The sequence below is a fragment of the Lepidochelys kempii genome, chromosome 2 (assembly GCF_965140265.1).
Source record: "Lepidochelys kempii isolate rLepKem1 chromosome 2, rLepKem1.hap2, whole genome shotgun sequence".
Lineage (NCBI taxonomy): Eukaryota > Metazoa > Chordata > Testudines > Cheloniidae > Lepidochelys > Lepidochelys kempii.
Window position 1 is genome coordinate 247,332,493 of NC_133257.1, and position 1,153,433 is coordinate 248,485,925.

The 1,153,433-nt window shown below is 42.0% G+C and overlaps 5 protein-coding genes, 1 long non-coding RNA gene and 2 pseudogenes across 43 annotated transcripts; 6 read left to right on the forward strand and 2 right to left on the reverse strand.

The window, feature by feature from the left end:
• The first annotated feature begins 9,746 nt into the window (after window positions 1-9,746).
• On the forward strand, window positions 9,747-25,281 carry IDI1 (isopentenyl-diphosphate delta isomerase 1). 11 transcript variants are annotated; one of them, XM_073334482.1, is made up of 6 exons: window positions 9,747-9,909; window positions 13,016-13,179; window positions 14,189-14,281; window positions 17,801-17,931; window positions 19,922-20,178; window positions 22,885-25,281. In XM_073334482.1, exons 1-6 carry the CDS (start codon window positions 9,785-9,787, stop codon window positions 22,889-22,891), a joined length of 777 nt encoding a protein of 258 aa, XP_073190583.1. In that variant the 5' UTR covers window positions 9,747-9,784; the 3' UTR covers window positions 22,892-25,281. The 11 variants fall into 11 exon arrangements, with proteins under 11 accessions (XP_073190583.1, XP_073190582.1, XP_073190579.1 ...); XM_073334481.1 differs by having other exon boundaries at window positions 24,823-25,251; XM_073334487.1 differs by lacking the exon at window positions 22,885-25,281 and adding an exon at window positions 11,333-11,376 and having other exon boundaries at window positions 9,821-9,909; window positions 19,922-22,602.
• GTPBP4 (GTP binding protein 4) lies at window positions 21,029-43,567 on the reverse strand. Its single transcript, XM_073334477.1, has 17 exons — window positions 43,453-43,567; window positions 40,879-41,049; window positions 39,381-39,484; window positions 39,165-39,301; window positions 37,686-37,786; window positions 37,221-37,313; window positions 35,018-35,209; window positions 34,866-34,931; window positions 33,971-34,060; window positions 33,094-33,204; window positions 31,587-31,664; window positions 31,410-31,461; window positions 30,679-30,779; window positions 28,597-28,794; window positions 27,154-27,219; window positions 25,543-25,686; window positions 21,029-24,767 (listed from the first exon to the last, which is right to left on the reverse strand). The coding sequence occupies exons 1-17, from the start codon at window positions 43,498-43,500 to the stop codon at window positions 24,615-24,617; spliced, it is 1,905 nt and encodes a 634-aa protein (XP_073190578.1). The 5' UTR covers window positions 43,501-43,567; the 3' UTR covers window positions 21,029-24,614.
• A 107,509-nt stretch (window positions 43,568-151,076) lies between these two features.
• LARP4B (La ribonucleoprotein 4B) lies at window positions 151,077-270,572 on the forward strand. 2 transcript variants are annotated; one of them, XM_073334490.1, is made up of 17 exons: window positions 151,078-151,470; window positions 208,416-208,550; window positions 228,556-228,703; window positions 228,956-229,117; window positions 231,450-231,531; window positions 232,485-232,621; window positions 233,033-233,136; window positions 234,954-235,064; window positions 235,631-235,684; window positions 235,767-235,976; window positions 240,026-240,132; window positions 240,794-241,048; window positions 243,422-243,467; window positions 246,324-246,488; window positions 253,313-253,437; window positions 260,135-260,243; window positions 266,619-270,572. In XM_073334490.1, exons 2-17 carry the CDS (start codon window positions 208,470-208,472, stop codon window positions 266,898-266,900), a joined length of 2,178 nt encoding a protein of 725 aa, XP_073190591.1. In that variant the 5' UTR covers window positions 151,078-151,470; window positions 208,416-208,469; the 3' UTR covers window positions 266,901-270,572. The 2 variants fall into 2 exon arrangements, with proteins under 2 accessions (XP_073190592.1, XP_073190591.1); XM_073334491.1 differs by lacking the exon at window positions 260,135-260,243 and having other exon boundaries at window positions 151,077-151,470; window positions 266,619-266,798.
• A 107,296-nt stretch (window positions 270,573-377,868) lies between these two features.
• Window positions 377,869-378,025, forward strand: LOC140908047 (U2 spliceosomal RNA; annotated as a pseudogene).
• A 2,098-nt stretch (window positions 378,026-380,123) lies between these two features.
• Window positions 380,124-865,767, forward strand: DIP2C (disco interacting protein 2 homolog C). Of its 13 annotated transcripts, none has more exons than XM_073334492.1 (40): window positions 380,124-380,650; window positions 664,744-664,815; window positions 667,833-668,000; window positions 676,557-676,667; window positions 708,030-708,155; window positions 709,116-709,325; window positions 719,311-719,442; window positions 720,943-721,062; window positions 722,135-722,332; window positions 733,222-733,313; window positions 737,972-738,082; window positions 753,269-753,392; window positions 753,702-753,847; window positions 755,990-756,092; window positions 756,404-756,468; window positions 759,971-760,064; window positions 760,219-760,338; window positions 761,113-761,227; window positions 765,187-765,326; window positions 768,584-768,720; window positions 771,017-771,225; window positions 772,219-772,333; window positions 775,564-775,765; window positions 777,396-777,505; window positions 778,889-778,969; window positions 782,155-782,278; window positions 783,465-783,586; window positions 787,547-787,658; window positions 787,787-787,896; window positions 788,436-788,566; window positions 796,228-796,396; window positions 798,429-798,599; window positions 809,236-809,265; window positions 809,858-809,902; window positions 810,962-811,023; window positions 842,548-842,605; window positions 844,013-844,087; window positions 845,516-845,690; window positions 850,837-850,960; window positions 862,424-865,767. In XM_073334492.1, exons 1-40 carry the CDS (start codon window positions 380,566-380,568, stop codon window positions 862,674-862,676), a joined length of 4,947 nt encoding a protein of 1,648 aa, XP_073190593.1. In that variant the 5' UTR covers window positions 380,124-380,565; the 3' UTR covers window positions 862,677-865,767. The 13 variants fall into 13 exon arrangements, with proteins under 13 accessions (XP_073190593.1, XP_073190594.1, XP_073190597.1 ...); XM_073334493.1 differs by having other exon boundaries at window positions 753,705-753,847; XM_073334496.1 differs by having other exon boundaries at window positions 753,738-753,847.
• LOC140907946 (small ribosomal subunit protein uS8-like) lies at window positions 606,822-609,747 on the forward strand (annotated as a pseudogene).
• Window positions 865,768-894,836: 29,069 nt separating the features above from the next.
• Window positions 894,837-1,054,242, reverse strand: ZMYND11 (zinc finger MYND-type containing 11). Of its 15 annotated transcripts, none has more exons than XM_073334509.1 (18): window positions 1,053,995-1,054,241; window positions 991,921-992,009; window positions 974,526-974,666; window positions 945,798-945,957; window positions 934,244-934,288; window positions 931,229-931,390; window positions 922,154-922,231; window positions 921,595-921,687; window positions 919,863-919,950; window positions 917,847-917,902; window positions 916,904-916,981; window positions 916,241-916,359; window positions 914,365-914,572; window positions 913,160-913,228; window positions 911,278-911,316; window positions 901,697-901,969; window positions 900,622-900,807; window positions 894,837-896,460 (listed from the first exon to the last, which is right to left on the reverse strand). In XM_073334509.1, the coding sequence occupies exons 3-18, from the start codon at window positions 974,639-974,641 to the stop codon at window positions 896,338-896,340; spliced, it is 1,893 nt and encodes a 630-aa protein (XP_073190610.1). In that variant the 5' UTR covers window positions 974,642-974,666; window positions 991,921-992,009; window positions 1,053,995-1,054,241; the 3' UTR covers window positions 894,837-896,337. The 15 variants fall into 15 exon arrangements, with proteins under 15 accessions (XP_073190610.1, XP_073190609.1, XP_073190612.1 ...); XM_073334508.1 differs by having other exon boundaries at window positions 991,904-992,009; XM_073334511.1 differs by lacking the exon at window positions 1,053,995-1,054,241 and adding an exon at window positions 1,053,136-1,053,156 and having other exon boundaries at window positions 991,904-992,009.
• Window positions 1,052,401-1,077,437, forward strand: LOC140907773 (uncharacterized). The gene is made up of 5 exons (XR_012157619.1): window positions 1,052,401-1,052,565; window positions 1,071,991-1,072,182; window positions 1,073,790-1,073,915; window positions 1,075,343-1,075,369; window positions 1,076,219-1,077,437. It is a non-coding gene; the product is annotated as an uncharacterized lncRNA (long non-coding RNA).
• Window positions 1,077,438-1,153,433: the final 75,996 nt, after the last annotated feature.

Below are 1,153,433 nucleotides of genomic sequence, written 5' to 3' on the forward strand. Positions count from 1 at the left end.
ATCCAGACACCAGAATGTCATCAGCCATGATGCTGATCCTTGTGAGCCCTCTTAGTATGTCTTGCTGGGGGTACTGATATTCTTCCATTTCAGGTTTCATTCCAAACATCACTCTCAATCTGTATCTACCTATTGGTATCCAAAATGTGGTGAGTTAGCTGCTTACCTTATCCAGTAGCACTTTCCAATGTCTAGCATCAAGTACTATACTGAGAATATTTTTGTTTTTGCCAAGTCAGATATTTCTTCAATAGTAAACATTTGCTAGTATGTTTAAATTGCTCAGGTTTGTGTAAATGTACAGCTTGCCTGGCCGGGGCACCGGAACGGGGGGGCGGGGGGCAGGGCCCCACCATTTTAAAAGTGGAAAGGCTGTACCCTCTCATATTTTACTGGCCCTAAGGGCAAGGACAAAGGGGAAGGGGTGTAGAGGAATGAGTGGAAGGCTGGTCTTGGGGGAAGAGGCGTTACGGGAGCAGGACCTCAGGGGAAAGGGAAGTGCAAGGGTGGGACCTCAGGAAGATGGGGTGGCATGAGAACAGGGCCTCAGGGGAATGGATGGCATAAGACTGGGGACTCAGGGAGAAGGGGCGGTGCGGGGGGAAGGGGCCATGGTTCAGGTGCCAGTGGCCCTCCTACTTTTAGGGAGCTTCTGCCACTCCTGTGCCTGGCTTCATTGCTACCATGCTGCTTATCCAACTTGTGGGCCCTGACACCAGCAATGATGCCTTCTTCTTCCATTTGCTTTATTGGTCTTCTTATGTTTTTCTTAGATTACAACGTGTACTCTGCAAGGTAGGCGCTGTTCTGGTTGAATCATTTGATCGGTTTCCAGGTGTTACATGCCTGGAGGACATCCCAGTCCTTCAAATTATTTTGGTAATCTTTCAGTAGCTTTGCTGATGCCACAGTGCATTGTCTGCCAGATATGGGGTATTTTTTTATTTTGCTTGTGTGTCTATTATATTAATTGTTTGTCTCAGGTTTAGTGTCACAGGGTTCAAGCATTCACATGTTTTAGCTGAGAGCTGTGTTGTTTGTACTACGAGAAATTTCATCCTGTACAAGCAGAATACCAAGGAACAGTAATTTTCTTTGTCCTAGTGGTGTTATGATCATGTGTTAGCCGACGGCCAAGGATGTTTGGTGAGGTGCCAGCTATGCCCGTTTATACCATCCGTGACTTTAACCGCTAGGACGCACTGTCCCTTCGCGGCGGGCAGCCCGGGCTAGGCTGACGGATGCCCCAAGGTCCTAACCACCCGTGACTTTAACTGCTAGAGCTCAGAGCTCCTTCGCAGCGGGCAGTCAATACTGACTGACAGGTGCCCCAATGGCAGCACTAAGAGCCTCTCCACACCCGTGACTTTAACTGCTAGAGCTCAGAGCTCCTTCGCAGCGGGCAGCCAGGATTGACTGACAGGTGCCCCAAGAGTTTGCCCCGTGGAGGCGGCACAACTCAACGCTAGGCTCTTAGTACTCTCACCTAATGGCCAGGCTTTAGAGCCAAAACGGCTGAGGTTCTTTAATTGTGTTGGCTGCTTTACAGTAAACCAGAGAAAACAAGTCAGGCTTATGCATAAATGGTTACCAAAATTTATTAAGCTAGATTCTAATCATGTGGTTACAAAATTGCTAGTGCCTACTTATTTAAATGTAGAGATGTTATACACACAAACAAGTTACAAAACTGAAGCCACAATCCCAAAGAAAAGAAAAACAAAGTATAGAGCTCTATGTCAAAATATGTGTACACTAAAGATAGGAGATCAGGTGTGGGTGCTTCTTACCCTCCTTGCATCTCTCGATTCCAGCGGTGCCAAGCCAGGATCGGTCACTCAATTCCGCGGAAAGACGAATAAGGGACAAGGCGTAGGGACCCTCTTAGCTGCAGAAGCCTTGGGAGGCTGTCACTTATCTGACCAGCAGATAGATAGTGAAAAGCACTCAAAAATCATGGTGCTGTAGGTCCCCTACTTATACCTCTGTACTCCTTTATTCTCTTTCTCCTTTCTTATGCCAAATTGAGGCTGGTCTGTCGGGGTGACGCCAGCTTTCGCAAGAGTAGTTTACACTTGCAAAGGAGAGAAACAATAAGTTTCGACTACTGGACATTTCTTTTATCAGGGTAAATATTTTCCCACCTAGGATGTTGGTGTGTGTGCATCACACTATTTAGTTGGGGCTAAGAGCCATGTCTGTCACAGGGCCTCTGCCTGCTGTGAGCTTAATCGTCGTATCTGTTCCCAGAAGCACATTGTAGCAGCACACCTGTGCTTTCACAGCTTCAAAGGCTGTGCTTGAATATATGTTAAGTGCCCTGTTCCTGCTTCCTCCTGTGTTTCCAGCAATGCTGGTCTGAGGGTGGGGGGCGGCTGGCTGTCTGGCTACATCATGCCATCAGATAATTTTAATATGACTTTCCTGTCGACGTCCTGTTCGTTTGTGTGCTGGTGCCTTGTAGTTGCATCTGGTGTTAGTCTGAGCTTTACAAATCTTGAGTTTTCTGTTTTGCACTTCATTAATGTCATATATGCAAAATCCCATCCTCAGCATCATTGCTTGCTTCCTTGATATTGTGCATTTCTTGTCTGTAAGCTTGGGCTTATTGATTTATCTTGCCACAGCTACTGCATGTGACCCCCATATTCAGGGCATTTTCCAATATGATATTTTTCTCCAAAATATTCACCAGTCTTTTTTTCCATTTTGTTTATTTCCTGTGCTTTGTATTTATGCAGTTATCTTTGCATAAATTTAGATGTATTCTTTTTTAATTTCATGGTTGTCCTTTGCCACTCAGTGAATTATCTCTGCGTCTGCGCTACTTATTCTGTGCATTTGGATGTGAGCTTGTTCACCAGCTTTGCATGTGTCTATAGCTCTTGGCAGAGCTCATGTGGTTAGTCGAAGCATTCTGCTTCAAGTTCTTGCATCTTTTGTGCCTATTGCTAATCTAGAATGAATTAGTTGATCTTTTAAGATTCGATAACCTTGTGAGTCATCCATTTTGTGCAGTTTTGCAGTTTACTGATCTGTTATTTCTCCAGATTACTGATTCCACTTGTTGTAAAAACACCTTTCATATATTAGGGAGACAAGGTGGGTGAGGTAATAGCTTTTATTGGACCAATTTCTGTTGGTGAGAGATACAAGTTTTTGAGCCACACAGAGCTTGAATATGATATTTTTTGTGGGTTGAAAATGCTTTTGCATTCTAGGATTTTACATGGGTCCTCTCAGTCTGCTGCTGTTGCCATATCCACATGCTGTTGGACCACATGGTAACTGTTGGCCATTACTTCCAGTAAAACGGTTGTTCTTTTGTTTTTCCCTTTTATGTAGCCCCATCACAATGTTGTGGTTTTCCTATTATCTAAATAATGTTAGTTGCTAAGCAAATCTGCTTTCACATCCATCTGTTCAGCGACAAGAATCTAGTATGCTGCCATGAATATTGTTTTCTCTGATTTTGTTTTTTGCAATATTCTTAGTTTTTGATTTCACATACCTGCAGGAGCCAACTCACTTCTCACACCATGTTTGGTGTTCAAGTATAAAGAGAGCCAATGCAGTCCAGCATTCAGGCTTTTCCCATTCTTTCACATATACTGGCCTCTCTCATCAAGCATTTCCTGCATGTGGTGTTCTCTAAATTTCTAGAGGTTGCCCTATACATAAGCATACTTATGCATAAGCTCTGTTATACCACAGAGCACCATATGGGGAAGCTATCTACCATAACACTCTCCCTTCCAAAGTTTAGGGGACATAAGAGACCATCAGCACAACTAATAGTTGTCAGAGGCTGTGGACAAGTTGGAAGTATGAGTTTGTGAAGGTCAGGAAAGAAAGAGGGGGCTCAAAAAAGGCAGAAGTGGAAGCCTGAGTTTGGGAGATAGTAGGAGAGGTTGTAGAAGGGGCATGAGGGGTTGAGAATAGGGATTGAGAGAGGTGTGAGCAGAGAGCCCAAAGAAGATGAACTTGGGGTAGGGGCTGTGGGAATAGTGGAGGTGGTCTGGGAACCTGGCTAAGAGTCAGGAGTAACCCAGCTGAGGGGAAAGGAACTAAAAGTATGGGGCTGACACTGTTTTGAGAAGGAGCATCATAGGGCAGCAGGGGTGCTGGGAACAGGTGACAAGAGAAGTAAGGGGTGACACTAAGAGCCCCTCACTGCCAACTGGCAGTGGACCCACTATACCACCATGGCCAAACTTACTGACCCTCTGAGCCGCATAAGATAATCTTCAGAAGTTCGAGAGCTGCAAGACATGCACAACCTTTACATTTAAAATGAACATCCTACTTACTGCATCACAGCTAATTATTGCTAGAGCTAGAAGCCTTGAGAGTCTCCATCCTGATCATAAGTCTTTGGAAATCTGGTTGATACAGTATCAAGGCTCAGTCAGATGTTGATTTGTAAGGACTGCACGATGTTTCAATTTTACTAACTTCGTCACAGAGTGCACCAATACACAGCAGTATGTTGTGTCAAATGGAAATGAGTCACACACTAGTCTTCTTGATTTGAGAATACTTCGTTCCTGGCACTTGCTTCCAGGACTCAATTGTAGACTGAGTATGCATCATCTTTAAAGCCTGGTCTTCCTGGAGTTTCAATAGTTCCATTTCTACAGTAGATGGTTCTGTAACCATGGTTTTGGGAATTGGACAGCCATCATTGATCACATCAACCATGAATGAGTTTGCAAGAAAAGGCGAAGCAGGATCTCAGCTTCTACAAGTCTTCAAACCTGGCCTGAAAGTCATCAAGCAGTCCTTGTACTTTAGCTCTGTATTCCTCAAGTTTGTGATCTTCTACTTTGATTTCAGGGAATGTGTTTACCCTACTCTTGAGATGGGGAAAGTGGTTGCAGTCTCTTGATGCTATATCTCCTTGCAGAAGCTTTAACTTGTTCTGAAAGCTGAAGACTGTCTGAGTAAGGTCAGAAATAATCTTATCCTTCCCTTGGAATTCCAAATTGAGAGTTTGCAGATGCTGCATAATATCAGTGAAAAATATCAGATCCTGCATCCATTGCTCATCTTTTAGTTGTGGATCGGATTTTTTCATTTTCTTCAAGGAAAGCACCTATATGCTCCAACAATTCCACAAACCTATTTAAGATATTGCTGGTTAATAACCACCTCAAAATACAATACAAAGAGAGGTCATTAGGTTTGTCTTCAAGATCCAACTCTTAAATAAAACTTTTGAACTGTCAATGATTCTTCCCATTCGAGTGGATGAAATTTCTAGGACTATTTTCATACTTGAAGTATCTGCCTGTGAGATGTTCATAATGGGTGATGCAATGACCAGAGAAATTCCAGAAATTTGGGATCGCTTTTCAAGAGTCTGATAAGGCCTACTTTTTTCCCCCACCACTGCAGGTGCTCCATCTGTTGCAACACTGACAAGTTTATCCAGTGGTACATGAGCATTTGTCAATGTTTTGCCAAGTGCATTCTTTATTCAACATCACAAGTTGTTTCTTTTAGCACCACTAAGTCCAACATTTCTTCTTTCATAATTACATCTGTGGAAACATAGTGAACAAATGTCACTGGTTGTGGTTTATCTTGAATATCTGTGGATTCATCAACAGCTAGGCTGAATGCTAGAGAATTCTTTAGATCGTTTTGCATGTTCCTTGCAACACCACTACTAATCTGGGAGATCCGCCTCTTTGTAATGTGACACGAAATTGGAATTTGCCATATTAGTTGAAGTTTTGTGTAACTTGGATCTAAAATTGCAACCACTTCTGCAATATTCTTCTTAACAAATTCTCCATCACAATATGGACATTTAGCACGAATGATATTCAGTGCCATAACAAAACTAGCTTCAGTCATTGTGTCAGCTTCCTTACTGAATGCAGAAAGTAGTGTCTGTTGATTGTTGAGGCATATTTTAATGTGGTTAGCTTATTTTTCCTTAATTCTGATCCAGGACGGTACTTAGACGAAAAGTTATTGTGAGTTGTTTCGTAGTGACATTTCAAGTTGCTCGCTTTGTCGTGAGAGAGTGATGCATTGCAGATTAGGCACAGGGGTTTGCCACCTTTACTAGTGAATGCAAAATCTTCCTCCCATTCTGGCTGAAAACTCAGTTTTCTTCTTCATACTTGCGTTTCTTACAGTTTGAAGATGTCATTATCATCCACGAAATTAATGTAGTGTCCCTAAACCTCAGCGCCCCCCCGCAGGGCTGAAGCCATGAGCGCTGGCTCGCCTTACTGCGGAGAAAGCACCAAGTCTTGGCACCCCCTTCCCACTGCGGGGCTGGAACCACAAATGCTGGCTCATCCCTCTCTCTCAGGGGGAACCCCCAAGGCTTGGCACCCCTTCTCACTGCTAGGCTGAAGCCGTGAACGCTGGCTCATCCCACCCACAGGGTGAAGCCCCAAGCTCCACGAGCCTCAGCTCACCTGTCAAAGAGCCGCATGCAGCTCGTGAGCCATGGTTTGTTACTCGTATCAGGCCTGACACACTCACTACCCCACCGTCGTTGTCATATGTACATAAAAGGAATTTTGTAAAGTATTATATGTAAACTGGTGATACACTGGTTCTGAAAATTATTGCATGGTGTATGTACAGATTGTGTACAGTTGTGTGTGTGTGTACTGGAAATACATTCTTAAATGTGTTTGGGAGGCAGTGCATACATCTAGCCTGCCCTAGACAGAAGAAAGTGCATGTACCTGTCTGACTACCTCTGCATGTAATCAAGCCAAACAAAGCCATAAAGCTAACAAGCGGCCAAGATGACATGCTGGCCACTTCCGGGAGTGGCGTGGGGCCAGGGCAGGTAGGGAACCTGCCTTAGCCCAGCTGCACACCACTGCCACCCCAGAGCCGCTCGAGGTAAGCAGCGCTGGGCTGGAGCCCACACCCCAAACCACTCTGTACCCCAATCCCCTGCCCTGAGTCCCTTCCTGCACCCCCTCCCACACCGCAACCCCCCACCCCAGCCCTACATTCATGGCCCTGCATACAATTTCCCCACTCAGATGGGGCCCTTGGGCCAAAAAGTTTGCCCACCCCTGGCTTAAGAGTTAGGGGTTTTGGTAGGGGAGCCCAGCTCTGGCCCAGGGCCTTGTGAGATTTGAAAGGACTGAAACCCAGGAACACCTTAAGGATGCCCTCCCTAGGCACTTCCTACTACCCCTCTATTGTCCAAAGTTTAGTCTGCAGCAAGGAGGTGTGAAGCGGGTCTGTTCACTGCTGGGTGCAGCCTCATGGCCAGGCTTGGCATGGGAGCACTCCTTCTCAGGGTTGCAGCTTCCTCCTCCTGTGACTTGGCCCTCTGGCACAGTCAGTTCCAAGTCTCTCCCCGTCAAGGTAGTCCCTAAACAACACAAGGGGAATTAACACAAACAGAGTTCATACTAGAGAGAAGAGGAAGTGCCTCCCTCTCAGGGTGTACCTGAAACAGATCCTCTAGTCTCTCAGGGAGGGACCTTTGAGCAGCTACTGATGGGCAAGAGCCTGCCTTCTCATAACAGTTACAGGTCTACTCTCTGCCATGGTCTACCATAAGTGAGCTGTTCTGCTCCCTTTTAACTCCTCTCCCAGTCTGGGCATCTCTTGCAGGTTGGACGGGGCTGGCTGAGTCCAGAGCAGTTCCTTAACCCCTTGTTGCCTGTGTGGGATTTGTAAACCCCATCACACTGTCATGTTAATGGCATTCAGCTACTGGCAACAGGCATGCTGCTTATTGACAACTTTGTGGAAAAAAGGCCCTGGCCACAGACAGGTTTGCGGGGCTGCAGCTAGGGAAGAAAGTGCTGGGATGTGCACAGTACCTCTCCCTGTGCTCTTAAGCTGCATCCTGCTGTCAGGCTCAGCACGTTCCACAGCTACCTTCCCTGCTGCAGTCCCACTAACCTGCCTGCTTCTGGGACCCACCACCCTCACAGGAGATAATGTGCTGAGACACCCGCATCCCTACCCAGCGCGGGAACCCTGCTGGAGTCCAGGTGCTAAGGGCTAGGAAGGGAAGCTGTGAGGTAAGGCTACAGGCAGGACAGGGGGGCGCAGCGGCATGGGTGCGGAGGCTTTCCATGGAGAACAGGGCAATGGGCGCCTGAAGAGCTGCGTGGTACTTTTTGTTACCCTCTCTGACCTGCACTTTGCCCTGGTACCACGGGCCATGCCTTAACACATCCCAGTGCTTCCTTCCTGGGCTGCAGCCCTGCAGACCTCCCTTTTGCTTACTGGCAACTTTCAGATAATAGTAATTTTTTGCTGGGAACTGAGAGGTGCTAAGAAGGGATATCCACTCCATTTGTAGCACTTTGCAACTGAGGAATGTGGCCAGACTTTCAAAATGAAAAAACTAGGACTCTTCTTATACAACAGAGATGTGTGTTGGGGTCTCAAGCACCTAAAGGTATTAGGGCTCATGCAGTGCAGGGGTCCATCTCTGCAGAGTTTATGGGAGGATCAAAGCATTAGCTGTGAGACACTCCAACCTGCAGGATTTGGGGAGAGGCCCATAGGTGGTGGTTAACTCTGTCCACTCTGAGCTCTTTGGAATGTCCACAGCTATGTGAATTTGTTGGTGAAGTGTGCACTGAATGAGACAAGGGTCCTCAGGAGCCATTAGAGGTTTGTGCATCACCTTTAATTTACTTTGGTGAACAGCTCATTTAATTCATTTAAATGTTACTAAATACATTTTATTTAATAAACCCACTGGAAAAGCCACCCAAAAAACCCCTCTTAGTTTCCAAATAATTTAACATCACTAAGCAACAGTAAACTTAGTTAACATGCCATTTACAAATTCAAGCACTTAAAAGCAAGGACATGAGCAAGTAAGAACATTATATTTCACACTATTCACATAACTAAACATGTTAAACCCTAATTCTTATAAGCAAAGGCCCATATGTGCTTTAATTTCATAACTTTATAATACTCCATATGATGATTGTATTGCTTCGTCTAAGCAAGAACTCAGATATGCTGCTGCAAAATCAAACTAAATTCTGCAGAAAGCCCCACTGTTTCACTATTTCCTTATGCACCCCCTTCTCTCTGTATCTCTTTGGTGTCTCTTGTCTTAGACTGTAAATTCTCTGGGGGCAGGGATAATCTTTTTATTCTGTGTTTGTACAATACTTAACACAATCTGGTCCTAGTCCATAACAGGGGTGCCTACATGCTAATGCAATGCAAATAATAACCTCCCCAGCACTTTTTTAGGGGGGCACCTAAAGCGTGACAGAGATCAGGATTATGGGGAATCAATACATTAGCTGGATGCTTTTGCTAAAATGGCCATTAGTGACATGATGGTTCCCAGTGCTGAGGTTTGTGTTACCCTCTGTAGGTTTCAGAGTTAATGCTCCATTGTGAAGAAAGGCTCAGGCCACACAGTCCAGGCCATGCCAGGCCAGCACCGCACTGGTCATAGTGCAGTCTCATTCCAGCTCACGTGTACCGCCAGGATGATTAACCCCCTAGATTCCGGGGGTCGTTCCTGCAGCAAAGACACAGGGTCAAACTTCTCCACGGCCATACGCTCAGCCTCATCCTCGCTTCCCCATTGGCCAGTCACTGCCTAACCCTCGCTCGCCATTGGCTGTTCCCGTTTCCTCTACTCTCACTCTCTATTCGGTCAGTACCAGGTGTGATTGGCTAGGCTGGATGGGACTTCGCCCAGCCCGGACGCGGGCCCTGTGCCGAGGCGCGGTGGCGCGATCGGGCGATGCGGTGACGTGCGGCTTTCCGGGCGCTGCTATTGGCGGGAGCGGGGTGACGGGCGATGTGGCGCGCGCTGTCCGGGTTTGTGGCGGCGGTGGGTGGCAGGGGCGCCGCGCGCTCTCACGCCTCGCGACTGCCCGCCGGGAGCCTGCTGGGACAGGAGGCCCGGGCCGACAGCCCCGCGGGGTGAGTGCAGCGGCGGCGCCTGCCGCAGCGTCTCTGGCCGGGGGGGGGGGGGGGCGATGGGGGAGGAGTAATGGAAACGGAGTGGCGGGGCGGGGCGCTAACGGGAGCAGACCTTGGGCATGGTCTGGACAGGGGTTGGTGATGTAGAGTATGCGGGGGAGGCGGGGGGTAGGAGTGGGAGTGTCAGGGGACAGGAGGGTGGGGGTGTCGGGGTAGGAGGCTACGGGGTGGGGATGTGGCGGGGGATGGGAGTGGGGGTGTCAGGGGGTAGGAGGCTACGGGGTGGGGATGTCGGGGGGGACGGGAGTGGGAGTGCCGGGGTAGGAGGATAAGGGGAGGGGATGTCGCGGGGGACGGGAGTGGGGGTGTCAGGGGATACGAAGATGGGGTGGGGGAGTGGGGGGTTAGGAGGATACGGGGAGGGGATGTCGCGGGGGACGGGAGTGGGGGTGTCAGGGGGTAGGAGGCTACGGGGTGGGGATGTGGCGGGGGATGGGAGTGGGGGTGTCAGGGGGTAGGAGGCTACGGGGTGGGGATGTCGCGGGGGACGGGAGTGGGGGGTTAGTCGGGGATAGCAGGATGGTGGTGGGGATGCCAGGGGACAGGAACTGAGGGGTGTCAGGAATTAGGAGGATGGGGGGTGTCAGGGTTGGGGAGGGTCTCACACCAAGGTCTCCCAATCTCTTTATCTGACTTCCTATAGGGTCTGCTACTGAGCTCTCTGGGATTGGGGATGGGGTGTCGGGGAGGGAGGATGGGTGATATTGGGGACTGGGGTGGGGTTGGGAGTGTCAGGGGAACAGGGGCTTAAGGGGATGGAGGTGGGGTTGAGGGGATTTTGCGTGGAAGGGCCTTTTACACCCCTGGCTCTTTCTAGTGCGGGTGAATCTTCTCCTTAGCTGTAACTCCTCATCCACTTCATCTGGTCCCAGCCTGAGGCCCCAGGAGTATCTTTCTGTGCTGGGTGTTTTCTTGCGATTGCGTAGGTTGGTGTGTGAGGCTGGCACTGTTGCAGTGGGACCAACCTTCTCATGGAGAATTTGGATCATCTCTCTGAAGGGTTGTTGTCACCATCATCTTAAATCATACCTCAGTCGGAGACCTGCTTCTCAGTGTTGCTGGCAATACTGAAGAGTCCCTGTAACTGAGGGAGATTAAAGGAAACTATTTCCTTGATACATTTGATGGTATTCGTTGTCTAGTCGTCATCACTGTTTCCACTCGGTAGTGTGGGTTTGTCACAAAGCAAAAATGAAACAATTTTTTAAAATTGCAAAAGGTGACTGTAAAACCCTCAGTCATTTGTAGGAGCCTTAGGGGCAGACAAATCACCTATAACTAACTTTAATTCCTTTTTTTAAAAGTATAACTTGATTTGTAGCACTAGTAAAGTCTCTATACAAACTTATCACACCTTGGGCAGATCGTGCAGCACTTTGGGCGCAGGAAAAAAACAGGATGAAAAAGGTATTTAATTAGAAAATTGTTTAGAATCCACTGCCTCATGTTAGTTTCTGGGCATATTGCACCTCAGACTCCTGCTCTCTGCTCTGTCTCATTATTACTACACTGCGATAAGACATCTCATAGTGGTCTCAGAACCCTGGCTCCAGTCCAAGCCTGATCATCTACACTGGAATTTTTAGCCCCACAGCTCAAGTTCTATTAGACTAACTCAGATGACCCTGGCTCTAAGACCCAGTTCTGTGAGTTATTTTTATCACAGTGTAGATGTACACTCTGAGCACGCACCCTCTTGGTTTCGGGCCTGTAGTTGTCATGTGTCTCTCAGGGTGGAATCATGCAATTCTCCCACTCTGACAGGGCCCTAAGTTGCATTTTTCTGTGTATGAACTGTGATTATCTCACCAGATCTGACTTAATGTCCAGACTGCGATTCTGTTCCCTCTGTGGGGCAATGACAATGGTAAATCAGTGACCAAACAACCTCCTTAAAGCAAGCATTTCATAAAAAAAAATCTTAAAAATCTTAAAACAGATTGTACATGTTTACCTTATCAGATTTTTAACCATCTTTCACATGGAGACCCTGGTAGATATGACTTCTTATAGTGTCTTCCATTGAGCTTCTCTCTGTCTCAGCTCGTCTCCCTACTCAGAGCTTACTAACAACTCCCAAAGCCAGGGGTGGCCAACCTGAGCCAGAATTTACCAGTGTACATTGCCAAAGAGCCACAGTAATAGGTCAGTAACTCGCCATCAGCTCCTCCCTCCGAGCACCTCCCGGGGAGGAGTGAGGGCATGGCAGGCTCTGGGGAGGGGGCAGAGTGGAGGCAGGGCCTGTGGCAGGGCCACGGGTTGAGCAGTGAGCACCCCCAGCACATTGGAAAGTTGGCGCGTGTAGCTCCAGACCCGGAGTCGGTGCCTATACAAGGAGCCGCATCTTAACTTCTTAAGAGCTTCATGTAGCTCCAGAGCCACAGATTGGCCACCCCGCCCTAGGCAGTCTGGCAACTCCACCCTCTTTTGCAGGAGTCATGTCACTTTTTAGCCATTTGTAGTCCTTTGACCTGGTAATCTCTAGCTTTGGCAAAACAATCTTTGTAACTTGTTGGAGACTGAGTCCTTGAATCTACCAGATTGCCTCATTGTCTTTCATGTCCTTGGGAGTTCCTATCTGGGAAGCAACTGTGCCCCCTTCACATACATATATGTACATATGGTCCAGGCCATATGATTAGTTTACAGAATCTGGTTTGGGCAAGCTGATCTGTACCATATGACGCAGGATTTCCTATATCAGATCAGAGATCCAGCGTCCTTCTAGGGCTAATACCTGCTCTTTCAGAGAAGAGAGACAAAAATCCATAAAGCATCTAGCTAATATTGCAGTACAGTACATATTGTGGGGTAGCCAATACCTTCATCTCTGAGCCAATCCATTTACATTTATCAGAATAAAGTTTGCTTATCCTTCTCTAAACAAAATAATAACTAATTGTAAAACTATCCGCAGTATTAGAGTCTACCACCTATGGCAGCAAATTCTGAAGGCTGAACATGTGATGTGTGAAATATTCTAACTTCTAAATTTGCTGGCCCTCAGTCTCATCAAGTGATTGTCTCTTTTGATCACTGTTTTCAGTAGAAAGAGAAGTACCACAGCTATGCCTGAAGTAAACACAGATAATCTTGATGAGCAGCAGGTGCAGCTTTTGGCAGAGATGTGTATCCTTATTGATGAAAATGACAAGAAGATTGGTGCAGATACCAAGAAAAACTGCCATCTGAATGAAAACATTGATAAAGGTACAGTTTAAATTGATAGGAAATCATGTTAATAATTGTATGATATATTTAAATAAACATAAACCTGGCCTTGAAGAGTTTACAATCTAATTTCAAAGCAAGATGCTACAATGGGAACAACAAACAATTGGAGGCAATAAGGAAGGGAGAATAAAGATAATAGTACTAGGAACATGTGGCTGTGAACATTTAGCAAGGTGCTTTTGACTCACTTAGATTTTTTTTAACTTACAAAACATAAGCAAATAGATATATTATAACAAAATAAAAGTCTTAGAAGACAGTAATTAACTTTTATTTTAGTAGGTTTATTTTTTCAAACGGCAAAATGTAACCACTTCACAGAGGGGAGTTAAAAGGGAATTTGTCTCAATTTTATATGCTGGTTTGTGTCTACTAGAAACAGTCTGTATACTTCTTGAATGCTTATCCTTTTTATTTTTGGTGGCCCAATAAATGGTATTTCATGTAAGGTTTGCAGATTGCTTTTGTGTACTCACAGTAACAAGGAGCTTGTCCTGGAGAAGGACAGAGAGCTAACACTTTTGGGAAAGTTCTGGTTTTACATTCTACTACTTATTCTATGCACATTATTGAGAGCTGGATGCCTTCCAAAGTAAAGTTTGGGATTTTAAGAGCCTGTTCTACATTATTTCTCTCTGATATAAAATCTCACATAAGGACTAAGCCCCGGTAGTGACTTGCCCAAACATGCCTTAGATAAACTTCCTTCAGAAACATTGAGCTTAATTGTAATAAGATATTGGAAGCAGATACTTAGAAATTTGTGCATGTATAGGAATAGGAAAAGCTAACATTTAACACAGGTCAAAATACAAAATCGAAAGTGTTTCTTTTTTTCCACTTCTTAAGAAAAGTTTCTAGTACGTAAGATTGAGGAAAAAAACCTTTCAAAGATGAACCTATTCTGGTTCCGTGATCTTTGCTATTGTACTTGCAGTTCTTTTTTAATCAGAGAATAATACTCATGTTTTTATGTCTGTTTTAGGATTATTGCACCGAGCTTTCAGTGTTTTTTTATTCAATACAGAAGATAAGTTGCTATTGCAACAGAGATCAGATGCTAAAATTACTTTTCCAGGTTCGTATGTAAACATTTCTTGCTAAGGTAAAAAGCTGTGTTTGTGCCCCTCTTTCATTTCCCACCATAACTTCCTCTACAGACTTTAAGATCAGTTTCCTTGGGGAGAGGAGAGAAAGTTAATTAGTTTTGGGCTTTTCCAGAGGATGAAGCCAATGTATAGGCACATCAGCTTCTTGCATTAGAGAATAATTATAGCATGGATTAGAGACCTGTTGGGAGAGATTGTCCAAGAACATGTGCAGACATGTTTATGCAGGTCCAGGGAGTGCTTGTAACTAACTTTTTCAATAGAGAAGAGCTAGAAAGCAAAGTGGGAAAGTCATGCAACTACCTGTGCAAATGGAATTTGATCCTTTAGATTCTACTTGGAAAGAAGTGCAACTGAAGTTTCTCAGGAAAAAAAATATTTAGCTGTTGGAAGACGATCCTGAGTTGAATCTGAAAACTGACTCCTTTTACTTGACACTGCTCTTTTAGTGGTTCTTTCCACCCCCCTCATAAGGTAGCAAAAATACTGCTTTTGATCAAAAGGTACCGTGCCCCTATCGCACGATCTAGAGAGGCTCTGCACTGAGTGTGCGTATCTCAGGGCAGATTGTCAAAAACAGAACGGACACCCCAGACTGTTGGTATGTACTATAATTAGATTTCACCAAGCCAGTAACAAAAGTGAACTCCTAGATCACTGTATCTATCAGTGTTTCCATGGAGTCACAGTCCCCTTAGACTCTCCAGTCTATCTTGCTGTCCAGGCAAGCTGGACTTAGTGATAAATGGTCACTTACACCAAAATATTCAGGTTGCTCCCAGTTCCAAGAAGCCAGTCACTTACCCCAGATCAACTGGTACTTTAGATCTCATGTCAAAGACAATAGAATATAGAATCATAGAATATCAGGGTTGGAAGGGACCTCAGGAGGTCATCTAGTCCAACCCCCTGCTCAAAGCAGGACCAATCCCCAACTAAATCATCCCAGCCAGGCTTTTGTCAAGCCTGACCTTAAAAATATCTAAGGAAGGAGATTCCACCACCTCCCTAGGTAACGCATTCCAGTGTTTCACCACCCTCCTAGTGAAAAAGCTTTTCCTAATATCCAGCCTAAACCTCCCCTACTGCAACTTGAGACCATTACTCCTTGTTCTGTCATCAGCTACCACTGAGAACAGTCTAGATCCATTCTCTTTGGAACCCCCTTTCAGGTAGTTGAAAGCAGCTATCAAATCCCCCCTCATTCTTCTCTTCTGCAGGCTAAACAATCCCAGTTCCCTCAGCCTCTCCTCATAAGTCATGTGTTCCAGTCCCCTAATCATTTTTGTTGCCTCCACTGGACGCTTCCCAATTTTTCCACATCCTTCTTGTAGTGTGGGGCCAAAAACTGGACACAGTACTCCAGATGAGGCCTCACCAGTGTCGAATAGAGGGGAACGATCACGTCCCTCGATCTGCTGGCAATGCCCCTACTTATACATCCCAAAATGCCATTGGCCTTCTTGGCAACAAGGGCACACTGTTGACTCATATCCAGCTTCTCGTCCACTGTAACCCCTAGGTCCTTTTCTGCAGAACTGCTGCCGAGCCATTCGGTCCCTAGTCTGTAGTGGTGCATGGGATTCTTCCGTCCTAAGTGCAGGACTCTGCACTTGTCCTTGTTGAACCTCATCAGATTTCTTACCTGAAGGCAGTTCTGTAACAAATTAATTAAAGGTTTATGAACTGGGAAAAAGAAATAAGCGTTATTGGCAGGTTAAAGCAAGCCAACATATATATGCAAATGAGTTGCAATCTAAGTCCTAAGAGTGACAGAGCTGTAGTGATCTATCAATTTAACGTATCTTTCAGGGTGGATCCAGGTGTAACTCCTGGGGGTCTCTGGCCCTGTGAGAGTTCAAACAGCAAAGAGATGGAAAATTTTGTTCAGTCTTCGTTTTATTTCCTTCATTCAGCCTCCAGTTCCATAGGATGAGTGTCCTTGCATGTAGCATTTCCAAGGTGTGATAGGGCCCTTCACCAATCCTTTGTATTGCACTGTTCCTTGATGTCCCATCTGATTTTGATGGTTATTCTGAGTGGGCAGGAGACACTCTTCCCATCGGAGTTCAAATTTAAAGCAAATATTTTCAAAGTTATAAAGCAAAACTTTTGTATTTCCTTACAGCATGAAATACAGACATTACAAATAAAATGAATGCATGCAGCAACTAACAAACATACTATAGAGTCTAAGCCTGGGGTAATCAATAGGCGGACTGTGGGCCAAATCCAGACTATCAGACACTTTTGAATGGACCACAAAATTTGTTTATTTACTACTTATAATTATTGTTACTGTGGTGTGAAAAATGTTTCTTTGTAGTCTGAACCTTGACCGTGAAATTTGGACCTTGGAAAAAAAATAGACTAACCTTGGTGCAAGCACTAAATACAGTCTTAGAAAACTAATACTGATTTTAAGCAACGCTAACACATAAGTGAGATGGTCCGGTCTGTATAGCTATGAGTTTGTCAGTTTTTAGCTAATGCCTGGAGCTTTAGCAAGACCTGGCACCTGGCCTGCCAGCGTCACAGCCATCTGCAACCTCCCTCTTTTTATCCTTTCATGCTTTGGTCTTTTTTCTCACCCTCTAGTTCTTTATTAATGTCAAAACAATAGGCAAGACAACTTACAGAGAAACCTAAATATGCCTGTTTCCATTTAGAACTGTGAAACTCATCTTAGACTTGAAAATGTCTAAATCTTGTCTGCTCCAGAAAAATCTCATTGTATTATGAGATTGCTGCTTCAGTCAAAGCAGTCAGGCATGTGCTTTGCACCTGGGTTTTAATGATTATTTAGACTGGTTTGGTCACCAAGCAGCATTTACCATGCTACAATATCTGTAATTAATGTGAAAACATTCAGTGCAGTGGGTGGGTGCTCTTTTCTACCAATCTAAGGGCTTGTCTATGCAACTGCTAAGTTTGCAGCAAGCTAAGGTTTGAATCTACTCCTGCCATGGGTTAAGTATGTATATGGACCCTGGTGCACCTTGATCTACGTCATTTTGAAACTGGAGTAGATTAAAACGCTCTTGGGCAGTGTGTGGCAGCAGGGTCCACATGAATACTTAGTGTGCAGCAGCCTAGCATGTTGTTAATCAAACTTTTAGACACTCCAGGTAAAGTCTACAGGATAAACAATGCAGAGGGTTTTGCCAGCTGATCTTGCAACACTAGATGAGATCCTCTGGGGAGACAGCATTTGTTATCCAAGGTGATAATGCAGCACAAATAAGGCACTAACATGCAAAGTTAGGTTAATTTTAACTTCTGTTAGAAATATTTGATTAGGGGAAATCTGTTTCTGTTTTTTCTCAATCACAAACAAAGGGATTAGGAAAGAATGCTCAAGCTTTAAAGTGGAGGGTGTTTAGACATCTTTTTAAAAAAACAAACGGACTGGTGATGCAGCTGTTCTATACTAGATTTCTGCAATGTATTTTGCTGTTCTGAACACTGACTACACAAACTTTTTACAGATTGTTTTACCAACACTTGCTGCAGCCATCCACTAAGCACCCCACTAGAACTGGAAGAAAATAATGCCCATGGTGTTCGGCGAGCAGCACAGAGGCGATTAAGAGCAGAGTTAGGAATTCCTCTGGAACAGGTAACAGAGTGTGTCACTACAGATTAATAATTTACCTGAAGAAAAATTATTGAACAGTAAACTTTTGAATTTGGCACAAAGTAACTACCTGCTAGGATTTGTAATCAAAAGCTTACACTGAAGAGGAATTAAACTGTTGAATCTTGTAGGTCTAGTTGCTTAGGGAATAGATGTAAATATTGGTGAGTCAATTGGCACAAGTGTCTTCCAGATTCTAAAAGTCTTGTCCAGCTGCCTACTAAAGTATCCTGGAAGGCAGCGCATAAAGTAGAGACATAGGATTCCAAATACAGTGTTTAAAATCAAAATTATTTACAAGAATCTGAAATAAATATTGCCATCTATTGTAAGTTACTGTAAATTAACAGTCATTGCCAAGAAACCCAACTGACTGTTAGCTGCCTTTGGTGTGTTTTATATTCTACAATGAACACAAGTTTGTGAGATACTTGTTGAAAAATATCCTGTTCTCTCTCTCTCTCCCATAACTGGACCCAAATACTTTAATCCTTGATACAGTACCAGAGCAATAAAATAAATTGTTCGCAAGAAAAAAGGATCCTTCAAGAATACTTCTTCCTTCAACCTAAATATAAGGCAAAGAGTAAATAACATTGTGCAAAGTAAGACTTCATTTCAGTTTAAATCCTCTGTTTACTAACATGGGAAAGGACATTTAATCACCAACCTTAAAAAGTTGGACAACAATATTACAATGATTTTAAAAATACAAATTGGCAATGAGGGGTAGGGCTGCTGTACCTAGTCAATTATGAAAGTTGAAAGGGGTAACAAGTAGGATACCTGCCCGAGTCCCCTGGCAGTGTTGGGTTTTTTTTATAATTACTTCACTATTTAAAAAATGTTTCTTCTGTTCCCATGTAGAAAAACCCACACAAAACCAGAAAGCATACTGGTGTATAGGGAAACAATGAAGCCAACTCAACAGGAGTGCTGTCACATGCACCAAGTTGGACAAAAAAAAGTGGTTTTTTTGCCTCTGTGTTTTAAAAATAAGCTTCAAACTTTTTTCCAGACCAAAAATGTATGTTGGAGTGTTTTTTAAACTGACAGTGTCCCTTCAGAAAGGTGATGCATAACGGTCTTGTTTTTTCCACTTCCAAAATATATTAATTAAAATGTCTTGCTGTATAGAATTATAGAATCATAGAATATCAGGGTTGGAAGGGACCCCAGAAGGTCATCTAGTCCAACCCCCTGCTCAAAGCAGGACCAATTCCCAGTTAAATCATCCCAGCCAGGGCTTTGTCAAGCCTGACCTTAAAAACCTCTAAGGAAGGAGATTCTACCACCTCCCTAGGTAACGCATTCCAGTGTTTCACCACCCTCTTAGTGAAAAAGTTTTTCCTAATATCCAATCTAAACCTCCCCCACTGCAACTTGAGACCATTACTCCTCGTTCTGTCATCTGCTACCATTGAGAACAGTCTAGAGCCATCCTCTTTGGAACCCCCTTTCAGGTAGTTGAAAGCAGCTATCAAATCCCCCCTCATTCTTCTCTTCTGCAGGCTAAACAATCCCAGCTCCCTCAGCCTCTCCTCATAACTCATGTGTTCCAGTCCCCTAATCATTTTTGTTGCCCTTCGCTGGACTCTCTCCAATTTATCCACATCCTTCTTGAAGTGTGGGGCCCAAAACTGGACACAGTACTCCAGATGAGGCCTCACCAATGTCGAATAGAGGGGAACGATCACGTCCCTCGATCTGCTCGCTATGCCCCTACTTATACATCCCAAAATGCCATTGGCCTTCTTGGCAACAAGGGCACACTGCTGACTCATATCCAGCTTCTCGTCCACTGTCACCCCTAGGTCCTTTTCCGCAGAACTGCTGCCTAGCCATTCGGTCCCTAGTCTGTAGCTGTGCATTGGGTTCTTCCGTCCTAAGTGCAGGACCCTGCACTTATCCTTATTGAACCTATCTCCCTATCTCTTACTGCTGATTAGTTAATTAAGGATTTTGGTTTTAGGTAACTCCAGAAGAAATCTCCTATCTAACGCGAATTCACTACAAGGCCCGCTCTGATGGGATCTGGGGAGAACATGAAATTGATTACATCTTGTTTGTGCGGAAGAACGTAACACTGAATCCTGATCCGAATGAGATCAAAAGCTACTGTTATGTGACACAGGAAGAACTAAAACAGCTCTTGGAAAAAGCATCAAAAAATGAAATCAAGATTACTCCATGGTTCAAATTAATTGCAGAGACTTTTCTTTTTAAATGGTGGGATAACCTGCATAATTTAAATAGATTTGTGGATCATGAAAAAATACACAGAATGTAAAAAGCTCTAAGTGAATGTAGTGGTGAGGGATAACAGTGGGATGCTGTCTTAATAGCAGTAAGGTGACTTTTAATTCTTAAGGTTTTGAATACTGACAAAAATGGTACATGAGCAGTACCTATTGTAGGAATTTCTGTTCCTATGCATAGTGATGTTGTTTCAGTTGGGCTGGGTTTTTTGTGTTTTTTTGATGGGGCGGGCAGAGCTGTTGGGTTGTGGGTTTTTGTGTTAATTTACAGCTGAACAACAGTGCTGGCCTGACAGCATGGGTAATTTAAGTCCTCTTTTCAGAGCAGGCAAGCTGTGGTGTTACCCAAGTACTGAGAAAAGTTTTGAGTGTAAAGCCAGCCTTGATGACTATAAGTAACAGTAGGTATAGTATGAACTTGTTTGGGGCTTAATGAATACTAAGACAGAAAGCCTGTGTAGAAAATAAATTGTAAACCTTTATTTTGAGGGGCACTGAAATACATTTAATAAGGCTTATCAGATAAACACAAATAGGCAACAGCAAAGTAAACTTCCCTGCATTGCCTTTCCATGCAGTGCCTATAACCTGACTGGGAGTGATGCTCTCTAATGCATGGAGGATAATCCAGTCTCTAACTACATTTAGTTCAAAGAAAAGGAGTACTTGTAGCACCTTGGAGGCTAACATTTATTTGAGCATAAGCTTTCGTGAGCTACAGCTCACTTCATCGGATGCACGTAGCTCACAAAAGCTTATGCTTAAATAAATTTGTTAGTCTCTAAGGTGCCACAAGTACTCCTTTTCTTTTTGCGTATACAGACTAACATGGCTGCTACTCTGAAACCTCCATTTAGTTCAGTCTCCACTGTGACAGTAGATATGTGCCACTTCTGAAATAGACACCCAGCCACTTACAATTAATCTGACACATCTTCCAAACTCAATTTATGGAGGCAGATAGGTTAAAGGAATTTTGTCAATGTGTATTTATACTAGTTCAAGTTACACTGTTTAACTAGCATCTCTTCATCTTTTATAAAAACCTATGGCTTGTTGATTCCTCTGTTGCTTTTAAGATTTTTCATCAAGGATTTCCCTAGTAAATGCTATCAAATGCACAAAGTAAACAAATCAAACTTCACAACTATGTCAGTCTCAGTAATACTTTAAATTTTCATTACAACTTCTGAAAATGTAAGTTACACAAACGCATGGGTATGTTACATGAAAAGCACCTGGAGTGACTGGTTCCTCTGCTCTTTTGTAAAAGTGTGAAGTAGAATACTAATATCACTGAACACTTCCACTGTTTAATATTTTAACATTTTATTGGTATTCTAAAGCAGAAAATGGAATTTCAACTTAGATGTTTTCATGTAGGGCAACTACAATGGAAATCTGTTTGTTCTTGCCTAAAAAAAGTGAATGACAAGGCTGTTAACTGTAGTCCTTAAAAGGACATTTAGGATCACAGAAAGAAGTGTGACTTAACCATTGTTAGAATGTAAATATAAGAACCTTGGTAATTCACTGAGTTCTTTGAACTTAAATGCACTTAAAATTACTATTGGTGGTGTGATAGGAGTCTTGTACAGTGGAAGACAGTAAAACTAGGTTGTGGGTTCTCCATTAGAATCAGAAAGCAAAGAAAGCAGTACTACCTTTAACTAAACCTTTCAAGAAAAAGGTAACACCTTGTGACCCCATGACATCTTCCCCCTTCTCTTTAGTTGAGCAGCCTTGAAGTGTTGTAGAGGATGAGGTAGCATCATTTCTAAAATTCCTCTGATAACAAAAATAAACATTATCTTCTACATGAGCTTTTGAGAGTGGTTGTATTTTGGGTCAAGCCACCATTGCCACTGTTCTTCACTACTGATTTTAGTCAACTGTTTTCCTGGTTCTTTAGTTTCCTCCCCTTCAATTTACATTGTGGGCACCAAAATGGAACTGCAACCCCCCTGAAACTGAGCCTACAGTTCGTACAAGCAGATCATGGAATATCAAAACACTTATGATTTGAATTATTGAGAGGTTGAAAGGAGAGCTGTTTTGGCTGATAAGTTAGGTAACAATCTGAGCAGACAGTGAAATTAAGTCAAACATTTATCCTGAAGGCCTGCCTTTAAATACAAAGTACATGTTACTGTAAAGATGTATATCTTAAAAGCATATGAACTAAAATATTGTTTATTCAGGTAGTAGTTTTTTCAGACCAAAACTAGAAGATAAGGTTTTTTGCTCAGTGGGATCTGAATTGAGACAACTTAAGTGTAAGAGCTCTAATAGCATTAAGAACTGAACATTAAATTCTGCCTTCTGTAAAATCCACTCTGCTTCAGTGAAGTCAGTGTAATTGTAGGAGCATAAGAAAATAAAATTTCACAAGTTATCCCTATGTCTTTTCTCTATCGGACCCTGACAGTCACAGTGGGTAAAACTGCTGGCATTCCAGGAGAAAAGTGACAGTATGCAATTGCCAGTTACATTACCCATTGTTAATGTGTAATGTAAATCTGTTGCTTTTCAGAAATGAAGGGAATATGTTTAACGCACAAATGTTTCACTAACATTAAAAAATGGGGAAGAAATACAACAGTACAAACCATCACAACTAGTGCTTCATTACTGTATTGTCAGTGAAAGCTAATCATGTTCTTTAACATTAAAACAGGAACTGAAGTATCAGTGGAGAGGACATCTGCTGAAATTGCATTTGTGTACATCTAGAGACATTTCACTGAATACCCCCTTAAACTAAAGAAATATTTCACTAAAAGTGTCCTATTAACTGCTTTTGAAGATACTACATGAAGTCTGATTATCAGAATGAAACCAAAGATGGGGAAGACCATTCTACTCCATAGTAGAGGGATGTTACAATAAACTAAACTATAAAAACAGTTCAATAATGGAAAGTGCATGCTGCTTATTCGATTCATTAAACAAATAGATTAAAAAAATACATCCCACTCATGCAACAGAGTTCCCATCCCAATTCAAATGAAGGGATGAAAGGCACTGCCAACTACTTAAAGACAAGATTATCTCTTTGGTATAAAAAATAGCAGATTCAGCAATTGGGAGAGTACATCTTGTCTGGAACAAATACTGAAGCCAAAGACCAAAGTTTCAACATGTCAGAACAAAAGTACTATAGCTAAATTTGCCCTGATTTTGGCCAAGGTGTAAAAGGCAAAGTTCTAGTCTCCCCTTTCTCAACATTATACTCTTGCAAGTTTTAAATTATTATACACATTTTAATCAAATTCTTATGCCAAAATATGTCCTTATACTAGTGCTGGAGGTTTTAACATCCACATTTTTCTTTATACTATACATAATGAGGCTACCATGTGTGTTAGGGGACGTGGCAGGGAAGACGGGCTTGGTTGTCAGACAGAGATAGCCAGTATCACTCAGCCCTTCTGACCATCAACAGTTTTCCCAGTGCCAGAAGAAATTATACTTGCTATTTTATTTTAGGGTTGTAGAGAATTAGCGCTGTGCTCCTCTATAGTTTGGAAAGTCTAAGCACACACTCCCCAACACGAAGTCTTTCATGGTTTGTTTTACCTCTATTACTGCAAAAAGTACCTCATTTTAAAAAAATACTTCTACGTTGCAGTGTAAATTAAATTAAATGCCCGAACACAATGGATGAAACAAGCTCCTTCTGAGCTGAGAACAAAGATAACACAGCCTATTGATTTACTAAAGAACATATATTCTTGCCTATTTTTCATTTATAACAGGTCATATGCAAATTAGGTTCAGAAACAAGCAAATGTTTCAATCATGATCATTAAAAAAAAATGTAAGTGCTCTAAAGCACTGGATTTTTTTAAAATTTAAGATACTATTAAAGTCTCCGGCTTTGCATGTGCTGAATAAGTATGTAATCTTATATAACAAGCTATTTGTAATACTGTGCATGTGGCATAATGCTAAATATTACTGTTATTTTGTTATTGGCAATGTATTTTTTGGAACCACTGGGATGTAAAATATCCTTAAGGCCGTTCTAACTGGCCATGCTAATGTAAAGTTTCTCATTACGGTTACAGTTCTTATGACAACAACCCAAGTCCATTTGGGTTTAATACCCTCAACTTCTGTAGTCACTCAGACGGTTCATCTGGACTGATGCCAATCTGATGTCCATTCAAAACTCTGGTTCTAGTGGTGATAGTCAGATCAGTTTCCATGGCCTTACTAACCCACTTTGGCCTATGGAACCAAAATGTCAAACTTTCCCTCTGTACATTTAAATCTAAACAGTTACCAAGGAAAGATTTCTGAATTTCTTTATGATTATTTTTTGTTTCCAGATTATACAATCTACATTTTATTAGGAAAAAAACAAACAGGACAGCAAAGTAGTTTTAATTCAGAAAAATGTTTTTATCTTCTCTGTGTTGTACCAGATTTCCTTTTGCCAGACAGTAAATGTTTGGGTTTAAGGTCAAACACATGCCTATCTGCCTCTCCTTTCTTGCCCAAGCGATTCATTTTCTTTTGAGAATTCTTCATGATAGTCTTAACCTTCTTCACCATCTATATGAAACAGAAACAAACATTTAAGAGAGATTCATTCTTTCTTTCTTCTCAGCAAGAAACTTGAACAAAATTCTATTTAAAAGTCTAGCAAACTCAAATTGCAGAATGTCGGGAAGGAGATATCAAAACAAAGGCCAAGCACAAACCATCATCTCCGCAGTTAGAGACAAAAAGAGGGTTTTCAAGGCCACAGGTAAGAAAAAGTGACAAAGGGGAAACGAATCTCCTTTCCAAACAAAGTTAGTTCAGTTAGAAATTCCTTCAATGAGACGAACTCAGACTAGCATCCTATTTCCAAATATATTAAGAGTGACCTAATGAGATCTTTGGGCATCTAAACATTTAGACACAGGATTTAAGTGTCAGATTATGAGATGTGTGACGTTAATAATGAATTCCATTTCAATTTAGATTGCCTTTACTTCTCAGGTGCCTAAAAATAAATTTAATAAATTCTGAGTGTTACCAAGTGTGTTTTGTGAAAGACATTTTTAAACATTTTGTATTACTACATTTTACTTTATATGTTGTCATTTTTCAGTTTGCATAAGGAATCCGATCAATATCTGATTTTAAATCATGAAGAGCAGACATATCCCCTCCACAAAATATATACTGAAAAGAGATCAGAGCAAAGTTTCATTGAAGATCATTGGAAACTTTGTACAAATACTAAACCTCATCTATATTCTATTAAAAATATCTGTAAATGTGACCATGTACTATAGCAGTTACTGTAAAGTTTAGATAACGTTAATGAACTGAAACAAACCTTTGCATCTCGCAGACCAGAAGTGTCACGTGGTGTGCGAGAGGAACTGCGACTGCGTGCTGCAGACTTAGGGGGTTCAGATTCTTCACGTTTACGTTTCCTAGTAACACTCCTGGATCTTCTTGCTTGGACCACGTAATGTGCCTGAAATTCACAAAGTAATCATTAGAGTTGCTATTGTCTATTTCAAATAGAATAATTTAAAAATCCCTGTAAAAAGACATCCTGTGGCTTCCTGATTCCTACAGCACTCTTGGCTCTTCCTCGTTAAGCTAAAGACCATTGGATAAAGTCCTTAAGTCCACTGTTGATCAAAGCTCTCTGCTGTATTTCCAACAATTCTTATGCAAAACATCACCAAAATGCACTTAGTATCACTCATTCAACATTCTCATACTGATTCCCCTAAAATACCACAATGTCTATCTTTCTGCGCCAGACTTTTGAGGTAGATGACTTCAAAAATATAATTCAGAAAAGTGAACAGATAATAAAGATTGCAGCAGCTCAGCAAAAACAAACAAAAATAAAAATAAACTTTACACCGTGGGGAAACCCAGACTAAGGTAACTACCAGTAGCTTTATATGATAAAGCATGAAAAGGCTTCAAAGTCACGACAACCAGCATCGCTCCACACCAGTCTTAGGCTCCTTCCTCTATAGAGTCTGGCTGAGATAGCAGGCCTTTGGGAAGTATGGCTCCTAAATAAACCTGGATTCCAAGATCTACAGACCATGAGTATTTACTTCAAATGTATAATGGCACCACTTATTATTCCTAACATCTCAACCCCTCATTATCTGAAGACTTTGGGTCTCACCTGAGACCTCTGTATATGGTTGTGCTATATTAGGAGTATAAAAAGGAGTGCTGGGATCTTGTGATACAATAAGGTGGCCCCCAAAATCCAGGGATGGACAATTTACTCCATGACTGCATTACCTGCTAAGTGCTAGTCAGGCACTTAAAGTCATGCCTGAAGAAGAGCTCTGTGTATGCCTGAAAGCATGTCTTCTTTCCCCAACAAACAGTGATCCAATGAAAGATATTACCTCACCCACCTTGTCTCACTTAAAAAACAGTAACTTATGGTGCTGATGTATGATTAGCCTGCTCAATCTGTCACGGTCTTTAAGCCACATTTTTAATGGGCATTTATCCTAATAAATATTTTATCCTCAAAAATTAAAAATACTAAAAAATTGTTGCTCTTTAATTCCGTATCCCCAAAGTAGACTCTTGTACGTTAAGCTTATTCTGGAGAGCTGGAATCCCACCCGAATCAACCTGAGGTGTTCTAATTTAAGACAGCGGTGCCGATACAAGCATAGCATTCTGAACAAAGATGGCAAAGAAATCTTTTCTAGTTAACTAGCCTGGCCTAACAGTAGAGATCAATCAAGCCAGATAAAGCAACAACAGAAGTTCTGCATGCCCACACATGAATGAATGGTCCGGTTCACTCAGTTTATCAACTGTAGAGGTAACTGACATTTTAGGAAGATTTTCAAAGGCATCCAAAAGGAGTTCAGCACACAACTCCAATGGGATTTTCAAACCCTCACTCTTCAAACATACATTTGTAATACTTAATTAGCAAAAGTCTTACTTCATCTTTACCAGCCATGTCAAGACCAAGACTGCTCATTTCCTTCTCTAGTATCTTACGTTGGACCTAAAAAAAAAAGATAATAAAGAAAATGTTTCTTTTAAAAAGGTGGTTCCATATGTTTTCTTAATCAAACAAAATGTCTATGTATTATACATACACCCACCATTATATGGACATATACGTTCAACAAACTGCAGAGCCACATGATAAATGAATTTATCATGCGCTTTTGATCACTTTACTGGCTCTCTGCCCACTAATCCATCTTTGTGGAATTATTTTAATAGTCCAAACTCTACACCGACTTCAAATAGCTGCCAGGTTTTGCTGTTTGTTTTTTAACTCTACTTGTTACATAAATATTTCCTTTTCTTCCCAAAATGTGCAAAATTCCCCTCTTTTACCCAAATTACATATTCACTATTAGCAAAATTCTAACCTAGGATAGTAAGAGTTTTCTAAAAATGTCACAGCTTTACAATATGACTTCTTGCTACCCTGCTGGGCTAGACACAGCTGCTATAATTGGAAAGAGAGTTTCCCGAACTTTCCAAAGGGAACCAGCAATCACTTCCAGCCCAGGAATGGTCTAAAATAATAGACTTTATGTTAGTGACATTTTTATGTATACACTGCTATTTTATATCATTGCAAGAGGTTTTCATGGCTCTCTCCAAGCCACATACAGTTAGACTCATGACAACTAAAGAACACCGGGTTTGCAGGTGAAGAGGGAAAACCAAACCCACTACAAAAATTTTAAATAAATTCCTATGAGTTTTTCTATATCATATATATCATAGTGTGCCATAATGTGATGGTACTACTGGCATTTGTTTGGCATGACCTACATAACTCACTAAAGTAGAGTTTTGGACACAGCAAGCCCAGAGGTAATATGGAGGAGAGAAGGTAGGGAGTGAGCAGCAGGAAAGAAGCGAGAGGGGGCAGAACAACAGGGAAGAAGCCATGCGGAAGATCAGTTCAACTTGTTATAGAACAGCCAAATTGAGGATTATGCTGCCATAATTCTGTTTTAGGTTTTCAGTGTTTTTATGACATCACCAGATCCCCTTAATGGAATTACAGCTCTATTATATAGTTTACCAATTTTTATTTAATAAGCTAAAAGGTCCAAAATGCCAGATCCATTTCTTATGGAGGCTCCCACCCTTTCCCTTGTCCAACATGTCTCAGACTGTTCCTTCTACTGCTTCCCCCATATTTCCACATCTCTTTACCTACCACCACAGTAGCTATTCCTAGAACTCCAGTGGTATTCGTTGAACCTGTTTTTGGCAAGGAATGGAGGAGTAGGGGAGAAAGTGCTACATTGATTGATAGAATCTTGTAACTGAAATCACACCTAATAATGAATCATTTGCCATTTGCATATTATCCATGAACAAGACTATACTACTGAAAGTATTTTATACTTACCCTTCTAGCTGTCCTAGGCATTTTTGGACCCTGAGTATCTTTTTCCTTGGATTCCAAAATTTTTAGTTTCTTTTTTTCTCGAATCTGTTGTGCCAGTTTTCTGATTTCCAACATTTCCTCATCTTCACTTTCTGGTTCACTGTCATATTCCCCAGCAGCTTGCCTCAGCTCTTCCTCTTTCTCTAACTCTTCCAGTTTCTTAAAATGTAAAGAGATCAAATGGAAAACAAGTTATTTGTATCACAGTTCAAAGCAACTGCACCTGTATTTGCCCACAGTGACTCATGAAGGGAACCCACTCTCAGGCTTCCAGCTCCCCAGCCATTCCCCAGAGGCCTGTGTTTTACTCCTGTCTGATCAGAGTATTTCCAGGCTGCATAGTCTGACTATATCGGGTTATCTCAGCAGAGACAAGCTGACCAAGCAGACCTGCTTGCTTTCTCTTCAGAGATGGCTAAAAGTGGGACTGCCACAGTTAGTTACAGTTACCACACAGCTCTTTTAATGTAAGTCTATTTTATTCTTCAAGTAACAAGCACTATAGAGAAAACATTGCATACACGCTAATAAGCTTATCGGAGATCACCGCAACCTAATACTGGTTCCAGCAGAAGCAGCCCTTCTCCAAACCCCACCCAAGAGGTTTCCTTGTAGTTTCAAGTTCATCACCATTTCAGCTCAGAACAAGCACACCGTCTTATGTGGCCTCAGAAGGTGCAGTCCTTCCAATCCTTCCCTAAGGATTGGGACCTTCTGTGGGCAGGGGTCTTGTCCGTTTGCTGGGTCAGAAAGAAGGCCATGAATCTATTTAAAACTAGGCTATTTATCCAAAAATCCATCCTCTGTTGTTCCCTGGAGTATCCAGTTTGAATTAATATATGTGAACCAGTCCAGTGGGGTGGTTTCAAAGGGCTGATATACAGGAGTTGCATACAATTCCACAACACACACACTTTCATTTTTAATATAATGGACTTGAAAGATATTAAACCTAATTCAGCAAGGTTTAACTTAATTCATTAAAGTTTATCTTAATTCCATAAGGCTTGTCTAGGATACTGCAGGATATCCTCAGTCTGTCACAGTCCATATTTAGGATCAGAAACATCTTGTTTATAGTGTTTACCTTTAAAAGGGACACTATCACAACCTTGTGGTCAGACTGTTTCCATGTAAAGAACCTTGATTCAATTTCCAAATGTCAGTCTCACCCTCTGGGCCAGAAGGCACTAGAAAGGCAGCACACTCAGCCCTTGAAGAAGGGAGCAGCTCATGTTACTCTATGATGATCCTTTTAACCACCTTAAGCTCCAGAATGAGTTCCCTGTTATTTCTCCTTGGCTAAACAGGATCATCATGAAACAGAAATGAAAACAGCAAGAGTTCTCCATTGCTTTGTCAAATTAAAAGGATGCTGTCAAACAGTTTAGGATCAACACTCAAACTACTTTAACAGTTTATTCTGGCAGTGAAGGCATAATAACAACAGCAATACTAATTCACTAAAAAAATTATGATCATTCTGTTTCCTCTGTCACTGCAGAGTCAGATAGTGGAAGGAATGCAAGTTCTCTAACAAACCTTATTTTTTAAGATGTTATAATGAAAAAAGATCAACATTGATTCTGATGGCAAAGCAAACTATTTGCTGAGTCACTATAGACAAAACTGCCACTCAGTATGAAAATATCTTTACCTATGATAAATGTTGTGTTCCTTCCAAGAATACACTAAGAAAAGTTACAAAACTATAGTTTAAAGTATCAGGGGGTAGCTGTGTTAGTCTGTATCCACAAAAACAACAAGGAGTCTGGTGGCACCTTAAAGACTAACAGATTTATTTGGGCATAAGCTTCCGTGTGTAAAAAACCACTTCTTCATACTATAAACCACTATATTTTGTTATTTATGAATTTAAGAAACTTCATCAGTTTATGCATGCATATCAGGAGAGAAATAAACTAAAGTTTTACTAACTTTATACATCTGTGGATTCATACTGCTTGAAGACAGAAACACTAAATTCAATGAGAACAGGAGAGAATATCCTCAACAGTGTAAAACAAATAGCATAAAGCTCACCCTCATGATATCTGGATCAATATAATCAGCTATGTTATGTCCTTCCCAGATCTCAGGTATCCTATCATATTTTTCAGATGAATTCATTAGATCCCAGTATTCTAAAAAAAGAAATTACGCAAAATTAACCAATACGTTAACTTGTTGAAACATTTTATAGAAAAATCAAGGATGGGAGAAAATATTTACATCATAATATAAAATACAAGTCTCTCTCTAAAATGTAAGAATTTGATAACATATAGAATCAGTGCCACACAGAACTTTACACTGGAAGTCTTGCCAAACAGTGATGATGCATGTAACACACAAATAATGAGCAATAATAATATAAGTGAAAAAGAACACACTAAATTATTCTCTCCACAAATCAACTATTTCCCGTAAGACAATGATCATGCTAGAATATGTATCAGATATGTTCAAGCAGGACAAAAGAAACAGAAGAGCTGAGTCATCAAGCCATTCATTCTGTTTCAGTAATTCTACAAACTGAAAGACACTCCAAATTACATCACAACACAAGTGAGAGCAGAAAGCCAATTCTTACTAATTTGGAATTAGAGAAGAAGTCTGCTAGTGTTCACTAAAATAGCAGCAGGGACATTTAAGATTGAAATAGTTAGGATAAGATTTTCCTGCTTGAAACTTTCTGCTATAAACACAAAAAGACAACCTCAGCCCAATTTCACTTCTTAAAATAATTATACTGAGACTTGAATAACACTTACTCTGAAGATCCAAAATATAATCATCTCCCATTTCCACTTCAAGATCTCTCTCCTAAAAAGACATACGTAGCATAAATATTGTACTTTTCAATGATCACTCTTTTGTTTTGATTTTTTTAAATTTCACTACTAATTCCTCAATTCAAGGGTGTCAAATCTGTTCTGTAAGCCACTTACCCTCTTCTTTTTAGGTGCATCTACTTCCATGCGTTTCTTACGTGTTACTGCTCCCTCAGGAATGAAAGGTGGCCTTTCCTGAAATTAATGCAATAAACATGATCACAAGAGCATGTGATTCTTTTCTTTTTTAATATAGTGTGGAAATCCCAAATTTTCTGTAATGCAAATAAAATATTGTCACTATATGTTTCTCTGTAAGAAAAAGTTTCAATAATCTTAACCGATTGTGACAGTCTGTATCCCTATGTTCAAGCTTTTTACAAAAACTATAATGCATTTTGTAGAAAATATGCCTTGTCAGGTATCATTTGAAAACTCAGTGTGCTGATCATTTTGTCCTGGTAAAATGTGTGTGGCAATATTGTATGTAAAGTTATAAGATTCTGCTGTATAACATTATTGAGACATATTCCAAGTTTAGAAAAGCAGGCACAAACTGCTTCCCCAAAGTCAAAAGGCAAACCGATACCTCAGCCAGGTTTCAACAAAATTCAATGGACTTTCTTTGGTTAAGCGGCCACTCTTTGGCAGGAAAAGGGTGTGAGTGAGAAAGTTATATCTTGGCAAAAAAAAAAAAAAAAAACAGCTGGAAGTTCCCGTCCCACAGACTGTCTCTCTTGAATCCCAACTGGAGAGGATTCTCAAAAAGGATGAAAAGATATAAAAATGGGGAACAGATGCCCCAAATTATCTCTCCCTTCATCTCTACTCACAGCATCACCACCACCTGAAGGACAAGGAAATTAACACTGAACTGGGGGAGGGATCCTGCCTGAAAGGATTCCAGACTGTAAGACTTAGAAAGCATGTGGTAAAGCAAAGGTTTCTCTTGAATTCATTTAGCTTAAGTTAGGAGTTAATTATGTTCTACCTTTTATTTCTTTGTAACCAATACTGACTTTTATGTCTCATTACTTGTAATCACTTAAAATCTATCTTTCTGTAGTTAAGAAATGGGTTTTTTTATTGTTTTATCTGAACCAGTACGTCTTTGGATTGAAGTGTTTGGGAAACTTCATTTGAGATAAGATTTGTGCATATCATTTCCTATTAACAAAATGATGGACTTTCTATGAATTTGTATTGTCCAGGAGGGTGCTGGGCAGTATGAGACACACATTTCTGGGGCGGGGGAGGGAGGAGAGTCTGGCACTGGGAGTTTGCTGATGTTGCCCTGGTGTAATTCATGGCTGGCTGGCTATAGCACTCATACAGTATAGCTGGGAGTGATTTACATGCTGGAGGCTGTGTGTGAGAAGACCAGGAATGGTTGCTCTTACAACAAAGCAGCATAAAAGACACCCCCGGTCAGAGAATTGAGGGGACACAGCTATCCATCAGTCCAGTTTGTACCCTGGGTAATGTCAAACTGATTCACTATGCCAATACATAAACTGAGATCCTGAAATTCACAGGATTCCAACAAAATGAATCCCCACATTAAGTCAGCAAAGAAGGATGTTCAAAGACTACTGAAAAATATATCCAAATTTTAATAACCTACCTTATTATCTCTTTTGCTTGGTACAGCTAAATGTAGTCGGTTCAGCACTTCATTCACCTTATTTCCTTTCATTTTGGTATCAACACGATGGGACAACAGTCTGTCACAGGCCTAAAAAGGTATAAGGTGTCATTAATTATTGTCGGGGACAGAGAGAAGGCTGCATGATACAGTGATTTAATGCACTGGCTTTTTACCTATGGAGACCTAGTTCAAATCCCATTTTAAGTCACTGTTCCCCCCCGCCACAAAAACACACTTTATTTTAAAACTCAATACAAGAGCAGTTATGTAACAATATTCGTATTTCAGTTATAACTAAATGGGAACGGAATCTCGTACAGTGAGAATCTACAAGCAATACAGAAAGAAAAATCAAAGCAACAAAGGCTTATAGAGGAAAAAAATCTCAGTCAAGTTTGTTGTTTTTTTTTAAAGAAATCTGGAAAATCATGCCAAGGAAATGTGATGAATTATAGTTAAGGATCTGATTGTCATATTGGTTCAATCTTGGATATGGAGTTTGAAAATAGTTTCCAATGTAAGGCACGAGTAATGTCCAGAAAATGGTTCCCAAAAAACAAACGGTCTTCAGATTTATTTCTAGAGATACACAGAACCTTTTCAAAACTGAGCTTTTGCTATTATGTAATATCTAGTGGGCGTGTTTTATTTTTAGCTAAGAACAATTCTCTGCTGGCCCAGACCAAAAGCAGGCCCAAATTAATGATTATCTTTTTTTATCCCCGCTAACAAAAGGTCTGATGGGACAAGAGTTCAAAGTAGGTGGAATTTCCTCATTTGTTATTTCTGTCTAGCAAGAGAGACACTGGTGTAATACTTGTAATTACTTGTGTAAGTAAAAGAAGAAACTCACCTCTGTTTTAACTTTAATCACACCTTCTTCTGTTAGAGTACTTGTCTCTATGACAGGAAATCCTTCCGCTTCTAAATTTTCAAACATTTTCTGAAAAACAAACAGAACACACAAAAATAAAGTAAGTTCTGATTATTTCTTAAAGATCATTGTTTCCAACTCATTAAACAAAGTCAAACTTCTTATCTCGTCTCAAAGTAAAAATTTCTTCTGACATTATTGAGCAACTGTATTAATAGATGTTTTCCTAAAGAGGAACTGCAGAAATTTTGCATATACTAACTTTTACACATAAATGCGGGGATCAGATGTAAATAGTAAGTTAAGTAGCAAATAGAATAAAATATATACCCAGCATTAGCTACATGCTCAGAACGTGTAAAAATCAGGGTAACCTGTGTGCATATGAAAAATCAGGCCTGTTTGTGCAGATACTGCTTCATCCATAACTTCCATTTCGACAGCTCAAGACACCGTGCCTCACACCAGTACCCAGTTGTCTCTACCCAGAAACTGTTAAATGAGGTTCATTGGCCTGTGTTATGCAAGACTTCAGATCAGATGACCCTTTCTGGCCTTACTATCCATGAAACCAAACAGCAGCTATGGGTGCTTTGCACTTATGAAACATCAGGCTAATCTCTCTCACACACATACCCCCGCCCCATACATGGAAATACACAAACACACATCTTAGTAGGTAGTCACAATTTTTATTTTATTTTTTTAAAAAAACAAAAATGAAGACCTACTCACTCTTCATCAGGATATTAAAACTGTCCAATTAAGACATTATACAACGAAGTTCACCCATGCACATTATAACTCGTATTATTCCACGACAGATGCATAGAATGCATTTGTAAATTACGAAAAGAAGAAAAGGCCTTCTAACCTGATTTTCTTCAGGAAGTTCAGAAATCCTTTTCACGTCACACTTGTTTGCTACAAGTATAAGAGGCTAATAGAAAGAAAGTAAACAATATTATTCAGCTTACTGTTCCACATTGTGAAAAGTTAGATTTGACTCATGTAAATCAGATCTACCTTATTAGCAAATAGTGGTTTAATATTTTTGAAGAGTTCTAGCTGCTTCTCCAGACTATGCCCGCACTGCTCAGACACATCCATTACAAAAAGCACAGCAGCACGAAGATGTGCAAGCGCTGTGATAGCCTGCATCTCAATGGTATTCCTTTCTTCCAAAGGATGATCCAAAATACCAGGGGTATCTACCACCTAAAATTTAGATTAACATAATTAGCTCACACCTTAATATAACATATATTAGCCACAGAAGTAATAAGATCGGGGGGGTTAGAGATGAGGGGAGAAAAGTGATATGGACCGATCAATCTTTCACAGTATGTTTGTGATTACTGGTTAGGAAAGAAGCAAAGCAGGAACATATCAAACCTGTCCTCTGCTCCCTACACTGGCTTCCCACAGAATATCAAATCAAGTGCAAGGTCCCTATCTTCATAGCCCCCCATGACCAGGTCCCAGGATATCTAAACAATCATCTAAAGCTTCAGGACAAAGACCATGATCAACAACTATTACTCCTGAGGGAATTCTGCGCCAAAAAAATACAAATCCTGCACATGGTATGTTCAAATTCTGCATATTTTATTTGTCAATAAATAAATGTGGAGGCTCCAAGCATGGCAGTGGGGAGCACAGGCCACTGGCTGAACAAAGGTGGAAGATCACCCCCGTAGCCCCCCCTTCCCTCCGGGACATGGCGGTGAGGCTGCACTCAACCTTGACACAGCACAAGGGCTGGGCCTGCCCTAAAAACACTCAGGGGCCCTGCCCCTCTACTCTAGCTGCCCCAAGATAGTAAGTGAGAGGGCTTCGAGTGTGCGGGGGGAGGGGCTGCGTGCAGGGGTGGGGCTCTGGATATAGGGGGTCCAGCTGATGGGAAAGCAGCTCCCTGCATAGTGGCCCCTTCCCCCAAGGCTGGCGAGTGATGGGGTCACGAAAGTGGCGGGGGGGAGGGAGAGGGAGGAATATGGAGCTTTCTGCAGGGGAACCCCACAGGCGCTCCCTTGCAGGGGAAGAGACAGCCCCATCCTCCTCCATCCCCATCTCAGCTGGGACTAGCAGGTGAGTCTAGCGCAGGGCAGGAGTCACCGGCCGGGGCGTCCCAGCCCTACAGTGATTTACCTCTCTGCCTGCTGCTCCAGGCACCCAAAATGACATGACCGCTCTTACGGCTTACCTATGCTTCCCGATCATTTTCTGCAGGGAAGCAAAGAAATCTGCAGGGGACAGGAATTCTACGCGTGAGTAGTGGCACAGAATTCCCCCAGTAGTAAACTATGCTCTTCTGGCATAATGGAACTCTCAACAATAAGAGTAAAGCTTGTATGTGCGTGAGAGTGCATCTTCTCTGGGGGCAGACTGAGACTGTGGAACGAACACCGCCAGGAACTTAGGAACCTCGCAACTTTCTGCTTCAAGTGCAAAGCACATTTCTTTGACCTGCCTTCTCTAACAGAAACACATAGCAACAAGTACATTTATATTAAAGAGAGAGAGAGACCACCAAAACAATACATTCTACTGCACATGCTTCTTTCTCTGGGGAAAGAATGAGAGAACAAACAACATATGACAGGTGTGTAGTTATGTGGCTTAATATACGACTGGAAAGTGCTCAGATACTATAGTGATAAGCATGGTATAAAAACCTAAAAGAACAGACGCTGACAATAGCAACTATATATATTGTTTCCTTTCAACCACAAGTTTGTAAATTCATTCAAAGTAAGAACATGAAAAATGAATAAGACGACAATAGTATTCGTGTTAAAATAAGATGAGACTGAGTAAGAGATTTGAAATACTTCAAATTATAGTCAGAGAAAAGAGTATCATAGTAATACAAGGAAAGACTACCTGGAGTTTCCGTGCATTTTCACTTGGACTGAATCAGAGGGAGGGAGACCTGCCCTGACCTGATCCAGTCTGGAGATGCATCACTTTCCGTTACTACTCAGGAGTTATGCAAGTGCCCTGTACCTCCCAGCAACTGAAAAACCCCAGGATCTACATTTTTAGAATAGCTTCTGATAGCTGACCTTACTCAGTACATTATGTAAAGAGAGATCTTACACAGCAGTTCTCTAGGTACAGTACTTTTAGAAACAGCCATCAGCAAACAAAATGGTATTCTCAACAGCAACAGGATCCTAACCAATTCATTCCTGTGGAAACAGAGTAGTAAGTTAGCAATAGCTCTTACCTGCCAACGCAGATACCTATAATCCATGTGTCCCACAAAGAGGGATTTTGTGGTAAAGGCATAAGGCTGCACTTCCACATCTGCTCTTGTCACCTTAAAACAAGAAAAATCCCCAAATAAAGATTTTTTTCATTTACTGAGACAATTATTTTCCTGACAGCAGCATATCAATTATAATGCACTTCCTTTACTACACCAAAGTGGTTAGTCTCAATGATTTTCTATAGAAGGTTAATTCACTTTTTGCTCTCTCTGGGAGAAAAATTTCACGACGCTGGGGAAGCTTATGATACAATAAATTGATTTAAAAATAAATCTGTTTTTCATTTCCTTCTACAGCCCTGAGATTCATACTAAATCCCTAACCTTGTATAGAGACCTGCTAGCTAAGATCCTTGGGTAGAGTCCCAATATTTCAAATTATTTAAACTTTGAAGTAATATTTTTTACAACAAACTCACATACCTTATTTATAAAGCTCGATTTTCCAACATTTGGGTAGCCACACAACAGAAGAGTTCGTGTATTGGGATCAATAGTTGGCAAACGGGACAAATGTTGTCGCACTGAAAAGTTTAAAAAGCTTGATTGAATTACATGGGTGATAAAGTTTAAATGTACTAAAACAGAAGGAAGACATCTTTCTTTGTAGATGGGAAAGTTTCTGATTTTATTCAGAAACATTATTCATAAACCACATTTAATTTAGACATATTTTTGCATTAAGTTTCCATTTGTAAGTGGTTCATAAAGTATTGTTAAATTATTAAGAAAGCACGTTACAAGAATTAGTTGAATATGTTATAGTTATAAGTACATCAGTAGAAGGTGTTCTAGATGGTTATAAACAACCTATTGGCCTTTTAACAATTAACCATTTATGAAAACATTTATTAACCTGGATAATCTATTTACAAATAGAACCTTAATATAAAGTGTGACTTTCTTGTAAATATTATATTTTAATTAACACATCATCCCCCTCAATTAGATATAATGTGAACAAGAGGCAAAAAGGGCTACAGAGCAGAATGTATAAAAAATATTTGGCCTCTATTAAATCAGACACAACGAACTGATACAGATAAATAATGACAGCCTATATCATTTAGTCAAAGTAAATCAAATACTAGGAAAAATGCATTGTACAAACAATTAACTGTGAATGCAATGCATCTGCCAATAAGATGGGCGAGATAATTTCTTTTATTGGACCATCATTTGTTGCAGACAGACAAACTTTTGAGCTTACACAGAGCTCTCTTTCAGGTTTGGGAAACGTACTCAGAGTGTCTCAGCTAAACAACAGGTACAACAGACTGTTTAGCAAATGTAGTTAACACATTTCAGGGGATCATTATGCTAAATAATCTGTTCCACCTTGCATTTAGCTTATGACACTCCGAGTACCTTTCCTAGACCTGAAGAGCTCTAAGTAAGCTCAAAAGCTTGTCTCTCTTACCAACAAAAAGATGGCCAAATAAAAGTTATTACCTCACCTCCCCTTGTCTCTCTAATATTCTGGGACCAACAGGGCTACAACACCACTGCAAATAACAAGAAATCTAATCAGTTTTAGAAACAAGTTAAGAATACTTCAAGGTACTCAATCTTTCCAAGGCTCCTGCGCCAATTATACTTTCCTGTTTTTTTAAAAATGTTTTTCCCTCTCCTCTTGCCATGCAAAAAAAAATCTCAGAAAAAGCAGGTGTATTTGACTGACTACTCAGGAAAAACAGTGAAACTAACTAGCCACAACATGTTGATAATTTCCCAAAGTAAATAAACTGAAAAAAGAAAAAATATTTTTCCTCAAACCTCTTTCAGTTAAAGTAAGTTTAGATGCTATTTATAAAAACAATTGGTAAAAAGTCTTCAGGCATAAGTCTGTATTTTAAATTCTCTCTTCAAAATGCTCCATTTTACTATATTTGCAATACATACCTTGTTCCAAATATTCTAAACTTTGCTTCTGCCTTTTGATAATTGTACACATACGTCCCAGAGCTGCCCGTTTCAACTGTTTGCATCGATAAAGAGAATCGCCATACTTCATCAGGCGCACATAATCTTTAGAAACACTATTGCGGGAGGAAAGAAAACATTAATCTGCTGTTATGACAAAAACAAGCCACAGAAAAATAAATTAAGGTATCTTACTTGTCAATCAGATTCTTGGCAATATTAATCTGTCCTAAGGCCAACTTGTAATGATCTTTGTCATAGAGAACATTCATCAAATCTGCATAAAAAGGATGGATATCCTAAAAAAGCATAAAATAAATTAATCAAAACCTTTTCTGAATGTTTTTTCATGAATGTAAAGACTTCTTACTGCTGATTTCAACTTTTTCATAGATACAAGAAACCAGTGGTACAGCTGACAAATACAAACTGAAGACCATTCTCCATATCTAAAAATCTTTAAAGAAAACAATCTGCTTATCCATGAATTTGAATGTTTTTTCCATAACTTTGATTTCCTGCTTTATTTTTCATTGGACTTTGGTTAAATTTCTGCCTGTGCCTTTTTCTTTGTAAGAATATTTTTTGTTAAAAAGGAAAAAATGCAAGATTATATTGTATAGAGGGAAACTGCAAGCATACTGTATAGTGCCAGCCTTTATTCTAACATATTTCTGCTATTGTGGGAACACAGCAAAGTAATTCCTCTCTTTCACTGAACCCTAAATTCTGTAAGATTCATCTCTAGTTAGGCAGACAATTTTTCATGCCTGAATAAACTCGTCAGCATATGAAGAGTGTACCTTCTTCACATCAATTCTTTTTGAAGAGCGTTTACAACACATCCGTTCATCTCTTTGTAAAAGAATTAGAAAGAATATTTTACCCATCTATGTGATTTATTTTTAGAAATTTAACATTATATAGATACCAAACTAGTTAAGCAAATACAGAAGCTGTACTTCAGAACTTTGTAATAGAGATCAGGCATTAGAAACAGAAGTCAGAAAAAATCCCACGCAAACTAAGGTCTCAATTCTGCATTGGATTAAGTACAGGCATACACAAAGCCCCACTGAAGTCACTGAAAACTGCACATCTCCAACTGCACGATCAGTGCATTAGACTGTAAACACACTGATCAGACCTATATTTGGACACTCATTCTTTCCTACAAAACATTTGGATGGCAATAACTGTGAAAATAATAATACCTTATGCTTCTTTAGCACCTTTCACTAGAAATAGGAGGTCACAAAGTCCTTTAAACAGGCTATATTTCTTTACCCATCATTCAACTGAAGTTTCTGTCAAATTTAAATTTATCTAGAAGCTAGTGCTAAAATTCCCACTCCTGGAAAAAGTGCTGTGGGATCTTTAATCGCCACTAGTGGTTAAGACTTTGATTTTACCTCTTGTCTACAAGATGTGAGCTCCAGGAAAAAGTTGCCCCAAAACCCTGTTCGAGCCCTGATTCAAAACTTTACTCAAAAGAAATAGAGCCATCTGAGTTATCAATACCTCTTCCTGCAGATATAAATTTTTCTTTCAAAGTCTCCTATCCAAGTAATAAGTAAGCTCGATTTTGCTTAGCCAACGAAACCTCACAAGACCACAATTTACAGTCACAGCATTAGATTTGATGAATTCAAGGTACATTTTCTTTCACTTATCAATTGCCAAAGTCACTTACATCTAATTTTGGGAAATCTGTTAAGATTTGGGTGAGTCTGTCATGGTAATTTTGCTGCGTGTATTTAACTTTTCTCATGTAAAACTGTCGAATGCGGTGGATTTGATAATGCTTATGAATGACTGTCGGAGTCTTTCGCTGAGTCTTCGACAATGTCAGATCTATAAAGTCCTGCAGTTAAAGAAAAGTACAATTATCAGCAAAGACTGTATTACTTATTACTAAGAACCCATATTCTAATATGAAAGTTATTTAGAAAAGGAAAACAGAGCAGTTAAGTGTTTTTAAAAGACACCTAAGCAGTTATTGAAAGAATCAGTACACATCACACTTTTACCTACAATTAGGTTGATAAAATACAATGCATCCACTTTCTATCATTGTTGTGGAAGTTACGAATTTTGCACATTGTGTAGGATAATCAAGTTTTTTAACACAAAAAAGCTGTTGTGTGGCTTCAAAGGTATCAATAAAAAACATGGATCGCATGTCACTCCAATTTTAAGGTATCTAAACAAGTCCTTCCATTTAAATTAAGTTCAAACCTCCAGTCCCATGCACCACCCACAAATTTGTAAGCAGAACCTTTCGTTCTTTTATCCAGTGTTCATTTCAGCTATTTAAGAAACAGCCTCCTTTTCCTACATTCCTTAACAGTTCAGGGAACTTCCATGTATCCACTATCAGTGCTAGATCTCAAATGATCAGGGTGGGCAGTAAGGTGTTCAGCTGAAGACCCAAACCTCTACAACTCCCTCCCTCTCTGCTGCTGTGTCAGAGTCCAAGTTTGGTGGGGCACAGACCATAATGAAAGAATTCATTCCCCCCCCCCCTTTTGACTGAATGTTAGATAGGAGGGGAGAAGTTGTTTGGTTTTTGTCCAGGTAAGTATTTTATTGACCCACTCGGAGTTGTGTACTGAGTTATGCATGTGCAGCACCTGCATACTCTCACAATAGATACAATATGAAACAATAAGTTATTGTTAATAAAAACGTTTCTCTATATTTTCCTGTTGAGGCAATTCCTTATAATATGCACATTACTGTCCTTTCTCCAACCACCTGACCACCCTACTCAGGCTTCTAACCCTGATGAAACTCCAAAGCCAATTTCACACCATTTTCACAGATTTTAAGCAATTGTCTCCGAAGAGGGGTAATGAAGGGCTGGGCGAAGAAGAGTCAGCAGAAGCCTGAAGGAGGCAGGCACCCATCAGCACTGTCATCGGTATTAACATATGTCTCTGACAATGGCACAGAACTTCTGAAGCTCAAAACAAGGACTGAAAGCAGGCCAGTTCTGCATTTAGAAAGAGATGGCCAGAAAGAAAAACAAAAGGTGACTGTCCCGGGAAAACCAAAATGTATAAGCTCTCTTGGATGTAGCCACTTTATATTGATATCCCCCAGAGAACCTTTAGAGAGAGATTTACTATGTTTAGTCCCAAGAATTTACCTCTTTTAATCTTAAATTTGTTGAAGTCTTTTTTAACTAGGACAATTTTATTCACATTTCAGACATGAGTAATAGGTCATTTTGACGGAGATCTCCCGCATACACAGGGTTACGCACATAGCAGTGATGATACCTCAGATTATCACAGGACAATGAATTCCTTATAATAATCACTACTTGTGATACTACCTTATGTTCAGTACCCTTTGTGTTGCAGATTTGTATTGTTTAATTTCTCCCCTGTAAGAGTTAATACTGAGCACTTACATAGTACAATCAGTATATAATTATTAAATAGAGTAATTAATCTTTGCCAGGTAACTAAATAGATTACAAAAAGGAAACTGAGGTACAGACAAAGATTTAAGGCCAGACACCAAATCAGTAACAGCCTGGATTACAATTACAGGATTACTCACACCTGCTACATGATACAATTTAGAAGACTCCTGCCTGACAAACCCCAGTTTGGCTTAAAGACTAACAAGCTCCAAGTTTCTGCACTGTAGGAAGGACTGTAACAGAAAATGTGTGCTTATGTTTAAATTTGACTAAGACTTTGCTGGCCTCCTGGAAAAGCACAAGACAGTGACCGTTGATAACCATCACCTTCCCCCAGTGCGCTTCACGTGTTCACGGCAGACACGGTTGCCGCGAAACCGGCCTGAAGCCACCGCGCCAAGGACTAGACCGGCTGTCGGGCTGACGCGGTTTCCTATCGCAGCCGGAGCAGAACCGCACCCAGGGTTCGGGGGGGCTGGATCTGCCCGCACCAGAGAGGCGCCCCGCTCTCCCCTTAGTTTCCCAGGGCAGCGGTGCCTCTGACAGGCGCGTAGCCCAATACTCCACTCCTCCCCCGCCCCCCGCCACTCCTCTGCTGGGCCCCTGCCCCCAACTTCCACTCCCTGCCCCGCGCCGGCCCCCTCAGCTCCCCGTGCCCACGGCCGGAGGCTGCACGGGGCAGCGAAGGTCCCACGCGCTGGGGACGGGGCGGCGCTCCTGACCCACACATGGCTCCAGCTCAGCACCAGCGGCCGCGAGGCGAGAGGGGGCGCGCGCCCCCGCCGCTACCACGGCGAGGGCGCTGACGGGGGACGGAAGAAGAGCTTCACTCACCTTAGCGGAAGGAACCACCATAATCTTCTTAAAGTTGTAGAGCGCCATGGCTGCAACCCCCCCCCCCCGCGCGTGTCTGCCTGCCTGGCGGGCCTGGGCCGGAACAGCCGCGTACAGTCTCGCGAGACTTCCAACGAGCTACGAGCCACCCCGCCCGGGACAAGAGTTAAAAATATCGGCCCTTTGCCAGCCGCGCGCCGTGGGCACAGCGCCCCCTGCCGTGGCGGTCTGAACTGCAGCGCCGCCCTGAGGCCCGACGCACGCGGCCGGGAACGGAGACCGAGCAAAAGGGGCCCAGGGGCGGCGAACTCGGGACCGGTGGAGCAGAAAGAAGCTGCAGAAGCTTCTAGTCTGACCTGCTGCCTAGAGCTGGCCCCAGCCGCCTCCTCTTAGCCCCTGGCTGGACTAGGGTGACCAGATGTCCCGATTTTATAGGGACAGTCCCGATTTTGGGGTCTTTTCCTTATATAGCAGGGGTTCTCAGGCTGGGGGTCGGGACCGCTTAGGGGGGTCATACGGGTCTTACACGGGGGGTGGGGGGGTCGTGAGCTGTCAGCATCCACTGCAAACCCCACTTTGACTCCAGCATTTTTAATAGTGTTAAATATATTAAAAGTGTTTTTAATTTATAAGGAGGGGTTGCACTCAGAGGCTTGCTATGTCAAAGGGGTCACCAGTACAAAAGTTTGAGAACTACTAGCATTTGGGCTCCAATTACTCCCCACCCCCATCCCGATTTTTCACACTTGCTGTCTGGTCACCCTAGGCTCAACTGAGCCAGTTCAGCCGGATCAAATCCTTGGGAATGATGGAGCCCCCCTTCCCCATGTAAAATAACCCCCCTGGCCCAGCACCCCACTGTTAACTGTGCGCTTGGGTGCCATGCTGCATGGGTCCGGCTTCAGCTGCCAGCCCCGACACGTGTCTCACCGTTCTCTGCCAGGCTGGAGAGCCCCTTGGCCTGCGCGGGTCCAGTCTCACGCCTGGACATCGAGCTCCTACCATGAGATGTTTTGTAATCCTTTAGTCACATCCTGCTGGTTCTTCTCTGCTTCCTCGCCACTGGATCACCCTCCTTCTGCAGCTGCTGATCCTAGCACTGGACACAGCATTCCAGCAGTGGGCACACCAGGTGACATAACCTCTCTACTCCTACCCGAGATCTGGCTGTTTATACAGCTAAGGATCACATTATCTGCACTTTTGGTCACAGCCATGGTCAGCTGATTATCTACTATGACAGCTTCCCAAGATCAAGTCCCCTATCCTGTATGAAGGGCTTACATTCTTTGTTCCCTAGACGAATGACTCTACTTACTGCTAACCACATAAAAATGCATATTTTGGTTGCTTTGTGCCTGGTTTATCAGGCAATCCAGATTGCCCTGTATCAGTGTCCTATCTTCATTACTTATCCTTCTCCCACTGTTTGGGTCCTCCGCAAACTTGATCAGAGATGATTTCATGTTTACTTCCTGGTCATTGATAACATTGTTAATTAGTGTAGGGCCAAGAGCCAAGACCTATGGGACCTCACTAAATGCACAGCTGCTCCATGATAATTCCCCATTTACAATTACATTCAGAGACCAGTTAGTCATTTTTTAATTTAATGTGTGCCATGTAAATTTTGGCTCATTCTAGGTTTTTGCTAAAAATGTCACATGGCACTAAGTCAAATGCCTTACAGAAAACTACATATAATTACATCAGCACTAATATCTTTATCAATCAAACCTGTAATCTCATCAAAAATAAAGTTAGCCTGACAAGATCTATTTTCCATAAATTCAGGTTGATTGGCATTATATTGCTCTCCTTTCATATCAGCTGTTCCATTATTTTTCCCTGGATCAGTGTCAGGCTTATAAATATGCAGGTCATCCTGTTTACCCTTTTTCAATACTGGCTCAACATTAGCTTTCTTCCAGTCTTCTGGAACTTCTGCAGTAGTCCGAGATTTATTGAAAAATTAACATTAATTGTCCAGCAAGCTCCTGTTCTTTTAAAACTCTTGGATGTAAGTTAGTGGGGTGTGCTGATTTAACAAGGTGCTCCTTTAGCAGCTGCAGTTTAAAAATCCTCCTGAGTTATGATGAGAAACGGGAATGGAAAGTGTTTCAACAGTCCATGATATGACATCAGTTTCTTTCCCAAACACAGAACAGAAATATATATGGTACACTTCTGCTTTTTCTGCATTAATAATACTGTTTCTATATAGTAATAGATAATACTGTTAGGATTCTTTTTGTTCTTATTATAAATAACTCGCTGTCCTTAACAATGCTGGTCATAGGTTTCTTCTTGTCATTGTTTCCATTATCGATTTTCTACAGTTCCCAGCTTCTGTTCCATATTCATTACCTTCAGCTTCCCCTTTCTTCCATTTGCTATATACTGTTTTTATAGCCACCTTCACTTCCCCTCTAAACCAGATTGGTTTTTTTAACCAGTGTGGCCTTCCCTCAGTTGTGGGATTATGGCTTTTTTGGCATTTCATAAAGTGTTCTTAAACACTGCCCAATTGTCATTCACATTTTTCTGTTTAAGTTCGTCCTTCCAGCTGATTTGGCTCCTAGTTGTTTTCAGTTTTGTGAACCAACTATAGATTGCTGTGATGCTTTCTCGGGGTGTCCAGAACTGAGAGAGTCATCTTGTAACCAGGGCCGTCCCTACCTATTTTGGGGCCCTATGCAGCCCCCCCGCGGGGAGGGTTTGTGGGGCCCCAGGCCTCCATGCGGGGGGGGGAGGGTGGAGACTGGCCCCAGGCCTCCGCGGGGCGGGGGAGCAGGGCTGGCTTGGGAGACAGGGGGAAACGCCCCCCAGCACTCACCAGCGGCACAGCTGGGACTAGGTCGCTGCACTTCCCACCGCCAGTGAGTGCAGGCCAGCCCTGCTGCAGTCCTCGGGGTAGGAAGAGGCAGGGCTGGGGTGGAGCAAGGGGGGGGCCCTGAGGAAGAGGCAGGGCAGAGGCTGGAGGAGCACGCAGCTGCGCAGGGCACCAGGGAATTTGGTGACCCAAATTTCCAGGTGCCCTACGCAGCTGTGTAGTTTGCATATGGGTAAGGACGGCCCTGCTTGTAACACCTGTGCCTCCACGAGAGAGAGATTTGTTGCTGCTAAACTGTGTGTCAGCTCCCTGAGACTGCAGTCTGTTAGCCAGCTGACCAAACTCCTCATGATTCTGCCAGTCCTTTTCTTGCAGGTTACGCTTGAAGCCTCCAGTTACTGAACGCCATGGAAGAACATTCTTCTGCAGTATCCAGCCCATCATTGGACACTTACAGAAATTACCAAGTGTGCTGCCTCTAAAGAGACAGCATACACACCAGCCTGTTGGCTCAGCTGAGGACTGAACTGAATTTATAATATAATAAGTTTTTTAATAAAGAACAGAGATTGTAGTGATTCTAAGTAGAGATAATAGAAACAGAAAATGGTTACAGATAAAACAAAAATACAACAGAACCTTGTTTATCCAATTTAATAGGGACCAGGGCCAGATTGGATAATCAAAAATTCAGCTAATCCAGAGAATGGGAAAGCGTGAGGCTGTGTGCCATCTAGCAGCCACGGAGAGATCACCCGCTTCTGGACCTGTGCGCACTGGTTGTTCAGTTAATACGGAGAGCCAGATAATGGAGGGTCAGATAAACGGGGTTCTACTGTATAATCATGCTTTCTAGTGATTAAAAAGTAACTCAACAAGCCACAATCTTTGTCTAAGATAAGCTTCTTACCTAAAGCATCCTTTCAGTGTCACCTTCCTACATGGAAGGGGATCCACTCTTTCAAAGTTAGAGAGCTGGCCTCTGTATCTCCCAAGGGCATCGGTGATCTTCCTGATAACACCATCCTGGCCACTATGGATGTAGAAGCCCTCTACACCAACATTCCACACAAAGATGGACTACAAGCCGTCAAGAACACTATCCCCGATAATGTCACGGCTAACCTGATGACTGAACTTTGTGACTTTGTCCTTACCCATAACTATTTTACATTTGGGGACAATGTATACCTTCAGATCAGCGGCACTGCTATGGGTACCCGCATGGCCCCACAGTATGCCAACATTTTTATGGCTGATTTAGAACAATGCTTCCTCAGCTCTCGTCCCCTAACGCCCCTACTCTACTTGCGCTATATTGATGACATCTTCATCATCTGGACCCATGGAAAAGAAGCCCTTGAGGAATTCCACCATGATTTCAACAATTTCCATCCCACCATCAACCTCAGCCTGGTCCAGTCCACACAAGAGATCCACTTCCTGGACACTACAGTGCTAATAAACAATGGTCACATAAACACCACCCTATACCGGAAACCTACTGACCACTATTCCTACCTACATGCCTCCAGCTTTCACCCTGACCACACCACACGATCCATCGTCTACAGCCAAGCTCTGCAATACAGCCGCACTTGCTCCAACCTCTCAGACAGAGACAAACACCTACAAGATCTCTATTAAGCATTCTTACAACTACAATACCCACCTGCGGAAGTGAAGAAACAGATTGATAGAGCCAGAAGAGTTCCCAGAAGTCACCTACTACAGGACAGGCCTAACAAAGAAAATAACAGAACACCACTAGCCGTCACCTTCAGCTCCCAACTAAAACCCCTCCAACGCATTATTAAGGATCTACAACCTATCCTGAAGGATGACCCAACACTCTCACAAATCTTGGGAGACAGGCCAGTCCTTGCCTACAGACAGCCCCGCAACCTGAAGCAAATACTCACCAACAACCACATACCACACAACAGAACCACTAACCCAGAAACTTATCCTTGCAACAAAGCCTGTTGCCAATTGTGCCCACATATCTATTCAGGGGACACCATCACAGGGCCTAATAACGTCAGCCACACTATCAGAGGCTCGTTCACCTGCACATCCACCAATGTGATATATGCCATCATGTGCCAGCAATGCCCTTCTGCCATGTACATTGGTCAAACTGGACAGTCTCTATGTAAAAGAATAAATGGACACAAATCAGATGTCAAGAATTATAACATTCATAAGCCAGTCGGAGAACACTTCAGTCTCTCTGGTCACGCAATTACAGACATGAAGGTCACTATCTTACAACAAAAAAACTTCAAATCCAGACTCCAGCGAGAAACTGCTGAATTGGAATTCATTTGCAAATTGGATACTATTAATTTAGGCTTAAATAGAGACTGGGAGTGGCTAAGTCATTATGCAAGGTAGCCTGTTTCCTCTTGTTTTTTCCTACCCCCCCCCCCCCCCCAGATGTTCTGGTTTAACTTGGATTTAAACTTGGAGAGTGGTCAGTTTGGATGAGCTATTACCAGCAGGAGAGTGAGTTTGTGTGTGTATGGGGGTGGGGGTGGGGGTGAGAAAACCTGGATTTGTGCTGGAAATGGCCCACCTTGATTATCATGCACATTGTAGGGAGAGTGGTCACTTTGGATGAGCTATTACCAGCAGGATAGTGAGTTTGTGTGTGTGGTTTTTGGGAGGGAGGTGAGGTGGTGAGAGAACCTGGATTTGTGCAGGAAATGGCTCAACTTGATTATCATGCACATTGTGTAAAGAGTGGTCACTTTGGATGGGCTATTACCAGCAGGAGAGTGAATTTGTGTGGGGGGGTGGAGGGTGAGAAAACCTGGATTTGTGCTGGAAATGGCCCAACCTGATGATCACTTTAGATAAGCTATTACCAGCAGGACAGTGGGGTGGGAGGAGGTATTGTTTCATATTCTCTGTATGTATATAAAGTCTGCTGCAGTTTCCACAGTACGCATCCGATGAAGTGAGCTGTAGCTCACGAAAGCTCATGCTCAAATAAATTGGTTAGTCTCTAAGGTGCCACAAGTACTCCTTTTCTTTTTGCGAATACAGACTAACACGGCTGTTACTCTGAAACCTGTACTCCAGTCATGACGACTATTCCACCATGTTTCCGTTATCCCTATAATATCTGGTTTCACTTCCTGCACCAGTAGCTCTAGTGCCTCCATTTTGTTACCCAGGCTCCTCGCATTGGTTACAAACACCTTAATTTTTGCTGTTTGGCTTCGCTCACATTCTTTACCCAATTGGGCATAGACATTCTACCACCAGTATCACCTATTAGACTGGTATGTACACTACCCTTCTTCCTTATGTCCATTCTCCTACCCACGGCTGTATCCTTTCTTACTTCGTTTTCTTCCCTCTCAATGTTAAAATCCGGTGTGGAGATTACCTGGATATCTCCCAACCATCTCCCCCAAATTCCTAGTTTAAAACTCTCTTAATCATTTGTGCCAGCCTCCATCCTCAAAGTCTATTTCCCTCCCTACTCAGGTGAAGTCCATCCCGAGAGAACAGTCCTCTGTCCATGAATGCTTCCCAGTGGCCATACATCCCAAAGCCCTCCTTATAGCACTGCTGCCTGAGCCATTTGTTGATTATCATAATCTTGTCACACCTTTGTTGCCCTTTTCTAGGAACAGGCAGAATCCCACTGAAGATCACCTGAGCCTCGATTTCCTTTAGCATCTTCCCCAGCCCAGCACAGTCTCCCTTGATACATTCCAGAGAGAATCTAGCCATATCATTTGTTCCCACATGAAGGACAATCAGTGGATTCTTTCCCACTCCCGTTAGGATCCTCTTCAGCCTCAGGTCCACATCCCATATCTTTGCACCTGGCAGACAGCACACCCTTCTGTTCTCTGGATCAGCTCTGGTTACAGTCCTGTCTATTCTTCTCAGTAAGGAGTCCCCAATCACTTAGAGCTGCCTTTTTCTGGTGATGGTGCGATTCTCCAGTGTATCTCCTGTTCCCTCTGGCTGCAAGTCCTCTCGATTCCTATTATCCCTTGCAATCCTCTGCAACCCATCCCGTATCCTCCTGGGGCTCATATTTGGTGTTGTTATCTCCATTGACTCTTCCCCTCTTCCTGTAGAACTAGCTGCTCTTCTCTTCTTCCTTGCCCTCTCACCTTCAGTGACCACCTGCTGTGCCCCTTCTTCATCTTCCAACTCTGCAAACCTGTTCCTGATCTCTATTTCTCCTTCACTAGCCCGTCTTTTCCTCTGCTTGGTTCTTGTAGTCACATGCTTCCACGGTCCACTTTCCTCTCCCAGCAGTCTCCCCTCAGAGTTCTTTGGTCCTACTTCCATCTGCAAGTCTGAGCTTTTCCCTTCAGCCTCCTCATGTCTTTGCTCCATCATCCACTCGAACCCCCTTCTAAACTCAACCAGAGTTTCCACCTGCATCTCCAATCCTCAGATCTTTTCTTCCAGCAGCTCTATCAGACGGCACTTCATGTAGATGAAACTCTTTTCAGGTACCTCCCTCCAGGATCATATACATGCTACAGCTTCTACAACTCATCATCTTCACTGTGTCCTCCACTACTTGGGTCACTACAACTGCTGCCTCTGTATCTGTCATAGCCTTCTCACCTAAGTTCTGTTAGTCCAGGAAACACAAACCAAACGAAACCACCACCACCCACAGCAAAACAAACCCCGAACGAGCACCAAAACACTGCCAGACCACGACACAATCCCTTCACTAGCTTGTCTGTTTCTCTCCCTGGCTCTCTTAGTCTTCCCCGCAAACTCCCCTTGCAAACTCCCACTCAAACAAGCCTACAAAGAGCAAACATCAAGCCTGGCAGACGCTCGCCACTCATCCTGAGGCTATTATATGGCCACTAGCTCCTTGGGTGGAAGCTGAAAGCCTCTGCTTCCGCCAGGAGCCCCAGGCAGCAATGCGGACAGGCAGGGTACCCTTATATCAGAGCTTGCACTTCATATCAGCACCTTTGATGCATCCTAGTGCAGCTAAAGGACATGTTGTAGACATTTAATGGTCCGTATTTCTTGCCACTATTCCTCATCTCCCCTCATCTTCGTTTTCCCTTCCCCATACATAACAGTCCAGGAAAAATATAAATCAATTGATATTTGAAAAAAATATATACCTAGAATGGATGGATGTGTGAAAGAACATTAAGCAGAAGTCTCGCAAGATTCTGTGAAAGTTGGATCCTCAAGCCTGGACAGCTGGAGATTCCAGTTGATGTAACTGAGAAAACTGCTTAAACAAAGATTGTAACTTGCTAAAATTAAGTTTTTGTCACTAGAAAGCATGTTTTCTTTTGTAACCCAACTGTCTTTTTCTCTTGCTTAGTATCACTTAAATCGCTGTTCTTTGTTGATAAACTGATTCTTAGTTTTACTATAGACCAGCTCAGTGCTGTTATATTGAAGTAAAGTAAATATTGAGTCCTCAGTTAACCTAACAAGCTGGTGTATGTATGGTCTCTTTGGAGACAGCAAACTTAATTTCTGTGTGCATTGCTTGAGAGGGACTGGATGCTATAGAGAGAAATCTCTGGGGAAAACTCAGGAACTAATTCACTAATTGTTACCTGCAAAGCAAGGGTAAGACTGATAGAGTCTTGCTGGTGTGATGGACAGACTGGTGTGGCAAGGAGCTGACACATAGTTTAAAACCCAGCATAGCTGTCTCTCTCACACATGGATCTGTATTCCCAGAGGAGACCATCACACATGCCACTAAAATACATTTGTTTTAAATAAATTACAATTTTTCTGGGATATTTGGACAATGAAAACTAAAGATGAAAAAAATATTGTTTGTTTTTGTTCCTTGTATCATACAGACAGTGAAACCTTCCACCTGGGTGTATAGCCATGGTGTGTAATATTCTGTCAGAATGCACATTTTTCTACAACACTAGGGGCTTGTTTTTAAATAAATTATTCATTCTGCATTTTCTTCACCTTGTTTGCCTTACAGTTTTGCTAGGATGCTCCAAGCAGATGTCAATGGTATTTCAGCAATAATAATCCATCGAATCACTTGAATCACCAGTTAAGCTTTTCCACAAATTAACTTCAGTAATAAATATATGAATACCACTTATTGCAAAAATGTTAATAAAACCACTCAAGATTATTTTACAGCTGCCCTATCATCTTGAGGCATCATCATTATCACTCCCATAGCCGCATTGATCATTGGGACTCCATCATTGATGAGCAATCAACCAATTGTCTCCACCCCTGAGGATTGTGTGTCAGTGCTTGAGTCTCCGTGAAGTCCATTCCTGTCCACTCTTTTATGTTGTCAATCCATCTCTTTTTCTCTCTACACCTCTTCTTCTCTTCCCCTGTACTGTCCCTTGGAGGATGATCTTGTTACATGGCTGTACCACTTCAACTTGCGCTTCTTCACAGTCGTCAGGAGGTCTTCATATGACCCAGCGCTTTGGGTGATGATGTTGTGGACCTCTTCATTAGTGACCTGTCTGAAGTAGGAGATGCCCAGGATTTTACAGAAGCATCTCATCTCTACTACCTAAGGACATAAGAATGGCCATACTGGGTCAGACCAAAGGTCCATCCAGCCCAGTATCCTGTCTGCTGACAGCGGCCAATGCCAGATGTCCCACAGGGAGTAAACCTAACAGGTAATGATCAAGTGATCTCTCTCCTGCCATCCAGCTCCACCCTCCGACAAACAGAGGCATCATTCCTTACCCATCCTGGCTAATAGCCATTAATGGACTTAACCTCCATTACTTTATCCAGTTCTCTTTTAAACCCTGTTATAGTCCATAGCCCTAGCCTTCACAACCTCCTCAGGCAAGGAATTCCACAGGTTGACTGTGCGCTGTGTGAGGAAGAACTTCCTTTTATTTGTTTCAAACCTGCTGCCCACCAATTTCATTTACTGGCCCCTAGTTCTTATGGGAACAAGTAAACAACTTATCCTTATTCACTTTCTCCACACCACTCATGATTTTATATACCTCCATCATATCCCACCTTAGTCTCCTTTTTCCAAGCTGAAAAGTCCCAGCCTCTTTAATCTCTCCTCCTACGGGACCTGTTCCAAACCCCGAGACATTTTAGTTGCCCTTCTCTGAACCTTTTCCAATGCCAGTATATCTTTTTTTGATGCAGTATTCAAGATGTGGGCGTACCATGGATTTATATAAGGGCAATAAAATATTCTCCATCTCATTCTCTATCCCTTTTTTAATGATTCCCAACATCCTGTTTGCTTTTTTGACTGCCGCTGCACACTGCATGGACGTCTTCAGAGAACTATCATGATGACTCCAAGATCTCTTTCCTGATTCGTTGTAGCTAAATTAGCTCCCATCATATTGTATGTATAGTTGGGGTTATTTTTTCCAATGTGCATTACTTTACATTTATCCACATTAAATTTCATTTGCCCAACTTGAATATATACCCCAAATTTAAAAACACAGTAAAAGAACTAAAAAAGAGCCACCGTGGCTTAACAACCATGTAAAAGAAGCAGTGAGAGATAAAAAGGCATCTTTTAAAAAGTGGAAGTCAAATCCTAGTGAGGTAAATAGAAAGGAGAATAAACACTGCCAAATTAAGTGTAAAAATGTAAAACAAAAAGCCAAAAAGGAGTTTGAAGAACAGCTAGCCAAAAACTCAAAAGGTAATAACAAAATGTTTTTTAAGTACATCAGAAGCAGGAAGCCTGCTAAACAACCAGTGGGGCCTCTGGACAATCAAGATACAAAAGGAGCACTTAAAGACGATAAAGTCATTGCAGAAAAACTAAATTAATTCTTTGCTTCAGTCTTCATGGCTGAGGATGTTAGGAAGATTCCCCAACCTGAGCCATCCTTTGTAGGTGACAAATCTGAGGAATTTTGTAGATTGAAGTGTCATTAGAGGAGATTTTGGAATTAATTGATCAACTTAACAGTAAGAAGTCACGGAGCAAATGGCATTCACCCAAGAGTTCTGAAAGAACTCAAATGTGAAATTGTGGAACTATTAACTCTGATTTGTAACCTGTCCTCTAAATCAGCTTCTGTACCCAATGACTGTGTTAGCTTTGGTCCATCTTTCCTTCATCAGATCTTTTACAACCTGGATGGCTCGTTTGCTATTTTTATTATTGATACAACTCTTCAATTTTAGAGCATTGTTTTTCAATCCATATCTCCTTGGCCACCTTCATTCCTTTCTTGATCTTTCTGCCAATTGCTCTGTATTTATCAGCTCCCTCAGTGCTGTTCTTGTCTCTCTTAAGTTCTCTTCTAATGTCACAAATTTGTAGTATTTCATTTGTGACCCATGGTTTGTTTTCTTACGATGTTTCCCAAGGATGTCCATTGCTGCCTCATTCATTACCGCGTTGAAATTGTTGGTCATTGTTACTCCTTCTTCCTCTAGAGCAGTGGTTCCCAAACGGAGGTTACAGGGGGTTCTCGGGAAAAAATTCCCTAATGGCAGACAAAGCTGTCCATAGGGACCCCAGGCAGCTCGGGGCCAGCAGCCCGGAGCCTTGGGGACTTCCAAGAGCTAAGCAGATCAAAGCAAGCATATCTATCACACTGAGGAGATTTAAACTTCAAGACTCCTTATACGAAATAGAAAGGGAGGTGGATATTTTTTGCTGTTTTTAAAATTAAATAGGCTGCTAGTATTGTTTTTAAATTATTATAAAGAACAAGTTTGAGCTTTGTTGTAATGTACGTTGTTTGCCCGGACTGCTCAAGACCTGAATGCTTGTGTAGGAGGAACTCTTGAGTTCTACTTAAGGTACTCCTTAAGTACCTTCTAGCTGTTTCATATCTGATACTCCTTGATGAAACATAGGAGCCAGAGGCACCAGTACAGGGGGGCGACGAGGGTCACGTGTTGCCCCCACATTGGCACACCCCTCCACGGGTCCCTCCCCTTTTTTTCAAGCAGTCCCCATGGGCCCCCCACTTTTCCAGCGGTGCCCCGCCAGGCCCCGGAATGCACAGGGGCTTTGCCCCTGCATCCTTTTTTCCTACTTGCACCTCTGATAGGAGCCTTGTTTTATAACAGGCTTAATCAAAAGTGATACAAACTCCAAAAGTGAGATCTTGGAAGAGTGTTGCTGTTTTCATAATGTAATAAAATACTGTAATGATAAATAGTAATTAATAAATAGTGTGTAATAAGCATCTCATAAAAACAAATTTTATATTTCCAAGATCACTGCTTTTATAATTTATGCTGAGGTAAGGGAGAAAATCCCTGGAAATATTCATTTTTAGGAAAGGGTTCATGAGACTTGACATTTCAGTGAAAGGGGTTCGTGGGTTGTTAAAGTTTAGGAACCACTGCTCTAGAGCAAGCAGCGAGGCATATTTTCCGCTGATCATTGCTTGGAATGATTCTGCAACTTTTCGGTCTCTGAATCTTTCTAAGTCAAACTTGGTTCTGGTGAACTTTGGCCTGACAATTTTCCTTAGCTGCAGCCAAAAATTTAGCATCACAAGGTCATGATCACTTCCAATATCAGTACCAGGGAAGCTCCTTGTTTTAGCTCTGTTAATCCCAGAAGGAAATCGGTTTTGCACCATGATGTAATCAATCTGGCTGTGATGTAGACCATTAGGTGCACACCATGTTGATCGTGTGGATGCTTTATGTGCTCCTAATGCATTTGCAAGAACCAGATTGTTATAGCTGGCAAACTCGAAAAGTCGCAATCCTCTCTCATTAGTTACCACATTACAGAAAGGGCCACAATAATCTCGCCAATCTGCCTGTGCGTCAGTACCCACTTTAGCATTCCAATCTCCTTGTAAAATCAGAATATATTTCTATCTATTTTGAGGCATGCTGCTTCATAAACATTTTAATGCAAGTACTTCATGTGTTCTTGAAGTGGAGAGAAGGTTCAGGTGGCCATTTTTATTTATATGTTGTTCTGGTTGCAAGAACATTTTTAATTATCTTGATGAAATGCATATAAATTGTTCTCTATATCATGCATACAAAGTGAACAAGATGGTGGGTAGATAGGTAAATAAAGATAAGTCCCAAGATCTGTCACTTACAGGGGTGTAATGCCACAGAACGTTAGTGGATTTATGTACAGGTTACATCATTGTGAGGTGAAGCAGCTCCACTGTCCTGAACAAATTGCATCGCCTTTCACGAGAAAGAAGGCATATTTGCCTGAAAACAGAGAAGACAATGGTAGCAGGGTGTTCTCACTGGAGACCTTTAGCTCTGGAATTCACTTTCTGACAAAGCCTGTGTTTGTAGAATTTCTATCTTGGTTTATCAAGATCTTTTCTCAGAATCCTAGAGATTGGCAGCCGGAAAGAGTCTTTTCTGCTTTTAATAATTAAAAGCAGAGTTACATATACATGCACTTTAAGATTAATCAGTTACATTTTATAAATGAAGATAAATTTGCAGATGACCACTAAATAGCAAAGTTTAAACAAAATAGAAATGTTTGTGTATGAAGAGAGAGAGTCATCTTCTCCCATCCACAGCAGCCATCCAAAGAAGAGGTTTTAGTTTTTTTAGTGGATACAGTCCTTATAATTTTTTTATGTTACAAATTCCTCTCTGATGCCATGATATCCCAGTTGTTCAGTGCTTCCCTCATAAGGAGCCATTACATTAGGGGACCTCCAAGGTTGTCTCAGGTATGATTTTACTGTCTGTCTTAGAATGACTGAATGATTGCCCTAAATGCTCTAAATGAGTGCTCTAACCACTAGGCAAGAGAATAGCCTGATGTGGGGCTCCATCAAATATCCCCTAGTCAAGTTGTTCCACTTTAATTGAATAATTAAATATTGAGCCAAAACAATGTAAGATTCCCTCTATAACCTAGTGGTTAGAGCTCACACCTGAGACTTACAGATCCCCGTGGAAATCCCTTCTGTTCATCAGGCAGAAGGGGGATTTGAACCAGGACCTGGGACTTGGCAGACTACCCTCTCCACTAGCTTAAAGGTTATACAGGAGAGCTGCCTCCTCCTCCCTCCCATGTGGCTGTTCTGAATTAAGTAGCCTCTGAACATGCGTACTGGATACAAGCCCAACACCTGTCTTTCCACTCCAACTTGTGGATTGCTCTGGCACTTAGGCAGGAGATAGGCATTTGGGCACCTACAGTGAGGCAGCAGTGCACATGACTAGAGGCAGTAACATGGGCACCTAGGGAACTTTTTACTGCAAAAACATAGGCAGTCAGTGACTTTAGGCACCTACATGGTTAGGCGGCAGCCAACTGGGAGTTTTGTGGATCATGGAAGTGCCCAAAAATGGGATTTAGGCCCTTAAGTATCTTTTTGGATCCGTGCCCCTGAGTCTGATTGTCAGAGGTGCTTAGCACCTGTCTGGCCCATTGATGGGAATGGAAATTTTAGGTGTTCAACAAGTATGAAGGAAGATGCCCAAAGTGTCTCAGTAGGATATCCAAAATCATCACCACTTCAGAAAATGTTGGCCATCCTGCCCCAGCAGACAGAAAAGACTTAATGGTCTTGTAGGTCTCTTCTATTTGATTCTAGAAGGCCTGATCTAAATTCAGATACCTCAGTCTAATCAGGAGTGGCTCCAGCTTCAACAGAATAAAAAATAGTTTAGCAAGTGTCAGGATCAGCCCCTGTGCATGTAACCAAGACATTGGTTTCATTTCATTAGGCTGTGTCAGACTATTTAAGCTAACCTACAGACACTGACTGCAATGAACTTTGCCTTCATGAAAGTCCTATCCTGCATTTCTTTATCAGTAAAGGGCACTTGAACCCCGTTCAATTGATAAAATAATGCGACTCAGAAGACTGGCAATGTCTAGGGAGCCTTTCACACTTAGGTGTCACCAGTCTGACTCACACCCAGAATTAATGATCAGAAGAGACAAAAAGAGATTTATGGTGCTGGTCAGATTATTAATGATCAGATCACAGAAGCCATCACACAAGTTGGCAGTGTTGTTTCCGTTTTAGTCCTGAAGCCCCTGCAGTACAGGGCAAAGGAACAGTAGTGTCAGAGACCAGAACTTGAGTGGTGAAGCCCTGTGGTTAGACAGAGAGTAGGTTGCCAAGAATAGGAACCCAGGTTTAGAGCCTGAGTCAGAGCCAAAGTCAGGAATAGGAAACAAGGGTCAGAGCTGGTTACCTGTTGCAAGGCAGGGCTAGGTCCCAGGCAGAGGGCAAACAGGAACTATCACAGCCCTGGGCAAATACTCTGAGCAGCTGAGGGGCTTAAGAGCCCATCTGCTGGTTCTTCCCACCAGTCAGTAGGGTGGCCTGGTGTCCAGTTTTCAACCGGAAAGTCTGGTCGAAAACAGCACCTGACAGTGTCCAGTCAGAAACACTGACCAGACGCCAAAAGTCCAGTTGCCGCCTGCAGGAGCAGAGGTAACACGTAGGGGGGACATGTGGGGGCAAGTGCCCTCCCAGATTGGCCTGCCGGGAGTCTTTCTCCCACTGCTGCCCCTACCACCCGCAGCCAGGGTCTCCCTCTTGCAGGCAGCCACCACGCTGGTTGGGCAGCAGGGCTCTCACGATGACCCAGAGCAGAGTGTCCGGAGGGAGAAGTAGGTGGTCCCGCCCCTTCCACTCCCCACCTGCACCCAGCTGCCAGAGTCAGAGGCTGAGTGAGCCAGAAACATGCTGGGGAACAAAAGGGGGGAACACACATTTCTCCCACCAGCCGTTTTGGGTTGACGTGAGAACCCAGCCACCCAGTGTGGCAGCTGCGCTGCCTGAGAGAGAGCCTGGCTGAGGGAGGTGGCGGCAGGCCACCCCTCACCAGGGCCCAGCTGCTGGGGCAGGTGCAGCGGGGAGGGGAGAGCCTCCCCTGACCCTCCTGTAGGTAACTGGTGGGATTAGGAGAGTGCAGCAGTCCCCAGGTTGGGTGCAGGGGTAGGGTTGCCAGGCATCCGATTTTCGACCAGAACACCCAGTCAAAAAGGGACCCTGGCAGCTCTGGTCAGCACTGCTGACCGGGCCATTAAAAGTCTGGTCAGCGGTGCAGTGGGGCTCAGGCAGACTCCCTGCCTGCCGTGGTTCCGTGCAGCTCCTGGAAGCAGCCAGAATGTCTCTGCGGCCCCTAGGTACAGGGGTGATCAGGGAAGCTCTGCACGCTGCCCCAGCCCACCGGCTCCACAGCTCCCATTGGCTGGGAAATGCAGCCAATGGGAGCTGCGGGGGTGGCAACTGCAGCATGCACAGCACAGAGCTGCCTGGCCACCCCAGCATCTAGGAGCTGAGGAACATGTCTCCACTTCCAGGGAGCCCCTTGAAGTAAGCACCACCCAGAGCCTGCTCCCCACATCTACTCCCACATCCCAACCCCCTTTCCCAGCACTGAGCCTCCTCCTGTACTCAAATTCCCTCCTGGAGCCAGCATCCACTCCTGGAGCCCAATGCCAGTCCTGAGCCCCATCCCACACCCAAACTCCCTCCCAGAGCCTGCACCCTGCACCCCAAGCCCAGAGCCCCCTCCTGCACCCCAAACCTCTCATCCCTGGCCTGACCCCAGAGCCCATACCCTCAGCTGGAGCCCTCATCCCCTTCCACACCCCAACCCCCTACACCAACCTGGAGCCCCCTTCCAAAGCCTGAACCCCTCATTTCTGGCCCCAGCCTGGAGCCTGCACCCTTGGCTGGAGCCCTCACCCCCTTCCACACCTCAATTCCCTGGCTCAAGCACAGTGAAAGTGAGTGAGGGTGGGGGAGAGCGACTGATGGAGGGATGGGGGAATGGAGTGAGGTGGGGTGGGGCCTCGGATAAGGGGTGGGGCAGGACCTCAGGGAAGGGGCAGGGGGCTGGGCAAGGGTGTTTGGTTTTATGCGATTAGAAAGTTGGTAACCCTATGCAGAGGGGGGGGGGGGGAAGAGCAATGAGCAAGACCTTGTGGGGCGGGGTGGAGCAGGGTTGTCCAGTTTCCAGAAATTGGAAAGTTGGCAACCCTACCAGTCATGCAGTGTAGCCTGACAGCCTATTACAGGCCAGCTATGCTCGCTAACTTGCCAGGAGACTGACTCTGCTGCAGGCCCTGGGTCCTGACAGCACAAACTTCCCAAACTTCCTATTGCTTCCTCTATTGTTATCTAGTTAACCACAGAACAGTTACATCAGTCTAAGGGCTGCCAGTCCAGCACTGGTTCATTAATTCCTTAAGTAAAATAAAGCCATAGCCTGGCATTTGTACATGAGTTGCGTCCATGTGATATCTGAAATGTTTTTGTGCTCATGATTTTATTTCAAAGTAGTGTCAAATACCAGTTCACATCAGTACACACAGGGGGTAGGTGTCAAGATAGTTTGATTCTCAATATCTTACTCATTAAATCACTACAAAGGGCAGGCACCATCATGGATCATAAAGCTATGAAGATTAACAAGAATGCCAGTAAATAGGTAATGCATTCTAATCTCTTTGATGGTAACATGTCTGAGATACCTTTAGGATCACTCTCACTAATGCAATAAAACATGTTAACATGAGTTTATTGCAGTTACAGCCTAGTCCTGGGAAAACTTTTCAGTTTGTTCAAGCAATATAATAAAGATACAGTGAAATAACTACTGGGAAGACAGCACAGGGCACAATGTAAGAGCACTGGAGAAAACAGATGGGCTGAACAAAAGAGGTGAAAGGCTGGATTCTCCAGTCTGCTACACGTTCTCCTATGCAGCATGAAGTGTTCTTATCCCAGTCAAAAATGTATTAGAGGCCAGGTCAGGACAGAGAGGAGATGAAGCATGGCAGAGTCAAGCTTTCCTATACCCCGTCCTTTGCTGGCATAAGGCCTTTGAGGGACATTACACTGGTGTAAGTCATTGATACCCCTGTACAACACTAAGTTGAGCAAGGGCTGGGCCAGCTTCCAGCCGCCCTCTCCTTCCTCCAACCCACACTCAGTCCAAGTGGAGCATGGACAGAATTTTAAATAAACAAACAAACAAATAAATAAAATGAAAGATCAAGCCTAAAACAAACTCTGGAAGATTGGCTATTAAGTCCTAACATTTACTTGCTTCTTTGCTCCCCACATAAAAACACCACTGGGGCTGGTCGAGTAGCCCTGTAGTAATTATTGTTTAAGGTGAAGAAAGGGATACATGGTTCCCATGTCCACAGATAGCTGCTCACTCCCAGGGCTGGCAGGGATTCAGAATGTTGTGGGGCAACAGCTAATCCCTTAATAACAGTGCCTTATGGCACTCTACAACAACCTCTCCAGCCAATGAGAATGGCATCAAAGGACTCCAGTTCCAAAGGGAGTCCCATCCAGCCTTCCCTAGACAAATGAAGAGGACAGTGCACACTGCAACATACTCTACCTCAGACAACACGCACAGCCACAGAGGTTCGCTAACTATACAACTAGCAGCAGTCCATCTGTGACAGGGCACTCTATTCACTGCTAGGACAATGCCACCTCCTAGTGGTTCTGGGGCTTAGTTCTGACAGGCCAATACCCCTTTCCTGCAGCTGCAATCCATCTCTCTCTCTCTCTGTCCACAGCCCCCCTCTCAAACCAGGAGCTCCTGCTTCCTCTTTGTGACTCAGCCCTCCAGACAGGTCATTCATATTTTCCCCCTCCAGGGTAAAAACATCTTTCAGGGAAAACTGTCTCAGAGCGTCCCCTCTCCACTGCCTGGCCTGTGGCACTTCCCCAGTGGCTGGTAGGAGAACCCAGTCCCACCCTCTGCTCCAGGTTCCCGCTCAGCAGCAACCAAGTTCTGCCTTGCCCCATACCTTGCTACTTTTCCTGCAAGCCTTACCTACCTTTCTAGTTCTCTCCCTCCTTCCCTCCTGGGCTTGTCAACCCAAACTCCCTTTTCCCAGGGAGTAACTGTAGTCCCAAACAGCTCTCCCAGAAAGTAACTGCAGACTACTTCCCTACAGCCCCTATTCTGCACTCAGTTCCTATAGGCCCCTCCTATTCTTGTCCACCTGAGCTTCATTTAATTAATCCCTGCTCTTTGGCTCCTCCAGGTGAAGCCTGGGGAGTTAACTGGCCCACTGCCACCTCAACCCCTTCAAGTCTTGTGTGGGATGGACACCTGTGATGGGGCACCTGCCCCATACTGGGCTCTAAGGGATTAATAGAGCTCTAGGGAAACTGTACAGGAGGCAGCCAATCAGAAAAGGGCTGAAGCGAGCAGCCAATCAGGGCCAAGCAGGCCCAGATAAAAACAGGAGCTGAAGGGCAGAGAAAGGCAGTTCTCTGCTAGGAGGAAGGACTGTGTCTCTGGAGGGCTGAGAGAACTACTAGCACCCTGGACAGAGCAATGCTCCTTGCAGGGAACAAGAGACAGTTCCTGGCTGGCTGCTGGGGTTTGTACACTGAGGTCCTAAAGCAAAGAAGATGCTGAGGCCATGAGGAAGTGACCAGAAAATTTGCTGCAGTAGCTACTGAGGGAAGTGGCTGAACAGTGGACTCCAGGTCCCCCAGAAGGGGGAGCACAGTGTGTGGCAGAGCCAGAGGGCTGTGTCACTGAAAGGATGTGGCAATCTTTGGAGAGATGAGGGTCCTAGAGCAGGACTGATGGGGGTGAGGCACCACCTGAAGGGGGTGCACTAACATGCAGAGCTAATTCCCATGACAGCCAGCAGGGGCGCCAGAGTGGTGAGCAAACCCCATTACAACACTCCATCACACATAGGAAACTCCAACCAGAGCACCTCACCTTGGTGCTCTGTGTGCGCCAATAGCTTACTCTTCAGTCCAGACCTGCTTTAGAGTTGTTGGCCTCACTTTGCAGGCTAGGACATTTATGACCTCTGTAACACAGCAAGGCAACTTTGCTCCCTCAGAAAACTATGTGTTGACAGAGGCCCATGAACAGGGGTACAATATTCTTGGCAGAGCCCCTGTACCCCCACCCAGATGTGGAATTCCTTATCAGAGATTAGAATAACCCAAGACTAAGACACTTTTAGTCTGAGACAAAACCTGGTTTGTCTGCAAGCCTTTCCTGAATGATGATGGTAGATATCAGCCAAGTAATGTTTTTTTAGTGGGAGAAGGGGAAACAGCGAAAAGAAGAACAAAGGAACAAACTCTCAGTAAGTAACAATACAGTTAGCAGGTGATATCTAGGAGAGCTACCTTGTCTTGCATAAGATCAAATAATTAAACCAACTGAATACCACAGTGATGGGTGCGTTAAGACCGGACTGTGCCTTTAAGAGATGTGGGTGTAAACAATGGGGAAGTATGGAGAATCCTGCATTGAGGGCCCTTGGAATATAAAAAGAGTTATTTATACATAGTAAGGATAAGGTTGTACCCCTTATCTCATACTTAACACACTTAGGACCTGATGTGAAGTTTCCTCAGATTTCCCACTTGGGGAAATGTGCATGTGTAATTTTGCCGGCAAAAATAATTGCAGGCATATTTTACAGCATATTTTAGTTTGTTCAGAAGCCAAGCAGTTTGACATCAAAATGCATCTTTATTAGCTGTGCCACCTTGATTATCATGCACATTGTGAAGAGAGTTGTCACTTTGGATGGGCTACTACCAGCAGGAGAGTGAGTTTGTGTGTGGGGGGGTGGAGGGTGAGAAAACCTGGATTTGTGCTGGAGATGGCCCAACTTGATGATCACTTTAGATAAGCTATTACCCGCAGGACAGTGGGGTGGGAGGAGGTATTGTTTCATGATCTCTGTGTGTATATAATGTCTGCTGCAGTTTCCACGGTATGCATCCGATGAAGTGAGGTGTAGCTCACGAAAGCTCATGCTCAAATAAATTGGTTAGTCTCTAAGGTGCCACAAGTACTCCTTTTCTTTTTGCGACTACAGACTAACACGGCTGCTACTCTGAAACCAGTTATATTCTAGACACAACATTGAAAAATGAGGAATTGTCCTTTTCAAAAAAGGAATCAGTGTCTTGATCTTCAAGTTTCTAGGTGGTAGGTTTGAGGTTTTATTAATGTTGTTTAAATCCTTATTAGGCTATATGTAAGAGGTAGTAGTAATGATATTCATTAAAGGAAGTATGCTATTAATATTATTATTTGCATTGTTCTTGTAGCTGTATTGGTCTGAGATTATTTGAAGAATGAGGTGAATGAGGTATTATCTCTATTGGACCCCCATCTGTTGGTGAAAGACAAGCTTTCAAGCTGCACAGAGCTCTTCCTCAGGTCTTGAAGTTGGTCCAATAAAAGATATTACGTCACCCACCTTGTCTCATTGCTATTATTAGACACAGAGTTACAACTATAGCAATCCGCATCTAAGAAGAAAGATGGAGTTTAGAAAGTTACGTTAAGAATCAGCAGGTGGTGCTTTTGAGTCACCGGCTTAAGTTTCCTATTGCCAAATACAGCAACATTAAACCTTTAGTAATATATCAGAAGCTTTATGACATTCTACAGTATCTTTCAATAAAGGCACAAGGCACAATAGTAACACTCTTGCTTGCTACTTTGTGAGCTATTACTATTGTCACAATCTGGTCCAGTCCCCTTCTCTGGATGGATACCAGTCTGTGGCGAGTAGCACCAACTGCTGGCTTCCAAGCCTCACTGGGTCTGGGTAGTGACTGGTCACTCTTCCTAGCTCTCAATCTCTCAGGTGCACTCCCCAGTGCAGACCCCATGTCTGGCACCCTTCTAGGGCAATGGAACCCTGCAGTCTGGCCACTTAGACCCTGGAACCATTCCCACAGCCCTCCCAGTTGCTTAGACATATTCCCACAGAGCTCACCTAGCTGTGGGAGCTCTGGTTTCTCAAGTAACTCTTTCAGGGCTGATGTGGCAGGAAAGCAAAGAACAGAGCTTTAGCAAAGGAATTTCTTAACCATTCAGGTTTGGCCCAACTGCCTCTCCATCGTGATAGGGAGGCAGTTGGCCCAAATTTGAGTGAGTGGCATTGTGATATTTGCACAGGCTCACAGCACCATGTGACCCTGTGCACCATGTCACAATGCCCAGAAGGGAACCAAGCCCAGGCTCGCAAGACAGGAGCCACTGCTGCCAGCTGAGTGCGCAGCAAGCTCACTCTCCAGTCCTGTGTGAAAGTTTCTGTCGTACACCTCCTTTTGTAAACTGCATAATACACTTGAAGAGTGACCACACACACTGCAAGGGTGAAGTTGGGCTTAAAAAAAGTCAACTAAAAGGTCACAAAATGAAGGGGTGGGGGCGTGGAGCAAAAAATGGTTTCTTCACTTTTTGTCTCAGACATTTGCAACCATAAAGTGGTAAAGGCTTACGACAATGTCTGTCCTAATGTAAAGGGTGTAAAGTTGATCCCAAGGTTGAAAAACACTTTGACTGGTAATTCCCTGGTCCCCAAACCACCACAAAAGTACTATAAACTCCAATTGCACCATAAAAATCTATAAAGCACCATCTAAAACTAAACAAAACCAATCTACTTTTCTAAAATATTTGTGGTGTTTAAACACTGGGGTAGTAGTGGTGGTAGTTAAAAAAAACTACAAGGTTGAATTTAAATGGTATCTGTGGGTCAAAATGAACTAAAAAAGAAACTGCATGGTTTAAAAGTTCATGGGTCTATAATATATTCCCAAAAAACATCTTTAAAAGGTACTAAATGTTGTGGCACATAAACAAGTCCAAAGTTTTTCTAAGGCAAAATAATTGTATTTTAGTAGGCCCAAAATAATTGATAAATGTGTATGTAAATAAACCCCAGGTATTTTGATGGCAGATAATAAATAACATGCAACTCCCACGCTAGTCCAAAGTAAGCACCTCTACCATAAAATCTTTTTTTAAAAGGTGCTCTACAAAAACTGTAAAGCCAATAAAAACACTGGCAACCATACTGGGTGGCACAAAAGTTGGGGTCTCCCTATAAAATTCAGCAAACATTACAATATTTCCTGAATCTGTCTCTATGTGGCTCTGCACCACCTTCCTCCCTCACCATGTGGCCCTGTGCCTCCACTCCATTCAGACATACTTGCGGACAGGTATTTTGAAATAAATGACCAAAAAAAAGTAAAATTAATTCACTGTTATTTAATATATCTATAAATATTGTAATTAATTAATGTTTCTCAGGCAAATGTGTGTGGCATACATGGTACCAAACTTGTTATGCATTGAATAAAAAAAATAAAGAAGGGGGAATGGTCAAGGTTGTTAAACAGCACACTTATCTGGACCACACTAGTCGAAGAAGGAATTCATAATATTGGGAAAGAAAATTTGCAAGGCTAGAAAATCCTGGACCTTGGGCACTGCATGAAATTAATAATTCAACTGTGACAATTATGATTGCTATTCCTAGATGGATAGGAAATCCTAAAACAGGGTATATGTTAACAGTATGGGTCCAACAGAGAATGGACTTATAAACAGCACTATCCCATTGCAGCAACAAAAAAATAAAATAAAGAGAACCTGCTGTAAACAAATCAAGCACAGATGGTTCTGAGAGTGCTCAGCCCAAATAAACTTGACCACAAGCAAGGGAGGCTGGGTTATTAAAGAGAGGGAGGAGGTGGTACTGATACCGGAGAGATTCCCAGACTCCATGTCTGCATTCCTAACCTCCATTTTGTGTCCCTAGATTCCCCCTTGAATCATAGAATCATAGAATACCAGGGTTGAAAGGGACCTCAGGAGGTCATCTAGTCCAACCCCCTGCTCAAAGCAGGACCAATCCCCAACTAAATCATCCCAGCCAGGGCTTTGTCAAGCCTGACCTTTAAAAACTTCAAAAGAAGGAGATTCTGTCACCTCCCTAGGTAACACATTCCAGTGCTTCACCACCCTCCTCGTGAAAAGTTTTTCCTAATATCCAACCTAAACCTCCCCCACTGCAACTTGAGACCATTACTCCTTGTTCTGTCATCTGCTACCACTGAGAACAGTGTAGAGCCATCCTCTTTGGAACCCCCTTTCAGGTAGTTGAAAGCAGCTATCAAATCCCCCCTCATTCTTCTCTTCCGCAGACTAAACAATCCCAGTTCCCTCAGCCTCTCCTCATAAGTCATGTGTTCCGGTCCCCTAATCATTTTTGTTGCCCTCCGCTGGACTCTTTCCAATTTTTCCACATCCTCGTTGTAGTGTGGGGCCCAAAACTGGACACAGTACTCCAGATGAGGCCTCACCAATGTCGAATAGAGGGGAACAATCACGTCCTTCAATCTGCTGGCAATACCCTTACTTATACATCCCAAAATGCCATTGGGCTTCTTGGCAACAACAGCACACTGTTGACTCATATCCAGCTTCTCGTCCACTGTAACCCCTAGGTCCTTTTCTGCAGAACTGCTGCTTAGCCATTCGGTCCCTAGTCTGTAGCGGTGCATGGGATTCTTCTGTCCTAAGTGCAGGACTCTGCACTTTTCCTTGTTGAACCTCATCAGATTTCTTTTGGCCCAATCCTCTAATTTGTCTAGGGCCCTCTGTATCCTATCCCTACCCTCCAGCCTATCTACTTTTCCTCCCAGTTTAGTGTCATCTGAAAACTTGCTGAGGGTGCAATCCACGCCATCCTCCAGATCATTAATGAAAATATTGAACAAAACCGACCCCAGGACCAACCCTTGGGGCACTCCACTTGATACCGGCTGCTAACTAGACATGGAGCCATTGATCACTACCCGTTGAGCCCAATGATGTAGCCAGCTTTCTATCCACCTTATAGTCCATTCATTCAGCCCATACTTTTTTAACTTGCTGGCAAGAATACTGTGGGAGACCATGTCAAAAGCTTTGCGAAAGTCAAGGAATAACACATCCACTGCTTTCCCCTCATCCACAGAGCCAGTTATCTCGTCATAGAAGGCAATTAGATTAGTCAGGCATGACTTGCCCTTGGTGAATCCATGCTGATTGTTCCTAATCACTTTCCTCTCCTCTAAGTGCTTCAGACTTGATTCCTTGAGGACCTGTTCCATGATTTTTCCAGGGACTGAGGTGAGGCTGACTGGCCTGTAGTTCCCCGGATCCTCCTTCTTCCCTTTTTTAAAGATTGGCAGTACATTAGCCTTTTTCCAGTCATCCAGGACCTCCCCTGATTGCCATGAGTTTTCAAAGACAATGGCCAATGGCTCTGCAATCACATCCACCAACTCCTTTAGCACTCTCGAATGCAGCACATCCGGCCCCATGGATTTGTGCTCGTCCAGCTTTTCTAAACAGTCCCAAACCACTTCTTTCTCCACAGAGGGCTGGTCACCTCCTCCCCATGCTTGAATAAGTAGAAGTTGCTCCCCCACTGGAAGCTGCAGATCACATGCTGAGCATGTGCAGTAAAGGTAGGCTAAAGGTAACAAGGCTAAAAGGTCACAAACTGCTGAGCACGTGAGGTATAAAAGTAGGGAAAAGATCACTGGCAGAGAGCCAAGTGGGTAAGGACAGATGAGGTAATCCTGGCTCTGAGGTAAACAATGGCAGTGAGCATGTGCAGAATGTTTGAATGTTGGCCTGTGTCCAGGAACGAGGTAATGTTTGACACTGAGTATGCGCAGAGAATGTCTGATAGCTGACGGCACAGTATAAAAGGCAGTGGGAAGTAGTCAGCTGGAGAGGAGTGGGAGAAGAGATCAGGAGCTGCTGAGAAGGAGAGATTGAGAGCAGAGCTAAGGGAAAAAGCAAATGGAAAGCTGACCAGAGCTGACCACGCAGCAGCAAACAAATCAATTGACAGAATAAGTCTGCTAGTTTTAATTATGGTACAAGTATAGTGTAGTGTAGCATGTGTGCAGGCTAATAAAAATGCATAAGATTTTGCTAATTGTAATTTACATATTTAAAATTTAAAGTACAATTTAAGAACTGATGTCAGTGATCTGTTGCAGACTGGCCAACTGTAACAGAATATTTTGAATTGTATGCAATTGTGGTTTGAATGCTCTTTAACTTGCAATAAGAGATTTCTATCTAATAGTTATTTCTAGATTATTACTGTATTAGGGATTATTATTTACCTTAAATAGTATTTGTTTTGGAAAGAATACTGCCTGTGTCAATCATTTTATCAGAAGATTATATCTGTGTCCTTCAAATGTTTCCTTAACTACCCTGGAGACCCAGACCTTAGGAAGGACAGATTAAGGGGACAATAGGTTATTCTAGGGGCACCCCAAATTCTGTTTTTGGGGTAACAGTATGGCTTTGGGACGTAGCATGTGCTCTGAGATACCACAACTTCACAGTGAGGACAACACCATGCCAGGGGAGCCTGCATGAATTTTGTCTGAACCTCACTTCTCTGACTCAGAGTGGGACCCATGCCCTATGGCCAAGCGTGAAGATGAAAGAGAATGTAACAGAAAACACCAAATGGGAATCACTGGTGACCAATATTTGTACCCGTACCTCCCTTGTCCATTAACACTGCTGATTTGGTACAAAGAAAAATAGAGCAATTGGTGCCTGTAGTGGGCTGTTTACCCTGCTCTGGCCCTGAAGGAGTTAAAGCAGCCCTGGAGAGGGCTGCAGCGAGGGAGAGGAGTGAGAACAGCTGGGGGAAGCTGAGTGAATAGCTGACCACAGCTGTGGCCACCTTAATTAAGGCCCAGCTGGCCCTTTTTAGAGGGCAGTGGGCTAGAAACCAGACATCAGTCTCCCTCTAGCTGTTGAGGGAGAAGGGCCTGACTGCTCAGAAGCTAAGCAGGGTACCTAGACTGGAGCAGGGCTGGGGGAAGGCCAGAGGAGCTGGGGAGCTCTGGCCTGGAAACCCCCCCAGGCTGCAGGCCTTGTTAAAGGCCAAGAAGGGTACTGGGGTTGCAGAGGGCAGCCCAGGGGTAGGCAAAGATAGCAGGTCCAAACCCCCCTTGCCGGTGATGAGTGGCATTTACACTGCAGTCTGCCCCAGGGAATGGGGGCTAGTTGATGACTGGCAGTGGTCATAGACTGAGGCGAGGTGGGGATAGAGGATTGGGGATTCCTTGGGGAGGGGAGATGCAGATCCATGGGGTACTGCTAGGGGGCAGCACCCTGGCCCAAAAAGGCACCAGGGTCCAGGAGGGACTCGGGCCCAGCGGCAAGCAGGACACCAGCCTGCAAAGGGTGCTCTGGAGCTGGACACAGAGCTAATTCCCAGGAACCAGCAAGAGGCACCGCAAGGGTGAGTCCCACCCCGTTACAGTGCCCTTTGCCAAACTAGCAGCTGAGCAACAAGCAATTGGGGATAATATTGTTCAGGCAGTGGAGACACCCTGTTAGTCTGTACAAGAGGAGATGATCTTGAACCCCAGTTCATACTTTAAGCCTAGTTAAAATGATTATCACAACTGTGGTCTTGGAAATGTGCTGCTGGGTAATAAACTTTAAAAAAATCACAAAGACAGGAATATGATGCAAATGAAACGACTAGTCATATAAAAAAAGACAGAAGCAGGGGAATGTAGCTGAGGCCTGGCCCAACATAAGTATTTAACACATGGAGGGAGGCTTTTGGTTTTTTTGTTTTTTCCTTGGAAGATAAGAGTTAGGGACACTTGAATTATCAGGTTGAAAACAGAAGATAAGTAAATAGACCAGTAGGCTAAGATGACAAAATTTCTGAGCCAACTAAGATAAGAGGGAGAACGCCTAGGGAACTATTTACTATGAACTAGATGATAAGGGACAAAATAAGTTAGAAATGAGCTAAAGAGGAAGTTGAACCAGGGACAGTGTATGTTGTACAGGGATTGGTTCCTGCAAATAACCAAGCCAAGCATGTATGATGCAATGTACAGTAAATTCAATAAGATGTGTAATACATATAAAAAAGGGGGGTCGGGTGTCTGTAACTTTGGAGCTGTGATGTACCCTGCATCCATGGCCCCCCCACATTTGAGTCTAATCAAGTCTACATAGCTCTGCTGTATGCCAAATAAAAATACCTAAGTAACAAAGACTGAAGTTGAACTGAGTTCTTGAGAAGCTGAGTGAAAACAGGTCTCAGAGGAAACAATCCCAACAATCATTAGGCTGAGGACAAAATTTAAACCACCAAAATCAGGAACACAAAATGAAGAGGGGCAGGAGTAAAGAGGACTGCTGTTCAAGGCGCCACTAGATGTCCCTGGCAGCTCCCCACTCTTCAAGCGACATAGGCTGGAGGAAGAGCAATACACGTCTCCTGGCTGACCCATACCCTCAAACGCTTTCCAAGGCAGCAGCAGCTGCTGCCCAGCTTCGTTTTCCTTGACCACAGTGAGCACAACAGAGCCTGTATTCCATGCCTTGAACTTTGCATGTTTTTTATCTAACTCTTCTGCCAGGTGGAGTCAGCAGCAACAAGGGCTGGGTTCAATATCTAGGGGTTCCTTTCTAACAGTACACCACAGAACCAGCTCAAGCCCCCACCCCGTAATCTGGGAAAACAACACACCACCCCTTGGTGCCTCTAAGAGGCAACACTTCTCATGCAAGTACGGAGTCTGTGTGTAGAAAAGAAACCCTTAATAAATAGGCGAAAGTAACCTGGCATTAATTTGGGAAAATGCCACAAGCATGATTCAGAAGCATATGAACAGAACACCCATCTCAGACTACACTGGGCAGTATTCTTTGCCGCAGGTTTTCACCTTGAGATGAGAAACTCCAACAAACAAATTCCTTCAACGTGCCCCTCCCCTCTCCCTTCACTGCACTCCTCTCACAGTTGTTGTCCTTGGTCAGTGAAGACCCAGAGGTGCATTTGCATAAGGTCACCTCATACCCTGGTGGAGGTGGGGGGAATGAAGCACCTAGCTCACTCCACTGGTCAGCCACTCACCACTGCTGGCTGCTCACTCTGCCAGCCAATTGCCCTGCCATTCGCTCCACTGGCCACTCACTCTGACGTCAGCCACTCACCTTCCCACTGGCTACACCATTTGGCCGTTCCACTGCAACCTCTGGGATGTCTTGAGGTCCCACCACTTAATACAGCTTTCAGTTCTCAGTAATTTCAGCCGTTAGTGGGGAAGCTTCACTGCTAGTGCAAGCTGGGCAGCCCTTCACCAAAAACACTGTCCCATAGCAGAGCTAATGCTTAGACCTATCAATCTGCAACAAAAGCCTCTCAATTGAGCTTAACTCTGTCACTGCACAGTAGACAGGATCAAATGGTGTCTAGAACCCTGGGGTAGAACTCACTCAGGTACAAACACCTGTCCCTGCCCTTTCCTATCTCCACTGGGCATCTCCTCCTGCTTAGCGAGTGCAGTTCAGTTGGGGGTAAACCCCTTTAATTAGGGCATGCCAAGCACAGTTCTGCTTCCCTTGATCCACACAAGGATAACAACGCTTTACTATCCCTGCACCCAATAACAAAGTGACTTGCAATCCAACATCCACCAAAAGTGGTCATTCAGGGAAAGCAGCTCCATCATGCTGCGCACCTAGGCAGAGTGGGTGTGTCTAAACAAACAAGGTCAGTTCCTGAAGTCATCTTCCCCAGCTCATCACTAGATGTCAGAGGAGAGCTCATTCAGACTCTGTTTACACCTACGTTCTGCTGATTAGTTGTTTGCTCTGACCTCCTCCTGCCACTGTCCCACGATTGCCCGCTCACCACAATCCTCTGCATCCTTTCCTTTCACGTGCCTTCTTCCCAAACATGCACAGCCATATACAATACAAATTTCATTCTAGAGCAATAATGTTGTCCTTGTCAATAACATGAATGTGGCTTGGCATTATTTCTGCAGAAGAAAAAAATTTGTCCACTAATTCTATGGCTCCAGAACGAACCTCCTGATTTTAAAGTGTCAGATCAGTTTTATGCAGCACCGGTAGCACATTTTCCCTATCCTTTCGCTGCTTCATGGCCAAATCCTCAGGTCCTTACTCTGTTTTTATTTAATTCAGGCAAAATTCCCAGAGACATCAATGGCAGTTTACCAGAATAGGAAGTGAAACAAAGTGAGTAAGGAGAAGGACTCTGCATCTGACTCTTAGTAGATGAAACATCACTTTGTATTCACCATTTTTAGCTGCCCTTTGTGGTATACTTTTACCCCCTCCTTTGTGCCTATGCTGTACAAGTGCACACCAATGTGAAAAGGTGAGATGTATTTCATGGGAGGATGGGGAAGGGAAGCAACCCCTCTTCCACCCGATTTTCTATCTAGCTAGTCATTTATAAGGTCCCCTGTCACTGTAGTATCGGAGATCCTTTTAGAGGCACCTGAAAGCCTTCACACCCCCATTGAGTCATAGTTGGCTAAATCCAGTAGGCTGCTTGGTAGATAAATAGGATTGCCAATGATTCCATGGTTACATATGTTTTTTTGACTGTGAATTGTTGCTGCCAAAGATTCATCAGAAATTCAGGAGCTATGAACTTAAAGTTACCAGCATATTTTTCCCTCTGGAAATGTATTACCAATGAGGAGGAATTCTTGAAGAATGACAAACTACCCTGCATTACACTGATCCACTATATATTTTTATAACATTGTGATAGGCAGCACTTACCAGGGGTGCTGCATAGTGATTTGGTACCTGAATCTTCATTCTCTCATCTCTAGCATTCCCTGCCCAAGGTCACTCCAGTACAGTGGTGATCTCCTTTCCAGTAGATAGCAACTCTACCCTCCAGCCAGGTCACCAAATGAATTAATCCCCTTCCAGAGGAAGTTAACAGAGTCCAAGAAGATATAAAAGTCCAATGTCCACCACAAAAGAAGGAGTCACGCTTTAAAAAGAATGTTGGCAAATTAAGAAGTGTTCAGAAAAGAGCAACAAGAATGATTTGACATCTGGAAAACCTGACTTACAGTGAGAGACTAACGAAGCTCAATCCTATTCAATTTAACAAAGAGATGGTTAAGGGGTGACTTGATCATGGTCAATGAGAATCTACAATGGGAGAAGATTTCTGATAATAGAGAACTCTTTAATCTAGCATAAAAAGGCCTGAGATTCAGCCGTTGAAAGCAGAAACTAGTCAAATTCAGACAAGAAATAAGGTGCACATTTTTTAGAGTGAGAGTAGATTGGAACAATTTACCTAGAGATGGTGGTGGATTCTGCATCACTTCAAGTCTTAGAATCAAGACTTTCTCTTTCTAGAAGCCATCCTGTATCTCAACCAGAAGTTTTAGGTTGATGAAGAAACTACTTGGTGAAATTGTATGGCCTGTGTTTCACAAGGCATTCTGGCCTCAAAATCAATTAACTTATTCTAATAACATTTAATGTAATAGAAAAAACAGCAGATGTCTCAGAATACAGATTTGCATGACTGAGAAGGGGCAGGTTTTTTTACACCATTATTTTTGTGACTAACGGCACTTTAAATAACTTTAAGAATCCAAAGTTAACTAAAACTCTAACGAGAAGTACCAGCAGCTTCAGCAGGTGGGTTATTTAGTGTAATGTAAGGAAGCTGCTAGTTCATTACCAGGATCCTCGTTTTCTGTCATAAAAAAGCCAAAAATCTCTGATTTTAAAAAAAATCTACGATAGTCAACAATGAAGATGAAATGCTGAACTTTAGTCTCCCTAGCCACAATACATATAAGTATTGAACACAATATTTTATTGATATATTTACAATTTTTAAGAAAGTTCAAAGACTTTTGTTTTTGTCATAAATATAAAGGGAAGGGTAACCACCTTTCTGTATACAGTGCTATAAAATCCCTCCTGCCCAGAGGCAAGACCTTTTCACCTGTAAAGTGTTAAAAAGCGAAGGTAACCTCACTGGCACCTGACCCAAAATGACCAATGAGGGAACAAGATACTTTCAAATCTGGAGGGGGCGGAACAAAGGGTTCGTCTATCTGTGTGATGCTTTTGCCGGGAACAGATCAGAAATGCAAGCCTTCCAACTCCTGTTAAATTAGTAAGTAATCTAGCTAGAAAATGAGTTAGATTTTCTTTTGTTTAATGGCTGGTAAAATAAGCTGTGGTGGAGGGAATTATATTCCTGTTTTTGTGCCTTTTTGTAACTTAAGGTTTTGCCTAGAGGGATTCTCTATGTTTTGAATCTGATTACCCTGTAAGCTATTTACCATCCTGATTTTACAGAGGTGATTCTTTTACCTTTTCTTTAATTAAAATTCTTCTTTTAAGAACCTGATTGATTTTTCATTGTTCTTAAGATCCAAGGGTTTGGGTCTGTGTTCACTTGTACCAATTGGTAAGGATTATTATCAAGCCTTCCCCAGGAAAGTGGGTGAAGGGCATGGGGGGGGATATTTTGGGGGAAGATGTCTCCAAGTGGTCTCTTTCCCTGTTCTTTGTTTAAAAGGCTTGGTGGTGGCAGCATACTGTTCAAGGACAAGGCAAAGTTTGTACCTTGGGGAAGTTTTTAACCTAAGCTGGTAAGAATAAGCTTAGGGGGTCTTTCATGAAGGTCCCCACATCTGTACCCTAAAGTTCAGAGTAGGGAAGGAACCTTAACAATTTTTGTTTCTTTTTATTCAGTTTATGTTTAGCACTTTCCATGTGTTATACAATTGTCTGCCTTTGAAAGTAATCTACAGCCTCACTGCATACAGAACTGCACAACACATTACTGTCAATGTGAAATATGTCCTTGCCAAAATCAGTGACATGGGATTTGGGGTGATCTTTAAAGTTTTCAGCATCTTTTCATAACTTTAATTACTCACATCTAGAGGCTGAAGTGAAATCTGAGATGCATTAAAACATGAAGCTTTATTCACCACTGAGTAAACAGTAAACTGGAAACAGTTTATTGGAGTATGTTTAGCTAGTAAATTTAAAGTGCATTCAAAAATCAACCACAAGAGGCAGAGGTTGCACACATTGAATAAGTGACACTAGTACTTTCAGTTAATTTAGTAAATATATGTTTTTATCTTTTCACAAAATGTAAAAACTAAAGATTCTCTATAAAAATAAAAGTTATGCATGTTTTCCATGGCAAATGGAGTTCTAGGAACCCTGCTCATTACTGGGCCTTGTGTTAATCCTTGGTGTGGCATCCACCCAGCAGTGGGTTCCATAATCCCTCCAGTACAGGAAAGGGATGTAGGGGACCCAACTGTCTGACAAGAGTGAGGCAGAGGTTGCATGTGAATAGGAACAGCAGGCAGGAGCCTGCAATCTGGGACCTGGCTGTGGAGGAAAGGGCTGAGATGCACCCTGTTGCTGGCAGCAGCCAGTGGTAGCCAGAGCAGGAAGATACAGGGCCAGAGGACCTGAGAGATTACATCTAGACCAGTGGTCCCCAAACTTTTTACCTTGTGCCCCCCCTTACCCCTCTCTGTGCCCCCACTCCCCCCAGAGCTGGAGGGGGGGGACGCGGATGAGGTAAGGGGGCTGAGGCTGGTGCCACAGCTGTGGGAGGGGGTGGAGCCTTGGCTGGGGGCCGAGACTGGCAGCTGGGGCACCAGGAGGGGGGCCAAGAGCAGAGCCCCAGGCAGTGATGAGCTGGAGCCGGTTTGCACGAACTGGTTGTTAAATTTTAAAGCCAGTTTAGAACGAGTTGTTAAAGGGGTGGGCAAACTCTGGCCCGCGGGCCACATCTGGCCCGTGGGACCATCCTATCCAACCCACCTGAGCTCTCAGCTGGGGAGGCTCCCCTGAGAATCCCTTTATAATTTTTACTCACCCAGCGGCGCTCCGGGTCTTCGGCAGCATTATGGCAGCGGGTCCTTCACTCGCTCCGGGTCTTCGCCGGCGGGTCCTTCAGTGCCACTGAAGACCCGGAGCGACTGAAGGAGCTGGTTCTTCAGATTTTGGCAGCTCATCACTGGCCCCAGGTGTGGGACTGGCCCCAGGTGTGGCCCCAGTAGCCGGAGCTGGGACTAAGGTCAGGAGCGGAGCTGAGTGGCTCTCCCTCCACGGCCCCTGTGGAGGCTGGTCCGGGTCCTAGTTACGCCTCTCCTAACATTCCTTGACACTCCTGCAAGGGGGTTTGCCCCACAGTTTGGGGACCTCTGATCTAAACCTTATGCTGGATGCAGGCAGAAACCAGATATTTCATTTAGCAGGAAATTCCACTATTTTGAATTTTTTCCATTCTAAAACCAAACCAAAACAATTAAAATTTTCTGACTAAGTGAAATGTCCCCCCCCCCCAATTGTTATGGATCAATTAATCTGCACTTTAAAAAAACAATTATATTATATTGTCGTAGGGTGCCGCTACTGTTTTCACATTTGAAAAGGAATAAAACTGTTTGTCATATACATTTCCAATTATAGTACAGAGTATTCAAGAGTTTTAAACCAGCGGTTCTTGACCTGTTCTGTACATTGATCCATGATAAAACAGAAAAAGCTTTCAGGACCCACTTCTTTCTAGCAATAAAGAAAGAGATGGGGGTTGTGATGCGGTTCGCTCCCCATAGGCTGAGAACCAATGTTTGTTAAAACACTAGTTTAAACAAAAGATGGATGTGTTGTCGTCAGTCCATTCTGTTACCGTGAAATCTAGGCCAAGACGCAGGGAGACAGGCTGTGGTAGTCCGTCTGAGAGGTAAAGAGCCCAGGAAAGCTGCAGGGTCAGCAGCCTCTTAAAAAATCCCCTCTGTATTCAGTACTGCAGAGTTCTGTCTCTTCTCTCCAGAGCTGACACAGTTAAAAACACAACACAGTGTGAAGCCTGAGATAGAAATGTAACTGGAAAGTCCTAAGTAAAAGCAGTTACTTAACTGAACTTATCATGGTACTGTGATAGACTGTATTTCAGCTATATTCCTTATTCCATGATATAAACCTGGAGAAGAAGAATGAACTCAACTGCATGGACCTTGACATTTTGATTAGACCTGTCAGTGAGTATACAAATAACAATCAGGAATCCTTGCATTAATGTATGTTTTATTAGACTGATTTTGATGTGCCAAAAAAAGATATTGGACAATAACAAGTTAAAAAATAATTTTCACTGTTAACTAGACTGTCCTAATTGTAAATACTGTAATTCTAGACTTCTTCATGAGAGACAAAGTTGCAGAGATTAATGTTAATTATTGACATTGTTGTAGGAACAGAGTTATGGATTTGGTGAGGATTTTGCCTTTGACTAACGAAAAAGCAGCAGCTGCTGACACAGATCCAAAGAAGGTGCATGGCTCTACAAGCTCACCTGTTTGTTGGAGCTGACATGACATTTTCCTTCCACTTGTGATAGCTGTTGCTGGACTCATAGTCATAAGAGTAATAGAAGATGCTTTTTAATTGTAATCAGAGAATTTAGGATGTTATTGGTGCATTTAACTGGCATTAGGTGAACAACTGTTGATGGTGAACAATTAAACAATGTCCTAGAACTCTTTCCACACATATGTAAAGATCTTTGTCAAGGTTTGATATTGTGCAAAAGCTTCAATCAGTCTTGCATTATCATCCAAGTACAGATGTCTGAATGAAACATACAGAAAAATGGAACAGCTGGACTAACAACACTTTTCTCAAATCTATAGACAACATGCATGTGGAGGAACTCATGCTGCACCAGGAACCCAGGTCTCCTTGAAGTTAATGGCAAAACTCCTATTGACTTCAACTGAGGCAGGATTCCACCCCATATTTTTAGCTTCTGTATCTACTAACATATAGAGAAATTTGCACCAAAATGTCAAGGCAACTTTTCTAGGAGTTGCCTTGACAAAAAACAATTTGGATAATGGAGCTGGACCCTATCCAAGGAGTCCACTCTCAAGGCAAGGAAGGAAGTGAAGAACAGTTTTAAAATCAGATGTTAGAGATGTATTTGGTTAACTAGTCCAGCTCCTTCAAATGCAAGATTATTCCCCATTGCACAAGTATTGGTGCTTTGTCCTGGCTAGGAGTCCCAAGCAATAGGTCTTCCATCACTTCACCAGGGATACCATACCCCAGCCATATTGATCTCACTATTAGGACACTTTTCCTGATATTCCACTGTGACACTCTGTACCTTGTGGGAACACCCTGCACCCCCATGTTCATCCTTATAATATGATTGTGTGGTATCCAATGCAAAGTTTGTTGGGGGAGGGATAGCTCAGCGGTTTGAGCATTGGCCTGCTTAAACCCAGGGTTGTGAGTTCAATCCTTGAGGGGGCCATTTAGGGATCTGGGCAAAAATTGGGGATTGGTCCTCCTTTGAGCAGGGGGTTGGACTAGATGACCTCCTGAGGTCCCTTCCACCCTGATATTCTATGATTCTATGTCAGGAGGCTCATGATTCACTGAGCATTGTTGTTATAGTAATGTTATAGGTTGTAATTTTATGTATATAGTTATGAGGCTGAAAATGTGTCCTCATGGCTTAAAACAAGCCCAGGCAAAAACTCCTCAGGAGCAGAGGCCCAGGCAAAACTCTCCAGGAGCAGAGGGGCAGTTCACACCTCATCAGAGCATGTATGGAACAAACCCAGCCCAGCGTCACAGGAACAAAGCACACTAGCCTAGGCAGCAACAAAGGATCTGTTGGACTCTGGAGTGAGTCACCCCCCTTCCCTTGGTCAGTTTGGGACTACAATGAGGTAATGCTCACCTGACTCTGAAGGGGTGGGGGTGCAAAGCCAAGAGGGAAGAAAGAACATGATAAAAGGGAGAGACCTTTACTATGCTCTCTCTCATCCACCTCCATCTACAGACACCATCCCAAGCGACTGAAGCACTGATCAAAGGGGAGAGCCTGGCTGAAGGGCAACCAGCCAGCCTGTGGTAAGAAGCATGTAGTTTTGTAAGGGCATGGAAAATGTTAAGATCAGCTTAGAATGTGTTTTGCTTTTATTTCATTTGACCAAATCTGACTTGTTGTGCTTTGACTTATAATAATTTAAAATCTATCTTTTGTAGTTAATAAATTTGTTTGTTCTACCTGAAGCAGTACCTTTGGTTTGAAGCATGTCAGAGACTCCCCTTGGGATAACAAGCGTGGAACATATCAATTTCTTTGTTAAACTGATGAACTCATATAAGCTTGCAGCATCCAGCGGGCATAACTGGACACTGCAAGACGGAGGTTCCTAGAGTTGTCTCTGGGACTGCAGATTTTGGCTAGTGTCATTTGGTTGCACAATCCAAGCAGTGGCTGGCCAAAAGTGCTCACTCATGTAGCTGGGAGCAGCTTACATGCCAGAGGCTGTGCGTGAACAGCCCAGGAGTGGGGGGTTCTCACAGCAGAGCAGGGTAAGGCTGGCTCCCAGAGCTGAGGATTGGAGTGACCTAGCAGATCACTGGTCCAGATAACACCAGGGGAACGTCACATCCACTTCTTAATTTCCTCTAATTAGTCCTAGTTTCTACATAACTTACTGTAGTAGCCTAATAATTCCTCCCTCTGACAACATTGATTGAGTGTTAGATCATCAAAGATTCATCTGTACCAAACAAGGGGCTAGATGAACTGCACCTTCAGTAGTCCTCCATGCACAGAACTGAAGAATGGGAGCTTAGGTGACTCTGTGGCACCATCTTCTCAGGTCCCTCTGTGAGGTCCAGGGTCTGCTTTAGGGAGGAAATGGAGGAGCCAGGTAGGCTGGGGGAGATACGACTGGGCCTTATGTGTGCAACTTGTAAAAAAGAAGTAAACACACAGAGAGCTGTATTAGTTTTTCTGCAGAGCCCTGTATCTGAGGGGCATGTCCCTGATTGTTTGTTTCGGGGTAGAAGTATCAAGGGGAGACCAGAGGTTCTGGCCATGGTCACATTTCTTTTCAAGATTGTTACTGTTTTATCACTGTTTTTCCCCAATGGTACCTCCTCTGTTTCCATAACTTTCAAACATCACAGCTAGTTGGTACAGTTTTAAAGCTCTGCTAGAGACTCCCTTCAGGTTTTAGTATATATTACGACACGACAAACATGGTATTAAGTGTAAGTTCTTATCTGTGATAAACATGGTTGTTGCTAGCACAGCTGAAAATCCTACCATCTGCTGTGGAAATGCTAGATGGGGAAGTGAGGGTAGCAATATTGCCAAACACGTGTTCAGAAATCATGAATCAGGTTCACCAAAAACCATGAGATTGGCTTTAAAATCACAAGATTATGTACAAATAATAGATTTGGTGTTCTTTTTATTTGCCTTTTGAGCCTTTAGGGTGCACTTGGGTCACATTTTGAAGTTTTCTTCACAGCCACGAGGGCTAGAAACTTGTTTTTTCTTTAAGAATGAAGGATGAAATCATCACATATCTACTTTACTCTGGGAGCTGGGGCTTTAAGGAAAACAATAATTATCATGAGTCTCATGACAAAATCATGAGCAACACTGGGATAGGGAACCTCTTCATCCCCAACCCCCACACATCAGCAGAACAGGAAGGCCCATCCTCCAACCTAGCACTAACATGCCAAGCCAAGGTGGTCAGGATCTCACCTGCTGTAGCTATACTGCCATTCCCTGAGTTCATCCATAGCTACTCTAAGGAGTGTATGCTGTTCTTTTTGGAGCAAAAGTCACGAGTGTCTTCCCAGACACAATGAACCATCCTTCTGTGCACTGACAGACGGACTCTGGGATCAGAAGCTGGCAGTCTCCACTCCCCAAACCTGTGTGGCTCACCAGAATTAAGGGCAGAACTATGCCAGAGTGTGTATGTAAACATGCTCTGTAAAACTCAACAGAAGCAACACATGCGGAGTGGCTCTGTATGTTTGTCTGTTTTGTTTTTTTTAAACTGCCAGACAAGGCAGCAAAGAGAGAGCCTTTTCTTTACAACTTAATGTGACTGCTGGGCCTGGAGCAGGTGTTGGAATTCAGCTGGCAGTACTAAGGGCTGACTTGAACTTATACCAGCCTCACCTCAGGAGAGATACTGGCAATACTTTTTGAACTGCTGGAGCTCTCTAATTTAGTTTGACCTGCCCTCATGACAGGTGGCCGGTCTTCCCTTTGACTTGAGCTACCAAAGCTTGGCCATGGCAAGACTCCAACATTGGTCTTTCAGCTAGTGCGAAAGTGAACCTTTGCAGCATGATGATGTACTGGATCTGACCTATTCATCACACAAGATGGAGGTGCAGACTACTGGAAAATAATCTGCGCACTCAAGACTCAATCCTTTTCATTGCTCTTTTTCTGCTGTTCCCAGCCACCACCTCAGTTAATGGGCCAGGTCAGATGCTTAGTTCTGTGGGCTAGAAATCTGCCTCCAGATTTTCATCTTAAAAAAACCCCAACCATTTAGTTTAATGCTGCAATTAGTAGCAATGCTAGTAACTTGTAAAGTGCCACTTCTCCAGTCCTTGTCTTATTAACGGGAAACCTACCTAACATCTAGTGTACACCATCCAGCAGCAGGCCTAATTATTCATTGGAAAGACAGATCTGATTCTCTAATATTTAGAAAAGATTTGCAAAGGAATAAAGATAACTAGTGCGTGAGAAGGTGCCCAAACTCCACAAAGAGTTGGGGGCTGTTTTCAGGGCTCTCTGTTGCACAGCACCAGCAACACTACCAAGCCTGGAGAAAGGAGTCAGGAGGGGAAAAAGAAATGGAAGCAGCCTTCAGACTGCAGCTATCCCTGGTAAAGAATTTCTGTCTCCTGTAAGCCTGGAATGAACTAGTGCTGAGTTGCTACCCATGTGGAGGAGAGAGAAGGGGCAATGGTGCTGCTCTGCCAGGGAAAAATCTCTTTTGAGGATCAGAGGAATCTGGCTGGGTTCATGAGATCTGCAGATAGCTAGTGAGACAAGGGGTTACCTTGGGAAAGGGACCCCAATTCTATAGACTGTTTTCCCCTTTAGGGAGTGACAAAGACTGTCCATGTTTCCCTGAGCTGAGGGGAAGCCTTAGAACCAGCACAAAATAGGGGTTTCTTCCCTTTGAGTTAAAAATTGTTTGAACTCCCAGTGAGTGGGAAAGCCTAACCTGGTCCCCTGAGAGGTCAATAAGGCCTCTGAATGGACTAGAGGAGCAGGGGTTTTGTTTGTTCCTCTGTGGTGCCCAGCTTAGAGCATAGACCTTTTGTTGACTACGTGCATGGTCATTCTGATGGAAGAGGTTGTTTCCCTTAACCTTGCTGTGCAACCTGTCTTTCTTCTGCTTCCAGCTTCCTGCATGAAGGAAACTTTGCTGTAAGCAGCATAAGCTTGCCCAAACAGATCAAAATAATAAGGAATATAAGTCATTACACTCAAAAGAGACACTACATTAATTTCATAGCCTCAATGGCAAAGTACATACGTAATTTGTGTGGATCAAGATCAAGGGAGGCCCCATTTCCTATGCACCCCATTTGACCTCCACTATAAGGCAGAGATCCTGGAGTAAAGCAGCACTGTCTACTGAAAGATCTCCACCCTAAGTCAAGTCCAGTACAATCACTACAGTATTGCATGTTTATTTAATTTGATACAAAATTTAACTTATTTTACTCTGACTCCCAATTTATCTTGTACACAAACCGTTATGGCTCTTCTTTCAGAAGTTTACAACTGAACATTGACTTAATACAGCTTTGAAACTTTACTATGCAGAAGAAAAAAACAGCCTTTCCTTTTTTCTTTTAATAGTTTACGTTTAACAAAGTACTGTGCTGTATTTGGGGTTTTTTTGTTTTGTTTTTTTTTGTCTCTGCTGCTGCCTGATTACATACTTCTGGTTTCGAATGAGGTGTGTGTGGTTGACTGGTCAGTTTGTAACTCTGGTGTTCATGACTCTATTGTATTTTGTGTCACAGAGTTCCATGTTATAGACTACATATATGCACTACTGTAACAGCATCATGGTCCAAGTTCAGACCTGGTGCAAGTAGGTGCAACTCCATTGACTTAGCCCTGGTCTACACTAGGACATTAGGTCAAATTTAGCAGCTTTAAATTGATGTAAACCTGCACCTGTCCACACGATGAAGCCCTTTTTTTCGACTTAAAGGGCTCTTAAAATCGATTTCCTTACTCCACCCCTGACAAGTGGATTAGCACTTAAATCGGCCTTGCCGGGTCAAATTTGGGGTACTGTGGACACAATTTGACAGTACTGGGCTCCGGGAGCTATCCCAGAGTGCTCCATTGTGACCGCTCTGGACAGCACTCTCAACTCAGATGCACTGGCCAGGTAGACAGGAAAAGGCCCACGAACTTTTGAATCTCATTTCCTGTTTGGCCAGCGTGTCAAGCTGCAGGTGACCATGCAGAGCTCATCAGCAGAGGTGACCATGTTGGAGTCCCAGAATTGCAGAAGAGCTCCAGCATGGACCGAACGGGAGGTATGGGATCTGATCGCTGTAAGGGGAGAGGAATCTGTGCTATCAGAACTCCGTTCCAGTTTTTGAAATGCCAAAACCTTTGTCAAAATCTCCCAGGGCATGAAGGACAGAGGCCATAACAGGGACCCGAAGCAATGCCGCATGAAACTTAAGAAGCTGAGGCAAGCCTACCAGAAAACCAGAGAGGCGAACGGCTGCTCCGGGTCAGAGCCCCAAACATGCCGCTTCTATTATGAGCTGCATGCCATTTTAGGGGGTTCAGCCACCACTACCCCAGCCGTGTTGTTTGACTCCTTCAGTGGAGATGGAGGCAACATGGAAGCAGGTTTTGGAGACGAAGAAGATGATAGCTCACAGCAAGCAAGCGGAGAAACCAGTTTTCCCGACAGCCAGGAACTGTTTCTCACCCTGGACCTGGAGCCAGTACCCCCCGAACCCCCCACACAAGGCTGCCTCCCGGACCTCGCAGGCGGAGAAGGGACCTCTGGTGAGTGTACCTTTTAAAATACTATACGTGGTTTAAAAGCAAGCATGTGAAAGGATTAATTTGCCCTGGCATTCGCAGCTCTCCTGGATGTACTACCAAAGCCTTTGCAAAAGGTTTCTGGGGAGGGCAGCCTTATTGCGTCCTCCATGATAGGACACTTTACCACTCCAGGCCAGTAGCACGTACTCGGGAATCATTGTACAACAAAGCATTGCAGTGTATGTTTGCTGGCGTTCAAACAACATCCGTTCTTTATCTCTCTGTGTTATCCTCAGGAGAGTGAGATATCATTCATGGTCACCTGGTTGAAATAGGGTGCTTTTCTTCAGGGGACACTCAGAGGTGCCCGTTCCTGCTGGGCTGTTTGCCTGTGGCTGAACAGAAATGTTCCCCGGGGTTAGACACGGGGCGGGGGGAGGGTTAAGGGGGTAGCCACGCGGTGGGGGGAGGCAAAATGCAACCTTGTAACGAAAGCACATGTGCTGTGTATGTAATGTTAACAGCAAGGTTTACCCTGAAAGGGTGTAGCCATTGTTTTATAAAATGTGTCTTTAAATACCACTGTCCCTTTTTTTCTCCACCAGCTGCATGCGTTTCAATGATCACAGGATCTTCTCCTTCCCAGAGGCTAGTGAAGATTAGAAAGAAAAAAAAACGCACTCGTGATGAAATGTTCTCTGAGCTCATGCTGTCCTCTCACACTGACAGAGCACAGACGAATGCGTGGAGGCAAATAATGTCAGAGTGCAGGAAAGCACAAAATGACCGGGAGGAGAGGTGGCAGGCTGAAGAGAGTAAGTGGCAGGCTGAAGACAGGGCTGAAGCTTAAATGTGGCGGCAGCATGATGAGAGGAGGCAGGATTCAATGCTGAGGCTGCTGGAGGATCAAACCAATATATATATTGGTGTATGGTTGAGCTGCAGCAAAGGCAGCTGGAGCACAGACTGCCGCTACAGCCCCTGTGTAACCAACCACCCTCCTCCCCAAGTTCCATAGCCTCCTCACCCAGATGCCCAAGAATACGGTGGGGGGGCCTCCGGCCACCCAGCCACTCCACCACAGAGGATTGCCCAAAAAACAGAAGGCTGGTATTCAATAAATTTTAAAGTTGTAAACTTTTAAAGTGCTGTGTGGCCTTGTCCTTCCCTCCTCTACCGCCCCTCCTGGGTTACCTTGGTAGTCATCCCCCTATTTGTGTGATGAATGAATAAAGAATGCATGAATGTAAAGCAACAATGACTTTATTGCCTCTGCAAGCGGTGATCGAAGGGAGGAGAGGAGGGTGGTTAGCTTACAAAGAAGTAGATTGAACCAAGGGGCGGAGGGTTTCATCAAGGAGAAACAAACAGAACTTTCACACCGTAGCCTGTCCAGTCAGGAAACTGGTTTTCAAAGCTTCTCTGATGCGTACCACAACCTCCTGTGCTCTTCTAACCGCCCTGGTGTCTGGCTGCGTGTAACCAGCAGCCAGGCGATTTGCCTCAACCTCCCACCCCGCCATAAACGTCTCCCCCTTACTCTCACAGATATTGTGGAGCACACAGCAAGCAGTAATAACAGTGGGAATATTGGTTTCACTAAGGTCTAAGTGAGGTCTAAGCAAGTCAGTAAACTGCGCCAGCGCACCTTTAAATGTCCAAGTGCACATTCTACCACCATTCTGCACTTGCTCAGCCTGTAGTTGAACAGCTCCTGACTACTGTCCAGGCTGCCTGTGTACGGCTGCATGAGCCATGGCATTAAGGGGTAGGCTGGGTCCCCAAGGATAACTATAGACATTTCAACATCCCCAACAGTTATTTTCTGGTCTGGGAATAAAGTCCATTCTTGCAGCTTTTGAAACAGACCAGAGTTCCTGAAGATGCGAGCGTCATGTACCTTTCCCGGCCATCCCACGTTGATGTTGGTGAAACGTCCCTTGTGATCCACCAGAGCTTGCAGCACTATTGAAAAGTACCCCTTGCGGTTTATGTACTCGCCGGCTTAGTGCTCCAGTGCCAAGTTAGGGATATGGGTTCCGTCTATGGCCCCACCACAGTTAGGGAATCCCATTGCAGCAAAGCCATCCACTATGACCTGCACATTTCCCAGGGTCACTACCCTTGATATAAGCAGATCTTTGATTGCATGGGCTACTTGCATCACAGCAGCCTCCACAGTAGATTTGCCCACTCCAAATTGATTCCCGACTGACCGGTAGCTGTCTGGTGTTGCAAGCTTCCACAAGGCTATCGCCACTCGCTTCTCAACTGTGAGGGCTGCTCTCATCTTGGTATTCATGCGCTTCAGGGCAGGGGAAAGCAAGTCACAAAGTTCCATGGAAGTGCCCTTACGCATGTGAAAGTTTCGCAGCCACTGGGAGTTATCCCAGACTTGCAACACTATGCGGTCCCACCAGTCTGTGCTTGTTTCCCAAGCGCAGAATCGGTGTTCCACCACATGAACCTGCCCCATTAGCACCATGATGCATGCATTGGCAGGGCCCATGCTTTCAGAGAAATCTGTGTCCATGTCCTCATCACTCAAGTGACCGCGCTGACGTCGCTTCCTCGCCCGGTATCGCTCTGCCAGGTTCTGGTGCTGCATATACTGCTGGATAATGCGTGTGGTGTTTAATGTGCTCCTAATTGCCAAAGTGAGCTGAGCGGCCTCCATGCTTGCCTTGGTATGGTGTCCGCACAGAAAAAAGGCGCAGAACGATTGTCCGCCGTTGCTCTGACGGAGGGAGGGGCGACTGACGACATGGCTTACAGGGTTGGCTTACAAGGAATTAAAGTCAAGAAAGGGGGTGGCTTTACATCAAGGAGTATTTCAGGCAGGACTTCACAGAGGGTTCCAATAAGAAATGGTGCACCTAAGTAATTGTTCTTATTGGAACAAGCAGGTTGGTCTGGCCTCTGATTGATACATGGCTAGATTTACCTCGCTGCACCTTCTCTGTGAGTGACTGCAGTGTGACCTAGAGGAATGAGTCCCCTAGACGGGGTGGAAGCAAATCTGGTCTATTTCTTGTTTTGATCCCCTCCATCTATCTTTTACATCTTTGGCTGGCAGCAGACGGTGCAGAAGGACTGCAAGCCATCCACATTTCATGGCTGCTCGGCAGAAGATGGTACAATAGGACTGCTAGCCATCCTCATCTCTTGCCTGTCCAGCAGAAGATGGTACAATAGGACTGCTAGCAATCCGTATCGCCTGCCTGCTCACCATAAGATGGTTCAATAGGACTGACTGCAGGACTAAAGAGAATGACCTGGTCAAGTCACTTCTAATGTAGTCTCTGCACCCATGTCTGCCCCATGTCTACCTCAGACATGATGATGACGGCTACCAGTCCTACTGTTCCGTCTGCTGCCACAAGGAAAGGGGTTGCTGCTGCTGTGTAGCAATGCAGTACCACGTCTGCCAGCACCCAGGAGACATACGGTGACGGTTACCTGAGCGGGCTCCATGCTTGCCGTGGTATGGCGTCTGCACAGGTAACTCAAGAAAAAGGGTGCGAAAAGATTGTCTGCTGCTGCTTTCACGGCGGGAGGGAGGGAACGGGGGCCTGACGATATGTACCCAAAACCACCCGCGACAATGTTTTAGCCCCATCAGGCATTGGGATCTCAACCCAGAATTCCAATGGGCAGCGGAGACTGCGGGAACTGTGGGATAGCTACCCACAGTGCAACACTCCAGAAGTCGACGCTTGCCTCGGTACTGTGGAAGCGCTCCGCCGAGTTAATGCACTTAATGCACTTAGAGCATTTTCTGTGGGGGGACACACACTCGAATATATAAAAACGATTTCTAAAAAACCAACTTCTATAAATTCAACCTAATTTCGTAGTGTAGACATACCCTTACTGTCATGTAACAATTACAATGCAAATCATATCCGTGTTTGTGCCTCTCCACACTATTCTAGAATGTCACCTTGCACATTCACAGGGTGTTTTTCTTCACTCTTCTCTGAAGGATGAGATGACAGACTAGAAGGAGCTATTGATGTTGATCAGTCTGGGCAACAGGGAGGATTGAAGAGTGATGCTGTCAGCATCAGTGACTACTAAGTGACATGCCTAGCTTTCACTGTGCTGAGGAGCTGAATTCCCATCATAGCTTTCAAAGCCACTCCTTCTGTATAATGCTGCAGACAACCAATACGGTAGTGCATCCCCTCTGTCTTATTTTACTCTCTTTTTTCCTCACTCATTGTGTAGCTACTGCTGAGTCACACAGGTGTCTGTCAGGTAGTCCTCACTATAAGAATCAAATGTTAGGACTGCAGTGCAATGAATGTCCTCTCAGCAGCCCTTGGCCTGGGAGCCAGACCCACTCTAAAATCCTACCTGCCACATGGGACCACAACAGTGGTACCCCTAACTCACCCAGCAATATCATCAATCTATCCAGCTACACACTCAGCCCGGCAGAAGAGTCTGTCCTATCTCGGGGACTCTCTTTCTGCCCTGCCACCCCCACAAGCATGATACAGTTCTGCGGTGATCTGGAAGTCTACTTCCGCCATCTCCGACTCAAAGAATACTTTCAAGATAACACTGAACAGCACACTGATACACAAATACACTCCCACCAACAGCACAAGAAGAAGAACTCCATATGGACCTCTCCTGAGGGTCGAAATGACAGTCTGGACCTATACATAGAATGCTTCCGCCGACATGCACAGGCAGAAATTGTGGAAAAACAACATTGCTTGCCTCATAACCTAAGTCGTGCAGAACGCAATGCCATCCACAGCCTCAGAAACAACCCTGACATTATAATCAAAGAGGCTGATAAAGGAGGTGCTGTTGTCATCATGAACAGGTCTGACTACCCAAAGGAGGCTGCCAGACAACTCTCCAATACCAAATTCTACAGGCCACTTTCCTCAGATCCCACGGAGGAATACACTAAGAAACTGCGCCATCTACTCAGGACACTCCCTACACTAACACTGGAACAAATCAACATACCCTTAGAGCCCTAACCGGGGTTATTCTATCTACTACCCAAGATCCACAAACCCAGAAACCCTGGACGCCCCATCATCTCAGGCATTGGTACTCTCACTGAAGGACTATCCGGATATTTGGACTCTCTACTCAGACCCTACGCCACCAGCACTCCCAGCTATCTCCGTGACACCACTGATTTCCTGAGAAAACTACAATGCATTGGTGATCTTCCAGAAAACACCAGCCTAGCCACCATGGATGTACAGGCTCTCTACATAAACATCCCACACACAGATGGAATACAGTATCCCTGATGATGCCACAGCACAACTGGTTGCTGAGTTCTGTAACTTTATCCTCACACACAATTATTTCAAATTTGGTGACAATATATACCTCCAGACCAGTGGCACCGCGATGGGCACCCTCATGGCCCCACAATATGCCAACATTTTTATGGCTGATCTGGAACAACGCTTCCTCAGCTCTCGTCCACTCACGCCCCTTCTCTACCTACGTTACATTGATGACATCTTCATCATCTGGACCCATGGGAAGGAAACCCTGGAAGAATTCCACCATGATTTCAACAGCTTCCACCCCACCATCAACCTCAGCCTGGACCAATCTACACGGGAGGTCCACTTCCTAGACACCACGGTGCAAATAAGTGACGGTCACGTTAACACCACCCTATACCGAAAACCCACCAACCGCTATGCCTACCTTCATGCCTCCAGTTTCCACCCCGGACACACCACACAATCCATTGTCTACAGCCAAGCGCTGAGATACAACTGCATTTTCTCCAACCTCTCAGACAGAGGCCAACATAGAATCTTCACCAAACATTCTTCAAGATCTTCACCAAGCATTCTCAAAACTATGATACCCACATGAGGAAATAAGGAAACAGATCAACAGAGCCAGACATGTACCCAGAAACCTCCTGCTGCAAGACAAGCCCAAGAAAGAAACCAACAGAACTCCACTGGCCACCACATACAGTCCTCAGCTAAAACCTCTCCAATGCATCATCACTGATCTACAACCCATCCTGGACAACAATCCCTCACTTTCACAGGCCTTGGGAGACAGGCCAGTCCTCGCCCACAGACAACCTGAAGCATATTCTCACCAGCAACTACACACCACACCATAGTAACTCTAACTCAGGAACCAATCCATGCAACAAACCTCAATGCCAACTCTGCCCACATATCTACATCAGCAACACCATCACAGGACCTAACCAGATCAGCCACACCATCACCGGTTCATTCACCTGCACGTCCATCAATGTAATCTACGCCATCATGTACCAGCAGTGCCCCTCTGCTACGTACATAGGCCAAACTGGACAGTCCCTACGTAAAAGTATAAATGGACACAAATCAGATATTAGGAACGGCAATATACAAAAACCTGTAGGAGAACACTTCAACCTCCCTGGACACACAATAGCAGATTTAAAGGTGGCCATCCTGCAGCAAAAAAACTTCAGGACCAGACTTCAAAGAGAAACTGCTGAGCTTCAGTTCATTTGCAAATTTGACACCATCAGCTCAGGATTAAACAAAGACTGTGAATGGCTCGCCAACTACAAAAGCAGTTTCTCCTCCCTTGGTGTTCACACCTCAACTGCTAGAAGAGGGCCTTTTCCTCCCTGATTGAACTAACCTCGTTATCCCTAGCCTGATTCTTGCTTGCATATTTATACCTGGCTCTGGAAATTTTCACTACATGCATCCGACGAAGTGGGTATTCACCGACGAAAGCTCATGCTCCAATACGTCTGTTAGTGTATAAGGTGCAACAGGACTCTTTGCCACTGTTACTCTAAAACTAATTTCTCTCCCTTGACAGTGTAATTTACTGCCTCTGTTCTTCTCGGCTAACTCTACATTTTACTGCACCAAGGGATACGGCTGAAACTTCATCATGTGTGAAATGGTCCCTCTTTGAAGAGTTTTATATTTAAAACTTGTTTCTTCTGTGTCAGTCTGACACTTTAGAGATGATAAATTAAGAGACATTTCTGGGAATGCAGCCAATACTGTTGGAGCCCAAGAAAATCAATCTTCAACAAAAAAATAATTTTGATGCCATCACTATCTACCAACATTTGTCTCTGACTTCAGATAGCAAGTCTGAGAAAATGGACTGCTCCCATTAAATAAAGGGGAAGTTGGGAACTGTACTTAGATGTGTGTTGGGAAAGGGCATCTAGTGCAGAAGAGAGCTAATCATAAAGTCCTATAGAATACCACAGTGATGGGCACTGTAGAAACATGGAATAAGTCCTACAGAAACACAGTATATTCATCACAAGATATAAATAAATTTCTCCGCTTTACAGAGCTACAATTGGTAGACACTGTGTACTCCACTTAATAGTACCAATTCTTCTAAAAGTACAGGATACCCCACTTAATTGGGGTGGCTGTTTTACAGAGAGATCTCCTAGGGAATTGATGTAGCCAACTTTTACTGATTAGCAATGACTGCTTCTTGATCAGAACAGTATTAGCAAAGTTTCCACTTCATGACAACATGTTTAAGCCTATGATTTCTTGTTGCAGCCGTCTTCTCCCCCTGACCCCATGAGATGGGTTGGCAGATGGGTCCTTCCATGTCCCTGGTACAACAGTTTTGCCCAGATGCAACCATCCCTGTTCTTTTTTTCTGTCCACTTTCTCTCGTTTCTCCTTTTTCTCATTCTTATCTTTCTTTTTTCCTTTTTGCTCTCTTACATATTTTTGCTTATCCTTCTCTCTAATCCTTTCGATCTTCTCCCCCAGCTCCCTACTAACCAGAAGATGACATGCTGCTCGGGGTTTGGTGGAGGTGTCCTGTGCGGTGTACCACAGCTACGCAGGGAAGAGAATCTTGGGCCCAGGACCTGCTGCCTGAGCCTATAGGCCTGTGCATGTGAGCTGCTTCCATAGCAGCTCCATGGAGGCTACAAGGAGAGAACACAAATGTTTAAGGGGAAGAGATATGATTAGAATACAGCACTAACATGGTCGTATCGCCAAAACAAACCCGCCATTCTCTGTCACACCACTCTGCCCCTTATAGGGTTCATTTGCCAACTCCCCAGCTGCCAGCCTGATGGAGTTCTGTAGGGGGAATTGATGGAAGTCAAGTATCTCACTCCTGACAGACATTCTGGCTTCGGTGGCTGACTCCTTTTCTTTCAGGTCGTCTCTTCTTCCTGCGCCTTGTCTTAGAACCCCCTCCCAAGACATAGTAGTAGGAGAGTCCTCTTTCCCTTGCTGTCAGTCCGAGAGTTTTCTATAGTGTCATTCATCATAGTAGGGAAGCATTGCTTCTCCTCCTCGTGTTACATACTATCAGACACAGTGCAGAGCCAATTCTCTTGTTTCTGTTCCTCCTCATCAGACCCAGTCCTCAGTTCGCTTTATTGTCATTGTGAATTGGGAAACGTACAGAGAAAAGTTCCCTAGCTGTCCAAAAATAGGACACAAAAACTATGGGAAGGGAATTAGAGGGATCCCACACCACTAAAAAGAGACCCAGTCTTAAAGCATTGACTAAAACTGATGAAGCTTTAAAGTCATGTGGCTGCAATTCTTGATGCAACCAATAGTGACAGTAATTATATTCACAGTCCTTTTAGCGCAGTCAAATCTCCAGGCTAGCCTGCGAGCTTGTTCCATCACTATGCCTGGTTTAGTGCAGGCTATTTATTTAAATGTTTCAGAGTAACAGCCGTGTTAGTCTGTATTCGCAAAAAGAAAAGGAGTACTTGTGGCACCTTAGAGACTAACCAATTTATTAGAGCATAAGCTTTCGTGAGCTACAGCTCACTTCCTCAGATGCATATCGTGGAAACTGCAGCAGGCTTTATATATACACAGAGAATATGAAACAATACCTCCTCCCACCCCACTGTCCTGCTGGTAATAGCTTATCTAAAGTGATCATCAGGTGGGCCATTTCCAGCAAAAATCCAGGTTTTCTCACCCTCCACCCCCCCGCACAAATTCACTCTCCTGCTGGTGATAGCCCATCCAAAGTGACAACTCTTTACACAATGTGCATGACAATCAAGTTGGGCTATTTCCTGCACAAATCCAGGTTTTCTCACATCCCCCCCACCCCCATACACACACAAACTCACTCTCCTGCTGGTAATAGCTCATCCAAACTGACCACTCTTCAAGTTTAAATCCAAGTTAAACCAGAACATCTGGGGGGGGGGGTAGGGAAAAACAAGAGGAAACAGGCTACCTTGCATAATGACTTAGCCACTCCCAGTCTCTATTTAAGCCTAAATTAATAGTATCCAATTTGCAAATGAATTCCAATTCAGCAGTTTCTCGCTGGAGTCTGGATTTGAAGTTTTTTTGTTTTAAGATAGCGACCTTCATGTCTGTGATTGCGTGACCAGAGAGATTGAAGTGTTCTCCGACTGGTTTATGAATGTTATAATTCTTGACATCTGATTTGTGTCCATTTATTCTTTTACGTAGAGACTGTCCAGTTTGACCAATGTACATGGCAGAGGGGCATTGCTGGCACATGATGGCATATATCACATTGGTGGATGTGCAGGTGAACGAGCCTCTGATAGTGTGGCTGATGTTATTAGGCCCTGTGATGGTGTCCCCTGAATAGATATGTGGGCACAATTGGCAACGGGCTTTGTTGCAAGGATAAGTTCCTGGGTTAGTGGTTCTGTTGTGTGGTATGTGGTTGTTGGTGAGTATTTGCTTCAGGTTGCGGGGCTGTCTGTAGGCAAGGACTGGCCTGTCTCCCAAGATTTGTGAGAGTGTTGGGTCATCCTTTAGGATAGGTTGTAGATCCTTAATAATGCGTTGGAGGGGTTTTAGTTGGGGGCTGAAGGTGACGGCTAGTGGCGTTCTGTTATTTTCTTTGTTAGGCCTGTCCTGTAGTAGGTAACTTCTGGGAACTCTTCTGGCTCTATCAATCTGTTTCTTTACTTCTGCAGGTGGGTATTGTAGTTGTAAGAAAGCTTGACATAGATCTTGTAGGTGTTTGTCTCTGTCTGAGGGGTTGGAGCAAATGCGGTTGTATCGCAGAGCTTGGCTGTAGACGATGGATCGTGTGGTGTGGTCAGGGTGAAAGCTGGAGGCATGCAGGTAGGAATAGCGGTCAGTAGGTTTCCGGTATAGGGTGGTGTTTATGTGACCATTGTTTATTAGCACTGTAGTGTCCAGGAAGTGGATCTCTTGTGTGGACTGGACCAGGCTGAGGTTGATGGTGGGATGGAAATTGTTGAAATCATGGTGGAATTCCTCAAGGGCTTCTTTTCCATGGGTCCAGATGATGAAGATGTCATCAATATAGCGCAAGTAGAGTAGGGGCTTTAGGGGACGAAAGCTGAGGAAGCATTGTTCTAAATCAGCCATAAAAATGTTGGCATACTGTGGGGCCATGCGGGTCCCCATAGCAGTGCCGCTGATCTGAAGGTATACATTGTCCCCAAATGTGAAGTAGTTATGGGTAAGGACAAAGTCACAAAGTTCAGCTACCAGGTTAGCCGTGACATTATCGGGGATAGTGTTCTTGACGGCTTGTAGTCCATCTTTGTGTGGAATGTTGGTGTAGAGGGCTTCCACATCCATAGTGGATCCATCTACTACTTCACATTTGGGTACAATGTATACCTTCAGATCAGCGGCACTGCTATGGGTACCCGCATGGCCCCACAGTATGTATACCTTCCTCAGCTCTCGTCCCCTAAAGCCCCTACTCTACTTGCGCTATATTGATGACATCTTCATCATCTGGACCCATGGAAAAGAAGCCCTTGAGGAATTCCACCATGATTTCAACAATTTCCATCCCATCATCAACCTCAGCCTGGTCCAGTCCACACAAGAGATCCACTTCCTGGACACTACAGTGCTAATAAACAATGGTCACATAAACACCACCCTATACCGGAAACCTACTGACCGCTATTCCTACCTGCATGACTCCAGCTTTCACCCTGACCACACCACACGATCCATCGTCTACAGCCAAGCTCTGCGATACAACCGCATTTGCTCCAACCCCTCAGACAGAGACAAACACCTACAAGATCTATGTCAAGCTTTCTTACAACTACAATACCCACCTGCAGAAGTAAAGAAACAGATTGATAGAGCCAGAAGAGTTCCCAGAAGTTACCTACTACAGGACAGGCCTAACAAAGAAAATAACAGAACGCCACTAGCCATCACCTTCAGCCCCCAACTAAAACCCCTCCAACGCATTATTAAGGATCTACAACCTATCCTAAAGGATGACCCAACACTCTCACAAATCTTGGGAGACAGGCCAGTCCTTGCCTACAGACAGCCCTGCAACCTGAAGCAAATACTCACCAACAACCACATACCACACAACAGAACCACTAACCCAGGAACTTATCCTTGCAACAAAGCCCGTTGCCAATTGTGCCCACATATCTATTCAGGGGACACCATCACAGGGCCTAATAACATCAGCCACACTATCAGAGGCTCGTTCACCTGCACATCCACCAACGTGATATATGCCATCATGTGCCAGCAATGCCCCTCTGCCATGTACATTGGTCAAACTGGACAGTCTCTATGTAAAAGAATAAATGGACACAAATCAGATGTCAAGAATTATAACATTCATAAACCAGTCGGAGAACACTTCAATCTCTCTGGTCACGCAATCACAGACATGAAGGTCGCTATCTTAAAACAAAAAAACTTCAAATCCAGACTCCAGCAAGAAACTGCTGAATTGGAATTCATTTGCAAATTGGATACTATTAATTTAGGCTTAAATAGAGACTGGGAGTGGCTAAGTCATTATGCAAGGTAGCCTGTTTCCTCTTGTTTTTCCCTACCCCCCCCCCCCAGGTGTTCTGGTTTAACTTGGATTTAAACTTGAAGAGTGGTCAGTTTGGATGAGCTATTACCAGCAGGAGAGTGAGTTTGTGTGTGTATGGGGGTGGGGGGGATGTGAGAAAACCTGGATTTGTGCAGGAAATAGCCCAATTTATTTGTCATGCACATTGTGTAAAGAGTTGTCACTTTGGATGGGCTATCACCAGCAGGAGAGTGAATTTGTGGGGGGGGTGGAGGGTGAGAAAACCTGGATTTGTGCTGGAAATGGCCCACCTGATGATCACTTTAGATAAGCTATTACCAGCAGGACAGTGGGGTGGGAGGAGGTATTGTTTCATATTCTCTGTGTATATATAAAGCCTGCTGCAGTTTCCACGATATGCATCTGAGGAAGTGAGCTGTAGCTCATGAAAGCTTATGCTCTAATAAATTGGTTAGTCTCTAAGGTGCCACAAGTACTCCTTTTCTTTTTATTTAAATGTTGTTGCCAATGAAAATTCATATTATCCTTTGACTTTTTTTTTCTTGAATTCAGCCTTCTCCAGAGGAAACAATGTGGAAACTTGGTGCTGCATCAAGATTGCAAAATGGAGTAATTCCATAAAAAGAATGAAACCCAAAAGGATTTAGAAGATACCAGTTGGCTCTGATAATAATCCAACTGCTCTACTTTACTTTTTACTCTGTTGGTTACTTCCCACCCCAATAAAGGTTGTTCAGCTGTGTTATTACAATTGTACCTGTGATACATCAGCAGTTGAATTTACACAGCAGACCTCCACACTGGATTTTAATATTATAAAATATTACTACTGTATTCTACAGTCATCACCTCCAGTTCTGCAGTGATATTACTATTACAGTGGCAAAGAGCCCTGTGGCACCTTATAGACTAACAGACGTATTGGAGCATGAGCTTTCGTGGGTGAATACCCACTTCGTCGGATATTGTGGATATCCGAATACGAAGTGGGTATTCACCCACGAAAGCTCATGCTCCAATACGTCTGTTAGTCTATAAGGTGCCACAGGACTCTTTGCCGCTTTTACAGAGCCAGACTAACACGGCAACCCCTCTGAAGCTTGCTACTATTACAGTCATCTTTTGGACCACTGCGGTCAAATGCTGTCGGTTTCTGTTGTTGTTTTTTCAAATAAGGGCTAGCCTGGAAGCAGAGCTCTCAGGATTTGTAGAATGCACAGTATGGATGGTTGGGGCCTATAGATGCTACTGCAATAGAAATAATAATAAAACTAGAATGAGCATTAACCACTGAAGACTCCATAGTCTAGAGTAAACGTACTGTAATGATCCACTAGGGAAAGCCAGAGTGTAATTTGTTTCCAGGCTGATTACCGTGTAAGATTTCAGGGTACATATGGTAAATGAAGTGTGGGGGGAGAGGGGGAAACTCCCTTTTATGGACACCCACCCAGCCAGTTAGCTATAAAATCCCTGTTAGTAGCTGTTCTCTACTTGCTTTACCTGTAAAGGGTTAAAAAAGCCCATAGGTAAAAGGAAGGGAGTGGGCACCTAACCGAAAGAGCCAATGGGAGGGCTAGAACTTTTTAAAATTGGGAAAAAACTTTCCCTTTGTCTGTCTGTCTGTTGTTCTCCAGAGAGAGGAGACACAGAGCTGCATTGCTGTAAGATGCTAAACCAGGTATGAAAAATCATCAAATCATTCTTAGGAATTGCTTATCTAAAACCCCAGATATGTAAGTAAATCAGGAAATGTCTAGGAAGATGTGATTAGGGTTATTTCTTTTATTTCTTATTGGCTTGTGGTCTCCTCTGTGCTAATCCCCAAATGGTTTTGTTTTGCTGGCAACCATTAAGCTGGACTTCAAGAAAACCATTCTTGTTGCTTAGTTTTGATATTTGCTCTTTTTAAATCTAGCAATAGCCTAAGTTACAGATGTATTTTCTTTGTTTTTAATAAAATTTACCTTTTTTTTTTTTAAAGAACAGGATTGGGTTTTTTGTGTCCTAAGAGGTGTGTGCCTGTTGTTTAATTAGCTGGTGGCAACAGCTGATTTCCTCTGTTTTCTTTCTCAGCTCTACTCTGGAGCGGGGGTGAAAGGGCTTGAGGGTACCCCACAGGGAGGAATTCCCAAGTGCACCTTCCTGGGCCCCAAGCGGTTTTTTGCACTTGGGTGGTGGCAGCATCTACCCATCCAAAGTCAGAGAAAAGTTGTAACCTTGAGAGTTTAATACAAGCCGGAAGTGGCCAGTATTAATTTTTTAGAATCCTTGCGGGCCCCCACCTTCTGCACTCAAAGTGCCAGAGTGGGGAATCAGTCTTGACAGTGCATAATTAGCTATGAGGAGGTAGTGGCTGAGGGCTGTACTGGGAGGCCTACCTCATGGAGCTGAGTGTGCTGGAACTTTCTCTTATAAGCTTCTCACTGCACGCCTTGGGACTCAGCAAGATATGCAGGAACATGCCTATGGACAGAACTCTCAGGTTTTTCCAGGCCATGTGATGGACAGCTTGTCTTTGGAACAAAGAAAGAAAGACCACATGGCAAGAGAATATAAAAAGCTGCTGCAGCTCTTCCATCTTGTCTTCAGTCCTGCTTCTTACCTCTGGAGGAACTTGGCTACACTGAAGCTTTGAACCAAGGACTGAAAGACCCATCTCAGCTGTGGATGTTCTCCGGAGACTTGATTTGAACCTGCAGTTTATTCTATCCCTGCTGCAAGCCTGAACCAAGAACTTTGCCATTACTGTATGTAATTGATTCCATTTAACCAAGTCTAACTCTCATCTATATTTCTTTCATTTTATGAATAAACCTTTAGATTTTAGATTCTAAAGGATTGGCAACAGCGTGATTTGTGGGTAAGATCTGATTTGTACATTGACCTGGGTCTGGGGCTTGGTCCTTTGGGATCGAGAGAACTTTTTTTCTTTTACTGGGGTATTGGTTTTCATAACCATTTGTCCCCATAACAAGTGGCACTGGTGGTGATACTGGGAAACCGGAGTGTCTAAGGGAATTGGTTTTGTGACTTGTGGTTAGCCAGTGAGGTAAAACCAAAGTCTTCTCTGTTTGGCTGGTTTGGTTTGCCTTGATGTGCATAGAAACCCCAGCCTTGGGCTGTAACTGCCCTGCTTTAAGCAATTTGTCCTGAATTGGCACTCTCAGTTGGGTCCTGCCAGAACCAGCCTCGTTACAGTGATAAAGGGCTGTGAATTGACAAAAGCAGGAGGCATCATGCCTAAGGCAGGAATGTCACCTCCAGGAGTGCCAGGGAGCCCACACAACAGTGGCATCTGCTACCCCTTTATTAGGGTGCCATATCTGTAGCCACTCACAATCACTGTTTGTTTTGGATGGCAGGATGATGGTTCCACTCTAATTCACCTCACCTCTGTGGAACTTCTGGCATCACTGCTGGTGTTAGAATCACTTCATCATTATGAATACAAGGATCAAGACTGTGTCTGACTCTTGGCACAATCGGAGTTGTGGAGTGGGCAGGGAAGCTCCTTGCACTCATTCCCTTATGCACTCACGCAAGACTAGGGATGACATAGCCCTAAATGGACAAGAGATACCTTGCTTTTAATGTTTCTGCCATTTTAATTTGCTAAGATATTGCAAATTTCTGTTAAAGTTGCCACCTATCTGGATTCTTAAATGATAACTATCAAATGTAGGACAGTGGGAAAGAAAGCTCAGTACTGTTTGATGGAAAATAGTTAAGTTAAGAAGGAAGGATTCCCTCTGCAAGCGCTGCTGGTATATACAGCTACTTCTTGCTTCCCATAGTTTGGTCAGAAAGACACACGGCTTTGAGAATTATGGTAGAGAAACTTCAGACATTCTTAAAAATAGAATGACAAGGATATAATTAATACTATCACTTTAAATTGTCATTTTCAACAAATGAGCATTCTTTTGTGGCTGGAAGATCGTCATTTTAAGTAATTATCCTGTTATGCTAGTGACAGATTGACGGTGACCTTTAATCTGCAAGTGAATTATGCAAATCAGTATTTTCATTAAACATTAAATAATTCCCTTGGGAGGAAAAAACAACATTACTTACTCTTAGTTGCTGTTAATGTCTAACAATATGATTTACCACAAATTTCTGTTCTGCATTTTAGAGCCCTGGAGGAAAGAGAATTAAAGCTTTGTTTGGAAATTGGGGTTTAGGCAGGTCACCATCAAGAGAATTTTTAAAAATCCACACTACACCCCCCACACCAGTCACTTTATCTCCTCTACAAAAATGTATGTTCTTTCTGGTAGTACATGAGGCATGCCAACAAAATGCCCAGATTGCTCCATGACATGTTTGTTCACTTGAGTACCCAGAGCTAGTACCCAGACATAGCCACTCCATAATTAAGGTAGAATCTGGCTTCCCATTAAAATTAGCCCTATTCTCACCCCCCACCTTAACCTTACCCCAAACTAGTAAGTATGTGCTTAACTTAAGCATGTGCATAGTCTTATTGACTAACTCCAAGTTCAGCATATGCTTAAGTATCTGCTTGAATTGGGACAACAGCAAGAAGATGCTCATGAACAGAGCCTGGGGTGAAATCAAACTTATTCGATACAGATCTCATGGAAACAGAGCATAACTGCTATACAGTAAAAGTGAAGTGGGTATTCTGAATCATGGACTACTCAATACCTAAAGTCTCATCTAAGCATTAAGAATTTCTGTGTATTTTTAATAATTCCCAGGACACAAAATAGTTGTGTCACACTACAAGCTGTAAAAAGAACAGGAGGACTTGTGGCACCTTAGAGACTAACCAATTTATTTGAGCGTGAGCTTTCGTGAGCTACAGCTCACTTCATCGGATGCAAGCTGTATAGAATGAGTAGTGGAATTTCTTGTCCCTTAAGGTAAGATACCCAGATATGGTCCTAAAGACATTCAAGTATCACCTGTGAAAGATCTGAAATGCTGCCACTTCTCTCGAGAGTTCTCCCACAGAGCCAGAATGGATCGCACTAAGCATTCACTTCAATAAAGATATCTCCCAATCTGTACAGAGGAAAGCAAGAGTCTCAATGTCTCCAATGAGCACTGAGACAAAGGTGTAGTGACAGAACTAGGTGAAACAAGCTCACCTCTGAAGAGGTGTTTGTGATCACATACTCAGACAATGAGGCAGCAGATTGGAATTCCTGGTGTGTATATGACCACATTTATAGTGCTGGACATCTGAGCATAGATTATCTGTATCAAATTATTGGGTATTTTAGTTCAACAGTAAACCCTGAACTGGATTTCTCTGGAATGGGTTTCCATGAACACATTCACAGTTGCATCCAGTGAGTATGTGTCTCTCTCACTACCAGAGCATGAATGTAATTTATGCTGCTAGATATTGAATAACTGATCATCCTACTTGAGCAATGGATACAAATACTGTACAATAGTTTCATAGATTATGTCCAGCTGTTAATCCTTTTTTATTTTGATATTGAAAAGTTTCTTGGCACATTAAACAATGATTATTAGTTAATATCTAGCTAGCAGACTGTAAGAAAATTGTGCTTTTTAAAGTTTTGCAAAGTTTTCCCACTACCCAACAAATATTCTTTTAGTTCACATAAATCAATTTATAAACACAGAATTGATTCAGAGTTACCTCTGCTTTTACATGTAATTCATGCTTTGATTTAGGGAAGCAGGCCAAGTACATTAGGGCTTGATCCTGCTCCACTGAAGTCAATGGGAGTTTTACCATTGACTTCAATGGGAGCAGGATCAAGCCCTTTAGTGAGTATAAACAGGCCAGTCCCCTCCCAAGCACCCCATCATGGCCTGAGGTCACACTGCAGGCACCTTGCCTTAGTTTCCCTCTTCAACTCAGGGCCTCTTGAATCAAACAACTCTTCTTTGGTTCAGCAACATCCTTCCTTGGAGCTGTATTTATTCAAATAACAATATTAACCCCAAAACAAAGTTCTCAAATCTTCCACAAGTCCACACTCCCAGTTATTCCTTGGGGTCCTTGCTCTCCCATAGCAGTCTCTGTAATCTTTCCCACTTCCCACTAATACCTCAGGGCTCCCTGCTAGACTTCTCACTCCCAGCAGTCATTCCCTGGCTGGGAGTGAGAAGCCCCTACTGAAGTCTCTCAATACAGCTCCATTTTTGTTGTTTGCATCTCCCAGAGCATGTTCTCCTCTCCGCAGCTTCCTGCTGCTTGTATAGGGGAATCAGTTCCTTCATACCTAGCAAATTCTACAAATTAAGCCCCACACCTCATCCCAGGTTTTGCAGACAGAGCTAATTATACAGGGCTGGCCAGCTCCAGGCCTCCAGCCCTTAAAAGAACAATTACAGCGAGCAAAAATCCATTTAATATATTCATACATTTTAAGGCTATAAGGGTCCATTATTCTGACCTCCTTCTAACCAAGGCCATAGAAATTAATCTAGTTACTCTTCTATTGAGCTCACAACTTGTGTTTGAATAAAGCATCTTCCAGAAAGGCATCCAGTCCTGATTTCAAATGATGGAGACCTCATCACTTCCCTGGGGACTTGGTTCCAATGCTTAATCACTCAGTTAAAAATGTGTGCCTTATTTCAAATATAAATTTGTTTGGCTTTAACGTCCAGCTTTTGGCTCTTGTTATGCCTGTCTCTGTTAGGTTAAAGTGTTGTACCAATAAAATAAAAACCAGCAGGATCTTATTAAAGAGAAAAAGGCAAAATACCACATTTATTGTGAATACAGAAAGAATCATAGTAAGCAGTTAGTTATAGTTATAACATTCCATTCAATCTCATATTTATTCACACATTCATTCATACAAACACACACACACAGGTTATGCAAGTTTGTTATCATAGTTACCAGCCTTAGAGTTGCTCATGCCAAGCCACTGGCCAGGTGGCCTGGACATGAGGAGGGAGCAGGGCCTTGTCAGATGCTCATCTGATGTTCCTGGAAGTTGGTTTGCACAATCAGACCCCCTCCCCCAAAGTTCTCACTTTTTAGAGTCTATTTTTATAGGAATTTCTTCCTATGCCAGTCTATGAGAATTGCTTCATCATGCTGTTGCTGAATCAGTCAGCAGATAGCACATTCCTGATGGCTCCGTGCTGCTAGATGTTATCTTGTTCTTTGGTTCTCCCATTCTTGAGGCTGTTGGGTGGATTCCAGTCTGCCCTCCGGGGGTGGGGTGGGGGAGGTCCTCTGGTTATTTCCACTTGACGCCTCCTTCAGCCGATGGACACTGGATTCTTAGGCTGGTACCTCCCTGATCATTCAGTTATTATCCACACCAAGCATCCATCCACATACATCCTCTATCTCTATTTTAATCATAATTTAATCACAATTGTTAATAAAGCAACATGAAAGGGCGGGGAGTCTCTGGGTGCTGTTTCTATTGTTACAAAGTATTGCTTTGAGTCTCTCTCTGTGTGAGTAGTTGTTGTTACAAAGAATTGCTTTGAGAACAGACTCTGTCTTAGAATGTACTAACACAATTAGCAGTTTGCAAGTTTCACACAGAGGGAGAGAAACAGCACCAAAAACCAAGAGACCTCTTAATTAGTAATACCCTGGAAATTAAACTCTGGGGAATCAAACTCATTTGTGATTTTAATACAGAACTTCTTTAATACGATCCAACAAAAGAAGCCTTTGGTATTCAGTATGTTCTCCTTGTGTAGGTACTTTTACAACACAATCAAGTCACCTCTCAATCACCTTTTTGATAACCTAACCAGATTGAACTCCTTACATCTCAATACAGCCTGATATCATTTGATTTGTAAAACAAAAAATATATGGATAATAATTCAAATGATTTTCTGTATCACAAGACAAAAAAAAATCTCTCTCCTACTGTTGTTTGCCAAACAAAAATGACAGAACATGAAGATGATTTGTCCCCACATTTTTTAAGAGTGCAGTGTGGAGTAAAGAAAGTTTCTAAGTGACTACTTAGTCTACTGTAGCTATGGATTTATTATGACTATTTCCTTTTTGGAACAATCACCAGAGACTACAAAAGATTATTTTTAGCATGAATTCATTCAATAAAATACCATTGATAAGGTTAAAAAAAACATGCACTCATATTAGAAATTAACATTTTTTAAAAATTGAACTGTATTTTGACTTCATGGCTTGGGGCGGCAAAAAACCTAGAGCCAGCCCTGTTCATGGTGTTAGGTTGTACTTAAAAACAATTGAACTCCCCTGACTACTAGTTCTAAGCAAAACTTTCTTAACCCTTTATTGTTATTAAATGCCAAAAAACTAACTTAACACAGAATTAGAGTTGCACAATGGTGCCTGGTGCCCTTAGAATATAGGATAATAGCACTTCCCTACTTCACAGGGATGTTGTGAGGATAGACACATTAAAGATTGTGAGGCTACATTAGCGGGGGCGACATAAGTACCTATGATTAATAGATGGATGTGGGACTTTTGGGAAGACAAAGCTGAAGCCTCCCACCAAAACCCCTGACTGCACAGTTCTGACTCCTTTCTTTCATTCCCTGCACTACTCCAACACTCACCCACACTGCTCCAACAGCCCATACTCTCCCCAGCTACTGAGACTGCCCTACCACTGGTCCAATTTCAAGACAATCCAAGTCAGCATGTCATTGCAGAGCGCTTAGAATAGTCCACCTTTAAATAGAATGTAACGCTCAACCTTAACTACAGCAGAGGTGGCACTCTGCTATAATACAAAATAATTCGATCTAAAATGATTTGATTACTGCATTTGGAAAATACTGCGGTATTTTAGTGGCTGATATCATCTGAGGTCACCTAGCAACATAATGTTCATGACAATGGCCTTGTAAATTGCAGAATAACATTTTAAACTATTTATTTGTTTTACTTTTTAGGTTTCTGCTGTTTTTAATCAAATTGAGTATTTGATTGTATGTAGGGAGGAGAAAAGGCATAAAAGTGTATATAAGTCATAGCAGTGAATATTATTATAATGGCTATTATATTATAATTATTATTATTATTATAGTGACTCCAAGAAAGTAATGCCAAGAGATTCTTCTTGCCTTTCTTCTCTCTCATTCACAGACAGAAATAAGCATAACCACAGTCCTGCATTCAACTCAATGCTGCATGCAACTTTCATGGCTTTGATGGCTTACGCGATGTAAAATATATTGATCACCTGATTTTTCTAGCTGGGAAGTCCATAGTAAATATATTAAACCTGGGGTTCCCAAACTTTTTTCCCCTGAGGCCCACCTGTGCGGCTGCAATAGGCACTGCGGCCCACTATTAACACTTCTTGAGGAAAATTAGTTTTAGTTACATACATATAAACTATAACACTGTAAATAAACAATGTACATGTTTCCTTTTCATTTTAATATAAAGCATTGTAAGGACAGAAATCCTTAGCAATATGCATTCACAGAAATGCTTCAAGATTTTTGAAACCAGTTTTAGTCATAGGTGCTGGAACTAGAGGTGCTGGGGGTGTTGCTATACCCTCTGAAGTGGTTTCCATCATATAGAGGGTTTACAGTTTGGTTCAACGGCTCTGAGCACCCCCACTATACAAATTGTTCTAGCACCCCTGGTTTTAGCACATGTTCAGAAAAAAAGTCAAGAGTAAAATGTGGCATTCAAACAGGGAAAACACAATTTTGTATCAAACTGAACAAGATTATAGGAGTCACTCATGGAGTTAAAGATTTACTAAGGGCTTGTCTAGACTTACCAGGGGATCGACAAGTGGTGATCAATGCATCGGCAGTCGATTTAGCAGGTCTAGTGAAGACCTGCTAAATCGGCAGCAGATTGCTCTCCGTTGACTCCTATACTCCACTGGATAGAGAAGAGTAGAGGGAGTCGATGGGAGAGTGTCTCCCATTGACATCACGTCGTGTGGACCACGTGGTAAGTAGATTTAAGCTATGTTGATTTGAGTTATGTTATTCACATAACTCAAATTGTGTAGCTTAGGTCGAATTTCCCCTGTAGTGTAGAGAAGGCCTAAGAGCTTAACTGGAGAATGTGCCGGCAGACCATCTGGGATTGTGTCATGGACAACAGTTTGGGAACCTCTGTATTAAAACATGGAGTTTCTGATTTTGCATAAATATTTTTCTGTGGTTTATAGAAATATTTTTGCTCCTTTATGTTGCAAACACTTTAGCTGAATAATATTTATGCAAATCAAAAATATTGTCAACACAGTTCTATGGATCTTTTTGCAAAGCTTTTCTCGTGTCAGCTTTAACATGCATATTAAATATTGAATCATTTAACTGAGGTACTCATCTCAGGAACAGATGTATTAAAATTTCACAAAGAATTATGACATGAAAAGCATAGTTATAAAAAATCTGAGAAGTTTATCTTAAAGCTAGGGGAAATGACCTTTCAGTAATATATATATTTAACATAAGCCTCAACTCTTGATTGTCTAGGAGTTTGCATCTAAGTTTTCTTACTATAATAAATCCAGCAACAGCAGGGATAAAGCTCATCTTCTCACTCCAAAAGCACAGAATTTTCTTCAACTGCTTACAGTATACAGCATATGACAAACAGTTGACCAGGAACAACACAAGATTTGTACATATGTCAACTAACTGGAGTTACACAAAGTTTCTTTCCTTATTTTCTCCCATACCACTCACCTTCTATGCATGGGAAGAGCTGCTTGTAAGAATCAGCAAATCTCTCTTTAAATCAGCAAATCTCTCCTTAAAACCCACCTGGGCCTTGATGTGTACAAAACACTTGACAGTGACTAGATAGACTCCTGTAACCACAGCTTGGTACATTAATTATAAGTGTCTCACTACAACCTTGTGCTCCTCCCCATCTGTTTGTTGTATCTACCTGTGTCTCTTGTCTTGTATTTAGATTGTAAGCTATTTGGGGCAGGGATCCGCTTTCGGTAACATACATGTGCAATGCTTAGCACAATTGAGCTCTGATTCTTCAGAGAAGCATTCTAGACACTCAGCAATACAATAAATAATAATACACAGGGTGAGTGAGACCTGGATCAGGCCCAAAATTACCACAGAAAGCATAAAAAAGTTCCTCAAATGTTTATGAAGTGACACATGGCAAGAATGAACCATAAAGAATCAAAACAAACAAAACTTGCACTGTACAGATCCACATAGAAACTTTCAGCTGAAGTTATCAAAGCACAGGAAATCATTAGCTGTGAAGGTTTTTAAAAAAATCACCTAGAGGAGAGCTTTATTGCTACTTTCCAAAATAAAGAAATTAATTACCGATGTTAAGGAAATTCTCGTCAGATCTTTTTAAACTACCACTTCATTTCAATACTTGGCTGAATACTTTGATCTTCTTATTGTGCTATTAGCTTTTGATCTGCCAAACCTCCCACTTCTGCATTCTACCCTTCATCCAACATTCCCTATATACACTATATATAATATATAGTGCTCACAGAGTACCCAGCTATTAGTCCTAGGGATGCTCCTATTTACAAACAAAGCAATGTTAAAGCATTTAATATTCCCCTTTCCATAGCAGTTTTTGAGCGTACCATTTTTTAAATTTTTTTATTTAATATCTGTGTACCATTGCTAATACGATGTATTGTTCTGTTGTCATCATCAGAAAGAAACTAGTTCTATTCTATTTAGATACTTATACATCAACATAGAAAGACAGCTAAAAAACCTGGATCTGAACATTCCCAAGCTTTGAGAAGTTTGGATGAACTTTGTGCCGGGCCCAAATTCCAGGATCCAAACTTTGGTGAAACTTGGATCTCGATTTGAAGTCAGAGTTGAGCTTGGTGGCTCAGCCCCATCGCTGATATATAGAGAAAAAAAGATACATCAGTCAGCCCTTGCAGCAATTCTTGCTGCCTTGCACAATTGCCTTTCTGATTTCAGTGTTTCAATGATGACTAAAGACAGGGTTGTTACTGACTGACCTCTCCCAGCAGAGGAATCTTCTCTCCTAGTTGTTTCTTTAGAAGGCAATTCTCTTCTTCCTGTTTCTGAAGTTTGCAATTTTGGAATCTGTGCTTTCTCTAAAGCTCCCACAGCCCTCTTAGGAACCTCTCCAGGTAAGAGCACATGTTATCTCAAAGGGGTACTGAGGCTTTTATTACATCCTGACTTCACTTCTGTAATTCATTATTTGCAGATCTGTCTGCTACTTCCCTGAGGCATATGCAGCTTGTGCTGAACTTCACTATTAAAACTTGGATTTTTAAGAATATTGCTTCTGTCCTGAAAGAACTTCTCTGGCTTCATTCTGGTGAAGTGGCAGTTTCATTCTGAAATTAGTTTTCTGAAAACAGAAGCCTTCACTATCTCATCTCTACTTCTCTTCCTTTTTTCTTTTTGTTCCTTTCTTCTTCTTCCCCTTTCTCTGTGCTACCTTTTCTGCTCTCCTTAACAGCCATCTCATTCTGAGGTAGTTTTTCACCTCCTCCCTCTTTTAGGCACCTTTCCATCCACCTTCTCTGCTTTTCTCTTTCTGCCTTTATTTGTTCCTATTGAAGGAATTTCATACCTGTGCAGAGGCCCAGCACAAGGCCTATTTGCCACTTGAGCCCTATTCTAAGGATTTAGGTGATTCACAGTGAAATTCACCCCTGTAAAGAAAATCAAAACAAAAGCTGTGCCAGACAATAACACTACCATCACCACACTGGCTCCTTAAGGACTGGGGAATTCCAGAAGCTCCATTTTGGAAAACACTATTAAATTAGGCTTGAATAAAGACTGGGAGTGGATGTGTCATTACACAAAGTAAAACTATTTCCCCCATGTTTATTTTTCCCCCCTACTGTTCCTCACACTGTTCTTGTCAACTGCTGGAAATGACCCATCTTGATTATCACTATAAAAGGTTTTTTGTTTCCCCCCCACCCTCCTGCTGGTAATAGCTCACCTTACCTGATCACTCTCATTACAGTGTGTATGGTAACACCCATTGTTTCATGTTCCCCACTGTATTTTGCATTGTATGCATCTGATGAAGTGAGCTGTAGCTCACAAAAGCTTATGCTCAAATAAATTTGTTAGTCTCTAACGTGCCACAAGTACTCCTGTTCTTTTAAACTGGATTAAGAATATTTTTTCTATTATATACTAAGCACTGCTAGAAGATGAATGACTAATGCTGCAGGTTTCTCTGTAGAACAGTTACACAGGGCAAGATCCTGGCCCCAGCTCCATTCTCTTTGAGAGGCTGTTGTGGTGCAAAGGAAATGGAGAACTGACAAATATCTAGCTGGTGATGTCCCTTGCCTAGGGCAAGCCCCAGGTGGCATAAACAGTTCTAGCCACATGCCCTGGCCCCAGGGATAGGGGCAGGAGAGAGTGCGACTAGGGTTCAAGGCATGCAGGTTATCCTGGGCCAGAAGAACTAGTCATCATAAGTTAGAGGCTGCTCTAGGTTGCACTGTACCAACTCCTGGCTACCACCAGGATCTGGAGTTGGAAAGATGGTGGAAAGCCATCCATGCCCACGCCTTGGGCATGCCAAACAGGAGATTTGGCCACACAGGCCTGAGGACTAGTCAGGGTTTGTCTCTGGCTGCACAGGCATAGATGGGTCTGCAGGGAGAGAGGGACCTGAGAATTCTATCCCTGAGCCGAGGGTAAAGATAAAGGACCCAGGATGGAAGAGGCCTATGGAAGAAGCAGCAATTAACTCAACTGAGCAGTACTCAGATACTGTTTACAAAGTCCCTGGGTTGGAACCCAGAATAGTGGTCAGGCCTGGGTTCCCCCACTGACCATCAGCAAAGTGTGCAAACCCTAAAAAGCAGAGAAAAGCCTAACCTAAGCACAAGAAAGGGACAGGTTTCATTAGGAAGCATGAGTAAAGGGCTAAATCTAAAGAGCCTAGAGCTGGGGTTGAAGACCGTGGGGAGGCCAGACAGACTATTTGTTGGACTCTTTGCTGCCCTGGAAGGTATTCATTTTGGCTGTGTGACCCTGCCAGAGGGCTGAGCCAGAGAAGATCGGCAGGGACAGGCAGACAGCCTGTAGGGGGTTCCAGGAGCAGGAAAAGGATTGCAATATTGTATGTAGCTGCAAAGAGGCACTCAAGTCAATGCCCCCCTACGCATCACCACAAATAGTTTTAATAAGTATAAGGAAAGGAAACTATCAAAACCCCTCCCAATGCAATACTCATAAAAAGAAATGAATCAGTCGGTTGGCTTATTACTCTATGTTCTTTAAATCCTGGCTGATGATGGTAGCTGCTGAAATTATATGTCTGTGGAAGCAAGACACTTAATTAAATAATGCAGAATCCAGTGCAGCTTACCTGTCACTTAACTGATGAGTTAAACCAGATGTAATGAGTTGGACCCCTTAGGAAGCCACCTGGTGTGCTGAGATACCACTGAGTCTACCTGTTCTGCCAGCATGGGCCCCCTTTAACCTGTCTTGCTGATCCAGGATCTTAAAGCCTCCTCTAATACACACAAAGGGCCACACCCAGCTGCTGACCAGCTCTGGGAAGATTCAGTTTAAGAGACTTGCCCCAGCACTCAGATGTCCACCTCCCTTGGATTGCAGACCCAAAGATATATTATGAAATTCACCCCCTCCCTCAATGTGGAGAGCAGTGTGCACACTTCTTACCCCACAGTTAGAAATTACGAATACTGGGTTTAATAAACAAAACAAATTTTATTAACTATAAAAAGCAGATTTTAAATGGTAAAAGGGGGAACAAACAGAACAAAGCAGATTACTAAGCAAATGAAATCAAACACACAAACTAAGCTAGTTTCACTAAAGACATTGGTTACAAATAGTATTTCTCACCCTAGATATTGTTGCAGGCAGTTTGCAAAGTTTCTGTGGTTCAGAGTTCCAGTTATATTCCTTTTCAGACTGGACCCCTGTCTCAGTCTGGACTCCCCCCTTGCCTTCCCTTTTGCGGTCTTTCCTCTTGAGCAGACAGGCCAGGGAGAGGAGGAGTCCTGTTTGCCTTCCTCCCCACCCTTAAATAAAATTTACATAAGGTGGGAATCCTTTGTTTCCCAAACTTGAAACCCCTTCCCTTACAATGGAAAGCTACATGAAGCCCCAGGTAACGTTTTAGTATCAGCTGACAAGACCCCCTTATTCTGTAGGATCACAGCGTCCATGAGTCAGTGGCAGTATGAAGCGTCCACAGGAAGGCCAAGCTTTTCACAGTCCATTGTCCTCGCTGATGGGCCATCCTCCCTGTCTGGCTTTTCCTTTGGTGGACCTGAAGTGTTAGCCGTGGGCATCACCCAAAGTAGCATAGCTGAAATACAGATACATAGTCAATATTCCTAACTTCAGATACAAAAATGATACAGGCATACAAAATGGATGAGCATTCAATAAATCATAACCTTTCCAATGATATCTCACTTGAGTCATCTGGCATAAAGTATATCAGTTATATCATATTCACATCATAAGCATATTTTCATAAGGAATATGGAATTCAATGTCACACCAGACATCAATCCCTGGCCTGAAATAGGCAAATCAATCACTTCATCTTCAATTAATAAATGAAAAAAGTTCACCTTGAGGTAAAATCATTACATCACAATCTTTCTTGCCTTTGTGGATGCAAAAGTATTGATCATTTCCAACTTGACTTCCAGTAAACAATAAGGCTAAAACACTTACACTCTCCTGTGATATTTGAGACCATAAATATCTTTAATTTGGAGAATGTGGCTTCAGCTGCAGCCACAATAATAGGAATAGTTAAATGCATGTGCTATGCTATGTAAACAGTGGGAAATGTGTTCTTAATGAAAAAGTTCAGAATCTCATGCTGAATTTTTATTTTGTCTGTGTTCACAATACAATTTAATGTCACAAATTCATCCAATAGGTCAGCTGATAAGTCCACTTTAGATGCAACTAATTCTTTACATGCCTCTTCCACAGAGTCACCATCTAGTTTGGGGAATACATGTAAGAAGCCATACATAGCTAAAAATTCCTTCAAACCTGCTGTAAGGTTCTGCAACAACAATGTTCAGGAGTGAATATCAGAAATCAATCCTGAATTTGTCTTTTATAGCCATTTCACTGTCAGCTGCTCCATCCTCATATAACCTTTTCTGTCATCTTCTCTAGTGACTAACTGGAAATATTGGTTCTACATCCAACCCATGAGTAGTTTCTTTGGCTTTCTCAAGAGCTATATCAAAACCTGTCTCACAATAATCCTGGATGGTTGCAGCTGCTGTTTCTATTAATCAGCGTGCCATACTAAACTCCATATAATTTCCCTGAGACTGCTTGCTGAGTATGCTGATTTGAGTACCTTGTACCACATAGTGAGGTGTAAAAGGATTATGCCTATCTTATAGCATCCTCCTCCTAGCAGACCAACCTTTGTTCTTGCTGGGTCAGCTCACTCCCTGGGATTAATTCTGTCTGGGCTTTCTTAAGGAATCCAGGGAAGTTGTTTTCAGCAGGTAATAGTTGATTTAAGCCTTTTTGTAACAGAGTCCTATATGGGTAGGCGGCCTAGTGGTTATCACACCTAGTGCCACCTTCCAGTGAGTAGGTCTTGCATCCCAGGCCCTCTTTTAATCAGAGGTGTAGTGGTAGGGGAGCTTGGGCTCACCCACTCTACTGTGTTCCAACCCAGGGCCCTAGGAGGGTCAAGAGTGTCTGGCCCCTAAAGGTGCCTTCCAAGGTACCCTCCCTAGATCACTTCCTGCCATCTGCTGTTCTCCCACAGCTTCTAGTCTAAAAATCAGGTGAAAAGCAAAAAGAAAAGGCAATCAAACCATCAGCCCCAACTGGAATCCACATACGGAGTTAGTCCCTCCAGGAAGGCTTCTCCAACACCCTTATCGGGAGCCTCCAGGGTAGGTCTGTCCTCCTCCCCTTTTCAACCCTGTCTCCAGTTAGAACATGGTCTGCAGGGCTGGAGGGGCAGGGCTACCTGGGCCCAGTACTGTCCTTTAACCCCTTCCAGCTCATTGTGCGGTTTGTACACCCCATTACTTCTCAACAAAACAATCAGAACCCTTGCAGATTCTTCCCTCTTGCACCAGTAAGAAGATTTTCTGTCTCTTACTTCAGAGCCTGGGCAATAAAGGGCTCCAAATAGACTCCCTCCTGTCCACTTGGTTTTTCTAGAGCAGTTCCTTTCTGCGGTAACTCCAGTAGCCAACCTTTGGGATCACCAGCACTCAGCTTTCTAGAAGGTACTGCAGTTTTGGGTCTCCATTTCCTCTTTTATGAGGGACAGCTAATGAAGTTCATGCTCTTTCTCAGCTGGGCGGAACTAATCAGGCAGACAGACAGCTCCAGGCATCTGATCGTCATAGCTTTATAGGAGGGCTACCATGAAAGGATAAGTAGACAATTTCTTTTGCAATGATTTTGCTCTGAGCAAGGCAGATACTGTCAGAAGTACAGTCATGTAGCTCCCGCAGTGTGTCACAGATCTGAGGGATTTGTTATTCGACAGCTTTTACAGCATCTATGCATGCCTTCCATCTTGTTTCAGACAAGGGGTTCAGGGAAATATCCACACGCTTTTAGAAAGTATCTCACCTTTTAAGAGAGCTACCAGATAATGTAGACACTCTTTTCAGTATACCAAATAAAATTTTGGTCTCAAGGGAGGAGGCAGCAGCATCAGAAATCAGCAAGTTCCAGTTGCAACTACATGTACATGACAAAGGAGTTAACTTTCCTCCTTTGTGCCTGTAAACCCTTGTGCTCGCCCCTCATATTGGAGCCATGATTGTAACATTGGGCTCTGCAGTCTGTTATTTTAAGTCCCGTGTCTTCTAGTTGCTTCCAAGCAGTTTCAGGAAGTTCTGCTCCAGTAGCGCCTTTGATATTCAGAAAGGTAAGAAAAAGTGTTAGATGATTCTTGTTCATCCACTTTTCCATACCAAAGAATAATGACATTGGTTCTATATGAGAACAAGCCAGTGTACAATCAAGCAAGAATAGTTTGCAGTTTTCACTCCCATTAGAATGTGTTATTTAATTTTTTGGCTCAGTTAAACAAACTCATTTGGCGTGTATCGGACCCTAAGAATCCTTCAGTGCGAACTAGCAAAGTGTTCACTGTTCTGTAAGTCATTCCTGCCAGGTGGGACAACTCACTACACCCACCACATTGCTTTCAAAGTATTTATCCAGAAAGGGTCAAGTGAGGTATCTGATAAAAGCTTATGTATTACTGATCTTCAGAATTGTTGTGAGATGTACGTACTGATGATATTTAGGGAGTTGTGTATAAATACTGGAAAATATGTTTTGAAGTCTGAATCAAATCAGAGTTGACAAGCAGGTTCTGACCTGACAAAGGATGTATATGCACCTGTCTGCCTTGATTCACATGTAAAATAAGCTTTGTATGTTAACACAATGGAGGCCCGTTTGCAAACGACATCAACATGAGAATGTGAAGACAACATGGAGCCAGCACGCCAGGGAATAAACCGCTGGAGTTGTCCTGACTCTGGGGACAAAACAATGACTTTAGAGAATATAGGGGCAAGGCAAAAGAGATACCCCTCCATCTTTCACTGAGGAAGCACAAAGGCAGCACTTTTTGTGTTCATGAAAGAGGGATCCCAGCCATGTTGGTTGGAGATGCTGGGAGATTGCTTTAAGTGAGAAACTTCTTTAGACAAGGGTTTGAGCCTGTTAACATTAAGTTTAGACTCCAGGAAGCGTGTTATACTTTGTTTTAAATGTAACCATTTCTGTTTCCATCATTATCCTTAGTCACTATCTCTTCATTCTTAGACTTTCAAAATAAACTTATGATTGTTTTCACTATAAATATATCTCAGTGCTATGATGTTATGTTGGAGCTGATCCTCAGTTGAACCAAACAAGTTGATGTGTGCACTGCTCCTTTGGGGACAACTTACCTGGTAATTTATGTGTGTCCAGTGAAGTGCTAGATACGGCAAGGGAACGCTTCAAGAGAGCTCAGGGGTTGGGGTGCACCTATTGTTAAGGCAAAGTAAGGGCTGGCAGACCCCTGAGAAGATTTTTTGGGTGGCTAACAGACTGATGCTGTCAGGGAGCTGACACCCAGTTAAGCACCAGCAAGTCTTCCTCTTGCTGGAGGCAGGGGGTTATCAAGGTAAGTCACAGTCATGAGCATCCTGAGAAAGCATCACAGTGTCTTGACTAAAATAATGCATATTTGCTGCTCTATGGATACACATGTATCCAGTAGCTCTAAGGATGCCACCATGCAATCCTTCTGCCAGAGCAGTGCATCACCAAACTCTGCCCAATAGGCACAGTCCAAGAGCAGATTCAGAGCAGGAACACTCTGCTCCAGTTGCTGCCAACCCTGCATGGCATGAACAGTATGCTGACATTGCTACGTTCCTGCACAGGGGCTGCTTAGCAAAGGTCCCCCACCCCATACAGACTCCCCAGAATGCCCCTCTTCCTCTACTCCACACACAGACCTCTTCCAACCGTACCCATACATACCCCATGCCATGTACAGACCCCTCCCACTCCACATATACTCCAACAACCCTCCACCAGCCCACATACACATCCAGCAGCCCTCCCTGACACACACATCCCACTCACCACAACTTCCAACCTTTTGACACCTCAGCCCCAGTCACAACCCCCCCCCAACATCCTGGTCACCAACCCTACTGCCCCCAGAATCCCCCATTCACCCCACAGCCCCCCATCAATATATCCCATCATTTGAAAACCCCTCACCACACCACTCCAACATCCTGCAGAGCCCCTCCACAACTTGCCCTGTTCACCCCCAACATTCTTCCCCGCCCTTCACACACTCACTCACTCAACGGCCCACCAATCTCCCCACAATTCTCTTCACCACCCTCCAACATTCCCCACAGCCCACCAACAGCTTGCCCTCAACCACCAACCCTGGGACTTTCCAGCCCTGGCCACTCACCTGACTTTCCTGGTGAAACATGTGGTCAGCCGGTAGGCCTGGCACACACAACGTGGTCAGTCAACTCATTGCACATCACAGCAACTTGCAGACTGCAGTGCACACGTGGATGGAGTCATACTTGCGACGTAAAAGCCAGGCTGCAATGTACATTTGTGTGTGTGCACCCTGGACTGGGCAATGCTACCATGTGACGCCACCTGCCATTGCTGCTGTGAGTCCAACGCCGTCACCCCACCCCTGCCCGCCTGTGCATATGCCACCTGGCCACATTGCTGTGACTTGTGACCACATGCAAAATGCATACATGCACCAGTATGTCAGGAATTTGAAAATGATATGTCGGTGACAGGGAGAACAAACCTTGTTTGGGCTTCTGTTCCAAACGGGTGCTGTGAGAAGCCCCAAAACAAGTGGCCATTTTAAAAAGAAGCCCCAAAACCTGCAACTCATAATTTATGGGGGAAAACACCTGGTTGGAGAAAACAAAAAAGCCCAAATTTTCTTATAAGTTGGGGCCCCTTAAAGATCTTGGGGGGTGGGGGGAGATGGCAAATGTCCTTTTTGCCCATCCCCCGCCCACTCAGTAGTGCCAGCCTTGGTTTCTAGAGACCTATATATGGATTTTTTTTTAAAAAAATAAAGGTATATGGGGCAGATCTTAGTCCCATTGTATTCAAACAGGAGTTTTGCTATTGACTTCACGAAGACCAGGGTTTGGCTCAGAATTGTTAACTTTGCTAATGTTATGACTGGATTTCCCTTCTAGGATTTTGTCTGGAAATATATGATCCAAGTTCGGCAAATAAGACAGAACTCAAATATCAGGCAGACTGCAGAGCGTATCAGGTTTTGCCAACTCTCGTGACTTTATCACAAGTCTCATGATATTTAGGGGTTTTCTTAAAGCCCCAGCTTCTGGATTCAGGTTATTACCTGAGAACTCAGCTTTCATTTTAAAAATAAATTTCTAGCCCTCGTATTTGTAGAGAAAAGCTTGAAAATATGAACCCCATTTGCCCCAACAGTAGAAGATAAATAAAAAGAACCTCAGATGTTATTTTTCAAATCTCATGACGTTTCGGGACCTGACTCAAGATTTTTGAAATCTGGGGTTGGCAATACTGCTGATAGATATCCTTTGGCATGAACACTTAAAGGCCCCAAGATACACACTATTTCAGGAGAGTGAGTTTGTGTGTGTATGGGGGTGGGGGGGTGAGAAAACCTGGATTTGTGCTGGAAATGGCCCATCTTGATTATCATGCACATTGTAGGGAGAGTGGTCACTTTGGATGAGCTATTACCAGCAGGATAGTGAGTTTGTGTGTGTGGTTTTTGGGAGGGGGGTGAGAGAACCTGGATTTGTGCAGGAAATGGCCCAACTTGATTATCATGCACATTGTGTAGAGAGTTGTCACTTTGGATGGGCTATCACCAGCAGGAGAGTGAATTTGTGGGGGGGAGTGGAGGGTGAGAAAACCTGGATTTGTGCTGGAAATGGCCCAACTTGATGATCACTTTAGATAAGCTATTACCAGCAGGACAGTGGGGTGGGAGGAGGTATTGTTTCATATTCTCTGTGTGTATATAAAGTCTGCTGCAGTTTCCACGGTATGCATCCGATGAAGTGAGCTGTAGCTCACAAAAGCTCATGCTCAAATAAATTGGTTAGTCTCTAAGGTGCCACAAGTACTCCTTTTCTTTTTGCGAATACAGACTAACACGGCTGCTACTCTGAAAACTATTTCATTACTAATTCTGTCAGACTCCCCCCATCTGGTTCTTGTTTTTATTTCCCTACTGCCATATATCCAGTGCAGCCAACACTCACAGTATTATTGTGAGTCCTGGGATTTCAGGTCAATCATGTGGAGCTCATGTGTTCTCACAAGAAAACAGCCACCTGAGGAAGTTTGCCTGAGCTGCCTGCAGTTTCCCCCTTCAGGCATTAGGGGCCACTTGTGCTGCAGGTATCCATAGCTACTGCCTTTAGTCCTGAGATGCCCCTTTGCCCTCTGAGCAGAGCAGAGCCCTGGAGCAGCTGCAGACTAGAAGCCAGCAGCAAATGGCTATCCTCTGCCCTGCCAAAGCCAGGGGAAAGCAAGCAAGGCATTATGCCAGGGGTGGTGCAATTTATGTGCCAGCCCTTGCACAGGGCTGTGCCGAAAGCCACAATCTAGCTCTTAATTTGAATGGTGTTGGAAAAGCACGATGAATAGAAATACACTAATTGAGCCAGGGGCATAGCCTTCTGCAGTATGATGGAATGAAACTTCTATATCTTACTTCATTATTTAATTGTAACTGGCATTTTTCAGCCTCTCTTCCCTGCTATACCTACAGTAAAAACTGCCACACAGTTCTGAAGCCATCTAACAAAAACAACGTGGATCTCACCATGGATACCCATTTAAACAGAGAGGTCACAGGACAGCTGCTATTTGTGTTGCTGAATGGTACTCTATTGTATTATTATTTTGCTCCAGTGAAGCAGAACAAACCCTTCTTTTTCTTTGTTTATCTGAGGTGAAAAAACATACTGGTGCTAACTTTCAGATAAAAACACATGTTGGTATTCAGTTTCTGCTCACTTTGAGCACAGCTGGGAGTAGATTGAGAAGGGCAGGATGACTTTTTCTCTTACATATGGGCAACACATCTATGCTGATAATATTTTTGCTTGTATGTTGTATGGGCAATGTACCAGTACAGTTTATATTTTGCTTATTTGTGATATCCCCTTTCCTTACCCTTTGCCCCCACCCCTCATCTTTAGACTGTCTGCTCTTCAGAACAGAGACTGTCTCTTTTCTTTCTTTGCATAGTACCCTCCTAATTGGGACCTTTGGGCATTACCATAATATAAATATAAAATAAATAAGATATTATCACACACTAAGAGAGTAAGGGTGGCCTTGTGGTGAAGGTACTAGACTGGCAGATCTGGTTTCAATTTCTGGCTTCACCACAGAATTCTCATGTGCTGGAGCACCCACGGGGAAAAATTCGTGGGTGCTCTGCACCCACCAGCAGCCAAGCTCCCTGCCCCACCTCCCTTCCTCCTCCGCCTCCTCCCCTGAGCACACCACTCCCCACTCCGCCGCCTACCTCCCAGCGCTTGCCGCCGCCAAACAGCTGTAGCAAGCTCTGGGAGGGAGAGAGGAGGAGCAGGAACTTGGCGCACTCTGGGGAAGAGGCGGGGCTGGGACAGGGATTTGGGGGAAGGGGTTGGAATGGGGGCGGGGCCGGGGCAGAGGCGTTTCGAACACCCACCAGCGCCACGAGAAGTCAGTGCCTATGGTAAGTCAGTTAATCTCTCTGTACTTCAGTTCCCTATCTGTAAAATGGGGATACTACTACTGTCTTGTCTATTTAGTTTTAAGCTCTTTGTTGCAGGAACTGTTTCTATGTGCTTTTATACTGCCTAGGACAATGGAGACTGGATCAGAGTTGGGGCATTTAGATGCTACCAAAACTAAACAACAACATATGATCAAGTCACCTGTCCACTAATCTATCACCCGTAAGCCTTATTTTAAAATTTCAACCCCCCGAGGAGCTTCAGATAATCACCATACTTTTAAAGTCTACCAGAGAAATGCTTACTCCTCCCTCAAATATAGAATGTCTCTCACAAAATACTGTCTTTGTCTGAAGGCCGGGATGGTGCAAGATTCAGTCCTAGGCCAGTAACAGGTTGTCTATATATAAAAACCTCAGTTTCTAAATCTGATCTCTCAGGACACTACAGGACTAGAAATGGCAGCTTTATCTCACTGAGATGGGGAGATTCTCCGCTTTCCAATGGGGCCCAGCACTCACTAGCAGATATGCCCAAAATAACATACTTGAATGTCATGAGATTTTTAAGTATTAAAAAGGCTATTTTTAATTAGATAAGCCAGGCACAGTTGGTTTTGTAGACATTCATTTTTACGTCTGGCCAAGCTGCAATCAACACAGGACCAGAGCGAAGTCTGGGGCAAAGGTGTTTTTATGCCTGCTTCAGTTTGGCCCCAGTGTAAATTAAAGCAGCCTCAGAGCTGCTGCTCTAACTTAAAGACTGTTGTCTGTGGCTCTAAGGGCTGTGCTGGTGATTGGAAATAGCTGGAAAACTGCTGCACGCCAGCCACATCGCCTTATCTTCACCATGCACTCTGCTTTCAGGGGTTCTGTGCACAGGAGAGAAAGAAAGAAACAGACTTTGTGAGGCAAGGGAGGGAGATGAAGTCAATGCAGACTGCTTTTCAAAGCCATTTCAGGTCTCGCTATTTCTATGTTAGAGGGAGAATGAGGAGTTGGGCCCACATGCTCAAAAGGTATTTAGGTACCTAACTTCCATTGATTTCACCTACCTAAATACCTTTGAGGATGTGGGTCTTGTTGCCTAGACTAGTGATTGACACCTTGAAAATGCACAGAGACAAAGAGTGACTTGGTGGGATAGAACCAAGCAAAGGGTAACTAGATTGGTGGGGAAGTAGGAGGAAAAGACTGGGTAGATGTTTTAGAAAAGAGCTATTTAGGTGGAATGACAGTTTAATGAGTTTTTGGAAGGCGAGAGAGACTGCACGAGGGATAGAATGCGGGACTGGAAGGAGCAATTGAAAATGAGGGAGGAGAGAGAGAACACAACGAAGGGGAATGAAGAAGTAGAAGTGAAAGGGAAGTAAAAAGATAAATATACCCAAGAGAAACAAAAGATAAAAAAGGTTGACTATGGCCTTGTGTTGACCTAGCTGTGGAAGTGTTTTAACTTAAATTTGGTTCCCACCGACATAAATGCCTGTGCCGATTTAGTACCACCACCTCCAGAGGTGATGACTTTCTAAGTGCCAGGGGGGTGCTCTCCCCAGCTCTGCCAAAGGCCCCGCCCCACTCCACCCCTGACAACATCCCACCTCCGCCCTGCCTCTTCCCATTCTGCCCCCTCCCACAAGTGCACCCTGTCCTCGCCTCCTGCATGCTGTGGAACAGCTGATTGGGGGAGCCACCTGTGGGTGCTCAGCACCCACTTTTTTTTCTTCTGTGGGTGCTCCAGCCCTGGAGCACCCATGTAGTCAGCACCTATGACCACGTCCCCGAGTGGCATAGAGTCACAGTTGATGTAATTAGGTTGACTCAATGTCAGTGTAACACTGCTTACGTTGACTGTTACTGGCTTTCAGGAGCTGTCCCACAATGCCCCAAACTGACAATACAATTGATACAAGCGCTCCTGGTGAGGGCTCATACCACTGACACAAGAAACCAAATGTGCACACATACAAGCGATTTTATAACTGCAGTGGCTGTATGCCATTGTAATTAGGTTGACATAATTTTGTAGTGTAGACATGGCTTTAAGGATAGGGAAAAGAGAGAACAAGGGAGACTTAAGGTAAAATTTTCAAGAGCCACCTACATGATTTACAAGCCTTGATCCCATTTTGAAATTTGATTTAAGCTTTTATAAACCTAAATCCTCTCTATGAGGCTTAGGGTCCTAAGAGCCTGGATCGCTTTTGAAAATGGAGCTTAAGTTCTTTAGAAAATTTTATTCACAACAAATTATATTTTAAAAGATTACTGCACTTACCAGAATGCTGAATGTCACATGCCATAAAAGTGGGTTTGTGTGTTAGCCTTCTGGATTGCTCCTATGGATGGGAAATAAAACCACTTCCTACACGATCCTGAATAGTCCCAGCTCTCCTATGGGGTTCCCTCAACCTTGCCCTTACTTGTATCTTGCTTAATATTTTCTGGGCTGCCTGGGCCTTATACTCTGACTCTGATATAGCTGATAGTATTGTAAACCCATGAGAGTTAATAGTGTTCAGGAGGGGCTTAGCACCTCTCAAGATTATTGTCTATTATTTGCATTGCATCTGTACTGTCATAGAATCATAGAATATCAGGGTTGGAAGGGACCTCAGGAGGTCATCTAGTCCAACCCCCTGCTCAAAGCAGGACCAATCCCCAATTAAATCATCCCAGCCAGGGCTTTGTCAAGCCTGACCTTAAAAAATTCTAAGGAAGGAGATTCTACCACCTCCCTAGGTAACGCATTCCAGTGTTTCACCACCCTCCTAGTGAAAAAGTTTTTCCTAATATCCAACCTAAACCTCCCCCACTGCAACTTGAGACCATTACTCTTTCTCCTGTCCTCTTCTACCACTGAGAATAGTCTAGAACCATCCTCTCTGGAACCACCTCTTAGGTAGTTGAAAGCAGCTATCAAATCCCCCCTCATTCTTCTCTTCTGCAGACTAAACAATCCCAGTTCCCTCAGCCTCTCCTCATAACTCATGTGTTCCAGACCGCTAATCATTTTTGTTGCCCTTCGCTGGACTCTCTCCAATTTATCCACATCCTTCTTGTAGTGTGGGGCCCAAAACTGGACACGCTACTCCAGATGAGGCCTCACCAATGTCGAATAGAGGGGGACGATCACGTACCTCGATCTGCTCGCTATGCCCCTACTTATACATCCCAAAATGCCATTGGCCTTCTTGGCAACAAGGGCACACTGCTGACTCATATCCAGCTTCTCGTCCACTGTCACCCCTAGGTCCTTTTCCACAGAACTGCTGCCTAGCCATTCGGTCCCTAGTCTGTAGCTGTGCATTGGGTTCTTCCGTCCTAAGTGCAGGACCCTGCACTTATCCTTATTGAACCTCATCAGATTTCTTTTGGCCCAATCCTCCAATTTGTCTAGGTCCCTCTGTATCCTATCCCTCCCCTCCAGCGTATCTACCACTCCTCCCAGTTTAGTATCATCCGCAAATTTGCTGAGAGTGCAATCCAAACCATCCTCCAGATCATTTATGAAGATATTGAACAAAACCGCCCCAGGTCCGACCCCTGGGGCACTCCACTTGACACCGGCTGCCAACTAGACATGGAGCCATTGATCACTACCCGTTGAGCCCAACAATCTAGCCAACTTTCTACCCACCTTATAGTGCATTCATCCAGCCCATACTTCTTTAACTTGCTGACTTGTGGGAGACCGTGTCAAAAGCTTTGCTAAAGTCAAGAAACAATACATCCATTGCTTTCCCTTCATCCACAGAACCAGTAATCTCATCATAGAAGGCGATTAGATTAGTGAGGCATGACCTTCCCTTAGTGAATCCATGCTGACTGTTCCTGATCACTTTCCTCTCATGTAAGTGCTTCAGAATTGATTCTTTGAGGACCTGCTCCATAATTTTTCCGGGGACTGAGGTGAGGCTGACTGGCCTGTAGTTCCCAGGATCCTCCTTCTTCCCTTTTTTAAAGATTGGCACTACATTAGCCTTTTTCCAGTCATCCGGGACTTCCCCGGTTCGCCACGAGTTTTCAAAGATAATGGCCAATGGCTCTGCAATCACAGCCGCCAATTCCTTTAGCACTCTCGGATGCAACTCGTCCGGCCCCATGGACTTGTGCACGTCCAGCTTTTCTAAATAGTCCCTAACCACCTCTTTCTCCACAGAGGGCTGGCCATCTATTCCCCATGTTGTGATGCCCAGCGCAGCAGTCTGGGAGCTGACCTTGTTAGTGAAGACAGAGGCAAAAAAAGCATTGAGCACATTAGCTTTTTCCACATCCTCTGTCACTAGGTTGCCTCCCTCATTCATTAAGGGACCCACACTTTCCTTGGCTTTCTTCTTGTTGCCAACATACCTGAAGAAACCCTTCTTGTTACTCTTGACATCTCTCGCTAGCTGCAGCTCCAGGTGTGATTTGGCCCTCCTGATTTCATTCCTACATGCCCGAGCAATATTTTTATACTCTTCCCTGGTCATATGTCCAACCTTCCACTTCTCGTAAGCTTCTTTTTTATGTGCAGAGGACCTAGCCTGGATCAGGCCTCCATTGTGCTAAACTCTGACTATAAACCAAGATGCTACAAGCTTACCCAAGAAACAGCAAGGAGGCAGGGTTGAGTAAGGACACATATACTAGCTAGGGCACAAGTTGCTGACTCTGACAGAACAAGATTTTTTCCATCCTCTGCCTTTTGCTTATTTTTCAAAGCTCTATTTCCATTTATTAACCTCTGGCTTTTTCAACGTTTTAAAAACTTAATGTCCTCCCATTTTCTTCTCCTCCCCCTCTCCAGCTTTCTGGCTATCAATAGGATTTTTATATTCTCGTACTAAACGTGTATATTTTTAGTCTCATTAAAAAGTTCCAGTTTTATCATATGTAAAAAAACCATTTCAATGTTTATAACATAGTCTTACATACTATTGGAAATAAATGAGAGAGGTAGCTTTCTGTTCGTGGGTCAAGTCTATCATGTGTGGTCATGGGCTCTCTTTGTGGCCATATAGAGGATTTCTTTACATGGCATTCTGAGCAGATGGGAGTTTCACATTTTCTCTTTCTGCCTTGGTTCCTCTTGGTTTGGCTGCCTGCCAGTCATAAGTACCATGTGCTGTGGCCAATAGGTATCTACTAGCCTCTGTGCAAGCTCAGCCTCAGAAGGTTGCACAACTTTCAGTCCCATTGCTCCACCCCACCAATGTATTTGGAACTTAACCGCTCTTATTTTTCATGTTCCACACCCCTGGATCCCATCTTGGATTAAACCCTTGAAAATGTCTAACTCACATGTTAGACTGACAAATACTGGTTTTGCATCTCTAGTGCCACATTTGCACAATGCACTCAGATATGCTCTAGGAATAATTTTGGGGAAGTTCTAGGGCCTGTGTTATACAGGAGGTCAGACTACATGATTACAATGGTCCCTTCTGCTCTTGAAATCTATTAATCCATTTACTAGATCAGTCAACACTACAATTACCTTCCTGATCAGTTTATGACACTTGGAAAGAAAATTTAATGTATTTATGCAAGACACTTCTCAAATATCGCTCTGATTTTGCATCAGAACTTCTTATTCTGTAAATATTATTTATATTACGATAGAGCCCAAAAAGTTTTAGGCACTGTACAAGCATATAAAAAAAGTGTTGGAAATATAAAAATGTCAGGGTTTAAAGCAACAGTTTAGATTTTAATCATTGTTCTGTATTGAAAATCAATGTAAATATGCACAGTGCATTTTATCTGTTAAGTGAATTTTTACTGTTCCTGTACAGTCTCAGAGTGTCAGCCCTGATGACAGAATCATAGGCCTGGAAGGGACCTCGATGTGTCTTCTAGTCTAGATAATATTTAGTCCTGCTATGAGTGCAGGGGACTTGACTAGATGACTTCCCGAGATCCCTTTCAGTCCTATGATTCAAGTCTAGTCCCTAGCACTCATGGCAGGACTAAGTATTACACCATCCCTGACAGGTGTTTGTCTAACCTGCTTTTAAAAATCTCCAGTGATGGACAGTCCATAACTTCCCTAGGCAATTTAATCCAGTGCTTAACAACCCTGAAAGTTAGGAAGTTTTTCCTAATGTCCAACCTAAACTGCCCTTGCTGCAGTTTAAGCCCTTGGCTTCTTGTCCTACGCTCAGAGTTTAACGAGAACAATTTTTCTCCCTCCTCCTTGTAACAACCTTTTTATGTACTTGAAAACCGATGATCATTGTTGTTGCTCTTTTCTGGACTTTCTCCAATTTGTCCACATCTTTCCTGAAATGTGGCACTTAGAACCGGACACAATACTCCAGTTGAGGCCTTACCAGCAGAGAGTAGAGCAGAAGACTTATTTCTCATGTCTTGCTTACAACACTCCTGCTAATACATCTGTGGCAGGGCAGAGGTAAACCCCGTGAATGCCCTGCTAAAAAGGGTTGGCCGCACCCTGCTTCCTAGCAGGGTGGCCAAGTACGGAGGCCCAGGCACTCAGCAGGGTGCCCAGCTGCAGGCCCTAAAGAGGGCTGGCCCAGAGGAATAGACTGAGCCAAGTGGAGACAGCTGTGCTGAGTACTGGGACGATTATATAAGCCCTGAGAAAAGCTCAGTCAGGGCTAGCCTGGTAAGGGACAGGAGGGCTGCATTTCTGCCTCTGTACCAACTGAAGGAGGCTCAAGGGCCAGAAGACCATGGGAAGGGTCTGTAGGAGGATAGCGGTTGGGGGCTAACGGGAGCACTGTAAATAAAGACACGAAAGTGAATCAGCACAGGAGGGCATTGAGACTCTTTATTTGACAAACCTAAGCGCAGGGTGCAGCTGCGAGGGAGGGGAAGCCTGAGCTGATCCTGCAACAACATCCCAGAATGATGTTTGCTTTTTTTGCAACAGTGTTACACTGTTGACTCATATTTAGCTTTTATCCACTAAGAACCCCAGATCCCTTTCCACAGTACTCCTTCCTAAGCAGTCACTTCCCATTTTGTATGTGTGCGACTGACTGTTCCTTCTTAAGTGGAGTACTTTGGATTTGTCCTTATTGAATTTCATCCGATTTCAGACCATTTCTCCAGTTTGTCTAGATCATTTTAAATTTTAATCCTATACTCAAAGCACTTGCAACCCTCCCAGCTTGGTATCATCCACAAACTTTATAAATGTACTCTCTATGCCATTATCTAAATCATTGATGAAGATTTTGAACAGAACCGGACCCAAAACTGATCCCTGTGGGACCCAACTTGATATGCTCTTCCAGCTTGAATGTGAACCACTGATAACTACACTCTAGGAACAATTTTCCAACCAGTTATGCACCCACCTTATAGTAGTTCCATCTAGGCTGTATTTCCCTAGTTTGTTTATGAGAAGGTCATGCAAGCCAGTATCAAAAGCCTTACTAAACTCAAGATATACCACATCTACCACTTCCCCTCTATCCACAAGACTTGTTACCCTGTCAAAAAAAGCAATTAGGTTGGTCTGACATAATTTGTTCTTGACAAATCCACGCTGTTACTTATCACCTTATCTTCTAATTGTTTGCAAATTGATTGCTTAATTAAGTGCTCCATTATCTTTCCATGTACTGAAGTTAAGCTGACTGGTCTCTAATTCCTCAGGTTGTCCTTATTGCCCTATTTATAGATGGGCATTATATTTACCCTTTTCCAGTCCTCTGGAATCTCTCTGGTCTTCCATGACTTTTTGAAGATAATCACTAATGACTCAGATATTGCCTGTCAGCTTCTTGAGTATTCTAGGATATATTTCATCAGGCCCTGGTGACTTGAAGACATCTAACTTGTCTAAGTAACTTAACTTATTCTTTCCCTATTTTAACAGTCAGGGTGGTTAAGCACTGGAATAAATTGCCCAGGGAGGCAATCTCATTGGAGATTTTTAAGAGCAGATTGGACAAACACCTGTCAGGGATGGTCTAGATCACTACTTCTCAAGCTATCTGATGTTGGGGAGGGAACCAGCATTTTTTCCCCCCAGGGTGCATGCAGACCGGCAGTCGATGGCTCACGGACCGGCACCGGTCCACAGACCACCACTTTGTGTAGCACTGGTCTAGATAATACTTAGTCCTGCCATGAATGCAGGGGACTGGACTAGATGACCTCTCAATGTCCCTTCCAGTCCTAGAGTTCTACGCTTTTCTCTGCCTCCCCCCCAGCCTCCCGTCTGTCCTTCCTGAGCAAGCTGTACCCTTCTATACCAATATTCCAGTCCTGTGTATTATCCCCCACGCAGCCAGGCATTTACCTCCAGGATGCATCTATGTCTGCCTGGGCCCCTACCTGGGCTCGAAGGATTGAAGATAATACCACCTGCACCCCTAGCTCCTTCACCTTCACTCTCAGAGTTGTGTAGTCACTTCTGATCTGCTCAGGGTCATACCTTGCAGTATCATTAGAATCCACATGAATGAGTAGTATGGGGTAGTGGTCAGAGGGCCAGATGATCCTCAACAATCCCTCCATAACATCTTGGATATGGGCCTCTGGCAGGCAGCACCACCTCCTGGGATGCCATGTCAGGGCGACAGATGGCTGCCTCCATCCCCCTCAGAAGAGCATCACCAACCACCACTACTCTACACTTCCTCCTGGGAGTAGTGGCTGTGATCCTCCCAACCTTGGGGATACAGAACTTCTCCTCCACCACCTCTGGAAGACTTCTCTTTATCCAAACGATTGGTAAGGCACAGGCAGTGTTAGTGAAAACTTCAGTAAAACACACCATCAATGTGCCAAAATTCTCATGTAGAGAGACCATCTCTAGGATGGAGAGGATTGTTCAACCTACCTGTCATCAAGTTACAATTCCATCCTGGACTCATTTTCAGCATAAAATATTTGTTCATCCTGGCTTCTTTAGACTGAAGTCCTCAGCCTTTGCCACCAAGCTTACCAAGTAGACAGAGTGCTTTTTCTGATATGGACATCTGTCCACTAAGTGTTGGACTGTAACCACCAACTCGTTTCACATAGGCTAAAAAACAGATTTCAGTTACGCTCACCTAAGCCAGATGTAAACTAGTAATACAGAGTTCAATGCCTCAGAATCCCAGTATAAATAAATGCCTTTCACTAAAGTACATTTGTCATGGTGTTTTTCCTCTAATCTTTTGGTATTAAATACTCAAGTTATCAAAAATAATACAGTAGAATCTCAGAGTTATGAACACCCAGAGTTACGTACCGACCGATTAACCACACACCTCATTTGGAACTGGAAGTATGCAATCAGGCAGCAGCAGAGACCAAAAACATTTTAAAAAAGGCAAATACAGTACTGTGTTAAACATAAACTACTAAAAAATAAAGGGAAAGTTTAAAAGAAAAAGATTTGACAAGAAAACTGTTTGTGCTTGTTTCATTTAAAGAGATGGTTAAAAGCAGAATTTATTCTGCATAGTAAAATTTCAAAGCTGTATTAAGTCAATGTTCAGTTGTAAACTTTTGAAAGAACAACCATAAAGTTTTGTTCAGAGTTTCGAACATTTCAGTTACAAACAACCTCCATTCCCAAGGTGTTTGTAGCTCTGAGGTTCTACTGTTATACTATGTTTAAACAGCCTCTGAATGAGCTCTCCATTGGCATCTAGTGATGAACTGGGGGGAAAGACTTCAGGAGCAGAGATTATTTACATAGACACACCTAGGGCTTGTCTTTACATACAAATGCTACAGCAGCACAGCTGTACCGCCAATGGGAGTGCTTCTCTTGTCGGCATAGTTAATCCATCTCCATAAGAGGTGGTAGCTATGTTGATGGGAGAAGCTCTCAACGTAGCTAAGGATGCTGCCCAATGTACTGTGGGGTGGGTGTTTGCTTATGGTCACATGCTTTTAATGTTATTGTGGTGTTTTTCCAATCATTCCTGGATTCCTTTTTATTAAAAGGTTTCAGAGTAGCAGCCGTGTTAGTCTGTATTCGCAAAAAGAAAAGGAGTACTAATGGCATCTTAGAGACTAACCAATTTATTTGAGCATAAGCTTTCGTGAGCTACAGCTCACTTCATCGGATGCATTCGAATGAAGTGAGCTGTAGCTCACGAAAGCTTATGCTAAATAAATTGGTTAGTCTCTAAGGTGCTACTAGTACTCCTTTTCTTTTATTAAAAGTTTTATTTTGCTATACACAGACTCAGTGCTTGTGAGTGAGGAAGTATTGCCTCTTAGAGGGGTCCAGAGGTGATGGATAGTTTTCCCAGATTCCTGGGGGGAGGGCTCAAGCTAGTTCTGTTTTGTATTGTTAAGAGGAATCCCTAGATATTGAACCCAACCCTTGTTGCTGCCGACTCCACCTGGCAGAAGGGTTACATATGCCTGGATCTAAAGACAGTGATCTTGATCCCTGATCATGGCATTGTTGGGATTCCCCCTGAGACCTTTTCCAGCTTATCCAGAACACCTTGTCCAATTCTGGGGCAACACTTCTAGTGCTTTGGGATCCAAAAACTCAGTTCAACTCCAGCTTGTCTCTGATGTTACTTTTTTAGGCAGCTTTATGACCATGCTGGCCAGGCCCAGACACAGTGAGTTTAGATACAGGGTGATACCTTAATTGCAAGCTATGTCCCACACAACATTTTCCCTAGTTAAATCTTGAATTTAATTGGTTTGGACATCATAGCGATCATGTAAGGATCAATCACTTTGTAGGTCCTGGAAGCTTATATCCTTACCTTATCTACGTTTCAAGTTTATCAGGTTAGGGTGTTCCCACTATCAACTAGCCTGAACGCACCATCTCTAGCACACAGCTGTTACACCCGTAGTTACAGTTTAACCTAGTACTCAAATGAAACTATATGCAAGCTTACTCACGCCCAGCAAGATCTATGCCCACAGGCATAACTCCCATTGTCAGTCACTAATTTGGTTTGTTTTCTGGGATGAAGAACTGTCCTTTTTTCACTGACACATTGAAGTTTCTATGTTTGCTCTTAGTTAATGACCATCTTTGTTTAGGGAATGCAGCCATACAAATGCATTGGGGCTTGATATCTATGTAGCGATGTGATGACTCAGCAGTGCGGTGCCTCCTGCTGGTCATTGTGGGAATTAGCTCTCCAGCATACAGAGTGTCTCCTCCTGGCTAGTGTCTTGCCTGCCGCTGGCCCCTTGCTCCTCCTGGACCCCTGTGCCCTTTACCTTGGGGTGCTGCCCACAGCAGTAACCCCCAGACAGGGTCTCCCCTCCCCAGGGAACCCCCAACCCTCTATCTCCACCTTACCTCAGTAGCTACCGCCAGTCACCATCTAGCCCCCCCACCCCCATTCACTGGGGCGGACTACAGTCTGTAAACCACTCATCACTGGCAAAAGGGGTTTGGACCTTTCCCTGCTGACCAGTACCCTCTTTAGGCCTTACACAAGGCCTGCAGCCTGGGGAGTTGCCAGGCTGGAGTACCCCAGCTCCTCTTGCCTTTCCCCAGCACTTCTCTACCTCTAGTACCCTACTCCCAGACAGCTAGATCCTTCTCTCTCACCAAAGGCCAAGGGCTCAAAGGAGAGATCCATCAATCTAGTTAAAACCCCATTAAGATCCTAGGAAGAAGGGGGGCTCCCAGACAGAAGGAAACATGAACTAGGCCTTTAAGGAGGTATGAGAATAGCATGTAACCCTGAATCAGAGGATGATGGGCTGATATTCCTGCCAGGTGCACTCTGATAGAACTAACAGATAGTCCATAGTTCTTCAGAGATAACAAACAATCCAAAATAAAGGGAATTAGTGTCTCCAAGGAAGAAAGATGATGCTGTTCTGCCCAAATCATGAATCTTTTATACTGAGCTGCATATGGAGATTCTTGTGGAGTCTTTTCTGTTCCAAGTTAGAATGTGGAGAATATCAGAGGAATAGTCTCTTTCCAACTCACTTAGCCAGCCAGAATCCATGCTGTGAGACGCAGTGGGGTTGGGTCCAGAAGAAGAATCTGTCCATTGTTTTGGGGAAATTATATCTTAGGCAGGTGGATGGATAGTTTCTTTAGATTTGGATACCAAAACTATCTGGACCAGGCAGATGCTATCAGGATCATTACCTCTATGTCCTGCACTGAGTATTCTCAAGACCCTCAGTATTAGAGGGTACACATACATTATCCCCTGAGTTATATACAAGGAATGCATCTGACTGGAAGCCAGGGCTTGCAGGCCACCTGGAGCCAAAATTCTGACACGTGTTAATTTCTGTGGCAAACAAGTCCTTGACTGGTTGACCCCATTTGTGACAAATATTTTTGATGACAGAATCTTTGATGGACCATTTGTGGCTGCAAAGAAACTGCCTGCTCAATTTGTCTGCTAGTGTGTTTTTTAACTGTGACAGAGTGCTGGGCTACAACAGCTAATCCAGCATCACCGCAACCTCAGTTGGTTGCCCCATGTGCACTTGAATATGGGAACAGTGTCAAACTGATAGACTGAGGATAGGCTGAAGAGAGTTAACAGCTAATTGCCTCCTAAGGGTATAAAGGCACAGGAAGGAAATGTGAGAGAGAAAGTGAAAGAGCAGTAGGCTGGCAGAAGCCAAGGCAGTCTCTCCCCTGCTAGGCTCAGAAGCCTTAGAGCCCCAGGATACTGTTAAAGGTGCTGCACAATCTGTAAAGGTGGTGGGAATGAACTTTTTAAATAAATCACTGGGTGTTTTACCTAAATAAGGTCTCTGAATAGTTTGTTTGTTTGGAAAGAGGCAAGAGCAGACCACACACCCTGCCACAGTAACTCTGGAAGATATAGAGCTACTAGGGTAATCTGATGACTGATTCACCAATTCCACAGGCAAATTGCTCCTTTGCCCAGGGTGAAAGATCAGGCTTCTTGTCTGTTCACCCCATGATGTTGGCTGTCATAACCTGAATAGGTATTCCTTGGATCATAGGTAGAAATTTAAACAGACTAACAGGGTTACATTTAGCTCCACGACACTTATGTGTAGGTTCTTGTTTTCTTGAGATCAAAGTCCTTGGGTTTGACGGCGATCCAAGTGTGCTCCCAAGTCAAGGATGGAAACATCTGTAACAAGTGTTTTTGTGGGCAGAGGAGGTGAAAATAGTACTCCCTTGCATACCAAGAAGGGGCCTTCCATCAGTTTAATGACAGAAGGATATCTTGAAGAATTTGAATTGTCATATCGATGTGATGTCTGCCTGGAAGGTAGACAGACTTCAACCATCCTTGCATGCCACCAAGATGAAATCTGGCCTGCTGAATTATGTTTGTGCAAGAGGCCATGTGTTTGAGTGATCTATGTTGTTATTGACATTTGAGAATGGTTCTGTAGATAATTTGAGGTCCACCATGATTTCAAATCTGCTTTGAGGGAGGTAAGCTCTTGCTGTTGCTCAGCCTAAGATTGCTCCTATAAATTCTAGCCTCTGGGATGGCATCAGGGAAGATTTTTTGTTGTTGTTCTTCAGTGATCAATCCTGTGACCATTTGGCTCCAAATATCCAGATCCTTCTGGGTATACTCAGTGTCTCTATTAAAGCCATACATCAACAACTATTTTGTGCATTGAACACAACTGCCTCCTCCTGCAGTGCAGGTCCAGGGTCATGACAGATATGAGGTCCACAAAATATTGGATTCAAAAATGAAACATGGCTCCCGCTGGTATCTCATTGACTGATACTGGCTCTGACTCTGGCTTCTGTTCTGGAATCCCAAGCTTCTGCCATGAGTCCTGCCCAACATTGCCCAGGATCCTGACACAGTACTGGAGTGGATGGTGTCAAAGACATTGGTACCTAAAGGATTGGTGCTGGTACTGGGAACCTCAGAGTCAGTGCCAAAGCAAAAGGCATTGTTGATGGCCACCACAGCTCTGGAAATGGATGCAGATTGAAATTGCTCCTTGCCATTACCGGAGCTTGGTGACTAAGGTCTGTCAGGGTGCCAAAGGGCCCCATCTCAGGCCATTTGCTATCCTTTGAGGAGGTTGAGCGAGGGGATTTTTAACCCCGTTTTTTTACCGGGTCCCTCAGAAAGTGATCAATGCCTGTGTTGTTGAGCAGTGCAATACTCTGTCCTACCCCTCTCAGAAGCCAATGGTGCTGACTTGAGGGCAGGAACAGAAGAGGTCTTTTTCAAATAATGTGTTTGACAGCTAACATCAGACTCAGAGCTCACTGGAGCACTTTAGAGGAAGACTGCTCTGGAGCAAGAGGGTCTTGTCTGCTGGATTCAAAGCAGGTCTCAATCTGTCTAACAAGAAAAACTTCAGGCGAGCTTCCCTTGCCTTCTGCATTTGTTTGGAAAATGATCAGCAGATCAAACATATCTTGGTGGTATGCCCATCTCCTAGACAAAATAAACCTGTGGTATGCCTATCATTGAGGGCCATGGCCACCTCACAGGAGGGGCAATATTTAGAACCAGGAGATTTGTTTCAGACATTATGGCTGAAGCCCCATTACCAACAGAAGCCTATCAACTAACTAACACACTAAATAACTATTATGTATCCTATGACAAAACTGTTTACAAACAAAGCTAACCAAGTGGAAGAGATAAGGACACCATCTGCAGTTTTTTCTGTCAGTCGTGGACCACCACTGCTCTTTATGCCCTCAGGTGGGGGTGTTGCAAAGGCTCTCAGGGTGCAGGTGTGGCCAGCAGGCACTGCTGACCAAAAGATTCTATTCACAGGTACGTGGGGTACATGTGCACCAAGAGTGGAATTCATCTGGACAATCACTGAAAGAAAAACCTACAGATTTTTCTATGGGAGGACCTGATTTGTTCTTTATCCTATAGTGTCTCCACTTACTTTGGATCAAGCTCCATCTGAGTTTTTCACTTTTGATTCAGAAGATGGCACACTCCAAGGCAGTGTTTCCCAAACTTGGGACGTTGCTTGTCCAGGGAAAGCCCCTGGTGAGCCGGGCTGGTTTGCTCCCACTGGCTGCGATCGGCCGAACCTGCAGACGTGGCAGGTAAACAAACCAGCTTGGCCCGCCAGGAGCTTTCCCTGAGCAAGACACATCCCAAGTTTGGGAAACACTGCTCTAAGGCTTTGTATAGCAGAGTGGGTGATCTACTGTAAGATTAGCTTTTATACATTATTTCTGCTTGAGAATGATACCCCTTTTTAACTTATGTAATAATCACCTTGAGCAGCTACAGGAGTATTTAATCTAGAATTCATTAATATATATGAAAACAAATAAATCCCACCATGACTGATAGCTGCTATATCACTAAGTTTTTTTTCTGGCACACTTGCTGCTCACCTCCCTAATCACCTCCTTTAGCAAATATACCTTTCTTATCACTAGGAAAATTGTAACCTTTTAATAAAGCCCCAAGGTGTAAAACTCTCTGCAGTCGTCCCCTTTGTGGGATACATTTAGCTGTCAATTGTACACTTACTGAAGCTCTGAAAACTGGCCAGACCAAGTGTTGTTAACTTGGGAGATTTAGATGAAGGACCAGGCACTGTATGTAATTCTAGTGTTTTGAAAACAGGTATGTGGCCAGATCCTAAGACTGACAAGTGTTTGGTGCAGCTGGAGAAGCGGGTACTATGGTCGCTCTGAACCAACTTTGTAATCCCCCTATCCTGGTCCCACTTCCACTAACTGTCAAGGGGCCACTACTGCAGCTGGAGATCACCAGTATCATAGACCATATCACTTTCTCCCCCAAATCACATCCCCTGCAGTGACCATAGGGAGGATGGTGCGCAGAAGCCATTATGGTGATTTTATGTTACCTGAGGATTCCCCTACATAAGGGGGAATACTCCAGTGGCTGCACATGATACTGGCATCAGGGGGCAGCTTTGAGTGTACAAAACTGGCCCATAGTATTTCAAGGAACTTTCATTCTCACTAATTAATGCCCAGTATTTTATGGCATTTGGAGAATTAAATCTTCACCAAATAAATAAATTACGGCTGTCAAGCGATTAAAGAAATTAACTGTGATTAATCGCACAATTACAGAAATTAATCGCGATAAATTGTGCCATTAATCATGCTGTTAATAATAGAATAATATTTATATAAATATTTTTGGATGTTTTCCACATTTGCAAATATATTGATTTCAATTACAACACAGAATACAGAAGTGTACAGTGTTCACTTTATATTTATTTTTATTATAAATATTTGCACCATAAAAATAAAAGAAATAGTATTTTTCAATTCACTTAATACAAGTACTGTAGTGCAATCTCTTTATCATGAAAGTTGAACTTACAAATGGAGAATTACGTAGAAAAAATAACTGCATTCAAAAATCTAACAGTGTAAAACTTTAGAGCCTATAAGTCCACTCAGTCCTACTTCTTGTTCAGCTAATCATTCAGACAAACAAGTTTATTTACATTTGCAGGAGATAGTGCTGCCCACTTCTTGTTTACAATGTTACCTGAAAGTGAGAACAGATGTTCGCATGGCACTGTTGTAGCCGGTGTTGCAAGACATTTATGTGCCAGATGCACTAAAGATTCATATGTCCCTTCATGCTTCAACCACCATTCCAGAGGACATGCATCCATGGGTTCTGCCCAATAATGTTCCAAAGCAGTGCAGACCAACGCATGTTCATTTTCATCATCTGAGTCAGATGCCACCAGCGGAAGGTTGGTTTTCTTTTTGGTGGTTCGGATTCTGTAGTTTCCGCATCAAAGTGTTGTGCTTTTACGACTTCTGAAAGCATGCTCTACATCTCTTCTCTCTCAGATTTTGGAAGGCACTTCAGATTCTTAAATCTTGGATCAAGTGCTGTAGCTATCTTTAGAAATCTCACATTGGTACCTTTTTCGCGTTTTGCCAAATCTTCAGTGAAAGTGTTCTTAAAATGAACAACATCGGTCATCATCTGAGACTGCTATAACATGAAATATATGGCAGAATGTGAGTACAACACCGAGCAGGAGACATACAATTTTCCCCCAAGACTTAAATCACAAATTTAATTAACGCATTATTTTTTTAACGAGCATCATCAGCATGGAAGCATGTCATCTGGAATGGTAGCCGAAGCATGAAGGGGCATACAAATGTTTAGCATATCTGGCATGTAAGTACCTTGCAATGTCGGCTACAAAAGTGCTATGCGAACAGCTGTTCTCACTTTCAGGTGACATTGTAAATAAGAAGTGGGCAGCATTATCTCCCATAAATGTAAACAAACTTGTTTCTCTTAGTAATTGGCTGAACAAGAAATAAGACTTAGTGGACTTGTAGGCTCTAAAGTTTTACATTGTTTTGTTTTTGAGTACGGTTATGTAACAAAAAAAATCTGCATTTGTAAGTTGCTCTTTCACAATAAAGAAATTCCACTATGGTACTTGTATGAGGTGAATTGAAAAATACTTTTTCTTTTATCATTTTTACTCTGCAAATATTTGTAATAAAAATAATATAAAATGAGCATTGTACACTTTGTATTCTGTGTTCTACTTGAAATCCATATAGCTGGAAATGTAGAAAAACATCCAAAATATTTAATAAATTTCAATTGGTATTCTATTGTTTACCGGTGCAATTAAAACTGCAGTTAATTTTTTTGAGTTAATTGCATGAGTTAACGGCGATTAATTGACAGCCCTAATATACATAAGATATTTATTATATGTTACATCAAGGTTTTTTTTTATAATATGTATAAATATGAATTTTTTTGCCACCCCAATACAGTATGATCTGCTTTGGGGCCTGAACAGATTGGGGCCAGAACCACAAGGGTGCTGGAACTATTTGTATAGCGAGGGTGCTGAGATGCCATTGAACTAAACTGTAAACCCCATGTATGGTGGAAATCACTTTAAAACAGGGGGTGCTGCCACAGCCCCAGTTTCAGCACCTATGCAGAACAATGATAAAACCAGTTGTTACTTTGCTCGTAGAGTTCTTGTACTCTCCTGAGCGGCGCTAGGGAGCATCTACACAACTGCATTTTCCTAGTTAGGTGACTGTGTATTGAAATGATACTAATCCAGTCATGTTACAACATGGTTAGGTCTTGCCTGTGTAGATGGGACCAGACCATGTTATAACATGGAGCATTATCATGTTACGGACTTGATCTTCCCAACATAGCCAATTTGTACCCTTAGAACTGTGTTATAAAACCACACTATAGGCCTCCTCGGGGAGATAATCTCTGGCATGACTCTTGGAAAAAATCTCTCTTTCCCTGCTGTGCTAGATCAGAAACCTGATACCAACAGCCTATGTTTAAACAGCTGTTTGTATCTACAATGATTCTGCTCCCAATATGGACAGGGCATAACTATTCACCAACCAAAATCCTGGATTTACAAATCTCCAATTCCTATACGAAAAAAATCCAGAGAGGACCCAATTCTCCACTACCTTACATTTAGTGTAGTCATTTACACCGAGGCAATATGAATGGTAGCATTTTACACGCAACTTGCGTTTCCTATGCAAGGTGTAAATGACCACACAAAGTGCAAGGCAGTTGAAAATCTGCTAACTCTTCATTCTTCAGATGTGCTATTTTGGTGGTGAGGGGCACGTGTAGATAAATAAGAAAAATAAAGACAATTCATTATCTCTATCATTGAATGGATAGTCTTTTTATGCATTGGTTGGTGTCTGAAAATTCTTCAGCTTTTCTGGCACAGAGGGGCATTCAATAGAAAGTTAGAACAACGAAGCACACATTTCTATGATTAGATTGCAAAGGTTAAAATGGTCTGCAATTTCTCTGTGAATAACATGTAGGCCATGATATACAGGGATTATGTAATTAGCGCTGGAGGCAGATAAAAGTGTTGGTGTGTTTCTGACATTTTAGAACCATATTGCTCTGATTAAAAATTTGTTACTCAGGCCAACTGAACTTTGACAGAGAAACATGTTCTGGGTTTGCTCCTCATATGGACAATATTGTTCTTGCACTCTGTCTTACTAGGCTAGGCACATTAAAAATTATATCTGCTATTAACTGAAGACGAGCAAAGAGTAGTGAAAAACCAAAATATTATTTTAGGCTCATGGTCACATTTTTGCTGCATAATTGTCAACAAACCTATTACAAATTATACATCTCTTTTTGAAAAGTGATTTTCTTAAGTTCTCTACATTTGATTCAGCCAGACCTTTTTGTTGAGGCATTAGAGTAGATTTCTGGCATGGCTAAACCATTTTACTCTATACTCTGTTTTATGCCAGTGTAACTTCATTGCAAGGTGTGAAGGGAGAATTGAACTCACTGCCTACCCCAAAGATTAATTTTTTTTCTGTGTGTTTTTTTATTTTTTAAATGCAAAATGATTCCAGCTGTTTTGTAGTTATGGGCAAGTAGGTCAAAATAGCCAATGCTAAAAACTTGTCATGGATATAGTCCTCACTGAGCACTAGTGTCTATGCCTTGGTGTGAGGACACGGAAATACAAAATTATAATCACTTTTCAGGAAAACATCCCTGTTCAGGACACGACAATTGATTTAAACAGGGCTCCATTAGGTGCAAGAGCTTTCTTGCATAGAATCAGTTGCAAGATTGGGCCTTAATGTCTCTGAGCCTCAGTTCTCCATCTGTAACATGGGGATAAAGTACTCAACAAGGTTGTCCAGATGATAAATTCATGAATTTTGTGAAAAGCTCAGCTACCGCAAAGATGGGGACCATGAAAGCAAGTACGAAGTTAAGGAGGTGTTAAAATGCAAGCCCAGCACTGAGAAGAATTAAAATACATTTCAGATTGTTTAGGAAAATTCTGAGTCACTTACAAAATATGAAAAAGTGTGACTCCTTATTAAAGTTTCATTAACATTTTCAGAGAATAATTAAATGGCTAAAATTTATAAAAAAAAGCTCCCAGAAACAGATTATTATTGCACTGAGGAATTTGAATGTATTACAACTGACATACATAAGACCTGGAAACTAGTTGGTCTGATGAGCTGCCAGGATGATAATTTTCAGACCTGTGTTTATGTGGGATATATTTAAAAACTAATTACAAACTTACATGAGAGCGGTTAATAGTAATACCAAGCTGCTCCCAGCAGTGATTGTAGCTTTACTAATCAGTGCTCTAAAACTGCATTACAGAAAGCTACACTTCAGCAGAGATGAAAATGGCTGACATACACATTGTAACTTTAAAAAACAGTTTTACTACTGTATTAAAGAAATGCGATTGAACCACAATGGAGAGCTAGTATCTGTTTAAAATAGTTTTGTTGAACCTAGTTCAACAAAATGCATAGATCTTCTGGCCTGTCTCCCCTGAGCCTACAGAAGACTAACATTACACTCCATAATGACAGGTTTCAGAGTAACAGCCGTGTTAGTCTGTATTCGTAAAAAGAAAAGGAGTACTTGTGGCACCTTAGAGACTAACCAATTTATTTGAGCATAAGCTTTCGTGAGCTACAGCTCACTTCATCGATGTATACTGTGGAAAGTGTAGAAGATCTTTTTATACACACAAAGCATGAAAAAATACCTCCCCCCACCCCACTCTCCTGCTGGTAATAGCTTATCTAAAGTGATCACTGGTGATCACTTTAGATAAGCTCAGGTATTTTTTCATGCTTTGTGTGTATAAAAAGATCTTCTACACTTTCCACAGTAGGCATCCGATGAAGTGAGCTGTAGCTCACGAAAGCTTATGCTCAAATAAATTGGTTAGTCTCTAAGGTGCCACAAGTACTCCTTTTCTTATTACACTCCATGTCTCTTTCAAGCCCTTTCCTCCGGATATGGTTTATTCATTCAAACAAAAACCGAGCAAAGAAACACAAAATAAAGCTATTCCTGACCTACATAGGCCCAGAAGCCTTTCACTACTCCCTGACCACTCAGAGGAACCAAACTCCCCTGACAGCAGCCTCCAGCTGAGCTCTCTGATTTCATTATAGAAAACACCTGATCCAGTACCCCCAGGGTCTGATAATGAAATAGGGCTTCCTAGCCCTTACAGGGGTGTTAAGCAGTGGTTTGATACCAAATCATGTTAGTTAATCCTGCCAGGAAAATCCCACACTACACAACATGTTATCAGTTACTTTTCTGGGTTCTTAGAGCTACAGTGTGTATATGGGGATTGAACATGCTCCTCTAGAGTCTAACTGAATTTTGCCTTTGGAAGCAAAATTAGTCCCTGATTTCAGGTTTCAGAGTAGCAGCCGTGTTAGTCTGTACCCTCAAAAAGAAAAGGAGTACTTGTGGCACCTTAGAGACTAACCAATTTATTTGAGCAAAAGCTTTTGTGAGCTACAGCTCACTTCATCGTGTGCATGCAGTGGAAAATACAGTGGGGAGATTTTATATACGCAGAGAACATGGAACAAGGGGTGTTACCATACCTACTGTAACAAGAGTGATCAGGTAAGGTGAGCTATTACCAGCAGGAGAGCGGGGGGAGGGGGGGAACCTTTGTAGTGATTGTCATAAATATAAAGGGAAGGGTAAACCCCTTTGAAATCCCTCCTGGCCAGGGGAAAGCTCCTCTCACCTGTAAAGGGTTAAGAAGCTAAAGGTAACCTCGCTGGCACCTGACCAAAATGACCAATGAGGAGACAAGATACTTTCAAAAGCTGGGAGGAGGGAGAGAAACAAAGGGTTTGTGTGTCTGTCTGTAGTCGTCTTGGCCAGGGACAGAACAGGAATGGAGCCTTAGAACTTTTAGTAAGTAATCTAGCTAGGTATGTGTTAGATTATGATTTCTTTAAATGGCTGAGAAAAGAATTGTGCTGAATAGAATAACTATTTCTGTCTGTGTATCTTTTTTGTAACTTAAGGTTTTGCCTAGAGGGGTTCTCTATGTTTTTGAATCTAATTACCCTGTAAGATATCTACCATCCTGATTTTACAGGGGGGATTTCTTTATTTCTATTTACTTCTATTTTTTATTAAAAGTCTTCTTGTAAAACACTGAATGCTTTTTCATTGTTCTCAGATCCAAGGGTTTGGGTCTGTGGTCACCTATGCAAATTGGTGAGGCTTTTTATCCAACATTTCCCAGGAAAGGGGGAGTGCAAGTGTTGGGAGGATTGTTCATTGTTCTTAAGATCCAAGGGTCTGGGTCTGTAGTCACCTAGGCGAATTGGTGAGGCTTTTTACCAAACCTTGTCCAGGAAGTAGGGTGCAAGGTTTTGGGAAGTATTTTGGGGGGAAGGACGCGTCCAAACAGCTCTTCCCCAGTAACCAGTATTAGTTTGGTGGTGGTAGCGGCCATTCCAAGGATAACGGGGGTAATATTTTGTACCTTGGGGAAGTTTTGACCTAAGCTGGTAAAGATAAGCTTAGGAGGTTTTTCATGCAGGTCCCCACATCTGTACCCTAGAGTTCAGAGTGGGGGAGGAACCTTGACATGGTGGCGCAGCGGTGGGATTAACCTGAAATCATTTTGAGATCCAGTTGAGATTTTTTGAACTAGAAATACAGATTTTAAAAAGGAATTTTTAGGAAGTCCAGAAGGCAGCTTTGAAACTGAAAGCAGCTTGGTTTCTCTCTGCTTTGTGGCCAAGCAGAGACAAAAGGGGATTATCTTGTGAATTGCAGGTTTCATTTGCCTGGAGGCAGGGTACTTAACTCCTGCAGGGAAATTCACAGTCTTCCAACCCAGAGGTTTGTTTTTTTTTTTCTTTTCTTCCTAAAAGTAAATAGGGGGTGTGTGCTCTACCCATTTGCCTGGAGACAAAAGTGGCAGGGTTTTTTTTAGGATTTTGATTTTTTTGTTTTTGTTTTACAAGGAGCACAGGTTTGAAAAGAAATTTTTTTTTTCTTCGTTGGGCTGGGTAAGCAGGTTTTCAAGTAGTTGGAGGTTTTTTGCTTTAATTTGGGCCCAGAGCAGAGACAAGGGAATTGTCTTTTTCTGTAGGCTGACAATCACTATCAGAGAATAGGTATTCTATTCCAGCACAGCAAAATTTTACAGCCAAGTTTTGTTTGTTTATTTCTAAACCTCAGGTGTAAAGTTAGTTAAAAACAGAGAGGTTAGAATGACCAAATCCTCAGCTCGACTACAGCTGGAATTAGCCAAATTTCAGGCTGAGGAAAAACAAAGGGAACATGAAAGACAGATAGAACTCATGCGGCTGGAGAAGGAGGTTCAGAGCCCTAAGGTGGAAACCAGACATGTCATTTACCCGACATGCCTACCACATTGTGAAACATTGGGATGCCTGGATATCAGGAGCAAGTGTTGAATCTCCAGTAAATTTGCCCTTCCTAATGCAAATGGAACAATTCTTAGAGGGTGTTCCTGAGGAAATAAAAAGATACATCCTAGATGGGAAACCCAAAACTGTAATCGAGGCAGGAGAGATTGGAGCCAGATGGGTGGAGGTGGCAGAGAAGAAGAAAACTGGTCGCAGTTGGAGCGGAGACCAGAAGGGACCACCCCAGACCACACCCTATTACCGGGGGCCGCCCAAAGCCCCACCTACCTCCCAAAGAACCCTCCAGACCCCTTATCGTCCCACCACCCCGTTCTCCAGCAACCCTCCTCGTCCCAGTGACCCGTCAGCTGGACGATGTTTTAAGTGTAACGAGCTGGGGCATGTAAAGGCCAACTGCCCCAAGAACCCCAACAGATTACAGTTCATTGCACCGGAATCACACCAGAGGTCCACAGGCCCAGATACCTCCCAGATACCCTTGGAGCAGAGGGAAACTGTGAGTGTGGGCGGGAAGAAGGTCACCGCGTGGAGGGACACCGGAGCACAAGTGTCAGCTATCCATGCTTCCTTAGTGGACCCCAATTTAATCAACCCAGAGATCCAAGTGACGATTCAACCCTTCAAGTCCAACTCTTTCAATTTGCCTACAGCCAAGTTGCCTGTCCAGTACAAGGGCTGGTCAGGAATGTGGACTTTTGCAGTCTATGATGATTATCCCATCCCCATGCTGTTGGGGGAAGACTTGGCCAATCATGTGAAGCAGGCCAAGAGGGTGGGAATGGTCACCCGCAACCAGGCTAAACAAGCCGTGAGGCCTAGCTCTGTTCCGGAAACTTCTATCAGGACCCAGTCAGAGGTGATGGACCTGGACCCCAGGCCAATGTCTGCAACAGCAGTAGTGGATCCAGTCCCAGAGACCCAGACGGAACCAGTCCCAGAACCGGAACCAGCCGAACAACCAACACCAGACCCCGTGTCAGCACTGAATCCAGTACTCGCAACCTCAACACCAGAGGGCCCCACCGAACCTGAACTGGCAGCAGCCGATAACCCTACACAAGAGGCTCAGCCGGAGCCTGAATCCCAACATAGTGCACCAGCGGAGAGCGGTTCACAGTCAACAGAAACAGCTCCATCCCCTATATCGCTTCCAGAGGGACCAAGCCTAGGTCCACAATCCCATGAGGAACTGATGTCTCCAGCATCAAGGGAACAGTTCCAGACCGAACAGGAAGCAGATGAAAGCCTCCAGAGAGCTTGGACGGCGGCACGGAGCAACCCACCGCCTCTCAGCTCTTCTAATCGATCCAGGTTTGTTGTAGAAAGAGGACTTTTATACAAGGAAACTCTTTCTGGGGGACACCAGGAAGACTGGCATCCTCAGAGACAGTTGGTAGTTCCAACTAAATACCGGGCCAAGCTCTTGAGCTTAGCCCATGATCACCCTAGTGGCCATGCTGGGGTGAACAGGACCAAAGACCGTTTGGGGGGGTCATTCCACTGGGAGGGAATGGGCAAGGATGTTTCTACCTATGTCCAGTCTTGTGAGGTGTGCCAAAGAGTGGGAAAACCCCAAGACCAGGTCAAAGCTCCTCTCCAGCCACTCCCCATCATTGAAGTTCCATTTCAGCGAGTAGCTGTGGATATTCTGGGTCCTTTTCCGAAAAAGACACCCAGAGGAAAGCAGTACATACTGACTTTCATGGATTTTGCCACCCGATGGCCGGAAGCAGTAGCTCTAAGCAACACCAGGGCTAAAAGTGTGTGCCAGGCACTAGCAGACATTTTTGCCAGGGTAGGTTGGCCCTCCGACATCCTCACAGATGCAGGGACTAATTTCCTGGCAGGAACTATGAAAAACCTTTGGGAAGCTCATGGGGTAAATCACTTGGTTGCCACTCCTTACCATCATCAAACAAATGGCATGGTGGAGAAGTTTAATGGAACTTTGGGGGCCATGATACGTAAATTCGTAAATGAGCACTCCAATGATTGGGACCTAGTATTGCAGCAGTTGCTCTTTGCCTACAGAGCTGTACCACATCCCAGTTTAGGGTTTTCCCCATTTGAACTTGTATATGGCCGTGAGGTTAAGGGGCCATTGCAGTTGGTGAAGCAGCAATGGGAGGGATTTACACCTTCTCCAGGAACTAACATTCTGGACTTTGTAACCAACCTACAAAACACCCTCCGAACCTCTTTAGCCCTTGCTAGAGAAAACTTACAGGATGCTCAAAAAGAGCAAAAAGCCTGGTATGATAAACATGCCAGAGAGCGTTCCTTCAAAGTAGGAGACCAGGTCATGGTCTTAAAGGCGCTCCAGGCCCATAAAATGGAAGCATCGTGGGAAGGGCCATTCGTGGTCCAGGAGCGCCTGGGAGCTGTTAATTATCTCATAGCATTCCCCACCTCCAACCGAAAGCCTAAGGTGTACCATATTAATTCTCTAAAGCCCTTTTATTCCAGAGAATTAAAGGTTTGTCAGTTTACAGCCCAGGGAGGAGACGACGCTGAGTGGCCTGAAGGTGTTTACTACGAAGGGAAATGTGGTGGTGGTGTGGAAGAGGTGAACCTCTCCATGACCCTTGGGCGTATGCAGCGACAGCAGATCCAGGAGCTGTGCACTAGCTACGCGCCAACGTTCTCAGCCACCCCAGGACTGACTGAACGGGCATACCACTCCATTGACACAGGTAATGCTCACCCAATTAGGGTCCACCCTTACCGGGTGTCTCCTCAAGCTAAAACTGCTATAGAACGGGAGATCCAGGATATGTTACAGATGGGTGTAATCCGCCCCTCTGAAAGTGCATGGGCATCTCCAGTGGTTCTAGTTCCCAAACCAGATGGGGAAATACGTTTTTGCGTGGACTACCGTAAGCTAAATGCTGTAACTCGCCCAGACAACTATCCCATGCCACGCACAGATGAACTATTAGAGAAACTGGGAAGGGCCCAGTTCATCTCTACCTTGGACTTAACCAAGGGGTACTGGCAGGTACCGCTAGATGAATCTGCCAAGGAAAGGTCAGCCTTCATCACACATCTCGGGCTGTATGAATTTAATGTACTCCCTTTCGGGCTGCGAAATGCACCCGCCACTTTCCAAAGACTTGTAGATGGTCTCCTAGCGGGATTAGGAGAATATGCAGTCGCCTACCTTGACGATGTGGCCATATTTTCGGATTCCTGGGCAGACCACCTGGAACATCTACAAAAAGTCCTTGAGCGCATAAGGGAGGCAGGACTAACTGTTAAGGCTAAGAAGTGTCAAATAGGCCTAAACAGAGTGACTTACCTTGGACACCAGGTGGGTCAAGGAACTATCAGCCCCCTACAGGCCAAAGTGGATGCTATCCAAAAGTGGCCTGTCCCAAAGTCAAAGAAACAGGTTCAATCCTTCTTAGGCTTGGCCGGTTATTACAGACGATTTGTACCGCACTACAGCCAAATCGCTGCCCCACTGACAGACCTAACCAAAAAGAAACAGCCAAATGCTGTTCAGTGGACCGGAAGGTGTCAGAAGGCCTTTAACAAGCTTAAAGCGACACTCATGTCTGACCCTGTACTAAGGGCCCCAGACTTTGACAAACCGTTCCTAGTAACCACAGATGCATCCGAGCGTGGTGTGGGAGCAGTTTTAATGCAGAAAGGACCTGATCAAGAATTCCACCCTGTAGTGTTTCTCAGCAAAAAACTGTCTGAGAGGGAAAGCAACTGGTCAGTCACTGAAAAAGAATGTTATGCCATTGTCTACGCTCTGGAAAAGCTACGCCCATATGTTTGGGGACGGCGTTTCCACCTGCAAACCGACCATGCTGCACTAAAGTGGCTTCACACCGTCAAAGAAACTAACAGAAAACTTCTTCGGTGGAGTTTAGCTCTCCAAGATTTTGATTTCGACATCCAACACATCTCAGGAGCTTCTAACAAAGTGGCTGATGCACTCTCCCGTGAAAGTTTCCCAGAATCAACTGGTTAAAATCGTCCTTGAGATGTGGAAAATATTGTTAGTCTTTATGTACTTGGTAGTATATTTAGAGATGCATGTGTCTTATTAACTCTGTTTTCCTAGAGCTCCAGGAAGAAATCCCAGCCAGTGTTTCACCCTAGCTGAGATTTGGGGGGCGTGTCATAAATATAAAGGGAAGGGTAAACCCCTTTGAAATCCCTCCTGGCCAGGGGAAAGCTCCTCTCACCTGTAAAGGGTTAAGAAGCTAAAGGTAACCTCGCTGGCACCTGACCAAAATGACCAATGAGGAGACAAGATACTTTCAAAAGCTGGGAGGAGGGAGAGAAACAAAGGGTTTGTGTGTCTGTCTGTAGTCGTCTTGGCCAGGGACAGAACAGGAATGGAGCCTTAGAACTTTTAGTAAGTAATCTAGCTAGGTATGTGTTAGATTATGATTTCTTTAAATGGCTGAGAAAAGAATTGTGCTGAATAGAATAACTATTTCTGTCTGTGTATCTTTTTTGTAACTTAAGGTTTTGCCTAGAGGGGTTCTCTATGTTTTTGAATCTAATTACCCTGTAAGATATCTACCATCCTGATTTTACAGGGGGGATTTCTTTATTTCTATTTACTTCTATTTTTTATTAAAAGTCTTCTTGTAAAACACTGAATGCTTTTTCATTGTTCTCAGATCCAAGGGTTTGGGTCTGTGGTCACCTATGCAAATTGGTGAGGCTTTTTATCCAACATTTCCCAGGAAAGGGGGAGTGCAAGTGTTGGGAGGATTGTTCATTGTTCTTAAGATCCAAGGGTCTGGGTCTGTAGTCACCTAGGCGAATTGGTGAGGCTTTTTACCAAACCTTGTCCAGGAAGTAGGGTGCAAGGTTTTGGGAAGTATTTTGGGGGGAAGGACGCGTCCAAACAGCTCTTCCCCAGTAACCAGTATTAGTTTGGTGGTGGTAGCGGCCATTCCAAGGATAACGGGGGTAATATTTTGTACCTTGGGGAAGTTTTGACCTAAGCTGGTAAAGATAAGCTTAGGAGGTTTTTCATGCAGGTCCCCACATCTGTACCCTAGAGTTCAGAGTGGGGGAGGAACCTTGACAGTGATAATCAAGGTGGGCCATTTCCAGCAGTTGACAAGAACGTCTGAGGAACAGGAGGGGGGAAAATAAACATGGGGAAATAGTTTTACTTTGTGTAATGACCCATCCACTCCCAGTCTTCATTCAAGTCTAAGTTAATTGTGTCCAGTTTGCAAATTAATTCCAATTCAGCAGTCTCTCGCTGGAGTCTGTTTTTGAAGTTTTTTTGTTGAAGAATTGCAACTTTTAGGTCTGTAATCAAGTGACCAAAGAGATTGAAGTGCTCTTCGACTGGTTTTTGAATGTTATAATTCTTGACGTCTGATTTTTGTCCATTTATTCTTTTATGTAGAGACTGTCCAGTTTGGCCAATATACATGGCAAAGGGGCATTCCTGGCACATGATGGCATATATCACATTGGTAGATGTGCAGGTGAACGAGCCTCTGATAGTGTGGCTGATGTGATTAGGCCTTATGATGGTGTCCCCTGAATAGATAGGTGGACACAGTTGACAACGGGCTTTGTTGCAAGGATAGGTTCCTGGATTAGTGGTTCTGTTGTGTGGTTGCTGGTGAGTATTTGCTTCAGGTTGGGAGGCTGTCTGTAAGCAAGGACTGGCCTGTCTCCCAAGATCTGTGAGAGTGATGGGTCGTCCTTCAGGATAGGTTGTAGATCCTTGATGATGCGTTGGAGAAGTTTTAGTTGGGGGCTGAATGTGACGGCTAGTGGCATTCTGTTATTTTCTTTGTTGGGTCTCTCCTGTAGTAGGTAACTTCTGGGTACTCTTCTGGCTCTGTCAATCTGTTTCTTCACTTCAGCAGGTGGGTATTGTAGTTGTAAGAACACTTGATAGAGATCTTGTAGGTGTTTCTCTGTCTGAGGGGTTGGAGCAAATGCCGTTGTATCGTAGAGCTTGGCTGTAGACAATGGATCATGTGGTGTGGTCTGGATGAAAGCTGGAGGCATGTAGGTAAGCATAGCGGTCAGTAGGTTTCCGGTATAGGGTGGTGTTTATGAGACCATCGCTTATTAGCACGTAGTGTCCAGGAAGTGGATCTCTTGTGTGGACTGGTCCAGGCGGAGGTTGATGGTGGGATGGAAATTGTTGAAGTCATGGTGGAATTCATCAAGGGCTTCTTTTCCATAGGTCCAGATGATGAAGATGTCATTAATGTAGCGCAAGTAGAGTAGGGGTATTAGGGGACGAGAGCTGAGGAAGCGTTGCTCTAACTCAACCATAAAAATGTTGGCATACTGTGGGGCCATGCGGGTACCCATAGCAGTGCCACTGATTTGAAAGTATACATTGTCCTCACCCATAACTATTTCACATTTGGGGACAAAGTCACAAAGTTCAGCCAACAGGTTAGTCGTGACATTATCGGGGATACTGTTCCTGACGGCTTGTAGTCCATCTTTGTGTGGAATGTTGGTGTAGAGGGCTTCTACATCCATAGTGGCCAGGATGGTGTTTTCAGGAAGATCACTGATGGATTGTAGTTTCCTCAGGAAGTCAGTGGTGTCTCGAAGGTAGCTGGGAGTGCTGGTAGCGTAGGGCCTGAGGAGGGAGTCTACATAGCCAGACAATCCTGCTGTCAGGGTGCCAATGCCGGAGATGATGGGGCGTCCAGGATTTCCAGGTTTATGGATCTTAGGTAGCAGATAAAATACCCCGGTCTGGGTTCTAGGGGTGTGTCTGTGCGAATGTGTCATTACACAAAGTAAAACTATTTCCCCATGTTTATTTTCCCCCCCACTGCTGTTCCTCACACGTTCTTGTCAACTGCTGGAAATGGCCCACCTTGATTATCATTACAAAAGTCGTCGTCCCATCCTCCCTCCCTGCTGGTAATAGCTCACCTTACCTGATCACTCTCGTTACAGTGTGTATGGTTACACCCATTGTTTCATGTTCTCTGTGTATATAAAATCTCCCCACTGCATTTTCTACTGCATGCATCCGATGAAGTGACCTGTAGGTCATGAAAGCTTATGCTCAAATAAATTTGTTAGTCTCTAAGATACCACAAATACTCCTTTTCTTTTTGTGAATACAGGCTAACACCGCTGTCACTCTAAAATTTGTATCTGCACCCGATCTGCAAAAATGATCTGTGGGTATAAAGCTGATATCCAGGGATTTGATGTGAAGAGGTGGTGGGGCTCTAGGTTGAGTGGGAGTGTCCCTCCATTAAAGGGGAGGTGGTGGTGGGGCTCTAGGTTGAGTGGGAGTGTCCCTCCATTAAAGGGGAGGTGGTGGTGGGGGCTCTAGGTTGAGTGGGAGTGTCCCTCCATTAAAGGGGAGGTGGTGGTGGGGCTCTAGGTTGAGTGGGAGTGTCCCTCCATTAAAGGGGAGGTGGTGGTGGGGCTCTAGGTTGAGTGGGAGTGTCCCTCCATTAAAGGGGAGGTGGTGGGGGGGGCTCTAGGTTGAGTGGGAGTGTCCCTCCATTAAAGGGGAGGTGGTGGTGGGGCTCTAGGTTGAGTGGGAGTGTCCCCCCATTAAAGGGGAAGTGGTGGGGGAGCTCTAGTTGAGTGGGCAGTGTCTGCCGTTAAAGGGGAAGTGGTGGTGGGGGCTCTAGGTTAAGTGGGGGTGCCCCCCGTTAAAGGGGAAGTGGGGGGTCTCTAGGTTAAATGGGGGGTGGCCCCCATTAAGGGAACCTGGAGGCGTGATTTAGAGCTCCCCTTTCCCGCAGTGGCTATGCTAGTGAAGGAAAGCTTACGCGTGCCCGGCCTTTGCGAAGGACGTGGGGCTGGCAGCCGTTATCGGCCTTGGACGCTCTCCCCAATTAAAGGGAGGTAGCACGCCCCGGTGGGGGACACTGTGACTAGTTCTCTGTCCGTACCGGTCCCTTTAATTTTTCCGGCTGCAGGAGCAGCGAGGGACGGCGACGGAGAAGTCACATTCCTCCGGTGGGCGTGCTCGGTGCGAGGGGGAGGGGGGAGAAGGGGAACTGCCCTCCCCGCTCCGCGCGCTCATTCAGGGCTGGTGACGGCACCTGGTCACGTGCCGAAGGACGTCACACCGCGCGCGGAGTCCGCTCCGCCAATCATCGGCGGCTGCTGCGGGCTGGGGAAATTTTAGCGACGACCAATATCTTCCGCTGGCGAAGGCGGGACTTCCGCCAGGAGCCGGAAGCGGGGCTGTGGGTCTCTCATGCGAGCGGGGTGTTGCTGCTTCTGGGATCAGAGACGTTTTGGGCCCCAAGTGCCGCCGCCGCCTCCTCCTTGTCCACGCCCCCCCCTTCCCGCCGCTGCTGCCGCCGCCGCCGCCGCCGCTTCCTTCCCCCGGGTCCCGCTCTCCATCCTCTTCCTCCTGGGATCCGGCAGCAGCGAGGCCCTGGTGGTGGTGGTGGCGGCGGCGGAGAGAGGCCCCGGCCCCCGCGGAGACCCCGGCAGGAGTGAGAGGCCCCAGCCCCCGCGGAGACCCCGGCATCGGCCCCGGCATCGACCTCAGCGGAGACGTGAGCGGCCTGGGTGGCAGTGGCTGTTGGTGACAGGTGGGTTGAAGGGGCCTCCCCGGGCCCACTCCCTCCCCTTGGCCGGCCTCGCTCCGGCTCCTCCCTGTGCTGCGACCCGCCACCTCCTCTCACCGGGGAGGCGGCCAGGGCCGCCATCTTCCTACCCGCAGATCCTGCTGCTGCGGGAGTTGGATCCCGGCACCGGGCGCTGCTGGTCGTGGCGAGTGCGAGTTCCTCGGTGTGGGGCCGGGCCGGGGCCCCGAGCTGTGTCGGCTGCTCAGAGCCCCGCACGGCAGCTGCCCGGCCTTGCTGGGGAGCGTCCTGCGCACTTCCCTACCCGGGGGCTGGATCTCCCGGCCTGGAGCCGCAGCCAGTCGCTGCCTAAAGCGGCTCTGCCTCCCCGCCCTGGTCTGGCCTCCCTGACAGGGAGTCTCAGCGGAGATCCGGCCCCGCGGCAGCGTTGCTCCCCTCGAGGCCGGGATGGGGGCGGGGGTGTCGTGTAAAGATACGTTAGCGGGCGGAGACGTGGGGTCCTTGCCCTGCCCCATTCAGCCAGGCGCTGCTGCCTGGATTCCTGTAGGCAAATCTTCCCCTGGACACAAATGAGTTAATATGCCTAGGAGCTTCAAAGGCACGTGTAGGAACCCGCCAAAAGAAGCACCAGCAAAAAGTATTGGGTCCTCAGATATTGCTTTTTATCAGGTGTGGTTGCTGTTGGTTCCTCCATTTGCTGCCTCAGCCAAGTTTTCCCCTCTTAATTTTAGTTTGTACAGATACTCAAAATTACGACTTTATATGTTCAGTGTTTTCAATCACCATGTTGCACGTAAGTCCTGTGAGGCAGAAGAATATCACCATTTCTACTTTGCGGGTGTGGATATTGAGGCAAAGTGAAGTTGAGATTTGCCTGTGGTCACAGGGAGAGGTGGTTTCAGAGCCAGTTTGAGTCACAGGTGAGGTTAAAAATCAGGAATTCTGAATTCCAGTCTATTACTTGCTCTCCTAGATCGTGTCTGTGGTCTAGTTTTTCTGGCTTTCATCTGAAAGTTCAACAACATTTGGTTGAGAATCTAACTTAAGTGAAGTAAGAGAAGGGGGTTGCACGTTGGAGCCCTTCATGCAACTTTTTCCAAACTTCACTTTGTGCTGTGAATCTGATTGGGCTATTTAGAACTACCGTTATTTCCCAAATGATATTTTTTCCCCCCAAACTTACCTGAGGAGTACTCATCTCTAGGGCTGTATATCTGACATGTCAGTTACTGTACGCCTTATCAAATCAACTTTCTAAGAAAATGTGTTCTGAAATGTAAAGTTAATCAACATACATTTATCAGTAGTTTCACATCTTCGCTATTAGGATAAGACTTTAGCTTTCTAAATGTTGAAAGAACTGGGATGATACCTGAGAGGCGTATAATGTAAATAGTGCTTTATTTTTCTATATGGTATATAGAAGTGGATATTTTTCTGCCCCAGAATGCTGAAACTTGTATTGTGGTCTAGCTTTCAATAATACAGTAACATTTTAAACATTTTAATTGGTTTAATACATCTGGAATAAATGATTACTCATATAGAAACTCAAGTGAAAAAAAACTAGGTTGGTTTGTTTTTTTAAAATCCATATTCGAACAAGAAAGGTGTTTTTTCCCACTTGTGGTAAAGCATAAAGTGTTTCCTTAACTAGTAGTGGTATATTTTCAAGATATGTCATAAGTGCATTACCACCTTAAAACTTATAGTACCTTTCTCCTGGTTATTCTTGTCTTCAAATTCCCACACTTTTATATATTGGAAAAAGGCCTGCATAGGAATAATCTGTAACTAGTATCACTTGCTTTTAACTTCATATTGCATGCCTTTATACAAGAATACCATGTAAAAAGGTATGGTTCAATCTAAATATCGGGTTCATGCATCAGTTGAAATAAACTTGCTTCCATGATTTTACAGCTGAGAACTTATTTTTAACACTGTTACAGAACAACGTGGAGGTGTTAGACCAGGACCCTTTCTTCCTTTGAGACACTGATAACAATTTAGGTCATTCTCAGAAGTTGTCTTTAAACTGATGAGAATAGAGTTAAATATTAACTACTTGCCTTATTTTAGAGAAATGAAAAGTAAGAGTTTTTGTCTAAGCTAAATGTTTTGTGAAGAACTGCAGTTCTTTGTCGTCATTGTAAATCTCATAACTGGCGATAGGGTTTAGCTTTAAATCAGTTAATGAGCTTAATGGGCATGGTAATTTAATGATAAACTTTTATAACTGTTTATATTAAATATTGAATATTTAGCTGGTAGTAACTCTGAAAATGCGATATGTTGAAAACATGGAGGGAAGGCATATTCATTAATCCACATAAAGTGTATTCAATCCAAGCCAATGATAACGAAAGGTGACAGGGAAAGGGGTATAAAGTACAAGCAAGGTGATCAGAGTTTTGATGATGCAAGTCTTATCAGTTAAAAATAACCAAGGAACCTTTAAACTGAACAGTTTTGTCTCTTGTTATCCCTGCACCATTCATCACCTTTATCTCCCCAATTTTGATTCCAGTGTCCTTGTACCACATTCCCTACCTTAGACCCTTTCACTTTTCATAAACAGCAGTCAGTTTACAAGAAAGAAGTCAATCACATGATCAACTTGTTGCTTGTGTTTGTCCTGGAAGAAATGGGTCTTGAGGAAGGATTTAAATGGAGAGGGTAGTGGCCTTGCTAACCAGCTCAGGTAAAATATTTTGTGCTGTCAGGGAGGACTCCACAAATCAAAGCAGAAAGATGGTTGTAAGAAAAGCTAACAAATGGAGTATCAATGTTTGGAATCACTGGCAGAAAGAAGATGGTATAAGAGACCAGGTTGGATAAGCAAAGGAAACCTATTTTCAAGCTTGGGAAATATAAAGCCATATTTTTCAGGCATGACATGATGACTTATTATATCAGGGAGATGTGCTGTCAAAAATGATAGGCTCCAAATGGGAAGTTGTAGCATTTTGTTCTTTAAAATATATATATATATAGGTGTTCGCTGGTAGAATAGCTGGTACTAGTCAAATGTGAACAGATACAAACTGTATGTCCTTGTTGATTAAGATATTGCCAAGCACTTTGTATTAAGATGTTGCTATTCTAGTAATAAGTCTTGAGAAACAAGATATTAACTAAATAGTTATTTGTGGTTAGTGACTTTTTTTAAACTAATTGCTTCATCAGACACTCCTGTTACAAAGCTTAATCTAAAAATTGTCTCGGGAAACCTTATGCTGAAGTTCTGGTAAGACTAAAATCTTTTATCTTTGTTTAGTGTTGGTACTCATAATGGTACTTTTACAGGTTATGGTGCTGTCTCAGGTTGCCCCACAACGAAGCTTTGCTAGTGCTGACCATTGTTCAAACAAGGAACGGATGAATCAACCGGCCAATGTCCAAAAGCAGTTTGCTTACTCATACCCAGTGGCTGGAGGGTTTTATGCTTAAATGAGTCAATACTGCCTTATTTCAAAATTTCTCACTCTAAGAAACCAAAAGAAGAATAGAGCAAAATTAAACGGACAGTTAAAATAAGTGTCTTAAACTTCCTGAAACAAATTAATTATGGCTGTTAAACTGAGTTATGATGTATATTGTGTTTTGCCATCCTCAGGTGCTTTTGAGAACTACATGCTCTATGCCTGCACTGTGGCAATCTTTTCTCCATTATCACCAACAAAACTCAGACATTAATTGATAGTCCTACACAGCAGTTCAGAGATAGGAAGTGAACAGTAACTTTTCCAGGTTACTGGAACAAAAGTGGGCAGAACATAATTATCCACAATGGAATTTGACTAGGTCACTGGGGTTGGCGTCCTTAATCCTGCCTATGTTGCCACCCAGTCTCTGATAAGTAGTTCTGTTATGCCTGAAGGATGGCACAGTGGATTGCATGGTTCTCCCTACTCTTCTTCTAGGTAGCTGAGAATAGCACTTCTTATTTTTCTGTTTCTCATCTAAGTATTCACCTGATGCACTTTGGCTTGTGACATTTAACAAGATTCTCCAAAGTGTTATGATTAGAGCTGGGTGAATAATTGGTGGGTTTTCTTTTCAGTTCAGTGACTGAACTGGTTTTTCTCACTGAAACAAGAAACAAAAATTTCAGTTAGGGTTTTTTCAGTTTTTTATGTTTTGTGGGGTGTATATTTTTTTAAACAAATCCATCTACATTTCAAAATGACATCATTTTGAAACAAATACATGTTTCATTTAAAAAATTGAAATGAACAGTTAAGTTTTTTTTTTCAATTTTTTTTCCATTTGTTTATTGGGTTGAAAATTATTTGTAAATTCGACAAAGTTTTGGCCAAATAAAAAAAAGCAGTGAGGAATTTGGGGGGAGAATGGGAAGAAATTGAAAACATTGAAGTGGTTCACTTCAGTTGCCCCAGAACCACATTTGTGCGTGAAAACTATTTGACCAAAAAATTCCGAGGGTTCTGATGCACGTTGACATTTTATCTTGCTCCATGGTATCAAGATATTGACACGGTTTCAGAGCAATATGGTAGTGTGCGTTGTGACAAAGTATTTTGACTTGTGGGGAAAGTTTAAGGATGGAGTATTAGATTTGAATCCAGGCTGAAATTTTGGAACAAGTCCATCCTTTAACAATGAGCCAAAAAACCTGAATTACCAGTAGCTCTGATTACAAACGGGACTGTCAGACTAGCTATCAATAAAAGTGAACTACATTAGGTGTCTCTTGTGTACCAGTTTGCTTATTTTTAAAAGATTGTGCATTAGTGTTATGTTGTGGGCTGGAGCATGGATTAGTTGCAAAAAATAATGTTGAAGTGATCAACCTCCATTGAGCTATTTAATTCACTTTTTGTCAAATATAAAATCTTACCTAATCATGGTCAATAATTCAAGGTAGAATGTCCTAAAAGTGAGGAAAATGGCAAGTTTAATGAACATACATTTGTGACCACTTGAAATTAATATAGTTTATAAAGACTTGGATCTTACCTTTAGGACATTCACAAGCATAAGCTAAAAGATTCTTAAGTTACATTGGAAAAGTTTTTTTTGGAGTGACCTCCAGAGAAACTGAGAAGGAAACTGACTTTAGATTGTTCTGTAAAAGAAATTTAACCATTTTTTATTAAAAGAATCTTCATGAATTGAGCCAACATTTTCATTGAAAGAAAGCTAGTTCTTAAGAGCTTTTTCTTTCATTGCCTGTACTATCAATTATATTTGATCTCATAGTATAACTCCCACTTGGGCTTTGAATGTGTCAGCACTTTTGTTTTGCTGTCATGCTCCAAAGATCTGCTGTGGTTGAAGAAAACATGTTGTACCAGTACTGCCATAGCTTCCCCGTTATATGCTCTGGTCAGTCCTAACTCTAGCAAATGTCCCAGTGACTTTTTAAATCCTTTTGATTGCCAATTTTTAAAAAAACATTAAATATATAATGGGTCTTAAACTAAGCAGTTTTGCAAATTGGTTGGATAACATCACTTTCTTAGAAAACCTGATTAATCATGCAAACTGCATGTGAAGGTTAGAGACTATTTCTCAAAGCCCTAAAAAATCAAATGATCTAATGTCTCAAACTTCAATGAAATGCTCTTTTACTTAAATAAGGAAAACGTTTGTTGTGGACTCAAAATATGCAGTTTTTAGAATATATATTTTAATTGTTTAGAATATAAGCCCATTAAGATCTGTTGAATTAGACCAGACTTTTGACCTAAACCTTGGTAGTGCCCATTAAATTAACTTTATAGCTTCAAGGTGAAACTTTCAGTCTTGTCTCTGGTTGCTAGAGCAAGAGGCAGTGTTCCAGTCAATACCTTGGTATCAAGTATCGGGGGTAGCCATGTTAGTCTGTATCTACAAAAACAACAAGGAGTCCAATGGCACCTTAAAGACTAACAGATTTATTTGGGCATAAGCTTTCATGGGTAAAAAACCCACTACTTCAGTGCATGGAAAATTTCAGATGCAGGCATTATTATACTGACACATGAAGAGAAGCAATGTGAAGAAGAAATACCTTGGTAGTATCTGGTTTATCAAGGGAAGGTACTTAAGGCAAAATGTCAGCCCAGAGTTAGACTTCTCTCTCTTTTCTTGTTGGGTTAAATCATGCCTTTGTTTTAGAGGTGTACAGTTGTACTGAAATATGAAACTACAGTATCATAGACCAGAGGTTTTCAAACTGGAGGGGCAGACCACTCTGGGGGGTGTGGAGTATACTCCGGGAAGGGAGGGCATGAGAAGCTTTTGCGGGGGCGGTGGGGGGGGGGGGAGATGAGATTTATTGTCCACATTTTACCTACACCAGTGAATAACCTGAAAAGCTGATTCCTCCAGACCTATCCAGTCCTCAGATGGTGCTGTGCATTTTGACAGTGTTCTGTTTAGCTTGCATAGCGTTGTACAAAGTCGTTGCTATCTGTTGTTAATCCGTTCGCTATGAGGCGGTGTGCCCATTTAATTGTAAGCATGGACTACAATTGCAGATTTGCTTTTGCTCGTTTTACAGTGGATTGTTGGCTCATTTGTGCAACAGTGCGGGGGGGGGGAAACAGATTTGAGAGGAGCGCTGCCGCCGCTACACATATTAGTATATGTATTTATGTGGCGGGGAGGGTGCTGTAAACTTCTACAGACATGAAGACGGGGGGTATGATCAAATAAGTTGACCCTGTCTTAGACTCAACTAGAAGACTTGCATTCTGAGAAGCTAAAAAAGTAAACCTTCCAGTATACTCTCATTTCCATTTTAAACTAAAGCAAATTAGGGGGTTTTGTGCTAATCACAGCTCTCAAGTGGCTTTACCTTCTAAAAAACTAAAATTACAAAAAGTAACTAATTCCTGTATCTGTCACCTTCATGGTATTTCTAAGCTCTGGAGCTTTAGAAAGTTAATGGTGTACTCCAGGGCTAATGTGGTTCTGTTGGGTTCTTCTGGATAGTTCTGATTCTGCTGCAATCTCTGATGTTCTCTTGAGGCTCTGGGACACCCTCAGCGGTGGTGCTGGTTTTCTTGTCTCTAGGGCCCATGTCTGGGTGGAGAGAGTGCCAGGGGGTTGTCTTGCATCAAACTAGCATATGTTAATTTGAGGGGGCAATGTGTACCTTAAACTTCAAGTTGAAAACTGTTTTTCCTAGAGTTTCTAGCAGAGCTCTCAGTATTGCAAGAGTATATTACCCAGTCTTCTTGATGACAGGAGAGGGGAATGGTGAGGAAAACGTAAATGTCATCTTTGTAAATAAGGAAAAGGAAGTAAGATACAGTGGTTACAGAACAGGGAATTAATTGAGTTTACTGTTCTAGTCCCAGCTCTGATAAATTGGATGTGGCTCTGGGGAAGACACTCCATTATATATAAAATGGATAAACCTTCTTGTCTCCTTCGAGGGTGTTGTAGTGAATCACTGCATCTGTTAAAGGCTTGAGTCCCTTCCAAGGAGCTCTAGAGGTGTAAATGAAATATTGGGTGATATGTCTTGGCACTGGCCTTGAATGATTTAAGGAGTTACTTTGCAGCTCTACCATTTATTTTGAGGACCTAAGCGTAATTTCTGAAGTGACCCTATGTCTAAACTCTGTTTCCAATGATGTTGGTAAATTAAGATGTGCTGTGTTCCTTACCCCACAAAACATTCAAATTTCAGTTTCAAGAAACATTGTGTGTTACTCAGAAATAGGAATAAAGCCTTGCATTACAAGTCAGCAAAAGTTTCAGCATTAACATGAAAGCTGACTCCCATGATTGAGTTGGTAAGAGCCAATGCAAGCAGCTTATGTTTATCTTTACTACCATAAAGTGAAAGAGGTTTTCCTGTAGTCTTGTTGATGCGGCAGCAGTATAGATGAGCTCCTTTAAGCAATAGTTGGGTTCTAGATGGGGTCATAGATAATTGCTTCTTAAGACAGTGGAAATATTAGAGGAACATTAATTTTCTGGACTTCATCTGCATCCTCGAAAGAGAAGTACTCAAAGAGTTGCAGAGGTGAGGTGTAAGACAAACTCTGAAATCATAGTCCAATGGGGAAAAAAAGCAGCCCCCCCTTTTTTTAATCTGTGTCATCAGTAAACCCCTTCCAGTGTCAGTTATAGTTAAAAGAAAAGGAGTACTTGTGGCACCTTAGAGACTAACCAATTTATTTGAGCATGAGCTTTCGTGAGCTACAGCTCACTTCATCGGATGAAGCGAGCTGTAGCTCACGAAAGCTCATGCTCAAATAAATTGGTTAGTCTCTAAGGTGCCACAAGTACTCCTTTTCTTTTTGCGAATACAGACTAACACGGCTGTTACTCTGAAACCAGTTATAGTTAAGTTTTCCACTACAGTCGGGGGGAAAAAGGGACTCAGCTCTAATGCCCAAATTTGCAGACTATGGACACTTACTGCTGAAGGCAAATTTCAATCTAAGATTCAATAGCTTTCTAGAAACAAACTACAACTTTTATCATACCCTATAAAAATATTTGTCCTGTGTGCACTTAGATGAATTTCCCGTTCATGAGGCTTTTCTTAGTCATGTGAATCTCTCATCACCTTCACCTGACCACTAGGACTAATAGCCATGTGAAATAAATGTAGAGAAACTTGTCAGTTCTCCTCTTCCCCCTGTCCCTCTCCTTCACTCTTAGATTTAGATTTATTTAGAATGCATTGTGGCTCAGTATCTGGCACCTGGAATTTTTTACAGTTTTGCTTATGTAGTGAGTGAGAAATAGAAGAACAAAACTACTAATCTTGCTGCAAGTGTAGAATCTTTGAAATGTCCAAGTGTGGTTTTTGCCTTAAGTGGTGAACCTTTTTAAGCCTCTTCTTGAACCTTTTGTTAAGTCACAAGGTCATGTGTGACCATGACTGTTACTTAAAACTGCTGACTAGCTTGGAGGGGAATACTGCAAAGCTGTGAGATTACTTAACCATGTTTTCTTAAACTGTATTGTTTGGAGCACCATATGCATATGTGTATAAATAAATCAGCTCATACTTTCACTAAAATCATTAGTAAACCTGTAAAATCTTTTGATCTGACTAGGAGGCTCTTGTTAGCTGTCTTCTGAACCACTTCTGCCTAGGAGTTTAAATCTTGTGATTTGGCCAGCTGAGGAGCCAGTGTAGACAACATCTACATGGATGTAACACAACCATAGCCCTCCATCAAGTCCAAGAGCAGCTTTATTTTTTCTGTTGTCAGAACACATTTATTTGTTTCAGTCAGTGTGTGTTGATCATTCTGCCTTTCTGTGTGCATACTTAAAAGGGTGGGGATGGAAATGTTATGCAGCTTTTAATCCAAATGGCCTTAATGGAGACTATGAAGGCCAGAACGTTGTAGCAATTCGGTGTTGGTGAATTAACTGATTCTCTTTAATGTGGTCTTGAACTTGAGCTGTAAAACAGTTTTCTTTCTCCTGTATAAATGTGCTTTCTTTAGCTCTGCTTTAAAAGCAGGACTTGTTCGTTGGTGTAAGAAGAGCTAGCATAGCCATTTGTGACAGTTGTAGGCTGTAAGTGCTGGAGACTATGATCTCCCAGCCTGTTGTTTCTAGGCATATGGTTGTCTAAAGATTGTTGAGGAGCTTCATTTTAGATTTGAAATTTACAAAATGGCATCCTGGCAGAGCATATTGAAACACGTAAATACTACAGTGAAACTAGACAGCTTTTCAGGGCTCTTATCGAAGTGTTTACAGTTTTCTTCTTCAAAGTAGGTGAAACAATAATAAAACCGATCAAAAAAGTTAATAAGTGCAGAAAAATCAATTGATTCCTCTCACCTGGTTCTGGTTTTCTGGTCCTTGATCACTGAATGTGTAGGCATTAATAAACTATGGTTTCATCTTCAGCAAGACACACCTGTTTACCACCCATCTCCAAGCTTGTAGTCAATAGGTACTGAAGTATGCGATATATAATTCTAAATATTATAGAGCTCTAATTTTTCAAAATGCTGTACAAACACTAACTACCCCCCTTAGCCTGTGAAGTGGGAATGGGAAGTAGTATCCCTGTTGTACAAAATGAAAACTGAGGCAAAGATTAACTGAGTTTAATTAAGCAGATCTGGGGTTAGAACTCTGAAGCTCCTAGCTCCCAACCAGAGGTCGGCACCACCATATTGCTTGAAGGACACTTAAGAAAATTACCGTACTTAGTGATGGACATTGGGTGGGTTATGTCATTCAATCATTCAACGTTTCTTGAAAAATTACCACGGGCCTCAACATTTTTACCACAGATGCTTGTGTCCATGTACGGATATGTTGCTGACCCCTGCTCCCAACTCTGTGGTTGTTCCTAGACTATGTTGCCTTTTTTAGTCAGACAACTGTTCTTCTGTTTCTGATTCAAAAGGTAAGTGATCACTGACCAACCAGCTCACTTCCTTGGTTTCAATGCAGGAGTTCACTTGAGACTGTTGTGGGAATTCTGCATCTTACTACAAATGCAACCACCTGACATGACTTAGATGTCTGACAGTGGGGCTTGGCATCTGCCCTGCTGCAGGTAGCCCTTCAGAGCAGTAGCAGAGTGAAATCAGCTTGACTTGTCAGTTTCACTCTAGAAGCTCCAGCACCCAAAGCAACATTTACAGTGCTCTACTTGCAGTACTCTGCTGCTGCTGAGGATGCTCCCTTGGGGAGGAGGAAGGAAGAAACAAACCCATTTCTCTTCCTCCCATCTTCTTTTTTTTTCCCTCCCCACACCCTCACAAATGATATTAATTTTGTTTGGTTTCCTCATTGTGCCCCGTAATAACAGAAGATAACGTTTATTTGCCTGCAACTCCTGTGCAGTTGCCCAGCTGATAGAGAGGAATTGCCTCAATTAACTCCACTGCTGTTCTCATTGGTGAAATACTATTGGTAGGGGCAGCAGTAAAATTAGGGAAGGAGACCATATGGGAGGTTAAATAGTTACAAACTGAGTTCAGAGGAAAGTGATGGAGTAGTGTTGTAGTGACTACTCATTTGGGATGCTCTCCCCTTTTGTCTGAGGTAGCAGAGGCTGTGAACGCCTCCTCTTGAGAGTGAGGGAATTCCTGGCCTAGTGTTAGCTGCTCGTTGACCTAAAACTAAGACACTTGCCTAGGGTATGAGAAATCTAGATGTGAAACTTGAGCAACCCCCTGTCCTCAATTAGACGCTATTTTAAAAAAAAAAAGTGTCAGCCCTCACATGAAAGGATATTCACTGTTACGGAAGGGCTCTGGGTGTGAGGGGTGTGTAGGGGACACTGACAGACACTCCCTTAGGGTATGTCTACACTATGAAATTAGGTCAAATTTATAAAGTCAGCGTTTAGAAATCGTTTTTATATAGTCGATAGTGTGTCCCCACACAAAATGCTCTTAGCGCATTAACTCTGGAGTGCTTCCACAGTACCGAGGCTAGCGTCGACTTCCGGAGCATTGCACTGTGGGTAGCTATCCCACAATTCCTGCAGTCTCCGCCGCCCATTGGAATTCTGGGTTGAGATCCCAATGCCTAATGGGGCAAAAACATTGTTACAAGTGGTTTTGGGTACATGTTGTCAGGCCCTCCCTCCATCAGAGCAACGGCAGACAATCGTTCTGTGCCTTTTTTCTGTGCAGACGCCATACCACAGCAAGCATGAAGCCTGTTCAGATCACTTTGGCAATTAGGAGCACATTAAACGCCACGTGCATTATCCAGCAGTATATGCAGCACCGGAACCTGGCAAAGCGAAACCAGGCGAGTAGGTGACGTCAGCACGGTGACGAGAGCGATGAGGACCTGGACACAGAGCACGGGCCCTGGCAATGTGGGCATCATGGTGCTAATGGGGCAGGTTCATGCGGTGGGACACCGATTCTGGGCCTGGGAAACAAGCACAGACTGGTGGGACCGCATAGTGTTGCAGGTCTCGGATGATTCCCAGTGGCTGCAAAACTTTTGCATGCGTAAGGGCACTTTCATGGAACTTTGTGACTTGCTTTCCCCTGCCCTGAAGTGCCAGAATACCAAGATGAGAGCAGCCCTCACAGTTGAGAAGCGAGTGGCAATAGCCCTATGGAAGCTTGCAACGCCAGACAGCTACCGGTCAGTCGGGAATCAATTTGGAGTGGGCAAATCTACTGTGGGGACTGCTGTGATGCAAGTAGCCAATGCAATCAAAGATCTGTTGATATCAAGGGTAGTGACCCTGGGAAATGTGCAGGTCATAGTGGATGGCTTTGCTGCAATGGGATTCTCTAACTGTGGTGAGGCCATAGACGGAACCCATATCCCTATCTTGGCACCGGAGCACCAAGCCGGCGAGTACATAAACCGCAAGGGGTTCTTCTCAATAGTGCTGCAAGCACTGGTGGATCACAAGGGACGTTTCACCAACATCAGCGTGGGATGGCCGGGAAAGGTACATGACGCTCACATCTTCAGGAACTCTGGTCTGTTTCAACAGCTGCAGGAAGGGACTTTCTTCCCAGACCAGAAAATAACCATTGGGGATGTTGAAATGCCTATAGTTATCCTTGGGGACCCAGCCTACCCTTTAATGCCATGGCTCATGAAGCTGTACACAGGCAGTCTGGACAGTAGTCAGGAGCTGTTCAACTACAGGCTGAGCAAGTGCAGAATGGTGGTAGAATGTACATTTGGACGTTTAAAAGTGCGCGGGTGCAGTTTACTGACTCGCTTAGACCTCAGTGAAACAATATTCCCACTGTTATTACTGCTTGCTGCGCGCTCCACAATATCTGTGAGAGTAAGGGGGAGACGTTTATGGCAGGGTGGGAGGTTGAGGCAAATCGCCTGGCCGCTGGTTACATGGGGCGGTTAGAAGGGCACAGGCGGGTGCGGTACGCATCAGAGAAGCTTTGAAAACCAGTTTCATGACTGGCCAGGCTATGGTGTGAAAGTTCTGTTTGTTTCTCCTTGATGATCTCCCCTCCCCCGCCACCCGCTTGATTCACTCTATTTCCCTGTAAGCTAACCAGGGTACCCTTGCCCCTTCGATCATCGCTTGCAGAGGCAAAGAAGTCATTGTTGCTTCACATTCATGCATTCTTTATTAATTCATCATACAAATAGGGGGATAACTGCCAAGGTAGCTCAGGAGGGGTAGTGGAGGAGGGAAGCACTGGGATGGGTAGTGGAGGCAGGAAGGACAAGGTCACACAGTACTTGAAAACTTATTGAATGCCCACCTTCCATTGCTTGGGCAATCCTCTGTGGTGGAGTGGCTGGGTGGCCGGAGGGGCCCCCCCCCACCGCATTCTTGGGCGTCTGGGTGAGGCGGCTATGGAACTTGGGGAGTAGGGCAACTGGTTACATAGGGGCTGTAGCGGGGGTCTGTGCTCCTGCTGCCTTTCCTTCAGCTCAACCATACGCTGGAGCATATTAGTTTGATCCTCCAGTAGCCTCAGCATTGAATCCTGCCTCCTCTCATCATGCTGCTGCCACCTATCAGCTTCAGCCCTCTCTTCAGCCCACCCCCTCTCCTTCCGGTCATCTTGTGCTTTCCTGCACTCTGATATTGTCTGCCTCGACGCATTTGTCTGTGCTCTGTCAGTGTGGGAGGGCAGCATGAGCTCGGACAACATTTCATCGTGAGTGCGTTTTTTTTCGCCTTCTGATCTTCGTTAGCCTCTGGGAAGGAGAAGATCCTGTGATACTTGAAACACATGCAGCTGGTGGAGGGAAAAAAAAGGACAGTGGTATTTAAAAAGACACATTTTATAGAACAATGGGTACACTCTTTCAGGGTAAACCTTGCTGTTAACATTACATACACAGCACATGTGCTTTCGTTACAAGGTCACATTTTGCCTCCTCCCACCGCGTGGCTAACAGTGGGGAACATTTCTGTTCAGCCACAGGCAAACAGCCCAGCAGGAACGGTCACCTCTGAATGTCCCCTTAAGAAAACCACCATATTTCAACCAGGTGACCATGAATGATATCACTCTCCTGATATAACAGAGATAAAGAACAGATGTTGTTTGAACGCCAGCAAACATACGCTGCAATGCTCTGTTCTGCAATGATTCCCAAGTACATGCTACTGGCCTGGTGTGGTAAAGTGTCCTACCATGGTGGATGGAATAAGGCTGCCCTCCACAGAAACCTTTTGCAAAGGCTTTGGTAGTACATCCAGGAGAGCTTTATGGAGATGTCCCTGGAGGATTTCCGCTCCATCCCCAGGCACGTTAACAGACTTTTCCAGTAGCTGTACTGACAGCGAATGCCAGGGCAAACTAATCATTAAACACACCTGCTTTTAAACCATGTATACTGTTTAAAAAGATACTCACTGGAGGTCCCTTCTCCGCCTGCTGGGTCCAGGAAGCAGCCTTGGGTGGGTTCGGGGGGTACTGGCTCCAGGTCCAGGGTGAGAAACAGTTCCTGGCTGTCGGGAAAACCGGTTTCTCCGCTTGCTTACTGTGAGCTATCTACAACCTCATCATCATCATCTTCCTCATTCCCCAAATCTGCTTCCGTGTTGCCTCCCTCTCCATTGCAGGAGTCAAAGCATAAGGTTGGGGTAGTGGTGGCTGAACCCCCTAAAATAGCATGCAGCTCATCATAGAAGCAGCATGTTTGGGGCTCTGACCCGGAGCAGCCATTTGCCTCTCTGGTTTTCTGGTAGGCTTGCCTCAGCTCCTTAAGTTTCACGTGGCACTGCTTCGGGTCTCTGTTATGGCCTCTGTCCTTCATGCCCTGGGAAATATTTGACAAATGTTTTGGCATTTCGAAAACTGGAACGGAGATCTGATAGCACAGATTCCTTTCCCCATACAGCAATCAGATACTGTTCAGTCCATGCTGGAGCTATTTTGCGATTCTGTGACTCCATGGTCCCCTCTGCTGATGAGCTCTGCACTCGCCTGCAGCTTGCCACGCTGGCCAAACAGGAAATGAGATTCAAAAGTTTGCCGGCCTTTTCCTGTCTACCTGGCCAGTGCATCTGAGTTGAGAGTGCTGTCCAGAACGGTCACAATGGAGCACTCTGGGATAGCTCCCAGAGGCCAATACGGTCTAATTGCATCCACAGAACCCCAAATTCCACCCAGCAAGGCCAACTTCAGCACTCATCCCCATGTCGGGGGTGGAGTAAAGAAATCTATTTTAAGAGCCCTTTAAGTCAAAAAAAAAAAGGGGGGGGGGCTTTGTCGTTTGGATGGGTGCAGAGTTAAATCGATTTAACACTGCTAAATTCGACCTCAACTCCTAGTGTAGACCAGGGCTTAATGTAGTATTTTGGATTCTAATATTTAAACTGTATTCTTAAATTTATTCACCTAAATTTAGGTTATTGCTGATTATGTACTCTGTATCCTATGACTTTTAAAAACAAGCTTTGTATTTGTAGGTAATCTAAGCACTATACCCAGATGTACAGACACTCTCTTTTCTCAACCTGTATATTATATAACTTTAACATTAGCGTTAATAAAAATTTTAAATCTGTTCTCTCAAGCAAAAAGGCAGGAAAGGGACAGGTTCATACAAACCACAGACCACAATCCACTCTGCCAACTTCTGGGATGGCAAGACAATGTGCAGAAGGGAAGGCTAATGGTTTATTTAAATTGACAGTTGCGTTTATTTGGAATCAGTAATCGGGTAAAGGCATGCTGTCAGGTGTGATGTCTGGTCGTAGTAAGGTGTGTACCCGTGGCTGGCAAGGGTGAGGGCACATGTGCTGTTAAATTGACTTAAACTTACGTTGCCTTTGTCTCGCGGTTTTATGTCAGGTATATTGTGTATAGTCAACTTAATTGTTTAGCAGTTTTTTTGTGTATCATTATGTACATTGTCTTCAAGCTTGACAAAAGCACTGAAAATAAATTTAGCTGAAATAGCATTGGAAGCAAACCTAAAATTGCTTTTTGCACGTATATGTTTTCCTTATTGACTTCCAGGCACAGAGTGCTCTTATCAGACACCTTACACAAGTACAGGAGTACTTGTAGCACCTTAGAGACTAACAAATTTATTTGAGCATAAGGTTTCGTTAGCTACAGCTCACTTCATCGGATGCATTCAGTGGAAAATACAGTGGGGAGATTTATATACACACAACATGAAACAATGGGTGTTACCATACACACTGTGATGAGAGTGATCACTTAAGGTGAGCTATTACCAGCAGGGGGGCGGGGGGACCTTTTGACCTGCTGAAGTGAAGAAACAGATTGACAAAGCCAGAAGAGTACCCAGAAGTCACCTACTACAGGACAGGCCCAACAAAGATAATAACAGAACGCCACTAGCCATCACCTTCAGCCCCCAACTAAAACCTCTCCAACGCATCATCAAGGATCTACAACCTATGCTGAAGGATGATCCCTCACTCTCACAGAGCTTGGGAGACAGGCCAGTCCTTGCTTACGGACAGCCCCCCAACCTGAAGTAAATACTCACCAGCAACCACACAACAGAACCACTAACCCAGGAACCTAGTCTTGCAACAAAGCCCGTTGCCAATTGTGTCCACATATCTATTCAGGGGACACCATCATAATTACATCAGCCACACTATCAGAGGCTTGTTCACCTGCACATCTACCAATGTGATACATGCCATCATGTGCCAGGAATGCCCCTTTGCCATGTATATTGGCCAAACTGGACAGTCTCTACGTAAAAGAATAAATGGACACAAATCAGACGTCAAGAATTATAACATTCAAAAACCAGTCAGAGAACACTTCAATCTCTCTGGTCACTCGATTACAGACCTAAAGGTCGCAATATTACAACAATAAAACTTCAGAAACAGACTCCAACAAGAGACTGCTGTATTGGAATTAATTTGCAAACTGGATACAATTAACTTAAGCTTGAATAGGGTTTGGGAGTGGATGGGTCATTACACAAAGTAAAACTACTTCCCCATGTTTATTCCCCGCCCCGTTCCTCAGACGTTCCTGTTAACTGCTGGCAATGGCCCACCTTGATTATCGCTACAGAATTTCTCAATATTTCATGCAAGAGGATTGCCATTGAAAGTCCAAATGTGATGAAAACCCTTGTTGCACATATGTTAATGCCCGGGATTTCTGATTTACCCTCAATTAATTTTGTGTCCTGGCCTGTGTCCAAACGTATTAATAATGATTAGGAATAGCAGTATCAGGCTTAGAGACAAATACAGGAGCATCACCCACGTAGAGCATAAACTTGTTCTCTCTTCGTATCCCATCCTGGTATGATGGGTATGTTGATTTGCCTGGATGGAAATGACTTAACACTGTAAAGCTAAACAAACAGAAGAGGAGAAAGGGGGCAGTCATGCCTCAGACCTCTCTGTAATGGAACAAAAGGCAGAAATAATACGATTGGTATTACCCTTTAAGTCAAGCTAAAGCAGAAAAGCTCCATCCAAGCAATGAATTAGTTATCAAATCAAAATTTTGATATTACATGAAAAAAATAGTCCCAGGTTATATAGTCAAAGGCCTTATCAGCATCTGAAGAAATGACAGCTAAGGATTCTTTAGAATCTCTCAGTGGCAATAATATCAATTGACACACATTATCTGATCCATGTCTATTATAAAGGAAGCCTACCTGATTTGTGTGTCATATTAGAGACCTTTGTCCAACTGCATAACAAGCTTTTGCTTAAAATTTTAGTATCACAATTGATTAAAGAAATTGGCCTGTAATTACTACATAGTCTGAGGTCTTTTCCAGGTCTAGAAATAACTGAAATTACAGCTTCTCTTAGAGTGGTGGGAAAGTTTGCTGATTCCTGGCCTCCTTGACAATATTCATTAATCTAGGAGGTGAACTTTTGATAAAATTCAGTAGGAAACTAGTCTGTGCCAGTAGTCTTTCCAACCTTTTATTTCTTTTATTGCCTGAGTCAGTTCTGTGATTTCTAGCGGGGTGTCTCTAAGTTCCTTCTGAGACTTAGAGATGAATATCCTAGACAATCCATTAGAATAGTTACTAGGGCATCTTTACCAATACCCTCTTCAGCTAAACATAGTTTTAAATCTGTTTTAATTGTTGTATATAATTTGTTACTGTCGAGAATAGCAACAATCTCATTTCTGATGACAGGTTTCAGAGTAACAGCCGTGTTAGTCTGTATTCGCAAAAAGAAAAGGAGTACTTGTGGCACCTTAGAGACTAACCAATTTATTTGAGCATGAGCTTTCGTGAGCTACAGCTCACTTCATCGGATGCATACCGTGGAAACTGCAGCAGACTTTATATATACATAGAGAATATGAAATAACCTCAGCCATGCGGAACGCAATGCCATCCACAGCCTCAGAAACAACTCTGACATCATAATCAAAAAGGCTGACAAAGGAGGTGCTGTTGTTCATATTCCGACCTATTCATGATGACAAGAGGCTGCTCGGCAGCTCTCCAACACGAGTTTCTACAAGCCATTACCCTATGATCCCACTGAGAGTTACCAAAAGCAACTACAGCATTTGCTCAAGAAACTTCCTGAAAAAGCACAAGATCAAATCCGCACAGACACACCCCTGGAACCCCGACCTGGGATATTCTATCTACTACCCAAGATCCATAAACCTGGAAATCCTGGGCGCCCCATCATCTCAGGCATTGGCACCCTGACAGCAGGATTGTCTGGCTATGTAGACTCCCTCCTCAGGCCCTACACGACCAGCACTCCCAGCTACCTTCGAGACACCACTGACTTCCTGAGGAAACTACAATCCATCGGTGATCTTCCTGATAACACCATCCTGGCCACTATGGATGTAGAAGCCCTCTACACCAACATTCCACACAAAGATGGACTACAAGCTGTCAGGAACAGTATCCCCGATAATGTCACGGCTAACCTGGTGGGTGAACTTTGTGACTTTGTCCTTACCCATAACTATTTCACATTTGGGGACAATGTGTACCTTCAGATCAGCGGCACTGCTATGGGTACCCGCATGGCCCCACAGTATGCGAACATTTTTATGGCTGATTTAGAACAACGCTTCCTCAGCTCTCGTCCCCTAAAGCCCCTACTCTACTTGCGCTATATTGATGACATCTTCATCATCTGGACCCATGGAAAAGAAGCCCTTGAGGACTTCCACCATGATTTCAACAATTTCCATCCCACCACCAACCTCAGCCTGGTCCAGTCCACACAAGAGATCCACTTCCTGGACACTACAGTGCTAAAACAATGGTCACATAAACACCACCCTATACCGGAAACCTACTGACCGCTATTCCTACCTGCATGACTCCAGCTTTCACCCTGACCACACCACACGATCCATCGTCTACAGCCAAGCTCTGCGATACAACCGCATTTGCTCCAACCACTCAGACAGAGACAAACACCTACAAGATCTCTGTCAAGCTTTCTTACAACTACAATACCCACCTGCAGAAGTAAAGAAACAGATTGATAGAGCTAGAAGAGTTCCCTGAAGTCACCTACTACAGGACAGGCCTAACAAAGAAAATAACAGAACGCCACTAGCCGTCACCTTCAGCCCCCAACTAAAACCCCTCCAACGCATTATTAAGGATCTACAACCTATCCTAAAGGATGACCCAACACTCTCACAAATCTTGAGAGACAGGCCAGTCCTTGCCTACAGACAGCCCCGCAACCTGAAGCAAATACTCACCAACAACCACATACCACACAACAGAACCACTAACCCAGGAACTTATCCTTGCAACAAAGCCCGTTGCCAATTGTGCCCACATATCTATTCAGGGGACACCATCACAGGGCCTAATAACATCAGCCACACTATCAGAGGCTCGTTCACCTGCACATCCACCAATGTGATATATGCCATCATGTGCCAGCAATGCCCCTCTGCCATGTACATTGGTCAAACTGGACAGTCTCTACGTAAAAGAATAAATGGACACAAATCAGATGTCAAGAATTATAACATTCATAAACCAGTCGGAGAACACTTCAATCTCTCTGGTCACGCAATCACAGACATGAAGGTCGCTATCTTAAAACAAAAAAACTTCAAATCCAGACTCCAGCGAGAAACTGCTGAATTGGAATTCATTTGCAAATTGGATACTATTAATTTAGGCTTAAATAGAGACTGGGAGTGGCTAAGTCATTATGCAAGGTAGCCTGTTTCCTCTTGTTTTTTCCTCCCCCCCCCCCCCCAGATGTTCTGCTTTAACTTGGATTTAAACTTGGAGAGTGGTCAGTTTGGATGAGCTATTACCAGCAGGAGAGTGAGTTTGTGTGTGTATGGGGGTGGGGGGGATGTGAGAGAACCTGGATTTGTGCAGGAAATGGCCCAACTTGATTATCATGCACATTGTGTAAAGAGTTGTCACTTTGGATGGGCTATCACCAGCAGGAGAGTGAATTTGTGTGGGGGGGGTGGAGGGTGAGAAAACCTGGATTTTTGCTGGAAATGGCCCACCTGATGATCACTTTAGATAAGCTATTACCAGCAGGACAGTGGGGTGGGAGGAGGTATTGGTTCATATTCTCTGTGTGTATATAAAGTCTGCTGCAGTTTCCACGGTATGCATCCGATGAAGTGAGCTGTAGCTCACGAAAGCTCATGCTCAAATAAATTGGTTAGTCTCATTTCTGTTAGCCTTTTGTGCCAATAGCTTGCCAGCTTTCTTGCCAGATTCCCAGTAATCTTGCATCAAACAAAATAACGTAAACTCTGCCTTTTGGGGCAGAAGTTTATTGATTTCATACCTTTCGATGAGGGTTCTGAGTTTCTTTAGGCAGAGGGCAGAAGCATAGTCTTCATCCCAGGTCTTAATTTCCTTTGCAATGGTATCAATTCTCTGTTCTCTCCACTCCTTTTATAAAGGTCGCATAATAGTTGATAGAGTCTCTGAGGAAGGCTTTCATGGCTTCCCAAAATGTGGCAGCTGGTGAAGAAATGGCAGCATTTGTTTTAAAGAAAGAAAAAGAAAAAAGTTCTTACATCATTTGATAACTCTAGTGAGTATCAAATTTCAGAGGTATTCAATCTCACATTTTAGTTGGCGGGTACATACCCTGTAGGCCTAAAAGACATGCATAGGAGCATTGTCAACTATAACAATATAACAGTACCACAATAAATGATGGGATTTATCAAGTGATAATAGTAAGAAATAGTCCAATCTTGAATGTGTTGAATGACCTGCTGGGGAAAAAACAAAACAAAACTGGGCAATCCTAAGGACAGAGGCTATAATTGCCACATACCTTGTAAGCCTGAATTAGGCAGGTATATATGAAGTACCTGACGGGTTTTAGCGGTGTTATATGGAGATGGAGAAATTTATCAAAGACTGGATCTAGAGTTTCGTTAAAGTCTCTATCTATAATAATTGGATCTGACCTTGTCATTTATATTAATAAAGTATGAAAAAAATTAGGATCATCTCTGTTTGGCCCATAGAGATTGGCGAAGATGATTACAGAATTGCCAGTTTCAGCCTTAAGGACAATGCCTCTGCCCTCATTCAGACCTCTTTTGATCATTCACCTTTTTATGTATTAATATAGCATTGTCTCTCGTTTTAGAATTAAAGCAACTAGAAAATGAGGCCTACCCAATCTCTGTTCAGTTTATGATCGTCAAGTTTTGTCACATATCTCTTAGAGCATGGTGACGTCATCATTAGTAATGAATGTATTTGGTAATAGGGTTATTAAAACCCTTTATATTCCAGGAGACATGTTTAATTATGGGTGCCTTCGTTGTTAAAATGTACCAGATGAAGTATAAAGTCAGTTTGTGAATAAATGAAAAATTGCAAATTTTCTTGAACAGGGTATGGTTCTTGCATAGCTAAACAGCAAAAGTTTTATATAATCCAGGGGAGGCTGTTGCTTCCCAGTATATATTCAGCAGGCGTGGGAAGGAAATTTCCAGCATGGGAGGATAATGGGAAGGGTGAGGAGAGAGAGGAATTAAATAAGTGAAAAAACAAAATGGGGAAAAGATATTGGAGAGAGAAATAGACATTAGTACCATATAGTCAAAAAAGTGTCTTGTTTAAACATCCAAAATTCCCACTTGCCACCTGTGGGATGGGGAGGGTGGCTGCATGAGGTGAAACAGCTCCTGGGACCCAAATGTTACAGCTCTAGTAATCCCCTTTACCAACAGAGCCTTGATACATTAGTCTATAGGGAAGCACCATCTAATAAAGCAATGGTATTGCTAAACCTCTGATTGCCTGAAGCTGGCCTTGCATGATGCGGGATGGAACACTTGAATTTGCCCTGTTCTGTTCATTCGCTCCCTTCTGGCCACTGTCAGAGATGGGATACTGGGCTAATGGACCATTGATCTAACTCAGTATGACTGTTATGTTCTTAACAGCTTCTTTTTTCCCCTCTGGATTTCTGCAGTATAAGTTCCTTAGTGATGAACTTCAGTCAGTGCTCTAGGCTGATCTTCTGAAACTGGTTTGAGGGCAAGGAACTGGTGTACCTGAGGTATATCAAAACAAAAATCTTGGTTAGGGCATGTTAGGAGTTTAGAGACAAATTCAGAAGATTTATCTTTCTGTATTCCCACAATCCTGATGTTACATCGCCATGAATGGCTTTCTAGATTAGTTAGCTTGGTCTTAACAATCTTGATATCATTCCAGTTCTTCATAACCTGTAGTTGGTTGTCTTTGAAAACATCATCCGCTTCAGAAATTGTGTTCTGCTTCACTCATCCATCTGAATAGAGCTTGTAAGTGCACTGTGAATCTTAGTCATGGTGGTCTGTAGGGTAGATGCAGTTTCAACAGTGTCTGTGGCCACGGCTTGCTGAGCGGCCATCCGCTTGCATTCCATCAGTCTCAGGCAACCATTTGTAGAAGGTGAGGAGGCAGATCTCCATGGGGGTAGCAGAGGCCGTGTGCTTCCAGATATTGGAGAGAAAAATGCTGAGCTAAAGGGCATCTTGGGGGTTTCAGTAGTTGAATGGTGGGTTTTAGGAGACAATGTTTGGGGATTTTCTGTGGACTGCTTAGGAAGTCAAGCAACCTGCATCCACTTTGGTCACAGTGCCCTCTGGTGTCTAATTTGTTATAAAAATTAAAACTTCCATATGCAAAATCTGTGGCCCCAACGGCTATCTTAATGTATTAGTAATTTTTTTTTTTTTTGTTCTTCCTGGAAAAGATGCAGTCCACAGTGAGTCTGGAACTGGCCAGCAGTTCTGAAAGATCTAAAACTAAAAAAATTAGTCTAAAATTATTTGTGTGCTGAATCCTGAGTCTGGTTAGTTCCAGGGTGTAAATGAGCCTAAATGCAGTCCCCATTTTAAGAAGAACATTAAAGGCACACTGTCAACTTAATTCATAGATTCCAAGGCCGGAAGGGACCATAGTGATTATCTAGTCTGACCTATAACACACATAGAATAATTCCTCAAAATAATTCCTAGAGAATATCTTCAACTTTATGGTGATCCACCATAACCCTTGGTAAGCTGTTCCAATGGTTAATTTGTTATACCAATAAAATAAAAACCATCTGGATCTTATTAAAGGGGAAAAGGCAAAATACCACATCTTTTGTGAATACAAAAAGAATCCTAGTAAGCAGTTAGTTATAGCTATAACATTCCATTCAATTTCATATTTATTCACACATTCATGCGCACACACATGTTCTGCAAGGTTGTTATCATAGTTACCAGCCTTGGAGTTGCTCATGCCAAGCCACTGGCCAGGTGGCCTGGACATGAGGAGGGAGCAGGGCCTCGTCAGATGCACATCTGATATTCCTGGAAGTTGGTTTGCAGAATCAGACCCCAAAGTTCTCACTTTCTAGCGTTTTCATTTTAAAAGAAATTTCTTCCTATGTCAGTCTTTGGGAATTGCTTCATCATGCTGTTGCTGAATCAATCAGCAGATGGAGCTGTCAGGAATGTGCCATGCTGCCAGATGTTACCTTGTTCTTTGGTTCTCCCATGCTTGAGACGGGTGGGTGGGTGGGGGGGTCTGCCCTCGGGGGGTCCTCTGGTTATTTCCACTTGACACCACCTTCAGCCGATGGACATTGGATTCTTGGGCTGGCACCTCCCTGATCATTTAGTTATTATCCACACCAAGCATCCATCCACATACATCCTCTAGGTCTATTTTAATCACAGTTGTTAACAAATCAAGATGAATACAACAAAAGGGCAGGGAGTCTCTGGGTGCTGTTTCTGTTACAGAGTATTGCTTCGAGTCTCTCTCTATGTGAGGAGTAGTTGTTACAAAGAATTGCTTTGAGAACAGACTCTGTCTTAGAATGTAGTAACACAATTAGTAGCTTGCAGGTTTCACACACAGAGGGAGAGAAACAGTACCAAAAACCAAGAGACCTCTTTGTTTAAATTCCAGGGTATTACTAATTATGGGGAATCAAACTCATTTGTGATTTTAATACAGAACTTCTTTAATATGATCCAACAAATTACCCTCACTGTTAATTTTTTTTTTAACAACACCTTCGTCTGAATTTGTCTTGCTTCAACTTCCAGATGTTGGATCATGTTATACCTTTCTCTGCTAGGTTGAAGAGCCCTTTATTAAATTTTTAAGACTGTAAACAACTCCCTCCCTTAACCTTCTCTTTTTGTTCCGCTAAATACTCAGAGCTCAGTCACAATAAGGCATGTTTCCTAATCGCTTAATCATTCTCATGGTTCTTCTCCAAACTCTCTCCAGTTTATCAACATCCTTCTTGAATTGTACACACCAGAACTGGACACAGTATTCCAGCAGTGGTCACATCAGTGCCAAAAACAGAGGTAAAATAACCCCACTACTCCTACTCAAGATTTGCTTGTACAGGCATCCAAGAATCGTTTTAGCTCTGTTGGGTACAGTGTTGATTTGGGAGCACATTTTCAGTTGGTTATGCACCAGAACCCACATATCTTTCTGAAAGTCACTGCTTCCTAGTGTAGAGTCCCCAATCTTGTAAGTATGGCTGACATTCTTTCTTCTTAGATGTATACATTTATATTAAAACGGTATTATTTATTTGCACCCAGCTTTACCAAGCAAATCAGTTTGCTCTGTATCAGTGACCAGTCCTTATTGACTACTCCCCCAATTTGTGCAAACCTGATCAGTGATGATCTTATGTTTTCTTCCAGGTCGCTGATAAAAATGTCATAGTAAAAGGGCCATGAACTGTTGCCTCTGGATCCTCACTAGAAACACAGTTGCTCAGTGATGATTCACTGGTCACAATTACATTGAGACCTATCACTTAGCTGGTATAGTCTGTTTAAAGCATGCCATGTTAATTTTAAATTCTAGTTTTTTAAATCAAAATATTGTGAGGTACCAAGTTAAACACTCCCTCCTTTAATGTTTATTAATAGAGTCCTGTGTCAGCTCCTCCATTATCTTGCCCAGGATCAATGTCAGACTGACAGGTATATGATTACTCAGGTCATCCCATTCACCCTTTTGAAATATTGACATACCCGTAGCTTTCTCCTAATCTTCTGGAACTGCCCCATTGTTCCAAAACTTAGTGAAGGCCAATATTAATGATCTAACGAGCTCCTCAGCCAATTCTTTTAAAACTTTTGGATGCATGTTATCTGGACCTGCTGATTTTAAAATGTTTAACTTTAGTAGTAGTTTAAATCCTACTTCACTTTATCCGCAAATAGCATGCAAAGACTATTATGGATGAAAATGGGGAGAATTTATCTTCCAGTTACTTTGTGCATTTGTGCACTAAGGCTTGCATATAGCATCCCTGTGTTTCCCTATGTAGTTGGTTTTACTTTGTGGATCTTTTTTAATGTTTTAAAGTATAGAAAAGAAACCCTTTAAATCAAATCGGTAAAAAGTGATTGTAAAACCACAAAATGACATGGGCTCAGGAGGAGGTATCGTACCTGAACCACTTAAAAACAAAAAACAAAGAGTACACTTGAGTTGATGGCATCCCTTTAAATTCATCTCTGGCTAATATGGTAAATGCACAAGTCACTACTATTGATTCCTTCAGTAACTAAGCTTTCGTATATTAGATGAAGTGTGCAAGTCAGTTTAACCTGAAATCAGAAACTTTAACCTGAATTCATTCATTTATTTTTTAAAAACACAACACTATTAAAAACTTCAGTGTGCGCATGTGTATATTTAAAAATTAATCTGTTTAAAATAACATTAAGGTTGCTCCAAAGTTAGAATTGAGGTTGCCTGTGTAACCTTAATTTGTCCCCTTTGTGTATGTGCATTATGATGAATTCTTGAATTATGTGATCAGACTATTTTTTCCATGACCCCTGTTTTCATCAATGCACAGGACAGCCAGTGCTTACTTATTAAGTAGGTGTTCAATATTTTTTTTTCCTCCTTATTCAGGATGCAGCCCCATGCCTTATCTATTGCATACTCTTCAATCTCTGCTCTTAAGAATTATTTTTCTCATGGGCTCTTCTATAGTGCTTATTATAGGATCTGCCTACTTCACACACCTTAACAAACAGTAGGTTGTCATCCTCTGAACCAGCTCTAAAGAGGATGTGACACAAATTTTGCCAGCGTGTTTCAAGGATATTTGTTGACAGCAGAAGAATAGCGAAACTTGGAGATCTTGGGTTCCATTCCAGGCTGCTGGGGGGATGTGTACTCTAGTGGGCACAGTCTTCTGCCTATTTTCCTTAAGCATGACTCCTTTTGCCCTTTGTCTTACAACCTGTAGCTGTCCCAGTTCTTTTTCCCCCACCCCTAGCTCTTTGTCCATGTCCCATTCTCACTTAACCAGTCCCAGTCTCCGCTCTTTTGGCTTGTCATCCCAATCTCCTTCTCCAGCCAGCTCCATTTTCCAGCGCTCCTAGCTTCCATCTTGCCTCCCACCCAGGTCTGGCTTTTGTCCCTGTTGTGTCAGGCAGCATCCTGCTTCATGTTGCCTGAGGGAGAGGAGTGAGTGATGGAGGTAGATTCTGCCTGTTTCCCCTGTATGGTGCATAGCTCTGGCACAGTCTGCGGCACTCCAGAGCTGCAGGGGAAGTTCTTTTTAGACCCAGCCTGAATCATGCCCAGTGTTCACAGAATGTTTGGGAGAAATTTAGCTGCTGAAACTTGTCTCCACTCAGCACATGCAAACTATCTCCTTCCCCCTCCCCCCAAAACTTGTATTTTGGCCCATTTTCACAGGGATGGTGTAAACATCCCTGATAGGTCCTTGAAAGATTAAGTCCCTGCTCCAAAGCATGGGAACTCTAGATGCTTTCGAGGAAAAGGTCCCAATCACTAGCATAGGAGAGAAAATGCATTGTTTTGCTTAGCTTTGTTCTTCGAAGTAGTTGAACAGTTTTGGCTGGAATTTTCTAAAATTCTTTAGCCTAATGCTGTCTGCACTACCACTTATGTGAGCAAATCTTTTGTCACTCATTGGTGTCCTACTGTGGTGGAAGAAATAAGGCAGCCCTCCCCAGAAACTTTCTGCAACAGATTTCAGAGTACCTCCACAAAAGTTTCCTGGAGATTTCTATAGTGGATTTCTGGTCTGTCTGTCCTTTTTCATTGGGCACCATCTGCCTACCTGGTATGGCCACTGGGAAGCAGATAGACACTGTACCTCACCTAAGACAAAAGACTGTCACCTCAGTGTTGCCCATGCTGGCCTGGGTCTCCAGCTCCTCAGAGGTATCCAGGCTGCTCTCGGGGGTCATGGTGGGGTCGCTGCTGAGAGTCGCATGCGGCTCCTTGTAGAAGCAGCATGTCTGCAGTGCTGCACAAGAACAACTGTTCACCTCCCTTGCCTTCTGGTACGCCCGCTGCAGTTCCTTGAAGGTTGGTTTTGTTTTGTTTTTTGTTTTTTGTTCCCCCTTCACATGGCACTGCTGTGTGTCCCTGGTGTAGCCCTTCTCCCCCATGTCCTGCACAATCTGCTCATAGATGTCTACATTTCTGTGGCTGAATCAGCTGTGCCTGCACAGCCTCTTCTCATAGACTAATAAGATCCATCGCCTCCTGTGTACTCCAGTTTTGTAGAGTGGAGCTGCCATGATCAGCTGTGCAGGTGAACTCTCCACATCGAAAAAACAGGAAATGGAAATTCAAAAGTTCCTGGTCCTTTAACTGGGAGGGACTTTTTCCTGTGTACCTGGCTACTGTGCAGCAGAGTTGAACATATTTACCAGAGAAGTCACAGTGGAGCATTGTGGGACACCTTCTGGAGGCCAGTTAAGTCAACATAAGCAACGCTGTGTCTACACTGCCTCTGCGTTGACCTAACAACATTGAATTAAGTTCTTCGTTTCTCACGGAGGTGGAGTAATTAAGGCTATGTCTACACTAGCACTTTTGTCAGTCATGGGTGTAGGGGGGGGAAAAACAAAACATCCCCCTGACCAACAAAAGCACCACAGTGAATAGCACTATGTCTGTGGGAGATGCTGTCCTGCTGACATAGCTACCATCGGTCCTTAGGGATGGTTTAGTTATGCTGGCAGAAGAGCTCTCTTTTGCTGGCATAGAGCAGCTATACAGGAGACTTTACATCGGCACAGCTGCAGTGGTACAACTGTGCTGCTGTAAGGTCCATAGCATAGGCATAGCCGAGGTCGACATGGCAGACGAGTTACATTGGCACAAGGGACCTGGTAGTGTAGACACATTCATTATTAGGTTGACATAAGGTAGATTGTCTACCTAACTATGTAGTGTAGACTAGGCCTCTGTTTACTAAAAATAGAAGCTTAGTACACTGAGGTGCTTGCTGGCTCACCTTTGTACTCATGACAAAGGCCCCTATTCCATTGAATTTTGAATATTGCCTTAGACCAGTAGTTCCCAAACTTGTTGCGCCGCTTGTGCAGGGGAAAGCCCCAGCTGGGCCGGGCCAGTTTGTTTACCTGCCATGTCCGCAGGTTCGGCCAATCATGGCTCCCACTTCCTTGACCCATGCTGTTTCCCGCAGCTCCCACTGGCATGGAGCAGTGAACTGGCTAATGGGAGCCATGATCGGCCAAACCTGTGGACGTGGCAGGTAAACAAATCAGCCTGTCCTGGCTGGGGCTTTCCCTGCACAAGCTGGGGAACCAAGTTTGGGAACTACTGCCTTAAACAATTTTACTCATCACACTTATATCTGGCCTATGCTGGGTAGCTAAGTTAAATACAGAACTATAGTGCATCCAGTTCACTTACCGTTACTAGTCCATAAGCATAGGTGGCCAATGGTTGGAGGGTAGTGCCCATCAATAATACCTCAGCTGACAAGTACACTGTTGACCAGTGGTTGCCAACCTTCTCTGTTGCAGCAGACCTTAATACCTTTAATTATTTTCAGGCATAGCACCATATTGTCTCCAAGTAAACTCCTGAATATTCATGAGCCAATCCAGAATGAGGCTAGTACAGTTAAAATCAAAACAACCATGCCAGCTGATGTTAGATCAGTCTGTCTTTTTTGTGCCAGAATTAACATTTTCAACAGTGGAAACTAACATTAAAGCTAGATACAAGAATTCTGGACAAAAGCATGCTTAGTGGAGAGAGTGACACGCACTTGAAAATAATATTTTGAGATGATGAGCAATTAATAATCATTTCTTCTCATTCCCAAAATAGTCTTCCCAAGCATGTGTAACTCTGTTTTTAAAGGCAATATACTTAAGCCCCACTTAGAGTATTGCCAACCTGAAGAGACACCAAAAAAAAAAACCCCACCAGACCCCAACAAATCAGGAGATTGGCCCCCAAAACATGGTTGGTTAGTTTACAAAACATTTTTCAGTCTGATTGGTTAACTTCCCCAGTTTATCCTCAGTGTGTTAGTGATCCCTATGCTCTCAAACGTATTGGGTATGAGGATTTTGACCCCTGTTGCAGGAGTTCTCACCCCCTCATCTGCCCACCGCTTGCCTTGCAATAAATTCTGCCCCTCAGTCTCCAAATCCAGTTCTGCCCTCTAGCCCCCATCAGTTCTTTCCCCACCCGGATGGGTTCTGCCTTCCAGCTAACCTCTGCGTCTCCTGGGGGGCTTCAGCGGGATCCCTGCTCCCCTTCCAGGTTGGGGTCCTGGGTCTCTTCCCATGGCCAGTGGCTGCAGGAAGGGGGGGGCAGGGCAGAGGAGGGGACCTGTTGATCACAGAACGGGAGGGGAAAAAGATTGAGCTCTGATTGGTTGCTCTGCCTGTGGAGGAGGTGGGGCAGTGAGGCAGATGGCCAATCAGAAGACAGCTTCCCCTTCCACTCCACAGGACTCAGATTTGCATCTTACACTCCATTCCCCAAAGCGAGTTTGACTCACACATAATAATGAAAGGGGTCTTGTCCTAGAGAGCAAAAGTACAGAATGTGATCCAGCTCCAACACGAATTAAAATAAAAGGCAAAGTTTTTTGGTGTTCTCATGTAGTTTTTTCAAAAAATTCCATGGTGCACCTGTTTGGTTCTGGCAGCACACTGGCTGGGAAATGCTGCTGTAGACACTGAACTATGACTAACTTCCTAGAATGTGGTACAGAGTGCTCTCACAGGAGATGGAGAAGCTCCTGCAGCCATGGGTCCCCAAACTTTTCATGCTGTGCTTCTCGCCTCAGCCCCAGCCCCCCCCCAGTAGCTGGTTCCAGGAGTTGGTCTGCAGCTCCTGGGTAGGGGGGGGGCCTGAGGTTGAGGGGTGGAGCCACACCTAGGCCAGGGGTCGCGGCCACAGGTGGGGGTAGGTCTGGGGTGACAAGTGGAGTAGGGGCTGGGGGTGGGAGCAGATCTGGGGGCTGGGGCTGGGTGGCACTCCCTTCCCATTGTGGGGGCTGGCCCAGGAGCAGAGCTGCAGCTGGGAGTAGAGTGGGGCTGGGTGGCACTCCCCATCTGTCATGGGGGCTGGCCTGGGCCACGCCCTGCCCCCAAACATTTCTCCATGCCCATCTGAGGTGCACACCCCACAATTTGGGGACCACTGACCTAGCTGCTAATGCAGTGCTCTAGTGCAGAAAGAAAGGCATGTGAGAGTGAATATAGTGTCTGATACATATTGTAGTGAAAAAGTAGTAAGGGCTTTCTGACTTCCAGGTGGGAAGGTAGGTGGAAATCTGGGGACAGAGTTTTCTGGTGTTAAAAAATTAACGCATGTACCTCTTGGAAGGTCTCAACTAGAGCATTCTTATGTTAAGGTAACTAATGGAAGTGTGCTTCTATGCTGAAGGCTTCTTTTGAAAAACTTCCCTCAACCTAGTTTGTGAAGGAAGGGATTTATGCATCGAGCTAAATTCAAATATATTTTTGTTTACATTTGCTGGAAGGGCAATGAAAAGATTTTTTGTTCTAGTGAGGTTTTTTGTTTTATAGTGTTGCTGTTTGCTATGCTAAAGTTAGTTGTCAGTATTTGCATTATAAATTCTTTTTAAGGACTGATTACTCTGGTCTGAAAACTGGCATGCAAGATTTCAGCCCTGGAGCATTGTTTTGCGGTTTGTATGTTTTAAAATAACAAATCTGACTGACCTGATCGTGCGTATGTTAAACCCTTACACATCTGTGCTCATGTTTACTCCAGATAGCAAAACTGACTACATACCAGTAAAATTACTTTTTTTCTTCTAATCTTGGTTGTAAGTTTCAAGTTTTCAGGTTAAGGGTAGTTCAATATTAAGGGTCATATTCTGAAATCTGTAAGTCGTTCATTCAGTATTATTCAGTCTTTGCCTTCCTGCAAAGATCGCTAATAATGCAGCTGACTTTTTGCATGTGTTGCATTGACTTACAGTTCTTGGGTAGTAAAAACTATAGATGTTTGTAACTCAAGTTTTATTATAACCCATGTTTCTTCTTTGAGTGATTGCTCATGTGCATTCCAATAGGTGTGCACGTGCGCTGCATGCATGATCGCCGGAAAGCTTTTCCCCAAGCGGTACCCATCAGGTCAGCTGTGGAAACGCCTGGAGTGGCACCTTCATGGCAGTGTGTATATGTGTCCCTGCCAACCCACTGCTTGCTCAGCTCCTTCTTACCTCCCGTGACGGTGGTTGGAACAGCTCAGTCTCTTGCATCTGCAAGTGCCTTACCTAGTGGTTCCCTTGTTTTGTTGAAATAGTCAGTTAGTTAATAGTTGTAGATTAGTTTAGCTTACTTCAGGGGACCACCACCCCCCCGCTCTACTCTCTCCGGTGCTGGGGCATACCTCAGTCGCGGGGGTTTAAGGCGTGGGAGAGGTGTGCGAAGCCTATGCCCATAAGTTATCCACATGCTGCCTGTCTCAAGTGCCTCGGGAAGGGCCATCAGACAGATAAGTACCCTATTTGCAGACGCTTCAGACCCAGGACTAAGAGAATGGGACTATCATTTGAAGCTCTTCCTAATGGAGTCGGTCCTTCAGCCTCAGCCAGAGCTAGCCCCAGTATCCTCAGTGTGCAGCACACCTGCCTCGGTACAGGATGTCCCAGCACCAAGAAAGGACTCTGCTAGGGAGCACAGGCACTGCTTCCCGGCCCGCAAGGCCAACGCCTTCAGGCAGCACTATTCGCAATCCCTGGTGCCACATAAGAAAAAGAAGCCAGACATTTCCCCATCAAGAAGCCATGGAGGGATTCCAGTGGGGTGCATTCTCTGGCGGGACATCCTCGGTCTGGTCCTCAAGAACCGGTGCCATTGATTCTGACCCCAGTGGTGGAGCCGTTGGGTCCGGCAAGAACAGACTCCTCAACCTGGGATGACTTGGAGAATGAGCTTGATCTCCCCTCCACTCTGGATATCTATGAGGCAGCCCAAGATCTCATTGCCATGATGACGCAGTTCCCGGCCCCGCAGGTGCGGGTCCTGGTTTTGCAAACTCTGCTACCGCCAATAGCACCGGCGACAGCACTGACTGCAGTGTCATGCCCGGCACTGCAGGTGGCTCCAACATCCGTCATGGCACCGATGGTGGCACCACCGTTAATTCATTATCGAGGGAAGCCCACAATGTTGCAGCGTTGATAACCATCCTTCCGATAGCGCTTGCTGGCACCAGCTTGCTGTCTCCACACCCCCATGGTCGGGTACAGAGTACTTGTCAGAGGCTGTCTTCTGTCTCCTGACACAGCCACCACCGGTCCCGGTCCCGGCACCTTAGGCTAGCAGAGCAACTGGCACCAGCCATCTCCTGGCCACACCTGTGGCAGGCCCTGAACAATGGCCCTTTTTTACCCTTTGGGCCTACCACCAGGCTCAGGGTCAGGGATCCTACTGGTATTGGTAGCGTTGGCACCCCGTGCCCCCCATCAGCAATGTCGCTGGCACGCTACACCCCTAGGGCCCCTGAGGACCCCATATGAGACAGGGCTGCTGAGCAAGCACAGCCCCTCCTGCACTGACATCAGTGACACTTGAGTCGCCTCTGGTCGCCAGGAACTCAGAGGTACCTGACCCAACCTCCAGAGAACCAGAAGGGTAGGAAGACCCTGTCCCAGGAACCTCTTCCTCCTCTTTGCCAGACAAGGCGGTGGCAGGCACCTCCACCACTCTACCACCAATGGGCACTAAAGGCCACCAGGACCTGCTTAGGAGGGTGGCCGTAAACCTTAACCTCCAGGCAGAGGAGGTTATGGAGGACTCGGATCCAGTGGTGGACGTCCTCACTCCCGAAGGTCCTTCTAGAGTGGCCCTGCCCCTCATAAGGATAACTTAGAACACCACAAAAGTGCTCTGGTAGACCCCGGTCTCTATACCACCAATGGCTAAAGGGGTCGAGAGAAGCTATTTTGTGCCACAGAAGGGCTATGAGCACCTTTTTATCCACCCTCAACCGGGGCCTCTGGTGGTTGATGCAGCAAATCACAAAGATCACTAGGAACAGCCAGGCCCCACACCTAAGTCACGGGACATAAAGAAGCTGGATCTCTTTGGCCGTGAAGTCTATTCGACTGACTGGAGGGCTCCAGCAGGCAGTGCTGAGTCGCTACACCTTTAATTCCTGGAACTTGTTGGCTAAATTCCAGGAGTTAATCCTGTCTGACCCTTGCAAGGAGTTCGGTGTGCTCCTTGAGGAGGGTAGAATAGTCTCTAGGACAGCCCTCCAGGCCGCCCTGGACATGGACTCTGCGGCTCGAACCATGGCCACCGCATCGCATTGACGCACAGTGCGTGGCTCCAGGTTTCAGGTATTCCACCTGAGGTCCAGAACACAATACAGGACCTCCCCTTTGACTGTGTGGGCCTGTTTGTCCAAAATACAGACACATGGCTGCACAGCTTGAAGGACTCACAGGCAACTCTGAATTCTCTGGGGCTGCACACCTCAGCGCTTCAGAGAAAGCCCTTTAGGCTTCAGCCCCCTTCCCGCTTCTACCCTGGGCCTCCTAGGTGAGCTCCACCAAGAAGGGGCAGGAATAATAGGAGGCACCCTCTGCAATCCTCCTCAGGCCAAGGCCAGGGTTCAGCCAAACAGCCCCCTGGCCCCAAGCCAAACTTTTTGAAGATGAGCCCGAAGATGGCACACCAGTTGCCATCTTGGATCCTTTCCCCGCCCACCTCCCCACTTGTGAACAGACTCTTCCGCTTCTACCATGCTTGGTCTCAGATCACATCAGACTGCTGGGTCCTCAGCATGGTAGGGGCGGGATACTCTATCCAATTCTGTTCCCTTCTGCCCTCCCACCTCCTCTTCCCTGTCCCTCTTCAGGCATCCCTCCCACGAGCAACTCCTTTTGCAGGAGGTGCATTCGCTCCTAGCTCTAGGGGCAATAGAGGAGGTTCCTCAGGAATTCAGGGCCAAGGGGTTCTACTCTGGCTATTTCCTTATCCCCAAGGCCAAGGGCGGGTTTGGCCTATGCTGGACCTATGAGACCTCAACACATTCATAAAGAAGGTAAAGTTTCGCATGGTCTTTCTGGCTACCATCATTCCCTCCCTGGATCCGGAAGACTGGTATGCCGCCCTCAACTTGAAGGACGCGTACTTCTATATTTTCATTATCCCAGCCCACAGGCTCTTCCTCAGATTTGTAGTCAGTGGCCAGCACTACTAGTTCAGGGTGCTCCCTTTTGGCCTTTCTGCAGCCCCCCGGGTGTTGACCAGGAGTATGGCAGTTGTGGCAGCCTTCCTTCGCAAGCGCCAGGTGCAGGTATTCCTATATCTGCACGACTGACAAAGCCAATTCCCAGGAACAGGTGGCAGAACACTTGTCCCTGACCAGGGCGAGATTTTGCAGGCTGGACTTACATTGAACAAGTCCACACTGACCCCCACACAAAGAATAGAGTTCATAGGAGTGCTCTTGGACTCCACGGAGGCGAGGGCATTTCTTCTGGAACTGCGTTTCAGAGTGCTCACAGACATTATCGAGACCCTGCACCGCTTTCCCACAACCACAGCCAGAAATTGCATGAGGCTATTGGGGCACATGGCAGCCTGTACGTATGTAGTACAGCATGCCAGGCGGCCCCTCCAGGCATGGTTAGCGCAAGTGCATAGACCAGGCAGGTACCCATTGGACTCAATAGTGACCCTCCCGCCTTGGGTTCTCGACTCTCTCCTCTGGTGGCTACAACAGCTGGTTTGTGCTGGAGTACCCTTCGCCAAACCCCAAACTACACTCTCCCTGGTCACGGCTGGGGAGCACATCTGGGCAATATCAGAACCCAGGGCCTCTGATCCTATACAGAGCTATTGCTGCACATCAACATAAGGGAGCTGAGGGCGGTTTGCTGAGCATGCCAAGCATTCCAGACCCACCTCCAGAGCATGTGTATCAGTGCCCACAGACAATACTGCAGTGATCATAGAATCATAGAATCATAGAATATCAGGGTTGGAAGGGACCCCAGAAGGTCATCTAGTCCAACCCCCTGCTCAAAGCAGGACCAATTCCCAGTTAAATCATCCCAGCCAGGGCTTTGTCAAGCCTGACCTTAAAAACCTCTAAGGAAGGAGATTCTACCACCTCCCTAGGTAACGCATTCCAGTGTTTCACCACCCTCTTAGTGAAAAAGTTTTTCCTAATATCCAATCTAAACCTCCCCCACTGCAACTTGAGACCATTACTCCTCGTTCTGTCATCTGCTACCATTGAGAACAGTCTAGAGCCATCCTCTTTGGAACCCCCTTTCAGGTAGTTGAAAGCAGCTATCAAATCCCCCCTCATTCTTCTCTTCTGCAGGCTAAACAATCCCAGCTCCCTCAGCCTCTCCTCATAACTCATGTGTTCCAGTCCCCTAATCATTTTTGTTGCCCTTCGCTGGACTCTCTCCAATTTATCCACATCCTTCTTGAAGTGTGGGGCCCAAAACTGGACACAGTACTCCAGATGAGGCCTCACCAATGTCGAATAGAGGGGAACGATCACGTCCCTCGATCTGCTCGCTATGCCCCTACTTATACATCCCAAAATGCCATTGGCCTTCTTGGCAACAAGGGCACACTGCTGACTCATATCCAGCTTCTCGTCCACTGTCACCCCTAGGTCCTTTTCCGCAGAACTGCTGCCTAGCCATTCGGTCCCTAGTCTGTAGCTGTGCATTGGGTTCTTCCGTCCTAAGTGCAGGACCCTGCACTTATCCTTATTGAACCTCATCAGATTCCTTTTGGCCCAATCTTCCAATTGGTCTAGGTCCTTCTGTATTCTATCCCTCCCCTCCAGCGTATCTACCACTCCTCCCAGTTTAGTATCATCCGCAAATTTGCTGAGAGTGCAATCCACACCATCCTCCAGATCATTTATGAAGATATTGAATAAAACCGGCCCCAGGACCGACCCTTGGGGCACTCCACTTGATACCGGCTGCCAACTAGACATGGAGCCATTGATCACTACCCGTTGAGCCCGACAATCTAGCCAGCTTTCTACCCACCTTATAGTGCATTCATCCAGCCCATACTTCCTTAACTTGGTGACAAGAATACTATGGGAGACCGTGTCAAAAGCTTTGCTAAAGTCAAGAAACAATACATCCACTGCTTTCCCTTCATCCACAGAACCAGTAATCTCATCATAAAAGGTGATTAGATTAGTCAGGCATGACCTTCCCTTGGTGAATCCATGCTGGCTGTTCCTGATCACTTTCCTCTCATGCAAGTGCTTCAGGATTGATTCTTTGAGGACCTGCTCCATGATTTTTCCAGGAACTGAGGTGAGGCTGACTGGCCTGTAGTTCCCAGGATCTTCCTTCTTCCCTTTTTTAAAGATTGGCACTACATTAGCCTTTTTCCAGTCATCCGGGACTTCCCCGGTTCGCCACGAGTTTTCAAAGATAATGGCCCGTGGCTCTGCAATCACAGCTGCCAATTCCTTCAGCACTCTCGGATGCAACTCGTCCGGCCCCATGGACTTGTGCACGTCCAGCTTTTCTAAATAGTCCCTAACCGCCTCTATCTCCACAGAGGGCTGGCCATCTCTTCCGCATTTTGTGATGCCCAGCGCAGCAGTCTGGGAGCTGACCTTGTTAGTGAAAACAGAGGCAAAAAAAGCATTGAGTACATTAGCTTTTTCCACATCCTCTGTCACTAGGTTGCCTCCCTCATTCAGTAAGGGGCCCACACATTCCTTGGCTTTCTTCTTGTTGCCAACATACCTGAAGAAACCCTTCTTGTTACTCTTGACATCTCTGGCTAGCTGCAGCTCCAGGTGCGATTTGGCCCTCCTGATAACATTCCTACATGCCCGAGCAATATTTTTATACTCTTCCCTGGTCATATGTCCAACCTTCCACTTCTTGTAAGCTTCTTTTTTATGTTTAAGATCCGCTAGGATTTCACCATTAAGCCAAGTTGGTCGCCTGCCATATTTACTATTCTTTCGACTCATCGGGATGGTTTGTCCCTGTAACCTCAACAGGGATTCCTTGAAATACAGCCAGCTCTCCTGGACTCCTTTCCCCTTCAAGTTAGTCCCCCAGGGGATCCTGGCCATCCGTTCCCTGAGGGAGTCGAAGTCTGCTTTCCTGAAGTCCAGGGTCCGTATCCTGCTGCTTACCTTTGTTCCCTGCGTCAGGATCCTGAACTCAACCAACTCATGGTCACTGCCTCCCAGATTCCCATCCACTTTTGCTTCCCCCACTAATTCTACCCGGTTTGTGAGCAGCAGGTCAAGAAAAGCACCCCCCCTAGTTGGCTCCTCTAGCACTTGCGCCAGGAAATTGTCCCCTACACTTTCCAAAAACTTCCTGGATTGTCTATGCACCGCTGTATTGCTCTCCCAGCAGATATCAGGAAAATTAAAGTCACCCATGAGAATCAGGGCATGCGATCTAGTAGCTTCCGTGAGCTGCCGGAAGAAAGCCTCATCCACCTCATCCCCCTGGTCCGGTGGTCTATAGCAGACTCCCACCACTACATCACTCTTGTTGCACACACTTCTAAACTTAATCCAGAGACACTCAGGTTTTTCTGCAGTTTCGTACCGGAGCTCTGAGCAGTCATACTGCTCCCTTACATACAGTGCTACTCCCCCACCTTTTCTGCCCTGCCTGTCCTTCCTGAACAGTTTATAACCATCCATGACAGTACTCCAGTCATACGAGTTATCCCACCAAGTCTCTGTTATTCCGATCACGTCATAGTTCCTTGACATCACCAGGACCTCCAGTTCTCCCTGCTTGTTTCCAAGGCTTTGTGCATTTGTATATAAGCACTTGAGATAACCTGTTGATCGCCCCTCATTGCCAGTATGAGGCAGGAGCCCTCCCCTCACAGACATTGCTGCCTGTGCTTCCTCCCGGTATCCCGCTTTCCCACTTACCTCAGGGCTTTGGTCTCCTTCCCCCGGTGAACCTAGTTTAAAGCCCTCCTCACTAGGTTAGCCAGCCTGCTGGCAAAGATGCTCTTCCCTCTCTTCGTAAGATGGAGCCCGTCTCTGCCCAGCACTCCTCCTTCATGGAACACCATCCCATGGTCAAAGAAACCAAAGCCTTCTCTCCGACACCATCTGCGTAGCCATTCGTTGACTTCCACGATTCGACGCTCCCTACCTAGGCCTTTTCCTTCCACGGGGAGGATGGACGAGAACACCACTTGCGCCTCCAACTCCTTTATTCTTCTTCCTAGAGCCACATAGTCCGCAGTGATGGTCTATATAAACAAACAGGGTGGTGCTCGCTTCCTGTGCTGGGAAGCCCTCAAGTTGTGGGACTTTTGCATCGCCCACTGTATGCACCTACAGGCGTCACGCCTTCCAGGGATGCAAAACTAGCTAGCCGATCGACTCGGTCGCTCGTTTCATGGTCACTAATGACCCTCAGACCGGACATCGCTCACTTGATTTTCCAGAGGTGGGGCTCTCCCCACATGGACCTATTCGCGCCGTGGAACAACAGGAAGTGCCAGAGGTTCTGCTCCTTTGTGAACCACAGCCCAGGCTCCACCGTAGACGCTTTTCACTTGTCATGGATGGGTCATCTGCTGTATGTGTTTCCCGCATTCCTTCTCATACACAGAGTGCTCCTCGAGACTCGTCAGGACAGGGCTTCTTTGATCCTCATAGCACCAGCATGGCCTCACTAGCACTGGTTCACCATGCTATTGAACCTCTCAGTGGACAGACCAGTAGTGCTCCCCCTCTGTCAGACCCTAATCAAACAGGAAAAGGGCCATCTGCAACACCCCAATCTAGAGTCCCTCCACCTCACGACGTGGAAGTTCCATGGCTGAACCCTCTTGAGCTTCAGTGCTTGGACTCAGTGAGGGAGGTCCTGTTGGGAAGTAGGAAACCCTCCACTCAAGCCACGTACCTGGCTAAGTGGAAGCGTTTCTCCATTTGGTCTTGACAAAGGGGAACTGAGCCACAATCAGCCCCAATTCCCCTTATTTTGGACTAGCTTTTGTATCTTAAGCACCAAGGGTTAGCAATATCATCCCTGAGGGTACACCTTGCAGCCATTTCGGCCTTTCACCCAGGAATGGCGGGTGGGTCAGTGTTCCATGACCCCATGGTGGGAGGTTTTCTTAAGGGCTTGGACAGACTTTATCCCCCTATACGTCAGCCTGTTCCCCAGTGGGACCTCAACTTAGTCCTGTCCTCACTCATGGGGCCGCCTTTTTGAACCATGGCTACCTGTCTTCTGTCCTATCTCTCCTAGAAGGTGGCCTTTCTGGTGGCTGTAACCTCCGCTAGAAGGGTTTCCAAACTCAGAGCGCTGATCTCCAAACCTCCTTATACGGTATTCTATAAGGACAAGGTGCAGCTACACCCTCACCCTGTGTTTCTCCCTAAGGTTGTATCCCAGTTTCATGTGAACCAAGATATATTTTTACCTGTGTTCTTTCCTAAACCCCATGCCACTAACAAGGAGCGCACGTTCCATTCCCTGGATGTTGGACGTGCCTTGGCATTTTATATTGAACGCATGAAGCCGTAATTTCGTAAATCACCAGAGCTCTTTATTGCCATCGCAGAAAGAATGAGGGGGCTTCCGATCTCAGCACAGCGCATTTAGTCATGTATCTCATCCTGTATCAGGACTTGCTATGACCTGGCTAAAGTTCCAGCCTCTCCGCTTACAGGGCACTTTACCAGAGCGCAGGCAGCATCCACGGCATTCCTGGCGCAGGTCCCTATCCAGGATAACTGCAAGGCGGTGACGTGGTCTTCCGTCCACACCTTCACTTCACACTACGCTGTTACCCAGCAGGCGAGGGATGCGGCTGCCTTTGGTAGGGCAGTCCTGCATTCAGTGGTCTGGTGAACTCCGACCCCTCCCCTTGGGCAACTGCTCGGAAGTCACCTATTGGAATGCACATGAGCAATCACTCAAAGAAGAAAAAAGTTACTTACCTCTCATAACTGTTGTTCTTCAAGATGTTGCTCATGTCCATTCCAAATCCCACCCGCTTCCCCACTGTCTGAGTATTCCAGCAAGAAGGAACTGAGCAGGCAGCCGGTCGGCAGGAACATATATATACGCCGCCATGAAGGCACCCCTCCAGGGATCTCCACAGCCAACCTGGCTAGTAGCGCTAGGGGAATAGCTTTCCGGTGATCGCGCACACAGCTATTGGAATGGACATGAGCAACACATCTCAAAGAACAACAGAGAGGTAAGTAACCGTTTTTTCACTTTGTACTTTGGTTCTCTTTTTCAGCTGAAATGCCCTGCTTGGGTTCATCAAAAGTGTGAATTGTTGTTAAACTTGAGCAAAATCCGTTTAGCTGTTCTTGGGTTAGGATAGTGGAGATGAATTTTGTGTCTTCAAAATAAGCCCGCTCTTTACATATTAATGTCTCAATTTAATTTTAGCGTTTAACTAATGCCTAGCTTTTGCTAAAATAGTCCCTTGATAAATCTGAAGAAAAAGTTAGACAACTATATAAGCAGTTACAAGATTGATAATTTTAATAATTTAAGGTCGAATTAGAAAGGTAAGGCACAAAACCAAATTAAATTAGTTAGGAACATCAAGAGTAACAAAAAACATTTTACAAATACATTAGAAGCAAGAGGAATACTGAGGACAAGGTAGGCCCATTACTCAAATGAGGAGGGATAGCCAATATCCGAAGATACAGCAATGGCCAAAGTGTTAAATGGTTGGGGGTGTTTTGGTTTTCATTGAAAAGTTTGAGTGATCAGATGACTAACACTGAAAAATATCAGCATAAATAGGGTAGGCTCTGAGACTGAAATAGGGAAAGAACAAGCTGAGAATTACTTAGGGCTTGTCTAAACTTGAAATGTTGCAAGAGTGCTGCTGTTGCTCTTCAGTGTAGACACCAACTGGAGAGGCTCTCTCATAGGTGTAAGTAATCCACCTCCCAGGGAGGTGGAAGCTAGGTCAGTAGAAGAATTATTTTTCTATTGACCTAGCACTGCCTACATGGGGACTTAGGGCACTTTATCTGTATCATTCAAAGGTGTGAATTTTTCATGTTCTTGAGAGATGTAGCTGGGTTGATCTAACTTTCTAGTGTAGACCAGCCCTTAGTAGACAGACACCTTCCAGTCAGCAGGGCCTGACTACATACCTCCTAGAATACTGAAGGAACTGGCTGAGATCTGAGCCATTAGCAACTGTCTTTGAGAATTTGAGGAGGGTGGGAGAGATTCCAGAGGACTTGCAAAAGGAAAATACAGTAGCCATCTACTAAAAGGGGAATAAGTTCAACCCAGGGACTTACAGCCCAGTCAACTTAACTTGCGTACCTGGAAAGATAATGGAGCAAATAATCAAGCAATCAGTTTGTAACCACCAAGATGATGATAATGTGATACATAAGTCAGCGTGGATTTATCAAGAACAAATCATATTAAACCAACCTAATATCCTTCTTTGATAGGATAACAAGCCTTGTGGATGGGGGAGAGGCAGGAGATGTAATCTATCTTTTCTTCAGTAGTGCTTTTGGTACGATCTCCTATGACCTTCTCAAACTAGGGAAATATAGCTTAGATGTACCCGTTGTAAGGTGGATGCACATCTTATCAATGGTTCTTAGTCAAAGTGGAAGGGCATATCGAGTCGGGTGCCACAGGTATTGGTCCTGCATCCATTTCTGTTCAATATCCTCATAAGTGATTTGGATAATAATATAGAGAATATACTTAAAAAGTTTCAGAGTAACAGCCGTGTTAGTCTGTATTCGCAAAAAGAAAAGGAGTACTTGTGGCACCTTAGAGACTAACCAATTTATTTGAGCATGAGCTTTCGTGAGCTACAGCTCACTTCATCGGATGCATACCGTGGAAACTGCAGAAGACATTATACACACACAGAGACCATGAAACAATACCTCCTCCCACCCCACTGTCCTGCTGGTAATAGCTTATCTAAAGTGATCATCAAGTTGGGCCATTTCCAGCACAAATCCAGGTTTTCTCACCCTCCGCTCCCCCCCCCCCCCCCCCCACACACAAACTCACTCTCCTGCTGGTAATAGCCCATCCAAAGTGACCACTCTCTTCACAATGTGTATGATAATCAAGGTGGGCCATTTCCAGCACAAATCCAGGCTTTCTCATCTCCCCCCGGAAACACACACACACAAACTCACTCTCCTGCTGGCAATAGCTCATCCAAACTGACCACTCTTAAAAGTTTGTGAACAATACCAAGCTGGGAGGTGTTGCAAGCGCTTTGGAGGACAGGATTAGAATTTGAAATGGCCTGAAATAAATAGGATGAATTTCAGTAAGGACAAATGCTAAGTACTGCACTTAAGAAGGGATAATCAATTGCACAAACATAAAATGGGAAATTACTGCCTCGGGAGGAGTACTGCAGAAAAGGATCTGGGCATTATAGTGGACCACAAACTCAATAAGTCAGCGATGTAATACTGATGCAAAAACGGTGAACATCACTTTGGGATGTATTAGCAGGAGTGTTGTAAGTAAGACATGAAGTAATTCTTCTACTCTACTCAGCACTGATAAGGCCTCAACTCAAGTACATTACTGTGTCCAGTTCTAGGCAACACACTTCAGGAAAGATGTGGACAAATTGGAGAAAGTGCAAAGGAGAACAACAAAAGTGATTAAAGGTCTAGAAAACATGACTTACAAGGGGAAATTAAAAAAAAATTGGGTTTGTTTAGTCTGGAGAAGGGAAGACTGAGGGGGGGAATGTAAGTCTTCAAGTATGTAAATTGTTAAAAAGAGGTAAGTGATAAATTGTTAACCACTAACCACTGAGGACAGGACAAGAAGTAATGGGCTTAAATTGCAGCAAGGGAGATTTAGGTTTGACATTAGGGAAAAACTTCCTAACTGTAAGGGTAGTTAAGCACTAGAACAGATTACTTTGGTCTACATTAGGAACTTAACATCAGTATAATGACATTGCTCAGGAGTGTGAAAAATCCACACCGCAGAGCGACACAGGTATACAGACCTAACCCCCATTGTAAACAGCACTATTTTGTTGGAAGGGCTGACCTCTCAACACAGCTACTTCTTCTCAGAGAGATGAAGCGCCTGTGCCAACCTGAGAAGCTTTCCTGGCAACATAGTGTCTTTGCTAAGCACTACAGAGGCACAGCACCTCCAGTGCAGCTGTGCTGTTGCAGCATTGTAAGTGTAGACAAGCCCTGGTCAGGAATGATCTTGATAATACTTACTCCTGCCTGAGTGCAGGGGGCTGGACTAGATGACCTCTCAAGGTACCTTACAGGTCTACGGTTCTGTGATTCTGTTATCTTTTACTAGAGTGCAAAACTGCCTGGTGCATTAGATAAGTGTTTGCTACTGAGTAGGATGTTTGTGGAGTTGTGGAAAAATCATTCAGCTTTCTAGTTTGTGGGAGGGCATGGTTTTTGTATATTGGATTCCTGCAGTCTATGGAATTGTGTGACACCCTTATGCTGTGGCTAGGCTTTCCTCTGTTTTAAATGCAAAAGATTACATTACAATATTAACCGTAAATTTAAAGAACAAAGGTCCAAATGCTGATGTGCCTTCAGAGCTTCTATTGACTTGAGTAGAGCCCATAGGGACACTTGTATATAGCAACAACTTGGCCGCACTCTTATATGTATGCCAGTGTTAGGATGACTAGTCAGTTTGTTTTTAAGATACACAATTAACAATGGATATGTCAACATTGCTATGAGAATCTTAAATATTTAATTTAAATTTGTTAATGCTACATGGACATAGAAATATACATTTAATATATTGAGCATTAACTATTTTACCTATTACCTTGATACTATAAGGTGATTAACTTGCTTCCAATAGGTCCCATTGAGTAGTCACATTGTCATCTAGAGCAGTGCTACTCAAAGTGGTGGTGTGCGGACCAGTGCCTGTCCGTGAGCCATCAGCTGCCAATCTGTGCACACATTGGGGGGAAAAAAATTGCCGGTCCCCCACATCAGATAGCTTGAGAAGCACTGCTCTAGAGCATTGTATGTAGTGGGGTTGCCGCTCTGTTGGTCCCAGGATATTAAAGAGAAAGGGTGAGATAATATCTTTTATGGAACAACTTCTGCTGGTGACAGACAAGCTTTCAAGTTTACACAGACCTGAAGAAGAGCTCTGTGTAAGGTCGAAACCTTGTCTGTATCACCAACAAAAGTTGGTCCAATAAAGAGGATATCTCACCCACCATGTCTATCTACAGTATTGTCATTCTTCGCAAGGTTGTTGATACCAGCACACAGCATAGTTAATAAGAAATTTTTAAATCTACAAACTTAGCAAATTTCACTTTATAGTCTTCCACAAAAGTATGAAGGGGGCATTTGACACTTAACTCACTTATAATTGTCATTTAGCCATTTAGCTTGTCCTGAAGTACCTGTGTTCTACTAGGCTGTATGCAAATGCCCTGTTCTGTGACATGGCTAATATGGAACCCTACCAGAATAGAGTTGGACTACAAGGTACTGGTAAGTGGTGACTTTATTATAATGGTGTGGTTTTGAAAAGTTCATTATAAAGTAATTAACTTTCCAAAACGGTGCTTTATAATAATAAAGCCACTCAACCCTGTAGGTCAGCTGTGTAGTCAGGTTCAGTAGTATCTGTGATGTCACCACACAATCTGGGATGTTGCAGCAGAGCTCTCAGGAAACATGAAATGATGATCTAATTTTCATTCGTGGCAAGTGGCTGTGGCATTCCGCACATGCGAACATGGTTTACTTAATTGTAAAATTCTTACCCAATTGGGTGGCCAGTATGATTAACTCCTACTACGTATTAATGCAACAAATAATGCAAATGGTAAGAATATTTATATGGCTGAGTATTCCAAATGAAATTGCCACAGGTTAGTTCTTGACAAAAGTTTTACATGAGATCCAACGTGACACATCAACTAAGGGCATATTTAAATTACTGCCACTACAGTGGCACAGCTGTGGTGCTATATTTGTGCTGCTGTAGCATCATCGTGTAGGTGCTTCCTGCCATTGACAGAAGGGGTTTTTCCTTTGGTATATTTAATTCATCTTTTTGAGAGGCAGTAGCTAGGTCAACAGAAGAATTCTTCTGGAAACCTAGTTATGATCCAGGGGTGAGGTCCAGCTAACTATGGCACTCAGCATGCAAAATATTTCGCATCCCTGAGCCACCTAGCTAGGTCGCTCTAACATCTTCTTCATGTAAACCAGGCCTTAGTGTTAGAGGTTGAACACTGATTAGTTGTTATGCTATTTTTAATTGTAACTTTTTTTAAATGCTTGTATGGCCATCACATTTCATTATATTGTTCATGATATTGTTAGCCATCTAAGAAGTTTACTACTAACTTATCTAATGTCAACCTAGAATAATCATTTAGCTGACTACTGTGTGACTGATAACAGGTAGTCAGGAAGTGCCAAAAGGGAACCTCAGTGCAGTGGAGTTTTACTCATGGTTGTTAAAATCATGTCATCCTACTTGTTTTTCCTCCACAGCTTAACATGTATGAAGTACTAGTGCTGACCCTTCATGTTCTAGAAAGAACAAGCTGGGGGAGGGGGTATGATTGCGAGATTAGAGGGGAGGTGTAAAAGCTCCACGGTGGAAGGAAAATAGACAAGAAGATGCATAGGCTGAATGGGGAGGTTTTAAAACTAGCAGTGTCTGTTTTGGCTGAGCATGTGCCCTCATGCGAGTGCTTAAAGGGCAAGGCATCTGCAACTGTCCCCAAGTTCCTGCTGGCTGGAATCTAGCTGGTCCACCCTGCTAGATTTTTACCTCAAGCTAAATGTCTCCAAATTCTTCTCAGAATCTTGAGAACAAAGTTTTTTATTTTGGCACCTTAGTCTGTACTAGTGCTTGTCAGATTGAAAGCTGCTGATCCAGACCCCTTTGTCCTATCCTAGACCACAGGAGACTTAACACACATATGGTATCTCAGGTTTAGAATGGCATCGCTTTAGGCTCATGACTGGTTCATGGCTCTCAACTTGCATGGTGTCTACAGTACTTCCATGTCTCCATCCGCCTGGCCCACAAGAAGTACCTCAGGTTCACAATAGGACCCAATGACTGTCAACGCTGGGTTCCGCCCTTCGCAGTCTCTGTGGCACAGTCTCTTCATGAATCTGGTTTTGGAATCTCTGGGGGTGGGGGAAGTACCTGGCTATAGCAGTGGCACATCTAAGAGGGAATCCACTTCTACTGTATCTAGATGACTGGCAAATCAGAGGCAGGTACTCCTCATCCAAACATCATATTAATAAACAAGTTATGGTCCTGACCAGAATCCTGCAGGAACTTGACTGGTGGCCGCACCCACTGGATGTGAGAAAAGAGGTACTTTTTTTGGTCTCTCCCTGACAATGACACAGGTCACAGATGTCTCAGGGACAGTCTGGTCCACTCACCTTAATCACTTTCAGATGCAAGACTCATGGTCTCAAGATCTTAAGCTCTTCATATATATCTTGAAATTGAGAGCCACTAGGTTAGCTTATATGGCTTTCCTACCTGTCCTGTCTGAAACCCTGCAGTGCAGATTGTGACGGACAACACATTGGCATTGCATAATTTAAATAAGAAACAGAGGCACTTGATCATCATCTTGTTTTCTTTGTCTGGTAGCAATTGAGTTTTGGGAATGGTGCCATCATAATGGAGTGACATTATGCTAGCTCTACATCTTCCAGCTCCAAGTCGGTCAGACCATTGCTGATTCCTGGAACAGCTGTGAGTATTCACTACAGAAATCTATCCTAGACCTGATATTCCACCATAGATCTGTTTGCCATGACCAGTTCTGCTTCAGTGAACGTGTGAGCACTGACTTTTGTTCAGATGCCTTTCTGTTTGGTGATCTCAAGGACTGCTGCATGCCTTCCCCAGGATAATATCCAAGGTCAAAATTGCTTCAGCCAATATGATGTGCTGTGAGATCTCCACAGATGTTCAGCCAGCCCTTCTGTACATCTTTCTATCTGTTTGAAAATGCTGTTGCAAAACTAGGGTCAAATATTGCCCATACGCCCACAGTGGTTGCACCTAATGGCATGGATGTCAGCTGGATGAGTAGAACTGACAGGGATTGCCCCCTAGAGCAGGGTGGGCAAACTCTTTGGCCCATGGGCCACATCTGGATATGGAAATTGTGTGGCGGGGCCATGAATGCTCATGAAATTTGGATTGGGGTGCAGGATGGGGCGAGGGCTCTGGCCGGGGGTGCAGGCTCTGCGGTGGGGCTGGGGATGAGGGGTTTGGGGTATAGGCGAGTACTCCAAACCGGGACAGAAGGGTTTGGAATATGGGAGATGGCTGGGACAGGGTGTTGGGGTGCAGGAGGGGAAGCTCCTGGATGAGCATATCCCCTCTCCATCTCCTACACAGAGGCATGACCAGGCAACTCTGCATGCTGCCCTGTCCACAGGTGCTGCCCTGAAGCTCCCATTGGCTGCAGTTCCTGGTCAATGGGAGCTGTGGGGGTAGAGGGTGGAGCGTGGATCCCCCTGGCTGTCCCTATACATAAGAGCTGGAATGGGGACATCCTGCTGCTTCTGGGAGCCATGGCACACGGAGCAGCCCCTGACCTTGCTCCGGCTGGAGCGCGGGAGTGGGGCAATCCCCAGATCCCACTCCCCAGCAGGAGTTCAAGGGCCCGGTTAAATCTGCTGGCAGGCCAGATGTGGCCCGCAGGCCATAGTTTGCCTACCTCTGCCCTAGATGCTCAGGAGATTTGTTTTTGCAAAGTTGGACCAGAAGGACTTAAAGTAGAAAAGATTGTTTTGGGCTGCCCATGGGAAGGTGGGGGGATTTGAACCTGGTAGAGGCCCCAGTACCAAAGATTCTGGACTACATATGGCTGCTGAAGCAAGCAGGACTAGCCTGTAGCTCTTAAATCCACCTGCCAATAATATCAGCATGCCACACTCCCATATAGTCGCATTCAGCTTTTTTGCAACCAACAGTATTGAGATTCCTCATGGTTCTCCTTCATACCTGCTCTCTGGTTAGAGATCAGGCACCTGTGGGACTTCAGCATCATTCTATAGCTCATAGAGCTGCCATCAAATCATCATTAGAATGCCCGTTATGCCACCTCACCATCAAGATGGTCTTCCTTCTGGCCATCACATCGGTAAGCTGTAGGTCTCCTATGATTGAACCACCATAAATACCTTTTCATGTAGACATGGTGGTGATGAAACCACACCAAGTTGGTTCTTAAAGTGGTCTCTGAATTGCACCTGAAACCAGTCTATTGCCTTATCAGTCTTCTTCCTGAAGCTACACTTCTCGCCAGGAGAAAAACATCCTTCTCTGGATGTGTCCAGGGCCCTGCTTTACCTCATCAGAACAAAGTCTTTCTAAGTCTCCTTTCCTCTTCATGGCCTTATCTGGCATATTGAAAAGGTCATGCCTTTTTTTCCTCAGAGGATCTTGAAGTGGATCACAGAGTAATGACTGTTGGAAATACATGGCTGGCATGTCTCTCCCTTCAAAGGTCAAGGGACACTCCACCAGGGCAGAGGCAACCTCTTCGGCCTCCTTCAGAAATGTGCTGATCTCTGAGATCTGTATGGCAGCCACGGGGAGCAACCCACTGGCCTTTTGTTATGGATTATTCATAAGGCTGTGAGTTTGTCACAGAAGTCACCCCTGACCTCTGCAACGGCTGGTGCAGCTGGTCTGGGGGCTGCCTTTACAGCCCTCGGCTCCTAGGTGGAGACATGGCCAGGGAGCTCTGTGTGCTGCCTCTGTCTACAGGCACCGCCCACTCAGGGCACAGGCAGCGCGCAGAGCTGCATGGCCGTGCCTCTGTCTAGGAGCTGGGGTGGGGGATGTCACCGCTTCCAGGCAGCCCATCAAGGTAAGCGCAGCCCAGAGCCCTCACCCCCTCTAGCACTCCAACCCGCAGCCCAGAACCCCCTCCAAAACCCAAACTTGTGCTGCTGCTGGGAGGGGGTGCTGTTGCCCAAGACTCTCAGCTTGCCAGCACTGACATTCCTCCAGCACCAGGGGGGGCCCAAGCCGCACGCTGCTGCCCATTCCAAACACCAGTGGGGATTCTGGGCCACCCTCCCAATACCTGCGCACCCCTGGGCCGCTGCCTCTCCCCCAAGCACCCGAGATTTAGTCAGGGGTACATAGTACAAGTCATGGACAGGTCACAGGCCATGCATTCACTTGGTTATGCCTGGGCAGATGCCAATTTCAGAAGAATGGTACTCCAACCTAGTTGATATAGCCAAGACTCCTTGCCCACAGTCCAAGGCAGATTCTGCTTTGCAGTCACCTAGTGTGGGATCCACACTGACAAGTAATTGGAGAGGAGAGTTTCTTATCTATATTAACTATGGGTCTTCAAGGTAGCCAGTGTGGATCCCATGTTCTGCCCTCCATGCCTGTTTTTCAAAGGCCTCAGTTACCTGAGCTTTGAATTGCAAATGAACTGAGGGACGGTTGTGGCCTCCCAGTCCTTACTGCTCTCATACAGGATTACAAGGAACCACAAGATGCATGTGTGGCCCCACTGGACTCTGCTAATAAAACAAAAAAGCACTGTGCTTGAGTCATATGCATGCTTAATGGGATCTACCCTGACTACAGCATCTCAAAGAACCCCATTAACTCTATAGCATAAGTAACCATTCATTGTTAGTTTCCTGTCATGTTCTGTGGCAAATCAAAATATATATTACCAGAATGTACTTTAGTAGCCTACACACTACGTTATTTTAAAAAAAAAATCTTCACGGTTAATAACTAGTGAGAGTGGGTGTTGTTAAAGAATACTTTCAGGAATATTTCCTAGATACCTGGGCTCTGTTAGTGTTTGGACAGATTCTTCCCACCCTTGAATTTCTGGGGGGAAGAAATGTAGAGATTCAATAGTTACAAATATCTAATGTTCTCAAACATAGTTTCATCTTGAAGTAACTAGTAGTGAAACTGTTTAATTAGACTTCATGAAATATTAATATACAAATAACAATGTTTTCTGACACCTCACATGCCAACACTTTATTTGGCTCTTACGGTTCCTTAGTCCTTCACCACAAAGAAATTTATTTTCTTTACCCTACTGCTTCCTCACGTGCTTCATTTAAGGGGCTACTCCTCAAGAACTGGTTGGGTAGAAGTGGTACACTGGTTTTCCAAAAGAATATGCCCAAAATATTTTTCATGCTGTCTGGTCAAACCACCACTGTTGCATATTTAGCATGATACGATAAGCAAGGGTTCGTTTAAACTAGATGCTTAGTCTTGACAGCGACTTAAATTTCAGTTCCTTGAGCAATGCCAGTAAAATGATGGATCTGTTGAATGAGCAATGAGTCAGATAATGGAACCTAGATCTTGTAATTTTGAGTTCTTTGGTTACTTGTAGATTTGCAAGGATTAGTCTTTTGTTGGTAAACATCAGTTTCACCATATGTACACAAACTGATGAAAAAATATTTCCATTGATAGAAATGTACATGTAGGTAAAGTAAGAAAAATGCTGCTTGAGAACTTAGAGAATTTAAGGATATTTAATTTTGTGTATTTTGATATTTAATGTTGACAACTTGTGTGTTAATGGTTTATAATGCTTTAATTTTGAGTCTCAACATTTATCATTGCATATGCAAATATAAATTTGCAAAATTGTGAATGTAAATAGATAATAAATTAGGAAAAAAGCTTTAAAAATAAACACTGAAATTTATCAAAATTATTTTTAAAAAAATTATTCTCCCTAGCCTATTTACTTGGATCTGCCATAGCGCTATATGAATATCTGGGATATACAGAGTCATTCCACATGTAGAACACCTTCTCAATGTAGGCTCCAAAATTTACTTTCTGTATTTGCCATACATTACTCTAGTAATGTTTTAAAGTTTCACTTTCAGTTCTAACTGTAGTTTCTCTAGCTACCTGCAAAACCTCTTGAGTGAGATCTTGAATACTTTACTTGTGTGCTCCCTTTATGCTGAGTAAAAGGGCTAATGTGGCATAAATGTGCATTAAAACCCCTAGTCCTGCCTGGGGAAAATCTTCCTCACAGCAGGTACTGAGGTAATGGCAGTAAGGGTGCCTCACTGGACCCGCTTGCGAAGCCCTAGTTCAGTGGTGCATGTGCCTGGGCAGGTCTGCAGTGCTGTGGAGATTGCAGGCATTCCTGGGACTCTGCTGTAACTTAAAAAGGCCACAGGGCTCTCTGAGTTAGGCTGGAGATTGCTCCATCCTCCAGAGTAGCCCAGGGTTTGGAGAGTGTGAAGATTACTTAAAACTACCCTAGCATATACCCCAACCTCTTCATTTCCCTGGGGTGTGCATTCTGTGCCTCCTCTTACAGGCACAACACTACATCTCACCCCTTGGCTTTAGCACTAAATCTAACATGTTCAAAGTGGTACTTCCCACAAATTGCACAATTTCGTGTGTGTGTGTGGTACTCTAGGGCTAACAATGGGATTTAAAAAACTAACAAAAAACCTCCATTTGTACTCAGGGACTTTAAGGCCAGAAGGCACCATCATCCAGAAGGCACTGGAGTACTGTCATGGATGGTTATAAACTGTTCAGGAAGGACAGGCAGGGCAGAAAAGGTGGGGGAGTAGCACTGTATGTAAGGGAGCAGTATGACTGCTCAGAGCTCCGGTACGAAACTGCAGAAAAACCTGAGTGACTCTGGATTAAGTTTAGAAGTGTGTGCAACAAGAGTGATGTAGTGGTGGGAGTCTGCTATAGACCACCGGACCAGGGGGATGAGGTAGATAAGGCTTTCTTCCGGCCACACGGAAGCTACTAGATCGCATGCCCTGATTCTCATGGGTGACTTTAATTTTCCTGATACCTGCTGGGAGAGCAATACAGTGGTGCATAGACAATCCAGGAAGTTTTTGGAAAGCGTAGGGGACAATTTCCTGGCGCAAGTGCTAGAGGAACCAACTAGGGGGGGCGCTTTTCTTGACCTGCTGCTCACAAACCGGGTAGAATTAGTGGGGGAAGCAAAAGTGGATGGGAATCTGGGAGGCAGTGACCATGAGTTGGTTGAGTTCAGGATCCTGACTCAGGGAAGAAAGGTAAGCAGCAGGATACGGACCCTGGACTTCAGGAAAGCAGACTTCGACTCCCTCAGGGAACGGATGGCCAGGATCCCCTGGGGGACTAACTTGAAGGGGAAAGGAGTCCAGGAGAGCTGGCTGTATTTCAAGGAATCCCTGTTGAGGTTACAGGGACAAACCATCCCAATGAGTCGAAAGAATAGTAAATATGGCAGGCGACCAGCTTGGCTTGATGGTGAAATCCTAGCGGATCTTAAACATAAAAAAGAAGCTTACAAGAAGTGGAAGGTTGGACATATGACCAGGGAAGAGTATAAAAATATTGCTCGGGCATGTAGGAATGTTATCAGGAGGGCCAAATCGCACCTGGAGCTGCAGCTAGCCAGAGATGTCAAGAGTAACAAGAAGGGTTTCTTCAGGTATGTTGGCAACAAGAAGAAAGCCAAGGAATGTGTGGGCCCCTTACTGAATGAGGGAGGCAACCTAGTGACAGAGGATGTGGAAAAAGCTAATGTACTCAATGCTTTTTTTGCCTCTGTTTTCACTAACAAGGTCAGCTCCCAGACTGCTGCGCTGGGCATCACAACATGGGGAAGAGATGGCCAGCCCTCTGTGGAGATAGAGGTGGTTAGGGACTATTTAGAAAAGCTGGACGTGCACAAGTCCATGGGGCCGGACGAGTTGCATCCGAGAGTGCTGAAGGAATTGGCGGCTGTGATTGCAGAGCCATTGGCCATTATCTTTGAAAACTCGTGGTGAACCGGGGAAGTCCCAGATGACTGGAAAAAGGCTAATGTAGTGCCAATCTTTAAAAAAGGGAAGAAGGAGGATCCTGGGAACTACAGGCCAGTCAGCCTCACCTCAGTCCCTGGAAAAATCATGGAGCAGGTCCTCAAAGAATCAATCCTGAAGCACTTGCATGAGAGAAAAGTGATCAGGAACAGCCAGCATGGATTCACCAAGGGAAGGTCATGCCTGACTAATCTAATCACCTTTTATGATGAGATTACTGGTTCTGTGGATGAAGGGAAAGCAGTGGATGTATTGTTTCTTGACTTTAGCAAAGCTTTTGACACGGTCTCCCACAGTATTCTTGTCAGCAAGTTAAGGAAGTATGGGCTGGATGAATGCACTATAAGGTGGGTAGAAAGTTGGCTAGGTTGTCGGGCTCAACGGGTAGTGATCAATGGCTCCATGTCTAGTTGGCAGCCGGTATCAAGTGGAGTGCCCCAAGGGTCGGTCCTGGGGCCGGTTTTGTTCAATATCTTCATAAATGATCTGGAGGATGGTGTGGATTGCACTCTCAGCAAATTTGCGGATGATACTAAACTGGGAGGAGTGGTAGATACGCTGGAGGGGAGGGATAGGATATAGAAGGACCTAGACAAATTGGAGGATTGGGCCAAAAGAAATCTGATGAGGTTCAATAAGGATAAGTGCAGGGTCCTGCACTTAGGACGGAAGAACCCAATGCACAGCTACAGACTAGGGACCGAATGGCTAGGCAGCAGTTCTGCGGAAAAGGACCTGGGGGTGACAGTGGACGAGAAGCTGGATATGAGTCAGCAGTGTGCCCTTGTTGCCAAGAAGGCCAATGGCATTTTGGGATGTATAAGTAGGGGCATAGCGAGCAGATCGAGGGACGTGATCGTTCCCCTCTATTCGACATTGGTGAGGCCTCATCTGGAGTACTGTGTCCAGTTTTGGGCCCCATACTTCAAGAAGGATGTGGATAAATTGGAGAGAGTCCAGCGAAGGGCAACAAAAATGATTAGGGGACTGGAACACATGAGTTATGAGGAGAGGCTGAGGGAGCTGGGATTGTTTAGCCTGCAGAAGAGAAGAATGTGGGGGGGATTTGATAGCTGCTTTCAACTACCTGAAAGGGGGTTCCAAAGAGGATGGCTCTAGACTGTTCTCAATGGTAGCAGATGACAGAACGAGGAGTAATGGTCTCAAGTTGCAGTGGGGGAGGTTTAGATTGGATATTAGGAAAAACTTTTTCACTAAGAGGGTGGTGAAACACTGGAATGCGTTACCTAGGGAGGTGGTAGAATCTCCTTCCTTAGAGGTTTTTAAGGTCAGGCTTGACAAAGCCCTGGCTGGGATGATTTAACTGGGAATTGGTCCTGCTTCGAGCAGGGGGTTGGACTAGATGACCTTCTGGGGTCCCTTCCAACCCTGATATTCTATGATTCTATGATCATGATCATCTAGTCCAGTGATGGGCAAACTTTTTTCGCCTAAGGGCTACATCGGGGTTGCAAAACTATATGGAGGGCTGGGTAGGGAAGGCTGTGCCTCCCCAAACAGCCGGGCCCCCTGTCCCCGATCTGTCCTCTCCCGCTTCCCGACCAACCCCCCAAAACCTCCACCCCATCCAACTGCTTCCAATCCCCTCTGCTCCTTGTCCCCTGACTGCCCCAACCCTTATCCACAACCCCGTCCCTTGACAGGCCCCCTAGGACTCCCATGTCCTATCCAGCCCCTCCCCTGCCTCTGACCGCCGCCGCCACCACCCCCCGAGCCTCCCCCCCTCAATCCAACTGCCCGTGGGACTCCCTGCCCCCTTACCATGCGAGAGCCAGCTGTGCTGCGTGGCAGAAGCGGCGGCCCAGAGCACTGGCTGCGCGTTGCGATGAGGCTCAGGGGGAGGGGCCGGGGACTAGCCTCCCTGGCCAGGAGCTCAGGCCAGGCAGAATGGTCCCGTGGGCCATAGTTTGCCCACCTCTGATCTAGTCTGACCACCTGCACGTTGCAGTCCCTAGAACCTCACCCACCTACTCCTGTAGTAGACCCATAACCTCTTGCTGAGTTTCTGAAGTCCTCAAATCATGATGTAAAGACTCCAAGTTGCAGAAAATTCACCATTTGCACTACTTTAAACCTGCAAGTGACCTGTTCCCCATGCTGCAAAAGAGAGTTGAAAAATCCCAGTCTGTGCCCCTCTGACCTGGGGGGAAATTCCTTCCCAACTCAAAATAGGTCTCTCAGTTAGACCCAGAGCATGTGCACAAGGCCCAGCCAGCCAGACACATGTGAAAGAATTCTCTGTAGTATCTGGGAGCCCTCCCCAGCTAGTGTCCCATTTCTGGCCGTTGAGAATATTTGCTACTAGCAGTTGCAGATCAGCTACATGTCATTGTAGGCAGTCTCATCATCCCATCCCCTCCATAAACTTACCAAGCTCTGTTTTGAAGCCAATTTAGATTTTTTGCCCCCACTGCTCCCATTAGAAGGCTGGTCCAGAATGTCACTTCTCTGATGGTTGAAACCTTTTGTCTAATTTCAAGCCTAAACTTGTTGATGGCCAGTTTATGTCCATTGTTCTTGTGCCAACGTTGGTGCTTCACTTAACTCCTTTCCCTCCCTGGTATTTATCTCTTAGGATTGTTCTCTACAAATACACCAATCTCCTCTCAGCCTTACTTGGTTAGGCTACACTAGCCAAGCTCTTTGAGCCTTCTCTCCAGAAGGAAGGTTTTCCATTCTTCTGATCATCCTAAGTAGCCCTTCTCTTCACCTGTTCCAGTTTGAGTTCATCTTTCTTACACACGGGAGACCAGAATTGTACATAGTATTTCAGATGAGGTTCTGCCCCTCCCACAAAAATATTCTCATTTACATTCCGGTCCTTTTTTAAAAATGAAGGATGTGATGTATACAATGACTTGCTCATTATTATTTTTTTTATGAAACACCGGTTTACTAAGACAGAGGTATTTAATAATAGCTGTAAAATTTGAAGCCATCCCTGTCCTGCAGATTTTCACCCCTCATCAGCTTTCTACCCATCCGGCTGGATAAAGGAACTTTCAAGCATGATGGAATAAAGTGACTTAAGTCCTGCTAACATAGAAAAGCAATTGTGATGTGACCTCCTTTTTTAAAAAATTGCTAAGATGAAATGTTATAACAGATGGGAACCTGAAAATCCATTTGTACTGGAATTGGGAATCTTTTTAATCAAATGGAAAAAATAAATTAGCTGCAGCAGTGGCAAAAAGAGGTGGTGCATTGTTGGAAACCAACCTGAATGCGTCTCGAGGTGGATCAATGTAAATTGTGCTTACAGCTGTTTTCTACTGGAAAATCTACAGTAGAAACAGTTGTAGCTGTTCTTCTTGCCATTGTTCTACAAAATGAAGTTGCTTATGAATTCTTGAACTATTTTAACAGTCACTTTTATAGCATCTGTATCTTTGTTTTCTCTGCAGCTTACCAAGGTGACCAGTAAAGTTCTCTCTGAGGAGCCAAAAAGCAGACAGCTCATGACTTCTGATCAGGACACTAAAGTTGTGGCTGAACCGCAGGTGCAGCAAGTACAAGAAGTTAAAGACGGTTCTCATCTAGTAAGTATTATAGTAAAAAAATAATTTCACTTAGTTACCTAGTGTAGTCTTTGTTTTGTATATTAAACAAATATGCACTTTTGTTTGGCAGTCTTTAATACAAATTGTAGCCCAAAACGTTCTAATACAGGATGTGGGCGGTACATGGCACCACCACCAAAAATCCTGAGAAATAGCTGTCTAGGTGGCCGTGTTTCCACAACTCCTGGAAATTCACCTTCATGGTACAAAGTTGTTGCTCAGTCTTGGAGTAGTATGCTTCTTTAGTTAACATGTTATGCACTTACTAGTATGCTAAAGCCAGTTGGAGAGGAGGGTTTTTTTAAAAAAAAAAAAACAAAAAACAATTAAAATTAAGTTGCCAACCCTGAAGTCAGTCAAAAGAAAGTGCTAGACTCTCACATGAGGAGAAATTTTACCGGAATAAATCCTGGCATGGATATTTTTAGCTTGAAAGTGTGTTAACTTGTGTAAAATGGTATTTTGCATAGTCAAAGCACTCTGGCAGACTGCACAAAATACATGTTGCAGTGCAGGATCTAATAAATTGCATTATGGGGTTCATGTGGCTTTTGGCAAAATGCATGGTAAATGCAACTTGTGTACAGATTTATAGTGATAGTAGCAAATGTTCCAAAAAACTTAGACATTTGGGTTTGAAATTTTTTTTATTAACCAAATGCAAAATTTGACTTCTTGCATAAATAGTACTTAAATGATTTAAGAGACTAAAATGTAAGTGCTTTGCCTTTAAGGAAAATGTTGCCTTTGGGACTGGGTAGGGGGTAAGTGGGGTAGGGAGGGGGAGCTGCACTTGGGGCAGGGGTAGGAGCAGGGAGCTGTCAATACCTCTAGACTGAGTGGTCTCAGAGTGCTCCTCCAGGCTCCACCAGCAGCTGCTACCCCCTACCCCTGGGGCTGGTAACAGAGCGGGGATGGGAAGCGCTCCCTTCCCACCCTCTGGTGAGGTTGGCCTAGGCCTGCCGCACCCTTCCCCACATTTGGGGACCACTGCACTAGGGGCTTGAGGTGCACTTATATTCAGCACAATGTGTTATCTGATTGATCTTCTCTTAACACTTAAAACATGCTTTGCTAGAGCATATAACAAACAGATCACTAGACCGCTTTAAACTAGTGCACTCTGCTTTTCTCACTTCCACTAATTAAACACATGTATTCTCCAGGTTGTCCTAAAACATGGGCATAAGTGGAGATTGGGGACCTTATTTCTTTTTGGTTGAGTCACTTTGTTGCCTCAATTCTGTTCTGCCTCAAACTCAAATGTAGATGTTTCTCTTCTCTTTAAAATCACAGACCGGAATATACTGAGCCAAATTTAGAGTGACATTATTTCAGATGTGCAGAGTTTTTGTTCTATGCTAAAGTTGCCTCTCCTCAGAATATCTATCTGACTCTAGGGAACAGTCAAAATACCAGTAACTTTCAGTGCTACATCTGGATCTAATAGGTACATCAGTTGTTGCTCTAAAGAAAAGGGTGTCCGCTCATTTGCATTAGTCTCCCACTCTGAGAAGCCACTCACTATACTTTTTGTCTAATGCTAGTTCTTCTAAAATAGTTAAGTGTCCTTAATTAAAACACGTAATGCTAGATGCAAATTTAGAGCCAAATCTCAAATTTCTGCTCTTCCGTATCTGTTTAGAAATGGGATTAACCATCTTCGATTACTTTAGAGAAAACAGATTTCATTTAATGTCTAAACTGTGGTAAAGGAGCTTCTGAAGGCAAACAGTTAACATGAGGTTTGGAAGACTTGAAATGCTATTCATAGCATGAGACCTGAAGATTAAACATATTCTGTAGTTTTCAGGAGTGGTAAGCTTTTCTTCCTATGAAGTGTCATTATTTTTCAAGCTTTTCATGAACCTATACTAGTATCGTGGTTCTTAGGGTACTGCTCGTGTAGAGCACCTTTGTCAGTGACATAGTATATTGAACTGTGCTTCTGAAGGGCTTTCTTTAAAAGCCATATATTCCCTCTCATACAAAATGTCTGAATGTTTTATTAGTAATTACTTGGTGCTTCCTGTACAGAATCTGGGAATGGTGTCTGTAGATTCATGAGCAAAGCTTGTTACTTCAGTAGAATTCAAGAAACATATAAAGAAATAGGTCATCTAATTTGTAAAACTTTTTATGTAGATGCTTCAAAGAATAATTCCAGCTGAGGTCCTGGCTAAAACATTAACAAGAAAGCACTTTAGATTTTTTTATGAAAATCACTCTTTTTTTCCAGTTTATTTGAATTGAATTACTTTTTAAAGGTTATAAGGCTATATTTCTGTAAACTGGTGCAGAAAGGTGTAGATTACTTCTCTGGACCTCTGTGCACTGGGGGTATTCATCACAACGCGTTGCTGCTTGTGGAGGCCCTACCAGAAACCCTGAGAGCACAAGAACCCAGCTCCCAGGAGCTTATTGGGAATGCGCTGAAACGTATTCTCTAGCCATCCTGGCTGTGCCCCTCAAATGAAGGTTAGGCGTCTGCTTTCTGCCAGTTCATTCTCCCCTTCACAGAATGTCTGTTGGGAGGCTTTTGGAATAGCTGTAGACCTTGGAAAACGTAACTCCTTAGGTACTGGTCTGGAGCCTGGAATGAACCAATGAACCCACAGAAGCGTGTGTTTTGGGTTTTTTTGTTCGTTTTTTTTTAATTTCTGTAAAGGATTAGCGTTTCTCAATAAAATATAGTGACAGTCTTCCTCTGCAAACCTAGATCAAAACTTACAACACACTTGTAACTGCTCCGTAGTTTGAGCAGCTAGTGGTCTGCCTCATAGTAAGCAAATAAAGGCACAATTTTTTTTTTGGTAGGACCCCTTTGCCCCTACTATCCCAATGCCCCTACCTAAAAATCTGGCTCTGTGTAGACAAAGTGAACATGTTCACTGGGAATTTCCAAAATTTACTTTAGTCTGGTAATGGCTAAGGGTATGTCTACATAAGGGGTTTAATGCAACTTTTTAGATGCACATCTGGTAACTCACAGTATACAAGTGCCACCAATAGCATGCACCTAATATGCTTGTTCTGTTAGAAATTTCAACATGGTCTGAACACGCGCTAGTAGTTTGCTGCAAACTGGTGGAGTATCATTCTCGGGGGGGGGGGGGGGGGAATATCCCAAAGTCCTTTGCTGTGTGGCTGAGCAGTGTATATTATGGGATAGTTTTCGCTGTGAATTGTGGGATGCGAAGTGGAAGTTAGGAGGATTCAGATTTTAAACCCCCATGTTCTGTTGTTTCATGTCATGCTTCCTTTTTGGATGAGCATTTTTGCCGTTTTTGAATTGCTTCCTGCCAGCATGGACCCTGAAATGCACTATGCTGCTATGGTGGCAAGTGAGAGTATGCAGGGACTGCCTGGGCTGTATTACAGTGCACACAGCCACACATTCGGCTTTGGTCTTCACCCACCTTACCACCAAGCAGAAGGAAGGAACATTTTAACTGTCTGAGTAGTTGCCGGAAGGTGATCGTGTGCATTTGTCTATTTTGAAAGACAGATGCTGCTGCTTATGGAATCATTTTGGATGCAGCAGAGAGAGTCCCAATTATCATAGCTGTGTTCTGCATAATATTTGAGACCAAGGGGGAAGGCCTTATCAATGCGTGGAGCCGAGGTGCAGAGACTTGCTTGGCAGTTCGAGCAGCCAGCAGGGCATCCTGTAGAGAATACTAGCACGCAGGAGAATACTTTTAGGGATACCTATTGCTCATATTTTGAATCTCCTGGTTGGATGTGTGTCTGTGTATCCAGCTGCTACTCCGTGGTGGGGCAAACTGGGATAAATTTTGATCAGTTCAGTACATTTAAGGCTGGTGGAGGTGGGATATTGGCTATATACGTCTGTAAAACTTTGAATTATTTTAGCTTTATTTAAAGAATTTTGTGTTCCATTAGTGATGAGTGAGAATGGACCAACATGGATTTTAAATCATTTTTATTATGGAACAGTAACAAAGCCAAAAACTTTGCAAATAAAAAAGGTATTTATTATTTAAATACATTTTCCAAAACATTCTGACCAGCAAAAAGCAAACCTTTTAAATAAAACAATGTGAACCAAACTAAAAGTGCAACAATGTAAACAGAGCAAAAATAACAAGTTTGCAGGGGGAAGAGGCTTAAAGTTAGTGTGTCTAGGTTTTACCACTTGTACACAGTCGTTCTGGTGCCAAGGTTCAAAAGTTCTGGACTTCTGGAACCAGTGTTCCTGGTGAGCGGATGTTGGACCTGAGAGGGGAGTGGCCTCTCCAACAAGTGCTGCGTGGATATGGCATTGATGAATTGCTGCTGGTGTCCATAACCAGTATTGTGGCCTAGCAGGATCATGTTTTGTAGGAGAGCATTCTGGTTCAGGATTGCATTCATGAGTTGCTTCTGTGTATTCCTGTCTTTTTTGTCAATGCTTTCCTTAGCCACTGTGATACTTTCCTTGATCACTGCCACAGTCTCCTGGGAGAGCTGAATTTCTTTCTTCCTCTATCAGCCAGTGTGGTCTTCGTTTAGGGCTCTGCCATGAATTCGTTGAACATTTTGTCCTGAATCTTCCTTTTTTTGCTCCTTCCTTCTGGTTGGCCAGCCCCTCAACAGTAGCTAGAGGCCCTGTCCTTGATGGTTTGGCTGTTGCAGGTGCTGTGGTTGTGGGAGTATTGAAAGTGGGGAGGGGACACCCAGTTGCTTATTGTTCATAATTCAGACTGGCCATGGTAGCATTTTCATTTATTATGCCTATATGACTTTACCTCCTTAAGACACTTGCCATCTTGGGGAAGCTCAGAGATGGTAAGTGGCCTGCATGTGAGGAGGTGCTGCGTGCACTAGGATTTCTGTATGCTATATGTTTCCTGCTGTGCTTCAGTAGGATGTGGGGGTGGGGTGGGATGGGATGAGTTGAGTTGGAATTATGTTCCAATTTTGGTTTTGCAGTTTTGTTTTAGGCCCTCTGGTGTTGGAGGGATCGGAGATGCATTCAAGGCTGAGCAGAGAGTAATCCCCTGTGGATCCCCATTAGGCTGTCCACACTCTTGATGATGCACTGAGGCAGGTGACCAGGAAGCAGAGAACAGTATTGCTTAAAAAAGGAAAGGGCAGACCAGTGAGGTATTCTGTGAAGTTATTCACCAGAGTGGGCCACCTCAGAAGTACTGCAGGAGAGGAAAGGACTTGCAAGCTAAACTGGGAGGGGAGGGAAGCATGGGTATGCTATACTAGGGATAGATGGGTGTGCAGCTATTCCCTATGGTGTGCAAACTAAAATTGAACAATTCCTCCGTCTTAAATTCTGTTATCTCCCCTGCAAACATGGAGAGAGTGCAGATGGGGTCTTGCTGTGATTGTTAGTGGACTATGTATGTTACAGGGCATTGAAACCTCATCAGGGAACAGTACTGTTTGTACCTTTTTCTGGGCATGTAATGTCCATTTATACCTTACGTAAACTCGGAACACTAACCACATTTATTTTCCTGTAACCACCGTCTCAAAAAACAGTTGCATTTTGCAATAATAAATTGTTTTCATTAATCAAATGTGCTGGGGGGTGGGGTAGAGGCCGTGGCTGCACCATGCAGCTAGCCGCCATTTTGGGCTGGTGAATGGGTGGCATTTTCTAGGTAGGGCAGATGAGGAAAGGAGAAATTAAGATGGACAAGTGACCTCTGTGGCACGGTCCTGAAGACTGTTGATAGCTGTGGCTTGCATGAGGACTGTCACCTGGGCGGAGCAGCCGCCAATTTGGGTACACGTATGGGGTGGCCAACAGGTCAGCATGGACAGAGGGAGGCAGGGGCTAGCTTCTGGCTCACATCTGTCTAAAATGGCTGTGGCCGTGGGGCACCCAGAATAGAAGGCAGAAGGCGTTGTATAGCATGACAATAAATTGTAAAGATAGGTACCTGTTGAAATTCCCTCCAGGGAATCGGACTCTTTGTTTGCAACCTGGCTTTCTAACTGGAACTGAGCCTCTGCTGATGCAGAGCAGGAATCGGTATATGTTGCAGCAGGGCATGACTGCAGCTGACTTTCCAGCTGGCTAGCATTAGGTTTGGGGTCCCAAAAAGATCCTGACTCTCTCAGGAATCAGCACTTCTCCAGCATCCTCCAGTGGGTCTTGCTGGTCATCTCTGGTGGTGGGGAGAGCAGGTTCCACATGGTGTCTTGGATGAGTTGTGCTATAATTGTGTAGGATCCTGTCCAGTTCGTCATAAAATGGGCAGGTCACCTGTCCTCTACCAGATTGTCATTGTCCCTCATTTCAGTGTACATTCTCTTTCTTTTTCCTTCATTGGTCGTTGTCCCAGTGTTGAGTCCAAAATGTCTTTATTCTAGTGGCCAGCCACAAGAGTGTCCTGCACCAATACTTTTCTCCAGATGGCGATGGAAATCCAGGGTCTCAGTATGGCTCCAAGAATAATGATACAGTGGGATCCAGGAGAAAATGAGAATATTTTATCTCTGCTCCAACTGTAGAGGGGGAAGGGATTGTCCTGGGAACTTGACCCCAGAGCAGGAGGATGACACACAAGTGAACAGACAAGTCAGTAATGGGCAACCTGCAGAGCACTGTGGGATAGCCTTTAGAAGCATGGAGGCAGATGCATGCACGTGAACAATAGACTGCACTAATTAAGTTGTAGGAATCCCAGTCCACTTGGCAAGAGGACTCCAGAGTTCCTCAAGTGAGGAGTTTGTGTGCAGTGATGGAATGAATCATGTATACAGCCATTTTCAAACAGGATTAACTTGGTTTGATCCACTTTAAAACTCCTATGTAAACAAGCGCTAAGTGAGTCAGAGGGATTTCTTCAATCTTGTATCTAGGAAACCTCAGTGAATGGACACCATACAACATTTAATGACCAATCAAACTACTTACTGTGTTAGGCTCTTTGAAATAGCTTGGAAACGGTGGAAACCCCATTGTTGGATACTATTAAAATTAGACAAAGCACCTGCAAACTGGCTGTAAGAAACAATCCTACTTTGGCAGAAAACTGAATAAAACTGAACTTTTGCCATCTTTAATGTCAGCAGCTTGGAGAAACTCCCATATCTAAATTTTGTTTTTAAAACATCAGTATACTTTTTAATGAGGATAATAAAATGGCAGTGGTGGAGTCAAGTGATTCTTAGTTTTAGTAGATCTGGGATCCTTATTGTCCAGCCCTGAAGTTTTCTTTAAGTTCCTCTTGTACTAAACTACTATCAGTTCTCGGTATGTCATTTTTTTGGTTTTGTAGTATTTCTATCTGTCATAGTAAGTGGGCCATATTATTCCCATTTTACGGATGAGGAACTGAGGCACAGTAAGAGTAGGTGACATGCCCAAGGTCATAAGCTGAGACAACTGTGAATTGAATTCTCATCTCCTAAGTCATAATTTCATTCTTCAACCGCAAAAGAGGCTGCCTTTGATAGTGGGGTTTTTTTCCCCCAGGTGTTCTAATAGCAGCCCTATGTCAATGCATTTTACCATTCCTAATTTGATTATTCTGTTACTCACTGTAGAGAAGATCCTTAACTTGGGCACAGTTTGTCTGGTTCATCTACTGCTCACGTAATCAGAGTGGTAGCCATGTTAGTCTGTATCAGCAAAACAATGAGGAGTACTTGTGGCACCTTACACACTAGCAAAGTTATTTGGGCATAAGCTTTCGTCGGCTAAAACCCACTTCATCAGATGCATGGAGTGGAAAATACAGTAGGAAGAGATATATAAATTGTACATGAAAAGATGGGAGTTGCCTTACCAATTCTAATGAGAATTGAATTGTCTCTTCAGTGTAGATGAGCATTTTGAGTGAGGATTTCTTAGCAGGGAAAAAAAATCTCTGTAAAATCTGAAATTTTACTAAGTAGAAAATTAAAGAAACAAAGTACAATATGTTCTCTTTAGCAACTTAAGACTAAACATGGGAAAGAACTAAACTAGCAACTTGTCAATAAAGTTTATTTTTCATGTTTTTTTTCTCCATCCTGCCTTAGAATCACCAGAACATACATAAAGAAAATGGTATGGTAAAGCCATAGTAAGTGTTGTCTTGGCCACAGAATTTCCCATTTTGTTTTCCTGTTAATGTAAATAGTAGAATTGCTTGCCTGTGAGAGCACTAAATGAAAACTTTCAGATCCAGTAGGCATGCTCTAGTTTTAATGGCACTTTGTTACTCTGTTGTAGCAAGCTTTCTCTTCACATTTTGTTAACATGTCTGTGACGTGTCATTCCATATTCTTTATGAAAATATGCTTATGATATGAATGACATCATTGAGATATGCAAGATGGCTCATGTGAGAGATCCTTGGAAAGGTTATGACTTACTGAATGTGATTATCCTATTTTTATGCCTGTATCATTTCTGTATCTGAAATTGGGAATATTGACTATGTATCTGTACTTCAACTATGCTACTTTGGGTGACACCCACGGCTAATACTTCAGGACGGGTGGCCCATCCGTGAAGACAATGAGCTGTGAAAAGCTTGGCCTTCCTGTGGACTCTCTCTACTGCCACTGACTCGTGGACACTGTGATGCTACAGAGTCAGGTGGTCTTGTCATCTGATACTAAACATTACCTGGGACTTGATGTAACTTTCCACTGTAAGGGAAAGCGGGGGGTGGTGGTCAAGTTTGGGAAACAAAGGATTCCCACCTTATGTAAATCCTATTTAAGGGTGTGGAGGAAGGCAAACAGGACTCCTCCTCTCCCTGGCCTGTCTGCCCAAGAGGAGAAAGTGCAAAAGGGAAGGCAAGGGGGGAGTCCAGGCTGAGATGGGGGTCCAGTCTGTAAAGGAATATACCTGGAACTCTGAACCACACAAACTTTGCGAACTGCCTGCAACAATATCTAGGGTGAGAAATACTATTTGTAACCAATGTCTTTAGTGAAACTAGCTTAGTTTGCATGTTTTGATTTCATTTGCTTAGTAATCTGCTTTATTCTGCTTGTTCCCCCTGTACCACTTAAAATCTGCCTTTTATAGTTAATAAAATTTGTTTTGTTTATTATTAAACCCAATTTCTGTAAATTTCTAACCCGGGGACGGTGTAAGAAATGTCTCTCCACATTGAGGGCGGGGGCAAATTTCATAATGTATGTTTGGGTCTGAACTCCAAGGGAGGTGGACATCTGAGTGCTAGGGCAAGTCCCTTAAGATCAGTCTTCCCAGAGCTGATCTGCAGCTTGGTGTGGCCCAACCTGTGTGTCAGAGAAGGTTTTTAAGAGCCTGGCTCAGCAAGACAGGCTAAAGGGGGCCCATGCTGGCAGAACAGGTAGACTCAGTGGTATCTCAGCACATCAGGTGGCTTCCCAATGGGTCCAACCTGTCACAGGGTGTGTTTAGTAAAAGACTTAAACTATTTTGTATGGGTCTTAGGTATATCTGATAACCATCTTTATGAACTGTTACAAAACGAAACAGTGGTTGGGTTTAGCATGTGGGTGCTGGATAGTGTTTGCCTGTGACGTACAGGAGGTCAGACTAGATGATCTGGTGGTCTCTTCTGGTCTTAAACTCTGACTCTATTAACTGCTCTGACATGCTGATCTTACAAATGTTTGGATCATTCACACATGTCATATATTCAATGAAATGTATTCTAAATGGGGAGGAGAGACCACCAGTTCTCTTTTCCAGGAAATGTAGGGGAAAAATGACTCATAATTAAATCTGAGTCAAGTTAGACACAAGCATGTTGAACTCTGTCCCAGGAGAGAATTTGGGGGCGGGGGGAGCGGGTAAAAGGGCGGGGGGCAGCAGATAGTAGCAATGATGCATCAGACTTACTATGCTTAAGAACAGTTCAGCTATAGGGACTTGTGACATTGTTCACAGATTTGGTAACTTGGGCCAAAATAGTGTGTCTTTGTTTCTGTGGCGTCTCAAGGCAAATTTCTTAGAGATTATGCATTCTTTCTAATGGTGAGAGGCTTAGTGTTGAACAGAGTTTCTTCTGAAAATTGACCAGTTTAACTCTTTAGCATGTGCCTGTCTGAAGTTAGAGAGTTGGCTGTCTGTGTGACTTAATGTATTTTAGTCTTTGGTCTCATTTGAGGTATTTCCCAATTTCCCAAATTCAGTTTCTTTTGTTCTGTGGGCAGAACAAATCTTAAGACTAATACAGTGACATACAAAAAATCAGTTGCAAAATTTTCTCTGTAGCAACTATCTTCAAACAAATACACATTGTGTACAAAATAGGGATGGGGGACATCAGATATGAAATCACTTAAAACAAAATATCACACACTTTGCAGAAAGAGAAGGAAACTTGGGACTTTGGACAGCTGATGAACATTGATTTTGGCCTATAAGTCCTTGCTGCAACCACCTCGCAGTGCTGCTCCCCGAGGTAAAAAGAAATCAAACTGGACAAAGATGTGATGTTGCTCAATCCAGACTGGCATCTTCAGCGTTGGTCTTTATTCCAACTGTATCTCTGTAGGGGAAGATTCTTGCTCAGGGATTGCAAATTGATGCCTATCCAATTTCTGTGCTTACACACTAGTTAATGCAAGGACCAGATCACTTGATACTTAGGTCACGAAAGCTTATGCTCAGATAAATTTGTTAGTCTCTAAGGTGCCACAAGTACTCCTTTTCTTTTTGCGAATACAGACTAACCCGGCTGCTACTCTGAAACATGTCATTATTCTTCTAGGAATACTTTCTCCTACAATGGCTCACCTGCAAATTCTTGAAATATCTTTTTTAAAAGGCCATCTGCATGCTCAATTCTTATAGTAAGATATCTCTCCCCCAGTACTAACATAAGCTCCTGATGAACTTTGGAATAATTAAGACTTGTTATGATATCCTTTTGTACCTTTCCTACCTTGTCTCTTCTATAGGATGTCTTCAGATAGTGTGGTTAAATCTTACCAGTTCCATAACAGTAAAGGAGCAGGGGTATGTTCTCATGTTTCCTACATTGGAAACCTGCATGTTGCAGTTTTTCCTTGTAAATTTGTTACTAATAAATAGCATATTACAAAGGGATCGAAATGTTTAGTTTTTGGAAATGACTGTTTTTACTTTCTTGTATTGTCTTTTTCTTGAAAGCAGTCCATGTCTCCAGGTGTTTGTAGGTCTTATACATTTTTTCGGCAGTGGCCAGCATCTCACTGGTGAGTCATCTTCTCTTTAGAGTTCTGAAGATTAGAGCTTTCATGTTCGTCGCAGTCTGGGAGTGCAAGCTCAGTAGTGGGAATCTGGTAGAAAACATTTTACTAAAGTAAAAGGATTATAGGTAATTCTCCCCACTGACAGTCTTTCCAAAAGAGTTTACTCCTTGTTTGGCACGCATTAAATTTAATGGAAAATAGAGGAGAAATTAATAGCAAGGTATTTGCACAAAGATCTAGTGCAACACCTGGAAGACTGTTGTACAACTTTGTACCCCATAGTACACTAAGTAGACTGGAAAAACTTAGAATCTTCTCTACCTTTGCCACAAAGATAGTGAAATATCTCAGGCAATAGTAAGGTGGGGAAGTTATAAAGAAGAATTTTAAAAAAATGTAGTAATCTGAACTGTATAAAATTGGGAATAGACAAAGTAGAGATAGCTGAGCAATCTGAGAATGTGATGGTGGGTTTATTTAAACTGAAGCATTGTGTGTTTAATACAATTTTGGAAACTTCTTTCAGAACTTGAAAACTGTTTGCCCGACCAAGCAAACAAGTAAGAATCTTTCCTAGACGAGTGTCAACTTAAGCAGCATGTGTTCTTTAAATAATCTTTTCTTTTCTTTTTTAAGCACTCAGGTTCCAGTTTCTATGGTTGCACAGAGAATCTTCTAAACCTGAACTAAGTGTGAAACAATACAGGGTCATCTTCCTGAGTCTGCAGGCATGGGACCATCACCTGTGCTGCTGTTCAGAACTTGTTAGGCAGCAGCAGAGTAAAAGTTAATTGCGGCATTTTAACTGACAAGACTTGACTTACAGTCTCCTAGGTGGCCATGAAACTTCTGAGTAGGTCGGTTTCATGCTGATGGTTCTTGGGAAAGCTGTGAGCAACAGCAGAATAAGACTGTCTGTTTTCCAAGTAAAACTGAAAAGATGCTGGGAGATGGGTAACTTGGTTAGACTCTCACTACCGCTTATGGAGAATCTTGGAATTTATGAAACGGATGACAGGAATAGACACTGTTCCTTCCAGTATCAGAGGAATTTTTGTGGTAACAGTGGACAAACATTTCACATTAGTCTTGCATACTAGCCACAGGCTATAAAAGACTGGCATTCCCTAGGCTGTGCCAAGAGTATTTTGGTTGTAAGCCAAACCCAGATGATGGGAGGTTGGTTCTGTTTATCATCCCTGGAAAACGGGACCTGGAACACTTAGTCCTGGTAAATGTGTCAAGCCTTGTGGAAAGGATGAATGGGAGAGTGGGCGGATGGAAGAACACCTAGCTGTGGATGGGAAGTAGGGGAATTACTGTTGGGGTAAAATAGAAAAGAGAAGTAGAATAGGTGAGCAAGTGAGGTGGGTTGTTTGGTTTGTTTGTGGTTTTTTTTGTTTTTGTCGGCAAAAATGGCGTGGACAAATGGAGGAGGAGGTAGAACTACCATGTAAGTAAAGAGCTGGAGAGAGAAGAGGAAATACACACTGAAAACAGTGCAGGAAAGATATTCTCTTGTAGGAAAGAAGAGTAAAGTGAAGCCCAAGAAAGGAAAGCAAGAGACCATTTAAAATAAGTAAACCTACTCCTTTAAATTATAGAGGAGCGGTGACCTCGGCATTTTTGCTTTATGATAAGGACAACTAAGCTTGGTCAGAATTTGAAAGCCCTGAAAAAAGGAAGTAAAAATTATGTAGATAAAACTACAACAGATATTTAGATATGTTGCAGGGCTTTCTGTTTTAGAAAGTTAATGCATTTAATAGAGCACTTAGAGTGAACTAAAATAACAATGAAGTACCTAAGCATGCTGCGGTATTGGTTCATTAAAGCTGTTTCCCTTTAAACCTGCAAGCGCGTCAGATGTACTGGAGCTGTAAAAGGGGGAATAACAAGTTGCCTGAATAATTTTGCTATATTTACAGCTACTTTTGGACAAGCTATTGTTTTGTATTGATATATTAATTTAAAAAAAAATTGTTTGGAGGAGAGGGATTTGGATAGCTTATGACTCTTCACTACAAGAGTTGTGACCTAAATTCACTTTTTCTAAAAAGTAGTATCTTAGTCTATATTCACTTTTATAGAACCACTGTTGGGGTATAGTCATGTGCACAACCGCTTCAGTAATACTTTTTCCTGTGTTCTTTAAATCTGAATCAAACTTGCGTGTAGCTCTGCTTTAGCTATTGATGGTCATATCTGCAACTTCAAGGAAACTAGGTTTAGGGCATGCTTGCACTTTGGTAAAGTCATAGTTAAACTAAAAAGAAAAGGAGTACTTGTGGCACCTTAGAGACTAACAAATTTATTTGAGCATAAGCTTTCGTGAGCTACTTCAAAGTAAGCTGTAGCTCACAAAAGCTTATGCTCAAATAAATGAGCTGTAGCTCACGAAAGCTTATGCTCAAATAAATTGGTTAGTCTCTGAGGTGCCACAAGTACTCCTTTTCTTTCTGCGGATACAGACTAACGTGGTTGCTACTCTAAAACCTGTCATAGTTAAAGTAGTTTGGTTTAAGACAACTTTGCTCAGGAAATGTAGCAATTAAATGCTCACAGATCTTAAAATATTAGCGAAGTCTGCTATGTTTTGGTTTGGAAAACTTTGACTTAGCTACTACAGGACATATAATGAAACATTAAAATATTGCTCTGTAATTGGGATTTGGACTTTGAGTGGCAATGGCATATGAGCTCCCTGCACGGTTTTAAATGTACTATTTTTGGCATCTGGGTGTTGGCTTGTCTTTTCAGAAGCAGTAGAAAGTTAGTTAGATGTGCAAGAAGGCGATTTGCAATGTGAGCTCTCCGGTAGTACAGCTGCTTAAACATGGGTTGCTGCTTCAGTAAAGAACTAACTACCAGCAAAAATAATGAAAAAACTGGCCTGTTACAAAAATCTGTGGAAGAGGAGGCACCAGAAAACAGGATAAGTAAAACTTTACCTTCAATTTTAGAAACTGTGGAAAGTAAGGAGCTGCACGCAGTAGAAAAGACAGCTAACGGGACAGCTGCTTTAGTCAGCATTGAGTGCATTCATACCGATAATTGCATGGAGTCAAATCCTAAACATGGGTTCTGGGGTAGGAAAACAAAGTATCCTTCATACAAAAGTGTGGACAACACTGACCATGAGCAAGTCACTAAAAGGAAGTATAACAGACCTTTTAACTTTTTTCTTTCATTTAGTCATATCCTAAAGGTCTTTAACAGATATGAACATTTGGAAAAGAGTAAAGAAAAGGAAGACTGGGATGGCAGTGAAAGAATAATTGAAAATACCAATAGGAATACTCAGTGTACAAATAATACAGAAGTCTCTCAATGTAATAGTCCTAACGGAAACAAATATATTACAGCCAGAGAGCCATGTTGCTCATTGGACTGTATTCCTCCTTCATGGGAACCAGTGGCTCTAGGTCAAAGCTCCCAGGAAGAAACTTTGTTAAATATGAGTTATCTGGAATATTACCCAGTTAAATGTGAATATTCACGAACACAGAATGAAACAGTGGAGTATGTTCAAGACAACAGTCGTGACAGCTATAGAAAGTTTTCAGATACATTACACAGGCAAACAGCAGTTCCAGCTTTTACCTATATTGATATAGACCATAGGCAACGTAGAAGAGATAAGGAGTTTTATAGTATTTGTATTGTAGATGCTGAAGATCTGAAAGTGGATGAAGAGATGCCAGCTACCGAGCATGGAGCAATGGCAGCAGACATAGATAATTCAGCTGTCACAGTTGAAGGAATGTGCAATGTGGTATGCCCTCGAGACACTAGGAAAGAATTTCCAATCCTGCGGTCAGTACAAGTAGAAGCAGAGTTTAATACACAAAAAGAATTGTCTGTAGGTGAAGAGGAGCATAGGTCAAACCTGCAAAAAAATGAAACAAAGGAGTATTATCATATGGACGTCCAGTCATCTTATACAGGCTTACTGGATAGCAGCTGTCAGACATATAGGCTAAATATGGACTCTCTAGCAACAGATGGTTTAAGAGCACTAGTATATGATGAAGAGTTTCGTGAAAATAGAATTCAAAGATTGGATATACTAGATAGTAGTGTCAGTTTGAATGAATCAATTAATAAAAACAATGAGTCTGTAAAATTTGTGAATGCTCTTAGAGAAGAACAATATTGTCCTTATTCAAAAGGTGTGAAACATGTTGACAGCTCCACTTCTGACATCTTCTTGGCTTTAAATCCTAAAGAATATAATTTAGGAAAGACTGAGAGAAACTGTAACACTGAGACCACACCATTTCATTTAAGTGAACGTTTACTGAAAACTGAAAAGGAAGCAAAGACTAAACAAAAATTAGATACTACAAGTAACTTACATTTTCGCTTAAAATTTCAGAAAACAGACAGTGATTCCTTTTCAGCGACTCAAGATCTGGAAAACCTTAGCCAAGAGGATTCCCTATTAAAGCCAGAAAGTAAACTAAATTCTAATGAGAAGACAAACACATTTCAGACAATGTACTGTGAATTTAGAAAAGAGGCCCCTTTTACTTCTTGTGAATGTGACAGCAAATTGGAACAGCTCCTGGAAGATAAAGAGAAATACACAGATGAAATTTTGTGTAGTTTGGAAAATGTTTTGGGTGCAAACGTGATTAAAGTGCCCTCAACATTAAAGAGTGTTTTAGATTTTCAAACTGATATGAAAGGCAGCACTGAAACAAAAATACTGTCAAATGTTTTAAGTCCTAATACCATAAAAGATGACAATCATGTGAGCATCATTGGGCAAACTCCCTCATATCAAGCAGATAACATTCCTGTGGAAACTGGTTGTCTGAGAAGGACCTCATTAAGGGTAAGAAATCATACTTTAGCATCTTGCAAACCACATAACATAAGTACACATGAAATAATCCAAAAGGAAAACAGTCTAGAATGTCAGCTTTCACCAGCACTGCCAGAAAATAAAGGTAAATTATATGACTATTCCAGTTCATTTAACAAAAACAGTATTTCCTCTGTATCTTTGCTGGCATATTCAAATGTGAATAAAATGGACTTGAATTATAAACAAGATGAACTATGGGATAAATGTTCATTTCATGCAGTGGAAAATGAATTGAGTGCTGGAACTGACCCTGCCAGATTAACAAGTGGTGGTGTAGAAATGGTGAAACAACCAAAACTAGAAATGCTTCAACGGGGGACCATTAATAATGAAACAGAAAATAGTGAGCCAGATTTTGAAGTTACCATTTTTGATCATGACAGTAATACACTAAGTCTCAATGGAGACATAATACATAATCAGAATGTTTTCTCAGTTATGCATGATAGACCTGTAACTTTGGAAGACTGTACAGATGATAGATTAAAAATGAGGAACAGTTTCAGAAATCATCAAAGAGCTAGTAATCCTATATTTGGATCTCCTAGCTATCTGTCTCCATCAAGCCAAAGATCCTATTCAGATGTTCTTCAGAAACCAGTGGGAAAGTGTGATGTGACAGATAACTGTGACTATACAGAATTAGACCCAGTTTACGTTAAAAGGTCTACTGAACCTTTGGCTGAAAAACTTCCAGAAACTTATGAAAAATGTGTTTCAGATCTACAGGAACCAGAATTTCAAAGGGGTGAAGAAAACCTGTGTCACAATCTGTCAAAGGAAGAAAACGTTGATGTTTCTAATACATCAGCTGACTATGCAGAAGCACAAACAAGTGAGAATATAAAGTGGTTGGGAACAAAGAACACTGAATCTGAAAACAGCAGTTACATTCTAGATGCTAAGATGAAAAGTTTGAGAAAACTTTCCACCGCAAATCATGAACATACTGAAACTTGTGATCTGAACACATCTGATAAATCTTTTTGTGGGGTTTATACTGACCCAGGGCAGGTAGATAGATATGCTGCTACTCCTTCATATGCATTACCTGATATCCCAGTTGGTGCTAGAGAACTTTGGCAAGGCAATGAGAAGTGTGTTCTAGATCTGATGGGAGATACTTTGAATGAATCAGAAAATACCTGTAAGCTGGATACACAAAATTCCCAAGATGAAATGGGTTCACAGTTCTTAACTCTGCAGGCTGATAATGCTGATTTTACAAGTCAGATACTTTCTAACACCATCTTTAGTGGTGGTAATGAATATCTGATGGACTATTCATGGAATACTGATACTTCTAACACAGTTATGGAGAATGACCGACAACACGTAACTGAGAATTTCCAGAACCAACCTCAAGATTTGACAGTTTCTTCATTTGCTGTAGAAAGAGATCCTTATCAGTTGCTAGTAGCAAAAAATGGTGGTATTTGGGGATGGCAAGATGCAGAATTTGTAAGTATTTTTATAAGCATGATTTGATCATTTACGGTATATTAAACTTTAAAATGTGGCTCTTGAAATTGGGAGTTGGAGTAAATCTGAAGTCCAACTTATGATTTGATTAAACAGCGCAAGTTTCATATACTCTTTCAAAAAGTGTATTGATCAGTTTTGGCTCAATAAAATGAAGTTATGTCATGCTGATATAGTCCAAAAATGTTACTGACCACTGTCAAATCTAAGTCAATGCTGCTTAGAAGTTTAATCCTTGCCAAAGTATGTGAATTTCCAGAATTGAAAATTGCTGTGTAAATGAGATCATGCTACAACTGTTCATCACAAGTGAGGAAAGCTATCTGAAGATTGTCAGTAGTCCCCTTCACTGTGGTATCTAAGAGCTATATTTATAATCACAAAATAAAATGACATTTTCTATTCTAATGTATTCTACATCACGTATATTAAAAACTGCTGAGAGCCTGCATCACTTAAAGGGAGTTTTAAATCTTAAATCAAACTTTTTCAGAGTAGTTCAGATCAGCCCTGCAGGGTGTTCATTTATTTCAGTGGGAATGCCTCATGTCATGTCAAGATTAATTACATTTTTAGAACCAAGTAAACCTTGTGCCTGCACACTTGACACCAAGTACTCCTCCTCGTGAGGAAGGATGGTACAGTGGTTAGGGCACTAGGCTAGGACATGGGAAATTAGAGTTCAGTTTCTTGCTCTGCCACAGACTTGCTATATGAACTTGGGGAGGTCACTTAGACCCATACTTGAAAAGGTAGTTAGGCATTGCAGTGCTGAGTGGAGCAACACCTAAATACATGTAAAAATTCTGTGCTTTAGTCTCTGTCTCCGTTTCCCATCTGCAAAATGTGGTACTAGCACTTCCCTTCCAGAGGTGTTGCAAATAAATACATGGAGAATTTGACAGAGGTACAATAGTGATGGGGATGCATCCATGCATGCATGCATACACACATACATCTTGCTAATTTACCCCACCCTCCCCACCTCAGTCTCTTGTAGCACAGATCATTCCCACCGTTCTGTCACTCACTTCAGCTCATCAGTTCTCTACGCCCCTCATTTAATCACGTTTCTCTTCCCACCCCAACGCTAAAATTCATCACTTTTGTCTCCTACCAAATCTGTTGCATTATAATGAGTTCCTTGGTGGCAATGGCAGCAACACCACACCCAGCCTGGGTAGGCCTCAAGGCCTTCCTGATGGCAAATGCTTCTCCCTTTCCTTGCTGCTCCACTTTTGCTGTTCCTGGGGCATGGGGGTTCTGCTTTGCCCCCTCCTTTATTTAGGGAGGAGGCTTGTGGAGCTCCTGAAATCTTTAGTTCCTTTCTGGAAAGGTATTAGGAGCTTGGGTATCTTCTGCACACCTTTTGAGGAGGGCATTGTAGAAGTGAGGGAGAAGGAAGAGCTGCACGGCAGCTAAACAGGAATGCACTGGGTTAGGTCTTGGCCAACCGGGGGAGAGAAAAGAACAAACTTGACTTGCAGCTGCTTCTCCAGCTCTGCCTTGGTTCGCTGGCAAAGCAAGTGGAGTTCCACCGACAGGCCCAGTGTATCAGTAGCAGCTGCTCTAACCTTGCCCAGCAATTTCACCACCAGCACCTGATTCACATTTTTAAGGCCCTTTGCAGTCATAAGGGCTGGGAATTTCCTTCTTTTTAAAAATGGAAGTTGATGGCATTGGTCATAATCACTGGGGAAAGCTTCCTGGAAAAGCTGGGAAATAAATAAATAACACCGCATGTCTGAATTCAGCAGCATTTAAAAGTTATTACCTGCCACACACTCATCGCCCTTTTAAACTATTATTGATCTCCTGGTTGTAAAAATGGATGAGTTGGTAGTGTAAATGGAACACAATGGCCTTCAGCACCATTGCCATTGTAGTGATTTCTATAATGGTGCTGGAAACAGTGTTCTCCTATCCTACTTATACTACAAATTGTTTCCATTGCTGGTTAAGGGGGGGGGGGGCATGTAGTGTCAGCAGCAACAATTCAATTTGCATGTATAGGTGGTGCTAAAGGAACATGCTGAATTGTCTTTTGTTTGTTTTTTTTTGCTACCAATCTTTTGGCCGCCTTCTTGCCAAATGGTATTAGCCAAGTTTTGTCATACATACTTCATATGGTGCTATTTTTCTTCTCCGTTCTCTTTCACAGGAACAGGCAGGGAACAAATCTCCGCTTGAAGTAGAGATGTAACATAAACATTTTGTTAGTAAGCAACGTAAAAGATGTATTAACAAACTTAGGAGTGACAGATCCGTGAAAGCTACAAACATTAGTCCTTGTAGCCTGCAGAAATGTTAAGGTCTACACAATGGTATCATCCTTGCACCGGTAGTTCTGTTACTGTTCCTCCTTTTTTCCCCTCAATCAGTCGTGTGGTGAAGGACCTTGGGATGCCCTCTAGCATTATATGTCAGGTTTCTTTTATGTCACATATATAAATGTGACTCATCTACGAAGTACATAATCCAAAATTTCTTTTCTAGGAGTCAACCAAGGTTTCTGAGTTAAATCCTAATGCAAAGGTATGGGGGAATCATATGTTACATTTGGAAGCTAGTGGTGCCACGGATGGTAGCGTGAACAAACCCTGGGAAGAAATACCTGACCATCCTCCAGATTCCTGCAAAGAAGGTATGACTAATAGTTTAAAAAGCTTCCGTTCTGGTTGAAGTAAACCCAGTCCAGAACTTCCGAGTAATGTCACAAATTTTCTAATGTAAGTCGTAAACACGAAAATGATTAAGAAAACAAGGGTATTCTCAGATTTCTTCTAGAATACAATTCTTTACTGAGGTTTATTTATATAATTCAGTTATTGCAAATGAAAGTTTAGACCTTCATGAAAAATCCACTTCAGACATTTTCTTGTAATCCTTGCTGCAGGACTGGATGCCAATGGTGATGGTGACAAAAAGCAGCAAAATGCAGTGTTAACAGAACTGCAGGAGCCATCGCTAACCGTTCCAGTGTCAGACCAAAGAGATATGAACCCTTTGGCTCTAGATAATTCAGAGTATGAATCGATACATGAAACCACCCAGACAGGTAAGAAAAGAAACTTTCTTTATGCTTCGATAGAAATTAATTGTAAACTGTTTGGCTTGTAGCTGAATAATGAACGTGTATACAGCAGAACCTCCGAGTTACAAAAACCTCGGGAATGGACGTTTGAAAGAACTACCATAACGTTTTGTTCAGAGTTACAAAAGTTCACATCTAAACATTGACTTAATACAACTTTGAAACTTTACTATGCAGAAGAAGAATGCTGCTTTTAACCATCTTAATTTAAATGAAACAAGCACAGAAACAATTGCCTTGTCACCTTTTTTTTAACTTTCCCGTTATTTGTTTAGTAGTTCACATTTAACACAGTATTATACTGTAGTTGCTTTTTTGTCTCCACTGCTGCCTGATTGCATACTTCCGGTTCCAAATGAGGAGTGTGTGTGTGTGGTTGACTGGTCAGTTCATAACTCTGGTGTTCATAAATCTGAGATTCTACTGTACTAGACACAAACATCACAGGAAATAATCACTCTTGCAAGTCAGCCTAAACATCTTACAGAATGTGTTCAAAATCTGAATTCTGTCAAAGTACAGTACAGTTTTCCCTTAAAAATTAGCATGCTAATATAAACCTAATCGGTTCTTGTATGATACTGCATTTTGTGGGTATTAAATCTCTACAATAAGTGTAAGGAGGTGTGCTAATAAGTGTCTAATACTTGTGTGAAGCAAAAGGCAATGTTAGTTGCTATAAAGACTTTTTTTAAAAAAATTAACCATTTGTTTAAATATGAATTTTTCACTTATCCTAATGTGTTGCTTATCCTCTTTTGTTTGTCTTATGAAACTGTTTCACACACATTCTTCTGAGTCCCCCTTGTTATAAGCATCTTAATGAAGCTGTAAATGACCAAACTTTGTCGTGGTGTGTTTCAGTAAAGTTTTCAGACTACTGCAGAAGGGTCTTGCTATACTTACTCTTAACTAGCTCTTTTTTTCAGTATATATTATAATGATTATGTAGCATAGTGTCAGGAATAGATTCCAGTTCTGACTGTTTAGTGGCATAACTAACAGCTTCAGGGATGGGGGAGAAGGAAACTGAAGATAAATGGGAAAAGGTGAATTAAGAAGGAAGGAAAACAAAAGACCGTAATAGTGGTGGTGGGTTCTAGAGATAAGCATATTTTTTCTGCTGAATGGAAAAGATCGTTAAACAGGCAGTAAATGATATAAACTAATGTTCAGTTACTATGTTTGGTCTTTGAACATACCTCCCATTGACCTCATTGGGAGTCTTCACTCTAGAGTGACTTTTAGTATGTAGTCCTAAACTTGTACACTAGCCCAAGGGCAATAATTAGAAATGAAATTCGACCTTCTTGACACAGAGTTTGACATCCCTGCTCTAGGAGACACAAACGTAACATTTTACAATGGGGGGAAAATGTGTCTGTAACCATTTGTACATCAATTACATTTACGAAAATGGTACCGTAAAACTGGTTTGAGTTACAGCAACTACATCTTTTCTTCAGAGTTGTAGTGTTTGTGAATTTGGAACACAGTGGTGAGGGCATTGGTGAAAGTGGATTAGTTCTCAAACTTCATTGGACCTCAGCCCCATTCCGACAACAAATATTACTACACAATCTCAGGAGAGGGTACCTGAGCCGGCCCGAGACCTGCCACCCCATGGGGGAGGGAGGGGCAAAGCCGAAGCCCAAGAGTGTCACCCCTGGGCAGGGGGCCTGTAACTTGAGCCCCTCTGCCCAGGGCTGAAAGCCTCAGACTTTGGCTTCACCATGGGGCTTGGGCGTCAGCTCTGGGTGGCTGGGTTCAGGTTATAGGCCCCCAGCCCAGGGCTGAAGTCTCAGGGGTGGCAGGGCTCAGGCTTTAGCTTCAGGCCTGGGCCCCAGCAAGTCTAACGGCCTCCCTGGTGATCACATTGAAATAATGTTGCAACGCACTTTGGGGTCCCGACCCACAGTTTGAGAACTGCTGATAGTTCACTGCACTGCTTCCTTGATATTTGCAAGGGGTTACTCAACCTTGAATTTACTTAAGTTTCTATTCAGTCTTGTAAAGCTCTTCCAACTGCTTGTGGGCACAGACATCCAGATATGTTGCTTTATTAATCTTTTATATTCCTGATGTAGGGATTATTTATTCCTTACTTTTCTGATTGGTAGTCATTTTTTTAGTATCTAGCGTTCAAGTCTTATTAATGTTGAAAGTTTAGGCTACAGCTGACTCTGGGTATGACTTTTGAAGAAGTTACTTTTTCGAATTTTCTGGCAAAATTCACTTTTAGATTTCACTGTTTCTATTCAATTTAATCATACAACCGTACATCTTCCATACTTAGGAGGAAATGACCAATTGCAGCCAGAAGGTCAGGAAGACCTACGAGAAGTGCTTAAAAAAACCCTGGAGTTCTGCTTATCTAGGTATGTATAATACATAAATATGGGACATCATAGGATAGTAGGATCCTGTTATATATTCCCTTCTATCCCTAAGATGTGATGGGATCTCTATCTTCCAAAAGTAAAAACTTAATGGAAAGGAATAGCAATATGAGAGGAAATGATCCATAGAAAAATTCCAGCATGTAGTGCTACTGAGATATTCTGTAGCTTAAACAGAAATAATGGATTCAATGGAGAAATTACTGGATCAGGTGCTGTGGCTTGTGTTTTATGCAGGAGGTCAACAGTGGTCACTTCTGGCTTTAAAATTAATGAATCTACTGTTCTGAAATTCATAACCCAGTTTTATTCATCACATCTCTGTACTACTTCACTACCTTTTTTGTGAATTTAGATTAAGAGGATAGTGAGACTACTATGAAATAAATCAAATACAATTCATAAGGTTGTTTCTATACCGGAGGGCTTTGATATGCTTGTGCATTCTGCCTATGCATCTGTATTTGACATGAAGTAAATAATTCCTTTTATCCTACATGGTTATAAAACTAATACAAGATGTTAACCTTTGAACTCCTGTGTTACCACTTAAAGTTAACATCCACTTACAATTGACAGTCCATTGAAACAGTGGAATTTTCAGGACCTAGCATATTCAGGAAGATGGATCACTTGCCTCTTCCAAGTATGCGAGCACAATTTGTGGCAGTGAAATGGCTAATGGGTGGTGGTCATTCTAACAATTAGTTTGAAGTGGAACAGCAAAATAATGGTGTTGAGTGGTTCTGATGGAAAATGAGTGAAAATATTTTCTCAAGACAAAGGGTGCTGTAAGAATCTGGTACTTGCTACTTTATGGAGATGGATACAACATTCCACTGTGGGAATTTTTTCTTTGCAAATAATCCTTTTTTGCACATGATGAATTTAATGGGAAACCAGGATTAACCACTTATTTTTCCTTCCAACAGAGAGAATCTTGCCAGTGACATGTACCTTATATCACAGATGGACAGTGATCAGTATGTGCCAATAATGACAGTAGCAAACCTTGATCATGTCAAGAAACTCAGTACTGATATGGATTTGATTGTGGAAGTGCTGAGATGTAAGTAAATCGTGTATTTTGACAGCATTTTTGTTGTACATACTAAATGCTTTAGAACATACTAAATATTTGCAACTTAAATAAGGCCACTTAAAACTATCGAACATTAGCGAATGTTCAGCCTTTCATCTAGTGCTAGCACATTCATATTTCACTGCCTTAGACAGAATTTCATAGTTTTAATTAGATTAAAAGTCTGTCTATACAGTAACAATGAGCATGTTTAAGATGGCTCGAAAGTAACCACATTTTATACTATGACCCTTTACACGAACAGGATCAAAATTGTTTAAAACCAGGTTTATGTAAACCATGCAGGCAGACCTTAAGTGACCTTAAGTCTTTTAAGGTGTAAAACTGCTTCACTTTCTGTTTTCTAAAACCAGATTTTTTTTTCCCCTTTCCTCTTAGCATTGCCTTTAGTCCAAGTGGATGAGAAGGGAGAGAAAGTCAGGCCAAATCAGAATCGTTGCATTGTGATTTTACGTGAAGTACCTGAATCTACACCCATTGAAGTAAGGATTTTGTAGTTCCATGAAACAAATAATGGTTCACCCTCTTGACTCAGGAATTAGCATTCTCCCGTTGACAATAAGAATATACAGAGGGGATGTAACCTACTTTTTAACATTTCTAATGAGATTGCTAGACTTTGGTTTATAAAGTCCATTAGAATGATCTGTGGTGTTTCTCTGTAGAAATGCATGATTTCAAGAATATTACAGTAAGACGTGTGTTTCACATGAACTTCTGTAAAGGTCTGAAGCACTTAAACTGCTATTGAGACCATACAGAAATTCTTATAAATAGGTTTAACTGCTGGTCTTCCTCTATAGAACCATGGTTGTAGGTCTTTCGCACTACAGGCCTATTCAGGGATTTAGGCAGGTGACCATGCCTCCACAATAGGTTAGCAGAGTACTTCTCTGTGGCTTCCTCAGCTTAGAATCTCCCTCCCTTAAAATACTCCCTGCTGGCCTTCTTCACAATATGTTCCAGCCTCTTTGCTCTGGGGCATAACTAGTAAATGGATGAAATTGTGAAAAGGAAAAACTTCTAATGCAAAAAGTCACTGCTGAAGCTGGAAGCCTGTCCCGGTGAGTGACTGCAAGCTTCAGAAGCTTTCCTGTAGCGCTGAGACAATCAGCTTGATATACACTAGTTTTGTTGGAAGGAGTGTTAGTAGTCCAGTGGACCACTAACTATGGAACGTGAAGAAAAAATCGGGGATGGAATGTGAAGTCATTCAGTGCGTATCTTTGAAGCAGATTGGACTTGATAGTAGAAAGAAGATGGAGCAGCAGAGGGATCTGTAACTACTTCATTTTGGGGAGCAAGAAGGAGGCAGAGGCACTTAACACAGGGTGGGAAAGCATATGAATGAAAACGTACAAGAAAAATTCATATTGAAAGGAATTAAATGTATTCTATTACTGGCGGAAAAAGTAATAGGAAGTAACAATGGACTTCAACATAAACAGAAGCATAACATTCTTAAAGAACAAAAAAGGGAAAATTAAAATTGAAGATATGGCAAGTCTTCCTTTCAACAGTCCAGCTATTTTAACTTTCAAGGAAGTTTTGCGAAGAGAGGCATTTCATGTGTGTACGAAGTTGTTACATGGATGTTTTCCCCCTGTCACCCATTTGCTGATTATGACAAGATGTATTGGTGCTGGAACTGTGTAGCTGATCTGCCTTGAACACTTGCAAAATAGTTGTGTGAATCACTGGCTTTAAAAATGGCCAAGACCTGTCAGAAGAGAAGTGGATGGTGTAGCTAAACACTGTAGAAACTATGGTAGATGTAAATTGTGTACATTTTCTAATGTAACGGAAAATTGTAGAAAGTCTGACCAGAATGTTCAAAGCTGCTGTCAAGTCTTCAGAGTCACATGATGGTTCTGGATATTACTTGGCTTTTGGTTCTATGAATAAAACAGAATGGAATATTCTGTACTAGAGGCAGAACTATTGTAAATTAACATTGAAAAGTATTTTTGCTTCTGTGCTGCCAAAGTCCGCTATTTTGAGGCAACTGAAATCCTGCATTTATTCTTAAATGAAAGCCCTCTAAATAGCTTTGTGCTCCTGTTTTTAAACAGTACTGAGAAGAACAATCCCAGTATGGCCTTCATAATGCAACATTTCATATCCCTGTATATGAAAAGTAAATTTTAAGATTCAGCATTACTGCGGGTATTATAATCTCTCTCAGTTGAAAAGCATTTTTATTCTGAACTCTTACCCGTCGTTCACGTTCAGAGTTCTACACTTCACAATAACCTTTCTTTTTTTTCCCCCCGTCAATTCTTCCCCACCCTTTCCTTAGGAGGTTGAAGCACTCTTCAGGGGTGATAATTTGCCTAAATTTATCAACTGTGAGTTTGCCTATAATGACAATTGGTTCATTACCTTTGAGTCCGAAGCTGATGCCCAGCAGGTAACAACTTTTTTTTTTTTGTATTGCCCAATAGTTATGCAGCCTTTCGAATGCTCCAAGGCACCAGCCGATCAGGGTGGGCAAAAATCCACTCGTAAATAAACTTTCGGTGACTATTTCTAGTCCAAGAAATACTGTTAAACCTCCAGTTAGTCATATCAGAAGCCTGATTTAGCAAAACATAACCCGTAAGAACTTTATCCTGTGTGCATATGTTCTTGTTTCCTGTGAAATACTTGAACCTTATTTACTACAAATGGCGATATTCTGTAGCATATCTTGAAGCATCACCTTATCTTAAGAAATAAAGTACTGATTTAGACTTTCTAAAGGTCTTTTTAAAAAGCTGTGTAATTCTATATCAAATTTAACTTCAGTGACTAAAGAAATGTTCTAACTTGGATTGACTGTTTATACAATTACTTACCTCCATTTAGTACTGGTGATACTTCAAATGTGGCAATAGTTCTTGGTCTACCAAAACTCCTTTAACACTAGTTGTTGTGTTAAATTAATATTCATAATGGATATTTGACAACTTTTTAAAAAAATGTCCATTTTATAAGGCTTACAGATACCTTAGAGAAGAAGTGAAAACTTTCCAAGGAAAACCAATTAAGGTAAATAAAGCTGTTTGTACTATTTTATTTACTATTAACATAATAGGTTGATGTACTTAAGTAATCTAAATCTCTCTTGCAGGCAAGGATAAAAGCAAAGGCAATAGCTATAAATACATTTTTGCCAAAGAATGGATATAGACCTCTGGACATGAACCTCTACACACAACAGCGTTATACAGCATCCTTTTATTTACCTCCAGTATACAGTCCCCAACAGCAGTTCCCTCTGTACAGCTTAATTGCCCCACAGACCTGGTCTACTACGCACAGCTATCTTGATCCAACATTGGTAAGTGTTCAGGAGTATGAAACAGCTGCTGCATGTTTAACTGTTTCAAGAAGAGTGTTTAGCGTTCAGTTTGAAGGACTGCGTGTGGGAGGTCAAAATCTAAGTTCCACTCTTCTGATTGTATGTGGTGTGGGCTTTTCTTGAAAGTGGACATTGGCAGTCCATATTTTGGAGTATGAGACCCTCTTTGAAAGAGGAATCTGGTTTCTTTTTTTTTCTTTTTTTAAAGAAAGGGAGGTTTCAGAAGTTACTTTCCTCATGCTTTAAATTCAAATCATAAGGTTTTTGTTCTAATGGTTAAACACTTAAGCATCCCCCTCTGAGTAATAGTATTAAATACTTTTAAAAAGGTAATCTTCATAGCATATGTGTATGAGTGTATTTATAAATCCAATTCAATGTTTTATGTACGGAAAGCACCAAACAGGACTAGTTGAGAGGGTATAATCTAGCATATTAGTTTAAAATTTTAAGATTTTTCTCTTGCAAGGTTAATGTGCAGGATTGCCCTATTCGACATATCCTGACAGTTTTACAACTAACATCTTTATTATTAGGTTTAAGAATTATTGATAATCTCTAAGGAAGTACTGATTTAAAGAAATCTTACATTTTCTATATTCAGAGCTAGCGGCAGCCTTAGGTCTACATTGCTAGTGCAGTCACATGAGTTACTTGACAGACCCCACACTCTCTGTATTCTACAGCCTTTCCTCCTCACCACTTACTCTTGCATCAGCATTCATGTCACGCTCCGTCAGTACCCAGCCCAAGTTGGGGAAGCTAATGGTCCAACCAGCAGACCAAATTCAGTGATGAATCCTAGTCATGTGCCACCTGAGGCATGTTGTACATGCGTGGAGAAGAAGGTGTGACTTAGTGCCACATCAGAATTACTTGGGCCAGCTCCACTCTCCACTTGTGCTTCTTGTTTGGTCAGTTGTATTCATGCATGCAGCTTTTTGTGCATTCAGTGGCTGTGGAGTGTCATTGATTGGTGAGGGCCAGGGTTGTCACAAGTGGAACCATCCTCCCACCCCCACATCTGTCTTTAATTGGGGTTAAAATAAACTAGGGTAGCAGTGCTCAAAATTAGAAAGAGACTATTTAGAAATCTTGGCAAATGATTAAAGTCTCTTTGAACTAACTTGATAATTAGAAAGTTGTGGTGAACACATTGACACACAGGGAAAGCAGCCAGAACCCTTTGCAGTTAGTGTTTAAAGGGAGCTATAGAATGGGGAGGAGCCTTGATGGAGTGCACGTTCATCTCTGGACACCCATGTCCTGATTTAAGTAACACCTAAAAACTTGTTTGATTTTTGAGATGGACAAATGAAGACTCAGTAACAGCAGTAATTGTGCCATTTTCAAACATGGTCACATTCTTGTTGTCCAACAGTATCGCTGGTTATGTCAAAGTCAATAAAAGCATGTTGAAGGTTCCATTAGAATTGGAAGGAAAAGACATTTTCTGAATGGAAAATGATCATAATGAAATGTTTTCAAACTAAGGGCTCTTCTGAGGAAAGGGTACTGATCATTTAAAAGATTTTCACTTAAAGAATAATTTGAATAACCTGAATTACATTTATTTACTACGTGCATTTCACTCAGTTTGGACAATAAAAAATACTTTGACTTTCTTGGTTCTTCACAATTAGTGCAGTGTTGCAGCATTTGGGTTACAAATGCTGTAACTTCAGAGCAAGCCTTTTTCATTGAATCTTCACTTGTATTAATAGGCTTTGTAAAATCTTTATCTAAATTTGAAGCCTAAAGTATTGAACAATGTCACTTTTAATCTCTTCATGGTGGCCTGTTTGCTGGCATGTTGTTTTATGCTGCCAGTAAGTTGTGGTGTGACAACTGCACTGTTAAATTTCAATTGTCAGTGATTTGTGATGCTCTTCGCACTTCTAGACAGTGTGGGTGTTTTCCTGTATATATAGTTTTCAGTAAACATAATGTAACCTCCAATTCTTTGAGATGGACTTGACACTGTTAAGCATTTATGTAGTACTCTTTTCATACATGTTTGAAAGTTTAATTCTCAGCTCATCTTGCTGATGCAAGTATTAACTGAGACTGTTGTCTTACTGTTAACACATTCAGTTGTGGGTTGTTTGGTTTTTTTGAGCAGCAAACTTTCCTTTGAACTAGTTAGGCAGGAAAGACAATTTTCTTGGTGCTTGTGCCATTGTAAGAAATAACTGTAAACTTGGGTTTAATTTTTTAACTAAAATGATTGCTTAGTATGCTCCATGATAGGGGGAACATTAGTAGAAGGTGGATAGGAATAGTAAAAAGTAAGTCTAAAATTTAAGAGCTTCACTTTGACTTTGGTAGCTCCCTTTCAATAAGCATTCTGTTACATCCTCTTTTCCCTATTGGGAGCAAGACAAACAGTAATACACATGTAGAGTTGTGCCGAACAACATGAAAAATTACAGGTCCCTGTAACAGACATTTACCAATTTTGGTAAGACTTTGTCAGCAAGCTCTTAGGAAGATGATGAAGAGATCTAGCATATGGAGAAACTGTAAGTGAAAGGTTGCTAGCCTTGACAGTCAACATGTTTTGTATACATTGGTAATACTGTACTTGACTAAATGTACTTTAAGAGATCGTGACTGAGGTATTTATATGTTATAACTATTGTTGAATGCTTGTATTATTAAATAGGTCAATATAAACTGATTAAGTAGCAGTTTTCTTGGCATACTGAATAAATTTAACTTACCTATTTTACTGTCTTTTTCACATGCAGTGAAGATTTGTGCAAGTTGTAGTAACTAGATAACTGGCCATTCCAATAGTTACTGTGAACTCTGAACAGAGATTGTTTTTTACGCAGTCCATAATTTTCAAATCTGGACGTCAACACTGTTTAAAATGATTTGTGTGTCAACATAGCAATCACACCTATTTTTACCTTCAGACAGCTAAAACATGAGATGTGATTGTATCCTCCTCTTTGGCACACTTGAAAATGGGTATTGGAAAGTGAAGTTATCTTAAAGTGTAACACGAATCTATAATGTATTGTGCAGAGGGATGGAGTAACAAGGTACTAGAAATGCCAAACTGGGATGTTGGGGCATTATATCCGTTTTTTGCTTTCTACTACCTTTTACACTACTATCTACTACCATTACTCTTCCAAAGCTGAATGGCTTCATGTCCTCCTTCCACACATTTCATTCTTCTGTGCAGCTCTTCACTCCTGGAACCTGCTTCCTGACCCTGTCTGCCATGCATCCAGCCTTGCCTTAAATATCTTTCTCAAAATGCACTTATTCCATGAGGCTAACACTTTAACCTTCGAGTTATCTTTGAATCCAAACCAGTAAGGGGGAAACTCCTAATCTTCGTGAAGCATGAATTAGTTACTTAAATAGCCATGTAAGCCTATTGTTGTAGTCCTCTTCCTACCCCAGCTGAATGATGTCATCTCACTATGTTGTCTCTGCTGACGTCATAAACTCTTTGAGACAGGGACACTGTTTTACTAGTTTTTAAAGCTCCATGCATGTTCTGATGCTGTATAATATAGGAAACATATCTTAGACTACATAAGGGAGAAAATTAAATCAATATTAATAGTAAAAAAAAAAAAAAAATTTTATCTCCAGTTATCTTTAGAGCATGTGTAATGGCTGTTTATAAACTTCCTCTTGAATGAGTTTGTCATGCATGCACTGGCCTAAAAATGTTCTTATCACATAATCTTAAACTAAAAATGAAAAAATAAAAACCTTTCTGAAATACTGTTCTGCGTAGAATGACATGGGATATCGTTTCAAAAATAACTTCAAGCATTCAGAACAAGCGAAGAGGACTAGATCTCAGAAATGAAGGAAATTAACCTCCAAATTTATCTTACTTTTAAAGAATACCATAGTCGCTATTTTTGACAAACCCGTGGAGGTTCAAGACCTTTAGTATAAATAAGTATTCAATTTTCCACTCTGAAGATAAACATTTAGTTTGGTTATATAGTATGTAATCTACAAATGTATGTCCACACAATGTTTTTATTCTTTAGGTAACGCCATTTCCCAATGCTGGATTTATCAATGGGTTTACATCACCAACCTTCAAGCCCCCTGCTTCTCCATTGACTTCACTCAGACAGTATCCTCCCAGAAGCAGGCAAGTTCAACCAAATAAAAATGTATATCATTTTTTAAAATATCTGTATTCCAGGAGTTGTGCAAGTTACTTTATTCTTCATAGCTTAAAAAAAACCTTTAGCTTGCAAGTTGCATGCTAAATTAAACTTGCTGTAAGATTAAATATGGCCAGATGATACTGATATCAACATAAAAACACTGCAATATTAAAAGTGATTGATTGCACTGCTCCCTTGTAGCTCTGAACTGGTCTGCTATGTGCATGATCAGAGTTTGGCTTTGTAACTTTCTGTTCAAAGTTCCCACTGAAAATGTATCTTTCTGTAATGCAGATTACTAAAATTTGTTTTTCTGGACTAGTTGCAGTATTCAGCTCTGAGAATACTGTATTTGGAATGTCTTTTTCCTGAAGTCCTTGGCTGCAATTATACTATTAGAAATATAATTATCAGCAGATTTATTCATATTATATATTTAAGTTTAGAATAGTTTTAGTCAAGCATTAAGTTAAAATAGAAGTTCCAAGGTTTAATTTTGCTAAAAATACTTTACTTGTATCCAAATAATAATCCATCTCTTTTTAAGAGGATGATCAATTTATAAGGATTATATAAATATACAACAAAGTGCCAAGCAGTTCACATAACCATTTTCGAATACAATGTATTCCTGATTTGTAGGAATCCTAGCAAATCACATCTACGGCACACCATACCCAATGTAGAAAGGGGACCTGGGCTTCTAGACAGTCCTACAATATTCAACTTTTCTGCTGATCGTTTGATTAATGGTGTCAGGAGTCCACAGACAAGGCAACTGGGGCAAAACAGGACACGGATGCAAAATACTACTACAAGTTATACAAAGAGGGATATAGGAACTGGACGAATGGAACAGACTAATATTGACTCTTCCCCTGGCTTAGGAAGAGGAAGGTGAGTGTTTTTAACAGTGGTTCGTATAAATACCTATGGTGTGGTCTGCTTCTGAGTATTTATTTGTATACACAGTAGTAAACACTTTCAGAAACAGGAGTAACATTAAAACATTAACTATGGCCATGTCTTTTCAATATAATTAAGGCTCTGATTGAAACGTTTTCTCTGAACATGTTCAGTTGATTAAACAATACATTAATACATTAAACAAGGGAGGTAACCTGTTGTGACTGTAAAATGTTGAAGTTCTAACCTCTTTTTAGAGAGAACTTTCATGTTCATTTTTGACTTGTGCTAAAATCATCTGTTGTCTAAAACTGTATAAAGAGTTATATGTTAAATGAGGGCCCAGTTTAAGTGAATTGGTTTTCTTAAGTGACTATTTAAAAATGGCACTTTCAGTTGGTCTTGCTTACTGTGTGTTCAGTCATAACTGCTAGATTGAGTGAAACAGTTAACATTTTGCACTCAGTCTAATACTGTAGATAATTCACCTAGGAGTATGTGAGCAGGATTGTATCCTGGCTAACACATAATATAGTTAACTAATTTTCAGTGGCAGGGCCAAATCGTGGTTTCACTTATACCTATGTGATGCAAAGAAAATGGAGTTGCATAAGAGTAACCAAGGGCACATTTTGGATTGTGGGATCTATTGTGCTGTAAGGAAGAAATCCAGTTTACACTTCAGTTCCCAGGTGAAGTTGGCAGGGCTGGGAGTTAGAGAAGCAATTTTTAATTTGCAAATTGAGCAGATTTGATATGGAAGCCATTGAGATACAAACATAAAACCACACTGCCATTTTTTAGTCACACTTTTAGGATTGTATGTTAACTTCCTTTTTCCCCAGAATTACTTTATCACTCTTCCTTATCAATAACCATTTCAATTATGAATAGGGCTCAGTGTCCCTCACAGAGGTTGCGGAAGTCATGGAATCTGTGATCTCCATGACTTGTGCAGGGACCAGTGTGGCTGACCCCAGGGCCACCCAAGCAGTTGGCTCTGGGGCCAACCACTCAGGTGGCCCCCCGGGGACAACCATACCAGCTGCTGCTCCAGCCGTGGTCCCTGGCTGGCTGGCTGGAGCAGTTGCAGTCTGCTGGCCCCAGGCTGCCCCTGGTACCTCTTCCTCTCCTCTGTGTGTGTGCGCGCGTGTGGACGCACACACACCAGGTTTAATCACAGGTATTTTTAGTGAAAGTCATGGGCAGGTCATGGGCTGTGAATTTTTGTTTGTTGCCTGTGACCAGTCCATGACTTTTAGTAAAAGTACCCATGAATAAGTCGTTGCCTTAATTATGAAATGTCAGTTTTTTCAGAAAGCTGAAGTCAGAAGTCAAATTTTACCTTGCCTTTTCACTAAATAAAAATGAGTACTTTAAATGTAAAAGTAAGAACTCCCGGTGTTAAATCCTTTAGTGTTGTATGCAAAAGAACTATATCGGGACATGGTTTTCTTTTTCTAAAACAGGTTTAAGTTGTGAACGGTATGTTAACATATATAATTATGTAGATGGAAGACTTAAGTGGTGTTAGAATTTACATTCTGATGCTTTTGGCACTGGATAAAACTCTAGGATATTTCCTAATGAGTTTCTATTTTTTTCTTAATACATAGATGTTATATTAACGAAGCATCACAAATGCTGTTACCTTTGTCTTTTTGGAAAGGCATAATGAAAAGCTAAAGATAAAATACGTGGTCGTCTTCAAGTGCTAGCTCATGTCAATTCCAATTAGGGGTGTGTGCACCTTGTGCACAATAGCCGGAAGGTTTTCCCCCTAGCAGTACCCATCGGGTCGGGTCGGACACCTCCGTGGTGCTGTATATAGGGCCCTGCCAACCCGCTGCCTCTTCAGTTCCGTCTTGCCCGCTTTGTGCCAACAGAGGGGTGGGCTGCTGGGTCTTGGAATGGACATGAGCAACACCTCTTGAAGAACAACAGTTACGAAAGGCAGGTAACTGGGTTTTTTTCTGCAAATAAGCTATGTTTTCAAGTTTCAGCCAGTACTAAATCACTTCCTAAATATAGGGTAAAAATTATTCAGCCCTTGTTTATTTAATGGTTTTGGGTGTCCCTGAGGCTTCCTGATAATTTTAGATAGTTAGATATTTTGAACAGGGGGATTTTCATTTTAAAAAAGAGTAGTTTTGCCTTGTGTAAACTTCGTGGCTTTTTTCTTGTATGAGCTTTTCTTCAATCATATTTCCTCCTTAATCCTTACTAGTCACGGTCTCTAAAATAATGACTTGTATAATAAGCCTCTAGGATGAGGGTGACTGTAATAAGGTAACTCAGAAATAGATTATTTTTATATCCCATCTAGACAAAGTTCTGATGTTAATTGTATGTTCTGTCTTCTAGGAAAAATTCATATGGCTATCGAAAGAAAAGGGAGGACAAGTTTACAGTGAGTGTTGGATCATAATTTAATCTATAAGTGAAATATGGATAACAAACAAGAACTTGATTACCATGAAGAGTAACTGACCAGGCTTAAATAAGATGTTACACAAGAAAATGTGCTTTCTAATAGTAAACTAAAGATAACTGACTGTTTTGTTAAGGAAAATAGATCTAAATCTACGTTAGAATACACCACATAATGAACACTAAATATCGGGGGGGGGGTCTGATTATTAATGCAGAAGGTTGGAGAGAAAATTTGAAATGCTAGTTTTTTTTTAATGATACGTTACCCCCATTCTTACTACTTGTGATACTTCAGCTGAATGCCTGTGTATTTATTTAAACTTCCAGTGAGAGTTGACAAGGTAAGTACAAGGATTCCTCGAGGTTCAGACATGCCTCGTTTGGAACTTGAAAATCACTAATGCGCCATAGTAGAATTAAGAGTTAAAGAATTAGATATCTTACAGTGATTAATTCATTTGCAGTATCAATGATATAACTGGAACACCTATTAAAATGAGGCAGAACGCTGATTGTAGTATGATGTTTCAGCTCTAAAAACATCTTTGTAGAGAAGAAGCCACTAAGGTGCTTCTAAAGTTAACAAGGGGTGAAATGAGATGGATTTCAGAGGGAACACCGCACAACACCTGATTTCAGAAATAAAGTGAGTTCATTTTATGATGGGTGGTGTATGAGCACAGTTGCCATCGACATAAAACTCAAGAAATAGATCTTGAATGTAGTGTGCACTAACAGTATTGCAAGTTACCAAAAAATGCTGTTAATCTGTAACTTAATACAACTTAAATTTTAGGCATAAATAAAACATCAGACTGGAAATTTGAAAAGCTTGGGCTTACACCAAAAAAAAAACTTTAGTCAGTATCTGTAGCTCTGTTGTGGGACGTGAGATTTGATTTAACTTTATACCCACAGCCTTTCACTCAATTCACTTGTTTAAAATTTCATTGTCATAGCCCATTTGACCACTGTTGCAACAGTTTCTTGGTAAATGATGGTGAAACTTCATGAAATCATTTTTTCCTTCATTACATTATTACTGCAGATCTTCACTGAAGGAGGTGGCCTCTGCATAGTCCCACTTGTGGGGTTGGTGCCTCATGGCGTTGAGCTGTGGAATCTTCTAGACAGCAGGGTCTCTTTCTGTTCGAGCCCCTTCTAGAGATTCAGATGGTATAAAAGGGAGAATGGGCCCAGCTGCCCTTCAGTTGGTTTTTAGCAGTCAAATGTGCAACGGTCTTGGATTGCAGATGGTATCCTTGGTGCTTCCCTTTCTTTTTCTTCTGTCCTTTCAGTTTTTACTTACATTTTAGATTGACAGGTTGGTACAGGTTTGTTTAGTTAGAAGAACAAAGAAATGGTACACATCAGGCACAGGTACTGTCTGGACAACCTCAGGAGCAGGAGAGCCACCTCATTCACCCCTGCTCATGGCAGTGACTTCAGGCCCAGTTGACCAATTCTGCCGTCAGATGTCCAGCATCAGCTTTACTAGCTAATCTGGCGTTTGTGACACCAATAGGACCTGGGCCACCTTCTGCTCAGAAACTGTTCAGCTGAGTTCCCTGATGTCTGGATGATACCACTGAAACCTTGTAAGCTGTTTCTAGGCCCAGATTTGAGGTGATCTTGTACCTATTAAGTCTCATTCAGTTCTGCACCATGTAATGGCTCTGAAAATGTCTGATTTCTAATAATGTGCTGGTGCTGTGACTTTGAAACGGTCCAAGACCATTATTGCTTGGAGGCATCTAGTTTACCAAGACCATGGCCTGTCTCGGAAACAAAGCAGCAACACTTCCGATCATTGTAGCTGTACGTTTGTCCTGCTTATATGCAGTCAGCTGCACGCTGACAATCCTGCAAGCTTCTAGAAGAAAGCAAATTAAATATATATTTAAAAATAAAAGTTGGCATCTGCTCTTCAGACCCCACTGCTTTGGCATCAAAAGTCTTGATTCTGACTGGACTCTTGGGTGCTGCATTGCCAGTGCTTTAGTCCGGAATCTCTGCTGCTGAAGGTCCTGGAAAACCTTAGGCTTCCTTCATCCATTAAGTATAGCAGGCAATCTATTTCAAGGACAGATGCAGTATCAATGGTATAAGGGGAACCCTTATTAAAATGAGTCAGAACTCTGATTGTAATATGTTTCAGCTCTAAAAACGTCATTGAAGAGAGAGAGTCTCTCTTTTTTTTGTTTGTTTTGTTCTGTTCTTTACTGAAACCACCTGGACAAATAGTGAAGAGTTCTGCTATGTAACTTTTACTACTTTTTGTATTAAGTCCTATAATTACTAAAATGGTGACTCAGTGGGGAGAAATAAGCTTCTGTTTCTACAGTGCATTGTGACAGACCATGCGTAAGTAAGCTACCAAATATCGTTCAGCAAACGGCCTGGTCTACCAGTAGACTTTGTACCACTGTTTATTTTGGATAGGGATGTGATTTTTATTTATCAAAATAGTTGCACCAATATAACTGCTAGTGTAGACAGTTCTCTGTATAAAGGTGGTCTATACTGATACAGCTTATTTCCCTTCCTCTACAAGCATAAGTTTTACTGGAATAACTATATCCACACTCGTAACTCATTAACTATTCAAGTATAGTTAAAGCAGTACAACTTGTGTGTGTAAATAGGGCTTATGTTCCTCACTTCCCATTGTACATTTTAGTCAGAATTAAATTTTGTCAGGGATCCGATGGTGAGTAACATTGAGGCCCTGGTCTTTCCTATTTTTGGTGCTTAATTATTTTGTATCAGAGTCCCATAATCTTCCTTAACTGTAGTCTGATTTAATAATATGTCACACTCTCTGTTGTTACAGAGAGGTCAAACGCAGTCTCCACCACCTCCAAAGCCTCCATCTCCTAGCTTTGAATTGGGATTGTCCAGCTTCCCTCCATTACCTGGGGCTGCAGGCAATTTGAAGACTGAAGACTTGTTTGAAAACAGACTGTCCAGTGTCATAATGGGAACATCAAAGGAAAGAGTGAGTAGTTTGAGTTTATTGCTTTACATACCTCCTTGTTTCGAATTCAGTGGTTTATGCAGTAAAAACATAATTCAAGTAGAATTTAACCATGCTTTTATCTAGGTCATGGAAAACTGTAGTTGTTGTTCTGTGTCTAACTCCTTTGCTGTCATCTCTATTCTCATCCGAGCAGTTGGTTGGCCAAGAGTGCACCCTCCGTGCTGAAGGATAACTGAGGTGGTGTGGCGTATGGTGCCCCAGAGTAACTATTTCTAATTAATTGCTAGTGACGAAAACAGAGAGCACTTTTTTCCATGTTCCCAGCTGTGTCAGGTTACTACTTGTTACGTTTTTGATAGCATTAAGTGAAAAATAATCTTAGCCCTGGTCTACACTACAAGTTTTAAGTCAAATTTAGCAGCATTATATCGATTTAATCCTGCACCCGTCCACATGACGAAGCCATTTTTGTCGACTTAAAGGGCTCTTAAAATCGATTTCTGTACTCCTCCCCAACAAGGGGATTAGTGCTGAAATCGACATCGCCGGGTTGAATTTGGGGTAGTGTGGACGCAATTTGACAGCGTTGGCCTCCGGGAGCTATCCCAGAGTGCTCCATTGTGACTGCTCTGGACAGCACTTTGAACTCAGATGCACTAGCCAGGTATACAGGAAAAGCCCCAAGAACTTTAGAATTTCATTTCCTGATTTGGCCAGCGTGGCGAACTCAGCAGCACAGGTGACCATGCAGTCCCCCCAGAATGTTTCTACGCTCCCCCTATCATCTTCGTCCCTGAGGTTATCGCACATTAGAAGGTGGAAAAAACGCACTCACGATGACATGTTTTCCGAGCTCATGCAGTCCTCCTGCACTGATAGGACACAGCTTAATGCATGGAGGCATTCAGTGGTTGAGGCCAGGAAAGAATTGCTGTGTTTGCTTAACAGCAAAAGTATCATGCCTCACTAGTGATCCTGCCCGAGCCAGGTCACTATGTCACATGCACTCCGTGTTGTGTCAGCCTTGGGCAGGGGCATGACCGCTTTGTAAGCAGGAAGGCCATAGATATAGACATTGCATTAGGTAGCTTCTGTAGCTAGAGAGAACATTCCAGTGCATTCGGCAAAGTCTGTGGCAAAAAAAGAGAAGCCCCTTGACACAAACTATTAATATACAACCCCATGTTACACAAAGTATAATAGGGACCATGCGAGGGATACACTCAAATTGGGTTTCCCTAGTTTAGTGGTTATCCCATTCACCTAACACGTGAAAGGTTGCTGGTTTGAAACTGGGCGGAAACAGGTTCCTGTTCCTTTTTCTGACTCGCCTCCTACGTTTTTAGTCTTAGAACAGACCGCGCTGTGAAATTTTACTTTGAATTATATCAGTTCTGAGTTAAATAATATGGAAGCTTTCTCTAAGTTATAGTCCCAGGTTCCTTACCCTTATCAGCTGCTCTGATAAATTAACATTTTTGTTAGGGGCGGGGGAAAATTTTTATGAAGCCTTTTATAGGGACTAAATGCTATCTAGGACTCTGAAATAATCTTAATGTGGCCTATAGAGTGCAATCCTTCGTTCTGGATTTGTCATTTCACAAGTTGAAGTGGTCCTTACTACTCTCCGGGCTTCATGAGCCATGGGAGCAAGGGGTAGGCTGGGGTAGGTGCGACCGTGCAGTGCTGCCAGCTGGGAGAGCAGCCTGAGGCAGAAGCCTCCAGCTTGCATGATATTCCATGCAGAACTGAATCTCCATGAGATGAAACTTAAAGAAGAGAATGATCTGGAGTCACTCCCATTCAGTGCTCTAAGAGGAGGATAGCTATGTCTGTCCAGGCACACCTGATTGACCTCACTGAGGTCTGCCAGGAGCACCCAGGAGACGTACGACGGCTATCAGTCCTATTGCATCGTCTGCTGTGAAGGCAAGGAGCTGCTGCTGTGTAGCAATGCAGTACTGTATCTGCCAGCAGCACCCAGGAGACGTACGTGAGCTGAGCGGGCTCCATGCTTGCTGTGGTATGGCAAGCATAGCAGCAGGCTGAGAGGAGCCAGCGGCCAGGACCCTGGCTGGTAGGAACCAGCGGACGGAGCCCCAGCCAGCTGCCGGTCTGGGGCTCTGTCCGCCGGCCCTGCTCAGCCCACTGCCTGCCTGGGGTTTTGATCATCCAGGCAGGCAGCGGGCTGAGCAGGGTCGGCGGCCGGGACCCTGGAAAGAAGGTGTGAAACGATTGTCTGCTCTTGCTTTCACAGAGGGAGGGAGGGGAGCCCGATGACATGTACCCAAAACCACCTGTGACAAAGTTTTTGTCCCATCAGGCATTGGGATCTTAACCCAGAATTCCAATGGGCAGTGGAGACTGCAGGAACTGTGGGATAGCTGCTCACAGTGCATTGCTCTGTAAGTCAATGCTAGCCACGGTAGTGAGGACAAAGTCTGCTGACTTAATGCACTTAGTGTGGACATACGCAATTGACTGTATAAAATCAAATTCTAAAAATCGACTTCTATAAAATCAACCTTATTTCGTAGTGTAGACGTACCCTTACACTGCAATTTGCTCATAGTTTGATTTGTTGATTTTTTTTTCTTTCCTCCCCTTAAACACTTAGAGAATTGTTGCAGGTGGGGAAAACACATTTTCAACCTCTGAAATAAAAGGAAAGAGCCTGGAAACTCTCTCTCTAAACACTGGGCTTGTCAGTTGAAATAATAAGTATTGCTAAACCAATTGAATCCAAGAGCGGATGTGTGATATCAGTTGGAGAATGTAAAAATACACCAAAATGACCTGGCAGACTCTGCTTTAGGATGCAGCTAGAGATGTAATTCAGAGTTGATGCGCTCTCTAGCTGCTCATATATGGTGCAGAGGACAGAGTCCTAAAGAATGCAGTCTGTGGGCCCAGGGTGCTCTCCAAGACAGATTTAATTCCATAGTGACTATCAGTCTGGTTTGTTGAAGTCTGTTCCACCATCCCTTCAGTTTAATTTTGGTTGCTTTAGTTTTAGTTTAGTTGCAATTTTATCGATATTGTGTATGTTGATTCTCAGTTATAAAATAACCAGATCCTCCAGTGCAGAAGGGTTGCTGTGGACTATTTACAAAACTGGTTTAACTGGCTCGGGGTGTAAGGATGACCCACTAGTGGTAAAGAGTCACATCATAAAGGGGCTTACACAACATTCCCTCTCTTCCCCAACCCCAACCTCTTTCCCACCCACCCTAATATGGTGGTAGTAAAGACGATATCGTGGAAGTGTCCTATGTCATAGCAATCCCTGGTTACATTTTTCTGCCCACTGATGCTGGTAATGGTCTCAGTTAAAGAAAGCCCTAAGGTTCTAACAAGGGGCATAGCCGTTTACAGAACAGTGACAGGGCAGTGCAAAAGTGATTTCTAAGCCACCTTCACCCATTTTCCTTATCCTTCTCCCCCTCCCCACCGCCCCACACACACACTTTTCCACCAATTTGTAGTCTCTGCATTTTGGCCATATTTAAGGATCTGGCCCACAGTCTCTTGGAAATTTTACCTGTTTTAACTCTTAAAGATTCATATCTTCTTTACTCAAATATAACAAGTCTCCACTCTTCTACAAGGGCAGCTCTAATTTGGTTAGGCCAGGGTGGTCTCGTGACAGCACAGTCTATTGCTACATTGGGTGAGGAGTTTGCCTTGGACTCTGAACTCCTGTTTCTGGTTTCTGCTACATTGTGCATGTGCTCATATTTGGAAAAGAGGGTTTGACCCTGAGCATTGCCACTTGAGAATGAATGGGGTCTCATTGATTTGGCTTCCAAGGGAGTTTGATTCCACCCTGTAGGGTATTGTGGGCGTCCTCAACAGAGTTTAAAGTGGGGATTCCTAGATGATACTTTCTGCTTTTCATCTCAGGATTTCATAGCATTTTTTCCTCCAAGCTTCACAATAGCCCTCTGAAGTAGGCAAGTATTATCCTTATCCTTATTTTACAGATGGGCGACCATATGCAGAGGTTTATTCAAACCAGGTTACACAAATCAGTTGAAGAGAGGTAAATAGTGGTGTCCCCCAGGGATCTGTACTAGGACTGGTCCTATTCAACATATTGATAAGTTTCAGAGTAACAGCAATGTTAGTCTGTATTCGCAAAAAGAACAGTAGTACTTGTGGCACCTTAGAGACTAACCAATTTGTTTGAGCATAAGCATCCGATGAAGTGAGCTGTAGCTCATGAAAGCTTATGCTCAAATAAATTGGGTAGTCTCTAAGGTGCCACAAGTACTCATACTGATAAGTGATCTGAAAAAAGGGGTGAACAGGGAGGTGGTGAAATTTGCAGATGATGCAAAATTGCTCAAGATAGTTAAGTCCTAGGCAGACTGCGAAGAGCTACCAGAGGATCTCTCAAAACTGGGTGACTTGGCAACAAAATTTATCAATTTAATGTTGATAAATGCAAAGTAATGCACATTGGAAAACATAATCCCAACTATACGTATAAAATGTTGGACTAAATTAGCTGTTACCACTCAAGAAAGAGATCTTGGAGTCATTGTGGATCATTCTCTGAAAACATCCACTCAGTGTGCCAAAGTGAATAGAATATTGGGAATCATTAAGAAAGGGATAGATAATAAGACCGAAAATATCATATTGCCTCTATAAATTCATGGTATGCCCATATCTTGAATACTACATGCAGAAGTGGTTGCCCCATCTCAAAAAAGATATATTGGAATTGGAAAAGGTTCAGAAAAGGGCAATAAAAATTATTAGAGGTAGAGAATGGCTTCCATATGAGGAGAGATTAATAAGACTGGAACTTTTCAGCTTGGAAAAAAGATGACAAAGGGGGGATATGATAGAGGTCTAAAATCATGACTGGTGTGGAGAAAGTAAATAAGGAAGTGTTGTTTACTCCTTCTCAAAACACAAGAACTAGGAGTCACCAAATGAAATTAATAGGCAGCAAATTTAAAACAAAAGGAAGTATTTTTTCACACAACGCAGTCTGTCTTTGAAACTCTTTGCCAGAGGATGTTGTGAAGGCCAAGACTATAACAGGGTTCACAAAAGAACTAGGTAAGTTCGTGGAGGATAGGTCCATCAATGGCTGTTAGCTAGGATGGACAGGGATGGTGTCCCTAGCCTCTGTTTGCCAGAAGCTGGGAATGGGCAAGCGAGGATGCATCACTTGATGATTACCTGTTCTGTTCATTCCCTCTGGGGCACCTGGCATTGGCCACTGTCGGAAGGCAGGATACTGGGCTAGATGGACCTTTGGTCTGACCCAGTATGGCCGCTCTTATGTTCTTATGTAAAAGACAGGAATGGAACCTAGATATTCGGTCCTTCGCTGATCATGTACCATACTCCCCCTCTAAATATAGTTTGGGAAACTGTCTCAGAAGAGCTCTGCGTAAGCTTGTCTCTTGCACCACCAGAAGTTGGTCCAATAAAAGATATTACGTCATCCGCATTCTCTCTCTGATCTATAAACATGAAATTTTAGGGCTCAGTCATGCAAGGAGTTGAGCACTCAGGCCCAAATCCATCATATGCTTCTATCGAGACTACTCCTATAATTATAGTTAAGTATGTGCATAAGTGGTGTGCTGGATTTGGGCCAGGATGTTCAGTACCTTGCAGGATCAAGCCTTTACACACTTAACTGTGGGTGCAGAGTGGTACTCTCTTCTAGTTTAATTTCTAAACACCAACTACGTACGTGCTGCATGCAGCTGCTCATGATTTCGTTTTCACCAAAGTGTAAGTCTCTGATTTTGTTAGGAGAAACTGAACATAGTTAGTATGTGGTCTGAATCATAATTGCCTCATGGATTACTGTTCACCTTCATGGAATTGCCTATCCACAGACCCCACTGTAGGGATCTCATGCCTAGCCACATCAACATGGAACCAATTTTGAGTGGTAGTTGGAGGACAAAATAATTCCCCTGTTCACACTCACACACTGCTCCCCTTGCTTCACTTCTCTGCTTGCAAAAATGGTCACAGAGCCAACCTCTCCCTTCTGTCTTACTTGATGGACAAATCCAATACTTTTAATTGGTTTTGTTGTTAGAGCTGGTTTTAGCATGGGTAAAGTTTCTCTTTTAATTTTGCAACTATTTGGATTTTAGTATGTCTAGATCCTCTTAGGCCTTGACCAGGAGGAAGGATCAGTCTTTCGGGCAGTGGAAAATTTTAAGGAGTTTTTCGTATTCAGTGGTCAGTCCCACTTCAGATGGGTGTGAAAAGGGCCCTTTAGGTCTTGGGTACGAGCACTCCTCTAAAGGCTGTGATGCCAACACGCTCTTCTCAAAAAGGTACTGAAGCCCATGAGACACTTCAAGAGAACTTGCCTTTGCAAAATACCAAGTTGAAAGAAGTGATCCTGTTGTCAAGGTGCCCTGTTAAAAGGCATTGAAACAAGCTTCACCAGCTAAAAAATTAGGCTTTTGGGACAGAGCCCAAGAACAGCACCTTTTCACGGTGTCATTGGTTCCAAATGGCTACACAAGAAGGTACTTCAGTAAGGATCCTACTGTTGGATCCCAAGTATTGATGTGCCCATTGGATCGGTCTGACCAAAGCCCCAGGAGTAAACACGTTTTTGAAGGTGAAAAGGCTGTTGGGAGACTCTCTGAACCACCTTTGTTGTCAAACCGTGGCTGCTCTTTTCTCCCTCCCCCGCCCGGGAACTTAGCTTCCTTTATTTTCAGCATTAGCCTGTTGATCTGTGGCTGTTCACTATAAATTAATATGTAAATCATGTAGTTTTCTTATTCCTTTGCAAGAACAAGGGCAGTCCTAACACCTCTGCTTAAACATACGGTTTTGTTTTTTAGAACCTAAATGTGGATGCAAGTACAAACACTATTCCTTCAGGAATTCCTCGAGAGCCATTGTTGCCAGCATCTCCTGCTCTGTCTGGGACATTTGAAAGGTCTCCTTCCCCATCCCAGTCTCCTGAGTAAGGATTTAATTACATGCCTATAATTATTCTTTTCTGAATCAAGAGTTTGCATTTTCAAAAGGTTAGGTACACTGTGTGTAACTAGCTATTGAATCCTTAATCAAGGAATGGAGTAACAATATTTCCTGTTGTGAACTATACATAAAGCAGAAGGCATTAGCTTGTTTATTGTGTAATAAATGTGCACACTTTATAGTTGCTAACAAATTGCATAGTCTTGATTCTTAATATCTGTAAATGTTTAATAAAATGGCAAAAAATACTTTAAGCTAGGGGTGGGGAACCTACAGCCTGTGAGTCGAATCCTGCCTGCTGCTTCATTTCATCTGACCTGCAGCAAGTTTCCACACCATGGGCCAGAAGCCCTGAGCCTTGGCGCCCTTCTCCTCCCTTGTCCCCCTCCCACCCTGTGGGGCTGGAGCTGCGAACTCTAGCTCGCCCTACTGCGGGGGTAAGCTAGGGTTGCCAGGTTGTTAAAAGTACAGTCAGCTCCCAGAAGCGACTGGCCCGTAGGCGTGGGGCGATCAAGGAAATGCCTCACACTGCCCCCACCCTTAGTGCCAGCTCTGCAGCTCCCATTGGCCAGGAATCGCAGCCAATGGGAGCTGTGGGGACGGCACTGTTCAGAGCCAGGGGCAGTACTGGAATCCATAAGGGATGCTGGTGATGCTGGTCCAGTGCTCCCAGCCCTCCCTGGCCACATGGGACAAGCCAGCTGAGGTGCCACCTGTGCCACAATTGGAGCATGGCATTGAGGCGGAACCCACGCCCCGTACTCTGGTGCCAAGAGAACCCTCCCCTGACAAAGAAGGGGGTGACACCATCCCTCAGGCCACTCAGTTGTCATCATCGTCCCCAGAGTAGGTGGTGGCCGGACCCTCCCACAACAGCAGTCCCCCCAGACAATTTTAAGGAGCACCAGGGCCCTTCTTAAATGGGTAGCAGAGAATCTGGGCTTTCAAATCAAAGAGAGAGTTTAAGAGGCAGAAGACCTCTTCAATGTCATCTCTGCCACCACACTGGCAAAAATGGCATTGCCTGTCCACCCAGGAGTGATCAAAATAGCCAGGTTGGTGTGGCAAACATCCTCATCTATTCCGCCAACATCCAAGGAAGCAGAAACGAAATACTATGGCCTTGGCTACACTTGCAAGTTAGAGCGCATTAAATCAGCCCTGGGCGCCATAACTCCTGAGGTGTCCACACTGGCAAGGCACATATCGCGCCTGGACTCTGCAGCTGGAGCGCTCCTAGTAATCTACCTCCACAAGAAGCATAAAGCTTGCTGCGCCCTGGCTGAAACGCCCGGGTGCCGGTATGGACAACATGTTGTATTATGGCACTGTGATTGGTCTCCGGAAACGTCCCATAATCCCTTGAAGTCAAGTGGCCACTCTTCTCATTGTTTTGAACTCTGCTGCAGGCATGCGTCTCCCCTTTCAAAGCTTCGTTTCTGACAGCCGGCATGCTTATCTGCTCCAGGACAAAGCAAACCATTACTGTGGAATGCCCCTTCCGCAGAGGCAGGCGAGTGTGTGTGAAAGAGGTGTGGGGGCTGATGGGGTTTTCCCTTTCCTTCTGCTGCTGTCTGAACTTACAAGATAGCATGCTGACACACTCTGCCCCCCAAAACAGTCTCTTCCCCAACATACACACAATACACTCCCTGTCACACTCCACCACCCCCTTCCCTGATTTGAAAAGCATGCTGCAGCCACTTGCACACTGGGTTAGCTCCCACAATGCACTGCTCTCTGTGGCGTTGCAAGAGCTGCTAATGTGGCCACGCCACTGCACTGGCAGCTGACCGTGTGAACACACAGCAGTGCTTTCCCTGCTGTGGTCTCCAAGGGCTGGTTTAACTCCCGGCACTCTACATCTGCAAGTGTAGCCATGCCCTATGTCCCTGCAAAGAGCTTTGAGTATCTGTATATTCATCCCCCTGTGGTGAATGAAAGGGACAGACTTGGCCACCCCAGCGGAAGGCCCAAAACTAAGGAGGCCAAGAGATTCGACTTTTTCGGGAGAGAAATTTATTAGACAACCAGCTTACAGTTTAGGGCAGTGGTGGGCAACCCGTGGGTTGCACACGGCCCATCAGGGTAATCAGCTGGCAGGCCATGAGACTGTTTGTTGACATTGACTGTCCCCAGGCAAACCGTGGCCACTGAGAGCTGCAGGCGTTCAGTAAGTTCACAGAGGCCCTCCCACAGGATCATGCCCAAGAGTTCACTGAATTGGTGAGCAAAAGCATGGTGGTGGCCCAGGGATTCCTCCAGATGGCCTGGAATGTGATGGGCTCGGCTGCCTTGGTGGTTGTGACGTAGCTCCTGTTTGCAGGCTTCTGGGCTGTCCCAGGAGATGCCTACCATGATACAGGATCCCATTTGGCAGTTCAGGGCTCTTTTCTGAGCTAACTGACTCTAGGCTCCATGGGCTCAAGGACTCCTGAGCCACCCTCCATTCCCTGGGTTTGCACACCCCTCAGCAGTCCACGAAGCCATTCCACCTTCCGCCACTTCCTCCTCCAACGCAATCTAGGCCCTGGAGGGCTCCCAAGTCTGGCTCCTACAGGAGCAAGGGCAAGGACAAAGGGCTTAAGAGATGTTATCTGTTCTCTTCCCGCCCGGCTGCTCAACCTGACCCTCTCAGAAGTCAGGGAGGCCAGCAGTCACTTTGAGGGTGTGCTCGAGGACAGCGCCCCAGCCAGTGTACTGGATCCAACCCTCCCTTTCCTCAACTGCCTCCGCACTTTCTGGTCAGCCTCGCCCCGTGTCACCTCGGACTGCTGGGTGCTAGATACAGTTTCTTCGGGCTACACCCTGAAGTTTACAGCCGACCACGCCCTTCCCCGTCCCTCTTTGGGGACCCTTCTCATGAGCAACTCCTCGTTCAGGAGGTCGAAAACCTCCTGTGCCTGGGGGCAATGGAAAAGATTCCTTAGAACCTGGAAGGCAGAGGATTCTACTCCCGCTACTTCCTGATTCCAAAGGGGGCCTCAGACCCAGCCTAGACCTGTGTTGCTTCAACACATAACTCCAGAAGCTAAAGTTTCGCATGGTCTCCCTGCCCTCCTTAATCCCCTTCCTGGATCTGGGAGACTGGTTCACCTCCCTCCATTTAAAGGACACATGCTTCCATCTTTCCAGGGCACCGGCGCTTCCTCTGCTTCATGTTGGGACAGCACCATTTCCGTTTACGGCAGTGCCCTTTGGTCTTTCGTCGGCTCAGAGGGTATGCACAAAATGTATAGCTCCAGTGGCTACTTACCTGAGACGTCGGGGAGTCCAAATATACCTGTACCTTGACGACTGGTTGATGAAGGATCGGTCTGCAGATCAGGTGCGGAGGCATCTCAACCTGGTCTGTTCCACCTGTCGAGACCTGGGTTTGAGGAAAAAATCAACCTTAACCCTGGTACAATGCATGGAGTTCATCGGAGCCGTCCTCAACTCCACTTGGGCCAGGGCCTTCCTCCCCAAGTTTCGATTCCAGGCCATGGCAGACCGCATTACGGGCCTGTGAGCCCACCTGCTCACCACCACCCACCAGTGCCTGAGGTTGCTGGGCCACGTTGCAGCGTGTACTTACATGGTCTGGCACGCACGACTCCCCCTCAGACCTCTCCAGGTGTGGCTGGCGTCAGTCTGTGTCCCCAACCGGCACAGCAGGGACCAGGTGGTCAGGATTCCAGACAGTGTACTAGCGTCCCTCATCGGTGTTGGAAAGTGTTCCCTTCACGGCCCCGTCCTTGTTGGTGACCCTTGTCTCCGATACCTCAGACCTGGGCTGGGGAACCCGGCTGGGGAACCCACCTGGGCGCTCTCAACATTCAAGGCCATTGGTCCAGTCTCAGTCGTTCCCTTCATATCAATGTCAGGAAACTCAGGGTCTTTCTACCTTTGTATACAAGACAGGGTGGTCCAGGTCCTGGCAGACAACACGGCTACGGTTTTCTGTATCAACAGGCAGGGCAGAGCCAGGTCATCGGCCCTTTGCCAGAAAGCCATCTGCCTCTGGGACTTCTGTCTGCAGTACAATATCCATCTCGCAACTGGTCACCTTTCAGGGTCCAAGAACGCGTTGGCAGATCGCCTCAGCAGGACGTTCTCATCTCTCCACAAGTAGTCCCTTCATCCAGAGGTGGTCAGCTCCATCTTCCGCAGGCGGGGATCTCCCCAGGTGGACTTGTTCGTGTCCAGGCAGAACAGGAAGTGCCCCGTCTTCAGCTCGATTGGAGGAGGAGCCCTGTCTTATGCCTTTCTGCTCCCATGGTTGGGGGATTTGATGTATGCCTTCCCTCCTGTACTGTTGCTGCCCAGGGTCCTCATGTAGATCAAACAGGACAGGGAGAGGATCATCCTCATAGCATCAGCGTGGCCATACCAACACTGGTTCCGCATCCTGCTGGGCCTCTTGGTAGCAACCCCGTTCCAGCTACCATTCAGGTTGGACCTGTTGTCCCAGAACCATGGCAGTCTTCTGCACCCCAACCTGACGACACTATATTTGATGGCTTGGCGACTGCTTTGTTAAACACACAGGAGCAGCAGTGCTTGGCAGAGATTCAGTGTGTTCTGTTTGGGAAGCAGGAAGTCCTCCACCAGCACAACCTACATGGCCAAATAGAGAGACTTCACCTGTTGAATTGTGGACAAAGATGTTCATCCTGAGTGGGCTTTGCTGCAGCTTATTCTAGACTACCTCCTGCGTCTCAAGCTCCAGGGCTTGTCCCTCTCAACGATCAAGGTCCATCTAGCAGCTGTCTCAGCCTTTCACCTGCCGTTGCAGGGTAAGTCTGTTTTTGCTTAGGATATCATGGCCAGATTCCTTAAGGGCCTGGAGTGGCCTCTATCCGCAAGTCAGAGATCCCGTCCCTCAGTGGGACTTATATCTGGTGCTGTCTCAGCTCACAGATCCTCCCTTTGAGCCCCTGGCTTCCTGTTTTCTCCTGAAAGGTCTCATTCCTGGTTGCGGTGACGTCAGCCCTCCCGGTATCTGAGGTTCAGTTGCTCACCTCGGAGCCACCGTACATGACCTTCTAAAAGGACAGGGTCCAGCTAAGGCCGCACCTGGCTTTTCTTCCTAAAGTAGTCTGTTTCATTCGAGCCAGGACATTTACTTACTGGTCTTATTTCCAAGCCGCGTAAGTCAGAAGAGGAGCACAGACTACACACCCTGGATGTCAGGAAGGCTCTGGCCTTCTATGTGGATAGGACCAAGTCATTCTTTAAGTTGACACAGTTCATCGCTGTGGCAGATAGGATGAAATGTTACCCAATATCCACTCAAAGAATTTCTTCTTGGATCACTGCCTGCATTTGCTTCTGCTACAACCAAACAAAGGTGCCGCACCCGGTGATTGTCACCACCAACTCTACCAGGGCGCAGGCCTCCTTGGCTGCCTGTCCAGGGCATCTGTAGGGCAGCCACCTGGTCATCCATCCACACTTTTACGTCCCACTGTGCTCTTTCCCAGCAGGCCTGGGACGATGCTGGCTTCAGTAGGGAAGTACTGCAAGCCACTAAGCTGTGAACTCCAAGCCCACCTCCATGGGTACTGCTTGTGAGTCACCTAATATGGAATTGACATGAGCAAGCACTTGAAGAAAAAATGGTTACCTGCCTTTCGTAACTGTTCTTTGAGATGTGTTGCTTGTGTTCATTCCATTACTTGCTCTCCTACCCTTCTGTCAGAGTTGCCAGCAAGAAGGAACTGAGAGGGTGCAAGTCGGCGGCGCCTGATATACCTCCGCATGGGAGCGCCACTTCAGGGGGTGCCACAGCCAGCCCTATGGATACCGCTAAGGCAGAAATTTCAGACAACTGTGCACATGGGCGCACACACGCCTAAAATGGAATGGACATGAGCAACACATCTCAAAGAACAAGTTACGGAAGGTAGGTAACCGTTTTTCATCAAGCTTGACTATACAGAGGACAAAGAAAGTCAGCCCATGGGATTGTAGGCTGCTTTTGGCAGACTCCCAGAGCCAGGAGTCCAGTGGGGCTGGACTACATTGCTTTGTAGTCTACATTGCAAAGCAATAGGGTTTGAACCGTGAGTCCTGGCTTCACTCAGGCTTGAACCTTGCACTCCCATGGGGTCTTGAGACCCTGGGTCTGAGCCCTACGTTAGTGTAATTTGTGTGTAGACCGAAGGGGATTAAGCTTGAGTCTGAGTTCAAACTCTGGGCTCACATTACATTGTAGACACCCCCACTTACAGAACAAAGGAGTTCATAGACTAACTCCCACAGCAATATTTAATATCACTTTGTGCATACAATAATAGAATTGTTTCCAAGTACTGTATGCCACAACCTGTTTTACTTGAGACTTCAGAATCAGAAAATAAGATTGTGGCAAGATAAAATGTGAGCTTTGATGTCCTGGTCCATCTCTAGTTTTAAACAAATATTAACTTAATTAGAATTTGTAACATGTTCCTTATTTTAAGTCATGTATTAAAGGGTAATATACTTTTTAAAAAGGTAGGTTTAAAATATATCGCGAATTAATGTTTAAAAGGTTGTTATAGATGTCAGTTCACATATAGCTGTAACTTTCTTGCCGTCTAAATCAGTCTGATTTAAAAATACTCTTAGATGCGTAATCTGCTCACATGTTGACTTTTCAAGTTCCAAACGTGAAGATAGCTTTTTGAGATTCACTTTCTGATATGTGCTTGCAGTGACTCCAAGGTTGTCGATAAGCAGCAGAGAGAGACACAAAGTATGGAAAGACTTTCTTCCACGCTCAGTACTGCATGTAAATCAGTACAAGTTAATGGGGCTGCCATAGTAAGTGATCATATTAGCTGTCTTTTGTAAGTGTTATCACTTGATGATGTATTAACAGTGCAGCGTTTCCATTGTTTGTCCATTGGTACTTACAGCTGTGAGCCCAGCATCTTTACCGTTGCCTCAAGTCTCTTCTGATTACTTGCAATAATATAGCTGTATAACATCTTGCAGAAAAAATGGCAAGAGTATTTTTGCATTTCCATGATTAAAATTCAGCTCACTGAAGAATTTGCAGGAACAGTTAGTCATAGGTGGAGTGACTTTTTTTTTCCCCTGAGCACCAGTAAGTGCAATTTTGGAGTTGGGAAGGAGGGAAAACATTGGTTTATGCAATTATCATCAGTTTATGTTCATAGTGGAGAGTTTTGATCTGGGAGCACCATTTAACTAACACATTTCCTCTTCTCGTGATTTGCTAACCCACTTCCCCATAGTTTGGTTTCACTCCATCCCCTCCCTCCTGCCTCTCCTTCCTCTCTGTTACTTCCCCAGATCTCCCAACATTACCTCTATCCGTTATCCCACCAAACCTTTGTGGAGTTTTTGGAGGTCGCTCAGACCTTAATATGTTTATCAGGGAGACTGAAACCTGCACTGCACTGCCTATGTACTCCAGGCACAGCAAGGTGTGTAATGGTGAACTTTATTGATCACAAAAAGGGACGCTTGTCTGTGTTGGCAGAGTCTGTGTACTAAAACCCTTAAGCACATGTGTAAATAATGTCTACATTGCAATGAAAGCCCAGGGTTCGTAGAACTCAAGTTAGCAGACCCTGGGTTTGTTAACCTAGGGCTAGAGCATCTCCACTCATTTGTAACCTCCGGTTACTAATTATTGAAACCTGGACCCCAATCTGAGGCTCTAGCATCTACATTGCATTATGCAGGCCTGAGTCCAACCACCCATATCTGACTTCCTAGCACCCTCCCAAAAGGTGCCCGCTCTGGTCCTTTGTTCGTGTTGCAGTGTGTGTAAACTTGACCGTCCACCGAACTTGACAGTCCAGAGGACAAAAAGTCAGCCCGTGGGATACTTTTATGTCTCCCAGAGCATAAAGCTGGTGGGGCTGCAACTGCATTGCAAAGCATTAGGGCTTGAACCCTGGGTCCTGGCTTGACTCAGGCTTGAACCCTCTATTCCCAGGGGGTCCTGGGAACCTGGATCTAAGCACTGGATCAGCAGGATTTATGTGTAGATGGAAGTAGGGGGTTAAGTTTGAGCCTGAGTTTAAACCCTGGGCTTACATTGCAGTGTAGACATACCCTTAGAGGCAACATTGTGTGGGGCACTGTTCCAGTCCCAAACTTACTTACTTTTTATCCAGAACTCCCAACCATCATCTGATGACTTTTGAGCCTTGTCAACAATTGGATGGCATGTCAATGACTCAAACAGTATGGTTAGCTTCAAATATTTAACTGCTTTTTTGCTATGTCTGTGGTGCTGTATGCAAGTATCCATGTTTTCTTTTGATTCATCGATTTGTCCTTTCTGCTTTGGGCAATATGCTAAGTTGACCTCACTGTTGTGACCTTCTCCTCCTCCATATTTAGATATCTGATTTGGCAATTTTTTTTCTTTTAATGAATAACATTTTTCCAAACTCCCTTCTTTCTTGGTTCTGCTGCCCTTTTCCATCATAATCTGAGAAGAGGGGAGAGAACCGGTTAAGTGGAAAGTTCTTAGAGTGCTTGCCCGTGTCAGTTCCATGTTAGGCGCATGCACATGCGTGGTGGTTGGAAATTTTTCCATTAGCGGTATCCAGAGGAACAGTTTTGGCGCCTCCTGGAGTCTCGTGCTCCTGCACCAGTATATTGGACGCTGCCAGTCCCACACCCTCTTAGTTCATTCTGACTGCCTATGACAGTTGTTGGAATGCTCCTTGCTCTTGCAAGTTCCCTAGTGATATTTGTTCTTGGATTCTTCAAGTTTTTTCCTTGTATATAGTTTAAAACTTGTCAAAGCACTGTGGCAAGTGCCAGCCACTTTGCCCCCAAAATTTAAAAGGGCAGAGGGGGAAAAAAAAATGTCCCTGCCCAAGGCTTTGAATACATGTACTCCCACCCACACACCCCCATGGTCACTGGTGGTCTCATCTGCGAACAAACAGGACAGATGGGCAATCTAGTGCAACCCCTAAAAACAAAGACCCTAAGAAACTTGACTTTTTTGGTAGAAAAGTGTTTTCTACTGCAAGTCTGCAGCTACGTGTCACCAATCAGCAAGCATTGCTGGGGTGATACAATTAGAACACTTGGCATTCAATGGCCAAGTTAAGGGACTCTGCCCAGGTGTCAAGACAAGAGTTTTTGGCCATCTTGGAAGAGGGCAAGGCAGTGGCCAAGGCCTCTCTTCAAGCAGCGTTAGATGCAGCCGATCTGGCAGCGCCATTGATGGATCTGCTGTCTCCATGTGACACAGTTCATGGCTGCAGTCCTCAGGGCTCCTGAACAAGGTTCAACTGTCCATCCAGGACCTCCCATTGAGGAGCAATGCCCTGTTTTCACAGCAGACGGACACCAGGCTGCATGGGCTGAAGGACTCGAGGGCCACCCTGCGCTCCTTTGGGCTCTAAGAACTTCCGATATCAGGGAGGCACTTCCGACTGCCACCCAGATACTCAGGTCCACCTCGACAAAGGTCCTATAGAAGGAAAGACTGAGACTTTTAATGCCGCCTATTTTCCCCATTCTCCTTGACCCCGCAGTTGGACTCCGCCCACTGCTCAGGTGGCCCATGGCAAACATTTTGAGGGTGTGCCCCAGGGCAACACACCAGACTAACCCCGATCCAGTCCCCCTTTTATTTTTGCACTGGTTGTCCCTGTTCCTTTCTGCATGGTCCCAAATTATCTCAGACCATTGGGTGCTCAACACCATAACATCTGATTACACCCTGCAGTTCTCCTCCTCACCTCTCCCTCCATCCCCTAGCCTTCTTCAGGGACCCTTCTCACAAGAGACTTCTCATCCAGGAGGTGGAAACCCTCCTATGGGTAGGGGCTGTAGAGGAAATTCCTCAAGATATGAGGGGAAAGGGGTTTTATTCCCGCTACTTTCTAATCCCAAAGGCCAAGCGGGGCCTCAGACCCATCCTAGACCTGTGTCACCTCAACAAATACCTCAAGAAGTTGAAGTTCCGCATGGTCTACCTGACCTCCATCATCCCCTCTCTGGATCCAGGATACTGGTATCCCTAGACTTAAAGGACGCCTATTTCCATATTTTTGTTTTTCATGGTCACATGAGATTCCTCCGATTTGTAGTGGACCAGTGCCATTACCAGTTCACAGCACTGCCCTTCGGCCTTTCGTCTGCTCTGAGGGCCTTCACAAAGTGTATGGCAGTAGTGGCCGCTTACCTGGGGCATTGAGGGGTGCGGATCTACCAGTACTTTGACGACTGACTTGTCAGAGGCAGGTCATGAGCCCAGGTTTAGCACAGCCTTAATCTGGTGTGGGCCACCTGTCAGGAGCTAGGTCTACTTATGAATGAGCAGTAATCAGTCCTGGCCCCGGTTCAGTGAACAGAATTCATAGGAGCCAGTACTTGATTCTACCCAGGCCAGGGCCTTTCTGCTGGAGTCCCAGTTCTGAGCCATGTTGGACTTCATCGCATGTTTAAGAGCCCCACCCGTTCACAAGCTCCCGTGTATGCCTCAAGCTGCTGGGCCACATGGCAGCATGTACTTACTTGGTCCGATATGCGCGTCTATGCCTTAGACCCCTGCAGATGTGGCTGGCATCAGTCTAAGCTCCCAGCAAACATGATTTGGACCTACTGGTCACAGTTCCATCGCACATCCTGTCATCCCTGGCTTGATGGACAGACCCTTGATTTGTGTTGGAAAGGATTCCCTTCACTGCCCCATCTCTATCAGTGATGTTGGTCTCTGACGCGTCAGATCTGGGGTGGGGAGCCCACCACAATGGTCTCCACGCACAACGTCTCTGGTCATAGGAGTATTGTTCCCTCTATATAAATGTCAGGGAACTCAGGGTGATACGCTTGGCCTGCCAGGCATTTTTTCCCTACCTGATGGGCAGAGTTGTTCAAATCCTGACAGACAATACCGCCGCAATGTTCTACATCAACAAACAAGGTGGAGCTCGCTCATCAGTCCTGTGCAAAGAGGCTCTCCAGTTATGGGACTTTTGTACAGCACGCCATTCATCTTGTGGCTTTGTACTTCCCGGGGACCAGGAATTCGCTGGCAGATCTCCTCAGCAGGTGGTTCTTGTCTTGCCTCACGTGGTCATTCTACCCACAGGCGGTCAGTGTGATCTTCAGAGTTTGGGGACTCCCCAGGTGGATCTGTTTGCATCCAGACTGAACAGGAAATGTCAGCAGTTTTGTTAAATTGACAGGCTCGACAGAGACTCCCTGTCAGACACCTTTCTGCTCCCATAGACAGACACTTTTATACGCTTTCCTGTCAATACCCCTGCTGTACAAGGTCCTCTTGAAGATCGAGAGACAAAAATCATGATGGCTCCACCCTGGCCTCAACAGCATTGGTTCGGCGTGCGTGTGAATCTCTCATTAGCAACCCTGCTTGAACTCCCGCTCCGAACGGATCTACTCTCGCGGAACCAGGACCATCTGCACCTCCCAAACCTAGTGTCCCTTTGTCTGACAATGTGGCTTCTGCCTGGCTGTATGCTGAGGAATGGGCCTGCTCAGTTCAAGTGCAGAACATCCTGCTGGGTAGCAGGAAGCACTCCACCAGGACGATCTACCTGGTCAAGTGGAAATGCTTTACCTGTTGTCTTCCCCCTCCAAGTCCTCACTTCAATCCAGCCTGGACTACCTGCTTCACTTCAAACTCCAGGGCTGGTCCTTTCATCAATCAAGGTGCATTTGGCAGCTATCTCAGTTTTTCATCCTCCGATCCAGGGCAGATCGTTCTTCTCTCACGAAATGATGCTCAGGTTCTTGAAAGGCTTGGAGAGGCTCTACCCTCAGATCCGCTATCCAGTCCTTCCGTGGGACTTGAATCTGGTTCTCTCTCGGCTCCTGGGTCCCCCCTTCGAGCCATTGCCATCCTGCTGTCTGCTGCTTCTCTTGTGGAAGGTCACCTTCCTGGTAGCGATCACTTTGGCCTGACAGTTATACAGAATGAGGTTTCACGTCAGAACATCCCTTCAGTTTTCTATAAGGATAAAGTCCAGCTACACCCCCATCCAGCATTCTTACCAAAGGTGGTGTCGCAATTCCGCTATAACAAGGACATCTTCCTACTGGTTTTCTTTCCAAAGTCTCACCAGTCTAATGGTTATTCTGTTTGAATGTTAGACGGGCTTTAGCCTTCTACATCAAGAGAACTAAACCCTTCTGTAAGTTGATGCAGCTTTTCATCATCAAGGTAGACAGAATGAAGGGCCTCCCCTTTTCCTCTCAGAGGATCTCCTTGTGGATAACCGCCTGCATCAGGTTCTGCTATGAACAAGTGGGGGTGTCACCACCAGCTATCATGACTGCCCATTTCACTAGAGCACAAGTTTCTTCAGCAACTTCCTTTGTGCAGGTACCGATTCGAGATATCTGCACAGCCGTTACCTGGTCTTAGGGCCCATACCTTCGCATCCAACCACGCCATCACCCAGCAAGCCTGGGACGGCGCCAGCTTTGGCAAAGCAGTGTTGCAAGCCGCACGACCATGAACTGCGAGCCCACTTCCATGGATACTGCTTGTGAGGCACTTAACATGGAATCAACGTGAGCAAGCACTTGAAGAAAAAACAGTTACCTACCTTTTGTAACTGTTCTTTGAGATGTGTTGCTCATGTCCATTCCATGACCTGCCCTCCTTCCCCGCGGTCTGCATTGACAGCAAGAAGGAACTGAGAGGGTGCGGAGCGGGCGGCACCCAATATACTGGCACATGAGCGTGGGACTAGAGGGGGCACCAGAGGCGGCCTTTTGGATACCGCTAAGGGGAAAATTTCCGACAACCATGCATGTGGGCACGTGCACACGTAACGTGGAATGGACATGAGCAACACATCTCAAAGAATAAGTTATGAAAGGTAGGTAACTGTTTTTCCAAAGTAGGCAGTCTTAGTATTAGCAAACATATCTGTTAAACTTTAAAAGGAGATGATTCTTTACCCCGTTCCCACCATCTTGTTCAGGTCCAGATGGGAGGTTATACGCTGCTATTCAGCGATAAACCTATTACTCGAAGTTTTGTCTCTTGCTTCCAGCCAGTCTTGGCTGTAATGCTACTTGCATGAACTTCACATGCTAAATTGTGCTAAATCTTCCCTGTAGTTGCATATATTATCATGCATAATTTCTGTGCTACATAGTCACAATGAAGACTAATACTGTTTTAACTTCGGTGTCTTTTGTTTATCTTCCATTTCACAGGAACTACGAAAACCTAGTTATGCAGAGATTTGCCAGAGAACAACTAAGGATCCACCTACGTTGCAGCCCCAGAAAGAACAGAAGCCAAACACTGTAGCTTGTGGGAAAGATGAAAGAAAGCCCACAGAAACAATAGAGAAAAACAGAGAACCCCCTCCCACAAAGTCAAATCCAGGACAGCCCAAAGACCAGAGGAGACAGTCAGGGCGCAGATCGCCCCCTCCAGCCATTGGGAAACGTTTAAATAAAGAACAGAACACCCCCCCAAAATCTCCTCAGTGAAACTAATGCTTGGGAGGGGGTTGAAAAGAGTTCTACTTCCTACAAATTAAAACCCATGTTCCCACTCAGAGTACAGAGAATGAGTTGCTGGTTAGGGAGCTTGCAGTGCTGCTAGGCATATAAAATGCCTGCAAGTTTTTCCTTCTATGAAATAATTTTTTACCCTCTTGAGCAAGCGTTCTATTTTTCCGGGATTTAATTGATCTAAACCTTATATTTAGGCTGGTGCTTAACTGGAGGTGATGCTTAGTCTGATTATTTTCAAGATGGAAAATGTGTTCTCTTAAAAAATCAATTTTTTTATGAAGTCTCCTTGTGGCATTGTGAATCCAAGCTCAATACAGTGAGTATTCCTGAACTGTGCTGCTGCAATTTTTTAATAAACTGGTCTGCAAGTAACTATATCTCTAAAATGTCCAAAAGACTGATAATAGCAGCTAGCGTAGAGTGTGGGGGGGGGAAAAAGTATATCGTACAAAAGTAGTATGAATATGACCTTGAGGATTTTTTTATTGAGCTGCTGTTCCAAATATCAGTTAATAAACTTGCACTTTTAGGTTAAACTAATAGTTGATTATAGCATTTTTTTAAAACTAATCTTTTTTGATGACTTTTGCAAAAAAGAAAAAAAAAAAATTAAGTCCTCCAGACAGCACCAATAGAGATGTTCTAAAATATTTGTGTTCTGAGGTACTGCAAGCAAGTAACCAGCTTCTCACTCCAGAATAAAATGAATACTATCATTTCGAAATACAAAGCACATTGTGAATAGAAAAAAATTGTGAGGTTGTGAGCTTGTATAGTGGTGAAGTCTGCTAACGGCTGTTATCACAAGAAAGCACAATAGTGTTCTTGTGATGATCTAAACTTCCCCCTCACCAGGATGGAGTTAACTAGAGTCATTACTGTACTTTCTGGTTTATCCCTGTGCTCAGTGTAGACTTTTTTTAACTTGGCCCCAAGTGCTCTTTGAAAGAGTTCATATCTTAGTCAGCCTAGTGTTGACGTCTTCCTGTAACTACAAGCATTGGCATGTGGATTTAAATTTTTCAAACATTGAGATAATGGTATTTGTTTTTTGTGGTGGAGGAAGAGATCCCTGCTATTTACCTCTGGGATGAGGTTTCTCACACGTATATTTACTTTAGAAGTGATGCGCTTTCTGAAGGACAAGGATGCACTAAATTAGCAAGCTTCTAATAAAGTTGAATATAAATTATTTTTGTTTTAAAATGCCTAAAAATTTTCTTTAAGTGTTTAAATAGCAGGCAGTTCAGATAAACCTCTTTCCTGCTGAATATAACAGTACAGTTTATTCCACAAAAATGTTTGTTTAAACAACTGATTTTTTAAAAATTCTTTCCATCCAATATTTAAAGACTTGAATTTTATTTAAACTTGAAAATGACTTTGCCTTAACTTTTGTATAAGACAGCTTAGAGTTAATGAAGTCTGACCCCCTTAAGGGTTAGCATGAGTTAATTACAGGATTACTCAGTTACAGTATGTATCTATTGTCACTGGTTTTACTGGGTAAACATACTGTAGTACAGGAACTAGCAGCAGGTTTTGTAATATACTTTAAAGATCGTAAACAGTTGATCTTTTTCAGATTGTTGAAAAATCTGTAAATGCAAATAGTCAATACTGTATTAAATATGTGCACTTGGAAGTGTGTGCTTTGCTTGTACAGTTGTAAATAATCAGAACATATAAAAAGGTACCCTAAAGAAAAAAAAATCTGATAAAAATTATTGATATATTATAAATGTTGCTGTTGAGCTGGATGTAGATAAACTAAATGTTGTGGTTTGAATCTTACTTTAATTGGTTGTTTTTTGTTTGTTTTTTTTATTTTATTCTGGTGTGCTGAACTGACTCTGCCTCTTCACTGCAAAAGGGAAATGGAAAGAGAGTCTTATTTCAAAGCCCTCAAATGTTTTCATAAGTCTCTCTACAAGTGTGCATTTTAACCAATAGGTGTTCCAGAACAGAACATAAATAGTCAATTCTGGCAGTCTAGCAGTTCAGCCAAAATTTTAAAAATCCCAGTCATAAAATCAAATAAATTCATTGGGATAATAGTTCAAATAGCCAAGAAAAAAAAACCCTGAAGCTTATTTGACCACCTCTTCCAGAGAGAGAGTGTCCATGCTTACATAGATGGATAATCAACTTGAATATGGCTGTCTTAAAAAAAAAAAAAAAAAAAGGGGGGGGGGGGGCCGCCGGGGGAAGTAGCAGTTAATTTCTTAGCAATTTTTATACTGCGGATATCTGATGGTAATGACTTGACCTTTTAAACCCAGCCTGCTGTGTACCGCAGAGTTGATTAAAATGGGCAAGATGAGATTTGTTGGTTCCTTTGTTTAAAAAGCACACTTTGAATTCTTTTGGAGGAGATAGGACTCTGACAACAGCGAACATCACCAAAATTTAGAAACCAGTTCTGTCATTGGATTTTAATATTCTTATCCTTTCCCCAGTGGGCAGTGAAAATGGCAGCTAGACTTGTATATGGTTTAGGCCAGCTGTGAGATTTGTTGTTTGCCTGTTGAAAGTGTGAACCTCAACAGCTGCAAACAATACAGAATGGTCACTTACAGCAACAGTGTACAGCTATTCATAATAGCCAACTGGGACTTAAGGTAATATATTGAGACCAGCGGATTGTGTTGTGCTGTTATAATGTATTCTGCTGCCATTTGTACTAGGTCAATACACTGTAATTACTGCTTACCCAGCAACAGTCTGTTGCAACAGGAGTTTAAACCTTGCTCTGATGTGGTTTTATAGCTTTTTAAAAATAAGCAAAAGTGACCTGCCAAGTAGCTGTATATAATATACAAAAACTTATCTTTGCTGCATTTACTTTGAGATTTTTCCACTTGGTGACAAAATGGACTTTCAGAGTAGAAAGTTGTGATGTTGCATGCAGACTGTTGCTATGGTTCCTATAGCTGTTAACATGTGGCTTTTAAAAAGTTAAAAGGAAAAATCCTCCCAGAAAGCAGTATCTGAGTTACAAGTTCAGAGATAAAGTAATTAAAATTGGCATTTAACTTGTAGGATTGTGTGGTGATGCTTTTCATTTGGAAGTATAAAACAAGTTAACACAGGATCTGAGACTCTTGTTCCAGGAATGTATTTGAAACAAAGGTTGCTTTTGAGACTTTATGTGAATTTCATTTCAGATCAGTCCCCACCATGACTTCATAATTTGCTACTTAGAAATCAGTGGAAAGTGGCAAACTTTTATGTTGCTGCATTATCTTCTGAAGATTCAGCAGTTAATATGGAAAGGCCCTTTGTGGGTGCGATGCAGTGTATCACAAGCAACAGCTGACTGTAATGGTGCATACCTATCTCTATATCTCCTTCAGCTAGCAACTTTAGGGATTTTTATGTGCTTTGTAACCTATTACACTAATAGCAGCAGACAATCGAAGACTTTCAAGGAGAGCTAACAGCTGCCAATTCATGACATAGAAGTGTAATATGGAAGCTTTTTTGAGGGTTTTTGTTTTTGTTCTACTTCTTCCATTAAGACTGGAATCAAGCTTACATGTAAACTATTGGTAATTTAAGTTTCCTTTTGTGTCATAAAATGTAAAACTGTCTAATTTGAAAAATATGTAGGTTATGAAAAATAAAGATTTAGGCACTGTTGAATTCTTGATTTTTTTTTTTAAATTAAACGGTTCACCGGTATCGGTCACTACCTTTGTTTTTGCTCACATTTGTGGAGAGTATGTTGCTTCAAGATTGCTTTATATTATGGATGTTTCTCTGCTGTGAATAGATTCGAAATGAGAGTTTATAAACCATGGTGTAAAGATTAAGCCTCGTGAAAATGTCTTCACAATTTAAAGAGATGAGCAAACAATTGCACGCCTTCATTAGGAAACAGTTAATGTAGGAGTGATGCTTGTCCCAATCAATGTACGTTGATCTTTTTATGAATGCTTCCATTGCAACCCCCTTTTGGGGATTTATGACTGTCCCATAATATTTTGGGCTTCAAATTTGGATTGAAACTTAGTGTCCTGGTACATGACTTTCTCAGTCTAGAAAACTGTTTGTAAGGCACTACCTCAATTACATTGTTTGGCTATTCTATTCGATGGGGAAAAAATGTTTTGGATACTCTGCCCTCCAGATTGAAAAAACCAAAAAAACCTTCAAAAATAATTGAAGTCCTTTTATTTCTTTTAGTCCAGCATATGAATCGGCTGCATTTAGTATTTACCAGTTGCAAGAACCAAGTTTAATGTTAACAAAATAGATACTGGCTTACCCAGCAAGTCTTAGTGTTTTAGAATATGTTGTATCTTAAAGAGCCTTTAGAGCACTGAACTCCCAATGACTTCTCTTAAATGGTAGAATAGCACTTTCTAACTGCCATTGGATGCTGTTTGCTAGGCTGACACCTGAATGTCTGTTTTTCTTTTCTTTCCCTTTCCCCTATTGCCACCACTAATGGCAGCTCTCACAGAGGGAGAAACATTTGGGGTGCCATTGTAGACCAGCTTCTGGTATTTTAAACAGCATAGGCTTCTTTACACTAGGAAAGCTTATTGTGTTAGCTAAATCATTATTGGCATGGTAAATACTGAAGAGGACAGGTCACTGCTTCAGAGCAATCTAGAGCTCTTGGTAAGCTGCGCACAAGTAAACTATGTATTTTAATATAGCTAAATGTATTCATCAGGGATTGAAGAATGTAGGCCATACTTACCCAGTGGGGGACTCTATCCTCGGAACCAGTGATTCTCAAAAAGATTTGGAGGCCATGGTAGATAATCCGCTGAACATGAACTCGCAGTGTGACACTGTGGCCAAAAAGCTAGGGATGCATAAATGGGAATCTTGAGTAGTAGAGAGGTTTTTACCTCTGGATTGGCACTGGTCTGACGACTGCTGGAATACTGTGTCCAGTTCTGGTGCCCACAGTTCAGGAAGGCTGTTTATAAATTAAGAAGGTTCAGAGAAAAGCCACAAGAATGATTAAAAGTTAAGAAAACATGCCTCATAATGATAAACTCCGGGAGCTCAATCTATTTAGTTTAACGAAGAGAAGATTATGGAGTGACCTGATTAATAGTACTTATATAGGGAACAAATGTTTAATAATGGGCTCTGCAGTCTAGCAAAAAAAGGTAGAACATGATCCAATGGCTGGAAGTTGAAGCTAGAGAAATTCAGAGTGGAAATAAGGCATACGTTTGACCAGTGAGAGTAATCTTTGGAGCAGTTCGCCAACAGTCATGGTGGATTCTCCATCGCTGACAATATTTAAACGTCCAATATTTTTTCTACAAGATCTGCTCTAGATGTTATTTTGGGGGAAGTTTTTTAGCCTGTGCTGTGCAGCAGGTCAGAGTAGATGATGACAATGGCCCATTCTGGCATTGGTATCTGAATTTACACTCTGCACTGACAAGGACTCTTTTATGCTTAACTGCGACTGGCTGACAGTGTTAAACATAGCATATCCTTGTCTCTACGTTTGTGTGCTTAGTATCCTGTTAGAAGGATTGTCTGCACAGGACGTTACTGCGCAGCAAAGCAGGGTATGCATCTGCAACGAGCTAGTTTGCTCCCTAGTAACATCCCACGTGGACACTGCTAGGGTGCTCTGAAAGTACCCGTGTGCTCTTGGACTTACTGTACTTTACGAGTAGTAAGAGCCAGAGTGCACGGTGCTAGTGTTCACATGGGATGGTACTGCACAGCAACCTAGTGTGCTATAGATTCACACTTGCTGTTCACTAATGTCTCATGCAGACACGTCCTTAGTTAATGTGTTCAAACACAATGTAACTTTGCAGCGTGAACAAGACCTTCATCTAACCTAGGGGGTTCTCAGGCGTTTTTTTGCTGGGCCCCCCTTGAAAATATTTCAGACTGTGACAACCTCCCCAGCCCCCACAAAAAGATAGCAAATTACTGTACATCCTCATAGAAGCACTAAATTAAGCATGTAGTCGTTATCCCTGCAGCCAAAGGCGCTGAAGCCTTTCAAAAAGGGAGGAAATGTGTCAAGTTCCCAAACAGAGGACACTGCCCAGGGGAAGGCGGTGGGGAGGGTACAGCAGCACCGTACTAGACCACCCTTACTTCTGCGCTGCTGCTGGGGCAGCACCGCTTTTGGAGCGGGGCGGTCGGCCTGTAGTCGCCACCGTCCGGCTGCCCAGCTCTGAAGGCAGTGCCACCGCAAGCAGCAGTGCAGGAGTAAGGGTGGCCATACCGTGCCATCTCGCGAGCCCCCCGCAATAGCCTTCCAACCCCCTTTTGGGTCGGGACCCCCAGTTTGAGAAACGCTGATCTAACCTGCTGAGAACATATTTAGAAAACACGTTTCAGAGCAGTAGCCGTGTTAATCTGTATCAGCAAATACAACAAGGAGTCCTTGTGGCACCTTAGAGATGAACAAATTTGTTAAGTCTCTAAAGTGCCACAAGGACACCTCTTTTTTGTTGTTTTTTTAGAAAACACTAAGAGTACATGTACCCAGCAAAAAAAAAAAAAACCCCACAGCAGTGTGTCTGAGAGCCTGGGTTAACTGACTCGGGCTTGACCTACAGGGCTAAAAATAGTGTCAACATTCTGGCTCGGGCTGGAGCCTAGCCTCCAAAACTGGGCCAGGGGGAAGGTCCCAGAGCCTGGGCTGCAGCCTGAGGCCAAACGTCATATCTACTAAGTTTTAGCTCCATAGCATGAGCCTAAACTGGTCGCCCCAAGCTGTGAGACTTGCTGCTATGGAGGATTTTTTTTTTCCTGGGTAGACCTACTGTGAAACACCAGAAGGTGGCTTACACTAGAGCAATTGGTGAAGTTGCACTGGGGGGTGGGATTTGGATTCAACAATGACCTAGGCTTAAGTAGCGTGAGTTTAACCAAAATGAGTAAGTGCCTCCTTCACTGAGGCAGCAATAGTTTGACAAATACTTCTGCCTGTGGTGCCCTGACATTGGTATTGAACAAACCCAAACTATTCAGTTTTATGCCACTAGAAATAGAGGAAAAAGCAAAGATGGGCAGGATCATCATCAAGTGAGTATTCTGCAAGTTTTTGGCACCAAACGTGCTAGCTGACTCATTCTCAGACTCTAATCCTAAATTCCATTTAAGGGTATGTCTACACTGCAAATAAAAACCCGCGGCTGGCCTGTGCCAGCCGACGGGCTCATGGGGCCTGGGCTGTGGGGCTGTCTCATTACTGTGTAGAATTCCAGGCACAGGCTGGAGCCTGTGCTCCAAGACCCTGCAAGGTGGGAGGGTCCCAGAGCTTGGGCTGCAGTCCAAACCTGAGAGTCTACACTGCAATGAAACAGTCCTATAGCCCAAGCCCTGGGAGCCCGAGTCAGCTGGCACAGGCCAGCCGCAGGTTTTTAGTTGCAGTGTAAATATACCCTAAAAGTCTTATTTTACGGCAAATCTTGTATAGGTTTTGTCTTTTTTTTTAATGTATAATAGCTGTAGAATCTTTAAAATTAAACTTCTTACCCCATTGACTATCATAAGGTTTGGTCGATGCTGAAAAGCTTTACCAGTTCCTTTAGGGGTGTGATTTTTTTATACTAAAATAGCTATACTGGTACAAGCCCTAGTGTGGATACTTATTTTCCTTATGTATGTGAATAGGCTGTACCAATATAGCTGCGTCCACACTAGAGGGATTGGACCACTATACTAGCATAGTTTAAAGCAGCACAACTTTCAGACGCTTCCTACAGTGCCGCATTTTGAAAATGTTTTTGTGATAAAACGGAAAGCAATGGGGCTCCAGGTTACTTACTTTTGGTCGTAATTTTATCAGTACTGTGTGGGGAGAAGCTTGTTAACATCTTTTTCCCCTCCAAAATGTTGTAAGACCACAGTTTATGGAAAAACTTCAGTTTGAGGAAGTGTGTGCTTGGGTGCCCTTATTTGATTCATTTGAATACTAACATTTTCCACCATTTCAGTAGCTTTATGTTCACATTTACTGTGGGTAGACAGTTGTCTGTTGAGCAGTAAATCTATTATGGTGAAGAGCACTCTGAGGGAAGAAAGGATAGATGGATAAATTTGGAGTCGTAAAACATAGCTAGGCTCAATAGATGTATGTAATTATCAAAACAGATGGAATTATAGGTGCCTAATAAAAATGCCTCTTAAATTTTATGCCATTATGGCTCCAGTTCTGGACATGTGCCATGCACAAACTCCCACTCCTTCCTGCTCTTCAGATCCCAGGAGGATTTCTGCCCTACCTACACCCACATCTGCCTCTCCACTCTAACAGCTCTTACAAGCTTATCATTACTTCTACAAGTCTCTGCCCTTCTCCCCTCGTACTAATATCCTTCCCTCAAGCTCCACCACTTTCCCCACCTGCTCTGGCTGTTTAATCTTGTAGTTCTTTGCTATAAAGTCTTTCATGACATAACGATTTTGATGTTTGCTGATCCTCACACATGAATAGCAAGGTGTTTTTCATAGATCAATGTGCTCTGTGTATTGTAACACTTTTAATGTACGTTGAACTTAATTTTTCTCTTGCGTCCCCCCCCCCCACTCACATTAACATTGTTGATGTGGTATGTTTGAAAGTCCATGGATTAAAATCAGTTTTAGATTAAATGTGTCAGATTTGATATTTTAGATTTTGGGATCCCAGACTAGTTTTCAGCACAAATTAAACAAGTGTGGTCTGCCTCTGCATATTTATAGTTATTGCTGGCTTTCCAGTGAGTAAATGATAAATAGTTGTTCAGTTCTATCATGCTAAAATCTAAGTATGCTTCCTATGTTCCATGTTGTGTGGAACAAGTCCTGGCTGCGCTGAAGGAAAGTTCCTTAATGAACACTATGGCAAGGGAAAAGTGCAGGTTAGAGATGCTGCTCCAAGTGATAGAGATCATATTGACTCTGGTTTTTTTGTTTGGTTTTTTTTTTTTCTGTGAAGAGTGTGTTCTTCTGCATTGAACTGGCTGCTTTCCTGGTAGTGAATCTTGAGAAAATGCAAAGGCTTTCTCTAGTTCTGTTAGGCAGCTCTCACTGAGATTGGTGTTCTGGATGTGGTGGGGATCCTGGCCAGCATCCTGCATATAGTGGACATGTCCCTTCCTCTGACTAGTAAAATTTAGTAGGGGAAGGTATTGAAACCTTTGGAGGATGGTGACATCTTATATGTAAGTGTTTTGAGACTGGAAGCCAAGCCAAAAGGGAACAGTCAAGGCTTGCTTATGTGAACCTGGAAACAGTGATTCCTTTCCTGTTAAAACTCTGGCATCGGGACGGGGTGGGGGAGGGGAGGCTATTTTGCATATCAACAGTGAGAAGTGAAAGGTACACAACTCAAATTTAGCAGTGTGCACACCCAGCATGTTACTTAGCTTGACTACGCTACTGTGCATACCATTATTTCAGTGCTTTCTGACATAACTGGAAGATTGAGCAGCACTCATCAAACTTTTTCTGTTGGAATTTTTTTTCCATATTTCAGCATCTGCAGGTTGCTCGATTCAAGCATGGTGGGAGAAGTGGGTTTTGTTGCCATCTTTCCACCCATGGAAAAGATGAGTGACTAGTAAAACCAGAGGAGCATGCTAATGTTCAAGAGCTGGTCCCTATATGCCTGAGATCAGAGATTTCTAACAAGTAGTGTCTATTATCTGCGCAGTTCCCCTCGTGCTTCAAACCAAGGGTATAAAGGTCAGTATGGACAGATGCCTCTCTAGTTCCCTGTGACCACCAAATGGCCTGAGTTGGAATCCTCTGTGTCCATAGATACCTCCATGTTTCCTCTTCAGAAGCTGTAAATATATTGTACATGGTTTTTAGTATTTTAGTGTTTATACTGTAAGACTAAAACACTAATTAGTATAGCTTAGCTTTTCCCCTCCTTGAAGAGTCTCTCCCTGTGGACAAAGCCAAGGCCCAGAGTCCCAGGCTTAAGAACGGACTCTCCTGCCCCAGCTCCTTCTCTATGGCTGACTAACATAGGCACTGCTGCTATAGCCTGGGAGAGGTTTCATATCTCAGCTAAGTGCAGCATTTGCCATGCCTTCCCTCCCCTAACCCATGAGGGGTGAAAGTTCTATCTAAGGAAACGTTTTGTGGCGATGGTTAGGAGCCCTCCCTTGCATACATCAGCCTCAATCCATGAGCAGCACCCCTCGGCACACAAGTTCAGGAATGAAAGCCAGAGCTAAGCAAGCCTAAGGAATCATCAACTCGGGCTTCTCATGAGAGTAAGAGCCACTCTTACAAACACAAGGCTAGATCTCTTTCCAGGTCTGCTTCCAAAAGAAGGAATCCTTCTCCAATGGTCAGTCAGGTGAGTCCTTGCATGGGGGTCCTAAGGATTTCAGCCTGTTTAAACACTCTGAACATGAGGATAAATCACAGAGCAGAAAGGATCCACCAGTACCGGTGACAGGTCTGACTCAAGCCTAAGAATCAGCACCACAACCACTATCTAAGAGTTCCCAGTTAGATGCTTTGACAGTACTCACCCATACCTGGAAGGACCAGCCATCCCCTGTGACCAGGGTTGTGCTGTATCTGTCAGTCCTAATTACTGGAACCCTCCTATGCTCTGGGACTAACTGAAACCTACAGTTCCCTAAAGGATATTTTCACTCTTCTCTATCTTCAATCTCTTCATTCAGGACCAGTCCTCCTGAGACACATTTTGACACCAGAAAAGGAAAAGATAAAATGGGGATGCTTCCCTCTCCCACCCATAGGCAGGAGCTTTCAACCACCGGTATTGACAGCTCCACCAGTCCAACAGGAACCAGCTTTGTCTCTGGACAAATCAGAAGCTCTAGCACCTTGGGCCTAGAGTTCAATTGAGGAGTTCAGTCCGTAGAGCTATCTTTTCTTAACAGATTTCAGGGCGGTATCCGTGTTAGTCTGTATCGGCAAAAACAACAAGGAGTACTTGTGGCACCTTATAGACTAACAAATTTATTTGGTCATAAGGTTTCATGGTCTAAAACCCACTTTATCAGATGCATGGAGTGGAAAATACAGTAGGAAGATAGATAGATATATATATAGCAGTACATGAAAAGATGGGAGTTGCCTTATTCAGTGGGGGGTCGAGACAAATCAATTGAAGTGGGCTATTATCATCGGGATGAAAAATCACTTTTGTAGTGGTAATCAGGGTGGCACATTTCAAACCGTTAAGGTGTGAGTAGGGGGAAATTAGCATGGGGAAATTAGTGTTGGGGTTTTTTTTAGTTCTTGTAGTGACTCATCCACTCCCATCTTTTCATGTACTGCTATATATATATATCTTCCTACTGTATTTTCCACTCCATACATCTGAAGTCGGTTTTAGCCCACGAAAGCTTTTGCCCAAATAAATTTTAGTCTATAAGGTGCCACTAGTACTCCTCATTGTTTTATCTTTCCTTAACTAGATCTGTTGCATCTTTCTCTGCAAAAGTTTTCAGTGTTTACTCTGGTATCTTGGGTTTCCTAGCATCTTTCTGAGACTCAATGTCTAGCAGGCTGAACTCTTGTATGTAATGCTAAAATATTTAACAGAAAACCATTGCACCATGTGTATGGTTTGAACCTTTTAGGCCTGGAATCAGGAATTGGCCTTGCAAGGTGAGGAAGTGCTGTTGTTGGAGAAGAAAGCATTGTACTACGTTGCTTTGAATTTTTAGAGATTCTTCATTTTCCTGGGTACCTGAAAAGCCAGGTCTGGTTGAAAATGTTCTACTAAAACTGGCTTTTTGAATGGAAAATTGTTTGACTAAATGAAATTTTTCAGAGTAGCAGCCGTGTTAGTCTGTATTCGCAAAAAGAAAAGAAGGACTTGTGGCACCTTAGAGACTAACCAATGTATTTGAGCATAAGCTTTCGTGAGCTACGGCTCACTTCATTCGAATGCATCCGATGAAGTGAGCTGTAGCTCACCAAAGCTCATGCTCAAATAAATTGGTTAGTCTCTAAGGTGCCACAAGTCCTCCTTTTCTTTTTTTAAATGAAATTTATTTGCCAAAAATGTTTGGCTCCTTCAGAAAACCAAAATGTTTCAGCTGTAGTGCCTTATGTTCCCATTGTCATCTCTGGGACAGGTTTCCCAGACATACTTAGTCTTCCATGATAAATCACAGCAGCATTTGAGACAAAATATTCCAGTTTTCAGCCCAAAGCTCAATTTTCTGGGGGAATAATCTTTTCCCCACTAGTCCTAGTATTGTCTGTCTTTTATAAGGATTTGGTAGCAGGATGGATTTAAATCATCACATGGAAAACTTTCACCAATCATTGATTTTAATCAACTTTTCCATTTTTAATTGTTTTCTAAAGAAAGGCGCATTCTCATTAGTTGGTATAGCCATTAAAACATGTTGATTTACAACTAGAGAGCCTTCACAGTAGCTCTGGTACATCTCTGCTGCCTAGGAGAGTACACCCACCATAATAAAATACATTAAGCTTAATATTTTCCGATTCTTATTGATTAATTGCACATTTTAGGATGTTAGAAAATGGTGAATAATATATTGCTTATTTAGGAGATAATTAATTTTTTGCTTAGGATTTGTCAAGCTGCATTAGGATTGTACTAGAATTTAAGCACACAAAACAGCATATAACATTTATCGACCAAAACAAGCCTTAGTACAGTACATGACCTACGGTGCCATATTTGTAAAGCTTGACTTCAAAAGTTAGATGTTCCCCCTGATTCTTTCTTTATATAGAAAAGCAGTCCTGGACTCAACGTTTTTGATAGAGGCTCATGGATTCATCATATTTTTTTATTTTAATATATTTAGGGATTATAAGTAGTTTAGGCCTTAAAACACTTTGTATTAAATTCAGAATTATTTTAAATGATTTAAAAAGAAACTGATTACAATTTAAATAATGAAAAACTGATTTTTCTCCATCTGGTTTGGTAGAGCTATATGTCTACTTTTAGGGACTTGTGTGGATTCCATTATCATAATATCTGAATGCCTCATAGTCTTCTTGGTATTTATATTCTCAACCCCCATGTAAGGGAGAGATTACTAGTAGCCTGATTTTACAGGTAGGGAATAGAGGCGCAGAGAGGTTAAGCCTCACACTGGAAGAATATTGTGGACCTGGATCTCCTGGGTAGTACCCTGATTACTGGACCATATTACTGCTCTTACTCTACTGAAGTAAAGAAACTAAATGGAGGATGCAGGGTACCAATTGTGCCCCTTAGATTGCTAGCATCTCTTTACTTAAATCTCTAATTAAAGAGGGGCTGACTCAATGAAAAGATTTTGGCTTGCATGAGCTATAAATTGCTCTTCCTAAGTGCTGAGGAACACCCATTTTTGAGGATATACATTTACAGGGATTGGGGATGTGAATGGAGGTGCATAGTGGCCCTCCACCTTTTTTTAGGGAGCTCAATTCAAAAAGATTCCTTCCTTAAGGATAACACCCAGGAAGGCATTCATGACCTGCTTTATTCGTGACGGCTAGAGATTTAAGAAGTGGGACATAGGTTCTCACCAGGGTAAAATGCCACCTATGTTCTCATAAGTACCAGCCAGTTTAACACTGTCATGGAATTGTGGAGCCTGAAGAGAGTTGTGACATCCCTGGCTGAGAAAAATGGAGGTAAACTGAAATATAACCAAGGGAGCTGACAAGATGTGCACAGGTTTATTTTTATGTCTCTTTTTAGCGGTCTCCGTCCTTCCTCTGGTCTTTAACTTGTAAGCTTTTCAGAGCAGGGACCATACATTGACACAGTGTGTAGCCTGTTGTAGATTCTACCTCAATATTGTGAATTTCCCCAGGCGGTTCAGATGGCAACAGCAGTCTGGAACGGCTGATTAACTGAAGCTTTTATTTCAAGTCATTTAACTGCTGCCTTTAGCACTTAGTGGGGCCCATTGACTTCCTCATGAATGTGAGGGAGGTGGGGTCTGAGGTATTCATTATATTGCTGACTTGGGTGTGTAGAACACACAAATTTTATCTTCCTAGTTGGCAGTGACCTGGCCTAACTGCTGTCTGGAAGGGAGGCTGACCTGGTTTGGCTGCTCTAGTTGCTAGGTGGAATTTAGGAGTTGAATAACTGCTGTGTGAACCAAATAGTCAAATCCCCCCTCAGGATAGGGTTGATTCAAGCTGAACTCCTCAGAGATGCTGCTTTTTGAGCGCTGAAAATCAGCCCTTTAAGTACCTTCTTCCTGCATGAGGTGCTCTGCTGAAGTGTTGCAGAAAACTGCTAATTATATCACACTCCCATGAGCCAGTTTAAAAACTTAAGAGCAAAACTGGCAATTCTTGGGCAAAACTGCAGTTGATTGACTCTATAATATAAGAAGCCCAGAGCTGTCTTTGTGCTGCTGATAGAGACAGAATCAGCTCAGGCTCCTGAAAGCAACCGGCACATCTCTGGCAGCAGCTCCTAGGTGGTGGGTCTCTGTACACTGTCCCTGCCCACAGTTCCCAGCCAATGGGAGCTGCGGAGTCTGCGCTCAGGTCAGGGGCAGCGCGCAGAGACCTCCTGCCCACCCAGGGGCTGCAGGGAAGTGCTGGCCGCTTCCAGGGGCGGGACGGAGCCAGGGCAGGTAGGGAGCCTGCCTTAGCCCTGTTACTCTTCTGGAGGGGGAGGAGTTGATCAGAGGCGTGCAGACCCCCAGGAGTACACTTGGGGACCCCAGGGGTCCGCAGACCTCAGTTTGAGAAATGCTGCTGTGGATAATAGGTGACTTGGTGTGTCTGTGACGGTTGCTGGATCGGTGAAGATAAGTGTGATCCATGGGTTTTCTTGTCTATAGACTTGTAGGGCTCCATTGCTGACACTGATTGTAGTGTCCAGCAAATTGATGCTGGTGTGGGAGTCTATAGAGAGTCTGATGCGTGGGTGGTGGTTCTTGAAGTTGTCATGCAAATCTGCAAGAGAGTTTAGGTTACCTGTCCAAAGGATGAAAATATCATTGGTGTATCAAAACACATGATATGGTTAGCTAGCTGGTGAGTTATGACTGTTGCATATTACACTGATTAGTGTTGTTCCACTGTTGCCTTTTGCTCCCCAATCTTCTTGTATCCACTTGTCTTCTGACATTTAGATTTATGATCCTTTTATGGGCAAGAACGGTCATCTTACGTACAGTGCCAAGCATAATGGGAGTCTTTGATCCATGGTCCCTAGGCATTACCTCTACAGTACTAGGTTTTAAAGGCAAGTATTTATGTAAGGTGCATGATGCTTCAGACATAGAAGGGTTCTCCTCTTACTTCTATGTGGAATTTAAAATCCACTTTATAAAAATAATATAGATAAAACATAGGCTTATGCTGCAGTTTAATAATTATTCTTCTGGTCTATTGGGTTCAGTAAGAGAGCTTGTAAAATATGGCTAGTAAGGCCTCTGGAGTTTTGGCAATTAAATATTGCAGGGGTGGGGGGGGGGGGTGTTAGAGAAACCCAAAAGTGTATTTTTAAAAACTTAGTAGTGTTTTTAAGAGCTACAATGCCACCTCATACAAAGATGTATGATAATAAACTGGATACTTTGACCCAATGTCTATTTGTCGCAGATTTACCATGCCCCTTGGAAACGGCATTATTTTGCATAGGTGCTCTTCTAAAAGCTGAGCTGGCTAAAGCACAATCCTAGTAAAACAGAGGAAATGTTCGTTGACAGCGGGAAATCTCCTTATGAATTGGCTGCCCAAGTCATTCTTCTTTTTCCTTCTATAGAAGACCTCTGTGCTTGGCTTGGTAAAATGGTGCACAGTCTCAGCTCATTCCTGCTCTTTCACACAACTAGTACCAGTAGCCTGAAATTCTGCCTTCCATTTTCAGAAAGCAAGTAGACTGTAGAGTTTGTTCTCAGGTGGAGATCTAGCTACAGTGATGCAAAATCTTTCACTTCTGGTCCATGCACTATCCCTGGGGCTGCTGGAGTCCATGTGAAGTTTTATCTGGCACCTTCTAGGTAGGACAGACCTAGAGCACATTGGTCTGTGGGCAACAGGGGCACCTGAAGAGGGAGTGCCCGACCCATAACTGTAGAGCCCAGGCGAGCCCAGAGTATGGGGCTGAGCCAGAGGACGACTATAGGAGTGCCATGGCCATTGGGAGGCAAAGGACATGCGTCCAGTGCCATAAGGAGGGCCATATAAAAAGGCATTGCCCCTGGAAAAGAAGTAGGAGGATGCCAGAGAGCTGGGCTTGGTCGGTGACTGCCCAGAGCGAGGGCGCAGTGAGGACTGAGGACCTGGCAGAAAGCCATCTCCCACACTCAGCAGGGGGAGGTAGGGAGGTGATGGATAGGATGTCTGGGGCAGAAAAGACCCAGACAAACAGGGGAACCCACACATGCTGTACATGGATCCTATCAGATTCCAGCCCTGTTCCTAATATCCAAAGCCCTCAACAGGCTAGGCTCTGTAATCCTGCCAGAAACCAGTGAAATTGGTCAGCAAAATGCCAGCAGCATCCCTTCGAGACACAGCAGCCACCAGTAACCCTCCTCCTATCAGTGTAGGGCAGATGCCCCATCACACACCTCCCTCTTAAGCCCACGCACCCAGGTGTGGGAGGGGTGTGTCTCTACTTTTCCATCTTCCCTCGCAGCTGGGCCCGCAGGCTGTCCCTCTCTTGCCTCAAGCTCTCTATCAAGAGGAGCAACCTGCTTCCCTCTTCCAGGGTCTGGGTCTCCACTATAGCCTGTCCTGCTCCTGTGTGGGTTCCCCTGTCTGTCTGGGTCTCTCCTCCTCTTCTTGTAAGAATAGCCACTTTTCTCTTTTTTTTTCTTGCCCTCCCACCTTCTGTTACCACCTGCTGTGCCCCTTCTTTTTCCAACTCAGCAAACCTGTTCCTGAGCTCTTTCTCCTTCACTAGCCAGTCTTCTCCTCTGCCTGGTTCTAGTAGTTGCGTGTCTCTACTGGCTGCTTTCCTCACCCAGCAGTCTACACTCAGTTCTCCAGTCCAGCTTGCATTTTTCCTTTCAGCCTCCTTGCCTTCCCTCCATCGTCTGCTCAAATCCCCTTCCAAGTTCAACCGTAGCTTCCACCTGCATCTCCAAACCTAGGAACTTCTCTTCCACCAGCTCTATCAGGCGGTACTTCATACAAAGCTTTTTTTGGGTACCTGCTCCAGGATAATGTACATGCCACAGCTTCCACATCTGGTCATTTTCATTGTCTTTTCCATGCCATAGGCCACTGCCACTGCTGCCTATGTATCTGTCATAGCCGTGGTGCCTATGGTCCTGTCAAGGAAAAACAAAAACAAAACACCACACAGTCCGTCCCCCAAGCTCCCCTAACAAACTCCACTGCTTTATGCTCTTTGCTGGCTCCTGGGCCACTGCTCCTATGCCACTGGCTGGTTGCTTCACTGCCTTTATGGGCCGCCTAATCAGGGAAGCCCCATCCCCTGGTCAGGGCTGTGCTCTGATCAAAGGCTCTGCTTCTCTCACAGCTCACTGCCCCCTACCAGCTTCTGCAAACTGGAAGGGAAGTGGCGGAACCCAAGAACTCACTGCCCCTAAGGACCACGGGCTTGCCTCCTCCCTTATCCTCCCACAGAACTCCCACTAAAACTCCTTTGTTGTCAGCTCTGTTTGCTAGCTCCCGTGCCACCACTCACTTGCCGATCATGTCTAGATTCACAGTAAGAAAAGGAACTAGAGAGGCATCAGTCCACACTGCACTTTTTGACCTTTGTGTGGAGCAAAAGGAGATCTACTGCACGTGTGGCCCAAGGACTCTTGCTTACAAAAATTTCTGGACTCAGGTGCATGGTGTGCATTTGTACCCCACATGTGGAATTCAGACTACACATCTCAAAGAACCACCAGTTACAGGTAAGTAACCTCCATTTCTTATTCCAGAATAAGAGCATCCACACACAAAGTTAATCACGAATAATAGTTCACCCATTTTAAATATACACCCTACTTTATTCTGGATTAACTTTCATGTGTAGATAAATGCTGCTGTGCCAGCATTAAATGTTTATCACCCAGAACAGCAGGTAATGGAATTGTTTGAGGGGGTTTTCGGTTCCAAACACGGAGTAAGGGCTGTTACAGCATTTGCATGGTAGCAAACACTGTAATTAAGTTTTTTGCTTTATAACTCTACCTTTCTCCAAATTTCAGTTTTAAAACTCTTCTTCAGTGCTCAAAGTTCGCTTGGTTAGAAAAGTGTCTTAAAGTGGCTTATCTTAGGAGGTATATGGTGCAGCTGACAGGAAGAAGTCCTGCATGCTAGGAAAAAACTATTCCCATAGCAGCTGGAGGAGGAAAGTATGTGTTTTGTGCACATATAAGGTCATGAACGTTCACCTTCAATATAAGCCTGTTTTATGCCTCATCTGCTCCCCTGATGGCCAGTGAGCTAGACCCTTGCATAGGTGAACTCTTTCCTTGTTTTCTTGTAATTAAAGTTCACTATTTTCAACTCTCCTTCTACCTTAGAGTTTAAATATTAATATAGCATGGAAATATCTGCATTAACACAATGCAGAATAAAAAGCAAGATGGTTGGAGCTGCTTTGTTGGGGGGGGGGGTCATGCAATGAGAGGAAGGGCTTGATGCAGAAATCACTGCATGAAATTCTATGGCCTTTATTATGCAGGAGGGCCAACCGGGTGATCAGTGGTCCCTTCTGGCTTTAAATCTACCAATATCTGAAGAAACACTCCTTGCCCCAACATGGTAGGCAGACCATACAACTGATGAAGGAGCTGAGTAGAGAGATGCCAGAAGTTGATTTGGAAGAAGATAGTAGTTGTTGTTGCGTGCAACAGTGTGGGAAGTAAACTCTGGTAAGATGTGTGGAGGAAGGCCTGAATGTTCGACAAAGCAAGGGGGAATTAAGATGAGAAGGAGCTAGGAGTAAATGATGTTGGTGATATAGGTAGGGGCAGTGCTGCAGCCTTGACTTGGAGAATAACAGGAAGAGAGGGAGTATGGTCTTGTGGTTAAGGTTGTGCCCAGGGACTCTGGAGATTTGATTTTAATTCCCCCTCTGCCATCCTGGGCATGTCCCTTATTTTGTCTGTGCCTCAATTCACAATCTGCAAAATGAGGGTAATAGGGGGCTAAGTTAATTGTGAGGCACTCATACTATGGCGATGAGGACTATTTATGAGTAGGCTAGAGAAGATTCAGTGTTGGTTGATTCAGGAGATGGCAGTGAAGGCCTTTGAAAAGGGAAGTGATGGTGATCAGGAGTCAAGAACAGTGAATGATTTTGACCTGTTTGACAGGCAGCAATGACACTGAAAGGAAACATGATGTACAATGACCAAGGTCATGGTCTAGGTTTGATTAGCTGGGGTTGAGAAGAAAGGACTATAGAAAAGAGGCAACAGGGTTTGACCGGGACCTAGATGTGAAGTTAAGCTAATTCCAAGACTGTGACTGAGTAGCAGGGCAGGATCATACCATTCTTCAAAAAGATGTACTCACAAACTTGTATCCTTCTTGAGCAGTTTAAATCCAGCCCCAGTAATGACCACTGCAGCACTGACTTCATACCTGTAAACAGCATAATAAAGAGAGATGATCTTTTATCTGTTCCCCTTCTCACTCAGTCTAATGCAATAAGCTATGTAGAATGAAGAGTGGGTGGTTCATGATATCAGAATGATGAGATTAAAAGGTTACTCATTCCATATCCTAAAAGATACACCACCCTAAAAGAACAAATGCTGCTCATGCTGAGAGGCTTTTATTGGGCCAGAGGTCAGTTCTTCACTACCTCTCTTCTTCCAAGCTTGCATGTCACTACTTAGAACATCTGATCCACTGTGCTACCTCTGAAACACCTGACTCACTGTAAATGGGATGAGGGGGCATCTGATATGATGTAGGGGACTGGATGACTCATGGAATGAGTAATAGAATTCTGGAACTGGTTATCTGTTCAAATCCATCTCAAGTCAGCAGTGACTAGGGGTATATCTCACTGCAGAGTGCCCCTGGTTTAGCCTAGCTCAGGTGCGAGTAGCCATGCTGCACAGCTATACTCAGTTATTTCTCAGGGCATATCCCATGGTTCTTAGTGCTGCTCTGAACTGTGCTATTCTGAGTTGTTTCACAGGGTATTGTGGGAGAACTTGACTGTTCTCCTGGGCTCTCTTGTGAAAGAGTTCTTAGCCCACTAGCTCAGGCGTGCTCTCGACTTCTGTCTGTGGCTTCTGTTCCCCCCAGGAGCCAACACATGGATCCAGCTCAGGACAATGACTGTTTCAGCTGTTGCCATTAATGCAACTCTGATTTTGGCAACAGGAGGCAGATACGCCGATCATGAGACGTGGTGAAAGGCATTTTGACAGCGTCGTCTTACCCTGAGAAGGTGATGGCATGCGTTGCTAAGGAGATAACACAGACTGCATGCAGACGCAGCAGGGTGGAGACAGCTGAAGCAGGTTTGAATAGGTGCGGATTCCCCCTACACTGGCAACAGTTCTGGAGCAGGGACTACAAGTGTAGTGGTGGGAGTACATTGTCATACAGGCCTGGGATGACCAGTAGTGGGTCCAGAAGCTCTATCTGGAGCTGTGGGGGATCTTGCTCTGGCCCTTCAGCACCAGGATATGCAGATAAGAGAGATAAGACCAGTCCACAAGTAGATGGCAATAGCAATCTGGAAGTTGGCTACCACAGACAACAGCTACAGGTCTGTGGCTAATCAGTTTGGTGTTCGCAAGTCAACTGTCAGTGCTGTGGTGATGGAGGCTTGTGGGGCAATTGCTGCTGTAGATTATCCCTGGGTAGTGAAGATTGCTAATATCCCAAAATAATAGCAGACTCTGGGGGAACATTTAGGGGCCCTCGATAGCACACTGGAACCCATTGTCTGCCTTCCCACCCCCACAAGGTGCACACAAATATGTAAACCAGAAAGGATACTACCTGCTCATTACCCAGGCCTTGCTTGACTACAGAAGAAGGCTTATGAACATGAAAGTGGGCTGCACCGGCAGGGTGAAAGATGCCAGTAGTGCTCATGGCCTCATGTGTACCATTAACAGTGGTGTGGCAGAGAAGCACTGGCCGTTCCACTGCCCATGTAGGACTGGGCCTGCGGCCTCTCTGCTATGATGGGGAGGAGCTGTGGGGCTAAAACTGAATGACTGGGGTTGCAACCCCATGCGCCAGGTCGCAGCTGCACTGAGTACTCAGTTTTGCCCCTGCAGCTTCTTGTCGTGATGGACTTAGACTGAGCCTGAGTGGGCAGTGGGGTGGCCAGTGCTTCTGCTGCTCTAGGGCCAGCTCCTGCACCAGAGCTCCCTGTGTCACCTCTCAGGGCAGGGGTGTGACTCTGCACCTGGATAGGACAGGCTGGAAGGTGGGGGCAGAGCATAGCGCTAAATTGGCAGATGAGTCACTGGGCCAGCAACAGCAGCGGGGGTGGCTCCACAGGGATTAACCGTATGTGCCATGGAAACAAATTTCCAGGGCTCCCCTGCATGATGCCAAGGTGTCCCAGAGATCTGGGGTTTTCAAATATTGACAAGATGGGGCTTCATTCCTCACCAATAATATGGATATCAACAGGGTGTCTATGCCCAATGATAGGCTGGGTCTCTCAAGATATCCTCTCTGTCCCTGGCTTATGAAGCCCTGCCCTGATGTGAGAGTACCTGGCAGAAGGAGGTTTAATTCACCCTGACCAGGTGAAGGATGGTGATGGAATGTGCATTCTGCCCACTGAAGGCAAGATCATGCCGCCTATAAAACCATCTGGATGCCCGTGTGTACAAGGCCATTCGTGTTGTTAGGACCTCTGGGCCCCACACAACAGATATGAGGAGAAGGCAGAGTTCTTTGGCCAGGAGTGGATCAATGCCTGTGCTGGTACAAGCAGCCAGTAAATGTGCCTCTGATCTCTGGGGCTGGGTCTAGGAGAGCTAGGGAAGTACTGGATACCTTGGGTACCCAGCTCCTTGGTTTGGAGGGGGAAATGAGGGTGAGCACGTTTATGATAATGTGAGCACAACACTAGTGCGCTGTGTCAATCTACCTGTATTATCCTTATCAATGTACATATATGGTTAATCTGAGACTTCAGGAAAAGCTTTGCTTTGAACTTCCTCTCTTTCTCTGAGCGCTCACGCACTGAGAGATTGAACAGCAAAATAATTTATTAAATCAACACAGGTAGATCAGCTGTCACTAACTAAAGAAAGGGCAAACAAAATGAAGTGCAAAGAAAACAAAACATAAAACGCAGGAGTGCAATGTCCCATAGAATAGAATTTCACATCATCAGTGCACCTGTTCTCCTTCCCCCATGGATGCAAGGAGTGGAAAGCTTTGGGTACATCTGTCCATGTGCACGTCCATTCATGGACTGCATTGACTGGCTCATGCCACGCCCAGATTTGTCCAGTGGCTGCAGCACGTGGTAGCATAGAGGGAATGAGATTGGAGCAAGCTGGACTCAGGCTGGAGCAAGATGTGGGGTCTGGGCTGGCACATTCTGCTGCCTGCTGGCCATCATGTTAAGCAGCCACTCAGACAGTTTCCTCTGCTGCTGGCAGTCCTGTTCCCTCATCGACCAGTCACGCTTGAGGTAGTGAGCTGCCATCTTTTTCTCTCGCTCTCCAACATGGCCAGGGCTGCAGCGTCTCCTTCTGCATTTCCAGGAGCTGCTCTGACCTGTTGGCAAAGTCTTTCTGTATCTCCCCTGCAGCAGGTCATTCCTGGCCTTCGCTCTTTTCTCCTGGAGGGTCTGGACCCTTTCTCTGACAGTCAGTGCCATCATAGGTACCTCACCTCCACTGAATGAGACAACTCGTTACTTTTCTGTTCAGGTGGGAAAAAAGTTTCTCCTCTTTAACTTTCTGCATCACAGCAAGGGAAAAGTTTCAATTTTTCTCTCTTTGGGATTCAGTTTCCTCCGTTTCTATGCTCTGATGCTGCTGTGTCCTAGGTTTTCTCCCCTCCGTCCCACTCACACTCAACCCTTCAACAATGGCAAGTAATTATTTTTTTTTTAAATAAAAATTATAGGCTTTTGTGGACAGGGACTGACCAATGTTTTTTTAAACTAGTAATGGAATTAAGATTATTACAGGCTGCAGTGACATTGGAAGATGTCAGCTTGCTGGAGATCCCTCAGTGGAAAAGGAGATTCAGGTCTCTGATAGAAAGCCATCCATCTGTGCCAGGGAGCCTTTGGTCACCTGGTGACTGATCGGCAGATGAATGTCTGGAGAGGACTAATGAGCTACAAGGGCAAGTGTGGAAAGTTGGCTCTTCCTAGAAATCAGACAGACAATTTGGAGTTCCTGCTGTACAATAAGTTCTCCTGCATCATTACACAAAGTGGACTAAAATTCAGGCAGTACTAACGGGATGTTGAACTAGGATAGAGTAGCACAGAAGCACCACAGATGTGCCTTTGCAACCTCCCTCACTTCCACCTGTGGCAGCCAGACACCAGACCTGCAGTACTGAAAGTCTTTGCAGGTACTCTTGACTTAATACCAGCACAGCTCATGCAATGAGACTCAATACCTTGGCTGCCTCTGAAAATGCTTCAATGCTAGTGTCAGCAAGAGAAAACAGCACAAATATGTTTATGCTGTAGCTCACGAAAGCTTATGCTCAAATAAATGTGTTAGTCTCTAAGGTGCCACAGGTCCTCCTTTTCTTTTATGCCACCTGTGTCCCTGCATTTGCAGGCATTGGTCAGCTTGTACTAATCCATCCCTGCTCTGCATGCACATAGCACTGCATGCCACAGTAAATCACTGGCTGCATGACTGGATTTCCCCCCCTCCCCTGACTTGGAATCCAACTTGATTCTTAAGTGGCCACAAAGGGAGTCAGGGGAGGAAAAGGGGGAGCAGGATTAAAGACCTGATGCTGAGATGGCCTCAACCATCCACAATTTACATTGACTTCATTGGGGATTATAGGTCCTCTCAAGATCATACTCATTTCATTATTTTCTCCAGGTCAATCTTGAATCCCATTTGCAGGAGGATTTGGAGAAGCTGCCCATGCTGTAACTGTGGCTTTAAACTTGCACCTTTGGCAAGCATGAGATCTCAAATGTCAAAATCAACCAGAAACCAAAGCCCATTAGGCTGTTTGATTAACAGCACTTGGCACCTTCCATTCAAAGACCTAAATTCTTTTTTGCAAACATTAATATAACCTCTTCATGCGAAGGTACACATTACACCAATGAGGAAGAGAGATCAAGAGCCTGAAATGTGACTTCCGTGCTTTACCAAATTGGGGCATAATTGTCTCGTCCCTAAGCGGGATCTGCATAGAACTGTTATTTTATAGGGAGTCAAAGGCATCTTTCTTTTGTTGCACCTGAACTTGCTGGAAGAATATTTACATAATTTAGATCAAGCTTCAACTGTCCCCCTGTAGACCAGCTGAACTTTCCTGTTGCATTGCTGGAAAGAGTGTTCTTATCTAGTTAACAGATCTGACATGGAGGGATGAGATATTGCTCAGGGACAGAGTTTAAGAACAAGTACAAATTAAATGAGGTGCAAAGTGTTAAACAGAGAACTCTTCCCTACTGTAAAGATTGTGTCAAAGAACTTTGTTGTAATATGACTAAGGCAGTGAGAGTGGAATGGTTTCATCCTCATGAGGTTACAAGCTAATCTACTTATCACAGCTTGCAAGAGAGCATTGCTGATGTGAAATGGTAGAAAGCCTATGTTGCTCAGTGTGTTTACTATGCCTGCTACTTTGACTGGTAGACAAGAACTAAATTCATTCTCCAAGGACCAACAAATCACAGCCCCATGCCCCGGCAAGCCAAAGAGCCCCCTGTAAAAGTGCTCATAGCCCTCTAGTTCTCTGCCCTGTCTGTGCGATCTCATAGACTGACTCAGAGATGAAGGCTAGAAGGGACCATCATGATCATCTAGTCTGTCCTCACAGGCCATTGAACCTTGCCCACCTATTCCTGTAATAGACCCATAACCTTTGGCTGTGTTACTGAAGTCCTCAAATCATGCCTGTACTTAGCCACCATGCAAGGCACCAGCAATGTCTAACCATGGCCCCACCTCCCATAGATTGTTGAATCCAAATTTTCTGAGTCCATTGGGCCCATCCTAATGCAGAACCTGGATCTATAGATCCATGAATTGTCTGAATCCATTCCGGCCACATCTGTTACTTACCTTAATGAACTAAGCCCTATGGTGCTAAACTGTTTAAACTACATCTGAATGTAAGAATTTATGTGTCTGCAGTGTTTTCTCTCCCTACCACCAACACTTATTAGTGCTTCTAGTGTAATTGGTGTTACTGCGACACAAAAAATGATATTCCTTTTTTTAATGTAGCCTTCTAGCTAGATTCAGAGAGCAGAAGAAAGGAAGGTGGTGCACTGTAATCTAGAACTTGTCGCTCTTTAAGCAATAATCTGTAGAAATAAATCTAGCCCAAAGGGCAACTGCTTGTGTCCATTGCAGACACACAGCAAGGTCTCCAGATCCAGCCATTTCAGCATTATTTAAATATTTAAAATGTTATATTTCAGCTGCAGTACAATACAGAGCAGCTTTCCAATTCTTTAGGAACTGCGTGCAAGACTGAAAAAACCTGCACCTCTCTTTGTGGTAACTATGATGTGTGTACGTGCATCCTTGTAGTATGGAAGTTTCTGGAGCGAATATAAGCAATGAGAAATTAGTTTTCATTGTGTCAAATTTATGTTATCAAACCAACATCCTTTTTATTTTTTTAAACTTTTTTGTTCTCAGAACACAGACTACTTAAGAGATCGAGGAATACAGCACCTTGGGAAGTAGATATGTTTTTGAAAACTACATTATACAGACTAGGTAGATAGAGACACAAAGATTGTAATTTGCCCAAGTCAGTGACTAAGCCATGATTAGAACAGAAAAATTCTGACTTATGATTCTTTGCTTTAGCCACCTGTTATGGGGTGTCTGCACCACACTGGCCTGTAAGGGGTTAATGGAGCCCTAGGGAGGCTGTGCAGAAAGCAGCTAGTAGGAGAGGGGCTACGAAGAGCGGCCAGTCATGGCCTGGCAGGCCCATAAAAGAAGAGCTGCAGGGCAGAGCAGGTTCAGTTGCTCCTTGGAGCGCAAGGCGGGAGGGCTGGCTGGCTGCCTTGCAGGTTGAAGAAAGCCAGGACCCTGGACAGAGCAGTGCTACTAGCAGGGACCAGGAGAGCTAGGGAAGAGTTCCTGGCTGGTGCTGGGAGTTTCAGGCTGAGGTCCTGAGGCAAGGAGAAGAAGGTACTGGGGCTGTGGGGACGTGGCCTATGCAAATAGACTGAGAGGTTAGAGGGGACGCAGCAAGTGGCTGCCATCTACAGGGTCACTGGGCCAGGACCGAGAGTAGTGAACAGGTCCAGGTCCCCCTCCTACTTGCCACTGAGTAAATGGCTGGACCGTTGGACTGCGGACCGTCCCCCAGAAGTGGGGAGAACAGAGTGAGGCACAGCCGGAGAGCTGTGTCCTGAAGAGGACACTGCAGTCCTTGGAGTGACATGGGTCCAGGAGCAGAAGTGACAGTGGCAGACACTACTGAGAGTCAGACTACTGACCTGTGAAGCTGATCTGCAAGATGACCAGCAGGAGGCACTAGTATGGTGAGTCCCACCCCGTCACACCACCGCATATTGCCACCTAGCCTTCATCTTGGCAGGGGATTCTTGCATCCTGTAATAGTGAGCCCTGTCAGCAGTGCAGGAGTTTGCCTTTTGAGAGTGTTTTTTAGAGCAATAGTTTGTACTTGACAGAAACAAGGACAATTTGTCTGAGAATGCAGTATGATGGTCTCTGAGACAGCCTTTCTCCTGGCCCCAGCTGCAACCCCACTTCTGGCCTCAGGCCCACTGCAGCCCCAGCCTCATCCCCTGGTACCAGCTGCAGCTCTACTCCCAGCCATAGCTTGGCTCCAGCTGCAGCTCTAGCCCTGGCCTCCGTTCCTGGCCTTGGCTCCTGGCCCCAACCGCAGCTCTGCTCCTGGCCATGGCCTCGCCCTGGCTCCCAACCATAGCTCCTAGGGGGTGCAGACAGATTCCATTAGGGCGGGGGGGGGGGTGATAGAAACATTGTTTGGAGACCACTGATTTTAAAGACTTGAAGTCAGAATCTGTCATTTACACTAGTTTAAACCTGCAAGTGACCCATGCCCCATGCTGCAGAAGAAGGCTAAAGAAACCCAGAGTCTCTTCCAATCTGACCTGGGGGGAAATTCCTTCCTGACACCAAATATGGTGATCAGTTAGACCCTGAACATTTTGGCATGACCCAGCAGCCGGACGCGTGGGAGAGAATTCTCTGTAGTATCTCAAAGCCCTCCCCATGTAGTGTCCCATCACCAGCCATTGGAGATATTTGCTGCTAGCAGTTGCAGATCAGCTACATGCCATGGTAGGCAGTCTCATCATACCAACTCCTCCATAAACTTAGTCTTGAAGCCAGTTACGTTTTTTGTCCCCACTGCTCCCCTTGGAAGGCTGTTCCAGAACTTCACTCCACCTTATATCTAGGGAAGCTTACATGGGTGAAGTGGAAAAAGAACCTGCTCTAAATTTTCTATTAGTCTCTTACCTGGGTGATGGTCTAAGTAGCTGCTTGAACTAATTGGGATAGTTGTCTTTCTAAATCATAGCTGTAATTTTATCAAGTTTGCTTAACTCTGGGGGTATTTACTGGGCTCTCCTATGCCCATGCCCTTTTTTAGCTAGTTAAGATTTCCTCTGATTTTGCAATGTTTTTATGGGATTAGCATGTATAGCCAGAAAACTGTAGTGATTTGTCTGCCAAATAAAACTGAAAATACAGTCTTCAATAATTTTGACATTTAAACTGTTCAGTGTCACCTCCGGCAGCTGCTACTTGCAACTCACTCTGATGGAATTCTCTTCCTGTCATTTTAGAGGGTTATTTTAAGTGTCTCTTAGTAAGGATGTATGATACAACAACAGGATATAGTAGAGATGGGCCTGACTGAAAACCAATCCCTAGATCAAACCACTGCAGAACACTGGAAAAGGTTGGATCTAGAAATGAATTCTGTACCTGATCCTTCTCTCTAATGGAACAAACCACTTATTATAGTGCCTACGAGCCCCAGTCAGGGACCGAGAACCTCCCTCCACTGCCCTGGGCACTGAACAAAAAGATGGTCCTTGCTCCAAGGAGCATACAATCAAATGTTTTTGAATGTTGAAGTTTGGATCCAGAATCTAACTAGGTAGCTCAGCCTTGTATCTAGTATGTGGTTCACTCACTCTCACCCCTTGGGTATAAGAAGTTCTAGTTATTGATCTTCAGGGCACAATGCACAGTCCAGCTCTTGTCACCAGCTCTTGATAGAGGGGGTTAGTAGCCAGGGAAGGGGGGTTGCGTTTGCCTGGTTCACTCTTGTTCTACAATAAGGCCTGGCTGATGGATTTGACTTTTCTAGCAAGTTGGTTGACCCTATTTGTCTAGGTATTTACCACCGGTGATATGTGATTGGTCACTTAAGTCGCATGATATTGCTCTTTCCAAAGGGATGACAAAAGCTTTTTTTAAATAGGATAGCAAATAATGAATAAGACACATTTTCATGTGTGAATTTTCTGGTAAACAACCCACCCATAGGCTGAAACTGATTTGTGTGGACTATGCAGCAGATAAATTACTACTGGTAGAAATTGGAATCCATTCTCAGAAAATGCACAAAAAGAAAAAATTGGGAAAGATTTGTCATAAATTGTGCATAATGAGTAATTAAACCACATGTGTGCAATATGTATCCACCCTTCAGGACTCCGTGTAACCTTCATCACTGAGCAGAAAGCATTTAAGCAGTAGTGTAAATTACTCTGTTGTATTGCTCTGGGAGGTACTTTGACATCCAAGTGATGGTGGGAGCATAAGAACCCAAATAAAATAGGCATAGAACTATTATAGCCTAACCTTGCTCATATATCCTAATGTGGGAGGAGGTTAGGGCATCACATTCATCTTGATATTCCCCCTGCAGTGAGAATAGCCCACTCCAGACAGCAGGTGCTGGTTTGGTCCCAGCTTTTGTTTAATGCAAACCATTGTGCATTAAAAGTTTGCTTTTTTCTTTACCGACATAGTAGCATGAAAAACCATGCAGTCCCAACATACGTTACATCTGTCTTAGGGTTTTATACTGCTGTTTATACTATGTTTATACCATAGTATCTGAGCACTTTTCATGTATAATCAACAGCAGTAGTGAAGTCCCTACTGCACTAACAGAGCCTGTGCTTTCCCTTTCTTTTCGTGAACTAAAAGTTTTGCTTGGGCTATTCTTCTTTTCATTCTTTGGGCTTTTTCATTGGCTGGTTTGTTTACATAGGAGACTTATTTTTACATATTAAAAAAAACACATTTTGAGGATGGGTTGTTTATAGATAGGCTGAAAGTTGAGGTTTCAAATGGTGGCGTGTTTTTTAAACCCACACTGACATATAGGATAACAGCAAATAATGAGTGACTTGTTCCTGGTACCATATTTTGGAGCAAACGCTCACAGGAAAATTCACTACCTCCTTCCTGGATAAAGGGTGGATCACAGCAAAGTAGGCTTGCCACATTTTTTTTCATAAAAATATTTGCAAATCTTTGTAGTATTCAACTGGCTCCCTTCCCTTGCATTAGAAGCTCTTCAGGGCCGAGGCCTCTACTATTTTAGTGACTTCTTTATCCTCAAGATCACTGGCACTTCAGAAAGTAACAATCAACAGGGAGACCTGTTTTTGGAATCAGTCCTGGAATGTCCAGCTCAGTCAGTAGAGACTGAGTTGTTGAGGCACATGCATTCATTCACAGGCTGCATTTATACGATGGTTGCTTTTGTTACCACATAGAGGAAGCTTTCCTCCTGCATCCCCAACTGAGCCAAGCAGGACCTAGTAACTGCTAACTGACAGCTGATAAAATGAAAGAGGGTGGCTCAGACTGAAAAGATGGATCTTTTGTCTGGAAATAAGAACCTTTGTTCCTGGTGTAGCTCAAGTATTTCAGTGGAATCACCCTAGGGATGAATTTAGCCTTGGCTCTTTGAGCTTGACCTAACCTAACCCTGTGTGTGCCTTACCATCTGTGGAACATGAAACTCATCACCATAGGATATTCTGCGGCAGCATGCATGAGACAGCTGTAAAAGTGCAACCTGGGTAGATATTACATGCTTGTCTGGGAAAGGTAAAATGACATGGTAACAGTGGATTTGTCCTAAGTTTTTCTGTAAATGGTACAAGCACTGTACATGTGTTGTTCCAATGCTTTTCCACTGGGGGGGGAGATGTTTTTTCCTCTTACTTGCAATGGCAAATTAAACTCAATCATGATGTTATGCCTGCAGAAGCAGTGAGAAAAATCTCCAATTTTTATCACCTTTCCCCTTTTCAGAGACAGTCTCACTGTAGCTTCTTGGCTAGCTGGATTCTGGAGGGCTGCTTTGTAAAATGTAATATGTTGCTGTTGTGCTGCAGGGGAGGAGGGGGACTGTGTTGTGCAAAACTGCAGGGGATGAGGGGGTAAGAACCCGTTTCTCAGGGCAACCATCATAGTTTATTTTTAAAGAGGCTAAAGATAAAGTACGACGTGTAGGGTGCAGTGCAATCTGACCACCCACGACATGGATCTTTTGTCTGCTCCTTTCTTTCAGGAAGTGATAGAAGTGCTGTGATGGATATTTCAGTAGTATACTCCCACCCTGAGCCATCTTTGCAGTGTGAACATCAAATGGCAATTTAGTGAGATCAAGGCAAGAATCATTCCCTTTATTGTACTGACTACCTTGCAAATGTGACCAGCTCCAGAAAGTCCCTGGCACTACGCCTGTGGTCACAGCAAAATCTAGGAAGGGAAAGTGGGAATATGATCTTGTTTACTTCAGCACCTGTAATAAACAGTGCAGCAGCAGGAGTAGGATGTCTGCCTTTAGTCCTGTTGCCTGGCAGCAGCCCTGTGCAGTGGGAGACCCTGGCTCACTCAGGAACAGCCTCTAGTCTCTTGCTTACCAAGCCAGTTGGAGTGCAGATGCAGTACGTCACAAAGGTAATATGCTTGGGCTTTGCACAGGGGAGGGTGACAGGCAACTGCTGCCAGCTGGTCTGAAGGTGAAAGCACCTTAGCTTGGTGGAGCTTTCCTACTCAGGGGACCAGTGCTGTGTTCAGGGCTCTCCAAAGCACAGAAGAAAGTTGGGAATGAAGGGTGGGGGAGGGAATAAATAAGAGGTGGAGTTCCCTGGTCTTGATTTGCTTCTAGCAATAGGAAAACGATCAGTAATAACACCTTCCCACCCAGCCCCCTGTCTTTAGCACAGTTATCTAAGGGCTTGTTTATAGTGGAAAACTTTGCCACTTTAACAGTACCAGTGTAATTAAAGCAATACACATGCCTCCCCCCACCCCCCCGGATGGACATAGTTACATCAGTGTAAAGGTGCTTATATCAGCACAGTTTATTCCTGGTTGGGAATAAATTATACCAGTGTGAGGCACCTTTATAGCAGTATAACTGCATCCATGCCAGAGGTCTCACTGGTAAAACACTCATCCCACCCACATAGCTATACCACTGTAGCTTTTCTAGACCAGCCCTAAGTTTCTCTGTAACAGTAGGACATTTTGAATACAGTTTATCATCTTCAGTCTCTACCCCAATCACCACTTCAGCTCTGCAGGAGACCCAGTGGGTAGGATACCAGTCGGGGAGTAAGAAGACTGTGCTGAGAACAAAAGATCTGCCTATGACTTGGTATGACCCTTGGCAAGTCCACTAACCTTTCTGTACCTCAATTTCCCTATCTGTAAAATGGGATGATAATGCTTATCAGCTAGTGTAGCATGCACTAAGATCTACGGGGAAAAACCTGGTATAGAAGTGCTTAGTTACATAATAATGGAGGCACAAAACTTTCTAAAGCCTTGTCACAAGTTCTGGCTGCAGAAGAGGACTCTTGAGTCAACGTATGGTTCTGAATTGTTAGACCTGTCACTATTGAAGGAAAAACTCCAAAGATTGGACCAAGATTAAATTAAATAAATTGAGATCAAATCTGAGGAGAGCACTTTAATTATATAGATGATAGAATCTGGTCTGGTCTTTCTATAGCACCTTTCCTCGACAGGATTCTCCAAGTGCTGTATAAACTGTGTCTCATGTCTTCCAGAATCACCTTCCACACTGCTGAAGTTCAGCCAGCTCAGATGCAACGTGCCATCTGTTTGCTATGCCATGTGACAGATTTGGTCAGGAAGAGAAGAAAAACACTGGATCCAGCTGCAATCACCACAAGGATTTAAGAGGCAGCAATTATTTGTGTGCATTGGAATTGGGCCAGGATGGCAAGACCTCCACCTCTGATCTTGCATAAAGTTCCATGGGATTTTTTTTTTCAGGCTTCCAGAATGCTCCGAGATCGGATGGTGCAGGATATACCTTCACTTTGCCTGTGCCTGGTATCCATCTCTTTTTTTGGATCTGAGTTTCTTTCATCGGAAATGGTTTTAAAATGTGGTTTCTCTCCCAGTGTGTGAGATGCAGGTAGAATATTATACATCACCTTCCTCCACTCAGTCCCCTTTCATATGCTCACGCTCAGGTGCGTTTCCTGGGGACGGCCACCTGAATACGATCATTTTCTAGTCCTAGTTATCTTTTTTCCCCTTGTTCTCGGGCTATGAATTCCCTTGTGTTGTAGAATTACTCTCTCTCAGGTGCTTGTTAAAATTAATCAGCTGAGTAAATACTAGAGGAAATAGGAGGCTGGAAATGAAGACAATGCTAGTAACACTTCACCAAAAATCCCTGCAATGCACCGGTTTGTTAAACTGAGGTTTCATTCTGTTCCAAACCAACATACAAACAGATTCCACCAGGAAGAAAAGCAGTTCAATAAGGAAAAAAACTTTAAAGTAGTAAGGATTGAATTCCACATGCTACAAAAGGAACCCATCCTATAAAATACTCTAAACAGAGCAAAACTAGCAACAACAGTAATGGACATAAGTGCAAGTCAATTTCACCCCCTCCTGGAACACAGCCCTAATTGACTGAATGAAAACTCTCTCCCTAGCCATGCTCCAAATGGTACATTTGTGATACAGGAAGCTTAGAGGAACACTCTGGCTTTCAGTAAATTGATACACATTGCAAAGAGGAACCAACCTCAGAAAATAGCCTACATTAATATACAACTACACCAACAACATAGGGCCAAAATCTGCCTTCGGTTACATCAGTGTAAATGTGGAGCAACTTGATTGGATTCAATGGACTTTCAGTGCTGTAACTGAGATGGGATTTGGCCCTTCCAAGGACTGGAGTTGGGGTGGGGGTGGAATAGAGAGTGAATCCCATTAACTTGCATTGCTGGGGAATTAACAATGGATCCTGAGTAAGCACACAGATCTCCATAGTGCGTTGTTAGCACTAGGATGCTGGAAACAGTGGCCACAAGTAACAGCCTGCAATGCAGAAGGCCTTAGACAAGATTTGAAAACATGGCATCAAAAGGAGGGAAGGTGAAAACCTTTTCTTTTCTTTTCTTTTTTTTTTTTTTTGGCTGACGTCATTGTTTTCTAATATTTCCAGTTGAAGACCAAAACAGGGAGGGGGCATTTTTGCAGCACGTTGCAAAATAAAACTTACCTGGTATTTTTCAGCCAGGGAGATAGAGCCATGCTTCAGTTTGCTCCATGTTTTTGCAATCAAAGCTCCCTATTTCTGCAGCAGCCGCCAGCAGCTCATTCTTCCCATGCAACAAACACAATTCATGCTTCTAACACCACTCTAGACTAATGTCCCATCATTTAACTGTATTAAAGAAAAATGTAAAAGTTTAAGTTCTTGGTTAGTATGTGTGGGTTTTCAAGAAGTTTGTTTATATTTTGGTCAATGCTAGAGCTGGTTGGAAAATAGTAAGTATTTTCTGTGGGGAAACTTTTGAAAGAAACGAAAACGTTCAACAAAAATTTTGAAAATTTTGGATAAAATGAAAGTTTCCAAACCATTCTAGTCATTGCTTTCCTCTTCCCCCCTTTTGGCCGCATGCTGTGTGTTCCTGAAAGTTTAATTTTTTAAATTCTTTATTCTTACTAACGTAGCATCTTTCAAGCCAAAGGATCCCAAATGATTCACAGCTTATGTACCAGAGCACCAGTGAAATGCAGCTACTGCTGGAGTGGGAGGAAGCCAGCCCAGTTCGCTACACAACAGCAGAGAGGGTGAGGCTGTTTCTAGGGCAAATAAGAGCCTCTTTCTGTACTTTAGAAGTAAGGCCAAAGTGGAACATCAATTCTGAGTGCCTTCCTGCTTTGAGAAAGTTCATTCAGAGCCCAGGTATGTGACTTGTCTCCTTTATAAATAATGGGCTTGAAGTTCAAGCCTGGGTAGGAATTTTGGGAATGTTGGGTTCTGGAGGTAAACTTCATAATGCAGGGCCCATCTCTACTCTGTATCAGTGTCTCTAAAAGCAGACTCTCTTCTTGTTACATTGCTGACTGGAATCACTTTAGTCCTCCAGTTATCCAGAGAACCTGAGGCAATGGCAAAAAAGGGTCTAGAATGCCAGTTCCTGAGTTCTGTTGTCTTCCCTCTACTTCTCATTTTCCTCTCCACATATTCTTCTGTTTATCTCCTTTCAGTTTTTTGTCTCCTTCCCGCTGGGCTGGCTCTAGGTTTTGCAACTGCCGAAGCCAAAAAAAAAAAAAGGGGGGGGGTGGCCAGAATGTTGTTCACTCCATTTCCCCCGCATTCCCCATCGCTCACTGTCCCCCGCCCTCACTCACTTTCACTAAGCTGTAGCAGGGGTTTGAGGTGAGAGGGAGTGTGGGCTCTGGGCTGAAAGGTTGGGGCAGAGGGGTTCAGAGTGTGGGAGGGATCCTGGGCGAGCCGGGGGTTGGGGTGCAGTAGGGGGTTTGGGGTGCAGGTTCTGGGTGGGAGTTTGGGTGCAGAAGGAGGCTCAGGGCTGGGGTAGGGGCAGGGGGTTGGGGTGCAGGCCAGGGTGTGGGTTCTGGGATGGAGTTTGGGTGTGGAAGGGGGTTCAGTGCTGGGGCAGGGGGTTGATGCCTGGAAGGGGGTTCTGGGTTGGGCCTGGGGCAGGCTCCAGCCAGGCAGTGCTTACCTCAGGCTGCTCCCGGAAGCAACCAGCATGTCCCTCCAGCTTCTATCATCAGGGGTGGCCAGACAGCTCCATGCACTGTCCCCCACCTCCATGCACTGTCCCCACAGCTCCCATTGGCCGCAGTTCCTGGCCAATGGGAGCTGCGGAGTTGGTGCTTAGGGTAGGGGCAGCACAGAGAGACCCCCACCCCTGACTGCCCCTACACCTAGGAGCCAGCCATGCCGGCAGCTTCCAGGAGTCGTATGGAGCCAGGGCAGGGAGGGAGCCTACCTTAGCCCCACTGCACTGCCAACTGGACTTTTGGACTGTTAAAATCTCCCAGATTGCTTTCAATAGCACCTGGGAGATTGAGGCTGATTCCAGGAGACTCCTGGCCAATCTGGGAGGATTGGCAACCCTAAGCCCCGAGCTCCAGCCGCATGGCTTTAGGCTCCATCCCTGTCCCCCAGCCATGGGGCTTTGGGCTCTGGTGATGGGGCTTCAGACTCTAGCCTCCCACTGTCTCCCCAGACCCCCCCCCACAACTGCATCACCCCTGGTACCTACTGCGTACCCCAACCAACCCTCCAGTCTTAATTTGCCCTCAGACTTGCAGGGCTGAATAAGTCTTCTGTGAACAGTGATACTTGTTTGTTCCTATGACATTTAACAACAGACTTACTTGCTAACAATAACTAAATTACAATGATTTGGGTGTGTATATGTCCATATTCATTTGGCTTTCCTAAAGCTAGTTAAATATTTTAGGAAAAGGTGCGAGAGCAGCCACCAGTGAGAGTTGGTGGCTGCACTCTGAGGCCACCAAAAAATTTGTCCTGAAAACCCCTGGCTCTAGCAAACCATTAAAATGTATTCTTTTGAAGGGTCACCATAGACAAAGTTCCTTTCCCTTGTTGGGTGTAAATGCCATGCTGTCTGATGTAGACTCCGTGCTGATCCCTACGCTGCTGGTAATTTTTATGACAGATGATCTCTTCCTGCAACCTCCAGTACAAATTAATAGCACATTGATTTTGACAGCACCTGGGTTGAAGTGTTGGTCTCTTTCTTTTGTCCAGAAAAAAACCCTGTTTACCAACTCCCACTGACATGCCTAGTTTAAACACAGTTTAGTCACATTTTCAGCACACTTGTAAAGTTTTTTGTTGGTTAACTGTACACACAGCACACCAGGGGTGCCAGAATGGGGGGATCAAGGGGCCATGGCACCCAAACTTTTCAAAGTGGGAGGGCTGTGACGTCTTAATTTTTACTGGCCATAAAGGCAAGCGACTGGGGGGAGGGAGCAGAGAGGAGCGGGGTGGGGGCAGGGTCTTGGGGGTAAGAGGTGGAGCAGGGCCTGGGGGGAAGGGACAGCCCAAGAGTGGGGGCTCAGGGCAAAGAGGTGACAGGGGAGCAGGGGGTTGGGGCCCTAATTAGGGTGCCTGTGGCTCCCCCTTCTGCCACTTCTGCAGCACACCAGAATATTAATATTCGTGAGTTATTAGCTTTCCCATGATGCCACCTTTTGGGTAAATATCATGGCAATAGTGTGCCATCTGGCATTGGGGTGCTCTAAGCTCACAATACATGCTGCTGCTCTCATTGTTTGGCAGGGGGCTTCTAAAACACAGACATGGTGAGCACCATCAAAGGACTCCAACTATTTAAAGGGACACTACCCTATTCCTATACATCGCACACCTCATGGACTGATTCTTTCCCTCTCCTCAAAATTCATAGTACCAGCCTGATCTTTCCCTTCCCTTTCTTCATCTCTCCTTATCCCCTCCCTTTTGAACTTCTTTGTCTAGTCATTTTTCCTGTCTCCATTATTATATCACATTTTTTCTCTCCCTCCACTTTTTCCCTTCCCTGCTTCTTTTCCCTTCCTCCTTCTATCCTTTTCTGTTCATCTCTTCCCCACTCCATCTCTCCTATTTCTCTGCCACTTTTTTCTGCATTGCTATCTCTTCCCTTTTCTCCATTTATAATGCTATCAATAATTCCAATCCTGGGGGCGGGGGACGCGGGGCGCAGCAAGTCATGTAAAAACAACAAAATCCCAGATTCTTCATTCTCTAGATCAAAGGTGACTGAGCAATGACAGGAGAATCCTGGACAGCATTTCAAGTACAGTTTTGATGTTAGCTAACCTATCATAACATTAAAATCTCCCTATACTGTATCTAGATCAGATACATAGGTCATTATAGTTCACCTGATACATACTAACACCATCTGAAGAAAGGTCCTTTCAGGCCTGAAAAAGTTAATTAAAATGTTAGATGTTATGCTGGTAGTAAGTATGAGATTAGCTACTCAGTCCAGTTTTATTTCTTAGGACCCACCTAGCTGGAGACACTGGTATTGTGTTAACTCTATGCTTTTGTGCCATGCTCCTTGCTGTGGTAGCTCATTGCCTACATTCTTGTGCTTTGAGATATGTACTGTTGTGCTGAGCCTCTAGTGGAGATGCTTTTGCATCTTTGGTTAATCTGAAGAGTAAAGCCTCCAAGTCTTCTGTGACCAAGTTTGCCTTGCTGCAGCCCTCTTAGCAATGATAAAAACGGTCTTGTTTCACCTTGACTCTTTTATTGTTAAGATTAGAGAAATGTCCAAGTTTCTGTCAAGACAGAAAACCTAAGATATCATGCAACACATTTGAAACCTTAAACTCCGTAGATGTCAACTGGCATAATTCCTTTGACTCTGCTATGCTTGCTTACTCCAGCTGAGGTTCTGACCCATGACACTTAAAGTGAAAACCCTCAATGTTTACTGTAGCTATAAATACAGTTCTTCTTGTAAGTTACGACAGGCTTTATTTCTAATGTGCTGTATAATAAATTTCAATAGAACCTCAGTTACGAATACCTCTGGAATGGAGGTGGTTCAGAACTCTGAATAAAACGTTACGGTGGTTCTTTCAAGTTTACTGCTGAACATTGACTTAATGCAGCTTTGAAACTTTACTATGCAGAAGAAAAATACTGCTTTTAACTATCGTAATTTAAATGAAACAAGCACAGAAACAGTTTCCTTACCTTGTCAAATCTTTTTTAAACGTTCCCTTTATTTTTCTAGTAATTTACATTGAACAGAGTTCTCAACCTTTCCAGACTACTGTACTCCGTTCATGAGTCTGATTAGTTTTGAATACCACAGGTTTCACTTCACTTAAAACTACTTGCTTACAAAATCAGACCTAAAAATACAAAAGTACCACAGCACACTATTACTGAAATTGCTTACTTTCTCATTTTGTCTGTATGAGATTTTAGTTTGTATTGACTTTGCCAATGCTTTTTATGTAGCCTGTTATAAAACTAGGCAAATATCTTCTGGAAAACACGTACACGTACCCCTGGCTGAGAACTGCAGTACTGTATTATATGGTATTGGTGGTTATGTTTTTTTCATCTCTGCTGACTGATTGCATACTCCTGGTTCCAAATGAGGTGTGTGGTTGACCGGTCAGTTCATAACTCTGGTGTTCAGAACTCTTGAGGTTCTATTGTAGCACTAATCCTGGCATTCCCGGCATTATATGTTACTTAAGTGATAACACGTGCTGATTCAAAAAAAGAAATGGCATGCTATCCCTCCAATCTCTCACTTCAGAGAGGATAGTAAACATGTCTGAGCACTGCCAACAGCAAAAAAAGCTATTTAGAAAATACATAAAGGCAGATGATTTGCTGTAAATTCTCAAGCAAGTAACCCCTTACCTGTGTCTTCCTTTTGGGAGCATTTGAGATGAGGACTATCCTCTGACATTAGTAAATCTACATGGACCTCCTTTTCTTTCTTCTATCATTCATTCTGATATTTTTAAGTACGTGTTTTAATAGCTGTGTTGCAGGCCTGCTATCTGGTCATACCCAGCTACCACAAGCCAGCACTACCTCTTGGTAGATGCAAGGCCGGAAATAAAACCATCTATATGGAACTCAGTTTCTCAATCCTGTGCTGTGCTCAGTTGATCGATTGGCAGTGCACAGGCAGCCTTACCCCGGCCGGTTTGCAGGATTGTATTCATTACTCCTGAAACACCACCTTTGAGAAACATGCACACACTTCATGAACCAATAACTTCTGACTGGATCACATCCAGAACGCAGTTTGAACTCCAGCCCTGGTCTGTAGTGAGCATGACCCAAACTCATTACCCTCTGATGGCTGTTTGGCACTTTGTGAAATGACTTGGTTGTCCAGTTCCAAGTTCTTCTTTGGGGGGAAAAAACCTCTCAAAATTGGCAGTGATTTACACCCTTGTTAGCACGCTCAGCATAGAACTTGAGGAGTAACTAGACTTGTAGACCAAACTACCTTCTAAACGGTAGAGTTGGTCCCTCTATGGCAGAATAATTTACAATGAATACATAAATCACGCATACAGTGTTCTAGAACCAAGGGAACTGGGGATGTAATTGGCTGTACTGTACCTATTTTGTGAACAAAAAGAGGGCTTCAGGGCTGTCAAGATGTACCCTTTCTGGATCCAGAGTGTCTTCACCAGTCGCATTGCCAGCTCCTCCAAGAGAGAGATTACAGCTCCCACTTCTTCCATGCCTTGGAAAAGAGGAGGGTTGCCAAAAAAAACACTTGATGGCACCTCTCTGATGGATCTGGATATGACGTGAGAGATGGTGAGGGATTTTTTTACACTGATCTTTTTGCTCCAACTCTGACCAACACCGATGCTAGTGAGATTCTGTGGGATGGACTCCTGACAGTTGGCATGGGTGACCAGGAGAGGCTGGAGGGTCCTCTCACTCTGGCCAAGTCTTGGAAGCCCTTGACATCAATGGGCTGACCTTGGAGCTCTACTGTATGTTCTGGGACTTCCTTGGGCCAGACCTCGCCATCAGCTGGGCTGAGTCCCTCAGGAGTGAGCTGCTACCCTGTTGTGCAAGTAGGCCAGCTTGCCCGTCTGCCAAAAAAAAGAGTAGGACTGCTGCAACCTGATGAATTGAGGCCCAGTTTTGCTCCTCACCATAGACTACAAGGTCATCTTGTTGTAGCAAGAGTCTATGCTGGTGGACCTGATACATCCTGAACAGACATACTGTCCCAATCTGGACCACCTTGGACAACTTCTACCTGTTCCGCAACTTTTTCCATGTAGGGCATGGCTGTCACTTGCCCACCTGTCCCTCGAGCAGCAGAAGGCATGCTTTCCAAGCTACCAGGTCAGCTGGCCTGGTGGTTGAGACTGGGTGGCAGGTCGGCTCCTTTCTATCCAGTGAGGCACAGGTCCACTGATCTATCTTGGTGTCTACCTCTCCTTTACTGGTCCCTTTCTGCTAGTTTATTGAAATACCCTGAATTGAAAGCCAGGGTATCTGGCCAGGTGCAGGCATGGATAGGGTTTGTCTGGCACCTCTTTCTTTAGGGGTAAGGGTGTTGGTCATCAACCAGCTGGTTCTGTCCATGGTGTGGCACCAGTTAATCATCCTGAGCCCACCCCAGAAACCCAGGGAAGGTCCTGGAGTTCAGGCTAGGGAAGCATTGGGTCTCTGAGGGGGTCCTGAGAGGCCTCTTGGGAGAGGGAGGACAGGGCCTGGTCTGTGTCAAGAGTCAGGTCAATATGTTCTCCTTCAGGCTCTGCAAAGACTTTTCAATGCTTTTAGACTAGTATGAAGCCAGCTGGTGCATGCCTTCCTCTGCTGCCTCTGAGAGTTCTGATATGATCAGCTGCAGATACATAAGAGGTTCCCCTGAGAACTCCCTGAGCTGCTGGCTTCTAGCAGGACCTCCTCAGGACCTGGAAGCTTGTCTCTGACCAGGTCCACCACAGTCCGTGGGGAAGCCTCCATTATATCAATCCCCATCTATCTGCATATATGGTGGAGGCCCCCGTATTGTGCTGGAGGTTGGTCCTGGCTGATGTCACCAGAATTAATGACTTCCCAGGCTGTGGCTAGCGAGAGTGGTGCACCCCCTGTGACAGTCACCCACAGCATGGGGCTGGACACCCCTTGCATCTCCTTCTGTGTGCCCTAGGAGGTGATGGCCACAATGCCTCTCTGATGTACTTAGAACAGGTGCTGCAGGTGGTGGCTACCCACATATCCATATTCCCTGAATCTCCAGAGGTCAACACAAGACCCCTACCCCATGAGCTCTCAACTGCCCACAGCATACCACCCAAACAGGCTGCTTACTACCCAGCTGGTCCACTCCGGAGCCAGGCCCAGGGAACATATCTAAATCATCTTATGCACCCCTCTGTACACTCCTCACCTGACACTAAATTGAGAGACATCCTACCACCCTGTGAAGGCAAGGACCTCTGGCAGTCCAGCCTTTACTCCAAACATCTTCCATGGCCCTGCTCAGTGCTCTCAACCAGTGCCCTGGTTGTAAACCTTCGACTTGTGCTCCTGTTCCTGGTTTTTCTTTCCCTTTTTTGTCCCATGTAATGAGTTGTCTTCTGGGCTGTCTGGCCCCCTCCCTCAACTGAGGTAGGCCTTTTGACCTATGGGGGCCTAGGCCCACCCTCCTCCATCTCAAATAGACTGATGCTCTTTGCCCCCCACTAAACTCTCGTGTGTGTGTGTGTGTGTATATGGAGAAGTGGGGGGGAATAGATGGTGAGAGGGATCCAGCCATTTCAACTTGCTTATTTCATGTTGGCTTTTGTTTATACAGATCAAACTAGACAAAATGGTACTGTGATTGATTTTCCCACTCATCAGGAGCCAGAGTCTAATGCTGCCATTCTGCCCCGCTTGGTGTGTCTATCACGAGTAGCCAGAGGTGCAAGTAAGCCGGTACGCCCCGGTACGGCGTATCGGCAAGAGTTGGTGCGCCATACCAGGGCAGATGGGCTTCCCCAGGTGACAATCTAAAGGGCCCGGAGCTCCCAGGAGCGGCTGGAGCCCCAGGCCCTTTACATTTCCACCAGAGCCCCGCTGCTGGAGCCCTGGGGTAGCAGTGGTGGGGCTCCAGCGGCTATTTAAAGAGCCCACGCTCGGAAGGGTCCCTGGCTGCTGTTCTCTGCCCCCCACTCTCTCCTATGGGGGCAGAAGCTTGGTGCTGCCGTCTCCTGGGGCTCTGTCCTGCTGCTACAGGGCAGCCTCCGCTGGCAGCCCAGCTCCCCCTCCCCAGCCTCTTACCCCAGTGTGCTGCGTTCCCCCTCCCGCTCTCTCTCCATGCTGCCGATCAGCTGTTTGCTGGCTTGAGGAAGAAGAGAAGAGGCGGGGGCAGGGCCTTGGGGAAGGGCATGGAATCAGGGCATACCCCCTCCAGCTCCCTGCCATGAGCCGCTCAGGGCAGGGAGCTGGGAGCAACCCCAGCCCACACCCCCAGCCCTCTGCCCTGACTCCTGCACCCTCCCACACCCCATGCCCTGACTTCTGCACCCCCCCACATCCCCACCCCAACCCTGAGCAAACGGGAGCTCCTGCACCGTCCCCCACCCCACATACCCACCTGCACCCCTTGCACTGAATGGGAGCTGCCCCAGGTAAGCGCTCCACACCCCAACCTCCTGCCCCAACCCTGAGCCCTCTCCCTCTTTCTAGCTCCTGGACAGACCCTGCACCCCAACCCCCAGCCTGCTCCTGCACCTTAACTCCCTCCCAGACCCTGCATCCCCAGCCCTGTTCTCAGTGCACCCCCACCCTCCACTTGGTGCAGAGAGAGAGAGACAAAGAGAATGGGCTAGAACCAGGGAGAAGGTAGGTACCCGCTCTATGTGGGCAGTGGTGTGGGGGGGATCCTGTTTACCCCCTCCCCAGCCCTGTTCCCCTTGCAGTTTACCCCCAGCCCCTCCCATGCTCCAAGGACCAACCCTAGCTCCCGCCCCACTGTGTTTTTGCCCCCATCCCCTGTCTTGCTCCAGTCAGCAGGGACTAATTCTCCCTCAGTGCCTCACTGTGCTCATCTTCCCCTGGCCCCTGCCTTGCTCCAGCTGGGGACCGATCCTTCTCTCCCCCACACCCACCCCCGCCACCACCACCATGCCCCGCTGTGCTCTTGCCCCTAGCCTCTTCTTTCTCTCGGGGGCCCTCAAATATGTTTGGCGCCAGGCCCACAAAAAGTTAATCCAGCCTGAGCCCTTTAAATTGTCCCTGGAGCCTTGTTGCCAGAGCCCTGGGGTAGCCGCAGCGGGGCTCTGGTGGCAAGTTAAAGGGCTGGGGCGCTGGCCCCAGGCCCTTTAAATAGCCGCCTTTAAATCACCCCTGAACACTAGGGCTCTCAGTTGCCTCTGCAGCTGGGAGCTCAGGGGGTGATTTAAAGGGCCCAGGGCTCCCAGCTGCTGCTCCCACAGCCCTAGCCCCAGGCCCTTTAAATCCTGATTTAAAGAGCCTGGGGATTTAAAGGCCCCACCCCTTCAGGACTCCGGAGTACCGGTAAATCCTTTGTTACTTTCACCCCTGCAAGTAGCACTACTTACCACCCTTGTAAACTGTTGGAGCAGAGACCAAGGGCTGAGTCAGCAAGGTGACTAAGCAAACCTGTCATCCTCAAGGGTAATATTTCCAGATCAGGGTTCAGGCCTCAGCAGAGCCATGTAACAAGGATGCCCGTTAACTTTTGCCACTTCTCATTCTCTGGCAGTGCTGCAGATAAAGAGAGGACATCAGGTACCTTTTCATCCAGCACCTTTCATGAGCAATAAATAATTCAGAAAAGAAACCCTTTATATGTGTTAGTGCTCTGCATTCCCACTCCCCACCTGAAGTGGCTCATCCCCACCCACCCTAGAAATACCATCTGAGAACTGTGCTTTATCAAAGCTGTCCTAGCTTTGAATCCCTGATGCCCCTTTGATAAGCTTCTCTTGATCCTCTGCGGCTGCTCTTTGGTGATGCTACAATCTTCGTTGTTTTTTTAAATTACATCAGTGGTTTTTTTCTTAAAAAAAAAAGAGCATTTTTTGTTAATTGTGTTGAATTTTAAATTGCTTGTGAAGCAACTTGAGTGCCTCAGCAGGTGGGGAAAAGGTGCTTTGCTTTGTAAATAAAATAATCTTTATAAATTATTATTGCTTATAAATTGGCAGTTTTCTCAGGCAGTATGTTAATTGGCATTTTATGCAAAATAGCTTTCATTTTTTTCATAATGTTTTCTTTATGCAAAGAAGGAACAAGATGTTTTGAGACTTTAGGTCACAGAATTCAAAGCAACTGGAGATTCTGGATGCTTAACTTAAGATGCCTTAAAAGGGCTTGATTTTCTGAGGGTGGTTACTCACCACTTTCTGAAAAATGAGGTTCCTTTTAAGGTGTGCCAAGTACGGCATGCAAAATCCTTAGTCACTTCTAAAGACTTAGGCCGGTTCTCACCCTTGCCACCATATGCAGCTGATGTGTAATGCAGCAAATTATGATTACTTCTAATCTATTTGTAATACAGATGTGACAGTAGTATCTGGACCACAGGATCCAATGACTGAGTGTCATACTTTAGAAACTGTAAGGAGGTATAAAACTTTTTCTGAGTCACCCTGGAAGCTAGGTCAGGAGGGTCTCTTCAGTTCTGACCCAAGAATGCAAAGGTTTGAGAGGGTCTCAGGTGAAGAAAGAGCAAGAGGAAGGTACAGGAAGACCTGCTGAGAAAAGCCTTTCTGTGATTATGTACTGTTCTGCCATGGGCTTTATTTCAGATTTTTTAAAAAGAGGCAAACCCCAGGTGAGGGGAGAATATTCAGTATTGAGTTTATGTTGTTGAGGGGGGAATGGAGTACAGGCTGCAGCTGTTCACAGCCCTCCAGTAAATTCCAGTTTATAATAGGCTACAAAGAGTATTTCAACCAGAAAAATACATGTTTTACTTCCCTGCCCATGTTTAATTTGTGCACACATAGTCGTACACTCTATTCAATACAGTATTCAGTATGTGCTTATCCCACTGAAATCAGTGCTCAAGTGCTCTGCTGAATCAAGGCCATAAGCTTTGATTTTGATTTGTTTTACTGTATTCTGTGCAAACTGTTCTCTGCAGTTAGAGAAGCAACACCCACAAACCCTACACAAGTTCATAAGCTCTCAAGAGAGAGCCTTAGATCTTAAAACCCTGTTTATGTAAGACTTGTGTCCTGTGCAGACTCAAATGTCATGAAAGTGGCAGGGAAATATTACACAATGCACTTTGCCTGCATGATGTGCACAAAAAGACTCTCCTTCGAGAGTTTTGTGGTATGTTAACTAACCAAACACTCATTCAATATGAGTTTGGGAAAGGTCACAGGCTGAGGGAGAAACAGAAAGAATAAGGGTGGAAAGGGCTCCAGAAAGTTGAACAGAGCACCTATTGGGATATGTGGAAAATGTTTTGAAAAGCCAAGTGCTTAGTTAGTCCAACCCCTGGTCAAGTCTGATGTGAGCAGCCACCTCTTATTTGAGAAATAACCCCATGCAAAGGCTGATCTTTGGGTGAACAGAGGGAGGCTAACGGCGGAGAGGCTAGCAGAGTGAGTTTGCCTGGGATCTGTCAGAGAGGAGGTAAGCTAAGTGCTGCATTGGGGGGCTGTGTTGGTGAGTATCTGAGTGTCTGTTGCGGGAACAATTTCAGTTTGACCATGTGCTTGATTGTTTGAAAAGTGTGAATTGGGAATGCTTTGTCCAGGTGAGCCTTGAGTGGGCCTGACTGTTATAAAAAGCCAGTCAGCTGAGAGGCTAACAGAGGGAGTTTGCCTGGGAAGAGCCCCCTGAAGCTTTCATCTTGCAGGCTTCTCTTAGTAGTTACCACAACACCTGAGGAAGCTCTTAGAAGGAAGGTAATATGGATGAGGTGAACGTTCAGCTGTTACCTGCACAGGATGTGCCATGTTTGTCTTTTTTCCACAGGACCAAAGCAACTTTGTCTGTACAAAGTGCAAGCTGGTCTCCATCTTGGAAGAGAAGGTTCAAGGTCTGAAGAAACAAGTATCAACCTTGCGTTGCATAAGAGAAACTGAAGATTTCCTGGACAGACGTCAGGATATGCTTCTACAGACACAATATTCTGAAGATTCAGAGCTGGCTGCGTATCAGGGACAGAAGGATGGTGAAGAAATTTGGCAGCATGTGACCTCTAGAAGAAGAAAGGGGAGCATCCATGTACCAGCAATGCAGATACAGGTAAGCAACCGTTTTCATGTTCTCTCCACAGGTACAAATGCGGAGAGTGGACTAGATGATACATCTGAGGGAAGGGAGCAGAAGGAGACTCCACCGATTGGAAGGCATGAGATGCACTCTCCTAGGGATGGGGGTTCCACGACCACCGCTCCCAAGAGAAGAAGGCGGGTGGTGGTAGTCGGGGACTCCCTCCTCAGGGGGACTGAGTCATCTGTCTGCCGCCCCTACCGGGAAAACCGAGAAGTCTGCTGCTTGCCAGGAGCTAGGATTCACAATGTGACCGAGAGACTGCCGAGACTCATCAAGCCCTCGGATCGCTACCCCTTCCTGCTTCTCCACTAGGGCACCAATGACACTGCCAAGAATGCCCTTGAGCGGATCACTGCAGACTACGTGGCTCTGGGAAGAAGGATAAAGGAGTTTGAGGTGCAAGTAGTGTTCTCGTTCATCCTCCCTGTGGAAGGAAAAGGCCCGGGTAGAGACCGTCGAATCGTGGAAGTCAACGAATGGCTACGCACATGGTGTCAGAGGGGTGGCTTTGGATTCTTTGACCATGGGATGGTGTTCCAAGAAGGAGGAGTGCTAGGCAGAGGTGGGCTTCACCTAACGAAGAGGGGGAAGAGCATCTTCGCAAGCAGGCTGGCTGGCTAACCTAGTGAGGAGGGCTTTAAACTAGGTTCACCAGGGGAAGGAGACCAAAGCCCTGAGGAAGTGGGAAAGTGAGATACCAGAAGGAAGTAAGAGCAGGAGAGCACAAGAGGGGAGGGCTCCTGCCTCAAACTGAGAAAGCGGGATGATCAGCGAGTTATCTTAAGTGCCTATACACAAATGCAAGAAGCCTGAGAAACAAGCAGGGAGAACTGGAAGTCTGGCACAGTCAAGGAATTATGATGTGATTGGAATAACAGAGATTTGGTGCGATAACTCAAAAGACTGGAGTACTGTCATGGATGGATATAAACTGTTCAGGAAGGACAGCCAGGGCAGAAAAGGTGGGGGAGTTACATTGTATGTAAGAGAGCAGTATGGCTGCTCAGAGCTCCTGTATGAAACTGCAGGAAAAACCCGAGAGTCTCTGGATTAAGTTTAGAAGTGTGAACAACAAGGGTGATGTCGTGGTGGGAGTCTGCTATAGACCAGGATGATGAGGCTTTCTTCCGGCAACTAACAGAAATTACTAGATCGCAGGCCCTGGTTCTCATGGGAGACTTCAATCATCCTGAGATCTGTTGGGAGAGCAATCCAGGAACTTTTTGGAAAGTGTAGGGGACAATTTCCTGGTGCAAGTGCTGGAGGAACCAAGTAGGGGCAGAGCTCTTCTTGACTTGCTGCTCACAAACTGGGAAGAATTAGTAGGGGAAGCAAAAGTCGGGGGGGAACCTGAGAGGCAGTGATCATGAGATGGTCGAGTTCAGGATCCTGACACAAGGAAGAAAGGAGAGCAGCAGAATACAGACCCTGGATTTCAGAAAAGCAGACTTTGACTCCCCCAGGAAACTGATGGGCAGGGTCCCCTGGGAGAATAACATGAGGGGGAAAGACAGCCAGCTCTCCTGGACTCATTTTAAAGAATCCTTATTGAGGTTACAGGAACAAACCATCCCGATGTGTAGCAAGAATAGTAAATATGGCTGGCAACCAGCTTGGCTTAACAGTGAAATCTTTGCTGATCTTAAACACAAAAAAGATTACAAGAAGTGGAAGGTTGGACAAATGACCAGGGAAGAGTATAAAAATATTGCTCAGGCATGCAGGAGTGAAATCAGGAAGGCCAAATCACACCTGGAGTTGCAGCTAGCAAGAGATGTTAAGAGTAACAAGAAGGGTTTCTTCAGGTATGTTAGCAACAAGAAGAAAGTCAAGGAAAGTGTGGGCCCCTTACTGAATGAGGGAGGCAACCTAGTGACAGAGGATGTGGAAAAAGCTAATGTACTCAATGCTTTTTTTGCTTCTGTCTTCACGAACAAGGTCAGTGAATCATGGAGCAGGTCCTCAAGGAATTAATTCTGAAGCACTTCTGGAGAGGAAAGTGATCAGGAACAGTCAGCATGGATTCACCAAGGGTAAGTCATCTAATTGACTAATCTAATTGCCTTCTATGACGAGATAACTGGCTCTGTGGATGAAGGGAAAGCAGTGGACATGTTGTTCCTTGACTTTACCGATCTCCCACAGTATTTTTGCCAGCAAGTTAAAGAAATATGGGCTGAATGAATGGACTATAAGGTGGATAGAAAGCTGGCTAGATCATCGGGCTCAACGGGTAGTGATCAATGGCTCCATGTCTAGTTGGCAGCCGGTATCAAGCAGAGTGCCCCAAGGGTCAGTCCTCTGGCCGGTTTTGTTCAATATCTTCATTAATGATCTGGAGGATGGTGTGGATTGCACCCTCAGCAAGTTTGCAGATGACACTAAACTGGGAGGAGTGGTACATATGCTGGAGGGTAGGGATAGGATACAGAGGGACCTAGACAAATTGGAGGATTGGGCCAAAAGAAATCTGATGAGGTTCAATAAGGATAAGTGCAGACTCCTGCACTTAGGACGGAAGAACCCCATTCACTGCTACAGACTAGGGACCGAATGGCTCAGCAGCAGTTCTGCAGACAAGGACCAAGGGGTTACAGTGGACGAGAAGCTGGATATGAGTCAACAGTGTGCCCTTGTTGCCAGGAACGCTAACGGCATTTTGGGCTGTATAAGTAGGGGCCTTGCCAGCAGATCGAGGGGACCGATCACGTCCCTCAATTTGACATTGGTGAGGCCTCATCTGGAGTACTGTGTCCAGTTTTGGGCCCCACACTACAAGAAGGATGTGGAAAAATTGGGAAGCGTCCAGCGGAGGGCAACAAAAATGATTAGGGGACTGGAACACATGACTTATGAGGAGAGGCTGAGGGAACTGGGATTGTTTAATCTGCGGAAGAGAAGACTATGATGCCAGCTCAGGTGCTGCCTCTTCCAAACTCATCCTGTTGGGGTTTAGAGGAAACCAGAGAGGCACTTATTCTCTGCCATGGTGCCAGTAAAACAGAGCAGCTGGTGGTAGTCTCCTTCTGCATCACCAGATTCATAGATTCATAGATATTTAGGTCAGAAGGGACCATTATGATCATCTAGTCTGACCTCCTGCACAATGCAGGCCACAGAATTTCACCCACCACTCCTAAAAAAGACCTCACACCTATATCTGTGCTATTGAAGTCCTCAAATTGTAGTTTGAAGACCTCAAGGAGCAGAGAATCCTCCAGCAAGTGACCCGTGCCCCATGCTACAGAGGAAGGCGAAAAACCTCCAGGGCCTTCCAATCTGCCCTGGAGGAAAATTCCTTCCCGACCCCAAATATGGCGATCAGCTAAACCCTGAGCATATGGGCAAGATTCATCAGCCAGATACTACAGAAAATTCTTTCCCGGGTAACTTGGATCTTACCCCATCTAAAAACCCATCACAGGCCATTGGGCCTATTTACCATGAATATTTAATTACCAAAACCATGTTATCCCATCATACCATCTCCTCCATAAACTTATCGAGTTTAATCTTAAAGCAAGATAGATCTTTTGCCCCCACTACTTCCCTCGGAAGGCTATTCCAAAACTTCACTCCTCTGATGGTTAGAAACCTTCGTCTAATTTCTAATCTAAATTTCCTAGTGGCCAGTTTATATCCATTTGTTCTTGTGTCCACATTGGTATTGAGTTTAAATAATTCCTCTCCCTCTCTGGTATTTATCCCTCTGATATATTTATAGAGAGCAATCATATCTCCCCTCAACCTTCTTTTAGTTAGGCTAAACAAGCCAAGCTCCCTGAGTCTCCTTTCATAAGACAAGTTTTCCATTCCTCGGATCATCCTCGTAGCCCTTCTCTGTACCTGTTCCAGTTTGAATTCATCTTTCTTAAACATGGGAGACCAGAACTGCACACAGTATTCCAGGTGAGGTCTCACCAGTGCCTTATATAACGGTACTAAAACCTCCTTATCCCTACTGGAAATACCTCTCCTGATGCATCCCAAGACGACATTAGCTTTTTTCACAGCCATATCACACTGGCAGCTCATAGTCAACCTATGATCAACCAATACTCCAAGGTCCTTTTCCTCCTCCGTTACTTCTAGTTGATGCGTCCCTAGCTTATAACTAAAATTCTTGTTATTAATCCCTAAATGCATGACCTTACACTTCTCACTATTAAATTTCATCCTATTCCTATTACTCCAGTTTACAAGGTCATCCAGATCCTCCTGTAGGGTATCCCTGTCCTTCTCTAAATTAGCAATACCTCCCAGCTTTGTATCATCTGCAAACTTTATTAGCACACTCCCACTTTTTGTGCCCAGGTCAGTAATAAAAAGATTAAATAAGATTGGTCCCAAAACTGATCCTTGAGGAACTCCACTGGTAACCTCCCTCCAACTTGACAGTTCACCTTTCAGTAGGACCCGTTGTAGTCTCCCCTTTAACCAATTCCCTATCCACCTTTCAATTTTCCTATTGATGCCCATCTTATCCAATTTAACTAATAATTCCCCATGTGGCACAGTATCAAACGCCTTACTAAAATCTAAATAAATTAGATCCACTGCGTTTCCTTTATCTAAAAAATCTGTTACTCTCTCAAAGAAGGAAATCAGGTTGGTTTGGCACGATCTACCTTTTGTAAAACCATGTTGTATTTTGTCCCATTTACCATTGACTTCAATGTCCTTAACTACCTTCTCCTTCAAAATTTTTTCCAAGACCTTGCATACTACAGATGTCAAACTAACAGGCCTATAATTACTTGGATCACTTTTTTTCCCTTTCTTAAAAATAGGAACTATGTTAGCAATTCTCCAATCATATGGTACAACCCCTGAATTTACAGATTCATTAAAAATTCTTGCTAATGGGCTTGCAATTTCGTGTGCCAATTCTTTTAATATTCTTGGATGAAGATTATCTGGGCCCCCCGATTTAGCCCCATTAAGCTGTTTGAGTTTCGCTTCTACCTCAGATATGGTGATGTCTACCTCCATATCCTCATTCCCATTTATCATGCTACCATTATCCCTAAGATCCTCTTTAGTCTTATTAAAGACTGAGGCAAAGTATTTGTTTAGATATTGGGCCATGCCTAGATTATCCTTGACCTCCACTCCATCCTCAGTTTTTAGCGGTCCCACTTCTTCTTTCTTTGTTTTTTTCCTATTTATATGACTATAGAACCTTTTACTATTGGTTTTAATTCCCTTTGCAAGGTCCAACTCTACTTGACTTTTAGCCTGTCTCACTTTATCCCTACATATTCTGACCTCAATAAGGTAGCTTTCCTTACTGATCCCTCCCTTCTTCCACTCCCTATATGCTTTCTGCTTTTTCTTAATTACCTCTCTAAGATGCTTGCTCATCCAGCTTGGTCTACAACTCCTGCCTATGAATTTTTTCCCCTTTCTTGGGATGCAGGCTTCCGATAGCTTCTGCAGCTTTAATTTAAAATAATCCCAGGCCTCCTCTACCTTTAAACCCATAAATTCTTCATTCCAATCCACTTCCCTAACTAATTTCCTTAATTTTTGAAAGTCAGCCCTTTTGAAATCAAAAACCCTAGTTGCAGATTTATTTTTGTTAATCCTTCCATTCAGTTTGAACTGAATTAGCTCATGATCACTTGAGCCAAGATTATCCCCTACAACCATTTCCTCTATGAGATCCTCATTACTCGCCAAGACCAGATCTAAAATGGCATCCCCTCTAGTCGGTTCAGCAACTACTTGTTGAAGGAATCCATCAGCTATCGCATCTAGGAAAATCTGAGCCCTATTATTATTACTAGCACTCATCCTCCAGTCTATATCTGGGAAGTTAAAGTCTCCCATGATCACACAGTTTCCATTAGTATTTACTTTATTAAAAACATTAAAAAGGGCTCTATCCATATCCAAATTAGATCCCGGTGGTCTATAGCACACCCCAAGCACTATCCTAGGGGAGGCTCTAATAGTTTTCTTCCCCAATTTAATTATTGCCCAGACAGACTCAGTCATATCCATTTCATCGCTTCTTATTTCTTTACATTCTATCTCATCATTGATATACAGTGCTACTCCACCACCTTTACCTTTATTTCGGTCTTTCCTAAACAGCACATACCCTTCAATACCTGTAGCCCAGTCATGACTACTATTCCACCAGGTCTCTGTTATACCTATAATATCTGGTTTCACTTCCTGCACCAGTAACTCTAGTTCCTCCATTTTGTTACCTAGGCTCCTTGCATTAGTGTACAAACATCTTACTTTTTGCTGTTTGGCCTCACTCACATTCTGTACCCTATTAGGCACGGTTATTTTACTACCAGTATAACCTATTAGACTTGTATCTACACTGCCCTTCCTCCTACCTACAGCTGTATCCACTCTTACTTCATTTTCTTTCCACTCTATGCTAAATTCTGGCGTGGAGATTACCTGGACATCTCCCAACCATCTCCCCCAAATTCCTAGTTTAAAGCTCTCTTAATCAGTTGTGCCAGCCTCCATCCTAGAAGTCTATTTCCTTCCCTACTCAGATGAAGTCCATCCCGAGAGAACTGTCCTCTATCCATGAATGCCTCCCAATGGCCATACATCCCAAAGCCCTCCTTATAGCACCACTGCCTAAGCCATCTATTGATAGTCATAATCTTGTCACACCTTTGTTGCCCTTCTCTAGGAACAGGCAAAATCCCACTAAAGATCACCTGAGCCTCAATTTCCTTAAGCGTCCTCCCCAGCCTAACATAGTCTCCCTTAATACTGTCCAGTGAGAATCTAGCCGTATCATTTGTTCCCACATGAAGGATAATTAGGGGATTCTTTCCTGCTCCCTTTAGAATCCTTTTTAACCTCAGGTCTACATCCTGTATCTTAGCACCTGGAAGACAGCACACCCTCCTATTTTCTGGATCAGCTCTGGTTACAGGCCGATCTATTCTTCTCAATAAAGAGTCCCCAATCACATAGACCTGCCTTTTCCTAGTGACAGTGCTATTCTCCAGTCTATCCCCTGTTCCCTCTGGCTGCAAGTTTTTTCCATTCCCATTCTCCCTTGTAATCCTTTTTAACCCATCCTGTATCCTCCTGGGGCTCATATTTGGTGTAATCTCCATTAACTCTTCCCCTTTTCCTATAGGACTAACCGCTCTTCTCTTCTTCCTTGCCCTGTCACCTTCAGTGACTACCTGCTGAGCCCCTTCTTCATTTTCCAACTCTGCAAACCTATTCTGAAGCTCTATTTCTCCTTCACTAGCCCGTCTTTTCCTCTGCCTAGTTCTTTTAGTCACATGCTTCCACTGACCACTTTCCTCACCCAGTCTCCCCTCAAAATTCCCTAGTCCTGCTTCCATCTGCAAGTCTGAGCTTTTCCCTTCAGATACCTCATGTCTTTGCTCCATAATCTGCTCAAACCCCTTCCTAAACTCTACCAGACTTTCCACCTGCATCTCCAAACCTCTGATCTTTTCCTCCATCAGCTCTATCAGACGGCATTTCATGCAGACAAAACTCTTACCAGGTGCCCCCTCCAGGATCATGTACATACCACAGCTTCCACATCCAGTCATCTTCATTGTGTCATCTGCTACATGGGTCACTCCCACTGCCACCTCTGAATCTGTCATAGCCTTCCCACCTAAATCCTGTTAATCTGGGAAACACAAACCACACCAAAACACCACCACCCACAGCAAAACCAAACCCCACACAAGCACCACAAGACAAACTCCGCTTTCAAACTCCCACTCAAACTCCCCTGTTTACAGCTCTGTTTGCTAGCTCCTGTGCTGCTGCAGCTGTCTGTGCTGCTGCCTGACTGGCTGCTACCTTTATAGGACCCCTAGTCAGTGAAGCCCCGCCCCCTAATCAGGGCTCAGCTTCTCTTCCAGCACAAAGCCCCTACAAGCCTCTACACATACAAATACTACCAATACAAAGCCAAACAAACACAAATACCTTCTCCTCCAACAGAACTCCCACTCAAACTCCCCTGTTTACAGCTCTGTTTGCTAGCTCCTGTGCTGCTGCAGCTGTCTGTGCTGCTGCCTGACTGGCTGCTACCTTTATAGGACCCCTAGTCAGTGAAGCCCCGCCCCCTAATCAGGGCTCAGCTTCTCTTCCAGCACAAAGCCCCTACAAGCCTCTACACATACAAATACTACCAATACAAAGCCAAACAAACACAAATACCTTCTCCTCCAACAGAACTCCCACTCAAACTCCCCTGTTTACAGCTCTGTTTGCTAGCTCCTGTGCTGCTGCAGCTGTCTGTGCTGCTGCCTGACTGGCTGCTACCTTTATAGGACCCCTAGTCAGTGAAGCCCCGCCCCCTAATCAGGGCTCAGCTTCTCTTCCAGCACAAAGCCCCTACAAGCCTCTACACATACAAATACTACCAATACAAAGCCAAACAAACACAAATACCTTCTCCTCCAACAGAACTCCCACTCAAACTCCCCTGTTTACAGCTCTGTTTGCTAGCTCCTGTGCTGCTGCAGCTGTCTGTGCTGCTGCCTGACTGGCTGCTACCTTTATAGGACCCCTAGTCAGTGAAGCCCCGCCCCCTAATCAGGGCTCAGCTTCTCTTCCAGCACAAAGCCCCTACAAGCCTCTACACATACAAATACTACCAATACAAAGCCAAACAAACACAAATACCTTCTCCTCCAACAGAACTCCCACTCAAACTCCCCTGTTTACAGCTCTGTTTGCTAGCTCCTGTGCTGCTGCAGCTGTCTGTGCTGCTGCCTGACTGGCTGCTACCTTTATAGGACCCCTAGTCAGTGAAGCCCCGCCCCCTAATCAGGGCTCAGCTTCTCTTCCAGCACAAAGCCCCTACAAGCCTCTACACATACAAATACTACCAATACAAAGCCAAACAAACACAAATACCTTCTCCTCCAACAGAACTCCCACTCAAACTCCCCTGTTTACAGCTCTGTTTGCTAGCTCCTGTGCTGCTGCAGCTGTCTGTGCTGCTGCCTGACTGGCTGCTACCTTTATAGGACCCCTAGTCAGTGAAGCCCCGCCCCCTAATCAGGGCTCAGCTTCTCTTCCAGCACAAAGCCCCTACAAGCCTCTACACATACAAATACTACCAATACAAAGCCAAACAAACACAAATACCTTCTCCTCCAACAGAACTCCCACTCAAACTCCCCTGTTTACAGCTCTGTTTGCTAGCTCCTGTGCTGCTGCAGCTGTCTGTGCTGCTGCCTGACTGGCTGCTACCTTTATAGGACCCCTAGTCAGTGAAGCCCCGCCCCCTAATCAGGGCTCAGCTTCTCTTCCAGCACAAAGCCCCTACAAGCCTCTACACATACAAATACTACCAATACAAAGCCAAACAAACACAAATACCTTCTCCTCCAACAGAACTCCCACTCAAACTCCCCTGTTTACAGCTCTGTTTGCTAGCTCCTGTGCTGCTGCAGCTGTCTGTGCTGCTGCCTGACTGGCTGCTACCTTTATAGGACCCCTAGTCAGTGAAGCCCCGCCCCCTAATCAGGGCTCAGCTTCTCTTCCAGCACAAAGCCCCTACAAGCCTCTACACATACAAATACTACCAATACAAAGCCAAACAAACACAAATACCTTCTCCTCCAACAGAACTCCCACTCAAACTCCCCTGTTTACAGCTCTGTTTGCTAGCTCCTGTGCTGCTGCAGCTGTCTGTGCTGCTGCCTGACTGGCTGCTACCTTTATAGGACCCCTAGTCAGTGAAGCCCCGCCCCCTAATCAGGGCTCAGCTTCTCTTCCAGCACAAAGCCCCTACAAGCCTCTACACATACAAATACTACCAATACAAAGCCAAACAAACACAAATACCTTCTCCTCCAACAGAACTCCCACTCAAACTCCCCTGTTTACAGCTCTGTTTGCTAGCTCCTGTGCTGCTGCAGCTGTCTGTGCTGCTGCCTGACTGGCTGCTACCTTTATAGGACCCCTAGTCAGTGAAGCCCCGCCCCCTAATCAGGGCTCAGCTTCTCTTCCAGCACAAAGCCCCTACAAGCCTCTACACATACAAATACTACCAATACAAAGCCAAACAAACACAAATACCTTCTCCTCCAACAGAACTCCCACTCAAACTCCCCTGTTTACAGCTCTGTTTGCTAGCTCCTGTGCTGCTGCAGCTGTCTGTGCTGCTGCCTGACTGGCTGCTACCTTTATAGGACCCCTAGTCAGTGAAGCCCCGCCCCCTAATCAGGGCTCAGCTTCTCTTCCAGCACAAAGCCCCTACAAGCCTCTACACATACAAATACTACCAATACAAAGCCAAACAAACACAAATACCTTCTCCTCCAACAGAACTCCCACTCAAACTCCCCTGTTTACAGCTCTGTTTGCTAGCTCCTGTGCTGCTGCAGCTGTCTGTGCTGCTGCCTGACTGGCTGCTACCTTTATAGGACCCCTAGTCAGTGAAGCCCCGCCCCCTAATCAGGGCTCAGCTTCTCTTCCAGCACAAAGCCCCTACAAGCCTCTACACATACAAATACTACCAATACAAAGCCAAACAAACACAAATACCTTCTCCTCCAACAGAACTCCCACTCAAACTCCCCTGTTTACAGCTCTGTTTGCTAGCTCCTGTGCTGCTGCAGCTGTCTGATCTTTCAGAGCATTCTCATTCACTTGCCTTCTCTTCACATGTATACATGTAACACGGCAACCCTTAGTGGGCCAGGTTTCCTAAAAAGCTTAGTTCCCATTTAGGCCCCTAAAGGAAATGGCCAGATTTACAGACAACAGCTTCCGTTGTTCTCAAAGTGTGGGTGAGAGATTCTCTATTGTTCTCTGTGGCTGTTGAAATCCTGGTCACATGAATTAGGTTCCTAAAGGGGAGCTGACGGGTGCTGGGCCCTTTAGAAAATCTTGTCCATTCTCTTCTGGAATTCACCATGTACCATGAATTTAGTTGTTGGATCTAAAACTCTGAGTAAAGCATTCCTTTCACAGTGGCCCCTGCATTTACTATTCTTTTATGGCTTTGAGATGTTTTTATAATACATGACTTTAGCACATTGAAAGAAATAGAGCAGGACATGATTTTGAATGAACGTACCCCATCAACTAGTGACTGCTGTTGATCACTTTTCTAAATGTTCAGTATTTTAAATGACAGGATTGCAGTTATCTGAAGTGTTCAAGCCCCTTCATTAATTTTGATACCTAAGGCCCCAATCCTGCAGTGAGTGCTGTAGCATTGGACATTTAAAAAGTTACAATTTGGAAATTCATTTAAAATTCAGCATAAAATTATTACTTATATTATAATCTGTTAAGGCAGCAACTTTCTCTTTGTTTTGCATTTGTACAGCATCTAGCACAATAGAGTCCTGGTCCATGGCTGAGGCTCACAGGCACTACTATGATATAAATATTTATATGCATGCATATGAAGATAAACACACACAACCCACAACGTTTTAAAAATAAGGCTTCTAATTTTCATTTTGTTGACAGCTGCAAAGAGGCATGTGTATAAATCCTTTAATTCAATGTAAAATGTCTGTTACTTCAGAGAGAATACCAGGAATAGTTTCACTATATGAATAAACAAGCAGATGAATGAATGGAAATATTGTGCATCAAGAGTTTCCCATTGACAAAATACCTGTCATATACCTTTTGCCTTAATGCACAAGGAGTCACTTGTGTAACAAAATGGCAAGTAGCCCACTGATCGTATTCAAAGCAAGTCCTAAAAAGGAAAATCTCTCCAGTGTTCAAACCTGTAGAGGAGTGGATGGATGGATGGTAAATCCAAGTGCTTTACTGGCTGCCTGCCTGCCATCCTCTGAAGAACAGCTAATAATAATATCACTTAAAAGAGCTGCTGAAGAGTGAGATTGGTTTTACTGCAGGTAATTTGCAGCTAATCCAATATCGGCTTTTACTATGTCCTTTGCTAAAACCATAGTCAACAAATCCCGAAGCACGGTATGTTTATGCACTGACTGACTTTATTTTCCCTTCGTGGGGAATAGAATCAATGAGTGAAATACTGACCCTACTCCAATCCATGGTAAAACTCCCATTGATGGAAGTGGGCCTAGGATTTTTTAAATATCAAAGCCCCTTCATCCAGGGATGAGAACCCACCAACACCCCTGCCAGTTTACAGCTGCTACTCCAACCTTTGGAGTTGTCTTATCTGAGGGTTAGGCACTGCTGGACTTGCACAAATATGAAAGCACCAGTTTCACCCAAAACCCACTTCCAATCTTCCTCCATCCTGGCTTATATGGAGCTGGTGCAGAGCCCTTCTCTGCCATGCACAGGAGTTGAGGTCACCCTGCATGCCTGCTGCTTTGCAACCTTCATCCTCCCATGCAGCTAGTACGGAAAGTCATTTCTGCAGTTAGCGTAACGTTTAGAAGACCCTCACCAACACCAGTGGAGCAGCCCCCGGGTGCATGTGGCTCACTGCTTCTCATAATTTGATTTTTAACTAGGTTTCCTCTGTCTGCACCTTCCCTCCAAAACAGCTCAGGCACAAGTGCCCCTAATGCAATGGCCTTCTTTTATCAAGGGGTAGCTCTTTTGTCAGCAGTAGCCCTGGTGATCCTGATTCTCCTCTCACTTTACACCAGTATCAATCAGGAGTGACTCCTGGTGTAAAGTGAGGGGAAGGCCCAATATGTGGATTCCAAACCCCAAAAGAATATTGGAATAAAACTTCATTCTCAGGTCTGGTTCCTCTCTGCTTCTCCCCCCGCCCCAGCCTGCTTTTTAATACACTACATATACATGTGGGAAATCTCCCCACCAAAAACCATGAAGCCCCCTGTGATGGGGCAGCAGGTTTGTATAATTTTTAATGGTGCCCAGAACAGGTCCAAGTCCCACTCTTTCCCACCGTGTCCCCCCCTCCCCACCACCACACCTGCCTAAGGCTCTGGGAGGGAGTTTGGGTGTGGGAGGGGGTTTGGGGTGCAGGCTCTGGGAGGAAGTTTGAATGCAGGAGAGGTGCGGGCTCTGGGAGGTAGGCTGGGTGTGGGCTCTGGGCTGGGACAGAGGGCTGGGGTCAGGGGGATGTAGGTATGGGGCTGGGCTGGGAATGAGGAGTCTGGGGTACAGCAGGCAGGCTGGGCTGGGGCAGGGGAGCCAGAGAGGAGGACTTCCCCTTTCCCCCCTCCGGCAGAAGTGAGCTCCAGGGGAGGGGGATGCCTGTCCCTAGCCCCCCTGGCAGGACACTCACCCAAGCCCCCCCCACACTGCTGCTCCAGAGGTCCAGCCAGGATAAGCTCCCCACCCCACGGAGTTGCCTGACTGCAAGGGAGTGCAGCGCGTAGCTGCAGGGGTCAGCCACCCACTGCCCAGGGTAGGCAGCAATGCTCAGGGGAGGGGGCATATGGGGGTAGCAGGCAGGGCCAGGGAAGAGACCCGGCCCCGAACATTAGTAGAGCCGGGCCCTGAATTTGCTGGAGCCTGGGCACCACTGGCCTATACAACTCGCCACCCTTGCCCTGTGACAATCCCAAGGTGTACCCGGGTTGTGAGGCACCTGACTACTTTCTGCTCTTAGCATGAAGGAGTTTTGTCTGTGCTTATTGTGTATCAGCTCCCTGAAACCCACAGCCTCTGTCAGCACAATCTCTACCTTGCAGGCCTCACTCCCTCTGTGCAGGTTAGCGAATGGCATACACCAACCCCCGCGCCTTCTCCAAGCATTCCCTACAGTGTCCAGCCCCTTACCTGCTGAACACTCACAGAACTACCAGGCCTCTTACTTCCAAGAGGCTGGCACCCGCCAGCTTGTAAGAGTCAACTCAGGACCAGCACTTTGCTTAATATCACAGCACTTAGACATATTTATAGTGAAAACAAGCATAAGTTTATCATCAAAGAACAGAGGTTCAGAAGAAAGTGAGTGAAAATATTGGAAACAAATTATTACATGTTAAAAAATGTTTTCTAGAGACTAAACTTAACTAATAGGTTAACCTCCTGTCTAAAGAAGTTTCTCACCCAAAGTCCTCTTCAGCATTTTCAACCAAGGCTCTCTGAGATTCCATTTTCATGAACATAAATGGACAGTGCATTTATTTCCTAGGTGCAGGATGCTAGGATTCCTTCTTTCCTTTCTAGAAGTACCCTGAGAATTCCTTGTCTTTAATCATAGACAGGATAACCTCCTGTGGCTTATTTTTTCCTGTGTGCTCCCTTCCTGCTGATTTTCACATCTCTTCATTAATATCCAACTTTGTATGGAAATAGGCATCTATTGTATTAGCTTACAATGCTTAATTTACATCCCAACAGAGAGAGAGGTGAATAAGCATCTCTTGTTTGAGAGAACATCTGTTTTTCACCTCTGCTGGTGAGTAATACCTCAATACAGACTCTAAGAACATATTTTCAGTGTATGTACGTAGCTGCTTACATAGTACATTTACTAATACAGTTCACAATTGTATGAATAACCACTGTGAGATTGGCTTTCAGTTGGCAGTTCACATGACATTCTTTGGTGATCCAGAATGCACATACCAGAATCAGGCTATTCCTGTTATCCTCTTGCCAGATGACACTAAGCCCTGGTCTACACTATGAGTTTAGGTCGAATTTATAAGTGTTAGATCAATTTAACCCTGCACCCATTCAAATGATGAAGCTATTTACTTTGATTTAAAGGGCTCTTAAAATCGATTTCTGTACTCCTCCCCTGACGAGGAGATTAGCGCTGAAATTGGCTTTCCTGGGTTGAATTCGGGATAGTGTGGTTGCAATTTGGTACCGGCCTCCGGGAGCTATCCCAAAGTGCTCCATTGTGACCTCTCTGGACAGTGCTCCCAACTCAGATGCACTGGCCAGGTAGATAGGAAAAGGCCTGCGAACTTTTGAATCTCATTTCCTGTTTGGCCAGCGTGGCAAGCTGCAGGTGAGTGCAGATCTCATCGGCAGAGGTGACCATGATGGAGCCTCAGAATCCCAAAAGAGCTCCAGCATGGACCGAACGGGATCTGATCGCTGTATGGGGAGATGAATCCATGCTATCAGAACTCTGTTCCAAAAGACGAAATGCCCAAACATTTGAAAAAATCTCCAAGGGCATGAAGGACAGAGGCTATAACAGGGACCCGCAGCAGTGCCGCATGAAACTTACGGAGCTCAGGCAAGCCTACCAAAAAACTAGAGAGGCAAATGGCCGCTCGGGGTCAGAGCCTCAGACATGCCACTTCTATGATGAGCTGCATGCCATTCTAGGAGGTGAAGCCACCACTACCCCACCCCTGTACTTTGACTCAGTCAATGGATTATCATGCAACAGGGATGTGCATTTTGGGGATGAGGAAGATGATAGCGCACAGCAAGCAAGCAGAGAAATCGTTTTCCCCAAGAGCCAGGAACTGTTTCTCACCCTGGACCTGGAGCCACTACCCCCCGAACCCACCCAAGGCGGGCTCCTGGACCCGCCAGGCAGAGAAGGGACAAAAGAGTGAGTGTACCTTTGTGAATATAATACATGGTCCTGTCCTAATCCATATGTAAAGAGGGCTACAGTTAAATATGACTCTCCTAGTTTTAGGCAGCTCAAACATAATGCTGGAATTAATGTAGGATTTTTTTATTTAGGCATTCATTTTCCTTTTTGGATGGGGGAGAAGAAAATACTGGCTTTGGGATTTTTTATTTTATTTTTTTAAAAGGTTCCAGAGCAAGCTGACATTTCTTCTGAAAAGCATTTGTGGCCTACTGGGACCTTCATGATTCAAAAGGCTACAGTAGAACCTGAGTTATGAACACCAGAGTTACAAACTGATCAGTCAACCACACTCCTCATTTGGAACCAGAAGTATGTAATCAGGCAGTAGCAGAGACTTAAAAAAAAAAAAAAAAAAAAAAAAAGCAAGAACAGTACTGCTTTTACTGCGTTAAAAGTAAACTATTAAAAAAGGGAAAGCAGCATTTTTCTTCTGGCATAGTAAAGTTTCAAAGCTCTATTATGTCAATGTTTAGTTGTAAACTTTTGAAAGAACCATCATAACATTTTGTAGAATTACAAACAACCTCCATTCCCAAGGTATTCATAACTGAGGTTTCTACTGTATATCAATTTTATTCTATCAGATTTCCGTTAAGCGATGGTCACCACCCTTTCCCAGCAATTCCCTTTGAGCCTTTTCATCTGAAAATATGTTCACACACATGGATAATCCTACCAAGAATAAACCAGTCACAGCAAGGAGCATCTATTTATAAATTCTAAGGCCAGCAGGGAGCACTGTGATCTCCTAGACCGAACAGCACAGGCCAAAAAATCCCCTAAAAAACTCCTCTTTGAATTTGAGCAGGTCTTTTAGAAAAACATCCTATCTTAATTTAATAATTCACAGTAATGGAATTACCACAACTCTTGGTAAATTAATCCAATGGTGAATTACACGCACTATTAAAAATACGCAACTTATTTCCAGTCTGAATATGTCTAACTTGAACTTTGGCCATTAGATCTTGTTATACCTTTCGTGGCTAGAAAAGCCCATTATCAAATATTTGTTCCCCAGGAAGGTACTTACAGAGTGTGATTTGTCACCCCTTTCCCTTCTCTGTGTTAAGCTAAATACATTTAGTTCCTGGAGTCTATCACTATAAGGCATGGTTTCTAATCCTTCAATCATTCTAATGGCTCTCCTCAGAACCCTCTCACATTTATCAACATCCTTCTTGAATTGTGGACACCAGAAATGTTGCAATCTTCTAGCAGAAATCACACCACACCAAATAAAAATACAGTGGCCCCACTCCTTTTTGAAATTCTCCTGTTTATACATCCAAGGATATCATTAATCCTTTTTGGCCATAGCGTCAACAGTAACTTCATGTTGAGCTGATTATTCACCAAGATCCACAAGTCTTTCTTTGAGTCACAGCTTACCAGGATAGAGTCCTTGATTCTGTAAGTATGGCCTATATTCTTTGCTCAAGGAAGTAAAAATGTACAGTCAGCCCTATTAAAACATTTATTTTTTTGTTTGTGACCAAATATACCAACGAATCCAGATATTTACCACTCCCCTAATCTTTGTAATAGCTGCAAAGACTTTATCAGTGACACTTTTATATTTTCTTCCAACACCATAGATAAAAATGCTAAATAAGGTGTTGCATTTCCAAATTAGGAAGGAAGCTAAGGGCCTTGTGCATACACCTGTAGGAAAGTAGAAGGATGCACCTTAACGTTCCTGAATCCAAACTCACTCAGCGCAATGCAATGCATTCTCTCAGGTTTGAGGGGAGGGGAGGACAGGCCAGTGAAACAAGCAGGTTTTGTGAACTATGTGAAGTCTGCACAACAGCCTACCAGTTCTCACAGAAGGCCATTTTTTCTCTGCAGGTCTCTGAGCCTCCATTTAACCTTCTCAGTAATATAAGTCCCTGTGAAACCATGTTGCCAAGGGAAAGGTCCCTGGGCCTGCTGTGACAGGTTGCCCCTCCCCCCTGGGGTGCCACCTGATGTAGTCAATGTGGAGGAAGATGTACACAGCTTTCCTCCCCTCCCCCCAGTTATGAATTCCACAAACTGGTTTTAGAAAAACAAAAAAGTTTATTAGCTACAAAAGACATTTTTAAGTGGTTATAAGGGAAAGCAAACAGATCAAAGCAGATTATCTAGCAAATGCAACAAACATGCAAGCTAAGCTTAATATACTAAAGAAACTGGTTAAAACCAGTAATTTCTCATCCTAAATGTTTTAAGCAGATTGCAGAGGTTCTTGTAGGCAAGATTCTCTTGCTTGCAGTTTAAAACTCCAGGTATTTCTTTCACAGGCCAGACACTTTCCAGCCTGGTCTCAGTCCTTCTCTCCCACTTTGTCTTTGTTTGTTAGACGTTTCCAGCAGTCATCCTGGGCAGGGATTCACTGACGAATGAACCCTCATTACGTCACTTCTTTGTATTAAATAGATTTTACATGTGGTGGGAATCTTTTGTTTTCCAGTGTCGTTCCTCCCCACCTCAGTAGAAAAATACTGGTATTCTATCATGGAGTCTGGTACCAGGTGACATGAGCTCATGACCCGGCAGTGTCAAAACAGCCATGAGTCAAAGGCCATTTGTAGCATCCCAGGAAGGTCGCAGATTAGCACCTTCGAAGACCTATTGTTCTCCCTAATGGTTCATTGACTTGTCTCCAGCTAGCCAGCCAGACTGATTGCATTCTGTCTGGTGGGCATTCCCCTGGTGCAAACACTTTTGTAGTACACATGTATAGTCAATATGCCTAACTTTAGATACAAAAATGATACATGCATACAAATAGGATAATCTGATTCAGTAAATCATAACCTTTCCAACGACATCTCACAAGACCCATTTTGCACAAAATACATCTTTGTTGTGATATAATCACATAACAATATTTCTACTAAAAATATGGAGCGTAGTGTCACACCGGCATCCTTTGCCCTATTTGAAAGGGGTTCCAAGTAGAGTTCCAGCAGTTGCTGCTATTTCTACTCCTGTGGGGATTTCCATGGGGGGAAAAACATTCCCCTCTGGCACCAACTTCTCCTCATTCTCAGAATGACCCCCCTTTAGACCAGTAGTGAACCGATCTTGCACACAGAGATTCCTGCAGTCTGGAGGTAGGAAGTAAGGGCTAGGGACGGTGAGGATAAGAATTCCCTAGGGATGTGGCTTCACACATCTGCAGATCTGCGGGCTTTTCTGCACATGTGAAAATTCTAGAGGGGGTGGGGAAATAAGGGGAAACATAACTCCCCCCTCACCCCCAACTTTGTACCTTCCTGTTGATAGTCCCCTCACTGTGGGAAAAGAGCTCCTTTTCACTCCATCCCTATGAGTCTGGCTTCTCTGCCAGCTGCCAAGTTGAACTCTTTTTATAAAAACTAACTTTAGTATATTGAACAGAGTTTACTATGCAGAAGAAAATGCTGCTTTCCTTTTTTTTTAGTAGTTTGCATTTAACACAGTACTGTACTGTATTTGCTTTTATTTTATTTTATTTTTGGTCTCTGCTGCTGCCTGATTGCATACTTCCGGTTCCAAATGAGATGTGTGATTGACTGGTCAGTTTGTAACGCTAGTGTTCATAACTCTAAGGTTCTAATCTGAATTCCTCCAACAAGGTAATGAATTTATCCTCTCAGAACCCTGAGAAAGAGCTGGGAACTGATTGATTATTAGCCTCATGTTTTAGCAACTAAACTGTCCTTCCCTTATACAATTTTTATAGAGCTGTTTTTCATGGTTGGAAAACTTCAGTTCACTTTTTAATTTTGCATGCCTCAGCTCCAGCCAGCACTTAATCAGAACACCTGACATACCACAATAGCTTTTTTTAAAAAACTGTATAGTATTTATAACTCAACCAGGAGTGACTGTGTCTTGTATGTTAAGATCATTTCATTTTTTACAGCTCCCTCCCCACCACCAACACACTGGAACCCACCAGCCATTCTGTGGCCCCACTCCGCAGGAATAATACTGCCTTCTCCATTCCATTCTCTGATTCACACATTGCCATGTTCACCTTCCTCTGCCTCCTTTGAGGACAGAGCTACATTTCCTTTGATTGCACTAGTCAGTCATTTGCAGAGATAAGTAACCTTGTTCAGTGTTGCTGTGCAGATGTTCTGTAAGACAAACAAAATAATTTTTTCAGGCAATCAAGGTCCCTTCAGTGGTTTCATCTCTGTGGGTGTTTTCTTAGAGTGGGATCCAAAGCCCATCAAAATCAATGAGTCTTTCTGATAGCTTAAGTGGGCCCTTAATTAACAGTGTGGTCCTGGAGCTGCGAAGTGTTTGATCCTGAGAGGTGCTGCTGAGCACCCGCTACCTCCTTTGAAAGACCGTGAAGGGCTGTGCACCACATAGCACAAAACATGACCAAAACGAACTACAAATCATAAGTGTTAATATCTGTCATGCTTAGGTTTTTTTAAACTGCAACCTATCACCATAGTATCTGAGTACCTGCCCTAGAAAATCAATAGCAATAATAAAGTCTCTAGAGGGTTTCATGGAGTGTCTGGCACGTCTCCCTTTTCAGAGTGAGAAGAAATTAAAGTCAGGCAGGCTGCTCATAGTTGTCACAGGAATTACAGGAAATCTCAAGACAAATCTAGACTCTCTCTGTTTTCTTGGTTCCTACAATTTAAGGGGCCAGGTTAAAACAGAATTAATATACGAGTCAGCCTTGCAGGACTAAACTGTGTTTTAACTGTACTCCCAGACTATACTGCAACCCTGGCAGTATTCCATTCTTCCAGGTGGGAGACCTGCTCTTTGCCTGTGGAGACGTGGTTACCATATGGTAGTATACCAATACAGGTAAAACATGGTTCTGCGTTAGGTGCAGACAGGATTAGAAGTGTGTGAAAAAACAGGCTTCGTTTCGTATATTTTTGAGATAAAGAATTTTTTACCCATCTCAGATAGGAATGAAACATTTAAATCATGAAAATATCCATAAACTGAAAAAATTGATTCTCCCAGCACCTTTTATGTGTCAGAGTGTTTCCATTTGATTCTGACATTTTTCTTTTTAACCTTTTAGGCTAATTAGATAACATTTTGAAACTAAAAGTTGTTCCAAACCTGAAAATTTAATATTTTTCATTCAAAAATGTTAGAATGAAATATTTCAACACGTTCAAAAAATCAAACCTGACCCTGTTTACTGAACCATTTTGGCTTCAATGAATCAGCACTTTTGATGGAAAAATGATGAGTTGACAGATTCACAACCAGCTCTCGATAGGACGGTTTTAACCATGTGTCTGTGCCGTGCTAGAGTCTTAGGCTTTTTCAGAGCTTTAGCCCAGTTTGTGACACAACACAATTCAGTCCTACCTAACAAGAAGACTGAAATGCAGACAGGAAGCTTTCATTCTGTAAGTGTCCCCTCACGTCCTCCCAGAGTAGGAATAGCAATATAAGTAGGACGCGTCTGAGACTTCAAGGCCGTTTTTTTGTCACATCCAAGATGTTCAGGTAGCTTTGATAATCCTCAAACTCTGAATGAACCCAGACGTCAGAGTGAGTGGGAGCTGGGTGGTCACTTAAGAGCTGAATCTGGACCTTGGGCTAGGACATACTGACATTTATAACATGTTGCTTTTATTACAGCCTTGATAATTCTTCAGTTGTCAAACAGCTGTCTGGCACCCAAAGTAGCCTGACTGAGTTGTCAAGACTCCCTCTCCTGGCTATTTTTTTCCAAACTAAACTTCCCCTCAAAAAGTCCTAAAAGCAGCACCCTGCTGTAGTCATGTGTATGAACCATATGGGCAAGAAGGTGAGTTCTAAGATCTTTTCATGGACTTGTTATGAAAAACAACCAATCGGAGCAGAGTAGACAGTCTTCTTCGGTCTTTGAAGCTGGCTAGGCAAAAGGACCATACATGGTGCCATTTATTGGTGATTTCATTTAGGTCCAACCCTGTGTTTCCTAGAAATTGCTGAGTAATGTTTACTCCTGTTAATGTCAGGAGAATTGAAGGCAGTCATCAGCACCTCTCAGGAGGCACTGCACCTGCACTTTTGGGGCCCAATATAGCAGTCTTTATTCAGGCAATACTCTGATTAGGAGGTTTGCTTGAGTAAGGACTGCAGGCTTGTGCCCTAGTGTGTTTTAGCCCTTCGTATGTAAAATTTAGTGCAGTGACTTTATTTCTAATAGAGGAAGCAAAGGACTAAACAATCTCTTCCCTGGCATTAAATATTCAATAATTTCACGTTGAAGGAATATAGCTTTTTCTTCTGCAGTGTATACCCTGCTAGTGGCTTTTATTAAAATGTGCTAAGTATATCATAGCACATTCTGTCCTCAGCTCTAAGGCTCTTATGTGGTTTCTCTTCCAGCCATTTCACAGTTAAATCCCTAATTTAATAAACCGTAAAATGAGGCATAGGACAAGACTGTGCAGCTCTTGCTCACAGTGGTGAGTGCTTACTCCCAAGAGTAATCCACTTGAAGTCATGGGACTGCTTGTGTCAGTAATTGCTCACCATTGTGAGAGTAAAAGAGGTCACAAATCAAATTATTCCTAGAAGACAAATAACAAAAATGACTCCTAGTAATGCCTCAGCTTCAACTTGATCCATTACTTAGGCTCTAGAGTTTTCCAAATAACTGTGTTTATAGCGGAGTCTTCCTTGGAGATCTTGTGTTCATGTAAGAGGGACAAATACAGGGAAGGAAGCTCAGCACTGAGCTATAATCCTCTTGTAATCATGCTACCACACTAATTAGCAAAAAAAAAAAGAATATGATAGGTCATAGGGCCAAATTCGTCCTTGGAATAAGCCTATACATTTCAGGAGAGTTATATCAGGGATGGATTTGGCTTGGTCTATTTATCTGCTTCTGAATGTCATGCATAGTAGACTTTATGCTGTTTGCTTCAATTTTGAAAAGAGGACACACTATTTTCCTAGAATTTTATGAGAGTGAGGAAATAAGTTCTCTCTATTTTGTAAGGTTAAACATAGGGGCAAATTAATTCTTACTAAACTGCAGCCTCAAAACTCTGTAGGAGATCAAAGTAAGCTATGCATGGGAGGCAAGGCTAATTCCCAGTGTAATGCTTCCTATCTGTGAGTATGCTTCTCCAACTTTGATTTAAATTAGATTTTTATATAGGAATTATTCCTCCAGACTCTTATTGTTCATATACTTTTCCATCTCCCAGATACTGTTTCTACTTCGTTCCAGATGTTTCTATCCCATCTCTCCTTTTATTCTTCATATACTGTTGCTGGACAGCACCAGCAGCAACACAAATTCTGCAGTCTACATAGGCAGCTGTCATGCAATTATTAAGCTCAGAGTTGATGTTTTCATTCAGCTGCACAGAGCTTCCCCCCCCCATTCATCTTCAAGGGACACTAGCCACTATAAAGAACAATGTTATAAGTCTAGCATATTTAATATGGTATCTGGGAATTTATCTTCTCTAAGGTGAAGGATCTTAGATGAAGAAATAATTCACTACTCTTAATGATAATGAGCTCTGTCACAGTTGTGAAGATCTGGTCGTCTTGTCCCAGGTATGTATCTTACAGAATTGTGTACAATACATGGGTTTCTTGGACGGTCTTGGTAGAGAGACCAGTCTTTTTGGCCCTATGATATATTTTCACTTCATCGATCCCTCATCTGTCACAGAGAAATGCTTGCTTGGTCCTGTCTTGCAAACAAATGCATCAGTCTGGAAGTTCCTGGATGAGAACAAGTGATAGATCTCTACATGATAGGAGTGGTGCAGATGCATCAATGCTCTTGATGAATAAGGTGGAGTGTGCAACTTTTCTGAGAACCCCCTTGGCCCAGAACTACTCTTCTCCAATTTCTACACTAGGTCTAGTCAAGTAAACATCTCTGCAGTGGGTTAGTGTGGTGTTTAGATGTTGCTTGTAATTATTAGAATTGGGAGCACTGGCTGTTGGGAGTCTGAAAGGACAGGAATTGAAAAGGCTGAGGGAGAGCTACTGAGGGTGCAGCAGCAGCTTGGAAAAGAGGTTTCCATTTTATAAAATAAAGTCCTGTTTAAGTTTGTTAGTACCTTGCCTGGCTACTACAACATTTTGGCAACGAGGATGGGATCTTCTGCCTCTGAACCCACCTGCACCCTTTCTACAAAGCCCAGGTGAGCCTCCAATTGCTTTTACTACCTGGATCCATATGTTTGACTTATCTGCTTGCAAACAGTGATACAGAGATTTCTGAAGTAAGAAAGCCTGCTCTGCTAATCCACTGCCTTGAAGCAGAAGGGCAGCATATATTTTACACTTTTCCCTTTGCAGACTATAAATGAGACTGCACTCACTGCATTAAAGAACTTTTTTGTACCAAAAGTGAATGTAGTAGCTAATCGCTACAGATTTAACCAGCGTAAGCAGAAACCAGGGGAGACTATAATACAAAATATTGCTTCCCTGAGGAGTCTGATTGTACCTTGTGACTTTGGGAATATGGCAGATGAGAGATTAGAGACAGCTCATTGAGAAAACCATGCTTCGTGTAAGAGAACGTTTACTTCTAGAACCACAACTTACACTAGAAAAAGCAATAACTATTGCTACCCAGATTGAGTCAGCTACAGCTGAAGCCAAAACAATGAGCATGGATTCAGGAGGCACAGTCCAGGCTGTAACTCCTTTGCAGAAAAGTTCACTATCACTGCAGACAAACAATTTCAAGAGGAAAACTAATGAAAAACCACCAAATCAGCAAATTCAAAATACATTAAAAGCATACTTTCTCTGTGGATCCCCACAACACCTTGCAAGCTACACAGGATGTCCGGCAAGAGTAGCAAAAAAAGATTGGACATTTTGCTAAAGTATGTTGCAACAGCCAGTTCAATCAATAGGTGCATGCTGTTACAATACCAGATGTTACTGTGCTGAGCATGGACAAAATCACTACTGCACATATTCCAGAACAAATAAAGTGCACAGTAAATGTTTCTGCCATACCCTCAGGCAAATCACACTCTATTCAGCTAACGTTGGACACTGGTTCAGCAGTATCTATACTACCTGATTCCATCTGTCTGCATTACTTTAAAGATGTGCCTCTTACTGAACCCAAGCTTCACTTGGTGTGCTATTTGAAAAACCATATTCCACTATGTGGCTGCCTGCCAGCAATAGTTACTTTTGATGATTGCGGTGTAACTGCAGAGTTCTACATTGTCCACAAAGGCACTCCGATCCTTGGCAGAGATCTATTGGCTGCTTTAAATCTCAGGGTAGTTAATGGACGAATTGATCTTCCTCAGCAAAGCACTCTTGTGGTACACACACCAGTTTCAGCTGGGAACCAACACCAGGTTGAGGAGAAACTCGGCTGTGCTTATGGGTTTCTGCATAAAGTTAAAATGCAGAATAATGTGATGCCTGTACGACAGAAATTACGGCACTTACCATTTTCAGTCAGGGAAGCGGTTTCAGAGGAACTTAGAAAACTTGTTCAAGAGGACATTATTGAAGAGTGTTTCACCTATAGTAGTGATGCAGAAGAAGGGTGGAGGCATTCGTCTTTGTGTGGATTTAAGGGAGCCAAATAAAGCTATTGTGGTTGACAGCCATCCTCTTTCTCACATAGAAGAAGTATTTGCAGAAGTCCGTGGAGCAAAGATGTTTTCTACTCTTGATTTGCAGAGCACATACCACTAGGTTATGTTGCATGAAGATAGCAGAGTCCTCACAGCATTTATTACACATGAGGGACTATTCCATTTTAAACGTGTTCCATACGGTCTCGCATCAGCCTTCCAAAGTGCCTTCCAAAAAATGTCATTGATTCTGAATAATCAACATGGAGTTCAGTGCGATTTGGATGATATTATCGTGTTTGGAAATACTTCAGAGGAGCATGACAACAACCTGCAGTCTGTACTAAACTGCATCAGCAAAGCAGGCCACAAGCTCAAGAGGTCCAAATGCAAATTTAGATTAACTGAACTCTCCTTTCTGGGGCATACAATTTCACGGACTGGACTAAAAACTGATCCAGCTCATATCCTGGCAATTTAAAATGCTGCTCCTCCAACAGATTTGCAAACCTTATGTTCCTTCTTGGGTCTTACCTCCTGGTTTGCAAAATTAATTCCCAATTATGCTTCTGTCATTGAACCGTTATGAGAATTACTATGGGGAAGTTCAACCTTAGTGTGAACAACGGATGCACAAGCTAGTTTCAAAATGGTGAAAGACTTGATTGTACATAGTCCAGTACTTGCACTATTCAGTCCTGCATTGCCCACAATTGTACCTACTGGTGCTTCTACTTATGGACTTGAGGCTGTCCTCACACAACTTCATGAGGTCAACACAGAGAGGACTGTTGCATTTGCTTCAAGGACACTAAGTAATGCTAAGTAATGGGCTACTGAAAAATGGAGAACTTACCTGTGGGGCTGCACATTCAAGTTGCGCACAGACAACAGCCCTTTGATGACGTTGCTCACCATGAAAGGACTGGGAAGTGCAGGATATCTTATTGCTAGATGGTCTGCAAGACTACTCTTTCAATTATGAACTGGAATATAAGCCTGGAAACCAAAATGTGGTAGCTGATTGCCTTTCTCGCCTGCCTTTGCCTTCACCAGATGGTCCACCGGAGGATGGGGATGTAGTAGTTGTGCTTATTACAAGCACTCTTACTGTAGTTACAAGAGAACAATTTCAAGCTGCTTGTTCAGCATGTCCAATTCAACAAAACTACAGGAATTTCTGACAGAGGTGGCCCAGTAACCCTAAAAACCTTGACCCAGTTGTGCTGCCTTATTTTAGAGTTTGGGATGAACTTTCTTTGCTTGATGGCTGTGTGCTACAAGGTACACAGCAGCTACTTGTACCAGAAGAATTACAGTCAAAACTCATACACCTGGCACACAATACTCATCAAGAAACTGTCAGAACCAAACAATGACTGACTACAGGATCTGTATTGGTAGCCAGGGATGGACTCTCAAACTAAAGCACTCATAAAATCCTGTGCCACTTGCCAAATGCATAATAATACAGCAGTGACATGTACCCCTCCATTACAGCCTGTTCCTCTTCCTGAATCTGCATGGGAAAAAGTGGTGATTGACATTGTAGGACCCTTTGATACTGCTCCAATTGACTGTTATGCCATCACCTTAATAGACTATTTCAGTAAATGGCCTGAGGTAGAGGTTACATTGCAAATCTCTTCTGTTACAGTAATTAAGTTCCTCTCTTCAGTTTTTAGCAGGGAAGGTAACCCCAAAGAACTGGTTTCAATTAATGGAAGTCCATTTACTTCCCTGGAGTTTAAAACTTTTCTAGCAGAGAGGAACATTTTACACAGAAGGTCATCCCTATACTACCCTCAAGCCAATGGGGAAATCGAACGGTTTAACAGAAGTTTGAAAGAGTTTGCAAATGGCTAAACTGGAAGGGCAATTGTGGATAACCTTCACTGCTGATTTCTTTCAAGAGTACCGGGCTACACAACATGCCACAATGCAAAGATCACCCACCGAGCTACTGCATGGGAAACAGACAAATGCTAAACTGAACATTGCTGGATTGTTAAAGGCACGACCTGAGGCCCCAACCGAGGATGATGTGAGAAAAACAGTTGAACAGAACCAAGCAAAGTATAAGGCTTTCACAGACAAGTGGCGGGGTGCTAAGGAACCAGAGTTTCAGGTTTCAGAGTAGCAGCCGTGTTAGTCTGTATTTGCAAATAAATTTGTTCGTCTCTAAGGTGCCACAAGTACTCCTTTTCTTTTTGCAAAGTTTCAGTGTGGTTCCTTCGTTAGAATCTGAAAACCTGGAATTTTACTCAAAGGGGATCATAAATTCACAGCTCCTCTTAAAATCATAGAGAAGAAGGGACCTTACACCTATCGACTTCCTGATGGGCGGGTAGGGAATGTTTCTTATCTTGCACCTGCCTATGCACCAAGAGGAGATTATGCCAACACCCAGTCTGCATTGGATGACTTCACCGTAGTAACAACACAACAAGACATTGCACTGGAACCAGGGCTTGAGAGATGGACTGTCAGATGCAGACGACCACCTGTCTGGACTAGAGACTGTTGTGTAGTATCTATAGTGTATCTATAGTTTTTAGTGTAATAATTCTGTCAACAGTACAATGCCTTGTTTCCTATTTGTTCCTATGGTTAGAACAACAAAGTTTATTGTAATTGGGAGAGTTTCTTGAGAGATGGGAATGTGGTGTTTAGATGTTGCTTGTAATTATTAGAATTGGGAGCACTGGCTGTTGGGAGTCTGAAAGGACAGGAAACAGGAAGGAGGGGGGAGGAGTTGAAGAGGCTGAGGGAGAGCTACTGAGGGTGCAGCAGCAGCTTGGAAAAGAGGTTTCCACTTTAAAAAATACAGTCCTGTTGAAGTTTGTTAGCCAAGCAAACCAATGGCCATGGCCCAGGAAGCCAGATATTACTGTTTCCGGGGAATCTGAAGGATTTATAATCCTCCAGATCATGATCCAGGTGGCTCTTATCGGAGTGGGACCTTTGAATGTTCTTCTCTCACACATTTATTTGGAGATGAGGGAAGGCTCTCTAGGGACTACACTGATCTGTCCACTTAGAGCAGTGGTCCCCAACCTTTCTGCGGGAATAGCATATTGCTATTCCCAGAAGACTGTGGCGGGCGCTGGAGACCCCACCACCGAAATGCCACTGCCGAGCACAGCCGCGGCAAGAACCGTCGCTGCTGAAATGCTGCGGAGAAACGGCAACGCTTCTCGGTGGCATTTTGGCGGGCGGTTCACCGGTGGCCACAGTCAGCGGCAGCATTTTGACGGCACGGTGTCCTGCAGGCGCACAAAACTGCCCCAGCGGGCACCATGGCACCCGTGGGCACTGCATTGGGAACCCCTGACCTAGAGTAAGGACGATGGATGATGGGCCCATAGAGCAGGTGAGCAAATCTATATCACTCTGGGTTTAATTTTGATCTGGTTTGTGAACTAGGTGAAGGAGAGTATAACTCATGATTATGGACTCTGAATGTTTTGATTTTTGAGTCACTAGAAACTAAAACAAAACTCTGCCAAGGGCTTTTCCAATCATTGCAGAGAGAGAATTCCTGAATAAAGACTGGGAGTGGCTGGGTCACTACAAAAAGTAATTTTCCCTCTGTTGATACTCTTCTTGTCAACTATTGGGAATAGGCTCATTCAGAGGTGGGCAAACTATGGCCCGCGGGACCATCCTGCCCGGCAGCCTCAGCATGCCATGCTGTCCACAGCGTGTCTGGCCGGGCAGCGTGGGTGCAGACATGCTGCTCTGAGTGGCATGGTGAGGGGGCTGGGGCAATGGGTATGGGTCAGGGGCCCCCGGGGGGCAGTCAGGGGACAGGGAGCAGGGGGCGGTTGGATGGGGCGGAGGTTTGGGGGGGGTCAGGGCATGGGGAACAGGGGGCGGTTGGATAGGCAGAGGCTTGGGGCAGGGGACAGGGAAGGTTGGATCAGGGGTGGGGTCCCGGGGGTGGTTAGGGGCGGGGATCCCGGGAGGGGGCAGAGTTGGATGGGTGGGGGGTTCTGAGGGGGGCAATCAGGGAGCGGGAAGTGAGAGGGGTCAGAGGGGGTGGGGACCAGGCTGTTTGGGGAGACACAGCCTTCCCTATCCAGCCCTCCATACAGTTTTGCACCCCAGTGTGGCCCTCAGACCAAAAAGTTTGCCCACCCCTGAGCTATATCCACCCTGTTTGAATTGGCCTCATTAGCCCTGACTCCCCACTTGGTAAGGTAACTCCCATCTTTTCATGTGCTGTAATATATGTACCTGCCTACTGTATTTTCCTCTCCATGTATCTGATGAAGTGGGTTTTAGCCCATGAAAGCTTATGTCCAAATAAATTTGTTAGTCTCTAAAGTGCCACAAGGACTCCTCATTGTTTTTGCTGATACAGACTAACATGGCTACCCCTCTGAAACCTGTTTCCAACCATGATGATTGCTGGGTGTGGGCTTCTGGAAGAGAGAAACTGGGCAACTCCTGCTATGATGAATAAACCCTCTGCACCTTGATTAATGCAGGATGCTAATTAAATTTATATATAATGCTGACCAGTGAGGACAGATACATAATACTATGGGATGTGTGGGCCAGATTCAGTCCTGAAGTAAGTGGTTGAAATGCCACTGACTTCAATAGAATGGCACTGTGATGGGGTGTGAACCCCACATTCTTCCTGAAGGAGTTAACATAGGCCAGATGGGCCAATTAATCTATTAGGCTGCAAACTGGGGGACATTTAGACTAAGAGGAAAGGTCTAATCAAGGGACGCTTACCTGTGCAGGAAAAGGCAGGGCTTCTATAAAGCCAGGGAGCTGGTAGCACTAAGGGGGTGACAGGGAAGAGGGCTGCAGTCTCAGGGATTGGGGAGAGAAAGGGATTTGGACCCAAAAGGAGGGGTTTGTCTAGAGACCCAGAGGAAAGGGGTTTGGCTGGAAGGGTTGAGAATGTGATCCTGGGTTAAGCACAGTAGGACATAGTCTAGGGGAGTGACAGGAAGGTTTGTGGTAGTACATAGCTTCCCTGGATTGGAACCCAGAGTAAGGGGAACCCAGGCCCTCCCTCCCCACCCACTGAGTGGCACAGTCTGGGCAGTGAATTTAGACGCTGTCCCGAACCTTGCGGTCTAGCCACTGAGGGAGTGGCCCAGCCAGGGCAGTAGACATAAGGACTGCCTGGGATGATGAGGAGCACGTTGAGAGTACCCTGGAAGGGGAGGATGATGGTGACTTGGCCAGAGGGCTAAGCCCCAAAGGAGAGGCACTGCAGCTCCTGACCAGTGAGAGAGGGGCCGCAGAGTGAGTGACTGAGGCAACGAGCTGAGCAATTGCAGACAGTGATGAGCTAATTTCCCAGATGAGCCACGAAGAGGCAGTTAGAAAAGGTCCCTGTTACATACACCCACTTACACCAGGGTTGAATTTACTCTTTCAGAGCTAGAACCATGGTTAGAAAATAACACAATAAGATTCAGCTTGGCAAACGGCAAGATAATACTGTCGCAGGGCAGGGGCACCTGTATCCCTCTCCGTGGTCCCTTCTCTAGGAACTTGATTCCTCAGCCCTCACCTCTTTTTTGGGCAGAGACCTGCATCTCTCTCACTCCTGACTTGGAGCTCCCTGTGATAGTCCTAGCAAGTCAGACTGAATAAACAGACCAGCATCTGCACTTCGCTTTCTCTTCTCAGGCTTCAGAGTAACAGCCGTGTTAGTCTGTATTCGCAAAAAGAAAAGGAGTACTTGTGGCACCTTAGAGACTAACCAATTTATTTGAGCATGAGCTTTCGTGAGCTACAGCTCACTTCATCGGATGCATACTGTGGAAAGTGAAGAAGATCTTCTTATATACACAGAGACCATGAAACAATACCTCCTCCCACCCCACTCTCCTGCTGGTAATAGCTTATCTAAAGTGACCACTCTCCTTACAATGTGTATGATAATCAAGGTGGGCCATTTCCAGCACAAATCTTTAACAAGAACGTCTGGGGGGGGGGGTTTAAAGGAAAAAACAAGGGGAAATAGGTTACCTTGCATGATGACTTAGCCACTCCCAGTCTCTATTCAAGCCTAAGTTAATTGTATCCAATTTGCAAATGAATTCCAATTCAACAGTTTCTCGCTGGAGTTTGGATTTGAAGTTTTTTTGTTGTAATATAGCAACTTTCATGTCTGTAATCGCATGACCAGAGAGATTGAAGTGTTCCCCGACTGGTTTATGAATGTTATAATTCTTGACATCTGATTTGTGTCCATTTATTCTTTTACGTAGAGACTGTCCAGTTTGACCAATGTCCATGGGAGAGGGGCATTGCTGGCACATGATGGCATATATCACATTGGTGCATGTGCAGGTGAACGAGCCTCTGATAGTGTGGCTGATGTTATTAGGCCCTCTGATGGTGTCCCCTGAATAGATATGTGGGCACAGTTGGCAATGGGCTTTGTTGCAAGGATAGGTTCCTGGGTTAGTGATTCTGTTGTGTGGTATGTGGTTGCTTCTCAGGCTGTGCCCAGTGTATTGCCCGGAGTTATCAGTTACCACATAGCTCTTTATGAATAAACGTGCTTCCTTGATAAGGTGACAGTATTACAAAGACAACATATTAAAAACACTAAAAGAACCTACATGTGTGCTAAAAAGCTTACCAGAGTTCCCCCCAACTCCAGTCTCAGGCTTTGGTGGTGGCAGTCTTTCCAAACTCACAACGGGGTGTTTCCTGTGGCTTCAAGGGCATAACTGTCTCCGAGTCAGACCACAGACTGGGCAGATCAGCCTGATTTGATTTTTTTCAATGCAGCTCAAGCCTTTGATGTTGGTCTCATGTAACAGGTGATCATCAAATCATGGCCTGCTCCTCAGGGCATAGCTTCAAAAGGCTGTGCTTTTGCATCACCAGAGGTGGGGAATTTGCATTCATCTCCCTTCCCCCACATATTGCCCAGAAAAACCACTTTACGCGTTTTTGTTCCAAAAGTCCATTCTTGTCTGGCCGCTGTTCAGTATAGTCTTTTGGACCCTTGGGTCTCTCATCTGCCATAAATACGTCTGAGTGAAAGTTATACTATGCACTGCAGATAGCGAATAGGAGAGAAAAACCTGGGAGAAACGTAAGAGATCTAGAGGCTTCACTAGAGCCGGGGCAAAGACTGTTGCTGTGCCTAAAGCTGACTGAGCTCGGCCTGCAGCGAAGGCAGTGAGAGTAACCACACCCCTTGTCTGGAAAAGTACTTGCAAGAGAAGGGGCATAGCAAAGAGATTTTAATGGGTTGTTTGAGTCTGAGAAGAGGCAGAGCAATCTTCTCATCAGACCAGAAACCATGGCTGGTGACATTTGGTTAAGACAACTCCAATCTTCTGAGGGTGTGTAGCTTGTTGCCTTGGCTGGATTGATTCACTGGACCAACAGAATGCTTTCTCCAGCTTCGAGATCTCCAAGCACACCCATGCATATCCAGAGGAGTGCACACTCAGGGGTGAGGTAAATGGTGGCAGTGTAAATGCCAGTTAAATACATTTCATTTAGTATTGTAAAGTGTATTTGTTAATTTATTGAACTGCCTCACTGCTGATTTAAATTAGTGATGACATTTAATCTTAGTTTGTTTTATCATGTTTTCTTAAATTGTTAAGTAAAGGTGCGTGCTCATTCTCATCTAAGTGCATATTGGGTATATATTGTTTATAATTGGCATTTTTGAGTTAGACCAATTGACCCCAAGACTGGTTTAGATTTACTCCTGGAGGCTTCCAAGGCACACCCATTGTGTGTGTGTGTGTGTACAGGGCCCACCCACGTGGAGGCATCACCTATTTTAATTTCCTCTACAAGTAAAATGACGGCAGCAGAAGGGTGGATAGAGAATTCCCACCTACCTAACATCACCATTGGGATACTCAGGATCTTCTTTACTGTCGTCAACATCAGACACCCAGGCACCCAGGTGAATGTTCCCTGCTCCCAAATAACCAGGGATGAAAGAGGGGTTACATCTGAATAATATTTTTAATCTATTTTTATGTGGATGGTTAAGTTCTGGCATAGAGGTCGTACAATGAATCAGGTTTCTGAATCCAAGTGTCCTGGCTCAGATTCTAAAAACTAGCTACCTACATCTGTGTCCCTGACTGAGTGACTTGAAGGAAAAGAGTGGCGAATTAATCCTAATAACAGGAAGTAATTACTGTACAGATCCAATCAAGTCCACAGAAGAAAAAATCATGCTTTCTTCACTGAAAAACAGCAAGTGTTTTGAGCACAGACTCCTGGACAACTTATTGTCAATTTGTGACAGTAGTGGAGATCAGTACTGCCACATCTCCTGTAAGTTTAATGTCATGAAATTGGGCATAATTACTTGTAGTAAAGTCTATTAAAGAACTGCTTCCCTAACACTAGATGAAAGCCAGTCTTGGACCTGTACTCTAAATGTGTATAGAATGACCAATGGGAGCTTTGTACACACAACTGGTGCAACCCATTTGTACAGTGTGTCTTTGACCCCTTTAGTGAGTAGTCCATTTTTAGGATAACAACCTACTACTCCTACTAATGGTGCTAATAGTACTCCTTTAGCTCAAGTAGTTGCTATAAGGTTTTAGGTTTAGAGATTCATGACCTGCTGATGACCCATGCAAACGGTTGTTACACTAGCAGACTCAGGGCTTGTAGGTGCAAATTAGTAAGGGGCACTGGCTTTTTAAAAAGGGATAAAATATAGACTGTCATCTTATGATAATTTAAACAGCTGTACTGACCCTATCTTTAATGATGTCTTGCTGCAGATTATTCAAAATGGCAGCACAAGATGACCGAGTGACATCCCCTGTACTTCAGACACAATCTTAAAAGGTTACTTGAAGAAGCAAAATCAATATCTTGAACTTAAAGCACTAGTTTTATTATGAGTTGGCTTTATAGCTTTTAATCACTTCATATGCTGCTGCTGTTTACTCATTTGATATGGTGGTACCTAGCACATTGTGAGTGTTACTTCCAATGTAGACAAGACCATTCTCTCCAAACCCAAGAGGTTGAATTGCAAAAAAGTCAGTCTGGAGGGAGATGAGCTGTACTGACAGCTTAGGTATATATTCTTATAAAATAATTGTAATGTGTCTGGACCAGAGAAGTTAAAACATACAGGGGAAACTTCAACCGAGAGCTGATTTCCTGGAGCGGTGAAAGTGCAGTAAACTTTACTGCTGCTTTTGCTGTCTAATTCTTTCCTAGCTCACAGCAATAACTAAACTGTGTGTGTATTGTAAATAATAACAAATGAAGAGTATGTATTGTGGCATAGCTCCGACCTTGTCCCCGTGGGTCCCATGCCTCCAGGCGGTTTATGCTAGCGTCAGAGGCTCACTGCAACCCTCCACATAGCTCTTCTCTCTCTAGGGCCAGGGATACAGTCATAAGCCAGCAAGGAGGTTGGTGAGAGAATTCCCACAGTCTCTGTTGCTCCTACAGCCTCATACCAAAACAATTTAGCCTCCTGTCCTGATGGGCCTGTTTTCCCCTCCCAGGAGGTGTTTCTGTAGTGGTGGGTTGGGGGGAACCCAGGCCTGTCCTCTACTCCAGGTTCCACCTCAGGGACCTTAATGGTAGCAGCTGTTGGCAGCCGACCTTTCACTGCTAGAGTTGCTACATTGCTCTGGGCCCCTTCCCCACAGCTCTTCTGCTTCTCCCTTATCTTAGGGCTCCCTTACCAATGACTTGAGGGTGTCTTCATTAACCAGCTCACCACTGCTCCCGCTCGGGCCCAAGGGCTACTTTCCCTACTGTGCCCAGATGAGCAAGAGAGCCCTGCCTCTGCTGCCTGCAAGCCGATGGGGCCCATAGAAGAGGGTGCAGCAGGGACACTGCCAGGCATGGGAGAGGGCCTGCCCCAGGGGGAATCTTCCCTCCCTAATGCTGCCCCACTGTTAACCCCCCCCCAACCCGAGGCCCTGAGCCATTGCCCCTGCCCCCGCTCCCCAACCTGACCCCTGTTAGCCAGCCCCCAGATGGTGCCATGGAAGGCTGGGCCATAGTACAGGGGAAGCAGGGCAAGCGGAAGGCTCGAGCTCCGCTCCTCCGCACCTATGCGGAAGCCCCCCAGAAGACCAGGAAGGGGGCACTGATGCTGGGCCTTCTGCTTTGCCCCTGGGTGGAATTTGTCCACCAGTGCTGGCTGGGGAAGGCATGGCAGCACCGGAGGGCAGTACCGCCCCCTCCACTGGAGTCCCTTCCCTCAGAAGCCCCCAATGGAGCCCTTCCTGCCCCATTAACATCCAAAGCCCCTGTGAGCCCAGAGGTGACCGTCGCTTCGGGTGCCAGCGGGGAAAACCCCAGGATGGTGGAAGGCGATCTCCCCTCCATTTATGAGGAGATCGGGGCCCTAGATCTGACCCTGGTCACCCAGCGGGAGGATGACCCTCTGCCAGCGGGCCTCAATCTGAGTGACCTCACCCAGGCCCCCTTTTCCCCATGCTCCCTTCCCCTACCTGCTGCTCCCGCTTCCGCCGGTCCCCTGGGCTTCTCCATCTGCCTGGCCACAGGTGGCACCCCACTGAAGGCCACCAAGCCTATTGAGGCAACTGCCGGTGCCACATGGCCAGGACCTGAGTCCCATGAGGTATCCCTCGTAGGTGTGGGGCAACCGACCGACCTTCCCAGGCGGAGACCCCACTGCAGAGTGTCCACCTCCCGATGTCGTGGCTGCTACACCGGCCATAGAGCCTGAGCCCGGCATCATTGGGGGTCCCCTTCTCACCCCCCCAGATCCCCGAGCCTGATCAAGAGGGACCACCTACTGGGGCCCAGGATCCTACCTCTGTCCCTCTCCCCAACTTTGCCCCATGACCCCTGCTCTGCCCCTACTCTTGATCCCTGCCCTGCCCCTGATGCCAACCCTATCCTTATCCCCTCCACCTCCCGTGATGCCACTGCCGCCCCTTGGGCCATCACCTCCTCGTTCCTAGAGGATAGTCCCCAGGGAGCAACATCTGTATTTCCCTGTCCCAACTCACCAGGGGCTGCTATCTTCCCTCCACTGCCCCCAACTGAGCTAGAGTTTGAAGCGGGCCGTGTGGCGCCAGCCCATCGGGGGTCCGCCCCTTGCCTACCCATCTCAGTAGGCCACGGGGCTGTGTCAGATGCCCCTCCATAGGATTGCCGCGGGCCCGTGACCCTGGCCCCCTATATGCTGCGAGAAGAGCTGCAGGAGTTCCTTGAAGACATCCGTGGCTCCCGTAATAAGGTGCAGCTTGCTCTCCAGCGATGGGGAGACACAGTCTCCTGATCCAAAAGCAAAAATCTTCAGAAGAGATAGATCATTAATTCCAGTGCATTAGTTAAAATCCTATTTCAAATTTAAAAACAAGGGGTGAGGGAAGTACGTCAAAACAATCCTTCCACAGTATATCATAATATTACACACACACACACACACACACACACACAAAACTAGTTAAAAGAACATTAAGGTTGTAACATCAAGTTAGTAAATACCTGAATTAAGGTTGACCTTAAGCTCTCTCTGCCTCAGCTCTCTGTCTGAAAAATGGGAATAATATCACTTTACCCTCACCGGGGTGTTTTGCAAATTAGTTAATGTTTATGACGCGCTCTGATGCTACAGTGATGAACACCATAGCAAAGCCTCTAAGGAAATTAATATTTCTGTCTTCTGAGCAAGAGTTTGAATAGGGTGCAGAAAATAAGGCGTGAGGCCACACATTGAACAATAAAGAAAAAAAACAGCATCATCTATTTTGTGCTCTATCTGACAGAGGCTCCTGTAGGAATAAATAGGATGTGCTCATGTAATTAAAGATTGTTTCCTAGTGCACTGGGGGCAGCTCCGATCTTCGTTCCTAATTTTTGTTGACTTTGCAACCTTCATGTTTTTAACATAGGTTTTGTGTGTTTACACAAACACACAAACACACACACACACACACATACACCCCTCACTCCCTTCCTTCTAGGGCATTCTATTGGCTCCTTTCAGATCTTGACTTCATCTTTTTTTTTTCTTGAAGATTTGACATAGTACATTTGTGGTCTCTTCCCCATCTGATATTCCCATTATAGCTACTATCTCTGAAAGTATAACCCCTGTCTTCGACATTGGTCTGATCCTGGGCACTGCCTACAAACCCAAACATATATCCACATTTTTCCTCTCGTTCAATTATTCTTTCTCTAGCTCATATAATTTGTTCACCCATTATTTATAGACTGTGGGGCTTTTTTGTTTTGTTAAACGAATATTTACACCAGTGATCTTCCACATCTGGCTGTTCCACCATATGAAATTCTATGTGAATATACATGTAGCTCTCATGAAGACAATGCACCTGGTTGGTGTCCCACAGGCTATACCTGGATTTTAGGCACAAGTGTGCCCTTCAACTCCTTGGTATGTATGTGCTGGGCATGCTGAGGCCGGGCACTGTGGGAACCACTGGAATCTGTTTCCCAAGCTCTTTTCCCCTTGCAGGTAAGAGTAGAACCTCCACTGAATGGAATTAGAGAAGCTGGGAGGGGTGAAGCTCCATTCAGCAGCCATGAAAAAGAAAGCAAGACTTGAAGATGATAAAGTGTGCATTGAAACCACACAGCTTCGTTTTTGTATTGAGGCAATGTCACAACTTAAATATCCTAACACACCATCTGGATGCTATTTTTTGTGGCTGTCTGCGTTGTCATCAGATGACTTAGTGGTTCTTCATCTGTTAAACAATGGGTACTCTTCGTCTAATCTAAGGGGATTTGTTAGTGGTGCACAAACTTAGCCAGGCTCACTGGCTAAAATTAGCTAACCATAGAGAAGGTAAATTTGTTATAACAATAATGTGTAGCACTTTTTACACTGAGTGCTTTTCAATGGTTCTCATCTATTACACCAGTAGAAATGCAGAGTAACTGCAGTAGAGGGCACAGTATAATTCCAACTTAGTACTGCTGTAGCTGCTGCTGGGAATACATAGGCATAGACGTTAAGGACATGAATCGCCACTACTTTGCACATTGTGGAGTCATTTCCATCTGTGCAAAGCATTGCATACTCATTTTGCACGGGTGGAAATGACTATACAATATGCAAAGCAGTGGAGAATAAGGATGTGTCTAGACCACAGTTTCTGGTTGTATTGGAATTGAAGTTTATTGATTGCCAACCATTATAAATGGTATTCTAGATGCCAGATTGAATCGTAATCAGGAACAAATGTTTGTGCTCTGCCTAGCCCTGGACCATCACCTATAGTTGTTAGTTAACTGATTACCGGTTAACTCAAATTAACTTGTTACAACACAAAATGGCTTCCTCAAGCACATAAAGGAAGTTGTTCTACACTGAAGCTAGTTGAACTCACCCATCCTTTATATACTGTTGACCCGCTTTCATATGAAAAGATGACAAATTATTTCTCACTACAGATGAAAGAAGAAATAATTTCCATTGGGTGAAACAATCCAAAGGTTGACTTCAGTTCAATAGTTTCCTACACTGGCATGCATGAGATGCAATACCTTCATGTTAAATGAAAGTGTTCATTACATTCCACAGTCAGTGTATGATCTGCACCTACTGACAGATGGGATTATGTAAAGGCAGGGCTACTGGAATTCTGAACAATGATTTTGTCAGGGTGGTTCCCGTAGCAAAGTTTCATCAAATATGATCAGCATTACTGAGGTACCACAAGCATGAGCCTTGCTCATAGATTTTTCTTTAAATGGTCAATGAGTATGCTGCCTTAAAATAACATGAAATGCCCAAATAAATTTGTTCGTCTCTAAGGTGCCACAAGGACTCCTCGTTATTCTCCTGCACTGATTCTTAAAACAAGCAACGCTTTTGGGGAAAGGGGGTGAGGGGAAGAGGAGAAATTTGGCTGCCAGAGACCGATTCTTTTCAATTTCCTAACTAGAATTTGTGGAGCATGATACACAATAATCTCTGAGACCGGCTCTGTAAAATTTTGAATTTGATTCTCATCAAAGTGGGTCAGATACTTTAGTCTTTACACCAAATTGGTACTGCTATTTGACAATCTTCGATCTCAATGGGACACATCATTGCTTTCTGAGCACTGTGAAATGAAGAAAAAAGCTACTACTAATGCTCCCGCTTCTTCTATTATCTTTAATAATGAAAGAATGCTATCCAAATGTTTTATTTCATTCAGTGGTGGATCAGGGGCCTCTTCTCTCCCCCATCCAAGATTTTTTAGCAGCTGCAGAATCTAAGTTTTGATTTAAAAAATAAATGGTTTCTGGCACTTACACTTGCAGAGAAAATTGACCAAGTGTGAACTGAATGCCAACTGACGCTATGCTCTGCTACACAGAGATATCAGATCAATATCTGCAAGAGAAATCTGAACCACATACTCCCCACATCTTCCACCTTTCATCTCAACAGGCTGTGGACTCCGAAGGGCTATCCGAATGCCAATGTTGTTACCCATTAATTTTTCAGTCAGGGGTGGAGTGGACATGAACCTCTCATCTCAGATCCCAGAAGGCATAAGAACAGGAAGCCCATGGAAGAGAGTAGAGAAGCTATTAAAGTTGGTTGGATCTACCCTTGGCCTTAGGGCTGGTCTATCCTGCCAAGCTTTTTCACAACTGCAAAGCCACTTTTTGCAACAAAGCTCCTCAGTGGCAGCGCTTTAATAAAACCATCTTGACGATAGTGATAAGGCTTTTCGCACAAAGGTTTTATCTCCAAAGTGCCCGGGTAAATGCCTTGCTTACTTTTATCGCTGTGATTGGCCTCTGGAGGTGTCCCACAGCTGACCATGGTGGCTCCACACAGCAAACAGTCTCCCGCTTGGAGCACGCGCACGTTTTTGGAGCTGTTGGCACTGTGGAGAAAGGAGGCTGTACAGTCCTAGCTCCACTCCAGCCATAGGAAATTGGATACCTATGGGCAGATTTCTCATGGCTTGTTGGATGAGGGCTATGAATGGGACACTCATCAGTGCCAGACGAAAATAAAGGAAAATAAAATAAAGGTGTACCAGAAGGCAAGGAACACAAACTGTCACTCCGGTACTGCACAGAAGACTTGCCATTTCTGTAAGGAGCTGGACGCTATCCACCTCCACCACCAAGAGCTCTGTGGATACTCTGGCAAGGCTGGAGGCAGCAGACTCAACCCTGAGGACAAAGTCATGCACAAGGAGATTGAGTTCAAGGAAAATGTGGAGCACACAGCAGGGTTGTTCGGTGGCACAGCAAGTCAGGAACTCTTTTCCACTCCAGAGGGGTCCAGCCAGTCCCAGGACCCCATCTCTGGCATGCATGCTGCAAGAGAGGAGAGCTCTGGTAAGTGGCCTTTTTGAGCTGATGCTGCTTGCTTATATGAGGTAGAGCTGTCTTTTTGCTGGGTATATTCTAGAAGTGGTTGAAGGGATAGAAATGCACAAGATTAGCTGTGTTTGCCTGTGCTTCACATTCCCCTGTGCAGCTAAGCAATGTGGTGGAACGGTGTGTTAATCCACACCGAGATTTCATGGGAATCCTCCAGAGAGTTCTCTAGGAAACCTTCCTGGAGGTACTTGCCAATTCTCTGCCGAAGGTTGCTTGGCAGACCTGCTTTGTTCCTTCCCACATTGTAGGAAGCTTTCCCATCCCAATTGGCACTCACTTGTACAGGAACCAAAGTGGCACACAGGCAAGCAGCATAGGGACTGGGTCTGAAGCCCCATGCGTGCAGATGCACCCTTGCATCCTTGTTTACCCTCAGGAGTGAGAGACCAGCTTCAGTGACCCCCACCAGTAGAAAATTGTGGCAGAATTTACAATATGTCCCTAGTCGTCTGCAGTGTTAGCCTTAAAAAACCGTCTAGACCCTTTGCCCCATCTTGAACGTCCAACCCCTCCCTCCCCAGGCCGAACTCACCATGTTTAGGGTGTTCGCCAAGATGGGTCCTTGCCAAAGGACAGAGAGAAAGTGATTTGTATGTTAAAAGATGTATATTTTACTAGAATAGTTCAAGGCTCTGTGTGAACTCACAATCATGCTTCTGTGTATTGTTTCTTGTGCTTCGGCAGATGTAGCCTTCCAGGGAAGCCCCTACACACCAACAGAGTTCTTCTGCCAGATAAAGAAGTCACCAAGGCGGAGCAAGAAGGACATGTTCTGAGAGGTGCTCCAATCCTCAGAGGCCAAAAAAAGAGAACGCAGGGAGTGGGGAAAGACTCTGAAGGAAAAAATTAAAATAGAAAGGCAGGACAGAAAGGAGAGTGAGGAGTGCATTGTAAAGGCCAGGAGCAGATGATAAAAGCGATGGAGGAGCAAACAGATGTTGAAGTCCCCAATCATTCTCCAATCAGAACACATGCATACACAACTCCCCTTCCGCTCCCCAACAGCCAATACAAAACTGCTTTCCATGCCCTCCCCAAACTCCTCTCCCATATTCCTTGCAACTTCCTGGAAGTCTCAATACCCCATTCACTCCACCACCTCTTCAGACAGCTTCCTAAATAAGAAGCTGGACTTACACACAATTATGAGAACCTACACTGCCCATACTCTTATCTCCCTTCCCACCAAGCCTTTTGTGTGTGTGTGTGTTGTTAATTGGTATTTAATAAAAACAAACACTCTGAAAGATAACCATTCTTTATATAAAGAGAAAAGGAGTACTTGTGGCACCTTAGAGACTAACAAATTTATTTGAGCATAAGCTTTTGAGTGACCAAAGAGATTGAAGTGTTCTCCGACTGGTTTTTGAATATTATAATCCTTAACCCACCCAGCAATAACATAAAGCGGTGGGACACCACCCTATACTGGAAACCTACTGACCACTATGCCTACCTACATGCCTCCAGCTTTCATCCAGATCACACCACACTATCCATTGTCTACAGCCAAGATCTACGATACAACCGCATTTGCTCCAGCCCCTCAGAGAGACAAACACTTACAAGATTTCTATCAAGCATTCTTACAACTACAGTACCCACCGGCGGAGGTGAAGAAACAGACTGACAGAGCCAGAAGAGTATCCAGAAGTTACCTACTACAGGACAGTCCCAACAAAGAAAATAACAGAACACTACTAGCCGTCACCTTCAGCCCCCAACTAAAACCTCTCCAACGCATCATCAAGGATCTACCTATCCTGAAGGACGACCCATCACTCTCACAAATCTTGGGAGACAGGCCAGTCCTTGCTTACAGACAGCCCTCCAACCTGAAGCAAATACTCACCAGCAACCACACAACAGAACCACTAACCTAGGAACCTATCCTTGCAACAAAGCCCGTTGCCAACTGTGTCCACATATCTATTCAGGGGACACCATCATAATTACATCAGCCACACTATCAGAGGCTCGTTCACCTGCACATCTACCAGTGTGATATATGCCATCATGTGCCAGCAATGCCCCTCTGCCATGTACATTGGCCAAACTGGACAGTCTCTATGTAAAAGAATAAATGGACACAAATCAGACGTCAAGAATTGTAACATTCAAAAACCAGTCGGAGAACACTTCAATCTCTTTGGTCACTCGATTACAGACCTAAAAGTTGCAATTCTTCAACAAAAAAACTTCAAAAACAGACTCCAACGAGAGACTGCTGAATTGGAATTAATTTGCAAACTGGATACAATTAACTTAGGCTTGAATAAAGATTGGGAGTGGATGTGTCATTACACAAAGTAAAACTATTTCCCCATGTTTATTGCCCCCTACCTCCCCCCCCCACTGTTCCTCAGACATTCTTGTCAACTGCTGGAAATGGCCCACCTTGATTATCACTACAAAAGGTTTTTTCCCCCCTACTCTTCTGCTGGTAATAGCTCACCTTACCTGATCCCTTTTGTTACAGTGTGTATGGTAACACCCATTGTTTCATGTTCTCTATGTATATAAATCTCCCCACTGTATTTTCCACTGCATGCATCCAATGAAGTGAGCTGTAGCTCACGAAACCTTATGCTCAAATAAATTTGTTAGTCTCTAAGGTGCCACAAGTACTCCTTTTCTTTTTGCGGATTCTGACTAACATGGCTGCTAATCTGAAACCAATCTTTATATGTCTCCTACACGTGGTGGTTGCTGTTGGTAGTAATACATAGTGTCAGTCTGATCATTTGCTGGCTGTGTATCCCAGTCAGGAATTATCACAGAAAGGAAAGCAGCAGAATACGGACCCTGTACTTCAGAAAAGCAGACTTCGACTTCCTCAGGGAACTGATGGGCAGGATCCTCTGGGAGGCTACTATGAGGGGAAAGGAGTCCAGGAGAGCTGGCTGTATTTTAAAGAAGCCTTATCAAGGGTGCAGGAACAAACTATCCCAATGTTCAGAAAGAATAGCAAATATGGCAGGCAACCAGCTTGGCTTAACAGAGAAATCTTCTGTGAGCTTAAACACAAAAACAAAGCTTACAAGAAGTGGAAACTTGGACAGATGACTGAGGAGTATAAAAATATTGCTTGAGCATGCAGAGGTGTAAACAGGAAGGCCAAAGCACAATTGGAGTTGTAGCTAGCAAGGGATGTGAAGGGTAACAAGAAGGGTTTCTATAGGTATATTAGCAACAAGAAGAAGGTCAGGGAAAGTGTGGGACCCTTACTAAATTGGGAGGCAATCTAGTGACAGATTATGTGGAAAAAGCCGAAGTCCTCAGTGCTTTTTTGCCTCAGTCTTCACAAGATCAGCTCCCAGACTGCTGCGCTGGCCAGCCCAGTATGGTGAGGGAGGTGAGCAGCCCTCAGTGATGAAAGAACAGGTTAAGGACTATTTAGAAAAGCGGGACATACATAATTTCACTGGGCTGGATCTGATGCATCTGAGGGTGCTGATGTGATTGCAAAGCCATTGGCCATTATCTTTGAAAACTCGTGGTGATCAGGGGAGGTCCAGGACGACTGGAAAAAGGCAAATATAGTGCCCATCTTTAGAAAAAGGAAGAAGGAGAATCCAGGGAACTACAAGCTGGTCAGCCTCACCTCAGTCCCTGGAAAAATCATCGAGCAAGTCCTCAAGGAATCCATTTTGAAGCACTTGGAGAAGATGAAGGTGATTAGGAACAGTCAGCATGGATTCACCAAGGATAAGTCATACCTGACCAACCTGATTGCCTTCTGTGATGAGATAACTGGCTCTGTGGATATGGGGTAAGTGGTGGACAGGATATATCTTGACTTTAGCAAAGCTTTTGATATGGTCTGACACAGTATTCTTGCCAGCAAGTTAAAAAAGTGTGGATTGGATGAATAGACTACAAGGTGGATAGAAAGCTGGCTAGATGGTCAGGCTCAATGGGTAGTGATCAATAGCTCGATGTCTAGCTGGCAGCCAGTATCAAGCAGAGTTCCTCAGGGGTCTGTCCTGGGGCTAGTTTTGTTCAACATCTTCATTAATGGTCTGGATAATGGGATGGATTAAACTCAGCAAATTCGTGGATGACACTAAGCTGGGGGGAGAAGTAGATACACTGGAGGGTAGGGATAGGGTCCAGAGTGACTTAGAAAAATTGGAGGATTGGGCAAAAAGAAAGCTGATGAGGTTCAACAAGGACAAGTGCAGAGTCCTGCACTTAGGATAGAAGAATTCCATGCACTGCTACAGGCTGGGGACTGACTGTTCTGCAGAAAAGGACCTGGGGATTACAGTGGATGAGAAGCTGGAGTCAACAGTGTGGCCTTGTTGCCAAGAAGGCTAATGACATATTGGGCTACATCAGTAGAAGCATTGCCAGCAGATCAGGGGAAGTGATTATTCCCCTCTATTTGACACTGGTGAGGCCACATCTGGAATATTGTGTTCAGTTTTGGGCCCACCACTACAGAAAGGATGTGGACAAATTGGAGAGAGTCCAGTGGAGGGCAGTGAAAATGATTAGGGGGCTGACTTATGACTCACATGACTTATGAGGAGAGGCTGAGGGAACTGGGCTTCTTTAGTCTTCAGAAGAGAAGAATGAGGGGGGATTTGATAGCAGCCTTCAACTACCCGAAGGGGGGCTCCAAAGAGGATGGAGCCAGGCTGTTCAAAGTGGTGGCAGATGACAAAACAAGGAGCAATGGTCTCAAGTTGCAGTGGGGGCGGTCTAGGTTGGATATTTGGAAACACTATTTCACTAGGAGGGTGGTGAAGCACTGGAATGGGTTTGTTAGGGAGGTGGTGGAATCTCCATCCTTAGAGGTTTTTAAGGCCCAACTTGACAAATGATGGGATGATTTAGTTGGAGTTGGTCCTGCTTTAAGGAGGGGGTTGGACTAGATGACCTCCTGAGGTCTCTTCCAACCCTAATCTTCTATGATTCATGCAAAGTGGCAAGTTAACAAAGCATAGCAGAGTGCTGTACAGAAAGACACATTACTGGAGCTCATTGTCAGAAGGACAGGTTTCAGAGTAACAGCTGTGTTAGTCTGTATTCACAAAAAGAAAAGGAGTACTTGTGGCACCTTAGAGACGAACCAATTTATGCATCCGATGAAGTGAGCTGTAGCTCATGAAAGCTTATGCTCAAATAAATTGGTTTGTCTCTAAGGTGCCACAAGTACTCCTTTTCTTATTGTCAAAGTGTCATCTCAAAGTCTCCCTGGTTTGAGTAGCCCCTTGTTGTGTCCTCCCCCAATAGCCCTGGTATCCGGCTGCTCAAAATCAGCTGCCAGGCAATCCACCTCCATGTTCCACCCTGGGAGAAACTTTTTACCCTTAGCCTCACAAATATTATGGAGTGCACAGCAGGCTGGTATTACCGAGGGAATATTTTCTTCATTTAGGTCTAACCTGCCATAAAGGCAGTGCCAGCATGCTTTTAATCTGCCAAAGGAACATTCTATGATCATTGTGTATCTGTTCAGCATATTGTTGAAGCGCTCCTTGCTGCTGTACAGGTTTCCTGTGTAAGACTTCATGAGCCATGGGAGCAAGGGGTAGGCTAGGTCTCCCAGGATCACTATGGGCATTTCAGCATCCCCCACTGAAATCTTCTGGTCTGGAAAGAAAGTCCCTGCTTGGAGCTTTCTGTACAGGCCAGTGTTCCTGAAGATGTATGCATCATGCACCTTCCCGGACCACACTGTGTTGATGTCAGTGAAACGGCCATGGTGATCCACAAGGGCCTGCAATAGCATAAAGAAGTAGCCCTTTCTATTGAGCACTTTATATTGAGGTACTCTGTAGCAAGATGGTCTGGGGCCAAAATTGGGATATGCGTGCCTTCTATCGCCCCACCACAGTTAGCAAGTTGGGTGGACTTCTGGAGGACAGAACTGATGTGGAGCAGGCAAGAAAGAGAAATGCAGACCAATAGAACCTGAGAGGGAAATGCTATGGAAGGTCATCCATGGATGAATAAAGCTAGAGGACAGAGGCAGAGCAAAAGGAGAGAAGGAGGAAAGAAAATATAAAAGGAAATGGTAATATAACTCACTGGGTAAAAATGTTGATCATATCTTCCTCTAGTAACTGGTCCACATACTGCTACGAGCTTTAGCAGTGGAGGAGGATTGTGCATTTTGGGGAGGCTGTTACAGTAGACGACAAAAAAGAACCAAAAGAATGTCACGTGGTATTATGCAAAAATCAGTATATCAAAATTGTTTATATCAAGCTCAACGTATCAGAGTAGCAGCCATGTTAGTCTGTATTCGCAAAAAGAAAAGGAGTACTTGTGGCACCTTAGAGACTAACCAATTTATTTGAGCATAAGCTTTTGTGAGCTACAGCTCACTAATGCATCCAATAAAGTGAACTGTAGCTCACGAAAGCTTATGGTCAAATTTTTTAGTCTCTAAGGTGCCACAAGTACTCCTTTTCTTTAAGCTCAACGTACGACTCCATGGCAGTACAGGACCTCACTATTGTTAGCTATATAACACCCTGTGACCATGCAGACTTTGGAGTCATTGGTAGAGATAACACTTCAAGACTTTCTGCTCTAAAAACCTATGACCCTGCTTCAGGGGCTAATGAAGAGTCTCTGTAAGGTGTCAGCACTTGTAGCCTCTGTAAACCTGCTCCACTAAAGAGCAGCCCACCTGAGCAGATCTCACTTTCCACCCATGGGAGGGAATGATGCATACACAGTGTTTACTTTGTGCCAGGGCACAGCCCCGGAACCTCTGGGCTTTGCAGTTCATAGCCCCGGCACCTCCGGGCTTGCTGCGTCTGTTGTGAATGTAAAAAATTTGCTTGAGCCCCGGCACCTCTTTCATTGCAAATTAAGCACTGAGTATACACTACCTAACACACTTCAGTGTCACTAGACCAGTATAAAAATGTATTTGTCCATTTAAACAGTTTTGCTATATGAAGAACACAAACTATAATACAGCTTTCACAAAGATGATATTTTCCAGAAAGGGAGAACCCTCCAGGGGCAGTGTATTTTTGTCCTGATTTTCAAAGGTACCTTCATCTCCCTATGAGATTTGTGAATTTTCAGCACTACTGGAAATCAGGCCACTTGAGTCTACTGGCTTCTATCAGTTTGTTGTCACAACCTTAATTTTATTTGTTTGTTTTTGGGGGGGAAGGGGGAAGGTGTATTTAACCACATTAGATGGCATTGGCACTAACAGAGAATCTTTCCACAACAGCTCTACTTCAGTTTACACTGAAGAAGTCACATTTTTACATGATATGATTAGGACCTTTAAATGGCTATGCTGAGAATTAGATTAATTCTTCATAAACCCTATCTATAAGGATAATCGCATTCTGTGTATGCTGATATCAGTGTTGCTAATGCATACATACAGTACAGGAACAGATATCCCTCAAGCTGTCTTTACCTTTCCCTGAACAATATAATGGTTTTTCATCTACCAGAGAGAGATCATTAAACTACTACTTTAATAAAAGGAGGACTTGTGGCACCTTAGAGACTAACCAATTTATCTGAGCATAAGTTTTTGTGAGCTACAGCTCACTTCATCAGATGCGGATACAGACTAACACGGCTGCTACTCTGAAACCTACTACTTTAATGCAACTGAAGAATTAGAATTGCCTTGCAGGGACGTTACTGGCAACTCCAATTTATGATGGGTGCTCAACTTCCAAAGAATATTTCCTCATTTTTTTACAGATACTATGCATGTTGATTTTTGTGTGATATATGCCTTGTGTGGGAAAAATCATACTTTTCATTGTATTCTACCTCTTCGCTATGTAAGAAGCATGGCTGTGTGACAACATCAAGGGGAATTATATGTTATGGTAACTTCTTCCTTTGGGATGGGAGAGTTCTTTGGCTTCTTTTATGCAGATCTGAAGTTTTCACTTTCTCCTTGCTCCCATTTCTTAACTCTCAGTCTCCATTCTCAAGGTCCTGCAGCTCAATCATTGTCTCTCCAGAGGAGAACTGGATGGGATTTCATTTGCACTTCTTAGTGATCAGGACTTATTCTGTTATATACACATGCACAAACAGTGAAGGAGCACCTGCCAATTTAAACAAGACTTGATTAACATAAATATACATCTGACACGAGAGCAAAATACTTCCCCAAGTATTATCCCAGGAAACAACCCCGCCCATGGCCTTTCACAGAATGATTTGGCTACATACATCATCAAATAATAATCATTCTTCTTGAACATCAGCTCCAACAACATGCATAATACAGTCACAAAAACAATATATTCACACAAAATGACATCAACGTCAGCAATCACATGGGTGGCAGAGATTATCTGAATATTAAATGTAAAGTATAATATACAGTGTGACACTCTATACATCAAAGTAGCACCCTGGACCCCATATTCACCACTGTTATGTGATTATGGTATGTTTTGTACAGAGTATGCCTTGTGAGGTATCATTTAAGAAGTCTTGATTTGGTGAACATTAATATCCTTTTGGAGTGTATGTTCTGTCACTGTATGTGAAATTACGAAGTATTGCTATCTGTGTTACTGAAATACGTTGTGAGGTTGGGAAACCCCCCAGCTAGCCTTTCAGTTGCAACAAAGGAGCAGCCATCACTGGCTAGACAGGTGTTGATGGTTCATCAAGAAGAATCCACTATCGCAGAGGCTTCTCAGGCTATGTCTATACTAGGGCAAAACACACCCCTGACTGACATGAGTTATACCAGCAGAAGCGCCCGTATGGACAGCTTGTTGGAGGTGATTTAATGATGCCGACGGGAGAGCCCTTTCCAGTCAGCATAGAGCGAAACCTTACAATGGCGCAGCTGTAGCAGTACAGCTGTGCCACTGTAAGGTCTCTAGTGTAGACGCACCCTCAGAGAAGGCACATTTGCAATTGGGCAGCCTAACCCACGTCCCTGCAAGCATCTTTCTAGCAGCTGGAAAATGTATAAAAGAGGGACAGTGACATCATCACTTGGCCTCTCCCCCCACAGCTCAACACCTGGAAGATTGTCTGTCAGACAAAGACTTTGAACGAGGGAGATTGGTCCAAGGCTGGAAGGGAGTCTACCTGTGAGCCACCTGTAACATCTATTATGGTGAGAGACTGCTTGATTCCAGTCTTGCTTAGTTTGATAAAGTTAGAATTTAGATTGCATTTTTATTTTTATGTAACCATCTTTGATCTCTATGCCTACCACTTATAATCACTTAAAATCTATCTTTCTGTAATTAATAAATCTGTTTGCACGTCCACTACCCTTTTGTCGGTGTGGTGAACTAATTAATGAGCTTGCACTGTCCTACAGAGTGTTGAGCAGCGTAAGATGGTACGTTTCTGAGCGCAAGGCTAGAGGCTGAGGTGATTGGCTGGTACCTCTCTCTGTATGAATCATGAGTGGCTCAGGGAGCATTCATGCAATTTAGCTGGGTGTGGGACTCCACATGCTGATAGCTTTGTGAGAGACAACCCAGCCTGGAGAGTTAAGGGAGCACAGCGGTTCCCACAGTTCCAGGTTGTACTCCGGGGAACCCATCACATATAGTTATTAGAATTTTATAATATAGTGACTGATGTGACAAAACCTTTACTCAATGAGAAGCCTTTACTCACATGTTAAGGACCCCTTGCATAGGTAAGGGCTTACAGCAGGGGGACTTTAAATGACCTGGAAAGGGTGGGGATGGAGGGGAAATGGCTTTGTGTCCTTTTTTAATTCTGCACAATGTATAAAGGAAACCAGAAAGATTTTTGTCCTTTAAGAAATGGTTTTATATTAGAAATTCAGGTCTCAGCTGCCCTGAAGAACTCTGTCAACTGGAGAACTAGAAATATTATGAGATAAGGAACTGGACACTGAGCAACTGAGGCTATGTCCTGCTGTTGTAAGGTAAGCGGTGTAGCTGCTTTGTCCCTCCCGGTGACAAAATTAAACCACCCCCAATGAGGGTCGGTAGCTTCATCGCGGGGAGAGTGGCTCCCGCCAACAAAGCACTGTCTACACCTGCGCTTTTCTTCATTAAAACTTTTGTCGTTCAGGGTGGTGTGTTTTCACACCCCTGAGCAACAAAAGTTTTAAGGAGGAAAGTGCCAGTGCAGACAAAGCCTGAGGCTACACAGCTTTTAGCGACATGGCTGTGTCTCTTCGGCTGTGCCCTTAAACATCACGCAGCGTAGCTGCTCTTTGTCAGCCCTCCTGCTGACAAAAAACTTCCACTCCCAACTAACAGCGTTTGCCCTGTCAGCAGGAGAGCACTCCTGCTGACAAAGCGCTGTTCACAGTGGTGCTTGTCGCGGCAAAACTTTTGTCTTTTTGTTGCTCAGTTGCCAGCGTAGACATAGTCTGAGGGCAGGTCTTCACTTGCAACGTTAAAGCGCTGTAGTTGTGGCACCTGTGCTGGGAGCGAGCTCTCTCAGCGCTAAACCCCCCCCAGCTCCACGGGGGGGGCGTCGCTCCCAGCGCTGGTGCACTGTCTACACTGGCATTCTACAGCGCTGAGACTTTCAGCACTCGGGGGGTGTTTTTTCACACCCCTGAGGGAGAAAGTTGCAGCAATGTAAAGTGCCAGTGTAGACAAGCCCTGAGAGTCAGCCTATTTAAAGCATTTCTAACGTTTGTTTTTGCTAACACCCAATTAACTGATAAATGCTTAAGAGAAATGAAATCTTTAATAAAGATTCAACCCCCCTCCATTCCTTCAATTAAGATGGGAGAGCATACACATCTCTGATACTACCAAGAAGCCCTCTAGCAAAACCAGTGAAGACCAAATGTGACATTCCTAAAACAGGTTTCAGCGTAGCAGTCGTGTTAGTCTGTATCTGCAAAAAGAAAAGGAGTACTTGTGGCACCTTAGAGACTAACACATTTATTTGAGTATAAGCTTTCGTAAGCTACAGCTCACTTCATCGGATGCATTACCTCACAAGATTTGGGGAGGGGGGGACGGGACGGGACGGGACGACTTACGTGTTGTGAAAACCCTAAACATTATGATGAAGTAAAAAACCCAACTGAAAAAATGCTTTGCAGGTCACCTAGTTCTTCCCACAGATTATACAACCACCACTGAAACCAATAGGAGATTATTGTATCCTGCTGAGGGAAGATCAGGCCTTTTACTGTTAATTATATTCGGGATTATGTATTTCTTTGAATCTGAATTTGTGGCTTAGTCACATGTTTATGGAACTTATGTCTGCCATGTTTTTATTGCTGTCACTTAAATCTGAAATGAATGAAAATATTAAAGGAGTTGACTCCTAATACAGTATATAAAAAGGAAGGGTGGAATTCAGTTTACATGCCATACACATGACATTTTCATCTAATATGGCTCAGTCCTAAAAAACACATGACTTGTGCCAACAAAGTATAGTAGATTAGAACCCTAAACATTACTGAAGAGCTTTTAATGTCAAGGTCCACCATGAGAGACACGATGGGTGAGGTAATATCTTTTATTAGACCAACTTCTGTTGGTGAGAGAGACAAACTTTCAAGCCACACAAGGCTCTTCTTCAGGTCTGGGAAAGGTACTCCAAGCAAAATGCAAGGTGGAACAGATATTTTTATCATAAGTAGTTAGCGCACATTGTAAAGGACCATTCAAGGCAGAGAGGTCCATTAACACCTCTGCAGTCATCAGACAAAAAGAGGCGGCTTATTCGGTTACAGCCAGGTTGTTGTAACAAGGCATAAAGCTAGGGTCTCTGTTCAATCCATGATTTTTTGTGTCTAGCGGAGTAATGAATTTAAGCTCCCAAGCCATCTTTTGAAAGCGTTGTGCAGTATTCAAGGTGTCTCCTGTAGTAAACACACATGTCTTATCAACTAATCCTCACAACACTTCTGTGACAGGTTTCAGAGTAGCAGCCGTGTTAGTCTGTATCCGCAAAAAGAAAAGGAGTACTTGTGGCACCTTAGAGACTAACCAATTTATTAGTAAAATCTGTTAATATTTATTAATAAATTTTGTTAGTCTCTAAGGTGCCACAAGTACTCCTTTTCTTTTTGCGAACACTTCTGTGGGGTAAGTAGGGGCTTGTCTGCACGGCGAGGTCATGCACTTGATGGGATTTCTAAAGCCCCCTAACATGTTGTGTGTTAATTGGTACATGTAGCCTCTCCTGGTGTGCACTAATGTCCCCTACTGGGTTTTAACATAGCACTGTTCCAAACAACCTTATTTTAAAGCACCCTAGGAAGCTTTAGTTCGCAGCAGCAGGGTCTACACATGGACCAGCGAATGCACAACATGTTAGTGCACGTTAGAAGTCACACTCTTGCCATTTGCATTACCCCACACGTAGGCAAGCCCTAAGTGGTATTATCCCCATTGTACAAATGGCGAATTGTGACACAGAGAATTTAAGTGACTGTGAACCCAGCTCCAATATCCACTGAAGTGAATGGGAACCGGATGAGTGCCCATGCTTTCGCAGTATACAGCAAAACAGGGCTAGAGCTGGGATTAGAGCTCTGAGGTTCCTAGCTATAAATCTTGCCCGAGTCCACTTGACCATACTACCTTCCTTTAAAAAAAAAAAAAAAAAAAAAGCCAATTCACTGAAAATTAAACAACATAACTAGAAGGTCACAGTCTGTACCTTCTGCGGTCTCAGCTCATTACACACCTGGAGGTTCCTTGAATCCCTCATTACACACCTGGAGGTTCCTTGAATCCCTCCATAAGCCCCCTGTGCCCACCCTCCTATCCCACTCTATTCAGGCACTCTCTCCAACACCTTGGATCTGTGCGTCGCGTCCCCCATTCCCCTCTCTTCCACACACCAGTGGTGCTGTGAGTCCACCATGTCTTCCTCCCTCCATACAATTGTTCCCCATTCTTCCTCCCATGCCAGGAACTCTGCCTGTCCCCCATTCCCACTTCCATCCATACCAGGCTCCCTCATCCTATCCCACACACACTAGGAGTTCTCTATACACTCCCATTCCCCCATGTCCTCCATGCCAGGGGCTCTGTGTTCCCCCATTACCTCGTTCCACCTATGCCCCCTCTTCCCACTTCTCCCCCACCATTCTTATTTCTTTTCTTTCTGACTGGGAAATAAATCATCCAGGGTGTCAACATATTATGCTCTGTTGGGAAGATGGGCAGGGCTGATATGGGGGGGTCTTGTTATGCTTGAAGGTGTTAATGACTGCCATAATTAATCACCAAGTCCTTAGGCTATGTCTACACTACAGAGCGTACAGTGGCACAGTTGTACTGATGCACCACTGTAAGATCTCCCATGTAGCCGCTCTATGCCGATGGGAAAGAGCTCTCCCCGCAACATAATTAATCCACCCCCAACAAGCAGCGGGAGCACGCTGCCACTTATGCCAGTGTAACTTATGTCACTCAGGGCAGTGGAATATCAACACCCCTGAGTGACTTAACTTTTGCTGACAGAAGTGGTAGTGTAGACATAGCCTTAGTCTATACACAGTTGCAGACCTGGGTCAGCTAAGCAAATGCCAGGGGCTCTGTGTGTCTCCCGCTTCCTCCCACCAGGTTTCTGATTTTCACCAGAATAAATAGGGTTCTTCCCACTGATGTCTAGAGCATTCCCTTGGATCAAGTAGTGACAAATCAGAGGAATTCAAAGGAAAGCAACACAAATAATTATGTACCTGGAGGGACTGATTTATAAAGGAACATTAAAAGAGCAACATTTTCACAGCTTGCTAAGTAACAACACATTTTGGAATTGATTGGATGTGGTATTCAAAAGTTATTGCATTACATCCATATACACAACCAGAGAAATACCATCAAGCTGAGAGCAGTACCTCACTTTGCTCTGCCAATAGAGATTAATCTGAAGCAGTGAGATGGGGTTGCTGTCCAGTGGTTTTGTGTTTGGAGAGGTGCAACCTATTTGGTACAGCTGATGCTCCAAGCCATGGAGAGAACACCAAGCAGTAGCCAGAGGTAAACAAAGCAGTTTAGCAGAAAATAAACCACAACTCACCCCTTGTGTAACAAGTGCCAGACAAGAGTGTTTAACCAATAGCAGTGTAAGATTATTTCCTAAACCTACAACATATTCTTGAGTACTTTGTTTTAATTTTTCAAATTTGGGGGACTCCACCCCTTCCCTTAGGAGATTGTTCTACAGTTTAATAGTGGTCTCTTTTGTAAGCTTTTTTCTGATATTCATCTTAAAATCTCCCATTCTTAATTTTATCCCTTTATTCCTAGTTATATACCTTCTACCAATCTAATTTATTGTTACCTTAATGCACACACCTTTTAAATAATTGTGGATCGTTATCTGGGCCAGCCTTAGCTGTTGCTTAGCAAGCTAAAAAACTTCTCTTTTTTAAATCTTTCCTTATAAATCAGTCCCTCCAGGCCTCTAATTATTTTTGGTGCTTTTCTACGAACAATCTCTGATTTGTCACTATTTGTGACAGGATTGCCAAATCCTGCCTGCCTTACACAAATCTCCCATCTGCTTCACTGGACATTTTATAAATTGATCAATCCATTAGTAAATTTGGCCCTCTTCCTATTGCTAAGGTGCCTAGAAGAAAGGCATAGTTTTAGGAACTCAGGTACCATAGGTGTACAAAGGTATATCTAGATCAGTGGTCACCAACCAGCCAATCGTGATCGACTGGTCAATCATAGAGGATCTCCCAATCAATCGTGATCTCCGGTGGCACAGGGGGGCTGCCGCTAAGCCAGTCTCCCTGCCTGCCCCAGCCCCACTCCACTCCCGGAAGCGGCCAGTATGGCCCTGGGGGTGGGAGGGTAGGGGAGTCCCTCTGTGCACTGCGCCTGCCTGCAATCACTGCCCCCGCAGCTCCCATTGGCCAGGAACGGGGAGCTGTGGCCAATGGGAACTGCAGGGGCGGTGCTTGCAGAGAGGGGCAGCACATGGAACCACGTGCCGCCCACGCCCCCACCAGGGCCCACAGGGGCGTGTTGGCCTCTTCCGGGAGCGGTGTGGGGCTGGGGTAGGCAGGGAGCCTGCCTGAACAGCAGCCACACTTCCCCACCAACCGGGAGCTGCCAGAGGTAAGTGCTGCCCGGCGGGAAGCTGCACCCTAGCCCTGAGCCCCCTTCCGGAGCCTGAACCTCCTCCTCCACCCGCAGTCCTGAGCCCCGTCCCAGAACCAACACCCCAAACCAGCCCTGAGCCCCCTCCCAGAGCCAGCATCCCATACCTCCTCCTTTACCCTGAACCTACTCCTGCACCCCAAGTCCCAGCCCTGACTCCCCCCCCAGAGCCAGCATCCTGTACCCCCTCCTGCACCCCAACACTCTGCCCCAGCCCAGAGCCCCCTCCTGCACCCAAACTCCCTCCCAGAGCTTGCAGCCCTCACCCCCTCCTGCACTCCCAATCCCCTGCCCCAGGCTCAGCCTGGAGCCTGGGAACACACTGCAAACCCCTTGACCCCAGCCCAGAATCTGCACCCTCTCCCAAACCCCGACCCCAGCCCAGTGAAAGTGAGTGAGGGTGGGGGAGAATGAGTGAAAGAGAGAGAGGGGATGGAGTGAGTGGGGCCTCAGGAAAGAGGCAGGGTAGATTCTGGGTTGCCCTTAAATTCAAAAAGTGATATTGGGCTTTGTCATAAATATAAAGGGAAGGGTAAACCCCTTTGAAATCCCTCCTGGCCAGGGGAAAGCTCCTCTCACCTGTAAAGGGTTAAGAAGCTAAAGGTAACCTCGCTGGCACCTGACCAAAATGACCAATGAGGAGACAAGATACTTTCAAAAGCTGGGAGGAGGGAGAGAAACAAAGGGTCTGTGTCTGTCTGTATGCTGCTCTTGCCAGGGACAGAACAGGAATGGAGTCTTAGAACTTTTAGTAAGTAATCTAGCTAGGTATGTGTTAGATTATGATTTCTTTAAATGGCTGAGAAAAGAATTGTGCTGAATAGAATAACTATTTCTGTCTGTGTATCTTTTTTGTAACTTAAGGTTTTGCCTAGAGGGGTTCTCTATGTTTTTGAATCTAATTACCCTGTAAGGTATCTACCATCCTGATTTTACAGGGGGGATTTCTTTATTTCTATTTACTTCTATTTTTTATTAAAAGTCTTCTTGTAAAAACTGAATGCTTTTTCATTGTTCTCAGATCCAAGGGTTTGGGTCTGTGGTCACCTATGCAAATTGGTGAGGCTTTTTATCCAACATTTCCCAGGAAAGGGGGGGTGCAAGTGTTGGGAAGATTGTTCATTGTTCTTAAGATCCAAGGGTCTGGGTCTGTAGTCACCTAGGCAAATTGGTGAGGCTTTTTACCAAACCTTGTCCAGGAAGTGGGGTGCAGGGTTTTGGGAAGTATTTTGGGGGGAAAGACACGTCCAAACAGCTCTTCCCCAGTAACCAGTATTAGTTTGGTGGTGGTAGCGGCCAGTCCAAGGACAACGGGGGGAATATTTTGTACCTTGGGGAAGTTTTGACCTAAGCTGGTAAAGATAAGCTTAGGAGGTTTTTTCATGCAGGTCCCCACATCTGTACCCTAGAGTTCAGAGTGGGGGAGGAACCTTGACAGGCTTAAAAAGGTTGGAGACCACTGATCTAGATTATATTAAATTAATTTTCTCTCCCTTACTACTTTATTCATATGCATTGTAAGGGCTCCCGGGGATAAATATAAGCTTCCATTGAATTGCATGCATTTTACAAAAGTTATCTCCAGACAGTCCTCTTTCCCTGCATTCTCCTAGTTCTAAGCCAATTTCTTCCCCTCACTGATAAAACTTTTAGGTGCCAATCCTTCACACACTTGAATAGGTTTGCTGTTATAACTATACTGACAACTCCCTCTGGTGTAGACACAACTTCTACCGGCAAAAGTGTGCTTTTGCCAGTATTGTTTATACCAGATCCCTGAACAAATAAGCCACCAACAAAAGCAATTTTTTGCCAGTATAACTTCATCTCAGCTAGGGCTTTTTCTTTTATAGAAATATCATTTAAAATCACACCCTAAGTGACATTATATCTGCAAAAGTTTTTAGTGTAAATCTGGCCTTAGAATATGTCTTGACTGTGAAGAGAGATGGATTTTTACACTGAGGCTTTATCTACACTACACAATTTGTCACGACATAGCCATGTCACTAAAAGTCGGGCAGTGTAAATGTTGTTTGTTAGCACTTTTGCAGACAAAATACTTTCACCCCCTACGAGCGGGGTTCGCGTTGTCAACAGGAGAGCACTCCTGCTGACGACAAGCCGTTTACACTGCCACTTGCCATGGCAAAACTTTTGTCTTTCAGGGGTGGGAACTTCTTTAAGCATCTGTGCATGACAAAACTTTAGTCGTTCAATTGGCAGTGTAGACAAAGCCTAAGATAGCTAACTCAAGTTACACATAAATATCTAACCCAACTTAGCTATCTTGATATAAAATTGTAGCAGAGACAAGGCATAGGTAGTTTTTATCTCAGTGTACATCTACACTACAGAGACTATATTGGCATAGCTATGTCAGCATGACTCTGTAGGGCAGACACAGCATACACCGATGGAGGGAATTTTTCCACCAGTGTAGAAACACCACCTCCCCCAAACGAAGTTAGCTATGTCAATGGAAGCATTCTTCAGCTGACATAGTTGTGCTTACACTGAGGGTTAGATTGGCATAACTATGTTGGTCACGGGGGTGATTTTTTTCACACTCCTGACCCACATAGCTATCTCAACATGCCCTTAGTTTACCCTAAAAAGGTATGTCTACACTGCAAACTTTTGCCAATGCAAGTTACACTGGCATAAAGCTGCCGCAGTTAGGATAGCACTTGTGTGCATGCATGCTTGCCTCCTTGTGTCAGCACTCTGTATACTCACCAGGAGTTCTTGTTTTGATGCACAGTGTGGTGCACCATGAGTAGGTATCCCAGTGTGCAACTCACCACCATCCAGCATACTATTTTTTGGGAAGTTTTGGCACTGCATGGTGGAGCAGAAATGAGTTGTGCTGGGGTGACTGGCACTGCACGGTCAAGTTTCCATCATGCAACTTTCTCCACCCCATAATGCCATCTCTATCCCATCATTTTTGTACCTATTTCAAAAATCCCATGACCCCATGTGGGACTTGTTGCTGTCTGCCATTTCCAACAGAAGCACGGAGCCTGCCCAGCTCTGCACTATTGTCATGAACGTTGTGAGCACAGGAATCAGAATCCTCTGGTATTTGCAGAGCCACAGGGAACATGACCATTTCCTGGAGGGCAGATGGCAGTGGGACATAGTGAGAACCAATTCAAGATTGTTGGTGGAGTTCATGGAGCAGCTGCAAACAGTGGAATGCCACTTCTGGGCCCAAGAAATGAGCATTGCCTGGTCGGATAGCCTCATCATGCAGACTTGGGATGACGAGCAGTGGCTGCATAATTTTTGGATATGCCAGGTCACATTCGTGGATCTGTGTGATGAGCTCTCCCCAGCCCTCCAGTGCAGCGACACCAGAATGAGAGCTGCACTGAGCTATCAGTGGAAAACCATTTTGGAGTTGGAAAATCTACTCAGGGAGCCATTGTCATACAAGTTGGACTAGATGACCTCCTGAGGTCCCTTCCAACCCTGGTATTCTATGATTCTATGATAAGTGTGCAGGTCCATTAGTCCCTTCTTGCTATTCAGGACAGTGACTCTCAGCAATGTGCAGGACATAATGGATGGCTTTTCAGCTATGGGGTTCCTGCACTGCAGTGGAGCTACAGATGGCATGCATCTCTCTATTTTGGCAACAGACTACCTTGGCACAGAGTACATCAACAGAAAGGGCTGTTTTTCTCTGGTAGATCACCAGAGATGCTTCACTGACCTCAATGTCGGCTGGTCACAGAAGGTGCATGATGCTCACATCTTTAAGAACACAGAACTGTTCAGAAAGCTACAGGCCGGGACTTTCTTTCCCGATTGGAGGTATACCAGTGGCGATGTTGAAATGCCAATAGTGGTGCTGGGAGAGTCACCCTATCCCTTACTCCCCTGGCTCTGAAGCTGTACTCTGGCCACCTTGCCAACACCAAGGAAAGATTCAACTATTAGCTCAGCAGGTGCAGAATGACAGTTGAATGTGCTTTTGGTAGGCTGAAAGGGTGCTGGCGTGTTTACTTACAAATTTGGATCTCATTGAGAAAAATATCCTAATGGTTATAGCAGCCTGCCACAGGCTGCATAATATTTGTGAAAAAAAGGGGGAAAATTTCCTGCCAGGATGGAGGTTGAACAGCCAGACACAAGGGCTATCAGAAGAGTTCAGTGCAGAGCCCTGCAACTCAGCGAGGCTGTGAAAGAGCACAGAGTAATACCTTGTGGTGTACTGTGCTCTACCTGGCCCTGCTGTTTGGGGGCCTCTTACAAATTGTGTGGTGCTTAGTACACATCTATGAATATGACACTGCCAATGCACCTATTAGTTTTGTGGTACTTGCTGTACATTTATGATGATTACATTGTGTTTGTCACTGGTCCCATGAGTTTTGTCACAGTGTACAATAACTACTAAGTGGGTGCTTTCATTTCCACCAGCTACTCTGCAGCATATATTGTGAACTAATAAAGATTCATTATTTTCCACACAATACTCTTTTATGGAGTAACAGAAACACAAAAAAAATTCTGTGCAAGTTAAAAGCAAATATATTAAAACCTTAATAAATGTATGGAACAGAGCTTAAAGAAGGGAAAGGAACAGTCATGTCCATTTAAGCTACACATACACTAATCTCTAAGAGCCACGGTTGATGTATGTGAAGCTGTGGTTATCCTAAATGTCCTCCAGTGTCGACTGGTAGGGTAGGGGATGCAGCCCCTAATGCCATGTGGAATGTTGAGAAGGGGTGAAGAGGGGGTGCTATGCTGGAGTTCTCTACGGACTGCAAAAAGAGGTGAGCCTGGGATTGTTGAATCTGTAGATCCACAAGAGTCTGCAGCATATGTGTTTGCTGCTGGAGAAGCCCCATTACGTCCTGTGCAATCCCCTCTCTGACTCCTGGGCCTTTCTCTTGTCTGCTCTTTCCTTCTCCATACAGCCTGAAATATTCATTCTCCAGACTCTCTGCTCATGGTCCAATGTAGCACTTGCAGGATCTCACCAAACATATCCTTCCATATTGTTTGCTTCCTTCTCCTTATCATGGTCAGGTGTCCATGGATGTGGAGGGAGAACACTTCAGGTCTGCAGTGGCACCAGCTACAGATAAAATGCATAGAGGTACCATTGTCAGTATAGTCACAAGTGAAAGCAAAAGTTAAGATTCAGAACTCCCTTTCCTTGCTCCTCTAAAATTTTAAACAAGACATGAAAAGAAAAGGAGTACTTCTGGCACCTTAGAGACTAACCAATTTATTTGAGCATAAGCTTTCGTGAGCTACAGCTCACTTCATCGGATGCATCTGATGAAGTGAGCTGTAGCTCACGAAAGCTTATGCTCAAATAAATTGGTTAGTCTCTAAGGTGCCAGAAGTACTCCTTTTCTTTTTGCGAATACAGACTAACATGGCTGTTGTTCTGAAACCAAACAAGACTTGCTTATTGACATTTCTGCTTGAGAGTGCTTTGCACAGCGCCACTCCAGCCACGGTAAGTATGGCCCACCAGAGTTGAGGGAAACGATGAGGGAATTGCTTGGTTGCATGAAGCTGTGGGTGGAGACCAATGGCACTAGATACTGGCACTGTTTTCCCCAGGCGTTGGTGATTTTATCTGATATCTCACTCTTGAGAGTAACAAAGGTTGAGAGGACAGCTGCTGCTGGTGTCACAAAGCTGCCTGGGCCTATATGCCGCTAACCCGGTTACTGCATGGTGCCTGCTGAAGTTATTGCTGATTGGCGTGGGAAAGTGTCCTACCATTGTGGAAGAAATAAGGATCCCTAGAAACCTTCAGGACAGGATTGCAATGTACCTCCATGGAAGTTTCCTGAGATCTCTCAGCAGGATTCAAATGACATCACTCTGTATATAAACAAACTGCTTTTCATGCCCCTCCCCCGTCCCCCAGTCACATGTCTCCCATCCTCCTTCTCTTGTTCCTACACCTACACCTCACTGATTACACCAGGTGCCTGTGACTCGGGTTCCTTGGGGATAACTATGGTGTTGGGCGGGGCGGGGAGTCTCCCCCAAGTATGGCCTGCAGCTCTTTGTAAAAGCAACAGGTCTATGGCTTGGCACTGGATCAACTGTTGGCCTCTCTGGCCTTCTGGGATGCCTCCCGCAGTTCCTTCACTTTCATGCAGCACTGCTGCTGATCCCTATCATACCCCCTTCTCCTGCATCCCCTGTGCAAGCTGCTCAGAGATGGCCACATTTCTAGGCTGGTCCATAGCTGTGCTTGCTCAGCCTCTTCCCATCCCAGGACCAGAAGATCCAATATCTCCTGTCTACTCCAGGCCAGAGCGCACCTGGAGTGTGTAGGTGGTGGGAGAGGGAGGCTGGGCCTCCCCAAACAGCCAGGGGTGTCCCTGCCCACACTCTGTCCGCAGGGCCCTGCTTTGGCAGTGCTGCTGGGCTCCAGGGGCCGGGGCCACGCTGCCCGCCTTCCTGGAGCTGTGCCAGTCCCTCCCGGTCCGCTCTGTCCCTCCCGGCACTCCGGGGTTGGGGAGGCTGCAGTGGTACTGTGCACTCTCCCTCCCAGTGCTCCGGGGCTGGGGGGGGCTGCGAGCATTCGCCAGCCTGGGGCGGGGGCAGGGGGCCATGGTGGGGGGCTCTGGGTTCCCATTGTGTGTGTAAGGGGCAGGGCCTCGGGTGGAAGGGACAGGGCTGTGGGCTAGCCTTCCACATCCAGCAATTCACGCGCCACCCATGGTAGGCGGCATGATCTTTTGGGCAGCTGCACCCAACAATGGTGAGCTGCTAGGGTGCTTGCCAAGCTGGGCAATAAGGGAAAGTCATTTCAAAAATTCATGGGGTTTTAAAAGGCAAGGGGGCTTCTGGTCTCTGTGACCTCTGGGCAGTGGAGTTCACAATTGTCAGTGTCGGGCAATGTGGTACAACTGTTGGAGGACTGGTGGGGTCTACATTCATGCTGTGTCAACCTCACTACATTGACCATGGCTCAATGCCACTTGGGGAGGTGATGTTATTATATCAGTGTAATGGAGAGCTTACATGGAGCAGAGATAAATTTAAGTGTAGACACACACAACTACGTTGACACCAGGGAGGCTTAAATGGACTTAACTTTGTACTGTAGACCAGGCCCAAGACTCAGTGGGGCTAGTTGAAGTCATCACTGTACCCTACTGCACCCCCACCTGGGTTATACCTCAATTACCTACACTGAGGTTAAAAACTACCTATGCCTTTCTCCACTAGGATTTTACATTGGGATAGCTAATTCAGGTTAGATAACTCTAAAAATACCGGATCAAAGCCTTGTCAGTGAGAGAAAAGGACAAATTCATCTCTTCTCTTAAACAGATAAGGTACTGTATGGCATGCAAATCCTGTCAAAAGAGCTTTTAAAGACACATGTATTTGACAAAAAGGGTTATACCAATCTGACCGTATTAATTAATCTTAATATTTTGTATTTAGTACCTTCCTCTTTTCCTACTGAAATCAATGGGAGTTTTACCTCTAACTTCAGTGAAAGATCAGGAGTGGTGCCTTTCATCTAAAAATCTTAAAGCATTAATTGAGTAGACCACAATGGGTCAAATCCTGTGAATTTCTTTCTTCTTGTTTTAAATTTAAATACGTTGAAAACATCCAAACTGATATCCTTGGTATCTGGTACCCTGGGCCTAGGACATGATCCTGAAAATCCTTACTTATGTAAGTAGTCTCTTCTCCTGCGAGCAGTCCCACTCAAACAAATTGAATTATTCAGGTGAGTTATTCAGATCCTTCAATTTGAATAGGATAAATTTAATCTTAGAGTGATTATTTTTCCTTTTAAAGTGACTGATTTATGGCATTTGTAATGAAAATGCCAGGAGAACTTTAGCTGTAAATGTTGCAAATGTTCAAATGTTTCCCATTAGGCCCCTTTGTGCAATGTCATAAAAGGCAAAAATTTGGAAAACAGGAGAACGCAACTAACACATATTCTGCAACAATCAGATAACAAGTAAAATAATCACCATTTATCAGCTGAAAGCTTTAAGAAGTAAAGGTGCAACTCCGAGATACACTTTAGTAAGGGAAACTGGATTACTACAACGCTTTGTATTTCCTCCTTTTTGGCTGCCTCATTAATACATGAAAAAGTGGCTTCTGCAGTGCTCTGATGCTTTCAGCATACTGTGTCCCACACAAAACAATAAATAAACAGAACGTGGATTTTCAGATAGGAACCCTAGAGCATATAGTTTTAGCTGGTTTTCATTGGCTAGATCCTAACCTGACTGAAACAAGAAAGATCAGAGATAGGATGCTGTGTGTCTCTGCTGGTATCACTCAGGAATCATTCCACAGAAGACAAAAACATTACCCTATATACCTTGTATGCTCTTGTATCATCCTAAATGGCGTGTGTGTTGTTATGCTGTAAAAAGTAATGGGCCTGGTAAAAAGGACCTGAATAATTGGTTCTGGTCTTGCACTGCACTAAGGAGCAGCATGGGAATGGTTAATAGAAATTAGAGTATATAATGACTAAACGAATAGAAGCAAATGAAATTAAGGGATTCATCTACTAAGATCATGTCTACAGCACATAGTTCTACTTGCATAGCTATCTCTGACAGTATTATGAAGAGGAGTGATCCTGATTGACATAGCAGAGTCAGCAAAAGCCTCTAGTGTAGATAGTTATATTGGCACAACGATGCGTTTGCCAGTATAGCTTGCTTTGCTCAGGCTGGCTCCATTTTGCCTGTATAAGATAAGCTGCAAATAGGAGTGTTATGCTGCTAAAGTACCTATGCTGACAAAGTGCTCCTAGTATAGACATGGCCTAAAGCCTTGTCAACATTACTGAATTTTACAAAAATATTCCCCCTGGTTCCACTATTACTTTAACTGAACTAGTGTTAGCACCAGTTGGGGCTGCCAACTCTGACTGAAGTTATTCCAGGAAATTTTTCCCCCTAGCATGACGTAATGTCATTTTCTGAAAATATCCTATTAAAATCTCCCGGATTGCTTTCAATCGTCACCGGGAGATCGATGCTGATTCTGGGAGACTACAGGCCAATCCTGGAGGCTTGGCAACCCTAGCACCAGTGGAGGCCTAGGCTCCCAGAGCCCAGGATTGCTTTTACCACCATGTCAACTAAACATGACAGTGGGAAGACGCCAGAAGCCAGTTCATCTGAACTAGTGGTAATATGGTGGGAATCTTTGTAAAATTCCCTACTACAGACACATTCTAAAGCTTACTCTGCTCTTTCAAAGGAGCTCCTACATTCTTTTATTTTGCTGCTACTGACTTAAATGGGAGCAGGATTGGATCCAATGTGCTCCTTGTAAATCAAGGCTTTGAACTGAGAATGATGACTTCTTGGCCTTCTGATTAAGATCAAGTGCAGCATCTATTATTATCTTTATGCATCTCTGTCTGGGGATTATGTATTAGATGGATTTTTGGAACTAGAAGATGGTCTAGCAGCTTGCTTCTTCCTTTCCACAAAGTGTCTCCAGGAACTCCTTGGAGGAAGAAGGAGAGAGAAAGAACTGCGGATGTTCAGTATGCTTGTTATAATACAGCAACTGGTTTAATGCAGGGATTCCCAAACTACAGTCCCGGGCAGTCCGTTGGTAGATGCAACTGCATTCTCCAGTCAAGCTCTTAGTAAATCTTTAACTCCATGTGACTCGTGTTGTAATCTTGTTCAGTGTTATACAAAACCGTGTTTTCCCTATTTGAATACCACAGTTTGCTCTCAACATTTTTTTAAAGTGTAATTTTACTAAAACTGGTTTCAAAGAGATCTTGAAGCACTTCGTTGAGTGCATATTGCTAGTGATTTATATCATCACAATTGTTTACATTAAAATGAAAAGGAAATATGTACATTGTTTATTTAGTGTTATAGTTTATATGTATGTAATCATTAAAATGAATAATTTTCCTCAAGAAGTGTTAATAGTGGGCCGCGATGCCTATTGCAGCTGCATAGGTGGACCTCAGGGCAAAAAGTTTTGTAACCCCCAGTTTAATGAATATGGAGCGATGAAGGAAGGCACTGCCTTGTATTATATCTTTATATTTTTCATTAACTGTCATCCTTATAATAAGAGAACTGATTTCCTAACCGTTTTTAACAGTGTCTACACGTAGTATCCCTCCTTTCAGCTTCCCGAGACTCATTAAATGAAAGTCATGATTTGTGAGGCATAAGCATGGACACACTATAATCTAAATGAAACAAGAACGAACAGAATTGTGGTGAGGTCCCTCCCCAACCAACGGAATATACACACACATATGCTTTCATTAAAGTGTACTCGCTGTTTGTTTCTTGGTGTGCAGAATGTAGTTCAAAATGAACATATCAGAATATGCTGAAAGTTGCCTGGTTTGTTAGAGAAAAAAATGGAATTCAGGACATCTGAGTATTATTTCTATCTCTGATGTTGAATTTGGGTAAATTGCTTGGCACCTGTGTGCAGCGTTGCCACCTGCTAGGTCCTTACACATCTGTCATTCCAAGCAGCCAAGAGCCCCGCTGGCTTCAACATTCTGTCCCTGCTACCCAGGTTCTAAAGCACAGGTAACATGGTAACATGGGGAACATGGAAAAGAGATCTTACTGCAACACATTGATTCCCTCTGTGGACATGGGACTTAGTGTTCCTCACTCCCTTAAAATGGGATGACAATACTTAGATCACAGTGTGAAGACTAACTCACTATTTTGTAAAGCACTTTGAAGTTAAAGAGCATTATAAAAGAGGTAAGTATTAGGACTTGTCCACACTTGAAAATGAATTTGGATGAAGGTACCACCACTCTTACTCTGGAATAAGAATGTCCAAAAATAGTTATTCAGGGATATTCCAGAATAGCTATTCTGGAACAACTCCATGTAGAAAAGCCTTTATTATACCGCCTTCCGCTTCCAGAAATGATGTAAAATAATTTGTTTTGCTTGTTTAATTCATAGTGTAGTCATTTTTAGAGGTAAAAACCTCAGAGCAGAGAGAGAGTTGTGAATGACATACACGAACGTGACCCGATACCCTAACCTTGAGCGGCAAATTTCGACAGAAGAGCGGGCTGGCGAGGGCACTGTGTTTGTGCAGCGCCAAGCACACACTGTTAGCACATAAACCACCATCAGATGTAATACACTGAAAATAACTGTCACGCAGACAAACGTGGAGCAACAAATGTCGATGGCACAAAATGCTGCGCAAAAACCGAACCCCAAACCGGCGGGACTTTTAGAGCAAGCCCCCAAAGGCTGCCTGGCGTGGCATGTTACCTAAGGGCACGCGGGGCAAGACAGCGTTGCTGGCGACCCGCCACCCGTGAACGGTCCCCGAAATGCCCGGGGGAGCAGTCACGAGGCGGCGGAGCGGCGCCCTCCAGCGCACGGCGTCGCCCGGCTCGCAGCGGCGGGGCAGAGCCCAGCCACCTGGCTCGCCGCAAACTTCGCCGCTGGTGCCCGCGCGCGCCAGCGGAGCTCCCGGGAGCGTTCCATTCCGCCCTGCCGCGGGGCGGCCCGCCGCCCGGGCAGATGGGGGGGTGGGCTCGAGCGCCCCCCCTAGGGGCGCGCGGGGGCCGCCGCACCCGGCGGGTCACGTGCGTGTGACAGCCGCTCTCGCTGGCCGCGGCAGCCGCGCCGCAGTTCCCCCCGCAGCAGCCGTCTCGAGCGCTCGCCGGAGCCGGATCGCGCGGAGCCCGGGCGCGCTGTGCAGGAGTCACCCCGCGGGGTTGCACCGGGCGGGGGCCGGGCTAGACCGAGCCGCGGTGCCGAGGAGCTGCAAGCGGCAGGCGGCGGCCATGGCGGGGCTCCCCTGAAGGAAGCGGCGAGGGAGGAGGAGGAGGAGAGGAGAAATCTCTGCATTCCCTCCACCCCATCCCTGCGCGCGGACTCCTCGTCCGCCTCCCTCCTGCATGCACCGCTGAGACCGCGCGAGGACTCTGGCATCCACCGCAAGCCCCCCACGTTCCCCCCTTTTCTGTTGCAAACAAAGAGAAGAGAGAGAGAGAGGAGGGGAGAGAAAATCTCCTTGGCTCGAGTATGGCGGACCGCAGCCTTGAGAGCATGTCCCTGCCTCTGGAGGTGAGAGCCAGGCTGGCTGAGCTGGAGCTGGAATTATCGGAAGGTAAATGATTTGTGATCGTCCCTCTCATTTCCACCCCAGCCTCGCCCGCCGGGAGACCCGAGGGGACCCCGCTCCGGGGCTGTCTGCAGCTCCAGGGTGGTGGGAGCAGTAAGCTAGGAGGAGAACCGGGGGGCCGAGGGGGAGTGACACTTCGATGGGGGGGGGGGTTCCCTGGAAGGTTGATTGTCTCTGCTGCAGTGTGTAACCTCTCGTCCCCAGCTTTGTGTCCTCATCTCCTGTGTGTATTTTGCATGGTACAATTGTTTCCTGTGACTGTCAGTTTCTCCTGGTATGTTACACAGCCTAAGGAATGGGGGGGGGGAGAATCCCACAGAACATGGGGTTGATTTTTTTCCTCTTTCTCCTTGTGATTCTCCATGAGGAATTCGCTGCATTTTCAGTTTCTCTGGAAACTGGTTTATTGAATATTTTTTTCCGTGGTTGCTTTTGTTTTCTCCCTAATTCCTGATGGCGCCTGTTGTCTCTCTTTTTTCTGCCCCTTCCCCCCACTACCTTTTTCTGAGGCTGTGTAATTTTTTTTCTGACTGTAAATTCCTCCTCTTTCTCGCTGCCTCTCCTGCCACAGTGCTGGTGGAGATGGAAGAGGGGGCTTTGGCAGCAGGATTTGCTGCTCCAGTGTTGCATGTTTTATTACGGAAGATGGAAAAATCTTAAGGGCTGGGCTTGCAGGGATTCCTGTCCTGCCAAGAAAATGCAGTATTACAGAAACCTGCTATATACTTTGTAACAAAACCTATTTGAATATATCCAGGGACTTGCGTTGAAGTCCATGCAGTGGAGTCCACATTTAAATCAGTTGCAACAAAATAATAATGTTTAGGAAGGTTTATTTAAAAAAAAAGCCAGTTAATTATTTCTGTAGGAGAAACAAGGATTTTAGATTAAATAGAAAAGTCGTTTAACATTTTTAATTGCGAGCTTGGGATCATTCTCCGATTTGGTCTGTTTGGATGCTCCACGGATTCCCTGGTTGGAAAAGATGTCAGTGTAATTCTCATATTATTGTTCCTCTGATTTGGAGGATGAGCTGAAGAGACTAAACCCTCCACCCAGCGTGTGTCTCGCTTCACATTTTGATGTGTGTCAGATTGGGTTAAGTAAGGAGATGTGCCAAATGATTATTTTGTATGAGGATTACTTATTGGTTGGCTAGTAACGAGTTCATGTGCTCAAATGTCACACTAAATCTATAATTTGTATCTAATATATTCCTCTCTGGGGAAGAGAGTGAGAGTATTTCTGTATCGTAACGCTAGAGTTTGCTGTGTCCAGGAGTAAAATTCTGCTAACGGTTGGTTGGTCCCTCTCTCTTATCAAAGACAATTAACGTTCATCCGCCTCGGAAAGGCTGTTAGAATGACGCTTAACAGAAGGGGGAAAAATAACCCAGCATGTCCCAAATTAGTCGTTGGAATAGCTCAACATATCGAACTTCATTTTTTTGTAACGGTTTTAGAAGGGCTTGTTGCCAAGAAGTAAAATGTACTCATGCCAATTTCCACAGCAGGGAGGAGCTGATGTTGACATTGTATTTTCGTTTTAACGGCTTTCAGGGTGAAGAGCAGAATGAGCTTGTGGCTCTGTGCATTGCTCTCAGTCCTGTAGCTTTTTTCAGTACCCTGAAATCTTGAAATAAAGGAGATTAAAAAGGGAGATTGCCTTATTGTAGCCTACAGTGCATTGATTGGCCCTTATCTGTGCTAATAGGGACAGGAAAAGCTGACTGTTTATACTAGAGTATGCTGGATACCCAGCATTCTGGCTGCATGTAGAGATGTTGAGTTTATACAGAGTATGATCTATATATCAACAGTATAGTAATGAAAACAAATTTAATATATACTATATTTTCAGGATGCTGTAATCAATCTGAACATAGCTTCCCTCTGAATGATATATTTCTGTGATTAAGAACACAGAGTGTTGGTGTGCTGAGCATAATCCAGTAATATATTGAGGAAGTAGGATATGTTTAGCAATTAGACATTTGTACACACAGTCCAGCTTCATCCTTGGTGTAATTATTTACTTCATTGGAGTTCCAGCTGGACTGAATTTACCTACGAACAGTATCTCTTTCTTTGTGGCACTGAACCCAACTCCTAGTGGGCAGTATGGCCAATGACTTCAAAACATGGCACCCATATTTTTTAACTCTAAATACATGAATGGTTTAATGGGAGAGGGGTACAAGGGAGGAGGGAAGGGGAGACCAAGCACCATTGAAGTGATTTCACTTAAATGAGTGGTCTAAATGAAGTGAATCTAATGGTGATTGCAGGTGCTCAGCACCCCTGAAAATTATGCCACTCATTTGTTAACTTTAAGCACCCACATTGGAAATTTTGGCCTATGCCCATAATTTCCCAAGGTAGATATATCTCTACATACACTATGATCACTATTAGAAGGTGTAGTTGTAGGTAATTAATATGCTTATCATGATAGCACAGTACTTTAAATAGTTTTCAGAGCAATTTTGCATTGCTAGGCCCTGATCCCACAAACATTTGTGTGTACTTAACTTTCCTATTTTGAACAGTTCAGTTGAAATCAATGGGACTGCTCACAATAGTAAAGTTAAGCACATTATTCATTCGCTTGCAGGATCAGGGTCTTAGTGTGTGTTGCACTTATGTTGTGATAGTGTGTCTGTATATTAAGGCCCAGTTTCAGGAAACTCGGGAGAGCAAACAGATTCAGGACAGCACTTAAGCACTTGCAGAAAGTTATGCATGTTCTTAAGTCCTATGAAAGTTAATGGGACTTAAAGGTAAGCTTAACTTAAAGCATTTGCTTAAGGGCTTTCCTGAAAGAGGGCTTACGGAAGAAAACTGTTGTAGAGAGAAAAGGAGGACTTGTGGCACCTTAGAGACTAACAAATTTATTTGAGCATAAGCTTTCGTGAGCTACAGCTCACTTTGTTGACTGTGTGAAATGATTGATTGCATTGCTTATGCTTATGTATGTTTTAGTGTATCTATCCAGCAACTCGGTGTTGACACATCCGTGAGCTATGTCTCATAACTGTAAGTTGTACCAGTACATTCTAGGACTCCTGGTGCACCTGTCCCATAGTGCAAAACACACTTGTGAGCACCAGAGGCTTTTGGGCAACTTCCAGATGAAAGTTGCTGCATTTTGGCAAGGAGTGACTGATTGTTTGTGGTTTCTTATTCTAGAGCCAAACACTTCTCAGGTGTTGTAACCAGAACACTTCTCAGGTGTTGTAACCAGCTTGTACAAATGATGGGCTCAATCTTGCAAGTATTTATGAATGTGCTGAACTTCATACGTATTAGTGGTCTCATTGGGAGTGGGAGAGCAGTGCTGTGTCACAAACACACAAGACACTGTTTGGCTCTTACAACCTCAGTGTCTTTCACCTTGTTTTTTTTTTTTTTTTTTTTTTGAGTGGGGCAGCAGTATTTTTTCACTTACAAATAGATTCTGATCTACTTGCTCAAGCTGGGTAGTGCCTGACTTCGTGCAAAGTCTCATTGAATTCAGTGGTCAAGGTAACCACACGACCTGCCCGGTAACCACACGACCTGCCCCATAACCAGTTTGGATATGATGTGAAGTGTATAGGACAAGGTAAGGGAGGGTGCTATGATTTTTGTCCAAATCTTGAAGCTGACCTGCATTGCTCTGCAAGGAGGAGATGTACCTTCTGAAAGTGTTGAATTTGTAGGGGTTGTGCTATGATGGTTAGGGAAGGCTGTCCAAACTTCTGCAGCAATCCTTGCCTACATTTCCACTGGTGACAGGCTTAGCTCTGGTGAAGTCTGAAAATGATTATTTAAAAAAAACCAAACAGTTTTTAAAGGGTTTTAAAATGTAGTATGGATGTAAATTCAGTTAACCACTTTCAGATCATGTTACTTTTCTTAATATGATTTAAAAGTTGGTGTGGCCAGAGTCGCAAAAACCTTATAGTGTATGTCTGCAGTCTAAATCCATGTGAGAAGGTGAAATATGTATATGTGTACTGTAAATTCGTCACCTCAGCAGTAAAGTCCACTTTCATGTTAAGTGTTGAGGTGTAATTTTATGTTCAGTTTAAGGCATTAGTGTATACCTTACCATGATGTTTTCCCTTAATGTTGGAGCGGGGGAAAATGTTACAATGTGTCTCTGAAAATATAGAAATGCAAAACAATGGTTTGTGAAAGTGTTTTAGGTAAGTAGTGGGTCTTCCATCATCCAGTTCAATATTCTTTAAGATGTTTGTATGAGTGTGTGTGCATGTACACTGGGAGATTATGGACTTGCTCTGAAGCTCGGTAGTAGTTTCTACTGTCTGTACTGGTGGTTGCATAGCTGATGAACTGTAGCTCTTCTGGGCTGATGCAATCAGCATCTCACTTCATAGTGTAGTTCTTTAAGGCTGTTTGCAATTTTATGAGCCTTTAGTTTTCTAACCCTGTATAATTTTTTTACTGGATGGAATTAGATGAATCATCTTATTTTCTACTAACTGAAGATCTGATGTAATAGTAATAAAAGTGTTTTGTAAATGTCTGTGCATTATAAAATATCAAAATTAAAAGACCCATCCATTTCTTAAAAGTGCCTACCAATTAGAAAGAATTGCTCTAGAAATACTTCTCTTTTTCTTTGGATTAATTTAAGGGTATACAAGATTACATTGCCCTTTAAATTACTTTCTGATCCTAAATTAATTGGGAAAAGATGCTTTAAATTTCTTCCATTATTTTATCCAAGTGTCAGATAACCTTGTAGAAATACGTAAGGAACCACAGATGCCATATGGAAAATGTGAAAAACATCCTGTTCAGAAATTATTCTCACTATATGCTGTATATGTTAGTTTCTTTCCTCCTCCATTTTATGAATATGTGGCATAGTTTTTTGTTTATGAACCTTTACAAAAAGAATATTTTTCATAAAATGTCAGCAGATCTTTTTTATGAATATTTATTGATTCTCAGAGGGTCTGGATGCATGTTCAGCTAATTAATGTGGCCCTCAGTTTTAGTTATGTCCATTGGCCCCATTATGTGCATTAGTGTTTGGATTTATTGGGTTGTTGTTTGGCCCAGGTTGCAAATTAATTTGTTGGTTGTAGGGCTATGTGCTCCCCATACCCATCTCCTCTTTTTGTGTCTGTTACTATGCTGTGTTTCCTTCAGGATAGGAAAGCAAGGGCCTCATACACTACTAGACTAATACAGTCAGCAAAAATACAAGTGCTTTCAGAAGGGAGATGTAGTTGGCAGGGTCTACCATGGAAACTAAAAGCAGCAAACCTGTATGTCTGGATATACTCATTGGGTTGGCGCCAGGGAACCTTAGTTCCTATAGTTAGGTTTCAGAGTAACAGCCGTGTTAGTCTGTATTCGCAAAAAGAAAAGGAGTACTTGCGGCACCTTAGAGACTAACCAATTTGTTTGAGCATAAGCTTTCGTGAGCTACAGCTCACTTCATTGAATGCATACCATGGAAAATACAAACACCCATTTTTTCATGGTCATGTGTATAAAAACATCTTCTGTATTTTCCACGGTATGCATCCGATGAAGTGAGCTGTAGCTCACGAAAGCTTATGCTCAAATAAATTGGTTAGTCTCTAAGGTGCCACAAGTACTCCTTTTCTTTTTCCTATAGTTAGTACTTAAGAATATTAGCCAGCTGACCCTGTACCAGCATAGCAGGTTAAGACTGTGGAAACCTGAATAACTACCATACCTGTATGAATTTGGGGACACAGTAATTCTTTTGCTTTAATTCATTCTTCAACAGATGGTACTCTAGCAAATGGGTACAACCAACCTGTCCAGTGGGATCGAAAGAAACTTTAAGGTGAAGCTCTTGTCATCAGTTATGCTGGACAGTGTACTGGTTTGAGAGGAGAGCAAGAGAGCTGATAGTTTTATAAATGCAGCCAGAGTCGCTCATGAGTTAATGCTCTCATTTAAAGCAAGGGAATCAGAGCTTTAATATTTGTTACATTTGTAGTTATTTGGCGTTGCTCTGATATCTGAACTCAAGACCTTTAGTGGATGTTGATGCATCACAAGGATTTCCCTAATGGCACTGGTGTGCCTTGGCTACTCATTCATTTGAAACATATTTTAGTGTCTTGTAAAACATACAATGCATATTCTGAGGATTTCCCCAAAGCAGCTCTCCTGAAAGTATGCTGTGAATAGAAAAGGAGTACTTGTGGCACCTTAGAGACTAACCAATTTATTTGAGCATGAGCTTTCGTGAGCTACAGCTCACTTCATCAGATGCATGCCGTGGAAACTGCAGTAGACTTCATATATACACAGAGAATATGAAAAAATACCTCCTCCTACCCCATTGTCCAGCTGGTAATAGCTTATCTAAAGTGATCATCAGGTGGGCCATTTCCAGCACAAATCCAGGTTTTCTCACCCTCCACCCCCCACACACAAATTCACTCTCCTGCTGGTGATAGCCCATCCAAAGTGACAACTCTTTACACAATGTGCATGATAATAAAGTTGGGCCATTTCCTGCACAAATCCAGGTTCTGTCACCCCCTCACCCCCCTTCCCAAAAACCACACACACAAACTCACTATTTGAGGCTGCTATTGAGCAATGGTTTATGGTGAAGTGTTACACTTGATAGATCATTCAGATTATCAGTACTGGGTTACACAACGGAGACACCATTGCTTCTCTTCTCAAGGATGTGTGAAAATTGCCTCAGGGGCATCAGTTTTGTTGGTAAAGCAGCCAGCAAGCAGTTTATTTATAACAAGAATAAATGGAGTGAGGGCCTGGCCTTTCTGACACTACATGTTGCCTATCTCTGGTTCTACTGTACGGTCCAGCAGGTAAAAGCCTAATATTGCTTTCCCTTGCCAAACTATACCACTTCATGTATATTGTTATTCAATATGATACCTTTAGATAGCCTAGCCCACATCTAAAAATATTCTTCCATATTTTGGAGTACACTGTCACATTTAGATTCAAACAGGCTTTACCCTCGTAACTCCGTTAATCTGTGGTCCAGAGTAAAACTTCCCTTTAATTTTCTTCGGAAAAATGATTATTAAAAAAATCTCATTCTATATAAAACTCAGGTATAATGAGACTGGAGAGCAGCAGAAAGATAAATTTCAGAGTAACAGCCGTGTTAGTCTGTCTTTGCAAAAAGAAAAGGAGTACTTGTGGCACCTTAGAGACTAACCAATTTATTTGAGCATGACCTTTCGTGAGCTACAGCTCACTTCATCGGATGCATACCGTGGAAACTGCAGTAGACATTATATACACACAGAGACCATGAAACAATACCCCCTCCCACCCCACTGTCCTGCTGGTAATAGCTTATCTAAAGTGATCGGGACATCAATAGGTACCTTTAGGTTTTTATAGCTCAAAGTGTGTGGGAGGAGGAGGGAGGCAGGCCTGGTCTACGCATACAAATTAGATTGTTAGCTACATTGCTCAGGGCTATGAAGTTTCGCATCCTGAGCGCTGTAGTTAGGTTGACCGAACCCCAATGTAGAGCACAGCTGGGTTGATGGAAGAATTCTGCCACTGACCTGGCTACCACCTCTGGGAGAAGTGGATTATCTACATCAATGGAAAAAGCCCTTCTGTAGATGTAGGAAGTGTCCGCACTACAGCGGCACATTTGTAGTGTAGACATAGCCAGAAAATCCTAAATGTAATGTATCGCTTCTGTACTTAAAATTCACTGACTTAATTTTAAGTTTTATAAGAGGATATTTATATAAAGCATCAAGCAGGACTTTTTAAATAACTGCATTAATTCTTCAACAACTGTCAGACAAGATGACTCACCGCTGTATAAGAATGCACCACAGTACATAGCAGATTTGACATAAACCCTTAATCCTTGTGAAATTTTGTATGTATATTCCCCACCTCCCCTGTGGGTGAGCTCTTGTCTATGCTGAAGTCCTGATGATCCCACTCTGCCCCCCCTTCCTAAGGACCAGTTTTGCTGTCCCCAGTCATCTAGCTGAGGATGGGATGTGGCCCACTGTCCAGAGCTCATTAACGGTGTTCTGTCATTGTCTAAAAAGGTCACTGTTGTAACGTTTCCTTTCTTTCTTCAACTCATGAGGCTGAGATTGGTGCATTTCCAGACCCCTGCTGTCCTGTGCAGTGTTTATTTCCGTCTCCTTCTTATGTTATTAAAGTAAGTATATGCTAAAAATCTAAGTCTTGGTTTCACATAATGCCACTTGACTTAGTGATGCAAATCAGAGAATTGCTCATTTTAGGGTTGTGTAACTCAGTCAAATGAGTTTTACAGTAATGTTAACTAGGGCTTCTAATTGCTTGATCAAGTTTTCAGTACCACTACTAAGTACATCCTTAAAAACTGTGAAATAGATTGGGGGCACATTATCCTCTGCTGCAATAAAGCACAGAGGGGCAACTCATCTTGAGGAATTCCCTGCAAATTGTTCCCGGAGGCAGGAAGTGCTTGGAAGGCCACAACATTAAGAGGATCTATGTTGCTTTTGAACTGGAGTCTCCTGAGACTTCTCAGTAGCAGCTGTGGAGGAGACCCAGAAGGAGTTAATGCAGTTCTAAGTACAAATGGGAGAATTATAGGCGGGGAGGTTTGCAGGGAATGGTGCTGAAGCATGGCCAGTTCCTGATTCCTAATCTTCTTTCTCTTCCCCTAAGCCTGGTGGAGTGCTAGCAGAGGGGGGATGGGAGGAATGTACCATGGAGATGGCACTCCTGCACTCCCTTTTGCAAGGGCAGTGGGAGAACTAGGCCATCTGAGAAGCAATACTTGAGTTGACTTGGTCAACACTTATATCACTTATATACGTATATACAATAATATAGTTACCATAATTTTCATACATGGTGTCCAAATCTGGATACACTGATCAGCACAAAGCATCCAGGTGTGGAACTGGGCACCCAAATTTACAGTTAAAGTTAAAAATTAGGCCCTATGTGTTAACTGCTCCCAGGGACCTCTTTTTAAAAAAAAAAATAAAATAAAATCATACCTTGGGTAGTTTGAGTAAAGCGAGCAAGAAAGCTGACAACCTGAGAGATTCTACTATGAAAAGAAAGCCATTGTGAAGAGTTGTATGTTACTAGTGCTAATAATCATGGGTGAGCTGAAAAGTGCAGAAAGCATTCCCAGGGATGATAGACTTACTACATGAGGTTTCATTTCTAGAAAGCAGTATCAAGTATGGTCTACTCTTGGGGCTTGCAGATATTTGAATGACTGAATAGGTAGGGCAGTAGCTAAGGAGGGAAAGAAGGAAAAATTAAAATATTGGTTGTTCTGAAACAATTGTAATATGAGGATCTCTGTCAGGTCCTGTTGCAGTATATAGATCTTGTGACTTGCTATCTGGAGTCAGACAACCTATTATACCTGATCTAAGTTAATGGTGACATCAGACATTCCTTTTTTTCAAACATATTTTGACTGTGTGTAAATCAAAACTAAAAATATTAACAGCTCCATCCAGTTTCTTATATTAAAAGGAAATTTTTTTGTTAAAAATGTGTCCCCTTTCTTTGGCTGAAAGAATTTGAATTCAGAAAGTTTTCAGCCAACTCCACTGGAAATGTCAAAGTATTGGTAATGGAACACTGTGTTTTTACTTCTAGATCACTGGCTCAAAGGCTGCCTAGACTGGCAGAGGTTGAAAGTTTTTGGTTGGCTTTATGACCCGTGTGAAGTAAATTGACAGTCTTGTTCTTAGTGCACAGATGTCCTCATCACAGAAAACAATTTTGTTGCTAGGATCTTTTTATTTAGCAATCCTTGCAGAAAGCCCGAGACTGAATGCACATAGCAGCTGAACTATCCTTTTATTGCCAGAAGTGGCCCTTTTAAGTTAAAGGTGCAGTACATTGGCAGGATGATGTGAGGAAGTTTTCACATCTCTTGTCTATTTTGTACCTCTTTAGTGACCAAATGGAGGAAACTGGTCTTGAGGAATATAAATCTGTTAGCACAAATTCACTTAATGTTTTTGGAAAGATTAAAAAAATCATATGATCGTCACAGCTTTTTCATAACTCGGTCTACTTTCTAACTACATTTTCATAAGTAATTTTTCAGTTTGTAGTTTTAGACCTTGAAATTACAGGAAATAATTAATAGTTTAACACCCTTTTTCTAGCCGTGAGTTTGTGAAACACGTTGATTCACAATTCAGATTTCACTTAAAAATATTGTGCATGGATCAACAATTTTCATGGCTGTTGCTCATTATTTTCTTGATACGCTGATGTTTCATTCTCCCACTACTGTCTTCAAGCTAGACTGCCGCACTGTCGTCATTGCAAGCAAATCCGAGGAAAATTGGGATCTTATACGCTCTCTTTTCCCCTTGCTGAGTGGAATGTGATTCAGATAAATAGCTAATATTTTGATGAAGAGTCTGCACAAATAAAACCAGACTGCTGCACTGTGGTGACATGTAAGCAGTTCCATTTTGCTAAGGAATCTTAAAATGAAAATTGCAATTCAAATGCTGTTATAGCTGTCTTTTAACAGATGCCTGAGGATGAACAAATAGCACTTATCTAGTGAAATGGCAAAATGCAGAGACTTATCTATCTATCTTGCTACCATTAACATCAATGGCAAAACTACCATTGACTTCTAAGGGGCAGGAGTAGCTCCTTATTCTGTACAACATGATTAAATAGACTGAAGATGTAAACCAACCATTGCAAAATGCACACAACTTTTTTTGAGTGTAAAAATCTAGGGGTTAGCTTTATTTCCTTGGAGGCAGAAAAATATATTACATTGCTGGGCTGTTGGAGTGAACCTTAGTGCTAAGTGATAAAATAACAGATTGGCAACATTTTTAATTGGCTCAGTGTTATAATAGAGTAGGTTGGTTTGTTGTGAGGAGCAGCAACAAAAGTGGTTAGCAGGAATTTTATTGTGGTATAAAATTGTATTGGAACTTACGTTTCTACTGATGATATGTTTGACACTCTCTAGTCATATGAAGTTCTCTCTGTGTGTCAGTTACAAGCTTCAAAAGTTGGCTGTGTGTGTAATATCTATCTAATATCTATCTAATATCTAATATCTGCACCATGAAATTCTCTCTGGTTTTGCATAAAAGTGGTGCAGTAGTTTGAGAGTAAGACCCTTACTATGGTTGTCAGAAGTCCTAGGTTCAAATATTGTATGTCTGGTTTAATTGGATGCTGGACTGTATTTTGGAAGATTTCAGAGTACAGCCGTGTTAGTCTGTATTCGCAAAAAGAAAAGGAGTACTTGTGGCACCTTAGAGACTAACCAATTTATTTGAGCATAAGCGTTCATGAGCTACAGCTCCCTTCATCGGATGCATACTGTGGAAAATACAGAAGATGTTTGTTTTTATACACACAAATCATGAAAAAATGGGTGTTTATCACTACAAAAGGTTTTCTCTCCCCCCACCCCACTCTCCTTCTGGTAATAGCTTATGTAAAGTGATCACTCTCCTTACGATGTATATGATAATCAAGGTGGGCCATTTCCAGCACAAATCCAGGTTTTCTCCCTCCCCCCCAACCAAACCCACTCTCCTGTTGGTAATAGCTTCTCTAAAGTGATCACTCTCCTTACAATGTGTATGATAATCAAGAAAAGAAATTTGGGGTCACAGTGGATAACTAGCTTAACACAGACTACCTGTGTTATGTGCCCAAGAGATCAAATGCAATCTTTGGATGTATAATCAAGGGAATACTGAGAAGAAATAGGGAGGTGTTATGATCACTTTATACAACCTTAGTGAGAATGTTACTGGTTCTGTGTCCGATTCTGATGTCCACACTTTAAAAAGGATTTTGGCAAACTGAAAAGAGCTACAAGAATAAACAAAGGCCTGGAAAACCTGCCTTGCAGGTTATGTCGATGCTGAAATAAAAGATGAAGGTGCCAAAGTTCCAAAACTGCTCCACAGCCGTTTTACAGCCCCACAGCCTATGCCCCAGGACCTGGGCCAGCTGTGAGGGTTTAATGGCTGTATAGACATACCCACAATGAGAAACCAAAGAAGCTCAATCTATTTAGCTTAACAAAGGAAAGGTTAAGAGGTGACTTTATGTACTAAGAGTACCTACATGGGGGAAAGATTTCTGATCAGAGAGGGCTCATTAATCTAGGAGACAAAGGCATAACAAGAGCTAGTAGCTGGAAGCTGAAGCTAGACATACTCAGATTAGAAAGAAAAGGAGGACTTGTGGCACCTTAGAGACTAACCAATTTATTTGAGCATAAGCTTTCGTGAGCTACAGCTCACTTCATCGGATGCAGATTAGAAATAAATCAGACATTTTTAATAGCGTAATTAACCATTGAAGCAACATACCTTGGGACGTGATGGATTCTCCATCACTTGAAATCTGTAAATCGAGACTGGATGTCTTTTTCTAAAAGATACACTGTAGCTCAACCAGAAGTAATGGGCTTGATGTGGGAATCGCTTGGTGAAATTCTATGGCCTGTTTTATCCAGAAGGTCAGATCACATGGTCATAATGGGTTCTTCTGGCCTTAAAATCTATGAATATATGAATAAAAGTCCCAGCACAAAAGTAACTTGAGATGTCTCCCTTCCCCTCCCATCTTGTGCAGTGGTGGAGTCTTTTATTAAAATTTGAAAAGACACGCACACCTTCATACATTTTTTTAAATTATCAAAGTATCTTTTTAAAAGCAACCTGCTGCCCCTCAAATTTGCAGGTTTGGGGTTAGTTAGGTGACTTTACATTTTTTTTATCGTGTTATGAGTGGTGTAGTTCATATTCATGTCCTCTTGGTAATTTTAAAAACTGGTATTACAGCTGAGTGCTTAAGGTTTTACTGGTTCTTGAGCGTGTACAAATGATCAGTTAATGTCTATATGCAATAACTTTTTTTTAAAAAAAATCTGTATCCGCACCATAAATATCTGTAATTGCTCTACAGGTGGACAGGATATTAAATTCAGTTGGGTCAATAATATGGATTTCAAAAACACCCTTAGTGTACTTACCCTATAGATTGTAATGACTAGTTCAAAAAAAAAAAAAAGAACTAGATAAGTTCATGGAGGATAGGTCCATCAATGGCTATTAGCCAGGATGGGCAGGGATGGTGTCCCTAGCCTCTGTTTGCCAGAAGCTGGGAATGGGCGACCAGGAATGGATCACTTGATTACCTGTTCTGTTCATTCCCTCTGGCGCACCTGGCATTGGCCAGTGTTGGAAGACAGGATACTGGGCTAGATGGACCTTTGGTCTGACCCAGTATGACCATTCTTGTGTTCTTATGACTACTATGTAGCCTTTAAGTATCAGGTCAATAATATGGATTTTAAAAGCTCCCTATGTGTGGGTCAATAACCCACTTTTTAAATGGGGAATTATTCTTTTAAATAACCTGGTGAAAGAACTCAATTCTGAGATTGAAAATCTATCCTTCATGTGCTCCATTTGTGCCTTGATATAGCTGGGAGGTAAGGTCAGAGTGTGTGTTATAGTGTGCTGAAATATCTTGGCACAAGAGGGCAAGTACACACTTTGGTGTGCTTGCTTTGGTCCCATTTAAATCACAATGTTTGTTTTTTCTGGTTAACTGAATATATGTATTGATTTTGCCTTTTTTCCCTTCCCCTGGGTGTTTTGAGTTTTGTTTTTAACTGTGTCAGCGTAAGTGGCTACAATGCATCCTGTGTTTCTACATTCTCAATATACTAATTTGGAAGTGGTGAGTAGCTCTTTCCTACTTCATGCTGAAAGCAGCAGCATAACCAGTTCTCATCAAAAGACTTTTGGCACTGCTCAGAACTGCTTTTCCTTGCTCTGATGTCTTTTTCCTTTTGCCTCACTAGACAGTCTCAACAGCTCTTATTTGTTCCTCTGCTTTCTGACAACGAGTGAAGAGTAGGAAAGATACTGGTAGCATATTTCTAACCCTTCAGCTGCCATCATGGGTTCCGTGAGTGCTATGTATTTGCTCTGATGCAGCTGCTGACCTTGAGTAAGAGACAACTTGTCTCATGGGCCTACCCCACACATGGGCCTCCCAGGTGACCTGAGACAACCAGTTGGGGAGGAGAGAGTACAAGTGCAGAACAGTCCATTCCTTCTAAGCAGCATAGAAGTCCATACACACAGACAGAAAACACAATCTTTCACTAACAGTCAGAGACGTAAGAAATGTCAACTTGCCTAATATGGAGTCTCCCTTTTGTAGTTTTAGCTAGCTGTGCTTGTCAGTCATGCCTACTAGGAGGGCCATGGTTATGCTTTGGTGGGTTTGCTACACCCCTCCAACTTTGGTTAGACATGCAGTAGTACTGGGCTCCAGTCCACAGGGGATGAAGTGAGCTTGAGCAAGTTGGTTGGACTCTGGTGAGTAAAAGGGACGGGGAGCGGGGAGGGAGAAAGAAATCTCTTAACCAAAAAGAGAGCAGAACACTGTCAAAGGAAAACTTCCCCAGATTCGAGGTGCCGGATCCTAAAGAGGTAGCTAGAAATTGTAGAGCAAAGAAACATCCTCTGTTCACTAACTTGCTCTCTAACAGCTTTCTCCTGAAAGTATACCCCACAGTGCTCAGTTTGTTCCTCCTTTTATAACAGAAGCTAGCAGAGAAGTGGCCTTTTTTCTGTCCAGTGCCAGTCTCATCATCTGCCTCACTGTAAGGTAGATACTGTCCCCTTCATGTCTGATATGAAATGTAGTTTCTGGAAAGGATAGGGAATATTCAGTATGGTCTGCTTTTTAGAGGAGGAGTATGGGGAGCAGAACTTATGAATTCTGTTCCTAGCTCTGTAACTGAATAGCCTTGACTTTAAGTCTCAGTTGCCCAAATGGGTATAATGATACCTACCTCACAGGGCAGCTGTGAACATTAATATTTGAAATACTGGTTTGGGATCCTTGGCTGATATGTGTTGTATAAATAGCTGCTTTTAAACTCCCATCACCAGAAATGCTCATAGTTCTTCTTGGGAGCACAATACGTTATTGCAGAGTTCTGATGAGCTATAGGAATCAAATGCAAAAGTTTCCAAACGCTTGCATAGCCCTTAGTTCACCTTGGCAAGAATTTCAGTACTGCCCTCCCCTCTGCTTCCCTCCCCCAAAGGAATAATTTGAAGCATGAAGTCCAGTGATTAGAAAACAAAGGATGAAATAAGAAGCTTCTCAGTGGCTTAAGTACATGTCTGGAGGGAAGCCATAAAATGGTGAGGTTTACTAGTGTTTTGCAAAGAGGTGTTCTTTCCCCTGGCTATTCCTCTGCTCCCAGGATGAGATTCTGGTTGCACAGAAATAAATGGCAAAACTCCCATTGACTTCAGTAATGCCCAGGATTTTAATCCTAGTGTTTGATGCACTTCCTCTTAAAACAAAGACAAAGTATGACGAGAAACATTAATACAGGAACTAGTCTCCTCTTTTTCCGATAAAAGAAAAGGAGTACTTGTGGCACCTTAGAGACTAACCAATTTATTTGAGCATGAGCTTTCGTGAGCTACAGCTCACTTCATCGGATGTAGCTCACGAAAGCTCATGCTCAAATAAATTGGTTAGTCTCTAAGGTGCCACAAGTACTCCTTTTCTTTTTGCAAATACAGACTAACACGGCTGTTACTCTGAAACCTGTCTTTTTCCGATGTGTGTCAGTAATTTTTGATGCTAATGTAACATCTTACATTTTTCCAATCTCTGCTGAGGTGGAACAAGGGCTAAAATCTACTTGGAGTGGGGAAAATAATTAGAAAAAACACAATAGGGTTCAGATTCATGACTGACTTCCCAAGTGCAAACACAATGCAAATAATAAATCCTGTTTTGTAGGAATGGAATTGCTTTTGGAACCTTAAATGTAACAGGGAAACTCATAGGGAATGCTTAATAAAAATAATTTGATAGCTGTCTGCTCAAGATGAATAGGTTTCAGAGTAGCAGCCGTGTTAGTCTGTATCTGCAAAAAGAAAAGGAGTACTCCTTTTCTTTTTTTCAAGATGAATAGAGTTCAGAAAAGCCCTATGGCACTCCTGTCATTCTCTAAAAGGAAATACATGGACGGAGATTTGCCTGACTGCCTTTGAGGTCTGCCATTTGGCAAAGAGAAAGTAGCCTCTGTGGAAAACCTAGGCAGAGATGAACAAGTGGTTCTCTTGCTTTTATTGCTTCACCTAGTTGTTTTCAGTATGGTCTCTGATCAGTGGGGATCCATTCTAAAGGATTACTGGTTAATTATAGGATGACAGATCATTACTGTTTGTAATAACATGTACCTGGAGCAAGAGAGGCATCAAACACTGGGAGTTGTAGTAGTAAAACACTGGGGGATTCCTGTGTTGTCTGCCTTCCCATCAGTCCTCTTAATCAACAAACGGGGGGTGCAAGACAAAGGTGGAGATTATTCCGGTTTTTTTCCCTTTTGCCATACTGTAGCTGTCATTGTGGTCTTCTTTTTTCATGCACAGAGTGCTTGGAAAGGTGCCAGACTGATACCTTGGAGGCTGAAGCTTTCAAAGCTCATGCTTCTGAGCAACCAACTACATGAAATCGGAGTATTATATAAACCTGCTGAAGTGCAGATGTTCTGATAATCGTACTTGCTGCCTGTCTTTTGTTATTCTTGCCACTTATCTTCAGGCTAAAGATGTATCATGCATATTAAGGGCCAAATTCTGGTATATTTACTCATATTAAATAGTACCTTACCTCTATACTTGATGTCAATGCACTGTGGAGTACCCCCCCGCCAGCTTTGAAAGTATCTTGTCTCCTCATTGGTCATTTTGGTCAGGTGCCAGCGAGGTTATCGTAGCTTCTTAACCCTTTACAGGTGAAAGGGTTTTTCCTCTGGCCAGGAGGGATTTTAAAGGTGTTTACCCTTCCCTTTATATTTATGACAAATATGTGTACAGGATGCAGAATCTGGCCCTTGGAAAATAAAGAGCTTAATGTACTTTATTTAAAAATATAGCTTTTTGGATCAGGGTTCCATCCAGCATATTTTTTTTTATTGATCTGAAGACCACCCCAAAAATGTCATTTGTAGCATATAATTAAAAAAAGGAACATCTTGCAAAGGGCGGTTAATGCTTTCTACATGATGAAAGCTATTTGAATTGTTCAAGCATAAAGCACGGATTATAAACCATATCTTCAGATCATCTTCGCATATTTATGAATGCACCTGTTATATAAGCAGTGAAAAATGCTCAAATTCATCCTGTCGTAGGCCACAGTTATCAGAGTGAAGAAAAACTAGATCATTTGTCAGTTGAAGTATTCTGAATCCAAAGCTGTGCCTTATCTGCCTAATAACCTAATGCTAGAGAAAGATACCATTTGCTTTTAGTAGGACTATATTCATGTGATTGTCTGTGGCTGAATTGCTGCACTGAGTTCTGTGTAAAGATTTCCCCCTCATTTTGCATAATATTGGAGTAATATAAACCAGCTCCAGAATATTGAGTTGTTTCTTATATTTGTAAAAAAATCTAAGGACCAGATATTCATCTGGCATAAACATCATCGTTCCAATGGCTTCAATGGATCAATGACAGCTGAGGAACTGGCCTTAACTATAGCTTCTTTACTTATTCGTGTACATACTCTTAGATACTTGGATCCAGATTCAGAGGCGAGGCTAGATGAAGTGTAATTGATGGTTTGCCTCTTCCGTATGTGTATATATTGTCACCTTACACTTACTGATCCTGAAAGTAGATACACAGTGGGACTCCATGCAGGTTCAGGGGTCTGCACTAGCCTTTCAGTTTGCAGTATGGGGCTGTCAAGGTTCCTTCCCCACTCTGAACTCTAGGGTACAGATGTGGGGACCTGCATGAAAGACCCCCTAAGCTTATTCTTACCAGCTTAGGTTAAAAACGTCCCCAAGGTACAAACTTCGCCTTGTCCTTGAACAATATGCTGCCACCACCAAGCATGTTAAACAAAGAACAGGGAAAGAGACCACTTGGAGAAGTCTTCCCCCAAAATATCCCCCCAAGCCCTACACCCCCTTTCTTGAGGAAGGCTTGATAAGAATCCTCCCCAATTGGTACAGGTGGACACAGATCCAAACCCTTGGATCTTAAGAACAATGACGAATCAACCAGGTTCTTAAAAGAAGAATTTTAATTAAAGAAAAGGTAAAAGAATCACCTCTGTAAAATCAGGATGGTAAATACTTTACCGGGTAATCCGATTCAAAACATAGAGAATCCCTCTAGGCAAAACCTTAAGTTACAAAAGGACACAAAAACAGGAATATACATTCCATCCAGCACAGCTTATTTTACCAGCCATTAAACAAAGGGAAATCTAACACATTTTCCAGCTAGATTACTTACTAACTTAACAGGAGTTGTAAGGCTGCATTCCTGATCTGTTCCTGGCAAAAGCATCACACAGACAAACAAACCCTTTGTTCCCTCCCCCAAATTTGAAAGTATTTTGTCCCCTCGTTGGTCATTTTGGGTCAGGTGCCAGCGAGGTTATCCTAGCTTCTTAACCCTTTACAGGTGAAAGGGTTTTGCCTCTGGTCAGGAGGGATTTTATAGCACTGTATGCAGAAAGGTGGTTACTCTTCCCTTTATATTTATGAAAGGGGGTAAGACTCATACCCACTTACTGACATGTAACTCACACCCTGAACTCTTTACACATCACTTTTGGATTGAGTCCTATGTGTGTAATACAAGATTATATTCTTTTTCATTCGAAGTGGTATTCTTGGCCATGTTTCCCTAAGATTTCCCTTCCTTCCTAAATGACAAGCTACAATTTAGCTCGGAGGATTCTTGGTGGGGGTGATGCATTAAAAACAAGGCATCACTTCAGATCTTTAGAAGGAATAGTGACAGGTAAAAATTCACTTCTATGGCATGTCTAGTGTCTTATCATAGATATCACAGTGCAGTCATTTGGTCCCTATTTCAGATCTCTTGCAGTACTGGGACTTAAAATTTGGCTTTAAATTATGCCATGTACAGTAATAACTAGTGCGTGCATGCTCTCTCTATATCTAAAATAGAATAAAATGCATACAATATATGCATTCAAGCAGATGTTGGAATTTTAAAACTGTTTTAGTTAAAATAATAGCTATTGATTTTGTATATAAAACTTGGTAATTATTGAAATTTACCTCTTGCATGAATAATTTGAACTGAGGTGGTGGGTGATTTGAATGCTATGGGCCTGATACTCCTGTCACTTATAGTAGTTCAACTTCATTGACTTCAGATGAGTTATTTTTGAATTACACTGGTGTCAGAGAAGTATTGGGCCTCTTTATATTTTAGGAAGAATATTTCCAGCCATTCTAACTGCAGTAAGTGGATAAGTAGTACTGAATGTTGTTTAAAATCAATTTATTTGATTGATTAGCCATAAAAGCTAATTCCGGTATGCAAATATCTTGTATTTTGATGAGATCTTCTGTTACTTTTGTTCAAATCCATCTTGAGATTTGTGCCCACCTATAATCATGCACTTCAGTATCCCTTATCTTTTCACTGTTTCGGGCAATTAAAGCAATAATGAATCATTCTGAATAAACTGGAAGCAGTCGTCAAACACTTTTGGTGTAGTTGAACCACCCACAATAGGATCCCCTGTCCTGAGAACTGTTATGTCACTTTGGTCCTCTGTTGAATGTTTAGCTCCCGCTACTTGTTTCTCAGCTCTCCAGGCCTTGGATTGCTTCTATAAGGAGGGAAGTCCAGAGTAGCTGGATTGTATTTTAGGGTACAGCTAAGGCCTTTCAGTATGGTCACAGAGCTTCCATATCCAGATACTCTCCTGACTATTCAAACAGTGAGCAACTGGGCACAGCTTTAGCAAATGAAGGGTATGTAGAGTATGGCCCTGATTCAGCAAAGCATTTAAGCATGTGCTTAAATCCCACTGATTTCGCTAGTTAACATGAAGTCTGATTATTACAGATAGTGGAAACAAATTAGTCTCCTAATATATATTTGTCTGTATGTTCTATGGAGATTGAAAAGTCCTCTCAACTGAGGGCCTTACTATAATATATGAGATGTTGTCTGTATGTTGTGTCTCTCTCTCTCTCTCTGTATCTATATATGAGAGAATACAACTTTGTAATCCGATGAAGTGAGCTGTAGCTCATGAAAGCTTATGCTCAAATAAATTGGTTAGTCTCTAAGGTGCCACAAGTACTCCTTTTCTTTTTGCAAATACAGACTAACACGGCTGTTACTCTGAAACCTTTGTTTTTGTTGGTCACAGAAAAATCTCCTCCTCAGGAACATTCTGTCTTCAGTAGCAGGAAAAGTCACCTTGTTACAAGATGGCCTAAGACGCACATCAGTCCACAGAGGTTGCGCTCATGAAACCAAGATGCATTTGGTCTGCTAATAAGGAAACAGGGTTGACCAGTAATCACTCTGCATCAAAATAAAAGATACTGACTATTACAAAGACCTGGCAGCCACTTGTGTTGATGCCCTTTTTAGTCTATGAACATAATTTAACTTCTTTTTCCCTTTTGCTATATTAAAATATAGCAGGACCCAATGGGAATAAAGAAAAAGATGCCCAAGACCAAATTAAAGTTCCAGTTGGAATATTGGTAGACCAAAGAGAGCAATTGCCCTTGCAGAGGATGAGGGAGATTGGGAAATGAGAACTAAAACTGGAGCATTTCTTATCTCTGATGTGGCCTTAACAAACCTGATTCCTGGATCTGCTGTAATCCTCAACCCACCGACAAAAATATTTGTCTCCTCAGCTCCAGGGCCAAGTATGTGGGCCAGATTTGGAAATTCTGGATCTATCGGTATAATTCTTAAGACTCAATTTAAGGACTCTGTGTGAGGGAGGGAGAGGCAGAGGGAGGTGGATGGTGGGAATTTTCTAGAGTTCAAGAAAGTCAGCGTACGGCGGTGGATGCTAAGGATGAAGTATCTCCTTCATCCCCTCAGGAACTGTATGGCAAAGATGATGGCTACACAAGAGATCTTACAGCTGTGCCGCTGTAAGATCTCTACTGTAGGTGTTCTAATCCGATGGGAGAGCTCTTAATTAATTAATCCATCCCCAATAAGTGGCAGTAACTATGTTGGTGGGAGAAGCTCTCCTGCTGACATAGCGCTGTCCACACTGGCGCTTAGGACGGTGTAATTTATGTTGCTCAGGGGGGTGGCTTAGTCACACCCCTGAGTGACATAATTTACACTGGTTTCAGAGTAACAGCCATGTTAGTCTGTATTTGCAACAAGAAAAGGAGTACTTGTGGCACCTTAGAGACTAACCAATTTATTTGAGCATGAGCTTTTGTGAGCTACAGCTCACTTCATCGGACATAAGTGGTAGCGTAGACATAGCCAAAGACGCCTTTTAAGAGTTCATGTACTGCTCTAATTATTTATGGAGTGGTGCTAGAATGAGCTGCAGAGTCCTACCACGTGATTTGGGCCCTACCAAATTCACGGTCCATTCTGATCAATTTCACAGTCCTAGGATTTTTAAAAATCATAAATTTCGTGATTTCATCTATTTAAATCTGAAATTTCATGGTGTTGTAATTGTAGAGGTCCTGACCCCAAAAGGACGTATGTGGGGGGGAGGGGGATGAAAGTTTATTGTGGGGGAGGGGTTGCGGTACTGCTACCCTTACTTCTGTGCTGTTGCTGGCGGTGGTGCTGCCTTCAGAGCTGGGCAGCTGGAGAGCGGCAGCTGCTGGCTGGGAGCACCGCTCCGGAGGCAGCAGCACAGTAGTAAGGGCGGCATGGTACGGTATTGCTGCCCTTACTTCTGCGCTGCTGCTGGCGGGGTGCTGCCTTCAGAGCTGGGCGTCTGGCCAACAGCCGCCGCTCTCTGGCCACCCGGCTCTGAGGGCAGCACAGAAGTAAGGGTGGTAATACCACGACCCCCTAAAATAACCTTGTGACCCCCCTGCAACTCCCTTTTGGGTCAGGACCCCCAATTTGAGAAATGCTGGTCTCCCCCATGAAATTGTATAGCATAGGGTAAAAGCACACAAAAGGCCAGATTTCACAGGGGGAGACCAGATTTCACGGTCCATGACGTGTTTTTCATGGTCGTGAATTTGGTAGGGCCCTACATATCATTGTGGTGTGCTCTGCATATTTTTTGTACCTTCCTCTTGCTGTCCAGCTCGTTGACCTACGAGGGCCGTTGCTCTCTTCAATCCACTAATAGTCTACCCAGAACTTTAATTTTATCTGGAGACATCTTTTCTTTATTCCCGTTGAGTCTATTGGATCTTTTGGCTTCATTGTCAGAGTGGTCTTTGTGATAACATAATGATGGCTAGGAAGTTGATAGCTCTGTGGTGTCCTGCTACCCTTCGTTTATTGTGTTCCATAAGAGCTGAGCAGCTGAAATTTACAAATGCAAACTTTGGACTAGTGGTGCAATAATAGGAATGATCTGCAAAAATGAATACAACGTTAGTGTTTGAATCCACAGGGCTGGTGAAAGTAATGTATAAAGTTCGCTTACATACCATATGTTTTGTGTCACTTCATTGAACTGATTAAACTTGAGGCATAAAACCATAAAAAAAATTAATTGAACAAAGTGCACATTCCTTATAGCAGTGGTTCTCAACTAGGGGTACACATACCCCTGGGGATTCGCAGAAGTCTTCCAGGGAGTACATCAGCTCATCTAGATATTTGCCTAGTTTTGCACTAGCAAAGCCAGTACAAACTAAAATTTCATACAAACAATGATTTGTTTATACTGCTCTATATTAGGGCTGTCAATTAATCACAGTTAACTCACGTGATTAACTTAAAATTAATCACACTTAAAACAATAGAATACCAATTGAAATTTATTAAATATTTTTGCATGTTTTTCTACATTTTCAATATTGATTTCAATTACAATGCAGAATGCAAAGTGCACGATGCTCACTTTATATTATTTTTTATTACAAATATATCACTGTAAAATAAACAAAAGAAATAGTATTTTTCAATTCACCTCATACAAATACTGAAGTGCAATCTCTTTATCGTGAAAGTGTAACTTACAAATGCAGATTTTTTTTTTGGTTACATAACTGCACTCAAAAACAAAACAATGTAAAACTTTAGAGCCTACAAGTCCACTAAGTCCTACTTCTTATTATGCCAATTGCTAAGACAAACAAGTTTGTTTACACTGATGGGAGATACTGCTGCCTGCTTCTTATGTACAATGTCACCTGAAAGTCAGAACCGGCATTTGCATGGCACTTTTGTAGCTGACATTGCAAGGTATTTACATGCCAGATATGATAAACATTTTTATGCCCCTTCTATGCTTCGGCCACCATTCCGGAAGACATGCTTCCATGCTGATGATGCTCGTTTAAAAAAAATAACACATTAATTAAATTGTGACTGTACTCCTTGGGGGGAGAATTGTATGTCTCCTGCTCTGTTTTACCTGCATTCTTCATATATTTTATGTTATAGCAGTCTCTTATGATGACCCAGGACATGTTCGTTTTAAGAACACTTTCACAGCAGATTTTACAAAACACAAAGAAGGTACCGGTGTCAGATTTCTAAAAATAGCTACAGCACTCGACCCAAGGTTTAAGAATCTGAAGTGCCATCCAAAATCTGAGAGGGACAAGGGATGGAGCATGTTTTTAGAAGTCTTAAAAGAGCAACGTTCTGATGCAGAAGCTACAGAACTCAAACCACCAAAAAAGAAAATCAACCTTCTTCTGGTGGCATCTGACTCAAATGATGAAAATGAATATGCATCGCTCCGCTCTGTTTTGGATCGTAATTGAGCAGAACCCGTCATCAGCATGGAAGCATGTCTTCTGGAATGGTGGTTGAAGCATGAAGGGACATATGAATCTTTAGCGCATCTGGAATGTAAATATCTTGCAACGTGATCTACAACAGTGCCATACGAACGTCTGTTCTCACTGTCAGGTGACATTGTAAACAAGAAGCAGGCAGCATTATCTCCTGCAAATTGTAAGCAAACTTGTTTGTCTGAGCGATTGGCTGACCAAGAAGTAGGACTGAGTGGACTTGTAGGCTCTAAAGTTTTACATTGTTTTATGTTGAATGCAGTTATTTTGGAAAAATTCTACATTTGTAAGTTTAACTTTCATGATAAAGAAATTGCACTACAGTACTTGTATGAGGTGAATTGAAAAATATTTTTTTGTTTTTTACAGTGCAAATATTTGTAATAAAAAATATAAAGTGAGTACTATACACTTTGTATTCTGTATTGTAATTGAAATTGAAATTAACATATTTGAAAACATAATAAACATCCAAAATATGTAAAATAAATGGTATTCTATTGTTTAACAGCGTGATTAATCACGATTAATTTTTTTAATCGCTTGACAGTCCTACTCTATATACTATACACTGAAATGTAAGAACTATATTTAAATTCAAATATATTTATTTTATAATTATATGGTAAAGATGAGAAAGTAAGCAATTTTTCAGTAATAATGCGTTGTGACACTTTTTTGTATTTTTATGTCTGATTTTGTAAGCAAGTAGTTTAAGCGAGGTTAAACTTGGGGGTACACAAGACAAATCCGACTCCTGAAAAGGGTACAGTAGTCTGGGAAGGTTGAGAGCCACTGCCATCTAGAAACTAATAGCTTAGTTAAGCATGACACATTTGAGAAGTTGAGTTAACTTGTGCAAACTTCTGTTGAAACAACAATTTATTTTTCTTACTCGTAAAGGAAATACTCTTATTTTTAAATCATGTGGCCCCAAACCCCCAGAATATGTGTGTGTGGGGGGAGGGTAGAGAGGGGGGTATTTGGGGATTAAAAGGGCTGTGCATCCAGAGTACCTCCCAACCTCTCCCCCCAAAACCCAATCCCACCTCCCTCAACTCTTTGAATGAGCAAGTCTTCCCACTTATGGGAATGTTATCTGAAGAAGCAGCTCTTTCAGAGATAGGCATCCCTGTGTCCCCACATTCTGTGACTCACAGATTCCTTCTGAGCTTTGTGGATTAGATATATGCCTTCCCTCCCCACCATGCTTCCCATTCCTAAAATAACGGCTCAGGTCAAGTGGAACAAGGGACAGATCATTATCATTGTTTTGGTTTAAAAGGCCTACCACAGTAATCAGATTTCTTGATCGTCATCCTCTGCTTCAGCAGAACTATATGGCTCTATCATTGAAACCAATTTTATTTATTTCTGCTTTGTTGCATTCTAGCTCTCTTACTGACTCGCCCTTTGTTGTAATGACTCACCAGTACCTTTGTCAACAAAATGGTTGTGTTTTTTTTGTTTGTTTGTTTTTTACAAATACCTTTTAGTCTTATGATGTATGTGTTTTTGTGAAGTCATAACAATTTAATTAAATTTGGTAACAGCAGCATATATTTTATGACCTTCTTTACAGCAGTGTCTTGCAGCACTGTACAATTAACATGATAAAATGATCTGCGTGTCGGAGCAGTCTTTGTCTGAGTTTAAAATATGTATCTTTAGCCTTGCTCTGTGTGGTGACACAGAACAGGCCTTTCCAGTTGCAGGAGCAGTGGCATATAGTTACAGAATGCTCTGGCTCCTCTTGAACCATTTTAAAAACTGGAGCAAGTTCAGATCCCAGTAATTGGTTGGGAACATAATGAGAGAGAAGATCAGTTTGGCAGACAGGGACATAGCTTTGAAGTCAATGCATGATTTGACAGGGAACCAATGTAAAGACTTTAAAATAGGAGTAATGTGCTTGGGTGGGCATGTGCTTGTAAAGCTGTGTCCTGTCTATAATTTAAGCTGGAGCTCTTGGATATAAAGAATTGCAATCATTGCTAAAACATACATATTCATCAGTCGTTTCAGATTTGTGCTATTTAACAACGGTCTCAGCCTGATGATATTTCAGGAATTCATAGATTTTTAAAGCCAGCGGGGATCGTCATGATCATCTATTCTATTCTGACCTCCTGGATAACTCAGACCATAGAACTCCTTCTTATAATTCCTGCATCAAGTGCAATAACGTGTGGAGGAAATAGAGCGCATCTTTTAGAAAAAAGGAGTACTTGTAGCACCTCGAGACTAACAAATTTATTTGCTGTAGCTCACGAAAGCTCATGCTCAAATAAATTTGTTAGTCTCTAATGTGCCACAAGTCCTCCTGTTCTTTTTGTGGATACAGATTAACATGGCTGCTACTCTGAAACCTATCTTTTAGAAAGACATCCAGTCTTAACCTAGAGACTTCAAGTGAGGGAGAATCTAAAATTTGCTCTTTATCCAGTTTCAATTTTTCCTAGCTTCAACTTCCAACCATTGGGTCTTATGTCTTGCTTTTCTAAATGTAAGAGTCCTCTAATATTATAGGTGCTTAATAAATCAGTTTTAGGGATGGACAAGCTGAGATTAACATCACACCCAGGCTTTTTGTACTTGAATATGGACTTAGTGGTACTTTATTGAATGTAGTTGCTAAGGCGGAAACATTTCTCCACAACTGCTTAGAGCCAGTAATCAGTGCTTATGTCTTTCTTTGGATTCAGCTTCATAAAATTGTGAGACATCTATTATTGAATGCCCTGTAAAATACTGGTCAGAGTGAAAATTGCAGTGTGACATTCAGAATGAAGAGAAAAATATATCTGAGTATTGTATTGTCTGCATAGTTATGAAAGCATAGATTATACTTGCTAATAAAGGCATTTAGGTGCACTCTTAAATCAATCACTGTTCATCAAATCATTTTGAGCATGTTCTCAACTTAAGCATGCGCTTAAATCCCATTGAGGTCAATTGGAATGTATGTATGTACTTAATTTTAGGTACATTTTAAAGTGTTTTGAATAGGAATGGACTGCTGAATCTGGGCCAAAAAGAGGAGAACAAGAGGCATAGTTTGAAAATATAAGAAGGGAAGTGAGAACTGAAAAATGCTGACCCAGTTAGACTGTCCTCATGTGGTATGAGAGGCACAATTTGAAACATGCCAAGGCTATATCAGATAGCTTATCAGTGGACCTTAAGTCATGGCAGCATGCTGGAAAAATACATGATTCACTGTATCAAATGCCTCAGAAGTTCAATGATGATGAAGTTGACACAAAACCTGCATCTGTAGCCATTAGTAAATGTAATGTAATGTCATAGCTGTGCTATAGTAAATTCTCAAACTTGGCAGACATTTTTGTTAATGAAGTGAACAGTACAGGATCAGTATATTTAAAAAAATGTTTGCTGAAAAAATCCCAAAAACTTTTGATATAAAATATCACTCTGAAATTAGACCAAATCAGTAAAATCATCTACTATCAAAGAAGGTATATTCTGAGGAAAAATGGAGATACTTTAAACCTTTTTTTCTTTTGTTTTGGGTTGTGGAAATGATTGAATGTCCCTACTTTTAAAGCCTGACTTCTTGTGTTCTGAATCACTGGAGGCATAACAGTTAAATTACCAGGTAGGAGTATGATCTAGGAAACATTTTGCTCTCCTTAGTCCCTGTTTCAGTACTCTGATATCTGGCACAGACTAGGAAAGAAAAACAGTTATGGTCTCCACTGGACAACAGGAAGACTCTAAAGTTGGAACAACTGCATCTAGTTATTGAGTAAACAAGCAATCAGCTGTTGAGACCAACTGCTTATTTGTAGAGATGTTACAGAATTGAAGACATCCAGTGTAGGTACCAAAATATGTATTCATTTGATTTTTCTTGGATTTAAAGCCTAGCTAGTATTTTAAAAAGGATTACAGGGATCCTGCTGGCAATAATATTAGAAAAATACGTTGCCTATGTCTTTCACTCTTATCTAGACTCTTAAATAGTTGACTATTCTGTGTTTTCTTTATTTGGATGTCAAATCAATCATGTAAGAAATGTTAACTTCCAGAAATAATATAGGGCAACAATTTACCAAAACAGAACTTGTTTCCTGTCAGATTTTGCATTTGTATGTGACCTGATGTGGGTTGGACTCGTGAGTATTTTTAGTGAAGTTGAGTATAATAAATAAAAAATGTGAATAAATTAATCTTTAGAATCATCTACATGACCATAATTTAGATTTGGACAGGTAAAGAAGTTAGTAACAATATTCAATCAGTATGATACATTTCTTGAGCAGACTATTTGATTTTATTATACATTTTTAAAAGCTCCAGCTGCCTTTGTCACAAATTAAAAATGGAATTGTGTAACAAAAACTCCCCAATCCAGCAGCTTTCCTTCATCTCAAACCATAAATGAATAAACTGATGATGAAAACAAATCCAAACAATTTCCCATGTCATTCATAGAGGGCAGCTGTTGTTGCTCTCCTCCTTCCACAATGGATAAGTAACTGGGCTTCCCAAATTTCCCAGAATCTGGGTATTTAAGTCTAATGGAACAATAAAATGACATGGAGGAAGTCAGAACTGATATGGGGAGTTGGAACTTCAGGTTGTGGGCTGTACATTGTTATCCAGATGTGGCACTTCTTCTTGTCTTGAAGAATAGGGGTATAAATCTACAGTCTTCTAACAGTACCTTGTGGTGTTTGTTAGTTCATGTACAAGGATATATGGTGGCTTGGCATAAATATCCTCACTTGGCTTCTTCCTTGGAGGTACAGTAGAGACAAGAAAAGAAACTACAGGCAATACAAAAATAGAGTTTCCATACTTAGAATTTGCTTTCAACAAAAGCTTCCAATAATGCAGCCTTTCACATTCCTGACAGATTTATCAGGTCTAGCCACTTGAAGCCCAAACTATAGCTTAGTTTGAATCTGATTTTTCCATGAGCTGATGTCATGACTGGACCCATAGAGCAGTTTCAAAACTATTGCTTTAGATTGCATCATTACTTTAAAACCTCTGTTTTTTGACCCAAAGTGCCTTTCTTAGAACAGTGAATAAATGTCAGTATTCAGTCAAAACATGCTCATTTTAAACCATGTGAACTTCAATCATCACAATCCAACCTGTTTTTGCAGTTTAAAAAAAAATTACTCATTGGTATTTAAAAACGATCATTTCCAAAGTGTTGAGAATATGGAGGGGAAGGTTGGGTTGGAGAAAAGAGTAGAATAAAAAAATGCTATGATTTTTTTGCCCCATTTTTATAGAACCTGACATGCTTCTGAAAAAAGGTTGGATCACTTAAATATTCAGACTCTCTTACATGTTCCTAATGCATTTTTATCACATTAAGATTTGTAACCTGTATCAACACACAATGGCACATAGTAAAAAATAAACAGCCAGCCAGCTCCCTGTGGATAGCTGAGAAGGGTGATTTACGAAAAAAAAAAAAAATCCTTTACAGAAGATTTTCTAAGGCAGTTAAATCACTGTGATGCTATTTGTAGAATACAAAACAAACACAAGTTATTATGGTATAAGTTAAAAGAAAAGGAGTACTTGTGGCACCTTAGAGACTAACAAATTTATTTGAGCATAAGCTTTCGTGAGCTACAGCTCACTTCATCGGATGCATGTAGTGGAAAATACAGTGGGGAGATTTTATATACACCGAGAACATGAAACAATGGGTGTTACCATACACACTGTAACGAGAGTGATCAGGTAAGGTGACATCAGATTTGTGTCCATTTATTCTTTTACGTAGAGACTGTTCAGTTTGGCCAATGTACATGGCAGACGGGCATTGCTTACCTACATGCCTCCAGCTTTCATCCAGACCACACCACATGATCCGTTGTCTACAGCCAAGCTCTACGATACAGCTGCATTTGCTCCAACCCCTCAGACAGAGAGACAAACACCTACAAGATCTCTATCAAGCGTTCTTACAACGACAGTACCCACCTGCTGAAGTGAAGAAACAGATTGACAGAGCCAGAAGAGTACCCAAAAGTTACCTACTACAGGACAGCCCAACAAAGAAAATAACAGAACGCCACTAGCCATCACCTTCAGCCCCCAACTAAAACCTCTCCAATGCATCATCAAGGATCTACAACCTATCCTGAAGGACCACCCATCACTCTCAGAGATCTTGGGAGACAGGCCAGTCCTTGCTTACAGACAGCCCCCCTCAACCTGAAGCAAATACTCACCAGCAACCACACACCACACAACAAAACCACTAACCCAGGAACCTATCCTTGCAACAAAGCCCGTTGCCAACTGTGCCTACATATCTATTCAGGGGCCACCATCATAGGGCATAATCACATCAGCCACACTATCAGAGGCTCATTCACCTGTACATCCACCAATGTGATATATGCCATCATGTGCCAGCAATGCCCCTCTGCCATGTACATTGGCCAAACTGGACAGTCTCTACATAAAAGAATAAATGGACACAAATCAGACGTCAAGAATTATAACATTCAAAAGCCAGTCAGAGAACACTTCAATCTCTTTGGTCACTCGATTACAGACCTAAAAGTGGCAATTCTTCAACAAAAAAACGTAAAAAACAGACTCCAACGAGAGACTACTGAATTGGAATTCATTTACAAACCTGGATACAATTAACTTAGGCTTGAATAAAGACTGGGAGTGGATGTGTCATTACACAAAGTAAAACTGTTTCTTGCATCCGATGAAGTGAGCTGTAGCTCACGAAAGCGTATGCTCAAATAAATTGGTTAGTCTCTAAGGTGCCACAAGTACTCCTTTTCTTTTTATGGTATAAGTTGTAAGTAAGGAATAGATACAGTACATAAAACAAGCTTGGAATTCAAAAATTAATAGCAAATGCAATTGCAAACCTGTAGGCTTAAAACATAATTTTTTTTAATTTTTATTTTTGTAAAAGCAAACCAGCTGAAGGAAAGATCCTAGTCTTCATTTTCTATTGCACTTGTTGTTCTTACTCTTTTAACTGTCATTTTAATCAAATTGCCATGCTTGTTTCAAATAGTGGGAATCAAAGATCCAGTCCCATTATTTCAGTGCCTTGCAGAATTGTGAACTTTAATTTTACCCCTTTAGGTGGGGAGTGGGGTGAATCCAAGCTTAAATGGTCTTGGTGCATAATACTTTTCACATAGATAGGCCTCAATTCAGAAAAGTTCTTACACATGCTTAACTTTAAGTACTGGCTTATGTCTATATGAGGTAAACAGAACTTAAGCATGTGCTTAACTTTAATCATGTGCTAACGTGCCATTCTAGATAGGATGCTTTCTTGAATTTGCAAAAAGAAAAGGAGTACTTGTGGCACCTTAGAGACTAGTACCACAAGTACTCCTTTTCTTTTTGCGGATACAGATTACGGCTGCTACTCTGAGACCTTTCTTGAATTTGAGACCTAATGCTTTCACCAGAGGCTATCCAACTGTGTTATAGACAGTTAAAGAAGCCTTACAACACTCTTGTAAAATAAGGTTTTACAGACACTTCCATTACAGTTGTGCTTGGATGAGACACTGCTTCAGGTATTGAAGGATACACTACACTACCCTGCGGGTGGTGAGTGGCCGGAAGATGTGACTGTCAATGTAGATGTGCCCCCAGGGAGATATGTAGGTTATCTGTTAGTTAGTTAGTTTTTTATATATTTTATTAAATGAAGAGGTGTAACCATAGCCAGAGTTATTAATAAATAACAGAAATGGCTTCTTATTTAGTTACGCTAATGGATAGTAATTCTACAGATTTAGACAAACAAACTGATTTTTTGTGTGTTTTTAAATTGAAGCAGTCTCCTAGAATGTAAAATGAAAATGTGGCATCAATGTAAGATTTCTGAGCATCTAAAATATTTTACTTGTCTCACAATAACTCTGGTTCAGCCTTAGGACTTTTGAGCAAGATGAATTCCCCTCTTTTACCTTAACTGTCTCATTTTAAATTAAAAGGATGTGTTTTTTAGGCTCCCCTGCTTCAGAACAATTAGATCTCAGCTACTTGGACTAGAGGTTGGGTTCATACAGATGACAATCCTGCAATGAGCTCCATGTGTGAGGAACGCTGAGTTTCCATTACTGATTATCCTAATTCTGCTGTATTGCCTGTGAGGAGGAGGAGCGGGGTGGTAAATAAATAACTTTTTAAGGGAACCATCAGTATATGTGCATGCTCTACTAAATGATTTTGTCACCTCATACTTTCTCTTTCCTTCCCTTCATTGTGCCCTGATTCAGAAAAGGATTTCAGCGTGTGTTTAAGTCCATCCCTATTTATGACAGCACTTAAGCACATGGGATAAGAGGGAAGGTCCTCTTATTGATCAGTAACTGGTTAAGAGAGAGGATTCAAAGGAAAGGAATAAATGGTCAATTTTTCAGAATGGAGAGAGGTAAATAGCAGTTTCCCTCAGGGAACTGTACTGGGACCAGTGCTGTTCAACATATTCACAAATGATCTGAAAAAAGGATAAACTGTGAGGTGGCAAAATTTTCAGATGATACAAAATTATTCAAGATAGTTAAGTCCAAAGCAGATTGTGAAGAGTTGCAGAAGGATCTCACAAAACTGGGTGACTGGGCAACAGAATGGCAGAGGAAATTCAATGCTGACAAATGCAAAGAATGCACATGGGAAAACATCATCCCAACTATACATACAAAACGATAGATCTCAATTAGCTCTTAACACTCAGTGAGGAGATCTTGGAGTCATTGTGGATAGTACTTGGAAAACATCAGCTCAACCGTGCCAGTAAAAAAAGCTAACAGAATGTTAGAAACCGTTAGGAAAGAGAGAGATAGTAAGACAGAAAATATCATAATGGCACTATATAAATCCATGGTATGCCCACATCTTGAATACTCCATGCAGTTTTAGTCGCCTCATCTTAAAAAAGATGTATTGGAATTGAAACAGGGTCAGAAAATGGCAACAAAAACGGTTAGAGGTATGGAACAGCTTCCATATGAGGAGAGATTAAAGACTGGGACTTTTCAGCTGGGAAAAGAGTTGACTAAGAGGGGGATATAATAGAGGTGTGGAGAAATTGAATAAGGAAGTGTTATTTACTCCTTCCCATAACACAAGAACCAGGGTCACTCAATGAAATTAATAAGCAGCAGTTTTAAAACAAACAAAAAGGAAGTACTACTTCACACAACACACAGTCCACTTATGGAACTCATTACCAGAGATGCTGTGAAGGCCAAAGCTATAACAGGGTTCAGAAAGAATTGGATAAGTTTGGGAAAGATAGATCCATCTGTGGCTACTAGCTAAGATGGTTAGAAATGCAACCCCATGCTCTGGGTGTCCCTAGTCTCTGACTTCCAGAAGCTGGGAGTGGACAACAGGGGATGGATCACTCGGTAACTTCCCGTTCTGTTCATTCCCTGTGAAGCATAAGGCATTGGTCACTGTCAGAAGACCGGTTTCAGAGTAACAGCCATGTTAGTCTGTATTCGCAAAAAGAAAAGGAGTACTTGTGGCACCTTAGAGACTAACCAGAAGACAGGACACTGGGCTAGATGGACCATTAGTCTGACCCAGTGTGGCCGTTCTTATGTTGTTCTGCATAGTGATGCTTTTTGAAGCAGGGCATTACTGAGCCATGTCAAATACAGTTTGTAAGCTATTCAGGGCAATGTCAATGTTTTATTTTGTGAGATGACTTGCACGTTTTTGAGAGCTTGATTAATAATAAGTAGTTCTGTTTTCTCATAGAAATATTTTTGTTTAGATTCATCGGTAAAAAGTGTAAATCAGAAAAAATTAACTGGTTTGTTACTTGTCAGTTGTCAGTTTGCTTTATTTTTCTATCTCTATTTTGCTAATGTTGAGCTTCGGTAGGACAGACTATATTCTTCTTTTCAATGCACTCCTCTTATTACAAAAGTGCATTGAGTGCATCTTAATTCTGTGGTCTATACACATTTGCTTTTCTTGTTTTCATTCTAGCATTCCTGAAACCAAAGAATCATAATATCTCATACAAATAATATTTTTATGAGATGTTATAGTTTGATTAGTAAACTGAAAAATAAACCAATATGTTCTTTAAAGTATATTGTACAAAAGATCCATGTGACTTTATATTTGTTTGTCACAAACTAAGCAGCACATCAGTTTATCTCAATTTTTCTTTTGAAGCGTCCAAACTCTTGAAGGTTTTGTTTGCCTCTGACATGTGTATCACATGCCACATCCGTGGACATTACTGTGCCACATATATATGCAGGAACTGGATAGCTTTTATTCTAAATTCACAGAAACCATGCCCAGTGTACAGCAGCAGAAGCAGCTAGGCCATGTTTTTTAAGGCCTTGGCACCTCTCAGAACAGTGTTTACTTTGATTTTTTTGTTTTGTGTTATGACTAATGCTTAGCAATGTCCTTCAGTAAAGTATTCAAATCAACCCCAAGCAAAACTTCCAGTCCCAGCTGTGACTCTGGAAATGAAAGCCCGTTCATCAGGGCATGGAAACAAGATGGTCAGATTATATAATTCCAAATGTTAAATCATTTATGTCTTGCAGAAGAATGTTCCTTCTACATGTTAATTTGCAATGGACATGAATCTTTTTATATTACGTATGAAGTAGCACATTGTATTTCTGAAACCAGCTGTACACACTGTCGAGCCAGAAACATACAATGACAAATAAATGTGTGAATTCCAATTTGTATTCATGTTTTCTAAATTTGTTCAGTGCAACATTACCTTCCAGCTGTCTAAAAATCTGGGGTAAGACCATTTTTTTCTTTAATAGTATTGTGATTTAGCTTACAATGTTCAGAAAGTCTGTCCGTCCTTCCTTCCTCCTTTCCCATGTCTAACTCTTGCAGGCCTTACAGTATTACAGTAACTTTTAAGCTAATTCTTTTCCTACATGAGTTATTGCTTAGGGCATGTCCACATGACAAGTATAACTGAGAACTAGTGTGAATTGACCGCCACAGTTATGGATGTCCATGTTCTAGCATGTTGTTTTATTGCTAGTATGGCACAACAGTGGTTCTTTAACAATGTTAGGCAAACGGTATTGTGGCCTAGGACTTGAACACATGCAGATATGCTGATTCAGACGCAGAGTCTATCTAGTTCAGTATCCTGACTCTAACAGTGGCCAGCACCAGATGCCTTAGAGGAAGTTGCAAGAAATCCTGCATGGGCACATGTGGGATAATCTGCCCACCATGAAGGTCTCCACTAATAGTTAAAGATTGGTTTAAGCCCTGAATCATGACATTTTATATTCCCTTTTTAACTTCCTTACCAGTTAACTATTATAACTTTAGACATTCTTGCTATCTCTTTAAATGTCCAGTCTCTTTGAATCTTGCTAAATTCTTTGCCTCAGTGACATATATAAGAATGCTTTTGCTTTTACAGTAGAGCAGATATTTGTAATATAATTTTATTGTCATGTATAATATACTTTTATTACATTATTTATATATATGTATAATATACTTTGATTACATTATATATTTTAGGGAGTTGGTGAGTGTATGGAATAACCTCTACTATATGTCCTTAGGGTTATCTAAGTAGTGAATTCCTTTGGTGAAGTCTTTATATTTCATGGTATTCAGACAGTATGAAATTACAACATAACATGATATATGAGTAAACACTATACTAGAGAGCTATTTGGTTTCTTTGCAACTTTGTGATTTCTTTAAAAAAAAAAAATGAAATGCTTTGAGTTTTCTTTCCTTCATCCTGAGTACCTACTGTTCCATACTTGCTGGGGGCTTTCTTTCCAGCCGTGTATGGCAGTTGGCCATCAACAGTGAGAGCTTTCACAAGGTTTTGGTATCATATGGCTGAAATCCAGTCAGTGCCACTCTCTGTGATGTTCTGTGAGGACTAGAATCCGGGTCAGTGGGGTGGCTGTTGCATCCATGCTGCTATCTGGCAGTTATGATAAGGCTGCATACGTTATCACAAAGACCCTGTGGAGGTAAACACAACAGGAAGTATCACCTCTGAAGGCCAGACTGACAGCTTCTCTTGTGGGCTCTTTTTATTGGTCCAGAGGCCCTCTTAAGCCAAGGAGGAGTTCCAGGAAGTGTCCATGTAACAAGATGGACTCCTTTGTCAGATCTCATGACAGACCTACTCTTCTGCTCACTCTTGGCCCCTGCTCTGACTCCTGGTTTCTGGCATTGACCTTCTCACAGTTTCTCGTCTCTGATTGCTATTGCTCTGACCACTAGGCCTGGCTGCCCAATCCCTGGGCATGACGCTCTCCCCTTCTTTCCAAACCTCTTTTCTACTTTGTGGTGGAGTTGCTCCATTTAAGTTTTCTCTTTCAGTTACCTAATGGGAAAGCTTGCAGAAAGGGATGATTTTAACGTTAAAGTGCAGGACTTGACATGAGACCTGGGTGCTACTTCCAGCTCTGCTACTGACTTGTATGACACTTGCGCCTCAGTTTTCCCAGCTGTAAAATGGGGATGATGGTAATACTTACCTGCCATCCAGGGATGTTCTGAGGTTAATTAATATTTGTAAATTGCTTTGTACTCTCATGGCACCTTACATTATGTTGTTTAAAAAGTGAAGGAGGCAAGGAAAAAGGGCATGCTGTATGTGTGGCTACAGCTCTGAAAATGAAGAGAAATCACAAAGGTTAGAGATGTCTCAAACATCACAGTTCACTCCAGACCACCTTCCGTGGACTCCATTTGACTTGCCTGTCTCTCTACCTTATAGCTATTGCCCTGAAGCATCCCAGTGCGAAGCTGCAACAGACACACTCAGTATCTGCTAATCTGGACTGGAGTGTTAAAGGGTCTTCAGAAGCTGTTTACTGGGGAGCAAGAATTTAAGACCAAATACTTTGCAGCCAGGTTGTGCCAAAAATGTTTGGAGAAGCCATGCTGTTGGCCTCGGTTGGAAAGGAATGAACCACTTTTGGTTCTGTTTTAATGGATTCTGAGATGCAGAATACAATTTGCAGATAAGCTATTCAACATACAGCTGAATGCAAGGGAAATATAAAGGTCAAGTTAAGAACCAGAAATGTGCGCTTTTGTCCTGTTTTGCAGAGAATGGTTTTTTCAGCTTGACTTCTGGCATCGATCTTCACCAGCAGTATGATCCGTTACTGACCACATGTGCTGTGAACCTGGGTTCCACTAGGCCTCACGTGAACTCTTTTTGTTGCAGAGCTGCAAATGGTTTCATCCCATCTCCATGCACAAGGTTAGGTGGACCCATTATTGACAGTTATTAGCAGCAATGAGTCATTTTTCTTGGTCTGGCACCACAATCTGTAGAAGTTGGAGGGTCACGTGCATTCTGTATGGTATGGGCTGGATGAATGGACTATATGGTGGATAGAAAGTTGGCTAGATTGTCAGGCTCAACCGGTAGTGATCAATGGCTCCATGTCTAGTTGGCAGCCGGTATCAAGCGGAGTGCCCTAAGGGTCAGTCCTCGGGCCAGTTTTGTTCAATATCTTCATAAATGATCTGGAGGATGGTGTGGATTGCACCCTCAGCAAGTTTGCAGATGACACTAAACTGGGAGGAGAGGTACATACGCTGGAGGGTAGGGATAGGATACAGAGGGACCTAGATAAATTGGAGGATTGGGCCAAAAGAAATCTGATGAGGTTCAACAAGGACAAGTGCAGAGTCCTGCACTTAGGATGGAAGAATCTTATGCACTGCTACAGACTAGGGACCAAATGGCTTGGCAGCAGTTCTGCAGAAAAGGACCTGGGGTTAAGGTGGACGAGAAGCTGGATATGAGTCAACAGTGTGCCCTTGTTGCCAAGAAGGCCAATGGCATTTTGGGATGTATATGTAGGGGCATTGCCAGCAGATCGAGGGATGTGATCGTTCCCTTCTATTCAACATTGGTGAGGTCTCATGTGGAGTACTGTGTCCAGTTTTGGGCCCCACACTACAAGAAAGATGTGGAAAAATTGGAAAGAGTCCAGCGGAGGGCAACAAAAATGATTAGGGGACTGGAACACATGACTTATGAGGAGAGGCTGAGGGAACTGGGATTGTTTAGTCTGCGGAAGAGAAGAATGAGGGGGGATTTGATAGCTGCTTTCAACTACCTGAAAGGGGGTTCCAAAGAGGATGGATCTAGACTGTTCTCATTGGTAGTAGATGACAGAACAAGGAGTAATGGTCTCAAGTTGCAGTGGGGGAGGTTTAGGTTGGATATTAGGAAAAACTTTTTCACTAGGAGGGTGGTGAAGCACTGGAATGCGTTACCTAGGGAGGTGGTAGAATCTCCTTCCTTAGAAGTTTTTAAGGTCAGGCTTGACAAAGCCCTGACTGGGATGATTTAGTTGGGGATTGGTCCTGCTGCTGAGCAGGGGGTTGGACTAGATGACCTCCTGAGGTCCCTTTCAACCCTGATATTCTATGATTCTAAATAAACATTGTGATAACTTTTCTTGAGAAGCCTGAGTCCCGTGATAGTGCAAGAGGGAACTGACCTATATTGCAAGGAAACTGCCTACAGTGTGAAATGCTATATTTGTGTGCAGCCTCTTTTGTCATCCAGAGAAATGATTTGAGGCTTTTTATAAGGTTACAGCCAGCCTCATATTGATTTTGTTCACTCTGTATGTGTTTAACTTAAAACATTTAGCAAAAAATCTATTTGTTGAGCTTCAGCTGTTTTATCTAGTTTTGATATGTAAGATTATGCTGGAAGGGTTAAATATAGGGAATCTTTGATTTAAAAAAAAATTTTAATTCTCTGGTGGTGGTCGTCTTTTTGATCATTGAGACATATTTTTGGAGCATTAACATTACAGAAAATACTGATGTTTTCACATATGCTGTAGTGATAATACACTTTTTTTTTTTTTTTTGGCAAAGTAGTTGAGAATTGTTAATCCAGTATTTTTTCTGTTCCTTGCAAACTAGACTGTTGGCTGTTTTCTTCTCTTTAGGTAAGAAAAGATTTACGATAATCTTGTCCAACAATGAAAGTAGCTTGTAGCAAACACAAACTTGGGACATAGGTCTTATATAGCAGGAAGGAAAGTGAAAATTATCCTTTGATCTAATGCACAATACAGCATTAAAAGTTAGTACTGTACCATTCTCAGGGTATGAGCCATTACTTAATTTTCTTGACCGAGATTCTTCCTCACATGTATGTTTTAATTGGAGACTGATCCAGTACAGAGCATCTTGCATTTTTGAAAATGATCCAGGTGGGAATGTATAAATGTTTTAGCATGAGAATTTGAAATTAGATGTTTACCATTAGTTGTACAGGAAAGCACTTGCGCTGAGAGAGCACAAAGAGAACACACTTAACTTATGGCTTGAAAATGTGTTGAATACCTACTAGCCGGAAGCTGATATGAAAATAAAGGTGGATGACTCACCGGTGATATCCAGGGGCAGCGATCTGAAAGGAGGCCATTCCCAGCTGCTGAGAGGAGGAGGGACACTGGGATTCCTGCTATAATGCTGTCTCTGGACTCTGTCAGGGGTTATGGGGGTGTCTTCTTTTTGTACCTTCCCTTGGCTGGTAGGTAAATTTGAAGCTATCACAACTGTTGGAAGGGAGAATTTATTTTTCTTTCCTGGTTCCTATCTGATCCTCACAACTTGATTGTTGTTGTGTGGAGTCCAAGGTTCACTCACTCAAAAGGGTGAGATGGTGGGAATCTAGCTAATCCTGCTCCTAATGCAGGCAATGGTAAGATTGACATGAACTTCAGTGGGGCCAAGATTTTTACCACCAGTGCCAGCCTCTGCTGCAGCTGCTCCGAACTTTTCTGAGCAAGGACTCAGTGAAACTGATGTGAATCTGGTGACTTTCACAGCTGCTTACACACAAACTTGTCAAAAGCAGTGTGGAAATAATACAACTCATGTATGGGGATGTACAAAACTGAAGCATAACTCAAATTGAAACACAAATGATTTTTGTTTCACAAGCTAGAAAAGTGAATGTAGTTGATTTTAATACTATAATTTTTTGTAACTAAGTTTTTTGTATGCACTGTGGGGAAATGTGGGAATTTGAAAAATCTGATTGTTAGACTTCTCAAAGGAAAATTAAACATAAACACAAAAACCTATGTATTTATTTTTTTAAAAAATCAACAAAACTTCTAGTTAAAACCACCAAAGCAAATCCATCTAAGAATATTGCTGAATGGAGTATAATCTGTGACCTTTTGTTTGTAACTTGGTACGATGATAATGCGTTCATCTTTGTTAAAAGATGAATATATTAACACCACTGGTATGTCTTTGTCCACTTTCTGTTTATGTACATCTACTTCAGTGCTCTGACTTTAGAGGAGACATGGTGCACCATGGTTATGAATATTTTCAAAGTTATGATTTTGCTATCTTGCGTCAATGTAAATAAGTGCAACTTGCTTTAAAGAAGTATTTCCCGGTTAATAGTATCAGACATACTGTTCAGTAAGGAATTACTTACTTCTTTCTGTATGTTAAAGTGGAAGAGAGATTCAATCCAAATCTGTTGTTGTTGAACCAAAACTGGCGGAACAGCTAAGAGTTGGAAATCTATGTCTGTCTTTACCTAAAGTTACTAGATCTACAGAAGACTGTCTGGAATGTCAGCCAGGTGACTTTCAAGGAGAATGTTGCTGGTGACATTCAGCTGGTATGGCTGACCTTGATAGGCAGGGGCTAGGGAATAATGTCTGCAGATAATTTGGCCCTTTTTCTGTAACTATAAATTCTGTTAATAAATAGATTAATTGTTTTGGATAACTCAGATAAACTTTGTAGGCAATCTGAGTAAAAATATGGTTGAAATATACAAGGGAAGTAATTAAGCAGAATGTACATTAGCGGAAGAATTGATTATTCAGATTCAGAGTCCTTGTCAGAGATGTTTGAGAAGTACTGTGTGATATGTATATACAGATGGAAAAAATAAGAAAAAATACAACTGCATGCTGTTGTATTTGTTGTGACGTGCTTTTTGGTCAGATGAAGGTTTGTTATTTTGTTGCTTGTTTAGGCTTTTCTGTCTGACTTTGTGTCTTTAGTAGTAACACTTTGAAGAGGTGTTGATATTATGGTATACATTATCTAAATGCATATGGCCACTTAATTATGAGTCCAGAATCTTTTGTAATCTGCTTAGCGAGAAGAGATAAGTGCTAAGTAAAATTACAACAATGAAAGTGTTTGTAGCTATTTAATTTGTCATACATTCTTTATTGGTGACAATACATTCTACCATCATAGGAGGTTGAGCTGGATAATATTTTTCCATGTTTAGCTACCATGACCCTATTTGCCCCCTGTTAAATCACATGAAAACGGAGGAATATTTTCTGTAACGTGCAGGACTTACAATATAAAATGCCTCTTGTTCAGCTAATAGGAGCAGAGACCTAATGTGTAAAGTGTAAAACTCGTAAAATATACTGCACTTGGCGTTAAACCTTTATCCATAGTCAAAGTATTTAAAAAGGGGGAATGGAAGGAATATAGTACATTATTGTGCAGCGCTTCATTTGTTGCTGGAGTTATAATAGGAATCTAAAGATATGTCTATAGGGAAGTGTATAATTTGTACTCCTTTAAAAATGGCAGGGGAAAGAAGAGTTAACGTCTTGCGCACTTAGTTATGATTAAGGCTAAGATTTTGTCACGGATATTTTTAGTAAAAGTCACGGACAGGTCATGGGCAAAAAGACAAAAAATTCACGGATGCCATGACCTGTCTGTGACTTTTTTAATAAAAATATCCCAGACAAAATGGAGATCTGCGGGTCCCCACACCGCCTGAAGTGGGGCAGCTGCACAGGGGCTAAGAGCCGCTGCAGGGTACCACTGCCGCTTGCAGCTCTGGGGGTCCCCCTGCTGTCCGTGGGGGCTGGGAGCTGTGGGGTGCCCCCACCTCCCATAGCTCCGGGGGCCCACAGGAGCCGGGAACTCAGTAGTTCCCTCGCAGCCGCAGTAGCTGGATGCCCACCGCGCGGGGGCTGGAGCTCAGGGGTTCCTGCGGCAGTCGAGAGCTGTGAGGTTGCCCGCCGCCCACAGTGGCTGGGAGCTCGGGTTCCCCTGCCACTGGCAGCTCCAAGGGCCCCCACTGCCTGCAGTGGCCAGGAGCTCTGGGGGTTCCCCCACCACTCGCAGTGGCTGGGAGCTGCAGGATACCCTGCCACCTGCAGCAGCTTAGAGCTCAAGGTGCTGCCAGAAGCGGCAGGGGGTACCCCGCAGCCCCCTACCTCTGCGAGCGGCGGGACCCTGCAGCTCTCGACCACTGTAGGCTGAAGTCATAGAGGTCTCTGGAAGTTACGGATTCCGTGACTTCCGCGACCTCCGTGACTAAATCTTAGCCTTAGTTATTAGTTTGTCTGTTTTCTCACATCCACGAAACAATGATTTTAGAAAAGAAAAGCACTTTAAGAAGCCCTCCGTGTGCTCTGGACATCCAGATCATTGCTACCTATTGCTAGCAACTTGCCTCTTGCTGTTGCTGCTTCACCAGTTCTCTCGTTTCCCATATGACATTTTAATTTTTTTTTTAATGTTTAATTAGGGCCCTCCGGCAGAGCAAACTATAAACTGGATTTACTATTATTGCAGCCCTTGTTGTGCTAACCATTGCATGGTGGTAGTCCTTGCCTTGAAGAGAGTTTACAGTCTAAATAGACAAGATAGACAATGGGTGCGGGCAGTGGGAATTAGAGGCACAGAGATTGATTTTATTATTCAGCCCTGCTATAGCAGGAGTCCATAGCTGCTGCCAGAGTTTCCCAGCTGCTGTACAGCGTGGCAGCCCAGAACAACCCTGTTCCAATAGCCACTGGCATTTAGAATACAGGGCCAACCTGACTGCATTGTAATAATTTTTTTAATATAACCCACTCGGCTCTGAGATTGAGCAAACAATTCTTTCCTCTCCCCGCCCCCCCGCCCCGCCCATCTTATTTTCAGCTGGAAATCTTCACAGAGACACTATGGGTTAGTTGTTAGGAAGGCTCCTATTAGCACAGGGGTGGGCAAACTGCGGGCCGGATCCGGCCCCTCAGGGCTTTGGATCCGGCCTGTGGGATTGTCACCCCTGTGGTGCCACAGGCCCCATGCTGCTCCTGGAAGCGGCCGGCACCGCGGCACCTGGGGGATGGAGTGGGGGGGGGCAGAGGGCTCCGCGCGCTGCCGTCACCTGTAGGTTCCACACCCAAAGCTCCCATTGGCCGGGTTTCCTGGCCAATGGGAGCTTTGGGTGTGGAACCCACATGTGAGGGCAGCGTGCGGAACCCTCTACCCCCCCGCCCCCCAGGGGTCACAGGGACGTGGTGCTGGCCGCTTCTGGGAGCGGCACGGGGCCAGGGCAGGCAGGGAGCCTGCCTTAGTGGTGCGGCACCTCTGCCACCCCGGAGCTGCTTCCGGTGAGCGGCACCAGCCGGAGCCCGCACCCCTCCTGCACCCCACACCCCAACCCCTTGCCCTGGTTCCCCCTCCTGAGCCCCATCCTGCACATTGCACCCCCTCCCATACCCCGCAGTCCCTCCCACACCCCAACCCCCTGCCCCAGCCCTACATTCATGGCCCTGCATGCAATTCCCCCACCCAGATGTGGCCCTCGAGCCAAAAAGTTTGCCCACCCCTGTATTAGCATTAGCTCCAGAATGCGGTTGTGAAGAATGAAAGAACTGCTAGGAAATCTCATTGGATAAGGAGGCAAATTCTGTTTCATGTTCACTGTTAAGGTTTATGCTGTAGGATTCTCCTTCCCACCACAGTGCTTAGTAAGGTTACTTTTATGCCGCCGTTTGTCACTGACCCTTGTCTATTGAAGCTCTATCCCTGTACTTATTTTCATAGAAGATTCTTTTCTTTTATTTGACATTAGGCTTGGACCTTCTCCTGGAGAGCTGCTGGTCTTATCTACAGGGACAATAGATTCAAAGAAAGGACAAATTACTGTAGGTAATCTCACTTTCAGAAGAAGGATATTGAGATATCTACTAACCTAGATGAAATAAAAACAAAGAGGTGTTCTTTTCACCCCCCCCCCCCCCCCCAGTTTAAAGAACAGGAATACAATTTTGCTGAGTTAATTCTTGGTTTCTTTCTCAAATAGTTTTTATGGATGCAGGTATTACATTCAAAAGAAAATATTCCCCCCCTCCCTTTTATGCTCATGAAACAGTTCAAAGATTGCCCTTTTGACTTCACATATGCCTCAGAAGCACTTGGTGCTGTTGATAGATGACCTAAACAGCAGTAACCTTTCCATTTAAACAGATTATGATTTTATCTGAAGATTATTCCTGATAAAAATCTCTCAGGCTGTTTTCACATATTGATTTAGTTTTAGAGCAGTTCTGGTTCTTATGACTGTCCTTCAGAATGTACTTTTACTCTTGTTTATTCACCCTAATCACTTTCTGACAGTTTCTAGGGTGGCCAGAAGTGGGAATATTTAGGAGGGGTTATGAAAGTGCTGGAGTCTAGCTTTTCTTTTTAATAACAGATTAAACACATACTAAAATATTGGGGAAACTTGCGGATGTTTCAGAGAAATCACAGTCTCAGCAGGCAGTAGAAGAAATATGACCAAGTAGGGCGACCATGTTTCCTAAAGGGAAAATGGGACACCACATGGGGCTAGCCTGAGCCCCCCCTCCCTACATGGGGTTGGCCTGAGCCACTTGCCTGAAATGCCCCCACCCCATGGGCTGTCTGCCCTGCCACCCCTCCCCCGCCCCACGAGGCTGGGGCTGGCGTTGCTGCTCGCTGGAGCTCTGCCTACCCCCCTGAGTGGGCTAGCATTGCCACTTGCTCTTCTGCACGTTCCTCCACTCCCCAACTTGATCAGTCAGCAAGAGCAAATGGGCAAACGCCCACTTTTGCCAAAAAAGTCGGGACGGCCAGGGACTGTCCTGGCCAAAACAGGACATATGGTCACCCTATGATTGAGTAATTTGTAGTTTTAAAAGTTAGGTCGCTATGGCCTCTCTGTCTCAATGGCAAAACTTCCTTCGAAGTCCCAGCAAAATGCCAGGTGGAACAGATTGTCTACTTTGAGTGGTCCCTTTCAATATGTGTTAACTACTTGTGCTAAACAATCTGTTCCACCTTGCATTTAGCTGTGACACTAGGAATACCTGTCCCAGATCTGAAGAAGAGCTCTGTGTAGCTCGAAAGCTTGTCTCTCTCTCTCTCACCAGCAAAAGCTGGTCCAATAAAAAACATTACCTCACCCACCTTGTCTTTGTGCCTCATCCAAATTAGGATAGGTGAAGGAGCAGGGACCTTCAACTTTATAAATGTTCATATGCCATTCAACCCCCCCCAGACAGATGGATCATCATCACATAAATTATATTTTTTTATTGAAGTAATGGGGAGAACACTGGACTAGTCCTAATATTCAATGTAATGACATTGTTTGAAAACGCAGTGCAGAAGAAGTGTCTGTTTTGTTGCATGTTGTCAGTGGAGAAGTATGGTTATTTTAGTTGTGGCATCATATATAAGTATAGTCCACTAGCTGGGAAAGGAGACTGTGACATTTGGAACCTGTGCCCAGGTGTGCTGGGATTATATATTCTTTCTTTGTGGGTCATGAACTATTTTGAACTTGGACAGACATGCTGTGGAAATACTGAATAATGGATATCTGACTCAAAAAAGGGATATGCTCTTACCAAAGTGGCAATATGTCTTCTCCTTTTCTCAGAATAATACTGATGCAGTTAGTGTACAGTATTTTACCGGTTAGAAACATATAATATTGGTGATTTCTACTCTGCAAAGAGAATTTAGCCCCTGAAAGACTAAGTTTTCTCCATCCTAAATGGATTTTTATTACTGCAAAGAAAAATCTGTCAGTTGTGTCTGAGATGCATTATTGAAGAATTATTTCCTGAGAACTTTTGGTGTCAATTAAATATCTAGGATGCCAGATTAGCTCACCACATTCCAGAGCCATCAGTGGAAGACCCCCCGAGACTCTGCACAGCAGACCTATTTTAATTTCAAATCATTCTCCTTCAGAATGTCCTTGATCCCTCAGAAATATGCAGGATGAGGAATGATGGGCGAGCCTGGCAGAAGACCATTAGCCATGTGTCATTTAGAAAACAAATTTGGATTTTGCAAGACCCTACCAGTCAAATTATGCCTTGATTAGACCCCATCTACTTCATTTGGGTTGTAATCTAAGGCAGAATTTCGCCTAAACTTTTAAATTTAAACCAGATGAGCTATTTTAAAACAACTTTGTGGGTTGCACTCCACTCCACTCCACAGAAAGGAAGGAATTCAGATTAGAAGCAGACCGGTAACGCTATAAGGCCACCTACACAAAGGTCTGGATCCATTGGATAGACCCTATTTGGCCTGAGCTATGGTTGGTCCCATGCAGCAAAAGTGTGTTTGTTTTGTTGTTTTCCTTTCCCTCTTTATCTTTTGTTGTGGAGAGGAGGGACTCCCCATTTTGGCTGTGGTCTCTGGGTGCTATTGAAGTTTTGAATGGCATTTTCAGTTCAAACTTGTTTTGTAAAATGTCAGTGTATATTAATATTACCAAAAAATCGCCCATGTATCAAGGGCATTTGGGGTTGGTTTCCCCTTTCTCCCTTGAAATTCCAAAGAAAGCAGACTACATTCCAATGGAGACTACATTCCAGTACCGTAGATGGAAATCTGGAACAGGTCTCCTCCTGGTCCGATGTAGCCTGGGACCATTGGCTTTCAGGGCATGCTGTGAGGTGCATCTGTTTTCACATGGTGCTGTGAAGATGGGCTCTCAAGGAGAATCAGATTTATTGGAAGGAAAGGGGGGTTTTCGTGTTCAGCTGGCTGTGTAATGGTATATGATTTTGTACTTTACGGAGGTTTTGGATGGACATGCCTTTTATTTTTGTATAAATCTAGAGAATACCTAAAATAAATATGCTTTCGAAACAAAAAGAAAAATGATTTAAATAATTGATATTGCAACATGGTATTCCAGAGCGCTACCACAGGAATAATTTTGATAGCCAGATGGAGTTAAATTCAGTGTTACATTATTTGACTCATGCTCTCTCTCTCTTCTCCTGTAGTTACTAATTATTAAAGTACAGTGGGTTGTGTTAAAATGGTCAAATTGTAAATTCCATGGGCTTGATCTAAAGACTTTAACAGCCAATGGACGGCTTTCCTGGCTTAGACCAGGGCCTATAATATCTTAAATTTGAAGACAGGCCTCTGTCTTCAGGGCCAAACTGAATTTAAACTAATTATTTAGATACCTTGTGGGACAGGAATCCTCAGAGTTCACATGTTGAGTCAACATGTCTCACATTTCATAGATGATAAACTGTCACCACATTACGATTCATGGTACATAGTACTGCAATTTTTTTTCAGGAAATAGTCTAACAAAAATTGGAGAAGATACAGAAAAGTTGTAGTATTGATGGTAGAACGTCTCCAAATTTCATTGCTTTCAGTTCCTCTTTTGTGACAAAACCTTTGCCAGAATCAAAGCATGTTTCAATTAAAGCTGATGGTTTGATTAAAAGGGCTAAACTGTAACAACTGTTTAGTCCTTTTGCAAATTTTTGAAATCCACTCGGGCCTGTCAAGTTTTTGAGATTAGGATTGCTTCATCTGGCACTTGGTTTCTGTTCATTGCATAGAACAGGAAGATTAGCTTTTCTCTGGTTTGAATCAGTTTCTCCTATTTGAGTGAACTAATCCAACTAAAGGGAATAGCTATGCCTTCAGAAAAGGCTGCTGATTTATACCTTGAACAAATTCTGATTGTAAGTGGCTGGTCTTCAACTCCCAGCAGTTCTTTAGTTTAACTCTTTTTACAGTTTTAAGCAGGGAAACATACTCTTGTAATTGTTCAGTCCAACAGTGGCATTTATTCTACTTGATACTCTATAGTATCTGGGCAGCCACCCTGGTAAATTTGGGTATTTTTAATGAGATTTAAAACTCAAGTGTGGGCCATTTGTGCTCATTAAGGAACCTGTGAGTCTTATTTGCAAGAGCTGGAGTTTTAACCCCAGGACCTGATCCGAATTTGAGCATGTTTGAACAATATTTTCCTAATTTAAAATTCCTCCAGTAATTTCATTTGGGAAGCTTATTTCTTATCTATTTACCTAAAAATAAACATAGTGGTGTGGTGTTGATCATGGAATAATAGAAGATGAGGGTTGGAAGAGACCTCAGGAGCCATCTAGTCCAACCTCCTGCTCAAAGCAGGACCAATCCCAACTAAATCATCCCAGCCAGGGCTTTGTCAAGCTGGTAGCAGATGGGTGGTAGAGGGAAAAACACAGAAAGGAGTAGAATAGAAGAAGCAAACTAACAAAGCCACAAAACAGAAGACTGGTGGAATAGGAAAGATACAAGTGAGGATAGGAGGGAGAGGGAAATGGAATGGAAGCTGTCCTGATCCCTCAGGGACAGCAGAATCTGGGAGAGCCATGAAGATGGGAAATGGTACAGCTGGTCAGCTGACATACTGGTATGGATCAGGAAGTGTGATGGGAGGAGAGATGCGTTAGGATATTGAGTATGTCTACATTGCAGCCGAGAGCATGCTTCCCAGCATGGATAGACAGACATGCTAGCTTTGCTTGAGCTACTGTGCTAGATATAGCAATGTAGCCAAGGGAAGATGGGTGGTGGCTGAGGCTAGCTGCCTGAATCTGTACCCAGCACGTCCGTACTCAGGCCCAAGCTTCCGCCCGTACTACCCCCGGCTACCCTGCTGTTTTAAGCATACTTACTTGAGCAGAGCTATCCTGTGTCTGTCTACGAGCATTGAGAAGCACTCTCGCAGCTGGTCTGTTGCACTCTGGATGGAATGGAGGTTTGTGGGGGAATATACAGACATTTACCACATACCTTATAAGGCTTTGGGGACAATGTTATTCTGAATGTGTATTCAGTTATTGATGTACGATCTTTTAAAGGTTTCTAAAACTCTAGTAAGTTAAAGGGATGGAGGTGGGGAGGGAAAGGAGTGAAAACTTTTCAGTTCACCTTTAAGGTGGACTTTTTTATTCACACAATTGAGAACTAAAAAGTCTAAAGAGTACACCTGCAAATAGTACTCTGTTCAATACAATGCCAGGCTACATTAGATTTGGCTTGAATATAGTATAAATCCATTGTTCTCTAGTATGTCTTGTCTGTAAGTTCCCTCATGCAAGAATCTTCTACGGCAGATATAACTTGAACACTCTCTTAGTAGAGTATGTGTAGCTTCACTTATCCTTTTCTCTTTAAGGGAACACCTCCTCCTAAACTACATCTTGTCTGGCTAGGATAAGCTTGTTGTTGGTCAACAGTGTCATTTTATAATTTAATATGCTGAGGTTATCAAACAGTACATGAAATCCATTTGGAATGTTTTTTAATATTTTCTTTCTGGAAATATTTTGTTTTATCAGAAAAAGTCTCAGTACAGTAGTGCAAAATAAGTTTAATTGTTTAGATGCTGTATATTGCTCTTGTATGCAATCTCCAGCTAAACCTTTTCTTTTTTGAACGTTTTAAGTACAATATTGGTCTCCCATAAAAGAGTGCTATGTCTTTTAGAGACTATACTATTTACTTAATATTTCAGTTTACTTATCCATCAAAGATGTGTAAGGGCTCTGAGGGCAGGCTAGTTCTCTCATGAAACATATATAACAGTTGGCTTATAAAATTAGTATCACATAATGTAAGTGTTGATTTCTCCATACACTTCTGTCCTGTCCTCTCCTCTTGTTTCTCTAGAGATGCATATCAGTGGGAAGAGTTGGATTCATATACATGCATTTTGTATAGCATTCCTTTCTTAAATTAGAAGCTGTTGGAGACCAGCTGCAGTCTTACTTTTTTTTTTTTTTTTTTTAAAAATGAGGGGTGGTTAGCTATGTAGCTATGAAAGTATCCTACAGTTCTACAACTGCAAGTCACAATCAAGAATAGAGATGTTTATATCTTATTGACTTGAAACTGTGGGATATATTATTTTGAAAGTTCTAACAGTATTTTATGTCCTTGATTTTGGATAACTTAAAGCTACCATTTCAGCAAAATTATGCTAAAAATAAGATGAAAATGTAGAGATCAGTATGCCAGTTAGTAGGTTCATGAGAATTATAGAAATATGCTACTGAATTAAATAGTATGTTCAGCTGAAGTAGAAAGACTTATTTTATAATTAAAGTGCAGATGTTAAGTATAATATTTGGACATTTGTTCCAATAGATGTGCCTTGCCAATATTTACAGATATGTGAAGAAAACATGTCTGCTGTATTTCCTCCATGAAACGGCAAAGAGTTATGCGTACCTCACTGTGGTGGGTTCTTTCGCATAAAATGGGTGGAATAGGATTAAATGAATTGTTGGTAGATTGTACTATATAATGGGTCTAATTGCCTACTACCAATGGCTAATGCTGGTTGAACTCTGTTTTTGTCTGCACATTCCTCTTCAAGTTAAAAGAAACAAGAGATTTATCTTGTTTTAAGTGCTGAACACCAAAGTTAAACCAGGTTAATATATTTGCAAATGTACACTTGTGAATAAACCAGCTTTTAAACCTTAAATAGGAAATTATGGATATGGAGTCTGTAGCCTGTCTTTCCCACCTGCTCCCAAGTACATGGAAGGCCCAAACTGCAGTAGAAACAACTGTTTGCGGTTGGTGGTGGGGAATAGGGTATAGAGATTCAGCTTGGGTTTCACAATTCCTGTGCACTTGCTGGTGGGTCTCCATAGAGCATGGGATTGTTTGTGGGCAAGACAAGGGAGTGGCAGCGGCAGTTCCATAAACTATACCTCCATTAGCAATAAACTACAGTTGGGGTTGGGGGGTGGAGATGGGTTCTTTAGCCTGTGGCTCCTATTTTGTGTAGGAATTCCATCCGCTGATGCATGACTGGTTATGTTAATTCCTCTCCTATCTAGTATATGATACCCACTCAGAGTTAATTTAGTCAGGCTTTGCCTGGATAATGCAAATTTTTCCCATAATTGCAACAGGCCTCTATCTAACACTGATTTGCTGAAAGAAACACCTTGAGTATGTGTAAGTATTCCAGAAACAACAATGTAATTTAGAATAGTGCTTTAAAGATTATTTTGGGGGGTGGATCTGGGTATTGTTACAGTGGTTTGTGGGGCACTGAATGGGAACACTATGAGAGGAGGGAGAGAAGCAAAGGATTGAATTCATACTGGACAAGGAATAAACCACCTGGGATGATTGCTGTTTTTATATTTGTCTCTTCGCCTTAAATTAGCTGTGCAAATTCCTTTGGCTTTGCTGAGGCCACTCCTGTTTAGTGTAAGTCTTAATCAGCAGAAATAACTGTGTATGCTATCTGTAACGTATGCTATATTTTGGATATGCTATCTGTAAGTTTAAGTTTTATGCAGTCACTCACCTCCCCATAAGTTTTCATTTCTATTCCAGAAATTACTGGGAACACATCTGATGTATTTAAAAGCTTTCTTGCTTATTATTATTTGTATCTATTTTACTTATTTTTTTCCTCACGGATGTTGTTTTCTGATGTGTGACTAACCCACTCAAGGGAAATATACCCCAAATTCTGCCCTAAGAGCCAAAGCCAAATCATTTTCCCAATTAAAAGTGCAGAATTTGGGGTATGTTTCCATTAAGCTGGAAGGGGAAAAGATTTGATTTTTAGGGAGTACATCCTCAGAGGGTGTAAATTGTCATCGGCCCATGGATGTCAATTTACACTAGCTAAGGATATTCCCCTATAAACCAGATTTGTGTCCCTACACACAGCTTGCTTTCTCAGGCTGTTGTCTGTCTTGGTGGTTAACTGAACCCCTCTCTCTGCCTCAAACAATTTTCAGTGAGGCAATGCTAATGCAAATATTTTACCATTCATCAGAAGTCTAATCCAGTCTGATTCCAATAAAAGCTGCTACACGGCCATACAAATTTTCAGTCTGGTGTACTTGTATGTACTTGTAATTCTGATATAGACCTATCTATTTCTGCAGCTAATGACTGAGTGTAATTAGGAGTGAGTTGGGTTTTTTTTTGTTTTTTTAAGCAGTGATCTTACTTTGCATCTGTCACAATCCTCAAAATTGTGGTTTGGCAAAAGGTCGCATTTCTTGGTTTCGAGGAATACGAGTCTGGGCATTCAGACCCACTTCAGAAGAAATAGACAATTAGAATTCATTTTCGATGTTGATGTGCTATAATGAGTTAGTTAAAATGAAAGGATTTTATATCAACTGTGTAGTTCCACACTGTGCTTTGGATGTAAGGGGGTTATATTGGGGAAGTTCTATGGCCTGTTATACAGGAGGTCAGACTAGGTAATCCTAATGGTCCCTTTGGCCTTGGAATCTATGAAAAACAGTAGCACTGTCTAGCCTCCAATATAAAATACTTAAGGAAGAACATTCACAAACCGGGCTGTGGTGTTCCTAGCTGTTATAGCTGAGCCCAATGCTTCAGAATTGGTATTCTATAAGCAAGAAGTAGTTTGAGAACCATTTAATGTATGGGAAGTTAGAAGATGCCAAGGACTATTTTGGAGGCTGCCAGATCCCATTAGAATCAGTTGGATTTTTCCCACTGATTTCAGTGGCAGTAGAGTTAGACTTAGGGCCAGATTGTTGCTGTTGTGAAGGAGGAGATGCAAACACAGTTCCTCTTGCATGCCTCACACAAGAGACTGTCACAATCAGAGTCTAGTTCTCCCTCCTCTCCTGTTGAATCTGGGGAAGGTCCTGGCTCCATTGAAGTCAATGGTAAAATTCCCATTAATGCCAATGGGCCAGGATTTTACACCCGGTGTCTTCCATGTTCTTCACTCTTCCACAAGAGCAGCTCAGCATTAACTACCACAGGAAAGCTTTGTTTTATTTTAAACGACTGGTGACCAGGTACTGACTCTGTTGCTAGTCACTGAACAAGGTGCTGGTGTTCGCCATGTTTCTCTCTAGCCAATACTACAGTAATATTTAGAATAATGTACATTTGTGTAACAGTTTTTATTCCAACTCCAAGCTATATACATGCTCCTTCACTGAAATGCAGTTATCTCTGGGAAAGGGGTGTGGCTGCCAAGGAAAATAGGGCAGGAATCTGTTCTTTGGAAAAGTCTCAAGATAACTTCATTGTCCAAGCTGGGCATACATAACATGGATATTTAAGGTCTCTTCCAAAAGGTTCACATAGGTAAACTGCATGGGTAAACTCAATGTACAGTATTGAAATATGTTTCAGAGTAGCAGCCGTGTTAGTCTGTATTCGCAAAAAGAAAAGGAGTACTTGTGGCACCTTAGAGACTAACCAATTTATTTGAGCATAAGCTTTCGTGAGCTGCTGTAGTTCACGAAAGCTTATGCTCAAATAAATTTGTTAGTCTCTAAGGTGCCACAAATACTCCTTTTCAGTATTGTAATAGCAAGGAGTTAAGATGTTTCAAACCAGGTACATAGACCACTAAATTCATCCCATTCTTATTGTATTGCAGATATTGTTGAATTCAAGAGACATTTGCAAAGGGACATCAAATTGGCTTCCATTTGTGCGTGTGCAGTTTCCATGCACTATCACTTGTGCACACAAATGGTATCGTGTGCGTGTGCATAATCAACCCATGTTTCATTTGCATGCACAAAAGAGATGTTACTGGAATGCACAAATGATAGTGTGAAATGATTACATGTACAATCTGTCGCACAATCAAAGGTGTGCCTGGACCAAAGGAGACCACGTTTTGAAAATTTGATCTTTTGCTCAAATCATGAAACACAGAGTCTGAAGACTGTTTGTTTGACCCCTTGGAATTTTCACCTGGACCCAAAGAGGAGAGACACTTTCTAAAATCACCATGTCAAATTGTTCCCTCTGTTACATCAGTGCAATTGATTATTTCCCTTGAAACAGAGTAAACTGCAACCGATTATTCTTAACATAAAATAAGCAACATATGCTCCAGTCCATGCCTTCTCCTCAGGAGTGGGTGTTCTGAGGGTTCCTCCACTAGTGGGGCTCAGGCACAGATCCTAGATTTCTCTGCGTGGATGGCTCCCTCCACCTCCGTTACATGCAAGGTGAAATTAACTAGCCACACTTAACATTTCCCAGCCTGGTCAGTGCCTGCTAACATGATGGATCCATAGAGAGGAGCCCTATTATACATCTGGAGCTCATAGCATTGACTAAAATTGAAGCTGACGTACAGTCCACCCTCGCTATAACGAACCCCTGGGGATCAAAGCCATTTGTTCAGTAGAGCCAGGGGTTCGTTATAGCAAAAGAGAACCACTGGAGGGGCGGGGAGTGGAGTGGCTGGGGAAAACTCCTCTGGCCCTGGGGCTGCAGCGGGAGGCTGACAGCTGGCCAGAGGAGCTCTCTGCCCTCGCCGCATTGGTGGGGCTTGAGGTGGAATCAAGGGACTGGGTTTGCTATGGCCCAAAGTACAGTATTGTGAAGGACATTATAGCGAACGTGTACTGTAGTTCAAATGCGTGCGATAAAAGGCTATTTATAATTACCTATCATGTGGTCTTTTGTGCTCTGTGTCTGTAGTGCTTTGTATAATGGAGGACTTACAGGTAAAGAAGCTGGACCCTGTAGTTCACTGTCTCGGAGGTATTAACCCAAAGGCAACAGTTGTGGAAATAATTGATTCCACTGTTAATGGCTTGGCTGGTGTCAGTATTACCTTAGTGAAATTCCTCTTGTCAGTGGGTGGAAAATGAAGGTAAAGTGAAGTAGAATACTATGTCAGGTTTCAGAGTAACAGCCGTGTTAGTCTGTATTCGCAAAAAGAAAAGGAGTACTAGTGGCACCTTAGAGACTAACCAATTTATTTGAGCATAAGTTGTTGTGATGCTCAATGCTCAATCGTGATGCATCCGATGAAGTGAGCTGTAGCTCACGAAAGCTCATGCTCAAAGAAATTGGTTAGTCTCTAAGGTGCCACAAGTACTTCTTTTCTTTTTGTAGAATACTATGAATTCTAACTTCTGAATAGTGAGAAGATAATGGGAGAGCCACACACAAAGCTTTCGTTGGGGAAATGTAATGAATAACTTGCAGCAAATCAGTTTATATCGTCAAATCCAAATAATAAAAGACAGTAGATCTGTTCTCTGTGAACATCTTGTTTTTGCTTGCTTTGGGATTCCAGAGGCCTCTTTCTCAATTGCTCATTATATTTTCAGATCACTTGTCCTAAAAAATATATTTCTGGGCAACAGGTGGCATTGGTGTTGTCAAATCTTATCACTTTCCATTAATCTCAGTGGGTGCTCTGCCAAAATGGTCTTTGCTTAAGTAATTGTCGTAATCTGTCCATCTTAATCATTCATGTCTTGCCTGATGTTTTGGCTCCTTTCCTTCCAAGAAGCTGTCACGCTGTGATGTATCCTAGGTTTTGGCCTTGCAAGATTTTAGCCAAGAAGAAATATTTTGGGAAAATTGGATTAATTCTATGTAATTGGCTTAGTTGCTGTATGCATGGAAATAAATCTTTCTTGACAGAGGGGATGAAATGCTAATTGAAGTGAACTAGATTACTGTGATCTCAGTCCTTGAAGTAATATTAATGTGGAGTGAGAATCTTAAAGTAGAAGACATTTATATGTGCAAGTGTAATTCAGATCCCTTTAATGAAGAATCGAAGTAGTTGAAACTTGATTGTCTGCTTACTGACTCAGCAGAGAATTCTCATCTTTATTACTTTTGTTTGCAACCTAATTTTCATACTAATTAATCAGGATTCATATTTGTTATGATTTAGGTGCACAGGCATCTCAAAAGCACTTTACGGAGGCTGCGGCCATAGTGATTCAACGGAAATCCATTTCCTGTCTTCAGTGACAGAGGTTCAAAATGGTTTAAATCTTTTCAACATCATCCTGGTCAGATCCAGTGTACACTGCAAGTTTGTCTTCGTAAGAAAAATGGATTCAATCTTGATATTTATTTCTCAAATGGCACTGTATTTTTCAGCCTAGGGACCATATCCGCAATGGGGTAAATTGATATAATTCTATTGAAGTCCGGGATACGTCACCAGTTTACACCACCTGGAGATCTGGCCTTAAATCTTTTAAGAAATCACTATTCTATTTCGCAGACCCAGGGCTTTACTGTCACTTTATTCTGTAGGTGTAATAATATAAATCATTACTCTCTGTGCCGTCCATTCCCTGATCTGTGGACTGAACCAGATTTAGGCTTCCAGTTTACTCCCTAGCTGCTCCCGTGGTAGTGGTTGGTGAATGTTTCTTTGTTCTTTTACTATCTATGAGTGAGAGGTCTGAGAGCATTATTTTAAAAATGTTTCACAACCAGAAAAGACTTGAAAGTATTATCGCTGGGGAAAACCTGCTTTTGATTTGTGCTCCATGTTCTTACACTGGAAACTTGTAAGTAGTATTCCCCTATTACTGTAGAGTATATCAAATGGTTTATGTTCCTAGGAGATGAATGGAACCAGCGCCATCCTTTTTAGTTGATCTTAAACTTGCCTAAAGAAATTCTCTGCCTTACTTATGAATTGAGGGTATTTCACAACTTCTTATCATCTCATGTTTGTGGCTTTGGGGTAAGCAAGTAAAATGTATATTGTGTATAGTCTTATTGTGGATTATTAATGAACCTAATTTCAGCAAGACACTCAACTGTAGTTGAGGTGAAATTATAGAAACTAGTGTCAGACATACTGTACTGTAGTCCAGTTTGGTGATGACTGCAAAGGCACATTCAGCTTGTTAACTGTGATTTATTCAGGTAAGGTACTTAGTTTCCATGCTGAGCTGAACCTTTGTTTGTAATAATTACATCCTGGATTTTTTGCAGTTTGAATATTGGACCATTACTCCCTTATGTTGTCAGTTGTTCTGTAGCTTCTTAGTTTAGTTTAACAACATGAAACACTTCTAGTTCCTATTGTTGTAAATAGACAAACATACTTCTTAGTGTGTGGATTTATTCTTTTTACTGGTGATACAACAGTTATTTCAGTTTGAATAACTAAAATCCAGCAACCCAAAAAGCAAATATGCTTTGCAGTGGGAAAGGTGTGTTCAATTAAAAACACAGTATTGTTTAATCTGTATTAGGTACTTATATGCACACATTTCCATAGCACCTGAGTGCTTTATAGTCTTCATATATGTATCCTCACAACACCTCTGTGAGAGAAAGTGCTGTTATCCCCATTTCACAGATGGGGAACTGAGGCACAGAAAGACTAAATGACTTCCCAAGGTCAGACAAGAAGTCTGGGTTGAGAAGGAACTGAACCCTGCTCTCTTGAACCTTAGATTAGTGCTCTAACCCATGGGCTATTCTTCCTTTTCTTTATACACATAAAATAATGACCATTCAAAATAGAGACAACTGTTGTCACTGTTTATCTAAACACCATACCATAAGTGTGTGCTGTTTAATGATACATGGGAAGACCAGGTCTGGGCCCTGATGTGTAAACTTACTTAGATAGTAAGCTCAGGTGTAAGACCTCATGATATGGCATGGAGATGGGATATAGGGAATGAATAGGGATTCCAAAACAAAGAGAAAGGGAGAATTTAATTTGGAATAGCATTATTTTCCTTTTTCTTTTTCTGCATGTTACACGTTATTGAATTATCTTGCTGTGTCACTTTATTTGTGCTTTTCTCTATATAAATATATTTTATCTTGACCTTGATAAGGTTAGACTTAGAACTCAGTTGTTTCATGATAGATGATTTTTAACTTTAAAAAATTGTTTTGAAGTTCTATGGCTGGTTTATTTCTTTATGGAAGAGAAGAGAGAAGTTTGACAGAACACAGTCTGTTTCTAGGTCTATATGATGAATAGAATATAATAGTGCACTGATGTATTTATCATTTTTTCCTTCTGCAACTCAATTGTACTGTAATGTTGCTGACATCCTACTGGTAAATATTCCTTTAATCTGAATATTTCTGTCAATAAAATAAAGCCCTTGAAACAGAAAAATGTGAAATGGAATAGTGTCCACTGGAAAATATTCTTTCCGGAACTGGTACGCTCTCTGTTATACCCAGCCACACTAATAAATTCAAACTTGTGATAATGTTGGTCCCATATCACCCAGTGTTGGCCAGGCTGACTGTTAGTAGAGGAACATGGAAAAACTCAAAACAAAATCTGTGAATGTACTGGACAGGGCATTGAATGTAAACTTGGTTGAACTATTACATGCCTTAATTTCTTTCAACGTTTTTAGGGCAAGCAGTACCTGTCAATGTACCTTTTGCACTACAGTACATTGTTTACCAGAATCAGGCATTAACTTCTTCTCTTGAAATTAGGAAATGTAAATGAGTGAGGTTTGTTCTCCATTGTCAATAAATGCAGATATTTAACATTGCTTTCCTCATATCATCCCTCTCACAACTTACCTAATTTTTTTATTGTTTAGATTTATACGGGTGTTGGAGGAGGGGGCCTATCTGTGGTTTTGTGTCCCTGCCAAAAATATAAAAATGCAAAATAAAATTAAACACAAAGTATCAGTAATTAACAATTGGTAAAAAGTGTATTTTAAATAAAATGACACTACAACATTTATTACTACATGTACATTTACAATTATAGACCACTTAAGATGGGTGTTATTAGTATGTAATGGCTCCAAAGGAAACTCTTATTGTTTTAAGGCCTGATTACAGAAGTTGTTAGTTCATGGACCATTGATTGGCCCAATAGAGTATAAAAATTCCATCAATCTGTTGGATGTACAGGCACAGAAAATACATCATCGAATTCTTTATGGATTTTTTATTTTTGTACTTTTTTTGGAATGAATGCCTCTATTTAAAATAATTTCAGAGTAACAAAATACCCTACAGTCTAGAATATTCAGGTACCCAATGTGGGCTGATATGGATGAAGTCTTGGGTTTCCTTTATTATGCCCTCCTGGTGCCACCATTTTAATCCTGTTTTGTCTCCATCTTTTTCACCATTATTTCCATAGTGAGTGTAGGACATTTACAGCAGTAACCTACCAAGTAAGAAGGATGATCTATTGGATAGAGCACTGGACTAGGACTTATTAAACCTGGATTTAATTCCTGTCGCAGCCACTTTCTTCTTATGTTATGTTGGGTTTAATCTATCCAGTTAATCTCAGTTCCCCATCTGTAAAATGGAGATTGTGCTTCCCTCCCTCACAGGGGCATTGCACAGATAAAATCCATGGATGACTGTGAGTTGCTCTGATACTATGATAATGAGGGCACAAAAGTAGATAGAGTAAGCTATTTATGATGCTTTGCGGATTTGCGGGCAGAGGGCTCTGAGAGAGAGATTGGTCTTGCATCTTTCTTTCATCCAACCCCACAGTGCTTTGTACCCTTTGGAACCTGAAACTTGTGTCTCCTCTTAGATACTTTCAAGGGGATTTAAATTTAATTTTAGCCACAGTGCAGAAGAAATCCTTGTCCACACATACATGTATGTTGATGTATGCTCATGCAGATGCTCTTTCCAGGTGGTGGCAAATCACTATACTGGATGTGTATAGGGCCAATGTGAAGTGAGTTGGTGCTCTCAGTGTGGTCCCTAGTGTCCATATATAGAATCCCCTTGGAGTAATTGGCACCCTTATTGATGTTATCAACAGAAAGTCAAAGGACTGAATGGGCATGAAAGGTAAATTCCCTAATCAAGCGATCCTTCCAGATCATGACTGAGACACACTGGATGGGATAGAAGAGTATTTCAGTCATTAAAAAGAACAAGGAGTACTTGTGGCACCTTGGAGACTAACAAATTTATTTGAGCATAAGCTTTCATGGGCTAAAGCCCACTTCATCAGATGCATGCAGTGGAAAATACAGTAGGAAGATAGATATATAGATGTATATACAGAGAACATGAAAAAAATGAGGGTTGCCATACGAGACTAGTCGATTAAGGTGGGCTATTATCAGCAGGAGAAAAAAAACTTTTGTAGTGATAATCAGGATGGCCCATTTCAAACAGTTGACAAGAAGGTGTGAGTAACAGTAGGGGCAAAAAGAAAAGGAGTACTTGTGGCACCTGAGAGACTAACAAATTTATTTGAGCATAAGCTTATGCTCAAATAAATTTGTTAGTCTCTCAGGTGCCACAAGTACTCCTTTTCTTTTTGCGAATACAGGCTAACACGGCTGCTACTCTGAAACCTGTCAATAGGGGGAAAATTAGCATGGGGAAATAGTTTTTAGTTTGTGTAATGACTCATCCACTCCCAGTCTTTATTCAAGGCTGACTTAATGGTGTCCAGTTTGCAAATGAATTCCAGTTCTGCAGTTTCTCGTTGGAGTCTTTTTCTGAAGTTTTTTTTGTTGAATAATTGCGACTTTTAGGTCTGTAATTGAGTGTCCAGGGACGTGGAAGTGTTCTCCGACTGGTTTTTGAACGTTATAATTCTTGATATCTGATTTGTGTCCATTTATTCTTTTGCATAGAGACTATCCGGTTTGGCCAATTAAAATAGATTCCAGTGGTCTTTAACTGACACAATTCACAAATACTTAAACCCCCCAAAGAAAACAGGCTTTACCAGGCCAAAAGAACATTATAATATTATTAATAACAATTGTTGTCTACTCCGTAGCCTCAAAAGCTATGCCTTTTTCAAAAATTGAAATGTTTGAAAAAGGCATATTGATGTCTTTGGATTATAGTAATCTTTGAAGTTTGAAGAGTAGTCTATATACAAGATCTCATATAAAAGTGAGTCTTCTGCATGGTATCTAAGACACTCAAACTGGATTGATGGAAGATCTTTGTGTTTCTTGAGGAGAGAGAGTTTTTGGACAATTTAGTGCCTAATATTCTGTAAGAGGCAGTAAAAAATCTTAATCATTTTTTCCATAAGATTAGATGGCAAAATCGCGGCCCGTCTTCATTTAATTAATGTTAGGAGTCATATCTTGTAGCAGATCTGGAGATAAATGGGTACAGTAAGTGTTCTTTACAATCCCATCCCAATTTTTTTAGGAAATTCCTTTTATTGTATTTCATTAGTCTCCCTTTATGAACCTCATTATTTGTGCTCCTCAGTTAAATCATTACACTTTATTCCTTGTTTCATCCTGCCTCATCTCCATGAGTAAAGTAATTCTGCCCCTCTCTTTTCTCACCCATACTTCCAAAAATACCATTCTCAAGTCAGTTCAGAGCGGAAAGATGGATTTAAAATGTTCACTGGGGTTTTCTGAACGGAGTGGTTGGTTAATGATAGTGCAGTAGCTGCAGATTTCCTTGAGGAATGTGTTAGATGATTCCTTTTGGAGGTCTATTAAAGGAACAGAGTTAGCTGAAACATCACACTCCAGTTTGAATTGTTTTTACCTACAGCACAACTGTTACAAGTAGCAGAGATTATTATAACTGCAGGAAATCTGAGAAAATAATACTTATTCTCTTTCCCCCACGTTGTTTACTTCGAGTACTTGACACCATCTTGAGCGAGATTTTTCAAAAGCGCTATGTGATAGTGGAGTACAAGCCCCCTTATCTTTCAGTGTTGTTGTGTGTGCGCTCCTATGTTACATAGACTCTTTTGAGAATACTAACTACCCTTTGTGAACAGTCACTTTCACTGTACGGTTGGTCAGTGCTGTATCATGGGCTCACTCCTAAACTTCTCTGAAGCAGCACTTGCTGCTGCAGTTGGATGCATAACTGGAGTGCATCTTGGTGGCAAAACACCTCTGCCTCATTCTGTCCTGGGACTGGGTGAAGACCAACCAGCTTCTGGACAAGTTAGAGCAGGCTAAAGGCCGTTGTATCTTAGTGTGACTTATGGTCTCCTAAAGGCTATTAGGATTTTGTCTTCGGGGTATGGTGGGCTGCACCACCCTTTAGGATTCTGCAACTTTTCTTCCGTGCACCCAGGCTACTTCAGGGGCCAGTGTAAAAAGGATGGGGTTCTTGCCTGCCCTCTTCCCCTCTCCTCCCATTTTGGGGTGCTGTGCATATCCTGTGGTTTCCTGAATGCAACGGACTGTAATTGCAGAAGGTCCCTTTACACAGGCCATGTAAAGCAGGGGAAGGCTCCTTACCCCCTTAGCCCACACCAGAGCAAGGACCAGCCATGATGTGGCCCCAAATGAGTTTCCTGTTTGTGTGGGTCTTTTGTACAGCAGTAGGGGACGAAGTAAAACCTCACTGAAAACCAGGAAAATGTGGCTGTAAAATCCTAAGAATTTTGAGGTGGAGACAGGAGCTGGTGTAACTCCTGAAACTACTTTTTATTTTAAATGTACTAGATACCAAGTTAATCTCTAAGTGTTGACTATTATTTGTTTCCAGTACCATTGTGCTAATGTACTAGATGGGTGTTCCTGCTTCCAGAGCCATGCAGAATAGCTACAAGGTTAAACTGTACACTTCCATAAAATCTGGGAAATGTAATGTCATTCTGTGATGCACTGGACCTCAAAAGTAACACCCGGTATCCCCCGTATTCATCATTTGTATAAAGCATGCCATGTAAGATACCATATGAAAGTTCGTGCTTTGTTGAAACTCATTGTTCTGTGAAAACATGTTTATCATTAGTGTTTATGAGATTTTGCTATATGGTGGTTGTTGAAATATGTTATGTGTCCGGGAGAAGCCCACTGCTCACTCTTCAGTGATGGCAAAGGTGGTGTCCCATACCCAGATGGGCGTTAAGTGACCGTCACTGACCAGCAGGGGAATTTTTAAACAAGAGTTTTACAGTTCTGTAAGAGACAGTTGTGCAGGCACCCCACCATGAGGTTTGCTCAACTTTATGACCCAGTTGCGTATGCACCACACAGTGGGGATTGCTCAACTCTGTGGCTCAGCAAAGCCCACCAGGACACGTCTGGGCCTGTATCATCCCTGGGATATGAACGAGAGTATAAAACAGGGGAGGGCAAACTTTTTGACCAAAGAGCCACATCTGGGTATGAAAATTGTATGGCGGGCCATGAATGCTCATGAAACTGCGGGTTGGGGTGCAAGAGGAGGCAAAGGCTCCAGCTGGGGGTGCAGGCTCTGGGGTGGGGCTGGGGATGAGGGGTTGGGGATGCAGGAGAGTGCTCCAGGCTGGGACCAAGAGATTCAGAGGGGGGGAGGGGAATCAGGGCTGGGGCAGGGAGTTGGGGCACGGAAGGGGTCATGGGTGCAAGCTCCGGGCAGTGCTTACCTCAAGCAGCTCCCGGAAGCAATGGCATGTCCCCCCTCCAGCTCTTATGTGGAGGTGCGGCCAGGCAGCTCTGCACACTGCCCCGTCCACAGATGTCGCCCCTGCAGCACCCTTTGGCTGCGGTTCCCAGCCAATGGGGCGGCGCTTGGGGCTCTGCACGCTGCCTCTGCCCCCTGGCGGCCCCTACATGTAGGAGCCAGAGAGGGGACATGCCGCTGCTTCCAGAAGCCTCATGGAGCGGGGCAAGCCCCCAACCCCGCTCCCTGGCTGGAGTGCCGGAGTGTGGCAAGCCCCAGGCCACGCTCCTTGGCGGGAGTTCAGTGGCCATTTAAAAACATCTGGAGGGTGCACGCGGCCTCTGGGCAGTAGTTTGCCCACGCCTGGTGTAAAATAAGGGACAGTGGCATTATGAGGCCACCTCTTTCCTCCCCCACCTACTCTGAAGGCAACAAGAACATTGGGAAGACAAAGACTTTGAACTGAGGAGACTGGTCCCAGGCTGAGAAGGAAATTCAGCCTGTGTATTAAGAACTGTAAACTACCTGCAACATCCAGGTAGATGGGGTGAAAAAAGCCATTTAATTCAAATCTTGCTTAGTCTGGAAATTTAGCATTAGAATGCATATTTACTTTTTATTTTCTTTGGTAACTATCTCTGATCTTTATGCCTACCACTTTTAATCACTTAACATCTATCTTTCTGTATTTAATAAACTTATTTTAATGTTTGATCTTAACCAGTCAGTTTGTCTAAAGTGCTTGGGGAATCTGCTCAGGTTACAAAGGCTGATGCATGTCCACTATCCTTTGACGAAGTGGCGAACTAATGAATGAGCTTGCATTGTTCAAGAGAAGATCTTGAGCAGTGTAAGATGGCACATTTCTGGGGTGTAAAACTGGGGGCTGAGGGTATTTGCTGGTGTCTTCCTCTGTGTAGTTCATGAATGCCTAGGAGCACATTTGTTCACATGCCATAGCTAATGTTCACACTTCATTCCTCAGAGTGAGCACTGGGTTTCTGAGTATCAATTATGATTGTGTTCAGTGTATGGGAAGTAGTGAAAATTAGCTTGATTGGTGGCATTTGCCTGAAGAGTTGCCGATGCCTCCAAAAAAAGAGTATTCCATCTGGAGAAAACTCTTGTCATGCATTTCTGTATTTTTCTGACCTAGTTAGCTATTACCTAGACCTACATGAATACAAGATTTTAAAAATTTCATCTGCCCCAGTTTATTACACCCTTTGAAGAAGCTTCTCATAATATCATAATTAGTTGCTTTGCAAATAATTTTATGACATACTGAGGATCATGATTCCTGGTAGGAGGTAAGCAGGGGAATTAATTAACATCTTTTGTCCATGCAAATATCCCTAATAGCGGGTGGGGGGAGGGGAGGTAGGCACGAGCAAAGCATCAGAAGTAACGGACACGTGACCCAAAAAGATACCCCACCCTATGTTAGGCTTTAATAAAGTTAAGGCTGTGTCTATGTACAAGTTGTACCAACTTTAACTAAATTGGTTTCGGAACAGATGTTAAATTAGTGCAAACTCCATGTATTGTTGATTTAAGAGTGCAATTTAAGATGTTTCCCTACCAAATTAAGATAAATTGATAAAAAGCACTCTTAAACTGACAAGAGGATTGCACCAAGTGAAATCAGATCCCAAAGTGAACTTTTTTCTTTTCCAGCACATAGTTAGATGTTGCAACCTCAGTGCTATGAAAATCTTGAATTAGTGGTTTGCAGAAATGAAAGCTCCTTGTCCATTTTAAAAAAAAACCACAGTGTTAAACCTTGTGACTTGACCAAGCCTCCTCCTTCCTACTGCACCCTTCAACATTAATTTATTTTTTACACGGAAGTCAGACAAGTCCCCATTTTAGAGAGGAATTTTATTGTCAACACATTACCCTACATTAATTTCCGTAGTAAATCTTTACAGCTTTGCCTACTGCATAATGTTATGGGAATGATTTCTAGAAAGATTTAATAGACTTTTATGTTTTCAGAAGCGCTTTTTTTTGTGTGTGAAAAGTTAAAGGGACTGCAGTTAAATTAATTATCTACAGGAAAAATGTGCAGTATTAGGGTTGTAACTGCAGTGCATATCTATACCTTTTGCTTCATCAATGACCTTCATCAGTGGCCTGGATAGCAAGCCCATTTGGGGTCAGAAATGGTTTACTCTGTGTTGGGTCTGGGCTTTTTAAAAAGAATTATTCTTTTTGCCAGCATGCAAACCCTTCCCACTAAAAATTGGTGATGAATCGTATCTACTCATCTTATGATGTCCCAGGGGGACAGCTGAGACCGCAGGCCAAGTTCAGATGAAGCACGGCCCCATAGATGAAAAGTGTTGAAATTAGCCACTGTAATCATTCTTCAAAGTGTAGTTACAGGCTTTAGTCTACCATAACAGTGAAGAAAAAGAAAGAAAGGTGCCTAATTTGACAACTAACTCCTATAAGTTACCCACAGTCCTTTTTTAAAAAAAACACGATCATTTCTGTGTTCATGCCAGTTTCCATGTTTAATCTCCGTCTCTGTCATGAGGCTCTGTGTTAATTTGACTGGAACTGGCAGATGTAGGGTATGCTGGTTAATGGGCTAGCCAAAAAAATTAGGCGAGGTTAGTTTGCAGAGGAATAACGAAGTATTTGTTTTCAAAAAGCAGACTTGAGTTTGAGATATTTTCCAGTCTTAGGGTTCAAACAGTCGTCGGTTGCAAAATTCTCTGCAGTTTAAAGCTGTACTTTCTTTTCTGTTCAGATCTCTGAATCTGTACCTGAATACAAAAGATGTCTGTTAGGTTTGCTATCCAAGACAAAGCCATGTTTTCAAAATGTGTCAAATGGCAGACGTGTCCTTGTTTTATACAATGCGTCCTCTCTGTAACTTGTGTGTGTGTTAGGAACGGTTGTGTCTCTAAAGTGTGCCTGTCTAGTGGACTTGAACAGAGTTCAGAGCCAAAGCGTGTTACCATTCGAACAGGGTTAGCTTTAGAACAAAGCCTTGTAATACGGATTCACTGTGCAAGAGGGAAGTGAAGGAATGGTTTGGGGTTTTTCCCTTCATTTTCATACATAGCTGTATAATGGTTTCATTTGCAGTCTCTGGAGTAAATCCAGGGTCGCTCAACCTCCCATTTGGCTTCTAACCTTTAATTTTCAGAACAGATGTTTGTGAAGGAAAAGGGGGAGGGAGGTGGAGGGGAAGGAAAGAAAAAGTAAAGCTAGCACGGATACTGAAAGTTGCAGTGAAGAGTACATTACATCAGGGAAACATGAGAAGGTCCAGTTGTGGAAAAGAAAACTAGATTTCTATGACCCTTAGGAAAAAATATAAACTAAACTCGGCTCTAGAAAGTAGAGTGTAGGAGTTTCCAGAGGCATGACTGAACCCGATAGCGGTAGGAAAACAGCTCAATGAGGTCAACAGGAAGGCCAGCTGTCAGCAGAGGTCAAAGGGTACAAAAATTTGACAGTAGCAATTCCCTGCCAGAAAGAATAGGACCTTAAGCCCAGCAGACTGGATCACAGAATACAACTTCTGTTTCTGGATCACAGAATACAATTAACAGATAGTATTTGGTATGTATGATGGGTGTCTATAAAGTGTGCTTTAAGGGTAAGTCTTCCTTGTCTTACTTAGGGGAATTCTGACTGTGTAATACATGAGTAAGGGCTACAGGATTCAGCTTTAATAGAGCAAATAATTGCTAAAGGAAACTTGTCCTCTATCATTCAGTGTAAGAACTGGGAGGTCTGAACTTGGCAAAGTGAGCTGCTGCGTGCAGAGTTGATCCCTGTTGGACGATAAAGGAGTGACATTACCATTGGATAATAAAGGCTGCTGCCTTTCTGTGTATCTGATGATTTTTTGGTCTTCCAGACTGTGGAAGTAATGGGATAATATCAAATACTACAAAAAGCACAAGTCATCCAAAAAATATCATTGTCAAAATTTATTCCAAATGGATATGTCCCAAGACGAAGCTTGGGAGTGTTTTTTTTTTTTTTTTTTCCGGGTAGACTCATTTCAAGTCTTCTGTAAACTTCAATCAAAATAAGTGGATTTTTCCTCCCATATTTCAATGGTAACACTGAAGAGGGATAATCAGATCAGTAATGGCTGTATGAATTAATTGGGCTTTTATTTTTTAAATCCTTGCAAACCTCTGTTGAGCCAGCTGATAAAGAACTTGTGGTTTTGTTTTTGCCCCCCCCCCCCTTTTTTTTTTTTTTTTTTTTTAGCAGTAGAGCAAAAGCAGCGAGGAGTGGAAGGAATACCAGAATATGCATGCTTGGTCAAGGCGTATACTCTGGGGTCCAGAACAGGCTTTGACAAGCAGCAGCTGCACTTGCCTTTCATAGCAGGTGTCAGAGAGAGACTTTGCTAATAGTAATAAAATAAATTAGATGTAAAATTGAAAAACTTCGTATTAGCTGGGGAGCAGTAAGAATATGAGGCAGGACACATAACAGGACAGAAATCACAAAGGTGTTGCCTTGGGTTGCTGTCCTGAAGAATGATCAACATGAATGTTTCAGTGACTAATTTCATGTCCTCTGACTTTTTATACAGTGCATCTTGTTTTGTTCTTACAATCTTGGGCCTTGTTTACATAACAATTTAGCTGTGATTTAACAGTCATATTTTCAGATTGTTTTTATTAAACTAGTACAAACTCCTAGAGTGAATACTTTTAAAATCAGTTTATACCTGGTTTATATCAGTTTAAGATAGATTAGTAACTCTACACCCCATATACTCAGTGCCCTTTCCCTCCAAAACCTAATCAAGCAAACACACAAATCCCCAACCGCCTAAGAATCTTCTTTACTCTTGTAATAAATGGAGGAACAAATCCCTCCTCCCTCCCCTCACCGTGCCCCATGTTAACAACAGTAGAATTCAAAGAAATAAAATCAGTTTAGTTAAGTTATGGAGTTGCCAGGCTTTTTTGCTGATCATGTATAACCAGCTGATAGAGATTCCACTGTTTTCCAAACAGGAAGAAGGGAGGAGGAATGGAACATGGCAGTAGGCTGAATCATTGAAGATTAGACTCTACGATAGCTGTGATTGAATATGGCATTATTGTTTCATTGCTGAATCTTTTTTATGTGTGGAACTCTCATTGATTTCTTACCTGTGTGTTTTGTGGACCCAAAGAAATAAAGCAAAACAAAACCCTGTACATTAAAGCACATTTTTATGACTGTGACTAGAACTGGTTAATTCGATTAGGGTACATTTTCAATTATGTGAGAATCTGAAAGCTGCTTTAGCACCAAATTCTTCCCTCAGATGTGTATGCACAACTCATGTTGCCATTATTTTATTTATTAAACACCGCCAAGAATTTAGCTCACAAGTTTTTAAGGTTTAAATCTTGTTTTGGCTCGTGGTATTTCCTCAACTTGCTTGAGTTTTGGAGACTGAGCCCCCATGAGAGCAGAGTGCAGTCAGACATTGTAGATGCTACTGTAACACCTCCTTTATATAATGCAGAGCAGCTTCCCTGTGTTTGGTTCTTACACTCATAAGCTTGTGTGCAAACATCTTGTTCAGTGCACTGCTTATGTCAGGAGCGTGTTATGAAATGTGCATTACATTTTGGAGGTTTGGATAGTTAGGCTTTTGTGTCTGCTTGGAGGAAGAGTTAAAAAAAATAGCCATTAAAGCATTACATTCAATATTGCTCATTCATATGACTTAGATGTCATCAATTGCTTTGCAGCCTCAAGGCCATGTTACACATGGTTGGACAGTTGAACATTTAGAACGATTTTGGGGAGGGCCAAGGGCTAGGAATCATTGAATTTCTCACTGTTGTATTTGAAATGTTTTGAACAGCAGTTGTGCTCAATGAAATTGAGGCTTTGTCTACACTATGCAGCTTTTAGCGACACGGCTGTGCTGCTACAATGTAGCTGCTGTTTGTCGGCGAGCTCTTCCACCAACAAAAAATTCCCTCCCCCTCCCCCCCGCCCCAAATGAGAGGTGGTAGTTTTGTTGGCAGGAGAGTGCTCTTACCGACAAAGCACTGTTCACACTGGTGCTTTTCCTTGACAAAACTTTTGTCTTTTGAGGGGAGGGGGTGGTTTTTTAACACATCTGAACGACAAAAGTTTTGTCATTCGCTTGCCAGTATAGACAAAGCCGAAGAAATGTGGGCACGCCAGCTAATCGAGCCACAGTCTGATGGGCAGTTACGTAGCAGATCTGTGACAAGGCCTTGTTAGTGTCATATAGTTCAGTCTGTCTAAGCCTAGTGGCAAATGTGCCATCTACTTGCATAAAACCTTTGATTCTATCAGGCCTCCATTCAAAGCTGCATTTAGATTAATTTGGGCATCTAACTCCTGAGAACAGTCACTTGTGGAGTCACAGAAGGTGTGCATATCCTAAAATGAAAAAGGAAGTAAGATTACAAAAATACCTAAACAAACTAAAAAAAATTCCACCAATATTAAATATTCATGAGGCTAATGGAAGTATTCTTCAGAAAATGGAAATAAAACCCAGTGAAGTCAGTAGAAAGGTGCATAAACTATTGTAGGTAAAATATAAGATTAGGGGTATAAATGCTAATGTCTGAGCTTCTGATTCTTCTCTCTCTTTCCTCTCACCCCCACATCATAACGGCGAGGAGCCCTAGCCATATTGTACTAACTGTTGTACAAACACAGAGCCAGAACTTGGGGCAGTTGGTAGTGGAAGGTGTTAGGAAGAAAATTCCACATAAGCAGGTTATTCTGTATTTACCCACTGAATATTTGTTATTGGTCACTGTCAGAGACAGGATACGGATCTAAATGGCCCATCGGTGTAATCTGGTACTACAGATCCTGTGCTAATAAAGAGGCTGAGCAGAAAACAAATAATGAATGATGCAATGTAAACTGCGATAGTAAACTTTGTTATGGAAATATTTGTAGGACTCATGCAACAAAAACACAGCAAGAGAAAGAGGAGGCATTTTTATTCTAGGTAAACTGCGTAAAGCAAAAAAAAAAAGGTTAACTGTGTGGAAGAATTAAGCTGAGCAATTTGAGAATTTAATGAGTCAGGAATTTAGAGTGCAAATACTTTGCTGTTTAAACTCACAAATATTTTGCAACATCCCTTGTTCGTTGCTGAGACGTCATGGTGCATGTGAGTCTAAAAATATTGCTCTCTAGTCCTCTTGTCAAAATAGAATTTATGTGCTTTTTGTTTTCCTTTCTAAATCTGTATAGGGCATGATAATATTGTCAGTATCTAAAACACTGTTCACATGCAGGATTAGGCACACCATTATATTTAGGTAATAAAATACACAAAAAATATATGAATATATACCACAGTCACTGGCTTTACCAGCTGGTAAATGCTTACTTCCTTTGTATCGCTTTTTGTGTAAAATGCCAGTTATTTTTACATGGAAAATTTTGAAAAATTAGTTTCCAAGATTTTTTTTCTGAACATCCCAACCAAAAATTGGGAGGGTGGGGTGGGGGCAGGATTGTGTTTTGTGTTTTTAAAAAATAATTAAGGTTTCGTTTGTTTAAAATTGCTGCTCTGAGGATGTCTTTGCATGCTGCAAGGAACAGGATCAGGATACTTTGTGGGTAATAGGGGAAGACGGGAATACTTGAGAGTTATAAGAGAAGATGACTCTCAATGCTTGTGGACCCTCATCCAGTCAAAGGCTCCCATTAACTTGAATGGCCATTGGATTGGGTGTTTAACCAGCAGCTGGAAGAAGAATGAAGAGTCATCCATGAGAGACATTGTGTCATCTCTGGTGTGGATGTTATGTTTGAGGCTATCATGGAGCCCTTTATATCAAGCCAATATGATTCAGAAGTGAGGGTCATAACTGAATGTAGTGGTCATCTCTCTAGAGAATGAGTAGTCGCTCAGCACTGCTTAAATACCCAATGTGTACTGGGCTCAGTATTCTGGGCCTCTCACATCTTGACTGAACCTACGTAATTGTGTATACTCTGTTACATTTAATTTGAATTTTAAACTGAATTTGATTCCCCCCCAAGAAGTTTATATCCATGGAGAAACATAGGGTTTGCTCTTGGGTGTTTGTCAGTAAATTTTACTTCTTGCTTTAACAATATATAAGAGAAAATCATTTCTGTGGCCATATTTCACAGTGGTAAACCATTGTTCAAGTCAATGAATCATGGAAGAGTCTGCAGAACTGAACTTTTAAGCACTCCCTTTTCATTCCAGTTATTCCCTACTCTGCCTCCCTAATGCAGGAGTGTGCTTTTTGTCGTTCTTAATTCACATGTCCTGTGAGACCCCAAGCCTTCATTTTTCCTGGCCTGACTCACAGGAAGGCTTGCAAATAAACAGAGCCAATTTCAACCAATTGTCCTAGCTGATGGGAGCCATCAAGATTCCAAACCACCATTAATGGCCCACACTTTGCATAATTACAATAGGACCGCAGAGTTATATTTCATATTTCTACATTTATACAAATAGGATGACCACATGCAGTCGATTATAAGCTTTGTAATGATACCTTACAAGAGACTTTTTGCATGAAGCATATTCCAGTTACATTATATTCACACTCATTAGCATATTTTCATAAAATTATATGGAGTGCAACATCACAGAGTGTTTAGGAAAGTCATATGTCAATAAAGTAGAATTACAGGTGGCTTTTTATTTATTGAAAATCCAAATTGCCTAATCGCCAAAACAGAACTGAATTACTTAGAAGCATCCTGCCAACAAATCAGAAATGGGCCATAATCCGTTAACACTGAGGAGAAAACATTTCTGGGAAGCCATATCCTGGGCAAACACTTGGGGTGAAATCCTGGCTCCATTGAAGTGAATGGAAGTTTTACCACTGATTTAATAGAGTAGGGATTTTATCTATGATGTATTGAGCTATTGCATGAGAGATACTCAGTGTTTAATGTCTTGTTATGCCAGTCAAGATTGAAGGATTAAATACAAATTTAATCAACAATCGGACACATCCCAAGGTTAGTAGTTCTGAAGATCTTCAAGAAATATAAGAAGCTAAAACAAGGTTTAGGATTTTTTTTAACCAAGACAAGTTTTTTCTTTTTCTTTTTGTTTGTTTCATTGAAGGGGGGGAGTCCTTACACTGCATGAATGAGATTACTATTGACAAAAATTACTGTTTTAAAAATCAGTTTGTTTACCAACTGTTAGCTATTGTCTAGCACTGTGCCTGACAGTCATAATTAGTCTCTCAAACAATATTCACGAATTAATTGAAGTTCCTATCTAGCACTCATCTGTGATGTAAATACAGACTGATTGTAGTTTAAATTAGCTTGAAATTTAGCATCTCATTATAATCAAGATATCTGAAGACGCTGGCTTATTTAATTGACATAATTGTCATAAAGTCTCTAGTTTCATGTTGAAGTCTGAGGTAATTATTGAATCACCTCCGCCTTGGGGAACACTTAAAATAAAAAAGGGAAAGGCGTAAATTCGGGTAAAAATCTTGTTAAAGAGCAGGATTTATTTTGCTTCCTTTCCCGTCTTGGTAGCTAGTTTAGGCAGAGTAAATTAAATGTAGATGAGCACAGCAATGTACCATCTTTATCATTCACAAGTGCAGATCATCATGAAAAAGTGAAGGCTTTGTTTGGTGAACTGAATCATTGTTACCAAAACAGCACCAAAACAATTTGCTTCATAATAAAATATTTCAATAACTTCTTCTGAGATGGAATGTCTCATTTATGAAGTTTCTCTGGGAAAATATAGGGTGATTCACTGTTTCTGCTGCTTGCTGAATAGTTAACTAAAGTGACTCATGGCAAATAATAGAATTAAAGCTGTTGAAGTACTGGGTAACTCATAATAGTGAGCCAGAGACTTAGCACTGCATAGAGTTTTAGTCAACTAGTCAAATTCTGCCTGACTTAGCTAAGTTAGGGTTACCAGGACTCCATATAATAGTCTGCATTTCTGTGGCTATGCTACTTAAAATGGGTAGAATATGTGGTGTCTGGAAACGTAGACACTGAAATTCCCAGTTCTTCAGCCTTCACTATAGAAGCTTAACAGTCTCTGCAGCTCTGTTGGAAAGGAGCTGAGCATTGGTTTATGAGCTAAAACTGTCTATTACTTGTCTGTGGAGTTCAGTCTCCTGACTTTGGCTCCCCTCCGCCCCCCCCGACTCCAGCTGAAGACAAATGCATGATTGTGTATGAAATATGAGACACAAGACTACTGAATTCAGCTTGTGCTGAGAGAACAATTATGTTAATAATTTGGGGGAGGATGAAGGATAAAGAAATCAGAGAAGTAATGGAAAAATGGATCGTATGCTCTCATAGACTTTCAGCAGCACTGAAGCTGATTGCCCGGCAAGAGAAGCATGAACTGCAGGCTTTCTCATAATGACAGTTGAGGTGCATTGACAAATGCGGCATTTGGAAGTTTGGACTCTGACTGATTCAAGCCAGTACTATTCCCCTCAGTTTTTTGACTGTTAAATAACTTTCCAAATTAACAATGGAAGGATTCAGCACTGGCCCAGCAATTGCCAAGATTCATTTTATCTTTTGTTCCATTTGAAATTAAGTCCAATATTAATGTCTGGGTTGTCTGTCTCTAGACATTTGCCTGCTTCTTAAGGCAAATACCCAGTCTGTGTTTAGAACTTACTTGACATTTTCTACCCTATGCATTGCTTTCAGAGTGTCTGCCAACTTTACAATTACCTAACAAACTATATAGTTTGCCACTCTTGTATTTGTCATTCAGCTTCTAGGTGCCTGCAGAAATGCAATCTCTTCTCTCTCTCTTTTATTTTTTAGCAACCGGAAACTGTTTTCCTTTTCTTCGTTATTCAGGTATTTACATTTAGCATGTAAATGTCAACAGATGTTGCCAAGTGTGTGAAGAGGCATATAGCTCTGTTGTCAAAGATGAATGGTTTCTTGCAAATAAGAGGATGTTTGCAGCATTGCTAAGGCTGCCCGCCTGAGAGGCATTTTAGATTACCTACTTGCTAGTGCGATGGAAATACCACATTGGGGGTAGTGAATCATTCTGTGGACATAGGTTTTTGTTTTCATATAAAAGATGGGCGGGATGCCATATACTGTTTTACCACCAAGTGTGTTTTAGTGAGTTGTATGAATCAGGATTAATACTCTTCCAATGGAAAGGTTTCTAATGGTGTCTCCATCTGCTTTTCTCTCCCTGGGACTGACGGAGTACTTGGTACTGAAAGAGGCCTAATTTCTAGTAGCTTGGTAAAAATGCTGAAGCAACCTGATAGCATTTCTAAGCAACATTTCCAAAGAAGTATCCATCATTGCTATGACATCAAGTGCCTAAGAATAACTCAATAGCAATTCATGCACTTGCTCTGCTTACCCACTGTTAGTCATTATACCAATTCCTATGGGCTACAAATAGTAGGATACTTATTAAAAGCATTAACTAGCGAAAGAGTGTTTTCTTATTCATGTTCTTCCTGCCAAGAATGTAAAATCAGTGATATCAATTTTAGGTGTCTTGAATTCTCTCCAAGTTAGATTACGAGACAACTCATATTTCCTCAGCCGCTTCTGCTCCTGCAATTCACACTGCAGTCATTAAGTTTTTAAGTTGACCTATCACTATTATTAATAATAAAAATGATATTTTTGTAAAATGATTGGAGTGGGGAAGCCAGAAATGTGGCCATTGTCTACTGTGCCTCATCTGAACCTAGCCTGTATGATATAGGATCCTCATTTTCTCTGACGCAGAGGATGAACTAATTTAAGGCTCTCTTAAGAATAAACCAGCTGTTTCTCTGTCTTTCCTCCACTACATATTGTCCACAGAGTCATACCTGTAAATTTTAATTTTTGAGACCATGCTGAAACTCTGCTGATGTTAATAAGTAAACATTTTTGAATTTCCACTTATTTTCCCCTGTCCCTATCAGCTGAGAACTCAAGTAGCTTTGCTCACATCTCGTTTTGGCTCTGCTTGTCATTTTCAGTTTCTTGCCTGATCGTGACATCTTTAAAACGTTTCTCTCCAGAACTGATTACTGATCCACCAGCACTTACAGCGTGGGCACTACTCTGATAGGAATGGAACAGCATAGCCAAGCACTGACTTCCCTCCATTACAGATGGGCTTTATGTAGCAGGCAATGATGTTTAGTGAGAGCATGGCAGAGAGAGACTTGACAATGGGAAAGGCTTTGAGAATGATCTTTGTCAATGAAATGCAGAAGTTTGATCTTGGCCAAACATGCCTTTCTGAACTTGTTTGTAAAGGGAGGGAGCTTGAGGTGTAATGAATCAATGGACTGCTGACATCAGAAGCAATAACTATATAAACTAACTCCTCACCTCTCTGGTCCATCACCACCAGAAATAAGAATCCATGAGGTAAAGATGATCTCTCTTTTTTTTTTTTCTTCTGGTTTCAGTCCCCGACCTTCTTGGTGAATTAGCCATTATAGGGCAATGTAATCATAGACACACACAACTGGCTTGTAAAGGAAGCAGTGTCTCATGGATTATGTCATTATGTATTTCAGAGCGAAAGATTCGTAGTTCAGAAATAGATACTTACGTTAGCTGAGAGCTCACTGTTCAAGAGGTCTGACATCTTCCATAGCAAAAAGTCAGAAGGTTTGCTAAGTTATCTAACTCTCTGCAAAGAAGAAACCCAGAATCTTCCCATTGTCACCTTGCAGCAGATAGGCTAAATGAGCTTCTTGAGAATGCTAATTTATGGAATAGCGTATTCTCATGCATCTCACAGTCCTCTTTTTAAATCTCGTTCATGTTTTTATGGCACGTATTTCTTCTGGCATGATACAAAATTTAAGTCCAAGGGTACATCTCCATTCTTTGATGTATTTTACCCTGTATCAGTCTGGGCCATATTATTATTCCCCTGTGTTAAAAATTAAAGAGAGTAATTACCCGTCTCACATTGAGAATGGTTTTTCTGATGGTAGATAATATATTTAGAAAGAGTTATGCAATTATATTTGGTGTGTTTCTGGTGGTGATCTCTTTTGGGTCGAGAGACTTTTTGTATCTCAATGACCATTTGTTTTCCATCCTTTTCTTTCTTCTTTTTTCACCCCCCTCCACCATTTTTTCCCCCTTTCATCACAAATTGCTCGCAATTGATTAAAGGTAGGAAGGGGTTCACCTTGTCAAACACAGATCAAACTTCTGAGTTTCCAAGTTTCAGAGTAGCAGCCGTGTTTGTCTGTATCTGCAAAAAGAAAAGGAGTACTTGTGGCACCTTAGAGACTAACAAATATACTTGAACATAAGCTTTCGTAAACTACAGCTCACTTCATCAGATGCATTCAGTGGAAAATACAGTGGGGAGATTTATATACACAGAGAACATGAAAGAATGGGTGTTACCATACACACTGTAACGAGAGTGATCAGGTAAGGTGAGCTATTACCAGCAGGAGAGTGGGGGGCGGGAACCTTTTGTAGTGATAATCAAGGTGGGCCATTTCCAGCAGTTGACAAGAACATCTGAGGAACGGTGGGGAGTGGGGGAAATAAACGTGGGGAAATAGTTTTACTTTTGTGTAATGGCACATCCACTCCCAGTCTTTATTCAAGCCTAAGTTAATTGTATCCAGTTTGCAAATTAATTCCAATTCAGCAGTCTCTCGTTGGAGTCTGTTTTTGAAGTTTTTTTGTTGAAGAATTGCCACTTTTAGGTCTGTAATCGAGTGACCAAAGAGATTGAAGTGTTCTCCGACTGGTTTTTGAATGTTATAATTCTTGATGTCTGATTTGTGTCCATTTATTCTTTTACATAGAGACTGTCCAGTTTGGCCAATGTACATGGCAGAGGGACATTGCTGGCACATGATGGCATATATCACATTGGTGGATGTGCAGGTGAACGAGCCTCTGATAGTGGGGCTGATGTGATTAGGCCCTATGATAGTATTATCACTACAAAAGGGGTATCCGTCGTCCCCCCCCGCTCTCCTGCTGGTAATAGCTCACCTTACCTGATCACTCTCGTTACAATCACTCTCGTTACAATCCACTGAATGCATGAAGTGAGCTGTAGCTCACGAAAGCTTATGCTCAAATACATTTGTTAGTCTCGAAGGTGCCACAAGTATTCCTTTTCTTTCTGAGTTTCCAAGTGATCTTGCTCACATCTGCTGGAAGTACATGGCATGCAGCTAAGGCTGGGTTAGGGGAGGTCTGGATGGATACAATTCCATGCCTTGGAATGTTTGTAGTGCCCACTGTGACCCCCCTCTAGCTAAATTTCATGCTTTGAAATCTGAAACTGACTTTTGTTTCAAAATCTCTGTCTTTACTGAGGTTGTTCTTGAAGAGCTAGTTCTTTAAAATTGTATGCACTGAAACTTCTTTCCAATTACAGCTTCAAGAGAACGGAGAATCATAGTTCCATTTGTCAATATTGATATTTAACTACTAGTTAACTTGTGTTGGTGTTAGAAAGTAAAGGGTGGGGGGAGGACGGGACAGAACCCAAACTAGTTCAGTTAAGTAGCAATGTGGGAAACAGATGGCTCTTTGAACTAGCACTTCCAGAGATTCTAAAGATGTATATCAATCAGATGGTCTGTGATGTCTTCAGTGCAGTGGTGGGCAGCCTGTGCATGAGTGTGTGCGCATATGCCTGCACATTTTTATTCATTTGATTTTTGTGACCTAGCAAGTGTGTTTCACATTACATATGGTATTGTAGGAGTGTGTTATAATAAAGTAACTGTAAAGGCAAAGCACTATTTCCCAGTAATTGTAATGTGTTAAACGGAATAGTTTGGCTGTTGGGGGACATTAAATACTGTTGGTAATGATATTGGTGTTTGGTATTTTACCTTAGCAGGTCACCTAAGGTTTCAAATGTCTTGTGGGATCCTGCAATATAAATTCTGCTTTAATTTTAAGATGCCTGCAAGGGAGTTATACCACTACCCCTTTCCTTTTTGTGGTTTTACTGCTTTGCAGCTGTTCAGCTTCAACAGCACTTGATGGTGAGTGAAATGGTCATATAGGAACTGGATTGATAGGACATGTAAGGCAGATGCTACAAATCACAATCTTTGGACTATGATATGGAGCGTAAGCTATAGTTTTACCTTCTATTGTCTCCTACGCTCCAAATTCCGCTTATAGAAAGCAGGGGGTGGGGAGGGGAGAAGGGGGAAAGAAACATCCAACTGATCTGAAGGTTATTAGAGGTTATAACTGCTAGTCGCTCTTACACATACTCAGCACAATCTAAATACCACCAATATTGAACACCTCAGCATAGAAACATACGCTCCAGTATATTTTAATCAGATTACCCTCCCTTTCTGCATTATAGGGGGGAAAAAAATCAATGTGCAAACATATTTTGAGGAATGCTTTTTGTTGCCATTGTTGAGAAATGTTGCCTTTTTTTCTTTACCTATATACAATTAAATCTATATAAAATTCTTTTCTATTTGATTTAATTAAAGTCTTTATACCAAAGTGAACACTGTTTTGTTTTATATGTATCCTATCTGGTTTGTGCACTCTCAATGAACAGTAGGACTTTTCCTTTGCTGTAACATATGGAGTATAATCTTTAACTCTTAATAATCTAGGAGCTAATATCACAATATTTATTTCCCTAAGATCTCTGATTTGACCATGAGGTGTTGTGGTACTAACGATCTGCATGTAGGTAATACGTAGGCAAAAAATTTGATAGCTGCTTTCAACTACCTGAAAGGGGGTTCCAAAGAGGATGGATCTAGACTGTTCTCAGTAGTAGCAGATGACAGAACGAGGAGTAATGGTCTCAAGTTGCAGTGGGGGAAGTTTAGGTTGGATATTAGGAAAATCTTTTTCACTAGGAGGGTGGTGAAACACTGGAATGTGTTACCTAGGGAGGTGGTGGAATCTCCTTCCTTAGAAGTTTTTAAGTTCAGGCTTGACAAAGCCCTGGCTGGGATGATTTAGTTGGGGATTGGTCCTGCTTTGAGCAGGGGATTGGACTAGATGACTTCCTGAGGTCCCTTCCAACCCTGATATTCTATGATTCTATGAAATGGTGTTGGATTTTTTTGTACAGCTGCTAGAATTTTATTTATTTAAAAAGTAATTTTAAGAATTATATTTTTAGATTATACTTTTACTGAGTCAATATTCAATATATTGATAGCGGTATTGTCTTATAATACAAGAAGAAGACTAAACCAAAAAAGTAAAAGGCAACATGTTTAAATCTGGTCAAAGCAAATAATGTTTTACATAGCAGTCTGTGAAATGTAATGCTCTATTATTGTGGCAAAGAGCTTAGTCAGATTCAGAAAAGGATTAGACATTTAGATACCTGCAGATACCCTGTCTTAGGCCTTGTCTACACAACAGTTACACCAATTTTGACTAAATCAACTTAGAAAATGATGTAGTTAAATCAGTGGAATCCCCTGGTGTGAGCACTTGTAAATCAGTTTGACTGCCATTTCTTACTTTAGCTTACATCAAGTCCTTAACAACTTAAGTTGATATAAGGGAAATCAGTTCTTCTGTTTCAGGATATAAACCAGCCATTAGCTGCCTAACTTTAGGAAGAAACTTCCCCTTTATGCATATTAGTGAATAAGTTAACCATCATAGCGTTTTACACTTGCCTTTAAATCTTCTGGTGTGGGATGTTGTTAGAGAAAGTATACTTAACTAGGAGGGTCTGTGGTCTCATTTGATATGATCATTCCTGTGATTCTTATAAAAAAGCTTAGTGAAACTCTTATGAAACCCCAAAATCCAGCATTTCTTCTCCTTCCCAAAAAAAGGCACTAAGGGAGGCATGACTTTAATGGAGCTGACTTCTTATTGTCTTGAGAATGCATTCATATTCATCTGTATTCCATTATTACTAGTCTTCAACACTCAAATGAGGTAGATTGTTGACTACTGAGAAGCAGTGAACAGTAACTAGCTAAATGGAAAAAATAATTTGAGATTTTTTTAACATGAACGAGAGTTATCATTTCTAACATGTCCTTCCTACTGCCCCATGAGCTTGTGCTTCATTTTAACACTTTGTGAAATATTATGGTGAATGAATCCATTTTCATTTTTTTATATGCTTGTTATCCCTTCTTTCATATTTTACAATTGCTTTGACATGCAGGAAGGTGGTGGGTGGAGTGGACAGTGTATCACATTGCAGAATATTAAAGTAAAAGTATAGACTCACAGACTTTAAGGCCAGAAGGGACCATCATGATCATTTAGTCTGACCTCCTGCACATAACCCACCCACTCCTGTAATAGACCAGAATCTCTGGTGAGTTACTGAAGTCCTCAAATCATGATTTAAAGGCTCCAAGTTACAGAGAATCCACCATTTATACTAGTTTAAACCTGCAAGTGACCAATGCCCCATGCTGCAGAGGGAGTGAAAAAAACCTCCAGGGTCTCTGCCAATTTGACCTCGTGGAAAATTCCTTCCCAACCCCAAATATGGTTAGACCCTGAGCATGTGGGCAGGGCAAGACCCATCCTCCAGACACCTGGGAGAGAATTTTCTATAATAACTCAGAGCCCTTCCCATCTAGTGTCCCATCACCAGCCATTATGGATATTTGCTACTAGCAGCTGCAGATGGGCTGCATGCCATTATAGGCAATCTCTCTTCATACCATCCCCTCCATAAACTTTTCAAGCTCTGTCTTGAAGCTAGTTAGTTTTTTTTCCTCCCCTTGGAAGGCTGGTCCAGAACTTAACTCCTCTGATGGTTAGAAACCTTTGACTAATTTCAAACCTAAACTTGTTGATGGCCAGTTTATATCCATTTGTTCTTGTGCCAACATTGGCTCTTAACTTAAATAACTCCTCTCCCTCCCTGGTATTTGTCCTTTTGATGTATTTATAGAAAGCAATCATATCTCCCCTCAGTCTTCGTTTGGTTAGGCTAAACAAGCCAAGTTCCTTGAGTCTCCTTTCGTAAGGTAGGTTTTCCATTCCTCTGATCATCCTAATAACCCTTCTTTGCACCTGTTCCAGTTTGAATTCATCTTTCTTACACATGGGAGACCAGAATTGCACAGAGTATTCTACATGAGGTTTCATCACTGCCTTGTGTAATGGTAATAGTACTTCCCCATCTCTTTTGGAAATACCTCGCCTGATGGATCCTAGGATCACATTAGCTTTTTTTCACGGCCACATCACAATGGCGTCTCATAATCATCCTGTGATCAACCAGTACACCCAGGTCTTTCCATTCCTCTGTTGCTTTCAATTGATATGTCCCCAGCTTATAGCAAAATTTCTTGTTGTTAGTTCCTAAGTGCATGACTTTGCATTATTCACTATTAAATTTCATACCATTTTTATTACTCCAGTTTTCAAGGTTGTGCAGATCTTCTCTGATGATATTCCGGTCCTCCACCGTATTGGTAATACCTCTCAATTTTGTGTCGCCACAGATTTTATTAGCACTCTCCCCCTTTTTTGTGCTGTGGTCATTAATGAAAATGTTAAATAAGATGGGTCACAAGGCCAATTCCTGAGGAACTCCTCTAGTAACCTCCCTCCAGCCTGACAGTTCACCTTTCAGTATAACCCATTGTAGTCTTCCTTTTAACCAGTTCCTTATCCACCTTTCAATTCTCATATTAATCCCCATCTTCTCCAATTTAATAATATCCCATGTGGAACTGTATCAAATGGTTTACTGCAATCCAGGTAGATTAGATCCATTGCATTTCCTTTGGCTATAAAATCAGCTGTCGTCTTAAAGAAAGAGATCTTGCATGATCTACCTTTTGTAAAACCATGTTGCATTTTATCCCAATTACCATTTTCCTTTGTCCTTAACTATTTTCTCTTTCAAAAATTGTTCCAAGACCTTGCATACAACTGAGCCCAAACTAATGAGCCTGTCATTTCCTGGATCACTTTTTCCCCCTTTTTTAAAAATAGGTATTCGATTAGCAATTCTCCAGCCGTAGGGTAGAACCCGAAGTTTACAGATACATTAAATATCTTTGCTATTGGGCTTGCAATTTCATGTGCCAGTTCCTGTAATATTCTTGGATGCAGACTATCCAGGCTCCCTGATTTGATCCAATTAGGCTGTTTGAGTTGACATCCACCTCTGATGTGGTAATTTCTAATTTCATATCCTCGTTTCCATTTGCCACCCCTGCCCCTGGCCCTAAAATCCTCATTAAAAACTGAGACAAGTATTCATTTAGGTACTGCCTAGATTATTTTTAATCTCCACCCCATCTTCAGCGTGTAGTGGTCCCCCTTCTTTCCTTTTCTTTTTTATTTATATGGCTATAGAACCGTTGACTATTTCAAGGTTGTTGTTACTTTTGCAAAGTTCAACTCTGCTTGGCTTTTGTCAGTTCTCACTTTTTCTCTACACTTTTTGACCTCCAACAAGTCTTTTTCCCTTGCAGATTTGTCCCATCTTCCAATCCTTGTAGTCTTTCTGCTTTCTCTTAATAACCTATTTGAGAGGCTTGCTCATCCAGTTTGGTATTGAACCCTTGCCTACAAATTTTTCCTCTTGCTTGGGATATAGGCTTCAGATAGCTTCTGCTACTTTGACTGAAAGTAATTTGAAGCCTCCTCCACATTCAGATTCTTGAGTTCTTCACGCCAATATATTTCTGTCTATCACTTAAAGCACTACAATGCTGATCCTACAATGATTGACTGAGATAAGAACAGGAAGTTAGTCCAGCATGTATCCATTCTTGGGGCACAGAGAGAGGATGGGAATGATACATATATAGCACATTATATTTTACAGAGAGATTTTTCAAAGGCACAGCGGGTCATTGAATGTGAATGGGATTTGGAAGTTGAGTCATTGTAAGTATTGAATGGGAGTTGAAAATCTCCCTCCTATATACCAGTTTTGTTTTTTTCCTCTACAACAGTATGTTGTGTTTTGGGAAAGAATTGTAACAGTGTGGAGTATGTGATTTAAAAAAAAAATTAATTAAAAAAGGTCAGGGCAATTCCGTCATCACTAAACTTTGATAGCAATTTGGTAGCAAGTCACACAAATTTGATGAAAGCCTTGGCAGGTGGAAAGCAATCAGTTCTTCAAAGAAAGTATCAAATTTAAAAGTGTTTTAGAAGCCATTGACCGTCAGGTGTATGGGAGAGCCGAATTTGGCTCTGTTTAGATACTGTTGCTGGTTGTTTTCAGGCAGGTGACTTTTATTCCTCAATGAGAATTACACAATTTCATTTCAGAAATGATGCTTTCATGCTAAGTATCAGAGTGGTAGCCATGTTAGGTCTGTATCCACAAAAACAACGAGGAGTCCGCTGGTACCTTCAAGACTAACAGATTTATTTGGGCATAAGCTTTCATTGGTAAAAAACCCACTTCTTCAGATGCATGGAGACTTCCAATCCATGCATCTGAAGAAGTGGGTTTTTTACCTTCGAAAGCTTATGCCCAAATAAATGTGTTAGTCTCTAAGGTGCCACCAGACTCCTCGTTGCGTTCATGCTAAAAGCTTGAATGCTCCCATACGTTTGGAAAACTGTTTTTGATCTTGACAAAATATAAAAAGCATTATGTTTGATGGAATATCTCGGATACCAAAAGGCTGTTCTGTTTCTTGTTATCTAAGTGTAAGTGAATATAACAGGTCAAATTATAGTAGTGTGGTGTTTTTTTTACAGTAGAATGAAAAAGTTCATGAAAGTTGGGATAGTACTGATTTATTTTCAGTGATGTAATCAGGAGTAGCAGATTATTGGCTTTATAGATAGCTTCCATGTAACTTCTGCTAGAAAAGAATGAGGATGGTAGAAAAAAGTGGTGCATTGTGTTTGAACTATATGCTGGTTCCTTTTGGAAACATGATTATTCTTTGCAGTTTAATTCTGCTATTGTCAGAAATACATGTGTTTTTTATGAAAAGTATATGTGAACCAGCCTACCGCTCTGATACAGCATTGCTATGGTGCAGAAGAATGTTTAAAATAGCATTCTGCTGTGTCTAAAGATTTTGCATTGGTGTAAAGGTTATGATGTTCCAGTTGTTTTCAAAAGATCATTAAAAAACGTGTGTGTTAATAGTAACACCATCTCTACAGTAACTTGGGTTTATTAAGCTATTTTTAGTAAAACTTCGTGCATGTGAGTGCTTCTGTGCTTTAGTAAAGCACAATCTGTTTTATTTAATAACTTGCCGCTGCATAATTCATTATAGATTTTTTTTTTTCAGATTGACTCCAGAGAGTTTACACAGCACCACAAGAGGCTAAAAAGAAAAATGCACTTCATAAGTAGGCTATAGAAGATAAAAGTATTTTGTGTTTCTTCAGGGAAAAACTATTGTAGAAATGTGATACTTTCCCATTTGTTCAAATATATCTAATAAAAATGTGATAACGTCTATGAATGGTTACGGCTTGGACATATGTTGTGGAGAATTTGGTTCATTTGTTTACAAAAATGCACTTTTTGTTTTTGACATCTGTTTGAAGCCTGGGATTAATTTAAATAGATAGTCTCTAACCTTGTGAACTGGACCGTGTATAACATGAAAGAACCAGGAGGGTCTTCTAGCTAACAACAATCAATTTAACATGGCATACCGTTTTGAATTTATATATGGTCCACTTCTCTTACATTTGTGTTATATCTTCTAATTATGTCCTCCTCCCCAACTCAAATAAGAATGAAAAACCTTTTCTAAGAATTTAGAGAAATGCATATGTGTCTTCTCCATCCCAAAACTGAATTCTCAGTGATTAAATGTAAATGTTTTTATGATTGGGGTTTGAGAGATATTGGAATATCTATTCTGTCTTGCTTCCATCTACTCTGCTACCTCTTCAGGCTCTGTACTGTGAGTCACAAGTGATGTAATTCACTGGATTTGCAAAACAAAACTATGTAGAGCTAACAAATTCTATCCATTAGTGGTCCTGGTTTTCAAATGTAGTGTGAGATTTACAGATTTTAGTTTTGGTAGTGCTATCGGCATCTGAATGTAGGATTAAAAGGTATCAGAAACAACTTCTTCCCTTAGCCCATTCTCCGGTATTTGTTGTATAAGTACAGTAATGTGTAGATAACACTACCGATTTCTCAAAGTTTTCTGTTTCTCTTTGAACACTTCAGCTTGAGACGTGTGAACTTTAATAACTAAGTACTCATTGAGAGATTGTCAGGAGCTTGCGAGTTGCTCAATGTTGACATAAATGGAGCCAACTGCAGCTATCTTAGGACTTCATTACACACAAACATGCACCAGTTTAAATGAACCAAATTAGTTAAATCAGTGCAAGGACACATTTATATTGGATTTAAATTAATATGATTATAAAGTTTAAATAATTTTCAGGATCCACACACAAAGTTGCCATGTTGAATTAAATTAGTTTAGAATTATACCTTTACTTAAATTGTGGCAACTTTGTGTGTGGAGCAGGCCTTATTCCTCAACGAGCACATAGATCTTGCAGAAACAGTGCATGCCAGCATGCAGTTATCCCTCTTCTTCTGATTGGGGTCTCTGGAGGCTGAAAAGATCAAGATGGAAAATTGCATTCTGGACTAATAACTAGAGCCCTGCCCGGATACAAAAATGTGGATCCACATCTGCCAGGATCAACCCACGATCCGCTAGCCATCTTTTACCTGTATTCGCATCTGCACCTGCAGCAGCAAGCCGTCTCACAAGGGCTAGCGATGGGGATCGGGGGGTGGAAAAGGGAGCGAGTGGGGGGATGGGGTCTTGCAGGGAAGAGACAGTGTGAGGGTGGGGACTGGGTAAGGGGCAGTGCAGGGGCGGGGTCTTGAGAAGAAGGGGTGGCACAGAGGGAGGGGCTGGGGGGAAGGGGCATCGTATTCTGTGCTGCTCCCGGGGACTCACTATCAACTGCACACGACAGCAGAAGTGCGTGTTGCATCACAGCGAGGTGGAGGGGAAGGGCGCCGGGGCCCCACCTGCTTCAATCTCCAGGGCCGAGAGAGAGACAAGCTTTTGAGCCACACAGAGCTCTTCTTCAGATCTGGGAAAGGTACTAAGAGTGTCACAGCTAAATACGGGATTGAACGGATAGTCGTAAGAATTTAGTACCTATTCTAAGGGACCATTCAAGGTGAAGAGGCCCTGTAGTCATAGGACAAAAAGGGGAGTGAGACGAGGGAGAGACACCTCTCATGAACGCCTCCTGTTGGTTGGGTGCAAACCTGCATCATCTTTCTCTGCGTCTGCAGCCCCCTGTTGGCTGTTAACATCATCAGGTTCATCTGGCCAGGTCAGACACAGTCAATATGCACGAACACACCCCTTCCAGGATAAAAGGTTCAACCGGTCCTGTCCCTGTGCCCTTGTTAAAGTCGTTAGCCCTGACTCTACGCTCAGTCCTCAACCCCTTCTGGGCTAGCTTTAAGTCTGTGCCTGTCCTGGTATAGAGCAGTGCCCAGAAGGCTTTCTCCCTGGAGACTCTGTCTTACCAGCTCTTATTGCCCCAGTTGTCCAGCCAGGCCACTCCTTCTCTTCAGACCTCTTCCGGTGTGGGGACCCGGGCCTGCCAGCTACTCTGGATCCTAATCCAGGAACCCTACAAATAGCAGCCACATGCTGCTTCCTTTTAATAGTTGCTGCTGCTATTCCCTGGTCCCCTTCCGCTTCACCCTTACCTCAGGGCTGAAGTTCTCCACTCCTCTTCTCCTTCACCGAATACCAGTGCCACCAGAGCCCATCTTCTGGTTCTCCCTGGAGCACCTGCAAGAAGCACCCTTCCTTACTGCTCTGGTCCCAGCCAGGAGCTGACCTCATCACCTACAACTCCTTTTAGCTGAGCTCGCTGTGCTCTGATAGGCTGCAGGGAAGCAGCCATTCTAGGCAGGCTTGGAGGACCCACCTTCACAGCTCCTTTTATGGAGCAGGTTGTGATAAGACTGGGAGGCCTCCAGTAGGGGACCTCAAAGGGCCTGGTACACCCCGTCACAGGGAGTTAGTGGGTTACAGATTGTTGTAATAAGCCGTAAATCCAGCGTCTTTGTTAAGACCATGAGTTTTTGTTTCTAGCAAATCTATGGATTTAAGCTCCTGGGCTCATCTTTTGAAGGTGTTGTGCAGGTTTCTTTTGAGGATGAAGACTGATAGGTCAGTTATAGAGTGATCACTTTTCACTAAGGGTTCACTCACAGGTCACAGTGGTTATTTTTTTTATCATTTTCTGGTGTGGCAGTGTAGTGATTGTCTGGTTTCACCCACATAGTTGCTATTGGGGCATTAGTGCACTGGATGAGGTATACCCCATCTTGTGATAGGCAAGTGTAGGACCCATAGATCTTGAAAGCAAATCACTCTATATCTAACCTATCAGTCCTCATCCTCAAAGGAAACCTGCATAGCGCTTTCAAAAGACAAGCCTGGGAGCTTAAATCCATAGCTTTGCTAGACACTTAAAAATGGTCTTAATAAAAACACTGGATTTATGGCTTATTACAATAATCTGTTACCCACTGGCCCCCCCTTTCCCCCTTTGGTCTATGACTACAGGTTTGGTAATGGGCCACTTCACCTTGAATGGTCGCTTAGAATATATGCTAACTACTTATGCTAAACTGTCTGTTTGATCTTGTATTTAGCTGTGACATTCTTAGTACCTTTCCCAGACCAGAGGAAGAGTTCTGTGTAGCTTAAAAACTTGTCTCTCACCAGCAGAAGGTGGACCAATAAAAGATATTGTGTCACCCACCTTGTCTCTCTAATGTCCTGGGACCGACATGGCTACAACAATACTGGCTTAATAAGGCATACCCAGTTTCAATTCTGTCCACACTAAAGAATCCTTTCCCCTCTATCCTTAAGGAAGCTCTCCAAGTGGCCCCACCACACACTGCCCCTTGCTCTCCTCAGTTCCTTCTTACATCTTCGAAAATATCTTGCATTTAGCCAGTGTAGAAATACACTGCTCTGGCCATTTTTTTAACTCCTGGGCAATTCTGCTAACTTTCACCACTTGGAGGCAACATATCATTTTCCTGTTGATTTCTCTTTCTCTTCTTGCAGCCCGCTCGCCCTGCTGGCCTGCTGAAGATTTGCTCAGGTTTTTGCCCCAGGTGTTACTGCCTCAGCTGAGAAACAACAACTCAAAGACACAAGTTAATATACACACATATATCTCCAAGCAGGCAGGCTTGCAAGAACAAAGGGAAAACCCACAACCCAGATGTATTCATTAGTATAATTGATCTGGCCTGTCTGTTTAACATCTTGCAAGTGGAATTGAAGCTGAATCAAAACTGCTTGACTTTAGTGGGGCCAGGATTTCACCCTAGGCTTTATTCTTAAAGCAGCTTTGTGGCCATGCCATGAAAAAGCAGATATTTCCTGCCCCTCAATTTTATATAACAACTGTGCAAAAACCCCTCTCTTGGCACTCCAGTGAATGAGTCCACTTGGGCAAAGTAACCATTTCAGCAAGTCATTTGTAGGCTAGCCCTTAATTTCAGCTTGGAAAGTGGTCAGCTGGAAGTCAGCTGGTGGGAGGAGCAGAGGCGGAAAAGACTGGGTACAAAATTTCCTCATCCAGACTATCTCATGGCTGTGTGACAGGTCAAACACCACATGCCCAGTATGTACTAGCATTGCCAGGCCACAGAAAATAGCTCAGATAAAAAAGTAAAAAACAAAACACACAAACATATTTGCAAGTAGTTCACTATATTTAACAATGGAAGATGGATCAATGGAGTACAGTACCCATGATTAAAAATCTTGCATTGGGAGTAAACTTTTCTTTTCTGCAGGGTGTAAACATGAATTATTTGGAAAAATGCAAGCACTACTCTCTATAACTGGTGCTTTAAACAAACATACACATTATATAATGATGTTTAATGAAAGGCAATTTGTATTTAACACAATAAAGATTTTTTTAGATAAGTTGTGAAGTAAATCTTTCAAGGCAGTTCTCTGATGATGTTACATCTTTCTGTATCAATCAAGTATTGTAGGCCTCTTACTTAGGAATCTTGTAATAGAGCATTAGACAGACACTTTGACACACAAAGTAGAATTTTCTGTATTAAGCTAAAACCCAAGACAATTGTACATGAATATTTTCTATTTAAAGGTATTAATTTATCTAGGCATAAATTTTTTCAATTTCATTAACATTTGATGTACCATGGGTTCATCAGAACATGGAAAAAATTCACTGTACATAACTTAGCACAAATGTCCAAAATGCGTGGAACACGCAATTAAATACACAGTTAAAAGGAATTGGTTGGAACCTGGTGTTCTATAAGATGCAGGAAAGGGTGGAGGATTTGGACTACATGTAACCTACTCCTACTTAACTAGTAGGGGTTTTTTAATTTATTTTTTTAACTTCCAATTTTCTGAAAAAATATATGACGTGGCTTATTAATTTTTTTAAGCGAAGGCAATATTAAATATGGAAAAGCTTATTGAAGTAAGTTTTTAAGCAATACAGCTGTTGGATACTTAAATCCATTAAAAAAACTCAGTCAGTTAATACGTATTTCCACTGTGCACAGCCTCTTGGAAATGTGAGGAAAGGGGGAGAGATGAAAAGGAGTGGTAATAACTTGCATATTGAAAATGCTCTCTGATTCCCCCTTTCTTTTCATGAGTTGCATTTTAAAAGTTAGTTTCTTTGTTTATTGTGGCCACTCTGACTGATGGCAGCAAGCCAAGGAAGGATTTATAGTGCAGTAGCACCAGCTTATAAATATAAAACTTACAATGCTGATCAGGACATAACTGCATTCAACTTGTTGATTTACTGAATTTGATCTTTATGCACCAGATTCTGCTCTCCGTTACACCAGTGCAAGTCTGGAATAACTCCGCTGAACTCAGGGCAGTTATTCCAGACTTCTGTTGATGTAACAGAGAGCAGAATTGGACTCTTCTGTTTAGTTACCTAAATATTACTATTACAGTATTTGTATTAAATAATACATGGCATGGCACATCACAGACAAATAAAAGACAAAGTCCCTGCCCTGAGAAGCTTGCAGTCCAAGGGCTGAAGCATAGTGTTAAGGCACAGCTCTGCCTGGTGGTTAGTGCAGAGGTGCAGCTAATGCTCCAGGAGGCATCAAATTTCTTTAAGGTGCAATGACTCCTGGAGCTTCCAAAAAGCACAACTATTTCATTACTCTCCCTTCTGCGTGAAACTGGCCGGTATGGAGAGGTGGGTTCACAGCTTTTCTTCATGCTGCCTTAACCTTAATGCTGCTAGTCGCATTAGCCTGGAGGAGCCCTTGCCATTCGCTTTTGCTTGGGTCAGTCATAAGGGAGAAGCCCCTTGTAATCTCTTCTTCCTTTCTGTAACCACACGGGATGGGAATAACCTGATCCTAAGTTGAAAAACAAAACATTATATATGTGGACAAGCACTGGGGATGCATTGGGGTGGGAGGGAGACAGGAAGAAAAGGGCTTCAGGGAGTATGTAATGAGATTGTGCAAGTTGTGAATGCAAGTCTCATGGGGATCATATTTTTGGTGGTTATGATACTACTTTATACCTTCCTTTACAGCAGGGGTTGGCAAACTTTTTGGCCCAAGGGCCACATCTAGGTATGGAAATTTTATGGCGGGCCATGAATGCTCACAAAATTGGGGTTGGGATATGGGAGGGGGTATGGTCTCTGGCTGGGGGTGCAGGCTCTGGAGTGGGGCCAGAAATGAGGAGTTCAGGGTGTGAGAGGGGGTGCAGATCAGGGGCGGTGAGGGCTCTGGCTGTGGGTGTAGGCTCTGGGGTGGGGCTGGGGATGAGGGGTTTGGGTTGCAGGAGGGCTCTGGGCTGGGACTGAGGGGTTCGGAGGCCGGGAGGGAGATCAGGGCTGGGGCAGGGGGTTGGGGCGTTGGGGGGTGGTGGCTCAGGGGTGCAGGCACTTACCTCAAGCGGCTCCTGGAAGCAGCGGTATATCCCTCCTACGTGGAGGCGCGGCCAGGTGGCTCTGCTGCATGCTTCCCCATCCGCAGGCACTGCCCCTGCAGCTTCCATTGGCCACAGTTCCCAGCCAGTGGGAGCTGCGGGGATGGCACTTGGGGCGGGGGCAGTGTGCAGAGCGGAGTGCCGTGGCTTCCCCTACACGTAGGAGCCAGAGGGGGGATATGTCGCTGGTTCCGGGAGCCGTAGTTTGCCAACCCCAATCAGTTCCTTTCCTAATGGTTCCCAATGTCCTGTTAACTTTTCTGGCTGCCACTGTACATTGAGTGGTTGTTTTCAGAGAACTATCCACAATTACTCCAAGATCTCTTTGTTGAGTGGTAACCACTAATTTGAACCCCATAATTGTGTATGTATAGTTGGGATTATGTTTTCCAGTGTGCATTACTTTGCATATTGAATAGCAGGGAGGATGGTGGAAAGGCCAACATTGATGGAGAGAAGAGAGATTTAGGGGGAAGGCAATCAGTGCAATGAATATAGAGGAAGACAAGGAGAATATCAAGAATGGGGCCCTGAAGGATACAAAGAGGAGGAACGAAGAAGAATTACTGACGAAAGAGTGGCGAGAGAGGTAGGAAGAGAAGAATATGGTCTCTATCAACTAAGGAGAGTTCAAAGACAGTTGGATGGTCAACTGTACAGAAGGTAGCAGAATGGTGAAGGAGGATGGGAACGCAGAAGAGAAGTCAATGACCACTTTAGTGTTGGAGTATGAAAGCTGAGGTTAGAGGATCCAGGAAAGAATTAGTAGAGAACTTTAGTGTAGCATCTGCTCCTGCTTAAGTTTGGGGGCAAAGAGAGGAGTTAATGTGAACAGGGGGGTGAGGTGAGACAACGTTCTGAAGGTGGAAGGAAAGGTACTGGATATTACTTTGCTGTGGGCTGCATGAGCAAACAGATATGTTCGAGGGGCAGGATGAAGACTAGAATGAGGGAAGTAGTAAACCACAGTGTTTTGAGTCACATTTAAGGGAAAAACTCTGCAGTGATTTGTATCCAGCCCAATCCCCATGTCAGTGCAGATTTTGGCCCTGTTTCCAAAATTGAGCATATAGAAACTAGAAGATTGTGGCCTATATTCGGTCTTCATTTACTACTGTGCAATATAATAACTTTGTTGGGATTACACATGTCTGTGGGTTGGACTGGGCCCTCTGTGTTTTGTATGGCAGAATATTTAGTGCAGTGAGAGAGGGAATAGTGTGAAAAATCTTACTATTATCCGAAGTGAATGAAGTGGATTGTCTTGTTAAGAATTTAAATGTCAGCATTGGAACTAAAATATTTACTGTGCGATTAACATGTTCCTTTACAGAACTTTTGTTCTCCCTTTCTTATAAGAACTTAAGAGTGGATTTAGAAGATGGAAACTAAGACTTTGGAAAATGGTTTTAATACCAAAATAATTGTTTAAATGCAGTCTTAATAAAGATTAGCATGGTGATTATTGGGAGATAATGTACTCTGACTCAAAATCATGTCTGGGTATTAAGTATTACTGTTTAAGCATGCAATAAGAAAAGAGGTATTTGTTTTAAAACCGTTTATGGTAAAAAGGAAAAGACTGGTTTCTGGGGTAAATGTGTCTAATGTTCTTTGCTCATGTAAGAGAGTTTGTTGAGGACAGAAAACCTCAGATATGAACTTTTGGAGACTTTTTCTCCAATGGTCCAGAAGTGACGGAAAATTTTAGCTTTTTCACCTGTTCCACATTCAAAGGATCTCACTCTTAGCTAGTTTTTGCCTGTGTATATTGCATGTGTATCAAATCGCCATCTTTCTGTAATAAATACAGCAAAACCCATCCTAGAGAGCAGACATATTAGCACTCCTGTGTTAAAAGTGCACCTCAAAGTGTACCCAGTTCTGCTTGATCTTTATTAAAACACCACAGTTAAACAGTCTTTTTTGTAAATCTCTTGAGTGGTCAGTCACTGAAGACAGTATTCATTGTCTCTTATTTTCCAATTTTCCATATTCTGGTGTATCATTTATATTACTTAGTTCCTATATTGAAGGTCAAATTTTGCCTTAATTCACATGTGAAATCAACAGGAGCTCCATGTGTATCTGAAGGCAGAATTTGACCCTGAATGCAGTTGTATCTGGTACAGACTTGATTAGATTTACAGGCCAACGGCCAGTTATCTGTAACAAATATGCCACTATGGGAGAGGTCAAACATTTAATAGGAAGTTCTTAATGTGCTCTGTTTTGTATTCTAAATATTGGATGTGAACATTTAGACCTCAGTGCTGCTTAACTTTATACATGATAGCACATTGACTTTAATAGGACTAGACCCGTGATAAAGTTAAACACATGTATAAGTGTTTGCAGGATTGGGGGAATAAAAATACCGTGCTGGTTTCTCGTGTTTGTGGTGTTTTTTTGCTAAAAGTAGTGTCTCAGCTAGTGTCCTTCTTCCCACCCCTCAGGAAGAATAAATAAAAAAATAAAAAATTAACCAGGGCAAAAATGATTGCAGTATATTTTGTTTTAGAATAAGTGTAAACCTTGTCTGTTGAATAAAGCTATATTTTGACAAAGTTATTTGCAACAATTTATAAAGTAATTTAGCAGAGACTAGATTTAAATGTTATATTTTTACAGCTGGACATTGGATAATTGTTTAGATCCTTTTGAACAATAGCAAATGTTCTGGAAGAAGCTTCTATTTATTGAAATATAATGTTGACTTGACTTGTTTCTGATGTCTTTTCTTTTTCCTTACGCTTTATTCTGGGCACACAATGAGTGTGTAACTTCCAAGCCTCTATGAATCAGGAAGGAGGCTTGTCTGCTTTGAGTTTCACACCATCCAGAGATACAGAAGGGATTTATCATACTGTGTCTTACTTTAAGAAGAATTTATGGTAGAGTAGTAAAAGATTGGATCCATTTTAGGCTTAAGTGGTTTCAATAGAGAGCTTGGAAATTTTGATTAAAAAAGGACTACATCTGAAATAGAAATGGAAAATGTGGAAAATAATGATAGATGTGTGTGATGCTTTCCTAAGAATACTGAGGATTTGAAAGTTTTGAAAAATCTGATTGATGACCTGGAAAACAGAATCTGATTAAGAAATGTCCGGTTGGAGGGAGTTCCTGAAAGCATGGAAAGAAAAGACACAGATTTTGTTTTTCTAAGGGATTTTTACTGCTGTGGAGCAGTATATTGTGTAGAATCATACCCCATTCTGATTAATGTGTAAAGGAAATAGTTGAGGCAGTGCAGTTCCAAAATAGACATGCAAATTTATCTCTAATTTCCATAGTTTGGGAAAGACTTTATTTTAGCTAAATTCAAGTTGGAGAGTGCTGAAGTTAAAAAGACGACTGAAACATATGTGACTGGGAGAGGAGTTACTTTTTCCTGCTAGATAAGGTTTGCCAGTGGAATCCAGATAGATCTCTCTCTCTTTTCTCATGGGCGTTACACTGTTTCGGGATAAGGAGGCAAATAGAACCATAAATGGTGGTAGAATCTCTCCAGAGAATCTTTTACTCTCTCCAGTATAAAATTACTAGCAGTTTTGTTTTATTTAAATACCCAAGAGATGTCTTTATGTTCTTTATGTGTTTCCTATTAAAAGCTTTTTGCCAAGTACTGTGTTTGAGGAGTCTGGGTAATTTCATTTTATTGTAAGACATATGGCAGATTAAGTCCCTAGTATTTTTAAAGAGGACCCCTACTGCAAAAACAAACAAATAAATAATTAAAAAAAACTGTGATGTTATATGTTTAATGTCTCAAACAGCATAGGGTATAAAATTAGCTTACAGTGATTAAAAAACACCTCTTAACAGAGTGCTTCTGGGCTGCACTGCTGCAGCTCGGTTGTGGATAGTACTGTCACTATTGATGATTAGCAATGTATTACTGTACCAACTGTGTGATAGTCAGTTTGAAGACTGGTGTGAAGACAATACCTTTGCATAGCAGACTTTACAGTACAGCAACTAGACTGGTGTATGTGACATTACAGATTGATGCATTCTGGGCCATCAGAAACTTAGGAGTTGTCTGCAGCAGAATCTGGAGGGTTCCTGAAACAAATGTTTTACCTAGTTTAGTTCAGTTATTTGCTGAATGCCACTTTTTTCTTTGCTCTTTGGGATGATCAGTTCTTAAGTTTACAGTTCTCAATTCCAGTTTTGGAAAAAGGCTTCATCCTCTATATAATGAGGCTTAACACCCCTTGAGTCCCAAAAACACTTTAAGAGTGTGTTAACTTTAAGCATGTGCTTAAATGCTTCTGCTGAAGAGGGATGGACTGAAGCACATACTTAAGTACATTACTAAATTATGGTCTCAGAAAGGACACTTGCACCTATACAAGCTATGACAATACACCTTATGTAAGTCACCTAAGGAAATACACCTCATATTTCAGGCCATGTCACCTGCCCTGTCTTCTCATGGGATAGCATTAACGAGGTGTCCAGAGGAGTGAGGCTAGAATTACTACCTTTGAATCTCTGACCTGTACTGACCCGGCAAGCCCCAATCTTTACATCCCCTGTGAAGCTGCTGAATCCAGGCAGTTGATAAGAGTAACTGAGGGAGATTGCCACACTACATCTCAAGGTGTTTAATAACTATGTTTTTTTCTGCTGTAAGGTTTTCTGCAGAAGATGATGATTTGGTTCATTGTTTATAAACATTTGATCAACTCCAGCTGTGTGTGCTTCTTAGCTTGCTAATAATATTTAAAGATTTAAACAGTCCCAAGAAGCCTCTGAATTGACTTCTTTGTTGACGTGGGTAGTACATCTCATAAACTTGCCATCTCTCTTCAGATGGCGACAGTTTCCTGGCAGTCTAGATCACAGTGTTTTTCTGTGTTTATACTGCTAAAGCTACCTGTATAATGAAAAAAGCCAAGTACCCATATCTTTTAACAAAGGAAGCGTAGTTTCTGCAAACATCAACAACATTTGTAGAACATTATCAAAATTACAGATTTTTGCAATTTTCTCATGCCTCTGACTTTCCAGTGTCCCAGATCATAACTCCTAGAGTTGTACTGCCAGGCAGAGTACTGTGGAGGCATTCCTAAATTGAACTGGACTTTAGTTTGGAGGAGAAATGAGAAATGCCAGATAGCAGCATTGCTGCTATCTGGATTCAGGTCCACATACAAACTTTGTAGCTCAAAACCATATTCATTTTGGAGGAAGAAATAGTTGCATTGTGTTAGAAAGGACTCATAATTGCTTTGTCCAGTCATCTAAGATGTTTTTACTCAGGATAAGATTTTATTCTGGTGCAGTGCTCATAAGCTATATGACCTGCAATTTAATTTTTAATTTACATTATGTATCAAACTCTTACGTGTTACTGCTGTGTTTTTTTTTCTTGGTGTCGAAGTTATTTTGTTTATAAAGGTTTACTAAACACTTTAAACTTATTTAGTATAGGGTAACACACATTCTTTCTTTTCCTTAGGTTGCACTAAATAGATAAATATTTTGCAGGGGCCTATGACACTTCATTATTTAAATGGCAGTGTGTGAACTCTTAGTTGTGTTATATACTCGAGCCAATTCAACTTTTATTATTTTAACGATATAAAATCATGCCGCTTGTTGGCAGATATGATCTTGGCCATTAGAAAAGTTGCATCCTCCTGGTTTTATGCATAGTTTGGGAATTTAAATTTTAAAATAGGTTGGCTCGTACTTGATCTCTCTAGAGGTTTTCAGAGTATAGTGACAATGTATTACTCATCATCAGTATCCACAATATCATTCATCCTATTTCCTATTGGGCTAAAGATTGCATCCTTCCCCCCTCTCTGTTTTTGTCATTTCTAATGTGCTCCTCCCAATAATATTGAGGTGATTTTCTCCCTCTGCTTGTACTGTATGTAGTAGTAGACTCGAGGGGTTGCCTTGTGGACATGGATGCTAGCATCAGCGTGCCAGTTTCGCTATTTTTCAGGTTTGGAGGTAGCGAAATTGAGAGTGATGCAGTTTCTAATATTATTTTATATGTACTGCCGTAACACTTCACGGTCCCAACCGAGATCAGGGCCTCATGATGCTAGATGCAATGCAAACACATAGGAGACAGTCCTGCCCTGAAGTGCTTGTGATCTAATTAGACAAGACAGACAAAGACGGGAAAAGGAAGCATTAATTATTCCTCCCCCCCCCTTTTTTTTTTTTACAGGTGGGGAAATAAAGCATGGATAAGTTGATTTGCCAGAGATTAACTACTCTGGATAAGATGGGAGGTGAAGGCAGCAATACCAAAAATAAATATGAAAAAATTGGAATATGGGGAATCTGAAAGCAATGAGTACAACAAGCCAGCAGTTAGGAAATGCAGACAGTTGATAAGGGAAGCTTAAAGTATCTATGAAAAATATGTGGCCAGTAAGGTTAACGACAGTAAGAAGGAATTCTTCAACTGTATCTGGAATGTGTAAAATCCTAATAATGGTATGGGTTAGATCAGGGGTGGGCAAGCTATGGCCCAGGGGCTGCATCTGGCATGCCAGCTGTTTTAATCTGGCCCTCGAGTTCCCTCTGGGGAGCGGGGTCTGGGACTTGCCCTGCTCCGGTGTTCCAGCTGGGGAACAGGGTTGGGGACTGCTCTGTGCGGCTCTTGGAAGCCGCGGCATGTCCCCCCTCTGGCTCCCTCGCATAGGGGCAGCCAGAGAGTTCCGCTCCGCATGCTGCCCCTGCCTCAAGCACCGCCCCCGCAGCTCCCATTGGCCGAGAACCTGCAGACGGGGCAGCGCGCAGCAGAGATGCCTGGCCACGCCTCCATGTAGGAGCTGAAGGGGGGGACATGCCACTGCTTCTAGGAGCTGCTTGAGATAAATGCTGCCTGGAGTCTGCAACTCTGAGCCACCCCTTGTGCCCCAGCCCTGATCCTCCTCCTGCCATCCCAACCCCTCGGTCCCAGCCTGGACCACCCTTCTGCACCCCAAGCCTCTCATCCCCAGCCCCACCCCAGAGCTTGCACCCCCAGCTGGAGCCCTCACCCCTCCTCCTGCCTGAGCCCAGAGCCCCCTTCCACACCCTGAACTCCTAATTTCTGGCCCCACCACAGAGCCTGCACCCCCAGACAGAGCCCCCTCTCCCTCCTCCCACACCCGAATCCCAGTTTTGTGAGCATACATGGTCCGCCATACAATTTCCATAGCCAGATGTGGCCCTTGGGCCAAAAAGTTTTCCCATCCCTGGGTTAGATACTAGACAAGAATGGTAAAACTGTCAATCATGATGTAGAAAAAGCAGAAGTATTCAATACATATTCTGCAGTGAAAATGAAATACTTTCTAGGAGAAAAAGGCATAGCAAGGCCCATCAGTTAGAAATTAAAGCTAGAAATAAGGTGCACATTTTTAAGTGAGGCTAATTAACCATTGGAACAATAGAGGTAGAGTCTCCATCACTTGAAGTCTTTAAATGAAAACTGGATATCTTCCTAAAATGTATGTGACAACACAATCAGAAGTTATGGGCTTGATACAGGAATTAGTCGGTGAGGTTCTTTGGCCTGTGTGATGCAGAAGGTCAGATATGATGATCACGATTGTCCCTTCTAGCTGAAAAAAAAAATCTATGAATAAGATCCCATAGGAAACTTGTATAATATCTGGGTATTGATCCTTTATCATGTGGGGGCCTCAGTCCAGTGACTTTTCTTAACCATAAAGCCATCCTTCCTCTTAGATTTCAGTGTCTGAGTGTTTTTCACAAGACGTAAATGCTGAGGTTCTGTGTGGTCTGTATGCATATTCAGATCCCGCACTTTATAAAAGAGTAAGAGTTTCTTCTGGTGTCCTTGTTCAAGATGTTCTCTCTCACTATTGTGCTGCATGCTGCAAACCAGTTGGCAGCTGCCCTCCACTTCAGAGATTGCCGCATGTCAGCAGTGCTGTAAATACATTTCACAAAACATTTATGGATCCTTTGTGATGAAAAGTGCCCTGCCTGTGTCGTCATATATATATATATAGATTCTGGGGACTGATGGCACAGCCTGCATTGTGGTGACTCTGTTAGTTAGAGACGGGAGGGGGCGGAGCGGAGCGGGTGTAGAGCTGAGTGGTGTGGATCTTTTTTAAAGTTCCGTTTTAATAGTTTGCATTAACAGATTGTCCGTCTGCTTTCTATGAATGGAGGGTGGATTACTGAGTTAAATTAACCTACTGAGTGCACAAGAAAATTATTTGTGATTAACTTTCTGGAGCAGGAGCTGCTCATGGTAGTAGGCACTATGCCTTGGATTTGCATTATTGGGCTCTTGTTTCTACTTAATATGATATATTGCCAGATTAAGGCACCTGATGCTTTTCTTTTAATTAATCCCCAAATTGAAAATAACTGAAAAAATCAGTTGTGTAGTTTTAAAAAGTAATAACAATAACAAAACTCAAATCCCTGCCCCCCTCGCACCTTACTGTAGTTGACGAGATACAAGTGAAACATGCATAGTATATAGTCTTCTTCTCTCTGTGGGGTTTGATTCCCAGCTTGTGTACACATGCTCAATGAGAGCCAGAGAGAGTATAAACCAGGGGTGGACAAACTACGGCCTGGGGGCTGCATCCAGCCCTTCAGACATTTTAATTTGGCTCTCGAGCTCCCCCCAGGGAGTGGGGTCCGGGTCTTGCCCTGCTCTGGTGCTCCAGCCAGGGAGCAGGGTTGGGGACTTGCCCTGCTCTGCGTGGCTCCTAGAAGCAGCGGAATGTCCCCCCACTGGCTCCTACACGTAGGGGCAGCCAGGGTGCTCTGCATGCTGCCCCCACCCCAAGCGCTGCCCCCACAGCTCCCATTGGCCAGGAACCACAGCCAATGGGAGCTGCTGGGGGGGCACCTGCGGACAGGGCAGCACGCAGAGCTGCCTGGCTGCACCTCCACGTAGGAGATGGAGGGGGGGACATGCCGTTGCTTCTGTAAGCTGCTTGAGGTAAGTGCCGCCCTGATCCCCCTCCTGCCCTCCGAACCTCTCGGTCTCAGCCTGGACCCCCCTCCTGCTACCCCCAACCCCTCATCTCCAGCCCCACCCCAGAGCTCGCACCCCCAGCCAGAATGCACACACTCCCGCCCCCAGACCCTTGCATTCCAACCACCTGCCCCAGCCCGGAGCCCCTTCCCACACCCTGAGTGCTTCATTTCTGGCCCCACCCCAGAGCCCACACCCCCAGCTGGAGCCCTCACCCCTTCCCGCACCCCAACCCCCAGTTTCATGAGCATTCATGGTCCCCCATACAATTTCCATACCCAGATGTGGCCCTCGGGCCAAAACGTTTGCCCACCTCTGGCATAAACAGTAGTATTGGTAGCACAGACAGTGGCAATAGCGGCATGGCTACATACCCACAAGGCGCAGGTGGGGTTACACTCAACATGGATCTGCTACTGTCCGTGCTACCGCAGCTACCCTGCTCTTTATACTCCTGCTCGCTCTCATCGAGCCAGCGTATGCATTTGCAAGCTGGAAGTTGCACCCCTAGCTCATAATGTAGTTGTCCAAGAGCAGTCTTCCCTTCCCGTCAGGGCTTTGGAGCTGTGCTCCAGCTCCGCTCCAGCTCCAGGCAAAAACCTGCAGCTCCACTGTGCTGTGCTCCAGTTCCAGGCTCCGCTCCAAAGCCCTGCTTCCCATTGTCACGCTTCTGAACCTTCCCACCATAGCCAGATAGTTTTTTGTTTCCTTGAAATATTTGGATTAGAAGCGCCTTCAGGTATAGACTATGAGCCAGAATCCCCACTGCCTTGCAAGTTGCGCAGTCGTTTCTGTGTGTGCACAATGGGTGTTAAGTGCGACTAAATCAGAATGTAAATGACTACACAAGGTGCAGAGCAGTGGAGAATCTAGCCCAGTGTGGTTTTGATTTTCCTGCAGTCATGCACACCTACAGTGCTAACATTTATTTGTAGTTCAGTAGCCCTCCGACCTCAGTTGGCATCAGGACTCCACTGTGTTAGACACAGAGAAAGATACAGCCCATGCTCTGAAGAGCTTACATTATAACTTAAGACAAGATACTAACAAATGAGGGCAGCAAAAGAGAAGAGCGAACAGTGGGGGGAAGATGAGGATGGCAGTGCTGAGAGCTCTCTTGGTTACATGCAGTAGCTGTCAAACCATGGGAAGCACATGGCATCAAGCAGGACTTGACCCTAAATCTCCAGATCTGCATGTAAAGATAACGGTTCTGATTCCTCAAGATGACAAGCATCTCATGAGAGCCCTCATCCTTCATTGTTGTCAGTGAGAGTGGGGAGGCTCAGCAATTTTCAGACCTAACTCAGTAAATATAACTCAGAGAAATATTTTCTGTAATTTTTGTTTTGTTTTATCTAATTGCTCTCCATCCAGGCATATGTCCTTTAAAGGATATGTTAAATGCTTGACTGTAGATAGATGCTAGCTACTGTGACATTAATACTTTAAATTGTTGTACTACTTTGGGGAATATGTGTGGCTATTTTTCTTGCTGATATGGCCAGAAACACTAGCTGACTGATAAGGAGAGTTAGCACTCCGATAAGGAATTATCAGCATGAAAGCAAGCTGCATCAATCATGTTATCAGTCTATGTTTAGAATTTAATGGAAACTCACTGCAATATTTTACAAACAACTGATAAGAGTGTCAAAATAGGTATAATATATTCAATACAAAAAAAAGAAGGGGGAAATAAAACCTCTTAACGTAAGCGTCTGTTGGCTTAGGCTGGTCCCTTAAATCAAAATTTAAGAAAGGGATTCAGATATAAGGTCATCATTGTGTCCTTAATTCACTGCACTGTCTGCAAGAAGGCTTGTGCAACAGTATGGGTTTTTGTGTGCTGGGATCCTGCCACACAGTAAGAGGGTTAAACTTGCATGATGCTGCTGAATGCCAGTGCCTTCCGTTTACTTCAATAGGAGCTCAGAGTATTCAGCATCCTGTATCACGGGCCCAAGGTCTGTCTTTGCTTTATTCTTCTTTAAATTTTTATATGTAATGAATTTGTAGTGAGTAGGAAAGTCCTGAACTGACAGCCCTGGCGACTTGACTCCTCCCATATGCAAGAGAAAAAGGACAAGATGGGCACAACAGCGAGACTTCCCTGAACTGTCCCAGCATTACCCCTCAGTCCTGACTTAGGAGTAATGTTGAAAGTGTCCATTTAATTCTTGGCCTCTCTTCTGGGATGGCCAGAAAAGGTATCAGTCAATATCAGTTCTGACAGTATTTGCTGGGAATTGGACTTAAACCACTAACCTTTTTCAGTTAGGTGGCTACACCTAGGGCCTGAACCAAAGTCTATTGCAGTTGGTGGGAATCTTTTCATTCTATTAGGCCTTATAACACATTTGTCTCAATATATTTTTACTGTGCTTATCAAGATGGGACCTGGATCTTGATTGAGACAATGGTCACTTCAGCAATACGAATAATAATAATGGCTGCAGGTCACAACCATTCTGGGTTGGATTAGAACCAGCAACCTAGAGAAGACAGGTTCTTCTTCTAGTATGCACCTCATGCACCTCGTGTAGGAGATTGGATTTTTTTTGAATAACCGTGTCCATCAGGGCTGGACACGCACCCTGTTCCCCCTCATGCTCCTGTGCAAGGGCATAAAGGGCAGCATAGCCATGATCCTTCCTCAGTTCCCGCTTACTGTCTTTGGCAACAAGAGTGTCTGACTGCTACTTCTGCTGAGCTTCAAACTTGTCCTTTTCTCGATTAGTTTGAGAAAATAATAAATTTTCACCTTTTATTCCCTAATTTCTTTAATTTGAAGCTTCCAAAAAAAAACCCCCAACAAGACACCAGACAAACCGACAACCGTGACCACCACCCTGTACAGAAGGGCAAGGTGCGTCTTGCTGACCCCCTGTGGTGACTCCAAACCCTCAGGATTTTAAGCAATGCTTGGCCTGCAGTTGACTCATCCCCCTTGTCAATGGGCATAGTCAATGCTTATTCTGTCTAGGGGAGAGCCAGAGATGATTATTCAGTGTGCATGCCTTTCTCCTTGCACGGCTGAAGTTGCATCTGCTTGAGCAATCAAAGCATGTCACTTCAGACCCAGAGGAGTTGCTGGTTATCTCAGTATTGACTACCTCAACACCAGGGTCTTCAGCACCAGTCACCACTACACTGACCCTGGTGCTGACAACCCCCACATCAGCACGGGCACTGACAGACTTGGCACTAGCCTTGGCACTGATGCCTCTGGCATGTTATGATCAGAGCAGCACCAGAGCCCCAACAGAAGTGCATGACCAAAAGGCAGAGCTGAATGGAACCCCAACATCGCTCCAAGCACCAAGAGACACTGTCCCATTAGGAGGAGAAGCATCACTTCTCCAAGGACAGTGTGCCTAAGTCTTGGACTAAGGCAGGAATGACACATGCATTGACACCAGTGCCAGTGAAGAATCTGGGTGCTGAGCACTGAGCCGATTGCAGGCTGAGACATGCTATCATGGAATGGTCATGATTTCCTCCAGGGATATAATTGATATTGGGGGATGCTTGATGCTGGAGCCAGGTCTGCAGCATTACCCCATGACACTGTCATTTGAAGAATGTTACTCATCTTCACCACCACCAGATTTTTTTTTCCCCCGGGCATCGAGTTGGAGAGCCTCTCCTCTACCTTGCAAGCAATCCATAGAGACAGGACCTGAGATCCCCGTAACAGGACACTGCTGCAAAGGGGATGCAAGTAGAATTGGGCTGACCAGCCGCAACCAGTCTAGTGACTATATAACATGCTGCTCTGACCATACTCAGGGCCATCATCTCAGGTGTCTTGCAGCAGATACCCCAAGCATTGTTTGCCAATTATAACTTCCTGACGTGGGAAAGGATGACTCCCTTCCTATTGAAAGTACCACAGGACGCTAGGGAGGAATTGAGAGAGATCATGAAAGAAAGCCAATTGGTTGCCAGAATAGTCCTACAGGCAGCCATGGATGTCTCTGACGTGGCAATGAGGTTGACCCTGAGGCAACCCTGTGACCCTGAGGCAGGCCTCTTGACTTGCAGGATGCGTACTTCCATGTAGTCATCCACCTGGCCCACAGGAAGTACTTGAGCTTTACTGGGGGACCACAACATTACCAGTACAATGGTACTACCATTTGGACTCTACTCTTCACCAAATACCTAGTGGTGTAGCAGCCCACCTGAAAAGGCAACATATTTGCATTTAGCCCTGACTGACTGACTGGCTGATCAGAGTCAGATCCCAGTGGTAAGCCTGGAATGCACACGATCTCTCTTCACTCCACTCTGGCTCAGGTCAGTCTATTCCCTGACGAGAGCAGATGGACGGGAAGGTGTTCGTGCCAGATCGTGACATTGCAGAATTCGCTTGGTGACTGGAACCCAGAAACATATGGAAAGGGGTACTGTTTTCAGTCTCATTCCCAACAAAGACACTGATAGAGCTGGTCACAGAATTCATGTGCATTGCCTATAAATTCAAGGAATTTGGTCCACAGCCAACAAGGGATATGTAAAGGTCCTGGACCTCGGAGCCATCAGGCTGGACTGTGTGGTGTTCCTGTCTCTCCTTCAAAGCTTCATAATACAAGTCAATACAGGCAATACAACAATCATGCACGACATAAACAAGGGAGGCCTGTCTGCTCCTTTCCTCTCTTCCTGGGGGCCATTGAATTCGGGGAATCCTGTTGTCCCTTCATCACCCAAGAATCAGCAATAGCCTAGCAGACTTCCTGAGCAGGTTATCTTTCTCTGATCGTAAATAGTCCTTCCACAGTTCCATCATAAAATGATATCACATCATTGGGGATCCCCAATAATAGGCTTAGGTTCCATCAGGGACAACACCAAATGTCACAACTGTTGCCCCAGAAGAGGCCTGAGTCCAAGATTGCTGCCAGACACCTTCCCCTTGCAATGGAACAGAGTTCGGCTCTGTGCCTTTCCAGTTCCCCTGGTTCCCAAGATCAAACGAGAGAGATCCACAATTATTCCTGTAGCTTTATACTGGCTGAAGCAGTTCTGGCTGACAGACCTCTCGCAGATGGACCATTTAGCCTCCAATCCAGCTCCCAGACCGCCCAGAGGTGGTCTCACAGCACCACATCCAGATGCTCCATCCAGACCAGAAGTCACTGTGCACAAAGGTGTAGCTGTTGGGTGGTGAGTACCATGGACAGGGACTGCTTCCTCTATGTTTCAGGAAATCCTGATACAGAGGAGGAAAACATCTACCAGGGAAACACGTTATTTAACATGGAAGAGGATATGAGCTGTCTATCATGGTCTGGAGCCTAACCAGGCCCCAGTACCAAAGATTCTGAATTACTTATTGCCCTTAAAGCAGGCTGGCCTTACATTCAGCTTGATTAAGGTCTGTTTTGCAGGGGGAGGAGGGGTGTGGCCCGGGGTGCTGGGAGGGTGACCCAGGGCACTGGGGCTGCTCTGGGATCATTGCTCTGGGCAGCAGCTTGGACTGCTGCTGCTCTGGGGTCCCCCAGGACAAGCTGCATGGGGCTGCCCGAGCAGCGGCCGATGTGGCTGGACCCAGGGCTACCCCAGCTTCTTGGGCAGACCTGGGGTCAGCTGCATTGCTGCTGCAGAAGTCCCAGTGGTCCCGGAAAGTCACAGTATCTGTGATCTCCGTGACAGACTTGCAGCCTTACTTACGGCCAAACCTCCCTGTACAACATTCCATAGGGACAAGGTGGTGCTGAGACCTCACCTGAAGTTCATTGCTAAGGCGGTCTCAGAATGTCATCTAAACCAATTAACCTGCCTGTCGTCTTTCTGAAGCTACACTCAGTACCAGGAGAAAAGAATTTACAGGTGCTAGAGGTAGACTTTTGCTTTATTTATTTATTTATTTATTTTATTAGGATGATTTAGTTGGGGTTGGTCATGCTTTGAGCAGGAGGTTGGACTAGATGACCTCCTGAGGTCTTTTCCAACCCGAATCTTCTGTGATTATACTGACAGGGCTAAACTATTCAGACTGTCTCTCAGTTTCTAGTCATCACCAGACATTCTGTAGGTCAAGCCATCTTGATACCCAGATTATCTGAGTGAATAACACAATGTATCTTAATGTGTTTAGCTGGCTGGTGTACGTCTCCCACTGAATATCAAGGCTCACTTCACCAGAGTGCAAGCAGTATCCTCTGGTCGGTTCAGGAATATGCCAACATCAGAAATTTATAATGCAGTGACGTGGACCCATTGACCTTTCTCAAACATTGTTGTTTGGACTTAGCTGCTGGTCAGGTGCTGAGTTTAAGAGAGCAGTACTACAGTCAATTTTTGACTGACACAGCTGGGGCAGTACAGCTTGCCAGTCACCTACAGTGGGGTCCATTCTGGCACATACTTGAAGAAGGAAGAATGGTTACTTACCCGACCTGAATTGTGGCGCTTCGAGATATTGTAGTAAGTGTGAATCCCACAACCCGTCCTCCATCCCTGCTTTCCAGAGTCCTCAGTTACCATGAATTTTGAATTGTGATCCAAAAGACTCCGATCTCATCCCTGTGAGGCATATGCGCACCTACAGTAGGATCCACACTGCCTATAACATCGTGAAGAATGACAGTTATTGTAGGGTAAATAACCATTCTTTCAGTATTGTGTTACTAATCCTCAAAGCTATTCAGTCCATGCAAATGATCAGATGCCGTGTGATGCTCTGGACTTTCAGCTGAGTCTCAGTCTGTCTTGTTTTTCTTAATTTAAACTAGGCCTTTAATATTAATGTGTGTCTTAATTATTCCTTTAAAAAAATCCCTGCCCTCTGCTAACTGCTCTCCCTCCAGGGAGAAATAATCTGTTTAATACAGAGCCAAATCCTATTTATTTTCTTATACACATAGCCCTATTGACTTCAACAGCACTGATTGTATGAGAAAGGCGAGCAGGGTTTGTCTTGTAATGAGCTGTTATTACATATTGATGTAACTGTAATAGAAAAACCAGTCCTCCGATCTCCCATGGATGCTTGTTAGATACATTGGTCCTTTGAGCTCTGTAATATGTCAATTTCACCAATACTGTCATTTACTGAATAATATGCGTGTATATTTTAATGCATCGTGCATCTTTACAGTATCAGCTTTTGAGAGTTTAAGTACATTTTTCTTACATCAAATGGCGTCATTTTATTACAAATTAAAATTTTTGAGAGAGGTTTTTTAAGAGATGAAAAACAGAGCCTTTGACTGATGAGCTCTTCACTGATGAGACTTGCTTTTTGAGTTGGGTTGGCATCTGCTGTATTATTTGTGTCTGAAGTGCATTGTGTGTGCCTAAATGAGATTGTAAACTCCTTGAAGCAAGGACTTTTTGTCATGTTATGTTTACATAGCCCCAACCACGCTGTCAGCACTCAGTAAATACTAATAAAGATAAGCGTACTGGAAACATCTTTAATTTGTTCTCAGTTGACATTTGTTTACATTACAGAATCACCATTAAGTGTGCCATAATGTGATCTGCCCTTGTCTTAGGATAGGGACAGTGTTGGAAAAAGTAGGTCTGTTGGGACCAGAGAACTCATGGTAGGGCTTGTCTGAGTTAAGAGTTCAGGATTGAACCTACTGGTGTGGACTGCAGAAATTCTCTTGGCCCCATCGATCCTACCTAGAAGTCTGATAGCTCTTCCAAGCTGGCAGCCACTGATACTTTGTGTTTCCTACCATGCATGAGTTTAGCCAAATATTGTGCTAAGAGGCAGTAAATTCAATGGTTACATTGAAGGGGAGGTGTATAGTAGTGGAGAACAGAGGAATGGGAGCAAGGAACTCCTGAGTTTTAATACCGGCTCTGACACTATCTCGGAAGTCATTTACCCTGCTTTTCTGTGTCCCCATGCATTCAATGTGAGATAAATTCATAGACTTTATGGTTGGAAGGGACCATTAAATTGTCTTGTCTCACCTGCATAGAAATGTAGCCAGTTACTCCTGTAATGAGCCCAAAAACTTGACTGCTTGCCTACTTTGTCCCCCATGGTGTTTGAGGTTTAATTAATGTTCTTACAATGCTTTGAAGATGAAAGGTGGTGTACAAATATTATTTTTTGGTATTCCGTTTTCTCTGTATCCAAATATTGTGGAGCCTTCCAATTGGTGCTGGTGTCTCACATCTTGCAATTGCTCTTTCTGAAGGTCAGCGTTTGTGATCTGTACATGTTTGTTGTAGCCTAAAAAAAGGCAAAACTCAGGTATTGTTGAATCTCCTTCACTGGAGGTTTTCAAAAGGAGACTGGATAGCCATCTGTCTTGGATGGTTTAGACACAACAAATCCTGCATCTTGGCAGGGAGGTTAAACTAGATGACCCTTGCAGTCCTTTCTAGCCCTACGATTCTATTATTCTCTTTTTGAAAGAAAAGCCTTTGTATCTAGACTGATAATTTCTATGGTAAATTTCATCTTAGTATGAATTAAATCAGACTAGTAAGAAATCCTGAAAATGGGTTATAAAGGAACTAGCAGTAGATCTTAATAATAAAATCTGAATAGCCATGGGTCCTGCACAGTTGCTTGTGGGTGCTACTGCACTTGAATAGTTCAGAAATAAAAGGCCTTATGTCACTTGAGATGAATGCAGCTTTAACGGATGCTGTCTAACCATTACAGAGCTCCTAAACCAACAGCAAACTCATATTTTCTGCACCTGTGTTTGTGGATAGGTGCCCAGAACGCCTACTGTAATTAATGTGAGCCCTTGTATATCTAATCTTCCTTGAAAAATTAGACTTTCATCCCAGACTGCACTTGGTGCAGCATTAAGAAGATAACTTGCCAGCTATAGCACTTCACAAGATTTGATAGGGCACCTTGCAAACTCTATTCCTATGTGTCTAGTTCTATTAGGTGCCTTCAGGTGCACTTCAACTATTGTATGTCTAGGTGTGATTGGTACATCCTGTAAATTCTGGTTAGCACATCTACAGTGATGTCACGCAGCCCTACAGTAGCTGTCACTGTAAAGTGTAGAACCTACTCCTGCAGGTGACTTTGGCCCACAGGGAACGTCTATTAAAGTTCATTGGCCTGCTGAGATGGAATCTTGCGGATGCAGAAAGGACCTGTAGCTGCTGAAGGAGCAGAATGACATTTTTCAGTGATAGCTGTCGTAGTTGTTGGCTACATTGTAGAACTAATGTGAATTTATGAATGTTTGTGAATTTATTATTTATAAACAAAAACTGTGGGGACACATTAAAAATAGGAGGAAATACTCTGGACTGCGGGTTTTTTTTTTTTTTTTTTAAATACCAAATTCTAACCTGAAATTTACTTTTTACTTACAAACACCTAAAATATTACAGCGGAAGCAGCCATAGCAATGTAGCTTCTTGAAGAGCAGCATTGTTTCTGCATAGTAAACACTCAGTGCCAATTGAACCTCCATGACTGGAATATTATGCTCTATGTAAAGTGATAAACTGTGATCCTGCCAACTCTTAAACGTTGTGCTAGTCTAGTTGCTTTCCACTGTTGATTTCTAGAAACAGTCTGAAAAACAGGGTAAAGTTATACACATGTATTACAATTGTGTAATAAAGTTACTTGTTTAGATATGTTTTGGCTAGACTGTATGGATGAGTCGAAAGCATGATTTAAAGACCATACATAAAGACTGTAGGTGAAATCCTGGTCCCACCAAAGGAAGTGGGAGTTTTGTTGTTTAGCTTCATTTTGGCCAGGATTTCTCCCCATGATTTAAAGACCATGTTTGGCTAGGGCCAAAATGAGTCCATGGCACAAACAAACTCTAATTCCGTTGAAGTAATTGGAATTATATTTATTTACACCTAGGCTGAATTTAGCCACTCATACTTGGTGTGATTTCTAAGCCAGTTTAAACGCCATCCATAATGGCCGACCAAACTGTGTTTATTAAATGAGTTAATTGAAAGCGTACTGCAATAAAGGTAAAAAAAAAATCAGCTCACTTTGTTTCTGGCATAGAATGGACAGAGACCTTTGTTGCTGACATATAGTTGAACTATGTCTGTATGTCTCCATAGTATAATATTGGCTTAAAAAAAAAACAGCACTGGAAGGCATGAATTTGGGCTTTGCACATATCACTGTGATCTGCAAAATGGAGTTTATGCAACAGACAATGAAAAACAGAATAACGGAAAATGCAATATAGCTGCTAGGATACACAGTGCTTGGTGTCATTTGTGATAAATATAACTAATTAGTTTACTTTTAGTGATGAAATTAATATAAGTTCTGTCTACAATGTTGATCTTGACAAACACCATTGTAGGGCTGACATTTTGTTCAACTTGAAGCATACCATTAGCAGACATTTCTGTATGCTGTTTGAGGAAAAAGTACTGATTCCATGGCTGAAGATATAATTCATGCATACTGTGAGGAAACACTGCAAGTTCACATTGCTCATTGATTCTGTCCCAGGAAAAGAGAGACATTTAGACTGCTAAATAACCCATTTTCATCTTCCTTTTTCACACACACACATGCAGGCAGAACTATAGATTGGCCTGGTATTGTCTCTATTTTACTTTAAAGTTACCTGAGCGTTAATAGTGTTGGCATAGTTTTAATTTTGTAATTTGGCCTGACACATGAGCATGCACACAAAACGAGGCATGACACGCTCAGATGTGTTTGCACTTTTGTACTTCAGAAGAGTGTTCAAGCATTGATTCATAGTGTGAATGGGGAGCTGGGAGCCAGTAAATCAGATACGGTAAATACAACATTGTGTGTGTTCCCTCTCTTAAATAAGGCCATATTTTTCCTTCCATATAATGCTGATCACATGCCACTACGGCATGTTTTTTACTTAACCAGTGGCAGCTATCGTCTACCTTCTCCTGCCTCCCATCGAAACTGAAAAGGTGTTGACGGCTTGAAGGACAGTCAGATTGATTATGATTAAATGTGTTAAAATTTTACCACTGTATGAGCTGGTTGGAAAGGAAGCATTGCAGATTTGCAGCCTACATTAAACTATTACAGAAGTTCTGTGCTAATTACTGTCTTTCAGTCTGATTGAAATAATTCCTACAATGCTTTTTGAGTCAGTCACCATTGCAGTCATAGTAGGGATAATGGAAACAAATCTCAGTGAATGCCAAGGAAAAGTAGGAATGTATAACTTTCAAGGGTCAATTCTGCTCCTATTGAAATTAATCAGAACTCCCTCTGGCTCAGTAGGAGGAGGAGCAGACTTGCAGTTTGTCTGTGGTGAGAGGTCATTGGCATATGTATGTACAGTACACTTTCGTAGAAGTTTCAGTTGCCAAAAAAAAAAGTACAAATCAGAACAAATTGAATTCATTCAGTGTATATATATATTTTATAAATGCAAGGAGTTCAGATATCAAGTTCGATGTCATTTCTTTATTCGGAAAATAACAGTCCTGCTATTATTCTTTGAAATAGGGTCTATCTTTTTGTTCTGTTTGTCCAGCAGCTAGCACACTAGGGTCCTGGTGCATGGCTGGGGTCTTAGGTGCCCTGGTAATGCTTCCTTTTTTTCTGTTCTGGCAATGAATCTAGCTTTCTCCCCCATTCTTCCCATAGCCACTTAACTGATTTCCATCATACTAACAGTCGGCTTTGTTATTACAGTATAATTGTAACAAAGCACTAAAAGCACCAGATTTTTAAAGCTGCTTAGGTGTCTAACTTCCATTGATTTCAATGAGAGCTAGGTGCTTAAATACCTGTAAAAATTTGGGCCTAAATATTTAAGCCTTCAGACCAGAATATCAATACTTTTGGCAGAAGGCTCAGAGTTACTAAAATAATATCCAGTTGAGACAAGTTTTACTGCTGCATGTTTTGTGGGATGGCAGGTTTTCTGTGTTGGTTCCATTCCAAAATGCAACAGCAGAAAGATGCAACTGTATGCTCTGACTAATTATGGGAACACTAGTGTTTGTAAGTAATTATTATACCCATATCTTAGATGGGTAAAATAAGGCAGAAGAGTTAAGTGATTGTAGCTACTGAAATTTATATTCTTCTAAACAAGAGGGCCTATCCCAATCTCTGGGCACACTTGACAAACTGTTAAAATATATTTAATAAAATAAAGAGATTCCAGCCCATAACCCCAGATCACACTATTCCAGAGCAACAAATATCTAAATAAAATCACGATCAGAATCCCCTTCCATCACTCCTCAGCCTCATTGCCATCTTCCTAATACATTTGGGCAATGGAGAAATAGCAGGCTTTGCCTCATGCTCTAAAGGTTAACAAAGTTGCATAACAAGTCTGACTACCCAGGAATAGAAGCTAGGAGTCACCTGCACTTACCACTAGGCTTTTTTTCAATTCTTACTGACTTGGGACTGTACTGTTAACTATTGTTATAAAACAAACTTTTTTCAAAACCAAAGTACTACATATAGATAAAGATAAGATGTGTTCAAAAACAAGTTCTGTATAATACTTTATGTTCTAAGGTTAGTCTTTTTGGCTGTTTAATCATTATATGAAACAAAGGAAGATGTTTGCTTTTATTTAATACTCTATCAGTTATCCACATTATTGCTACTACTACATGACAAAGGAAAAAAGCAACATAACAAATTCTCTTGGTCCATTAAGTACTCATGTTTAGAATCCTGAATACCGTTCTTTGTTTTTGTGGGTTTTTAGAAGCATGCTCAGATCTAGAGAGATTCATTTCTTTGTATTTTTATTTGCTCCAATCTCTAAGCCAAAATTCCTTCTACAAACTTTCTAGCAATCTCTTTATACAGATTAAGAAGTACTATGTTAGTTTTGCTGTAAGTGCAGAAGTCTGCTTAATAAAGCATCATATTTGAAATACCTAGAGTTCTGGAACCACAGGTTCAAATCCCAGTAGTGCTGACTCAATCCTCCTTCTTTCCAAAATAGAAAGAGGTTCCAAACAGTACTCTGTTGGGGATTTTTTGGGTAAGACCTTAACATATGAAGTACTGTTTGGCCTAATTGGATGATAAAGATCCCATGACACATTACTGAAAAAGAAAGCTGTCCTTGGACAAAATTCCTTACCACTGTGTGCTGTCTTTCCCATAGGTGGCTGTGTTTCATTGGTAAAATAAATCCTGCTTGCATAAAGAGAATTAGGATCCTTTGGGATGAACAGATATAAATAAATGGAATCTATAGTTTCACTGAATAAATAGCTATCATTTATCTATACAGAAAAAAACAAACCGTCATAAAAATTGTCAAGTTACAGCAGCAGAAAGGCCTAATCCAGCAGAGCACTTGAGGACATGTTTAACTTTAAGCGTATGAGTAGTCTCAGTGAATTACAGTTTTGCTGGAATGGGGCCCTAAAAGGGTGCTGATTCTTTGGGTCAGTGACAGTGGTACATTTAATTGAGATTATATTGTATATACTGAATATTAATTACTTGGGGAAAAAACAGAGCCAACTCTTCTCTAACTTATACCAGTAACTCCATTGAGGTTCACACAGTTACAGTAGCATAAAACTGGTGTGAGAGAAGAATCAGGCTCAGGATTTCTTGCAGCATCATTGTTGCTAAGACTTGTGTATTGCAGGATTTCTTTCTTTTTTTGATGTCAGTGCTTACCTTGAAATGGAAAAGTTGGAAATTGACCCTAATGTGGATTTGCTTCAGGGACGTATGTAGTAAAGCCAGAATTCTATTGCTTATAGAATTATTGAAACCTCCTAAATAAATAGCTATTAAAAATTCAACTTTAACTAAATACATGGAAATATCTATTTGTTGCTGCTGTTGATGATGTGGGGAATGAGGGAAGGAGAGTGAGAGAATTACTCTCTCTGGTGGATTCCTCTCATTTTTTCCCCTTCTCTTCATTCAAAGTTGTATTCATTTGAAACAACATGTTGCCCTTGCGACTGGAAGAGCAATTGAAGATAACCTAGTTAGAGAATTTGGTGTGCGTGGAGGGAGAAGTAGGGGACTGGGAACTTCTGAAACATTTTATGTTTTGCAAATGTGCTTTTCCTCCCCCTCTCTCCACCTCTTCCCCATGCTCCAACACACAGAAAAAAGGCACAAGCTTATTAAGCAACTGTGGTTCTAAACAAAATCAGTTTCTTTCTCAGCAAAGTACTTTAGTAATTTAGTATCATTCCCTGTAATTTGAGTGAAAGTACCATATAAATTATAGTGTGCTCCCCCGTCTAAAAAGCCCCCCAAAACTTCGGTCGAAGGCAGTCAGTTGATGAGTCACATATGATAGAAACTGCAGCATATGAATTGTTAATGATCTTTAGTGAGAAAATAACCTTCTTCCTGTTGATATGGAGCCCAACTAGAGTGTGGAAAAATCCATTAAATGTATGTAGATTACACTGAGTCAAACTTCATATCCTTTTTGACTGAAAGTGGTATGTGAAATGGTGGTTTAGAATTGCTTTTTGTTTTTATTACGTCCCCTGGTATCATTGCACCCGTTACTAGAGCTAGATGATGTACTGTACAAAACATCAGCTCCATATCTGTTTTAAAAAACAAAGTTTGGACTGGCTCAGGGTTTGAAATGGGCATTTCCACTTCAGCCATACAGGCTCTATCCTGTGAGGTGCTGAGCAAAGAATTCCCATTGATTTAAATGGGAACAAAGGGTGCTCAGTTTTTCTTAGGAGGCACTGACAGCATCAGTGCATTAAAGATAGATAAAATTCTGGTGCTTTTTATCTGCTCTAAAAATGTGTGTGGTGATAGCCTGTTAAAGCATCAGTTATTTATTTGGGGTGTCTGGGAGATGTGCTATCAGCTTTGTAGAAACCTTGGCCACATATTCCTTTTCAGAGGTGAATCCTGTCCATGTCTTCAGGTGCGGGGGAGTACTAACCACCACCCCCAGAACTGAGAATTAGAGCCTCTCGTTGCCCATCCGAGGAGAAGTTAATGGCCTCATATAGGGGATGCTGGATGTGTGGCCTGCAAACCAGGTGGGTCCACATGGAGATTTGAATCCTGCATCATGGATCCTGTGACTCATTGGGCTGTTCCCCCCCTCAGCTGCTTATAACCCATATTGTCGTTGCCTCCTGCTGCTTGCACTCTACTTCCATCTGCAATGGGTATAGAAGGAGCAGAGGGGAGAGTTAATGGCGATGCATCTGCTTCAACTATCATGGATTTCTGCATGGCAATCTGGCAGTAGATGAGAAGAGCAGAGTGCGCCGAGTGGCTGCTCTCCAGCCACTTTATGCCACTACACACCCCTTCTGCACCCATGGAACACGCAGAATGGACATGGAGAAGCTTCTGCAGACTCCCAGGGAAATAGGTTATACCATGAAATTACTATTCTTTCCCCCCTTTCTCTTTACATTGGAGATTTTCTGCCTCTTCTTCACCACATAGCTCCAGGGTGAAGGCAGCATGGAACCCTCCAGTTGCAATTTGGCTGATAAAGGCTGAAAAGGTGAAGATCTCTCTCTTTAGCTCTGTTCAATTAAAAAACAAAAAAAACCAAACCCCCCACCCCCCAAATCCCAAAACAAAACCCTCACAGCAACATGGGGTCCATCTATGAACCATAGGAATCAGAATTCTGTAACATGATGTTTAGATCTTAAATATCACAGATCTCACAACTGTCAACATCCAGGATAAATTCTGTAGTTTTTAGAAGTTTCAAAATGTTTGAGAGTCACTGATCAGTGTGGCAGGTAGGCAGGGGACGGGGGAGTATGCAGCTGTGATAAAAGCATAACCTAGATTTTTCCATAGCAAGTCTTTACCTGTGCTTTTAATAAATATGAGAAAATTTGCAGTAGGCTGCTAATGTATAACAACACTCCCCCCACCCTCCAAGAAACTGACTCCTTTGATTTCAAACTTAGTTTTAAAGCAAAAATACAGCCTCTAAATAATTACTGAAATTTTACAAGCTTCTTCCTTTTACGTATGCTTTGACTGCTACCCCCTCAAAACATTAACTATTCAGCATATCACCTGCACAAATGACCAGGAGCAATTAAGTCAGAGAAGTGGGTAGTGTCCATCTCTAAAGTTTTATGTCTGAGACACTGGTAAAGGCACAACATTGGGCTAATGAACTAAAGGTTTGATCTGGCACGAGAAGCATTATCGTCTTTACATGTTTACCTCTTATAGATGTGTGCTGGTTTGTTACATGTCCAGAAGCTGTCAGGAGTTAAGAAAGCTAGTTTTACTACCACCATTGTTGCTAAGACTTGTGTATACACTGTACAAGTGTTACTTAATTTGAAGCATTATTGCACTTGATTTCACCATTGTTTAAGTGGAGGCTGAGGTGCCGGGATATGGACATTCATTTTCTGGTTTAACTTGGATTTTAACTTGAAGAGTGGTCAGTTTGGATGAGCTATTACCAGCAGGAGAGTGAGTTTGTGTGTGTATGGGGGTGGGGGGGATGTGAGAACCTGGATTTATGCAGGAAATAGCCCAGCTTGATTGTCATGCACATTGTGTAAAGAGTTGTCACTTTGGATGGGCTATCACCAGCAGGAGAGTGAATTTGTGTGGGGGGGTGGAGGGTGAGAAAACCTGGATTTGTGCTGGAAATCACTTTAGATAAGCTATTACCAGCAGGACAGTGGGGTGGGAATAGGTATTGTTTCATATTCTCTGTGTATATATAAAGCCTGCTGCAGTTTCCACGATATGCATCTGAGGAAGTGAGCTGTAGCTCACGAAAGCTCATGCTCTAATAAATTGGTTAGTCTCTAAGGTGCCACAAGTCCTCCTTTTCTTTTTGTTTTAAGATAGTAGTTTGAATCATTTTCATAGCATGATACCTCTTCTGTGTTATTTTCCATTGTGATGAATCTACATTATACTTAATAATGTTTAAGGGTATGTCTGTACTCAAAAAAAAGTCATAAAATTTCCCTGAAATAATTCCTTCAACATTTCTTTAGAAATACATCCAGTCTTGATTCAAGATTACTATTATTAAGTATTTGTTCCCCATGTAGGTAATTATAGACTTGACCGGTCACCCTATAACCTTCTCTTTAAGTTACATAGATTGAGCTCCATCAGTTTATCACGATAAGGATTTTCTAATCCTTTAATCATTGTTATGGCTCTTCTCTGAACCCTTTCCAAGTTTTCAATATCCTTCTGGAACTGTGGAACCAGGTCTGGACACAGTACTCCGGCAGCAGTTGTGTGCGCGCGCACACAGACTGGCTCTCACACCCACATATACTCTGCCTCTCACAAGTCACAGTCCCCCAACAGATTGTCACGCACACACAGTCTCACACTCCAACACTCACTGTCACACAGTCCTCCAACACAGTCACACACACACACACACACACACACACACACTTGTTGTTGTTGTTATTACTGCTTGGTACTTCCTGTCAAAGTGCTTGTGGTGAGCCAGGAGTGGCCAGGGGCTGCAGGAGGGCCGTGAGCTCTGGCAAGATGCAGCCCCCATGTGACAGCGTGAAGCCTGCCTTGAGCCACTGCTGCAGTAGGAAGCTTGGTGTGTGTCAGCAATGGGGGGGAAGGAGTTCTGGGAGTCCGTGGGTGGGAGTGGTGGCTGTGCCCCTTCGACACACCGGGGTCAGTGGTGCTGGCTGGGGACCACCTTCAGTGGAGCATAGGGGCACCAATTTAATAATGCTGCGTAGGGCCCCATAAATCCTAAGGGTGGCCCTGGTGGGAGGTAGGGGTTAGTGTTGTAGAGGCAGTTGACTGCCTTCCATGGGAGGGGTAAAATGGATCTCAGGGGGAACAAAATGGCCCCTATGTTTATGCATATTGGGTGAAATTTACTCCTGTGCAGAGGGTATATACAAAAACTGTATCCCATTTCTGTCCTGTTTAGACCCTTATGTGATGCATAGGCCTTGTATGGAACATCTGCTCAGGGGTAAATGTCACCGATAGAGTTTTGCAGTGTGCTTTATAGGAATAAATCGAAGGGGGTTTTTATACTGGTTTTAAATTCGATCCATTTTAAACGATAGTCTTAGTAAAATAGCAGTGTGCACTGTAGAAATGTCCTATAAATAAGTATGAAAATGAATGTGCGTGTGCAATAACTGTTATTCAGACTAATAGTTGAACTAAACAGGATAAATTCTAATCTGTTACACTGGTGTAAATCTGGGGTAACTGCTGAAATCAATGGTGGATTTACACTGGGATAACTATGAGAGCAGAATTCTTCCTTGCAGCTATACCATTTTTAAAAGATAAGGGATTTTGAGTAAGGACTGCATTATTTGGCTCACAGTGAATATTTTAAAGTATGTTTATAGTAAGGAAAGTGAGTACATTAAATTGGTAACTTCTTTTCCAACAAAGTTGCCCCCTTATGCATTCTAAATATAATCTGCTTACTTGAGTGACTAAATACGTTTTTATTGCTATTTTAACTCTTAAGATTGCAGAGCCAACATCGCTCTTGGAGAGGGAGATGGATTCTATTCTGGCTTGTCATCAACAAAGTTGTTAGCTTTTCCAGTTGCAGAATTTTATTGCTAATGATGATATGTAAACAAGGACGATCACAGGCTGTCTTTCAGATCCCTGGTTGACGTTTCAGGACTGTCAGACAAATAAATTATGTTCTTATTTGTAAACCTAACAAATCTGGTCTGGAGTCATTGAGACTGAACAAACATGGAACCCCCACATGTTGTTTTTTGGTACATTTCAGATGAAAACTGCAGTCTTAAGATTTTTGTATTTTTAAGTTAAAATTCCCATTGAAACATACAGCTCTCTGAACTATAGTAATTTTCCATGCATAGCTTTTTGGGGGAAGATCTAAGGACTACCTATAATAAAATGACCTCTGATTTTGCACCCTCATTTATTTAGCCAGCTGAGGGATATAATATGCCTTTAGGCATAGCCCTGTATAATGGATGATGTGTGCTGTGTTGGACCCGGAGGAGCTTTGGGGAGAAATTATTACTCAGTCACATTTCCTCCTTCACCTTGCTTCCAGGGTGGAGCGAACAACTGGTTATAGCCTCTCACCAGGTCTGCCAAGTGTCACACATCTCATGGAACACTCAGGCATCTGGCAATCCTGTCTCATATTGCCACAGTCTAGCTGGAATCTCATGTATCTATCTGGGCTAGGGGCAGCAGCAGCAGTTAATCTCTGGCCACGGGGGAATGCTGTCAGGTAGCCAAGTGGTGCCTTTCTGACTCTGCTCTCTCTTCTCCCCCCTTTGGCATTGGTCCACGAGGGAAGTTCCTGCAGAGGAGAAGACATTGGTGGCAACAGCTGGTAGGGAAGGCAAGGCTGGCAGATCAAACGTCGGGGGGCTGAGAAGTGGGGAGAGAATAAGGCAGGCTGAGGAAAGAGATGGGGCAGAGTGGGGGAGGTTGATAGGGGACGGGTAGTAATTTGCAAACATGCCAATTGTCTTATTAAAAAATCTGCATAAAATGTCATACATGGAGATGCATGAAACATGACAGCCATGCCTTACCAGGTATAGCATATTTCTGGCCCACATATGGAGTCAAGGCTGTATCCATTCCTTCTCTTCCCACTTGCTTGCAGCAGGGAGTTGTGGTTGTGTTGAGCTTGCTCCACCTCTTCCCCCATGCCTGGAGTCCAGATGTGGGGAAGTTACGGAGGGCGGGCGGTGCATACATGCACACTGGAAGGTTCTTATTCCCCTTTGGGGGCATATTAGGGCTAGTGAAAATCCAGACAGGGACTGTATATTTTAGTATGTGTGCTTGATGCTGAACAACAATGGGATCCTGATCCTTACTTGGGTCTCTGGGCATTATGGCAATATAAATATTTAATAGGAATATGTAACATTTAATTTTTATGTCTAGGTATTTACTGTATTTTTATCCTAGCTTTTTTGCCTTTCATTTGTCAATATAGAGGTTTGTGAATGTGCTTTATGCATTAAAACTTGGTAACTGGTTGGTTGATTTTGAGGATTATTTCATAGCTGAGAAATTACCTGGTCTTATTTTTATATCCATCATCCGAGTTTTAGCTATCATGATTACTCTGGAATAGTTTGCTTCCAAATCTGTGTTCTAAGACACTTGCCATTTTTCATGTACCTTAGCTGTCTACACAATGCAAACAAATGAACTTTTTATCGCAGACAGATGCAAACATCTCAGAAGTTCAGATTAAATTCAGATCAAAACTTTGCATCTTTGGCACATCTCTACTTTTTTGGTTTATGCTTTTTAGTAATATAGATATTTAGAAGTGTCTCTGCTTTTTCCTACACTTTCAAGTTGTATAACTAAAGTCCTGATCTTGCAAAGACTTATGGCTTCAGGGGGACTTTCACATGGGACTGTAAATCTTTGCGGGGTTAGAGCCTAACGTTGTAAATGCTTGTAACAGAAGTTCTGAAATGTTTTTTTAAAATGTCATTAGCTAATTTATTTTTCTTATTCTACATTGTTTACCAAGTATCCTGAAGAATATATTCACAATGCTCATATTATATTTTTCTGCATTTTAAATTTTTTATGCTTATCATGTTGTTGTTTTTTTATGCTTATATATAAAAAAAGAGAAGATTGTTAAATTTGTGCTTAAGAACTAGACTGTAGAGAAACTCTCCATTGAACAAAATGGGAACTGGAAAATGAAATAAATTGTATATTAAGCAGTGCACATAAAAATGCTGATTACTCTGAATACCGTGCCTGAATGTGTTCATATTGGTCAAAGGACTCTTGGTTGAGAGGAAGAGCAGGCTCTTGGGTTGTTACTTCAGCACAGAAATGATGAGATTTTGTACTGTGCTAAACTGTAAGCTGAGTTGTTACAAAATCATATTTTATGTAAATAACAGTAATTAGCAAAAAGAAAAGGAGTACTTGTGGCACCTTAGAGACTAACCAATTTATTTGAGCATGAGCTTTCGTGAGCTACAGCTCAAATAAATTGGTTAGTCTCTAAGGTGCCACAAGTACTCCTTTTCTTTTTGCGAATACAGACTAACACGGCTGTTACTCTGAAACCAGTAATTAGCAAGGACACATTTTGTTCCTTCTTTGGGATGATAGTGGCGAATGGTTTTCTTTACTTACCAGTGAGCACTTTGAGTTGTGACTCTGTGGGAAGCTTTTGCCTGTTTGATGCTTTGACAAATTCTGCTTTCAATATTCCAATGAAATTTAGAGCAGTGCTGACATTCGGGACTTGAAGTGACATATTCGTTGGAGTAATAAAACTTTTATAAGAATACTTCTAATAGGTGCTTTCCTTGCAGTTGGAAATGCTGTGCTGCAGTACTGGCATCATTCGCTGCTATAAAGTATTGTAGGCTGTAAGGGAGAAGGTTTTTGGTGGCATTGGAGTTACCGTCAGAGCTCATTCTTGGCCCGGTTATAAGTGACCAGGCTTTATACGTGCTGTGATGAAGTCAGACCTGACAGCTATAAGAAAGCTTTTTTTTTTCTTTTTTTTTATATCCACTCTTGGAGTTTTCCTGTATGATGCAATCTTATCCTTGCTCTTTCTTCTAGTTGGTTTCTCCACCATGGTGCTATCACTGTCAGAATTTAGAGACACCTCAGCCCAATTAAGGGCTGTGGGTGACCTTTAAAAAACCCCTCTTTTGGTGAGAAAAAGGCAGGAGGGGTGAGAAATCAGTGGAAGCAGAGTTAGGGGCAGCAGGGAGAAAAGTTTTCTCCCAGGTGGAAGGCTGTTCTCCTCCCTATAGGGGAACCAATCAAATTTACTTCTGTTTGGGGAAAGGCTGGAAACTAGAAGCCAGCATATGTCAATGTCTGGCGGACGGGTCAAGGAAATGTATTTCTTTTGTGTTGGTGTTTTTGCATAAGAAAAGTACTTGGGCCTATGCTGAGGTCACCGTGTAAATATTGGAAGCAAATAAATAAAAACAGAGCAAAGAATTAAAAACTGTTGGAGATTTACTCCAGGCCCCACTGCCAGAGGGAGAAACACCGAGGTTGATGCATGCTCATGTTGTCTCCTCCCGGGTACCCCCAGGGCAAGCCTCTCAACCTCCACACAGTTGGATTTGGGTGTCAGAATGCCTCCTAAGCAAAGTGATTTCTTTCAAGAAAGTGACTGTGTAAATCATGTTAGCGGAGGATTGTTTTTTAAAGGGACATGGTCATCTTGAAATTGCCTCAAGAAGAGGAGGCTGCTCCCCCAGCGGGACCATAACAGTGGGCATGCGCCCCTGTGTGCTGGGGAGCTCTGGGAGGAATTCTTTGGCTTTGAGACAAAATCTCTCCTTGCCCCCCAAACACAAGTCGACCCACTGTGAACATCAAAAAGTTTTCAGTTATCCACAAATATTTGTAAATATCTACCTAACTAAAGCCCAGTTTATTCAAGCAGCTGTATGCATGCAGCCCCCTGTACCGGCACAGATCCTCATTAAAATCAGCAGGGCCCCGTGTAGGTGCAGGGATCTGCTCTCATGGAACAGTTTCCCGGATCCGGTTTTAAGGTTTGCACAGGCTTTACTTTGTTTCAAATGTAAATTTAAAAATGTTTGCAGGCATTCAAGTCAACTTGAATAACAAATGAAGAGATATGGGGACCCTGGCTCTTAAATATTTGTTTGATAACGATTTAAAGGTTGTGTGTTGTTTTTTTTTGTTTTGTTTTTTTTAAGAACTTCAGAAGTCATTAGGATTTACCTGGTGGCCAAATGTGGAAATACCTGTGCAGAATTTTCATGTGTTTAGAATGTAGTGCAGAAGTTAGGAGCATTCCTCTGAATTATCCAGTAGGTCATACTGTATTCTGGTTTCTCTGGCAAAACCAAGACTCGCTATTTCATGTTTTTATGATCTTTTAGTTAATCAGAGGGTTAAACATGTTTTGGAGATTTGATGTGAAATGCAAAGTATTGTCATCGGATCTAATTGGAATGTCATTTTAAGCAGGAATAGAAAAGATTCTGAGTCTCTAAAGGCCGAAATAATGTTTTGTTTTTATTATTATTATTTATTATTTTGGAGCAGAATTGGGCCATAGAATTATTACATCAGCTAATAATGTTTAAATATATTCGTGTAACATCTCTGAATGTTTGCAATGTTGATCTGATTTCTTAAATGAATAAAGAACTTAAAAATGTAATTACTGTAGCTTTGACTTGAAAAATATAGAATGCTGCAGCAATTTTAATAATGCTGCTGTTTCTTCTTTGTGTGCCATTTGAAAGGCTACTGCTGTTCTGAAATGGGCATTTATTTGAATAGTCCTGCTGCTCAGGTTACAAAAAACAGATCTTCTGCTGGAGTTAATGTGATGTTTGCTAGTGTGTCGGAAAGGAATCAGCAGTGTCCTAGCCCTGCTGAGTAACAGTAAAAAAACCCAACACTTTAATCCTGGTAGATTACAGATTCAAAAATGTCACCGTTAACAAGTGCTAAAGATCTATATGCTGGGTAGTACTTTTTATGTCGTTTTACTTAATCCCAAAATGTTCCCATTCCAGACGCCTCAAATGTTACATTTGTGATTGTTAAAACTGACATAGTGCCTGAATCTCTGAATTCTGCTTGGTGGCTATGGTTTTGTTTTTTGGCTGTAACATAGCCATTTTACGCTCAGATTATGTCTTTGAGTGAAATTAAAAAAAAAGATTTAATTAAAATGATCTATTTTTAAGCGTGCACAGCATCTTGAACTAATGGGTGGCATATGAGCATCTATTCTGGTGCTAGAAATCCAGAGCATGCGAACTTTACCGCAAACTAGGGATGTTGTGTGAAGTGAGGTGAAGTAATGCAAAGGACTGGGAGAAGTCATTGTAAGTCTTTCTCTGTGTGTGTGTAGATCTATATAACGTAATGGATCCAAATTAACAGTCATTATCTTAGCATGAAATTGAAAAAGTATTTTTCCCCTTAAGTCCTCTGCTCATATGAACATCTAGAAAAGCATCGACCACTGAACAAAAGCTGGCTGCCCTAATTTTTTGTAGAAATTAAGCAGAGCGAGTAATTGCCGTTTTCATTCATGTCCGTTTAGCATACTAAGATTAATTGGGGGTGGATAGCCTGGCGAGAGACTTCAGATTCTGGATTGGGAGTTGCTGGGTGACCCACATATGTTGTGCCCCTGACATGACGTGATTTTTTTCAGCTCTTCTCTGTGAACTGACAGTGCACAAAGCCCTCTTTGAGATGTGGGCAGATGAAAGCAGAGAAAACAGCTGGTTCGGTTTTATCTCATTCAGGTCAGATGTTTGAGTCAGTGTGTAGCATTGATTCAAAAAAAAAGGCATCATTATATACCAGAAAACTTGACATAAAAAAGGGTCTAATTATGAAGGCTGGTACTGTAACTTAACCTATACTCACTTCAAAGTAGAGATCTTAGTTTTAGTATCAAGAATATTAGGTGGCTTTTTTATGGCTGTTGTTTATTTTAGTGATTTTTCCCCGCCCCCCAACCCCCATTCCCTCTGTTCCCTATAAAGGGAGATGGCAGACAAGAGCCTTGATCTGGGCAATGTAAAGTGAAGTCTGAAAGCTAACCATGTAGGGCAGTAAAATATTATCCTTGCTGTTTTATAGTGTGGTTGAGTAAATTAACATTCGAGGCACAATTAAATGGATTGTAGCATAGTAGCTGAATAGGGATTGTTCTAGAGCAAGAACTTACATGTACTTATTTAATACTTTTATATTTTATTTTAAAGAAATGCGTCCATCACAGGATCTTTGAGTTAAAAACTAATGCAAAAGTATTTTGAGAGAGTATTTTGAGAGAGTAAAGAACAAAACCCAAATGTCATAGATTGCTGTTAATTAACTTTTTAATCACTTGGCTTCACTAGGAAAAATGGAAACATTATTCTGTCAAGTGGGCAAAATGTGGGGCCTTGTTAGATGCAAATATAGAGTAAAGTTGCAAACTTAAAAAGCCTGTTAAATATGGGACTTTCTGGATGTTACCATTTGTCTTAAGGTCTTATGGGTTATTTTTTAATAAAAAATTTGAAATGAAAAATGATCTTTTCTGTAGACTCTTTTGGGTAGCTGCTTTCTCTCTAGTTATCATCTTTGTTTCATTATTAGTGTAAACTTACTTGGAGGAGTAACATATCACTCGTACCAGGTCTGAATTTGTCACTTAAATCTGACTACTAGGGGCAATCAGGGCCGCCCCAAGCAAAAAATTTGCCACCCCAAGTGCCGAGAGCGCAAAAAAAAAGAAAAAGAGAAAGAAAGGGTGTCCGGAATGCTGCCCCTGGCATTGTGCCGCCCCATACACGTGCTTGCTTTGCTGGTGCCTAGAGCTGGTCCAGGGGGCCATTTAACTGCAGCGCTACGTAGGAAAGCATAGGGTTCTATTGACTCATGTGAGCCATCCGGATGAAATTAATGACACTTCCTGGATGAGTAAGTGTTGCAGAGATGAGATCTGTGTGAAATTCTGGATGGGGCTGTTGATTAAGTCATACAGTATTTTCTGTTAAACATATTTAGCCCAAATTTGGACCCGGTTTACATTTTGTGCAAGCCCATTGAAGTCTGCAGATTTTTTTGGGGTGTAATAAGGGCAGAATTTAACCTTTTCCTGGTTTTTTAGTAGGCTTTTTTGCATAAGTTTTTTAAACTTAATCAGGAAATCTTGATTAAATAGTGAAGCCATTCACTTTCCTTATTTAATGCCTTACTGAGTTAATATAAAATCTTCATAACCACTAAATTGTTTTTAATATATATTTTAATTCCCTGATTTCCACTTAGTTTCTCCTTATAAATTGCTTGCTTCCTCATTAGTAACTACAAATTGAGAAAGAGATGACAAAGGCACATGTTTGAGCTTGCTCACAGAATTTGATACTGATGTCACCTGTTTTGTGGTTTTGGCTAGATGTATACAGTATGATAGAGTATAAGTAAAGTTTAGTGCTTCCTTGTTTCTTTCTGATGCTTTGGTGTAAAAGGGGGAAAGAGGAACAATTTTGGGGAAACAAAATAAATGTTATGCATTCGGGGTAATTATTAGGTTCAGATTATATTTTTTATCAGAGGGGTAGCTGTGTTAGTCTGTATCCACAAAAGCAACAAGGTAAATATATATTTATGCCTCTATCTGTAATTTTCACTCCATGCATCTGAAGAAGTGGGTTTTTTACCGACGAAAGCTTGTGCCCAAATAAATCTGTTAGTCTTGAAGGTGCCACTGGACTCCTCGTTGTTTTTGTACTATACTTTTTGTGAGTGAAGACTTTAATAAGGTTATTAATCTTTCTGTGTTCTCTAGTCCCTAATTCTTTCTATTAATTGTATATTTAATGGTAAATGGTAAAGAATGGAAACTGAGGGCCCAGTGCTGCAGCCCTTCTGAAAATTTACACCTGAAGTGTGCCAAGTACAAGGTATGAAGAGTACATACTTCCTTATAAAAAGAGTAAATAGTTTAAACTAAAGTCATTGGGTTTTTGCCTAAGAAAACACTGCAGGATTGAGCCTCAAGCTGGCATGTTACTACACTGAATTAGTTTTTTTGATATGTGATTTAAATGTATACCTTTATTTTTTTGATTTTTTAGGTGTATCTATTACAATGTAGTAATATGTATGTTAATAATTACATTAACTGTAATAATAGTAATCTGTTCATTTGAACAATGTCTCTTATGTAGAAGGCTCCCAAATGTGAACTTCTTTTATTTTTTTCTTCTTTCTCCTTCTTTGTTTGGGGACAGTTGTCTTGGCCCTGTTAAAGACACAAACTTTATAAGCTATATAGTAGACACAGAGAAAAACATGACCCCTTGGGAGCCCCAAAGGAAGGTGTTAACTTAGAGTTTAAATTTTCTTTTTTCCTTCTGTTATCCCCATATACAATACTGTGGTGACAACACCACGTGTCTGACCCAGGATAGTGTTTGTGGGCTTCATTGAAGAAATAAGTCTTTAGGAGTAGTTTGAGTGGAAAGATCTTGGGGGGGTTCCGCACTCTGGATTCGAAAGTTATTCTGTGCATAGTGGGCAGCATGGAAGAAGGCTTATGAAGTGGAGATTGAGAAAAAGAAAAGCAAGGGATGGGGAGGTTGGTGTCCTTGGAGTGAAGAGAGTTGCGGGGAGATATGAGAAATGTGGTCTGAGGTGTAAACCAGATGAGAATTGCGTAGGATGTATGCAACTGCCTCTGGGATGAAATGTGGACTCTGCTTAACAGCCACACTGTAAACAGCCCTATAAATTGTAGTGTGTGGAAAGTGTATAAAAATTATTTGTTGTAATCTTTGTCTTTCATTAATTAATACATCTGGTGATTAGTATAAGCACAAATTGCATTTTATCATAATAACCTTTGTCAACTGTATCTGTCTATATTTTGTAGCAAGTGTAAATCATATTTGTCTCTCCTATGGCAATGCTAACAAAACCCACAGCTTTTTACCCCATAGTAATTCTAGTGTGTATATTTTATTGTTAAAGAGTCCTCTGAAATAATGCTGTAAATAATTTGCTGAAGTGCATGACGACAGGAACAGCTGCAGAATCTCCTTTGGAACAAGTTTTGAGGCTTGCTTTCTTCTCCAGCTTTTTTTTTTTTTTTTTAAACTGTAAAACTAAGAGAGCAAGAAGCAATTACTTTCCAAATGTGGGAAGCATCAGTTACTTAATGAAGAAGGAAACACAGGATTGTTAATGAACTGTAATGTTTGTGAGTATGGATATTACTTGGAGGTGTGACTGTCACTTTCTAAGTAGTCCTTGCCAAGTGGTGACATCAGCTGATTTACATTTCATGTTGTTGGTTTCTTACATCTCCTAATAGATGTTGCAAGTTATAACACAGGTAATGCAACATGCTATTATTACATATATAATACATTAATGTAAACATTAATATTAGGAGCCTTACCTCAGCCTAGGGGTAGAACAATGAGAGAGAAAAATTCACCAGATGCTCAATACTACAAAATTAATTATCCTTTTTAGATCTGGTTTTACTGCAGGGGATCTGCTTTAATACAGATTGACACCAAATTGGCAAAAGCTGCTAACTGCATTCCTTCAAATACAAAACCCAAGTAGAAGCCATACAGGTTAGCAACTGTTTTGCCAGAGCTCCCTCCCTAGGTCTCTGGTTTGTGCACCCCCTGTCTTCTCAGAGAGTAACGCTTTAGGGGTTTGTAAGGTGTTGAGCTGAAATATGTTCAGCTGCACTTAGGCCGCAGTTTTACAAAGAGCTTAAGCACATACGTAGTCCTCATTGACTTCAGTGTTCAGCACATGCTTTAGTGCAGTGGTGGGCAACATGCAGGCTGCAAGTCCCTGTGGCCTGCTGCTTCCCGCAGCTCCCATTGGCCGGGAACTGCGACCCGCAGCCACTGGGAACTGTGGGGGCGGGGCCTGCAGACGGTCAACATCTGCAAAATGTATCGCGGCCCACACTCAGATTACCCTGATGGGCCACGCAGGTTGCCCACCACTGTTTTAGTGCTTTGCAAGAGTGGGGTCTTATTTTGCTCCTAGCTAGTAGTTCCAGGTGAGTCCAGGGTGAAGCCTAAGTCTCACTTTCCAAAGACACTTAGGAGCCTACGTTCAGTGGAACGTAGGCTCATAAGGATATGTCTGCACTACAATTAAATACCTGTGGCTGGCCTGTGCTGGCTTACTTAGGCTCACAGGCATCAGGCTAAGGGGCTATTTAATTGCAGTGTAGATGTTCAGGCTTGGGCTACAGCCCAGGCTCTGGGACCCTGCAAAGTTGGAGGGTCCCAGAGCTCGGGCTGCAGCCTGATTCTTAACATCTGCACCGCAATTAAACAGCCTCTTAGCCAGAGCCTCGCAAGCCCGAGTCAGCTGGCCTGGGCCAGCCATAGGTTTTTAATTGCCGTGTAGATGTACCCTACATAGACATACCCTAAACCAGTGTTTCTCAACCTTTTTGATACCAGGGACCGGCTTGCTGCCTTCCTAAACTCTGTCAGGGAGATCTCGGGGACCAGTGCCGGTCCATGGACCGGTCGTTGAGAAACACTAAGCCACCTAGGTGCTTTTGGAAATTTTCCCTTTGATCCTTATTTGAAGAGTCCTTTGAAAGGTCTCCTCAGAAGTGAGGGAACTAATTGCATCCTTTCTAATTGCATCTAATTTAACTTACTTAGATCTGGATCAGATAGGGAAACTTTGCAGAAAGGACAGTATTCAGTTAGTTGTGAGATTCTCTTTACCAATCTTTGAGCCCACTCATAAGTGTGCTGATTCCACAGTGGTATAAAAACTTGGCTAGATAGGCTCTTAGTTGCTGTGATTCTGTTAGGTATATTTCACTGTTGTTTGTAGCCAGCCCGATATATTTTCAGGTAGAAGTACATGATACTCTGTTCATTCATCACCTGCTAGCACTGAAGGACATCAAGAAGCACTGTACTTGTTCAAATGAAATCTAGGTAGGGAGAGAAATGCACCTTTTCAACAGCAGAATATTTGCTAAAAGAAACTGTTCAATGAAAAGAAAAATTTTGCACTTCTGTACAAATCATATTCAGAAAACTTTATCTGTACTGATTTAATATTGGAGAGCAATCAGACTAGTAAATCAGCATATCAAAGAAAGTATAACACGTCAACGGAAGAAAGAGGACAAGAGAAGAATTTCAGGGAGAGAACATTGCAAACGGAGCTCCTTACCAAACATGGTCTCAGATCACAATTACTGACAATGGATGGGAATAGGATAGCAAATTGTAAAACAAATCAAATCCAAGGTTTTAGTGCCTTGAAAATTATGACTGACCCTTTCTGCATTTTCTGTAGGCTTTCCTTCATTTGTTACATATTCTTTTCCCTCTCACCAGCTATTTATTAATCTTTGTTGGTTGTAAGTTGTCATCTTAGATTGGATATGGAAAAAATAGCTTTGCCAGGGAGGATTTCTTGATTTTTTTCAAAAAGAAAAGGAGTACTTGTTGCACCGATGAAGTGAGCTGTAGCTCACGAAAGCTTATGCTCAAATAAATTTGTTAGTCTCTAAGGTGCCACAGGTACTCTTTTTCTTTTTGCAAATACAGACTAACACGGTTGCTACTCTGAAACTTTTTTCAGTTTTTCTGAATTATCAGTAAAGGTATCCATAAGATACTTCACCATTTTACAGAATACCATCAACTCCATTGTCTTAAAGATCTGACCTAATTATTAATCCAGCTAGACATTTATAAGGTATTGATCACTGTGCAACAATTGGTATAATCCACATTGTTGATATAGTCCATTTGAATATATACTTCAGACTTCAATATAAATTTTTCTTTAAAAATGCATTTGCTTACTGCTACCAAAAATTAAAGATAAAAAGTCATGGCAGGAGGTATATACAACAGGGAATATCAGAAAATACAAGATGCTATTTAAAGTTATTTCAGTGTTCAGAATCTGTTTAACTCCTCTGTATAGCTCTGCATTTTTTCTGAAGGACTTCTCTCCTAATGTCTAATGAGTAGAGCTCTTTACATGGTGTTTTATGTGTTTTTGTCATGTGTGTATTCAGTTAATCATGGAAGGAAACTAGTTAATAGGGATACTTCAAAAATTGTGCCTTTTGATCCTATTCATGCTCTTGACTTCTGTATATTTATTTAATGGGGTCACTGTGAAGACATATAAACAAAATGTGTTCACCTGGTTTTCTTAACAGCCAAGTCTTTGCATTGTTATGTTGTTGGATATCTGAACTCTCCTAGGTCTGAATCTGAGCCAAAGTCTGAAGGCTATTGTTCTGATGGAAAAGGCGATTTACTTATCTAGGGGTCAAGTTTCAGACATGGTTTCTGTTTGGAATCCATTCATTAACTTCCTAAAAGAATACACGCACTGTGAAGATGGTCCTGCTAAAGCGAAATACCACATGGACGTTCCAGTGAGGAACAATGAAAATAACTGAAATTGCTAGACATACTCTTACATGGGTTATAACATATTGACATACATTTGCTAGACTTGGAGCAGATTAACAAAAGAACATGTTTGTAAATTCTCAGTGTGTATTGTTGCTGTTCAGGGATTCTATGCATAGTAAAGTTACAACGCTATATAAGACACAAATTTATACCTTTAATATGTTGTATACTCAATAACAATATTTTATTACCTTTGTTTTGTTGCAGTCATAAACTACAATAAGCCAGGCTGAGCTGCCATTGCCACCATGCCTTAGCATACCATATAGCTTAGCAACAGTTGCCGATCTCACTTTGTGCCTTAATTATACAAAGGGGAAGCAGTGAGTGGATTGTATATTTAGATACCCAATGTGTACTGCACATTCCTGCTGACGTCTTCGTTGTCTGGGGTGATTGTGCAACCCTGACAACTAGGACTGTTCCTGTTTTCAGGGCCTTTCCCTGCATCTCTTGGTTTTACAAATATCAGTATCTTTCTTGATTTTACAAAAAATTTGTTCCAGATTTTTTTGTAAAACCTGCAGTCTGGCCACCTGAAAGAACTAGCTGGTGAGATTGATGACAGGCTGCCTCAGTGCATGTACATCTGAAGGACTTCACCCACCACTGTCAGACACTGACACTTTTCCTTTGTTTCACTCTTTCCAGTATTCCTTCTCCCTGTGATGGCTCTTTGAAAAAGGTATTCTCATACATTCAGATCCACAGAATCAAAGGGACCCAACCAATCCCATCTCCTGCAGCCTCCATCCTTCCTGGATAAGTGTCCCATTTTTCACTTTGAAAATCCTAACAAAGCCATGGTATAAACAGTAGCTCTCAACCTTTCCAGACTACTGTACCCCTTTCAGGAGTCTGATTTGTCTTGCGTACCCCCAAGTTTCACCTCACTTAAAAACTACTTGCTTACAAAATCAGACATAAAAATACAAAAGTGTCATGCCACACTGTTACTGAAAAATTACTTCCTTTCTCATTTTTACCATATAATTCTAAAATAAATCAATTTGAATATAAATATTGTACTTACATTTCAGTATATAGTATATAAGCAGTCTATACAAGTCACTGTCTGTATGAAATTTTAATTTGTACTGTCTTTACTAGTGCTTTTTATGTAGCCTGTTGTAAAGCTAGGCAAATATCTAGACGAGTTGATGTACTCCTTGGAAGACCTCTGCATACCCACAGGGGTATGCATACCCCTGGTTGTGAACCACTAGTGTAGAAAAGCAAGTAAACGTCATCCATTTTCACTGCTGCAGCACTACAAAAATAGTGGGAAAATAGCTCTATGGACACCAAAAACAGTTGGGGAAACAGTTTCATATTTCAGGAAGGGATATTATGATAATTTGTAAGATTAATAAGTAAGTAGACAGTACAGAAATCTAGAACTGTCTGCATAGCTATGCTCTCAATTTCTTATCCTAACAGAATTAAGATGTTACTTTAAAAACATTACAAGCTGTATAGCATTTAGTGTGCCCTCTGGGTAGTTGTCTAGAAACACCACTAGGCATAAGAACATTGTAAACAAATTTAGTGTGCCCTCTGGGTAGTTGTCTAGAAACACCACTAGGCATAAGAACATTGTAAACAAATGTTTCCGGGGGAAACTCGGTGAATTAAGAGAACCCTTTATTTATTTTTAAATTGTGGTTATAATCTGAAAAGCGGTTCTGTGATAATGACATTGTGGGGTTCAATGTTTGAGTTCATTCAATGACTTCCAGATCAAACATGCTCCATTTATGAATATTTTTTCCCCAACTGCCAACCCTGAAAACAGAATGACATCCTGTGTACTTCATGGCTCATACGTTACCACCATTGCAATTGGAACTTAGAGTTAGAAAACAATCTAGTTCACTCTTTCATAGCTGTGTTGGGTTTTGCACTGCTAAAAGACATAAAGTAGAGAAATAGAATATACATACTTTTGTCACTAAAGAAACTAGACCTGATAAGGAATACACACGGGAAGCAAATCTGTTAAGGAGCAATTTTTGCATAGTCATTTTTATGACTCAAACTGTACTTTAAGGCTTGTGTAACTCAAGTTTTGCTGTTTACCAAAGAAATCCCAGGTACTTCACAAACAAAACATGAGACTTTGCTAACGATAAGTTACAGTTTTAGAAGTTGCTCTTCTCTCGACCATGTCATAGAAAGGCCATTCCTCCTAGGAGAAAAGAACAGGCAACAATTTAAAATGTGGTTAACTGTCCGTGATGACTTCACTGCTTTTTCTAATATTTTATTTCCGTACAAGTAATAAATATTCAGCTTTGTAATTCTATAATTTTCTCTCTTTTAAGTAAGATGTTGATTTCTCCTGTCAGCAGTCAAGGTTTTAGCAGCTCCTTTGTATTCAGCTCTACTACTGAGATCAGTTAGAAGATATAATACAACAAACACTGAATTCACCATTATCGTGATTGAATTTGCTTTTCATGTGTAACTGCTGAGTTGGCAACTCAAGCAATGTATAGGTCAAAACTCAAGTTTAAACTCCAAGCAATGTATAGGTCAAAAACTTTTCACTTATGATTGCAGAAAGAAAACATAGTTTTAAATTTATTGTTGGACCCACTTAGAAAAAATGAGTCAATCCAAGAATAGATCCAGTTCCAGCAAAGCGTAGGAAACAACCAACCCCACGTGTACACTTATCTTTTTGATCAGTGAAGATATGTTAATGTATTTCTCCTTCTAAATCAGCTTTTGCCAGTCGAAATGACAGATCCTGCAAAACCTAAGTTCTTACCTAGGTTTAGTAATATCTATTCTTTTTAACTTACCTGTAACCAAAAAAGACTTGACCGTAATTCAAAATTTGTTCTTAGTTTTGTGAATTTTACTAAACTTTTCTGCTTTCTTGATTCAGTGATTTGTTTTTCTTTATATGCAAAACCATGGATTTTAGGTGTAGAATTCACTTAGTGTACTGAAAGAGAATTAATTTTTCCTCCCTTGATGCATGCACTTAGGGCCTGATCCAAGGACATCTATGGGTTTTGGATCAGTCCCTTAATGCCTACTAACATTAATGAGAAATGTATGTGTGTATCTTGAGAGATTAGGTTCCCATTGTCTTTGAGAACAGCCCTCCATCATATTTTATTCATCATAAATAAATGAATAATTCTACGATTATTATTCAGTTGTACTCTGCCATAGCTGAGGCACTTAAGAACATGGGAGGAATGTTTACTATAGTCTTCAATATTATTCCTTTTTTTAACAAAGATTGGAAGTATTTTTTAAAATTACCTATTACTCAGCCAGAGATGCTGCTATTTATTCTATTGGTTTTCTGTGGTAGAAGTTAAATATGGACCAAAACTGGAACTTTGAATATGAACCCATTTAAATTTTGGGATAGTGGAGTGAGGAGTCAGTTTCCCAGATCCAAGCCTGGCTCTGATAGTTTTAGTCCCAGATACAGAAACAAAATAAACTGGCCTATATTTTCTAATTTCTGATGTGGATGCATCCAAAGTCTCAAGATTTCAGTCCAAGATTTAGAAATATCCTGAGAAGAAAATGATATTGCCAAATCCGGTCATCCTATGCGTTCTCTGTTTGGGGCTAAAATTGCAGAGGCCACTTTGCTAGACTTTGGTGCAAACCTGAACCCTAGGTTCAAACAAGTTACTGCTTTTATAGTCTAACACTAATTTGGATGCACCCCCCCCCTTCTCTTTGGCCTATCTATAGATTAAATCCATTGATACAAGGGCTAAACTATGAGAAGATTTATGCATTGGATCATTAATCCCTGGGTTCAGTGGATACTGACTCCTGACATATATCAGGGATTTTTTAACCTTTTATAGCTCTGATCACAGTCACATGACTGAGGCCAGGATATAAAGATCAGGCTCTTACCAGAATTCCTGTGCACTGAGAAGGGAAGAAAAAGGAGGATTATAATCTGCTGTGGTGCAAGATATTCAGTCGGACTCCCCATTTGTAAATACAAGTCTTTGTCCTAAAGGTCAGGAAATGAACCAGGTTTTTTCCCCCAGTCTTTTAAAAGAACATTTATTTCATTGCTAATTGACTCTATATACAATTCTGTGAACGGAAACAATTGAGGCATTATTGACCAGGCAGGCACTGAAATGCAAATGCTGTTGTTTGTTTTCCCATGACTGCATTTACCAATTATGTTCTGGCTTCTGTATGGATTTGTGTGTGGTCTGACTTGTAATGAAAGCTATGGCTACTGGTTTTATGGTACTTTAAAAAAAAATTCATATATATTGTGAATTACGTTGAAGAACTCCTGAGAGATTGGCTTAATATAGAAAGTTCAAACTTCGATCTGTAAGATTACAACCCTCCTTTCTCTTCCCTTCTCACAACAGCCCCAACAATCACCATTCCAAATCAGTTCCTAAACAATCAAAAGAAAAGCAGCAACTTCTGCATCATAGATGTAACTTTTCTGGCATTGAGAGAAATGTATCAATACGACCCTTAGAGCCTTGTTTTACTAATATGTGCATTCCAATAAAGGTCAAACATACAGGAATTCTGGTAAAGAGCCTGATCTTTATAGCCTGGTCTCAGTCATGTGACTGTGATCAGAGCTACAAAAGGTTAAAAAAATCCCTGATATATGTCAGGAGTCAGTATCCACCGAACCCAGGGATTAATGATCCAGTGCATAAGGGGCATGTAAAAATAGAGATGTGACGAGAGTGCAATATCCGCAGTTGCTGGATAGACCCTTGAGGTCCATGTCCATCTGGCGTAGGCTGGGAAGCTAGTAACCCCACAGTTTCTCAAACTGTTTAAAAAGGACATTTTATGCAGACTGCTGTACCTAAGGCAGATTGAAGGGCAAATCTGAAAGTGGAAGGCCTGGGCCCTCATCTTCTGCAAGGAAGGACAGGTGGGTATCCGAGCCTGTCATGAAACTGGTGGAGGAACATCCTGCATTCCCTTCCAGCTCCCGCGTAGACTAGGAGAGTGTGCAATGTTTTAAAATGCATTTATTAGCCAATTTTAACTAATGAGATGATTTTGTACCTAATACAGACAGGGTCAGTTGTATTTAAAACTGTGTTGGCTGGTCATGGTTAATCCTAGGTTCTGCCCTATGTTAAATGTCAACTCTTATTTTTAAACCATGACCCTGCTTTGCAAGTCAAGGTATGGCCCTAGCAACCATAGATAAGAGCATGCTCAGAAGTTCTAAACTGGACTCTATAATGAAGCTTAAAAACTCAGCTTTTGTAATGTGTGTCCTATGAGACTTTCCACCACCCTCCAATTAGCTTTTGGGGGGCTGAAAGAAGTCATGATTCAAGTGTGTTTTTCATTTGTATTGCAGAGAGCCTCCCTCAGGAACCCTGTTGCATCTAAAGTCTGTTCGTTAGGCTAGGCCATGGAACTCCAATCAGCACTATACAGAGCAGATCAGAAGGGCTAGGATTTGCCCCATATTAAATAAATCAGTGGATCACTAGGAGGTGGTAAAAGTAGGCTAGAGCTCTCCCTTTTTTAAGAAAGAGTTGCAGGTGCCCACTTAGAAGAGATGAAGATGTGGGTTCCCCAGGCCACTTTGCAGCTATGTGGTGCAAAATTTTATGACATTATCAAGTCAGTGTTACTGCGTAGCCACCATGTGACAGATTGTCAAATGAAAAAGATGGTTCTAAGGTGTTAACGTTAATCTGTTCCTTTAGTATTTGGGGAAACCATCTTGTGGTCAAGTGCAGTTCAAACAATATACAAGAAATATAGGCTGTTGTAACATTTTTGGCATTAAATTCTCTGTCTAAAATAGTAAATTATGAATAACTGAATCTCCCTGGCTTCCACTTCAGCCGTTTTCCTTTTCTGTTTGTAGATTCATTTAAGACCAGAAGGGACCCTTAAATCATCTAGTCTGACCTCCTGTATAACAGAGTCATAGAATTTCATCCAGTTATTCCTGTATTGATTCCAATAACTTGTTTGATTAAAGCTTATCTTCCTGTCTTGATCTGAAGGTTTCAGTAGAATGTTCCTGCATTCCCCTTTCTTGCTTTCTTAATGTTCCTTTTTTTCTTCTTTTAGTAGGTTTTCTTTTGGTTTAATTTTTGTTTTGTCACTTTTATGTCACTTCTTATTTTTTCTCATTGGGTGTCTCTCTCCTTGTCTTTTCTATTATTATTTTGGTTTTATGTTTTTGTGTTGGTTCCCTTTATGGTTAAAATTAGGGATGGTGGTGGTTGAAGTCAGTGGGATTTTTTTCAAGCCCCACCCACAAAATGAACACCCACTTGAGATGCTAGATTGTGTATATATTTAAAAAGTGATATGCACGCTTTGCTGGATTTAATTAATTGAGCTTCTGGTCGATGGTACTCAGATGCCCAGCTGGCTCCCTGAGCTTATAATACTTAATGGTGAGGTTTAAAGTGTCATCACCGGGATCCCAACTAACACCCTATCGTGGGGTAGATAAACCCTGTCAAGGGGTGTCCAGTCATGTACAGTCAGCAGGGAGCTTATGCCCCAACTGCTAGAATCTCTCCAATGGCCTAACCCACAAAATGGGAGTGTGTGACCTACTGGTCAGAGTCCTTCGAGCTACCCTTGCTCCCAGGGCAGTGTGACCTAGTGGTCAAGATAGATTAGGCCGCCACCCAGGGTCTCAGGCCCTCAGGCAGGGTAGAACAACAAATCAACAGTCTTGAGTGCTCAAGCCCTCAGCCAGGGCAAAGTGGCAAGCAAACAGAGGGTGCTCAGGTCCTGAGCCAAGGTCGAGTGGCAAACAAACACAGTGGGCAGTTCTGCTTAAAAAATGATGGCACGATTTGGTTTAGTGTACAGAGATTCCAACCCTTTATAGCGGATTTACAAATCAGTAATAACTTCAGCTTCAGAAGAAGATAGCTATTTCTCAAGCCTGGGATGTAAAGGGAGAACTACATACCTGGAAAAGGGAAATGAAGGTATTCTCATATTAGCTGAACATTGTATCATTGGGAGATGGATGCGATAAAAGCTAAAAAAAACTCTTATGGCGTCCCCTTTTTTGAGATTAGAACAAACAATCCAATGCCTGCATTCATGAGACCATTCCCATTGGAAAAATTCATGAAACAGATGTCAAGAAAATATAGCAACTGTTAAAAATAACTGAGTTAATTTCTTCTATTTCATACCTGTAATCATCTGCTACATTAAAAGGGATACTTTCATGGGTGACTGGATGGCTCCAGGGAGTAGGTAATGGGATATGGAGATTTTCACCTCTTGGGCACTGGCTCAACTCCAGTCCCAAATTGGTAGCAACCAAAATGTATTACTTTCTGACAGCTGTTCAGTGTTATGTGAAATGAGCCTGTATTCCCAGATAGAACCAACTGTCTATATAATTTCTCAAATAAATGTAACATTAAAATAAAAACTTAATAAAGACCAAATTTACAAACATGAGATCCAATCTGTACTACTCAGCTGCATAGTTACTCATGGGTATAAGTGTTTGCACAGGCCACAGTCTGTGCTCCCGCCTCTGAATATTGACTTGTTTTTTTTGCCACACTTTTTCACAGATCAGAAAGATGCTGAATTTAAGTGACATTCAGACAATAGCTCCAGGTTGCCTCCGTATCATGTTTTGCATTATGTTGCAAAGAGTCTACTGCATATAAATGACAGTGTCCTTCTATCAGAGTAATATGCTGTGGCCTCACACGATATCCTTAAAATAAAGGTTCTCATAAAAATGACTTAATAATAAACTCATCATCTGAGTATTCTCCCACTAACAGGCTAAATGTTCATCTAAAGTATACCCTGGGATCGAGTCCTGCAGTCTCCGTCAGCCGAAATACCCAAGGAAGCTAATAACGAGTCTGTAATACTGCTATTGGGTGGATAGGGATAGATTGAGGGAGAAAGAGGACAAAGTCAGACAAAATAAAAACACAAATTGTATTTTCAGTCACTTGGTTTGAGTACTAATGGGGTGTGTGTGTGTGTATAACTACATGTACAATGGTATATACCATAAAAATTATACCAGTAATGTTATTTATAAAAGAAAAATGTCTTAGACAAGACTTCCATTGTCAAAAGGAGGTACAGTATATTGACTGTAACATATATTGAAAGAGTAAACATCAGCCAGAAAACTAAAGAAAAAATTAGGTAGCAAATCTAAGAAATATCTGGTAAATCATTAGTTCACATTGTATTAATGCAGTAATTAACAGTATAATGCAAATTCAAATAACTTCAGAAACTATGGTGTAGTGCATCTGTCCTACAATACACAAAGAGAGAGATAAATAGGGTATGAGAAGAATCAGGGCTGCAACTGGGCTGCTGTGAAACAGTACAGTATAATTTCCATAGCACTCAGTCTTGATCCTCGGGTTCAAGTTTGAAAGGAACACCCGGGTCTCGTATTTTTTTGGTGCTGTTATAAGTGAATGGTCGCTTTTAGTCTGCAGCAGGAATTAGCTCTGTGATAGTGTGAGAATCTGTGGCCAAAGCTAAAACTCAGGTGAAGATAATTGTATTCAGCCCACATATGTATCAAAATTCCTTCACAAGAATTGGACTGAATAAATAGTTCTAGGAAAAAAAGGGCTATTACTGGTCAATGAAATTTCCAAACTGTACACATAGCCCATACTGTGGTGCCAAGTCTTGAGATTTTTATCCCAAGTCTCAAAATATTTCGTGATTTTGTTAATGCTTTGGCTCCCTGAGTCCTGTGATTACATGAGAATCTCAGCTTTCATTTAAATAAAAATATGAGTTTTTTTAGCTTGTGGTTGTGAAGAAAAGTGTGACTGCAACCTGAGCCTAACCCAATGGCTCAAAACCAAAATGTGAATAAAATTTATTATTTTTTAAAATATCTCATGATTTTTGGGGCCTGACTTACAATTTCTGAACACTGGAGATTAGCAGTATAGCCTTTATGTCCACAAGGGTGGGACTCTATTATCCATATTACCTCTATTTTATTATTATGATCATCGCAATAATACTTCCAGTGAAGTCATTCAAGAATATGCACACTGCTAGGATAGGCTGAAAGTTCCCTGGCCTTGGGCCTCATGCCTAAGCACGCATATCCGACAATACATTCCTTATTGTGTGTTGTGCACCTGCAGAAGGAAGTTTTCTCTATGAAGGATAAAGAAAAGGCTAGGTTTCAGAGTAGCAGCTGTGTTAGTCTGTGTCCGCAAAAAGATACTCCTTTTATTTTTTTTAAAAGAAAAGGATGTGTCTGTGAAATGCAGTAATTAATCTTTTGCGGAATTTTCATAATGCTATCATCCCCAGCTCCACCCCAATCACTGAACATTTCAGTTACATTTTTGGATAGCACCTTGTGTAGTCAGTCATGCCACACAGTAGTTGTGTGCCCAATAAAAAGGTATCTTAGCTATCGATTTCTCTCTCACCTCAAAAGCATTTGCAAAAAAATGTCACACCACTCCCTTGCCAGCAGTGATGCTGGAACGATTTGCATAGTGGGGTTACTGAGAGCCATTGAACCAAACTGTAAACCCTGTATGCAGTGGAAACCACTTCAAGCTAAGGGGTGCTGCTGCACCCCCAGCACCTTAGTTTCAGCACCTATGCTTGCCAGGTACAATAGCTGTAGTTAAGAAAAAAACGCAGCCTTGGAAAGAGTTATGAAAGATATTTATTACCCTTGGAAAAGAACTTTAAACATTTCAAAGAGTTACTGACAGGGATGTGTGTGTTTCTTAGATAGATATGCTGCCATAGATAGAAACACATGGCAGATTCTCAGAATCCTTCTACATTTACAGTGTCACGTGCCATAGTCTTGGATTACTTCTAGTAATGGTGGAAATCCTGGTGACCATTTAACCCCCTCCATTGTTTGTTCCTGCATGACCTTTGTGTGTTGATTACAACAACATTCTCTGAAGTGCCAGCTTTCCGCTGATGTACCAGCTACATGGAGCAGCAACAGAAGTGCATCTTGCTCTGTGTATCTAGTATGTTCAGCTGCACCAAAGTGGGATATAAACATGTTTAAACTTAAATTTTGGTTCAGTAATAGTATATAGCTTATACTGTGCTTCCCATCCAAAGTTTTCCAATACTTACGGTACAAAGGTAGCTTTTATTATTCCCATTTTCCAAATGGGACTCTAGAGCAAAGAAGGATTAAGTGACTTCCTTATGTTCACACATGTGAACTGATAGTGATGGGAACAGAACTCAGATCTTCTGAGTCCCAGCCTTGTGCTCTAATACTCTGCCTCTTTTAGTAAGAGGATTTGCCAGACAGCATTAAACCCGATGTTTTTTTTTCACTGACAAATATTTGATAGTTCAGTAAGACTGTTCCCTCCTCCTCATTTATGCAGTGTTTTACTTTGGAGTGTTGGATGGGAATGTTCCCACATACCTGTATCCCTCAGTTCATAACTTTCAGCATGAGGTTAATGGAATCAACTGTGTTGTATATACATTACATTTATTGGTGGTCATAAAACTCTCCATCCTTGATAAAACTGTGCCCCAGCATTAGTCCTTATGATCTCCTGGAGTAATGCATTTCACAATTGTGCTGTATTCTGGCATCACAGACACTGGTGGGATAATTCTCATGCCTGGAATACTGGTGTAGAGGGGTATAGTTTGTTCAGGAAGGACAGGCAGGGTAAAAAAGGAGGAGGGGTTGCATTATAAATTGAGACTATATACGCTTGTTCTGAGGTCTAGAAGGAGGTGGGAAGCAGACCAGTTGAGATTTTCTGGGTAAAGATAAAAGCGGTAACAAATGGGGTAATGTCATGGTAGAAGTCTGCTGTAGACCATCAAATCAGGAAGAGGAGGTGAATGAGAAATATTTAGAACAAATAATAGAAATATCCAAAACACAAGACCTGGTAGTAATGGAGGACTTTAACTACCTGGACATCTGTTAGAAAAGTAATACGGTAAAACACAAATTTTCTAGGAAGCTCTTGGAATGTATCAGGGACAACTTTTTGTCCCAGAAAGTGGAGGAAATAGCCTAACTTCAATACCTGGAAAGATACTGGAGCAAATTATTCAAAAATCTGTTTATAAGCACCTATAGGACAATAAGGTTATAAGGAATAGCCAGCATGGATTTGTCGAGAACAAATCATGCCAAACCAACCTAATTTCCTTCTTTGACAAGGTTACTGCCAAGTGGAGTAGGTATGAACTATCTTGATTTTAGTAAGGCTTTTGACACAGTCCCACAAAACATTATCATAGAATCATAGAATATCAGGGTTGGAAGGGACCTCAGGAGGTCATCTAGTCCAACCCCCTGCTCCAAGGCAGGACCAATACCCAACTAAATCATCCCAGCCAGGACTTTGACCTTAAAAACCTCTAAGGAAGGAGATTCCACCACCTCCCTAGGTAACCCATTCCAGTGTTTCACCACCCTCCTAGTGAAAAAGTTTTTCCTAACATCCAACCTAAACCTCCCCCACTGCAACTTGAGATCATTACTCATCATTCTGTCATCTGCTACCACTGAGAACAGTCTAGATCCATCCTCTTTGGAACCCCCTTTCAGGTAGTTGAAAGCAGCTATCAAATCCCCCCTCATTCTTCTCTTCTGCAAACTAAACGATCCCAGGCCCCTCAGCCTCTCCTCATAAGTCATGTGCTCTAGCCCCCTAATCATTTTTGTTGCCATCCGCTGGATGCTTTTCAATTTTTCCACATCCTTCTTGTAGTGTAGGGCCCAAAACTGGACACACTACTCCAGATGAGGCCTCACCAATGTTGTATAGAGGGGAACGATCACATCCCTCGATCTGCTGGCAATGCCCCTACCTATACAGCCCATAATGCCATTGGCCTTCTTGGCAACAAAGGCACACTGTTGACTCATATCCAGCTTCTCGTCCACTGTAACCCCTAGGTCCTTTTCTGCAGAACTGCTGCCTAGCCACTTAGTCCCTAGTCTGAAGCGGTGCATGGGATTCTTCCGTCCTAAGTGCAGGACTCTGCACTTGTTCTTATTGAACCTCATCAGATTTCTTTTGCCCCAATCCTCCAATTTGTCTAGGTCCCTCTGTATCCTATCCCTGCCCTCCAGCGTGTCTACCACTCCTCCCAGTTTAGTATCATCCGCAAATTTGCTGAGAGTGCAATCCACACCATCCTCTAGATCATTTATGAAGATATTGAACAAAACTGGCCCCTAGACCGATCCTTGGGGCACTCCGCTTGATACCGGCTGCCAACTAGACATGGAGCCATTGATCACTACCCACTGAGCCCAATGATCTAGCCAGGTTTCTATCCACCTTATAGTCCATTCATCCAGCCCATACTTCTTTAACTTGCTGGCAAGAATACTGTGGGAGACGGTATCAAAAACTTTGCTAAAGTCAAGGAATAACACATCCACTGCTTTCCCCTCATCCACAGAGCCAGTTATCTCATTATAGAAGGCAATTTGGTTACTCAGGCATGACTTGCCCTTGGTGAATCCGTACTGACTGTTCCTGATCACTTTCTTCTCCTCTAAGTGCTTCAGAAAGAAACAAATAAACAAAACTAGGGAAATGTGGTCTAGATGAAATTACTGTCAGGTGAGTGCACAACTGGTTGAAAGACTACTTAAAGAGTAGTGATCAATGTTCACTGTAAAACTGGGAGAGAGTATCTAGTGGGATCCTGCAAGAGCCAATTTGGGTACTGATACTGTTCAATATTTTCATTATTGACTTGGATGATGGAGTGCAGAGTATGCTTATAGAATTTGCAGATGACACCAAACTGGGAGGGGTTGCAAACATTTTGGAGGAGGGGATTAGAATTCAAAACAACCTAGACAAATTGGAGAATTGGTTTGAATTCAACAAGAGGGACTTCAATAAAGACGAATGCAAAGTACTTCAGTTAGGAAGAAAACCTCAAATGCACAGCTACAAAATAGGGAATAACTGGTTATGCGGTAATACTGCTGAAAAGGATCTGGGAGTTATAGTGGATCAGAAATTGAATGAGAGTCCACAGCGGGATGCAGCTGTGAAAAAGGCTAATATTCTGGGGTGTATTAACAGGAGTATTGTATATAAGAGATTGGAGGTATTTGTCCCGCTCTACTCAATGCTGGTGAGACATTAGCTGGAGTACTGTGTCCAATTCTGCGTGCCACATTTTAGGAAAGATGTGGATAAATTGGAGAAAATCCAGAGAAATGATGCATGGTTTAGAAAATCTGACCTATGAGGAAAGGTTGAAAAAATTGGGCTTGTTTGGTCTTGAGAAAAAAAGAATGAGGGAAGACCTAATAAATCTTCAAATATGTTAAGGCCTGTTAGAAAGAGGACTGTATTCAATTGTTCTCTATATCCTGTGCAGGTAGGATAAGAGGTAATGGACTTAGTTTGCAGCAAGGAAGGTTTCAGTTAGATATGGGGGAAAACTTTCTAACTCTAAGGATAGTTAAGCTCTGGAATAGGCTTCTAAGGGGGGTTGTGGAATCCCCATCATTGGATATGTTTAAAAACAGGTTGGACAAACACCCAATAGGTGTGGTCTTGGTTTGCTTGGTTCTGCCACAGCACAGGGGGGCTGGACTCTCAAAGTCCTTTCCAGCCTACATTTCTATGATTCGGTGTTTTATTTAACTGATTTTAAACTAACACACCATTAATTTAATCAAGACTTTATTTGGAGTCAGTTCCAATAGGAAAGATTGACCAATTTTCACTATAATCAGTTACCTCAACCAACTTCTTTCTAATTTTCTGTTCCATGTTAAATAGGCTTTATTCTGGCAGCATGTTATCAAGCCCAAGTGTCACCATACCTCTGGCCATCTTCTTTGCCTTCTGTGGACCTTTATGGTGTCAGCTATATCTTAAACAAGGGCAACCGAAAAGAGAGACAAATAAATGCATGTCATTGTTCATCATATTGTATGATGCATTGTGTGGTGCCAACTTATACAACATTCTATATTTTCTGTTCCCCTCTTACACTCCCCAAACATTTCTTTTTTATTCTTAACTGGTAGAGCACATTATGCAGATATCTTCATTGAGCTATCCATAAATTACTCCATTTTCATTGAGGATCCCACAAGTTCAGAGGGCACAAGAGAATTTTAGGTGTCTAGGCCAATGTGCATTAGTGTTCATATATTCAAATTAACTTTTATCTGCCGTCGTGATTGCTGCTCAATAGCCCAATGCACTTAAGCCTTTGTAAAGTGTCTAACACAAAGGAAGCTGTGCCTGATTGTATTTCCTGTTCTCAAACCCTGTGTCTACACTGCAATTAAACACCTGCAATTAAAAACTCACAGCTGGCCTGTGTCAGCTGACTTGGGGTCATGGGGCTCAGGCTAAAGGGCTGTTTAATTGCGGTGTAGACGCTCAGGCTCTAGGCCCATCTCTGGGTCCCAGAGTCCAGGCTCCATTCTGAGTCTGAACATCTGCACTGCAATTAAACAGCCTGTGAACCCAAGTCAGCTGACACTGGCCAGCTGTGGGTTTTTAACTGCAGTGTAGACATACCCAAAGAAGCTGGATGATACAAAAGTGAAGTTTTAAAACTTTTAGCATAGAAAATTAATACTTTCAAATGAGCCATCAAGTTTTGCATGTAGCTAACCTGTACAACCATGTGATCTGATCAGTATTATCTTATTTTCACTGCACCTTCCTTTCAATTGTTGATTACACTTATTTGTTTCAAATTAAATTGTAAAATCTTGAAGTATGGCGCTGTGTCTTCCGATGTTTTTCTACAATAGCCACAACAATAAGTCCCGATCCTGATTAAGGCCTTTGGGAGCAACTGCAACCTTCTGTTCTATGCGTTAGGAGTTTCACCATGAGAGAGTGCCAGGTTGCTTGTGTTTCTCCAGTGGGAATTATCAAAGGGCCTGCAGGTTCTTCAATCTTTTAAAGTCATTGAACCATGTTAGATTTATACAAATGGTGAAGAACTGCAGGGTGAGGGTTTCTGGAAGATGGGGAAGGGTTTATTTCCCCCCTTAACACAGGGCTATAACTAGGGCAGGAAGAGAGGGGTAGCTGCCCAGGGCGCAGAGCCAGTGGGGATGCAAAAGTGGGGCAGGGAGGGATTGGATCCAGCAGCATCAGACCCTCCCCCTGCAGGATTGGGCCCAGCAGCATTAGTTGGAGCCCAGGGTGCTCAGTGCCCACCCCCATCCTGCATCATCATGGGTCCAGTGACCCCAGCTGGAACAGGCTTTCCCCCGGCACTAGGGCTGCAGTGGCAGGCAGGCAGGGCTCTTGAGTGCCAGCTGGTGGGAAGGGCAGGAGGAGGGTGGGCTGCACAGCTGGTTCCAGGCAAGCTATGTGCAGCTCTGTAGATAGGAGACTGGCTGCACCAAGTACCTGTGGGGGCAGGAGTGTAGAGGCTAGGGCCAGGAGGGCTTGCAGGGTTGGGAATGCAGGGAACTCAGGCGGGAAGTGCAGGGTTAGGGGAGAAGGAGATAAAAGAGCATCAGCATAGGCGCTAGGAGGATAAGGTATGCACAAGTCGGGCCATGTGATGGAGTGTACATGAAATGTGCTAGGTGCTGTACGGATCTGTGCCAGAAGGGACTGTGTGGGTGGTTAGCTCAGGATGGAATGGTTGCCTTCCCCAGACCCGCTATCTGGCCATTTGCCACTGGCTCTGCTCCTGTTCCCTAACCTCTGTGCAGGGCTGAGCCCCGACGGAGCAGTGTCACAGCCTGGGGCCTGGCCCTTCCCAGTGCTGGGGGAGAGAGGACATCTGCAATTAAGGCTTTCATTAAAGTTGCTCATCACAGGTCGTACACACTAAAGGGTGTTTGCAGTTTAAACAGACTCATCCCTGGCCCAGGTTTCTGACACACCCACAGGGAATTGCTCAGGGCACTCACAGGGTTGGTGCCATCTTGGGGCCTTTGCCGCACAGAGGGATGGCCTGTGCCCCCTGGCTGTTGACAAGCCTTTGACCCTGACACAACTGCATGGCAGTGGCAAGGAGGAAAGGCATCCTAGGGCCCCACATGGCAGTGAGTACCCCCTGGCACACATGTGTGCTCAGCTCCATGGAACTGGGGAGTCTAAGGCTGCAGTTCCAGCTGAGGGGTCTGGAGACTACAGTTTTCACAACTGCTGATGAAAAATGATGGCTGTTGTCACTTGCACATAATTTCCAGTTACAGTGGCCAGCTTTTATTTGACCCTGTTCTATTCTGTAACAACCTTTTCACTGCACTGAACAGCTCACTGAGCACTGGGATGGAGGAGTAACAACTCAGGGAAGTACTGCTCTGTTGTGACAGTTAAACAGCCTGTTGGAAGGACCGTGTGCCGCTGTGCTGCCCACAATAGCCTTGGAGAGCTTCACAGTTGTGGCAGAACACCTGTTGCCTGCACCAAAGCACAGGGCCCTGATGCCTGAGCTAAAGGCGAATCTCTGCTATCTGTGAGCAGTGTAGGGCCCAAGACAGCCAGAGGAACCATGGGAGCTGCATGGTACGCATACACACCAGCCTGTTCATAACCCACTTGCTTAGATAGACAGAGCTTGCCATCAGAACAGTTCAGATCTTTCTTCTGACAGCAGAAATAAATATCTGCACCAATTACTTCTGCAGTTTGTGCTCGGCCTTGCCTGAGATGGGATTTTGGGACCTGTCATTCCCAAATCCAGAATTCTCCCACAAGAGCAGCAGGCCCTTCAGTGACGGTGGCACCCCCTCCTCATAAATATGGCACTTTATCATGGCCATGGGGATTGAAGTGGAACTGCTCCCATTCCCAAATCAGAGGCTCTTTCCCACCACCAACTGAGCTGAAAGATGGTTTTAATGGTTTAATGGCAGGACACTGCCAGACAGTTCTGACTCCACCAAAAGATTTGAGATTGGGAATATTTTGCTGTATTATCTCCTGATTGTGCTAAGTTTACATAACTTAAAATATGGCGTCAATTGGTGTTCGTACATATTTCTTTATATAAGAGTTAGATAACAGTGCTCCTGTCAGCTAATTTCTAAGTTATCTGCAAAACATTAGTTTTCAGGTGCCTAAGAAGCCCCTGGAATCACAGTTAAAGTCCCGCCCGCCCTGCCCCCCCACCCCCCCGCAAAATCTGAAATGGTGCCCCCGTCCAGCCCTGGGGAGGGAGAGAGGCCCAAAGGGAGGTGCTGATTGATGGCTGATGCTGTGTCCTTGGTCTGCGCGAGCCACCCCTGCCACTGTGACAGGGAGTGATACTGCCCCCCATCTCCAGTGGGTACCCCTGCAGTAGGTACTCCCTCCAGTGTCGCCAAACTGTGCCCCCCCTCCTCTGTTTGGGAACTTGAAATATGGTATCCCTTTGTTTCCAGAGCTGGTGGGAGCGAGTCAGGCCTGCCAGCAGCAGCCGCATGCCACCAGCGTCTGGTCTGGGCACCAGGCTTGTGTGGCTGAGCTCAGAGATTGGGCTGTGCAACCGCAAGTCCAGGATCCACAAGGGTGGGGATGGGGCAGGGCAGCCAAGTGGAGGAAGGAGCAGTTCCACTGCAGGCAGGGAGCAAGAGGAAAGTGACCTGACTGCAATGGCAGGTCCCCAGGCTGAGTGTGACCGGGCTGCTGAGAGGCAGGTGCCCAAGAGGGAGGAGTGCTCCAAGGAGCACCTTAGGGAGCCAGGTTCCATAGGTAGGTGCCGGCTCCAGGCTCCTTCAGGGCTGAGGCAGGAGCGTGTCAGGGGTACAGGTGGGAACTGTGCCACTCACCCTACCTGAGGAGCGCCTGGCCATACAGAGGTGGCCTGTCTTGGGGAGGGGACAGGGAGGGCTGCTGGATAGCCAGCCAGTGCCCAAGGGTTCCACAGCAAAGAGAGCCAGAGGCTTGAGCAGGCTGGGTGACTCCCACCTGCTTCTGATCTGCTGGTTCCTTGGTAGAAGGCCTCAGTTTTCAAACTGTCCCCCAGGAGGACGCGCCCCACAGTTTGAAAACCGCTGTTCTAAATGGAAGGCAGAAGTCGGGGGGGAGGGCGAGCCCCTGCATGCCCCCCATGTGTTGTCTCTATGGGGCAGAAATATGCATGCTCATTCAGGGCACTAAAATGCTCAGTTACTGCTCTGTCTTAACCAGTATGTTTTTTAAAGAAAAATTACATTTCCATGTCACACACAAAAAAGTAATGTATATACAAATGCTAGCCATTATTTCAGAAATGGCTGAAATTCAAAAATTCTGGCTGGAAACCATTAGGAAAGAAATGTTCTGCAGTATCAATTAATGCATTGTTTTTCTTTTCCTTTCATGTTGCTAAGCAGGACAAGAGATAAGAAGCCAGCTGTATTCCATCTTGTCAGATGAGTTAAGTCACTTTGTGGTACACTGGTTATCTGGAAGATGAAAACTGCATTTCACTCTGAGTTTGAATTTTCGCTCACATTTTCCAGGTCACCTTTGTCTGCACTAAATGTTCTTGCCTGTCACACACATTCAGTGTTCCTATCTGTAAAGAAATAATACAGCATTCCTTTTTAGAATATAAAATGGAGAATGTTGTACACCGTTAGTAAGATAATTAAGAAAGATACGGAAGCAACTGGTAATTAATTGTCTGTGGAGGATGTATCTTAGTCATTGTAGCCATCTCACCCAGTGGTAGTGCTTTCCTGTACACTGAGAAGGGAGCATGCTGAGAATTTCAGGGTTCTGTGGGCTGAGCTTTGTAATTATGATTGCTCTCTTTTGATTTATTGGTCCAGCTCAGGGTTGAGAAGTAAGTTGGTCACACTGTCTCTCACCCTCAGCTGGCAGGATTTGTATGAGGAGGAAGGCCCTGAAATACACAAGCAGGGGGCAAACATTCAGCCCAGTCATCACATCACTTTGTATTTGAAGCAGCTGAGGAAAACTTGTAGGCTGACTTCACTGTTGGAAGGAGAGGGGTTTGGGCCCAGGTGGTATTATGCACCCATTTCTTTTAGAAGCATGTTTGTTGCTCTTCTGGTGGAAGTGATGATGTGGTGTAGACAGGGAATGACGGTTTGCCACAACATCTCCCCAATCCAAATGTGTGGGAAAATAACTGCAGCAATTAATGTTGACCCTGTCAGAGTTAGCACTTTGTACATGCAAACTCCTTTGGGGGAAGTTCACCCAGCCAGCCCCCATCATGCGGACCAGAGGAATGCCTCGGACCAATGAAAAACATAGTAATTGAACTGTTCTGTGAATAGCAGAACTTGAGAGTTCCATAGGTTAGGAGGGTAACCCACTCCGTCCAATTCCATTCTTTTCTGTTCAGGTTCTGATACTGCCCTCACCACTGTAATATCTGAGCACCTTCTAGTAGTGAATTAAGTGAAATGGCTAAGCTCTGTCATGTGTGGCAAAGTGTTCTGGGGGAAGCAGAACTTGCTTCTAATGAGCTGATTCCAAAGAACCTTGTGAGTTCTAGTTCTTCTCTTGTAGCACAGGATTTATCCCATGGATGTAATTGTAGCATGATAGCACACTCAGATTCTGTGCACTGCATGCTAACTACTAAATCACTGATCTGTAAGGCTAACTGTTCTCATGTGTCCTTTTAAATAAATGGGTACCTTACTATTATTGCTGTTTACATTATGGTCTAATGGGCAGCAACAGAAACCCCAAACCACATTTCTCAGAAATGAACTTACTAAGGGCAGGTCTACACTACCGCTTACATCAATCTAACTTGCGTCCCTCAGAAGGATGTATTTTTCACACCCATGAATGACATAAGTTAGAGTGCCCTAAGCTCTCCTGCTGGCGTAGCTTCCACCTCTGGAGGAGATGAAGTAATTATGCCGATGGGAGAGCGCTCTCCCTTTTGCATAGAGCGACTTCACCAGATGCGCTACAGTGGCGCAGCTGTGCTGATGTAGTTCTTCTACTGTCCTAAAGCCTCTTATGCTACCCAACTTGGTTATAAATATTTTTTTCATGAAGTACAGCAGATCGTATGTCAGTGTGACTATACATCCTCTTTATGGAAAGTGTTGCCAGCTATTAATATTCACAATCAGAGGAACTACTAACTTACAGGACCCACACAAAATTTAATAACGTTGGAAGTGATTCAGCTCTCAAATAGGTGTAAATCCTACGGATGGGTAGGATCCCCTGGGGGACTAACATGAAGGGGAAAGGAGTCCAGGAGAGCTGGCTGTATTTTAAGGAATCCCTGTTGAGGTTACAGGGACAAACCATCCCAATGTGTCGAAAGAATAGTAAATATGGCAGGCAACCAGCTTGGCTTAACGGTGAAATCCTAGCGGATCTTAAACATAAAAAAGAAGCTTACAAGAAGTGGAAGGTTGGACATATGACCAGGGAAGAATATATAAAAATATATTCTTATAAAAATATTGCTCGGGTATGTAGGAATGAAATCAGGAGGGCCAAATCGCACCTGGAGCTGCAGCTAGCGAGAGATGTCCAGAGTAACAAGAAGGGTTTCTTCAGGTATGTTGACAACAAGAAGAAAGCCAAGGAAAGTATGGGCCCCTTACTGAATGAGGGAGGCAACCTAGTGACAGAGGATGTGGAAAAAGCTAATGTACTCAATGCTTTTTTTGCCTCTGTCTTCACGAACAAGGTCAGCTCCCAGACTGCTGCGCTGGGCAACACAGCATGGGGAGTAGGTGGCCAGCCCTCTGTGGAGAAAGAGGTGGTTAGGGACTATTTAGAAAAGCTGGACGTGCACAAGTCCATGGGGCTGGACGAGTTGCATCCGAGAGTGCTAAAGGAATTGGCGGCTGTGATTGCAGAGCCATTGGCCATTATCTTTGAAAACTCGTGGCGAACGGGGGAAGTCCCGGATGACTGGAAAAAGGCTAATGTAGTGCCAATCTTTAAAAAAGGGAAGAAGGAGGATCCTGGGAACTACAGGCCAGTCAGCCTCACCTCAGTCCCCGGAAAAATTATGGAGCAGGTCCTCAAAGAATCAATCCTGAAGCACTTACATGAGAGGAAAGTGATCAGGAACAGTCAGCATGGATTCACCAAGGGAAGGTCATGCCTGACTAATCTAATCGCCTTCTATGATGAGATTACTGGTTCTGTGGATGAAGGGAAAGCAGTGGATGTATTGTTTCTTGACTTTAGCAAAGCTTTTGACACGGTCTCCCACAGTATTCTTGTCAGCAAGTTAAAGAAGTATGGGCTGGATGAATGCACTATAAGGCGGGTAGAAAGTTGGCTAGATTGTTGGGCTCAACGGGTAGTGATCAATGGCTCCATGTCTAGTTGGCAGCTGGTGTTAAGTGGAGTGCCCCAGGGGTCGGTCCTGGGGCCGGTTTTGTTCAATATCTTCATAAATGATCTGGAGGATGGTGTGGATTGCACTCTCAGCAAATTTGCGGATGATACTAAACTGGGAGGAGTGGTAGACACGCTGGAGGGCAGGGATAGGATACAGAGGGACCTAGACAAATTGGAGGATTGGGGCAAAAGAAATCTGATGAGGTTCAATAAGGATAAGTGCAGGGTCCTGCACTTAGGACGGAAGAACCCAATGCACAGCTACAGACTAGGGACCGAAATGGCTAGTCAGCAGTTCTGCGGAAAAGGACCTACAGTGGACGAGAAGCTGGATATGAGTCAGCAGTGTGCCCTTGTTGCCAAGAAGGCCAATGGCATTTTGGGATGTATAAGTAGGGGTATAGCGAGCAGATCAAGGGACGTGATTGTCGTCCTCTATTCGACATTGGTGAGGCCTTATCTGGAGTACTGTGTCCAGTTTTGGGCCCCACACTACAAGAAGGATGTGGAAAAATTGGAGAGAGTCCAGCGAAGGGCAACAATAATGATTAGGGGTCTGGAACACATGATTTATGAGGAGAGGCTGAGGGAACTGGGATTGTTTAGTCTGCAGAAGAGAAGAATGAGGGGGGATTTGATAGCTGCTTTCAACTACCTGAGAGGTGGTTCCAGAGAGGATGGTTCTAGACTATTCTCAGTGGTAGAAGAGGACAGGACAAGGAGTAATGGTCTCAAGTTGCAGTGGGGGAGGTTTAGGTTGGATATTAGGAAAAACTTTTTCACTAGGAGGGTGGTGAAACACTGGAATGCGTTACCTAGGGAGGTGGTAGAATCTCCTTCCTTAGAATTTTTTAAGGTCAGGCTTGACAAAGCCCTGGCTGGGATGATTTAATTGGGGATTGGTCCTGCTTTGAGCAGGGGGTTGGACTAGATGACTTCCTGAGGTCCCTTCCAACCCTGATATTCTATGATTCTATGAAATCAGGCAAAACTCTGTAAAAGTCATTTGTGTCACACCGGTGTGAAATAATGTAAATGAAATTAGAATCAAGCACTTGGAGTACAAAGTGAATAGATGGCTACTTGTGATTTGTTTGTGTACTAGGAAACTGGATGAGTAAATTAATTAAAAATGAACCTGCTGTAGAAAGACAACTTTTATTTACATCATCAGTTTCAACCCTTGTGTATGGGAGGTTGGGAGAAGAAGGATAGATGTTAATCCTTGATTGCTGGCATGGTTTGATTATTCAGAATATAGGTTACATAATTTATTGCATCCTAATTAATGTTAGTTGAAAGTTTGGCTCGAGCATTCATCTATAGTTATTTTTCTTCTATATATGTATCAGACATCTATAACTGAGGTACTTCTTTACCCTTGTTTGTTTTTCTTGGAAGAAAAATACTTTGTCTAAGCCATATTCTTTTTACTGCAAATTCAATTGCTAGTTTAACGATTTCCACATTTTCATACCAGGTTCTGATTATTATTATTATTTCCTCTTGGATAACCCCGTGGGTTAGGAACAGTCCGAGGGACTCCTGACATACATTGGTACTTTAAAAAAAAAGAGCCTCTGTGTCTTAAAAGCAGTGGAGCACTGACTAGGTATGAACAACACTGCAAATCCCAAGCATTCAAAAATCGTGAGTCTGGCCTGCAAAGATCATGACATTGGCTTAAAACCCAGGAGATCTGAAAATAATAAATCTGGATTATTTGTATTTGCTTTCTGGAGTCTGGGCCAATTAGGGTTCATATTTCCAAGCTTTTCTCTGCATCCATGAGCACTATAAACTTCCTTTTTTGCCTTTTTTTTTTTTAAATGAAAGCTTTGATTCTCTCATAATCACATGACACCAGGAGACTGGCCAGAAAATTATAAGAAAAACTTCATATATTGTGAGACTCATAAAATCATGAATGTTGGCAGTACTACGATGGTATACAGCAGCTTATACTTGATTTATTATTAATTTTTGTTTTCAAACATTTATTTAGAATATTGTCATTTTCCAGGCTGCTGGCTAATGCCTGCTGAAGTGGGATATATTAGACTCAGAGACTGTGACTCTATTTGCAGTCATCAAAGGTTAAGGAGAAGAGACTGAAAAATGCTGTAAGTATAGTGAGCTACAGCGTACAGAGCTACATGGTTACTCTGGACCATGCTACTAACCTTTTTAATAGTCAGCAATGCAAATATTATTTCAGAATTGCATTGCTTCAGACTTTTTCAACGTTTCATATTTACTGATACTGTACTGTAGAGCTCCACGTGTTACCATTTGATGTATTTGTAAAAAAAACAGAATTCCCAGAAACCAGGTTATGAAGGTGTAATGCAGAAAATGGATTTCTATAATGACATTCCAGGGTGCAATCCAGACCCATGATGGATTGTCACCACCTGCCCTGCAACTTGGGGTGCCTCACAATATTTTGCTACTGTAGCTCCCAACCAGGACTCCTCACAAACAGCCAAACAGCATCCAGGTCACACTCTGAGTGTCTGTGTTCAGCTGCAGCCTCCAGCAACACTCCAATCACACTCTGGCTTCCACCAGTCTTGGTTACCACATTCAGAGTGATTCCAACAGACTCCCAGTCCCAAATTTCCCCCACACTGTCCTGCCTGTTCCTGGAAAGTTCAGATATTTTAGGTCCGGTGCACCTGTAAGCGAAAATATCCAACACTTTTTGTTACTTTTAGATGGACTTACCCAAACAGTTCAGTTTGTATGCAACACTGGATTAGTTTTGATTAAAGAATAAAACAAGTTTGTTTAACTGCAAAGAGATAAATTTTAAGTGCATATAAGTATAAGGCATTGAAGTCAGGGCTTGTCTACACTACAGGGTTATGTCAGTATAACTTATGTCGCTCAGGGATGTAAATAGGCCACCCTCTGAGTGATGCAAGTTACACTGACCTACGTGCCGGCGTGGAGAAGCACAAGCCCCATTTCTCCCTCTGACATAGAATCATAGGACTGGAAGGGACCTCGAGAGTTCATCTAGTCCAGTCCCCTGCACTCGTGGCGGGACTAATTATCTAGACCATTCCTGACAGGTGTTTGTCTAACCTGCTCTTAAATATCTCCAATGATGGAGATTCCACAGCCTCCCTAGTCAATTTATTCCAGTGCTTAACCACTCTGACAGGAAGTTAGGAACCTCCCTTGCTGCAATTTAAGCCCCTTGCTTCTTGTCCTATCCTCAGAGGTTAAGAAAAACAATTTTTCTTCCTCCTCCTCCTTGTGACAACTTTTTACATATTTAAAAACTGTTGAAAACATGTTCCCTCTCAGTCTTCTTTTCCAGACTAAACAAACCCAGATTTTTCCATCTTCCCTCATAGGTCATGTTTTCTAGATCTTTAATAATTTTTGTTGCTCTTCTGTGGACTCTCTCCAATTTGTCCACATCCTTCCTGAAATGTGGTGCCCAGAACTGGACACAATACTCCAGTTGAGCCTAATCAGCGCAGAGTAGAGTGGAAGAATTACTTCTTGTGTCTTGCTTCCAACACTCCTGCTAATACATCCCAGAATGATATTCGCTTTTTTTTGCAAAAGTGTTACACTGTTGACTCATAGTTAGCTTGTGGTTGACTCTGACCCCAGATCCCTTTCTGCAGTACTCCTTCCTAGGCAGTCATTTTCCATTTTGTGTATGTGTAACTGATTGTTCCTTCCTGAGTGGAGTACTTTGCATTTCTCTTTATTGAATTTCATCCTATTTACTTCAGACCATTTCTCCAGTTTGTCCAGATCATTTTGAATTTTAATCCTATCCTCCAAAGCACTTGCAACCCCTCCCAGCTTGGTATCATCCGCAAACTTTATAAGGTTTATGACAGGTTTCAGAGTAGCAGCCGTGTTAGTCTGTATCCACAAAAAGAAAAGGAGTACTTTTGGCACCTTAGTGACTAACAAATTTATTTGAGCATAAGCTTTCATGAGCTACAGCTCACTTCATCGGTACTCTCTGTGCCATTATCTAAATCATTGATGAAGATATTGAACAGAACTGGACCCAGAACTGATTCCTGCGGGACCCCATTCATTATGCTCTTCCAGCATGAATGTGAGCCATTAATAACTACTCTCTGGGAATGGTTTTCCAACCAGTTTTGCACCCATGGTAGCTCCATGTAGCTCCATGTAGGTTGCATTTTCCTATTTTATTTATGAGGTCATGCAGGAAAGTATCAAAAGCTTTACTAAAATCAAGATATACCAGTCTACTGCCCCCCCCCCCCCCCCCGCCAATCCACAAGGCTTATTACCCTGTCAAAGAAAGCTATCAGGTTGGTTTGACACAATTTGTTTTTGACAAATCAATGCTGACTGTTACTTATCACCCTATTATCTTCTAGATGGTTGCAAATTGATTGCTTAATTATTGGCTCCATTAGCTTTCTGGGTATGGAAGTTAAGTTGTAATTCCCTGTTGTACGTCTGTAATTCCCTGGGTTGTCCTTATTTCTCTTTTTATAGATGGGCACTATCTTTGCCTTTTTCTGGTCTTCTGGAATCTCTCCCATCTTCCATGACTTCTGAAAGACATAACCACTGCCTCTCACTGAGGTGGTTTTATTATGCTGACGGGAGAGCTCTCTCCCATCAACATAGAGCATCTTCACCACACGCAGTCCAGCTGTGCCGTTGTAGGGCTTGTAGTGTAAACTAGCCTTCAGAAATGGTTACAAGAAAAATAAAGATAAAATGCTTTCCAGTAGCTAAAATCTAACAAATTAGACGTGGTTCAAGGTGAAATTTTTAACAAGTGCCCCCAGCAACAGGGATGACCAAATTTCAGGTCAGGATCTGCCCCAAAGACCAAATGACTGGTTTCTTTTGTTTTCTGTGAAAGAGAGATGGAGAGATTGACAGGGAGAGAGATCTTGGTGTGTTTTATAGTCCATTCACCCTTTCAAATGCATTTTCGTGAGGTTTCAGAGTAGCAGCCGTGTTAATCTGTATCCGCAAAAAGAAAAGGAGTACTTGTGGCACCTTAGAGACTAACACATTTATTGGAGCATAATGAAGTGAGCTGTAGCTCACGAAAGCTTATGCTCAAATAAATTTGTTAGTCTCTAAGGTGCCACAAGTCCTCCTTTTCTATTTTCCTGAGGGTCACCCCTAGATAAAGTTCATTTCTGCTGAGAGGTTGGAGTCAGAGTCTCAAGGCAAAAGAGGTTCCATGCTGTTTGGTAAAATGTAGATCGATCTGTTACTACCCCCCTTATTTGCCAGAGAATGTCCACTTGACAGGTGATTGCCCATCAACTTTGATGACACTGGCTAGAGGCGTCTGGTGGTCCTTTTGTCTTTGAGAGAGAGAGGTTTATCCACTCCCTAGACTTATCTACAAAAAGAAAAGGAGTACTTGTGGCACCTTAGAGACTAACAAATTTATTTGAGCATAAGCTTTCGTGAGCTACAGCAACCGATGAAGTGAGCTGTAGCTCACGAAAGCTCATGCTCAAATAAATTTGTTAGTCTCTAAGGTGCCACAAGTCCTCCTTTTCTTCTTGTGAATACAGACTAACACGGCTGTTACTCTGAAACTAGACTTATCTGATAACCCACATTTCAGTCATAATTTTACATTATATTCATGACTTCACATATAATGTTGCTTCACACATTTCATCATGGTATTATTGACCAGCCAGGAATTAGTTTTCAAATTATACCTCACAGAGCATATTTTGTACAAAGATTATTATAATAGTGTTTAGGGTGTGAATACAGGGGTACATTTGGTCACATCTATCCTTTGTGTTCTATATGTGTTTATGTAAATAATATCAATAAAAGAATAGTCTGAACAAGGGAAGATGCTCCATCTGCTAACTTATAGATGTGATCAATTTGGTTTTTAGCAGTATAGCATGTTCACCGCAACAGTATTGCCACCCTTGAAAGTTCAGAAATCATGAATCAAGCTCACAAAACATCATGAGATGTGCTTTCAAATGATGAGATTATGTAGAAATAATAGATTTGGTGTTCTTTTTATTTGCCTTCTGCTTTTTGAGCCTTTAGGATCACTGGAGTCCCATTTTGAAGCTTTCTCCACAGCTACGAGGGCTAGAAACTTACTTTTTCTTTAAGAATGAAGGCTGAAATCATCATGTATCCACTTGACTCCATGAGCTGCGGCTTTAAGGAAAATAATAATTATCACGAGACTTATGGCAATATCATGAGAGTCATGACAAAATCACGAGTTGGCAACACTGACACTAACAATTTCAGCAGTTGCTGTGTTTCATTCCAGTTTCAACAACTATCCAGTTTAATTAACATTTCTGGATTTAATTGCAGTCCCAGAGTTATAATATAATGGGAGTAAATTGTTTATTGTTGGCTTTTGAAGTGGTGAAACTTTTGTCATAAGTAACTTATTGAATGCCTTCATTCTTCTTTTCCTAACCCTCTTCATGGTGCACATAAATGGTACCTAACTTCCTCTCTTATGGATTCCCATTTTTTGTACACTTTTTAGCCTTTATTTCCTTTTGTTGTCTGACATGAAAGAGCAGAATTGATGTATGATTCTATTACAATGGCTGGATGGACAGGATGCTGGCAATAAAAGATCTTCCTTAACAGAAATTCATTCCTTCTCTGCAGATGCTAGTTAATTTCTTAGCAGATGCAGTTAATGATGCTATTTATTTTAATGTTCTTTCAATAGAAATAAAGTATGGGTTTTGCTCCTTGTTGGCAGATTTTTTTCTAAATTGTACCTTCTGGGGCTACCCTCATGAGACTTTTTTTTTCTTCTTTTTTTTTTCCCCTGTTTGGCTTAAGTCTGGAATAAAATCTCCATCAAATGGATAATACCTTCTGCACCAGTTTCCCTGTGCTAAGTCAGTTGGCAATAGAAAGATAGAAAGTATTGCAGAGCTAAGAGCTTATGAGAATTCAAACTACACATCCAGACCAGGCCTAATTGTTCAATTTCCTGTTTTAGATGTTTCCTTTTCCCCACTCTAAAATACTTAGTAGGCTTTTGCTGTGGTTGCCATAAAAACATCCTGTGTGAGGAGGGGAGGTGGGAGTTTTGGGAAGGGGAGTCAGAAACACAGTCAAGCTGAAGGTTATAAATCAGTAATTTAAGGGTGGACTCATTGTCTCTTCATTTAGCGGAAAAGGCTCCCCAAGGTCTTGTTGAATGTAGAGAGAGCATTACATGCTCAGGAAAGGTACTGCAGTTCACTCTCTCACTGTGTGAATTGAGGGTAGAGAGTGCCAGATGAATTTAGGAAATCTTATGTCATTCAAAAGCTCATCTCAAATCCTGCAATAGTATCTTTCTGTACTCTAAGTGTCTAAGAAAACTGGAAAAAATACTGCAAACTAATTAAGCAACTTCTCCATTTTTGTGCTGTCATTCTTGTTGCTGTAGATTAAAGAGCGTAAGAAATCAAGTGTTACCAACTCCTGCAATCATCATGATATAATGTGAGAATCTCAGGTGGGGTGGTGGGGACAGGGGGCGGGAAAGAGAAGTAGAAGTTTCTAGCCCTTATGGTTGCAGAAAAAAATCTTGAAAATGTGAATGCTACAGACTCAAAAACCCGAGGACAAATAAAAAGAACCCCAAATTTGTTGTTTTTTAAAAAGCCTTATGGTTTTTAAGCCAAACTTATGATTTTGGAGGGAGCTAATATCCTGATTTCTGAAAGCTTGGGGTTAGCAATACAACACGTTTATTCAACATGCAATTCTTACAGTATTGCCAACACCAAATGTTCAGTATATCATGAGTCAGGCCTCAAAATCATGAGCTTGGTGTCTTGCTTGATGTCTTGTTGCGATAAAATCATGAATTGATAGCACTCTTCTTAGTTAATAAGTTGACTTCAGATATCATAAAAGGGCCTTCTGTTTTGAGGCATTTACTGTATTTGCTTAATATTTTAGGTGATTTTCCCCTTCCATCAGTAAATACCAATTTTTATGTGCCTTTTCAGTAACTTTTTTACAATATGCTCCAGACAGCAAAGTGTGCCTTGCTTCAGATTATGAGACTGTTTGAGAGTGCAGCTGGAGTAGTGTTTCGTAACCTAGTGGAAATGGGAACTTAAAAGGTGAAAAATACGAACACCAACCCTGGTTCTTTCCATCCACCATTTTGGCTTACATTGGCATGTCACAACCTTAATTTTAAGAGTGCTATTTTACTAGTAAATATTGGTTATGCCAAATACTGAAACCTTAATTATGTAATGGTTTGTTCAATAAAATATTCAAAAATTAAACTAAATTAATTTTAATCCTGTTTTTTAAAAGCACTAAAGAGCCATATTAGAGCTGAAAACAGAACCCGTGTACCTTCAGACAACTGCACTCATTTTGCTCAGCCCATCAGTATGAATATTCACAGGGTAAGAAACAATCCTTGTTCTGAAAAATCTAATTAATTAAAATTGGCATTTCGGAGCCAAGTTGTGGAAGCTAAGCAGTAATGTCACGTATGATGCTAGCAGAGTGATTGTGCAATATGAGAGATCAACAAGCAATCTGCTCTAATGTTTTTGTAGATTGTTATTGTACTCCGAAGATCTCAATTAATATTTTTCAACTTTAGGAATTGATGTAAACCCTCATCTTGCAATGTAGAGCCAAGTGTGCAGACTCTACTGAGCTTCGTCAAAATGAGTGGGGCTCCAGATACGCAGTGAGTCCTGTCGAGCATTGTGAATAGCAGGATTGTGGCCTTCATTAGTAGAGTGACTTTTTTGTGATTGAATAGCCATTTTTAAAGTACATTGGTAAATGGGCTTGCAGTCTTTTCATTTCCAGAGTAGAAAATGACATGATAGTTCAGCAAGACCATCCCCACCCCTAGTCAGAGACTCAGACATGTCAAGCTGGTAGTTTCATAGAGTTCAAAGCCAGAGAAGACTATTAGATCATTAAGTCTGACCTCCTGTATATCACAAGCCATTATATTTTCACCAGATATCCCTATATTAAGCCCAAAGACTGGCTAGAGTGAAGCATTTCAATCCTCAGGAGACTAAATGGTGTGCTACAGGCAGAGAGCAGGAGTGACCAGGTGCCACCAATGCTCGAGGCCTCTGCAATGGCGAGGAACGGGTTAGGTGAGATATGTGTCGATGATCCCAGCAGGCTAATCACACTTCATGCCTCAGAAAAACGTGACCTCCTTCCGTCCCCCAAAGATTTCTGCCAGTTTATTCTGGGGGAATACTCCTTCTCCATCCGTAGTTGGTGATTAGTATGAGTCTGAGTATGTGAGCAAGAGACACCATCCAGACATCTAGAAAGAGGATTTTCTGCATCACCTCAGAGCACTGGTCAATCCAGTCTGGTGTCCCATCTTCACCAGTGCCTAATCTCTGATTCATCAGAGGAAGGCAGAAAAAAACCCATAATATATCTAGTCATTTGTGCATCTGGAGAAAAAATTCCGTCTTGAGCTTTGCAGGTGACCAGGTGAGGCCCTGATGTATGAGATTTTAGTCATTATCCACCATGATGGCAACCTAAGGGTTAGACCAGGGTTCTCAACCCTTTTCTTTCCTAGGCCCCCCCAAAAATGCTACAAAACCTCCAACGCCCACCTGTGCCACAACAATGTTTTTTCTGCACATCCAAGAGCTTAAAAGTGTATTAAATGGGTTCTTACACACACACACACACACACACACACACACACACACAGAAAATTATATAAAACAGGACAATATAGGCACAAAAATAAACTGAATATTATTTTTTCATTTACTCAGTGTGAAACTTGTTGGTGCTGATCAACAATTCTGCCAAGGCATGGGGGTATCTTTGACAAGCACACGCGCATGGCATGGTCAATGTTCATCCTGGTTCGGGACTTTGTTTTCATTGATGTCATGGCTGAAACTCCAGCTTTGCCTAAGTAGGTGGTACTAAAGGGGATCAAAACTTTCAGCGCTGCAGGAGAAGCTGTGATGTATTCATTGGAACCCTGACACCAAAATGTCTCCAGTGGCATTTCTTTGAACCTGGTTCTGAGGGAGCTGTCTGGTGAAATGTCAATGAGCTCGTCTAATAATTTTGATGGAACATCGGATGGAAGTTTAGCTTCAATGTTCTCACTAAAGGGGTTTGTAGTTCACATATGTGAGACAACTTGTTCTGTTGTGACTTCGGGAAAATAAGCATTAAATTTGTTAAGCAGACCAGACAGATGCGCTGCTAACTGAGGTTAAATTACGTCAAAGTCAATGTTTTGCTCCCGAATGAAAGAATGTAAGAGCCCAAACATATCAATAGTGCCCCCGCAGATACAAACTTTCCAGAGTTGTAGTTTTCTTTTGAATGCCTCAATTCTTTCACGCTGGGCAATAAAATTAGTGTTCCCACCTTGCATAGTTTTATTCATGTTGTTCATTCACTGAATATGTCTGCGAGGTATCCAGTTTTGCCAGCCACATGTCATCTTTCAGCACTTCAGCAAATTCAGTTTTCTTATCAAGTAAGAAAGTACATAACGCTTCCTTGAGATTAAAATACGGGCAAGCATTCTGCCTCGAGATAGCCATCTCACTTCTGTATGCATGAGCAAGGAATGGTACTCAGTACCCTCCTCCTCACATAGTGCAGCAAAACACCTGGAGTTTGTTGCTCTGGATTTAATAAAATGAACAAGGGTCACCGCTGTATTCAGAACACTGTGAATACCTGGTTTAATATCTTCGGCAGCAAGTGGTTCTCAGTGTAAAAAGCAGCGTGTCCCAATAGCACGAGGTGCAACAGCTTTTATTTTTTGCACAATGTCCGAATGCTTTCTGGTCATTGCTGTGGTTCCATCAGTGCAATTAGTCCAGGTGTTTTCTGCTGAAATCATAAAATCATCTAACAGTTTGAAAATGTTGCCTGATGTTGTTGTTATCTCGAGGTCTTCGCAGAACAAAAAGTCTTCCTTTATTTCCTTATTCCACACATACCGAACATAGGCAAGTAAATGGGACATTTTTGAAATGTCTGTAGATTCATCTAGTTGTATAGCAAAATCATTGTCATGCAACTGACCAATACACTGAGATACTTTTGATATAGAAATGTTCCGTTGTTTGACAGTGTCATTTGATGTCGGTATTTTTGTCAGTACTTTGGCCCTCTTCTCTCCGAACACTGCCTTTGTTATTTCAGTAACACGTGGCCTTATCAAAATCTCAGCAATCGTATGTGATTTTTTTGTTTTAGCAATTTTCTACACCACTATGCAGGATGACCTTAAAAACTTTTCATCTGCAGTAGTTGTGGATTTCATTACTGCTTTAGTACCAAGCAGTTCCTTGGCCTTTCGCTCAAAAAATGAATGGTGCTAATCTTTATAGATGTCATGTCTTGTAATTAAATGCCTCTGGAGGGTTTCAAACATTCATTGGACAGTATTTGTGTGCAAATTACATACTGCAGTTCTCTACTTCTTGAACAAATCAAACTGAAATTCAAATAGGTGTCTTTGTATTTCCTAAATTTTGCGAGGTTAATAGCAGCTTTGTTTCTTACTCACATCACCTCCTCGGTGTTCTTCAGCCATTATGGTTGTTTAACTTGTTGAAGGAAGTTCGGTGTCATCGCTCTGTGGGCTTCGTTGTTTTGAAGCTGATGGTTGAATTAAAAATTTATTCATATCTGATATTCGTTGTTTACATTTACAAAAATTTCCCCTGTGCTGTGTAACTTGTCCTGCTCTGGTTGAAATAGCTCCTTTACAACCAGTAAAGGGAGCTAGCTAACTTGCAAGGCTGGCATCAGACTCACTGGCAGAAACCAAGGAGTGAGCCCTGACATGCAAAATCTCTGGGGACAGAGTCAGAGCTGGGCCAAAAGGCATTGAGGCTGATATACAGGCTAGGTGACCCCAGACCCCCGGGGCTGACTCGGAAGTCTGTCCTTCTGGGCAGGAAGCCAGGACTTGAGCTTCTGCCCATGGGGCACAGGGCTTCAGCACTGCTGCTCCCTGCTTTAGCCCCATGGTGTCACTGGGTGTCATGGCTCCCAGATTCAGCTCTGGCTCCCAGCTTTAGCCCTGCGGGGCACACAGGCTTTGGGTTTCAGCCTCATAGCTTCAGCCCCGCTGCGGCATCGGGGCTCGGTGCATCAGTCCCGCAGCCCCAGGGCTGCACCGGAGCTTGGGGCTTTAGTCTAGGCCTCCTGGATGCAGCCCTGCAGCAGCACTGGGGTTTCAGCCGGCAACTCCCGGCTTCAACCCAGCGGCAACACCCAGGCTTGGAGCTTCATCCCCGCAGCTTCCAGCTGTTGCCCCACTGCGGGAGTGGGGCTCGGGGCGTCAGCCCCATGGCTGCTGTCGGGAGGGGGATGTTGGGGCTCCAGGCTTCAGCTGTAGGGCCAGTGGACTCCCTGAAAAGGCTCACAGACCCCCATTGAGAACCTCTGGTTTAGGCCATTACGAGTTGACTGCAGACACTACTTGGTCAGCTAAACTGCACAAACATGAGGCATGGGAATAGAACTCAGGGTTTTTTTTCCAAAAGCATCAGCCCTGAACACAAGGAAGAGCTCTGTTAGCATTATTAAAGCTTTTGAATCCAGATGCAAACATTAGAACGGGTCAAACATTCCATCTGCCAGAGGGCAATGATACACATATGCATAAGCCATTATATTACAAGTTCATCTTTGTGGCCCCTCTTTCTTTAATAAAATTGGAATAAACAGGCAGCAGAAACCAGCTGGTCCAGCAACCAACCAACCAAATAAATAAATCGTTCGTCCAAAAGCTTTTCTCCTCAGCGTTTATTCATGAGGTCCCAGAAAAACATCGGATAACAAAAGAAATAAAAAGTTTCTCTTTAAACAGTAATAGAAATTGCTCAGCTCTGGCTACAAACACAGATCAATAAAAACTGGATATGGAGTTCTGCCTCCACAGGGATCTCCATCTCCTCTCTGACTGCCATGCAACATCGATGGGGTTTCCTGGCTTCCCTCTGGGTATCTAATTAGACCTTCAGTTTCCAGCTCTGCTTCACTGTATGCTGTACACCTGTGGAAGTTCCAAGCAAAGTTCCTGCCTGGTGAATATCAAATTGAGCCTCTGGAAATGTAATTGTTGTGTTTAAAGTAATATGGCGGTTTGGTAATGCCTCTGTCTCAGTTTGTTTCATTTTTTGCCCTTCCAGATTGGGTCTTTCCTTGTTACCCTCTCTGAATTAATTGGAAAGGGTCACCGATTTGTTCCCTGAAGAGAACACCAGGAAAAATGGCGCAAACCACCATTAGCATCTTAATCCAGTGCAGTGGTTAACTAACCATGTTCGGGTACACTTCAAGATGTTTGTTATGATCTAAATCAGTGTTTTCAACATGGGGGGTCATAGGACATGCTTAGGGGGGTCACAAGCAGGCGTTAGGGAATAGGAAGTAGGGCAATTGCCTGGGGCCCCACACCACAGGAGGTCCAGCGAAACTAATTTGTGTTTCAGCCCCATGCCCTTTGGGGCTTCAGATCTGCAACCCATGGGGTTGGAGCCGTAAGCTGCTTTCTTAAGGTAGGAGAGTCTCCATTTTTTCTAGTGGGGGGTGTGTGTGTCCACAATTAAGTCCAGCGTAAAAAGGGTGACAAACACTGATCTAAATAGCCCAGAACCCTGTTTTTTGAAAAACTTTCTCTCCCTCTGTGTCTCATTGCCTAAATTAAGGCCTGTTGGGTCACTTTGCTGTTGATCTTGTTATGAGAGAGTTCTATATCTGTATATATGTAAATAATTAATAGTTAAGGTAGTAGTAGGTAGCACCAAGAAGATAGCACTCAACATAGTTCCTGGGTTTTGGAGGACTGGTCAAACTTGTGGTGCTCTACAAGCAGCTTCCTTTGTGCATTTCTTTACATCAGGTCTAAACAGACCTTGAGTTTTAGCTCTTCACACTGCATTCTCACAGCAATACCCATGCCTCTGAAACCCGCTCCCTTCAGTGTTCCATCAAAGCCTAAATTTGGTGAGCTTCAGACACACTGAATGGCCTTATTGTTTGATCAGAGGTTTCACTGACCTCTTCAGTAATAATGTTTTGTTTTGTTAACAAGCTTGAGGTTTTTATTCTATTCTTCAGATCTATAATTGTTGTTTTTTATTGATGTAAAGTGTCTTAGCTTAATATAAGCATCTAAATTGTACTGTTAAAAAAATCCAAACAATAATTCCAAGTTCAATGATCATGAAAAACTGGAGTTTTTCGAAAGGGCTGAAGGTTTGTTTGCTTTTCTGGGATGAGTAGATTGGTTGGGGGTCCGATGCCAGTGGCCAGATTTCTAAATGGCTCAGCACCCAGCAGCCACCATTGAAACCATTATCGTTAACAGTACGGCAGTAGTGCCTAAAAGCCCAGGTCAAGTGCTGGGTGCTGTACAAACAGGGAACAAAAATATGGTCTTTGGGACAGGGACCTTACAATCTAAACAGAAGACAAGAGACAGCCCATGGATACAGATGTATGTGGGGAGCACAAAGACAAATATTGCTGAGGCCTTTTGAAAATCTGGTCAATTAAGTTCATTTTCATTGGTCAGTAGGTAGGGTTAGGGCAGAGGTAGTTAATAGGTGGACCGCAGACCAAATCCGGACTGCCAGATGGTTTTGAATGGATCTAAAAATCTTTTTATTTACTTTATTGTTATTTTTAAAATTATTTTCTCTGGAGTCTGGACCTTGACTATACCTTGACCAAGAAATTTTGACCTTGACACAAAATAACTGTTTACCTCTGGGTTAGGGACACAGGCGCCGACTTTCCAAAGTGCCAGGGGGTGCTCAACACCCAGCTGTGCCCCAGGCCTTGCCCCCATTCCACCCCTTTCCCCAAGTTCCATCCCCACCCTGCCTCTTCCCACCACTGCTCCATCCCCACCCCGCCTCTTCCAGCCCAGTTCTGCCCCCTCCCCTAAGCGCGCTGAATTCTCGCTCCTCCCCTCTTTCTGCAGAGCCTCCTGCCTGCATGCTGCAAAACAGTTGATCGCAGCAGGCGGAAGGCGCTGTGGGAGGGGGAGATGTTGATCCATGGGGCCTGCTGGTGGACGGGAGATGCTGGGGGAGCTGATAGAGGGGCTGCAGGTGGGTGCTCAGCACCCACCATTTTTTCCCCAGGGGTGCTCCAGCCCTTGAGCACCCATGGAGTCGGTGCCTATGGTTAGGGAGCAGAATGATGTAGCATTCTGAATAAATGTATCATGTCCCTCTCTAGTGACCAGTCCACATACAAGATGGGACACTATTGGTGTTGCCAGCTAAGCAGTTATTCCTTTAGCTGAAGTGATAGTGATTTTGGGGATGTTACAATGGCTGCGGTCATTAATAAAATGTTTCAAATACTGGTCTGTGGTATACAGAATAACTGAATGGCACAGGAATTACCTTGTCACAAATATTATAAATATACAAGCCCATTTTTCTAAATTCTACATGCCAAATATTAAAAACTTTGAACAATGCTTTTGTAGGATGAAAACAACAACAAAAAATGTTCAGGCAAGTTATGTTCCAGCGTTTGCATTTAATCATTCGTTTCAATTGGAAAAGTTGGTTGTGTTCATTACTGCAGAAAGATGGGATTATTCTTTAGTATGTTCATACTAGGACATGACAAAACAACATTATTTATCAAAATGTAGTATAGGGACCAAACTCATATTCTAGGGTTTCACAACAATTTTAGCACTTTACTTGTGTCCAGATTATTATTTATCTTCACTTGAAGGTTGACTAGCTCCATTTTGGTGAAGGAGATTCTTTGTAGTGCAGTCTAAGTCAGGGTGCCATCTAAGTACAAGAACCTCATTGACAGCTGCTAATGGCTGGAAACTGCTGACAGTAAAAAGAACAGGAGTACTTGTGGCACCTTAGAGACAAACAGATTTATTAGAGCATAAGCTTGCGTGGGCTACAGCCCACTTCATCGGATGCATAGGATGGCACATATAGTAAGATATATAGTTAAAAATGGAGTGAGTTGTCGCCTGTCTTCCTGTGATAACCATTTAGAAACAGTTGTTTTCAGTCTCTCAGCAGTTCACTAAGTAGACTAAATTGTGTTTATGAAATGTATGCATAGGTCATCCCAAACTGTGTTATAAAATAAGTGCTTAGAAATGTATTTGTAACAACTGTTCAGTCTAATGACTTGAAATCTTTAAATGGTGTTTGTTGTCAAATTGTAATAAGATGCCCGAGGCTTCATTTCAATTAAAGAAAAAAAAATTACAAATACAGACTTTTATAAGCTCCATAGACATTGGAGAAAATTTGGAGGCTTTACAATACTTTGCATATGGTTAATAGGGGGGAAGTGTCATTCACAATTAGAGATAGTAGAGCTAACAGGAATGCTGATTGGAATTATAGGCAGGGCTGGTACCATCCACTGTAAAAGTTGTCCAATATTTCCCATTGTAACACCTGGTTTTCACTTTCTTATAACTGTGCCAAAATTTAACTGGTTGGGCTTAAATTTTCAATGCTGTGTTTCTGCCTTAGGCTGAATTGTTTTGAAATATTTCAGACAAAATGGTTCAGCAGTTTCCGAAAATGAGGTTGTATATGCAACCTTAATTCTGACATTTCCTAACTTTTGGGTGTTCAACTGTGCAACCTTAATAACCTTCTTTTAATGTAGTTTTTTGTGTGTACTATATTTCTATATTAGGAAAGCACTCCTGAGACTGATGCAAATTGGTTAGGAGAATCCCAAGAAGCATCAGCAGCATTTTAAGGTCATACAAATCACCATTCATAAACAAATGTGGAGTTGTATTCATGCATTATTAATCACTAAATATCCTCTTATTAGCTGTCAGCTGAACTCCTTCTTGCTAATCCTTCTCTGTTGTTGAAAGCACTGTTGACCCTAAACTAATATATTGGCTAGAATTATCTGTATATATTTCTCATGGACTAGTTTGCCTCAGATGAAATCTTTCCTGGGATAAAGTGACACAGCAGGTTTACAACAGTGTACACCAGATCTGACCTTGCATATCTGCTGCATATCAATTCCCTGACATTTCAGAACCTGGGGCATTGGTGGGCCTTGGTTCCTTCTGTTCTGTCTGTGGCACATAATTGTTTAATCTCCTACTCTGTTATACTTTGGTCTAATTTTGATGGTTGGGTTTACTGTGCGAGTGTTGGGTAGTGTTGATGTTCTGCGATATACAGGAGGTCAGACTAGATGATCTGGGGGGGTCCCTTCTGCCTTTACACTCTATGACTATTTTTAGCATGCTAGCTCAAGCTAGCATGAGTCTAGCATGAGTCCCCTACCTAGCATGAGTCTGTCCTACCTAGACTGCGAGCCTCTCAGAGTAGGCGTACGCTTAAGGGCCTGATCCTGACATCTTTGCATACATGAAGTTTCAACCAGCTTTAGTAGAACTTTTGCACACAAAGGAACTGCCACATTAAAAACAGGACATCTAAATACCATTTTAATATAATAATCTTGTATATAAGTAACATTCTTCGCTCTACCATGTGAGTACTGGTGAACTTTGTGCCACTGTCACTATGGCTCTTCCAAGAGCATTTGTGTGGGATGCCTTTCCCCTGCTCTTTGCTGCAATATGGTTGCTGTCGCCTGACTGGTGTACGTGAAGGGTTGAGTTTGCCTTTGATGGAGATCTAGTGTTCTTTCCTGTGGAAGCAGTCCTTGCCCAAGTAGAGGATGAACGTGAGGTAAGGGGCTTATCACTGGTCTTGGACACCCCCAGTTCCTGCCTTAAAGGAGGAGATAAAAGGTAGAGGCAGCAAAATGGGAACTACACTGCCATATTCTGTTCATTTACACCAGTATAAATGTGGAGTTACCCCACTGAACAGAAGGCTGGATTGCACCCTCCTGTGTAAATCTTTGGTGGGTGTGTGCAGCAGGGGTGGGAGGGCATCTCCATGAGTTATGGAAAATTCCTGCTTGTTTTTCCAACAGTGGGGAGAAGGGCTTTTCTCCCCTGTACAACGAGCTACAGGACCTGCCCCCAAACCCTATGGAACCACCAGAATTCCCAGGAGGCCACAAGTGGTGTTTGCATGGAGGTTCTGTGTCTCTCTGTGGGCTTGGGAGCCTCCCTGGCAGCATGGATCTTCGCTATGGCTGACTGTGGGTCTCCCTCTTAACGGTGGAGTCCCATCACACAGGGGTGTTCTGGCAAATGTAATAGGAGCTTAAAGTTATATTACCGCTCCCTGGTAACTCTTCAGAGACCCATGGGAGACAACGTGCATCCCCTTGACTCTGACCCCTTCCAGTGCAGGGCTGCCCAGTCCTCATCCTTTCTCCCCTGCATGGGTGGCAGCCTCATGGAGTTATCTCCTTGTGATGTCTATAGGGAGTTGGAGGAGGATGGAATAGTGGTACAGAGGCACCTGATCCTTCTCCTACACAGCAAAGGGAAGATCTTTGGGCAGGGGGTCACATTTATGCTCCCATCTTGGAGATGCATTCTAAGTACAGTTGTTACAGGGAGGAAATGTCAGTCAAAGTTAGGGATAATAAAGCTAGAATGTACATACCAGAAAAGCATTCTGGAGACAGATACAAATTTGTAAGGGGAATCCATTGAAGCAGCAGCACAATTTCTAATGGAAAACACTAATTTTTAGGGGTTTTTTTTGAAAGTTGCCTTGACCAGGGTCTTAGCACAGGGAAGTTTTTCATAACTGAAAAGAGTGAGCAGCTGGCTGATATAATATTCTTCCTGAGTGCTTGCTCACGTCCATTCCATGCTAGACATGAGACCGTGTGTGCGCAGCATGCTCTGTGGCTGGAGATTTTTCTCTTGGTGGTATCTGTAGGGCTGACTCCAGCGCTCTCTGGAGTTGCATGCATATGTGCCAGTGTAAGGGGCGCAGCCAGTGCCACACCCTCTCAGTTCCTTCTCACCGCCCAAGACGGTTGCTGGAATGATTCTTCTTGGTGTGGCAAGGGCTATGTTCCAGTGGTTTGCACTCTTCTCCATTTGTTCAAAGTGTAGTTATTGTCGTTAGTGTATATAGTTCTTAGTTAGAGTTAGTATATAGAGTAGTGTGAATAGTCCCCTGTGATCGAGGGACTTTTTGCCCCGGTCATGTCGGCAGCAAATGAGTGCGATGGGCAGGGGCAGTCGAGCACTATCCCTAAGAATAAAGAGGCTGAAAGACTAGACATTTTTGGGCAGAAAGTTTATTCAGTGGGCAGCCTTGAGTTACGTATCTCCAACCAGCAGGCTTTGCTGGAGAGGTATGATTTTAATCTGTGGGACTCATTGTCCAAATTTAAGGACACCCTCGCGCATGAGTCAAGGAAAGAGTTCATGGCCATTTTGGAGATGGGCAAGAGTGTGGCCAGGACCTCTCTCCAAGTGACTCTGGATGCAGTGGACTTGGCTGCCAGGACTATGGCATCGGCAGTCGCCATGAGACAGTGTTCATGGCTCCAGTCCTTGGGCCTCCCTCACAAAATTAAACAATGCATCCAGGATCTCCTTCCTGTTTTCAGAGCAGAAGGACTCAAAACTGCATAGACACAAGGGCCACACTGCGGTCCTTAGGACTTTATAGGCCTCCAGCATCGAGAAAGCACTTTAGACCCCAGCAGGCTTCCAGATTCACAGTTCTTCCCAGACAGGAGCCTTACAAAAGAAAGGGGAAAGATTAGAGTTTAGAGTTAATTGGAGCAGTGACTTGACCCAAGCCAGAGACTTCATGCTGGAGGCTCGATTCTGGATTATGTTGTACCTGATATTCAAGGTCATGATACACCCAATTATGACTGCTTGAGTCTGCCTCACACTATTGTGACCCATGGTGGCATTTACTTATATGGTACAGTACCCAGAGCTGCATCTCAGGCTCCTCCAGATGTGGCTGGCGTCAGTCTACTTCCTGAGCAGACACCACTTAGACTCAGTACTCACAACCAGTCCTCGCTTCCCTGACCAGGTGGAAAGACCCAGGATTGGTAATGAAGCAGATATGCTTTTCTGCCCCTCGACTGTCAGTAACCTTAGTCTCAGATGCGTCAGACCTAGGGTGGGAAGCCCACCATGGCAACCTCAGGATCCAGGACCTCTGGTTCTAAGAACAACAACTCGCTACATATAAACATCAGGGAAGTACAAGTACACTTAGCTTGCCAAGTATTTCTTCCCCAGATTTCAGGCAAAGTACTGAAGGTCCTGACAGACAACATCACTTCCATGTTTTACATCAACAAGCAGGGAGGGGCTCGATCTTCGGCCTTGTGCCAGGAGGCCCTCCGGCTGTGGGACTTCTGTGTAAAACATGCCATTCACCTCATGGCAACACATCTCCCAGGACCCTGAAACGTACTGGCGGATCACTTCATCAGAGCTTTTTCCACTCGCTATGAGTGGTCTCTTCACCGAGAGATCATCAGTGTCATCTTCCAGAGATGGGGGCCTCTCCAGGTAGACCTATTCACCACCAGGCAGAACAGGAAATGCCATTAGTTCTGTTCACAGCACAGGCTCCTTCTCTGATGCTTTCCTCCTCTCATGGGCAGACCATCTACTGTACACCTTTCCTCCGATTCCCTTGATTCACAAGGTTCTCCTAAATATCAAATGGGACAAGGCAAGGATTATCCTGATAGCACCGGTGTGGCCACATCAGCAGTGGTTTGGCACGCTTCTGGACCTCTTGGTGGTAGCACCACTCATAATCCCACTTCTCCTGGACTTGATCTCACAAGACCATGGCAGATTGCTTCACCCGAACCTTGCCTCCCTGCACCTGACTGCATGGATGCTGGGTGGCTGAACCCCGAGGAACAAGCCTGCTTGGACCAGGTTCAACAGGTCTTGCTAAGTAATAGAAAGCTTTCCACCAGGGCTACCTACTTGGCCAAGTGGAAACTTTCTCTTGTTGGGCCTCTGAATGGAATCTCTCTCCATTCTGAGCTTCTTTGCTTCACCTAAAGCACCCAGGTCTGGTGCTTTTGTCTATTAAGGTTAATTTAGAACCTATCTCAGCCTTCTGCACTCCAGTGAACGTCATATTGTTGTTCTCCTACGGTTTCTCAGGGGGCTGGAAATACTCTATCCTCAGGTTCGCGAGCAGACCCGCCCCCCCATGGGACTTAAACCTGGCCCTGTCGAGGCTCATGGGGGCCCCCCTTTAAGCTGTTAGCATTGTTCTCCCTACTGCTTCTCTCATGGAAGGTCACCTTCCTGGTGGTTATCACCTCAGCCAGAAGGGTCTCTGAGATCAAAACCCTTACCTCAGAACCTCTTTACATGGTGTACTTTAAGGACAAGGTCCAACTATGCCCCCATCCAACCTTTCTACCAAAGGTGGTGGGACAATTCCACAACAACCAGATCATTTTTCTACCTGTCTTCTTCCCAAAACCTCATAAGTTCACCAAGGAACATTGACTTCATAAGCTGGATGTTAGGCAGGCTCTCACCTTTCATACTGAAAGGACTAAGCCCTTCCGCAAATCCACACAACTCTTTGTAGCAATAGTGGAAAGGACGAGAGGGCTACCTGTGTCATCCCAAAGAATCTTGTCCTGGATAACCACCTGTATTCGGGCTTGTTACGAGCAGGCAAATGTCCCGCCTCCAGCCATCATGACTGCTTATTCCACAAGGTCCCAGATTTCGTCAGCAGTGTTCCTCGCGCAGGTACCAATCCAGGACATATGCAGAGCTGCAACCTGGTTGTTGGTTCATACCTTTGCGTCCCACTCAGCCATTACCCAACAGGCCCAAGATGATGCCAGTTTTAGGAGAGCAGTGTTACAGTCAGCATGTCCATGAACTCTGAGCCCACTTCCTGGGGTACAGCTTTTGAGTCACCTAGCATGGAATGGACATGAGCAAGCACTTGAAGAAGAAAAAACAGTTACTAACCTTTCGTAACTGTTGTTTTTTCAGATGCGTTGCTCATGTTTCCATGACCCACCCTCCTACCCCTCTGTCAGCGTTATGAGCAAGAAGGATCTGAGAAGGTGCAGGCCTGGCAGCGCCCCTTATATATATGCATATGCACGTGACTCCAGAGGGCATTAGAGTTGGCCTTACCACTAAGGGCAAAATCTCTGGCAACAGTACACGCGGCTCACCCACACCTAGCATGGAATGGACATGAACTAACATCTCAAAGAACAACAGTTATGAAAGGTTAGTAACCATTTTTATATATCCTATGATATTTCATGTGGATGCTTTTTATAAATATCTCTTTTGATATGACTGAACTTTTGATTATTCTAACTTGACTATTTCTTTGACATGTGAAGAGTTTCGTATCCATTAAAAAAAAAAATCTCCTGGGGAAATCACCAGTAATCTTTGATTACTATATCTGGAGCTTCTGTTTTGTAGGGTTTATTAATTTCATTTTTCACTATTTATTTTTAGCAATTTTTGAGTTTTATTTAGATGCCCAAAATCAGAGGGGGGGGGGTTGAGCTTTCTTTTAGTATACACTGTAATAAGTAATGTATAACAATACAATATACAAGATATATATTATACAACATACATGTATATTACATGCATATGTATTATGTACATTGCTCATCGCAGTAGTATGTACTGTGTTGAGTAATCTCTTTATAATGTTCCCAAACAGCACTATGTTAAAGTGCACTACGGAACCTTGAGTGTGCACCATCAGGATCTACACAGACCAGTTACATGTGCAACGTGTTAGGGCAGTTTAGAAATCACACTGCCATAGTCTGCATTACTGCTCCAAGTAGACACAAGATGCATCTCTGGTGTTTTTCTCATGTTTATTGGATAACCACTATTGTGTTTATTGGTTAAAACCGAGAATCAGAAGCCCTAAGTATATATTACAGTTACAGCATGTCAGAACTGCAAGGTTGTAGGGTCATCTATTTGCCTAGGATTTAATGATCACTATTTAACCTTGATCTTCACTTTGCAATGTTCTTGTAAACACGTGACTTTGATTAAATAACTTAGCATTCTGAATCAGTCGTCACAACTGCACCTGGCAGAGAGGTGACATGGTTATTTATAAAGCGTTATAAAGGCCATCCTGCAGTTTAATAGACATTTGTTTCCACTCAGATGCTGAAATATTAATCTGAGCTGCACTGTAATCTGATTTTGGGTATTAACAACAGGAAAAGCTACCTTTTTAAAAAAATACTCCTTAATAATTAAAGAATTCTATTTCTGTTTCTGCTTAGGTGCAAAATCTAGCCAGCTTCCTGTAGTGAGTTTATTTTTTATCAAATGATACAGGCTCTAGCCCTAGCTGTGTAGTCAGACGCTGGAAGGGGAAAATATCATGGGCTGATTTTGAACATATTTTTCTAAGATATGTTTTATGTACATGATATTGAAACATATCCACATAAGGCATCTGCTGTGCCATTGATCTTTTAGTGTCCGTAGCATTAGGCTCAGATTATTGTGGTGAGCTACTATTCAGATTAGAGTCATAACACAAGAAGTTGCTGTTTTTGTGGGAATTCTTAATCCCTGATCTGTAATTGTATTTAAACAGGAGTAAGTTTTGTTTACTTTTAACTTTCTAGAGGCTGGGCTTGTTAGGGAATCTAGAGCTCAGGTTAGGTTAGTTTATGTACTTCTTGTTTTTACCCCCTCAGTGGTTTGATTGCAGGTAAAATAAATGTGCTTGTGGCATGGCAATTGTTTTATTTCCCTACACTGTAGCCGAGTCTTTTTGAACATAGGGGCAGTGAACTGTATCACAGTCTCTGCTGGAAGTCTGAACAACAAATTACATTTAGAACAGACACAGTTTAGCAATCCGCTGAGCGTCAGAGTTGTCTCAGAAATCAGTAACCATATTCCTGCATGCCTTTTCAGCCAACAGCAAAGAACCATATTGATAGTTCTCAGGGGGAAAAAGGGAGGGACAGAGATTTAGCACCACTTGTCCATTTTCCCAACTAGCAGAAAGAGATGGCAGTGACAGTGTGCCAGTAGAATAATAGTATAGATCACCACAGACAGGGTATTTTCTAACTTCAGCTTATTATGTGTTCTCGCGTATCAGTGATATAGGGCCTAATTTTCATAGGTGTTGAGCATTTGCAGCTCTCAATGACTTCTGCTGGAGTTGTGCACTGAAAATCAAGCCAGTAGTGTATAAATAAGAGGTGAACAGACCGTGAGTTTGGGTATTGCTTATCCTTGTAGCTAACAAGTTCAGTTAAAAAAATCAATTGTTTGGAATACATTGAAGATTTAGACTTATGGGTCATAAAGAAAACATGTCTCCACTAGATTTACACTCTCATTTTAAACTAGTTTGTTTTTCAAGCACTCTTTTGAAGATGGAGAAAAGCCAAAGATCCTTGGGCATAACAGGTAAAATATAACTTTTCCTAGAGTCTTCCTCAAGCCAGTTCTGATGACTGAAAGTTCAATTGGTTATGAAGGCAGTAATTCACTGTGACCGCCAATGACTTTTTCAGAAATGACAGCCACCATCCTTATGGTGGAAACATTTAAAAAATAAAAATAAAAATATGACCGGCTTGGTAGAGTAAAAAGAAATGCTCCAACTCTCAGATGCAGAGCAGTGTCTTGGCAGAGCATGACAGAAGTAGGACGTTGTACAGATTCCTTTGGCTTTCCAAGAGACTGTTAATGTTACTCACAATCACAGCAGTGCCTTACCTTGTATTCTCCATCCTGCTGGGCTTCCCCCTCCTACTCCTCTCTCTCTCTCGAGGAGTCTCTTCTAAATGAAACCCATGGAACAGCCTGAAGCTGAACAGTGTATCTCACAGCTCAGTTCCTGGATCCATTGTCATTTTTTTTGTCAGCAGATCTAAAGTAAAATTAACGTGAAATGAATTAATCAATCCAGGGGACCACCAGCATGGAAAGATAAAAAACATATTTTTATTGAGAAGCTCTATTGAGCCTATTATCAGATTAACAAAAAATATTTTTTCGTTTTATATGGTATTTTCCAGTCACATCAAACGAGTGTGTGGCTTTCTGTGTGTGCCTAATATAAAACAATTAGGTCCTGGTAGAATTCCTGAGAGCTGCATGGATGCTATGCTGGCTGTCCTTTGTTGAAAAAACTATGGAGTTATCAGATGTGCCTCCATAATGACTGAAACCACAATTCTGTAGAGGAATACAGTTAGCTGAAAGCTGCTATAATATACATAATCTGTTCTGCTGCAGCTGGGGAAACTTTTCAGTTCTAGAGAGGATACTGGTGCCAGTACATGGCCTGTATTTATAGTGCCGTTAGTAACAGTAGGTTAACAAATATAAACAGATAGAAATGGTTTACTGGAAGGTCAACTTCCCCTTACAGTCTGCATCTACCTAGTGTCATGTGTTTTCTTTCCTTTTTAAACTTCCTTTGACCTCACTGGTTTATAAAGTTTCCGTAGAATTCGTTCAATTTTCGCTATCTAGCTATATCTTTGTGATGATTTTTAAGGTCAGTGCCAGCTCTGTAATTTCACCACTATCCCTTCAGGGGAGGCAATTAGCTCTCAGCAGAGAATGCCGCTACAGCAAGTAGAGAAGCTGGCAGAAATTCTAAATGCCTGATGCTGGAAATACTTACTACTGGGTGTAGTGCTTACTGCCGTCAGTGGGGCACCTCAAAGGCATAAGCACTGTGCTAGTAGTAAGCACTGGCAGAATCTAACCCTTAGGGCCAGCTGCTGCAAACATTTGTGCACATGCTTGCTTGAGTCTTCCTATAGTAGCATATGCATGTTCACAGGACTGGGGTGCTACTACATAGATAAGAGTTTTACATCTGCTTCAGGGGTCGGCAGCCTTCGGCACGCAGCCCGTCAGGGTAATCCACTGGCGGACCGTGAGGCATTTTGTGTACATTGACTGTCCGTAGGCATGGCCCCCCACAGCTCCCAGTGGCCACGGTTCGCTGTTCCCGGCCAATGGGAGCTGCGGGAAGCAGCAAACCACAGCCACTAGGGACTGGGCCTGTGGATGGTCAACGTAACCAACATGTCTCAAGGCTCGCCAGCGGATTACCCTGATGGGCCGCGTGCCGAAGGTTGCTGACCCCGATCTGCTTTGACCTGAAAATCATGATAATAATGCTCCTATAAAAACATGGCGTATTTTAGAGAAGTATAGCCAGCTGTCCTATTTAAATTAAATATTTATATAGAATTATATTTATGTGAAATATTATGAGGGGGTTATCACAAGCATACATTCAAGAACAACAAATATAATAAATAATATGTATAAAGCTACCAATTAAAATTCAAAAAAGCTGAGAAACTCTATATAAAGTTTCTTTCATTAACTTCTATTTTGTTTCAAATGTACCATAGAAAGAAAAATATATACATCATTTAATGCAGGGGTTTTCAAACTTCATTGCACCGTGACTGCCTTCTGACAACCAAAATCACTGCATGACCCCAAGGGTTGGGGGTGGGAGGGACGAAGCCTGAGCCTGCTTGGCGGGGGCGGAAGCCTAAGCCTGAGCTCTGCTGAAGCCAAAGCTTGAGCCCCGCCACGCAGGGCTTTGGCCCAGAGCCCCTGCAAGTTAACACCAGCACTGGCAACCCCATTAAAACACTTTGTGGTCCCGACCCACAGTTTGAAAACTGCTGATTTAATGTAATAAAAGTCTATATTTCAGCAAATTTTACAAGTATAATTCAAATAGCTGTATTTTTACTAGTGCCGTGGCATGTTACAGTATTTACATATTGAGATATTGCGGACTGTTTCACAGCAAAGCTTGTTTGAAAATTCCAATCTTGGTAAATGGAAAGTTGGAGAATCTGCAGGAACTCAGCATGTCTTGATTTTGTAGTTTGTGGGACAGGAAAAATTACAAGAGAGTCCCACTCCCCCTAAAATTTTAGGGTAAGGATGTAATTAAATTATTGACCACACCTTGTTGGGAGAAGTTTTATTAGAGCTGCAACTTCTCTAGCAGTGGTGGGTGTGACTTTGAACTTTGGTGCTGTAAGAAATGCAGATAACTTATATCAAATTGAAGAAACTATGAAGGTTTGAAAGCACACCTAGCAGGTAGGTATATTTTCGTATCCATTTAAATAATGGTCAGAAGCGCCATTTAACAAAATACAGATTACAGCCTTTTCAGGGGGCTTGTAATATATCTAACTGAGAAAAACTTCTGTTTACAAACTGTTCTATAATTGTTTTGTTAAATAGACACTATCTAGTTATGTGTCTGTTAATATGTTTAATCCCCAAAATACTTTCTACTCTCCTGAAAATAAGGTAAATTGCATCTGGCATACTTGAAATAGACATTTTCTGACTTTTTCATATAAAATGTACAGTAATGGTTTAAAAGAAAAATCAGTCCATGTTTATTTTGTGAAACCAAACAAAATACTGTAGAAGAAATGGATATTGTATGAAATTTACTTTGTTTTAAAGAGAGTACATGTTAGGTTCTAAAGTTAGAATGTCACTGCATCCCTTTTATTATGTGATCTTTACTTGTTTCACGTGACATGAGTTGACAAGAAGATATAATTTCCTTACTCTACAGAAGCCTTGAAACATTCTGCTCTGCACTTGCTGAGGGCGAATTTCTTTCTTTCTCCTTGGATTATTAATTCTTCAGGGATAGGATTTTGTCTTCACTGCCGGTGGGAACCGTGCCTACCTGATTGTGGATACTGCTGTAATACTTTATTGCACCCTGAATAAATCGTAAATAAATTATCTCCCCCGCCCCCCCAGCTTCTTTCTTTCTCCTCGTCATCATGTTAAGGGTGGATGAGTGGACACTGTGCCTATGCTGGCCTCGGCAACCTTAATTCAACCCCTATCTGTGTATGTATTATCATACAGTCTTTAATTATATGATCACATACTATTTTCTCCTGCCTTCTCCCCTGCACCTGCACCCTTCATGTGCTTCTGCCCGTTTTCACCCTTCTGCTCCTATCTGATCTCCCTCTTCCACTCACATTACTATCCCCCTTCTTCAACTTCTTTCCCCTCTACTCCTACCACTGTTTCTCCCTCCCGGGCTCCTGACCCTAGTGTTGTCCCCATCCTATGCCTCTTCTCTCCCCCCGCCAGCTCCCGCATTCCATTCAGGCTGTTTCCTCCTTGTCCTCCACTCTGCCTGGGCATCAGCTGGGATGGGGTGGGAGGAAAGCATTGAGAGCATAAAGAGAGACAGTCTCCCTGCTCTCAGTTCCAGTGCTGGGTGCCATAGTGTCTGTGGCTGCTAGAAGGAGCAATTCCAAGGAAAGTTCTGCTCACTTACTGCTGCCTAGGGTTGGAACATGCTCTGTGGGGATGGAGCCATGTGCAGGCCGGTTGACATGTAGGAGCTACAAGGAAATGGAACAGACAGAATTTCCAAAGAGCTTAGCTTCCAAGCTCTGACAAATCTAGCTTGAGCATATGCAAACTCGGATTTATTTTTTTAGAGGCTCATAATTTGGCCGAATTTGGGGACATTTTCATGGGGACATCAAAAGGCACATCCACATCCACAATATTGGGGCAGGCCCCCCTCCTCTGCCAAATTGTAAGTCCCTGCTCCAAAGCAGGGAGTGCTAGGGCTTCTCCACAAAACAGTTGTAAGAATTTTTTTGTTGAGCAAAACAAAGCTTTTTATTAAGCTCATTCTTGAAAATGGCCAAACCATTTTAGCTGAAACTTTCCCCAAAAGTTAAGGTTGAGGCAGACACCGGACAAGGAATATTTCACTCTGAATGATTAAAGTTTGGCAAAGTGATACAGAACTGAAGAGTGTCTGATAAAGGAAAGTGTTAGGCTGCCTTATCTAAGAACATCCCTGGCTGTGAGACCTATAATAAAATATATGATTGTGTGGTAGAAAGATTTTATTGACATGAACTTGGAACGGTCACGTTAATTACAAATGGCGAAGCCACAAGTGCATTATTCAGGTCATCTCAAATGAGTACCAATTAAAGCCTTTATACCACTGAACTGCATCAAGTATATTGCGTGTGCCACATATAGAAAAATAATTTTAGGAATCCTTTAGAGACTGTGTAAGCATATTGTTGGGGTTATTACATAGAATCATAGCATATCAGGGTTGGAAGGGACCTCAGGAGGTCATCTAGTCCAACCCCTTGCTCAAAGCAGGACCAATTCCCAATTTTTGGGCCAGATCCCTAAATGGCCCTCTCAAGGATTGAACTCACAACCCTGGGTTTAGCAGGCCAATGCTCAAACCACTGAGCTCTCCCTTATTCCTATCCAGTTACCTGTAAAGCCAGGTCCCTTAGTTACCATGAGTCCAAAGGCAGAGGAGCTACAACAACTTGTAAAAATGAACTGAAATAGCTTTTCTGTGTATATATGTCTGTATACACACATGCACGTGCAATCATTAATTAATTTAATTAATTAATTTGGGGTCCAATATTTCAGGTCATTGCGGATCTAGAAGCAAGTGCTGAGAGTCTCATCTATCGAATGCTGTAAAACTACTTCAGGGCTGCAAAATAATACATCTTAAATGAGTTTGATATTTTTATTTGGGAACAGTCACTGGCACAGGGGCTAGATCTTGCCCATCCTGAGCCTGGGGCAGGTGTCATTTTGTTGGGAAGCTCCACATTTGGAAGAAGAAAGAGGAAGCATTTCTCTGGCACATTTTTAAAAAACAGTGGTTGTGTGAAGCTGCTTAGGTGGTTGGAACGTGAGACCAAGTCATAGGAAGCTGGCTTAGTGGGCAGAGGTCAGCTGAAGCAGTCAAAGATGCATGATATCACATAGATTTTGTATTTCTCAAATGATGCTGCAGTTTCTCCTGCTGACTCTACCTGCCCCAAAGTGGTGCTTTATATATTGGGCAAACTGTTTATATACAAAAGTTTTCCTTTTTCCTTGCTGATGAGTCACCTTGAAGATAGCTCATTGTTGAATGTGAATGCCTCATTTGTTCAGGTTACATTAGCATGAAAATTGCTGAGCCATGTAATACATTTCTTTATCAGGTGCTTTTGACTGCCTCATCTACCCACTAGTCCATCTCCTCGTGTCTTATTCTAACCAGCTTCAACCAGACAGCTGCCATTAAAAATAATAGCCAGTTTTCATAGGACTGAAGTCAGTGGGAGCTGTGTATCCTTAGCACCATGGGCCATTTTTATTTAGGGCTTAAAGTGCCTTACATTAGGCACCCGGCATTTGAAAATGTTGGCAATATTTTTAAATTTATGTGAGATACACGACTGCTTTCAGCCTGATTAAAATATTTAAAGTATGCTAAAGCTACTCTCTATGCCTTAGGGTCCTGATCCAAAGTCCATTGTAAGTTATTACTTTATTATTAGCAGCATGGCAACGTATGGAGGCCCCAGACAAGATAGGGCCCCATTGCGCTAGATGCCATACAAACAGAGTATGAGACAGTCTCAGTTCTGAAGAGCAAAGGGACCTGTTGGCTTGAGTGAACTTCAGATCAGACTTCAGCTAGAACATCTGGGACTTCACCTTTGTTTTGTAAGGAGATAATGATATGAATTTCAAACGTATTCCAAAACCTTTGAAGAATTCAGCTTGTTAAATCAACATACAGGTATTGCTGGTAACAATGTATTTAAACTAGAACAAGAAAATAATTATTTCTGCTTGGAAGCCCTAGCCCAGTCAGAATCTGCTTTTGTCATAAGCCAGCATGCTGTTCCGTTGTTGAGACCACAAAATATAATGATAGCTTGTACATGTTTAGATGGAACAGAGGAATATCGGGAAAGTTCTGCTGGAAGCTGTTACTGTCTGTTCCCTTTGTCCCTACCATAAATGTTGTGTTCTAGTCCAACCACAAGGTTGGACTCGATGCAGGAATCACTGGGTGAAATCTGTGGCCTGTGTTTTATAGTAGGTCAGACTAGACAATCAGAATGGTCCCTTCTGGTGTTAAAATCTATGAATCACTCTGAGATTTCTTAATTGAAAATTTAAAAAATAAAAGTAAAAACAACTGGTCTTAACGAAGGGATGTCCAGAATCTGTAAAATAGTAACAGGCATCCTCATGTTATGGTGTAAATGACATTCACTGCCTCCCATGTTTCACTTATTCCCAATTCTGTATTTGGGTTAGGTATCAATTATGAGGCCAACCAATGTATCAAAAACTCTAGTGGATTTCTGCCAACCTCAACATTGCTCTAAAATCAACCAATAATTTCTCCAAACATGCAACAAAACAATGTATTCACGTGTAGACCTAGCCATAAATATAGAAATGCCTTGACACAATACTATATCTACTCAACACCAACTGGAGGCAACAGAGGAAGAAGAAAAGCTCTCCAAAATAGGACTAATCACATGCAGAGGAAAATTCCTTCCTAGATCCCAAAGGTAAGGTGTTAGAAGGTGCCCCTGAGCATACTAGTGAGTAATAATTGCAAAATCCCTGGCACAGTTGTACTTCTGTCTCTGTTAACATTTTCCTAGAAGACTGGTGTCCTTTCCTGAGTTCCTGATTGTACCTCCCATTGTCAAGAGAGAAAGGACAGGACAAGTTGTTTGAGGTGCTGAACAGGGAGTGGGTATGTACTCTGGCTCCTAGTTGTGGTCCTAAATCATTCTCTGCAAAGCAAGAGGAGGAGATCAGCTGGTCAAAGTTTGGGAGGGTTACAGATGTGTCAATCATAAAAGTTTTCTTTTTATTTGCCTGCTAGAGCCAATCAACAACTTAGTTTGAGAGATAATCTTGTCCATCTCACCCTACCTCTTGGAATCCACCCATTCAAAAGGAGACCTATATTCTTGGAATTTTCCCTCAAACTTTATACTGATTCACCTGTGTTCTTCAAGTGCCTTCCGTGCTGCGCCACAAAGATCTGATTTAATAAGTAACCAGAATTTCAAGCAGATTATGCAGACAGTTCAAACCTGGGGGTGGTGGTGTGGAACTAATCCAATCCTCCACCAAAATAGCTATTTTCAATTCCAGTGCCCGAATTAACTTTCAACAGGATTTGACCTTTGTTCTTTGATTGTGGTACAAAAGAATAGGTAGATGCCAAATGAAGAGGCTGAAGTAATGATTATATGCAAAAATGCTGCTAAGCATGTAATTAAAAACTGCCCTGAGAGACACCCCCCAAATCTTACATCCTAATTTTATTTTATACTGCCATTTAGGGGAGGGATAAATTCGCCTCTCCCACACACTCTCTTTGCACCTGTTTTACAGTTTAACGGGCAGACTTGGGATCCATCCTTTGTAGTAAGACTGCTCTTTATTGTTCAGATAATATTATGCAGCATTTGTTAACCTAAATTCTGACCCCTCAGATACTCCAGTCTAGACTAATTCGCTTCAGCTCTTCGTATTTAAATTAGCCGGCTGTAGTGTCAGTGAAGATTGAGCACGAAACATTTGGTAGCAAATTCTTGTCTTCTGCTTTCTCTGTCTCAGAGTGAGAATATTGCAGCAAAATGTGCTTCAACTCATCAAGGTTTGAGGAAGGTAAATGAATGTTTTTGGCCATTTTAGCTTTAGAAGTGAGCTTCATTTCCTGGGAATAATGATATTCTATGTCAGGTTTTTTATTTGCTGTATTTCCACTCAGGGCTCCTTTCAATATTGCCAGCCATCCTAGTATTTTCTGAATTGTTCTTGTGTTTTACTGGATAAGCATTTACTTCCAAGGTATTCATGGATCAAACCCTTACCTTAAAAGTCCACAAAATACCACTTTGCACCATGTGTCACAAAATACTAATCTTCTGATGAAATGTGGTAGTATTTTCATGTAATTTGGTAATGGCAAACTAACGTGCTCTTAGCAAATCTGTATAACCATATTTTCTTCACTGCTATCCATGTCCTCCTTTGTGCATCTCCTCTGTTTGCTTGTTACACCCATCTACATCATGTCTTAGTATGATATTGGTATTCACTTCAGTGGGGCTCCTCAACAGTGTAGAGTCTGATTTAGTGCATCATATTGCAGGATCGGGACCTTAACTGCAAGCTCTACAGGGCAGAGGCTGCCTTTTACTGTCTGTTTGAGCAATGTCCAGCAGAGTGGGGCCCCAACTATGATTGGAGCGTGTGGGGTCTACTATAATGCATAATAACAGAATGTTAAGGCATTGTGTCACAAGAAGCTGGCATAATCTTACAAGGACATGTGACAGCAGAATAGGAAGCTGACCTTCTTATGTGCTTCTCTGTCTGCTAATCTGGACATTGTCCTCTTCCCCAAAAGATCTTTCTACAGGAAAGGGCATCTCCTTTCTACAAACATCAAACAGGCAGATGGCAATTACCTTCTGAGACGGAGTTACATTTACTGTGTCACTGATGATGCAGACCCTACCAGGGAGGAAGGAGCTCACACTCCCAGAGTGGATAGCAAAGTCTTTCGTCATGCCATGGGACACTACATATGGAGGCAGTACTGGTTCCAACATCCCATGTATCTGCATGCTACGGGGTGAGCTAGGAGTGAGGGTACCAGAAACACTTGTAAAGACTTATCTAGACTGTGACTTTTCCCTGATTACAGCCACTGGTGTACCTGCTCCAGTGCAAACCCTTAATTTAGATTGGCAAAGCTGCTATTTTCACTGGTAATCCCAGACAGCAGCTTTGCCTGTCTCCATTAGGGTACTGGTTCAGCTACACTGATGGCTTTAATCGGGACAAATACCCCATATAGACAAGGTCTAAGCTGTTGTTTTTGTGAGGGTTCCCCTGCCCCAAGTGCCTTGGAAGCTTTATCTGGGGGGAAAAGGTGGAGAAAACGAGAAAAATCATTGAATAACATAAACTAGAGAAGGAGAAAACCTATTAGCCTCTAAGACACCATAGTGATTGGGGGCCTTGCAAGTACCTGGGTGTCTGTCTACTAAATACCTAACAATCTATTGTTAATTATTTGTATGTGCCAATGCCAAGAAACCCCAGTCATATGCTAGGTGCTGTACAGCCACAGAATAAAAAGATTGCACAATTTGCTACATCCTTTACCAGTACAAGATAGTTCCTAGAGTTTTGTTCTACAACTTAGGTGCTCACATTTCATTAATGCTGCTGGCAGTTAATATAAGTGGGAACAGCTGCAGTCCATCAGTGCTATATCTGAAATGTCTAGCAAAAGGGTACTTTAATCCTTCGTATTCATTATAGACACCATGAGATCACTATGCAAACAGTGTAATGTTGGCACTTTACCTCGCAGTTATAACAAGTAGTTTGTCATTTATAATCTTGGTGTGTCCTGTCAGTTGAAATAATAAGCTGTGTTTTCATAAAGTGTTGATTTTTAGGAAACTGCTCTTCAGCAATAACTAGCTCTGTACCATCCTCACTGCTTTTACAGTAAGCACAGAATGGTTAGAAGAAGTGCAGATACTCATCAGTGCAGGTACATGGGGAAGGGAAGCCAAAGTGGCATCTCTGCACTTTCCCCGAAGGCTATAGATGCCCCTTCTATTGAAAGAGCATGTGGTTGGGGCTCTGGAGGAAGAGGCCAGCTACAGGCCAGGCCTTGGTTTGTGAGTATGAAAAATAGACACTGTTATGAGAAGTCAAGGGAGTGTGGGTGTTTCATGCACTGGGTAGCTTTAATTACTATTTTTTATTCCTGGCAGCATCAAACATAATATCAGAGGAGCCAGATGGGCAGATTTTTCTGATGTCTGATGGAAATTATATCAGTGAATTTTTCAGACTTCAGTTACCAATTTGTAGCTACTAACAAAATTTGCTACAACTAGCTACAATTTGTAGCTACTAAAGCTACTAACAACTTTCCAAATACAAGTAAATAATTATCAAACTCATTTGTCTCACAAAACATTTTTTCAGTAGTATTAAAATCTAACTCACTGGCAGAAGTTTAATTCACTGTTCTTTAATTTCTCTGTGGCTGCTGCTTTATTTCTTAGGGCCCAATTGTGTATCCCTTATTCACACTTCATACCACTTCACTCATCAATGGCACATAGGTGGCCCCCTTATCATAGTAGCTGAGCACCTCACAACATCCCTGTGTGGTGGGGAAACTACTGTTACTCCAGTTTCACAGGTAGGGAACTGAAGCAGAGAGATGAGAAGAGATTTGCCTAAATTTACACAGGAAGTCTGTGTCAGAGCAGGGACTTGAATACAAAGTCCTAGGCTTGGTCCCCAGCCACTTGACCACGTTCACTGGATTACCCATGAGAAGAACTTCTCCTCACCATATGTAAGAATTACACAGGTGAGCAGTAGGGCTCAATCCTGCTCCTGCTGAAGTCAATGGGTATGTTATGTGCTCTGAGGACTGGGTCCTCATTAGTTCATTGTTGCTAATTAGATGTATGGAATGTCTTCTTCAGTGTGGCTCAGGCATATGAACATAATTTAATAAAACACATATATTCAGGTAAGTATATTTGGTCACCTAAATCACATGCTATTTCTGTCCCCTGGTAGGATGATCTGCTGATTCCGCCTGAAGTGTATTTTGCATCATGATTAAACAAACGTCAGCCATCAGCCCGAATTTTGCTTTACATGAACATGGAGTGAACAATACTTTGCTTACATGAGTGTTCACAAAAAGTGAATACAAACTGGGTAGAACTTACTCAAAGCAAAATTCTGTTTAGAAGTACTCCTAAATGTTTGCAGACAATTTTATTCTTCAATACTCATCTGGCCTGAATAGTCAATAGGATAACAAGGAAAATCAAGGGTTTTTTTTCTGAAATTCACATGGAACCTTCCTTCCTGGTGCCTTTCTGTCGACTGGGTTATCAGTGGTGATACAAAGGAGCCGATCAGATTAAAATGCCAGATAAAGTATGGGTATATTATGGTCTCATATGAGTTCTGACATGGATCAGCTGGATTTATTTCAGTGCTACTGTATGTCTTAAAGGAAAAGTGCATAATCTAATAATTGTATTAAATTATAAAGAAAAAAAATTAGGAAACTAAAATCTTAAAAGAATAGTTATAGTCAAATAAGTAATGGTGTAAAAATAGAAGTGTGGTGATGTGCGCTCAAAACAAGCATACATTTCGGCTTGTGGAAATTGGGTACAGTACAGTTTCACTGAAAATCCAGTGCAGAATTATTAAAGTTTCTAATTTTGCAGACTAATTAAGTGTGTGGTTAAGTTCAGCTAAAGGCAGGTGAAGTGCTTTGCTGAATGTGGATGGACTTAAGCATGCACTTAAACTTACAAACATGATTAAGTGCCTTGCTGAATCAACACCTCGGTTCTGAATGTGGACCCTTTACTACAGGTATCAATGCTCATGCTAAAACCAAGAAAGCTCTTGACTTCCTTATCTCAGGTTGAGTTTCCATGTGTGGAAGTCAGGAAAAACAATTTTTGACCTGAAAACTAAACGTATCAAAGACCATGAGCCTAGTACTTCATGATGTCATTTTTACAGCCTCTTTTCAGAGGCTTTAAATAAAAATCACTCCCCCAGCTCTCCAATAACCAGGAGGAGTGCACACATTTCGTTGTCCCCAGGGATGGCTCTGTAGGATGATATGGATAGATTGCATCAGTACATGGCTCCTCCCCACTCTTCAATTGTGCAAAAGGAGCCAGCCCTACACTGATCAAGTGCAGGGACTGTAACTGTCCCTAGCCCTCATGCAGTGTGCCTGGTGAGACAGGCAGAAAGGATTCATGTGCCCTTCCTCACACTTGCCATCCACAATGGGGTCAGTGACAATCTGCCCTCGTATATTGAATATGTTTGTGAATGATATGGTTCACCTCCCTTCATGAACTTGCAACCAGTAAAACCCCTCCTTTGCTTTTTACAGCTAGTCAGACGTGTGACTAGCTACTTCTTATATTACAATGCTGTCTTTACAACTTCCAGCAAGCTGTTCTTTCATGTTTTCATTTGTGCAAAACAGTGTTCTGAACAGCTACTTCTGGGCAGGGTGAGGGTATTAATCAGAGGCCGCAGATAGTAGTTGCAATGCTCTTGCTTCCCATCTATTCATCCCCATTAAAATGATGAATGGCTCAAAACAATAAGTATCCATTAATACCCAGTATATTTTGCTCATGCATTATATTTTTCCCTATGTATCATTATTGTGGGTAAAACAGAACTGTTCTAGCCTTGAGTAAGGTGCGGTGCTTGCCTCTTTTTCCTGGGGTGAATACCAATTAAACCAATTAAATCAAAAGAAAGAGGAAAAAAAGGGTTACTGGCCTAATGGATAGAGGCGAAGCAGTAGTTGTGATATATCTCAATCTTAGAAAGGCTTTTAACACTGTCCCAATTGACATTTTATAAGCAATCTAGGGAAAGGTGGTCTAGATGTAATTACTAGAAAGTGGGTGCACAACTGGTTGAAAGGCTGTACTCAAAAAGTAGTTATCAATGGTTCACTGTCAAACTTCAAGGCTGTATCTCTTGGGGACCTGCAGGGGTCAGTCTTGGATATGGTGCTATTCAGTATTTTCATTAATGTCTTGGATAATAAATTGAGAGTATGCTTAAAATTTGTAGATAACACCAAGCCAGGAGGGGTTGCAAGCACTTTAGAGGACACAATTAGAACACAAAACCAAATTGGAGAATTGGTCTGAATTCAACAAGACAATAAAAGACAAGTGCAAAGTACTTCACTTAGGAAGGAAAACACCAAATGGACAGCCACAAAATGTGGAATAAATGGTTAGGGTTGTAGTACTGCTGAAAAGCATCTAGGAGTTATAGAGGATTACAAAGTGAGTATGTGTCAACAACGTGATGCAGCAGCGAACAGGCTAATATCGTCCTTGGGTGTATTAACAGGGGAGTTTGTATGTAAGACACAGGAGGCAACTGTCACCTCTGGCACTCGTGAGGCCTTAGCTGGATACTGTGTCTAATTCTTGGCTCCACACTTCAGGAAAGATGTGGACAAATTGGAGAGAGTCCAGAGGAGAGCAACAAAAGTGATAAACGGTTTAGAAAACCTGCCCTATGAAGAAAGATTAAAGAACCTGTGCGTGGTTAGTCTGGGGAAAAGAAGACTGGGCGAGGAGGAGGGATGGCGGGACCTGATAGTCTTAAGGACAGTTATAAAGAGGACTGCGATCAATTGTTCTGCAGATCCCATGAAGGCAGGTAGGATCAGAGGCTATAATAGGGAAAGAACAAATTAAAAATGACTTAGACAAGTTAGATGTCTTCAAGTCACCAGGTCCTGTTGTTCTAGGATGTGTTTCGGTGGTTCTCAACCAGGGGTGTGGGGCCCCCTGGGGGGCTGTGTGCAGGTTTCAGGGGGTCCGCCAGGCATGGCTGGCATTAGATTTGCTAGGGCCCACGGCAGAAAGTCAAAGTCTCGTCATGCGGGATTGTAGTCTGGCGCCCCGAGCCCTGCCGCCTGCAGCTGAAGCCAAAGCCTGAGCAGCTTGGCTTTGTGTTACCCCCTGTGGTGTGGGGTCCTGGGCAGTTGCCCTCCTTGATACCCCCTCACACCAGCCCTGGATTTTCTATGCAGAAAACAGTTGTGGTGGCACAGTTGGGCCGTGGAGTTTTTATAGCATGTTGGGGGGGGGGGGCCTCAGAAAGGAAAAGGTTGAGACCCCCTGCCCTAGGATACTCAAGGAGTGGACTAAGGCGGTACCTGAGCCATTAGCGATTATCTTCGAAAAGTCATGGAAAATGGGTGAGAGAGTCCAGTTCAAATATAATGCCAATGTATAAAAAGGGAAATAAGGACAACTCAGGGAATTACAGACCAGTCAGCTTAACTTCAGTACCCGGAAAGATAATGGAGCAAATAATTAAGCAATCAGTTAGCAAACATCTGAAAGATAATAAGGTGATAAGTAACGGTCAACATGGATGTGTCAAAAACAAACTGTGTGAAACTAACCTAATAGCTTTCTTTGACAGGATAGGTTTCAGAGTAACAGCCGTGTTAGTCTGTATTCGCAAAAAGAAAAGGAGTACTAGTGGCACCTTAGAGACTAACCAATTTGCGAATACAGAGTAACACGGCTGCTACTCTGAAACCTGTCATTATGCAAGGCGCTGCATTTAGCCATATGGAGTGGTTTTTTTTTATTATAAATTGGTTAGTCTTTAAGGTGCCATTAGTACTCCTTTTCTTTTTGACGGGATTACGAGCCTTGTGGGTGGGAGGAAACAGATGATGTGTATATCTTGACCTTAGTAAGGCTTTTGATACTGTCTCGAGTGACCTTTTCATAAACAAACTAGGGAAATACAGGCAGTCCTCGGACCATCGACACAATTGGTTCCTGAAAATCGCGTCTTAAGTTGAAAATGTCGTAACTCGAATTTCCCATAGGAACAATGCCGGATGGAGCATCGTAAAGTTGAAACGCAATGACAATTTATAAATGTCGTAAGTGCTGTTCACTATAATTCGAATGTCGTAAAGTTGAGGACTGCCTGTACAGTATAGGAGCTAGATGGAGCTACTCTAAGGTGGGTGCATAACTGTTTGGAAAACTGCTCCCAGAAAGTAGTCATCAGTGCTTCACAGTCAAGCTGGACAGGCATATTTAGTGGGGTCCTGCAGGGATCGGTTCTGGGTCCAGTTCTGTTCAATATCTTCATCAATGATTTAGATAATGGCATAGAGAGTACACTTATAAAGTTTGTGAACAATTCCAAGCTGGGAGGGGTTGCAAGTGGTTTGAAGGATAGGATTAAAATTCAGAATGATCTGGACAAACTGGAGAAATGGTCTGAAGTAAATAGGATGAAATTCAATAAGGACAAATGCAAAGTTCTCCACTTTTGAAGGAACCATCAGTTGCACACATACAAAATGGGAAACGACTGCTTAGGAAGGAGTACTAGAAAGGGATCTGAGGGTCATAGTGGATCACAAGCTAAGTATTAGTGAACATTGTAATGGTGTTGCAAAAAAAAAAAAAAAGCAAACATCATTCAGGGCTGTATTAGCAGGATTGTTGTAAGGAAGATAGGAAAAATAATTCTGCTGCTCTACGCCACGCTGATTAGGCCTCAACTAGAATATTGTGTCCAGTTCTGGGCACCACATGTCAGCAAAGACGTGGAGAAATTGGAGAAAGTCCAGAGAAGAGGAACAAAAATGTCCTGAGGAAGAGGGAGGTTTGATGAGAGCGGTGTGCATGCTTGTTGTTTTTGTTGTTTTTGGAACAGAAATAATTACAAAAAGCAGTCAGAAGTTAATTCTTTCAATAATTATGAAAACATTCCCTGTATTAAAAACTGGCAATATAAATATATGGAAGGGTGTTCAAAGTGTCCTGCTTCAATAAGATAAGTGTTTTGAAGTAGCATGGCTTCTAATGCTGCAACATTGAAGAGATAGCAGCATCCCAGAATCTTGATGAGAAGGAATTTCCATATTATTGCTGTTCAAAATCAGAGGTATGGGAGGCACAGGAAAGCAGACAATGTTGTAAGAACATCAAGTGTTTAAAGCATAACTAAGTTAAACTACTTAAACTTAAAGATGACGCGGAGCTGTTGCTGACATTACAAGCCCTGTGGGAAAAGCATTTTGTAAAATTAGTTATACAGAACATATTGCAGATCCATGTAGGACACTTACGCACTTGCTGTGATGTATATGACATACACGGGAAGTGTTGTAAAGTGGTTATATTTTGCAGAGAAGCCATTATAGAACTTATGAGTCAGGGTGAATATAAATACTTTTTGTCAAGGAGAGCCTCCAGACTTGGATTCACACAAGCATCAAACCCATTATTACTATCCAACACATCAGGTTGTGTCAGGCAAATGTTATTAATGTCTGTTTTCTGGAGTTTATAATCAGTTGTAAAAACTGACTTGAGGCTAAAGATTAGCATCCAGTGCCTTTACTGGGGCCAATCAACCCAGAAAAGAGACCGGAGTGTCATTTTAGACAGTTCAGTGAAGACCTCAGCTCAATATGTGCAACCATAGTCAAAAAAGCAAACGTGAGTATAAGATGCATAAGGAATGGGATGGAGACTGATGTGATAACAGTTTTCAGATATCTTAAGCGCTGTTGTAAAGAGGGCAGTAATTGTTCAAATATGTTAAGGGCTGTTATAAAGAGAGTAATGAATTGTTCACCCTGTCCACTGAAAAAGGACAAGAAATAATGGGTTTAAGATGCAGCAAAGGAGATTAAGGTTAGATCGTAAGAAAAACTTTCTAACTGTAAGGGTAGTTAAGCTCTGGAGTAGGCTTCCAACGAATGTTGTGGAATCCCCATCATTGGAAGTTTTTTAAAAACGGGTTGGACAAACACCTGTGAGGAATAGTGTGGGTTTACTTGGTCCTTCCTGTCAAAGTTTGACTCAGACTCACAATTTATCAGACCACTCTGTTTTATTAGCAAAGCTGCTCTGCTAATACATTTAGAAGTGAGCCCCCTGAGTGGGGCTTGTGTCTCTTAATTTATACAGTTTTGGAGAACAAGTTACAGAGAAGTTACAGACAAAAGAAGAAAAAAGATTTTAGTCACCACCCTTTGAGATCCCTGAGACCAGTCACGTATCTTCAATTACCTGCCACCCTTAACAATCTCCTTTAACAGCTTCCAGTTAACTTAACTAATTGCCCTTCACACCTTCCATTCTGATGCCTACTTCTTAGACATGCTGGCTCTATCTTAATTGCTTCTCCATTCAAAAGCTAACTGTCCCTACATGTGCTCCCTCAGATACTTTGTAACATGTTTTGGCATGCCCTCTCATATACAATGTATCCAGCATGTCCCCTTATACAACGCTATACTTATACAATGTTATACTTCCACATGCCATAGTGCAGAGGGCTGCTGGACATGATGACTTCTTGAGGTCCCTTCTGACCCTACATTTCTATGATTCTGTGATCACACTCACATTTTTAAAAAAAGAGTGAAATCCCAGGCGTTCAGCTCTTGTACTAATCACAGAAAATCCTTCCTCTGATCTAATAAAACCAGACAAAAAGTAACAAACAATGGCATTCCTTACAAACTCTGTACAGTTGACAAACAGTAAAAGAATATTTCACAGTCATTAAACAGTAAATCAGATTTTCCATTGATAAGATTGCTTTAATTTTGTGTCCATTCTTCCTCTGTAGGCAAAGTGATCCTCTTCCAATCTCTTGCCACCTCACTCCCTCTTCCTCTAACAGCTGTTCGCTGTAGCCCATGGACAAACAACCTCCTTTCTAAAAAAAGAAACAAATATTTTAGTCCATTACAGTCCATATATCCATTGTTTTTAAAGATGTACACGCAGCCCATGCCAAGCTTAGTGCAGCACTCTGTCCCCTCTAGTAGCACTTAGGCCAGCTAGAGATTGATGAGCCTTCTACGGCCTTGGCTTAAAGAGATGTGTCTTTTAGCTCGTGCAGTAGAGACTCATGCATTAAACTCCAGAGGTCACAGGTTTGATCCTATCTGATGACAACCGCAGTCTATTGGCGTTACATGTATAGTCTCTTAATATTGTGGAAAAATAAAGAGGATTCCACAATTTAACAGGGTGGCCTCTCCCTATAAGCCCAAAAGACCCAGGGCCGGCCAGGCCCCGCCACAACTGGGCAGGCTGTGACACTTAAAAGGAAGAAAGCCTGGCAGCAGGAGGCTGACTGGGGGTGGGGAGGGAGAGTATGGATTGACTATTCCTTCCAGAGGGCCGGAGCCCGTTGTAGAGGGCTGGCTGAAGAAGAGTCCCAGGAGAGAGCAGGGAGTCTCTCCACTGGAAGACTTAAGGGAAAACAGGTATGGCTGCTGTCTTGTTTGGGAAGGGCCTGTGGGAGGAGCCTAGGGCCAGAAGCCAGTTAGGGTTTGTCAGGAGCAAATGGGGAATGAAGGGGACTTTTCAAAGAGCTCATTCTTTGAGAGGGCTGTAGAAGACCTTTGGAATCAAGGGAAGAAGGAATGTGGGATGGCCCTGATCAGAGAAGAAGGGGTATTTATAGGCCTGAGTGTAAAGCCTGTAGACATTGGTACCACAGAAGGGGTGAAATTAAATATCTGGTTTGCCAAAATCTATAGGCCATCGACAATAGTTTGCTTGCATTATGCTTATGTAATTATTTCCTGTCTGTAAATAAATGCATATACTTGACTGTTTAGTGGTGTGGAGAAAGAGAATAAGGAAAAGTTATTTACTTGTTCCCATAATATAAGAACTAGGGGCCATGAAATGAAATTAATGGGAAGCAGATTTAAAACAAATAAAAGAAAGTTCTTCTTCACTCAGCGCACAGTCAACCTATGGAACTCCTTGCCTCAGGAGGTTGTGAAGGCTAGCACTATAACAGGGTTTAAAAGAGAACTGGCTAAATTCATGAAAGTTAAGTCCATTAATGGCTATTAGCCAGGATGGGTAAGCCTCTGTTTGTCAGAGGGTGGAGATGGATGGCAGGAGAGAGATCACTTGATCATTACCTCTTAGGTTCACTCCCTCTGGGGCACCTGGCATTGGCCACTGTTGGTAGACAGGATACTGGGCTGGATGGACCTTTGGTCTGACCCAGTATGGCCATGCTTATGTTCTTATGGACATGTCCATTATTCTACCCACCTTTAAAATACAGAGTTTTTTCTTTTAACATCTTTAAGGAGAAACTGTTTTCTTGTGGCCTTATCCAAAGTCCATTCAAGACTCCCACTGATTTCAGCAGACTGTAAATCAAGCCTTAGAGGAGTCATTACAATCAGCTGTAGCAACAGGAAAGTGCTGTTGCTGTTTATAATGTCAAATAGTTAACATTGCTGTATCAAGAACTATGTGGCAAAGCACGACTTTGTAATAAAGCAAAAGCTGTTTGGAATGTTAACAGTCAGAATCTTTTAGACATTTGGAGATGCCTGCAATTACCTAAACAACGCTTCATCTATCAAGAAAGTCCCTTCCTGGATTTGTCACTTTGAGATTTAACTAAGGGTTTTAATTACAGACAGTTGATCATTTTATTTTGTAGAAACTGCAGCATGTGATGTTTGAGTATAATATATTGAAGAATTGGCAACTCCTTTAAAAACATTTTGAAGATCAGTTCAATGGTTACAGTTTTCAGGAAAGTAAAAGTTAGATGAGCACAGCCATATTTTAAAAACAGTCCACAATTCAGTCTTAAGAGATTTTACTGAAAGTTTTTTAAAAAATACAAAGAAGGGGGAAAATGTACAGAACAAAACTGGATGTTTAAGGACTACATATCTGCATCCACTCGACCACAAGTATAGGGCTAGACTGTGTGTTGGCTCTAAATAGTTGTGCCATCCACTGCACAAGCAAGTAAGGCTTTCCCAAATCATGTGTCCAGGCTTAGATAGCAGTGTCTGGGGGCTGCTACTTCCCACAGGAGTGAGTGGGTGGAGGGTGCCCCCAGCACACCATCTGGGGGAAAGAAGCTGCATCCGGTAAAGGGTTGTAATAAATTACTTGTCGTTAGTTTTGTGCACATCTGTGATTTTCTTAGGTTTGCATGTGGGAGAGCACTGGTCTTCTATTTCTGGGATGAGGCTTCAATAAATAAACATTCAGGGGGTGGAGAGATTGGTTTGAACATGCTGAATTTTAATGTAGACCAGACAAAGCTGCCTAGGATTCCAGGTTGTTGTTTTAAAAAAAAAAAAATCTTAATACTGTACTCTTGGAATGCAATTATTGCAGTTTCCTAGGTGATGTTCAGATGTGCTGAACACTGGAGATGGAACCTTTTGTTAACCTTTTTTCTATTCTCAAGAAAATATTCTTGCTAGGAATTGACAGTACATGCCAAAGACACTATTCAATGATGGGAGCTCAATTTGCACGTGTGGGCTTCTAAATTAGGGCATTCTGTGCCACACTTGGATACTCAAACAGCAACTTAGCATTCAAATACCTCTTTTAGACTTCCGCATACCAGTTTGGGTACTTAGGTACTTTAAATCTGTAAATTTGGCCTCAGATTGGTTTATGAGGATGAGACAGGTTTTCAAAGTTAGGAACATGTGGATATTTGCACATGCCTAATAAATACCAATGTGCACCCAGCAGGTACAAATTGCTGGTCTAACTTTGAAACTTAGCCCTTATATTATTATAATGCAGTTCTACCCTAAAAATTGACTTGGCATTGTGTTATTCCATATCATTGTATCTCACAGCAGGTTAAATTAGGCCCTTATTATGGAACTCCATTGACTTCACTTCATGTCTCCATTTTGGTGCAGGTCGCTGTGCAATAAGGAACATCTAGCGCATGATATCAGGGTCCAGGTGCACAGCTCATGCATAACACAGTGCACGGTAGATTTACACCCTGGCTTATCATGCTTTTAGTCTCCCTATGAATATGCACACACCTTTGTGGAGCTAACAGAGAAGGTTTTTTGGAACATTTATTTTTTTGTTTATAAATGAATTTTTCTGGGGCTAGTGGAATGAGAGTGGGACTATAGTGGGAGGCAGATGGATCTGAGTGGGAGCAAGGAAGGTTGGAGGAACAGAGGGAAGAAGTGCTGGGATGGGAACAGAGAAGAGTGAGGGGAAAGGAGGTTTGTCAAAGCAAGTCACGTCAATTAAGAGCAAAAAAAAATTAAAAAATAAATAGACACCTGAAGCAAATGCCAACAAAGCCATGTGGTGGCTTGAGTCATGGGTTGTCATTTGGAGGAATGATGAGGGACCTGGAGTATGAAAGGCTGTGAAGATTGGCCTCCAGGGAAACAGGAGGATGTAAATCTACCTCTAGCAGGCCAGATGAAGAGGTGGCTTGAGGGATGTGTAGTCGTGAACTGCCCCTGGGAGCTGGCATCATATATGGTTGCCCTTTGATCTGATTAAACTTTCTGTTCACCAGAGAAGTGAGGCAGGCCCTGCACTCACCCCTATCTGTCTGGTTTCAGAGTAGCAGCCGTGTTACTCTGTATCCGCAAAAAGAAAAGGAGTACTTGTGGCACCTTAGAGACTAACAAATTTATTTGAGCATAAGCTTTCATGAGCTACAGCTCACTTCATCGGATGCATTCAGTGGAAAATACAGTGGGAAGATTTATATACACAGAGAACATGAAACAATGGGTATTACCATACACACTGTAACGAGAGGGATCAGATAAGGTGAGCTATTACCAGCAGGAGAGTAGGGGGGAAAAATCCTTTTGTAGTGATAATCAAGGGTGGGCCATTTCCAGCAGTTGACAAGAAGATCTGAAGAAAAGTGGGGGGGAGGGGGGAATAAACATGGGGAAGTAGTTTTACTTTGTGTAATGACACATCCACTCCCAGTCTTTATTCAAGCCTAAGTTAATTGTATCCAGTTTGCAGATGAATTCCAATTCAGCAGTCTCTCGTTGGAGTCTGCTTTTGAAGTTTTTTTGTTGAAGAATTGCCACTTTTAGGTCTGTAATCGAGTGACAAAAGAGATTGAAGTGTTCTCCGACTGGTTTTTGAATGTTATAATTCTTGACGTCTGATTTGTGTTCATTCATTCTTTTACGTAGAGACTGTCGAGTTTGGCCAATGTACATGGCAGAGGGGCATTGCTGGCACATGATGGCATATATCACATTGGTAGATGTGCAGGTGAACGAGCCTCTGATAGTGTGGCTGATGTGATTAGGCCCTATGATGGTGTCCCCTGAATAGATATGTAGGCACAGTTGGCAACGGGCTTTGTTGCAAGACTAGGTTCCTGGGTTAGTGGTTCTGTTGTGTGGTGTGTGGTTGCTGGTGAGTATTTGCTTCAGGTTGGGGGGCTGTCTGTAAGCAAGGACTGGCCTGTCTCCCAAGATCTGTGAGAGTGATGGGTCATCCTTCAGGATAGGTTGTAGATCCTTTATGATGCGTTGGAGAGGTTTTAGTTGGGGGCTGAAGGTGATGGCTAGTGGCGTTCTGTTATTATCTTTGTTGGGCCTTGTCAAGGTTCCTCCCCCACTCTGAACTCTAGGGTACAGATGTGGGGACCTGCATGAAAAACCTCCTAAGCTTATCTTTACCAGCTTAGGTCAAAACTTCCCCAAGGTACAAAATATTCCACCCGTCGTCCTTGGATTGGCCGCTACCACCACCAAACTAATACTGGTTACTGGGGAAGAGCTGTTTGGATGTGTCTTTCCCCCGCAAATACTTCCCAAAACCTTGCACCCCACTTCCTGGACAAGGTTTGGTAAAAAGCCTCACCAATTTGCATAGGTGACCACAGACCCAAACCCTTGGATCTGAGAACAATGAAAAAGCATTCAGTTTTCTTACAAGAAGACTTTTAATAAAAATAGAAGTAAATAGAAATAAAGAAATCCCCCCTGTAAAATCAGGATGGTAGATATCTTACAGGGTAATTAGATTCAAAAACATAGAGAACCCCTCTAGGCAAAACCTTAAGTTACAAAAAAGATATACAGACAGAAATAGTTATTCTATTCAGCACAATTCTTTTCTCAGCCATTTAAAGAAATCATAATCTAACACATACCTAGCTAGATTACTTACTAAAAGTTCTAAGACTCCATTCCTGGTCTATCCCCGACAAAGACAGACTAAAGACAGACACACAGATCCTTTGTTTCTCTCCCTCCTCCCAGCTTTTGAAAGTATCTTGTCTCCTCATTGGTCATTTTGGTCAGGTGCCAGCGAGGTTACCTTTAGCTTCTTAACCCTTTACAGGTGAGAGGAGCTTTCCCCTGGCCAGGAGGGATTTCAAAGGGGTTTACCCTTTCCTTTATATTTATGACAGGCCTGTTCTGTAGTAGGTAACTACTGGGTACTCTTCTGGCTCTGTCAATCTGTTTCTTCACTTCAGCAGGTGGGTATTGTAGTTGTAAGAATGCTTGATAGAGATCTTGTAGGTGTTTGTCTCTCTGTCTGAGGGGTTGGAGCAAATGCGGTTGTATCGTAGAGCTTGGCTGTAGACAATGGATTGTGTGGTGTGGTCTTGATGAAAGCTAGAGGCATGTAGATAGGCATAGCGGTCAGTAGGTTTCCGGTACAGGGTGGTGTTTATGTGACCATCGCTTATTAGCACCCTAGTGTCCAGGAAGTGGATCTCTTGTGTGGACTGGTCCAGGCTGAGGTTGATGGTGAGATGGTAATTGTTGAAATCATGGTGGAATTCCTCAAGGGCTTCTTTTCCATGGGTCCAGATGATGAAGATGTCATCAATGTAGCGCAAGTAGAGTAGGGGCATTCGGGGACGAGAGCTGAGGAAGCGTTGTTCTAAGTCAGGCCTAAAAATGTTGGCATACTGTGGGGCTATGCAGGTACCCATAGCAGTGCCGCTGATTTGAAGGTATACATTGTCCCCAAATGTGAAATAGTTATGGGTGAGGACAAACTTCAGCCACCAGGTTTGCCGTGACATTATTGGGGATACTGTTCCTGACAGCTTGTAGTCCATCTTTGTGTGGAATGTTGGTGTAGAGGGCTTCTACATCCATAGTGGCCAGGATGGTGTTTTCAGGAAGATCACCGATGGATTGTAGTTTCCTCAGGAAATCAGTGGTGTCTCAAAGATAGCTGGGAGTGCTGGTAGCATAGGGCCTGAGGAGGGAGTCTACATAGCCAGACAATCCTGCTGTCAGGGTGCCAATGCCTGAGATGATGGGGCGTCCAGGATTTCCAGGTTTATGGATCTTGGGTAGCAGATAGAATATCCCTGCTCAGTGTTCCAGGGGTGTGTCTGTGCGGATTTGTTCCTGTGCTTTTTCAGGGAGTTTCTTGAGCAAATGTTGTAGTTTCTTTTGGTAACCCTCAGTGGGATCAGAGGGTAATAGCTTGTAGAAAGTGGTTTGGAGAGCTGCCTAGCAGCCTCTTGTTCATAGTCCGACCTATTCATGATGACGACAGCACCTCCTTTGTCAGCCTTTTTGATTATGATGTCAGAGTTGTTTCTGAGGCTGTGGATGTCATTGTGTTCTGCACTGCTGAAGTTATGAGGCAAGTGATGCTGCTTTTCCACTATTTCAGCCCATGCACGTCAGCGGAAGCACTCTATGTAGAAGTCCAGTCTGTTGTTTCGACCTTCAGGAGGAGTCCACCCAGAATCCTTCTTTTTGTAGTCTTGGTAGGAAGGTCTCTGTGGGTTAGTATGTTGTTCAGAGGTGTCAGGCCAGTCCTTGCTTACAGACAGCCCCCCAACCTGAAGCAAATACTCACCAGCAACCACATACCACACAACAGAACCACTAACCCAGGAACCTATCCTTGCAACAAAGCGCGTTGCCAACTATGTCCACATATCTATTCAGGGGACACCATCGTAGGGCCTAATCACATCAGCCACACTATCAGAGGCTCGTTCACCTGCACATCTACCAATGTGATATATGCCATCATGTGCCAGCAGTGCCCCTCTGCCATGTACATTGGCCAAACTGGACAGTCTCTACGTAAAAGAATAAATGGACACAAATCAGACATCAATTATAATATAATTATAATATTCAAAAACCGGTCAAAGAACACTTCAATCTCTTTGGTCACTCGATTACAGACCTAAAAGTGGCAATTCTTCAACAAAAAAACTTCAAAAGCAGACTCCAACGAGAGACTGCTGAATTGGAATTCATTTGCAAACTGGATAAATTAACTTAGGCTTGAATAAAGACTGGGAGTGAATGTGTCGTTACACACAGTAAAACTATTTCCCCATGTTTATTCTTCCCCCTTCCTGTTCCTCAGACGTTCTTGTCAACTGCTGGAAATGGCCCACCTTGATCATCACTACAAAAGGTTCTTCCCCCGCTTTCCCCCCGCTCTCCTGCTGGTAATAGCTCACCTTACCTGATCCCTCTCGTTACAGTGTGTATGGTAACACCCATTGTTTCATGTTCTCTGTGTATATAAATCTCCCCACTATATTTTCCACTGAATGCTTCCGATCAACTGAGCTGTAGCTTATGCTCAAATAAATGTGTTAGTCTCTAAGGTGCCACAAGTACTCCTTTTTTCCCTGTCTGTTATATACCTTATTTTCAGCATCCTCTACAGTGTGGGGACTCCATAAAATGTCCCCTAGGGTGGAATATTGTGTCCTCTTATATAGATATTGTACCAAAGCAGAGTGTCAGAATGCAGAATCAATACTTTATCTGGGAAGTATGCCAAAATATACAGTAAACACTATAAAATGTTTGCAGTTCCCATATACGCTGCAATCCTAGAGAAGGATGTATTTTTCCAAGCACTTGGGACATCTGTAGCTATTACAAGAGGAAGAGAGGTATCTGATCCCACAAAGTTACTTCTGGGACAAATCCACCCTCACTTCTGTGACAGTGGAAGTCTCCTGGCATCCGAATCATTGCAATTTTTCTGAATCAGAAGAAAGCTGACCTTGGGTGGTCCATACTAGGGGTATGCACCTCCTGCATGTCATGGAGCCTAACTGGGATTCTTGTAAGACCCAGTGCAATGGCCTGGTGGAGCCATAGTAGAAGCAGGTTAGGAGAATGTACAGGTAGTGTTCAAGGATCTGCTATTGCACAGCTGTTATCGTTCTATCCCCCCTCCCTCTCTTTGAGGAGGTGTTAAAGCTGCAGTCGGCTACCTCAACAAGTAGCTCTGAGGAGTGATTCCTCAGCTATGTCAGGACCTGGGATTAGGATTCTTTCTCTCCCAGCCTCCTTACAGAGATACCTAGTGTGGTCTGTGTGCAGCGTCCCTGGATTTGAGCCTTTGAGCATTATCTTAATTGTAAGGCACAACACGAACTGCATCTGACGCCTGTGGAAACACTGTTTCTGGTAAGTAAGGTGCAGTGCAAGGTAACATTTGTTGTTTTTCTAAGTCTCCTGAGTGTATATGTGGGTCTTTAAAATAGATTGTAAAGATGATTTTCCCCTTCAAATCACAAAAGTTAAGAATGATAAAACTCTTAATTTCTCTGTGGGGACGACTTTCAGTTCATCTGCCTTACAAAATACGTTTTGCTTTCTTTGTTCTGTCATCAGTTGTCAGCTACACAGAACCAAGCTTTTAACACTATCTCTCCCTCAGCAGGAATGGCTTCTCTCTCCTGTCTCTGTGTTAAGCAGTCAGATGGCAGCAGCACCATGTTAATTGGCAGGGATGGAGCAGGCAGTTTATATTAATATTTTCTTTGAAGTTTACCAAGTGGAATTGGGGAAGAGAAAAGCCACAAAGACCCCATCTGTGGTGTTACTGGACAGGTCTCCAGAGCAGACTCAGTATATGAGCAGACAGTCAACTTCTGCAGTTAGGTGGTGATGTAGAACTCTCCTTCAGGGGCAAACTCACAGCCCTCATTGGGCTAAGCGACTGCTGTTGGATACTTTCCCAGCAACGCAAGTAAGGTGTCCCTGACAGAAAGACGGCCTATCCATGGAAGGGGTAGATCCAGTGCTTCAGATCCAGTCTGATGGCTTGATAGAAGGTATAGCTCTTCCATAACTATCCCTAATTTATACCTCATCTTGCTGTAAATATGTTTTTCTTTAGGTCTCTAGTCATAATTCAAGCCAAGCTCTTCTACACCTCTGTGGAGGCCGGGGTTGGGGATATGTATTGTTTTGCAGGCAGAACAGAGGCACTGGCTGGTTTGTTGCAATCTCCTGCTTCTGTTAGGGGTTTCTTCAAGATGGGAACTACCTGACTAAGCATGTGGCTGGTGCCCTGAAATCCATTCTAGGATGGACTGGGAAGATTATGCATCCATAGTCTTGGTTTTTTGAGAATTTGTAAAAGAAATGGTGTCTCCATTCCTCTCATCTGTGACGGAAAAATGGTAGCAAAATTATTCTGATGATAGTTACTAATAGAATATACAGCGAGAGCTGGAGAGACTTAGGATTCAAAGCTTTGCATTCTGCATCAGGTAATTCCCTGGATGTGAATATTTTATCTGAAGAAGATCTTGCTCATAAAACAGTAGAAACCTTAAGGAGAAATTTTAGGCTGATTTGCAATACATTTGAGGACCTCCAGGTGCTCAGATAATACAGTGATCGGTGCAAGATGTGAACTTGAATGCAGAAATTCTAGCAGACAAGGTGTTAATTTCTTCCCTGCCAAAGGAGCCGCATAGATTTTTCTGTAAATGCCAGAGTGCTCTGAGTTTCCTTAGTAGTATTTCCCAGGATGCCATCAAGTTGGCTACCAGCACCATGGTTACCTTGGTTCTTGCCAGAGGGTTTTCCAGCTCTGGCTGTGGAGCAGTGACCTCATTAACAAAATGAACCTCATGGCTAGTCCCATTGCAAGGCTTCAGTATTTTTGCATCTCTGGATGCAGCTGTCAGACTCCTCAGCAAATAAAGCTGCAGTCCAGCCTGCCAGCAAAAATATCCCAGAGCACTGATCCTGCCCAGTTCTCTTTATCTACAAATCTCTGTAAAGTACAAACAGTTCATACCACCATCTGTCTACTTCCCTAGGTCACGTTTCCAACCAGTCTGAAAAAGGTTAATGTTCTAGTGATGCCCTGACCTCCTGTACCATCTCCTGTGGGAGAGAGGAAAACATTTTACCTTCCACATTTGGTCACCATAGGAGAGGACATTTGGACATTTTTTTTTTAATTAGAAGACCAACTTTATTCAGTTTCTCCCACTGTGACTCCCAAACTAATAATGTCATCAGTTCAAGGAGAACTCTCAGAAAGGGTAAGCTTTTGCAAAAGTTAAACACTTCCCGCTCTTAAAATCTTTGCAAAGCCTGCAAAAATTTATGGGACTGCATTCTAGGTTGTTGTTAGGCAACTGAGTCATAGGTATAGTGGTCACAGCAGAAGTCAGGCCTAATGATCTGAATCCAAATGTCAGAGCCGGGGATCGGAGCTGAAGATCAGAACTGAAGTCAGAGTCCGAATGCCATCATCAAGGGTTGAGACAGAGTTGGAGCCAGGAACTAGAGCCGAGGGTCAGAGCCAGATTACCTGGGATCAAGGAAGGCAGGAGCAGGGCTGGTTCCAAGGCTGGGACAGGACTGAAACAAGGCCAGGAGCAGGGCAAGGTCTAGGCTGGAGCAAGGCTGGGTGCAGGGCAAGGTCTAAGCTTAGGGTTGCCAACCCTCCCAGTTTCGCCGGGAGTGTCCTGGAATTGGGCTCTATCTCCTGGAGGCTACTGAAGCCAAACCAGGAGATTTTAGGCTGCTAAAAGTCTGGCAGTGCAGCTCTGCTCCGCTCCCAGAAGCAGCCAGCACATCTCTGTGGCCTAAGGGGGGTGGTGGTTCTAGGGGGTTTCTGCGTGCTGCCCCCACCTTGAGCGCTGACTCCAGAATTCCCACTGGTCAGGAACTGCAGGGGCAATGCCTGTAGGCAGTCCAGAGGGTATATGCTGTCTCTAATGACAGGTTTCAGAGTAACAGCCGTGTTAGTCTGTATTCGCAAAAAGAAAAGGAGTACTTGTGGCACCTTAGAGACTAACCAATTTATTAGAGCATAAGCTTTCGTGAGCTACAGCTCACTTCCTCAGATGCATATCGTGGAAACTGCAGCAGGCTTTATATATACACAGAGAATATGAAACAATACCTCCTCCCACCCCACTGTCCTGCTGGTAATAGCTTATCTAAAGTGATCATCAGGTGGGCCATTTCCAGCACAAATCCAGGTTTTCTCACCCTCCACCCCCCCACACAAATTCACTCTCCTGCTGGTGATAGCCCATCCAAAGTGACAACTCTTTACACAATGTGCATGACAATCAAGTTGGGCTATTTCCTGCACAAATCCAGGTTTTCTCACAAATTTGTGTGTGTATGGGGGTGGGTGTGAGAAAACCTGGATTTGTGCAGGAAATAGCCCAACTTGATTGTCATGCACATTGTGTAAAGAGTTGTCACTTTGGATGGGCTATCACCAGCAGGAGAGTGAATTTGTGTGGGGGGGTGGAGGGTGAGAAAACCTGGATTTGTGCTGGAAATGGCCCACCTGATGATCACTTTAGATAAGCTATTACCAGCAGGACAGTGGGGTGGGAGTAGGTATTGTTTCATATTCTCTGTGTATATATAAAGCCTGCTGCAGTTTCCACGATATGCATCTGAGGAAGTGAGCTGTAGCTCACGAAAGCTTATGCTCTAATAAATTGGTTAGTCTCTAAGGTGCCACAAATACTCCTTTTCTTTTTGCTGTCTCTAATGTTCAAGTTAGAACCCTGGAGAGCTACGCTGGTAGAACCATCAAAATTAAAGATGGAAATGACCTGTTGTGTTATCTGCTTCATCTTTCTGTCAATACACACTAACTTCCTACACCACATTCTTCTACTAACCATCAGCTAGGGCAGGTTCATGGCTTGAGTATATTTAGAGGATACCTATTTTCATATTCCCATGGTGCTGAAGTATCTGTGTGTTTGTGCATCTCAAGTTTGTCCTCAATCCCAGATACTTAAATAGCCTGTATCCACCCACTATTTACAAAGATCCTAGTAGTTGTAGCAGCCACTCTATATCAACACAAGGATACTCTTTCTGACATTTATTCAATAAGTCATTGTTGCAATTCTCCTGCTTACTTCTCCACTTTGTCTTTGACAGCCATGAAAACTTGATCAGAAAAGGGAGAGAATCTTATGTACCAAAACTTCAGTGCATTATGGTTGCCTTACACATGGGAATAGGCACAACCTATGGTTGGGTAAATATGTAGGGAGAAATACTTGTCCCATGGACATCAGTGGGAGTGTTGCCATTGGCTTATTGGGACCAGGATTTCACCCGTAAGGTGTAAATTCTACTTTTCCTGTGTAGACAAGGATAATGACTTTTTAACTAAACCATATTCCTTCTTTTGAATGAAGGCATCTGAATCTGTAGTGTGTGGGTGTGGGCATATTATGACATGAAATAGGCAATGAAAAGCTAAGTGCTTTTTCAAATCGTTTAGATGAAGAATGTTTCAATTTATTATATACTTTAATCAGCCTTCTCTAGAATGAACTGTGAGAGGGTTGCTCTTGCTTACATTTCATAATGGGGTTACTGATCAGCATGTCCATTCATCTTTAGTATCAGATTTGCTATTGGTGTGGAAAATGCTTCTTATTTGCAATCAGGATGTTACATTTCTGTGACATATCTTGAAACAAAGTTAAATTTCTAATGGTCAGTCAGACACTACAAAGGTTTGGAAGATTTTTAGATTGAAAAACTCCTCAAAGTAATAAACAATTTGAAGTATCAGAGGAGTAGCCGTGTTAGTCTGTATCCACAAAAACAACGAGGAGTCCAGTGGCACCTTAAAGACTAACAGATTTATTTGGGCATAAGCTAGCGTGGGTAAAAAACCCACTTCTTCAGATGCATCTTGAAGATGCATCTTGCATCTGGAGAAGTGTTTTTTTACCCATGCAAGCTTATGCCCAAACAATTTGAAAGCACTCTTCCTTTTCATAGAGACTGTACCTCCTGAAGGATCTGGCAATTTACTTGACAGGTGCTTTTCACATTCAGTGCGATCAGGAAAACAGAACTTTGAGGATGAGAGCTGGGTAGTGCATTGCAGGGCTTTTCTTTTCAAGATGGTACAATTCCCAGTGGGTACAAATGGTGTAAAGTGCTTTTTGGCTGGTACTGTGACTCAGACATATAAAACGATATTTCGTCTAAAACATGTTAGAAAATAACTTTGGGCTTGAAACCATTTAGCTTCTTATAATTGAATCTTGATCAACTTGTAAACTATAGATGTATTGGTTTATATATGGGCACATGAAATATAACTATGTACAAGATAATATAATCTCAATGGGTGTAATATCTTTTCTCCATATATTATGCGTTTAAAAAAAAAAGATGACGACCAGTACACAAATGTGAATGAATACTATGCAATGGAAATATTTGTTTTATCCAGATGGTCTAAAGAAATGTGGTCACAGTACATTAGTTTTGTCTCCATAGTAACACTAGTTTGGCAAGTTTAGTTATTTAGATCTGCACTGCAGTGATCATAACAGTATAATCCTTATATATGTGCTTTTATTGGAATTTAAATCAGTATTTATGCAATCATTCACTTGAAAGGGCGTGCAAATCAAGGGAAGGCAAATTTCCCAAAGCAAGAGATGACAGTGGACGGGCATACTTGCTAGACCAGAACAACGACTCCAAAGAGGAATATAAATCATATATTTTCATTGAATTTTGTTTGTATCAACCTGAAACTTAAAAGATTTTTTCAGTAACATATTTCATCAGAGGTCAATATGCTTTTTGTATCTGAAAAGAATAGCAGACATACAAATAAATTGCATTTTATAACTCTAGTGCACATGCATAAATAGTGTGTTTCAACTTGGCATTTCATTTTTTAGTATTATTATTATTATTAATAAATGAGTATTGACATGGAAGCACAATGGCAGAAGGCCCATTGATTGGCACATTTAAAACTAAACTGGGTAATGAACTAATACATGTACCATAGGGAGCAGTCCTGTATCAGCAAAGGGATAGGCTTAGCTGACCTAATAGGCCTTTTTCAGCTCTAATTTCTCATTTTCTAAGAAAATGTACAGAGGCTGGCAGGGAAATAACCTCAAACAAACAGCAGAGGAAAACACATTTGTCCGTTGGCTTTAGTGGAATATGATGTACTGTATGAATTAGTTAGCTATAATGGGCTGATTTGTGCTGTGACTTGCAAGAGGTCCCAATGAAATAAGTTTGTTTATTAAGGAACTCTAAATCATTTGCAGAGCACACCCAAAATACATTGGATCTAATCAGCAGTTTGTGAAATTTAGATTCAGATAATTTTGGCATGTGGAAGGAAAGCCCAAACCAATTTGTTGTTCACTAGAACTATGTAGATAAATGCCTTAGTAACTCTTTGGCACTGGCTGTGGTGAACTCACATTCTGCCAGTTCTGTTTGTATGTTATATTTCAGTCAGCGTTAGCAAATCATAGCACTGTAAAGTTAACTTGATATATTTTCTAAAACAAAAATCATTTTGCAGCTATTTAGAGCATTTCTAGAAAAATTATTTCCTTCATGTTTTCCTACCAGGCAATTCTGGATTATACCAAACATGCATGGGTGACATCTGTCCATTGTCGTTATTATGTATGTTGTCTGTCAGAGTTTAAAATCAATAATTTTCTCCTTACCCCGAGAATGCTCAGATTGCAGCTTGTTCGGAGGTGGGTTTGAAATGTTTGGAGCAAGAGAAGACTCAGAACTGAGTTAGCAAGCTTTGATGAAGGTCACTATTTTAATTAAAATCGGATGTGTTTTCATTACCAGCTACAAAATGAATGAGTCAGAGATGACTGTCTCTTGCCTCTTTATTGATTTGTAAAAGCCTTATCGTAATATTCTTTGTCAAAACTAACTTACATCAGCAGCAGTATGCTTATTTTGTCTACTGTATGTTCAACATTTTTTAACAAATTTAGAGCAAATTTTAGTGTATGAAACCACGTGCATTCATTTCCCCCCCAAGATCATCAACTTGCTTTCCATTCAAATGATGAGTTCTCAGTTAATTTTAAGGTTATTTTTTCAAAAAGAGTCTTGTAACTTGAACAGATGAATACTTCATGCATCATTTCACTCTGTCACATCAGATACACTAGCCAGAGCCCTTATTTAATATCTGAGAACATTAGAATATGCATCATGTGCCCTACAAAGGGACAGTTATGTGATCTGTATGAACTTAGTTTTCCGTTAATTGTTGCAAATGCCTTTAAAACTAAGATTCTAAGCATGCAAAGGACTTGCCTGAGGAATGGTGAGGAATGCTTATTACTACTATACTGAATTTGTTGTAAGGAGAGCACTCGTTTTTTTCCTGGTAATTTGCTTTGTTAGACATCATTATTTAATGTAAATTAGTACCATTTCTGATTCACTGGTTCTAATTTTGAGAACCTCACTCTGGAATTTGTGCTGATAAATTTTCTTTGTGAAAGTATTGAGGGCTTATGTGTACCATATAATATACCACAAATTATGTTAAGGCTAGAATTAAGCTAGGAAAAAGAATGCTAAAAGAGATATTCTGTTCTCAATAGACCTCATTGTACCTAGATGTTGCAGTACATACACACAGTAAAATATCTTCCATACTTTGGAGAATCATTAAAATCGTCATTTGTGTGTAGGTATTGAAAGAACTAGTATTAACTTAAAAATCACATTTGGTCTGACATCTTTTTACATACTATTAATCCAAATAAAACCTATGATTACTATAACTGAAAAAGTTTAGGTCAATTTTTCTCCTGTTTTTTATTATTATTATTTTATTATTACTATTTATTATTTTTGCTTTGTACATTTTTCAGCATTTTGATAATTTTTTTCAAAAGCAACTAAGGTACATAGGCCTCTAAGTCACTTAGTTACTTTTGAAAATGTTATCCTTTGTGTAAAGTAAGTCAGTTTTGCCATTTCCCCTGAAATCAGTTACCTTTGATTTTGGGATGGGTCTTTTGACCAGCAAAAAGAGAGAGGAAAAATATTTTTTTAAATGGGAAAATGAGATTGTAAAACCACAAAAATTGGCAGGTTAAGTCAGCTATGTGTGTATAACTCAGGTTAACTCAGCGATGTGTGTATTAACTCACACAACTGCTGGAAAATTGTTAAAAAACTGTTCCCGTTTTAAGTTGATGGTGTCCCTTTAGAGGCATATGATCTAACCTAAACTGACGTCAGCTTTCAAATTAAATTTCTTAACGTTATTTGAACAAAGCTCTTTAACTTCTAGTGGAGAGGACTTCTGATGAACTGATATATTCCATTTTAATCAGTAACATTTTAGAAATTACGGAGTACTAATAATAACTGAGTTTATCATTGTAGATTGATATAATTCTAACAAATCTATACAAAAAATGCATTTGATTGCTTGTATGTTCATTTGTATGAACATTATTACTAAATCATAAGATCAAGGTCATAGATCAAATCTGAACTTTTTTTTCAAATTTAAGGAAAATTAATTTTTTAGTGACCCATGCTATGACTGTCAAATTGTGATAGTCTGAGAGGACTTAAGGTCAATTCTTTTTACTTTCATTGAGCATGTTCAGATTATATATGTGTGTTTTTATTTTATTTCCTTTTATAGCAGTACAATTTTGGGGGGTAAAAGTCACACCTTAGAATATATAATATGGAACTATGTTAATATGTTTTTGACTTTTGAATACTGCCAAAAAAAATCCCATTCACTTTCTTAAGTCTTAAAAATTATTATAAAACAAAAAAGAACAATAACTAGCAATTACTGACTTTTTACAGTCCTTTTGGACCCAACATTATATTAGTTGATCTGTTAAGTAGATCATCTTAGGCTGCATGAAGTTGACTAGTTTAGGATAATTTATATATTGACAAGATAAGGAGAGGAAGAGGTAAAGTTTGCCATTCATAAGTTACAGGAAAACAAAATAAAAGTTTCCAAAATTAAGCCTATTAGAGATCGTTTGTGCATTTCCATAGTTTTTGAAAAGAACAAAGCACATTTTTCTTTAAATATATTATTATTTTATAGCCAAAATTTCAAAATCTCGCTGCCTAAAATTAGGCACCTAAATCTATATTTATCTAACCAAAAGTAAATGGCCTGATTCTCAGATGTGTTGAGCAAGTCCCACTGAAATCAGTAGATGTTCAGCACCTGAGAAAATCAGGCCGCCCAGGTTTTTACAATGTTGGCTCATATTCACTGACAAAAGACTTAATTAAAAAGAGCTAACAGTGGACTCCTGCTTTCAGTGGACTCCAGCTACCTCCACCCTTGCCCAAATTCTCAGAATAACATTTTCTTTACAAAAAATGCACAACTTAAAAACCCCACAGGCTAAAAAATATGGAAATGAACACAGGCCTGACCTACACACAGTTGTGTACTGTTTCAGTTATTTCAGTTAGGAGGGTGTGATATTTTACTGAAATAGTTAGTGATGGATTACATGGCAAAGAAGAGGAGGATATATCCCTTTAGGGGTTGCTGACACAGTTTTTGTACTGCTTTAACTTGATTGGTTTGAATCTGGTCCATTTAAAGCTATACAAGGGCATCCATATTAGGGGGTTGTACCAATTTAACTATCACCTCACTCAATTTACATCGCCCCTTGAACCTACCTGCCCCTGCTGTGCTGTTCTATAATGAACCTCACGTGCATTGTTAATTGGATGTGTACTGAATGTTTCTAACGAAATATCATTGTAGGGCACAGTAAATTGGGTTAGAGTTCTATACATTTTCTCAAAATGTATGTGGAGTAGAAGAATATTTTTATAAGTAGAAGTGGAACGATTGATCTATGTGGTTTTAGGATGCATGTTGATTCCTCTGTGACCTTGGACAAGTCATTTATAGTGGGATTTACAAAATCGTCTGGACACCTACTTCCCACTGTGATCAATGGGAGTTAGATGCCTAGGCACCTTGGATAATCCCACTAGGTACCTACATACCTTATAAAAACCACTCTAGGTCTCTCTCAGTTCTCTAGCTGTAAAATGGGGCTGATAGGGAAGTACTATCTCACAGGGGTGCTATGAGGATAAGCACTTTAAAGATTGTGAGGCAGTCAAACCATATTATAGACAGATGTACGTAAGTATGTGTTGAGCTTGCTTTTATTTTAACTATATGTAGCACTTTTGTGAGGATGCTGTGACTATTTTTAGTGTAAGTAGAAATGCGTAAGTATTATTTATGTATTTGTTGGACATTATTAAAATACATAATGTCCCAAGGTGGAATTTTAATATGACAAGCTTCAGATCGGATCCAGTTTTCTCAGTAGAATTCTATATTTTCTTGTGAAATGGGGTTATAATGAACATGCTGTAATGGAGCTTTAATTATTTCAGCACTCATGAGCACTAATCCACTGAAGTGGAAAAAAGAATGACTCCATCTATTGTCAGACTGCTGAAGTTCAACATTGTGCCTGCCATCCCTTGCCATCAGAAGTGGAGGTTGGTTTCTCATGGCTCTATTGATTAAAAATCCTAAACCATTTACGGGCCCAATCTTGCAAGCACTTCTGCATTTGAGTAATGTTCTTCATCTAAGCGGCATAATGAAGTGCCTGAGTATTTGCAAAACTGAACTCTAAAAACTTTCCACAATTTGCCACATGAAGAATTGTCACTAGTTGTCAAATAAACATGCTTAAAAATGAAGTCTGAAGAAAATGTAAATTAATTCAAGTCACTTCTTGAATAAGGCATGCACCTATTCTCAAACAGCAGTATTAACCTGGTATATAAAAAGCCCAATATATCAAATAGATATTAATATAATTTAAAACTCCTATCCCTCAGGCAGTTTTTACAGAAATTAAAATGTGCAGTTGCAAAAAATAAATATCATACAAACAACTTCTCATTAAAAAAAATATAATACTTGCTCTCAGTAATGATGTCAGTAGGATACCCTAACTTGACCACTTTCCTGCCCTTTAGCACTCAGCCTCTCATCCCCCCAAACACCTCAAAAAAACTTTGGTCAGCATATTGCAGATTAGTTCAAAATGGTAGAAAAAGGTCCGTGGTATAGAAGACATTTGAATTGGCATAAAATATGCAACTGTCCACAAACGGTCTTCAGTGTAGTAGTTGTGTAGGGCTGACATAGTCAGTACACTAGTATGCTCTGATTTTATATTTCACCCCCATCCCAGGAACAGTGAAAGGCTGATAATGGGATCTTAACAAGAAATCTAATTATCAGAGTTTCTTTTGAGGAGTTTTATTTTTAACAGAAAAATTAATTGTTTAAATGTAGCTTCTGGTTTGTTGGCTCTTCTGGGAGGGAAAAAAAAAAGCTGTATGCTGCAGTAGGTTAACTAGGAATGTGAAGTTTTTATAACTAGACCTGGAATTTAACATTCCATATCAAGGTAGCCACATAGCGTGTCAGTCTAAATCTAATTTGGACTCTATTTATCTCTGTCTTAGAGAGGCACGTGCTCCTGAACATGCAGAAATGGGTATAATCAGACACAGGAGCAGAGATTGGGCCAAGGTGTAAAAAAAAAAGAATATGTAACTAAGTTTTACAGCAGATAAGCCAACCTGCTAAACTTCTACTTGAGATGGGAGAAATATATTAGTTTCTAACACCTTTAAATGTTCTGACATGTCATATCTAATCATATGAGGCAAAGTAATGCTGCACAATAGAGTACCATCCCTAGCAACAAGCAAGAACATTTTCTGTGGTGTGTTGATAATGTACTATCAATTTGGCTGGCAGATATATTCAGTCTCAGTTGACAGCAGTTATCTGAAACAGTGAGAACTGGTAAATGCATTGAATTGTTCATAAATTTTTGGCATTTGAAAGTATGTTGAGATATTTTTAGTAACAGAATAGTGAGTCATAATAGTCAATAGCAAAGACCTTGTTTGATTCTGCAAAACACCTATGAGTTAAAGGAGTACAGTAGTTTGATTACTTGATGAGAAGGGACATAGGCCCTCATTCAGCAAAGCACTCATGCAAATTCCTCATTTTAAGCATGTGAATAGTCCTATTATACTGAGGCCTGGTCTACATTACACAGTTAGGTCTGCGTAAGGCAGCTTACGCCAACCTAATTATGTCACTGTACACACCACAGCCTTGTCCCGCCGATGTCAGTGCCCTACAACACCGACATAATGACTCCATCTTCCCTGGAGGCGTAGGGCTTATGTCGGTGCAGTTAGGGCGACAGAGTGTCTCTGTTAGACACTGCGTTACTTACATTGGCTGGAGCCCTGAAATGGTTGGGCAAGAACTGGGTAGCTAGACCCTGAATTCCCCTGGCTCCCCGCTCCCAGCTGGGCTGTGCCTGCCTGGTTCCCTGCTAAGGGAGCTGAGAAGCCTGGGCTGCTGTGCCTTGCTCCTGGCAGGTAGGTGAGAAGCTTGGGCAGTTGGCCCCCACTTCCGGAAGGGAAGGGGGAGGCGAGAAGTCCAGGGGGCAGCTGGACTCCTCATGCGGAGCTGCACCTTCCTCCCCTAATGGCCTTCCTTCAGTCGGCAGAAGTGCTGGTGGAGAGGATGCACACCACCAACAGAAAGAGGTGGTGGCTACTGTGGTGGCTGTAAGTCAGCCTCACACAGTGTAGTGTAGACATGCCCTTAATTGTTATCAATAGAGATTGAACATGTCTGCCAGCCAAGCTGGTAAACTGTATTTAACGGAACTACTATGTGCTTAAAGTTAGGCATGGCCTTAAGTATCTTGCTGCATTGGGGCCAGAGCATGCTGGGGTAGGGCATATTGCCTCTTCTCAGAATAACTGTCTTGAAGTACATGCCTGTTACTTTTAGAACACTCCAAAGTAACGTTTGCCTTCCCACACATCTTCTCCCCTCTCTGTCTCTCATGTTGACCAAGATTGTAACTGATTTGGTATTTTAGTACAACTGCATGGACTGTGGTTTTGTGAGCCTCGTAGGCTTGGCTTTAGAGTACAGCTGTCAAACATCTATTTAAACTGTTTGTTTCTCTTTTTATTTCCTAAATTAAATTTCCCGCTGCTTCAGCTGAAAGCTGTATAGAGAGTACTGTCTCTCTGCATATACTTCTACTGGGGGTAGTTGGTGTTAAATTGCTTCCAGAGCTGTTCTGTAAGGGTAGTCTACACTGGACATTAAGCCGGGGTCTGTGGAACCTGGGCTTGTGGATGCTTTGGGTTAACAATTGCTGGACCCAGGTCTCACAACTGTGCTAAGGCATCCATATTGTTCTGTGCAGAGCTCCTGACTCGGGTCTGTGGTTTAACCTGCATCCACACTGCAGAATGACAGGGCTTGGACCCAAATCATAATGGAACTTGGGCTCTGACCAACCCCCCTAGCAGAGTCCTATGATCTGAGACCGGAGTGCTTGCTGACCTGAGACAGACTGATTTGTATGTGAACAGAAAGGTGTCTTGGGCTGAAACCTGAGTCAGAGTCTGGGCTTAGTGTGAAGTGTAGACATAATCTAAATGGGTTAAGGGCACTCAGCACCTTGCATCATCATTTCCTAAACTGGACAAAAGAGAGCAAGGAACGACAAATTAAAGTGGCGGGGAGATAGGAAAAATAAGAATTGTAGAATACAAGAGCTAGAGAGATGCTTTTGGTACTTAAATATTTTGTTGAACTTTTTAAATTAAAAAAAAAAGTGCTTTTTTAACATTAGCTAATGTTTCTCTGTGTTTCTCTATGACCCGTCCATGGACTGGCACTGGTCCCTGAGATCTCCCTGACACAGTTTAGGAAGGCATCAAGCTGGTCCCTGGTTTCAAAAAGAAACACTGATCGAATGTATTCCTGAATCTTTAGGGGAGACAATATGTGGATGCTCTCACAGAACTCTCAGCTGGGCTCATGGCAGCTCATTTTGTATGCACATCTCACGGTTCCTCTTCTAATAAACTTACTTTCACAGTAATTTCCTCAGATAATGTTCTACATTTGAGACCATATTCTATGCTTCTTTTCCAGCCTGGAATTGGAAAACTGCTCTAAAGAGGTAACTAGGGATTCCCCTGAAGTACAGAGCATATGTGCTCACCCCGTTATTGACCAACTGAAAGATTTTTAGTGGATCGCTGCCACTGACATCATTTCGAGCATTTCTTAATTGAGTAAATTGACTGCTTGCTGTAGTTGAGCATTTAGTCCTTGGACTCAAGTTATGGTTCATCTGTTACTGTAGATCATGTTTGCAAAACTTAAAAATAACTCAGACCCTGATTATAGTGGGTTTTGGTTTTTTTTATGCAAAAGCAAGCTAGCATTCAGCATCAGAAATGTCCAGTTTTTCTTGAGAATCTTTCTTCACAAAGAACCTAAATCAACTTTATAATTTAGTCATGAAAATAAGGATATGACTTTTGAAATCCACAAGCTGTAATTTATTAGCATTTTGGATAGATTTTAATCCATGTTAATTACCGTGTTACTACTTTGGCTTGGGCTGATTTTATGTTCTTTCAGGACCCAGTATGTAGCATGGAATACTGCTTAATGTCTTATGTTCATAAAGAGACATATGTGTACTTGGAGTTGTTTCAGAGAATCACTTTTAAATTTGAATTTTATAAATATGTTTATTGAAGTCTGTGTAGCATGTGTGTGTATGACACACGTGCATGAAGACACGAAAAGTTCCTTTGTAACTCCACAATTTAAGTGCATTATGCCATTGTGGGTACTCTTTTTCCTCAGTTTCCCAGAATGCTATCCCTTTTTCATGGATAGAAATTGTTTACTTTTTTTCTTTGAAAGAATAAAGACCAAGAACATGACTCTGATCAGTCATGAGGTGAATAGCTGTATGGCACTTTGATTAAATCCAGTTTAATTTAAAATGCATGGAACAATGTTTTTAAATGAAGTGTTTTGGACACAACCTACATGTTGACGTCTTTTCAAGGCAGTTCCGTCCTGTACCATATTATTAGTCATTTTAAAGGTAATTAGGCTGGCTGTGATCAGAACCAAAAAGATAATTGATAATGCACTGGGGAAATGAGATGACCAACCCCAAAGTACTAAGGGAAGGCTGTGAAGTGTCACAGAGTCTATACTTATCTAGTGAACAGTCTTGGGGATATACAAGCAACCTCTGTTTAAGCTTTAGGTTAGGAAGTCTGTCTGTATCTCCCGCAACATCCCTAAGAAACGAACAAACCTTCTTTCATTCTTTTTTTCAATGAGTCTTCATCCATTTTCAGTATATATTGAAATATACTTTAAAATATTTTGACTATCTGCTATTGTTGTGGTCAACAGTGTGTTTAGTGAATTTTTATGATCCAGATATCACTGATTGTAGTAGGCTGTACCGGTAAAATATAGCATGAAATTCTGTTCCTGCTGAGGTTAATGGGAGTTTGGCCACTGACTTCAGTGTGGCCAGGGATTCATCTGTATAATTGAAAACATATTCTGTAGATAGAATTAAATACTTCCCAATATTTTATGCTGTATTTAGCTGAGTTACTATGTAAAGTTTCACTAAATTGCAAATTGTTGACTGATGATTCAGATACGGACATGAGTCCTGGTTATGAGTCATGTTGGAAGGACGTAACAAGTGGGGTACCACAAGGATCAGTTCTGGGTCCGGTTCTGTTCAATATCTTCATATTGATATAGATAATGTTATAGAGTATACATTTATAAAGTTTGTGGATGATACCAAGCTGGGAGGGGTTGCAAGTGTTGGAGGATAGGATTAAAATTCAAAATGATCTGGACAAACTTGGAGAAATGGTCTGAAGTAAATAGGATGAAAGTCAATAAGGACAAATGCAAAATACTCCATTTAGGAAGGCACAATCAGTTGCACACATACAAAATGGGAAATGGCTGCCCAGGAAGGAGTACTGCAGAAAGGGATCTGGGGGTCATAGTGGACCACAAGCTAAATACGAGTCAACAGTGTAATGCTGTTGCAAAAAAAGTGAACATCATTCTGGGATGTCTTAGCAGGAGTGTTGTAAGCAAAACACGAGAAGTAATTCTTCCGCTCTACTCTGCGCTGATTAGGCTCAACTGGAGTATTGTGTCCAGTTCTGGGTGCCATATTCAGGAAGGATGTGGACTAATTGGAGAAAATCCAGAGAAGAGCAACAAAAATTATTAAAGATCTAGAAAACATGACCTATGAGGGAAGATTGAAAAAATTGACTTTGTTTGGTTTGGAAAAGGAAGACTGAGGGAGGACATGATAACAGTTTTCAAGAACCTAAAAGGTTGTTACAAGGAGGAGGGAGACAAATTGTTCCTCTTAACCTGTGAGGATAGGATGAGAAGCAATGGGCTTAAACTGTAGCAAGGGAGGTTTAGGTTGGACATTAGGAAAAACTTGCTAACCGTCAGGGAGGTTAAGTACTGGAATAAATAGCCTAAGAAGGTTGTGGAATCTCCATCATTGGGGATTTTAAAGAGCAGGTTAGACAAACACCTGTCAGGGATGGTCTAGATAATTAGTCCTGCCATCAGTGCAGGGCCCTGGACTGACTAGATGATCTCTTGAGGTCCCTTCCAGTCCTATAATTCTATGTTGGAGGAAGAAGTCAGGGCTTGTGCTTGTCCACACCGCTCAGGTCAGTGTAACTTACATCGCTCAGACATCAAATCTATCAAATCCATTCACTAGAGAAGAAGTGGAAAAGGCCATAAAACTCACCAAACCTGGAAGGCTGCAGGCTCAGACACATCTTCCCAGAATTTCTGAAAAACCTATGTCAGCATGGCCATGACTGGCTGACGTGCTTCTTTACCAGCATGCATGCTCTGACCAAACATCAAAGGGATGGCAACAGGCAAAGGTCACACCATCCTAAAACCAGGGAAACGGAAGATCTGAAAAACTACCAGCTGATATAGTTACTATGTGTAACGGCTGGATTTTAAACCCCTCCCACCCAAAAAGCTAGTGCTTTTTTTGTATCAGAGTTACCAGCCACTGTATTTTTTTCACCTGATCTTTTCGCTTCCTTCTCTTCTACAGTATCTCCTCCCCAGAGTCAATCACCTACTCCCACTTCATTTGTGTAATTCTGTGGTTCTGTGTTCTGTAACTTCCTTTTTCCCCTTGGGCATCTGCCTTCTCTTCTATCTCTTCATTATTCTTTCTTTCCATCTGACATCCTCTTATCCTTTTGGCTGTTCCCAGCTGAATATCCACAAGTTCATTTTAAGCTGCAGAAATTTTGTGTTTTTGAGTGTGGGGCCTAGCATCCTCCATCTATGTGCAGACTATTTTCCTGCAGGCATGGCCCCTGTGATTAGCCTCTGAAATACCCCTTGAGTTATATATGGAACTCCCTGTGCACCAAGCAGAGAAGAAACCTTTTACTTTCCACTTTTCTTTTTGACAAACAGCTTGGGCTCAATTTTTTAGTATCAAAAGAAACTACACTGCAAAAAAGAAAAGAAAAAAAAGAAAAAATATGGCAAGCAACCCACAGCCCAAGTAGATAACTGAAAAACTCTAACATTTGTAAAAACAGTGGCAAACTAAGATGTGAACTGATCATCATGATCGAAGTCCAAATGCAAGATAATGCACATTAAACGTATTGTAGTACGATGTATTGAAGTGAACTGGACAAGGAAAGTGATTAATATATGGAATTGTACAAATCTCCTTCCATTATTGAGTGTATTGTTGTTCATGCAAAATATACAACTACAACTGTGAGGTAGTGTAACCAAGACTTTGACCACAAAATCATTTTTCCTTAGCTGTTCCTGTAAGCTCAGAACAGCAGACACAATTACTTGCAAAATCAAGGTGATAGATTTTTCCTTGCAGGCAGAGTCTTCTAGATAATGAAACTGTAACATAAGGTGTTTCAGTTTTATTTACAACACTTCTGTGTTAATGTGTTTTAATATGCCACTACAAGCCGTCAAGAACACTATCCCCGATACTGTCACGGCTAACCTGGTAGCTGAACTTTGTGACTTTGTCCTTCAAAGATGGACTACAAGCCGTCAAGAACACTATCCCCAATACTGTCACGGCTAACCTGGTAGCTGAACTTTGTGACTTTGTCCTTCAAAGATGGACTACAAGCCGTCAAGAACACTATCCCCGATACTGTCACGGCTAACCTGGTAGCTGAACTTTGTGACTTTGTCCTTACCCATAACTACTTCACATTTGGGGACAATGTATACCTTCAGATCAGCGGCACTGCTATGGGTACCCGCATGGCCCCACAGTATGCCAACATTTTTATGGCTGATTTAGAACAACGCTTCCTCAGCTCTCGTCCCCTAAAGCCCCTACTCTACTTGCGCTATATTGATGACATCTTCATCATCTGGACCCATGGAAAAGAAGCCCTTGAGGAATTCCACCATGATTTCAACAATTTCCATCCCACCACCAACCTCAGCCTGGTCCAGTCCACACAAGAGATCCACTTCCTGGACACTACAGTGCTAATAAACAATGGTCACATAAACACCACCCTATACCGGAAACCTACTGACCGCTATGCCTACCTGCATGCCTCCAGCTTTCACCCGGACCACACCACACGATCCATCGTCTACAGCCAAGCTCTGCGATACAACCGCATTTGCTCCAACCCCTCAGACAGAGACAAACACCTACAAGATCTCTGTCAAGCTTTCTTACAACTACAATACCCACCTGCAGAAGTAAAGAAACAGATTGATAGAGCCAGAAGAGTTCCCAGAAGTTACCTACTACAGGACAGGCCTAACAAAGAAAATAACAGAACGCCGCTAGCCGTCACCTTCAGCCCCCAACTAAAACCCCTCCAACGCATTATTAAGGATCTACAACCTATCCGGAAGGATGACCCAACACTCTCACAAATCTTGGGAGACAGGCCAGTCCTTGCCTATAGACAGCCCCGCAACCTGAAGCAAATACTCACCAACAACCACATACCACACAACAGAACCACTAACCCAGGAACTTATCCTTGCAACAAAGCCCGTTGCCAATTGTGCCCACATATCTATTCAGGGGACACCATCACAGGGCCTAATAACATCAGCCACACTATCAGAGGCTCGTTCACCTGCACATCCACCAATGTGATATATGCCATCATGTGCCAGCAATGCCCCTCTGCCATATACATTGGTCAAACTGGACAGTCTCTACGTAAAAGAATAAATGGACACAAATCAGATGTCAAGAATTATAACGTTCATAAACCAGTCGGAGAACACTTCAATCTCTCTGGTCACGCAATCACAGACATGAAGGTCGCTATCTTAAAACAAAAAAACTTCAAATCCAGACTCCAGCGAGAAACTGCTGAATTGGAATTCATTTGCAAATTGGATACTATTAATTTAGGCTTAAATAGAGACTGGGAGTGGCTAAGTCATTATGCAAGGTAGCCTGTCTCCTCTTGTTTTTTCCTTACCCCCCCCCCCCCCAGATGTTCTGGTTTAACTTGGATTTAAACTTGAAGAGTGGTCAGTTTGGATGAGCTATTACCAGCAGGAGAGTGAGTTTGTGTGTGTATGGGGGTGGGGGGGATGTGAGAAAACCTGGATTTGTGCAGGAAATAGCCCAACTTGATTGTCATGCACATTGTGTGGAGAGTTGTCACTTTGGATGGGCTATCACCAGCAGGAGAGTGAATTTGTGGGGGGGGGTGGGGGGTGAGAAAACCTGGATTTGTGCTGGAAATGGCCCACCTGATGATCACTTTAGATAAGCTATTACCAGCAGGACAGTGGGGTGGGAGTAGGTATTGTTTCATATTCTCTGTGTATATATAAAGCCTGCTGCAGTTTCCACGATATGCATCTGAGGAAGTGAGCTGTAGCTCACGAAAGCTTATGCTCTAATAAATTGGTTAGTCTCTAAGGTGCCACAAGTACTCCTTTTCTTTTTGCAAGATTCTTCAGTTCAAGTTCTTATGCTTTTAAAAAAGAGTAATAGAATGTGTATTTTTAATTAATTAATTAATTAAATATAAAAACTACATTTGAACTGAGGATTTCCAGGAAAATATACTTTTTGTGATCACTTGCTCCAAGTTTCCCTTCTGTTCTGATATTCTCTGTTAGTTCCTTTCTGTTGGTATAGCTAAGAAGTTTGGACCATCCTCTTGTTGGAATTTCCACATCTTATATCAAAAAGCTGTCTTCTATGTAATATAGCAATCTCTTTGATGTGATTTGGGCTGTGATGTGTGTAGTCTAACAGATATGAGTAGCTAAACTCTCCTGTGAGAACAAGAGGCTGTGAGTGTGAATAATTGCTGGAATATTTGGTTCTTGTTCTCCTCCCGTGAAAGCAGCCTGTACCAGGTGGGATACTCACCAGCAAAAAATCACCTCCTCTGTTTTCAAATACAAATATATAAAATGGTGGAAAAACCTGTATGTTGTATTATTTGAGAAATAATATGAGATCATGTAATTGAAGGCTATATTGTGAAACATACTTAGGAGCAGAGTTAAGGTTACACTGACAACTTCAGCCCTGCTCTTTAACTTTAGCTGAGTAGCCCTTGGCATAAGTCAAAGAGGGCTGCAAAAGACCTGGGACAGCTAAGCATCAGGCTTGCACAGATAAGAGCGGCCAAAGGAAGTTTTGTTTTATGCTGGCAGTGACCGGCTCAGGGAGTGCTAGGGCAGCCTGGGATTGCTGGGCATAGGGATGCTCAGGTCACACCACTTACCCCTTATGCCAATGCACCGGGTGGCATAAGAGGCACAACCCAAGGATGACTAAACTGAAGCAGTTCAAAAGGAAGAGAAAATTGGGACATTTAGCTTTGTCATTTCCGATCTTTTGAATGCTTAACAAATTTGTCCTAACTTATGTCTGATTCTCCTCTTATTTACACCAGAGGAAGGGCTTGTCTACACTTGAAATGCTACAATAGCATAGATGTAGTGTTGCAGCTGTGCCACTGTAGCGCTTTGTGCAGACACTATCTACACCCACCGGTTGGGGGGGGATCTCCTGTCAGAGTAGGTAATTCCCCTAAATGGCCCACCTTGCTTATCACCACAAAAGGTTCTCCCCCTCCCCCGCTCTCCTGCTGGTAATAGCTCACCTTACCTGATCACTGTCGTTACAGTGTGTATGGTAACACCCATTGTTTCATGTTCTCTGTGTATATAAATCTCCCCACTGTATCTTCCACTGAATGCATCCGAAGAAGTGAGCTGTGGCTCACGAAAGCTTATGCTCAAATAAATTTGTTAGTCTCTAAGGTGCCACAAGTCCTCCTTTTCTTTTTGTAGAATTCTTCTGTTGACCTAACATGGTCTACACCAGGAGTTAGGTTCGCTACACTACGTCTCTCAGGGGTGTGGCTTTTTCACACCTGTGAGTAATGTAGCTGGGTCGACCTAACTTTTTAGTGTAGACACAGGCCTAAATCAGAAGTAACCCCTTGGAGGTAAAGGGAATTTCACCAATGTACAACTGGTGTAAGTGAGACTAAAACCAGACCTGTAGACTTTATAGATGGAAAGCATTTTAAAAAACCCTGTACTAATAAAGCAAGTTTTTTTTAAAATTTCTGAATACCCTTTATATTTTTAGCAAAAGTTAAATTGTGTCTAACTCTGTTAGTCATTACTGGATTTTACCTGGTAGAGAATGGATATGGATTCTGACTTCATGACCTTTGTAGGACTAGTGCAAATGGCCACTGACTTCAGATAATTTGACATAATTTAACTTGTTAGTGCATGTCAATCAGTCAAAAGAAAAGGACATCTTTCTACCAGTGATAAATTAGTTTCTGGTATTAATTTACTGTTAATTACATGGAAGATGATGAATGGCATTTCAGGTAGCCATGTAAAAAAACTAGCTTCATAATGTATTCCTATATTCCAGTGGTCACCATTATAAAGTTAACTCTTACCAACAGATGTGCTGATATTTCCTATGGCTAGATAGTTATTTTGTAAATATAGAAAATGTATTGGTAAATGTCTGTTTCCTCTTCCCACTCTCCCGTTCCTCCCTGCCCCCTGCCGCCCCAGTGCTTTTTCTATCAGGGTTGGAAGTGATCAGCATGTACCCAGGTTCCAGTAGGATTGTTGGGGGGGCTGTACATTCCTTAGACATCTGGCCACGCCCTCTTGCATTCAAGGAATGATGCTGGGCATGCTTAGCAAGGCCCAGCACTCGGGCAATATACTGACTCACCACCCAGCCCATTATTCCTGGGATGCTGGGTCACTATATTGCCTGGATTCTGCATGCATATCCTGAGAGGCTGAGGAGAAAGAGGCCATCCCATGCTACAGAATGGAAGTTTTACTTAAAAGTTTGTAAACGGCTGGGATTGATTTTTATGTGTGTTTTTTTTGTTTTGTGTAATCTCTGATCAGAGGTTATTCCTCTTCTCTTATACACAATGGTTTACATTCATGTTCTTTTTGGGAAAGTATAATTTTCTGCATGTTGTCAAATAATTGGTCTCATGGCATTTCAGTGAAAAGTACCTGCAACATCTTGGTTAAAACATTTCATGCATATAAAAAAAAATCCCACGAAGGTCTTGTCTGCCAAAGATTGTACTGCGACATGATTGAGTTTGCATGATCTGTCTTGTTTGTAGAATGAAGACATTTTGCATTGATGTCTTAGCCTTTACAGTTGAGAGGTCTACATATGGCCCATTAATTTTCCATCAGTACAATGTTAGTAGGTCCCTGGAGTTCTCTTTATTGATGGTAGATGTTTACAGTTGTCTGTGCAGGATGAAATAATGCCTGACTTTATTATGTTTCAGTTGACTATTTCCTTCACCACTACCTCTCTTTAGATGTTGCTTGTAGCTTTCTTTTAATACTGTTAATTTAATGCTCAGACCTGTCTATATTTAAGATGTATTTACAAACAAAATATACATAGTGTAACTTGTGATACATTTTCTCAGAAGAAAAATATAAAATGAAAACAAACAAAAGCCCCCTCTGACTTCAAGTTACATAAATGAACATATGTAGTGGAGTGGGGATAAATAGTTTTTGAAGTCTGATTGATAGTTATGTGCACATACCAACAATGGAACAAAACCCCCTAAAGTGATAAGCTCCATTACATCCTTTTGCACACTCATGTGTCGTTAAATTGCCACGCATTACACTTTTTTCCCAATTTTCATAGGCTTTGTTTATAATTCTAATTCCCTACAAGTGAATATTAAAAAAGATCCTGCATTAAGTCTAAACGGTCTGCTTTATAAACTAATTGGATTGCTTAATTTTTACCTTTTCTATGGCATTTTGCATAGTTACATGATTAAGAATTAGCTGCTCACTAGGAGATAAACTGCTAATTGCATCCAGTAAACCTATTTAATGAAATGTTCTTGTCTAATTCATGAAGTTAAGAGACTGATTTGGTAAGTGAGATGGGTAGCTATAGCTGAGTATATGTGCAGTTTGGTATTACATTTTTTAACCTTCAGGTAATTCTTGTAGGAATAAACTGTATTGCTGGAGTACAGCAAACGACTTATGTTTGCCTTGCTAACATATCCAGATTTTATTCTCAACCCTGCAGTTTGGGAGACAATAGGAGGAAGCAAGGAGCAATAATGGTTATGCACATGATTTTGCAAAGGGTCTACTTAAAGAGGAGATGGCCTGCTCCCAAAACAATTTGTGCAGAGTTGGGGAGGACAAAATACATGAGTCATCCCAAACAGGATTTGGGAACGAGATGTACTGCATAATCTGTCACCATGGATGGGGATGGGTGGGCTTTTGAGGAAGACAAAAAAGGATTTTATTGGCAAATTATCAAAATAGAAAAATCACACTGCTGCTCCGTATTGTACCTGGCTGCAGCATCCCCCAAGGAACTCTTGCAACAGCCAGGGACTGAGGACATTTTGGCCACACCCCCCATTCCGTCAGCCACACCTGTGACTCTGTGGTCTGCAAATGGTGAGATAGAGCAGCTATTCGAGCTCTGTGCCGTTGGAGGAGTCCTCCACTCAAGAGGACTCTTGAGTTGGTCACTGCAGGCTTTAAATCTGCTTTGTGTTTCCAGAACAGTACAAAGCAAACTTAAACGGGCTGCAGGGTTTGGCTCCAATGTATATAATCTAAACACTGTATTAAAAAATGCTTTATAAATTTACCAGTGCATTGCTGTGGCCACCTTTACAGTGTAACAAAGGTGCTGTTTAACAGCAGAGGTTAACACTACGCAATAGTTCAGGACCAGAATTGAAGAATGATCCATCTGACTGAAAATCAGGCCATAAAAGGGTAAAGTACTGCAAATGATACAAGGAGAAATCTTGGCCGTAGTGAAGTCAAGATATACTAGCATTGGAAAGGGTTCAGAAAAGGGCAACTAAAATGATTAGGGGTTTGGAACGGATCCCATATGAGGAGAGATTAAAGAGACTGGGACTTTTCAGCTTGGAAAAAGGGAGACTAAGGGGGGATATGATAGAGGTCTATAAAATCATGAGTGATGTGAAGAAAGTGGGTAAGGAAAAGTTATTTACTTGTTCCCATAATATAAGAACTAGGGGCCACCAAATGAAATTAATGGGTAGCAGGTTTAAAACAAATAAAAGGAAGTTCTTCTTCATTCAGCACACAGTCAACCTGTGGAACTCCTTGCCTGAGGAGGTTGTGAAGGCTAGGACTATAACCGGGTTTAAAAGAGAACTGGATAAATTCATGGAGGTTAAGTCCATTAATGGCTATTAGCCAGCATGGGTAAGGAATGGTGTCCCTAGCCTCTGTCTGTCAGAGGGTGGAGATGGGTGGCAGGAGAGAGATCACTGTTAGGTTCACTCCCTCTGGGGCACCTGGCATTGGCCACTGTTGGTAGACAGGATACTGGGCCTTTGGACCTTTGGTCTGACCCAGTATGGCCATTTTTATGTTTTATGTCACTGAGAGTTTTGCTGTTGATTTAGATAGGGCCAGAATTTCACTCATAATATTTTTATTTGACAGTTCACATTTGGTTCACTGCCACACTTTTATTCCAGTATAGAATGTTTATTAATTTCATACTTGTTAATCCCTGATGCACGTATTACTTTAAACATTTATGGATGTTCTTTGAGTTTTTATGGATCATCTTCACTACAGAGTAAGGCTGTTGTATGTTTGATGAACCAATTTAAAAGATAATGTGCTATCACTCACAAGCAATGCTTGTCTTCTGAATAAAACTTTAGAGAAAGAAGAAGTCCACTTCACTGGTAGCTGATATATCGGTGTCTCTGTTTTGACTGTTTTCTAAGGTATTTCCCTTCATTGAACGTTTTAATTTGGGTGGTTCCATTTCAGCTAATTTTTGATAATGTACATTGTAGAAACAATCACTTTAAATGAATTACCACAGATAAATATTAATGAACATAGATTTATTTCCATTTTTCTGTTTAATCAGTATTTTAGTGCTTTTAATTTTCTTCTTCTTCTTCTTCTTCTTCTTCCCTGTTTACTGCCGTTCATTTCCCACTTGGGCATATTTAATGACTTTCTATTTCTGCAAAGAGGCATAAAAACAAACAGTGTGGATTGCCTGTAGGATGTCAGAAACCCCATAGAGGGGATTAACACTACAAACTTAAAAGTTCAAACTCTTCCATTTGCTACTGGTGTGAAATCGCCTTCTCTTCTGTAGTGTTTCCATATTCCATTAACTGTAGCTCTCAAATGTGAAGGCAACAAAAACAGGAGTGTTTGCCACTTTGATTCTTTATATTGGGATTGGCAAAACTCTGAACAAGTAGAATAGCACCTAAATTATCACCTTCATCCCAGCTATAGAGGAGGGTGATCCTTTTTGAATGACTTTGCTGTGCAGACGTACATTAAGTATTCTTTGCTTTGAGGCCCTAAAACAAAAGTATGCCCTTTTTTATCCTTGGGTTACATATTCAAAAACTGCTAAACAAAAACTGCATAGAATAGGTTAATTCCAAATCTGCTTCACGAAGCCAAATTAACTGCTTTGTTTTCCATGATCTTAACTAGAGTAGCAGAATGTCTTCACTGTTAAATCAGATTAAACAATTAGCTTATCCTGATGCCTAGGTTTGTCTCAAAATCATTGATCTGACTGAATATGCCTTCCACTGGAGAAATTCAGATATTTGATTGTAGATTGATTTTCTGTCTCTCCTATAATAGATTCATTTGGAAGGTAAATATTAATGTCAAATTGGCAAATTGTGGGAAGCAAATTGGCACATTAAGATGTATTGTCCATGGAAGCTAGAGGAAAAGGCAACTCTTGAAATTGTCACTTTAAGTTCTGGCCGATCCCCTTAAGAGCATCAACAATGCAGAGAAACATGGAACACGTCAAGTTCTCGTTCGACCATGCTCTAAAGTAATTGTCCGGTTTTTAACTGTGAAGCATGGTTACAATGGTGAATTTGAGATCATTGACGATCACAGAGCTGGGAAAATTATTGTTAATCTCACAGGCAGACTGAACAAGTGTGGTGTGATCAGTCCCAGATTTGATGTTCAGTTGAAGGACCTGGAAAAGTGGCAGAGCAACCGTTTGCCTTCATGTCAGTTTGGGTAATAGTGCTGACACCTTCCGCTGGCATCATGGACCATGAGGAAGCAAGGCAAAAACACACAGGAGGCAAAATCCTGGGATTCTTTTTCCAACACTTGTAAAACAGGCATACTAATAACTTGTTCAAATGGAAAAAAAAATGTACTAGACAGTCAGAGGTAAAAACTGTGTTTGAAAAAGTACCAGTGTACCTTCTATCCATCAACAGCCCAGCATGGTGTTTGGAGGCATTGCACATTTGGAAGAGCAGAACTATTTGCAAAAGCTACAAAACAAAAATAAAATTCCCTCTGAGATGTGGACTCTGAAGTCTTCAGCACTTACTGATTTTCCTTTTGTCCTAGATAAAATATCCATGTTTCCAACCTCAGACTGAAAGGGATAATAACGTGATTCTCTTAAAATGATGATCTGAATGCCATATTTGGACTTCAGTTACACTGACACATAACCAGAGTATGTGAAGAGATTTCTGATGCTCTCTCATTGTACACTGATGCTACTGTGCTCACAATCTACCTGAATGAGTGTTAACTCAATAAAGAGGGTAGATAGAATTACATTGCTACTTTCTCTTATAAATAATCTAATCAGGTGATTAATTGGAGAGAGATTTTAAATGCTGCCCTATGCCACTTGCCAATCACATTGGAGGAAGCTGCTCTTTAAAGAAATTCCATGTATTAGGGCCATTTTCTAATCTATTTTTGAAATATGATAAAGTATTAAAGGCATTATTATACTGTTATATGTCTTCTTTCAAGGCTACAGGGCTTTCAGATGACGAAGTGAAATGGCAAAAAACAAAATCCAGTAGTTGTGGAAAATTAAACACCTTGTATGGTTTAATGAAACGTCATAATTTCAATTGACAATATTTCTGTTCCCACTTCTAGGGGTCATAATGTTTACTATACCAGCACCTGGCTTTTATCAGTGCGAACACAGGATTTAAAAAAGTTTATCTTTTGCTTTCCTTAGAGAATATTTTCACCCTGCAGCTCTACGCATTTGGTGAGCTTTATACCAGATCATTCTTTTTTTTTTCCTGAGCATATACAGGCCTTTTTGTTATTGCCAGATTTTTCGAACGCTCTCCTTATTGTTGCTGGACTCCGGTGTAAATAGAAGCAGCTTGCTTTTTGCCAGTTTTGTCTCCATCTTCACAAATAATTAACTCTTACTGCCCCAGGCCAGCAGAGGGAAAACAGGCATGCACTGATTAAAAAGGAAGATGGCGGGATTGGCCTAACAACATCTAAAAGCAAATGTCTGGGTGGTAGCACCTAGGACATTCCTGCAAGTACTTCTCTCTCCTATATATATATATATATATATATATATATATATATATATGTGACCTCCCATCTCAGCAAATGAAACTGAGACACTTAAGAGCCACATGGGCAATCACGGAGTCACAGAAATTTGTAAGCCACCCACCTCTTGTACTGAGAGTATGGGCCATATCCCACAACAAAACCTCCATCGGCCCTAATGACTGGCTGTCCTCAAATCAGTGAGGAAAAATGAATTCCATTACTATCTCAACTGTATCAGGACTGAAGGCTGCAAACCACATCTTTCTTTCTTTCTTTCTTTCTTTCTTTCTTTCTTTCTTTCTTTCTTTCTTTCTTTCTTTCTTTCTTTCTTTCTTTCTTTCTTTCTATGCCTATTGTGACTGGGGTCCTTGTGGGAGCCAGCTGAGGTTACTCAATTAGGGTGAACTGCAAAGAATGGGGCAGACAAACTCCAAAACTGGTGGATATTTCAATACTTAGATTTACCAAGCCAGCACAAAACAGCTTCTTTTTTACCTCACTGGTTGCTCAGAAGCCAACAACACAGTTCCCTTAAAGTAACCTACCCTCAGGCCTCCACCTAGTTACCCATGTGAAGAATGATGAAGATTACTGATGAAGATCAATATACATACAGACATGAGTTCAGTTCTTGAGGTTCAGATTTCATAGCAGAGATGGTGAGCTTTGTAGTTGCAAAGAGTTCTAAAAGAGTTCTTTTCGAATTTAGCCCATAGGTTATAGTCCAATGTCCAATATCCTGTTAAGGGTGTACCAGCATAAATGGGATCTCAATCTGGTGACTCAAACTTCCCCTGATGAAGCTTAAGCAGATCTGAGATAAAAAGGATTGTGACCCAAACATCTTTTATACAATTTCAAGCCTCCTTTGACAGGTTGGAGTCCCTCAGGGAACAATAGGCCCTCATTTCTTAAGCATCGTCATTAATTATTCACACAGATTAACATAAGGCAATTGCCTGTTTTTCCACCATTCACAGGTGATTTGCTATACACTTGTCATAAATATAAAGGGAAGGGTAAACCCCTTTGAAATCCCTCCTGGCCAGGGGAAAGCTCCTCTCACCTGTAAAGGGTTAAGAAGCTAAAGGTAACCTCGCTGGCACCTGACCAAAATGACCAATGAGGAGACAAGATACTTTCAAAAGCTGGGAGGAGGGAGAGAAACAAAGGGTCTGTGTCTGTTTGTATGCTGGGTCTTTGCCGGGGATAGACCAGGAATGGAGTCTTAGAACTTTTAGTAAGTAATCTAGCTAGGTATGTGTTAGATTATGATTTCTTTAAATGTCTGAGAAAAGAATTGTGCTGAATAGAATAACTATTTCTGTCCGTGTATCTTTTTTGTAACTTAAGGTTTTGTCTAAAGGGGTTCTCTATGTTTTTGAATCTAATTACCCTGTAAGATATCTACCATCCTGATTTTACAGGGGGGATTTCTTTATTTCTATTTACTTCTATTTTTTATTAAAAGTCTTCTTGTAAAAAACTGAATGCTTTTTCATTGTTCTCAGATCCAAGGGTTTGGGTCTGTGGTCACCTATGCAAATTGGTGAGGCTTTTTATCCAACATTTCCCAGGAAAGGGGGGGTGCAAGTGTTGGGAGGATTGTTCATTGTTCTTAAGATCCAAGGGTCTGGGTCTGTAGTCACCTAGGCAAATTGGTGAGGCTTTTTACCAAACCTTGTCCAGGAAGTGGGGTGCAAGGTTTTGGGAAGTATTTTGGGGGGAAGGACGCGTCCAAACAGCTCTTCCCCAGTAACCAGTATTAGTTTGGTGGTGGTAGCGGCCAGTCCAAGGACAACGGGTAGAATATTTTGTACCTTGGGGAAGTTTTGACCTAAGCTGGTAAAGATAAGCTTAGGAGGTTTTTCATGCAGGTCCCCACATCTGTACCCTAGAGTTCAGAGTGGGGGAGGAACCTTGACAACACTTCAAAGAGAGATGAATACAGTGATATCCCATGTTTACAATTCATTTAAGTGCTAGGTTTCAGAGTAGCAGCCGTGTTAGTCTGTATTCGCAAAAAGAAAAGGGGTACTTGTGGCACCTTAGAGACTGACAAATTTATTTGAGCTTAAGCTTTTGTGAGCTACAGCTCACTTTATTGGATGCATTCAGTGGATGTTCTTTTGATCTATGAATTAACAGAATACAGTATAGATAGGAACTGTTGATTACATTGTTGACCCCTACCCATATGTATGTAAATACACAAAAACACAAACTTTATCTCCCCATATGTCTTTAAGTGTTGAATCTGAGTAATTTATCATGCAGGATGTTTAACCCTTTCTGGCCATGCATCACACCTATTCACTGGAAAGTGTAACTTCCCTGTGGGGAGAAGGCTTCTGTACAGGTAACCTGTATGGAAAAAATCCAAATACTCTTTGTGTATGATAGCTATGACTCTGCTGCTCCCCCCTTCTCATAACCAAGGACCCTAGAAGGTGTGGGATGGATGGGAATGATATCAGGGACAAGAAGCAGAGACCCTGCCCTGTGACTTCTCCTATGATCACCATGGCAATACAGTGGAGAATTGGAAGGTTTGCATTCCACTTATCAAGGTAATCACAACCACCAAATAGGAAGCCATGGAGTTCACTGGCCAATAGGAAGGCCATCATTGCTGGTTACATGGCCACCACCAATTTGGATGGCTGGAAGCCCGTGGTATCTAATATTTGTTCACCATCACTTCAGACTTGCTATTGGTGCTAATGTTCCCCTTGTTGCTGTTCTGCCACTCTAGACCTGTTATAAGGGTAGGCCAGTTGTCTGGTGGCAGTTTTCAAACTGTGCACCAGGGTGACTCATATTCTGATTCTCCTTTATCATTCACTCCCATGTTTGTCATGTTTATCTTTCACTTGCCTGAGGGCTTAATGAATTGCACATTGCACATTCCACAAAAGGGAGAATTGACAATGTAACCCTTTTAGCACTGAGTGTGGAAAACACAATATGGAGTAGAACAGTGTCTCTCAACCTTTCCAGATTACTGTACCCCTTTCAAGAGCCTGATTTGTATTGCGTACCCCCAAGTTTAACCTCACTTAAAAACTACTCGCTTACAAAATCAGACATAAAAATACAAAAGTGTCACAGCACACTATTACTGAAAAATTGCTTACTTTCTTATTGTTACCATATAATTATAAAATAAATTGATTGGAAGATAAATATTGTACTTACGTTTCAGTGTATAGTATATAGAGCAGTATAAACAAGTCATTGTCTGTTTTTACTGTTTTTACTGACTTCGCTAGTGCTTTTTATGTAGCCTGTTGTAAAACTAGGCAAATATTTAGATGAGTTGATGTACCCCCTGGAAGACCTCTGCTACCCCTGGTTGAGAACCACTGGAGTAGAATAAAGTAGATCAATATGGGAATGACATCAGGGACATTAGAGATGTAAATAAAGATGGTTGCAACTGATGAGGTCAGCCTGGACAGTGAGTAAGATGATCTCTTAGCAGCAGGTGGGAACATAAAAATTCACAAACATTTGTGATGACAACTCCATAGACCCTGATCTAAATCTCATTGAAGTCAGTGAAAGTTTTTCCATTGACTTCAACAGGATTTCAGTCAGGCCCCTTCTGGCTGAGGGATCCAGTTCATTTGTTTGGGATGTTGTTAGCTGATAAATCTTTTCTTTGAATTACTTATCACTTTGTGTGCTGTGTGTAGTATTTGGTTAAAAGAATGCTTTTAAGTATGCTTTGCTGGTAGGTTGAAATTGACTCCTATCACCCAAGGTGTGTTACAGGTGGGTGCATAGATTCTGCTGCATGAACTTATTGAGGAAAAGGAGAAAGTTTAACACACAAATTTTAAAGGAAAAAAATGGCTTGGTTTCAAGAAAGGCCAACAAGCAGAGGGTTATTAAGTACATGATGGCTGTAATCAGGAATAACTATTATACTGTCAATAGAAAATGCACATTGGAAAAAAGTGCTTTCAGGGGGTTGGAGATAAAAATAAATGTAAATAAAATTACTAACCCTGGGAGAAAATATTGGGCTATTCTAGCAGATAAAGCTACTCTGTGGGAAAGAGTAATGGAAAAAAATAAGAGTGGCTGCTGGCATTTCAGATTCCACAGTCTAAAAGCTACACTGCAGAGTGGCCTGTCTGATACATGTGTACCCTTGAATGTATTCCACTAAAATAATATTCTGTGGTTTGTACGTGCTTATCTGATAAATCAGTAATGAGAAGTTGTGGAAATCAACACAGTGTTGTAAGAGCAGACACACTCAGGCATACTTCTTAATTGGGAATAGTTTAAAAGGACTTTGCTAAAATATTAACTTTTTCTGTATTTATTACTAGGAACTATGTATTTGAAAGCATTTAGGTATGGATACAAGCTTTCTTCTTTTAGAAAGCAGCCCTCTTCTCACTGATGCCATAGTCCACATAATGTCTTCCATTTACCATGATCCAGAGAAAGAGAGAGAACACCCACTGCTTTCAGCTTGCATTACAGTTCACTAAATTTGCAATACTGGACCCATAGAGATGAATGAGGTTACTTACTGTAATTGGAGGTTCTTTGATATGAGTGTTCCCTTTCTGTATCCACACATGGTGTGCATACACACCATGAGCTTGAGTTTTCTCCAAACAGTATCCATTGGCCCACACATGCGCAGTATCTCCCCTAATGCTCCTGACTGAGGGTATAAGTGGCAGTGTGGGTTGATGCCATTCCAGTTCCTCTTCTTACCACAAAGCAACCAAGTCCTAAGCAGAGGGTGGGTAGTAGAATACAGATAGGGACCACACATCTCAAAGAACCTCCAGTTACAGTAAGTAACCTGCTCTTCTTCTTTGAGTGATGGTCCCTATGTGTATTCCACATGTGGGTGACTTGTGAGCAGTGATCAGTGTGAAGGTGGGTGCAAGGAAGCTTATGGCAGAGCCATTCGTAAGATAGCTTGTTCTACTACTGCATCCGCGGCTGCCGCGAGGGTCAGAGCATAGTGTGATCTATCCACACATTTACAGCACCATGTTGTGGCTTTGCAAATGTTTTGCCATAAAATATCCACTAACAAAGCCAAAGAAAGGTTTCAGAGTAACAGCCGTGTTAGTCTGTATTCGCAAAAAGAAAAGGAGTACTTGTGGTACCTTAGAGATTAACCAATTTATTTGAGCATGAGCTTTCGTGAGCTACAGCTCACTTCATCGGATGCATACCATGGAAACTGCAGAAGACATTATATACACACAGAGACCATGAAACAATACCTCCTCCCACCCCACTGTCCTGCTGGTAATAGCTTATCTAAAGTGATCATCAAGTTGGGCCATTTCCAGCACAGATCCAGGTTTTCTCACCCTCCGCCCCCCCCCCCCCCCCACACACACACACAAGCTCACTCTCCTGCTGGTAATAGCCCATCCAAAGTGACCACTCTCTTCACAATGTGCATGATAATCAAGGTGGGCCATTTCCAGCACAAATCCAGGTTTTCTCACCCCCCCCCACCCCAACCCCATACACACACAAACTCACTCTCATGCTGGTAATAGCTCATCCAAAGTGACCACTCTCCCTACAATGTGCATGGTAATCAGGGTGGGCCATTTCCAGCACAAATCCAGGCTTTCTCACCGCCCCCCCCCCCCCCCCCGGAAACACACACACACACAAACTCACTCTCCTGCTGGCAATAGCTCATCCAAACTGACCACTATCCAAGTTTAAATCCAAGTTTAACCAGAACGTCTGGGGGGGTAGGAAAAAACAAGGGGAAATAGGCTACCTTGCATAATGACTTAGCCACTCCCAGTCTCTATTTAAGCCTAAATTAATAGTATCCAATTTGCAAATGAATTCCAATTCAGCAGTTTCTCGCTGGAGTCTGGATTTGAAGTTTTTTTGTTGTAAGATAGCAACCTTCATGTCTGTGATTGCGTGACCAGAGAGAGTGAAGTGTTCTCCGACTCGTTTATGAATGTTATAATTCTTGACATCTGATTTGTGTCCATTTATTCTTTTACGTAGAGACTGTCCAGTTTGACCAATGTAAATGGCAGAGGGGCATTGCTGGCACATGATGGCATATATCACATTGGTGGATGTGCAGATGAACGAGCCTCTGATAGTGTGGTTGATGTTATTAGGCCCTTTGATGGTGTCCCCTGAATAGATATGTGGGCACAGTTGGCAACGGGCTTTGTTGCAAGGATAGGTTCCTGGGTTAGTGGTTCTGTTGTGTGGTATGTGGTTGTTGGTGAGTATTTGCTTCAGGTTGCGGGGCTGTCTATAGGCAAGGACTGGCCTGTCTCCCAAGATTTGTGAGAGTGTTGGGTCATCCTTCCGGATAGGTTGTAGATCCTTAATAATGCGTTGGAGGGGTTTTAGTTGGGGGCTGAAGGTGACGGCTAGTGGCGTTCTGTTATTTTCTTTGTTAGGCCTGTCCTGTAGTAGGTGACTTCTGGGAACTCTTCTGGCTCTATCAATCTGTTTCTTCACTTCCGCAGGTGGGTATTGTAGTTGTAAGAAAGCTTGATAGAGATCTTGTAGGTGTTTGTCTCTGTCTGAGGGGTTGGAGCAAATGCGGTTGTATCGCAGAGCTTGGCTGTGGACGATGGATCGTGTGGTGTGGTCAGGGTGAAAGCTGGAGGCATGTAGGTAGGAATAGCGGTCAGTAGGTTTCCGGTATAGGGTGGTGTTTATGTGACCATTGTTTATTAGCACTGTAGTGTCCAGGAAGTGGATCTGTTGTGTGGACTGGTCCAGGCTGAGGTCCAGGGGGAGGGATAGCTCAGTGGTTTGAGCGTTGGCCTGCTAAACCCAGGGTTGTGAGTTCAATCCTTGAGGGGGCCATTTAGGGATCTGGGGCAAAAATTGGGGATTGGTCCTGCTTTGAGCAGGGGGTTGGACTAGATGATCTCCTGAGGTCCCTTCCAACCCTGAGATTCTATGATTCTATGATGGTGAGATGGAAATTGTTGAAATCATGGTGGAATTCCTCAAGGGCTTCTTTTCCATGGGTCCAGATGATGAAGATGTCATCAATACAGCGCAAGCAGAGTAGGGGCTTTAGGGGACGAGAGCTGAGGAAGCGTTGTTCTAAATCAGCCATAAAAATGTTGGCATACTGTGGGGCCATGCGGGTACCCATAGCAGTGCCGCTGATCTGAAGGTATACATTGTCCCCAAATGTAAAATAGTTATGGGTAAGGACAAAGATGGCTGAACTTTGTGACTTTGTCCTTGGATAGTGGTCAGTTTGGATGAGCTATTGCCAACAGGAGAGTGAGTGTGTGAGTGTGTGTTTCCGGGGGTGGGGGGGGTGTGTGTGAGAGAGCCTGGATTTGTGCTGGAAATGGCCCATCTTGATTACCATGCACATTGTAGGGAGAGTGGTCACTTTGGATAAGCTATTACCAGCAGGAGAGTGAGTTTGTGTGGGGGGGCGGGGGCAGAGGGTGAGACAACCTGGATTTGTGCTGGAAATGGCCCAACTTGATGATCACTTTAGATAAGCTATTACCAGCAGGACAGTGGGGTGGAATAGGACAGGAGGTATTGTTTCATGGTCTCTGTGTGTCTATAATGTCTTCTGCAGTTTCCACGGTATGCATCTGATGAAGTGAGCTGTAGCTCACGAAAGCTTATGCTCAAATAAATTGGTTAGTCTCTAAGGTGCCACAAGTACTCCTTTTCTTAAAGCCAAAGAAGTGTCCTATGCCCATGTAGAGTGAGTTATAACACCCCTGGGAGGGTGGAAGTTTGTTATCTTTCAGCATTCCAGTGTGGAGCCTGAGACCCACTTAGAGATCCTTTGTGAGGCTATGGCTTGGCCTTTTCATCTCTCTGCTGTGGCAGGAAAGAGTCTCAGAGACTTTCTAAAAGGCACAGTTCTTTGTAAGTAGAATGCCAGGGCACAGCTGATGTAGGAGAAGTGTAGCTTCTTGTCGGCAGGACAGATATGTGGTTTTGGACAGAATACAGGTAAGTGGATTGATTGGTTGAGATGGAATTTGGACACAACTTTGGGGAGGACTTTGGGGTATAGCCTCAATGAAACTTTGTCCTTGTGAAAGACTATGTAGGATGGGTCTGCCTCATGGCTGCTAGGTCACTGACCCGTCTGGCCAAAGTGATGGCAACTAGGAATGCCACTTTCATGGAAAGGTGGGTCATAGTACACCTTGCCATAGGTCTGAAGGGTGGTCCTGTAAGAACGAAGAGAATGAGGTTAAGATCGAACTGGAGTGTAGGTTTGACAATGGTTGGGAAGGTTTTGACCAAGCCTTTCATGAAGCGTACCATCACAGGGTACATAAAGATAGTATCCATCCATGGTGGGGAGGAAGGTGCTAAGTGCCACCAGAACACGAACAGAGCTGAGAGATAAGTCTGATGTTTTCTGTATGAAGAGGTAGTCTAGGGTGACCGGGTGGTCACCGTACCAAGGGAATGGTGATGGTGGTGGGCCCACTCCAGGGAGTAATGCTACTTCGCCTGGTAATATGTTCAGGTGGACCATTTCCTGCTGTGGTTAGGGATCTGCTAGACTGGCGCTGAACATGCAATCTCTATGTCAGACACCCATCCAAATGCCAGGCTGTGAGGTGAGGGAGGTCTGGATTTGGATGCCTGATCCTGCCTTGGTCCTGTGTGAGAGGAATAACCAGAATCTGAATGGTGATTGGGTGGAAAGCTTCAGGAGGTGTGTGAACTACAATTGCCGGGGCCAGTAGGGCTATGCTGCGTGCCTCACACAGATGGTAGAGGCACAGTTGATGATCCTCACTGCTGGAAAAAGGAATGAGGGCAGGAGACAAAGTTCTTGAAGCCTGAGATGCTGGACAGAGTCCCCGGATAGCAAGGAGTTGTTTCCTCCGACTGGGGAAGTTCTATGCTAGTTACACTAAACTACACTACACTATATTAAACTATCTTAACTGAGCTATTTAAACTATGAAAGAACTATGCATATAAGTATACAACTCTTATTGAGATAAGAGCGAAGGAGAAATAGGGGTTCCGACTCAGGCCATATGTCAGTAAGAAGGAACTGGAGAGGTGCCAACCCTCACTGCCCTTTATACTCTCGGTTGGAAGCATGAGGGGAGACACTGCACATACACACCCACATGTGGAATACAGATGGGGGCATGACTCAAAGAAAACTATCACATTACATATGCATGGCTGAGAGTTTGACATTTCTGGCTGTGTTACTGAAGTGTGTTTAGAAAGAAGAAAGCTTACACACACACACACACCCCTTTGCTAATCAGCAGCAATGGAAAAGGAAAGTACAAAGAATTACAGATCAATTTAATAACGTTTTAAAATTATGTATTTTTAAACATTTGCTTAAGTGTGACTGTGAATATTTAATTTTTTAAAGCTTTTTTTTTTAATCCTTACAACTACTCAATCATATACTTTATGCTACTAAGCCAGGGCATTCAGTAACAAGCAAATACTACAATAAGACAAAGTACTTTACTAACTTCTTATGAAGTAATTAGAAGCAAATTCACCCCATTTTATTACTTAATTAAAGCCAACTAATTCATGTATTAAGCCCTTGTGTATTCTAAGTCATCCATTAGAAGAGTGAGGAAAAAAACTGGAAAATCAAGTAAAGTGTTTCATGTAGTGTGACAGGGTCGGGCCAGATGGCTACAGGAGAGTAATAAAAGGCAGATATATTAGCCCCAGGTTAAGTAGGTCCCTTTTCCCTGGGTAAGGTAACAGGGAAGGTTCCAGAACAATCAGGAACCTTCTGGAGACAATTAAGACAGACAGGCTGATTAGAACACCTGCAGCCAATCAAGAAGCTGCTAGAATCAATTAAGGCAGGCTAATCAGGGCACCTGGGTTTAAAAAGGAGCTCACTTCAGTTTGTGGTGCGCACGTGAGGAGCAGGGAGCAAGAGGCACTAGGAGCTGAGAGTGAGAATGCGTACTGTTGGAGGACTGAGAAGTACAAGCATTATCAGACACCAGGAGCAAGGTCCTATGGTGAGAATAAAGAAGGTGTTGGGAGGAGGCCATGGGGAAGTAGCCCAGGGAGTTGTAGCTGTCGCACAGCTGTTCCAGGAGGCACTCTAGACAGCTGCATTCCACAGGGCCCTGGGCTGGAACCCGGAGCAGGGGGCGGGCCCGGGTTCCCCCCAAACCTCCCAACTCCTGGTCAGACACAGGAGGAGTCGACCTGGACTGTGGGTTCACAAAAACGGCCAAACTGAGGGCTGCCATGAAGCTCCAAGGCGAGCAAATCTGCCAATAAGCGCAAGACCCACCAAGGTAGAGGAGAAACTTTGTCACAGTAGGCTTCCATTCCTATGACAATTTGTCAGTGAAAGTTAAAGGCTTTTATTTTTGTTTTTTTAAAGACTTCAATACAGATGTTAGTACTTGGACACTGTAGTCAATTAAGGCACTTTACAGCTGTGATTATGTAGTGTACCAACGTCACACACTATGGATCCAAATTTCTCACACTGGGTTTAATTTCACTATAACTCCACTGAAGTAAATGGAATTACTTAGTAAATTACAATTTACTTAGAGCTAGCTGGGGGAAAAAATCAGAAAGTTCACATTTTTGACAAAACAAAAACTTTTGTTTTGGGGATGTTAGTTGACTATTTTCCATTTTCAGTTTGACAGTGTGGGCTGTGTGTGGAGGGAGAGGGAACATTTTCTGACCAGCTCTAAGCTTTACACATGGGCAAGTGACATCAGTATCTAATCTGATTTAATCTACATAGTTCTAATGCACCAGTCACGGTAGCATGTGAGTCGTAAGGCTAGGAAGAATTCTTGAATGGGGCCTTTATTAAATGTGAATTTTTTACATGAGTCATGAGTGATCAGTGTTTTAATTTCACTCTGTGTACAATATGTAGGGTGGAAGAAAAAGTTTGCAGTACTCTGAGCTATATTAGTGTTACGATGAATGAAGAGGAAAAGCTCTGCAATAGTTTTGAATTTTCGAATATAGTTTACAGTGCAAGTAAAATTACGATTAAAGTGAAGACTTCTAAACAGACCATATATTTCTAGAAAAGTAGAGCATAGTTCTAATAAAAAGAGCTTGATATGATAGTTTAAATTACCACCCTGAATAATCTCCCAAATATAGTTTGTTGTCCTTTGTTGTTGTTGCTGTTTTTTTTAACGAGGTCATGTTCTGCACTGGCATTGGCCACTGTCAGATGATAGGATACTGCGCTAGATGATCCATTGGTCTGACCCAGTATGGCCATTCTTATGAAAAGAGGCTATTTGGCATGCACAAGTTACAGTAAATATAATTTAAAAATAAATGTTTGCTGCATATACAAAACTATGCAAATACAGATTGACAAGTGAAATGCTAAAAATCAAATCTGAATATAATATTCATGAAAATAAAAGAGTAGCATAGGACGAAGGTTAGAAAGTTGAGGGGGAATGTACATACATAATGTTTTCAAATACAGTGGTATTTTCCTACTGCAATGAGGAATTGTCATATTACAGTAAAGAAACCACTACATTGCTGTCCTTTTTCAACAGGTTAGTTTTGCAACCAGTCTAAAGGGATATGTGCAGCTGCCAGCATGATGAAATGTAGATTTTTGTTGTTGTTGCTTTTGGATTGTTAGTTTAAGGGCAAACTTTCTGTTAGTGTAGGGGGAAGTGAGAACAGGGAGGCTGAGTGGCCATTTTGATGAGACTTAATTTTCAATGGGGAAAGCTGTAGGTAAATTTTATAAATCTAACCTTTAAAGTGCCAATTTCTGCTTTTGATTGCCCTCGGTGTGGTGAGGATGAGAAATAATGCAAGGCTCCTATGATAGTTAGTCACAAAGATGTTAATAAAGACAGTCAGATTTTAATTTTCAGGTAAAATATGTAAGAGTCACCTCAATTAAGATTAAGGAATGCTCTGATCTTGCAAACAATTACACACACCTGTAACTTGTGCATCAAGTCAAGCATGTGCAAAATGTTTGCAGGATCAGAATCATAGATTAAAAATGATTTGAGGCAGAACAAGTACAGAAACACAAACCTTGAAAAGCAAAGGGATGTACACAGCATGATTAAGACATTAATTATAGAAGACATTTCACTTTTTGGCATCAGTAAATTCAAGGGAATTTCCTTTCACATCTGTTCAGCCACAGTTGAACTTGATTAAATATACTCGACTGCTGAAGAAATGAATTTTAAAAAATCAGTTACAAGTTGATGGAAGAATACTGAGCTTAGATGAGCATTGCAGTAATTCTTTGAGACAAAAATTGTGGAGGCCACGTATGTTTATGGCCTAGGACCAAATGTTCCTGGGTTTGGCACATACAGTGCTGGGCACTTGACTTATCGCCGGCCGTGTGAATGTGTATTATAATGAAGTCACACAGTTCAAGTACAATGCAAAAAAAAACAAGCAATGCACTAAAATAATCATTGTTATCAAGAGTTCATTGGAATCTCCAAATGAAGAAATCAAAGATTTGGAATTTAAAGTCAATGCAGAAAGACTGTCTTCCTCTGTGACTTGTAAAACAATGTACAGTTCAAATAATTAGGGTTACACAAACTAGGTATATAAATCCCAAAGACAAGACAGGCAATGTTATAGTAGAGAAAAATCAGTACTAAATTATGAGATGCTCTTTATTTTTTTCCTTATTAATACAGAATAGACTGTATAGAAATTGATTTCATGAGAGCATGTGAATATAACAAATAAGCATTTGTATATTTATATTATACAGCACAACCATAACTGAGAGAGTCCCAGCCATTGCATAGTCTACCATTGAATAACTAATGGTAGACTAATAACTAATACCCAAGAGGTAGCCATGCATGCTAAACTGCAGACATGGATGCATAAAGGGTGTCAAAGTCACTATTCCAGCGGCAGAGACTATAATGAATGTGGTGTTCTTGGGATTGAGGTATGACATTGACAAATGACCTTGCAGCCATTCTCTTTGTTAGTATACTGTAAGTTAATTTGCTTTTTGTTGGTGTATTTTGTGGATGAGAGCTGTGCTGAAGAGACTTATCCAACAGTGAGATGAGAATGGCTGTTGTGGAAACTGTTGTGTTGTATTGTTAATGCAGGCTTCTAATCAGAGTAATATGAAATGCTGTGGGGGGTGGGGCGGGGGATACTTTGTGGGAATAGGTACTTCAATCTCAGTTTACATGGACTCACATCTCTTCAGTGTCTCTCTGAGTTGTGAAGGAAACTCATTCAGACTCATGCTTTCAGGTGGCTTTGGTGCAAAATCATAAGATAGCCCAGGTGGAATAAAAATTCAAACAGAGGGGCAACTGTAATCTAGGGGATTTGCACAGAGCTATGAGTTAGGAAATACAGTTTTTATTGCCAACTTTTTCACTAACTTGCTTGCTTTAGGCACTTTTGAAAATGTTACCCATTTTCCCATGGCATTTTCACAGCTGCCCATGCTGACGGAGTCTTTTCATTTTGACTTTGCTGCTTGATAAAAGTCAGAGCGGCCACAGATGCACTGGAGCTGTCTCTCACTTGTCTGTGCTTCCATTACCTGCAAAATGGGGAAAATAATGATTATCCCTCTTGGCAAGGTATTCTGACGTCAAGCTGCAAAATGTAATAATTGATTTAGTACCTAAATATTTAGTCAAGGCTGGAAAAAAGTACCATACCCTTATGTAAGGGGACTTTTGCCCCCTTACTAACATTCAGTGTGGGTGTTTTGGTTGGCTAGCTCCCAGTACTAAAAGGGGAAGGGTCTATGGGAAATCAGGACCCTGAGACTAATAGTCCCCAGGAACAATGGGGAGAGGCCAATGCTCCAGGTCAGCCTGAATGACGGGGCGGGCAGGTTAATCAGGGAGTCGGGAGACCCCGTCCTCCGTGTGAGCTGGATTTGCCTGGGTCAGACAGAGTGGGGCTGAGCTAAGGAGAAAGCAGGGGCCAAAGCTGAGCTGGGGAGCAGAGTTGTGCCAGATCCAGAGGGACCAGAAAAGCAGCCCCGAGAGAGCAGACCCTGTCCTGGGAGCAGAGCTGTAGCCCCAAAGCTAGAGGCACAGCCCAGAGAGAGCAGACCCTGTCCTGGGAGCAGAGCTGCAGCAACCAGAGCCAGAGGGGCCAGAAAAGCAGCCCACGAAGAAGGTCAGTGCTGGGAGCGGAGTCACAGCAGCAGCCTGCAGAGCAGACCTGTCCTGGGAGCAGAGCTGCAGCAACAAGAGGCAGAGGGGCCAAAGAAGCAGGCCAGGGAGCCGGAGGCAGAGCAGCAGCAGCAGTGCTGAGACAGAGTGGTGGAGCTGGGGCTGGAGCAGTCCGGAGCTGGGTGCGGTGAGCAGCTGGGGAGACCCAGGGTGACCCTGGGCAGCGGGCCCAGCACAGGGGGACGCCTCTGCCAAGATGCTCTGCAGGCCAGGCTTGGATCGTACCCCCGACAGGGCGGGGGCAACACTGGGAAGAAGGGTCCTACCACTTAGAGCATGAGAGCATGTGGCCACCAGCAGAGCAAGTGTCCAATGCACAGCATCCCTGCAGCACAGCCAGGGCCTGAGAAGGCGGCCTGGGCCTTACAGGGAACAGATTGTGAACTGCCCTGACGTTCCAGAGACACTGTTTGTGATGTTCCCTGCCACAGAGCGGGGTGATGTGTTTCCTTTAACAGTTCCCATTTCCCCTTATTCTTTTTAAAATTAATTGTTGATTAAATAACTTGCATTTGCTTTAACTTGTATATAATGGTCAGTGGGTCAGAGAAGTGCCCAGTGCAGAGAGAGTACACCGGAGTGGAGACACCCTAGCCCCTGTCCTAGGTGACCACAGCAGGGTTGGGGGTCGAGCCCCCCAGGAATCCTGGGCCCAGCCTTGTTGGGGTTACGAGGACTCTGCCAGACAGGAGAGTCCTCAAGGGCGGGGAGGCCACTGTGTAAAGGAAGTGGGAGCGAGGACTCAGATCCTTTCGCTAGCCCACTTCACCGGAGTAGTGCAGAAGCCAGGAAAGTTTCCCACAATAGCGGGACTATTCCCCCGTTACACTTAGTAGACAGAGGAGTACCCCTACAAGCCAACAAGAATAAATGAAAATTGAGGAGAGGGGGAGGAAGGTATTAGAGAACTCCAGAGTCAGTGCCTTGGTTCAGGAGACCAGACCCCATATCAGCTGCTGGGAGACCAGACCCCATCTCAGCTGCTGGGAAGCAGGAGGAGGCTGGGATTCCCAACAAGGAACTGGACACTAGTGGAGGGCTTGTTTCATATTAGCCTCTGATAAAGTTGAAGCTTGGTGGAGGGCTTGTTTCATATTAGCCTCTGATAAAGTTGAAGCTTCGCCCTGAGCCTCTCTGCCTGCGAGAAGGAAAAGGCCTGTGTCTCTTCCTACCCCCTTGACTTTTAAGTTTGTTTGAGGAGTTTTTGAAGGAGGGTTTGGGGTCGGGGTGAAAGTAAGTTAGAGGACTTACCGGTAGGCTGGAGTCCTGGCAGGGGGCGTGGCCTCAACCGGAAGAGGCAGGGCCTTAAATCCCGGGGCCCTTTAAATCTTGATTTAAAGGGCCAGGGTCCAGCTGCGGTAGTGGCGGCTGGGAGCCCGGGGCCCTTTACATCACCCCTGAGCTACCAGCTGCAGAAGCAGCTGGGAGCCCCAGGGCTCGGGGGTGATTTAAGGGCCCAGGGCTCCAGCTGCCGCTACCACAGCGGAGCCCCGGGCCCCTTCAATCACTGAGGAGCCCTGGGGGCTCCCGGCTGCCACCACTACCCGGGGCTCTGGGCTCTGGCAGAGCTTTAGAGGGCCTGGGGCTCCGCTGTGGTAGTGGCTGCCGGAGCCCTGAGCCCTTTAAATCCCCACCTGAGCCCTGCTGCCCGAGCCCTGGGGTAGTGGTGGCCGGGCTCCATCGGGGATTTAAAGGGCCCCGGGGCTCCAGCCACCGCTACCGCCCTGGCCCTTTAAATGCCTGCCAGAGCCCCACCGCCGCTCCCCCAGGGCTTTGGCAGCAGGGCTCAGGCGGGGATTTAAAGGGCGCCAGGGCAGTAGCGGTGGCTGGAGCTCCGGGGCCCTTTAAATCCCCGCCAGAGCCCCGCTGCTGCTACCCCAGGGCTCGGGCAGCAGGGCTCAGGCCGGGATTTAAAGGGACCCGGGGGGCATAGCAGCGGCTGGAGCTCCAGGGCTCTTTAAATCCCCGCCGCAGCCCCGCCACCGCTACTCCAAGGCTTTAAATTGCCCTCTCAGAAAGTTGGTCCTGGGACGGCGCACCGACTCTTACCGGTACGCTGTACCGGGGCGAACAGGCTTACTTTCACCTCTGTTTGAGGTTCTCCTAATCTTCCCCTTCCCCAGGCCTCTAGCAGCAATAAGAGGCCTGCTTCAGACTTCCCAGGTCTTCTGCCCCTGTGAATAGCTGCTGTGTCTTCTTTTGCTGCTCATACTATAACTTTGCCAAGAGCAGGAAAGAGAAAGTGACATGAGAAAAATTTTCAAAAGCACCTTAAGTCCCATTTTCAAAAATGCCATAGGCAGTTTGGTGCCAAAGTCTTATTCTGAGTCAATGAGATTTAGGTTCCTAAGTGCCCATGGCACTTTCAAAAATGGAATTTTATGCACTCTTGAAAATGTTACCTCATGTCATTGTCACAGCTCTCAGTGCTGACTATTTTCCTTTTGACTTTGCTGCTTGGTAAAGGTCAGATGCATTGGAGCTGTCTCTCAGCAGATTCCAAAAGAACAAACTACATCAGTTCACATGTGAAAAGTCAATTTCAGCATACAAAAGCTACATTATTTTAAAATGCAGGTTGAATTCTGCAGAAGTGGTAGCTTTTTCCTCCCCTAATTTTGCTGTTGGGGTCGTCCCACTTCAAGCTCCAGAGAATTTCTCAAATATTTTATTTAGCACAGCAAAATTGAAACCCATTTCTTCTACCCCTAGGTAGGCTGCTACAAAGTTTACTAACTGGGTGCAGTACATTTTAATTTAATTGTATTACATTCACAAAATAATGTTGTGTATGTATGCCCTCCGACCAGCAAAGGGTGCATTGAGAGCCTTGCCTGGCTCATTTCATTGCCTACGCGCCAGGGCTCCAGCAAGGGTTTTGCATACTCTGTTTCCCTACCATGTCAGAGTGTGTCCAATCCTATATAAAACATACAGCCATTTCTGGAATGAACGCTTGAGGCTGCAAACTGAAATTCCTGTTCTGCAAACATTCCTGTAAGTAGAACTCAATGGCTTAAATGTTTTTGCTTTGCACAAACAAAAAAGGGGCTCATGCACATCAAAGCAAAGTAACTTTTTAATTTGAGTGAGTAGTTGTGGAATTGTTTGCCAGGATTTTCTGACCTCTATTTTAGTTCTGAAATTATCCCCTACTCTGCAGAGGTTCTGAATCAGTGAGAGGTAGACAGAACTGTCCGATCTAAAACAGTGAAAAAGCTCTCATACTTGATTATGTCCGACTGCATGTAAGACAACTTTAAAAGGCTCTTTTTGAAATACTTTTTAAAAATAGTTTAATTATTCTCTTTTGTTTTGATGAGGTTTATTTTTATTGAGTGATAATAAAGTGAAAAACATGTCTGCAAAACAAAAATGTCACTGGCAGAAAGCACCTGACAATATCTTTTCCCCTTCTGGCGCTTCACATTGAAAGAGGGCACGGGGTGGGAGTGTAGCTTATCAAAGTGCCATCACAAATGAACCTCAGGTATCGGAAACGCTCTGCTTTGGACAATTTATATGAAAAATTTTTATTTTAGTGGCTGCTTTATCAAAATATCTTTGTAGTATCAAAAATCCCCAATCGCCTGATCCCAAATGATGCTGAGTAACAGTATAGCCTTCTCAGCACCAGTCTTGTGTTTCTCAGCAAGTTTTTGTAATGAGTGCAATGGGATTACATTTATATAAATGCTTACAGTTCTGTTTTGGAATTGCAAATTACAGTTCATGCTTCCATGGCTGATAAATGTGGTTTTCCATTTTGAACTCACTGGACAAATATTTTGGTAATGGTGTATTGCTTTCTTTTGCCTGCCCATAACATTAATATCCCGAAATACATCAGTGACTGTAGAATAATTATTGCTGTGTACAGTGTTTCTGACACACTCCTGGACTAAACTGTGATAAAACAATAACCATTCAAATAAGCAATGTACCTTATTTTTAAATGTACACAGTCTAATCCTGCTTCTGTCCAAGCCTGTGGCCTTCTATCATTGTCTTTATGGGGACCTGGATTGGGCCTTCATTTTGCTGTTGGACATAATTTTTTCCTTTAGTTTAGATCTTACTGGCTCTTGGACTTTATATCTTGGCACAAATTTTAGTTCTCATTACACTTTAGCTGCCCACGCTTTTCCTTGGCTTATATTTCATATTTTCCAATTGAAAAAGAGGTCAGCAAACCAAGTCAAACTGTGTTTTATGTATTCGGCAAAGAACCCAAATTATTTGTGTACTCAAAGTTTATCAGATCCTCTACTTTTTTTCCCGGTGTTTTTTAAATGCTTCCAGCCTAAATGATGTCTGTTATAAATCCAGGAAATTATGTAAGACATTTAAATACTATAAGAGCAATATATCCATCCCTAGATAGCACTGAGTGTATCTACCCTTTGTAAACATTCACACTACAAGCTTTATTAACATAATACGATGGGTTTGGCTTAAAACAGTTTTCTATTTTAAACAGTTTTGCCCTTAACTTTTCGAAGTTACTAGTGATCATATAATATTAATACAGGCATTTTCACACACAAAACCAGGGTCTCAGCTACCTGAGCTCATACTCACTGTACATGCATATTGTACATTATTAACATGCAAATGTTGCCTGTGGACCATCAAACCAAAACAAATCCATGTCAATGAAGTTTATAACACCACAACAAAAGAACCTCCTTCCGTTGCCAGGGGTTTGTTTCAAAGCAGTACAGACAGTGTAACTTAATCCCCCACCCCATTTTATTTATGAAAAAAAATTGATTCAGACCTCTCTCTCAGTGGTGCCTGTCCCAGCAGCATTCCAAAAACAAAACAAGCAAATATGGAGTCACTTGCCCTTAGATTTCAGGAAAGATCTAGCAGCACAACCTTCCTCTTTCCAGGTTTCTGCTCTGCTAGGGAAAGGGCAGATTTTTATTTGCCAGGATGCCTTGTTTGTGTCCAGGACTACAGCCTGCCTGCTACAAAACTGCATTTCCTAGTAATCCTGCTTCCCTAGATTCCAGAGTTAGGTCAACCTGGGATTATTACCCTCAGCCAACATACCTGCTGGAGGTCTCTTGAAAGTTTGGGACTTTAGACTATTTTCTAAATGCTTAATTTAGAAAAGCTTTGAAATGTACCATTTTCTGATTGACACCATAGATTTATGGTGGAGCCTTTCCTTTACTGTTGTGTAAAATCCTTTGTGGGGTTCTTTTTATTTTTTTGTTATAAATATTTACATGATAAAGCCCCTGTGATTGGCTGGTCAGCCTGCATGTTCACTAAGCAACAGTACTAAAAATCCTAATAACACTTTTGTTTCCATGACCTTCATAAATGCACTCATGTCTTCCTCACTTATGAGCAAGGCAGCCATGTCAATTTCATGCTGATAAAATCTGTATGCCATATCACTCCTTCAGTTATGTATCTCTTATCAATATAAATATAAATAGCATGTGTATATCTCAGTATGCATGTACATATTCCACAATCTTTCATTCGTCAGTTACCATAGCCATGAAATTTAATTGGCTGAAGCTGTCATTCACTGTACTATAGCAGATGTAAGCACCTTGGCAGAGGGTTATATAATGAACTTGTTTTTAGTGCAATCTTCACATTTCATAATAGATACAAAATATGAAAAGACTGTTGTTGATTATTAGTATGTCCTGCTATGATAAGTATTTATTCTACAGAGTCTGCAAACTTTATTTTGTTAGGACTTTCATGTAGGACATTATTGTTTCACTGATATCCATTTTTAAATTAGAAACTCAGGATAAGTAGGTCATCTATAGCTTTCTATTTTGGAACATTTATATTTTCTTTTAAATATACACTAAATTATTTACTTGAATAGTGAGATGAAACAAGATGTCAGGAAAAAAGTCTCATTACCTTGCAGTGTCAACCAGGCAAGCTTTGAATCCTATGCCTTTTAAAGTTAGTATCCTGTAGCATCAGGATTATGTTCTTGTATAAAATAAACATATCTGTTAGTCTAAATAGCAAACATAATGTATTTGCTGTAGGGGTGATTAATGTAAATTTAGATTGATTTATTTTATTCCTCCAGCTTTGCTGAAGAAACATCCAAGGATTTAAGTGAGGATATAGAGTGTCTTTAAAACATACAAACACTGCAGGAAACCCCACCGCCCTCCATACAAGTGATTTGCATTCTTCATCAATGAAACGATTCTGACACAAAAGACGTATATAAGTATCCTCCTCTGACACCCTCTATCCCATAAACTATCCATGTCCCAGAAGCCTGGAAAAATAGAAGAGCCTTGTATAATGCCCTGAAGGTTTGGGTATTTTCAGAATAAGAGGGGAGGGAAGGAATGAATTCCAAAGCAGAGAACCCTCAGATAGTGTCTTGCTGTCCAGTCCCCTTCTTTTTAAACCAGGGGACTGATAGCTTGAGGTAGATGCCGTACTGAGTATCCTTGTAGCTCATTTCAGGACACTCCTGACCTTACATGCCCATTGAACACAAAGGGTAATGAGAGAACCCACATGGGAGAACTTTCAAACAGATAAGCAAGTACTCAAAACTACCCCGAGATCCCTCGCAGAGGAAAGGAGCCACTCTGTCTATCTCTGCCAAGGTGTGCACAAGTGTTAACTAGTCTTCTTGGTGGATAGCAGTTGACAGAACAAAAACAATCACCAGATCTTCATCCATTGACAGGAGGAAAGCAAGGAATGCAACCAATAGTTTCCATATCATGCCCAGGCCTGAAACAGGATTTACTGGGTTTTGGGGGGATGGGAGGTGTTTGGGCAGTGTTAGGAAAGCTGAGACACCATATACCAGTAAAACTGCTTCTGCACAACCTTTCCTCCTGAAATTCTGAGTTTTGTCCAAGGTCACTGTTTGGCAAGACTGCCTGTATCGGAGATGGCTTCTTGCGGAGAGGTTTCAGCAGTGCCCTTGAGAACAGCTAGTACCCTGCTTTCCTGACGAAAGGCAAGCATCTCTGCCAGGGTGCGACCAGTGTCTCTGACCACTAGCTTTCACCAGCCAGGAAGCACATGAATCAAGCTGATGGGTTGCAGCCCAAAGTTTCCCCAAAGCCAAGTGAGCAATACTGGTTGAAACTATAGTCAAGAACAGAATCATCAGACATATAGATGAACACAGTTTGTTGGGGAAGAGTAAACTTATTTTTTGTAAAGGGAAATCATGCCTCTGCAACCTACTAGAATTCTTTGAAGGGGTCAACAAGCATGTTTACAAGGCTGATCCAGTGGATATAGTATACTTAGATTTTTCCGAAAACCTTTGACCACGTCCCTCACCAAAGACTCTTAAGCGAAGTAAGCTGTCATGGAATAAGAAGGAAGGTCCTCTTATGGATTGTTAACTAGTTAAAAGATAGGAAACAAAGGGTAGGAATAAACTGTCATTTTTCAGAATGGGGAGACGTAAATAGTGGTGTCCCCCAGGGGTGTGTTCTGGGACCAGTGCTATTCAAGATATTCATAAGCGATCTGGAAAAAGGGGTAAACAGTGAGGTGGCAAAATTTGCAGATGATACAAAACTACTCAAGATAGTGAAGTCCAAAGCAGCCTGTGAAGAGTTACAAAGAGATTTCACAAAACTGGGTGACAGGGCAACAAAATGGCAGATGAAATTCAATGTTGGTAAATGCAAAGTAATGCACGTTGGAAAACATAATCCCAACTATACATATAAAATGATGGGGTCTAAATTACCTATTACCACTCAAGAAAGAGATCTAGGAGGCATTGTGGATAGATCTCTGAAAACATCCACTCGGTGTTCAGCAGCAGTCAAAAAAGTGAACCGAATGTTGGGAATCATTAAGAAAGGGATAGATAAGACAGAAAATATTCATATTGCCTCTGTATAAATCTATGGTACACCCACATCTTGAGTACCTCATGCAGATGCGGTTACCCCTTCTCAAAAAAAGATATATTGCAAGTTGGAAAAGGTACAGAAAAGGACAACAAAAATGATTAGGGATATGGAGGAGAGATTAATAAGACTGGGATTTTTCAGCTTGGAAAATGGGCAACTAAGGGGGGATATGATAGAGGTCTATAAAATCATGAATGGTGTAGAGAAAGTAAATTAGGAAGTGTTATTTACTCTTTCTCATAACACAAGAACTAGGGGTCACCAAATAGAATTAATAGGCATCAGGTTTCAAACAAACAAAAGTATTTTTTTTACACAACGCACAGTCAACCTGTGGAACTCTTTGCCAGAGGATGTTGTGAAGGCCAAGACTATAACAGGGTTCAAAAAAGAACTAGATGAATTCATGGAGGATAGGTCCATGAATGGCTATTAGCCAGGATGGGCAGGGATGGTGTCCCTAGCCTCTGTTGCCAAAAGCTGGGAATGGGCCACTTGATGATTACCCATTCTGTTCTTTCCCTCTGAAGTGCCTGGCATTGGCTACTGGAAGACAGGATACTGGGCTAAATGGACATTTGATCTGACCCAGTATGACTGTTCTTATGTTCTTATTAATACTTGTCAGATACTAAGCAGAGAAAACTCTGCATCTGTTCCTTGATGCAGAAAGCTCAGTGCGGATCCAAGCTATAATCTACATCCATGGCACGAAGCTTCAAAAACTCATTACCATAATCAAGCAAGGCTCAGTATATCTCACCTTTTCCTGTCTGTGGAGCAGGGTCTCTGTATAGCACAATGACCTGTGAAGATGGAACTGGGGAAGAGGGAAATTAGTGTCAATGAAGGGGGATAAAAAAATCAAAATGTTCTAAAGGTCCCGTAGTAGTGTGACTTGTTGACTGGACAGTATTCTCTTTCTGAGGAAAGATGGTCCAATAGTTAGGGCACAAGGCCAGGACTTGGAAGACCCAGGTTCAGTTCCCTGATCTGCTACAGCCTTCCAGTGTGAACTTAGGCAAGTCACTTAGCTTCTCTGTGCCTGAGTTCCCTATCTGTAAAAATGAAGATGACAGTACTTTCCTATCTCATGGGTGTTGTGATAAATGCATTAAAGTTTGTGAAATGCTCAGACAGTATGGTGGTGGGGCCCTCTATGTACTTTAGATAGACAGAGACATCTGGAAACATGCTAGTTTCATTTGCCTCTCACAGTGAATAGTAAAACAGGTCCTGCATTCTGACCTCAAATTGAAGGAGGTAGTAGGAACCACCCCCAAGCACCAGTATGAGACCTAACACCAGACTGCAGCCAGATGGATGAGTTGAGCGTTGAACCATATGGTGTGGTCCCATTGTTGTTATGGTAGTCATGAGCTGAACTGCAAGATTTACTAGGGGTCACAAAGTACAATCAACTCTGGCAAAACCAGCAACACTTAGAGAAGAACTTGGACAGAGCTTGTGCAGTGCATGGGTGATCTATACACAAGGGCTGGTCCCCCATGAACCCACCCTTGTGCTTACATGGAGGACTTACGTATATTAAATACATTCAAATATTAAAGGTTGAAATAGTTTGTGTATTTGTTCCACTAGAAAGACCATATGAGATTTAATGTAGTTCAAACAGAGGTTTTTTCTTCCATACAATTGCCTAGGGAGGTTGTGGAATCTCCATCATTTGAGATTTTTAAGAGCAGATTAGACAAATACCTGTCAGGGATAGTCTATCTAGATGATACTTAGTCCTGCCATGAGTGCAGGGGACTGGACTGGTTGACCTTTTGAGGTCCCTTCCAGTCCTACAATTATATGATTGTATAATGGTTATGCTAAAATTACTGCCTCTAATTTTTTGTTTTTATTTATTTCCCATACAGGTGTAACTAAGCATCTCCTTAGAATATTCAGTTCTTTGTGTGTTTTTCATAGTTGCTCTTTGTGACCAGGGTCCTTGTGGGGAGCCAGCTGTGGTCACTCAATTAGGGTGAACTGCAAACGCCAAACGCCAAAAAGCTGGTGGATAGTCCAATACTTAGATTCACCAAGCCAGCATAAAACAGCTTCTTTATTACCTTACTGGTTACTCAGAAGTCCAAACAACACAGTTCCCTTAAAGTGATCCAGCCTCAGGCCTCCATCCAGGTACCCACATCAAATATGAGAATTTCTGTAATTCTTATTTCATCACATAAAAGAACATAAAAAAATTATCTCCCAGGTTATTGAATATTCCAGATCTTACCCAAATACCCCTACAGCCAATTCTTATTAACTAAACTAAAATTTATTAAAAAACAAAAAAGAGAGGGTATGGTTAAAAGATCAGTATACATACAGACATGAGTTCAATTCACTGAGGTGCAGATTCATAGCAGCCCCATCAGCTCCCCCACCCCTGCTCCCAGCGTCTCCCGCCCACCGGCAGCCCGGCTGATCAGCGCCTCCCCCTTCCTCCCCACACCTCCCGATCAGCTGTTTCGTGGCTGCAGGAGGCTCTGGGGGGGAGGATCAAGGGCACAGCAGGCTCAGGGGAGGGGGCGGGAAGGGGTGGAGTGTGGGTAGGGCCTGTGGCAGAGCCAGGGGTTGAGCAGCGAGCACCCCCCGGCACACTGGAAAGTTGGTGCCTGTAGCTCCTGCACCGGAGCCGGTGCCTATAGAAGGAGCCACATATTAACTTCTGAAGAGCCGCATGTGGTTCCGGAGTTATAGGTTGGCCACCCCTGATTTAAATGCTAGCATCTTCTTTTGACCTCTGAATTATCGGAATACAGCATAGACAGGGACTGTTGATTACATTGTCGACCCTATTCATACATATGTAAATACGCAAAACCACAAACATCTCCCCACATGTCTTCTGTGGGATATTTATTTTGCAGAATGTTTAACCCTTTCTAACCATGCATCACACACTGCAATTTGTTTGGAGAACTGGAAAGGACATTTATATAAAGAGTGATTTGCCACCAATCTGGATATTGTGTTAGGAGTTTGAGTTAATCTTCCTCATTGTTTTCCTTATTATGTGATATAATTGTAATGAATAACATGTCAAAGCAGTCTGCACTCGTGAGCGTTAATTACTTATGTGGGTTTGTGAAGTGTACAGAAATGTCATTTCATAATCTAGTATTTCAATTAACTTAAGCCTCCTTTAGTAAATTAATTTAAATTTTACATGGAGTCTTAAGTGGTGAATGCAAGCTGGAGAAAGATTGTTTTTGTTAACCAACCAGGAGGGTAATTACAGTAGTTCCCCTGTTCAATATCTTGATAACACTTTGAATACAGGAATCTCAACATTTGTCTTGGAATTGGAGCAAGAAGATACTATAATAGATTATAGTTGGTTAGGAAATACAGTAGGGCTGTCAAGTGAATAAAAAAATTAATCACGATTAATCGCACTGTTAAACAAGAATAAAAACCACTTATTTAAATATTTTAGGATCTTTTCTACATTTTCAAATATATTGATTTCAATTAAAACACAGAATGCAAAGTGTACAGTGCTCACTTTGTTTATTTTTATTACAAGTATTTGCACAAAAAACAAAATAAGTAGTATTTTACAATTCACCTAATACAAGTACTGTAGTGCAATTCTTTATCATGAAAGTTAAACTTACAAATGTAGAATTATGTACAAAAAACTGCATTCAAAAATAAAACAATGTAAAATTGTAGAGCCTGCAAGTCCATTCAGTCCTACTTCTTCTTCAGCCAATAGCTGAGACAGACAAGTTTGTTTACATTTGTAGGAGCCAATGCTGCCTGCTTTTTGTTTACAATGTCATCTGAAAGTGAGAACAGGCATTTGCATGACAATGTTGTAGCCGGCGTCGCAAGATATTTATGTGCCAGATGCACTAAAGATTTGTATGTCCCTTCATGCTTCAACTACCTTTCCAGGGGACATGCGTCCATGCTGATGATGGGTTCTGCTCGATAACAATCCAAAGCAGTGTGGACCAACGCATGTTCATTTTAATTATCTGAGTGAGATGCTACCAGCAGAAGGTTGATTTTTTTTTTTTTTTGGGTGGTTCGAGTTTTGTATTTTCCGCATTGGAGTGTTGCTCTTTTAAGACTTCAGAAAGCATGCTCCACTCCTCATCCCTCTGAGATTTTGGAAGGCACTTTAGATTCTTAAACCTTGGGTCGAGCACTGTAGCTACCTTTATAAATCTCACATAAGTACCTTCTTTGCGTTATGTGAAATCTGCAGTGAAAGTGTTCTTAAAATGAACAACTTGTGCTGGGTCATCATCTGAGACAGCTATAACATGAAATTTATGGCAGAATGCGGGTAAAACAGCAGCAGACGTACAGTTCTCCCCCCAGGAGTTCAGTCACAAATGTAATTAACACATTATTTTTTTAACAAGCGTTATCAGCATTGAAGCATGTCCTCTGGAATAGTGGCCAAAGCATGAAGGGGCATACAAATGTTTAGCATATCTGGCACGTAAATACCTGTAGCAATGCCAGCTATAAAAGTGCCATGCAAATGCCTGTTCTCACTTTCTGGTGACATTATAAATAAGAAGAGGGCAGAATTATCTCTTGTAAATGTGAACACACTAGTGTGTTTAGTGATTGGCTGAACAAGAAGTAGGACTGAATGGATTTGTAGGCTCTGAAGTTTTACATTGTTTTGCTTTTGAGTGCAGTTTTGTAACAAAAACAAATCTACATTTGTAAGTTGCACTTTCACGACAAAGAGATTGCACTACACTACTTGAATGAGGTGAATTTAAAAATACTATTTCTTTCGTTTATCATTTTTAGTGCAAATATTTGTAACAAAAATAATATACACTTTGATTTCTATTACAACACAGACTACAATATAGCAAAACATCCAAAATTTTAGCAAAATGTAGCAAAACATCCAAAATTTCAATAAATTTTCAATCGGTATTCTATTGTTTAACAGTGCGATTAAAACTGTGATTAATCACGATTAATTTTTTTAATCATGATTAATTTTGGGGGGGTTAATCACATGAGTTAACTGCGTTTGATTGACAGCCCTAAAATACAGTATATATAAATTGTGTTGGGGGGATTTATATAGACAAACTTTTATTCTGATCAGAAAATGTAATACTTTGGTGAAGAGATTAATGTCCAGATTTTCAGGCATATTGAAACCCATTTGAGTGGTGCAAATTGTAGATGCAAATAACTGCAGGAACAAAACTGCACACAGAAGAATGGAGGACCAGTTAAGACTGGGCTGAGATTTTGCTTTCAAATCCTTTTTTTAGTTGCAGAGGGTCAGGATTGTTGCTTGTAAAAACTATAAAAGGCCAGTATTCAACTTCCATTTTTCCCTTGAACATGTGCATTGGGTTTATATAAATCTGAACCCATGCACCATGTGTTTAATGCATTACATTGAACTTTCGTAAGTAAGGTTTTACAAGCTCCCAGGGTTTTCATGGTTTCATGAATCAAAGCCAACCTGTTTGGTTTGCCAGGGTTTACAAATCTGAAAACTCTAAATGTGATGACTTTCTGCACTCTATGTACTACCTCTTCCCAACAGGGCCCAGGATGCCCTCCTGTAACTTGCACAATCCTCCTCCAAGAAGATCTCAAGAACCCCCAACTCCCATCTTAAGCTATATGGAGGAGGAGGATCAGCAACCCTCTGGAATGGCCAGCTGCCCTTGTTTCCTTGGTCAATGTCTGTCACCTGTCATGGTGCACTATTAGCTGAGTGCACTCTGGGGATTATCAGGTCCCAGAATGCGGTCAAAAGCTTCACGAGAGCCTGCAGTTTTACTACAGTACCATTTTCAGTCCCTGTTGGTGCGGTGGCCAGGTACTGTACATACTTCCAAAAGATTTCAGAGACAGCAAGCCTAATGGGAGCCAACACAGACACTCCAGATGGGAGGAATGGCCTAGCCAGTCACCCCCTGAAAATCTAGCAAGTGATCACCCATGCCCTGAAGATGTGGGGTACAGAGGGAGAATTTTTAGGCCTCTATTATCTATATGGCTAAGAAGACAGGTTGAAGTTAGAGGGAGGTACTGTAGGTTGCTTATGTGTATGTTGGAGTCCTAGGCAGTGTCAGGTCATAAGATTCAGGTTCATGTTTAAACACCTATCCATGAAAGTTCCGCTTGGTTTCAGAGTTTTAGGTGAAAGGTTGACACAGCCCCCCCATAGATTATAATGGGGAAAGGGTACTTCATGAGGATGACATGATGAACTCTGAGATTAAAGCAAACCCATTGGCTCTCCATAAGGTAAACATTTCAGATACATTTGGAAGGACAACTGGAGGTGCGGTCCATCATGGTACTGAAGAGGCCAGCAGGGTTGTAGCGGTGGAGTCCGTTGGAGAATAAATAGTTGTAAAAAGGAAAAGTAGAAGGTGGTGTTGGTGGGGACAAGGTGAATCAAAACAACAGCCTTGAAAGCATCAGAATCTCTCAGTGAGTTATAGACCTGTCGGTGATACCAGTTTGTTTTGCATGTGTCTTAATTAAGGCCCACCTCCTTTCACTTACCTAACCCTCTATGTCTCCTTATAGTATTACATTTTCTTAAACATTATATTATACCACTCACAATGTGATTTCTTCACAGTAATTTTGTGTACGTGGCATAAAAAATCCCCCTTTTTTAATAGGTGCTCAAGAGACGAATTTAGCTGTAATCTCTTCATGCACACATCTATTGCGTGACTTATGAAGTAAGCTATTAATTAGTGCCTTAATTTACACAAGCTCTTGTGACTTTTCAAAGAGAGGTTTGACATAGAGCATGGAGAGGTTAAGAAATAAATATGTACACGCCGTTAGACTTACAAACTAATCACAAACATTTTTTGAAAGAGGTGGTACCAATCTTAGACTAGCTCCCAGTTAGAATCAGGGCCCTATTATGCTAAGATCTGTATGACCTATCCAGCACTAAGTATTCTGGGAGCTATACAATAAGATAAAAAACATGGGCAATGTCATTGTTGGGGTCTACTGTAGAACAAGGCATCAGGAGGAGCAAGTAGATGAGGTATTTCTAGAACAAGCAGGAGACATATCCAAAACACAACACCCAGTAGTAATGGGAGACTTTACCTACCCAGACATCTGTTGGAAAAGTAAAAGAGAAAAACACAAAGTGTCCAATAAGTTCTTAGGATGTAGTGGGAATAATTTCTTGGTTCAGAAGGCGGAGGACGTATTCAGGGGGCAGCCATTTTTTACGTGATTCTGATTAACAGGGAGAATTTGGTTGTGAATCTTTAGGGTGAAGGCTGAAAGATCATGAAATGATAATTTCATGATTCTAAGGCAAGAAAGGAGTGACAGCAGCAGTCTATAGACTAAAAAGGGTGATTTTTCCCATGTGGTGGCATGTCTGGGACTAAGCCAATCTTGATTACAGGATGAGCTCCACCTGAGGGGAATCAAGTGATTCCAGTATAAAAGGAGCAGAAAGTTGAAGTGAAAGGGGTTGGGGGCACTCGGGAAGGTGTGGCAGAGTGTGAGGAAAGCCTCCTGCAAGGAAAACCCTGAGATCAGAGGACTTGTGGCAGGCAGAGGCCTGGGAGAGACCCTGACCAAGCAGAGGAGGGACTGCAAAGGTCCCAGGCAGGAAGGCCTTGCAGGAGGAAGAGAAGTCTTGTGTTGTGTGTACATATGCATGGACTTAGTTTGGGATTTTCAGTTTTATTTGCAGTTTATTTTATAGTAATAAACCCAGTCCCAAGGAGGAGTATTTTTGAGCAAGAAGAAGCCTGGGCAAAGTTTTATTTTAACACTCCAAGAGGGGAAACTGAGGCAGGCTGTCTGTAGTGTGAGCTGAGGCCAAGAGGGGGTGCAAAGGAGGTGACTGTACCACAACAAATAGCAATGGACTTTAAAAAAGCAGACAAAAGTCAGAGACTGGTAGGTAAGGTCCCAGGAAAAGAAAATCTAAGGGGACAAAAGAGTTCAGGAGAGTGAGCAGTTTGTGAAAAAGACAATATTAATGGTACTATAGCAAACTATCCTGATGCGAAGGAAGGATAGGAAGTAAGAGGCGAATATGGCTCCACCAGGAGCTCTTTAATGACCTGAAAATCAAAAAGGAATCCAACAAAAAGTGAAAACATGGACAGGTTGCTAATGATGAGAACAAAAAAATACCATAAGCACGAAGAGACAAAATCAGAAAGTTTAAGGCACAAAATGAATTACATCTAGCAAGTGCCATAAATGGCAAGAAGAAGTGGTTTAAATACATTAGGAGTGAGTGAAAGATGAAGAAAAATGTAGGCCCACTATACAGCAGGAAAGGAGATCTAATAATGAATGACATCAAGAAGGCTGAGGTGTTTAAAGCCTATTTTGCTTCACTCTTTTCTAGAAAAGTTAATTATGACCAGCTGCTTAACCCAATTCATATTAACAACCGAGGGAGGTAATACAAGCCAGAATAGGGAAAGAACAGGTTAAAGGATATTCAAGTCAGTGGGCCTGATGAAACAATCCTAGGATACTGAAGCAATCTTGGAACCATTATTGATTTGCTCTGAGAACTCATGGACAGGTGAGATTTCAGAGAACTAGAGAATGGCAAGCATAGTACCTATCTTTCAAAAGGGGAATAAAGAGGACCCAGGGAATTAGATACAGTTCAGACTAACTTTGATGTGGAAAGATACTGGAACAAATTTTTAAATAATCAATTGCAAGCACTTAAGGGATAATAATGTAATAGCTGCAATATGTAATAGCTGCCATAGATTTATCAAGAACAAATCATGCCAAACCAACCTAATTTCCTTCTGTGACGAGGTTACTGGTCTAGTGGATCGGGAAACACTATATATGGGATATATTTTGGTCTTAGTAAAGTTTTTGACACAGTCCCATATGACATTGGCATAAGCAAACTGAGGAAATGTGGTCTAGAAGAAACTACTATGAGGTACGTTAACTGGTTTAAAATCCAAACTAAAAGAATAGTTATCATAGACTCATAGAATAGAATCATAGAATATCAGGGTTGGAAGGGACCTCTGGAGGTCATCTAGACCAACCCATGGCTCAAAGCAGGACCAATCCCCAACCAAATCATCCCAGCCAGGGCTTTGTCAAGCCTGACCTTAAAAACCTCAAAGGAAGGAGATTCCACCACCTCCCTAAGTAACGCATTCCAGTGCTTCACCACCCTCTTCATGAAAAAGTTTTTCCTAGTATCCAAACTAAACCTTCCCCACTGCAACTTGAGTTGTTCTGTCATCTGCTACCACTGAGAACAGTCTAGATCCATCCTCTTTGGAACCCCCTTTCAGGTAGTTGAAAGCAGCTATCAAATCCCCCCTCATTCTTCTCTTCTGCAGACTAAACAATCCCAATTCCCTCAGCCTCTCCTCATAAGTCATATGTTCCAGTCCCGTAATCATTTTTGTTGCCCTCCGCTGGACGTTTTCCAATTTTTCCACATCCTCCTTATAGTGTGGGGCCAAAACTGGACACAGTACTCCAAATGAGGCCTCACCAATGTCGAATAGAGAGGAACAATCGCGTCCCTCAATCTGCTGGCAATGCCTCTCCTCATACAGTACAAAATGCCGTTAGCTTTCTTGGCAACAAGGGCACACTGTTATCTCACATTCAGCTTCTCATCCACTGTAACCCCTAGGTCCTTTTCTGCAGAACTGCGGCCTAGCCATTCGGTCCCTAGTCTGTAGCGGTGCATGGGATTGTTCTGTCCTAAGTGCAGGACTCTGCACTTGTCCTTTTTGAACCTCATCAGATTTGTTTTGGCCCAATCCTCTAATTTGTCTAGGTCCCTCTGTATCCTATCCCTACCCTCCAGCGTATGTACCACTCCTCCCAGTTTAGGGACTAAGGTGAGGCTGACTGGCCTGTACTTCCCCGGATCTCCTCCTTCTCTTTTTTTAAAGATGGGCACTACATTAGCCTTTATTCAGTTGTCCAGGACCTCCCCCGATCGCCATGGAGTTTTCCAAGATAATGGCCAATGGCTCTGCAATCACATCCGCCAACTCCTTTAGCACTCTTGGATGCAGCGCATCCAGCCTCATGGACTTGTGCTCATCCAACCTCATGGACTTGTGCTTTTCTAAATAGTCCCGAACCACTTTTTTCTCCACAGAGGGCTGGTCATCTCCTCCCCATGCTGTGCTGCCCAGTGCAGCAGTCTGGGAGCTGACCTTGTTCGTGAAGACAGAGGCAAAAAAAAGATTGAGTACATCAGTTTTTTCCACATCCTCTGTCACTAGGTTGCCTCCCTCATTCAGTAAGGGGCCCACACTTTCCTTGATTTTCTTCTTATTACTAACATACCTGAAGAAACCCTTCTTGTTACTCTTAACATCTCTTGCTAGCTGCAACTCCAGGTGTGATTTGGCCATCCTGATTTCACTCCCGCATGCCTGAGCAATATTTTTATACTCCTCCCTGGTCATTTGTCCAATCTTCCACTTCTTGTAAGCTTCTTTTTTGTGTTTAAGATCAGCAAGGATTTCACTGTTAAGCCAAGCTGGTCACCTGCCATATTTACTATTCTTTCTACACATTGGGATGGTTTGTTCCTGTCGCCTCAATAAGGATTCTTTAAAATACAGCCAGGTCTCCTGGACTCTTTTCCCCCTCATGTTATTCTCCTGCCCATCAGTTCCCTGAGGGAGTCAAAGTCTGCTTTTCAGAAGTCCAGGGTCCGTATTCTGCTGCTCTCCTTTCTTCCTTGTGTCAGGATCCTGAACTCGACCATTTCATGGTTGCTGCCTCCCAGGTGCCCATCCACTTTTGCTTCCCCTACTAATTCTTCCCAGTTTGTGAGCAGCAGGTCCAGAAGAGCTCTGCCCCTAGTTGGTTCCTCCAGCACTTGCACCAGGAAATCGTCCCCTACATTTTCCAAAAACTTCCTGGATTATCTGTGCACCGCTGTATTGCTCTCCCAGCAGATATCAGGGTGATTGAAGTCTCCCATGAGAACCAGGGCCTGCGATCTAGTAACTTCTGTAAGTTTCCGGAAGAAAGCCACGTCCACCTCATTCCCCTGGTTTATAGCAGACTGCACTCCACGACATCACCCTTGTTGCTCACACTTCTAAACTTAATCCAGAGACTCTCAGGTTTTTCTGCGGTTTCATACCGGAGCACTGAGGAGTCATACTGCTCTCTTACATACAATGCAACTCCCCCACCTTTTCTGCCCTGCCTGTCCTTCCTGAACAGTTTATATCCATCCATGACAGTATTCCAGTCTTGTGAGTTGTCCCACCAAGTCTCTGTTAGTCCAATCACATCATAATTCCTTGACTGTGGCAGGACTTCCAGTTCTCCCTGCTTGTTTCCCAGGCTTCTTGCATTTGTGTATAGGCACTTAAGATAACTTGCTGATTGTCCCACTTTCTCAATATGAGGCAGGAGCCCTCCCCTCTTGCATTCTCCTGCTCGTGCTTCCTCCCGGTATGCCACTTCTCCACTTACCTCAGGGCTTTGGTCTCCTTCCCCCAGTGAACCTAGTTTAAAGGCCTCTTCACTAGGTTAGCCAGCCAGCCTGCTCGTGAAGATGCTCTTCCCCCTCTTCGTTAGGTGGAGCCCGTCTCTGCCTAGCACTCCTCCTTCTTAGAACACCATCCCATGGTCAAAGAATCCAAAGCCTCCTCTCCGACACCACCTGCGTAGCCATTCGTTGACTTCCACGATTCAAAGGTCTCTACCCGGGCCTTTTCCTTCCACGGGGACGATGGACGAGAACACCACTTGCGCCTCAAACTCCTTTATCCCTCTTCCCAGAGCCACGTAGCCTGCAGTGATCCGCTCAAGGTCATTCTTGGCAGTATCATTGGTGCCCACATGGGGAAGCAGGAAATGGTAGCAGTCTGAGGGCTTGATGAGTCTCAGCAGTCTCTCTGTCACATCGTGAATCCTAGCTCCTGGCAAGCAGCAGACTTCTCGGTTTTCTCGTTTGGGGCGGCAGGTAGATGACTCAGTCCCCCTGAGGAGGGATTCCCCGACCACCACCACCCCCCTCCTTCTCTTGGGAGCGGTGGTTGTGGAACCCCCATCCCTAGGACAGTGCATCTCATGCCTTCCAATCGCTGGAGTCTCCTTCTGCTCCCTTCCCTCAGATGTATCGTCTAGTCCACTCTCCGCATTAGTACCTGTGGAGAGAACATGAAAACAGTTGCTTACCTGTATCTGCATTGCTGGTACATGGACGCTCCCCTTTCTTCTTCTAGAGGTCACATGCTGCCAAATTTCTTCATCGTCTTTCTGTCCCCGCTGCGCAGCCTGCTCTGAATCTTCAGAATGTTGTGTCCCTAGAAGCATATCCTGACGTCTGTCCGGGAAATCTTCAGTTTCTCTTATGCAACGCAGGGTTGATACTTGTTTCTTCAGACCTTGAACTTTCTCTTCCAATATGGAGACCAGCTTGCACTTTGTACAGACAAAGTTGCTTCGGTCCTGTGGAAGAAAGACAAACATGGCACATCCTGTGCAGGTAACAGCTGAACGTTCACCATCCATATTACCTTCCTTCTAAGAGCTTCCTCAGGTGTTGTAGTAACTACTAAGAGAAGCCTGCAAGATGAAAGCCTCAGGGGGCTCTCCCCAGGCAAACTCCCTCTGGTAGCCTCTCCGCTGTTCGCGGCTCAGCTGGTTCACAGCTGACTGGCTTTTTATAACAGTCAGGCCCACTCACGGCTCACCTGGAACAAAGCACTCCCAATTCACACTTTTCAAACAATCAAGCACACGGATAACAATGGTTTGCTATCATCCTGGGAGGACATATCAAGTGGGGTCCTGCAGGATTAGACAAACACCTGTCTCAGGGATGGTTTAGGTATACTTATTCCTCCCTCAGTGAAAGGGGCTGGCCTATATGACCTCTAGAGGTCCCTACGAGCTCTATAGTTCTATGGTACTAAATCCTGCTGTGAAGAACTCATAGTCTAAAATCATGATTTAGTTCAATATAAACAGAACAGCATATGTGTATGTGCTGATGGAGTAGATGGGTTTGTAGATTTTTTTTTTGAGAGAGAGAGACTCAACTCAAATGTAAAAATTGTAGTAAGTGTATTTTGAAAATTTAGAATTACATTCTATTTCATCCTTGTTCATGCTGTTCCTCTTATTAACTCCCATGTGATAGTATTTTCAAGGGGCCCTAACAGAGCCACAGGTATGGCATACTGCCACACCAGGACCTTATTCTTGGAAGTACTTTCTCTGGGATGTGGTCAACTCTGGATTGTCATAACATCAGCAAAGCGACATTTTCAGTACTGCCCTGTCCTATTAGAACAGTGATTTTGGATGGAGGTAATGTGAAAAGTTGTGTTATAAGCATTGTTGGACTGTTGGATTCTGAGATGCCGACGCTCACACCGTAACATATGTATATTTGAATTTGCCAGAGTTTTTCATTTATTCAGTCAGTCTCTAGCTGAAGTTGTCTCCATTATTGCAAGGAAAATAGTTTCCATATGAAACTTAAATATCCTCTGAGCTACATGTTCACATCGTTGTCAGCATTTTACAAGTATAAAAGAGAAAATATTTCTTATAGTTGAAACACTTTTTTGGCAAAGGAGTCTGAGGAGTATTTGAATAGGACAAATATTCAAGAAAGATATAACAATGTAAAGACCAAGCCAAATAAAGAGTTCTAATAGATACTGTGTGCAAACAGAACTTCTACTACAATTATTTATCCCCACTTATTTTCTTGTTTGTACTGTCTGGTCTAATTGTTGGATTACAGTAATGCTGTATTTTCTTAAAATTGTTTTACGATAGTAACTATGTCTAAAAAGCTACTAAGAAATATTTTTCCTTGTCTTTGGATAGAGGTTTGGGTACATTTACTAGTTTGCTTTAAAGAAAACTTTTCAACCTGAGTTTGCTTTTCTAAAAATCCGAAGCCGATTGATGCCTATTAGAGAGTAGACGTGATTTCTCCCATCTTGGACTTGCAGCTGTCTCTTTCATTTATATTTTCATTTTCTGGGATTTGAATAGTGGATGTGTGCATAACCTGAAACTGTCTGTGCTCGTCTGAGCATCACTCATGTCTATTTAGCAAAGTATGTAAAGGTGGTCAAAATACCCTGCTTCAATAAGATAAGTTTTGGAGTTGCATGGCTTCTAACTCTGAAGTACTGAAGAATTAGCAGTATGCCTGTATCTCAAACAGAAAGGGTTTCCTTATTATTGCTGTTCAATATCAGAGGTCTGGGAGGCATAGAAAAGCAGAGAATGCTGTAAGAACATCAAGTGTTTAAAAAAAATTAAATAAATTAAGCCACTTAAAAGTAATGATGACACAAAGGTGCTGCTGACATAAGCCCCGTGGGAAAAGTATTTTGTAAAGTTGGTTTACAGAAGATATTGTAGATCTGCATAGGGCAGGTACGCATGTGCTGTGATGTATGTGACGTACATAGGAAGTGTTCTAACGTGGTTATATTTTTTAGGTAAGCTATTACAGAATTTATGAGTCAGGGTGTATAAAAATACTTTGTCTCAAGAACAGCCTCCAGACTGAGATTCAGACAAACACTGAACACACTATATTATACAGCACGCTGGATTATGTCAGACAAATGTTGTTAATCCCTGTTTCCTGGAGTTTATAATCAGATGTTAAACTCTAGGCTAAAGATGGCTCCCAAAAACACTGAATGGCAGTCAACCCAGAAAAGAGACCTGAGGGTCACTGTAGATAGTTTAGTGAAAATCTCATCTCAATATGTAACTATAGTCAAAAAATCAAGCAAGCCTGTAGGATGCATAAGGAATGGGATGGAGATTAAGACAAGCAAATATAATACTTTTATATAAATCAATGGTGCAGTCACATTTGGAATGTTGTGTGTATGACTAGCCGCCACAACTCAAAAAGGATACTGCAGAAGGAGGTTCAGAGAAGAGTGATGAGAATGATCATTGGCTTGAGAACACTCTCAGATGAAGAAAGCTTGAAAAGATTGGGATTGTTTGCCTAGGAGACTAATGAGAAGCGACATGATAAAAGTACGTAAAACAATGAATGGTATAGAGAGAGTAGATCAGAGACTTCTGTTCTCCTTGTCTCACAGCACAAGAACAAATGGAATTTAATACCATCCAGTCACCTCCTAAGCACCCTCTCATGGCCAGAGGACACTCTGCAGCACCCTGCCTCTGTTTCCCCATCTTCAGGGCCCTCTAAGTATTCTCAGTTCAAAGGTGGCTCAAACAGTCCCCACAACAGGTACCATTTATTTAGTCTTCCGATACATACTGGTCCTCTATGCCCTAGCAGTTCAGTGTCTTTCTGCTGATTAACGAAAAAGAGAAACTCAGAGTTTTCATCCCTGCTGCACTATACAGTCTGTACCCTGCTTGGATAGGATCTTTCCAGGGTAGCCCTACCTGGAGAGCTTTCTCCCACTCTCTCTTGCATCTTCAGTTTTTTCCCATGCTGACTCAGGGCCCTGCAGAAGCCTTCTTGCAATGTCTACAGACATAGCTGGAGCATGCAGAGCTTCCCCCTTTGGATGCAACTTCCTGCCTTTTACCCTGGGGTTACCTGATGCAATCCAGATGTCGCTCATCATGTAATCAGGGCTGATCTAGGCCCCGGCTCTCCAGCCCATGAGCCAATAAAAGATATTACTTCACCCACATTGTTGTCTAATACCCTGTTACATTCAATGAAATTAACAGTTGGCAAATTCAAAGCTGATAAAAGAAAATACTTTTTCACACAATGCCTAATTAGATGATGGACTCTTTGTCAAAGAAGGTTGTTGAGGCCAAGAATTTAGCAAAATTCAAAAAGGGATAGCACATTTATATGGATAACTATTATAATTCAAGATATTTTTGTTAATACTAACTAAAATTTTGGAAAGGGCATAAAACTTCGTGCTGCAGGGTTTAAGCCAATCTCTAACTATTAGAGAGCAGGATGAGACCTACCAAGGGGCAGAGGGTGAGAGGGCAGATTATCCCACATCTGCCTGTTGCAGGATTTTTACACCTTCCTCTGAAGCGTCTGCTGCTGGCCAATGTCAGAGACAGGATACTGGACTAAATCCAGTATGACAATTCCTATGTTTCTAACTATTGGCTCTAATCTTGTAAACACTTAACAGTAAAAACGAATACCTCTCTCTTGCATAGTGCTTTTTATCCGGAGATCTCAAAGAGCTTTGCAGAGGTAGTGAGCATCATTATCCGCATTTTACAGATGGGGAACTTTAAGCATCTGTGTCGTCCCACTGGCTGTGCCAAAAGCAGCACCTTGTGATCTTTGATTGTAAAGGACTTCGAGGTTCCACGCCATGGTTACCCGCTGAACACTGAAAACATAGAGGCATCTTTTGTTTAAAAAAAAAAAAAAGGGTGTAGTTGTCTTTTCAATGTTCACCACACAAAATTGAAGACTCATTCATGACATGTCGTCAGACAAGCAAATGATAACAGGCAGCATAGGTGAAACCTATTGAGGGTAGGAATCAGAAACAGACATTTATGCCTCGTCATTATAAGAAATGATACCTTTATCCACAGTGTGAATAAAGAGAAAGTACAGTAGCAGTGACACCAGATCAGAACCCTGAAGGGACTCGGTCGACTCAGGGGAGTTAACTATTACAAATTACCTACAGTGAAGGAAGTAGTTGGAAAGGTCTGACGCAAGCGACTGCAGGGCAAGACCTGACATAGAAAACAATGAGAACATTATGATGAGGGATATTGAAGCGTGCAGTTGGTAAATCAAGGTAAATTCAAAGAGATGATGGGCCTTATGAATGTGAAATAACCAAGTAGTTAAAGACTTTATGCTGCGCTATTGCTGCAGAGCGTTCAATTCTGAGCCCACTCCCGCAGTGATCAGACATGCCATGGCCACAAAAGTGAAGCAAAACTAGAGTTAGAACAATGTTTTCTAGCAGATTACTATCCGAGGAGAGTCAAGGGAGAGTGGAAATAGCCTCTGAAATCCATCTGAGTAGACTTTAAAAAGGCCTAGTGATAACTAAAGTCCATGTAGAAGGAGGGAAGATTCTGAAAAAGAAAGGAATTAATAAATCAAGGTATTTTAAAAACAAGTTCAGAAGAAGAGTGGAGATAAGGAAATAGGAGTGTGACGTGCCTAGAAAGGGCCCTGTTTGAACAAAAGCACCTGTCCGTGTAGATCAGCTTGCAGAATTAGGACCTTAGAAGGTACTTTGTATTAAAACTTGTCAAAATTACAGTGCCTAACTCTGCCTTTGGGCACTGAGATCAGTTCATAGGTACCAAACAACTATTTGAACACACAAATGCTGGACTGGACATCCTAGCTTCAGTGTCCAAGTTTGAAAACTGATCCCTATATAATACTTATTTTTGTTTTGTGGGGGTGGGTGTGGGTGTGTGTGTGTGACATTTAAATTATGCCAAAATCACAGTATTTCATATATAGTTACAGAAAACTAGGATATGTTGTGAATTCTTAGCCAAGATTTAATAAAGTGATGAAGAGAGAGCTCTCATTACTTCACAAAATATAATGTTGTGCAATTTACTAGCACAGTAAACTTCAGTTGTCAAAAATAAGTGAACACAGTTAATTTGTAATGCAGCATTGCTGATAGTCCCATCCGCTCCAGCCCACCTTGTTTTTTCCATTCCTTGCTGATTCACAAAATGCAGTAATTCAAAATGGGTATCCCTCCAATAGTATGAATTAGCAACGTTTCATTGTACTAACTAGCTAGCTGGCTTGTGGCACTGAAGTTCATAGTAGAGAAGCGTGTGTTCAGAATGGCTGACATTGTTATAGGCAGATAGGCTATTTCTCAGAACCTTTACTTAGTCAAAGCTGCCATCCCTTCTTGTGACAAGCAGATTTATCATGGAGAGGGATAATATCTGCCATTTACGGGACAAACGCCTATATGTATAGAGTTTATTACCATTGGTGCATTGGCACTGTCTTTCTTTTCCATGGTTTCAGAGTAGCAGCCGTGTTAGTCTGTATCTGCAAAAAGAACAGGAGTACTTGTGGCACCTTAGAGACTAACAAATTTATTTGAGCATAAGCTTTCGTGAGCTACAGCTCACTTCATCGAATGCATTTGATGAAGTGAGGTACAGCTCACGAAAGCTTGTGCTCAAATAAATTTGTTAGTCTTTAAGGTGCCACAAGTCCTCCTTTTCTTTTCCATGTGATTTTCATTTATTGACAGGTGGAAGAGACGCAATCTAAAGAAAAACCCTTTGTTTTTATTTTGCTATAACATTTTCAGGTACAGGTGTTGCGTTGCGTCTTTAATGTTAAGTTCAGTCACAATTTAATCATGGGATGTTTTGGAAAAGAATGGTGTTTGTTAAAAATCTTGAAAAGAGTGCAGCAGGGTTTGTTTCCTCTTCTGTGATGTTAGTATTGATTTTTGAAATCTGAGTAAAAACAGATAGAAAACAATACAGAATTTAAAAAAATCTAATTGCAAAATAAATCAATCAATCACAAGTGATAGAAGGAAGAGAAATATATATAAAGCATCTGAGTTACCACAACAACGATCCATAATATTGTCATGTACAGTAATTTGGAATTTGGGAAAAATAATAAATCACAAAACATGGAAGAGATAAGAGTTTATAGTTCATTTTCAGAATTATTGCAGCACTTTGTGCCCAAACAGAGCACAGAGTTAGCCTTCCACAAGTTCCATATCTGAGAATCACCAGAGGGTAATGCAAATGAGAACAGCTGCTGTCCAGTAACTGCAGCATAAGCTGTCACATTGGGTCTATAATAATGTCATGGACCTTTTATGAATCTCTGGAGGTGCTGCACCAAAAAGAGAGTGGATTTGTCAAATGTTGTGAAAGCTGTAGAAGACGGGCATATTCATCGTGTATTGAGATCACTGAAGGTCTCTAATGCTTTTTCTTGGAGTTACTGTTTTGTGGATCTTATGGGAGTTTAGGACCTGATCACCTTTTGGTTTTAGGAGATCTTAAAGCAAAAGCTGTAGCTATTCAGTAATTCATAAACAGTTAGTTTACTTCACAGGAGAACAGTGAGCTCCTATTGCTTTTCCCATTCTTTTACTAATACTTTTGGAATGGAGTTGAGTAACCAGATGATGTGTGTTTAATTCATCTAAGGTCTAATTCATCTAAGGTCTAGGTCTAAGGTCTTTTCAGAACAAATGGTAAAACAACATGAATATGTTTTTAGGATATTTTACTATAGATGTGGAACTCCTATTCGCTGAAGTCTCAACTGCAGAAATGACAATAGTGAATGTTTTTAAGCATAATACTTCAAATTTCTGGGATATATTAAGTGTCTGAGGTACTTTATTATCACATAGTGCAGTTTTTCTCAAACTTTTATACTGGTGACCTCTTTCACATAGTAAGCCTTTGAGTGCAACCCTCCTTTCCCCCCTTACAAATTAAAAACACTTTTAAATATATTTAACACCATTATAAATGCTGGAGGCAAAGCGGGGTTTGGGGTCGAGGATGACAGCTCGCGACCCCCCCATGTAATAACCTTACGACCCCCAGAGGTGTCCGGACCCCCAGTTTGAGAACCCCTGATATAATTCAATAAGAGTATTGTAAATGTCTTTATATAGACATTCATTATAGCTTTTACTCCAAATATATTATCTTGATATTTAATAGAACTTTATAATTATTTTCCAATTATTTGAGAGGTAGAAGAAGGACAACACAATAATATATATTTAGCTTTTTTGGACCATAAGCTTTTTGGGTCAGGGGTTGGCTCTTTCTATATGTTTGTATGAGTCTTGTGAAAGCAAAAGTTTTTCAGAAAAAAACTCCTCCAGCCTAGAAAGTTTTTTCCTTTCATCTGTTTCATTTTTTAACAAAGAATTACATGCTTCTGTGAATATACTATATTAGGTTTTTTTAAACTAAAAAATTAGGCTCTACTTACTTACAACCTGTGAATGAAAATTTAAATAAATCTAAAAGGGAAGATATTTTTGTTTTTGTCTTTGCTTACTCGGCCTATTAAGAAATTATAAAAATGTTCTATAACTATCTAGAATCCTGAAGGGGAATGGGTGTCGTCTATGTTGATTGGTCAGAGAGGCATGGATTAGAATCAATTGTCATTAGATGTTGGAAAGGGAAGTGGGTAGAGTTATGAGTATTAGGAGGCTTGTTTACTAGAATCCATAAACTTATGGAGACTTGACAGGGCATCAGACTTCAGAGTGTTGAATTTACTACATAGTTGTTTCTCATTCTAACTGTAGGAAACGTGAAAGCTGCTGATCAATACGGCAAATAAGTAATTGCTGTTTAGTGATTATCAAAAATCAACATAGCAGTTTCTGACTCATATTGACTACAATTGAAGGATGTGGTAGAAAGCATGCAACTGAATGGACTTCAGTTATGAAAACAGCTAAATTTTCTAAAGACAATTGTAAATATTGTCATGAGTTGTTAAGTAGAGAGAGGGACTCATGCTCATGCATTTCTTTTGAATTCTCCAAGCTGGAATATGTCTCATAATTAAACTGTCTACTAAAGTGGAAAAGCAGGATATTGAGTTTGATGATCCTCCAAGTGACACATCTTTATGTAATCATTGTCTTCAAACATAGCCATAATGATAATTTAAGTTCCTGTTCCAGAACGTCCTACAGCTCTTCTACATTTTGCCACAACCACTATCAGCCTTATAATTGGCTGCTTAACAAAGGAGGAGTGATGCTCCAGGTTCCCAGTGAAATTTTGGAATACTTCATTTCTACAATTGCACCATCATAAGCATGGCGGTTACTCTGAGCACAAAAAGCATATCATTAAAACATAGGACACATTTTTATGCACAAGGCAGCCTACAGAGAGGCACTAAATATACTAAAGCAATTGAAGGAGGTTTTGGGGGGACTTGACATGACACGCTGATGACACTATTGTTACAGTCTTTGAAATTTTGGCTTGATCAGATCAACAAAGACTTGAAACCACATGAAGACAAAATAACAAAATGATTCAGAGAAGCTGTGAAATCTTTCCTCTACTTTCCTAATATGACTGATCTCAAATAAAAGTCATATGATGAACCCGGCACAAGAAAATCTGAAGCATGGCTGATTGAACTTATTCTTGAGGTTATTCCTTCTCTTCCCGTGCTTAAAAATAGTAGATCCAGACTGCTACCCCAAATCTGTCTGTGAAGGAGCCTGCATCACGTTGTATTGCATCGTAAGGGTAGAAAATTGTGGAAGTAAAATCAGGGATGACAGGGCAGTTGAATTCAGAAGTTTGTCAATTTGCAAATGACTTGCAGTCATCTCAGCATCAGCCCAGTATGATTTTACCATCTTTGGATTGATTTGGTCCAAACTTTGTAACAGGTGAAATACGAAAAAGCTAATAGTTAAAAGTGTGTTTAAGGGTAGACACAGTATGCCGAGCTGGATCGTAAACTGGCCACTTCAATCTTGATTTGATTTACAGTATTGCAAGCTTTTCACTTTGGGCAAGATGAAAACTTTTTTTGGTTTGAGGTATAAATATGCTTACAAAGTGAGTCAAATGTGTTTCTGTTTTGTTTCAGAAAACCAGCAGTTTCCCCTCCCCCACTCCTCACAATATTTTTTCAGTAAGTTTTTGGAGGGTTGGGGAAAATCACAAAACTGTTTAGCAGATCACCTAACACGTTGCTATCCTAATCCTAATTGGGATGTCTGACTAGCATGGAATATAAATATTAAATAATAAAATAAAATAAATAAAATAAAAAATAGAATTATTGGTATAATGTCTTGCTTTAGGGAGAATTTTCTAATTTGAAATTTAAAGCACATCTATTAGATAACATTATAAAGACTATTTTTACCTTTTTTGTATACATATTTTTCAGAATTACATTTTATTGTTATCTTTAACAGGATGTGACTGCTGCATTGTGTATATGCTAGTGACAGAGAGAGCATAACTAGAACTGACAAATGCCCATTGGGCAACAGAAAAACCAGTGGAGAGATGAAAGATGAGCTTCCAGCAGCCGCAGAGTGGATATAGACTTCAAGGGAGCCCCATAAGCCTTATAAAGGAAGGAAAACAACATTATGAAGGGTCCTAACGGCCATAAAATTCCAAAAATGGCAATGATTGCTTTCATTACATAAAGTGTTCGTTAAAGCTTTAAATAATGAAATAAACGTTCACACTGAGAATGGAAACCTTCACCATTAAACTCGTCTCTGTTTACTTTACAATAATCCCGGCCATAAAAGCAGTGCTTCACAAATATTCCATTCTTTGGGAGCTCTGAAAAGCCTGTAGACCACACAGTTCTCTTTCCTTAAAGCCTTTACATCTTCAGCAAAACGTCTATAGGTGCTGGCTTCCAGCCCTGAGCATGGCAATTTCTCCTTCCAATAAGATTGTCAGAATATGAGAAACCTTGAGTCAGGGTTACGGAATTCCATGGAGTTTTTTGTTTTCACTGGCCTAAATTAGGCTACTTTTTATGAGATCCAGGCGTATTTTGGATTTTGAAAAAATGTGCAGAAATCTTTGAGTCCAGAAGGTAAGTAGGAAAACTGATCATAAAGGCTTTTGCGGTTCAGGATGAAGAGAGAAAGAATATACCAGGAGTTCTTTTCTGCCTAAAAAGATTAATGATTGACTTAGCTGCTTTAAAATATATAAAACTGTACATAAAACAGACATGAAATTGTTATTTTTAAATGAGTAACAAGAAGTTCATTATGTAGGAGCAGAAATAATTTAAAAATCCCAAGCAACTTCTTTTATTTATGTTAGATAAAATATTGTTAGGTTTGATAATATAGGTTTCAGAGTAGCAGCCGTGTTAGTCTGTATCTGCAAAAAGAACAGGAGTACTTGTGGCACCTTAGAGAGTAACACATTTATTAGAGCATAAGCTTTCGTGGGCTGCAGCCCACTTCATCGGATGCATAGAATGGAACATATAGTAAGAAGATTATATATATATATATATATATATATATATATACACATACAGAGAAGGTGGAAGCTGCCATACAAACTGTAATAGCTCCTCTTAATTAATTAGCCTCTTACAGTTTGTATGGCAACTTCCACCTTCTCTGTATGTGTGTATATATATAAATATATCTTCTTACTATATGTTCCATTCTATGCATCCGATGAAGTGGGCTGTAGCCCACGAAAGCTTATGCTCTAATACATGTGTTAGTCTCTAAGGTGCCACAAGGACTTCTGTTCTTTTTGACAATATAATCCATCAGTAGTGTCACCTGTTCAAAGATTTTTTTTATTGGATGGTTTAGGAAGCACCTTTTGGAAACCTTAAAACATATTACAAACTACAAATATTAAAGGAACACTCCACCTATCACTGAAATACAGCCATTTTATGCTTTGAATGTGACTTAGAAGAACAAAATGTATCTCTGTGTGTGTAAAGGACAGCAAAATGTGGATAAAATTATCACTGAAACCTTTGAGCTATAATCTATTTTCCATGAAGGCCCTTGAGCAATATTGTAACTTACTGTACTGTTTGTAATGATAGTATTTAAATCCAGTTGTTTTCTGAACAGTTCAGTTTAGCAGTTTTCTTCCAATAATGTTTTTGATTAGCTTTCTAAACTACAAATGAGGTTAAATAGATAATAGAAGAAAAGAAATCTGTTCCTCAGTTATATATTTTTAGTTCATTAATGTACATTAAGCTGTTAAATAAATCTGATTTATGTGAGTACATTTTTACTCTCTCCATCCAAAACAAAATCCTTTGTCTCTTCACATATTTTTGGAAGACCTAACAGAGAGACTGTCTGCATCATGAGTGGGAGAAGTAAATGAGTCACAGTTCACTTTGAGGAGCTTTGTTTCATTCAAATCCCTCTTGCCAAGATGCTGATACTGAACTTGAGTCATCAGCAGTAAACAAGCCATACTGAAAATTGACTCTTTAGAGCACAGAATAAATGTGGAGAAAGTTAAGACACTCACGCATGGACTCTGCTGCTTAGTACCTGGATTCGAGAGGAACTATTGGTTTCATTATTTCCTCCTCTGAGATTGTTCACAAGTACCTTAAACTCAGCTGAAATGCCAGTCTCCAAAACTTCAGTTTGTAGTATGCATGTCCAGTGGGAAACAGCAACTTCAGTCTGGTTTTGAGGTCACTGAACTTTACATTGTGTTTTCAGTGTTCTAAGCAAGGTGTTACTTGTACCTAACTTTTAGTACTTTGGTTTACATCTCTGGTGCGGTGCAGGCTAAGACGGGTGACAGAATTTAGCACTGGTGTACATGGGTTTTTTGTTTCTGAAATATTCAAATATTTTTCTGAAGCCCAGGAGAAGCAGATGTTTTAAAAATAAAGTATCCCTTGATGTACGCTCTTTAAAACATCAGTGCTAGTGACAAGTAGGTTAATATTCTTAGGATTGGTTACTTCAACTGTGAATGAAGAGAGATCAACAGTAAAACTGTTAGTCTAAAGAACAAATGCTAAAAGACCAAGAATGTGCATAAGATGGCTTACTTTATTGACGGCATTAATTTAATATAGGCAAGTATAATATGTGTGTTACATTAAGACTGGCTCAGACACAATGGGCCCAATCTTGCTCCTATTGAAGTCTTTTGCGGTTGACCTCGTTGCCTGTGTGATTTGACTGTCAGGCCAAAATGTTCAATCTTTGAATATTTAGAGTTAGAGCTAGTCTACACTGGCAACACTAAAGAGCTAAACCCCACCTCCATGAGGGGCCAAGCTCCCAGCGCTGGTGTACTGTCTACACTGGGACTTTACAGCGCTGAAACTTGCTGCACTCAGGGGTGTGTTTTTTTCACACCCAGGAGTGAGAAAGTTGCAGCGCTGTAAACTGCCAGTGTAGACGAGCCCTTAGTCACCGAAATCTGCGGTTTGACAGGTGTGTAAGCTGATTATCAGAGGTGCTCAGCTCCCCCAACGCCCTCATGGAAGTCTATGGGATCTGTGGTTATTTAGCACCTCTGAAAGTCAAGCCACTGGTTTAAAGTGCCTAAGTGTGGATTTAGGAGTCTATCTTTAGGCACCCATGTTAATTTTGGCCCTTCTTTTTACTGTATGAGTCAGAAAACTCAACAGTGTCTACCTTAGTGTGAAAATATGAGCTACTGCCAGTGTCATGTAAATTGTAGTTTCTATGTAATAATCTCATCTGTAAATTTCTACCTCTGTCATATTGAGCCTATGAGGAATAGTATGGGAACACAGAAGATTTGGTTTTATTGTTTACATAGGGAGAGGGAGACTTTGTGAACTTTGCCCTGTTTTCTGTATAATGTTGTTATCCTTTGTCTACATAGGTTTGCCTCTCATATCATGGTAAAAATCCCTAAATCTGTATTCACCGCATATTTGTGGTTACGATTGGCCAACTAATATTGCAGTGTGAAACGAGACTTTGTATACAGAGATATCTGCTTTACCCTGAAACGCTCCACTTCCTTTGAGTTAAGCGCTGGCAGCCATACTTCCATGGCACTAACATTTCTGATTCACTGGCTGGGTTAAAATTTACACTTCTAAGTGCATTAAGGGACGGAGGGAGATGCTGTTTAGATACTTTGCGTGAAAATGAAAGTGGAAAATGCACTTCTGTGGTCAAACACAGATGTGACCTGTAAACTGGTACAGCTTACTTGCCAAGGGGCTAGAAGGAGTGAGTTGATGGGAGCTACTTTAACTTATACATGCTTTTCTTCCAACTCCTCAGCATATAATTTACAACATCAATCTTCATGGATTATCCTAGGTACCCTTAAAATTCCCTGATGCCTACTGACACCTGCTTACTGACATTTAACTCAGTGGTTCTCAAAGCCAGTCCGCCACTTGTTCAGGAAAAGCCCCTGGCGCGCTGGACTGGTTTGTTTACCTGCCGCGTCCACAGGTTCGGCCTATTGCGGCTCCCGCTGGCTGCGGTTCGCCACTCCAGGCCAATGGCGGCTGCGGGAAGGGTGACTAGCAAGTAGGTTGGCCCACGCTGCTTCCCGCAGCCCCCATTGGCCTGGAGTGGCGAACCGCGGCCAGTGGCAGCTGCGATCGGCCAAACCTGCGGACGCGGCAGGTAAACAAACCAGTCCGGAGCGCCAGAGGCTTTCCCTGAACAAGTGGCGGACCGGCTTTGAGAGCCACTGATTTAACTTACATGCCATCTCTGAATTGGACCCCCCCAGTGATCATTGTTAAGGGACAGAAAAGCAAAATTGATGGAGGAAGGAGAAGACATAAATGTAAATCTCTGAAGAATATGTAGAATGGAATTCAAACAAGAAAAAATAAAAGATCACTTAGGATACTGTCAAATGAACTTAAAAATAACTTAAACTTCACCAAACTTAAACCTCACCAGATATTAATAGGATAATAATAATAATAATAAATATAGTAGTAATAATATTTAGCACTCAGAGAGCACATTTTATCCATAGATGTCAAAGTAGGTGAGCATTAGCACCCCCCATTTTGAAAGATGAGGAGACATATAGCACAGAGAAGTTAAGTAAATTGGCCAAGACCAGATAGTGAATAGAACACAGGTCTCCAGATTCCCCATTTTGTGACCTATCCCATTGAATCACACACTCTCCTTTGAAACAGTGATTACATTTCATTCATACTGTCCCTTTGATCGCACTACCAGCAATTTTTCCACTCAGTCTGGAATGGTCCCAATAGATCATTTCAGAATATTAACACCAGAGCTATTCCTGGGCAGAATTGGTTGGCATTTTCCAAATGCAATTTTTCTTCCATTTTTGTTTTTGTCAATTTCAAACTTTGACCAAAAAAGAAGTGTAAGAGTATTTCAATGACATTTTCGCTAAACTTTTTTCTAATCCTTTGACCAGCTCTATTCTTGGGTGAGGCTGCATAAACAAATCCAAGTCTCTGGTTCTCGGCCGTTTGCAGTGTGATTTTGTTCACTGTCTTGCTTTGGTTTATTCATGCACATAGGCAGGAGGTTGAAATCTTTAGGAATGTTGCTTTCTGAAGCACTCACATAGCAAATAAGTAATTTCCTTATAGTGCCTGCTAACTGAAAGGAGCAAAGACACATCGTGCGTGAAATCCAGGTCCCACTGGGAATTGGGTTTGTGTGAGCATGCTATATGCACAGTTGGTAGGTCAAAGTTCTGAACTGCCCTTTATGTCACTGATTCTTTAAGATGAAAGGGAGGACAACATGGTACTCATATTCTTTTTTGAAAGAAAACATAGTCCAGCTGATGTTTTCCAGGTGATGAGATTTAGTTCTCTACCTTACTATGGGAAAAGATCATGGGCTAGGCGAGCCCAACTACCAGCTAGGGGGTATTATGTACATGACATGCAGTAATTAATTTTGAGTTGGAAAAATAAAAAGTAAGAGTTGTGATAAAAGCACAGTGAGAGTTCAGTTAGCTTTTGACCAGTTTCATTCGTAAAATTAATGGTTGGTCAGTTAGTGTTTATGTTCTGAAGTCTGTCTACCTTAAACAATATAAAATTTAATCCTGATAAATTGTTTCTGCCCACACCCCCACACCATATGGCACATCTGACTTCCATCCATTTCATAGCTGTAATACTGGTATCTACAATGAATAGTTAATCTTTTTATTTTTTGCTGTCACATATTTTTGTAATTTGGTTGCCAGGGCAATGATGATTTTCTGTGTGCTCATTATTATCAAAAATTAATGATGGGTGTAAAGTAGAATCTTGCTATTAATTGCAGGGAGACAAAGACTTTTGTATTTAATTCCCACCAAAAATCATTTTGTTTTGTTTTTTTCACTGGTCTTCTTCAACCCAAAATATTTTCTTCTCTTTAGTGTATTTCAGAAGTGTGAGTCTAAGGGAGATGTGCAAGAAAAAGTGTGAAAGAAAACATGTCATGGCCAGTGGATAACAGCTGATGTTTTTCTTTCTGATTTTGGCATCAAAGAGACTACGTGTCGTCTTTATTTCTTTTACCAATTTATTTTACAAATACAAGTGTTTTCAGACTTTTGTTCTGTGGCAATAGAAATTATATAAGTATTTTTTTAAAAAGCCTGTCTGAGATAAGGGCCAGTACAGGTACAGTATGTAGCATAGGAAAGCTGTACTGTTGGGAAGACTACAAGAACAATATCCAGCATCTGAAGCCTTTAATAACAATATGCATATATATGTACCCTATGTGTAGAAGATGAATCACTATTTTAACTAACCCGTTGTCTGCAGTTTCTTCTTTAAAATGAAATTACAGACTAAAACTGTACTGCACCTAGCAAAGTGGAGCTCCGATTCTGATTGGGGTCTGTATGTGCTACCATAAAAGCAGTAATAAAATAATAAACAAAGTGAAAAGAAATATGCACTCAGATTGAGCGAGATGTGTCTGGAAAGCTTAAGGATTCAATATTGATAAATATGATAAACACATGCTAATCTGTTTTCATCAATTTCAAAAGGAAAATTGGTTCATATTCTATACTTTTGTCAATCTAAATGTTATAGCCAAACCATTTTAATGCAGCAATATATACAGTAGGTTTCCTCGACTAGTCTGTGAGAGGCTGATGATTACTGTGCAGAATGCACATTTCTGACTAGTCTTATGTATGCCAGAAATATTAACTTCATGGGGATTTTTTTAAAAGTTTTGTTTTTATTTTGTCCTGTTTTGTTTTTTGAGGCAGAGAGGGTGGCTCAGAGTGTTGGTAATAGGAGATGTAGCCTTTTGCCTCTGGGTTGGAACCCTTCCCAAGAAAGTACCTTTCATCTAATGACAACCGTTACCATCTGATGGCTGTTTGGTCTGTGCAAAATGTGTTTAGTGGTCTCCGAGCAAGCCCCAAAAGTCTATCCATACAGCTGGTGTTGGTTAGCACCCAGTCATAGCAGAATGGCGAGAGTTTAAATGATCTTAAGCAATTATTGTGGTTCCTCCAACTCATGGTTGAGCATATGAGGGGAGCACTGTGGAGAAATGTACACTTGCTGTTGCTCCTGGTTTGCGGGTTACATTCTGCAGGGCTATCAACCTGATAAACTCTCAGTTCCAGTATTACTGTTACCGTGACACTTCCCAGGGATCCCAGGCTGCACCTCACCACCACCGGCCCTTAATATGAGGCAGCCTTACCTGTGCCTGCAGTGGATCAGCTCCCTAAATCCACCAGCCTCTGGCAACACAAGCACTACCTTCCAGGCCTCCCTCTCTCTGTACAGGTAGCAATAGGCATACTCCAACCCCATATCCTCAAAGTGTTCCCTACAGCATCCAGCCCCTTATTCAGTGAACACTCACAGAATTACCAGGTCTGCTGTCCTAAAGGAACAGAACACAGCAGCTTGTAAGATTCTGCTTAGGAGTGAGTCCCAGTGTTCCGTCTAATTCCACACATGCGTGGGGAAAATTAATTTTATGTGCGCCAATATGGAGGTAACGTGTGGCGTGGGTGGGGCCGAGGGGTTTGGAGTGTGGGAGGGGGCTCAGGGCTGGGGCAGAGGGTTGGGTTGGGGGGGGTGAGGGCTCCAGCTGGGGGTGCAGGCTTCCCCAGGGCTACGGTGGGGAGAGAGGACTCCCCCAGCTCTCTCTTTCTGCAGCAGCACCTGGGCTGGGGCGGGAGGGGCAAGGGGAGGCGCTTCTCCCCCGGTTGCACAGCTTAGAGGGAACTTAACTTGGGACCAGAACTTTGCTTAACACACAGTTCATAGGTAGGTTTATAGTGAAAACAAGTATAAGTTTATTATCAAAGATTCAAGATTCTAGTAATTGTGAGCAAGAATATTGGAAACAAATGGTTACATATAAAACGATATCATGCTTTCTACAGACTAAACTTAACCAACAGGTTCACCTCCTGTCTGAAGAAGTTTTATTTCACCCAAAGTTCTCTTTAACATTTTCAACCAGGGCCGTCTGAGATCCCTTTTTCATGAAGCAAAACTTCTGTCTTTTTCTTCATCAGTGAAGGCTGCCTGCGCATCTTCTCTGCTCCCGCCTCCAATTCTTATCTAACAAACCTTTAAAGCGCCCCTCCAGATAAAGTTCTTCCTTCCCTGCTGTTTCTCTCTTAGTTCCTCTCTGAAGTTTTTACAGTCCTTCATCTGCATTTGGTTCAGGTTGATGATATGAAAACCATAATGAATGAGAAAATTCTCTGTTTACAGACAGATGAATAAACATATCTCATCTAACTGAAAACCTATTTTTCACCTTTGCTGATGATCAGTACCTACAGACTTAAAAAAAATTATTTTGATGGCTAAAGTGATGCAAGCTTTTAGTCAAGACCTCATATGTCACTCTGGTGAACTAGAATATACATACCAGACCCATAAGAGGCCTGTAACCACTCTGTATCTCCTTGCCAGTCGGCATTAAAGGATTTTTGGGTCACAGTTACTAACTCTCTGCTTTATCGTGTGTCTCATAATATGTGGTATTATATTTAAACCTCAGCTCCTGGAATCCTGTGATTATGTGGGAATCTTACAGTTGTTATTTTTATTTATAAAGTAAGTTTCTAGCCCTCATGGTTACAGAGCAAAGTTTGAAAACAAACCCAAGTGTACCCCAAAGGCTCATAAAATAGAAAGCAACAGAGCCCCCCACTGCCAAATTCATTATTCTTAACATCTTTTGATTTTTTTAAGCCAATCTCATTTTTGAACACGTGGAGGATTAGCCACACTGAAATTCTTAAATAAATCTATTTTTGTAAAAAGACAAAACTCAGATTTTAATTATCCTTAATTCAATATTTTGATTATGTTTATATATTTTGAACAGTAAATAGAGATGGGTCTAGAATCGTATTCAGACTTCAGTGTTCAGACCCCTCTCCGCTTTTAACTAGACAGAAAACATGTGCTCTCCTGCAGCCTCCCCTTATCTGCCATTTCTTCGTGCAACACTTTTGTGGAAAAGCTTTTAAATCCTTATCTTTAAAAAATTGTCATCTGTGGAAAATGCAAATGCAGTAAATAGACATATCAATTAAGTGGGCTTATGGGGTATTCAACCCCTTGGACAATTGAGTCTGGAAATTTCAAGATGCTTTTTATGCAGTGTTAGGCAGAGACTCTGTAAAGACGTAATGCTGTTTGACAGTGGATGTTTGGTGGGTTTGCTGCATTGTTTTTCTTAGAGTGGTGCTTAGGAGCTAAGCCAAATGTTTACATTATAGCAGCAGTGTAGCAGCACTTTGAAATCTTTTGTGGCCTACATGCTCGATTAGAAAAATCTCATTAATGACATAAAATTCTAATCTGTAATGAGTTTTGCTAGCCATTACAGGCCTAAGTATTCTATATAATCCACTGTTGATTAACTTAATGAAGGCCTATGTAGTTTTTGAAAGCCTTGTGTGACAGCATATCAAAATGAGACTGAAACACTGTGCTTCTGGACTCCACTCCTGGAATAAATCAAGGTTAGCTGTTTACTTGCCGAAGTGGTTCTAGTGTAAATTAGTTCTTTCTGGGTAGAATGATCATACTGTGTTTTCATTTGTTCATTATAATTGTCAAGAGAAACAGACAGTGCAGTGGTGGTGAAGCATATGGTACTTCCGTTAAGCAGCTAGACTGTGTCTTTATTCAAGTCTTATTGATTTTCCTTTTCTTTCCTTGGCAGGTGACATCACACAGAAGGGATATGAAAAGAAGAGATCAAAATTAATTGGGGCATACCTGCCACAGCCTCCAGGTATGTATAGCTGTTCCAGCACTGTATGAAGTTGTCAAATACATAGATAGCTACAGAATAAAAATCTGTATATTGGAAAGAGTATCTGTGGCAGAAGCAAACCTGTTTGTTATGCATTGTACATACAGAGCTCCCATCATCCTTTTGTGTATACATATATATGTCTGCCTGGATGTGTTTACATTTTATACATATATTACTGTGGGATGCCCAAACCTACATGGCCAAGAAATAAAACTAGCCATGGCTCTGCAGGTAGCCATTATTTATTCCAGGGAATGAAAAAATATCTACAGAGCTATCGTAACCCTCTAACACTTAAGCCAAACAAAGGTCTCCGAACAGTGGGGAAAAGGAGTTAGGTTTATAACAGCCTGCCTGTCAGTACTAGGGTTTGCTCCATTGCAGGACTTCCAACCTAAGTCTGTCACGCCTGCGTATCTTTTGAAGAAGACAAGTGAAACAGTCATCCCCCACAGCTCAACACAGGCCAGAGTCCCACAATAAGGGCAAGCACCTATGATCCTTTCTAGAGACCTGGGTTAACCCTTTCCTTGCTTCCCTAGGGATGCAATACGTATCAAAACTAGACTCACCCACAGCCATACACAGACACCCCGACTGTATTTTGTTCACGTTGGTTTAATGCTTAATTTAAAGTATTCCATATGTAAATTGCAAATAAAATAAGAAAAGAAATATTTCACATTATCTTCTCCAGTTAGGCTGACCAGATAGCAAGTGTGAAAAATTGGGCCGGGGGCAGGGGGGTAATAGGAGCCTGTATAAGAAAAAGCCCCAAATATCAGGACAGCTGCTCAGCCTATCCTGGAATCATAGAATATCAGGGTTGGAAGGGACCTCAGGAGGTCATCTAGTCCAACCCCCTGCTCAAAGCAGGACCAATCCCCAATTTTTGCCCCAGATCTGTAAATGGCCCTTCCAAGGATTAAACTCACAACCCTTGGCCAATGCTCAAACCACTGAGCTATTGCTCCTCCCGCCCATCTGTATTTCCAATGCTGCATTTATTTTTTTTCATGTGAGACCACTGAATCATGAAGTCAAATATGAATTTGTGTGCATCAACGTAGGCCCCAGTCTTCACTGGGGCTCCACTCAGGCACCAGTGTCTACTTCCACTGATCTTGTGGGCCATAGTTCAGGTCTTCCTTTACCTTATGGTAATTACCTGGAATTTTGTATAGTTTAGGGTTTACTGTTTAATCTGCTCACACGTACATGCTACAGCAAGATGTTTTTGTGTCCTTAGACTTTACTGGCTCTGTCCCCAAAGTTCAGGAGATATTAAAAAAAAAAAAAAAAAGCTTGGCATTACTGACTGAGCTGTTGCCATCTCAGCTCTCCAGAAAGGTGTGGCACGATTTGGGGGGTGCTCTTGACATTTGCTAGCTGTTGGGAACAGCTATAAAACTAGACAGATCAAACAAAACACCCCATAATCCTAGAAGATTCCTAAACTTCTGTGCATTCAGCATTTTTACTAATTTATCAAAGTGTATACAACACTGTTCATAATCTGCTTCACTGAAACCTGTATGCTCTGTGCACCTCTACTCATTCCCCCCATTCCTGCCCCATACCTTCTGCAAACTGGTATAATTCATATTTTTATTAGTAGTATTTACTGAGCACAGTCAGTTGTGTCCTGCTGTCTCTCAGCTTGTTCTCCAAAGAGCTTTCAATTTCAGGAGCAAACTATATCCTCCAAAGCTGACACCCATGTAATGGGGTAAGAGATGAGACAGGGAACCCTATGGGATGAACCTGCCAAGAATTTCCTTCAAACTCTCTCCTCAGGGAGCTAGGGTTTGGCAATCTGTGGTGAAGGCAGAGGGTCCCCTGGAGAGAGTCATTCTCTCACTAATGCGCCTTTGTACCCTCACCAACTGAATGGTTCCTGCAGAGGTTGTTTAGCCTACACAAAATTGTCATCAGTGAAGGAGGTGGCCTTGTGCTGCTTTATTCAGATACAGAAATCTCAGTGGATATCCTCTGCCTTGGGAAGGGGAGAGAGACTCCTCCCCCTCTCCTCCAAATCCTGCAGTGGACCCAGCGGGGCTTCCTGTGACTGGAGGAAGGGGAGAACCATCCTGCAGAGATGGCATTGCTTCCTTTTGCATTCCTCCATCTAGATCCAGTGGAGCTGAGTCCCCTTTGCTTGCAAAAGGGAAACTTGGCCCTAAATTGTTTCAGCATTAAAATGAATGATTTTATTGCACTAAAGGACATTACAGCTGTAAAATTACAGTGTATTCCTGTTGAAACTGAGATTATTTATGCCTTAGGTCTTCGCTGTGTTTGTAGTTTTCTGTTTGTTTTGTTTTGTTTTTTCCCCCTTTGTTACTTTTAAAACAAAATTGGTAAAGAGGTATTGTGGTATTTTTCCTCTCAACCTTTACTTAGCTGAATGGCTGAGGGTCCCTGCTTCCTACCCAGGGAGATGAATCTTCTCCAAATGGAAGTAGGATAACAAAGTAACTGGGGCTGCCTCCTGTAGGTGCTTGTTAAGACCTCTTGAACATTGGTGTCCTATTATCCAATATGTCACTCATTTGTTTATTGTACTCTGTTTTCATGGGGAACTGCAAACATTTATAAGGTTTGGTACTAGAACTCTCTATTATAAGGGGAGGATGTTTTAGAAATATTAACAATAAGGGGATTGAATTTCACAATACTTTTTTGGTGGGAGCCAGGGTGTGAGAAAGGGATGGGGTCTGCATTTTTTGCAACTGCGCCTACCAAACGGAAAGTAAATCAAAAGGCAGTTCCCCACTGTTCCAGCATCCAGTCCTCCTGCTGCTGCTTTGCTAACATTACTAACACCAATGTTGGCAGAGCGGAACACTGATCATGTGGCTCCATGAGTGTACCGTAGTGTCTGTGTGTGTGTGTGTGTGCTGTACTGCATGGGGGCAGCCGCTCCATTCGTTGCTGTAACAAATGTAAAAAAACTAAACGTGAATTAATTAGTTTTTTTCAACTTGTTACAGCAGCGAATGGAGCTGCCGCGGTACGGTGTAGACTGCAACACAGTGAAGGAGCCGCAAGAAGAATGCTCCGCACTGCCAACTTTGGGGTCTGTGACATCCGGGAAGCAGCAGCTAGAGAGCGAGCGGCCAGCACAGCAGGAAACCGTCCCCTCTTTTACTTTCGTTTTGGTGAGCACAAGAAATGTATATTTTCAAGTGAATATTTGTTTATAAGCGTCCCTCTCCTGAAGGCCTCTGGGCATCTACTACAATAAAGCAGACAAACATAGTTAATAGAAAAGCAACATGGCCTGAGACAACACTTGGAAACCTGTTATCAACCATGTCCAAATAAGAACGAAGTAAAAAATCACCGTTCTTATGAATAACTGAAAAGACCCAAGTGTGTCTCTAACCTCTCCCAGAGGCATGCTTCAGAGGAGGTTTTGTACAATAAAGTGGTTAAAGCATAGGAGACTGACAAGACTTCTAGTTCTGGCTGTGCCACTGACTTGCTGTATATAACTCAGTCAAATCCAGGTGCCAGCCCTCTGGATGGTGCTGTAGAAGTCTAAAACATAGTGCACATGCCCTCTGTAGGGTCAGAATTCATCACTTTCCTGCTGTTTGACACTTATAAATTATTAGTAAGTCAACAAAAAGCCTAGGATTCCTAGTTCTTAGTTTGTCAGTTCACCACTTACCTTCCCTGAGGCCAGGGAGGACATGCACTGAAGCTTCCTTCTTTCCTTTTTATGCCCTCCATCCAGGCATGAAATTGCTGAAGATGATGTGGGATGGGGCTGGCTTCTGCTCTTGTCTCTAGGATAATTCATTAACTCCTTTATGCTCTGGTGCACCGTGGAGCTTGTCCAACCCCCCACAGACATATCTAGATGAGGAGAGCGTTCCAAACTCCCAGAAACTCAGTGGAGTAGGCCCTGCCTGAGGTCCTCTCAGGATTCTGTTGTGGAAGCTGAGCAGTTGCTGCTCCCCAACTGCACTTGCTGTGACTACAAGCACACTGTGACAGAGGTGGTCTCTCCCACAGAATGCTCCCATATTATTATCAGATCAATGATTGTTAATACAATGAAACTACAGAAACAATCCATATTAAGGCCTAAAGCTAATCAACTGTGGACCTTCACTTTATTGTCAGTTTTCTGTTAATGTGAAGTAGCATTGCTCATTGATTCGGAGCACTGGTCTGTGAACAAGTTCTAATCCAGGCGATGACAAGTTCTGTCTCTGCGGCCTTGAGCAATTCTCTCTGCCTCAGTTTCACCATAATACTTATCTGGGTGTTGCAGGGATTAAAAGAGTTAATTATTTTGTACCATAAAAAGTGCTACATGTTATTAATAATACTATTGAAAGCAGAATGATGCTGTCCAACCATGCCCCTCTTCACGTTCACAAATTAGTGGGGGTATTTCAGTTGTGTTCCGTAGTCTCAGAAGGCTGCTGTCACTTTTTCTTGGGAAAACAAAACAATTACACCATGTAACTTTTGTTTCCTCAAGCTGTATTTGCCAGAACATCAATTAGAGGTGCAGATGTTCTGTGCACAGGATTGTTTTCATTTTAAATTTGTTCTATAACTGTTGAATATCTGGTTTTGGAACCTTCGTATTATGCTACTTTCCTTATTTGATAAACTGAGGCTAGCAAATTAAAACCATAGCACACTTCTTGTACTGTTAAATTAGGAAAGGAGCACAGTGAATTTCCCTAAAACATTTTGGGGGCATTTTCTGCCTGGTACAGATGTGGGAATAGGAGGGGAAGAGTTGTAATGTGATCTAGTGGATTAGACATCAGCCTGGGAGCCCTTGACTTCAATAGGAGTTGAGGGTGTTATACATTTTGCTGTTTCAGGCCTTAAATGGCTTCCCAAAGGTTACTTGGCAATAGGGTGACCAGACAGCCAATGTGAAAAATTGGGACAAGGGGTGGGGGGATAATAGGAGCCTATATAAGAGAAAGACCCAAAAATCGGGACTGTTCCTATAAAATCAGGATATTTGGTCACCCTGCCTGGCAAGTTGGTATGTTGTAAAGTAGGGGGCAGGATATTTACAAGTGCTGAAATCTGGAAATATAAAGGGTGTAAGCATTAAATCAGGCCTGTTTCCCTGTTTTACAGATTCAGCAACTGACCCTTGGCATAATGAAGTAACTTGCAGGAGAGACACTGTGAATCAGCTTGGCAGCTAGGGGACCAGTGCCATCTAGTCCTCTGTGCCATGCTGATTTAGACCATGACCGTATGCAAGTCACTTAATTTCTTAGCCTCAGTCTCCCCGAATTGTAAAATGGGGGTGGTGACCTTGATCTTTCCTCCCAGGCCTTCCACTCAAAGAGCGGTTCTCACTACTAACCGCTGAATAATTTCTTCTTACATTATAGAGGTTGTTTCAGAATAATTGGCATATAAGAGCGCCTCCAATTCTGTATGTGGAAGTAGTTTTCTGCTTCTCCTTGCTTGTGCTATTAAATTCAATTTTTTTTACATCAAATTTGCCTTTACTGTTAATGTGGTTTACCCTGTGCAAGTTACTCATCTTGGACAATGGAAGTAAACTAGTCTATTTCACTTTTGCTTTGCCATGCGCAAGGATAGCACTGCATACAGTTTGGTTGCAAAGCCTGCGAGATGTTTAAATAAAGCTTGATTCTGGGATTAAAATAAATCAGAGCTACTTGTACATGCACTAATACGATTTAACATTTATGGGGAAACGTTCATCGATTGACCTCAAAGCCCTTTACAAAGATGGGTATGGGTGGAATTTGCAAAAGCACCTAAGTGTGTTAGGAGCACAAATCCCATGTGACTTTCACTTAGGATAGGACTTTCAAAAGCACCTTAGTGTCGTCGTTCCCATTTTCGGAATATGACTAAGGCTATGTCTACACTACAAGCTAGGCGTGTTATTCTCCTGCTCACATACACCTACTTGGGCGATCTCTCATCCCGCTAGCACAAGCATAAATAGCAGTGTAACTGCAGTAGCACCTAGAACGTCACCAGAGGCATGGCCGAGCCATGCGGAGTACAAACCAGTGGATATATACTTGGCCCAGGTCAGCCATTCCTCCAGTGCCACTACCCATACCACAGCGGCTACACTGCTGTTTGAAGCCACTCTAGCTTGATGAGAGAGAAAGCAGGTATTGTGTACACGAGCAGGGGAATCACACCTCTAGCTCATAGTCTAGATCAGGGGTCGGCAACCTATGGCACGCGTGCCAATTCTTAATGGCACGCTGCTGTCTGCTGGACCCCGGCAGACAGCAGCATGCCATTAAAATTCCGGCCCGGCCCGGCCCGGCCCGCTGTTTTCCACCACCCACCCACCTCTCTCTCCTTGCAGGGCAGGCAAGCTCCCCCCACCCTCCCCATGCCTCTTTTCCCAGCGTGCTGGATTCCTGCCCCTCCTTCTTTCCCTCCCTGCGGTCCATCAGCTGACGGCCCTTGCTACCAAGGGGGAAAGGGAAAAGCGGAACTGCAGCACGCTCTCTGCTCCGGGGACCTTAGTGAGGGGGGTGGAATCAGGGCATATCCCCTCCAGCCCCCTGCTGTGAGCAGCTCGGGGCAGGGGGCTGGGAGCACCCCCACGACCCCAGCCCTCTGCCCTGACTCCTGCATCCCCTCACACACACCCCAGACCCCTGCCCTGACCCCTGAACCCTCCTCACACACACCCAGCCCTCTTCCCTCACCCCCGCGCCCCCCATACACCCCAGCCCCGTGCCCTGACCCCTGCACCCGCCCCACAACCCCAGCCCTGACTCCGGCACCCCATACACACCCCCAGCCCCCTGCCCTGAGCACCAAACAGGAGCTCCTGCACACACACACCCCACATTCCCACCTGCACCCCTCACGCCAAATGGGAGCTGCCCAGGTAAGCGCTCCACACCCAAACCTCCTGCCCCAGCCCTGAGCCCCCTCCCTCATTCTAGCTCCTGGCCAGACCCTGCACCCCAGCCTACTCCTTCACCCCCAGCCCTGGTCTCAGCACACTCCCACCCTCATCTCAGTGCAGAGAGAGGAAGAGAATGAGGTAGAACCAGGGAGAAGGTAGGTACCTACTGTATGTGGACAGGGCCGGACCCTAGACCGGCAGCAGGCTCAGCAGGGCCGGCAGCTGGGACCCTGGCTGGCAGGAGCCGGCGGACGGAACCCTAGACCGGCAGGGGACTGAGAGGCAGCGGGCTGAGACACTCAGCCCACTGCTGGTCTGGGGTCCCAGCTGCCAACCCCGCTCAGCCCGCTGCTGGTCTGGGGTCCCAGCCGCCAGCCCCGCTCAGCCCGCTGCTGGTCTGGGGTCCCAGCCGCCGGCCCCGCTCAGCCCGCTGCTGGTCGGGGGTCCCAGCCGCCGGCCCCGCTCAGCCCACTGCCGGTCTGGGGTTCTGGCTGCTGGCCCCTTGCCAGCCGGGTTCCCTGCCGCAGGCCCCACTCAGCCTGCTGCCGGCCTAGGTGAACGGAACCCCAGGCCGGCAACGGGCTGAGCGGGCCGGGGGCATAAGATCAGCATTTTAATTTAATTTTAAATGAAGCTTCTTAAACATTTTGAAAACCTTGTTTACATACGACAATACTTTAGTTATACAATATATAGACTTACAGAGCGAGATCTTCTAAAAAATGTTAAAATGTATTATTGGCACGCGAAACCTTAAATTAAGGTGAATAAATGAAGACTCGGCACACGAGTTCTGAAAGGTTGCAGACCCCTGGTCTAGATATAGCCAAAGGCACAGAAAGGCAAAGTGACTTGCTGGTAGTTCTTTATTTCCTAAAGCCTAATTGTTGGCCTATATCAACCTGATGGTTTATTGAATCAGGTTTGATTTATGAAGGCATATGAGAAAATCACAGCCATGCCACCATTTCTACAATTTATACCAAATTTCTGACTGCTCTTTTTCATGTTAATTCAGAACCCATTTCCAATCATATCTGTGAGCTGAAATAAATATGGAAGGTAAGCTAGTCCAGTTGATGTTTCATCAGGAGTACTGCACCCCTATGCTTACAAAGAGTATAGTGGCCAGAGTATCTCTTGCATACCATTTGTAGGTGAATATACATGAATGGAACCAGTTTTTAAATCATATTTAGCATGGGCTGTCATAGTTTCCAGGGAAGTTACTATTTACTCGTATGATAGCAATATGTGATGTAACAAATATAATTGTGGTGGCATGACATTTAACACGTATATACATCATACAGAGCATTCATCACTCGGCTTTGATTTAATGACACAACAACAATCACTGAAGAAAAGCTCTGTAAAGAGATTGATCTAATAGTAAATCATATTTTAAACTGTTCCAAATATCACATGCCATTTCTCCCCCATCCTTCCAGTCCCTGAAGTTGTTGGGTTTGTCTACAGCTGTATCTCCCAGGGTTTTATATATAATAGATTAGTTTTAGAAGAATAAAATCAACCTCTGCTTAAGAATGCCTTCTGTCTTTCTTAAATTAGTTGCTTAAGCTTTTAAATATTTTTAAATAAAAGATTTTGAGAGAGTCAACTCAAAGTAATAAAAGAAACATCAAAGATATTTGTCAGCTATAGCTAAAGAAACAATTGCCCTCTATCTGATAGGACAAAGTAGCTACCACCACACAGGATGCATTATCAGCACTTAGCACAACAATTAAACTAAAACCAAGAAGCAATAAAGACTGGAAAGGAGGAAAGAAGAGGTGAAGGAGAACAAGGAAAGGGCAGGGGGACTACATGCATTCCATACATATATTTTATAATGATGTTAACAACCTGCAATATATTTCTTAAATAGCTTTTATATAAGGTTATATTCCTCAATATTGCTTTGTAAGCTAAAGTCAGTAGATGTGTTAGAAAAGGCAGTTAACAGCTGATGACATTGGAATTAAAAGCATGGCCATTCACTAATACATAGAAGAAAATTTACATGTAACTTAGTACCTATAGGGCATTGATCTCTGATCATAGAATATCAGGGTTGGAAGGGACCTCAGAGGGGTCATCTAGTCCAACCCCCTGCTCGAAGCAGGACCAATTCCCAGTTAAATCATCCCAGCCAGGGCTTTGTCAAGCCTGACCTTAAAAACCTCTAAGGAAGGAGATTCTACCACCTCCCTAGGTAACGCATTCCAGTGTTTCACCACCCTCTTAGTGAAAAAGTTTTTCCTAATATCCAATCTAAACCTCCCCCACTGCAACTTGAGACCATTACTCCTCGTTCTGTCATCTGCTACCATTGAGAACAGTCTAGAGCCATCCTCTTTGGAACCCCCTTTCAGGTAGTTGAAAGCAGCTATCAAATCCCCCCTCATTCTTCTCTTCTGGAGGTTAAACAATCCCAGCTCCCTCAGCCTCTCCTCATAAGTCATGTGTTCCAGACCCCTAATCATTTTTGTTGCCCTGATCTTTGTATTTAAAATAATGCTGTTCAAAGTACATTTTTGCATATCTTGAAAAAACATTCAGTGGGCAGCAAATAGTCGGTCACTTGGAAGCAAGTCAGTCACTGGTGCTAATTTCATTCATCTTTTTTAAAATGTGCACAAAAATCTGCCAGACAGAATTAGTCAAAATAAAGTCCCTTTTCCAGTCACAGGACAAGTACAGCATGTCACAGATCACAGATAGTTTACTACAGGCCTGGATTGCATGATATTTAATATTCTGTAATATTCTCCTGCTTCTCATACAAAAGTGTCAGTGTAGATGCTTTCTATCCTGTACTCTGTAACATTACACTATATAGAGTGAGGCTATTTTATATAGTACCTAACATGTCCTGTTGAGTGTTTTGATATTATTTTGCCCTCTGGTTACAATGTTTAGGGGTAAATGGGGAGTAATCAATCAAGCAGACTTTATAGATTATTGTAACGGACTGGTGGAGGATAAACTCTTTTGCAGTTCTTTTCACTTTGATCTAGTCCTCTTTGCAACTGGACTAGATCAAAGCATTTTAACAGACCTGTTATTGCATGTCAACAGGGTCCAGATGCTCAATTAGTCCACAGCAGGCTAGGGCAGGTTAGATTCACACCCCATATGGTTGTGAACTAAATGTTTGTGTAGACAAGCCCAAAGTGACTTGGACAATACTTTTGCATGGTCAGTTGCACTTCCTGCCATGCACTGCCATAGTGACATTAGTCACTGAGTGCTCTCAGGGCCCTGCTCACCGCATACCGCAGGAAAGCTGAAACCGCAGAGACAGCAGGCAGTCATCATGTGCCCAGAGAAGAAGGGGAGGAGTGGGCCTAAGTATGATTGGTGGTGTGGCTCTTGGGTCTATGTACTTTTCCTTCCTGAAAAGATCATTTAATCAAGTGGGGAGCAGAAAAACTGATCAAAATTTCTGAAATGCCATGAGATTCAAGACAAATTATTTTAAAAGTGCTTTGTTTAGTCAATTAAAAAAAATAGATGCACATCCCATTACACTCCTGTGCACCTAGGAGATTTTAGAGTTTAACTATGAAGCTCATAGAATCATTTATATGCAAAAGAATCTCTAGTGGAACATCTAATCCAGGCCCCCTGTGTGAGGGTAGGATTTAATTATTCCTAAGAAATTAATGATAATGGAATATATAGTCTAGTCTTAAATATTGCTTTAGAGGATTGACCGCCTCCCCTAGCAGCTTGTTCTATTCTGTGCCTGTTTATAGTTGAAGGTTTCCTAGTATTGAATTTAATTTTTTCCTGCTCCGTCTGTAGCCCATTGCTCGTTCTTTTCTTGTTAACTAAATCAATCCCTTTCTTCGTTATAATCACCCATTTACATTTTTATAGATGGGCCCCATTTATTTCTTTCCCTAGTCCCACTAATCTGCTAGGGCATATTGGGGAGCAGGTCCACTGATGGAAAACTTTACAATACAGGTACTGCTGTTGCATGGAGACCAACCACTAAGAAGATTGGTCCTCATATGCACCTTATATTATCAAAGAGCAGCGTAGATGTGTTGTGAAGTTCTGTACTTTCCAGGAAGGAAGTGGAAAAGAAACTCTAGTTTCTTGGACAACATACGTAGAAGGCTGCTGTGGTCCTACCAGTTGCATGTGAGCCAGCCTTCAAGAAAACACTTTCTCTCTTGAAAATGGCTCTGGGAAAAAGGGATGGGTGTTTGAAGCCTAAACAAAGGGTAAATGGGCCAGAAATGTTGAGACACTGCAGGTAGCATTGTGTCAGGAGAGTGATCTGTTTCCATTGTTTCCAAAAGAAAGGTTTTCAGCAAAATGACGTACTTATTCAGATCTGTACAGTGCAGTCATTTTTTATTTCCTGGTCCTCAGTAGCTACAGTACAGTCTGTTTCACTTTACTTAGGATTTATTTTAACCAGTTCCAGGACAGCTTCAAGACTCAGTCCCATGACTTCCTACTCATTCATATTCCCTTGCCCATATACACACACAGCCTGTTGAACACTATTTCTACAGGAGCCACTTGTAAGTAAAATAATCAGTCATAATTTGGAGTCATCCCCCTTTGGTGTTAGGTGTTTGTAGAATGTATGCTCCTTTGACTGCCTTGGTCCGCACCATTGACATAACTACGCCAGAAAAGCTGACCAAATACTAGTAGTCTTTTTACCAATAGAAATCAAATGATTTAACAGCTGAACATTCAGTTTGCTTTTTGTGTGCTCAGATCTGCATTGGCAACCATCTTCTGTAATCCAACCAGAACTATTTGTTTTTCATTAATGCAGGGGTGGATCAGGCATTGCCACAAGAACGTCGAACTCCTGTTACCCCTTCCTCTTCCTCTCGATATCACCGTCGCAGGTCCTCAGGGTCACGGGATGAGCGCTATAGGTCAGGTAAGTAGAAATGAAGAACACAGAGGTGGAGAGAGCATCCTTCCAGTTCAATTGTTTGCAGTGGGACTCTACTTGAACTCTTCTTCCAGCTGTCACAACTGGGAATATTCATCGTGGGCACGAAGGGAAATTCTACCATACTGATTCTGATTTGCAAACACCATAAGAGTACACTTAATTAGAAATAAAGGAGCTGGGCATGTTAACGCACCCTACTTGGAAAACATTGACGAGGAACAGGTTCTAACATGATAAATAAATTGTGAAGCTTACCAAAAAGTTACATTCTAGTTGCTAAATTAGGGGGCCAATTCTCTTCACTCACATTGGTATAAATCACAGGCAAGGGAGTTATTGGTCTGTAAGTGAGAGGAGAATGAGGTCCCGTATCTCCTCAAAGATGTAAACTGTGTATAGTACACAGCAACTGGATAAGCATTAGCTTTGCTACAGTCACTATTGCAGCAGTGCAAATGAAACTCCCCTCCTGGTTCTCCCACCAATGCCACAAGGAGAACCTGGGGATTAACCATGTATTCCTGCCCATCCCTCCCCTCACTGGCTGTTGCAGCCAGACATCAGGGCCAGTTTGTTGCAACACCAAGAAGTTCTGCAGCCAACTTCTCCCAACTTGTGCCAGCCTACTCAGCCTGGAGTTTGAAGAGCTGGGAGTGGGAAGGAGAATTGTCCCCTTTTCACTACCACCACATGGGGAAATCCACACCTCCAAACCACTGATGACTGCCAGAGGCCACAGGGCAGCCTGCCTGCCACTGACACTCTTGCTGCCAGACAGAAGAGCCTCCATGAGATGCTCTGAGGAAGTATTGTGGGTCATACGTTCCAACGTCAGAAGGACCCACTGTGATTACGTAGTCTGTCCTTCTGTGTGAGGTCATAGATCTCGGCCAGGACTTAATAGATTTGGAGGGTGGGAAAGAGCAGAGTATGGAATTATTTGATAGTGTTTGAGGAGAGGGGTGCATTTTAACAGTCAGGCCCATACAGCTGACTGAGTTGGAAACTTGTAGGGAGCGCCTTGTTAAAATGTTTGCAGCATATCACCATTTCGTTGCAGTAGGCGAAGCGCCTGCCAGTCCCATTTCAAGGAAAGCGAAACAATAAATATTACACAAAGAGAGTTAATTTGCATCCAAACTATTCTGATAAATGTAAGTTAAATAAACCTCAGGTCAGATGCAGTGGTTTCTGCCAACTTTCATTTAAATAATGGTTAAGTTTGCCACATGCTGCTACTTTGGCATTTGACCTGCAAGAATTTTCTACAACATTCAGCTAAGAATTGGCTGATTTGTCTGCAGATTGTTTTTTAATTCATAACAATATGGTTAAATCAGGGGTGTCCTGGCATTGGTCCTTGTGGCACTCAGTGTTATACGTTGTGACTCTCAAGAATAATTGTGTTAAGAAAATTTGTTCTTGACAGTGCATTGAGCTGCCCCCGGCAATGTGTAAACTGAAGTGTTTGAATCCGCCTCATTACTATGGGGAGGTACAATCTCCTTCTGCCTTCCCTGCAGCACCAGGATCAGCTCTGGTGGTAGCCAGGAGTGCTATGAGAAGCTGGTGGCCCTTTAGTTGTTTAGCTGGTCTGCCTGCTCTGTCACAGGGATAGAAGAAAGGATGAGAGAGTAACTGGGTACTCATCTGGTTCCCTGAGAGGCTCTGGGAGCCCCAGGAAGAACAGGATAGGAGCTTAACTGGCTTATCCTGAGCTTGAGGGAGTACCTTACAAAGGATGGCTCCCCTCTTCTTCCCACACAACTACTGAGGGCAGCCCAGGAAAGGGGAAAAGGAGATGAAGCTGAGAACCAACAGCCAGCTATGACTCTTTGATATTCTACTCCAGCTCAAATCCAGGCTAGAGCAGACTGGGAGCTGTTTTAATTTGTGTCAGCTGGCTATCATCCCCTAACGCATCATAAATCAGCTGGGGGCAGCCAGAAATCAGGGCACTCCAGCCTCCTCCCTTACTTGTCCTCAGGTCATCCCCTCGGGCCAGGGGTGGTAGCGAAGGATATATAGGATCCAGCCAACAACCTCCCCCGCCCCCGACTGGGGGATTCCCCAGCACTAGGGGTCTTGCAGGTGTTTTCCAGCTCCAGTGCATCATCTCGGTGAGGTGAAAAGAGCAAATGAGGAGAGAAAATCTGCCCCAAAATATTGACTGTGACCTCTTAACCTTTTTGAAATATGTTCGATCCTTAGGCTGAAAAGCACTGGTCCAGTTCAGTGTCCAGTCTCTTCACAGAAAATTGTGAAGAAAAAAATACGACCCCAGCCATTGATTGTTCTCTGTTCTCTCCTGCATAAGGGCAAAGATAATACAAATACTTCTGCTATTCACTTTCCTATGCATTCTATAGGAGGCCTGTTTTCTCTTTCTGTATTTTGGCCCATCTTGTTATCTGGAGGTGAGTTCTGATCATTTCCCCTATTATAAGGCTTCCGCATTGTGATGTTGGCATTGGTTGGAGGAATGGATGTGCACTGCACAGCTAAAACTTTGCTCCCTATTAATGAAATAGTCTGGTTCAGGAAAGTCAGGATCATAGAATCATAGAATATCAGGGTTGGAAGGGACCTCAGAGGGGTCATCTAGTCCAACCCCCTGCTCAAAGCAGGACCAATCCCCAACTAAATCATCCCAGCCAGGGCTTTGTCAAGCCTGGCTTAAAAACCTCTAAGGAAGGAGGTTCTACCACCTCCCTAGGTAACGCATTCCAGTGCTTCACAACCCTCCTCATGAAAAAGTTTTTCCTAATATCCAACCTAAACCTCCCGCACTGCAACTTGAGGCCATTACTCCTTGTCCTGTCATCTGCTACCACAGAGAACAGTCTAGATCTATCCTCTTTGGAACCTCCTTTCAGGTAGTTGAAAGCAGCTATCAAATCCCCCCTCATTCTTCTCTTCCGCAGACTAAACAATCCATTTCCCTCAGCCTCTCCTCATAAGTCATGGGTTCCAGGCCCGTAATCATTTTTGTTGCCCTCCCCTGGACGCTTTCCAATTTTTCCACATTCTTCTTGTAGTGTGGGGCCAAAACTGGATACAGCACTCCAAATGAGGCCTCACCAATGTCGAATAGAGAGGAACGATCGCATCCCTCAATCTGCTGGCAATGCCCCTACTTATACAGTCCAAAATGCCATTAGCTTTCTTGGCAACAGGGGCACACTGTTAACTCATATCCAACTTCTCGTCCACTGTAACCCATAGGTCCTTTTCTGCAGAACTGCTGCCTAGCCATTCGGTCCCTAGTCTGTAGCGGTGCATGGGATTCTTCTGTCCTAAGTGCGGGACTCTGCACTTGTCCTTGTTAAACCTCATCAGATGTGTTTTGGCCCAATCCTCTAATTTGTCTAGGGCCCTCTGTATCCTATCCCTACCATCCAGCGTATCTACCTCTCCTCCCAGTTTAGGGACTAAGGTGAGGCTGACTGGCCTGTACTTCCCCGGATCCTCCTCCTTCTCTTTTTTTAAAGATGGGCACTACATTAGCCCTTTTTCAGTTGTCCTGGACCTCCCCCGATCACCATGGTGTTTTCCAAGATAATGGCCAATGGCTCTGCAATCACATCCGCCAACTCCTTTAGCACTCTCGGATGCAGCGCATCCGGCCCCATAGACTTGTGCTCATCCAGCTTTTCTAAATAGTCCCGAACCACAGAGGGCTGGTCACCTCCTCCCCATGCTGTGCTGCCCAGTACAGCAGTCTGGGAGCTGACCTTGTTTGTGAAGACAGAGGCAAAAAAAGCATTGAGTACATGAGATTTTTCCACAATCTCTATCACTAGGTTTCCTCCCTCATTCAGTAAGGGGCCCACACTTTTCTTGACTTCTTCTTGTTGCTAACATACCTGAAGAAACCCTTCTTGTTACTCTTAACATCTCTTGCTAGCTGCAACTCCAGGTGTGATTTGGCCATCCTGATTTCACTCCTTCATGCCTGAGCAATATTTTTAAACTCCTCCCTGGTCATTTGTCCAGTTTTCCACTTCTTGTAAGCTTCTTTTTTGTGTTTAAGATCAGCAAGGATTTCACTGTTAAGCCAAGCTGGTAACCTGCCATATTTACTATTCTATCTACACATTGGGATGGTTTGTTCCTGTCACCTCAATAAGGATTCTTTAAAATACAGCCAGGTCTCCTGGACTCCTTTCCCCCTCATGTTATTCTCCTGCCCATCAGTTCCCTGAGGGAGTCAAAGTCTGCTTTTCAGAAGTCCAGTGTCCGTATTCTGCTGCTCTCCTTTCTTCCTTGTGTCAGGATCCTGAACTCGACCATTTCATGGTCACTGCCTCCCAGGTGCCCATCCACTTTTGCTTCCCCTACTAATTCTTCCCGGTTTGTGAGCAGCAGGTCCAGAAGAGCTCTGCCACTAGTTGGTTCCTCCAGCACTTGCACCAGAAAATTGTCCCCTACACTTTCCAAAAACTTCCTGGATTGTCTGTGCACCGCTGTATTGCTCTCCCAGCAGAATCAGGGTGATTGAAGTCTCCCATGAGAACCAGGGCCTGTGATCTAGTAACTTCTGTTAGTTGCCGGAAGAAAGCCACATCCACCTCATCCCCCTGGTCTATAGCAGACTCCCACCATGACATCACTCTTGTTGCTCATACTTCTAAACTTAATCCAGAGACTCTCAGGTTTTTCTGCGGTTTCATACTGGAGCACTGAGCAGTCATACTGCTCTCTTACATACAATGCAACTCCCCCACCTTTTCTGCCCTGCCTGTCCTTCCTGAACAGTTTATATCCATCCATGACAGTATTCCAGTCTTGTGAGTTGTCCCACCAAGTCTCTGTTAGTCCAATCACATCATAATTCCTTGACTGTGGCAGGACTTCCAGTTCTCCCTGCTTTTTTCCCAGGCTTCTTGCATTTTTGAAGACTTTTGCATTGGTACTATTTGATGTTCCTACCGTAGAATCAATTGCTCTTCTTTCAGTTTGGAATCAATTAGGTTAAAAGCACATTTCAGTCGCAAATGGTTTAAGAAATAATGGTACCCCTTTCATCAGTTTTTTTTTTACTATAGATAACAAAATTATAAGCAAAACTCCCATGTGTGATTCACATTTCCTTGACTTCAGATTTTCTTAAGTTAAAAGCTTTTGTTTGATTTATTGAGATGCTTAATACATCAGCATCTCAGCTCTGATGGTATTGTGATTATTAAATCTAGTTGGTACCCAGCTTCCATTGCTGGTTATCATATTTGGCACATCTTCCTGGACCAGGACCTGAACAAAATAACAGTGCAGTCTTTATCCAATAAGTAATTCACTTCCAGGAAAACATTTCCCTTCCTCAGTTTTTTCACAAGTTATTCCAATTAGCATCTGAATACAAGTTCTCTACCCCAACTTATGATCAAAGTTCTGCTCTGCCTTAAATTGGAGGCCTAACATCCTGAGAATCATCCAACATCCTTCCTTGTCTTTGCCTTCCATGTACATTTAAGTGTCAGCCATATTGTTAAATTAGCTCTTTGCAGACTCAACATCCTCTCTCTCTTCTATTGCTAACCTTACTATGCTCTATTCCCTTAGTAAACACTGTACCTTGACATTTTATATCCCTGCTGATTTTCTCACTTCAATCATATTGCTTTTATGTCATATAAATTCTTATAAAAGAATTTTTGCACTGCCATAATAGTGAAAATCTTTTTGAAAGATTCTCAGGTTCTGGATAAAAATTGGTTCCTCACTGGCACACAGGGGCAAGCTCATGGCTGCTTATCATTTTTCTAAAGATTGCCAGTAAATTTTGGGTTGCAAAGATGGTTTGGTGTTAGACTAGCCACATTTCAGGCTACTCTTCAAAGTAGAGATAGGTCCACTCCCATCCTTTAGGCTTGAAGGAGTTTCAGAATCTGAACACAGATTCAAATTTCCTCATTGGCCTGTTTGCCTCCAGTGGGCCATCCTGAAACTCTTAAACTGAACAGCCCTGGAACTTCAGCATTCCAATTTTATAGTTCTTAAGATTCTTCACAAGTCTCAAGAAATATTTAAATAGGTGACTGAATTAATGCAGTATCATGCTACATTATCCATTTTTAAAATACAAATTACCCCAGGTAGCCGTTTAGGAAGTGTAGCTAATGTTCATGGACAATAATTAATTCATAGAAAACTTTGATTTATTCCTCCCAAGAGTAAACATTCTCTTGTTATTTACTGAACCAGAAAGTGTTCAGAAAGTTCTGCCAAATACGGACCTTTGCAACAGTTTTCCCTCACGTAATTTTAGCAGCTGCTATTTCAGTCAGCTGAGATATAGATTATTTCTTTATACCATTTGAAAATTGGGTTTCAAAACTGATTTCAGATGGTACTGCTGTATCATTTCAAAACAGTATCCACTACAATAGTTAGAAATCAGGAAGGGTAAAAAGTAGGGCTGTCAAGCGATAAAAAAAAATTATCTTGATTAGTCGTGCAATTAATCGCACTGTTAAACAATAATAGAATGCCATCTATTTAAATATTTGTGAATGTTTTCTACATTTTCAAATATAATTATTTCAATTACAACACAGAATACAAAGTGTGCAGTGCTCAGTTTATATTTATTTTTATTACAAATATTTGCACTGTAAAAAATAAAAGAAATAATAGTATTTTTCAATTCACCTTGTCAAGGTTCCTTCCCCACTCTGAACGCTAGGGTACAGATGTGGGGACCTGCATGAAAAACCTCCTAAGCTTATCTTTACCAGCTTAGGTCAAAACTTCCCCAAGGTACAAAATATTCCACCCTTTGTCCTTGGATTGGCCGCTACCACCACCAAACAAATACTGGTTACTGGGGAAGAGCTGTTTGGAAACGTCTTTCCCCCCAAAATGCTTCCCAAAACCTTGCCCCCACTTCCTGGACAAGGTTTGGTAAAAAGCCTCACCAATTTGCCTAGGTGACTACAGACCCTTGGATCTTAAGAACAATGAACAATCCTCCCAACACTTGCACCCCCCCCTTTCCTGGGAAATGTTGGATAAAAAGCCTCACCAATTTGCATAGGTGACCACAGACCCAAACCCTTGGATCTGAGAACAATGAAAAAGCATTCAGTTTTCTTACAAGAAGACTTTTAACAGAAATAGAAGTAAATAGAAGTAAAGAAATCACCTCTGTAAAATCAGGATGGTAGATACCTTACAGGGTAATTAGATTCAAAACATAGAGAATCCCTCTAGGCAAAACCTTAAGTTACAAAAAAGATACACAGACAGAAATAGTTATTCTATTCAGCACAATTCTTTTCTCAGCCATTTAAAGAAATCATAATCTAACACGTACCTCGCTAGATTACTTACTAAAAGTTCTAAGACTCCATTCCTGGTCTATCCCCGGCAGAAAAAACATACAGACAGACAGAGACCCTTTGTTTCTCTCCCTCCTCCCAGCTTTTGAAAGTATCTTGTCTCCTCATTGGTCATTTTGGTCAGGTGCCAGCGAGGTTACCTTTAGCTTCTTAACCCTTTACAGGTGAGAGAAGCTTTCCCCTGGCCAGGAGGGATTTCAAAGGGGTTTACCTTTCCCTTTATATTTATGACACACCTAATACAAGTGCTATATTGCAATCTCTTTATGATAAAAGTTGATCTTACAAATGTAGAATTATGTCCAAAAAAACCTGCATTCAAAAATAAAACAATGTAAAACTTTAGAGCCTACAAGTCTACTCAGTCCTATTTCTTGTTCAGCCAATCGCTCAGACAAACAAGTTTGTTTACATTTTCAGGAGATAATGCTGCCTACTTCTTGTTCATAATGTTACCTGAAAGTGAGAACAGGAGTTCGCATGGCACTGTTGCAGCCAGCATTGCAAGCTATTTACATGCCAGAAGTGCTAAAGATTCACATGTCCCTTCATGCTTCATCCACCATTCCAGAGGACATGGGTCCATGCTGAAGACAGATTCTGCTCAATAACAATCCAAAGCAGAGCTGACCAACACATGTTCATTTTCATCACCTGAGTCAGATGTCACCAGCAGATGGTTGATTTTTTTTTTTTTTTTTTTTTTTGGTGGTTCGGGTTTTGTATTTTCTGCATTGGAGAGTTGCTCTTTTAAGACTTCGGAAAACATTCTCCACACCTCATCCCTTTCAGATTTTGGAAGGCACTTCAGATTCTTAAACCTTGGGTCGAGTGCTGGAGCTATCTTTAGAAATCTCAGATTAGTACCTTCTTTGCCTTTTGTCAAATCTGCAGCGAAAGTGTTCTTAAAATGAACAGCATGCTGAGTCATCATCCGAGACTGCTATAACATGGCATATCTGGCAGAATGTGGGTAAAACAGAGCCGGAGACATACAATTTGCCCCCAAGGAGTTCAGTAACAAATTTAATTAATGCATTATTTTTTGAGTGTCATCAGCATGGAAGCATCTCCTCTGGAATTGTGGCCGAAGCATGAAAGGGCATATGAATGTTTAGCGTATCTGGCACGTAAATACCTTGCAATGCCAGCTACAAAAGTCCCATGCGAATGCCTGTTCTCACTTTCTGGTGACATTGTAAATAAGAAGCAAGCAGCAGTATCTCCCGTAAATGTAAACAAACTTGTTTGTCTTAGCAATTGGTTGAACAAGAAGTAGGACTGAGTGGCATTGTAGGCTCTAAAGTTTTGCATTGTTTTGGTTTTTAGTGAAGTTACGTAACAAAAAAAAATCTTCATTTGCAAGTTTCACTTTCACCACACAGAGATTGTACTTGTATGAGGTGAACTGAAAAATACTATTTCTTTTATCATTTTTCATTGCAAATATTTGTAATAAATAATAATAATGTAAAGTGAGCAGTGTACACTTTGTATTCTGTATTGTAATTGAAATCAATATATCTGAAAATGTAGAAAAACATCCAAAAATATTTAATAACTTTCAATTGGTATTCTATTGTTTAACAGTACGATTAAAACTGCGATGAATCGCGATTAATTCTTGAAATCACGATTAATTTTTTTGAGTTAATCACGTGAGTTAACTGCGATTAATCAACAGCCGTAGTAAAAAGCAAGAAGGTAAACCGAACTGAATGATTTTTCTCTTCTGATCATGCAGTCTCAGAGAGCTAGAAACAAATGTGTTAAGCCAGTAAAAGGCTGGGATTGACATCGGGATGCTGGCTCTTCAAAAAATGCTTCTATGACCCTGTGTACACTAGGGAAAAATTTGGTTTGTTTTTTTTTAAGTTTCCCACTGCAGTGAAACATTAGTTGAGTTTTACCTGTGTTAACAACATTGCAAACTCCATGTTAAATGGGTTGCAGGTCACCATCATCATTTAAAGTACCATTTTGATTGGACCTACACATTTAACACTTCTTAGAGCAAGTCTAATTGTCATGAGTCTTAAAACGGTGGCAGCAGACTCTGACCTATATACACTGAAGTTGAAGCAGTGTTTCAAATGATTTCCCATCATTTTTAAGGGTACATCTACACTTCAAGCTAGGGGTATGATTCCCATCTTTAGGAGCTAGTGTGTTAAAATAGAGTGTAGTGTGGCAGCACATGCAGCAGGAGGGGTTAGCCACCTCAAGTATATGCCCATCCAAGTCCATAGGTACATGTCTCTTGTGTAGAGAAGGCCTGTATTCTACTGCCATAACATATCAGAGAATAACAACATAAGCTGTTGTGGCAATCCAGCACAAAATACCTATAGGTCAGCTAGTCAGATTTCCTTTATCAGAGGACTTTTACTTGGCCATAGAAAAAACTAATAAATCAAAACATACCAAATATTCCCCCCCAGCTCAGGGTTTCTCACCCAGATACGAAGCCAAGCGTTAAGAGAACAACTTAAAGAAATATTTAAGCAGGTGACTAAATTAATGCAGCATCATGCTACGTTATCCATTTTTAAAACACAAATACAAATTCTTGGAGGGAGTCTCTTTTCTAGGAAGCTGCTTTTATGGCCCCTCCATGGAGGGTGTGTTAGCCTGAGTTGCTGTTAACTCCTCATTTGCCAAGAACTGGGTGGAGTCTCTGCAGTCTGTCACAGTCAGCAAAACAATTAAGTACCAACTTCAGCTGTGAACAGGGTCTCATGTACGAGATTACACAGCCACATACATTGCTACATTATCACGGATTAGTTTTAAAATTGCCCAACATTTGTGCACAAGATCTAAGCTGTCCTCTAAAAATAAACTAAGTCTTTTGCCCTGTGTGGCTGCAAAGAACCTGAAAAAAACTGACGGGTGCATGCTGTGATGTCTGCAGACAACATTAGCTCAGAGAAGTGCGAGTTGCTCCCATTCACCTCAATTGGATGATCACATTGAAGACTGACAGTTTAAACATCAGTGTTCACTATCTCAAAAATTAAGCAAGTATCTTTAGCTTGCTTTCTTTAGCTTGCTATCTTTAGCCCTGCTGACAGGGCTGAGGGGGCAGCTAGCTTCTGTCAAGGGCTGCTAGGTGGGGAGCAGGGAATGCAAATTGCCCAACACCCTTAATTGCTGCCCTAAAGAGGGAGAGAAAAAGAGGCTACATCGCTGTGCCAGGGCAGACCTGCAAAGTCTCCCATATTGACGTGAGACTCCTGCAGACAACATTAGCTCAGAGAAGTGCGAGTTGCTCCCATTTCAATTGGATGATCACATTGAAGACTGACAGTTTAAACATCAGTGTTCACTATCTCAAAAATTAAGCAAGTATCTTTAGCTTGCTTTCTTTAGCTTGCTATCTTTAGCCCTGCTGACAGGGCTGAGGGGGCAGCTAGCTTCTGTCAAGGGCTGCTAGGTGGGGAGCAGGGAATGCAAATTGCCCAACACCCTTAATTGCTGCCCTAAAGAGGGAGAGAAAAAGAGGCTAAATCGCTGTGCCAGGGCAGACCTGCAAAGTCTCCCATATTGACGTGAGACTCCTGCTTATGGCTACCGGCTACGCCGCTTCTGACCCAAATTGCAGAGCTGTGGAGTAGTAACCAAGGTGTTCTAGGGCTCCTTGCTCAGTTAGAGCTTGTCCTAGGTGTGGTCTGTATGGTTACAGTCTTCTAGGACTCTAATCAGAGAGGTCCCACGAAAAGTGTTGTCCCACAATCCACCCATGGCTAGAGGGTAGAAACCTCCTGAATTTTCACTGCATATTTGATTTTCAATTTAATTTTTTTTTCACTAAAACATTCCTCAAAAAATTTAAACTGAAAATCTTCAAGGAAAGTTTTAGGTTTTTTGACCAGCCTCTACCCAGGGCCATAGAGCTACGTGTACAGTGGTGGTACTGTAGAGGGTTGCTTTAGCCAGAGCTCTGGAGCCCACGGACTGGTTATGAACCAGAATAAATAAAAATAATGATTGTTTTAAAAATCAAACAGTTTTTTTTAAATTGGCCTTGATTTTTTTTTAACTTATTTTTAAACAGAGATGTGTCTCGAGCGCAACTCCCCTGCACCACTGCAGGAGGAGTGCTCAGCTCTAGTGGGATCTGGGCCATGAGAAAGGCACTCTAAGGCAGTGAGCCGCAGGTTGCCCACCACTGCTCTAAGGAGATGCAAGCGGCTTGCGCAGACTGCAAGGTAGCTTCTCCAGACAACTCAGGTTGGATTTGCCTCCATCCTAGTGAAATCCTTGTGTGTTAGATTCTAATGTTGTTCACACTGAAGAATACTTAGATTAGATTTACTGTCATTGCCCTGCTTAATGGCAGAGAGAACACAAAGCTATTGGACTGGAAACCTTATCAGCACAATGATCTTTTTGTGAAATAATTTATCAAACATTTGTTTGTTTGTGTGATCTCCCACTGATATTTGTCCTGATTAAGGAAGGATAGTAAATAACACGTTTCCCCCACTCACAATAGCCAAATCTACAAAATCAAGATGTTCTAGGAAGTTGTCTGCAATTGTTTTGGGGAGAGGAAAAGGGTTGTCATTTATGTAAATGAACTAATATATATTAATCAAATGTAGAAATTAAGGCATTGAGAGTCAAGTGCCTAACATCTCTGCATTTCCCAGAGAGAGGCTGCATATGGCCTTGACAGCTATTCCAGTACCAAAATTTGGATCCAAAAGAACAGAACTGCTGCTCATGTCTTCCTGCAAGCCATTCTCCCCGGCTGAAAAAACTTCTGCTTTCCCCTTTTAATTTACTCAATGCAGCTACTCAATATCAGTACAAAAATCTTTAACACAACCAAAATGTAAGGTTTGGGGACAGTATAAAGTAAACGCAACTGAGAATACTGTGCTGATTCGGAGGAGCCAGGGGGCAGTGAGTGGGAGAGAGGAGGATGAGTGGGGCACTGCTGCATAATTCTGTGGTTCTTGCCATGAATGGAACATGGGGTCTTGCATGGATCCTTAATTACCACTTTGTACCCCATTGGACCTTTAAGAGGTACTGAAGCCCAGCATTTATTATGAATATTCTGCATTTTACTGCCCACACAAGATGCTGGCTTGTTAGCCCTGAAGACTTTGGGCAGGTCTACCCTACAGGGCTAAGTCAACCTAAGTTACTCCACGTAGCTGGAGTCGATGTACCTTAGGTCGACTTATTGTGGTGTCTGCACCATGCTGGATTGACGGGAGAAACTCTCCTGTCGACTTACCTTATGCTTCTTGTTCTGATGAAGCACCGGAGTTGACGAGAAAGCAATTGGTGATTGATTTAGCGGGTCTTCACTAGACCTGCTAAATCAACCCCCGGTGGATTGATCACTGTGTGTCGATCCCCTGGTAAGTGGAGATAATGCCTGTGTTTTCCACAGTCCAGAAATAGCATGGACAATACCAGTGTAAGCGCCTCCCTGCTGCCTTTCCATGACCGAGAGATACTACTACTTGAGAGAACAGCTCAGTTTCCAGGCTCATTAAGTAACTAGCCTCTTTTTGAGACTCAAGAAGTAATTCAATTAGTGACCGCTGTGGACATGGTGGTTTTCATGACTGTCACATGCCCACTGGGAGCTGGACAGACCAACTCATTTGGCAAAGGTAGGACAACTCCTTAATAAGTGATGACTGAAGCAAATGATACAATGGTTTGTTAGCTGGTCCATTTCAGGAATTCACTTTTTTTTCCCTCTTCTTGAAATGGGGATATCAAGATGCTCAGTCATTTGAGCAAATCCAGTTCCCTGCACATTCTTATAAGGAAGGTACCACACCTGGAATACATTTAAAAGAGGGGTTGGCTGGCTAGCTGAGACATTTTTGCTTCAGGATCTGTTTTTACTTACAGTGCTCATTGATTTGGAGTTGAGCAGAATTAGTAGTAAAACTTAAAGAAGAAAATGGAAGATTGTGTTGTTTGTTTGCTTTCACTTTTTAAAGAAGAAAACTTTCAGTGAGTAATTTTTGGAGATGTTGCCAAGATGAAAGTCTCCTAAGTACAGGTCTAGGCTAGCTCAGATTCATCGGCTACCTTTCTTATTCTAAACGGTGTTCAATAAGGAAAAGACAGAACTGTTCTTCATGTCAGGTGTTAGGACATTCCGCCTGAAAACAAATAAACTCTCTGTGAGTTATGAAGCATCTGAAAGAAGGTCAACCATTGAAATGCATCCTCTGAAGAGATCGTCACAACTGGAGAAGATGTCAGAGCGGGATAGCCTTTGGAAGATTTACTTATTTATAAAGGAAATTCAGTCTGGCACTTTTATAGAGCTTGAAATTAATTAATTAAAACACAAAAAGGGGTTAGTCTATGGGAAGACCAGAGTATATGTACATTGCATACAAGGAATATGAACCCTGACTGGAATGTATGGATTTTGAGAACTGTTTCCGCTGGTGCACCTTTAATAAGTGTTATCCCAGAGAATGAGGGAAATAAAGTTAGATGATAGCCTTACTGTGTAGCTGGCCCAAGAGTGTCTTAATGTCTATTAAAATGGTTCACTGTAGAACAAATAATGAAAGAATTCATCTGCTAACCCTTCAGGTCAGTGGTAATTCATTATCAACACAGAGCCATCACTGAACTGGGAAACAAGGGTCAGGTGTCCATGCTGATTCTTTAAATTGCTAGCATTCTGATACCATTTACTGTGAGATTTTTTTTAACCCACTTGTGGTTAAGAGGGAGATTGCTCATTTCTTTGATGATCTTCTTGGGGTATGTTCCCAGACCTCTTGTTCAATGTGCTCTCTCTTGCGGGAAATAGTAAGGAAAGGGATGCAGTGTTATCACTATGTAGATGACAACCATCTCTTCATTCTTTCATTTGATCCAGCTGGTACAGTATCAGACTTACCAGAACCTGGCTGATATGGTGACTTGGATGTGAGCAAAGTGGAAGTATTTCAATCTAGACAAAACAGAGGTTGGGGGGAAAGACGTGGAGGAATATGATAACTGCCTCAGTTAATGAGGGGCCTTTGCCCATTCTTTGTCTGAGAGCTTTTAAATTTTGGGTTGCTTTCTAACCCTGGACAACTCTTTGAATCCCAGCTGACACCCTTTTTTTCAGTCCACATCAGAAAAGGCAATCACTTTTTTTCCTAGCTAGACCTTGATAATTACCCACCCCTTTAATAAATGCATTCAGATTATTGCAATACAGTCTGCGAGGCTAGTCTTATAGGTATCTGAGAACTCCACATATGGTGCAGAATGTGGTAGATAAGTTCATGGAGGATAGGTCTATCAATGGTTATTAGCCAGGATGGGCAGAGATGGTGTCCCTAGCCTCTGTTTGCCAGAAGCTGGTGTAACACCAACAAACCTCGGTCGTCGGCGGGCGGGATCAAACCTGAGATGTCTGGAGCTAAATGCATGAGCCTCTACTGCATTAGCTAAAAGCCAACTGCCTGTTAGCTAAGGCTGTAGAGCAGACTCATAATCTCTCTCTAAGTGGGCTCAGTGCCACTAGATGGGACAGAACACCACACCCAGGAGGTGTGTGGGTTACATTGGGAATGAGCGACAGGGGATGGATCACTTGATGATTACCTGTTCTGTCTGCCTCTGGGGCACTTGGTATGGGGCACTGTCAGAAGACAGGAAAATGGGCTAGATGGACCTTTGCCTGACCCAGTATGGCCGCTCTTATGTTGTCTGCTCAGCTGGCAGAGACCATGCAACAACAGTTGCCTGTTGGTCTCTAAGTGCAACTCAGGATGTTCACATTAATATATAAACACCTATGTGGCTGAGACAGTCCCATCGCAACAATTGAGGTCACCTTGTATGAATCAGCCTTTCTCTGCATGTCTGCAGTGTCCTCTGTGAAAGAGTCTGCCTGCAGGACATCTGTAAATTTAATCTCACCTCACTCCCCAGCAATGGGCTTAGGATGTAAGGTGTTGTTAGTAATTTGATTTTGGAAGGGACCACAGCTGAAACTTTGGATACTGGGAAGGGAGTGAATTTCTTCTCTTCCTCCTTTTGGGTAGAGGCAGAAGTTTCTAAATTTGGAGGAGGCGTGGGGGGTTAAATTTCTTGTCCCTCACCTCAGGAGTCCTTGATAGCAACCAGCTGCTTGAAAATCCACTGACTTTGAGGAGCCAAGACAGGTAAGCACATTAGTTCAACACTTCTGCTAAACAAGCTAGACAAGGTGGGCAAGATATTTGTTACTGGAATTCAGTCCAATAGAAGATATTACCTCACTCACCTTGTCTCTCTCATATCCTGGGACACACGGCTACAACAACAGTGCAAATGAAAAAGTTTATGTTGGCAGCTGACCCTTACAGCCACTGAGATGATTTGAGTCATTCACAGCTCTGGAGCTAGTGTTTCAAGCAGTTGGGACTGCATGTTTTAAGTTTGGTTCACATTCTGGGAGCAATGGAGGCTAGAAGTTGAGGCCTTGTCTGCACACTGTAAAGCTGCACGACTTTTACTAAAGCTGTTATTTCTTTGCCTATTTAGTTAAACTGGTGCAAAGGCTTTTATTTTAGTTTAAACCAGACTTATTTCTATAGCTGGTCAGAAAATGGTTTATTTTCTGCAGAAAGTTTTGACTACCCAAAACCAAATTCTGGGTCTGTCAGAGTTTTCAGGATAAAACTGGCTTTTTTTCCCTACTGAAAAACCAAACACAACTTTGTTTATTTGCTTTCGGCCAGAAGCCAACAAGTTTTCAGCTGATTCCCCCCCCCCCCCCTTTTTCAGGTTTTGGTTTTCCAATTAGAAAAAAAATTCAAAATTTTGAGGAAAAAAGAGACTTTCGTGAATTGTTGTAAATCCAAAACCCAATTTTCTGTCAGAAAGAAGTTGACAAAGATTTTCAACCAGTTCTCTTTATTTGGATTTAACTTAAGTCAATTAGGAATCTGTTTAAACTAAACCAAAATAGGCCCATCTTAAACCAAAACAAGATTGTCCACAGACTGGTTTTCAGTGGATAGTTAAATTGGTTTAAAGCCCAATGTAATTTAAACTGTTACGACTTTCTCATATAGAAAAGGACTAAAGATTTGCCCATACTGGAGCCTTTTCAAACAGTGTAATACCTAGCTTTCTAGAGTGCTTTTTCATCCATAGCTTTCAAGTGCTTTACAAAGGAGGTCAGTAAGGTCGTCCCCATTTAACAGATAAGGAAACTGAGGCAGATGGAGAAAAATGACCTGTCAAAGGTCACTGAGCAAAGCAGTTGCTGAGCTGGTAACTGACCCCTGGTGTCTTGGGTTCCAGGCCAGTGCTTCGTCTAGTAGGCCACACTGCCTCTCCTACACCAATCAGCATAGCACTTGTGGAAACCCCTTGTGTAGACAGACTGCACTTATGTAAAAAGGGACTAGTGCTCATTCCGCTTACCTTGCTTTCAAATGTACAGCTCCCATTGACTTCGGTGGGAACCAGGGTTACTCAGCACCTCTGAAAATCCAGGGTATCATGGGCCTGTTTAATACAATGGGAGATTTGCCATTGACTTCAGTAGGGCCAGGAGTTCACTCCAACGTTGTCTACTTGGTTGCTTAAGTATAGATTTATGAGCCTAACGTTAGGTACTCAGGTTTGAAAAATTTTGTCCTAGTTTTATTTTCAAATAAAATTTAGATTCTGCACTAAGAAAAGGAGTACTTGTGGCACCTTAGAGACTAACCAATTTATTTGAGCATGAGCATGAGATTCTGCACTGCCGCTTTAAGTCAATTGTACTACAATTTATTTGTCCCCCATATCCTTCTAGTGAATACATGTACCTGTGTACAGTACAAACTTCAGTAAGGATAATTAATCTTTCCAAAATCCATCAGAAAAGTTAAGCAACTATCTCCATTTTACAGCTAGAAACCAATACAAAAGCTCGTTTCATTACGATCACCGAGTAATGGACCCTGAGATCAAGTCACTGGAGGAAGCAGACTTCTACATTACGAATAAAAGATTAAATACACAGAGGAGTCTTGCATGTTTTGTTGATTTCACTATAGTGTAGAGTTAATGTAGCTTCAAATCTCACAATACAGAGATTCTTGATAAGAGGTAGAAGCTTTGGCAGCTGTTTGAGTGATTAAAAGACTCCAATATAACACAAAAGTAGCCTTGCATTTCGGAAAGCTCTGACAGTATTGGAGTTCACTATTCAATTGTTGCACCCCGTAGTGACACGTTACCTCTTTGTGTTGCAGCGGATCCTCAAGACACTCCAGCTGCAGTCACAAGGACTACTCCAAAAAGTCTAATCCCACTTTTGCCATTTGCCTTTTCAGCTTTTACCTTTGCTCCACTTGCAGGTTCCTATCCTAGGTATTAACAAGAGTTCCACCGCTGCCATGGAAAGCATGGCACGATAACTGTATGCTTCTACCATTCAGATTACAGAGAATGTAAAAACACGGGGCTCCCAGCGCTTCTCCTTTTGAACAGAAGGATGCAGACAAATATGCACCCTGGACTCAACTACCAGCTGTTATGTGACAGTACAACTTACAACCTTTCGTAAAGCACATATAATTAAGTCCATGCACTAGTCAAATTTATTTGCCCATCCCCATGAAGCCACCCCTCCTTATTTGGCAAGCCATAAAATAAAATTCAATAAAATTTTCAAAAGTATGGAAGTCCTCTTTTCAAAAGTGATTTAGGAGCCTAAGTCTCATTGTGAGTCAACAGGACTTAGGTTCTTAAGTGTCTTGGAAATTTGTGCCTTCAGAACTTACGAGGCTCCTAAACTGCTTTTTAGAAAAGTTTACCCTAGAGCAATAAGGAATATCTCAAGACTTTCATTTGTAGCCTCGAGGACCCTCAGCTAAATGAATGGCTTATTAGAATTGGATGATCTTACATTAGAGAGGGAGCTGATTGTGTTACTGTTAGATCCACATTCCAAGATAACTAGCACCCCTTAGTGTAGCTGAGAAGCAATGGGACTCAGAACAGCTTCTGCCACAACTCTGCTACTTTTATCTCGAGAGCAATTATCAAAACAGTCAGACACTGCCTGCCTCATAGCATGCAGCCTCATCACCCACAATAACATAGCACCAATATAGAGATTCACTTAGCTTCACCTCATCAAAAATGCAGGTGCTGAGGCCATTTTCTGTTTACCAATGAGTGCCCTGTATGGGATGAGCATAGCAATGTCTGAGATCACCAGCCACCTAGCTACTTGACAGCAACCCTTGAGGTGCTATCAGCCCGAGACTGATCAGACCACATTATCTGCTTTACCACCCATCACTGCCAATTAGCACATCTTGATCCTGCTTCTAATAAACACTGGTGCCATATTATCTCTACTCAGAGTACTTATGTGCAACACTTTTGGAAATTCCCACTCAGCATATCCTTGGTTTCACTGGAAAACTATGGCAAAGGTCCAGTTAAAGTCACAGGAGACTTTCAGCTACCAGTCAAATTTAAAGCAGTGACTGCCAACATATTGTTTGCCCTTTATAATGACCTCCCATAGTACTACCTTTCTCAGGACTGACTTGTCTACAGTTCTCATGTTTTAGCCAAAAATTAGTCCTGCTGACATTTACCTCCCTAATCCCGTCTCCCAAGAAATGAGGCCTCACCCATGTTCGATTGCTCATGCCAAGCCAGGGCTACACAACTATCCTCTAGGACCTAGGTTGCTTTGTGATACACAGTTACAATTTGCTTTGTGATACACTACAGCATCAGCTGTATCACTGTTCTTAGCTACAGCTGAACTCGGTTCCGCTAGATGTACAACTTACTTATGCAAACATAACTCTCTTTATCTTGTTCCCCAAACCACCTCTATTTGTCTGTTCATCCAACTGTTGTGTGCATCGTGTTCATAATCCTAGACTGTGAGATCTGTGGGGAAGCGGCAGTCACTGTTTTACTCATTGCAAAGTGTCCTACACACACGGGCTCTGATCTGTGATGGGTCCTCCAGGTGCCATGGCAATATAAATAATATATAAATGACCTCTAATAAGGAATCCTCTAGCATTCTGAACTCATTACTGCAGAGCTTCAAGGATTTGACATTATCACTGTAATTCAAACTGTGTTTTGTCTTTTCAAATCTGGTAATGGGGAAAAAATAAGTGAATACAATTTGGGATTGAAATGAGGCAAAATGGGGGGTTGGGAAGGCCTGAGTGGGTATAGAGATGTCTCTCAGAGATGTGGGTTGATGTGAAGTGAGGTTGAGAGATGAGAATGGGAAAATGAGGGTAAAATCTGGAAGTTGATGGAAGGAGGTAAACAATAAGGCCTATATTTTCAGTGTCTAGTGATTTGGTGTACCCAACCAGCTTGGTTTGCAAAAAGTACTGAGCATCTGCCCTCTGAAAGCCAGACCCTTTCAAGGTGTCTGAAATTGGGGCGCTCAGAAATACTGGTTACCTTTTGAAAATGTAGGGTTAAAATCCAGAAAAAGAAAGAGGAAGGAGAAAAGGAGTTAGAGAAAAGCAGTTAACGCAAGAAGAATGTGAGGTAATATCTTTTATTAGACCCAACTTCTGTTGGTGAAAGAGACAACCTTTCAAAATAAGAAATAAGACATAATAGAAGGAAAGAAACTGGAATTAATAGAAAAATTAGAGGAGGAAGCTCAAATGAGACATTAGTTACAGTTTAAAAATTGTAAATAGAAAATAGAATGCTGAAAAGTTACAATAAAGTGTTCATGTGTCTAAATCCACACCCCCCCACACACACTATGATTGTGCGAAAGGTTTCACTGCCTCTTCTGGCAATGGGAAAGGGGTGTTAGTTCCGTTCTGATGTAAGAACGTTTAAAATGATTTGAACAAGAGAGGACAAGGATTATTAATAAAATTTGCAGTTGACACTAAATTAGAGGCATTTGCAAAATATGAGCAAGAACAGAGACATAAAATTAAGTGAAAAACATGAACAGAAAAAGTAAGATTCAGCTTGGAAAAATGCAAATATATATACATTTGGTGAGAAACCCGATAAAGAGCAATGCTAAAGAAGAGTGAAAAGCAAATCAGCCATGAGCAGAGAAATAACATCCAGTATTTGTACTCCCGCAGCTGGAGTGTTTCATTTCATTTTAGTCACCTCCTTACCAGCAACAAAAATGACAGTGTTGAGAGGGGTGACCTATGAAGAACGACTAAAAGACCTTCCTTCACACAGGTTGTTTAGCAAGAATGAGCCAACTCTGCATGTGTCCAAAGGGCTGAAAACTATTTGAGAAAGGCAGAGGCAGAGCTGCAATTTGGCCCCTCTGAAGCCTGTGTCTATGGCTCCTATTTGATTTGGGGGAACTCAGAATGTGAGAGAACATCAGTTTTCATTAATAAAAGTTAAATTTCCAGCTCTCTTCCTTGCAAGGATAGCCTTGAAACTGTGAACTGATTGTTAGGGACCCAGGTTTTTTCACTGTTCTTTCCCTGAAGATCACAAGTCATTTGGTTCCTTCTTGACACCAGTCCCCCAGGGCTGGCTTTCTGGGGTCACAAGTCCCTCAGCTTTTGGGAAGACCAGGGATTAGTTTGCAACTTTGCTAGGGCAACACTGATTAGGGTGTTGGTACTGTCACTAAGGGTATGCCTGCACAGGAGCTGGAAGGTGTAATCTGCAGTTTAAGGAGAAATACCCACACTAGCTCTGATCAAGATAACATGCTAAAAATTGAAGTGAAGCCACAATAGCTAGGTTCCTTAGTACACATCTGGGGTCTTGGGGCAACTAGCCCCTCCCACTGTGGTTACACTCCTATTTGAGCTAACCTGGATATGTCCCTCCAGATGGAAATTATACCTGCAGCTTCAAGTGTAGATGGACCTAAGTCTGCCACAAATTCCTTCCTGGCGGCTGCTGGCAGCTGAACTGGGTGCTGTACTGAACAGGCAGTGTGACCAACGAGGTCTAGTGCATAGGTGTGAGACTGAGAAAGGGGACTCCTCTACTCCCCTCCCTGCTCTGACACAGCTGATTTTGGTCCTGGTCAACTCACAACCTTTCTACCATGGCTTCCCCTTCTGTTCAAGGAGAATAATACTTAACCATCACAAACCTCTGGCGATGTAGGTGGTGGTAGTTTCTAAAGCATTGTGTGTGTGCTAAGATGCACAGTAATGTGCATACTGCCATTCAGTGGCTGGGGGCCCCATCCAGGTTCCTGCTCCCCCTAGGTTATCTGAAGAGTTATCTCTTGGATCTGAATCCCCGACAAATAAGCAATTGAATCAATGTTACTGTGTATAAAAACATGCCAAGCAAGGTCTTTATGAAACCTTGTAATGACCAAGCAGGGCAGTGGTCAGCCAGGCAGGGGTTGCTTCCCCAACCAGACAAGACTAATTCAAAGCACCTAGCATTGTACAACCCAGGTGGTTCAAATGATGGACCATTAAGGTTAATGGGAAAACAATGAGACATCCCAGCTAGGATTTCCCCACCTTCAAAAACCATGAGTCCCTATGCTACGGGGGGCTTTTTAAAAGTATGCTTGAAACTGAAGTCTTCACCCAGAACCCAAGGGACAGTCTCAAAGGCAGAAGGCCATCCATGTATGCTGGGAAACTGTTCAAAGGCAATTGGTAATTTGTATTAAAAAAGGGACTTTGTTTGATGCAGAAGTGCAAAGCTAGAAGTTGCATCTTTGTTTGTTTTCTATGTAACTTTCTATGCTTTCCCTTACCAATTCATCTTTGAATGTGTGAGTTTTGTTTGTGTGATTTTTCTATTAAATAAAGCTTTTATTTATTTTTACCCCAGATGGGGTCTCCGTTGTGCAAACTGTATGGAGTGTGTGTGCCAAAGTGAACTGATAACTGACGGCTGGTTTCACTACTTCAGGGGTGACGAACCAGAGGAGAAAAGACCAAGTGTCTGGTAGTATCGTGGGGTAGATGGTTTGGGGAGACTTGGGACCAGAAAGGTTATTGGGGTCACACTGCAAGGAGTAATTAGGCTAGTGGAAGCCAGAGTGAGACTTCTATGTTTGTGTTGTGGCTATTGACGTGAGGGCTGCGAGCCACAGCAGCACAGCATTAAGGAGCCCAGAGTTACAAAGCAGGCACTGACAGAACCTCTCATGGGTCTGGGTGATCCCAAAAATGTCACAGCAACTATCCAGAACCCCCTTTTCATCTTCAGCAGGAGAACAAGGGCTGAGCTCTGGACCTAAAGATCCCTCAGAACGTATTGTCATGTGAAATGAGTCAGTTAAATGTGGGGTGTATCCTATAAAGCCATTTTCCTAAACCTTCCCACAATTCCTCAGGCCAGTCCTGTGCCCAGTGGTGTGATTATAATAATAGGAATTGGTTCCATAGGATGAGGAAGAGAGGTTTTTTCCCTATGGGCCCACCCACAGAAAAGCAAAGATAGCTCTTGGGAGAAGAATTATTTGAGGCACAAAGAACAAGTAGGCGAAATTAAGAATGGAAAAATGTAGGCTGCATGAGAATAAGATTCTTGACATCTATTATGTTGTGGTGTAAACTCCCTGGAGGATGAGAGAGAAATATCATTACTTGAGACATTTATAAGTAGAATGCACAAAGCACAAGAAACTGTATTAGAAAATCATCCTCTATTGGAAGAAACAAACTGGATGAAAATTGGTCTTCTCAATCTCTATCCATGATTCTTACAAACTGTTTGCTTGGATTCAGGATAGGGTAAGGTTTGGTACCTGCTATGGCAATCTTGTACATGTCAGAAGGATAAACAAAATAGCACTGAAAATTTTAGGGAAGAGGGTTTTTGGAAGTTAAAAATTCCTAGAGTTAATAAAAACAATACATTTTGTTTGAAATATAGGAGCAAACCGATTTTACCCTTTTGATCCTAGCAACTCACAACTGTTATCTGAAATATAAAATGAATACGCTGTGAGATTTTTTTTTTTAAGGTTGTGAGGGGCTATATGGTAAATATGCAGGAGAACTATTTTGTAAAAGATCTCAAGACCAGGCACATGAGACCTGGGGTCTCATGAGAGTGAAGATTGTGCACAATGTTAAGCAAGTAGGAGCACCTCAATCCAGTGATTTGCTAACAATTATAGAGTGCTATAAGATACCACAATATTTCTTTATATCTAGAGTAAGAAATGATGGAACTTATCAATCAAACAGCCATTGCTTGGAACTGCAAAATTCATTTCCTTTCAGGACTTCCCTAAACTGAACTGAGTCTGGGAGGCTCTCAGTTGTGTACTGTGCCCTAAGGGAAATGGATCTCATGGGACAAGGCAAGTTTGAAGTGGAGGAAGTTGGAAACTTTCTGTAATGAAAAGATTAGATGTTTGGAGGCGCTTCAGTGCGAGGATTATAGAGTATGTTTCCTTAATACATAGTTCAGAAGAGACTTTCCTTATCACAGAGCACACAGATAAATATCTGAGGGTCGCTTTCTCCTCCTTCCCATTTGACAACCTTCTGATGGCCTGATTTCTGACTACATCAAAGATGGACAGAAAAATACAGACTTTCTTGTTGTCAGAAATATCAGATCATTAAAAATATGGAGTGTAAATAGTTAAAGAGGGCCATGCAGCTAATGGATATTGTGGAAAAGGGCATGTAGAATTCTAGAGACCTATAAGTTGCAAGTTTTGCCATGACTCCTTAGGAACTTCTTAACCCTTGAAAGTATCCCCCTCCTCAGTATCCTACAGTACAGAGGACTAATACAGTTGTCCTGAGTATCCAAATCCCCTCTTCCTCTATGGTCCAGATCTCCTTCCTCTTCAAAATGAGATCTCACTCATCCTCTGACAACTATGAGCATTTAAGATAGGCATCCCCTGAGCTGGCCAGAAGCCCCATGGTTCCCATCTCACCTGCCTTTCCCTGGAGTACATACCAAATGCTGACTACCCACTCTCCTGCTGGCTTGCTGTGGAAGGGGTGTCATATCACAGGACCATAGCAGTGCAAATATAACACAACTTTGTCCCATAGAATTAATTGGGAAAAGTAACAGTGGGATTGCCCCCCTTTCCATAGACAGACAAACTCCTTGGCATGCAGAACGTACAGCCATGAAAACAGACTGGGGAATAAATGTAGGAAAGGCTGAGAGAAAGATGGTGTTCATAGCTGACTATTGCTGTACATTAGTATACTCTAGTGTCTTTGTTCCTAAGGCGTTTCAATTAAATCTGGAATACAGCATCATATCAGGTTACAAGATAAACCAAATAAAAAACAGAAGCCATGCTAAATAGGACACCTTCTGGGGAAGTTTAGAAAATTAGCTGTGCTAACAGAATAAAGAATCTGCTACCTAGGAGTAATGCACTGCAGACAAACAAAATGGATGCAGAAGGAAAGAGAAGTTGCTTGCTGTGGGGCATTCTGGTCCATTGGATCTGGACTGAGCTAAGCTTCAGGAAACCTGAGTTCTGGTGCTGCCTCTGACCTGCTATGTGGCCTTGAGTAAATCCACTTAGTTTCTGGGCTCTTGTTTCTCCTGCACACCCTTTGTCTCTCTTGTCTATTTAGATTGTAAGCTCTCTGGAACAGGAACTTTCTCTTACTGGGTTTTTGTACAGTACTAGCATAATGGAACCCTGATTTCAGTTACTGTATTATATCAATAATAATATGAAGAAATGTTATCAGAACAGATAATCATCCCATCCCTGTCCATAATTGTTGAAATAGGAACCAGAAAATGAACATTACTGTGGTTCCTATTTGATTCACGACTTAATATTACTTTTAAAATTATGTTTTGCCTCCCTAGTCTTTCACAGAGGGGGTAGGGTGGATGGGAGGGAGAATGAATGAACAAAATATGAACAAATGCAGCAAAGGAAAGAGGCTGAGAAAGGAGTTGATTTACCCAAACTTTACTAAATATTATCAGGCAGCTTAGGAAAACTACCTGTCAGGTTGAATAATGAATCCCGCACAGGCTGCATGAGCATAAGTTGAGCAATTAGCCGTCCCAATTGTGCCACTTTGTTCGGTGCCATTTATTGATTCCCCAGGAATAAAAGCACAAATTGAATCCAATATATGGGTCAGCCAACCTATAACAGTTCAGTAGAATAGAAGAGAAGGAACTGAACATTAATACCTGCCAGTCTAGACAGGAGGGGTGATATTTTATTCAGTACTTTAGATTTTACATTGAGCTTTTCTTGTGCAAAGAGCCAAGTGGGAAGAGGGAAGATTTTGTTACCTAGATGAGTGCTTTGAGGGGTCAGGACCTGGAATCGTTTCATCAGCTTTAACAGAGTAGTCTGGATAGCACAGACTTCTATATAAAAGAACATTCCTTCTGAAAGCATTTTCTTTTCACTAGACCCAGTCCTTTTCAGTAGGCCTGAGTGAACTACATCACACCATATCTGCATTGGAAAATCTGGTAGACATTTAAGGAGAGAGCATATTGTATGGAGTGCTAGAATATAAAAAATAGGGTTAAGGGAAAATGTTTCTTGTAGGACTGTCAAATGATTAATCTCAAGATTAAAATAATAATCGCCATCAATCACAGTTTTAATTGCACCATTAAACAATAACAGAATACCATTTATTTAAATATTTTTGATGTTTTGTACATTTTCAAATATATTGATTTCAATTACAACACAATACAAAGTGTGCAGTGCTCACTTTGTTATTATTTTTGATTACAAGTATTTGCACTGTAAAAAGATAAAAGAAATAGTATTTTTCAATTCACCTCATACAAGTACTGTAGCACAATCTCTTGATCGTGAAAGTATAACTTACAAATGTAGAATTTTTTTAACATAACTGCACTCAAAAACAAAACAATGTAAAACTTTAGAACCTACAAGTCCTCTCAGTCCTATTTCTTATTCAGCCAATTGCTCAGACAAACAAGTTTGTTGACATTTATGGAAGATAATACTGCCCGCTTTTTATTCACATGGCCGCATGTCACCACCAGGGGCTTTTTGTGCAGACACAGTCTCCTGGGCAGAGATGGGGGCAGGGAAGCAGTGTTCCCTCCCCCAGCGTCACCAGTAGGGGTTGGGCCCTGCCCCCCTCCGGAGCCACAAATGCCAGAGAAGCCAGTAGCTGGTGAGTTCCTCACTTTCCCGGGGGCAGTGGGGTTAGTACTTCAGATATGGGGTGGTGGCCAGCAGGCTCCAGCCATGTGGCAGTGGTCCCGCCACTAGCCCCGGGCTCTCCCACCCCTCCATTGTCACTGGCCCCTGCTGTGTCCTACAACCCTGGTCCCCTGGCTCCAGACCCTGTCCACGTGGCTGCAGGGCTTTGGTCCCTGGACTCACTCCCCCACCCCCATGGTCCCCGCTGTGTCCTTCGGCCTCGCGTTTCTCTCATGCAGTCCATGCCCCGGCCTCATAGTGATGGGCCCCGGGCTCCAGCTGCTGGGCTTTAGGATCTGGCCCTCAGCTGAGTAAGTTTGCTGTGAAAAAAGATATTTGTATGTTTGTTAATATCACTTTTCACTGCGGCCCTGCTGGCTAGCAAGTCTGCTGCTGTGAAAAGTGATATTAACAAACATACAAATATCACTTTTCACAGAAACAGACTTACTAGCTAACAAGTCTTAAAAACACAACCAAAAAAACAAAAGAAACAACAAAAGGAGAAGAACATGCAAAGCACATTATTTGTTTCAATTCTGTCTAGGTCCAGTAAAGAATAGAGAAAACCGAACATTATTTTTATTATTCAGTCTGCAAAAAACCCAACATGAGTAAATTACAGTCATTTGGATGTGTACATGTGCATATTTATATGTTTTTCCTAAAGCTAATTAAATATTTTAGGAAAAATTGTCAGAGCAGCCAGCAAGAGTTGGTGGCCGTACTGTGAGGCCACCAAAAGATTTACTGTGAGAACCCCTGATCTAGCATCACATGATAGGGAATACAAGGTGCTTTGTATTGACAGGACTGTGAGAGATTAAAAATTTCCTTTCCCTGGGGAGCTAGAATAACCCCACCCACCTGTATTCTTTCTAGGCAGTACCAAATTCTCTCTCTTGTCCTGTTGAACAAGAAATCACGATTCACCATTCCCTAAATTCCCCTCACAAACCTACACCAGTTCTGGGTACATTACTAATGCCCCATCTCCTGCAGCAGCTGTTACAAAGAAATTGTTGACAAGTGGAGGAAGAAGATGCCATATACAGCCTATGAGGTGCCTTAGCCATCCCTATCCCAATATAACAACTTTGAAAAGTACTGCAGACTGGCTCGAATCAGACCCAAGGGCAGGAACAGAGACTTTTTGAAGAGAAATCTAAATTTCTTAAATTTTGTTCTCCATCCCTCAGGTAAAATTACGAGGTTTTTACACCAAGGCAAGAGTATCAGATTGCTATTAAGATTGGTGCATTTTATATGATAGTCCCTCAGAATGGATTAACAAAACCAGGCCCATCTGAAATACTATCTGGCTACAGTGAAAAGGAAATATACTAGTATGCTTCCTTCAGTGACTGTGCTCTAATTAGCTTGTGGATCAGAAGACCAAGAAACGACAGCTACAGTGAAGAGCGCAGCTTGTAGGAAAAAGAAAAGTACTCCTTTTCTTTCTGCGATTATAGACTAACTCGGCTGCTACTCTGAAGCTTGTAGGAAGTGGCTATAGGGTCACTGAGTAGAATAGCCATTTACATTTATAAGCCAGTACCTACAGCGGATTCAGAAGGAAACAAATGCTTAACTTACCAGCAGGACAGTGGGGTGGGAATAGGTATTGTTTCATATTCTCTGTGTATATATAAAGCCTGCTGCAGTTTCCACGATATGCATCTGAGGAAGTGAGCTGTAGCTCACGAAAGCTTATGCTCTAATAAATTGGTTAGTCTCTAAGGTGCCACAAGTCCTCCTTTTCTTTTTGCGAATACAGACTAACACGGCTGTTACTCTGAAACCTCTACAAGCTGTCACAGTTGCAGGGGGAGCTATGCTTTGGGACCCTTTAGTCAGTTACCTTTGGCATGCGGCCCATCAGGGAAATCCGCTGGCGGGCTGGGACGGTTTGTTTACCTGCAGCATCTGCAGGTTCGGCCGATCACAGCTCCCACTGGCCACGGTTTTCTGTTCCTTTCCTTTTACCTAACCCTTAATCTTGCTTTGGTCTGTTTCATCTAGCCTAATTACCTCCATCTGAGCATTATGAAAAGCAGCCTGCCCCACTTCAATTGCTGCCTCTCTCTGTCTCCCCACTAGCTAGCATGACGTTCCCTGGGGAACCTCTGACAACTCACTCAAACCCCACCCTTTTCTGGATCCAGGGTCTTCTAATAGCTTGGTAGCCTCCTTTATATCATTGGGAAGAGTAAGCCATTCACAGCAATGGGTGGAGCCAGGTGGGAAGTATTCCTCAATAAACAGTTGCCCTTTCATTTCCTCAAGGACGCTTGTTGGTGTCAGTGTTTTATTTTTCCTACTTGGTTCCTTGGTTCCTCTTTTAACAAAAAGAGTTGTTAAAACTCCATAACAAGTACCCCTTCATAAACACAAACACAAGCATTTACCAGTATGTGAAGACAACTAGCAAATATCTGTAGTAACTTTGAAACTATTACATGGTTTAATTGTAATTTCATGTAACTTTTCTTTTTAGACTCATTTACTTCTTATACACACATGTTGCAATTGCAGAGTCTCAATGGGCTAAAGTATTTTCTTAAATTAAAACTCCCAAAGTATTTATGGACTAGGAAGAAAGTACTGCCCCCTTTAAAACGAAAAAGAAGCTGAATTTGAAAAGCTTGCTATAGCTTTTGAGGATTTAGAAACCAAAACACTGAGAATTTAAAGTCCAAACAATAGGCTAATAATTTTAATAATATATTTCAGTAAACTGTCCTCCTTTCCTCCTCAGATTTAGTAGATACAGTTTATCCCACCCCAACAACTGTAGTTTGAAAGAAACCAATATAGCCTGATAATTTCCAAATAACTCTTCCTATTGTAATCAGTAAGATGTGACTTCTTCAAGGAATAGTCTAGACTAAAGAAATGGTGGCAGGATGACTTTTTTTTTTTAATAAACTTGTCATAATTTACCCATAATTCCCACTCTTAAAGTGAAAACCTATATTTTCCCCAGTTTATTTAAACACAAATGGTCTCTTTTACTGAGTATATTCCAGTCCTACATATCTGAATGTTATGAGAGGGAGGATGTTATTGGAAAGGTATCTTAAGACACAGATGAGTAAGAAATAACTTGTTATATTTTTATTTGTATTAAACTTTTTAACAAGCTTTTTGTTGTAAGGTAGTTTAAAGAGGAAGGCTTAAGTTCTTTTCTAAGGGTTTGGGTAACTTGGCTGAAAAAGGAAAATCTAGGTCTTTTAATAACATTAGTATTATAATCTTTTTCCCAATTCCTCTGTTTTGCCCTGTCAACCTTGCAACCCCTTTATGTGTAATGTATGCGCTTTCCTATTTCTCTTGTTGTTTTTCCTGCCCCTCTTTCCTTGTTGTATGTATGTAATCCACATAAGGTTCAAATCAAACACAAGTCATAGTTGAAATACTCTTTTTGGTTTGTTTGTTTTTAAGTGTGGGATAGGAGCTCTTCTTAAATTCTTTCCCACCTTGAGAATGTGTATAAGATAAAACTAACCTTTTTTTGTTTATTGTATTTGTTTATTGTACCTCTTCTCCCTCTGCCCCCCCCCCCTTGTCTGTCCCCTCTTCCCCCCTCCCCAAATAGAGAGAGTGATAGGCCAGCTGAGGAAATAAAGTAAAATAATAGCTCACTCTCCGGGGTGTTGCTGCTGTGCTAATTAAGAAATTAGGGGAATAGCATGTTAAAATAAAATAAAATAACCACTGTGTTTCTGCTGTTATATATGGGGAGAAACAGATGCATAGTGAAGCACATGAATGCTAGAAAAGCTCCTTATTGTGAAACTTTGAGCATGTCTATTCGGCCCTGCAGTTTGTAAGGGGGGGAGGGTGTAAATAGCAGAGCTCACCAAAATGCTGTGCTCTAACTCCCCTGTGTGGATGTATGGGTGCAAACTTACAGGTCCTGAATTGGCAGTAATGTCGTCCACACAGGGGAATTACAACACAGCCCTTTGGTGAGCACTGCTGTTCACACTCCCTTACTCTGAATGGCGGGGCATTTCAGACATGCTCTTTATCCTGGAGGAATGATGTGGACGCTGTTGGCAGTAGTCTAGAAGCCATATAAGCTAAAGAATGAGCACAGGCTTTGGCACCTAGAATGTCTGAGTGCCGGTTGTTTTTTCTTGCCCACCCCTTCACTAACTGATCATAATAATACTTTACACTTCCGAAACACATGCAAAGTTTTAAGACCAATCAATGGCAGAAGTGGGACGAGGACTGTTTTCATATCCTCAGTCCAGCTGATCTCACCTGCTGCCACTGCCTCTTTCACGATTTTTCACAGCCCTGTTACGTTTCAAACATATCTCTTATGTACGTAGCTGATATGACTCTTATGTGAACAGGAAACCTGGTTCACTTCATCAATACAAACGAGCATCCTTTCATTACAAGTCCTTGGCCCGCTACCAGATTAAAAAGCAAAGATATTTGCTGAGATAGCTGTTGCTTTAAAACAATACTTAACAAGGGTGTGCTGTAGGAAAGACCATTCCATTCTCACACTCTAAAAGTAGAAAGAGCTGAGAACAAATTCTGATAAAGGTCTGTCAGGGACCCAGAACCCTCAAAAGGTAATTGTGGCTCTTCACCACTGTTATATTTTCTGCACTTTCTGTGGCAACCCCTACTTCCTGAGCATGAATCACTTAACACACTTAGCAACACTTCTTGGCGGCATTTTGGCGGCGGGGTGTCCTGCGGGCGCACAAAAATGCCCTGGCGGGTGCCATAGCACTCACAGGCACCGTGTTGGGGACCCCTGACTTAACACGACCAGTTAGCCTAAATGAAATACAATTTAACTCCGTTGCAGATGCATTGTGTATGCATGCAATGCCTTTCACTTTGAAGGCTAACCTGAATCTCTTTCTTTCGTTCTAGATGTCCATACAGAAGCAGTTCAGGCAGCTCTTGCTAAACATAAAGAAAGGAAGATGGCAGTCCCCATGCCATCAAAACGACGTTCATTGGTGGTGCAAACGTCAATGGATGCCTACACGCCTCCAGGTGAGCAACTTCACTGTATATTTTATTGATATGAAAGACACATGCTATATGCTGTCAAAATCAATCTAAATAAAATCAATCATCTAAATAAAATATCCAATTAACAGATGCAACATGTCAAGTAACTATAACATTAAAGCCCGAGGAATCTAAGATGGTTTACTGGGTAGTTGAAGAGGCAACAAGGAGCCATCACCCACATGTACGGTGCCCCCTTGTGGTGGCTGGGTTTGCACATATCTTTGTGTTCTCATGAGTGAAATAACTTCGTGGCTAGCACTGTGTGCTTCTTGTAACACTTTGCAGTGCTAAAGATTCCTCCCATACCTCTTCCCCCACCTCTTGGCCCTGCAGTTCTCTGGTTGAATCCTCTGCACTTCTATGGAATGTTCTCTTTATTTCTTCTTTTCTAACGTTTGTCTAGCCATTTACCTTCTTGTTTCTGTTCTTTCAACCCCTGGCAGGTGGAAAATATCGGAAGCAAATGCAGTTCTGACACCTGCTGAATCAATGACATGACAGCAGTGACTAAAACATTCCCTAGAGTATGACCACCCTCCAAGGTGAAACCTCATAAGTAGGGGTTTGCCGCTGACTTTGCGTTGTGACCTTTGGAGCATCGTTTAAGCGTTCTGTCTCTGAGTTTTCCCATTTGCTCTTGTTAAGTGCTTTGAGATCTTTGGACTGAGAACCACAATATAACTAAATTTATTTGTTTTGTTCCATAGAGAAATACCAGAAGCAGCAACCTTGCTGCAGGAAAACCCTGTCAATGTACTGTAACAATTGGTTCTGTTCCAGTACTTACATTTGTACAAAACTCCCCTTACTATAACTACCTGCTGCCAATGGGTGTTGAATTGTAGTTCTCTTTTTTTATTTATGTGCCTTATTTCCATAAAGAAGCAAAACCATCATGCACTTACATCGCAAATAATGAAGCCTGTTCTCAATTATTAGATACCTCCTCTGGTTCAGAAGACGAAGGCTCTGTACAGGGCGACTCCCAGGGAACTCCCACCTCAAGCCAGGGAAGTATAAACATGGAACACTGGATCAGTCAAGCGATCCATGGTTCTACCACATCTACCACTTCTTCCTCCTCGACACAAAGTGGAGGCAGCGGCGCTGCACACAGGCTAGCTGATGTTATGGCTCAAACACATATAGGTTAGTAAATCATCTTTTTTTAACATCTTCTATTTTCCCTGTATGTCTTTTCATTTTAACTTCAGCCTATTTCATAACACTTAGCTGATGTTACTGGTGTGAAGTTGAGACGACTTCCTTACAGCAACAGCTGTGCTTTTTCTTCTTTTTTTCCTCTCTCTCTCTCTCTCTCTCTCTCTCCAATATGTTTAGGGAGAGACATTTTTATTTATTTAATCTCAATCCAAGTTTCACAATAACTTCTCAGTTAAATATCCACGGTAGCATGTGGGGTCTAGCACTGCATGGTTACAGGAGTCATGCGAATGAAGCCCTTTACTGTGCACTAAAAATGTACCTCTAGGGAACCCCTGAAGCTAGCTAGTGCAGCTTTTACGCAGCCTTCCCATATTTCTTCAGTAGTTGAATTCTACTGTCAGTTTGCATGGTTTTCTGTAACTCTCCATTAACACTATGATCATGGTCCTTTTTAACTGCTTTTTATTTTTCTATCTCTAAGTAGCTCTAGAATCCCTAGGCTGGGATGTGTGACTGGTAAATACCTTGTGAAGGGAAAATTCTTGACAAGAAAGGTGTTGGTAGTGTTATGATCTATATTGTTAGTTGATTGTTTACTTCCTATGTTTTCCCAAGGGAATTTCAAGACTTGCTTTCCTTTAAGGAGCTGAGGTAATAGGTATTAATTATTTCTGCATGTTTGACACGGACATTTCTCTTTGCCTAAATGAAATAGCCACATGGAAAACTAGGGTTGCTACCCACTCTCATTTTCATCCTGATAATGGCTGATATTCATCCTGAATAGCTTGTGGGAATTTCAATTCCTAAATCAGCTTTGGAAGATATTGGAATAAATATGGCAGCCTTAGTGTGACAATGTCATGATATTACATGTGATTCAGATTCCTGTGAAGATATATCTATCTACTCCTCAGCTGAAAGAATTGTATGTTAATGGCTTTCCTAGCTTAAGTAGTAAATGAATCTTAAATGTTCCCTTCTCCTGTTGTCACTATGTCTTCAGGTAACACCTGTATTATTGGTTAAGTAATCCTTTCCCCAAGGCTCTTGCAGTAAAGTATTGCAGTTGGAAGAAGCAGTTGTACTGTATTCTTAAATTTGTGCTTAATGAATAGCCCAGAACTTTGTTTTAGAAAAGCATACGTTTCTGAACAGATTAATCATTGCATTTGGTTCTCCTCTATGACTTCATCTTGAAATGCTAGAGGAAATTATAGCATGGAGAATTAAATTTATCCAGACTCCGAAAGGTTGCATTACTCACACATACCAAGTCTCAATGTGTCTTAAATATAGCTTTTTATAAAATAATGTGACATTTCAGTAATTTAAAAACTGGCACAGTAAGTCTTCTCCCTTTTTTTTTTTTACTCCGAGTTTGCAGTAAACAGTACAACATTGATAGAACTAAATCAAGAAGGCAATATTTAGAGAGAGAGGGAAAAATGCTTTTTTTCCCTCTCGCTCTCTCCCTCTGCCTCTCGCTCTCTCTCCCTCCCCTCCCCCCGAAAATCAGGCACCTGATCAACATCCTCTACAGCAAACAGGGGAATGATTAAGAATGAGCTCTCAAAACTGGATACTCTCATAAAAAACCAACCTTCCACACAAACTTCCTCGTGGCTGGACTTTACAAAAACTAGACAAGCCATTTACAACACACACTTTGCTTCTCTACAAAAGAAAAAGGACACTAAACTATCTAAACTACTACATGCCACAAGAGGCCACAGCAATGGTTCCCTTAACCCACCCAGCAATATTGTCAATCTATCCAATTATACTCTTAGCCCAGCAGAAGAATCTGTCCTATCTCGGGGCCTCTCCTTCTGCCCCGCCACCCCCACGAACATGATACAGTTCTGTGGTGACCTAGAATCCTATTTTCGACGTCTCCAACTCAAGAAATATTTACAACACACCTCTGAACAACATACTAATCCACAGAGACCTTCCTACCAACGCTACAAAAAGAAGGATTCTAGGTGGACTCCTCCTGAAGGTCGAAACAACAGACTGGACTTCTACATAGAGTGCTTCTGCCAACGTGCACGGGCTGAAATTGTGGAAAAGCAGTATCACTTGCCCCATAACCTCAGCCATGCAGAACACAATGCCATCCACAGCCTCAGAAACAATTCTGACATCATAATCAAAAAGGCTGACAAAGGAGGTGCTGTTGTCATCATGAACAGGTAGGAATATGAACAAGAGGCTGCTAGGCAGCTCTCCGACACCACTTTCTACAAGCTATTACCCTCTGATCCCACTGAGGGTTACCTAAAGAAACGACAGCATTTGCTCAAGAAACTCCCTGAAAAAGAACAAGAACAAATCCACACAGACACACCCCTGGAACCCCGACCTGGGGCATTCTATCTGCTACCCAAGATCCATAAACCTGGAAATCCTGGACGCCCCATCATCTCAGGCATTGGCACCCTGACAGCAGGATTGTCTGGCTATGTAGACTCCCTCCTCAGGCCCTACGCTACCAGCACTCCCAGCTATCTTCGAGACACCACTGACTTCCTGAGGAAACTACAATCCATCGGTGATCTTCCTGAAAACACCATCCTGGCCACTATGGATGTAAAAGCCCTCTACACCAACATTCCACACAAAGATGGACTACAAGCCGTTAGGAACATTATCACCGATAATGTCACGGCAAACCTGGTGGTGGAACTTTGTGACTTTGTCCTTACCCATAACTATTTCACATATGGGGACAATGTATACCTTCAAATCAGTGGCACTGCTATGGGTACCCGCATGGCCCCACAGTATGCCAACATTTTTATTGCTAACTTAGAACAACGCTTCCTCAGCTCTCGTCCCCTAATGCCCCTACTCTACTTACGCTACATTGATGACATCTTCATCATCTGGACACATGGAAAAGAAGCCCTTGAGGAATTCCACCATGTTTTCAACAATTTCCACTCCGCCATCAACCTCAGCCTGGACCGGTCCACACAAGAGATCCACTTCCTGGACACTACGGTGCTAATAAATGATGGTCACATAAACACCACCCTATACCGGAAACCTGACCGCCATTCCTACCTACATGCCTCCAGCTTTCACCCAGACCACACCACACGATGCATTGTCTACAGCCAAGCTCTACGATACAACCGCATTTGCTCCAACCCCTCAGACAGAGACAAACACCTACAAGATCTCTATCAAGCATTCTTACAACTACAATACCCACCTGCTGAAGTGAAGAAACAAATTGACAGAGCCAGAAGAGTACCCAGAAGTCACCTACTACAGGACAGGCCCAACAAAGATAATAACAGAACGCCACTAGCCATCACCTTCAGCCCCCAACTAAAACCTCTCCAATGCATCATCAAGGATCTACAACCTATCCTGAAGGATGACCCATCACTCTCACAAATCTTGGGAGACAGGCCAGTCCTTGCCTACAGACAGCCCCCCAACCTGAAGCAAATACTCACCAGCAACCACACACCACACAACAGAACCACTAACCCAGGAACCTACCCTTGCAACAAAGCCCGTTGCCAACTGTGTCCGCATATCTATTCAGGGGACACCATCATAGGGCCTCATCACATCAGCCACACTATCAGAGGCTTGTTTACCTGCACATCTACCAATGTGATATATGCCATCATGTGCCAGCAGTGCCCCTCTGCCATGTACATTGGCCAAACCGGACAGTCTCAACGTAAAAAATAAATGGACACAAATCAGATGTCAAGAATTATAACATTCATAAACCAGTCAAAGAACACTTCAATCTCTCTGGTCACTCAATCTCAGACCTAAAGGTCGCAATATTAAAACAAAAAGACTTCAAAAACAGACTCCAGCGAGAGACTGCTGAATTGGAATTAATTTGCAAACTGGATACATTTAACTTAGGTTTGAATAGAGACTGGGAATGGATGTGTCATTACACAAAGTAAAACTATTTCCCCATGTTTATTCCCCCCCCCCCCCGCCCACTGCTCCTCGGACGTTCCTGTTAACTGCTGGAAATGGCCCACCTTGATTATCACTACAAAAGGTTTTCTTCACCCCCCACCCGCTCTCCTGCTTGTAATAGCTGATCTTAAGTGATCACTCTCCTTACAGTGTGTATGATAACACCCATTTTTTCATGTTGTGTGTGTATATAAATCTCCTCACTGTATTTTCCACTGAATGCATCCAATGAAGTGAGCTGTAGCTCACGAAAGCTTATGCTCAAATAAATTGGTTAGTCTCTAAGGTGCCACTAATACTCCTTTTCTTTTTGCAAATACAGACTAACACGGCTGCTATTCTGGCACCTTTAAATGTTTCTCATGTTGGACAATCAAAGTCACTATCTAGAAATCTGGGGCTGACATTATTTTCTGTAGATCAATTTGATACCAGGCATGAGTTAGCCTTCATATCTCTTAAACCATATGAACATGTTTTAGATATAGAACTTGACTGTGAGCTTAGGGTTGTCATCTGTCATTATTGCAGAAATGTCTGCTAGAAGTAAGAACCACATAGGTACTAACTCGTAGGTAAGTTATTGCATGAGTGAGCTGTTCTAACTACTCTTGTATTGAATTGCAAGTCAAATGGCTCTTTCCTTCCTTTTCACTTGACATCTGGGAGGATGGGCCTTGCATTTAAATATATTCTAGTCGGTAATTGTCACAGATGATCTTCCCCTTTCAGAAATGGACGGTAAGACATAGCAATGTGCCAGTGAATAGCAAGTGTAGCTGGACAATAAGATAGTCATCTTCAAAAGGGGGAAAATGGGACAAAATTCTACCTTGCCAAGTCCCTCAACTACTTTTAAGCAAATTAATCTTGTTACAAAGAAATGTATATCCTCATGGCATCGTGCTTGTTCAGTACAGGGACCTGCTGTACTTCCTTGTAGACTAATGTGTCTTTGGAGATGTCATCTGAAAATATGTTAGGACAAACTGTGTCACATTCTGAAAATGCTAATTTTGATCAATAGGATTTTAAAGGGCAACTCTAAAGACCCATAGGTGAAAAGTACAAAAAAACCTCAAAACAAAACTCCATTCTGATCTCAACAAACACTTTCCTTCCAGAATACATCACAGAATCAGATTTTTCTAGAGTTAGTGTTGTAATGCAGTTTTAAGAGGGGCTTTGATAAAAAATATTTAGCTATAATATAATCAGAGTTCAGAGTTCAGCTCTGTGTATCATTTGCATAAGCTATTATATGCTTTTAATGTTGTACTATTCATTTAATTGGGGCTGCTGCTGCTCCTTTGTGGCATAAGATCTAGAGCAGGATAGATTTCCCTTTAAGAGTCTTGGGTCTTTCCTTTAAACTACATAGAGGTTTTTTAATTCAGCGTAGACCATGAATGAAGATTATAGTGGCCGATACTTGAATTTTAAAGAGGGACAGGTTAAGCTAGTGGAATTCACCAATTCTCTAACACACAATCTTTTGAAATCAATCTTGCATTTATTTCAATTGATATCTTGGTCTTCAAGCCTTTCATCTGTGGTCAGAGTAGGAAAAATACTTCCTGGAGCTTAGAAAGGTGGTACAAACTGTTTGGTCAATATTAGGCACTTCATAAAGAATGGGAAGATAATAAGTTAATGCTTCTCTGTAATACCTCCTCACTTGTACATTAACTTCTTTGTGCCAAGTAGGAACCAAAAATGCACAAAATACCCTGGCATTAGTTGTTAATTCTTCTAAAAAATAATGACACCTGAACTGGAAAAACCAAAGTAGACTCTAGGATGGACTGCTTTAGAGGGTAGAGTAGGGAAACAATCAATGAATGGCACCATAGCTCTTTTCAGAGCAGGGTGTATGCACCAAGGAGTTCTTTGATGGCTGCTGAGTCTGATGCACAAGTGACAGTCCAGCCCACAGGTAGGGTACACCCATGCACTAGCAATATCTGAATCCGAGCAGCAGATTCTTTCCTCCTCTGACGCTAGTCACCTCAAAGCTTGATCCAGTCCACCGCGCAATGTCTCGCTCCATCTACAGGCTGACTCCGTCTACCAGAGTGGCATTCTGCCCTCCTTTCCCAGTCATCCACAGAGATTCCAAAGGATATGAAGTCATTCTTGCAAGCATCCCAAAATCTGTGCAGTGCTCTGCCTCTTTTTCTAGACCCTTCGCGAGCTTCAGAGTTCAGCACACTCTTTAGGATCCTGTAATCTGGCATTCACTTGACATGTCCAGGCCATTTGAGTCTTTTCTTACGAATCAACATTCCCATGAATGACATAGCAGCACAATTTAACACTTCCACATTTGTCACCTTGTCTTGCCATCTTATTCGAAGAATTTTACGCAAGCATCTGATATGAAAGCTGTTTAGTCTTTTGGTATGTTTGACATAAGTTGTCTGTGTTTGAGCCATATAGAAGTGTGTATAAAACACGTCTCATAAATATGGATTTTCATTTTAGTTGACAATTTGTTATTGTTCCAGGCTCAATCTTGCAAAAGACCAAAGTTCCTGGGTGCTTTGCCGAGTCTACTAGTGAGCTCAGCATCAAGATCTACATTGCTGGTAACAGTAAAGCCAAGGTAGCAAAATTGGTCAACAGCATCCAGACGAATACCATCTGAGGTGATATCTGGACCTGGTTCTGAAGAGTCTTGGAGCATGATAACAGTATTTTTCAAGCTTATTGTTCACCCAAAGATTTTGCATAAATCAGAGAACTTGGTAATAAGATGTTGTAGGGGATCATGTGAACCACAAGAGTTGCATCATCTGCAAACAACAGGTCCCTTATGACCTCTCCACAGGTCCCAGGGAAACATCTACCCACATAAACTTGCATTTTTAAAAACAAATTCTGTAGCATTCTTATTCCTATGAAGCACAGCTGAACTTCTATAGATCCAAAACAGCATGTGAAGGAAATGTTGCTCTGAAAATTTAAGATGTGCAAAAAACAAGCAACTCTTCCAGTTTATAGCCTGGGGCACATCTTTGTAACCTGAGCAATTGTGCTTCGTACCTAAGTGCTTGTCTACACTACAACTTAGTGTGCAGTGAGCCAGGGTGTGAATGTAAGATGCCATGTAGGCATGCCCTTAGATGGTCAAGTTGAAGTCAGCCACTAAATGCATCTTATTAACCCAATTACGTAGCTGGTTTGAAGCGTGGCAAATGAAGGAGCAAATCAGCTCCAGATTCTACTCTTATCAGTTTATCTATAGTGCTTGGATTCTCTCAATTCCTTTCCAAACAAGTTTTTCCATCCCTGTCTGTCCACAAACAATTGTGGTTTAAAAAGCAGTTAGTGTAGTAAATGGAATGTGTGCAACAATACAGTAAATGGTAGAATAGGAAGTCTCGTAACATTTTATTATTCAGTAAGTACATGTCTATCATATGTAAGGGACTGGATTTCTTAAGCTTCAGGTCTGCCTACTGTAGTTGCATGTTATGTATCTCAGGGCCCCTACAATGGCAGGGAAGTGATTAAATGTGATATAAGGTTGCCCATGGCTTGTTCCATCATTACTTTCAAGTGCTATGATTGGCTGCCCACAAAGATGGTGGAAGCAGCTGAACTAAACATAATTATTTTCCTAATCACAATATTCTTTCCCATTTATATAGCAGCTCTTCCTTATAAATAAAAAGCAAAGGATAAAACTTCTACTCTTTTTATTTGTTTTGTTGTTAGAAAAATCAGCCAGGCCTATAAAAAGCTGACATTTAACAAGCAAGACCAAAAATTGCATCAAAATATAAGTAATGGATGAGATAACTAAAATGAAGTTATACTGAGACAGTAGCGTAAACACTATTGTGCTGTGCAGGCTGTTATGCATTCAGGTGGTCACATGCGTAACATATTCAGCTGCCTATTTCAATCAAGTTATAGGGATGGACTGAATCAGAATCACATCACTAACTGGACACGTTCAGGATGCAAGACAATTCTCCCAGAGGTGGGCTAGATTATCAAGTCATCCCATCTTGTCCTGAAACAAACTCAGCTCATCCTTATGGTGGCAATTATGTCATGTCTACCATTAAGAGTATCTAAGAATATCTAAGGATATCTTGGTCTCTTATGCTCAAATAAGAAGCATTCATAATAGACATCTCTTACAATGGAGATTAGCTATTTGCATTGGTAGCACATGCCTTCCTACTTTTTCAAATGCACAAATATTAAAATGTACAGAACCTTTTGAGGCTCCAGGACACAGGAATACTTTCATTGCATTTTGGGAAGAGGGAACTGCTCCTTCACAGGGAGGAACCTGGTTGCTGGTTACCTCTGGCAGCAGGCAGTGCTCCACCCCTGCTCCCAACCCACCATCCAGAGAGAGAAAAAAACTGGTATGATGCCCTGGCAACAAGGGATGAGGAATCTCCACAAAGCCATGTACCCCCCCAAGGTTTGGGGGATTGTAGCCACCACTCCCAAGAGAAAATGAAGGGTGATGGTGGTTGGTGACTCCCTTCTAAAGGGGTGGCGGCATCCAATCTGCAGACCTGACCTGGCATCCCAGGAGGTGTGCCACTTAAACAACGTAAACAAAATGTATCACAGCCCACCAGCAGAATACCCTGACGGACCGTGTGCGGGCCGCAGGTTGCCCACCACTGAATTAAAGGATCCTGTTTTATACTAATTCATAGTTAAGAAAACCATAATGTAGTACACAAATAACAGATATGCTTTTAGCATAGGTTATCAAAAATGGTAGTTATTGATAGTGTTTAGGATCCAAATAGCAGAAATAGAGGAGAAGCAAATCTGTCCATTGCACAAAGCTCCAAAGGGAAATCATTTTAATATAATAAGCAAGCTGTAAGTGTGTGAGACAAATTTAGTATAAACATAAATCTTCAATAATACTGAAGTCTGATGAGATTATCTGATTTGCTTGTCTCTTTAATGGGCCTGATCCTATCCTCCCTGAATGGAATGTATTCCTCTTGCCTTCAGTGGCACAGAACACAGTATAAGGCCCTGACTTATTTGTCTGGAATGTTCTGGGTGATTGTCATTAAACAGAAAACTTGTTAAACATTAATTGTATTTGTTTCCAGGAAGTTTAACACTGCTAAAAACCTGGAAAAATTCATGATATAGAATCTGTGAATACGGTGCAAATCTGTAGGTAATCCAGAGTCAGACTTTATTTTCAGATGTTTTAAACTGTGGATACATGCTGAGTACCGAGCTGAGAAAGAGGAAGATTAGTGGTATGGAATAGTTTAGTGACATCATGAGTCAGATCACCAAATCATGTTTGCCTTCTTGGAAGGCAAGTCTGTGTTATGTGGAGAACTGAAATAGCTCTGTTTAAAAACAGTCAAGTAGTAAGCAAGAAAAGTGTCCATGCAGATGGTAAAAAAACATGAACATTACATTTTATTTCCTTCCTCTAGATCCAATTTCCAACAGTACCGTGATTTCAAAAATCTTGATATAACAGTAAATTGTTCTCTTGAACTAAAACTTGAATTTTAAACGGTGCATTTATTGTTGATTTGCATTGGCAATTGCAAGTGCTAGAACTCAACATATTGTAGCTTTTTTCTATTTTGAAATCTTGGTACCTTTATCTATCAGAAATGTATGTGTCTGGGTCGATTTCTAACTAGATTTGGCCATAGGAAATTAAACTAATATAAAATTAAAGGTGGGGGTGGGGAGGGGAAAGGAGAGGAGAGGAGTAAAAAAACCTTTATGAGTAAAATCTGTATTATGTGGCTCTCATGCCTTTAAATACACAACTCCTTTTTTGTCCGTGAAAATTTCAAATATTAAAACCATGTTGGATATAACTGTGTTTACAACTTGTGAATAGATTAATTTTAACAGCTTTTCAGGTCTTATGTAAGAAGAACCTTAGTGGAATCTCTCTTTTTCTCCCCCACTCCCTTCTCTCCCTCATTTCAAATCTAGAGGAACCTGGTTAAACCTTCTAACTTATTTTTCACAGAAAATCATTCTGCCCCTCCAGATGTTACTACTTACACCTCAGAACACTCAATACAAGTAGAAAGACCACAAGGATCCACAGCAAGGGTGGCACCAAAATATGGCAATGCTGAACTTATGGAAACTGGTGATGGTATGTCACAAAGCAATTGTTTTCTTTAACATTGTAACTTACCCCTTTTTTGTGATTTACTGTACACATCTGCTTTTTGTTTCTTTTGGCCACATTTCACTGAAGAGCACGTACAAGCAAAGTTACAGCATCTTTGAGTCTTAAAATAAACTGGCATATGTGAAGCCAATACTCAGCATGAATAAATGTTTCTTAATTAGTGGAGCAGATTCCCTATAGAAAAAACTGGTATTTGCCAAATTTCAATCAAATAAAACAGCCAATCTCTTTATATTTCACTTAATAATGATGTGTAACTAAAACTAAACTAGGTATTGTATGAAGCTCTTCTGTTTTCAAATGACAGAGTATATGATGTATATCAATAGGGCTACATCTTAAGGTGACGTTTGGGCAAAGTTTTTGTTTTCTGAATATTTTTTTTTGAAAAACAGTTATTTGTAAAACCTTCCATATTTATTGCTCCTCTTTTCTAAAACAGATTAAATAAAATTGCAACCAAGATGGGACTTTTAAGACCTACAGTATCTTATGTACACTTGTCTTCAACTATAGAAACAACCACTGCTCTAATGCGGTAAAAATGTTGCTAGCTTGGGAGAAAAGACAGGAAGGTGGTATTTCTGCAATGCTGTTAGAGGTTTGAACTCGGGAGCAGATATCATGTGACGTGCTCTATCAAGCATGAGTAAGGAGGAAAGTACTTTATAGGAATACACAGTAGGTGCCCAAGGGCCCCAATCAGAATCCTGTTTGGCTAGGTGCTGTATAAACACATATGGTAACTTCTGGAGATTGCTATTAAAACATCCTTATCTACTGGCCAATGGAATTCACTATAGGGTTATTCCAGGATGACAGTGTCCATTACAATGAAGTAACGTGACAATGTGAACAGCTACAGGCTGGGGAAGGATAGGGCCCAGGACAGAAATCTGCTACTGTGTGAGAAGCAGCCCAAAATGAATGACAAGATAAAAACCTGTGACCGGCTTCCCTTGCTGACTGAATCTGTAGTCTCAGTTGCAGTGTGATGAAAGCGCTCTAGTCATGCAGCTTTGGTGTGACCCTAGTGGCTGAGAGAGAAGCCTGTGCTTGGATTTCTATCTCCTCACTAGCCATCACCAAAGTCACCTCAAAGACTGCTTTAAGCTTTTTGAAAAAGATTATTGCCAGGGACTGTTTCTTCACTGTGCTCCTCTCCCCCAAAGCCTGCGTGCCATTTCCCCCCTAACGCTAACTAACTCACTTTCTGAAACTGCTGTGTTGTTTGTTTTGGGTTTCTGTGTTTGTTTTTTAAACCAGACTTCACTGTTCATTTTGAAACCATGATCTAAATGTCTTAATGTTGAATACATTCTGCTGAGTCACAGTACGGCATGAAACTGTCGCTGTGGTGGCATTGCAGTTCTAGCCTTTTTCTCCCCTCCCCCCCACCTGACATCTGGTGGCGTGCAGCTTAGCGGTCTACTGATATCTCCATTGATCCCTATTCTGCAGGAGTACCAGTGAGCAGCAGAGTGTCAGCAAAGATTCAACAGCTGGTCAATACCCTAAAACGACCCAAACGACCACCATTACGAGAGTTCTTTGTAGATGACTTTGAGGAATTGTTAGAAGGTAAAATGACTGTTTTTCAAAAGGTTTTGGAATCTAATTAACACTGGATAAAATGTTTCCTTATTTGTCTTGGACTGCTGCTTTCTAGTAGGCACATCCTAGCTGGTTGACTACCGTTGAGAGAGCAGTAATGCAGTGGGACCTGCTTATAGTGAACTTGGATGCACTGAGTAAAATCAAAGTTCCACCTTGTTTGCCCAACTTGTAGTACTAATTAGAGTGAACCTCTGCTTAGAATGAGGTCACTTTGTGTATGAAAGAGAGTGGAGGAAAAAACTCTGTTCTCAGAGTATTTACTGTGTGCTATGTCTTTTCCTCTCACTTATCTGGGTCAGTTGGAAAGACCCAGTCTATGGAGGAGGAGGAGTGAAGGGAGATGCACATGTTACATATCTGTTAACAAAATAATCAAAAATGATATCTGGAAATGCAGTAGAGACAATAATAAAGTAAATACCAACTACGCGATTGTTTTTAAAAAAAACAAGCTTGCTGACCATGATGTCTTGCCATACTGTGGCAAGTCACATTATTTTAATAAAAGCATGTAGCAAAGCAGTACAATACAATATAACTTAAATCAGTGTACCATTTACCAATTTACCAATAGTTCCACCTTGCTACTATATTTTTTTAATCAAGGAAAAATTAAAATTTTCCATCTCTTCTTAAAGGAAAAAGTTACCTTGATGTGACTTTTGAATAGCTCTAGAATTTGTCTTTCCTTTAAGAACAAACTTACTTATGCATGCTGCTTATGCTTACAGTACAAATATCGGAAAAAGAAATTACATAAGGATTTTGGATGATGCTTTCCATAGATCCATTTATTAATTGCTTCATCTCAATTGTAGGAAAGTTAAGAGTTAACTCACTAAACTTCTCCACATCTTATTCATATAGGCACAGTACTTGGGGTTTATGAAACTGGGCACAGTAGTTTCCACATGTACTAACATTTTATTTTCAGGCTATTTTACAAAGGTAACTTATTCTCTTGGTTACATGGGCATAAACAAGGCATAGAATTTATATAGTAACTGTTGTTTTTGTTTTGTTGTTTTCAAATAAGTTCAACAGCCAGATCCAAACCAACCAAAGCCAGAGGGAGCTCAGATGCTGGCTATGCGTGGAGAACAATTGGGTGTGGTTACAAATTGGCCACCTTCTCTGGAAGCAGCATTGCAGCGATGGGGGACCATTTCGCCAAAAGCTCCTTGCCTAACCACTATGGACACTAATGGAAAACCACTGTACATTCTCACTTATGGTAAGCACTCTTTTTTTAAGCGCCTTTATGCTACATTTTTAAGAGAAAAAAGATTCTTACAATAGTTATGCTGCAAATTTGACTATGGCAAAACATTTCTACTGGTAGTGCTCTCATATTTATTTAATAAATTTTGCTTGGTTAAGAAATGGGAGTATGAATTTGTTGCAAAAATACACAATCTAATATACTAGTAAGGGGAAGGAGGGAGACAGAGTTTATGCCAGCCATGTGTCTGGTATTAGAAAATAAAATAATTTTTTAAATGGTCATGCATATTAAGCCAGACTTTGTTCAAGGTGTAAATCCAGAGTAATTCCATAGTCCTCCGGTGTTGCACTGGCTTTGACATCAAACACTCACCCAAGTAGCTTGAAGTAGATTCCCAGAATCTACTGCACTATGAACTGTGCTAATTATGCCTATCTGTTGCAACAGATAAGTGCCAGAAAAGATAGATTCACATAAGGGTGTCTCTCTTAAATGACTCCCATCTAAATATGGGATTTTCATGGGGTGCTCAAAGGGATAGTGCTTTTCAAACGTTACTAAAACAAAGTTGATCGTTGGCATTCTTCATTTGCCTGGAGCAAACCAGGGTTTACTTTTCCTGATCTTTAGGTCCCCAGTCTAGCAGGGGCTTGGAATGCCATTGAGACAATACTTTTCACACATTGTATTTGGAGAGTGCCATGTTGCTCAGCGTTGATCCTTCCATCCGATTAAGAAACAAACTTGACTTACTGCAAAGCGAATCTGCTCCTAGACTGAAAACATTATGTTTGCAAGAGTGGAGAGGAGGGCTGGTAAAACAAAAGTACTTTAAGAATTGAAGTTCAGATTACCATGTCTCAAACCTTTCCCCCAGATTAATTAAATTTAGGAAGCAAACCTGTGATTCACCATTGATCAGTGGTCCTGATCTTTTTGAGGAGGTTTGCTTGCTAATGAGAAAAAAAATATTAGTTTAAAGATCTGAAAATATGTGTTAACAAAATAGCAATAGTGGTATTTTGTACCGAATGCCCCAAATAAACTGAGCAAGAAGAGGAATTAGTCAGTATTGGGAATTCAGCTATTGCAGGATAGGGGAGCCTATCCATAGGGGCGAAGTAAGCATGTTTCTAATACTAAAGAGAGAATTTGATAATACAGTAGTGTGCTATATAGGTAGGGAAGCAGTTTAACTTATTTAACACCTAATCCTGGGGTTCTGTCGTGATACATATTTAAGGGAACTGTGAGAATTTCTAGGAAGAGACTTGACTTAACCCTTACAAAGCTCTACTTTCCTGCACTCTTCAATAGTATATGTGACTCCATCTACAAAATTATTACGCTTATTTCGCTTTTAACTTCCAGGGAATAATCATAGATTTCTAAATATACCATAGTTAGAGTTGAGTATGCACCAGTCTGTAACTATGCAAATAATATGGGGTCTGAGATATTCAAAAGGGGCGTCCTTTTAGCAGAAAGAATAGTGGCTATCTTTGCTTGAAATGGTAAACTTAAATCAGTCCAGAAAATTTTTCTCCTGGTATTGTTCAACTCCTAAGATATCTGAAACTGAAAGACTGAAGGTAAATACATTTTCCCCTCCAGTCTGTGCATTTGGCAATGCTTTTGAAGATCATTTTCACTGTTTCCTTTACATTTATCTTTGTTAGTGGCTTTTCTAAAGAGGGAAGAAGCTGAAGGGGAAGGAGAGGGGTCATTGAGGGGGAAGGAACGTGAGGGGGTAGGGAGGTGGAGAAGGGGGTAAGTAGAGTGATGCTGAGGTAAAGACACTGATTGGGAAAGGAAAGGGGAGGCATAGGACCAACAGCCAATCACTCAAACCTGTAGAAAGTTCTCCAAAGGACCAAATGTTCCTGCTTTGGCATCCTCTGCCTTTGCCTTCCCACTTTTGTGAAACACTGCATTAATCTCTTGTCAGGATTGAGCCCATAAAATGTGGGGGGAGGGGGGGAAGAGAGAGAGAGAAAGAAACCCTCATTGTATCATCTTGTTTCTCCCTGTAGGGAAGCAGTATGGTACTAAAGCTTTAAAACCTCATCTGCTCTGTAGAGTGAATCCCACTGAGTGCACTTGAGCATCTGATCCTGTGTAGCTGGAGTTTCCACTATTTCCCTTGGGAAGCTATTCCACAATCTCATTATCTCCTTAACTCTTAACTGATATTCTGTCTGTATTTTATTTTCACCTGGCTGTTCCCAGTATTCAGTTATACCCCTTTGGAACACCCTAAATAAGTGAGTTAACTTGTTGGTAGTCACTCTTCAAATGCTGGTGGGCTTTAGTTCTTTAACTTGCCACACTTCTCCCTCCTTGTCTTGTTGTCAATAGGCCAAGCTATGCATCTAATTTAATCTTTCCTCAAGGATCAATCCTTTCAGCCCCTTAAATGTTGGGGTGGGGGGCAGGGAGGATTTGTGGTTTCCTCCTAATCGTCAACACCTTTCTGGCAATGAAGGTCCCAGCATCCTATTCAGTGGCAGTAATCGCCTACCACCTGAAAAAAATTCACAGTATTTAACATCACCACAGTATTTCCAGTTCTAAATATTACTCCTGGAGGAATTCTGTGCCACTTTGCAATGTTTCAGGCACCCAGAGCAGACTGTGGAGAGGTAAATCACCGGGGGAGGGAGGGAGAGGCGGGTCTGGGGATGCTCCAGCCAGCAGCTCCTACCTGTCTGGGCTGGGGGTGCAGAAAGATGGGACTTTCTCTTCCCCTGCAAGGAGCAGCTGGGGCCAGGGCTGAGTCAGACCCACTCCCAGAAACCTCCCCTGGTTGCAGGAATCTCCGCACTCCTCCCCCTCAGCTTCCTGCTCCCCCAAGGGGTCTGGATGCCCAACCCCTGTGCATCCAGATCCCTTGCCCGCAGAAGAGTCTCATTCCCTGAATCTGCAGCCCTCTGCCCCCAGACCCCTCGCCAAGTCCCACCCCTCTCGCACCTGAACCCCCCCCTTGCACCCGGATCCCCACCCCTGCATCCAGACCATTCCCCACTGAGCCCCCCACACTCAAACCTCCGTCCCAATGAGAACCCGCACCTGGACCCCCACCTCACCAAGCCCCACTTTCCCAGCACCCAGACCCCCCTGCTGAGCTCCACACACCAAGATCTCCGCTCCCCCACAGCTGAACCTCAACCACCTTCACCTGGACCCCCCCCTTGGAGAATTTCATTGCCCCTACACCCAGAACCCCCCAACGAGGCCCTGTGCATCCAGATCCCCCTGCACCCTGATCCCCCACTGAGCTGCACACACCCAGATTGCTCCACCCAGAATCTTATTTACACCTGGATCCCCCAACATTAAGCCCCCCTACACTTGGATCCTGCGAGGCTGTCTGCCTGCCCACACCTGATGTGCCTGGTATGGAGGGACAGGACTCCCCGGGTTTCTGGGGCAGGGCTGGTCCTTGTGCTGTGTCAGGGTTGGGTGTAGCCTCACTGCCAAGTCCGTGTCTCGGGGGTCGGGGTGGGGGAGAGAATGCAGGGTGATCCCCCACCTCTGTGCAACAGGTAGCTAGTGCTCCCCACTACTATGCTGGAGCCTCCACATTTATTTATTGACAAATAAAATTTGCAGAGTTTTGCAAAATTTTAAAATGTGTGCAGACATTTTTTTTTGCACAGAATTTCCTCAGAAGTATAAGTTTGAGGGGAAACTGCTGTTACAGTGGCAAAGATAACTACTTTGTATCTTGGTGCAATTAAAAAGTGCTTAAGTGAAGACCTCCGTAGATAAGAATTCACCTATGCCATATAGAAAACTATCACTTCCTTAGTCTAAGAAGTGATGCTTCTTTCATATGTAGTCTGAAATTTCTTTTGCCTTTCCTCTCACACCATTTATTACACTGCAAGCTCTCATCCAATCCACTACATCTCTTAGATCTTCTCTCACCATTACCTTGCAAGTTTCTCTCTTTCATTTAACATGCAGCATTATTTCCCCCTAGATGTACTGTATAATACTAGCTTCTTTTTTTCCAGGTTGATTCTCATGTGTCCGGACCTTATTTCTCATGTAATTTGCATCATTGCTCAGCTCTCAATGTTCTTCACACCTCCCAACTTAACAGTATATATTTAATATACTGCTTGCCCTTTTTTCCATATTGTTAAAGACTTTGTCCCTATTTATTAAATGGAATTTCTTTACTTAAAAAGTACCTTATGCCATTGGGATCTTAGTTATGAAAAGAACCTCTTAGTTGGCTTGTTACTACACAGTCCCTATATGGGCATAAGTAAAACCACAGAATTGATATAAATGGAAAATACCTGGAATGTAAGAGAATGATAAGATTTATCGGGTTCTAGAGGAGTTTGGGATTTGATTTGAAAATTTTAATATGTGCTTTGGGGACAAAAGACAATTTCTTGCTCATGCAAGGTTTGATCAAGCAGTCAAAACCCATATTTTACGTGTGGTGTTGTTGGAATGAATTAATGTGCTTAATATTGGTGCTTTCATCTAAAATAGAAGAAAAATGGTAACATGGTATAAAAACAATAGAATACATATACTGTAGTCATTTCTCTTTACAGTATAAGGATTATTCCAAGAATAATTTATTGGAATAGGTAGAGGCAAAAATGAAAACATTGAAAATAAGTTTGGGATTAGCAAGTGTTCTAGGCGTTTTGTCTGTATCTTTAAAAAAAACCAAACGTCGTAAGTACAACAAAACCAGTACAAAATAATTTATGGGTAGAGCTGAATGCACCATATATTTAGGCTGCCTAATACTTTCATTATAAAAGATTTTTGCAACCCAGTTTTTGAGAAGCTCTAACTTCATTGTTTGTTTGCTGTAGGCCTCTGAAATTTGTTGGGAGCTGGGAAGAGAAAACCTTCTGGTTAGAAAAGTGCTGTTCTTTGTCTTTTTAGGTTTTGCTCTGAGAAACTTTTGAAAATCGCCTTTTCCCTTTTGTCACTTGCATTGCTCAGGAAAATTATAGGAACATGCCAAAATGACTGAATACGTGAACATTTTAAGTCTGGGCCCATACTGCTGCCAACGCAGAAACAGCACACACAGTGCTGGAAATGCCTGGGAGCTGCCAGAACAGTAATAGCAGGGGAGCTGATGGGAAAGAGCCAGGTCAAGCTGCCCCAAATATCCTGGACCAGCACCTGGTCCCAGCAACCCATGCCCTCTCTCCTAGGGGTCATGGCCAGGAGCTCCCCACTCCCAGGGAGGAGAGCGATAACTGGGTTAGTCTTCCTTCCCCGGACCCAAAAAGTAGTACCAGCAGTGCATCATCTTCAATGAGATAACTACCGTCTCCTGCTGCCAGCTAATGTATCTTGCTCAAGCAGCAGAAACCTGGGCTATGGTGGTTAAGTTTCAGTATTTAAACCATTATGGTGCATGGATTTGAGCATTGTTACAGTTGTATGTAGCAAAATATTGGTTCTACCTTTTTTCTCCCATAAAAAAACCTAGGAAATTACAAGCACAAAAAACTTTGAAAGAACACGATTTAGGTTGCAAAGTCAAGCACTCAAAGGTAAAATAATGCCAGATGGAACACTTGCAACCATTCATTCTGCCCTCTTGTGCACCTGCACTATCATATAATCTTTAATTACATGATCATATGCTGTGTTTTCCACAAGCCCCTGACTTGCTCAGTGCACACGGTGGACATAAAATAGGTCTGTTGGTGGAGAAATAACAGAACAACAGCCATTTCTTGGCAAATTAGGAAAATGTTTGCTCTTACCATTTAGCTGCTCAAGTCATGAACCTACCTCAGATTTAACAAATATTTAATTTCTAGTTAACTTACAAGAAGTGTCATATTGTGATACTGAAAGAATGTCTGGCGAAATTATTTGCAGTTAACTTTGGCAGTCTCAGAATTGCTGTACGTGAAGATTGGTAAGAAACCACTGGCTTGCTTATGCTGAGTTGATGCTGTGTGGTTATGAGCAGCATACTGTTCATAATAAGAAAACTGATTGTGGTTTGTTTTGTCTCAAAGTACTTCTCTCTGCAAGCTTTTCTTTTATAACCTTCTTTACATTCAACACAAATGTACATTTACATTAGAAATTGGGAAGGGAGGGAGAAAAGCCCAAAGTATTTACCTCAGAACCACGTCAAGTAAGTGTGTGTGTAATTTTGTCAACTCATCTTTTATATTATATTTAAGACCTTGTGACTTCCTTTACCCTAGGAATGTTTTGCTCAATCAGATGTGCCTGAGTATCAACTCACTCGGGGCTTGTTACATTTCAGTGGTGTGAGAGGTGTTAGTAGGGCCCCCTGCATTTGGCATGAATGTATTTTGAGATGAGAAAAGATCTATTAAAAGTGTAGCTAAGTCCTGTTGCCACTGGCGCGAGGGCAGCTGGTACATTACTCAACCCAAAGTCTAACACCCCCTGGGAAAATTGCTGCTAGTAAATAGCCTCACACTGAAATAAAGCTTTGTCACACCTTTCTGCGCTGCCGCTAGACAGCGAAAGGACGTGTTTCTCTTTCTCTTAACCAGGTTGTTCATGTACGTGCAGGCAAATTATGAGTTGACTCCAGAGACATGGCCATCATACCACACGCTTGAAAATACTTGGTGTGCCTGGGGAACAATCTGGTAGTTCACATATGTTTGGAGAACACGTCAGGGAGACCTGGTTTCAGAATTTGAAAGTCTGGCAAAAGTGCTCAGGCCCAGATTCCAAGCTGGTGAAGAAAGTGGTGAAAGAGAAGACTATTCTTCAGAAGACTAAAACTTCTTTAGTAGTTGCTTAAAAATGTGTTGGAAACAAGTCAGTCACTGACGGATCGGAGAAACTAATTTCCCATCAACCCATAGATTTAAGAGAGCTAAAGAAGGTCTAGGAAACTATAGACAGTATTTTGCAGTGTTGCAGCTATGCTGGTCCCAAGATGTTAGAGAGGCAAGGTGGATGTTTTAATACCTTTTGTTGGACCAGCATCTGTTGGTGAAACAGACAGCTTTTGAGCCACACAGAGCTTGCCATTTCTGTGGTGAGGAAACAAGATAATTGTTTGCAGCAATGTTAGGGGGGTTAGCCACTTGAATGGGTGAATGCGAGCAGAGAACCCTAACATGGACAATGAAGACAGTAGGCACTCCTTAATAGGGATAACAGTTGGTGACTGGTGTAGGATTGATTTGAGAACTAAATGAGTTTACTTTCAGTGACTTAAAAATAAAGGATAAAAGTAGGTCAGTGAGAGGATGAGTAGAGAATGTGAGGGCTTCTGGCTGGCGGGGAACAGAAGGTTACTATCACAGTAATACAAAAGCCCTGCATCTCCCAAAGTGCAGAAAATGATTGTATTTCACACACTGCATCAGGGATGATTTCATGAGTTGCCAGAAACAATAAGCAGAGAGTTAGCCCAGAAACACCTCCCAGGAACTCAGCACATTCATGAAAGAGGAAATCATAGAAACATTAATGGCAGTTGAGAACATCACCGGTGACTGAACCCATCCTTTCTGGGTTTTGAGAATAGAGAACACTGAGACCATAAAAGATTGTCAACGTCTCCTTTGAAAAGGGAAATCTACCGCCCACCCTAAAACATGTAACAGGACTAAAGAAATTATTGTTTGAAGCCCTTACAACTAGCCGCTCTTCTCTAAGAAAGCTAAACAAGAAGATCTATTAAAAATTACTGACAGGGGATATAGCCAATCAAGTCCTGAGGTTTAGATACAAGCATAGCCAAGGACAAATGGGGATAGATACTCAGGTAGTGTAAATCATGATAGCTCCAAAGAGATCAGTGGATCTATGATAACTTACATCAGAATTCTTTGAGGAGGGCCAACAAACATGTGGACAAGTGTGATCCAGTGGCTATAGTGTGCTTGGACTTTCAGAAAGCCTTTCACAAAGTCCCTCACCAAAGGCTCTTAAGCAAAGTAAGCTGTCATGGAATTAGAGGTAAGGTCCTCTCATTGATCAGCAACTGGTTAAAAGACCAGAAACAAAGGGTAGGAATAAATGGTCAGTTTTCAGAAAGGAGAGAGGTAAATAGTCGTGTCCCCCAGAGGCTGTTCAACATATTCATAAATGATCTGGAAAAAGGGGTAAATAGTGAGATGGCAAAATTTGCAGACAATACACAATTACTCAAGGTAGTTAAGTCCAAAGCAGTCTGCAAAGAACTACAAAGGGCTCTCACAAAATGGGGTGACTGCGCCACAAAATGGCAGATGAAATTCAAAGTTGATAAAGGCAAAGTAATGCAACTTGGAAAACATAATCCCAAGTGTACATACAAAATGATGGGTTCTAAATTAGCTGTTACTACTCAAGAAAGAGATCTTGGAGTTATTGTGGATAGTTCTCTGAAAACATCTGCTCAGTGTACAGCAGCAGTCAAAAAAGCTAACAGAATGTCAGGAAACATTAGGAAAGGCATAGATAGTAAGACAGAAAAGATCATAAGGCCACTATATAAATCCCACATGCCCACATCTTGAATACTGTGTGCAGTTCTATTTGCCCCATCTCAAAAATGATATATTTAGAATTGGAAAAGGTTCAGAGAAGGACAACAGAAATTATTAGGGTGTAACCATGCCTTCTTGGGCCACAACTGAGAATGCCAAATTCAGGACAAACTGCTGAGAAATAGGGCAGATAGACCCCAAGATTGATGGCTAATCCCCCATAGGATATACCAAACCGGCAACAAAAGTAAACTTCTGTTTCACCACACTGGCTAACAAGAAGTCATAAAAACAGTTTCCTTAGACATCCCAGTCCTTGTATTACCACCGAAAAAAACTAGACTTAGAGATGAGTGGTTCTTTAAAACCAATCTCTTCAAATAATAGGTTCTTCTGATCCCAAAGGACCAGCCACATACCCAGGTCAATATATAACTTAGATCTTACCCAAAAATCACGCCGATGCTAATCCTTTAGTATCTAAAATCTAAAGGTTTATTCATAAAAAGAAAGAAAGAAAAAGGTGAAAGTTAAAATTGGTTAAAGGAGTCAAATACATACAGTAAAGTGCATCTGGATGGGTATAAACACAAACTTAAGACTCGTGGTGGAATTAATGCTTCATGGACTGAAAAAATGGCTGACGCTGTGAGGTGCAGAGTCCCCTTAACTCTCATTGGCATCAAACAAGGGATAAAACTTATTCAGTCTTTATGTGTATATCAAGTTAGGAAGTGTTTTGTGTAAAGATGGTTCTTTCTTGCAATTCTGAACTGTTTGCCTTTTCCTTCTCCAGCGCGCTCTATTTGCACTACTTGTTCCATAAGGGAACCTTTTAGAAATCAAAGCTGTTGGTTACCTATTTTCCTCTTCACTTCTTTTAAGGTCTGATCATGCTTGCTTGTCAAATTTAATTCTGAAACAATTATTGAGCATTGTAAATAGCTCTGAGTGAAATACCTTGAGGTTAGAGGTTCACTTTAAAATAAAAGTGGCGAGCTGGAAACTAGTTCTATTGTTGTGGTGACAATTTCTAGTATTTAAGGAAAAATCCTCTAGGCAAACAATAGCTTGTCTATACAGTGGGATTTCTTGTGCATTAACATGTTGTGCATTAATTGGTCTGTGTAGATCCTGCTGGTATGCTGTAAAAAACCACAAGAGAACCTTTAGTATGTACCAGCAGGGTCTACATGGACCAGTGAATGAGAAATATGTTAGTGCGCTTTAGAAATCACACCCTGTTAGTAAACTACATGAGACAAGCCCAAATATACCTGCTCAGTTCCCAGTGGAGCAGAAATTGGGATTTTTAAAATGTTGAAGATAATCTCTTCTTTAAATATTAATTTTATTGTGTTGGTGCCTAAAGGCCAACTGGGACCAAGTCCCTATTATGCTAGTTATTGTATAAGTAATATAAAGTCCCTGTTCTGAAGAGCATACATAGTCTAACTAGACAAGACAGACGAAGAGTGGGGGAAAGGGATACAATATGCAAACCATCGATGTTTGTTTATAAATGTCATGTTATGGCCATGACTTGTTGTTAAACAATTCTTTGGGTGGGGTCTTGATTGTGAGGGCTTAGTTAATGGAAAGGCAAAGGGAGGGGGGGAAATGGGGAGGAGAGAGGGAAGGAGGCTGAGCACAAATGGCAGTGCAGTTGAAGCTGAGGTGAAGACACTGTGGGAGAACGTTGGAGCAACAGCTAGTCAGCACAGGGGAGAGACTGTACAGAATAAAAATTGTAGAAAGCACCTTAATACATCATCCGTGTCCAGGGGTCCCTGCTGCTTCTGTGCCAGCTGCTCCAGGGAGTTTCTTTGTCCTGGGGAGGGATTGGCATTTTTCTGGAATGGTTCTTTTGCATCCTCAGCCCACGTGGCTAGGGGTTGGGCTATGTGCCACATGGGTCCTAGTTATGCCTTTGGAGGGAGGTGGAGGGGACCACCCCTGCATAGTTCTGCCAGGTGGGAGTTCAGCTTTCCGTGTCTGCCCTACATCAATTAATGATGATTCGGCCGTCTGTCTCTGCCTGGGCTAAATGTTATCCCAGCCACTTGAAACAGTTGAGTGCTGCAGGCAGTAGAATAGAACCCAGAGTTCAGATCTTGGCAGGTAGAGGAAAAGGAACTGAAGGAAAAATTAACTTAAAATATAAAGAGAGCTTGAGATTTTCCTTTTTTATTATAATGCTTCATATGATAGATAAATGTTCAAATAAACATCTGTGTTTAAATGTATCCACAATATTCCCTTTGGGTTCAGTTGGAGCCTCATGTGTACACCCAGTAGCAAAGTCCTACCCTAAATGTTCCTGCTATTTAGTCCCTTTGGTCTAGAGGTGCATTTTTCCTTTATCATTTTACAAGTAAATTTTGAAGATTAATTTAAAAGTTAATTTTACAAATTATTTATTACTAGGCAAACTTTGGACCAGAAGTATGAAGGTTGCTTACAATATACTGCATAAATTAGGCACAAAACAAGAACCAATGGTGCGACCTGGAGACAGGGTAAGTATCTCAATGGTTTATTAACAGACATTAAATACACTCTGAGAAGATGTGAATGTGGATTTGGAGGGCACATAGATAAGTGATAAAATCAAATGTGGAGAAAATCTGTTGCTTTTTATCCATAGAGGGACTGGCCGTTTGTGTGGTGGTTTATATCTGCTTTGCTACTCACTGAGTAGTAACTTGAGTTTGTTGCAAAATCAGCAATAAGCTTTCCCATGAAAAAAAAAATATATATTTTTTTTGATGAAAGAAAGAACAACTGGTCTTGTTTGCAAAGATTTCTGCATACAAAGAGCATGGAGGATAATAGACCATGGTGTCATGTTGGTAAAACGTATTTAATATAATGACTTTGTGGCTGCTGAGATGGTGGATGCAAAAGAGGCATTGCTTAAGATGAGATGAAAATGTGAGCATCCTTTGGCAGAACTGGACACACATATAATTCTTAGACCATTATAAGTGTGAGCTTGCTTCCTGAGCAACAATCAGAGTTTTGAATGTGGGACTGGGATTAAGTACTTCCATGATCTAATGCTGCCACTGCCTTATTTGGCATAGATTTGGACAAGTCATTTAATCTCTTCTGCCCCTGTACAACTGAGAAGCTGCCAAGGCTTATATGTATTGACTTCCTGAAACATAAACAACCCCAAGCAAACATTCCTGTCCCCAACCTCTGCCCAATTGTCAAGTTGTCCAAGTGGTTGGGACAGAAACTGAACTGAATGCCCATTATAGCTGAGCATGCTCAGTGCTTGAGAGAACGGATGATTAGCTAAGCTGACCTGTCCATGTCACTTAGAGGATCCTCCAGTGTTGTCTTTGGGGTTGGGAAGAGAGCAGAGTGGGCTTCTGTATTTTGACACTTAGTGTTAAACATGGTGGTTCCCATCTGTCTCTGTCCTCTGTAAAAGAAAGATAGTAATATCAGCCCTACTTCCTCACAGAGTTCTGAAGACTAATTCTTCTATGAAGATGTAAAGTTTGGAAGTCCTTTCCTTTCTGGTGTACTAAGTAACTTCACTCATTCAAGTCTATCCTCAAAAAACCGTTATCCATAAAGCCTTCCAGAACTTACCTCTGTATAATTACCTCAGGGTATGTCTACACAGCAACTAGACACCCACAGCTGGTCCGTGCCAGCTGACTCAGGCTCACAGGGCTTGGGCTGTGGGGTTGTTTCATTGCCGTGTAGACTTCTGGGCTTGGGCTGGAGCCTGTGCTCTGGGACCCTGCAAGGTGGACCCAGCAATGAAATAGGACAGGCCAGCCGTGGGTGTCTAGTGGCTGTGTAAACATACCCTCAGGGGCCTCAAATTCACACCTTTTCCCCCTTGTACTGTATGCAATAAATGTATAGTTGTATGCAGTATGTTCCTTAGGGCAGGGACTGTTTAACCTCTGTAAAATGAGCATGGTTAATGTTTTCCAAATAAAAGAATTTTCAGAAATATTTCCTAAATTTCTTTTAGAAATAAAACATAAAGAAGCAAACTAAAGAGTCTTTTTAAACTGATGTTTAAACAAAATCTCTTTCTACAGTGGCAGTTAGCCAGTACTAATCAACAGAATCTTTTCTTTCTCTTTGATTTACAACAGAGTCTAAGCAACAGTAGGACAAACAAATTGTTGATTCTCATTAGATTTACTTGCACAAAGAATCCTTTGAAAGGAGGAATGTTCAGATACACCGTATCCGTATATCTTGTATTTACTGCCTGTCTCCTTGTAGTAAATTACTGCACAGTGATCCCTAAGATTTCCTAACCCTAAAAAGGATTTGTTGGTGATTCAGACCTAAAGCTGAAACTCTAGCAAGAGTAAGACAAGTAAAATCTTCCCTTTGTTCAAATCAATTGAAGTTCTTATTCTAAAATAACTCTCTGTAGATTACAGTGAAGCTAGATGTTTATAGCTGAGTGGTGAAGGCATATACTTTGCATTGTATAATATCTTACCCAACATCTTTTGTAATTTAAAGTAATTTCAAATTGAAGATGAGTTGCTCCTGTACTCCTCATGTTCTGAGCAGATATTCTGTTCACTTTCCCCATTGCAGTGCCATAAAAGTTTTTTTAACTTCTTTGAAAATAGGAGTTCGCATCATATGGCAATAGAGGAGTGCTTTATAGCACTAAATTAAATACAGGTGGACATTGGCAATCTTTTCTAAATGAAAATGAAACTGTTTCCTTATGGACACGATATGGAATACTCCGAAATGCCTTTTCCTTAAAGTCTGACCTCATGCTACTCATACCCCATGTCTGTGTTGAACAAAAATGAAGCATGGTTCTATGAAATATCTACTGTCTCTACATATTTCCCTCTGGCTAGATACACTTCCATATGTTTTGTTTTCCTCCTTTTTAATTTTTACAGGTTTGTTAGTGATTAGTGTCTGAGATATTCAAAAGCACCTAAGTCACTTAAGTGCCCAATACGCCCCTAACTCCCTTAAGTGCCTTTAAAAATACTAGCCAGAATCTATTCTGACATATTTGCTAACTGTCCCAGCTGACCTACTCCCAGGGACTGGGCACCACTTTACTGGAATAAAACAACACAAAACCCTACATCTAAACTACTTAACAAAAAGGAGTTGCATCTGTCTTCCACTCCTTCATAAGAAGGCTGTCTCTTTAGACTGTCAGTTCTTTAGGACAGGGGCTATTTTATAGGTTGTAAAGGAGCCTATAAAAATACTTTGTCCAAAATGTAAGCTTTGTGCTCTCCAACGCGCACTCGAAAGTTTTACTGCTGAGTGTGAAGCAGCTCGAATGAGAATCAGCGCCTCCAAATCAGAGGCCATGGTCCTCTCCCGGAAGAAAGTGGACTTCTCTCTCCTGATGAGGGTAGCAGGTTGCCATTAGTGAAAGAGTTCAAGTATCTAGGGGTCTTGTTCACAAGTGATGGGAAGCAGGAGATCTCCTGGTGGATTGGGGCAGCGGCAGCAGTGATTCAGGCACTGTACCAATCCATGGTGGTGAAGCGAGTGCTGAGTTGTCGGACGAAACTCTCGGTTTATAGGTCGCTATATGTCCCCATCCTCGCCTATTGTCATGAACTTTGGGTAATGACTGAAAGGATGAGATTGTGGGTACAAGAGGACCAAATGAGATTTCTTTGCAGAGTGGCTGGGCTTACTCTCCGAGACAGGTGAGGAGCTGGGAGGGCCTCAGAGTAGAGCTGCTATTCCTCCGGATCAAGAGGAGCCAGTTGAGGTGGTTCGGGCACCTGATAAGGATGCCCTCTGGGAGGCTTCTGTTGGAACTCTACCGGGCACGTACCACTGGGTGAAGGCCCCGAGGCAAACCCAGGACATGCTGAAGGGATTATATCTCCTGGCTGGCCTGGGAACACTAGGGAGAAGCTGGAACCTCTTGTGGAGGAAAAGGAGATCTGGTCCTCACCAAAAAAAGTGGCATAAAGGAGGAAGAAGAAGAAAGTGGAAGCTATATGCCAACTGTTTTTTCAAAACACAAGAGCAATGGAAATGCATCAAGTAATTTTTTCCCCAAAGATTAAGGGCGTCCTAACATTCCCCTGCAGTTATTACTGCAATGTTCATCTTGCACTGAACAAGAACTTCAAAATGAAATTGGCTAGTCTGTTTGTTAGTTGTTGGGAAAAATAAAACATGGGGAAGACTACAAATAATGAAGTAAGTTAATAGAAAAAAATTCCTGTCCAAAATAAACTAAGAAAAGGTGATGTTTGCAATATGTTAGGTTAATGAAACTTGTTTCATAAATTATAACAGTAATTGTCCCTTCTAGTATAAAGTAGCCTCAAAACAAAAGAGCATTCGGGTGATTCCATATGGCATCTGATCTTTCCTTGAAGTTCTCTTGTTCCAGTAAGACTTGGCCCTAAACTTGCTTAGTTTGAGGAATCTGAGTAGGGTAGAAAGAACAGGAGTACTTTGTGGCACCTTAGAGACTAACAAATGTAGAGACTGAGGTGCCACATATACTCCTGTTCTTTTTGTGGTTACTGACTAACACGGCTGCAACTCTGAAACCTGAGTAGGGTAGGAATTTCAGGCTGCTACCTTCATCGTAGTATTTATTGTTCCTGCATTGGCCTTATAGAGCATAGGTGAAACCTCTTCATCAAAGTTGCAGGAGGCTTTAGTTGTTGCAGGCGGACAAAACAGAAGGCTGAGAATAGTTGGCACAATGGTACGCTATGTTTGGTTACTCTGGATGGGCATAAACCCATTTCTGTTTTCAGTAGCCTAATTTAATGTTTTTAGGATGTAAAACTTTCTATTTAAAATTACATTAATCGTATTTGCTCCAAAGTTGAACCTCAATCACGTCATTGCTCAGATGAAACTTGCTGGCAATTTAAAATGCAGCGTGTAAGTAAGTGCAAGTTCCTAAGTGGAGATGCTCACAAAAAGGAACGTGTATAAGAGAGAACAAACTCCTTCTCACTCATCATTCAGCTCTTAAATGTTCAAAAGTTGTACCTACATATAAGTCGGGAAAAGTTTAGGTGGAACACTGTAAAGTTCATTATATCAGAGCTGTTTTTAAATATTAATAGCTTTTCAAAGGGAATGTGGAAGCTGTTTTTAATGTACAGTATACTGTAACAGATTTTTGACAATGTAAATTTTAACATGTCTCTCTCTGTTTCAGGTAGCACTCGTTTTTCCTAACAATGATCCTGCTGCTTTTATGGTAGCATTTTATGGCTGCCTACTGGCGGAAGTTGTCCCTGTCCCTATTGAAGTGCCACTTACCAGAAAGGTAAGGAACTACATTTCTCCTCCACAGTGCATTTTGAAAGTTTAATATCTGAATGAATCACCACTGAGCACAGCTTTGTGTAAATTTTTTTTGTGATGAGTGGTTCTGCATCTAAGGACAGAAAGGATAATACTGTACTATAGGTTATGTATGGCTTCTCCATTTTAGTAAAGTAGTATCTCAAGCTATCATTTTTGGTTACTTCTAATTGCAAAAAATATGGGCCTTGTCTACACTAGGAAAAATTTGCACAAAGTTAGTGTCACAGGGTAACTGGTTTCTATGAGTGTCTGAGCCCTGCTCCCCTAGACTGGAGCAGGTGAACCTCACCCAGCTAATTAAAGAGGGTTGGGCTACACCTGGGCCTATAAAGGGCTGGTAATAAACAGCTGGGAAGAGGAAGGACTGAGACAGGCTGATCCCTGGGAGCAAAGCCACGCTGGAGTGGAGCTAACTCCTGTGGAGGGTCCCTGGAGCAAAGGGGCCAAGTGCTCCAGGAAGCAACCCTGCAGCTGCAGCTCCAAGAGGGGAGGAGACCTGGCACAGGGGAGGAAGTTCCAAGCAACTAGAGCACCAGAGACCCCTGGGAGGATAGGCCCTGAGGCCAAGTATTGAAGACCAAGCTCTGTTTGTTTGTTAATTTTTGTTATAAAAATAAACCTCATTGACTGATACTGGGTGTGGCAGCAAATGATTGGAGCTGGGGAGCTGTGGCAGCCCCCAGTGACAATTAGTTCCACCAAAGTTAGCAAGCCTGGAAACCCTAATATATCTGCCATGATTTCTTTAGGCACTGTGTTAGCTAACCAGGTTTTAGAGCAGGTCTAATCAAGACAGTACTTAAAGTGTTAGTGTCAGCCATTGTCTTATCCATGCTAGGGCATCTCATGTTGTTGGAATTGAACCAGTCTCAACAATTGTGCTACGTTTCACTTGTGTAGATCAAGCCTTAGAGCATTTGTTCTTGATCAACTCTCAGTGTTGCTAACACTAAGAATTTATCATATGATGTTGGTTCCATTAAATTGGCTGTCATGTTCCTAGTGCACAGGTATTACAATCTTAGCAAAAAGGCGTAGAACAGAATGGACACAAAGACTCAACTGTCCATTCCCTGCTTGAGGTGGTGCCGGCATCCTGGGGACTCAAGGCACCATTGGTGGGTAGTGTAGGGAAGCTTATGCTAGGACTGCTCAGGCTGTATCTTTGTTGAAACCATCTGTCATCAGGGCTGTCCATATGGAAAGGTTCACCAGTTCCTTTAAACAACAAAGCAGACCAAGCTAAATAGATCTTTCAAAAGAGGGAATGTAATCTTCATTAACAGAACTATTCAGCCACTTCCAGGAATGAGGCTAGGGAAAAATACTTGTAAAAAAAATCTTTGAGACTTTTCTTTGAAATGCTCCAGTGCCTCAATGTTTTGGAGCAAAAACATGAAATTTGGTGGGGGGGTAGTGGGAGGTGGCCTTTGTCTGTGATCGTTATCCCTGTAAAAATCTGCCCAAATTCGGCCAAGTTCTGTATGTTCCCTGAAAAAAAATCACAGTTCACACACGTTCAGTAGAGACTTGCTAGAATTAACAGCTAAAATCTCTGAAGATTCTGTCTGCGCTGAGCATGTTCAACCCTCTCACAGCTCCTGATGCTGCCTGAACTGTAGAGGCACCATCCCCACAAAGTAACTGAACATGCTCCAGCCCAGAGCTATGGGGGTCCCAACAGGACTTGCCCCATAATGGCTGTTCCTAACTTGTCAGGATGGAACCAGGCCTTGGAACTGACAGCAGGGAGCCAGTATCTCCTGTGCTGTCAATTACCTTTCCCCTCACAGCTGGAACCCATGCAGTGTGGAGAAGGAAGCCATCTAATACGAATGCAGAGGGGAGAAAAGCTGGAGGGGGAAGGAGGGAAAGGACTATATTGTGACAAAGAGTCTGATGAAATTGTTACTGGCAGGTGGGGAGGGAAATTATGACTGAGAGCAGGACAGAGAGAAACTGGCATTGGTGTGGAGTGGGAGAGCTTGGGACTAGGACAGCAAGCCTGGAGGAGAGTACAACTGGCTGGCAAGGAGACTGGGATGAGAAGCCTAAGGAATCAAGAGTGGTACTGGGATGAAGAGCCAGGGGTAAGAAAAAGTCGGGAAAAGGATAAGTAAGAGGATGAGGCAAAAGGAGTCAGACTTCAGGAAAATGGACAGAAGAGTCTGTGCCCACTCGAGCATACTCCCTCCAGAGCCTGGAATGGACCCCAAGATCCCTGAGTGTCAATCACCATTCCTCTGCAATCAGAAAATATCTGTGAAACCCACTGGTAAAGCTTGTCATCCCCCATTGATGGTGGTCCACATAGAAGATAACCTACTATTGCTATCAGTTACTCCATTAGCCCAATTGGCAGAGGTCTTCATGATGTCTCTAAAGGTTCCAACTCCTTTATGAACTACGTAGGTGTAAATATGGTGGCACATGATGGAAATTCTTTTTTTTTTTTCAGTTTGTTTTTTATGTGTAATTTCTTATTTTAAAAAAACTCACAATATTAAAAGAACATTATTACGGTTGCAAAGTCAAGCATTCAAGACTCAGAAAATGCCAGATTGCAGCCTGATACCTTGGGATCTGATTTGCAGAACAGGTGACTACTCACAGTTGCCACTGAAATCAATGGGAGCAGAATCTTCAACATATAAAATGCTAAAGTTCTCTGAAAAATCAGGTCCTAGGCTTCCCATATTGGACTCCCAAAATTAGTAGGTACTTTTGACTTTAATCTTTCTGTGCCTCAATTCCCAAAGTTCTGTAAAATGGGTGTAGTGCTATCCCCTCATGGCACAGAGGTTTTGTGAAGCACTCAGATGCTGTGGTGCTCTGTGCTATAGAAAAGCCCATGAGGAAATTAATAATTTTGTTTGCAGAGCAGGGTTTGAATAATGTGCAGTAAACTGGGAGTAGGGCCACACATTGAGCAATGAGGATAAAACAAAATATTGGATTAATACCTCTAACTGAGCACAGTCCATCCTGTGCACTGAATGAGGCAGGGTCCTATGAAAAAGAGTATGTGAACATGTAAATAAAGGCTGTCTCATAATGCATATTCACAAGGGGGACAAATTAAGATTTCACAGGCAACCTTAATTCTGTCATTTCCTAACTTCTGAGTGCTTGACTTTGCAACCTAAATGTTGTTGTTTTTTTAAGTGTGTGTGTGACTATTATGTAGAAAAAGATGAAGGTTTGTGGCTGCTCCATCATTTTTACAGTGGACTTAAGGAAAGATGACTTGGTCCTTATTCTGACTTATTTATTTTCACAAACAAATTTGTGGATCACTTTATCTGTAAAACTGTTCTTGAGAGGAAAGGATAAGGGCTATGAGTTTTGAAAATATATTTTTATAATGGCTTCTGTGGAAGCACAATCTGTGAATTTGCATTGGTTTAATACCAAACAGGAACCTTTTAGGATTACATTAAGTCGTGTGACATAAAATGTATAACTTGGTGTATTGTTTGCCTTTTTGGTCCCTGAAATTGAGATTTTACGTGTGGTAATATAAACAGGACAGCTAGATTATTTAAATTGTAAGAGCCTTCAGCAAATTCCCATAGTAAAACTTACTTTCATGGTAGAGGAAGAAACATATTTGATCAACATAATTTCCAGGGGGGAAAAAGTCCTATTTTGTTGCTCCCTGTATTTTACTTGCCAAGAGTCACGGTTAAGTGTTAATAAAACATAAATCTACTGAATTGGATTTATTTTAAGATGTCTACTGCCACATTCTTCTCTATAGACTGTAAAATCTATTTGTCCAAGTAAATACACCATGTCAAAATAATTCCTTACTTTAATTTGGCTGAGCCCCGTGTGTGTGTGTGTGTGTGTGTGTTTCTTCAGAAATATTGAATTACTACAACAGTATTTGAGGAGGTGGGGTATAACTCTAAAAAATCAGACTGAATGATCTGTACCTGATAAATGATACTGCACATTCTCACAGCATGTATGACTGCAGATATTTCTACCTTTGTTTATATAGCACAGGAACTAGGGTGGAAGCAATGAAATAAAAATCACGCTTTGTGAACAGTCCCAGAAGGAAAACCTCTACTTGGTCAAACAGTAGCGGCTTTGCTTCTGGCACCAGCTGAAGGATGTGTCATATATGTGTCATCATACAATAGGCTAGGCTGTTCTTTTATGCTTCCTCATTATTTGGTCTCTTCTGTGCGTGCTTCAGTTAACAGTGGCAGTGTGCATTTTGTAGTCTACATGTTCAAAGGAAGATGTGACCCAACTAAAAACAGCAGCTACACTGTAGGTGAACAATGGGTGAGTAGGATGTGTCTGGCAGCTGTGTTAATCTACACACAATACTATACAGCACGTATGTATTAAATTAGTATTTATAGTATTAGGTTTTATCTGGCAACAAATTTGTTCTTGCTGAGAATTTTCCGTTCTTCACAGCATGATTATTGTTGTATAATAAATTTTGCTAGAAATCTTTTGTGGATAAATGTTAGGCAAATACCCATCCCTTCCTACTCCTCTCCCACTTATTCTATCCTGCCTTGTATTTCCAGGATACCCAGAATCATTTGTAAGGTGGCTTAGTGTCTTGGGACAGCTGTCGATCAAATGATCCTCTAGGATGCAATGGACTGAAATTCCGTGCAGCCATTAGCTTGCATTTAGCCTTAGTATACTCTGACATATTCTGTATTTTTTTTTAAACTTTCTTTTAAAATATTCCTTTTAAACTTTTGAGTAGAAGAATCCATGATTAGGAAACTGGAAATGCAGGATCCCTTGAAGTAAAAAAAACAACAAAAACTCCTTGCAGGAGCAATAGTCTGGGGTTGTGAGTTTAGTATGACAATGAACTAAGCAGACAAGTTTTAGTTAGAAGATTTTCATCTTATTTTTCCTTCCACTAACTGTCTGTAGGTGCCATAGACAAGAATTATCCCTATGTAGAGGGCAAACACCAATATACATGTATATTTTTGTATGAGTTACTCATATGTAAAGCTGCGAGTCTTTCACGGAGGTCACAGAAGTAACGGATTCCATGACTTTCCAGGACTTCCGCAGCTGCAGCTGCTGGTGCGGCTGACCCAAAGGCCACCCGAGCAGTTGGGGCAGTCCTGGGGTCAGCAACACTGGCTGCTGCTCTGGCAGCCCCAAGCAACTGATCCCGGGCACTGCCCCGGAGCAGCGGTCTGGAAGCAGCTATGGCACCCCTGCCCAGAGCAGCGGTGGCAGCAGGGCCCTGGGCCGCCCTCACCCCCAGGAGCAGCAGCGACCACCAGAGCACTCCCATCCCCCCACCATCCTCCCACAGCACCTAAGATTTAGTTAGGGGTATTTTTAGTAAAAGTCACAGTCAGGTCACTGGCCGTGACTTTTTGATTATTGCCCGTGACTTTTACTAAAAATACTTGTGACTAAATCATAGCCTTACTCATGTGTTATCCATTCTGTTCTTCAGAAAAGTGTCTCTATTGCCAAATGCCCTTATTTGTAATTTTTCAAGCATTGGTAAATAGGTATATACCACTTCGTTATGTGTAGATAGAATATTTCCTATCGCTGAACTTGTCTGGGGTTGGTTGGTTTTGTTCACAAGAAGTAGAAAACTGCACTGTTACTTGATCAAGGATTTCTGACTTTCAAAGTACTGGTTGCCTTGCACCTCACCTCCTGAAAGCAGTGTATGTAATTTAATATCTTTGTATTTTCAACTTTTTTTTTCTGATCTGTCAATTAACATGATTGGGGTGGGGGCGTGTCTTCCTTTAAAGGAAAACATAAAATTGGTCCTCTCCACTTTCTGATACCCATATGTAAAGAGAGCGGGGAGTGAGAGAACTGCTTTAATTTCATTCTGTGAAATTTGCCCTCTCTACACATTCATGGCTAGCCTTGATGACATGCTGTGAATATAGGAACAAAAAGCTCTTATATAAAGCTTCCATGACCCTCTCACCCTGGGCAATAAACCTTATGTACCCAGGTGCACGTAGTTGCATGAGTAGCTGACGCATATGGGAATCTGTTTGTTTTTTCTCAGTTAATAACACTTTCCCATAATTATAACTTGGGAAAGTTTAATGCTAAATGAACTTGCAGAAGAGGCCTGAACTTTCTTCCGGAATAATATATGTGACACAGCACACATTCCAGAAGAAAAAGCTGTTCTTCAGGATCACTTTTTATGAGCTCCAGAGAAGACTGGCCTATCAAGGGTAATCACAGAAGCGGTGTACTTTTAGAGGCAGTGAAATGGTCTCAATCCACCCCTTCAATCTGGAGGTGGATTTATAAACCTCACAAGTAAGCCCTCCCCTACAGTTTTCTAGTTCCTGAAAAAGTCTGAATAATGTCTTCAGGCTGAAATGAGTCACGTTTCCTCTCACCTGCAGTTAGTACCAGTTACATTGATAAATGTGTCAAGTAGCAGAAAACATCTGTAGGCAATCTACATACCGACCAACATCTTGAGACAAAAACCCAGTAGACTTTACATTTGCATAGAAATATATACATTTTCATTGTGTTGCCTGATGACACAGAAGCTTCCAGCTTCTTCGCAAAGAAACATAAATGCTAATTAATTCTGTGTCCCCAGCCCAACACTAACTAATTCTGCAGCTTCCTTCATCTCTCCAAGCCCCACATCTGCATCTGATATAGAGCACTCTTCTGCAGCTCTTCACTGAGCCCAGGTCCCTTATGCCCCAACTTTGTCTTGCTTTTTTGGTTTTTAAATGTAAGAAATGGCAGACTATGCTATTTCCCCTCCTACAGCTCAGATTTCACGTTTCTTCCCATGATCCATAGCAAAGTAAACTTCCAAAAATAATGGTTGTCCCATTTTCAGTTAGTCTTTTATAGCTGTTCAGGATTTACAAATTTGACATGTTTGCAAATACAGGTAGATTCCTGACACATTACCAATGCGGCAGGTTATTTCTTACTTTCAAAACTGGTGTGGGAAATAGTTTCTGCTCCCTTTTCAGTTCTTAAGGTCTTTGAGATTGTTCTCAAAAGTTGATGATTTTTTTTTTGATTCCCTTTTGCTACTAGTTAGAACTAGAAAGAATGAACTCTCAGTGTACCCGCTGGCTGATGTTCTGTATCTGCCATTGTTCATTGGGATAAGTATATGTAGGGTTTGAGCAAGCAATGCACTAGAAGCCAAAATCTGTTTAGTTTGGAAATTATATGCTGTTACTATTACTTAAATACAACACCCCAGAGTATTGATTTATTTTAAATAAATCTTACCTCTGCTGGTTGATGGGTTTCTCTTATATCAGAAAGCCCAACCCTTCATTTTGGGCAGACTGCTTTTTCCTTCCTTCCTTGTTGGATGAATACACAAACGCTTTCACAAGCAGTGTGAAGTTTATTTTTATATATAAATGTTAATCCCAAGGCACTTCACAAACTACATATTTACCGTACCAAGATGCAGCCACATCCGTGGCACCACGAAGTCATGAGACCTCCTTGTCAATTTCCTCCTAGTGATGGCCAAAGTGCCCAACTGTAACACCAGGGAGAGGATGTTGGTCAAGGGGGTGCTCTGTGACTGTGGGGCCTATTTCCCTTACTCTCTCTGTTCATGTCGCTGGGCAGAGTTCCTCTGGCCCGCATCTGTTGGCTCCCTTGACAGCTTTGAGGAGCAGTGGGCGCTGTCTGGGATTCTCTGCTTGGTGTCCCCTTCAGGTTCCCAATTTTTATCCTTTGACCTGCACACCTGTCCCTGTTTTTTTTCTTTTGTTGTCCCCCATATTTATTTGAGTCCCTGGCTCAGTGGCTGGGGGGAGGGGCTTTTAGTCATGGGCGGGCTTGCTCCCACCCATTTCCCGGAACCTAACAGGACCTGTGGGATCTCTCATCCAGAGGACTGACATGAAAGTACATAGTTGTGTACTTTATGTACTGTATGTGTGTATATTATATATACAAATAATATATAAAATGTACAGTGCAGGCATAAAATATATATGTATATACAATTATATAATTATACTTTACATTATTTATATATCTATAATCTTCCTCTGTGTGTGAATTTATAAATATAGTGAAGCAGCAAGAGGAGGACCATTTATCTACAGACGCTGGTGAAAGCCTCCTTATGAAAGGCCTTAGTGAATCTTTAATAGTTTCCCGGAGGAGACAGGGCTTATGGTTTGTTTCATCCAAAAGATTGATACTCTAGGACCACAAAAGTACAGTCACACACTCATCTGCAAAAACCTAATTTTATGTACCTCAACAGGGTAAAAGGCTGAGCTGTGTATTCAAAGAATGAAAGCAGTGACTCCAAAGCACTTCAGACCCGATACTTGGATACCTAAGCCATTCTCTTTACCTCACACCCGTATTTACTGCCATTCTAAATTGTCACTGGTGGAGGTTTCTCTGTTTAAACTAGTGTTATTAGCTAGCAAGCCCTCCCTGTCTCTGCAATCCAGACTGTATCCATTCAGTTTGTAACTGGTCTCCATTGGAATCCTGAGGCTTCTTCCAGCCGCTCAGATTCAACATAATATACTGTGTGTGCTCACTGGTCTGCCGATGAAGCAGGTTAACATAAACTAAGTAAATAGCTGGAGAAAACTCAAGTCACATCTGGCAAAAGTAGTGTTTGTTTCCATAACCCTTTTGCAGGGCAGTAGAGCAATTTGATTTGTTAAGGAATTTCGATGTTACCATCAGACAGAAAATCTTCATGGTTTCTCTTCTCAATACCCTTTCATGTTGTCTAGAGAACCCAATACTATTAAAATAAATGTAGTCTCTTCCTGTAGCTTTCCAGTGCATTATATTTGTTATGAGCAGAATTTGGCAGATTACTTCCTTGTGGTGTGTGTTCACAGGGGTCATTTATGGTGGTGCCATATGATCTGCACTTTATGATCTGTACTGGGTTCTAGTTGGTTTCTGGGTGAAATGCAATGTTTTAATTTTGGTCTGTAAAATCCTAAAAGGCTTGGGACCTAGCTACTTGAGAATTTCCTTGTTCAGTACTATAGTAGTTGAGATCATTTGAAGTGCCTTAGTGTTTAGGCCCCAATTTACCAAACAACCCCTATTGAGCAAATTGGTTAAGCATGTGTTTTTTGGAGTTGAGGCCTTAAATGAGAGGTGTTGCTGGCATAGTGTCTTCAGTGAAAGGTCCCCTACTCAGGCACTCACTCCATTCCTTTGTCTAGCCCATCAAAGCCATTCTGCTGGCTCTCAGGGCATGTAACAAATCTTGTCTCTTTGCTCAAGCTTTTGAGGAGAGGTGAGCAAAAGGAACGTTCTTGCTGTTTAATTTCTGAATGGTAGTCGTAATGAGGCACAGTTCAGTAGCTTTTCTTTTCTTTTTTTTAACTGGTTCATACACCTAGAGCAATATAGGCACACTTTAAAAAAAATCAAAATTAAATACTATATCTTCCAGCAGTCTGCCTGGGTTTTGTCCCCATTCACTAGTTCAACTAAAATTATAGTGGTTACTTGTAAACCACTATAAGTGGAAGGGGTTTTATGACAAGTAGATAGAATGATGGATAAGATTATCTTGACTCATCTCAGTGTTTTGATTTTCACATTTCAGTGCAAGAATGTCTCTAAAGCGATGATTTGTAATCCATAAACTTGTGTAAATCAGTAACCAATCTTTATGATGAATTGGAGGATTTGTGCTCTGCTAGTGCTGGGGTTTTTTATGAAGCTGTGGACCACCATTCAAATTCATTGGGAGATACTGAAGGAAGGAAATTAGTGGCCTCTCTTTTATGCTCAGTAGGACAGTAACCTCTGTCTTAGAATGACTGACTGGTCTCCGGGATGTTTGTACAAGATTCAGCAAGGATATCCATGCAATTAATTTGTCAGCTCTACAAAACTCTGTTTGGCACCTCCTGAGTAGAACTGAGTGAATAGTTGATTTTTTTTTTCCAGTTCAGTCACCAAAAGCAAAGACTCAAATTATTAAACAAACAAACAAACAAAAATCAATGTTTCAAACAGAAACTGAATTTTTTTCAGTATTTCTCACCAAAATGAAAAATCAAAAAAATTTAATTTGCATCGAACAAAACATTTTGACTGTCATTTTGACATGAAATGAAACTATTTGTTTCAACAAACAAAATGCCAAACTGGTTTGTTTTGAAAATGTCAAAACTAACTTTTCCCTCCCTCACCCACTTTTTTTTCAATTTGGCCAAGTTCACAAATAGTTTCAGCTGCCTCAAAAGTGCTTTGTTTTTTCTTTTCTCTTCTTTTTCCAAGCAAATTTACCATTTGACCAGCTCTGCTGCTGCAGTTACTGACAGAGCTGTGTGAAATGAGCAGCACTTCTCCCAGAAATTGATACTACGTGATTCTCTTATTGCCATCTCTGTATTTTTAAAAGGGGCACTTCCCTTGTCTGGATTTTCATAGAAGCAGAAATAAATGAGAGAGCTCAATGTTGAAGAATTTTCTTGCAAAAGAATGTTTTTAATTTTGCCAAGCTTAAACTAAATTTCTGATAACTGCAGTGAACAAAAATGAATGTGACAACGTCTGGATGTCTGAAATGAATGAGTTATGTAATTCTGTTTATTATGGATCAGTTTATTGTCCCACAATATTTACTCAAATGTCAGCATATGCTAGTTCAGATAATCATGTTGTATAAAAAGATCATTCTCTGGAGGTACAGAATCAAGCTAATGCAGACAAATGAGAAATAGTGGGTTGTATCTGTTCTTTATTTGCTTTTCCCTTTATTCACTAGTTATAATTAAGTGATATTCTTAATATGGGAGGGAGGGGAGGGGGAAAAAGTACACAAAGACCTGATGCTATTAATATAGTAGTGAATTCAAAGCAAAAGTTTAGACAGAAGAGAAGATCAGTTCTGAATTTTGCAGCTTAGGTCCAATTCTAATTTTTCATGTAATTTTATTATGTCAAATGAGTATAAATAAAATGATCACAACTAGTGAATAAAGGGAGCTGCTGGGGACTGTGCCTGTGGACGGTCAATGTAAACAAAATGCCTCGTGGCCCACCAGCGGATTACCCTGATGGGCCGCGTGCCAAAGGTTGCTGACCCCTGGGCTAAATGAACGAAGAAGTGCTATTTTGTTCTAATGAAAGGATTTGAGAGATTCTGTTTCCATCCGGCACCAAATTCACTGGTGAGCAAAAGGGCCCAACAGCACAGATTCAAGTCCACCCCAAAAGACAGAGTCCCAGTGGTTGGACCTTCTGGGCTGACAGATCTATACCTCATCATCTTTACAAATGAGGACCTTGAATCGACAAGCTTTGCTGTCCAAGTATAATTTCCTCAACTAATCAGCCATGTCCAAGTTTGTGGACTAGTTTCCTGAGGCCTCGCATGAGGAGTTTTGGGTGTTTGTTGCAGAAGGCTGCTTAGTGGCCAAAATGCGCTATGGTCCATCCTCAATGCTATGGACACTTCAGCCAGGGTAATGGCCTGTGCAGTTACTATGAAGAGGGCTACAAAGCTGCAGGATTGCATCAGATTTCCAGCCACCCATTGAGGACTTTCCCTTTGATGGCTGGACCTTGTTCTTGGAAGACTGACACTTCACTCTCCTTTAAGGATTCCAGGATTACCTTAAGGTCCTTGGAAGTGTCCATGCTGTCCATGCAGAGATGCCACTATGGAGCTCAGCAGCAGCAGTATTCCCTGCAGCACTCTTTTGTGTAATTCTGTCCCTCCCACCACCTCCCCAAAGCAGCATGACTACCCCAGAAAGAGGGATAGATCTCACAATAGGAAGCCGTTGGGCTCAGGGCTCAGCCAGTCCGCGCATCCTCCCCGAGTGCCTCCTAAGTGCTCATTTTGACTCCTTGGTCCAGAGCACTGTTCCAGTTGTTGCTCTGCCCTTCCCTCTCCCTCTCCCATCCCTCTGGGGACAGGCTGGCCTGTTTTTAGAATGCTTGAGGCTCAATTATCTTCAGCAGCTGGGTCCTAGACACTGTCAAATCAGGCTAAGCAGTCCAGTTCCTTTCCATGCACGCTCCCCATCCCCTCTCCCAATCCCTCTTCAGGGACCCCTCTCATGAGACACAGCTCATTGAGCAGGTCAGCTCTCTGCTGGTGTTGGGAACAGTAGAAGGAGTCTCACTGGGACTCTGGGGGCCACGATTTCTATTCCCAGTACTTCCTGGTACCAAACCCCCAGGATGGGATGAGACCCATATTTGACCTTCATGGCCTCAACACATGTATCAAATACACGAGGTTCCGCATAGTCACTTTATGGGCTATCCTCCCCTCCTGTCTCAGGATGACTAGTTTTCTGCTCTGGATACCTATTTTCATGTGGTGATTCTACTGAGCCACATGAAGTTTCTTCATTTTGTTGTGGGAGAATACCATTTTCAGTACATGGTTCGCCCATTTGGCCCCATTCCACCTCTCAAGTTTTCACCAAAAGCATGGCTATGTTGATGGCATATCTCAGGAGGGAGGGAATCCACGTCTTCTCATACCTCGATGACTGGATGCTGAGGGAGGCTCCAGAGAGTTTCTTGCACATGTCAACACCACACTGCATTTACTTGACCGTCTAGGACTCATTTAAAACACCGGAAAGTCTATCTTGGCTTCCACTCAAAAAATCAAGTTCATTGGGGCCCTATTAGATTCCACAGGGTTGAGAGCATTCCTGATGACTGATCGCTTCCAGGCAATTAAACAGCTCTGCCTCAGTCTGCAGTCTCAGCCCTCCATGACAGTCTGGGTGCATCCAACCCTATTGGGACAGGTCTGCTTGTGTGCAGGTGGCTCAGTTTGTGAGACTGTGCCATTACCCCCTCCAGATGTGGCTCAGGATGGTCCACTGGCCTGCCCTGCCCTGTCCTACATTCTCTGGACGGATTGGTTTGCCTTCCTTCACTAGTCCTAGACTCCTTGCTCTGGTGAGAGTCCCCATGCAACGTGTGCCAGGGATTCCCTTTCACTCAGCCCTCTCCAATCAAGTCAATGGTTACCAATGCTTCCCTTCTGGGTTGGTGGGGGTGCATCTGGACCCGCTGAAGGTGCAGGGTGTGTGGTCGGAACAGGGAGCCTCTCTCCATATCAGCATGCTGGAACTTCAAGCCATCCACAATGCATGCCGAGCTTTCTGGGACCATATCAGACTTTCAGTGGTTCACATACTTACCAATAATACCACCGCAATGTACTGTGTGAACTAACAAGGGCGTGCGTACTCCAGGTTACTCTGCCTGGAGGCGATCAACCTGTGACAATTCTGTATTGAAGAGGATGTCACTCTGGCAGCAGTCCACTTGCTGTGTGTGCAGAATGGTCTCACAGACTATCTCAGTAGGATTTTCTCCCTTAGCTATGAGTGATCTCTAAAGATGAGTGTCCTGCAGGTCGTCTTCGCAACATTGGGCTTTCCCACAATTGACCTGTTTGCCACATGAGAAAACAGAAAGTGTCGCCTGTACTGCTCTCAGGCTCCCTCTTGTGACGCTTTCCACTGCAGCTGGCAGTCAGCACTTGTGTATGCCTTTCCTCCTGTTACGATCATTCCCCAGGTCATCCTCAAACTCAAGTGGATCAGGCCAAGGTCATCCTCGTTGCTCCAGGGTGGCTGAGACTGTGCTGGTTCTCGGATCTTCTTGCACTGTCTGTTTACACGTACCACTTCCTCTCCACCCCATCTTGCTCGTTCAGAACCATGGCCAAACCCTTCACCCTGTGCTCAGCTTCTTGCACAGCCTTATAGCTGTTGCATGGCTGAATGAAGAGGAAGAGCACCGTTCAGCAGCTGTCCAATAAGCCCTATTCAACAATAGGAAGTCCTCCACTAGGCCAGCCTACTTACTGAAGTGAAAGAGGTTTTCAGTGTGGCCCTTGTCCCACATGACCCAGATGACATGGACTTCTGTCCAGGACATCTTGGAGTACCTGTTACATCTTCAGACATCTGGCAGCAATATTGGCGTTCCATCCTCCTAGTCAGGTAAAATCAGTTTTTTCCAATGCCATGGTGGCAAGATTTCTGAAAGGACTCCACTGCTTACATTCTCTGGTCCAAGAACCAGCCCCCTTGTGGGACCTACACACAATTTTGGCAGTTTTAGCCATTACCTCTGCAAGGAGGGTGTGTGAGCTGCACACGCAGATGGCAGGGCCTCCTCTACACACAGTTCTCCAAGGACAAGGTAATACTGCAGACTTCATGAAGGAACAAGCGGTCTCTGCACAGACTCTAGATCCTGTCTTAAGACTGCATATGAAATCACTTTGACTACACCTCCTCAGCAGATATGAGCTCATTCGCTGAGAGCACAAGTGACATTGATAGCGTTACTCAGTGACATTTCCATATTAGACATTTACAGGTCAGCCATACACTTATGGACCATTCTGCTATTACTGCATCTTCCAAAGCGAACACAGGCCTCAGTAGGGCAGCCCAGCAATCTATATTTCTATAGACTCTGAGTCCTCCCAGATGGGGTTCTGTTTGTGAGTCACCTATGTGGAATACACATCTGCATTTATTCAAAGACGACAAACAGTTACTTACTGTAACTATGGTTCTTTGAGATGTGATGCAGATGTGTATTCCATGACCCACCCTCTGTCCCCTCTGCATCAGAATCTCCTCTCATAGGCTTTCGGTGTCAAGGAACCAAGGGGGGTCAGGACGGTGTTGCCTTATATAGCCAGGGCAGGGGCCACAGTCACAAGGCGCAAGCTCTGCCCCTCTATGGGTACTGCTAAGCAAAGTCTTGGCTCCAGTCACTGGGTTCACACACACCTAAGTGGAATACACCTCTACATCATTCTTCGAAGAGCCACATTTACAGTAAGTTAACCATTTCTTATTTCATAGACGAGGCATCTTGTGTAGAGATGTAAAAGATGAAGCCATATGATGGCTTTAGTCCTTTGAATGGATATATATGATTGTGAGGATGAATATATCCAAATTATAGAACTCCTTTTTCAGTTTACAAGTGAGGCAATTATATTTTGTTAATTAATTAAGTTGGATAGAGGGAAGACTATTTTTTTCCTAAGACATTGCGTACCTTGTAAAACAAACTACAAAAAAAGCATGTTGCATGCAGTCAGTTCTAGTAAATTTCACTTGTTGCTTTTCTTATTTTTGTGATCAATTAGGATGCAGGAAGCCAACAAATTGGTTTCTTACTTGGAAGCTGTGGTGTTACTGTGGCCTTGACTAGTGATGCATGCCATAAAGGACTGCCTAAAAGCCCTACAGGGGAGATACCACAGTTCAAAGGTAAACTCATCCTCATTAAACCTACTTCTTGTACAAAGATTCCACACGTGTTACTAAATAGCACTTATGAACGTGTCACATATACACCATTAGTACTTTTGAGGTTTAGAAACTAGCCTCAACATAGTATGTCCTAATGTCTATGTACAGAAAGTATGATAATTAATAATCCTGCTTGGTCTATTCCAGTGTGGATACTCACATGAGTAGAATAAGCAATATTCAGCCAACCACAACATACAAGCATAGAACACATTTGAAATAAACTTGTGTGCAGAAGCATTTCATTCTCTTGTACTATTTATCCAGCAGAAACTCAGCAAAAGCTCTTTGTCTGTTTCTCAGGATGGCCAAAGCTGCTATGGTTTGTCACAGAATCTAAACATCTTTCTAAACCTCCTCGTGACTGGTTCCCACATATCAAGGATGCAAACAATGACACAGCTTACATAGAGGTGAGTTTATAAAGATAAATTTTCCCTATGATCCATTGCATATGACACTTCTGAATAACATTAAGATAAACATAACTATGTTGTCACTGCTTCTATAAACAGTGAGCCTCCTGTTTACTGGCTGATAAGTAATTTCAGTATAAATAGGAACTGAATATTATATGAAAGTTAATGCAATGTTAAATTTGCACAGTTTGGAGTCTTTTTTACTTAAAGGTTTCTACAGCACTTGAGGCCCTGATTCAGCAGTGCTCTAAGTAGTCAGCTTAGAGCATGCATGTGCTTAACTGCTTTGCTGTATTGGGATTTCAGATATTACAGTGATGGATGCTTCACAAATAAGTAAGCTGCAGCAGTGAGGACACCCAAACTTTTGCACTTCTAGACTTTGATTTTTTTGTTTGTTTGCTTTTGTTACAACTTTGATTAAAGATAAGTTCATTTTTTTACAGTCAGTTTTGTTTATCAAGAAAGTCACAAAGCTATAAAAAATAAGGGAATGCAATATAATTCTTAATGTCACTTCTCCTAACACACAATGAACTGATGACACCAAAGACTTTGAAGGGGTGGGAGCTGGAAGTCCACAACTTATTAAATGGCATAAACCATGTTAACTTGCTCTCACTGAGATCTTATGTATATTGACTCCCACAAGGCGATATGTATTCTGAATGGCCCATGTATTCAAGGGAGTTCTGTCCTATCCTGTCCTTAAAACTAGGCCCTGTCTGTGCTGAAGAGAAGTCCAGACTTTCTCCAGCTGCATCTGTTGAGATGTGGAAATGACTAGCAAAGTGTATGGTGGACCATCTCCTCAGTGCCTTAGAAACAGTTATCTTCTTTTTCCCCCTTAGCGTCATCTGAAGTTCTTTTCCTATCACCAGGCAACCTCCCCCCCTTTTTTTTTCTTTGCCCACATGGCTCCTCCTACTCAATTTAACTTGCTGCCACAATATTCTATAGAAGTTTTCCTGTTTTGCCATAGCTCTTACTCACCATACAGGCTTCTCACTGATCTGTTCAGACGAGGGATCACCAACTAGCATCACCGAAAAAAGTTTTCTCCCTAGTATTTGTGGACTTGACTATCCGCCTAAGGAAGAGAAGCTGCTTGTTCATCATCCTTTCTTAAAAATCTTGCCTCTCTTGCCTAAAAATCTTGCCTCAGTCAGTGTGTGTGGTTAAATTCTCTCCCGAAAGGTCCGCTTCAGGAAGGGAAAATTAGCATAGCTAGCTGCATTTAACTTTTTTGGGTGTAGGTTTTTCTCCTTCTTTTTTCCTCTTTTGAAAGGAGCAAATGAATTAAATAATGTTAGCATTTAAATAATCACAAGTCAAGCTAATGCCCTCCTCAGTTCAAAGTGATTGGGATTTCCCATCTATATGCTGCTGTTTGATAATGTTAGTTTTCTAAAGGAGTGGGTGAACATGGCAGCTATGCATATGTATTGAATGTTGCTGGCTATCTTCATCATGGAAGAAGATACTGATTTTGTTTAAATGATGACTTAGAATTTGCAGCCTACTGCAGAAAGTACCAAAAATTGTGAGGGCTCCAAACTCAGCACTGTGATTCTCTCATTATTTTTTCTTCTTAGATTTAATACAGTTCATGTATTTCTGTTAGTATCAATACCCTCACACACATGGTTGCAGCAGCCACCCCTTTGCCGGTCTTGTTTGGGAGGGCTGCCCAAATAATTTAACAGATAACCAGTGAGAAGTAACTCTCACATTTTTAAATCTAGCCAACATATTACTCAGTGATGTCTTACTTAGGTTACTCAGACTTCTGCTGCTGGTGTTGCTAGTGTGACTCAAAAGCAAGTTTAGAATTAATATCAAATGTAATTCTCCCACCCTCCCTGAATGCAAACAGCTGAAGAGTTCCTGATACCAAACATGACAAGTTTCTGCCTAAAAAGACACCTTCTCCAGGAAAAGAAATGGGGCTTTATAAAAACTGTTTCGCCTTCATTAGAGCTCTCCCTACCTGTGAAAGCTAAACTATAGTAACGAAGTTCATCAACTGGCCTTTGTTTCTCCATGTTAAATGCTCTGACTCTAACTGCCAAACAATAAGAGCAGTGCTACTGTTGCATACACTATATTCAATCTTCAATAACAAATCTTTTGTAGTACAAGACGTGTAAAGATGGAAGCGTGCTTGGGGTGACGGTGACAAGAATTGCACTGCTGACCCACTGTCAAGCTCTTACACAAGCATGTGGATATACAGAAGGTATTAAACACATTCCTCTTGTTTCATCCCTGCCTGACTGGGGTCTTATTTTATATAGGGCTGTATTCAATATTTCTAGATTAAAAATAGAAATTATGGATTCATTGCATTTTTGCATGTCTTTGAGATGTAACAAAGAGAAGATGCCTTGCCAAGACTAATCCTACTATGGAGAGTTACTCGGAAAGTTATGCTTGAAGTCATCAGTCATGTTATACCAAAATTTACTGTATTTCCTTCCTGTAAGAGGTTTTGCTTTGAGTTTATGCCGTGCTCAGAAAAATAAGCCATATTTTGTTTTTATTTGATAGCTGAAACAATTGTGAATGTACTAGATTTCAAGAAGGATGTTGGCTTATGGCATGGGATTCTTACAGTAAGTAACTTTTTCCTTTATGTGAATATTTGAAAAAGAGCTTGTCTAATAAGCTTTTATCAACAGATGTTGGGATGTCATAAGATTTCTTCTAACTCAATCTTGTTTGTCATAAAACCAGACAATTACAGTTTAGAGCTGATGATTCTTGGCTAGTTAGCTACACCTTTATCTAGCAAGCACAGAGGGTTAGGGTGCAGGAGGGGATGCTGTATTCATTGCTGTATGGTTCTGAGGCCTACAGTCTTCGAAGGCATTGAATCAAGAACAACAGGCCTCTGTTGCTTCAGTAAGATCCTCATCAGCTAGAGTTGTTATATTACCACTGACAAAGTTCCTCATCATTCAAAACTACCTCCTCTTGCGGTGTCCCCCAGGGATCTGTGCTGGGACCAGTGCTATTCAACATATTCATAGATGATCTGGAAAAAGGGGTAAACAGTGAGGTGGCAAAGTTTGCAGACGATACAAAATTACTTAAAATAGTTAAGCCAAAGCAGACTGAGAAGAGTTACAAAGGGATCTCACAAAACTGGGCAACAAAATGGTAGATGAAATTAACTGTTGATAAATGCAGAGTAATGCACACTGGAAATCCCAAGTACATATACAAAATGATGGGGTCTAAATTAGCTGTTACCACTCAAGAAAGAAATCATGGAGTCATTGTGGTTAGTTCTCTGAAAACACCCACTCATAATGTTAGGAACTATTAGGAAAGAGATAGATAATAAGACAGAAAATATCATGATGGCACTATATAAATCTGTGATACACCCACACCATGAATTCTGCATGTATTCTGGTCACCCACATTTCAAAAATATATATTAGAATTGGAAAAAGTGTGGAGAAGGGTAACAAAAATGACTGCGGTATGGAACAACTTCCATTTGAGCTCAGATTAAAAAGACTAGGACTGTTCATCTTGGAAAAGAGACAATGAATGGGAGGATATGATAGAGGTCTATAAAATCATGACTGGTGTGGAGAAAGTGAATAAGGAAGTTTTTTTTAAACCCCTTCCCATAACTCAAGAACCAGGGGTCACACAATGAAATTAATAGGCAGCAGGCTTACAGTAAACAAAAAGAAGTACTACTTCACACAATGCACAGTCAACCTGTGGAACCAGTTGCCACGGGATGTTATGAAGTCTCAGGGGCAATTGGAGGCTCCGCATGCTGCCCCCACTGTGAGCACCAGCTCTTCAGCTCCCATTGGCCAGGAGCTGTGGCCAATGGGAGCTGTGGGCAGGCAGGGGCAGTGTGCAGAGCTGCCTGGCTGCCCTGAGCCTAGGAGCTGCAGGGACATGCCTGTCACTTCTGGGAGTCGCCTGAGGTAAGCACTGCTTGGCTGGAGCCAACACCCAACGCCCCCCGCCACACACAAACACCACAACTCCCAGCCCCTCCCCTGTCCCGTACCCTAACCTCCTGCCCCAGGCCTGAGTCCCCTCCCACACCCAAACTCCCTCCCAGAGCCCGCATCCCCTCCTACACCCCAACCCTCTGTCCCAGGCTCTGCCCAGAGCCCCCTCCCAGACCCCAACCCCCTGCCGGGGAAAGTGAGTGAGGGTGGGGTAAAGCGAGTGATGGGAGAGGGGGATGGAGTGAGAAGGGGCGTTGCCTCAGGGGAAGGAGTGGGGCAAGGGTGTTTGGGTTTGTGCGATTAGACAGTTGGCAACCCCATGCTCTGGGTGTCCTGACCCTCTGACTGCCAGAAGCTGGGAATGGACGACAAGGGATGGATTGCTCAATAATAGCCCTGTTTTGTTCATTCCCTCTGAAGCACCTGGCATTGGCCACTGTGGGAAGACAGGATACTGGGCTAGATGAACCATTGGTCTGATCCAGAGTGGCCAAACTTGTGTTCTTGTATTACTGATCCTGAGACAATTCTGCTGCACTAGGTTGGACAAGCTCTCTGTTTGCCTCTTGAATATCTTTCAGAGCAAGAACATGAAAGTTCACTGGTGTGGAGGCCAACGTTTTTTTTTTAATTATTAAAGACAGCCTCCAACAGTCACTTGAAAACGATGTTGCAGCTGAAGCTTGGGGAAATCCTGTTCAACTGATCGTAGCAGAGAGAGTGGCTATCTTTGAAAAGACCATATCTGAACATTTCAAACTGAAAGAACTTATGTTTTATGATTCCAGGGGAACCCAGCTTACCTTTCCTGCCACCTGTTGCTCTGTTTCCATGAATGTCAAAGGGCAATTATAGCTATGCTTTGAGACAGAATTCAGAGTAACAGCCGTGTTAGCCTGTATTCGCAAAAAGAAAAGGAGTACTTGTGGCACCTTAGAGACTAACCAATTTATTTGAGCATAAGCTTTCGTGAGCTACAGTGAGACGCGTCCGATGAAGTGAGCTGTAGCTCACGAAAGCTTATGCTCAAATAAATTGGTTAGTCTCTAAGGTGCCACAAATACTCCTTTTCTTTTTGAGACAGAATGGGATTCCAGGTTTTATGTCCACAAGTAGTTAATCTAATATTGTTAACTTTTTTATTACACAGCCTGAAAGTAAGCACCCACCAAAATTTTCTCACAGCCTTTTTTTGCTCTTCATATGGCCTTACCTTGTTGCCTGACTTATCTATGAAGGCTTTTCCTGTGTTAACAGTTGCACAAGACTGAAAGGGGAAATATCATCTTTGGATCCAGTCATGCAAACACTTACATGAGTAATCCCATTGGGAGATTTACATATGCTCAGATCTTGGGATCCTAGACCTGGTTTTCCCAAAATATGTACCATATTTAACCCCTACTTTTAATGTAGCGATATTGTGTGCCAAATAACTAAAGAAAACAAACATTTAAAACCATCAGAGATCAACTTGCTGCCATTGGCTTCACTGAATTTCTTATTTATATACTTTACAACTTTTTAGAACCTCACCAAGGGTATTCTGGTATTGGTCTAGCCATAAGAGGGCCAAAAGGCCCTGAATTTATTTTGTTTTAGAGTAAGCATGATTTTGCTTATTTCATGTATTATCATTGATTCCCCTTCCTACTTTTATGCACAACTAAATGAACTTTTTTGCTGCTATGGTAGCTTTTCACTCCAGGTACAGACAGGTTTTTCTAGGTGTTTAAATTGTTGCATATCTCTTTGAGTAAGGGTCATTCCTGTGAAACAAGGGTTAGCAGAATTGGGCCTTAAATTCATTTCTGAAAGCAAAGATGCAGTCATGAATCACTCAACCTTTGGGAGTTAAAGCATGCTCTTGTGCCACTTTCCATGTTGCTGTTGTGTAAACGAAGTGAAAGAGAGTGGAAACAAGTGAACATCCTTTTTTAAAGTAACATTACAATTTTCATCATTGATTTTTTTATTGATTTTTTTTTAGCATCTGTTATTGGTTTAAACCAGAATTCCTAATTATGTACTTATCAACTTGATTCACAAGCTGACATGATATAAGCTTGTTCCATTACTAATTTTATGCTCTTTGGGGACAAATCCCTTGTTTACTTTATTTTGATTTCAGAGCGTCATGAACATGATGCACGTTATAAGTATCCCGTATTCCTTAATGAAAGTGAATCCGCTATCATGGATACAGAAAGTCTGCCAGTACAAAGGTAAGGAGTGGAAGTGCATAAAGGTTTTTTTTGAAAAGTCAAACTCAGAAAAGCAAGTTGTTGCTATTGAGGCTATTTAGCTGTAATTTACTCATTCCCACGTCTTAAAATAATTTCTACTCAGCACATTAGTAATTTTTCATTTTCATTTTAGCAAAAGTCGCTTGTGTAAAATCCAGGGACATGCACTGGGCGTTAGTGGCACATCGAGATCAAAGAGATATCAACCTTTCCTCATTGCGTATGCTAATAGTGGCCGATGGCGCAAATCCTTGTAAGTCATGCTTGTATAATAAAACAAAGAATATGATACTTATTTCCTGTCTTATGTTTTAAGTTTCAGTCTTCAGTCACATTAGCAAAACATGTTTAACAAAAGTATAAGGTTTATCTACTGCAAACTACACAACATTTGTGGAAACAGTAATTAATTTTGGATTTTTTTTAAAATATATTTTTCCTTAGCTAATCCTGAAGCAAACTTGATATTCTGCATAACGTAAGTCGCAGTAAATCCAGTTTTGTTTAACATGACAGCCATATATAAAGACTGTAATAAATTATCTTTAAGCAGTAGAAAGAAGCAGAAGGTTTGCTTCTGAGTAACAGAGAATTGGCGGGAGGGGGGGGATATATGCACTATTCTAGACAACTGCATCTGGATCACTTAGTATTAATCAGAACTTTCTCCATGTAATTTTTAAGATACAGTGATATAGATCTTCTGCTCATCTATTGTAACTTGCTTTGAGTTCCTAGAGTAAATCTTTCCTTAATGTGCCTTTTGTTAAACATATTGTATGTGTACTTCACATCTTAGATCCATCTGTAGTGGCTCTTCTACCCACAAGCAATAAAACTATTTATGCCTGAAAGCTAATCTTTAATATACCATATATAGTTGAGCTCTACCAGATATGATGTTTTCCAGATGTCATCTAGATCCTTTTGTCCTGAAAACCTATGTACATGCATCAAAATGTTTTGTATGTGAATGGCATTGTCTCAGAAGTCAGATTATTTTTCTTCTCTGATTTTTTTACTCCAGGGTCTATTTCTTCCTGTGATGCATTTCTCAATGTCTTCCAAAGTAAAGGCCTAAGACAGGAGGTCATTTGTCCTTGTGCCAGTTCACCAGAAGCTCTCACTGTGGCTATTCGAAGGTATTGTGTTACACAAATTAAAAAAGACAGTCTATAGAACAACACATTCAAACTAAAAAAAATGAAAATTATTTTCAAGAAAGATTATGTCTGTATAGTTAGCATTCACATTATTCTTTTTGTATTCATCTTTGTACCAAATAGGACATGCAGAATGTGTGGCACCCTAACTAGTTTTGGAGGGAAAGAACAATATGATCAAGTTCATAATATAATTTTAGTTTAAAATCAAGCAGGCTAACATGCAAAATCTGTTGTGGAAACCCTTGTAAAATCCCATAATAAAGCAGTGAATGAATTAAAAAGAGGGAATTTTAATTGAATTGTAAGAGTGAGAAAATCATGCTTTAGAACTCAACAACCAGTGTCTTTCTGGAGAATTACAGCAGGCTTCTGGTGGTATTTGGCTGAATGGCTTTTTTCTTAATGATTAGAGAAGGTCTGTAATCCCCTGGAAATATGCTACCCGCTCTGTTGTGCCTGTGCCTGGAAATGGAGTGTATAAATTCCAACAAAACTGCCAGACCTTTATATTTACTCATAATTGTGGGTAGGTAGTGGCCACCTATCCCAGGTTTGTGACACATTGTGATATGATGGGTAAAGACATAATTGTAGCACATTCCAATGTATGTGCCACAATGTCATGACTTTGTCCAAAAGTGGGAACTCTGGAGAGTGGGTGTGTCATCCTAAATGGTCAGTTCAAATGCCCTTCTAACATCCAGATTTCTAAAGCTGTTTTTCAGTGTATAACCTTGTTGTATAACCCTTGTTGTAAGGGAAGGCATACCTTATGGAGGCTAAAGGGTTTTCTTTTCCCTGCTGGCCCAGACAGTGCCTCCCTCAAATCTGATGCTGCTGAATGGAGGCATTCTATCAAATGTTTGAACCTTAATGCATAATAGGAGGTCTGTCCTTTCTAGCTTTAGAATTCTATGCTAAAATCCATTTTGAACTGTTAAGGGTCCATTTTCATATTATGTACCTTGGATAGGTTACCGAAGAGATTTTATGAACAAATAAAATAGATAATAAATGCAAAGTATTTTTTATTTTTAGAACCTTGTTCTGCAATTATGTAGCAATCATCTTGTTACAGTGAATGTTATTGAATTTATAAATGCTTGTGTAAAATCCGTAAATAGCAAGGTAATACTTCCTGAACTCTGAAACTTTAGTATCTTTCACATTCTATTCAAACAGTCATTCTTTACAGTAAAGACATTATCACACAAATTCCACAGATTAGCATCTGAAGCATGAATTAAAATGACTGACTACAGATTTGCTGTACACAGGGTTTCCTGTTAACACTGCAACTTCTTCAATATACTTTTCTAAGCTGTGATCGATAATTATAGATGTTCCTTCCAAGAAGAATAAGAAAAAGCAATTCCTCTTGTAAAATGCCTGTATAATTTAGAAAAAGGCAATTAGTACTAGATTAATTGCTGCTTTAACCAGAAACTCAAGGCATAATGTCATAGCTGAAGGCTGCAAAAAAGTAATTTCATGTGCAAAACGGTGGTCAAGATGATTTTGTAATGCCACTTGATGAGCTGCCTCCAGCAGATTGCATCTGGCCTGACACTACTGACACTTGAGTGCTTAACTTTAACTACAAAAAGACTTCCACTGAAGTCAATAAATGCAGGTCATAAGCCACGTGTTCTGATCTATTGTACATGTTTCTAAAAGGGAGGGAACTCTGTACTTTTGCACACACAATCTTTTAAATCCAAGAATCTCAAAATACTTCACAAATACTGAATGTTAAGGCTTCATTCATTTACATCTTGAGGTAGATTTGTTCTGTCCCCCTTTTATACACAGGGAACCTGAGGTACAGATATGTTAAGTGACTTATGCACATTCACTTAATCTAGGAACTTGATGGAAATAAAACCCCTATCTCATTGCCTCTATTTCTTAATCTCAAAATTTATCCTTCCTGTAATGAACCTTGAAGATCTTCATGTTTTTTTCTTAGAAATAGCCGGTATGCAGATGTTGTTAGCTTTAACCTAAAAAGTTCTAAATGTCTTGGAAACAGGCTACTTGAATCCCCTTTTCTCCTCGGGTGATTTTTTCCCCCATAATTGCTTAGCAGAGATACTCAGTTAGAGATGCCCTGGTTTGGACTGCATAGGGCTGACAAGACGTATTCCTGAAGGGGACTGTGTGTCTTGGATCTGCTCCCATTCTTGATCCACCAGATCCTGGATTTGCTTAATAAAACAAGGGAGATGTATGCCAAAAGTCTCATGTTGGCTTCTACTCTATTACAAGTAGCAGTATGAGGAACTGTGTGAGCGAATTGGAGAAGGAAATCAGTGAAAACAGGCATTTTATTTTCATGTTTAAGATCGTACGAATAACGTAATGTGCGCTTGGGGATTGGGAGTGAGACAAAGTTGATCAGTAATGTGGTTGAGAATTCCTTTTAAATGATGGAAATGTTATTCATCATGGCTGCCTATTTACTAGCCTCCATTTGTTATGCTCTACTGCATATTTGAGCCTGCCCATAGCCTTCTTTGCTGACATTGTCATTTCAGAAATGTCTCATAATATCTATTAATTAAAATTTGTTATATCAGTCACTAGGAATCTTATATGAACATGATTAGCTAAGGCCTATCTAAGTATTTCAAGCATAGCAGAGGAGACATGACATAGAAGAAGAACATTATCTGATAACACAAGCATTTGTTATGATGGATTACATAGCACAACTGCAAAAAAACAAGATGCATATAGGCTCTTCCATTGATCTTGAAAATAGTTTAGTCTGTTTGCATTACATGCAAGCAATATCCCTAACCAAATCACCATTGTTAGACTCCATTTTACATTTTTAAAGTACAATGTAGTGTGGGTCTCTTTCCAGTTTCACCTGACTTAACTCAATAACTTACACAAGTCAACATTAGTTTGTTCAAGCTATATACCATATATGTATAATTGTATTCACTAATACAATGTGCACATTTGTACTGAAACGAACTGACAAGACAGCTATGCCTGAGTTGTAGAATAATATAGTATGTTAAGAGTGAATTTGACCAAACCTAGACGTCACAAAGGAATTGCCATTCACAATGTCTTGAACTTTTTGTAATGTAATGGTGAAAATTACAGTGACTACACCTGGTAGTTAAAGAGAAATAAGCTAGACAGTAATGCATTAGAATAATCAAGTTATGCATGTTAAAACTGTGATGATAAAATTATTGCTGCGTGTACTGAAACTTGGCATTGAATTTATTAAAAAATGTAATATCTTCGGTTCAGAAGGCTGATGCCTAACCATATGGCAAAAAAGTCACATCCATGGTCTAAGTACAGAACTGGGATACTTCAGTTCTAATCCTGACTTTCTGACACTAACACACTATATAATCCTGATCACGTCACTTAAACCTAAATTCTAAATAAACTAAGGTGTCTCGGTTTGGGCTACCAAGAATTGAGGCACCCCAAATCTCTAGAGATCTGATTTCCAGAAGCATTTGTCTCTAGTTCGGCATCCCAAAATCACTAGTCAGTTGTGAACATTTGGGCATTAACTTCTCCATTTCCCTATTTGTAAAATGGGGCTAATGCCTCTCACTAGGAACTGAGTGAATTAATGTTTGTAAAGCTCTTTGAAGACTAAAAAAAGTTACTGTAGGTGAGATTAGAGTTATTCTTAGCACTCTATAGAAACATACTTCTGGGTGGACACTGACAGTGAAAGCTGGTATCTCTAATTATCAGTGACTTGGGAGAAGAATTATGTCAGATGTAGTAGGGCAGATGAAGATAATGTACAGAATAAATCAAGATTAAATCTAAGAAATGCTAATTAAGAAATACTGGAATATTTTTTATGATAGTCTGTTACAAATGGGGAAAACATAATGGTTTGCCTGGTAAAACACACTGCCTATTCAAGTTATCGACTCTTGTTGCAGGCCAACAGATGACAGCAATCAGCCTCCAGGCAGGGGAGTTTTGTCCATGCATGGCCTCACCTACGGAGTAATTAGAGTGGATTCTGAAGAAAAGCTTTCTGTCCTAACTGTGCAAGATGTGGGCTTGGTGATGCCAGGAGGTAGGGATTGGCACAGCTTTCTCTGAAATATGTAATATATACAAACATGAGCCTTTTTCATTAATTATACTATATAATGCTATAAATAGAAATACTTTCCTATTAAAGAAACAATGAAAATTAGGATGTATATACTTTAAAGTATACAATCTAACAATATGATCAAACAGAACTCTTTTTTTTCTTAGGATTTCCAATATACATTTTCTCCCCAGTATTTACTGTGGTCGCATGCTCAGCCTCCACTTATTAGCCACAGACTGCTTTCATTTCAAGTGGTCTGGCAACACCTGATTCTACTCCATTGTCCTCATGAAGGCATGCTCACCACTAATTCATTACCCCTAAAATGCCCAAACAAAATTAATTTGGAATCCTGTATTCAGAGGCTAGAACACAAGTATGAACATGAGTCCATGCATAGAAAAAAGAGTGACCCAGACCAGACCAAGGTATTTTAGGTTATTTTCCTAACCTGTTGTAAATATAAATTAAACTGCTTGCTGCAGACTTCCTGAATATTTCTGCAAGCCCCTTTATTCAGACACGATTATATTATAAAAAGAGGGGGATGTATCCTAAGCAGATGGTAGTTAAAAAATTCAGACTAAAGCAGTAAGCCAGAGTTTTTAAACATGACATCACGTTTTTATATCTAAATTGATTTTGCGTTTGGTGTAATGATTGGAAAAGACCAATATTGTTGTGTTTCTTAACAGAACTTCTAACTGGGGCTGTCAAGCGATTAAAAAATTAATCGTGTGATTAATCGCCCTGTTAAACAATAATTCAGTACCATTTTTTAAAATATTTTAGGATGTTTTCTACATTTTCAAATATATTGATTTCAATTACAGCACAGAATACAGAGTGTACAGTGCTTACTTTATATTTATTTTTATTACAAATATTTGCACTGTAAAAAACAAATCGTATATTTCAATTCACCTGATACGAGTACTGTAGTGCAATTTCTTTATCATAAAAGTTGAAATTACAATTTTTTTTTGTTACATAACTGCACTCAAAAACAAATAATGTAAAACTTTTGAGACTACAAGTCCGTTCAGTTCTACTTCTTGTTCAGCCGATCACTCAGACAAACAAGTTTGGTTACATTTGCAGGAGATAATGCTGCCTGCCTCTTGTTTACAACGTCACCTCAAAGTGAGAACAGGCATTCACATGGCACTGTTGTAACTGGCGTCACAAGATATTTACGTGCCAGATGCACTAAAGATTCATATGTCTCTTCATGCTTCAACTGCCATTCTAGAGGATGTGCGTCCATGGTGATGACGGGTTCTGCTTGATAACGATCCAAAGCAGAGTGGACCGACCCATGTTCATTTTCATCATCTGGGTCAGATGCCATCAGCAGAAGGTTGATTTTCTTTTTTGGTGGTTTGGGTTCTGTAGTTTCTGCATCAAAATGTTGCTCTTTTAAGACTTCTGAAAGCATGCTCCACACCTCGTCCATCTCAGATTTTGGAAGGCACTTCAGATTCTTAAATCTTGGGTCGAGTGCTGTAGCTATTTTTAGAAATCTCACATTGGGTTTTGCGTTTTGTCAGATCTGCAGTGACAGTGTTCATAAATCAAACGTGCTGAGTCATCTTCCGAGACTGCTATAACAGGAAATATATAGCAAAATTCAGGTAAAATAGAGCAGGAGACATACCGTTCTCCCCCAAGGAGTTCAGTCACAAATTTAATTAATGCATTATTTTTTTAACGAATATCATCAGCATGGAAGCATGTCCTCCAGAATGGTGGCTGAAGCATGAAGAGGCATAGGAATGTTTAGCATATCTGGCACGTAAATACTTCGCAACGCTGACTACAACAGTGAGATGCAAATGCCTGTTCTCACTTTTAGGTGACATTGTAAATAAGAAGCAGGCAGCAATATCACCCATAAATGTAAACAAACTTGTTTGTCTTAGCGATTGGCTGAGCAAGAAGTAGGACTGAATGGACTTGTGGGCTCAAAAGTTTCACATTGTTTTGTTTTTAAAACAATCCAAAAATAAAACATCCAAAAATATTTAATACATTTCCATTGGTATTCTATTGTTTAACAGTGCGATTAATCAGGATTAATTTTTTTAATCACTGTTAATTTTTTTAAGTTAATTGTTTGAGTTAACTGCAATTAATCAACAGCCCTACTTCTTATACATTATACACCAAATGAATTTTCAGTTTCAGTTGGACATCTTAAAATTGAAGCAAGTTAAGGTTTTTTTCTGACAGCCATAGTATAACAATATTTTGTAGATATATCGGTTTATGTCTGATTATATACTCTGATCTAATTCAAAACAAGGTATAATACAGATTCTCTTATTATCCTCACTGTGAGTGGAGAAGCATCCAAGACTTTACATTTGCACTTATAAAGGCATTCTGGTCTGTTTCCCTTCTCTCTGTCACCTTAGCCCCTTTCCAGTCGCAAAGGCTTATGCTTATGGCAGACTCCTACTACAGAGATTGCTGCTAAGAGGCATACCTGTCCTTACTTTTATGCCCAAGACTGGAAGTGGCAGAACTCCAGCAGTACCTTTGGTGCAGTGATGGAATGCACCGGAGTGTCTTCCAGCAAGCACACTCTTTCTCACCGTTGCAATTTTTCCTTCTCCTCTCTCCCGCAATGTGCGCTCTCTTCTTCTCTCTTTCCCGTCTTCCCTTTGCTCACTGTAAATTTTTTTTTCACTTGTTGGTCCCCTCCTCTTAGCTCCTGCAAAACTCCAATACAAAATTGATGGGAGACTAAACTCTGGTAATTCTTGACAAAGCAAGACACTACTTGTGCTAGTCTGATGGGCAAAATAACTGGATCTCTTGCATGGCTGTTACTCGCTACTTGCTGAGAGCTGGCCTTGTCACCTTGACGTCTGTTGCTGGCAACTGGATATAGCATAATTATCATCCAGGAGCTAAAGCAAAACATTGTATTTTGTACTGACCACAGTAAATATATTATCCTGGTTGCAAAATCAAGGAGTCAGTCAGGCCAAAATAAGTTTTTGTTTTTCTGACTGTCTTTATATAAAGTTCTTGCCACTGTTTGTCTAAATATTAAATTCTCTTTAATGTTGTTAAAATGTCTGAATGGATGAGCAGTTTTGTATGTCTAGCATTAGTGTCTGCATATACTTCATTCATTGAAGTTTATAGCCCACAGCCTTCCCCCACCACTGACTTTCTTCTGTTGTTTCTATAATATTTTTGAAAGTCTTCTGCTTTCTCTTTAGCTATAATGTGTGCAGTGAGGCCAGATGGAATTCCTCAGCTCTGTAGAACAGACGAAATAGGCGAACTTTGTGTATGTGCTATTGCAACAGGTACATCATATTATGGACTCTCAGGCATGACCAAGAACACTTTCGAGGTGAGTCAGAATGAAGGTGCACAACAAAATCCTCTTAACTCTTCAAAGTTGAGAAGACTGTTTGGAGGGTGTGGTAATACTAATAATGCTATTACTAATTACTAGCAATACAATCTGTAATACTAGGTAATAATCACAAGCAATAAAATCTGTTTTGGGCCCCATTTCATTAAGTTCTGTTCAAACCTTTAGAAAGGCATGGGCCCCACCCTGAGAGGTTGTTCTCTGTTTGAAACAAGGTACTAGTACAGTGGTTCTCAAACTTTTGTACTGGTGACCCCTTTCACATAGCAAGCCTCTGTGTGGACCCCCCCCCTACAAATTAAAAACACTTTTAAATATATTTAACACCATTATAAATGCTGGAGGCAAAACGGGATTTGGGGTGGAGGCTGACAGCTCGCAACCCCCCATGTAATAACCTTGCGACCCCTGGAGGGGTCCTGACCCCCAGTTTGAGAATCCCTGTGCTAGTGTGTGTAACAAACTATAGCAGGAAAGTGGGAAGGAGGACATGCAGTTGTTTAGGGTATCTATATGCCCAACTTGATGGTTCCAAACACTTTAAAACTGCTAAGAATTTAGATTTTAAAAGCTGTCTTCACTAATCCCACAATCTAGCCAACATTAGATGACTGATCTATTGTAGGCATCCTAGCAGAAATATGGTTTTTGAGGAGATATCTGAAAAAGCCAGAAACATGATTTTACAAGATTGCCTTTTCGTAATGAATTGAATATGGCTTTTGTTTTTAAAACAACTGACGTGTAATTCTTTGAATTTCTTAATTCTGCCTGTTTTTCTGAACTTTGCATTTCAATGATTGCTAATTTGATAACTTTGTAGCAGCTGTCTAGTTCTGTTCTTGTTGAACCTTAATTGAAGTTATATGAAAAGGCTAAACAAGTCACTGAAGTGCAGAGAAAAACTGAACGGAGATATTCCTTATTTAAATTTTTGTTTCTTTCTTTCCTTAATCAGTGTGTGGGGTGGAGGAGGGAGAGGAAATTAGTGTAAATGTATTTGTTCCTTTAACCAAATGCTTTTTCTAATCTTATCATTTGTGAAGTCTAAACAGAGTTAATTTTTTTCCTGCATAATGACAGTTTCAACATTCCTCATCAGTACACAGTTCTGAGTATCACAAGTACTGTACCCTGAATAAATAACAGGGGCTAAGGGTTGGAGGAGTTCTCAGTCTATCCATGGAAGCCAGGAATCTTGCTATTCTGCACTGGTTTGGAATTTTTAGAATCACTTTTTGCCTTGCTGAAAGAGCAATTAGTGATAGCCAGTGTGACTGGTAATCCAATATTTGACAGGTTTCCAAGACAGAAATGTACTTAGACTAATTTTGGAGCTAGAATTTAATAGCATTCATAAAATCCGTCATAACTGGTAATATCCAGTTGGTAGTAACTGAGGCCCTAATTAAGCATGTGTGTAAAGTTAAGCATATAAATAGCCCATTGACTTAATGGGCTACTCACATGCTTAAGAACCTTGGCTGAGTCACTTAAGATGCTTTTCTTTTTTAAGAATGTCCTTTCATGTGAGAGCAAGTCAAGAGTCAATTATCTGCTTTCACCCCTAACTATGATTTCTGAGTGAGCATTTATTCTTTCTTCAGAAAGTCATCCATGTGCATCAGAGGGCAGAATTTGACCTTTTTTTTTTTTTCTGTTATCTGAGCCTCAAAGGACAAAATACAGAAACTTTGACTTTTATTGAAGACTCACAATGGTGGCCCTCAGCTTGTGATTGCCTTAGATAATTTAAGAACTTGCATTTACAAATACTCATTACCTGCAATTTTTATGGCATTTGCTGTAGTCATTTAGGAAAATAAAGGCATTCCTGAAGATACCAAGGGAACATAATTTATTCAACTTACATAAAATTGGCAGGTGTCTACAGTATATTAAAATGGCTGGACTTGTTCTGATGACTTGTTTTTTTTCTGAAGAATATTCCTTTAATGGAAAAGGACATTTCCAGTGATATTTTTTTTATTTTTTCTTAACTGCCCTGCATTTTGGACCTAAATTTATTTCCTTCCCACTCAAATATATTTTATCCATTACTGTTAAATAATTTACAACATAGAATCCAAGTTGTGCAACTGAAGCTATGGAACGGGTGTATCCTAAATATACTTGTTACAAGTGTTCATCACAACAGGTGGAGAGGTCCGGGTCCAGAGTGGAGAGAGCACTCCTCATTCCCAGGGAAGCCCACGGTGCTAGTAGCACTGGGGATTAGGTTCTCCTAACGGTATTTTGGTATGTCTTACAGGTGTTTCCTATGACCAGTTCAGGAGCTCCAATAAGTGAATACCCTTTTATAAGGACAGGATTACTAGGATTTATTGGACCAGGAGGGCTTGTCTTCGTTGTGGGCAAAATGGATGGTCTAATGGTGGTCAGTGGAAGAAGACATAATGCTGATGACATTGTAGCAACAGCCCTGGCTGTAGAACCAATGAAGTTTGTCTACAGGGGAAGGTTTGCTTCACCTTTTTTTCTTTCTAAATTGAGATCTTTGTTTTGCTTAAAGCAGGTCTAATTGGTCCAGCATTTAAAGATGCCTGTGGCAGCCCTGACCCATCCATGCTAAACTTCCGAATATTGCTTACATCAGTGGAGCTGCTCTAGTGTTGGCAACGGTGGAAACTTGTGCAGAATTTCATTGTGTAGAGAAGGCTGTAGAGTCCTCCAAGATCACCAGATACAAGCCTTTGTAGGTCACCTTCTAAAAAGGATAGTCATAATCCTGAGAGAACAAGGAGCAATGGTCTCAATTTGCAGTCGGGGAGGTCTAGGTTGGATATAAGGAAAAACTATTTCACTAGGAGACTGGTGAAGCACTGGAATGGGTAACCCAGGGAAGTGGTGAAATCTCCATCCTTAAAAGTTTTTAAGGCCTGGCTTGACAAAGCCCTGGCTGGGATGATTTAGTTGGGGTTGGTCCTGCTTTGAGCAGGGGGTAGGACTAGATGAACTCCTGAGGTCTCTTCCAACCCTAATCTTCTATGATTCTATGATAATTTTAAAGTGCGTAAGGGGTTATTGGGATCATCCCCAGTGATCTAAGCTAATGTTTTTTAAGCATTAGCTTGCAGTGCATTCAAACATTGCTGCATTTCTAGGTTCCTAAATAATTGCATGCTTCTTGTTTGTGTGAAATTACAAATTTTAGTTTTGAAAAGATGAAGGCTACTGAAACAAGGGCTACTTGTAACCCCCCTTTAAAAAAAAAAAACCTATTGGTTTTACAGCTCTTGTAATATCTTTCCTCCAAAGCTACTGAAGTTTAACAATTACATCAGGGTTTCATGTTACAATTTTCACTAGAAGAATTTGGTAGCTGAAGCAGCGTTCTTCTGAATAATACAAATAATTAACAAATAAGTTATAAAACATGCTCTTCCGGAATGAAATTGCCTTTTCTGCAGTCACTATTCTTACCCAATACCCTTTTCTTTTTGTGTTCTGCAGAATAGCAGTGTTTTCAGTGAGTGTCCTTCATGATGAGAGGATAGTTATTGTTGCTGAGCAAAGGCCGGATTCCACAGAGGAAGACAGTTTTCAGTGGATGAGCAGAGTTCTCCAGGTAATGTTCCTATAGTAATTCTGAAATTTGCTGCTTCAATTTTATATTCCCTTTATTGATCTTTCAGCACAATGAAGATTGTAATCTGACATGCTTCTTTGAGTGGGTATGTGGATTTCACTGTAGGCCCATCTGATAGAAATCTTTTTAATACCAGTATTCATCAGAGCCATTCCTGTACTCTGTGCCTCCTCGTGTTCCCCTGTGAGGGCAGGAAGGGCAGAGCAGCCACAACCCTCCATCTAGTTTCTCTTATCACTGGTGGTAGCAAGTGGGAATCTAGCAAGTATCCAACCCATTACTCTCCTTGGAGGCTTAAAAACTGTTCTTTTCATAAAATTTGAAGAAATCTTCATCTTCTATGACTAGACTGAGACCTCCCCTGTACACCCCTGAACAGAATGGCGAGGTGCTTCATGCCAGCTCTCATGATGGACTCCAAATCTTCAGGGCTTTAAATCCTGCCTATCCTGTGCCAGACTGATCCCTTTCAAGGATGGACATAGTTTATTTCATTTCTGCCTAGTGGGGAGCCAGGACAGGTGCTCTGTGTGCAAATCCTCTGGATCCAGGACCCAAAAATCCAGACTCTCAGCTCAAACTATATCTGCTACAACAGTCCACGCAGGTCACTTCAGACCAGAGGTGATAGCTATGGTGGCATCAGCTAGTATTGCCTGAAGCACAGATCATACGCTGATATCAAGCACTGGGAAAAAGGTGAAGAGAGCACTGGCAGAGCCAGCACTCCTGACTTTGACCCCAGCCACCTCCACATCCGTGAAATCCTTGGCACTGGAAACTGTAACACCATCTGCACCGAGAGCCTTGTTTCCGACTGCTCCAGCATTTGCAGCATCACCATCTCAGGCAGTAAAGTCGGCACTACTGCCTGTCCATAAAGGTGAAGCTCATTCAGAGCAGGGTGGAACCCAGATATAGCTCCAGATGTGAAGGGAAGCCCTAGAAGGAGAACACAGAATCACTCCTTGAAGGATGGAGCATCAGACCTGGAACAGCACAGGGAATGAGAGACTCAGCACCAATCTCAGTACTGGTATGCCCAGCAAGGTCCTCCAAAGACCCCCTGGATGAATCTGGATCACTTCCGGTAATGCTTCCTATGCTGAAGAGACAACTGGCACTGAAACTGTCCCCGGCACCATATCCCCCAAAATTACCACCATTCAAAAAGAGATCTATTCCTTGCCATCACTAGTTTACTCCTCCTTGGTAGCTTAGAGTAGAGATCCCTCTCCTGTGCTTTCCTGTATGCATTCAGTATTGATCTACCCTGCATGGCCTTCTGACCTGTTCTTCAAAATTCCACAGTGCAGATCATTACGTACAACAGCTACACCAATGCACTGCACCAACAAGCAAGGAGGCACACGCTTGTCTCCTCCCATCTCTTAGGAAGCTGTCAAGCTCTGGACATGTGCCACCAACAGAGGATAATCCCAGTGGTTCTTTGTCTTCTGGGAGTCAGCAATGAGCAGGTGGACTTCCTAAGCAGACAAGCCATGACCAATCACAAGTAGCCCCTGCAAAGATCCATCATAGTGTTTATGTTCCATCATTGGCGAAGGGAGAGGGTTCCCATAACAGACCTGTTTGCCACCCAAAGCAAAGCCAGATGTCAATTTCTGTTCCAGAGCGGGCATGAGCCAGGGTACATTTCCTTCTGCAGTGGAGTCCAGGCCCAACTTGTCTTTCCACAGATCCTCCAGGATGATTTCCAAAATAAAGATCACTCTCATGGTTCTGTAGTGGCCCAGGCAGCTTTGCCTAACAGACCTGCTGCAGATGTTCATTCTGGTATCAATCCAGCTCTGACTGCCCAGACCTGATCTCACAGCACTATTGCCAGATATTCCATCCAGACCCGAAGTCCCTGCACCTGATGACCTGTACATTGGCTAGTTAAATACCATGGACAGGGGCTTACCCACCAGTCATAGAACCTGCTCCTACCTGAGGCCGCAACACCCTTCTCTCAAGACTCATGAGGACACTTTTCAAACCCCTTACAGAGGGCTCCTCTCTCTTTATCTTGCTATCTCGTCAGCCAAGAGAGCAAGGGAGCTACCAACATTTATGGCCGACCATCCATATACAGTGTTTCAGAGGGATAAAGTGGCGTTGAGTAATCGCCATGTTTCATCTGAACTGATCAGTTTGCTTGTCTCCTTCCTAAAATCCATCTCTTTGTTGGGGAAGACGTCATCATATTCACTAGATATTTCCAGAGCCGTACTTTACTACATCATCCAAATAAATCCATTCAGACTGTGTCTTTTCAGTTATTCCTGACTGTAGCCACTGGTTCCAAGGGCTAGGCCATCTCATCCCCGAAGATATCTAAATGGATAACACAACGAGCCAAAACTTCCTAACTGATTTTAAAGGGATGCAGTCAACTTTAATCACACTTTTCTCTGAAAAATATGTATTTACTGTTTTTTCAAGCAATCCCTAAAGTTACTGTAAGTAAAAGGTTACAGAAGAGAATACTTCTGTTTTTCAGTTTTGCCTTGTGCATTTGACAGCACTTTGTAGAGAGCCAGTCTCATAGTTTCCCCAGTATACCCTGTCAGTTTCCCTTCTTGTTTGAGGATCATTTCATGTAGTGATCAGGGAGAGAGAAAATCTTTAACAATCTTTTTTTCCCTTTTGATTTAAACTCCACAAATTAACAGGGAAGTTCAGAGGCAGGAGTGGCACCTGACACTTCTTTTCAATCCTTCTGAAGTTGATTAGATTTTAAGTTGATAGTGTCCCTTTTAACAATAGCATTAAAAGCACACACAAATTAAAATCAGATTTGCCTGTGAACTGTGTCTGCCTGTGCTTTAGTTAGTAGATCTCCTGCAGTGAATTACTGCTAGAACATGGTTATGGAGAGAGCCAGGCACATCAGCCCAAACCTGTATGAAATTACCAGGGTCTTTAATTGATGTTCATCTATTTATGTTGGGGGTTGTATTTTTTTTTAGAGATCCATGTTTTTAAATGGTTATAACAAACAGTGGTGAAGTAAATTTTCTTTCATATGCACTCAGTGAAGAGCACCTCTCCTCCTCTGATATTGCTGAAGAGTGTGTTTACAGTGGCAGGTAATTGCTAGGTTGTCTTCTGCACCAGTTTAGAGATCCAAATGAATACTGTAGTGCTAATAAGTACAGTGATTAGCCTTTCTTCATTAATTTCAGCTTCTTGAATTTTTCTAGGCTATTGACAGTATCCATCAAGTGGGTGTTTACTGCTTAGCACTGGTACCAGCAAACACGCTCCCTAAGACCCCTTTAGGTGGCATACACTTATCAGAAACCAAACAACTGTTTTTGGAAGGCTCATTGCATCCCTGTAACGTATTGATGTGCCCTCACACCTGTGTAACAAACCTGCCTAAACCACGACAAAAACAGCCAGGTAAGCTGACAAGTGGCATAAGCTATTAATAGTCTATGTTTATGATGTTCTATGCGGTAATATCAATAGGAGCTAAGGGGGCTCACCCCCTTATAGATTCAGTTGCATAATTTGAACTGTGAACAGCTTCACCCTCCTAAAAATACTTCGATTGAACATGGCTCTATAACAGACTGCAATAAGAAATATAGAAAGACTTTGGGTTGAATAAATACTCAGTCTGTTGACTCAAGCCCAGTAACCAGTCACCTCACTAGCAGGGATGTGCCCTCACTGCACATTGAGTCTGAATCCAGCTTTTGAACTCACATAGTTGGAGGGGTGTCTGAATCTGTGGCTCTGGTTTGGCCACCTACTAGTTACTAAGCACTAGTGATTTTGCACAAACAAAATACCATGGAAACTGAAACGCTCTCTCCTTCAGTGCCAGAAGCTTAGGTGTCGTCCATTATAGAACTCAGAGCATATTTACAATAACAGTTCCCTTGTTTCTCTAATTTACCACTCTTGGACAAATGCTTGAGAACACAAAGAAAATAATCGAGCCTTGAAGTGTATTACAAAAATGAAATGTTAGAGACTGATAGTGGCTTGTCAAGGTAATGATAGTAATAGGAGATGCCAGCTAGCTGTAAAATTCCATCTGGCAGGCCACATTCCAGATAAGTTAAATACTGTGTGTTTCTGAACTGAGGGTTTTGTCCGGATGTGATGTGTTCAGCCTCAGTGGATGGTAAAGGGGAGGCCAGGAAGAGAGGAGATCTCTGGGGTATTTTGCTTTTGTTTTTCATGCAGAATAACTAAGAACCAAAGTGCATAGTCCAACATGGGCATCAATATGTTTTTGTGGCTCTTCTTTGGACAAAGTTTTGGGCTTCTTTGCCCTGGTATAAGCTTGACACTGATGCTTCATCAGCAATCAGCAAACACCTAAAAGCACAAAGTGAAAATACTACTATGTTGGTAACTGCAATGGCAACATTTATTACAAGTATATAGTCTCCAATTTGCAAGAGTTGGCATAACGTCAGTGAAGGCCAGCTTGTATGTGAAATGTTAGTGGTGATATGTTCCTTTCTTGTAAACTTGACTTCACTTTCTCCAGTCTATTCAATGTATTGAATCAAGGGTTCTCAAATACTTTCAGAGTGTGAACCATCTACCCTCCCAGTCCTGATCACTTACAAACACCTACAACAACTGCTTATGTGGAAAAGAAATAGTAGAAAAATATTAATGCATTTTCGTTTGTTCTTGTGCAGCTTACTAGCTGAAAATAAAGGGGTAGGGGGAGCTAGAAATATGGAGTGGCCAAATCTCTGCAGGCCACAATTGGCCCATTGACCATAGTTTGAAAATGTGTATATATAATTTTAAAACTGTATATCTATTGCTTCAGCAATGGATCTCTTTAGAAATGCATGAAATGTCATGGTTTTCATTGCTTTTCTGCTTTTTACAATTTACATATCTTAAACATGGACTGAATTGTTAGGATATTCTCAAAATGTTGTTCACTAAAGTTGGTAATGGGAAAAACTTCACCTGCTGCAAGAGAAGGAGTAATGAGAATTCTGAACTATAAGCCTAGTATTTTTATTGTATTTAGCATGTTTCTAATACATTCTAGAAATTGGCCCTGCCTCTGTGATGGTGGGGAACCTGGTCTCTGGAAAACGAATTGCTCAGGCTAGTGGCAGAGATCTGGGACAGATAGAAGACAATGATCAGGCCAGAAAGGTAAGTTACATCTTTCCAAATACATCTTGTATGTGACTTAAATTCACTATCTCTACTGTTGTAAATATAATAGCATAACTTTTTTGTATTGTTATCCCATATTTGTTGGCTTAGTTGGAATAAAAATTTGAGTTCTAGAATAGATATGAGGAAGGGATTCCCTACATTATTTTTTTTTAACGTGTCTAACTTCGTTTAGAATTTTAACTTGGATCGATGTACTGTGTGAGGTGTTAACTTTCTAGTGTTTCTAAGTGCTCCTGTACTGGTTTTTTATTATTTCAAGTGAAGTCTAGGAAGTTCATTTGGTAGACATGCTCTTGATCTTGAGTTTTTTTGTTTAAGTTCTGTTAAATGTATTGCATTTCCACTCTAGTCTTCTCAGTGGAGAGAGTAATTATTAGAGAGACGAGTTGGGTAGGGTGACCAGATGTCCTGATTTTATAGGGACAGTCCCGATTTTGGGGGCTTTTTCTTATATAGGCACCTATTACACCTGCGTTCCCCCACCATGTCCCAATTGTTTACACTTGGTATCTGGTCACCCTAAAGTTGGATAAGGTAATATCTTTTATTGGATCAACTTCTGTTGGTAAGAGAGAGTAGCTTAGAGCTCTTCTTTAGGACTAGGAAAGGGACTCAGAGTGTCATAGCTAAATAAAAGATGGAACAGATTGTTTACCATATGTAATGAACCCTCTTTGTAAGAGACCATTCAAGATGAAGTGGCCAGTTAACTCCTCTGCAGTTTTAGGACAAAACAGGTAATTATTGTGAGCTGGCAAACATACAAACATTAGTGTTTTTTAAAAGTAAGTTAGGGAGGGAGGAGCATTAGAAGTAACTATGAAACCAGAGCCAGGCTTAGATCCAGAGATACTATTCAGAACCAACTTATTGCTTTGAAAGTACAAGTAAGTCACACTTCAAACATCAGAGGGGTAGCCGTGTTATTTTGGATCTGTAAAAGCGGCAAAGAGTCCTGTGGCACCTTATAGACCAACAGACGTATTGGAGCATAAGCTTTCATGGGTGAATACCCACTTCATTGGATGCAAGTGGGTATTCACCCACAAAAGCATATGCTCCAATACGTCTGTTAGTCTATAAGGTGCCACAGGACTCTGCTGCTTTTACACTTCAAACAGTAATCTTAGACTTTTAAACAGGTTTGCACAATTCAGCAGGAGCATGTTGCCCTAATGATGAATGATGCTGACAGCATTCAACAATTTACTGGTTACTGATGTAGATGTATGAACATATAAAATAGAAGCAAGAATGGGGTGTATAAAGTGGAAATAAGAAATTGCTTCCTATTTTTAAAAAAATTAAGAAAAAAAATCCATAAAGTATCATGATTATCACTCTGTTTTGTTTTAGTTCCTATTCCTCTCAGAAGTTTTACAGTGGAGAGCTCAAACCACTCCTGACCATGTGCTTTACACGCTACTTAACTGTAGGGTAAGAAATTCAGATGATTACTTTAACAAGTTACCTTGAGGAGAAATGCATGCTGAGAGACACACTGCATCAGCTCGCACCAAGACTGTATGTGGCTCAATCTTCGGATATTTCTTTTTGCATTAATGTTTAGCTGCTGTATTTACTACTCACTTATGGGGGAGGAACAGGGAATTATCTCAAGTCGTTATCAAATGTGTGCTCTCTGCTCTGTTTCATACCCAGCTTTGTATATTCCTACCCCATGAATTCACAGTTGCCAGGAGTGTTGACGAGTCAGAATATTTACATTCCAGTAGAGGGAGGCATAGTTCTTGATGTTGCTCAACAGTCTTTCTGTTCAGTTAAAGGAATCGTTCTGACTGTCCTAAGAGACTATAAATTCTTCCTTAGCTGAAATAGTGAATATTGGGTATGAGATTAGGCCTTCCAGGGAAAATAGAGAAGGGGAAGATGTAGAGGGAAATGGATCAGGACTCCAAGGGCTGTGCAGGACCTCTAGTAAATTAATCTGCATGCTTATGAGATAAGTATGGTTTAATTTTAAAACATTTAATTAGTCATCAAAACCAGATTCTGTGCTTCTGTGCCACAGAACTATATTAATCCATAGCATAAAATTAGAGTTTTTCTAGGATTAGAAGATTACGTGATTACTATATATACTAGACCTCTGCCCTACGTGTTTACAAAGTACCCTCCTGTCTATTACATTGGTATCAAAATGCCATTCAAGGTTAGAGTGGTCACCCTTAATCTTGCTTATTTTTCTTTAGATAACTAGCTAGTGTTACATCACCATTTGCAACTTTTCAGCAAATGGTGAGGCAGCTTTAATTAGTTACCTATGGCAAATGGAAAGCTTCTGAGATCAAGCTACCACTGTGCATTCCAGGCAGAATTTGACCCTGGAGAGAGTTTACTGTTTTATCTTCAGAGAGTAAGGGCTTGTCTTCACTACTGAGGTAAGCTGGTCTAAGTTACGCTACTCCAGCTACGTGAATAACGTAGCTGGAGTCGACGTAGCTTAACTTGACTTAGCCCGGTGTCTTCATTGCACTGAGTCAACAGGAGATGTTCTCCGGTTGACTTCCCTTTCTCTTCTCGGGGAGCTGGAGTATCGGGGTTGACCGGAGAGCGCTCTGCCATCAATTTAGTGGGTCTTCACCAGACCCGCTTAATCGATCCCTGCTGCATCTATTGCAGCAGTGTTGATCTCCCTGTAGTGGAGACCAGCCCTAAGAAACAAGTACATCATGGTTGAGAGAGACTGGTTCTGATGACCACATTCCCCCACACTGACTAAATCAAACTATTAAGGTCAGACCTTAAGTAACACGCTCTGCCTGTCTTGGGAAAACAGTAGGAAGAACAACCAGCCGGTAGGAAATACAGTGAGGAAAATGAATTTGATGATGATAAAATAATTCATCATTCCTTCCATGTGAAATCAATTGAATTGTGAACCTCGATTGCTCTGTTAAATTTTTAAATCTGCTCAGTTTACAGTACCTTGTCTCTGTAACATTTGTTTTAAATTTCTGGAAGTAAATAAATATTGTGATTGTGTGCGAGATGGTTATGGTGAATAATAATTCATTTCTTAGCAATCAAGCAAAATGCATGTATTCTCTTAACTCTTCTTGAAATAGAGCCCCCTGTTGCTTTCCTTCATAATAAGGACCCTGGAAGGATATTTTTACAGGTCATTTTTTGACTTGTCTATCTTATAACCCAGTAGAAGCCTGAAATGTAAATGTTTCCTTACCACTCTTTTTTTTTCTTCTTCTTTTCAATTTCTTCAGCTTCTCTGGTTTTTAAGTGAAGTTAGTGCTTGTGAAAGGGGCCACATATGACAGGAAACTGAAATCCTCCTTCTCCAAAGAACAGGCACAGCACGGACAGTAGCAATGCAGGCCTTCCCCATGCTGCCTCATCAATTTATCTCAGCCCAGGCCCAGAGAGACCACCTCTAGGAAAGTTCAGTCTCTTTTCTCGCTCACTGTTAGGCTTCTCTGCTGAGACTGCCAGCAAGGGTATGCATTGTGGTGGTCATTTTTGTGATATAGACCTATTGGGGCTATGCCAAGACCAGAAAACTCAGCCATTGTAGACCACTACAGTCTGATAGCCCCATGTCAGTAGTGACCCAAAGTTAACTTCTATAAGAATAGGTCAGTTGTTCAGGTGAGAGGCTGCATAGCCTATTAACTCTTCCTGAGCTATCTTTCCTCCCATCCCACATGCCTAGTCGGTCAACCATGTGCAAATAAATAACTTTCTTTCCTATTTGGTTTATATGCATGTGCATCGTTGTTCCTAACTTATCTCTTCCCCCTCACATATGTTTTCTTCCCTTCTGGCTTGTGTCTCATCTTCTAATAAGTCCTTCTGATGTGCCATCTGGCTTCATTCCAGTGTGCAGACAGTGAAGTTAAGTTTACAGGAATACTCTTCTCAGACTCTGGTTATGTGTACACTGCAAAAAAAACCCCAAACAAATGGGAAAAAAAAGCACCTCTCAGAGCCCAGGATCGTGGTATAGGGCTAAAAATAGCAGAGTAGACATTCCTGCTCAGGCTCGAGCCAGGTCTCTGAGCCCGCCTCTCCCTTCACCACGTTTCAGAGCCCAGGCTCCAGCCCGAGTAGAATGATTGAGCTACTATTTTTAGCCCTGTAGCGTGAGCCCTGTGGGCCTACGTCAGTTGACTCAGGCTCTGAGACTTGCTGCTGTGGATGTTTTTTCTCCCAATGTAGACGTAACCTTACTCATCGGACTACTGCAGAATTCTTGTAAAAATGCGCTTTACTCCCTGCGTGTGGGAGCAGAGCAGGCATAACAAAGGGAAGTAGTGCTGATTATATGGTCATGATATTACATGGTAACCGATATATCGTTCAGGTGAGTGATTAAATCACTGCTTTGGGTGGATCGTATGGCGACTGGGGGTGGGACGTATTCACATCCTGACAAAATTCCTTTAATTTTTTCCAGTTGCAGTTTGGTATGAGACGGAAGGTTTTCCTAGTTAAACTATGTGGCTATTGACACTCTCTCTCTCTTTTTTTTTTTTTTTAAACATCCTGAAGAAAAGCCTTCAATTGGTAATTTATCAGTTGGGGAAGGAATACCAGAACTCAGCCTACAACCTGTTCTTCTGACACTAACTTATTTCAATATGCAGGGAACAATAGCCAACTCCCTAACCTGTGCCCAGCTACATAAACGAGCAGAGAAGATAGCGGTCATGCTGATGGAAAGGGGACACTTACAAGATGGAGACCATGTGGCTTTGGTCTACCCACCAGGTAAAGAACTTGCATGTATTGTACCGTGGGGACCCTAAAAGTTCTGACTTCACTGTTTTTGTTGGAGGACTTTGGAAAAATAAGTCACAGCCATATGTCTAAGCAGTGGTGCAAGTAGAATTTATTTCTTACCGGTACGCTATGCATAGGTGATTCATGGGAGGAACACAAAAGGGAGGCACCAGCTAAAGGGGGGCACGTGACCTCCACACTTGACTCCCCATGTCACTCCTCCCCATCCCCAGCCCTGGGTCTCCGCACTCTCTCTGTCCCCTCCCCATCCCACGTTACTAGGCGGAAGGGGATGGGGCTCTGTCCTCCCGCTGCGCCAGATACAGACTTCTGAACCGCAGGGCTCCCCAGAACCACAATGGCAAAAGGAGCAGAATGTGGGGCCCGCCACTCCCATGAGCCAGAGCCCTACACTGGCAGCTCCTCCAGCGCGGCTGCATCGCTACTGCCCCCAGCCCCGCCCCTGCCCCAGCCCTGTCCTCCAGCGGGGCTGTACAGACCCCAGACAGGAGACACAGCTGCATGGAAGGGCTGGCGCTGGTCCAGCCACAATAAAGGAGCTGCTGGCGTGGGGCCATCTGGCAGCCCCACGTTCTGCTCCTCTGTCTTTCCGGTACAGTTTACTGGGAATAAATATCTTAATGGTATGGCGTACCAGACTGTACTACCCTACTTGCACCACTGTGTCTAAGGTAAAATAGGGTGGGAAGGAAGCAGAAAGTAATTTTAAAACACAATTTTGAAGCTCTCCTTAAGCACACAGGAGCAGTGAAGAACACAAATCCTCTTTGTTCTTTGTGTTGAAATTGTCCTTTAAAATGCTGTTTTGTGTGTAAATTTAAATTGGATAGCCTATAATAGCCTATAATAGTAATTAAGCTTCTTCACTGATAAATTGATGATAATAAAACTGAGCAGTTCATTTGAGTGATGACATGTAGTTTAAACTTTTGGGCCTTCTTTGGTATTTCATGCGTAAAAGAACAGCAGAAGTGACAGTGATCAGCGAAGCTTAGCAAATACTGACAAGGGACTGAAGGAGAAGTCTGTTAAAGAGCTTAGTTGCTCATTTAACCTTCTAGGTGACTTCAAAGTAGTATTTATGCTGACATGGGTGTCTGTGATTAAATTATTTGATTTTCAGGTGAGGATTTTTGTTTTGTTCTTCATGCAGGAATAGACCTGATTGCAGCGTTTTATGGTTGCCTGTATGCAGGCTGTGTGCCAATAACTGTTCGACCTCCACATCCACAGAACATTGCAACGACATTACCTACAGTGAAAATGATTGTGGAGGTGAGCAGACATCTGGAAATCTGCAAGCAGTCTAAACAGGCAGTGGACTAAATATAGAAAATTAAAGTGCTCTTTAGAAGTTTTTCCATCCAAGTTAGCAAAAGGCTACAGGTTTTATAACGTGGGTTCAAACTTCATGTCACAGGACCTGATCCTGTACAGTACCACAAAGTCAAGGGGAGCAGGGAATGTTCAACACTGCTTCAAAGCATACAGCACCCACACTGTCACAATCAGATGAGAGCGCATTTACATCCACTTCTTTCAAAGACCCATGTAGACGTGTTTTCCAGTATATGACTCTAAATCAGGTATCTCAGGATTATTGATATTATTATTTACACTGACCTAGCTCAGCTGTTTCAGGTTAACCATCTTTAATGTAAACTGTTTTCAGCCAACCTGTATCTGAAACTCCCGCACCACGTAGTTCTTTTTACATGTTTGTAAAAGCCTTTTACAAATTTATGGTTACAAGTTGAGTGAGCAGCTCTTAAACTGACTGGGGAGTAACAGTTTAGAAGTTACATTGTGGCCAGGCTTTTACCCAGAGAGAGATGACCTGGATTTTGTTTGTTTGTTTGTCTTTTAGTCTTACTTGGTCTATTTTTGTTCTTTGCTGCACTGATACTGCATTGACCACATTGGTGCAAGAAGGGTGCGTGGGGGTGGCCTCTTATGTCTGATGTTGTCTTCTACTTTATTAAATGGCACTCTAGTTCTCTCAGGGCTTGACTACACTGGCAATTTACAGCGCTGCAACTTTCTCGCTCAAGGGTGTGAAAAAACACCCCCCTAAGCAGAGCAGGTTTCAGCGCTGTAAAGCGCCCGTGTAGACAGTAGACAGACTGGGAGCTACTCCCCTCGTGGAGGTGGTTTTGTTTAGAGCCCTGGGAGAGCTCTCTCCCAGCGCTCTGCCGCGACCACACAAGCCATGATAAAGCGCTGCCGTGGCAGCACTTTAGCGTTTCCAGTGTAGACCTGCCCCAAAACTCTCTGGCTAGTAATCCCATTTGTAGACTCCTGCACAGATAGAAAATTTGTATCCATATCTGATCCATGATCCGCAAATGTAGTTCCCAGATATAAAGCGAATATCTGCAAATTTGTAAATCTCGACCCATTTGAAGTTAATGGGACCACTTACAAAGTAAGATGCTACTCAGTACGAATGTGGTGTTAGAATCTGGCCTGCTATTAACAGATTAATGGGACCATTATTATTTATTGTAGTGATGGTCTTGTGTTCTCTTGAGATGTTTTAAAACTGAGCATATGCAATAACACTTCAGTGATCCCTGAATCTCTGATCGCCAAGATTGACTAGGAGGGCTGCTAGGGCATGTCTGGCAAACCTTCAGGTGGATCTAAGCTGTCTCATGATCATTTAGCTCTTTTCAACAGGCTAACTTTTTAAATAAAGATTGAAAATTGCCAGCCCTACTAAAGACAGTTTGACTTAGAGGCCTGTCCACCTCTGTTTCACCCAAGGATTCGCTCTCATTTTGAAGTGGAGTGACCTTGTGGAGATTAAACTATCGAGGCTGTTGCGAATACATTGCTGAGTTGCTGCTGTCCTAGGGAAAAATTCTGCCCTCCCGGTACCATCAGTTCAACTCCTTTTGAAGTCAATGGAAGTTGCTTCTGAGAGTGGAATTTGGCCCATAGAACTGTGTTTTGCAGATGCCTAGGGAGTAGTCAAAGTAATCAAACATTACTGTGATCTAACTATATTGTTACTAGAGGTCTAAAAGACTATGGACCAGACTGTGCTCTAATTGGATGGGGGAAACCCAAGCAGGGTGACAGGAAATGGATATTGTTCCATCCAAATGGAGGTGTGTTTGCTGCCCATCCATCAGGGAGCTAGCCAGAAGTTCAGCTCCCCAAATGTGATGTCTCTTGGGACACCCGAAGGGGTCAGAGCTTCTGCACTCTTTCCTGAGTCTCCTGGCTAACCTAATATGGTACCTGAAATACCCAGCTGCCCTTCAGTCTTCCCTCATTCAGTGCTTACACTTTGACCCAGCCTATGCAAGGTAGTACTGAGTGAGTGAACATTATCTTGGCTTGGGATACTGTGTTATATGTTGTGAGTGAGTGCTACTGTCAGGAGCCCTGCCACCACTCTTCTCCACTAAGTGTCCACAGAGAGAGTTCATGAGATCTTAGGAGGTGGAGGAGTCTATAATGTGGAGTCTCTGTTCCTCCCTTCCCCACACTGCACCTGCTATTGGACCAGGGACCTGGTGTGCTCCAGTGGTTCTCACCCAGTCGTACGTCTACCCCTGGGGGTAAGCAAAGGTCTTCCGGGGGAAAATCAACTCTTCTAGATATTTGCCTAGTTTTACACAACTGTCTACATAAAAAGCACTAGCGAAGTCAGCACAAACTAAAATTTCGTACAGACAATGACTTGTTTATACTGCTCTATATAATATACACTGAAATGTAAGTACAGTGTTTATATTTCAATTGATTTATTTTATAATTGTATGGTTAAACATGAGAAAGGAAGCAATGTTTCCGTAATAGAGTGCTGTGACACTTTTGTATTTTTATGTCTGATTTTGTAAGCAAGTAGTTTCTAAGTGAAGTGAAGACCAATCAGACTCCTGAAAGGGGTACAGTAGTCTGAAAAGGTTGAAAGCCACTGGTGTGATCAGTACGATTACTGCTGATAGCTGCTAATTTTCTCAGCTCACGAGGTAGAGCTTTTTGCATATGAGGCTGAAAGTGTGGGGTTCAAGGATTGATTTTCTCATGTTGACAAAAGGTGGGAGTTAAATGTTCCAGTATGTAGATCCAGACTGTCTCTTTGGGACCAAAATGGGAAAGTATTTGTACTAAGTTCAATGCTAGAGTAACTCACAGTGAGTCATTCTCAGTTTGGGATTTTCCAATCACCTTTTTCTCCATGCTGGAGGCCTGAATAAGGATATCTATTCTGCTAACATTGACAGTATTGACAGTAGTGCACAGAATGGTTATTACTTTGCACAGGTGTTGGGGATAACCGCTTCAGGTTCAGTGGAACCGAACATGGCTCAGATTCCACAAAGAATACATTCATTAGGAACGCTTTCGCTTACTTGACTTCTCTTCACAGACCCTCAAAGAGTGGGAAAGAAAGGAAAAGTGCTTTGTTTTACATTGTTTCTGTGCTGTGATTTAAAATGTTCAGTAATCTATTTGGGCTTTTGTTTAAACACCCTATATTAAATACTTGTTCAAACAGTATCACATTTTCTGTATGTAATGTATTTGGTAAAATAACTGCCCATTGTCAAAGACAGAGAAACCCTCAACATATGTAAATCTAAAATCCTTTAGAGCCTAAAATCGAGTGTAGGCAAAGAGGAGATGGTAAGCTGACTGTGTCACTTGAGAAATAACTGCTCGAGAGCTACAGTTTGAAACACCAGAACTCTCTGAAATGGAGCCCGTGTTAAGTCGTTAGTGGTCCTGCAGAGAATCCTGTTCGTTTGATTTAGTGGAGAAATCATGGGTCTGTGGCTAGCACACAGTTATTGATTTAATAAGGTGAAACCACTGGAGCATTGCAAGTGTAAAGGTGGGTTTTCATTTTATTAAAATATTTGTGTAAACAAACACGTATTGCGTTCACTTAGGGAATATCCTTGTCATAACCTTCACTACAGGTTTCCCAGGATGATGCTATATAGGGAAAAGTGCAATTTTTACCTATTAATGCACCGTTAATTTCAATGTAAAGATTTGCTGCAAAGTGCAATTATTGCTTGGTCTTGTAAAAGTCCTGTATACCCTCTGAAATTTCAAGGGTCTGCCTTTTTTGACATATGTTCCTGTCTCCTAATCACGGGAAATAAGACTGGTAAAATTAGATACGTACCCTGTTGTAATATAAATCATGGTCTTACTCAGTTTTACATGTGAAGTAATTAGTGTTCTCTTTCCTTTTGTTTGTTAAACTCCCAGGTGAGTCGCTCTGCCTGTTTAATGACTACACAATTAATATGTAAATTGTTACGGTCACGAGAGGCAGCAGCAGCAGTGGATGTCAGAACGTGGCCTCCTGTGCTAGATACAGGTAAGTAAGTATTAAAGCCAGAGCCTCCCTGTCTTGTTTTACATTTGAACTTGTCGTGGTTCAGAGATTCATGCAGTGAACTGTCATTAAAATAAGGCGCACACGTTTTCATTTTTTATTTATTCTAGATGACTTGCCAAAGAAGCGGCCTGCTCAAATCTACAAACCTTCTAACCCTGACACACTGGCTTATCTTGATTTTAGTGTGTCCACAACTGGAATGCTAGCTGGGGTAAAGGTAGGAATTTCACACTAAAAACAAATGTTCTTGTCATGTATGTAACCAAACAATTTGGGCATATATACAATCGAATTTCATTGTAGTCTGGAAGATTCTAAAATTTTCTGTGGTTTTGAAGAATTATAGGGTATGTTACTGATGATCAACAGAAATTCAAGTTGATACTTGTATTTTGCTTATACTGATGTTATATAGAAATTCTACCATCTTTATTTTTTATGCTTGTAAAAGTTTAGCTCATTCTCCTTAGCTTTCAATATCACATCAAGCACATCTGAAACCACTCATGACCATGTCCTACCTATTCAACTTATGATTCTCTATCTTCCTTTTCCTTGGATGGTTATTTGGATGACCTCTTAAAAGAAAATTAACTCACATTAGGTATAAATTACAGTGTGTGTTCATGCTGAGCACAAAGTTTAATATTAATTTGTTTCCTTCATCCTGTTACCGATTTCAGGAATGGCAGTAGTTTGGGAATGAACCTGCAGAATGGCATAGTTTATCATTTTATTTACTGTCTTGTCTTCCAGATGTCTCATGCAGCCACTAGTGCCTTTTGTCGTTCTATTAAGCTGCAGTGTGAGCTTTACCCCTCTAGAGAAGTAGCTATCTGTTTGGACCCTTACTGTGGACTTGGGTTTGTCCTCTGGTGCCTCTGCAGGTGAGATTTCTCTTTAGACTTTTTAAACCTCATTTCCATTGTACCATAAAACAAAAGAACAAACTGCATTTGATAATAGAGAAATTTGATAGAGAGATTCTTGATTGGCAATAATAGAGCTGGCTGAAAAGCTGCAAAATATTTTCACAAAAAATGTTGACATTTTATTAGCACTAGTTAGTGGGGAGTTTATAACTTAGTTAACAGTTTTGTGGTTTTCTGTACCCTATGGATGGTGTAATGTTGCAGTAAAAGCATTCTCAGTAACTTTTAGCTTTACTTTAAGACATGTAGGTAGATGTATATGAAAAACGATGTGCTTTACAGAAGAAAATTGAAAACATGGTACAGGGAAGGTCTATGGAAAAGTAGCTGGAATCATTCTTTACTAAGAAATGTTAGATCCTAGAATTATTATGTTTTGACACATTTCACTGAAAGTGCACTGTTGCTGTTTTAAAACCATGCTGAAATTAAGGTAACTTAAGGCATTAAAATGATACAGTGTTGCATAAATGTTTTTATTTAAATTATAATTAAAAGTGAACATCCTATTGGAATCAACACTTTGTTTAGATGCTTGGAGCACTAAAAAAAATAAATAAAAGTTAATGGTACAGGGACTTGTCTTGCACCAGATAATTATGATTTATGAGATGCATAAACCATGTGCTTGTTAGACTTCAAGCACGTTATTTTAGCATAAGATCCACTTATAGTCTGAGATTGTTCTTTTATTAACCTTTTGGGAAAAAACGGCAATTGGAAAATATAAAAAAAATGATTTGTTCTGATTTAAGCTTGTTGCAATTACTATATTATAATCTGGAACTGACACACCGAGAATCATTATAGTAACATTAACTGTTCTGGTATAAAGCAACAGAAGGCATTTATCTGAGCTTGAACAATGAAAAATCAATGCGTCAGTTTCACTTTCAGGTTTTTAGAGTGGCAGCATTTTGGTTTCAGCAAACCTTCTTTGTTTAATAACAAAGTGTAGAAACCATTTTTGTTAGGCTTTGCCTTTTTAAAAAGCTTGTTTTTACAAAATGCAACTCTTGGGCTAAATGTAAGCTGACACAGTTCCTTTAGCTCAGGCCACTGCGATTCCCAAAGAGAACACGTCTTTGCTTGGAGCTGCGGGCGTGATACCCAACTCAAGGAGAGACGCTCACACTTGCTGTCATCAAGCTAGCATTCAAAAAAAGAGTGTAACCGCAAAAGCTACACTCCCAAGTCACGTACCTGTCCAAGTCCTAGCACATACTGGAGGCAGCTAGACCATCCCACAGCTTGCGCTGCCGTGACTGCATTCGTAAGGTCCATACCTTAAAATGTTATCCTAGCACGGTCTTTGTGTGTGTGTGTGTGTGGTTTTTCTTTTCTCTTTTTTTTTTTACGGGATCCAGTGTATTTGTTGGTTTAAACGATAATTGCTCTGGTCTCTTATTTCAAGGTCTACAAAGGGGCTAGAGCTGAACAAAAATCATTTTGCAGGAAATTTTGATATTTCAACATCTTCTTTTCATCCCCAATTGGTACAAAATGTCAAATTATTTGAACTTTTTTACAAAACAAAAAGTTCATAAAAAAGTAGCCTTGGAATTGTTGAAACATTTTGTTTGCCTACTTTCTATTGAAACTAAATATTTTGACATTCTGACATCAAAACATTGAATTTTGAGTCATCTCAACATTAATCTGTGTTCATGTGAACCATCACAATTCCTCATGGGAGTTGTAGTTCATGTGTGCCTTGTGCCCTTATTCTCCCTGGCCAAAGTACATCTCCCAGGATATACCATAGTGGCTCAGGCCGAGGGGAGACTGCAGTGCAAGATAGGGAGATACAATTGTACCATGGGGCCACGATAAGGGGGACACACGCAAATTACAACTTCCATGAGACACCATGTCAGCTCAAACAAATGCAGATTAACGTTGACCTGACCAAAAAGGAAATATTTCCCAGTGCTGTTAGCTCTCAGAAGTATTGTGATTTCTGGCCTGTGTTGGAGCCAGTCTTTCAATAAATGAGAAGCTCCAATCCTCATGTAAGTTTCAGACTTGCCCAGAGGAAATCCCCCTCTAATTGGCTGCCTTCCCCACTTGCCTGCCTTTTAGGGAAGAGCAACCAATCAGATGCTCCTCCCTGCCTTCCCTTCTGGACCTGAGAGAATTTGGATTAGGGACTGTGGGGAAAGGAGCAGCCAATACCATTTTCACAAGGGGGGAAGGAACAGAAAGTGGAAAGAGCCTAGCAGCTCAGGGCAGCTGTGCTTCCTCCTTCCCTTTCATCTTGTGAAAAATGGGTCAGTCTGTTCCTCTCTCCATCACTGCAACACTAGGCTTGGGGCAAAGGATCCTGCCTCAGCTGCCACCCCACACCTGGAAGGGAGGTGAAGACTCCCTACAGCTCCAGAAGGAGCAGAGGTGCTCAGAGGAGCTGAGACAGATGTGGGGACAGAAATTATGTATGGCTGGCTGTGCACAGTTGATGTGGGCTGGAGGGGCTGCTTAATTAACTGAAAGGTTGGAGGAGAGGCAGATCTGGGGCTGAATACAGAACACAGAAATAATTATTAGAGTCTAGTTTGGGGAGAAGCTGGAAGCTCTGTATAATTAGGGCAGCATTTTATATAAAGTTCTTTAATTTGATCTCAGTTGGATCTTCCACTGAGAGCCAAAATCAGCTTACTCTACAAATTTGGGACTTGCTATGCACACAGTGGGCAGGGGAAGTTCAAAAATGAAAAAGATGAATGCAGTGTAACCTCTCTCTACTCTTAAAAACCCTCATAATTTTCAGGGTCTGAGTTTTGGGATTGGCCATACTGACTTTGCTTCAGTTTCCCTAATGGGCCAGCGAACAGCTTCAGCAAAATTGATGTTTTCCTGCAGAAAACATTGAATTCTCTTTTGGAAACCAAATTTTCTGTCAAGCATTTTGATCCAAAAATTCATAATCAGCTCTAATAGATTATTTCTATGTTATAGGTAGAAAGCTGACATGAGAACCCAGCGTGGTTCATTTTGCTGCACAGACTTGACTTCCATCTCACACTAGTTTGTTAGGAGTGAAAGTTATTTTTAGGATGCTCTATAGAAGTACTGCATAGCCCCTTAAGCATACAGTTTGGAGCCTTAAGCATGCAGTAAGCATACAGATTACTCTTTCTAACTTACGTGCCAAAAGGTGATTGTTACTTTTAACATGCCATGCTTTACCTCTGGGGGATATCTGGATGTAAAATTAAATACACAGATTGTGAAGTCTATTGTCATTGCCATTAACTACGCTACTACTTGCTATTCTAACATAGAGATTCATGGTCAGCTCCTACTGTCTTTATTTTTGAAGGTTAAGGGGCTGCAAATGGTAGCAATTCATATTGGATACAGAGCAGACATAGCAAATGGGCTCCTTTATGCAGTCTCTGAAATAAGAAACACAAGTTAAAACTTTGAATTCAGTCACTTCAGCTATGCATATTTAATTCCTCCATTAACTAGGCCGAAGGAGGTATTCATTCTGCAAACGACCAAAAACTAACCTCTTTTCCCCATCGTAGGTTCTTAGAAGTTATGCTGCCCTGCTTCGCTGTGACGCCCCAGAATGCAATATTCTGTGACGTCAGAGCTATTAAGGAAAGCCCACTGGAGCATGGAGCCAGCCCATTGGTAAGTCTGGAGTATATTGCATGGTTTTGCAAAGTTTGTTTTATTTTATGTCCTAAAGAGTATAAAAAAATAACAAAAAGAAACCTTGCAAAGCAGAGCAATACATGATTTACCAACTTATTTACAAACTGGCTGCATGCTCCAGCAGGGTTTCCTTGGGATCTTTGTCACAGAATGATGCATCCTAGGCATGGCAGCAGAGTCATCAGGCCTATGTGAGTTCACTAATCCAAAAGCTCTTCTTTTTAGCTGTTTGTGCTAGCTTTTTCATGGGGGAATTCATGATGTGATTTGATTTGATTTTTCATATTTTTCTTTGCAGCTTTTGCCTTCCATTCTGAGAAGCTGACCCTACTATTTTGTTTTGCATTGCATTTTTAAATCTCTAAGTTATAATAGTTTTTAAAAGAGCAAACACTTTTCTCCAAATATAAAATCAAAACTAAATCCAATTAAACTACTTTCTGAACTTAAGATATCCCTGTCCTAATATGTAGACCACCATTTATTGGAATAGAGCCTACTACACTCCATGTTAAGAGGGGTTTAATTATAAAACAGAAACATAGGAAAAGCAGATATGAAATTTTTCCTGAATTGTTTGTTAGCCAAACTAAGCTAAGCCCTCTAGTAATTCTGCTTTAATTATCAAAATACAGAAGTGTGTGTGTGTGTGTGTGTGTGTTGATAAACCAAAATGAAATAACAGTTAATTTTCTAAAACTGAGACTTTGCTAGTGCAGGTTAGTAACAATGTTTTAGTCAAGTTCTACAGTGATAGAGATGCACTTAATTGCCATTTTGGTGCAGGAATGGATTTAAATAGCAAATTAAGACCATAAGAGCTGTATTTTTCCAGTCCCCTAAGACCACATTCAGTGAATACAGTGTGTGCTGTGGAGTTGTGATATGAATGTTTGTTTTGGAAGTGCAATGAGAGCTGCTTTCTTCTTGCACACTTCCTATCAGCCCTGAATGGGCAATTGAAGTCATTGATCAAGTAACTTCTACAGCAAAAGTGAGGTCCTGCAAAGTTTCCTCTTAAACAAATGGATGTAACTGTAGAGGAAGTGAACACCCCTTGAAACCATTGTTTCTTGGAATTGCAACTTTCGAAACTGCAGCAGGAGAGGCACCATTTTCATCTACTACATTTTGTGGCCTAAGTTGAAGATAAGCCTGGGGTGAAATTCTTACACCAGCCCCAAGCCCCTTTATGGCGAATAAAAGTGCTGCAGCATCATAAAGGGGCCCTAAAAGTCCCAGATCATGAGATAAGGTTGCCAACTTTGTAATATTTAAAAACCACTTCTTCCCCCCGAGGCCCTGTCCCTGCCCTGCCTCTTCCTCCCAGGACCCTTCCCCCAGTCACTCCTCTTCCCCCTCTGCCCTGGTTGCTCACTGCTATTCCCCTCTCTCCCCTGCCCGGGTCGGGAGGGACTCGCCTGCAGAACCACTGCTGGGCGCTGCAGCCACCTCATGCTGGTAGGAGGTGGCCCCGGCTGAGTAGTAGCTGGCGCGGGTGATGACCCGGTGCCTCCCCTGCCCACAATAACAGGTCTTTGCGTGTCTGGTCAGTAGATCTGACCTGACACTGTCAGATCTCCTTTTCAACCAGACTTTCTGGTGGAAAACTGGGCACCTGGCCACCCTATCAAGAGAGGAGGAGAATTCTGGGAATTCTCCTGGCATAACTGAGGAAGAAAGCCACGGGCTCAGAGAAGGCCAGTGAAGAATTCCCTTGTGCAGGGCAGCTCTCTCCTCTCTGTCTGTCACAAGATAAAGACTGGACAAAACTTTCAAACTAGAGTGCCTGAAAACAGGCACTGAAGTAAGTGGGGGACAGGAGGGGCACCATTTTTAATGGTGCTGAACACCATCAACTCTTTGAGTGCTTGTCCATACATATTACACTCTTGGTGCACATGCTCTTGGGGTTGGAGTCTGTTGTCCAACAGTGTTCTTTGGGGCCATGCATGTGCCCTTGTGCTCCCATACTGAGGATAAAAGGGGCAGATCAGACCCATCTACCGCTCCAGTCCTTCTCAACTCGCAGTTCTTTGATGTTCATGTCTTTGCATATCCTGTTTTTTTACCTGTTGTTGTGAATTGTGTATGGATTAGTGTTAGACAGTAAAGGGTTGCCTGTTGGAAATTTTTTTGATAGTTGTTAATTGTTTGGGGAAGTTTTTACCTTCCATATTATGTCTTTTTTCCTCACTTGGATCTTTTTCCCAGCACCATAGCTTAGTGGTGTCCCATCACAAGTCATCCAGCTTCAAGACTGTCCCTCCTGCAAGGCAGCAATTCTGATTAATGATGGACCTACCAAGTGCTTTGTTTTCTCTTGGGAAAGCTCATATACTCAGGAAATGTTTGGTGTGTAAGTCCTTAAAAGCAAGGAAGGCATATTAGATTGTTTGATTGCTCTATGTGTCTAGCTTCTGATTTGGAAAGGGCAGACCCCACTGGAAAAGTTCCAGTGCAGTCCAGAAGCATCTCTGTGAATTCTGGATTCACTAACTTCTGGGTTCCATCTTTGACGGTCATTTCAGTTTCAGACTCTGGTAGGACTGCTAAAATTAAATCCACAAAGGATCAACACTCCTCTGGGAAAGCCAGGGACAGATCACTGATGGGCATTTCCACTAAGAGATCCAACTCACCTCAACACTACCATTTTAGGAAGACCCCATGTCACAAATCAGGTACCCTGGGAGCTCTGAGGGAGCACAGTACCAAGGCTTTGGTACTATCCTGGGATGCAAAGCAACCAGCAGTTATTTCAGCAACGGCTCTTACGCTACAAGTCTTATTAGCACTGGTTTCCTTGAAGTTTCTCACTTCAGCACAGTTTGTCAGTAGTGGACATGTTGGCACCGTCAACCTTGATGCTCTCTGTTCGTATTCGGAATTTATGGCAAACCCCTTCTAAGTACTGGGAAAGTTTGTGGTACTGAAGGATTTTCAAGTTTCAGAAGAGCCAGAGCCTCCTCTGGTCTCCAAAGGGCTAAACATGCCTTCCAGCACCAGTGCTCTCCCCTCAACAGCATTGAGTGACTCCTGGAGCTGACTGCCTCTAAACTTACCCTTTGTGAGAACCTTTCTGGTTTTCATCTTTTATTGTATTCTGTTGTGACATGTCAAAGCTGAAAGATGCACAAATCACAGATTAAGATGTGAGTAAAAACTGTACAACTGATGGGGAAATCTGCCCGTCTGGTAGTCACAGGGCACACAGGAGAGAACTGTCAATGTGGGAAACACTTCTGGAGAAGAATTTGTCAGTGACTATGATGATACTGCAACAATTAGTGCTGTACCTTTGGCACAGGGACATTACCAAGTGCCTGCATCTCAGTATTACCGTGCACTGGGGAGCCAATAAACAATATTGTATATACACTACAATAGAGCTCTGGGATTTCATTTTTAAAAGTTCATAACATTTTGTGGAGAGAATTTTAAAATGCATAATTTACTTTTAATTTGGTGCCTGATACTGGCCCCTTGAAAATGATGGCAAAGCTCCTGTTTATTTCCATGGGAGTGGGGTCAGTTCTTTGGTGAGTAGAAGGTATTGTATTTTCTGTCCAGGAAATGTTTAAATAGTAATAACCAACCATAATCTTTTATCAGCAGATGCGTATTTTACATGCTACTAACCCAGGTATCTGTGTGCTCTTCCATGAGTTTCTAGCAGTAAGGACCACCTGTATTTTGTAGGTTTTAGTAATTTAGGACTCGGTTCTGCCTACATTTCCACTCATTTCACTTGAATTATATGGGTGTAACAAAGGGCAGAATTTAGCCCTTAACATAAAGCTGTGACAATTGTGCAGTGTTAGTGAGATATAAACATATTGTGCCTAATACTGATGTTAAAGTTTACACTTAAGTGAGAATACCCTTTTTAGTTTACAATCATCTCATCTACAAAATTCTAGCCTGTATTAACAAATCTTATATTTTTGCAGCGTTTATTCAGGACACCAGTCTATTCTGATTCCTCCCTCAGAATTGGAGACCAATCCTGCTCTATGGCTTCTAGCTGTGAGTCAGTACAAAGTGAGGGACACTTTTTGTTCCTATTCAGTCATGGAGCTTTGTACCAAGGGACTCGGTTCACAAACAGAATCACTGAAGGTGAGGAATTCCATTTTTCTTCCAAGTGTGACATTTCTGTAGCATTTAGGAATGTTCTCTGCTCAATAAGTGTGTGCTAAATCCATTCATTGAGGAGAAGATAATCAGAGAGTAAGGGAAATCTTCAATACAGCCAGTATAATTCCTTGCCAAAGGCTGTATATTAGTTTTTGCCACCTGCTGCTCCCTAGCCCTTTTCCAGATTATGAGGTTCCTAGTTAAATTTATTCCTTGAGGCTTTCCAAATCTTTAAGATTTGTGTTTATTGTACAGCCCAAATTGCTGTAGCTGGTTGCTAGGGTTGTAAAAGTCAGAACTGTGTGTATTAGCCAACTGCATATTGTATGTATAGCTTACTCTAATAAATATGTTAAATATTTGTTTTGTTTTGACATGCTAGAGCACTCAGAAATGCTCTAATCTTTTTCAGCTTGGGGTCTGGGATATACTGATGCTTTTGTTATGAACCTGATAAATTTTTGCTATGCGTTCTGTTGCCAGTTCTGCTAACTAACTGTAACTGCTTTTAAAAGATCTATTTTTTTTCTCTTCAGTTACAAAGGGGTTTAACTTATCAGATGTCAGTATCTGCCTTCATTTACTGAGAGCTATATATCTTTTTCAGAATTAGAGTAATTTAGGAAGGTATTGTGGTGTAAATGTGAAGCAGAGGAGCTTGGAGCCAGACCGTGTTTTTGTGGTTAAATATTTTCTTCCTTCCATCTCTATTTTTTTTTTCTTTGCCATTAGACCTTATCCTTTTGTACCTATAGATGCATCTTATAGTGATTCAGGCTTACAGCTTGCATAGAACAGTTCCCACCTTTTAGTCGAATCCCAAGCCCAAATGGATTGGCAAATATATGCCCCTACTACGTCATCCTCCAAATGTGTTCAGACTCACTGGCTGCTGTCTCGCCTTCTTTCTGTTCACGTTCTCCCTTCCCCCCCTTTTGTCTGTTTTCTGTGTTTTTTCGTGTTTCTCTTTACATTTTTTTTAAAAGTTTGTTCTTTCACATGTTTTTTGTGGACTCTTCTTCCCTACTGTTTCCCTTTGTCCAACATCTGGAAGCTGAAATCTCACTCTCATGCTGATGGGAGAGCTGCCATTGCTGCCACCGCATGGCTAAGCTGAGTGCCGCGAGAGCAGAGAAAGAAGCTCCGGAGGGTGGGCCTGGTGCCTGTATGTTAAGGCCACTATGGGAACTGGGAGGTAGAAGGTGGGTGGCTTTCAAGGAGCAACCTGCTGTGTGTGATATTGGCGGACACAGTAACTTGTTTGGATTGTGTCTTCATGTATCTAGGGAACACGTTGATTCATTCTTCTGTCCTATTTTCATCACTCCAACTATTGTAGCACCTGTTGCCCCTACCCTAGATTGGGAAATGCAGCACTAACGTAAAGCCTAACCAGCACCAGCCACTACAACAGAGACTTATTTTGGTTGATTTGTTTCCATTGCTCTTAAATTTCTTCCAGTTTCAATAAATTATAACAAATGCAGAAATTTGTATATGTAAAACTTGTAAATTTCTGATGTCAGTGTTTTTTATAGCCTCTCACATGCAACTAGCTGTAAAATGCCAGACCTTCCTTTCATGATTCAGAATTCCCATTATTCTGCTGAAACCCTATTAGGTAGAGCTCAGGGTGTGTACACTGCCTTCACGCCCTTGTGTCTTTAATAATTCTCCAGTCAGTTTTTTCCTAGGACAGTTAACTCTTCCAGTTCACTGGTCATTGGAGTCCTGAGCTATTACTCGTTACTAGCATATTTTCCCTCCAGAACTTTTTTGTGATCCATTTCCTCGTAAATGCTAGGGAAGAAATTCCAGGCAAGTAGGTCTGTTCTACATCAGCCATAAATGTGTCAGTTGGCCATCCAGCTTCCATGAAAGGCTAGAATCGGAGTATTATAATCCTATATTCTTGTGTTCATGTTTTGTTTCACAGTGTGTTTAACACATGTTTTGATGCACAGTTTCAAAATTGATTAACTGTAGCTTTCACTACATTATAAATTCTTCCTAGGGAAGGGGACTGGACCTCTCACGTGTACGGACATGTGTCGTCGTGGCAGAAGAACGGCCCCGAATAGCTCTCACTCAGTCATTTTCAAAATTATTTAAAGACCTGGGTCTCCATCCGCGGGCTGTTAGCACATCATTTGGCTGTAGAGTTAACCTGGCTATATGTTTGCAGGTAAGACTTTCCATGCCTTAAATTTGTACAACTGCTAGTACTAAGAAAATGGTTATCAATGAGCAATTTTCTTGTCAAGCATGGGAGGTTTCATCATGTTTCATGTTGGTCGATTGCTTAGTTGTTCTTTAAGCATATTGAGCAAATCCATCTGTTACTTAATGTTCTCCTTTCGTATGCAAGTAATACACTTCTGCATTTGTCAATGAACCCTGTTCATCCTTCACAATACATTCATAGCATTTATTCTGCCCCAGATGTGCTGTAATTCAGTAACGTGTATCAGAATGATACAACTTGTACTCTCAATACTCTAAAACAAAACTAGTTGGAATTTATTCATGTAGTGCATATCCCTGCTTCCAAGTGCTTTCTTTATGTACTTTAAAACAAAGTAGCTTCCTGCTTTTTGTAGAATAGTTATTTACTTTAATCAGATAAATAATTTCTGCATGAAATATATAGGTCACACAGTGAAAAACTAATCTTTCTGACTCAGCTATCACCATATGAGGCATCTGTGTATTTCCAATTTGACCCATTCATCAGATGAGTCTCCAGGGAGAACCTGGGATTTATCTTGCATTCTCTGCTTCAGGCATTCAGCTCTGTTGATTAATAGGTTTAAAGGACAGAAAGGAACACTGTCATCATCTAGTCTGACTTCCTTTGTAACACAGATCTTAGATCTTCACCTGTTGATTCCTGCATCCAGCCCAATAACTTGTGCTTTAGTACATCCACATCTTTTTAGAAAGACACCCAATTTTGATTTAAAGCGTCCAAGTAATGCATAATTGCCGTACTCCTTAATAAAATGTTCTAGTATTTAATTATCCTTAGTGTTATGGCACAATTTTTCTATTTTATTTTTTATTTCCAGTTTGAACTTGTCTAGCTTCAAATTCAGCGATTGGATCTTGTTATGCTTTTGTAGGCTAGATTAAAGAGCCTTCTACTATCACATCTTCTCCACTTAAATATAAATAGATGAATGAAGAGATAAATAGATGGCGCTCCTTAAGTCTCCTGCTGTAAGGCATATTTTCCAATCCACCTCTCATTCTTATGGCTCTTCTCTGAATCCTTTCCATTTTTCAATATCCTTTCCAAGTCTGGATAACAGAACTGGACATGAGCAGCATCTCACCAGTGCCATATATATAGGTAATATAACCTCCTATTCCACTAGTTCAAGGATCACAGTAGGCCTTTTCAGAGCAGCATTGGGAGTTGGCTATCGACCATGTCCGTTAAGTCTTTTGCAGCCTTGAGTCCCCCATTCTGTAAGTATAACCCACATGCATCGAGCAAAGACTATTGTACCTTTTTAGCTCTTGTACCTACCAACTGTTCCACGTTGGGGATCTCTTCGTGGATAGTAGCAAAAGGCTTGCTCAAATATGGAAGCCAAAACCACATCTGAGCAGAAGTACTGCAAATAATGCACTTGCCTCCCTCTTCTCCTACTCATCATTTTTATAGCACTTTGTTTTACAAGCAAGGCCATCCAAAAACGCTTCACAAGTACAGGTGATCAGCCCAGCACAGACCACTGCTTCTGTGTCTTATCCCCAGCTTCACCCCTGGCCTGTTGCAGGGAACTGAATAATGAAGGCCTTCATCAAACCTTGGTCTAAAGTGACCTCACTACTGCAACATGCCAACAGAAAACAAATACAGGAGTTGAGCCACTTCTCTACCTCTCATGTAACCCAGAGCTAAATTAGATGGTGATTTTAATGATCACTATAGTCAACTGAGTAAGATAAAAAGTCATTATTTGTTCTGGAGATAGCCCTCTTCTAATTCAATATTCTCTAATTACTGTCATAAATAGTCTCCCAGCATATAAAAGTTCAAGCAAATCTCTTGCACTCCTAAAAGCAATATCTGAATCCTTTTAGAATGAATGTCCCTTCTGCTTAATACATGTAAGATCTTGGACTCATACAGAAGTCATGTTTAGAAATGCTTGTGTTAATGTTAGGTTTCAGAGTAACAGTCATGTTAGTCTGTATTCGCAAAAAGAAAAGGAGTACTTGTGGCACCTTAGAGACTAACCAATTTATTTGAGCATAAGCTTTCGTGAGCTACAGCTCACTTCATCGGATGCATACTGTGGAAAATACAAAAGATGTTTTTATACACACAGACCATGAAAAAATGGGTGTTTATCACTACAAAAGGTTTTCTCTCCCCCCACCCCACTCTCCTGCTGGTAATAGCTTATCTAAAGTGATCACTCTCCTTACAATGTGTATGATAATCAAGGTGGGCCATTTCCAGCACAAATCCAGGATTTAACAAGAAGGTCTGAGGAACGGGGGGGGGGGGGGAGAGGAATAAACAAGGGGAAATAGGTTACTTTTTATAATGAATCAACCATTCCCAGTCTCTATTCAAGCCTAAGTTAATTGTATCTAATTTGCAAATTAATTCCAATTCAGTAGTCTCTCGCTGGAGTCTGTTTTCGAAGTTTTTTTGTTGAAGGATAGTCACTTTGAGATCAGAAATCGAGTGACCAGAGAGATTGAAGTGTTCTCCGACTGGTTTATGAATGTTATAATTCTTGACATCTGATTTGTGTCCATTTATTCTTTTACATAGAGACTGTCCAGTTTGCCCAATGTACATGGCAGAGGGGCATTGCTGGCACATGATGGCATATATCACATTGGTAGATGTGCAGGTGAATGAGTCTCTGATAGTATGGCTGATGTTATTACGCCCTGTGATGGTGTCCCCTGAATAGATATGTGGGCACAGTTGGCAACGGGCTTTGTTGCAAGGATAGGTTCCTGGGTTAGTGGTTCTGTTGTGTGGTATGTGGTTGCTGGTGAGTATTCACTTCAGGTTGAGGGGCTGTCTGTATGCAAGGGCTGGCCTATCTCCCAAGATTTGTGAGAGTGTTGAGTCGTCCTTCAGAATAGGTTGTAGATCCTTGATAATGCGTTGGAGGGGTTTTAGTTGGGGGCTGAAGGTGACGGCTAGTGGCGTTCTGTTATTTTCTTTGTTAGGCCTGTCCTGTAGTAGGTGACTTCTGGAAACTCTTCTGGCTCCATCAATCTGTTTCTTCACTTCCGCAGGTGGGTATTGTAGTTGTAAGAATGCTTGATAGAGATTTTGTAGGTGTTTGTCTCTGTCTGAGGGGTTGGAGCAAATGCGGTTGTATCGCAGAGCTTGGCTGTAGACAATGGATCGTGTGGTGTGGTCAGGGTGAAAGCTGGAGGCATGTAGGTAGGAATAGCGGTCAGTAGGTTTCCGGTATAGGGTGGTGTTTATGTGACCATCGTACATTAGCACTGTAGTGTCCAGTAAGTGGATCTCTTGTGTGGACTGGACCAGGCTGAGGTTGATGGTGGGATGGAAATTGTTGAAATCATGGTGGAATTCTTCAAGGGCTTCTTTTCTATGGGTCCAGATGATGACGATGTCATCAATATAGCGCAAGTAGAGTGGGGGCATTAGGGGACGAGAGCTGAGGAAGCATTGTTCGAAGTCAGCCATGAAAATGTTGGCGTACTGTGGGGCCATGCAGGTACCCATAGCAGTGCTGCTGATTTGAAGGTATACATTGTCGCCAAATGTAAAATAGTTATGGGTAAGGACAAAGTCACAAAGTTCAGCCACCAGGTTAGCCGTCACATTATCGGGGATAGTGTTCTTGACGGCTTGTAGTCCATCTTTGTGTGGAATGTTGGTGTAGAGGGCTTCTACATCCATAGTGGCCAGGATGGTGTTATCAGGAAGATCACCGATGGATTGTAGTTTCCTCAGGAAGTCAGTGGTGTCTCGAAGGTAGCTGGGAGTGCTGGTCGTGTAGGGGCTGAGGAGGGAGTCTACATAGCCAGACAATCCTGCTGTCAGGGTGCCAATGCCTGAGATGATGGGGCGTCCAGGATTTCCAGGTTTATGGATCTTGGGTAGGAGATAGAATGCCCCAGGTCGGGATTCCAGGGGTGTGTCTGTGCGGATTTGATCTTGTGCTTTTTCAGGGAGTTTCTTGAGCAAATGCTGTAGTTTCTTTTGGTAACTCTCAGTGGGATCAGAGGGTAATGGCTTGTAGAAAGTGGTGTTGGAGATCTGCCAAGCAGCCTCTTGTTCATATTCCGACCTATTCATGATGACAACAGCACCTCCTTTGTCAGCCTTTTTGATTATGATGTCAGAATTGCTTCTGAGGCTGTGGATGGCATTGTATTCTGCACAGCTGAGGTTGTGGGGCAAGTGATGCTGCTTTTCCACAATTTCAGCCCGTGCATGTCGGCGGAAGCACTCTATGTAGAAGTCCAGTCTGCTGTCTCAACCTTCAGGAGGAGTCCACCTAGAATCCTTCTTTTTGTAGTGTTGGTAGGGAGGTCTCTGTGGATTAGTATGTTGTTCAGAGGTGTGTTGGAAATATTCCTTGAGTCGGAGACGTCAAAAATAGGATTCTAGGTCACCACAGAACTGTATCATGTTACTCTTCCTCAGATGTTCTTGTTAAACCCTGTATTTGTGCTGGAAGCGGCCCACCTAGATTATCATACACATTGTAAGGAGAGTGATCACTTTAGATAAGCTATTACCAACAGGAGAGTGGGGTGGGGGGAGAGAGAACCTTTTGTAGTGATAAACACCCATTTTTTCATGGTCTGTGTGTATAAAAACATCTTCTGTATTTTCCACAGTATGCATCCGATGAAGTGAGCTGTAGCTCACGAAAGCTTATGCTCAAATAAATTGGTTAGTCTCTAAGGTGCCACTAGTACTCCTTTTCATTTCGTGTTAATGTTGTGAACTCAGACATCTACATGACCTATTTCACTTAATAAATATTGACTTAAGTTTCTCCTGTTGAACGAGTTCTGTACCCTTGTGGAGAAACTGTTTCTTGCTCTCTCTCTCGAGTACCTGTAGCTGTAAGGGAGATAGAAAAACCTAATAAAACAAGTAATCAAAATTTTCATTTAAAAAAGAACCCCCAAACTTCATCCTTGGAAACTCACATCAAAGAGATCCTCTGCCCGCTTTCTTTTGGAGAGCTGATAGTTAGTTCCATTTAGCAAATAGGTCTCAGTTTACCCTCTCACCGTGAATACATCCAAACTTTAAAAGCTGCATATCAGGGAAAATGCAGGTACTATAGATACCTACTGTGCAGGTAGATCCAGAACACTTGTTTCCCATAAAAAGTAACCGTTCTCCTAAGAATTCCCTGGTCAAGAAAACAAAGGAGAATCAGATGAATTAACCACTTAGTAACAACAGTCTGCTAGTTATGCTTCCTGCATCGCTTTTGACTTTGAAATGGCTGCAGGATTTCCTTTTGTGTGGGAGAAGGTTGGGGAGGGAGACATAGCTCAGGGAAATTATGGCATTGCTGTCATGACAGACTGCTCTAAGCATCCACTAAAACTTCTCAAGTACATGAGGTTAGTGGCCCTTCAATCCCTGAAGCTCCATCCCTGAGACTGTCTTTCAAAGCTTTGCTTGAATTCACTCCGTGCTCTGATGCATATGAGAAGAGGCCATGAAGGGCACTGTAGATAACAAGGACAAGCTTCCCTTTGTAAGCTGGGAGGCTTCACTTGCCACTAATGGAGATCTCCCTTTCAGGGTTGCACTAGTCCCCAGGCAGTTTGACATCATGCTGTTGGTGGCTGCCTCACCAACACCAAGGCACTTCAGTAAGACCATACTGGCACTAAAAGCAGCAAATGAGTTGGGAGAACACTGGCCAGTTCTATAGTTTAGACCTTCAGTCAACCTCAAAAATATTGTTGAACCTAATGTATATGGAAGCCCAGATTAACCCAGAGAAATGGCAGGCATATCCCATCACTTGAGAACCTGATCAATACTGAATTTTATTTGGGGTACTTTTTTTACTTGAGTATGTATGTATGTTGGCTTTCTGACTGAAACTCAGCCCTCGGGAGTTGTGTGAATGCACAAAATTATAGGCAGTTCTTGAGACGGGATCACCCCTCAAGTGAATATTTGTTAACGATTTTGACTGCAGATTTAATCTGTCTTCAGCACAAAATAAGAGGGACGCCCAGCCCATTAACATCCGGGAGAGAACAGATGTGGCTACTCAGGTTGGCAGAGATCTTTGGGTGTGCTTGAGTAGCTTAACAGCAGGCACCTCAATCCATAGGAGGAATTAGAAGTATGTATGTGATTTTTTTTTTAAATAGCTTTGAGTGGAAAACTGCTTAAGTCGCTGTTTCGAAGTAGTCTAATGCCTGTAACATTGCCCTGTAAATCACTCTTATGGGCAGAATGGCTCTTAAAGCATTTAAGCAAGGAAGATGTGAAGTGTGTTTTGAAGTAATAGTGGAGCCATTATTTATAAAAGTAACTGCAAAATAGGCCTTTCAATAGAAAATGTAAAGATGCCAAAATCCTCTGGAATGCTTGGCTACAGCAGGGTTGCTTCCTTTAAAGCAGCTGGTACTGTTGACTGTCAAAGCCTGGATTCTGGGATAGATGGACTACTGTTCTGATTCAGTATAGCAGTTCCTATGATTTGTAGTATACAGGTATCTTGACCTGAAGAGCATTCTGTTTCCTGGATGGCAGATTGAAGAGCAGAATGGGTCTTAACAATTTCTCAGCAATGTTCTTTAAGTTAGCATCTCTTCAGCATGTTCAGGAAGTGGTCCTTGTTTGCTGGGGTCTTAATACTGTGCTTCAAAAAAATACTTTTGTACATTTCTGAGCCAGTGGCATCTCCTTTGTGTTTATTCTTATAATTGGTGTAATCCTCCCTCCTACCCTGTAATCATTATATGAAAGAAGATGGAGGAATTATTGACATCTATCAATATATAGTCATTGAAACCTTACTTTCCATAAGGCTGGTTGTCAGGCCCATTTGAGGTTCCTCCTAAAATTTGCACCTATGTTATCTTTATCAAGAGGTCTTAGTGCTCACCATTTGCTCCTTCTCCAGAGAGAGGCCTATCCTGATTGTCTTCAGAGTGAGTTACCTTTTTATTTGACTTGGATTCAATCTCTTATTCTTCTCTTACTTTAATTCCATCAACAGATGATCCTATAGATTGATTATTCCAAAGGGTCTCATTAGAGGGTCTTCAGGGGCTGAGCATATCCTATGTTTATAATGCACAGTGTGTGTGCTTTTGCTAGAGGTCATTGACTGAATAACACCTGTATTCTGGAAGCAGTCTTCAGCAACAGGGCAATTCTGTTCTGTAAATAGTTCTAAGTTGTTCATCTAGTTATCTTGGAATTGCTAGTTTCTTTAATTTTTCCTCTTTTCAGACTAGTGACAAATGAAGGATACAAGCATTTTACCTAAAAAGTGCTCTGATTTTTTGAACAAGCTTCTTCTATTTTTTCCTTTAAAGTGAGGTGGTATGTAAAGAAGAAAAAACGAATTTTGGAGCATGTTTATCAATCTTATTTTATTAATATATACTTGGAAAAGGCAGGCATCCTAATAATCCCTTTGATACAAAACTGTTTTATACTACTAAACTAATGGTAATCTTAGTATTGCACCATATGGAATACTATGAGACTAATACACTGACGCTGAATTTATTCCTTGTGGCTAATTTTAGACAGAATTACCATATGTCACTAAGGGCAAGATTTGTAAAGGTGTTGAGGCACCTAAAGATACAGATAGGTATTTTTGAAAATCATAGGCACCTAAATGCCTTTGCAAATCCAGCACCTTATGACTAAAAGTTATATAGGTATTTGGCAAAGGTATTTCTGAGATAAGTAGATTGTATATAGCATATTTTACTTCTCATGTATAATATCCTTAGTATTCTCTAAAGAATTAGAAAAGTAGGGATGAGCTATTACCAAGGCAGAGGTGCTCCTCCAGAATTTTTAGCTTTGTAAGCTAGCTTTCATTTAAATACTTGGAATTTATTAAGTTTTTAGTGCAGGGAGAAGGAGTGGCACAAAAAGGCATTGAAGTTCAAATTACATTCATTCAAATTACAACTCCCATGCTTAATTATCCTTGAGATAAAATCTTTTTCCAAAGAGTCACTTTGTTATTAACCTCCACTGGAGAAGAAAATATCTTCAGCCACATTTGCTCCCTTGAAAGAAAATGGTCAAGTACATTTTTGTTGCACTATAATTAGAAAAGTTACTCAATGCTTCATGTAGCTTTTTTTAGTTGAGGAAAACTGTGTATTGATGCTTCACTCCAGTTAACACCAAAATATTAATTGCTTTGACTGAGAATTCTATTAGTAAAATTTTTTAGGAGGCAATGCTTGTTTGTGTCTTTTTCCTTAATAAAAGATCACACTTTTGAGGATCTCCTACACCAGGAATAATGTGGAGTTGCTTTTAGAGAACTAGAACTGCTCTGATAGAGGACTATTCAATTTTTATGTATATTTCTTCAAGTAGTAGTAAATTCTTGGCATGTATGATTTTGTACTTGCATATGTAGTACAAATCCTTCAGATAGTTTGCCAACTCTCAAGATTTTCTGGTGAGTCATGATATTCAGTGACTTCCTTAAATCTCCATCTGCTGGAATTATGCTAGGCTCACTAATATAGACATAGCCTAAGTCAATATAGGAGGTTCTGTCAGCGTAGAAACACAGCCTCCCCGAATGACATTAGCTATGTCAACAGAAGCCCTCTTCTGTTGACATAGCTGTATCTACACTGAAAGGTTTGTCGTCATAGCTATGTTGGTCAGACGTGTGGTATTGTCATACCCCTAATCAACATAGCTTTGGCGGTATAACTTTTCAACATAGACCAAGCCTTACTTGAGATTCTCAGATATTCGTGAAAAAGTAAATTTTTACGCCTCATGGTTCCCGAGCATCCTGAAAATGTGTTACCCTAAAGGCGCCCACACCAGAAGGCAAATTAAAAGAACTCAACACTTATCTTTTGAAAATCTCATGATTTTTTTGTTGCCCAATTCATGACTTTTAAACACTTGTGGTTGGCAATATTGTACATACACAATTGTCCATGACCTCAATAGAAGTTAGGCACATGCGTCTCAGAGGGAAAGATTTATCCCTACACATGTGGGGGTTTTTTCTCCTTCTAAACATCAGACACAAGAAGGGATATGCTTGCTGGCTTTGTATGAACACTATTACAGAAGAATCTATAAAATATATCTCATTGTTTCTAATCAAGAGTTAAAGTTTCACACTAAGTGAATTTGTATACACATGGTTAATGTTTCAGCTAGATCTCAACCCAGCCTCTAATTCTTTGGGCACAGTTGGTAGGTAGCACAGTCATCTACCAGATTTACATGCGTCCACAGAGTTAGAGGACAGTGTTGAAAATTAAATTCCAAATGTTGTGCATTGAGCTCATATTGAAAAACCTTATGAGGGCAGTTTAGGGTATTTTTAAAAGTCAACTCTGGAATTGGAGTGTTACATTTTTGCATTTGTGTATATGTTTGGTAACGGACTTACTGCTCTTAAGCTGGTCTCATGCTGAGTTGCAGTTTTATAGTATACAGTGAAACCTAGACATTATTATCTATATGGCTATTCTCAGGCAGCAGTGTAATATGCAAACATGTCCTATTTAAAAATGCTCCCTCTTCCCCTTCATTCAAAATATACCAATTTTTAGCCGTCGCCGTGACAATTTCCTCTAGGATAAGAAGTTGACAGCCTAGTTCTATTGGCACTAATATTGTTATTAAAGCAGTGCACCACAATCCAGTGCTCCTGGAACTGTCTGACTTCATTGAGCATAGGTCCAGTCCCATGCGGCCCTTCGGAGTTTAGGTTTTCCACGTGCCAGCACAGTCAGTGGTTGCTACATCACCAGAGTGTCTGAAGCAGCAGGCTTAGTAACAGAGGGATAATCGTCGCTGTATTTGTTATTGTTCCTTCACTGTACTGTTGAATCTTGATGTTGAACTATTTGCTTTTTATTAGTATTGACTTTTACTGCTTCACACCCTGCATTCCAGGGTTTGTGGCCCAAGAATGAAGGAGTTTTGTAGTACCGAGTTACATAATTAGCTTTGAACATATAGAAATCAGACTATACAAGAAGCCTTGATTTTATTCTACCCTATGAGCAGGTTAATCTGGGTGAAAAATGTGTAAGTATTCTTTTTTCCCCCTTTGCCAACTAATTTTGCCCCAAAAAACCAAAATCCAGATACTTACTGCTTTTAGGGGGGGAAAGTAATCACTAACAACCTTTATTTGTTAGAGTAATGGCAAACTTGTAGCCCCTGTTTCAATTTATGTGCATTTAAAATAGCGAGTCTATTATATTTACTTACACTTTCACATGAAAGATAGCGTGCTTAACATAAATTGTCTACTAACATTGTCTGTAGTGTCCTAAAATCACTTAAGTCTGTTTGTCTAAGGTTAACAGTCTGTTGCTGTCTCTTCTGTTGCTCTACTAAAATATCGACACCTCATTTTTTACTTTTTTTTAAAACCTTTAATGGTAAAATAGTTAATTTGTAAGATTCCTGTATTTGACATTGTTTTTCTTTTTATTTTACTCCCCGCTTTTTGCATTTCCTCTCTTTTTTTTTTTTCCTCTCCCACCCTTCATTCCCATATGTCGTTATTATTTTTGTCTTGTGTTACTTTCTTTCCTTCTCTCCTTCATCCCTGCTATTCCTGCTGCTATAGCCTCACAGGCTGGGGAAGCTGGCCGAGCAGGTAGGGGATTTTCACGTTCCCTAAATACCCACCTATCAGCTTCCAACAGTGGGACAGACTAGAAATTGAGTCTGGAGATTTGAGGATTATCAGATTCTTTGTGTGTGATTATGAACAAGTCCAGTACAGTTCTGGCTGGATGCAGGCTTCATGAAAAGTTAGCTGGCTATAGTAATTATTTCATTCACACTGAAAATAACTATTGCCATGATGGTTGTCTTTAATTTTCTAACTAACTTGTTTCCATTATTTTACAAATTGGTTACATTCAATTTTTTTTAAAAATTAAGGGTAACAGTTTTTTTAGGTTTTTTTCCACATTCATCCTTACTTGAACTAAGCTCTCCACTCAGCACTAGTCTGTTACACTGCTGAGTTTATTAGTAGACGGCAAATCACATCTTTGATGGCTAGATAGGATGTTGTATCTTGTATTTTGTATCATTACAAGCTAAAGAGGCTAACATGCATGTGCAGTGCTGTTTCTCTTTGACTCTTTTGGTGGTGGGTTACTGATCAGTGTCTGTATTGTAAAGATTAATTCTTAGTAACGTCTTTTCCCTTTTTCGGTATGGAAATTGTTTACCTGTAGAACATCATCACATTTTTCAGTGCTGAACAAATTGTGGAACTACCAGTAAGCATTTCAGTAGAAATGTAAAATAGCAAATTGGTTTTAATTCTCTTAGCTCTAAATATGTCCATTTCTAAGAATTATATTGTGTTATATATCTTAAAGTGGCTAGAAGACATTGTGGTTCGATGGTCTGTGATATTCCTTGAAAACCTAAGTAACTGATACAAGGGTTCCTGTAACTATTATTTGGTGTTCAAAACATTAAGCTGCTTAGAACAGAATTTCCAAAATTCCATTGTTCTAGCTTTCCACCTGGCTGTGGAGTGGAGTATGTAGCAAAGAAAAGATCACTCGATATAGGAAATTCAGATTATACATGGTGATGAGTTTAAGCACTTGGATAAGGGAAAAATCATTGCAGAGTACAAAACCACTGTAAAAACAGTCTGCTGTTACCAGAGTGACTGAATATTATGACACCAAATGGGCAGTAAAAATACAAAGTGGAAAGCTGATAAGGAACAGAATAATTGCTTATATATCTTCAATCCATATCAGTTCATGTCATGTGTTCTGCCTTTTAATATCTTTAGCTTTAAATATATGCTCTGTTGCATGTGTGGAAGATTCTTTGCAAATCATGTTTCACATTCCTGACCACGTGCTTTTACCATTAAACTGTGTCTCCGCAGCAATTTCAGCATTCCTTTATATGAAAAAACATTTAATATATTTTTGTATGTATCAATGTGCTGAATAGTCAACCTTTTGGAAGCAAAAAAGCTTATGTTGACATTTAATTAGTACAATCATTTGAAGTTCTCACAAGCCGCAAGGCAACAGTTATCCTAGGGTAGGTATATTTGGAGGTTATTATATTGCGATTGTTATAATAGTATAATTATCATATAATACATAAGATATTATAATCAAGTTTTAGTTTGGTTTTATTTGTACCTTAAATAAATATTATTTGATTAGCCTAACTAAAAGACTATTTTTTCCATTCCTAAACCATAAAGTTACTTTGACAGTTATTCCAGTTAGAATATGTTGCATTTCATATCATTATAAATTCATATAAATGAAATTCTAACTAGAATATGTTACATTTTACAGGGAACATCCGGACCAGATCCGACCACTGTGTATGTTGATATGAGGGCACTGAGACATGACAGGTATGAACCCCATCTTTCTTGGTTTCACAATATGCAGATTGGACCGATTTGCAAGTGCATAGCAGGAACAGTATTACAATACAGTTGTCAAGCTGTGAAAGTGGTAGTAACCCTCAGATTCTTACTGATTTCCACCAGCCACCTAAAATAGAAATGACTGAATTAACAAAACGCTGGTATAATCGCAGGTGTTCGAGATACTGTGGACAGCATGTTGACACACTTAATGCTGTATGCTTCTCTACTTCTTTCGTTTTGTTCAAGGTCACACTGGCAATCCAACCCTTTCTAATAGGGGTGCTGCTTTTTTTTTGTTTCACTCCCATCGGGCTTGATTCACTTTACATCAGGCCATTTTAACCGAGCTGAGGGTTTGCTAGCTAGTTGGATAACAATTTATTGTATGAACTTTAATACTTTTACTCAGCTCAGTGGTACGAGATGAACCTTTATACTAGTATTACTGCATCTGCATGAAGGATTGTCCCATTTTAATTACATCTGTTTCTAAACCAATACAGTTAAAGGACAAAAACTGCATGTAAACCAGACCTAAATCTTTTGCCCTAATGTCCAGTTTCTCTTGACTGCTAGCAGGTTCCCTCCTTTGCCAGGCTAACTCTTACTAGTGTATCTGGTTGTATACCTCTCTATGCTGGAGTCTGTAGCTTAGCTCTGCCACTGACTTGCTATGTAACCTTAAACAAGTCATTTAACCATTTAGCTGTAAAATGAAGATAACAATTAGCTATTTCACATGGGTGTTCTGAGAAATAGTTAATGTTTGTAAAGCACTTTGAATGTATAAATCACTAGTTGCACCGGTACAAATCTTTTTCCTGGAGGAGGTCTAAGAGTGCTGTCTCCCTATCTTGTTCACTGTATTACATTAGTCAAAACATTAATTCCAACTGGCAGTTTCAAATCAGGTTAAATTACTGATTAGGCAATTTATAGTGGCTTCCTTCTACAGTAACTTCTAACTAAGTCTTCTCTGTGTCTGCTAAGCAATTTTTTTACTTTTGTTTCAAAAAAATTTCACTTACTGTTGAGATTTAGCAGCTGTAGACTCACCCCTAGGAAACATAAAAGCTTTCCCCGCAGAGGTGGTTGGAAATTCATTTGAAATATTATGTTGGGGTAAAGGGGAAAATAGGAGGACTTTTTATTGTGGAAGCTTTTTTTTTTCCCACTTTTCCAACTTGAAATCAATTTTTTTTTGGAGGAAAGCAGATACTTTTTGTGACTATTTCTTTTTGTTGAAAATCTAATTTCCCATCAAAAGTTGAAATAGAAAATTTTGGACCAGCTTTATTCACCAGTTCTGCTTCTGGGAAAAAAGTGTATTTGGGAACAAACCCAGCTAGTCTTTTCTTTCATTGTGGTAGTAGAGAGCTCTCTCCCTAGGACTGGGTAAGAACACCATCCATCTTTCACATATACTCTCTGAGAATACTCTGAGGTTGCAGTCCTCAGTAACCTAATGAATCACAAAATGATTATGCATTAGCACATGTAGCCGGGTTGTCGGGACATTAAATAGTTCTTTGGCAGTGCAGGGTACGCAACAGTGCCCAGCTGCCTCTCTACCCAAACAAGTCTTATTAATTCAATGCTGCTCTTCTGAGACACAGCACTACATATGACAATACTGATGCCTAATCAGATTCAAGTGAAACTACAGTATTCAGAATTCATCCACAGAGTATACAGCAATTGTAATCTTGCAATTTTTTTGTGAAGCAATTAATTCTGTGCAATATGTGCATAACACGCACGAAAGTAGACCTACTGAGAAGCTAATTTCTTTTTCCTAATCTAAATCAATGGGAGGTGGTACAGTTCTGTACTTAGGAACAAAGACATTGCCTCACTTCTTAACCTCTTCCATCACTACTTAGAATGTCACTCGTGTGGGAGAAAATAATTTTAGCCTACACTACACTGTGGCTATGGCGAGGAGCATTGATTGGGAAAAGAGAGAAGTAAACACAGGGAGAAAGAATTAGTTTTTCTCCTAGGGGAAGAAGGAAATCTGTAAAGTAGTCCTTAGTATGAAAATGTATTCTCTTTTTACAAGCTGCATAAAATTGATTTACACACTGTATCTACAGTAAATACTTTCACCTTCTTTAGCCTGTCATGGAAAAATAGATGCTGTTACCAAGATCAGCGTTTGCAGTGTATTAATTTCTTTTTGGTGTCCTGGTTATAGAGAACACTAAGGGAAATTGTTAGAGTTGGCCTAGATTTGCTAACATAACTCTTAATTTGATGGATTAAAGCCGCAGTTCAGAAGTATTAGACAAATGAATTTAAAATTCAGGTCATAAATTGGAGGACATAATCCCTTCATGTTTACTGTTTTATAGCCAGTTGAGTGGAACTGAATATCACTGCTGTTTACCTGTACCTAAAAATAAGACTGATGTGCATAGCCGCGAGAGTGTAGAGTGACTGTCCAAAGCCACCTTTGAAACGTTCTTAGCTCAGATAGCCCAAGAACATTATACTGTAAACTGGGTATACCTCTTACCTTTTACCAGAGAGAAAGTCAAGTTTTCCAAAATGTGTAAAAGGAAAAAAGTTTTTTATATGTTTTTAATTTGGCAATACGCTTTCTAATTATTCCTAAAACACAGCTAAATATGTCATCTTCAAGTCTGTTAAACATGGTTTTATCTGTGCAGTAACAGTTTTCATCTACCATATACATAGGTTTCAGAGTAACAGCCGTGTTAGTCTGTATTCGCAAAAAGAAAAGGAGTACTTGTGGCACCTTAGAGACTAACCAATTTATTAGAGCATAAGCTTTCGTGAGCTACAGCTCACTGCTCACTTCCTCAGATGCAACTGAGGAAGTGAGCTGTAGCTCACGAAAGCTTATGCTCTAATAAATTGGTTAGTCTCTAAGGTGCCACAAGTACTCCTTTTCTTTCTACCATATACATGTTATTCTTAAATAGAAATTAATATTTGACAAAACCTTGAACAAAACAATACCTGTTTCTAACCCTGCCAGTAATGATGTTTGGATAACAGTGCATGACTAATGAAAACACCACCTTTGAGTAGTAATTTAGAGCAAAATCCCTGTGCTATGTGCAATTTGGGTAGTTATTGGCCAGAATTGAAACACTAGATGTAAACATTGCCAACGGACTGTACTGCTGGATTACAACTGTACTTCTCTATTTAGAACAAGGGTGGGAAAATGTTTTGGCCCGAGGGCCACGTCTGGGTATGGAAATTGTATGGGGGATATGAATGCTCACGAAATTGGGATTGGGGTGAGGGCTCTGACTGGGGGTGCGGGCTCTGGAGTGGGGCCAGAAATGTGGAGTTCAGGGTGCGGGAGGGTGCTCTGGGCTGGGACAAAGGGGTTCGGAGGGTGGAGTGGGATCAGGGCTGGGACAGAGGGTTCAGGCAAGGGGGAGGGGCTCAGGGGTGCTCCCCATCCATGGTCCAAGGAAGAGGGTGGTTAAAGGAATGAAATCGCTGCTATACATGCATATAAAGGGCTGAAAATGTCTAGCTAGTAAAGCAGACCTCAGTTATCTGCAGGGTGATGTATGCAGCTGTCTTCATCTTCACTAACAGACAAATCATAGATAGAAAACCAATTAGATTGTCAAAACCAGCATTTTGGATGCATTGTGTCAAAATGAGGATAGCAATAGAGCGTTAAAATCATTAATTCATCCACCATTAATTCATCCACCATGTGATCAGTTGTCTGCCAATTCACTATACTTTCCCATTTGAAAACTTTCCCATTAGCAGTGGAGCTGGGCAGCAAAGAGTTTTCCCATCCTGGGGAAAATTTTGTGATATTAAAAAAAATTTCCAGTTCTCGATCTGGACAAAAAAGTCAATCTCAAACTTTTGTGAACCAACAATCTGAAAGAAATTTCAGTTTGGTCCAGTCAAAACATTGACATTATGACTTTTTATTTTAATTTTTTTTTTACTATATTTAGCATACATTTTTAAACAAGAAAGCATTTTAATGGATTTTTTTCATCTTGAAAATATCAAAGGGAAGTTTTAAAAAATTCATTTTTTCCGAATACAGAAATTTATCAGAACCAACCCTTTCCTGTGAAGTTTCAGTGTTGCCAAATAAAAAAAAATGTTTTGTTGAAAAGTTCCTAATCAGCCATAACTGTCTGGAGGAGACTTGGAATAGCTATTAATTTTGGCACACATGAACTTCCCTGTATATTCTAGAAGAATAAAATTCTCCATGCACCTCAGGATTTTCTCATGCAGTTAAATTCTGTCTACACATAACAAGGACTTGTTACAGTCCTTTTCCTGGCCAAAGTGCAAGATGGAAAAGCTCCAGCACAACCTTGATCTCAGCACTTATCTGAAAAGGACAGAAAATGTAAGAGAAAACCTGGAGTCCTTATTCAATTCCTTGTATCCAAAGCATACAGGTAAAAAAACCTTCAAAACTTTCACTGTCCAGATAGATTTGTTGCTGACTTCAGTGGTCATCTTTGGATGCTTAAGAAATGCAAGATTAGACCCCAGCTGTGGACGCTCCCATATTCAGAAGATTTAAGTTCACTTTTTTACAAAGGTCTTTTTATATTCACATGGATTAAAAAAATAAAAATGTCTGTCCTAATAGTTTTAGGTCTACTGATAATTTTACATAAGTTTGTAATAAACTACTAGGCACATCCATTTCTTATTTATTCGGATTGTACCTAGAACTTGGCCAAACAAATCACTGAATTGTACATACTTGTACAAGTATGTAATAATATAATATGTCATAATATGTACAAGAATGGAAGCTTTCAACCAATGTAACTATAAAAACTGCTCTCATATTTTTCTTCGATAAAATGATTGCTGAATAAAAGGTGGGCATCCTTACTTCCCTTTTCTTACATGCACACGCATGCACACTTCTCACTGATCCTAATTGTGAATTCCAGTATTCCATTTAATAAATCTTATCCTTCTCCCAGTCCCATATTAAATCCCTATTTCGGGGCTAAATTAAAAAAAGATGTGGAGTGCAATACATTAAATACACGCTTCTCTTGTCAAGTTGTCCTGTGTGCTAGTTCTCGTGCTGAGCAGCTCAGCTCACTTCCTCATCACTTGTGCAATCTTTGAGACAATCAACCCTGGGCAGGGAGCTGAATCCAAAGCTTGGGAATTGCTGTATACAATGAAAGACGGGAGAGAGAGTTTAAGTTTATTGAATTCTTTAAATATCTGGTCATCACTTATACGATGATCAACTATCGTGATCTCTCGTTGAAATATTCAGATTCCTCGATTGGAAACAAATTACTGTTCTTCTGGCTTCATACTGCACTTGTTCAGGCACCAGACTGTTGCTTTGTAAGAAGAATGCCTGTAGCAGGGAGGTCTGCCCCTTTAAGGGTCCGCGGCTCCGGGGAGCAGCAAGCCCTGGCCTAAGGAGAAGCCCAGCAGTATTTGTCTCTCCTGGCCCTCCCTCTCATATAGTTTCCAGCTGGGCATCAGAGCCTATCATTAGCTGCAGCTTAGCTGGATCTGCTGATGCCTAGCAGCTGCCTGCTGGGCTTCTCCTTAAGTCCAGTCTTGCTCGTCCCTGGCTCCACAGGCTTTTAAAGGGGCTGACCACGTTGCAACAGTGCCTCTGTCCAATTATCCTGTCATTGACAACTTCTTGTAGTATTCTAAAGTATTGAGTCTCTAAAATTAAAAATAAGGGAACCTCATAGAATCATAGAATATTAGGGTTGAAAGAGACCTCAGGAGGTCCTCTAGTCCAACCCCCTGCTCAAAGGGGACCAATCCCCAACTAAATCATCCCAGCCAGGGCTTTTCAAGCTGGGCCTTAAAAACCTCTAAGGATGGAGATTTCACCACCTCCCTAGGTAGCCCTTTCCAGTGCTTCACCACCCTCCTAGTGAAATAGTGTTTCCTCATATCCAACCTAGACCTCCTCCACTGCAACTTGAGACCATTGCTCCTTGTTCTGTCATAGAAAGCAGTGTCTCTAGTAGATTTTGACTTCTTGATTAGTCAGCCAAACTCAGTTTCTTGTTTTTGTTTTTTGGATGTGTCTGCAGTGTTAAAATAATCTTTAAATTTTCAGCAGATCTACTGGAGAGCATTATCTCCTTGATAGACAATTTATGAGGATACAGATTTTAAATGCCATATTCTTCTCACATCAGAAGGAATAGAAGTAGGGAGTTGCAGTGTTAGATTTTATTTCTGTAGATCTGTTACATATAGTATCTATTTGCAATACTTACAATTCAAGCTGTCTGTCAAAAGCAATTAGCTCAAGCTTTGGACTCTTGTTAAAATATTCAAGCACTTAAGCCTTCACCCCCCCCCCAAAAATACCTTTCAGTCATTACTATCAAATCTTTAACTTGCTTCCCCATGTTTTTGTTCAAATTTTCATCCTGTACGTACATTGTTCACAGTAACGCTGAACAGCAAAACCAAAGAAGCTTACTTGCTAACTTCTAGAACATCTCTAATCCATCTACCTAGAAAATAGTCTTTTTTATTACAGTGTTATCAGAAAAAATTATTGTGTTAACTTTAGCCAGGGCAATGCTCTGTAGCAAAGGCACTGTATTTGCTATAGCCACATTACATAAAGGAAGAGCATAGAGAACAGACTGGGGGAGAGTATATAAAATTAGAAATATGGAAATAACAGTGGTAACAATAGAACTAACCCTTCTGTAAAACATAGAAGGATAGACAAAAATACTTGAAATAAATTGACTGAGACTAATAAAAGTGGGACTTTTAAAAATATCCTTTGATGTGGATATGGGACAGCTATAATGTGCTATAATAAACCTCGTCCTTATTTTTTGGTATTGTCAGATGCTTTAGCTTATTTTTACATTCTGGCATTATATAGCATCACAACTTGCTCTCTAAGGACACTGTGGCATCATGCTGCACATAAGCCCATCGTAAAGTCAATGGAGACTTGATTCTGAATTGATAGTAAGATTGGTTGAAGTATCTAAAATAAGACCATAAGTCCCTCCATACCAACCTATGATAGAGGGTTTGTAGTTTGCATTTGAGGATTCCTTACACAAAGAGGTAGGTTTTAGGTATTTTGTCCATTATCTTACAGGATCTCACTCCAGGGTCTTAGTTCTTTAGCAAGAAATTGGCAAAACTTCCCTAGTTCTTCAGGTATGTTTTATGTTTGAGGACAGCAGTAGCAGGGTAGAATGTGACTGAGGCCCCTTTTTGGCCGTCTTGTTTCATTTCTGCCTCATATACATGCTGCCTCTAAAAGCTCCAATTTGTTTCTTTTTGTTGTATGGGAGGCAAAGAAAAACATCCAATCTTGATTTAAAAATTCCATGGTGGAGAATCTACACCACCACAACTGGTAAATTGTTTCAATCATTAATCGCACTCACTGTTTTTAAAAAATGCCTTATTTCCAGCCTGAATTTGTCTAGCTTCAACTTCCAGCCATTGGATCATGTTATACCTTTCTCTGTTAGATTAAAGAGCCAATTTTTAAATATTTCTTCCCCATGTAGGTACTTACAGACTAGTCAAGTCACTGCTTAACCTTCTCTTTGTTAAGCTAAACAAATTGAGCTCCTTGTGTCTATCACTATAAAGCATGTTTTCTAATCCTTTAATCATTCTCATGGTTCTTTTATAAACCTCTCCAATTTATCAACATCCTTCTTGAATTGTGGGCCCCAGAATTGGACACAGTATTCGAGCAGCAGTCACCTCTGTGTCAAATGCACAGGTAAAATAACCTCTCTGCTCCTTGTTTAGCCATCACATTAGCCCTTTGGGCCACAGCGTTACACTGGCAGCTCAGGTTCAGCTGACTATCCACCATGACTCCAAAAGCTTTTTCAGAGTCACTATCCTAGGATAAAAAGAAAAGGAGTATTTGTCCAATTTATTTGAGCATAAGCTTTCATGAGCTACAGCTCATGCATTCAGTGGAAAATGCATCCGATGAAGTGAGCTGTAGCTCACGAAAGCTTATGCTCAAATAAATTGGTTAGTCTCTAAGGTGCCACAAGTACTCCTTTTCTTTTTGCAAATACAGACTAACACGGCTGCTACTCTGAAACCTATCCCAGGATAGAGTACCCCAATCTGTAAATAATAGCCTACATTCTTTGTTCCTAGACATATACATTGACATTTAGCCATATTAAAATGCATACGGTTTGCTTGTGCCCAATTTACCAAGCAATCCAGATTGCTCTGTATTAGTGACCTGTCCTCTTTGTTATTTACAGCTTCCCAGATTTCTGATTCATCTGCAAACTTTATCAGTGATGGTTTTGGTTTTTTCCAGCTAATTGATAAATGTTAACTAGTGTAGGACCACGAACCAATCCCTGTGAGACCCCACTAGAAACACAGCCACGCAGTGATGATTCCCCGTTTACATTTGAGAACTATCAGTTATCCAGGTTTTAATCCATTTAATGTGTGCCATGCTTATTTTATGTTTGCAGTGGGGTGTGTGTGTGTGTGTGTGTGTGTGTGTAAAGAGATATATATCTTTACACGCACACACACCCATACATATATATATATATAAAATGAACATGAGAGAGACGTAAGGTAATATCAAAGTTTGTCCAGTAAAAGATATTATCTCCCCGATTCTTTCATATTAATTTTATATCATTCTAGTTTTTTAATCAAAATGCTGTGTGTTACCAAGTCAAACGCTTTACTGAAGACAAAGTTTATTACATCAACACTATTACCTTTATCAGCCAAACTTGTAATCTCATTAAAAGACTATATCAAGTTAGTTTGATAGGATCTAGTTTGGATAAACCCTTGCTTATTGGCATTAATTATATTACCCTCCTTGAATTCTTAGTTAATTATCTTGTCCATGATGGCTGGCAGACTCAGAGGCCCATAATTACCCTCATAATGCTGTTTATTCTTTTTAAATATTGTCACAACATTAGCTTTTTTCCAGTCCTCTGGAACTTCCCAGTGTTCCAAGTTTTACTGAAAATCAACATTAACTGTTTATCGAGCACCTCAACCAGCTCTTTTAAAACTCTTGAATGCAAGTTACCTGCACCTGCTGATTTCAAAATGTCTAATGTTAGCAGCTGCTGTTTTAACAACCTCCTGAGATACTATGGAATGGAAGGAATGTTATCATTGTCATATGATGATGACATCATCGGTTTTTATCCAAATACAGAACAGAAATATTTATTAAAAACTTCTGCCTTATCTGCATTGTTACTGATACTTTTACCATTTCCATTGAGTAATGGACCCAATACTATTGTCAGTATTCTTTTTGTTCCTAATATATTTATGGTCCTTAACTTTGCTGACCATAGCTTTTTCCTTGTATCCTTTTCCTTTCCTTATCAATTTTCTACAATTCCTATGAACTTCCCCTTTCTTCCACTTGTTACATTTTTTTTTTGGTTGACTTCACTTCTAAACCAGGTAGGTCTTTTAACCAGTATGGCCTTCTTTTTGATTTGTAGCTTTTGGGGCATCTATTAGTGTTCTTAAACAAATCCCAATTATTATTCACATTTTTCTGATTAAATTGTTCCTCCCATCTGATTTGTCTTGTTGTTTTCAGCTTTGTGAAATTGGACTTTTTAAAACACCAACTATATATATTATTGATTTAGACTTTATTCTGTTTGCACATAACAAATATAATCAAGTCATGATCACTTGTACCTAACCTATCATTAATTTTTAGTTGTGCAATCAGTTCTTAATCTATCAAGTCTAGGTCTAATATAGAATGCCTCTGTGTTGGTTGCAACTCTTTTAGAATTAGGAAATTCTTATTTATATTATTTACAAATTCCAAGAATGTATTGGCAGCGTTAGATCTCCAGCATGAGATCTCCAGCATATCTCATTCAAATTAAAATACCCCATGATCTCACAATTTTATTCCACCCCATATTGTAGGAAGGTACTTACAGAGCTGGTCATTCCACCACATATTGTAGGAAGGTACTTATAGAGCTGGTTATCTAGAGTGATTTGGTAGGCCATAGTAAACCTAACAACACCCCATCTTGTGCTTTATATGTTAGGACATTGATCCATAAGCTTTCAAGATCATTTTCTTCCAAGTTATCAGTGATTGGAAACAGGTAATGCCATTTTTGACACAGTCAGCTAGTCCCCCTCCCTTTTTACTCGATCCTTCCTAAATAGGTTATAACCATAGATTTTCACATTTTAGCACGTGAATCATCCCATCAAGTTTCACTAATACCAACTAGATCAAATTCATGTTCATAAATAAGCAGTTCTAATTCCTATTGTTTGTTACCCAGGCTCCTAGCATTAGTGTTAGGCAGTTAAAGGATTTCTTCTTTTCATGTCCTTTAGTTCCTTGTTTAATTTTGTTCTGAACATCTGGATCCTGTGCTAAATGAGACCTCGGAACTTCCCTCTTTTTAACCTCCCCTTTTGTAATTAATTTATATTAGAGTTTGTTGAACAATCTCTGTTTCCTTCTCCTTTGGTCTCAATCCTACCCCTTTTACAGTGTCTAGGAAGTAATAAGGCAGGTTGGCAGCCATTTCTGAGAGTGACTTCTCTGTTATTACAACCAGACACCATACTCACATCTCTCTGACATTAGCTGTAAGTCTAATGCATTAAATCTTAGGCGCACCTCTAAGAAAGTGGATGAATCAAAGGACAAGGGGCCAGATCCACAAAGATACTTAGGCTTTGCAACGCTGAGCATTGAATGTTGCCACCCAGTGGAATTCTCAGTCCCAGCTTAGTTGCCCAGGCTCCCCATACAATGCAAGGGGGGCGTTAAGCACCTAAGGAACAAATTCTCAGAAGCCAGCAAGCTGAGTGGGGATTCTCCTGAGCTAGCCAGGAGTGAAATGCAGAGGAAAGGGACCGAGGTTAGGTCTAGATCTACAAAGGTATTTTGGCACCTAATTCCCATTGATCTGGGACTTTAGACACTGGTCAGCAATAGACGCCTCCCTCCATTTTGGGGATCCCCAGCCATGCAGCACCTCCAGGAGCTAGGTGCCTCAACCAGGTCAGCTGCTTATGTAATCTCAGCCCTAGCAGCTGAAACCCAGACTTGTGCAATAGACACTCACTAACCTATCCCTGACCTGGGATGTGGGAGACCTGTGTTAAGATCTCTGCTTTCCCAGATTAGGAGCAAGAATTTGAACCCAGGTTTCCCAGATGACTGTCTGAACTACCAGGCTGAAGACACATCAGCGCTGCTTACGCCTGGCTGTCTTTTGTGACAGGTATCACAGAGCACATCTACAGGATTCATCCCCACTGGTGGGATAGGCATTCCCCCGCCTAATACGATAATCCCGCTTCTGGGCCTCCAGGGCTTCCCCCTTAGATAGCGCTCCAAGCAGCTCATTAGCTGTGGGGCATAGGTGCTGGAATAAGGGATGCTGGGGCTGCTGCCATATATCCTGGCTTGAAGGGGTTTCCATTATCTACAGGGTTTACAGTTTGGTTCAATGGTTCTCAGCACCCCCACTATACAAATTGTTCCAGCACCCCTGCTGTGAGGCAGTTTAGGTGGATTTGTAAATGCTGACCAGCAGAAATTAAGGCACCTAGGAGTGAGGCAGCAGCTGAGCAATGGTTTTGAAACTATCTTTAGGACGAAATGATGGACTTAGGCACCTAAAGAGGGATCATGGTGCCCTGATTTAAAACTTAGACTGGATTTCTGCTTTTTTTTTCTTTCTTTTTTTTTTTTTTTACAGATTGCGCCACAGATTATGATAAAATACAAATTGCAGGCCCTGCTGTGTCTTGTATAATACAGTACAATATTCATAATCTTTCACTTTTCCTCCAGGTTTTTGTTCTTCCTCTTCTGCCTGCCCTCACTGCAGGACCAGAGCCTCTGCTCACTCCGGAGCTGACTGTTGAATGATTCATGGAATAGAACTAAGGGTGCTGTGTCAGTGGTTTCCTCTGGGGCAATGGGCTGTACAGCTGGACACACTAAGCTTCACTGGCCTGAAGCAGTCATTTGGCTCCTTTCTGAGCAATGTGCCTAGCTTAAAAATAGTGTGATATTTGGGCATGGGAGGGAGATCTCTGACTAATTGTATAAGAATCTAAAAGTATATAAAACCTCACTAATTATTTAAGAAAATTAGTGACATTCCTGTTCTTTTAAACAACTGTTCAGATCTTTCTTTCAGTGTCAAAAACAGAGTGTAGTCATACGTGCTAGACTCAAGTAAAAACTGCTAGTCCTGTTCTTGCAAGAAATGGCTTATTGTAGTGGAGATTTCCTCTAGGACTCAGCCCTTCTCTTCCTATAAGTCTCTTACCAGAAGAGTGTTCTCTTTATAGCCTTCTCTGAGGTATGTGGAATATGAGCAGCACTGCAACATCCTGAAGAAAAATGCAGCAATGATCTGATGTTTTTAATTTGGTTTCAATGACATCTCCTCATGCTGAATTCTGCAAAAAGCCCTGGTGACTGTTAACCTGCCGTAAATGCCTCTGCTCTTTAACTTAGAGTGGAGGGTGACCTGACCACTGAATTGGTCTCATGGCAATTTTTTTACACTTTTCTTTTCTGAAAAATGAGGAAAGATAGGGATTGTGATGGTGAAAGTGTGACAACTTCACAAATCTGACCTTGGGAAAGGTTGGAGAAGAGTGTATGAATGTTAAGTTGAGAAGGTATTTTCAAAAGCATCTCAGTGTTTTAATAAAGGCAAATAAAGCATACTCTAATGCATGGAAGAATACAGCAAAATGTCAATATTTGCCAATATTAATTTTTATTGAAGTTGTCCTTATATGTTGAGCCTTTTTTCTGAGCCAGACCTGTGGAGGCAGAGAATTAGAAAACACTGGGCTACAATTTAAAATAGACAAGATAGAAACAGGGAGGTAGGGGGTATTATCTCTATTTTGCAGAGGAGACCTGAGCTGCAGAGAAATTAAGTGACTTGCCTGAGGTCACACAGGAGTCTAACGATTAAATAATTGTTGTTTAAGTACAAATCGGAAAATGCCAACAAAACATGAATTCCACACACTCATAGACTTTTAGGGTAAAAATATTTCATGCCTTTTTAATATTTGAAGTTCTGGATGCCCCTTCTTTGAAGCTGAGCTTCTGGCCCCCTGGTTTCTTTTGCACCTCTTTGAAAGTATCTGAAGAACTGTTGTGCCCCTTGTCCAGAAGCAGGAAAGGTTACAAGAAGGGTAAGAGAAAACACTCTTACAAGAAGCATGAGAAAAAAACCCTCTAAATCCTCATCCAAAAAAGAGGACCACCTCTCCAACACCCTCTGTCAGGTGAGATTCCATGCCCAGGTTTGGGAGTGTTAGGAGCTCACCAGAGCACAGGACTGGTTTCCAAGGACCAAAAAGCAAGAATACTTCGAAAATCGCCCTAGCCGAAGGATCGGGTACTCCTCGATACTGCCAAGGGAAAGAAGACAGCAAATGCTTCCTATGCCAATGGTACAGACGTGGAGTGAGAAGGAGCTGTCTGTAGTGAAGACCATGACCCGTATGCCAGTACTGCTGACATATCGAGGGAGAGAAGCCCAGTCTGCTTATTAGTCTCAGAGACTAGATATACTACCCTGGAGGACATTACTATCTACACTGACCCCGAATCACCAGTACTGTTGGACCCAGTCCTAACAAGTATGTCCTTGCACCATCAGTTTGCCACTTACTAGTACTGTCAACCAGACAGGTCATAAGAAGACCTCCAGTACCAATAGCACCACTCATCAACATTGTATCTGCCTCCTCCTCAGCGTCCAGTTTCTGTGGGAAAGCTTCACCACTCCCATCAAGACAGGGGCTCATCCCCAGCAGAGACTCCAAGATTTTCTTTTATCTCTTCGAGGAGAGACTACACACCTCAGAATCAATGGTACCCTCCTCCTTGGGGCCCGCCCCATTTGCCCTACAGACTTCACACTGGCCTTCCTGAAGTCCCTGGGTGCACGACACCCCTCATAAGCTACTAGACATCCTCCAGAGCACTGGTCCCAGTAAGGTGGCAATGCTAACTAATGAGACCGTCTAAGAACCAGCCAAGACAGTCTGGTGTACTCCAGCCACTTGCTGAAGAGAATGGAGAAGAAATGGTTTGTGCCATCTAAGAGGCTAGAGAATACATATTCTCAGATCTCTAGCGCTGCAAGGTGTCACCAAAAGGAATAAGTAACACCACTCCCAGCTCTACACCTTCTGAGAGGGAGGCCAAATGTGTATACCTCTTGGGGGGAAAGAACTTCACTTCAGTGAGCTTACAGTTTCACATAGTGAACTACCAAACTTTAAGGTCTAAAAATGATTTTATTAATTACAATAAATGCGTTGAATTCACCAACACACTCCCACAAGAAAATAGACTTCTGTTCCAAACCGTTATCAATGAGGGTAAATTGCTAGCTAGGTTAGCACTCAAGGTGTCAGTCGAAGAAGCAGATAAAGCTTCCCACCAAAAGGCAACTTCCATAGTCATGAGAGAGCCTTTTTAGCTCCAATCCACTGGCTTTCCCAAAGAGGTCAAATTTACTGTGGAGGGTCTGCCCTTTGAGGGGAATAACCGATTCAGTGAAAAGAGAGATGAGTCATTTTATTCCTCAAAGATTCAAGAACAACCCTTCACTTGCTGAGTATCTGTATCTCAGCACTGTGGAGGAAATTGCCCAAGACTCGATCCTACAGACAACAACCAGCTTCTCAACCATTCTATCATCAGAGGGCTTGTGGGCTGCCAGGGAAGCATCAGGAAATCCAGCATAGTAAGCCTAATGTCCCCCCTTTATTCTCCTTCCAGCCCCTGCCTTTTACCAAGAAATCCTTTTGGCAGGACTTTTGAGAGCTGCAGATCAGTCCCCCAACAACATTTGCATGTTCAGAACTCCTGTATCCCATTTGGTGGCCAACTAGCTCATTTTTTCCCAGGCTTGGCACCACATAACATCTGATAGATGGTTACATGATACAGTTCCTCTCTGTCCCACCCTCCAAGATCCCCTTCCCTGTTTCTGTTAAGGGACCATTCTTATGAGAAGATACCCCAAAAAGAAACAGAGTACCTATTCTTCCTGGGAGCCATGGAACTGGTACCTCTTGAGCACAAAGGAAAAGGTTTTTACTCAAGGTATTTCCTCGTCCCTAAGAAGAAAAGAGGCTGGAGGCCCATACTAGACCTCAGACAGCTGAATGTCTTCATCCTCCACGGAGGGTTCAGAATGATCATCTAGCTTCTATGGTCCCTTCACTACTGGTTCACCACTCTTGATTTAGAGGAGGCTTATTTCCATAAAACATTCACCTTGCACACAGGAGATTCCTGACATTCACTGTGGGCCTACACCATTAACAGTACAGAGTGCTCCCCTTCAGCTTCTCAGTGGCACTGAGACTATTCACAGAGGTGTTATCAGTAGTGGCCGCCCACTTCAGTCATCAGAGTTCATCTACCTCAATGACTGGTTGCTCACAGCGAAGTCCTATCAAGAAGTACAGACAACCCAGACCCTACTCGGTCTCCTGCACTCCTTAGAACTCCAAGTAAATATAGAAGAGTCCATTTTAGTTCCCATGCAGACTAGATTTTATTGGGGCAACACTTACCCTCAACAGGGGCCAGAGCACACCTGCCTCAGGACAGATTCCTAGCTATGAACGATCTCATCACTCCACTTCAGTTGAAGTCCCCGATGACCGTTCAAACCTGTCTCATTCTTCTAAGTCACATGGCCTCGTATACCTATGTGACACCCTTTGCAAGACTTTGCTTTTGTCTACAGGCTTGATAACAGTGTGTGCCAAGTGAGCACAGTCTGGACAAACCGATCTTGCTCTCCCACAGTATTCTGATTTCTCTCTCCTGATGGCACAGCAGGGAGACACTGCATATGAGGGTTCCCTTTATCCCTCCCCTACCCACAAAAAGATTGGTTACAGATACCCCCATATGAGAGCGGGGAGCCATTTGGATGAACATGTAGCACAAGGTATCTGGACTTATCAAGAATCCCAGTTGCACATAAACCTTCTGGAGCTGCATGCAGTACTCAAAGCATGCAAATAATTCCTGCTGTTCACTCGGACTTTGTACGTTCAAGTCATGTTCAAGACAACATGACAGCAGTTCGCTATATGGACAGACAGGGAGGCAAGGTCCACCCTCTTTGCACAGAAGCAGTCAATCTCTAGAACTGGTACATTTGCCACTAGATTACCCTCTCAATATTGCACCATCCAGGGGTAAACAACATGTTGGCAGACAGCCTCAGCAGATGCTTCTCCAGACACAAGTGGGAACTACACAACTTGGTGGTAGGGAGCATCTTTCAGCAGGAGGGATCCCCCTCTTGAGATTTGTGTCTCAAGAGGAAAAGAAATGCCCAACTTACTGCCCCATGTAGCTTGAGGAGACATTTCTAGTTCAGTGGTGGGAACAGCTGATCCACACATTTCCTCCCATCTTTCTTTTACTTCAAATTCTGAGGAAAATCAAACAAGATGGAGCTTTGTTGATCCTGATTGCTCCATGGTGGCCCCGACAAATTCTGGTTCCCGAATATTCTCCAGATCTCCTCTTGCCCATGCATCCATATTCAGCTTTTCCCATACCTATGCACTTAGGACAATGGAAAAATGAAACACTCCAACCCAACATCCCTCCTTCTAACATCGTGCTATTTAGTAATCCCTTAGTAATAATAGGAAAGATCCAACGAGGAAATGCTATACAGCAGAATTGAAAAGATTTTACTCCTGGTTGCCAGCATTGTCAGTTACGCCCAGAGGGTGCCAAGCCCCATACAATGATGGATTACCTCCTCTTTCTAAAAACTTGGTCTATCTCTCAGCTCCTTGTGGCAGCTATTAGCACCTTTCACCCTCCAGTGAATAACTATTTGGTCTTCACCAATACCACTACAGTTCGTTTTCCCCCAAGGGAGTTATCAGAACCTTTCCTCTGATAGTGAAACCTACTCTGTTTGGGAACTTCAACATAGTCTTATTGGCATTAACAAAGGCTTTGTTTGACCCCTTAGTCTCATGTTCCGTCATTCATCTATCTATGAAGGTGGCCCTTCTGGATGCAATCACCTCAGTGAGAAGAGTAGGTGAGCTGGGGGCCCTTATGGCTGACCCGCTTTACACAGTCTTCCACAGAGACGTAGTTTCTCTGAGATTACACCCCAAATTCATCCCAAAAGCAATCTCAGAATTTCATCTAAGCCAAGTCATCCACTTACTGTCTTCTATCCAAGCTGCATGCCATCAAAGAGGACCGAAAACCCCACTCTCTGCGTGTCCATCAAGTCTTGGTATTCTACCTCCAGAGGACAAAATGCTTTAGGAAATCTCCAAAACTGTTTGTATCCTTTGCTTTCCTTCTCAGGTGTTCCTCAGACTGTATAAATGTATTTTGGGCTGCATCTTGCTTTGTTAGGAGTTAACAGAGATCCTGAAGTGAAGTGGAAGAAGCCCCATCACTTGAGACATTTTAAACAAGACTGGACATAGCACTAGACAATTTACTTTCGCAAACAATGCTATGGCAGGAAGTTGGACTTAGATGCCCTGATAGCTTCTTTCCATCTCTATTAGAATCACAGAATTGAAAGTATTTCTTAGTGTAACTACAGAGTAGTGTGTTAAGGCTTTTCCCAGAGCTGGCATAGCAACAATAATTAGTACCACTCCCAACACTCCAGACCCTGAGGCTAGCTCAGAACAACACTTTACTTAATAGCTCCTCTGACAAACTCTACTTCTGTGATTGAAATTGTTGAGGAAACTAGCAAACTACAAAATACATCATGGGTGATTCTTCACTGCTGAGTGACTTAAAGGGAAAGAGGAGCCTAGAAGAAAATATCCAGCTGCAGATGGGATGGATGGGCAGGAATAAATTTATATTATTGTAACTACCTGGCAAAGCAAGACTACAGCGCAGTGTTTGGTGGTTTAATCCTGAAAGTTAATGTATCCAGATTGCTTTATCTCAGTCCTTTCCCCCCATGATACAAGTGTAATTATGAAGAGAAGATCAAAATCTATCAAATGTATCAAACTATCACCAGAACAAGAAAACAATTTTACAAAGTATCAACACTACACTCATCTTTTCTGCGGAGTCTTTTTCACCTGACTTGAGATGCAGGCAGCTTTCTGAAGTTGAACTAGAAGTGTAAATACATCATCAGGTTTGGAATTTTTTGTTCAAGTTACCTGTAAAGAGGCAATCTGTATCTTTGAGAATACCTGTCACTAGAACGAGATTTTAAAACATTACACTGTTCCCAGAGAGGGTACCTGTGCAGCATTACTGCTTTTGGTTTTGAGGACACATGCTTGTTCTTAACTTTGTCTAGTACCTATTCATAAATCTTTTGGGATTATAAATCCTTGGGAGAATGGCCACTCTGCTTCTCACTAGGCTCACGGGGGTACATCTGCACTACAATAAAATAAAACCACCCTTCAATGAGTATCAAACCTGGCTTGACTGACTCAGGCTCATGCTACAGAACTACAAATAGCAGTGTAGACATTCCCACTCAGGCTCTGAGACCCATCCCCCTCACTGGGTTTCAAAGCCCAAGCAGGAACATCTACGCTGTTATTTATAGTGCTGAAGTGTTATCCCAAGTCTGTAGACCCAGGCTCTGCAACTCGCTGTCATAGATGGGGTTTTTGTTTCTTTCATTCTTTCTTTGTTCCTTTCTTGTTGTTTTTTCAGTGTAGACATACTCTGAGATAGTCTGGGTTCATTTACCTACTACAGTATCTCCGATTCTTGCTTTGACTGGCTGTTGTAGAGGCATTAGTTTCAGGGGTGTGATGAAATCTCTGCCCTGCCAGACCTGTTCATGTCACCTGTGATGGTATGTACCAGGCATTTGATGCTCCCTGCTGGAGGTCTTGCTGCCTGTGTGCACTCAGCCTGAAGAAGGTGTCCTTTTGATGCGGGAGAAAGAGCAGTGAGTTTAGACTCCCAAAAACTGCCTAGCGAGACCGCCATGGTTCAGTCGCTGGTGGAACCGAGGAGAATTAGTCCTCCAGTGGCTAGAGAGTGGGCAGAAGTCAATCAGGGCTCAGCGGACAAGGTTTTTAAAAAGGGCTGGCTGTTTCCTCCAGTGGGCAATTCTGGGTGAAGCTGGGACAGGGGGCATAGGATCTCCTCCTCCAGCTGGGCCGGGCCTGGCCTGGCCAGGGCCTGACTCGGACTGCTCCTTTTTGAGTGGGCTAGTGAAAGACTGTTTTGTTTTATGTAAAGACTGTAAAGTTTAAAGGTATCTTGAGATGGACAGCAATTGACCGCTTTCAAATTAGCGTCTGCTCCGCTTTAAATTAGCATCTGTGAGACCTGACCCGTAGCTTTGGAAATTGGCAGTAGAGGGAGAGAGAACAACTTTGTAGACATGTCTGCTCTGTGTGTGTGTCAGAGTTGAGCAATTTAAATCACATGATTTATTTTTTTAATCATTAATTTAAATCAGATTTAGCATTGTAAAATTAATTTGAAAAATTGTGGTGTTGTAACTTTATACTAAAATGTATAATGAACTCAATTATAAATGTTGAGTTTTTTGGTTTTGGTTTTGAATGCCATTACTAGTTGGTCTCTTACTTGAATTCTCTAAGACTCTAACATTTTCTAGCTATAGGCTAAAAGATGTTGAATATTAAGGCGCTGATGCTGCAAACACTTAAGCACAGGTAGTTACTTGAGTAAAATGAAATAGACCCAGTGAAGTCAATGGGATGACTCATGCTTAAAATTAAATGTGTGCATTAAGTGTTTGCATCATCGGGGTAAAAACTGTACCTCGATTTAAAAAAATTCTCTTAGTGACATAAAATCTTTGTCACTTAAAAATAAAATTATTTCAGTGTTAACAATGAAAAGTAATTTAGACTTCCAATACATGACCAAAGTTATTTTGTGCTTTTCGTACACACATTGGCCACAGAGCAAACCATTAATGTGGAATGCTCATGGTGTTGAACACAGAGGCAGGTGTGTGTTGTCTGTGTGTAAGAGAGAGAGATTGCTGTGCAGAGAGCTGGGGAGGGAGGCGGGGGGCTGATTTCGGGGTTTCCCTCTCCCCCTGCCTCAGGACTGGTTGCTTCCTGCCGCTGTCTGAACTTACAAGACAGCATGCTGACACACTCTCTGTCCCCCAAAACACACTGTCCCTCCCCCCCTCCTCCATACACATACACACTCCCTGTCACACACTCTGTCCCCCCTCCCTCCCCACTTCAGTTGAAAAGCAGCTGGCAATGTAGTAGGGTGCCCATGGAACAATGGGATTGGGAAACCTGCATCATGTGATGCTGTTCCTGCTCCATGTAAGAGGCACTGCAAAGCTTTCCCAAAGCACCCTGTGGCCAGTTGCACAGTGGGACAGCTACCACAATGCACTGCTCTCTTTGCCGTTGCAAGAGCTGCTAATGTGGATACGCTCTACCGTCACAAGGAGCATGGGGTGAACACGCAACAGCGGTTTAATTCCAGCGCTTTAATAAAAGTGGTATAACTTGTTGCGCAGAAACTTGCCAGTGTAGACATACCCTTTTTCAACTTCATTAAGGTGTGTTGATAACAGGGAGGAAGCAGAAGCTGGTAGCATCTCTCAGTGATTAGACAAACCTGACAGGTACTCCTCCTGCCTTCAGAAATATTTTGCTATAATTAACAAATATTGAAATGTAATTCACCTCAAACCATATTTTAAATTAAAGCTCATGCTCAAATAAATTGGTTAGTCTCTAAGGTGCCACAAGTACTCCTTTTCTTTTTGCGAATACAGACTAACACGGCTGTTACTCTGAAATAAATTCAAATAGTACTTCCTGACCACTTTACACAAGATTCTCTTGCTAATATAGATTGTGTTTTAAAAACTGCCTCTCTAGGCAAACACAGTGTGGTAAATACTTATTTGTGAACAGTAAGATAGCATGAAGCCATTCTCCCTGTGGCTAACGTGGCTAACTAGAATTCCAGCTTAGACTTGTATGCACGAAAAGATGCTGGCTATACCAGACTTCCTTATGACATATGCATGAGGAAAAATACTTAGTTTCAATTTAAAAAAAATCGTGTTAAGTTCATGCTTGCCCTACTGTCAGGCAGAAGATGAAAGAATTTGAGAGCAGAAGCAAAGTAAGATCTAAATTTAATAATTGAGATATATTGAACAGCAGTTTAGGGAGGTTCAGTGTAAGTGTTACACAAATCTCAGGGTAGATGGATCATTGATAAAATATCCAGTCACACTAAATATAACCATTGTAAATTTAATAGTCTAATGAGATAACTTGGTCTAATACGATAGAAATTGCAGATCTCAAGAATTACTGCACTTCCTATTCACTATCAGGAAATGTTTCCCACCAGCGCCTTCGTATTGAGGTATAGGAACTGTTGTACCACAGGCTGAAAGTAAGTGATCAATAGTTGATATTTAGAATAGTGCAGAGATGGGAAGCTGAAATTTGGATGAAAGAACTGAAAATGTTGCAAATAAAAATGTATCCCAGCAGTTTGTAGGAGGAGGGTTTTTACTGTCCCTAGTGGTTACATTTTATAAATTCCAAGGTCTGCCTGTTTAGAGAACTGGAGTTCCCTCTGCAAATTCCAGAGTAATTGTATTTCAGCTGTAGTTCTTTTGCGGGTTTCTTGTGTTGTGCTAAGCCATCAGAGCAAAGTTAGACTGGTTAGTTTGTTTAACCTGAGATGCCATGGTAGCTTAGGGTTAAAAGGGGGCTTTTTAAACTGGTTTAATAGAATGTATGATCCCAAGTTCATAGCCTTTCAGGCTAACACTTACTTTTTCTTCTTCTAATCTTACTTCCCTTGCCAAACCCAGCCAGCACACCAAGCGGCATGATGCCTTTCATTGCTGTCTTTTCTCAGCACTTAAATGAGTGCCACCAGAGCCGCTTTCTCCACTGCTCTGGTGCATCCTGTTTGGGTTATAATTAAGGTTAAGTTTTTGTCATGGTTATTTTTAGTAAAAGTCAATGACAGGTCACGGGCAATAAACGAAAATTCACAGTAGCCTGTGACCTCTGACTTTTACTAAAAATAACCATGACAAAATGGGCCTGACGGGGGGGGTGGGGAGAGGGGGAACGACAGCCCGAGCCCCACTGCAGAAGAGGGGTCCAGCACCTGCCACCCGCGGTGGCTGGGAGCTGCAGGTCTCCCCACCGCATATAGCAGCTCGGAGCTCCGGGTGTCAGCACCAGCCTGCCTCCCTGGGGCTGGGAAATGTCATGGAGGTCTCTGAAAGTTGAGGAATCTGTGATCTCCGTGACATAATCTTAGCCTTAATTATAATTGAAGCCGTTTTCACCACCACTTTAGGGACACTCCTCCTGCTGCCGGAGTAGTATTTTGGACAATATCCGTGATTAGCTGTGATTTGTTAACCTCAGAAAACCATGCCAGGATTTTAATCTATCAACTGAGACATTTTAAATAGGGGAGGTTATTATTTCCAGTGCAGTAAGTATTGCAAATAGCGCAGATGTTCCCGAACTATGGGGCATGCCTCTGGGGAGACATGGGTGTGCACCAGGAAAGACACCAGTTGCCTGTCTTTCGACTAGGAGTGTAGTACTGTTGGAGCAGATTCAGAGCTGTGCTCATCCTGGGGGTAGGGCAGAAGGAGCCAGGGCTCTTCCCAGGGGGCCATGAGCACCAGGGGAAGCAGCTTGCAGGGGCTTCTCTTTTCCATCCAGTGCTCTGCTCCCCAACTCAGCCCTGCCCACAGCAGCTCAGCGGCTTTCCTGCTTCCCCATATTTCTCCCTTCAGCATCCCAGCACCTCTCATTCCCCTCATCCTCTCCCATGCCCTGTTCTCCAGCTCAGCTGGGGTTCCTCCATCTCCCCCTGTGCTTTCCTCTTTGGTGGAAGCACCATCTACAGTATTCTAGGGACTCCCCTCCACCCCATGTGTCTCCCCATCTCAACCCTGCCCTGCAATGGTATTAGGGCTCACCTCCATTTCCAAGGCCCCTGGCCCTACCTCGGCGCTGAACTGCGGTATCCCAGAGGCTCCCCTACGTTTGCCACTGAGCCATCACTCATCCCTGGGCAGTGGGGTGGGGCAAACTGGGTTTACCAGAAGGGTTCTCTTTCCAGTCTGCCACAGCTGTTCATTTCCTCTTTGGTGCCCCCATCATGGCAGCAGCCACTGTGTGAAGTGGTTTCAGAGTAACAGCCGTGTTAGTCTGTATTCGCAAAAAGAAAAGGAGTACTTGTGGCACCTTAGAGACTAACCAATTTATGTGAGCATAACCTTTCGTGAGCTACAGCTCACTTCATCGGATGCATTCAGGGGAAAATATAGTGAGGAGATTTATATACACACAGAACATGAAAAAATGGGTGTCCCCCCCCCACTGTTCCTCAGATGTTCTTGTTAACTGCTGGAAATGGCCCACCTTGATTATCACTACAAAAGGTTTTCTTTCCCTCCCCCGCCCCCACACACACTCTCCTGCTGGTAATAGCTCATCTCAAGTGATCACTCTCCTTACAGTCTGTAGGGTAACACCCATTTTTTCATGTTCTGTGTGTATATAAATCTCCTCACTGTATTTTCCACTGAATGCATCCGATGAAGTGAGCTGTAGCTCACGAAAGCTTATGCTCAAATAAATTGGTTAGTCTCTAAGGTGCCACAAGTCCTCCTTTTCTTTTTGTGTGAAGTGGGCCATTAGTTCTGTGGAGGCTCTTAGTGCCATCTTCTTCCCCATTCCCCAGTGCTAAAGCTCGACGGCTCGCATGGGGGAGGAGCTACTGCAGGCACATAGTCCCTCTGGCTGGTTGGGTCAGGTCCCGGGGAAAGCCAACACCCTGGTGGTTCCTGCTTGGGTGATACACTGCCTCCCATATGGTACTGGAGAGTAACCTGTTGGTCCCAGACAGTGATGGTCCTACCTTGGGTCTGACTCTCCCTGCCCTGGGAACTGGGACAACCATGGTCAGTCCCAGCTACCAGCTCAGCATCCTCATTGACTTCCTGCCTACATGGAGCTCACGGTGCTGGCAGACCTCTGAATGCCATGCTCTGCCCGCAGCTCCTGTGCACCAAGCCGACTGCACTAAAGGGGGCCCCGCTGCCTGTGAGCCCAATGTGAGTGAGCCTTGCTATCTTAATCCCTGGGCCCCTGGGAATTTGAGAAGGGGGGTGAGGAGAGGTATCACACAGTCAATGAATGTTGCGATGTCCTAGAATGTTGGTGCAGTTTCATTTTAGCGGCTGTGAGGTGTAATCTTTTTGAACAGAACTGTGAGATAACATGAAAGGTGCTTTGGGAAATAACATTAGTGCTTTTGACACCCACTCTTATTATAATTATATTGATCTAAGCTGCTGTACTTTATTACTCATATTCTTGGAAAGTATAGGGTTTTCAGTTCTTTGTGTTGTTGTAGTAAACTATGGGGAAGTGCAATTGCGTTTAGTTTTTTGGATTTTTTTTTCCTGTACATAGGAAGGCTCTCAACAAAGTTTCCGAACCCTGATCTAAAATATTCATTTGTTTTATAAGTGTAAATATAGTGTTATATGTTTATGACTTACCATTTGTTCTCTTTCAGCAGAAGCTTTTTAGTTCTCTGCCTTTCTACAAGTAAATTGCTTTGTAAAGTTTGAGCGGGGTCTTGTTTTAAAGAGACCATTAAACCCTTTGTTGTTTTCTAACACTAGTTTGGTTTTTATAGAAGAGAAAATATAAAAAGGGATAGAAATGTAGCCCATATTGTGGCCTCTGGTAAATGTCCCTTGTCTTCCTGGTATTGTGAAAAGGTCCCTATTCAATGCAAGTGAGTCTTTTGTAAGAATGGCTGCTGTATATTCTTAGGTGCCTAAGGCACTTCAGCAACTTTGAAATTTTTACCCATCATTACTAAGTCCCATGGTCTTCCAGTGGGATTTAAATGCTCCTGAAAATTCTGACCTATATTTTAATAAGTGTAACAGATCAAGGGGCACATTTCATTTCACTCCGTGGTGATTGTTTCATCAGCATTTCCCAATGACTTGCATTGGGAACATGGCAGTCCTAGTTTCAGTGCAAGAATGTTATCGTCTCATAGTTTCTTATAGACCCCCTCCCCCACCAAATTCGTCAGCTTAATCTGATCTACCTAAACCACCGTGGGACACCCTCCTGAGTTCTTCATAAACTGTATTGGTTGTGGGTGAGATTGCCTCTAGGTGCACTTTGTAAAATGGGTGTAAAAGTTAAATATTAAATGTACAGGGGGTTAGGAACCAGGCCCTTTTCCTGTTTTTATTATTTGTGTTACGGTTGTGATTGCAGGCCCCAACTAAAATTGGGCCTCCATTCTGTTAAACACCCTACAAATGCATAGTGAGAGACAGTTCCTGGCCCCCAAGGAATTTACAGTCTAAATAGATGAGGCAAGGAATGTGAGGGGAAATAGAGACACAAAGAGATCGAGCAATTTGCCCCCCAGGTCACAGCAGATGAGTGACTGGGCTGGAAAAAGAACCTAGGTCGTCTGACATCAGAGCAATGCCCTATGCACTAGACTACACTGTGTTTCCCTAATATGCAGAGATAAGAAGGAAGGTGGCTTCAAAGATTGCAACTGCAGCAATGTTATGGGGGGAGTGTTTCTTGGCTAACAGTGTCTTACAACGTGTAGGGCATGACAGGTCAAAACCAACACCTTAAACTCTGCCTGGGAGTTCTGTGGCAGCCAGCCAAACAATGGAAAGGGTTTCCTGCTTAAACACACTACTCAGTATGCAGCCAGAATGCAGCTGTCTAACTTCAGCTTCCACGTGATCTCAAGGTATAGCCCCACAGAGGGAACACTACAATAGTTTAGTCTGAAAGTCACAACGGCTTGGATAAGTGGAAAAAGTCCTCACTCTTCCTTCCAGGTAGAGTACTTTAGGGGGAAGACTTTCTAATTTATCATAGAAATATAGGGCTGGAAGGGGCCTCAAGAGGTCACCCCTAGTCCATGCACCCCACCACCAAATTGAGGCAGGATTAAGTACACCTAGAAAAGCACTCTTGGTCACAGTTGCTATCTACACAGCTGCTATCCAGGAGCAGCCAAGGATCTAACAAGACCCATGCTTTCTGCTGTGTTGCAGAATCTGAAACGATAGCTCTAAGAGGTGTGAACTGTGCCATTCATCTCCAAGGGGACTAATTCAGGTACTCAATGATAACAAAGTATTAACTACATCACGGCTCTTCAAAAGGAGAAGGGAGACTATAGTTATGATCTGTACAACCTATTGAGAGTGACAGCTCATTTTGGCACTACCAGTGAATGAGGTTTGGAGAGCACTGTTACTTTCTCCACCCCAACCGAGAAGCCAAACCTAAGGAGCCTAGCAGAGCCCAGTGGGCCATGTGAGGCCCCCACAATGGGTCAGGCTCTAACAGCCTGGTGGGGCATATAAGCCTCACTGGGCAGTGAGGTAAGCCCATCACAAAGAGTCCAGCAGAGACCATGGGTGTGTTCAGACCCCACTGAGGAGGAGCTCAAGCCCGAAGAACCCAAAGAGCATGTGTGATCACAGTTAGAATATCTGCACACCAGTACTTTGGGGGTGGAGCTTATTGTGGGGGCATAGTTTAAAACAGTGTTAGCACAGATTTTTTTCCAGCCTGATCCATGACAGCAGTGAACACCTTGGCACAGTGAAAGGCCTATTTTGTCTTTAGGTCAGGCATAAAATACTTTATGTATTTAAGATTTTAGAAGTCTTTCTAACTTGTAATCGTAGATATATAGGGCTGGAAGGGACCTCAAGAGGTCATCTAGTCCATACATCCCACCCCATGCAGAGGTGGGATTAAATATACATAGACCATTCATGACAGGTGTTTGTCTAACCTATTCTTTAAAAATTCCAAAGACAGGGATTTTACAACCTTCCTAGATAGCCTGCTCCAGGGTTTAATTATCCTTATAATTAAATAGTTTTTTTCCTAATATCCAACCTAAATCTCTCTTGCTGCCAATTACTTCTTGTTTTACCATTGATGGACACGAAGAACAGTTAGTCAGTCTTTTCTTTATAACAACCTTTTACATATTTGAAGACTGTCATCTGGTCCCCCCTCAGCATTCTCTAGACTAAACAGGCCCAATTCATTCAATCTGTCCTCAAAGGTCATGTTTTCTAAACCTTTTTTCAGTTTTGTTACTCTCCTCTGGACTCTTTCCAATTTTTTCACCTCTTAAAGTGGGGAACACAAAACTGGACACAGTTCTCCAGGTGATGCCTCAACTGTGCTGAATATGCAGAACAGTTGCCTCCTGAGTCTTACATAAGAACATAAGAATGGCCATACTGGGTCAGACCAAAGGTCCATCTAGCCCAGCATCCTGTCTTCCAACAGTGGACAACGCCAGGTTCCCCAGAGGGAATGAACAGAACAGGTAATCATCAAGTGATCCATCCCCTGTGCCCCATTCCCAGCTTCTGGCAAACAGAGGCTAGGGACACTATCCCTGACCATCCTGGTTAATAGTCATTGATGGACCTATGCTCCATGAATTTTTCTAGTTCCTTTTTGAACCCTGTTATAGTCTTGGCCTTCATAACATCCTCTGGCAAAGAGTTCCACAGGTTGACTGGCATTGTGTGAAAAAATACTTCCTTTTGTTTGTTTGAAACTTGCTGCATATTAATTTCATTTGGTGACCCCTAGTTCTTAATCGTACAAGGTTAGGGCTGGAAGGGACCTTAGGAGGTCATCTAGTCCAACCCTCTGCTTGAAGCAGGACCAATCCCCAATTTTTGCCCCAGATCCCTAAATGGTCCCCTCAAGGGTTGAGCTTACAACCCTGGGTTTAGCAGGCCAATGCTCAAACCACTGAGCTATCTCTCCCCCTGTGTGATGAGAAGGAGTAAATAACACTTCCTGTTCACTTTCTCCATACCAGTCATGATTTTGTAGACCTCTCTCATGTCCCCCCTTAGTCGTCTTTTTTCCAAGATGAAAAGTCCCAGTCTTATTCATCTCTCCTCATACGGAAGCCATTCATCATACCCCTAATAATTTTTGTTGCCCTTTTCCAAATCCAGTATATCTTTTTTGAGATGGGGCGACCACGTCTTCACGCAGTATTCAAGATGTGGGCATACCCTGGATTTATATAGAAGCAATATGATATTTTCTGTCTTATTATCTATCCCTTTCTTAATGATTCCCAACATTCTGTTTGCTTTTTTGACTGCTGCTGCACATTGAGTGGATGTTTTCACAGAACTATCCACAGTGACTCCAAGATCTCTTTCTTGAGTGGTAACAGCTAGTTTAGACCCCATCATTTTATACATATAGTTGGGATTATGTTGTCCAATGTGCATTACTTTGCATTTATCAACAGTGAATTTCATCTGCCATTTTGTTGCCCAGTCACTAGTTTTGAGAGATCCTTTTGTAACTCTTCGCAGTCTGCCTGTGACTTAACTATCTTGAGCTGTTTTGTATCATCTGCAAATTTTGCCACCTGACTGTTTACCCCTTTTTCCAAATCACTTATGAATATGTTGAATAGGATCGGTCCCAGTACAGACCTCTGCGGGACATCACTACTCTCGATTCTGAAAACTGGCCATTTATTCTTACCCTTTGTTTCCTATCTTTTAAATCTCCCCACTGTATTTTCCACTGCATGCATCCGATGAAGTGAGCTGTAGCTCACAAAAGCTTATGCTCAAATAAATTTGTTCGTCTCTAAGGTGCCACAAGTACTCCTTATCTTTTAACCAGTTACCAATCCATGAAAGAACCTTCCCTCTTATCCCATGACTGCTTACTTTCCTTAAGAGCCTTTGGTGAGGGACTTTGTCAAAGGCTTTCTAAAAATTTAAATACACTGTATCCACTGGATCCCCCTTGTCCACGCTCCTGTTAACACATCCTAGAATGACATTTGCCTTTGTCATAACTGCATATTACTGTTGTCTTATATTCAATTTGTGATCCAAATAACCACCAGAGCCTTTTCTGTGGTGCTGCTGCCTAGCCAGTTATTCCCTATTTTGTATTTTGGGCATTTGATTTTTGCTTCTTAAGTGTAGTACTTGGCACTTAGGTATGTAAAATCTTTAAGGTTTTCTGGAGTGTTTTTTTAATTGGACTTTAATTGACCTAAAAGTGTTCCTTAAACAGATTCTGTGTTCTAGTGAATTCTCAAAGAGTGTGTGATCACCTGTATAAAACATTTATTTTAACCCGGAACATCTTGGAACTTCAAAAAAAAAAAAAAAAAAAAAACCCAAAAGCTGTTGCTTATACAATACTCAGATCACCAGTCATATTAATCCTTACTACTGAACAAAAAGATCTGTCTGGAAATTTACCATTTTTATGTCTCCCACTTTCTTTGTCTCATAAACATCAACTTTCATAGAATAGACTCAGTTCTTTAGTACCGGGGTTCTCAATCTTTTTCTTTCTGAGGTCCCCCCTAACGTACTGTAAAAACTCCCCCAGCCCACCATTGCCATAACTATTTTTCTGCATATAAAAGCTAGGGACAGCGTTAGAAGGTAGCAAGCAGGACAGTTGCACAGGGCCCTGCACCACAGTGGGCCCCACAAAACTAAGTTGCTCAGGCTTCAGCTTCAGCCCGAGGTGGCGGGGCTTAGGGCCCCGAGCTTCAGTCCTGTACAGTTTCGGCTTTCTGCCCTGGGCCCCAGCAAATCTAACATTGGCCGTGCTTGGGGGATCCCCTCAAACCTGTTTGCAGCTCCCCAGGGGGCCCTGGACCCCTGGTTGAGAACCACTGCTATAGTACACATCATTTCGGAATTACTGTATGTGTCAGTCCAAATTTGTCTTCTGCATTTCCTTAAATATTGTGTACTTGTCTATTTGAAAATTTAAAACATGAAAGCATTGAAAACTCGAGTGCATCGTTAGTTACCAACTTGATTAGGCACTACTTAGAACAAATGACTGGAACTCAAGTGTTCTGCACAATTTTATTGTAGCTACAGCTGTCTCACTTACTTTCTGCCTGGTTAGAGCTGAGGAAGCTATTTGTAGCAAGCCTCTTTTCTGGCTGCGTATTTTCCACAGGCAGACTTGAATTTCTGAACCTTATCCTCTTCCCCAGTTCAAGGCAATTGTGCAGTGCCTCAATTCCTGCAATTACTAGAAAACAATTCAGAATTGTCTACAAGGCTCCACTGTCTAGCCATGCCCCTTTCACCTTCACACCATATCCTTTGCCCCCAGTACCATGAACAAAAGCTGTGGTTCAGCACTCCTGCCTGTCCATTGCAGTCCTAGCTGCTAGGGCTGGCTCTGGGGTCAGCAGTGAGAGAGATACACTTCCTACACTTGCCTCTTTCGGTAGGGGCTGAAATTTCCAAGGCTCTGTTCTCCAAATGGGACCATTCACTGAGCTCTGTAATTGTTCCTCCTTCCTATCCTGGCAGAGCAGGCTAAGTGGAACAAGCTGAATTGTAAGTGGTACTCCACCTGTAAGTTGACCAAGTGATGAATCACAAAACGGGAGTAGCCCATAGCACCTTGCTGTACCCTGGGTAGGAGTTTAGAGTTTGGATAGTTTGTTTAGAGCCTTCACTTAACCACAGCAATGCACATGCATCACCAAGACTCCTTCAGCAAGTTGTGTATTGCAGGTCAAGCTTCTTAGGACTCCTTAAAACAAACTATTCAAGTCCAGTAATTTTCCCCTACTCCTCTAAAGGGAGAATTCCAGGGTGCCATACTAGTTTCTCTAGTGTATAAGTGAATCATTTGGCAAGGAAGGTAGAATTTCCAAGGAGAGTGGGAACCCAAATGTCTCAACTAGGAAAGAGGTCAGTCCCAGACAGCAAATAAACTTTCCATTTCACAAATTCGTTGGTTGTTTGAAGTGTTTGCCAAACAACAAAATACACAAAAATACACAAAAAACACAATCCACTAAAAATAATTACACAAAAGTTGCAAATATAGACCTATATCAGTCTGTTGTTCAGTTGTGAGCTACTTGCTATGACCCTGTCTTTCACTACTGGCTGTTCTTGGAGCATGATTGGTCACCTAAGCCACAAGTTGCTATGCCTTGACTAGATGATTGAAACATTTATAAATAGATTATAGGAAACTGAAGGTTGATTCTGTTTATTGTGAACAGATTTTTCATTTCCTTTTAATATGTTCTGAACAAAAAGTCTACTGGAAATAACTAAAAGGCTGCAAATACCGTTGCAGAGTTCTATATTTGAACAAATGTTCATTAATGCCTTTTTTCATTATTCCCCCAGTTACGTTCTACAGGGTTGCCTGTTCTGGATATTATTTACCATTGCACAGATGTCATACTTTCTGAATTTATGTTCAGTATTGCAACCATGAAGCTGTCCTAGATATCTTTTTTAAAAATACCCTATTGAAATAAAATAACCATACATGCAATCAGGTCTGATGCACGCTATTGTTACGTTTATTTTACAGAGTTCGTTTAGTAGAGAGAGGATCACCTCATAGCTTGCCCCTAATGGAATCAGGAAAAGTAAGTACTGAACATGTCTTCTGTACTGTTAAACGTTTCTTTAATTTTCACTTTGTTAATTTTTCTAAGGTGAATTTAGTGCTGAGGAAAGCTTTGTACAGACTGCAGTCCTGTCGTTATCCACAGAGACGTTACAGCACAGTAGCATTGACAGAGCTCTTAACATTACTCTAACAACTTATCTCCCTTTGTTCTGAGGGAATTGCTTCCTACTCCTGAGATGGTAGTTCACTATCTGCCTATGCAGTCCTCTGACTTGCTTTAGAGACAACTACTGGCACCTTTCTTGGCAGTGGTGGTTTTAATGATGACACATATCTCCTGTAAATTGGACTGAGACCACCAAGACATTTCCACCTTATTCATAGGCCACCAGACATCTGGCAGGGGAAACATCTCTGGGATGTATGGGAAACAGTGTGGACTGGTGGTTAGATCACTGGACAGGGACTCAAGAAACCTGGGTTCTATACCTGACTCTGTCACTGGCTGAGTTGGTGATCATGGACAAGTCATTTTACCTCCGCATGCCTCGGTTTCCTCCTCTGTAAAATGGGGATGATACTGATTGTCTGTATAGAGCATTTTGAGATCTACTGATGAAAAGCGCTATATAAGAGCTACGTATTTACTTATTGCTACCAAGATGGGCTAAATTTGAACCAGTTTCTGTAAGTGTGAAAGGATCTATTGCTGCCCTGAGCATCCAGACAATCTAGCTTAAAGAACTGAAAGGGAGGCTCTTGGCACCATAATATATTCATTATTTTCCCCATGTGAATGTTATCTTTGGCAGAAAACACTATCTGTCTATCAGGGTTTTATCCTGCCATCTGTTCTTATAGTGTATGGGCACCTTCCATAGGAAGCCATAGCAAAGTCCCTAGTGGATTTCCTGCAGTCACTGGTTCTTGACCCATTTCTGAGTAAAAACTCTATTTGGGGTAGAGTTTTTGGTTTTGAATGTTTTAGAGCCTATTCAGTATTTTTAAAATTATTTATTTATTTTTGGTAGGAAGGGGGTGTCACTGTTGTGTCATTCTTACGCCAGAAAAGCTTTTACGAAGAGGAGGGTTTGCAGCATTTCCTAAATACAGTCAGTCTGGATTGGCTTACTCTCTTATGCAGTTTTCTTCCCCATCTGAATCCCTTGACTGATAAAAAGGAAAGAGAGGGATTTTCTTATCAAAAAGTTTACTGGCAGCAATCTCTAACAGCACAGAATTAGGTATATCTACCACAACTAGCTAATACCATTCCTTAAGTAATATGTCAATTTTTTTAAAGATTTTTTTAACGAGTCAGGTAAAGGGCTTCTGGGGACAAGTATCATTTATATAGTTACATAAACAGACACGTACATCATCTGGTTTCTTACAGAATATGACTCACTTTGTCTTTTAATAGATCCTCCCTGGAGTTCGCATCATTATTGCTAATCCTGAAACAAAGGGACCCTTAGGGGATTCTCATCTTGGTGAGGTGAGTCACAAAAATTGCCCCTCGGTCTGTAATGAATGAAATTACAGGAGCAAAAGCCACTTTATACTGTATTAGTGGCTTCCTTAAATAAATATAAAGATATGCCAAGCTCATAAATACCTGTCGACCATACAGCTTTATAACATGTGAAATTAACAGTAAAAGAGTTGCTGTTGCTGTTAAAAACCTTTTTCTTGTTGAACTTCAAAACTGTGAGTATCTCTTTAAGAAAAGCTCGGAGACCCTTTTTTAAAATAACCTGCTTTTTCCATCTACATTTTCTATTTGTCTTATTACTTCTGAAATGGAGTAATGGTTATTTCTTTGATTAGTCTAACTTCAACTACACAGAGTTCCTTTATTCTTTTTCTGATCACTATAACCTAAAATGTTCTGTTTAATGTAGTTTAGCAAAGCTGTACATATTTCCTGCTTATTTCATGTTTCAGAGAATAATAAAATTGAACTTAACGTTTTATTTTCAATGAGCAAATAAAGATTTCAATAAATGAAATAATTTGTACGGTCATGATTAAAATTACAGTACAACTTTTGAGAATATATAATCTTTCTGAAAAAATGAGTTCCCGAAATCCCAATGTTTTGTGCTAAGGCTGGAGTACAATATTTTGGCTAAAAAATACTGTCAGTGCCTTTTTCATTATTCCGGAAAAGGTCATTAGTATAGGTTAGTACTGACTTGCCTGTCTCTCAAGAGTTGTTATGAAGCTATCTTTAATATTTTGAAGATGAAAAGTGCTTTGTAAATACTAAGTGCTATTATTGTTTAATAACTAAGGGGGACACTCACCAAAGTAGTCTTATTGGGTGAGTTTCTGGCCCCTTGGCGTTATACCAAATGAAAAGACCAAGACAGTGTAAACGGTCTTGGATCAAGTTGGGGAAGAATTTCCCCAGCATAGACACTGTGAAAGACCTGTCTATAAAGCTGTCATCAAAGGACCACCCTCAAAGTGCTAGTGTAGCGGGCATGAGTGGAAGGGGCATGTCAGGACAGCATCACAGAACACAGCACTGTGGAAATGCTGGGTAGCACTGCAGCCCACAGTACAATCCTATGAGACTGATAGAAATTAGGCAGTTCTGGGGGCTTGTCAAAGTTATGCCAGGAGCCTCTTGAGCCCTCAGAGCAGCCCAAGACCAGGAGAATGCAAAGGCTAGGCACCACTTCCCTGAGGCACAGAACCTCACTCATTGACTTCAGCAAAGCTACTCATGTGTAAGGCAAGCAGGATTTGGCCCTCAAATAAGTATAGAAATAAGGTGAGTGTTGAATCAGAAAACATCATGCTAAAAGGTACTATAGAAGTATCTAGTTATGATTAAAAATAGACGCAAGAATTTTCAAGAATTCTTCACTCTGGATAGATACTTTAATTAATGCCAGTGTAATTGCTTTTAACTTAGATATGGGTTCACAGTGCTCATAATGCCAGTGGATATTTTACCATATATGGAGATGAATCTCTGCAATCAGATCACTTTAATTCAAGACTCAGCTTTGGAGACACACAGACTATTTGGGCTCGGACTGGCTATTTGGGGTTCTTGAGGAGAACAGAACTTACAGATGCAAATGGAGGTAAGACCGCTAGTTCCATTTAAAATGTTTATACATAGCTTTGAAAGTGCTATAAAGATGTTCACTCACGTGTAGCCTGGTCTGTTGTATGCATCAACATTCACCATTAAGTGCTCTATAACCCTCCAAAGAAGCATTTTCAAAATAGATGTCAATAAGAAAATAAAACAGTGGAACAAGATGCCTGCCAAAAATGACTACCTGGTTATATTCCTTTTGTTAGATGTGTGCTTTTGTATGTTTTCTATACACACTGTAAGCTCCCTGCGGAAAAGACCTTCTGATTCTGTATACAAAATGTCTCTTTACTTTTCGTCTGGAAAAAATATGGAATATTCTTACGTGTTTTGCACCACTGCTGCAACTGGATCTGCATGGACAGATCTTTGCTTATGGAACACTGCTGCAGGATTGGGGATTGGGCTTTTTGTGAAGACATCCTCATTTATTAATTCTGTTTCTATGAAGTTATTAACAAAAGCTTTCCTATTTTTGAACTCACCCTGTCTTTAAGACTATAGGAGCAAGTAATAAACATTTACTATAAGCTGTAGCTTGTAAATGAAGATACAGGGAATATTTTGTTTTCTATCAAGGAAGCACAGGGGCCATATTAATCACTAGTGACATATACTGTATATTGACAAAAGATAGGGTAAGTAAACAAATGCTGTGAGGCAAAAGACAGTCAGTGTGGCTGAAATTCTCTGATTGGGAAATTATTATGACTTGCAAAATACAGAGACTGGCTGTGATGGTAGCTGAAATTGCTAGCGAAGTATAGTTTCCAGTGTATCAATAGCGTTCACAGTGCCACTGTTAAGAACCAACTGAATCTGTTTGAATTACGGCTGTCAAGCGATTAAAAACATTAATTGCGATTAATTCCACTGTTAAACAATAATGGACTACTATTTATTTTAAAAAATGTGGATGTTTTATACATTTTCAAATATATTGATTTCAATTACAACACAGAATACAAAGTGTCAAGTGCTCACTTTATTTTTATTTTTGATTACAAATATTTGCACTGTAAAAAACAAAAGAAACAGTATTTTTCAATTCACCTAATACAAGTACTGTAGCACAGTCTCTTTGTCATGAAAGTTGAATTTACAAATGTAGAATTATATACCAAAAAAAACTGCATTCAAAAATAAAACAATGTAAAACTTTAGTGCCTACAAGTCTACTCAGTCCTACTTCTTGTTCAGCCACTCACGCAGACAAACAAGTTTGCTTGCAATTTGCAGGAGATAATGCTGACCGCTTCTTGCTTATAATGTCACCTGAAAGTGAGAACAGGCGTTCACATGGCACTGTTGTAGCTGGCGTCGCAAGATATTTACGTGGCAGATGTGCTAAAGATTCATATGTCCCTTCAAGCTTCAACCACCATTCCAGAGGACATGCATCCATGATGATAACAGGTTCTGCTCAATAATGATCAAAAGCAATGCGGACCGATGCATGTTCATTTTCATCATCTGAGTCAGATGCCACCAGAAGAAAGTTGATTTTCTTTTTTGGTAGTTTGGGTTCTGTAGTTTCCGCATCGGCGTGTTGCTCTTTTAAGACTTCTGAAAGCATGATCCACACCTTGTGCCTCTGAGAGTTTGGACGGCGCTTCAGATTCTTAAACCTTGGGTCGAGTGCTGTAGCTATTTTTAGAAATCTCGCCTTGGTACTTCCTTTGCGTTTTGTCAAATCTGCACTGACAGTGTTCGTAAATCAAACAACATGTGCTGGCTCATCATCTGAGACTGCTATAGCATGAAATATATGGCAGATTGCAGGTAAAACAGCAGGAGACATACAATTCTCCTCCAAGGAGTTCAGTCACAAATTTAATTAATGCATTATTTTTTTAACGAGCATTATCAGCATGGAAGCAGGTCATCTGGAATGGTGGCCGAAGCATAAAGGGGCATATGGATGTTTAGCATTTCTAGCACATAAATATCTTGCAATGCCAGCTACAAAAGTGCCATGTGAACGCCTGTTCTCACCTTCAGGTGACATTGTAAATAAGAAGCAGGCAGCAGTATCTCCCATGAATGTAAACAAACTTGTTTCTCTTAGAAATTGGCTGGACAAGAAGTAGGACTGAGTGAACTTGTAGGCTAAAGTTTTACATTGTTTCGTTTCTTCATGCAGTTATATAAAAAAAAATACATTTGTAAGTTATACTTTCACTATAGATACACACTACAGTACTTGTATGAGGTGAATTGAAAACTAGTATTTCTTTTGGTTATCATTTTTACAGTGCAAATATTTGTAATAAAAAATAATAATATAAAGTGAGCGCTGTACACTTTGTATTCTGTGTTGTAATAGAAATCAACATATTTGAAAATGTAGAAAAATATCCAAAATCTTTAATAAATTTCAGTTGGTCTTCTATTGTTTAACGGCGTGATTAATCACAATTACATTTTTAATCACAATTAATTTTTTTGAGTTAATCCCATAAGTTAACTGCGATTAATTGACAGCCCTAATTTGAATAGAACCTAATCAGATGAATTTGATAGGTCTGAATCCCTGTTTATAATTGCTGTGTATTAAGATTACTGTCCAGTTCCTCATATTTAGATCTTCCTAAAGGCATTTAATCTTATATAGTAACTCCTCACTTAAAGTCGTCCCAGTTAACATTTCGTTGTTATTTTGCTGATCAATTAGAGAACATGCTCATTTAAAGTTGCGCAATGCTCCCCTATAATGTCGTTTGGCAGCCGCCTGCTTTGTCCACTGCTTGCAGGAAGAGCAGCCCGTTGCAGCTAGCTGTTGGGGGCTTGGAACCAGGGTGGACTAGCAGCCCCCCAACAGCTCCCCGCTGCCCTAAGTCCCCTGTGCAGCAGCCGCCCAGGAGGCTACCAATTGCCAGCAGTTCAGCTGGCCCTCAGAGAATCATAGAATATCAGAGTTGGAAGGGACCTCTGGAGGTCATCTAGTCCAACCCCCTGCCCAGAGCAGGATCAATCCCAACTAAATCATCCCAGCCAGGGCTTTGTCCAGCCTGACCTTAAAAACCTCTAAGGAAGGGGATTCCCCTACCTCCCTAGGTAACGCATTCCAGTATTTCACCACCCTCCTAGTGAAAAAGTTTTTCCTAATATCCAACCTAAATCTCCCCCACTGCAACTTGAGACCATTACTCCTTGTCCTGTCATCTGCAATCACTGAGAATAGTCTAGATCCATCCTCTTTGGATCCACCTTTCAGGTAGTTGAAAGCAGCTATCAAATCCCCCCTCATTCTTCTCTTCCGTAGACTAAACAATCCCAGTTCCCTCATCCTCTCCTCGTAAGTCATGTGTTCCAGACCCCTAATCATTTTTGTTGCCCTTCGCTGGACTCTCTCCAATTTATCCACATCCTTCTTGTAGTGTGGGGCCCAAAACTGGACACAGTACTCCAGATGAGGCCTCACCAATGTCGAATAGAGGGGGACGATCACGTCCCTCGATCTGCTCGCTATGCCCCTACTTATACATCCCAAAATGCCATTGGCCTTCTTGGCAACAAGGGCACACTGCTGGCTCATATCCAGCTTCTCGTCCTCCCCGCACTGCTATGTGCTGCTCCTGCCCTCTGCCTTGGAGCTGCTCTCCAGAGCCTTCTGCTTGCTGAGGGAGGCTAATGTCAGGGTGTCCCCCTGCTCCTGCACCCCACTTACCCAATCTCCATAGAGCCGGGGGGGGGGGGGGACATGAGGACAGAGGGAGCTTCCTGGCAGCAGCTGCTGCGATCCCAGCTTGCTGATGAACTTAACAAGGTAATGAACTTAAGAGTGGTGTCAGCGTATTTAAAGGGGCAATGCGCATCTCTCTCTCTCACACACAGGGTGCGTGTCTCTGTCTGCCATGCTGCCTCCCCACCCTCCATTCCTGCTGCCTTGTAGAGTCTGAGGCTACATTAACAACGAGTTAACCCTTGAGGGCTCAGCCGAGTGCTAGTTCATCATTTAGCAGAAAGGCATTCCCTGGGAAATATCCCACCCTCTGACTCCACCACCTCAACCAAGCTTCACAATCATATCTGTGTACAGTATTAAATTGTTTGTTTAAAACTTGTACTGTGTGTGTGTGTGTGTGTGTAGTCTTTTGTCTGGCAAAAAAAAAAATTTCCTAACCCCCCCCCATTTACATTAATTCTTATGGGGAAATCAGATTCGCTTTACATGGTTTCGCTTAAAGTCGCATTTTTCAGGAACATAACTACAACGTTAAGTGAGGAGTTACTGTAAAGCATTTTGTAGGATTTTCTTGCTTTATTAATTATTTTATCCAGGAAAATGCTCTGAAGCTATAAGGGGTCCAAGGAGCAGCAGGGATTCTTATTCTGAGAGAATAGTAACTGAGTGTTTTCTAGTCTTTCGTTTCCAGTGGAATAAATCTTCCCATGAAGTAGCCGTGGCACACTTCCCTCTCCTTCCTTTCTCAACTCCCTCTTCAGAAGGACAGGTCCCTCTTCTACACAGCATCTGGGAGATGTCTTCATTGAGACTCAAACGCCATTGCCACAGCCAATATATTTTCTCTTATGGATGACATATGTTAGTTTATGATAAGTCTAAGATCCCAGAAGAACTCTCATCTCAGCTTAGGGGTGGCTGGTTGGTTTTTTTTGTCTTGTCTCTAACTGATAAAAATTCATGATACAAACAAATTGCAACATTGTCATAGTTTTGTCTTAATCAGTGATTTGATATCAGCAATATAGCATATTATTTCGGCATCATAGGCAGACACCATAGTGGTTTAATATTCAAAGCTGCAAGATAGATTCAAATCCCAGAAGGGTCAGTTTCATTCATTGTCCTTCAGAGGCAGATAAACAGAACGCCATACAAGTCACTCTGTCTGCTCTACATAAGAATAGAGATTTGATCCGGTGTTGGCTAAAAATTTCTTCTTCTCCCATGTTGTGCTCAGCAACCTAATTAGCTGTTGCCCTCCATCCCACATTGCATTTCAGTAATCGTGAATGTATATAACTTGTAACGTGCTTTGGATCTTCTGAAATTCAAGGATACTTTATAAATGGAATGTTGTTATTTTACTAATCTGGATATTTGTATAATTTATTTGATATAGTACAGATTTAAGTCGTTGCTTTTCCCTCTCTGTAACTAGAGCGACATGATGCACTTTATGTTGTGGGTGCACTAGATGAAGCCATGGAGTTACGAGGGATGAGATATCATCCAATTGATATTGAGACATCAGTAATTAGAGCACACAAGAGCATCACAGAATGGTGAGTGTTGTGAAACATTATCTCAAACTCTAGCCTGTAAGATGTTTTCTGTGTTTTTGCTTGGATAGCGCAGTTGATTTAGGAAATATACCAGTGTTCCAGGAGTTTATCACTTGATCATAAATTATACACTCTCTAAGCTAAAACTTGGTATAAGCCGTTTTTATCAGAAAAGACAATTTTCTTTACTCTTTTTGGGTTTTTTTAAAAACATGCAACATACTGTTTGGTGGTAATTGGTGGGGTTTTGGTTTTATTCTGAGTTATTTTTAGCAGTGGGGTTTCGAAGCTTAGCTGTTTGTTTTCTTTCTTCAATCTTTTTTGGAATTCCTTTAGAAAGCAACATAGCAAGTTAGTTTCATTATGGAGCTGAGACCAATTATTGATTAAATATCAAGATGCTGAGTTAGTGATTATCTGCTTTTCCTGAGGGTTTCTACAACACAATTTGTAGCATTTATATATTGTATAAGTAATTGTTTGCAAGGGGCCAGTACTATACTTGCAGAAAATATTGTGTAAAGGCATTCGGTAAAATTTTCAAAAGTGCCTTTGTCCCATTGACTTTCAGTGAGATTTAGGTGCTTTTTGAAAACTTCACCCATTTTCAGTATATATTTCACTTTCTGCCTAGCCTCTTCTAGACTTAGGGCATTAACTTTACATCTCATTAACTTTACATCTACTGGTCAAAACAGATCTCTTGCTCATTATATTTTTTGATATTTTCAATAATTATGGCAACGAGTATGCCTACGATGTGGAATTTATACAGGTGACTGTAGACTGTGGATAGGCAGATGGCTACTGTGGGTAGCTGATATTTATTTGTATATTTTATATCTTGTAAAAAATCAAAATTGCAATCCAGTTGTGCTGCTGGTATGAGTATTCACATCTTATCACTGCAGCCGTGGTCTGCCCTCCCCTGCTCCTTTATCTACTTCTTGCACCTTATCTTAATTCAGGCCCCAGTCCTGTAATCAGCTCCATGTAAGCAAAGTCTTGCATGGATCCTGTTGATGATCACATCCTTATTATGTAAGATTTTCAGAGTTGGGACCATATTTTTCATATGTCTGTCTGGGGCCTGTCACAATGGGACCCTGACCCTCATTGGGTGGTGCCATAATACAAATATAATTTAATAGTTATGACAGAGTGCGCTTTATTGGCTAATAAGGGTATTTTATTAAATCATTACATGTGTATCTTACTATAAAATGCAACTTTCGCTAATTGAACTGCAGCATGCAAATGAACTAAACATTATTCTAATTATCAGTCACAATCTATGTGACCCTCTTAACTGTTTCCTCCTTGTAAGAAAAATGTCTTCCTGTCAAAATACCAAACCACAACAAACAGAGAGAGGGGAAAACTCAACAAAGCAGTAGAACACCGTGGATTACAGATGTGAAAAAGGACTGTGTGATTGTTTAATTTAAAATGGAATATTGATGGATTTTACTTTTCATAAAATGTAGCAGGCAGGATTTTAGTTTTACTGAGGCTTCATTCATCAAAACACCTCAGTGGAATTATGGTAATAATTCATAGTTGCCGTCTCCTTACTTCTTATTTCTCCATGGCGCAGGCACCACTATGAAATGGCCTACATGTAGCATGTTTATGTAGAGCTTAATCTTATAGAGATGAGGTAACAGATCTGAGGTTTGCAATTTAAGTCAGGTGTCTCCCCCCCCCCCGCCCTGACATCTCTTAAAGTCCACAAAAAGATTATATCTGCCTCAGAATGGTGCACAGACAATCCAGGAAGTTTTTGGAAAGTGTAGGGGACAATTTCCTGGTGCAAGTGCTGAAGGAACCAACTAGGAGCAGAGCTCTTCTTGACCAGCTACTCACAAACCGGGAAGAATTAGTAGGGAAAGCAGAAGTGGATGGGAACCTGGGAGGCAGTGACCATGAGATGGTCGAGTTCAGGATCCTGACACAGGGAAGAAAGGAGAGCAGCAGAATACGGACCCTGGACTTCAGAAAAGCAGACTTTGACTCCCTCAGGAAACTGATGGGCAGGATCCCCTAGGAGAATAACGTGAGGGGGAAAGGAGTCCAGGAGAGCTGGCTGTATTTTAAAGAATCCTTATTGAGGTTACAGGGACAAACCATCCCTTTGTATAGAAAGAATAGTAAATATGGCAGGCGACCAGCTTGGCTTAACAGTGAAATCCTTGCTGATCTTAAACACAAAAAAAGAAGCTTACAAGAAGTGGAAGATTGGACAAATGACCACGGAAGAGTGTAAAAATATTGCTCGGGCATGCAGGAGTGAAATCAGGAAGGCCAAATCACACCTGGAGTTGCAGCTAGCAAGAGATGTTAAGAGTAACAAGAAGGGTTTCTTCAGGTATGTTAGCAACAAGAAGAAAGTCAAGGAAAGTGTGGGCCCCTTACTGAATGAGGGAGGCAACCTAGTGACAGAGGATGTGGAAAAAGCTAATGTACTCAATGCTTTTTTTGCCTCTAACTTCACGAACAAGGTCAGCTCCCAGACTGCTGCACTGGGCAGCACAGCATGGGGAGGAGGTGACCAGCCCTCTGTGGAGAAAGAAGTGGTTCGGGACTATTTAGAAAAGCTGGAGAAGCACAAATCCATGGGGCCGGATGCGCTGCATCCAAGAGTGCTAAAGGAGTTGGCAGATGTGATTGCAGAGCCATTAGCCATTATCTTTGAAAACTCATGATGATCGGGGGAAGTCCTGGACGACTGGAAAAAGGCTAATGTAGTGCCCATCTTTAAAAAAGAGAAGAAGGAGGATCCTGGGAACTACAGGCCAGTCATCCTCACCTCAGTCCCTGGAAAAATCATGGAGCAGGTCCTCAAGGAATCAATTCTGAAGCACTTAGACGAGAGGAAAGTGATCAGGAACAGTCAGCATGGATACACCAAGGGCAAGTCATGCCTGACTAATCTAATTGCCTTCTATGATGAGATAACTGGCTCTGTGGATGAGGGGAAAGCAGTGGACGTGTTGTTCCTTGACTTTAGCAAAACTTTTGACACGATCTTCCACAGTATTCTTGCCAGCAAGTTAAAGAAGTATGGGCTGGATGAATGGACTATAAGGTGGACAGAAAGTTGGCTAGATTGTCTGGCTCAACGGGTAGTGATCAATGGCTCCATGTCTAGTTGGCAGCCGGTATCAAGTGGAGTGCCCCAAGGGTCGGTTCTGGGGCCAGTTTTGTTCAATATCTTCATAAATGATCTGGAGGATGGTGTGGATTGCACCCTCAACAAGTTTGCAGATGACACTAAACTGGGAGGAGAGGTAGATATGCTGGAGGGTAGGGATAGGATACAGAGGGCCCTAGACAAATTAGAGGATTGAGCCAAAAGAAATCTGATGAGGTTCAACAAGGACAAGTGCAGAGTCCTGCACTTAGGACGGAAGAATCCCATGCACCACTACAGACTAGGGACCGAATGGCTTGGCAGCAGTTCTGCGGAAAAGGACCTAGGGGTGACAGTGGACGAGAAGCTGGATATGAGTCAGCAGTGTGCCCTTGTTGCCAAGAAGGCCAATGGCATTTTGGGATGTATAAGTAGGGGCATAGCGAGCAGATCGAGGGACGTGATCGTCCCCCTCTATTCGACATTGATGAGGCCTCATCTGGAGTACTGTGTCCAGTTTTGGGCCCCACACTTCAAGAAGGATGTGGATAAATTGGAGAGAGTCCAGCGAAGGGCAACAAAAATGATTAGGGGACTGGAACACATGAGTTATGAGGAGAGGCTGAGGAAACTGGGATTGTTTAGTCTGCGGAAGAGAAGAATGAGGGGGGATTTGATAGCTGCTTTCTACTACCTGAAAGGTGGTTCCAAAGAGGATGGATCTAGACTGTTCTCAGTGGTAGCTGATGACAGAACAAGGAGTAATGGTCTCAAGTTGCAGTGGGGGAGGTTTAGGTTGGATATTAGGAAAAACTTTTTCACTAGGAGGGTGGTGAAACACTGGAATGCGTTACTTAGGGAGGTGGTGGAATCTCCTTCCTTAGAGGTTTTTAAGGTCAGGCTTGACAAAGCCGTGGCTGGGATGATTTAGTTGGGGATCGGTCCTGCTTTGAGCAGGGGGTTGGATTAGATGACCTCCTGAGGTCCCTTCCAACCCTGATATTCTATGATTCTGTGAAAACAGTTAGGTTAGTACTTAGGCTGAGGTAGAACTTACATACAAAATTTGAATTTATGTGGACAAAGCGTTCGTGAATTAGAACACCTTTAAAATAATGGTGTCCACTGGAATTCAAGAAGTCCTCTAATATGGTTTTACCACTTTTGAGCAATGGAACAGAAGAGAGACAACTTAAAAATCTCCTCTTCCCTAGCTCAGATCTAGTACTCTGCACCAAAGTGTGGTTCAGTAAAGTCAACATTCAAGAGTTGCCAATTCTTGAAATAGTAAACTGAGACTTTTAGATCCACCTCAGGACATAGATGTCCATTTATTGAAGTTATTGGGAACTGGCCATCCATATCCCTTAGGTGACTTTGCAAACTCAGGTACAAGCTCTTTGTTGATTAATCACAAGTGCTACAGACTGATGGGAGCAGCAGATGGTGGTGCGGAGAGGAATTCGTCACTCCCCAAATTTGCTGCATGGAACTGGGTGAACAGGCTGGGAGAGGCCTCTACGTATGCTGCTCCCTTCAGCCACCGGTCCTCAACCGGTGCCATGCCTCTGTATAGGCCTTGTGAGATGCACAAGAGAAGCCCTCTCCTGCACACTTCGTAAGGATGGTCAATATGCAACATCGCCAGGAACAGGTCTGGGGGTGGGGAGAAGCAGCACATTAGCGAAAATCCTTAGCAATCACCTTTCGCTGTCCAGAGCCACCTGATGGGGTGGAGACTTTATTCCCTGTTCCCTGATGCCTGCATAGGAGGCTCCAGGGAACAGAGATTCCCTCCCCAGCTGCTCCCTGAGCCCAATAAAGGGATGCTGGTGGAGTAATCAATCCTTTCCCATCACTGTAGCTCTTAGGCCTGGTCTACACTTTACAAGTTTTGCTAGCATGGCTAGGTCAGTCAGGGATGTGATTTCCCCACTCCCACTCCCACCCAAGCAAGCAAGACTATGACAGCAAAAGCTCTAGTGTAGGGCACTAGTTTAACTCTTGCTGTTATAAGCTGATATCCACTGGGAGAGGAGAGTGTGCCAGGACAGCTCTCCTGGTATATCTATGCCAGCATACCCTTTCAAGAGTAGACAAGGCCTCGGTTGATTCTTCAGTCCCCTGAAAGCCATCCGAGAAGCCATAGTAGTCTCACTCGGGCATCTGAAGGTTTATTGGATGAGAGAAGGAGAGGCCCCAGGGAATGCTTCATCCCTTATCTCCTGAGGTGCTGCAGAAACCTTTGCTTGGATCCCAGGAAACAGTAGGAGGTAGCCAGAGGGAGCAGCATTGGATTTCTTCAATCCCCAGCTCCCCTGCCATTGGGGCCAGGAAGCCTCAGGATGCACATCAGTGTAGTAGGGGGAAAGTATTCCTCATATCTCTACTGCCCTCCCCTTCCCCCGAAGCCTCCTGTCACCTGCATTTCTCTCCCTCTGCCCCCATGAATGTAATGATGGAGAGCCTCAGTCCTGTAATCATTAGGTTGACAGAATGGGAGCTCCACTCCTACACACACCTGCAGGGGCGCAACATGAGCTCCTGACATCCGGAACTGTGAAGAATTTTAATTTCCTTGTGAGGGCCTTTAAGACCTTTGTAACCTCAGAACTTGCCTCACCGGATGGCAGGTGGAGACTGGTTTGCAGGAGTCTTTGCAGCCAGTGGACTAAGGGGTTGTTCTGTCCCCTTGACTCTCCCAGAATCTGTGGGAAAAGAGTTCCTTTCCAGCGGACAGACCATTTCTAGACAAGGAAATTCCCACACACAAATCTTCAAGACTACGGACACAAGAGTGTGTGTTTATTACCTTTCCAGAACACATCACAATAAACAAAACAGTAGAAACAAAGGCATTTCCAAGTTAAAGCTGCATTTTCATGGCAAGCTGCAGAGGTGAACCCAAATAATCACCACCGTCTACCCACTACCCAGTAGAGTTGTGATAAGACTCTGTTGTAGAAAATATTTCAAATACTATTTTTACAACTCTGCTTAAGGAAATCGGTGCTCACTGGGACACCTTTAAGTCAGTTAAGAAAGTTGGTACCTTGTTGATTTGATTTATGATCCAACTGTCCAAACTTTATTGAGGAGTGTCAAGGTTCCTCCCCCACTCTGAACTCTAGGGTATAGATGTGGGGACCTGCATGAAAACCTCCTAAGCTTACTTTTACCAGCTTAGGTTAAAACTTCCCCAAGGTACAAATTAATTTTATCCTTTGTCCTTGGAATATCCACTGCTACCACCAAACTCTAACTGGGTTTCCTGGGAAACAGAGTTTGGACATGTCTTTCCCCCCAAAATCCTCCCAACCCTTGCACCCCACTTCCTGGGAAAGGTTTGGTAAAAATCCTCACCAATTTGCATAGGTGACCACAGACCCAAACCCTTGGATCTGAGAACAATGAAAAAGCATTCAGTTTTCTTACAAGAAGACTTTTAATAGAAATAGAAGTAAATAGAGATAAAGGAATCACCCTGTAAAATCAGGATGGTAGATACCTTACAGGGTAATTAGATTCAAAACATAGAGAATTCCTCTAGGCAAAACCTTAAGTTACAAAAAGATACACAGACAGAAATAGTCATTCTATTCAGCACAATTCTTTCTCAGCCATTTAAAGAAATCATAATCTAACGCATACCTAGCTAGATTACTTACTAAAAGTTCTAAGACTCCATTCGTGTTCTATCCCCAGCAAAAGCAGCATAGCAACAGACACAGACCCTTTGTTTCTCTCCCTCCTCCCAGCTTTTGAAAGTATCTTGTCTCCTCATTGGTCATTTTGGTCAGGTGCCAGTGAGGTTACCTTTAGCTTCTTAACCCTTTACATGTGAGAGGATTTTTCCTCTGGCCAGGAGGGATTTTAAAGGAGTTTACCCTTCCCTTTACATTTATGACAAGGAGTATCTGGTCTGGACAGTTATTTTAGATATGTCTTTTCTCCTGATAATTCCAGTAGTATAAAATCCACAGTCTGTAACTGTGATGGAGTGTAAAGGCCTCACACAGTTGAGGAAGGGGCCAGAGAGGCCAAGGTGGTAGGGCTAGGCCCACCCCTCCCACCCTGTCAATAATGCATAGAATCATAGGACTGGAATGGACCTTGAGAGGTCATCTAGTCCAGTCCCCAGCACTCAAGGCAGGACTAGGTATTGCCTAGACCATCCCTGACAGATGTTTGTCTAACCTGCTCTTAAAAATCTCCGTTGATGGAGATTCCACACCCTCCCTGGGCAATTTGTTCCAGTGCTTAACCCCCCTAACAGTTAGGAAGTTTTTCCTAAGGTCCAACCTAAACCTCCCTTGCTGCAATTTAAGCCCATTGCTTCTTGTCCTATCCTCAGACGCTAAGGAATGAGGAAGCCTTTAAAAGGCAGGAAAGTGCAGTCAGTGGAGGGAAGGAGCCGGATTGCCCTACGCAGCAGACTGCAGGAGCAACTCCTGAAGCTGCAGAGGGAACTCCTAAGCAGGAGACCTTCACCCCAACCCTGGGCAGAGTACAGTGGACCCCCAGGGTAAGACAGACAGACTAAGCCTGCCTTAGAGACCCAGCCAGAGCAATTTCCCCAAACTCATTATGTCAGGGCTGGATCATTGGTAACACTGTAGACTCATCACCTCACCCCTCTCTTTGCTGAGACTACAAGGAGGGAGTATCCCTGAGTGTGTGAGGGTTTATGACTCATTTTTATCCCGCCAACTAGAGAGAATTTAGGAGGCTCTCAAAGGGAAGAGCCCCCCTAGTTAAGTGGGGCCTGTGTTGTGACTGCCCAGTTTGCTAAGTGCTCAGGTTCCCCCACCCACTTAGAGAGGAACCACTAAAGACACTGTTCAGTAGCCACCTGTATTTACCATGTGATGTTAAAGAATCCATTTCTGTCTGATGCCTGACTTAGCTATGCATCAATGTTGGCAAAACTTGCATTTTGAAAACATTTTAAATAATCTAAGAAACTTTAAGAAATTATGGACGTGCTTGTAATTTAATTAAGAATACACAATGCTGCCTCATTTAAACTTCTAACCCTGGAAAGAGAAACAGAGCATATGTCTTCATTGCATTTGAAAGGAAGTGGCATTCCCTCTGTGCACTATGACAGAATGTGTAAACCCACAGGAAGCATTTTGGATGCATTTTAAAATATGTTATTATAGCTCAATCCCTTCTGAAGCGTTACAGCCACTTACTTGTACTTCCTGATGAGGTTAGTGCAATGGAATATAGCTGGATTTGCAGGAGGGGAGCAGTTTCCAACTCATTGGCTTTTGTTGTGTCTACAGAGCATGACTCGGCCTTGTTGTGGAAATGCAACCTTCATGGGTTCCTAATTTTTTTTTTTAACTCAACAATTCTAGAAAGCAAATACGTATTCAAAACACTGATACATGTCTGCAACTTCAACGTGACTTTAAAGGGTCTCTGTGTGGAGTGCATAAATATAATATGATCCTTGACTGTACAGAGAGGTGTCTATCACCAGCAAGTTCTAGCCATTGCATTTGAAATGAGGTTCCAGCATCCCAAGCTCCATTCTGTTTTAATTCATTGTCTAGAAAAACAATGCCAGGGAAACTTTCAAATGACATTCCAAAGGGTCTGAACTATTTCAAATGTTTAGATTTAACCGTTAATTTTTGTTTTGTTTCGGTTTTTTTAGAAAGCCCCAATAAATCAAATGGAAATAGGACCTTTCATGCTTTCCTAGAGTCAGCCAGGACTGTGTACCAGCAAAATTGCACTTTCATGAAGCTTACATGTAGTGTTGCTAGATAGACTCCCTCTGTCAAACAGTTCAGTTAAAATAGCTTCCAAACAAAATCCTGCTTATAAAAGGGCTGGTGTTTCTGATCTGTCTAGGGAAATAAGGTTTCTTCTGTGTCTTCCTCTGTTTCAGAAACTAGAAATAAAAACAAACCACCCTTTTCTACTGCATTCTCAATGCTGGGTTGTTCCTGAACATCAAAGCATGATCTAATTAAAGCATTAAAATAATATTTAGAACTTGACCCTTACAACTGAAAATGTCAATAATTCACACTGTAGTTGTGGTTAGCCTTAGCCTGTTCTACTGTAATCTACAGATGGCCCTAGAAATGCCACACCATCTTGATGTAGCAAGTGGCCAAGGATGGAATTTTAACCTTGCTGGTTTCAAGAGTAGGAAAGAAAGGGGGGGGGGGGGAAGCTGTGAGATCTAGCTACTTCCCCAGGAAGGCCATCCTGGTAGGTGAAAACCAGGATGTCATTATTATTTTAAAGTAACTTTTCTTTTGGATTTCTTGTTGCAAATGTTAATTCAGGTCATCTGAACACTAAGGTGTATATATAAAGCAATCCATCAATGTTCCAGAGGCTTATGAGAGAGAAAGAGGCATCTTCTCAGACTGACCACTGTACTTTGTTAATATTCAACATCATTCAGAACTCATTAGACCTTCTGCTAAAATATAATTATAAATCAAAGTAGTTTTTTTTTTTAGCAAAATGGAGGCAGAAGGCAGCCACTCAGCCTGTCTGCTTCTGTCCACTGACTTTCCAAGCCAATGAGCACAAAAGAATTTAATCCAACAAAACTTTGTGGGGTTTAAAAACAAATATTTTTAAATACCTCTCTCCTGAAAGATACTCGTATAAACTTTAGGATGAAGCACATGTTCTAAATTCTGGGCATGGGTGGATAATTGTGTGTGTTCTGCAGTTTCCAAAATACCTGTATTTTCAGAGTTTTAAAATTTGATGGGACAAGGGCACTCTGAATTGGAGTTTTGACCTCGGGATGTAATACAATTGCATACTCCTGGGGCTCAGTGAGGTTCTAGAGAATCTTCACCTGATTGTACATGGCTGTCAGTAGGTAATGCAATTTAAGAAAATAGTACACAAGTCTACTACAGTAAGGGAATAAAAGGTCAGTACTGCACATGGAATAAGTGACTGCTATGGGGTTTGTACTTAACCTTACTGTACTATATTCTCCCTGGCTAATGGACACTGTAACGGTGGTATTCTAGCACTGCTGAGGTCAAAGGGTCCAGCTGATGACACTCTTCTGGATCATTACAAGCTGACCCCTCTCTGTGCCTGCATACTACCCCTCTTTGTATGGGTCTAGGTGTGGAAGGTGTGTGTATTTGCAGCCATAGATAAGAGATGCTGTAGTTCAGCCACAAGTTACTGGGCTTGATGTGCAAATTACCCAGTCGAAATTCTATAACCTGGGTTCTGTAACAGGTCAGACTAAGAGCATGTCTATACAGAGTCAGGCTATGTCTACACCTGGAGCTAGTGATGTGATTGCCACAGCTGCCTGGATCCTGTGGATACATGCTCGGGGCAGCTAGCCTAGGCCACCACTCGCTGCTGCCTATGCCACTATTTTTAGCACTGTAGCTCAATGAGAGCTAGCGTGAGTATGTCTACGTGAGCTTGGAATCACACCCCTAACTCCACTTGTGGATGTAAGTCTCAGTGTGCAGCAAGCTGGGGTGTAAAGCTACAGTACTGTAGCCTGCCGTGCACCGTCTGTGTGGGCCCTGACACCGTGCACTAAAAGCTTCTTAGCGCTCTTTGATCTGAACTTTTACAGAACTTTTTGTGCACAGTAGCCGGGTGGCGTGGCACACTAGAGTGCTGTAAACTTACACCCCAGCTTCCCGCGCACCAACTCTCCAAAGAGACAAGCACTTACATGATCCTTAAAATCTGTGAATAAATGTGAGACTGCATCATGTTGGAGCCTCAAACTTGCAGCAGTCCAGTGGGAGTTCTGAGGCTCTGGAGGAGTTTGGGATGGGATGAGGGGACTGGACTGGAGGGAAGAACATGCCAACGTGCCGGAACGCTCCCCTTCCGTGCTCCAGATGTGAAGGGAAAGAATGGGCCCTTAATTGTTATGCTCTATTTGTGTGGAATAAAGCGTGACATTTAAACCTGTTATCCTTAGCTAGAAAATAAATGAGACGTCAGTAGCATTTAGTTAGTATGTATAACTACATGTTATACATACTATTTGTATCAGTGTATATGCTAAATGTAAAAGTGAAGCTGTCACTCCCTTCGCTTTTCTCAGCAACAAAAAAGAAAGAAAGAAAAGGTGGGGGTGGGGAGAGACCCCAAAACATAGTATTAAAACAGCAGCTAACAGGACTGTTTGTGTCTCTACTTGTGAATGAATTCTCCTGCAGTCTGTGATACCCTTGTGGAAAGCAGCCAGGAAGTGCAGTATATCTGAAACACCCACTGTGGATAAAACATGGATGTGTCAGCCTGGGAGAAAAACTCATAAAGCTTCTAATAATTATGTTTTTTGTGTATTCTAGTGCGGTGTTTACCTGGACAAATCTGTTGGTCGTTGTAGTTGAGCTGGATGGATCAGAGCAAGAAGCCTTGGACCTGGTTCCTTTAGTCACCAATGTGGTCCTGGAGGAACACTATCTGATTGTAGGGGTGGTGGTGGTGGTGGACATTGGTGTAATTCCTATCAACTCCCGTGGAGAGAAACAACGTATGCACCTACGAGATGGATTTTTGGCAGACCAGCTAGATCCCATCTATGTGGCCTACAACATGTAGTCTTGTATCTTAAGGCTTCCATGGACTTTACTATAGATGTATACAATTTTTTGGTGTCCACTAAAAATGTGCAGATAAGAGGGTGATACTCATCAGAATGGAACTGTATCTATTATGACTTTTCAAAGCAGTCATGGTTTGCAGGAAATAAAATGTGAAATGTGTTTTCTTTTACCACTAAATTTTAACGCAGAAGGACTAAGAAGTACTGCCCTTCAGTTTGTTGGAAAAGCCCATTTTAGGTTTTTTTTACTTATTGGATGAAACTGCTTTCTGAGTAAACGTGGCTTTGTATTTTATGTTGAGTAAAGCTGAAGTAGCTAATTTTTTTATTCTGCCCTCCAAGTGGATTCTTTTTAACAATTTATATACGATGACAAAGAATTATGTTCAGTTGTTTTTGATGCGTCATAAAAAAACATACAAATACAGATCCATTACTAATTTAAGCCATTTTAGATCCCACCATTTTAGGAAACTATGTAGAGGTACGAGGAAAATGCCCAAAATAGCACCTTCCAATTAGAGTTCTAGCAGCTTTCTCTGTCAGAGATGTCAAAAGCACAAAGGCCAAAGAGCCTTTGATACTAGTGTTAGAGTGGAAGAAATTTATAAATAAGGTGTATTTCGGCAATGAACTTGCAAATATCTTTGTACTAAACTAAAAAGATAAAATAAGTTAACTACTTCTTCTGTAATTATGTACAAAATGTTTAATTTATTTTGATCTCTTTAGAAGTATAAAAGAAAAAACATTCAAGAATATTAATCTCTTGTAATGTTTGCTAATATAAAAACAAAGTGTTGTATTATCTTGAGTGGATAGTATCACATCAAATATATATATATGAAATATAAATTCACTAATGACAAAAAAGATTTTAAAGTTTAAAATGCAGTACTTGTCACTTGCATGGTGTCTCCCACTGTAGATAACCAAATGTTGCTCACAATTTTTTTGAGAAAAAGCAATCCTGGATTGCTAAGTATCCCTGTCTAAAAAAAAAAAAAAAACCCTCTAGATACCAGCAAGTGGAATTATTGCTGCCTTTAAGGCAGTGAATGAATTTAAGACTAAAGATGCACTATACGATTTTTTTTTCTTTGCCATGGAGTCAACAATCAATATTTGTGCTGGCATGTGCATACACTTGTTAGACTTTAGAAAAGGCAGGTTGAAGAATAGCACTGGTTTGTAGCTGCATAACTTTGTTGCACAATTTTTGTCATCATTTCAGTTGGTGTTTTTGTTGTGATAAGGAAAGGTTTTGGTGGTTATTTGCATAGAGTTATCAATTTGCCTCTCAGCTGGTCCACGTAGCTTGGTGGCTAATACATCCAGTTTACACTTGTAGAAAACTATTGTTTTAACGGTCTTTAATTTATTCTTCAACAGAGAATAACATGTAGTCATTACAATTGATTTAGCACAAATTGTGCATCTCCTAACAAGTCCCTAGACCAAGTGAACTAACGGAGGAACTGAAATGCCTGTTTTAAGGAACTGAGTCCCAAGGTCTCAGAACTGAGGCCATCAGTAGGGAACAGTGGGAAAACATTTATCACAGCTGCCTTTATTTTACTGCCTTTGGGTAAACTAGATCTTCAATTTCCCGTTCCGGTGTCTTTATTTCCTTTAACTTTCATAGTCCCTTCATTCCCTTGTAACTGAGTTGACCTGTGTGTGATCAAGAGTGGGGTTTACCAGCAGCAGTCCAAGAATGCTTTTCTTAATGTCCAAAATATGTTCATGTGCTGACTCTCATGACCAGATATGCATGACTAAGGTTGTTGCAGGGCAAACGTAATCATTTTTATAACACGCATAAGGGACGTATTTTGTCTGCCTTTGGAAAATATCTATGGCAGTGGACCCCTGCTAATGGTAGTTTTGTTTGGCTTCTAAGACACAGTGTTGGTTGTTTAAAATCTCTTTAAAAGGTAGGGACATTTTAGTCTGCATGTACAGTACAGAGCATCTTACTATGTAAGACTTGTTTTATTTCACACCACTCTCAGATTTCACTGTCCTGTGAATATTTCTACTCATGCTCTGAAGACCAGTTCTTATATTCTCTCACTCCTTTTTCTGCTCCCCAGAAAGAATAAAATCCATTCTTAATGGCAAGTTATTGTAAGGTTTCAGAAAAGATGTTGATTGATGACAACCATAATTGCAGCATGTGAACTAACTCGTGAAGTCCTGCTATTGCTGATCTCAGTACTGCAAAACAAATTTAGCAGTCATTTACAACATCACTTTAACCTTCACCAAGTCTACTTCATATTCATAGGAAAAACAACTGTGAATGCAGTTGTGAAACACAGTGAATAACAGATCTCTTCTGCACCCTGTCATCCATGGTTGTTAAATTCTGAGTTAAGAGAAATGATAAACTGAATTTCTAGTTTGGTTATGCAAGCAAAAGGAAGGAAACACTAAGTACCATCAGACTGAGCAATAAAGAAGGATCGTTCTGTATTAGAAATTGTACTGTAGATAAACCATTCATGAGAACGTATAAAATGTTTGTCTTGTGACCTTGTGCTTTTGAAGTCAGACAAAACCATGTAATCAATTTGATGCACATGCACAAAAAGAGGGTACACAATGAACATTTAAACACAAAACTAATCAAACAGGAGCAGATTCCTCATGGTGCTTGTTTATTATATATATTTAATCCTGCTTGACACTTTACCCAAGGGAAGACTGTCCCTTTTATCAGTTGAATGTTAGCAGCGTTATTTCATAGAGTGTGGTGACTGGTTAGAGAAATTCATGTAACTCAGCCAATCACAGTTTAACAAAAGTTTTTATGTGCAAAGGACAGCAATCTTCTTGTATGTTAAACCACCAGTACGCTTTGTACATCTGTGATAACGCCTGTTTTATATTCAAATGAACAAATAAAAGCTTTTATTTTTGTTGCTCTGAAAATAGCAGTTTCTTAATTAGTCATCTAAAAATGAGGTTTCCTAATCCACATGGGTTCTTTGGAAGAATACTGATAGCTATATTGTAATTTTATTTTGTTTACCTCTCTTGTTGCATAATTTATTAGTAAGATCATTATACTTTTAACAATGTTTAAATACTGGTGTGAGCATTTATTGCTAAAGGACTTTCATATGGCAACAAATGTTTTATGTGAAATGTTTTTTTTAATTCTTTTTAATATTTAAATATACTGTTCACATTTTTGCTGAAAGTGTAAAGATTATTGTAAGCTTGGTAACATTTTGTGAGAAGCAATAACAAGCATTAGTACTGTAAAACTCCTCAAATTTGTCACATCACTTTTGTTGCAAGAAATTGCTACTAGCATATTTCAAAAAAGTTACTGCTAAGTTATTCCTCTAGGTGTTTTAAATCTTTTCTTGAGCTCTCTGAAACAGTGTGAAAATATAGTACATGGGTAACTGGTACAAATCAACTATCTAAGGACAGAACCTTTAAATAGCTCACAAATGTTTTGGATTATCTCACTGTAGCACTGAGAACAACAATGTCGCTATTATGTCAGTTGGTCCTCTCAAAGAATTCAATGGTTTGGAAGCTTCCCTACTCATGCCCAATAGTTTCTGGCTTTTGGAAATCAGTTGCTAGTTCCTGTATTCAGACAGGAACCTCCTAAGTCCCTCACCTACTCCCTGTCTTCAAGATTTGACTTTGGATGGATGAAGCATTCCAGTCAGCATTTGTTTAGGAGCCTAAGTGAAAAGTTGCGTGGGTTAAATCCAGTTCTTAATGGATAAGTGTTTATGAATGGGAACCCTGGAAGCAGTTTCAAAAGGCAGACGTGACCATCCATAGGAGTGAATTTCTCCAGTTTAAGGTTGAGGCAGAGTTGGGGAACTTGCACTGGAATGGGAAGTTGTGGTATAGAAATTTGCACTGTCACCAGCCATACTATAACTATTGTGTAGATAAAGTGCTTCATTTTCCAAGGTTTGTCCAGCCACTACATTCTCAGGACTAGCACATCAGCACTGTTTCAAGATACTTCTCGGAAGGACAGCCTCATGCAATTGAGTCTTATTTATGTCAGGATCCAGTGGACAGCAGCTCTCCAGTCTTGCCCAGAATACTCTTATTAATTCATTTACATGCATTTTTTGTGGCACTCACCCTCGTATTCTAATGTTTCATTACAAATCAACCCTACTTCACTGTAGCGCGATACAATGCATGGCGCTAGCTAAAAAAGGTCACGAACAGTGGCTACATCTTCATTGCATTCTAGGGTGGCAAGGTTTCTTAAAAGATATGGTTCTATTGTGTACTGGGTTTTATGCGCTCTGAAACACAAAGTCCTTGCCCCAGAGAGCTGACACTACAAATACAAAAAAAGCAAAACAGTTGTGAAGAAGCATAATATACGCTTTACCACATAATAGTCTAAATCCAAAAGGGTGAAGTTACTTTCTTTAATGTCATGCTTTGGTGAACTTGCAGGGAGAGGCGTTGTGGAAGGAAGTGTCCTGAGGAGGGAGTTGAAGGAAGAAACAGTAGGTGGAGGGAAAGGGAAGGAATTCCAAGTGTAAGTGGCAGCATGGGGAAAGGTTCAAAGATGTCTGGGAGATAGAAAAGCGAGGATGGTTGTAAAGGCAAAAGAGAGTAATGCTCCTGTATAGACTTGATGTCAGAAACTGCTACCTCACTAAAGTTGAGAGGAAGCCAGGAGAGGGGATTGAAGAAAGGAATGCCAAGGCTGGAGAGACAAGAGGAGGATGGTTTTAGCAGTAGTATTTTGTATAGCTAGGTTTGACAGAATGCAATTATTTTTATAACTTTGACAGAAAATAATGGTGTTTATTTTTAATTTTTTCTATTTTTAATCTATTTAAATTCTCACAGTTTTGGGAAATTATGGGGGAGGTCACACGATTATTTATTGACAGTACATGTTAATATTCCGAAAGTTAAAGCTTTGTGTAACTATTAAAACACAAATTTTCAACATCCCGTGGCAAAATATACATAGTAAATAGCCTTAAACTCTAACATTGCTCATAGCATTGTTCTTACTTTGCCTAGCTATAAACGTTGATTATTATTAATGGAAATAATTTTTGGTAGGTTTCTGTGCATGATGAAATCAACATTTATTGACATTTACTGATACTCCTGGGGGAATTGTACAACACTGTGCATGTGTAAAATTCATATCCCCCACAGTTTTTTTTCCTCCGCAGAAAATAGATTCTTGCACAGCAGCGCTGCAGTTACACCTTTTGCCCACCTGAGGCTGCTGTGACACCAGGAGACAGAGCAGCTGGCTCATAGGCTGGAGCAGCCAGCCACGGAGAGGTCGGAGGGAGGGGTCAGAGGCTGTGTTCCTCACAGCAACATGCCCACAGGGCCAGGTCAGGAGGCATGGAATATGGGAGGGACCTACAGACTATGGCACACTGGGCTGCTGTGGGTGGGGGGGCGAGTCACATAGACTGGAGTTCATGAAGGGCTAGTGAGGGGGACAGACTGGGGACAGTGAGGGGGACAGGAGCTAGTGCGGTGACAGCATTGAGCTAGGAGCTGAATGGGAGTGTGGGGGTACACGGGCATGGGGGCAAGGGGGGAAAGCTGGCTGAATGGGGACACAGGGACACATGGGGACAGGGGGTTCAAGGACACTTGGGGGGAGGTGGTTGCAGGGACACATGGGGATGGGGTAGCTATGCCTGACTGAATCGGAGAGGCTAGTGGTCAGCCAGGATGTGCATGGGGGAGGCTCCCCAACTCCCTAACAATCCCTTCCCCCCCCCGCCAAAAAAACCTATTCCATACTTCTCCCACCCACATCTAACAACCCTCCAGGTTCACTTCCAGGCTTCTGCCCAGCAATTACTTCCCTCTTCCTCAGTTCCTCTGTTACCCCTGACTCCCCCAAGCCTTTACACTGCTGAGGAGGGCAGGAAATATGTTTCTGTACCGTAGTTGAAATGATTATTATTCAAAGTTCTGTATTAATATGCCTATTATTTATCAAAAAAACATTTCCTGGATCTTTTTTATGTCAGGAGGTTCAGACATACTTGTTGATAGGTATTTTGAAATAAATTACCAAGATAATTGAAATTGGCATTATTCTGACAAATAAAATATGCAGAATTTTGCGGAATTTTAAAATATTATGTGAGGTATTTTTTATCTTTTGGCACAGAATTCCCCCAGGAGTATACTGATAAAATATCTTCTCCTTCCAAGCCTGTGTATAGAATGAGGTGGAGAAAAATGAGGCAAAGCCAAAGACAAGGATATTGCAACAGTGAAGGTGAAACCAGTATCAAGTGGTAGAAAAAGGCAAAATTACCAATGCACCTAAGTTATGCACCTACATTTATATTTAGCCATCTAAACAATGTGTCCTTCACGTCCAATGAATTTTGGGTGTTCACTAGCTCAGAAAGGCAAGCCAATTATTTAGGCACCCAAATATAGGTTTGGGTGCTTACCTGAGATTGAGTTTGGTCAAGCGGTTTTGAGGTTGAAACAAAACTGAAATGATATAATGTAGAGGTTTTACAAAGGCTATGATGGGCAGTGGGAGATTAGAAACAGCCTGGCTAATAAACCTTGGAGGTTGCAAAAGTGCATGAGAGGGAAGGTTGATGGAATGTGACACACCTGGAGAGAGTTTGGAAGGGAGAGAAGGGAGTTTGTTTTTCAGGAGATTGGAATTGGCAGTTGGATGTAATGTTAGACCTGTGCAAGATGAAATGCATAATAGCGGTGGGGAGGGCCAGGCTGGAGAAAGAGACATTTGGCAACCTTTTGCATAAAAAAAATAAGGGGACCTGAAGCCATTACCATTAGGAAACACCTAGGGTTGCCACCTCTCCAGAATTCTCCTGGCGTCTCCAGGAATTAAAGATTAATCTTTAATTAAACTAATGGCATGTGATGAAACCTCCAGGAATACGTCCAACCAAAACTGGCAACTCTATTAACACCTAAGAGTAGTCAGGAACAGGAGACTGAAGAGAGCTGATTTGGGTCGGGGAAGAAGATGTAAAGATAGAGTAGTGATGGAGAGTGATTGGAGAAGTCAGAGAGCACATACATGAGCCTAAGGAGGAGGGGTAATTGACAGTCAAAAGCAGCAGCTGCAGGCAAAAGGAGAAGAATAACGTTTCTATTCAACTCAGCCAGGAGGAGGTCATGGAGAAGACTCTGTGGAATGAAGGGAACAGAAATGAGCTTGCGGGGGCTCTAAGAGTCAGGGGAGAGGAAATAAGAAATTAAACTTCTTCAGGTGATTGTCCCTTTGTGTAGTGAGCTCCATGCTCCCAGGACCAGAGATTTTTCCCTGTGTCCATATGGGCCGCACATGTCCCCCACACTCTCCTTGTGCTCCGCACTGAAGGAATGACGGGCAGCCCCACCATCTTAGTTCTGTCTCCCCTCACACAGTCTAGGATGGAGCTATAGCATTTATGCTGACCTCCAGCTTCTCACTGTGAACATTGCTATACACACACCCATACACAACTCCTAGGGTTGTGGAGGCTTAGGCCAAGGATGCCCACCTTCAAAAATTACTGCGAAAGTCACACACTTTTCCCAGTTATGGACATCCATGTGTGCACCTATCTGCACTGCCTGTGGGAAGCTCATGTCCCTTCCAGGCACAGTATCTGCAGATTGTGCCCACATAGGAGGAAACAGGACAGGGAGTTTCTGCTATGTAAAATCCTTGGGGCACGTAGAACCTCCCACTGGGAAGGTAGGGGTGGCTCTTCGTCTTTGGTCCCAGGCAGCTCTAAAACCTCAATTCTCCCCTTGAGTCCAAAAGACTCTGGTGAGCAGAGACTGGACAAATGGGGAAGAGAGCCATAAACACTTGTGCAAGAACAAGAGGGAAGGTTCCCTGTCTGAGGCCTCTCAGAAGAAGCAGAAGTCCTTGTCCCGTTCTGAGTTATCATGAGCTTTGTGCTCCACCGTGGGCCTGGCCAGTACTGAGCAGAGCCAGACCAGGATTTCTCTGAAGGGCAAAACTGTAGCATCCTCCAGTACTGGGACCGCTTCTTTGGCACCAAAACCCTCATTTATATTGCCAGATCTGGTACTCTCATCTTCAGTGGCCGAAGCTGTGGAGATTTTCACAGCAACTCCAGCTTGCTTTCCTGCTGCTCCCAGAACTGGAGTTTCTACGCCCCTTGACCGTAGGCCTCAGTTGATATCATTGCACTTCTCTCTGTCCCTAGGGTTATCAACCGTCCCGGTTTCGCCGGGAGTCTCCCGGAATCGGTCTCTATCTCCCGGAGGCTACTAAAGCCAAACTGGGAGATTTGGGCCACTAAAAGTCTGGTGGCACAGCAGGGCTAAGGCAGGCTCCCTGCCTGCCCTGGCCCCGCGCTGCTCCCAGAAGCGGCTGGCCCATCCCTGTGGCCCCTGGGAGGGTAAGGGGGTCTCCACGCACTGCCCTTGACTCCACAGCTCCCCTTGGCCAGGAACTATGATCAATGGGGGCTGCAGGAGTGTGGAGCAGTACAAGTCAACTCTCCACTTGTTACACAGATGTGTCCCCCCCAGGTTGGGGAGCACACAAGGAAGAATAGGTTCCCTAGGGAATGTCCTCCCCCTCCCTATCCCCGGAGTCTCTGCTTTACATTGTGTTGGAGCTAAGGGCAATCTGATTAGTCTGAAAACAATTATTTTTTGCTCCTGTGGCCAATCAATCCAGGTGTTTTCAGGCAACTGATGGCAGTCTGTTATATTGACAGTAAGGACCAGCACACGCTTCACAGAAGCCATCACCATTTTGAACTGGTGCATATTACCCTAAACCACAACCACCCATCCACCTTCCAGGGATCCACAACACCCTGGCAGATTCTCTAAGGAGACAGTTCTCCACAGAACATGAGTGTGAGCTATGTGACCTGAGAATCTAGGAGGTATTTTGAGTGCGGCGCTTCCCATCCACAGACCTCTTCATGTCCAATGTGAACAAGTACAAGGAGTTCTGCTTCAGCAGGGGCTACATGATGAGCTTTTCATACAATGGTCAGAAGCCTTGCAGTACATGTTCCCTCCCCCAATTTCCTTTTTAAATCAAGTATTGCAAAAAAAAAATCCGACAGAACAAGGTACAAATCATCCTTCTAGCACCAGGTAACACCTGACAATGCTGATCCCCAGTGCATCTGCAGCGATCCACCCGGCCTCCTCTCTGCTTTGTCCTGCCACATCAGCTACTAACCCAGGGTACATGAGTGCAATTTATCCTCTACCAGATACCTGCTCTGCTTTTCCCCACCACAGTCACAGCCTGCTCCGTGAAGGACATGATTTAAGCCTTCTCTCAAGTGCCAAAACCTGTACCAGCCTGGGACTTGAACCTTATTTAATAATCTCTTAGTAAGTCTCCGGTCAAGTCCCTGGCTTCCTGCTCTCTATTACATCTTTCTATGAAGGTACCATTTTTTCATCGTTATCAAGTCAGTCAGAAGAGTTGGGGAGCTGGAGGTTCTCATGGCTGACTGCCCCCCTGCCCCATCCAGTTTTCTGTAAGGACAAGGTATCACTGAGGCTGCAACCTAAGTCGCGCTCCTAAAGTGGTGTCAGACTTTCACATCGAACAGTGTATCCATCTACTTGTGTTTTTACTCTAAAACTCATTAGAGCAGGGAAGAGGTGGTGTGGCACTCACTGAACTTGTGTAGGGCACTTTCCTTCTATTTTCAAAGAACAAAATAATTTCAAAAGTCCCCTAGACTTTTTATCTAATTTGTGGAACATATGAAAGGAGAGGCCCTGAGGCTATGAAAATCAATCTCAGAGTGCAACAAGAATCGATGTTTTTCTAAAAGATACCCTCTAGGAATTATTTTGGGGAAGTTCTGTGGCCTGTGTTAGGCAGGGAGTCTCACTAGATGATCACAATTGTCCCTTCTGGCTTTAGAATCTAAGAATCCTACTCTGCTATGAGTTGAAAAATAGATCCCTTGAGGGCATTATAAGAACTCACTCAACTGCAGCAAGAACTCACTCAACTGCAGCTGACATCTGCAGAGCAGCAACTTAGAGTTCTGTACACACTTTCACTAGACAATATGTACAGCTGCAAGCAACTGCTGATGCCTCTGGAAGGAGGAGCGTTGTACCATAGGACTCCAGATAGCCACGTCCATATGGAAACACTACTTGTGAGTTTCCTGATGTGCAGGAGGGGTTGCTCGCCTTGCAATAACTTGAATTCTTCAAGATGTGCTCTTCCTGGATGTGGTGCACTGCCCACCCTTCTTCCGCATTGCATGGCTTCCCATACTGGGACACTAGTGGTGGAGAAGGCACTCAGATAGAAGCAATCTGGCAGACCCTTTTCATTCCCTCAGGGTGGAGCATGAGGAGAGCTGGGGCTCACGTGAAGCCCACACAGACTGATAGGGAAAAATCTCCAGTCTTGGGTGCATCTACAACCTGAAGTGCACATGGGAAGCACACATCTCAAAGAGCCCATGGTGACCAGCGTAGTCTTTCCATAACAACCACCATGAGTGCCTGTTCCAGGCTCATTCAAGACCTTGGGTGCTGCCGCCATCCTGGCATTTTTTTTCATAGGTTTGGCTCAAGATCCTTTAGGCTTTTCCCAAACACAGGCAGTGGGTGCCATTGCTGCCACATGACAGGGTGTGTCTGTCAATTTGTGCCCAGCTCATGTGTGCTTGTTGTACCAATAAAATAAAAACCAGAAGGATCTTATTAAAGGGAAAAAGGCAAAATACCACATTTATTGTGAATACAGAAAGAATCATAGTAAGCAGTTAGTTATAGCTATAACATTCCATTCAATCTCATATTTATTCACACATTCATTCATACAAACACACCCACACACACATACACACCCACACACACAGGTTCTGCAAGGTTGTTATCATAGTTACCAGCCTTAGAGTTGCTCATGCCAAGCCACTGGCCAGGTGGCCTGGACATGAGGAGGGAGCAGGGCCTTGTCAGATGCTCATCTGATGCTCCTGGAAGTTGGTTTGCAGAATCAGACCCCAAAGTTCTCACTTTTTAGAGTCTATTTTTATAGGAATTTCTTCCTATGCCAGTCTATGGGAATTGCTTCATCATGCTGTTGCTGAATCAATCAGCAGATAGCACATTCCTGACGGCTCCAAGATGTTATCTTGTTCTTTGGTTCTCCCATCCTTGAGGCTGTTGGGTGGATTCCAGTCTGCCCTCCGGGGGGCGGGGGGTCCTCTGGTTATTTCCACTTGACGCCTTCTTCAGCCGATGGACACTGGATTCTTAGGCTGGCACCTCCCTGATCATTCAGTTATTATCCACACCAAGCATCCATCTACATACATCCTCTATCTCTATTTTAATCACAATGGTTAATACAACAAAAGGGTGGGGAGTCTCTGGGTGCTGTTTCTGTTGTTAGAGTATTGCTTTGAGTCTCTCTCTCTGTGAATTGCTTTGAGAACAGACTCTGTCTTAGAATGTACTAACACAATTAGCAGCTTGCAAGTTTCACACAGAGAGGGAGAGAATCAGCACCAAAAACCAAGAGACCTCTTAATTAGTAATACCCTGGAATTTAAACTCTGGGGAATCAAACTCATTTGTGATTTTAATACAGAACTTCTTTAATATGATCCAACATAATCCCCCTTTTGACACTAAGATTTATAATCGTCAGTGTCACTTTCTATGTAGCCTATTCAAGAGAAAGTACTTGAGGCAATTTGAGTTTGTGATTCCAATTCATGCCACATACATGATCCTAGTGATGTATCTTTACTACAAGGTTCTGGGGCAACAGGCAAGGTGAGGCACACGCACTTTTGAGGAGTCCATTCGGTACAACCTCTAGTGTCCAATAGCTTCCCTCCCTCCCCAGCCCACTGGCTCAAGGTCCAGGGTAGCCAAAAGGATCCCATGTGTGATATGGGGAGTGGGTTAACCTTCAATACCTTTGCCTCCAGGGACTGTTGGTGTGCAATTTTGACAACAATTTCTCCCATTAACAAGTCTGGTTTACAATACTGGAAACATATTGCATCCATTCATATTGATAAGTGTCAAACAATGATCTCTTTCTTTTTTAACAAATGCATCAAACCCTTAATATTTCCCAATATGACCCAGAACATTTTGTGTTCCAAAGTAGCTAGTGCAAGTATCTGCATTTCAGTGCATCCCATAGCTATGGCTGTGTAGTTTCCTATTTCTAATATTTTTTTTTTCTTATGGATAAGCCATGTGGTAGTATTAAGCCATTACTAAAGATTCCATTGGCCTTTTAGGTTACCCAGACCAATTTGGACCAAGTCTACATTGGCATGTACTTGTTTTTGTATCAGGCTGTCCTGTAGCTGGGACAGAAAGCTTAATTTATTTTTAAGTTCCTGCAGGTCTTCAGTATTTTTTTTTAAACACACAACAGTGCTAGCAACAACACAAAACACAAGACAAAACATGGAACACAGAACACAATTTCTATTGTGACAGTAGATTCATGGTATTGGGTTGCTTTTCAGCTGGCAGCTTTTCCTGATTTTCTGAAAGACAAAAAGAACATGTTTCTACCCCTTTTGGGGTGGCAGATTATTGCTTAAAATATTTCTTTTACAAATACCCTTGCTGATTGCAGGCAAAACAGAGAAATTGCCCCCATATTTTCCTGTTTTTGTTCTATAGGCAGGCCAGGTTTCAATGGCTTTTATCTTTTAAGGGTTATGGGGAAATTATCCCACTGTTTAGTCATTAAATCCCTGAGTTTTCCTTCTTATACAGCAGACCAAGTTTATAATGTTTTTCCTGCTGTGTTAAGCTTTAAGTTTTATTTACAGGTAATAACTGAGAAGCATCATTACCATACGACCTTAAAGGATTTTTCCAAAAATCATACACACTATACGTTGTTACAGGGATACTTATTATCATTAAATTTATTAAAATTATCTTGTTATCCCATGCCTTTTATTTAGACAATTTGTTTGCTGACCAGGTATGTCCTTTATCTGCAGCTCCTTTGTGCTGCTAGTTCTTTCCTTCCTTTATCATTTAGGTAATTTGCATTTTCACAGAAACTTCCTGCTTTTGGATTTAAAGCCATCAGCAGCTCAGAGACTCTATCTTAAAAGGGACACAATCAACTTTCACCAGAGTTTTGATTACTTTTAACTTCTGCTTCCAAAACACACAGCAATCTGAAAAAGAAAACCCAACCTATTGTGGCTCCCTTTGGAGCCCTAATAGCATTTTAATTAAGTAGCATGGTATGTTCGCATTTCTTTTGCCCCTTCTACAATATACCCTGCACATGTTCTGGGGCAAATGCACATTCCTTCCATAGTTTAACTTCTATAACATTATCCAGATCCATTTTTACATAAGGTGTCACTATTTCTTTTTTTGCTTACAGAGTTTTCATGTACCTTTATCAAAGTGACAGTCTGATTACTCAGAGCCATTTTAAGACTCAGTGTTTCTAACATTGCTTCTTTTTGTTTTGTGCACCTCACCCCTGCTGTTGCTTCAGAGAGGCACTGTCTTTTTTTAATTTTTTTTTTTACTACAACTCTCATCTGCTATTTTGTTACAAAAACAAACAAACAAAAAACAAACAAAAAGAATCCAAAAATTTTTTTTTTATATTCTCCTGATTTTACTGCCCTGCTGCAGCCACAACTTAAAAACATTTTAAATTTTGTAAAGCATTGAGTTACCTTTTAAGGGTTAAATGCCAAATCCCAAAGCCAAACAACACTAATTACCTGTGTCTAGCAAAAAGGTCTGTCAGTTTTGCAACTTTGAATTAAAGAGTCAAATGGATTTTTAGTGGCATTATTTAAAACAAAAACAAAACTAACTGGTCCTTAGAACTTTACATATTTACACACACACAGACAGATACATACACATTTTCTTTTCCTTAACATCCCTTCCACACTGCTCTGTTTTTTACATCTTTACATTCCCTTTATACATTTGAGGCAGTTAAGTTCCAATAGAACCCTCTTATGTTCTTTTAGCAAATTTGACTAAATTGTCCAGTCAAATGATTTTAATCAGATAGTTTATTTTTGCCTGGCTAATTTACAGACATTCCTTTGGAAAAGGGCCCATTTTTCTTTCAGAATGGCTGCAAAGAAACCAAGAATGCTCTAACACTTTTCCTTTTTAACATTTTTGGTTAAAAGTTGTTTGGGTGAAATACAAAGTTTAACTGCTTAATTCCCTCCAGCCTCTGCAGAGTTAACTTTTTTTTTTTTTTTTTACTCTCTTTTCTCTTTGTAATTATGCCTGGGGGTGCCGTACATAGGACCTTCTCCCCCTTTACCTGCCTCCCTCCAGCCTCTGCAGAGTTAACTTTTTCACTCTTTTTGTATTCCTGGAGTGCCTCTTTCACTATTTTCAGCTGGCTTTGGATATTTGTAGCCAGCACCTTCCAATTGTCTGCTCCCTTTTCCATTTGTGCCTTTTCCTCTTTACATGAAGACAAGCGGAGGGAAGAATCCTTACATGCCTCCCACAACAACCAAATTGCTGCTGCATCTCTTTTGGCAGCACTAGAAGGTTTGTATATGAGGATATACTGAGCCAATCTATCCTCTAGGTCCGAAATAGTGCAGACATCAGCTAGGGCTTGTTTAGTCCAAGGACTGTGCCCAAATTTTTGAAGGATTTGTTTAAAAGGTGTAATTTCTTTAACAAAAGGTGAGGTTGGAGTTCCTTCTGACTCCATTCCTCCCTCTAGTACTGGCTTACCCTGTTTTCTTTTAAACATCTTAACATGGATATTTCAATCTCTTTGTCACTGCTGGTATTACTTAGCAAGTGACACAGCCTAGATTCTGAAATCATAGCTTAATCTATGCGTTTTTCCCCTGCTACCTTCCCGGAGGCCAGCAGGTCCCCTGCTACCTTCCCAGAGGCCAGCAGGTCCAGTTAACCTATTTCTCCCTGCTACCTTCTCGGAGGCCAGCAGGTCTGGTTAACCTATTTCTCCCTGCTACCTTCTCGGAGGCCAGCAGGTCCGGTTAACCTGTTCTTCCCTGCTACCTTCTCGGAGGCCAGCAGGTCCCCTGCTACCTTCCCAGAGGCCAGCAGGTCTAGTTTAATCTGTTTTCCCTGCTACCTTCTCGGAGGCCAGCAGGTCTGGTTTAATCTGTTTTCCCTACTACCTTCTCGGAGGCCAGCAGGTCTGGTTTAATCTGTTTTTCCTGCTACCTTCTCGGAGGCCAGCAGGTCCCCTGCTACCTTCTCGAAGGCCAGCAGGTCGGGTTAACCTAATAGAAATGCCTAGCTCACTAGAGCTGGCGGTGTGCACACCAATATTTACAATAACTGAGGTTTTTTACCAATATTCCCCCTTTCGCAATTCTCCACCAAAATGTTGTACCAATAAAATAAAAACCAGCAGGATCTTATTAAAGGGAAAAAGGCAAAATACCACATTTATTGTGAATACAGAAAGAATCATAGTAAGCAGTTAGTTATAGCTATAACATTCCATTCAATCTCATATTTATTCACACATTCATTCATACAAACACACCCACACACACATACACACCCACACACACAGGTTCTGCAAGGTTGTTATCATAGTTACCAGCCTTAGAGTTGCTCATGCCAAGCCACTGGCCAGGTGGCCTGGACATGAGGAGGGAGCAGGGCCTTGTCAGATGCTCATCTGATGCTCCTGGAAGTTGGTTTGCAGAATCAGACCCCAAAGTTCTCACTTTTTAGAGTCTATTTTTATAGGAATTTCTTCCTATGCCAGTCTATGGGAATTGCTTCATCATGCTGTTGCTGAATCAATCAGCAGATAGCACATTCCTGACGGCTCCAAGATGTTATCTTGTTCTTTGGTTCTCCCATCCTTGAGGCTGTTGGGTGGATTCCAGTCTGCCCTCCGGGGGGCGGGGGGTCCTCTGGTTATTTCCACTTGACGCCTTCTTCAGCCGATGGACACTGGATTCTTAGACTGGCACCTCCCTGATCATTCAGTTATTATCCACACCAAGCATCCATCTACATACATCCTCTATCTCTATTTTAATCACAATTGTTAATACAACAAAAGGGCGGGGAGTCTCTGGGTGCTGTTTCTGTTGTTAGAGTATTGCTTTGAGTCTCTCTCTCTGTGAATTGCTTTGAGAACAGACTCTGTCTTAGAATGTACTAACACAGTTAGCAGCTTGCAAGTTTCACACAGAGGGAGAGAAACAGTACCAAAAACCAAGAGACCTCTTAATTAGTAATACCCTGGAATTTAAACTCTGGGGAATCAAACTCATTTGTGATTTTAATACAGAACTTCTTTAATATGATCCAACATGCTCAGACACCAAGCTGCGCAATGTCTCCACGTACATCCACTTTGTGTGTAACAACGTATGACGCACAACCTGAATGTACTTCAATAACAAACCTAGGGCCAAATATATATGGGGACCTTTATCATCAATGGAGATGGTACCCAGGGCCTTTTACATCAAACATATCAGACCAACCCACTCAATGAAAAGCATAAATCTGTCCGTAGAGGTGGTACAAACAAACCAATGGTTTTGATTTTTTTTTCTTTTTTGTTGAAAATTGAAATTTTTTTCAAATCAGTTCGATTGTTGGTGGTGGGGAGAAAACAGGAAGAAATTGTCATCCATTGCTATAATTTTTCTACTTTGGATGCTGAAAAATTATATTCCGTCTCTTTTCTGCATGGAGAGACAGAACCAGAGTAGGCTTGAAACTGCAGTTCTAATCTGCAATAAAGTGATTATTTAGAACGGATCAAAAATTCTTGCATTTTGAACTGATTCAAGGGACAAATTTTTCATGAAAATGTTGGTGAACATTTTCCACATTTTCTTCAACCGGCTTTAGTGCCTAGATAGCAAGGGTGCCGCCTTACTCGAGAGGTTTTTTTCTCTCTGTGTATCATTTCTGCTTACTTTACTCACTCAAATCAGCATCTAGCTTTACTGTGCTAGCAAAGTAACACACCTAGGGGAGAAGGAGCTGGCCTCTGTTCCAGGTTGTTGCTAAATCAACTGTTCCAAATGCAATACCTTTGTTAGTGATGATTCCTGAGCCAGCGAGCGAGCAGCTTGAGATTCAGGTTCTAGCCTGAGTCTGCCAGGCTGGGCAACATCTTCTTACTAAAACTGAATTGATCTTTAGCTAGAATCTTTCAGACAAAATAAACATGGATCCAACTGTGCCACTTTTCAAGTTCTCATTCCGGGTAAACCTGCACCTCAGAAAGTCAGCCTCCTCTAAAAATTAACTAGCCCCAGATTTGGCTTTAGTGCTGAATGTGGATTCACTTTAACCTCAGGGACAGCAATTTTCTCAGAGATCAGGGCCCTTAAGGAGACCTGTGTGCTACTAGCTGTTGTAAATACTTAGGTAGCTCATCACCATAGCTTCTGAGTGCCTTCCACTCTTCAGAGTAGTTCTCCTCACAACACCCTCATGATGAAGGGCAGTACTATTGTCCCCATTGTAAAGACAGGGAACTGAGGCCCACAGCCTCAAAGGTATTTAGACATCTGACTCCTATTGCAACACCATTTAAAATCAATGGGAGCTAGGTATCTAAATACCTCTTAGAACAGGGGTGGGCAAACTTTTTGGCCTGAGGGCCACATCTGGGTGGGGAAATTGCATGCGGGGCCATGAATGTAGGGCTGGGGCAGGGGGGTTGCGGTGCGGGAGGGAGTGCGGGGTGTGGGAGAAGGTGCGGGGTGTACGAGGGGGCTCAGGGCAGGGGTTGGGGTGCAGGAAGGGGCTCAGGGCACAGGTGCAGGCAGGGTACAGCAGGGGGCTCAGGGCAGGGAGTTGGGGTGCAGGAAGGGTTCAGGGTGTGGGCTCCAGCCCAGCGCCACTTACCTGGAGCGGCTCTGGGGTGGCAACAGCGTACAGCAGGGCTAAGGTGGGCTCCCTGCCTGCCCTGGCCCCGCGCTGCTCCCGGAAGTGGCTCGCACCACATCCCTACGGCCCCTGGGGGAGGGCGACCAGAGGGTTCTGCGCACTGCCCTCACCTGTGGGTACCTCCACTGAAGCTCCCATTGGCCGGGCTTCCCCATTCCCGAGAGCAGTGCACGGAGCCCTCTGCCTCCCCTCCTCCCAGGGGCCGCAGGGACTGGTGACGGCTGCTTCTGGGAGCATCGCGAGTCCCGCGATGCCCTGGGGGTGGCAATCCCACAGGCCAGATCCAAAGCCCATGGGCCGTAGTTTGCCCACCCCATCTTAGAATCTGAGCCTAAGGGATTTGCCCAAAGTCACACGGGAAGTCTGTGGCAGAGCAGGAAATTGAGTTGAATACATCTGCATTCTAGGCTAGTGCCCTAACCTCTGGACCAGCCTTCCTCTGCTCACTTAGTAAACGCACTCAAACAGTGACTTAGTCTCAGACAACCTTGTCTTTTTCTTCAAGAGGCGGGGCGGGGGGGAGGCTGGAGAGAAATGCAAATCAACTTCGGATACTGAGGATAAAGCCCCTGCTTAAACATCACTTCAGGACAAAAGTCTCTTAAACAAAGGCCCTTAGACAATCTTCACCTGCCCCTCATTCATGGCCTTGCAGAAAATAAGTGCTCCTGTTGCTGAACAATGGTGCCTCTGGAAAATCAAATGAGCTGAGCTGTGGCTTAGGGGTTTGCTAAATTCAGAGCAAAAAAGATAAAGTAAGGTCAGAGCTACACGTGTGTTATGGTTCCTGGGTCCAAGTCTGCAACTCTTACTCATAGGCATAGTCCTTATGTAGACAAGTAGCCCAACTGAAGTCAATGGTACTGTTCACATGGAGTGAGGTTTGCAGAACTGGGTCCAGTAACAGGGTTCAAATACTAATGAGAACCACCCAGGTCTTTCATGATTACTGTCCCTAAACAGATTCTCAGACTGCGCAGAGACTATCATGGCGGCTCTTTTTTGCTGTTTGAAGTTCAGGCCAATATTGACCTGGTGGGGCCTTGTCTAAAATAGCGTTGATAAAGGCTTTGTGGCTCTGCAGGGATAGGGCACACTCACTCTACAATCATTCCTAAGTGCCACAGAACTAGCTGCTTTCCACCGTCTGATAGGAAGCGAGTCAAAACAGCCCTCCGTCTCCAAGACTGAAACACCTACTTTGAGGTCAGCATTCCCTGCTGCTAGTTTGTCTGATTCCTGTTAGATTCAAGGACTTCCACAGTTTGGCTTTTCAATCACTCACTGAGCTGGAGAACAAGTTTGTCTCTGTGTGAGACCATGGATCTGAGTGTGTCAAATATTGGTCTCAATATCTTTCTTTTTAAAAGGCAACTATTTAAAGGACAAATGTTGGGTGAAAGTGTGGACACAGCTTTGAGTGATTCTGCCAAGGGGTGAAAAGCCTGAAAATACATGTCCTGCTCATGACAGCAGGGACCAGACAATTAAATCAGGTGAGGAATCATGGCTTTGAACAGGCTGCTGCCAAAGAGGCTCATAATAAATGTATTGTCTTTCTAAATCTGGTTTCTTAAACTTGGGCTCAGTACATAAAATTCAGCCCGCAGGAGCCTTCTGCTAAAAAAACCAAAACAAAAGCGTCTTCCCCCTTCAGTTCTGTGTCTCGAAGAAAGCTGTAAAAATATGGCTGGAGCTCTCAGAAAAAGCTATGACAGCTCTTCTCATGCTCTAACTGCTGCTATATACGCACCCACTGCTTCCAGAGCAATTATGGTTTGACAGTGTTTTAAAAGGAGACTGGGCACAAAGGGAATGAAGAAGCATTTGATTAGATTTCTCTTGCAATTAGTTTTTTTGTGGTGATGCATCATTGATGTCACTTTTCTGTCTGTAAAAATGAGAAGAGCACTTGTGATTTCACTTCGCAGTTGGGTTCAGTCCATCCCTTCAGAAAGCAGCAAATATTCAGAGAAGGATTAGATGCAATCTTAGCTAATTTTAATGAGAAAAATACAAATAGGGTTTGACCACTAATGGCAGTCGTGATGACAGTCATTTGAACAATCCTGTTTTATAGCTTCTGCACTCGCTAAATGAATTAGAGTAAAATTCCAACTCTGCCTCTTTACCCTTTTCAATATAATACAGTTTTTCCACTGATGATTTTATATATATTATATATATATGTGTGTGTGTGTAGGTATATATGACTTTGTTCCATTCTTGACTGGAAGGGGCAGCCAGCCTTCTACTACAAGATTATTCTGTGTTTGGGAAGAGGAATGTAATCTGACTGTATTTCCATTTCCATTTAATTTTTACCAAAGGAACGGATGCCAGCCGTGGGCAGTGAGTAGAGTTGAGGGTCATAGGGAACAGTAATGTTGACAGTCTTCGCAGTATGGGTAAGTATTGCTTGTCAGTAAGACACCATCATATGCAGAGGTGCCCCCTTCTCCATTGGGCAGTCAGGGCCATGTGGAGGACACAGCTGGCAGGTATACTCTATGACAAGGAGCACTACAGGTTTTGTAGCAGTAGGACACCATGTGTGGTGGGTTCATAGGTGGAGGTGGGAGTTACAGCGTTTAAGGCCGAGTTCCCCAATAGCTCTTTAAAGCACAGAGTGTTAAACATAACTAGATGTTTAATAGCCCAACGGTTTGGAAAAGGAGGCTCTTACACAAACACAAGCCGAAACTTAAAAGATGCCTAGAAAAAGACAAGGAAATAACAATTCATGTGTGCATATATGTTGTCAGAAAAAATACCTTGGTACATTGTTGAGCGCTCCATAGCATCCCAGTTCAGACCCTCTGACCGTGCACTCTCCATGCGCAGCTTTTAGCTTACTCAGCACTGCTTTTTCCCTGTCTGGCCTCCCCTCATAGCTCTCTTCTCATGCAGAGCTTTCCCTGTTAGCTCACTCCTCCTGCAGAACTTGCCCCACAGAGGCATGCCTACTAGCTTTGCCTGACTAGGTACCTGAGTGTCCCGCACAGCTCTTGCTGTCTAGCTAAGGGTGTTCCCTATTTACCTGCTATGCTAGTGTCCTCTCAGTACACAACTGTCAATTAGTTTCTCTGCTCATGTTCCCATGACATGTTTGTATTGTTTGCAGCCTCCCATGACCTGCCAGGTGCCTTCCATAAGTAAGTGAGGTGGGAAACAGCCAGCAACATAGTCCCTCCTAGCTACACAGGGCAAGCCTCCCTCGTGACAAATCCCCCACCCCAAAGTAAAATTCTTTGTGTGTGGGGGGGAAATCCCCCCAAATTTTCAAGACGAGAGCAAAATGATGCAGTCAGACCTGGTGTGCTCCTATTGTTTGCCATACAGGTTGGTCAGGCAACTACATATATTCAATTTTGTTGTGTCCCAATGAGTTTCAAGGCCCTTCACCCAAAGGTGTTACTCAGTTATAATCTGGGGTAGGGCAACATCTGTAAATCCTTGAATGTGCATGTTTCTTGGGGAGTGGACAAAGGTATTTCCTATTACTGAATCTTGTGTGTGCTGCCCTCTTAAGAACATGGTTTAGCTGTATGAAAAGAGTTTAGAGCAAAAGGTTAACACCCTTTCTGAAAGTGATCTGTGGGCATTAGTGAGAACAGAGCTGTACCGAGTCTGAGGTTTAAATATAAATGTTGTGGTAGTTCTTTGCCAAGTCACAAGGTGAGTGAAACTGTCATGCCTTTAGGTCAGATTTCCCCCTTGTTTCTTATGTATTGGCATAGAAGGCTTTTCTATTTAGCTCCCTAGATGATTAATTGTGGCATTAGAGGTTGCTGGGAGCTAGTGCATAACCAAGAAATATTTTTTTTTGGTAGCTTTTCTTGCTCCATAAAATGGTGGTAGTTTAACCTGTAGGTAGCTGCATGCCTCTCTTCTGACTTGTGAAGAAATAGAAAGCAGCGCTATCAATTGTCTCCCCATCAGCAGAGCAATTAATACAACTGAGAGCAAATTGCAACACTCAGGAAGCCTGTTTCCATTTCTGTAAGGGTGGGAGCTGGTGCACCTTCTTAGGCCCAGCTGTGCGGGCTACGGTTTGCAATGGACAGATCACGGGAAATGTAACCCTTATGTACATATTGTCGTCTCCAGATTGGCTATGAGGCCAACTTACAATTCTCCTCTCACTTGAGCGTTCACTGGGGAATGATACTCGTTCCTCTTCATAATTGTTGTTAACAAGGTGGTGTAATGAACTAGCTTTTCTTTTTGTGTGCGTGTCCAAACAACTGATTGCTGCTGAACAGACTTGGAACTGCCTGTCTGGTTGTGTTATATGTCTCATGCTGCTGCTTACAGCAAAAAAAGATTGTATCCCCATAGCTGCTGTGAAGTCAGTGACTATAGTGTGCAGCACAGTAACAGCTGTGAAGTCCTAGGCATCCAAAAATGTGTTATATTGGTATTAAGGTGAGCTGTGAATTCTTGGGAACCCAGATGGCCAAGGATGAACTTCGCTTATTTGAGCGTGTATAATAATCTGGTTACTGTAGATGCATACTCCTGCCCTCTATTGGATGGTATCAGAATGGCTCTATCTGTGAGGCACTGCTTAGTGAATACAGACATGCTTGATCCCTACACGGGTCTCTACATGCCCAAGCAGCGACTCTCCCCTGCTGGAGTCTCTCTCTACAGCAAGGGATGACTCCCAGCAGCAGAGAAAGGCTCTGGTAGGGGGCAGACCACAGAGAAAGGCTAGAGCTGCCCTCACCTTTTCCCAGTGCCTCCCCAGCCAGAGCCCATTGCTGACATGTGTGGCTACACACTGCAGTCTGGACACAGCCTGATTTTCACTGTGACATGTAGCTACACCCACCCTCCATGCCACTGACAGGTGTGCAGCGTAGATACAGCTTAAAAATAGCTGTGCGCACATTGTGTCTCCAGCTCTCAACCCCAGGTGGTCTGGCGGGAGATGGTATATGCAAAAAGAAAAGGAGTACTTGTGGCACCTTAGAGACTAACCAATTTATTTGAGCATAAGCTTTCGTGAGCTACAGCTCACTTCATCGGATGCATACTGTGGAAAGTACAGAAGATGTTTTTATACACACAGACCATGAAAAAATGGGCGTTTATCACTACAAAAGGTTTTCTCTCCCCCACCCCACTCTCCTTACAATGTGTATGATAATCAAGGTGGGCCATTTCCAGCACAGATCCAGGTTTTCTCCCCCCCTTCTCCCCCCCCCCCCCGAAAACCCCCCACTCTCCTGTTGGTAATAGCTTATCTTATCACTTTAGATAAGCTATTACCAACAGGAGAGTGGTTTTTGGGAGGTGGGGGTGGGGAGAAAACCTGGATCTGTGCTGGAAATGGCCCACCTTGATTATCATACACATTGTAAGGAGAGTGATCACTTTAGATAAGCTATTACCAGCAGGAGAGTGGGGTGGGGGAGAGAAAACCTTTTGTAGTGATAAAAGCCCATTTTTTCATGGTCTGTGTGTATAAAAACATCTTCTGTACTTTCCACAGTATGCATCCGATGAAGTGAGCTGTAGCTCACGAAAGCTTATGCTCAAATAAATTGGCTAGTCTCTAAGGTGCCACAAGTCCTCCTTTTCTTTTTGCGAATACAGACTAACACAGCTGTTACTCTGAAACCTACACATGGTATAGTAACCCAGTTGGCAACAAAGGGTGCATTGCCTTTTAATATCCCTTAATTAATAGCTTTACCTTTCTACCTGAAATTTACATGCTCAGCTGTTTGTAAATGTTTACTCCTAAAGCCTTGTCTACATTAGAAAAGTGTGTCAAAAAGCTGAGCCTCTGGGCCATTGGCTTTGTTAATATACATATACATTGCATTCTGCTGTAACAGACCTCCCCCAGGAACCAATAAAGCAGTTCATAGAAACAGTTTCACATGGTGTCAAGGTTCCTCCCCCACTCTGAACTCTAGGGTACAGATGTGGGGACCTGCATGAAAAACCTCCTAAGCTTATCTTTACCAGCTTAGGTCAAAACTTCCCCAAGGTACAAAATATTACACCTTGTACTGGCCGCTACCACCACCAAACTAATACTGGTTACTGGGGAAGAGCTGTTTGGACGCGTCCTTCCCCCCAAAATACTTCCCAAAACCTTGCACCCCACTTCCTGGGCAAGGTTTGGTAAAAAGCCTCACCAATTTGCCTAGGTGACTACAGACCCAGACCCTTGGATCTTAAGAACAATGAACAATCCTCCCAACACTTGCACCCCCCCTTTCCTGGGAAATGTTGGATAAAAAGCCTCACCAATTTGCCTAGGTGACCACAGACCCAAACCCTTGGATCTGAGAACAATGAAAAAGCATTCAGTGTTTTACAAGAAGACTTTTAATAAAAAATAGAAGTAAATAGAAATAAATAAATCCCCCCTGTAAAATCAGGATGGTAGATACCTTACAGGGTAATTAGATTCAAAAACATAGAGAACCCCTCTAGGCAAAACCTTAAGTTACAAAAAAGATACACAGACAGAAATAGTTATTCTATTCAGCACAATTCTTTTCTCAGCCATTTAAACAAATCATAATCTAACACATACCTAGCTAGATTACTTACTAAAAGTTCTAAGACTCCATTCCTGTTCTGTCCCTGGCCAAGACGACTACAGACAGACACAGACCCTTTGTTTCTCTCCCTCCTCCCAGCTTTTGAAAGTATCTTGTCTCCTCATTGGTCATTTTGGTCAGGTGCCAGCGAGGTTACCTTTAGCTTCTTAACCCTTTACAGGTGAGAGGAGCTTTCCCCTGGCCAGGAGGGATTTCAAAGGGGTTTACCCTTCCCTTTATATTTATGACACATGGTATCATCTGTATATGGAATTCTAGTTTATTTTTAGGAACATCTGTGAGGCCAATTCTGTTCTCCCAGCAGCTTTACACTAATTTGATTGACTTCAACAGAGTTACTCCTGATTTGCATGAGTTGGAAAGCAGAATCAGGCCCATATTTCTTGTAAGTAAACATATACCTGTCTAGCCCTTTTAAAAGGGACTGATGTCTCATCAAGTCCTTGGATGTAAAGGGTAGGAAATGTTTTCAGTTGCTTCTGTAGTATTTGACTTTTTTTTTTTAATAAGAAAAGTCTCAGCAAAGCACACCCTGTTTTTAATTCACTTTTCTTTGTAATTCCTTTAACATTCTTCACATATTTTGCCAACAACTTAAAGAAACTTTGGGATTGCTGTAGTCCTGATGGTATGCAAAACCTAGCAATGGTAGAAGAGTCCAAGATAATTTCTTATTCGTTCTGTTTCTGTCTCTAATTTCAAGCACTTCACATTCTAAGATTGTTAACGGAGAGTTAGAGCTTAAAACTAGTCTTGAGCCTATAGTCTTCTAGAAATGGATTTGATTAGTTTAAAATGTAAGTATTTTTCAAGCTTTTAGTGGTTCAAAGTAGTTGGGTTTTTCAACAGCCACTTTAACCTTAAACTTCCTCCATGAAAAAACAGTGGAAACATTACACTTGTCACAGCACGGGTAGAACTTTTCCACTTAACTTCCTTAATGGAAAACAATACAGGAAGAGTGTTTCTGGGTTTTATACTCACCCTTTAATTTGATTTACTAAGGCAGTTGGAAAGCATATGTATAGCTCACATATGTGCACTCACTCAATGTAGCTAAAATTGTCCGAGTAGCACATAACTACCAGTAGCAAATCCCAAACATATTTCATATAGACAGGTTTCAGAGTAACAGCCGTGTTAGTCTGTATTCGCAAAAAGAAAAGGAGTACTTGTGGCACCTTAGAGACTAACCAATTTATTTGAGCATAAGCTTTTGTGAGCTACAGCTCACTTCATCGGATGCATTCAGTGGAAAGTGTAGAAGATCTTTTTATGTACACACAAAGCATGAAAAAATACCTCCTCCCACCCCACTCTCCTGCTGCTAATAGCTTATCTAAAGTGATCACTCTCCTTACAATGTGTATGATAATCAAGTTGGGCCATGTCCAGCACAAATCCAGGTTTTTTCACCCAGCAGGAGAGTTGGTTTGTGTGTGTGTGTGTGTGTGTGTGTGTGAGAAAACCTGGATTTGTGCTGGAAATGGCCCAACTTGATTATCATACACATTGTAAGGAGAGTGATCACTTTAGATAAGCTATTAGCAGCAGGAGAGTGGGGTGGGAAGAGGTATTTTTTCATGCTTTGTGTGTACATAAAAAGATCTTCTACACTTTCCACAGTATGCATCAGATGAAGTGAGCTGTAGCTCACGAAAGCTTATGCTCAAATAAATTGGTTAGTCTCTAAGGTGCCACAAGTACTCCTTTTCATATTTCATATACTCAGTCATCTAGGAAAAGCAAACAAGCCAAGAGCTGTGCCTCTTACACCACTTAAAGGAAGCAGGAGGCAAAATGACAATTTTTGGGCAGGACGGGTTGGGTGGACTGGTTTTGGAGGGGCTCAGCTAAATGGAAAGAGAAGGGAGGGTGAGGTGGACAGGACACAGAGAAGGCACAAGTGCGGAGTGAAGCAGAGGTGATGGGACTGTGAGGGAAGGAGAAGTTTAGAGCAAACAGCCAATCAGCCCAGGGCAGAGAACAGCAGGGACTATTGTCACTGGAACATCCAGGGGTTCCTGGGGTGGCTGCGTCTGCTCTTAAGGGCTAGACTTTGGCTGGCTCCCTTCTGCAGTTGGCCCCACCAAAGGCCACATGGCTGGGATGTCGGGGGTGGGGGGGAATAGGACACACCACCTAGATCTTACTGCCCTTCCATGCTGGGGAAAAGGGTACTCACAGGGGTGGGCAATGGTTTGGGAATCCCTGACAGCACAGCTCCCTTGAGGAGACACCAGACAGGACATAGGAGGCACAAAGTCTCAGTGTGGATATTTTGTGTCCCTAGTGCAGCCCTGAGAATGCAAAGGTGCCTGCAGGGGCTGGGTGTGGGGGCTCAAGCCTCACTTTCCTGACAGGGCCCTGTCTCTTCAATGGAGAAATGGAAAGTGTGAATGCCAGCAGGGACCCTCACAGCGTTCCTGGTGCATCGGGGGGTGGTTGGGGGGGGATATGTCACCTTACAACATGATCAGGTCCAAATTGGAGAGTCCATATCAATCTGCTGGGACAGGCTGCTCCCGGGTGTTAACAGCACCAATAACAGACTAGGGAGAAAGGAGGTCCTGGCCTGTCAGAAAAGCAGCTGCAGCATCCCAAGCTTCCCTCAGTCTCTCAAACAGCAGGGACAGCAGCTGGGAACCTCCCCTCCTGTCATCCCAAGTAGGAGCTGTGGCAGTGGCAAAAGTCCCTCCCACTCCCAGTGCTGCTGGAAGCGACAGTTGCTCTCCCCACACCTCATGAGCCTGTGCAGTTTGGCCTCCCACCTCTAACAAGGGGAGTAGCAGAGGCAATAAAACCCCTTGTTTCAGGACTGAGCTTGACAAGTTTATAGAGGGGATCGTAGGAAAAGATTGCTTATGGTGGCATTTGACCCACTGGTGACTGCTATTAACGAATATCTCCAACAGCCGGAGATGGGACACCAGATGGAGAGGGCACTGAATTATTACAGTGAATTTGTTCCCAGGTGGGTCTCACTGATGGTCATATTTGGGATTGGGATGGAATGTTCCACCATCTCAGGCTTGAAGAGCTTTGGGGTTTTTTCACTTTCCTCTGCAGCATGACCATGGGGCATTTGCTGGTTTGAATAAAGTAAATGGTGAATTCTCTGTAACTTGAAGTCTTTAACTCAAGCTTAGAGGACTTCTTCAGTAACTCAGCCAGAAGTTTTGGACCTACCTCAGGCAGGGGTGGGTGAAGTTCTGTGGTCCATGATGTGTGGCAGGTCAGCCAAGATGCTCATGATCCCATCCCAAAAACACACACACCAGAACAATCCAGAGACAGTGTGTAACATTGTACTGCATTAAGAAGGACCCACCTGCACGCTGGGGTGAGACCCAACAAACCAGAGTGGGAAGCCCCCCCAGGACAGGAGCAGTTGTGAATTGAGCTCACTCTCCAACACCTTCTCTTAATGGCCTCCCACCCCTGGGGCAGGACCCATTCCCTGCCTGGGGCCTCCCTTCTCTTGGGGTAGGGAAGTTGGGGGTCCCTAATTGCTATTGTGCACTGGGTCCCACTGAGGATTAATCCCATAAAGGATTATGGGAATTTTAGAAATGTGTAAACCATTTTATTCCTGGGCTAGACTGTTCCAAGTCGTAATTCCTTGATATAGCCTTGGATGCAGTAAAAGTTATATGGGTAGGTGCAAATTTTGTCTTACTGCATTCAAACAAACGTGTGTGACTCGCTCTTAGAGAGAAGGATACGGTCAGATCTTTAGCTCATTTAGTTGCCTATGAGCCATGGCTCTGCAAAACAGTTTGTGAACCATGTACCTCTACTGTGTTAATAAGTAGTGTCCCAGCTTATATGAAATGGGACTACTTGAGCATGCAAACTTAGTGTTTATTTCCCATCTGCATCAGAAAGTAAAACTTGACCACCTGACGATGGCAATGACCATTCAAGACATGTGAACACAGCCAAGGTGAACTGATTTTAAATTATCCCACCAATTTTCCCATTGTTTGTCGGGCTTTGGTAGTGGGCATTGGCAGGAACAAAACACTCACCTGACTCCTCTCATGAGGTTAGCATGCCCTGATTTTTCTTGGTAGTGTGCTCAATTGCCAAATCTCTTGTCCAACGTGCAGATGTTCACAAGCCCCAGATGCCCCTCGCAGGAGGTTCATTAGCTCAACACTTTGCTGCTAGACTTCTGCTAGTCTTAGTGGCTAGTACACCACAGCACACCAACTTTAAGGAACAAATGAATAGATGGCAGGAGAGAGCACATATGCAGATGTGGCTCAATGACAGGAAACACTGAAGAGAAAGTTGCTTACAGACAGCCCCCCAACCTGAAGCAAATACTCACCAGCAAGCACACACCACACAACAAAAACACTAACCCAGGAACCTATCCTTGCAACAAAGCCTGTTGCCAACTGTATCTACATATCTATTCAGGGGACACCATCATAGGGCCTAATCACATCAGCCACACTATCAGAGGCTCGTTCACCTGCACACCTACCAATGTGATATATCATAGAATCATAGAATATCAGGGTTGGAAGGGACCCCAGAAGGTCATCTAGTCCAACCCCCTGCTCAAAGCAGGACCAATTCCCAGTTAAATCATCCCAGCCAGGGCTTTGTCAAGCCTGACCTTAAAAACCTCTAAGGAAGGAGATTCTACCACCTCCCTAGGTAACGCATTCCAGTGTTTCACCACCCTCTTAGTGAAAAAGTTTTTCCTAATATCCAATCTAAACCTCCCCCACTGCAACTTGAGACCATTACTCCTCGTTGTCATCTGCTACCATTGAGAACAGTCTAGAGCCATGCTCTTTGGAACCCCCTTTCAGGTAGTTGAAAGCAGCTATCAAATCCCCCCTCATTCTTCTCTTCTGCAGGCTAAACAATCCCAGCTCCCTCAGCCTCTCCTCATAACTCATGTGTTCCAGTCCCCTAATCATTTTTGTTGCCCTTCGCTGGACTCTCTCCAATTTATCCACATCCTTCTTGAAGTGTGCGGCCCAAAACTGGACACAGTACTCCAGATGAGGCATCACCAATGTCGAATAGAGGGGAACGATCACGTCCCTCGATCTGCTCGCTATGCCCCTACTTATACATCCCAAAATGCCATTGGCCTTCTTGGCAACAAGGGCACACTGCTGACTCATATCCAGCTTCTCGTCCACTGTCACCCCTAGGTCCTTTTCCGCAGAACTGCTGCCTAGCCATTCGGTCCCTAGTCTGTAGCTGTGCATTGGGTTCTTCCATCCTAAGTGCAGGACCCTGCACTTATCCTTATTGAACCTCATCAGATTCCTTTTGGCCCAATCTTCCAATTGGTCTAGGTCCTTCTGTATCCTATCCCTCCCCTCCAGCGTATCTACCACTCCTCCCAGTTTAGTATCATCCGCAAATTTGCTGAGAGTGCAATCCACACCATCCTCCAGATCATTTATGAAGATATTGAATAAAACCGGCCCCAGGACCGACCCTTGGGGCACTCCACTTGATACCGGCTGCCAACTAGACATGGAGCCATTGATCACTACCCGTTGAGCCCGACAATCTAGCCAGCTTTCTACCCACCTTATAGTGCATTCATCCAGCCCATACTTCCTTAACTTGCTGACAAGAATACTGTGGGAGACCGTGTCAAAAGCTTTGCTAAAGTCAAGAAACAATACATCCACTGCTTTCCCTTCATCCACAGAACCAGTAATCTCATCATAAAAGGCGATTAGATTAGTCAGGCATGACCTTCCCTTGGTGAATCCATGCTGGCTGTTCCTGATCACTTTCCTCTCATGCAAGTGCTTCAGGATTGATTCTTTGAGGACCTGCTCCATGATTTTTCCAGGGACTGAGGTGAGGCTGACTGGCCTGTAGTTCCCAGGATCTTCCTTCTTCCCTTTTTTAAAGATTGGCACTACATTAGCCTTTTTCCAGTCATCCGGGACTTCCCCGGTTTGCCACGAGTTTTCAAAGATAATGGCCAGTGGCTCTGCAATCACAGCCGCCAATTCCTTCAGCACTCTCGGATGCAACTCGTCCGGCCCCATGGACTTGTGCATGTCCAGCTTTTCTAAATAGTCCCTAATCACCTGTCTCCACATCTTTGCTCTAAATCAGTGGTTTTCAACCTGTGATCTGTGGACCCCTGGAGGGGGGGGAAGGCACAGACTATATCTAAGATTTCCAAAGGGGCCCACGCCTTCACTCACATTTTTTTAGGGGTCTGCAAATGAAAAAAGGTTGAAAACCACTTGTCTAAATAATTCCTGCTCAGTATTCATCTACAAGATGGCTGTTACTATTAGTCTGTAATCTCCCGGCATTGCCTGTCACAGCTGTCTAAGTCGCATGTTAAGATGTGTTTCAAGTTTGTGACTGAACAGTAGAAAAAGTGGTTAACATATCTGAGAGATTGTTGAGGGGTAAAAAAGCAATACTTTCCTGGGGAAAAACTGTATCTGAGACAATCTTTTGAAATGAGCATGACGTGTATATAATATCTAGTAATGGCCCAGGAAAGAAGTGAGAGGTTGTTTCTCAACAGTATATTCTGGTTTCTGATATTCATTTAGCTACCAAACAATGAGGTCATAGACCCCTGGACCTCGACAGTCTGGTTACTCTGACATAACACAAAGGGTGGCAGGTAGACAAACACACACTGATGATAGAAATGACTTTGATTCAGATGCAGACCCTATCTTGCAACCTTAAACAGTGATTTTTCCAGTCACGCCTGCTACAGATACCAGACAGTATTTCTATTGAATCGCAGAGAATTTTTTCATCCAAATGGAGGGATTTTCTTTGCTAATGTAGGGAGAGAGTATCCAGAAATAGCATTTCTGAAAAATCGCTATCATTATAAATCAGACCCCTGAAACCAAAAAGTGTATATTTTCTGTAAGAGGCCAGAATTAACATGGACACTTTCATAGAGCAGCGAGGTTTTTTTTTTTAAATACATTTATTAACCAATGTTAACACATTAAATGACTCTATATATTGCTAGTCAGAGCAGCTTACAAAATGCCAGAATGCATCATAGAACTGGACAGCCACAATGAATAATTACAATGTGCATAGTGGCTAAGCTCAACACTTTAATATAGCTTTATGATTTGCAGAAAAATTAATTTTTAAATCATGATTCCTAAAACAATCAATTGTAATTTTACCTAAAACTTATACAAAACCAGGCCACAATTTTTTAAACTTTTTTTTAACACACAGTTTTCACGCTGTAGTAACTTGGAAATGTGCAACCGTGTCAACAGAGACAAAAAAGCCAAAGTAACACGAATCTTACTTTCATGCAGCTATCAGTTAAATATTACATATTCTGGAATGATTTTACACCAAAAATATTTCCACAATAACTTGCTTTCATAGGGGTGGATCGAAGTTTTGGAACTCGTAAAGTAATCGAACAAGATTTATTTTTAGTTGTGATGTGTTTTACCGTCACAACACAGAGGCGACCAACGTTAATTACACAGTTATCAGGCAATAACAGTCTGTGGTAATTCAAGCTACTAACTAGTTACTATTGTTTCCAATCAACTTACCATGTAGTTTTTTTCAACATATTGGGCATTAATTGGCAGTATCAAATCAATTAACTTGTATCACCACTGTAAGTAAAAAAGATCAGGATTTCAATGGCAGTTCACAGAAGACTTAGTTATACTTTAATCTTTATACTGACCCTGACAAATCCTAAAGAAAACTTTTTTGAAAGGCTTTCCTCCTGATTCTTCCGCTTCCATCGTTCCATCATGTAATTGCTTTCAATAAATATCAAAGATCTAAATAAATATTTACAAATTATTCCTCTAACTTCTCAAAAAATAGCTAGGATGATTAATGGGCATTTGACTCAGTCTAAGACCAACCTTTAAAAGAAACTAAAATGGTGAGACACTTTAAAAGAAAAGCTGTTTAAGTAAGCTTTACACCTATTTAAAAAATTGTCTCTGAATATGGATGCAATTCATATAACTATATATAAAACAAAACAAAAAAATCATTTTTCAACTATCGATCCATTCCTATTGGTAATGCTTCTTAATCCAGACATTCCGCAAAATACAGACTTTTTACAAATCACGGCATCTTTAGTACAAGAAAATTAACATGCATTATTCTTCATTCTGAGTACAGTGATGGAGCTCATTAATAGGCAATGACCCATTACTACAAACATAACGGCTTCTGTGAAACTTAAGTGCTATTTTTCCTTTTATTATTAAGTTGCAATGGAATAGGTGACACCGGATAATAGGCTGTCAAATGACCTTGGGTTGGGGGCTTAGAGGGAGGGGGGAAGCATTAAAGATATTTTTATGCCTCGTCTATAATTCAATGTATGAATAAAGGTAGTTTTTTTGGCTTTTCTTTTTCTTGTTACAAGCACTCATGTTAGGACAAGGATGAAATGTGCAAACTTTAAAATTTAAATATTCATTTTTCTCTAAGATCCAGCTCAGCAAAAATTACCCCAGTCCCCTGTGATTTGAAACTACAAGATCAAAGCTAATATTTTGTTATAAAAGTTATATATTGAAAAGAAATAATGAAAAAAACACAACAGGGAAACGTTTAAGAAAAAATAGGCAGGACTAGCACCTGCTGTGTCAACCCTGTTCCCTAAATTCAATCATGTACCCACTGGTATAACCAATAGATAATGCCTTTAAACAGTAAAATTAAGCTGAACAAAACCAGCTCACCAAGGTTAGGAAATAAATGTTACATCAAGGTAGTATGCTTTTTTTCTGAAACAGTTCTATAGTTCTTACATTCAGATCTAACTTTTAAGTGTTCCTCTCATTAAGCTCATGTTGTTTTTCTTTTTAAATCTGTTGCTTTTAAAGATTAAAATCTCTGTAAAACCTAAAAATGTTTTAAAATGCAACAAATCCTCTATTTAAAATTATTTAAAGTAACCTGCTCCCACTGATGTTAAATTCAGTAGACTGACAAAATTTCGGAGGAGCATTAAACAGAAGGTTGAAACTACTGTGCAAAATTTCTTTACGAAAATTGTTTAAAGGCTGGTGCAAAATGGGAAGCAAATTCTAAACAATTTTGGCTTCTTGGAAACAAAAACCGCTGTGTCTGAGAATAGCAATCATCGGGGTGGTTTTCTAGGGGAGGACTAAATCTTTCATCTTTTTCTGCGACAGGTACGTTTGTGTTCAGCATGCCAGTGTTCCTGCTGACACTTGATGGAACAGTAGGAAGTATTCCAGCAGCAGTGGTACATAGCCTCCTCTTCACAGTTGTAGCACTGCAGAGAGAACAAATGGATTACTATCACTCCTAGGAGCAACCCCGACAAATGCAAATTGTTTCTCATCTGCTCGTTTGTTTTCTGTCACTTGCTTGCCTCAGTAGAGACTGTGGAGTATTCCTCTTTTAGTTAGGCAGGTGGTAGCCAAATGCAGGGGGGATTTTTCACCCCTGCTAGGTAAGGACTGCTCTTTCTTTCAGCAGATCCCCTGAGGAAGACTTCGATAGTTGCAAAGTTAGCCTATACTCACACCTCATCGCCTGAATACACAGAGCTTAATTTTCCCAAAAAGTCTGGGGTACCTAAATGAAGTGGCCTCATTTTCAATGGTGCTTAGTACCCGGCAGCTCCTATTGAGAACAATGGAGACTCCATCACATCCGCCTCTCAAGAACAATGTGAGTGCGTGCTGAGCAGCTCTGAAAATCTGGCCACTTAACTACATAATCAAGTGCCGTGATCACCAGTGGTCTGCTGCTCTGTTACTCAGCTGAGGCTTCTTTACCCTGCTCTGCTTAGGCTGTGAAGGCTTTTCTTTATATGAAAAGGGAATTTCTGCTACTCAACACAGTGATAATGAATTTGATTTACACAGCAATAACTTCCAGAGTCTCAAGTTTTCCTGCCTGGGCCCTTCAAGAAGGATGAACAGGTCTTCAGAATTCAAAGGATTTGGTTCTGAAAGGTGAATATTTAAAATCTTTTGCCTTTAATTTCTTTCTACCTGAGTGTCAGGGCAGTGCTGCTTGTACTATTTTATTGTAGTACAACAGAGGTGCAAGCTAACAGGAAAATAACTTGTCTGACAAGGAGACTGGGACCGGATCTGTTGACAAGTCACAGTCTCTAGATTTTTATATCACCCCCATCATTATAGTATCTGAGCACTTCAAAAGCATTACATTTTAACCTCGAAGTATCCCTGTACAATAGGGAAGCACTATTACTAGGTGCTCAGTAACTTTGAAAATCAGGCCCTGGAAGTCCCAGGTTGGGCACTCCCCCAAAATGCGAGGGGACATTTGAAAATCTAGACTGAGATGTCTATTGTTTGACAGGGTACGGGAGGAGGAATACAGTACATCCTCTCCACATGCAGCCACCGAGTCAAAGAATCAGGATTTCACTTTTCATGAAACTTCCCATCTTCCTTTATGTCCCACGTGGTTACAATATAAGATGAAGGATTACTCAGGAAACAAACCCAATTGTCCTGAAGAACTACAGCTTACTAAAACAGACAGAAGAAAAAAATTTATATTGGCTAAGCCAAAAGCCAATAACCATCACCAATAAAGGGACTGCCCAAGCTGCAACTGGAATCCCTTCCCTTTTCTTTTTATAACTCAGCTATAGACAGTTTATCTGTAGCATTTCAAATGAATATCCTCTAGAGATCCATATTCCTGGATTTCATAAAGCTGGCTGTCTAGGCCATTAGGAACATCATCTGAAAAGGAACATGGAACAGATGCATGCCTCTACATTACACAGAGCACGGGAGTCAGCCAAAGATCAGATTCACATTTGCTTGCTAGGAGACTTCAATAAAGCTAAAATGGAGGAGGGCAACTCAGATCCATAGATGGAGAGCCTGCTGCTCCTCTTACACGTCTTCCATAAGTCTCAGACATAAAGCTCCTATATCATCCTACGTGCAGATACCCATAATAGAGGGAGCAAATTGCCAGCTTTAACTCTGAATCTGACTTTTCGAGATGATAACACTACATAATCTTATGACTGTTAACCTTGTCCTCCACCCCCTCGTCTCCTATTGTTACCCATATTTTGCATCTTGTATTAGAGCCAAATTCTCTAGTAGCGTAAATGCGTGAAAGTCCAATGAGTTGTGCTGATTTATACCACCAGAGAATTCAACCCAGTAACAAGACTGTAAACTCTTTGAGGCTGGGACCATTCTCCCTGTGTGTTTGTAGAGCACTTAGCACAATGAGCCCTGATCTTAATTGTGGTATCTATGCGTAACTGAAATAGAAACGTGTAATTAATAATAAAAGCTTTCCCTGGCTTTGGGCTATCCATCACAAAACCATTAATAAGCAAAGCCACTACAACTCATTTGGTATATGCTGATTATAAGAGATTTCAGTAAGAAGGTATCATTACTATAATAGCCGCATGCAGCAGTAGTATTGCACGTAAGCGTCTGTCGTTATTACCGCTGGAGAAAAAATCATTTTGAGGGGTTGCATATTTGGACCATTTCCAACAGTTTGAGGCTGAACAAGTTTTTTTCTAAAAATGTGAGACAGGACTTGCCTGTATGGAATGATTCACTAAAGGCAGCATTTGATGGACCTACTCCCGGGTCCCTAGGTTTGTGTGTGACTGTCAAGTGTGCTCTCTGGCATCAGAAAGGATAACATGTAACTACCTCACTTGGAGGTGGTGTTTGCACATGTCCGTGAGATGCAATGGAATGGGTACCAGTGCATCAATTAGCACTTTCTTTTGAATAAAGTTATCAAACATGACAAACAAATCACAATAAACTAGAATGATTCCAAGTTCTAACAGGGACAGCAGGAGTGCAAGTGTGCATCTATCATAAATTCTACCTATGGGGGACACTTATACAGCTAAATAGTTATCTAGGCTCTCAAGGTAAGTACTGAGGGTACGTCACTATTAGAGACTAAATCACACTCCATCAAGAGATAAAAGTGAGATACTGGTAGAATGATAGATAATTCTATGGGAGCTGTGTTGTTTGACATATTCGATTCCTCTTTAAAACCACCAACAATCTTTGATACTTAGGAAGGGATCTACTGTCCCTACTTGACGTTTTCCTTCTCTCTTCTAAGGGATATAGTTTTCTTTTTACAGAGTATCCTCAAACTACAAAAACAATAGACAGAACTAGTGATTTTGAATATGAACAACCATTGTCAGTGGAAAGAAAAAAATCATTGATACTGGCTTGACACAGAGCTGGTCACTGTGAGAAGGAGGAGGAAGAAAGTGATAGCTGAGTGCTGGCATCCATTATGTTTCCAAGATGAGAGTGCCACCTTGTGGTGAGGCATTAAAACAAGACTCAGCCCTATATACCTGGCAAGATCTATGCAGGAGAGATGTATAGTAGATCTAAGGCCAAACATCCTTTATTTTATAGATTGCTATCAAAATCCTAATGCCACATTTTAAACATTACATCTAGTCCACCTTTTGTCTGATGTTTAGTTGCATGCTCGCTCTCTCTCTCTAAACAGTCCATGTGTTAGAGTAGACCTTCTGCTCCTAATGACAGTAACAAATTTTCCATCTACATCCTATTAGAAATCTGCAGCATTACATGTTAATAATTATTTGTAATGCATTAGTAGCCAAAATTTGCTGGGTGCTGTACTGACATATAGGAAGACATACTTCCAGCCCCAAGAAGCTTACAATCTAGAATGACAAAACACAAAGCATGGGGAAATGGGATACATGGGTGAGCTACGTGTCCAGTTCCAGTTGTTTTATTCAAGTGTAACTATATCCACTTTTTGTATATGCTGCTAGAGGTTCAAGTTTTTAGGAGTGAAGGAGGGATGGGTGAAAGCTTGAGAAATATATTTTGGGTAGTCATTCCATGTATACAGGGTACCATAGAAGGAGGTGTTGAGACATTTGTGAGAGAAGGAAACAAAAGTTGGCATCATTGGCAGATGAATACAAATGGAGACAAGTTAGCTATACTTACTTATACTTATAGCTATCCTATACAAGTGGCTGCTTCACGCAGGGCTTGGAAAGCAAGACAATAAAGTCATAATTTAATGCATACATAGCATAACGGGGAGGCAGTGAAGTGGTTCAAAGGGACATGATTGTAGCCATAGGAAAAAAGGATTATTTTGGAAGCAACATTTTGATGGGCTGGAGAGGGTGGGGTTAGTTTCACATAGGCCTAAGATGAGGAGACGGCAGAACTCAAAGTGAGAGATAACCAAGGCATGGAGTAGAGATTTGGCAATTAGGGTGGCAAGGAAAAGCAGAGGGAGGAGGGGAGACTAGGATGACCCCAAGGTTAATAGCTCAGGGAGAACAGAGTGGTTAACAGTAATGGTGAAAGCACATCCATGCTTCCTGCCGCCTGTACAAAACATTTTCAGTTATTCACTGGTAATAAATCCTGACACTTACCCACTGCTTCTTCTTGGTTTGGGAAATCAGTTGCTTGTGCTGACCTGCTAGTTTCTTAATTTCTTCTACAAACTCTTCTTTGCACTTCTCCTTTACCTGCTTACACTTTCTGTCCATCTCTCCTTGCATGTTGGCTACAGCTTTATTTACAGCTTGCCTTTTGTCCTCCTCCATCTCTGTACGCAGCTGGGATAAGGGAAGCAAGTCAATAAAGAAAGTCAATGCGTATTTGTATTCTTTGGCTACCTCTAAATACCATTACCATAGTAGATGGAGGTCAAACAAAGTAGAATTTTCATTCTTGGAAAATGTAGAAGCTTAAAAACAAATAAAAAACTGACCCCAGCAATTTAGCATACAATACATAGATCACAATCAAAACTTTACAGTAGTTCTACACTGCAAGGCAACTCTGTCAAAGCAGCATCACAGGATTCCACGTGTATTGTGTCAATGACTCTAGATCAGATGTGCTCAGTTTACAAGGGATTTTTTTAATTCTTTTGTACAAATTTACAGTAAGAGCAGATTGGACAAAACCCATGCAAAGAAACTTCACTAAGTATGAAAAAAACACAATGGGTGGAAGAGTTCAAAGGGTAACATTTAAAGATTCAATCTTACCCAAACTGTTTAATGCTCAAGATGAAATAACTGACAAGAAAATTATTTATTCAGTTTCACTTAAAGAGACGATAAAAAACATCTGTATAATCCCACCGCATGACATCACACAGGTGAAGACTGAAGGCATAATTTAGAATCAAACGAGCTGGAAAAGTGTTACTGGGGTCAATTATAATGAATGAATGAAGACAGCTTGATTTTCAGATAGCAGGTTACATCTGCAGGGATAGAAGCTAGAAAAAAACAACTATACTGAATAAACTAAGCACATTTGATATGGACTCTCTGAAATACAATAACCAATGCTGTTTTTACACAGTTTCTTTTGAAAGTTGCACTTTAAAAAAGGATTTTCCCTATTTTCTTAAGAACAGATGACAGAAGACATCAATCTTCTCCCTCCCCAAACCACGTGTGTACAGTTTGGGTTACTTGCGGTGAGGGCTACCTTTTCCACTGCTTCTCGTACAACTCTCTCGGTCTCTCTCTTGTGATCAGCCTTCATCCTGTCTTTGAAGTCATTAAAGATTTTGGTGTATTTGTCATGGCACATGTTCTGACACACTCCATCATTATTGGTCTGGGTGCTCCGATGCAGCATTTTTGGAGAAGAGGCACTTAACTTCTTGGTCTGTGTTGAGACTGAAACCTTTTCAATGGGCTGAGGCATTGTGGGAATTTCCTGGCTTGAACTTACTGCTTCAGTTTCAGGCTCTGGCTCCTACAGAGAAAGAGCAAAATTTCTAACACTTATGTCCAGGACAGACTATAACTCTTAGCATCCAAAAGGAAGGATTCGAATACACTGAAGCTGGCAAAGTTAGGCATACGTTAACATCCCCCTTTACTAGCCAAGACCCTGTTCCTGGAGGGTGCTCAGTGTGATGGAGTGCTGGCAGCGTTAGTCGGAGGCCAAGGCTCCAAAGGACATGACGAATCTCAGTATGTCATCCTTGCCATGCCCCCTTTTTCAGCCAGCACTGCCCATTTGGGGGTTACACTGCATCCACACAAGCCCCTTAGTGAAGGGGTGGCTGCATCCTCTCTTCACTAACACCCTCTCAGAGGGATCCTAGATGTGGGCCCTTAAACCTGAGTTTATTCTAGTGGACGCTGGGCTAAATTGGGCCCAATAGGCTACTTTGGTATTTTATAAGATTTTGCTTACCTCACACGGCTGCTGAGAGGATTAACTAATTGTTTCAAAAGCACTTTGAAACTGAAAGGCTAATCAGATGCCAAGTGTTACTAATAATAACAGAACTAGACACAGATGACCATGAAAGCATTGTGCAGTTACATAATTATCCAGGGAAGAAATCACAGTTACTGTAGAACTGAATTTAGCTCACAGTTCGTAACAGAATAATACTAGTGGTCCATGCTCTTTAAGATATAAGTAATATTACCCCCTCACCTCCATCCCCCAGACCGGGAACTTGAAGTGTTTAAAATCACAAAAAAACCCTGTTTGTTTCCTCTAAGAAAAGATTATTATTTTTTATTTTGATAACCACTTAATGCAGAATGGATAATTAACAAATTCTCTGCAATGTCAAACCATCATTTATCACAATGTCTACTGCTTGGGCTATGCTTTGTTGTTGCCTAAATGACGAGTACAGAAATTATACCCATTAAAAGGTAGATTGTGTATTCCCTTTTGCTACCAAGTGCTATGTAACATGTCAGCCTGATTAATTTCTTAGAGCTGCCCTTATCTGGTCGCCGATCCAGAGGCCTGCATTAGGTCAAAAACTGCAAAACAGTCTATATTATAACCTCATTGAGTAGGCACTGTTCCAAACCCGCTCTCAAAACACGCACTAGAGCCCTAACTCAACCCTTTTCTGGATCTGCTTTTATTGACCCAAAAGGAACACTAATACAACATGAAGTTCGGCTCAAGTCTTCTCCCAAAACTAAAGGGAAGGATAAACAAAAATAGGTCTGCAACTAGGGTTCTTGTTTTCAAAAGGGCAAACTTAAAAAAATTAAGGGAATTAGTTAGGGAAGTGGACTGGACTGAAGAACTCAATGATTCAAATGTGGAAGAGGCTTGGAATTACTTTCAGCCAAAGTTGCAGAAATTATCTGAAGCCTGTATCTCAGCAAGGAGAAACAATTCATAGAGAAGGGTTGCAGACCAACATGGATAAGCAAGCATCTCAAACAAGTTATTAAGAGAAAACAGAAAGCCTACAAGGAATGGAAGATGGGATAGATCAGCAAGGAGAGCTACCTCTTGGAGGCCAGAAAGTGTAGGGGAGAAGTAAGAACTACCAAAAGCCAAGACCTTTCGACCTTGAAAAGGAAATTAATACCAATAGTAAAAGCTTCCACAGTCATATAAATAAAAAGAAAACAAGAAAAGGAGAAGTGGGACCGCTAAGTACTGAGGATGGCTGGAGATTAAAGGTAATCTAGGCATGGCCCAACACCTAAATGTATACTTTGCCTCAGTTTTTAATAAGGAGTTTAGGGACGGGGCAGGGGTACTACTGGAAATGAAGATATGGAAGTAGAAATTACCACATCAGAGGTGGATGGCAAAGTCAAACACCTTAATGGGACTAAACTGGGGGACCTGGATAATCTCCATCCAAGAATATTAAAGGAACTGGCACATGAAATTGCAAGCCCAATAGTAAGGATTTTTAATGAATCTGTAGACTCAAGGGTTACACCCTACGACTGGAGCACTGCTATTATACAGTAAAAGTTGTTTTATCCGTCACTTTGCCAACTAGAAAGCTCTATAAACCAGCATTTCTGATCTTCATTGAAATTCTGGTTTATAGTCCAGTTGGGTGGGGCTGACAGGGAGTTTGGGTCTGGGAGGGGGTATAGGAGGGAGTGTGGGGTGCTGGATCCGGGGACCGCTCACCTCGGGCGGCTCCCTGCAAGTGGTGACCTGTCCCGGCTGCTCCTAGGTGGAGACGCAGCAGGTGGCCCTGTGCGCTGCCTCCGCCCGTAGGCGCTGCCCCCACAGCTCTCATTGGCTGTGGTTCCCAGCCAATCGGAGCTGCAGAGCCATCACATGAGGCAGGGCGGGGGCAGTGCACAGAGCCGCCTGCCGTGCGTCGGCCTAGGACCAGCGGAGACAGGTCACCACTTGTGGGGAGCCGCCTGAGATGAGCGGCCCCCGGATCCGGAACCCTACACCCCCTCTCACAGCCCACACTCCCTCCCACACCCAAATTCCCTCCTAGAGCCCGCACTCTGCACCCCCTCCCACACCCAAACTCCCTCCCTCTGAGTTAACTGGCATTTTTCACTTACCAGCACCCCCCATCCCTCCAACGTGCCGGATAAAACAGATTTTACTGTAGTACCTACTTTTAAGAAAGGAGGAAAAAACGTGATCCGGGAAACTACAGGCCTGTTAGTTTGACCTCAATTGTATGCAAGGTCTTAGAACAAATTTTGAAAAAAAAAAATAGTAGTTAAGGACATGCAGGTAAATGGTAAAACTGGATAAAATACAACATGGTTTTACAAAAGGTAGATCATGCCAGACCAACCTGATCTCTTTCTTTGAGAAGATAACTGATTTTTTAGACAAAGGAAATGCAGTGGATCTAATCTATCTGAATTTCAATAAGGCATTTGAGACAGTTCCACATGGGAAATTATTAGTTAAACTGGAGAAGATGGGGATTAATATGAGAACTGAAAGGTGGATAAGCAACTGGTTAAAGGGGAGTCTACAATGGGTCATACTGAAAGGTGAACTGTCAGGCTAGAGGGAGATTACTAGTAGAATTCCTGGGGGATTGGTCTTGGGACTGATTTTATTTAACAGTTTTATTAATGACTTTGGCACAAAAAGTGGGAGTGTGCTAATAACATTTGTGGATGACACAACGTTGGGGTGTATTGCCAATACGCAGGAAGACTGGAATACCATATAAGAAGATTTGGATGACTGTGAAAACTGGAGTAATAGAAATGGGATGAAATTTAATAGTGCCAATTGCAAAGTCGTGCACTCAGGAAATATAAGCTGGACTTATCAGTTGGAAGCAATAGAGGAGGAGAAAGATCTGGGTGTATTGGTTGATCACAGGATGACTATGAGCTGCCAATCTGATCCGGCCATGAAAAAGGCTAATGTAATCTTAGGATGCATCAGGTGAGGTATTTCCAGGAGAGATAGAGAAGTATTAATACCGTTATACAAGGCACTGATGAGACCTGCTCTTGAATATTGTGTACAGTTCTGGTCTCCCATATATAAGAAAGGTGTATTCAAACTGGACAGGTGCAAAGAAGAGCTACAATGATGATCAGAGGAATGGAAAACCTTCCTTATGAGACGAGACTCAAAGAGCTTGCCTTGTTTAGCCTAACCAAACAAAGGCTGAGGGGAGATATGATTGCTCTCTATAAATACATCAGAAGAATAAATACCAGGGAGGGAGAGGAGTTATTTAAGTGCCAATGTCAGCACAAGAACAAATGGATATAAACTGGCCATCACCAAGTTTAGGCTTGAAATTAGATGAAGATTTCTAACCATCAGGGGGGTGAAGTTCTGGACCAGCCTTCCAAAGGGAACAGCGGGTGGGGGATGTAACTGCCTACAATGGCATGTAGCTGATCTGTGACTTCTAATATTAAATATCTCCAACGGACGGTAATGGGACACTGGATGGGGAGGGCTCTGAGTTACTACAGAGAATTCTTTCCTAGGTGTCTGGCGGGTAAGACTCAACCAGAGGTTATGGTTCTATTACAGGAGTAGGTGGGTGAGGTTCTGTGGCCTGCAATGTGCAGGAGGTCGACTTGATGATCCTGATGGTCCCTTCTGGTCTTAAAGTCTAGGAGTCTAAACTTGGTTGCTTCTAGCGTCCCTAAATGGGGATTACTCAGTTACCATGCTGGCCCCTCTCTCTTAGAGAGCCATTTCCACCTCCCTATACCTGGGTGGGGTAACAATCCACCTGTCTCAGAAAAGTTATTTGAACTTTCTTAAATCTTTACCAGTAGGATCAATACCTGCTAATAGGGCGGGGTGTTTCAGGTAAACTATGCCAGGCCATTAAAAACCTCTCCAAGTGCAGCCATAATACTTCTTAGATTACCCATCCCTGTGTAGATCACTGGCCCCCTTTTGGGTTTGGATATTATTATTGATTATTATTGTATTACTGGTTTCAGGGTAGCAGCCGTCTTAGTCTGTATCCACAAAAAGAACAGAAGTACTTGTGGCACCTTAGAGACTAACAAATTTATTAGAGCATAAGCTTTCGTAGGCTACAGCCCACTTCATCGGATGCATAGAATGGAACATATAGTAAGATATATATATATATACACATACAGATAAGTTGGAAGTTACCATACGAACTGTGAGAGGCTAATTAGTTAAGATGATCTATTATCAGCAGGAGAAAAAAACTTATGTAGTGATAATCAAGATGGCCCATTTAGACAGTTGACAAGAAGGTGTGAGGATACTTAACTTAAGGAAATAGACTCAATATGTGTAATGACCCCGCCACTTCCAGTCTCCATTCAAACCCAAGTTAATGGTATCTAGTTTGCATATCAATTCAAGCTCAGCAGTTGGTTGGAGTCTGTTTTTGAAGCTTTTCTGTTGCAAAATTGCCACCCTTAAATCTTTCACAGAGTGGCCAGAGAGGTTGAAGTGCTCTCCTACCGGTTTTTGAATGTTATGATTCCTGATGTCAGATTTGTGTCCATTTATTCTTTTGCGTAGAGACTGTCCGGTTTGGCCAACGTACATGGCAGAGGGGCATTGCTGGCACATGATGGCATATATCACATTGGTAGATGTGCAGGTGAATGAGCCTCTGATGGCGTGGCTAATGTGATTAGGTCCTATTTAAGGTGTCACTTAAATAAATATGTGGACAGAGTTGGCATCGGGCTTTGTTGCAAGGACAGGTTCATGGGTTAGTGTTTTTGGTGTGTGGTTGCTGGTGAGTATTTGCTTCAGGTTGGGGGGCTGTCTGTAAGCGAGGACTGATCTGTCTCCCAAGATCTGTGAGAATGAAGGATCATTTGTTCAGGATAGGCTGTAAGCCTTTGATGACGTGCTGGAGAGGTTTTAGTTGGGGGCTGAAGATGTTAGGGGATGAGAGCCAAGGAAGTGTTGTTCTAAGTCAGCCATAAAAATACGGTTCCCTTAACCCACCCAACAATGTTGTTAATCTTTCCAGCTATACTCTTAGCCCGGCAGAAGAGTCTGTCCTATCTCGGGGCCTCTCCTTTTGTCCCTCCAGGCCCACGAACATGATACAGTTCTGTGGTGACCTAGAATCCTTCTTTCGACGTCTCCGACTCAAAGAATATTTCCAACACACCTCTGAACAACATACTAACCTACAGAATCCTTCCTACCAACACTACAAAAAGAAGGATTCTGCGTGGACTCCTCCTGAAGGTCAAAACAACAGACTGGACTTCTACATAGATTGCTTCCGTTGATGTGCACGGGCTGAAATTGTGGAAAAGCAGCATCACTTGCCCCATAACCTCAGCCGTGCTGAACACAATGCCATCCACAGCCTCAGGAACAACTCTGACATCATAATCAAAAAGGCTGACAAAGGAGGTGCTGTCGTCATCAAGAATAAGTTGGAATATGAACAAGAGGCTGCTAGGCAGCTCTCTAACTCCACATTCTACAGGCCATTATCCTCTGATCCCACTGAGGATTACCAAAAGAATCTACACCATCTACTCAAGAAACTCCCTGAAAAAGCACAGGAACAGATCTGTGCAGACACATGCCTAGAACCCCGAACAGGGGCATTCTATCTGCTTCCCAAGATCCATAAACCTGGGAATCCTGGATGCCCCATCATCTCAGGCAGTGGCACCCTGACAGCAGGATTGTCTGGCTATGTGGACTCTCTCCTCAGGCCCTATGCTACCAGCACTCCCAGCTATCTTCGAGACACCACTGACTTCCTGAGGAAACGACAATCCATTGGTGATCTTCCTGAAAACACCCTCCTGTCCACTATGGATGCAGAAGCCCTCTACACCAACATTCCACACAAAGATGGACTACACGCTATCAGGTACAGTATCCCTGATAATGTCATGGCAAATCTGGTGGCTGACCTTTGTGAGTTTGTCCTCACCCACAAGTATTTCACATTTGTGGACAATATATACCTTCAAGTCAGTGGCACTGCTATGGGTACCCGTATGGCCCCACAGTATGCCAACATTTTTATGGCTGACTTAGAACAACACTTCCTCAGCTCTCGTCTCCTAATGCCCCTACTCTGCTTGCGCTACATTGATGACATCTTCATCATCTGGACCCATAGAAAAGAAGCCCTTGAGAAATTCCACCATGATTTCAACAATTTCCATCCCACCATCAACCTCAGCCTAGACCAATCCACACAAGCGGTCCATTTCCTGGACACTACTGTGCTAATAAGCGATGGTCACATAAACACCACCCTATACCGGAAACCTACTGACCGCTGTACTTACCTACATGCCTCCAGCTTCCATCCAGGACACACCACACGATCCATTGTGTACAGCCAAGCTCTAAGATACAACCGCATTTGCTCCAATCCCTCAGACAGAGACAAACACCTACAAGATCTCTATCAAGCATTCTTAAAACTACAATACCGTCCTGCTGAAGTGAAAAAACAGATTGACAGAGCCAGAAGAATACCCAGAAGTCACCTACTATAGAACGGGCCCAACAAAGAAAATAACAGAACACCACTAGCTGTCACCTTCAGCCCCCAACTAAAACCTCTCCAGCGCATCATCAAAGATTTACAACCTATCCTGAAAAATGATCCCTCACTCTCACAGATCTTGGGAGACAGACCAGTCCTCGCTTACAGACAGCCCCCCCAACCTGAAGCAAATACTCACCAGCAGCCACACACCACACAACAAAAACACTAACCCCATGAACCTATCCTTGCAACAAAGCCTGATGCCAACTCTGTCCACATATTTATTCAAGTGACACCATCATAGGACCTAATCACATTAGCCACGCCATCAGAGGCTCATTCACCTGCACATCTACCAATGTGATATATGCCATCATGTGCCAGCAATGCCCCTCTGCCATGTACATTGGCCAAACCGGACAGTCTCTACGCAAAAGAATAAATGGACACAAATCTGACATCAGGCATCATAACATTCAAAAACCGGTAGGAGAGCACTTCAACCTCTCTGGCCACTCTGTGAAAGATTTAAGGGTGGCAATTTTGCAACAGAAAAGCTTCAAAAACAGACTCCAACAACCAACTGCTGAGCTTGAATTAATATGCAAACTAGGTACTATTAACCTGGGTTTGAATGGAGACTGGGAGCATCTGGGTCATTACACATATTGAGTCTATTTCCTTAAGTTAAGTATCCTCACACCTTCTTGTCAACTGTCTAAATGGGCCATCTTGATTATCACTATAAAAGTTTTTTTCTCCTGCTGATAATAGCTCATCTTAACTAATTAGCCTCTCACAGTTCGTATGGTAACTTCCAACTTATCTGTATGTGTATAGATATATATCTTACTATATGTTCCATTCTATACATCCGATGAAGTGGGCTGTAGCCTACGAAAGCTTATGCTCTAATAAATTTGTTAATCTCTAAGGTGCCACAAGTATTCCTGTTCTTTTTACTGTATTATTGTAGTTACTAGGAGAGATCTTTTTAAGGAGGTTTCGTCTATTTGACATCTAATGTCCTCACATCAAGTATAGGACATACTTTGCCTCATATTTCAAGCAATAACAATACAAAGAATCATACACTGTGATACTAATGCATGTTTTAGGACTTTGTATCAGTTTGCACTATGAATAAAACTTGAGGGCACTGACCTAAACTTTTCCCTGTATTTTTCATATAGTTCTACAGTAACTCCTCACTTAATGTCATCCAGGTTAACATTGTTTCGTTGCTGATCAATTAGAGAATATGCTTGTTTAATGTTGCGCAATGCTCCCTCATAATGTTGTTTGGTAGCCGCTGGCTTTGTCCACTGCTTGCAGGAAGAACAGCCTGTTGAGCTAGCTGGTGGGGGCTTGGAACCAGGGTGGACTGGCAGCCCCCCATCAGCTCTCAGCTCCCCTAAGTTTCCTGTGCGGCAGCCGCCCAGCAGGCTACCAATTGCCGGGCAGTTCAGCTGTACCGCCCCCCACTGCCATGTGCTGCTCATGCCCTCTGCCTTGGAGCTGCTCCCAGGAGCCTCCTGCTTGTTGTGCAGAGCTGGGGGAGGGGGCGGGGGGGATGGAAGGGAAAGAGGGGTGCTAATGTCAGGGTGTCCCCCTCTGCCCCCGCTCCACAGAGCAGGTGCGGGACATGACAAGGCTCAGGACGGAGGGAGCTTGCTAGCAGCAGCTGCTGTCTCAACTTGCTGATCTACTTAAAAAGGCAATGTACTTAGAGTGGGGTCACTGTACGTAAAGGGGCAATGCGCGTCTCTCTCTCTCACACACACATACACACACGGTGTGTGTCTCTGTCTCTCTCTGCCATGCTGTCTCTCCTCCCTCCATTCGTGCTGCCTTGTAGAGTGTGAGGCTACATTAACAACAATGTGTTAACCCTTGAGGGCTCAGCCGAATGCTAGTTCATCATTTAGCAGTAAGGCATTCCCTGGGAAATATCCCACCCTCTTCCACCCTCTAACTTCACCACCTCAACCAAGCTTCACAATCAAACTTTTTCTGTGTGTGTGTGTATAACACCCCCCCCCCCATATATATAGTCTTTTGTTGGGCGAAATTTTTTTTCCTGGAACCTAACCCCCCCATTTACATTAATTCTTATGGGGAAATTGGATTCGCTTAACATTGTTGCTCTTAAAGTAGCATTTTTCAGGAACATAATTACAATGTTAAGCAAGGAGTTACTGTACATTATTTCTTTAAAATGTAGGTGGTCATGGTAATATCCTGCCTTGTTCATTCTAACAATACATTTTAAATATTGCATCAATATATATTTATACACAGGTTTAAAATATTATATAAATCACATACAAGAACATCTAACCTTTCTGCCAGTTATGACCAGGTTTTTTTTTAAACAATTCTGCAACACAAAAAGCAGAACAAAAATGAGCAAGAACAAGTTTTCCATTTCTATGTGCTGGGCCTGGGTCTCCTCTCACTTATACTGGCATAAATCAGGAGTAGTTTAATTAAGTCTGTGGTGTTACATCCACGTAGGGTTGGCATAAGTGAAAGGACAGCCAGGCCCATGAGTTCAAATGTCATAAGCACAAGATCTGGGCACATTCAAAGAAAGAAGTAAATCAGTATGCCTAAGCTATAACCTGTGACTGCCCTCCTTTTTCATTTGGAGTTGAGGCCCACTGACACTACATGTCCCAGAATAAAATGTTCCAACTGGTGTCACCTAAACCACAATGAAGCATTGTGTGCTGTAACCTGTAGTTTCTGTGATTCCTCTCCCCATATTAAAGCAAAGGTGGGCTGCTCTCTGTTCAACTGTGCCCTTTAGATTCAACCTCCAGGCCTCTATCAAGTGGACAAAATTTGGTGACCCACACAATTATAGGGAGAGATGGTAGTGACCTGTATATTGAGGTTGCTTAACACCTTTCAATATAAAAATATCATTGGAACCTTCCTTGAGAAACTCTAACATCTTCATTGTTTACAATGGACATTTCAAATTTGGTTGGGAGACAGTCTCTAGGCTTGAGAAGTGTCTTTTCTTTGTCCCAAGAAATTCTGTTCAGTTTAGCTGAATTGTAGACTGTTAGAAATCACCATTTTCTTTCTCCCACTTGCATTTTCACAGGATTATTTTGGCAGGCTGCCAAAATAATTGAATGCCCCAATATACTAATGAGCTGGATCCAACCTGCTGCCAAAGTCTTAGCAGCAGGAGCGACAGATGCATACACTGCCCTGGGAACCCCTGGGAACTGTAGAGAAACTGCAGAAACAGAGGACCCCTCCCCATACGTACCTAGCACATGGCCCCAGTGATCCATCCCCCACTCTGGAGGCACCACATGGGGCAGGAGCCTCTTCATCTCCCAAGGATGGAGAGATAGCCAGGCCACGCTCCACTGGACCATCCTCTGAACCCAGCAGCCCATCCCTATACTGGGACAACAGACTTCTGCTGCTGCCAACTAATATAGTTAGTTCTGCTGCTCAAGTACTCGTAGCAGTCTGTGCTTAAGTGTCAGGGTTTGAACCCAGCTCATGAGGTAAGTTGGGGGTGTTTTTACAGTCAAACATAACAGGTTTTTTAAAATCTATTTCCTTTTTTCAAAACAACTATGAAGTCACATAAAAACTACATTAAAGGAACATTATTAAGAATGCAAATTAGGAAATGCCAGATTTATGGCTGCCAGTGCCACTGCCTTCTTGTGCATGTCTATTAGGATAATCCTTCAGTGCATGGTTTGGATGTACAAGTGGGTAGAATTAAGGTTCTGTGGGCAACCATAAAACTGGCATTTCCTAACTTTTGAGTCCTTGACTTGGCAACCTAAATAATGGTCTTCTAACAGTTTTTTAAATATGTAATATATTATTAAAATTAAACCTAGTTTGCCGCTCCTAAAGAAACTATTGTCAATGGGACGTTGATTTACTAGTGATGGAGATTTTTAACTGTAATGATACCATCTGACTATTACTTGTCGCTAAACTTGTGGTGATCTTACACAGATACCATGGTGGTGAGTGCCAATACAAAACCTTAAGATAAACAGATCTCATTATAGTCTTCAGCAGAGAAGGTCGCCGTGCTGACACTCAAACTTTTAATGATAGTAGCATAAAACAAGTAAAATGTGACAGAAAATAAGGGATGTCTATCATGATTCTGAAAGTGTTTTTATTTTCATTGTTTTGCTTAACTGGCAGACATACCACGTGAGGCTACTTACTTCCTTTTTGGGTTCCACACTTTGATTACGTCGTCCTTTTTTTGCTCTGGGTTCCTGAGTAACCTTCAGCTGTCAACATTATTAAAAAGAATGTTGAATAATTCCAAATGCTGGGAAACACTAGTTCTCAGCTGCCAACATAAATAGCATTCTTTGTAAAATGCATGAGATACCTGGAGTGTGAAAGGCAACATACAAAGCCAAATACAATTCCAAAATGAGGACTATGTACACTCAGATATATTTTCTGAATTAGTGATAATGACCTCATAACTAATGAGCTGAGGAGTGAGTAGAATCCATGTGTGTATGTGTTATTAATTCTCTAATAAATAACAATTGTTTATTTAATTTACACTATTTATGCAATTTGTCATTGGTATGCTCAGGCAAACGGGTTCTTCATTTTGGAACAAACCTCTAGTCCTATATCAGGATTCACTGGAGTGATAGAAAAGATTTTTGTTTTTTTGTTTTTAGGAAAACATTTTTCTGCTTGTTTTTGTACATTAGAAATTCAGGTCCTTTCTAGGCTGGAAAATGTTCTGATTTTGTACTGTGTAATTAAACTTTGGAATGTAGGCCAAGAATTTAGCAAGATTCAAACAGAAATTGTACATTTATATCTATAACAAGACAGAGTTATAATTAATCTCTAATAATTACAGGCCAGGATGTAGGCAGTTCTTAGTATCACGTTCTTTCACATTCCTCTGGAGCATCTGATATTGTCAATGTCAAGAACAGGACACTGGACAAGATGGACCTTGGGTCTGCTCCAGTACGGCAATGTCTATGTTCCTATGTCTGGAGAACTAGTGAAATGGTGACATCACAAGAGTCAACAGAATGAAAGCTGAGCCGTTGTGGGGAGAAGAGACTTTCAGTAGGACAATTTAAACTCTTTGTTTTCATTAACACTTATTTAACTTTAAGGACCTTTGCTCATTCAATCAAGGTGTTAGAGTTCCCGATAAACATTCCTGAGACTTCCCAGAAGTCACCCAGCAAAACCTGGGAAGATGACAACTTTATATTCCTGGTATTTCTAAAGTATTAAAATCAAAGAAGTAACCTGCCTTCTCGTCTCATCATAAAGAAGTAAACAGGGCATAACTTAAAACTAACTTTAAAAATTCCATTGCAGGTCACCTTTCCGTCATTTAATAAATTATAGTAGTTCTTGCCATTGCAGTAGTACTCACCTGCTCATTGCTGGTGGAAGAGATACTGGATTCTGCCTCCTCCTCACCTTTATCTTCATTCTTAGACTTCCAGAATCTCCCATCACGAAGGAAACGCTGGTGCAGTTCCAGTTCATCACATGCTTTTTTCCAGCCCATGCTGCGCTTCACATGCAACCGATGGATATTAACTGTGATATCTTGAATGTTTTCTGAAGGGATCCAGGCCCTTGTAAAGACCATTTAAAGACACAATCAGAAAGCTGAAGAGAAAGAGTGTGTTAATATACATTTAAAAAAGATTTAGGGTGAGATATTCCGATGAATTTAGTGTTGGGCTAACTGGCAGCCATGGAAACAGAGTCCAAGTTTCAAATCTGTATTTATGCAACTAACTCAAAGTGGCCAGTTTTTCACAGGGGCTGGGCATCATTAGGACATGGAGAGACCACGACTACATGTGCACTTTCTATTCAAATTCAGTCCTTAGCCTCTTTGTTGAAACTCAAGATGAGTGCCAAATTCATGCCTCTTGTATGGATGGTTTTTGTGATTTGGACATCTATCTAGCTATCTATCTGGAACTGAATCAAGCACACCAGATCCTTTTGTATAAATCACTGAACAGCCATCGGACAGTAATTACTTTTTGTCCTACTGTTCTGGACTGGATTTCTGCCAGTGACTTAGAGATCTGAAAGGTTCCTTAGTCTCTAAAGTTATTCAGATTTTCCTCTTTACAGTATATACTTATGTTTCAGGTGTTTTTCATCGAACTACTTAATAGGAGAACACACCACTTGTGTGAAGCTGTGTGAGCCTGGTGCCAAAACTACAAATGAAATGATTCTCTACTTACGTATGAAGCTTTTGCTAAGGTACTTATGATTTCAATATAAGTCATTCCATGATTTAAATGCAAGTAAGAGATCTTATTCATTTATCTTTGCTAGAAAATCTCCTTGTTAAGAAGTAATATAATAAGCACTTGTGGAGAGGCTGGAGACAGTTGTTTTAAGACATAGTCTATTCTATTATTTACTAGATAAATCAAGTGAAAATATACATAGTCCTTGTTAAATTAAAAAGCAACTTAAATAAACACTTCTAGGAAAAAAAAACAGCTATAAAAGTCTCCAGCCTCCCTCATGATGCATTGAAATGCACTACTTTCTCAGAAACAATGAGCCAAAATGTAAATGTTGTTTCACCTCTACAATCATATACACACTGATGCTGTAAAAGCAGCACTGATGTGACCATTCTGCAGAGCAGCACCAGCTACGTCAATAGCACTTGGACAAAATTGGGGGCTGTACTATTCTCTTTTCTTATATAATCTCACAAAGTAGCCATAGCCAAATGTTACCTAAATGAATAACCCAACCCCCTGAAGCCCTAGGTGAAAGGGATTATTTCATTGAAATTACAAACTTCTGAAAATTGGGCTCCACCTGGGGACTGTTGGCACAATGCTAACAATAACACCAAAACACTTTGCAATGTGTTACATCCCTAAAATGCATCTTGTTGGCTAACAACATGTGGAAAGTTAGCAGTTCAGGCACCTAAAATACATCTCAGTTAATGTGTGTCTAGTTTGTGTGCAATGTCTTTATTACAGGCTGCTGTGGCGGTGAAGAGTCATGTGCATAGGAATTAATTTGCTTTTTTACTTTAAACAGTAGAGAACATCCCTATGGCAATTCTGAAAATGGAATCTTCTATGCATCACTCATCAGCCTCTGATGTCTTACACCTGACTTTGAACTTTCTGAAATAATTATGGCAAAGTTAGGCTGGTGACTAGTTCAGCATGTTACAACATATTACAACATGATTGGATGGGGTAAACTTGTGTGAGGCATGCATGCAGCACCCGGGGTTAATAAATTACCGTTGGTGGTGATGCCCAAAAAAGCGAACATCGACCTGATTGTCCTCTTTCTGCATGACTTTGGCTGGCCAAAACCCAAAACCTTTCATTTTGGCCCAAACCAACTCATGATTAGGTATCTGGAAAAAAAAAAAGTGTTTTCTTTATTATTGGGGTTGAAGTATTACATTCAGTCATCCCACAAATATTAAGTTTAGTGTAACACCGTCCTAGTATCTTAAGAACACGGTTGCTTTTTATGTCTAGTGCTATTTTTCATTCTTATCTTCCTATGCTAGCTATACTGCTTGGATCAAAGACATTAAGAAAGTTACACACTTTTCAGAATTTGTCTATCTAATGTACACAGAATTCCTAAGCACATCAAAAATTAAATTTGTCTTCATAGCTTTATCCAGAAACAGAGCTTTAATTCCTGTAAACTCCTTATTTCTAATGCAACTGCCTGATAACCAAGTTTATTTCCCATATTGTTATTGCTTTGGATTTCAGTTAATGTTTTTGCTTGTGTAAAATATCAGAGGTGCAGAGACTAAACAGTACATTTGAAAAAAGCTTATTCTGCTTATTTGAAGCAGAATAGTCAAGAAATGAATAACACCAGAACTGAAAGTATTTATTTTTTAAAAAGCAAGTAAATAAAAATCTGTGTCAGAAACATACACAAGGGTAGCAGAACCAATTGTCAGGACGTGCATTTGACAAATAGAAACAGTTCTTGCAAAGCTGCAGTTCATCCAGCTGAAAAACAAAAACAAGTAAATCAGCCCCTGGGACATTCTCTTTGTGACAGTGCTATTAACTCTTAAGTAGTAAGATTTTTAAGGTCAAATGTTCAACCCTGCCTGCTAATTTTGTGGAATCAGTTCAATTTTGTGCAATCAGTTAGTTATATTCATAAAGATAGAGGCAAGTTGAGAGTGGCAGAAATTTTGGCCTTAACATAGAAACATTTTTTCTTTTTTACAAAAATAATGCTAATGGAACTTTAATTTATTTTTAAAGATTATACACAGCACAAGGACAATTAGCATATTTAAAGCACACTCTGAAAGCACTGAAATTAGTTGACTATGAAGGCTGAGCAAACCGTCAGCTGTCCTGAACACAACTTTCCTGTCCCATTCAATTTTTCAATTGTCCATCTTCGAAATCATTCAGAATTTGGCTTTGGGTTTGAATTAAATCAGATAAGACTGACCATTTCTGGTCTAAATATGTGTTTATATATTATTTGAAAACTAAAACTTTACTCCTGATTTCTCCTTTCCATTGACTAATCATGTCCTCCCAATTATGAAGAACTGTAGTTCAGCGAGCAAAGAAATATGATAACAAATTGCAATAAAGCTGTTCTGTGTGTGTGAGAGATATAAAACCCTGGCTATGCAGAACAAAAGGAAAAGGAATTAGGAATTCACTGTGAAAAAGTTTAATTTGGGAAAGTTAATAATAAATGTTCCACATTATTTCCTTGCTTTTAGGGGCAACTTAGACAAAGAAAGAAATCATCATTTTAGAAACTCGATAGTACATTATTTTAAAACCAAATGGTTTCATCTGTACCAAATCATTTCTTTCATCTCATTTAGTAGATAGTAGTTACCTCATGGCATGTGTCTTTGTAAAGCATCCTAGCTATATCAGCTTGTTCACTGTCCGCTGTAAATTAAAAATAAATACCATCAATAACCACAATATAAGAACACTGCTCAAAGACTTGCAATCGCTGTCACGATGCCTTTCATGCTATAAATATATGCTTTAAAAAAAACTCATTCAGTATCTTAGCTAAAATTTCTCCTATTACATTTCCAACCATCAACTCTATTTCTCTGCCTCACAACCCCCATCATATCCATTTGTATACATAAATATTACTGGGGACTTTTAAACTAGCTAACATGGTAAGTAAGCATCTTTAGAAGTGGACCGAGGGATGGGCCACCATTAACAATCTAGATGTTTCACTTTCTTTTTTAAACACGAATGCCCTAGCCCAACTGCTGCAGTTGTTCTAAAACACCACTCTTTGCTACAGTATCCTTATAGAAACACAACTGTCACTTAGAGGATTACAGCATGCAGTTGAGATGGGTCAATACTAGAAACTACCTCTTGTGGTGCTTTTACTTCCAATTAACATAACATAACAACATAAGAATGGTCATACTGGGTCAGATCAAAGGTCCATCCAGCCCAGTATCCTGTCTACCGACAGTGGCCAATGCCAGGTGCCCCAGAGGGAGTGAACCTAATGGGTAATGATCTATTGATCTCTCTCCTGTCATCCATCTCCACCCTCTGACAAACAGAGGCTAGGGACACCATTCCTTACCCATCCTGGCTAATAGCCATTAATGGACTTAACCTCCATGAATTTATCCAGTTCTCTTTTAAACCCTGTTATAGTGCTAGCCTTCACAACTTCCTCAGGCAAGGAGTTCCACAGGTTGACTGTGCGCTGAGTGAAAAAGAACTTCCTATTATTTGTTTTAAACCTGCTACCCATTAATTTCATTTGGTGGCCCCTAGTTCTTATATTATGGGAACAAATAAATAACTCTTCCTTATTCACTTTCTCCACACCACTCATGATTTTATATTCCTCTATCATATCCTCCCTTAGTCTCCTCTTTTCCAAGCTGAAAAGTCCTAGCCTCTTTAATCTCTCCTCATATGGGACCTGTTCCAAACCCCTAATCATTTTAGTTGCCCTTTTCTAAACCTTTTCTAATGCCAGTATATCTTTTTTGAGATGAGGGGACCACATCCGTATGCAGTACTCAAGATGTGGGCATACCATGGATGTATATAAGGGCAATTACACTGTCTCACTGCATCAGATATTCTCTCAACATATTTTGACTTTTCCATGACTGCAAACTAGATGCCTGTATTAAACACAATACTTAATTCCCTGAGAATTCTTAGGCCCAGATCCTCAAAGGTATTTAGGCTCCTAACTTCCTTTGAAATCAGTGGGAGTTAGGTGCCTTTGCAAACCTGGGACTTAACTCTTAGAACCCTATGGATCAGCAAATATATCCTCAATAAACTGTACCAAGGGAAAGTATACTTGCCCTGACACTGCACCTGGTTTGTGACTTGTTCTGGAGCAATTCTTTCTTAACTTCTTCAAAAGAAGTTCGCCCATAGCTATGGCCATTTGAAGACTCTATACGTTCTGTAAACAGCCAGAGACTAAACAGGTAGTCAGCACTGCTCTCCCTGGTGATATTCTTAGCAACTGGCCTGCTATTCAGCATGGAGCTGCTCTGGGATCCCACTCCTCAGACTTCACTGTTTTCCCCTTACAGCTTCCTAGGCTGAAGCAGGAATAGATTGGTAAGGGGGTAGAGGTGCTCCCATTGAGAAGGCCAGCTGCAGAGAAGGCAGTACCAGGTTTAGGGGAAATGAGGGAGGCTGGGTCCCACTGTAGAAATGAGTACTAACACAGCCCGCTCTTCTAGTAGCCACAGACTCTCAAGGTGGCCTCATCCTCTCTTAATTAGCTGGTCCCCAAGTCTCATCCAAAGTGGTCAGTTTCCTAAGAGTAAAGACACTGAGATCTATTTCCTGAATCAAATTAATGGGAAAAATATTAAATGTAATACTCTACCTCCATAGAAAATCACTGTGTTGTGTAGAAGCAGCTGAGCATCTGCTTTGAACTCCTCATAACTCCTGTATTTTCCTTCATTTACTTTCTACACAAAGCAAAATATAGAACTATGAAAACTACTGGCAGAGTGACTTGTTCATATTATGCACACAAGCTCATACAATAATATGTATTAGGCAGACAAGGTGAGTTATTGATATTGCCATGGCTCACAAATGTACTTATAACACTTCCAGGATTAGTCTGTGGCATCCTACCTGTCCATATTTCAGTAGGTGCAGTACTTGTCCAGTTCTCAGGTACCAAGAGGTGCTTTAAAATTAACTTAATTAAAGGAGGGGAATTTTTCTCAGTTATAACAAGTAAATCTGGAGTAATCCCATTCACTCCCATGGTGTGTAACAGAATAAACTCTAGCCAATAGCATTTGCTCAAAGATTTGCTCCCTGTGGGACAGTGCTTTGCATCTTTCAATCCAGTTTCAATCCAGAATTTCATCTTCATATCAATTCAGTGTTGAGCTCCCATATACTTTTCTAAGGGCCTCATGTTGCAGCCACCGTTTTCTCAAAGGATTAACTTTCAAAGCCCATAACTTTAAACCATAACAGAGGTTTGCACTGAGTCACACTGTGCATTTTTCTAGTTCTGCCCAAGCTGAGCATGCTATGGCCTTCTCCACACTAGTAAAACATTCTTATCTGTGCGACTGTCAGTTGCACTGCCCTGGTGATAGCACTTATGAGAATTCTAGCGTAGACAAAATTCTGTCAATTTCTGGGATTTTTGCCAGCATCAACCAAACCTGCTCTGAGCAAATCTAGATCACATGGTGCTAAAATGCCCAAACTGCCTACTCTGGCAACTTCCACCTCTGGAGGAGTGCAACTGGTGGTAGTTTCACCAAAAAATGTTAGTGCATGTGTGATTTCATGTTTCAAGCAACACTAAATTCTATTTTATAATACTGAAAATCAAGAACCCCCAAATCTACAATTAAAAAAATAAATAAAAATATCAATAAGTAGCACAACATATCATATAATTTTAGATGCAATATTCAGTAAGATATTAATCCTTATAAGGGAAGCCCCCAACTCCTTTGATTTAATAAGTCATGAACATAATCACCTTACAAAGAAAAGATTATATATTAACCAGTATTTTAATTTTAGAAGAAATTAACATAAAAGGTGGTTCAAGTCATTCCTGCTTTTTGTGATCAACCAAAATGTTTGGCATTTTATGAATCATCATGATGTTTGGAAAGCAGATGTCTGTAACTGCTTTGACAAGAAAAAAATGGACTATTTGGTCAAATATGTTCTTATGATTTGTTTCATTTGCCATTTTACTTATTAGCCCTATTTTCAAACTTAGATGCCTAACTTTAGGCACCCAAATCCATCTTTAGGCAACTAAATAAATAGCCTGATTTTTCAGAGGTGCTGAACACCCATATCTCCCCTTAAAATCAGCTGGAACTGAGGGTGCTCTGTGCCTCTGGAAATCAGGCACATTTTTAGGTGCTAAAAGGATTTGGGTGCCTAGCTTTAGTCACCCAAGTTTGAAATGTTTGGCTATTATGCTTATGACAGAAGCCATAGCAGAAATGAGCATGGAAAGAATTAAATAACAAGGATTAGTACTTTGGTTCATAACGTTCTGGCCTCACTTTTAAAGACAGAACAAAATTTCGCTTAGGAAATCAGAAAGCATGTGACTGTACCTCTTGTATAGTAGGAACATCAACAGCTGAGTGCACCAGCCTCCTATACATTGGGTGCTTGTTGTCCTTCCCCTTCTTGTTTAGATCGATAGCCTGAAAGGACCAAGAGACAGTATGTGAAAAAGAATTATTTCACTTTACATTAATTTAAGTACTTCATATAAGGAACAGGGAGCCATACAATCGCATGCCAGAGGTGGAGAAAGGGAAAGAAGTGTTTCACCTTGATTTTGTGTCTCTGTAATATCTGAAGAGAGTCCATTCCACTGGAGGTGTGGGGTCCTTGCACAGGCTATTCCAGCCAGAAATATGAATAATCTGTATACTGGGCCATGGGCCGTACATGTTGAAACAGAAACCATTCCACAGAGGATGTGTAAGAAGGAATGGCTCTTTGTGTCCCCTGCTCTCTTGCACACTTATGCATGGGGTGACCATAATATGCCCCTAATTGAATACAACATATTTAAAAAGGGGACATCAGAAACATTTCCCGACTCTCTACTACCCTCTCGATGCAAACCACCGCCTTGGAAAAGTGTCATTCTTTCAGACTCACCCGCTCCTTCATACGAGAGACAATGAATCGCAGGTATGTGCTCATCTCTTGCTTGCTTGTGTTTTTCTTCTTAATGCTCTGTTTAAAAAAAAAAACCCAGTCAACTATTTTTTAAAAATCTGACTTAAAAAAACCACACCAGCAACCCTCTGCAGTACAAAGATTTTAAAAAGGTACATTTGCCTCAGATTAAATCATACAATTAGTTAAGGAAAATCTCTTCTTCAAAATTGGTACTGCTAATGCACAAGAGTAACAGTCAAAGCATCATAGTGATACACGAATTATGTATTTTGCTGAGGACTTCAGTTACAGAAGAACTAGGTGCTTAATTTCCATTTAGTGTGTTCTTAATGCCTCCTCAAATGCTCTCACACAAAAAAGTAAAGAATTACTTTGCCTTAATAAAATGAAGTAATGAAGAAAGGCTAGGATCAGCATAAAATTACAACATATTATTTAATGGTCAACTTATCAGCAAGGTATTACTATCTAGCTACCGAAAGACAGGAAGAAAGCTTTAAAAAAAAAAAGAAAAAAAAAAGAAGCCCGTAACAGCTGCAAATGATATGCTTACTAGGCAAGCAGAAGCTGTTTAGCATGAATTAAAGTATAGTATTGTCACTACAACTATGAGTAAAGTGATAGCTCCTCTTTGCTCTTTTCCCGGCCTCCTGTAGGTCTTCCACATTTAAAGTGCAGTTCTGTGCTGAAAAGAGACTGCAAAAGCAGCAATGTGGGGTTCCATGTTTATTATCACTCAGTGATTTCCATATGATCACTTCACAAGCAAAAAGGATTTTTTTGATTTTGTTTTTCCCTACCTCCCAGCCTTGAATACTCAGCCTGGTGACTGAGTGTTAGGTTGAGTTCTTACCTTCTCATGCATTTCATTGTCACCACTATGAAGATTTTAAAGACTAAATTAGGCTCAGAGTTACATCTCTGTAACCTCCAGGTCTTCAAATTATGACACCTGTGCAAAGCATGGTCTTTAATAAGGTTTGCAAAGGTGCAACTGATTGGAACTTAGGGCTAGTCTACACTGGCAGCGCTTTAACGCGCCTTGTGCGGTTGCGGTGCACTAAAAAAACCCAGCGCTCTAAGAAAACCACCTCAATGAGGGGCGTAGCTACCAACGCCAGAGCTGGGGCACGGTTTAGACAGGCACTTTACAGCACTGAAACTTGCTGTGCTCACGGGTGTGTTTTTTCACACCCCCGAGCAAGAAAGTTGCAGCACTGTTAACTGCCAGTGTAGACAAGCCCTTAGCAAATAATACTCTTTGTGATGCACAAAAAGGAACAGAATCCAATTCACACCTTCTTAGCTAAGCTGGCTCTGCAAAAGCTAACGGGAAAACTTTATAAAATCGTATTTCTCTCACTGGAGTATTAAGGGATGACTCTGAATACACCAAGGGAGCAGATCGGCACCATTTTTACATATTTACTTTTTAAGGCCAACACCCTTGCACTTTAAGGTTAATAAATGGATAGTATTTGAGTCTCATTTTGCCTTTACTCCTTCTGAAATGTATTGTCAGCCAACTATAGGCTTTTCTATTATGGCAAGTGCATAACCTGCTCTTCTCAGGACTTATACAATGTCCACTATATCTTTCTTAAAGCGAAGGAACCAAAGTTGGCTACAGTACTCCAGATGAAAGCATGCATACCATTGTTTAACCAGATGGATATCCTTAGAGAATTGGGCTCACATCTTTATAATACATCTCACCAGCCTAAATACTAAAGTTTTAATTGCTACTACATACTAAACATACATCTTCATTGTGCTAGCTATATCAACACTTAAGCCTTTTTCCTCACACAAGACTGCAGACATGGGATGAAATTCACCACTGTGCAGAGGGCCAGCCCAAGGCTAGTCTAGCACTCATGTCATACCTAAGCCCTATGTTCAGAACTTAAGTGGTGCATAGGCCTTTTTCTAGCCTCTGTATGGAGGTGAATTTCATCTTTAGAGCTCAACTGCATTTATTTTGTCAATTTGCATTACCGTACATATCTCCATGTTCAATTTTACCTGCTATGAGACCACCCAATCTGTTTAAATGCATCTCAATTGCTGTCTTACATAAAACATAACAGTTCTACTCCATGGAAACCTAAATGAGCATTAAAAGATAACTGTGGACTAGCTGATGTCATTTTAAGGTTTTAAATAAGCAATAGAGTGCAATGTGTGCTTCTAATGACACAGCCTTTGAATAGACTGAAACTCATTAGGACACAATAAAATTCACTTGCCTAGCCCAGTCTCTCTCTATATTTCCCTTCCTGACATAGTCTTGATTTCATCATCTGCAGAAAAATCCCCAAATTAATATGAATATTTTTTCATGCGTTGGTCTGCAGGACAGATTTGTAAAGAGAATATATAAGATAAATGGGTTGTAGTCTGATACCTAAGCCTTTATTAAAAGACAGATATCTGGCTTTGCTGTTAATCACAAGTGGTGATGAAAACTACAGTACCATAATTAATTAGCCAATTTGGCCAGGATCTGTCCACTTCTCCCCAATTCCCTACACTGGTTTATTTTAGGAAAAATGTTATTTACAGTTTTGATGTCTAAAATTCATTACTTTTGAGATTTTAAGTAATGAAAGCCAAGGAACCAGCAAAATGGCTTTTTTACCGTCGGCTTAGTCTTCTGGCTGTACAACTTCCAATCACCTCTTTAATAAACTAAATTCTAATCAAGACTTTTCTTTTACTTTTCTACAAAGATTTTTCCTTCATCAGATATTTGCTGCTCATGCTCAGTTTGGAAGCCATGTTGGGAAAAGATGTCACTGAAAGCTTATGCTTATGCTCAAATAAACTTGTTAGTCTCTAAGGTGCCACGAGTACTCTTATTCTTTTTTTGAAAGTCTTCCTATCATTTAAAAAAGCTATTACATATTCTTACGCAAACATGCAAAATTAGTACTTCTAAATACTCAAAATATTTTTAGAGTAGTCCAACTCAAGCTACTTAAAGCAAGAGGATGGATAATGTTAGATCTGGGGCCTGATTCTCAGTCATACTGAAACTCAATTACATTGCTTTGGCAGCGCAAAGGAATAGGAGTAAATTATAATCACATCCACTTTAAGGACCCTTTCACATAGACAACACAGTATAAAGGGGTCTCAGTGTAAATGAGAATCAGACCAAGCGCTCTTTTAATCTCTCATTTTTTGGGGGTGAGAAAACAATATGAATTTGTGTACTTTTGAATTTGGAAGAGCAGTGAGGAAGTACACTCTATAAGCCTTCCCACACCTCCGCTAGTGCGAACCTTCCCTGCCTGGCAACAGACCTTCTGTTTAAGTACCAAGCTTCTCAAGAGGAGTTTATCATGGCCTGATCCAACTCTAACCTGAAGTCCAGGGGGAATCCCTACACTGGCTTCATTTGGAGTTGGATCAGGCCCTCCGTCGTGCCAATTTATGAAGTTATTTTGCTGCCATGCCACCTTGCCTTGTGATCCCATCAGACTGTAAAGAGTTAGCTTGTTAGTGTGTATGTATATACTGCATATATATGTATGTGGGAAGACTGTAGTACAGGAGGTCTCATGCAGAAGATGCATGTGCTTTGGGAGATAAAGGACCAAGGTTCTAGCCTGGCTCCTTGCTTGTGTGTCCATGAGTTATAAGTCACTTTTAAACATGGGACTTGAGTGTTTCGAAAATGCTGCTCTTTAATCTGTAAATCAGTTTATATTTGTAAAATGCTTTGGGACCCTTTGGAGTGAAGTTTAAGATCTGATGTGAATAGGGCACACATGGCAGGGGGCAGGGAGTCAGGGCTCCTGAGATCTCTTTCCAGTTCTGTCACTGATTTGGCAAGTCCCTGAACTCTGTATTACACTTAAGGCTGAGAGTATGTCACGGAGGTCCTGGATTCCGTGACTTTCTGGGACCACTGTGACTTCTGTAGCAGCTGGTGTGGCTGGCCACTGCTGGGGCAGTTTCGGGACACCGCCCTCCTCCCTGCCCCCAGCAGCAGTAGGAATTTGGGTGTGTGTGGGAGGGGGCTCAGGTCTGGGGCGCAGGAGGGGGTAAGAGCTCTGGGCAGCGCTTACCTTGGGGGGGTGCTCCCCGGAAGCGGCGACATGTCCTTCCCTCTCAGCTCCTAGCTCTGTATGCTGTCCTGTCTCCGCCCGCAGGCACTGCCCCTACAGCTCCCATTAGCCGCGGTTCCCAGCCAATCAGAGCTGCGGAGCTGGTGCTTGGGGCGGGGACAGTGCGTGGAGCTAGGAGCTGAGGGAGGGACATGTCGCTGCTTCCAGGGAGCTATGAGGAGCCGGATAGGGAGCCTGCCAGCCCTCCCACCCCCACTGGGGATCTCAGGCCACGTGCTGCCACCTGTCCCCCCCAGCAGCATCCGTGGCACCCCCAGGCTGCCCCCCTCCCCCTCCCAAGATTTAGTCAGGGGTATATAGTATGAGTCAGGAACAGGTCATGGGCCGTGAATTTTTGTTTACTGCCTGTGACCTGTCCATGACTTTTACTAAAAATACCTGTGACTAAACCATAGCCTTAATTATACTTACCCAGTGTCCTCTCCAATTGTGTTGCCTTCATGCTCCACTTGTCCAATCATTCCAACCCCTACATAGAGAATGCCTTCCATATCCTGTCAGCCAGGCAGTTACCTTTTAAACTCATGAGAACTCTTCTCTTCCATGATGCTCACAATAAATGAAACAATAATATTTTCCACTTTGGCTCTTCATCTTTCTTATTTTATATTAAACAAAATATCTTGAGTGACCACCATAATCTGCACAAATCAAACCTGAACAACTGAATCATTGTACTGTTGTAATCCTCATCCTTCTGTCCCTCTAAACCTCTGTACTGTGTGTGCTCCTCTACTCAACATACTATGTTATGGGTAGATTGTTAACAATGGGGACAATCTTTCTATATATTCCATGAACTGCTTCACACTACTGAGCACTAGAATATACAGAATATAGATCACGGTAGTTTTCAGTATCTTAACCTCTCTGTGCTCATTACCCCTGTATAAAGATGCTTACCTACCTCATTGAGTGGCTGCAAGTCGTAATTGTTTGAAAGCCCTTGGATGAAAGATACAAATTATAATGATGAGCTGAACAAGAATGCACTAGGATCTAGATGAAGCCAAATCTCGCCCCGGGGTGGGTGTGTGGGTGTGAAAATGGGACAAGTTACTTACTGCCTTGAATCATCCTGCCTTAGTGGGCTGTAGCCCACGAAAGCTTATGCTCTGATAAATTTGTTAGTCTCTAAGGTGCCACAAGTACTCCTGTTCATCTTCTTTTCGTTTCTTAAGAAAATCTTAAATGGACATGATCACAGTTGGTAACACTCAAAAGTTGACCTGTTTTTATTTCTATTTATGAAGTCCATGCAAATCTTTGCATGCATCAGTTTTTCCAAAACAAATGATTCAGTACTTTTTCTGGTATTATTTTCTTTTTTAGTTCCCCTAATAGGTGCCAAATTAACAGCAGTGGAAAATGAAATTCTTTCTTTTATCCACCCAACAGGAAGCAACACTACTGCAATCTTCCCATGTCCCCCCCACTGACTCACCAATCTGCCTTTATCATGTCCTGGAGGGACCATTTTGATACAGGTGAAAGACTATCTGATCTTCACACCCATTTGATAGCGTTTCTCTGTTGTTACCTATCTACCAGAAACTGGGCTGAGAGCACCAACATAAAGCAACGATTCGTCAGCGGTCAGTGACAATTTCTAGTCACTACCAACCTGGATTGGATTTGAACCTATGCCTAACTCTGTATCCTCTTACCAGTGCTGAAAGCTATGCAATATTACCCCAAATATTCACACTGGTCCTTTAAAAACAGAAGAGCCAGAAGCTCAGCACTCAATGGAAGGAAAACAAATTTCAGAGCCAAGCTTCCAAAGAACTGTAATAAACATTGTGGAGGGAAAAATATTTTAAAATTATGAACAATCCTTGACAGTGTCCTTTGTAAAATGTTGCTGGAGCAAGCAGGTGGGCAAAATAAAGCTGCATCAGGGGACTGAAGTAACACATCCAGCAACCATGTGATGAACAGTCCAAAGACTCGGTGACCTGGGCAGCATTACATGGGAAACCTTTTAATAAGAATGAAGTGTTCTTAGATTATTTCTCCAATATATTCTGTTTCAAAACACACTTTCCCTTCTCCTTTCTAAAGAGCTGTGAGATCCTTGGATGTGAAAGATTCTGTGCACTGGCATTAGAGTGAAATAGTATTAGACACGCATATTTTTTGTCCCAGCTAATATTTTTCTTGAATGTATACATTTACTGCTGACAATGCAAAGTAAATTCCTCTGCCCTTTCACAAGAGAGTTAAGCTCTGTTATGTCCTTTGGACATCAACCAAGACACTCTAAACTATTATGATTTTGAGGATGCTCTCTCTCTGTCTCTTTTAAAATAAAATTAGAATAGAGAGTCACCTGCTGGAGATGGCCGTAAAATACAGAACAGCTCCCAAACCTGTGGCCAGGTGTGTGGGACTGGACAGCAATTCAAATCTCCCTCTTGCCTCCAGAGGACCCACTAGTCCACTGCTGCAGAACTGAGATGGGTGGGAAGCAAGTCTGGTTAAGCAGAAAGCCAGCAAGCAGTGCTGTTGAGGGGAGGAAGTGGTATTCACATTACAAAATAGAAGTCTTTTGTGAAAGAGCCTGATAGTCACCTGTGGCCTGTGAGTGAGCTGCAAGGTTTTAGGGTCAGAAAATGAATGAATCACAAAGGCCAATAAATGTGTTCTCAAGGAAATAAAAAATGGACCAGTACGCACAAGTGCACATCACTCATGGAAGAGAGGATGAGTTTCAAAATATTTTCTTCAAGGTAAAAGTTTGTTTAAAATCATCAGCTTAAACTAATGGAATTCAAGATTCTAGGATGAAAGTAAAATTTACCTCAAAACTAGCTGCTCCATCTATTTATATACATTGGATAGTGAACAAGATCCTCTGATGCGACTATGGTCATATCACAGCAGATGAGAGGGAGAAGAAAATGGCTTTAAGTCATTGTACTCTCCTGGTCCCCAGTTGTAACTTAAAACAACCTCAGTCTGGAGCGGAGTTTGGGATTTGGTCCAGCATATCTAATTTTAACTGCATCTGTGAGTTATGTGTGTGTTTGTTATGTGCATCAACAGTGATTTATAAGATCTATTTAAAAATTCCAAGGATTGTAGGATTGCTCTAGGTTGCATTCCCCTGAGTGGTGAAATTAAATGCTAAGTAAAGCAGAATATATTGTCCTCTACAGGCAAATGCCACACAGGTGTCATTTTTGGGATACACTCTGTATGTTCATATGGAAAGTATTAACATGCTTTTATTTTTTATTACTCTTACTCATCTTTCCCTCCCGCTTTCTTTCTTTCCATTTCACTCCCTTATTTGTGCTGACTTGGTTACCTTACACTTCCAGAAGCCTGTAGCTTTCAGTCTGCCCTGACTCAATGAATCAGAAGGTGTTGCTTTTTACAATTAGCATCTGGATGACTGTCAAGTCACAAGTAAGAGAAATGTGCTTGACTTTTAAAAGAAGCAACCCTAATAACTATGTGGCCTCCAACAGCTTCTCTGCAGCATAAAGAGAGTGGGCACCCACATCTCTGGCAGCAGAGACCATCTCTGGGTTGGCTCGCTGTACAAGATCTGGTTCAAAACCTACATCTAGGGAATCTAATCTTGCTTTCAGAATCCCAATGCCACAGAGCAAATAGTAGTGTTGAATGCTTTCTGCACCAGTAGTTCCTCTTTTAAGAATTCAGATGTAGTTTTCCCCCCACTTAATTAAGGCTCAGAATGTGCCCTATGCCCCACTCCCTGAGCGTATGCAGGAATACTAACGGTAAGGGGATGCAGCTGGCTAATTAAAGGCCAGGTGCCAATGAACAATAGCATGATTTGGCTGTTTAGTTTTGCCTAATGGCATGTAGACAACGTCCCTGCCCATTCCTGTAGTGCACATAAAAACTACTCTCCTCCCACCATGCTCAAAAGGACAAAACCTTGAAAAGAAAAGTAATATGTAGAGGCTATGGGTGAAATCCTGGCCCTACTGAAGCCAATGGGAACACTCTCACTGACTTCAATAGGGCCAGGATTTCATCCCATATTTTTGAAAGCTGCCCTAGTATGTCTCTGATTTTTATAATGTATAATTTTATTCCAATAGAGTAAAAGCCTTAATAACATGATTACTAAACTGCAAACATTCACATTATGGTTTAGAAAAATACACTAAAATTAAAATGACCATCAATAAAATAAATAGCATCTTGAACAGTATTTTATATGCTCATTTCCATAATACACTGCAATCTCACATTACACTCATACATACACACTTTTCTACATACACTCCAACACAGTATACTCTATGCATTCATATAAATAAATAAAAGTTAATGGGGAAAATATAGAATTATGAAAGCTACCTAAATACCTACCTGACTATTCCATTTAGTCTTTACCAAAAGATATAGTTTTCATTTCCATTCCCTCTTCCCACAGATCATTTATCAACAATAGCAGAAGCTACCTCAGGATCTGATAAAAGTGGACAGGGTGCAATTCAAAATATTTAATGGGCACAAAGGGGGTAGTATGGAAGATATAGAAGTTTTGTCTAAATACAGTGAAATCTTCCTATAAGGAGTTTGTAGGAAGTGCATGGATTAAATACTTCACAGCAAGATGCTTACACAGAATGAATTAACTTCTTAGCGCTGAAAACCACAGTAGCATTCAGAAATACCAGAAAGGCTTATAGTGAGGAAGCATTATATTTGTCTAAGTGTTATATAAACTTCCTTCAAAGGATCTTCAAAAAAGTAGTCATCTATATGCACAGTATTTTGGAATCTTTGTACAGGTATGCTATGTATGTATCATTGTTTCGATAGGCAATACTTAATCCATTAACCTGGCCAGACCATCTGTGCCACCTTAATGAAACTATTAATGAATATCAACCCTCTAAGCAGCACATTAAAGCTCATAGGTACTCACCCTGCAAACTGGGCACTGCCAGTGACTACTGCTGTCTCTAAGCCTGAACTCATCAGACAAACACTTGGAATGATACACACGAAAACACAGGTCACATATCAACACCTCTCCAGGCAAATGGCATTCAAAACAATACCAGTCATGATTTTCTGTTTCCCAGTCCTACAAAAAATACAAAATAATTTGGTATGATATTGTCATTATCTGCAGCAACTAAGAACAAAATTGATACTTCTTAAAGTCCAGCAGCAGTTAGACATTATAAACATTTAAAGAAGTGTACTGTACCTCATTTGTGTTTAAAAGCCAAGAATAAAAACCTATATACTAAAAGAACTTTATTAATGTAACACACTATAACTTAAACATAATATGAATACTAGCCTTTATTTCTTTTAATGTCTGGTTAGTAACACAAACCCAAATATGAGCTATGTCCCAAACTATACATTAAAAATCTCCACAATAAAATATTTTTTTTATTCTAGTCTTGTATGATATAACCTATTAACCTTTTATTTCAGATACTTAATTGTTAGACTACCCAAACACACATTTGTGATTAGCACTGGACCTTAACAAATTGCAGATCAGTGTTCTCTTTTCCCTTTCCAAAGATGTGGTGTATTTTCTAACATAAATTACTAAAGTGTGGTGCCTAACAGTCTTCTACACTATTAGAAATGACAAGTTTTCAGTTCTAAAGTGTGAATTACAAAGCATAAATAAAATGATGAACCTATTAGTTAAACAAAAATTTCTGACGCGCCATACAATTCAGAAAGAAAAAAGTTTTATCTGCAGTGCTGGACATTACTAGGATTATTCCTGGAGTACTGCCTGGAAGACAAAAATGTGATTCTACTGATACACAGATTTGTTTTGATACATTTTTCTTGAAAATGTAGCCTCAACTGCCAAATTCTGACCTCTGATACATGTGTGTAATCCTCACTGACGTCAATGAGAGGAGCATGTATGTGACCGGAGCCAGAATTTAGCCCCAGGAGTCTACCACACTAAAATATAGACAGAATTTCTAGTGGTCCCCATTAAATGATTACATTTGCCAATGTTATCTGAAATGCACAGTTTCCCTATACTTAGAACAGAAAATAACTTCCAAAGCTCAGATATCACTCTGATTCCTTTCAATAGCAAACACTGCACTTTTCAATTGATTTTCATTTCTTTGAAAGAATTACTCTGATTAATTCTGACCAAATGATTTTTACCCTCATCTTGTGGAGGTGGTGCTAGTAGTGTCCATAAACTGTTGGAAAAGATGTTCTCACCACATCTAGTCCGACCAAGGCTGGTCCAGAGTCCTGAGAATCCTCACTTCATTTCTCCATGCCTGGGAACTACTGTCACTTTATTCCTTGATTGTGAGTGACCTCCTCCAACACAGCCTTTCCACTGTTGCTGAGTAGGAGATGTTTATACAGCAAGTGGCAGTTATCATTTCCTTGTCCCTGAAGAATAACTGTATTGTCTCCATGACCCAACTGAATAGAAAACACCCTTGGAACCAAACCCAGGTCTCCTACACCCGAGAACACATAGTATTAATGCCAAAATAACAGGAAAATAGTTTTATTAACCTTCATCAAATTCTCTTTGAACTCAGAACCTTGGGGATGAAAATATTAATATGTTGTCCATACCTGTAGCTCAGGATGTAATAAGAGTTTTGTCTTTTTTACTCACTGGATCTAATTTTCAAAATTTGTGGATCTCAGCTCTGATAAATTAGATTTTGCAATGATGTCTACATACAGTACACTCACTTTACCAAGCCCCTCCGAGCAAAGTATAATAGCAATACACTTCAGAGTATTTGATTTGCTACTACACTAACAAAGAGCTATCAAAATGAAACATCAATTTGGGTACATTTTCCATTTCCTATAATACTATTCCTCTTTATGTAACTTTGCAAAACTTCATCCATAGCAGGAAGACCAGCTAAAGAAGAGAGAGAATTAGCTTTTGATCAAACATTTTCCTAAATAAAAATCAAGATGACTCAAGTCCATTTGTTGTGGCTACTCATGGGAAGGTACTTTACCACAGGATTAGGTAGTTCACAATTTTGTAATGATTATTGAAAGAACTAACTATTTTAGTACATTCTAGATGTGCCATTTATGTGGAAATATACTGCCAGTTGAATGCAAGGTTTTATGACCATGGTCAAATACACTTGCTGGGAAGAAAAAGGATATGGCCAAGCCAAAAATTATGTATGACCTTAAATAAAACAGCGGCAGACCGTAGCATTCACACTATAGAGTTTTAAAAACAAATCTCTCTGTACTTTTTGTCCTTTTCATAGAAGGTATTTTCAGTTAATTGAAGTACATAAGGTGCATGTATATATAAAATAAAAATCATTTTATGCACAATAGTCATTATTTTAAAAACAAATAAATAAAAGGCAAAATGTCCCTTGTGAAAAATACACTATTGGCTTCAACAGTCAAGTTACACAAATAAATTCTCCTCTAACAGCAGTGAAACCTCATTTTCTTCAGTTGTTTTGTATGGCAGTGAATGGAAGCAGATTCTGGCCCCCAACATATTTCCCTTGCAGGAAACTAGAGTTATTTAAATAAAGTCTGATGGCCAATGTTCTTGTCACAACAGGTACAAGTTCTTAAAATAGAGCCAAGAACAAACATAGCTAACTCTGCATTTATAAAGTTTACCACCAGGTGTCACCACCCACTACGAAAATGACTGATTAAAGGGCCACCATTGCAACTACACATCTTGAAGTTTAACACGTGAGTAACCACTTCCAGCTGCCACAGAGAAAACAAAATGAAACTCTAAGTACAGTGTTGGCTAAATTCAGATCTGGAATTGATAAGGATGATGATGGTGTGATAAATAAAATAACTCTAAAAATAAGATGCAGTAATCTAAACTATCCTAATGAAAGAGAAATGTAGCAGAAAATAACAGAAAATATAACAGAATTTAAGACCACATAGTGCAAAAGTTGTTCACCTTGTTTTTTGCTGTTGTCCGGGAGAAAGGCTGCATACTGTAGGCCTTTCAAAATAAAAAAACAAAACATCTTGGTATCTATACTGTAATCCATCTTATTATCAGGATATACACAGTCTAGAAGTAATTCAAACATGGTGATGGGGAAATCATATAGCCACTTCTACCATCTGTTTGCATACATTTCCTCCTATAAATTTTGCATACTACCGTATCTACTAGCATTTTCATCACATTTTAGTGTGCTACCAAAAACTGTTCCATGCACTTACACTACTTTAGGAAAAAAAACAGAAAAAAACCCCAAACATAAAAACCTAAAACCCAGCAGCATGTAACCTCTGACATCTCCAAAAATGTTAGAGGAACTAAAATGCGCACTCAGATACGAATACCAAATGGGCATGGGGAAAAACATGACTGTCACATCATATAATTTACTGTACTGGTGTCAATTCTTTGGCAAATTAGGGAAATGCCTTATTTACTGTGTATTATCAACAGTTGTATTGTCATTTTACAAATAACATTCATAGTCCTTTTGATCTGCTTATGAAATACGATGTGATACAAATTCATGGGGGCCATTTGGAATGAACCAGGACTCCGCTGCAAGTACACAATTTGCCAATATTATTTTTTTCTTATGAGTAGCAAGGGAAACCTCCTGGGTCATTGCACTAACAGAAAAAGGGAATCCCCATCCAGCAGCTGCCCCACAGCTCAAGTTCACTAGTTCACTAGCACCCAGTGATTGGCCACAGACCCCAAGAGGGAGCTGACTTGGCAGTAAAGTTACATAGCTTAGATATAACATAACATAAGCTCATTTTATTCAGCTGTTCCTTGACTTGTAGATGCATGCATTAGCAGGATAGCAAATGTATATATTGCAGGCTGTATTTAACAGGCAAAGATTGTATTATGATATGCAGAATTGGATGGTGTGGTGTTCTGTTACTCTGTTGCATTGATATTTTATATTAAAACCAATTGAATTCTACATCATAAAAGTGACTTTGCACTGAAGTCAACAGGACCTCAGTGTGCTCAGCACCTCGAAAGGAGGCAGTTCCAGCAACATGCAGAATTTGGCACAAGGGACAACCAACCGGATTCACTTTCATGTGTTTTGTCTTACATAGGCTTTGGTGTCTTTTTTAATGCAAATATATAAATTGACACCTGAACCCTAGAAAAATAACATGGGACAAAATATGATAGGCTATCCAGAACAGCTGACATTTTAAATGTAGATGAACTCAAGGGAACAGAGTGAGTCAGCATGCCTTAGCCTTTTCTATTGAATAAAGTATATATTTGTTGTCATGATGAGAATAACTTTCAGTCTATGAAGAAATGTTCATTATAAGGCAAATGTAAATGGGAGAGAAATGCCTGTTCATTACAAAAGGAGATTTACTTAGTTATAACTAAAATAGGTAATCTGTAATTTGGATAATGTGTCAGTCTGCAGTATAATTAACATACCATTAAGTAGGAGATGTGTAGTATATATTGACAGGAAAATTATCAGTAACCAGGCATCACCACTGTAACTATTAGACCACTTCCATATATTAGTGAGCAAAGAGAAACAGCAGTCATAATTACAGCAAAAAGTGTATAAAACAAAACAGTGAATTAATACAAAAGGCACAGAACTAGTATTTAGTCATAATCACTCTGTGCTAAGCTTTTATATGAAACTGTAATAAGAAAATAAATGTGTGGTTATCCCATTCTGTAGAGATTTTTGTCGAAAGGGGTCACCTCTCCATCACACAACCAGTATATTTTATTAACATTGGTAATTTCTTACCTGTTAATTTGATTTCCCCAAATCCTTTAATGTTAACTCAGACAGCGGGTACAAGTGACTCAATCAGCAAATGGAAAGGGGGCGGGGGGAAGCGAAGCTCTAATGATGAAACTTCCCTAGAAAAAGACCCTGCTGGTTGATCCTGCTCTGTTACAGACTTCCCAAGCCATACACATTATTGCTACCCCCTTTGACCCAAGCACTTGGTAAAACTGAGGGGTCTTGCTGACTGTTTCCATTATGAAGAGAAATTGATGATGAGTCAGGTATTTTTTTGATGCAATCCTGTTTATTTAAAAAGAACACACATAAGGTCTGTTTCCATAAACACGGTAGGAATCAAACAACAGGAGACAGTTTCTTTGCTTGCAGTTCCAAGCATGTTTCCAGCCATCACTCTACCCAAAAGCTCCCTCACTTGGCTTTTCCTCGAGGTCATGCTATAAGTGCTTCTCTAGCTGTCTCTGGAGATTCCTTGCTGCCTTCTTTGTGTGCTTCTATGATGTTTCTGCTGCTTTCCTCATACACACTGCTCCCTCAAACAACATCCATTCAGCCCCTACTCCACGTAGTTCAGATTCCTGACTGGCCTTGCATGTGGCCTGAGTTTTGGATGGTAGCTCCCATTGTTTAAGCTATCTATTTCGTAAAGAAGTTTAATTGATTTTTATTAGGGCTGTCAAGCAATTAAAAAAATAATTGCGATGAATTGCGCTGTTAAACAATAATAGAATACCATTTATTTAAATATTTTTGGATGTTTTCTACATTTTCAAATATATTGATTTCAATTTCAACACAGAATACAAAGTGTACAGTGCTCACTTTATATTTATTTTTTATTATAAATATTTGCACTGTAAAACAAAGGAAATAGTATTTTTCAATTCACTTACTGCAAGTACTGTAGTGCAATCTCTTTATCATTAAAGTTGAACTTACAAATGTAGAATTATGCACAAAAAATAACTGCATTCAAAAATAAAACAATGTCAAACTTTAGAGCCTAAAATTCCACTCAGTCCTACTTCTTGTTCAGCCAATTGCTCAGACAAACAAGTTTGTTTACATGTGCAGGAAACAATGCTGCCCGCTTCTTTTTTACACTGAAAGTGAGAACAGGCATTTGCATGGCACTGTGGTAGCCAGCGTTGCAAGATATTTACGCTCCAGAGGTGCTAAAGATTCATATGTCCCTTTATGCTTCAATCACCATTCCAGGGGACATGCATCCATGCTGGTGATGGGTTCTGCTCAATAACGATCAAAAGCAGTGTAGACCAACGTATGTTCATTTTCATCATCTGAGTCAGATGCCATCAGCAGAAGGTTGATTTTCTTTTTTGGTGGTTTGGGTTCTGTAGTTTCTGCATCAGTGTGTTGCTCTTTTAAGACTTCTGAAAGCATGCTCCACACCTCGTCTCTCTCAAATTTTGGAAGGCACTTCAGATTCTTAAACATTCGGTCGAGTGTTGTAGCTATCTTTAGAAATCTCACATTAGTACCTTCTTTGCATTTTGTCAAAACTGCAGTGAAAGTGTTGTTAAAACGAACAACATGCTGGGTTATCATCCAAGACTGCTATAACATCAAATATATTGCAGAATATGGGTAAAACACAGAGCAGGAGACATACAATTCTCCCCCAAAGAGTTCAGTCACAAATTTAATTAGCGCATTATTTTTTTATAAGCGTCATCAGCATGGGAGCATGTCCTTCGGAATGGTGGCCAAAGCATGAAGGGGCATACGAATGTTTAGCATATCTGGCATGTAAATACCTTGCAATGCCAGCTATAAAATTGCCATGCAAACGCCTGTTCTCACTTTCAGGTGACACTGTAAATAAGAAGCAGGCAGCATTATCTCCCATAAATGTAAATAAACTTGTTTGTTTTACGGATTAGCTGAAAAGAAGTAGGACTGAGTGGACTTGTAGGCTCTAATGTTTTACATTGTTTTGTTTTTGAGTGCAGTTATGTAACAAAAAATATATACACGTGTAAGTTACACTTTCACGATAAAGAGATTGTACTACAGTGCTTGTATGAGGTGAATTGAAAAATACTATTTCTTTTATCATTTTTACAGTGCAAATATTTGTAATAAAAATCATATAAACTGAGCACTGTACACTTTGTATTCTGTGTTGTAAGTGAAATTGATATATTTGAAAATGTAGAAAAACATCCAAAATATTTAATAAATTTCAATTGGTATTCTATTTTTTAACAAAAAGAAAAGGAGTACTTGTGGCACCTTAGAGACTAACCAATTTATTTGAGCATAAGCTTTCGTGAGCTACAGCTCACTTCATCGGATGCATAAAAGTGGAAAATGCTGTGAGTGAGCTGTAGCTCACGAAAGCTTATGCTCAAATAAATTGGTTAGTCTCTAAGGTGCCACAAGTACTCCTTTTCTTTTTGCGAATACAGACTAACACGGCTGTTACTCTGAAACCTGTTTTTTTTTTAACAGTGCAATTAAAACTGTGATTAATTGCGATTAATTTCTTGAGTTAATTGCAAATAATCGACAGCCCTCCTTTTTATATTTATCCTGAATCAAGGGTAGCCGTTACACCCACCAGCTTCAGTGAGGTTTTACCAGCCTCTAGCATAATACTATATTAAGATACATCACTCCCAGAAAAGTATGGAGTCACAGCTCCACAAACATAGTAAAAACAGAGTAAGGTGTCTGGACTGGCACAGAGGAAAAGGAAGAAACCAAGATGCCCATTTTTAAAACTAGTACATAAATGGCAGAGCCATGTAACAGTCATTAATGTCAACCAAAGTCACCTGGTTAGACCCTTAAGCACCAGTTTGAAAAATCTATTCTCAAATCAGCAAGTAACTATTATTTCCCAAAGTCCCTCAAACCAGCACAGACAACCCATGGGACATGAGAACTCCAACAGCAGCCTCCAACTCCAGGACAGACAGAGTGGGTACCAATTTTCAAGAAGAAATGAGACACTAACAAATTACAACATGCACGATTGACCTACTAAAAGCAGAGTTTCCAAAGCTAAGAAAAGTAGTAAAGATGCTCAGGGAGATGTCTTACACAGTTTTACAGAGGAAACACCTCCTCTCTCAGCTGAAGGGGTAGAGATGGATGTTCTAGAAGATTCATGGTAGAAGAAAGAACTTCCCAGCAGTATGTGCTTCCTTCACACAGTCTCAAGTCCAACATGGCACTGAAACTTTAGAGACTGTTGTGACTGTGTGCAGGCACTTTCTTTCCTATGTTGTGGCAATGGACACAATAAGGAAATGAAGCACTCTTGAATCAAATGGAAAGGGGAAATAATCTGGAAAGGAAATGGAGAATAGCTTTTCTCTTTACTGTACTTTATCATGATGACATGCCAGGTAGGGATCCCTGCACAGGAGGGCTCAATGTTCCCCCACTTTACTGGAAGAATGGATGGCCACTGGAAAGGCAGTTTTAATGTTGAAGGCTTTCCTTGAGAACTCTCTCATGGGTTCAGAAGGAGCACTTGTGTATGTGGTTAGCTCCATGCTAAGGTCCTGCATGCCTAAAAGGGAATAGGTCTTGGCTTTAGTGTATCAGCAATTCTAAAATATCTCACCCATCAGGTAGGAATTCACAGAGTTCTACTGTGCTTCTTAAGGCCAAAACGGCTGATGCTTGGATATTCTGGGAGCTGGTGTTCAAGCCTTTAACCAGCCCATCCTCAAAGGCATGTAAGTCAGGAATGTCACATCTAAAAGGATTTAACTTCCTGTCCCGACACAAGTCCATGAAAATGCTCCGGGTTCAGCATTTGCAACAGCATGGAAATCACCTGCTTGGAAAATCTCTTTCTCTTCAGGTACACTAGATTTATGTGACTGCGATCCCTCTAGTAAATTGAGCCACAAGGTCTTACATGATGGAAAGACAGAGAGTGATCTAGAGAGAGATTCAACAGCTCCAGAAGCCCAGACTTCTGGGCTACTTCAGAGCTATTAGGTTGACTCTTGGCCTGAACTTCATAGTTTTTGAAAGGCTTTGCCAATCAGGGGAAGGAGGTGAAAGATACGTGCTAAGCTGAGGTTCCAAGAGTGAGTGAGAGTATCCACACTTCAAGTTACCAAGTCACCAAATATGAAGAACATCTTTACTTTACCATTTAACTGGGAGGCCATCTGGAAAGATTCCACCTCAAATTGACTTCTGCAGATACCATTTCCGTGACTAGATCTGGCTTCAGATCAGCCAGTCCCACCCAAGACTTCAGATTCCAGAGAACAGAGATGGCTTAGAGAAACAGGAAATTCCTTTCAACCTACCAGATAGCAGCCATGTGACACATTGTACCCTAACAGGGCCATCCCCAGAAAAGATCCTATCCCGCGTGGCCACCATCCAGTCAGACCAATGCTAAGAAGCCAAAAAAAGAATAAGAACATGACTACAGCAATAGTTCTAGACATGTCAATGAGGTAGCGAGGCACATGCAACTGAAAGCACACCCACGCTGCAACCAAGGTTGCCTGGATCAAAGAGCTGGCTTATGCTTTCACTTTCTCTATTTAAGCTCCAAAAGGAACATTGTACTTAGCTGAGAACTAAACTTGGCCCCAGAGTGGAGGGAGGTCTAGTTACAATCTAGCATCAGGAAAGAGAGTCTAAAGAAGACTACATCCTGCTGAACAACAGGCTCAATCCCATTCTGCCCCTTTCTGCAGAAAGCAGTAACCAGAATTACTTGCACATTAGTGGAGGTACAAGCTTCTATAACCAGTCCAACAGGAAGGCTTGAACTGCCAGTGCCAGCCCACTGTGAAAACTTGAAGCACTTCCTATAGGCTTGGCAAGTAGGATGGTCTCTGCTTCATCCAAGACCATTTAAAACAGGTCACAACTAGAGTCTTCTTTTCTCAGAAATTGATCCCTGCAAGCGTGACATGGCAAGAAATCATACTACCTTAATCTCATGCATTTGGCCTAATGATCAATCTTTTTGGGGTTTCCTCAGACTCTCAGAATTGCCTTGAAAATCTCAGGGCTTCTGACAATGCTACAGCAATTGGTCATAGCAGCTGTGAAAGTGATGGTAAAGAAAGCAGCGGGAGATTACATAAATTGATTTTGTCCTAGCTTACCTGATACTGAAAGTTATCTGAAGTCACTTTGAATAAGTAACTTTATTTTCCAGACACAAATATATGATTTCAATAATTATTTCAAATGTCAGAAAAGCCCAGAAGTGAGTCAGCAAGTCTAGAAGCATTTGTACAAGAGGAAAATCTCATGGTTTTCAGTTTCCTATTGTATGCTTGAAACACTGCAGCTTCTGAGCTGCCTCTCCCCAAAAAGCACTCTCCACTAAACTAACACACACTGACAAGAAGGAAAAGGTGTGAGGGTAAATGGTCTGGAGTTGTGGAGGGAGGGCTGAAAAGGACAAAATTATTTCTTCCCATGTCACTCTTGCAGGTCTCAATTTCTGAGAAAAGGGGACCAGAATAAACCGGTTTAGCCAGCCAAGAGAGCTGTCTCCATCTGCTGGAGGCAGCAATTAATTGAGCACAATCAGCCAGCCAGTGCCCTTTATGAAAAAGAGTGACATTTCAAGAACATTGCCTTCTTCCTGCCTCCACTGTCTGTGCAGCAGTGAAATGGCACAAAGCACTATAATCCGTTGTGGGGCCTCTCCTATTTACACCACCGGAGAATCTGGCCACTAAACGACAACTTCAAACCACTGGTGTCAACTGAGCTGCGGTTGCTAGGCAAGTGCACAAACCAGACCTTCTCCAATAACACATCTCCATTTTAAAGTAAGAATAGTACTGTGTGGCTTTATGAATAAATGTAAATTTGTTTTTTAATAGAGAATCCCGCTCTATGGGCCAATTTAGTCTTAAAATTCTTTAACCCTGTAGAAAAGAGTTTACATTTAAAACATTAAGAATAACCTCTAGGAAAACCATTTGTAAAATTCACAAAATGTGTATGGCGTTTATGAACTGCTTTAAATCTTCAATAAAAGGAGTGTGGCTTTTTAGTAAGCATGGCACATCATCTTTAAGAACCTTATCTAGAATCACCGAGCAAAATGTATTTCTGGTGTAATTCCACTGACTTCAATGTAATACATCAGGGATGATCCAGACCACTATTTTTTCAGGATACAAATGAACTAAATATACTGCCTAACTAAATTAACATTTGATTGTTAATTCTTTTTGGCCAAGAATTGTGTTTCCATGTTGTGTTATCCACTGACAGTAACCAAATCACTGGAACTACTATCATTAAGGATTTAGACTGTCAAAATGTTTCCTAAATCAACAAAAGTAAGAAAACTCAGTCTTGTTAATATCAAATAATGTGCTTACTTTGCATTTATATAGCACTTTTCATTTGGGGACTTCAGAGCATTTTAACTAAATAATCCTCAACACCACTGTGATGTAGGAAATTATTATTATATGTATATTATGTGTTACTACTATTATTAACACTGCATGTTTTGGCTAGGACTGAGAAGAGCACATAATATTACTTACCAGGCACTTGTGTTAAGAACAGAAATAATGTTTTAGTGGTGAACTGTAAACTACTATTACCTGAGTTCAGAGTTCCACATTTCTTCTGCAAAAGGTGATGACAACAATAGTGCCCAAAACAAGGCAAGGTGCTACACTGAGTTAGGCATTAGTGCCATCAACTGTAGCAGTGGAAATGCAGAATTCTGAACTAAGATCCTGGCAAATAAGTAAATGAGGAAATTATTATCAACCATTTTGTTTACAACTGTATTTATGTGTAATATGAGGATGCATTTTGAAAAAGCTGCTATGTTAGATCCATACCATTTGTGTCAATGCCCAGCAAACACGCAAAATGGGTAACATACCAAACAATACAAGTGCAATTAACCCTTTCACATAACTAATTTGTTATAAGTACCAACTTTCAGAAATGTTGTCCACTGAGTCATGCTTTGTTATTGATTTAAGATCTTAAATAAATGTATATATATGTGAGAGAGAACATTTTTCATTGATGTTTAAATCTGAATTTCCTTGTTCTTGTCAGTTTTTCAGAACACTATTGTCATTTTAATAAAAGTTCTTTTTACTTCTTTTTTTAAACATTACCCAAAAAGGTCACCTCTGAAGCAAGAGCCTCGTCATAACCACAACCCCTCCATACATCTTGGCAGCTCTATTTCAGGTCTTTGCACAGTGTTTCTAAATGCACTGAAGTTTCCTTAAAGTGTTATATTAACACAGTTTCATAAAACTTCAGAGAGTACCCTTAAAGCTGTGAACCACTGATCTATGATAGAACCGTCAAGCACTGTATGACAGAATATTTAATCCTTTCACAGAATAACCCAATCATTGACATAACATTATTAAGAAGAGCTTTACCAGAGTTTGTTATGTCAGTCTACTCGATAGAACAATTAGATTGATACAGATAAGCAAACTAATACTGCAGGTTATCAAACAAAACCTTTTGTCCATGCATAGTAGCTGTTACGTAATCTGTATGATTTGCTTTCTTATTATTACTACTACTAATAACTTAAAAAGTGATCAGTCCACATTATGCACTAAGGCTAACATGCTCTAACTTGATTGTCTCAGGTTAGGCACATCTATCCATGGTTAGGCACCTATATAAGAGGGAGGTGTGGATGCTTAGCATCTCTGAAGCTCAGATCATTTATTTGTGTTTTCATATAGATTTAGGTGCCTAAATTCAGGCCTAAAGTTTGTAAAACAGAATGGCTAAAATGACATATAAAGTAATTTTTTATATCTGGGAGTGAGTTTTCTTTGTTAACCCCTTGAAACAATTTTTCTTTACTGACTGTGTGTGTGATGCATAGTCAGTGGAAGTCTTTCCATTGACTTCAACAAGTTTTCCGTAAGTTTCTAAGGATATGTCCACACTGCAAAAAAAAGCCTGTGGCACCAAGTCTCAGAGCCCGGGTTAGCTGATTTACGCTTGCAGGGGTTGGGCTGTGCAGATAAAATTGCAGTGTAGATGTTTGGGCTCTGTCTGGAGTCTGGGCTCTGAGACTCCGCGAGGGGGAAGGGTCTCAGAGCCCGAGGTCCAGACCAAGCCCTAACGTCTACCCTGCAATTTTAGCACCCCACAATCCAAGGCCCATGAGCCTGGCTCAACTGACTGTGGCTGTGCTGTGAGTCTTCTATCGCCGTGCAGACATACTCTTAGAATCTGATAGTACAAGGCCTGAGTGCCCTCAGTTTCTAGTGAGGTCAGCGGAGTTTAGCATGTTAAGCCATTTACAGGATCTTCTGCTAAGACATTTCTGTTTGTCCAAGACATATTTTACTTCCTGTATTTGGAATGGAACAGAAATCAATATGGCTCTGTTTGTGTATAATTCCTCCAACACATATAGCTCCATTTCTTGCCAACATGGCTTCTATGAGCCCTCTGTAGGGCTTATCTTTACTGCTGAGTTAACTTGATTGTTGCCCTTAATTCAAGTCCCATCCACACACAAAACCCTTAACTCATGTTGGCTGACCTGTCAGGAGATATAAACTACAGCTCGAGTTAGCACAACCCATCAACTGCTAACACAAACACTCCGTGCTGCTAATCCAATCACTCTGGGCAGTCCCAGTGTTATTTTGCAGTGTGGCGACTCTCATTTGACTAACTCAAGTGTAAATAACTTGCCTTAACTCTGCAGTGAAGATAGCGCATCTGTATGAAACTCCAATGACCTGAGTTATTAATTCCAATGTTATGAGTTTGCATGAGGGGGCTTGCATGATTGGGTCCAGTTTTTGTTAATTAATTGTTGCTACTGAAGTAGCAGAAGTACCAGAATTGTTTGAATGACCCATGAAGACAGTGGCCATTGTGAGACTTTTAATAATTTTTTTAAGTTACTTCATTGTTAAGAAATAAAAAGAAAGGCATTCAGAATAACTGTTAGCAGCATGTCTCTCATATTTTGCACCTATATATTTACCATCCTCTCTTTAAAAACACAGCAATTTTTTAGGCAGGAAATTAGAAATGTTGTGAACAGCCAAGCTAGTCTTTCAACCTGATTAATTAGATTTAGTCACCGTATATATTTTCTGAACCAATTTTTGGAGGCTTATAGCTAAAAAAGTATACCACAATAGATTTCCAGACTGTTTGCAGACATCTGGTATAACACAGGTTTTGTTATTGTTGCATTATTTTTGGGGTTGGCTTGGGGGTATATAAATACAATTTTTCCTTGAAAAGAGCTAATTTTTCCCCCTCAGATTAAAACACCCTCAAATCAATGCTCTCCTTTTAAAATATAATCTTTTAAAAAAGATATATTCCTTTAAGGATCACTCTGGATATCTGAAGATGTCAGAGGAGTCAAAGTGACACCAGTAAGGTTTGGGTTGAGAATCTCCACATATGACCATAGGAGAGGTGAAGTTATGTCACAGAAAGGAGTAAATGAGCAAAACTGGGTAAAGCCACAGACAGTGTTCCATGGCAGCGGATCTAGAGCCCTACAAGGCAGGATTTCTATGGAACAGGGAGGATTTTAAAAAAAAATCTTTTCAGTGCAAGATTTAAATAATAAAACTGTGCTTATAAAACATCATTTCATTGTTCACAAGTAACATCAATAGATCATCTATAAATAACTGTTAATGGAAATTCAAATAGGCTCCATGTCAACATACCAGGAAACATGATTTAATTTCTTCTAGATATTATACTCACAATCTCATCTCCTGGCAACCAGTATCCTTCTTGTTCAATACCAGCTTTTGATCCCTTACATCCCACAGTCAGGGTTTCAACAATAAGACCATCCTTCACTGCTAAGCTCAACTGACGTGTGGTCTCTTTTGGATGCATACCATGGACTCGAGACATATACCTGCACACAAAGCACAAAAGAACTCCTTAAGTAATAGTCTTTCAATCTAAATATTACCAATCCCTTTTTTACAGTTGGGAGTAAAAAAATACACATTTTATTAACTGATTTAGGATCATAGCAGTTGCCAAGTTTTTTTTAACTTGTGCAATGTTACACCTCCTTCCAAACTCAGGTTGTTTCCCTAGTAGGTTCTCCACCGTGTAAGTGCTTAGAGGAGTCTGAGTGTAGTGGTATTGCAGAGGGATTTTCCGAAAAGATTCTCAAAGCTGACCACTAACCTGCCACTGGTACTTTTAGATACAGGATGAACTCTCTACCTTCAGTCCCAATCTAAGAGAGCATAGTGCTTTACACACTCTGAAACTGCTAGTTTCAACAATTTTACTCATACAGACCATAGTATAGAGTGCAGCTAGGAATATAACACAGTGCATTAATTAATCTGAAGGAGACAGGACAATCATGAACAATGAAATTCATGCACCAAACATGAAACCCCAAGAGCTTCCCCAGTTATGGTAATAACTTGTCTCTTTCCTGTGCTTGAGGTTGCCAACTTGGAATGGCCACTCTCAACTACACTGGCAAGAGCAAAGAATGTACAATAGGCTATTAGGCAATTAAGTCATCTGCAGACAGAAGAAACACTAGTTAGATTTGGTTTGGTATATGAAATGTTTGCCCAAGTGTAATTTGTTATTCCCAGGCAAAAACGATGTTAACGTGAAATAAAGTAAATGATTCTCCATTCACAACAAATGCAGTGCAAGAACATTACTAATTTTATTAAAAAAACCCACAAAGGTCCAAAATGATGTTTATGAGCCACTACTGTTTCTGGTCTGTGTGTAGAAGAAGAAGTGAGCAGCAGTCAAGTGAATGACTGAATTGTGCAGGGTCTGAGCTGTAATCAGTGGCAAATATCTGTTTTGTGTTTGTATTTTTCTAGCTATGTGTCTGTCACAGTTACACGGTTAGCTACACTTCTGTTCCCTTTCTGGTCTCTCTGAGTGTACCCCATAAGGTGCCTTCAACTAGCCTGTGGTGCAGTTCCGTAGTTCTCCCTCTCTTAGACCAAACTCTGGGCTACAGTGTCCAGTGCGTCAGTTGTGCTTACCGAGCAGGTCAGAGTGAGTTCTAGCACCTACAGTTCCTCCCTTTAGCAAGGTGTAACCAGTGCGAATTAGTGACAAAAGAGTCCTCAACACAAAATTATTGTTTATTTTAAACTGTGGGAACAAAGCACCTAGAGAAAAAGAATTTTAAAATAGTTGACATGCATGTCTGCCTTACCTAAAGGCTTACCATCCCTGATGGTAATCTAGGCAGGCCTAACTTCTTCAGATACCCCAGCGTCCCCGTGTCTCAGTCTCTTGGACCAATAAAAGATATCACTTCACTTACCTTGTCTCTAATATTCTTACAGTGACCATCCCAATAACTAGGTCAATATACAGCATTCATAAATTATTACAGAGCAGCTCCAATTCTGTCACAGAATCTACAGTGTTTGAGCTGACTAAGAACTGTGCACATCCAATTATTTTTGTTTCCCCAGGCTGTTTGTTCTTCTCATCCATCTGTTATGTCTTGTTTGTTAGGCTGAAAACTCTTGAGGCAGAGATTCTTTGTACAGTGTCTAGCATAGGGGTTCTCAAACTTCATTGCATTGCAACCCCCTTCTGACAACAAAAGTTACTACACAACCCCAGGAGGGGGGACCAAAGCCTGAGCTTTGTGTGGGGGCAACGCCGAAGCCTGACCCCTGCTACCCCTGGTGGGGGCTTCGACCCTGGGTAGTGGGGCTTGGGCTTTGGCTTCGGGCCCAGACCCCAACAAGTCTAACACCAGCCCTGGCGACCCCATTAAAACAGGGTTATAACCCACTTTGGGGTCCTGACTCACAGTTTGAGAACCGTTGGTCTAGCACAACGGGGGTCCAAGCCTGATTGGCCTTTAGGTGGTACTATTATATTAATATCAATGAATAATAAAGTTTTGGTCCATATTGAATTTATGGTCAAAGGGCCAGATCCTGTGTGGCTTTATGACCCCAGCCTCTTCTACCCTACACTACTTGACAACATATGTCCAAGCTCAGGGGGGAACGGAGCAGGGGGAGAGGGAAGGGATGCAGGAGCCAGTCATGACAGCTCTGAATCTTCTATATGCTAGGTGAATTCCCATATGGCCAAATGGGCATGGCTTTCTGGTTCCTCTGTACTGTCACAGGAACAGGTACCCACAAGAGAATCTGGTTCAAATATCTTATTTGTAATAACAAAACCCAGTCTTTTGCAAACTTAAGCCACAGGACCTTGGAACTTGTTTTGTCACTTTATACTGTTTTAATTTTCTTTTTATTTGGTAGAAGACTACAACTGGAAGAGTTATTAGAGCTGCCTGAATAATCCAAAAACTCAGGTGGCTGACCAAGTTACCAAATGCATTTGGACCACTGCTGTGCTTTTTCCTTTTTCTCTGTGTGTCCATTTTTAATCTTTCCAAGTCTCATAAGGTCATAAAGTTTAAGGCCAGAAGGTATCACCAGATCATCTTATCCGACCTCCTGTGTAGTAAAGTCTCTTCTCAGTCTGTCTCTTCTTTCTGTGTATCTTTCTCTTTACTTCTGTTCTCTTCTTTGCAATTCACTCTGGTTCTTTGCTGTGTGCATCTTAGGCCTGGTCTACACTCGGGGGCTGGGGGGGGAAAGAATAACGTAGCTGAAGTCAACGTATTTAGATCTACTCACCGTGCTGTCCTCACTGCGGTAAGTCGATGGCTGACGCTCCCCCGTCGACTCTGCCTGCGCCTCTCGCTCCGGTAGAGTACCGGAGTCGACAGGAGAGCGCTTGGGGGTTGATTTATTGCGTCTAGATTGGACTAGACACGATAAATCGACCCCCGCTGGATCGATCGCTGCTCACCGATCCGGCAGGTAGTATAGACAAGCCCTCACCCTTTTGCTTCTTCAAGACTAAGGTATACAGCTCAAGAATAAGAGTAGTATTGTGTTTCTGCACCAAAGTCAATAACCACTTAAACACGGAGGACAAGATCCTCAGCTACCATAAATCAGTGGAGCTCCACTGAGCCAATGGAGATATGTCAATTTTCAGCAGCTGAAGATCTGTCTGTGATGACACTGGACAGTAATGTTAAATACTGTGATCCAGGTTTCCAGTACACTATCACTAGCCCAGAATTACTTTATAAAGAGGTATAAAGAGCTAAATGCCTTAAAACTGAGTTAAGGATAAATGTGATTCTTTAAATACTCATGTCCACACATGCATGTGAGTGAGTACACACACAGCTTATTTAAAATGTTATTTCTAATTTGTGAAATTTGTTGACACATATTTATACTTTTACCTGATACTCTCACCTCCCCTATCAGACACCCAGCATGTTCAATTCTGATGTCTGTGACTCTTCTGGCCTTCTTAATAAAATAATAATAATGTCATCTAGCTCTTATATAACACTTTTCATCACTATCTTCATTTTACAGATGGGGAAACTGAGGCCTAAAGACTTTCCTAAGGTCACACACAGCAGGCCAACAGCAGAGCTGGGAACAGAACCCAAATCTCCTGAGTCTCCATCCCGTGTGCTATCCACTAGGCAATGCTGCCTTTTAGATCTATATATGTTGCTACACATCAAAGCACTGAACATTACCTAATGAAATCCTTGTAATGTCTGTTTGAATTAGGTTGGCCACCAACGTAAAGCAAGCCTTATTTTGGATGGGTGAGAAAATAGCATGGAGACAAAGTTAAATCCCTAAGACCAGCTATAATCAGTTAAGATGCTGAATCAACGTATTTCAAAAAGAGGCAACGTGTGCGGTAGAGAAATAAGCACAGGACTGGGTATCTTTGGCTATCCCTTGATGCGGGGATGATGTCTGCCACGGTGGTTCATTGGTGGGTCTTTAAGTGTCTGAGGAGCCCAATTTGTGCCCTGCAGATTTTCTCACAGAAGCGACAGGTGTAATCTTGGAGGAGACATAGTTGTTGGCTGGACTGTTGTGCCCTTTCTTTCCTCCTTTGTCTTTGTCTCATGAGCACCTCTGTTCTCCTCAAAGTGAGCTGTGGCTTGGTGTATCGTGTGGCGCAACTGTGTTCTGTTCGGCGCTGAGCCCTCGTAGTTTGTTGGGTTGATACCTTCCTTTTTAAGGTGTACTTTTGAAGCGCTTCCGCTGTCCTCCATGAGCCCTTCTTCCCTGACTTAACTGAAAGGAGTACTTGCTTCAGAAGGCAAGTGTCACGTACACAGTGGCCAGCCCAGTGGGTTGGTGTTTCATGACCTGCACTTCTATACTGCTGATGCTGGCTGCAGAGAGAACGCTGATGTTAGTGCGTTGGTTTTCCCAGCTGATCCTGAGAACCCTCCTGAGGCAGTGCTGTTGGAACCACTCCAGCCGCTTGAGATGTCATCTGTAGGTTACTCACACCCATAGAGAAGGATGGGGATGACAATTGCCTTGTAAACCAAGATCTTGGTGCCTGTTTGCAGATCCCTATCAATGAAGACTCATTTGAGTAGTCTTCCAAAGGATGTGCTGACACAGCGAATCCTGTATTCAATTTTTGTGTCACTGCTGGCTGTTTGGGAGAGGTAGCTGCCAAGGTATAGAAAATGATCCACGTTTTCCAGGGGTTCTCTGATGATGGTGATTTGTGGAGTATGAAGAGTAGTTTGTGCAGATGAGGGCTGGTAGAATACCCTGGCTTTCCCAGCAGTGATAGGCACCTGCAAAAAGGTTTAGGGTAGTTTGCAGGCTCTGCGCGTGCAAGAATGACAGTTACTGCATATGGAAGGTCAGTGATGCCAATTCTTGTGATCTTAGATTTTGTTTGGAGACATCAGAGATTGAGGAGTTGACCATCCATACAGTACTAAATCCCGATTTCATCAGGAAGATGGTCACAGATGAGAATTAGGATCACGGCAAGGTAAATGGAAAAGAGTGTTGGAGCAATGACACAGCCTTGCTTGACACCAGTGTGAATGATGAATGGTTTGGTTTCTGAGCCATTGCACAGAATGGTGGCAGTCATCCCATCACAGAGTAGTCTGATGATGGAAATGAATTTCTGTGGACAGTCAAACCTACACAGCACCTTCCATAGAGCATCACGACTGACAGAGTCAAAGGCCTTGGTTAGATCGATGAATGCATTGAACAGTTCCTGGTGTTGCTCTCTGCACTTCTCCTGAATCTGTCATGCCACGAAGATCGTGTCAGTTGCGGTCCTCTCTGATGGACCACAACCATGTCATGATGGAGAGGCTTGCATGGGCTAAAGACCCTTGGAGCTACATCGTCCAGAGCTTTCATATTCCTGATAGGGTCCCTCTTGGTGAGCAGGTCTGAGGCAAGGCTCCTGACTAACCGCGGTCCAAACTTCACAAGATCCCAACGGTGGATCAGGTGCATATAGAGGACCTTTTAGTACTCTGCGTCTGTGAAGGCGGATGAGGGATGCAGCAGGAAGGAGGTGCCCTGGTTGTCTTGGATCTCCTTGCCACTAGGTCAGGGTTTTCCTCCTGTCAAGTCACATGTGGTCACCGCCCATGCACCAGTCTCCACACGTTAAAAGATTTCATGCGCAGGCCTCTGCCAAAGGGCTCACACCCGCACAAAGCCCTGCACTGGGGAAGACAGGAGTGGCGGTGAAGACAGGAGCAGTGATTTCTGGGAATAGTCACAAATCTGCAACTTCATGGCTGAAACAAGAGATACAAGACAATGAATTTCACCACCTGGAATGGCCACACCCTTATGGACTCTCAGCACAGTGAATGCCCAGAAAGAAGAACTGCCATAACTGCCAGAGAACTGGCAAGACTCAACATTGATATTGCAGCGAATTGGGGCGATGAGGGCCAATTAAAAGAGGATGGAGGTGGCTACACCTTCTTTTGGAAAGGAAAGCCACCTGAAGAGAGACGCATTCACGGGATTGGCTTTGCCATCAAAAATAACATCGCCAGTTGGCTTCTGGAGCTTCCCATGGCGATCAACGATCATCTCATGACTCTTCGGCTCAAGCTCAGCAACAGCTAATATGCCACAGTCATCAGTGCATAAGCCCCAACACTTGATGATGATGAAGACAACAAGGAGCAGTTTTATCGTGCTCTCGATGCAGTGCTCACAGCCACATCTAAGGCAGACAAACTGAAATCTCTGAAGAGGATCAATGCCAGAGTCGGATGGGACCCCCAACTCTGGAGTGGCACAACAGCAAAGAAGGGTGGCAAATGTAAACCCAATGATCTTCTCCTCCTCAGCAAATGTGTGGAGCATGACCTGAAAATACACAAATACCATCTTTAGGCAGAGTAACAAATTTAAGACCACCTGGAAACATCTTCGGTTCAAACACTGGCACCTCCTTGACTATATTATAGTCAGAGCCCGAGATTACACCAATGTCCGTATAACATGAACCATGAGAGGTATAGATCACTGTTGGACACACCATCCATGAGTAAGATCAATCATGTACCTGCAGCTCGCTTCACCACACCACAAACACCCCAAAACTAAGCAAAAGTGGTATAACATCAAAGCACTTCAAGATCAAGTCAGCTGCAAGACGTTCCAGCAATACCAGTCTGAGAAACTCTCTAACTTGCCCGATAACATCACTGACATTCAAGAGCACTGGGATCATCTTAAAAATGAATGTACTGAAACTACAGGATATTCCACTCATCAGCACCAGAACTGGTTGGACAAAAACAAGGAAATCCTAGCATTAATTCAAAAGAAAAGAATTGCATTCTGTAACTGGCAAAATGAGTCCTCTAACCAACGAAAACATGAGGCTTATCACTGCTCAAAGCCGAAGTCCAAAGGAGGCTATGTGACATCAAAAATAAGCGGTAGCAAGAGAAGGCTTCTGAGGTCCAGGGTTTCGTAGATCAAGATGACATGATCAGCTTCTTTCAGGCAACAAAAGCTATATATGGGCCATCTCCAAAGGCCCAACCCCCTTACGTTCCCAGGATGGCTCCACCCTCTTCAAGGACAATGCGGTCACTGAACAATGCTGGAAGCAACACTTTGAGAGCCTACTACACTGCGAATCCATGGTCTCTGAAGACACCACTGAGTCTATTCCACAATGGTCAGCAATAGAACACCTTGCTGATCCTCCATCTTTTGAGGGAGTCCAGTATGCCATTATCCAGACAAAAAAATTACAAAACAACGGGCCCAGATTGCAGTCCATCTGTGGTTTTTAAAACTGGTGGAACAATGCTCCAGCGCAAACTTTGCCAACTCCTTGACAAAATCTGGACCTGTGAAGAAATTCCACGCCAACATTGTTACAATATTCAAGAAACGGGACAAATCTTTGTGCGGGAACTAGAAGTACTGCCCTCCTCTTCAGTGTAGGGAAGATCCTTGCCTGCATCTTATTAAACTGCCTTCTCCCCCTTGCTGAGGAACTCCTGCTCAAATCACAGTGTGGCTTCAGGCCATCCCAAGGCCCTGGGTATCACACATTCTTAAATACCAAGCCCTGCTCTACCTTGGACTTCCTGCATGGCTATGGGCAAGCCACTTCTCCCTCATTTTTTCCAGCTGTAAAAGGGGAATAAGAAATCCTACCTCGCAGAGGTTTTTTGATTAATGAACTAATATTCATATGGTGCTTTGAAGATCTAAAGCACTAGCAACCTCCAAGTTTTGTTGTTGTTGTATTTTTAAAGAGAGCACTCTCAGTATTCATATGAGAGCATATGTGCCCATGGAAAATATTTTACTCAGAAATGTGGATATTAGTAGAAAAGTCTGGACAAAAAAATCCTTATTTATATCAAAGCATGTACAAATGTACATAACCACAAATTTAGAGAGATTATAAAGCAATTCTGCAAGTTCTGGGAGGGAGTCCGGTCCTCTTCAGCTAGGACTAAAATATGCAGCCACGAGGAGTCAGATTTGAATCAGAAAAGATGATGGCTCTTGAACAGTCAAACATGACAGCCTGATAGGAGATGAGAAGAACACTAGAAATGTGCAGAAGTGAAACACTATCCTTCACAAGCATGATGTTGGGAGTCCTAACTACTTCATCCAATCTATTACTGAGGCAAGGAGAAAATACTGTTCAAATGCCTAATGCCCAAATGATATTAATAATCCTGGAAGTCAGATTCTTCTGCTAGCAATGGATGCACAGAAACAGCTGGCACCAAGAAGTTAAGAGATTAAGAAGTGAGATGAAGCAATCCCTGATTGCTGCTTTCAACAAAGAGCTGATTAGCCTTACCTTGAGAGTTGAAGATATACCGGTCAGTTATGTTCTTGTCCAGTTCTCCATTCATCAGCAGGTTGGGAAGCATAATACACACCCCAAAGTTGTTATGTAGTCAGCCCAGAGAAGTAAAGCAAATACGCTTTCAGATTGGTGAGAATACGGCAGGGAGACAAAGTAAAATCCCCTAAATCACCAAACCGGCCCTAATAATTTAGGAGGTTCGAGCAACCCTTTTGAAATATAATTTATCTGTGCAAAGGGGAGTTAGTGCTAATCCTCACTAGATAAAATGAGTGTCTGTCTGATGTAAAGAGGAGGTTCATCCAGATAACCTGTCTGCTAAATTCCAAATTTAGCCAGATAGGGTTGCTGCCTTCAGGACAAAGAGAAAATAACTGAGGAATCTTACTTAGGCTGCTGCTCAATAGTACAGTATTTATAGCTCAGCTTTCTCAGTGTTTCTCCATCTGTAAACTGCACTGAGATTAGTGTAGGAGAATATAGCAGGATTACAATATTTGCAATAAACGTTTAAGATTCTATAACAGGTAATGTTTTCAATAACTGCAATGATCTTACCCTTTGCCTTAGACATAAATTACAGACACACCTTTGTTTATCAGTATCAAGAAAATTGAGCTTTGAAATTCCATAAAATACAAATCTGTTCACATTAAGAAACCAGTAGAAACCAAATAAATGCATATGCACAAGAAGCTGACCAAAATGGCCTTATTAATAGTGAGTGCCACTTTGGAGGGAGCTGTCGATTGGAGAACGACCAGGAGCTTGTATGTGGGATCCTGAACCTCCTCCAGCAGGTTCTGGAGGGTGTCTGCGATCCTCCTTGGCAGCTCTTAGTACTGCTTATGAAGAAGAAGAGGCCTTCAGCTGATCTGGCAGTACCACCTGCTTTGGTTGCTCTGACTTCTCTTGTTCCTCTCCCTGCTCCAGGGGCAGTTCTTCTGGTATTCTTTGACGAGAGCAATACCGCCGGTGTTCAAAGTGTAGGACTCTACAGTAGGGGTCCCATGCACTTCAGTAAGGTCAGTGGGTGGGATCACAGTAATAAAGGGCAGATCCCATGGTGGGTACCATTGATCCTTTGACATTACGTAAGAGTCCCATGAATCTCGGAATCCCCAAATAGCTCTGGAGGCCGCATCTGGGTTGACATGCAAAAGATGAACCATCAGTGGAACCAGAGGTACTGGCTCCTGCTCCTCTTCAGAATAAGAGTCATCAAACTCGAAGGGTGAAGCCATCAGTACTGGCTACCTTTTGATGACTTGGCCAGAGGGTAACCAGATGAATAGATCCCTGACAGTGTCAGGGCATCCACAGGTCTGCTAGTGCTTGAGATCAGTGAGTGATACGTGAACAGTGCAGTGATGTCTCTCACTAGTACCAAGTCCGACAGGATTGGTGACTCCAGATCTGTGTAAATTGCCATATCTTTGAGAAGGGCATACCGAGTTCTGGCAAGACTCTTTAGTACTGGATCCGTTGGTGCAGGCACAGGTATGGCTGCCTTGGCACAGAGTGGAACTGTTGGTGAAAAAGGGGATCAGTCCTTACTGTCCTTAACCGGTTTTGAGGACAGTTTCAGAGCACTAGACACTCCCACTATCGCCGGTGCTGTCCAATGATCACAAGATTTCCAGATGGGCCAATTCTGGGGAGTGGAGTCTCATTTAGCCCTGAGGGGAGGGAGGAAGCAGCCCTCTTTTTAGCAGACTTATGGGACATTTTGTCTGTCTTCCTGTGAGGGTGCTTCTCCTTACCCTCATTGTGCCTCTTTTTATATGAGGCCTTAAGCCTGCTGGAGCGTTCCATCGGTGCCTGAGGGGCACTGCTCGGAGGATCCAGCCAACATGGTGGGGAGCAGAAAGGCACTGGGTCCAACCAAGGCCTCCTGGAGAGCTTCTTTAGGTGCTTGCAAAGTCTGGACTCCCGGGTCTGCCTAGTACAGGGGGAAAGGAGTAGCAGATGTCACATGTTGATGGGATGTGTGACTCTCCCAGGAAGTAAAGGCAGCTCATGCACAGGTTGCTTACCAGGAAGACCTGAAGGCACTTGAGGCAAGGCTTGAAGTCTGGAACTTTGGGGATAAATGCCCCAAACGTTGGAGGGGCCCCACACCCAATGCCAGCTAACTAAACTATGACTATTAACACTAATTATAAAAACTACAAAGAATTAAAACTAATTAACTCTACACGTTTTTACAGGAACAATGGATCTAGGAAGCTAGAAGACACGGACAAAGGGGGGTTCCACCCTAGACTGCAAGTGGCAGAAAAGAAACTGGAGAAAAAGACAGTTCATACTGTCCCTTATGCCCCCAGTCTGCAGCACAGCAAGGCAAGGGGTACAGGTGCAGACCAACCGACACTGCTACTGAAGAATTTTCAGACGCAGGCATGCAAAGCAAATGCACACCCACAGTGAATAACCATAGGGACCAGCATTCTAAGAAGAAAGGGCCAACAGTCACAATACACACTATTTACTCCACTGTGCTGTACAAAACACAAAAGTGAAGAAAGGCCCTTCTCCAAAGAGCTTACAATCCATGGCCAAAATGCCGCAACTGGATCTAAGTAGACAGATTCTTGTCTCTGTGAGGAGCCCCCTTGAAGACAGTGGGCACAGCATCTGCCTGTGCGGCCGCAATCAGAGGAACATGGCCTCCAAGACACACACAGAGAAGACATGGTGTACAGCAGTACTCAGAAGCGGAAGTTAACATGGACACTGCAATGAATGTTAATCTCATTTTTTCTGGCCATCATGTAAGAAATGAGGTTTTTGGAGTGATCTCAATAATCAGAGGGTGGATCATTATATTCTAGCAAGAGGTGCAACAGAAAGACCAAAACTAGACACACAGAAGGACAGGAAATAACGGAGGCACCACTGTGGTGGTAAATGATGACTTTTTGGTGGTGAACACTGCATTTTGGTCTGTCCTTACAACATAGTTTGTTCTTTAGGGAAGCTGAGGCGCCACCTGCTCTGCATCCCCATGTGTAGGAAGGGAAGTGACAGTCTTCTGCTGATAGTTCTCCACCCACTCAGGGCCTGGCAATGCAGTTAGCATGGGAGGAGGGGGGCTCCGTACATTCCTCTGCTTCAGCGTGCCGTTAGGCTCACGATGGAGCCCTGAAAAAATAAGGCAGGTCCTATTAAAGTCAGTTGAAAGAGTGCCATTATCTTCAATGGGAGTTGGACTGAGTCTCTAGATACTAATGATACGTACCTAAAAATGTCTTAGATTCTAGGGACAGACCTTAATTTATATCTCAAAATGAAAGCAATGGGAAGTGAAAGGGAAAGTGGAACCTCTCCCAGAAATCCATGGGAAAATGATTTTCATACTAAAAGGAATAGCATAATACAACTGTTATTCAGTTTCTTATTCATATTCTTATTCTTATATTATACCCATCACTATGATATCAGGGGTCCTAGAATTGGGATGAGGAAAGGTAGTTTGCTTTAAATCCACCACCTTACAGGAGTTTTGTTAAGAATATATTGCCCAGCCCTAACAGAAGTAAAAATGTAAGAGATGGACTTTTTTTAATAAATATGTTTAGATAACACTATTTAAGAGCTTAAATCATTTAGGCCCAAACTTGGGAATCAGTGGACAAGCCAGATAGCAAAGCTATTCCCTAGTGATCTCTGCAGAAAACCAGAAGAGGAACAATCTCTCTCCTCCATGATGCTTGCAGTTGTGCTTCAAGGCACCCCATTCAAGAGATACCTACTTCCTGTGCAGATCCCCTCCATATATCCCACTCCCTCAGAGAGCAGTACCACATCAGGGATCTGACTCTCACAAAATACATGGATAGACTTAGACGTTACAAATAAATACTTTCCAAAACAACATATTTGAAAATCATCCCTTTTTTCCTTATCTATCAGGACCTGAATGCTAGACTGAGACTTGATGACATTGCACACATACAAAAAAGTACAGATAGCTGAATTCTTTATACTGTTCTACGAGTGTGATGGCAGAAAAAACTTCTTTCAGTTTGTTCTGTATTCTGTTTGGATTAAATTCAGCAAGTCCGTATAATACACTGGATAGTCTTGCTTTCATTAATTAAAGTCTAAAATTGAAGAAACTGTTAACTGCTTTTTGCAAAAATGAACTTTTTATACTTTAACAAACACAAGTATGGACATTACAGGTTACCTTCTTAGAAAAATATCATGGGAACTAGGATTGTCAAACTCCACACAATATTTACAAACATTACCCTTAAGAGTATTTAAATAGGACCTGGTCATTTGTTTTTAGTGTCTTAAGCAATGAACAAAAACATTGAGGATTATACTTTGCATAGTAACAAGTACTGTAGAAAGAATTTAAGATGAGTTTGCATTCATTAGCAAGTATCTACCAGGGAGAAGCACTGCTGTTTTCAATAACTGTTTGTTTGTACTGCTAGTGATAATAATCTTATCCACCAATCATAGTCATGCTCAGTTCATGCTCAGCGATTACTTCACATGCCATACCAACAAAAAGCAGCCAGCTCTGGGATGAAATGTGGAAATCATTCTGCAACACCAGTACTGCACAACAGAGTGCTTAGGAGAGGAATTATCCAGTGGAAACTGCAGGGGCAATCTAGATAGGAAGAAGCTATCAAATGGAACTAATTCTTGCAAAAAGAATGGTGAGATCTTTGTGTGGTTTACCACTGATATCTAATCCAAAGAAAATCACACCAGATTATTGCTCTTCATCTCTAGCTCCTTTGCTCTGCTTCCTAGGTGCAAAAGAACTAGACAACTTCCCTACCAAAGTAATTGCGGATTCCTCCAGAATGGAGGAACCCCCACTAGCACAGCAAGTTACAACATCCATTCTCCCCCTCGCCCCTCCCGCCCCAGACAGGGTGTATTTTGGGGCTTGGCGAGGGCATGGCTGGAGTGCCCTTGTGCTCCATCAATCCTTGCCTCTGTAATGGCCCTCCACCCTAGGTCCTGCATCAATCTTAATTCAACTAGACTGAGGATCTCACATGTCATCTGCATCAATTTAATGTCCCATAATACCTGGCTGGGCATTGGTTTCAATACAGACTTAACTTAACTCTTCTTTGTAAATCACCAATACCACTGCATACAGAACCTAGGTTTTCCTGTGATGTTTTTCATTAAGCGGCTAAGTTAATGTGATTCAACAAGATCACTGTCCAATGTCATTTGGCTGCAAATATGGACCTGTATAAAGACAACATGGAAGGAAAAGTATCTTAATCTATAGATGTTAAATGCCAGGGTGATATTTTAACCAGGGCTATTAACAATTTAAGACTTTTAACTCTTCTAGCACCCACATTAACTGCAGCCAGTTTCTTCACATCACCTTCCAGCAGGGGATCACAACCTCTCTCCTCCTAGTGCAACTCAAATAAATTTCTCCCATGCCTGTTTCCATCTCCCTTAGGATCAAAGATAGATTTATTTTTCTCAGAGGTGTCTGAAAGTGACTGTTAATAGGAACTGTTGACACAACCAAACCTAGGCATTTTACATTTTATGTTGCTTAGGGTAGAACATAAAGATGAAATCACAAATAAAATTAATGTTAAGCAGAACATAAACCAGCTAGACTAAAGCATTATGAAAAGTGTAGCTGTCTAGACTTTAAACCAAATTACGGGGAATACTGTTTAAACAAGATGAAACATTTCCATCATAGAAAGATCTTTGTGCCGGCCAGCTGATGCCAGCCTGTCAGTGTTCTTCAGAGGTCCAGCAAGATGTGAGAGTTCAGCTTAACTACTCCCTTCTCTCATAGTCTTATGTGTCTCTGTGAGCCCAGATGTTAAGAATCTTCATTATTATGTTGAATATTGCCTCACTCTTTAATCCAGACATTAATATACCACCATAATTTTGTGCAAAGTTACAATGCAAAATTGATTAGACTTAATATCACTTTTTTCAGCTAGTTTTTAAATTTTCCTTCTATTAATTTGCACTGGTTTATAGCTCTGCATTTCAAAAGCCTTTCAAATTTTCAACCTGAGTGAGTCATATACACAAATAATATAAAAACTATCAACATAAAAACCAATTAATCAGTCCAAGAAAGACTAACACTCTGGTGCCTATAAATATACTTATTTGCAATGCATTTCTATGTGTTTACATATAAAATGAAGAAATATTATAAATTACTAATTTGAAATTTTACCTTCGTATCAGATTTTTGTACAAATGACCAGTTTCTTATATATTTATATATTCTTATATAGAGAGTTTTCTTATATATTTCTTTGCTTTATGAGTATACTGATCTTTAAACTAACTAACTGAATGCTCACAAAAGCATAAAGGACATTTTTGTTCTTCCTAGGGTGGTCTAACACTGAATATTTACAAGATTTAGGGCTTCTAGTTTCAAGAAGTGTATGTACAAAGTTTAGTCTACTATAAAAAACAGTGCTAGGAGAACAGGAAAAACATTTTCTGAGCCAAAGGCACCAACTACAATATTATCAATTTCATGCAGCTTACCTTAGGAAAAATAAAGTAATGTAGGAAAGGGGATTGATTTAACAAGATCAGAGAAAAACAGCACCTTATTCTTGTCTCTGTAACAGAAAGAGTTCATGGCTGTTAAAGAGAGATTCAAACACAGGGTTTTCCTTAGGCTTGGTCTACACTACCAACTTACGTTGGTATAACTACTGTCTTAACCCGCAGCGTAGACAGTGCTATGTCAACAAGAAAAGTGCTCACGTCGACATAACTCCCGCCTCTCAGGGAGATGGAGTACCTACACCGACAAAAGAATCTCTCCCGTTGGCGTAGGTAGCATCTTCACTAAGCGCTGCAGTGCTGTTAAGTGTCGACTAGCCCTTAGTATCATCTCTTCATTGTGTGTTTCTGTGATTGGGGCAATAATGTTCTGGTTCTCTCTGTGTAATGCTCACATCACACACCTTTGTTGGACTGTACAGAACACAGAAGTGCTTTTTACACTATGTGTTATGGAAAATACTTCATGATACTATTTCCCCTTTCCTTTTCACCTGCCAAAATTTCAGGTTTCCATAACTTGCTTCATCACCTTACCTATTCTGTCAGGTTGGAATTCACCATGGTTTGATATCAAATGCTAGATCTTGAAAGAGCTCCCTTTCAACAACTGATATATGCCTTTCTGCTGCTATGGTTAAAAATACACCAAGAAGAACAGTAAAGAAAGACATGAGAAATGATCTAATAACACCAGCCAGAAGTAAACTAATGCAATAATTGTACTATATTCCTCTGGATAGCAAGATACCTTATCTCAAACAGCAGTTTTCAGATAAACCTACTCATAACTAATAGTAAGACAAAAGACATTTTGAGAAGAACAATCTGACAAAGGAAAAGAAATTGAAATAGCAACAAAATGATAATTTCAGTCAAAAAATTTCAGACACAGATAACAGGATTACCTGGTCATAAATTCAAAGATAATCTGCTTTCTTAATCATTGTTATTACTTTCTATTGTTTATGTATAAGTAATGAGTTGTGATATGAAGAACGCTAGGGAGATTTACATTTTCATCAAAGCCAGAGATGCCATCAGCAGTGACAGTCAGATTTTCTAAATGGTTTCTGATCCTGAAGCAAGCACATAGTAAGCAAACCAGATGTTCTGGTTTAAGTGAGATCATCTTAAGTTTTGAAGCACTATCTTGTCATTCCATTATATATATGCTCATTCATCCCATTTTGAGGCCATTCCCTACCAGTTCAGTCTGCTTGTCCCTCAGCTTGCTTAATCAGCACTCCTAGAAATGTGCCTTCTGGGGAAACTCAGCCCAGGAACTGGACAGCTCAACAAAAGGAGATCTGTCACTGTTAATTGCCCTTAGCGTGTGGAGAAACTTCACAGAATGATATTCAGAGAAGAACACACACACACACACACCCGCTTTCAGAGCTAATTATGGAATGGGAGGGGCACACACACAATCTAAAACTGCAGCTGACTCAACCTCATTTTGGTAATCAGAAAATCTCAAGTCAATAAAGTAGAATTTCATATCTAGTAATTCTTTTCTGTGATATCATCCCATCAGGTACACTCTGCCATGTACCTAACAAACATAGTACCCTTAGAAGGACAGAGTTTTGACACCCTCTATAGGATTAATGCCTCCCCTCTTCTCAGGGTACATCTACACTACAGCCAGGATCGACACTCTGAGATTGATCGACCGGCGGTCGATTTAGTCGGTCTAGTGTACACCCGCCAAATTAACATCAGATCGCTCTCCAGTCGACCCCGTACTCTACCCCCAACAAGAAGAGTAAGGTAAGTCGACAAGAGAGTTTCTCCCATTGACCCCCCCCAAGGTGTAGACCCCACGGTAACACGAAATAAGGTACACTGACTCCAACTACATTATTCATGTAGCTGGAGTTGCGTAGCATAGGTCGACTTACCGTGGTAGTGTAGACACAGCCTCAGAGATTCAACTGAGCTGTAACTTAAATCAAAATAGAACTTAACAAAAACAACCCCACAGAACTAAAACAGATCTGACAAGGCCAAGGTGGGTATCTACATCAGTAGAAGTGAACCACAGAAAAGTGTTACCACACAAGAAATTCTCCTTTCAATGACTTGGTTCTATGATCAGTATAGACTGATATCATCCTTCAGTCAACAGTCAGAAAGGAGTTACCACACAAGAAATACAGACTGATATTTGTATTTCTTTGCAAGATGCAGACTGATATCATCTGAGCAACATATCCCCAACCAAAAGGCAGAGAAACACAGAGAGGGAAATCAACATGCTAGGTGCTATACAGAGCCATCAGGGTAGTAGGATTAAGAGAACCCAATTCTGCCTCCCGTCATTAAAAATTCAACAAAAAAAGACAGATTCAACTAACAAACTGGTGGAACTGGAAAGGAACTTTACTGAAACCACAGGCTTCCATCGCTCACTGCCTGGGGCAGTCCACAACAGCCCTAGCCAAATTAACTTTATATCCAAGTGAGGGGAGGTCTCCTACCTTGTTGTCCTCTGCAAACATTGGGCCTTTTCAGGATCTTCAACTAGGATGATGGAGTTTTGCGATTTTCAATATTCAATGGAATGGTGGAGGTAAATATTAATAGCCTCTACATATCAAAGAAAAGCATAGCTTCTCTATCTGCACTCTAGCACTCTGGGCAATGGCGCAGTTTCACAGATAAAGGAAAGGGTACAGAGAAAGGCAACAAAAATGATTAACGGTACAGAACAGCTTCCATATGAGGAAAGATTAAAAAGACTGGACTATTCAACTTGGAAAAGAGATGACTAAGGGGGGATATGATAAAATCATGAATGGTGTGGAGAAAGTGAACAGAGAACTGTTACCTACCCCTTCACATAACATAAGAACCAGGGATCATCCAATGAAATTAATAGACAGAAGTTTTAAAACAAACATAAGAACAGCCATACTGGGTCAGACCAATGGTCCATCTAGACCAGTATGCTGTCTTCCAACAGTGGCCAATGCCAGATGCTTCAGAGGGAATGAACAGAATAGTTAATCATCAAGTGATCCACCCATCACGCATTCTCAGCTTCTGGCAAACAGAAGCTAGAGACGCTTCAGAGCATGGTTTTGCATTCCTGCCCATCCTGGACAATAGCCATTGATGGACCTATCCTCCATGAACTTATTTTGTTATTTTTGGACCCTGTTATAGTCTTGGCCTTCACAATATCCTCTGGCAAAGAGTTCCATAGGCTGACTGTGCATTGTGTGAAGAAGTACTTCTCTTTGTTTGTTTTAAACCTGCTGCCTAATAATTATGTGTTATGAGGAGTAAATAACACTTCCTTATTTACTTTCTCCACACCAGTCATGATTTTATAGACCTCTATCATATCCCCCCTTACGCATCTCTTTTCCAAGCTGAAAAGTCCCACTTTTATTAATCTTTCCTCATATGGAAGATGTTCCATACCCCTAATCATTTCGTTGCCCTTTTCTGTACCATTTCCAATTCCAATATTTTTTTTTTGAGATAGGGCGAACATATCTGCACGCAGTATTCAAGATGTGGGCACACTATGGATTTATATAGACACAATATGATATTTTCTGTCTTATTATCTATCCCTTTCCTAATGATTCCCAACATTCTGTTAGCTTTTTTGACTGCCACTGCACATTGAGCTGGAAGTATATAAGTACTTCACGCAACACACAGTTAACCTGTGGAATTCATTACGCGGGGAAGCTGTGAAGGCAAAGAACTACAACTGGATTAAAAAAATTAAATAAGCTCATGGAGGATAAGTCCATCAATAGCTATTAGCCAAGGTGGTCAGGGATGCAACCCCATGCTCTGCGTGTCCCTAAGCCTCTGACTGCCAGATGGTAGGACTCGATGACAGTGAATGGATCACTTGGTAATTTCCCTGTTCTGTTCATTCCCTCTGAAGCATCTGGCATTGGCCACTGTTGGAAGACAGGATACTGGACTAGATGAACCATTATGGCTGTTCTTATGGGATGGAGATTAGGGTAAGGCCCACAGCTATTGGGTTTGAAGCAGGAATTAACGCAGGGCAGTCCTATGGGCTATTTTATGCATGAGGCCAGACTAGATGATCAGTTATGGCCTTAAAAATACATCAGTCTACTTTATTAGAGAAATACAAGGAAAGACCAGTGAGAGAGCAGCCAGCTCCACTATTTCACAGGCCGGGAGATTCCTTCTAAAGGACCACCACCTTCCAGGATGTTAGGGGAAGGATGACAGAGTTGAAAAGCTCAAAGGAAGTAAATTGTGTGAGCCCAACACTAATTTTGGCTCCAGTGTGGGAAAGTAGAACTGGCCGGGGGAAAAACAGACAGCAGCTTCAGAAAACCAAGACACCAAGGGAGAAGCACAGAGCACATGATGTCAGTACCAGCGCCCTGGCAGGCCAGGCCTGTATCACATCATCCCTTGAAAAAGCTCAGAATAAAGGGAAAGAAACATTCTTAGCTTGCTCACCGCATCTGAGCTTGATGTAAAGAAGACTGCCCACAGCCTCTTTTCTTCTGGGCAACAGCAAGATGTAGACAACCTGGTGTAAAAGACCAAGTTCCTAGAACATCACTTGGTCAGGAGCCACAATGATAGACTGAGTTGATCTGGGAGAGGTGAAGGTCTCTTGTGACACAAGGCAGGAGAGAAAGGTTAGAAGGACTGATGATTCTCAAGTCACCAGTTACAAATCCACAAAACTACACCCTTCTTGGCCAGTTGAGCAGGTGTGCTTTGTCTTGTAAAGGAACCTCAGATTGGTAGAGAGGGGGTGATGTCGGGGAACACACATACTAGGATGTAACTCCATTAACTGGAGATGTTGCCCTGTGCTACTGTCCTTGGGTCTTGGACTACGCAACGTAAGTTCGTTGTTTTCTGGGTTTTCCTGACCAAAATACATCTCTGATTGCCAGGACCAAATCTCTAGATCAGAGATGGAAGAGGCAAGCCTTTTCCCTTAGAATCCATTTGGTGGGATGCATTTTGTCTGAGTCAATAGGCTGCTGGATTCAGCTATTTCAGTATTTGTGGGGTGCTGAGGGGAAAAGAACAGTTGTAGGGCCTCCTGTACCTATTTTACTCTTTGAGTGTTATAATCAGTTGACTTAGGCAACTACTGCTATGTTTTCAATATAAAGGAAAATATGATAGTGAAAACAAAACTGATATAAGATTACCAGAGCCATTTTCACCGTTTGAAACTCTAGGGCACTGATGTCTTTGACAATTTCACCTGTTTTGTTGTCCAGTGTTCCTGCTCAGAAACTCAGTGATCAGTTACCTTCCTCCAGGACGTGACTTCCTACTTCTCGAGATATAAACAGAAGCCCTAGAACTGGCTATTCCTTGCACAATGAAGTACGCTGTCCTGCCTTTGACTTAGTATCTGATACTGGTTGTGCCTATGCTTCTGTGACATTTGAGTCAGTCCATCTGAACATTATAGCCCTATGATGTTAAGTCCTTGTCTGGTTAAAAATAGTCTTTGGTTAACCCTGGAATATAACTCCACTGATTCGAAATCCTCCAAACTGGGGGAAAACGAACTGGCACAAGTCCTGACTCTCTGAACCTTTTCTCAGGAAGGAATGACATTTTGGAAGCCGATGACTTGCCTAATCAGGTAGTTCTTCTGAAGAGACACTCTGGGGGGAGTCTTGAGGTCCTGGTTCAAGCACTAAAGTCATATCTGCTTTTGAATATCCCAGTATTTTGAAACATGGACCATAAAAACCAGGAGAACAGTGTGTGGGATGCTCCAACCAACAGTCTGGAAGTTCTACTGGCAGCTGCTACAGGATGCAGGCCCATGTTGACAAGGAAAAGAAATGCCCAGATTTTTTATTATTATTTTTGAAGGTCAGGGGAGGGGCTGAGTATTACTTAGTCTATCTTCTGCAGAAATCCAGTGTAGGCACACATGAGCTGCGCTTATCATGTCTTCTTCCTTGTGCTTCCCTATGATTTTCATCGGTGAGGGGCTTCATCCTATGCATCCCCTTAAGAGTCTTCAGATATCATACGCCCCTCAGTTTCCTTCCCCTGAATATTCCCCTGAGTGCACGAGGAGGTGTGGTTAAACACCATAGAGGTCTTTGGGTGATTCAGCTGCAGGCACAGGAGCAATGACTGCCTCTCTGTAGAGGGTCTCAGAATAAATACAGATTGGGAAGAAAGACTCATTGAGAGACACCTTGAAGGTGCTGCTGCCAGTGAAGAGTGCAGGCCTTTTTTGCTGGCTCCATGGCTAGCTTTCCAAGCTAAGGGAAATTTAAAAAAACTAAAAAACTAAAAAACTGAGGTATTGTAAAAAATAAATATAGGCCCAAGTGCACACACAGCCCAAGTAAAAAAAGAGCCTCAAAGTGGGTTCAGGTAAAAAGAATAAGCAGCATGTGATCCTGCCAGCAGAACTAGCAGTCTGCTTTGTTCTGGCTTAATTCTTCAGAAGCAGGAAGTAAAGTGAATCTATGCAGAGACAAGGCAGGAAGGAGCTGACTCAGGAGTGTGCCAGTGTTCTGTGCTCTCACTAGTTTTCACACATCTGAGTGATAAGTGCAGGAGTGACTGCTCATCAGTTTGCACCACTGGTATCTAAGTTACAGAACTATAAGTGACACAACAGTGTACGTTAAACCTATTACAGTTTACCTTATTAGAGGTCAGCGTAATGAACAAGATAGCTTTATAACCCCATCAGTTGTTCTGGTGAAAACATTTGGAGCCAGAACACTAAAGTTAGAGCTAGTTTAATAGTCCAAACAGGCAAATAATAGTGCAGAGGTCTACAGAGCTTGTATCTATGCTGCATGCAATTTATGAAATGTATATACTTTAATACTGATGAAACTGAGGATTTAATTGTATTTAGTTTTGCAGGTCACCATAAATAAAATCAATTGTTAGGGTAAAGCTTTAAAGTGTGTGTTCTTGAAATATCAGTATTTGTAATAGGCCAGATTCAACCAACCTTACACTGAATAGCACACCTCACTACTCAAGATGCATTTAGTGAACTTTGTATTTCTAAACTTTGTATTTTCTTTGTATTTCTATTTGTATTCAGTGAACTTTGTAATTGTATAAATACAAGTTGCCTAAATCTCAAATGTGCTCACCACTCACAAATGTCAATGCAGCCAACTGGAGCTGTGGGTGCACAGCATTTCTGATACTCATTTATATTTAAGTACATGAATATAAAATAAGGTACCTAACTTTAGGCCACCTAAATTTGAAAATGATAGTGCAAAAGAACTATTTTTTAAAGGACTTCATACTTATTTACAGAAATAAAGTATTTTTCTAAATCCCGAATGTTGTCAAAGTACTTTCTCACCAATGCTACTGAATATGAAAAGTAATTCAGACCACAGGTTATTTGAAAAACATTGTTTATAATGAGAATTATCTAATATAATGTAATACAACTTTATTCTGTACAGTAACTTTCTTACCAATTGCATCTCACAACACTTTACTGAGAGAGATAACATAATTACCAAGGTAAATCATAAACAGTAGTAGAGGGAAAGAGAAACATAGAGTTATAGGCAAGGGAGAAAAAGATATATTTTCTGTTTAGATTTGATATGAAATGAAGTTCTTCACATAAATCTTGATGATATTAATTTTGAAACTAGAACAAGTATTGGTTACAAAATCAAATCTTAGAGAAACACTAGAACTACCTCTTGTGATATCATACATTTTACTAAAAATAACTGGATACATAATTGTCTCTCTGAACTCTGTAAATGTAGGAACCATAAGAGATTAGTAAATAACCATAAATTGCTAGTGCGGATTCCTAATAGCTTGAGAGAAATAGAGAAAAACACTTGATTAAGTCTTATGAGCCCAATTAGTTGTGAGGGAAATATAAAGAAGGTGCTGCAAAAGACCTTAGAAAATCTAGAGAGAACATGTATCTGTACAGAAGTACTTGTCAACCTGCTGTGTGTCTATGAGAGTCAATATTTTATTCTAGTGATTTAAATATGCATGATTTTTTTCTTTTCTCTCAAGCAGACATCTAACTATTCCCATATACATCATTGTGTGTTAAAACCATCTCAGGATTATTTTGTAAGACTTCTGAAACAATAATTCCCCAACCTCAAAGTTACGAAAGGTACAAATATTATTTATATCATTTAATGTAAATTTAAATCTAAGTACTAAGTATAAATTCACAAACATCCAATTCTATCAAGGAGAGCTGATATTTTCCCTAAAGTATGAGTGAATTTAGGGCTAATGACAATGAGGTAACAAAAGCACTAGCTCGAGACAAATATAATACAAGCAGATCCTATGCAACAACCTCCACTGCTTTGCCAATGAATCTCAAACCTGACCTGCAACAGTTTACTGTTCCAGGCCTAGATTTCTCTTCAGTAAGCAGTGCCAATGCTGCCAAATTATGTGGTGGTTTTGAAATGTACGCATCTAGGGACTAAGATGGGGCCAAACTTATTTTCGCTTGTGATTTTAGTTAGTGCCTGAACTGCCATCTCCAGAGGTGAAAGCCTAGGGCACTGTAACCTACTGTAATTCCTTTTTTCAGATTACCCCAATTCCAAAACTGATGGAAGCTAAAGGGGTGAGAAAAAACTGAGGAAGGAAAAGCATAAATATCATTCTTGCTGCACACACATATGTGGACAATAAGTCAAAGCTCTACTATCATGACAGAAGCCATTCTCAGCTACTGTTTAGAGCATCATCAATCCCAGTGATACTTATCTATATAACTGACAGATTAGGGTCAAACTATCCTAATGTCAGGACTAGACAGGACATATTTTTGGATAACAAAGTGATATTTATGAAATAATATGTCAGTGTAGGACTTCCAGACCATTCCTATTAACATTTATAATTTTCACAAGTTAGCACTTGTCTATGTTATAATTTAGTACATAACAGAGGGGTGTGAATTTTATTAAGCACTAGTGTTGTGCACTAACTGGTCCATGAGAACTCTGCTGGCGTGCACCAAAAGTGCATATTTATGTAGTTGCATTTCAAACAGTACTACGTTACTGCACACTAGGGAACTTTTAATGCGTGCCAGCAGGGTCCACATGGGCAAACTACCGTGTGACACACAAACTGCAGACTAAAATTTACACCCCCCTCTGTTATGGACTAAAGCACCATGGGGACAAACCCAGTTACTAAATATCAAGCACCAAATCCTCAACTTGTGTAAGATGTCGTAGCTCAGCTAAGTCAAGGGGCCTCTGACAATTTAAACCAGCTGAGGATCTTCTCCAATTGTTATATTTTACATTTAAATAAAAGTTTTACTATCCTTAAGGAAAACGGTCTAACCAAAACCCCAACGCACTGAACTGTATACACAGATGAGATGTGACATCCATTCGATCATGTTTTTTAACACTATTTTAAAAAGGTGATTACTGTACAATCCTTATTACTAATTCCCCAGAACTTGGTACAATGCTATTTATTGTTACCCTTTGCTCACAGACTTTTAGCTAGTTTCAATCCAGGGTACAGTGCATATATCCAATGAATTTGAATTAAATATCCAAATAAGATACAGTGCCTTGTTAAATCACTACATGCTTTATTAAAACGTAGACAGAACAGCTATTGAATTCCCTTCATCTTCTGATTTTTTAAAATTTATATATTTTTAAAAAGCCATCAAGATTGTCTATCATGATAGACAAGCTTGGGAGCTAGTGGAATCACCATCCTTAGAGGTTTTTAAGGCCCGGCTTGACAAAGCCTTGGCTGGCATGATTTATTTGGTGTTAGTCCTGCTTTGAGCAGGGGATTGGACTAGATGACCTCCTGAGGTCTCTTCCAACTCTGACCTTCTATGATTCTATGATATTGTCCCTCGCAGACACATGTTGTTCACACTTTGCTTTTCTGTTATTTAAGTATTTATATTGCACTCTAATTACTAACATATTTTATCCCTTAATTTTCCTCCCATTTGAAGTTGAATTTAAGTTTTTGTTTCCTGATACCTCCTCCAATTGTCAAAGACTTTTCAAAAAGAATTGCCAGAAGTTCAGTAAGTTAATTAGCTAATTCCCTAAAGGCCCTGATTTGTGTACGCATATTTTCCAAGTGATTCTTTCCCTCCATTTTACAGCAATAAATGACAGTTTTCAATTACTTTCTAATTGTTCATTTTCTTTTTCTTTATTTTTCTCATCAATTTTAAAGAACAGTTCAACAGAATCATACTTGATTTAGTCCTTTAATTAATGGGCCTCTTTTCTCTATAGAGCTTCCCAATACATATTAAAAAGTCCTTTCCTTCCCTCTCCTCCCCCCACCACATTTTCCTTGCAAGTCTTGGCTAGTTCTGTAGATTCTACTTTGGTTCTCTCATGTTCCAACTTCCAATTCTTCCATCTTCAGATATTTGAAGAATTCCTTATAAAACCACACTGACTTTTTATTGCTTTCTATATTTTATATTTCAGTGGAATTGTAATCTCTTACATCTTAATTATGATGTCTGCTAGTATGCCAGTTTTTTCCACATTCATGGATTTTCATACTTCCATGTGAGATGGTTTCTTAATTCCCCAAGGTGTATTTTCTAAGATCCAGTACCATTTGTATTTTTGTTTTCCATGAATCCACTTTTGAGTTAGTGTAGCTCATTATCATTACCACTTAGCCCCCTTTTTCATATTCTCATTCAGTTCCTTTCTGTTGGTAAAAAGTAGATTCAGGATGGTGTCTCCACATTCCAGATCCTGAGTGTAATGGGGTGTACCTGGCTCCTCATGGCCTCTTGCTGAAGGCTCTACAGTCCTACTATGCCTGGCTTCAGGAAGGAGCAGTGGAGGTGGGTCCTCCAGGCTTGCCTAGATGGGGCCTCATGAAAGCAGCCAATCAGAGTTCAGCAGGCTCAGATAAAAGGAGCTGCAGGGCCTGATAAGGTCAGTTCTAGGGGAGGGGAGCTCTCCTCTCCTCTCCTCTCCTCTCCTCTCCTCTCCTCTCCTCTCCTCTCCTCTCCTCTCCTCTCGTGGCTGCACTTTCTTAAGATGGGAGATAGTTCTGTTGGACATTTGGTCCCCTGGAAGGGATCCATTTTTGACTGTGTGCCTTGAGCCACTGGAGACCTGCCCAGCGAAGATCAAAGTGAGTGCCCCCCTGTTACAATGAGTATGTCCTCTTTCTAACTTAGGAATTTTTTTCATGGTCCATATTTCTCAACTAGTGCATGACTGAGTACACTGTTTTGAGAGTAACAGATATTCACATAAACCGATCCTTTATTTTCTGTGTCCTTTTCCAAGTATATTTCACACCACTGTGACTCTCAGAATTATTGTATTGTCTAGTCTTGTAAATATTTGTAATGTGCAAAGTCACCCCTCTAACAAATCCCATAAAGTTAACGTTGTCAACAGTGTTAACATCCTACTTGTGAGAATCACACCCCCCAAGTTCTAGTTGGGCACACCAAGTCATATTATCCATCACTTAGCATCACTTGTAACTCACTTCGCTTATTAGCCACTTTTGCATTTGCGCACAGACACCTGTGTACACTTATTAAGCAACAGCTCCACTATTATTTTACTTGCATAAATGAGCCTTGAACCAAGGAAGCTGTTATCACCTAAGCCATTCAGTTCTCATCACAGAGAGAGCATTCTAATATTTCATAAGGCTTTGGGATTCATGTCTATAGAACATACTTTGTCATTCATCTCATTAGTCTCCAGCACTACTTTTCTTCTTCCTTCACTAGTGCTTTGCACTGGAAGGATCTTTAAGACATCTATCTGTGTGTGTTTGTGTCCTGTTTTGAGTTCTCTTCTCAAGACTATAAAGTTGATAGAATTGAGGACAAATTTCCCTTCAGTCTTGTGTTGCCAGTACTCATCTGGACTGATATTTTAACATTCGCAAACTTTTTCATGCAACCCTTTACCTTTGACACATCTGTTGCCTTGGCACCAAGAGGCAACACACCATCCATACTCTTTCTGGATTACAAAAAAGCCCAGGCCACGGTCTTCTCCATTAAGCTATTAAGATTGCTTGACTCTTCTTATTATTCTCTGATAACTCACCTTCAGTGGCTTTCTTGTGCTCACTGAGTGGGTTACCAACTGTACCCTGTTTCTTTTTAGCCTGACCATCCTCCAATTTGTTAACAGCAGAATCTCTATTGGTGGTTTCTACACTAAATGGCCCTGATTGGTTTCCATTCCTTTTGGCCAAATGTTTCCATCATCCTTCCTCCACATCAATAATTTGGCATTGTGTGTCTCTAGATAGCACCCTCATGACTTCTCTAATTCAGCGTCCCATATTTCTGACAGTCATCTTGTGCTGAATGGAAGCCAGTTTGCACTTCATAAACATATAGAGTATTTGGTTATATTCCCAACCTTGTCACTGAGTTACTATGTGGCCCGGCGTAAGTCACTTGACATCTCTCTAAATGTGTATAGTGATACCTACTTGTGTATTAGAGATGTTCTGAGGCTTGATTAAGTAATGCTTGTAAAACCCTGAGACTCTCCAATTGAAATGAGCTGGAAAAGTCAAATTCCCCATGTATATGGTCTTCTCCATCAGGCTAACCTGGCTCCTTTGGTAGAATTTTCATGTCCCAGTAGATGCTTCTTATTTTAATGATGCATTTCTCTGTTAAAACTTATAGGAGCTAGGCACAGTACTATCACTCCCTCAGGATTTCATCTATTTGCTTTCATCTTATTTGTTGTTTACTACATTCTCTGGCTTTATAACCCTAGAGATGCTTTCCAACGCCTAATACAGAACTTCCAAATCATGTCAATAAAACAGATCACCAACCTGTAGTTATGCACCTTTTAAAAGTTATTCATATAGATATCTTTTCAGTATATGCTGTGTATGTGTAGGTCTAAAAATTCTGGTAATAAAGCGAAACCAGGGCACACAAAACCCCAATCTTTGATTGCACTGATTGGCCCATCTTATTCAAAAGACCTATATTAATGTTGTGGGTGTTTGTTTCCTCCCACCCCCCAAATTATAAGCTCTACAGGGCAGAGATCTAATACATTTTGGGTGCTACCACAAAATACATAATAGTAACATTAGCAGCAAACAACATTCTAGTTCAGTGGTTCTCAACCCGCGGCTCACTTGCGGCCCAATCACACAGCTGCTGCCCATGTGACTTCCTCAAGGCCAAACAAGATACATATTGTGTGGATGTGGCCCACATAATTTGGTTCCTGTATGGTAATATAATCTCAGTGAGGTCAGGGGCTTTTTTAAATAAAAAGGTTATCCTCTCAGTTCCAAAATAATTCAGCTTTTATAAGACTATTTACAAATATTTTTATTCTCATTTTCTGCTTCACTTTCTATAGCTAGTATTTCCCCTCTGATCACAGGCTAATGAATAAGCAGAAGTCTACCAATGTTGCTTCTATTTTATCTATGGATTTATGATGAAGTGAACAAATATTGAATAGGCCCTTCGTCAGATTTAATACCTCAGTATTGGACTTAAAGACACTCAGTTTTTAACATTTTTTGTTAATTTAACAATTAATGAAACAGTACTGAATGTAATCATTTCACAAGCTCTAACAAGGTTGACTATTGTGTTTTTTTCAAGGCTTACATAACTAACATTATCTCTTTGCCCCTTATCATCTTTCATTATAAAATGCAACTTACTTCGTAATACGGTCAATATTAGCAATTTGCTTCTGGTTCCGGATTATTTCAATAGCTGCCCAAAGATGCTGGATAGCTTTTGTATCTGCCTGTCGTCTTTTCGTTAAGCGTGCCATGACCTGTTTGCTTGTTTAGCTGCAGCTGATAAAAAAAGAAAAAAATTATCATGAATTATGAAATGGATTACATGATTATCTTGCATAAAATAATTTTATCAGAGAAATGTTATGAATCTATAGCAATCCACTTTGTATATTGCAGTTTGTTTTGTGTTCAGACAGCTCCATAGACCATAAACTGTGTGTCTAATACAAGTTTCATTGGCAGGTTCTTCTACATTAAAGATTCCAAAGAAACATGAAATTGAGTAGTGAAATGACTAAACCAACAGGAAATAGATGGAATTAGCAGTCTCAAACTGCTCATGAAAAATCAATTCGCTCATAATCAACTTCCCTGGTCTCCTATCTACCTGAAAAGGGTAAAATTCACTCTGGCCCAGGGGTCTGTATGGGCCCCTTGCATTATTTTAAGCCTTTAACATAGGGGCTTAAATGGTGCTTGAGTGGAGTACAGAGCATTATTGAAAGCCTTCAGCAGCAGGGTGAGTTTTATCCAAAGTTAATATGACAACACCGTTTCTCCTTGTCCTTCTTGTAAATTTCCATCACTAATATGGATTTTAAAATCCCAACTCTCTGTTTAGAAACTAAAGCATATTTTGAAAGATAGTAGACTAAAAAAATAATTGGAACAAGATATTTTCCACTATACACTAAAACCAACAGAAACAGAGCACTTGCGATGCCATTTGCTCATCTAACCAACCATGAGCAGTAACATAACAAGCAGCTGGCTTTGTTTACAATTTTTCCAAAAGCTGCAGGCAATGAGGTACAGATAATCTAAAAATCGCCTACAGCACAGAATCCCCTTCTCAAAAAGATTAATGATGCATATTGACCACTAAATAACTTTCTTCCAGTGCCACCACTTATTGAATGAGAAATAACTGATTGATGGCTGCTACTAACAGATACATAATTTATTTTTGAGCTCAGTGTCCTAAAAATGAACTCTGATACATAACTAGAATACTTATAACTGGGAGACGAGTATTACCTTTAGCATGTCTAAAAGAATATATAAAATGCAAAAACTACCATAATATCAGTACAATGTTAAAGATGAGTATTCAGGCATAAAAATCACAAAATTCCAAAATTAAAGAGACCTGATAATTCTGTAACTTGTGATAGGGTTGCCAATTTTCTAATTGCACAAAACCAAACACCCATGCCCTGCCCCTTCTCTGAGGCCCCGCCTCCACTCACTCCAGACCCCCTCCCGCTCTCCCCCACCCTCACTTACTTTCACTGGGCTGGGGCAGGGGGTTGGGATGCAGGAGAGGGTGAGGGCTCCAGCTGGGAGTGTGGGCTACAGGGTGGGGCCAGAAATGAGGGGTTCAGGATGTGGGAGGGGGCTCCAGGCTGGGGGTTGTGGTGTTGATAGGGGTGCGAGCTCCGGCTGGGGGTGTGAGCTCTGAGGTGCGTCTGGGGATGAGGGATGCAGGAGGGGGCTCTGGGCTGGGGCTGAGGCGTTTGGAGTGCAGGAGGGGGCTCAGGTTTCGGGGCAGAGGTTTCAGGGTGTGAGGTCTGGGAGGTAGTTTGGATGTGGGAGGGAGCTCAGTGCTGGGGCAGGAGGTTGGGGTGCAGGAGGGGTTGGGGTGTGTGGGTTTCAGCTGGGCAGCGCTTACCTCAAGCAACTCCCGGTCGGTGGCACAGCGGGGCTAAGGCAGGTTCCCGGAAGTGTCCAGCATGTCTAGCCCCTAGGCAAAGATGCAGCCAGGCAGCTCTGCACAGTGCACGCTGCCCGTGCCCACAGACACCGACCCCGCAGCTCACATTGACCGCGGTTCCCAGCCAATGGGCGCTGCGGAACCGGCGCTTGGGGCAGAGCCAGTGCGCAGAGCCTCCCTGTGCCTAGGGGCCACAGGGACATGTCGCCACTTCCGGGAGCTGCACGGAGCCAGTGCAGGCAGGGAGCCTGCCTTAGCCCTGCTGCGCCGCTGACCATACTTTTAACAGCCCAGCCAGCAGTGCTGACCAGAGTTGCCAGGGTCCCTTTTTGACCAGGCATGCACATAACTCCCACTGAAGTGAATGACACCTGTATGCATTTATCTGACAGGATAATCAGCCAGACCAGATTTCAAATCCAGTGTTAACTCAGCCACATTGTATATCCTGCACTGTACATGTAATAGCAAATATATATTAAGATTACAATGTGTTCCTGATTTCTCATCCTTATCTTGAAATGTTATACTCAGTATCTCCATTTTTAAAAAGTGTCTGTAAAGACAATATACACGCAACTAATTGCACAGCCATATCATTAAAGTATACTATAACTTTGGCTACCTAACATGCAAGGATTATGAAAAAAAAATTATTTTGTTTTTTCCCAGGGAAGAAAAAGAAACAAAATCCGTTGACTTTTTTCAAGATTTTCACTTCTTGTGCTTCGGTTTTGCTCTGAAATATTTTTATGATCATAACATATATTTGAAAGTCTTTGATACTGAAAATATATGAACGAAAACTATAACTATTCTTAGATGATGAGAGCATTACGCTTCTTGTACTTATTAGGAAATACGAAATATGTTATAGAACTCTCTAGGAGCCAAGAGAGGAAGTGGAATGGGTGAACTCATTGTAGGCTGTGTAGGGGGCATTATTAATGGATAGAATCAAATGTAAGTGGAACTGCTGAAGGGGCTTAGTTGACTAGAATCTAAAAACGGCTGGAAGGTGGCCAGGGCATTTAATATTTCTAAATAAAGCTAAGTCATATTATTTCTCATTCTGTCTTCAGTTTATGACCTTTTTTAATTTAAAAGAAGACATGGCAAAATGCAAAAGGCTTACAGAAAAGCAGACAAGGGGAGATTTACAAAGTGCAGTTAGACCAATTCCCAATTGTACTATTGACAGTCTCGCCCTAGAACATTTAGAGGGAAGAAGGTTGGAGGATAGAGGGGTCATCTTCCTTAGAAGAAAAAACAGAACTTATTTCATTCTGAATCCAGAAGAGGAGCAGGACATATGAAAGAGGGGGTGTAAACTAAGATTGACAAAGGTCAACAAAGAGCTTGCATTTAATGTGTTTCACAAAAGAAGAGGACATTTGAAATAAAAAGCAATAAGGTTATAAAAGAAACATAAAATTAACCTCTGGAATGTAATGCCATGGGGTAATAATTATTGAAAAACAGCTGAGTAAAATCCAAAACCAGATCAGACACATGAGAAAATAGTAACATCTGCAGTTATACTAGCTATGAAGAGAATTACAAGGAGTATTAATTGTTATGCTTCAGCATATAAACAGATTGCCAGCTGGGGTCAGGAAAAAAACTCCCTTCCTAGTGTGGTACTGAGTAATGGCAAGACTATTATACATTTTTTACTTCTCTCCAAAGCATCCACTGTAGATGCTCTCAGAGATAGAATATTTGAGTGGCTGGGCGAGTGGCCTGTCCATTATGGAATTTTATGTAAAATTTAGGGAAGAAAATCACTTCCTTCCTGATCCAGAGAATAATTCAAAGGAGTAGAATGATTTTTAAAGTTTACTGTGATGCCTCAAAAAAAGAGAAGGAGTACTTGTGGCACCTTAGAGATGAACAAATTTGTTAGTCTCTAAGGTGCCACAAGTACTCCTTTTCTTTTTACGGATACAGACTACTAACACGGCTGCTACTCTGAAACCTATGATGCTTCAGCTGCTCTATAATATTCTAAAAATATAACACATACATGTTATGGGCTACATGCTCACATGTGCCAGAGAATCACTCAGCACAATTGAGGAGGGGCACTTAGGTGCTTTTGTGACACCTTTCTGTCCTTCTGATCCTGGGGGCTGCTGAATGCCAAACTGGCCCTAGTGTAAGTTAGAGCAACCTCAGAGGGAATCCACAGCTGTTGCATTAAACATTGAGCTTTAATTCCCCTTTGCACAGCTGGAGCAGCACAAAGGGGAGTCAAGAACAGCCAATTCTTGGTCCTGCATGTGTAAATCCATTTCCTCTTATGTTTGCAAGGAAGAAAAAAGTGTGTGTGTGCATGAGAGAGAAAATGGCACCTTTAATAAAAACTCCCCGGAGCCATGCAGCTGCACCTCATGCAGCATGCATGGCAAGACTCCTGCCGTTTCTGAAGTGCTGCCCACCAGTACTGCCAACCAGATGGATGGGGTACAAGGCTCCCCCGTACCCTTGCCACTTCTCACATTGCTAGCCATGGTGTTGGTGTGGTTCAGAAGCTTCCTCCTCCCTCCAACTGCATCCTTGCCACTTGCTGGGAGGAAGGTTCCTCTTTCCTGGCTCCTTCTGGTGCCAACAGCAGTGGAAGGGGCAGAGTCACATCAGTGCTTCTTTTTCCCCAGGCCATTTCCAGCATCGCTGTCCAGAGAAAGGTAGCAAATAGGAGATTCCAGGATTCCTCCTTTTCCCAGCCTCCCTCCCTTTGTCTCTACTCCTGGCTCCCAAGTTTCCTTGATGTGTCTTGAAAGGTCTCCCTGTGTGGATCCTCACATTGCAAATTGCACAGGGAAGGGATGTTGTCCCTTATTTGTCTAGGAAATGGCATGCCAACAGATATAAGAAACAGAGTAAGTAGTAACTTACTACAAATAACTATCACACACTCACAAGGATTTCCTGTTCCAAACAGATTTAATAGCTTTGGCTTTTGTACCAAACTTTTCACCTTGCAACAAGTGAGATATGTTTAGTTTTCATATTTGGTGGTTTTGACTTGTTTTTGAGACAATATTGGTCTCTCCAGCCGCAACTCCCACCCAAAAGGATGACATTTTTCTGTTGAAGTACAGAGAGTACATGGCCGCAAGGCTTATTAAAAGTGCCAGAATAAATTCCTAACTTGTTAAAAAAATCGGTTAGGTAAATTTAGCAACATTTTTCAACTTTTAGCCCTATTAAAAGGAGAGGAGTACAGCGCCTTTTGCACTCCAGAAACGAAGATTACTGCACTTCTCCACGTAACACATCGCAACAGCCATTCTTCCTCAACTGCTGATGTAAAACTAACCACAAGAGTCCACTCCCTAAATTACTGCAAAATTCTAAAAAGCCCTGCATGCTACTGCATAATCCCGTTTTCAGTTGAAGGTTCTGGTTGCTTATGGGGAAAAAATCTACACCCCAGTGTGCTGACTTATATAAAGGCTTCCTGCAATTAGCATTTTTCAAAAATAAGGAGTCTATAGAAAGGCTTGTGAGAAGTTCAAATATGCATTTAACATTCCAGATTTGTGTGTAAGTATATCTATTGGTATAATTTAAGTACTACTGAGGCCAATTTATATCTGCTGGATTTTTAAAGAACACTAAGAAGTTAAAACTCCAGGGACCCTTTACAGCCACAATACTTATTTAATACATACATATACTAATACATACTTATGTGTGCATTTTCATGTAGGTGCCAAAAGGTGCTTCGAGTTCAGCTCTTTGATAATTACATTGATATCAACATTCTGGGAACAAAATAAAAGGCTGAGGTGTGTGAAGAAAGAGTTGGCAAAAATTACTGATGGCTTTCCATCACTATGTTTAGCCATCACACTCTATCAATATGGGTTTAGCAATATGGGTTCAACATCACGCCATCTTTACTGTGTCATGCTAGTGAGCTTAACACGTGAAGTAGCTTCTAAGAATAAAGGTTGGCAAAACATGGGCAGGAAACACTATGGGCTTGTCTACTGGCACTTTACAACGCTGCAACTTTCTTGCTAAGAGGTGTGAAAAAACACCCCCCTGAGTGCTGCAGATTCCCTGGAGAATCTTGGAAAACTCTCCCTTTATAGAGAAAGCATGGCAGATTGGCCTGGGGCTAAGAACTCCTGATCTCTAACACCTGGCTCCAATACTGACTCGCTATGGGGCCTTGGATAAATCATTCAGCTTCTCTCTTTTTTTTCTGTCTATAACATAGGATGCAATAAAACTGATTTACCTTCCTCGCAGGTATGTGAGGAGAATTAACTAACTAACATTTGTACAGTGTTTTGAAAATGATACACGAGTTAAGTGTTATCCTTACTACTTAACTATGAACTCTATGGATATACAGTAAAAAGACTCACTTTTATATAAAGACTCACTCTTCCCTTTGTGAATGAATGTACCCAAGTTTTCCATCTAGACTATACTTTAGATGGAAATTTGGTAATGTTATCAAGCTAAATAGATCACAGTGCAGAGTTTGTAGCTCTCTGCTTCTTCATGGTGGCAATAGATTAATTTTGTGTCCCATATCAATGTTGCAAGTACAGGCAATAGTTGCCCTGGTCTAAACAAACTCTGCTCCAGTTTCCAAAGCTTCCTGGCGTTAATAGTACTGGATTTGTAAATTATAGCAGCAAGTCAACAACTTAATACAGTTGTGTATAATAATTTTTAAAGTATGTTGTAATAATATGCATAAAGCTGGGCAAAGCTTTCCAAATTTGTAGGGATCTATTCTTACATCCTATTTTGACCTGTTCAAAAGGAATTGTCTATTAAAGTCCCTATTTACAAAGTTTGGAAGGTAATTTGGAAGGATTATTCCAGGAGTATATTTAAAAAGCTCTTTAAAGAGTTTTAAAGCTCTTCAAGTTATAGTTTACAGCTGAAGCAGCTGCTAGAATTTAGCTTCTGTCACTAGTTACAGAGGATGGTTAAATCCTTTAGATACTTAAAAGTGAAGGGCAAGTCTTCCCTTTCTAAGAGAATAAGGAGAAAAAGTAGTAGTTTCTTGTTGTGTTCTTTTCCCCCTATTTTATTATACGAAAATCAGATTATTTAATTTTTAGAACAAGGGAGCCTGTTTGCTGAGATTTTTCTACCTTTGTGTATTCACTTTGGAACTGATCCAGAGTCCATTAAAGTCAACACAACAAGTGTTTCTATTGACTTTCGCTGGCTTTGTAGCAAGCCCTTTGTCCCTTAAGTTGACATCCGTTGACAGCTATCCCAGATCCTCCCACCGAAAAACGGAGCTATGTAACAACTATGTTGCAACAGAGCAGTCCAACAACACAGACTGCAGCTACTGTAAGTGGAAAGTCTTAAATATATTAAATCAAAAAGACTATACGAAGGCCACAAATTTAAATGAAAGAAAAAAAATCAGGAAATGCTAAAGTTACACTTCTCATAGGCAAGAGACTGCCCTGTCCCTTCCTCGAGGCCCCGCCCCCACTCACTTCACCCCCCCCCACCCATTGCTTGCTTTCCCCCATGCTCGCTCATTCGCTCATTTTCACCAGGCTGGGGCAGGGGGGCAGGGGTGCGGGCTCTGAAAGGGAGTTTGGGTGCGGGAAGGGGCTCAGGGCTGGGGCAGGGGGTTAGGGTGCAGGAGGAGGTAGGGCTCTGTACTGGGGGTGTGGGCTCTGTGGTGGGGCCAGAAATGAGGGGTTCCGAGTGTGGGAGGGGGCTCAGGGCAGGGGCAGGGGGTTGGGCTACAGGAGGGTGTAGGGGTTCTGGGTTGGGACTGCGGGGTCCAGGGTGGGGCCAGAAATAAGGGGTTCAGAATACGGGAGGGGGCTCAGGGCTGGGGCAGGGGGTTGGGGCACACAAGGGTTACGGGCTCAGGGCTGGGGCAGGGAGTTGGAGTGCAGGAGGGGTTACGGGCTCTGGGCTGGGGGGTGCAGGCTCCGGGGTGGAGCCAGAAATTAGAGGTTCAGGGTACAGGAGGGGACTCCAGGCTGGAGCAGGGGGTTGGGGCGCAGGAGGGGTTGCAGGCTCCGGGAGGGAGTTTGGGTGCGGGAGGAGGTTCCAAGCTGGGACGGGGGTTGGGGCACGGGAGGGAGTTCGGGGTGCAGGCTCCAGGCAGCACTTACCTCATGTGGCTCCCGGGAAGCGGCTTGCATTTCCCTCCAGCTCCTAGGGGGAGGGGCAACCCCAGGGGCTCTGCATGCTGCCCCCCCCCGGAGGCACCGCCCCCGCAGCTCCCATTGGCCGCAGTTCCTGGCCAATGAGGGCTGCGGAGTCGGTGCTCAGGGCAGGGCCAGGGGAAGTGCGCGGAGCCCCCATGGCTGCCCGAGCTGGAGGAATATGTCGGCTGCTTCCTGGGAGCTACACGGAGCCTGGCAGGTAGCCCACCAGCCCGGCTGCGCCACTGACCAGGCTTTTAAAGGCCCAGTCAGCAGTGCTGACCAGAGTCGCCAGGGTCCCTTTTCGACCAGCTGTTTCGGTCGAAAACCAGACACCTGGCAACTCTATAATACCTAGGCTGTCACATGTGTACACAATGCATGCAATATGTAATGAAAACCTTTTACTTCCCAATATCCATATAGTACACTGTATCCTGGAAAGGACACTTGTCAGCCTAATAATACTAAATATGACATATGCACAATGTAAGCAAGTTTATATTGCTATGAAAAGAATACTTTTTGTATTTCTGGAATTTTCTTTATTTTCTTTATTTCTTTATTTCTTTATTTTGCCATCTTAAATTTAGATGGAAGTTTCTGAATGAAGTATTACACAATTCCATAAAATACAGTACTCTGGTAGAAACACAAAAACCATTACGCAGAACTATGGAATTCTGTAGGTCTTTTTTCTGTAATTCCATTTTTTTTCAACTCCAGTATACAATTCTGTAGATACATGAACAAACCTAGCTACTGATAGCACGTCACAATTTGGCACTGAGGCACTGCACAACCCGTACTGTCAAAAGCAATAATGTTACTAAACACCTCTAAGAACTTTCTAGTTTTTTGTTTGTTTTTTTAAAAATCACTTTCATGCATGTGTAGTAATCACTTATATTGTTGTTCATTTCAAATTCACTTACTTCAAGCTTAACAGGCAACTATCCTTCACTGAGGTTTAGGCACACGATGCGTGAGGTTCTCAAGTTTGGATATTTTGAATGATTAAGCCACAAAAAGCTGCATGATTATTTTAAAAACAAACCTGGAACTCTTTCCTGTTTACCTAACTCCACCGGCTGAAGAGATTTTGCTCACACTGTTGAGACCGGGCTTCACCTCAGTCCCTGGAAAAATCATGGAGCAGGTCCTCAAAGAATCAATCCTGAAGCACTTGCATGAGAGGAAAGTGATCAGGAACAGCCAGCATGGATTCACCAAGGGAAGGTCATGCCTGACTAATCTAATCGCCTTTTATGATGAGATTACTGGTTCTGTGGATGAAGGGAAAGCAGTGGATGTATTGTTTCTTGACTTTAGCAAAGCTTTTGACACGGTCTCCCATAGTATTCTTGTCAGCAAGTTAAGGAAGTATGGGCTGGATGAATGCACTATAAGGTGGGTAGAAAGCTGGCTAGATTGTCGGGCTCAACGGGTAGTGATCAATGGCTCCATGTCTAGTTGGCAGCCGGTATCAAGTGGAGTGCCCCAAGGGTCGGTCCTGGGGCCGGTTTTATTCAATATCTTCATAAATGATCTGGAGGATGGTGTGGATTGCACTCTCAGCAAATTTGCGGATGATACTAAACTGGGAGGAGTGGTAGATACGCTGGAGGGGAGGGATAGGATACAGAAGGACCTGGACCAATTGGAAGATTGGGCCAAAAGGAATCTGATGAGGTTCAATAAGGATAAGTGCAGGGTCCTGCACTTAGGACGGAAGAACCCAATGCACACCTACAGACTAGGGACCGAATGGCTAGGCAGCAGTTCTGCGGTAAAGGACCTAGGGGTGACAGTGGACGAGAAGCTGGATATGAGTCAGCAGTGTGCCCTTGTTGCCAAGAAGGCCAATGGCATTTTGGGATGTATAAGTAGGGGCATAGCGAGCAGATCGAGGGACGTGATCGTTCCCCTCTATTCGACATTGGTGAGGCCTCATCTGGAGTACTGTGTCCAGTTTTGGGCCCCACACTTCAAGAAGGATGTGGATAAATTGGAGAGAGTCCAGCGAAGGGCAACAAAAATGATTAGGGGACTGGAACACATGACTTATGAGGAGAGGCTGAGGGAGCTGGGATTGTTTAGCCTGCAGAAGAGAAGAATGAGGGGGGTTTGATAGCTGCTTTCAACTACCTGAAAGGGGGTTCCAAAGAGGATGGCTCTAGACTGTTCTCAATGGTAGCAGATGACAGAACGAGGAGTAATGGTCTCAAGTTGCAGTGGGGGAGGTTTCGATTGGATATTAGGAAAAACTTTTTCACTAAGAGGGTGGTGAAACACTGGAATGAGTTACCTAGGGAGGTGGTAGAATCTCCTTCCTTAGAGGTTTTTAAGGTCAGGCTTGACAAAGCCCTGGCTGGGATGATTTAACTGGGAATTGGTCCTGCTTTGAGCAGGGGGTTGGACTAGATGACCTTCTGGGGTCCCTTCCAACCCTGATATTCTGTGATTCTATGATTCTATGATTCACCTCAAATGGAGAATTTTTGAGAAACTGGTAAGTGAGTGAAAACAGGTAACGAAAGCTGAAATGCAGCACTGACAGTAGATACCAAGAAAGCTGAAATAATAGGAATATAACTGCAGTTAGAGGCTGCTAAAGGAGTTTTTTGTCTAAATGTTACATCGATTCGTGTGCGTGAAATTTTGTGCCTAAATCAAATATAAACATGTATATGATTAGAATTTAATCCTGGATTTTGCCCCTGCATCTGGAATTTCACATCAATTAAGAAATCCATGGGCCTGTATGCAATAGTTTCATTCCTCCATAGAAAATGGGAAGGAATATTCTTGGTTCCTGACTGGTAGAATTCCCTGAACAAATTGTGATTGAGTGACAAGAGTTTGGAGAATAAGAGAACTCTACTACAAGTCAGAAGGCAGTGTAGGTCACCATGGGTGAAAAGAAGTAGCCAAATCCTCAAATGGCAAAGGAGCTATGCCAATTTGCATGATCTCATAGTAACTTTCTCTCCATGTAATGTCTCATGCATTTTACTGCAGTTAAGCTGATAGATGTGAATTTGTTCTTTGATAATTGCTCCCATGTGGTTTGTTTGTTTTTCACCTGTACAAATTCAATTAACTATGTACATTCCACAGTGTCTAGAAGTTTAGAAGGTATTACCTACATCCAGAACAGTACAGTCTCTCGTGTCTACTATCACCCTTAACAACGTTACATATGGAAATCGAGAGGAGAAATCATGTAGGCCTTGTCTATACATGAAGAAAGTTAACTAGTTTAACAAAAGGTGTAATTTTACATCAATATAAACCAGTGCAATTTTCTCATGTAGACGGGCTTTAGCCTCCACAGCAACAAATCACCTATATCTAGAAAGACGATGTAGCACTGTACTATTTTGAAATAGTTTTTATGTTGTTCAACAGAACTGGGGGTCTGCACATCTTGATTAAAGAAACAACCTCAGCAAGAGACAGCTCATCAGAACTAACTCCAGGGCTATTTAGATTTTATAGAAGGCTCCCTACCACATATAGAAGACACTTATGCACCACTACACTTATATTAACAGTGGCAACAAAAGGAAGATGCCTCCTTGGTAAATGATTCCTACTGATTCTGCAATTTTCTCTTAAAAACAAAACAAAACAAAAAAAAAACCCAACTGGCTGGTGCAGAGGCACTGGAAAATAAAAGGAAGAAAATATAAATATGAACACTAGATTTTCCTCCAAAATGTTGCTAAATAAACTCTCTTCCTTCTTAATAATCATTTTCCTCTCTGTCCCAGAAGACAAGTGGCTTGTCTGTTCTGTAACATACATACTGTGAACTCTTCGGGGAGGAGACCTCCTTTTCATTCTGTTTGTACAGCATCTGGCACAATGGAGTCCTGGTCAATGACTGGGGTGCCTACGTGCTACCTCAATAACACACAATGAAATAAACTCTGCTTCTAGACCAGGCAAATAAGCTACAGAGGGAACTTGAACAATCTTAACTCTTTGGTTAGTATAATTGATACAAAAGGTTTTTCTCGAATAGATAATGTGCTAACATATACAAAAGTGAAATAAATCTCTCTCTCTTCATGCGGATAGAACTGTGGACACATCATTCCACAAAAAGCCAGGGCTACACAACACAAACAACGATGTGCATTTTTAATTCAAAGTTTCAGGAACGTATGCAAAAAAACGAGGTACTCTCCAGTAATAATAAAGGTAAGTCACTTGGCATGATGATTTAAGGTGTGTGAGAGAACCAGAAATTGATGACATTTTGCAGATTGAACTTAGCTTTCAGTTTATTTTTTTTCTTTTCATCTCATTCTCTAGAATATACATAATTGACTGTACCTTTCAACTGTAAATTATAATTGTGCTCCTAGCAATGGGACTTATGTCTCAGATATTTGTTAGAACTATTATTCCTCTACCAGGCTTCGTATTTTACTGAGGAGAGGCAGTTGAATCAGTTTCTGTGCCCTCTCTATAAAACCAAAGACTACGTGAACATTTTCTAGTATTTGTGTTTGCACAGATGTTCTTTTGATTTTTCACTCTATTTATTAATGCAAACAGAACCTATGGAACTTTTTTAAGGAAAAACTGTTCACATATCGAGTCATTTGAAAGTCAGGTATCTGTCAGGCAGACAAAGGGTACCCTCCTCCAGAAGTCATGCCTTGAGGCATGAGCTGGGGACGGGATGGGGAGAGGGCTATCTTTTATCAGCATTTAACCCTTTATTTTTCCAAGCACATGGAGTGTTACTCCTGAAAGAGAAAAAAAAAAAAGAGAGGAGACCTTGTGGCACCTTAGAGACTAACAATTTTATTTGGGCATAAGCTTTTGTGGGCTAAAACCCACTTCATCAGGTGCATGGAGTGAAAAATACAGTAAGCAATATATATATTACAGCACAGAAAAGATGGGAGTTGCCTTACCAAGTGGGGGGTCAGTGCTAACGAGGCCAATTCAATCAAGGTGGAAGTGGCCTATTCTCAACAGGTCTCCTACAAAGGCCCAACAAAGAAAGTAACAGAACTCCACTAGCCATCACCGACAGCCCCCAACTAAAACCTCTCCAGCACATCATCAAGGATCTATAATCTGTCCTGAAGGACGATCCCTCACTCTCACAGACATTGGGAGACAGGCCAGTCCTCGCTTACAGACAGCCCCTCAACCTGAAGTGTCTCCTACTGGTTTTTGAATGTTACAATTCTTGATGTCTGATTTCTGTCCATTTATTCTTTTGCGTAGAGACTGTCCAGTTTGGCCAATGGGCCACTTCCACCTTGATTGAATTGGCCTCGTTAGCACTGACCCCCCACTTGGTAAGGCAACTCCCATCTTTTCATGTGTTGTAATATATATACTGCTTACGGTATTTTTCACTCCATACATCTGATGAAGTGGGTTTTAGCCCATGAAAGCTTATGCCTAAATAAATTTGTTGGTCTCTAAGGTGCCACTAGAACTCTTCATTGTTTTTGCTGATACAGACTAACACGGCTACCACTCTGAAACCTGCTGAGAGCCGTCTCAAGACAGACAAGCAACATTACTTAGCTCTGATAGTGTTCAGTACGGACTTTAGTTCCAAAATGCCAGGGACATAACTGCAGGGAAAGGAGACACCAAATACAGAGGCCAAGCAGCTTTTCATTACCAACTGAGGAGTCAGAATAGATGCTATTTCCAGGCCCAAGGTGTCACGGCAGACCAAGACTGAAAACCCTAAGAAATATGCTCAGAGCTTAGACAGCCAAAAATGCTTGTCATGTTGATCTGTGTCAGACATAAGATGAGCCTCAGATAAAGCAGTGCCTAAGCTTAGGGGCTTTCACAGGATCAGTAAAAGGAAACCTTAAGCGGGGGGGTGGAGTGGAGGGGGGGTGGTAGAGAAAGACCTGCAAAAACTGCGCTGCTGAAGCTGTTTCTGAGATCCAAGCCCAAGGAAAAAAGGAACGGATTAGGTTCAAACAATGCTTTTCCCCAGTTCCTATCTCCACCAAGCAGTTGCTCCAGAGCACTGAGATCACTAGAGAGGATACAACTGGAGAGCTGCAAGCCTTTTCCAAAGTTGTGCATACAAGCATAGCTCTGAAGTTAACAATAGGCAGAGCAGAGAGTGCTTATTATACAATATTCAAAACAAGTATAGCTGTTAAACTAAACCTCTCCCCACAAACAAAAAAACCCTAGCACCGTTCCTGAATGAGGACCAAGTTTCAAATTTCAGCCATTTTGACAGAATCCTGTCCATAAAAAATAGGTAACTTATTTTATTCATGTTTCCCTATTCAAAATCATCTGAAAAGATTTTCCTCAAACATTACCCACCAAAATTCACATCTGAACAGAGGTCAAACATAGAATGCTTCATGCCTAAAGAGGAAAGGTATGAACATGTGAGAACAGAAATTATGATGAAAACTGATTTGCAATGTTAAAAGCATTCACTACCAAGAAAATCATTAAGATAGGTAACAGCTGAATATCATAATGAATCTTCTCTTTTTTTCATCTTAATTGTGAGAGTTTGTAAATGATAGGTGAAAAAATAAAGTTTAAAAAGCAGAAAGATAAACTTATCAAGAGAAACTGTATCAAAAGGCAAATGGTAACTTGGAAAAATAAACATAGAAGAAAATGGCTTTCAGATGATGCACACATATTGTTACACTAAGCTCTCCACCACTTCTACTGATAGCAACCTCTTGTCAAACCAGCAAACCTCTTGTCTACCTCCAGCAAACTCTGTCTCAGTCCTTGCTTGTGCCATGGAATTCCTCACCCCACAACTTGTCAAGAGAAAACAGGCAGGAAGCATTGTGTCAATTTGAGATGAATTGGGAAGCATTGTGTCAATTTGCCTTCCAGACACTCTAGGAGTAGCTGGATGTTGTGGGGGAGGTTGAGGACTGGGTTTATTTTTCTGGCATGGATTTTTGTCCTGGTGCCGTAAATGTACTGTTCAATTTGTGTGGTTGCCACTTTCACAGAGTTTGGTTTTGGTAGTGTCCTCTGGTGCTGCGTCACAGCTTCTCTGAGGTGAAATTTGCAGACATGTGACTAACGTTAAGATTTTGTCTCGTTTATTTTTAGTAAAAGTCACGGAGAGGTTGCGGGCAATAAACAAAAATTCACGGAAGCCCATGACTTTTACTAAAAATAACTGGGAGCAGGGTTGGGGGAGGAATGACAGCTGGAGCTTCACTGCCATAGCCATGGGTGTGTGTGAGGAGGGGGCGGGGGGCCACAGCCCTGACCGCAGAAATCAAGGAATTCGTGAACTTCCGTGACTATGCAGTATCCTTACACATGACCATAAACTGAAGAGTTGAAGAGGAAAAAACTGCATCAGCTTTGTGTGAGGTTTCTCAACTTTCTCTTGGCTGCAGCTAAGCAATGGCATTTATTTGCTTTTAAATGCAGGGGAATTCTCCAAAAACTCTTGCAGATTTGGTGGCAGGAGGGCAGAATTCCACATTTTTTTTTTTTTTGGTTATTACCCACCCATTTCACTTCCTCTGTCCCAAGCCTATCACATCTTCTCCACATTTCTTACACAACCAATCCTCATCTCCTCCACCATCCAGGTCACTGCTCTCATCTCATACATATCTCCCCTCTGTGCTAGAGATGTGAGGGAAAGAGGGACACAAAGGGAAATCATAGGGCTCTGCAGGATTAAGCCACTTACACTCTCCTGCAACACCACACTCTGCCTTCCCATGGGCAGGTGCTACTCAGAGTTGCTCCTTCTAGCACTACTGTCACATGTCTGATAACAGTGCAGAGAGGCACTATAGGGAAGAAGGAAGTTTACTCCCTGCAAAACCTAAGAACACTTCCTGATATCATTACCCAGGGCTGCAAGGTGTTAAAGGTGTCTATCTGGCCATTCAGCAAACTGCATTCCACTCCTAGACTCACAGACTTTATCCACTTGCAGGTCCAGAGGGAAGATATATATGGTAATTTTGCCTTAGCAATGGGATTCCATTTTCAGATATTTGAGAACTCTCCTCTGCCAGCCTGTATCTTTTTTTTTTCTTCCTCCCTCAGATCTGTACATGGCTGAACAGGGGTAGAGCTCTGACACAGAGACTCAACTAGTCTCACCCTGCATATCTGATTTCCCACACTGCAGGGTTCTAAGAAAGCAAAGGAGTCTGACTGAACAGTGTGCCTGTTCTGCACACAGAACTTAAAGCCTGGATAAACCTACTAATTAGGTTAGCCTGATACAAACTTCTGAAAATGTCCTTCACAAGGAACTCACAGCATGCTGCTTGGACTTCACAGAAATCGTCATGACATAATCCAAGGAAAATCAACTTCAAGAGCATATTGCTGGAATATAATTAATGAAGTGGTAGAGAGACTCGCCCATCTGTTGCTAGGTACAGTGGGCTTGAAAACTCCCAGATGGAACCAATTTAGTTTGATCTCTTGCAGCACTCTCATTTGGGCTTCTCTGGAGCAGCAAAAGTCTCGGCAGAAGTCAGGCTTGTAGCCCAACCTCTATGATATTTTCTAGAAAGATTGCCATGATTCTGCCGAATGCAAGGCCGTGTTGGCACACATTTCTGTTTAGAGAGAAAAAACCCCAGTGCCCTCAATGCATTGGTTTGAAAGCTGGCATTTTATGGAGCTTTCTGGGTGTTCTTAGAGAAGCTGGTAACTACTTCAGTGGTTGACGCTAAATTTTGATCATCCATATAATATTTGTCAGGGAACTTATTTTGGGGAAAAAAATGCTAGGGTTAAAGTAGTCTTTCCACCCTTATCCAATCTGTGTCTTTCTTTTCTGCATCTACTCTCTTCTTCTGGTTCAGGATGATGATGCCTGCAATAACCTGCATCACTGGAGCTCCTACATTGAACTACTTAGTAGCAGTGCATGATGTTGAGTGTGAAGATACTAGTCTACTTCACTCAGACTGTATCTGAAAAACTTCAGTCCAGGAGTCTAGCATTACATGTTCATCTGCACTTTCATAGGATGGTCAGCAGAAGAAGTGGAGAAAGGGAGGAGTGGGTTTAACTTGCTATTCGCTGAATGTGCATCCTCAACATGTGGCCAGGCAACAGATGTTCATTCCTGGATCTGTATAAAACTTCTTACTTTACCATCTCACTTGTAGTTCTGATTTGCTACTCCATAACCTGATGAAATAGACTGTGATTCTGGAAAGCTGGCCTTTATTTCTCCAAGTCTCTCTCATTTGACCACTCTTTTAACCTCATTATTTTTACTTTTCCACATAGCTAAGTCAATTCCATTACTCAACAAAATTAAGCATAAATTTAAGAAGATTTCACATTTAATTATATCTACTTTCTGGTGTTCTTTACCAAGTATAAGTCCTCTTTTTATTTATTATACATTGGGATTCATTTAAAAATGATTTAATATACCCAACTCATATTTCATTTTTACTTGTTTTCTATTTGTGCTTCCATAGTTGTCACTTCAGTACTTCAGTTAATATAAGACTTAATTCTTTTTTCTGATTTCTTTAGCATGATCTGAAACAGATAAAATGTGAATGGAAAAGTTTCCTTGCCCTTTAAAAAGAAAGTTTAATAATTTCAATGATAGTTAAGGGTCCCACAGCTTACAGCATTTGATGCTAACATCCCATTGCATCAACACCCCCATGCCCTATAATATGACTCAATCTTGCTCTGAAATTGGGGATCTGAAGAGACTGTGTGAAAATTTGGGAATTTCACTAATTTTGCTTACATGGAAGTAGGATTGGGCCCTCAAGTTTTAGTGATCTCATCTGCTGCAGGAAAAAATACAAGTACTGAACTCATAAAATCATAGAATATCAGGGTTGGAAGGGACCTCAGGAGGTCATCTAGTCCAACCCCCTGCTCAAAGCAGGACCAATCCCCAACTAAATCATCCCAGCCAGGGCTTTGTCAAGCCTGACCTTAAAAACCTCTAAGGAAGGAGATTCCACTACCACCCTAGGTAAACCATTCCAGTGCTTCACCACCCTCCTAGTGAAAAAGTTTTTCCTGATATCCAACCTAAACCTCCCCTGCAACTTGAGACCATTACTCCTTGTTCTGTCATCTGCTACCACTGAGAACAGTCTAGATCCATCTTCTTTGGAACTCTCCTTTCAGGTAGTTGAAAGCACCTATCAAACCCCCCTCATTCTTATCTTCCGCAGACTAAATAATCCCAGTTCCTTCAGCCTCTCCTCATAAATCCAGCCCCCTAATCATTTTTGTTGTCTTCTGCTGGACTCTTTCCAATTTTTCCACATCCTTCTTGTAGTGTGGGGCTCAAAACTGGACACAGTACTCCAGATGAGGCCTCACCAATGTCAAATAGAAGGGAATGATCACGTCCCTCAATCTGCTGGCAATGCTCCTACTTATACAGCCCAAAATGCCATTAGCCTTCTTGGCAACAAGGTCACACAGTTGACTTATATCCAGCTTCTCGTCCACTGTAACCCCTAGGTCCTTTTCTGCAGAACTGCTGCCTAGCCACTTGGTCCCCAGTCTGTAGCAGTGCATGGGATTCTTCCGTCCTAAGTGCAGGACCCTGCACTTGTCCTTGTTGAACCTCATCAGATTTCTTTTGGCTCAATCCTCTAATTTGTCTAGGGCCCTCTGTATCCTATCCCTACCCTCCAGCGTATCTACTGCTCCTCCCAGTTTAGTGTCATCTGCAAACTTGCTGAGGGTGCAATCCATACCATCCTCTGGATCATTAATGAAGATATTGAACAAAACCAGCCGCAGGACTGACCCTCGGGGCACTCCACTTGATACTGGCTGCCAACTAGACATGGAGCCATTGATCACTACCCGTTGAGCCCGACAATCTAGCCAGCTTTCTATTCACCTTATAGTCCATTCATCCAGCCCATACTTCTTTAACTTGCTGGCAAGAATACTGTGGGAGACCATATCAAAATCTTTGCTAAAAGTCAAGGAATAACATGTCCACTGCTTTCCCATCATCCACAGAGCCAGTTATCTCGTCATAGAAGGCAATCAGGTTGGTCAGGAATGATTTGCCATTGGTGAATCCATGCTGACGGTTCCTGATCACTTTCTTCTCCTCTAAATGCTTTAGAATTCAGGATTTGGAAAGTAAAGGAAAGGAAGGTTGAAGTAATGTTTTGAATTTTTACATGCAGAATTCTGTTAATGATTGGGAGATAATCCAACATGGTCTTTTGTTTGTTTGTTTGTTTGTTTAAAAGAGTCTGCCATTCTCCTTTAAAAGATGAGATTTCCTATTTAAAGTTACTGTGGGCTTGATTCTTCACTAAACTGCAGGAAATCTCCTTTTGGCAAAGCTTCTAGGGATGTATCTGCACTAGACTATTGCTTCCCCTGGTGCAGCTTATCTAGCGGGTGCTATTGTCGACTTCACTAGGGTTTCCAATCACAGGCATTTTAACTCAGAGCAAGTTTAAATGGCATGGTTGTTAAAACAATGACAGCAGTCAGAGTTCTGACTTAGTGCTCCCACCATTGCAACCTCCAATGGAACTGCTCTCATGGGAAATTCAAATGGCTAGAGTAGACAGACCTAATTGTTCATTTGCTGCTGCAAGCCCAGCTGCGAAATGCATGTTCAGCAATAGATGTGGAAGCAACAGGAAAGCTAACATCCAGTGAATCTACATTTAGCCAGTGGACCATCTAGCTAGGAACAGAGCTAATGCCACAAGAGGACAAAAAATGCTTTGGCAGTTAAAGATGCATTTTCTTTCCTCTTAGATATTTTTTTCAGTTTTGTGTGCTTCCTGTTTTGTATTCCACTTATACATTTAATAGAGGCCTGTACATCACTGCATTCTGAACTTTGTACTTTTCGCATATTTAATACAGTAAAGCCTGATTAACAAATCTCACACACACACATGCCCCGGCCCCCTCAGCCTGAATGGTTAAAATTTGGCAAAGTATAAGTAACTGTAGGCACCCTTTACTAGAGGGGCCTCTGAACTTAATTGGGAGTGTTCCAATTGGGAAGATCCTGAGTGCTCCAATCCAGCCTTTGAGACTACAACTTCCATGATGCCTTGGGGAACAGAAAAAAAACTTCCTTTCCTGGAGAGTTCAGGGAGAGGAGCTGAGTCTGTTTTTGTGGAGCTCTGCCCATATCAAGAGCTGCTACTAGGAAGCCAGAAGCTGCTACTGAGAGCCTACTGGGGCTTGGATTAAGCAGGGAGCGTCAGAGGCTGTTGACGGGCTACACTGGAGTCAGGGCAGCTGGTCTGCTCAGAACTGACTGAGTGCAGGCAGTGAGAGTAACCACTGCCTTTGCTGTTTGGGAAAGTGCTTGCAAAAGGAAGGGAGTCAGCAAAGAGACTTCAAAGGGTTGCTGTAAGTCTGCAAAGAGGTGGAGTAGTCGTGTCATCTAACCAGAATCCAGAACTGCTGACATCTGGTTAAAACAACTCTAATCTTCAGAGCGGGTGAGCAGCTTGGAATGATCCCAAATTAGAAATGTTCTGCCCTTTGTTACATTGGCTGGAATGCTGTCCCCAGCTTCAAGATCTTCAAGCATGCTCATGCAAATGTTTAGAACTCTGAAATCCAGAGGAATGCACACTCAGGAGAGGGATAAAGGGTGACAGTGTAAATGCAAGTTATATAAATTTCATTTACTACTGTAAACTGTATTTGTTAACTGATTTGGGCCTCAACTGGAGTACTGTGTTCAGTTCTGGGTGCCACATTTCAGGAAAGATGTGGACAAATTGGAGAAAGTCCAGGGAAGAGCAACAAAAATGATTAAAAGGTCTAGAAAACATGACCTATGAGGGAAGATTGAAAAAAATAAAAGCTTATTTAGTCTGAAGAAGAGAAGACTGAAAGCGGGCATGATAACAGTTTTCAAGTACATAAAAGGTAATTACAAGGAGGGAGAAAAATTGTTCTCATTAACCTCTGAGGACAAGCAGCAAAGGGCTTAAATTGTAGCAAGGGCAGTTTTGGTTAGTCATTAGGAAAAACTTCCTAACTGTCAGGGTGGTTAAGCACTGGAATAAATTGCCTAGGGAGGTTGTGGAATCTCCATCATTGGAGATTTTTAAGAGCAGCTTAGATAAATACCTGCCAGGGATGGTCTAGATCAGCGCTACTCAAAGTGGTGGTCCGTGGACCGGTACCGGTCTGCGAGCCATCAGCTGCCGGTCTGCGCACACATTGGGAAAAAAAATTGCCGGTCCCCCACATCAGATAGCTTGAGAAGTACTGGTCTAGATAATACTTAGCCCTGCCACAAGTGTAGGGGACTGGACTAGATGACCTGTCGAGGTCCCTTCCGGTTCTATGGTTCTATAAGTTATCGAACTGCCCCTTACTGATCTAAATTAGTAGTGACATTCAATCTCAGTCTGTTATACCACGTTTCCTTAAATTGTTAAGTAGAGGCGTGTTAACTCTAATCTAAGTGTATATTGTTTATAATTGGTGTTTCTGAGTTAGACCCATTGCACAGATTAGCTCAGATTTATTCCTGGAGGCTCCCAAAGGCATGCCAGTGAGTGTGTACAGGGCCCAGCCAGGTGGAGGCACTGCCAATTTTAATCCCTTTACTGTACAAGTAAAAGGACTGCAGCAGAGAGGCGGAGAGAGGATTCGCACCTATCCAACATCACCACTGGCATACTCAGGATCTCCTTTACTGTCAACAACATCAGGCACTCAAGCACACTGGTGAGTGCTGCTTGCTCCTGAGTAACCCAAGGAGGAAGGGAGTGGAGGGGAGTTACACAACTGAAAAGAGGGTCTTATGATGGAAAACATTAGACAATTTTAATAATATGTGGTGCTACCAGCTCCACCTATAATCAAATAATAATAATAACAGAAGGCAGAATTAGGCCCTAAAACTAAAAGATGCCAGGAAAAAAACGTGGCTGACAGAAGTTAGCCAGCCAGTTCAGAGTAGGAAGCAGTGATTTGCCCCAGAGGATGCGGGGAAGGCTGAAAATCTGGTTTTCAAAGGCAAGAGCATATTAGGAGGCACACAGTGTAAGCGTGATTTTCTAATCTTTACATTTAATTGTTTGTGTAGCAACATTTCCGTATAGCTAGAGACAGGAAATTATGCAATATGCAAATTTCCTTTAAAAAGACAGCTTTGCTTTCTCTTCCTGTCTACCTCTAAAATGTTCTGACTAGTGTCTCTCACAAGGTGCATGTTTGTTGGATTTTTTTTAATTGGGGCACGATTGCTTGTTTTTAAATAATGGAATGGTGTAACTACTGGAATAAGCCCATTTTCTTCTAAAGTGATGTGTTACAAAAACGGTATGCTAAGTTACTAAAGAACAAGAAATAACACTCAGAGATAGGCTGATATTATTTCCTGAGAGCATGACAGTGGAGGGCTTTATAAACATCATCCATATACCTATTCCTAACTCAATATACCTATTCCTAACTGTACAATGTTGCTAAAATTAATATTATATTTTGTTCTCAAGCAGTAGCAGTGATGTATTTGAGGCTGCAATGGACACTGCATTTGAAATCCCTATCTGAAGGCTGACATTGTAGCAGAAACCCTATTGAGGTTAGGAGCTCAACAGTTTTGTAAAAGAAGCCAGAGCCAAGGTCTAGGAGCTTCATGGGAAATCTGAGCTGTGGGGACCTAAAAAGAAAGAAGGATGAGTAGGGGGGCCAGGAACCATGCAGACTTTACCACCATGTAAGTTTACATATAATTGTATATATAAATATACACATACACTACCACTACTGACTGTAAGGGCATGTCTTTTTTTCTTTTTAGCTCACTAAATAGCCAGTCTGATGTAGAGAAACCTGGTTTAATTTCTGTCAGAATGGATTTCTTACGAATTAAAAACTCCATTGCAGGTGGAGTCCTGCACCTAGAGTCTATGCATACCGCAAAATCAAGGTCAAAGTTAATCCCATTCTTTATCTTTGTGCACTTGAACAATTTTATATATTCAAGATTTTCTAATTTTTATTTAAATTTATTAGAACTTATATATTCAGATAGACCCTCATTCTGCTGCCATTGAAATAAATAGCAGAACTATATTTTACTTCAGTGGTGCAGGACCAGGGCCATAGTTATGGCTCACATAGTCCTAGTTTCAGTGACTTGTAACTTTCCAAAGCCCTAAATACTTCAATACTTTAGGGCTGGAAGTTCTCATGCCTGTTCTCAGCCAAAACCTGTTTAAAATGTTGGAAGTCAAGAAAATGCAGGGGCACACTATTTGCTGAATGATATTGAAATAATTTTAACATCCTTTTATACAGAAGCAATATAGTGTATATTTTTCAAAGAAAAGCATACATGGAAATTTAAACACAAAAATTTTGTAATGCACAATTGCAGTCAAGAATTTACCCACACATAAGTGAGAAAATTCCAAGTTAGGTTACACATAGCAAGGTTAATTCACTCTGCAGTATAAAGGACTATATCTAATAGCTCTAGCTATTCAAAGTATATGTAAAATGGCGGAATTAGGGATAACCTGTGAATGGTCTCAACTTGAATGCTGCATATTTTTTAAACTATATTTTCTTGATTGTGTCTGAAATTCATTTTAATTAAATCTAAGGAACAACACCAATCCCCTTTCTTGGCCAACAGCAAAAATGAAACTGCACAAATCTAAATTATGAAGCATTTTCACTGGTACTTTATTGGTGGTAGCTTCTATTTGGTCAAGAGGTAAGGGGTAAAATTTTCAAAGCCTCCTAACTGAGTTAGGAGCCTAGGTCTCATTGAAAGTCAATGAAACTTAGTCTCCTATAAAAGGCACGTCTGAAAATTCTACCTGAGGCCAATAGTGGCTAAGTTTATAATTAACGGATAATTCTTTTACCCATTAATTTGTGCACTTTGTAGGCTTCATACTAGCTATTTGCATCACTACTGAAACAGTAATTTCACCTTCTCAACTTCCTATGGAGACAGCTCATGAAATCTATTTGGTAACTTGAGTCTGATTTATATAAAGCACCCCCTGAGACTAACTCCAAGACAGCTTAAGAATGGCAATACAAGAAAACCCTTAAAACTGATGCCATACATTTAACAATTTAAAAGTAACATCCCCTTTTATTCATAAGAGTTGCATCAATCTGGCCTTGTATTTTATGGAACACATACAAACCGTGGAAAATGGAAGGAAAAGTAAACAAGAAAAAAATGCAGAGATCACAGCTTGTACAACCTTCCTGCCAAAAGAAACTAGATCTGTAACTATATTATATGACTGAGTGCGCAGTCCACAAGGAGCTGCTCTGTTTATATACAATGCTCCAGTCTACCCCAGTCAAGGACTCCTCACTGGAGAGGGTGAGGGGAATGTAGCTTAAATCCTCTAGAATTAATCTGATATCATAAATCAAACCCACAGCCTTGGAAGCCTTCTTTGTCCTGTCCTGTAATTTATTTAACAAAAATAAGTTACTCTACCTGCCAAAACCTGTTACTCTTCCCTAATAAATCAAGACAGTTTTTTAATCTTTAGGCTCAAATAGAGATTACTTCACTTTGTGCAGTAACTGTAGTTCTTTGAGATGTGCCCCCCATGGGTGCTCCACCTCAGGTGTGAGCGTGCCCCCACACCTTCGATCAGAGATTTTCATTAGCAGTGCTCATTCGGCCTGTGCCCTGCACCAAGGCTGTATCACTTTGCACAGGCAAACTGCCCTCAGTTCCTTCTGCACCACCAAGTCTCAGAAGGAAACTCCAAAACAGAAGGGAGCACATCTCTAAGAACTACAGTTAATGCACAGGGTGAGTAACCTCTCTTTCTTCTTCGAGTAGTGTCCTTATGGGTGCTCCAGTTGAAGTGACTCCCAAGCAGTATCCCCGTAGGGATTCTCAAATTTGGGGTCGGGACCCCCTCAGGGGGTCACGATGTTATTACATGGGGGGTCGTGAGCTGTCGCCTCCACGTGCTTTGCCTCCAGCATTTATAATGGTGTTAAATATATAAAAAAGTTTTTTTAGTTTATTGGAGGGGGGGTCACACCAGAGACTTGCTATGTAAAGGGGTCACCAGTACAAAAGTTTGAGAACCACTGATCTAGAAGCATCGACTAGCGCATAGTGTCTGGAGAAGGTATGTACCAAGAACCATGTAGCAGCTCTGTAAATTTCAGATACGGGACATTCTTAATTAGAGCTATAAATATAGACTGTGACCTTGCAGAGTGAGCTGACCCTCCAGAATGAGGTGGGTGGAATGCGGGCAGCACTCTCAAGCAATAACACATCCAGGAATCCATTTTGATAATCTTTGGGTAGAAATAGCAGAACCTTTAGATCAGTCTGCAAATGAAATTAATAGTCTAGGACAGGGTTTCTCAACCTGTCAGTCAGGACGCAAAATTGGGTCACACTAGAATGTTTCAAAGGGTTGAGTAGCAGCTCCTGTGGCTCCTGTCCCACAGGCCTTGCCTCCCTGCTCCAGGCACTATAACCTCTGGGGTCCAAGCCGTCAGGTTTGGCCCAGCCATCATGATGACAGGAGTCCAGGTAGGCCAAACCTGAGTGAGTGGCACTGCAACCCCATGAGCCAGGTCACAACTTCACTCACACACATTTGGTCCAGTCGGGAGGCAAGGCCAAACCTGAGCAGTGCTGTAACCATGGAGGTTGCAACGCTGAAAGCCAAGCCCAGCCAACCCCATAGCACAGGAGTTGCAGGAGCCGCTACTGTGGGGTGAGTTCCGGGGGGCAGGACCTGGCCAAAACCACTCCCAGGCCTCCACGCCCAGACTATTTACTGGGTCGCAACAGGCCATAAACATTTACAAATGGATCCTGAGCCCCAAAAGGTTAAGAACTACTGGTCTAGGAGATTTCCAAAATTAGTCCTATCTAGGGAGAAGGCTAACTCCCTTCTAATATCTAGAGTAGGGAAAGCAGTCGTCAGACTACAATTATGTGGTTTGGGAAAGAAAAATGATAGCTAAATATCTGAGTCAAATGAAACTCAGAAGGAAGTTTAGGAAGGAACTTTGGGTCTGGCTGTAAGGAAACCTTGTCCTTGTAGAAAGGAGGGTCTGCAACTAAGGCCCCAATTTCTTTGACTCTGTGGGATGATGTAATAGTCACTAAGAACGCTGTTTTCCAAATTCAGTAAAGAGCAGGTCACCATCAGTTCTAAAGGAGGTTTCATGAGACTTTTAAGAACTAAATTAAGGTCCCCAACCAATGTGGGGACTTTAACTGTGCAAAAAGATTTCTCAGAACTTTCATGAGAACACTCACAATTTATAGTTGTAGCGAGAGCAAACCTCAAGAATCCCTCAATTGTAGTATGGAAAGCTATGAAGGCAGCCAAATGCACCTTAAAAGAACTAACTGACAGTCCTGTTTTCTTTAGTTGCAGCATGTAATCCAGAACAAGCTGAAGTGAGGCACATTAAGAAACAACTTTCTAGAGTTTGCATCAGTGACTAAATCTTCTCCACATTTGAGGTAGAATTTTTGCCTAATTTTGTTTAGTAATATCTGGTATGCCTCTGCAGAACAAGCAGACTCTAATCCCGTGAACCATGAAGGAGCCACACCTTGAGGCAGAGAATTTTCAGATTGGGATACAGCAGTTGATTGCTGGACAAAGAGCGAAGTGAAACAAGTAAGGAAACCATGCCTGCTTTGACCACAATGGCACTATTATGATAACTCTGGCCTTACCATGTCTGATTTTGTTCACCACTGTGAGGATCAGAGGCACCAGGGGAAATGTGTAAACAGCTTCTTTGCCCAAGGGAGAAGGGCATCCCCCAAGGAATTATGACCTAAACCCCTCCTTGAATAGAACAGATGGCATTTTTCATTTGTAGCTGTGGCAGCGAAGACCATTTATGGAAATCCCCTAGTTTGAAATATGCCCACAAGAATCTGGAAGTCCAAATCCCAATAGTAGTCCAAGGGAAGACATCTCCTGAGAGCATCAGCTGTGACATTTTGCCTGCCTGGGAGATAACACTGCTGAAATTCTAATGTAATTTTTTATGCACCAGTTCCAGAACATTGCTTCAGCACGGAGGGAAGGGGATTTCACTCCTCCTTGCTAATTTATATAAAACATTCAGACCACATAGGGTATGTCTACACTGCATTTAGAGAACTGCATCTGGTCCGCGTCAGCTGACTCAAGCTCCTGGCACTTGGGCTAAGAGGACATTTAATTGTGATGTAGAAGTTTGGGCTCATGCTGCAGCTCGAGCTCTTGGACCCTCCCACCTCGCAGGCTCCTAGAGCCTAGGCTCCAGCCTGAACATCTACACCACAATTAAACAGCCCCTTCACCTGAACCCCACAAGCCTGCATCAGCCGGTAGAGGCAAGTCACAGTTTTTTAACTGCAGTGTAGACATACCCATTGTCTGTTATGACTTTGATAGACCTGAATCTCATGAGAGGCAGAAAATGAAGGCAAGCATTTCTGACTGCTATGAGCTACAACAGGTTGACATGGAGGTTGTTTTTTTGGGCTGTCCATCTACCCTTGAACAGTTTTGACAAGGTTTGATAGTGTCATGAACCTGTCCATGGAAAGGAAGGCCCTGGATGCCAAGGAATCCAGGGATGCTCCAATAAGTTGTATGTTCTGTACAGGAGTCCGTGCGGATTTTCCCATGTTCAACTCAAGACCCAAGTCCAAGAACAGAGAAGGTGCCATTTGTGCGGCAGTCAACACCTCTTGCTATGACTGATCCGTGAACAGCCCATCATCGAGGTATGGGAATACCATGATCGCCTGACAATGCAAGTAGGCAGCCACTACCAATAGAACGTTTGAAAACACTCTTGGAGCTGAGGAACTTCTGCTACTGGCTGACTGCAGTCTGGCTTAGTTTATTTTAGTACAATGCAGACACACTAAGCTCTGTCTCAGGCAAAGGTGGCTGAGAAGGAACTGAGGGTGGTTCACACACACAACCCGATATAGCCTTGGTGCGGGGCACGAGGATATCAGCAGCGCATGCGTGGGCCGAAGGGACACTGATCATAAAAATATCTGATGAAAGGCGCGTGGGGTGCACACGCACCTGAAGTGAAGTACCCATAGAGACACTACTTGACGACGAAGAAAAAGTTATAGTTAAAAATATCTAAATTCTTCTTACTTATATATGATGGGGTTATGTGTACGGCTACAATTTTGTCATGGACATTTTTAGTAAAAGTCATGGACAGGTCACAGACAATTAACAAAAATTCATGGAAGCTGTGACCTGTCCATGACTTTTACTAAAAATGTCCATGACAAAATGAGGAGGGAGGAGGATCGAGCACTCTGCCCTGCTGTGGCTGGGACAGATCCCTGCCTGTGGTGGCTGGGGAACTGTGGGGCATCCCCAACTCCCGTGGGGACTGGTGAGCTACCGGGGATTCCTCCCACCGGTGGCAGCTGGGGAGCTGCATGGGACCCATGCCACTCTGGGCAACAGGGGTACCCCGCAGCTCCCAGCCACCACGGGAGGTGGGGGTACTGTGCAGCTCCCAGCCATAGCGGGCTGAAGTCATAGAGGTCTGCAGAAGTCACGGATTCCATGACTTTCGCAACCTCCATGACCAAATTGTAGCCTTAGTTATGCGTAATGCAATTGTTTGTGTAAATATTTCACCTATCATACCTGAAATTAAAGATCTAACTGAAATAAAAAGCTTTTAAAGCCAGCTCAAGATATAGAAATAAAATACACTTCCTTACATATTTCAGAAGAAACTGTCTATCAAGGCAAGTCCAGTTAAACTAAGGCACCATCTAGAACTCATGTACACAAGGGAAACCATGAGTTCTCTTCTTCCAGGACAATGCCAGTATCGCCACCAAAAGACTTGAAAAGCTGAAGGTCAACATAATGCAGAAGCAGTAGATTTGACATAATGGAACACAAAATCCAGCATCCCTAGCCCTGGCAATAGCTAGTATCCGATGCTGCAGAAGTAGAAGACATCACACAAACACCTACCCAATAATGAACTTCACTAATTGCACAAAGCTTTGCAGAAGATGTGAGTGTGCTCAGGATTCATTCCAGATGTCTGCAGGTGATATAAACCAGCTTATTTTCTAAATAATGAGATTTGATTACCCTTCTCTTAGCATGCCTAGGTGGAATTCTAGGTCATTTAAATTATTGAGCCCTTTAAAAATATGCAGCCACTGTATTTGACTGCATGACCTCCACTAGCAGTAAATTCCACTGGCTGAGTGCATGCTGGTTGAAGAAATATTTGTATCTGTTCTAAAGTTACAGAGCATTCATTCTATCAAGTGACTCCTTGTTCTGGTTTAATGAGGTGAGGGTGGAGGGAGACTCAATCATTTTTATCAATCCTCTGTATTTTTGAATATCTCAGTGCAGACATCTCCTGTCCTTTTCCTTTCCAGACTGAATAATCCTATTTTTTCAGTTATATCATAAATAAGTCAGATCATATCTCTAATCCTCTTTGTTTCCCTTCTGTGCATCATTTCATAGTCCTTGTGGCCAACACCACTGATGAGTCTCATCTCTTCTTTGGTTTTTCATTTTCTCCCACTGAAGTAATAAGAGCTGCTGAGAGACAACACCTTTGTCCATGCCCTTCAACTGAGATTGAATGGGAAGGTGTAGGGTCCAGAAACTCTTTACCTTTCAAGCTCCTCTCTTTAGAAATTATGGACAGGGGGTGACTACACATTGCAACACCTATCTTTTAGGCCCAGAAGAATTGCACAACCTCTTATTAGGCACCAGGCTCCCCATACAATGCATAAGGAGAATTAGGAGACTAAAAAAAGGGATTCACAAAAACCAGCATACTGAGCCAGGCGCCACCTAAACTATCCTCAGGAAATGCTGAGGAGGGTGGTGTGTCTTAAGCCCCACCCCTCAAAGGGAGTCAGGTGCCTAAGTACCTGTCAGAGAGAGAGAGAGAGAATGATTTTATATCCCAGTGGTTAGGGCACTCAACTGGGAGGTGGAAGAACTGGATTCAAGTTCCTGTTCTGCTAGCTGTGGATCAGGGATTTGAACCCATGCCTCCCACATCCTGAGAGAGTGCTCTAACCTCTGCATTATTGGTAAAAGGAGTCCACATCCTCTACCAGCATCTTTTGTGTGGGTTTAGGCATCTGTTGTGCCTACCAAATTGGGCCCTCAAGGCAAGCTAAGTGGGGGAAGGCCTAGTTTGTGAGTCCCACTGGCACTTAGACATGAGGCACTTAGAGTGTCAGGGCTTAGGCAGCTGTGTACATGCCCAGCCAAAATTTAGGAGCCTCAGGGACTTTAACAATAGAAAATTAAGGATTTTAGACACCTTCAAGACTACAGGCAGCAGATCAGTGGTGGTTTTGCAAATGCCAGAGACAACAAAATTTTGGGCATAGATACCTAAATCCCCCCTTGTGCATCTAGCCCTATGGGTTTCTTCTCCTCTTTGAGGACATCTATGTGAAGTTACCCACACAGCAGTAATCTTAATAAAAACAAGATTTATTAAAACAGAGAAAATTGAAAAACAAAACAAAAAACTTTTGCTTAACATACTAGATTTACACTTCTCTAAAACATTTTCAGCTTAGCTACTGATAAAAAAGGAAAGCAAATAAGCTTGTATCCCTTAAAACCAATATCTTCTCTGACAATTCTGGTCAGCCTGTCAGTATTGCTTGCTGCCCAGAGACAATAACTGCTCTTTTGTTCCCCACAGACACACTTACTTACATGCCCAGTTTTCCCAAACACTGTTCTAAAGACAGAGTAAGGTTTGGTAGATAGTTTCAGTCTCCACCTCTCAGGAGATGGTCCTCTGAGGAAGAAAAAGCACTTAATGAAGATTAATGGCTGCCCTTCTAGAGTTCAATGAACTAGCTCAGACACTGCCTGTCTTTGACCACCGTGGCTGGCTACACCCAATTTCGGACAGGTCCCTTGATAAACCTCTTAAGCATTTTTTCCCCTCTTGTCATGAGCGAAGAGTTATAGCCCCTCTGTCATAATTAGCTATCTCTTATGATGATGAGTGAAAAACAGCTAAAAAAATTTTCCTCAAATTGACAGGTCAGTCTTTCTTTTTGCCTTTTGTGGTTTTAGGTGTAGTCCACACAGTTTCTACCGATATAACTATGTTGGTCAGAGGCAATGTTGTATTGACATAGTTATACCAGTACAACCCTAATGGGAACACAGTTATGCTGGTAAAAAGAAAAGGAGGACTTGTGGCACCTTAGAGACTAACAAATAAACTAAGGTGCCACAAGTACTCCTTTTCTTTTTGCGGATACAGACTAACACAGCTGCTACTCTGAAACCTGTAGTTATGCTAGTGTAGCTTATTCCCATTCCCGTATGGGAATAAGCTATTTTCGTATAAGCATATTTACATTGATGTAACTGCAACCCCTCTAGGAGGACTATGTCACTTTAACAGTTTGCCAACCACAAGTGTTCAAAAATCATAAGCCAAACAACCCATAATCATGAGATTTTTTTAAAATAACTTTTGGATTTTTTTATTTGATTTCTGGTTCTGAGCCATTTGGGTACATTTGCTTGGCATTTTCAAGCTCTTCTCCACAAACATGAGAGCTAGAAACTTACTTCTAAAAAAAATGAAAACAGATTCTCATGCAATCTCTTGATTCCAGGAGTGGAGGCTTTAAGAAAAATACCAGATATCATGAAATTAACAATAAAATCACAAGAGTTGGCAACACTGGTTTAACTATACCAGTAGAGATAAACCAGTACAACTTTTCTGCGTAGATAACCCCTTGGAAGGATGATTGTCTTTAGAAGTTTTTACCAGTTGATTAGCAATTAACTCAAGGTAGTAAGCAACTTTGCAAAGGCTAGTCTGGACACTGTCCAAACTTTGTTCCAGGTTGTGGTTTACCTTATATCAGCAAGGACTACTAAGGTGAGTACAGTCATGTCTACACTATAAAGTTTTGCTACTTTAACTAAACCAGTACAGTTCAATCCCACCTCCCCATGCCTGGATATACCAGTATAAAAGTGCTGGTATCGGTATAGCTTTATTCTGGTTCAGACAGCAAAAGGCACCTTTACTATAGTATAGTGTAACTGCCTTCACATCAGGGGTTATACTGGTATAACTATATCAATTAAAAAATCACATCTCCAACCAGACTAGATATACCAGTATCACTTTTCTAGCCAGGCCTAAGAGTTTACAGGATCAGTCCTTTATTCTGCAGTGACCCCACGGAATTTTTTGTACGATAACAGGATGTCTGGAAAGAACAGCATGTAGGAATTCAGGGTGGGGTTGCACACTGGGTTCCATATCACCAACAGGAAATAAACTCTGATCTGGGGCTTCAATAAGTGTATTACACTTCTCATACACTAAACTAGATAAGACAACTAACAGCCACCTGAGGGATAGTACTATAGATATTCAAATAGATTTTTTTTCTAAGTTGAATAAAAAATGATACAAAGGGGTCCTTTTAAGTAGTCAGAAATAATTGATTATCTAAAGAAAGGTATCTTTGTATACAAATATTGTATAGAATGAGCACTGTGCTAGAAAGAATACAGGGATAAATTTCCTTTCCAGATGGTAGATTTGAATAAACACTACTGTCACTATGTTAATATATGATAGACTGCCAATGAGTTAGTATTTCATAACCAAGACCTTTGGTTCACTAGAAAGGTGTGTTCACTAGTAAGGTTTTTATAACATGTTAAACTCCTTGTGTTGTTAAGGTTTTAACATGTGTCAGTTGGCCAGGGTAAGCCCTAGAGGGCAGCCATTTCAGGGCAGATTTTTAAATGTGCCTGTGACTTTGAGTGCCTAAAGATATAGGTTGGCACATAGTGTGATTTTCAAGAGTGCCTAGGCACCTAACTGCCATTGATTTTAAGTAACTTAACTAACTGATTGAACTAATTGATTACCAGTTATTAACTTGAATTAATTAATTAACTAAATGCTAGTCTACACACTTCATAAACATTTGTGGCTCAGCCTAGGGCAGTGGTTCCCAAACTGGGGTTCATGAACCCCTTGGGGTTCACGAAATGTTACAGGGTGTTCTCAGGGAAAAATTCCCTAATGGCGGACAGAGATGTCCCTAGGGACCCCAGGTAGCATGGGGCCAGCGTCCCAGAGCCCCTGGACTTCCAAGAGCTAAGCAGATCAAAGCAAGCATATCTATCACACTGAGGAGATTTAAACTTCAAGACTCCTTATAAGAAATGGAAAGGAAGGTGGATGTTTTTGCTTTTTTTAAAATTAAATAGGCAGCTAGTATTGTTTTTAAAATTATTATGAAGAACAAGTTTAAGCTTTGTTGTAACGTGCGTTGTTTGCCTGGACTGCTCAAGACCTGAATACTTGCGTAGGAGGAACTCTTTGAGTTGGCTTCTTAAATACCTGCATGCTGTTTCACATCTGATACTCCTTGATGAAACATAGGAGCCTTGTCTTATAACATGCTTATTCAAAGTGATACAGACTATGAAAGTGAGATCTTGGAAAAGTGTTGCCGTTTTCATAATGTAATAATAATACTGTAATGATAAATAATAATTAATAATAAATAGTGTGTAATAAGCATGTCATAAAAACAAGTAACCACAAGATTCAGTGTGTACCTAGGCAAGACTAGTTGCAGATGCAGACCAAGCTACATTTTATATGGTGTAGCTTTAATTTGATTCCCTCTTCTCTAAAAAGAACACCAAACACTCCTTTATTTGGGGTCCTACCGAAATCACAGTCCATTTTGGTACATTTCACGGTCACAGGATTTTAAAAATCTTAAATTTCACGATTTCAGATATTTAAATTTGAAATTTCACTGTGTTGTAATCATGGGGGTCCTGACCCAAAATGTGGTTGTGGGAGTGGCTCACAGTATGGCCACCCTTATTTCTGCACTGCTGCAGGCGGTGGCGCTGCCTTCAGAGCTGGGCTACCAGCCAGCAGCTGCAGAGCTTCCTGCAGACATAGGTCTGATCTGACCCCAGGAGAGGCTCATGCAGGGGAAGAGAAAGTCCCATCCATCCCCAGCACAGCTGGCACTAGCAGCTGGAGCCCAGCGCCTGGTAGGAGCCTTCGGCCAGCCCTGCCCCTCCCTGGCTTCAGGTCCAGTGCTTGGGGGCTAAAGGAGCCTTGGGCTGTCTGTGTGTGTCTGAGGGGGGTGACCACAGTGCCTCCTGACCATGCCACCCTGGACATTCATCCACATCGCCCACCCGTAAATCCAGCCCTGCTCCCACCCAAAGTGATAACCCCCCCCATACCATGACACCCTCACTTCTGCACTGCAGCTGGCCACGCCACTACCTTCAGAGCTGAGTGCCCAGCCAGCAGCTGCCACTCTCTGGCCATCCAGCTCTGAAGGCAGCGCAGAAGTAAGGGCGGCAATATCATGACTCCCCTACAATAGCCAGATTGTATGTGGGAGACCAGATTTCACAGTCTGTGATGCATTTTTCACGGCCATGAAATTGGTAGGGCCCTATTTATAATATTTTTTGATATGGCCTCTGACGAGAAACAGAAGACTGACTGCCTCCAAAAGATGCTATCTAGGTTCTACACTGTGGCCAGTAAGGGGTTTACAGATAGATTTTTAAAGATGCAAATAGGTGCCTCATGAGATTTTCTAATGCCCCTAGATGTTTTTAAAAATCCCACAAAAGATCTATCTGCATCTTTAGGTGTGTAATACCTTTAAAAATCTGTCTCTTAGTGAAAGTCTGGTGACTAGGTGCAGTGGCAGGTATAAGAGAATGAAGTCTCAGATTGTGACAAACATGTCTATTGAACGTAGAGGCCCTTGAGGAATTCCACCAGGATTTCAACAATTTCCATCCCACTATCAACTTCAGCCTGGACCAGTCCACACAAGAGATTCACTTCCTGGACTCTACAGGAAATAAGCGATGGTCACATAAACACCACCCTATACCGGAAACCTACTGACTGCTATACTTACCTACATGCCTCCAGATTTCATCCAGACCACATCAAACAATCCATTGTCTACAGCCAAGCTCTAAGATACAACCGCATTTGCTCCAATCCCTCAGACAGAGACAAACACCTACAGGATCTCTATCAAGCGTTCTTACAATACCCACCTGCTGAAGTGAAGAAACAGATTAACAGAGCTAGAAGGGTACCCAGAAGTCACCTACTACAGGACAGGCCCAACAAAGAAAGTAACAGAACACCACTAGCTGTTACCTTCAGCCCCCAACTAAAACCTCTCCAGCGCATCATCAAGGATCTAAAACCTATCCTGAAGGACGATCCCTCACTGTCACAGACCTTGAGAGACAGGCCAGTCCTTGCTTACAGACAGCCCCCCAACCTGAAGCAAATACTCACCACACACCACACAACAAAAACACTAACCCAGGAACCTATCCCTGTAACAAACCCCGTTGCCAACTCTGTCCACATATCTATACAAGGAACACCATCATAAGACCTAACCACAACAGCCACACCATCAGGGGCTTGTTCACGTGCACATCTACCAATGTGATTTATGCCATAATGTGCCAGCAATGCCCCTCTGCCATGTACATTGGCCAAAACAGACAGTCTCTACGCAAAAGAATAAATGGACAAAAATCAGACATCAAGAATTATAACATTCAAAAACCAGTCGGAGAACACTTAGTCTCTAAGGTGCCACAAGTACTCCTTTTCTTTTTTCAACCTCCCTGGACACTCAATAACAGACCTAAAAGTGGCAATTCTTCAACAAAAAAACTTCAAAAACAGACTCCAACGAGAAACTGGAGAACTGGAATTAATTTGCAAACTGGCACATCAAATTAGGCCTGAATAAAGACTGGGAGTGGATGGAGCACTACAAGAACGAAAAACTAATTTCCCCATGTTAATTTCCCCCTACTGTTACTCACACCTTCTTGTCAACTGTTTGAAATGGGCCACGCTGATTACCACTACAAAAGTGATTTTTCCTCCTGTTGATAATAGCCCACTTTAATTGAATTGTCTCATTAGAATTGGTAAGGCAAGTCCTATCTTTTCATGTACTATGTATATATATCTTCCTACTGTATTTTCTACTCCATGCATCTGATGAAGTGGGTTTTAGCCCACGAAAGCTTACATCCAAATAAATTGGTTAGTCTCTAAGGTGCCACAAGTACTCCTCGTTTTTTTTACATAAAGAATGGAACGACTGTAACACAATGTTTGTCCTTCAAGGTGCCAACACCTTAAGCAAGGTGTGGAGAGCCACCCACTGCTACTAACTTCAGTGAGAGTTGAGACTGTTGCTGCCCTTTAGAGAGCAGGCCCTATAAAGGTATTGCAATTCATAATTAACAAGTACAGTCCATATTATTCAGCTGCCTAGATACTGGAAGTCTGACGCTGAGTTTCTATAATGTCGGGGTTTTAAGTCATTCCAATGCAGATTTTTAACTACAGTAATGTCTCAAGAGCTTGTTTGGAAGGAGGGAAGGGGAAGAGCAGGATGGAGGAAATTATTATATAAAATATCAGGAGTTAGTTTTAATTTTTAACTATAGATATCCCATTTGGACTCCATTCCCATCCCCTGCACACAACAGCAGGATCTTCTGTCCTCTGAATATTGAGTTCAAGAACACAGCAGGAAGTAAAACTACTTTAACAATATGTTTATAGGAATGTCCTTGGAAATACAGCTCATCATCAGAATACTGCCTAGTGTTTACAATCCAGCATGTCATTTTTGCTTACATCAGGGCAACAGAGAATTAAAAATGCAGTGTCCTCCTTTTGTTTTACTGAACGATGACCAAATAATTTTATGACAGCAAAAAGTTTCCAGATTTTTTTTTTAAAAAATAGACCCCTTTATAGTCAACTTTCATAACAGAATTTGGAGGAAAGGAATTAGACATTAAATCTTTTTAAAAAGTAAAACTTAATTATCCCTCCAATGACCTTCAGCTGTGGGGGAAACTGGCGCCACTCTTTTTTAATCAGTTACACGAAGCTGTTTGGATTAGTTAAAAGAGCTTATCAACTGATGCTGGGAGGACTATTTAAATGTGTTGTCTAAAACAGGAAATGTAAATGCTCTTTACCCAATATATAACTGCCCTACCATGAAAATGAATGGTATTTTAAGAGTGAAGGGATCCAAAGCCTTCTCTTATTAGTTGGCTATTAGAAGAGTTCTGAAATAGTGGCGTTCTATAATTTTCAAGTTACAGTTTGACTGAATTCTGACCTCAGTTACGTGCACGCAACTACACTGAAATCAGTATAAGAGCAGAACAAATGGAACCCAATAATGTTTGCGAGGTACTTAAATACTACACCATGATAAAGCACAAAAATAAATGTGGCAGATTATAAATGGCCCTTACTCAGGTGTTCAGGGGAAAAGAGAAGTTTGCATGCCCAACCCACACAAGGGCACTCACTTTGCCCAGGACACTGTGTTTCAGTGATGTGTTCCTGGGGGCACTGAGTGCTCCCAAGCAGAGTGACTACACTAGAATGAGCACAGGGGCGTTACGAGGAAAAATATATTAAACACTGTGAGGCACCCAGAAACTACAGTAACAGAGGTCATATAACTAAGTACCATAGATATAGACAGACAGGTAGGAGCAGGCTCAAATATCCTGAAGGATAGTGAGGTCTGAACACCATCCCAGTGTACCAGCTCACTCAGAGTAATTATTGCCATCCATCCACCATCACACAGTTCTCCTCCACAGCACCCCATACTCAGGCCAATGGTGAAGCGCCACAATTCACCTAATACATGGATACATTCAGTGAATACATTCAATAGGAGTAACGTAGAGCTGGGATCAAAGTTAGAGAGCATTATTTTGAAATCAGGAAAATATTTTATTTCAGAAGTCCCTGGATATTGCTTCTAGAAAAAAATGTCATGTAAGAATTAATTACCAAACAAATTAGGAACTGATCTGGAGCCACCACTATTTCTGTACTCTAATAAAAAATAATCAATTTCTTAGAGCTTTTGATTAGATCTCAAAGCACTTGATGTTGGACAAGCATTATCATACCCATTTTACATTAGGGAAAAGGTCACACAGCAAGTAACCAGCAGAGCCAGGTACAGAACCTGAGTCTTCTGCTCTATCCATAGCTGGACTATATTGCCTTCTTTCTCCCTTCACAGAACTGTAAAGAAAGGGTGGCTACACTTTTGTATCAGAGCAATATCATAGTTATGATTGTAGACATTATTAAAAAACACATACATGAAAAAATGCCTCAAACAAACAAACCAGTACAATTTCTAAAATAATTTCCTGTTAAGAATTATTAATTAAAATAATAATAAAAAAATTAATCACAATTAATCGCACTGTTAAATAATAGAATACCAATGGAAATTTATTAAATATTTTTGATTTTTTTCTACATTTTCAAATATATCAATTTCAATTACAACACAGAATACAAAGTGTACAGTTCTCACTTTATATTATTTTTGCTTACAAATATTTGCACTGCTTTGGATCGTTATCAAGCAGAATCAGCATGGACGCATCAGCATGCGTCATCAGCATGGACGCATGTCCTCTGGAATGGTGGTTAACGCATCAAGGGACATATGGATCTTGAGCGCATCTGGCATGTAAAGATCTTGTGACACCAGCTACAACACTGCCATGCAAATGCCTGTTCTCACTTTCAGGTGACATTGTAAACAAGAAGCAGGTAGCACTATCTTCTGCAAATGTAAACAAACTTGTTTGTCTGAGCGATTGGCTGAACAAGAAGTAGGACTGATTGGACTTGTAGAGTCTGAAGTTTTACATTGTTTTATTTTTGAGTGCAGGTTATTTTTGTACATAATTCTACATTTGTACGTTCAACTTTCATGATAAAGAGATTGCACTACAGTACTTGTATTAGGTGAATTGAAAAATACTATTTCTTTCGTTTTTTATAGTGCAAATATTTGTAATAAAAAATAAAGTGAGCACTGTACACCTTGTATTCGGTGCTGTAATTGAAATCAATATATTTGAAAATGTAGAAAACATCCAAAAATATTTAAATAAATGGTATTCTATTATTGTTCAACAGCGTGATTAATTTTTTTAATCGTGTGACTAATCGCGATTAATATTTTTAATTTCTTGACTGCCCTAATCTTTACTATCAAATCCAGCTTTACCTTTACTAGATCTTGTCCTATGTAGGAGCAGTAGCCTTGAACCATATTCTATCACACACAGAGAAAAGGAATTTTATTTCTGTTCCATTTATCCAGCTGTTTTGGGTTTTTTTAAGCAGATTCTGGTTCTTAAAAGAGAAAGAGAGACCATCAAGGGTTGCTTCATTTCCCTTTCATAATCCATCACATCAGTACAGATTTTTTTACTGTTTATCCCACCATCCTTATAACCCTTTCTATGCAGCCCATTGCCATGGTATGTAGATAGCATATGGATATGCTTCTCTAGTTAGTCTGTTTGGTTATTTCATCCATTTTCCCACCAAACAAAGCTAAGCACCATCAACTCTGTTAGATTTATGCTGATCTACTCTGATCTCCTCCAGCTCACTGTGTCCTCATCTGAATGAAGTTCCCTGGTCATATCTTCATGTTCCTGCAATTCTGGAAAAGGAACTGAGCCCCCAGCATGGGACTCCTCCTTGTTTCTCTCCTTTGGTTTGGTATTTTTACTCCCCTTTCTTTCCATGATTTACAGCTTTTTCCTCATATGGAAGATGGAGGCAGTGAGAGCTGACAGAGCCCTCACCTGAGGACTAGCCCAGGGGTTGGCAACCTATGGCACGCGTGCCCAAGACGGCATGTGAGCCGATTTTTAATGGCACACTCAGCCTGCTGCCAAACCCAGGCCGGCAGCGGGCTGAGTGGGGCCCATTAAAAATCCTGCCCACCCAAGCCCGCTCTTCTCCCTCCACGCTGGGGCAGGGTGAAGAAGCTTGGTCCTGCCAGCTGCTGCTGCAGGGCAGGCAAGCTCCCCCCTTCCCCGCCTCTTCCCCCAGTGTGCTGGGTTCCTGCCGCCTATCAGCTGATGGCCCTTGCGAGGGAGTGGGAGAAGCGGAGCCGCAGCGCGCTCGTGGCTCCAGGGAGGAGGTGGAGAAGAGGTGGGGACAGGGCCTTGCGGAAGGGGGGTGGAATCAGGGCATATCCCCTCCAGCCCCCTGCTGTGAACCACTCTGGGCAGCACCCCCACAACCCTAGCCCACACCCCCAGCCCTCTGCCCTGACCCCTGCACCCCTCTACACACACGCCTAGTCCTCTGCCCTGGCCCCTGCACCCCCCACGACCCCAGCCCTGACTCCAACACCCCCACACCTCATGCCGACTCTGCAACCCCCTCACATGCCCCCAGCCCTCTGCCCTGACTCCTGCAGCCCCCACACATACCCAGCCCCCGCACACCCCATGTCCTGACTCTTGCATCCCCCACATTCCCACCCCCACCCTGAGCACCAAACGGGAGCACCTGCACACACACCCCCACATTCTCACCTGCACCCCTTGCACCAAATGGGAGCTGCCTAGGTAAGCACTCCACACCCAAACCTCCTGCCCCAACCCTGAGCCCCCTCCCTCATTCTAGCTCCTCGTCAGACCCCACACCCCAACCCCCAGCCTGCTCCTTCACCCCCAGCCCTGTGCTCAGTGCACTCCCACCCTCAGCTCAGTGCAGAGAGAGAGAGAGAGAGGAAGAGAATGAGCTAGAACCAGGGAGAAGGTAGGTACCCACTCTATGTGGGCAAGGCTGGGATCCCAGACCGGCAGCGGGCTGAGCGGGGCCGGCAGCCGGGACCCTGGCTGGCAGGAGCCGGTGGACGGAACCCCAGACCAGCAGCGGGCTGAGCGGCAGTGGGCTGAGTGGCTCAGCCCACTGCCAGTCTGGGGTCCCAGCCGCCGGCCCCGCTCAGCCCGCTGCTGGTCTGGAGTTCTGGTTGCTGGCCCCTTGCCAGCCGGGGTCCTGGCCGCAGGCCCCTGCTCAGCCTGCTGCTGGCCTAGGTGAACAGAACCCCAGGCTGGCAGCGGGCTAAGCGGGCTGGCAGTGTAAGATCAGCATTTTAATTTAATTTTAAATGAAGCTTCTTAAACATTTTGAAAACCTTGTTTACTTTACATACGACAATAGTTTAGTTATACAATATATAGACTTATAGAGAGAGACCTTCTAAAAAACATTAAAATGTATTACTGGCATGCGAAACTTTAAAGTGAATAAATGAAGCCTTGGCACACCACTTCTGAAAGGTTGCTGATCCCTGCACTAGCCTGTGCTAAGGGAATTCCTTTCTTCATTAGATCAATAATTGAAAAAGAGCCCAGAGTTTTAACAAAAAAGTAAGACTAGATGATACTTTTAATCTATCAAACTTTCTTTAAAAAAAATTGTTTGTCACCCAGACCTTGCTGCATGACCTTAGTGCATAAAATGAACCACAAAGTGATACTGACTAAAATAAAACTAGTGTATTTTAACAGGCCACACTGAGAAATACAAACAGAAAAACAAAGAGAGAATGTCACAACACATAGTAAAAAGTAATATGGCATCTGAAATATTTGTGTTTACAATGTAAACAAGTGTTGTTCTAGCTTTCATTTGGTAGTGATCACAACAGGGAGGATGCAAAATAGTTTCAGTTACCCTATAATGCCTCGCTTTCATTCATTCATACATTTTCAAACACATCTTTAGGTCTGTTGAAATGAGTCATGTTTTGTCTCAACCAAAATGTTCTCTTTCTTTTTTATTTTTTAAGAAGAAGAGTATGAGGAAAATGTATGCATGTGTTTCGGGGTTACACAAAGGTGGAGGAGGAAAAACAAAAGAATGCCTGACCTGAAAAACAAACTGGGGGATCCTTCTGTAAGTTGCAGAAACAGAGAAATCAGGAATGAAGAAGGTGGGAAGCACGCAGGATCCTACTGACTTTTCTGCTACTACCTGACTGGCCTATCTTCAGATCCTGAGTGTTCCTAGCTCTGTTCATTTTCCTCGAGCCAGGGTCTTCTGTCTCTGAACTATTGCTGCTGTTTGTCCTCATGCCAGGTAGCTTGCTGGCTCTCCTGGGATCTCTGGTCATCATGCTACCAGAGATTACAATGCATGGTTAGTAGCTGACAACAGGCTTCAATAAAGTAACAAATTAATCTGTTTAGGAAAGATTGTTCTTTGGTTTATACAAGGGACAGAGAAAGATTCTATTCCTGGCTCTGCCACATATTTTCTGTGTGATATTGGGCAATCTGTGTGATATTGAGCAAGTCACTTAACATATGTAAAACAGGAATAGTGCTTATCTACCTCACTGGGATATATTCATTAACATCTGTAAAATGTTTCAATATTCTAGAATGGAAGGGGCTACATATATGTAAGGCCCTGTCGGAGAGGCAGGTATTTATTGCAAGTAAGTGAAAATTCAAGGGGATACTTTTATGTAGCTACATGTGACAGAGAGACACAATATAATACGGGAGGACAGTAATTTTCAAAGTATAAGGACTTGTCTACACTTACAGCACCCGCCCTCTACTGAGATCTGAAACTCTTTGCACCTTTCAATAGAGCCATTTATAATCAATATTCTAAGAAGCTGTCAATGCAGTTCCAAATCTCATTGCAATGGAGGCCACAGATAGCTAATATCAGCACCGTATCTAAGTTATGGTAAAGGGTAAACAATGGAATAAAAACAAATATAGAGTAAAATATGAATAAGTTTCCCAGAGGAGAAATAGTCTGTTCAGGCTGGCTGAAATAATAGTTTTAAAATAATGGTAAATTTCAGCTGAGAGTTGTTCTCTCTTGAGGAAAGTTTTAATGATGCTGTTTGTTGTGACTCACTCTCTTGCAAGTTATTAGGCAGCTTTTCTTTTGTGGAATAACATTTCATCTGTTTACTATGAACTAATTTTACTATCTGCAATATTGTGGCTTCTTAAAAAGGTACCCAAAAATAATAATGAGCCTCTTGTTTGACATTGCAATAGTCCAAACACATTTTTATCCTCCCTACTATTAAAAGCACATCAACTACCTGAAGTCTAGCCATTAAAAAAACAACAAAACAGTAAGCTTTGGGTAGTACATTGGCCTCTGAGTCCACGCTCCTTATATTTTGTGCCTTTATAGCTACATTCTTATTTTTATCAAATACTTTTATTCCCCTATTTCACACACACCCCTCGCCCCCACGCAAAACACATCACTCCTACATGCAAAATTTCCTTTCTTCTAGCAGGAAGGTCCACAGATCCTAAGCAATGTATTTTCAGCCAGTTCTGAGCAGACTAGATCACTTAATCACTGGTAAAATGGAAGTATCTGCCTTATCTAAGGTATGCATATGGCCTCCATTAAATAGTATCCAAGATACTCAGTCTTTAATGTTTTATTCTGTTGTTATGTCTTTATCCTGTCAACACCACTGTGATGCAGGAAAGTGCTATCATTCCCATTCTGCAGATGGAGAACAGAGGCACAGAAGACTAAGTAACTTGACCAAGCTCACACAGGAACATTGTGGTAAAGCAGGAAATTGAATGTGGGTTTCCTGAGTAGCATCCTATGCACGGATCATCCTTGCCCTCTGAAGATCCCACCAGTTTGATGACTTCCACAACTACTACTATAGATAATCCTAAATCATAACCATTTAATTTTAAAGTGAATAGGAACACTTCTCTATTACACAGTTCATTGCGTGCAAATGATTTCTTCCAGTCACAGAATAGAATAGAATAGAAATGTAGGATTGGAAGGGATCTCAATAGGTCATCTAGTCCAGTCTCCTGCACTGAGGCATGGCTATGTGTTATCTAGACCATCCCTGGCAGGTTTTTGTCTAACCTGTTCTTAAAAACCTCCAATGACAGAAATTCCACAACCTCCCTAGCTAATTTATTCCAGTGCTTAACTACCCTGACAGTTAGGAAGTTTTTCCTAATGTCTAACCTAAATCTCCCTTTCTGCAATTTAAGCTAATTACTTCTTGTCCTGCCCTCGATGGTTAAGGAGAACAATTTATCACCCTCCTCTTTATAACAACATTTTAAGTACTTGAAGAATATTATCATGTCCCCCCCATCAGTCTTCTCTTCTTCAGACTAAACAAACAAAAATTTTTCTATTTTTCCTCCTAAGTAATGAGTGTTGCTCTCCTCTGAACTTTCTCCAAAATGTGGTGTCCTGAACTGGACACAATACTCCAACTGAGTGTGATAGTCTGTACCCCATCTTACAGGACTACATGACATTTTGTACTAGCATAATAACATATAAGGTATCGTTTGAAAACTCATGATTTGTTGATCATTCCACTTTATGATATTACCAAGACATGTTTCAACATGTTCTGTAGGGCAGTCACAAACAAGTTTCCCAAAGACAAAAGGTTAGCCAACGCCTCAGCCACATGTCAATGAATTCAAATGGACCATTGCCTAATTAAGTGGCCACCCTTCAGCAGGACAGAAAGTGTGGGCGAAAAAAGTCTACATTTGGACAAAGAGGCAGCTTAAGGTTCCTGGCCACACAGACTTTCTGTCTCCTGAATTCAGCCAGAGATGATTCTTGCGCAAGAGAAAGGGCTATAAGAGGAGATGACAGATCCCCAAAGCATCCCTCCCTTGCTCTCCACCCATGACGAACAAAGGAAGCAGCACTGGACTGGGGGAGAGATCCTGAATGAAAGAGGTTCAGCCAGTAAGACTGCTGGAATATGTGGTGAAACACATCTTTGCTTTGTATACACTTCGTTTAAGTTAGGTGTTAGTTGCATTTTACCTTTTATTTTCTTGTAACCAATTCTGACTTATATACCTCATTACTTGTAGTCACTTAAAATCTATCTTTCTGTAGTTAATACATGTATTTTGTTGTTTGGATTGAAGTGTTTGGGAAACTCCATGTGGGATAACAAGATTTGTGCGTATCACTTTCTATTAATAAATGACAGACTTTATACAAGCTTGTATTGTCCAGGAGGGTGCTGGGCAGTACAAGACGCACATTTCTGGGGAAAAGTCTGGGACTGGGAGTTTGCTGGTGTTGCCCTGCATGTAATTCATGAGTGGCTCACTATAGCACTCATACAGTATAGCTGGGAGAGATTTACATGCTGGAGGCTGTGTGTGAGCAGAGCAGAAGTGGTTGCTCTCACAGCAAAGCAGTGTAAAAGGCACCCCAAGTTAAAGAATCGAAGGAATACAGCTGTCCATCATTCCAGATTTTACCATTGGTAATGTCACATTAAGGCTTTATCAGTGCTGAGTGGAAGAATTACTTCTCATGTCTTGCTTACAACACTCCTGCTAATACAGCCCAGAATGGTGTTTGCTTTTTTTGCAACAGTGTTACACTGTTGACTCATACTTTGTTTGTGATCCACTATAACCCCCAGATCCATTTCTGCCATACTCCTTCGTAGGCAGTCCTTTCCCATTTTGTATGTATGCAATTGATTATTCCTTCCTAAGTGTAGTACTTTGCATTTGTCCTTATTGCATTTAGAATCATAGAATCATAGAATATCAGGGTTGGAAGGGACCCCTGAAGGTCATCTAGTCCAACCCCCTGCTCGAAGCAGGACCAATTCCCAGTTAAATCATCCCAGCCAGGGCTTTGTCAAGCCTTACCTTAAAAACCTCTAAGGAAGGAGATTCTACCACCTCCCTAGGTAACGCATTCCAGTGTTTCACCACCCTCTTAGTGAAAAAGTTTTTCCTAATATCCAATCTAAACCTCCCCCACTGCAACTTGAGACCATTACTCCTCGTTCTGTCATCTGCTACCATTGAGAACAGTCTAGAGCGATCCTCTTTGGAGCCCCCTTTCAGGTAGTTGAAAGCAGCTATCAAATCCCCCCTCATTCTTCTCTTCTGCAGGCTAAACAATCCCAGCTCCCTCAGCCTCTCTTCATAAGTCATGTGTTCTAGACCCCTAATAATTTTTGTTGCCCTTCGCTGGACTCTCTCCAATTTCTCCACATCCTTCTTGTAGTGTGGGGCCCAAAACTGGACACAGTACTCCAGGTGAGGCCTCACCAATGTCGAATAGAGGGGAACGATCACGTCCTTCGATCTGCTCGCTATGCCCCTACTTATACATCCCAAAATGCCATTGGCCTTCTTGGCAACAAGGGCACACTGCTGACTCATATCCAGCTTCTCGTCCACTGTCACCCCTAGGTCCTTTTCCGCAGAACTGCTGCCTAGCCATTTGGTCCCTAGTCTGTAGCTGTGCATTGGGTTCTTCCGTCCTAAGTGCAGGACCCTGCACTTATCCTTATTGAACCTCATCAGATTTCTTTTGGCTCAATCCTCCGATTTGTCTAGGTCCTTCTGTATCCTATCCCTCCCCTCCAGCGTATCTACCACTCCTCCCAGTTTAGTATCATCCGCAAATTTGCTGAGAGTGCAATCCACACCATCCTCCAGATCATTTATGAAGATATTGAACAAAACCGGCCCCAGGACTGACCCTTGGGGCACTCCACTTGATACCGGCTGCCAACTAGACATGGAGCCATTGATCACTACCCGTTGAGCCCGACAATCTAGCCAGCTTTCTACCCACCTTAACTTGCTGACAAGAATACTGTGGGAGACCATGTCAAAAGCTTTGCTAAAGTCAAGAAACAATACATCCACTGCTTTCCCTTCATCCACAGAACCAGTAATCTCATCATAAAAGGCGATTAGATTAGTCAGGCATGACCTTCCCTTAGTGAATCCATGCTGGCTGTTCCTGATCACTTTCCTCTCATGCAAGTGCTTCAGGATTGATTCTTTGAGGACCTGCTCCATGATTTTTCCAGGGACTGAGGTGAGGCTGACTGGCCTATAGTTCCCAGGATCCTCCTTCTTCCCTTTTTTAAAGATTGGCACTACATTAGCCTTTTTCCAGTCATCCGGGACTTCCCCGGTTCGCCACGAGTTTTCAAAGATAATGGCCAATGGCTCTGCAATCACAGCCGCCAATTCCTTCAGCACTCTCGGATGCAACTCGTCCGGCCCCATGGACTTGTGCACGTCCAGCTTTTCTAAATAGTCCCTAACCACCTCTATCTCCACAGATATTTCATCCTATTTATTTCAAATAATTTCTCCAGTCTATCAAGATAATTTCGAATTCTAATCCTGTCCTCCAAAGCGCTTGTACCTTCTCCCAGCTTGGTATCATCTGCAAACTTTATAAGCGAACTCTCTGTGCCATTGATTAGAACCAGACCAGGACAGATCCCTCTGGGACCCCACTCGATACGCCCTTCCAGCTTGACTAGTCAGTATCACTTTGTGGTTCATTTTATGCACTCTTGTGGGAGAGGGAGGGAGGTAGCTCAGCTGAGCTGTGTGGAGGGGTGAATGCCCCCGGGAGCCAGTGTCCCCCCAGAAGGGGAGCCAACTTAGGGGAGAGTTGCTGCTGCAGCCGAGCAGGCACGGATCCCTGCCTTAGAGTAAAAATACAAGCCAGGTGCTTAATTACTTCTCCAATAAATGGAGTAAAGAAGATGGAAATTAACAATTTCATAATGGTTAAATTTTAACTACAGCACTAATAGAACCAAACAGTCCCAACCACCAATGGGAACCTGGAGCTTCTCTTACCAAAGTACAGCCAAACTTTCAATCCTTTGTCATTTTCTTCAGCAGAGCAGGCATGCATAGCAGGCACAGGGAGAAAGGAGCAGGCACAGGGCAGAGCAGACCCAAAAAAGGGGAGCCAACTTACAGTACCTGCATCGATTAACTTTTATACCTGATTTAGAATTTAATGCAACACTGACACAGTAGAGTAGTGTTGTTGTTTTAACAATTTTGCATATATTTAAATTCTTTCACAGTCGCTTCGGCCCGTGAAGCCCCTTCAAAAATCTAATATGGCCCTCATCTCATAAAGTTTGGAGACCCCTGACCTAAGCAATGTAGGTGCCTAACTCTCATTGACATAAATGGAAGTTAGGTACCTAACTTGTTGAGGCAATTTCTGCATCTTTAGGAGCTTAAATACCTTTGAAAATCTGTTAAACTGAACAGACAAATAGCTTTGTTCTCTAATCTCTTTTAGTTTTAGTAATCTTAGGTTACTTGTAATCATATTAGGTGAAGTATTTTTAGACAGAAAAGTGATTTCTAAATTGACAATGTCTGTTCCAAATTCTAATGAAATCCATTCCTGGTAATTTTTTTTATTAAAAACATTTTACTTAATCAGCATGTCACTATTCTGAACATGTTTTCTATTCAAGCCATTTAAATTTACAGTTCAATGTAAAACATACAAATGTCTCCTGAGATCATGCAGTTCAGATTGATAAATCCAGAATCTAGTAATTAGTCCTGTAGCTAATGAGGCAGCACTCTTATTTTGCAGTGCTCACTGTTCAGGATCCAAAATCCTGCCAATGATGCATGATGGAAGTTGTTTGTGGGGAAAGGGGTGGAATGAAGTGGGGGTTATTACAGTTTTACATAATAGAATATGTTTTATGGATTTGATTCAGGAACAGCTGAGTAAAATTCTATAGCCTGTGTTATGGAGGAGGATGTCAGACTACATCATGAGCAATGAAAAGGAGACCATCATCTTTCAAAACTTGTGTTTTTCCTAAATTTATCTTTGGGGTTTGCATTGACACCCATCACCACAGAATCTGGACAGTTTGTAGAGTCATGGATTTAAAGGGGAACAATCATCTACTCTGACCTCCTGCATAATACCACAGAATTTCACCCAAGAATTCCTGCAGTGCAGTGAATTATTCTCTACTATGTAAGCCTCATAATTTATGGTTGAGCTAGAGTATATCTTCTAGACATCTAATCTATATTTGTTCTAGACATCCACTCCTTCAAGTGCTGGAAAATTTACAGCTAATACATTGGTGCAACAACATCCTTAGTGGACTTATGAAGTCATTGGCTCTTCTGCCATTCCTGGTTTTGGGAAGCTCTGCCTAGGGTAGGTCAGAGGTATCAAACTCATTCAGTCCCAAGGACCAAATTCCACGTTAAATTATGGTCGATGGGTCAGGTTATACGTTAAGACTGTAGACTTCTCTCAATGCACAGTAGTCTCCCACTGATGTCACCGGGAAATTCCCAGAGAGATCAACGAAAACCTGGACTTTTATGTTGTAACTAAATTCTTAGGAATTTGTGAATTCAGCATCTTACTGTTGCATGCAGCATCACTCAGAAAAAAAACAGGCTCCCCTTTATGGCTACTTCATCTGCCCTTTGTTTCTGCGCCTTCCCCCATTTGCAGTTCCTTTCCATCTTCCCAGTCTGTCTCCCCTTTGCATTTCCCTCCCTAAAGCAACTCTCAATTCCAACCTCCTCTTGTGGGCTTCACTCCCAGCCTCTTCCCTATTCCAACGGAAAAATTATCATCACTAAAACAGTTAATATTGACACTGAAATGGAAGCACTGGATTTTGGAACTGACACCCCAATGACATTATTAGTACACAAACGAATTCACACTTAGGGTGACCATATGTCCCAATTTTATAGGGACAGTCCCAATTTTTGGGTCTTTTTCTTATATAGGCTCCTATTACCCCCCACCGCCTGTCCTGATTTTTCACATTTGCAGTCAGGCTGTCTGTACACTCCAGCGTATGTCATTCCAGCAATTACTCTGGGTTCACAGATGAAATTTTTTCTTCACAACTATTAGGGCCAGATACTGCCTTTAACAAAAGAAAAGAAAAAGGAAGGAAGGAAGGAAGGAAGCAGATTTTGGGCAACCTAAACATGTCATGGAAGCCACATAGATACAAGAGCAGGTCAAAACTTGGAACTTCCATTTTAGAGAGAATATTAACATTTTGAACTATGTTTTTGTTCCAAATCATGAAGGGTGGTTGCTATTTAGTGCTGATTAAAACCTCTTATCTTCTTTTCTAGATCAAAGTGTCAAACTGTTCAATTTCAACACAGTCAGCAGCCACTGGTCTAGAAAAGAAGATAAGATGTTTCAATCAGCACTAAATAGCAACCACGCTTAATGATTGTTAAACTAAAATACTATAAAAATAAAACAATATAAAAATTAACAATATTTTGAGTATTATATTATGTCATTTTGCAGAACAGGATGTGTCAGTAGCAATGTGCAATAATATCTCATGTTACTTGACTTGACATGATATGACATTATACACTATTGACATCTCATGAAATAATGAAAAAAATAAGTTATATGAAAACAGAAAATGAAATAATTCTTGAAACAAAAATTTCACTTTGGAAATTTCAGAATTTTCCCTAAATAATTTTTGTTTTTGAAAAATTAACACTATGCTGTAAAAACCTGTTTTTGGCAAAAGCTTCAGTGAAATCTATAGAGTTTTGGAGAATTTTTTGGTTTAGTTGAAATGTCATTTTTCAATGGAAAACTGTTTCAACAAAGGTTTCAGAGAAGCAGCCGTGTTAGTCTGTATTCGCAGAAAGAAAAGGAGTACTTGTGGCACCTTAGAGACTAACCAATTTATTTGAGCAAAAGCTTTCGTGAGCTACAGCACACTTCATCGGATGCAGCATCCGATGAAGTGAGCTGTAGCTCACGAAAGCTTTTGCTCAGATAAATTGGTTAGTCGCTAAGGTGCCACAAGTACTCCTTTTCTTTCTTGTTTCAACAAACAATTTCCAACCAACTCTAATAAATACATCAAATGGGCCTGGTGCAGCCTGTGAACTGTATGTCTGACATCCATGGAGGAGTATGTTAAGTTTTTCTGGAAAGGTACAGGGACAGTTGTCACAAATGTCATTCTGATTATGGGGAGAAACCTTTATAAAAGAGGAAGGTGGTACAGTATTTCTAATGGTGGATTAGCCTATATCCCTCTGTAAATTAATTCCACACATGATAAATGATTAAGGCTGTAAGAAATTGCGGGCCGCAATTTTGTTGTGGAAACAACAACTGCAACTTTTTATAGTTGCTGCAAATTTGAGTGGCATTGTGACCTTGTGTGCCAGGTTGCAATGTCACTTATTCACATTTGGCAACCTGTTTCTATTTTGTGTGTATGTGTGTTTGTTTTTTTTAATGGTAGTTGAACTGACCACACCAAAACCACAACTTTAACAAAACTATGGTAGCAACTTTTGAACCAAAAAAATCACAACCTTCTTACAGACTTACAAATAATTTATTAGTATTAATTAGTGTTGTGAGAGTTAACTCGCAGCTTTAATTGCTCCCAGTTTTTCTAGTTCAGATGTTAGAAATAACCATAATTTCCTCAGTTCAGCCTCCTTCCCTTCTCTCTGCATGTGTCAGGATTTTTTTCCCACACAGTTGTTGCTGTAGGAATGCATACAGCAACTTGTTCCTGCAACTATTTAAACAAGAGTCTCTATAAAACAAACTGAATAGCAGACTATGCAGTCAGTCTTTGCATATAGAAGAGAGGCATTCTGTGCCAGAAATTGATTGCCATGTGCAGATCTGAGATAGCCAAAATCCCATTCACATGCCTACAACACCCATATAATTTGACTTTTTTTCTTGTTGATGCACGTGTAAAATCCATATCCAGCTCATGCATAAAGATACCCACTATCATTAAATTATGTGCACTCTGTGCAAAAAGCCAGCATACACATTTCCAAATCTTAGTTTCAAAGAAATAATATTTGTAAGGAAAAGAATCAAATAGTTTTAAATATAATACAGGAATCATTTCACCCACCAATGAAATACAGCCACCATCCGCAATACAACATATCATCTGCTTTACAGTGCACACTACACAACAATTGAGGTCAATAAGTGAAGAATTTTGTGAAGCTTCTTCTACACATTTTCAAAGTACTCGGTAACTATACCACTGCACTTATACCTATATTTCTGCCTTCAGCTCCTCCAGCTCCGTATCAGGTTCTCTCCTGACTGCTGCCTCTGTCTCTTTCACCTCTATGCCTTATTTCATTCATGCCTGTTCCTTTTACACATCGAAAAGGTCCCCATAAATGTTAAGCGCCCTCCTTCTTTTACTTCAAAAGCTCTGAAAACCCACCTGTTCTGAAGCCTATTCAAATATGTGCCACTTTGCATTCTTTCTATTGAATCCATTCATAGACACAGACTGTAAATTATTTGGGATTGCGATTTTGTTTAGCATGCACTATTATTTTATAAACTGCCATGTACATACACACTGCTGTGTAAATAAATAACAGTAATAATATCCAGTTGAAATTGCAGGGAGAACTTAGGTAGGCAGAATGTAATTATACAAATTGGAACTTGGCTAGGACACCAGGGCTAACATCCCTATTCTTGCAGAAAGTGTCAGGGGATCTTTAAAACAGCTGTGATTTGTCAAAATGTTATTTATTTGTTATTTGTTTGTTAACAATTTGTTATTTGTTTGTTTATTTGTTATTTATTTGTTATTTATTTGTTAAATGTTGTTAGTTATTTACATAACTAAATAAATATGTACTATAATACAGAGTATAGAAATATCTATCACTGTTTCACTATCTAATATGACTGTGAAGGGTCTCAGCAGCAGCTGCCATTTTAGTGATATATCCCCTCACACTTATGTTGTAGTCTGAAACACAAAAAGTGAGGGCAGCATTTAAATGAAGGTGAAAACGCTATAGTAAAGCTTGACATTCTGTCAGAAAATTGGGGGTTCCTTTAACAATAGCTAATAGGCATCTGTAGTGATGTTTGGCCGTCCAGATAATTTCATTAACTCAGTGGAATTTGGCAGAAATGCTCAAAACGACAAGGCTGTAATTTCGAACAGTGAAGAGCACTTTTGTTTCCTAAGTGTAGCCACAGAAATGTGAATGTATTTAGCATTCTTTGTAATCTTGTACATAATTTAATGCATTTGTTTGGTAATATTCTGGGCATCACAACAACAAGGGTGTCACATTGGACAACTGACACTTGTTACTCTTCCAAATCTGAAAGTCTCCATTGTTCAAGCCACGCCTCAATCAGTAAAACATACTTTCAGCTGAAAATACATATAAGCTCTCACTCTTGATGTCATTCAATAACTAAAATCTCCCAAGCCTATTTAAAGAAAGATTTTTCCCACTAGGCAAAATGTCCAAATATATCAGTCATACTAAAATTTACTTTTACTACCACCTATTTCTTCATTTCTCTACGCACTTGCTAGTTAGCAGGCATGAACCTCTGTGTTTAGCAATGGTTTTCTTCCTCATCCCTTATCTTCTGGAACTGCAATCCCCAGTTCAAGTCCCTGTTTTCTTGTAGAAGCATGCAAAACTATCCTGACAGATCGTCCTGATATCACATATCACAAATGAAAGTCAAAACAAAACTACATACTGGATTTGCAGTAGATTAAAACAATGAGGCAACAGAGCTGTTGATATAATACTCATTGAATAATATGATGAATTTAGCAAAATATTTCAAATGAGATTGACAAGGCTATGTGACCACAGATATATAAGAAAACTATTGTGTGTGAATGTGACCTAGACAACACTGAATGTAAAGTTGGTTCTAAATATCCAATAAATCTTTCATTAAAAAAATATTTTCACACTTTTTAAAATATAAAAACCAAATAAGGCCATGCAAAGAGATAGTTCAACTGAAAAATCAAATCTCTTTTCCCCAGTCAGATAAAACCTAGGAATTTTTTTAATCTGGGGTCCACATAGGTAGCTAGAATATAATGCCTCCGTGGAAATGAAGAATTCCCTCCTTCTGCTCTCTTTAAAGTGCTTCCACACTGTAACTGAAACAAGTGAAACCCCAATAACCTAAAATGGCACACAGTAACTCCTCGCTTAATGTTGTAGTTATGTTCCTGAAAAATGCAACGTTAAGCGAATCCAATTTCCCCATAAGAATTAATGTAAATAGGGGGGGTTAGGTTCCAGGGAAATTTTTTTCACCAGACAAAAAACTATATTCTATATACCATATATACTAGTTCAGTAGCCTGTTTGTTTATAAGCCGACCCCCAAGATGGATAGGTAAAAATAGTAAAAACTGTATGACCCTTTCATAAGCCAACCCCATATTTCAGGGGTTGGCAAACTTTGGCTCCCAGCCCCTCAGGGTAAGCCGCTGGCGTGTTGGGATGTTTTGTTTACCTGGAGCGTTCACAGGCACAGAGCCCCTCAACTCCCAGTGGCCGCAGTTCGCCATTCCCAGCCAATGGGAGCTGCAGGAAGTGGCAAGCTACTTCCCGCAGCTCCCATTGGCTGGGAATGGTGAACCATGGCCACAGAGAACTGAAGGCTCCATGCCTGGAGATGCTCCAGGTAAGCAAAACAACAACGTATTAGATATTCAATTCAGTGATTTCTTAGAGTTTAAAATCATCAAATTTTGGTGTAGACCCATTTATAAGCCGACCCCCACTCTTTGATGCGTCACTTTTTTACCAGAAATATTTGGCTTATGAACGAGTATATACACACAGCATAAATTTTAAACAAACAATTTAATACTGTACACAGCAATGATGATTGTGAAGCTTGGATGCGGTGGTGAAGTTAGAGGGTGGAAGAGGGTGGGATATTTCCCAGGGAATGCCTTACTGCTAAAAGAAGAACTAGCATTCGGTTGAGCCCTCAAGGGTTAACACACAGTTGTTAATGTAACCTCACACTTTACAAGGCAGTATGAATGGAGGGAGAGGAGACAGCATGGCAGACAGAGACACACACCCTGTGTGTGGGAGAAAGGGAGAGATGTGCATTGCCCCTTTAAGTACACTGACACCACTCTAAATACATTGCCTTTTTAAGTAGATCAAAAAGTTGAGACAGCAGCTGTGGCCAGCAACCTCTCTCCGTCCTGAGCCCTGTTGTGTCCCCACCCTGCTCTATATGGAGAAGGAGTAAGCGGGAGGCAGGAGTAGGGGGGAGGGGAACATCCTGACATTAGCTCCCCTCTTCCCCCCCTCCCCGGCACGGTAAGCAGGAGGCTCCTGGGAGCTGCTCCAAGGCAGAGGGCAGGAGCAGCACATGGAAGTGGGGGGAGGGACAGCTGAACTGCCAGCAATTGGTGGCCTGCTGGGCAACTGCCACACAGGGAACTTAGGGAAACGGGGAGCTGATAGGGGGGCTGCTGGTCCACCCTGGTTCCAAGCCCCCACCAGCTAGCTGCAATGGGCTGCTCTTTCTGAAAGCAGTGGACAAAGCAGGTGGCTGCCAAACAACATTGTAAGGGAGCATTGTGCAACTTTAAATGAGCATGCTCCCTAATTGATCAGCAACATAACAATGAAACAACGTTAACCGGGACAACTTTAAGTGAGGATTTACTGTACCTCCTCTTTATAAAGGTTTTTATGCAATCAAGAGAGGAAATAATGCTAGGCCTTTGCAAGTTGGCTATTAATCATCATTAAAGGATCTGTGTGTCTTCTTAAAAGAATGCAGAGTCCCCAAACCTACTGTCCGTGTAGGTAACTGTAGAAAACTAGTTTGGAAAGGATGGAGAGGATTAATCAGGATGGAGGCTGATAACAGAGAGGGGAAAACATCTCTTTAGAAACCTGTGTGATGCTGATAGGCAGATCTGAGTGAACAGAGGGAGGATATTGCTTTCAAGGGATGCAAACATTCACTTTTCCTTTTTCCCCTCCGAGCTACATTGAAAATGACTTATCTAGATTAGCTTGTGAGTAGTGTAAATCTGATATATTAAGCCAACAGTTTCTTTTGTTTTGATTCCATTTTCTCTGTTTGTAGTAAATCTCTTTTTTTTTTTTTGTTACAATTACTGTTGTATCAGTAATTTCATGCAGTCTGCCCCAATGAGAAAAGAAGCCTGTAAATTCTAAGGAGACAGGTTGAAAAGGGAAAAAAAAATCTGGAATGTAACCCCAATCATGACTTCTAGCCTGCTAAGTAGATGGCAAGATAGATCACACAGTAGGGCTTTCTGGGGGATTATGGGAAGGCTCTGGAGGACTAGCAGCCATCAGTTGTTGTTACTGCATCCATAACGGAGATAGAAACAATTGAGACAAACTTATTTGAAGCAAGCTAATTCAAAGTCTCCTTATATAAGACCAGCTCCCTATAAGATAGCTGCCCTGATTGCAGGCACAAGCAACATACTGAAGAGGTTTTGTGTATAGGGCGTGTGTGTAAATTAATGGGAACAACTGATCCAAATCTTAAATCTCTAGTAAAAGGTATGTCTACACTGCAATCAACCTAGGTGGTTGGTACCTGGATTAGCCTGCTGTGAACAGCCACAATGAAAAGCCCTACCCATGTTACTGTGTCCCCTCTGTTTCTGCCAGGGTGGATAAAAATCAATGATTTTAAAAAAAAAAAAAATCAAAAAAATTTGATTTTTTTAATTTAAATCAGTATTTTTGATAAAATGCTTTTTGAGGAAAATACCTATCTACAGATAGTTTTAATTAAAATACCTTATAACTCAAAGATATCTCATCATGGGAAAGGGATTATAAATTCTAATTCTATTGTATGAGACAATATATTCATGTAATGGTTAAGGAAGTTTTCTAAATGAGTTCCAATAGTTCATGGATTAGGGACCCAATCTTATGGGGTTCCAGGGGCTTCTGTATAGATTATTTAGGTTAATCTTTCTATCTACCCAATCAGACTCAGTGCTCAGTCTGAGCTGACAAGGGGGCGGGCCTTCTCTGACTAGGGGTCCTACAAAGGTAGCCAGCCAGTCAGGCAGTGGCATGGACAGGTGTGGCAGCACAGGAGCCAACAAACAGAGCTGTAAATAGGGGAGTTTGTATTGTGGTGCTTGTTTGGGGTTTGTTTTTGCTGTGGGTGGTGGTGTTTTGGTGTGGTTTGTTTCCCAGATTAACAGGATTTAGGTGGGAAGGCTATGACAGATACAGAGGCAGCAGTAGGAGTGACTCATGTAGTGGAAAGAAAAGGAGTACTTGTGGCACCTTAGAGACTAACCAATTTATTTGAGCATGAGCTTTCGTGAGCTACAGCTCACTTCATCGGATGCATACCGTGGAAACTGCAGAAGACATTATATACACACAGAGACCATGAAACAATACCTCCTCCCACCCCACTGTCCTGCTGGTAATAGCTTATCTAAAGTGATCATCAAGTTGGGCCATTTCCAGCACAAATCCAGGTTTTTCTCACCCTCCGCCTCCCCCGCACAAACTCACTCTCCTGCTGGTAATAGCCCATCCAAAGTGACCACTCTCTTCACAATGTGTATGATAATCAAGGTGGGCCATTTCCAGCACAAATCCAGGTTTTCTCACCCCCATAGACACACAAACTCACTCACCTACTGGTAATAGCTCATCCAAAGTGACCACTCTCCCTACAATGTGCATGGTAATCAAGGTGGGCCATTTCCAGCACAAAACCAGGCTTTCTCACCCCCACCCCCGAAACACACCCGAAACACACACACACAAACTCATTCTCCTGCTGGCAACAGCTCATCCAAACTGACCACTCTCCAAGTTTAAATCCAAGTTGAACCAGAACGTCTGGGGGGCGGGTAGGAAACAACAAGGGGAAATAGGCTACCTTGCATAATGACTTAGCCACTCCCAGTCTCTATTTAAGCCTAAATTAATAGTATCCAATTTGCAAATGAATTCCAATTCAGCAGTTTCTCGCTGGAGTCTGGATTTGAAGTTTTTTTGTTGTAAGATAGCGACCTTCATGTCTGTGATTGCGTGACCAGAGAGACTGAAGTGTTCTCCGACTGGTTTATGAATGTTATAATTCTTGACATCTGATTTGTGTCCATTTATTCTTTTACGTAGAGAGAGTTTGACCAATGTAAATGGCAGAGGGGCATTGCTGGCACATGATGGCATATATCACATTGGTGGATGTGCAGGTGAACAAGCCTCTGATAGTGTGGCTGATGTTATTAGACCCTGTGATGGTGTCCCCTGAATAGATATGTGGGCACAGTTGGCAACAGGCTTTGTTGCAAGGATAGGTTCCTGGGTTAGTGGTTCTGTTGTGTGGTATGTGGTTGTTGGTGAGTATTTGCTTCAGGTTGCAGGGCTGTCTGTAGGCAAGGACTGACCTGTCTCCCAAGATTTGTGAGACTGTGCCCACATATCTATTCAGGGGACACCATCAGAGGGTCTAATAACATCAGCCACACTATCAGAGGCTCCATGCACATTGTAGGGAGAGTGGTCGCTTTGGATGGGCTATTACCAGCAGGAGAGTGAGTTTGCGGGGGGGAGGGCGGACGGTGAGAAAACCTGGATTTGTGCAGGAAATGGCCCAACTTGATGATCACTTTAGATAAGCTATTACCAGGAGGACAGTGGGGTGGGAGGAGGTATTGTTTCATGGTCTCTGTGTGTATATAATGTCTTCTGCAATTTCAACGGAATGCATCCGATGAAGTGAGCTGTAGCTCACGAAAGCTCATGCTCAAATAAATTGGTTAGTCTCTAAGGTGCCACAAGTCCTCCTTTTCTTTTTACAACTGATTAAGAGAGCTTTAAACTAGGAATTTGGGAGAGATGGTTGGGAAAAGTCCAGGTAATCTCCATGCCAGATTTTAGCATTGAGAGGGAAGAAAACGAAGTAAAAAAGGATACAGCCGTGAGTAGGAGAATGTATATAAGGAGGAAGGGCAGTGTGGATACCAGTCTAATAGGTTATACTGGCTGTAGAATGACCGTGCCTAATCGGGTACAGAATGTGAGCGAAGCCAAACAGCAAAAATTAAGATGCTCGTACACCAATGCGAGGAGCCTGGGTAACAAAATGGAGGAACTAGAGCTACTGGTGCAGGAAGTGAAACCAGATACTATAGGGAGAACGGAAACGTGGTGGAATAGTCGTCATGACTGGACCACAGGTATTGAAGGGTATGTGCTGTTTAGGAAAGACAGAAATAAAGGTAAAGGTGGTGGAGTAGCATTGTATAACGTTGAGGTAGAATGTAAAGAAATAAGAAGCGATGGAATGGATAAGACAGAGTCCGTCTGGGCAAAAATTATGTTGGGGGAAAAAAACTACTAGAGCCTCCCCTGGGATAGTGCTTGGGGTGTGATATAGACCGCCGGGATCTAATCTGGATATGGATAGAGCCCTTTTTAATGTTTTTAATTAAGTAAATACTAATAGAAACTGCGTGATCATAGGAGACTTTAACTTCCCAGATACAGACTGGAGGACAAGTGCTAGTAATAATAATAGGGCTCAGATTTTCCTAGAAGCGATAGCTGATGGATTCCTTCATCAAGTAGTTGCTGAACCGACTAGAGGGGATGCCATTTCAGATTTGGTTTTGGTGAGTAGTGAGGACCTCATAGACAAAATGGTTGTAGGGGATAATCTTGGCTCAAGTGATCATGAGCTAATTCAGTTCAAACTGAACGGAAGGATTAACAAAAATAAATCTGCAACTAGGGTTTTTGATTTCAAAAGGGCTGACCTTCAAAAATTAAGGAAATTAGTTAGGGAAGTGGATTGGACTGAAGAATTTATGGATCTAAAGGTAGAGGAGGCCTGGAACTACTTTAAATCAAAGCTGCATAAGATATCGGAAGCTTGCATCCCAAGAAAGGGGGAAAAATTCATAGGCAGGAGTTGTAGACCAAGCTGGATGACCAAGCATCTCAGAGAGGTGATTTAAAAAAAAGCAAAAAGCATACAGGGAGAGGAAGATGGGAGGGATCAGCAAGGAACGCTACCTTATTGAGGTCAGAACATGTAGGGATAAAGTGAGATAGGCTAAAAGTCAAGTAGAGTTGGACCTTGCAAAGAGAATTAAAACCAATAGTAAGGTTCTATAGCCATATAAATAAGAAGAAAACAAAGAAAGAAGAAGTGGGACCGCTAAACACTGAGGATGGAGTGGAGGTCAAGGATAATCTAGGCATGGCCCAATATCTAAACAAATACTTTGCCTCAGTCTTTAATAAGGCTAAAGAGGATCTTAGGGATAATGGTAGCATGACTAATGGGAATGAGGATATGGAAGTAGATATTCCATATCTGAGGTAGAAGTGAAACTAACAGCTTAATGGGACTAAATCGGGGGGCCCAGATAATCTTCATCCAAGAATAAAGGAATTGGCACATAAAATTGCAAGCCCATTAGCAAGAATTTTTAATGACTCTGTAAACTCAGGGGTTGTACCATATGATTGGAGAATTGCTAATATAGTTCCTATTTTTAAGAAAGGGAAAAAAAGTGATCCGGGTAACTCCAGGCCTATTAGTTTGACATCGGTAGTATGCAAGGTCTTGGAAATAATTTTGAAGGAGAAAGTAGTTAAGGACATTGAAGTCAATGGTTAATGGGACAAAATACAACATGGTTTTACCAAAGGTAGATCGTGCCAAACCAACCTGATCTCCTTCTTTGAGAAAGTAACAGATTTTTTAGACAAAGGAAACGCAGTGGATCTAGATTTCAGTAAGGCGTTTGATACCATGCCACATGGGGAATTATTAGTTAAATTGGAAAAGATGGGGATCAATAGGAAAATTGAAAGGTGGATAAGGAATTGGTTAATAGGGAGACTACAGTGGGTCCTACTGAAAGGTGAACTGTCAGGCTGGAGGGAGGTTACCAGTGGAGTTCCTCAGGGATCAGTTCTGGGACCAATCTTATTTAATCTTTTTATTACTGACCTCGGCACAAAAAGTGGGAGTGTGCTAATAAAGTTTGCAGATGATACAAAGCTGGGAGGTATTGCCAATTTAGATAAGGACCAGGATATCATACAGGAGAATCTGGATGACCTTGTAAACTGGAGTAATAGTAATAGGATGAAATTTAATAGTGAGAAGTGTAAGGTTATGCATTTAGGGATTAATAACAAGAATTTTAGTTATAAGCTGGGGACGCATCAATTAGAAGTAACGGAGGAGGAGAAGGACCTTGGAGTATTGGTTGATCATAGGATGACTATGAATCACCAATGTGATATAGCTGTGAAAAAAGCTAATGCAGTCTTGGGATGCATCGGGCAAGGTATTTCCAGTAGAGATAAGGAGTTTTTAGTACCGTTATACAAGGCACTGGTGAGACCTCACCTGGAATACTGTGTACGGTTCTGGTCTCCCATGTTTAAGAAGGATGAATTCAAACTGGAACAGGTACAAAGAAGGGCTACTAGGACGATCCGAGGAATGGAAAACTTGTCTTATGAAAGGAGACTCAAGGAGCTTGGCTTGTTTAGCCTAACTAAAAGAAGGTTGAGGGGAGATATGATTGCTCTCTATAAATATATCAGAGGGATAAATACCAGAGCGGGAGAGGAATTATTTAAGCTCAGTACCAATGTGGACACAAGATCAAATGGATATAAACTGGTCATTGGGAAGTTTAGACTTGAAATTAGACGAAGGTTTCTAACCATCAGAGGAGTAAACTTTTGCAATAGCCTTCCAAGGGAAGCAGTGGGGGCAAAAGATCTATCTGGCTTTAAGATTAAACTCGATATGTTTATGGAGGAGATGGTATGATGGGATAATATGATTTTGGTAATTAATTGATCTTTAAATATTCATGGTAAATAGGCCCAATGGCCTGTGATGGGATGTTAGATGGGGTGGGATCTGAGTTACTACAGAGAATTCTTTCCTGGGTATCTGGCTGGTGAATCTTGCCCATATGATCAGGGTTTAGCTGATGGCCATATTTGGGGTTGGGAAGGAATTTTCCTCCAGGGCAGATTGGAAGAGGCCCTGGAGGTTTTTCGCCTTCCTCTGTAGCATGGGGCATGGATCACTTGCTGGAGGATTCTCCTCTCCTTGAAGTCTTTAAACCACGATTTGAGGACTTCAATAGCTCAGACATAGGTGAGAGATTTTTCGCAGGAGTAGGTGGGTGAGATTCTGTGGCCTGCGTTGTGCAGGAGGTCGGACTAGATGATCGTAATGGTCCCTTCTGACCTTAGTATCTATGAATCTATAACCATCAGACATACTTAGTTTTGCAGTTCTCAAAGTGTGGATTTGTGTCTCTAGAGATAACATGCTTGTTAACAGCAAAAATGTTTTAAAATAAATAAATAATATATAGAGGTGAGAAATAACAGACTTCAACCCTCTACAAATTTGTGTACAGAGTCAGTCTCTTATCTCTCTAAAAGTGCAAAGTTTCAAAAAGTTCAATGAATAGAAGATTTTGGGGGGGCAGAATAGATCTGGACAAGGAGAAGAAGTCTGGAGATAAATGTGAGAAGAAAGGGACAGGCAGTAGAAACAAAAGTGAAACTGTTTGAGCAGCATATTCCAGAAGTCTTGAGGTCTTTCTGAGTGTAGCCTTCATTGATTTGAGATCTACCATACCATTCTCTCACTAGAAGGGAAAACCTATAATAGCAGCAGGCTGTAAAAGAGACCCAGTTTGGGAATTAGAACCATTCAAGAAATGTATGTTTGCTGATGATGATTTAAAAAAAGTCACACCAGTGAACTAGTGGAAGTCACTTAAGCACTTGGATTCAAAGTCTGTTGAAGTGATAATCTCACTTTTAACAGCAGTAGTTTCTTCTGCGGGTGTAGAAAGAATATTTTCTTCCTTTGGACTAATTCATTCTAAATTGAGAAATCGTTTGGGACCTGAAAAAACAGGAAAGCTTGGGTTTCTTTTCCAGATTATGAACAAACAGGAAAGTGAAGGTGAAGACGACTGAGTTAGCTGGAGAAGCCAGTATTTTAAGTTTCTCATGTTGACCTGGCTGACATTCGATTTAATTTTTTTTTAATGTTTCATTTAACTATTTTAGTTAAAAACAATATTAAAAAAAAAAACCTGATTTTAAAAAATTTAAATGTTTAACTAAATTAAAAAAATCATATGCTTGTTTTGTTAAAATATTATGTTTGCTGTTGATGGAAAAAACCCAGAATACATAATGTTGTTTTAGTTAAAAAAGAACAATTTAAATGTCTGTGTATAGTGTGTACCTTCTAAAAATGAAACCTACATCTATTTCTGAGTTGTGAAGAATATGTATTAAGTTTCTAACAAACAAGAATGCACTTTTATTTAGAAATCCATGATTAAATCGAGTCTTCCTGACTAGTGATTTAAATCAAATCCACCCTGGTTTCTGCACTTGCCCATATTTGTCTGGTTCTTTGTGCTGAGACACTCGAGGATTCTTTCCCAGTCAATTGTAGGAGAACTTATCTGTTCTTTAGGGGGAATCATGGGAAATGAACAGGAGGACTATCAGCACTTGAGCAATTTAGCTCACGTCCTCACAACAAAGTGGATAGGTTCCAGCCCAAGTTAAAGTGGAGCCTGGGTTCTAACCCCATTCCCTACAGCCAGGTAAGCTACTTTAGAACATTTCCAATCCTGGGTCAGAAGTTTTTCTATGTGGACAGGAAGATTAATACTAAAACTAAGTTAAGTGCCCAGGTTAACTGTACAGTGCAGCTATACCAAAAGACAAGACCTTAGTTTCAGTCAAGGGTGGGCATAAAGGTGTGCTATCCTAGTAAGCTGTGTTTCTAATAGGCTGCATCAGGCCAACACAAGAAGAGAAACCAAAGGATTTAGCTGGAGAAAAGTTCTGGTGACAGTGTTGATCACACCTCACAAGAGTCCTCCGTTAAATTTTATCATCTCCAGAGTCTTAGCGGTCATTTAAGAGAAGCAACCCCCCCTGAAGTATCTACCTTTGGGTTGTAAAGACTGTCTTCATATTATAAACTGCGGTCTTGTTTCATCTGCAGCAAAGCAGTCTGAAATGGTATTCCTAAGAACAGTGTGAAATTTCCTTTCAACTCCATTGGGAGTTAACTTAGAAGTGCAATTTTGACCCTTAAAGATCAACAGTTAACTATGTCACTGCTGAACAATTTATCAGATGTTACTTAGACAATACACTTGTCCCCATGCAACTGTATATACCAGGAAGGACTTCCTTTCATTGGGACTAGCTCATTTCTGAGTATTGGACAAACCTGGCCAAAAGAGTAAGTACTTCTTTATTTCTCTCCTTTTTTTTTTGCTAGATCTCTCTCTGCCACAGTTCTGCTCATTACCACATCGCTCCTTCCCCTTTTGATTTCTGTACCATTGTGCATGTGCTACCAACAGTGTGGGAGCTGTATTAACTTGATGCTGCTGAAAAACTAGCATAAACAATGTGCCTTTTTTTTTTTTTTTTTTTTTTTGCAGCAACAGCAGCATTTTAAGGATACATTATTCTTGACACAGAATGGTGGCTTGTTAAAAACATTTAGGCTCATGATTCTAAAAACTTGCCTCCATTTTTGTACTTACAAACTTCACAATATTGTGGGTGAAATTAATACCAATGGATGTCTAATTACATGATTTAGTCGTGCTAACCTGCATATGTAAAAGCAAAAGACCTGCCAAAGTAAGGTTTAAAAATTAGGGCTGTCAAGAGATTAAAAAAATTAATCGTGATTAATCATGCAATTAATCGCACTGTTAAACAATAGAATACCATTTGTTTAAATATTTTTGGATGTTTTCTACATTTTCAAATATATTGATTTCAATTACAACACAGAATATAAAGTGTACAGTGCTCACTTTGTATTTATTTTTGATTACAAACATTTGCACTGTAAAAAACAAAATAAATGTTATTTTTCAGTTCACCTAATACAAGTACTGTAGTGCAATCTCTTTATCGCGAAAGTTGAACGTACAAATGTAGAATTATGTACAAAAATAACCTGTATTCAAAAATAAAACAATGTAAAACTTTAGAGTCTACAAGTCCAATCTCACCTACTTCTTGTTCAGCCAGTTGCTCAGACAAATAAGTTTGTTTACGTTTGCAGAAGATAATGTTGCCTGCTTCTTGTTTACAATGTCACCTGAAAGCGAGAACAGGCATTTGCATGGCACTGTTGTAGCTGGCGTCACAAGATCTTTACATGCCAGATGCGCTCAAGATTCGTATGTCCCTTGATGCATCAACCATCATTCCAGAGGACATGCATCCATGCTGACGACGGGTTCTGCTCGATAACAATCCAAAGCAGTGCGGACCAATGCATATTCATTTTCATCATCTGTGTCAAGTCTGCCATCAGCAGAAGGTTGATTTTCTTTTTTGGTGGTTTGGGTTCTGTAGTTTCCGCATCAGTGTTGCTCTTTTAAGACTTCTGAAAGCATGCTCCACACCTCATCCCTCTCAGATTTTGGAAGGCACTTCAGGTTCTTAAATCTTGAGTCAAGTGCTGTAGCTATCTTTAGAAATTCACATTGGTATCTTCTTTGCATTTTATCAAATTTGCAGTGAAAGTGTTCTTATAAAACAAACGAGTACTGGGTCACCATCCGAGACTGCTATGAAATATATGACAGAATGTGGGTAAAACAGAGCAGGAGACATACAACTCTCCCCCAAGTAGTTCAGTCACAAATTTAATTAACGCATTATTTAACAAATGTTTAACAAACGTCATGAGCATGGAAGCATGTCCTCTGGAACGATGGCCGAAGCACGAAGAGTCATATGAATCTTTAGCGATCTGGCACGTAAAGATCTTGCGACACCAACTACAACAGTGGCATGCGAATGCTTGTTCTTAATTACAATGTCACCTGCAAGTGAGAAGTGGGCAGCATGATTTCCCATAAATGTAAAAAAACTTGTTTCTCTTCACAATTGTCTGAACAAGAAGTAGGCCTGAGTGGACTTGTAGGCTCAAAAGTTTTACACTGTTTTGTTTTTGAGTCCAGTTATGTAACAAAAATACTATGTTTGTAAGTTGCACTTCCATGATCAAGCGATTGCACTACAGTACTTGTATGAGGTGAGTTGAAAAATACTTTCTTCTGTCTATCATTTTTACAGTGCAGATATTTGTAATAAAAAATAATATAAAGTGAGCACTGTACACTTTTATTCTATGTTCTAATAGAAATCAATATATTTGAAAATGTAAAAAACATCAAAATATTTAAGAAATTTCAATTTGTATTCTATTAACAGTGTGATAAATCGCGATTAATTTTTTTAATCGCTTTTAACTTGAGTTAATCGCATGAGTTAACTGCAATTAATCGACAGCCCTATTAAAAATCAAGCTATTTGTTTCCTATAGCCTGTTTTTGTTTCCTATTTGCTTTCTTCTTCTCTGCATTTTTGTACAACAGAAAGCAGTGAAATAAAAAATACAAAGCTAAGTACAATATAAAACTATAGTCATAATATTTTACATTTCACTGTAATTGATATAGTTTTGTTTTCTTTACATAATCAAGAGTTAATACTTATAAAAGACATTTAGAAGCTAGTAAGCCAGATTTTATAACTAAACTACCCAACAATGTCCTATAAGTGGCTTACCTAGCTGCAGTAACTTTAAACAACCTAATTGCTTGATCATTACAACTTGAATTAAAATGGCTGAAAGCTTCTCCAAACCTAAGATTTTATAAAACCTAGTATATTAAAAGAAAGTTTTTTTATAATATTTTATTTTATATTTCACTGAAAAGAGATTTATTTGATTTAAACATTCCCCTTACAACTGTTTGCAACACAATACTACAGCATTGTTCTAGGGACTAACGAGTTAATTTTCATTGTCCAAACACAGGACTAGATTCTGCACCCTCACGCACTGAATAATCACAATGAAGAAAACAACATAGTGAAGTGCTGCTCAATGTGAGTAAGGGTGGTAGATATTGGTCCCTAGTGAACTTCATAAAGCAGATGCGATTAATATTCAGTTTTAAGCTCATGTGTGAACATTAACACTGATGAATACTATTTAAAATATGTGGTCTTTTAACTCCTTTACCTTCATATAATCATTCTCTCTCTCTCTCTCTTTCCCCCGCCCCTTCAAAACACCCCTGCCGGTACCCATGACATACTCCATTTTACACACTCCTGGATGTTCTAGTCCAAATTGTTGCTACATTGAAGCCAACAGAGCTGCACCAATTTACAGCAGGAGAGAATCTGGCCCTCCTTCTCTTTCTTACGCACTCTTCTTTGACACATGCACCTGTACTGTCTTACACAGGTATACTTCACACCAGACTTTTCCATTGTTTCTGTATACATACTTCCAAACTTTTATTCACATACACCAGCCAACCACCATTAACTCACTACTCAAACCTCCCAACTCAGTCACGCACTGAATGAAAGCCAGGTGTCTTCTGTTCTTCCTGGGCCTGGGAAGAGGACTGTGGAACTGGGCTGGAAGATCCTGTGCCTGCAATAGGAGACCGTAAGGCAGGGGAGCTGGGGTGTTCTGGAACGGTATTCAGGGATGAGAAGGGAAGAAGCTTGGCCTAAAAAGGGATTAAATGTTAAAAAAAAAAAAACCCACAAACTTTGGAAAGGAGAGGAATCCTCCTGCTTCAGGGCAGAAGCCAACTATTAGGGATTAGAATGAAATTTTCCCTGGGGGGGAAATTTTATTCCATACCTGCCAACTGCAAAGTTTTGGTTTTTTGTAGGGATTTTTTTGGCATCTTCCACTGAGTTTCCTGCTATTGGCCACTATCTGAGAGGATACAGGACTACCTGGCATGCCGGTCTGATTCAATATGGCAATTCCTATGTTCTTACAAAAGAGGATTCAGGAAGAATCACTAAAGTTTACTCCTCCCCCTGGGCTCAGGAGCCACGGCATTTACTCCCGCTGCTGTTGAACTGGACAGGGTAAATACAATTCCTTTTATAGGCTCCATAGGGTAATAGCAACAACAGCTCTCCCACTACCTGCTAACTGCAGGTGATTACACTTGGTTCACATTTTTAAAGGTTTTCTTTACAACTATAAAGCCTAGAAGCTTTTTTTAAAAAAAAAAAAAAAAAAAAAAAAGCAGCTTAAGCCTGGCGTACACCTAAAACTTAAGCTGACCTACCTACATTGCTCAGAGCTGTGAAAATTTTAATACCCTGTGCAACGTCACTAAGTAGAACTCACCCCCAGCTCTAGATGCACTTAGGTCAGCACAAGAATTCTTCTGTCAACCTAGCTACTACCTCTAAAGAGTGATGGATTTACTACAGCAATGGAAAAAACTCTTCCATCACTGCAGTGTCTACATCAGTGGTTCACAACTTGTGGCCCACAGACCGCTTGCAGCCCAACCAGCACACAGCTGCGGCCCATGTGACATCCTCAGGAAGTACATATATTGTGTGCATACAGGCCACATAGCACATAGAGAGACCTGCATATGCAGCCCACAATGGTAGTAAATAGGTTGAGAACCACTGATCTATATTATAGCACCTCCTTTAGAGTCTGCAGAAGTTGATGCCACTAGTCCCCAGAGAGCAGGTAAATAGGGGTTTTGCAAAACTGCTCTATTATAAACAATGTTGTTGTAGCCGTGTTGGTCCCATGCTATTAGAGAGACGAGGTGGGTGAAGTAATATCTTCTATTTGTCCAACAAAAGATATTAGCTCACCCATCTTGCCTCTTTATTATAAACAACTCAGATAAAGAAAACTAATATAGGGTGGAAGAACTATTGATTTCAGCATATGCGGAGTTCATTTCCTGCTAATTCATCCTGCTTCCCCAAGTGGGAAGGTGTGAACAGCAATACTAGATCTTATGCCTGGACTCAGGTAGGAGCTAAGAGCTTGACCCCAATCAGGAAACTTTATAAAGAAGCCCCGTAGTAGTCAGAGAAGTGGAAAGGGGGCTGACGGGAATGTGAACTGTGGACCTGTGGGGAAAGGTAAAGTCTCTTCCTAAAAGTGTTTTCTTTGAACGCATGAACTTTGGGGCATTCTAAGAATAAAAAGATGTGAGAGCTCTACAGCTGGAAGATGCAGTTATTGGACTGTTGGTGGTGGAGCCTACCACCCAGCAGGAACAAACTGATCCATTCCCAGGTGTGTAATAGTATAGAACATAATGGCTGGAAGTGATTTGAACCATTACCTTTCCTTCAAATGAATTGTCCATGAAAATTCAGCAATCTTCCCCCACCTCACTTTTTTCATTGTATTTAAGTAAATGTAAAAAACACAAGGGTTTTATACTTGCACCAGTTTTCAAGAAACCTGTCACGCCGCTCAGTGAGACAGGGGGTTGGACTAGATGACCTCCTGAGGTCCCTTCCAACCGTGATATTCTATGATTCTAAGACTATGCGAAGTCTTTTCAGGGCAAAGGTACCTCTCTTCTTCCCCCGCCCCTTCTCCCCCCATCTTGTTTTGTTTGGGCGAGAAGAGAAGTTTTTAGAAAGCTTTTGTGGGTGAAATAAATACTTTATATTTCTCTTATTCAGAAATGTTGGTATTCAAGGATTGATTTTTCACTGAGCCATGTTTCCTTCAAATGTCTGCTGCCACACACAATAATCCATGATGAAACATCTAGCTTCCCAAAAGCTGCTTCAGGCATTTAGCTCCTAGGAGTGACCTAAAGCCTAGACAGCATTCAGATCAATTTAAAGGGACAATACTAACCTGGGTTTTATGGCACTCACTAACCAAGAAACAAAGAGCAGATATAGTGAGATTTCAAGGGATTGCAAGTGAGGTAAAGTACACTTTCTCTCAGAATAAAATCACAAGGTGGAAGGAAAGGTGTTTTTTCTGAACTCTTTATGGAGACTAAGCCCCAATTCTGCCCTGAGATCCACACACAAGTGGTAGGTGAGCTACTTGTAGCCCATATTCAGCATGTATTTTGTAGGGTGGTTGGATGCAAGCATCTATCAATTTTGAAGTAGTGGGGATAAAGGGTCAGAATTCAGATTATTGTTGGAATGTATAATATCTTATACCCGTACTGGATGTTATTCATACAGTATGAACTGTGAAGATATTTGAGTATTAGTTCTACTTTGCCTTAGCTGTTCATTTTCCATTTTTTAAATTCTTAAAGTTTATCAGTAACATTTCTTGCAATACATATGTTTCAAATTTATTTTTAGCTAGTAGCCTTAAAAGGTAATAATTTTTGATCTGTCAATAGGGGCAGCCATCATAATAAAAGGCATATCAGTAAACCAGGAACTTTGAAATCAATGGGCCCACTCAGTAAGTTGCTACTCAAAATGCATAAGGCTTTTAGAATCTTGCCCATAGTTAAGAAACACTTAAGGCTGAAAGTGTGTATAAAGAATCTACCAAAAACCACGAAAGTACTATGATTTCCATTTTGCTACCTGAAAAAAAAAGTGTTAAAAGCATAACTGCCTAGAAATTCCCTCTTGTGATCTGAAATTATATATTATTAGAGGTATATAAAAGAAATAGCATACTATTTAATTAATACTAAAGATTTCAACAGTACTTTAGTCCCAGGATACATTATAAGTCAGGTTTTGGCTGATGTGACATGTTGTTCAAACTGTAAGATACTTTTATGAATAAAAAGCAAAGCACTATCTTTGTGATTACAGAATCTGTTGACTATATGGTATTTTACATTTATTGACCAGATTGTGCCTAGTGCAAATGAGGCTGGGAACAGAGTAAGAAATTCCCCACCTGAACTACTGTTAAAGCGCCCTAGATTTTGGGTCCGAGTGCTGGTGGAAGAGCAGGTGCCTAATACTATCCTTCTTCTTCCCTCAGAACAGGTGGGTAGAGAGGGCTGGAGCCTTGTTTCCGCCTCCATTATTTTCCAGCCAATGAAACTGAGATTGCAAATGGGGTTGAGTTTGCTACTTCTGGTCAATTGCCATGAACAAAGGCAGAGCAAGTGATGAACTATCAGTCACATTTCCTCCCTAAAGCAACTGTAGTTTCCCAACATTTACTAACACTTGTACTGCTTATTTAAAAAAAAAAAAAAAAAAAAAAAGTAATGGAAAATTGTATGTTAGTTATAACACACTGGATATAGAATTCCTGGAAAAGGATATGGGATTTTATATTCACAGTAATATGATCTCAACTTTACATGAATTTATGCAAATTATAAGGAGACAAAGGTGTGGTTAGGGATTGGAATGTGTAACTTTCATGGCATGACAGTAAGGGAAATAGGAATAGAAGGCATGAATGAAATGGCAGCATTTCAGTGTTTTGGTTTTTGGAGGAAGACAGTCTATGGAAATTTTAAAAATTCCAACTGTTAAGATTGAAAATGTATATCAATGGAGGTTGCTTAACTAATTCCCCATTAAGTTTTTCTCTACTAATTTTCTATATTTACAAATAATGTAACTATGTATGTTTAATGTGTACAGGTTATAAAACATTTAGAAAGACAGATACTAATAAAGAAATATAAAGTAAGGAGCCAGAGAAAACATACAATTGATTGAAAATGTAAAAATTTAGGCAGACCCTGCAGAAACTTATGTACATGATACACTTTAATTATGTAAGTAGTTCCCTTGGATTCAATTGGACTCTCACAAGCTTAAAGCTAAGCATGTTCTTAAGTCGTTTCAGGATCATGGCAACAATTTGTACGACTAAAGGCAGACTTCAAGGAAACACATACATTTTATTGGAAAATAGTTAAAAATGAAGATAATGTCATTCTTCATAAAAGTAAAAAAAATACACGGAAAAAAATGACAAACTACGGTCATTTTCTTATAGTACTTTAGTTGTATATAAAGTGCTAAAAATATTACTTTAGTTATAAAAATACAGATTTTTGTATTGAGTATGGCCCCAATCCTGCAAACATTTATACATGTTTAACTTTGAGTGTGACTAGGCTCACTGATTACATGTATAAGTGTCTGAAGCATCAGAGACTCTGTAATTACACTTATACCATCCATTAGTTGTTTTCAGATATAAAAGCTATTATAATACAGTGCCCTGTGATTCTATTTTATGGTGCACAGTTCCTTTGGTTGTGAATATGTCCTCTTTGTTGTGAATGCAAACTCTCTGTGATTTGCAGTTAGTTATTGGGACATGAATCTTTTGTATTGATTACTGAAAAGACCATTAAATAAAAACACATTAGATGAAATCCTGGCCCTACTGAAGTCAAAGGAAGTTTTGGCACTGACTGTAATAAAACTAGAATGTCCACAGTAAAAAAAGAAAGAGGGCTCAATTCTGAAAGGTATTGAGCTACTATTGGAGATGAGTACCTCAATATATTGCCGGATTGATCCCATAATGTGAATCATAGAATTACAGTTATCACAAATATCACTTAAGAGCAGAACTTAAAAACTAACTAGAGTTAAAACGTTCTTCTGTAGTATTAATAAGTGTGAACATCTGCTGTTCCCTAAAATCTCTCTCACATTGTGGAGTCAAACTCACCCTCTTCCTGTGGTTTTCCTTTATTAACAAAGAAAGGAACAATAAGATAACAAAATTCAACTTAAGCTTCTGTGCAGACTTGGCTACTCCTTGGATTTCTGATAACTACAATGTAATAACATGTATGTTTAAATGTGTGCAAAAATAAACATTCTGCTACAAAATAAGCATGAGGATTGTTGACAGAAAATTAGAAGGATTAGACAACTAGCCAGGAAATAATAAAACTTTCTTCAAAACTGAGTTAAAGATATATTTTTCATTTTTTTCATTTGATTTACTTCTCTTTCAGCTTACTATTATGGCATATTACTTTGTTAATTTTAAGCTTTTAGTCAGTCTCTCAACTCAATTTTGTTTCACTTTATTGCTACTCCAACGACAAGATCCAGTAAAACTCGTTGCTGGAAGATAAGAGTTATTTTGCTAAGATTTGTGAACAAAGTACAGCCTCCCATTAATTGTTCCACCTTGCTCCCATTAACCTCTCTTAAAAAGAAGAGATAATGGTGTCACACTGTAAGTCCAGGAGACCAAAGTACAAAATCTAATTTCCAGCATGCCACTTTTGAATACTACACCTACCAGCAGACTCTAGAATTTGTAACAAAAAATGTACTATGGTAAATTAGCTAATTTTAAGGTAAAAAAAACTATATACTTTAGTATGAAAGACCTACACAAACAGGGAATCATAAACCAACAGGGAAGAGAAAAAAATTAAAATAGGAAAATGTTATATAAAATTGGCAGATGGGCTAAAAGGCAGATATAATATCTAAAAAAAAATTGTTTTTTGGAAACTGACTAGATTTCAAGTTGACAATATCCCATTAAGGGAAAAAAAACAACTTAAGACTGATTCCAGTTCTCTGCCTCTGAAAAAGTTCCCCTTTAGATATGTATGATATTAATTTTGTACTATACTTGGCTTTTGCCTAAATGTCAAGGAAATGGATTTTACCACTTAGATTTTTATAGCAAAATTGTAAGAAATTTTCATCACATTACTACTGATTGAAAAGCAATGTTATTACACCCACCTGTACCTAACTCTCCTATTTTCTGTGAACATGCAGAAAGTCTTTTTAAATTATTCATCTGGTTCTGTGCAACAAGTTCAGAGTATATTCAAAATAAAAATTTTAAAATATTCTGTTGCTTGTATAAAACAATTACTTCTTTGTATTTTGGAATCATTTGTATTATTCTCCTGCAATTGCATTCAAGAGTTTGGGTTTCTTTTAAAATTCCCGTATACTACTGTAAATGAAGATATAGGTATCTACAAAAAAGATACAAGAACTGCAATTCTGAAAAATGGTAAAGGAAGGAGAAACTGAAAAAAAATAATTAACTTGTCTCCTTTGCTAGATCTTGCAATCATTCTGTATACAAACTCTCAGCAACTTCCACTGGGATTTACCTGCATAGAATAACTGCAAGATTGTACTCTACAGGGATGTTACCAAGGCTGCTAGGCCTAAAATTAGACCTTTGATTTGGGTTTATGGGTGTGTCACAGCATCTCTCCACTATTCCTGCTGTGGTCTTGTGAGCAGCCTAAAGAATACTGCTCTCAAAGGAGAAAAAAAAAAATCAGATGTTACTAAAATTGAATCAAGTTTCAGCACTGCACAACTTTATTTTAAATTAGTTCAAACTCTAATTGTTTGCAATTTAAGGAAAGTGTTTACTAATGGGGGGTAAAGGGGGAAGGCAGTCTTGCAATGACACAAAAAAAAAAATCTAATACAGTAACTACATGGATATCCATTTAAACATCTAGATTAAATAATCAGGAGTTTATTCACTTCTTTCATAACTAGGAGAATCTGTAATATAGTCAAGAGTTTGCTTGGCTTCATCTTAAAAATAACTTGTCCATAGCTCTGTATGAAAAAACCCATTCTCGTTTAGAAGATTTATACCTAGTTTAAAGCTCAATCTCACAAACATCAGCAGATATAACCCGATTCTGCCATGAGATGTACTTAGCAAACCCCTGAAATCCATAGAACTCAGTATAGATTTAAGGTCCACCTATGAAGAGTAGAGGTCATAGTGCTTACTATATACTGTGAGACATCTCACTAACATCAGACTACTCCCAGTTACATATACTATACCAGTAGTAAGTGTTTCCAGGACTGGACCTTTTAATTTGTAACATTTTAAAAGAATTTAATATTTGATTTAAAATAAAATATAATTTACACTCATTTTGCAACCAACAGACTGCAAAAGTGCATTTTCACCAGCTTTTTAAAAATTGATATATTTAATACTTTAAAAAATAAATTTCATTGCATTACAAGCCTCTTGCAGAAAGACTTACTTCCCCAAGACTTAGCTCACTAGAATATTCCCTCCAAAATGGCATATTGCTTCACAAACTCATGACTTTGGAAAATACGGCCTGCAAAGACAAACTGACAGATCTAACTACAGAACAATAAGAAACTCATTTAGCAAAAAGAAAAGGAGTACTTGGGGCACCTTAGACACTAACCAATTTATTTGAGCATAAGCTTTCGTGAGCTACAGCTCACTTCATCGGATGCATTCAGTGGAAAATACAGTGGGGAGATTTATAGACATAGAGAACATGAAACTATGGGTGTTACCATACACACTGTAAGGAGAGTGATCACTTAAGGTGAGCTATTACCAGCAGGAGAGTGGGGGCGGGGGGAACCTTTTGTAGTGATAATCAAGGTGGGCCATTTCCAGCAGTTGACAAGAACATCTGAGGAAGGGGGGGGGGAGGAAGGGGGAAATAAACAAGGGGAAATAGTTTTACTTTGTGTAATTACCCATCCACTCCCAGTCTCTATTCAAGCCTAAATTAATTGTATCCAGTTTGCAAATTAATTCCAATTCAGCCATCACCTTCAGCACCCAACTAAAACCTCTCCAACGCATCATCAAGGATCTACAACCTATCCTGAAGGACAACACATCACTCTCACAAATCTTGGGAGACAGGCCAGTCCTTGCTTATAGACAGCTCCCCAACCTGAAGCAAATACTCACCAGCAACCACACACCACACAGTAGAACCACTAACCCAGGAACCTATCCTTGCAACAAAGCCCGTTGAAAACTGTGTCCACGTATCTATTCAGGGGACACCATCATAGGGCCTAATCACATCAGCCACACTATCAGAGGCTCGTTCACCTGCACATCTACCAATGTGATATATGCCATCATGTGCCAGCAATGCCCCTCTGCCATATACATTGGTCAAACTGGACAGTCTCTGCGTAAAAGAATAAATGGACACAAATCAGACATCAAGCATTATAACATTCAAAAACCAGTCGGAGAACACTTCAATCGCTTTGGTCACTCAATTACAGACCTAAAAATTGCAATTCTTCAAAAAAAAAAAAAACTTTAAAGACAGACTCCAACGAGAGACTGCTGAATTGGGATTAATTTGCAAACTGGATACAATTAATTTAGGCTTGAATAGAGACTGGGAGTGGTTGGGTCATTACACAAAGTAAAACTATTTCCCCTTGTTTATTTCCCACCCCCCACTGTTCCTCAGATGTTCTTGTCAACTGCTGGAAATGGCCCACCTTGATTATCCCTACAAAAGGTTCTCCCCCCCCCGCGCGGGTAATAGCTCACCTTAAGTGATCACTCTCCTTACAGTGTGTATGGTAACACCCATTGTTTCATGTTCTCTATGTATATAAATCTCCCCACTGTATTTTCCACGGCATGCATCCGATGAAGTGAGCTGTAGCTCACGAAAGCTTATGCTCAAATAAATTTGTTCGTCTCTAAGTTGCCACAAGTACTCCTTTTCTTTTTGCAAATACAGACTAACACAGCTGCAACTCTGATAACTCATTTAGAAATCAAGTGCAGATCCAAGTTATCAAAAGTATTCCAGAACCTGAGAAAAACGATCTTGCCATTACCGTCTTTGTTCACAATTGTTAGCACAAGCAGCCCTGACAAACTAAGATGTATAGACTATATAAAAGATGACACATAGTGTTGCCAAAGTGCCAAGGGCACCATGCTCCAAGTATCATAGAGTGTTCAATTCTGACTACCTTCTGGGACTCTCCAAAGAGGTGGATTTTTCAAATGCTTGTAAAAGAAATAACTTCAGATTGCACTCTTGGCTTACTACAACAGAGGAACCCAGACAAAAGGGGACACAGAAACCAAAATTCTTATAATGTTAGCTTGTGGAATAAAGAATGTTAATTAGTACTGGAAAGCTCCTAAACCTTCAGTGCAAGGAGAATGACTAAAAGAAATCTCACATTACATACCAGAAGAAAAAAAATTACAACCAAGAGAAATTACTGACAGAAACTCTACACAAACTACTGTTCATTTACTGAGTACATGGAGGGAAAGGAATTAACCCCAATATACTTGAATATAAACACAATCATCTATCTAGACTGGTTCAGGAACTTAAACTCTAAAAACAACACACACATCTGTGGAGTAATTTTTGACAAATCTGAAATTTCATGGGCAAAATTCACTGCTAGTGCCAATGGTTACAGCTTCATTAAAATCAATGAATTTAATTTCATAAAATGTTATATCAAATGATGTTCATATGTTTGACAGTTGAATTTTGTCAACAGATTGACCACCAATAAATACCACAATCAACAAAGCAGCCATCAGACAACTCTTTCAGTCACTCTGAACATAGATTAAAATTTGTGATCAAAAAAATTAAATGCTCTCACAACATTAACAAACCTGTGAGTTACTGAGACCTCCATCAAAAAATCCAGTCAAAAACAATAATAATTTATTTAGCTATAGAAAATTTGGGATTAAACGTGAACCCATGCAAGGAATTATTTTGAGTATACTTTCACTTCTTATGTAAAACAGCAGTCAGCAAATGCTTTACTTCCCTGAAGACTTTCTGTAACATGCTCAGAATGGCTGATAATAAAATTGTTTTTAAAATGTGTGAAGAGAGACTTGGTCCTTTGTGCTGAATGAGGAGGGACAAGAAAAACTCAAGGGATTGCAACCTGAACCACAAATTGCTTTTTCTGCATCTCCCCTCCCCCCTTGTGCAAGAGATTCCCCTCAAGGAATTTCCTACAAAGGAACACCATAAAGTTCAATAAAAACAGGCTTCACAAAGGTGGGAGAAATTTTCTACCTTCCTCTTGTCCCCTACACTCCAATAGGGTATTTTAAAAAACTATTTTATTATATTTTTCAAGTAATACAATCAGTAAAGTGTGAGAGGAAGAGACTACTCTGAGATGTTAAAATGTCAAACTATCACTGAATTATACAATACTCAGCACTGTATTCAATACTTGATTTTTCAATATGTTTCTAGGTTTCTCAAGCCTGGTTCTTTACTAGTGTCCTTTAAATGCTGTTCACTACTTTGCATTTGAACAAGACCTAACACACTTAATGATAGATTCTGAGTGATTTTCAGGGACAAAAACTGTGAGCTCAGAAATGTCACACAAAGTTTCCCAAGTCCCCAATGTCACTATTTGACATACTGACTTGTCTCTCAAACTGAGAGAGAGCCAGGAAAACGTAATGCAATGCCCCACTACATTTCTGCTTTCTGTACTCTACATAAAGATTTGCTTCTCCTTGCACACTTTCACCTCTTAAACTTAAAAGAAAAAAGGGAAGGAAACCTGGAGAGTCCTCTGGCAAATCTCTGAGACAGAAGGAGAGTCAGCACTTAAGTTAATGCTGTGGGAGGCTTAAGATAATTTAGAAATGAAGTTTTAAAAATATTATTTCAAAATTCCCTAGAACCAGGGCTGTCAAGTTTCCTGCAACACCTCTTAGGTGAGGAGAGTGAGTAAATCATTTCTGAAGAGGGAGGGAGGGAGCCTCACAAAGATTCGAGCCTCCAGGTGGCCGGGTGAGTTTCTCCACTCACATATGTGAAACCAGAGCCAATCCGCCCAGGCCCTACTGCCCCAGAGGAGCTAGAGCAGACAATGTGGGAGGAAGAAACCCACCCAGCAGGTGGGGAAGGAAAGTGAAGAGGGGCTGCCTGGATCTGATGAGCATCCTGGGGGGGCTTGGGGAGCAGGGGCCCACCTCCTGTTAGGGGGTGCTAGGGATATAATCCCCACCCTTACTCCATTCCCTCCTTTAGGAGACAGTTTGAGGGTGTAACATGCACCTTCCCTGACCATGTCTGCCTTAAGGGGGGAAGCTAACGCATCGCCGCCCCTCCCTCAGGGTCTGCCCTACGGGGGTGGGGGGTACTACCTCTCCCCCAGCGTCTACCCTACCGGGCGGGGCGGGACGGGGCGGGGGGTAGAGGGAATATCGACTTCCCTCCCCCATCGCGCGTCTGCCCTGCGGGGTGAACTTGGGGGGCGGGGGTATTGCCTCCGCCCAGCGTCGGCCCTCCGGGGGGAGGTGGGGATACAGCCGTCTGCCCCCCGCCACGTGCCCCCTACAGGGGCTTATCCCCCCCTACCCGTGTCGCTCCTTCGGAGACAAGCCCGCAGAGCAGCTGCCATTATCCGGCCCAAGCCCCGTCTCTACGCAGACACCACCCCAGCGACAGACACAGGCGGGGCCGGGGGCAAACCAGGCGCCTTGCGTGTGAGGCCGGGGCGGGGGGTAGGGGCTGTGGCTGGCCTGCGCCACACCCCGCTCGGCCTCTCCTATCACGCGAGGCCCCGGCTTCCCCCCAGGCCCTCGTGGAAGATTCGGGAGAGGATTTCTCGTGTGTCTCCCTCCCCCGTTTCCTTCCCCCTTCCCCCAGGTTATTTATTGTAACTTCAGTGTGTGGGGGGCCGCAATCCCGGCCCTTTGCAGCTGGAGCCCATGGGCAAGGGGCGCTTTTGTAAACGAGAATAAATAATAGTTAATGTCCCCCCCTCCCCCCCGCGCAGTTTCCCTGCTCGATTTCCAAGCTGGCTAGGAGATTATCCTCCCCTCACCCCAACAACAAACAAAATCCTACCTTGCACCCCTCCCCCAGCAGCTCCCCACCTTTTATTAATTATGATTATTATTGCCCCCTCCCCCTTTGCTACCCCCCAGGCAGGATCCCCTTCTCCTACAGAGCAGCCCTTCCCCTGCTCCCAGCTCCTTGGATCACTGTATAGATTTTGTAGGGTTTTTTTTTTTTAAGGCGCCATGTTTATAATCCTCCATCATATTTAAAAAAAAAAAAAAAAAAAAAAACCCTACCCAGCACGAGACACGGTGTCTCCTCACCCCAAAGCCAGGGGGAGAGAGACAGAAACATCATCCACAGGGCTGTAAATTCAAGCCCCCCCACCTCCGCACGCGAACCCCTCCTCCCCAGACTCGAAAGTCTCTCTCACCTTGTGCTGTTGCTGCTGCTTCTGCTGCTGGAAAGGGGGGGGGGGGGAAGGACGGGGGAGGGAGAAGTTAAGCCAGGGGAAACTTTTCAATCGCTTCCCCAGGCCGCTGCTGCCTCCTCCTTCCACATATTTTTCCCCCCTCAGAGTTTTATTGTGTCTGAATATTCTCTCCCTCTCCTCTTCTGTCTGTCCACAGTTAAGGTTTCTGGGGTAAACAGGGTTTAGGATGGTGCGAGGGATATTTGGGAGAAGGAGAACTCTAGTGGTGTCTGCTGGAGTTGCTGTTTGTTTCTTTTTCCTTTTTTTTTATTATAATCAATTTAAAGCACATTCTTAACTGTTTATTAATTATATATTAGTTTTTAGATCATAATGTCAGGCCAGGACCCTTATTGCAGGATCAGGAAGTTAAGAGGGAATGTACATGAACCAAGGCAAGATAGCGTGTACAATATCACAATACAATCTAGAAAAGGAGTACTTGTGGCACCTTAAAGACTAATAAATTTATCTGAGCATAGGCTTTCGTGAGCTACAGCTCGCTTCATCGGATTTGATGAAGTGAGCTGTAGCTCACGAAAGCTTATGCTCAAATAAATTTGTTAGTCTCTAAGGTGCCACAAGTACTCCTTTTCGTTTTGCGAATACAAACTAACACGGCTGCTGCTCTGAAACAATACAATCTAGAAATTCTGGACAAAATTTTTAGAAGGGACCACTGATTTTGGACACCCAAAAACGGAAGCATGCAAAATCCATGGCTACTCCTGAAAATTTGGCTGCATACGCTTAGCTATGGTGTGATTACAGAATGGCTTTTTAATAAATTATTATTGCTGGGTGCATTTTGTATGTAATTTATAATATTTAGGAATGTGTGGTTTGTTTAGATATAATATAGTACATCTTATGGGGTGTCACAATATTAAATGAATATTTAATGCTTGTGTAGGCAAATAAATTCTAATTTTCATATACATTAGAAATTACATAACAAGAAAGAAAGGAGCCTTGTAATTGCATTTCTTTTTGCAGTGCAACATCATATTCTGACACAGCATACTATCGCTCAATCCTGAAAACATTTATTCTTATGAAACATTTATTCTTATAACTTTACGCATGTGAATAGTTCCATTCATATAATAGACTACTCAAATGAATAAAGTTAATCACATACTTAATGCCTGATACAAAGACTTACACATGCTTAATTTTATGTGCTGTGAAGTCTCTCAATCATTCAACTATTGAAGTTAATGGGACTAACTGATAGTGCTTAAAGTTAAGCATTTGCATAAGTCTTTGCTGAATCAGGGCCTTAAGCCCTTTTTTAAAATTTGTTAAGCATCAGTAAAGCAGCTTTGGTTCTATTTTTTTAAGCAGTGAGAGAGAATTTTAGACGATCTAAAATAAATGATATAAATAGAAAAAATGTAAGTAGATAATCTACTTAAGTTTTCTTGATGGGTTTGCTTGATAGCAGACTACTTTTTATTAACAAGACTGCATTACATGACTGTATATTACCATAAAAATATGGGTTTCATTTTAAAGTCAGGATTTTGATAAGCATACATCATTGGAGCTTTGCTGTCAATAAGTTACAAACCAGCTGCAACCTTATATTGAACAATTGGGTATAATTTCTGTTCTAGGGCTAGGATTTTTAAAGGAATTTTAGATAGTTAAAGTTCTTTAGTGTATTAGACATTGTAATATGGGGCCTTTATCAGTTAGCACCTCTGGTAGCAGGATGGGGAGCTATACTAACCTGACCCCTATCCCCCTAATGGCACCAGACTCAATTCTCAAAAAGAAAAGGAGTACTTGTGGCACCTTAGATACTATACCAATTCTGTGTATATCAAGTCCTTGTGATGACCCAGCCCAATAGCTGGGTTCTAGTAGTATCTAGCCCCTTTAAGATAATGGAGAGTTAGAAGTCCCATAACTCTAATGGGGGCTAGACAGCCTTAGGTGTCCTGGGTTTAGCACCTTCTCTTTGGAGTCCTTGGCTGGTGTAGATACGGGAACCCAGCACAAGTGCTGATTTTGTTTTTGCTGGTGGGTGCTTTTGAAGAGGTGTGTGTGTTTGGGGAGAGGCTATTTTCAGCATATTTATTCACTTCTTTCATATTCTAGTTACTGAATATGTGTCTGTCATTGGTATCTTAGCAGGCAGAGAGGAGCAGGTGTGGGGCACCTTGGGGGAGGAGGCCTCAGAGGAAGAGGTAGAGAGAGGGTGAGAAGAGGTGGAGTGGGGGCGGGGGCAGGGCCTTCGGGGAAGTGGCAGAGCGGAAGCAGTGCCTCCAGGTGAATCACAGGCAGGGCCTCAGGGGGAGGAGTCTAAGCAGGGCTGGGCCGTGGGACTGAATGTGGGGTAGGGCCATGGTCTGGTCACTGGTGCCCCCCCATCCCCCCCCCCACTTCTAGGGAGCTTCCAGCACTCCCGCCCACTCCCCAAACTCAAGAATCATGCACTGCCTATGACTGTGGCTCATGGGTGCTGAGCACCCCTATTTTTTTTTCCAGTGGGTGCTTGAGCACCAGAGCACCCACGGAGTTGGTGCTTATGGAACCCAGGCCCACCCACTCCACTGGTTTCCAACTCAGGGAACATATTTAGAATAGCCACCGTCAATCCGTCTCAATCCTTTGTTGCTCAATGAGCTACCTCTCCACCTCTGCAGGCTTTTCATGCCTCTTGCCCTAATTTGCCCTCTTTGGAGTGTTGGGTTCTCTAGCAGCTTTTTCACCAGCCTGTTGGAAGAATCCTCACTTTACAATCCCTCTCTGTGGACTTCCTATTTCTTCAGGAGGTTTCTCCTCTAATTGAGGCCCTTAGCCTTTTATCATGCCCCAGTGCTTCCCTGCCTGTGGCTATGTTCACACTACACAGCCTTGTGTTGCTACAGCAGTACTGCTAAAAGTTGTGTGGTGTAGCCGCTGTTTGTCAGCACTCCTGCCAAGAAAAAACTTCCACCCCAACGAGCGGCATTTGCGTTGTTGGCAGGAGAGCGCTCCTGCTGACAACATGTTGTTCATACCGGTGCTTGTCACGGCAAAACTTTTGTGTTTTCAGGGTTTGTTGCTTTTTAAACACTTCTGAAAGACAAAAGTTTTGTCATTCAATTGTCAGTATAGATGGTCTAATTAACTGCCTCCTAGTTACTGGGTGAATTAACTACTTACAAGTGTACCTGAGCTGCCTCATTTCCCCTCATGGGGCCTGTGAGAAGTAGGCTGGGCCCCTAACTCCAGAAGGCCAGCTACTTTCTGACAGATGCCCAATTTAATTGGGGTTTGGATGCCTAACTCCCTCAGGTTCCTTTGAAAACCCAACCCCATATCATTTTTAAGCACTATAAATAGTAAGAGGAAAAAGGATATACATCATGATCTAACAAGCCCTTATTCCCAGGAGTAGGTCTTAGTTTTACAAAGATTCATATTGACTTAGGGCAAAACTGCAATTGTCTTCAGCCCTAGCATGATTAGTCCCTTGGGTTCTCAGAGACTATGGTGATCGTTATCACATAAATGTTTGGGCCGCAGTCTTGCAAACATTTATGCACATGCAGGATTGGGGCTTTCAGGTTTGTCCGCATTAGAAGTTTTTATTTGTTGTTAGTGATTGCCAGATTATTTGTGGTAGTTAACGTATTAGCAAAGGCTAAGCTGGATACTCTCTAAAGGTTTGTTCCAGGATACAAATTTTGGGTCTAAATAAAGGACAAACATTTGTATTCTGGAAGAAATGTTCAGGGAGTGTTCATACTGAGCCTAAAAATGTGTCACCAACTTCTATGCAGTGTTGTTGTAGCCGTGTTGGTCCGAGAATATTAGAGAGACAAGGTGGTGAAGGAATATCTTTTATTGGACCAAGTTCTGTTTGTGAGAGAGACACACTTACACAGAGCTCTTCTTTAGGTATGGGAAACATACTTGGAGTGTCACAGCTAAATACAAAGTAAAACAGAGTAAGCATTTGCTGACTAACTCAAACCAGGTAATCAGTTAACTCAAAGTAAATAACCCTAGTGTAGACCTCCCCAGAGAAATAGGAATGCTTAGGGCTGAATCTTGCAAGATGCTGATCTCCCACATTTGCATGAGTATCAGCACCTTGTAGGATCCAGCTTCAAGCAGATAAACATTTGCATAATGTAGTCCGTAGGCAGGGTCTTGATGGACAAAAAGGGTGTTTTTCAGGGCTTCTCTGCAGAGGAACATCCAGGAAAATGATTCCAAATTAACTCAATTAATTTGAAGTGGATTAGTTAAACTTCATTAAACCCATGTGACCCTATTCAGAATTAAAGTAGCCTTAATTTTGTTTAGTTTAATTCCCTTCCAAAGTTATTTAAGCTACATGGAATCAGGGCCACTTTAATTCTGAACAATAGTGTACACACAGGGATTTAATGTGGTTTCACTAATCCACTTCAAATTCACACCTTTAGTTAATTCAGATTAATTTTCCTGGATGACCCATTTGAGTTAGCATTAAACATGATTGAAAAGACTTCTTAATACTGATTAAGATGCAAGATTGAAGCCAGGTTAGCTGGCCCTGTTATAGCCTTGGCACCCTTACAGTCTTTTATCTGCTTTATTTCTGAATCTATATTTAAGGTTTCCCCTTTGGCCAGTAAGGTTTCAATTAGGAAACAGCACTAAAATAACTAATTTTAAAGCTCCACGGTGAGAAGCAGTCAGAGATTAGGTAGGCAGACAACAGGAAGAAAATTCCACTTTCCATGAGTGCTGGGCAGTTTGTTCCCTCATAGGCCGTGCCAACTGTTTGTTAAGGCAACTGCTCAATTAGGAGTGTCCTAACCCTCCCCCCAAAGTAGTGTGATTGGCTGCTGAGAGTAATAGGCAGATAGAGTTACATGGCGTGTCAGCATAAAATTCAGGGTGTTTCCTTTCTCCTCCTCTTGGATTGGAAAGTCTCTATAAAGGCAAAACTACAAAGACAAATGTTGCTTACTTTCTGAACTAGAAAGCAAACTTTTGCTACTAAAGTAACTCAGTTCAGAAAGTCACAAGTGTTTGAATAGCTATAATCAGGAGATTGCATTATAATGGAAAAGCAAATATTCAAAAGAGCCAGTTTGTTACTTGGTTCAGGGAAAAGAAAATATAGTAACAGTTAAACAATACAAAGAAAATATGAAACATTTACTTCCCTTCCTAAAGTATTTCCCTTCAGAAAATAAAACCTATTCAAGGTAGAAGAAATAGTTAAGGCCAGGTCTAAACTACAAACTTTTGCCAGCATAAATTATATTGGTGAGGAGGTGTGATTTGTGACTGATATAGCTGTGCCAACAAAAGCCCCTATGATAGACACAGTTATACCGGCAAAACTGCACTTTGCCAGCATAGTTTATTTTGCTTGTGGGGGGGGGGACTGAAATAAGTGCAGCTTTGCTGATATAGGATGCTTCCATATGTGGTGTGTTTTGCTGGTATTGTATATCAGTCTAGCTATACCAGGAAAATCTTTCAAGTATCAGCCTGCCTTAAGAGACAGAACTATTTTTTAAAGCTAAATTCTTTCTTTAGATATATATACACACATAACTCTTGAAGTAAAGAGCGTGCATGCATGTACATTTAATTTAAGTTTCAGAGGCTTGCCCAATCTGGGGTTCACGATAATCTCTTTTTATGAAGTAATTTGCACTTTAAGGTTTAAATAAAAACAAACAGAAAAACAGAATTCTATATTGGGCTAAACAATTAAAGCACAGGATCTGTTGATAACCTATCAGGAGCCAATGATAAGGCATATGTAATTTTCCATAAACCAGCCACTACCATCAGCAAATAAGTGATACCTTCTGCCACTGTTAAAATGTTTACAAAATAAGGTCCTGATACTGAAACTGGTTCCACTTGGGCAGAAGCCTGAGTCATTTCCCTGAGCAGTATTGCCAGTGCTAAGCATTCACAAATCACAAGTCAGGCTCCAAAGTGTCATAAGATTGGCTCTAAAATCATGAAACTTTGGCAATTAATTGATCTTTAAACATTCATGGTAAATAGGCCCAATGGCCTGTGATGGGATGTTAGATGGGGTGGGATCTGAGTTACTACAGAAAATTCTTTCCTGGGTATCTGGCTGGTGAATCTTGCCCATATGCTCAGGGTTAGCTGATGGCCATATTTGGGGTCGGGAAGGAATTTTCCTCCAGGGGAGATTGGAAGAGGCCCTGGAGGTTTTTCGCCTTCCTCTGTAACAAGGGGCACGGGTCACTTGCTGGAGGATTCTCTGCTCCTTGAACTCTTTAAACCATGATCTGAGGATTTCAATAGCTCAGACATAGATGAGAGGTTTTTCGCAGGAGTGGGTGGGTGAGATTCTGTGGCCTGCATTGTGCAGGAGGTCAGACTAGATGATCATAATGGTCCCTTCTGACCTTAATACCTATGAATCTATGAATAATTTTGTGTTAAATCTAATTGCCTTCTGGTTTCTGAACTTTTAGGGTACATTCAGACCACATTTTCAGGCTTTTCTCCACAAACATGCAGGCTAGAAATAATACATTTTTACTGAAAGCTAAGATTTTCATGTAATCACTTGACTCCAGGAGCTAAGGCTTTAAGCAAAACAATAAATATAATTAGATTTTACCAGAGTTGGCAGTATTGGGCTTGTCTATTCAGAGGTTGTACTGCTTTAGCTATACCAGCACAGTAAAAGCAGTACAGCCCCCTTAGTGTGGAAGTAGTTATACCACTTAGAGCCCTGCAACCCAACCAGAATCTGGCAGGACCTAACTAAAAGTGTCGGGTCTGGGTTGGGTGGGAAAACAACCCAACCCTCTCAGGCTCAGCAGCATTCGCTCAGGGTCGGCATGGCTGCGTGCCCTGCCCTGCTCCAGCCAGCTGCTGCCATCTCGCTGCACTGTGCATACTGAGGAGCTGTAGCGCCTCTCACTCTGCAGCATACACAAACCACAGCAGGGGTTGGCGGAGTAGAGGAGTGAGGGACACAGCTACTGCCATGCCAACCCCATGGACAGGAGGTAGCAGTGGCACTGGCTCAGGGGCAGGGGCAGGGTTAGGGTTGGGTTGGGTCAGAAAATGACTTGACCCTCTAGGGCTTGAGTCTGGGGTGGGCTGGGCCTAAAAATTAGTCACGAGCAGACCTCTAATGCCACTATAAAAGTGCTCTAGACTGGGCCAAATTTTTGTCTGTTATGGTGCATTTTAGACTGCCATAGCTATTCCTGTATGGCAAGGGGAAGAAGCTATACTAGTATAAGGCACCTTTATACCACTATAACTGTGTCCGTACTTGGTGGGAACGGGTATAACTATTTGGTAACTGAATAGATATACCAGTACAAAAATTGTGTGTACACTGGGATAAACTCATTGTTCCAGGAAGTTGTTGAGGCCAAAAATATTGGACATTTGTATGCATAACCAAGAATAGCCTGCATTATAATGAAGGCTGTGAGTTTGTCACAGAAGTCACAGCTTCTGTGACTTTCTGTGACCCTGGAACAGCTCAAGCAGCCCCTGGGCCAGTCACACCAGCCACTGCTGGGGCAGTCTCAGGCCACTGTGCCTGACCCCCCAACAGCAGCAGGAGAAGTTTGGGTGTGGGAGGGGGCTCAGGGCTGGGGTACAGGGTGGGGTGAGGGCTCTGGACGGTGCTTACCTTGAGGGGGGGGTTCCCTGGAAGTGGCAACATGTCCCTCCCTCTCAGCCAATGGGAGCTGCAGAGCTGGCAGCATGTGAAGCTAGCAGCTTAGGGAGGGACATGTTGCCACTTCCAAGAAGCCGGGCAGGGAACCTGCCAGCCCCGCCAACTCCCCCTCCCCCAGCACCAGCAGGGGGCCTGGGCTGCTCGCACCCAAGCACCCATGGCGACCCCCAGACCACCCCCCAGCACCTGTAGCACTCCACCCTCCCACCAGTGCCCTCCAGCACCCACACCCCCCCAGTACCTACAGTGCCCCCCGGGCCACTCCACCCCCAGAACCTACGCCCCCACCCCCCACAAAGCACCTACAGCACTCCCAAGATTTAGTCAGGGGTATAGTACAAGTCATGGACAGGTCACAGGCTGTGAATTTTTGTTTACTGCCCATGACTTTTACTAAAAATACCCATGACTAAAACATAGCCTTAGTTATAATTCATAACATTTTTGAAGGGATATTAAACCCAGTGCCAATTTCTAACTATTAGAAATCAGGATGAAACCTAATGTGGGTGACAGATTAACCCACATCAGCCACTGTGGGGTTGTTATACCTTCTTCTGAAGCACTTGCTACTGGCTACTGTCAGAGACAGGATATTGGACTAGATGGACTTCAGGTCTGACCACATATGGCAATGCGTTGTTCAGGGCGGTTCTGTAAGATCTCAGAGAAGCACCTGCACAGAGCCAACTGTAGGATCATGTCTCACTATCCTGTCTATGACCATCTCTAATACTGATGGAATTTAAAGATTATACAAGGACATGACATCCAAATAGGAACTTTTTATGACAGGAGACTGTTTGAAGAGTGGAGGACAGTCAGGCATTTATAATGTTAGGTCTTCTACCTCATGTGGAGTTTGTGTTTCTAAAGCACATAAAGAGTAGATAGATTCTTTATTTGGCAATTTTAGCTAATAATTGCATTGCAGTCAGCAGATGGCAATTTAATCTTTTAAAAGGTTTCTCATTAAAATGAGAATTTGTTAAACTTTTAAACTTAATAGCAACAGTGTGTGTGTTGCACATGCACTTTTTCCTCATTTTGTGAGAAAGCTCCTAAATTAGCCAGGCACACTGTTGAAAAGGGATGTTAGCAAATATTGAAAGGTCCAGTTTCCATGGAAATAATAACTTTGCTGTCCTGATTTTTCTGTGTTTAAGTCTTGAACATAATATTGAATTTTACAAAGTTTCACTGAAATTCTTTAATTTTAAAATACAAAAAAGTGAAAAATACTCAAGTTATTGCACATTGAAACAAACATTTGTGATTAAAAATGTACATTTCTGGCCCTCAAGATAAACTCATTGAATGTATAAGCTTTGAGTTCTTCCCTGCATTTATTGACATTATTGCACACACAAGTGAATGCAACTTAAAATAAATAAAAAATAAATTTTGATGTCAGTGTATAGAGGTCTCTATGGCCTATGCATAAAACTGATGCTGTACAACTTTTGTGCATTTATTTCAGTATAGAATGTATATATTTTAGAGGAAAAATACAGGCTTATCTATTGAATTAAATGCTCACCTGTAAGTGACAATACTTGATTTGTTAATGAGAACACTATTTCCAAGAAAGAAAGTGGATGCACCTTTGTGAATTATATTGCCTTTACTGCAGGTAGACTGTAGGACAAGGACACCACAGAGGCAATGGGACACCATGAGTAAAATCCATTGGGTTTTCCTTTTGTATTCCTGCAGATCTACAGGACAGTTCCACAAACTATTGCCTTTACTCATATGCATAGACATGTGTAAGACTGATGTTATACATATGATTAATCCCATTAAATCTGCAGGGGAATAAATTCTTTGTTTCATCTTTCTAAAATCTGAGTTCAACATGTGTGTAAAGTTACCCACAAATAAAAGATCAGATTTGGATGTGTTCTAAAGTCCATTGCAAGCACTGGAAAGATTCCCATTGCCTTTAATGACCCTTGGATCAGGCCCTTTCAGCGTTTCTCAGACGTGGCACATGCAGCCACCAGGGGCTTTTCTTGCTGCCACGGCCTTCTGGTGGTTATGTGGGCGGAGGGGAAGCAGTGGCCCTTCTCTGGAGACACAAAAGCTGGAGGAGCAGGCAGCCAGTGAGTTTTCCACCTTCCCATGGGCAGTGGGGTTGGGCTTGAGCCCTGGGGTGGTAGGCTCCCCACTCCCTCCCCCAGGCTGCCTTCCCTAGTGCCCCATTGCCCCTGGCTCCCGCTGTTCTGTGCCCACCTCCCCATCAGGGCTCAATAAGTCTGCTGTGAAAAATAATATGTGTGTGTGTTTGTTAACATCACTTTTCACAGTAGACTTAGTAGCTAGCAAGTCTTTATATAAAAAACAAAACAAAACAAAAAACCAACAACCAAAAAAGCAAAAGAAATAAGAAAAAAGACAAGACTATGTCAAGGCACCTTATTTGTGTTTCTATTCTGTTTAGGCCCAGTAAAGAACAGAGACAACTGTACATTATTTTTATTATTGAGTTTGCAAAATAAAGTCCTACATAAATAAATTACAATGATTTGGGCATATTTATTTGTTTTTCCTAAAGTTAATTAAGTATTTTAGGAAAAATGGTCAGAGTGGCCAGCAGCAAGAGTGGATGGCCGTATTCTGAGGCCACCAAAAAATTTGTTGTGAGAACCTCTGCCCTAGATGACCTACCATGGCACAAGCTACATTTCATCATGCAACTCCAAGCACATTTTGTGCTCCTACCTCCATTCCATAAGATGTGGTTAAATGAACTTGAATGCTGGACATTTTGTACCCCCAACCAAACATACAAAGATAAGACAGCAATCATAGGAAGACAGTATTCCAGGTGACAAGACATATGTATGTCTCTCTTATATAAAGAGGAAGATAAACTAGAAGTATTAAACCACCTTAGGCTCTAGGTGAATTAAATTTGACTTCTAAAACAAAAAATAGAGAAAAATCTTAGGTTTCCAAATTAATACATTATTTTGATCTGTTTTGGGAAAATGAGGAAAATAAAAAAGTTTAACTGTCACGGGGTGCTCTACGCACTCCTAGGATGGTACCTCCTCCTGGTCACTCTGCAGAACAGCTCACCAGATCAACACCCTTTTCTGCTGTTGCTCACCATCCCTCTGCTTCTCTTTGTCTGCAGCCTCTCTTGCTCCAGGAGCTGCTGCAGCCTCTCTATGACTTGGCCCTAAGGCCAAGTCACTCAGCATTCCCCACTTCTGGGGCAGAGCCCTTCAAAGTCTCAGTCACTCCCACAGTGACCCAGGCAGTCTTCCAGTTTACTGCCCTGCCAGTACCACTTTGCCAATGGTAGGTAGCCTAGTACCTCTACTCCAGGTTGCAGTTTAGGGACTTTACAACAGCCAAGGTCTGTTCAGTCCCCAACTTAACTCTTTAGGCTGCTTCCTACCCCAGCACTCCCCCCTCTCTGGGCCTTGCTAGCCTCTTTACTTCCTCCTTCCAGGGAGCAACCATGAATTATTTGTTGCTATAGCCCCCAAACACACCTCCCTTCTACCAGGAAGTTTTTAGACTATCTCCCTATAGTCCCCTTCTGATTATCAGTTCCCTGGCTTTATAGAAGCCCTGCCTTTTCCCACACAGGTGAGCTTCCCCTAATTAGGGCTTTCCATTAGCCCCTGGAGGGCAAGAGTGGGGTGGAAAAAATAGAAGGAATGCCAAAAATAGAAGGAATATTTGATAACTGAATTCCCAGAAATTGTGATATATGATCACTTATTTCATACCCTCCAGTAAATATAAAGAGATACTTTTCTAGTATTGTTCAGAAACGTTTGAAAACAGTAGTAGTACACCTGATCTGGAATAAAATAGCCAAATAGAACTATGCATTTTACTGATGATGAAATCTCAGCTGATGGAGGTTTAAAAAAAAAGAAGAAAGTAAAATTGAAATAGATTTTCATCAGAGAAACATTTAAATGATTAAATTTGCATTCTCCATAGGAAATTGAATCGACCAGTAGACTCTTAAGTTGATAGTATGGTAGGGGAGGTTTACCCAGAACCCTTTTGTTTTTTTAAAATGGTGCATTTTAGAACTAAATTCTGCACAGCTGGATATGATAAAAGCAGGGCAACACCATCTGCCAAAAAGACTGAGACTGAATTCTCTTGCTGGATTTATTTATGCTTTGTTCCTTAAATCAATAGGAAAAAAATCTATTTAGGATTTTGCTCATACAACATATTAAGGGGGTTTCCTGAGAAAGGAATCAAATCAATACACTAAAGAAGATTGTTATTCTTAATACTAGGATAGCTGTAAAACCGTGAGCCCATAAACTTGGGGTCCACTCCAAGTATATGAAGAAAGGAAAAGAAAATGTAATACTTTTTGAGGGTAAATGTCAGGAATTGGGGCTTGCAGCTGAGCCTGGGACCATTAGACCTACTTCCATAGTGAGCAACAGAAGATTCCCAGCTGAATCACTGCTGGCTTGCCGTGGAATCACCTGATTGGCCAGACTGTCTGATTGGCTGGAGGAACCAACAAACATGCTCTTAAGCCTAGCAGTAGTAATAGACCAGCAGCCGCTTAAAGCATTTGTTTATGGTGGTAGTAACTTCTTTGTCTGCTTGTTCCTATTCCTGCCTTGCTTTGCTCCAGATAACTGGGCTACTGATACCTGCTGTAACCAGTAGGCCCAACCACCTGCATCCCACTCACTGACAGTAAGGGATGTGAGATGACCACAAGAATTTCTCACAGAAAGAAAAAGAGAGCTAAAAAGTAACTAACAACCAAGACAAAATTAATACTTTGCAGACAGAGAGCAGATTCAAACCAAACATCTCAAAGTGCTTTTAAAAAACTTAAGGGCAAATCATCTTCCTGTGCCAAGCTCAAGTAGCTGGTGCGTGCATCTGTATGAGTGTGCTTAGAGATGAGCATGTTCAAGCAGGGTAGTGGGAATGGAATCTGCCCTGACCTGCCCCTCTTTCCTGTGATAGGTGCTGTTAGCAGCTATAAATAGAGCTCCTTTTGGAAGCCACCACCCTGGTTGCTTAGAAAATGCAGGGCACTGGGTAGCTACAGTAAGATGGGGGGTGTTTGGAAGGTTAGTGGGGATCACTTACATCTACAGGGAATCAGATGAGGTAATTAGCTCACTAACTGTATAGCTTGGAGAAGAAAACAAGCAGTATAAAAGGCTGAGCGAGGAAGTAGGAAGGAGGCCTCTTCTATCTGCTGCTACATTATGTTGCTCCTGGAACACAGGGCAGGAAATAATAATAAAAACGCTTAGTGAAGGTACCCTAGTGGAGTGCATGTGCTGTTTAATCCCCAGGAAGGCTTACCAGCTAGGGTTTCCAAGGCTGGATGGGGGATTGTACTCACCCTGAATAGGGAAGAGGATCTATTATTACATGTATCCACCAGTCCTGACCCCGGTACAATCCTAAAGCCTAAACTTCAAGGTATGGAGGAGGTCTGCACGTGATCTCAAAAATCTGTCCATCTAACATAACAGTAATGAAGAATGATTTCATCTACCCTCATATAGGATAATCAAATGTTATAATCGGATAAGGTTTAGAGAAATAATTTCTCAACACCCTAAATGGTTGCTTCTTGAAACAGCTAGTTCATGAGCACATCAGAGGAGAAGCTATTCTCAACCTAGTCCAGTAAAGCTGGTTGTGAATTTTTTCAACTAATAATTTATTTGTTGAAAAATGCCAGTGCATCACACCCAAAACTGTTCGGGAAACAGTGTTGGGTTTGACAAATCTACCAGCTCAGAAAAATGTCAAGTCTGTTTTTCAGTTCACAGGTATTTTTGAGATTTCAGCTTTTTATCCAAGACAGGAAAAAATGTTAAACCCTTGAAAATATTTGTAGACTGGAAAACCATTTCCCACCCAGCTCTACTCCTAAAGGAATTGGCTAAAGAAATAATTAAGTTGAACCACTAGTAAAAGTGACCGCACTATAATTAAATTCAACATCCTCAGGGGGAGTACCTGGCCTAGTATGAAACTATGCATTAGAAAGAGGGATTTTTAAACAATTGGGAAGCTAGTCAAAAAGATCCTAAAGAAGCATTTTCAACATTTTTGACAGCTGAACCCTTCTCCAAGAAAATAAAATCAATCACAGTCCTCTTCAGTTCTCCCATGTGAGGTAAGTTAGGTCCATTTGAATAAGATAATTTTTATACAGCCAAATGCAAGGTCATATATCTAAGAACAAAATATGCAAGTGACATTTACAAAATGAGGAACTGTATCATGGAATGCATCAATGCAGTGACTCTGAAAACGACTTAAGCGTTACAGTGGATAACCAACCGAACATGAACTCCCAGTGCGATGCCATAGTTAAGAGGACTAATGCAATTTCATGGATGTATAAGCAGGGAAATATCAAGTAGGAATAGGGAGGTGGCATTACCCATGTATATATCGCATTAGTGAGGCCATTACTGGAATACTCCAGTTTGTTGTTCACATATTAAAAAGTATGTAGAAAAATTGGAAATGGTTCAGAAAATAACTACAAGAGATGAGTGTAACTTCCAATGGAAGCTGTGCTGGCATAGTTGAGGGATGAATTTGGTCCTTTTTAAAAAATTGTGTTTAAGCAACATTATATAAAAGTAGCTACAATTTGACCCCACACTATCATTTTGTAAAATTTCATTACGGTTCTGTTAAATAACTGCACTGTTTTAAGGGTTAAGATTTGACCACAGTTATGTAAATATAGTTTATCTCAAACTGGTTTAGAAGTACCCGGCATGGACAGGGTTTTGTAGGGTGAACTGGGGAAGTCTGTCCTCTCTGATTCTGCTTGCATGAAAAATTTCAAACTCTTGAAAATATTTGCAGGACTGGAAAACCATTTCTTACCCAGCTCTACTCCTAAAGGAGTTGGTTCAAGAAATTAATTAAGTTGAACCATTAGTAGAGCAGAGCACATCACACTGAATAAACAATTTGCAGAGTGACTACTTCCAAACCAACAAGCAAAGAGAGAGTTTTGTCTTGATCATACAGTCAAATAAATAAAGCCTGTTGTTATTAGAATTAAATATGCCTTTCAGTTAAAAGCATGTGAATATATCTGAGGCCAGATCTACCCTATAAACTAACATCGGTATAACTGCACCCCTGAGCAACACAGTTAAACAAACCTAACCCCGTGTCGACATAGCTACCGCCTCTCGTGGAGGTGGATTAACTACGCCAATGGGAGAAGCACTCCCACTGGCGTAGTAGTGTCTTCACTGAATCATTACAACAGTGCAGCTGCAATGGTGCAGCTGTACCACTGCAGCATTTTACGTGTAGACTTGCCCTAAGTGTGTGGTAATCCAACAGTACCGATTGCATGGTTAGATACGTCCCTCCCCCGCCCCCCCCACAGGCATGCACGCTCCTATTTAAATGAATGCATTGGTACATGTTGAATATCTGGCACTCATCTTAATACATGTATAAGACTGGAGTGGAAAAACACATATTCTGCATGCAATGTCCATGATTTTCAATGTTTAGAACTGTTATTTCTACACTAAACTCTTTCAAAAGGTCTAACTCCTGATAAGTATAAGGTTTCAATATCTGCCTACACACCGCCTCCAGCATGTAAATCACTCCCAGCTATTCTGTATGAGTGCTATAGCCAGCCAGCCATGAATTACACTGCAGGGTAACACCAGCAAACTCCCAGTGCCAGACTTTCCCCCAGAAATGTGTGGCTTCTACTGCCCAGCACCCTCTTGGACAATACAAGCTTGCATAAAGTCCATCCGTTCATTAATAGAAAATGATACATACAAATCTTGTTATCTCAAATGAAGTTTCCCAAACACTTCAATCCAAACACACTGATTTAGATAAAACAATAAAACAAGTTTATTAACTATGGAAATATAGATTTTAAGTATTACAAGTAAATGAAAGTGTCTGGTTGCAATGTAAGGACAATATCTGTGGGCAGTTATTTTTATGAACACTTGGCAATACATCATTGTAATAAGAAGGTGAATGGGGAGTCTGTTAGTAAGTCTTATATTTTGATGAATTTGTTCATGGCTATATTTTAGTTATGTAAAGTGCCCAGGTGCCACAGCTAATGGTCATCTTTATACATTTCTAACTAATGTTTTAAAAACTACATAGTGATCTGGGTCATTTTCAAAAAAATAAGAGGAATGAATAGTAAAAGAATATGTCTGCTAAAGGATAAATGACTTAAACTGCTTTCCAACATGCGATGAACATCAAATGACAAGCTAAGGCCCAAGCGGAATGTGTTGGCAATTTATATTAAGGTCAGCTAGACATTTATAAATGTGATAGATTTAAATTAGGTGCTATTCCATAAACACCTGAATCTTTATTTATACTTCTTCATTTGTCTAGCATTATTCCTTAGAAAACCAGAGGAGGAGGATGTATGGAGAGAGCCACTTCCACTGTCTGCAGCAGGACACATTTCACACTCACAGTTTGTGAAAACATGGTTCTTTTATTTTGAAAAATCATAGCAAAACACTGCTCATGGCATGGTCAAGAGGATTGCAAAGGGAAAATAAAACATCTTCTCAAGTACATTTTACAGGCATGTGGCTAAAATATTTGATTTAATATCCTGATGCAAAAATGGAGGACTTGTTAAAATAGTTGTATTAACCTTACACTTGATTTCCTTAGAAAGGTATCACAAGATTGATTTATAAGGAAGACTTCCAGATCCAAACTTCACATGTTTACAGAAGCATTTCCCTTCACACAGCATAGATAGTAAAAGATAGTCTGTGGAGGTAAGAGATATGCAGTTTCAGAACAGTTTCAGCTATGCAGTTTCATGAAAAGAATCTTAATGAAGTAATTTGGTGTGACAGAAATTATAAGCAAGAAGCTACATGAAAATATTGGCAGATGGGGGTTGTACTCACAATTTGAGGTCTGAGAAACCTGGCAGGTTAAGTTCACATTAATTTTAATTATGAATTAATATTTTTAAATGCATTTGTTTTTATTGCCTTTGCCTCTTTCCTTATTTCCCCTTTGCATTTTTTTTCAATTTTATTCTTATTTATTTCTACAGAACCTATTTCCTAACCATTACTTATTCACCACTGATATATACCTGGTACAACAGGTTTTTCACTTGCTTCCTTGACACATTGTGTGCTAAATTTCTGTTTGTATTTTTTGTAATTGTGTGTATAAGTGGTCATTTTTACATCAAACTGGCTATCTACAGATACAATTTCCCAGTTTGCATGAAGAAGCATGGTATCTATCTATCTATCTATCTATAGATAAGGCAATTGGGTACTTCTTAAAAACCAAGCCCTACATGGCCTATAACACATATGCCATATTTTACTTAACAAATATAACTCCTTATTATGGCATGGAAGGAGGAAGAGAACACAAATGGATGCACAAGTATATTAGTTAATAAATATTCCCTGCTGAATATTACCCAGATGAGCAGCCAAATTTTCTTCTCAACCTTATCTGAGCAATCCAACTGATTTCAGTGGGCTTATTTCCATGACTTTATTATGATTACTTAACTGTTATTGCACATATATAAATGAGAGGACAAGCTGACCCATCTATTCATTCCTGTGTCATCTTTCAAATTGTCCACACACAATACTAACTCTAGTGATTCTTCAGTATGTAAGCCTAGAAAATAATCTTTGTAGGCATTTTCAAGAAAACTAGAAAGTTAAAATAGCTTCCAAATAGAATGATGCACTCTGTTATTTATAATACTGACTCTTTTGTCCCATAATAATAATGATTAGAAAATTATGACATTAAGCCCTGGAAGGTTTTGACAAAGTGGAAGGAGCTGAGATTTCCACTTGTGGACACCTCTGAACTGCTCTCAGAGATGTTGATGACATGATGCTTTTTGCTATAACCACCAATGCAATGCAATGAATATTGGAGTCTGTAAAAACAGGTAGTGAGGAACAGGGACTATCCCTGAATGTGCCTATTCCTCGCTGAATGTTGACATGATTAACCAAAAACAGAACACAAGCAGACACCACAATTAATGGTCAAGCTGTACAGGCAGTAGATACATTCAATTATCTAGAATCATATATATCCAACCAAAGAGGCTGTTCCAAAGAAATCAGAAGAAGACTAGGAATATCTGGCAGAGCCAAGGCCTCCCTTACAAAAGTCTGGAAAAAAGCATGGCATCTCAAAATGTATGAAGGTTGGGCTGGTGAAAAGCTTAATTTTTTCTATTGCAATCTAGGGTTGTGAATTGTGGGAAATGAATGCTGCTGACAAGAAGAAAACAGAGGTGTAGTGCTGGCAAAGAATATTGCATATCTCCTGGATGGAAAAGAAGACGAATGCTTGTTAGAAATATTATGGAAAGAAGCAGACTGTGATATGAGAAATCGACAGGCATGGTGGTGGTTCATCACAGTAGACCAGAAAGGAGGTGAATAGATGGTGTGTGGCAGATCGCTGGGAAGTCTGCTGCTGAAAGCTTGAAGCTAGGAATGGATCAAAAAGGTTTCCAAAAATACTGATGTCACCAGTATTCAGACATGAATAACTGGATTTTACTTACTTACTTACTTACTCTTTTGTCCCTCTGTGGACAACTGTCCATCAGTCTATCCAGACTGAAAATAAAATTGAAAGATAATATAATTAATAATAGTATAGTAGCCACCTTTCTTTGCTTTAGAGGAATTATGACCAGTTATCTAGTGGCTGACATGTCAGCATTATAGTTTAGAGATGCTTATATATGTATAATCAATAAACCCTTATGCTTACCCCAGATGATCTTTTGTGCAACTCTACTGAGTTCAGCATATAATGCTTTTCGCATCTTATTCTTCTTTCAGTATTAAAACAAAATGTTTGCAGAACTGACAGTACATTTACAGAGCAGTAAAAGTTATGATAGAAATGCAGCTCCTCGCTGACATTTGACAACTTCTGGCTTGGGATGGCACAGTAGATGGGGAGTAGTGCCCCGAGTATGATCAGCATATTTATACCTTTCATTCCAAGAAAAAAATACAACATTAAAAAATCTCAGTTGCTATGAATTTTATAGAATCTTAATTATTCACAGGAGAAAATACTGAATTTTTATTGTCATATATGTAAGATTAATGGCCTACGTTTTCAGAAGTGACTGGAGATTTTGGGTGCCTCAATTTTTACTTGCCCAACTTGCCAAACCTCTGAATATCAGGCCCCTTTAAGGTGTCTCAAGTTGGACATCTGAAAATTGAACACCCAGAATCACTAGGCCCTTTTAAAAAAACTGGGTCCCTAAATAATATAAAGTAATTCTAGAAATATTGCTGTTTAAAGCAGTTAGAGAAAGAGAGAGATTCTAAATAAGAATGAAGACGGAGTTCCATTTGAAACTTGATCCTGCTCCCATTTAAATAAATAACAAAACTCATATTGACGTTAATGGGAACATGAAGAGGCCCTGGATATATGTTTGATTTGGGATTTCCAAGCTGTTACATTTGCAGCCCTCTTGACTGTGTTCAATAGCACCAAGATCTTAGGATTCTGAAATCACTCTGACATAAGAAAATATAAAATCAAAAAGGCCTTTTTCTGCCTTTGAGTTCTGATATTCCTGAGAATTATAATACTATCTCTTTCTAAATCAGTAACTTAAAATATATTAGTAAAGAACTTAACATAAAAAAATCAAACAGACATTTATGTACAGTGCAATCTGAGAGAGACACTCCTATATATATACTGAAACTGGAGTCACACCTCCTGGTTCTATGCAATTTAGCTGCTATATGGCCTGTTCAATAGTAGGGCCGATAGTTTCTTACGAAGTCCACTACTAACTTGTAGAAAGGCTTAGTCTGCACTGAATCTATATGGCTATGAGGGTTAACAATAAAGTTCAAATAGGATCTGACCTTTCCTACCTATCCCACAAGGATTTTTGCTGATGAAATACTGCTATGAAGATCACACTTGCTATATTTTTCAGTATTTGTCTTTCCTGATGCCTGCTAGAGAACTAACACATCATTGCTTTGACAATTGCAGGACAAAACTTCCCTATTTCAGAACGCTATTCATTTACTGATTAACTTACTTCATGGCTGAGTAGTCCTGCAGGGTCGTGCTGTACTAATGACCAGAGCAGAGGAACGGAATGCAAACCAATCAGAAGTAGGTAGGCCTGGAAGTATTCCAGATTTTGTTCAATTAATTACTGGAAGTTCAGGAGCTTTGGGGACAGAGTTGAAATCAAGTGCATAAAAGACTAGATTCACATCCTGGAAGGGCAGAAAGAAAGCATAGGAGAGAACCTTACTGTAAGAGGGTATTGTAGCCATCGCTGTCATGAGTCAGACAAGGTTGTGAAGTAGGGGACGCAATGTTATGCAGATATTTGTGATACCAATGATTTTGCAAAGGACTATAACTGTTTTCATTTATTGTTATTTATTTTGCTCTCTCTTATGTATAACAATGGGCTGATCCTGCAAACCCTTATCCCCCAACTTCATTGAGACTACTTCTGTGAATGCGGGCTATTTATGTGCATATGGATTTGTTAAGATCTGGCTCAAAAATAGCATTATGATCTCTTTAAAAGATTTACCACTTCTCGCTGGCATTTTTACTCATAGCAGCCCAGATTCCCTATCACAACAGCAAAATATCATAAATGAACTCAGAAGTGTTTCAAACATAATGCCTGATACTGAGTGGTACTATCTCCACCTCCTACAGAAGTCTGTGAGAGCTGCTGCTGCTGAATAAATACCTCATAGGATCAGGCCAATGAAAAGGTCCAGTAGAACCTCAGAGATACAAACACCAGAGTTACGAACTGACCAGTGAACCACACAACTCACTGGGAACCGGAAGTACATAATCAGGCAGCAGCAGAGACAAGAAAACAAAAACAAACAAACAAAAAAACCCAACAAAATACAGTACAGTACTGTGTTAAATGTAAACTACTAAAAAAAAATAAAGGGAAAGCCGCATTCTTCCTCTGAATAGCAAAGTTCCAAAGCTGTATTAAGTCAATGTTCAGTGGTAAACTTTTGAAAGAACAACCACAATGTTTTGTTCAGAGTTATGAACAACTTCCATTCTCTAGGTGTTCGTAACTCTGAGGTTCTACTGTATATTCTTCTCTCTGTGCATGGATTTAAATCTTATTAGTACTATGGGGACAATAACACATGCGCAGGCAGGAAAATAGGCTGCCCCAAGATTATAGGTTACCATATATTTTTCATAGTCAATGGTTCAATTCTTGATTTGTTTTCAAAAATAACATTCAGCTGAATATGTTCAGAAGGTGTCACAAAGAAGAGAAGGTTACTCACATTGTGCAGTAACTGAGGTTCTTTGAGAAGTGCATCTTTTGAATCCAGGCGAGCCTGGCATCAATGTATTAATTTTTTTTTATCTAACTAAATCTAAAGAGCAACTTGGAGATGAACTCTCTTTGGTTTTCTGGTTTTGTTTTTTTTGTAGTCTGAAACTAAAATTTGAGACTAAATTTAAGATTAATACTACTCTATGTGCTACTGAAATCTATCTAATAACTAACTTTACTATCTAAATTAATATTTCAGACACCCCTTGTGGAGCTCCGCCTGCAGGTGAGGACGGTTGAGAAGGAACTGGGGTGGGGGCGGGGCGGGGCGGGACGTGCAAGCACTAATGGCACACAAGGCGCCTATGATGCATGCACGTTCCTGACCAGGCACTGCTACCAAAAGTCTCCCATCAGTGGTGCCAGGACATGTCAACACCTAAAGTGAAGCACCCACAGGGACACCACTCGATGAAGAAGTACCAGCTATGCAAAAAAGAGCAGAGAGGGGGGTAAATAGTCACTGAACCAACAAGAGACATTGCAATTTTGGACTTGGTTTTGGTAAGTAGTGAGGACATCACAGAAAATAATCTTGATTCGAGTGATCATAAATTAATCCAGTTTAAATGAAATGGAAGCGCAATCAAAACCAGGTCTACAGTTATGTTTTGTTTTATTTCAAAAGGGCAGACTGTTAGAAATTAAGATAATTAGTCAGAGGAGTCAACTGAACTGAAGAACTCAGATTTAAATGTGGAGGAGGCTTGGAGTGTCTTTAAATCAAATGTACAAAAACTATCTGCCATTTACAACCAAAGCAAGAGGAAAAACACTTATAGGGAAAGGCTCCAAACCAAGTTGAATGAATAACCACCTCAAAAAGGTTGTTAGGAGTAAGCAAAGAAGCTATAGGGAATGAAAAAAGGGATTCATAGGCAAAGAAAACTACATCTTGGAGGTCAGAAAATGTAGGAATAAAGTTAGATTAAAATAATAAGAGGATTTTTAGTTATATAAATAAAAAGAATAAGGAAGGATGAGGTTGGAATGCTTTGCAGTGTGGGTGGGATGAGATTAAAGATAATCTAGGTATGACCCCAAAGCTAAATGAATACTTTGCCTCGGTTTACAGTAATATAAAACATGGGCATGAAGACAGGATTGCTGATGTGTACAGAAATGGAAATTACCACATCTGAAGTGGAAGAAAAACTGGAAGAGGTTAATGCACTCAGACTGGGGGAACTGGATAATTTCTATCCCAGAACACTGAAAGAACCTGCACATGAGATTGCTAATCCAGTAGCAACAATTTTAAATAAATTTGTATATTCAGACGTGGTATCATATGACTGGAGAACAGCTAAATGTTGTACCTGTATTTAAGAAAGGGGAAGAAGGTGATCCAGACAATTAAAGACTTGCATACCTCAGTAGTATGTAAGGCTTTAGAACAGATTTTGAAGAGAAGAATAACAACATTCATGGAAGTAAATGGAAAAGGGGATGTAATGCAACATAGGTTTACTAAATGTAGATCATGCCAGACTAAGCTGGTATCCTTCTTTGAGAAGATATCTTAAAAAATTAGTTAAGGGAAATGCAGTAGATTTAATATACTTGGACTTAAGTAAAGTATTTGACACAGTGCCACATAGGAAATTATTCGTTACATTAAGGAAGATGGGGATTAATACAAGACTTGTAAGGTGTGTGTGGAACAGGCTCAAGGGCAAAAGGCAATGCTAAAGATGATCCTGGCAATTATAGGCTGTTAAATCTAACTTCAGTACCAAGCAGATTGGTTGAAACTGCAGTAAAGAATAATTATCAGACACATAGATGAACATGATTTGTTGGTGAAGAGTCAACAATGCTTTTGTAAAGGGAAATCATGTCTCACCAATCTATTATAATTCTTTGAGGAGGTCAACAAGTGGACAAGGATGATCTAGTGGATACAGTGTAGTTGGGCATTTGACAAGGTCCCTCACCAAAGGCACTTAAGCACAGTAAACAGTCATGGGATAAGAGGGAAGGTCGTCTTATGGATCAGTAACTGGTTAAAAGACAGGAAACAAAGGGTAAGAATAAATGGTCAGTTTTCACAATCAAGAGAGGTAAGTAGCGGTGTCACCCAGGAAACTGTACTGGGACCAGTGCTTTTCAACATATTCATAAATGAACTGGAAAAAGGGGTAAACAGTGAGGTGGCAAAGTTTGCAGATGATAAAAAATTACTTAAGATAGTTAAGTCCAATGTTGACTGTGAAAAATTACACAGGGATCTCACAAATCTGGATGACAGGACACAAAATGGCAAAAATGAAATTCAATATTGATAAATGCAAAAATGCAGATTGGAAAACATAATCCCAACTACACATACAAAATGATGGGGTCGACATTAGCTGTTACCACTCAAGAAAGAGATCTTGGAGTCATTGTGGATAGTTCTCTGAAAATATCCGCACAAGGTGCAGTGGCCGTCAAAAAAGCTAACAATGTTAGGAGCCATTGAGAAAGGGATAGATAATAACACAGGAAATATCATGCCATTTGATAAATCCATGGTATGCCCACACCTTGAATACTGAGTGCAATTCTGGTTGCCCCATCTGAAAAAAAATATTTTAGAAATGGAAAAGGTATAGAGAAAAGCAACAAAAATGATTAAGGGTATGGAATAGCTTCCATCTGAGACAGATTAAAAAGACTGGGACTGTTCAGCTTGGAAAAGAGATGACTGGGGAGGGGGGGATATGGTAGGGATCTCTAAAATCATTGATGGTGTGGAGAAAATTAATAAGGCAGTGTTATTTACCTCTTCACCTAACACAAGAACCAGGCGTCACCCAATAAAATTAATGGGCAGCAGGTTTAAAACAAAGAAAAGGAAGTACTTTACACAACGCACAGTCAACCTGTAGAACTCATTGCCAGGGGATGTTTTGAAGGCCAAAACTATAACTGAGTTAAAAAAAGAATTAGATAAATTCATGGCAGATAGGTCCATCAATGGCTATTAGCCAAGGGATGCAACCCCATGCTCTGGGTGTCCTGAGCCTCTGACTGCCAGATGATGATTGCCTCATTCCCTTTGAATGAATGTTCATTCCCTTTGAAGCATCTGGCATTGGCCGCTGTCAGAAGACAGGATATTGGGCTAGATGGACCATTGGTCAGACTCAGTATGGCCGTTCTTATGTTCTTACATTGTGCTGAAAGTTGAGCTGCTTGACTGGAGGGAGGTTACTAGTGGAGATTCTCAAGATCGGTCTTGGGACCAATCTTATTCAATACTTTTATTAATGGCATTGGCACAAAAAATAGGATGTGCTAATAGTATGAAGTTAGAAGGTGTAATGAATCAGGGCCAGCAGCAGAGCCAGTCTCAGGGCAACTTAACAAGTGCAGCTGGCCTGTAGTAGGCTGCCTGGTTGGCTACACCACTTGATTGGTAGGAAGAGTCATCAGACCAGCTCTTAAGCCCAGCAACAGTAGCAGTTCCATAGCTGCTCAAAGCATTCACCCCTGTGATCGCTCCTGCACCTGCTTTTTCTCAGTACCCTCCGCCCTTTGACCCTTGGCCCTGCCCTGCCCTGCCCCACCCCAGGTAACTCAGCTCTGACCCTCCGCTCCTATTCCTGACTTCTGACTCCGGGCTCTGGCATCTGACTTCTGACTCTAGTTCTAACCCTTGGCTCTGATTCCTGGCTACCAATGCCTGCTCTAACCACTAGGCATGCCCGCCCATGTCCCAGTCTGCAAGGAGGCATCAGCAACACAAAAGAGGATCTAGTTGACCTTGAAGACTGGAATAACAGAAATGAGATGAAATTTAATAGTACAAAGTGCAAGGTCAGTCATGCACTTAGGATCTAATAATCAGAATGTCTGCTACAAGCGGTGAGCTCATCATTGGGAAGTGTCAGAAGAGGCGAGACACCTGTGTCTGTTGGTCAAACACAGGATGACTATGAGTCACCAATGTGATGTGGCAAATGAGGAAATGTGGAAAAAGGCAAATGTGATCCTAGGATGTCAGTGTTCTTTACAAATCACACCCCTCTGTCAAGCTTTGCTGGGCCATGTAGAGAAGCCCTGAGATAAAGTAACACTCACTATTTTGATTTGCACCTTCTTGTTAGTTTTTTTCTATTGCACCCCGCCCCTCCCATAAACTGCATTTCTAGAACACCCCACATTTGAATTAATGGTGTAGTGTATAGGAATATGATAGTATCCTGAATATGATTGTACCTGTTGCACCTTTAAATAATTTGTAAACCCTCTAACAGTGCTCACCGTGTTCTATATAAAGCCACCAGAACACAACCAGAGCAGCAATGCGTATGTGTAGCCAGGTCTTGCATGTTGTGTGTATTCAGGAACCACAGTTATTTGAACTGTATACTGCCCTTGTGGTTCCTTTACATTATGTTTGTAGTGAAAATGTAAACCTTCTGCCCGTCGGGGTTGGCAGCAACAAGGGCCGGGTTCAATATCTAGGGGATCCATTCCAATGACACAATGCAAACCGGCTCGAGCCCCCACCCAGTGACCTGGGACAAATATATACCACCCCCGCTGGGCGCCTCCAAGAGGCAATACTTCCCCTCTCGCAAGCGCATAGTCTGAATGTAGCAAAAAGCCTTTTAATAACAGAGAGAAACAATGTGGCATTATATTGGGGAAACACCACCGACGGGATTCATAACACAACCCATGAGCAAAAAACCCACCCCAAGCAAACTGGGGCATGCCCTTTCCCTTTGGTTCTTGAGTCCAGCAACCCCAAATCACCCAAAGTCCCAAAAGTCCAATGACCCAAAAGTCTCTGTCCCTGGTCAGGGCAGCCCCAGAGTTCAAAAGTTTATCTGCAGAGCTTTACCTCCCAACCTGGCCGGAGATGGGGGCAGGGGTAAAAGGCACCTTACATGATCTGAAGCTGACCGCCCCACAGCTCCATAGGCTTCACTCCACTCCACCAGCCGCCCCACGAACTGCTTCGCTCAGCTCTGCAGCCCACAAGCAGCTCCCGCCGTCCCACGCACTGCTCCGTGTCCCACCAGCAGCTCCCGCCATCCTATGAACTGCTCCACCAGCCTGTCCGCAAGGCACTCCAGCCATCCCGCAAACTTCTCCACGATATATCTTCAGGCTCCCCGACTAGTTAACACAACGCTCAGTGATTTCAGCTCTTAGTCAGTTCAGCTCTTTGGTGAATTCAGCTTGTAGTAGGGGAGCCTCAGTGCTGGTGCACCATTAGCCCAAAGTGAATTCAGCTCAGCAGCCTGTAACTAGACTCCTAATGAAATCAAAATGAGCTGTGATATTCCACAGTGGAGAGAGGAGGAAGTGCAATTAGCATGTAAGGCCCTCACCAAGGGGCCCATGCCACCAAGTATTAATACTTGTCCCCAACCTCTCTCCATTCACAGAGTTTTGGAACCCATGACTCTTGCCTAGCGAGTGCTACTTAGTTGATGGTGAGTCCCTCCATCATAACAAAAGGCCAAGTACAGTTTGAAGCACAGTTCCCATAATCAGGGTAATAATTTATTCTTCCTGCCCCAATAACAGAGACACTGGGGATCCCACAGCAGCCAAAGTGACCATTTGGGCAGCTATGGCCTCATTCTAGGCAGGGTGGGTGTGCCTATGCAAATGAGATTGGCCGCTGAAGTTCTTTTCCACAACTTGCCATATCTCACCACCAGATGTCAGGGTGGAGCTCATCCTGACACTACTTACAAAAAGACCAAAAATGCAAACTGGTGCATATTATACTACCTCACTACTTCTGTCTGTTTTCTGACCCAGTAACTACCTGCATGTAATCTAAATAAATAGTTACATCACTGCTACAATTCATGGATACTTCTTTCATAGAGTTTAAGTCCAGAAGGGACCATTAGACCATCTAGTCTGACCTCCAGTATATTATAGGGCACCCAGATACCCATATATTCTGTAGTATCTGGCTGATGAATCTTGTCCATATGCTCAGGGTTTAGCTGATCACCATATTTGGGGTCGGGAAGGAATTTTCCTCCAGGGCAGATTGGAAGAGGCCCTGGAGGTTTTTCGCCTTCCTCTGTAGCATGGGACATGGGTCACTTGTTGGAGGATTCTCTGCTCCTTGAAGTCTTTAAACCATGATCTGAGAATTTCAATAGCTCAGACATAGATGAGAGGTTTTTCGCAGGAGTTGGTGGGTGAGATTCTGTGGCCTGCATTGTGCAGGAGGTCGGACTAGATGATCATAATGGTTCCTTCTGACCTTAATACCTATGAATCTATGAATAATTTTGTGTTAAATCTAATTGCCTTCTGGTTTCTGAACTTTTAGGGTACATTCAGACCACATTTTCAGGCTTTTCTCCACAAGTTGCGTAATATATATTAAACAATTTGAACCTGGTGTACAGTTCTCATAACCCATGTTCAAGAAAGATTCATTTAAACTGGCACATGTGCTGACAAGAGCTACTAGCATGATCAGGGGAATGGAGGGCCTAGTTTATGAGAAGAGACAAAAAAGGTTGTTTACCCTAAGAAACAACTTAAGCAATATATTAAGCTCTTAATATATGTTAAGCTCAAAGACTTCAGTCAACCTAAAGCATTTCAGTCCTCACTAGGTTGAGGGGAGATATGATTGCTCTCTATAAATATACCAGAGGGATAAATACCGGAGAGGGAGAGGAATTATTTAAGCTCAGTACCAATGTGGACACAAGAACAAATGGATATAAACTGGCCACCAGGAAGTTTAGATTTGAAATTAGACAAAGGTTTCTAACCATCAGAGGAGTGAAGTTTTGGAATAGCCTTCCAAGGAAAGCAGTGGGGGCAAAAGATCTATCTGGCTTTAAGTTTAAACTCAATAAGTTTATGGAGGAGATGGTATGATGGGATAACATGATTTTGGTAATTAATTGATCTTCAAATATTCATGGTAAATAGGCCTAATGGCCTGTGATGGGATGTTAGATGGGGTGGGATCTGAGTTATCCAGGAAAGAATTTTCTGTAGTATCTGGCTGGTGAATCTTGTCCATATGCTCAGGGTTTAGCTGATGGCCATATTTGGGGTCGGGAGGGAATTTTCCTCCAGGGCAGATTGGAAGAGGCCCTGGAGGTTTTTCGCCTTCCTCTGTAGCAAGGGGCACGGGTCACTTGCTGAAGGATTCTCTGCTCCTTGAAGTCTTTAAACCATGATTTGAGGACTTCAATAGCTCAGACATAGGTGAGAGGTTTTTCGCAGGAGTGGGTGGGTGAGATTCTGTGGCCTGCGTTGTGCAGGAGGTTGGATTAGATGATCATAATGGTCCCTTCTGACCTTAGTATCTATGAATCTAGGAGACTAAACTGTGTGCCACAGGAATAGATCAGGAATGACAAGATCCCACCAATGTCCGAGGCCCCTCTAATTGCAGGGAATCGATTAGATGAGCTATGCTCAGATTATCCCAGTAGGAACTGTGCCCAGTTCTGCAGAGGAAGATGAAAAAACCCATGGTCCCAGCCAATCTAAGTTGGGGGGAAATTCCTCCTGAGCCCAAATCTGTTGATCAGCATGACCTTGGGCATGTGAACAAGACAGACCAGCCAGGCATCTAGAAAAAAGTTTCTCTGTACCATTTCAGAGCACTGATCCACCCCTTCTGGTGTTTGTCCCCAGCTCTGGCTAATTTTTCATGCTTTAGAGGAAAGTGAAAAAAAATCAAAAATACATCTAGTCAATTCAGCACCGGGGAAAATAATTCCTTCCTGACTCCTATAAGCAACCAGCTGATGCCCTGAAGCATGAGATTTGATTAAAGTCACTGTTTTCATACAGAGCTGCAAGTGTTATAGCATGTTGATTCAAAGAATTTCTTCCAGAAACTGAATTAAAGCATAGCTTTTAAGAAGATCTTTTATCTTGTTTTTAAAACTCCAAGTGATGATAATTACCCTAACTGCTAGGAAATTGTCTTTGCAGAACTTCAACTTCCAGCCATCAGATCTTATTATGCCTTTGTTGATGTCTGTTGGGTCCTTTTTTTTTTTTTTTTTTGGTCCATTAGGTCTGATTCTGAACTCATACCAGTTTCACACAGTGGAGTTACTCCTGATTTACATTGGCATAAGTGAGATCAGAATCAGGTCTATTATTTCTGTGCTATGCTATTTATTCTTTTAATAGCACAATTAATGACAGAATGGACATAAAAGGATAGATTAGCTGGGGAGCTCCCTAATCTGTATGGGTGACGGTAAATTTCTGGTTAAATTCCAAATTGTTAGTTTTAACCTATAAAGCCCTAAATAGTTTGGAAACTGGCTCTCTGAGAAACAGCCTCTCTCTTTGGGTGACACAGTTACAGAAATCAGCAGAAATGCTCAAGCTCACAGCCCCGGGCTGAAAAGGGAGGCAACTGGCGGCAGAAAGGCTTCTCGGAAGGATGCGGGACTTTGGAATTCACTCCATGTGTTGGTCTAACAGGCACTGGTTTGGTTTAACTTTTAGATCATATTACATCTCTGTTTTGTTGGCCGTTTCTGTGAGCACATCAGGCTCATGCTGAGGTATCTCCACAGGCTCCCAATAAGCTCCTGGTGCCAGTGTAAGGTTTTAGTCCTAATATTCAATTAATGGATCAAGCTCCAGCTATGTTAAAGAATTTTGATAGACAAACTACTACAATAGCTGCATTCTGCTAGGACAATGATGATTGCAAAGTCCAGGACTATGTGTTAGAGCTGGGGATAAAGCATCTTCATTCAAGGGCATCCAACTATGGAACAAACTTCCACATGAGATTAGGCAAATCCAGAGTATGACCATCTTTACCAAATACTGCCAAATCTTCCTCTTCAAAATAGCCCTTCCAAGCATAAAAAGGATATTCACAAAACTGACAACCCCCACCAAACAAAAAGAAGAGATTAATACAATCTAAAAAATAATACCCCCCCAACCCTCATTCCCTTTTTGGGATTAAAACCCTTTGGGTAAGTGCTAGAAACTCCAGGAAGTCCAACAGGGTCTTGGTAATTGCTATTGATTTTACTTTGAAATTGCTCAGATTCTGTGGAGATGGGTGTCTGTATAAAACCCTAAGTCAGATAGTATAAATAGAAATAATTAATAGTATGCTTCTGTAACCTATATGCTTGCATTGCAGCATTTAAGAGTGTAAATAAAGGAAGAAAGTGAGGAGGATATATATTTTTGTTTTGGGGAACTGAGCCTGTAGACTTGCTCCAGCCAAACAGGATGACTCTGCTAGATGAGATAGAATCATCCAGAATTTGGGTGTTGCAGGCAATAGGCCTTATTATCTGTTTGAAGCTACTCAGATGACTTCCACTGTTGGCTAGGACCCTGGCAAGACACACACACAGAGTCACTCGCTGAGAATGGAACTAACTTAAAGGGAAGGGGAGGAGTTTACAAATAGGAGAAGTAGAAGCCAAACAGGAGAGAGGGCTCCGTTTGGGAGCAGTGCAAAGACCAGAGGGTTCTGTTGTGAGGCTTGTGTTCCAGGGACTTTGCCAGTTGGATCAAACTGGAGGCTCTATTGCCCCACTGGAGAAGACGAGGTGCAAATTGCAGGCTGCCATTGCGAAGATGCAAGGGGAATCTAAAAGAAACTGGGGGACTATCATTTGTTTCTCACTTTTAAGGTGCTGGTGTGCCCATTAGAGGTTTTGGACCATTCCACAGAGATTGAGGAGTACAAATCCTCCCAGAAAAGAGAAATAGGAGAGCACATGTGTGTGTATGTGTGCATAATTATCATCACTGAACCTGTAATAGTAGCAAGTACTAAAGTGTTGTCTGTCAACAAGAGTTTTTATTGACACTATTCACAGTTTCAAAGATTATAAGTAAATTGTGTGGGGTGGTATATATTTAGTGAATTTTTTCCTTTGGAGATTTTGTGTCACTCTCCTTCCATTAGAAATTTAACTCTCTTTCTATCTCAAAGTCCTGAAGAGACTAGACATCGGGTAACCAATGATTTTTTGTCAAGGTCTAAATTTCTTGGTCAGGGTCCAGACTCCAGAGAAAAGAATACAAAAATAACAACAATAATGATGATGATGACGACGACAAGTAAATAAAAAGATTTTGCAAGCTGTTCAAAAGTGTCTGGCAGTCTGGATTTGGCCCCCAGCCTATTGACTACCCCTGAACTAGACTCTGATCTGTGCTCCAGTAGAGAGGTAAGCTGAGGTACAGGAAAGGGAAAGAGACATTATACAGTACATTAGCATAGTGGTTTCCCTAAGCCTGTTGTACAGTTATTTAGCAAATATTTAATTGACTAGCCTTCTTGCTCTAGTTTCGGTAGCATTATATATGAAATTGCACAAAGATACTATTTAAAAGCATTAGAGACGAGGAGGTAGTGAGGTAGTGTCTTTTCTTGGACCAGCTCCTGTAGGTGAAAGAGGCAAACTTTCAAGCATATGCAGAGCTCTTCTTTGTTAAACGTTAACACTGTGCTGTTATATTAGACAATTTGAAGGTTGTACCTGTTTTACCTTCTTGTATCTCAAGATGGCGCTGTACACACAGATATGGTGCTAGCACACAGAGTTCTCCTTACCACAACACGTTGTCAGACGCATGTATCCTGCAAGTATTAAGAAAAAAATTTTTTTTTTTTTCAGATTGGAGTCACATTGTTTAAGGCCAAAAGCAACCACCAGATAATCTAGTTTGACCTCACAGGCTACCAACGCCAACCAGCACCAGCACACTAACCCAACAGCTGAAATTAGATCAAACTATTTCTGCCCCCAGGACAATAGACTATTATGTGTCAAGGTAGAGAATAGGAGGGACTGAGGTGCACCAGTGCCCAAGGGCCCTGCAATGGTGGGGAAATGATTAAGTGGGATATACCCAGATAATCCTGGCAAGTGATCCACACCGGCATACTTCAAAGGAAAGCAAAAAATCTCCAAGGTCAGTGCCAGTCTGACCTTGGGAGAAATTTTCCCAACCCCACTTATGGTGAGCAGTTAGGTCTGTGAGCAAGAACCAGCCAGTCAAGCACCTGAGAGAGAGAATATAAGTGACATAGCAGATCCCTGCCTCTCTCCATCAAATGTCCCATTTCCAGCCATGGTCATCCCTGATGCTTCAAAGGAAGGAGATTAAAAAAACCAAACAAACCCAGAATACACTGGGGGAAAAAAACCTTCCTGACCCCTGCAGGTGTCTGGCTGAAACCCTGAAATTCAGCTTTTAGGAACATAAGACATAAATCAGAAGTAAGACTCAAGGCTTCCAAGTCCTACCTCCCACAATCCCATACAACAGTGGCATACAATTTCTCTCAAATTTCTCCAGCTCTCTTGAAGCTAATTAAGTTGTTTGCTCCCCACAACTCCTATTGGGAGGCTCTTCTGGAACCTCACCTCTCTGGTGGAGTGGGGGCGGGGTTGGGGTTGAGTACCCCCAGGCCCCGGAGGAAGCCAGCGCCTGTGTCCCCAGAGACAATCTGGGTATCCTGAAAAGACTTTTGGGAAACTGACAGTTTATTACATCATTGCCACCATTTGGAATTACAAACTGTGACACACCTGTGCGTATAGTTTACCTGCTTTAACCTCTCAATAACTCTCACTTCCTTTTCTTAGCTAATAAACCTTTAGTTAGTTTACTATAGAATTACCAGCTACCAGCGTTGTCTTTGGTGTAAGGTTGAGGATATCAATTTGTCTGGAGTAAGTGGCTTGTCTCTTGGGCCTGGGAGCAACCTGATGTGGTGTGGTTTTTGGTTTAAGTAACCTTTTATTACAAAGTCCAGTTCGCCTGGCTGGCAAGATAGACTGGAGCGCCTAAGGGGACTATCTGTGACTCCATGGTAAGATTGTTATAGTGATTCAGGAGTTCACATTTTTCACTGGCTTGGTGAAATCTAATAATAGAACATGCCAACCAGTTTGGGGCATCTGTCCTGTTTTCTGAACAGTCTGCTCTGAGGCAGGCACTCATGATCGTGAGCCACTCCAGACAGCGTGACAGGTGTTACCTTTGGCTCAAGTGTCAGAGACTCATGCTTTCCGATTTGAAGGTTCTAATCCCGTCTCCCCCTGTGCATATTTGTTTACCTAGAAACTATGTCCATTGTCTGCAGTACACTGGTATGTTTGTGATATTTTAGTTCAGTAATTGTACATATTATTACCACAGTGCCTGGGAGCCTAGTCATGGACCAAGAGAATATTGTGCCAGGCATTGTACAAATACAGAACAACAAGATGGTCCCTGTCCCAAAGAGCTTACAATTTAGAAATTCTCTATCTTGGATACATTATCTACAGTAAACTTAGTTATCTGAGGGGTGCTGGTGAAACTGCCTGTGTGATAAATCTGGAGATCACCAATCAGAGAATAGACCTGCTTTGGTCCAGTACTGCATGTAGGAGAGTTATGTTCTCTAAAATGGCTTCCTTTCCACTAAGAAATGTGCAGAAAGGGAGGGTGATCTTCTGATGTGTTTACTAAATAAAAACATATATCTGAGACCTCCTGAAAAGTAATTGCAGTTCCTAAAATCAGAGTAATCATACATTCTACATCTTACTCTGTTCCCCATTAGGGTTTTAGCCCAACTTTCTTTATGAATGTGTAGCAATTATTTTCTTTCTTCTGTATATGTTCTACCAAGACTAGCCTTACGTATTAAGGGGCCTTATGTAGATAAGAACCTATGGAGGATGATCTACCTGCTTGCTTACATATTCCCCCGCACTTGTTTATGTTGCTCCATGTCTACTGTTGACCTGGCCACACAACCTGCAAACCCAGAAGCTGAGCCAAAGTACAACTTGCCAAGTTATGAGTGGGACAGGGCAGTTAGATAAATTATTAATTGTTTTCTATGTGGAGGCTGAACCTCCACCCACCTGGATTTCATTATGTGTTCAACATTTGAAAGTAGGCATATGTGCTAATCTAAAAACCCTAATGGGGAACAGAGTAAGATGTAGAATGTATGATTACTCTGATTTTAGGAACTGCAATTACTTTTCAGGAGGTCTCAGATATATGTTTTTATTTAGTAAACACATCAGAAGATCACCCTCCCTTTCTGCACATTTCTTAGTGGAACGGAAGCCATTTTAGAGAACATAACTCTCCTACATGCAGTACTGGACCAAAGCAGGTCTATTCTCTGATTGGTGATCTCCAGATTTATCACACAGGCAGTTTCACCAGCACCCCTCAGATAACTAAGCTTACTGTCAGTGATCAGAGCGATTAAAAAAAATTAAGTGATGGCAAAGTGTGAAAGGGAATCATGAACAAAGGCAGGATGGACTACAAGGTGGATATTTAGAGATCTATTCCCAGTTCTACCAAAGACTTCCTGTGTGATTATGGGTAAGTCATATAGCCTGTGCAAATGGGGACTCCTTACTTCCTTACCAACCAGGGCTATTGTGAGGCTTAATTAATGTTTGTTAGGAGCTCAGATGCTATGGTGTTACAGCAGAACCTCAGAGTTACGAACACCAGAGTTACGAACTGACCAGTCAATCACTTGCCTCATTTGGAACCGAAGTACGCAATCAGGCAGCAGCAGAGACAAAAAACGAAAACAAAACCAAAAAAAACAAAAAAGCAAATACAGTCCAGTACTGTGTTAAACATAAACTACTAAAAAAAAAAGGGAAAGCAGCATTTTTCTTCTGCAGAGTACAGTTTCAAAGCTCTATTACATCAATATTTAGTTGTAAAAGAACAACCATAATATTTTATTCAGAGTTGCAAACAATCTCCATTCCTGAGCTGCTAGTAACTCTGGGGTTTTATTGTAATTGAATGCATGCAAACAAGTTAGAAACGGGCTCAGTCAAATGTCAGTCCTCATCCTTCTTACTCTTTTGGAGAGATTACAATCTGAATCAGGATCTGTGCCTGAATTTTTCTTTAACCCCCACCCTTTTAATGATCTTAGCCAAAGCTTTAGATCTGAACCACTCTTCCTTACCTTCCAAACTTTCAGATATGTTTAATGCTGATACTAATGTTGTGGTTTGGACCAATTTCTACAAACATTTCGCAAGTGAGGGGTAGAAAACGCAACATATGCTAAGCCTAGAACATACTTAGGTGACATTTTTTGTTTCCCCTTTCTCTAAATGTGTACGTGGAAGAAAAGAACTATTCATTTTTATATGTTTTGGAAATGTGTGTGGTTGATAGTTGAAATAACGGATTCCTATTTTATATACTCTTCTTTTTATCTTCTGGGAATGCTTCTGGATTTTAGGCCTAATTTATTCTGCCTTTGGGGATACATTTCATTTAATAGTTTGGCTCAATTTTTCATATAAACCTTTGCAGCAGATACTGAAGCACTGCAAAAAGCTATCTATGGCGCTTAAATAATGTAACACTTCTCAGTTTTAGAAGTTCCAGGTAAAACTGGAACTATTAGCAGGGAGTAGCCATTTCTGGTATAATCTCCTTCATTCCTCTCAACTGCACGGAGGTGGGGCACTTAGGGAACAGCACACACAATCATCTCTCAGTGCTCTCCAGACTCAGGAGAAATACTTAGAGCTGGGTGAAATTTTTGTGCAAATATCTTTTCCCGCAAAATATACTGAAATAACTTCCAAATTTCAGACAGTTTTGGTGAATTTTTTTGGTTGGAAATAAAATTCAGAAGTGTCAAAACATTTATCAAAATGTTTCAACTTTGTTTTGGGACAGATATTTCATTTCAGAATTTCCCTTCATTTTATTGTAAAAGCTATGTAAATCATATAAAAAACCCTTGAAATCTAAATGAAATTATTTGTTTTCCAACTTTAATAAAAAAATTCAAAAATTCTTTGTTTGGGATCAGCCCAAAATGACTTTTCCCCCCAATTTCTTTGGTTTGGTGCCTGACCCAAAATAGTTATGACAAGTCAGTTTTTTGAGAGAGCTGCATTTTGGGCATTTGTCACAATGTTGAGTTTTGAATTGGGGAAGCAATAGGGGAAAACTGAGGTTACATCAAGGCTCTGAGAATGATTGGCGGTTCCCCCCCACCCCGAGAAAAAAGAAAACAACAGATTTCACTCCTTCCCCACCCTGCAGACTGAAACTTAGTCCACAATTCCCAGCCAAAATGAGAAAATAGGATAAAAGGCCCACAGAAAGGATGCATCGTCCTACTGAGTCTGCTCCCCTGAAAGAAGCAGAGTATGGTTTCCTATTAGGAGATTGTATCAGATACTGAACCGACACTACATTTTCTCACAAGAGCATTTGGAGACACCGTGTTGTGGTAGGGTGTTGGTTTCAGAAAAACTGTTAGAAAATGACACACAGTAATTTCTGTTGGGGTGGTGGCTGCGTTTTGGGGTTTTTTGTTGAGTATTCTGCTTGTTAGATATGGGCCTAAGCCAAAACTTTATATCTAACTAATCCACACATTGGGTGAGTCTGGATCCGAAATGTGTGGTTCATCTATACTATTTAAACCTTACAAATATTCACACTAGTTAGTAAAGAATTCTTATGATAAACAACCTTTGAAACTGAAATCTTTCCTAACAATGTCTTGATGTTCAGTGGCATGCACACCACCCCCAATGTGCACTTAGGGCTGCCTTGAATGCTGGCCTAATCCGTTTGTGTGTTTACTAACAGTGTCCTTTTGATCAGAAAAGTAAAATGATTTGGAACGTTATTTATTCCAATGCTTCCCTTTGCCTTCGTCGCAATACTGACCTGGATTTTCCAGAACACTATTAATAAAAGTCACAGAATGACCACAAGAACATGCAGAAAGTACCTTTTGTCCTGAGTTACAGTAATGTATATTGCATCTCCATTTTACACACAAAGCTGATGAAGCATTCTCATCACTATCTACCAGTATGCTGTTATTTTCATATTTGCATACCACACGATTGCATTTATACACTTGTAATCATTCTAGTGCACAGACAGGCTCTATTGAGATTACATAGATTTAACAAGGGGGGAATATGACTCACTGTAATCACAGTGCCAAAGTTTTCAGATGCAGTGATGGGCGGGGGGGAAGGGGGCGGGGGAGCAGACTGATTTTGTTGGGGACTGTGTCTCTTCTCTGATGCAAAAGTGCTGTGGTCCTGTAGGAAAAAATACCCATTACAATATCAATAGACACAATTTAGTGGTGTGGGCCAAATCTAAAGTTCTTACTCATTTTCTTTACTCAGGTCATATTTCGACAAAACTCACTGAAGTGAATGGGTTCTGCTATTATTTACACTGCTGTCCATAGAAAGTATCTCTATCGGAGTCAAAATGCTTACAAAGGAATGTTTCAAACTGATGGAGTTACTCCAGAATTAGTTTTCAGCTGTGTTAACTTGCCCAAGGGTAGCTTTCCTTAAATAAGGATTTCAATGATTGGCACAACTTCTGCCAGTTCTATAGGAATTCTCAATTTTAGCATAACGGGTGACATTATGGCCTTCTTAAAATCTTATGGCAAGACTCCCATTGACTTCATTGGGGCCAGAATTTCTCCCAAGAAATCTCTTTAAAACTAGTAGAATCTTTAAAAACGGAAGACTCTTTTGAATTGTGACCATAGTATGTGGCAAATACATAAGATATTTTCATAGACAGACAAAGGACGATATAAAAGAAACAGATGATTGCAAGATATGCTTTGCTGAAACAACAGGAGCGCTAGGGTTGTGACCGTTGAATTTATATCTGAAATGACCACAGGCTCTTGATGTCATGTTCTTGTGGTGTATTAGTAAGAGCTCTAGTCACAAACGGAAAATTTGACTCACAGATATGCATGTAAAACACCAGCTGACTTCATAGGGAGTTTCATTTATCTTGCATGATTGTATTCAAATTGTACAAACCTTCAGCAGAGTTTTCTGGAAATTTCTAAAAATCTCTGTATGCCCATCTTCCACTAACATGGCTCTAACATGTTTGACTCCCTCCATGTGTAGAATAAATCCATAGGCGCTAACTCTGTGGGTGCTATATATCAGTGAAAGATTGGGGCTCTGTATACAAGCTCTTGTGTTTTATATTTTAAGGAAGTAACTAAAACATTCTTAGAGGGAAAAAGATGGCAAAAATTGGATATAACAGTTGAGCTAAAGGTTTCCACTGACAGTCATGTTAGCTCATGGGACTAAAAGCCAGAAGCTCCTGAGCAACAATCCTGGCTCTGTTCCGACTGACTGTGTGGCCTTTGGCAAATCACTTTGTCTCTCTGAGCAAAGTTCCGCTCTCAGTTACACCAGTACGAATCTGGTCTGTGAAATGACAACAAAAACACCTGTCTCATAGAGGATTAACGGAGTTAATGAACGTATTTTAGGCTTTGAAAATATAAAGTGATAAGTATTATTACATTGGATACGTGTGCTATATAGTACATTTCTTTGTAATGTATATCTAGTTTGGTGGATTCTAAATTTATGGCACTCAAACATTTTTTCTAAGTGAATACTAAAAAGCTCACTTAATCCACTCTTAAAAGGGAATTTTAGCTAATCTCTCTTATTTACTATGTATACAGAAATGAGACAAGTTTTTACCTATAAACCTCCTTGCCATAGAAATGAACAACAACAACTTCATCAGTAATCCTTTTTATAAACGTCCTGCTAAAACATCTCAAACACATTCTTTTTCTGGAACTTTTATATTCTGGAGGGAATAATCTTGCTTCCTGGATGGAGATGGACAATTTATAAATAATGTGACCACATGACAATACTTTAGGCGCCTAACTCCAGGAGAGGGTTCAAAGCTCTGAATACTGAGTGGAGGTAAGCACCTAACTCCCTTTGAAGGGTGGGGGTTGGCCATATCCCTCTCCTCAGCATTTCCTATTGGCTACTTTACGCTGCTCCCCATTTAGCATGCTGGATTTTGTGAATCTCTTTCTTATGCATTGTATAGATAGCCTGAGCACCTAATTTAGGCCTGTGAAGGGCATAAAATCCCCTTGTGAATCCCACCCTCAGTCCCCTCCATGTGTTCCTGTGTGTCCAACCCTTTTTCAATAGAGCTGTGCCCACTCACACCTGCAGTTAATTTGGCTCAGTGACTTATTTATAGTTTTAAGCCCCCCTATCTTTTCTGAATAGGGGTTTATAAAAAGTTGGTGGCAGTTCTAGAAGCAAAGTTTTAGTATGGTTCCAGAACCCATTTCTTGACACATACATCCATTAATAATGGTACTTGGAAAAATACCTCTCAGTTCTCTCCGGTAGCTGCCAGGCTGCTCAAATGAGAGGAGAACAACTCTCTGAAATGCTGCTGTTGCTTTGGAGTCCCCTATTAGAAATTCTATTGGTAATTTTGGAGCAAGATGCTGCACCTGGGATAAAAAATAAAAACATTTTGTTCTTTAATTCGCGCCTCCCCCCAGTGTTCAGAGTGGGCCAGTGTCTCAGATGCTCCAGTGGTAAAAACAGAAAAGAGTGCTCATTGTCCCACAATATACAAACAGCTGGTTCCTGAGATCATGGCACTAAAGGGTATTTGATCTTTCAGTGGGTAGGCACATATGTTTTGAATAGTTGTTCTGGAACACACAGTGCATGCAAAAGGTGCCTGGATTTATCTCTGACCCTGGGATCTAGTGGGACCTCTTGGGATGAAGAGTCTACATTTGTAATCAAAACATCTCGTTTTCTCAGCAGACCTGTAAACTGAGTTCACAAGTTTATAGCCAAGCTGTTGTAGAAACATCCCCAGGGTAGGGACAGAGAGTCTTTAAAACTTTTTAACATTTAGAGTGAATCACCCTGTGTAGATTTGAACAACTGCTCTCCAGTTCAATTTAGTTAAATTGGATTGAAATAAGTGCTTTATTCTTCCTTAATTAATCTAAATGAGAGAATGGCCAAAATCCCAACACTTACTTTATCTTCTTTAAAATCCAACATAACAAATCATACAATGCAAATAATAATAAAAAAAAAAGCAGCATGACTTTGACATAAGTCAGAACCAGTCCCTGCATCTGAACACACCTGAGATTTGGGGATGTCCAGATCTGGACACAAATGTTAGGAATTAGGCCCATTTTTTGGATAAATAGGTCATATTGAATTTGTATTAGACATTGCATAATTGATTTGTTCACAAATATTACAGTTTTCAACACAGATAAACATGAATAAGAGTTATGTTATCAAGAATATTTAAAATATAAAATTTGTACAGAAATCCAGCTAAACCATTTACAAATTCAAAATTACCATATTATATCTGTTACTGTAAAATGTGTACAACCGCAGCCCTGGGAGATATACCCAAACATACAGTGTCACAAAGTCAATCCCTATTCCCTATAACATACTGAAAAGATGAATATGACTCTTGTGGATACAAGTACCTCTACACTTCCAAGAGTATCTCTGCTAAATTTAATTTAAGCCATAATGTCTATTTGCTCCACAGCAGAGAATGTAGATGAAGACAAAGAAACACAAATAAATTCTTAAGAAACAAAACAACCCATTCCTCAAAATTACAAATCCCAGACTCATTGCCTTTCCAACAAAGTTAATAGACATGTGGGGGTGGAGGAAGGAGGGGAGCTTCAGTACCCCAAGAAGAAGACCTGATACTTGAATCACATCCTAGGATTGTCCCTTTGGATGGCTCATCTTTCTGGATACACAGAACTCGTGGGGCCCGACTACCAGATCTGTTGGAGAATGCTTTGAGGCCAGAGGAGCCAATCCTCACTCCTGTTTTATTCTCCTAAACTGCCAATTTTGACTATATAAGCTTCTGAAAATTTTGCTCTCAATATACAGACAGTCCTTTAATAACTTTCCCATTGCAGCTAAAGAAAGAGCCATAGATACGGAGAAAAACCCTCTTTTGCTTAAAGTAATATATTACAATCTGGTTGGCCAACTCATACAGGATCAGATTCTAGTCTCCTAACTCATGGTGAGTTGTACCTTACACTGAGGAGCTTCACTAAAATGAATGGGACTATTTATAAAGTAAGGCAACTGTTGTTCAATGTGAATAAAGGTGTCAAAATCTGGTCCATAGTATAAGAGAGATTTCTTCCTTATTTCTGCAGATAATAAAATTGCAGCTCCTTTGTGCTAGGTGCATAATAAGAGACAGTATTTGCCCCAAAGATCTTACCTCCTAATGATACTTAATCCTTTGGTTGAACTCGTGATCAGACTTTCAAATACTTTATGAAGTGGTCCTTAAATAGAGCTGTGCCCACTCACACCTGCAGTTAATTTGGCTCAGTGACTTATTTATATGTCTCTAATTTTGGTCACCTCTCCTTGAATTCTGGCGATCTTGTCCCTTGATATCTGTTTCACAAAGTTGGGATTTATACTTGCTGAAAAAAATTAATCACTGATGATTTTTGGCAGATGTGATAATTAGGTCATTTTGATATAACTGAGCTCATTATTAATTTTTTCTGATGCTTGTGCTGCTTATCAAATTTCAAAAAAAGCAATTAGTAAATCAAAGATTAAAACAACAGCAGACTTGATTCTGTAATTTACCCATGCTATAAAGCCTCTTTATACTGCCAGAGTGGGGTAAAGGGAACATAATGTAGCTAATAATCAGGTGCAGAAAGTTTTTAAATGTGCTGAGTTCCTGACTCCCTTTCAAGAATTCATCCCATATTTTCCAGCCCTTTCAAACATATGTCATTGTTTGTAGATAAATTATAGATATTACAATATGTATATTTTATATTAGGTATTGAACTGTCTGAGGGAATCTCAGAGGGATAAACATCACTCGTGTAAGGCAATTTTTAAAATTTTAATGAGCTTCAATACAACTGGAAAGTCAAATTCTATTGATGTGAGTCTTTAAGAAAGGAATGAGTTCATAGTCCTTATTTATTTTACTAAACAAATATGTGTATAGTCTTTATTGTGTAAGCAGAGTCAGGATGAGCTCCACCCTGACATCTGGCGGTGAGGTGTGGCAAGTTGTGGAAAAGAACTTCAGCGGCCAATCTCATTTGCATAGGCACACCCACCCTGCCTAGAATGAGGCCATAGCTGCCCAAATGGTCACTTTGGCTGCTGTGAGATCCCCAGTGTCTCTGTTATTGGGGCAGGAAGAATAAATTGTTATTACCCTGATTATGGGAATCAAGGACAGTGGAACTGCACTTGGGCTTTTGTTATGATGGAGGGACTCGCCATCAACTAAGTAGCACTCGCTAGGCCAGGGACATGGGTTCCAAAACTCTGTGAATGGAGAGAGGCTGGGGATAAGTATTAATACTTGGTGGTATGGGCCCCCTGGTGAGGGCCTTACATGCTAATTGTACTTCCTCCTCTCTCCATTATGGAATATCAGAGCTAATTTTGATTCCATTAGGAGTCTAGTTACAGGCTGCTGAGCTGAATTCACTTTGGGCTAATGGTGCACCAGCACTGAGGCTCCCCTACTACAAGCTGAAATCACAAAAGAGCTGAACTGACTAAGAGCTGAAATCACTGAGTGTTGTGTTAAGTAGTGGGGGAGCCTGAAAATATATGGTGGAGCAGTTTGCGGGACGGTGAGTGGAGCCGTTCGTGAGGCAGCAGAGCGGAGGCATTCTTGAGATGGTAAGCGGAGTGGAGCCCTGTGGGGCAGTCAGCTTCAGGTCACGTAAGGTGCCCCTTACCTCTTCTCCCCCACTCCCAGGCACATTTTTACTCAGACTGGGGAGTAAAACTCTGCAAATAAACTTTTGGACTCTGGGGCTGCCCTGACCAGGGACAGAGACTTTTGGGTCATTGGACTTTTGGGACTTTGGGTGATTTGGGGTTGCTGGACTCAAGAACCAAAGGGAAAGCACATGCCCCAATTTGCTTGGGGTGGGTTTTTTGCTAATGGGTTGTGTTATGAATCCTGTTCCTGGTGTTTTCCCAACATAATGCCACATTGTTTCTCTCTGTTATTAAAAGGCTTTTTGTTACACTCAGACTATGTGCTTTCGAGAGGGGAAGTATTGCCTCTTGGAGGCGCCCAGTGGGGGTGGTATATATATTTGTCCCAGGTCACTGGGTGGGGGCTGTAGCCGGTTTTGCATTTTGTTATTGGAATGGAACTCCTAGATACTGAACCCGGCCCTTGTTGCTGCCAACTCTGACATGCAGAAGGGTTACAATTGTAACTGGAACATTACTACTACAGACTGACTGATCTAGGTCTGTCTATGTGGCAGGCATGCAATACAGAAGTATACCTTCAAGTCAGCGGCACTGCTATGGGTACCCGCATGGCCCCACAGTATGCCAACATTTTTATGGCTGACTTAGAACAATGCTTCCTTAGCTCTCGTCCCCTAATGCCCCTACTCTACTTACGCTACATAGATGACGTCTTCATCATCTGTAACCATGGAAAAGAAGCCCTTGAGGAATTCCACCATGATTTCACCAATTTCCATCCCACCATCAACCTCAGCCTGGATCAGTCAGTGGACTTTCTCCACTTCCTGGACACTACAGTGCTAATAAGCGATGGTCACCTAAACATCACCTTATACCAGAAACCTATTGACCACTATACTTACTTACATGCCTCCAGCTTTCATCCAGACCACATCACATGATCCATTGTCTACAGCCAAGTTCTAAAATACAACCGTATTTGCTCCAATCCCTCAGACAGAGACAAACACCTACAAGATCTCTATCAAGTGTTCTTAAAACTAGAATACCCACCTCCTGAAGTGAAGAAACAGATTGACAGATCCAGATGAATACCCAGAAGTCACCTATTACAGAACAGGCCCAACAAAGAAAGTAAAAGAACGCCACTAGCTGTCACCTTCAGTCCCCAACTAAAACCTCTCCAGCGCATCATCAAGGATCTACAAGTATCCTGAAGGACAATCCCTCACTCTCATAGATCTTGGGAGACAGGCCAGCCCTCGCTTAAGGGGGGAGGGATAGCTCAGTGATTTGAACATTGGCCTGCTAAACCCAGGGTCGTGAGTTCAATCCTTGAGGGGGCCATTTAGGGGATCTGGGCAAAAATCGGGGATTGGTCCTGCTTTGAGCAGGGGGTTGGACTAAATGACCTCCTGAAGTCCCTTCCAACCCTGATATTCTATGATTCTATGACAGCCCCCCGACCTGAAGCAAATACTCACCAGCAACAACACAACAAAAACAGTAACCCAGGAACCTATCCTTGCAACAAAGCCCGTTGCCAACTCTGTCCACATATCTATTCCAAGGACACCATCATAGGACCTAATCACATCAGCCACACCATAAGAGGCTCATTCAGCTGCACATCTACCAATGTGATATATGCCATCATGTGCTAACAATGCCCCTCTGCCATGTACATTGGCCAAACCGGACAGCCTCTACGCAAAAGAATAAATGGACACAAATCAGACGTCAAGAATTATAACATTCAAAAACCAGTCGGAGAGCACTTCAACCTCCTTGGTCACTCAATTTTAGACCTAAAAGTCGCAATTCTCCAACAAAAAAACTTCAAAAACAGACTTCAATGAGAAACTGCAGAATTGGAATTAATTTGCAAACTGGACACCATTAAATTAGGCTTGAATAAAGACTGGCAGTGGATGGGTCATTACACAAAGTAAAAACTATTTCCCCATGCTAATTTTTTCCCGCTACTGTTACTCACACCTTCTTGTCAACTGTTTGAAATGGGCCATCCGGATTATCCCTACAAAAGGCTGTTTCCCCCCTGCTGATAATAGCCTACCTTAACTGATTGGTCTTGTTACAGTTGGTATGGCAATACCCATTTTTTCATGTTCTCTGTGTATATATATATATCTATCTATATCTTCCTACTGTATATTCCACTGCATGCATCCAATGAAGTGGGTTTTAGCCCACAAAAGCTTATGCCCAAATACATTTGTTAGTCTCTAAGGTGCCACAAGTACTCCTCGTTTTTTTTGCTGATATAGACTAACACGGCTACCACTCTGAAAGAAGTAGGTTTATGAATGTTGACATTCATTCCACGTAGCTTGTTATGCAAGTTGGCTTAATGGATAGCATGCTAGATTAAGACACAGGAGGCCTGGGTTCTAGTCCTTGCCTTGCTAACAGCCTACTGGGTGATCTTGGGCAACCCACTTCACCTCTGTCTCTCATTTTCCTATCTGTAAAATGGGGATAATGATACTGATGGCCTTTGTAAAGCATTTTGAGATCTACTGATGAAAAGCGCTGTAGAGGGACTAGGTATTAAATGGATATATGCTGAGAAAAGATAATTTCAGTGAGTCAGGAGGACAATAAGATCAGGCCTTTAGTTATACTGACATCCATTAGCTTGAATTGCCCTACAAACACCGTTTCCTCCTGTAGGAAAAGGAAACAATGCATTACTTTCCACTTTTCATTTTTATTTAAAAAAAGTTCATTTGCATTTATCAATGATTTGTTAAGAACAAAAAGAATCATAACACTAGTATTGTTTCATTGATAGATGGAAATGGTAGAATTATTAATAATGTAGAAGAGGCAGAAGTGTTCAATAAATATTTCTATTCTGCATTTGAAAAAAAAACCCAGATGTACTCATATCATATGATGACACTCTTTCCCCTCCAACAGTAACTCATGAGAATGTAAAACAGTAGCTATTAAAGTCAGACATTTTTAAAATCAGCAAGTCTGGATAAAAACAAGCTGGCTGAGGAGCTCACTGGACGATTAATGTTGATTTTCAGTAAGTCTTGGAACAGCGTGGAAGTTTAAGAAGACTGGAAGAAAGTTAATGTTATGCCAATATTTAAAAAGGGTAAACAGGAGGTCTCAGTTCATCATATACCAATCAGTTTGACATCAACCCCAGGCAAGATAATGGAGAAGCTGATGTGAGATTCATTTAATAAAGAATAAGAAGGTGGTAATATAATTAATACCAATCAACATGAATTTATGGAATACAGATCCTGTCATCCTGATATTTTTTTTTTGATGAGATGACAAGTTTTGTTGATGTACCAGGCTTCTGTAAAGCATTTGACTAGGTACTGCACAACATTTTGATTAAAAAAACTAGAATGATGCAAATTTAACATGCCATACATTAAATGGATTAAAATCTGGCTAATTAATAAGTTTAAAAATGTAATTGTAAACAGGGAATCATCATCAAATAGATGTTTCTAGTGGGCCCCTGCAGGAATCCATTCATGCCCTACCTTATTTAATATTTTTATCTATTACTTGGAAGAAAACCAATAATTGATAAAGTTTGCAAATGATACAAAAATTTGGGGATAGGCCAATAGTGAAGAGGACAAGTCACTGATACAGAGCAATCTGGAATGTGTTTCAATACACCTAAATGTAAATGTACGCCTCTAGGAACAAAAAATATAGACCATATTTACATGATGGGGGAAATAGTGACTCTAAAAAAGGCTTGGGGGTCATGGTATATTAACAGCTGAACATGAGTTTCAAGTGCTGTGAACTTTCTGCCCCAAAGGGTTAATGCAATCTTTGGATGCATAAACCAGGGAATATTGAGTTGGAGTAGTGACGTTATTTTACCTCTGTGTTTGGCACTAGTGTGACTGATGCTGGAATACTGTGTCTAGTTCTGGTGTCCACTAGTCAAGAAGGATATTGATAAATTGGAGAGTGTTCAGAGAAGAACCACGAGAATGATTAAAGAATTAAAAATCATATCCTATTGTGATAAGATAAATAGCTGGAGCTCCATCAGTCTAACAAAGAGAAGGTTAAGGGGTGAGTTGATCACCGTCTGTACCTACACAGGTTGATTATGGGCCCTTCAATCTAGCTGACAAAGGCCAATGGCTGAAACTTGAAGCTAGTCAAATGCAGACTGGAAATAAGGTGTACATTTTAAATGAAAGTAGTTAATCATTAGAACAGCTTATAAGGATCATGGTGGCTTCTCTATCACTGAGAATTTTTGAATCAGGACTGGATGTTTTTCTAATAAAATATGCTCTAGGAATTATTTTGGGGAAGCTCCATGGCCTACGCTATACAGGAGATCAGACTAGATGATCACAATGGTTCCTTCTGGACTTGGAATCTATGAAGATGTCTGTTTAGCATTGGAAAAGGTATGCATATAACATTCCATTCCATATTCCTCATGAAAATATGCTTATGATATGAATATGACATAACTGAGATGTACTTTATGCAAGATGGCTCACATAAGATATCATTGGAAAGGTTATGATTTACTGAATGTGCTTATCCAATTTGTATGCCTGTATCATTTCTGTATCTGAAGTTAGGAATATTAACTATGCATCTATATTTCAAATGTGTTACTTTGAGTGTCACTCCCAACTAGCCCTTCAGGTACAACAATGGAAAAGCCAGAAAAGGGCTAATGGGCCATTAGAAGAAACAATGGACTTAGTGAAAGAGCTTAGTCTTCCTGTGGATGTTGGAGACAGCCTATGAGCAATGGCTGCCACAGCCATGAAGAGATATGGGTCCGAGTCATCTGGTGCTGGATACCCGTCTTCCCCTTTTGGAATCCCAGTGGTTTTCCACTTGAAGACAAAGACAAAGACAAAGGCAGGGGAGTGACATCATCAGGGTTCTCTTCTGCCTCCCCACCAAAAGAGACACTAAAAAAAACCTGGAAGCAAGAACCGAACTGGGGAGAGAAGGATTGAGCCCACGGTGGAAGGGCGTCCAACTTGTGAGTAATAATAACTAAGGTTTCAAGCTGGAGACCAGTGCAGCTGCCTTTCAAGACTTTCTACAAGCTGCCTGCAACAATATCTAGGGTGAAAAATACTGTTTGTAACCAATTTCTTTAGTGAAACTAGCTTAGTTTGCGTGTTTGGTTTCATTTGCTTAGTAATCTGCTTTGTTCTGTTTGTTACCCCTTTTACCACTTAAAATCAGCCTTTGTAGTTAATAAAATTTGTTTTGTTTATAATATAACACAGTTTGTGTAATTTCTAACGGGGGCTGAGGGCATGAGAAGTTGTGCATACCTTCCTCCACATTGAGGGAGGAGGCAGATTTCATAATATACCTTTGGATCTGCACTCCAAGGGAAGTGGGCATCTGAGTGCTGAAGCAAGTCCCTTAAGATCAGTCTTCCCAGAGCTGATCTGAAGCTGGGTGTGGCCCTGCCTGTGTGTGTGTGTTAGAGGAGGCTTTAATAGCCTGCCTCAGAAAGACAGGTTAAAGGGGGCCCAGGCTGGCAGAACAGGTAAACTCAGTGGTATCTCAGCACATCAGGTGGCTTCCTAAGGGGCACAACCCATCACAATGCATTAGTCCTTTCTGCTGATAATTAAAAAGGGATACATGTTACTGAATGGCAAGTGCATGAAATGAATAGGATAAAGTACAAATAATAAGTGGAACAATGTCTGTGTGCTGACTGGCGGTTGCACTTCTTTCAATTAAATAGTTCCTGAAATAAAATTCACATAAATACAGCCATGGAAAACAACGTCACTGGTAGTTATTTATCTGCTAAATGGGGAAATACTTCCCCTATGCCTATCCTGTTTGCATGTGTCATCATGCCTTTTTTAAAAAATTGTTTTCATTAGATGAAATTGAGTGTGTCATATCTTAAAGCTTTTGGATAATGGGACATGGCAGTTTGTGATTTGGGACAAAAATAACTACTGCCTCACAAAGATTTTTATTGTCAATTAAAGGAAGTCCCCCGTTGTAACTTGCACCACATTTTACTACATATTACACATATGTGTTTCTAAATGACAAAAAGAAACATACTTTACTTCTTCAAAAAAATTGTACAAACATTAAATCGTCTTTGTAACAATGCAGTGAGGTCACCACTTGTAAGGATTGTTATCCCAGTTTTACAGATACAAAAACAGACACAAAGAGATTAAGATTTAGGGCCAACGTTTTCAGAGTTTGCCTAAAGTCAGGCTCCTAAATCCACATCTAGACAGCTAAATTAGTGAGGGTGAGTCATAGCTGAGGGTGTTTAACACCTCTGAAAATAATGCCAAAGTGTGGGTTCCTAAATATAGTTTTAAGAACCAACTTTAGGCACTCTGTGACAGCAACTGATCCAGCACTCTGACCATTTAAGCTTTAATAAGCTTGACCTATCACATGTGGAGGTTATGCGGGATCTTTCCCTCATTTGTAGTGATAGAGAACCTGACAGAAAAAGCCAAGTGAAGATCTGGCAATCCAGGCAATGGAGGGGATGCCGCAGTGGCTGGTGGAGCAGCAGAAAGCTGTAAAAGGCGCAGGTGTAGCTGCAGTTATATCAAAGTCTGGTGAGTTCAGTTGTGGGGAGCAGTAATCAGCTCCAGGGGGCTGGCCAGTGTAAAATGGGTCTTGCAGGTGACGCTGATGTATTGTTAGAAACATTCGAACGGGTACCTATGGAAGCCGCTTGGGACAATGGAATGTGAGTCCTTCAGTTAGCACCCTACTTGTCAGGAAGCTCAAGCAGCCTGCATGGCCCTGAGCAATGAACATATCCCGGGACTACAATATTGTTAAGGTGGCCATATTAGGCCAAATAGGCCTATCCGCAGAAAAATATCACCAGAAGTTTTGGGCAACTAGATGGAGGGACACAGCCCCAGGTGTTTGCCCAAAAATTAACAGACCGAGCAACCCACTGGTTAAAGCAGGAAATTCAAACAGTAGAGATTATGGACTCTAATTTTGGATCAGTTTCTCCGAAGTATCCATGAGAATACCTGAGTTTTAGGAAGTGGGGCACAAGCAATCTTGCCTAGCGGTCACAGCTGAGCTGAGGCCTGCTCACCAGGGATGGTAGTCATCGAGCAGGAGTTGGAGGAATTGCAAGAGCCAAGTTCCATAGGCAAATGTCAGGATTGGAGTCAGGCTGGAGTCACAGACCAGACATCAGAGGCAGTACCAGGCTAGAACTGAGAGAGAGAAATCAAGGTCAGAGTTAGGCTGGAGTTGAAGACCAGCAATCAGGAGATCAAGGAGAGTTGTTTGAAAGTATGGTTAGCTTCAGGTGTCCAAAGAAATTTGACAGCCTGGCAGAGGAGATTGGTCCTGGGGGCTGTTTGCCCTGAGAAGCCTGGAATGAATCGTCAGTAAAAATTTGCAAAACCTAGGAAGTGCTGTAACTCCTGGAAGGATGTGGGCACAATCCAGCCACAGATGGCTTCCACCTTCTGGGGGTCCATCTTAACACGCTCTGGGGAGAGACTGTAACCCAAGAATTCTGTAAAGGACTGGTCAAAAGGTGCATTTTTCCAACTTCACGGACAGGTCATGTTTTCGTAATGTTTCTAGGATGGAACAAACATGGTAACAATGCTGCTCAAGATTGTCTAAAAACACAAGTGTGTCATCAAGATAGATGACTCCATACTGGTCCAGTAAGTCTCTAAATACGTCATTCATGAAATTTGGAAAGGTTGCAGGAGCATTGGCCAGTCCAGGGCCAGATTTAGGGGCAGGTGACCCAAGCGACTGCCTGGGGTGCCGGGCTTGGGTGAGGTGCTGAGCTTGCGGTGTTGTTTTTGTTGTTAGTGCCAAAAGGGAAAATAGAACGCTTGAAGTAAAATGTTTCAGGTATTCTGTATGTGGATTTATTTTTCACTAACCTCCTAGCATGTTCTGGACCTATGTAGAATCTCGTGGAACCTTACAAACTTTCTGAGGACCACATTTTCCTTGAACCTCTTAATATGTTGTCAGTCATGCCCTCGTGGGTATAGAAGGGGCTGGGCATCGCCAGTCAGTCAGTGAGATATAAGAACGAAGTGAAATGAAGTGAGATCCCAGCTGCGATATTGTGAACCTTGTTTTATTGTGTAATTCTGAAAGTGTACTTGTGTTTTAAGACTTGAAGAGTGTAAGTAGTGACTAATAAAGGACATATTTAATGAAACACCAGAGATATCTATCAAACCCCTATCTACGCAACAGTATAAAAGAAATACTGTTACTTTTTTTGCCATGCTTAACATGTAATGTTTGATGACTTTCTAAGACTGTGGAACATAGACTTTTGCTCTCATTAATACTGTTTTCCCCAGTAGATAATAAAAGATGCCCTCAAAGAAGCCTTCAGGAGCTCAGTATAGGAAGTGAAAAGCTCAATTGCAATCTAGTTAGCAGCAGGGGGAAATTTGATAGGAAAATACCTGAAACAGAACAACACAGACTGGGCTGTAGGCAGTAGTGATTGTCCCATTGCAGAAGAAATTGAGGAGCTAAGCATAAATGATGGAAGTCCTATTACTAAAGAATTAGCAGATTTACCTGAAGATAAGGAATGGAAATGTGATAAAAGTGATGGAGAATTGTCCACAAAAACAACAAGGAGTCTGGTGGCACCTTAAAGACTAATAGATTTATTTGGGCATAAGCTTTCGTGGGTAAAAAACCCACTTCTTCAGATGCAACTGGAGAATTGTCCAGTTTTCCTGGCAGCGTAAAGGAGAGTTATGATAAAGAAGAATGTGGCCCACACAAAAGGAGGGTAATGACAAATAAAATCTGGTTTACGTGAAAAGGAGAGAAATAATAAAGAAGACTCAGCCTCACATGATGACAGAAACAGCAGTGAGAAAAACTGCACATCACAAATCAGGGCATCAGATCCTGCTTTATGGCCAGTGATGCTCAACTCTGCCAATATTGATCATATTATTTTGAATGGGCAGGGCAAAATTGAGGATATGACATTTCCAGTAAATAAGCAGAAGTGACACTTCTTAAAGTCACACTGTGAAAGAATGCTCGAGAATGATGAGAAACTGAATAGGCATTGGCTAGTTTACTTGAAATCAACTGAGAAGGTGGTCTGTTTTGTTGCAAAATATTTGACAAGAATGAACATAAGAATGGCCATACTGGATCAGACCAAAGGTCCATCTATCCCAGTATCTCATCTTCTGAGAGTAGTCAATGCCAGGTGCCCCAGAGGGAATGAACAGAACAGATAATCATCAAGTGATCTACCCCTGTCACCCATTCCCAGCTTTTGGCAAACAGGGGCTAGGGACACCATCACTGCCCATCCTGGCTAATAGCCATTGATGGACCTATCCTCCATGAATTTATCTAGTTCTTTTTTGAACCTTGTTATAGTCTTGGCCTTCACAACATCCTCTGGCATAGAGTTCCACAGGTTGACTGCGTGTTGTGTGAAAAAACACTTTTTTGTTTGTTTTAACCTTGGTGCCTATTAATTTCATTTGGTGACCCCTAGTTCTTGTGTTATGAGAAGGAGTAAATAACACTTCCTTATTTACTTTCTCCACACCAGTCATGATTGTATAGACCTCAATCATATCGCTCCTTAGTCATCTCTTTTCCAAGATGAAAAATCCCAGCCTTATTAATCTCTCCTCATATGGAAGCCGTTCCATACCCCAAAACATATTTATTGCCGTATTCTGAACCTTTTCCAGTTCCAATATATCTTTTTTGAGATGGGGCGACCACATCTGCACGCAGTATTCAAGATGTGGGCGTACCATGGCTTTATATATAGGCAATATGACATATTCTGTCTTATTATCCATCCCTTTCTTAATGATTCCCAACATTCTGTTTGGTTTTTTGACTGCTGCTGCACATTGAGTGGATGTTTTCAGAAAACTATCCATAATGACTCCAAGATCTCTTTCTTGAATGGTAACAGCTAATATAGACTCCATCATTTTATGTGTATAGTTGGGATTATGTTTTCCAATGGGCATTTGTTTGCATTTATCACCATTGAATTTCATCTGCAATTTTGTTGCCCAGTCACCCAATTTTGAGAGATCCTTTTGGAGCTCTTTGCAGTCTGCTTGGGATGTAACTATCTTTAGTAGTTTTGCATTATCTGCAAATTTTGTCACCTCACTATTTAACCCTTTTTCCAGATCATTTATGAATATGTTGAATAGGACTGGTCCCACTACAGACCCCTAGGGGACACCACTATTTACCTCTCTCCATTTTGAAAAGTGACCATTTTAATATTCCTACCCTTTGTTTCCTATCTTTTAACCAGTTACCAATCCATGAGAGGACCTTCCCTCTTATCCCATGAGTTTACTTTGCTTAAAAGCCTTTGGTGAGGAGCCTTGTCAAAGGCTTTCTAAAAATTTAAGTATACTATATCCACTGGATCCACCTTGTCCACACGCTTGTTGACCCCCTCAAAGAATTCTAGTAGATTGGTGAGGCATCATTTCCCTTTACAAAATGACAATCGTTGCACTTTCTGGGTACAATTACTGGCATAACTTAAATGATGATGAGAAGCAACATGAAAAGTCACCAGGCCATTTTAAGGCCCCCTCCAAATGGATTGAAGTTCAGTCCAGGCTTAAGCTGAATAAATGCGCAGCTGCAGAAAACCAGTGCATTATTAAAGAAGAAACCCAGCAATGGAGGAATGTGCTCAAGTGTCTGATCTCAAATATCCTTTTCCTTCAAAGAATAATTTGGCTCTCTGGGGCTTGTTGGATAAGTTGTTCACTGAACATAATGGTAATTTCCTTGGTTTGGTAGAGCTCCTTGGAAAATATGATGATGTCATGAATGAGCACCTACGTCAAGTAGTTTGCAAAGAAGACATGGACCAGGACTTCAGCAAAACAATTCAAAATGAATTGATTGACCTTATGGCAAGGAAGGTGCAGCTCAGCAAAGTGAACTAGTATACTGTAATAATGGACTGCACTCCCGACATTAGTCACAGTGAAAAGATGTCATTTACAGTAAGATTATTGATAACGAGGATGGCTGTATTCAAGTGATAAAGGAATACTTTATCTGTTCCGGTCTGTGGATAACTCTACTGGAAAAGCCTAACAGAACTGTTTATGAATGTTTTGAATCAGAATAAAATAAAGCTTCAGGACCTCCGTGGCCAAGGCTATGACAATGGCATGAACATGAAGGGAAGAAACACTGGCAACCAGGCAAGGATCCTTACACTGAATCCAAGAGCTTTCTTCATGCCTTGTGACTGCCATTCCCTCAATCTGGTTATGTCAGATGCAGTGTCATCTTCTGTAGATTCAGTACCTCTCTTTGGAATACTGCAAAGGACCTACATCCTGTTTTCAGTATCAACTATTAGGTGGAAGATCCTCATGGACAATGTTACAAATCTGACCTTCACAAATCTGTGAAGCCACTAAGTGACACTTGCTGGGAGAGCTGTATTGACAGTGTAAGGCCAGTTAGGTACCAAGTGACAAGTTTACGATATCTTGATGGAACTGGTGCGGTGAAGTAAAGCTGAGTGAGGAATCCGACACGAGGCGTAAAGCCTGGCAAACCACATCACTGATTTCAAATTTCTAGTTCAGTTGTGGTTTGGAATGATATCCTGTTCCAAGTAAGCATAAGCAAGGCATTACAAACTCAGTCGATGGACATTGCGACCACTGCTATTTTGATGAGAAGCTGCTTTGATGTCATTGTGGCCTACAGAGACAACTGATTTGAAGATGCCATCACTTCTGTCAAAGAAATAGTGAAAAACTTAGGAGTTGAGCCTGCCTTCAAAGAAACTTGTATTTATAGGAAGAAGAGACAGTTGGGTTAAGAGGGCAGAGATGAGGTGATAGGAAGCTTGGAAGAAAAATTCAAGAGGGACTTTTTTTGCTCACTCGTTGAGTGTCTATTGATGAAAGGTTTGGACAAATTAAGCACCATAAAAAGACCTGGGGTTTTTTGTATGACCTTAGTAAGCTGCCGGTGGACAGGAAAACTCTCTTGAGCTATTGTACCGGACACATGGGGGATGTTCAGACGTCAATGATAAAGACCTCTATTGAATTGGACAACATCTGTCACATTTTGCAACACAAGAAGAACTCTCCACTCTAAGTTCTCCAGTTCATTTATGATGCAGAGCTGATGGACACTTTTCCTAATGTGTAGACAGATTTGAGGATTCTGCTCATGCTGCTGGTCACAGTTGCGAGTGGTGAGTGCAGCTTTTCGAAGCTCAAGCTCATTAAAACATATCTTTGATTGATGATGGTCATAAAGAGACTGAAATTGCTTGCTATTTATTGCTTGAAAATACCATTGGCCAGTCTTTGGATCTCTCTGATGCTATGCTTCAGTTTGTGAGGGCAAAGGCAAGAAAAGCAACCTTTTGAACCAAAGGACTAGGGTTAACATTCTAAAGCTGTCACCTAGTGTAACACTATTTAATACTGGTCCACCCAATGTTGGTGCACAGTTCAATTTCTTGATGTTAATACATTTCATTTATTCTTAAAATTAAAAATTTCTATAAGCTTAGCGGAAACGATTTTTTAAAATGTGCTTATATATGGCATGAATAAATATAGATTTATAGATTCTAGTGTGAAAATTTATCATCTTATATGACAAGGATAAATTATACATGCAAATTGTTCATCAAAGTAATGAAATGGGCTACAAATGCAATAAAAATAAGATATTCAAACATTTTAATAACTGGGAGGGGAGGGCGCCGAAGACACTCCTTGCCTGGGGTACCATTTGGTCTAAGGCCAGTCCTGGTTGTAGACATATAAGCACACATGAATGAAATTGTGGAATCAACAATACCAAGCTGTCAGCAGGTGAGTGTCTGTTCAAATTCACTAGTTAAATTAATTAATACAATGTACAAGTGTAATGTACTCAAGAGAAACCAAACCTCAGATCAGCAGTCTGCAAGAATGTCAACATTACATTATAAAGAACAAGTTCAGATCTCCTGAGAAATTCTCTCATTAGTGTATGGTTTCATTGTACTGAAAGATGACTGTTTGTAGCTCTGTGCTCTGCATGAGCTGTCACTAAGTACAAGTGGCTATGGTGACTGAAGGAAGAATAACAGTGCAATGTTAGGAAGTTTCACTTCTTTAACTGGTCCTGGAATTAGGAGCTCAACAGAGCAGTTTTCCTGCAATCTATTAATGTCATTGAAAACTCAACCAGAAAAATTAAAACAAGAAAAAAATGTTAACAACCAAGAAGGGAACCTGGTCAAACAAACAGAGTAGGATACTGAGACTCAGAAAACTTCAATGCCAATGCCAACATTGACTCTTCCAATGCCATTGGGCAAATCCCTTAATCTCTATCTGTAAAAAGGGGGTTGTGAGTATTAATATTTGTAAAGTGCTTTCAGATACAGATACATGTGCTATGTATTACTATATTGGGACAGGGCTGTAGCAGTTTATTTACCATGAAAAGGAAGGTTGACTCCTTAGGGCTAGATTGTGCAATGCTTACTGATGATGAAGAGCACTTATAAAAATACAAGCAGTCTCATTGGATTCCAAAGGACTACGCACGTGAGTAAGTGCTTTTCATGCTGAGGAAGGGTTGCACAATCTTTAGCTTTACTTCACAGAGATTCAACAGAGGGAGGGTGAAAAAAGATGTGAAGATGGAGGTTGTTCACTAACAAACTGAAACTATGGCAAGACAGTTGCTTTTACAAGCGAACTTAATTTATTCTCTCATAGTTTACACTTGGCTGAAGTAAGTAAACAGAAGCTGTTTGGGCCTGGGCAGTGTATATATATGCCTGTAATGTTGATGCCATTTTTTAATGCAGAAGTTTTAGTTATATGGGAAGTTCTGAGATAAAACAGCTGTCTGGCACATTTTATGGGTTATCTTACAGTGAGTGAATCAAAGTAAAACTAGCAGTGTTTGACATGCAGATGTATTAAGACTGCTTCTATCCAGAATTCAAAAATATATTTATAGCTTAAACATAACGGTATTGCAGTAATGTTAACTATTTGCAAACATATGCTATGTTCAGAAAAAGCTTCAGTGCTTATTTCTGAGGCATTGTTTTATATTTTGGTGAATGGAGAGAGAAAAGTTTACTTTCTCCCTATTTTTCTCTTTCCAACATGTAAGTAAAGTGTGTGCAGAAACAGGATAATAAGAAAACACCAATGCTCAATGCAGTCCTGGATTGTTCACATTTACAAAAGGTTAAAAGTAATTTACAGTGCTCATCATTAAAATGTCGCCATATACCAACAGTTCCCATTATGTGGTATCTGAGACACATCAGTTTTCTTTTCTAATTACAAGGAAAGCTGCAATATCTTTGTCACAGGGCATACTACTTGCTGCTGAGGTGTGTCCTTATGGATCATATGGGGATTAGCTCTCAACAGGTCTGATGCCCCATGGTCTCTTTCTTAACTCAGATTACTTCCTCTTCATGACTCAGATCTCTGGCCAGATCAGTATAGCCCTTACCTTCCATGGTAGCAAAGGGCCACTGGCCAAACAATCCATCCGCAGTCTCAGACAGTCTTCCAATCCACCTCCTAGTCTGTGGCACTTTCCTAGAGGCCAGCAGGGGATCCTGGGCCCACCCACTACTCCAGGTTTCAGCCTAGGGCCCTATGCCCAGCAACCCGAGTTTTCTCAAGGTGTGACCTTGTTGCTATTTCCCTGGGCTCTTTCCTACTTTCCCCACCCTATCTTCTGGTTCACCCTGTCTTCCGCTCCTTGTGGCTACTTCACTCCCTCTGAGGTTTTTGCCAGAATCTATAGCCCAAGACAGGATAACAGGGCTGACTATCTCCCTAGAGCTTCTACTTAGCCAACTCCCTCCTCCCTAGGGAGTGATTGCAGAATTCCTCTCTGTAGCCCCCTTTTACCACCAAGTTCCTCGCTTTATATTTATCCTAGCTCCTCCCCAAGCTGGACTTCATTAACCATTAGGCTTCATCAGTCCCTGGCTTCTTCCAGGTGCAGCCTATAAAGTTAATTTGCCTATTTTACCTCTTCAGGACTTGTGTGGGGTGGACACTCCATCAGAATCTTGAATACCTTATGTGGGAATTGTAGGAAAATTGTGTCTTTTTAATGGATTTCACCTTCCAGTTCAGGTGTCCTTTCCTAGTCTGGGCTGAGAAGAGGCATTTACTTTGAGTGTACACTTGTAAAACACATGTAATAATGAACTTTCATTAAGACTAGAAAAGAATCCTCAAAGATTAAGATTTAGGATTGTTTTAGGAATTTATCAATTGCATTCATTGCTTGTTACCTGAGAACTCTACATGAGTTAAAATAAATACTAAATTGACAAACTATAGTTAACTCTAACATAAAAACTCCATAAAGAACCTCCATGGCCTGCTCTTAGTATGGTCACACAAAAAGACTTGATGACATTTACTACACAAATGGGTTTTAAAGCATGCCCATGAAAACACCAAACTTATGATCCGGAGCACAGCCAGGGGAAACAGGTTTGAGAGGCCTTGGTCCTCCATTAGGAATGCCCACCCACTGGTCCACGGCAGTTAAACTCCCCAGGGCATGTCAACAAAAGACACATAGAATATCATAACCAACATGGTGGGAAACAAAGGGAGGTGATCTCTCAGACAACTGGGTTTTAGGCCAAATAACAGCATTGTATAGTTTACAGATAGTACTTGTCAGCAGAAAGGTGTTGTTTTTTTTGTTTTCATGTCTTGAAATATTGACATTTTCCTAAGAAAACATCTACATAAATACTTTCTACTGAAGCAAAACAAAAGGAGTACTTGTGGCACCTTAGAGACTAACCAATTTATTTGAGCATAAGCTTTCATGAGCTACAGCTCACTTCATCAGATGCATACTGTGGAAACTGCAGAAGACATTATATACACAGAGACCATGAAACAATACCTCCTCCCACCCCACTCTCCTGCTGGTAATAGCTTATCTAAAGTGATCACTCTCCTTACAATGTGTATGATAATCAAGTTGGGCCATTTCCAGCACAAATCCAGGTTTTCTCACCCTCCGCCCCCCCCACCACAAACTCACTCTCCTGCTGGTAATAGCCCATCCAAAGTGACCACTCTCTTCACAATGTGTATGATAATCAAGGTGGGCCATTTCCAGCACAAATCCAGGTTTTCTCACCCCCCCCCCCTTTTTCCAAAAACCACACACACAAACTCACTCACTCTAGAGATGTTACAGAATGCACAAAGCTCTGCACTGAACACTTCTTTCAGCCTATTAAGTATTCCTACTTAGAAACTGGACACTAATTGATGTGAACCCCAATTTTGCTTCATATAGTCTTGAGCATCAGGAATTCACTGCTGTTACTGCTGCTGTGCTTGTGTCTCATAATAGCCATAAGGTGGCAGAAGAGAACAAATATTAGCAGGGAAGCAAACTAACGGTCCTATTTAATAGAGACTACAAGGTAACTTTCAGCATTTTTTGTCAAGCATTTAATGTACTTATCTATTTTAAAAATACATATCTTGTTTCTTATGAGGAAGGGAAATAGACAATTTAGTCTTAGTGTTATGGCAGCTGTGCCTGCTCAGAGTCAGGGATAATGGCAATGAGTCAAAAAGGCCTGGTTTTCCGCTCACTTATGCTGGTGTAAATTGGGTCGCAGTCCCATTTCTGCCAACTAACTCATTGGGCAGCCTTCTCTAAATCTTAATATTTCTCAGTTGTGTGAGGATTAATTTGTGAGCAGTTACACAGTGCTTTGAAACTAAAGTTGAGGGCTAAGAATTATTATGTTGACTTTGAAACTCAGTGATGTGACCTGGATGTAGTAACTGTGATGGAAACCCATTTAGCAAAATTAGATAGCTTTTCTAAAGAAGGCCAGGTAAAAATGGTGTTTTCATTGTGGTTGACTTCCAATTGCATTCACACACCTACACCTTTTACTGTAGTTAGGTATCCAGTGAATATATATCAATATAAACACTTTTTCTTCCCTCATTTTAATAAATCTATAATAAGCATTAATTTGCCTCAGGAGACTGAACTGATTACCTACAACCTAGCTTCATTAAAGCTTAGTTTTGTGGTTGCAAATTCATGCACTTTACCAACCTTTTTTCATGGTTAAGCTGAGTTTGCTTCACTGGTATTAGGAACAAGGTAAAGCAGCATTCTTATTCTAACAGAACTGAAAAACAATATTAACCTAATTTTTTTTAAATTATTCATTTTGGGCAAAACTCTCCCTTCCACAGAACTGATTATTTGAGTTTAGTGCAAGAAAAATCCATGACAGTTGGTTGGAATCTTCTGCAGTTGGTTGGAATCTTCTGCTTCAACTGGCGAGAACCAACAACCTTTGCAAATGATGATAAATCATTGGCATATATTGTGCCTTTAACAAATGGACCCACTTAGCCTGGAAGCCAGTCTGCAATTGATTGAATTTCATTACTATGTGCATCAAGAAGTGTTCTGTTCTAAAGCAACTTCAGCATTGCTTGAGAATGTAATGAGAATGGCGACAAAAATGGTTAATTTCATCATCACAAGATATCTTAGTAACTTAGAGTATAAACTGCCTCTAAAGGAGGGTGAGTCCCAAAACTTGGGATTGCTAATGAACAACAATGTTGGATGGCTAAATAAAGGATGTTGGTCATTTTGTAGACTGTTTGAAAGAAATGACGTTGTTCTTATTTCAAAAGGAACAACATTACCTATGGGTAGCAAATTTACAATGGTTTGAATGACAACATTTTTTGTTTACTTTGCTGAACATTTCAGCTGAATAGATGTAAAATTTCAAGGTTGACAAGTGATGGCAGGCACCACATTTGACAACTTTAAGGCTATGAAATGACACTAGAGATATTTAAAAAATACTTGGATGCTGGAAAGTTACAACACTTTGATTCAATGAGGGAGCCTCTGAAAAACTCAGCTACTTTCATGGACAATGCTGGCATTTTTGAGGAAGTGCAACCATACCCAGATACAACTGGAAAGTTACTGGAAATCATTTCCGGATGTTTTTTTAATTTCTGACAACTAGAAATGTTATAATTCATCAGACAGTCACACAAAGTTCATCATGAAGATCTCTACATCATAGTGAGCTGACTAGATGTCAATAACCTTGAGATGGTTGAGCAATCAAGTGGGTATTTAAGGAAAACCCATTCTAACTTCAGTTCCTTGAAGAATATTCATCATAGCTAGTTTGAAGAAATTAATTTACTCCTGCGGGAAAAAATGTTGCAAACTTGGAACACTTTGTCTGATTTTTTTTGTTTCTATGAAAAAAATAGCTATAGCTTTACTGCCACCCAGAAATTCAAGAAGGAACTTGATTAAATCTGCCATGAGGATGCCACTGAGGAATGATCTGAGTGCCGTGCATGATGAGGAAAACTCTAAAATATGATCCTGAAATGAAAAAGCAGTTTTGAAAAACTCAACATCAGGAGTCCTACTGAATGTTCTGCACCTCCAGCATGCCATGTGATGGTGATTTCTACTGATTCCTATTTCATGACACATGGTACCAAAAAGGTTTGCCATCACCAACCAATACATTCAGTTGAACAGAACTTGTGAAATGGTTTGTAATAGTCTTCCAAAAAATATTATACGGTACACTCAGGCACAAGCAAGTGTACCAAACTGGAAGTCGCTGTACAACTACCTCCGACAACAAAGTAGAAAACCCAAGGTTAGAAACAGATTTGGCCATTCAGTCCAAAAAGCTGTATGGCCACAATACAGTTGGAATCATGCTTGTAGAAATTATGTCTGAATATAAATTTCTCTGACCATGGCAGACAGGGATTATTTTGTCAGAACTCTTATATGTAAAGAGATATTCAGTTGACTTTTTCCTCCTTCTATCCTTTCCATTATTCTCAACAGTAAAACAGATGGGCTTCCCCAAAGCACTTAACACTGACCCAACTTTGCTCCTATTGAAATCAATGGCAGTTTTACCACTCACCATGGTCAAAAGTTAGACTAAGGCCTGGTCTACACTATGAGTTTAGGTCGAATTTAGCAGCGTTATCTCGACTTAACCCTGCACCCGTCCACACAATGAAGCCCTTTTTTTCAACTTAAAGGGTTCTTAAAATCGATTTCTTTACTCCACCCCCGACGAGGGGATTAGCACTGAAATCGGCCTTGCTGGGTCGAATTTGGGGTACTGTGGACGCAATTTGATGGTTTTGGCCTCCGGGAGCTATCCCAGAGTGCTCAGTTGTGGATTGTGTAATGCTCCCACACTTATGCCCAAGATTCCATGTATGCTGTGCTGGACACTGGTAAAATGCTGTGTACGTGTATACATCCTTGTTAACGCTGCTGCTGCTGCTGCTGCTATGTGACATTAGAGCTACTATTTCAGGGGCAGTATCCCAGGGAGACACTCTAGAAACCAGTTTGCTGTGGCTTTTTGGTTCCCCACCTTCACACATTGGCCAATGGCAGTTCCTGATCACATTGCTCCTTACTTGTTCTTTTCAAAACTGGATGAATGATGTGGAGCAATTGGATGAAAATCTGGTTCTGCTCCTACTCCTTATGCCAGGACACATGGTTATGCAGTGCAGTAGGTGCTTGGTGAGATGCTGGATGGAATTTGCGCAGCATTTTCGGACAGACTGAAGATGGCTGACCTTGAGGTCAATGACAATTCATTCAGCTCACACTGTACAGATATGGTGAATGCTGGTATTGTCACGGTATGCCCTCTGATTGACTGTTGCTTCTGGTGCAGGAGAACCAGCATGGTGTGGTGGGATCACATCATTTTGGAAACCTGGAATGACTGGCAGTGGCTTCAGAACTTCTGAAAGAGAAAACAGACCTTCATGAAGCTGTGTGACGAGCTCGCATCAGAACACTTGATTCAGGGAAGCTATACCGGTTCAGAAATGGGTTGCTATTGCCCTGTGGAAGCTGGCTACACCAGATAGCTATAGGTCTATTGTAAACCTTTGGTGTTGGAAAATCCACTGTTAGGGTCAGGGTTGTGCTGGTTTTTGAGGCAACACTGATTTACTCATGGGTGGTTGCCATGAGCAAAATTTCAGAAATAATATCTGGATTTCAGAAGATGGGGTTTCCAAACTGTGCAGGGGCCATCAAAGACACTCATATCCCATTTTATTTAGTTGCCCCTTATCATGGCAGGGTATGTGACCCAAAAATATTACTATTCAATCGTTCTGCAAGGCTTAGTGGCCCACAGAGGAAGATTCCTGAATACAAACATGAGAAACAGGGTAAATGTTCATGATGTCAGGGTTCTGAGGAGATCAGGATTGCACATGAGGGGGAAGAAGGGACTTTATTCAAGCTATGTACCTGCAGAATTGTCATGTAGTGCTAACATTTGGCAGGCTGAAAGCCCATTAGCACTGCCTATTTGCCTGTCTGGGTGCCAGTGTGGCAATTGCTGTTTGTATAATCATCACCTACTGCAAACTACATAACATTTGTGAGGGTTTGGGGGAATGCTTCTGTCCTGAGTGTGTGCTCCTATTTCTTTTTGCGAATAGTCTATGTAAAAAGTCTTTTCTGAATAGCATACAAGTCATCAGTTGGCAAGAGCAAACATGCCCAGTTTTGCCAAAAGAGTTGGGACATCCAGGACAGAGCTTACAAAGGGGACTGTCCTGGCCAAAACAGGACGTATGGCCACCCTAACATGACTATAGTTGCTAGTGTAGCTGTACCTTAATTCTTGTGTGTTTTTGTCAATCCTACCCATCATTTATTTTTTCCAAATTTATCATGATTTCTAACTTTTTAATGCCTTTATTGTCCTTGATTAAAACACATACTAGGATTTCAAAATATTAATTTCGTTTTGTAGCCCTTATACCTTTCCGGTAAGTTGCTACTACCTCTCTTTCCCCTCCATTTTATACTAGCCAAAAGTGGCCCATATGTATCTATTTTTATTTCTAAAATTTTAATGACTTCAAAAATAATATTCTATGAAACCCACCTAATTTCCGTCAGTAAAGGCTGGGCATCCCAAGTTACAGCTATACTCACAGGTGGTGCCTTGCTGTGATAGGAGAACAAAAGGTGCAGAATAGTTTGTTCAGGTGCTAACTTCTGGATTTGTGGTCAATTCTGGAAATTAAAATGTTTCTAGGATTCCAGTCTTCTTGTCTTCTTTAGGCTGGCCATTTGGAAACATACTGCCGTGCATCTTGCAAATACAAATGGTACTTTCAATGGCATCAAATTCAGCAGCTCAGATAACTAGCCTGGGAATATAAGGAGAAAGGACTTCAGAGGGTTTGAAAGCAGCACATTCTCAAAGCACAAATGGCCAAGTTTCACACAGAGCAATACCCTTGGCTTCAGTGATGCATGGACTTTATTACTTTTAGACTCTCTGTTCAGGTCTGGCAACAGAAGCCACATAGAAACTGCCTTTTTACTCTCAACAGTAATAATCTGTACTGGCGGTGACCAGGAAGTGCCAGCTCAAAGGTGCTGGATAGTGCATTGGGAGGGGGAATCATAGCTCTGTCTAGTCACTGATTCTCTCTACCCACTCCCTTCTCACCAGTGCAAAGTTATGGGGAAGGAAATATCAGACAACTCCTGGCCTGTAAGGGAGATGTGGTGAGACCATACTGGAGAGTGTATGGACTGGGCCACAGTCCAGCCTTTAGTAATTTTTTGATTGACTATGGACCAAATTCTACTCTGAGGGGGATGGAGGCATCCATCTGTTGCCCTAACATGGCATCATGTTATGCTGCCTACCAGGGGTCCGTATCCAATAATCAGAGGGCTGGATGATCCTCACCCGTCCCTCCGTAACCTACTACCCCATGCTACTCATCCATGTGGGCACTAATGATACTGCAAGGTATGATCCTCAGCAAGTCAGAAGTGATTACAGGGCTCTGGGAGTATGGGTGAAGGAGTTGGAAGTGTAGCTGGTGTTCTCTTTGATCCTTCTGGTCAAGGATAGGGGCCCAGGCAGAGAGAGAGATGCATCCTCGAGTTGAATGCCTGGCTATGAAGATGGTGTTGCCAAGAGGGCTTTGGCTTATTTGACCATGGGATGCTGTTCCAGGAAGAAGGACTGCCAAGCAGAGATGGGGTCCAGCTATCTATGAAGGGGAAGAGCATATCTGGATACAGACTGGCTAACCTAGTGAAGAGGGCTTTAAACTAGGTTCGAAGGGGGCAGGTGACCAAGGCCCACAGGTAAGTCAAGAACATGGAGACCTGGGAGAAGGTTTGGAATTTGGAGGGAGCATGGGCTGTTATAGCAGGGATAAAGGAGAGACCAGACAGAACCTGGGGGTGGGGGTGGGAGGGAAATCAAATCAGTATCTTAGATGTCTGTATACTAATGCGAGAAGTATGTGGAATAAGCAAGAAGAACTCGAAATGCTAGTAAATAAACACACATATGACTGAGTTGACATCAAAGAGACCTGGTGGGATAAAACGCATGACTGGAATATTGGTATAGAAGGGTACAGCTTGCTCAGGAAGGACAGGCAGGGATAAAAGGGTGAGGTGTTGCCTTATATATTAATAATGTATACACTTGGACTGAGGTTGAGATAGAAATAGGAGACAGACTTGTTGAAAGTCTCTGGGGAAGGATAAGAGGGGTAAAAAACAAGGTTGATGTCATGGTGGCGGGTCTACTACAGACCACCTAACCAGGAAGAAGAGGTGGATGAGGCTTTTTTAAACAACTAACAAAATCATCCAAAGCACAGGACTTGGAGGTGATGGGGGACTTCAATTACTCAGACATCTGTTGGGAAAATAACACAGCCAGGCACAGATTATACAATAAGTTCTTGGAACGTATTGGAGACATTTTTTTTTATTTCGGAAGGTGGAGAAAGCTATTAGGGGAGAAGCTGTTCTAGATTTGATTTTGACAAATAGGGAGGAACTGGTTGAGACTGAAAGTGGAAGGCAGCTTGGGTGAAAGTGATCATGAAATGGTAGAGTTAATAATTCTAAGGAATGGTAGGAGGGAGAACAGCAAAATAAAGACAATGGATGTCAAGAAGGCAGACTTTAGCAAACTCAGAAAATTGGTAGGTAAGGTCCCATGGGAAGCAAGTCTAAGGGGAAAAACAACTGAAGACAGTTGGCAGTTTTTCAAAGAGACATTATTAAGGGCATAAGAGCAAACTATCCCACCATGTAGGAAAGATAGAAAGTATTGCAAGAGACCACCCTAGCTTAACCAGGAGATCCTCAATGATCTAAAACTCAAAAAAAAGAGTCTTACAAAAGTGGAAACTAGGTCAAATTACAAAGGATGAATATAAACAAATAACACAAGTATGTAGGGACAAAATTAGAAAGGCCAAGGCACAAAATGAGATTAAATTAGCTAGAAACATAGAAAACATTCTGCAGATACATTAGAAGCAAGAGAAGGACCAAGCACAGGGTAGGCCCTTTACTCAGTGAGAGGAGGGAGAGAGGGGAAACAATAACGGAAAACATGGAAATGGCAGAAGTGCTAAATGACTTTGTTTCAGTTTTTACCAAAAAGATTCATAGCGATTGAACGTCTAACATAGTGAATGCCAGTGAAAGTAAGGCAGGATCAGAACAAGTTAAAAATTACGTAGACAACTTAGATGTCTTCAAGTCACCAAGGCCTGATGAAATACATCCTAGAATACTCAAGGAGATGAATGAGGAGATATCTGAGCCATTAGCTATTATCTTTGAAAAGTCATGGAAGACCGGAGAGATTCCAGAGGATTGGAAAAGGGCAAACAGAGTGTTGTTTTAATGCTGTTGCATTAAAAAAGCAAACATTCTGGGATGTATTAGCAGGAATGTTGTAAGCAAGACACGAGAGGTAATTCTTCCACTCTGCTCCATGCTGATTTGGCCTCAACTGGAGTATTGTGTCCATTTCTGGGTACCACATTTCAAGAAAGATGTGGACAAATTGGAGAGAATCCAGAGAGGAGCACAAAAATGATTAAAGGTCTAGAAAACACGACCAATGAGGGAAGATTGAAAAAAAATTGGGTTTGTTTAGTCTGGAAGAGAGAAGACTGAGGGGGAACATGATAACAGTTTTCAAGTACGTAAAAGTTTGTTACAAGGAGAGGGAAGGAGAATTGTTCTTCTTAACCTCTGAGGATAGGATAAGAATCAATGGGCTTAAATTGCAGCAAGAGAGTTTTAGGTTGGACATTAGGAAAAACTTCTTAATTGTCAGAGTGGTTAAGCACTGGAATAAATTGCCTAGGGAGGTTGTGGAATCTCCATCATTGGAGATTTTTAAGAGCAGGTTAGACAAACACCTGTTAGGGATGGTCTAGATAATACTTAGTCCTGCCATAAGGCAGGGGACTGGACTAGATGATCTCTCAAGGTCCCTTCCAGTCCTATGATTATATGACTGAATTGAATAGATAGGCCTGTAACCAGAGCTGATCCGGAGAATAGGAGGGTGTGCTATCTTCCAGGTGCTAAGATACGGGAGGTAGACCTAAGGTTGAAAAGGATTCTAAAGGGAGCAGGAAAGAATCCCCTAATTATCCTTCATCTGGTAACAAATGATACTGGTAGATTCTCGCTGGGAAGTATTAAGGGAGACTATGCTAGGCTGGGGAAGATGCTTAAGGAAATCGAGGCTCAGGTGATCTTTAGTGGGATTCTGCCTGTTCCTAGAGAAGGGCAACAAAGGTGTGACAAGATTATGACGATCAACAGATGGCTTGGGCAGTGGTGCTATAAGGAGGGCTTTGGGATGTATGGCCACTGGGAGGCATTCATGGACAGAGGACTGTTCTCTCGGGATGGACTTCACCTGAGTAGGGAGGGAAATAGACTTCTAGGATGGAGGCTGGCACAACTGATTAAGAGAGCTTTAAACTAGGAATTTGGGGGAGATGGTTGGGAGATGTCCAGGTAATCTCCACGCCGGATTTTAGCATTGAGAGTAAAGAAAACAAAGTAAGAAAGGGTATAGCCGTGGGTAGAAGGAAGGGAAGTGTAGATACCAGTCTAATAGGTTATACTGGCTGTAGAATGACCGTGCCTAATAGGGTACAGAATGTGAGTGAGGCCAAACAGCAAAAATTAAGATGTTTGTACACTAATGGGAGGAGCCTAGGTAACAAAATGGAGGCACTAGAGCTACTGGTGCAGGAAGTGAAACCAGATATTATAGAGATAACAAAAACGTGGTGGAATAGTCGTCATGACTGGACCACAGGTATTGAGGGGTATGTGCTGTTTAGGAAAGACCGAAATAAAGATAAAGGTGGTGGAGTAGCATTGTATATCAATGATGAGGTAGAATGTAAAGAAATAAGAAGCAATGAAATGGATATGACTGAGTCCATCTGGGCAAAAATTACATTGGGGAAGAAAACTATTAGAGCCTCCCCTGGGATAGTGCTTGGGGTGTGCTATAGACCGCCAGGATCTAATTTGGATATGGATAGAGCCCTTTTTAATGTTTTTTATAAAGTAAATACTAATGGAAACTGTGTGATCATGGGAGACTAACTTCCCAGATGTAGACTGGAGCATGAGTGCTAGAAATAATAATAAGGCTCAGATTTTCCTAGATGCGATAGCTGATGGATTCCTTCAGCAAGTAGTTGCTGAACCAACTAGAGGGGATGCCATTTTAGATTTGGTTTTGGTGAGTAGTGAGGACCTCATAGAAGAAATGGTTGTAGGGGATAGTCTTGGCTCAAGTGATCATGAACTAATTTAGTTCAAACTGAACGGAAGGATTAACAAAAATAAATCTGCAACTAGGGTTTTTGATTTCAAAAGGGATGACTTTCAAAAATTAAGGAAATTAGTTAGGGAAGTGGATTGGAAGAATTTATAGATCTAAAGGTAGAGGAGGCCTGGGATTATTTTAAATCAAAGCTGCAGAAGCTATCGGAAGCCTGCATCCCAAGAAAGGGGAAAATATTCATAGGCAGGAGTTGTAGACCAAGCTGGATGAGCAAGCATCTCAGAGATGTGATTAAGAAAAAGCAGAAAGCATACAGGGAGTGGAAGAAGGGAGGGATCAGCAAGGAAAGCTACCTTATTGAGGTCAGAACATGTAGGGATAAAGTGAGACAGGCTAAAAGTCAAGTAGAGTTGGACCTTGCAAAGGGAATTAAAACCAATAGTAAAATATTCTATAGTCATATAAATAAGAAGAAAACAAAGAAAGAAGAAGTGGGACCGCTAAACACTGAGGATGGAGTGGAGGTCAAGGATAATCTAGGCATGGCCCAATATCTAAACAAATACTTTGCCTCAGTCTTTAATAAGACTAAAGAGGATCTTAGGGATAATGGTAACATGACAAATGGGAATGAGGATATGGAGGTAGACATTACCATATTTGAAGTAGAAGCAAAACTCAAACAGTTTAATGGGACTAAATCGGGGGGCCCAGATAATCTTCATCCAAGAATATTAAAGGAATTGGCACATGAAATTGCAAGCCCATTAGCAAGAATTTTTAATGAATCTGTAAACTCAGGGGTTGGAGAATTTTGGACAATTGCTAACATAGTTCCTATTTTTAAGAAAGGGAAAAAAAGTGATCCGGGTAATTATAGGCCTGTTAGTTTGACATCTGTAGCATGGAAGGTCTTGGAAAAAATTTTGAAGGAGAAGGTAGTTAAGGACATTGAAGTCAATGGTAAATGGGACAAAATACAACATGGTTTTACAAAAGGTAGATCGTGCCAAACCAATCTGATCTCCTTCTTTGAGAAAGTAACAGATTTTTTTAGACAAAGGAAACACATTGGATCTAATTTACCTAGATTTTAGTAAGGCGTTTGATACCGTGCCACATGGGGAATTATTAGTTAAATTAGATAAGCTGGGGATCAATAGGAAAATTGAAAGGTGGATAAGGAATTGGTTAAAGGGGGACTACAACGAGTCCTACTGAAAGGTGAACTGTCAGGCTGGAGGGAGGTTACCAGTGGAATTCCTCAAGGATCAGTTCTGGGACCAATCTTATTTAATCTTTTTATTACTGACGTTGGCACAAAAAGTGGGAGTGTACTAATAAAGTTTGCGGATGATACAAAGCTGGGGGGTATTGCCAATTTAGAGAAGGACAGGGATATCCTACAGGAGGATCTGGATGACCTTGTAAACTGGAGTAATAGTAATAGGATGAAATATAATAATGAGAAGTGTAAGGTCATGCATTTAGGGATTAATAACAAGAATTTTAATTATAAGCTAGGGACGCATCAATTAGAAGTAATGGAGGAGGAAAAGGACATTGGAGTATTGGTTGATCATAGGATGACTATGAGCTGCCAATGTAATATGGCCGTGAAAAAAGCTAATCTGGTCTTGGGATGCATCAGGAGAGGTATTTTCAGTAGGGATAAGGAGGTTTTAGTACCGTTATACAAAGCACTGGTGAGACCTCACCTGGAATACTGTATGCAGTTCTGGTCTCCCATGTTTAAGAAGGATGAATTCAAACTGGAACAGGTACAGAGAAGGGCTACTAGGATGATCCGAGGAATGGAAAACTTGTCTTATGAAAGGAAACTCAAGGAGCTTGGCTTGTTTAGCCTAACTAAAAGAAGGTTGAGGGGAGATATGATTGCTCTCTATAAATATATCAGAGGGATAAATACTGGAGAGGGAGAGGAATTATTTAAGCTCAGTACCAATGTGGACACAAGAACAAATGGATATAAACTGGCCACCAGGAAATTTAGAGTAGAAAGTAGACCAAGGTTTCTAACCATCAGAGAAGTGAGGTTTTGGAATAGCCTTCCAAGGGAAGCAGTGGGGGCAAAAGATCTATCTGGCTTTAAGATTAAACTCGATAAGTTTATGAAGGAGATGGTATGATGGGATAACACGGTTTTGATAATTAAATATTCATGGTAAATAGGCCCAATGGCCTGTGATGGGATATTACGGGTAGTGATCAATGGCTCCATGTCTAGTTGGCAGCCGGTGTCAAGTGGAGTGCCCCAGGGGTCGGTCCTGGGGCTGGTTTTGTTCAATATCTTCATAAATGATCTGGAGGATGGTGTGGATTGCACTCTCAGCAAATTTGCGGATGATACTAAACTGGAAGGAGTGGTAGATACGCTGGAGGGCAGGGATAGGATACAGAGGGACCTAGACAAATTGGAGGGGACCTCAGGAGGTCATCTAGTCCAACCCCCTGCTCAAAAGCAGGACCCATACCCAATTAAATCATCCCAGCCAGGGCTTTGTCAAGTCTGACCTTAAAAACTAAGGAAGGAGATTCCACCACCTCCCTAGGCAACGCATTCCAGTGTTTCACCACCCTCCTAGTGAAAAAGTTTTTCCTAATATCCAACCTAAACCTCCCCCACTGCAACTTGAGACCATTACTCCTTGTCCTGTCCTCTTCCACCACTGAGAATAGTCTAGAACCATCCTCTCTGGAACTACCTCTGAGGTAGTTGAAAGCAGCTATCAAATCCCCCCTCATTCTTCTCTTCTGCAGACTAAACAATCCCAGTTCCCTCAGCCTCTCCTCATAAGTCATGTGTTCCAGACCCCTAATCATTTTTGTTGCCCTTCACTGGGCTCTCTCCAATTTATCCACATCCTTCTTGTAGTGTGGGGCCCAAAACTGGACACAGTACTCCAGATGAGGCCTCACCAATGTCGAATATAGGGGGACGATCACGTCCCTCGATCTGCTCGCTATGCCCCTACTTATACATCCCAAAATGCCATTGGCCTTCTTGGCAACAAGGGCACACTGCTGGCTCATATCCAGCTTCTCGTCCACTGTCACCCCTAGGTCCTTTTCCGCAGAACTGCTGCCTAGCCATTCGGTCCCTAGTCTGTAGCTGTGCATTGGGTTCTTCCGTCCTAAGTGCAGGACCCTGCACTTATCCTTATTGAACCTCATCAGATTTCTTTTGGCCCAATCCTCCAATTTGTCTAGGTCCCTCTGTATCCTATCCCTGCCCTCCAGCATATCTACCACTTCTCCCAGTTTACTATCATCCACAAATTTGCTGAGAGTGCAATCCACACCATCCTCCAGATCATTTATGAAGATATTGAACAAAACCAGCCCCAGGACCGACCCCTGGAGCATTCCACTTGACACCGGCTGCCAACTAGACATGGAGCCATTGATCACTACCTGTTGAGCCCGACAATCTAGCCAACTTTCTACCCACCTTATAGTGCATTCATCCAGCCCATACTTCCTTAACTTGCTGACAAGAATACTGTGGGAGACCATGTCAAAAGCTTTGCTAAAGTCAAGATACAATACATCCACTGCTTTCCCTTCATCCACAGAACCAGTAATCTCATCAGAGAAGGCGATTAGATTAGTCAGGCATGACCTTCCCTTGGTGAATCCATGCTGACTGTTCCTGATCACTTTCCTCTCATGTAAGTGCTTCAGGATTGATTCTTTGAGGACCTGCTCCATGATTTTTCCGGGGACTGAAGTGAGGCTTACTGGCCTGTAGTTCCCAGGATCCTCCTTCTTCCCTTTTTTAAAGATTGGCACTACATTAGCCTTTTTCCAGTCATCCGGGACTTCCCCCGTTCGCCACGAGTTTTCAAAGATAATGGCCAATGGCTCTGCAATCACAGCCGCCAGTTCCTTTAGCACTCTCGGATGCAACTCGTCCGGCCCCATGGACTTGTGCACGTCCAGTTTTTCTAAATAGTCCCTAACCACCTCTTTCTCCACAGAGGGCTGGCCATCTATTCCCCATGTTGTGATGCCCAGCACAGCAGTCTGGGAGCTGACCTTGTTCGTGAAGACAGAGGCAAAAAAAGCATTGAGTACATTAGCTTTTTCCACATCCTCCGTCACTAGGTTGCCTCCCTCATTCATTAAGGGGCCCACACTTTCCTTGGCTTTCTTCTTGTTGCCAACATACCTGAAGAAACCCTTCTTGTTACTCTTAACATCTCTCGCTAGCTGCAGCTCCAGGTGCGATTTGGCCCTCCTAATTTCATTCCTACATGCCCGAGCAATATTTTTATACTCTTCCCTGGTCATATGTCCAACCTTCCACTTCTTGTAAGCTTCTTTTTTATGCTTAAGATCTGCTAGGATTTCACCGTTAAGCCAAGCTGGTCGCCTGCCATACTTACTATTCTTTCGACACATCGGGATGGTTTGTCCCTGTAACCTCAACAGGGATTCCTTGAAATACATCCAGCTCTCCTGGACTCCTTTCCCCTTCATGTTAGTCCCCCAGGGGATCCTACCCATCCATTCCCTGAGGGAGTCGAAGTCTGCTTTCCTGAAGTCCAGGGTCCGTATCCTGCTGCTTACCTTTCTTCCCTGTGTCAGGATCCTGAACTCAACCAACTCATGGTCACTGCCTCCCAGATTCCCATCCACTTTTGCTTCCCCTACTAATTCTTCCCAGTTTGTGAGCAGCAGGTCAAGAAAAGCTCCCCTCCAGTTGGCTCCTCTAGCAGTTGCACCAGGAAATTGTCCCCTACGCTTTCCAAAAACTTCCTGGATTGTCTATGCACCGCTGTACTGCTCTCCCAGCAGATATCAGGAAAATTAAAGTCACCCATGAGAACCAGGGCATGCGATCTAGTAGCTTCCACGAGCTGCCGGAAGAAAGCCTCATCCACCTCATCCCCCTGGTCTGGTGGTCTATAGCAGACTCCCACCACTACATCACTCCTGTTGCTCACACTTCTAAACTTAATCCAGAGACACTCAGGTTTTTCTGCAGTATTGTACCGTACCGGAAATCTGAATGGGAGTAACAGGGTTGTCTGATTAAGTGTGATGAAAAGAATGGCTGACTGACACACAAGTTCACTGTTAGGCTATAAGTCCTTTGAAATTTTTTTAGCATTATTTGTGTTAGCTCTTGCTTGAATTAGCAGTTGTGCATGATGGGCTTTGACAGAATCATGGAGAATATTCCAAAAGGCAAAAATTATTTACATTTCACAGCAGACTGATTAATTGTCTGTCTCTGTATGCTGAATCCAAGGTTATGAATGTCTCTGGTGCTTCTGTTTTAGTTGAATCAAAACAGAGCAATGTGGGTGTTTTCAGGCCAGACTCCTGCAGGCAGCGAGTTCTTTGCAGTGCTTTTCCTATGGGGAAATCCAGGCCATCATAGCAAGCCATTTTACAGAAGTGAAACTGGCATCTTGTTCTGCTGAGCCACTGCTATGTTGGCTGGAGAATAGTGCTGTGACAGTTCTGTGTCAAAAGTGTCACATCTGAAGACAATAAAGCTGCAATCTTAAGATTGTAAAGAAGGTGGGGTGAAGTTTTGGTTGCACTTGTTATGATATAAGTCACCAGTGTTCAGATATCAAAATTATCCTTGAGGCAACCTGGAGCCTTCAACTTCCAGATCAGAGGAAGTCAGGCAAGCTAAATGACCTGCTTTGTTGGTCCCTGGGAAGGAGGCTGCGGAGAATGCTGCTCAGTAGCCATCCCGCTGGCCAACAGTTTCACGGTGAAATAGTGATCATGGCCTCAGAAGATGCTACATATTCTATCCCCTCAGACAGTAAGTGCCTAATGTGGACGACAGCTTTGTAAGTAATCTGGTGCTCTTGAGGGAAAAAGTGCAGAGAAGAGGAGGATATTAGCCAATAGGTAGGTACAAAGTCAGAAGGCTGTTTTAGAAAGCACAGTCAAGGTCAAAAATGGAGTTATCTAGATCAGCGTTTCTCAAACTCGGGTCTGCAGACCTCTGCGGTCCACAAGGGTACTCCAAGGGGTCTGCAGGCCCCACTGATTAACTTCTCTTCCTCCCTCCCAGTGCCTCCTGCATGCCAGGGAACAGCTGTTCAGGAGGCGCTGGGAGGCAGGAGGCAGCACTGGGAGGGGGCGGAAAGAGGAGGGGCAAGGGTGGAGTGGGGATGAGAAGAGGTGAGGCAGGGGTCTGGGGGTCCCTGAAAATTTTAAAATCAAAATGGGGGTCCTCAGGTTGCTAAAGTTTGAGAACTGCTGCTCTCAATGATCCCCTATCAACTATGTTTCAGTTACAAGTCTTAAGATAAAAAGAAAAGGAGTACTTGTGGCACCTTAGAGACTAACCAATTTATTTGAGCATAAGCCTTCACGAAAGCTTATGCTCAAATAAATTGGTTAGTCTCTAAGGTGCCACAAGTACTCCTTTTCTTTTTGCGAATACAGACTAACACGGCTGTTACTCTGAAGTCTTAAGATGACTTTTCTAAGGTTATGTCTACACTGCAATGAAAAGTGTGATTGCATTATATGTAGACATACCTGAGCTAGCTTGGATCTAGCTAGCTTGAACAACAATAGCACTGAAACAGCAGCTGCAAAGGCTAGGTGCTCAAGTACCTACCCAGGGGCTTAGGCAGAGTTGTACAGCCTACAGCTTCACTGCTATTGTTACCCAAGCTAGTTAGGTCAAAGATATCTTGGGTATTGTAGTGGCCTGTGGTCATCCCTCCCCCTCAAGCTTGGAGGAAGGCCACTCTGCCTCACTACATCACACAGCAGATTATTAGGCTAGGGCTCTGGCAAGGCAGAACAATAAGCAGTCTTTAGCTCAGTCTTCTGGCTAGGGCAGACAGCCAGCACACAAGGCACAGGCCTTCAGACCTAGGGCAAGTAGGCTGCCACCGCAAGAGTGGGGTCAGTGGCAGGGGGTAGGAGGCACGAGCCTCCCCCTACTGCACCACGTCCCAGCCCAAGGCCCTAACAGTGGCAGTGATCCTGCCACTGGGCCAGAGGAGATCCTACCACAATATGCTGACTCATATTGAGAGCACAACTGGACTAATGTCTGGTTTCCTGGGCTACTTCCTACCAGTCCATTGCAGGGCTCCACCACCTGTGTATCCCCAGTCTCCTCTGTGTAAACAGCAGCCAGCAGCTCCTCTCCAGTCGGTCTCCTTTGGGGTCAAGGTGCTACATGGCTCAATAGCAGGGCTAGAGTCCTGCAGCAGGCTAGACACATCTGCCTCCTTTGCCAGCTCCCTCCCAGCTGAGCTGAAGGGCCTGCCTCTTATACTTCCTGTCCCGCCCCTCTGTGTCCAATGTGGGGGGCAAGGCTGGCTTGGCTCCACCCACCAAGGGGGTGTAGTGGTCACTCCCTGTAAAGTTCAGAGGGAGGCTACTGTGTCTCACTACGGGTTTGTCTATACAAGCTACAGTCACGCCTGTGATTGCAGTGTAGACACACCCTTAGAAGTCATCATAGACTTGTAACCTACAATGTCTTAAGTATGGGTACCCACAATCACTAGTAACTTTTGAAAATATTGGTCTTGGTAAAAAAATTTCCAAAACTGCCCATGTGAATTAGGAGCCTAAGTCCAATTTCAAAAGTGAGTAATTTAAAAGTCTAGGTCCTTCAAAAAGACTTAGTCTCCTAAATACCTAACTCATTTTTAAGAATGTGATATAAGGTCATAGCCACTTTTGAAAGATTTTCCTCCAATATTCCTGTCACACCTTATTACACCCTTGTCTTCATCCCACTCACTTGTTTCCTTCAATTACCTCCTTGTCCTGGGTTGATAGGAAGAAATAAAGAAAGACTTTGAAAAGAGTGAATGTATTGTGGCCCTTCTGAAAATGCAAGAGTCAGTGATCTTCCTGATAAACCACCATCAGTTAGCAATGAAGACTTAGAATTCAGGGAAAGTAGCCTGAAAAAAATCTGTGTCCTCTGACTCTAGGCTGTTTTGTAGCTAGAGATAAAACAGGTGGCTAGAACTGTGGAAAATAGCTTGCTTTTACAGCTACATTTTAAGACTATGGAACTAGGAACCATGGAAATGAAGATGAGATGTGTATTCCTGGTAGTAAAAGATTTTTCCTGTGAGAGAAAGTGGAGAACTGCAGCATGCGATGGTTATGCTCCCCCCATGCATCAGATTTTTTGATGCCAGAGCTCTGTTCTGGTGTTTAATCCAGAGGATCTTTCAGCTTTGTTTTAGTCTGAGGATGACATTTTCTCAGAAGCTCAGGCTTGCTTCTTAAAATACAGCCACAGGTTTCTGATCCCTATTTGATACCTTTTCCATGCTATGCATAGAAAACCAGATGGGAAACAGTGACATTGAAATTTGTTGTATTTTTTTTTTAAGACAAAGAATTATTCTGCTTTTTGTTTACATAAATGAGTTAGATAGGCATCCCATTGTATAGCTTCACTTTACATTTGTCATGCTGCTTGCTCATATTGCTTTTTTCTCCCCCGCTCCCACTGGATCATCCTGTCAGCCTTCCATTCTGTTCTGATATGAGTCTTAAAAATCAGGGGCTATTCTTTCTTACAAGTGTGTCTCTTTATTATTACAAAATATGTATGCAGACTAATGGGAGACCCCAGGTTTGTTTGAGCATCCTCATCGGATTTTCACACACTGCTCAGCAGGACTTTAGACACTTCTATCTTTCACTGGCATCAATCCTGATATTGGTTATGGTGCCCTTAAAGAGGAACAAACACTTAACCTGTATCATGAAGGAGATTAGTAGAGAGTTTTAAACTTAGTCCACATTTTATATAGCCCAAGAGATGGTACATAAAGTCTCTCCATAGATAAGAACACCCTGGAGGTGTCTAATTGTTTGGCTAGGGGAGTCACAGTATTCAGATACTAACTGTATCAGATACAGTTGGTATCCTCATTATATAGAAAGAAAATTCACTAATGAATTTACGTGTTTGGAAAGTCAGTCAAAAAAGACATTCTCTGTGGTCTCACTTCTATTGTTTAAACTTTTTGGAACTTCCGCCATTCATCTCACAATGCAGAGAGACAATTAATTTGTGAAACTAAGTAATAGATCCAACATTGCATGTATAAGAGTGAGATCCTCAGCTTGTGGAAACAGATGTAACTCCATTGAAGTGAAATTTATACCAGTTAGGAATCTATCTTCTTTGTAGGATCCCAGAACTACCTAATAAAAATAAAAGAAAGATTTATCATTTATGGTGGTCATGAATGTCATTATTGAAAATGTCCACACTGTACTTTTGTTGAGTTTAAAACATTTTTATTCAGTAACCAAGCATTTTCAGGGAGGAAAAGAGACTAATTCATAGCTTGAATATCTGCATTTTCTGTATAGCTAGACAGTACAACACCATGCTGCCATTCGTTTTGCATAAATTAAATATACCACACATTAACACCATATATAAACAATTGGGACATTTGGGCAAGCCAGCTCTAACTCAGTCAACAGGAATGTTAATGGTAAATTTTTGGCAACTTGCTGGTTGGGAGTAATGATAAATCTATTACTTCAAGCTAAAAAAAAAGCACATAAACAATACAAAGCCACTATGAAGGACAAAGAATGAGTAATATTTTAAAAGGGTTCTAACGTTATAGTACATGTGATGTGAATTTAAACACAATTTTGGAGATCTGTTCACTCTGTAATTTTAAAATAGCACATTAAAGTTCCTCTTTGCCTGTTTAATGTCTTGTCTGTCATGTTCTTCTAAATACAAAAGCTAAAAGCTGGCAACATAATTGCTGACACATGAATAGTCTGTAGACAGAAAGTACTTTAAGACTAAGTAGAACCAATTTATGGAGCTTTTTTTAAGCTTTAAGTAGTAAAGTACATGAGATGTGGCACTGCTAATGCCTAGACCTGCACGGCCAGGAAAGGAGATTTTATAAACTGAAAGGAAAAAATGCAAATGAATAGGTAGAAGTCTAATTGTTTCTCTGTTCCCCATTTACTATTTTCTACTAATCCCAAACCCTCTCCTTTGTTTTCTATGCTGTTTCTTCATGCCAAGCTCCTGTGAAATTTCAATTTGTTTAAAAATGGGAACTTTGACTGAAAATTGGTCTATTTTCATTAAAAAATATAGTATCTTGTTTTATTTTGGACAGAAATCCTCAATCATAAAAATCAAAGTGTTGTTTTGTGGAAGTTTTAAAATAGTGCATGTTTTGATGCAAAATCTGACCTTGATTGGAACAAAATTTGAAATGTTGAATCAATGTGAAGGATTCACATACCTTTTATGCTAAATGACATTGTGGGGCCCTGAACACTGCAGATGATTATCCAGCACACTAGCAAACTTCACGGGAGGACAACAGAGGTTGCTTATGTGGGTAGGACAGGCTCTTACCTACCTCCTCAATTTTAATCTTTATAAGATCTTTATTAATTTTAATTTTTTACTTTGCTAATATTAGCACTGTTATGGCTTCTCTTATGGAAAAGTCTTATAGAAGTAGTAGATATGAACCCTACAGAGGTAATACAAATAATAACTACTCTAAAAATCTCTGACTCAGATACTGGCTGGACCTCACATAGATGCATAGTGGGGATTCCTCACTCAGCCACATAAGAACTAGGCATGACTGCAATCTCTGCTCTCAGATAGTGCAAGAACCCTGGAGCTGGGGGAACGCATCACTAAAAGGGGACAGTGGAGCACAGGGCTATGAACCACATTCCATCTGTATTAGCTTCTAGAATGGGTCTGGCACCCATGGGATAAGTATGCTGCACACCATAAAAAGGGTGCAGAAGTAGGTGTACATTCCTTGTGTGTCTCCATGATTCAGAAGGCCTCTGGGTGCTTCCGTCAGGACTATTATGGCTTGGCACTCCTGTCCCCTGATACAGATGAACACCTGCATTAAGCAAGAGCAGAATTTGGCCCACTCCCATGACATGCCAGAAGAATATTCTGGGTATATTGCTATTGTCTATAATATCAATCCTTTCTCTGGATGTAGTAGAAAAAACTGTGGCATTAAGCAGCAAGTGTTTCATTCAAAGCCCATTTATCACTAGGAAGGCTACAATTGACTTCAGAAAGCTGTGGATCAGGCCCCCAAAGGAGTGATGTGTAGTAACCTGGATAAAAAAAAAATCCAGTCATGCTTGCAAGAAAGAAGTTCCAGAAAAAGTCAAGAGTTAATGGGACTAAAATTACTGCTCAGGTCTGATGAGCAGAATGAATATAAATCTAAATCTTATTTATTGCTTTAGGATTCTCACTGTAAGAAGCTCTCAAGTCCCATTTTCCTCAAAGTACTTGTCTCGAATCTAAAGAGAAAACAGAAGCTGGACACAAAAAATAATCTTGTTTGAAAAGTTAGCAGAGCGTGTGTACTGCTGAATTACTAGAAAAAGCAAACAATGCTTATCTGTTACAGTAAGAGAAATGTTACTTTTCATCAAACTGGCTGTCAGTGGGCTACAAAATAATTTGACAAGAATTTCAGATCTATTTGTTTTCTTACTTTCAGATTATATAATATTTTGGCAGCAAATTTTCTATAAAATATAAACTTTCCTTACTATGTTTCCCTGGGTGGTCTATTATTTCTTCATTTACTTGGCTTTTATTTTGCCTTCAAAATTTGGATAAATCTTTTTCTGATCTTTTTGTAATGTGGGAGTGTTTCTTCAGGTTATTTTATTTTTTTTCCATTTGCCAGTTTCTTGACAAACCAAAATTGGATCCTTGAACCCCTTGACTTCTATGGGGGAGAATTTGCATTAAAATTCCTTTCTTCCACTTTATGCTTTTAGTTTTGATTTAGATCCAATCTTACAAAGGACCTACTTTTGTTTCCCATTTGATGTAAGATTTTAGCATCTTCAGATCCAACCTCAAACCAGATCTGATACACCTGAGCCCTAGTCTAAGCCAAATTTGGATTCTTCTCCCCGTCCTCCCCATCTTTGATTGAGTTCACTGTGTACCTCATACCTGACCTCCAACATCTCTTCTATTCTAGTCTTGTAGCATTTATAAACAGAGAATACATCTCATTCTGAACACTGACATATTGGAAATGTTGCATGTGTAGATCAATGTCCTAAAGAGAGACCCCCCCCCATATTCTCTTGTAACTTCATTTTGAGGATTTGAACTCTGTTCAGGGAGATCTAAAAGTACTACACAAGCCTATTGCAATGTAGTTACACTACTCTACCCTGAGATTTAATTTGCTAATTCTTCCTACATAGTGTAATCTGTGTGTTCGTATGTGGCTCTCCTTTGAAATAGGTTTTCAAGTATCTTTTATTTTTGGCAGTTTCTGGTTATTACTATCATTGGATGCAGAGTTGAGTTATTGGTCCTTTTACTTTGGTTCTGAATTGCTTTCCTGACTTAAATGTTCTTGAGAAACTCCTGGAGGAAGTGTCAGGGACAATTTAGAACTAATAGCAACAGACAGCAGAAACAGCTGCTTACTCTATTATTTGTTTCTAAATGAATTTTCCTCTGCTGAGCCAACAACAAAATGACAACACAAAAGCTGGCAAGAAGTGTGTTAGAGGAACAGGATAAGAAAATGACTGCAGTTGCACAAGCAAACTAAACTCTTTTAACGCTGCAAGATTTTCAACTTACCTATAAATTCTAGTCAAAGCCTCGTGAAATCCACAGTAGAGCACCTAAGAATGACCTAATGTAGACAGACTTTTCTTATCGTAGATAACTTTCTATCTATAATCAGTACTGTGACATGGAGTGGAGAATCAGGTTCACTATCATAATTCATACATACAAGGAGACAGAGCTCACATTGTTTATACAGTTGAGCACTCAAATGTCAGGAAATGCCAATGATCTATTAAGTATATATAAGAATACTAAGATGGAAGTTTCAGGGGTATTTTTATAAAGGAACAAACAGAAAAAAGGCTACATTGGAGTACCCTTTGCCACTGTTGATGTTGTTAACTCATGTAGGAATTTCTAATGGAAATTCCATAGACTTGCCAGAGGAGGATCTTGACTGTATTAGCTTCCCACTCTTCCCCTTAGCCTGCTTATTACACTAAACCAGGCTTTGTTCATGCATGGCAAAATCGGTAACAGAGTAAGTCCTCCAGAAAATGTAGAGATGCCACATTTCCTGTACATTCTTCATGCAGCCTTGTTTCCTGTGACACTTCCTGCTGGGAAGCAAAAATAAAGAAGACCAGGACAGGGCAATAACAGGCTGCAGCAACACAAAATAGCAGGAAGTTGTGTTAAATTCTATATTATAAACAATGTGCAGAAGTGAAGTATCTTGACACCAGTTTTCTCATCAGTAAAATAGTACTGTATCTACTGGCTTGGAGGGAAATGGGAGATGGTGCCACTTCCGTTCTCCTTCTGTCTTCCAAAAGGACACTTCTTATTTGGCTGGTATTCATGCTACCTTATTCTCCTCTGTGCTTCGGTGTAGGGGATGACATAAACGTCAGATACCATCTCAACTGCCTGGAAGAGATGGTTACCTACAAATCTGTCTAATTTAACAAAAGGGTAAACAAGGTTGTGGTTTGCCCTAAAGGAATTGCCAGGGTATTATCAGGTGGTTTGTTTCTGACCCAGAAAGGGCTCCCCAGAGCAAAATAGTGTTGCTAACCTCTGAAAGGCCACGGATACAGCCTTCTGCTCAAGAATGGACAGTAATTCTTTGAAAGCAAAAGAATTATTTATTTAAATAAATAAGGGGTTATGTAACCAGGCGCAGACTCACCAGCGGCACCTCCTGCTGGTCATTTCAGGGAATTAGCATTCCCGCTTCCAGAGCGCCCTCTGTCAGCTGCTGTTTCGCCTTGCTGCTGGCTCCCGTGTCCCTCCCAGGACCCCGGTAGTATCCCACAGCACTTCAACTGGGTGCTGCCCCCTGGCAGTATCCCACAGCACTGGGTCTCCCCCTCCCAGGGGAACCCCCCCACCCACTATCCCCACCTCACCTCAGTCCTAGGCTACTGCCAGTCACCAACTAGCCCCCACTCCCTGGGGCAGAATGCAGTATAAGCCACTATCACAGGTGAGGGGGTTTGGACCTGCCGCCTCTGCCTACCCGTAGCTACCCCCTGCAACCCCAGGCTCTAATAGGCCTTACCAGGCCCACAGCATGGGGCTTTCTTAGGCCAGAGCTCCCCGGCTCCCTTGGCCTATCCCCAGCCCTGCTCCCCTCCAGATACTTAGTTAAGCCCCTGCAGCCAGGCCCTTCTCTCTCTCTCAAGGCAGAGAGAGACTCTCTGGGCTTCTGGCTCACAGCCTTTATAGAGCCAGCTGGGCTTGGGGCATGGCCCCCAGCTGAGGCTGCTTCCCCAATCAGCCCTTGTCAAGGTTCCTCCCCCACTCTGAACTCTAGGGTACAGATGTGGGGACCTGCATGAAAAACCTCCTAAGCTTATCTTTACCAGCTTAGGTCAAAACTTCCCCAAGGTACAAAATATTCCACCCGTTGTCCTTGGACTGGCCACTACCACCACCAAACTAATACTGGTTACTGGGGAAGAGCTGTTTGGACGCGTCTTTCCACCCAAAATACTTCCCAAAACCTTGCACCCCACTTCCTGGACAAGGTTTGGTAAAAAGCCTCTCCAATTTGCCTAGGTGACTACAGACCCAGACCCTTGGATCTTAAGAACAATGAACAATCCTCCCAACACTTGCACCCCCCCTTTCCTGGGAAATGTTGGATAAAAAGCCTCACCAATTTGCATAGGTGACCACAGACCCAAATCCTTGGATCTGAGAACAATGAAAAAGCATTCAGTTTTTTACAAGAAGACTTTTAATAAAAAATAGAAGTAAATAGAAATAAAGAAATCCCCCCTGTAAAATCAGGATGGTAGATATCTTACAGGGTAATTAGATTCAAAAACATAGAGAACCCCTCTAGGCAAAACCTTAAGTTACAAAAAAGATACACAGACAGAAATAGTTATTCTATTCAGCACAGTTCTTTTCTCAGCCATTTAAAGAAATCATAATCTAACACATACCACATACTTACTAAAAGTTCTAAGACTCCATTCCTGGTCTATCCCCGGTAAAAACCAGCATATCGACAGACACAGACCCTTTGTTTCTCTCCCTCCTCCCAGCTTTTGAAAGTATCTTGTCTCCTCATTGGTCATTTTGGTCAGGTGCCAGCGAGGTTACCTTTAGCTTCTTAACCCTTTACAGGTGAGAGGAGTTTTCCCCTGGCCAGGAGGGATTTCAAAGGGGTTTACCCTTCCCTTTATATTTATGACAGCCCTGTTGCCTTTCTCCTGCAACAGCCCTCTCTCAGGGCTGTCTTATGCCACTCTGGACCCGAGCGAGTGGTCACCCCGCTACAGGTTACAATGTTATTTAATAAAGCAGGAAAGAATAGAGTCAAATGAATAGAATTTAGTATGGAAAGAACTAAAGTGGTGCAGCAAAATCAAAGACACAGACTACATAGGATATCTGACACAAGCAGGAAATACAGTGGTGTCAATGTAACAAGCCTATAGAGGTCAGGTACACCCCAGAGGCTTTTTAGTTTTAACGTTATAATTTACCCAGCATTTAATACAATGTGATATATGTAGTCTCTTATAGACACATACCAGCAAACTATCACTATATTCGCAGATTAACACACTTGCTTAACATTAACATCAACATTTAACATCCTGACAGGTTTCAGAGTAACAGCTGTGTTAGTCTGTATTCGGAAAAAGAAAAGGAGTACTTGTGGCACCTTAGAGATTAACCAATTTATTTGAGCATAAGCTTTCGTGAGCTACAGCTCACTTCATCGGATGCATACTGTGGAAAGTACAGAAGATCTTTTTATACACACAAACCATGAAAAAATGGGTGTTTACCACTACAAAAGGTTTTCTCTCCCCCCACCCCACTCTCCTGCTGGTAATAGCTTATCTAAAGTGATCCCTCTCTTTACAATGTGTAAGATAATCAAGGTGGGCCATCTCCAGCACAAATCCAGGGTTTAACAAGAACGTCGGGGGGGGGGGCGGTAGGAAAAACAAGGGGAAATAGGTTACCTTGCATAATGACTTAGCCACTCCCAGTCTCTATTCAAACCTAAGTTAATAGTATCCAATTTGCAAATGAATTCCAATTCAACAGTTTCTCGCTGGATTCTGGTTTTGAAGTTTTTCTGTTGTAATATCGCAACTTTCATGTCTGTAATCGCGTGACCAGAGAGATTGAAGTGTTCTCCGACTGGTTTATGAATGTTATAATTCTTGACATCTGATTTGTGTCCATTTATTCTTTTACGTAGAGACTGTCCAGTTTGACCAATAACACCCATTTTTTCATGGTCTGTGTGTATAAAAACATCTTCTGTACTTTCCACAGTATGCATCCGATGAAGTGAGCTGTAGCTCACGAAAGCTTATGCTCAAATAAATTGGTTAGTCTCTAAGGTGCCACAAGTTCTCCTTTTCATTTAACATCCTGTAAGTGTTGGCCAGGCGGTTACAAGATGGATGGGGGAGGGGGTGGGAATACCATTCAAAATGCAGGCATCCAGCTTAATTTACAAGCAAGACCCATACACTCTTAAATAATAGATAAAAAGGAGATCAGACTTACACTCTTCCTTCTAATTTCCCTCCGATTCATCAAGAGGTCCTTCGGCTCTGTCTGAAAGCTTTAGGAAGTGCAGTTTCTTCAGCTGTGCTGCTGCTCCCTGGTGGTGGCAGTGGCAGTTGCTATTGCTGGGGTAGTTACCTATTGCCAAGGCAACCCCAGGGTTCTTTTGCTGCTGCTGCTTCTTTTGCTTCTTATTCTGGGTGGCTAGTTTTCAGGTAGCTTCTTCTTTGCAAGTGTTTTGCAGCTTCTGCTGTCCTCCAGATCCCAAATCCATTACAAGTTCCTCCTGCTGGTCGTTGGCCTTTTCTGCTGGTTGCCCTCTTGAGGTAATCTCATTTACATAATTTATTAGCCTGGCTCAGCCAATCAGCTTCCAGATATTAGCATATTTCCTCTTCCTGTCTAGATCCTCCCCTTTTGTTAGCATGACACATGTAGTCACATGTGCTTGCCTGTAATTAGCATGCTGTCAGTCTAGAAATGCTCTTCCCCTGACACCATCTTGGTTTCTAGGACATTGCTGAGTCATTTCCCATTTCTACATCCTCCCTATATCCGCAATCTTGGTCAGCCATGTTGGATTTTCTAAATTTAAACTAACATTAATTTCTACTTAATTAGAACCTTAACCTTCAAACTAATTAATTTTTTCTGCAAACTAAGATGTCCTGATACTGTCACCACACTTTTTATGTCCAGTTAAGAGACTTGTAATTTTACAATATTTAAAACCATTCTGAGGTTTTTCTGCAAGCTTCTGTCAGGGTACTGCTGAGTATCCTAGAATGTTCAGCATAAAAATCTCTCACTACAAGATCTCAAAGTTGAGAAACCCTCTGTGGATTTATTGTTCAACTTGAGCTACCAAATTCCACAGAAGTTCTAATATTCAGGCATGTCAGACAAGAAAGTCATTAGAGAAAGAGTGGGGGAATTGTTTTCTGATAAAACTGAACCATCTGTGTGAGACTTCAGTTGCCCAAGGATGCTTTGGCCATGGGATTGTGAATCCCACCCATCCTATTCAAGCAAAGACCAATTTCTGTGCATGAAGTAACATTTCAGGCTCATTTCAGCCTGAGGGGCACTGTCCTGAGTGCAAAACAGTGCCATTATCTTGCCCAAGGTACTGTGCCTTCTGAGGCTCTCTGGCACCCAAGGGTTGCATAATTGCTGGCATACCCCTTAAGGGAATGCAGAAGCTATGACCAACCTCAGCTAGCCTATTCAAAGGGGACAAGGGGCTACTGTTCCACCTCTTCTCTGTCTCCGTTTCCCCCATTTGGGGTGACTAGACTCCTAGGGAGCATTAGGAGGGAGGAGCCTTGGCACTCGGGAGCACAAAGTCTTCAGTTTTACGTGCCCTCTAAGAGGGAGATGGAAAGGTGGGAGAATTGCACCTTCTCCTTCCCTCGCACACATGCAGAGGTACAATCCTGCCCAATCTACTATATTTAGACAAGGGTAGTCAAAGAAGCTGCAACACCCTAATGATAAACTCCCACCTCTCCTTTGCTCTGATGTGAATGACAGTTCACTCAGCTGCTCATACTGACTTCCCTCTCATAAAAAGTAATAATTAAATCTGAATTACCTTTTGCTTAAGCCTAGAAACAGCCTCTCATTGCTGCCAAAGGACTTCAAATGCTCTTCTTGACTATGCATATTTTACACACACCTGAATTTCAAGGGAGCTGAGCACCTTACTCCCTTAGGTTCCTTTGAAAACAATACCCATATTATCAAGTCCTTTGGAGGTTTACAATACATGAACATAAGAATGGCCATACTGGGTCAGACCAAAGGTCCACCTAGTCCAGTATCCTGTCTTCTGACAGTGGCCAATGCCAGGTACTCCAGAGGGAATGAACAGAACAAGTAATCATCAAGTGATCCATCCCCTGTCGCCCATTCCCAGCTTCTGGCAAACAGAGGCTAGGGACACTTCAGAACATGCTATTCTCATCCATGAGGAAAATACCATGAGAACAACATTTCTTTGGGTACTATGGCACTTACACTTCCAGACCCAGTAGAAGACAGGTAGGCAGAGGGAAGGAGAGAGAAAAAGATTATACTGTCCGTGAAAGAAGAGCAATGGGTGTAAATCAATCCTCAGATTAAGTGCTTTGAGATCTTTAGATGAAAGGCACTATATATAAGTACGTGTGATGATCACTCATCCGTCAAATAGGCTGATCTCTTGTCCCTATAAAATGACATGTCTCTATCATCTCTAGAGTAGGTTGCTGTACAGCATACTTAAAAGAGCGGGGGCAAAATTTTCAGACGTGCACATGTGATTTTGGAGCCTGTGTTCTTTTCAAAAGGGACTAAGGTACTTTAAAGCCTAAATCCCATTGATTTACAATGGGACTTAGGCTCCCAGGGCCCAGATCCTGAAACATACTGAGATACCTAGGCCCAGATCCTCAAAGCCCAGATTTCAGTGGGAATTAGGAGCCTAAATACCTTTGAAGATCTGATCCTCAACCACTCTTGAAAATGGGATTTAAATCCCTAAATCACTTAGGCACTTTTGAAAAACTTACCTTAAGTCTCAGTGATAGTCAATGGGTCTTAGGCCCCTAAGGGCTAGATTTTTAATGGTATTTAGGTACCCAGTGGAATTTTCAAAAGCACTGAAATCAATGGCAGTTAGACATCTATATGGTTTGCAAATCCCACTAGGTGCTCAAATACTTTTGAATCTCTGTCCCATGTGTCTAAGGGCTGGATTCACAAATGTATATTTAGATACCTAACTGCTTCTTAAGGCATCTCTGTCCAACTTTTAGGTGCCACATTCTCAAAACCACTGCTAAGCTGCCACCTAAACTGCAGGAGCCTAAATTTCTGCTGGTGGGCATGCGCAAAGCCACCTTAGTCCTGATGCTGCCTCACAGCTAAGGAACAGCTTGGGACCCTAGCTTACAGGTAAGCTCTGGTAGGATTCTCACACTAGGTGTTCACCTTCCTGTCTTGCCTCTGGGGTCTGATCCAGTAGGTGTGCCTAGTGCATGCCTAACTTGCACAAAAGGCAGCCAAGGGTGAAAGGGCATCTATACGCCCCATAGGCCAGTGGTTAGTGTTATGTTTCACAGCATACAAACAGCAAAATTAGAATAAAACATAAAATACTCTTCCTGGAAGATAGCAATGTAACACTACTTTATTTCTTAGAATTCTGAACACAAACACACAAGAACCCCAAAACCAGAGAGAAACAAAACAGGCTTCTCCTAAAACACAGAACCAACCAAGTCACCCCACCTTACTCTAACTAACTGTCTGCTATGCCCAAATGCCTCACTTCCCTACAGAACCTCCTATCCTACAAGCAGGACCAGGATTTATAGTGACAGGCTGTAATCTTCATAGTGTTCAACACACCACAGGTAGAGATGTGGGATACCCAGATTTGAATCCCTACTATGCCTGATTTGGTGCAGGGATTTTATCTTGGTCTCCCACTTCCAAGGTGAGTGCCCTGGCCAGCAGGGTGTTCTGGGGTGGGTTTCTCTTAATCTCCTTTGTTCCACTTTGTATAAATAATTAAATAGTCACTGGAGCAGACAATGAACCTGACTGTCCCATATCCAAGATAAGTGCCCTAACCGCTGGTCTATTGGCTATAATGGGATGGGGAGTCTCTCCCTGCTCTAGCGGTTTTTTCCATGAAAAAGGGCATGGGCTACTTAAGCAGTGGACATGGTTTAGGCATAGAATCATAGAAACGTAGTGCTGGAAAGGACTTCGAGAGGTCAGCTAGTCCAGCCCTGCACTGAGGAAGGATCAAGTAAACCTAGACCATCCCTCACAGGTGTTATCTAACCTCTTCTTAAAAACCTCCAATGATGGGGATTCCACAACCTTTCTTGGAAGCTTATTCCAGTGCTTACCTATTCTTATAGTTAGAAAGTATCCTAATATCTAACCTAAATCTCCCTTGCTGCAGATTAAGATGATTACTTCTTGTCCTACCTTCAGTGGACATGGAGAACAATTGATCACTGTCCTCTTTATAGCAGACCTTAACATATTTTAAGATTGTTACAAGGTCCCCACTCAATCATCTTTTCTCAAGACTAAACATATCCATTAAAAAAATCTTTCCTCATACGTCAAGTCTTCTAAAGCTTTGATGATTTTTATTCCTATCCTCCAGATTCCCTCCAATTTGTCCACATCTTTCTTAAAGTGTGGTGCATAGAACTGGATACAGTTCTCCAGCTGAGGTCTCAGCAGTGCCCAGTAGAGTGGGACAATTACCTGCTGTGTCTTACAAACAACACTTCTGTTAATACACCCAGGGAGGATATTAGCCTTTTTCACAACTGCACCACATTGTTGGCTCTCATTCTATTTGTGATCCACTATAACCCCAGATCCTTTTCAGCAGTACTACTGCCTAGCCAGTTATTCTCTATTTTGTGTTTGTGCATTTGATTTTTCCTAACTGTGTCTTTACTAACTTTCATCTTGTTGATTTCAGACCAATTCTCTGATTTGTCAAGGTTATTTTGGATTCTAATTCTCTCCTCCAAAGTGTTTGCAACCCCTCCCAGCTTGGTGTTACCAGCACATTTTATAAGCATACTACTTCATTATCCAAATCCTTCATGAAAATATTGACTTGTACTGGACCCAGGAAAGACCCTGTGCGACCCCATTAGATATGCCCTCCCAGTCTGACAGAAAGCCATTGATGACTACTCTTTGAGTTCGGTCTTTCAACCAGTTTTGCACCCACCTTACATTAATTTAATCCTGACCGCATTGCCCTAGTTTACTTTTGATAGCTAACTCCACGAGAAAGTTCACAGCTGAGAGTCCTGAGTGCAGGGTGGCCCGTAAGGCCCAGATCAGTGAGAGTTATAGGCCCAAATACTTTAAGGTTCTGGGCCCTAAACCTTGTCCCTTTTCTCTGCCTTTCACTTAGGGTGTAAAAAATTGTTTTAAAATTTAAAATGTATTTTTTATTTAAACAAAATACAGGTTTATCTTTAGAAAATAAACGTATCTAAAATTAATTTTGAAAATGACAGGTTAAGGCCTAAGCTTCTTGTAATCTAGTAAAATCATTTAAATTATAGACAAAAATAATATTAAGTAATACATATTTGCTGCCCTTTTTAAAAGAAAGTCAAACCACTGAACTGGTGGAAGTCACTGGCTAAGCATCTGGAACCAGAATTAGCTGAAGTGCTAAATCAGCTTTTGACAGCAGTTGCCTCTTCTGCACGTGCAGAGAGAATATCTTCTTCATTTCAGTTTACTCAACTAGTTCAGTTCAATGACTAGTTCATTCAAAGTTAAGAAACCAATTGGGAGTTGAAAAAGCAGGAAAGCTTATTTCCCTCTTCCAGACTATGAATAAAAACTAAGTGAGAGGATGTGATCCACTAGTTCTAAAATTGTGAAGGACATAATGAACAGAAATAATCAGTTCAATTCACAAACTTCAGATAATACTTCCTTTGTTTAATAAATCAGTTAGTTTTAAATGTAACACATGTTTTGATAAGTTCTTTTTCATATGTAGCCAGCACAGTTAAGGTAGTTTTATGTAATACAATATTTAAATACTGTTTTTAATTAAATTTCCATCCAGCTTGACACAAATCACAAATAAAAAATGGATCATCATCTAATAAATAAAAATGCATTGTTCACCATTTTCTAACATAATACAAATGTAAAAATTAAAAATCTGAATAAATGTAACGGAACCTATATAACTACTTAAATAAATGTGTCCAGACAAAGTGTAGCCTCCCGGTTACCAAAAAGAAGCACCAAATTTAGTGCAAAGTCTATTTGTAGTTGCAAATCAATATGTTTTAATGGTTACCAACCATGGAGAATCAACCTTTATTGAGGAAAATAACTAAATGTATGGGTGCAAAACTCAATTAAAACAGATGATTTAAATCATGATTAAAATTGGTGATTTAAATTGCTTTGATTTAAATCAATCCTCCCTGATTTCCTGGCTAGCTTAGTCCACTCCCTGCTCAGCTTGCTGGCTCTGGGGGTCCCTTCCTTAGGTGCCTAAATCTCCCCATGCATTGTATGGGGAGCCTGAGCATCTAACTCAGTGCTCTGAATTCCACTAGGGTACCTAGCAGTTAGGCATCACAAACACAGTGTTGCAATTTCTAAGACCTCTTAGTGAATCTAGTCCTAAATCACTTCTGAAAATGAGATTTAGGTGCTGTTTTTAGACAGCTAAATAATTTACTTCAATAGGAAATGTTCTGTGCTTTTGAAAATCTTCCCAGTAAAGTAGAACCCAATGTTGATTATTGACATCCTTAATCAGGGGAAATACAAACCACCCAGCTGACAGCTGCACTGGCGATCTGTCAGTAGCCTGTGAGCTTTCGCTGAATTGGGTAAACTTTAGCAAGTTGCAGCAACACTCATTTTTAATATGGAGGTATAAACCCCTTGAAGTTACAGACTCCAATATAAAGAAAAGGAGTACTTGTGGCACCTTTTATGCTCAAATAAATTTGTTAGTCTCGAAGGTGCTACAAGTCCTCCTTTTCTTTTTGCAGATACGGCTGCTACTTTGAAAAAAGACTCCAAGATGCAATCATCCTTCATTGCACAAGTGGATTCCAGAATCAAGGGATCAAGATCGAGCCTGGTATGCTAGGGTGTGTAGCCTCTGTAGGTCATGCACCCTTTCTAGGTAGACAGCTGCAGCTGCAGAGCTCCTTAGGCAGAATTCAAACTTTAGTTACCACATTCTATAACCCTGGAAGCTAAATTGAAATTTCTCTCAATACTGACTTGGACTTCTAGGCCCTAAATCAACAGCCCTGAATCCTTGCAAGTGTTACATCAGAAATTCTATGGTACTGCTGAATTTCTAAGAAATAGTCATGATGAATTCAGTCAGGAGATTTTGGGCCTTATTTTGATATAACCTTTTTAGCTATGTAGCAAGAGAGTTGTACTGTATCTGTCCTTCGAGGATGCTTGTAAATGCACTTCAGATGTAAGAGAAAAGCAGTCTATATAGCTTGTTGATGCCAACTAAACTAAGACATTGCCACTTTGTTACAGGAATGAAGCAGTTTAGGGAGACTGAGAGAATTCATATGGTGTTGCCTAAGATGCTCAGTTAGTGATTTTATTTTATTTCTGTGCATCTGTCATATGCTCAAAGAGCTGAGTTTCAAGCTTATCTTTTCTGATGAACTAATACATTCAGCATTTTAATTCCAGTTTTTGTCCCAGCAGCTTTTTTTCTGAAAGTCACTAAAAATATTCAATATATCCTTTTCTTCCTTCTTCAGATAGTGTCCAGCACAGCTATTACTTTTATGAAAACTAACCTTTAACTGTATGAAAGCCTTGATATTTGAAAAAGGAAACCAAACACTGTATACCTATCCAAACAGCAAGGAATTATAGTACTGAGTTTTCACACTGAGTTTTATCCTAGTCACTCTGGAAAAATCCAATGATTCATCTAAACCACTATTCTGCCTCCAACAGTGCTCAGTCCCAGATGCTTCAGAGCTGTGGGTGCTGGACAGATATCTTTCTGATGGCCTCTTGATGCCTGAGGAGATCAAATGCATCAGTACTGGAGATCCCTGTGACTAAGGTAGTAGGGGAGAAAAAGAAAATGTAGCCAATATAATTACAGGTTTCAGAGTAGCAGCCGTGTTAGTCTGTATTTGCAAAAAGAAAAGGAGTACTAGTGGCACCTTAGAGACTAACCAATTTATTTGAGCATAAGCTTTCGTTGCATCCGACGAAGTGAGCTGTAGCTCATGAAAGCTTATGCTCAGATAAATTGGTTAGTCTCTACGGTGTCACTAATACTCCTTTTCTTTTTGCCAATATAATCAGCTACTTAGGACTGAACCCAGCTGCCACAAGAAGACACAAGCAGCTGCCCCATAAGCAATAAAGAACAAGTCTCACTTGAGCTCTGCAACTTCCATTGGATACTTACTTCAAAACAGAGCTCAAAGTCCTGCTCTTAATCTTTGAGGTACATTTTAACAGTACCTGGCTACAACAGAGACTTCACCCTCCTACAAACTTATACTCCCTAGAATTAAGGCAGCTGTAAAGATTCATGGTCAGGCTAACAGGTACTGAGATTCCAAGTATGGTACTCTCTGCTGGAGGAGATCAGAACGAATGTTTTCAGATCAAAGTTTAAGACATACCTTTTTAGCAAAGCCTTTTTCTATGATCAGTGCATAAAAATACATTTATAACTATAAAACTGTTTAGCTGTAACATTTACAAACCCTGTCACCCAGGAGAATGGAGAGAACTCTTTGGTTCTGACCTGTTTTGTTTCTTCATAATTTTGTCCGGTGTTTTGATACCAAGGTGCCAGGCGATAGCTAGTATCCAGAATGCAAGGCATCTGCTGTGCTGCCAACCCCCCTGCAGTCAGGGCAGGGAAACATGACATTGCACATGCTGTCCTGCAGTCATGCAAGAGGAGACCATGGTGTGAAAAGAAGGTGGCATCAGAGGAGAACTGAAGACCAAAGACATGATAAAGGTAGGCTTCTTTTATAGCAACACCCCACTCAATTTCACCACATGAGGTACATTATCATCTCGTCTGACTGATTCTCTGTTTTAAAAGATATTTTTCCAGGTGCAATGTGTGGCAGTTTTCAGTCATTTGTGTAACTGCCTGAAAGTTTTTATTCATTTTGTTAAAAGTCTGAGTGAAATGGTTACTCAACAAAAATGACAGAGTTTCTCATTGGAACAAATGACTAGTTTGATAGGATGACTGATGTGGTAAAAATCTGGGAATTCTGCATTGCTTAGGAATGAGAACTTAGGTGTGAACTGATTCTGACTGAAAATTGCAAAGCACTGTGAATGTCCAATAAGTTGTTAAATGCTGGTAACGTCATAACATCTATCAGGGGTGCATCTACATATGATGTGGCTGTTGTACACATTAATTTCATTTTTATAGATTGAAATGCTTTTCTGTTTGTATAAAGAGCTTTAATGTTGAGGTTGAAAAGCTTTGTGGTGGAAACAAACTTGCAAGATCAAAATAAAAACTTACTTTCCATATTCTTGTACGGAAGAGTGAATAGCCTCAGAGGAGGCTGCATTTGAGTCATTAATGAAGTAATTCCTATTTATAGTTGCATTTCTGTTTGTAAAGTGATTTAGGATCCTTTAGGATAAAAGGTGCCAGAATAGTGTCAAATCATTGCCATTAAACAGTGTTATAATATATGAGGCACAAAACAAATGGCAATAAAAAGCCTAGAAAACTATATAGAGAAGAGGATAAAGCAGATCTCTTGGCTGGGAAGAGACTGAATGAGTAGAGCCAGAGGACAGATACTTTAGAGCAGGGAAATTTCTTTGGCTTCCTCCTACAAATAAATCAATGATTTCACCACTTATGTGCTTCACAGTGTTACTGGCAGGTCAGAAATTCCTCTTAATGTTTGGGTTTTTTTAGTCTAATATTTATGGTGTATGTGGAACATGCCTGAAAACTCTTAACTTGGCCACTGTGTTCTCAAAACGAAGTAAAGTAACTTAGAATAAACAACATTTGTTTCACTCGTCCAGTACAACACATCCAGGGTACATAACTTCTAACAGACACATTGATTGTTTTGCAAACTAACTCAACAGACAGGGCTGCATTCTCCCCTGGCTAACACTCTTTTGCAATCAGAAGTACGTAGTCCAGGGTTCCTGTACTGCGTAGAGTGTGAGGGAGTACAGAATTTTCATCACAACAGTTTATGTTTAGCTGGATATTCCCAAATGGAACAACTGATTGCAGAGATCTCTAAAGAACTATATTTATTATGTAAACTGGATAGCGATCTTTATTAAAGGCAGTCCTTACGGCAGACCACTCTAGAACATAGATTTGTTTCCATCCCAAATGTTCAGCTGCTTGATTCATCTGACCACTGAAGAACTAGGACTGGATCTTGTCTGACACACTTTTCTCCCATGCTAATAACTTAAAAGTGAGTTTATTTGATAACTAAATTAGAAAGGCAAGTACCAGTATAAAATAGGTACTAATTGCTAGAAGTCAGTTAAGTTATACAAGTGTCAAACTGGTGTGAGTGAAGCCAGAATCAGGCCCTCCAGCTCTGCTATTATGCTCCTCTCTTGCCCATTACCAATTTTTGCTTAGAACACACTCAAGTGGAAGAAAAATTTTGTTAATTACAATTGAGTGGTATCCCAGAATTCATAAAAGTACAAAATTTTAACATAATTAAAATAATAATAGGTCTAGGAATACTTAATCCTGCCTCAGAACCGGGTGATGGACAAAATGATCTTTTGGGTTTACTTCCAGCCCAACATTTCTGTGATTCTACAATTACAGCGTGGACAGATGATACCTGGCTTATATGGCCCCATCAGTGTAGTGCTGAGTACCTCAAAAACAAAGAATTTACTCTCATCTTGAGGTAGAGAAATGTTATTGTCCCCCTTTTATAGATCTGTCTGGGTGCTGATATGGCTCTCAACAAATGAGCCGGTACTGAGAGCGTGCGGAGTCAGTCGACGCTATGCCTGTCTCATGAGACAGCTCATGGTGTCCGACACCATCAGGTGGTCCAGAGACATCTACACGGAACACATCATAGGACACCGCCAGTACCAGGTCAAGTGACCGAGAACGCCGACCAGGGAAATAATGCACTTCCTTCTCTGGCAAACCAAGGGATGCACTCTACCCATGTACTTATTCTCTACAACAATACTGACTTGGACTCTTAATACATTCCATGGATGGCGTACCTGAGCCCATTTATCCACCAACGCTTTAAAAACTCCCACACCCCAATCTGGATCTATGCTGGTTATGTGATATGTATGTACCTCGTGAACCTTGTAATCAACACTTGCAATCCCCCATAACCCAAGCCCGACCCCAGATGTACAGTACCCTCCCTCTTAACTTGTGTAAATTTGATTTTAAACATTAACTTTAATAAAAAATTGTAATCACCTCACAAACGTTAATGGAGAGTTCTCACCTCTCAGAGCTACTGTTTCACTCTGGCTGCAAACTCAGGCAGACATCATCATCAGTTACATTCTTCAGGCTTTGCTTTGCAGTTATGACTGAGAGTTAGCAACTTAATTTGTTTTAACAGTGAAAGCTGAGACTCGGATATAATCACCTCACTGAAGGAACCGATGCCCTAGGTATGGGCTATAAGACCAACGCTTTAGTTCAACTAGTTTCACCATGTTGAAATCCAGATAATATGTATTTTAAACAATAAGATGCTTACGATTTTAATTAATGTTATTAAACATATTATGCAATAATTACCTCACTTTAGGCTTAGTTTACAGGTTATACAAAAACCCTTTAAAAATGAATTGACTAAAATTGAAAAAGACTCCAGAAAGACAATACAGCAAGATGTAAAATTATGGAACTCCATCTAAGAAGAGGTCTTTGAATATGATTTTTCAAATAGAGATGTCAATTTTAAAAGGGAGGTCATTTATTGAACAAGCAAATCCTTATGTTGAAAGTGAAATAGCAAGGACCATAAGTTTGTAAATCACAAAGACAGTAAAAATGTAACATCTAAAGAGTAAGTTAGGAAGGAATTGGCCTGAACAAAAACCCAGATCTGGACACTCCTGAGCTTGTGGAGTTGGGGGAGATCAGAGCGTCGAAATTCAAACCTCAGTGCAAACTTTCCCAAACTTGGGAGTGTTTGTATTTGGAGTTTCCATTTGGAGATAGACACCTGACCTGGGAACTTGGTTTGAACCAAGGTCTAGGATTCTTATTCTGGACCATTTCTGTTTCCTCAACTAAACCCTGTAGGATGAAGAATGCCTAGGAACAGGGAGATCTGTGCATATAAGTAATCCAATCTTTTAAAATACTTTTTAAGCAGCGAGGATGGTACGACACAGGGTTGGAGTGATCTATTGTTGGGATGGAATCCATGTTAGCAATCTGGCAGCTGCAGTTTGGATAGTCTAATCAATTTATAAAGAGCATAGATTGCATTAACGCAATCTTACTAGTGTAATGAATATACAAAGGTAGATTTGAGGAGTGTCATCCAGGTGAAATAAGAAATTTTATGAGCTGTCACCTAGAATTGGATACAAACGTCAGTTAAAGCTCTAGTTTTGGAAAAACATTAAAAACAAAAATATTGTAACATATACTTTTCATTGTGGTGGGCACTAATGTACTTCCTGGTTATGGCCCTATTGGAATTGGGAACTGCTCAAACTTGTGAAAAGTTAGCTTTAAATAGTCCACTGGATTTTGCAGTCCCAAGAGTTCCTGATGTTCCTGCAGTCCCAAGAGTTCCATTCAGATAATGTTTGAATAAGTATCCAAACGTTAAGGATTCTTACTGAAATGTTTAAACCTTTTGATGTTCATCTGCCACTAATTTTGACACCTTCCAAAGAGAGTGAGGGATTGCTCTTACATTTGATATATAGTGAAGCAATAGTCCTCTATAGATTATACTTATTACAAGCGAAACTGAAAAAACAGTCTCACAACAGTCTGGTTCCCCAGGTTTTATCACAAAATCCGCTTGTGCATTGTAATCTGATAAACAAGCCACTCTTATCTGGGACCTTAGGACTGGATGTGTGACAGCAAGGCACCTTTTGGTCAAGTGAAAACACTAGATATTCACCAGGGGATCCTTGAATTCCAGGATAGCCTCAGATTTAAGTTGGAACTGTAGAGGCTGCTGGAAAAGAGGCATACAGCACAGAGTAGTGAGGTACCAGTTTTAAGCAGCGCTAGCAAAACACTGATCTGTGCTTTTAACTATGCAGCTCTCAGAAAAGACCGGATTCATTCCCAGAGGAATGTTACAGGGTCTTGAGGAAAAAAGTATGTGATCAAATAATTAAAGACTGTCATAATGCATATGGATGGGGGGACAAACTAAAGTTGCAAAGGTAACCTTAATTCTGGCATTTCTTAATTTTTGACTGCTTGACTTTGGAACCTTAACATTCTTTTAACACAGTTTTTAAGTAATATACTGCAGTTGTTATGCTTTCTGTATATTTAGTATTTTATATATATTGTAGACATATATTGTCAGCAGGGAGTGAAACTTTATATGGGGAAAAGATAGGGCCGTTTAAATACACTGCCCCTTCTTCAGGGTCTGTCACTGGTTAGACTCCAGGTGGAGATAGGTGCAAGCAATCAGCTGAATTTCACTAAAAACCCAGAGGTATTCTTATGGTTTCCTTGCTGGAAAAATTGGTCGAAAACCTGGATTTGTGCTGGAAATGGCCCACCTTGATTATCATACACATTGTAAAGAGAGTGGTCACTTTGGATGGGCTATTACCAGCAGGAGAGTGGGGTGGGAGGAGGTATTGTTTCATGGTCTCTGTGTATATAATGTCTTCTGCAGTTTCCCCTGAATGCATCTGATGAAGTGAGCTGTAGCTCACGAAAGCTTATGCTCAAATAAATTGGTTAGTCTCTAAGGTGCCACAAGTACTCCTTTTCTTTTTGGTCTTTGTTAGTTTCAAGACTGTTTATTTGGCTTATTCACCATTTCTTTATATTTCTTGTGTTATCCTATTTTTGTGTGATGGTTTTTCACTCATCATCCTGTTTGATTGTGGATTCCTTTGTAAATAACTCTTTGTTCTTTGTTGATTTGCACCAGAGATGTTTCAGAGTAGCAGCCTTGTTAGTCTGTATCTGCAAAAAGAAAAGGAGTACTTTTGGCACCTGAGAGACTAACAAATTTATTTGAGCATAAGCTTTTGTGAGCTACAGCTCACTTCATCAGACGTATGCAGTGGAAAATACAGTGGGGAGATTTATATACACAGAGAACATGAAACAATGGGTTACAATACACGCTGTAACAAGAGTGATCAGGTAAGGTGAGCTATTACCAGCAGGAGAGCGGGGGGAGGGGGAGACTTTTTGTAGTGATAATCAAGGTGGGCCATTTCCAGAAGTTAACAAGAACATGTGAGGAACGGGCGGGGGGGGGGGAGGAGAGGAATAAACATAGCGAAATAGTTTTACTTTGTGTAATGATACATCCACTCCCAGTCTTCATTCAAGCCTAAGTTAATTGTATCCAGTTTGCAAATGAATTCCAATTCAGCAGTCTCTCGTTGGAGTTTTGAAGTTTTTTTTGTTGAAGAATTGCAACTTTTAGGTCTGTAATCGAGTGACCAAAGAGACTGAAGTGTTCTCCGATTGGTTTTCGAATGTTATAATTCTTGACGTCTGATTTGTGTCCAT

Bases quoted from the DNA above. Each gene is read 5' to 3' on its own strand.
- GTPBP4 (XM_073334477.1), bottom strand. From the start codon at position 43,500: ATGGCGCTCTACAACTTTAAGAAGATTATGGTGGTTCCTTCCGCTAAG. The intron at 37,787-39,164 runs GTATGTATTGCA...TAAACTTTTCAG, and splicing joins TTTAGAATATTTGGAACAAG to TGCGACAACATTTGTCCCGT. The intron at 35,210-37,220 runs GTAAGAGCTATT...TCTAAATTTTAG, and splicing joins ATAGGTATCTGCGTTGGCAG to GTGGTAGATACCCCTGGTAT.
- DIP2C (XM_073334492.1), top strand. From the start codon at position 380,566: ATGGCGGACCGCAGCCTTGAGAGCATGTCCCTGCCTCTGGAGGTGAGA. The intron at 719,443-720,942 runs GTATGTCACAAA...CCTATTCTGCAG, and splicing joins ACTTATGGAAACTGGTGATG to GAGTACCAGTGAGCAGCAGA. The intron at 756,093-756,403 runs GTATTAAACACA...TTTATTTGATAG, and splicing joins AGCATGTGGATATACAGAAG to CTGAAACAATTGTGAATGTA.
- ZMYND11 (XM_073334507.1), bottom strand. From the start codon at position 974,641: ATGGCACGCTTAACGAAAAGACGACAGGCAGATACAAAAGCTATCCAG. The intron at 916,360-916,903 runs GTATGTTTCTGA...TTTTTTTTCCAG, and splicing joins ATTGGTTCTGCTACCCTTGT to ATACCTAATCATGAGTTGGT. The intron at 911,317-913,159 runs GTAAGTAGCCTC...TTTGTGTTGCAG, and splicing joins GTGTGGAACCCAAAAAGGAA to AATTGTTTAAAAAAAAACCT.
- LARP4B (XM_073334490.1), top strand. From the start codon at position 208,470: ATGACTTCTGATCAGGACACTAAAGTTGTGGCTGAACCGCAGGTGCAG. The intron at 231,532-232,484 runs GTATGTATAATA...TCCTTCCAACAG, and splicing joins CTGGAGTTCTGCTTATCTAG to AGAGAATCTTGCCAGTGACA. The intron at 243,468-246,323 runs GTGAGTGTTGGA...CTGTTGTTACAG, and splicing joins AAAGGGAGGACAAGTTTACA to AGAGGTCAAACGCAGTCTCC.
- IDI1 (XM_073334478.1), top strand. From the start codon at position 9,785: ATGTGGCGCGCGCTGTCCGGGTTTGTGGCGGCGGTGGGTGGCAGGGGC. The intron at 9,910-13,015 runs GTGAGTGCAGCG...CACTGTTTTCAG, and splicing joins CGGGCCGACAGCCCCGCGGG to TAGAAAGAGAAGTACCACAG. The intron at 13,180-14,188 runs GTACAGTTTAAA...TGTCTGTTTTAG, and splicing joins GAATGAAAACATTGATAAAG to GATTATTGCACCGAGCTTTC.